Source organism: Lacerta agilis, chromosome 13 (genome assembly GCF_009819535.1).
Source record: "Lacerta agilis isolate rLacAgi1 chromosome 13, rLacAgi1.pri, whole genome shotgun sequence".
Taxonomy (NCBI): domain Eukaryota; kingdom Metazoa; phylum Chordata; class Lepidosauria; order Squamata; family Lacertidae; genus Lacerta; species Lacerta agilis.
In genome coordinates this window covers 48067553-49193121 of record NC_046324.1, presented here as the reverse complement: position 1 = coordinate 49193121, position 1125569 = coordinate 48067553, and the positions used below count along the sequence as shown (strand labels likewise).

The window sequence follows — 1125569 nt, the reverse complement described above, 5'->3', positions numbered from 1 at the left end:
AAAAGTGTTGGAAAAGCATTATTCCTCGCTCCTGCCATTCGCAAAACGGCCACTAGAATGTTTTGTTTTGTTTTGTCTCCTTTGAAACAGGGACAACAGACGAGCACACACGCACACACACGTTCTCTGTGCTGGACTTGGTGGAGAGCGGTTCTCTGAGCATGTGTAAAATGTGCTCGCTCTGGCAGCACATACACTAAAATTGGAAGAACAAAATTAAAAATAAAAAAATTCCTTCCAGTAGCACCTTAGAGACCAACTACGTTTGTTCTTGGTATGAGCTTTCGCGTGCATGCACACTTCTTCAAATACACTGAAACAGAACTCACCCCAGACCCTTATATATAGTGAGAGGGTGGGGAGGGGTGATTGGCTGATCGGTGTGGAAAAACTGTTGACGACTGTTAACGACTGCAATTGGTCTTACAGGAAAAAGCAAGGGGTGAAATGGCTAAAAATAGCTTTGTCATGTATAATGAGATAAGAATCCAATGTCTTCGTGCATGCACATGAAATGTCTTTCGTGCATGCACACTTCTTCAGCTCATACTAAGGTGCTACTGGAAGGATTTTTTTTAAAAAAAATTATTTTGTTTTGACTATGGCAGACCAACACGGCTACCTGCCTACCTGTAACTAAAATGGGAAGGAGACAGAGAAGATTAGCTTGGTCTGAAGGCAACCCTGCATCAGGAAGTTTTTAATGTTTGACGTTTTACTTTGCTTTTATATGTACTGTAAGCCGCCCGGAGTGGCTGCGGAAACCCAGCCAGATGTGCAGTGTATTATTATTATTATTATTACCCTTTCGGATAGCTGTTGCAAATGGTGTGGTTGTGTGTTAAGGGTCAGGCGCTTGTGGGTGGTGGAGGGTGCCTCGATTTCCTCGCCCAAGAAGTCCTGCTCAGGGGGTGAGGCTGAGGCAGTCCAGAAGTTCTGAAGCTCAGCCGGGAAGCCAGGGAGAATCTCAGGGATGGAAAACATCCCTCTGGCAAGAGTAGTATGCCATACTCTGGGGCTAGAAGAAGAAGAGTTTGGATTTGATATCCCGCTTTATCACTACCCGAAGGAGTCTCAAAGCAGCTAACATTCTCCTTTCCCTTCCTCCCCCACAACAAACACTCTGTGAGGTGAGTGGGGCTGAGAGACTTCAGAGAAGTGTGACTAGCCCAAGGTCACCCAGCAGCTGCATGTGGAGGAGTGGAGACGCGAACCCGGTTCACCAGATTACAAGTCTACCGTTCTTAACCACTACACCACACTGGCTCCCAGTGTCAGATTGTGGCTGGATGATGGTCACCATGGAAGGAAGGCTGCATGGTTTTCCTCCGCCTTCATTTCATTCCTGCTCCATGACCCTACAAGGTAGGTTAGTCTGGAAGATGTGGCTGGTGTAAGTCGCCCAGTGAGTTTCATAGCACCGGAGTGAGGATTCAGCATCAGAGGCAAACCAGGTGTGATCAGGCCACCCAAGGAGGTCTTTCCAAGGGTACCAACAGGATTTCCTGCGCGTCAGACACTATGGATTAGGGCCCCTGCACACAACACCCCAATCCTACCCTATTGAGAATAAACTGCTGCTCATGTACAGTACATGCATCAACTGTAGCGAAGCCTACCTTACAGGACTGCTGCAAATATAAAAGTGGGTAGAGAAGAAGAAGAAGAAGAAGAGTTTGGATTTGATATCCCGCTTTATCACTACCCGAAGGAGTCTCAAAGTGGCTCACATTCTCCTTTCCCTTCCTTCCCCACAACAAACACTCTGTGAGGTGAGTGGGGCTGAGAGACTTCAGAGAAGTGTGACTAGCCCAAGGTCACCCAGCAGCTGCATGTGGAGGAGCGGAGACACGAACCCAGTTCCCCAGATTACGAGTCTACCACTCTTAACCACTACACCACACTGGCTGTTCACAACCTTGAGGAGCTGGGCGGAAAAGCAAGATACGAATGTATGATGTCACACAGCGCAGAGTTAAACTATGGAACTCACTCCCACAAGAGGCCGTCACGCCCTCCCCTTGATCATTTTCATTGCCCTTTTCCAACTCTACAATATCCATTCTGAAGTGAGGCAACCAGAACTGCATGCGGTCAGGCCCATTGGGTCACCTAACTAAGTGTTGCAAAGGCTGGATTAACCATTAAGCAAAATAAGCACATGCTTAGGGCATCAAGGGAAGTGGGGGGGGCACCACAGAAATTTCCCATTCCCATTCATTTTCTCAGTTGAAGTCTATTAAAAATCCCAACGGAACAAGTATGCAACAAGGCAGGCTGTGCCTTATTTCTACCAAGCATAGAAGCAGATGTGTTAAGAATCTAATCAAAGACTTTGCAATTAGAGAAAGTAGGAGAAAAATGATCAAATATAAATAAAGTGGAAATATATAAAATCAAACATTATTTTCCATCTTACTGTAGGTTTCATTTCGAAAAATAAAATTTTATTTTATGGTTTCTTATTGTTTACAGTTTGAAATAGATATATATGGGTGCACCAAAATCTTTTAGGTGCTTAGAGCCTCTAAAGGTCTTAATCCATCCCTGAGTGTTGCTTACACTGATTGTCCAGAGTTTCATTTGGGACATTTGCAGCCCTGCCTGGAGATGGCAGTGCTTTGAACCTCAGGCCTTGTTCATGGAGAGCAGGTGCATGGAGAGCAGCCCCTTTTGCATAAGGGAACATGTGGCCGCCCAGATGTTTTTGGACCACAGTTCTTATCAGGCTTGACCCTAGTGACTGGGGCTGTTTGCAGTTGGCATAAGGCACCAACCTTCTATTGATCATATCTCCAAAGGTAGACCCCTTGAACTGACCAGGACTCTGTTACTTCAACGACTTCCTGGGCACTTTGCAAGGTCTGCATCTGCTGGGACTTGTGCCGTTTTAAGTTAAAAAGAAGGAGTCTGCAGGCACAGTGTAAACCAAACATTTGCGTTTACCAGCCTGGCAAACAGATGTCTCTTCCTTAATGCATCTCAGTGTTATACCAAGATCATTTCTCAGTGGAAATGGAGATGGGTATAATGAGCGCAGTCACTTTGTGATGAACGATAATAATAATAAAAATATATTAAGCTGCAGCAATATGGTAGACATATGGCATGTTAATGAACTGGCTATTTTTAGACCCGTAATTAGTCCCATTCCACCTGCCATATGCCCAGTTTTCCAAACCAGCACCAGTCAAGCTCACACACAACAACTCCACACACCCCATTGTTCTCCATCCGAGGATGACTGTGGCATCCAGCCAGGTGAGGTAGGAAAAGGCCTACAAATCTGTCTCTATGGCAACAGAACTCACTCTTTTAAGATGCAGGTGTCGGTGCTTAGATGAGCAGCTACCTTGACAAAGGAACTGGTCTGTCAGGTTTCCTCTCATAGACCCTGCCCTCACAGATTCAGGATCGCAATAGGGACAAATGTACGGTTCTGCACTTAGGCAGGGAGAACCAGATGCACAGATATAGGATGGGGGGACACTTGGCTTACTAGCAGTACATGTGGAAAAAGATCTAGGGGTCTTGGTGGACCACAAGCTGAACATGAGTCAACAGTGTGATGCAGCAGCAAAAAAGGTGAATGCTATTCTAGGCTGCATCAACCGACGTATAGTGTGCAGATCAAGGGAAGTAATACCGTGTTTCTCCTAAAATAAGACACCGTCTTATATTTTTTTTCCCCTCAACAAAACACAATATGGCTTATTTTCAGGGGATGTCTTATTTTAACCGCATTGCATCAGTACGCTGCATAGCCACGCCTCTCCAGGCTGTTTTAATGGGAGGTGCCGCATCACTATGGCTTATTTTCGGGGTATGGCTTATTTTCGGGGAACGGCTTATATTTCGCAAATGCATAGAAATCCTGCTATGGCTTATTTTATGGCCATGTCTTATTTTAGGAGAAACAGGGTAGTATCACTATATTCTGCCTTGGTCAGATGACACCTGGAATACTGTATCCAATTCTGGGTACCACAATTTAAGAGGGATGTGGACAAGCTGGAAGGTATGCAGAGGAGAGCAACCAAGATGATCAAGGGTCTGGAAACCAAGCCTTATGAGGAACAGTTGAGGGAGCTGGGTATGTTTAGCCTGGAAAAGAGGTGAATGAGAAGAGATATGATAGCCATCTTCAAATATCTCAAGGGCTGCCACATGGAAGAAGGAACAAGCTTGTTTTCTCCTGCTCTGGAGGGCAGGACTTGAACCAATGGCTTCAAGTTGCAAGAAAGGAGATTCCGACTAAACATTTGGAACAACTTTCTGGCAGTAAGAGCTGTTTGGCAGTGGAACAGACTCCCTCAAGAGGTGGTGGACTCTCCCTTCCTTGGAGGTTTTTAAACAGAGGTTGGGTGGCCATCTGTCATGGATGCTTTAGCTGAGATTCCTGCATTGCAGGGGGTTGGACTAGATGACCCTTGGGTCCCTTCCAGCTCAAAGATTCTATGATTCTATGGCACACAGGTCCCCGCTATGCAAGATGTAATGAATTTCTATTTAAAATGCAGTGATTATTCGAAAATTTGTGTGCAGCCCTGCACACAAGCATGCACAAATGTCCTGCAAATCTGCGTCCTTTCGTCTCTTCTTAAGTGATGCCTAAGTGACTACCCTTATAGGAAGCCCCCAAAGGATGTTGGATTGCCAAACTTCCCCCTGTAAGAATCTTGGTGTATCTCCTGATTTGAGAAATGTGTTTAAGATTATGTCTCAAGCTATGCATGAAAAGCTTTGTCTTTTGTTATTTAGCGGAAAGAAACTTCTGTCTTCTGAAGACCTTTAGCCAAACGCTACCTCTGTCAAAATGATGTAATAAATGAGGTAGGCTCCATTAGACTCAGTGGGTGCACATCTGGGTAAACATCCATAGTACTGCATTGTTAACTGGGTTAATTCCTTGATAAATCCTTTCAAGGCAGGGCTGTTTGCTAGCTAGAAGCACATTGTCGGTTGATAGCCCTGGGAGTTGAACATTTCATGAGGAGCCAAGTCACAAGTGTGGACTCTATTCCTGGAATGAGCTGGATGCACATTTCAAGTGGGGAGGCTCGGAGATAATTCACGCAGGAGAACGAGCTGTGCTGCCAAACACACTTTGGTTAGGCCTCGAGCTCAGAAATAGCACAGAACCAGTTGTGTTCTTCTAAGGCAGCCCTTCCCCAAGCTGGTGCCACCTCTGTGCTTTAGACCACAACTCCCATCATCCCTGACAGTTGGCCGTGGTAGATGGAGCTGATGGGAGTTGGAGTCCAGCAACATCGGGATGGCTGCAGATAAGAGACAGCTCCTGAGGGAAAGCGCAAACACGGCGCCATGTGGGTGAGTGTGCTTGTGTTTGGGTAACCTACTGTTGTGTTCATCCCCAATCTCCAGGTAACAAGAGACTCCAGCGGTGCCTACGATTTCTGCAGTTTTGGTTTCCTTGGAATGAAGGTCAATGGAGACTGTGGAGTCTTTAGGATACATGGTTTTCTTTATACATATATACAGCCCGTGTGTAGGATGGAGAGGCTCACAGCATTAACACCCAAAAAGATCCTGCTTCCCCATGGTAGACCACAAACTTGACATGAGTCAACAGTGTGATGCAGCAGCTAAAAAAGCCAATTCTGGGCTGCATCAATAGGAGTATAGCGTCTAGATCAAGGGAAGTAATAGTACCACTGTATTCTGCTCTGGTCAGACCTCACCTGGAATGCTGTGTCCAGTTCTGGGCACCACAGTTCAAGAAGGATACTGACAAGCTGGAACGTGTCCAGAGGAGGGCAACTAAAATGGTCCAAGGCCTGGAAACGATGCCTTATGAGGAACAGCTTAGGGAGCTGGGTATGTTTAGCCTGGAGAAGAGAAGGTTAAGGGGTGATATGATAGCCATGTTCAAATATTAAAAGGATGTCATATAGAGGAGGGAGAAAGGTTGTTTTCTGCTGCTCCAGAGAAGCGGACACGGGGCAATGGATTCAAACTACAAGAAAGAAGATTCCAGCTAAACATTAGGAAGAACATCCTGACAGTGAGAGCTGTTTGACAGTGGAATTTGCTGCCAAGGAGTGTGGTGGAGTCTCCTTCTTTGGAGGTCTTTAAGCGGAGGCTTGACAGCCATCTGTCAGGAATGCTTGGATGGTGTTTCCTGCTTGGCAGGGGGTTGGACTGGATGGCCCTTGTGGTCTCTTCCAACTCTATGATTCTATGATTCTATAAGGGTTCCAGGGGAACCCCAAGCTAGAAGCTTGGGTTCAGCACGGAGCAGACATGTCTCTATGTACCCAGCTTCCAGCCTTGCTCAAAACTCACACACAACTCTCCTATGCACAGGTCTCTTGCCCTCTTGTTCTCCACCCTAGGATGGTGTGGCATCCAGTTAGGTGAGATGGGAAAAGGCCCACCCCTTTGTCTCTATGGCAACAGAGCAAGTCATTTGGATATGTCAAATGACAATACTATCCTGGCCAGCCAAAGTCGTTATCGTAACAAAGGAACTGGTATGGCTTGTTCAGGAGCCTCTTCTACTAGATTCTAAGGAGGTCTGGAAGGGACCCAGCCAGGGTATCATCCAGACACTACAGTATCTCACTGCTGATTCTGCACACTGAATGATGATTGTTATAAATGAGTGTGTGTCCTGAGGATGCATGCCAATAAGCTGAAGAGTGTAGTCAAGCGGACGAGCTGTTTTGGAAACAGCATCAGTTTCTCAAAAGCAATAAAGCATGCTTTTGAGGCCTCTATTCCCAAGCAGCCTTCTTGCCAACCAGTTAGGGAAATAAAGCCCAGACTTATTTATTTCTCTGGGAAAAAATCCACAAAATATCCCAAGTGCCTTAACAATATGTAGCATGGTTCTAACAATATTTAATGTTTCCTTGGGTGGCTGCATTCCAAACTCCTTTCTAGCCCTCATCAAAGCAAATGAGATTTGCTATCGGCCATCCACGGCCATCGCTGCTCATTTAGGCAAGCAGCTTCAATCTATCGGTGTATCAAATAAATCAATGTGCTGAACCAAAGCCTAGATTCTCTCATACAGTGCTTGCAGCTGTATATTGGACAAAAAATTCATTTCCACATGAAGGTTTGGGCTGTTTAGATCTGGAAACCAATGTTGTCCAGTTAATAAGGGTGTGGGAATTTTCATATATGAAACAGAAGTGCTTTTTTTGTGTAAGAGATTTGCAATACTCCCAGAATTTAACACAAGGTGGTTCCATGTGGAATTTTAAAAGCCATTAACCTTTCACTTAATCTAAACTCATTGTGGCAAAATGCTGGTTCTTTTAGCAAGCTGGGGTCAAGGAGGGCACAGAGAGACAGGTGCAACATTAATTTTTAAGGGTTCTGTATTCAGAATGCGTAAAATCCCTGGAGCAAACATACTGCATGGAGCCTTATCTGCAGGGATGCCGAAATAGGAACGCAGATACAAATCAAAGGCCCTTTTCAAAAGGACACCAGACCAGAAGGACGCCCTCTCTCCCAGTGCCTTGGCAACCGCCCTCTGGAAATCTCCCAAATGACTGGAGAAACATCAGACAGATGTTCAGGTCCCTGTCAGGCCAGCTGCTGCTTTCGCCACATTGCGAACCTGCTCCTTGCCGTTGCTGCACAGTGTCGGCAACAATGCCCTGTCTGTCCAGCTTGGCATGTCCACGGTCTGTGGGCTGTCAGCTCCACAAAGCCTTCCAGTCTTCAAGGCCCCACATAAATGAATTACCAAAAGTTTCCCCCTTTGGCTGCAGGCAAAAGACAGTGAATTGCGGCTGGTGTGCAGACCGTATTTTTACAGCGCTGGCTGTGGAGAGCACGCATGCCAGCAGCAGCATCAGGCCCTTCTGCAGGGCAGGAGACATCCCCTTTCCTCTCTAACTAATTGTTTCACCAGAGGGCAGCTCCCTAGAGAATACGGTGGACTCCAGGCGCATGTCCCCTCCCCAGACTTCCCCTCCAGGCGTCGGCTCTGGTTTTTGGCTTCGGCTGAAAATGTGACTGTCTGCTGAACCCAGAGCAGATGAATGCATGCAGCAAAGGCTGTGGCCTCTGCTCCCTGCAGAACATCTTCTTCAGCAGGAAATTTGGGACCCAAACTGGCCACAGAGATTACACTTTGCATTCAGGCACTGTGAGATAACTGCGCACCGTACCTTGAACAATGACCCAGGTTCCAGATTCCTCCACTGCCTCTCTTCCTTTGGTTGGGGAACTTGTTGCCTTTCAGGTGCTGTTGGACTCCAAATCCCATCAGCCACAGCCAGCATGGGAGTGATGGGCATTGGAAGGCCAACAGCACCTTAGAGGGTCACAGGTTCACCATCCCTGGCCTAGTAGAGAACCTGACGCAGGCCTGTATTAGGAGCCCTGCCAGGGATCTGTATATAACCCCTTAAATCTAGTAAGAGGCACCTGTGTGAAACATGATTTCGGTACCCAAGGTTTGACATAATGTGACAGCACAATTGCAAGTAGGGTTTGAGGCTACATTCCAGGTACACTGCCCCTAAAAATGGGGTGGGAGGATCCACATCACAGGTAATAACTGTTCGTAGGCTGAACCTCCTCCATGGATTTGACTATCTCAGCCTTCACCAACCTGGTGCCCTTGTGATGTTTTGAACTACAACTCCCATCAGGCTCAGCCACAACAGCCAATGGTCAGGGTGATGGAAGTTGCAGTGCCAAACATCTGGAGGGCGCCAGGCTGGTGAAGTCTGGCTTAATCTCATTTTAAAGCATTTCATAAATGAAATACATAAGCAGCGGGGAACTATGCATAGCTCCGTCGGTAGAGCATGAGGCTCTGAATCTCAAGGGTCATGGGTTTGGGCCTCACGTTGGGCAAAAGATTCCTGCATTGCACGGGGTTGGACTAGATGACCCTCATGGTCCCTTCCAACCCTATTGTTCTATGTTATTGGAGGAAAAGCCAACACGGTGCCTTCCAGAGGCATCGGGGATCAAACCTGGGATGTTCTGCACGGCTGGAGACATGGCTCTGTGGGGAGCCGCACGCAGCACGCGAGACAAAGGAACGCAAATGCCCCCCCACCTGCCCCCCCGCCTGCTGCCTCCTTGCCACCTGTCCTGCTTCAAAAGGGGATTGTGGCTCATTGCAGGATTAGAAAAGAACAGGTGGATGTGGCTGACCTGGTTGGGGAAGGGAAGGAGAGCAAAAGAGAACAATGGATTTTGAACGCATGTGCCATGTGTGCGTGTGTTTTATCTGGAAGGACATGTTTTATTGATTTCTGCCTTCCTAGAGTTCTGCCTTCCTGTTTGGGGTGGGGCACGATGCACAGATTGTGGCTGGGTATCTTAGGTTTAAAGCTGTGGTTTTCCCAGTAGTAATGTACGGAAGTGAGAGCTGGACCATAAAGAAGGCTGATCGCCAAAGAATGGATGCTTTTGAATTATGGTGCTGGAGGAGACTCTTGAGAGTCCCATGGACTGCAAGAAGATCAAACCTATCCATTCTTAAAGAAATCAGCCCTGAGTGCTCACTAGAAGGACAGATCCTGAAGTTGAGGCTCCAGTACTTTGGCCACCTCATGAGAAGAGAAGACTCCCTAGAAAAGACCCTGATGTTGGGAAAGATGGAGGGCACAAGGAGAAGGGGATGACAGAGGATGAGATGGTTGGACAGTGTTCTCGAAGCGACTGGCATGAGTTTGGCCAAACTGCGAGAGGCAGTGAAGGATAGGCGTGCCTTGCGTGCTCTGGTCCATGGGGTCACGAAGAGTCGGACACGACTGAACGACTGAACAACAACAAATCTTAGATTTATACCATGCAGTCGTACCTTGGGTCCCGAACGCCTTGCGACTTGAACGTTTTGGCGCCCGAATGCCACAAACCCGGAAGGGAGTGTTCCAGTTTGCAAACGTCCTTTGGAACCCGAACGTCCAACGCAGCTTCCGACTGAGTGCAGGAAGCTCCTGCAGCCAATCAGAAGCCACGCCTTGGTTGTCAAATGTTTTCGGAAGTTGAACGGACTTCCGGAATAGATTCCGTTCGATAACCAAGGTACGCCTGTATATTGAAAACTCTCCAATACCACCTTAAGCAGTCATGGTTCCCCCCCCCCCACCAAAGCATATTGGGAGTTGTAGTCTGTTAAGGGTGCTGAGTGTTGTTAGGAGACCTCCCTATTGCCCTCCCAGAGCTACAATTCCCAGAATTGTAGGGATAGATTGTTAAGCAACTAAGACCGGGGTCAGCAAACTTTTTCAGCAGGGGGCCGGTCCACTGTCCCTCAGACGTTGTGGGGGGGCCAGAATATTTTTGGGGGGCGGGGTTGATGCAAGAGCATCACAAGTCCCGGTGGCTGCTTACCTGTGTCTTGCGAGCGGCAGGGGCTGGAAGCTGCAGGACGATGAGCAGCATGCGAAAGGGCTTCGGAGAGGGGCTGCTTAAAATGGCGGCAGCTCGAGCGCTGCTGATGCTGGACCAACAAAGCCCAGCCCCCTTCCTCCTCTAGGCAGGGCAGGGAGAAGCCAGGCGGAGGGAGGGAGGAGGCAGCAGCGCCATGGGAGGGAGAGGGAAAGCACGAGCTGGCGATCCATGTGGTGATTCCCGGACCGTCCGTGGGCCGGATCCAGAAGGCAATTGGGCCTGATCCCGCCCCCGGGCCTTAGTTTGCCAACCTATGAACTAAGACATAGGGGAGAGAGACTTTGGGAGGGGTGGGCTGAAATTCCCCCTCAGCCATGAAGCTCACTGGGTGCCCTTAGGTCGGTCTCTGTCTCTCAGTCTGACCCACAGGAGCTTAACTCCTAGGACCCAGGACCCCTTCACTCCCCCAATAAAATATTTCAGGGGACCGGGCTCCCCAAAATTGATGGGCATTGCCATTCAAATGGTTTATGTGTGCCACATCATGTGACTGATTATTTGGGATGGGGCTTACCTGGGCCCCCCAATATTTTATTCAAGTTGGCCCCCCTGGTCTGACCTGCCTCACAGGGTCGCTTTTCTTGTATGTGTGAGGCAAGGAGAGAACCCCATCCACCGGCTTGCATGCAATTAAAAATATAACAGCAAATAATCCAATTTGGTGGTGGTTGTTTCCAAACTGAGTAGCAGGTAATAAGGGCGAAACAGCTAGCGAATCAGAGATGAGGTCAGATGTGAACTTGGAAGCACAACTGGATTCCAAACAATATATATGGTTTTCAAATAAAATGTTGTTGATCAAGACCTGTAGAGTGTGACATGCTTATGCCAATCACATATACAAGAAAGAAACTTGATCAGGGGCACTGCCAAAGAACTGAACCGTTGAATGCAACACCAAGGCTTCTGCTATTGATGGCCTAACTAAGTGTGAGAGTCTGGAGGTCCGACACTGACATCACTTCTGTTTACTTAACAAGATACATGGGAACCAGACCTTATCAAAATGATCGTGCTTAGCTTGGCCTCTTAAAAACCCTTCTGTGTTGCATTAGAAGCTCGGGAAGAGCCAGAACTCAAACATTCCTTGCAATCCCATCAGTAATGGGCCTTTGGGGTCTTTCCAGGAGGAACATTAGAAGAGCCTGCTGGCTGGATCAGGCCAAGGGCCCATCTAGTCCAGCATCCTGTTCTCACAGTGGCCAACCAGATACCCCAAGGGGAAACCCGAAAGCAGGACTTGAGCACAGAAGCACTTTCCCCTCCTGGGGTCTCCAGCAACTGGCATTCAGAATCAATATTGTCTGCAACCATGGAGGCAGAGCACAGCCATGATGGCTAGGACCCCTCAACAGCCCTCCATGAATTTGTCCAATCCTCTTTTAGAGCCATCTAGATTGGCGGTCCTCAGTGTCTCCTGTTCCACAGATTCCACAGGTTAACTCTGCCCTGCATAAAGAAGTCATTTCTTATACCTGTCCTGAGTCTTCCAACATTCATCATTTTTTCTTACTGTATTTGTGGGATGTGAAACACAAGAGCAGCCAAGTACAACATCCCTAGAGTGGACATGAAAGGGGATCTCTGAGTCAGCCAGTCGGAACTTCCTGTTTCTCCTGGGCTGAAACAGACTTCCTCTGCGTAACTAGAGATGGGTGTGGCCTCACCTGTGCAGGTAAAACAAAACCACAGGCTAGCCACCATTTCTCTCTCTTTTCGACTCGCTTTTAATGGAGCAACATCTGCTTAGGCAAGATGCTCTCTTGGCCTCCATCCAAGAGAGGAGAAGGAGCTATCACCCTTAAGGAATAGTCTCCTAATGTATATTATATTTTCTTTTCTTTTTTTATTAAGAATTTATAGGATTTTCCAATTAAAAAACCAATTAAAAACAATACAATACAATACATGGTTAAACACTCCAGACTCCCCCCTCTCCCACCGAGGGGAGCAACAAATACAAAACCCCCCTCTCACAGAGGTAGCAAAAATCATTTTACATTGTCTAATGTATATTATATTTTCTAAGCTAAAAGTCTGCCTTCTGGGATCCGATTGTGAACAGATGATACTTGTAAGTAAACTCTTTATACTTTTATAGCAGACTGTGTCATGTCTTTTTTTAGGAGGGAATTAGAAGGGGGAAATACCAGGACGGTATTACTATAGAGGTTCTAGCGAACCTGAGCAAGCTATCCGCTGTGTGTGTGTTAAAAAGGGGAATGAAAACTCTGCTAAGTTCTGGGACTTGTTAACACAAGTTGGAATAGGATATAATAAACAATATATCCTCTCATGCATCCCTAAACATTCCCACAGTATTTAGGTAAGAACTGAATGCAGATTAAGGAGATGTACAGTCTGAAGGACGCCTGTGTGAGACACAGGGAAGGGGAGATCTCTCAGGGGGAGAGGCTGGGAGAAGAGAGGGATGTTCCCAGGTAACAGCTAGGAGGACACACCTTTTCTGTATGGGACAAAAGTTAAGACATATTTGCAAGATAGGATCCTTCCTGTATTCTCCTATTTCTTTTCTTTTCTTTGTTATTTTTCATGTAGATTAGCTTGTCTTTTTTGGTGTTGTGAAAAGTGTTGATAAAACTTTACAGTCGTACCTTGTATCCCGAACGCCCTGGAACTTGGACATTTTTGCTCCTGAATGCCACAAACCCTGAAGTGATTGTTCCAGTTTGCGAATGTTCTTTTCGAACCCGGCATTTGACGAGGCTTCTGATTGGTTGCAGGAGCTTCCTGTAGCCAATCAGAAGCCGCAATTTGGTTTTTGAACATTCTGGAAGTCGTACCGACTTCCGGAATGCATTCTGTCCAACTTCCAAGGTTCGACTGTATTAAGAAAGAAAGAAAGAAAGAAAGAAAGAAAGAAAGAAAGAAAGAAGCCATTTCTTTTATCTTTCCTGGGTCTTCCAATATTCACCATCATTGGATGCCCACGAGTTCTAGTGTTGGAAGAGAGGGAAGAAAACTTTTCTCCACCTGCTTTTTCCATGCCAGGCATCATTTTATAAACTTACAAATTTCGATCCTGCCAATAAACTTACTTCATGTCAATGGGACGCAATGTCCCAACGGGCAGCAGTGAATGGAACAATCCGTCCTTGTATGAAGGGAAGGGGGGGAATTCTCTACGGAAACGCAGAGCGGTGGCACTGAATAGGCCCCTCAAAGAGGAGCCTGAGAAAGGTTGGTGAGGAGACCAAGAGAAAGGGAGGCAGGAGGGAGAGGGAACAACGGGGGGCCCAATCTATTGAAAAAAAAGAAGAAGAAAAAGCTGGAGAGGATCCCCATTGTGTCCTCAGCACAAAAAAAGGGTCACCAACAAGTTAAACTGGTTAATGTATTGGGGCGGCTTCCTTAGCATCGTTGCATGAAAGCCAAGCAGAGCGAGACAAAAGCCAGAGAGGAGCATTCTTGGGCTCTCTTTAAAAGGATTTCGCTTCTTTTCTGTCTCTTGAATGGAATTCAGTGGTGACTCCTTCAAGGCTAAGATTTCTCTCTCTTTGGTGGCAGGAGTGGGTCAGCCCCCTGGCCCAGCACATTCTTCTCTCCCCGGCAACGGCAAACAAGCCCCTCGCAGAGCTGCCGTCGCAGCCGCCATTGTTGCGGGGGTGGCGGTGGCAGAGGTGGGTCGGAGGGGCACCAATGGGCCCGCGAAAGCTTTTGAGCCCGCCTGAAAGCGGGTGGCGTAAGGGGGCGTCCCCCGCCCTGCCTGGTTTCTCATGCATGTCATTCAGGGTGACTTTTCACATCAGAAGTGGGAAAATAAATAGGCAAGCAGGGGGAACAGGAGGGAGGTGGTGGCTGTCAGATGCTCTGACCTGGTTTCTCAAAGGCTTCGCTTGCTCTGCCTTAACACTTTCGTGGCTGGATGCTATCAAGAGACAACTGCCTCTCGGGTGCTTTCTGCAAAGTGGGCATGGTGTGTGTGTGGGGGGGGCCTCCAGTGCCATCACTGTGCCATCACCTGCCCTGTGTCAGAAGCAGTGCCCTTACTGGCATGTCTCTCATGCAGTTTGGCTCCTAGTCAAACAGGCTCAACTTATGCTTCACCCCTTTAAGGGTTTTGTCCAACAAGTATGAAAGACAGTTTTATTTCATAACGCATTTGCTTTCCCAACTCAAGCTTCCAAAGGGAGCAGAAAGTCTTGTGGAGAGGAGAGATAGCAGAGGAATGTCACAGTGAAACCAACAGAATGCAGTTTTAGCTATAGGCTAAATAAAAATGGTGTGATGAGCACACCATTTTGATGTATCCTTTCCCAGATAGATTTCTGACCCCTGTTTATAATCCAGCAACATCTGGAGGGGCCAGAGGTTCCCCCGTTCCTGTTCTATGCTGGCTGACAGCTCTGGTCTCTGTTATAATTTTTCTCATAACATCACAGTTTTAGAAGACTTTCCCAACTCTACCTGAAGAAGCCAATGGTTGAACCTTGTGTCCTTTCTGCAGTCAAAGCAAGTGATCTGCCACTGAGCTACAGCCATTCATTTTTTGCTGATGAAAACATAGGCTTGGCACTCTCAGATAACTGCTTTTGAATCAACAAATTATTTAACCAGCATGCTGTGGGAATATCGCCTTTGTCTCAGAGGCCACCTGAGTTTCCACTAGGGAGTAGAGCTGGCTGGGTGTCCATCAATATGCGGATGATACCCAGCTCTATCTCTCTTTTAAATCGGAACCAGTGAAGGCGGTGAAGGTCCTGTGTGAGTGTCTGGAAGCGGTTGGAGGATGGATGGCGGCTAATGGATTGAGGTTGAATCCTGACAAGACAGAAGTACTGTTCTTGGGGGACAGGGGGCGGGCATGTGTGGAGGACTCCCTGGTCCTGAATGGGGTAACTGTGCCCCTGAAGGATGAGGTGCGCAGCCTGGGAGTCATTTTGGACTCACAGCTGTCCATGGAGGCACAGGTCAATTCTGTGTCCAGGGCAGCTGTCTACCAGCTCCATCTGGTACGCAAGCTGAGACCCTCCCTGCCCGTGGACTGTCTCGCCAGAGTGGTGCATGCTCTAGTTATCTCCCGCTGGGACTACTGCAATGTGTGGGGCTACCTTTGAAGGTGACCTGGAAACTACAACTAATCCAGAATGTGGCAGCTAGACTGGTCACTTGGACCAGCTGCTGAGCCCATATAACACCAGTCTTGAAAGACCTACATTGGCTCCCAGTATGTTTCCGAGCACAATTCAAAGTGTTGGTGCTGACCTTGAAAGCCCTAAACGGCCTCGGTCCTGTATACCTGAAGGAGCGTCTCCACCCCCATCATTCAGCCCGGACACTGAGGTCCAGCGCCGAGGGCCTTCTGGCGGTTCCCTCACTGCGAGAAGCCAAGCTACAGGGAACCAGGCAGAGGGCCTTCTCGGTAGTGGCACCTGCCCTGTGATATGCCCTCCCATCAGATGTCAAAGAGATAAACAACTACCTGACTTTTAGAAGACATCGGAAGGCAGCCCTGTTTAGGGAAGTTTTTAATGTGTGACATTTTAATGTATTTTTAATCTTTGTTTGAAGCTGCCCAGAGTGGCTGGGGAAACCCAGCCAGATGGGCAGGGCACAATTAACTTATTTATTTGTTTATTTGTTTATTTATTTTATCAATATATTGTCCAAAACCAGTTTGAAGTCCTTATCATGATATCGTTTTCATAATTTTTGACCTGGAAATATATCGCGAATCATGATTGCGTGTGCAAAAATCACAATGTGGAAAAAACCACGAAGCCTGCCAGTGCCTCTACATACCTCCATCCTTTTTCCAGACATCGTGATATATCAGTATATTGCGATGTTTCGCTGGTGATATATCACAATGTTGAAAACCAGATACCCCCCAGCCTTACTAGGGAGAGTTAGTGGTCCTAGATTACTGGTATGACAACCACTAGCCTAGATCATCAACTTCTTGTGAAGATCACTAACGTAGCCTACAGGCTTGGCCAAAATATTCTCATGTGGACAGTGCCATTATAAATCTCTAGGGGGGGCACTGGACTTAATTGCATTTGGGGGAAGCAGGAGTTTCCCTAGGGGATAGCGCTGGATTTGTATTGCTTCTGGGCAGAACCAGGCATTTCCTGGGTGGATAGTGTCACTATATAGTTCAATCACTAGGGGGCACTAGACTTGGGTAGAGTCAGGCGCTTTCTATGACTGTTTTGTTCTGGTTGGAGAGAGGCAATAAAGCTCTTGGTGTGGCATCCAAGCCTTTCATGGCAATCGCTATGGAAAAGGGCCCATCTGCTACCATATTTCCTGCTCCAGTTTAGGAGAGGCTGGCACAGCTGCTGGCTGTTCTTAAGTTTAGGCAGCATTCCTGCACTGTCCCTGCATTTGAAATGTTGGGGAGTCATTGCCAGGCTGCGTAGACAGAAATGAGGTGGGTGGAGCAATGGTCTGACTTGGGGGTAAGGCAGGGGTGAAAGTGTTTCTCAGCCACATTCTGTTTGGGCCAACCTTCCAAGGGCCCCAAGAAAGTTTGCCTTTGTACAGTAGGCTAAGTTGCTCTACACACACACACACACACACACACACACTCACACTCACTCCCCTCTGTCTTCTGTCAAGAGAAGCAAGAGGCATTTTCAGGCTTCATGACACCTTCAACTAAGCAAAAACATGGGCCAGTGAGGGGTGTGGGCCGGGGAGAGATCTGAGGGCCACATAGAGAGACTCCTGGGGGCCACATTTGGTAGAAGGCAAATTCCTCTTCCTGTCTGGGATTGGGTGGAGTGGCAATGCCAATGCAGTCAGCGCTGCTGTAGCAGAGTTTCTTAAGATCCCTGTGCCCATGTTTATTGGGGGTATAATCCAGCTGCACCCTTTGCCAACAGTTTCCTTTTGGAAATGAGTGTTTTCACCCAGCGGCTTTTCAGATGACAGCAAAGAACTGAGCCAACAGCGACCGCCTTCTTGAAATGATCCCAAGGCATGCTCCCAGCCCTGCTGGGACATGCAGCGAAATCCGAAGGCAGCACGTTGCTTAGAAGGAAATGCTCTCCGTCCTTCATTCTTTGCCTTAATTAACTTGTTCAGCTTCATGTTGTTGCCAAGTGGGAGATATACCAGTGGCCTTGCCCACACATGCAGCTTGCGTCTGTGGCACGATGGCTCCCCCAACATATGAGCAGCAGAAAATGGCAGCACTTCCAGCGAGCATCCATGAGGACTAGAAAGTTGTGCTTTTCAAAGGAAGCTCAGATTTCTGGGGAAGCCTCCTGCTTATGAACAAAGCTGCAAAGCACCAGTCTATTGAGTCCCAGTATCAGTGCTGTAGTGGAGGAGGGAATGCAGATTCAGGGCTTTTAAAAAAAAAAATTAGGGCAATAGCGGTGATGCCATTTGCCAGAGTATTCAATGGACCGCCCGTTGTTCCAGCAAATGAATGAGGTGAATTTTCCCCCATTAGGAAATATAGGTCTTTTTCAACAAAAGCCATTTCCTGACTCTCCCTTGTATAATGTTTCCACTAGAACAGCCTGTTCCTAAAGGCTTTTTTAAAACATACTCAAATTCTGTATTTACTCTGCAGAATAAAACTTTTGCTCTACATTGATATATGCCAGCATTTGCTAATGTGCCACCCACAGGGTCCCCTCCCCCCAGCCCATTAATTAATTCTGTTGCAAATGAGCCCACGGACTACAAAAGGGGGGCGAATCCTGTATCACAGGGGTGACCAACTCCTAAGAGACTGTGATCTACTCACAGAGTTAAAAACTGGCAGTGATCTACCCCCTTTATTGGGGTTCAGGTGAAAGTTGTTCAGTTTTTTCAGGGAGGAGGTAAAATGTTGAGCTTTTTTTTAGGGGAGCCACAGTTGTTCAGCTTCTTTGGGGGGAGCCAATGATCTACCAGTGATCTACTACAGGTGTCCAGTGATCTACCAGTAGATCACGATCTACCTGTTGGACATGCCTGCTGTATCACACTCAACAGGGATGAACAGAACATCTGGGAAGACATGCCTCATCCTTAGGCCCGCTTCTCCTTAAGAAAATATATTTCCTTTTTGTGTCTTGCAAGCAGATAAAGGCTCTTTCATAGTTTTATTCTTGCACCCAGAGCTTCGCTGCTACACTCGATAGGCAGCCCAAATACCACTCCGTTTCCAAGAGAAGAGAATAGTCAGCCTTCTCCTGACAATTTCCTATCTCCACTTTGCCACAGTGTGAAAGGAGATGTAATGTTTTTATAGAGTGGGGGGTGAACTTAGAAGCTGTAGTCAAGCCAGATGTGCCTTACCTCTCCAGGGTCAAGTTTGGAATGCACAGTTCTGCAAGTCTGAAGCATCCACCGGCTGTGCCCAGTGCCGATTGGCTGTCTGCTGTGATGTCAGCAGGAAATCTCCCCAAGCCAATTTTACACTTAAAAAAAGAAAGAAGTTTTCTTCGAAATCATTCAGGTGGCAGATTAACCTTTAAACATATGCCCATTCCCATTTGGGAAAATTTAGTAGTTTAACACCTAATCCCTCTTCCCAGGGAACTCTGGGAATTGTAGTTATGGGAAGGGAATAGGGGTCTCCTGAACACCCTTCAGCGCTCCTAACAACTACACTTCCCAAGATTATTTGGGGGAAGTCATGAGTTTTTAAAGTGGAATGATATTGCTTTAAAAAAATAGTGTGGATCAGGACCGGACAGCCTTCCTTTTGTTGTTGTGCCTTTGGAAGGAGTCGAGTGTGAGTTCTGCTGAGATTTTCATGAATGTACCGTATGTTTCTCTATGAATTTGTTGATTTGCTTATTGGTTGGAGCGTTGGAATAGGACCTAGCAGGACAGGGTTCAAATCCACAACTCAGCCATGAAGCTCCCTGGGTGACCTTGGGGGCCAGTCACTCGTTCTCAGCCTAACCTACCTCACAGGGTTGTCGTGAAGAAGAAGAAGAAGAAGAAGAAGAAGAAGAAGAAGAAGAAGAAGAAGAAGAAGAAGAAGGAGAAGAGTTTGGATTTGATATCCCGCTTTATCGATACCCGAAGGAGTCTCAAAGCGGCTCACAATCTCCTTTCCCTTCTTCCCCCACAACAAACACTCTGTGAGGTGAGTGGGGCTGAGAGACTTCAGAGAAGTGTGACTAGCCCAAGGTCACCCAGCAGCTGCATGTGGAGGAGCGGAGGCGCGAACCCGGTTCACCAGATTATGAGTCTACCGCTCTTAACCACTACACCACACCAACGGGGCAGGAGGAGAACTATGCGCGCAGCACTCCAAGCTCCTCGGAGGAAATGTGGTGTGTAAATGCAATAAATAAAAAACAAAACAACTATTTATACTCCAAACTTTCAGCAACAAAGGGTTCCCTGTACGTTTATGGTCTTCAATGGTTCTTGGAATGTTTGCATTGTACAGCATACATGTTGCGAGCTTCTTTGAAATCCTCCTCCGCTCCAATTAACTTTTCACATTTCCTTTGATTTACAACTTGTTATTAATATAATACAATGATATATAGTTCGGTGAACACATTTAATATGAAAAGGTGTGTGATTTGTACTTCACAGCTAAAATAATTCCAATACATAAATTAGCACATTTCATATAAACACTTTCCATTTTATTTAATTTTAGGGGGTGGAGGCTATTATTAGGGATTGAAATGTTAGAAATGAAATAAATCTTTGTAAGATGTAAATAGTAAGAAGGTGGATATACACTACAGCGTGATTAAAATCTTCCCCAGAGTCTTTGGATAACTTTCCCTTTTCCAGGTGTTGATGAGGTGGAAAAGCTGGAGGGGGGTGCTTCAAAGCACAAAATTGGATGAATGGGTGAGCCTTGAATTACAGTACAGATCACACAAAACACAAACTGTTAGCATTTAAATGCAACTGACAGAAGTTAACTTCAGTTAAATGCTCGGAGCACACCTTTAGTTGAAAAGAATTCAGACTCAGGCTTAATATAAAACAAGAAAGCATATGTTTATTAGTAGCCATTGATAGCTCAGACAGTAGAGCATGAGGCTCTTAATCTCAGGGTCATAGATTTGAGCCCCACGTTGGGCAAAATATCCCTTCATTGCAGGGGGTTGGACTAGATGACCCTCAAACCTATCAATTCTCAAGGAAATCGGCCCTGAGTGCTCACTAGAAGGACAGATCCTGAAGTTGAGGCTCCAGTACTTTGGCCACCTCATGAGAAGAGAAGACTCCCTGGAAAAGACCCTGATGTTGGGAAAGATGGAGGGCACAAGGAGAAGGGGACGACAGAGGATGAGATGGTTGGACAGTGTTCTCGAAGTGACTAACCTGAGTTTGGCCAAACTGCGGGAGGCAGTGAAGGATAGGCGTGCCTGGCGTGCTCTGGTCCATGGGATAACAAAGAGTCGGACACGACTGAACGACTGAACAACAACAACAATGCACTCCACATGTATAAGACGACCCCCATTTTTTAGCATTATTTTTAAAGAAAAAAACCTAGTCTTATACACAGAAAAGTAAAGTATACAGTGGTTCCTCAGGTTACAGACGCTCCAGGTTACATACCCCGCTAACCCAGAAATAACGCTTCAGGTTAAGAACTTTGTTTCAGGATAAGAACAGAAATCGTGCTCTGGTGGTGCAGCGGCAGCAGGAGGTCCCATTAGCTAAAGTGGTGCTTCAGGTTAAGAACAGTTTCAGGTTAAGAACGGACCTCTGGAACAAATTAAGTACGTAACCAGAGGTACAACTGTATATGATTCCCCCCCCCCCAATTTTTCAGAAACAAGACATATCAGTCTAAACACCAAAGAGATAAAGAGAAGTCAGCATAGCAAGGAAGGTACAGGGATAATCTGGGAAACTGAAGGCCCCCATCCTCTATCTGCAAACCCATCTCAACAGTCTGAGTTGCACCCAAACTTCCAACATATGCAGGGAATTTGATAGGCGCTGCCTTTAGTTGCCTGCACCATCACTGACTAAGAATGTGTTCCATGCTGGATGGACCACCGGGTCCTTTTCAGATCTAGTGGCTTCTTTCTGCCCAAGCCTGGATCTGTTCCTCCGGCTGCATTTCTCCAGTTCCATGAGGAAGCCCTTGTTTGGGACCCAGCCCAGCCCACGGAGCACATTTCGCCTGCGCAGTTAAGCAAAGGGAGCAATTAACGCTGGAATGTGGGCAACAGGCCACTTTAACTGTTGCCTTAAAGAGGGGCTTAGTCAGTTCCTGGCAGATGCTCGGGCCCTGATTACACTGGAGGGCTGACATTTGCGTTCTCCCTTAATCAACATTTTTTAAGGGCTTTCGAGATGCAGAAATCCTCAGCGGGTGCTTCTCCTTCAAGTCACCTCCCTGCTCATGTTGGAAATGACACAAACTGCTTTCCCCACCCAGATGGGAGCCAGTGAAACTTGCGAACATCTCAGCGCATCTCTGAAGGTTTCAAGCCAAATTGACACTTTGCAAAGGAGCCGCAGAGAAAGGAGGACTTCTCTCGACCAAGTAACTCGTTTACGGAACTCCCCGCCACAAGAGGTGCTGGACGATGAGCTTATGATGGCTTTGACATATTGTCAGGCACAACACCAACGTCCAAGCAGCAAAGGGCTCTAGGGGTGCCTGCCTGGCGTGCCGGGTTCTGTGCACATGTGTGACGTCACACATGCAGTGCGCATGACGTCACATGGCAGTAGGAGGCTCCACAGGACCCAGTGTGTCCTCCGAAAGGCCTGATGGGGCCTAGTCACAGCCGTGGGAGAGCACTCATTGAACATTTTTTGGGGGGGCTCAACCCCCCCAGCCCCCCACATATAGCATGCCTGCTGCCTTCGCTTTCTCAGGGTTCAGTTACCTTACAATGCAGATCAATGCAGACTGTGGTGTCTGTAGGATATATAGGGTTTGGTTTTTTTTACATATGGGGTGTTAGGGGAGGAGCAGAGCCTCTGGACCCGCCTGTCTGCAATGGCTCTGTTTGCACATGAACGTAATCACTTGACAGCTGCAGCCATCAAGTGACGAAAGCTCACGTGTGCAAACCAGCCTGGAGAGGCAGATTTTAAATGGAGCCTTAATTATACCTCTCTGGGGGTTTCAGTTGCAACGAGATTCCATTCCTGAAAAACCCAAATGGTGAAAGGGGGGAGGGAGGGGGAAGCAGGCCAAAAAAATGTGAAAGGTTGCTTTTTTATTTTATTTTTCAAGGACTTGGGTTATATTTTTTTACCGAAAAGTCCTTAAAAACCCAGTCATTCTAATCTGTCACCGCGATGGAATGTTTTCCCCGTGGCTAACCAAGGGTAGCTAACCTTCCCAGCTCTTTCCCTGGGGAAAGAGTTATTTAATCGCTTAACCACATACAAATATACACTTTGAAATCAGTCTGTATTGGGAAAGGATAGAAATGTCTAGAAAGTGGTTTCTAAGAAAGAGAGAAGAAAACAAAGATGGGAATTCTCTCCTCCCCCCCCCAACAAAAAGAACAGTAATTTGTGGCTTAGTTTCCCATTGGGAAGATGCTATGAAGTCTTAAGGACATTTCACAAAGCTTTATGGACAAGTGGGGACTTGATCCTAGTCTGACGCCCTAACCACTGCACAACACTGCCTCTTCAGCTTCATATATTTGACTGTGCTGCATGGCAGGCTACAGCTGTGACACCCTGCATTCCTTAAGAGCAAAAGAGCCTAAGAGGAGTCTGCTGGATGAGGCCAATGGGCCATTGAGTCCAACATCCTGTTCTCACATTGGCCAGCAAGATGCCCCAATGGTATTCGTTACTGTCCTGGGACATTTGCAGGGAAACCAAAATGCTTGTTTACAAAGCTATTGCACTACCAACCTTACTGTATGCTTGTGAAACATGGACCACTTATAAACACCATCTCCAACATCTAGAAGAAGAGGAGGAGGAGTTTGGATTTGATATCCCGCTTTATCACTACCCGAAGGAGTCTCAAAGCAGCTAACATTCTCCTTTCCCTTCCTCCCAGTGTGGTGTAGTGGTTAAGACCGGTAGTCTCGTAATCTGGTGAACCGGGTTCGCGTCCCCGCTCCTCCACATGCAGCTGCTGGGTGACCTTGGGCTAGTCACACTTCTCTTAAGTCTCTCAGCCCCACTCACCTCACAGTGTTTGTTGTGGGGGAGGAAGGGAAAGGAGAATGTGAGCTGCTTTGAGACTCCTTAGGTAAAGGTAAAGGGACCCCTGACCATCAGGTCCAGTCGTGTCCGACTCTGGGGTTGCGGCGCTCATCTCGCTCTATAGGCCGAGGGAGCCGGCGTTTGTCCGCAGACAGCTTCCGGGTCATGTGGCCAGCATGACTAAGCCGCTTTCTGGTGAACCAGGGCAGCGCACGGAAACACCGTTTACCTTCCCGCGGGAGCGGTCCCTATTTATCTACTTGCACTTTGACGTGCTTTCGAACTGCTAGGTGGGCAGGAGCTGGGACCAAGCAACGGGAGCTCACCCCGTGGCAGGGATTCGAACCGCCGACCTTCTGATCAGCAAGCCCTAGGCTATGTAAAGCAGGATATCAAATCCAAACTCTTCTTCTTCTTCTCCCCCACAACAAACACTCTGTGGGGTGAGTGGGGCTGAGAGACTTCAGAGAAGTGTGACTAGCCCAAGGTCACCCAGCAGCTGCATGTGGAGGAGAGGAGACGCGAACCCGGTCCCCCAGATTACGAGTCCACCGCTCTTAACCACTACACCACACTGGCTCTCAGATTCCATCAATGGTGTCTCCGAAAATGTTTACAGATCATTTGGGAAGGCAGGCGAACTAATGCCAGTGTACTGGAAGAAGCAAAGATCACCCGTGTCGAAGCAATGATTCTTCAACATCAACTTCATTGGACTGGTCATGTTGTGCGGATGCCTGATTATCGTCTTCCAAGGCAACTACTCTATTCCGAACTTAAAAATGGAAAGCGTAATGCTGGTGGTCAATGCAAATCTTAAAAAATGTAGTATAAACACCGACAACTGGGAAACACTGGCCTGCGAGTGATCCAATTGGAGAACAGTCTTTACCAAAGGTGTCATAGACTTCGAAACAAAATAAAAAATTCCTTCCAGTAGCACCTTAGAGACTAACTAAGTTTGTTCTTGGTATGAGCTTTCATGAAGAAGTGTGCATGCACACGAAAGCTCATACCAAGAACAAACTTAGTTGGTCTCTAAGGTGCTACTGGAAAGAATTTTTTATTTTATTTTGACTATGGCAGACCAACATGGCTACCCACCTGTAAATAGACTTCGAAGACGCTGGAACTCAAGACGAAAGGGAGAAACGTGCTAAGAGGAAGGCATATTTGGCAAACCCTCACCGTGATCAACTCCTGCCCAGAAACCTATGTCTCCACTGTGGAAGGACATGTGGATCCAGAATTGGCCTCCACAGTCACATAAGGCCTCACTGTTAATATTGTGTTCATGGAAATCAGTCTTACTCGGCTATGAGGGATCGCCAAAGAAGAAGAAGATTTGTTACTGCCTCCAACCTGAACCTTCCAACGTTCAAGTTCTGGTGTTCTGAGAGTGGGGGGAAACCTTTTCTGTATCCAATGCATAATTTTATAAGCTCATATCATATTGCCTCAAGTTTAGTCTTATCACTAAACTAAAAAGTCCCCGATGCTGCAACCATTCCTCATAGGGTGTTTCTCCATCCCCTGAATGATTTTGGTTGCTCCTTCTGAACCTTTTCCAGATCTGCAATATCCCTTTTGAGGCAAGGCAACCAGTTCTGTACAGTATTCCGTTCCTAATGATCCCTAGCATGAATTTGCCTTTTGCTGCTTCACACTGGATTGATCTGTTAGATCTCTGTGGAAGCCCATAAGGCAGTATCCCCTGGCCTGATGCCCACCAGATGTTCTCAAACTCCCCTTAGCCCCAGCCAGCATGCCTAATGGCCAGGGAGAATGGGAGTTGTAGTCCAACACATCTGGAAAGCCCCTGGTTGGGAGAAGGCAGAATGTCTGCCTTGCAAGCAGAAAGTCCCAGGTTCAATTCCTGACATCTACAGGTTGGGTTTCGGAGAGACTTCTGCCTGAAATCCTGGAGAGCTGCTGCCAGTCAGTGTAGACAGTACTGAGCTAGATGGAACAGTGGTATGACACAGTACGAGACAGCTTCCTATGTTCACCTAGGAAAGGCTGAACTCAGACGTGAGTCTGTGTTGCATGACCCTGGGTTCCGTCTCTTTGTCACACCAGAATGTGACAAGGCAATGGGACCTAGGAACTGACTTGTACATATGCAGTGCATGTTTATTTGTGTTCCCCCTTTCACCTGCCCCTCTAAATTATCCGTGTGTCTTGCCACCTCTAAACTATCAATCCTGTGCATAATGACAAACACACTGTTTGAGCAATGTCAACTATTTTAGCCTTGAACCCCAATACACCGCTGTCTAGTGTTACTGTTTCAGATCAGAATTCTTTGATCACAGCCTCCTGTAATGCCAGGGATATTTTAAAGGCTCCGACTTTGTTCCCATCACAGCTGCTATTGTTTCTAGGGAAGCATAAACAGGGAACCCAAAAGGGACATAGAAGGGAAATTAAAACCTCTCCTTGCTCCCCTCCTTCCAGCTCCCAGATGACCTCCCCCTTCATCAAATAATCCTCCAGAAAGCAAATTCTTCCTGGATTATATTTTAATATCTGCAAAGCCTCAAACTGAAAAGGAAAACAAACAGGCGAACAACTCACGAATCTCCTTGGGGAGAAAAGAGGGGGGGAAACTGGACAGCACAGATGAATTAGAGAGAGAGAGAGAGAGAGAGAGAAGAAGAAGAAGAAGAAGAAGAAGAAGAAGAAGAAGAAGAAGAAGAAGGAAGAGAGCCTAACTCCATCGAACGTAGACTTAGAAGGGAGCTGGTGAGCTGACATTTCTGGACTCTGCAGCAACCTTTGCCAGCTGCCACCGTTCTGCACTCATTACAGAAACCGGTTCTGAATCTGAGGTCACAGCACCCATTTAACATGCTACGATGCTACTTCAAAGAGTCATGGCTTCCCCCAAAGAATTCTGGGAGCTGCGGTTTGATAAAGATGCTGGGAGTTGCTAGGAGACCCCCTTATTCCCCATCCAGAGCTACAGTTTCCAGAGCAGTTTAGCAATCAACCCCTCTTCCCAGGGAACTCTGGGAATTGTAGTTCTGGGAGGGGAACAGGGACATCAAAAACCTATTGCCCAAACACAGACCCACAATGTGGTTTGCATGTGCAGGAAAACACACACACACACGGCATTAAAAATGAAAATGAAATCAAACTTCAAATAAAGCAATCCATTACAGAGAAAGTCATCACATCAGTATGATAAAAGTGGTTAGAGTGTCAGGGTTGGTATTAAATTGCTTTTTAAAGTATCAATGAATTAATGATGTGCCATCTGCATGGCTGCTGGCAGACTTTAGATCGGTCGCAGTTGACTAAATGTGGCTGGGGAAACCTGGCCAGATGGCCGGATGATAAATAATAAAATTATTATGATTATGATTATGATTAGTGTTTGCAGACTCCCCCTTCCTGCACCTTTGGACTAATGCAGGCTTCCTCAACCTTGGCCCTCCAGATGTTTTTGGCCTACAACTCCCATGACCCCTAGCTAGCAGGACCAGTGGTCAGGGATGCTGGGAACTGTAGTCTCAAAACATCTGGAGGGCCGAGGTTGAGGAAGTCTGGGCTAATGCAAACCCTGCAACAGGCCTGTGTTTAGACCCCTGCTGCAAAAAAAATTTTTTACATAATGTTTCTGCTTAAGAAACCTATGGCATCACCGACAGCTGCTTGGCATCTGGATGAGTGCTGCTCAAGATGCATGAAACACTACCCAAAATGTAATGTGAATCTGCTCCGATAGTATCTTGGTGACCCTCGCTGAGGAGCGGGCTCATTCTCCCACAAGCCTCCACCCTAGTGGGCCATATGGTGCATTATCACCCCAAGGCTGCTGCTGCTTCCCTCCATGTCATTCTATAGCCGTGACCCAGTTTTTTTTTTCACGACGGCTAAGAGCATTCTGGGCTCTTGTTCCCCTCCTGTCCCTCGTTGGTCTTTTTCACTCTCCGCCTTTGATTCTCGTTTTCAGGCCTGTGTGGGACAAAGCGGGCTTGGCATCGCCTGAAGGAGAAAAGCAGAGCACCTCTGCCTTCTGCGGCTCTCCCTCTCTTTTCCATTAGCCTTCAGGAACAAGCATCACATTCAGAAGACAGACAATGCCAGACAAATAATACCCAAAGCAAGCCTATCAGGTGTCGGCCGATTCAGGGGACCCAAGGAGCTTTCTCACTGCGCCTTTTATTTCCTTCGTTTTTTTTTGAGGAAGAGCTTTTTTTCAGAAGCTTGGTATCTCTCAGATTATGTTTTCTCCCCAGAGAAACCTGTTGTGTCTCTATTGTCCCGGCGACTGTGGGAATCGAAAGGCCTGGATGTCCACAGACAATGGGAGAAAGGGATTCTGGACCTCGGCTCCGCTCCCAAATGCAAACCTCTTCTTCTCTGCCAGTAGAAAGGACACCGGCAGACACCGGCACCTTCGCACAGCTCAGGGGGTCCCACCTTTGAACCCGGACACAGCCCAGCCATCCAGAGCTAGGCTGGTTGGACAGATTCATGAAGGAGAGAGATACCAATGGCTGCTAGTAGCAATGCCTGTGCTCTGTCTCCTTTAGGTGCAGGGATCAGAAGCTGTAGAGCAACCACATCCAACTTTCTAGCGGCTGTGATCTACTCCCAGTATAATAAAACTGGCAGTGATCTACCCATTGTCATTTGTAACGGAAATTATGGGGGGGGGTCACCCAAGCAAAGTCTCCTCCCGAGCAAACTCATTGGGGTATGGAGTGATGCCCTTAAGGGAACCCATCTCTCCGCCATGATCCAGTAGGTGAGAGACCACGTGCACAGGGAAATGCCTCAGCAGGTAATCTCTGGGTGCTTCAGGAAGCCACTGGGCTAATATCCCTCAGCTGGAATCCCATTGTTCTCTCCCAGATAAGTGCTCAAGGTATCCTTGCCAATACTTAACACCAATTCACATTGGCCCAGGGCTATCTCCCTGATATTGCTCTGTTTCCCCCATATGCTAATCTTGTTTTTCCTATATGTTAATCATGTATAACCCTTCCCTTTCGTGATGTAGTGATGATGTTTTAGTGATGTAGTAATGATGTTTCCAAACTGTATTCTGGGATATGATAGGAGTTTTTGAAAGTTCTTGTAACGCTGCTCTGGGTGTGCAGTTTTGACTGTAACCTATTGCGCAATAAACCCTGTCTTGTCCTTGCTCTAGTGGCTGGACTTCTTTTATTTAACTCTGCAGAAACCAGTGGGCTTATCCCCAAGGGCCAGGTGGCTGGGCAGTTCCACACCTGGGATTTTCCATTTACACATTGCCCATAGCGGTTTAGTTTTTTTTAGGGGGAGAGACCAGAGTTGTTGAGCTTCTTTGGGGAAGAAGAAGAAGAGAAGAAGAGTTTGGATTTGATATCCCGCTTTATCGCTACCCGAAGGAGTCTCAAAGCGGCTAACATTCTCCTTCCCCTTCCTCTCCCACAACAAACACTCTGTGAGGTGAGTGGGGCTGAGACACTTCAGAGAAGTGTGACTAGCCCAAGGTCACCCAGCAGCTGCATGTGGAGGAGAGGAGACGCGAACCCGGTTCACCAGATTACAAGTCTACCGCTCTTAACCACTACACCACACTGGAATTAATAACATCGATCGCCCAACAGTCAACTGCCCTCCCTCCTTCCCCCACTCTGTCACCATTGCAGGGAATACAACCTGTCAAAGCAGCAGCGGTGGCGGCGATGGGACATAGCGCCGGGGGCAGGGTGTGTCACGATCGCTAAGAAGCAACAGGGCAATCTCTTTTTTAACTCCCACAATCAACCTGGAGAACCCCGGCGATCTACCTGTCAATCGTGGTCGACCGGTTGGACATTGCCACTGTAGAGTTTTTAAATTTTCATTTTATTTGTTGCATTTCTACCTCACCTTCTTCTGCAAAGAGCTCGAGGCTATATGCATGGCTATTTGTTGTTGTTCAGTCGTGTCTGACTCTTCGTGACCCCATGGACCAGAGCACGCCAGGCACTCCTATCCTCCACTGCCTCCCGCAGTTTGGCCAGACTCATGCCAGTCGCTTCGAGAACACTGTCCAACCATCTCATCCTCTGCCGTCCCCTTCTCCTTGTGCCCTCCATCTTTCCCAACATCAGGGTCTTTTCCAGGGAATCTTCTCTTCTCATGAGGTGGCCAAAGTACTGGAGCCTCAACTTCAGGATCTGTCCTTCCAGTGAGCATTCAGGGCCTATTTCCTTGAGAATGGATAGGTTTGATCTTCTTGCAGTCCATGGGACTCTCAAGAGTCTCCTCCAGCACCATAATTCAAAAGCATCAATTCTTCGGCGATCAGCCTTCTTGATGGTCCAGCTCTCACTTCCGTACATTACTACTGGGAAGACCATAGCTTTAACTATACGGACCTTTGTCGGCAAGGTGATGTCTTTGCTTTTTAAGATGCTGTCTAGGTTTGTCATTGCTTTTCTCCCAAGAAGCAGGCGTCTTCTAATTTCGTGACTGCTGTCACCATCTGCAGTGATCATGGAGCCCAAGAAAGTGAAATCTCTCACTGCCTCCATTTCTTTCCCTTCTATTTGCCAGGAGGTGATGGGACCAGTGGCCATGATCTTAGTTTTTTTGATGTTGAGCTTCAGACCATATTTTGCGCTTTCCATACATGGCTATATACAAATATATATACGTATATTTCCCTCCTCATTTAATCCCACAGCAACCCTGTGAGGTAGGTAAGGCTGAGAGGCAGTGATTGGCCCAAGGCCACCAAGCAAACTTCATGGCCGAGTGGGGATTTGAACCCTGGTTTCCCAGGTCCTAGTCCAGCACTCCAACCACTACACCAAACTGGCCACACCGATTTTCTGCTGGCTCCTGGCAAATCAGCTTCGATGTGCCTTCTGTAAAGGAAACCATTTTTCCCTATATCCCCCAGCTGGAATAGACTGAGGCCAACAGAATCTGTTTTTCCTGTTATTCTTGTTCGTTTTGCAGCTGAAAACACATGCACACACAGAGAGAGCTGTTTTTCTGCCGCTCTACCTCTCCCTGTTCTCTTCCTACCTTGTCTCTGTGGGGTCCCAAAGGAAGGACAGTTATAACCCTACCCTTCCCCTGGACGCCTGTTTATTGGCAGATGAGAGTCATTTTCCAGATGTGAGCAGAGAGAATACAGCCCACCGGGCCTTGAAAAACATCCCCATGAAGACAGCTTGTGTCTATTTAGCAGCAAAGTCTGGGCTGCAGTAGCCTTGGACCAGCTCCCCAACCCAGCCTTTGTTTGTCCTGGGATAAATTATACATCCTCGCCTGGTTCTCGGTGCAGGAAGCGGCTGCGAGGCAGAATCCCTTTGGAGACTCTTCCATCTGAACATCTTATAGGGCAGGGGGTGGTTGTGGTTGGTTCATTCATTTCTGTGCCACCATATCATAAAATATCAGGGCAGTGTTTACTGCTGAATCATAAGTATTATTATTATTATTATTATTATTATTATTATTATTATTATTATTATTTTAATACAGATACTCATTAAGGTGACTGGATGATCAAAAGAAGATTAAAACACCACAAATCTTCAAGAGACACCTGAAAGTCAAAAGTGAGGTTCCCTGCCAAGTCTCTGGAGGAAGAGTATTATTCCACAGTGTGGGACCAGCCACATTTGTCTGGAAAAACATACCCTCCAACATTACACTGATGAAAATCAGGTCGTGTGGTTTTCGGTGCGGATCTGCTGCATGAGCCAGCTTGCTTGCATGAGAGCACCACACTAAAAGATGCACGTGGTAGTGACAAGGTCACATCCTGTGGCCTCTCCATGGCCACCACTGTTGGCCTCCTTCCTTGGGCAGCTCGTAGCAGCTGCTGGAGAGCAGGTGAAGAGAAGGAGAGGCTGCCAAGGCTCAGCGATGGGTGATGTACCAGCTCTGAGGGGCAGGCAGAGGACAAAGGTAAAAAGGTAAAGGACCCCTGGGCTGTTAAGTCCAGTCAAAGGTGACTATGGGGTTGTGGCGCTCATCTCATTTTCAGACATTTGTCCACAGACAGCTTTCCAGGTCATGTGGCCAGCAGGACTAAACCGCTTCTGGCACAACGGAACATCGTGACGGAAACCAGAGCGCACGGAAACGCCGTTTACCTTCCCGCCACAGCGGTACCTACCGGTATTTATCTACTCGCACTGGTGTGCTTTTGAACTGCTAGGTAGGCAGGAGCTGGAACAGAGCAACGGTAGCTCACTCCGTCACAGGGATTCAAACCGCTAACCTTCTGACCAGCAAGCCCAAGAGGCTCAGTGGTTTAGACCACAGCATCACCCGCTCCCTAGGCAGAGGCAGGGCCACCCTGGGTGGGAAGAAAGGGGGGAGCGGCGCAAAAGGAGTCTTGATTTATTTATTTTTAAAATGCTCTGTGCATCTGCATCTAATCTTTCCCCATTCCAAAATTTATTTATTGGGGTTTGTGTGTTTTGGTAAATCTACCAAAGAATAAAATAATATCAGGATCAAGGGGGTTTCTCGGGGTGGTGGAAGGCGTGTGTGCTGCGTCCCGTTGGTGGTGGAAATGCTCTGCATGAGGGGACGAAAATGAGGGGTCGAGGAGGGTCACTTGGAGAGGAGTGAGAAACGTCCCTATTTTCATCTGAGGAATGTTGGAGACATGCTTCCACGAGCTGAAGCTTCTGGACCAGGCCCATGGGGCAGCCCCACACAGAGTCCATTGCAGTAACCTTGCTGCTCCCTTAAAGTACAGCAGCCGTCACCCTTCATTACACCCAAAGATATTAGAATGCAGAGAAAGCTGCCATTGGTTAATAATCATGTTGCCCTAACAGTAGATCTTTGCAGGTGGATGCATCTCTGGAATCTCTCTTGCCCTGTATCATATGACCAGCTGCAGAGAAAACACAGCGGTCCCGTGAGGATTTGCTTCCATCTCTGATCATGTTAATTACTCCGCAGAGGAAGGAGGCCCAAAGCTATTTTCCTGGTGCCTGAGAAGCCAGATGCAGATGAAGAAGGAAACTCAAGTGTCTCTGTGATACGAGAGAGCAAAAAGAACTTCTTTTCAGACACTGCAAAGGGCTGGCGGTCTGGTTGGGGTAGCGTTGTGTGTGGAAGGGGCAAGCCTCACAGTTCGGGGTCTTTATCTTGCCCCTGTTTTCTGACCTGGAAAAAGATTCAGGACAGATAAAAGAAAGCACGTCTTCTTCACATGGTGCACAGTTAAACTGTGGAACTCACTTCCACATGAGGAGGCAATGGTGGCCACCAACCTATATATACAAATTTTTATTAGATTCTCATATTTTTACACACTTTATCTCTAACCAATTCAAACATTCATTTACAAGGTTCTCTGAACCTTCAGACTTCCTTCCCTCCCTCCCATGGGTTCTTATATTAGAAATTTAAGTTTTCCGCATCTTTTACTTTATCCAACTATGATATATCTCTAATTATCACAGTCAATTTCACATTACAAATGTCATTACAACGCTACCAATGATTTTAAATGTTTACAGTGGTTTTTTAAAGTAAACTACAAATTTACTCCAGTCTCTAACAAATACTTGATCTTCTTGGTTTCTGATCTTCCCCGCCAGTTTCGCCATTTCCACATATTCCATCAATTTCGTCTGCCGTTCTTCCTTTGTTGGTAATTCTCCTTCTTTCCATTTCTGGGCTAGTCACATTCTCGCCACCGCCGCCATTGCGTACATACAAAGTATTTTATCTTCTCTTGGTAGTTCACCTTTGTTGTTGTTGTTCAGTCGTTCAGTCGTGTCCGACTCTTCGTGACCCCATGGACCAGAGCACGCCAGGCACGCCTATCCTTCACTGCCTCTCGCAGTTTGGCCACACTCATGTTAGTAGCTTCAAGAACACTGTCCAACCATCTCATCCTCTGTCGTCCCCTTCTCCTTGTGCCCTCCATCTTTCCCAACATCAGGGTCTTTTCCAGGGAGTCTTCTCTTCTCATGAGGTGGCCAAAGTACTGGAGCCTCAACTTCAGGATCTGTCCTTCTAGTGAGCACTCGGGGCTGATTTCTTTGAGAATGGATAGGTTTGATCTTCTTGCAGTCCATGGGACTCTCAAGAGTCTCCTCCAGCACCATAATTCAAAAGCATCAATTCTTCGGCGATCAGCCTTCTTTATGGTCCAGCTCTCACTTCCGTACATTACTACTGGGAAAACCATAGCTTTAACTATACGGACCTTTGTCGGCAAGGTGATGTCTTTGCTTTTTAAGATGCTGTCTAGGTTTGTCATTGCTTTTCTCCCAAGAAGCAGGCGTCTTCTAATTTCGTGACTGCTGTCACCATCTGCAGTGATCGTGGAACCCAAAAAAGTGAAATCTCTCACTGCTTCCATTTCTTCCCCTTCTATTTGCCAGGAGGTGATGGGACCAGTGGCCATGATCTTAGTTTTTTTGATGTTGAGCTTCAGACCATATTTTGCGCTCTCCTCTTTCACCCTCATTAAAAGGTTCTTTAATTCCTCCTCACTTTCTGCCATCAAGGTAGTGTCATCAGCATATCTGAGGTTGTTGATATTTTTTCCGGCAATCTTAATTCCAGTTTGGGATTCATCCAGTCCAGCCTTTCGCATGATGAATTCTGCATATAAGTTAAATAAGCAGGGAGACAATATACAGCCTTGTCGTACTCCTTTCCCAATTTTGAACCAATCAGTTGTTCCATATCCAGTTCTAACTGTAGCTTCTTGTCCCACATAGAGATTTCTCAGGAGACAAATAGTTCACCTATTGTACCTAATAAAAAGGCTACTGGTTTCTTAACAAATGTATTTTTAAACATTTTCTTTAATTCATTATAAATCATTTCCCAGAAGTCCTCTACCTTTAAACATGACCTTCTCTCTCTTTACATTTCCAACACATACTGTATTTGATTTAGTTTTATACATTTTTGCAATTTTGCTTGGTGTTAGGTACCAATGATATACAGTACATCATTTTTATATAGGCTGATTGATGGCTCCTGTTGCAACGTGGGGTTAGTGATTTCAGTTAAGTGATTTCAGCTTTCTGACATAGCAGGCAGGACACAGCTTCTTCATATAAGACTCTTTATTCAGGCAAACAAGACTGGAGACTGAGGAGAAGGAAGCTACATTTATAGGGACAGAAGACTGGCTAAAAAGGATATATTTTGGAGGGAACAATCTCAAGCAATCACAAAGCTGCCTTTTGGTGGGAACCAATAAGACTGAGGATCCAAATACAGCAGCTTAAATGAACCAATAGTAGCTGTTCCTTCTGGAACAGAGAGGCAGTTACTTTACCCTAATGCGAATACAGACAATAGTAATACAGATATAAAAACCATTGAATCAATACACAACAGCTCCTAGCCAGGGTGGCTGTGCTCTGCCTCCACAGTCGGAGGCAGCAATGCTTCTGAAGACCAGTTGCTGGAAACTGAAGAAGTGGAGAGTTGCTCTTATTCTCAAATCCTGCTTGCAGGTTCTCCACAGGCATCTGGTTGGCCACTGAGAGAACAGGAGGCTGGACCAGATGGGCTTTTGACTTGATTCAGCAGTCTCGTCTTATGTTTTCATGACCTGTCTGTGATACTCCAAGGCTCCTTGTGGTTCCAAGAACTCATGGTTCTTGAGAGCCAGTGTGGTATAGTGGTTAAGAGCGGTAGACTCATAATCTGGTGAACCAGGTTTGCGTCTCTGCTCCTCCACATGCAGCTGCTGGGTGACCTTGGGCTAGTCACACTTCTCTGAAGTCTCTCAGCCCCACTCACCTCACAGAGTGTTTGTTGTGGGGGAGGAAGGGAAAGGAGATTGTTAGCCACTTTGAGAGTCCTTCGGGTAGTGATAAAGCGGGATATCAAATCCAAACTACTCTTCTTCTTCTTCTTCTTCTTCTTCTTCTTCTTCTTCTTCTTCTTCTTCTTCTTCTTCTTCTTCTTCTTCTGTTATGGGCTAGGAAAGCCTCCCTGAAACAGCCATCAGATTGACGGGGCAGCAAAGCTCAAAGGCAAGAGGTTGCCAACTTCTTCTTACCAGCCCTGCTCCTCTGCATTGCAGTAATGTAGCAACCTAAATTTTGCCTACAATTTAATAAGATTTCATTGTACAACTACAACGTTCTACAAGTACAACGAAATTGGATGCCATCCCATAAAAACAAAACAAAAAAACAGCACAAAAAAAACACATTGTCAGCCAAACATGCACATACGTAAACACCCATCACAACTCTCCAAGGTCATATTATCTGGTTACAGCATTTAAGATGGTTATAGCTCTGGGGTAGAAACTATTCTTCAATCTATTTGTTCTTGATCTAATTGTTCTATATCTCTTGCCCGAAGGCAGTGGTGCAAAAAGACTATATCCCGGATGAGATGGATCCTGTAAAATATTGTTTACTTTTTTAAGGCACCGGGAACTGTATAGTTCATCCAAAGATGGGAGAGGTTGACCAATAATCTTTCGGGCTGCGGTTATGACCTTCTGGAGCATTTTCCTGTCGGTGACTGTGCAACTGGCAAACCAAGCACAGACACAGTGTGTAAGAATGCTGTCTATGCTGCCTCGATAGAAGGACACCAGCAGTCTCTCACTCTGCTTGTTCTTCTTTAGAAGTCTGAGGAAATAAAGTCTCTGCTGGGCTTCTTTACCAGAGCAATGGTATTTGCGCTCCAAGTCATACCCTGTTTCTCTCCGCACTAGGGTATGAGCAGCCCTGCAGCGGCAACCACATGCAATGGAGAAGGGGATAGCTTTACCTAAGATTGCCACCTTTTAAAATTGCTGTAGAAATTGGAGTTCTTGGTGATACGCAGAAGTCAAAAATTAAAGAATCCAAGAACTCTGGCCAGGAGGGAGATCAATTTTAAAGTCTTCAAACAGTTTTAGAAGCAAATTCCAGTCGAAATAAATTCCAGGTCAAGGCCCTGTTTCCCTAATTCTTCCTCAGCTAGATTTTCATGGTCAAGATATACCAATTCTCTGTATGCCTAACTTACTCACACTGTTTGTAGTATTACTTACTCACACTGTTTGTTCTACAAACAGTGTGAGTAAGTTAGGCATACAGAGAATTGGTATACCTTGACCATGAAAATCTAGCTGAGGAAGAATTAGCGAAACAGGGCCTTGTCCTGGGATTTATTTCGACTGAAATTTGCTTCTATATTAATAAAACTGTTTGAAGACTTTAAAATTAATCTCCCGCCTGGCCAGAGTTCTTGGAACCTTTTTAAATTGCCCCTGCTGCTGCTGTTGTGCCTAGCATCAGCTTGTTTTGCAGAAATGAAACAGCTGAAGCTGGCACCATTAGATTGTCTCCACGCTGGGGCATGATTATCATTGCTTACGGGGGTCCGGATGCAATGAATGGGTACTAAGGAAAGCTGTTAACCTGCTGAAATTCCCTCTGCTGCCTTACTATGAAAGGGACAGGAGATCTGTGCACTTGGCCACAATAATCATAGCAGGCAGGCAGACAGACACAAACAAACAGTGCAAGCCACAGTGTGCATCCCATGGACAGATGTGTGCCAGAACTACATGCAACGCAGGTCCAGCTGTTGGGTTTCTGTGCCAACCACTGAAGGCAAATTTGTAGAATTCTAATGCAGCTTGCAGGGCACTCTGAGGCTTCTTCCTGTGGATAAGATTCCCTAGATCAGCCTTCAGTCTGGCACCCTGCTTTGGGCTGGTTGCAGCACCCATGCACCTCAGCCAGCATGGGAGTTGTAGTCCAAAACATCTGAAGGGCACCAGGTTGTAGAAGACCGTCCTGGCTAGATCTAAAATACCATATATACTTGAGTATAAGCCTAGTTTTTCAGCACACTTTTTGTGCTTTAAAAGCTGCCCTCGGCTTATACTCAAGTCAACCATTCCTTAAGAAGTGTACAAGAACGGCGGTTCTTTACTCTCCCCAGGCAGCTTGTTCCATTCCTGAACTGCTCACATAAATGCAAACTTTACACCCCAGAAGACAGAAAGCCTATCATTTAAGGAAGTATTAAAACCCCACAGGTGCTCACTTTCCCTGGCTCCTGCTTAAACAGGACAGGATCCCAGCCTTCTCAGTATAACACAAGGGAACATTGCGCTGTGAGTTAAACCACAGAGCCCTAGGGCCTGCTAATCAGAAGAATGGCGGTTCGAAACCCTGCGACGGGGTGAGCTCCACAGCAGCAATGAGGAAGAGGAAGGAGCAGCCCAAAGGGCTGCTTTGGGCTGCTCGTTCCTCCTCTACCACAGTGGCAAAGGTGAACCGGCTTATACTTGAGTCAATAAGCTTTCCCACATTTTTGTAGGGAAATTAGGTGCCTCGGCTTATATTTGGGTCGACTTATACTCGAGTATATACGGTACATTCTCAACATGTGTCCATGAAGCAGCTCCTAACAGTAGGATTCGCTCTGCCTCTTCCATGGCCGTCTGTCATGGATGCTTTAGTTGAGATTTCTGCATTGCAGGGGGTTGGACTAGATGGCCCTTGGGGTCCCTTCGAACTCTAAGATTCTATTATTCTTTAAGGATGTCAGAAGAGTTCCTTGGCTACCAGATTAGTGGCGTGGGCAAGTGGCATTTAGAGCTGAGAGGAAAACTCTGCACAGCGAATGCTGGGCCGCAGACCAGTGACAGTTCCCAATGAATCGCCCGATCCACTTAGCAGAAGGATAAATTCTCTTGATGGTGCTGGGAACAGATTTACGAGGGTTTTGTCCTGATCTCTTTGTGCCGGGAGGGGTGAGGGGGAAGGCCTGGAATTCTCTCTTTCTCCCTCGCAATTCCAGCCAAGTTGAAAGTGCCGCCATGTGACCATTAATCAGGCAGAAACTCTCTTTTACAAAGCTTTCACTGAGCCCTCTTTATCTGAGAGCCTTTGGTGGGGGGAGCCGGGGGGGGGCACTCAACACGGATCTGGAATGCCTGGGACAATGGCGCTGGCCACCTCTTAATTGGGATGGAGGCTACAGCCAGCCAGAGAGGGAGAGCAGCGTGTTCACATCCGCTTGGGAGGTACCAGGACAAAGATGGGAACTGGTGCGCAGTTCAGGATTAGGGGGGGGGGGGGAGAGCGCCAGCCAAAGGGGCGTGAGGGACATGCTAATGAGGGGTGGCTTCCTTTCAGATGCTGGAAATGATCCTCCTCGGGACCAGGAAAGAGCTTTTTTTCAAAGGGTGGTTTGGGGAGGGGGAGCAGAGGTAGGGGGCTCCAGGAATCATAGAATCACAGAGTTGGAAGAGACCACAAGGGCCATCCAGTCCAACCCCCTGCCAAGCATGAAACACCATCAAAGCATTCCTGAGAGATGGCTGTCAAGCCTCCGCTTAAAGACCTCCAAAGAAGGAGACTCCACCACACTCCTTGGCAGCAAATTCCACTGTCAAACAGCTCTCACTGTCAGGAAGTTCTTCCTAATGTTTAGGTGGAATCTTCTTTCTTGTAGCTTGAATCCATTGCCCCGTGTCCGCTTCTCTGGAGCAGCAGAAAACAACCTTTCTCCCTCCTCTATATGACATCCTTTTCTATATTTGAACATGGCTATCATATCACCCCTTAACCTTCTCTTCTCCAGGCTAAACATACCCAGCTCCCTAAGCCATTCCTCGTAAGGCATCGTTTCCAGGCCTTTGACCATTTTGGTTGCCCTCCTCTGGACACCTTCCAGCTTGTCAGTATCCTTCTTGAACTGTGGTGCCCAGAAATGGACACAGTACTCCAGGTGAGGTCTGACCAGAGCGGAATACAGTGGTACCATTGCTCACTGGAAGGGCAGATCCGGAAGCTAAGGCTCCAGTACTTTGGCCACCTCATGAGAAGAGAAGACTCCCTGGAAAAGACCCTGATGTTGGGAAAGATGGAGGGCACAAGGAGAAGGGGATGACAGAGGATGAGATGGTTGGACAGTGTTCTCGAAGCGACTGGCATGAGTTTGGCCAAACTGTGGGAGGCAGTGAAAGATAGGCGTGCCTGGTGTGCTCTGGTCCATGGGGTCATGAAGAGTCGGACACGACTGAACAACAGCAACAAAGCATGACCCGGAAGCTGTCTGCGGACAAACGCCAGCTCCCTCAGCCTATAGAGTGAGATGAATGCGCAACCCCAGAGTCGTCCGCGACTGGACCTTTACCTTTAAGCACTCCTTGCATTTTGATAGGGCAGTTCTGCAATCCTCAAAGCACTCTGTGGGCAGGAGTATCCTTGCAACATATTGCAGACGGAGGAAGTTGATGCTGAGAAACGCCGGCTTGCGTAAAGTCAGTTCACGCAGAGGTGAGGTTTGGGGACTTCCTAGTTCACAGTGCACCCAAGTCTTTCAAGTTGTTTCGCTCTGCTAGTCCTCATGGAGGGACCCCTTGGCCTTCCCCACCAGTTCTCTCTGGCAAGAGAAGGGTGCTTATTTCATCTGGTCCCCAATGAAAGCTGCTGTATGTGTGACTTTTCCTCAGTGATTCTCTGAGCACTTCAGCTAGCACAGAAGATGACTGTTTAGTTCTGGTGCTACTCCTGAAATCTCCATTTTACCAATCTCAAGCCACAGAGCTGCAAAAGACCTTTGCCAGAAACTTAGTCCAGGTCTTCCTTCTCAGGGTTCGTTATCTTGGTTTCTGGACTAGGCAGTCCCTCAAACAGAGCAGGAGTGAGGAAGCTGTGGCCTTACAGAAGTTGCTGGACTCCAACTCCCATCAGCCCCAGTTTGCATGCTCAGTGGTTGGGGGTGATGGGAGTTGGAGTCCCTTATCACCAGGAGGATTACAGGCTCCCCACCCCTGGAGTAGACAGTACTGGCTTGGATGCGCCAGTGGCCTGACCCTGTATACAAAGCAGTTTCATGTATCCGGCCATCTCATTTCTGCATGAATCAAAAGGCATTCCAGTCCAAATTAGGGCTGAGCTTGGAATTGTTGCAGCAAGGAGGTAACCCAGGGGTCCCCAGCTCCTTTGGCCCCAGGGACACACCTGGAAATGTAAGGAACTGTCATGGGCACCGCAAAATATCCATTTCACCAAAGAAAAACTGATGACATGACATTCAGAAACACGCACATACCCCCAAAAGCAATTGAAATGCTATTCTGGGCACGGGGCGGGGGGGACACAGACCATAAAAAGCAGGCAACCTCCTCCTTCCCCCACCCTCCCAGCAGCCAACCAACAGCTAAAACACTCAGTTAAAAATATTGAGAGGGGAAGGGGTCCTTCATCATGGGCAGCAACTAAGGGTACCACGGTGCCCATGGGGGTTGCGTTAGGGACCCCAGAGGTTGACTAGTTGAGGGAGGGGGATCCACAAAGGGCATCTTGCTAAGGCCCCTCCAAAACCTGGAGCTCTGGACCATTCCTGCAGGAAGTGCCAGCATTTCTTACATCTTTCCCTACACCATCAAGGTTTTCGGGCATCAAAGCAAGGAGAACCAGGTTCAGCTCACAATGCAAAAGATGGGAAGCCTCTTTTTCCTTCCTTCCTTCCTTCCTTCCTTCCTTCCTTTGCTTTCCAAAGCATGCCTCTTGGCACTAGATCTTCTCCATCCACGCATGCAACCAAGGCAACATGATGACCCACAGGCATTTCCAGACAAAGCGTTAGTAATTCGCAAGACTGGTTAGCCGCAACAGAAAGGGTTGCATGCGATAAGCAGTGAGATGAGTCAGAGGTGCTTGAGTAATATGGGGCAAAGAGGCAGCAGCTCCCAGCGAAAACCTCTCTGAGCAGGACTAAATGAGCCGAGAAGAAGGCAGGGCCAGTTCATCCATGAGGCAGACCAAAGCAGCTGCATTGGGTAGCAGAATCCTGTGGGACAGCCACCTCCCCCCCCCCCCGGTGTATCACCTGCCGCTGTTCCTGCTGCTGCCAGGATCACACAGCAACATACGCACCAACATTTCTCCAATAAAAATAGGGACGTCATTATTATTATTATTATTATTATTATTATTATTATTATTAGGACATCCCTATCTTTATTGGAGAAATGTTGTTGTGTATTATTATTATTATTATTACCAAATAACAATAGCAAACTGAACTTACGACAACATAAAATCAACTGTATTTCCTTCCATATACCCATCTTTCTGAGGTCACACCTCCCACCCCCGCCAGACAATGTTCCAAAAAGAAAATTGCCAATATTTGCGCTTAGCAGCTCAAATATTTTTTTTAAAGCATCAGCTTTATTAGAAGAAAAGCAACTTTAATCCAAAAAAAGCTGTACGTTCCTGCTAATTCCTGTTTCTCATTTTTCCACTCTTAAATTGGGCTTGCTCGATTCCTGCCTCCCGTGTTTTCTTTCCCAATTCATTTTGCACGATTTATGCACCCCTCGATTGCAGTAAATATCCCACAGCCAGGGAGCTGGATAAGCGGCCTGCCCAGGGCTCCCTTCTCCATATTGCCACATGGACGGAACCTAGAGCCATCTGCTCAGGAGGAGATTTACAGGGTTCCCAGGCTTGTGAGTGCAGCAGCAGCAGCAGCAGGTTGGGGGGAAGGGTTGACTAAACAGCAATGAATCCTCCAGGCCAGATGCAAAGAGGATGGAGAGGACGTAAAGGAGGCTGTGGAGAAAGAGCATGGGAAAGTTTCCCAGCTGCCGGTATGCTATCTTTTCTGTGCACCCACTGCTGTCTGCCAGGTGATGAGAAAGCAGGCATTAAATCTATTTATCCCTTAAACGTTTGACAGATGGAACCCGTCCACTTGCATATTCTTCTTCTTCTCTGGTGATCCCTCATAGCCGAGTAAGATTGTCTTCCATAAACACAATCTTAACAGTGAGTCCGTAAGTGACTGTGGAGGCCAATTCTGGATCCACACGACCTTCCACAGTGGTGACATAGATTTCCGGCTGGGAATTGATCATGGTGAGGGTTTGCAAAGTGTGCCTTCCTCTTAGCACTTTTCTCCCTTGCGTCCTGAGTTCGAGTGTCTTCAAAGCCCATGATACCTTTGGTAAAGGCTGTTCTCCAGCTGGAGCGCTCACAGGCAAGTGTTTCCCAATTGTTGGTGTTTATACAACATTTTTTAAAAATTTGCCTTGAGACAATCTTTAAACCTCTTTTGTTGATCACCAGCATTACGCTTTCTATTTTTAAGTTGGGAATAGAGTAGTTGCTTTGGAAGACGATCATCAGGCATCCGCACAACAGGACCAGTCCAACGAAGTTGATGTTGAAGAATCATCGCTTCGACACTGGTGATCTTTGCTGCTTCCAGTACACTGGCATATATGATTAAGGAACTATGACAGCTAGCGAGGCAAGCAACCAACCTATGTTAATGAGGTCTAGTGGCATGATCCGCTAACAGCATTTTGAAATTGTAAATGGATGGATGGACAGACAGACGAATAGACAGACAGACAGACAGACAGACAGACAGACAGAGGACCTGTTCCCCCACCTTTATAGATTCCTTCACGGGACCTAGGAAAATGATTCCTTGAAGGGCTGAGAGATGGACAGAAATATAATTTCTTGGCTGAGAGATGATCGCAATATAATTCCTTGGTCTGTCCAGCCCACAACACAATCATTCTGTGCATATTTCTACCCTCTGCCTATTGTTCTCCTGACCTTCTTCTCTCTCCCCCCCCCACCCCCACTGAGGGTACAGCTGGCAGCTGCTCCAATTAGGAGGTGCTGGAAACAATGCCGTCTGGCGTCGGGTGGGGGGCAACCCGGCCTGGGGTTCAGCGTTGTTTGAGTTCCCTCAGGAAAGCTGTGCGCTGACAATGTGAGTCTCTCGTGGTGACCTCTCGCCTCTCCCTCCTTTCAGGAAGGCACCTGCTGGACGAGAGTGCAAAAATGCGCGCAAGGAAGAGCAGGTCAGCTGCTGCTGCTTCTCCTGGATTCCAGGGAGCAGAGAGCAGGCCGCTTGGACCAATTTGCAGGTGCTTTAAAGTGCACAGTGCAGAACAGAATTCAGGGATATTTTTTACCGGAATATTTTGCCTTGTAACTCTGATCAGCAACTAGTTTAAAAAAAAGAAAAAAGAGGCTGCATGTTGAATTGGTCCAGTGTAAGAACATAAGGAGAAGGGGACAACAGAGGACGAGGCGGTTGGACAGTGTTCTTGAAGCTACCAACATGAATCTGACCAAACTGCGGGAGGCAGTGGAAGACAGGAGTGCCTGGCATGCTCTGGTCCATGGGGTCACGAAGAGGCGGACACCACTAAACGACTAAACAACAACAAATCGGGGTTCATTCAGACATGGAGAATGCTGCGTTAGTTTTCCTGATTACAGCCATATCTCGTGTTGCGTACGCTCCGTGTTGCGTACGTTCGGGATACGCACTCCCGCACCCCAGAAGTGTTTTCCAGAGCGTGCACGACAGCCAGATGTGCAGAACACTTTTGCGCACTTCGCGCATGCGCAGAAGAGCTCAAATCGCGCAACTTCCGGTTTTTCGGGTTTTTTTTTTTACATGCATTCGAGTTACGCACGCCCGTGTTACACACGATGACCCGGAACGGATCGTGTGCGTAACCCAGGGTTCCACTGTATAATGCTATTGGCCCTGAAAAAAAGTTTAAAATAACTATTATTATTATTATTATTATTATTAGGTTTATTATGCTTAAACAAACAAACAAAACAAATGTTTAAATTCTAAAGAAACCAGAAGCTTTCTTATTAGGAATTGTAGATACTGGGATTCCAAAGGAGCAGAAAAGACTCTTCATGTATGCAACGACTACCGCAAGGATGTTATTAGCCCAGAGCTGGAAAGAAGATAGAATCCCTACCAGAGAAGAATGGCAAATTAAGCTGTTTGATTAGCCTGAAATGGCAAAGCTGACTGGAAGGCTCAGGAACCAAGAAGATAAGAGTCTTCAAGAAAGAGTGGGAAAGATTTATAATGTATTTAAGAGACCACTGTAAACAAATTAAAATTAGCAGGGTTTTAACAACACTTGTAATGTAGCGAAGACTTTGGATAACATGGATAGGCTTAAAATATAGATGTGAAATAATATGCAGTTGAAAATGATGGCAATAGGACCCATGGAGGGGATGGTGGGAAGTCTGAAGATTCATAGAAATCTCTAAATCTGAATATGAATTTGATATTGTTACAACTTTATATTTGTAAAATTAAATAAAAACTATGTCCAAATAATAATAATAATAATAATAATAATAATAATAATAATAATAATATAATGCTATTGCCTCTGTCCTGTTTTCTAATGTTCCTTTTGCATTGCAGTACCTGCTGTGTTATGGATTTGTAGCTTCTTGATCGATATACCAGCTAATATAATTCCCGCCAATGGGTGTGGTGTTGCAGAGCAACAAACGGCATTGGACAACATTGCTGGGCCCTTTCCGTTTCCACACATGGGTGCTTCTCTTGTTTTTGTTATTGGGATTAAATGAATTGGGGGAGGGGAGTGGCTTTCAATAAATTTCAGTTCAACTGCATTTAAAAACAAGTCATTATTTTAATCTGTGAAATGTTAAAGGATATTGGGAGGGGGAGAAGGGGGGAGATAGTGGTTTAACTTCAACAAGTCCAAAGTGCAGGTTTCTGGCTGGGCTTCCATTTAGATCTCTTATAATCCCTGTTATAAAACAGCTGCACTAGTTGCAGGTTACTTTCTGGTGCTCAAGTTCACGTTCAAAGCCCTCAATGACTCCAGCCCCAAATATCTGGAAAGCTGCCCCCTTCCCTACAGACCCTCCTTGGTATTAAGGTCAGAGGTTTTGGAGAGGGGGGGTGGAGATTCAAGAAAGGGCCTTCTTGGTGGCAGCCCCTAAATTGTGGAATTCCCTCTCCACAGAGGTGCACCTTGTGTGAATGTTTAGGGATGCAGGAGAGGATATATTGTTTATTATATCCTATTCCAACTTGTGTTATCAAGTCCCAGAACTTAGCAGAGTTTTCATTCCCCTTTTTAACACACACACACAGCGGATAGCTTGCTCAGGTTCGCTAGAACCTCTATAATAATACTGTCCTGGTATTTCCCCCTTCTAATTCCCTCCTAAAATAAGACACGACACAGTCTTCTATAATAGTATAAAGAGTTTACTTACAAGTATCATCTGTTCACAATCGGATCCCAGAAGGCAGACTTTTAGCTTAGAAAATGATTAGGCGGCTATTCCTTAAGGGCAATAGCTCCTTCTCCTCTCTTGTCTGGAGGCTAAGAGAGCATCTTGCCTATGCACATGTTGCTCCGTTGAAAGCGAGTCAAAAAAAGAGAAAGATGGAGTCTGCCCCCTGTGCTTTTGTCTTTACCTGCACAGGTGAGGCCACACCCATCTCTAGTTACGCAGAGGAAGTCTGTTTCAGCCCAGGAGAAACAAGAAGTTCTGACTGGCTGACTCAGAGATCCCATTTCATGTCCACTCTAGGGATGTTGTACTTGACTGCTCCCGTGTTTCACATCCCACACACCTGGTACCTTCACTGCTCTTTGACACTTGAGATGTTTGTTTTCAGGACCCACTCTGTTCTTGTGAATGCAATATGTCTTGATTCTGAATTTTAAGTTGCTGTAACCCACCCTGGGTCCTGCTGCTGGAAGGCGGGCAATAAAATGATGATTATGATTATGATTAATTGATCAAGGGGTATGTACCAGGAAATAAGGTGTGTCCCTGAAGAACAGGGGAAGGTCTCTTAATAAAATAAAATGGGAACCTTGTTAATGACAAAGTTAGCATAAACATCCCATCTCCTGGGTGGGTGGTGGTTCTGGTTAAATTTAAACCTGCTTTCTGCTGCGAGATTTAAAATGAGCTTCAGCCAATACAGTCAAAGTGCCTCCTATGGCAAATGCGGGTTGGCTCAGCTTCTTACTTTATAGCACCTCTCCGGAGTGAGGAATACGGACACGTTAAAACAGGCAGGATAACTTAAAAAGAGGGCCCTGAAATGCATCTGGAAAGGTTTTCCAGCCCAGCAACTGCAGCTGCTTACAGCTCCCTCCCTTCTCTCCCGGCACATTCCATCTGATCCTCTAATCTTCCGCCTAATCAATCCGCAGCTTTAAGGGGTGTGTGTAGGGCAGAAACAAAAATTAGATGGAGAAATTTTATTTCGAGTGACTTGATTAACCAGTCCTTGCATTTCATTATTATTATTTTTTTCACAGTTACCTGGCCCTGTTTGCATCCGACTTCAGCATAAACACAGCAAGAGAGCCCTGCATGTTGGCACAAAACACCTATGCCCATGGGGTAAGAGGTTTAGAAGGCTGTCCTCGGCTACTACTCTGCAACAATGCTTCTGAATGCCAGTTTCTGGAAGCCATGGGAGAAAAGAGGGCTCTAGTGCTAAATGTGGGAATGTTTAGGGATGCTGGAGAGGATATATTGTTTATTATATCCTATTCCAACTTGTGTTAACAAGTCCCAGAACTTAGCAGAGTTTTCATTCCCCCTTTTAAACACACACAGCGGATAGCTTGCTCAGGTTCGCTAGAACCTCTGTAATAATACTGTCCTGGTATTTCCCCCTTCTAATTCCCTCCTAAAATAAGACACAACACAGTCTTCTATAAAAGTATAAAGAGTTTACTTACAAGTATCATCTGTTCACAATCGGATCCCAGAAGGCAGACTTTTAGCTTAGAAAATATAATATACATTAGGAGACTATTCCTTAAGTGCGATAGCTCCTTCTCCTCTCTGGGCTGGAGGCCAAGAGAGCATCTTGCCCAAGCACATGTTGCTCCATTGAAAGCGAGTCAAAAAAAGAGAAAGATGGAGTCTAGCCCCTGTGCTTTTGTCGTTACCTGCACAGGTGAGGCCACACCCACCTCTATTTATGCAGAGGAAGTCTGTGTCACCCCGGGGGAAACAGGAAGTTCCGACTGGCTGACTGAGACCCCTTTTCATGTCCACTCTAGGGATGTATTTGACTGCTCCCGTGTTTCACATCCCACACTTGAATCCTGCTTTGCTGGTTTCCCACAAACATCTGGTTGGCCACTGTGAGAACAGGATGCTGGACTAGGTGGGCCATTGGCCTGATCCAGCAAGTTCTTCTTATGCCCTTACGTTTTTACATAGATCTGCCTTTAACTGCGGGGTTGGGTCTTCTTTTCTTAGGGGAAGGGAAAGAGGTTCGACAAACTGTCAGCATTGGAGCTACAATCCAGATTGGGACCCTAGCATCGGGGGGGGGGGCTCCAACTCTTCACACCCCCTTACTTTGGTCTCAATGCAGTTTGCAAGTTCCACTCCATGCCTGCAACTTGCATCGGGTGGGAAAGCTCTTGTTTTGCAGCCCTGCAGACAGAGGACCGTCCTCTGCAGAACAGACAGCAGAAACTTCCTTTGCCGGGGAAACCGGGAAACGGCTTGTTAACAGCTCAGGATGTTGAGATGTATAGAGACAGTACTTGGAACCTGAACCCCATTTGGGAAAAGTGACTCATCCTTTCCTCCCCCAGCTAAGGGAGAATCTGTGTTTTTGGAAGAGCAGCAGAAAGAAACATGAGCTATGAGCTGTAAGTACCCGGGAGTGCAGGCACCTCTCTCTCGGAAGTGATGCAGCACAGCGGATCTGCTCACTCCTTAGGAACACTAAAGATGCCAGGTGTCCACTATTTGAGCGGAGAGTCCACTTTTTTCACATTATGTTCACTATTTCCCCCCCGACAAAATAGTGGACATTTTTTTTTTATTCAAAAGCTTTATGATGAAATGGTACGTAATCTAAACCTGTACAGTCTAAGAGAATAAGGATAGGAGGATCGCATTTTGTCTTTTTTTTCATAAGTAAGAATGAGACAAAGATAGAATATCCGTTGAACTCGATTCTCCGAAAAAAATATGAATCACACTCAATTGTTTCAAAAGACATTTAAAAAATGGGGGGGGGGCCCTCTTGCCGAAGTTCTGCCCCGCCTGTTCCTGACTCGTGGGGAGAACGAAAGGGAGAGGTGCGAAAGAAAAAGACGCCACTTCCTGTTCCTGACGCGCAGGAGGAGCAGCAAACCAGCTACCGGTAGAGGTGCCGGGAGGGGGGGAAGGTGGGCTTGGAGGAGACTTGCCCGACGACCTGAGGGAGCGAGATCCTTGCCCCAAGGATCGCTTCCCTAAAATGGCGTCGAGTGATGATGAGAGTGACAGCGGCGAGATTTCGAATTCTTTAAAACGAAAGAGAGGGGTGTGCAAATACACCAAAGACTGGGAAGCTACTTTTGCATGGATTGCCAACAATGAAACAGACAGAACAAATACGACGGCCTACTGTAAATTGTATCAGAAATCGTTCACAATTGAATAGAATGGTATAAAAGCTGTCACACAGCATGCAAGCACACAAAAAAAATCATTTAGATAAGGAGAAAATAGCTTCCAGCAACAAGCGAATCAATTCGTTTTTCATTGTTAAAGACTCCTCTTTCAGTGAGAAAGTGACTGTAGCTGAAATGGCTGAAACTTACCATGGGATCAAACACCATATTTCTTTCCTGGCTCAAGATTGCGGTATTAAGTTAATGAAGCAAATTTTTGACGATTCAGAAATTGTAAAAAAAGATGTCTTGTGGAGGAACCAAATCATCAGCTGTTGTCAACGAGGTTTTGTATCCTTTTTCTATTGAGTTGGTTATCAATGATCTTAAAACTGGAATTTCATTTTCTCTCTCCACTGACGCATCAAACAAGGGAAATCGCAAAATGTATCCCGTTGTCGCACAATATTTTACTTGTGAGGAAGGACTGTGTGTGAAAATTTTAGACTTTTATGAGGATTCTTTTGAAGATTCTACATCAATAAAAAATCAGCTGTGTTGAGTTCTTAGTGATAATGAATTGGAAATATATAATGTTTCAGCTTACTCAGCAGATAATGCATCAGTCAATTATGGAGTGAACAAATCTGTTTACCAAAAATTATTGCTGGAAAATGACTATATTGTAGCTGCTCATTGCAATAATCACATTTTACACAACAGCGCAAAAAATGCATTAAAGCAGTTATCTTTCGATATCGAAAATGTAGTGCTGAAGGTTTTTGCCGAATTTTCGAATTCTGCGAAGAAACGAGAAGAGTTGAAATCATTTTTTGAGTTTTGCGAGTCAGAATTCCATGAGGTTTTGCGCCATGTTCCAACACGTTGGTTAAGTTTGTTTAAAGCGGTCGAAAGACTACTTTTAAACTGGATACCTTTAAAATCGTATTTTATTTCTCTTGGATCTGATGAGTGCCATAAGGTTATCTGGAACCTTATTTCGGATCAGGAAAATGAACTCGCAAAGGATGATGAACCAACAATTTCAGAATTGTATTTATATTTCATGCACTTCTTCATGTCAATAATGCAAGACACCCTACTGAAGCTGGAGAGCAAGAAAATTCTTGCATGTGATCTTCACATCATCATGTGTAAGATGCGTGATTCGTTGCAAAAAAAATAAAATACGATGAGCAGTTTTTTGGAATGAAAGTTTTATTTGCCTTACGTAAAAAACATTTGCCTGAGAATGCCGTGCAAAAGTTTAAGGAAGAAGCCATCAACCTGTATGAAAGAGCCATTGCGTAACTGGAAAAGTGGTATAATTTCACCGATTCAGTATACGAGACGCTAAGTTTTTTCAATCTAATTGATTGCAATAATCCTCCAACTTTAGAAGAAATGACGAACATCTGGTTATTATCACCATGGCGAGAAGAACTTCCACCCAACACTCTCTTCGATGAAATTTCTGCCTTAGAAGAAGTTTATGTTCATCTGCAGGGCAATTCATCCCTTGAAAAGTGGACGTACTTCCATAATGATAATTTTACTATTTATACCCACACATCTTACTGGGTTGCCCCAGCCACTGTGGGCAGCTTCATATATATATATATATATATATATATATATATATATATATATATATATATAACATAATAAAACATTTAAAAACTTCCCTATACAGGATTGCCTTCAGACAGCTCGGGGGTATGTGTGTGTGAGTAGCTCCATACCCTCCAACATTTCTCCAATGAAATTAGGGATGTCCTAAGGAAAACAGGGACATTCCGGGATCAAATCAGAAATTGGGACGGCTTCTCTAAATCAGGGATGTCCCTGGAAAATAGGGACACTTGGAGGATCTGGGCTAGGCACTCTAACCACTACGTCGCACTGCCTCTCCTCCACCACACTGGCTCTCTTGCACTTCCCTCCAGGCAAAGCAGCGGCAAGGGAATTTCCCGGGCTGGAGGGCTCTGTGACAACCCCTGTCAAAGGTGAAGTGGGAGATTTGGCACTGCAACTGGCGAAAGAAGGCTGTCGAGACAGAACGAAGAGGAACCCGGCCCAGCCCTGCAGCACCTCTTTGCCGAGAAGAGAGCAAGTCAGTGTTTAGGTTTCAGACAACGCCAGCTCTGTCGGCCAGCCTCTGCTTGTCAGTCTTTGTCAGACACCGGGAGCCGCAGGGGATAAACATCCCGCCATCAAAACCCCACCTCCAGAGTCCTGGCATTTTGCGGTGAGGAGGAACCCAGCTGCTTGCGCAGGGAAGGCCGACTCCCTCCCAGTCCCAGCCCCCAACAGCACCCGCAGCCTCCCCGGGGCTCCCGCTTGACAACGGGTGCTGGAATGTTCATCTTCATAAACAGGAGCTTGGCAGGGGCCCAGAGTGTTTGCTCAAACTCGCAAGCTTTAATCTGAGTTTAAAGAAATAAGCCCAATATACCTCCCTTAATCCTCCAGGGGAGGGAGAAATGTGCACTTCAGAATGCCCCTCGGCATGACGCGGAACGGCTGCAGCCGCAACACTCGGAAGCAGCGCGGAACAGGATTTTGCTCACCTCCATGTCGGGTGACATTAGTTGATGGGCAGGAAAACATGCAGATCCATTGCAGCCAGCAGGATCGAATCCTCAGCTGGTGAGCGGAGGGTTCAATCCTGCATAGCTCAGCAGGGAATGTTTTGCATTATGGGGGATTCATAATGGTGAGTGGCTTCCCAGGTTCGGTTCCTGCTACCACACAAGCCCACAGCCAGGGACAAGGGAGGGCCAAACAACTGCTCAAAGGCACCAGGTAGCGTCAAAACTCAGAAGCTTAAGTGTTGCATGATGCCAGCATGGTGGTTAGCGTGCCAGACTACAGAATCATAGAAAATAGAGGTGGAAGGGACCATGAGGGTCATCTAGCCAACCCCCTGCGATGCAGGAATATTTTGCCCAAAGTGGGGCTCGAACCCACAACCCTGAGATTAAGGGTCTCATGCTCTACTGTCGGAGCCCCATGCTAGTTTAACTACGTGCTGTTTGAAGAGGTACTTTACTTCATCTGTCCTGAATCTGCCAACATTCAGCTCCTTTAGATGTCTGTGAGTTCCAGTGCTGTGTGAAGAAGAAGAAGAAGAGTTTGGATTTGATATCCCGCTTTATCACTACCCGAAGGAGTCTCAAAGCGGCTCACATTCTCCTTTCCCTTCCTCCCCCACAACAAACACTCTGTGAGGTGAGTGGGGCTGAGAGACTTCAGAGAAGTGTGACTAGACCAAGGTCACCCAGCAGCTGCATGTGGAAGAGTGGGGAAGCAAATCCGGTTCACCAGATTACGAGTCCACCACTCTTAACCACTACACCATGCTGGCTCCCAGTGAGAAGCAGGAAAACTTTTCCCTCTTCACTTTCTCCGTGCCACACGTAATTTTATAAATGTCCATCATGTCACCTCTTGCTCGCCTTTTCTCCAGGGGAGAAGTGACTTCCTTCCTTCTGTTAATCCTGCAGCAGCCAACCTGTTGCTGTCCAGGTGTTTTGGGCTGCCGCTTCTGTCATCTCCAGCCATCCTGGTTGGGACCTTGGGAGTCAAACGCATCTGCAGGCTAATGGCATGTTTCTTCCCAAGCCAGCAAAACGGCTGAGAAGGAAATGAAGAGGACAAGCAGGAGGACAAGCGGGCATTGTTGTGCCGAGGCCGATTATCAGATCCCTCCAGATCTAAGCATTGGAAGGAAATGCCATCCATCACCAAGGCGCACAAACACAATCCCGAGAGATGGCAGGGTGCAATGAGCATGCCCTCTGCACAGGAAAAACATCTTCCAAACAAGCTACTTTCAAAAGCCAGCTTGTGTCTTCACTGGCCGACCCCGATGCTCCTGCACTCCCTCCCTCCCGAGTCTCATACGGACATCTGGAGAGATATTTACTTGCATCTTCCTTCCCCTTTCCCTCATTCTCCCACTCGTAACCTTCCTCCGGTTTGGCAACCCTCCCCAGCCGGCGAACGGTGTTTTGCCATCTGCTCGCTGGATGAGATTCCAGTGGGGAAACACTGAGCAGCTATTGAAGTGATGCAGAGAAAAGAGACGCTTGAGGAGACCGCCGGGGCCCTTTCGCAGCATACAGGGCCGTTGTGTCTCGCTGACGCACATGTGTGTGTGTTGTGCAACCCTTTGACATCTCCCCTTTTGACGCCTCTTCCAGTCGGATCAGCTGTCACGCCAACGCTGAAGGCCAACCTTCAAGCTGAATGTTAGAAGGGGTGAGAAGTCATGCAGTGCATGTGCAAGGCTGCCAAGATAGATGGAGGGGTGGCTGTTTAGAGGCTTCTGGATAGTTCCCTTGCCCAACCCTTTGGTAGGCATGTTTGGGGTTCATATGTAACTATATAGATCTAGTTTACACACCACTCCAATAACAACAACAACAACAACAACAACAACAACAACAACAACAACAACAATTTATTTATACCCCGCCCATCTGGCTGGACTTCCCCAGCCACTCTGGGCGGCTTCCAACAAAATATTAAAATACAGGTAATCCATCAAACATTAAAAGCTTCCCTAAACAGGGCTGCCTTCAGATGTCTTCTAAAAGTCTGGTAGTTGTTGTTCTCTTTGATATCTTGTGGGAGGGCGTTCCACAGGGCGGGTGCCACTACCGAGAAGGCCCTCCCTGTAACTTGGCTTCTCGCAGTGAGGGAACTGCCAGAAGGCCCTCGGCGCTGGACCTCAGTGTCCAGGTAGGTCGATGGGGGTGGAGACGCTCCTTCAGATATACTGGGCCGAGGCCATTTAGGGCTTTAAAGGTCAGCACCAACACTTTGAATTGTGCTCGGAAACGTACTGGGAGCCAATGTAGGTCTTTCAGGACCGGTGTTATGTGGTCTCAGTGGCTGCTCCCAGTCACCAGTCTAGCTGCCACATTCTGGATTAGTTGTAGTTTCCGGGTCACCTTCAAAGGTAGCCCCACTTAAAGCGCATTGCAGTAATCAAAACGAGGGATAACCAGAGCATGCACCACTCTGGCAAGACAGTCCGCAGGAAGGTGGGGTCTCAGCCTGCGTACCAGCCTGTGTACCAATCTCTGAGCACTCACATTCAGATTTACCCAGAGTTCTGTTTTCTTGGCATGAAGGTCAGCAAACTGTGATGTCTTTAGGATACATTGTTTTATAGAAAACGAGTGAGGTCCCAACTAAAGAAGAATGGCAACTTAAGCTGACAGAATATGCGCAGCTTGCAGACATAACATACAGAATAAGAGAACAAGAAAAACGTATGTTTAGAGAAGATTGGAAAACATTTACAGAATACATGGGGGGGGGAATTGTGTGCGCTTGAAAACGTTGGCAGCATTAAGGTAAATTCAACAGTGTAAATAAGTTTGGGTGGATGTAATATTGGAATACTGAATGGTTTAGTTTTTGTAAAATATTCAGGGATTTATGGTATGCAAAATGAACCATGGAAAGAGAAGAAGGGAAGTCATTGACATTTTAAGGATGTTTAAATGAGCATTTTAAATTGTAAAACAGAAAAATTGAGATGATAGATAGATGATAGATAGATAGATTGATAGATGATAGATAGATAGATAGATGATAGATAGATTGATAGATGATAGATAGATAGATAGATAGAGAGATAGAGAGATTGATAGATGATAGATAGATAGATAGATGATAGATAGATAGATAGATAGATAGATAGATAGATAGATAGATAGATAGATAGATAGATGATAGCTAGCTAGATAGATAGATAGATAGATGATAGATAAAAATAATAGTATACATGGTTTTAGTTACACATATATAGAAACTGAGCATAAATTGGAAGGGCTCACAGCACCGACACACCAAAAGATCTTGCTTCTCTGTTAGTTGCAGCTTTGGATCCAGCACAGAGCAAGCATGCCTCTGTGTCTCCATCTTCCAGCCTGCTTCCAGCTCAGCTCACGCACTACAGTGACTTACTGGTATGTTCTCCTACCATGAGCGCCACACCCCATAGTCACCTTTGACTGGACTTAACTGTCCAGGGGTCCTTTACCTTTTACCTAGCAGCTAGGGAGGGAAGGGAAGGTCTACTACCCATTTGTCCTATGGCACAGAGCAACTTCTTTGGTTGTGCTAATTATGGTGCTTAAGTACTCATTGCCTAGACAAAGGGACCATTTGGGCAAGCTTTCTCTCATGCATTCCTCCCCACAGGTGCAGAATCCCAAGAAATGGAAGGGATTTAGGACACCAGACCCTCCTCAAACTTATAAGATTTTATACACATTTCTCTTTAAATAAATGATTAGGCAACTAATGTAGAAATTTAAGATAGGGTTCAACAAAGCTGAAGTTGCAATCCTATGCACACATTTTCGTGGAAGTCAAAACCACTGAACACACGTCGCTTCTCAGCCTTTTGTCTAAGATGGAGCATAGCAACTGTTCAGATCAGCTGAATATCTGATATGTTCTTAATGTAAGAACTATATATTGAAATGGTTTCTGAAATTATGAGCTTGGATAAGAGCTTTGCTCAGTGCAGTCCGCATACTGACCTGGCATTGCATGCTCTCTAGGAGCAGCACACTCTTAAATTAATAGTTTAAAATAAGATGAAATAAATGCAAGCTGAAAATTATATGTATACATGTGTCACGGCTTTAAGTACCTGGCAATGCCCTGGTAGCTTCAGCTCCCTGCACTCACAACCTGCTCTGCTTTGTTTCCTCCACCAGTCTCTGGGAGCTCCCTTGTCCCCTTCTATTCTATTCCGGCTGCCCCCCACCTTACCCCTGCTCCCACCCCAGGCCTGGCTCCCTGCTTGCTTTGTCCCTAAAAACATCCCCCAGAACCTCAGCCATCATCTCTGTGGAGCATGTACAATGCTCTTTTGTTGTGCGATGGGAGCCACTGCTGAGCCAGGAGAGTGTGATTGAGCGGAGACGCTAGCCAGTTGCTCAGTGTCAGTGCCATTGTGAGAGCCAGTGTGCTGTAGTGGTTAAGAGCGGTGGACTCGTAATCTGGTGAACCGGGTTCGCTTCCCTGCTCCTCCGCATGCAGCTGCTGGGTGACCTTGGGCTACTCACACTTCTTTGAAGTCTCTCAGCCCCACTCACCTCACAGAGTGTTCGTTGTGGGGGAGGAAGGGAAAGGAAAATGTTAACCGCTTTGAGACTCCTTCGGGTAGTGAAAAGCGGGATATCAAATCCAAACTCCTCCTCCTCCTCCTCCTCCTTCTTTGTGCTCTTAAAAGGTCAGGAAATCCCACCACCCCCCACACAATCTGCCCTTTTGTGAGGTTACTCCAACAAAACATCTGTTGCTGAGTGGGTACTTTTAGGGCACTTGTGCAAACAGAAGAGGGTAATTGGGAGAGAGATTAGGCTGCAGAGATGGAGATATTATCCCATAGGAGTGAGTTAATCATTGATGCTGCTGCACTTGCAGGGATGGCTTGCATTTGGGATTCTGCTGACTGCTTTCAGCTTAGACTGGCTTGGGAGAATGGGAAAACCTCGTTCGCAACAGCTGTTCCCCAGCCCAAGCAACTCACAGCCTCTGTCTACATCTTTAATGGACAAGGTCATAGCTCAGAGGTAGAGCAAATGCTCTGTGTTCAGAAGCTCCTGGGTTCAATTCCCACTGCCTGGTCTGATGAACTTTGGCTGCTGGTGTCAGGCTCCACGCAGAAGTGCAGGAAAGGTCCTTAACACAAGGCTGCAGCAACGTTTGTCTTAGTACAAAGCAACAGAGGAAAGAAAGGATTTGGATGGTATTTTTGAATGCAGCACACCTGGCATCTCTTAACCGAAAAGCTCTCCAGTATCAAACTGGGAAAGACCTTGGAAAGCTCCAACTAGACAGGAACCAGTAACTTACCTATGAGGGAAGGTTGTAGCATTTGGGACTTTTCAGTTTAGAGAAAAATCAAGTAAGAGATGACATGATAGACATTTATAAAATTATGCATGGTGTGAAAAAAGAGAGTACGGCTGAATGCTGGAAGATTCAGGACAGATAAACAAACGACCTTCTTCTTGTGGTGCATAAAACATGGAACTCACTCCCACAGGAGGCAGTGATTGTGGGAGATTGCAGTCAAACATAACTATGCATGAGTGCTAGTTAATGCAAGAAGGGGTTAAGACCACAGAGTTAGATTCCTAGACTCAGCTAGGTCACACCTTCTCTTATCCAAACAAAATAGAAAATTCTTTCCAGTAGCACCTTAGAGACCAGTAGCACCTTAGAGTTTGTTCTTGGTATGAGCTTTCGTGTGCATGAATTGAAGCCTTCTCCTTCTGTCCCCCTCCCAAATGTAACTGAAAGAGTTACACACCTTCTCTTATCCCTCACTGGATAAGAGAAGGTGTGACCTAGTTGAGTCTAGGAATCTAACTCTGTGGTCTTAACCCCTTTATGCTCCAAGCTTAGGGCATCATCTTTTCTGCTCTGCTTTTGGTGTGTAATAACAGAGGATATTTAGATAGTCCAGTATAAATCCATCACTGACGCTTTAAGGTTCTTTACAATCAAGCCCTGTATAAATTTTATGAAATAATAAATAAATAAAAGAATGCATTAATTGCATTAGTGAGAAGTTGCAGAACACATACTGCAAAAACAACAACAACCCAACAGTCTGTAGGGATCCTGCAGTCTTTGGGATTAGGGTGCTATTCTGGTCCAGGATAATGGACATACCATCGAGCTACTCATTTCCCCAAAATGCAGCATCATAAATTATATTCACAAAAAAGCCACAAGCAAACTGATCTTTAATAGCACTATATTGGCTGCTGCGCTGTGCAAAGAGACTATTGTGTCAGCGGCAGCTGAGAGGGTGTCTTATGTGAGGGCAAGGCCAGAAACCTGTAACTGTGTCCCATCAAGTCCTTACTGCAAAGTGTGAAACCGCAAGGGCTCTTTAGGGTGGGAGGCAGTGCAGAAATGGAAGGCATAAGACGTCTATATTGTTATCAGTTTGGGGGAGTTCGTCGGCTGGTAGCCTGATGCCCTTCCAGGCCTGTTTGGAATCTAGTAGACAAGGCTGATGAGCCAGTGAGAGCAATAAAGTGGAGTGATTGATGTGTGGATCGCCCAGGGTATGTCCACCATTAATGCATTGAGTCAACAACATGCTGCAGAATTCACCCGCGGAAAAGCACCGGTCTGGAAGATTGCCAGGGTCTCTCTGCTTTGCATCTGCAATGGCTTGCTCTGAAGCCAGAGAGGGGTGAACTCCCCTCCTCGGTGCAGCGCCGGGGGAATTGTGGGGAGGAGGCAACAGATGGGATGTGCATCAGTGCAGCTTGCATTCCTCGACACAGGTCCCCCGGGATTCAGGACCCCCAGGTTGCAGCAAGGGCAGATGGCAGCTGCAGCGACCCAACTCGCAGCCATCAGTCACTGCTGCCGAAGAGAAGACAAAGACCTGGGGACGCGCTGGTCCTGCGCCATGGGGTTGGCTCATACATTCCCCAGCCTTGCTGTGTTAGCAGAACATATTTCTGAGTCTAGCTCATGGATCCACACTTCCCCAGGCAAGGGAGACTCTCTCTCGTCTGGCCTGGGAAATCATGCTAAGGTTATGCAAAGCAGCCTCCTTCAAAGCCCTCTGGCTTCCAGTGGGCTGGTGGTTTGGACACCGGCTTGAGTGACCTCATTTTCCTTCTCGCCTCCCCACCCAGCCCCAGAGTCATGGTTCAAAGAGCTACATGCTGAGGATGTACACAGGATTGGAATGAAGGCACTTAATTCCATTGCGGAGAGCGATGAGAACACCTCTGTTCTTCTTTCTCTCTCTTTTTTTAAGCCTCTCAGAAAACACCTCCCTGGAGTGTCTACACATGCCGTGTGACGAGGGCCAGGCCACATTCGCACAATACCTTTAAATCACCACAATGCCACTTTAAACAAACAGCCATGGCTTCCCCCCCAAGAATTCTGGGAGCTGCAGCTTCATTAAAGGCGCTGAGAATTGTTGTTGTTGTTCAGTCGTTCAGTCGTGTCCGACTCTTCGTGACCCCATGGACCAGAGCACGCCAGGCACGCCTATCCTTCACTGCCTCCCGCAGTTTGGTCAGACCCATGTTGGTAGCTTCGAGAACACTGTCCAACCATCTCATCCTCTGTCGTCCCCTTCTCCTTGTGCCCTCCATCTTTCCCAACATCAGGGTCTTTTCTAGGGAGTCTTCTCTTCTCATGAGGAGCCTCAGCTTCAGGATCTGTCCTTCCAGTGAGCACTCAGGCCTGATTTCCTTCAGAATGGATAGGTTTGATCTTTTTGCAGTCCATGGGACTCTCAAGGGTCTCCTCCAGCACCATAATTCAAAAGCATCAATTCTTTGGCGATCAGCCTTCTTTATGGTCCAGCTCTCACTTCCGTACATTGCTACTGGAAAAACCATAGCTTTAACTATACAGACCTTTGTCGGCAAGGTGATTTCTTTGCTTTTTAAGATGCTGTCTAGGTTTGTCATTGCTTTTCTCCCAAGAAGCAGGCGTCTTCTAATTTCGTGACTGCTGTCACCATCTGCAGTGATCATGGAACCCAAGAAAGTGAAATCTCTCACTGCCTCCATTTCTTCCCCTGAGAATTGTTAGCAGACCCCTATTCCCCCGACAATTCCCAGAGTGGTTTCACAATGAATCTCTCTTCCCAGCTCCGTGGTGAGAATAACAACTCCCTTAACAAACTACAGCTCCCAGAATTCTTAGGGGGAAGCCATGACTGTTTATAGTGGCACCAAAGAGTTTCAAGCTCACAGTGTGAATGTGGCCTTAATTTGCTCGGAGAGACCAACATTTGCACACAAATTTGTGTCAATGTGCCTTAATGTTCACTTAAACGCCTAGCAACACCCATTTACAAGTACCTTGGTTCTCGAACAGCTCAGTCACTGAACAAATCAGCTCCTGAATGCCACAAACCCGGAAGTAAGTGTCCTGGTTTGCGAACGTTTTTCAAAAGCCGAACGTCTGGCACGGCTTCTGCTTGACTGCAGGAAGTTCCTGCAACAAATCGGAAGCCAAGCCTTGGTTTTCAAACGGTTCCGGGAGTCGAACGGAGTTCCAGAACGGATTAAGTTCAAGAACCAATGTATTACTGTACACATACAAAACACACATTTTCACTCTCACTTTGCCACGTTTACCCCCTGAGCTGACGTCCAGAGCCGTCTCATCCATAGAGGCCGGTGGCGCGGCGCGCCAGGGCGCAGGGCACCCCAGGGGCGCCCCCGCGAGCCCACCGGCATACCGGGCTCCCCCTCCCCAACCCGCCCCCGCCCCCACGGGCAGGCGGGCACTCGCGCGCCGACAGGCGGGCGGGCTGTAAGCCGCCCGCCCTCGCCTCCCGGAGCCCCAGCTGGAGCGCTGAAGCGGCACGGGCTTTGCGCGACCTTCCAGCACTCCAGCTGGGGCTCTGGGAGGCGAGGGCGGCCGGCTTGCAGCCCGCCCGCCCTCCCGCCGGTGCGCGAGCGCCCGCCCGCCCGCCCCTCATCCTCCGCCCGCCGGAGCGCGGGCGCCCGCTCCAACGCCACGCCTCTCATCCCCGTTCGCCCACCCCCCTTCCCGAGGGGCGGCCAGTGCGGGAGGGAGGCGGGCGGAGAGGCGGCAGGCTGGGGGCGCCGAGGGATCGCTGCACCAGGGCGGCTGATCCCTCTAAGACGGGCCTGCTGACGTCCCGCCTTGGGCTCGTCTTCACCCCCATCTTCCCCCCCCCGCCACTGCCTTCCTTTCTTCCTGCTCTTTCCTCCTCCTAGCTGGCTGCACTCCGGCGGAGGCAGATGTGGGGCTACTCCGGGGCTCCTCCGGGGCTCCTCCAGGCTTGTCTGTTGTGGGAAAGGCCAAACCTGCAGCCACAGAGGCCTGCTTGTGTTTACAGCTTTGGGAAGGAAGTATCCAGTGTCACCGTCTGTGTGGTGTGCCTTGGAACAATGGCACTCCTCCAGCAGCCGAGCAAGAGCAGCCTCCCTCTCCCCAATTCCAGCATCTTTCGGGGAGAATGAGAAACATATTCTTCTTTTCCTCCTCCTCCTCCTCCTCCTTTTGTAGAAGCCAAATACAGAACAGCTGCTCTCGCTGGTGCCTTGCCTCGGCTCGGAGAGCAAGCGCACATCATCCGTCCACCCCCCCCGCCGCCCCCTCTGGCCTTGTTGAGAGGACAAATGACTTATCTAATACGTCCAGGTGTGCAGAATTGGACCGTAGAACCCCTGCCTGTCCCATCTGGAGCAGCTCCAACGGCATCGTTGCCGATTAACGCGCAGGAAAGACCCGCTTCCCATCCCGAGTCCTTTCTTGGGAGGCAGCCATTCCCGCAGGTGGCTGGCTTCCCTGGACGTGGAGCTCTCTCGTTCTCGCCGGGGTCGCCCTGCGACCGAAGGCCGGTTCCCACAACCATGTCGGCCGGTGACAGCTGGGCAGGCTCAAGGAGTTTTGGCACCGGAGGTGGGAAATGCAACTTGTGCCTCCCACCCACCATGATGTGTGGGAGAGATCTATAATAAGTACAGCCCTAGATATTGGTGAAGGGACCCAGGTGGCGCTGCGGGTTAAACCACAGAGCCTAGGGCTTGCTGATCAGAAGGTCGGTGGTTCAAATCCCTGCGATGGGGTGAGCTCCCGTTGCTCAGTCCCTGCTCCTGCCCACCTAGCAGTTCGAAAGCACGTCAAAGTGCAAGTAGATAAATAGGTACTGCTCCAGTGGGAAGGTAAGCGGCGTTTCCGTGCGCTGCTCTGGTTTTAGTCATGCTGGCCACATGACCCGGAAGCTGTACACTGGCTCCTTCGGCCAAGAAAGCGAGATGACAACCCCAGAGTCGTCCGCGACTGGACCTCATGGTCAGGGGTCCCTTTACCTTTTTAGATATTGGTTAGCATCGCTGCAAATGGACTGATCTGTCCCATCGTAGGAACATAGCAGTGTGCTTTATGCTGGGTCAGGGAAGTGGTCCATCCAGTTCAGAGCTGTCCACACCAGGAAGGGGGAGCTCAGGCCCAGGGGCTGGATATGGCCCTTCAAGGCTCTCTGTTTGGTCCTTGGGAACACCCCCCTCCGGCAGTCCAGTTCCTTGAAGAAAGCTGGAAACTGTTGCTAGGGAACAACAGTTGGTTTTTCGGGGGAAGAAACCTTGTTTAGGATGAATCTCTCAGCTTCGACTGCTTCCTGCTCTGCTCAGGTATCTCCCAGGCATTGTTGGGTGGTGATGGAAGGCGAGTGGCAACTTCTGCGCAACCATGGAGGAGTCTGTTGGCGCTTTAAGCACAAACATTTATTGGACTCCCGTTACAAGAAAGGAGATTCCAACTGAACATCAGGAAAGGCTTGTTGGTGGTAAGAGCTGTTCAACAGAGAACCTCAGAAAGTGGAGCACTCTCCTTCCTTGGAGGTTTCTAAGCAGAGGTTGGATGGCCACCTGTCATGGATGCTTTAGATGAGATTCCTCTTAAGATTTAGTGTCAGGAATATAACGTAGTCCTGGACACAGCAGAGTTAACCGCAGGTTTTCTGGAAGCTTCTGGCTGTTGAGGATTAACTGGACAGCACAATGCAGGAACTCAGCAAACTCACTTGGATAACTATATACAGTATTTATTGAAGCAACTAGTATCCATAAGTTACTATGTACAGACTTTACAAATAAAAGAAACAAAACATAAAATCTCTCCTCTCTGTCTCTCTCTCTCTCATCAACCTTCAGTACACCACTAACAACCAACAATCAACCACACAAGCTCTCACACAGAGCTCATTCTTTAGGAACTCATTGACCAATCACAGGTCGTTGCTAAGGGTCTGGAGAGAGAGCAGATCTTGGCTTTCTGCCAACTGGTAATTGCCTGAAGGTAGACAGCTGACTTTCCGCACGTAGGCACTTTGAAATCTCTAACAATTCCTGCATTGCAGGGGGTTGGACTAGATGACCCTTGGGTACCTTCCAGCTCTACAATTCTAACATTCTGTGATTGCATGATAGGTCTCTGAGCATGGGTGTCATATGGTGACAAGACCTCACCCCTTTCAGCAATCGCGCTGCAGCATTCTGCAGTAACTGCAGCTTCTAGATCAAGCACAAGGGAAGCCCCACATAGAACATATTGCAGTAATCCAGCCTTGAAGTGACCAATGCAATTAACTCCAGGTCCAGGAATCTTTCCATTCCTTCTTCCCTCAGTGGACTCCAGTGCTTCCATGATTCACAGAGACAAACCAATGGGGTGGCTTTCCTCTATTAGACCGTGTGGGCACTGCAGAGCACGTTCGAAGCACACTTCTCCCCTCAAAGAATTCTGGGTGCTGTGGTTTGTTAAGGGCTGCTGCGAATTGGAGCTCTGTGGTGTGTGCAAACTACAGTGCCCAGAATTCTTTGAGGGAAATAATTGCTTTGAATGTGCTTTGAAGGTACAGTGAAGGTACGCAGACTCATGTGTCAGGCTGAGCATTTGAGATCAGTGAATGCCTGTGTAAAAGAGGAAAAGGAAGGAAGGAAGGAAGGAAGGAAGGAAGGAAGGAAGGAAGGAAGGAAGGAAGGATCTATTCCTTTATCCCTGTAATTCATCTTTTGCTTCTTCAACCCACAATAAGCAAAACCCCACTCTCCACTAGTGAATGGAAGCTGAGTTCTTCCCTTTATTTCTGTCTCCTTTCCCACTTTCTCGTCACCCCCTTAGGAAGCCACTTGCTTGAGACTAATTCAATTTTCTGCCCAGGGAAAGAAAGACAAGATGAGAAGTGAGTTAAATTCCTGACGTCAGGACATGGATGAAGAAGGAGCCGTGTTAACCGGTGCCGGGAACACCCCCCTTCCAGCTTAACAAAACCGTTTGATTCTCTCCCCTCTTGTTAAGGGGGAGGGTGAAAGGAGGGGATATTTATTCTGCCCCTTTCTAAGGGTTTCCCTTTCAGGTCACCAAGCGCCCTTTTGCGTGGGGACGGGGGGGGACACCCCCCACCCCACCCTTCGGTCGTCTTTTGTGCCAGCGGCAGCTGGTAGGTGGCGAAAGGGACATGGCATTGTTCTCCGACACACTTTAACATTTCTTTACAGAACTGGGTAAAAGGCAGCGGGTGGGGGGGGGAGGAACAGCCCTCCCCCCTCACCTTGCCCTCATTCAAGGGGGAGTTTTATAAGAAGCAAAGGAATGAGGCTGAGGGGGCAACATGTCACAAAAAGACTGTGTGTGTGTGTGCATGCCTTCTTTCTGTTTGGACTGGGGTTTTTTGGAGAGCAGATGGTGCTGAGGATGGGAGGACGGGGCGGAGAGAACGGGCGACATTATTTCATTCACAGGAGGCCTTGCTTTGAGTAACCAGTTGAAGAAAGAGGGGGGGGGGACAGAGGAAGGCCAGAGCCCCATAAATGAAGAGCTTGGGGAGCTGTTCCATCCAAAACCCAACAAAGGAAGCTCTTTTCTTTTCAGACGCCCGCCACTCAGAACAGGAGGCGCCTCTCGTTCATCGCCACATGTGATGGCTAAGGCTTTGCTCGGTTTGAGCCGCAAGGTTGGGACCCAGGTTTCCTCAGCGGAGATGTTAAGTCAGAGAGAGGCGAAAAGCTCCCCCCCACCCCCCGGTCAGAGGCAGAGGATTCAGTTGCATCTGTGAACTCTTTGCTTCCCATAAGATGTAGGCCCGAGCCAGACCTCTGTAGGGTTGGCTGACAACAGGATTGTTGCTGGACTCATGCCCAACCGTTGGCCACATTGGAGTTGGGACTACGTCTGGGGGGTCACCAATCCCCCATGTTGAGTCTAGCCTAGAAGCGCCCCTTGGAACTGCTGGGGGCGGAAGACTGGTGGGGCCCAGCTATAGGTGGCTCCAGAGCCAATGGTTGGTGGCCACTGGAACTGGTAGGGCAGAAGGCAGGGAGTCTGACAGTAGGTGGCGCCACAGCCAATAGCAGAGCTGACTAATTCTACTTTTGTCCCCATTGTGCTCCCTGGCCACTTCTACAGGGGCAACTTTGAGACTAAGGAGGAGGAGGATGGAGCGGACAGCCAGGGATACCCCCTGGGCTGATTGTAAGCAAAGAGGCAGGCATATGGAATGGCCGAGAGCAGATGGAGGGTTTATCCATACTTACCTGTCCCCTACTCTTTCCAGGCACGGTCTGCAATGCAAAGCTCTGTGTCCAAACACCCATTGTTTTGCTCCAGAGCTTTCCCCACAAAACATTCTCTCCATGCCTTAAAGCAAATGTCGGTCTGCAGGAAACCCAAATTGATATTTACTCCGATTCAGTTTTAAAGAGCAGGTTTTCACTGGGGAGGGCAGGACTCCGCCACCACACACACAGGGAGATTTAAAGCTCTGCCTGGAAAGAGCAGGGCCACAGGATCAGCCCTGAGGCTGGTGGGTCAGTGCCCCATGTGCCCCAAAGCCCAGCCTCCATTGCTCCAGCCCAGGTTTTCCCAAACATTGGGTTCCCAGCTGTTTCTGGACTACAGTTCCCATCATCCCTGACCACTGGTCCTGCTAGCTAGGAATGATGGGAGTTGTAGTCCAGAAACAGCTGGAGAGCCAAGTTTGGGAAACCCCGGGCCAGCCTAATGTTCTCTGTTTCAGTCTTCCCCCAATCTGCTTCCCGCCAGATGTTGCTGGACTGCACCTCCTGCCCATCTCTGACCTCTGGTCATTCTGGCTAGGCCTAATATTGTTCGATGATATCAGGAGGGCCGGAGGTTCCTCACACGTGGCTTAAACCCTGGTTAAGTAAAAGACCATGCCTATTCCAGCCCAAATCTCAAATGGGTTGCTGGGCGTCACCCAACACATTTAAAACACCTGGTTCTGGCAGCACCTCTCCAGGGCTTCAGGCAGACCCAGCTCTACTTGGAGATGCCAGGAATTGAACCCAGGACCTTGTGCATGCAGAGCAGATACTCTCCCACTGAGCTATGCAAACCTTTCTCCTTCTTTTCTTGCTGCCTTGCATGACAGGTTGACAGTGTGAAGTTCATCTGACAGCTTGTATTTCTATTTTGCCTATGCCTAACCTCAAATACGAGCAGGACTCAAATTTCTGTTTCCCATTAGCCTTTCCCCTAGTTCTCACAAGCCACCGTCCGGTCAAACCTTTCTATTTAAAAACCCAGCACCATGCCTGGCCGTCCACTGAGTGCTAGGACAGGCGAAAGTATAAATATTTGCAGGAGCTATTCTTAGAGCAGGAGTGCGCATGCAATCGCAGTTGCCGTCTCCCGAACACTTGCAATTGCAGCCTCTCTGTCACTTTGCTGCAGAAGGTCCATTGCTCTGATGACGCTGATGATCTTACCTCTTTTTTTGGTCTCTTACCATAAAAAAGTCTCAAAGCGACACACAATCATAAAAGCACGTTACAGGTGGGTAGCCGTGTTGGTCTGCCATAGTCGAAACAAAATAGAAAATTCTTTCCAGTAGCACCTTAGAGACCAACTGAGTTTGTTCTTGGTATGAGCTTTCGTGTGCATGCACACTCCTTCAGATACACTGAAACAGAAGTCACCAGATCCTTCAGTGTATCTGAAGGAGTGTGCATGCACACGAAAGCTCATACCAAGAACAAACTCAGTTGGTCTCTAAGGTGCTACTGGAAAGAATTTTCTATTTTGTTTCGATAAAAGCACGTGTAAAAAATCTTAAAATGCATCAAAAATGAAACACCAATGCACTAAGAGTGTTTTGTGGAAAACAGCACTTTCATGGAATGATAGTATTGTAGAGTTGGAAGGGACCCCCAAGAGTCATCTAGTCCAACCCCTTGCAATGCAGGAATCTCAGCTAAAGCATTCAGGACAGATGGCCATCTACTTAAAAACCTCCAAGGAAGGAGAGTATTTGGATCGTGTTTTGTTGGATCTTCTTTGATATGAAACGAAAGAGCAAAACAAGATCTTAGGGTGGGATGAAATAGCCACAATTAAAGCAATCTAAAATTTTGCAGGAAGGTTCCTGAGATCAAATATAGTGCTTTTGTCCATGGCTGTGAAAACACACTCACTTGTACCTCATCTAGTGTGCTTCTGCAGCTGGTTTGGGAAGAGGTACAGAACTGACATTTGCCTTAATCCATATCTAACTTGTATCTATCCTTTTATTTTATTTTATTTTATTTTTTACAAAATACTGGTGTGTTTTTACTCCAAACGAGCTTTGATCCTAACTGATGCATTTGGAGACAGCTGGATATCATTCTTAGTGCATGACAAAACAATATCCGAGTTGTGATAAACGTTTGGCCAGCATATTGCTCTTGTTAAGACAGCCGTGTTTGAGAAAACCTCAGAGGAAGGTATTTCTCTTTCTGAGCTCCTGCAGCTGATGATTTTTCTGGAGCAGAGACAGAATTTATGAAATCACAGGCGTCGTGGGGCGGGGTGGCGCAACACATCTTCAGCACTGTTGCCTTCCAGCACTGACAAGGGACGGCCCCACAAACGCATGCAATATTTCTGTTGCCGTCAGAGCAAAGGAGAAACCCAAGGCCCTTTGCTCTGCCAAACTTTAGCACATTATCCTGCAGAAGACATTCCAGCCTCTCCCTAATATGCTGCTGGGAGAAATCCATTTTAACCAGAAGAAAACGTGGTTGATCCATGACCTGGAAGTCTGGGTATGCACCAGATATTGGATCTATACCCAGGACAAATTCATGGGCAACCAAGGAGAAGCTCAACCTGAGACCTATATAAGTCATGCGTGCATGTGGAAACTGTCCCTGCTGATGAGGGCTAGTCCCATTCTGCCTGGTCCCCGCCTCTGTTGACTCAGCTATACAGCTGCAAGCAAAACGTTTTAAATGTGTTGTTAAGTGCAATATACAAATATGACACTAGATGGCAACAGAGAGCTATGGCAAATCCAATGTATTTTTCAAAATGTTTTTTTTTTATATGTGTATAGATTCAACCTGTGTTGCTGTCACTATTTCCCCCTGTGCCATCCATCTCTTCATCACTGTTGTGGCTGTGAACCAGTCAGAAGGCAGAACATAAGACGAACCTGGGGCTGGATCAGGCCAGTGGCCAACCTTGTCCAGCATCCTGTTCTCACAGTGGCCAGCCAGATTCCCCAAGGGGAAACCCACAAGCAGGACTCGAACCCAAGACCCCTCTTCCCTCCTGTGGTTTCCAGAAACTGGTATTCAGAAACATTGGCTGCTTCTGGAGGCAGAGCGTAGCCATGGTTGCTAGTAGCCGTCGATAGCTCTCTCCATGAATTTGCCTAATTGTCTTTTAAAGCTACACAATTGGTGCCCATCATTGCCTCCTGTGGGTGTGAGTTCCACAGTATAACCATGTGCTGTGTGAAGAGGTCCTATCTTTTATCTCCTCTGAATCTTCAATGTTCGGCTGCATTGAATGTTGCAAAAGGGGTAGAAAAAACCCCGTTCCTCTACCCACTGTGTCTGTGCTGTGCATAATTATGAATTTCTAGCATGACATCACTTGCTCACCTTTTCTCTGAGCTAAAAAGCCCCAAACGCTTTTCGTTTGGTCCCTGCCTCTATATTCACCATCCCCTCTTTGCCAGGATCCTTCTCTCCCTCACTACGCAGGCAGGTCGGAAGGCAGAAGGAGAGACGTATCCTTTGCCAAGCAGAATGTCGTGCCAGGAGTCTCCTTTCGCCAGCCTGCCCTCGGCACCGGCGGGGTCAGCGCTAGGAGGGCGCCAGCAACCTTGTCCTACCCCGAGGTGGGCGCTGTGCCTTGCCCTTCCTCTCCCCATCCTCTTCCTTCCTTTGCTACAGTTCTGGACAAGCTTTCAGGAACAGGAAACACCCTTTTCCTGCTTGGCACCCCACACGTGACACCGCCTGCCGGGAGCCTGGTGTTGTGTCGCTGCCGTTTTCCTGCTACTTGACTACAGAAAGGTCACCTTGGCCCAGGGGTGGTGTGTGTGTGTGTGTGTGTGTGTGTGTGTGTGTGTGTGTGTGTGTGTGTACAACACACACACAACCACATTTTAAAACTCAAAAGCGCCTGTTGAAACAGAAGAGTGTGATGAACCTTATGAGCTTCTGTTTTTATTATTTATCGATATTTAACCGAATGTTTTACTGATGGGCTTCTCTGTTTCTACCGATATATTTCGTTGGGGTTTTTGTTTTGTTTTAAACATTCTATATGCATTTTTATTTCTAAGGCTCTCCCTGTGTTTTATGGAAACCACATAGGGATTTTGCATATTAAGTGGGATGCAAATAATATTAATAATGAATGTTGCAGCAAACAACAGCTGCAATCATTTCCATGCTCATTTAGGGCTCTTCCATACTTCCACTTGACTAGAAAGCATGGATCTGAGCAGTTTTCTGCTTGACCTACGCTTTCTAGGAATGGGCCCAAGTGGTTTTCCTCCTGCCCCACTCCTTTTCTAGTGAAAACCCCCTCTTTAGCCTTAAATCAGGGCAAACGTCAAACCCAAATTGCTGTTTGTTCCGATTGAGCACTAAAGATCAGCTTTCCCCAGTGGAAAGTGTCACGAAAAGCAGAAGTCTGGATGAGCCCTTGGTGGAGGAGTTTGGATTTGATATCCCGCTTTACCACTACCCGAAGGAATCTCAAAGTGGCTCACATTCTCCTTTCCCTTCCTCCCCCACAACCAGGGCCGTCTCATCCATAGGGGCTGGTGGCGCGGCGCACCAGGGCGCCGGGCCCCCCAGGGGCACCCCCGCAAGCCTGCCGGCATACCGGGCTCCCCCTCCCCAACCCGCCCCCACGGGCGGGCGGGCACTCGCGCGCCGGCGGGCGGGCTGCAAGCCGGCCACCCTCGCTTCCCGGAGCCCCAGCTGGAGCGCTGGAGCGGCATGGGGCTTTGCGCGCTCTTCCAGCACTCCAGCTGGGGCTCCAGGAGGCGAGGGCATCCAGCTTGCAGCCCGGCCGCCTGCCGGCGCACGAGCGCCCACTCCAACACCACGCCCCTCATCCCCCGCTCACCCCCCCTCCCGAGGGGCGGCCAGCGTGGGAGGGAGGCGGATGGAGAGGTGGCAGGCCGGGGGCGCCGAGGTCTCACTGCGCCACGGCGGCCGATCCCTCTAAAACGGCCCTGCCCACAACACTCTGTGAGGCGAGTGGGGCTGAGAGACTTCAGAGAAGCATGACTAGCCCAAGGTCACCCAGCAGCTGCATGTGGAGGAGCGGAGATGCGAACCCAGTTCACCAGATTACGAGTCTACCTCTCTTAACCACTACCCCACACTGGCTCTCATCCCATGCAAAGAGTAGACGACCGGAGCTGCGAAAGCATGTTTGCATCATGAAATGCGTTGCACTTAAATGGCAGTGATGAACTGTCCAGACTCTGCGAAATGCACCCTGCTGCAAAACTGGGTTGCTGGGGGTGGGGGGAGAGGCAGTGCTCCCACATGAGAGATGCTGATGTGGTCCCCAGGTACCTACTGGACCCTACTCAGTGCTGTGGATATCAGGAAGAGAAGGAGCACACCTCTCTCACCCAACAAGCAGGCTGCAGAGGAGAGGTGGCAAACCTCTCAGCGTCCAGCCAGTCCCAGACACTTTTCTTCTTCTGGGAGACAAATGTTGTTGGTTTCTCAGGTGAGCCGATGGAGTGGCCCTGCATGCTTTCCCTTCCTCCCTCTGCTGCCGTTTGATGCATCAGTACTGCCAGGGCCACAGCATTTGTCCCCAATGGGTCTAGTGCCTTTGCTGGTATCCTGGATGGTTCCTGGCAGTCAGAGTTCTCAGGCAGGGCCAAAGAAGAAGAAGAAGAAGAGTTTGGATTTGATACCCCACTTTATCACTACCCGAAGGAGTCTCAAAGCGGCTAACATTCTCCTTTCCCTTCCTCCCCCACAACAAACAATCTGTGAGGTGAGTGGGGCTGAGAGACTTCAGAGAAGTGTAACTAGCCCAAGGTCACCCAGCAGCTGCATGTGGAGGAGTGGAGACGCAAACCCGGTTCACCAGATTACAAGTCTACCGCTCTTAACCACTACACCACACTGGCTCTCCAGGGGGTCTTTCCCATCACCTGGAGCCTGGTATCCTGTTAGCTGGAGGTACTAAGGATTGAAAGTGCAAGCAGAGAATGTGCTCCATCCTCCACCACAAACCCACCCAAGTTTGGGGGCTGGGGGGCTGCAGAGGGGCAACATGTAGGGAGATGGGCTTCTGCAATATATTTGCCTTGCAAATATTACTCATTCACGTGCCTCATCCAATATTTGTGTGAGAGACGTTTACATTTCACGATGTCGGAGCCTCAACTTTTTTGAACAATAGCAGGACAAAGAATTTGCAAAAAGGAAAGAAAAAGGAAAGACTTATGGTCAGAAAACACAAAATATGAGGGGGGGGAGAGAGAGAGGAAACTTTGGCTCATGTTTTCTAAGATGCCGAGAGAGAAAAAGCGCACATATTTGGCTGACGTAGCGGCCAACTATTTTCCCAGTGGAGAGATAAGAAGTGACAGAGAGGGAGAGAGGGAGAGAAATATTGCAAATATAGATCTTCCCAAGTTGATCGGGAGTCATCTCTGGGGGTGGGAGACATACTTTAAAAATAGAGTCACTCTGGAGCTGCTCCAGTAGGCAGTTCATCAAGCAGCAAATTAAAAACAATAACTGCTGCCCTAACTGCCTAAATAAGAAGTCCTGATCTGCCTGGATTTCATTTTGCTTGTGTCCGCTCACAAACAAACTCCTACTTGCCCTGGGTGAGCGAAAAGGATTTGAATGAAGAGTCCCAATTTCACCCTGACAGAAGAACGGCCTACTAAGTCTCATGAGCTGTTCAGGGTTTCAAGCACGCCTCTTCTCTGGCCAAACACAAAATTAATCCCCCCACCCCACCCAACTCTCAGTAACCAGGAGTGGGAAACCCCAAGCCTGCAGGCCAAATGTGGCCCTTCAGTTCTCTTGAACAGGGGCGTTGCAGGGGGGGCGGAGGGGGCGGGGGGCCCTGGGCAGCGCCCCTGCTGGGGGTGACACATCGGGGGCGGCCCCGCCCACTGGGCTTTTTTTTTTTACTTGTTTTATTTTTTTTTTTAAAAAAATTCTTTTTAGGCTATTTTCAGTGACACCCCCCCTCGCTGGCCGCCCCTGCGGCTCCGCCCCAGCAGCGCCAAAAATAGCCCCCCCTTCCAGTGGCGCAGCTTGGCATGGAGGCAAGGGGCGGGCCAGCGAGGTGGGGTGCCACCCCCTCCTCGCTGGCCCCCCCTTGCCTCTTTGCCGAGCTCCGCTGCTGGCTGGCTTGCGGAGCTGGGGCATGGAGAGGGGCGGGCCAGCGAGGAGGGACACCCCTCCTCGCTGGCCCATCCCTCTCCCTGCCCCTACTTGCGCTCCGCCAAGGGAGCCCGGGCAGCGGATTCGGGAGTCTTTGCAGCCTGTAAAGACTCCCGAAACTGCCGCCCAGCCGCCCGTGGCGGGGCGTCGCGTGCGCCATGACATCATGACGCACGCACGCACCGCGATGCCCCACCCCCAGGGGTGCCTCTTAGCTTCCCGCCCCCGGCAGCCAAGGGGCTAAGAACGCCCCTGCTCTTGAAATGGCCCCTAGGACTCTCCCCAATCCACACACCCCACAGGTCTTTCTTTGCCGCCACGCCCAAACTTGCTTGTCTGGATATTGCCATCAAAGTCACTTCGATAAATACAGCAGAATTTAGCACAACTAAGGTGCTTGTTTCTGTGTTACTTGCAAGCTGTTTATTTTTTCTGGAAGAAAAGAACACAGAAACGAGCACAACGCTTGCACTATATTCCAGAACATTTATAGAAGTGGCATTTATGCCATGTGACAGCTCAAATACAACAAGGAAATTAACAGTAAATGCTCACCCACACTTCTGCTTGACTCATATTTTTATTGTATTATGTACTGATTAATTCTCCCAGGTCCAAGAGCTTTTCCCGTTGTTCTGCAGCTGGGTCTTGCGAAAATTTGATCTTAACCACTGAACCAGGTCTTATTTGACGTGCAGAATACCCAAAGAGAGATTTTGCTTAACCGAGCTTCAATCCGGCGGTTAAGCAGATTTTCACAAGGCACAGCTGCAGAACAAGGAGAAAAGTACTTGGAAGTGGGGGAATTAATCAGTACACAATACGATCAAGACACAGATCGAGCAAAAGTGCGGGTGTGTTGTCAGGGAAACGTTGGGGAAATGGGATAAACTGCCGTGTGACTGCAGCCATGGTTAGGGGCCACAAGGATGGCTACTTGATGCAGACACTAATCTACAATACAGTGGAACCTCAGTTCTCCAACGTAATCCACCCTGGAAGACCGTTCGACCGTTCGACTTCTGAAACATTCAACAACCGAGACGCAATTGCCGGTCGGCAAAATCCATTGAAAAATGGAGACGCCATTCGACTTCCAAGGCACATTCGAAAACGGAAGTGGTGTAGTGGTTAAGAATGGTAGACTTGTAATCTGGTGAACCGGATTCGCGTCTCCGCTCCTCCACATGCAGCTGCTGGGTGACCTTGGGCTAGTCACACTTCTCTGAAGTCTCTCAGCCCCACTCACCTCACAGAGTGTTTGTTGTGGGGGAGGAAGGGAAAGGAGAATGTGAGCCGCTTTGAGACTCCTTCGGGTAGTGATAAAGCGGGATATCAAATCCAAACTCCTCCTCCTCTTCTTCTTCTTCTTCTTCCAGGTTGTCGGTGTTTGAAAGCCTGAAACGTTCGATCTTCGGAAGCGTTCGACAAACGAGGTTCCACTGTACTTACCTCTGCCTGTTCCCTAGAATCTGCTGCCTGAGGCGGGCTGTCTTGCGGTGCAGCCCGGCCCTTCCATTAGCAGTTGCCTCGGGCAGCAGAGGCTGAGGAGTAGCAGCAAGGTGTGCAGAGGTCACATGCCTTGCATTAGCGAGGCTGCTGCCTCAGGTACAACATAGCATGCTGCCTGTTGTGAGTGTTCAAATAAGAGTCAACAGCCAGTGGAGTCAACTCCTGAATGGAGAGGCAGGCACCACCTCATCCTTTTGCCTCGGGCAGCAAAATGCCTTGCTAGTGACCTGGCATCTGTTGGTACCCAACACACCGGGCAGATGGGTGAGGATGCTTGACCAGCTCAAGGCAGGATTGTGATGGAGAATAGAAACCAGACCTGTTCCACTGCCGTTTCTCCTCCATCCCATTCCCTCCCCATACAGAACACAAATACCATGCGGATCTGAGGAGCACAAGGCGTCGCTTAGCTCTGGCGCAGAGGCAGCCGCACGGCTGCAGGGCATGTCCTGTTATCCACAACTTCCTTCTAATAACAGTAATAATCATAACCATGATTTTTTTTCAAAAGGCCAAGCGGGGGATATGCTTATGGTGGAGGGCATCCTCACTGCCCCTCTTTTTCATCAAGGAAATTGAACAGAGTCCACCATCCTCTCGGAGCCGCTCCGGTAGGAAAAGGAGCAGCGGAAAGAATCAATCTCTCTCCACAATAGGGCACCGAGGGGGAGATAAGGCTTCTGCAAGCCTTGCCAACCAAATGCCGCCCAGGATTCATGCCACAAACCACCAGCACAGTGGCTGGCAACACCCCAGAGAGACACACACTGTGTGCTTTCATGCCCCCATGGGGCAGACCTAAGCTATTCTGAACCCCTTCAGAAAAAGGTGGCCACCAGAAGACCTTTGGAAGTAAGTCTGTTGGCTAGCTAGTTAGCTCAGCATTGTCTAGAGCAGGGGTGGCCAACTCCCAAGAGGCTGCGATCTACTCACAGTTAAAAACTGGCAGTGATCTACCCCCTTTTTGGGTTAAGGTCAAAGTTGTTGAGCTTTTTTTCAGGGAGAAGGTAAAATGTTGAGCTTTTTTAGGGGCCCACAATTGTTTAAGCTTCTTTGGGGGGACCCGGGGATCTACCAGGGATCTACCACAGGCGTCCAGTGATCTACTGGTAGATCACAATCTACCTGGTCTAGAGAGTTTCCAGGTTCGGGAGCATCTCTGAGCCTGAGATTTCAGGGGCCAAACCTGAGGCCTGGGGGTGTTCCCTGGTGAGGTCATGGATGTGAGCCCTGGAGACGGAGGTTAATTGGGAGGGGAAGTGAAGGAGGGCAGACTCCCTTGGAGGGTCTCTGCCATAATTTGCCCCATGTTGGACAAAAAGATTTCTGCGTTGCAAGGATTTGGACTAGATGACACTAATTGCCCCTTCCAACTCTACGATTCTATGATTCTATGAAGCTTGCAAGCAGCACACACAGTCTTCTTAATATTTTTTATTATTATAAAGGTGCTCTCACCCACCTAGAGATTGAAGCCATCCATTTGCCACCCGGAGGGGGCCAGGCAAACCTGGAGGCTTCAGCTCAGATGTGGCGATCTGGTAACCCTAGTATGCCTGCACAGACTGGCAGTGGCTCTCCAAGGTTTTGTGCTTCGGTCTCTCCCAGCCCTTAAAAATAGCGGGGGAGAGAAGGCAAGCAAAATGCGAGGGAGATCGTGAAAGATACAGGAAATTGAATGCAGATTTCCAAAGAATAGCAAGGAGAGACAAGAGGGCCTTTTAAACGAGCAATGCAAAGAAATAGAGGAAAATAACAGAATGGGAAAAACCAGAGATCTGTTCAAGAAAATTGGAGATATGAAAGGAACATTTCGTACAAAGATTACCACAATTAAGGACAAAAGTGGAAAGGACCTAACAGAAGCAGAAGACATCAAGAAGAGGTGGCAAGAATACACAGAGGAACTATACCAGAAAGATATAGATGTCTCATACACCCCAGGTAGTGTGGTTGCTGACCTTGAGCCAGACATCCTGGAGAGTGAAGTCAAATGGGCCTTAGAAAGCCTTGCTAACAACAAGGCCAGTGGAAGTGATGATATTCCAGCTGAACTATTTAAAATCCTAAAAGATGATGCTGTTAAGGTGCTACACTCAATATGCCAACAAGTTTGGAAAACTCAGCAGTGGCCAGAGGATTGGAGAAGATCAGTTTACATCCCAATCCCAAAGAAGGGCAGTGCCAAAGAATGCTCTAACTACCGCACAATTGCACTCATTTCACACGCTAGCAAGGTTATGCTTAAAATTCTACAAGGCAGGCTTAAGCAGTACGTGGACCGAGAACTCCCAGAAGTGCAAGCTGGATTTCGAAGGGGCAGAGGAACCAGAGACCAAATTGCAAACATGCGCTGGATTATGGAGAAAGCTAGAGAGTTCCAGAAAAACATCTACTTCTGCTTCATTGACTACGCAAAAGCATTTGACTGTGTCGACCACAGCAAACTATGGAAAGTTCTTAAAGAAATGGGAGTGCCTGATCACCTCATTGTCTCCTGAGAAATCTGTATGTGGGACAAGAAGCTACAGTTAGAACTGGATATGGAATAACTGATTGGTTCAAAATTGGGAAAGGAGTATGACAAGGCTGTATATTGTCTCCCGGCTTATTAACTTATATGCAGAATTCATCATGCGAAAGGCTGGGCTGGATGAATCCCAAACCGGAATTAAGATTGCCGGAAAAAATATCAACAACCTCAGATATGCTGATGATACAACCTTGATGGCAGAAAGTGAGGAGGAATTGAAGAACCTTTTAATGAGGGTAAAAGAGGAGAGCGCAAAATATGGTCTGAAGCTCAACATCAAAAAAACTAAGATCATGGACTGGTCCCATCACCTCCTGGCAAATAGAAGGGGAAGAAATGGAGGCAGTAAGAGATTTCACTTTCTTGGGTTCCATGATCACTGCAGATGGTGACAGCAGTCACGAAATAGAAGACGCCTGCTTCTTGGGAGAAAAGCAATGACAAACCGACAGCATCTTAAAAAGCAAAGACATCACCTTGCCAACAAAGGTCCGTATAGTTAAAGCTATGGTTTTCCAGTGGTGATGTATGGAAGTGAGAGCTGGACCATCAAGAAGGCTGATCGCCATAGAATTGATGCTTTTGAATTATGGTGCTGGAGGAGACTCTTGAGAGTCCCATGGACTGCAAGAAGATCAAACTATCCATTCTCAAAGAAATCAGCCCTGAGTGCTCACTAGAAGGACAGATCCTGAAGTTGAGGCTCCAGTACTTTGGCCACCTCATGAGAAGAGAAGACTCCCTGGAAAAGACCCTAATGTTGGGAAAGATGGAGGGCACAAGGAGAAGGGGACGACAAAGGATGAGATGGTTGGACAGTATTCTCGAAGCTACTAACATGAGTTTGGCCAAACTGCGGGAGGCAGTGAAGGATAGGCGTGCCTGGCGTGCTCTGGTCCATGGGGTCACGAAGAGTCGGACACGACTCTGAACGATGAACGACTGAACAACAACAACAACTCCCAGCCCTAACTGGAGATACCTGGGAAGTTTGCATTGCAAAGCAGGTGTTGTACCCTTGGGCTGCAGCCAGAGCCGTCTCATCCATAGAAGCCGGTGGCGCGGTGCGCCAGGGCGCTGGGCGCCCAGGGGCGCCCCGCGAGCCCGCCGGCATACCGGGCTCCTCTCCCCAACCCGCCCCCGCCCCCACGGGCAGGCGGGCACTCGCGCGCCGGCGGGCGGGCTGTAAGCCGCCCGCCCTCGCCTCCCAGAGCCCCAGCTGGAGCGCTGGAGCGGCGCGGGGCTTTGCGCGACCTTCCAGCACTCCAGCTGGGGCTCTGGGAGGCGAGGGCGGCCGGCTCGCGCTCCCGCGCGCAGCCGGCCGCCCGCCCGATGCAGCGCGAGCTGCCCAGCAGCGCCGCGCCGTCCAGCTGCGCGGAAGCGCGAGCGGCCGCTCGCCTCCCATCCCGGAAGCGCTGGAAGGGCGCGCAGAGCCCCGCGCCGCTCCAGCGCCACGCCCCTCACCCCCGCTCGCCCACCCCCTCCCAAGGGGCGGCAAGCGCGGGAGGGAGGCGGCGGAGAGGCGGCATGGCGGGGGCGCCGGAGGGATAGCCGCGCCAGGGCGGCAGATCCCCTTAAGACGGCTCTGGCTGCAGCCCTTTCCATACCTTCAACCCTGCAACAAAAACTCCCCAGCAGTTTGCATATTTTGTATCAGGTCTAGTGTCCACGTGCAACAGAACGACGTGGTAAATCGGATTGCGCCACTGCAGAGTGCAGGGTGTGTGTGCCGGTTTGGTTTGTTCCCTGTACCAATACTCTATGCAAATTGAAACAATAACAACAACACAGCACAGCTGCAGGTAGATCCTGGTCCAGAGATCCAACAGAGGCCACATGCCCCACTTTACACAGGAGAGTTATTTTTGGACGGGCTGTCCAAGCCCAATCTAGTTTGAAGACAAAGAAGGAAGAGCTTGAAGATGCCCGTCTGCACTGAGCCCCTGAACAGCAGACTGAGGAAGCCCGTCAATCACCTGTTCATGCATTCTCCCGCAGACAGGTGAGGTGGAGAATGTAGCAATCACTTCTAAATTCTGCATTCATACATGCAAAACAGGACATTCAAATTTTATGCAAATCTGTGTCCTTTTCAGGGATGAATAAAAGGCCATCCTAGGCCCTTTCTATTGGGACGTGGGTGGGGCTGTGGTCTAAACCACTGAGCCTAGGGCTTGCCGATCAGAAGGTCGGCGGTTCGAATCCCCACGACGGGGTGAGCTCCTGTTGTTCGGTCCCTGCTCCTGCCCACCTAGCAGTTTGAAAGCACGTCAAAGTGCAAGTAGATAAATAGGGACCGCTCCGGCGGGAAGGTAAACGGCGTTTCTGTGTGCTGCTCTGGTTCACCAGAAGTGGCTTAGTCATGCTGGCCACATGACCCAGAAGCTGTCTGCGGACAAACGCCGGCTCCCTCAGCCTATAGAGCGAGATGAACGCACAACCCCAGTCCGCGACTGGACCTAATGGTCAGGGGTACCTTTACCTTTACCTAAGCCCTTTCTAGTTCCATCTTGTGAATTCCTGGTTGTGGCCATTCAGCAGTCGTCAAGAAGCACTCTGTGCATGCTCAGAGGTACACTATTTTATCAATAGTAGAACATCCAACATTTCTTATTTGCAGTCAACAGATGATTACGACATTTTATAACAATGAACAAAAACACATATTACAGTGGTACCTCTGGTTACGTACTTAATTTGTTCCGGAGGTCCGTTCTTAACCTGAAACTGTTCTTAACCTGAAGCACCACTTTAGCTAATGGGGCCTCCCGCTGCCGCTGCGCCGCCAGAGCACGATTTCTGTTCTTATCCTGAAGCAAAGTTCTTAACCTGAAGTGTTATTTCTGGGTTAGCGGAGTCTGTAACCTGAAGCGTATGTAACCTGAAGCGTATGTAACCCAAGGTACCACTGTAATGCCACTAAGAAACACTCTTCCCACCTGTGAATCCCCAGGGATTGGTGTTCAGAAGCAATACAGCTTCCAGCCACGGTGGCAGAGCACAGACACTGTAGATAGTTACTGATAGCCTTCTCCTCCATGAATTTGCCCAGTCCTCTTCTAAAGGCATCTGAGTTAGTGGCCATCACTGGGTCCTGTGGAAGTGAGTTCCGCGGTTTGTGCTCCTTCCAACTTAAGCCTGGTTGCTGAAGCAACTGCAGTTCCTTGCCTGGCTTCAGGGTGGAGGGAAGCTTTTCACAACAGCATCACACACCTCCCTTGGGAAAGGTTCCTGTTTGGAGGAAAAGAAGAGACACAGGCCCAGCCCATCAGCAGCCTGGGCTGTTGACTTTGCTAATAGAAACCCTCTGTGTAAACACGGAGGGAATCTAACAGAGATCAGAGCCCTTTTCTCTTTCAAGAAAATTAAACATTTCAAACATTTTGGAACACACGCCCACACACCCCTGGACAGTAATTAACTTCTTCCTGTTCTGTACGCAGCACAGTTTCCAAAAACAGAGCAAGATGGATTATTTTTCAAAGGAAGTGTTATTGAAAAGCTCTTCTGTTGTGTCCTAAGGAGAGGGGAAACAGTCACGGTGACCTTGGAAGTGTGGGCTGGGGACATCGGCATTCATCCTGGATGCCCAAAGCCCTCCATCTGACCCAAGGGACAGAGAGGCATAGAATAAACTGGGTGGGACCTGGACAGCGGGTGGCTATTGCCCTATGCAGCCCAAGCCCCAAATCTCTTTCGAGGCACCAAACGTGTCTAGACTGGCCCCCGGGACTCAGTCATTGCAGTTGAGTGTGGGAGAAGTGCCTTCATCAAAACAAGCAGCGGTGAGAGAACTTCTGGCAAGCTGTTGCAGGATGAGGCAAGGGCGCCCTTTTCCTGGAGAACATCAGTGAGGTGCCACCTCACTCCCTGGCGTGTTGCCTGACTGGTTTTAGAGGAATCACAAGTTGGGCCTACAAAATGTCACTGCGCAGACTGCTCCTGTGTCTACCAACCATGCTGTTGCTACACGCTACCCGAATTTTAAGACAGCAACTTCAAAAGAAGAGACATCACCTTGCCGACAAAGGTCCGTATAGTTAAAGCTATGGTTTTCCCAAGAATGGAGCTGGACCATAAAGAAGGCGGATCGCCGAAGAATTGATGCCACTCACCACCTGGCCCAGGGCGGGGCCTGGTAAGGCCATAAAAGGACTGCTGCTGCCTCTGCTTTGCTGCTGGTTGCTGCTGCCCAGGAGGACCCCCCTGCCTGAGTGCCTGAGGGCCCCGTTCCTGCCACTCACCACCTGGCCCAGGGCGGGGCCTGGTAAGGCCATAAAAGGACTGCTGCTGCCTCTGCTTTGCTGCTGGTTGCTGCTGCCCAGGAGGACTCCCCTGCCTGAGTGCCTGAGGGCCCCGTTCCTGCCACTCACCACCTGGCCCAGGGCGGGGCCTGGTAAGGCCATAAAAGGACTGCTGCTGCCTCTGCTTTGCTGCTGGTTGCTGCTGCCCAGGAGGACTCCCCTGCCTGAGTGCCTGAGGGCCCCGTTCCTGCCACTCACCACCTGGCCCAGGGCGGGGCCTGGTAAGGCCATAAAAGGACTGCTGCTGCCTCTGCTTTGCTGCTGGTTGCTGCTGCCCAGGAGGACCCCCCTGCCTGAGTGCCTGAGTGCTGCTGCTGTCCAGCTCTTTTTTAAATGTTTTTTTTTCTTTTTTTTCCTAAATGTTTTAAAATGTTTCTATTATTATTATTATTTCTTTTCATCTTTTTAAGTTTTCTTGTTGTGGGGGTGGGATAGATGTTTAGTGGGGTTTTGAGTTTTGTATAATTTTGGTTACTTGTAATTTTTATAGTTTTTGGTTTGTATTGTTGTGTTTTGTTTTTGTTTTTATATAGGTTTAATTTTGTTCTTAAGGGGTGAGGTCAGGGCTGCCTGGGAGGGGGTCCCGGCCAACAAAATGGCTGGGGCAGGTTCCACAGGGTGGGATGCACTGGGACAACCGATCTCAGTGATCACGGGCAGGAGGAGGAGTTACGCTAAGACCAGACCATGTCATTGCCGAGGAGGCAGGTTTAGTCGTTGTCTGAGGACTATTCCTGCCTCCGGGTCTGGTCCTGACCGGACGGATACTGGATTCAGCAAGGGATACCCACATGACCTGAAGATGCTGCTGTGCAATGCCAGGTCAATGTTGAATAAAACCACTGCCATCCACGACTTGATTGTGGATGGTGGACTTGACCTGGCATGTGTAACAGAAACTTGGTTGGATGAAGCGGATGGGCCTGTCCTTGCCGCTGCTTGTCCACCAGGTTTCTCTTACGCACAGCAACCCAGGCCATCTGGGCGGGGAGGGGGGGTTGCAGTGATTTTTAGGAAGTCATTAGTTTGCACCAGGCGTCCTATTGGGAAGACCCAGTTCTCTGAGTGCATGTTCTGGAAGTTGGGCAATAGGGGCAGTACAGGATTCCTTTTGGTGTACCGACCTCCCCGCTGCACCAAGGATTCCCTGCCCGAGCTGCTTCAGGTCGTGGCGGATGTTCTCCTGGAGTCACCTAGTTTGGTCGTCCTAGGGGATTTTAACATCCATGCCGACACGACCTTACAAGGGGCCGCTCGGGACTTCGTGGAAAGCATGGCCTCCATGGGGCTGTCCCTGAATAAGTCTGGTCCAACTCATAGCCGAGGACATGCCTTAGACCTGGTATTCACCTCTATGGATGTTGGTGATCTGACATTAAAAAAAGTGAAACTAAAGAAGTGCCATGGTCAGATCACTTCCTGGTACAACTGGACTTCTCCGCAACCCTTCCCCTCTGCAGGGAGGTGGGACCAATTCGGATGGTCCGCCCCCGCCACTTAATGGATCCAAATGGTTTCCAGAGAGTGGTAGGGGATACTTTATCCCATGTTGATGGCCTTTCAGCCGATTCCCTGGTGGCCCGCTGGAATGTGGAGCTAACCAGGGCTATTGACTGTTTGGCTCCGAAGCGCCCTCTCCGGTTGCATGGAGCCCGGACAGCCCCGTGGTTTTCCCCGGAGCTGAGGGCGATGAAACAATCGTTGAGACGGCTAGAGCGCCGGTGGCAGAAAACCCATTCTGAATCCGACCGAACACAGGTTAGAGCTCAACGTCGAGCCTACCAAGTGGCGATAGCGACGGCGAAGAAGACTTTCTTCACCGCCTCTATTGCATCTGCGGAAAATAGCAGCAGGAGACTCTTTCAGGTGGTTCGGAATCTATCGGAGCCACCTTCGTCATCGGGGCCTGGTAGGGACCCCAAGATCTCCTGCAATGCGTTTGCAAAGTTTTTTGCAGATAAAATCGCTCAGATTCGGAAAGAGATAGACTCCACCGTGGGAGCAGGGCCAGGGCGGGAGAGTGCCAGAGTCCTGTCTAGTCCAGTTGCGTGGGATCAATTTCAGTCTGTTACCTCCGAGGATGTGGACAGGCTGCTTGGACGAGTGAAACCAACCACCTGTCTCCTTGATCCTTGCCCATCCTGGCTTATAAAAGCTAGCCGGGAGGGGCTGGGCGATGGGCTGCGCGGGGTGGTGAATGCTTCCCTCTGTGAGGGAGCCTTCCCAGCCCCGCTGAAAGAGGCGGTCATTAAACCGCTTCTTAAAAAAACATCTTTAGACCCGGCCAATATGGCCAACTATCGCCCAGTCTCAAATCTACCATTCTTGGGCAAGGTGATTGAGAGGGTGGTTGCTGAACAACTCCAGGCACGCCTGGAAGAAGCGGACCATTTGGATCCCTTCCAATCGGGATTCAGGCCTCACCATGGGACTGAAACCGCCTTGGTCGCGCTGGTCGATGATCTCCGGCGGGCTAGGGACAAAGGTGAGAGCTGTTTCCTAGTTCTGCTGGATCTCTCAGCGGCCTTTGACACCATCGACCATAACATCCTTCTAGACCGGCTAGAGGGGTTGGGAGCTGGAGGCACTGTTATACAGTGGTTCCGCTCCTTCCTCCTGGGCCGTGTTCAGAAAGTGGTGGTGGGGGATGAGTGTTCAGACCCCTGGGCTCTCACTTGTGGGGTGCCTCAGGGTTCTGTCCTCTCCCCCATGCTTTTAATATCTATATGAAGCCGCTGGGAGAGATCATCAGGGGGTTTGGGCTGGGTGTTCATCAGTATGCGGATGATACCCAGCTCTACCTCTCTTTCAAATCAGAACCAGTGAAGGCCGTGAAGGTCCTGTGTGAGTGCCTGGAGGCGGTTGGAGGATGGATGGCGGCTAACAGATTGAGGTTGAATCCTGACAAGACAGAAGTACTGTTCTTGGGGGACAGGAGGAGGGCAGGTGTGGAGGATTCCCTGGTCCTGAATGGGGTAACTGTGCCCCTGAAGGACCAGGTGCGCAGCCTGGGAGTCATTTTGGACTCACAGCTGTCCATGGAAGCGCAGGTTAATTCTGTATCCAGGGCAGCTGTCTACCAGCTCCACCTGGTACGCAGGCTGAGACCCTACCTGCCCGCGGACTGTCTCACCAAAGTGGTGCATGCTCTGGTTATCTCCCGCTTGGACTACTGCAATGCGCTCTATGTGGGGCTGCCTTTGAAGGTGACCCGGAAACTGCAATTAATCCAAAATGCGGCAGCTAGACTGGTGAATGGGAGTGGCCGCCGAGACCACATAACACCGGTCCTGAGAGATCTGCATTGGCTCCCAGTACGTTTCCGAGCACAATTCAAAGTGTTGGTGCTGACCTTTAAAGCCCTAAACGGCCTCGGTCCTGTATACCTGAAGGAGCGTCTCCACCCCCATCATTCAGCCCGGACACTGAGATCCAGCGCCGAGGGCCTTCTGTCTGTTCCCTCACTGCGAGAAGCAAAACTACAGGGAACCAGGCAGAGGGCCTTCTCGGTAGTGGCGCCCGCCCTGTGGAACGCCCTCCCATCACAGGTCAGGGAAATAAACAACTACCTGACATTCAGAAAAAACCTGAAGGCAGCCCTTTTTAGGGAAGTTTTTAATTTGATATTGTTGTATTTGGTTTCTGTTGGAAGCCGCCCAGAGTGGCTGGGGAAATCCAGCCAGATGGGCGGGGTACAAATAATAAATATTATTATTATTATTATTATTTGAATTATGGTGCTGGAGGAGACTCTTGAGAGTCCCATGGACTGCAAGAAGATCAAACCTATCCATTCTGAAGGAAATCAGCCCTGAGTGCTCACTGGAAGGACAGATCCTGAAGCTGAGGCTCTAATACTTTGGCCACCTCATGAGAAGAGAAGACTCCCTGGAAAAGACCCTGATGTTGGGAAAGATGGAGGGCACAGGGAGAAGGGGACGACAGAGGACGAGATGGTTGGACAGTGTTCTCAATGCTACCAACATGAGTCTGACCAAACTGCAGGAGGCAGTGGAAGACAGGAGTGCCTGGCGTGCTCTGGTCCATGGGGTCAAGAAGAGTCGGACACGACTAAACAACTAAACAACAACAACACCCGAATCTCCAAGTGGCGAGAGATTCCAGGGGTTCCAAGCACTTACCCAGGTTCGGTTTCCTTGACACGAAGTTCAGAGGAGATGGCGGTGCTGTTAGGACATATGGTTTTATTTACACTTGTGTACAACCTGAGCTCACAGCAGCAACACCCCAAAAGATCTTGTTTCTCTGTTAGTCACAACTTTGGATCCAGCACAGAGCAAGCAGGTCTCTGTGTCTCCAGCTTCCATCCAGCTTCCAGCTTCCTAGCTATTGTTCTCCTACCTAGCCCAGAAGCAGCCTTGAACCTGTGCACAGAAATCTAGTGCATCAGGGATAGTGCTGTCCCATGGAAGATGGAGAAAGCTTGTTTTCTCCTGCTCCAGAGGGCAGAACCTGAATCAACGGCTTCCAATTACAAGAAAAGAGGTTTTGACTAAACTTCAGCAAGAACTTTTTGTTGGTAAGAGCTGTTTGAACTCCCTCGGGAGGTTGTGGACTCTCCTTCCATGGAGGTTTTTAAACAGAGGTTGGATGGCCATCTTTCTTGGACGCTTTAGTTGAGATTCCTGCATTGCTGGGGGTTGGACTAGATGATCCTTGGGGTCTCTTCCAATTTTGTGATCCTTTGATGCTATGGTTCTGGGAAGGAAGGCTCTACCTATCGCTGAGCATCACCATATGTTAGTCTTCCACAAAAAGTGGAGAGTATGTTCCCATGGTTTGATTCCAAAATGCAATTCTGAAGTGGACCCAACCACATGATTATGATGAATGAGTTGATTCACCCAGATTTCCTTCCTCTCCATAGGGGGCTTTAGGCTGGTGCATCCAGTCTTCTGGGAGAAGAGTGGGAAGAGAAAGAATACAGCTAGGTTAGGAAAGGTCCAGAAAAGGGCATCCAAAATGATGAAGGGGACAGAGTGGCTCCCCAGGATGAAAGGTTCCAGCATCTGGGACTTTTCAGTTACAGAAAAGGCAAGTAAGAGGCAACTCGGTGGAAGTTTATAAAATTAGGTATGGCATGGAGAAAGTGGATAGAGGAAAGTTTTTCCTCCCTCTCTCCTATCACCAGAACTCATGGATATCAGATGCTGGGATGTCGGAATACGCTGCACGGATCCGCTATAGGATCCACATTTATTTAATTGTTTAATGAGGTTTTCAGGAACTACTTTTGGTATTATTACGCGCAAAAGCGAAAGCAAAAGTAAGAATGAATGGTTTGGTTCACCAATGAGATTAATCCGCCTTTATTTCATAGTTCCGGTCATGTTCAAAGTTATTAATGAGCGTTAAACTTGCTTCCCGCCTTTTTGGAGGGCAGCAACAGTGATTTTATTGGTTGAGGCATTGATCATGATGTCACGTTTGTTCCTAAATAAAAGGCTGAGGCTCCCCGCTTAGGCACGTTCAGTTTGGGTTAGTCGTCGTTCTTCTTTAGTTCTTTCAGTTGAAGTCAGGGTTTAGTTTAAGGGTATTGGGAGCGGGCTGGATGGGTTGGATGGGTTTTTCCTTTAGTTAGAGTTAGATCGCGGAAGATCATTCGGTTTAGCTTTAGTTAGGTTTCTTTAGGTTTAGCCTAGGGCTAGGCTTGCGGAAGATATTTCGGTTTTAGTTTATTTAGTTAGCCTCGCGGAAGATTGGGCGCACAGGGACTTTGAGTCTAGGAGAACTTAGCTTAGGGGACGAGCCTACGCGGGTTCTGCCAAGGCCACTAAAGATATAACCGGTGTCTGTCTTTCTTTGGGGTAAAAGAGGGAGTAAAAGGTTTAGAGTAAAAATTTTAATTTCCTTAAGTTGGTCTATCTATTCAGAGTCAGGGCATATTCTATTTCTCGAGGCAACATTCTTCTCTAAAAGGCAACTCATGCACCTTCGGAGTCATCACCCGGCTTATTCAACCTTCAGATTGTGAGACCTGGCCGGCGCCCGTGCTCAGAAGCACGTGGAACGCTGGCCGCTTCCCCTCTACTGGTACCTCGTGCATGAGCGGTCCAAGTTTGTGCACGAGGAGCTCCAGCACCCAAACCCCGACACTGGGAGATTCAGGACACATAAAAAGAAGTACTTCTCCATGCAGCACGTGGTTAAACTGTGGAACTCACTTCCACAGGATGGACACCAACTTCAGAAGAGGACTGGGCAAATTCATGGGGGAGAAGGCTTTCAATGGCTATTAGACGTGACGGCTCTGCTCTGCCGTCCACAGTCAGAGGCGGAAATACTTCCAGTCGCTGGAAGCCACAAAAGGGGAGAGGGCTCATGTGCTGGAATCCTACTTGCTGGCTCCCCATAGGCATCAGTTTGGCCACTGTGAGAACAGGGAGCTGGACCATGTGGGCTATTGGCGTGATCCAGCAGGCTCTTATGTTTGTTATGTTCTTAGGTCAAAAGAGGAGACCGGTTTGCATAAAATTTGCATTTATATGCAAATTTAGAATGGCTGTACTTTAAGTAGAAATACAAAACATCTCACTCTACAGGTGACCAGGTGCTCAGTCTGCTCTCCAGATGCTCAGTACCGACAGGCAACTTTGGGACTCCCGCTTCCCTTCATAGGCTTATACATGGGACGCAGGTGGCGCTGTGGTCTAAACCACTGAGCCTCTTGGGCTTGCGGATCAGAAGGTTGGTGGTTCGAATCCCTGCAATAGAGTGAGCTCCCGTTGCTCTGTCCCAGCTCCTTCCAACCTAGCAGTTCAAAGGCATGCCAGTGCAAGTAGATAAATAGGTACCCCTCCGGCGGGAAGGAAGCGGTTTAGTCCTGCTGGCCACATGACCCAGAAAGCTGTCTGTGGACAAACATCGGCTCCCTTGGCCTGAAAGCGAGATGAGCGCCACAGCCCCATAGTCGCCTTTGACTGGATTTAACTGTCCAGGGATCTTTTACCTTAAAAAAAAAAAAAAACCTTCATAGGCTTATTAAACTACTTTAGATTTGTGGACTTAGCTTTGATTCCTGCATTGCAGGGGGTTGGACTAGATGACCCCTCAGCTCCCTTCCAACTCTACCATTCTATGGTTCTATGACTCCTTTGAACAGATGGCTGTCCCCTGACGCCTCCTTCAAATAGAGGGGTGCCTTTTAGAAAGCGGGAGATCTGGCTGCCCTAAATCAGAACGGTAGAGCTGGAATAGAAACCGTATCCAAGGGAACTTATTCCGCAAGCAGAAAGTGTGCTCCGAGTTTCTCCCAAGAGCTTTGTCGTCTTGGCCCTTTGTCCCACTTCCTCCTTCTGGTCTGGACGGAGGAGGTTCTTGGAATGCAGGCTTGCCTCTCCAGCCCAGTCTGCCGCTCTTTTGAATAACCAGAGCTGCTGGCTGGGCCACGCTAATCCCACTGTTTCAAATTACAAAGCTGCCAGAGTCCCACGGAGCCACCTCTGATCCATAGACGCCGTGCCAGGCAGCTTTGAAATCTAGAAATCTTTCCAGGAAGAGCCCCCTCCCTCCTTCTTTTAAGAAAGAAAGAAAGAAAAGCTGGACTCTTTCCCAGCCGGCAAAAGTGCCCACCAAGGAGGCTGAACTCAAAGCAGAAGAGAGAGAAAAATGCATCTCTCTTCCGCCTGGTTTCTGGGGCAACAGGAGGGAATTGAGATTTTCGTAGTTTGGACCTTAAGGAGTTCCTCAAGCTCATTCACAGAATTAATGGTTTGGCCTCCTTGCTGAGCTTGGAGCATGAGCTCAGCGTTTCACAGTTCTTTCATTCAGAGCAGGGATGGTTGCCATTCTTTTCTGAGATCTTGGGAACTGGCAAGTTCTCTGGATCCTGTCCAGGCAGCCGAGACCATCCAATATCCTGGCGGCGGATGGTCAGGTTCTGTAAGGAAATTGGCATCACCTGACAGGAAGGATTTCACGTGGCTCAGGTGATCTGGGTTCACAGTGATGGTTCCTGGTTCCTGGAGAATATCAGTGCACACTACCTGGGATGTCTGTGCTCTGCCTCCAACCAACCTGCTTCTGGGCTTCCCATTGGAGCATCGGGTTGGCCACCATGAGACTAGGATGCTGGACAAGATGGGCCACAGGCCTGATCCAGAATGACTCATCTTTTAAATAATATTTTTTTATTAATATTCCATTTTATAATGAGAGAGCAGTTATGACAACAGAAACAAACTAAAAGGTGAACGACAATACTATAAGACAGGCGCATAGAATTAGTATTTGCACATGAGTTAAAAGTAAAGATGGTCAACTTTCTCAGATATCAAGCCATAGTTCCAGATTTCCCACGCTTGTGACTAGAGTCTTGAAAATGATGTTTCTGTTGTATATGTCAAAAATCATATAAGAAGTATCTGGAGGTTCTAGTCTTTGTCGAAATCTTGAATTGTGCCTGATTTTCTCCATTATAGCCATATTCCATTCAGTGTTAGATTTTTGCACTGTTTTCCATTGAGTTGCAATTACTAGTCCTGCTGCCAAGATCATACATTAGACTAATTCTTTCGACAGTACATTTACAATGGTATCAAAAAATATCAGCAACATTAATTTTGGACACCTACAATAGTTTCTTTAGTAATGTTTATCATTTCTGTCACATGTAAATTCCAAAAATATTGCACCAGCTGACATTCCCACCATAAATGATAATATGTACCAAGTTTATTGCAACCAATTTTATTAGGTGATACAGTAGAAAACATGTTTGACTTGCAATTTTGCAAAGGAGTGCAGTACCATCTGTATAATACTCAAGGAGTTTTGCCATAGAAAACTGGAAACAGTTCCCAAATTTTATTCCAGTGCTGGGAAGAACGTGTGTGCCAACACAGCAGAGGCCATTCTTCTGTTTTTTATGCTACTGTGCGACGTCTACACTGGCTCGGTCACGTGCAGAGAATGGAAGATGGCAGGATCCCCAAGGAAGTGTTCTGCAGGGAGCTGGCTTCAATACCGGGCCCATTGGCACACCAACTCTGCATTACAGAGATGTTTGCAAACATGACATGAAGACTGGGAACGTCAACTCCATCGTGTGGGAATCCCTTGCAGATGGCTGCAGCGCCTGGACAGAGACAGTCAGGTGACTAGCAATGCCTTCACCTGCCCCAGCTGCAACAAAACATATCTCTCCCATATCGGTTTCTACAGCCACAGTGTGGGATCAGAAATGATTAGGGATCCTGTTTTATATAAAATAACCAGCTATATTCGCTTCTGTATGAAAATTGTGCTTGCTGTCTCTGTTTCCCTGCTAGAACCTATCAAGTGTTATGCTAAAGAAAGCTACTGTAGTTTGCAGTCCATCAACTGGTTTTTGAAGTTGAATCTCTTCCTTTGTCTATTTGTTAGGGACTCGTTAATTACTTCTTATCAGCTCTTGCTTGGAATGTGTTAAGGAGGCATTTATTGCTCAAGGCCTACAGATAGCCAAGAAGAAGAAGAAGAAGAAAAGAAAAGAAGAGAAAAGAAGAAGAGAAGAAGAAGAAGAAGAAGAGAGGAGTTTGGATTTGATACCCTGCTTTATCACTACCCAAAGGAGTCTCAAAGCGGCTAACATTCTCCTTTCCCTTCCTCCCCCACAACAAAACAAAATAAAAAATAAAAAATTCCTTCCAGTAGCACCTTAGAGACCAACTAAGTTTGTTCTTGATATGAAACTTAGTTGTTCTGGGTCTTATACAAAGAGCAAACTTAGTTGTTCTGGGTCTTTTCCCCTTAGAAACACCATTGTTGCAACAGCTTCAATAAAGACAAGCTTACTATCTGCTTTGCTTCTCAATCTTCTCTGGTTGGCCTCTGTTTTTTACTCCTACCAACGGAGAACCTGCAAAGGATTTGCAAGGGCTCTTGTGTACCCCATAAGGGAATAAGGGCAGATTCTTTCCTAGTACAGGATGTTTTGGACTACAACTCCCATCATGCATGACCATTTGTGTTCTGGAGATCTAGGGAAGGCTGCTAGTATTGGATGGTATCATTTCTTTCTCTCCGGAAGCATCTCCAGAGCCTGTCTCTGGGGAGGCAGGCTCTCAGCTCTACAAGTAGATGATGCCCTCTTGTTGTTGTTCAGTCGTGTCCGATCTTCGTGACCCCATGGACCAGAGCACGCCAGGCACCCCTATCCCCACTGCCTCCCGCAGTTTGGCCAAACTCATGCTAGTCGCGATGCCCTCTTACCTAGCAAGGAATCCTGCCTTTGCAATCTTCTCACTCCTACCCCATCCCTTTGGGGGTCGCCCTCCACTAAACCTCAAAGGGCCAGAGCCCAAGCGGATGGGGGTCAGCAGCACCCAAAGGCCTGTTGAGCATTTTGCATGCATGACAGAAGACTGAAAAACTATTAGAGCGTGTGGGACCCTGGTGGGAAGGTGAAAGGAGAAATGATCTTATGATGCTCAGGCCCAGCACTAATGCCCCAAAGCAGATTAATGGCTCTTGAAGCTTTGAAGAAGAGAAAAAGGAGACAGGGCACTAATTGGAGAGTTATGCATGAAGGGAAGGGGGGGGCAGAGTGCAATAATCCTCCCTTATCCTCCAGCCAAGAAACAGAAGCTCTTGTCTTCAGTCACTTGCCTGGCTAATAAAGGGACAGGGAAGAAAATTGGTTCCATTCTCCTGTTAAAGCGAACTAACCTGATTAGGGCTTTCCGAAACAATGCACAGTCCAAAATGCGCGAAGATCCTGCAGAATTCTCCATGTTTCTGGACATCACGAAGCATTTCTCCCATGCAGCAAAAATGTCTGCAAAGAAGCGTCGATTTGGGGAGATGGGTGTGAAATGCACGTCATGGCTAAAAATAATGTGCAAAATGTATTATATTAGGAAAGGTTGCTCATGAAATGTGTGCATTAGGGACAGTCACAGACAGGACAGTGGAAAAATCTGCACATTTTTGGACCTCGCAGGCTGATTTGGCAAGGTGGAGAACTGGGATTAAGAAGGGGAAAGAAAACGGAGAGAAGCAAACCTTTTGTTACTCATTCTTCCATAGTTTGCCTACCCATGCTCTAGATACCCCATTGCAGGATGCGGGTGGCGCTGTGGTCTAAACCACTGAACCTCTTGGGCTTGCCAATCAGAAGGTTAGCGGTTCAAATCCCCACAATGGGGTGAACTCCCATTGTTCTGTCCCAGCTCCTGCCAACCTAGCAGTTTGAAAGCATACCAGTGCAGATAGATAAATAGGTACCGCTGTGGCGGGAAGGTAAACGGCATTTCCGTGTGCTCTGGTTTCCACACAGTGTTCCATTGCGCCAGTAGCGGTTTACATGCTGGCCACATGACCTGGAAAGCTGTCTGTGGACAAACTCTGGACTAACCCTCGCCTTTGGACTTGACCATCGTCTTTGACTGGACTTAACCATCTAGGGGTCCTTAACCTTTTTTTTACCTAGATACCCTATTATAGGATCTGGCCTCTTCAGCCCCTTTCTTCTTGACCCAGTCTACTGTAATTGGTCTCTGTTTGCCAGATGAAACCAGAAGAGCAATTAAGTCATCGCAATGAAATTCAAACCCCGCCAGCCACCTCTCTACAGGCCCAGTAGCAATACTGGAATTCTCCTGTTTGATGGCTTTAAAGGCTGGGATGCCTGGCGAAGCCTTTAATCCCATCTCTGACAACTTCCTTGGCTTTAATTTAATTACCAGCCCTTTTCTATCTTAATCACCCTGCCTCTGTTTACAAACAGAGCAGGGACTCTCTGCGCCGCCCCTCTCCCACAGGACTGCAACCTGAGAGAAGCTCCGCCATCTGCAAAACTCATTACTTTCGAAGTCACGCTGGCTGCTCTTCATAAATCCAGGGATGCCTGCAGATAAATCAGCAGGAAGGTCAGACAGGGAGCCCGTCTTGTGGTGTAAGAAGAGTACCACCGTGAGCTTTCTATGTTTATGTTTATCCTAAAAAAAAAAAAAAAACCAAACCCCCACCATTTCTAAAATAATCCACTTCACCAGGTTTTTAAACCTGAAATTCAGGCTCCAGATTTTCACAGGTGAAATGTTGTTGTTGTTGCTGTGGTGTGTGTGTGTGTGTGTTTAATTTATCTTCTTTCTTGACAACCACTTGTAGCTGAGTAAGATTGTCTTCCATAAACACGGTTTTAACAATGAGTCCGTAAGTGACAGTGGAGGCCAATTCTGGATCCACGTCCTTCCACCGTGGGGACATAGCTTTCCGGGCAGGAGATGATCACGGTGAGGGTTTGCCAAATGTGCCTTCCTCTTAGCAACATTTCTCCCTTTCGCCCTGAGTTTGAGAGTCCACGACACCTTTGGTAAAGGCTGTTCTCCAACCGGAGCACTCGCAGGCCAATGTTTCCCAATTGTTGGTGTTTATACTACATTTTTTTAGATTTGCCTTGAGACAGTCAATTTAATTTATACCACCCCATACCTGAGGTTTCAGGGTGGTTCACAGAATAAAATCAAAATATGAAACCACAAAATACATAATCAAAATAAAAACAACAAGCCAATAACTTCCCCCTCAATTTTTTTTTAAAAAGGGCATAGGATCCTCACAACATTTAAAAGTATGGCAATTAACAAACCTGGAGAGGAGTCACTCATTGGAAAGACCATGATCTCAGAAATGTTTGCAGCAATATATAGGTAAAGGTAAAGGGATCCCTGCCCATCAGGTCCAGTGTCCGACTCTGGGGTTGCAGCACTCATCTCGCTCTATAGGCCGAGGGAGCCAGCGTTTGTCCGCAGACAGCTTCCGGGTCATGTGGCCAGCATGACAAAGCCGCTTCTGGCAAACCAGAGCAGCGCACGGAAATGCCATTTACCTTCCCGCTGGTGCAGTCCCTATTTATCTACTTGCACTTTGACGTGCTTTCGAACTGTTAGGTGGGCAGGAGCAGGGACCGAACAACGGGAGCTCACCCCGTGGCAGGGATTCAAACCGCCGACCTTCTGATCAGCAAGCCCTAGACTCTGTGGTTTAACCCACAGCACCAACTGTCAACCAATTTGGCCAGGTGCCTTCTGATACAAACACAAAAATAGCTTTGAAATAAGAGTGGGAAGCAGGGTGGGAATCAGCTTTGGTTGCTGAGCGGATGTTACTTTGCCTCAGTTTGAAATCTGGGTGCTTGAAGGCTGCAGTCCTAAAAGCACTGGCAAGAGAGCAAATCCCATTGAATACCATGGCTTTAGATTCATAGGGGTGGAAGAGTCTCCAAAGGGCATCTAGTCCTACCCCCTGCTACAGCACCTTTGAAACTCGGTCAGTGTACATCTGCTTCAAACAAATGCTCTAACCAATAGCGGGTCCAATGGTCAGGAAGTCGGCTTCTCCATGTGCTGTAGAGGGAAGTGAGGGGGGCAAAATGCAATTCCAGGGGAGGCAAGGGCTCTTGGGGTGTTCTATCCTATTCTCAGGTTTTATCTGTTGCTGTTACTGGCATCTGCCTGTCTCAGGAGACTATGGAGGATAAGCGCCTTTGGGGGAGAAGTCAAACTATTGGAAGGTTGCTATGCCTGCTGTGGCTGTAGAGACCGATACAGGAGAGACATGTTTTGTTGCAGCTGGGGCAGAGGAAGGCGTCCGGTTGTGCTGCTGCAGATGCACCATGGCGATTCCTCTCTATGCTCTCCTCCCAACGGTTACGGTTTTATCTGTGTATAAATAAAATCATATATCCCGAAGACGGCATCATCTCCATTGGCCTGCATTCCAAGGAAACCAAACTGTGTGTAACTGCAGAGTCTCCTGTTGCTCAGAGTCTGGGTTTGCACTTAACAATATAACTGGATGTCTATACAACTATTTGGAGAACACTTTGTGAATGTCCAGCTTCAAAACAGGTTGTCGATCTGAAATGGGTTGTCTGTTGAAGATGGAGGAGAGAGCAGCTAACCTTGGATTTTTTTGGCTCCCCTCTTGCCCCTCCAAAAAATGCTGATCTCAATTAACCCTAAGCGCCCACCTTGCAGAATGTCAAGGATGGTGGTATGTCAAGATTCACTTGTCTCACGTCTGCCCTGAAGATGGTCACGCCTTGTTAGCTGGCCAAAGCTCCCCCGGAGAGGGGATTCAGGAGAGGGATGTACAAACCAGACCTAGACAGCCGCAGCTGGATGACACATGACATCCTTCACTGACAGGCGGCTCGGCCCCCACAGTGATGCAGATTAAATGGTAGGTAACCTGGGAGACCAGCTCAAAAAACTTCTGGGAATCAATAGCATTCACATGAGAAAAGGGAGGGGGGATGTGAGACCCAAACATACATTGGTCCAAAGGTTATCATTATTATTATTATTATTATTTCCCAGCCCTTAGATAATGTCAATCATTTTATCTGTCAAATTGCTTCCAGGATGAAGTCACCATTAAGAAAGCCTGAGAGATCTAGTTAATATGCTTCCGGAAAGACACTCATTTATTGATTTACTGATCACGTGCCACAGAATCATAGAGTTGGAAGGGACCACGATGATCATCTATTCCAACCCTCTGCAATGATGGAATCTTTCACCATTGTGGGAGTCGAACCCACAACCCTGAGATTAAGAGTCTCACACTCTAGTGACTGACCTATCCTTATATTAAAGCCCTATTATAACCACTTTTTCCTCTAAAGAGCTTGAGGTGGTGTCCTCTCATTTAATCTACACATTCAGGTAGGTAGCCGTGTTGGTTTGACGCAGTGTGTGTGTGTGTGTGTGTGTGGTGTGTGTCCAGTAGCACCTTAGAAACCAACTAAGTTTGTTCTGCGTATCAGCTTTCGTGTGCATGCAAGAAATCTGGTATTTGAAAAAGTGTGCATGCACACGAAAGCTTATACCCAGAACAAGGTCTCTAAGGTGCTACTGGACAAAAAATATATATTATTTAAATCTACACAACAACCCTGTGAGGTAGTTTAGGCTGTGACTGACTCCAAGGTCACCCAGAGATCTTCATGGCTGAGTAGGGATTCGAACCCTGGCCTCCTAGGACCTAGCCTGACTCTAACCACTACATCGCCCTGGCTCCCATGACATCATGCATTCGCAAGGTGCCCGGATGCCCAGCACAGCTATTGGAGCTGGGAGGGTGTGGCAACAACAGTGAGGCCAAAAATCCTTGGAAGGGGAAACATGGTCAGATATTTAGCTTGGCCTAAACCTTTGGAAACCAAACATGCCTTGAACTGCTGACAACAGGTTACCTGTCAACAGGATCCAGGATGTGTCTATAGATAGATAGTTAGATATATTGGGCTCCCAGACAAATCTGGCCAGCAGCCAAGCACGAAGGAATGGGAGAAGAAAAATCCCAGGCAAGTTAATATACATCCTTGGGTTTCTGGGCCAAAATCTTGGCCTCTAGTCCCAAAAGGAGTTTGGCATTAGCCTCCTCCTGAATTATATGAATTGGAGTCTCTCACCATATCGTTGGCAAAATAAGGGCACCCATTTCCACTTGTGGTGGGCCTGTACCAGATTTTGGGGGAGAGAGTACAGAGAGTTCGGTTTACGAACTTAATCTGTTCCGGACGTCCGTTCTTAAACCGAAACCGTTCTTAAACCACGGCACGCTTTCCGTAATGAGGCCTCCCACTGTCGGTGCCCTTCCACCGTTCGGATTCCATTCTTAGACTGAGGTAAAGTTCGCAAACCATAGAATCATAGAGTTGGAAGAGACCACAAGGGCCATCAAGTCCAACCCCCTGCCAAGCAGGAACACCATCAAAGCATTCCTGACAGGTGGCTGTCAAGCCTCCACTTAAAGACCTCCAAAGGAGGAGACTCCACCACACTCCTTGGCAGCAAATCCCACTGTCGGACAGCTCTTACTGTCAGGAAGTTCTTCCTAATGTTTAGGTGGAATCTTCTTTCTTGTAGCTTGAATCCATTGCCCCGTGTCCGCTTCTCTGGAGCAGCAGAAAACAACCTTTCTCCCTCCTCTATATGACATCCTTTATATATTTGAACATGGCTATCATATCACCCCTTAACCTTCTCTTCTGCAGGCTAAACATACCCAGCTCCCTAAGCCGTTCCTCGCAAGGCATCGTTTGCAGGCCTTGGACCATTTTGGTTGCCCTCCTCTGGACACGTTCCAGCTTGTCAGTATCCTTCTTGAACTGTGGTGCCCAGAGTTCAACCGGGACACTGCTTTTGGTTTTGCGAAGTTCGTAAACCGAATTGTTCATAAACAGGGCTGTTCTTAAACCGAGGTACCACTGTATTTACTCATGTTAGTCAAATCACACAGCAACCAGGCCCCTTGTTATATCTTCTCTGTTTCGACAGACATTCTTTGACCCACTGAGATCTGATCATTACATGACTGCTTGGAGCCCATCTAGAAATTGGGTGTCATTGGAAACTTCTGTAGGGTCTTTTTGTTAAATTTTGGTTTGCTCAGATCGGGCAACTAGCTATGAATGATAAATTGACTCAGGGATGCAGTCCAGCCAGGGGAGAAAACAAATCAAGCAGTGCCATTCCAGTTTGTATAAATGCATCCATTTTACCGCCAGCTAATCGCCTTTCCTTGACTTCAGTTCATTCTTTTAATGAAGCTTAATTGATGGTTCCTTTATAGAATGCTTTCAGGATTGTTCCCAGGCACTTACCATGTTCTGTGCACTACTCGGTGCAACTACAATGCTATGGTTTTCTCTATTTTCTTTTTTCTTTTTTTTACAGTTTGCTGATTTTAATCCTGTTATGTTAAAAATCCCAATAAAAAATTAATTACAAAAAGGGAACTGAGCATGAGCCCTTTTTTGAGCAAAGGAACATGACAACCAATGAATGCTATTCAATACCAACAGAGGAATTTCGCTATGACATATAATGATAGCTTTGAGAGGAAGAGGCCATCTCTCACACTGGGGAGATATCCCACCCCCCTCGTTCCTTGTGCCTGCTTCTGAACCCACATTCTTGTGGCTGATGCTGGGAAGGTTGAACGAGGACACGAAAAGCTTCCTGTAAAATAGAAATCTAAGCATAGCCCTCCCTGCAAAAAAAAAAAAAAAAAAGTCAGGACACCAAGCATGCTAATGCATTAATTTTGCAGAGTTCAGTATTGCAAAGCCAGTTCTTTGCGGCCTTGTTGTGAGGCTAGGGGAAAACTAGCGCACCTGAGACTCAAACGCATAACGAGCAATGTAGTTAATTATTATTATTATTATTATTATTATTATTATTGATTTCTCTTTTCCCTCGCCCTAATCTGTCTTTTTTTTCTTTAAAGGAATGTACCAGATCTCCACCGATATGAGCAGCCTCTATTTGAGATCCCAGGCTGGTGGTGAAGATGCCAGCCACTCCCAAGGAAGCTATTTGTTGACCGTTTCTTTCAGACATCTTTGGGGAGCGACCTAGCAACGAATTAAAAAGTTTCCTGGCATGACCGAGAAGAACAGAGTGTCCTGGCAAAAAGTATCCCTCACTAGCATCCGAGGATGTTCCTGGACTTTTGGCATACAGAAAACCCATTTGTGGGGGTGATACTTGACGCAAGGACACTGGTGGACGAGACACCAGCATGCTTGTCTTTTACCCCTGATTTGGCACTGGGGACCCTCCAGGAAGCTGAAAATTACATAAACGAAAATGAAAATGCATCAATAATTAGAGAGAGTTAAAAGCCTATCTAATGGGTGCATAGGTGCCAACTCCCTGGGGACCTGGGTGCTCGAGCACTCACAAATTCTCATGAAGGGGCTGGGCACCCCCAATTTCAGTGCCAGGGCCACGCACGCTGCATGGCACCCACGCCCCAGGACCAAGTTGGCTCTCCCGAATGGATGCACAAGATCAAGGGTAGACAACCCTTGTAGGCTGGCCAGACAAGAAATTGTAAGCAGCCTGCTGGTTTATCTCCTGGTCCTGTTGGGAGAAAAAGCCTTCTGCCTGCTCCTTAGAGGGAGCAGAGAATTGGAACTGGGTTGAATATTGTGTGGGATCCATCTTTTAGCTAGGAGCTGCTTTCTCTAACTTAGTGTCCTCCAGACGTTCTGGACTACAACTCTGAACCAACTGGAAGGTACCAGACTAAGGGAGGCTGTTGAAGAACTTCAAGGGTCTTCCCTCCTGTTTTTTCTTCTTTAAATGCTTTAGCCTGCTGTCTAACCAAGCTGCTGCTCAACAGGCAGGGAGTTCCACAAGGGGATGTGCAGCTGCAGTCCTAAACCCACATACCAGGGAGTAGAACACAATTAAAGCTGCTTATGAATGCAGCCACGCGGGTGATGCTGTGGTCTAAACCACAGAGCCTAGGGCTTGCCGATCAGAAGGTCGGCAGTTCGAATCCCCGTGATGAGGTGAGCTCCCGTTGCTCTTTCCCATCTCCTGCCAACCTAGCAGTTTCGAAAGCACGTCAAGTACAAGTAGATAAATAGGTACCACTCCGGCAGGAAGGTTAACGGTGTTTCCATGCGCTGTTCTGGTTTGCCAGAAGCGGCTTAGTCATGCTGGCCATATGACCCAGAAGCTGTACTCCAGCTCCCTTGGCCAAGAAAGCAAGATGAGCGCCGCAACCCCAGAGTCGTCTGTGACGACCTTATGGTCAGGGGGTCCCTTTACCTTTACCTTTATGAATGCAATAGGACTTTCTTTGAATGCAGTGTGACTTCCTTCTGCTCACACAGGGTTCGGATTGTGCTGTTAGCCATGTGCCTAGCATGTGAGAAGCTTTATCCCTGGAACCCATTGACAACAATGATCTGCGATGTTGCTCATCTGAAGCACGTCATCCCTGGAAACACGATGGCAAAAATTTAGGTTGGCAACAAACGCACAACCGGCTTGCGCGTCGGGTGTCTTTGGGAAGCTCTTCTGCTTTAAATTTCCCAGACATATGTGTGGAAGAAATCGCCTTCACAGTTCTGTAGGCCATCCAGCTGTTTCGTGCAGCCAGAAAGCTTTCTCTCCTTCTGCATCCCCACCTTCTGTGTCGCTCCTTCGCCCCCCACCCACCCATCTTTCATCCCTCCCTGAACTCCAACCAGGCCAAAGCAGGCTGCCTGCCAATCACCACCATGCGGGATGCTTCTTAAATGTGTGTCCCATCACTCCCTGGAACCGAACATAAAATCCTTCAAAGCTCATTTCCTGAGTGATGTCGGGATTTGAACCCAGAGCTCCAAAGGTGACGCTCCAGTGCATTAAACCCGGCGGGAAGCCCTCTTCAACCCATTTCCACTGTAAGAAATAAATCTCAATCCAGTTTGTGAACTGTTTCCAGATGTGTGTGTCTCTCTCCCCCACCCCCCAACCTCATTACTATCCGGCCACCTCCATGGATGTGGGTCTGGGCCTCCAAGCCCTGTTTGCAGGCTTCCCAGAGGCATCCGGTCACCCCCGTGAGAAGCAGGACTTTCACGCCAGATGGGACCTTTGGGGCTCTCCTGACGTTCTCAGGTTCCACCAACACAATCACAGCGTGATGTGTATCTTAGCTGGTGCCAGGGCTGTTATGCTCCAGGCGAGGACCGACCTTTAGAGACAAAACCTGAAACCCTCCGATGATATCCTGGTCTTTGACTTGCACATCCCTGTTCCCGGAGTGGGAGGCAGGAGGGAGGAAAAGGAGCGATGGGTGTTGACAGAGGGGTTTTTACCCTGCAGCCACTTTCCCAGGTGGTTTTGTTGGCCCTGAGGTCACTGTGTCAACAGCGAGGGATGGAAGGCTCCTTTGTAGGTAAACAGCATTAGAGTGTACCTCTTTTCCTGGCAAGCAGGTGTGGGGGGGGGTGAAGTCTTTGTAACAGAGTATGGATGAATTAGAGACTGGCAGAGGAGCTCAAGGAATTGTTTCAAACTTGTATTGGAGTAAAAACGGTTATGCTCACTAGAGCGGCCTTGTGCTTTGCGTTACACCAACACCATACATTTTTTAAAATTTATTTTATTTTTTGAAATACATTTTTTATTAAGTTTTACATAACACATTTAAATTCAAACACATCATTCACCTCTTCATTTAGGATTCTCTGAATCCTTTGACTTCCCTCTGCCCTTCCATGGTTACCATTGTCAATCTTTCTCTTATTTTTTCTAATTTGTTAAAATAAATAAATAAATAAATCATTTCTCCATAGTTTCTCGTACTTTACAAGCATTACTCAAATCCTGCCAAAGGATTTTTAGTTGTTTACAGTGTTTTCTTAAATACATTATAAATTTTCCTCATTCCTTCTTAAAATTATTCTCTTCCTGATTTCTGATTTCCCCAGTCAGTTTCGCCATTTTGGCGTAGTCCATCATCTTCATCGGCCATTCCTCTCTGGTTGGAACTATATTTCCATCTCTGCGCCAGTAGTATCTTCGCTGCTGTCGTCACATACATTTAAAGCACTCTGGTGCTGTGGGTTAAACCAGAGCCTAGGGCTTGCCAATCAGAAGGTCGGCGGTTTGAATCCCCGCGACGGGGTGAGCTCCCATTGCTCGGTCCCAGCTCCTGCCAACCTAGCAGTTCGAACTCACGTCAAAGTGCAAGTAGATAAATAGGTACCACTCCGGCGGGAAGGTAAACGGCGTTTCCGTTCCGTGCACTGCTCTGCTTCACCAGAAGCGGCTTAGTCATGCTGGCCACATGACCCAGAAACTGTATGCACGTGGGTGGCTCTGTAGTCTAAACCACAGAGCCTAGGGCTTGCCGATCAGAAGGTCGGTGGTTCGAATCCCCACGACGGGGTGAGCTCCCGTTGCTCAATCCCAGCTCCTGCCCACCTAGCAGTTCGAAAGCATGTAAAGTGCAAGTAGATAATAGGTACTGCTCTGGCGGGAAGGTAAATGGCATTTCCGTGGGCTGCCCTGGTTCGCCAGAAGCGGCTTAGTCATGCTGGCCACATGACCCGGAAACTGTATGCCAGCTCCCTCAGCCAATAAAGCGAGATGAGCACTGCAACCCCAGAGTCGTCCACGACTGGACCTAACGGTCAGGGGTCCCTTTACCTTTATACTACTTTAAGAGTGCAGTCCTAAATAATCCTGGGAACTGCAGTTTATTCAGGGTGCTGAGGATTGGTCCTCTCTGAATTTTCAGCACCCTTATCAAACTATATTTCCCACCATTCTGTGGGGAGAACTGTTAAAATGGCACAAGAGTGTTTTAAATGTATAGTGTGCATGTAACCCTGACTTATGGAAGATCGTCCTCTGATTGGAGTGCTGCCTGGTCCAGGCTAACCTAAGGATAAAGAATCCCTCAACAGTGAGCAGCCATCGGAAGCCCCTGGTCACAGTCCTCCTGACTATGATGGGATGCACTGCAGTTCTATTCAAATCATAGTTATTCTTTCTAACTTTGCGTCTAAATAAAACAAATAAGGACATGCAAATTCTGTGCAGACCCGCATCCTTCTTTGCAAGCTTCAAGAGCAGAGCAGGGATTTGAAACCTGAGTTTCTTCAGCCCCAGTCCAACACTCTAACCACTACGCAACATTGCTTTTTTCGATGGCCACAAATTGCAACCCACAAGCAAATTTGTATGGGGTCCTTAAACGCAAGGGCCCCTAAAACTGAATTTGCTCTTGCATTGCTGTCGCTGTCTTAAGAGACAAAAATCAGACAGAGAGAAAAATAGTAAAATTAGATGGGTTGCTGCAGCGAGGTTCCTTCTCCCAAAAGCTATATATTTGTTTATTTGATGGTATTTCCTAGCTGCTTTTTCTGGAAAAGCCAAATGCCTCCCCATTTCTACCACCATTAGGATGCCTGGCAGGGGCACAATATTCAACTGGCATGCCCGGTGGTTAAGGATTTGCTTTCTTTCCCTCCTTCTCACGCTAATCCTTAATCTACAAGATTACGGGACAGTCTCTAATGACAGTGCAGTGACTGGAAAGGCTGGCAGATCTGAAACCCCCAAAGGATGAATCATCTTCAGAATATAATAATTATGGTTAACTCCTGAAAAGTCACAGATCCTCTTTGCAAACACTCAGCAGGGATGCAAAAATGATTTCCTGAGCCGGGTACGGGCCACCCGCTGCAATCTATTGGAAATAACTGGTGCTGGAGGAGACTCTTGAGAGTCCCATGGACTGCAAAAAGATCAAACTTATCCATCCTTAAAGAAATCAGCCCTGAGTGCTCCCTGGAAGGACAGATCCTGAAGCTGAGGCTCCAGTACTTTGGCCACCTCATGAGAAGAGAAGACTCCCCTTCTCCTTGTGCCCTCCACCTTTCCCAACATCAGGGTCTTTTCCAGGGAGTCTTCTCTTCTCATGAGGTGGCCAAAGTATTAGAGCCTCAGCTTCAGGATCTGTCCTTCCAGTGAGCACTCAGGGCTGATTTCCTTCAGAATAGATAGATTTGATCTTCTTGCAGTTCATGGGACTCTCAAGAGTCTCCTCCAGCACCAGAATTCAAAAGCATCAATTCTTCGGCGATCAGTCTTCTTTATGGTCCAGCCCTCACTTCCATACATTACTACTGGGAAAACCACAGCGTTAACTATACGGACCTTTGTCGGCAAGGTGATGTCTCTGCTTTTTAAGATGCTGTTTTTAAGATGCTGGGCAGCTTACAGCACATATAAAAACATAGTAAAGCATCAGACATTATAAACGTCCCAATACAGGGCTGCCTTCATACGTCTTCTAAAAGTTGTGTAGTTCTTTATCTCCTTGACATCTGATGGGAGGGTGCCAATGTCAAGAAGGCCCTCTGCCTGGTAGTATGCTTCTGAATACTAGTTCTTGGAAACTGTAGGAAGGGAGGTTGCTATTATGCTCCCGTCCTGCTTACTGGCCTTTCAAGAGCTGGCCACCGTGAGAACAGGGTGCTGGATTAGATGGTGTGATCCAGCACGCTCTTCTTACACCATTAACAGATTGTGTTAAACGTCGCCAGAAAAGCAGCCTCCTTGCTTTAACTGCAATGTTTCACAGCCCTGGTAATTACAGCAAAATATCAAAACGAACACACAAAGTGTATGCTGACTTTGATCAACAACAAGCAAAGTTTCACAAATATGGTGTCTGAATTACCAACTGTCAGCCTAGTGAACCTCACAGGGCAGTTGTGAAAGGGCTCCAGTGTTTCTCAAAGTTGGGGCTCCAGCTGTTGTTGGACTACACTCCCATCACCCCTAGCTAGCAGGACCAGTGGCCAGGGTTGATGGGAGTTGTAGTCCAACAACAGCTGGGGACCCGAGTTTGAGAAAGAAACCACCCCAGTATTCTCCTTCTGAGAGCTTAGTGATTAAGCATCCCTAGAAAATGCTGCTGCCTGAGTGACAAAGCTTTAGAGTTATCAACACATTTTGTTTCATAACTTTCTTTAGAAATGTCCAATAGATTTACTTTATTTAAAAAGAAATCTAAGAGACTGACATGGGGGGCTGATATATGTGTACCCCTGTACCCAAATCAGCAGCCCTGACACACAACATTGTATCTCATTCATCTCTACCCCTCCTCTCTTTTGTTTAGTTGGTGCTGTTGTTACAGAAAAAATACCAGGGACTGAGACGCTTGTGGAGACAAATGACCTGGCCGCGTCTGCAGAACAATGCAAACACAGTGGTAAAACATTTTCAAACAGAGACCTGTGCTAACAGGTGCACCTCTGTTTGTCCACCTGTAGATTCTTCCTCGTGCTGTTTATCTTTACAGTGTTTTATTCCATAAGGAAAGGGAGGGGGAAATGTAAATATGATGAAAAGATAAGACAAACGCACGTGCCGAGGGGACCTGGGATTAGCAACGAAGTCTCCAACTGCTGAGTTGCTTAAGGTAATTGGGGATCACCAAATGCTATGTGCATGGCAAAGCCAGGGTCAGCCCCGCCCCCATCCCAATTTGCTTTCACACCTGAAGGTGTATGTGGGCTGTTGGCATCCGTCTGTCTCGGGAGACAATGGAGGAGTGCCGTATTGGGAGTGAAGTCAAACTGTTGGAGTGTTACAGTGCCTGCTGTGGCTGTAGAGACCGATATGGGAGAGACATGTTTTGTTGCAGCTGGGGCAGATGAAGGCGTCCGGTTGTGCTGTTGCAAATGCACCATGGCGTTTCTTCTCTCTGCGCTCCTCCCAGTGATCATTCCTCCTCTGGTCACTGCTGTGGATGCACAGCCTGACTGCCTGTCTCCAGGCTCTGCGGTCTTCTATAAGGGATTCCCACAGGTGGGGTTGATGTTGCCAGCCTTCAGGTCACACTTGCAGACATCTTTGTAACGTAGAGTTGCATGGGGCGGGGGAATAAATACAAGAGCTCGCAGACTTCGGTGGTTTTAAAGCAGGATTAGGCAAATGCACCACCGAGGTCATTAATGGCTCTTATGCAGCTTTGCAAAGTGGAGCCCCCTTGCCCAGGAGCAGTGTACCACAGAATAATAGTTCATGGGGAGAACTGTATTCAGCAGGAGAATGTTGGGTGCATGGCTACATGGGTCTTCAATCTGATTTTGCTGGGCTACACTTGAATTAGGGATGGGGGACCTGACGCCCTTCCAATGCCACTGGAGTACCACTCTCTCTCATCATCCCATCCATACTTGGTGGGGGTCAGCAGCAACATCTGGAGGGCCACAGATGTTCCCAGTTCTACGCCCGCATGCAGCTTGGCTCTCATTTGCCTTCTGGCGACACTGATAACAATCTTCAAGAGGTGGAGGAGATGGCTACTGATGACTGGTTGGAGGCAGTGATGCTTCTGAATACCTGTCGCTGGAAACCACAGGGCCAGCATTACTCTTGTGCTCGAATCCTGCTTGCAGGTTCCCCAAAGGCATCTGGCTGGCCAAGAGAACAGGGTGCTGGACTATGTGGGCCATTGGCCTGATCCCGCAGGCTCTTGTTATGGTGTGGGTTTAAAGATCTGTTTCAGCGTTTCCCAGAACGTGGTTTCTACACTGTTGCAAGCTTCCCCCTCACTTCCCCAGGGATTATACCTATTCAGGCCTGGTGGGGCAGAGGCAATAAGATGTCAAAGCCCTTTGGGAAACCCCACAAAGCACACCACAATGGCTTCCTTGTTGAAACTCTATGAGAATTCTCCAGCAGCCCAAGACTTTCCTTATGTTGGCCTATGGCGCCACCTGCCATTCAGAACGGGCACCACAACCCCACCGATAACAAACTTAGTCGGTCTCTAAGGTGCTACTGGAAGGATTTTTATTATTTTTTATTTTGTTTAACCTGGTGGTGTCGCACATGACCGTATCTCAATTAAAGGAGAATCATATCACTTAAACAGTCGTGGTTTCCCCAGAAAGAATTATGGGAAACGTAGTTTAAAAGGTGCTGAGAAACGCTGTTACCGTTTAGTTGTGTCCGACTCTTTGTGACGCCATGGACCAGAGCAAGCCAGGCACTCCTGTCTTCCACTGCCTCCCACAATTTGGTCAGACTCATGGTGGTCTCTGTCCAACCATCTCATCCTCTGCCGTCCCCTTCTCCTTGTGCCCTCCATCTTTCCCAACATCAGGGTCTTTTCCAGGGAGTCTTCTCTTCTCATGAGGTGGCCAAAGTCTTGGAGCCTCAACTTCAGGACCTGTCCTTCCAGTGAGCACTCAGGGCTGATTTCCTTCAGAATGGAGAGGTTTGATCTTCTTGCAGTTCGTGGGACTCTCAAGAGTCTCCTCCAGCACCAGAATTCAAAAGCATCAATGAGAAACGTTAGGAGCCCCTTATTCCTCTTCCAGAACTACAGTTCCCAGAGGGGTTCAAACATTAATCCTTCTTCCCGGGGAACTCCGGCAACTATGAGGCCTCCTAACTCCTCTCAGCACCCTTTACAAACTACAGTTCCCAGGACTCTCTGAGGGAAGCCATGACTGTTTGAAGTGGAATGACAGTGCTTCAGCTTAATAGTTGGATGGGACCTGGCCAGCTTCCTTCTCCCCACTGTTGTCGTTGCCATTTGTCTGGAGAGACAACGGAGTGTGCGTCCGGGGGTGAAGTAAAACTGCTGTGCTAGAAGCACCAAAGTGACCTCTCCAAGGTACAAGCCTGGGCTGTGTCTGGAGGTCCTGGGCTGCTCAGGTGACAAGACCCTCCTCTCTGCCTCACTGATGTGGCCAAAGGAAAGCAGAGCACCAGATTGGCTGCAGGAGTTGCCAGAAGGAGTACAAGGCGCCACCCAACCGTCTTAGGGTCAGAGTTGTCCTTCTTCATGGGCTACCTTCCCAGGTGGATGAGGCCCATCTGCCCTAGAAGGGTTGTTGTGGCTTTGAAAGGAGTCCCAGGTGGGCTCTGCTGAGATTTTCCATCAGTGTATGGTCCTCTTTGTCCATGGAGTTTTCTTGGCAGGGATACTGGAGTAGCTTACCAGTTCCTTCTCCAGATGGATCACATTTAGTCTAAACTCTCCGCTATGACCTGTCCATCTTGGGTGGCGCTGCATGGCATAGCTCATAGCTTCCCTGAGTTATTCAAGCCCCTTCGCCACAACAAGGCAGTGATCCATGAAGGAGACTCTTGAGAGTCCCATGGACTGCAAAAAGATCAAACTTATCCATCCTTAAAGAAATCAGCCCTGAGTGCTCACTGGAAGGGCAGGTCCTGAAGTTGAGGCTCCAGTACTTTGGCCACCTCATGAGAAGAGAAGACTCCCTGGAAAAGACCCTGATGTTGGGAAAGATGGATGGCACAAGGAGAAGGGGACAACAGAGGATGAGATGGTTGGACAGTGTTCTCGAAGCGACTGGCATGAGTTTGGCCAAACTGCAGGAGGGAGTGGAGGATAGGGGTGCCTGGCGTGCTCTGGTCCATGGGGTCATGAAGAGTCAGACATGACTGAACAACAACAAAAATGGCCCCCTTATCAATTTATTGATTTGTTTAGTGTTAGAAAGGTAAAAGGTAAAGGACTCCTGGACACTTACGTCCAGTCAAAGGCATCTATGGGGTTGCGGCTCTCATTTCGCTTTCAGGCCGAGGGAGCTGAAGTTTATCCACAGACAACCTTCCGGGTCATGTGGCCAGCATGACTAAACAGCTTCTGGCACAACGGAACACCGTGACAGAAACCAGAGCACACGGAAACGCTGTTTACCTTCCCGCCACAGTGGTACCTATTTATCTACTTGCACTGGTGTGCTTTCAAACTGCTAGGTTGGCATCAGCTGGGACAGAGCAACAGGAACTCACCCTATCATGCAGATTCAAACTGCTGACCTTCCAATCGGCAAGCCCAAGAGGCTCAGTGGTTTAGACCACAGCGCCACTCGTACAGTGTTAAGACTACGGCCTTAGAGACCAAGGATCAAACCCCCACTTAGCCATGAAATTCCCTGGGTGACCTTGCACCAGACACTCACCCTCAGCCAAACCAACCTCACAGGACTGTCATGAGGATACAATGGGGAGATGCCATCTGCAATGTTGATGAGCACCCCAACGTTGTTTCAAGTTAACACAACATGGAATGCCAAACCAAGTACTGAAACATCCACACCCCTTTCCTTCCACCTACAACACTTTCTTCTGCACACGAAATAACAATGAACTTGTAATTCAAAGAAACATGACCTCTCCATATTGCAAAAGATTAGCCTGAAGCCAGTTCTGTCCAGCGGCCATATTACATCACTTGGCCCTCTTAAGTGATGTTCCCAATACATTTTTTGATGGAAAGGGCACTTTTAAAATAAAAAATAATTGCCAATTTAACTTATTTTCTTCACATTTATTTGTTCTGATGCGCTTCCGGCGGCTGACGCCATTATGGGTGGTCGTGGGTTGCTTCGGCTGCGAAGCACCCAGCTCATCCCGGGGGTTAGGAGCCCTGCAGCCGCATAGCGGGGCTCCGGTTGGGGTGCGGGAAGAGCGTCCCGTGCCCTGGGCTCCCCGGCTGTGCCCGTTGTGGCTCCGAACCCTTCCCCCGCGCCCCCTGTAAAGGGGGAGTGGGGGTGAAGGGACCACGGAGCCGGGCTATAGGGGACATGCCCCAACCGGGATGGAAATGCGGCGGCAAAGCCTGTGATGAGCGTCTAAGTTCTACCTGTCATCAAGGAGCTGATAAGAACCCAGAGGCTGTGAGTAATTGATTGACTCTTTGTATTCCTGGAACGCTCTGGGGGAAAGAAGAAAGGCAGCCCGCCTCCCTCCCTTCGAGTGGTGAAAGAGATTAACCCTTTAAGTGACTGCTGCTACAACAATCATAGAAAGTACTTGGAATTTAAAAACTGAGTCTGTTGAGATCTCCCTTTGGGGGTTAACTGGGGAAAAAATATCTCCGTTTGAAGTTTTGGTCTTTATACTCCGGCTTCGGAGAAATGGCGGCGACTTGGTATGTCGTGGGAAAAATTGAGACAAAGGAAGGAAGAGACAGAAACTGAAATCTGATACTCACCCTCTCTCTCAAAATGCTGGACTTTGCGATCGCACTGGCATCGAACTCTGATGGAATTGCTTAATCGGAAACTACAGGTCTTGAGTGGAATTATTCATAAAAAGGATGTACTTTCCACAGAGGAGGCTTTTCAAAAGTTCTACACAATGGAATCAAGCCTTGGCAAAGAGCTGGGAGGGGCGCTTAGAGGATGGTCGGAAATGGCTGGGCGAACCCGGGAAAAGGAACCTGAAACGGGAAAATTTACAATATCCAGACCCCGAGGTGGCAGCTCGGGGGCAAGGGACATGGAATTAAGATTTTTACAAGAAGGAGCAAAAGAATCGGAGGAGCCCAGAATGGAGATGAGGAACGCCCTGAGGCTCGATGCTGGGTTTGTTGTGGACGTTGCCTGGATCTGTGGACATTCAGAGGAAGACAATGGGAGATTTGGCTGTGGAGAAAGACAGAAAAAGACAATGGATAGAGGGGGAGTGGGTTGAAGTATTAAATGTATAATCTAAATGGTCTGCCATGGCATCCGAAATCCGAGTGTGAAGTCTGTTAATTACAAGATTATTTTAAATAAGCAAGGAGATATTGAATTTTAAGTTAAAAGCAGCATGATAAAGGACAGAAGAATTAAGTTTAGCTATAAGAATATTTGGTTATGATTTAGGTTATAATGCAAAGACGGAGATAAGTAGGTTTTTTTTTTTTTAAGTAAAGTTAAAAAATTTTTATAGAGAAAAGTTGTTAAGGAAATAGTATATTGAATTAAAACCGAAGGTGAAAAGGCGGGGGAAGTCAAACGTCAAGATTCAGAACTAGAATTTTTTTTTTTGTGTAAGGTATATAAACAAGAAAGAAGAATCCTGACTTTATGTGTATTTGTATTTGTTTTTGTATTTGTAGGTGTGGGGTTGGGTTTGTGTTATATTATGAAAATGCTAATAAAATTCTGTTAAAAAAAAAAATATTTGTTCCGATGCGTTCAGACTCCCCTTCTGACAAAGCGAGCCTTGTGTTTTTCTTTCTGCGCTGAAATCTTCCAAGGCCCTTGTTTTGCTCATGTTTCCCCTGGCTCTGATTCTGAGATTTTTGGCAGCAAAGCTATATAACAAGAAGAGAAGGTTTTCGGCAGGCAGGCATCGTTGCATCATGGGTAACGAGTGCACCACAAGGGCATTTAGGCTCAGACTGAGATACTGCATTTAGAAGCAGGGACACTTCTTGTCCTTAGCATTTCAGCAACTCGGCAGCTGTCCAGGGTGTCACTTCGCACCATGTGGTGCTTTTGCAGGGAAAATGGAAGCACCACTCTCACCACTCAGGGCTCCTGCAGGATGAGCAGAATATAAATCGAATGAATTAAATGTGTCCTGCTGCTGCATGAACTGCTTGGGGCAGCAAGACAGGAGAGGAGGGAGCCACAGGTTAACAGGGCAGCATGACATTGACACAGGGATCATCTTTGGAAAATGCTGCTTTAAACATGTGTGGAGTGCCTACATTATACCAGCCTCTCTACGCCTGATCTGCTACCGGGCCAAGTTCAAGGGGTTGTTGGCGCTAACAAAGAATGCCCTTTGCAGCTCAAGAAACAGGTTACCTTGTAAACGGCCTTGGCCCAGTATACCTGAAGGAGTGTCTCCACCCCCATCGTTCTGCCTGAACCCAGAGGCCCAGCTCCGAGGGCCTTCTGGCGGCTCCCTCCCTGCAAGAAGTGAAGCTACAGGGAACCAGGCAGAGGGCCTTCTCGGTGGTGGCGCCCGCCCTGTGGAATGCCTACCCACCAACTATCTGACTTTTGGAAGACATCCGAAGGAAGCCCTGTTTAGGGAAGTTTGTAATGTTTGATATTTTATCGTGTTTTTAGTATTAGATATAGTATCGTGTTTTTGTTGGGAGCCGCCCAGAGTGGCTGGGGAGACCTGGCCAGATGGGCGGGATGTAAGTAATAAATTATATTCTTGTCAAATACCTGAACAGAGTCTTAGCTCTAAAGGAGGAAAAGGGCTCTGGTATGGTCAGGAGAACCCCGCTAATCTAGGAGCCAAAATGCGAAAATAGTCGGACAGTCTGTGCTTTTATTTAGTAACGAGCAGAGGATTCAGCCTCTGTAGAAGGTTTTAAATATTATATGTGTTTTGGAATTGCGTTTTTATGTGTTGGGCCAATGGCCGTAAATAAAACAATAAAATATTCTTGTTGTTCTTCACCCTTTAGTAGATTGCTGCAGCTGGCCAAGCATCAATTTGAAAACTGGCTCTTTTGCTCTACCCATCTTTACAAAACTCAGGCATGTCTACAGTGCCCCACCAATGACAAGCTGGGCATCAGGGATGTCTGCAGGAATGGGTACCAGTTGCTGGATGCCACGGGAGGAGAGAGGGTTCTTGCGCTCCAGCGCTGCTTGCTGGTTTCCCAGAGACATTATTTGGTCTTCCACTGTGAGAACAGGATGCCGGACTGGTGGGACCGCTGAGCAGATGTAACAGGTCCTTCTTACATTCTTATGGGGTGAAGGGAAAGGTGTCCCGCCCACTCCAGATGAACCATAACCCCCCATTTTCCAGTTTTCATCGAGGAGAGAGAATACACCACTTAGAAAAGCATTTTTACAGCTTTACATCTTCAGTGTATGCCCTTCACATATCTAACGGGAATGTTCAATCACACCCCCCATGTACCAAAGACTCTGGATCTGTGAGTCGGGATTCATGGAGGACATTCAACACTATTTGTTATGATGCCCTTTAGATACATCTTCTAGACAAAAACCCCTCAGTTACATCCTTTGCTCTCTTTCCAACCCACCTCCCCATGAGCAAATCTCTATTTTGCTGGCTGGCAATAATGTTATTTATGACAGCATGGGTTGCAAAATTTGCCTTGGCTGCAAATAAGTTGAGGCACCAAGACAAGTATCATAAGGGGGAGTGTGAGATGTGGAGTGATTAACTTATGCAAGAGTGATTTTTGCATTTTTGTATGTTTGCTTTGCTGTTGTTGTTGTTCAGTTTTAAATCAATTATTTGTATCCTACGCACTGGGACCAATTGTGACAGCTTATAGCTTTTAGCAATAAAAAATCATTCAAGGAGAGAGAATAAGTTTACAGCGTTTGTAGAACCCAAGATACGAGGCAAAATGTACCTGCATTATTATTTTCAAAAAGTATTGTGAGAAGCTAGCCTGCTCCCCTGAACACACTTAACAGTGTTTGACTTTGCTGCCTGCCCCAACTAGAAAAATTCCCGCGGACACTCACAGCTGAACAGTTGCAACAAAAGTTGGCGCACCCTTTTATTCCCCTATTCCACAACAATGATTTGTATTAAATATTTTAATATATTAATATTCTCTCTTTCTCGTGCTCTCTCTCTTTTTTAATTAAAAAAATGCATTAATAAAAAGCACCCGAAAGAATACAGCTAGTGGAGTGGACAAACTTATATCCTAACAGAAAAACAAAAAAAAGGTACATTTAATAAAATGAATCGGAACGAGAGGAAGGGGAGTCTTCCTGCAATGGGAGATTCTATGCGTCTGAGCAATGGGGTGGTTTGTTTGTTTGTTTTTTAAAAAAAGAAGAGTATAGAAAAAAGTTGCACTTGTGTTATGTCAACGGAAGGGGTCTGGAAAAAGAAGAAGAGATATTTTGGTATTTCAAATGCTCTCTTTCATTCTGTTCTGCCTCGCTCAGTTCTGAAGCAAGCTTTCTGGCTTGGGGTAACCGAACAGGACGAAGTCCGCTTCGTACAGCTTGTACAGCTGCCGCCTCCAGTCCACGGGGATTTTGGCAAACCAGTCGTCCTCCCAGCTGCTGGCTGTCCTGTTCCGGTAGCTGGGAGGGAAGCGGAGAAGGTGCTCCACCTTCAGGAGCTGCAGCAAGTGGGCTGCGTCTTCGTCCAAAGTCTCCAGCTTGCCCACAAAGTCGTACTCGATCTGGCACGGGTGGCAGAGGCGGTAGACCTGCCTCCAATGCTCGTTGAACGGGGCCAGCTTCTCGGTCCGGGGGTCCAAGAGGTACTGGATGAAGTCCGAGAAGGAGACCCTGAGTCCCGCCTCGAAGGCGTCGCTCACCGAGGTTGGCAGGCTGGTGTGGTTGGAGTAGAGCTTCAGCATCGGGATGGCGAACCGGCGGTAGAACTCCTCGTTCTCCAGCTCGAACTTGCTGCGGAAGGCCGAGATGAGCCTCACGAAAGGGTCCCGGACGAAGAGAAACTTGGTGTACTTCTTCAGCTTGATCTTCATGAGGTGGCGGGAGAACTTGCCGTAGCGGCGCCAGAACTTGTTGAAGGTGAAGTGGGTGCTGGTGTTGTGGACGTGCTCGCGGGGGATGTCCAAGGGGTCGGCGTACGGCACGCCCTGGTCCATCAGGCTCTCGCTCAGCACGATCATCACCCGCTTCCAGTTGGTGCAGGCAACTTTGGGGACGTAGCAGTAGATGACGCCGTGGCGGTCGTCCACAATGAGGTGGTTCAGCTCGTAGTTGGGGATGTCGTCAAAGGAGCGCTCCTTGGTCGGGAAGGCAAAGCTGGAGTTGGCACACAGCTCCCTCAGCGTCCGGCGCCGCTCCGCCTGCAGCTGCTCCTGGTCCAAGATCGCGCCGGCGTCACGAGTGGACCAGTCGTAGCCCCTCACGTTCTCCTCCAAGTTGCCGGCGACGGGCCTCGCGGAGGCGTGCGGGGCTGGCGGCTCCGTCTTCTGACCGAGACCCACATCGCGTTTCAGGTCAGAGCTCAGGAGCTTCTCCAAGAACTCGTCGACGTCCGACATTGAGTCTTGGCCTCCGTCCTTGGCCACAGTGGGGAGGACCCCATGAGGCCTGGAGAAGGTTGTGTGCAAGTAGAAGTGGGCCGTCCCCACGTTGTCCCAGTAGACGATGATCAACAGGATCATGAAGATGGAGCCCAGCACCACCGAGAGGCGGAAGAGGCGTGCTTTGGTCATCCTGGCCGGATGCGTCGCCAGCAGCTAACTCATGCTGCGCTCACCTCCAGCTCTGCTGGAAATATCTGAGAGCCAGCATGGCGGTTTGAGGACGGTGGGGAACCTGTAAGGAGATAAAATACAAGGTTAGTCTCCCTCTCCGCACAAGTTGGTCAGAAAGACAGAACGCCCAGGGGAGCGGCTGCAGTGGGGGGGAGGGGCCATTCAAAATGAAGCACCCAAATAGGAAATATGGGAGAATGGTTCAAGGAAGCTGAAGAGAGATCCCCCCCTCGTCTTCCACAACCTTATACTGTCCTCAACACTAATGTCTCACAACAATTGTAACTAATTTGTAAGAAAGACTATACAACCTGAAAAGAGACAAGGCAGGTACTTTTGTAAACCAAGGAAATCAATCATACACACACATATTAAAAAGGAAGCTGAAGAGTAAAATTCATACAATATACGGAAGATTGTCTTACCCATATTTGCCCACTTGGCAACTCCAAAAATACTTCTTTCGCATTTGTAAGAAAATCGCCTTTTAGTGTGGCTGCTCTCACACTTTGGAACTCCCTGCCCATTGACATCAGCCAGGAGCCTTCACTGTGCTTTTCAGCACCTGCTGAATTTATTTTATTTTTTGTTTCGACAAGCCTACTCAGATATGTAAAATGTTGAAGCATGTTTCAGTCTGTTTTTAGCTGATCACTGACTTAATAATTGTGTGAATTTTTCATGCAGCTGTGTTCACTGATAATTTTATTGTCTTAATTCTTTTTGCAAAATGCTTTGAGGTGTTTCTTTACATGCATATAAGTTTGCATAGAATCACAGAATTGGAGAGTTGGAAGGGACCCTGTGGGTCATCTAGTCCAGCCCCCTGCTATGCAGGAATCTTAGCTAAAGCATCCATGACAGACGGCCATCCAACCTCTGCTTAAAAGCCTCCAAGGAAGGAGAGTCCGCCACCTCCCGAGGGAGTCTGTTCCACTGTCGACCTGTCTCTTGCTCTTCTTCCTGATATTTAATATTTTCATTTGAATCTATCAGTTTGTGTCCTACCCTCCAGAGCAGGAAAAAACAGGCTTGCTCCATCTTCCATGTGACAGCCTTTGAGATATTCTGAACCCTTGGAGAAGCCTAACCAGATGTTTAGAAAGTTTGTTCTATTTTGTTTTATTCTATTCTATTGCAGTTTTAACATTTTGAATGTTTTAAATTATGATCGTAATTTTTTTTGGTGATAATTTTATTGGGTTCTTCCCGGTAAACTGCTTTGAGGTTTCTTCTACAGTCAAGCAGTATATAAATTTTATAAAATATTGTGTGTGTGTGTGTGTGTGTGTGTGTGTGCTTAAATGCTTAAGCCAAGAAAGAACTTAGCATATGAAGTTGAATGTATGTAAATATACCAAAACCTTGAGGGACAATACTCTGAAGAAGAAAACTACAGTGGTGCCCCGCTAGACGAAAATAATTCGTTCTGCGAGTATTTTCGTCTAGCGGGTTTTTCGTCTAGCGAAGCAGCAATGCAAACTGCGGTTTTCGCTAGACGGGGAAAAAAATTTTCCGTCTTGCGAGGCAGCCCCATAGACAAATTCGTCTTGCGGGGCAGCCTTCCGCTAGACGAATGCCTTCGTCTAGCGAGTTTTTCGTCTAGCGAGGCATTCGTCTAGCGGGGCACCACTGTAAATGCTGTAGCTTAAGCCAAGATGAGATGTAACATATGAATTTGAATACATTAAAACCTTGAGAGATAATTTACTGAAGAAGCCCGAGACTCCTTATGGGCGAAACAGGTGATAAACACCAGCACCCTGTCTAATATTTGTGCGTAACATCTTCTACACTCCATCTGATCAGACTCACCTTCGTTGATATCCACAGGAGCCTGGCTAAAGGAACTTTAAAGACTGAAATTTTCCTTTTGTACAAACTTGAATTTGTTTTCTGTTTGTGCCTTCTGTATTAGATTTTGCACATTGTTCTCTCAATTCTTGGATTACAAATGTAAGATTTAAAACGTGGAATGGTTTGGTAGATTTCTATGCGCCGTTTATGTGCTGCTCACTGTATGCCGGTCTACTACGAGTATTGGCAGTATAGGTTTATTTTTTCAGCTGGGTGACCTTGGGCTAGTCACTCTTCTCTGAAGTCTCTCAGCCCCACTCGCCTCACAGAGTGTTTGTTGTGGGGGAGGAAGGGAAAGGAGAATGTTAGCCGCTTTGAGACTCCTTAGGGCAGTGATAAAGCGGGATATCAAATCCAAACTCTTCTTCTTCTTCTTAATCTCAGAGTTATAGGTTCAAGCCCTATAATGGGAAGATTCCTGCATTGCAGGGGGTTGGACTAGATGACCCTGGTGGTCCCTTCCAACTCTGCAATACAGTGGTACCTCGGGTTACAGATGCTTCAGGTTACAGATGCTTCAGGTTACAGACTCCGCTAACCCAGATATAGTACCTCAGGTTAAGAACTTTGCTTCAGGATGAGAACAGAAATCATGCAGCGGCGGCATGGCAGTAGAGGGAGGCCCCATTAGCTAAAGTGGTACCTCAGGTTAAGAACAGTTTCAGGTTAAGAATGGACCTCCAGAACAAGTTAAGTTCTTAACCCGAGGTACCACTGTACTATGGTTCTTCCCAGGATGATGCTGGAGTCCAACTCCCATCAGCCCCAGCCAGAATGACCAAAGGTCAGGGATGATGGGAGCTGTGGTTCAGCAACATCTGGAAGGCCACAGGTCAGTCATCCCTGTTCCAGCAGAAGATCAGGAGTGACGGACAAGCAACTTGGCCATTACTATCGATTTCCCTTGCAACACGTAGCCACAACTGCATACGCCTGGGTTTTTTAATGTCTGATTTAAGGTGAATTCTCGCCTTGCGCAAGGCAAGACCGAGGCCCCAGGGGTTTGGTAGCACTTTCCACCAGGGGATGGAAACTTTTTTTTCTGTCAAAAACTACTGTCCCTCGGGGTAAGGTCTCAGAGGCCAAAGGCCAGCAATGGATGGAGCAAGAGAAACAAGAGTCCTGGGTTAACCAATCCGGAATAAAGACCTCTCTGCTACAATTTTCACCATGGCTAGTTCAGAATAGAATGCCCAATGCTATACCCATCTAGTCAGAAGTAAGCCCCACTGAGTTTAACGGGGTTGCTCTCAAATAAGTGCACTGGGTTTTATTTCATTAAAGCAGACCAATACAGCTAGAGGTCGGAGAAGCAAGTGAAAGTAATGCCTTTCTGGCTTTGGTGTGCTACGTACACAAACATATAGACACAGTAGTCTATCAATTTGTTCTCAGATAGCTTGTATTTTTACAACCATGCAATTATAAGCTATACAACCAGGGAAAGGTTTTAAAAGAAACCCACCCATTTATTTTTATCAAATAAATCATGGTCCATCCGTCCCCTAATTGTCCTGAAACTACAGTAGAAAGAGGGGAAGACACACTTTAAAAACTGCCGAAAATGAACAAGAAGGAAGGAACTCAAAAGAATAAGGCACCTTCAGGAGTCACGTGAAATGAGACCAGAGGCCATATTGATTGCTCAGCCTAGAACATGCCCCAGATACCCCTGCAATGGGGAGGGACCACAGGGTAGTGGTTTAGCACCTGAGCAGCTTACATAAGTTCAAGACTTCCACTTAAGAGAACCTCAAGCCGCAGCCTGATAGGCTAGAGAGCCACTGCCAGTCAGAGTAGGCAATACTGAAGTAAATGGACACATCATCTGACCTGGTATGTGGCAGCTTCTTCTGTTCATCGGGAGCATCCGCTGTAATGCTTTACGTTCTGCATGCAGGTGGTCCCAGGTTCAATTGCTGGCATCTCCGGAAAAGACGAGGCACCAGGAAAGACTTCTCTGCCTGGGAGATTAGCTGTGGAAACAGATAATATTGGGATAAATGGATCAAGGGTCACCGGGAGAATAAAGCAGTGTCCCGGGTTCCTAACGTACAAGGGTTGGTGTGAAACAGTATCCCTGAAGACTTTTGTTTGTTTTTCACACTTTATTTATACTTTTCAAGTTGATACATTTCAGTAATTTTATACATTTCACTAATTTTACAATCATTTCAAAGCTTGACTTCCTTCCCCCTCTTTCTGCGGTTCCTTAAACTTACTTTTAATATCCTCTGCAAATCCAAATTAACTTAATTTGCTCATTTATTCATCTACTTTAAATACACACTTATAAAACTGCAGGTTATTACAATAACCCTGCCAATGTTCTTATCTGTTTACAGTTTGTTTGCAAATATTCCATAAACCATTTCCATTCTTTTATTTAAAAAAGTTTGTTATCTTTATTTCTTATTCTTCCGGTAAATTTCGCCATTTCTGCGTATTCCATTCTGAAGATGTTTTTTGGCTTGATAGCCAAAATATTTTCATGTTTTTCTTAAACAAACAAACAGGGGCGTCGCTAGCCACTGGGCTGCTGGGGGCAGCAAGCCCAGTGGCACCCATGGGGGCGGGGCGTCGCTCCGTGCGCATGACATCATGACGCATGCGCACGGAACAACGCCTCCGCACGGGCCAGTTGGCCCGCCCCTCTCCCGCTGCGCTCCGTGAGCGGAGCCGTCCCGGGGAAAGGAGAGAGGTTGGGTCAGCGGGCCTGCCCCTGTCCTTTCGCCCCGGGCTCCGCTCCCTGAGCACAGCGGGCAGGGAGCGGAGCAGCGGCGCGTGGGGAGTGATGGGAGGGGCCGCCCCACGTGCCGCCGTTTGTTCCGTCGCCCCGGGAGCAGCAGCACCGCACACACTGTGCGCCGCTGCTGCTCCCACGGTGACGGAGCAAGCGGCGGTGCGTGGGGGTGACTTGCGGCGGCCCCTCCCACCACTCCCCACCGTTCACCCAGGGAGGAGCAGCGCTGCAGGAACGGGGTGCTCGCTCGGCCGAGCGAGCACCCCGTCCGTGCAGCGCTGCTGCTCCAGGGGTGACGGAGGGAGCGGCGGCGCGTGGGAGTGGTGGGAGGGGCCGCCGCAAGTCACCCCCACGCGCCAAAATGTTACGCCCAACTAGGGGCGGCACGAGGGGCGGCCCCCCCTCGCCCCCACCCTACGACGCCCCTGCAAACAAACAAACAAACAAACAACCCTCTATTTTTCCAAGGAGTTGAGAATGAGCTCACGGTTCACCCCTTTTCTCATCATAACCAACAACCCTGTGGGTTTGGCTGGGCTGAGAGTTAGGGGTTGTGACACAAGACCAGTCAGCCGATTTGAACCCAGATCTCCCCCGCCTAAATCCAGCTCACTAACCACTGTTGCTGGCTCTTTATGCAACGCTGCCAGAGAAAGGCAATTAGAGTTTGATTAAGTATATAAACCTGCGTAAGAAGGCCAGCGGTTTGCCTTGTCCAGCATCCTGTTCTCACAGCGGCCATTCAGATTTCCCCTGGGAAACCTTCAAACAGGATCGGAGCACAGAATCACTCTCTTCTCCTGTGTCTCCCAGCAACTGGCATCCAGATGCATTGCTACTCCCTGTGACGAAGGCAGAGTATATATAGAAACATGGCTTCTCGCCATTGACAGCCCACGAATATGTCAATATTTTTGTTGTTATTAATATGCCACCCATCTAACTGGGTTGCTCCAACCACTCTGGGTTGGCTTCCCACAAGTTAAAACATTAAGCGCAGCAAAGCGCCAAACATTGAAAAAACTTCTCTATACAGGGCTGCCTTCAGATGTCTTCTAAAAGTCAAAGCTTCTTTTAAAAGCCATCCAAGTTGGTGGTCAACACGGCCTCCTGCGGGAAGGAGTTCCACAGTTTTAACTATTTGCGACGCGAAGATGGACTTTTATTAAAACCCTGCCCTGGATCTTCTAGCATTCAGCTTCAATGGATGCCCACAAGTTCCAGCGTTACGAGAGGGAGGAAGAGAAGAAGAGCTTTTCTCCACCACAACTTTATAAACTCCAACTCCTGTTACCTCCGACTCGCCTTTCCTTTGGATAAACGCTGCAACCAACTTTCCCTCCACCCGCTTGGTCATTTTGCTTGCCCTTTCCTGCCCTGGCTGCCGGTCCTTTCGGCACACCACATTTTCGAGGCGATGGTGCAGCTCCCGAGGCAAAGGGGAAGGCGGCTGACGTAACCTTTTTCGGTCTCTGGAAAACGTGGCAGGTTGTGGGGGGCGACGAGACCTCTGGAACGAGCAGCCCCCCCCCTCCGCAGGCGCTAACCGTTGCCGAGCCACTCCCTTACAAAGCCCTTACGAAAAGGGGAGAGCAACTTTTTCCAGCCCTCGTCGCCTCCGCCTGACAGACCTCCTTTACAAGCTTGTCTGCACATGTGTCTCTGCCAGCTGCTGGAATGGGAGGGGCGCAATCAGCTGACTCCTGGGAGCAACGCCGAAAAACAAATGCCATTTTAGAGTAGCACAGCTGTTCTGGAACGGGAGGATGGGACAGCTGAAAGTGGGACTTCTCCGCACATCCCCCACCCCCCGGCCCTTGGTTGGGGCTGGGTTTGTGTTTTTCATTAGTTTTTCCTTTATTACTCACAAGTATATCATTACATCATGACTTTACATCTTACAATTATACATATTCTTGTTTTCAGAGCATGTTCGTAATTGTTATTATCACAGATCGACAAGTATTTCGGTACACACACAAAAAGATGTAATTTTAAAACCATAACATTCCTCATAAATGAATGACTTCCCGTCTCTTCCATTTTGTACTAACAAACTTATTGCCTACATTTGTCCATTGCCTTTTTATTTATAGTATTTTCTTATCTATTGATTTTCCCTTTAAATTTGTTATCCACAGGAACTGCTCAAAGGCCGTTACCGTTTTCAGATTGCAGCAATTACTCTTCAAGTATTCCTTAAAACAATTCCAATTTGAGACAAACTCCTGTTTGGATTTATCTTTGATTCTTTGTGATAAGTAGCCTAACTCCGCATGCTCTGTTAGTTTTTGTATTCAATCAAATCTGGTGGTGGGGGGGTTGGGGGGGATCTTAACAGGTGAAAATATTTTGTGCGGCTCCCACCAAATGCATCTATATCCCAGAGTGGCTGGGGCAACCCAGTCATATGGTTGGATACAAATGATAAAATTATTATTATTACCTCCCCCCCCAAAAAAGGGCTCAAGGTGCCCTTGAGTGTGGTTCTGCCCTCCTCATTTAATCCTCACAACGACCCTGCGAGGTAGGGTAGCCTGAGAGGCAGCGGCTGGCTTCCGAGGTCACCCCAGTGAGCTTCATGGCTGAGTGGGAGATTTGAACTCAGGTCTTACTCTGACAATCTAACCACTACGCTACACCAGGATACATTTAGGGTATTCTCTTCCTAACCAGCTACATCTCTCCCCGCCACTCCTCCCTTCTTGAATTGCCATAGGTTAAGTAAAAAGTCTGCTTTCTAATGTTTTTTTGCTCTCCATGTTGCTGCAAGAGAGAAGCATCTTCCTTCTCCTCTCAAGCAACTATTATTGTTATCGTTATTAATATTATTATTAATAGTATATTATTTGTATACTTGGGCTCCATGATCACTGCAGATGGTGACAGCAGTCACGAAATTAGAAGACGCCTGCTTCTTGGGAGGAAAGCAATGACAAACCTAGACAGCATCTTAAAAAGCAAAGACATCACCTTGCCAACAAAGGTCCGTATACTATAGTTAAAGCTATGGTTTCCCCAGTAGTAATGTACGGAAGTGAGAGCTGGACCATAAAGAAGGCTGATCGCCGCAGAATGGATGCTTTTGAATTATGGTGCTGGAGGAGACTCTTGAGAGTCCCATGGACTGCAAGAAGATCAAACCTATCCATTCTTAAAGAAATCAGCCCTGAGTGCTCACTAGAAGGACAGATCCTGAAGCTGAGGCTCCAGTACTTTGGCCACCTCATGAGAAGAGAAGACTCCCTAGAAAAGACCCTGATGTTGGGAAAGATGGAGGGCACAAGGAGAAGGGGACGACAGAGGATGAGATGGTTGGACAGTGTTCTCGAACCTACTAACATGAGTTTGGCCAAACTGCGAGAGGCAGTGAAGGATAGGCGTGCCTGGCGTGCTCTGGTCCATGGGGTCACGAAGAGTCGGACACGACTGAATGACAACAATTTGTATACTGCCCTTCATCTGAAGATACAGGGCGTTTCATAACATAAAAATACAAAAAGAGAACACAAAACACACACTGAAACAAAAACAAACCAACAACTGTGCTCCCAGTAGCCAAGTTCCTCCTGTAAGATCTTCTGCAACAGCGGCACTTACAAGGAATTTATGTTTCCTGTTCAGTGCAGTTTTTTTCTTTAATTGCAAGTTTCTATTTCTCTCCGTGTGTGCCTTGCTTCTTCAATAAATATACTTTAACTGGAGGCTACATTCCTTTGCAGAGCCCCAGACTAGGTCTTACCCACACTCAACTACTCCACCCAGACCAAGGATTTAACACAGCTTAAAACCTCTAAACCACAGAGCCTAGGGCTTGCTGATCAGAAGGTCGGCGGTTCGAATCCCTGCGAAAGGGTGAGCTCCCGTTGCTCAGTCCCAGCTCCTGCCAACCTAGCAGTTCGAAAGCACGTCAAAGTGCAAGTAGATAAATAGGTACCGCCCCGGCGGGAAGGTAAACGGCGTTTCCGTGTGCTGCTCTGGTTCACCAGAAGCGGCTTAGTCATGCTGGCCACATGACCCAGAAGCTGTACGCCGGCTCCCTTGGCCGGTAACGCGAGATGAGCGCCGCAACCCCAGAGTTGCGACATGACTGGACCTAATAGTCAGGGGTCCCTTTACCTTTAAAACCTCTAAAAGGTCTTTCTCCATAAATTCTCCATTGCAAATCTGAACCATCCACCTTCCCCCTGGCATCTGGGATAGACTCTCCGTCTTAAGAGCTACTGCCAGTCAATGTAGACAAATACTGTGCTAGATGGACCAAGGATCTGACTTGGAAGAAGGCAGCTTCTTATGTTGCTCTTAATACCCAGGAGTACAAAATGTGCTGTGATGACACTTAGCCAGTCCTCTGGAAGGGACAGATGAGAGAGCAAGAACGTTGGAAGAGACCTTCTGGATCAGGCCAATGACCCATCTAGTCCAGCATCCTGTTCTCACAGTGGCCAACCAAATGCCTGTGGGAAACCAGAAACCAGGAGCAACTCTCCTCAGGTGGCTTCCAGCCACCGCAGTTAGTAGCATTTACAGTTTCCAACTCTGGAGGCAGAGTGTAGCTGTCATGCCTAGTAGTAGCCACTGATAGACTTCACCTCCATGAATTTGTCTAATCTGCTTTTAAAGCCATCCACGTTGGTGGTCTGTTGTCTTTGTCCATGGAGTTTTCCCAGTAGTGATGTATGGAAGTGAGAGCTGGAACATCAAGAAGGCTGATCGCCGAAGAATTGATGCTTTTGAATTCTGGTGCTGCAGGAGACTCTTGAGAGTCCCATGGACTGCAAGAAGATCAGACATATCCATTCTGAAGGAAATCAGCCCTGAGTGCTCACTGGAAGGGCAGATCCTGAAGCTGAGGCTCCAGTACTTTGGCCACCTCATGAGAAGAGAAGACTCCCTGGAAAAGACCCTGATGTTGGGAAAGATGGAGGGCACAAGGAGAAGGGGACGACAAAGGACGAGGTGGTTGGACAGCTACCAACATGAGTCTGACCAAACTGCAGGAGGCAGTGGAAGACAGGAGCGCTTGACATGCTCTGGTCCATGGGGTCATGAAGAGTCGGACATGACTAAATGACTAAACAACAACAAGTTGGTGGTCATCACTCCCTCCTATGGAAGTGAGTTCCACAGTTTAACCATGCACCGAGCGATGAAGTGTTTTCTTTTATCCATCCTGAATCTTCCAACATTCAGCTTCATTGGATGCCAAGTGTTAGGCGAGGGAGAGAAAATCTTTCCTGTAGCTTGAGTGAGCACATGAACCATAGAATCATAGAATTGTAGAGTTGGAAGGGACCACCAGGGTCATCAAGTCCAACCCTCTGCAATCCACAACCCTGCATCTAATGCTCTACTGACTGAGCTATCCCCACCATCACAACAATAAAACCTTATGGCCTGGGATGGTGTTGGATCGATAACTAGAATTGTCCCCAAGCCATCCGGGGCCCATAAGTGTTGTGACCAGAATATACAGAGCCAATTCTGCTAAGAAATGACTCTCCTAACTCCATCATTTATATTGTCTTTTTCATGAAAGTCCAAGAAACATTATCAAAGGCCTTCTCTGCATCAATAAACATCAATAAACATCTTTTTGTTCCTGGCCTCCAGATACTCTATCACAGTATGTCTGTTATATTCCTTATATTATCTTTCATCTGTTGGCCAGGTAGAAAGCCGGCTTGATCTTGGTGAATTATGTCTTTTAGTACTGTTTTTAATCAGCTTGCCAATACATTGGCAAATAATTTATAATCATTATTTAATAGTGAGAGCGGCCTATAATTTTTAACGAAAAGTAAATCTGCTCAGTGGGCACAGTCAATCTGATTTTTCTTGGCTGAGAACTTTGGTTCACTTGCCTCGGAAGACACTGGGGGAATGTGATGACTGACTCAGGAGAGGCTAAGCTAAAAACATTGAACCTGAGGAGGGGCTGAAAGAGGAGGTTTGCAGGCCACTGTCAACAGACAAACAGACCACAAACTGTTCCCCACTCTGTGCAAACAGCGGTGAGCAAATGAGCCTTGTTGCATTTCGTGATGCAGGCGTTCTGGAAAGTTTTGAACCAGGATTTTTTCCCCAATCGTATAAATCAACTGGAACCTGAATCTGTTTTGCACCTCTCCTTTCTGCTTGTCATTTCAAAACTATTACAGATTGCTGTCTTTTACATCACACTCCATTTCTTCTCTCTCCTTGCCTTTTCTATTTTCTGTTTTTATTCTTCCATTTATACCCCCATCATTCTTCCAAGGAGGCATACACAGTTTCCCTCTCCCCATTTTATCTTCACAACAACCCTGGAAGGTAGGCACGGCTGAGAAATGATGACTCGCTCAATGTCACCAAGTTAGCTACAAGGCTGAGTGGAGATTTGAACCCAAGTCTCCCAGCTGTAGACCAACCATTACACCATGCTGGTTACACAAGAAAGATGGTTCTACATGTTTCTAGCCTGATGAAGAAAGAACTTAAAAATCTGCCTCTACATTGTGACATTTGAATTGCTTCCAATAAAGGCATTGCACCACTCAAGACTTTTGGATTAAAACTTTTAAGAAGTGTTGCATGCCACTTGAAAAAGTTCTCTCCCTAGCCAGAAGAAATGATTGATGGGGCTGTCGATAAACTGTACTTAAATGTGATTTAAAACATTATAATGAAACTTATTCACGCAATCACTTGGAAGTTACTGGGATATTTGTACACATTTTATGACACAGAAACCCAAATATATATATGGAAGGCATCTTAGCATGCCTAAATACTTTTGCGTGCTGAAAGAAGTTACAGGCAACTTTAAAACAGTTCAAATCCAGATGCTAAATCTATTCTTGTATCTACAACATCATCCATTTCATCAGGGTTTCATTGACAGACCCACCTTCTAATGTGTATATTCCACTATTGGTCTGAAATTAATTTCCTTTCTGCATACGACATATCACAAACAGACCAGACTCTATATGCAAAAGAGTACACAAATCTGACACCAGCAATATCCATAAATCAGAATACATCAACTTCCTAGGCCACTGTATAACTAAAGTGGTCATCCTTGAACCAATGAACTTCAAAGGGAGATTAAAACCTGAACTAAGATTCCTCAAGAGCATGGGTAGGTAAACTAAGGCCCAGGGGCCGGATCCGGCCCAATCGCCTTCTCAATCCAGCCTGGGGACGATCCGGGAATCAGCGCGTTTTTACATGAGTAGAATGTGTGCTTTTATTTAAAATGCATCTCTGGGTTTATTTGTGGGGCATAGGAATTCGTTCATCTCCCCCCCCCCCATATAGTCCAGCCCCCAACAAGGTCTGAGGGACAGTGGACCAGCCCCTTCTGAAAAAGCTTGCTAACCCCTGGTCAAGAGGTTCGGTGCTATCACTCGTGGGCTGAATCAACAGCATGGATTTTTATTATGCTCTCTCTGCTTATTGGCTTATCGATGCAAGGATGCTTGTGCTATCGACACCAGTGCTCTGCAAATTATCTACCACCAACACTTTGCAGAACTGTCACTGTTACTGGCTATCGCAGATGGTACAATCTGCATTTCATTCTCTTATCATCTCACAGCTTACAATTCCTCACCAGCCAAGTGTAACACAGGATAACAATTCATGCACTGAACTGTTGACTCCATGAAAGCTCATCTCATGATATGCCACCCCTGAGCACTTTGGGGAAAAGGAGGGATATGAAGGTAGTAGTGAAATGAATGTCCTTAAGGGACCGCACAACACTTTTTAAATTTTTGCTATTTGTTATGTCGCAAATGAATTTTAGGCAACAATGCATGGAAATTTTTCCACAGAAAAATTCCACAGTAAGTACAAAAATTTCCACTCCGTAGTCACTGGCTGTATTCATGTTTACGGACAGGGCCTGCCAATGTGCTTGCCTTCCAAATTTTGTAGGACTTCAGCTCCCAGAAGCCAATAGGCAAGGAAGATGGAACTTGCTGTCCAATAATATCTGAAGGGCACCAACTGGCTTTACAGTTATAGGTACAGATTTACTGCTTCTTTCTTTATCTCGCTTTTCAGCCGGACGCTGTAGTATAAACACCGAGAACGCTGTAGTATAAACAGCCTTTACCAAAGGTGACATGGGCTTTGAAGACACTCGAACTCAGGACGCAAGGGAGAAACGTGCTAAGAGGAAGGCACGCTTGGCAAATCCACACCGTGATCAACTAACTACCACCCAGAAACCTCTGTCCCCACTGTGGAAGGACGTGTGGATCCAGAATTAGCCTCCGCAGTCACTTACAGACTCACTGTTAAAACCGTGTTTATAGAAGACAATCTTACTCGGCTACGAGCAATAGCCAAAGAAGACAGTTATAGGTACAGATTTATCTTTCTTTATCTCGCCTTTCAGTCAGACACAAACAAACCTCTAATGCAGCTCACAGCTAAATTCCAATATAATAAGAGTACAATAAAAAACAATATTTAAAACTCTACAGATTATTATGTATCTTGTGTGCTGTTGTTGTTTTATCAGGTCCAGCATTCCGTTCTCACAGTGGCCAATCAGATGTCCCAAGGGCAATCCTTCCTTCCTGTGGTTTCTACCAACTGGCACTCAGAAGCATTGCTGCCTCCAGAATATGTCATAATAGGAACACGTTCTTCCTTTTCTGCAAGCCAGTTGTGTGTGCAACCCAGGTATGGGGGCTGTTATGCAGCGTTAACTTTCTGGTTTCTGCACCCCATATCACAACTGCTTCATGCAAGTGTGAAGGAACCATTTCTGCAAGTTCCCCCTTTTCACTTCCCCTAAGTAACTGCAGCAACCTGACACCATCCCAAGTTTCACAACCTGCCCTACTAAAAGAGTCAAACTGCAAGTTAAAATATCCAAGCGATAGCTCATTCGGTAGAGCAATGGACTTTTAATCTCAGGATTGTGTGGGTTCAAGCCCCACACTGGACAATAAATGGCCCCTGTGGTCCCTTCCAGCTCTAAAATTCTATGATTCTACGATTCTAAATTAAATGTGTAGAGTCAAAATACAGTCAAAATTCAGAGTCTGTTGTTTGATCCTAGTCAGAGCCTGCTGGATCAGACCAAGATTCCTCTAGTCATTTTGCAAATGCATACATGAACTTAGGAATCGTAGAAGTGTGGACCCCAATGGTCATCTAATCCAAGCCCCTGCAATGCAGGAATCTTAGCTAGAACATCTAAGGATCTCATTTTCAAACTACAGGTCCCAGAATTCTTTGGGGAAAGTCCTGATTAATTGAAGTGGTATCATAGTGCTTCAAATGCATGGTGTAAATGTGACCAGTGTCTAATACAGGGGCCAGCAAACTTTTTCAGCAGGGGGCCGCTCCACTGTCCCTCAGACCTTGTGGGGGGCCGGACTATAATTTGAAAAAATATATATGAACGAATTCCTACGCCCCACAAATAACCCAGAGATGCATTTTAAATAAAAGCACACATTCTACTCATGTAAAAAAAAAACACTGATTCCCGGACCGTCCGCGGGCCGGATTGAGAAGGCGATTGGGCAACATCTGGCCCCCGGGCCTTAGTTTGGGGACCCCTGGTTTAAAAATAAATAAATGTTCAATACAACCATGTTAACTTACAGGCCACCTTGAAATCACTGTCCTGCAACGAGCTCTCATGCAACACCCCTGGCATCTGGACTGAGTGATGTTCATCATTCCACCATCTATCAGTTTCTTAGACATTAGAAGCAGCAGCCTGGAGCTGATGGCACAACCTTCCATGTTGGGCCACTTTGCTACAGCGAATCTCTTTGCAGCCTCTGCATGACAACCAACTCCAAGAAAGTACAGGGTTATGTCCACTCATCAGACTTATTGCCCACCCAGAGTTTCTGCTCATCAGAGTTCGAAATTAGCTGGGCGCCAGTCGCATTTTGCAACAGGCAACCGGCCTTTTGCGAGGAAGTGGAGGTGTCTGGTCGCCAGGTTTGGCCCCTAACATCTCCAACTGGCTGGCTAGTGTGGCTGCGGTGCTGCACCACTCAGCTGGTCTGTTGGGCAGCACAGCACCAAAAGATACGCCTCTTTTGGTGCTGCGCTGCCCCGCAAATCAGCTGATTCACACTTCCCCACAGACCATTTGCTTCGTAATCCTGCACACACACAAAATGGGCATATCATTGTGGTAGCCATAACCTAGATTTAAGGTGCCATTTGGCTCCTGGGTTTTATAGCTCAGTTTCTAACAGTGGCTCAGAATATGCAGTCCCTGATAGCCACATGGGAGTTGCACTGGTTTATTGAGGGTCAACATGGCACATTGAGGGGGAAACTGCTGATTTTGCAAAGTGACACAGTTCACACACAGAGGAGCCCTGCAGAATGCTAGATTCTGCTTCCCACACCTCTCACTTGGAAGCAAATCGACAGTGGGGGAAGCCCTTTTCCCTTCCAGTGGTGTTTCCCCCTGAGCATATAAGAGGGATTACTGTTTATGCACCAGTTCTCATTTTAACACTCCTAATTTCAAGTTCTCATTGATTTTCAGTCCGACTCAGAGGAGATAGCTAGGCAGATGCCCGAGTCAGCTTTGGCTATTGCAAACCACAGAAGCATTTCTAGGCCTACCAGAACAAATAAGAAAAAAAGGGAAGGGGGATATTTCTCCATAACACACCAACTGCTGACAACTGGAACAAGCCCCACCAGCACCAAGGAAACAGCCACCAAGCCTGAACTTCATAAACAGGTTTGAAGTATCCACCCCAACACAATTCAAAGTGGGACCCACGACAATCGAACCCTACAGCCAGCCGCTCTGCTCTAGAAAGACCCCAAACAAACTCCCAAGCCTACCTCATTCTATGGAAACACCCGCTAGCTTCCAAAAGAGAGCATAACAACATGCTAAGCTAGTTTGGGGTTATAAATGTTCGATTAAATGAGTCAATAGCCAAGCCAAGTTTCATAGTGAGTACTGTGCTGTACACCAGGGTTGCGGAAATCTGAGGCCTGGGGTCACAGGCGGCCCTCCAGGGCTTCCTATGTGGTCCCCGGGACTCTTCCCAGTACATACCTTGCACTAACTCTGCTCCACACTTGGTTGGCTGGGGTCCTTGAATTTGCCTGTCTCAATGGAGATTACGTGTGCACAGGAATCTGTGGGTTTCCGTGCCCTGCCCAATTTTGCTTCCCTCCGGCCCCGCCCACCACTGGCATGTGACCACCAGAAGGCTGTCCATCAGGGAATGCTGCCCTGGGGTGAATGAAGGCGCCCCCCCCCCCCCGCCCTGCTGCCCACTGCGTCCTCTCTCAGAAATGCTATTCTGTCACAGTGAACCTGGGTTATCATTTATTGCGTTCTGGTGTTGAAACCCAACCAGTGACCTCAGGATTAAGGGCAGGTAAGCAATAATGATGATGATAATGATAACAGTAATAATCAAATATTAGCAGTTGTCTATACCAAGGGTGAGAAGACTCCAGGTTTCTGGGGATCTACTTTGCTTTTTACAAGTACCCCAATATTCACTATACAGAGCCAGGTGCTGAAGCCTTATCCTGATAATCAGAGAATTGTGAGCCAATGGATTTGTTTTCAGCTCAAATCCTTTCCAAACAGACAACCAAACAAAATCCATTTCTGCTTACCCTTCCCACCCCTGGCTTCCTTCATTTCAGTAGCAGAATCGGCAGTGGGGGGCGGAGAGAGGGTAAATTTCACTGTTAAGAGAATTGGAAGTAATAAAATGTTGCTGATCTACGTCCTTCGAATCAGTCTGAGGCCCCGTACACACCAAACACCTGCCCCCATAATCCTGGGAACCGTAGTTTACCTCCTCACAGATTCTACAATTCCCAGCACCCTTGTCAAACTACAGTTTCCCATTACTAATTGGGTGTACTTTAAATGTATGATGTGCACACAGTCAAATAGCTTTGATCCCAATCTAACATCTGGGGAGGGGACTGTTGTTTATGAGCCTTAAAGTAATAATAATAGGAGACCACTCCTAACTTCATGCAGTACAATACAGTCGCATTTCCCATTAAAAAGCAGAAGGAAAACTAGAACCAGCAAACTAGAAGCGAAGCCCACAGAAACCAAAGCACAAAGTCTGCGCCAGGCGCTGCGATTCCCCATCGCCGGCTGCTATCTAAGTGTGTCCACAGGTGTCTGTTCGGCTACCTGACAACTTGCAAAGGCGACCTAAGCGGGGGAAACGATGCCCCGTCTTCTTTTTGAGCGCCGATATAAACCGGGAACGAAGTGGCCACGATGATTAAAAAAAAAAAAAAAATCCGAATTAAAACCAGGAGGTCTTTCCTACTAATCCCGAAGACTCAGGCGGGTCTTTCGGAAACGGGTTTCTGCGCGGGAGGAAATCCTCTCTCGCCTCATCGCGGCGCGCGACTCCGGCAGCCTCTGGGGGGCGAGACGAGGGGGGGCGTGGGAGAAGCAGCACCCCCTCGCCACCCCCGTCGCGTGGCGTGACCTTCGGCAGCCCTTTGGGGAGGGGGAGCCGGGCCCGTCCCGCGGTGCCCGGCCGGCTGCCGTGCGCCTCCTGCCCCGTTGCGCACGGGCTGGAAAGAGGCGCGCGCCCTCCTCGTCGTAGCTGGGCAGCCCCGCGCGTCCACGTGGGTGAGAGCTCGGGGCCGGGGAAGTTGGGGGGCAGCATCATCTCTCCGCTCAGCCCACCCGCGCCCCACCCCGGGGAAAAAAAGCCCGGCAGCTCCTCCATCCAGCCGGCATTACGCGCAGCGCCCGCCCGGATCGGATGCCCCACCAGCGCGCCCCGCCCGCGGCCAGCGCCACCTCCGGCTCCCCCGAGCGCCGGTGCTCATCTCACCTCCTGCCCGGGGCCGCTGGGCCAGCGGAACCTCCCGCCGCCGAGGCGCCTCCCTGCCTCCCTCCCTGGGCCAGCCAGCCAGCCAGACCGCCCGCCCGCCCGGCAGCCGCTCCACCTCCGGCTCGGCCGGCGCCGCCCCGTCTCGCGAGAAGGCCGGCCCGGGGGGGCCTCCGAGCGAGCGAGCGCAGGCGCCTCGCAGCCCGCCCAGCCGAGCAGGGGGCGCCTTGCCGGCCTTGGATCGCGCGCGCCGGAACACGGAGCGAACACGCGCGTCACCGGAGGATCCAATCGAGGGTCGGGGAGGAAGGAAGGGGGTTGGAAGAGGCGGAGGTGGACGAGTCCGGAGGGATGAGAGTTTATTGCAGGATCGGTGCTGCTCGTGCATGCCGCCTCGGTCGTTTTGCAGCGTCTGCATGAAGCAACTGGCACCATCAAGACGCTAACGCGTATTCCATATTAAACCAGATGTACGCTTTTTGCAGAAAATGCAGTAAGGGCGCTGGATCTTAGGCGACATTTTTAATTTTTTATACCTTTTGATTGTAGAAAACCTTTACAAACTACTGACCTGTAACACCGCCTTCCCCCGTGCAATAAACACTTACTATTTCTAGGAGAAATCCAGTGTGTGTGTGTGCGTTTTAAAATGTTGCAGCTTCATTAACTATGAACCCCAAAACCTGGGATCCCTTCGAAACTGGTGCCAAAGTTTAATAATCATTTTGTAGCGAAAACCCTGCGTTTTATAGTACCTTAGAAACAGGGCAATAGACACTCGAACAGGGTCACCCAAAAACCCAATGTTGTCCAAAACTGGTGCCAAAGTTTTGTAATAATTTTGTAGTGAGAACCCCGCATTTTGCAGCTCCCCACAAATGGAGTAATTTTCACTTAAAGTGGGGGGTTATGGGTTTGACCCCAAACCCCAACGTTGTCTTATCTAATCCAAACTGATGCCACACTTTGGCAGAAGTTTTGCAGTGAGGGGATCGGACAACGTTGGGTTTTGGGGTGACCCTGTGGCCACCGTGTTTGACTGTCTCTTGCTCTGTTTTATTTATAAATGATTTACAAATGTTCAGGGTGGGGTTTCTTTAGAGGGTAGCATGGCAAACCATTTCCCAGAGCCTCCGAAACCAGCAAAGGGTACCTACTGTACTCTCTTAAATTCCATCGTTCTCACTTTTCTTTGGAAAGTGCTTGCTTTGCACAAGCTCCCCCCCAAAAAAAATAATTAAAAAAAAATTCTGGCACTATGGATTGTCTTTATGTAGGTTTCCTATGTGGAAATGCCTTTCCACGCATGTGGGGAGAACCACTTGGTTTTACTCGGGTCATGATCTCCAGCCAGAGGGAGAAGCAGCTCATTTGCCTTTCCTTCTAAAATTTCATCCCAGTGGTAAAATCTACTGTTATGAGGGGTTGGGGGGGGTCAGTCTGGAGGATATCTGGGGTCCCTTCCAATTCCACTTGGAATCTAGTGGAAGAGGCTTCTGAACCAGCTAAACCAGCTCCTTTGTTAAGGGAATGGCATTGGCCCTTAAAGGTAAAGGTAAAGGGAACCCTGACCATTAGGTCCAGTCGTGTCCAACTCTGGGGTTGCAGCGCTCATCTCGCTTTATTGGCCGAGGGAGCCGGCGTACAGCTTCCGGGTCATGTGGCCAGCATGACTAAGCCGCTTCTGGTGAACCAGAGCAGCGCACGGAAACACCATTTGGCTTCCCGCCGGAGTGGTACCTATTTATCTGCTTGCACTTTGACGTGCTTTTGAACTGCTAGGTGGGCAGGAGCAGGGACCGAGCAATGGGAGCTCACCCCATCGCAGGGATCTGAACCGCCGACCTTCTGATCAGCAAGCCCTAGACTCTGTGGTTTAACCCACAGCGCCCGTCCCTTAAGTACGCCCATTTACATATCCAAAGAGCAGTGCTGTCAAGTATCCCGTTTCCTCCGGGATTCTCCCTTATTTCAAGCAGTTTCCCGCTGCTCTCCCTTATTTTTTATTTCCCTTAAATTTCCCGTTTTTAATGGAAGCAGCTCCTCCCCTGCTGGCCAGGGACTGGGTGGGAAGACCTCGCCTACTTGGAGAGAAAAGCCTCAGCCCTCAAAGCAAGTGGGAGCCGTTTCCCGTGCTTACAGGGGGGTGTATTCCTCCCCCTGCATCAGCCCCTATCCGCTGCCGCCGAGCCCCTCAGCCGGCCAATAGGGTTAGCTGGCGGGCGGAGCCTGGCTGCCTTTGAGCAGCTGCTGCTGCCTGTCCTGTTTTGATGGGATCAGACAAGAAGACGATGGGGCTCCATTGCGCGGAGCACATGGCTGCCCTCCTCTTTGATGGCTGCCCTCCTCTTTGCTCCGCTCCGAGCCCGCTTGGAGTTTACATTGCTGCTCCGCCCACTTTTGCTTCTGGCTCCGCCCACCACTGACATGTGACTGTCCCCGGGATAGGCGAGACTGCTGATCCCTTATTTCAAATCCGAAACTTGACAGCTATGCCAAAGAGGTTGACAGAGAAAATTGGGGGAGGGGGGGTTTCTCCACCTCACCTGGCTGGATGCCACATCATCCTAGGATGGAGAACAAGAGATGAAGTGCAGCTGTGTCTATGAGAATTGTGTATGTGAGTCTTGGGCTGATACTTGAAGCTGCAGACACAGGGACACGGCTGCTTTATAATGGGCACAAGACAAGAAACCTAATGAGGAAGCAAGATCTGTTGGGGTGGTATATGCTCTGAGCTCCTCCATCCTGTGCCCAGGCTGTGTAAATAAAACCGCCATATCCTAAAGACATCACAGTCTCCGGAGACCCCCCCAGTCCAGTGAAACCAAACCCTGGGTAAGTGCAGGCACCTCTGACGTTTCTCACCATTCAGAGATTGGGATGGCACATTGTAAAGAAATCAAGGTGTTCTGGGAGGGTATCTATATAGAATTGGGGGGGGGATGTTAAAAATATCCTTTAATAAAAAACCAGAAGCTTTCCTTTTGGGAATTACAGATTTGGACATTCCCAAAAAGGTAAGAGGGGTTTTCCTATATGCTACGGTTGCAGCAAGGGTGCTGATTGCGGCAAACTGGAAGAGTGACAAAGACCTATCAAGATTAGAATGGATACAAAAACTGGCTGAATATGCAGAATTAGGTAGCTTGTCAGAAAAAATGAAAAAAATAAACCAAAACAGGTATTTATATCAAAATGGGAAGTCTTCAAAATTTATCTGAAAAATAATAATAGTAAAGTCCGTCGCAGTATTCAAATAATTTCAGTAGCAGTTCTAAGTATGATGTAAAAACTAAAGATTATTAAGGACACGGGTGGCACTGTGGGTTAAACCACAGAGCCTAGGGCTTGCTGATCAGGTTGGCGGTTCAAATCCCCATGGCGGGGTGAGCTCCCATTGTTTGGTCCCAGCTCCTGTCCACCTAGCAGTTCGAAAGCACATCAAAGTGCAAGTAGATAAATAGGTACCGCTCTGGCGGGAAGGTAAACGGCGTTTCCATGACCTACTCTGGTTCGCCAGAAGCGGCTTTGGCATGCTGGCCACATGACCCAGAAGCTGTACGCTGGCTCCCTTAGCCATTAACGCGAGATGAGCGCCTCAACCCCAGAGTCATCCGCGACTGGACCTAATGGTCAGGGGTCCCTTTACCTTTACCTAAAGATTATTAAACTTTAACTTGTAATGTTGTGGCAGTATACAGTACAACTGATGTGAAATTGAAGTAAGGAGTGGGTGGAAAGTCGGTTCTATAGAAAAAGACCATTTTTACTTTAAGGCTTTGAGATTATTAGTTGATGTACTGGTGTTCTTTTCGTTTTGTATTTATGGATATTTGTTTTTTTTCTTTTTGGTGTGCTAGAGTGAAAAGAGAGAGAGAGAGAGAGAGAGATTGGGGTGGCCTGCTACAAGGAAAAAAACACCCCCCCTTCTCTGCGCACCCACAGCTTATCTCCTGCACATCCGAGTTCCTCCTCTCTCCCTTCACCACCCTGTGAAGTCCAAATGATCTAAGCCTTTGTGAAAATGTTTTGACAGGGGCGCAGGCTGCATGATGTAAACCCATCATCGGTCCAAGCCACTTGGACTCTAGCCATGGAGGATGAAGGGCCCTTCTGTTAGGTCTTGTTGGCCGAGTCCTCTCCTCACCCTGCAGAGCTCCAAAAAGTTCTCTCTCTCTCCCCCCACCCACCTCCCTCCTGCCTCCTGGGAGAGCTCTCAAATCGTCTTCTGTAATTCCTCCACATCTCTTCCATGCTTCAGAGACTTCCTAACTGAATCGAGGTTGTTTTCCCTCACGGCTGGCTTCCTCTCTCCCCGTTCAAGCGAGAGAGCAGAGGAGATTCCCTTCTTGTGTTGCAGGAGGAGGTGTGCTTGTTTCAGGCCTGAAAGCTGCAGCCAGCGAACCAGAGCAGTGCATTGAAAGCCTGCTGGTTTGGGGAATGTTTGCAGGATGTATCACCCGAACTGTGTGTAAATAGACATACCTATTTGACTGCAAAAAATTAAAAATAAGTGGCCAAGACTAGGGAAGGGAGTGAATATGCCGGGCAGTGTGAATATGGAGGGAATTTTTGCTTTTGTTAACAATATGCTATGACAATCCTAATAAAATACTTTTTTTAAAAAAAATGCAATTTTGCATGTGTGCTCGAATGTGCTCCATGTCCTGATTGTATTTATTTATCATTTTGCGAAATTTACAGACGGCACACATGATATAGCAGAGCAGTTTACAAAAAAACAAAGCTGATGCGAAATGTAAACCACGATGAATACAGTTTAAGTGAAAGGCCAATGCTACAAGATGATCTGTGGGCAATGATCTAGACATTCATTCTCATCATCCACAAATGCCAATATCTTAAATGCATCTTAAGCCGAGTAGAACCCGTCTGCATCTGGGTGGTAAGAGAGGAGCCATCTCCCATTAGCCTTTATTTTGACTTTGCTGGGTTCCTTGAGTTGGGGACTTGCTGCTGCTGCGGCTGTTTTTTCTGCCCACTGGTGTTCTCTGCAGGCCCTGGGTGCAAAAGCAGGTGGCTATTGGGAGAAATCTCCTGAGGTTGCTTATTTCCCCAGTACCAACCACCCCAAGCCCTCGGTTCTGCCTGAGAGTTCCTGCAAGGCAAGACAGTGACCCAAAGCAGGGCATTCTCTGTGGTGGCACCCTGTTTAGGGAACTCCCTCCTGAAGGAGGCAGGGCAACCCTACATGCTTAATTCTTATTTAGGTGGAAGGTGAAAAGGTTCCAGACTTTTGGATCCTGATGCTGATGGTTTGTGCAGTTTGGAGTTTTATGCCCTGCCAATCATGGCCCCCCATACTGACCTTTGACCCGCTTCTGGAGAATCTGACCTCGCATTTGACCTGCGTTGCTCTGCTGGATGGTGCTGGGGGCAGTGCTGCTGATAGCCAAAATCTGCAAGGGGTTTCCTTCTGGAGAGGAATGGAAAGAGGAGGGAGAGTAAACGAGGAAACGAAAGCGCCCATCTTTATTACTATGTTATATTGTATCTTTCCTCCAAGGAGGCTCAAGGTGGCAAGCATGGTTCTCCCCCCTCCCCATTTTTTTCCTTACGACCCTGTGAGGTAGGCTAGGCTGAGAAATGATGGCTTTCTCTCTCTCTCTCTCTCTCTCTCTCTCTCTCTCTCTCTCTCTCTGTGTGTGTGTGTGTGTGTAGATGACGGATATGAGAGAGAATATCACACTAAAGTCAGAAAGGAATTACTTTCACTTCCTTTTGAGAACAAAGCCGTACGTATTGTGGGGAGGGGGACCCTCTATACCAATTTAAGAGTAACTTCATCAAACCCAGTGGGGTTTACTTCTGAGTAGACCTGCTGCCTAGACCAACGCTGAAAGACACACTGGGTGGCAGTTTACCTGTTTCTTGGCCAACAGAGAATTTGATTTTTGTGGCAGCTGGAAGGATGTGGGGAAGGCTGACGACATCTGGTGACTTGATTTTGGGCAGCTGGGCATCTGGGCCATCACCTGCATGGCTGGAGGGAACCCGGTGCTTTACTTGGGGAGCCTGCAGGACAGGACAGAACGGGGGTGGGGTGGGGAGAAAGTTGTATCTCAGGCAGGGGGGCTTTTCTAACACAAGCAACATGATCTCCCCCCCTCAAAAGGATTCCTTTTATTTTCATGTGAAACAGCTGCATATTTCTGGCCTGCTTACAACATCAATCCTAGAGTTGTCCATCACTGTCCCCCCCTCTTGCCGTCATACCACACCCAGAAATTGCAACTACCTTTCCCCTGGAGTGCTCTATAGAGATTTCCTTCCCTTCAGGGCCTTGAGACAGATTCAGTTAAGAGTGAAGATTAAAAAACTTGCAACTGGTAGAAGAGAAGAAGAAGAGTTTGGATTTGATATCCCGCTTCATCACTACCCGAAGGAGTCTCCAAGCGGCTCACATTCTCCTTTCCCTTCTTCCTCCCCCACAACAAACACTCTGTGAGGTGAGTGGGGCTGAGAGACTTCAAAGAGAAGTGTGACTAGCCCAAGGTCACCCAGCAGCTGCATGTGGAGGAGAGGAGACACGAACTCGGTTCCCCAGATTACAAGTCTACCGCTCTTAACCAATACACCACACTGGAGGGGCTGCCCCCCACCAAGGGGAGTTGAGCAAAGATTAGCTCTGCAGCTGGTCTGAGACACCTGAAAGCCCAGGGATGTGTCTGCCAACCAACACAAGGCAGGAAATAAAGTAGACAGGCTGCAAGGACTCAGGCCAGGACGGCAATAAACAATGGTTTTCTCTATTTTTGTTGTTGAAAGAATAAAACAAATTCCAGTTACGATTGTTAACTCCAGGACAAGGCCCTGTTTCGTTTATTCTTCATCAGCTATCGTTTCTTAGTTTTATGTTCAAAGTGTACCGAGTGTAGCTTCCTGCAGCCAATCAGAAGCCGTTGCTTTGGTTTCCAAACGTTTTGGAAGTCAAACGGACTTCTGGAACGGATTCCGTTTGACTTCCATAAACGACTGTAGAAGAATTGCTGCAAAAGAGTAACAACAGCAGGACAAGAACTGCGCAACGAATTGGAAGCACATGCATGTGCTTCATTGCGTAATTTCTGCATGCTGCAGAATCTCGCTTTTCATGGCACAGAATTTGGCCTGTGAAACAAAATGCTGGCGGCTGTTGTAGCAGTGCAGAGTACACAGCGACTGGAACTATCCCTAGCAGACACCATTCAGCTACTGCTCTCCCCCTTTGCCTAGTTTTTCTACCGAATGGACCTGCAAATGCACCCATTTCCCCCCCAAAGCAGACGTACCCTGGGGGAGGTAGGATCAAGGGAGCGCGATCTCTTCTTCCCGGCTTTCCATTCCAAGAGCTGCTCCTTCTGAGCCTTGTGCTGTGCCCGTTTTTCTCTCTGGGACTCCGTGCTGAGGTCGTGGACGCTCTCCGTATCCTTCAAGAGGTGCTCCGGAGGGGAGCTGGGGTGCAGCTCCCGAGTCCCTTCCTCAAAACCATGGACAGAAGAGACCTCCCCACTGGGATCTCTGTCCTGAGCTCGGGAACGGCGACGGGCGGCAATCAGAGCAATCCGCCTGGTGCCCTCAGCAATCTCCCTCAAAGCTTCCTGGCTCAGAGAGCTGCTGGAGATGTCCTCGTCGGACTTTTTGCAACCGGAGTCGCGGGAAGGAGGGGTCTGTAGCTTGGAGGTCACCTTTCGCAAAGGGATGCCTGAGGTCACCTTCTAGAAACCAAAGCAAGCAACACTCAGCATTTGCTCTCTCTCTCTGTTTATTACTTAGCAAATATTTCAATGCAAAGTTCCGCCACAACACTGAGTTCAGTGCCTCAACAGTGCCATCTAGGCTGCAGTACCGCCCTGCCTAAGCACCTGGTCAGCTGACCCTCCAGGGCCAATCCCTGTCCACTAGGCCCTATAAAAAGGCTTAGCTTCAGGGCTTGCTCCTCATCCCACGTAACTTGTCACTGGTGTGAGGACTTTGCCTAAGGTCCTGTTCTCTTGGGTCTTGACCCCTGTTGGGCTTTGACTGTGCTTCTCTGAGGCTTCAGCCTTGCCTGTTTTGGACCATACGCCTGCTCCCCCTGAGCCCTGAAGCTTAAGAACATAGGAGAGTCTGGCCACTGCATCAGACCCAAGGCCTACCAAGTCCAGCATAATTTGCTGCTGTGCTTTCGGCTGGAAGTAGGATAGCATCTCTGCTTCTAGAATCCAGACAACATCCAGCTCACCAACTGGGGACTGCCTCTTTCCCCCAGATCCAAATATTTATGTGTTAAGGGATGACCTCCATCATGACTACCCAGCAGCCACTGGGGCAGAGAGAGAAGGATACAAAAGCACCACACCTGATCCCTAAACAAGAGAGACGGACGCCGGAGAAGGAAATAAAATAGCTGGAGCACAATTTAAAGCAATGATCTATGTCACTCTCAACCCACATGCTCCTGGACTCCAAGTCCCGCCATCTTGGACCATGGGCCATGATGGCTGAGGCAGATGGGAGTTTGAGTTTGCAACATCTGGAAGGCCACAAGCTCCCCATCCCTGATGCAGAAGTGGCTAAGTAATCCATGAGTGCCATAATCCGACCAGAATATCAGTGGAATGGATCCTCTATCCCTGGAGAAAGTGCACAGGTGTTCCATTGAGTTAAAAAATATAGTCAATTTTGAATTTTTGAGGGAAAGCAGGAAAAAAAGAGAAACTGAACAGGGAAAAACAAAGAGGGAAATATTTTGCTAAACACAGAATTGTAGAGTTGGAAAGGACTATAAGGGTCATGTAGTCCAACTCCCTTCAACGCAAGAATCTTGCCCCCATGTGGGACTCGAACCTATGATCCTGAAAATTAAGAGTCTCATGCTCTACTGACAGAGCTATCCAGTTACATGCTGTGAAGATGCCTAGTAAAAAAGCGGTGGGGGGGGATGAAATATGGCTATTTGACAGTAAGCGGCAATTGTGGAAACCCAGTGAAGGCCTGGAAGCAGGACCTGAAGACAACAGTCCTCTCTCATTGTTGCACCTCAGGGACTAGAACCTTGGCAATGCTGGCTGCCCAGAGCCTGACAGGTTGCCCAATGGTCTCTTGCAGTCTAACCTACCGGAGGGTTGTTTGTCGGTGCTATGAAAGGGAGAGGATGGTGTTGACCAACTGACCTGTTGGCGAACAGGAGTTCTTAGCAAGTCAGACAAAGCAGAGGTGTGGCTCCAGTCATGGCTCCTTTTGGCCGGGGTGTTTTTAGACGATCTGTGGCTGTCGCTAAGAACATCGAGAAAAGAGAGAGGGAGAGATGGGCGGCCAGGAAACCCAACCCCTCTGAGTCATTAAACAGACAACTCTGGATAAAATCAGATGGAAAAAGGGGAATTGGCCATTTCTGCGAGTGGCCATTGTGTTAGAGGAGGCCCAAGCTCTCCCCAGAGGGAGGTGTTTGACTGCAAGAGTGCAGTGGGGGGGGGACCAGAGAGGGCTTTGTAAAGAATGCAAGTACCTGTCCGATTCCACAACAATTGGGGGTAGCTCAAATTTTGACCCCCAAACAAAATCTTTCTTGCGTTCCAGCAATCCTTTTTGGTTCTCTTCTTTGTTTAGGTCCAGCTGCTGAGCCTTATCGTGAGCAGAGCCATCCTAGCAGGGAAGGAAGACAAAAGGGGGAAATCTCTGTGACCCGGTGGATGTGAGCTCTAGAATCGACTACCTTCACATCACAGATTTTAGCTGGGCGGATAGTTGCTTCCATCTTTTGTTATTTTGTGCAATTGTATTCATTCCACATTCACCTGTTCTATAGTTCTGTCTTTCATCTTTTGATTTTCACCTGTTGTTATAAACCCTCTCTCTGTTTTATATATGTTGTAAAATGAATTCTTATATTATTTTTTTACCCCCTCCCCCCGAAAAAGTTGTTTCCTTCTTCAAACAACTTCCCTGGCAACTGTAGCTACGTCCTAGAACAGGAAGGGCTAAACCCAAACCACTCCGAGCATTTTTTTTCTGGCCCTCTAAGAGCCCACCCCATTTTAGCAGCAAAAAGAGGGGGAAATAAAATGTGCTGGCATAGGCCCAGGGGGTTAAACATCTCAACCCAGCCTGGCAGCCTGATAAAGTGGCAAATCGCCCCCTCCCTGATCATCAGATAGACAGACAGGAAAAGGGGCGGCCGCACCCACGAACGGCATGCAGCTTCCAGACAGAAGGCCGGTCAAGCTTGATCCTTCACACTAGGGCATATCATTTGAGGGGTGGAACTTAATTTCTGCAAATTTCTTCAGTACGGGGTCTTAAAAATATGCTCTCAGGTATGAAGAATTCAAATCTGCTATTGTTCTTGTGACTGGAAAACATTTAGCTTGGTGCTTCCGGTTTGGTGCCGGATAATGGCGGAGCGGAGCTCAAGAGCTCCGGCCCCTGGGGGGTTTTAGGGGTCTCCTTGTCTGCGCCAAGGGCCCCTTAAAGCCACGGGAAGAGCGTCCCGTGGACCGCGGCCTCGTGGGTCCCAGACGTGTCGTCTCTGCTCTTGATTGACCCTCGTAAGGGGGGGAAATCAAGCGAGCGGAGCTCCGACACGGGACTGAAGGGGCGGATGCACCCCCCCAGGAGATCAAAGCAGCGATTCTGCCAGACCTGAGCACCAAGCTTTTCCTGCTAACTTCAAAGAAAAAAGAAGAACCCCGGCTGCTGTAAGTACGGGACCAATTGGATTTACATTTGAATAATTGGCAACCGGGAGGGATGTTAAAAGGAAGCCCGTCCCTCTCCTTTGTTGTGCAGAGGAGGTAATTAAGTTTCAAGTGGCTGCAGCTGCATCACTAGATACAATGTTGTTACGAAGCACGTTGACAGAGAAGATGGATTAAATCCCTGTGAGGGGATTGAAGATTTTGGAAATATCTCTTCTGTGGCTTTTGGAATTGTTTTTGGCACCCTGTCTCAGGGAAAATGGCGCTGGAAAACTAGTACGCAAGATGGAAAATTACTGACATTTGACACCCTTTGTCTTCTCCAACCATGCTTGCTTTCGCTTTTAAATTGACTCTAGATCCGGGTATTACCCAGGAACAAAGAACAATCCTTCTGCAATTGGAGTTTGTGAATCGGAAAATGGACTGGATAGGGCGTAATTTCAAAGAAATTTGTTGTGGAGCAGGAGAGACCAGCCAGATTTGGGAGAATTTTGATAACTTGGAAGTAAACTTCTCCAGGGAGCTGGGGGAGGTGCTGGAGAAATAGGACGAATTGATTCAGCAACCCCTGGTAAATGGACGGCTCTGGCGTAGTGAGAGACACAGGGCTGTTTTGACTGGAGCTACAAGATCCTGTCTCTGGAGTGGGAGTCCAGAGATGAAGGTGAGAAGATTTTTGAAGACACAAGCGGAAGAAAATCAAAATTGCGAAATGGAGTTGCTGGGAGAGGAGAGTTGGTGCCTCTTGAGGCTCCCAAGGAGGAGATTTATAAACTATAAGATGACACTGAACAAGGACAACAGAGGGGAATGTAAAGATGAATGGTGGGGGGGCATGGGAGAGAGCAGAAAAATGGTAAGAAGGGGAATAGGGTGAAAATGATAAAAATTGAATTAGGATGGATTTATGGTACCCTGAAGATAGTGTGTTAAGACTTTAGGATTTTGATGTTAAGTTTTAAGATTTTGATGTTACGATTTTGGGAATTTTGAATTAGTGAAGAGATATGTAACTGACTAATAGCAGCAGTTAAAGTGAAAAGAAGTATAAGATTGATTTAAGAATTATTTCATGATACTATAAGATGTTAAGTTTTTATGATAGTATAAAAGGTTGGATAATGAATTGTATTGTTAAAAATGGATGTTACCAAAGTATATTAGTATTGAAGGCAGAGGAGGGAAAGCGGGGGAGGTCCCTTTAGAAGATCAGAAACTAGATTTCGTTAAGTAGTAAGAGATAGATTGGTGTTTCAGTTTAGGTATGTATTGGTTTTGGTTTTGTTTTAATTGTTCTCTTTGTTGATTGTGTTTATGTAATGTGTTTTTTATTGTGTTAATGTTGGTGTTTATGTTATGTTATGTTTTTCTCTTGTTTTACTGGAAAATAATAAAAATCTTATAAAAAAAAAAAAGAAAACATTTAGCTTGGTAAGTCTATGTTTGATGAAGAAGCACAGAAACTGCTTTCGGAAAACCAAAGGATTTTAATTTCAGCTTCTGATAATGTCAGGCAATGCTAAATAATAACAAATGATTCAACAATATAACTGCAAGTACAGTCGTACCTTGGTTTTCGAACAGCTTAGTTCTTGAATATTTTGGCTCCCGAACATAGCAAACCCGGAAGCGACTGTTCCAGTTTGCGAACTATTTTTGGAAGCCGAACGTCTGGCGGGCTTCCGTGGCTTCCGATTGGCTGCAGGAGCTTCCTGCAGACAATCAGAAGCCGCACTTTGGTTTTCAAACATTTTGGAAGTCAAATGGACTTTCGGAACAGATTCCGTTCAACTTCAAAGGTATGGCCACACATGGCAACCATTTTCAATTATTTTAATGCAATGTTACACACATTTTACTTACCAGGGAAAAGTAATTTAATCAGAATGCCTTCTGAGTTCCCGATTCATGCTACAAGTTTTTAGCACCCCTCATTTTTTGGAATCTGAAAGCTGGAAAATCCAGCATGCCCTACCTTTGCACAGCCTGGCCCCAAGTTCTGTTTCGTTTTCCCTTCCTCCCTAGAGAACAGTGAGGTACGGGGAAAGGCCATCGTTCAATGGCATAGCATCCGCTTTGCACACAGGAAGACTCGGGTTCAATCCCTTGGCATTTTCAGTATTGGGCTGGGGGTGCCTCCTGCCTGAAAGCCTGGGGAGCTGCTGCCGGTCAGTGCATACAGTACTAAGCCAGATGGACTGATGGTCCTGTCCCTGACTAGGGCAACTTCCTATTCTCTGTTCCTATTTCGAGAAAGGGAGGATAGTTCTGCCTCACCTGGAGCGCTCCAGACATCAGTGAGTGAAGTGCCAGAAGCCGGCCCAGGGTCCCTTCCTCCAACTCACGTATATGCAGTTGGTACAGTTTTCCCAGCGGCTCTGGAATGGGGATGTTGTGGTCTGGAGAAAAGGAAAGAAGAAGAAGAAGAAGAAGAAGAAGAAGAAGAAGAAGAGGAGGAGGAGGAGGAGGAGGAGGAGGAGGAGTTTGGATTTGATATCCCGCTTTATCACTACCTGAAGGAGTCTCAAAGCAGCTAACATTCTCCTTTCCCTTCCTGTGTAAGAAGCTTACACAGGTGAGGGCGCAAAAACAGATGGGTTGTGTCGTGGAGCTGATTATGTACGGCCTGGAGAAGGGAAGACGGAGAGGTGATGTGACAGCCATCTCCAAATATCTGAAGGGCTGCCTCATGGAAGACGCTTGTTTGCTCTGGTTAAGAGGGAAACATTCTCACAGAAGGGACCCATTCCTCAGGTAGCAAACAGCTATCCTCTTCTGCTGAGGGTGAAGAGCGCTTGGATGGGGACCACATGGGCACCAGCATGGAAGAAAGATGGGCAATGTAAGATAGTAACAAGTATTCCATTGGGTCCTTCCAGAGGCGAGGCTTAATGCTGCAGACAAATGAGGTATCACCGATGGACTATTGGCAACATTTTCTTTCTGTCTTTCTTTTTAAAAAATTATTTATGCTTTTCAGGTTTATACATTTCATTAATTTTAAAATCCTTTTAACGTTTCAAAACTCGACTTCCTTGCCCCTCTTTCTGCAGTTCCTAAAATTTATTTTTAATATCTTCTGCATATCCAAATTCACTCAATCTGCTCATTTATTTCTCTACTTTAAATACATAAAACTCTTATAAAACTTCAGGTTGCTACAATAATCCTGCCAATGTTCTTATCTGTTTGCAATTTGGCTGTAAATATTCAATAAGCCATTTTCGTTCTTTTATTAAAAAGTTTGTTACAACACACAGAGGTTGGAGGGTCAGCTGTCAGGGATGTTTTAACTGAGGTTCCTGCCCTGCAGAGGGTTGGACTAGATGACACTAGGGGTCCCTTCCAACTCTGGTTCTATGGCACGCCAGGACTGCCCACAACCTCTGTAAAACACAACAGAGACCAGGGCTGGGGGAGTGCCTCTTCCTTGTGTGGGCCTTCCTAGAAACCTCTGCCTTTGGTGTGCCTGAAATCTGGTCCAACAGGTAAGGGCCCCGCCCACTTTGGCCTCTGGCCCCGCCCACTCACCCCTTATCAGCGACTGCTGCTGCTGGATTATCTCTCGGCAGAGGCTCCTGTTCTGCTGGTGGCTCTGGATGACAAAGTCCTTCTGGCACAGCAGGGTCTCCTTGCACAAGGCGTTGGCCTGCAGCTCTGTCTTCCCGACTTCCAGCTCGTGGGCTTTGCAAAGGAGCCTCAGGACTTCCCTCTGGTCCTCACGGGTGATTTGCTCAGGAAGCAGCTTCTCCATCTGCAAGACCTTCTTTTTGGCATTTGCCAGGCGCTGCTCCAGGTCTGCCTAAAGTAGGAAGGGGAGAGGTGACCCCCTTATGAGCCAGGCTCCTAAATAAGCCTGGATCAGGCCAGCGACCCATTTATTTATTTTTTATTATTATTATTAGTAGTAGTAGTAGTAGTAGTAGTAGTAGTAGTAGTAAGGTAAAGGTAAAGGGACCCCTGACCATTAGGTCCAGTCGTGTTTGACTCTGGGGTTGCGGCGCTCATCTCGCTCTATAGGCCGAGGGAGCCGGCGTTTGTCCACAGACAGCTTCCGGGTCATGTGGCCAGCATGACTAAGCTGCTTCTGGCAAACCAGAGCAGCGCATGGAAACATCGTTTACCTTCCCGCTGGAGCGGTACCTATTTACAGTGGCACCTCGGGTTACATACACTTCAGGTTACATACGCTTCAGGTTACAGACTCCACTAACCCAGAAATAACGCTTCAGGTTAAGAACTTTGCTTCAGGATAAGAACAGAAATCGTGCTCTGGCGGTGCAGCGGCAGCTAAAGTGGTGCTTCAGGTTAAGAACAGTTTCAGGTTAAGAACGGACCTCCGGAACGAATTAAGTTCTTAACCAGAGGTACCACTGTATCTACTTGCACTTGATGTGCTTTCGAACTGCTAGGTTGGCAGGAGCTGGGACCAAGCAATGGGAGTTCACCCCGTCGCGGGGATTCGAACCGCCGACCTTCTGATCGGGAAGCCCTAGGCTCTGTGGTTTAGACCACAGCGCCACCTGTGTAGTAGTAGTAGTCTTGATTAAACTTATTAGTCACTTGTGACCAGAAGACCTCCAAGTGACTTACAGCAAAGAAAAATATACAATATATAATGCTAAGGGGAAAAGGGGGGGGGTCATATAATACGTTGACATTTCATATAATATGGCATTTATAGAAAAACGAAAAGAACATATTAGCCGTATAAACAATAATAGCAAACAACATTAACCAAACTCAAGAAGCAAAGCAATACTCTGACCCTCTAATTAGCAACTAAACAAAGCCCCAGCCAGTATTGGCATCATTATTACTACCACGATTATAATTGCTATTAATAAAATTTGCATCCCCTCCCATACCTGCAGATCTCAGGGCAGTTCACAACACAAAATCACAACATATATATATACAGTATACAAAAACAGAAATTACGTAAGAAAAACAAAAGCACCCCCCCCTTTCCAAAACACAGGTAAAAGGGCACCAGAAGTCTATTAGCCAAAGGCCTGGTGAAAAAGGAACGTTTTCACCTGGCCCCAAAGGTGTATCATGAAGGTGCCAGTCGAACCTCCATGGGGAGAGTGTCCCACAAACAGGGAGCCACTGGAGAAGAGAGAGCATCCTGTTCTCACAGCGGCCAAAGAGATGCCTGTGGGAAACCAGTGAGAACAAGAGCCCCCACCCCTCCAGTGTGGTGTAGTGGTTAAGAGCGGTAGACTCGTAATCTGGTGAACCGGGTTCGCTTCCCCGCTCATCCACATGCAGCTGCTGGGTGACCTTGGGCTAGTCACACTTCTCTGAAGTCTCTCAGCCTCACTTACGACACAGAGTGTTTGTTGTGGGGGAGGAAAGGAAAGGAGAATGTTAGCCGCTTTGAGACTCCTTCGGGTAGTGAAAAGCGGGATATCAAATCCAAACTCCTCCTCCTCCTCCTCCTCCTCCTCCTCCTCCTCTTCTTCTTCCTGCGGTTTCCAGCAACCGATATTCTGAAATATTTCTGCCTGTATTTCGACTGTGGAGGCAGAACATGGCCACCCTGGCTAGTAGCCATCGACAGCCCTCTCCTGCACGAATTTGTCCTATACTTTTTAAAAAGCCATCCAAGCTAGCGGCCATCACTCCTTCCTGGGAGAGTGAGTTCCACAGTGCGTGAAGCATCTATCCCGAATCTCCCAACATTCAGCAGCGTAGTGGCCAGAGAACAGGACCGGGACCTGGGAGAAACCAGGATTTAAATCCCCACTTAGTCATGAAGCTCGCCAGGCGACCTTGGGCCAGGCATGCGTTCTCTCTCAGCTCAGCCTACCTCACAGGGTTGTTGTGCAAATTAAACAAGGAGCGGGACACCATATCTGGCAAAGCAGAACTTCCAAAGTCTAAGTGTGAACTCTAGCACAGTGAGGTTCCAGGAGCATCCCTAATTAAAAAGCTCCTTTCCAGGCATGCATATCTTTTAAAAGGTAAGGCCCATCACGAGACAACAGCAACATGGCTTTCATAGAGGGATGCAGTGTGTTACCTTCAAGACAGCTGTTTTCCGCTGCTCAGATAAGAGCATGCCGATCTCCTCCTTGGCTACCAGGACTTCATGAGGCTCTGGCGAATCTTCTTCTCGCTCTGCCTCCTCCATGGCTTCCTCATCTTTCGCGCCCACCTGCTGCTTGCTGGGATACCTGTCAGTCTGGTGGGCCTTTTCTTGTTCCCAGCTACAAACAAAGGACACAGTAGATTAAGGTCCTTTACACCTTGGCAAGGCCTATTAGTATTTACAAATCTGAACAACTTGGGACCCGTTTACTTGCAGGATCACATTGCCCCATCTCTGCCCCCTTGAACACTTCCATCTGTGGAACCGGCACTGTTACGGGAGCTACAGAATACCAGTTCTGCACTTGTAAGAAATCAGTCTTTAAGTGTGGCAGCAACACATAACTTTGGAACTCCCTGCCTATTGACATCAGGAGGCACTCTTTTTTGGTGCTTGCCAGGAAAAATAACATTTTACTTTAGACAAGCCAGCCCAGACATGTTGGCGTGTGTTTTAATTCATTTTGACCTTACTGTATTGGTAACTTTAATTTTTTTAAAATCAGTTTAAAATAGTTGTTTTCAACTGCTTTTATTAATAATGTTATTGTTTTATTGTCTTTGTAAACTGCTTTCAGGTTTGTTTGTTTTTTTAAAAAAGAGATCAAGCAGTGTAGTATAAATAAATAAATAAATAAATAAATAAATGTTTTTTCCCCCGGCATGATTATTATCAAGACTCCCAGTAATTGGGCAGCCTCCTTTATCAGAGGCCACAGTGCCCTCTAGTGGTCACCCAAGAACTTTCGCAACCCCTGGATCTGCTGTTTTAAAGATAAGGTGGTAGCACTTTGGGAGCCAGGGATTGAATCCTGCTGCCTTCACGGTGTAATCTTGTTCCTTTCTTGGGAACAGGATAATGTAGCCAGTGCAGGATTAAACCCTGTCCCCTACCCACCAGCTGATGTCACCAGTGTGTGGTCTGGGGGAAATGGCCTTGCAGATTAATTGAATCCCTTGATGGGCCAAAAATACCCTGCAGTGCCTGGTTCAAGCAGGAGCCCTGAAGCTGCTTTTCCATAGTGAGCACCTCTTCCTTGCCCACTAACCTTGAGACTGTATTTCCATCAAATTATTACCCATTATATGTATAGGAAAACTTTCCGTTTCCCAGTTTGCTGGGCACTTGGACATTGCTTCAGATATCTTAACCAAATTTTGCACGCGGTTCCTGAGATGAGGGAGCAGGTTTTTTGTCCATGTTTAAAGGGACCCCCTGACCCTTAGGTCCAGTCGCAAAGCCTCTGGAGTTGCGGCCCTCATCTCGCTCTATAGGCCGAGGCAGCTGGCGTACAGCTTCCAGGTCATGTGGCCAGCATGACTAAGCCGCTTCTGGCGAACCAGAGCAGCGCACGGAAACGCCTTTACCTTCCCGCCGGAGCGGTACCTATTTATCTACTTGCTCTTTGACGTGCTTTCGAACTGCTAGGTTGGCAGGAGCAGGGACCGAGCAACGGGAGCTCACCACATCGCAGGGATTCGAACCGCCGATCTTCCAATTGGCAAGCCCTAGGCTCTGTGATTTAACCCACAACATCACCCACATCCCTTTCACCCGGCCAATTTTATGCAGATCTCTCTCTCTCTCTCTGGCAGAAGTAGCCACCCTTCTTAGGTGCATCATTAATACCACCCAGTTCTTTTCACCTTGGAGGACCAACAACAACAACAAAAAAAGCAGAGTTGCCCATCAGTCCCTCAGCTCACTCGGCAATTGTTAGCAGATGCCTGGAGGTGTCTACATGCAGCTCCAAGTCTGTCTTCTCCAGCTCCATCAGGCTTCGTCTCATATCCATCTGCTCCTTAAAAGCCCCAACCAGCTGTTCCCGCAACTTGTTCATCTGCTGACGGCTGTACTCTTCAGGGTCGTGGGGAGCCTCCGCTGTGGGGAAACAAGAGCACAGGAACTTTCCCACCTCTGCTTTCTTCCCCCTTTTTTTTAAGGATGTTTCTAGATTCCATGACATTTACGTATTGGCTTTGCTTAAACTCAAATCCCCCGTCTAATATCCCTAGTGCTGCAAGATTGTCACAAGAGCGCCTGGACTAAAATTGTCTATCAAAAACTTCACTCTTGTGGTTTATCACCACAACAGCTACTCACTTTGGGTTTTAGTAAAGCAAACAGTCTAATTTGTCAGCACCTAAATGATATCGAGCGTCAGAACAACTTGGCCACAATAAGGAAATTTTGCCTGTGGTATGATTATTTTCCACCTTCCTATTTCGACTCTCTGGCACCCTAATCTGCATAACCTAGCAATTCTAAAATATAGATGTGCTTTTACTCTCTCAAGATTGAATGTACTGCCCTCGGCTGTACTAGAGGAACGATTCCAACAGATTCCACACGAAAAACGCTTACGTCCCTGGGGAGATGGCAGTACCGAATCGGTGGCGCATGCCCTTCTGGCCTGCACACTTTATAAAGACTTGAGGAATGAGATTATCACCCCTCTTTTGCTGTCCATTCCGGGTCGCCCAACCACTGCCACAGTGTCCTTTCTCTTGGCAGATCAAGATGAGCGGGTGACAGCAAAGATTGCAAGGTTTTTAGCTGGGGAAATCAGAATAAGACTCACTATTTGACTATTGATTCAAAGCCCTAAAATGTATTTTACACAACTGAATTTTTATTTCTATTCTTTGTATATTATATTGTTGTTTTATTGCTATGGCCGATGGCTGACTCAAATAAAGATTCATCCATCCATCCATCCATCCATCCATTCATTCATTCTAGCACCCAGAGCAGAGAGGAGCAAGCTGCAAGCCTTCCAGATGTCGCTGCACTATGACTCCTGTCATTCTTGGACCTTGGCCATTGGCCAAACACAAGTGTCCCTGTGACTCTGGAGAGGTCAGTGGTGACCCCATGTCCTCCTGCACTGCTCCTTTTACTGACACCTGTGCTAAACCTTTATCAAGCCCCTCTTATTAAACCTGCCAGGAGGATCAGAAACGTCCTACGTTCCTTTTAATCTTTTCAGATCAAAGAGCATCTCTCACTCACAGTGTGGTCATTGTTCTGTGCTGCAGCAGGCAAAATCTGCCAGGACCCGATATCATGGAATTTCTCTCTTTGGAGTTGGCGACAGGACTACAACATATATATATATATATATATATATATATATATATATATATATATATATATATATATATATATATATATATATATATATAAAATTGGTGTCCGTTTTATTTCACTGATTAGCTGGGATTCCTGTCTTGCAGAGGGTCAGACAAGATGGTCCTTTGGGTTCCCTCCAACTCCACAATTCTATGATTCACTGCTACATTTAGTTGTTTTATTTTTATTTCACCCAACTATAGACACATCTGGGAAATGTGCTCGATGTGCTTCTTATTTTGTTTCCTTAATGCTGGTCATTGAACATCGCAATAAACGTTTGGTTTGATTTGATCACTAGCCACAGACTAGGGCTGTTGGGAGCTGGAATCCAACACAACAATCTGTAGGACCAGACAGTGAAAGAGCCAAGGGCGCAAGGGAAATTGCCGCAATCCAGATGCTGGACATACAACCCTCGTCATTCCTGACCATTGCTGCCTGGTACTGATGGGAGCTGGAGTCTGACAACATCTGGAGTGCCACACTTTTCTCCACCCCAGGCTTAGGGTGCAATTCTGGGCATCCTAGAAGCAAGCCCTACTGGACAGAGCAAGACAGTGAAGAAGACAACACAACACAACACAACCACCTCCATCTCCTCTGCCTTGGACATCTTTGACCGCAGGACTGAGAAGGCGCTTCTCCCTCTCTTGATTTTCCAGCTTCGCCTTCAAGCATTCAATCTGCCGGCGCAGGTCCGAAATGATGCTGGTGTATTGCGCAATGTGGTACGAGACGTTGAGGAGGTTGCGCTTCACCTGCCGGGTCAGAGAACACCTGGTGATGCATCCAGTTTTAAAATACTACCTGATGCAAACAGCAGCTGTGAATGAAGAGTTATCTCTTCTACTGAAAATCAAGTACAGTTGCACCTTGATTGCTGAACAGAATGCGTTCTTCCAGGAGTCCTTTCAACTCCTGAAACCGTTCGAAAACCAAGGGGCGGCTTCCGATTGGCTGCAGGAGCTTGTGGGGTGCCAAACTATACTTTGGGGGGGGGGGATGAACGAATTCCTATGCCCCACAAATAACCTAGAGATGCATTTTAAATAAAAGGGCACATTCTACTCATGTAAAAACACGCTGATTCCCGAACCGTCCGCGGGCTGGATTTCAAAGGCGATTGGGCCGGATCCGTCCCCCAGGCCTTAGTTTGCCTACCCATGCTCTATCTTCAGGGCTGTGGGGCATTTTATTTTGTGTGCGCATGGCATTGTAATGTGTTGTAAGAATCTAATAATAAATAGTTTTTAAAAGCCGGAAGCAGAACGTAGCGCCTTACCCGAGTTTTGATGTTTTTTGCTCGATAAGCGTAGATCAAGGTGGTCCGAGATTCTTCAAAAGCGGTGCTGGCTGGGCTGACGTGAGCAATCATCACCGTCCTGCTGTTACCTCCCAGTGAGTCCTACATGGGTGACATTTCCATTTACAGCTGGCTAGTAATGGCTAGCCAAGCTCAGCCCTCTGAAAGCAGTGCTATTAAAGACTCTCATATATAAGCAATAATCTGCTACGTTCCTGAAGTCCCAACTATCTCTGGGGGAACACGCTCAGCTGGGGGAACATTTCGATTTCTGTCTCCTTTTTACCGGCCGCTCCTGCAAATAGCTCAGAATGGCATACATGGTTCCTGGCTCCTCCCCCCCCTTTTTATCCTCACAACCCCCCTGCGAGGTAGGGCAGACTGAGAGAATATGGCTGGAGCAAGGCCACCCGGTAAGCTTCATCGTTCTGGGTGGATTTGAACTTGGGCCTCCTTGAATCAAGCCAGCGTTCTACCTGCTACACCACCCCAGCTCTTGAACTGTAGAAAGAACCATGATGCGATGGGATGGCTCCTGCAGAATCCTGGCAGCTTAGAGGCACCCCAAAATGTGGGATGCCTCCCTCGCCTGCATTCATTCTGCCAGTGGCTCTCAAAGGGTGTGACTGGCAGGAGAGGATGGCAACTGTGGTGGGGAGATTCAAGTAAAATCAAAGAAACATTTAAGAGCAGTATAGTATCAAAAGAGGGAAGGGAAGGGGGGGAATAAAAGGGGAGTTGTTTTGAGAATAGATAAATTTGGTTGAGGAATAAAGAAAGTGCAGAAGTATAATGAGGCTAAGGTAGAGAAGAAAATGTTAGTAATTAATTGTGGAATATTAAGGTTTATAAAAGTGTTAAAGAGGAAAGAAAAGTGGTGTAAAATTAGATTAGAAGATGAGAGGAAAACTGGGAACTATGTATTACTTTGAAATCAGCAAGGGGGGGGGGGGAATCTGAGGAAGTCAATTTAAAAGATGAAATTGTAAGATGTATGAATACCTGGCCCAGGAAGAGGGTTGGGATTAAGCAATGATTTTTGTAAAGTATAGGGTTAAACGTGAAATGATTTTATGTACTCCTGTGAGAGAGGGGTTTGGATATTTTGCTCCCCTTGGTGGGAGGGGGGGAGTATGAAATGCTTAACCATGTAATGATTTGTGCTTTTAATTGGAAAATTTCAAAAAAATTAATTAAAAAAAAGCAAAATATTTTTTGTTGTTATTTGCAGAATACTTAAAGATATTCAAAATATCTTTCCTGACAAATATGAAACATCGGGAAAGAGAAAAGCTACTTTGTGTTGATGAGGAGATCAGAGTTCGTTTGTCTCAAATCAGACCTAATATGAACGAGATCACACAGCAAAAGGAAACTCTCATTGAGCCTGTAAACATACTTCAGGTACCTATGTAACACCAGGCTTGTTTATAATTATATTTGGGGAATGATTCATGTTCTTATGCAGCAGCATTGTTTTATTATACTTTCTAGATGTCCCATTACCATGTAATAATGTAGTTGTGATCTTTGTTCTGAATCAAGCACTGCTAGGAGTTGCTTCTTTTCCTTCTCCAATGCATTTTTTATCAATAGAAAATTTGGTGTGGTGCAAGCAGATTTTTTTATTCTGAAAGTGTGGCCCAGAGAAAAAAGTCTGAGGACCACTGCTTTATGCAATGGTTACCTGGGATTGGCTTGCTAATTCCCCCAAGTAGGAAAAGCGGCGGTACCTACCTTCAGCAAACGCGTGAGTTTGCTGTCTCGGAAATTGACGTACTGGTTCCGACTGACCCCCTTCTCACTCAGCGCATTGATGCAGTTTCCCAAGGCGAGCAGCGACCGGTTGATATGGGCCCCCTCCTTCATCCGCTTGCCCCGGTTCTGTGTCTGCGAAGGATGCGGTGGATCAATTGTTTTCAATGGGAAAAAGAAGGGTTTTCCAGGTAGCTCCGTCAGCAGAGCATGAGGCTCTTAATCTCAGGGTAGTGGGTTCGAGACCCACATTGGGCAAAAGATTCCTGCGTTGCAGGGGGTTGGACTGGATGACCCTCAGGATCCCTTCCGACCCTGTGATTCTATGGCTTCCAGGCCAGAAGCAGGGCCTCCCCCCCCCCCCGTGCTGAGTCATTACAGTTGGGAGGTGAACAGATTGGGGTGGGGGGTGGGTGGGAGGTGGAGGAGGGAACAGTCAAGGTCACCTGGGCTGCTCTTTCCGACCCGGCCAGGTCCACCATGAAAAGCCTCCCCACCCTCACTTCCTCGTTGATGCCTTTCACCCGACTCGTCTGCTTCACCAGCACTTGCAGGACTGCGTGGGAGCGTGAAGAGGTCTTGTTCGCTGCCGTGGGCTCCTGAGTCCGTTCCTTGTTCCCTTTTGTCAACAGCTGCATGATCTAGCAAAAGCCATACAAGTGGGGAGACCGGGGGGGGGGGGGCGGGGAGCAGGATCAGCCATGGCTCAGGTCAGGAACTTCTGCAGGGCTGGATTTAAGTTTGATGAGGCGCTAAGGTAATGGGGCCCTTTATATGTCCAGCTGTCCTTTGCCAACAACAAATTGTCGCTGTTTTTTTGTGTTGAATATATGCTATATGGTAATTTGTGGACCTAAGAGGTATCTAAAGCCATTTGCACATAACAAAACATGCACTTTATCTAAGTAACTGTTGAACTGAAATACAGTTAAGAAGAAGTATATTAATAGTGAAATAATAATTAATCTCTAACTTGAAATGATTTTTTATTCATATATGCTATATGGCAGGGGTGGCCAACTCCCAAGAGACTGTGATCTACTCACTGAATTAAAAACTGGCAGGGATCTACCCCCTTTTGGGGGGTTCAGGTCAAAGTTGTTGAGCTTCTTTTAGGAAGGAGGAAGGGCCATTTTTAGGGGTTCAGGTCAAAGATGTTAAGCTTGTTTGACGGAGGAGGAAAGCCCCGTTTTTTGGGGGTGCAAGGCAAAAATGTTGAGCTTTTTTTAGGGGAGCCAAAGTTGTTGAGCTTCTTTGGGGGGAGCCAGTGATCTACCAGTGATCTACCCCAAGACGTCCAGTGATCTACTGGTAGATCACGATCTACCTGTTGGACGTGCCTGCTATATGGTAATTTATGGACCTAATAGGTATCTAAAGCCATTTTCACATAAGAAAATACGTATGTATTTTATCAAAGTAATTGTTGAACTGAAATACAACTAAGAAGAAGTGTATTAATAGTGAAATAGTTATTAAGCTCTAACTTAAAATGATTTTTTATTCACAACAAACTTAATAATGCAAACACATTGGCATTTGGCAATAACCAAAGTTCCTTTAGAAACACAATTTACAAAGGCTCATAATCTAGTCTCTAGAAAGCTGCTATAACATGAAATAATAATAGGTGTACTGTAAACATATGGTGCAAACTACTAATAATTATAAAGAGCAGAATGTAGGCACCCTATATATAGAAAGTAGCAAACCCGTGATATTTTAGGGAGCAGGCTAGCAGACGGGCCCATTACTTACATCACAGGAGCCTATACAACACAAAACACTGTTGCTGTATGTAGGTTTTATTTTATTTGTTTTTTTATCTTATATTTTGGAAATGTCTATCCAGTTTTTTCCCCCTTTAAATTTTTTGGGGGCCCCTAAGAGAGTAGGGCCTTAAGCTATAGCTTGTTTAGCTTATACGTAAATCCGACACTGTGTGCGACCATGTTTTTTGGAGTGAGCCAAATTTGGAAAAAAGGGCGGGGGGCTTGTAGTTCTTAGGAGATTCCTATTCCCCCACCCACCCTGAGCTACAATTCCCAGAATTCCCTGTGGAGAGGGACTGATTTGTTAAAAGCACTCTGGGAATTGTAGCTCTTAGCATTCTTCCCTCCCCCATCGAAGGCCAGCCAAATTTACCTCCTGTGCGTTTGTGGTGGAGACTTCCGTTATCCCTGCAATCTGAATGCTCCCCTTGGAGTCCTCTCTCAGCTCGAGAAATCCCGAAGATGGGTTCAGAAGGTCTCGGATGACTTCGTTATAAATCTTCGAAAAGGGAAAGGAAGGACAACAGAGGACGGAGGTGGGTTTAGGGCAGAGAGACCGGTTCCAATGGTCAGCCTGCCCGGGCAGGGAGTCTCTCCAGTCCTGTAGCCTTGGGGGCTCACTGCACAAGGCAGCTGGGGGTCTCCAGTTGCAGCCTAGGTGGGCAGCTCCTGACACCCAGGGGCCACAGGTGTGACCTGCATCCCCGGTGGTGTCGCTGAGAAGGACTGGGGGCCGTTTGGATTTTCCATCCGTAAGTAGAAGAGAAGAAGAATAGTTTGGATTTGATATCCCGCTTTATCACTACCCGAAGGAGTCTCAAAGCGGCTAACATTCTCCTTTCCCTTCCTCCCCCACAACAAATACTCTGTCAGGTGAGTGAGGCTGAGAGACTTCAAAGAAGTGTGACTAGACCAAGGTCACCCAGCATGTGGAGGAGCAGGGAAGCGAACCCGGTTCACCAGATTACGAGTCCACCGCTCTTAACCACAACACCACACTGGCTCTCCAGATGCCACTTAGAACATAGGAAGCTTATACTGAGTCAGGCCACTGGCCCAGTATTGTCTACACTGACTCGTAGCCTTTCTCCTAGAGTCTCTTGAGATAGGCTACTGGGGGTTGAACCTGGGACCTTCTGCAAGTGGGGTAGATGAGCCACAGCTCCTCATTTGCCAGCAAGCGTCTCCACCCTGAGAAGTCAACTTTGAGCCCCTTCTGCCACAGATGATCCACCTCTGGCGGCTCACAGCCCAGCCATCTCACCTCCAGGTACGACATGCAGACGGAATAATCCATGTCCCCACTGGTGGCTTCTATAGCTCGGAAGAGGTCATTGAGGGTGCGGATATAAATGCCGGGTTCAGAATCTGTCCCCAGCATAGTGTAGGTTTTCCCAGCACCTGGTTAAAAACACAGAGGAGGTCGGGGTGAAGAGTTTGGATTTGACTGGCTCACTGGTGGGTGGGTAAGAAAGTCAAACATTTTGGAAATGACTCTAATTTCCAACTTGCAAGTCTTAGATGAAGCCCACAAACTGTGAGGCGCAATCCACTCCTCAAAATGAGTCCCTAGCATTTTATTTTATTTTTTATTTTTTATTAAATTTCAAGAAAAAGGAAAAATTTCCACATATACACTCCAATACCTAATTTTGTTTTTTGTTCTGTCGACTTCCCACCCCGTCTTCCACGGTGATTTTGTTTGCTGCCCTTTTGCTGCACCCTGTCATAACAATATTACAGTACAGTGGTACCTTGGTTCTCAAACGCCTTGGTACTCAAACAACGTGGAACCCAAACACTGCAAACCCGGAAGTAAGTGTTCTGGTTTGCGAACATTTTTCGGAAGCCAAATTTTGCAGAATTTGGATGCAATTCCATCAGGTCCTGGGGCCTTACGGTGTTGTTTTTTTTTAAAACTTAATTTTAAAAAGACATTTCCATATATTTTCTGTTGTTACAGGTTAAACCAGGCTATTTGTTTCATCTGACATCATGTTCTTTAGTAGATGCATCCATCCCGGCTGGAACCGGATGATCTGGTTCCAAATTCACTAACAAGGGAGGAGGGGCGATTATCTGTATCGTTACCTTAGATTTTGTGGACCTATTTTGGGGCTGTGGGCTAAATTGCAGAAGGTCCACTAGACCATCAGTGCCCCTGTTTGTTTGAATGGTTTTATTTCCTAATTTACTTTTGGCCTGAAACATCTTCGGCTGTTTCTGTGGAGTGGCTTTTTCAGTCTTCCTTTTAGTCAATACAGGGGAGGATTCTAATTCTGGCATGGATGAATGAGTTGAGAAGGAACCCAAAACCTGACATCATGCTTGGCAAATCAATTACTTGCAAAAAAAAAACAAAAACCCACCCCTTAGATCTTATGGCTATCGGAATTCTATATATAATTTTTGCCATAAAAATCAACAGCTTTAGTAATCATGTTTTTAACCATGTGCCTTCTTGTTCTCATTTGTGCTGCTAACAGTATACCAGGTTTGTTGCCTTTTATGGAACATCATCGTTTTAAATATTTCAAATATTATTTCCACCTGAGCACAATTTATGATAGTCATTGTTTTCTTATCGTTTCCAATTTTCTACGTCGTCTGAGGGAACAAGCTCTTCTGTGTTCTTGTTCTAAATCAGCTGTTTGGTTAGTTCTTAGATTTTATTTCCAGTTGAGAGGCTTTCTGTATTAATTCTCCTCTCAAAACTCCGTTAGAATCTTCCCATATAACAGCTGGATGTCATTCAGGGTTATGATTGAATGGGGTCTTTTAGCCATTGCCCAACCACGCCCACCTCTGACACCAGCGTTGCGTATCTCATCATCCACTTTACCTGTGGGGCCATACGCAAAAATGGTTGTGTTGTAGCCAGAAATGACTCCTTCGACGAGATTTTTTGTTGTGGACAGGTACACCTCCTCCTAGGAACAATAAGGAGCAGCAGATCAAGCTTTCAGATCCAGTTAATGCAGAGGCGGGGAATCTGTGGGTCTTCAGATGGCGCTGGACTCCAACTCCCATCGTTCTGTCTGCTGGGAACTGGAGTCCAGTAACACTTGAACACCAAGTGGATCGCAAGAATACTTTGACACAGAACCTGCAGGCCACACGTTGCTTTGTCATGCAGGTGAGGAGCAAGGCCAAAATTTGGCACCCGCCCGCCCTGCAGCCCTCTCACTGTCTTCCCAAGGCACTGGGCTTTGGGAAGGAGGCTCAAGGCTCTGGCAGGGTCCTAGAGGCCTCCCACCTGCTTCCCAAAGCTAGGAAAGTGCTAACTAGGCTTTGGGAAGACGGGAAGAAGATTCTAGGACCCTGCCAGAGCTCTCACACCTGCTCCCAAAGCCCTAGGAAGGGGGGCAGGATATGAAATTACACAACCTGGCCTAACAGGGCAAGCTTCAGATCAGCACATACATCTGTAGAACAAACCTGTAGAACGAACAGGCAAGGAAAATATGACCTCATTCATTCCCCAAGGAGACCTCCAGCTCTCAACTCTGCTTCAGGCTTAGAATTAGGTAATGCTGTCCCCAGAAGATTCAGGATGAATACAAACAGATCATGTCTTCCTAAGTGAAACTGCTCAGAGGAGATGGAGGTAGAGAGATCTTTCCCTACAAATACCTCTCTGTTTTAAAATTAAAATTCAGAAAGCTATTTCGCAGAAACATAGAATTGCAGAGCTGAGAGAGACCCTGAGGGTCTTCCAGTCCAACTTCCTGCAATGCTTCTAACACGCTTGTTTGCTTGTTTGTCTATTGTTTCATAAAATTTATACACTGCTAGGTTGTAAAAAACAACAACAACAACCCTCAGGTTCATTCACAAAAAGATAAAACAATAACATCAAGCAAAAAATACCAAAATAGTATAAAACATACAAAAAGTTTAACTAAAGCAGGTTAAAATTCACACCAGCGCTTTTAATCCTTTGGATTGGCTTGTCTAAACAAGAATATATATTTTTAATCAGGCACCAAAAATAATGCAGTGAAGGAACCTGCCTGATATCAAGAGGCAGGGAGTTCCAAAGTGTAGCTGCTGAAGCAGCACAGATTTGTTTTAGATCAATAGACACAGTGCAGGATTACCCAATAGGCAGACTAGGCACATGCTCAGGACACCAGCAAAGCAGTGACATGCATGCACAAAGGTTTTTTATTATTACTAAAAATAATTGGGCATTTGATATTTCAATCAAAAGCATCAATGGAGTCATCTTAGGAAGAATCAGAAGTTTGTTAGATTTCCTTACACTGCTCTCCACACTCTTCCCCCACTTCTCTGTTCCCTTTTTATTACTTATACCCTCCTAAACCAGGAGGGATTTCCACTAACGTAGATTGGATTCCTGTCATGTGTTGCACGTGACATACGTGCATGTATGTTTCAGCACACATGTAAGTTTTGTGCCATTTCAAAAAAATAAAATTCCATTTGACGGTTTGGCATTTTGCTTTGAATTACATATAGTCCTTGCCCCCCCCCCAATAATCATGTCAGTGCTCTGGACCTCTAAAGGTCTCAATCAGACTTTGCACCTTGCCCCCTGCCTCCGGTGGCAAAATGCCTTTATCCTGGCCCCGCCTATGGCATCCAGGTTGCTTAAGAGAAATCTGATTTTACCTGGGTTGCCCTGTGGCAAAACACCATGTCAAAGATGAATGCCTTCTCCCGGGACCTGTTAGCTCGCAAAATGTCATCCGGGTCTTCCATTGGGTCCATCAAAACCACCATCTGTTATGGAGAAATGGATTCACTACTTTAGCCTGGACAAGCGTAGTGATGGTGCCAGCTTAGAGCCGAACCAGCTTTTTGGCTCTTCAGGCACTGAATCTGGCGCTCCCAGGATAGGGCTAGATACAGGCTAAATCTCCATTTCAAGATCCAGTGTAGAACCATCTGTGTTTTTGCAGATTCTACATGCAACTCACATTTAAAACACAGACAATCTCCTTCTGCTGCCATACATCTATTGCAGATGATACCCAGCTCTACCTCTCTTTCAAATCAGAAGCAGTGAAAGCGGTGAAGGTCCTGTGTGAGTGTCTGGAGGTGGTTGGAGGATGGATTGAGGCTGAATCCTGACAAGACAGAAGTACTGTTTTTGGAAACAGGGGGAGGGTGGGTATGGAGGACTCCCTGGTCCTGAATGGGGTGACTGTGCCCCTGAAAGACAAGGTGCGCAGCCTGGGAGTCATTTTGGACTCACAGCTGTCCATGGAGCTGCAGGTCAATTCTGTGTCCAGGGCAGCTGTCTACCAGCTCCATCTGGTACGCAGGCTGAGACCCCACCTTCCTGCGGACTGTCTTGCCAGAGTGGTGCATGCTCTGGTTATCTCTCACTTGGATTACTGCAATGCGCTCTATGTGAGGCTAACTTTGAAGGTGACCCGGAAACTACAACTAATTCAGAATGCGGCAGCTAGACTGGTGACTGGGAGCGGCCGCCAAGACCACATAACACCAGTCTTGAAAGACCTACATTGGCTCCCAGTACATTTCTGAACACAATTCAGTGTTGGTGCTGACCTTTAAAGCCCTAAACGGCCTTGGCCCAGTACACCTGAAGGAGCATCTCCACCCCCATTGATCTACCCGGACACTTAAGGTCCAGCTCTGAGGGCCTTCTGGCGGTTCCCTCCCTGTGAGAAGCGAAGTTACAGGGAACCAGGCAGAGGGCCTTCTCAGTAGTGGCGCCCGCCCTGTGGAATGCCCTCCCATCAGATGTCAAGGAGATAAACAACTATCTGACTTTTAGAAGATATCTGAAGGCAGTCCTGTTTAGGGAAGTTTATAATGTTTGAAGTTTTATTCTGTTTTTAGTTTTCTGTTGGGAGCTGCCCAGAGTTACTGGGGAAACCCAGTCAGATGGGTGGGGTATAAATATTATTATTATTATCAGGATTCTTTGGAGGGAACCATGACTTTTGACATTATACAAGTCTTTAAAATGCATGGCATGAACGTGACCTTGGTCCCATACATAGTTGAAAACAGAAGTTTGATTTCTTAAATGGAAAGTTAAAGATCAGGCCTAGTTTCTCTGGATTCTTCTGGGAGTAAATTTTCCCCACTTGCCTACCGGAACAACACTGAAGGAAAAATATATTCCTTTCTCTCCGCTGAAAAAACATCAGCAGAAGCCATTTTCAGCCTCAAGGGACTGCTTCAAGGAACCATGCGCCCTAATGCTCCAGAGAAAGTTTGGCAGCAACTTGGATAAATGCACAATTAGGGAATTGTTTGCAATAGATTAGAAACCATACGCCCTTCTAAAACAGAAACAAATTAGAGCACAGATGCCAAGCATTTATTTTATTTCATTTAAATCCCACCTTTTCTCCAAAGAGCCAAGATGGCACATGGTTTTCCCACTCCTCATTTAATCCCCCAAACAACCCTGGGAGGGAGGTTTAGGTGTGAGGCAAAGACTAGCCCTAAGTCACCCAGTGAGCTTCATGGCTGAGTGGGGAATTTGAGCTCCCACATCCTAGTCTGACACACTAACTGGTACACCACAACTGGCTCTGAATATCAGTACTGTGTTATGATGTTGGTCTTGTCACTAATCCTTTGCACAGTTAACAGCTATATGTCTGTCTCAATGGGCACCAGTGGGTAGAATACATTTCTTCAATGGTTTTTGATGGCTGGTGGCAACTAGCAGCAATGCATGCCTGCCAGGCACGGAGGAAGCTGCCCGGCTACCTCGGGCGGCAAACCCGGAAGCACCCAGGGGCGTGGTTTCGCTCCCAGCACGCATGCGCAGTGTGTATACAATGCATGCGTCAGGTGCACGATGTGCATGTGTGCTGGGAGCGGCGCGCTGGTGGCGGGCAAGCCGGGCAGGGCGGCCTCATTCTGCGGCTTGCTCGGGGGCCGCCGGCGGTGTGCCCTGAGCAAGCCTGTCCAGGCAGAGGTGAGCTAGGGAGGGGCACCCAGAGTGTCACCCTCTCCAAGGTGGTACCCGGGCCCCCCCCCCATGCCACTGATGCCTGCTAGTCTTAGTGCGGACTGAAATCAGTATTCTGCACCTAGAACGTAGCCAGTGAAAAGAGACAAAAGTATGAATGTTTGCATGTGTGTGCAAGGTTCAAGGGGTATTCTGTTCATGCATGGAGAGACCAACAGTGTTTGAAAGACTAACGCTGAATTCTCATTGGTTCCTCCAAAATTAATTTAACAGACGTAACAGGAACACCTTTGTTTCAAGGGACTCATCTGGGACTTAGCTGGTGTTGATTTTGGGGCAGACGATGCTGATCACTTATTGCTAATGATTCATCTTTGATTTCAGGCTGCTTTTATTGTATCTTTTAATATTGTATTTTGCATTGTGCATTCTGGGTTGTGAGTTACTGTGTGTAGCTATCTCGGAAGAAGGGCAGGGTGAAAAAAGGATGCAAGAAATAATAAACGGAGGAACACACATACAGAAGCAACACGACTTTACTGGCGACATATGAATTCCTGCATATGAAATTGTGCAACCAGAAAATTGCAATCTGGGGTTGTAAATATGCATGCACTTTCCTCGTTTTTTTCCTAAAGGTGATGTTCTTAAAAGAGAGCGTAGTGGTTAGTGTTGGGCTGGGACTGGGGAGGGCCGGGTTCAAATCTCAACTCATTTAAGAAGTTTCCTTTGCAACCTTGGGCCAATCACGTCTGCTTAGCTTAACCTATTTCACAGGGTAAAAAAAATTGGAGGGGAGGGTAGCTGTGTATGTTGCGCTGATCTCCTTGGATAAAGAGTGGGATACAAATTTAATAAGCAATATATTCTTCCCAGCCCTACCTGGAGATGCCAGGGATTGAATCTGGGGCTATTTAATAACATAAGAGTCAGGTTGGTGGATCAGGTCCAAGACCCATCTAGTACGTACGGCATTCTGTTTCCATTGGTGTTCCAAACAGAGGGCATTTTCATCTCTATTTGGAGATGTCATACCCAACGGGGTCTCTGCCACTGGGCTATGTTTCCTCCCATACAACCCACAGCTACCTGCCCATCCTCTCACCTGGTCACCTAATCTGTGAGCTATAATGTTTGCTCCTTCCTCCACCTCAGCTGCGTTGATGGGACGGATCCGAAGAGCTACCTGCATGCAGAAACAAGAATTGGGTTTCCTGTAACAGAAGAACTGTCAAGTTACTCAGGCCAGCAGACTAAGTAAAAGGAAACCCACAATTTGAGGACTTTGCATTATCATCATCATATTATTAACTAACTAATTAAATTTATACATCACCCTTCATCCAAAGATCTCAGGGCAGTTCACAAGATAAAAATATAGAATAAAAGCACAAATAAATTTTGTTGTTGTTCAGTCGTTCAGTCCGACTCTTTGTGACCCCATGGACCAGAGCACGCCAGGCACGCCTATCTTTCACTGCCTCCCGCAGTTTGGCCAAACTCATGCTAGTCGCAGAGCAAAAAAAAACCCCAAAATAACCCGCCCTCCCACAATCACATTTAAAAGGCCGTGGAAGCTTAATCAGCCAAAGGTCTGGTTGAAGAGGAACGTTTAACACATATGCAGTGTTAAAAGGCATTAGTCATAAATAATTCTGCACAGTCCTGTTTACTCAGAAGTGGAGTTTGTATGATTGAAAACTTTCTTGGGGGGGGGGGGGGAAGATCCTACACAAAGCAAACTAGTGTATCAGGGCAAAGACCAGACTAGTAACTTTTCCCTTGACTTGTCAGCATGAAAGGGATTTTAATTGTATGGCACAGGATTCCATCATGGCACAGGATTCCCTTTAAAGTGAAGTGTTCACAGTCCAGGCAGTATTACCACCTCTGTGAAGGTAAAATACTAAGGAAAATGGAGCAGGAAAATTAATGTTTTTTCAGAGTAAGGCGTTTTGAGCGATACAAATATCCAAACAATAACATGATGGCAAGCCACTCTTGTGCATATCTGTACCGTTTTGAGCACCACACTTTTAGGGTTGCCATACAGAATTTCCCACATGTCTGGGATTTAACCAGCGAAAATAGCGTCTGGGGCAAAATATGGCAAGCCTACATGCTTTCAATGGCATGCAGTATATTCAGTGCCAGTTTTATGGTCTGCATCTTGCTCTTCTCTTGCGCGATTTCCCCCTCTACTAATTTTGTGATGGTGTAAATATGTGTGGTTGGTGGTGCCACATTTTGGAAAGAAAAATAGTCTGGATGTAGAGAGCGACTGTGCAAACCCACCCAAGTTTGTCTGAAGTCACTAGAAATTCATCACTACAGAGACTGGCCTTAACTTAACTTCTATGTTTGTCTCTCACTAAGACATTAGATTATTGGATCTAATAAATCTTTGCAAAACCCAGAGGGGTGGAAGGGAACAAAATGTGAAAAACAGTGGACACGTTCAGATTAGGGAATTGACTTTAGCTCTTAGCTGGATTGTCATCAAGTTGGGAATATGCCAGAGATTGGCCCTGGAGCTGCAAGCGCCGTTCCTACAGGGAACAGATATATTTTCACAACAACAAGCCTTGATTAGCTAGCTGTTGCTTCATGAGAAGAGGCCTTGAGAGCTGCAGTAGAATTTCTTTGTGGGCTGTTTACCCTGCTCCTTTGTGTAATACCCCAAACTGCCAGGGCATTAAGATGGCACATTACCAGGAAGTCCTACTGCCTTTCAGATTTTTATTTTTAATACCTCAGGTATGTAACAAATATTTTTGAATGGTAGCAGAGTTTGATGGTCTCTTTCAAGCAACCCCTCTCCCAGCAACGTAAGAAATTGTACCTTACAATGGATCTATTATTTAAATGTGTTTGCATACACCTGCATATAATAAACAACAGGATCACACATGTATTGACTACCTCCCTGGGATATGTAAAATGGTGTGGCTGTATCCGAGCATGAGAAGTGCTTGTCCTCTCTGCAGAAGGATCTCTTGAGTTTGGGGACAGGGCAGATCTTCCAATCATATGAGCTCTAGAAGAGCTGTTGGTCAGTGGGAGAGAATCTTGGTATACCTGCAGATGATCCCAGGTCCAGTCCCCGGAATCACCAAGTGGGGCTAGGAATTTGCTCGAGTCCCCTGAGAGCTGCTGCCAGGCAGTGTAAGGAATACTGAGCAAGATGGACCAAGGCAGCTTCTTACGAGACCAAAACACCTGGAAGGCACCAGGCTGGAGACAGCCAGTGTGGTGTACCAGTTAAGGATGTTGGATTAGGACCTAGGAGACCAGGGTTCAAATCCCCACTTGGGCATGAAAATCACCAGGCATGACCGTGGGTCAGTCTCAGCCTCTCAGCCTAACCTACCTCACAGGGTTGTTGTGAGGATAAATGGGGAGGAAGGAATAAAATAGGGAGAACCATGTACTCCACTTTGACTTCTATGGAAGAGAAAAGATGGAATATAAATGCAACAAAGAGAAGTCTGATCTCGAACCAGCTTAAGATTGATCAGTTCCCACTCTTTCACCCAAAGAATTGTACACCACTTATTACATTCATTTAAATTACGTCTGACTCAGTATAAGGCAGCTTCTTAAATTCCTATCTTTTTTTCCTAAAGAGAGAGATCTAAAGGGGCTGACGAGCTGCAAAAGCTGCAGTTGCTACCAAGACTCACCACCAACTGCTCCTCTGCCCTCAAATCCTTCATGGTAGCTGAGCTGGGGGTGTTTGTAGCAGTAGCAGAGCCCCTGGCAACCCTCCTCTGTTCAGGGCTGGGCGATCTGGGTGATGAGATACCCATCACATCAACCAAAGAGACTCACTCAGAGCAACTCACAAAGGCAGTCACACTGCTGGCTTGGCACAGCTTAGGGCTGCCAGGTGAAAAAGCTACCATTTCCCCATGGGTGGCAGGTGGTGACATCAATGGAGTAGAGGGAGGAGAAACAGGAGGTGCACACAGCTGCTGCAGCAGCCGGCAGAGATTGTGATTCACAATTGTGTTCCATTCTTCCATTTGAGTTCAGGGTGATAAACGCGGCCCTATTTTTATCCTTGTCACAACCACCCTGTGCAAAAAGGTTCAATTACAAGAATGCGACTTCATGGAACACTATTTTTACATCAAAATGTGTCATTTCCCCCCAAATTCATTGGTGACAAACATGCTTAGTCAGAGGTCTTGAATGTATAAAACTGGTGCTCAGAAAGCAAAATGGGAAACTAAGGTAATTACTTCTCCCAAATTAGGGCCTCGAGTTCCTGCCTGCTTTTGTCAAGTTAGGCAGCTCGTTTAAGCGGTGACAATGTGTACCATTAAAAGCTACCCGGTTTGTGCGGGGGGGGGGGGGGATGACTTCCGGTCACCTTACGTCATTTACAACCTTATTTCTTCCACGGGAATCAATCTTCCATAAAGCTATTCAAAGGCTTATTAACAAACCTGCTTGGCATTGTTGCACTAGAGGATTTTTAATGTCTCTGAGTAATCCCAACTTGTAAGCAAAATGTGACATCTTCTTTGGAGTGCAGATGAAGGAATGGCATGCTTTAATGTCACCCCGCTCCCTGAAATATATATCTTGATGTAGACAAGTGCAGACACAGAAATGCTGTACTACCCATTTACCTTTCTCTAAATATGTAGATCAGTGCTAAGATTACTGCACTGCCACTAACTTCAAAGCTGTTTTGCAGCAGAAGAAAGGAAGTCTATAATCATTACCTATTATAATGCCACAATGTGTATGATATATTGGAGGTCAAGCACCTTTTAGTTTTCAATGGAAGATGCTCCTTTGTGGTTCCAACTGCCTCCAAGAGTTCCTCTTTTCAATTTACTACTACAAGGCACTGTGCTCTGACCTGCTGGGAGCCTGAGGGCCCAGTTCCTGCCTCTCTCCACCTGGCCCAGGGCAGGGCCTGACAGGCTTCATTAGAACTACTGCTGCTGCTGCTGCTGCTGCTGCTGGGGTATTTGGGGGGGTAAGTTTTGTCAGTAGTTTTCGCTGTTACTGATATTAATTTTTGCATATTTTTATGTGGAAATTGTTCAGTTTGGTGATGCAATTTTTGATGTGTTTTATTTATTCTTATTACTACTTTGCTATGTTTGTAATTATGTAAATCTTTTTGTATTGTAAGCCACCTTGAGCACTGTTTTAACTGTGGAAAGGCAGCATACAAATAAAATGATGGTGATGATGCTCAGATGGAGAAGATCTTAGCAGCTCTTAGGTACAGCTTTGCCTTCCTCTTCAAAGTAGGCAGTACATCAGGCAACAAACAGCCCCCTACATTCGTCTAATACTCAGACGGCACGTTTGTTATTTTAAAATATAGACTCAAGCTGTTTGCAAATATAACCCCCAATGCATCTGATTTTGTTGCGGCAGAGACCATGTACCTTGAGAATATGTATCTGTAACTCAATTATTAGCCGTCAGGCATGGAGGAAGCATAGGAAATCAAATGAATGTAAATTCAATTTGCAGATAGCAAGATGTTCTTGCTACAGGCAAATGTCACACCAATGAGTTTCAAAGTGAGAAAGCCTCATATAACACAGCCCTCTTTATTAAGCATACAGGTTTGCTTTATTTCCAATGTTCAACCTGGGAGAGCTCCTGTCACAATCTGAATGGAGGAGGGTAGAGCCCACTGTAGTGCCGCTTCCGCAAATTAAAGCACATAGTATGAAGTACAGTTTTTTTGGTGATCTTCCCCAGCATGAAACCAACTTCCACCTGTGCGGTTTGGGCACAGGAACAGTCTTCGGCAAACAGAAGCATCACGAGTTTGTGGCAAGACCCTGGAAGTTGCGCCAAGGCTGCACTTGTAAGGGCCACAGTTCCAAGTTGCTCAGCTGAGAGCAGCACTGCTGGAGTGTCAAGCAGCAAATACTGGTGGTAGATTTTTTCAAAATTAAACTAACCCTCCCCAATAAAGGATAAAATTTAAAAGCAGTGCCTTTCAGTGACCCCACAGTAGGCAGTGGGGACTAGAAGGCACTACAATGTGTCAGAATGAACGAATCCTGCGCATTCACCGTCCAGAGAGAGAATATGGATTTTAAAAAAGTCCAAAGTTGTGCAGACCTTCTGAAAATGAACAAATCCCTCCTCAGTACGCGATATGGTGGTGCTGCAAAAGAAGGAGAAAGTGGCAACTCTCAGTCTCCAGGATTTCAACAAAGCTTCCCTCCCTACCACACCCAAGTACACAATGTGAAAAGGTTTTACCACGGCTTTCGGACTACTCTGGCTCTGCAACTGTAATAATTTCTTCATTGATAAAAAATTCAACAGTTTCCTCCTCCCAGTCATCCACGTTGCTGTCCAGCTCATCTGTGTCTACTCCTGTAAGGAGAGGAAAAGTATTAGACTTGAATGATTTCAAGGCAACAAGAGAAGAACAGGATCTTAGCTGTGTTAGAACAGAGCTACAGCTGCCATCTCATTCAAACCAACTAGTTCTGCCACATAACAACTTCTTCATAATTATTTTGCTTATCATTTATTTTGTTAAGATAAGTCCAACACTCTTTCAGTAACAGTTCTGCCAATATTTTTCCCTAACAGAGACTTGCCTTCATGTGGCTTCCGAGTTCACTGCAGCTTACTCTCCGGTAAGCATGCACAGGACTGCAGCCTAAGACAAGATATGCTTAGAAAGCCAACTTACCTCCGCGGAGCTCCAACCGCTCATTCTTTTGCTCCATGTACAGTTCTTGTGCCATCTTGCGGTATTTTTTGAACTCCTCCATCATTGTTCGCCTTCTATCTACCAGTTCCTACAGAAAACAAGAGGTTGCTATTAAACCTTCAATCAAGACTTCCGGCGAGGACGCCATCGCGGGCGGTCGTGGGTTGCCTCGGCAGCGAGGCAACCCAGTCCAGCCCAGGGGTTGGAGCCCCGCTACCGCTAAGCGGGGCTCCGGTGAGGCGCGGGAAGGGCGTCCCGCGCCTCGGGCTCCCCGGCGGGCCCGCTAGGCTCCGTACCCTTCCCTCGTTCCCCCTGTAAAGGGGGAGTGGGGGTGAAGGGACTGCGGAGCTGGGCCATTAGGGGACATGCCCCAACCGGGCGGAGAAGCGGTGGCCGCCGCTCGCGACATCGTTCTCCCTTTAAAAGATGAAAGGAAAAGAAGCCCGGTGACTGTGAGTACTTGATTGGATTAACTTGTGGAATTTAATGATACGGGAGGTTTCAGGGAAAGGAAGCCTGCCTCCCTCCCTTCGGTGGCAAGAAAATAACGGTTTTTTGATAGACTGCTGTTACAATGATGGTTACAATGTTTTGATCTTTTGACAAGTGAGACTATTCAGATCTCCCTTTGGGGAGGAAGATAATGGAGAATATCTCTTTTTAAAGTTATGGTCTTTGCACCCTGGTTTCAGGGAAAATGGCTGCGAAAGTCTGAGTTGGAGTGGAAAACTACTGGCATTAAGATGGAAAAACACTGAAATAGAAACTGAAATTTGACACCTATGCCCGCTTCTACCATGTTGGGCTTTGTTTTTGAGCTTGTTCTGAACTCTGGATTAACTGATGAACAAAGGATTACTTTTTTGAGACTGGAACTGCTTAACCAGAAACTGATGGTTTTGAACTGGGACATGAAGAAAAATGTGCTTCCCACAGAGGAGACCTTTCAGGTTATTGATACAATGGAAGAGAGCCTTGGCAAAGAGCTGAAGGGGATGATTGAAGAACAGAGTGAAATGGCTTGGCGACTCCGGCAAAAAGAAACGTCCTTTGGGGGTGGCAGACCCGGGACGGTGAAGATTGTTATATGCAACCCTCGAGGTGAGAGCTCGGGAGTGATGGGCAAAAAATTAAGATGCTTACAAACAAAAGAAGAATGCAACATTGAACCGGAGAAGCTGGAAGAAGAAGATGAACTGTGTACCCTGATGCTCGATGCAAGGATTGTTGTGGACTATGTCTGGATCTGTGGACTTATAAGAAAAGAGGACAATTTGAGGAGCGGTTCCGGAGTAAGGTGGAGAAGGACAATGGTGAGAGGGGGGATAGGGTGAATTGTATTAAGGGTAAAATATAAATGATTTGTTATGGTACCCTGAATAGGTGTGTCAAGATATTAAGTCTTTTTAAATAAGAAAAGGGATATTTTGATTTTTTTTTTGTTATTAGCAGCAGTTTAAGGGAAAGAAGAGGTGTGTTTTGTTTTGATATAAGAATAATATGTTAAGAAATGAAGTTTTGTTATCAATTATTATGAAGTTACAATATGATTTGATTTTATCCAAGATAAAGTGAGATACTACTGTAAACTAAAAAATAAGAATTTAAGAAGATTGTTTAGATTGAATTTTTTTTTTAATGAATTTAATTTTTAGAGAGGTGAAGTTATTAAAGTAGAATTTGGATTTGAAACCGAAGGAGAGAAGGTAGGGGAAGTCAACCGTAAAGATTCGGAACAAGAATTTTTTGTGTGTGTGTGTCTATTCAAATAAGAAAAAGAATCTTTGGTATGTTTGTATTTGTTTTGTCATAACTGTGGGTGGGTAATTGTCGGGGTTAATGTTGGTGTAGGTGTAGGATTATTCTTTGTTATGAAAAAACCAATAAATTCTTTATAAAAAATAAAATAAAATAAACCTTCAATCAAAATGCAGCCAGAAACCTCCCCAGGAGTAATCAAGATGGGGGAGAGAAGCTGGACCTTCCAAGGCTTTGATCCCAAACATGCCTACTTAGAATTACCAAGGAGACTTATTTCCATGTAAATGTGAGAAGGACTGGGGTGACAAAATACCTTTCACTAGTGCAAACAGACTGCTTCACTTTGCAAAATTCGTTACATCAAGATCTGGGCCAAATGATGCCACAAGGAGGAAAGTGCATTTACAGACTTTCCCCCACACTGAATACTGCTAAAGGTTCCATATTCTCCAGCAGAAGAATTACGAGTTCTCATTTGCTGACTTTCCTGCTCCAACATTTCAGTGTGCTCCAACCTCCCTGGCCCCAGAACTCTCTTTTTGCACAACATTTCTGCCAGAAGCAGTTTTGAAAATTGAATCAGAGGGTTCTAGATCTGGAAATAGGCGTCTGGACTCACAACCACAGCACCAAGAGATCAAAAGGCAGCTTACCTTTGAGGCTTTAGACTGGCTCAGACGATCTTTCTGTTCAAATATTTTGGAGTATCTCTTCAGATCTTTCTTGATTTGCTGTGTCAGGAAATAAGTGTTACATATTGTATTTTTAAATGATTTTATGTTATATTGAGCAAAATCTGCCATTTCATATAGCCCCAGCAAATTTTGAGGAGAAAAAGTGAACTAAGCAGGATGTCAAATACATGCCTTTCGAATATTGTGCACAGGATACTACAGCAATCCATCAGACATGTTTACTGTAGTTCTGCAGAGTGGTATTCCACTTAGTTTTACTCAATGGTACTCTCAATGAAATTAATGAACATAACTAATGCAAGTTTATTCATTTCATGGGTCTGAGTAAAAGGTAGTTGAATACAACCCAATATTTTACTACTGCAGAGTATGTGGGGGAAACTGGCCTCCTTGGTGATTTGCAAAGCCTGCCTTGAATAGCAAGAGAGTATTATGGCCCCAAGTCTTCCTCTGGCTTGGATAATCCCCTCCCCAAAGCCACTTACTTGTAAGCTGCTCTGGGAGCAAGTATCCCTTCTCCAGCAGCTAAAGTGCAGCAACCCAGAAAACAGTAGGCGAGAAATGCTTTTTTCCAAGACTACTTAATGTTGGTAACCTGGGAAAAGTACACTTCCCAAGAGCTGTAGGCAGCACACCAGGAATCAGAATGGGGCAGGATCAACAAATGTCACGCTCCCAATGGAATCAGGGGAATGAGGTCCAGTTCAGTGGGATTGGGATAAGCTCAGCTGGGCTTGCTGGAGGCAATTGCAAATTGAACTGGGGGAGTGGTTTGTGGACATGGCAAGCTGCTAGGTTAAGCCACTGACCCATGTAGTGCAATACTGACTGGCAGCAGCTCTCCAGGAACCCAAGAGATTTTTCTCATCACCTACCACCTGAACATTTAACTGGAGATGTCAGGGATTGAACTTGGGACCAGACGCACATAAAGTATCTGATCTAACGCTGACCTATGTCTCTTCCTTATCCCCAGCGTGTGGTGAGCTTCAACTCTTGTCTGTGTTATAATTCCCAAAGCATTAGAGCTGTTTTCCTAATACCGAGCTTCCTTCTCTTAACATCAACCCAAAAAGTTACACCAAACCTCCCACCGTAAAGGACACAACACCTTTATTTGATCCTGGGTGAGCAACGTAGGTGGCCTGGGTCTCCAAAGTAACTGGCAGAACCGGTCTTTATTATTCTTCTGTAGGAGGCGACCCTGGAAAGTCCACAGCCAATAGGCGTTGTCCACCTAGAAAGACAGTTCAGTGAAGCTGTGTCACACACGGTGCAGCATTCCTTGCACCCAGCCGCTCACTTAGTAGTCCTAAAAAGCTGAAAGCATTCAAATTCCCTTCTGTGGTGTTGTGAAAGGATTTCTAATGACCATCAACTGATGCCTTAACTTGTATATGGCAAATGTTTACTACTGTATAAAGATCTGAATTATGTATAAACAAGGTACCAACACAGAAGGCCGGGCACCAGAGTAACTAAGGTATCTCACTGTTTGAGGAGCACACATTACATAGTTTACACACTGAAAGCCCCACAATTATCTCCTCCCCTTTACTCAAGCCTCTTCTACAGTTAAGAGCAGAACCAATGCACTGGGTCTACTGAGGCATGAGAATGACAAGAAGAAATAATGAGCAATGCTATTAATGATGATATTTATGAATCAAAGGTATCCAAGCTAAAATAAATACAACACAAGGCCTGTTAAAAGGCTCAAGATGGAGAAGGGTAATGGGTGGGGAAGTATTGATAATACCTTGTGACTCCACCAAGAAACAGAAGTCACCAAATAGCGGCCTGTGGGGTCCCATTCAACATCTGAGGCTGTGTAGTGCTCAGCAATGTTCATCATGGTGCAGTCAGATGTATCAACGAAAGCTAAGGCACCGTTCATGCTGCACAGAAAAATAATTAGAATATTTTATATATTACATGCAGGCAACTTTTAAGCCTGTGAAACAATCTAACAAACAATTCTTTAAAATCTGAGCATGAGAACCATTGGAAATGAAACAGAGCTCTGTGTGGTTTTGGCTCCAGTGGACCAAGATGGCACCCTCTAAGGAACCCGTTTTAAGTCAAGAACCTTAAAATAAAAAAGCTTCTGTAACTCAAGATATGTTTGCCAAGAAACAGTACTCACCTCCTGAGACCAGCCAACACCACAAATTGCCCTTGAGGACTCCAGAATATCGTGTTTGCCTGCTGCTTGTCAAACATTTCTGAAATAAGATTTAAATACATGAGACAAATATCATTGCTTTATAAGGTTGATATTATGCCTTTGTAATAGATTTCAGCTTTACAAAACAAAGTAATCAAAATCTTCATGCCCCCGTTAATGCTGCCTGACTATTGACAAGACCAGGAATAACTAGGATACACAATCTCATTCATAAAAGAAGCCTTACTTAGCATCAATGCTTTTACAGCAGATCTGCAGTCACAAAAATGACCATGTGCTGCATTGTCCAAGTTTCAATAGTTGAGAAATCCAAGAGGTCTTGCAAGACAAAGGTATTTGGACACAAGAGGTCAAAGAGGAGAAGTCCAAATGATTCTCGGTGAATTTTAAAATAGATTGTAACATCACACACACAGACCCTCAAACCCCAAACCCATGCACAGCCTCTTGAATTCTACTTACTAATGAGCTCTATTTTCCCATTGTTTTTCACATGGTAGAAAGAGCAGGATATTCGTGGCGGCTCTCCATGCAACACAGCAAACTTGCTTCCATTTGGCTCCCAAGCAAACGCTATGATGCTTTCTGCAAGAGAGGAAGACCTACATTAAACCTGTTAAATTAGCCAGATCCTCTCTGAAAAAGCTTCCAATTCATGTGGGTCTCCTGGACATTCAAAATCCTGCTGCCCAGCAGCATTCCTGTTCAGGCTGGCCGAAGTAGTCTCTGGGATAGTTTTTGAGGACCCTAAAATGATAATCCTGGGTGAGTTCAATACAGTGGTACCTCTGGTTAGGAATGGGATCCGTTCCGGAGCCCCGTTCGTAACCTGAAAGGCCCGCATCCTGAAGCGCCGCATCTGCGCATGTGTGTGACGCAATTCGGCACGTCTGCGCATGATGTCATTTTGCACATCTGCGCATGCGTGAACCGCCAAACCTGGAAGTAACCCGTTCCGGTACTTCCGGGTTCGGCATGTTCGTAACCCGTGACGAAGGCAACACGCAGTGTTCGTAACACGAGGTACGACTATCCATGCGGAGGCTGCTCTTGGGCCAGCTCCAGAATTCAGACTCCATGACAACCATGGGTATCTGTCAGGTGGTCTTTGGTCCAACACATCAGTCAGGGCACACTCTTGATGTGATCTTTACCCCAAGTTATAAGAGGGATGGACTGAAGATAGGGAACGCAATGCACTTCCTTGTGATGGTCAGACAATTATCAGGTTAAGTTTTGACTGGCGGTGGCAGGTCCCCACTGTAGGAGGGCCATGTGTATGGCCCACCCTCTAGACTGATGGAACCAGATCGTTTCTCAATGCTCTGGGGGATTTTCCCATGGAGAAAGCTGGTGATCCTGCCTACCTAGAAGATGGTGATATGAAATGGGAAGTTGCCATGATCACTCATGAGCATCCTCTTTGGTGTTGTAGACCCTGAGCAGCTTCTTGGTACTCTGAAGAATGTTGGACTATGAAACAGGCCGGATGAAGACTGGAGCGCAGATGGTGCCAATCTCGCTATGAAGCTGACCCAACACAGGTAAGAACACATAACCGTGCCTACCATGTGGCAGTGTGGTAGAACTTTCTAAGACCCACCGTGACCAACTGGCTACACACTTGGAGAATAGCCTTTACTTTGGAGTGATCTTGACTCCACACCTGTTGCAGCTCTGGTTGAGGCACATACTGTCGTTATCAGGGATATTTTGTGGGATCAGTTTCACCTTATACAATCAGCTGGTGTGCCAAGGTGCTGGCGGCAATGCGCACCACCACATTTCCCCTCGACTGTAGTCACTCTTGGCTTATCAAATCTAGTTCAGGAGGGCTGACTGGTTAGGTCCCGAGTGTGGTTAAAGCTTCACTGCAAGAGGGGATGGTCCCTGCTGCACTGAAAGAGGCAGAGGTGTGGCTGCTCCTAAGGAAACTGGATTTGGTCCCTTTGGATCGGAACAACTATCAACCACTTGCAAATACCCCCTTTTGGAAAAGGTGGTGGAGCAGCTGCAAGCATTATTGGGAAGGCACATATTATTTAGATCCATTTGAATAAGGGTTCAAGCCTGGCCATGGAACTGAGTAGCCCCTTGGTCGCCCTGATGGATGACCTTTGCAAAGAGCAGGATGGGGCAGTGTGACCTTGCTCCTGCTTCTTGACTTCTCATAGGCATTTGATGTTATCAACCATGGTAGCCTCCTGGACTGGCTCCAGGAAAAGGGAACTGCAGGGACTGTAATACAGTGGTTCTGATCAGCACCCTGGTGGCTACATTATGTGGTGTTTAACTTCTATTATATTTCATATGCTATAAACACTAAATTAGATATACATTGAAGGACAAAAAGTAGTGCATAGAGAGCTGAAGCTATGTGAAATGTGTCTTTTACCTTTCATTTCTACCACATCAACAGGAACCTGCTTCTCTCTCATGCGGAAGATTTCGAAGTTGGTCACTACACCCTGCAGAAGGGGGAAAAAGGTGGTGTGGTCATGTCATCTACCCAGGTAGGGACTTGAGATAATGTGTATTTAATACAAAGCAGAAGTAGCTGGGCCTGCTGTTGTTTGGATTTGAGTGCTTAGGGTGCCTAAAATCTCATTACTTAGAGCGAGACGCACTACTGTTATTTAATACAAAGTGTCTTGCAGCACTTTAGAATTAGTCTTTATGGAGCCACAAATCTCTTGCAGCAAAGAAGAACCAAAACAAGGCTAGCCTCCCAGACACTGTTATTTATTCTCTTCTACAAGACTGAACTGCAAAGTTTTCAACTGAAATACACATTAGACAGGGCTAGTATATAGTAAACTACTCAGAGTAAGATAAGTCATCTCCAGGCATACATGAGATCAACTCTGAAGAATGGAACTATTTGCACTCAGGAGGGGGTGGGGACACACAGAAGCCTGTGTGGAAAACAGGTCCATGCCAGATGGGATAGCTTCATTTTAAACTCAACCCCTGTAATTGTAAACATGAGTCATTTTCTATTCAGGAGGTTTTATAGCAACATGTGAACTACCTATATTTAGAATAAAATTCTTGGACTCTTTAATATGTTCTCTGATAATCCTTGCAGTTCTGCAGCAAACGTGTGCTAAGAGTTCATTAAAAAGCTTTCGCCCAGTGCAGGAACTGGCAGTCCAAAGCAAAAGAGCAATGGGGCTTACACAGAGTGCAATAAGAAAGGAGGAAGTAGACAGAAACACAAATTGTGCAACATATGTGAGGAGATCAGGCACCATGAAGCTGCTGCAGATGGTGGAACAATAACAATTTATTATTATTTATACCCTGCCCATCTCAACAAAAACAACAATTTATTATTATTTATATTCCACCCATCTGGCTGGGTTTCCCCAGCCACTATGGGCAGCTCAGAGCAAGAATGCTTCAATCAAAAACAGAAAAGGCTTTCAATTGTTCTCTTAGCTTTGATAATATAAAAGTTGGGATTTCAGACTCAAAGAGTTTAACAGTTCTGTAAGGAAGCTTAGGAGCCACGCACCTGTGTGCCTTTGGGGGTCCTGTCTACTTTCACACAGAGATAATCCCCATTCTTTTGCCAATGTAGCTTGCAGTCCACCACATTGAAGAGATTCCGCACTCTGATTTCCTGTCTGGAGGGAAGCTGCATCAACGTCACCCTTGCTGGTATATCTTTGTCTTCAGGCACCCAAAAAGCTATTATGTTGCCACCTGGAGACCAGGAGAAGTCTCTGAGGGATGGTAAACAGAACATGCAACAATTTAGTAGTTTAAGGCACTTAAAAAAAACCCCAACCCCACATATCACACGAGCCAAGTGAAATCTATTTCTCACACTTTGGAAAAGGAGAGGGAGCAACTGGTAGGAGGACAATTATATGTCTAAGGCAAAAATAACAATAACAATAACAGCAGCAGCAGCAAGGAGAGTAAGAGCTAAAGAAAAATACTCACTTGATCCCATTGATTTTTAAACTTTTCTTGTCCAACAGACCCATTGACTAGAAAGAGAGAACATAAAGTCAAAATGATTCTAGTACACACCTATCTATCTCAATTTAAGTTTATAATAACATTTATGTTAAAGTTTACAGTCTACCTCCCTGCTTAAGAGAGCCCCCCAATGTGATGTAAAACAAAGCATAAAAACATAGTGAAACTATAAATATAATAATCAACAAAGAAGAAACACAAGCACAAGAAACAGAAATGGGGAATCACTTTAATACTGAAGACATGTTAAAAAAAAAAAAACACCCCTAAAAGGTCTTTATTGGACATAAAAAAGCCAATACACCTCCTCCTCACTTTTGTTTTGGGAAAAATACTATGAATGAACAGTATTTCAAAGAGCTTAATGGACAGATACAATTAGGCTGTCCCACAAGTAATTGTGACAGTTTCTGGAGGTTCTCTGTGTGAGAGAAAATGCAATCTATGTTCAACATTTGAAGCCAAACTAGCAATATCTTTTAGGTTGCATTAGTGGGAGATGTGCAAACACTGCAGTCAGAATGGCTATGGGATGCATGCTTGCAAGTTTATATCCTTATTAGCAGGAAAACTTTTGGCACATTTTGACTTCTAATAGGCACGTTACAGAATCTATCATATTACATTATAAAGGGAGGGAGACTTACAGGTGTTTCATAGATGCTAAGAGTGTCAGATGTCATCCGAGCAAAGAATTTACCATCATGACTCCACCTAAGCAAAGAATTTCAAGAAATCAGATATGTTTCTCTTCCCCATAACAAAAGCATGTTTGTTTGTTTTTTAAAAGCAATTTGTTAACCATCTACCCAACCTACTTAAAAATGGGCCAGTGGGCTGAGCTTTCACAGTGGAATCCGCGCTTCTTCTGTCCAGTTAGGGTATCCCAGATAATGATCGCTTGAGGGTCATCCTGGGTGTCCATTAGAGGGCTGAAGGTGACCAGGTACCTTCAGAAAGAAGAATAGATCAATTATACAAACATAAAAGCTGCGATCTTATATCAAGTTTAAACATTTGAGTTGCTTTTGAAATTCATTAGAGGGGCATGTTTTATTTTTCTTAGTTTCTGTTCCCAGGAATACAACTTCACAGGGGGAAAGCATACTTTCAAAACTGCAATGCTTAGCAAAAGTCTTGTAAGACAGAAAGCACGTCTTGATGTATGGTGAAGAATCAAGCGGGTTTTTCCCCATTAAAATGCAGATTTTGTGTTTTACAGGTGCACCCAAGATACTGTATTCTTGTTGCCAGGGCCTTGTCACTCAAGCAGTACTCAACTTTGCCAAATTCCAAAATTAAATTAACAAAACAGAGCCCTGAAAAACACCAGCATCTAACATCCTGTTTCCTCCTTTTAGGGTTCATGCATTAATCCTATGTGGTATGATAGTAGTTTGATAGCACAAAGGCTTCAAATATAACATTCCCAACAACTTCAACCCTTTAGCAAACAAATGTGAGAGATTCAACACAAACCACAACATAAATGTCTGTGACCAATTATGTTCTCACTTCAAAGCCAACAAAAGGCAGGAAGTCTTAGCTAGTTCAAGGAACTGAAGAGGCAACCGAGAGTTTGGTTTGGGGGTACACCTGAGCTTTGCAAACTTTTCATGTTGGGGACATACTTTTTGGACATGCCTCATTTTGTGACACAGTAATTCACTTTTCCTAGCAAACCAGAGGTTAAACTAACCCCTTTCCAGCGCCAGGAGGAGCATGGGGAGCATTCACACAACACACAGTTTGGAAAACTCTGCACTACACTATCAACTATGACAGGTCTAGGAAGCTGCTTCTCATTAGAACAAGAGTTGCACTCTTTATATGGCAGAACTGTTTTGTCCCATGCTATATACAAGACCTAGTTACTAGCTAGAAAGAAAAACAGACAAATACAGAGTGACACACATACACACACACACACACAGAGAGAGAGAGAGAGAGAGAGAGAGAGAGAGAGAGAATTGAGAGCAAAAGGCCTTGAAGAGTCCCCGAGAGAGAGAATTGGGAGCAAAAGGCCTTGAAGAGTCCCTGCCTCTCCAGGAGCCAGGAATGTATGTAGAAAAGAGGTAGAAGACAAGGGTGAGCCATAACACCTTCCCTTCTGTGCTAGGAGGGCGAGTGAGTAAGCATCCTGTGAGACAGGGGGCCCTCACTCAACAATTCCCCCCCAAAGTATTGCACACAAGCTATGCCAAGAAAGCATAAGTATGAGAACTTTCATCACAAGAAAAAAAAGTCTAGAAACTTGTTAATAAATTTAGTCAATGTTTCCACCAAGGGGCTATGGAAACTGCTCAGACCTGACTGGTCCTGAATGAAAAGATCTCTTGAAAACTGAGCTACAAGTGCAAACAACAACAAACAGATCTAATCTATGCTCCAACTCGTACATTAACATATCCAGTACAAGGCCTCCTTTCATTTCAGGCAATGTTGTGTACTACTTCCATGATCTTTTAAGTTTTATTTTCGTGTGTTTTGTTTGTAGTTGTACGTTGTTTTATTCTATCTTGAAAACCATACCGGGAATAGTATAACAGCCCCCAATAGGTAAATCAATGAATAGAGTGCGTAACTGTAAGAGGCAATATATTTTATACACCCGATTCCCACAGTACCACCACCAACTAATTTCATACAGTACCTTTCGCATGGTGAGAAGTCAATGAGTTGCACCCCCTGGTGGCTGAACTTCTGAATCTGCTTGAATTTCTCTCCACCCCACAAAGCAATGCCCCTCATATGGAATGTAGCCAGATAGGTACCCTTTGGAGACCAGCGCACATAGGTTTCTGTCCATCGCTACAGGGGGGAAAATGCATAGCATAATAATTTGAAACATATTTCATTTGCACATTGATGTATAAAAACTTATCTAGGATTAACCCCTTACTCTGGTGCATGACATCTAACTTCAATCAACCTCTAAATTTATTTGTGGCCCTCGGCATTCTAAAAACGAAAATCTCCGGAACATGTGAATATCAACTGGTAACCATGTAACTGATGTGATTCACTAATGTACTGAATAGCTATTATGTTCATTGAATCATATGCTAATTGAATGTTTAGTCGCATTATATATTTGATTTCCTTTTTACAGAGACTGCACACAAACTGCTCTCAGTAAAGAGATACCTCCTACAGACACTCACAGCTCTCTCCTCAATTGTGACAGGATCCTTAACATCATTCCAGTAAATAGAAGTTCTGTCTCCAGATTCAAAGATCACACTGTACTGATCTCTACAATCTGGGTCCTCCAACCAGTAGCGCAAATTCCCCTGGAAAAGTCAAAAGGAAAACAGTTTAAGAAGTTAGGACCTGTAAAAAACTGCTATTTGGTCTTTAGTTGAGACATGGTTAATAACTATGGAAAAGCTAATATAAAAGCTCAGCTTGCTGGACACAACTCAACAATTCCCGAGTATTATACTGAATTTGTGAAATTTGGAGAACATCCGGATTTGAACTCTGACACACCTAGATGGGCTTTGTGAACTTCCCACGGTCCCAAGACACAACAGTGAAAGCCAAAATTCACCATATTTATCTGCATTTGTTAAAAGACATAAAACTGCAGACGTTCACTGTAACAAGGACGAATGTTATATCAGGATCATTGACAACAGTTTGCAAACACTTAACATTTTTACAGGCAAGATTATTTTGCATCTTGCAGTCATATATACAAATATGTATTTTAAAAAAGAACACTGGGGTGCTCAGATTTTAACAAGTATCTGATTGCCCGCCACAGTATATCATTCACATTTCAAGCTGAGCTGTGGGAGTATTCTTTAACACAACCTATTAGGAATCCATGACCCGCACTGGAGGGATTCCAAGCCTGCACAGGTACAAACTTCGTATTGCCTCTTGATGGACACAGTGATCTTTAAAGTCTATACATGCATCTGAAAACTCACCAGGTCTTTAAACGGCTGCTTTTCTGGAATTTCCCACTCATCACTGATTGTCATGTATCTGAAAATGTGATTCAGTCAGTTATACATCTTTGTATTTCAAACAGTCAATCTTTTTCTGCTTTTAAGAAATGATGATACTCACTTGTCAAAGTCAGTGAAAAGGTTCACCCTGAAAGTGTGCTGCTTGTCTAGCTTGTAGCCATCTGCATTTTTAATGGCATCTGAAGCATGAGTTGGAGACATGTATTCCAGGAAAATATACCTGCAGTGAAACATCTAGTTATTGCTGACAACTTAATTTGAAATTGCCCATAGAGGTGATACATGAAATGAATGGCCCAAAGCTCGGGATTCAGCCAAACCTCAACAGTGACATCAGCCACACTTCAAGTCAACGGAATTCAACACCAACTGTTTCCCCAAAGTCATTGTTTATGTAACTGTGCCAAATGCTATGTGACACTGTGCAATGAGTGAAAGCTGGGCCTGCAGCTGCTGCCCTCAGAATTACCTCTGTGTAATAATCCCTCATGTGTGGCATACACCATTTTAAGGGCAGGATCAAGGTGCACTTTTTCCAATTTGCATTATCTCAGAGAACAATGACAACAGCTGAAAAACAGAGCTATGGCTCCATATGTTTGCCACATTAGCATATAAAATGCCATCTGGCAAGAGGGGAGACACAGAAGGGAAAATGAATGAGGGGGAAAAGGCTGGTAGAAGATTCTGAAAACCAGGCATTTCAATGCACTGTATATGAGAAGAAAAAGGAAGCAAGCTAAGCTCTCTGTTGCTCTTGATCTGGCGACTGGTAACAGGCAGGTTTTGTACCTGCTAGTGGTTCATTTAGAGGGGTGAAACCTCTGGCTAATCTTAACCTCCCTCCTCTACTTGATAAGTGGTACCTCGGGTTAAGAACTTAATTCGTTCTGGAGGTCTGTTCTTAAACTGAAACTGTTCTTAACCTGAGGTACCACTTTAGCTAATGGGGCCTCATGCTGCCGCCGCGCGATTTCTGTTCTCATCCTGAAGCAAAGTTATTAACCCGAGGTACTATTCCTGGGTTAGCAGTCTATAATCTGAAGCGTCTATAACCTGAAGCATCTGTAACCCGAGGTACCACTGTACTTAATTTATAAAACTTATTCTTCTACGAAATGTTAGTTTAATTTCACAGAGAACTTACTATTATCAGGCAACTCCCCATAGCTTAATTTTGAAAAGTATTATCTGCCCATGGGTAATGCAGTGCCGTAGCTACCAGGGGGCGGGGCGCTAGCTGGGTTGTTTGCCCTAGGTGAAGCCTCCAGAGGGAGCACCTGTGTGGGTTTGTGTGCATGTACAGTGGTGCCCCGCTAGACAAAAATAATTCGTTCTGCTGCGCTTTCACTAGACGGAAAAAAAAGACGGAAAATTTTCGTCTAGCGAGGCAGCCCCATAGACAAATTCGTCTTGCGGGGCAGCCTTCCGCTAGACGAATGCCTTGCAAGTTCATTGAAACTTCAGTCCCATATCTCACCAGAAACCCATAATCATAGAGCAGGGGTGTCCAACCAGATGATCACGATCTACCCCAGTAGATCCCCAGCTGATCCTGGTAAATAGCAGGATTCTTATCGTGTACAAAACGTTATGGGGGGGAAGCTAAAAAACTCAGTGCAATCCTCCTCCCAGAAAGCTCAACAACTCTCGGCCCTCCCCTCCTAAAAAAAGCTCAAAAACTATGGGCAATCCACTCACCCCATGCACACTCCTCCTCCCTCCAATGACAATGGGTAGATCACTGCCAGTTTTTTGGGGAGTAGATCACAGTCACTTTGGGAGTTGGACATGCCTGTCATAGAGGATCTGACATTTTCAGCCACCATGTTCACTGTGGTGACTGTACCTATAAACTCTGGTAAGTATGAAAAGTGACCAACCAGGTTTCCTTTCAAATTTAAAGCTGCTGAGGTATGCATGGGTGTCCTAACAATTGTGTAGCAATCCCCACAGGCTCCTCGGCTAAAGGTTGCTTGCCTGCTTGGTAGCATAGCACCTGGTGTAACTCACCTACCAGACACCCAAGAAAGCATACCTTCCTTTTCTCACAGCTTTTCAAGAACTGGCCATGCTGGCATTCAGGGCACCATCCACCATGTAGTGGCCAAGCTAGTAGTCTCCCTACCTTCCCTTTCCTGCTGGAAAGGTGGGGGGCACCTCATTGGAGAGGGAAAGATTGATCAATTAGTTTTTGGGCTGGCTAGCAATGACAGCTAAAAAAGATAGCCACTCACCCTTTAGTCTGCCCATCGGCTTCTGGGTAAAACTCATTGGTAATTTTTCCAAACTTTGAGAAAATCTTGTGGATAACGTTCTTCAGTTTCTCGAGTCGGTCTGGTCCAACTTGAGGAACATTATCCACCACAATCACTGAATCAATTCCATCTGCCTCCTGTGGACGTTCTTGCAGAATATCTCCAAGTAATTCTGTGAAAAAGATAAGAAGTATGCGAATGAGAGAGACAGCAAAGCCCACAATTTATCTACAGGATAAAAGTAAACTAACTGGGATATTCTAAACAAAATAAAATAAAAAATTCCTTCCAGTAGCACCTTAGCGACCAACTAAGTTAGTTCTTGGTATGAGCTTTTGTGTGCATGCACACTTCGAAAGCTCATACCAAGAACTAACTTAGTTGGTCTCTAAGGTGCTACTGGAAGGAATTTTTTTATTTTATTTTGTTTTGACTATGGCAGACCAACACTGCTACCTACCTGTAACTGGGATATTCTCGGTTTGGTTAGCCATGTGTTTGGTAAAGGCAGAAAAAAAGTGCAAACTTCATATTGGAATCAGTCTTCTGTATTTTAACTATAGAAACTAATAGACCTTTAGCATAAGGATCACAGAATTGTAGAGTTGGAAGGGACCTGGAGGCCCCTTCTAGCCCAACTCCCTGCAATGCAGGAATATGCAGCTGACTGAACCTTCAACCTGGGCATTATCACCATCATTCTCTAACCAACCGAGCTATCCTGCTGCTAGAAACATACTGAGTAAACAAAGTAATTTGTTACATGCTTTTCTAAACTTCATTCTCTACTTTGCTGTGTCAAGAGCTCATTCTCACTGCCTTTTGTATAACAAGGATTTGCTTAAGATTTAGAAGAACAGTCCCTATTCTTCCCAGTGGCTGCCTCTCTCCTTTAAGTCTCCCACCTAAACCAGGACAGGCAGCCACCACAGTGCTAAGCTGTTTTTCTTCCACTGTCCACATTTTTATGGACTTTGCAAACTCAGCTCTCTATCTTCTGATGGGGGAAAAATCTACTGGGGCAGAATGATGCTATTACAAATGTTGGTTGCTATCCTTCCACATCACTACAAAAATCTAAGAAAGTAACCTGGCACATCCAGTCTTTCTCCGAACTAAACGCTTTGAACATTGAACATGGCTTTATTTATAATTATTAAGCTGCTACAAACCCTTTAATTATAGCAGTTTAACAAGTTTTCCATGGGTTCAAAGATGCCTTTGCTCTAATCACACAGCAAATCAAGACAAGTGCAAGTCTTCATCCTCTAGTTTTATAAATTTGTATGCCCCTACCACAATCTTTCCCTTTACAATAAAAGAAATTCACTTATAAAGCATTAGCCTCTAACACAGTATTTATTACTATCAGGACTGCTGAATGCACAAAACAACCAACAAAATACCTTATTTACTCGAATCTAACACTCACACTTTTTGGCAAAATCATGTTGTGAAAATTAAGGTGTACATTAGATTTGATGGCACATTTACATTCGCCAGCAAAAAAAAAAATTGTTTCAAGGTTCTGAAAATTGAGGTGTGCATTAGATTTGATGACGCATTAGACTCAAGCAAATATGGTATTCTAACATGAGAAAATTTTAAAGGCTTAGGGGGTCTTAACTTCTTCACCTGGAGATAACAGATAATGCACTCCATGTAAACAGAGGCTAGATACTGTCTGTTTTGCATCAGAGATAGTGCATCACTAAACTACAGTTGCTAGGAATCATTAAGAACACCAGAAGAGCCCTGCTGGATTATTCCAAAGTCCCATCTAGTCCAGCATTCTGTTCCCAGTTGCCAAACAGATACTTCCAGGAAGCCAAGCAAGACCGGGGGGGGGGGGGGCAGAATGGCCTTCTCATGCTCATGATTCCCAGGAACTGCTATCCAGAGGCATACTGAACACAGAAGAGCAGATCAGAAACCTATTGCCACAAAGCCCTGCATGTAATAGGGCAATATATCTTAGCACCACAATCTGGAGACAGGACACAGGAGAGGGCTAGTGCCCTGTTGTGAGATTTCCAGATACATCTGGCTCAACACAGTTGAGAAACAGGGTGCTGGGCTAGGTGGGCCTTGCTGTCCAATCCACTAAAGTGCCTTGCATATCCTTCAGTCTGATAGACCAGGACCTTCTAGAACAGCCTTTTTCCACACTGGTTCCCCAAATGATGTTTGGACTATGACTCTCATTAGCCCCGATGAGAAGGGCCAGCAGTCAGGGATGATGGGAGTTGGAATACACAGTTCTCATTTAATTCCCCCAAAGCCCTGAGACCTGCATAAAGCTTCATGGCCGACTGGTGGGATTTAAACCTTGATCTCCCAAGCCCCAGTCCAACACACTATAACCACTATGCCACACTGGCCCTCTAAACCCTTTGTTTGATGGGAGCTGGAGTAGGCCAACAAGATGGCCAAGTGATCCCCCCCCTTCCCTGTTCTATCTCAGAAGGACTATGCTGGGAGCTTGTCTTATGGCCAGACCACTAATTCATCTAGCTCACTATTGTCTACAACAGCGCTGCTTAAAATGGTGGTCCATGGACCAGTCCCGCTCTTTGCAGACTCCACTACAGCGAAGGTGCTGCTCCCTGGCACACTGGGGGTGGGGACTGCCAAAGCACCACACCCCACAGCTTGAGAGGCACTACTCTGCACCGGTATTCTTCAATGCAGGATCTTCGGTGGCTGTCACCCTCAGCCAACTGTGGTCAAGGATGATGGCAGCTTTAGTCCCAACATCTGGGGACCCCCTCCCCCAGGTTGAAGAATACTAGCCTAAACTGACCCATGGCACCATCTCCACCATTTCAGGCAGTGGGATGTAACCAGCCCTTCCAGGGGGTTGAACTTGGGACCTTCTGCAAGCAAAGCAGAGGCTCTGCCACCCCTTCCCAAATGGCCACCCCTACCATCCTCCTCATTACTTTTCTAAGGATCACAGGCTCTCTCTCCACCCCACCCCCGCAAATGTCCATATATTACCTGTCACCTTCTTCGAGTCCTTCTCTGGGGGGAAACGCTACATACAAAAATACGTATAACAATAATGGCAATATTTATTTCTCCCCGCCGCCTTCCCCCCCACCCCACCCCCGACAAGGCGGCTTACAAACATGTGTCGGGGAAGAGGCCGCTGCCAGGCCTCTCCCTCCTCGGCCCACCCACCTTCCTCGTCGATGTCGTCCACGAAGTCCTCGGGGTCGCTGAACGAGATGCCATCGTCCTCCTCTTCCTCCTCCTTGCCGCTTCCCCCCTCCTCTTCCTCCTTGCTGGGCTTCTCGGCCTTTCCCTCCTCCTCCTCGGCTTCCTCCTTCTCCTCCTCCTCCTCCTCCTCTTTCTTCGCCTCGCCGCCTTCGGATCCCTCCCGGTCCCCCTCGGGCTTCTCGGAAGCCCCTTCGGCCGGGGCAGAGGCGGGGGGTTCGGGGGATTTCTCCCGCTCCGGCGGCTCCTCTGCGGCGGCTACAGCGACAACCTCGGGCGGCTCCTGAGGAGGCGGAGGCGGACCAGCGGCCGGAGGCGGAGGCGGTTGCGGCTGCTCCCTTCGCTCTTCCGCGACGGCGACAGCGGCGGCTTCCTCTTCCTCGCCGCCGCTGCTGCTGCTGCTGCTTCGCGGCTTCTCCTCCTCCTCCTTCTCGCCGGCGCCTTTTTCGGGCTTCGGCTCCTTCTTCCCCTCAGGCTCCTCCGCGGAAGGCCCGTCCGGCAGCTCGGCCTCCGAGTCGCCGCTGCTGCTGCCGCCGCCGCCGCCGCCGCCTCTTTCTCCTCCTCCTCCTCCTCCTCCGCCGCCGGGCTCTCCTCCTCCTCCGGGCCCCTCGTCCTGGGCGGGAAGAGCGGCGGGGGTCTCGGCGGCCGCCGGGCTCTCCTGGGTCTCCTGCATGGGGGGCTGCGCGGCCTTCCCGCTCGCCTCACACGCGCGGCGCTGGAACAGGCGAGGCGGCGCGCTGGGCCGAAAAGGAGGAGGGAGGGGGGAGAGAGAGCGCAGGCGCGCGCGCAGGGGAGGCTCCCTCTCGCCGGGCCATGTGCGCGAGAGCGGACCCGGCGGCGAGTCTCGCGAGAGGGGGGTAGGGACCAACTCGGCAGAGGAGGGGGGGAAGGAACGGATTCCAAAAGCGGTGTCTTACTGCGTTGTATATGTTAGTCTCCTATCTTAATGGGCTAGGACAGGGTTTGCGATCGGTTAACGCCCAGTTATGCTTTCCCCTAGGAATTAGGCGTTTCGGTCTTGAGGTACGCTCGCTTCACATCCCACCCCCTCTTATAACAATCCTGGTGGTTAAGTCCAACATGGCGGCTCGAGCCCCCCCCCCCCCCGCATAAAGCCCGCCCTTAGGTGGGGTCGGGTGGACCATCCCAGAGGGAGGGCGGAGGTGAAAGTAGTGTCCTGAATAGCGGTATCGTCATCGCGTCCTTTTACTTATGTTATTATTGTCGAAATATATGTATATCCCCCTATTTTAAATTCCAGCCTATATTAATCGTAAGCTGTCACTGTGGAGGACATAGTAGCAAAGGGGAATCAAGCACCCCTCCAAAAACGACCGAAATGGATCCAACTGGCGAGTCATCATCCTGCCAGGCGCGTGAGCTGTACTAAGTCTCTCCGCAAAAAGGGGGACGGTCTGAGCATGTCAAATAGACACATTAGCCTAGGAATGGGGAGGTGCAAGTGATCTAAATAATTTATTGTTATTAATTAAGCTTATTAGTCGCTTTTCTTCCCAGTGCAACCCAAAGCAAAGTACGACAACATCCCTTATAACAATAAAAAGATATACGTAAATTATAAGTTAAAGGTATTAAATTGTGTTCGGCTTTTTTTTTTCAATTGTTTGATTTCTTTCGCTATTAAGGAGCGCTGTGGTTTAACGAGACCAGCTACAATCAGCTTCTCCGCCGCCCCTTAACTGTCGCCAAGCACGATATCTCCAGTGCCGGATTTACGTATAAAATAAACAAGCTATAGCTTAGGGCCCCACTCTCTTGCCCCCCCCCCCCAAAAAAATGAAAGGGAAAAAAACTGGTGGTACATTTCCAAAACATTTCACTATTAATATACTTTTTAATTATATTTCAGTTAAACAATTACTTTGATAAAATACACATGTTGTTATGTGCAAATGGCTTTAGATACCTATTAAATCCATAAATTGTCGTTTAGTCGTGACCCCATGGACCAGAGCACGCCAGGCACTCCTGTCTTCCACTGTCCCCCGCAGTTTGGTCAGACTCATGTTGGTAGCTTGGAGAACACTGTCCAACAATCTCATCCTCTGTCGTCCCCTTCTCCTGCCCTCCATCTTTCTCAACATCAGGGTCTTTTCCAGGGAGTCTTCTCTTCTCATGAGGTGGCCAAAGTATTGGAGCTTCAGCTTCAGGATCTGTCCTTCCAGTGAACACTCAGGGCTGATTTCCTTCAGAATGGATAGGTCTGATCTTCTTGCAGTCCATGGCACTCTCAAGAGTCTCCTCCAGCACCACAACTCAAAAGCATCAATTCTTCGGCCATCAGCCTTCTTGATGGTCCAGCTCTCACTTCCATACATCACTACTGGGAAAACCATAGCTTTAACTATATGGACCTTTGTCGGCAAGGTGATGTCTCTGCTTTTTAAGCTGCTGTCTAGGTTTGTCATTGCTTTCCTCCCAATAAGGCTTTCCCGCCCCATATAGCACATATTCAACACAAAAAACAGTGGCAATTTGTTGTTGACAAAGGACAGCTGGACATATAAAGGGTCCCAATACCTTCAGTAGCATAGGGCCTCATCAAACCTAAATCCAGCCCTGAATGCTCCTGAAGTGGACCTGCAATAAATGCCAAAGGGAAATTGATTCTCACGTGCAATGAATTTGGCCCTTTCCAGATTTGTGCTTTATTTGCAAGTGAATTCTGTGACGTTTCCTTGATGCAGGCTACATTCTAACCATACATTTAAAGCAATGATGATACCACTTTAAACAGGCATGGCATGGCATGGCATGGCATGGCATTGATTGATTGATTGATTGATTGATTGGATTTATATACCGCCCTATAACTGGAGGTCTCAAGGCGGTTCACAGAACAAAATCAACATATAAAACCACTATATATATATATAATCAAAGTAAAAACAACAACCCAATAACACTCCCCCAAAAGAACCACATTTTAAAAGGGCATAGGATGTCAATCAAATCAACCAAGGGCCTCGTTAAAAAGGAACATTTTTGCCTGGCGCCTAAAGGTGTATAATGAAGGCGCCTGACAAACTTCCCTGGGAAGAGCATTCTACATTCTTACATTTGATTCAAGCCATACATTTAAAGCAGTGATGATACCACTTTAAACAGGCATGGCTTGTCCCCCAAATTTTGGGGGGAAATGAGTTTGTTCAGGGTGCTGAAAGTGGTTAAAAAGGTAAAGGGACCCCTGACCATTAGGCCCAGTCGTGTCAGACTCTGGGGTTGGGGCGCTCATCTCCTGTTACTGGCCAAGGGAGCTGGCGTACAGCTTCCGGGTCATGTGGCCAGCATGACTAAGCTGCTTCTGTGGCAAACCATGTGGAAACACCGTTCACTTCTCCGCCGGAGCGGTACCTATTTATCTACTTGCACTTTGATATGCTTTCGAACTGCTAGGTGGGCAGGAGCTGGGACCGAGCAACGGGAGCTCACCCCGTCGCGGGGATTCGAACTGCCAATCTTCTGATCAGCAAGCCCTAGGCTCTGTGGTTAGGATACCCCTATTCCCCTCACAGCACTACAGTTCCCATACATGTTTTGCCCGATGTGCTGTTGCAGTGACACCATGGCTGCAGTGGTCTCAGAGACCGGAACTGCTGGCAGCCACCTCTACAGTGGCCTCTTGGTGAATAGGAGATCCTGCTGGTCTCCTCTCACCCCTAGAGAGGAAATGGTGGGGGTTGCCTCCTGGGGTCTGCATCCATCCGGTGTAATCCAGAGCGGGGCCCTTTCCTACCCTGAAACAGCCTTCCCACTTCAATTATGATGTAGACAAGCCTTGTTCCTGATGTTGATCTTCCCTTATCCCTCCTTTGTGGGGGAGGCAACATTTTTTGGTTCGCCTCAGATGACAGCATATATTGGGCTGACCATGGTTGCTGGCAGCATATAGAACTGTCACCTCCATCCAATTCCACTCATTATGTATCACAATAAGGTTAATACATCAGTGAAATTTTCCCTGTCGCTGCTTCTTCATGTTGTTGTTGTTCAGTCGTTCAGTCGTGTCCGACTCTTCGTGACCCCATGGACCAGAGCACGCCAGGCACGCCTATCCTTCACTGCCTCTCGCAGTTTGGCCAGACTCATGTTAGTAGCTTCGAGAACACTGTCCAACCATCTCATCCTCTGTCGTCCCCTTCTCCTTGTGCCCTCCATCTTTCCCAACATCAGGGTCTTTTCTAGGGAGTCTTCTCTTCTCATGAGGTGGCCAAAGTACTGGAGCCTCAACTTCAGGATCTGTCCTTCTAGTGAGCACTCAGGCCTGATTTCTTTGAGAATGGATAGGTTTGATCTTCTTGCAGTCCATGGGACTCTCAAGAGTCTCCTCCAGCACCATAATTCAAAAGCATCAATTCTTCGGCGATCAGCCTTCTTGATGGTCCAGCTCTCACTTCCGTACATTACTACTGGGAAAACCATAGCTTTAACTATACGGACCTTTGTCGGCAAGGTGATGTCTCTGCTTTTTAAGATGCTGTCTAGGTTTGTCATTGCTTTTCTCCCAAAAAGCAGGCGTCTTCTAATTTCGTGACTGCTGTCACCATCTGCAGTGATCATGGAACCCAAGAAAGTGAAATCTCTCACTGCCTCCATTTCTTCCCCTTCTATTTGCCAGGAGGTGATGGGACCAGTGGCCATGATCTTAGTTTTTTTGATGTTGAGCTTCAGACCATATTTTGCGCTCTCCTCTTTCACCCTCATTAAAAGGTTCTTTAATTCCTCCTCACTTTCTGCCATCAAGGTAGTATCATCAGCATATCTGAGGTTGTTGATATTTTTTCCAGCAATCTTAATTCCGGTTTGGGATTCATCCAGTCCAGCCTTTCGCATGATGAATTCTGCATATAAGTTAAATAAGCAGGGAGACAATATACAGCCTTGTCGTACTCCTTTCCCAATTTTGAACCAATCAGTTGTTCCATATCCAGTTCTAACTGCAGCTTCTTGTCCCACATAGAGATTTCTCAGGAGACAAATGAGGTGATCCGGCACTCCCATTTCTTTAAGAACTTGCCATAGTTTGTTGTGGTTGACACAGTCAAATGCTTTTGCGTAGTCAATGAAGCAGAAGTAGATGTTTTTCTGGAACTCTCTAGCTTTCTCCATAATCCAGCGCATGTTTGCAATTTGGTCTCTGGTTCCTCTGCCCCTTCGAAATCCAGCTTGCACTTCTGGGAGTTCTCGGTCCACATACTGCTTAAGCCTGCCTTGTAGAATTTTAAGCATAACCTTGCTAGCGTGTGAAATGAGTGCGATTGTGCGGTAGTTGGAGCATTCTTTGGCACTGCCCTTCTTTGGGATTGGGATGTAGACTGATCTTCTCCAATCCTCTGGCCACTGCTGAGTTTTCCAAATTTGCTGGCATATTGAGTGTAGCACCTTAACAGCATCATCTTTTAAAATTTTTAATAGTTCAGCTGGAATATCATCACTTCCACTGGCCTTGTTGTTAGCGAGGCTTTCTAAGGCCCATTTGACTTCACTCTCCAGGATGTCTGGCTCAAGGTCAGCAACCACATTACCTGGGGTGTATGACACCTCCGTATCTTTTTGGTATAATTCCTCTGTGTATTCTTGCCACCTCTTCTTGATGTCTTCTGCTTCTGTTAGGTCCTTTCCACTTTTGTCCTTAATTGTGGTAATCTTTGTACGAAATCTTCCTTTCATATCTCCAATTTTCTTGAACAAATCTCTGGTTTTCCCCATTCTGTTATTTTCCTCTATTTCTTTGCATTGCTCGTTTAGAAAGGCCCTCTTGTCTCTCCTTGCTATTCTTTGGAAATCTGCATTCAATTTCCTGTATCTTTCACGATCTCCCTCGCATTTTGCTTGTCTTCTCTCCCCCGCTATTTGTAAGGCCTCATTGGACAGCCACTTTGCTTTCTTGCATTTCTTTTTCATTGGGATGGTTTTCGTTGCTGTCTCCTGTATAATGTTACGAGCCTCCATCCACAGTTCTTCAGGCACTCTATCCACCAAATCTAAATCCTTGAACCTGTTCTTCACTTCAACTGTGTATTCATAAGGAATTTGATTTAGATTGAATCTTACTGGCCCAGTGGTTTTTCCTACTTTCTTCAGTTTAAGCTGGAATTTTGCTATAAGAAGCTGATGATCTGAGCCACAGTCAGCTCCAGGTCTTGTTTTTGCTGAGTGTATAGAGCTTCTCCATCTTTGGCTGCAGAGAATATAATCAATCTGATTTCGATGTTGCCCATCTGGTGATGTCCATGTGTAGAGTCGTCTCTTGTGTTGTTGGAAAAGAGTGTTTGTGATGACCAGCTTGTTCTCTTGACAGAACTCTATTAGCCTTTGCCCTGCTTCATTTTGAACTCCAAGGCCAAACTTGCCAGTTGTTCCTTTTATCTCTTGACTCCCTACTTTAGCATTCCAATCCCCTATAATGAGAAGAACATCCTTCTTTGGTGTCATTTCTATAAGGTGTTGTAAGTCTTCATAGAATTGATCAATTTCAGTTTCTTCAGCACTGGTAGTTGGTGCATAAATTTGGATTACTGTGATGTTAAAAGGTCTGCCTTGGATTCGTATCGAGATCATTCTATCATTTTTGAAATTGCATCCCAGTACAGCTTTCGCCACTCTTTTGTTGACTATGAGGGCCACTCCATTTCTTTTACGCGATTCCTGCCCACAGTAGTAGATATGATAGTCATCCGAACTGAATTCGCCCATTCCTGTCCATTTTAGTTCACTGATGCCTAGGATGTCAATGTTTATTCTTGCCATCTCATTTTTTACCACATCCAGCTTTCCAAGGTTCATGGTTCTTACATTCCAGGTTCCTATGCAATACTTTTCTTTACAGCATTGGACTTTCCTTTCGCTTCCAGGCATATCAGCAACTGAGCGTCCTTTCGGCTTTGGCCCAGCCGCTTCATCAGCTCTGGATCTACTTGTACTTGTCCTCCGCTCTTCCCCAGTAGCATGTTGGACGCCTTCCGACCTGAGGGGCTCATCTTCCAGCGTCATATCTTTTATATGCCTGTTGTCTTTGTCCATGGAGTTTTCTTGGCAGGGATACTGGAGTGGGTTGCCAGTTCCTCCTCCAGGTGGATCACGTTTGGTCCAAACTCTTATCAAAATCCTGTTGTGCTCACCTTGAAGCTGTTAAAAGCACGTAATTGTGGAATATAACAATAACAATAATGATTAATAATAGTATGCAACTGTAAAGTGTTGTGGCTTGTTGTTGTTGTTCAGTCGTTCAGTCGTGTCCGACTCTTCGTGACCGCATGGACCAGAGCACGCCAGGCACGCCTATCTTTCACTGCCTCCCGCAGTTGGGCCAGACTCATGCCAGTCGCTTCGAGAACACTGTCCAACCATCTCATCCTCTGTCGTCCCCTTCTCCTTGTGCCCTCCATCTTTCCCAACATCAGGGTCTTTTCCAGGGAGTCTTTTCTTCTCACGAGGTGGCCAAAGCTTGTGGTTACCCTGGAGTTAAAAGCGCTCTGTGCATTCTTTAGGGAGGCTTCAGTCTGGATCGTTTCTTTTGGTTTCTTGGTTCCAATACTTAAATCCCATGAAAAGTTATCCGGAAGTCCTGCTCTGTGAGCCTTGAAGTCTCCAGTGTACGAGAATTTGAGTGGGGTTGTTATTACTTAAAATCAGTATTTGTATTAAACATTTCACAGTTACAAAACAAAGGAGGAGATAATGAACACTTAATGAGCTCTCTTGGGTATTGTTTTCTGCACTCCGGCAGCTTATGCCAATGCAGATCGCAGGGTGCACTCAGCGGGCATTGTCAGGGCAGGACTTTGAGGCAGAGGTCCAAGGCCCCTCTCAGCAGGAGGCCCCCCTCCCATAGGGCTGGCTTACCATATTTTTAAGTTACTAAAGTAATACACACTGACAACTAAATGAGGGGTCCCTGTAAGACCATTTTAAGTACATGGAATGATATACACTGCTATATTAATCAGGACCCCAAGAACTGTTATCATATTCCCACTCCCAGAGAAGGCCTGTGAATCCAGAGTCAGAAAATTACCTGTGCCATCTTACAGGTAGACCAACTTCTTGGGGGCTGCTGGGAGTTTAGCAGAACTTACTCCCAAGGAAGAACTGAAAAAATTGAATATGGAAACAGGATGGGCAACATATAGAGAACATATAGAGAACTACTGGACTTTACAGACACAATTGTAAGCCTGAAGAAGATGGGAAAAGTTGGTAACCAGGTGACAGACTGGTTGCAATACCGTCAATTGAATTAAATATTTAAAGTTGATAAACAATGTGGTTTTATAGAACAGACCTCAGAATTTGAGAGAAAGCTGATAGATAATAATGAGAAGTTAATTTCTAAAAATGTATAAGTTATTATTAGAATGGGAGACAAAGGATGGAATGGTGAAAACAGCAATTGGGCTAGAGTTGTGGGCCACAATATAGAGTTAGATTTGTGGGAAAAGCTATTCTCTTAAGGAAAATTATTGGCAAATGATTTACAGATGGTAAAGGTAAAGGGACCCCTGACCATTAGGTCCAGACGTGTCCGACTCTGGGGTTGTGGCGCTCATCTCGCTTTACTGGCCAAGGGAGCTGGTGTCCAGCTTCCGGGTCATGTGGCCAGCATGACAAAGCTGCTTCTGGCGAACCAGAGCAGCACATAGAAACGCCGTTTACCTTCCCGCCGGAGCGGTACCTATTTATCTACTTGCACTTTTGACTGCTAGGTGGGCAGGAGCTGGGACCAAGCAACAGGAGCTCACTCCGTTGCGGGGATTTGAACCACCGACCTTCTGATCAGCGAGCCCTAGGCTCTGTGGTTTAACCCACAGCGCCACCCACATCCACTTACAGATGGTACTTGATGTCAAATAAATTAGGGAAAATGTGTAAGTCACAATCAGGTAAATGTAAGCGTAAAGCTACAGATTGAACTTTTTGCTGTATGTGGTAGTTAAAGAATAATGGTAAATGATATATAACGAATTAAAAAAATTATTTCGGAAGAGCTTTCCGAAGAGGCTAGAGGCCTTTCTGTTAGGGATAATGAGGTCCAAGGTAATAAGTAAACAAATAAATTTATTTGTGTGAGCCACTACAGCAGCAAGAATCCTATATGCACACAGATGGAGAGCAGATAGTACCTACAAAGGAAGACAGGCAGATGAAATTAATGGAATACGCAGAAATAGCAAGCTTAACCAGCAGCAAAATTAGAGAGGGAGAAGAGAAAAGTTTTGAAGAGGAATGGAAGCCATTTGTAGACTACCTAAAAAACCGTTGTTAAAATGTTAGGACTTTAGTGAGTAAGCTCGGCAGTTATAGTTTATAATGAGAAGAATTTGAACATTTAAATAGTTAGAAAAAAATAGAATATGCAGCAGGAATGGGAAACTTTAGGGAGCCATGGAAGGATAGATGGGAAGTCGTCGGAATAGAATTAAGAATCCATGTAATGTATCTATTTTTTCTTTCATTTTTTCTTTTATTCTTCAGCTCTATATTTTGTACTTTTATAAATTCAACAACAACAACAACAACAATATGTATTTAGGCACTGGCAGGTGGTAACATTCTGACTTGGTGGGGCTGCAATTTTTAAGCCCCATCACGAGACGGCTTGTAAAGTGCCATGACACATGTGCAGAGTGAAAAGATCAAGAACTGTGCGACTTTGAACTTGAGTTGTTTCCCCTCATCCCTGTTACTCTCATTGGGAGAGATGTGCCCTTCAGCAGGCCATGGCTGCACCCGAGGAGAGATCATCGCTTCACATTTTCAGCACCAAGCCACGCACTGCAAGGGTGAGGGCTGAGAGACTCGGTGTTGCCCAACAGGTAATGGCTTTTCCCACCTGCGCTGCCCCACCTCCAGCCAGAGGAACCTTCAGAAGAGAGCTGCTGCCAAGGGAATTATGTGCATTTTAATGAGCTAAACGGAGAGATTATGAGTCATGGGGATGTGGGGAGTGTGCATGAATTCAACAATGCTCAATTCATATTGTTTTTTGGCAGCTGTTTTGTTAATGTTGCTAATATTTTATAGATTATGAACACTGTACTGATTTCTTAATCAGATAACATGACTTTTGCTTTAATGGTAACTTCAGCTTCTTTTCCAGTTGGTGCTTTGTTAACGGTGTTTTAGAGATTGCTTTGTAATTGCTTCGCTAACGATTTTTTAATCAGTCTACATAATTTATACTGTATTACACTGCTGGATGAACAGCTCAGTCGGTAGAGGCTCTTAACCTCAGGGTCCTACGTTTGAGGCCCATATTGGGCAAAAGATTCCTGCATTGCAGGGGGTTGGACTAGATGACCGGGGGTGTCACCTCCCAACTTTACAGTTCTATGACGTGCTATCATGCTGTTGTTGCTTATTGCCTTGTGAGCTGAGAGAGAATGAGAGAATGAATGAATGAATCTTTCTTTGTGTCAGCTATCGGCCATAGCAATAAAACAATATGATATACAAAGAAGAGAAATAAAAAGTCAATCATATAAAATACATTTTAGGGTTTTGAATGAATAGTCAAATAGTGGATCTTATTCTGATTGCCCCAGCTAAAAACCCTGCAACCTTGTAAGCTGCTTTAGGATTCATTGGGATTATTATTATTATTATTATTATTATTACACTAATAATAATAATAATAATAATAATAATAATAATAATAATAATAATAATAATAATAATAATAATATATTTATTATTTGTACCTCACCCATCTGGCCGGGTCCCCCCAGCCACTCTGGGCGGCTTCCAACAGAATATTACAATAGTCTATTAAACATTAAAAGCTTCCCTAAACAGGGCTGCCTTCAGGTATTTTCTGAATGTCAAGGTAGTTGTTTATCTCCTTGACCTCTGCCTGGTTCCCTGTAGATTTAATAAACCAGATGTCAAAGAGAAAAAGGCCTTCTCGGTAGTGGCACCCGCCCTGTGGAACACCCTCCCTTCAGAGGTCAAGGAGATAAACAACTACCTTGACATTCAGAAAATACCCGAAGGCAGCCCTGTTTAGGGAAGCTTTTAATGTTTAATAGACTATTGTAATATTCTGTTGGAAGCCGCCCAGAGTGGCTGAGGAAACCCATCCAGATGGTTGGGGTATAATTAAGTAATTAATTAATAAATAAAATAAATTACTATAAGGCATTTTTTCCCAGCCAGAACTCCTTTCCAGCACCTCTCAGGTGGGCGCCATTGCCATTCTTAGAGAACAAGGGAAGCGTTCATGGTGAGTTCTGGCACCTCTTTTTCTAGAATAGCCCCGAATAAAACAACCCAATAAATAAAGTATGCTCTGCTGTCCTCGGACGTGCGACACGTGTGCAGGACAGGAAGCTGCTCCTGCTTCTTTCTCCGGCCGCTCGACTGTCTCCCGGGGAGTCCCGCGCGCCGCAGTAGACCGAGCCCCCCCCCCCAGCTCCCGTTTTCAGAGTCCACTGGACGCGCGTCTGACCAACTGCACGTCTGAACGGCGGCTCGGAAAAAGCGAAACAGGTGCGGCGGGGCTCGGCTCCAGCAGCAACCAACCCCGGCAACCTCTCTCGTGTCTCCCCAGCGCGCTCCTCTTCGCCTCGTCCCGGGCAGCAGCCAGCGAGCCTCTCGCCCGCCCCGGCGCCGCCTCTCCGGCCGAGGGGGAGCGAAGGCAGGCGGGCGGGAGCCGGGGAGGAAGGGGAGGGCGCCACGAAGGGTCCCGAGGACGCCGCCGCCGCCTCCTCCTCCTCACATGACTGCCGAGAGGGAAAGAGAGAGGCGAGCCATGGACGAGGAGCCGCCCGCCGCGGGAACGGGGGCAGCCGGAGGGGCCTCAGGTGCGGGTTGCGCTGAGGGGAGCCCAGGGCCGCGCGAGGGGCAAGCACGGGCCGTTAGCTCTTTCCTGTTTTTCTGCACCGCTGAGGTATTATTGGGTTGGCGGTGGCGGGGAGCCGCTGCTGCACCTCTTGCCGGGGAAGGGGCGGCGCTGGGCTGAGGCACCTGGAGGACCTTGCGAGGGCGCCCGCCCGCCCCGGCACCTATTTCCCCACCCCCCAGGGCGCCCACAAGCCCCCCACCCCTGGGCGCGCTCGTCTCCGTGAGGGTTGTTTGCAGGAAGGCAGCTTTTCCGCGCCGCGCTTCGCCGCCGATGGCCGCGCGCTCTTCGAAAGTACAGCAGCAGTCTTTGCATTACATAGATACACAGATTATATAGTTGGCGGATTCGGGAGAAGAGGGGGAAAAGGAAACCTTTCTTCTTTCGCTCAGCGCCTTGTTAATCTGTGGAACTCGCTCCCGCATGGGACAGCGGCTGCCACCCAATTTGGGTTCCTTTCAAAGGGGACTAGGGGAGAGGGCGATGGGTGGGCTACTGGCCAGGGTGGCATTGCCGCGCCTGCACAGTTGGAGGCAGCGATGCTTCTGAAAATGACCAGTTGCTGGAAACTACAGGAGGGGGGAGACTGCATACATCATCATCATCATCATCATCATCATCATTATTTATTAGTGAGAATTACGTAAGGAACAGTGGCAATTCATAAAACTGTTCTTGGTGGCCTTGGGAAGACAAGGAACACCCGTGCTAAAAATATTTTGCCTTGGTTCAGCCCCTTGATGTATTGTCATGCAGCAGTTTCACATTTTAGTGCTCTGTGGGAAATAGTCGTTCATGAATAGTTTACTTGAAATAGTTGTGGTTATTACTCTAGATAGAAGGATTTATATATGTCACTTTATTTCTAGGTGGCTATATTTGCAATAATATTTGCAATATTATTTCTTTAACTTCCAATCCTAACAATCCTTCCTAGGGTTACTCAGGCCCACTGAGTTCAATGGGGTTTACCACTATGCAAGTGTACATTATAAAAAATAAAAAAATCCTTCCAGTAGCACCTTAGAGAGCAACAAAGTTTGTTCTTGGTATGAGCTTTCGTGTGCCTGAAGTGTGCATGCTCATACCAAGAACAAACTTAGTTGGTCTCTAAGGTGCTACTGGAAGGATTTTTTTATTTTTTATTTTGTTTTGACTATGGCGGACCAACACGGCTACCTCCCTGTAACTGCAAGTGTACATTAGTTTGCTGTAGCAAAACAAGTTGTGTGTTAACCTTAAAGGCTAGCAAATTAGCCTTAGTTCGGTAATAAATTCTCTGGCAGGTACCACAAGCTACTTTGTAGTATTTCTATAGTATGGCATGGGAAATAGTTGTTTTGAAATAGCTTAGGTCATGTTATTTATTATTATTCCCTTTGAATTAGTAGTATTTCTATAGCTACTGTGGGAATCGGCAATAGTTCCTCTGAAATAGTTCTTCTGCTTAATGTGGAAGTAGAATCTGACGCTGCTTCTGTTGAAGTAGTATTTCTAGCAAATGTGGAAGTCTTTGTAATCTGCTTCATTCGTGAAAAAGGCCTGTTAAAACCCAAGCAGGTATTGAGATAAACATTTAACAATGCAGTTTCTATAGGCCGCCTGACAATGCTTAATGTTTACTTGTTTGAATAATGCCTAGGTATATTAAGCTGATGGCCATGTCTTCTGTTGCACATATCATTCTGATAGCACCAAAGTGATGAAATGTGCCTTAGGAGCCTACTTAGCAATATGCTTTTGCAGCCACATAGGTCGGATAACTGAGATCTTTATATGCTGAGGAAAATGAATGCCATTGTTGGAGGAGGAAGGTGTGTAGCTTGTTAGCAGAGCATTTGCTTTGCATGCAGAAAGTCCCAGGTTCAGTTCCTGGCATCTCCAGATAGGGGTGGGACATTTCACTGTTTGACATGCTGGAAAGCCTCTGCCAGTCAATACAGATGGGGCTTTCCCCCCAGCTGGAACTTGTATTGTATTGTATTGTATTGGAATTTGTATTGTATTTTAGTATTTGTTAGAGGCCACCCAGAGTGGCCGGGGAGACCCAGCCAGATGGGCGGGGTATAAATAAATTATTATTATTATTATTATTATTATTATTATTACTGGAAGTGGGTGCCATTGCCATTATAAGAGTACAAGGGAGACATTCGTAGTGAGTTCAGGCACCTCTCATTCTAGAAGAATGGCACTGAATATAGACAATAAATATTCAATTAGATGGACCAGTTTGGTCTGACAGCATCCTATGTTTGTTCCCTAAAATTGTTTGGTCAATGGCTGGAAATCATAGAATTGTAGAGTTGGGTCATCTAGTCCAACCCCCTGCAATGCAGGAATCTCAGCTAAAGCATCCATGACAGATGACCATCCAACCTCTGCTTACAAACCTCCAAGGAAGGAGAGTCCACCACCTCTTGAGGGAGTCTGTTCCACTGTCAAACAGCTCTTACTGTCAGAAAGTTTCCCCTGATGTTTAGTCGGAATCTCCTTTCTTGCAACTTGAAGCCATGGGTTCAAGTCCTGCCCTCCAGAGCAGGAGAAAACAAGCTTGTTCCCTCTTCCATGTGGCATCCCTTGAGATATTTGAAGATGGCTATCGTATCTCTTCTCATTCACCTCTTTTCCAGGCTAAACATACCCAGCTCCCTCAACTGTTCCTCATAAGGCTTGGTTTCAAGGCTTCCTTGATCATCTTGGTTGCTCTCCTCTGCATACCTTCCAGCTTCTCCACATCCCTCTTAAATCGTGGTACCCAGAATTGGATACAGTATTCCAGGTGTCATCTGACCAAGGCAGAATATAGTGGTACTGTTACTTCCCTTGATCTGGACACTATACTTCGGTTGATGCAGCCTAGAATAGCATTAGCAAATACATTTGAGGAAAATATATGAAAGTTCCAGGAGGATGAAGCAACTTGCGCTGAAAGTGCGCTCAACAGCATGCAAGCCCAAGTGACTCAAAATGTTCAGATGCGATTTACTGATTGCTCTGCCTGCCTTTTGTGTGGAAAACGGATTCATCCCTCTTCCTGTTTAATGGCCTTTAATGTCCATACACGCAGCACCAGAAGATAATATTCTGCTTGTGTATGCTGAAATCCATGTCTTTTCTTGATAAGTTGGTACCTCCTGACTCTCTATGAATCAGCTTCCAGTGTCTTGTATCATGCAGGCACAATCCTATGCTGACAGAGCAATCCAAGCATACTTGCTTACTCAAAAGAAAGTCATAATGAGTTCAGCGGGTTTTACTTCTTAGTAAGTACCGGTATGTAAGACCATTTCTTAAAGCATGGGTAGGCAAAACTAAGGCCCGGGGCTGGATCTGGCCCAATCGCCTTCTAAATTCGGCCCACAGACAGTCCGGGAATCAGCATGTTTTTTACATGAGTAGAATGTGTCCTTTTATTTAAAATGCATCTTTGGGTTATATGTGGGGCATAGGAATTCGTTCATTCCCCCTCCCCCAATATAGTCCGCCCCCCCCCACAAGGTCTGGGGGACAGTGGACCGGCCCCCTGCTGAAAAAGTTTGCTGACCCTTGTCTTAAAGGAAGGATTTGCATCCTTTTCATACATTATTACATTGAAGTTAGTAAAGTTACTGTGTCATTCCACCCTTCTTCTTCCAAGGAGTCTGCTCATACTCCTCTCATTCTGACAACAGGCCTGTGGGAGGAGGTTAGCATGTGACTGCGTGAGCTTCACTTCAGCAGGGATTTGAACCCAAGTCTTCCTTCCAAGTCCTAATACGGCACTCTATGCACTATGCCAGGCATAGGCAACCTCAGCCCTCCAGATGTTTTGGGACTACAATTCCCATCATCTGGAGGGCCGAGGTTGCCTATGCCTGCACTATGCCATACTGGCTATAATTTCTTAAACTGCTTCCACAATCTGTATGCTGAATCCTTGGCAGCAATTCTCTCTGTTCAAACTTACGATGCAAATTTGTAAGTGGAAAATTGAAGCGAAGGAGAGTTGCTTAAGGCCACCCAGTTAATTTATGGCTGTCATGAGATTGGACCAAGGTCTTCCTAGTCTTGATTTTACACTGGCTATTAAAAATGGCTTGGCTTGGCCAAACAGAATATTCCGAATAATCCAGCTGTTTCATATTGAAGGTTGTTTTTGGGAGAGGGAGTGTGTGATTTTCCTGGCGTGAGGGAAAGCGAAGAATTGCAGAAGTGAGACAGTATGTGTCACTTAGTGAAACTCCCGTGTAAACTTGTAGGCGGTAGTTTTGCCTTCTGGTGAATTCTAGCAATGCTGATGTGGTTGGGGGTTTCCGGGGTGGGGGGAAACCACCCCCCACTACACACAAAACCCCCTAACCCCTTCATAGGAGGAAGCTATTGATGGACAGTTGTAAATCTTCGTACGGGATTGTTTACATCTGGTTGTAAATTGCTTTGAGAGCTTTTTTTTTTTTTTTTTAAGGAAGCAGGATTTAAAAAATAATAATCTGGTTAATACTTAATTGAGAGTAAACTGTGCTGATTTCTTTGGAGCTCACCACCATGTAATCCTGATTATAGCCTCTGTCAATAGATAGAAAGTCACGAGCTCGAAATCTCTCTAGAATAAGATAGGGAAGAAGAAGGAAAGGAAAGGCTGATGAATGACCCTTCATTATTATGTTCAGATGCTTGGCTCCATAATGGCAGGGAAACATCTGGTTTTGCTAAGGGGAAATCTGGGCTCCCTGCATTATTTGGACCCGGAGTCCCCACCCCCCACAGGTCACGGCTTGAGATAGTGAGGATGAAACCTTGTCTGTTCTTCCTGGTGGACTGGTCACATTGCTTCCTGAGGAATTCCCCCCCCCCTTCCCATGCTCTTTGGGATTGTCGATTTGCTGAGGTTGCTGTTATGATGCCCATTTTCTATTTTACGGTTCCCTTGAATATTAGCATCTTGGAAAGTGTTTGGCAAATGCAGCAGCAGTTGTTTAGACAACCAGTTTTGTCCGGACCCCGGACCCTAAGATAATTATGTGTTCTGTAGACTTTTATGCTTGCGTAAGTTCTGTCAGGCTCTGTGCCAGGTGGCTGGAAAACAGAGGGACGCCGCTCAAATGCATCATCATGACCCAAACTAGCTTTTCCTTATAACTAAAATTAGTTTTTCATTTTACTATTGTGTATAAAAAGAAATCAGCCCTGAGTACTCACTAGAAGGACAGATCCTGAAGTTGAGGCTCCAGTACTTTGGCCACCTCATGAGAAGAGAAGAATCCCTAGAAAAGACCCTGATGTTGGGAAAGATGGAGGGCACAAGGAGAAGGGGACGACAGAGGATGAGATGGTTGGACAGTGTTCTCGAAGCTACTAACATGAGTTTGGCCAAACTGCGAGAGGCAGTGAAGGATAGGCGTGCCTGGCGTGCTCTGGTCCATGGGGTCACGAAGAGTCGGACACGACTGAACGACTGAACAACAACATAAAACTGATGCAGCCTAGCAGTGTACTGTTGTGGGGCGTGCATGCGACAGCGATGAATTATCTCAGAATGATGATCAACGGCTAAATTTGTTGACCCTCCTGTTCGTTGAGCCTTGGTGGGTAGCTCTGAAAGACGGGGCCTTCTCGGTTGTGACACCATGGCATTAGAATTCCCTCCGTGGTGGGTGTACTTGGCTCCATCACCATTTTGTCAAGATGGGGCAGTTTTGAGAAGTGTTGGTTGACTCAGGCTTGTGATGATGGTGTGCTTTTACAATTGTGCTTCTGTGTAATTTGGTCCTTGTTTATATAAACATTCATTCATTCATTCTGTTAAATTGTTGAGCTGAATCATAAATGGGGGGGAATCTTACCTTTCCAGTAACTTGCTATAGATTTCAATTGTATTATTGTAAAATATTTTGAACATATAATGTGTATGGCAGTGGATTATGCTGTCAGTTTGTTTTAATCATATTTTGAGTGGCTCCATTTCTTACTGTAATACTTTGTGACTCCTTGCCTTCCACCTGCGCTGTGTCAGGAAGATTTTGGGCATCACATGGCAGGACAGAATCTCAAACAAAGATGTTTCCCAAGCCCACAATCCAAGCATATTCACACTCCTGTCTCAGCGATGTCTATGCCAGTGTTTTTCAACCACTGTTCCGCGGCACACTAGTGTGCCGCGAGATGTTGCCTGGTGTGCCGTGGGAAAAATTGAAAAATTACTTTATATATAGTCAATATAGGCACAGAGTTAACTTTTTTAACATTTTCTAATGGTGGTGTGCCTCGTGATTTTTTTCATGAAACAAGTGTGCCTTTGCCCAAAAAAGGTTGAAAAACACTGGTCTATGCTGCCTTGGTCATGTTCATAGAACGGAAGATGGCAGGATCCCCAAAAACGTGCTCTATGTGAAGCTGGTTGTTGGTACTAGGCCCGTCGGCAGACCAACTCTGTGTTTCGAAGATTGTGACATGAAGGCTGGCAGCATTAACCTTGCAGTGTGGGAATCCCTTGCAGACGACCTCTGCCCGGAGACAGTCAGTCAGGTTGTGTATCCACAGCAGTGACTAGAGGAGAAATGACCACTGGGAGGAGAAAGAAGAAATGCCATAGTACCCCTGCTTCAACACAACTGGACACTTTGCTCTGCCCCAGCTGCAACAAAACATGTCTCTCCCGTATTGGTCTCTAAAACCACAGCAGGCGCTACAACTCTTCAACTGTTTGACTTCACCCCTGAAGGTTCACTCCTCCATTGTCTCCCGAGACAGACGGATGCCAACCAACTTTATGACTCTGGCTAAGCACTTGAGAGCAGAATAAATATAAATGGGTTCTCCTTAGGATTCTTTTAAATTTTTGTGTTAGCCGCCTTTGGAATTAATCAGCAAAAGTTGCACACTCTTCCCAAGCTTTGCATGATGTTATAGAGGTAGAAAAGCGGGGAGAGGAAAACGTTCTGGGTCAGCATTGATCTAAAACCTATTTGGGACTGAGGAGCTTAAGAAGCTGGCCTGGTAGCGCCATAAGTGGGGTGGGGTGTTGATCACAAGTTTGGGGTGGAGGCAAAAAGCCTTGTGAGCTAGGATGTATCACAGTGACATCTTGGAGGAAAAAGAAGCCGTTGACTAGGAAACCATGTAGACGAGGTAGTTGTCTATGCACAATGTCATTGCACTGATATCATAGTCAATTTGGATGAATGGGTTCCTGAAGAGGTTTGGTATCGGGGAAGAAAATGCTTGCTCAACTTTCTTGTTTGTTTTTCATGCTGGGGTGTCTCACACAAAGGGATCCCAGTGTTCCCAAATTGATCTATCAGCAGTTTATGTTGCACCATGTATTATTGCAGGCATAGGCAAGCTCGGCCCTCCAGATGTTTTGGGACTACAACTCCCACCACCCCTAGCTAACAGGACCAGTGGTCAGGGATGATAGGAATTGTAGTCCCAAAAACATCTGGAGGGCCGAGTTTGCCTATGCCTGTATTATTGCATCAAAGGAGCGGTGTTGGCGGCAGCAGGGATAGTAGGAGCTGGTGCTATTCACGTCTTGTGTTGGTTTTAAAGTCTGCACCAGCAGTAGTGCTGTAGGCCAGTTTTATCTGATAGGCAGCAGATGACAGTTGTTAACCTAGTTTTCTGCAATCTTTGGATGAGCTTCAAGGTAAGGTGGTGTTTGGGTTTGGAGGAGGGCTCAGGATTGTAAAGATTTCTTGAAACCTGACCTCTTGAGTATGGCATTGGTGTTTCTCCTCTCAGAGTTGTGCAATACAAAGATAGACAGCAGGAAACGTAGGGCTGTTTGGGGTGTGATGTTTTGTATTTGCCTATTTTTACTTTATTGTCTACTACCATGACACTGTTTGACTGAGCTGGCGGTTTGGAAATACTCTTACAAATAAATAACTAGGAAGGCATGTGCACAGAAACAAGTATAAAACTCTCAGAAAAAAAATCAGACATAGGCCTGACCTTTGAAGCTTCCAGAGTAGCTCTCACAAGATATTTGTGCTTGTATATTTAGAAGATAAGTATAAAACGTAGTGTTGGAACAAGAACGTGCTCTGACTAGGATTGTCTTGATTTCACTCGCTTCCTCTCTTGGCTTCAGTCGTGAATTCCATTTGTAGCTCCATAAGAACCATTCACAACTGTATTTATTTATAATTGTATGAAATGGAAAAGGCAAGCCACAGTTTCACCAGTGTGTATATATTTGCATTACAGTTGATTGAATTGTTTGATTATTGTGTGACATCTATTGTGCGATGATTCCTTTGACCATAGGAGGTGCTGAGTAGCTTTGTGTTTCAGCATAACGGCGGTGTTGTCCAAGGTCTCCAAAAATGAAAGGGGCCTGCCATTGAGCCAGTCAAAGTACATGCAGCCCGCGATGTGCTCACATGGAGATAGTACTCCTTAGAAGGAAGCAGTTGTATGTCATCCACTTCAATGAAGTATTTGCAACTTAAATAAATAACTTTGCCTGGTTTTGGAAACAACAGTTCATACCAATGGACTGAGAGCACTGTCCATCCTGGTCTTCTTGGCTGGTGATCCTGGGTCTGTTCGCCACTGATCTTTGCCAGCCGGATGATAGATGTGCTTCTGAAGAGCTTCGGAGGACATTGTCCTCCAGACTTGCCATTCATTCCCTGGCAGTGGACTTCTCTTGATGTTATTCCACAACACGTCAGTTGAGTCCCTTGAGGGGCTGCTTTGTGAGTTGTGTTACTTGGCAAAGGGATTAGTCTTGGCATCAAAGCCTGAACTTCATGCTCAATGACTTTGTACTAGGAACTGTACTGCCGGATATAGTAAATATTTGGTGTAATAATGAAGAGGCCACTTGTTTATTTATTTCTGTTTTTGTCCCGTCCCCCCGTTGTGGCCTGTGTAAACTTGGCCTTGATATTAGAAAGCATTTTGGAGACTCCTAAGTACAGATAACAGTTCTGGACATGAGCATTCAAAAGGAAAGACCGCTTAGAGTCATATGATCAGCCTGGAGCTTGTATTACGCTTCATTATCTCAGCATTTTCTGTATTCTAGAGCCAGCGGGACAGGACTCTCTCTCTTTCTTTCGCAGGCGTATCTAATCTTTAACAACCATTCCGTTGTTTATTAGCTATCTAATGCTGATGAGGCTCACAGTGGAGTGGAAGAAAGCTGCCCAAGTAGTAGATAAAACTACATTATTTCTTTGAACGGCTTCCAGTTGGATTCACTTCTTATCTAGCTTTGGACAAACAAGGATGGATGGATGTGTATTTAGGTGATATACCTGTGCCAGAAAAATACTGAAAGGTGAAAATAGGGTGTCAGGGTTTTTTTTTTTTTTTTGGTAAATGGCAGAAAGTGTTAAAAGAAGTTCAAAGCAGAAATGCACTGGTGTGGGCTTCCTTCACCTGACCGTTGAGCTGGTGATTTCCCTGCCTTTTAGCTAGGAATGCAATGTTGAGTTGACATGAAAACCCATACTTGGTGTTGGTGCTGACCTTTAAAGCCCTAAACGGCCTCGGTCCAGTATACCTGAAGGAGCGTCTACACCCCCATCATTCTGCCCGGACACTGAGGTTCAGCGCCGAGGGCCTTCTGGCGGTTCCCTCACTGCGAGAAGTGAGGTTACAGGGAACCAGGCAGAGGGCCTTCTCGGTAGTGGCACCCTCCCTGTGGAACGCCCTCCCATCAGATGCCAAGGAAATAAACAACTACTGTATCTTACTTATAAAAGACATCTGAAGGCAGCCTTGTTTAGGGAAGTTTTTAATGTTTGATGTTTTATCATGTTTTTAATATTCTGTTGGGAGCCACCCAGAGTGGCTGGGGAAACCTAGCCAGATGGGCGGGGTAGAATTAAATTACTACTACTACTACTACTACTACTACTACTACTACTACCGGTATTTGATTATTCAAAAGCACATCCTATTTTCTTCAGTGGTTATAGGGCTGCAACCTAAATCAGTTATTTTAATTGATTAAAAACATATATTTTGAATCAGAAGCTGCTTCCAATTAATAGGTCAGTAGAACATATCGTATTTTTCGCTCCATAGGGCGCACCGGATCATAGGGCGCACCTCGTTTTTAGAGGAGGAAGCAAGAAAAATTTTTTTTTCTGGTTTTCCTCCTCTAAAAGCCCTGTTGCAGCTTTTTGCAAAGGGAAAATCCCTGTTTTAAAAAATGCACTTTAAAAATATACTTTAAAAAATGCTTACAAAAATTGCAGGTGTGAAGTCCCATCTTAAGAGCTCTTCTGAGAGAGAGAGAGAGAGAGAATGGAAATGCTGTTTTTAAAAGCATAGTTACTGTAAAAACTGCTGTGCTTTATCTAAAAACAAAGGTTGGCTTTTTTCTTCCTCACGGCTTTTGTTTTTCTTGTGAGCAAATTTGTGCAGTTCTTTGGGTTGCAATCCTGCGTGCACCTCTGTGGGAGCAAGCCCCACCGAACATGGTGGGACTTGGGTCTGACTACACATTGAATTGTTCTGTTGATTAATTCACAGTCCAAAATAAAAATAAAAATCAGTCCAAAAATTATTTGATTAACATTTGTTTAACTGGTGACAAATCTGCTTCAACAAATTAATTGATATGTGCATTATCAACACCTGATAATACTTTGGCAAAAGTAGAGGGGATGCAACATTTCTATGAACAAAAGCATCTGTTGCTTTTGTTCCTCTTGTGGCAATATGTCGGAACAGTCATATTTGGTGAGGGTGCGCATCAATCTTGGCTTTGTCGAGCCATGTCCCAGGGGGTAAGGCATTTGGTTTGTGTGCAAAGCACATGGCATCTCACTAGGTGGCCTGCGAATGCCCCTGTCTGAAACCCTGGACAGCAGCTGCCAGTCCATGCAAAGACAGTTAGATGAACTGGTGGTTTGCCTCTGTATATGGCAGCTTCCTCTGGTGCTGTAAGTACCGTAATAGATGTTGTTGATAGATTGAAGCACATTCTCTTTCTTTACATACAATGCCGTCTTCAGCTTCAAGGCAGGGTGGTTAAAAATCAACAGTTTTTTAAAAATCAGATTTTTTTCAATTTCAATTGGATTTTTAAAATAAATTGCTTTTGGAGGAAAAATCTTTCCAAAGATAGTTTTCTATTTAAGTTACATTATAGTCCAAAGGCTATTCATCAGGAAATAAGGATTTGTTTTAAATTTTTCATGTGTGCTAAAGCCCTTAAGGGGTTTTTTTTAATTGTTCAACCACATCAGTTAACAAACATGGCTACATATGCTATAATGTTATTGTTTCAGTTAAATAAATTGTTTAAATTGTTACTAAGGAAATGATTATTTTTCTCCTTCCAATAAAGTACAGCAGAAAAGTTGTCCGAATATAAACAGTTAACTTATTAAACCTCACAATAATTTCATAATTTCCATGTATTTCTAATAGTGTGACCAAATTAGTAATTTTTGATATGAACTACTCTGAAAATTTGTTATTCCAAAAATGAAAACTTCATCTGGTTGTAAATATTAAGAGTATACCAGCAAGAATGAGTCTTTCTGTAAAAAAAATGATTTAAATCAAATCTTACTGGCTAGTGATTTAAATTGTGATTTAAATCGATTTCATTATAATCAAATCCACCGTGATTCTAGGTGCGAGAGTGTTAATAGACCAAGGCGTCCAGTACCTGTTCACGTGAGAACTTCTCATAGCTGAGTGGTTTTTGCATCATCAGTGGATGAGTCTGATGGGATGCTGGAGAAGATTGCCTGAGGGCCAGGAGCAGGAGAAGCAGATTGGGTGTGATGAGGAGAAGCATTTGGGTGGAGCAGAAAAGCTCAGGGTTGTGGAAGAAGACAAAACCACAAGTATCTAAGGAAGCGTAAGCTTGTGTTTCTTAGGCATGTTTGAAGCTGACGGGGAATTAAGGTTTTAACGTTGGGGAGGCACGAAGAGTTGTTGCTTGGGATTTTTCTAAAGGAAAGGTGCATTGCAAGTGCATCTTTTACATACAGGTGTTTCAAATGCCTCAAAGCCTCCAGGTTAGATATATTGCTATCAGTTCATGGGTGCCGGACTCCTCTGGTCCATGGATCCAGCAAGTGTTAACATCTAATCAAGCCAGGCTAGCTTCCACCTGCCTGGGTGATGGGCCATTAAGATAACAAAGGAAAGGGAGCACTGTGCCAGATGGCAAATGGATGGCGCCCTCCCTTGACTTGCAGAGTGAGAAGGACAAAAGCCAGAATTCATAGAATCATAGAATCCTAGAGTTGGAAGAGGCCACAAGGGCCATCCAGTCCAACTCTCTGCCAAGCAGGAAACACCATCAAAGCATTCCTGACAGATGGCTGTCAAGCCTCTGCTTAAAGACCTCCAAAGAAGGAGATTCCACCACATTCCTTGGCAGCAAATTCCACTTAACAGCTTATAATACAGTAGGATCCCAGTCTGGCAAGGTCTCCTTACCCCCTCTCGTGTATCGTGGCTCAGATTCACTGCGCAGATGCTGTTTGCCCATATACCCATCTTTTGTCTCTGGGTTTGACATTGGAAGGCAATCTGGCCAGTAGCTTGCGAGTTGCTCTCCTGGTCTGTATTGCTGGATACAGGGACTTCATAATCGGGAATAAGCCTGAGCTCTGTCTGAAAGGCAAAACATCTGCTGTGCTCCACTGACGCATGGTTCCTGAAGGGAGAACTTGCATTCAAGGGATTCTTCTGCAATAAGAAGACCCTTTTAAAAAGGAGGTTGAAACAAGCAACACTCCACAGCAGAATCAAGTGCGTTCACTGTGGTGGCCCCTGAGGCACGGAAACACCTGCCTTCTCAGACACACCAGAGTTGGGAGCCAGGTCGCTTGTAAAGGCATCTCTCCTTAGACAACCTGCTTTCATTTTATTGAACCTTTTTATTGGCCGTTGTTGGGTTTTTCTGCCTCTTGTCACCTTACTTTGTGATTTTAGCTGCTGCATCTTGCCTTGAGAATTTTGGATTGAAAGCTGGCCCAAGCGTTAATAATCAATTATTTAATTATACCCCACCCATCTGGCTGGGTTTCCCTAGCCACATATAAATGAATGATATGGATAAACCTGCCTCTAGTCAAACCAGGGCAGAGGAAAACCTCTTACCTTGGGCTAAAACTAAGGGTCTGGCTCTCCCACCGTCCGCCACCCCTGCCTTTCCAAGCTGCATGAAATGAAGTGCCTTCCTGTGCTTTGGGGGACTGTTTTAGGAGGCTCATTCACAGCCCAGAGTTCAAATAGCGATGCCTTTCCTTCCACAAGCTTGTTGTCATTAGCAGGATCCCAGAATGCCGACTCACTCAGATTCTTGTCTTAGCGGGAGCAAACCAGGCAGGAAATACCGGCCTCTTGGCTAGCTTGCAGCATCAGAGTTTTTGGCAAGTGTCCAAGAAGAGCAGCCGGGCGTCTTGCTTAGGTGTGAGATTAGGGATCTCCTGGAGTGTTGTAGGGAAGAGTTTGCCGAGTCTCCCCTGCCTGCCCAGCTGCTTTGGGAAAGAGCGTCCTGAAGGGTGTTCTTGGCTTCTGGTTGGGGGCAGAGGAAGAAATCGGAAGCCCCGGCTGTTGCTCTCGCAGCGTTTTTCCTCTGGCGTTTTCCTCTTTTGATTCTCCTCTTTCTGCTAGCTAGACTCTGCGAAGCCTCCAAGTGACCTGAAGGAGCCGGAAGAGTCTCTGATGCAGACCCCCCAGGGGAACCCGCTGGTGCTTCCCCACACGCTCCCAGAGCTGTTGAGCAAGGACACGGTGCAAGTGGAGCTGATTCCTGAGAAAAAGGGTCTCTTCCTGAAGCATGTGGAGTACGAAGTTTCCAGTAAGGTAATGCCACTCGCTGGTGAACCGAAGAAGGAAGAGTGGGGAATCCTTCCCCTGCATTAGTTTCTGTGTTGGGCTGTCACCTGCTTGAAAAGTCATGGGAGGTGGAACCTGTCATTCCAAAGGGTGGGGGTGACTGCTTCCTTTGTTTTGAGATAATGCGCCAATGTAGCTGGGACCATTCTGAAAGAGGAATTCCCTCCTGTCTATGAGAAGAGTTGAGGTGACGAAGAATATTCAAAGATATTTCATTCACGCCTTGCTTGTCAATGCCCAGAGGTGTCTGGTTGGCCATAAGTTTGCTGGCCTGCTTGGTCCTTTGGTCTAATCCAGGGGTCCCCAAACTAAGGGCCGGGGGCCGGATGTGGCCCAATCGCCTTCTAAATCCGGCCCGCGGATGGTCCGGGAATCAGCGTGTTTTTAAATGAGTAGAATGTGTCCTTTTATTTAAAATGCATTTCTGGGTTATTTGTGGGGCCTGCCTGGTGTTTTTATGTGAGCAGAATGTGTGCTGTTATTTAAAATGCATCTCTGGGTTATTTGTGGGGCATAGGAATTTGTTCATTCCCCCCCCCCCAAAAAAAATATAGCCCGGCCCCCCACAAGGTCTCAGGGACAGTGGACCGGCCCCCTGCTGAAAACGTTTGCTGACCCCTGGTCTAATCCGTCAGGGGCTCTTGCTAAAAGGGAATTGAATGTTTGAATGTTGTATATCTTGGAGCACTAGCTGTTGGGGAGCCAACAGTAAGGAACAGTTATTTCCTTTGAGCTCTGCATTTCTTGCAGGCACCTGGCTTGACATTTCTGGAAATAGAATGCCGGGCTAGATGAACTTTTGGCCTGGGTTCTTCTCATGAAGAAATTTATTGGGCCTGCTGAAGCACTGAAAGGGTTCCCTCCCTCTTTTTCTCCTACAGCGTTTCAGGTGCTCGGTGTACAGGCGGTACAATGACTTTGTGGTCTTCCATGAGATGCTTCTTCAGAAGTTCCCCTACCGTATGGTTCCTGCTCTTCCCCCAAAAAGAATGATAGGAGGTACGTCTTGGGCTGCTGAGATGAGATGCGCTTGAGGAGGGATGGTCAGAGTAGCAGAGGTTCAGAGGCTCTGCAGCAACAACATTATTCCAATTCAATTCTATTCAGACATCACATCAAAGGGTAGTTTGTGGTAACCAAAGCTAAGAACCTATACAATAGCTTGAGTTTCCAGATGTATATCAGGCAAACCATGGTTTGGAGCCGGTTGTGGGATTTCCTTTCCCATCTGTTCGGCACTTCTCTTAATAAATTCATTCCTGCCTCCATGGTGCAAGCCAGCCTCTTCAGATTTTTTATAAAAGGACATATCTGTGGTTTGTCAGTGGTTTGTGAATTCAGATGTACCGTATTTTCCGGCGTATAAGATGACTGGGCGTATAAGACGACCCCCACCTTTTCCAGTTAAAATATAGAGTTTTAGATATACTCGACTGCAGATTCTCCACCCGGTGTATAAGACGACCCCCGACTTTTGAGAATATTTTCCTGGATTAATAAGTAGTCTTATACGCCAGAATATACAGTAATAGCAAACCAGAATCTCTAGTATGCAAACTGTTTGTGAGGATAACTTCAGGTGGAAAGCCCAACCATGGTTTGGCATTATTTGTGAATTCAGCCATCATGTATGGAGGGGAAGCTAAGCCAGCAGTAGAGACCAGCAACTGGCAGGGAAACACAATGCTAATTTTGTCCAAGTTCAAAAGCATCTTTTGCCTCAGGGGTGACTCAGATGTTTCTGTACTACAGATCCCATCATCTCTGATCAGTAGCCATGGTGGCTGGTGCTGATGGGAGTTGTGGCATGTCAGATTTTGCTGAACTACGTGTTAGCTCCATCTGAGCTATATTCTCCGGATTTGAGGAGAAGAAAATGTCTAGGAAATCCTATATTGAGAGAGCTCCAGTTTTAACAGTCACTTATGCGCATGAATAACACATTCTTAAGAATACTCAATTTGCACGATTTTTCCGAACCCAGAGTTTGTGTTTTACATGATTTTCTGCCCCCAACTTCTTACTGTTTTGATAAGAATGCTGTATGCTTGAGAACTTCTATGAAGAGCAAGGAAGGTCTCCATCCTCCGTTTTGGAGCCTCTAACTGTGTACACACTACAGTCATACCTCATGTTGCGTACGCTCCATGTTGCGTACTTTCGGGATAGGCACTCCCGCACCCCGGAAGTGTTTTCCGGAGCGCGCGGAACCATCGGATGCGCAGAATGCTTCTGCTCACTTCGCACATGCGCAGAAGCGCTCAAATCGCGCGACTTCCGGGTTTTCAGGTTTTTTTACGTGCGGTCGAGTTATGCACGCCCGCGTTACGCACGGCAACCTGGAACGGATTGTGTGCATAACCCGGGGTTCTACTGTATACCTTCAAAGCACTTTTGAAGGATATTTTCTCCCTCAAAGTATTCTGGGCCCTGTAGTTTAATCCTCATAAAGTTACAGTTCCCAGCGACCTTAATCAAATTGGTTCCATGTCTAAACAGAGGTGATAGAGGAGGTTCTCAGAGTTGGAGATTTATTTATTTTTCCTGCACTGTGTTCCTTCTCAAAGCCGACCGAGAATTTATCGAGACAAGGCGGCGTGCATTGAAGCGCTTCATTAACCTGGTGGCTCGGCATCCTCCGTTCTCAGAAGATGTGCTTTTGAAGCTCTTCCTCTCCTTCAGCGGGTCGGTGAGTACAATGAAGCTGAACATGGAAAGATTCAGGGTTAAACTATGGAACTCTCTCCCGCAGGAGGCAGTGGTGGCCACCAACTTGGATGGGTTTTCAAAGGACCAGACAAAGTCATGGAGGAGAGGGCTGTTGATGGCTATTAGCCAGGATGGCCATGCTCTTCCTCTATGGTCAGAGGCACTAATGCTTCTGGATACCATTTGTTGAAAACCAAAAATTGTGGGAGACTGCTCTTGTGCTCGGTTCCCGCTTGCAGGTTTCCTAACAAGCATCTGGCTGGCCGCTGTGAGAACAGGATGCTAGACTGTGTGGGCCATACTGGCCTGATCCAGCAGGCACTTCTTATGCTCTTACTCCTGAGTAGTGCATTACAGTGTTTGTTGGATGCATCTGTTCTGTATGGACCAGGAAGCTCCTCTGACTAACCCTTGTCTAATTGCAAGTACCGTATTGGCCTGAATATAAGCCGCCCCCAAATATAAGCCGTACCTTTAAAATTCGGGGTGGGGGGAGAAAAAAAAAAAGACAATACCTGAATATAAGCCGCTCCCTTAAAATTCTGCAGACACTCACACCCGTTCTGTTTTACCGTATGTCTGTTTCAGCAGCAATATTGTAAAAGCCAGTTTTTGTAATATAAGCTGCACTTTAACTTTTCACGGTCAGAATTGGGGGGGGGGGAGGAAGTGCAGCTTATATTCAGGCCAATACGGTATAATATTGCTAACCAAGGGGAATATAGAAGAATCTTCCTTGTAGCAAAGGTGCTTCTGGATGTGGACCATTTATATGGTCATTCATATCTGATATTTTTTCCCCGGCATGTGCGTTTCGCATGTTAGCTTCTGCACCTTTTAATCAAAATTTTCATTGCTAATCTGCCGCTTGCTGTCCACACCAGTGGGCAGAGTTTGATGGGATATATCTGGACTGTGTGTCTCCGCCACTCGCCCAAACTACCTTTTCCATTCTGGAAATGTGCACATGCATTTAAAAAGCAAATTCCCAGGAAGTGTGCACAAGCAAACATTGCCAGTCTTATCTAGCCATTCATCATGTTTCACAAAGTGCAAAATGGAGGCTTGTGCTTTGTTTCGGAGGGTTGTGTGTTAAAAGTTGGTGGTGTGCACATTCCCTAAAGGAGTCAGCCAGCGTTGTGGCAGAATTAAAATGACTTTGAAAATGGCAGAGATGGTTAAGTGGCAAGGAAAGGATGAGTGCAGGGGACAGAGGAGTCTTTGCCAGCCTGGTGCTGTCCAGATATTTTGCACTGCGACTCACATCAGCCTTAGCTGGAGAGCACCGGGTTCCTGGAAACTAGGACAGAGGGGCCCTGAGGACTGTGGTGGAATCTTGCCTATGGGTTCCATGAGGAATGCATTTTTTTATTTTTAATAATGGTTCTATCCAAGACATTCCAAAGATTCCAGAACAACAGAGTGGAGATGCTGTTGCACATTTCCAGATTTCTGTTTTGGCAACCTGGAGGGCTGGAAAAAATGCTTTTAAAGGGGAGCTAAGATTGTCCACAAGGTCAGCTTTGCAGCAAAAGCCATGGCTTATGTGAAATAGAGGCACTCTGGATGGCGTGTCTCTTGCATTGATCACTTTGGAGTGTATCGAACTAAGTCCTGCCAAGAGTAGATCCATTAAAATTACAGATCCTAAGATAACCATGAGCACTAAATTCAGTGGGTCAATACTGAATGGGACTAATACTGGATAGAACCCTTTTGAGCTTCATTAAAATACCTTTCAGTGGGTCTCATAGTTTTAAAGTTGACAGTTCTTAGTATCCTCTGATAGTTGTTTGGAATGATTTCTAAAAACCCTTTTGTGTATCCCATTCAGCCTGCCTTAAAATGCTTGCCCATTCTCTCTACCCCTCTAGCAATGAACAGACCACACATTGTTAAGTAACTTTAAAAGTTTTACTTACTAAATCCAAAGGTCTGATTCATGCATTGTTCTGTGCAGCAGCAAGGAGAACACAGGTAGTTTACTCTTGGGTGCAAAATACAAAATATAGTTTCAAACATGTGGTCTGAAGTTTGAGCATGTTCAGACATGTCCATCCTGGTCAGTTACAAGGCATGGAGAGAGTAAGATTAAAAGGCAGAGAAGCAGCTTCACTTCCTCCCTAAACAAGCAAAATAAAAACATAAACAAATAATCCCCTTTGACTCCCCCCCTCCATTGTGGATCTTAATATAATGATTTTTTCCTTCTGCATCTCTTTCATAACTCTATTCTTATAAATCCTTTATCATTCCATAGTTCAAATTTTTGCTACAAGTTTTCTGTCAATCCTACCAATGTGTGTAATTGTTTACAATAGTTTTTCAAATAGATTATAAACTTTCCCCATTCTTTATTAAAGACCTCCTCTTCCTGGTTTCTAATTCTTCCTGTAAATTTTGCCATATCGGCATAGTTCATCCATTTTATCTGCCACTCTCCTTTGGTCGGAGTTGTACAGCCTTTCCATTTCTTGGCTGACAGAATTTGCGCAGCTGTGGTCACGTACATGAATAGTTTCATTTGGTCCTTTGGGATCTCTGGTCTTGTAATGCCTAAAAAAAGTCTTCTGGTTTCTTAAGTTATTTTCAACACCCCCCCTACCCAAGAAGAAGAAGAAGAAGAAGAGTTTGGATTTGATATCCCGCTTTTCACTACCCAAAGGAGTCTCAAAGCGGCTAACATTCTCCTTTCCCTTCCTCCCCCACAACAAACACTCTGTGAGGTGAGTGGGGCTGAGAGACTTCAGAGAAGTGTGACTAGCCCAAGGTCACCCAGCAGCTGCATGTGGAGGAGTGAAGACGCGAACCCGGTTCACCAGATTACAAGTCTACCACTCTTAACCACTACACCACACTGGCTACCCAATTCATTATATATCATTTCCCAGAAGTCTTTTATCATCTTACATGACCACCACATGTGATAAAAAAATACCCTCTTTCTCTTTACATTTCCAGCATGTTTTAGATTTTGATTTATACCTTTTACCTAATTTACTAGGAGTTAAATACCAATGATGCGTCATTTTCATATCATTCTCCTTCAAAGTGTAGCATGAGAACTCTCTGATCTTAACCCTTTCATGCACTAACTAGCAGTTATAAATAGTTGTGTTTGACTCCAATGTCCCACATTAACTAGGCCTTTCCCGTTCTTGGATATTCAAATGTATTGTTGTGCCACAGCATAGAAGATTCACTCTTGAAGAAGGCAGACTGGAAATGGAGTGCTCTAAGATACAGTGCTGTGGCGTTCAGCAGGAATCTGGAGAAATAGTTGATTTGGGAAGAGGGTGTTTTGCAAGCATAGCCAGTGCCAATACTTGGCAAGATTGGACTTCTGCCTGTCTCTCACGGTGGTGGAGGGAGGAGGGAAGCGCTGCAGGTTTCCTTCCCATAACAGTCTCGGAGCTGGCCTTGCTTGGCAGCCTTGCTTTTGGTGTGTCAGCTTGACCCCCTCCCCCACAAGAGGCAATTAATGGTTGAGACACATGTTTGCTTAGCCTAGAGAAGCAAAACACACCAGCGTCTTCAATAAGGTTGTGCAGTCACAAGACATGGGCTGAGGGTAAGTCACCTGATAACACAAACTCTCCCTCCCTCCCTCCCTCTAAAACAAAATCTGTTTCCATTGCTTTTCCAGGATGTGCAGAACAAGCTGAGGGAATTGGTCCAGGGTGTGGGAGACGAATTCATGACTTGCAAGCTAGCAACTCAGGCCAAGGTATTCTGTCTCTCTCATGCAGCTGGAAAGTCTCCTACCTGCTTGGAAAACAGCAGCGGTATTATTTGAACAGGAAGCTCCCAAAGGCTTCTTTTGTAACAGCGAAGAGACGCGCTGGTTGCAATGACGCTCATTTAGGCTGCTTTGATCCCACTGACTTTGGCATTTCAGGAGCTCACACCCACTGTTTGCAGCTGACTCCTGGCTCCGATTGGGTGAAAGGGGAGGAGGAACATGGTGGTCCAACAATATTTATTAACTATATAGTACCTACACTTACACAGTGTACAAGAATATATTAACAACAGACTCTGCTTGCAGTTTTGCAATCTAAAGTGCACTTTCTGGCAGCTAGAGATAATTAGCTGATTGTCTTTGTAAAGGGGGTGTGTGTCTGTAATGGTGCCATCTGCTGGATCAGATCGATCACTACAGGTTGGACTACTTTTTCCAGTTAAAGGTAAAGGGACCCCTGGCCATTCGGTCCAGTCGCAGACAATTCTGGGGTTGTGGCGCTCATCTCGCTTTATTGGCCGAGGGAGCCGGCGTACAACTTCTGGGTCATGTGGCCAGCATGACTAAGCCGCTTCTGGCAAACCAGAGCAGTGCATGGAAATGCCGTTTACCTTCCCGCTGGAGCGGTACCTATTTATCTACTTGCACTTTGACGTGCTTTCGAACTGCTAGGTGGCCAGGAGCTGGGACCGAGCAACGGGAGCTCACCCCGTCGCGGGGATTCGAACTGCCGACCTTCTGATTGGCAAGCCCTAGGTTCTGTGGTTTAACCCACAGCGCCACCCGTGTCCCACTTTTCCCAGTTAGGGGTCAGCAAAGTTTTTCAGCAGAGGGCCGGTCCACTGTCCCTCAGACCTTGTGTGGAGCTGGACTATATTTTTTTGGGGGGTGGGGTGGAACAAATAACCCAGAGATGCATTTTAAATCAAAGCCCACATTCTACTCTTGTAAAAACACCAGGCTGGCCTCACAAATAACCCAGAGATGCATTTTAAATAAAAGGGCACATTCTACTCTTGTAAAAACACACTGATTCCCAGACCGTCCGTGGGCCAGATTTAGAAGCAGAGCTGTCAACCTTCCTTTTTTTGCATTGGGAAATGGCCATAGCTGTCAACTTTCTCTTTTTTCCAATGGGAAACGTTGCTGGAATAAGGGAATTTCCCGCAAAAAAGGGAAAGTTGACAGCTATGTTTAGAAGGCGATTGGGCTGGATCTGGGCCCCGGGCCTTAGTTTGCCTACCCATGAGTTAACATTTAGGGCCAAGCTACAAATATGGAATGTGTTTGGTTGGATCTCCTCTCTTTAAATGCATTTTAGAAGGAGGTGTGTTTGGAGAGATGGGGAACAGATTGCATTAGGGCTATTATAGCACAAGAGAGGGGGTGCTTATTCCTCATGACTGCAGCACTTTCCCAAAGGACAATTTTTTACTGCCCTTTTTATTATGTACCTGAGGGTACTTTGCCCTCTTAGGGATAACATACAGGTTCACGTATGTTACCGCATATATGGACCTGTGTGTTTTCTGCAGTGGGGTACCTAATAGGCTACTAGCCACGGTGGCTGTGCTCTGACTCCACAGTCAGAGGCAGGAATGTTTCTGAATACCAGTTGCTGGAAGCCACCAGGTGTGCTGCTGTGCCCAGGCCCTGCTTTTGGGCTTCCCATAGGCACCTGGTCGGCCCTGTGAGAACAGGATGCTGGGCTAGGTGGACCATTGGCCTGATCCAGCAGCCTATTCTTATGTTCTTACAGGAGTTTGAGAAGTTCAATTTGCATCAGGAAAATGGCACGGGGTAGGGAGCATTAACCTTGCCACCCCCAGTTCTGCATTCTTGATACAAATTAGGTCCCTTGCTGCTTGCTTTTAAGAAGATGGGAAAGCCAGTTGCAGATCTCCCACCTTGCCTTGTTTGGATGTCTGGCTTCACGATCCTCAGCTCTATTGCAACCCTGGAATATTTTGTAAGAAATCATCACTTGAGCAACACACCCGCCCATTTTTTTTTATTCCTGCTCCACCAATTACTCCACCTTCTTGGGGAAAAAAGGTGGGTGCTTTTTCACCCTTTTGTGATCCATGTATCGACAGAGCCCAAGCTTAACTTTCCACACCTCCCTACGTTTGCGACACTGGTAGCTGGGTGTGTGAGCGTGTGCTTGGAATTTCCTGCTTATTGGAAAAGTGGGTCGTGCAGAGTTGTAAAGAGATTCCTAATTGACATACATGCTGTCTGAGTTTGTAGGCAACTTTTCTCTCTCTCTGTGAAGCTCTTTCGTAGGACCGGTTGTGACCTAATTTGTATTCCACTCTAGGATTTCCTGCCACCTGACATCCAGGTGCAGTTCGCTGCCAGCAGGGAGCTGATCCGAAACATCTACAACAGCTTTTACAAACTGCGGGATCGAACGGAGAGGATAGCTTCCCGAGCAGTTGACAATGCCTCAGACCTCCTTTTGTTTGGGAAGGAACTAAGGTGAACTGGATTCGGCTGAACTATCTCTTTTGCAGCCTCAGACGCAGGACAAGCTAGATGAGATGATGGAGACCTGTCCGGTCACTTTTTACATGATGACAAATTGCAGCTGTCGAGGGGCCCTGATCTGTTTTGGGACTGTGGTGCTGTGGGGTGGGAGAGAAACTATTCCGCTTTGCACCGTTTTTCTGAAACAAATCGCATCTCCCCATCACCCTCACCCAAAACCTGTTCATCCCCTTAAGCTCTGCACACAAAAGTGTTCCCTGTGTGCATGAATGTTTCCCCAAATGGGGCAAATAGCAGCTTCTTTAGAGGGTGGGACTGGAGTAATGGAAACTTGGGGAAATCCTGCAGAGAGAGGTGGTGTTTCTTTCCTTCCTCTGTGCTGCTGCCCTGATCCACATCAAGTGCCCCACTGCTTCTGTTTACCAGCATTTGAAGAAATGCAACAACAGGTGACCTTTATCTCATGTGGTTTGATCCTTAGTGGCAGAGGCGCGATACCTTTTTGCAAGAACTGTGTGTCTGTATGAGCTCACATTCCTGTTCCATGGGGATCTTTGGAGATAGACTCCACCTTTTCTGATGGAACATGAATAATCTGAAGAAAGGTGTGTTTCCTGATCATTGCATGCTCCCTAAAAAGGCTTGAGGTCAGCTTGAGTCTAGTATACTCCGAGCTACCAGGGAAGATTGGAGAGTGAAATCCCAATGAGTGGCTGCCGTCAGTGTGGCCACATGGTGCACTCCCTGTACCAACTGATTTAAGCCTATCCTTTGGCTGGCTGCTATGTGTTGCCCTATATTAGTTCTGAACAAGCCTTAATTTTGCAGATGGGCACAATCACTGGCGGAGGAAGGGAGTGCGGTGGGTGCGGTCCGCCCCGGGTATCATCCCTGATGGGGGGTGACATCGGCGCCCCCCGGGATGCTCATCGCGGGCTGTGGGCAGCAACCCCCTGGGACGCTCACGGCAACCCCCCCCCCCTTGGGTGCTTGCAGCTCGTGGCACCCCCCAGGTGCACAGCATGTGTGCCGCTCCGGGTGCCGGAGCAGCTAGCTCCACCTCTGGGTACAGTGACCAAGGCTGTGTAAACATTGTGATTCTGTGATAGCACTGTCCAAGCACATGATTTGATGGTGGGTGCAGAATTTGGAATCTGCTTTCATTTTGTGAAAAGCAAGTTTCTAGCACCTTTGGGGGGTTGCAGTGATGGGCTTGGAAGTGTGTAAACAAATCAATATATACACATTTTGCCCAGTTTGCAAAATGTGTGCTAGTGGCAGGATCCTGTTTACTTTATTGCAATATTTTGGTTTCCATTTTTGATCCAGATCACATACAACTCCGACAGTGATCACGGATGACTTTATCCTCTGTAGCTGTCATCTGCGGAAGAACAGGGTGTGCACTGGGGGTGGGGGGAGGGGCTTGAATTGCAAACCATAATGAGGGTCTAGTTAAAGAAGAAAACAGAGCTGTAATTTGGGACAGGGAACCCTTGGGCAGCCTGTGGGCTTTGTGGAAATCTCTCCCTAGACCCTCTTGCATGCTTCTTTTCTTCCTGTAGTGCTCTGGGCTCCGACACAACCCCACTCCCTTCCTGGGCTTCTTTGAACAATAGTGCTTGGGGAAACCTCAAACAGGCCCTGAAAGGCCTTTCTGTCGAATTTGCACTGCTGGCTGACAAAGCTGTTCAACAGGTGAGCTCCTGCTGCTTCTTCCTCGAAGAAAACGGGCTTTGTAGTTGTGCCTCTCTTTCCCCATAGCACTCCCCCCCCAAAAAAAATCAAAATTCAGGGCCCTGCAGGATCAGACCTGCAAACAGCCATGTTTCTTGTTCGTAGGGTTACAGGTTATCGTTTGGAGGGGTCAGAAGAAAGTAGCACAGCCCAGGGCAGGAAGGTTCTGAAAGGCCAGTGGCCCAGAGAAAGGAAGATGAGGCACAGGAGTCATAACTTGAGCTCCACACCCACCCATACCTGACACTTCTCCATCTCCTTGGTAAAAGGAGGAGGATCTGTGCCCTCCTGCGGCTCATACATCACTGGAAGGAACCCGACCTAAATTCTCCATGCCTTGCTGAGTTTGCAGCACTGTGCTGGCTTGGTGCATGTGCATGAATATGTTTAAGGGGGAAGACGCTGATTAATTGAAGAGTGTTCTTGGCACACACACACGCTCTCTCTTTCTCAATCACTCCTTTTCCTCTCTGATCTTGGAGACACTTCGCTCCTCTCTCTTTCTGCTGTGAACAGTCATCTGTTTGTTTTGACAGCCATCTGAAGTCCCTGTAGAGCAGCCAGCCTGGCTGAGAAATGCCTTAGAGTGGGGATTGCAGTCTGAGGGTGTGGTTATTATATAAAGGCCGGGTGTGCCTCTGATGGCTCCTCAAACCATCCGATTCTGCCTGGCTGGTGAGCTAACTGCACAACAGTGTTCAGTCATTATTGGTGTGGCGCTGCAGAGCGGCAGTGATCTGCCAGGTAATCCTCTTTGCAGCCGCGGTGGCTTAAAGAGCAAAGCATTGAACCCTGTTTCCAGATTCCCAGTCAGAGCCTCCTGGCTCATCACTTCCCTTTCTCAGGCCCTGCTTAGATCGACAGCCTTGGCATCTAGGCCTGCTAGTCCAGGGCATTCCCACGGTAGCTCCTTGAGACTAGAGATGTTGGGGCAAGAGACTTGGAAGTGTCTTTCCCCGTGTTCTGTGCCTGGATGGACTGCAGCCCAAGTCCACCCTGTTTCGTTCACTCATTTGCCATTCTGCTTTCTAGGGTAAACAGGAAGAGAATGATGTGGTGGAGAAGTTGAACCTTTTCCTGGACTTGCTCCAGTCCTATAAAGTAAGCCCTGCTTTCTCCCTGCCAGTGTGTGAGTAAATGGCCCAGAAACAGCTGTGCGTGCTTGCTTGAGGGTGTTACACAAGGCTTAATGCAAAACTACCCAAGGAATGAGATGGGAGGCCAAACTAGACATTTGGGAGGGTCTGGTGGCCAGTTGGGTCTTTTGGGGGGCTGTGTGCTGGCCCTGGGAGGTGGAGCAGGATAGGAAATACAGCCAAGGTTATTTTCAGTTTCAGATCATCTCAGTTTAGTGTTACGTTCAAAACCAGGAATCCTGGTTTACACAAACTATGGTTAGTTGCTAAACAAGCCAACTTCACACCATAAATTATGACAATGTCTTGTTTTAACTAACAGTTGTCTGTTTTAAACAAGGGTTCCTGGTCTGAATGCAGGATTAAACTGCGGTTCTTTGAAGCTGAAAGTAATCTCTGCTTTGCTCTGGGTTGGAGGCTTGTCTGTGTATTGCAAAGCTGTGGTTTGGTGTAACATGCGAACCAGCCCCTTATCCTACTCACATCCATGTATCCCTAAGATTTGTATTGCATTTGTATGATGTATTTTAACTTCCTGTGGCGTTTTGATTCACTATGGGAGCCAATTATGTCTGATAAGTGGGGTATGAATGTAGTAAAAGGTAAAGGTAAAGGGACCCCTGATCGTTAGGTCCAGTTGCGGATGACTATGGGGTTGTGGCGCTCATCTCACTCTATAGGCTGAGGGAGCCGCCGTTTGTCCACAGACAGCTTCCGGGTCATGTGGCCAGCATGACTAAGCTGCTTCTGGCAAACCAGAGCAGCACATGGAAACGCCATTTACCTTCCCGCTGGAGCGGTACCTATTTATCTACTTGCACTTTGACGTGCTTTCGAACTGCTAGGTGGGCAGGAGCAGGGATCGAGCAACGGGAGCTCACCCCGTCGCGGGGATTCGAACTGCCAACCTTCTGATCGGCAAGCCCTAGGCTCTGTGGTTTAACCCACAGCGCCACTCACGTCCCCCCTATTACAGATGGGGGGATAGAGGCTGAGAAAAGGTGGGCTGCTTAAGGCCCACATAGTGAAATTGTGCCAAAAACGAGATCTGAATGAAAAGCTTCCCAGCTCAAGAGATCTGTTTCATTCTGATATTGGGAAGTGATGCAGGTAAACATTCAGAATGTGCTGGCAGAGAAGAAACTCTGCTGTGCTCATTATTTACCCCCAAGTGTACTCATTATTATTGCCCTTGACAACCTCCTGTGTCTCCAAATGCTACCTGCTATTTAACAAACCTTTTTTTTTTTTAAAAAAAGATGGTAATTCTTTTTAACCTCTTTGAAATTGACTGCAGCATAAAAATAATTATTTTTTCTTGGAGCAAGATGGGCCAAGATGCCCTTTTTTTGCAAATCTTTTTATTAAGCATTTTAGATATATGGCACGAAACAGAGAGCATAAAATACGAAAGAAACACACACACACTCTGCTGGCAGTGAACAGTTTCCTGCAGTGCATTTAAAATGCAAACTGGAGAGTCAAACAGTAAAAGCCAAGTGGTGGTAAAGCTCAATTTCTACAGACCAAAAGCCTTTTGGAAACAGGGAGGTCTGTATGCTGCTGTGGAGGGAGGCCACCCTGAAAGATGGCATCTCTGGGTGCATTCACAGAAACAGCCCTCTCCATTGTTACAACCAAACAAGGGTTTGGGATGGAAGAGGTCTTCTGAATCCTTTAATATATAGGTTGGCTTATACTAGCATTGCAGAACCCTTTATTTCTAAATAGTTTTTTAATCAGTTCCCCTGTCTTATCTTCCCACATGTTCTGTGGTTCTTTCCCCCCCTATTTTTTTTATTTTTATTTTGACAAAGTAATAATCAAAAATTTGCACCCCACCACCGAGACCATTCCATTGTAACTATCCAACCTCCCAAAATTTCAACACCTCTTGCGATGGTTTGACCCGTTTCTGCTTTAACAGTACAAATTCTAAAAACATCTTCTACAGCCGTACCTCGTTACAAATGCTTCAGGATGCGTACAACACGGGTTACGAACGTGCCGAACCCGGAAATAACAGAACGCGTTACTTCCGGGATCGGCGGTTCGCGCATGCGCAGATGCGTCAAATGACGTCATGCGCAGAAGCACCGAATCGTGTCGCGCACATGCGCAGACGCGGTGCTTCAGGTTATGCATGTCACGGGTTACGAACGGGGCTCCGGAACGGATCCTGTTCATAATCAGAGGTACCACTGTATAGCTCCTCAAAATCATTTCTCCTGCACATTCCCCATCTTACCTTAATGGCACATGTTAATTTATCATTAATAGCCATAGGTGTCAACTTTTCCCTTTCCTTGCGTGGAATCCTATTCGGAATAAGGGAATTTCCCTTAAAGTAAAGGGAAAAGTTGACAGCTCTGTTAATAGCTATATCCCACACCTCTTTATACCAGTGTTAGGTGGATCCGAGCTGTATAGAAAGCATCCTGTTTTATAGGGTGACCTGACTTCTCTCTCTCTGTGATGTAGGATCTTTGCGAGAGGCTTGAGAAGGGAGTTCTGCCCAAGCACCAGAGAGCCTTGCATAAATATAGCACGATGAAGAGGCAGATGATGAGCGCCACAGTGCAGAACAAAGAGCCAGAGTCGGTGGAGCAGCTGGAATCCCGAATAGTGGAGGTACAATCTCCTGCTTCTTCTCCCATTGTATGTACTTTCTAAGCATTCAGGGCTTTGTGCATTCTATCCAAACCAAGGAACATGTCGGATTGGTATTGCTGGACATATGCCGTATTCTGAGAATCTTGAGCTTTCAATATATATACACACATACACAGACACATCCCACCACAGACAAGTGTCTAGCCCACCTGGCTGTGGGCAGTGCCTTGCGAAACGCCTGCTAGTCAAGATTTCCAATGGTTCAAAGTGGTTTTGGGGTTTAGTCACCTTCAGTGTCTTTGGAAAATAGGGAAATACTGCTGGGCTGGGTGAAAACAAAGACACACTCCGAGTAGTGTACAGTTACCTCTTTGATTTAGTTGTGGATCATGTGTTCTGACCATAACAATACCCAGAGTGGTATACAGGTGAAACTCGAAAAATTAGAGTATCGTGGAAAGGTTCATTTCTTTCAGTAATTCAACTTAAAAGGTGAAACTAATATAAGAGACTCATGACATGCAAAGTGAGATATGTCAAGCCTTTGCTTGTTATAATTGTGATGATTATGGCGTACAGCTGATGAGAACTCCAAATTAACAATTTCAACTTTGGAGTGCTCATCAGCTGTACGCCATAATCATCACAATTATAACAAACAAAGGCTTGACATATCTCACTTTGCATGTCATGAGTCTATCTCATATATTAAACTCCAGTAGCTAATGAAAACGATTGCTTACATACATGGACTTTTCCACAATATTCTAATTTTTCAAGTTTCACCTGTACATGCGACACATTAAAAAAGGAAAATGGTAAAACCATCTAAAACTCCTGCTAAGAACGTCCAGGAATCAGACATTTCCAGGTTAACAGAAGCCAAACAGGTAAAACCAAAAAGTAAACCAGATCTGACAATCGGCAGCATGCATCTGCTCACAAGGCGAGGTTGTGGCTTGGTGGAAAGCCAGAAAAGATGGGGCTAAGCAGGCTCCTCTCCTCATGCCATGTCACTTCTCATCTCATGAGAAGTGAAGACTCCCTAGAAAAGACCCTGATGTTGGGAAAGATGGAGGAGAAGGGGACGGCAGAGGATGAGATGGTTGGACAGTGTTCTCGAAGCGACTGGCATGAGTTTGGCCAAACTGTGAGAGGCAGTGGAGGATAGGGGTGCCTGGCGGGCTCTGGTCCATGGGGTAACAAAGAGGCGGACATGACTAATTAACTAAACAACAACAAGCAGGCTCCTGTTGACAGAGCACCACCAAAGAGAAAGCACTTTGTAAAAGACGAGACATGGAGCTTTGTCCCCTAAAAGACATAGAGAGTCTCATGGGGGATTAGGCGCTCCTACAGTCTAGATCTGGGGAGCCTGGGAAGTACAGGAAGCTGCTCCAGTGGAAAAAGGAAGGGGATAATAGGCTTTGTATGGCCTGACCTGGTCAAGAAAAAAAGCCATCTGCTTTCCCCCCCTTGCTGCCCCCTCCACTCTCAGTTGTGTTTGTATCCTGCTGTATATGTGAGTATATGTGACGGGTTGGGTAAGCAGCCTCCCCTTGTCAATAACGGCTTGCTGCCTCATCTTTGTGGTCGCTTACAAATCTCTGGGGCTCTTGCTGTTGTGGTGCTCAAGCGCCAGAAACAGGGGAGCTTAAATCACCCCATTCTAGCATGAGAGACAACTGTTGGGTCACGTATATTGCAACCTGCCCTCTGTGCCTGCTTCCAGGAGCATCCCACCGATCTCTCCTCTTCCTTTTACAGCAAGAGAACGCTATTCTGACTATGGAGCTGCGGAATTACTTCTCTCTGTACTGTCTGCACCAAGAGACCCAACTGATCCACATTTACCTTCCTCTAACGTCTCACATCTTGGGGGCTTTTGTCAATTCGCAGATCCAAGGTCACAAGGAGGTGAGCGCCTTTTAAAATATAGTAATTGCTGTTACAGTCGTACCTTGGATCCTGAATGCCTTCGTACTCGGATGTTTTGGCTCCCGAACGCTGCAAACCCGGAAGTGAGTGTTCTGGTTTGCGAACGTTCTTTGGAACCCCAACGTCTGGCCAGGCTTCCATGGCTTCCAGCAGCCAATCAGGAGCCACGCTTTTGTTTCCAAATGTTTTAGAAGTCAAGCAGACTTCCAGAGCAGATTCCGTTTGACTTCCAAGGTACGATTGTATTATTTATTCAGTTGTTTCTCATATGAGCCCAGAGTGGAAAACAACAAAACAGCACAATTTTTTAAAAAATATTTGCAGTCTATCTGTGAAATATAAATAGATAATTTATGGGTAATCATTCCTTTCAGCTTCTGCCAGTTTAGTTTTTTTAAGTGCCCCCCCCCCGATGAGATTTCCCAGTTCTTTTTGGGCTTGGTGAAGGCAGAATTCCCTCCAAGCCAATGTGTCTAAACCACTGAGCCTCTTGGGCTTGCTGATCAGAAGGTTGGCAGTTTGAATCCCCACAGCGGGGTCAGCTCCTGTTGTTCTGTCCCAGCTCCTGCCAATCTAGCACTTTGGAATCACACCAGTGCAAGTAGATAAATAGGTACCGCTGCGGTGGGAAGGTAAACGGCGTTTCCATGTGCTCTGGTTTCCGTCACAGTGTTCCATTGCACCAGTTTAGTCCTGCTGGCCACATGACCTGGAAAGCTGTCTGTGGACAAACGCCGGCTCCCTTGGCCTGAAAACGAGATGAGCACCACAACCCCATAGTCACCTTTGACTGGACCTAAGTGTCCAAGTGTTCTTTACCTTTACCTTATTAATGAATAAATGGCACCTGCAACCCAGTTTTGCAGAGTGGAAAGTTCCTTGTTCTGGGTTTGTGCAAGTCAGCCAGGATACTCCATTCCCACCCCCTCCACAACATTTTCCATATCTCTCTCCATATTGCTGTTTCCAAAAGAGCAATTTACCAATGGCAACAAGTGGGCTGCTTTGAAGCAGTACAAGGCTTGAAACGAGTCAGGGGTTCAGTCTTCTGTGTAATGCTTCTGTAAATAATAATAATTCATTATTTGTACCCCGCCCATCTGGCTGGGTCTCCCCGGCCACTCTGGGCGGCTTCCAAAAAATATTAAAATACATTAAAATATCACAGATTAAAAACTTCCCTAAACAGGGCTGCCTTCAGGTATTTTCTGAATGTCAGGTAGTTGTTTATCTCCTTGACCTCTGATGGGAGGACGTTCCACAGGGCGGGCGCCACTACCGAGAAGGCCCTCTGCCTGGTTCCTTGTAGATTTGCTTCTCGCAGTGAGGGAACTGCCAGAAAGCCCTTGGCGCTGGATCTCAGTGTCTGGGCTGAACGATGAGACTAAAAGTTTGGCTTACTCTTGAGGCTTGCTCCCCTCTGCCCCACAACGCTGCCTTGGGTGCAGCCCCTCACTGAATGCCAAATTTGGCCTGAATGCCAAATTTTGCTCTTCTCTCCTCTTCTCCCTTTAGATGAGCAAAGTCTGGAATGAACTGAAGCCGAAGCTGAGCTGCCTTTTCTCCGGATCAAGCAACTTGTCAACTCTACCCTTGTCCTCCCAGGAAGTCAACTTCTTTCCTAGTTAATGCTTTTGGACTGGGGGGCGTGGCAGGGAGCGAAAGGGAGGAGCTTGTTCTCCTGCGCATACGAATGTCGAGAAGTCTCCTCCCATTGGCTGTATTAGTCCTTGTTGTTTCGTTTTGCTGCTTTGAGCTGCTCCATGATGTCATGGGCTGCCGGGAAATGTGACAGTGCGTAGGGCGAGAACGAGCAAGTTCAAACGGTTGTTATCTCCGCTTAATCAGTTTTGGTTGTGTGCACAGCCCCTCTGTGCGACTGATCAAACACAGCAGTGAATCTTTCACTCACTTGTTTCCCATTCATCCGAACCAGGAAGCTGTGGTTAGCAGTTTTGGAATAAGCCACAATAGTAAACCATGGTGTTGTAATGTTGGCTTAATGTACTGGCCTGCTCTGAAGCTGTTGACCATACCGTAGTTTGCCAATTTGGGTGAAATGAGAAAATCACATTAATGGAAGACTTTGTGACTTGCTCAAGTGGAAGGAGGCACAACGAGGCTGTTTCTTCAGCCAAAAGGCTTATTCAGATCTTGGTATTAAGCAGAGAGCTGAGCGCCAGTCTCTCGCCTTTTATATTATTTTTGAAGGACTCTGGGGTGACGATGAATTTCTTTGCTCCAAAAGCTCTGGTTTTATTCTCTGCTGGGAGCCTTCTGTTGCTGATATACTCTTCAGTTTGGATATTTTTGGAGTTTATTGATTGTCTCTAGGAAAGCAACTCTTTTGCAAAGTAACTATCCTCAAAGGATTCTTGTGAGTTTTATTTTATTTTATTAAGGGGGGGGATCAGCACTCAGTGGTCACAGCTCCCAGATTCAATGCTTGCCATCTCTTATTAGAAGGCTCATGCAGCAAGCGAAGGTTGGGGAGGGTCCTTTTCTGCCTGAGGCTCTAGAGGGGCCACTGTCTGCCAGACAAGACACGGCTGGGCTAGATGGGCAATAGTCTGATCTGGCATAAGGCAGCTTCCTATGTGCCTTGCTTTATATGTTCCTGAGAATGCAGGTGGCAGAGTGCCATGGGCCAAATCTGTCCCCAAGTGGGTTGCTGCCCAATCGCCTGCCCGAAGACACAAAGGCTGTGTACACACTCCCATTTACTCTGCATCAAGTGTGCTCCTACAGCGTGGGAAGTGGTGAGCATGCGACGTTAGCCACAAACCGTATCTACAGCCATCTGCCATGGATGCTTTAGTTGAGATTCCTGCATTGCAGGGGGTTGGACTAGGAGAGCCAGTGTGGTGTAGTGGTTAAGAGCGGTAGACTTGTAATCTGGAGAACTGGGTTCGCGTCTCCGCTGCTCCACATGCAGCTGCTGGGTGACCTTGGGCTAGTCACACTTCTCTGAAGTCTCTCAGCCCCACTCACCTCACAGAGTGTTTGTTGTGGGGGAGGAAGGGAAAGGAGAATGTGAGCCGCTTTGAGACTCCTTCGGGTAGTGATAAAGCGGGGTATCAAATCCAAACTCTTCTTCTTCTAGAGGACCCTTGGGGTTCCCTTCCAACTCTACAATTCCATGATCCATACATTCCTTATAGAGTACTGCAGTTTGATGCATTTCCCTCCAAACCGGCTTCAATTTGAATTGAGAAAAGGACAATTGAGTTGTATTTTCAGCCGGTATCATATACACAGTCACAATGTGCAGAAAGGGAGCTGTGTCTGTGGCATTAGTGCATACCAGCAGTTCATGTTGCGTGTGGCAGTTGATACCTTTGCCACCTCCCACTTCTTAAAAGTGGCTCTCCAGCAAAACCAACTGCTGGCCGGGGACCAAGGGGACAGTTCAAATTAGACATTTTCTAGCAGAAAACGTCTTTTGTATACGCTTCTGTTCCAGCGTGTTGTGCTTGCAGTGATGTACACACGCAAGGAATCTGTATCCTTTTCTGAGTAAACATCCTCTCCAAAATATATCAAATGCAAATGGTGAAAACCAAGACAGGAAGATGTACTGTAGAATATCTACATTAAAGGCCGTCTTTAGAAAGCCATGCAGAATATAAGAATAATTTGTATATCAAATACATTACACACTTTTTTTCCAAATGGGACTAATGAATTCAAAAAAGAATTTAGGATTCCACAAAGGAATGAAGCACAGATTTCAAAGTTGCTAAACTGAGATAGTACCAAATACAACTCAACCAAGTATAATGCCTTAAGGATGAATTAAAGAGAAGATCAACAATGAATTGAGCAAGCAAATATATTAACTTCACACACTTTAGTGTTTGCTATTTTACTGTCTGGGAGACTTAGTCTGATTTAGAGATATCATAAATACATTTTAATACGTTCTGAACTGCTTTCTGATATGGTCTGTTAATTCAGCTATCTTGCGGTTTATATTTTTCACTGGTATGCATTTCATATATTTTATCTGTTTGGTTGTGTTTTGTCTCCCACATTTTTGGTGCTTTAAAAAAAAGTCTCTACATATGCGCACTGCAGTATGGAAGTATGCAGCCATCAACCATTTTTCAGAAGCATGACATTATTTCCAGCTTCAAAAGGTGTGTGAAGCGTTTGCTTCATTCTTCCCTTTAGAAGATACGTGTGGTTGAGGAGGAGAAGAATGTAATGTTTGTCCCTTGCTGTCAAATACATTGGCAGGAGGCTGTATCCTTCTCAATAGACGCCAGTATAGAATGCAATGAAACCCTCTATTAGAATTCCTGACCCAGCTCTCCTTCCACTTGATGCAATGGCGGTTTGTTTCAATTACTGGGAAAGATGGATCTTAACTTTGGCATTCAAAGGGACCTCCTCCTCTCCAGGGTCAGGCTCTGGAAAACAACCACTGCCCCCCACAAGTTTGCAGCAGGAATGGTGTCTATGACATCACCAGGATAACTACCCCTTAATCCACACAGTGCATAGCAGGTGAGGGAAGGCAAAGGATAAGCACGTAGCCAGGTTACTGGTATTGTGCTGGTTTTTTTTTTAAATTACAAGACTAAAAAGCAGGCAGCCTCACTGTAGCATTGGGGCGGGGGATTAAACTAGTGCATGAAACATGTTTGGATTGACTTGTCTGTAATCTTGCAAATTGCAGAATCAGTTTCATACTGCAGGTGGGCATTCTGTCGTGACTTTTTGTGTTAGATCTGCCTTCGTTGAGGGATGTGTGTGTTTGATAGATAAAAGATATAAAAGGAGGGAGGTCCTGGCTCCCTCTCCACAGGCTTCTTTGCGTTCTTGGGACCATATTTTAACACAAATCTACATGTGCCTTAACAGTACACTTGCCTCAATGTAAATATAGGTCTGTTAGCTTTTGAAGCGCATGCTTTGCCCTTTATGCCTGGAGGGATTAGGAGCCTTTTCTCCAGACTTCCCTCCTTTCCTTGCCTTGTCCCCCCCCCCCCGGGGGCAACCTCCTGGTTTCTCCTCCTTTAAATATCAGAAGCTGCAGGCCTCTCCCTGATGCAGGGAATAGCTCTGACCAGCACAAGGACCTCATCATATATCATATTTCACCTGCCTTAGGACCAAACCGATGGCTCAGGTAGGCCTTGGGACATTCCCCTTGCCTATTAGTTAAGGGCTACTTTTGCTGGCTGGGGCTGGCAGGAGCTGTTCTCCAAAACATCCAAAGGGCACCAGGTTGGCCATGCCTGGTTTAAGCACGCTGCCTAGGGGGAACTTGGGCTGCAAACCAGCCTGGAGGCCTGTGAAGTGCACATTTCTACTTTTTGCAGAAAAACTGACCTGCCTTTTCTTTTATATATTAGAATACCGTATAGACTTGAGTATAAGCAGAGTTTTTCAGCACATTTTTTGTGCTGAAAAAGCTGCCCTCGGCTTATACTCGAGTGAGGTGGGTGGCAGCGGTGAGAAAGGACCCCTTTTGGGCTGCTGCTCCTGCCACCGCCTGCCTCTCGCAACAACAGGGATTGGAGCCGCGGTCGTGAGAGGCACTGCGTTGCACCCCTCCCAACCGCGGCTATGATCCCTGCTTTTGCGAGCGGTGGGGGCAGTCGAAAGGAGCCCTTTCCAGCTGCTCCTTCCTCCTCTGCCGCCGCCATCAAACGCAGACCCGGCTTATACTCGAGTCAATAAGCTTTCCCGGTTTTTTGCAGTAAAATTAGGTGCCTTGGCTTATATTCAGGTCGGCTTATACTCGAGTATATGCAGTAGTATGTTTTTGAAAGAGTTTATAATGCAAATTAAAAGTATTAATCTTATTTCTTCAAGCTTGAGCAGCCAGCAAGGTTTTGTTTGTTGATAACAAAAGAGGGCAGGCATAAGCTGCTAATTGTGCCTTACACTAGGGGGCTTCGCCTTCTTCAGGAGGACCAAACTGGCTTAATTGCGCATGCGCCACATGAAACGGATGTTTTTGCAGCATCCGCAAAGCCAGCTTCTTCTTGTATTCCATTTTATACACAAGTCCCTTTTGGACTTCGTGGGACTTGCTTCCCAGTGAGCACAGGAGTACATGGCTCTGAACGTACATGTTTACTCTGAAGTAAACCCCACCAAAATCAGTGAGGTTTACTCATTCATGTGCACATACCTTTATGGCATTAATGGGTGACTGAGACAAACACCTTTAATGTGGTTTTCATTTTCCTCCAGCTTTGCCTAGTCAAAGGACAGCTGTATAAAACCGCTAGTCCCAAGAGGTTGCTCTTGTTGGGACAGAAAATCTAGTCTCTACTTGGAGAGCAGTTTTTTATGTGTTCACTCTTTTGAGGAAGCCACATCCATGTAAGAAATGAGAATAGCTCTGCAGTGTGTCCATGTCTTAAGCCTTAAAGGGAAGTTATATTTCAACGGCAAAACTCTGAATGCCAGGTGGAACAACTGGCAAACTCTCAACTCTTTAACCTCTCCCCTCCCCTTTAGAAACCACCAGCTGATAAGGGGTGCTTTTCTTCCCAGTATTTTTGAAATTTGCAAACTTCATGTCTCCTTCTCATTTTGCATAGTGTTTTTTGTTTTTTTGTTTTTTAAATAAATAAATAAAGCACTTTATCCAACTGCAGGAATTGGAGAACGTCTTACTACAGCTGATAAACTAAAAAAAAAATGTTTACAGATTTTATGACTATCCAAAAAAAAAAAAAATCTATCAAATGTTATGAAAATTGTGTGTTCATGATGTATGAAACTTGTATAAAAAAATTAAAAGTTTATTTCAGTTGCAAATTTATTACTCGTCTTTGAGATGGTGTCAGACTAGTGCTTGGTTACTCAAGCCTCTTGATGTGTGACAGGTTATTTCTTGGCTGCATGTGGAACAATGAACACTCAAACTGAGGAAATTAAATGTTCAGACATTAAAAACAGAAGAAATAAAAGGGCACTTTAAGACTGAAGTATTCTCACTGGCTTTTAGTTATGATAAGAGGGATCTGCCTTGGGCTGTTTGCCCTCTTAGATTTTCTTTCCTAAAGCCTGTTCTTCTACAAACGCTGGGAGAACCCCAAGCCTGCAAATAGCTTCCTCTTCGCATGTGGATGGCACCATTTTGGTTCTATGCAGATTACCATATACAGTGGTGCCTCTGGTTACGAATGGGATCCGTTCTGGAGCCCCGTTCGTAACCTGAAAGGTCTGCAACCTGAAGTGCCGCGTCTGCACATGTACACAACGCGCTTCGGCGCATGATGTCATTTTGCGCGTCTGCGCATGCACGAATTGCTGAACCCGGAAGTAACCCGTTCCGGTACTTTCAGGTTCGGTTCGTTCGTAACCCGTGACGAACGCAACACACAGCCTTCGTAACACGAGGTACGACTGTAGAACTGGGATTGCTACTAGAATGTATACATCCCTGCATGTTCAGAGGCAAGATGCTAGTGAATACTAGTCGCTAAGAGCAGGAGAAGGCTGGGTGTCTTTTATGCACTGCTAGTAGGTGTTTAGGAATCCTCCAGTTGACCACATTTGAGAAAAACAGTAGGTTGGGACTTTTATTTTTAACACAAACTACACCTGGAAACGATGCCTCATGCCCTGAAGCGACTCACTGGTCTCTCTCCTGCTTGCCATTACTGTCAGTAATACTTCTGCATAGAAGTGGCTGCCTTTGGGAGGTGCAGCTTCTGTCTGTAACTACTACCAGGAAGGAGAAGAAAGCCAAGCCACTAACATGCAACCAGTTTAACATCTACTCAAGAACGGAGGAGCTGGACCCTGAACACGATACAGAAAGACAACACTATTTAAAGAAGGCACTAACCCGGCTTTTGCTGCAAAGTGAAATTGTTGGCCTATGTGTTGAAGCAGTGAAGAAGAAGAAGAGGCAGTGAAGGATAGGCATGCCTGGCGTGCTCTGGTCCATGGGGTCACGAAGAGTCGGACACGACTGAACAACAACAATATGTGATGAAATAGGAACAGTTGGCAGTTAGGCAGTTGTGCATGCCTAAGAAGTGTTGCCCTTTGTCTCCTGCAAGAGAGCAGCTGCCCTGCTTTGTTGCTAGCCTCACACTTGCGGGAGAGAGTTGTTTCCTTCGCCGTGGGGCTGATGGAAAGGGTCATTTGTGTCAAGTTCTTAACTGCTTGGTTCTCGGCCAATATTGCCAGTGGTTCAAATCTCGGCCTTGAAGTGCTTAACGTCCTTGGTCTCCTCTTATATCTTCTCCACTTCTTTCAGGGTGTATTCTAAGATAGTGTCCTGCCCCTGGAACTTAAAGTAGCCAAGGAACTTCTTCTTCTGGAGCAGAAGAGGAAACCAGTAGATATCATCTGGCCACATGTTCTTGAAAGGCACCTGGTCCAGGTCAAACCATTGTGGAAGCATTTCTGCAGGGAAGTGGGAACATGCACACAAGGGAAGAATGATTAAGGACCAAAACAGATCTTCTTTAAATTATTTTTGGTCTCAGCACTCACCCCATGTCTGCTAAGTTTGTGGATTCATTAAAAAAATTGTTTCACCAGAAACAAAGACGAAACAAAGGAAAATTGTATGCACATACCAGGGGACATGCTATATCTCTCTCAAACCACTTTCTACAAAATAGCAGATCCTGGTGTTCAAGTTGGTTGGCCTCTAGAAAGGCCCCCCCCTTTCCCTTCTGTGGTTTCCACCAACTGGCATTCAGAAGCATTTACTGCCTCTGACAGTGGAGACAGAACACAGTTATGATGGTTTGTAGCCACTCCTCCCACACTACACAGTCTGCAATAACTGGACAACTTTTCTGAGCAGTTAAAGGTGTGCTCATTTAACGCGCGATGCAGCCTTACTCCTCTCAAGTTCTAGCCTAATAATTACGTGAGCTTGGTTGGGTGATGGAAAGATGAAACCACCCCGTGTCCCCAGTAATCCTGGCGGTGGGTGGGTGGAATTCTTTATCTGAAAGATCCAGCACTTCATTCTTGTAAGATTGGGGGACAGTAGAAAGGAATAAAAAGGGAAAGTATTCCTATCGACTCTTCCACTCCCAACCACATTCCTACCATCGCTTTCCGTGGGGTCTCCTTGAAAACTGTCGGTGCGGAAAATATGGACTTCCATCAGCTCAGTGTTGCCCACAAACTCAAAAGTTATCTGTCCCATCTTCTGCAAGGTGTCCACCATCAGTCCACTCTCTTCCTGTAGCTCCCTGAATATAATGAGCAAGGTTACTTTTGCAGTAAGAGTGCATGGGCTAATTGATGCTTCTGTTTTCCAGAAAAAAAGAGACTTCCCCAACAATAATGACACAGATCTCATTGCAAAACAGTGGGGCATTTGGCCTGGCTTCTTGCACTTGACTTTACCCGATTATACCACCTCCAATATTGCCCCAAATATAAGCCACACCTGCAAATAAGCCGCACCTTGAATTGTAAAGGCTTGTTTGCGGGTGCAGCCCGCCTCCCGGCACTACCTCCCCAAGCCAGCCCTGGCCACCCCCTACCCAGGGTGGTAGTGCCAGGGGATGAGGGGTGGCCAGCGTTTGGCGCCCCGCTCCCCAAGTTGGTGCCGGCGCCTGGTTTTGAGCGTGCTGTGCGCCCGACTCCTGCCACTACTGCCCTGAGGCTTGGGGAGGTAGTGCCGGGAGGTGGCCATGCAGCTTTGCTGGTGGCCTCCCCCCGACGGCTCGAGGGAGGCATGGGAGCGGCACACCATTGCCCTGCGTTCCCAGGCTGCTTCCGGGGGGGGGGGGAGAATATAAGCCACACTTTAACTTTTCCCTGTCAGAATTTGTGAAAAAGTGTGGCTTATATTCAGGCCAATAAAGGTAAAGGTACCCTTGACTGGGGTTGCGGTGCTCATCTCGCTTTACTGGCTGAGGGAGCCGGCGTACAGCTTCCGGGTCATGTGGCCAGCATGACTAAGCCGCTTCTGGCGAACCAGAGCAGCGCATGGAAACGCCAATACAGTACAACAAAGCCAGCTACTGTAAGCATACTTAAGACTTGGTTCAGATGCCATTTGGCATTATATGGGAAAGCCTGGTGTGAGCTTTAGAATCATGTGCTCATGCCTTCGGCCCATGCCAGTGGTATCTATCACTGTGTTTCCCATACTTTGGAAGCAGGGATTAATTGCAGTTTAAACTGTTCACTTTGTACCTGATGCTGGCAGATGGTTGTTTCTCAGCTCCCCTGTTATTCTTCCAACTGAGAGAGAATTGCTAATACTCTGAAAGCCTGTGGATGTTTAGCGATGCTGTTAATTAGACGTGTCTTTAGCTATGAGTAATGTGTGTTGTTGGATATTTCTGGCCGTCACTCCCCATCAAGGATAATGGGAACACTGGGCAGGGTTTTCAGCCTCAGTCTGGCACCTCTCCGATAGCTTCCATTTTTCAGAATTATCCCTTTGATTTAATGTTTTGGCTAGTTTGTGAAAACCTTCCTGGAACGTGGTGGCAGACTCTAAAAGAAGGCATTCCCCTCACAATGGAGCGAAAGCTTTGCCATGTACACTGCAGCAATTAGGCAGAAGTAGAAGAGGAGAAGGAGTTTGGACTTGATATCCCGCCTTTCACTCCCCTTAACGATTCTCAAGGCGGCTAACAATCTCCTTTCCCTTCCTCCCCCACAACAAACACTCTGTGGGGTGAGTGGGGCTGAGAGACTTCAGAGAAGTGTGACTAGCCCAAGGTCACCCAGCAGCTGCATGTGGAGGAGCGGAGACACGAACCTAGTTCACCAGATTACGAGTCCACCGCTCTTAACCACTACACCAGGCTTCCTCAACCTCAGCCTGCCAGAAGTTTTGAGACTACAATTCCCATCATCCCTGACCACCTGTCCTGCTAGCTAGGGATCATGGGAGTTGTAGGCAAAAACATCTGGAGGAATGCCTGCACTACACCATTGTGGCTGAGTTTGCTGCTACAACGGTGTCAGCAGAGCTCACTTTGAACTGTATGTGGCCTGCACAACTAAGAAAAGGAGCCTACATTAAAATGGGAACCGATGAAAGATAAGTTTACAAAGCACAGCACATGAGTGAAGGGGAACATGGAGCTATTATCTCCAGTAGATGAGCAGCAATAAATTGTGTTGAGGCAGGGAATTTTCCCCTTTCCCAAATGCAACATACAGTCATTTAGTCCAAGTTAGGCAAGTGCTATAGGTTTCCTTGGAAGGTGGGTAGTGGATCTGACATGATATACAGTGGCACTGTTTGCACTTCAGGCAGGGGCGGAGCAAGGGGGCGGGTACTGCCCTGGGGGGGGGGGGTGGAACTCGAGGCGACGGCCTGCCCCCGTGATCGGTGCTGCCGGCACACGGCAACTTTTAAGGTCTGTGCTGCTGTTCGCGCGCTGCAGTCTTAAAACTTGCCATGCCGCCGCACGGAAGGGGTGCCGGCTGCTCGCACCCGCCACCTTGGGTGGACATGCGCAGTCCACCCAAGATGGCAGGCACAAGGGGCCGGCACCCCTTCCGACCGTGTGGCGGCGGCGCGGCAAGTTTTAAGGCTTCGTATCTGAAGACGTGTGCATGCACACAAAAGCTCATACCAAGAAAAAACTTAGTTGGTCTCTAAGGTGCTAGTGGAATGATTTTTATTTATTTATTTTTTTGTTTTGACTATGGCAGACCAACACGGCTACCTACCTGTAACTGCAACTCCCAAGAGACTGTGATCTACTCACATTATAAAAATACTGGCTGTGATCTACCATTGTTATTGACAGGCAAAGTTGTTGAGATTTTTTTTGGAGGAGCCAAAGCTTTTTTTTTGGGGGGGGGTAGAGAGATCTACTGCAATCTACCACAAATGTCCAGTGATCTACCACAGACGTCCAGTGATCTACTGGTAGATCACGTTCTACATTGGACATGCCTGCTCTATATGCTTGGTTATTTTATCCTTAACAATCCTTATCACCATTTTCCCAGGACAGATATTAAACTAGCCTGTAACTTCCAGGATCCACCCAGATCCCCCTTTGAAAGTTGCTGTTACACTGGCTACTTCCCAGTCCCCAGGTATGGAGGCTGATCTTATCGACAAGTAGCATATTTTTGTTAGAAGCTCAGCAATCCCACATTTGAATTCTTTGAAAATTCTTGGGTTGATGCCAGCTGGACCCAGCAATTTGTCAGTTTTTATTTTGTCTATAAGGCCTAGAAATTCATCTCTCATCATCACCATTACCTGCCTCAGTTTCTCAGGCTATCTCTGAAGGAAGGAATTTTAATACATAACTATAAATGTTTGTTTTATACATTGAAATGTATACTTTTAAATGTTATTGTTTATATAAGTGAATGTCTGTATTTTCTGTAAATAATATTTAAAACAAGCCTGTAATGAATAAACAATCTATTACAGGCACTAGGAAGACCTGTGTTGGCCTGGTGTCATTTCAGTCTTACCTTTTTGCTGCCTGCTCAACTGTCTCGCCAGTCTGCACCTTCCCTCCAAATCCGTTCCAGAGCCCAGCCCCAAATCCACGTTTTTTCATGCCCAGCAAGACTCGCTGTGGTTGTACCACCAGGACCAGAGTGAATACTTTTGTTGTCAGCATGCTTTAAGCTCTACAAAGGCAAGGAGACCAGAAGCAGATAATGTGTGCTCAGAACCAATGAAGCTTAGCAGACTACAACAGCTGGCAGATTTAACAACAGGTGTGGAAGGTGCAGTGGGACTTACGGGAGCCACCGCTCTTCAGAAGCCCACATAAAGCCAATGTGGTATGCTTGTCAAAGTGCTGGGCTGGGGGATTAGGGTTCAGATCCCCACCCAGCTCTGACCTTTGGTCAGTTTCTCAGCCTAACCTACCCCACAGGGTGGTTGTGGGAAATAAATGCAGGCTTATTGGCCCATTAGAAAAACCACAAAATCTTTCTTAGAGCCAATTTATTCACCAGGCCAATCAATATATCACAAAATCATCATTTTTATTTGTTAAACTTATTAGCTGCTTGCCAGCCAAAAAGTCTCCAAAACATGTACAGTACATTGAAATATAACATTTGTTATGTATTGAAGTTCTCACCCTAGGCCACTAGGGGTGTGTGTATATGGTTCATTCTGCTGCAGTTCTCACTCAGGTCCGCACATGCAAATGAGGGATTTAAAAGTGACATTCAGGGATTGGGTAACTACAGAAAGTTGTTACCGTTGCTTGTAGCTGAGTTTTATATAAGCAGGCTGCTGAGCGATTCGGTTCAGTTTCTGTTCCAGCCTAAGAATAAACAGAGCTGCTTGGAGAATCACTGTGCCGTCTGCTATGTCCACCCACCTAGTAGTTATTTTTCTCTTTGACATCTGGTGGGAGGGCATTCCACAGGGCGGGTGCCACTATCGAGAAGGCCCTGTCACGTGATCAATTTGTGGGGGTGGGGCTTACCTCCCCCCAATACAGTATATTTTATTCAAGTTGGCACCCCTGATGCCATGCAACATACAGTATTGGAGAAACAAGCCCCCGCCCCCAGCCTTCCCCATCAGTAATAAAAAACATTAGCGGTGCACAAACAGTAAACGAAACAATAAGCAAAATAATGCTCCCCTCAACCACCAAATAATATGAAGCTACTTCGAAGAACGTATTGGCTACCCTAAAGAAGCCGTTGCAGCAGCCTTTAAAACATAGCCTTTCCTACCAGACCAAAGATCCCCGTGGCAACTTCTCCAGCAAGGCGGGAAAATGCAACCCAGCGGGCAGGCGGGGACCTTCCCGAGGCGGTGCTTGCTAAGGAGGAAGAGGAACAGCCTGCTCGGAAGAAGGAAAAGGAAGGATATATTTCTCTCTCACACACACTTCTGTTTCAGTGTATCTGAAGAAGTGTGCGTGCGCACGAAAGCTCATACCAAGAACAAACTTAGTTGGTCTCTAAGGTGCTACTGGAAGGATTTTTATTTTTATTTTTTTTACTTTGTTTCTCTCTCTCACACGCTCTTTCAGCCCAGGTGCCAATGTGCGGCGGAACCCAGCGCACGAGGCGCCGTTCCCGGGGGGGACGGACGCTTGAGGGAGCGTCCCAGGTTGGTGCAACACCCAAATGCGTCCCCCTCTCTAAGAAGCGGCCCTCGCGGAGGGAGAAGTCATGAGCCGGTGAGCAGCGGGAAGCGGGGCCGGACTCCCGAGAGGAGCGAGCGGCTCTCTTCCGGTTCGGGACCGGGGAGCGGCATCCTGAGAACCCGCTCAGGGCGGCCGGCCGGGCGAAGGGTTTTCCAGGCGGCGACCCGCCTCAGCGCCCGCTTCCTCCCGCCGCCTTCCCTTTCTCTGCACCGGAGCTTCACGCGGCTAAAGAAGCCTTAGTCGGCCGCTTGTGTGGGAAGTTGAGTTGCTGCTTGCGTTTGCACGTGGCGGAGTGAAAAACATTCGCCCGGTGAATCGTAGGATCATAGGATTGTGGGAGTTGGAAGGGATCCCCCCGAGGTCATCTAGCCCAACCCCCTGCGATGCAGGAATCTTTTGTTCTAACCCACGACCTTGAGATTAGGAGCCTCATGCTCTAGCGACCGAGCTTTGCTTTTGGGGATACCGCTTGTTTGTGTTGCAGAAGGGACCGTTTTGGGAAAAGGCGTCAAATCGGCTCTCCCCACCCCCACGCCTCTCTCCTCTGAGGTGCTGTCTGCAGTTTCCATAAGTATTTAAACCAAACTTCGCCAGCCTGGTGCCCTCCAAATGTTTTGAACTACAACTCCCATCAGCCCCAGCGATCCACCTTTAGTAGGTGGCCCCTGGAAGATTGAGGGAATGTGCCCCCTCAGACTGGTGTTGTTAAAAGGAATCATGTGAGTTAAAAGGTGGGGATTCTACCCCCCATCTGAAATTATAGCTGCCTTATTATCAAATTGACAAGCTTCTGCACCTTTAAGACCAGCTTAACTTCCAAAAAGGCAACAACCAAAGCTTTCTCCATCCCTGTACCTACTTGCTGGGAGTAGCTTCAACTGCTTGTTGTGTAGGGTTGGGACTGTAGTATTCCAGCTATGTCTGAGAAATTCCAGACGTATGGCAGCCCTATTGTGCAGCTTCTAAAGTTATGGGACCGCCTGTGCATAAAGGATTACACACTCCGTCTCGCCACACTATCAGAATGTTGACCTAAAAAAGTTAGCCTGATATAACAGTAGTAATGAGGAAGTTTATACACGGTGTGTGTGTGTGTGTGTGTGTGTTGGGACTCCACTTAAAATGATCAGTGATAATGCTACCAGTGTGAGGCAGAGCAGAAAGAGCCAGACTTTAATCTAGGAAGCCTAGCTTCTGGTCCTTCCTCTGCTATGGGTTCATTGTGTCACCACAATGTTGAGCAGACCTGGACAAGTCTGTGTCAGTTGCATTTCTCTTCTGTAAATTGGGAAGAAATAGTGCCATGTTGTTTGGGGGGGGGGGTGTACATTAAAAGTACAACACTTTGCAAATTAAGATTGCAATCTTGCATCCTGATCCTATGCAGAGTTAGGGGACAATCTAGTCACCCTGGTAGACTGTGGGGTGGCATAGCCATTGCCACATCTATAGTCCTGTTACTTGCACCAGCCAAGGTAGAAGGGTGGTGAGAAGTGGGTTAAAATTCAGTAGGTCCTATGCCAGCCCAGCTCCACTCCCTCCCTCCCACCAAAGCATCCCATTTTCTAGTCTTCCTCTAGTACCTTCTGCCCACCTTTTTGGATGGGCTCACTGGCAGGTGCACTGCCTTCCCCCCTGTGTCACTCAACGCATGTCACAGGGGCATACTGACGTGTTGTGTGGATGCTCCACGGCATGCGCATGCCACCATGCAGAATTTTTTTTTTTGGGGGGAGACCCCTTCATTGAAAATTTGGGGAGTCCTGGGCCCCACCACCCCTGCATAGATGGCACCTATGCCACTAAGATGCTCCTTACTGGCAGAGGCCAGTAGATCCAGCCAGGCATGAGCAGAAGGACACCTCATCCTCATACCAGACCCCTTCCAGCATGACAGATTGGGGGTTTGGATTACAGAAGTGCATTTATTTTAGAAACAGAAATTAGGAAGGGTGTTGATAATCCAGGCAATCAGGTGCCAAATTCTAGATTTGGGTCCATAATCTTCAGACGAGTTGTGCCCATTGAGCAGTAGAGTAATTTGCCTTTCTCTCCCCGATAGATACTGGAAATTGCCAAATCTGTTGCTTCAGCACCAGAGGATCCACACTGCTGTACAACTACTGAAAAGCAAGACTGGAGCAGAGCATCGTTGGCTGGAGCGGCATTTCAGTGACCCTTATGTGAAGAAGGCCAAGAAGGAGCACTATCGATGCCGGAGTGTCTACAAACTGCTGGAAGTAGATGACAAATACCGCATCCTTTGCCCTGGGCTACGTGTGATAGACTGTGGCACGGCCCCTGGTGCTTGGGCTCAGGTTGCAGTCCAGAGAGTCAATGCTACGGGTTCTGGTGAGTGAGTGCATTTAGAACAGGAGCAGAGCACATGTGGCTCCACAGAGGTTGCTGAACTACAATGTCCATGACTTCTGATCACTGTGATGCTGTCTGGGGTTGAGCAGCACCTGAAAGACTGGACATTTCCCATTCCTGAATTAAAATTATAGGTGGTCAGAGCCACTGCTGACCTGCCTTGTAATCTGTGACTCATTTCCACATTTAGTTATAGGTTGTAGGACTTGTTTTGTCTAATTCAGGACCTGTGGCCCTCCTTATGTTGCTGACCTGGTCAATGCATGGAAATCCCCTAAAGTCCCATGTTGGAAGAGAGGCGGGCTATAAATGAAATGAATATATATTCATTACTTGTTTCCTCCACCACCCTAGTTTCTAGTTGTCCTGTATACCTGAAGGAGCGTCTCCACCCCCATCATTCTGCCCGGACACTGAGATCCAGTGCCGAGGGCCTTCTGTCGGTTCCCTCACTGCGAGAAGCAAAACTACAGGGAACCAGGCAGAGGGCCTTCTCGGTAGTGGTGCCCGCCCTGTGGAACGCCCTCCCATCAGAAGTCAAGGGAATAAACAACTACCTGAAATTCAGAAAAAACCTGAAGGCAGCCCTGTTTAGGGAAGTTTTTAAACTGTGATATTTTAAATGTATTTTAATGTTTGATGGAAGCCGCCCAGAGTGGCTGGGGAGACCCAGCCAGATGGGCGGGTTACAAATAAATTATTATTATTATTATTATTATTATTATTATTATTATTATTATTATTATCCTTTTCCCATAGTTTATTTTAGCCTGTCAGCTCTGTAGGAGTAGGGACCTGTCTTTCTGTTTGTCTGGTTTTGTGCTTGTGAAAGCTCCCCATAAGATGTCATGATGGTCCTACAACTGTTTTGTCTATTTATAGCCATCTGTCTTTAGCTAAATAAATAAACAATGCGACACATGATACTTGGCTGGGAACGCTCCCCCTTCTCCCCCTTGTCTTTTATAAATGCTGTTTCCATCCTTGCCAGAGAATTCATTTACTATCATGGGTTCTCCCTCTGGAAAACGAAGGCGAGGGTTGTCTTGGAGGAACTTGGTTTAATTCATTAATGTCAGTAAAAGTGCTCTGATAGCGGAAAATGTTGTTGCTGGCTGACTCTTGAGTGGCTTGACGACAATACGAGACAGTGATACATGAGGATGATTTCTGAAATATTGATCATTACAGAAAGGGCTGCTTCTCAAATAGCTAGTTATGGGGAGGCTTGCTAAAAATAACGTTTATGGGCTGGAATGGATTCTTGTGCCGGGCGCGGGTGAGGCTGACAGTACTTAGTCAGCATCTGTGTAGGAAGGTTGTGGATAGTGAATGCGATGAAACTTCCTAAGGCAAGTTGAGAAGGAGGTATTTGATCCCTGGTCTCTCCCAAGTCCTAGTGTAATCGCTTCAGCCATTACACCCCACTGGATAGATTGCACATTTAAAGACTGCCTTCTTCGTTTGACACTTCTGTTTTCTAGATCCAGATGCCCCAATCGGCTTTGTTCTTGGAGTTGACCTCCTTCATGTTTTTCCTCTGGAAGGAGCAGTCCTCTTACCTCACGCTGACATCACAGATCCAATGACCCAAAAGAAAATCCAGGAAGTGCTCCCTAAAGGGATGGTGGATGTTATCCTGAGTGACATGGCACCCAATGCTACTGGTATCCGGCAACTAGATCATCATAAGTTGATCCATCTCTGCTTGTCTCTTTTGGATCTGGCTCAGCACATTTTGGAACCTGGAGGAACCATGCTCTGTAAGTACTGGGATGGAGGGGAGAGCCATCTCCTGCAAAAGAGACTGATGCAAGACTTCCAGGAGGTGAAGACCCTAAAACTCCAAGCCAGTAGGAAGGAATCTGCCGAGAGATATTATCTGGCGAAATCATACAAACGAGCAGCCCGCACGGCATCAGAAACATGAGTCACTGTGTGCGTGCTTTGTGTGGTACATTTGATGAAAGCTGCAGAGTTGGTTTTAGTTGGCAGAGGGCTTTAAGTCCAGAGTTTTTGTGAAACAATGAGTATCTTTGGAGGGATGTGGACCTCATTTGCCAGCTATTGCAACAGATCTTCTTCCCTTTGAAATAACCAGGAAATATGATTGAAGGGTGGTATAAAACCAAGGTTTCAGGCAAGAGTGCTTTCCAGCCCTACCTGAAGACACCTGAGACCTTCTGCATTCAAAGCAACTGTTCTGCCTCTGGACTGTGCCCCTTCCCCGCTTACTCATTTAAATTTAGAACATGGAGACATATCAGTTGACAGATGTTTCTTCTGAAATAACTTTTTTTCTTAACTGCTTTATGTACAAAGTGTAACGCTTATCGATGCAATGATGCCTGCACTGTACAGTTATGCAACTTTTAACAATTTTTTTTTTTTAAAAAAAACTTCCATGCCGAGATAGAACTTGTGTCATGTCCAGCCCATCAGCTGCTTGTTCTCATCCTGCTTCCCTTTCCTTCAGATGGGGATGTTCAGAGGACACATTGAGGAACTTATTTGGGGAGGAGCACTAGAGGTTTGGCAAACGCATGTTGAAATGTGGTGGTTCACAGATCTTTTAAGAGGAAAAAGAATTGTAATCCTGCCTCCCAACAAGTCTGACTGGGAGGCTGCTGGGGCAGAGAGGGCCCTAATTTGCAGCCTCTACCCCAAGAGGGGGAAACTTTTTCAGGCTTGTGACCAATGCTCCTTCTTTCCACACAATTGTCTTTCATCTTCTGGTTTGGAGGAGAGGGGAGAAGGCTGGCCATCAAGGTTGGAGTTGGTCCAATGGTTGCTAGTTGCTACAGATGATGGGAAAGCAGCAATACTGTGCTGGCATTGCATGGGGTGACCACTAATCAATTTTGGTTGCTTGGATATGGGTAGTGAGAAGAAAGTGATCTGCCAAAACCCTGTGTGTTCTTGTCCTGACATGAGCGCAGGAAAACAACAATTTTGCTCCGCTGGTACTAAGTCATGGAGGGACTTCTTCCTGTCATGAAGCTCCAGTTAAAAGGACCAGGTAGAGGGCGAGAGGATAGACCAGCAACATCTGTCCCTCTGTTGAATGTTCAGAATGTCTTGCCTGTGATAACCTTTATTAAAATTTATGGATTTCTTCAGTGTGCCGAGTTGTCTGTATTCTTCTATCGCCTCCAAAGCCATCTTACAGTACTTAATGCCCCTCTACCCACCCATCTCACTTCCTTGCTTCTTACCATTCTTTCTACTTACAATTAATTAATTAATTAATTTCAGCTTAATTAATAACAGAAGACGAGCCTGCTGGATCAGGCCAGTGGCCCATTTAGTCCGGCATCCTGTTCTCACAGTGGCCAAACCAGATGCCCCAATGGGAAGCCTGCAAGCAGGACCCGAGTTCAAGAGCTCTCTCCCCTCCTGTGGTTTCCAGCAACTGTTATCTGCCAGCATTTACTGCCTCTGGCAGTGGAGGCAGAGCATAGCCATCATGGCTTGCAGCCATTGACAGCCTTCTCCATGAATCTGTCTAATCCTCTTAATGCCATCCAAGTTGGTAGGCATGGCTTGCTCACTGTGGGAGCGAGTCCCATGGTTTATTCTTTGGCAGAGTGAATTAAGTCCTTTTATTTGCTCTGATTCTTCCAGCATTCGGCTTCATTGAATATCTGAAAATTCTAGTGTTACAAGAGAGGGAGAGAACCTTTTCCTCAGAAGTGTGCATGGACACAAAAGCTCATACCAAGAACAAACTTAGTTGGTCTCTAAGGTGCTACTGGAAGGAATTTATTTTTTATTTTGTTTTGACTCTTTCTACATGCCACACATAATTTTAAAAATAAAGCCCTTCCTAACACAGCACGTAATCTGTGAACCTTGCTCCCACAGGAAGCAGTGATAGCCACCAACTTGGACACTTTCAAGACTAGTGGACAAATTCATGAAGAAATATGGTAATCATATACCACCCTTCATTCGAAAATCACAGGGCATTTCACAACACAAAAATACAGGATGAGAACACAAGATACATAATAAGAGCAAGAACAAAAACAAACCAAAAACTCACCTCCCACATACAGGTAGGTAGCCATGTTGGTCTGCCATAGTCCCCCCCCCCCAAAAAAAATTTCCTTCCAGTAGCACTTTAGCGACCAAGTTTGTTCTTGGTATGAGCTTTTGTGTTCAAAAGCCTGCACACAAAAGCTCATACCAAGAACAAACTTAGTTGGTCTCTAAGGAGCTGCTGGAAGGATTTTTTTTTTTTGTTCCCTTCCCACAGACACATTTAAAAGGCCATAGAATGTTTAATCAGCCCAAGGCCTGGTTGAAGAGGAACATTTTTGCCTGGTGCATAAATATATGTAATGAAGGTGCCAGATAAACCTCCCTGGGAAGAGCATTCCACAAATGGGCAGCCACCGCAGAAATGGCCTGTTCTTGTGTTCCTCCCCTCTGGACCTCTGATAAGCCATTAGTTGCCATGGTGGCTGTGTTCAGATGCTGTGTTGTGTGTTTGCAGATAGCTCAGTTGGTAGAGCATGAGACTCTATCTCAGGGTATGTGGGGCAAAAAGGTTCCTGCATTGTTGGGGGGGGGGGTTGGACTAGATGACCCTCGGTGTTCCTTCCAACTCTACTATTCTAGGATTTCACCTCCATAGTTGGGAGGCAGTAAATGCTTCTGGGTACCAGTAGCTGGAGACCAGAGGAGGGGAGCGGGACTCTGGTCCTACTCCCTAGAAGAGACACCTGGTCGGCCACTGTGAAGACAGGATGCTGAACCAGAGGAGCCCTCTTCATGGGCCTGATCCAGCAGAACGCGCTATATTATTCTCATGTTCTCATCACAGCTTGACAGCGTTTACTTGACGGGAGGCGAAGCTGTAGCCAGGGCCAGATTTAGGTTTGATGAGGCCCTAAGCTACAGAAGGTAATGGGGCCCTTTATATGTCCAGCTGTCCTTCGTCATCAACAAAGTGTCATTGTTTTTTGTGTTGAATATATGCTATATGGTAATTTAGGGACCTCATAGGTATCTAAAGCCATTTGCACATAACAAAATACGTATTTTATCAAAGTAATTGAAATGTTGAACTGAAATACAATTAAGAAGTATATTAATAGTGAAATACAATTAAGAATTACTGTATATTTTTTTGGGGGGGCCCTGGGGCCCTAATCTACAGCTTGTTTAGCTTATACGTAAATCCGGCACTGCGGCCGCTGCGCGCTTACATCAAACTAGGCGGGCGAGCGGGCAGCGGGGATGCGCGCACATTCCCGACATGACGGCTGAAAGAGAAGCATGGGGGTTAATACTCGCTGCATTACGGTAGGAGGCGGAGCGAAAGCGAAGGACCGGAGGGGAGAGCGAGCGCGAGCTGGGCACGCGCGCGCGATAATCTCGCGGGAGCTTCGCGGGGAACTCTCGCAATATCTCGGCGCCTGGGCTGAGGAGGGAGATCCAAGCGGGGAAGAGAGTCGAGAGCGGCGGCCGGTTGGCGTCGGCGAGCGCGCGGGCGGGGGACATGGCCGGCTGGGGAGAAGGGTGAGTAGGCGAGGCCGAGGGCCCCTGGCCCGATCAGTTGGCCCCGGAGCGCCTCTCTGGCCGCGGGCGTGGAGGGTCCCCCTGAGGCAAAACTCGCCCCTGGCGACGGACCGCTGCCGCTTCCCTCTCCGGCCGCCCTTGTGTGAGGGAAGAGACGCGCCTTCTTCCTACGAGGCGAGGTTCAGGCGGGGGGCGGTTCGTGCCTGTCAGTAACTCTCGCGCGACGCTTCCGAGGTCAATCTGGAATTGGAGAGAGAGTGTTCCCGGGCATGTTCAGAGTGCACTTCTCGAGAGCTAGAGTTTTCTCGAGCCTCGACTTATCACGGGAATGAGTTGCTGTCCAGAAACTTCAGCCCCTCCCCCCCAGACTTGGTTCCTGAGGTAAAATCGAGATTGCTTCTGGGCATGTTCAGAGTGCGCTTCGCCTCATCTAGGGTGCCCGTGAGGTGGACACCCCCGCGCGCCCCTCCGCTTCCCCACCCGCTCCCTCACGGAGAACTTTCCATCTCGAAAGTGGTCATATTTCAGGTCAAATGTTTATAAGCGTGGGGTGTCAGAGCCCGTGTCCCCGTAGAGGTTGGAGTGCTGGAATAGGACCTTGGAGAGGCCTGGGTTCGAATCCTCCCCCACTCAGCCTTGAAGCTCACTTGGTGTGACCTTGGAGGGCCAGTCGCTGCCTCTCAGCCTAACCTACCTCACAGGGTTGTTGTGGGGATTAAATGATGAGGGTGGGGGTAGCCATGCACACCAGTTTGAGCTCCTTTGAGAAAAAGGTGGCGAATGCAAGTAAAGGTAAAGCGACCCCTGACAGTTAAGTCCAGTCACGTATGACTCTGGGGTTGCGGCGCTCATCTCACTTTACTGGCTGAGGGAGCTGACGTTTGTCCGCAGACAGTTTTTTCCGGGTCATGTGGCCAGCATGACTAAGCCGCTTCTGGCGAACCAGAGCAGCGCATGGAAACGCTGTTCACTTTCCCGCAGGTGCGCTACCTATTTATCTACTTTAACTTTGATGTGCTTTCAAACTGCTAGGTGGGCAGGAGATGAATGCAAGTAATATATCATAAATAAATGCTTGCGGTGTATTGGGACAAAAATCAACATATGCTTTAAAAAGTTCACTAAATACAAGTAAAATAAGCAATGTTGAATTAGGTATCTCTCCACGGCATCTCCAGAAAATTTCCAAGTACACGGCTCATGAGCATGTCTTGAGTGCTGCTTCCGTCCCTCCTCAGCTGTTCAAAGGACCTCTTTTGTCCTCATGCAATGCAGTAGGCTGATAAGGAGCAACTGCTCTTGGGTTGTATTATTTGCATGGTTTGCAGCAAAGTTTATTTTTACAGAAAATCTTTATTATTTACAAAAAAATATTTACAAAAAATTACACAGGTCAAATAAAACAACTTAATTCCTTCTCTAGCCATCAGGCTCTGAGACTCAATTGCTGACTCATTTACAACTCTGTACATACTGACTGACCTTTATTGACCACATGCCCTTATTAAAGGCACCTGTTTCTGGGGAGATTTTTCCTCTCCTCAGAGTGAGGGTTGGGTGTAGGACTCATCCCCACCACCACAATCCTTAACATAATCTTTGGGGATTTGGTTACAGAGTGGAAACAAAGATAAGACGGGGATAAAGCACATTGGCAACAGATGTTTATGGCATGTGTAGTGTCCAGCTGTAACAATAACAAAAAATATAGGAAGGTGCTTTATACCAGGCCAAGGATAAATTGTCATTTTTGAGTGGAATGGCTCCCTGGTACTGATGCTTCTTTCTCATCAACCTATTACCTGAGCTGTGGGCTGTTTATCACATTAAAAATTAACATATTCTTAATTTTATTTGTATGCCACTTTGCTATACAGTGGTACCTCGGGTTACAGACGGTTCAGGTTACAGACTCCGCTAACCCAGAAATAGTACCTCAGGTTAAGAACTTTGCTTCAGGATGAGAACAGAAATTGGGCAGCGGCGGTGCGGCAGCAGCGGGAGGCCCCATTAGCTAAAGTGGTGCTTCAGGTTAAGAACGATTTCAGGTTAAGAACGGACCTCCGGAACAAATTAAGTACGTAACCAGAGGTACCACTGTATACAGATCATGTTTAAAAACAACTTACGACAAAGAAGGCAGGAATACATAGCAAATCAACTATGACAAAAATAATTTCATAAGACCATACTAAAACAACATTTCAATTCTGTAGATATAACAAGATTACATTAACAACATTGGAAAACTCCTGACAAGGGAGCTTGACAGTTTCACCTTGGTCCTGGAAACCTTCCTTCCCATGATGTTGCCCACAGTCGCTCTCCTGCAACAGATACTTATGGTTGCACTCCTCTGTGCACGTTTCAGCTTGTCAGTATCCTACTGTACTCCAGATATGGTCTGACCAAGGCAGAATAGAGTGCTACTATGATCTGGACACTATACTTATGTTGATACAGCCTAGAATAGCAATAATTTTTTTTGCTGCTGCATCACACTATTGACTCATGTTAAGCTTGTGGCCTACTAAGACCCCTAGATCCTTTTACATGTACTACTGGCAATCCAGGCATCCCCCATTTTTTATTTGTGCAGCTGGCTCTTCCTGCTAAGTGTAGAACCTTAACATTTGTCCCTATTGAAATTCATTTTTTAAAAAAAAGTTGGCCCAGTTCTCCAGTCTGTTTAGGTCATATTCAATCCTGATTCTGTTTTCTGTGGCAATAGCTACTGCTCCCATTTTGGTGTGTTCTGCAAAATTGTTGCGCACCCCTCCATTCCTTCATCCAAGTTGTTTACAAAGATGTTGAACAACAACGGGACCAGGACAGAACCCTGTGGCATCCCACTTACCACTTTTTTCCAGGATGATGAGGAACCATTAGTGAGCACACTTTGGGTTTGGTCAGTTAACCAGCTGCAAATCCACCTAACAGTTTACCTTATCCAGCCTATATTTTATCAGCTTTTCCAGAAGAATATCATGTGGACTTTGTTAAAAGCTTTACTGAAATCTAGATACGCTACATCCACAGCATTCATCTTATCCAGCAAGCTTGTAAGTAAAGGAATTGAGATTTGTCTGGCATTACTTGTTTTTGAGAAACCCATGCTGGGTCTTAGTAAACACAACATTTTCTAACTGCTCACAGACTGACTTATTTAATTATTGGTTCTATGACCTTTCCTGGTACTGACATCAAGCTGACTGGTTGGTGTACCTGAGTCTCCCCTCCCCACTTTTGGAGGATGGGGACATTTGCCACTTCCAGTCTGCAAGGACCTCACCTGTTCTCCAAGAATTCTCAAAGATTATAGACAGGCTCTGAGATTACGTACATCCGTAAACTCCTATCCATCTTGAACTCCCTTCTCTTTTAAGTATTTCTGACCATAGGATCTCACTCAGTTGTTTCTTGAGCTTTTTGAAATCAGCCTTAAAGTCCAGAGTGCATTTCTGATTACACTCAGCTTTCCCTTGTCTCATGAAACCCAAGAGGCCATTGTTGTTTCCTCCCAAATTTCCCAGTACTTCCACTTCATTGATTAGTTGCTCCTTGTTGGTTAAGACCAGGTCCAAGATTACCGGTAGATGATCTCCTTGTTGCTTCTTCTTCATGAAATTGTCAGTGAGGCAATTGAGGAATTTGTTGGATCTTACATTCTTGGCAGAGTTGGAGTTCCAACAGATATCAGGGAAGCTGAAGTCTCCTGTGACTACTAGATCTCTCCTTTTTGAATATTTTGTAATCTGCTCTAGGAAGGCATCATCCAAGTCTTTAGTCTGGTTAGAAGGGTTATAGCAGACACCCACATTGATGCTAAATCTTTGTAAGAAACTTCAGCAACTGCTGCAAATAGATTGGAAGATGGTTCAAGTTGTAGGAGAGAGGATAGGTTTTGTTTTTAAGAGGAGGCTGAAAAAATTATGTTTTCAACTTTCTAGATGCTGTATTCAAATTATTACATACACACATCAACTTTGTTGGTAGCAGCTCTATTTATGACTGAATAAGATTCTTAAGTGCGAGCAAAAATTCTTACTTGCTTATTTAGTTTTATGCAGCCCTCTTGTACAGTATTCACCTGATAGGCATAGATGGCCAGGAATTCAATGCAGAATGAGCAGGTTGGTAGAGGAGGGACAGGTTTTTGTGCTAGCAAAGGTGGGGAAAGAGCCCTTTCATTCATAACCAGCATGGAAATAAATCTGGCTGACACCACTTTGTGTAATACAAACTTTTAATTACAGGTGGGTAGCCGTGTTGGTCTGCCATAGTCGAAACAAAATAGGAAATTATTTCCAGTAGCACCTTAGAGACCAACTGAGTTTGTTCTTGGTATGAGCTTTCGTGTGCATGCACACTTCTTCAGATACAAACTTGGTACAAACTTTTAAAAATGTATTTATTTACTATAATCCACCTTTATGTTGACTACACAGCAGGGACTGCTATTCCTCTGAAGCAATCATGCAACACAGATGAGTAACTTTTGTAGACTGATTTACAAGGCTGATCTTAGATATCTCCTTTGGCTCCCTCCTCATCTTATGATCTTCTGAACTACCTTGCATAGGACAGTTGTTTAAAACACTGAAGCACATTTGCAACAAAACCACTTACTTCTATTCCACTGTTTTTCAGTATTTGCCTTTGGGGAGCACTCTACATCAGTTTGCTTGCCACTCTTGTGTAGTCCACAAACCTTGGCTTGACTGATTAGCCAGCCAGTACTTAAAATTACTGCTGACCCTGTCCACTTCATTGAGGAAGGACCTGGTGATTGGGGGCTGGTGATCTTTTTCTTCCTGGCTTTGCAGAGTACAGAAGTAGTTTAGAGACTTGCACTCCTTCTGCAGATGCCCTGTGGGAAATGAAAGAAGCTTCTGGTATGTGAAGAGGACTATGGAAGTGGGAAGGTCTTTCACATATGTGCTGCTCTAACAGAGGCAAGAAATGCCTTATGGTGCATCACTGTCTCCAAGGGCATTTTTTTTTTTTTGCTTTGCATGGTGCTTTTACATCTCTATCAAATATATATCCCACTCTTCCTCTCAAAGGAGCCCAGGACAGAAAACAACAAGCACATTTAAGAGTTATTGATCTTTTCATTGAGGAATCCCAGGGTTTCCTAAAACATGATATCTGTGTTCGGCTCAAATGATTCACACCCTCTTCCTTACATCCGCTTCACATATTATGGGGATCATGTATTTTCCAGAATTTGACCTGTAGTGCTGTTGGAAAAGATACAAGGGGAAATGTGCATCCTTAACATTTTTGATGGCCTGTGTTTAGCTGCTGCAAAAGTTCATACTGCAAGGACATTTTGTTAGAGTTTTAATAGTGCTGCAGTGTCAATGGGAAAGGCTGGACTTTAACTATTCACCTCTGTGTTATGTAGTTATTACATCCCTTCCTTCAAGGAATTAGTGGTGTTATAAATTGTTCCTGTCTCCCCATTTTAACCTCACAAAAGCTCTGCAAGCAATGGTGGACTGAGAAAGACAGTGACTGTCCCAAGGTGAATCTGAGATCTTCTTAATTGTGCAGGGTTTCAAACATGTGCCTCCCCAGATCTACTCTTAAGCACTACCCCAATTGTTCTCAGACTTTCTCCCTTGTTGTCCATTTCAAAATCGGCAGGGCTATTGGTGGACCACGTAATTACTTATTTATTGTGTAAGTCAAAACATCTAACTTGTATTTTAACAACTTCTTTCTCCAGTACCAGTATAATAGTCAAAATCAAAACTGTGAACAATCATGAGCCCTAGGCAATTGTTTAATATTATCAAATGCTTTATGCTACCACATATTAGCCTGTTTAATAATCAGCCCTGGTCAAAATGGCCTCAAGCTTTGTTGTCAGAAAAAAATAATTGGAGTGCAGGATCAGGTACCGTTATTCTTGATTTTTCCGCAACTTTTCCATGGATCACATGAATGGAGCTCATGGACCATAGTTTGAGACATTCTGCACCACACCAGCTCTCATTTACTTTGTTATCTGGGAAGTGGTTCATTTATTGGGTAGTGGAAGTTTGGATATAACTAGTTGCACATTGAGATTTGTCTATGATCTTATGTTTGCAGAGGTCAGATTCTCATGGATGAGGAGGATGGAAATACAATGGTCTTCTCTGTTCTAAAATCATTCAGCAACTACTTGTCAAATCCTAGGGAAGATAAATCTGAATTGGCTACCACACAAGTGGCTCAAGGTTCTCTGCAGATGCAGTATGAGCAGATGATGAAGGTAAGACTTCCTTAGTTCATTTGTTCTTCTGTAGTTACAATGAGCACGCAAAGCAGTCACCTTCACTGTCAGAGCCTGATCGGAGTAGTATAATAAATCAGCTTTCCCCTGACCTGATGGCCTCCAGGTGTTGGCCAACGCAGATGGGAAGTTTGATCAAAATGTCTGGACGGCACCAGGCTGAGTAAGGCTAATCTTAAATGAAGGCATGTGCCACAATGCTTAAATTAGCAAGAACATCAGGATTTCCTAGAAAAATGGAAATTTCATTCATGACTAAGTTAAAACATGGAGGGGGAGGGGGAACAGAGACCATTGCATTTGAATTTTTTCATTAATTGTTATCCTGTCTTTCCTCCAAGTTGTGTGTTGGACAGTGTATATGGTCTCTGTTTAGAATCTCAGGTGAGATACCCAAACAGTGGAAGTTGCTCTCAGAACCAGTCACCACACAGAAGCAGAGAAAGGTTCAGGTAGTTTACTGTTATAGAATATAAGGCTCAGTTAACTGAGGTTTTTTTTTTTTTTTTTGGTTACCAATTTATTATTATTTTTTTAATAAGATAATAAAAAGAAATCCCGTCATGCAGTCAAAGGTGTTTGAGACTACATCACAACATAGATCCGTGAATTTATTTTATTTACTTATATTTTTGCCCTACTTTTTATCATAGAAATATAAAGCAGCTCATGGTGAATATTGCAAAAAAAAAAAATGATGCAAATAAGCTTTTTTAAAAATGTAGATGATAACTCTTCACAGTTTGCTGCTATTGCTACATGTTCTTTTTAAAGAGCATTTTGCCTTCCAGTATCTTTTCTGCCAGATGCTATTTGGAAAATACTGTGCCCCTCTCTTTTGAACTGTTTTTACTACATTTTTTTAGTGGAGGTAGTTTTTCTTTTATGTGCAAATCATAAGTATTTGATATAGGTCTTATTATTCATGATAATGCATATTAAGAGGATGACTTGGATAGAAACCAAAGGTTTCTGTGAAGTTGGTATGCTATCTCTGCACTGTGGAGAGTTCTTACTTGAGCCCACTTGTACATTTGAAGAATAATTTTCTAGTTGGTATGAAGAAACATTTTTGTTTCTTTATTTAGAGGGCAGAAATAAAACAATGTAGAATAATTGTCAATAATAGATAAAATCAGGAAATATTAAAAACAAGTATATATAACTAAATTATGTGTCTGGAATGCATTTTCTGAAATAAAGTTTTAAGCATGTGTCTAAGATATCATAGTGAAGGCACCTTTCCAATGTTAATAGGGAGCTTTGGGAGGAAGGAACGAGAAATCTTACTCTTTTCTTTCCAGTCTCTCACGTGCTTAGGTTTGGATGTTTAAAAAGTTGTTTATGTGGAATTCAGCATAGTGCTAAGGCAATTGTTCCACCAGTGCAGGGATTTCTGCTTGTACAAGGTTGTTCCTGAATCTGTTGCACGTTTGTGGACAGTGTACGCAAGAGCATGGGTGGATGGGAAGTCCTGTTGCACAAGTGGAAATCCCTACAGTCGTACCTCGTGTTGCCTTCGCTGCGGGTTGCGAATGTCGCGGGTTACGAACGTGGCAAATCCGGAAGTGTTTACTTCCGGGTGTTGCTGCACGCGCAGAAGCGCTCTGTGCGGTCTGCGCATGCGCAGAAGAGTGATATTGCCGCTCACGGTTACAGACTTTTTGGGGTGTGAACAGCACCCTGGAACGGATCAGGTACGTAACCCGAGGTACCACTGTATTCTGATGGGATGTGGTTGGAATTGCACCCCTAACCCTTTGCCACAGCTTTTTCATGTATAAGATGGTTGTAAGAACTATTTTGTTTCTTTTGGATAAAATGTTTCAAGTTTTAAAAAAGGGCTTTCTTTGACCTCCCATCCAAAGGTGTAATCATGTCCACACATTCTTTGCTTCTTGTTTGTTATACTGGGCTCTTCCTTCAGGCAGAAGTTAGGGGGCACAGGGGAGTAACAAAACATGCAGAGTTCCTAAAATGCTTTGAGTGCCTTCAGTAGAACGCTTTGTGCTGCTGCTTATGTTTCTTTTTTCTTTCCTCATGTTATCACATCAGCGTGAAGATCAGGCTGGGCAAATACGTTCAGAGGCACAGCTTTTGCAAATGGAGCGGGAGAAAATGCAAATGGAACTGAGTCACAAAAGGGCTCGAATTGAACTTGAGAAGGAGGCTAATGCAAATGCAAGAAATTTTGAGGTTAGTTTGCTAGTAAAACACCGTTGATTAGTAGAGACATCAACCAGAGCCTCTTTTAGACCACCTCATGATTGACTTGGTTTGATGGTAAATTTCTAGGATCTGGTGATCATGTTGTTAATGCACAGGAGAGAGTTTGTGTGGCTTCTTTTAGAAGCATTTAAAATGGGGGTGGGTAACTGGATCTTGTGGGCAGGCTGAATACTTTCCTTTCCCACCTCTTGCATTCTGCTCACATGTTAAATACCATGGCATTACAATGACGTTTTGCCCTCACAGCTGATAGTTGGGTCTTCAAAGCCCTGTGCACCAGTTTTAAACATAAGAAAATGTTGCCTTTGCCAACCTGGTGCCTTTGAGATATTTTGGACTACAACTCCCATTAGTTCCACACAGCATGACCATGCTGGTTGGGGTGAATTGAGAATTTTAGTCCAAAACATCTGGAGGGTATTAGGTTGGTGAAAGCTAATGTAGAAGATAGTGAAGTGAATTGGGGAAACTGGATTCAAATCCCTGTTTAGCCATAAATTCACTGGGTAAGCTCTTAGCCTTGTTTGCCTCACAAAGCTTGTTAGGACAGAATGGGATAATCTCATGTGTTCCATTTTGAGCTCAATGGATGAAATTCAGGATACAAGATTGATAAATCTAGCATGTGAAACGGAAACTATGCTGTGCTATGTGGCTACCTCTGCCTTCTAGGTTTATGTCACAAGGAGGATGCACTTTATCCTGTAAAGCACTTCAAGAATTCAGAGGCTTTTATTAAATCTTCACATAACAACATACGCAGGAGATGGATCTCTATTGTAACTCAGAAAAAATGAGTAGCTGAGGAAGTTCCTAGTTCCACCTCAAGTCAAGTGATTTTGTGGATTATTCCGGTGTCACTTCAACCCCAAAATCTAGCTGAGTCAGTCGCAGAAACACTTAAAACCCTGAAACGTAAAGGGAGCAGCACTAATCCAACAGTGTGGTAATTACCTTGCTCAGATTCTGCGTTTCGGAAGTGATGTGGGTAAAGGGTTTAGGAACCTCATACTGCTTTGCATAATCCTTGCTTAGTATGTAAATCCGTAGCTTGTTTTGCTTTGATTAGCAGAGCAATTTGCTACACGTTTTCCAATAAGAGTGAATTAATTTGAGTTGGAAGCAAATGGAAACTGGACTGGAAATGCTTTGAGCATTCAGAAAAAAGGAAGAGAAGGAATGGAGGAGAATTGGGCAGGGGAAATTCAATACAGCAGTGTGTATTGTGCTATTTTATACTTTGCCAGTGAAATATTTTGGCCACAGAGTAGCGTGATTTAAATCAACAAGGAAAAAGGTCAATTTAAGTCAAATTTGCTGTAGCTATTACTTCATATATTTCATAAACTTCATACATTTTCTAAACAGAGATGCAAATCAGACCACTAAACCATGTTAATTTACAACTAAGCAGAAGTATTATTTATACCAGGAACTGGAACCTTTTTATCTTGGGTGGTGCTGGTGGTGTATATCAGGAAGTGTGGAGCCAAAGCGGGCAGTGATTCCCCCTCCTCACTCCTCTCAGTCTCTTGTTTCTTCCCCCTTCCAAAGTCTAATTGCTACATGGTAGACAATTTGGGTGGGTGGTGAGCAGCACATTGGAAGGGGAGAGTTGTTAACCCATCACTCTCTAGCTCCTCCCCAACCCCCGAATGTGGTATTTAGACTTAGCTAAAACCCTAATTGCTGATGGGGAGCTAGGTCCAAGGAGGAAATGCTGTGTTTTGATCCCATTTGTTCCTTGGTTTACAGCCAGACTTTGCCTCTGTTTGTCGCACTGCATATATATTTTTCATGGTTTCCTCGAATGTCTCTAAAATATTTCCATACAGGGTCTTCATTATATGGTCCGTTGAAGTGGACAAGCACCTATGACAGTTTCTGCAGTGGTGCAAGGTGTGCCACAGCAATGCTGTATACCAGTGCATGAGAGTCCCGTTCTCAAATTATAGCATTGGCACAGGGCAATGAAATTCCCAGGATGTTTTACATAAAATGCAGAAGACCATAAAATAACAATACTAATAACACAAACTGAAAAGACTAAAAACCTTGGTGAAATAAAATGTTCTTTGCTGGTTGCTAAAAAGATGTTGGCATGTCCAAATACTTTCCAGGCTTGATTTTTATATGGTGATGTGGGAATTTGGGAATTTGATCATTTCTCAATTATATCAATTGAGAGTCATTCAGTGATGGCTAGTCACCATACAAGGGGCAAATTCTGAATCACTTTTTGCCTGCTTTTTATTGTTCCTTCATTTGGCTGCTGAGTGTGTTGCTGTGGCTGCATTAAGTAAATGGGCAGATCTATAGGAGCAGATTTGTAACTGTCATGAATGTTGCTGTGACAAGTAACTAGAAAATGTGGTAGTGATGGTAGGAAAAACACTGGAAATCAGTACGCAAACCATTTCCATTTGGAGTAAACCAAATGCAGGAGATGAGTTTCTAAGTGAGATGTTTATCTGGTTCATGTCATCCTAGCATTGAAGCTTGTACTATAAACCAAAACCCTGTTCAGGCTGATGCGTTTGTGAGCACTGTGTGTTTGAGCAGTGCAAGCCATGCTGTCATCAAGTCTGACAATATGTGAATATCCCATTTGGCTCCAATTTATTGTAAACATCTTTATACAACATCTGTGGAAAACATATGGTGCAACCATGCCCCAAGATTACTTCTGTGATGTACTAGACATTTTATGTTATTATTATTTAATACTATTCTAATGATAGTTGAATGTTACTTTTTAATGTAGGTTGCCTATTTTAAAGTTATGTTCTATTATCACATTTTTGTATTTCATTAGATTGTTAAAAGATGTACATTTTTTATTTCTTCAGCTTGTAAACTGCCTTGAGTATTGTAAGATAGAAAGGCGGTATACAAATTAAAAATGATGATGATGGTGATGATGACCAGGATGGATAAAAAGCAATAATTTTTAAAACCAAAACCAGGGGTTATATCCAACATTAATCAAACTCTAAAATTTCAACTGTGTCCTGTGCCAATGCTATAATTCGGGAGGGGAGCAAATCTGTAAACTGTCAGACTTGTTCAGTGGCTGCAGAATAGAAATTCCCGGTAGGTTGCATGGAAACTGTCCACTAAGTTCACAAAGGTTCTGTTTCACTAGTGAAATGGATGAAAAGACTTGGGAAGACTTTGCTTGGTGCAGATGCCAGCAGTATATTACTGTAGCTATTTGATGCAAGGTTCTTTGAAGTTTCTTTCTGTTTTTTCTTTTTTTCTAGCGGGAGGCTGACCATAACAAAGAGCTCCTCAAGCGTATTAAGCAATGTCAGGAAAGAGAAACTGAGACCGAAAATAAGCTTCAAGAACAAATTGAGATTAACAAATCCTGTCAGAAGCACACAGAGTCTCTGAATAAGAAGTTGCAGGAGAAGGAGAACAAGCTTGCTGAAGCCAATGAAGTAAGAAAAAAGCAGTTTATTATTTGATTCCATACTATATGTACTTTCCAATCGTCCATAATATTAATAAATAGCTTTGTTGCATCAGTTGTGATGCACAGTAGAATGGTGATATGCACATTCTGCTCATAGTACTCAATTTCTTAATGGATGATAATGGTGCTTATTGTTTGAAGGAGAATGTGGGCATTGATAAATATTGAAAGTGTTTCTACAAAAGTGTTCCCCAACCTGGTGCTTTCTAGATGTTGCTGGGTTCAAATGGCCCTCAGCCCCAGCAAGCATGGTTAATCGTTAGGGACGATGGGAGTTGTAGTTGAGAAACAACTAGAGGGCACCAGGTTGGGAAAGGCTTTCTGGGGGAAGCATTTTTCAAAGGGAAGATGGCAAAGGAATCTGAATTTTGCATTGTTGATGTTGGTATCAGTTTGTTTTGAGATACAGTGGAAGAGTGCAGCATCAGATGTCAAACCATTGGACAGCTACAGTGCCTGCTGTGGCTGTAGAAACCAATACGGGTGAGACATATTTTATTGCAGCTGGGGCAGATGACGGTGTCTGGTATTGCTTCTACAGATGCACCATGCCGTTTCTTCTCTCTGCGCTCCTCCCAGTGGTAATTTGTCCTCTGGTCACTGCTGCAGATACATGATGTGACTAATTCCAAGCACTGCAATCGTCTGTAAGGAACTCCCATATGATGTGGTTAATGTTGTCTATGAAGGAGATGTATAAGTGGTGCCTGCTTTCAGCATGTCTCCTGCAGCTAGTGCAATGAGAAAATGATGTTGACTGTTGACATCTAAGCTCTAAAGCTGCATTGTGACCTGGGATAGACCCTGCCAGTGAGTGACTGTAATCTGTTGAGAACTACACGGGCGAAAGCTTTTCCCACAATACTCAGCAGCGGGATTCCATGGTAGTTACTACAGTCATGGCAGTCACCTTTGTTGTTGTAAAGGGTAGCAATGCTGGAGTCGCACATGTCTTGTGGCACAGATCCTGTTTCCCAGCACTGCAAGAGAAGGCTGCGGAGGTGTGTCATGAGGGAGGAGTTGAGACTGACTTTCAGCACTTCTGTTGGGATTCTGTGCTGTCCTGGGGCTTTACCACATGCCTGGGAGTTGATGGCATTCTTCAGCTCATTAAGGGAGGGAGGGACATCCAGCTGTTCCAAGGCAGGCAGAGTCTGGATACTGTTGATTGCTGTGTCAGAGACCATGTTTTCCTAGAGTACAGTTTTTGATAGTGCTTTGCCCATTACTTCATCTGCTTGCTGCAATATGTGATCATCTCTGCAGACAAGGTTTTAAGCGGTGCAGTTTTTTTTACTGTTGGTCCAAAGCCTCTAGCCTTTGTACATTTTGTGAGTACAGTATTGCTGCTTTAGCCCGTAATCATGGACACATTGGCAATCTGCTGGGCATCACTCCTTGCTTTTCTCAGTGCAGCGAGTGTCTTTCTGCAGGGTGCACACTTGTAGTTCACAAGAGCCTCTCACTTTGCAGCCTTAACAGGCTCTGTGTCCTTAATGCCGGCCTCAAACCAGTTGGATAAGAGGTAATTGGGAGGTGTAGTGAAGGGCATAATAATACAAAAGGGCCACAGGAAGTGATGAGTAGTTTAGGTTATTCTTGGTCAGTTACTGCTGTGATATCACTCACTACAGGGAGATTTTAGGACCATATTATTTCTGTTTTTTCCCCTGGCACCTCCCAATATGATCTGTTCTGTGTAATTTTTAACGCAGCAGCTGTTTCTGAAACTGTGATGTCCCTCCCAAGAGTATGCATACCTAACTGAATATTTAGGAAATTGTAATGTCATAAATTTAGTACAAGAGTTAATCTTGGAGAAAAGGGCTGTGTAGGCATAGAATATGGAAGAAGGCAAGAGAGGAGAGAGATTCAAGGCACAAGAAGTGACCATTCATAAGAGTGACTAAGTTAGTCTTTGCCAGCCTGTGCCCTCCACAAGTTTTGGATGGCTATGCTGACTGGGGCTGCTGGGAGTTGGAATTAAAAAAAATCTGAAGGACCCTAGGTTGATGAAGACTGGACTAAGTAATTGTTCTTTTTATAAGCAAGCAATGGCCTAATGATAAGCTGACGTCCTTTCCCCCCTGCATCTAACCTAGTTCTGGTAACTCTGGATCATACAACTTTATTGAAAAGTTAACACTGCCATTGTTACTTGTCTGTTGAGAAAATTGATGCAGTTTTGAAATTCCACTGCAGAGAAAATATTCATAAGGTGCTGATGGAACAATTTGCATCCCTCTGATGCATCCTAGTGTAGATAGACATTCTAACTTTGAAACTTGCTATTTGCATGCCAGTGTGAAGTTGCTTGCTTAATGGGTGGTGACAATTAGGGTGACAGATAAGAGAGAAAAGAGTTGCTTTTGCCTTTCTGAGGTAACTTTTTAAAGGTCTGATTTCATGTATTATTGGTTCTTCACATTTAATCAGTAGTGTTTGATCAGAGGTGGTTCATTGTCCTTGACATCTAGGTCCAACCATATATTTGTGTATTCATTCTTTCTCTCTCAGACAATTAGTGTGTTGAAAGGAAAGATATCGGAGTTGCAGTGGAACTTAACAAATCAGGAGATGAAAATGAAAACCTGTGAATCGCAGAAAGAGGAGCTGACTGAACAGCTGGTTGTACTACAAAAGTGAGTAGGGGATTAACAACTGCCAGGAAATAAAACCTTTAGTCTTTGGCAGCTGGTATCACTCAGGAAGAGAAAGTTTCAGCAGCTTTTGATTTTTGCTGTTCAAAGGGCTGCTTTGATCAGGATGTGTACTGCTGAAAACTTGATAAACGGGGAGTGAGGGAAATAACAAAATAAAAAGTAGATAAAGTAATTTTATGGGGGGGGGAAATAAAGCTTAAAATATTTCCCATTTCTCTTGTGCAGGAGATGGGAAAATACTGAGGATTGGAGGAGGCTAATTAACTGAAAAGTATTTTATTAAAACCTGTAACTATCATTGATGAGGCAGGGTTGGTTATAATTCCTCCCCTCAATTCTGTGTTGTAACACTGATTTTGGACATAAGTTTTGAAGCAGCATTTAGTTGTTTGGTGGCCAAATAATTGGAATATGGAAATAACAAGTCATTTGTGGGATTTGTTACTTGGCTAAGAATATTCAGTGCATAGTCTAAATTTTCTGCAAAGGAAAAAAGATGTCTGCAGCTGCAATCCAATGGATGCTTAAGTACTATTGAATTCAGTGGGACTTACCTCTGAATATAGGATTGCATTGCAAGCTATGGTATCATGATAGCAGTTTTTGGAAAATACTGGCAAAATGCCACTGGCGTATTGGGTTGCATTTGGTCTCTGAATGTGTCCTTGCTGTTTCCTTACAGCAGTGTGTACTAAGAGGGCAATAGCCCATACTTCAGCAAGGAGATAGAGCTGTATAGTCGTACCTTGGTTCTCAAACCAAATCCATTCCGTAAGTCTGTTCGACTTCTGAAAACATTTGAAAACCAAGGTGTGGCTTCCAATTGGTTGCACTCAATCGGAAGCTGTGGAAGCCATGTTGGACATTCGGCTTCCAAAAAAAGTTTGCAAACTGGAACATTTACTTCTGGGTTTGCAGCGTTTGGGAGCCAAAATGTTCAAGTCACAAGGCATTCAAGAACCAAGGTACGACTGTAGTGGGGAAGAATGAAGTCTCTTCCCTAATGAATTCTGGACAGGGCCTTTGCAATGTGATGGGAACCCAGTATGAAGGGAAGAACAGACCTGTAGGTTGGACACTGCTTTGGAGACAGGCAGTGCCCATGTCTCTTGGTTACTTTGGATTCCTTGAGCATGCACACACTCCCTGGTAGACAGGAGAACACATTGCATTGGAAGTTTAATGTGACCAAGAGATGTAATGTGCATTTCATAGAATCATAGAATTGTTGAGTTGGAAGGGACTACAAGGGCCATTTAGTTCAACCTCCTGCAATGCAGGAATCTTTTGCCCATTGTGGTGATAAATGGTCTGGAAGTGAATAAGTAGAGAAAAATACAGGACAGGTGCAATCCAATGGTGAGTGGTTGACAGTGGGTTCAAAATAGACACCAGGAAGTATTTCTGTTGATGGGCATAAGCTTTAGGGATTTGGCAAGGTCTGTCAAGGCCAATTAGCTACTATGGTTAAAAATGAAACCTCTTGAGGCAGAGACAATAGTTGGGAGTTACCTAACAAGTCCCATCAGTGCAAGCCCTGGTTAAGGTTTTCACTTGTGCATCAGGGCATTCCCTTCCTCTCTGTACTGCCATGCTCTGAAATTGACTGGAGGTGTGTGTGTCAGGAGAACGGTGTATGAGGGGTAGGAGGGGGTGCTTTCATTCTATCTGGCAAGCCACAATGCTTGTGCTGACAGGATGTTTACCATAGCAGAATGTTTAATTCTAACAGTATTTATTTCTTTTTATTGTTTTAAAATAATTTGCCTATTAATAACATAATACGGTGTAGGGTAGTATATAAATGTTTTACAGTATTTACAAATTGCACACATACTAAACACCAAAAAGTCATTTAAAATCTTTTCTTAAAAGCTGCAGATTAAGTCAAAATAGGCAAATAAAGCACCAAAAGCAGTTAAACCTGACAAGACTTGGTGCCAGGTGGATAGACCTAATCAATTCTAGAGATGAGTGGAATGACTATCTCCATCACAGCCTGCTTGTTTGCTTCCCAGCATTGCTGTTGAAACCAATGTCAGGCTACAAAGCACTTTGCTTATAGCAACTTCAACATGTTTTGCTTCTAGTGGGAATGGTTCTATAAGTGACTCATATGTCTTGTATCTTCTCTATGTCACTATTGTGATTTATAGACCCTCTGCCTAGTTATGAGATACATGATTACCCACCATGGCTAGCAATTCCTGTCTGTCTTTCATAGGTAGGCACATATAAGACTCGGGAGAGATTTTGATGGGGGAAGTTAACTTGACTTAAAATTGTAAAAATTAAGAAATAGCTTTTGCAAGCATGCGTTACAATTAAGTTCTCTTCAGCATGTAGTGAAGCATAACCATGGATGGATGATGAACAGGATGCTTCCAAGGTATGTACTTGTGCTTTCAAATGTTCCTCTTTGTATTCAATGCATATCTTTATGTCCACATACAATAGAAAATGGAGAGAGGCCAGTCAACAAATTCAGTCTCTACATGCAAAGGAAGCACTGATTGCTGAGAAGGAGCAGAAAGTTCAGGTGAGATCCTCTCCTTTTTAACTGTGTGAAGTTATCTCTTTACTCTACAAAACTACTCTTAGGAAAGCTCAGAACCCCTCTATTACTACCTTGTGAATGAAAAATAAAGACAGAAATTATGGAAACTTTTCATGGAAACAAAAGTTGCATGAAACATTTAATTTGTACCAAACTGGCCACAAAAGACACATGCAATCATTAACAGTGAAGTTAATGCTAAAATGGCTTCAGAGATTTCACACATGTCATGTCTTCTAACTTAGCCTTTCTGATAGCTCTCTTGGTCCTTTACTTTCCAGGACCTGGAGCAAAAGCTCTCGTTGCAAGAACAAGATGCTATAATTGTGAAGAACATGAAGATGGAGTTGGCACAATTTCCCAAAATGGAGCGGGAGCTGCGGGAGCTCAGGGAGGAGAATGCTTACCTTAGGTTAGAAGATAGCAGTTGTGCTCGGTGGGAAAGATGTGCACCTTTCACTTGCTCCTGCCCACCTGTGGCAGCTTCTGCACTGAGTCTAGATCTGCCCTTTTCAGATCTTGATGCCTTGTCTTCAGTATTCACAACAGATTCTCAACAGTCCTCTTTTCCCACACCTGCATTATAGCTGTGTGCTCATCTTGGCTCTGCAGCATTGTAGTTGTTACATTTAATAAACAATAAAAAGTGGGTTGACATTTGCTTTGCAAAAAGCAACTACAGTAGTGTTAATATCCTAATAGTGTGTTTCCCCTTCTTTTCCCAGAGAAATAAAAGAAAACAATGGATTGCTCAAAGAGGAGGTAGAAGGTCTCCAGAAGAAACTAGTGCGCTATGAAAAGGTCCAGGCAGAAATGGTAGCCTTGGAATTGGAGAAGGAGGTAAGGTCACAGTAACGCAACCTGTATAGGTGGGGTTGGTCCTTCTGCCCCTAGTTGCAAATTATTTTTCTAATAAGAACATACAGATGGCATCTTTGTCAGCTCTCTAGGCCTGTTAGGCTAATGCAAGAATTAGTAATGAGCCCATCGTGTTTGTTTGTTTGTTTGTGTTTTAAAAAATTATGTGAAAAGCTCTGATCTCCATGGTGGCAGCTTCTGTTTTAAGCCTGCCCACATTGTCTTCTGGAATACAAGAGTTGAACAGGGACAGTAGCACTTGATGGGTGTTTAAAGGCTTCTGTTTACATTTGGATTGTAATTGCTATGCATGGGACAAACACAGTATGGGATCAATACATTGCTTTCTTTGTCTTGGTGTGAAAATAGTTGTTTGAGCATCGAGCTACAGTGGCATTGTTAATTATTGCAAATCCAGTCTACTCAGTTGCCTGGACTAGAAGGAAATAGAGGCCGGAGGTGAATTCTCTTGAAGGAAGAACCAGAGCTGAAAAGCACAGCTGACTTGAGATGTTGGGAATATGAATAACTTAATTAATGTAGGATCAAAGATAGGTGCTGTAGGACAGAATTTCACTATTAATTTCTCACACATTGCTCCTTGAGGTACAGTGGTACCTCGGGTTACAGACGCTTCAGGTTACAGATGCTTCAGGTTACAGACTCTGCTAACCCAGAAATAGTACCTCGTGTTAAGAACTTTGCTTCAGGACGAGAATGGAAATCGCACAGTGGTGGCGTGGTGGCAGCGGGAGGCCCCATTAGCTAAAGTGGTACCTCAGGTTAAGAACAGTTTCACGTTAAAATCCAGACCTCCATAATGAGTTAAGTTCTTAAACCGAGGTTGTTGTTGTTGTTGTTGTTCAGTCGTTCAGTTGTGTCCGACTCTTCGTGACTCCATGGACCAGAGCACGCCAGGCACTCCTGTCTTCCACTGCCTCCCGCAGTTTGGCCAAACTCATGTTAGTAGCTTCGAGAACACTGTCCAACCATCTCATCCTCTGTTGTCCCCTTCTCCTTGTGCCCTCCATCTTTCCCAACATCAGGGTCTTTTCCAGGGAGTCTTCTCTTCTCATGAGGTGGCCAAAGTACTGGAGCCTCAACTTCAGGATCTGTCCTTCTAGTGAGCACTCAGGGCTGATTTCTTTGAGAATGGATAGGTTTGATCTTCTTGCAGTCCATGGGACTCTCAAGAGTCTCCTCCAGCACCATAATTCAAAAGCATCAATTCTACGGCGATCAGCCTTCTTGATGGTCCAGCTCTCACTTCCGTACATTACTACTGGGAAAACCATAGCTTTAACTATACGGACCTTTGTCGGCAAGGTGATGTCTTTGCTTTTTAAGATGCTGTCTAGGTTTGTCATTGCTTTTAAACCGAGGTACCACTGTACAAATAAACAGTATGCAGGTTTGGGACATTTTACCCTTTTACCCTTTCCCGCTACAATTGTAACTTGTTTTGGCATGCACTTACCATAACAAGTTTTGCAAAACAAGCAAATGGAGGGTAGATTGTTGCCAAGTATGTGCTATTTATGCTTGGGTAGTAAAGTTTTGGTATGTGTTGATGTTTTATTTTTGGTTTTAATTCAAATTATTTTGTTACTTGTTTCAGAGACTTCATGGAAAGCTGAATACCTGGGAGAAACTGGATCACAGCACTGGCTTAGATATCAAGTAAGTAGAAAGTGACAGTAAGAATCTGATGCTGCAATTCTATGGTTCTACAAACTAAATAAAAATCGGTTATATGCAGGCACCTCAAGATTCTCGTACATAAAATAAGAAGCCATGGGACTATTTTGAAAACTCTCATGTTTTTGTGGATGTGTTCACTTTTTGATCTCCTACCATTATATACAGAGTCAACTAAGGAAAAGTATTCCGTGCTATTGTACCAAATAAGGATGAATATTGCTTGTTGGAATGGTATAGTACAGAGGCGTCTAGCTCCTAAGAGACTGCGATCTACTCACAGAACAAAAAAGTGGCAGTGATCTACCCATTTTTAAGGGGTTCAGGTCAAAGTTGTTGACCTTTTTTAGGGGTTCAGGCCCAAGTTCTTAAGCTTTTTTTAGAGGGCAAGGTCAGAGTTGTGAAGTTTTTTTTGGGGGGGGGGGCAAAGCGGAGGTGGTTATTTTAAGACGGGAACACAGAAAATCGCTCACCGTTACAAAAGCCGGCCAGCGTTAACTGCAACTTCCGGTATAGCAATCCTGCGACACTGAAAGAAACAGCGAGGGGGCGGGGCGGATATATTCATTTTAGAGCTAATCTTCCCAAGAGAATGGAAATGAGCTAGCAATCGACCGCCACCTACCGCTATCACTTGGGGATCAGCCTGTCAATTGCGGTCAACCGGTTGGACATCCCTGATATAGTATAACAGAAGGTGGAAGGGAATGGTAGTGTCTGTTCATTTTGCCTTAGCAGTGTGCTTGTAATTCCTTGCTGCTGCATAGTATCAATCACCCCAGCAGTGAGGATGCAAAGATTTTGAAGTTCAGGTTACAGTCTGAGAAGACTGTTGCTTTGTGTGTATTGGTGTGGATAGTAAAAAAATCTACTGATAAAATCTGAATCTTCAGCTAATTGCTTTGATGTCACAGAGTGCTACGCATTGGAAGGCTCAAATTTCTCCTGACTGGTAGTTTCTACTGCCTTTTATCAGCGTCTAGCTTGGATTACTCTTGCAAAGGTCGATTATGCAACATGCACAGTTTTAATGACCGTTTATTTTTTATTGCAATGCAAGTTAAGTCAGCACCCACTAGATGGCACATTTCCTCCAACAGGACCAGGAAACCCATTTGTTGCTACTTTGTGTTTTCCTCTAATACCCAGCCAGGGGAGAAGACAAAAATCTACAGGTGGCCAGCCTTCCTATCATGCAGGAAATTGGCCAATGAGAACAGCTTCCTGGCTTAGCCTTAGAAGGAGTGTGAACTGTTTTGTGCTGGTCTTGGAGAGTTTTATCTCTATGGTGCACTGATGTATGTATGTTTGTGAACCTGTAAGTGTACATTTTTGCTGATGTGAATCAATAGATGAAAAAAGTGCTGTTTTGTCATCTCTCTTCTTAAGTAATGTTTAGCTGTAGAAAACCATGGGCATGGGATGAAGGAAACTTTGCTGAAGCCTAGCAGATCTGGATTGGATCCATGCTTAGATGGGAGAATCCTATCTATGCTGCCTTGAGTTCCAACATGGAAAACAGAAAAGTGTGGTGTGTCATCACCACATTTTGCGTTTTCCTTCTTGTGTAACAGCAGCCCAGGTCAGTGGCACACTGAAACTTGCACTATTATGTTAAATAATTCTGTTTTACTATACAGGTGAAACTCAAAAAATTAGAATATCGTGGAAAAGTTCATTTATTTCAGTAATTCAACTTAAAAGATGAAACTAATATATGAGATGGACTCATGACATGGAAAGCGAGATAGGTCAAACCTTTATTTGTTATAATTGTGATGATTATGGCATACAGCTGATGAAAACCCCAAATTCACAATCTCAGAAAATTAGAATATTAAATGAAATCAACAAAACAAGGATTGCAAATAGAACAATATTGGACCTCTGAAAAGTAGAAGCATGCATATGTACTGAGTACTTGGTTTGGGCCCCTTTTGCATCAATTACTGCCTCAATGCAGCGTGGCATGGATGCTATCAGCCTGTGGCACTGCTGAGGTGTTATGGAAGACCAGGATGCTTCAATAGCGGCCTTTAGCTCTTCTGCATTGCTCGGTCTCATGTCTCATCTTTCTCTTGGCAATGCCCCATAGATTCTCTGTGGGGTTCAGGTCAGGCGAGTTTGCTGGCCAATCAAGCACAGTAATCCCATGGGCATTGAACCAGGTTTTGGTACTTTTGGCAGTGTGGGCAGGTGCCAAGTCCTGCTGGAAAATGAAGTCAGCTTCCCCATAAAGCTCGTCTGCAGAAGGAGGCATGAAGTGCTCCAAAATCTCCTGGTAGACGGCTGCGTTGACCCTGGACTTAATGAAGCACAGTGGACCAACACCAGCAGATGACATGGCTCCCCAAATCAACATAGACTGTGGAAACTTCACACTGGACTTCAAGCATCTGGCATTGTGTGCCTCTCCATTCTTCCTCCAGACTCTGGGTCCTTGGTTTCCAAATGAGATGCAAAAGTTGCTCTCATCAGAGAAGAGGACTTGGGACCACTGAGCAACAGACAAGTTCTTTTTTTCTTTAGCCCAGGTAAGACTCTTCTGACATTGTTTCTTGATCAGGAGTGGCTTGACAAGAGGAATACGACATTTGAAGCCCATCTCCAGGATCCATCTGTGTGTGGTGGCTCTTGATGCACTAACTCCAGCCTCAGTCCACTCCTTGTGAAAGTCCCCAACACGTTTGAATGGTCTTTTCCTGACAATCCTCTCCAGGCTGCAGTCATCCCTGCTGCTTGTGCACCTTTTTCTTCCACACTTTCCCCTTCCGCATAACTTTCCATTAATGTGCTTTGATACAGCACTTTGGGAACATCCCAACTTCTTCTGCCATTACCTTTTGAGGCTTTCCCTCCTTATGCAGGGTCTCAAAGATGGTTTTCTGCACAACTGTCAGGTCAGCAGCCTTTCCCATGATTGTGATTCCTACTGAACCAGACTGAGAGACCATTTAAAGGCTCAGGAACCCTTTGCAGATGTTATGGATTGAGTACTGCACCTTTTCACAATATTCTAATTTTCTGAACAAAATAAAATAAAAAATTCCTTCCAGTAGCACCTTAGAGACGAACTAAGTTAGTTCTTGGTATGAGCTTTTGTGTGTATGCACACTTCTTCAGACACACGAAAGCTCATACCAAGAACTAACTTAGTTGGTCTCTAAGGTGCTACTGGAAGGAATTTTTTATTTTATTTTGTTTTGACTATGGCAGACCAACACGGCTACCTACCTGTAACTAATTTTCTGAGATTGTGAATTTGGGGTTTTCATCAGCTGTACGCCATAATCATCACAATTATAACAAATAAAGGCTTGACATATCTCGCTTTGCATGTCATGAGTCTATCTCATATATTAGTTCCAACTTTTAAGTTAAATTACTGAAATAAATGAACTTTTCCACGATATTACAATTTTTTGAGTTTCACCTGTACTTACTAGGAGTGAGATGAGAAGACTTGTGGAGGGTGCTCTTGCATTTGTATCCTCCTTGTGAGTTTTTCATGGACACCTAGTTGGCCACTGTGAGAACAGAATGCTGGTCTTGATAAATATTTGTTCTGATTCAGCAGAGATCTTCTTATGTTCGCTGATTTCAGGATCAGTCACACATTGGCTGCAAGTGAAAGAAACTTCCTAATTGCAATTAATCATGTTCAGCTTTGTCCATGGTATGTTGTCTTGTTGCTTTTGCTACATCAAGTGAAAGACAGTGCAACCTTCCAGCCTCTCCCCACCCCCCCACCCCCCGTGCACCTTCATTGTACCAGGAAGTACAATTATAATCACTTTCTCTCTTTTTTGGTAGAGAAGAAGGTGCAGCATTCTGAGGAGTTGTGGCCATGGTGCCTGACTTTGAGGCGGATAGGAATGTTTCATTTATTTAAAGAAGAGGGGGCAGAATTAATGTTCTTTTTTGTGAATGACCCTTTATAAAGCAAAGGGCCTGCTGTTAAAATGAAATCCATTCTCTGTCATTATAGTTGCCTTCGTATTCTTCTTGGCAGATAAAGATCACAGCAGCTACCACTGAGATTACAATCACATTTCCATTTGCACTTCTTTACTTAACAATGTCAGTTGGAGAAGGGAGCTGGTGCACTCTATATTCCAGCCATCCTGCCCATGGTTTTGATGCACTCAGGAGTAGCTCAGTAGGGGAGGCAGCCTTGCAGGAATAGTAATGACCTAACAGAGCCTTTGCCAACCTGGTGCCTTCAGAAAACTTTATGGTCTACAGCTTCATCAACCCCAGCCAGCACATCTGGAGGACACTAGATTAGCATAGGTTGACCTAACTTGTCCAGCTTTGCTTCAAATGATACGGACAATCTGGCTCATTCTGCCAGTTTACAGCAGAAGTGCCAGTATTATTGCAGGGAGCAAAACGTCAGAACCTGACTGGTTTGAGATCTCAAGCACACGCTTTCACGCCTTACATCTACAAATTCAAATAATTTAAACTTGAGTTTTATAAGCCACATTGGGAGGTAGTTTGAAGGGGGGAGTAGAAATCCTAATAATATTGCTACTACAGTGGTACCTCAAGTTACAGACGCTTCAGGTTACAGACTCCGCTAACCCAGAAATAGCGCTTCAGGTTAAGAACTTGGCTTCAGGATAAGAGCAGAAATTGTGCTCTGGCGGCGCAGCGGCAGCAGGAGGCCCCATTAGCTAAAGTGGTGCTTCAGGTTAAGAACAGTTTCAGGTTAAGAACGGACCTCCAGAATGAATTAAGTTCTTAACCCGAGGTACCACTGTATTAGCAATAATAAAAATAACCACTAATACATAAATAAACTAAACAGCTGCCAAGGCCTATAAAAACACAAGATGAGCACTGCTGGATCAGGCCAAATGCCCATCTTCTGCAACATTCTGATCTCACAGTGGCCAACAGGGTGCCTCTGAGAAGCTCACAAGCAGAACATGAGTTCAAGAACCCTCTCCCCACTTGTGTTCCTCAGCAACTGGTATTCAGAGACATACTGTTTCTGCTACTGGAGATAATATAGTTGCCATGACTAGTAGCCCTGACATCCTTCTCAGCTGTGGATTTGTCTATTCCCCGTTTAAAGCCAACCAAGTTGGTGTCCATCACTATATTTTGTGGTAGTGAATTCCACTGTGCTGCATGAAAAACGACTTCCTGTTCTTTCACTTACGTTCTAAACAATTTACTTGTACTTTGGATGCAGAAAATGTGGTCATGTATTTTGTGGTGGTTGTGATTCCCCCATTTCAATATAAGGCTCAAGAAATGAAATTTCATCCTTTTTTGTTGTATCATGAGAGAGGTTGTTCTGTGGCTAGCTAGAGCCAAGAGATCTTTTACCCAGTCATCTGTGATTGGGGTTCTTGTGGACAATTTTGTTACATATTTTTGAGTGGCTAGAGCAGAGAAAGCAGAGACAGACTACATTAATGGTGTTTAGAAATGATTGAAAAGTAGCCATGACCAAAGATGATGTATAATGTTTAGGATACATGAGTAAGTTTCCTTTAGCAGCCACTTTAAAAAAAATATTGCCTAATCAGCTGTGTCCTCTAGGTGGCTCACAACTTAAAATGAATGAAATGCAAAAACAGCAGTCCTTCCCACTGCTACCGTGTTTCTCCTAAAATAAGACACCGTCTTATATTCCCCCCCCCCCTCAACAAAACACAGTATGGCTTATTTTCAGGGGATGTCTTATTTTAACCGTGTCGCATTGGTACGCTGCATAGCCACACCTCTCCAGCCTGTTTTAATGGGAGGTGCCACGTCACTATGGCTTATTTTCAGGGTATGGCTTATTTTCGGGGGAACGTCTTATATTTCGCAAATGCATAGAAATCCTGCTATGGCTTATTTTATGGCTATGTCTTATTTTAGGAGAAACACGGTACTGCTGTCACCCTTTTACAAAGCACAGTATTAATTTCAATATTTTAAAAGACTCAATTTGTGGGAAGTGTGGCTTCTCATGGCATAGGATGGCAACATTCATCTTTTCTTTCCCCCCATATTTTATTTATTTGCTTTTCTGATAAGATTCCATATCAACAAAATATGAACAAAAATAATACAATAAGGAAAAAATTCTGAAATAAAGAAAAGGTATCTTTTTTAAGAATGGCAGCTTTCAAATCACTAGTCACATATTTCTCTTAATTCAGGTAGTTAGCCATGTTGATCTGTTGCAGTCGAAATAAATGGAAAAATTAAAAAATTGTCCTGTAGCACCTTAGAGACAATTTTTTTTAGTTTTCAATATATTTCTCTTAAGGCATATTTAAGTGACTCATGAACTCTAGTTATAATTGCATCCCAATCTCCATCTGCAGCAATCCCAGGGTTCATTTAAAAGTTTGTAGTTCTCCTGATTACTAATGGCAAAATATTAAAAAAGCCGAAGCACCATAAACAAACAAACAAACAAATGAGACAAAAACTAATTACTGGTATGATTCAATCCTTAACATTTATGAAGCACATCTTTTTGAATTTCCAAGACCTGATTCAGATTTTCCACATTTGAGGGAAGCAAGTTTAGATGCAGTGCAGTGTGCCCATTAGCTGGAGTCTGGCATGTGTCAGTTTTGTGAAAATGCTATGCTAGACAGCTAAAATTTTCTAAACTAACTGTCATCTCTCAATCCAGCTGGGAATGTTTTTAATATTCTGACCTGAAGAAATTGCTTGCCTATAGGCCGCTAGGTTTTCTGAAGTTTTCTGTGAAGCATTTCAGACTGCCTAGATTGGAGGAATGTTGGAAGGCTTTTGAGATGTTGACCATGCTATGCAGGGCATACAGAAACAGAAAGAGGGTGATGGTGGCCGACAGCTCCAAGATACAAGGACTTTTATAGTGCCTGTAATTCTTCAGTGGTTAGCTGTGATTTATGAGCTGTAAAAAGATTGTAACTTCATGGTGGTTGTTCACAAGCTTCCCTATGTAAAACAAGCTGTCACATCACAGTGGGGATTTTCTGAATATAGAAAGGAAAAAATAAATATTAAAGAGGAACACAGCTATTCTTTGCTTTTGTCTTTTGCTGCTTGTCAGAACACACGCAGAATAAGGGCTTGCCTTGTCTATTTCATAATTTTTAGTTATGACCTAAATCTTCTTTTGTGAAGGAATAAAGGTAGAGCTTGTGGACTAGGTTGAGAGAAAGGGGTTTGGACAGCTGCCGTTTTTTGACAGTGCTCTCCATATCTACCATGCAGTATTTCCAGCTGATGCTATCACTTGATATTGGGGAGCGAGGTTCAGTAATAACCATTACCAGTGTAGTTTGACATGCTGAAGTATGTCCCCAAGCTCTGTCAAGAACCGCAGGAAGCAACAGCCCTGAAGAGAAAGAGAGAGAAAAAAAGCAAAAGAGGGATCTGAATAAATTACTGAAGTTGGTGCTGTTTGTTTGGAACTAGGAACAGAGCCTCTTGTGCCAACTGTGATGCATATGTGGACAAGTAGCAGGAAAGCCAGTCTTTCAGATATTATGCCTCTTGCAGCCCAGAGGATCCTCTAAATTGGAACCAGCCACAGGTCATGTTTCAATTCCTGACATCTGACTCATGGCTATTGTACTGAAGCGGAGCCTCAACATACAGAGGTAGTATCTCTCAATTTACCAGTGCCGGAGATTCAGCCATGAGGGCCAGTCTTGTTGATGTCCTTCTTGTGAACACCCAGAGGCTCCTGACAGTTGACATCAGAATTCTGGACCAGACATAGCAAGGCAACTCTTACACTCTTGTGCTTTATTTCCAGCAAGTGGGCTGCAATAAGAGTAGCCCTTTTTTCTTGCAAGTGTGAAGTAACCCTTGAAAAATGCAAATAGCTTGATCCTGAGTGCTCAATATGCTGTGAAGAAGAGATTTCCAGTGTGTACACCTCTTTTTCCATAAAAAAACACTTCTAGGCAAACAGTCATGCCTAATGTAACTACAGTGAAATTATCATTTAAATAGCAGAGGCTAATCAGCAGAAGGACGGAGTGCTGCTGTCAGAAGGCTCAAATGCTCACATCTTATTTTTATTCAGTCTGTCTCTTTTTGACATATCTCCAAACACAATAACTGCCAAAGTCTTGGAGTAATTTATAATTTTAACTTTCCCTATTTCCATTTAATTGTCCTTCATTTCATTTCTGTGCTGGTGTGTGTGTAACCATTACTGGTAAGTGCTAAAAAATTGATTGGAATTTACTAGGGCCCAATTTAAGGGCTCAGTTCTGTTCTTTGTGCCAGTTGATGTTGAGAGATTATATCTCGTAGACCAAGTTGAACGTAGTTCAGTTGTGTTCACACCACTTTGGAAAATATGGATTTGCTCATGGCACCACTAACATATTTAATCATTCTGCAGTAACAAGCATACACAATCACTGTAGGAAAAGTCTGGATTTCTTTCCCCCTTTCCCCTCTGGTAAATGCTTATGGGTTATATGGGGATTCAAATCTGCGTTAGTAATTATGAATGTGGAATCAAGGGGTGGTGGTAGTGAATGAATGGAAACTTTAAAAGGATTTGATCTTGTGTATATGGTGCAGTTTCACGTTTTTATTGTGCTATTTTATCAAACACCTTTATTGCAGTGTTCCGATTTACAATCTTTGACAGAAGTATTTTTTTAAAGTAAAGTACCAATGACCTCTGAAATACAAAGGTTTGGCTTAACACTTTAAATTGTAAATTTACCTTACACTCATACCTTCTGGCTTCTCTCCCTACTATTTGATCCTCTCTCTGGTGTTCTTTTGGCTATGTGCAGTGTGCAAGTTTGTTGGCTTCCTTCTCTTTGAGAAATACTGGAAAAGGTTTGCAGGCTGGGAAGACGTTTCTCCTTGAAGTTAGGAAGCTACATGAAAGCTGGCACAGGACTGGGTCATTTGGGGAATTCTTGAAATTTGTGAAGACTTAGGTTTTAAAAGCAAAAATTGGAGGTGATTGAATTTGTACATTCAGCAGAAACACTGGAAATGGTTCTTAGTAGCAAGTTTTAAATTGCTGACCTAGAAGGTTAAAAATGAAAGAGTTGGTGCTTCTTCATTTCTTTTTGTAAACAAGGCATTTTGATGAACTTTGTAGACATTGGAGCCAAACGTCCGTCCTCCCCCCAAGCTGGATTGGAGGGGGCACAATACTTCCCAGGACAATTGCACACATTATGCAACAGTGAACTCCTGTTTGCTACTATGCATGCATGCACTCAACAAGAGGCTAGAATAAATTGTGGCTCCTTGCATCTGTCTTCATTGCAGCAACTGTTGGGACATCCACCCATGCCTGAACTGCTTTTTTAAAGGGAGGGTATCTGAAGATGTTGGAGGACAAAAACTCATATCAACCCCAGTTGACATGACCAGTTGTCAGGGATGATAAGAGTTGTAGTCAAACAATATTTGCAAGGCATGACATTGACTACCCCTGTTCTAGGGGCTAATTGAAAAAAGGATACAGTGGAAGCTAGGAAATTACAAGTCAGTTGGCTTAAATTGCTAGAAAGCAAAGGTAGAATTATTAAACATGTAGATCAACCTTTCTGAACCTTGGGTCCCCAGATGTTTTTGGCCTACAACTCCCATCATCCCTAGGTAGCAGGACCAGTGGTCAGGGATGATGGGAGTTGTAGGCCAAAAACATCTGGGGACCCAGGGTTCAGAAAGGTTGATGTAGATAAACAATGCTAGGTAAGTGTTATGATAAATTAGTCAATTTATGAGGGATTAGTCAAAGTAATGGAGGACATATCTATAAATGGCTATTGCCCAGCTTAGCTAAATGGCACCTTTCATTCAGAGACAGTCTGCCTTTGAATACTAGTTGCTGGTATCAACAGCAGGGGATAGGTTGCTTCCTTCATGCTATTTTGCTGGGTGCTGTGGGAAAGCAGGTTCTGAACTAAATTGACCTTTGGTCTGATTGTTATGGCTCCCTGCTAAGACTGCCTGACTGATATGGGAGATTGTAAGTACTTAACATTTCACATTTATGCTTCATGTTTTTAAGTGTACACTTAAAACCTCTAGATGTTCATGTAGAAATGCAGTGAAAGTAAATAGATATGGAGAGTACAAACATGCATTTAATGATTTTCTTTGAAGTTGGAACTTAATGGAAAAGCATGATGCTTACTAATGTGCTTGAATTTCTCAAGCCTTTTCTGTTGTAGCCAATATATTCTGTTCTAAGTATTTAGTAGCATATATTAATGAATTCTGGATCAGCTGCACTTGAAGACATTTCTGATTTTCATTCTACTTTCACTTAATGAAGAAAAATGTCAAGAGTCATCTGGTGCTTTTTTTCTCCCTTTGCTATGTGTTTTCTGTAGAGCAGCCTGTCTTGTGTGTGTGACACATTTGTCTATCAGCTTGTCTGAGAGGCTGGCACTGGAGAATGCCATTGCTTCTGCTCATGGTGTACCTGGAAAGCCAGTAATGACAGGCATTTCCTGGGGAAAAGTACATGCTAACTGTCTGCAGCATTCTGCTTAGAAGTTTAAATGATGTGGAAAATTTTCCATTAGCATACTCTTCTTACAGTACTTCTAGAAATGCATTGTTTCATAGCATTAATTGGTAAAGTAATGAATGAATACATGTTTGTATGTCGTAGTAAACCATAGTTGCTTTTTTGTGAATGCTCCCTTACTACAAGTGGGAACAACAAACCATAGTCCTTGCCTTAGTGCCATGTCCAAACTGGGGGTCGTGGTTTGCTGCTCCTGATAGGAGTAAAGTGGGGGCCATCTCTAGGTTCATTGTAATCCATTAACTATGGTTTACTTCAGCCTCCCCCATCCAATCCAATGACCTTCAGATATTTTGACTACAACTTCTCTCAGCCCCAGCCACCACAGCAGTGTGAACTAGGCCTATGAATCAAATTGGACAACTGGAATGAATACAATACCAGACTTAACTAAAACCAAAGTTGTAATTTAAACCCTCCACCCCATACTGGTCACTACCCTAGAAAGTGTACATACTTATACACAACTTTTCAGGCATGCTAAAATTAGTTAGTAGAAAACTACTATTTTTTCTTAATATCCAAGTAATGTAAGGGAAGTGTGTTCTACTGTCATGTATAAAGCATCAATAGAGAAGAATTCCAATTAAAATAATTTCTAAGTAAATATTTGAATTTGTTTGAATATTACATTAAACCCAAGATAAGTGCACATTATTTTTTCTTCCCAATCAAATGTATTTCAGTTCAACTACTTTTGGCTAGAAAAACTTTTGAAATACATATGCAACATGTAAAAATTAAGACAACATACTTCTTAGTATGCTAAATTTGATCTCGCTCTGTTTAGGGCAGTCGAAAGTTTTCCTGGAAAACATGTTTCAGAAGTCTTATTTTTAATTCTGTAAGTAGCAGACTTCTGACTGCATATTCAGTTGCAAATTTGTCTTCTCTTTCATTAGAAATGATCCCCCCTTTCCTGATTTGTGCAGAATGTTTGATTGCTCAAAGCACAGCTTAGAATTTAAGCCATGATTAGCACAAGCTGTGGTTTGACAGAACGTCTGAATTGACCCTCTGTTTTATTTTCCAGCATTTGCAACACGGGGATAACAGTACTGGTCTGCTTTATGTAGCAGTTTAATTGATTTTGAGTTGGTGGGTGTGGAGTGCTTTGTACAATGTAAAGTGCTGTATAAATGAAGATGATTATGGTGGTGATTCTTGGAGGACTGCATCTGTCTTTTTGTTCTTTACTCCTGCTCCAGAAATAACTTTGTTTCCTCTCTGTGGTAGCTTTGGATTCCTTTGTGTGGGTTTTGTCCCTTTTTTCTGACTCCTATCTCCCGGGCGACTTTGCTTGCCCAAAGAGGTAATGCAGGCCATGCTATCACATCTGCTCTCCATAAGATGTTGCTCCTTAGAAGCAGCTTGAGGGCTGGTTACCTTCCTGTTGTAGAAGACTTCAGATTTCCCTCCTGCCTGAACAATAAGCTTTGAATCTGTTTGTACAGTAATGAACTGCATTTGTTTCTTTCAGAAAAGTGTTTTGCTGTCTGGAATGCTTCCATTTACAGAAAACCCTTGCCAAATTAATTTTATTTAATTATCTCCTAGGGCTAAGCTTGAATAAATTTTGTGTTAAATTTGCCGTTTCTCTCTACTCTGAATGAAATGGAGTTAATATCCTTGTTAATATCTGATTAAAACTAAAATTGAGTTTTTTGAAGTCTGATTATCCCATGAAATGGAATTTTTAAACCTAATTATGAATGGATTTGCATACATTTTTCAGCACCATTGAAAAGAGAGCTGAAATAAATTTATTAATGAAATCCTTTTCCTCTGTCTCTTTGGTGGATGATGTGATTGCAGGCGGATGGTGTTTGTGGGGAAAGAGTGACGAAAAGAAAAACCCTCTTCTCTCCCCCTGCCCCACCCACTTCCTGTAAAAAAAAGAAAACAAAAACAAACCACAACTGAGGAGTCCTGAGCTAGCCTTTTCAAAAACTACTTTTCTCTGCTATCCAACTAGTGTAGGTAATTGATAGAGTTTCTGAGGCTGACTATAAGCATGAACAGTGTTCCTACTTTTGTATGTTTTATACTTGCTGAGAGGAGCATAATGGAAATACTTTTTAGTAGAAACTCTTTGTTTCTTCAAACTCTCCCCAGTATGATAATGAGGATTCATGTGCTCAATAGAGCTTTGCAGACCATACCTATATCTTGAAAAAGCACTTTACCTGAGTAAAGTGGTTGGATTCTGCTTAGCTCTAGCTGTGTGCCCATTGATCATAAGTGCCCTGCAGAAGTAGCTGGAACATCTGAGTGTGGGGCTCAAAGTTGTTTAATTGCTTCATTTCAGAGAGCATCTGTTTTCATTTTATTGTGCAAGAAGAAGATCTACTCCTTTGACAACTTAGACACATGCTTTTGCACTCAGATATATTTGTCATTCTGCAGGATGTTGCATTAGAAAGGGCCACAGCTCTATGACGGAGCACCTGCTTTTCTTGCAGAAGTTTTATCGTTCATTCCCCAACATCTCCAGGAAGGGGTGGGAATGTCCACTCCCTGAGACCGTGGGAAGCTGCTGCCAGTCATCGTGGACAATTCTTAGCTAAATAGTATTATGGCCTGATTTGTATAAGGCAACTATCTGTGTTCCTATAATTCTTTGTCCTCTGTAAGTAACATCCAGATGACCACAGTGTTCTGTAAACAAAGCATAATATATGAGATACACCTTTTCATAGAATCATATAATTGAAGAGTTAGAAGGAACCCCAAGGGTCATCTAGTTCAACCCCCTGCATTGCAGGAATCGGAACTAAATCATACATGACAGATGGCCATCCAAACTCTTCTTAAACACCACCAAGGAAGGAGAGTCCACCACCTCTTGATAAGGAGAGCAGCACCACAGCACTGTTGAACTTCTCAAGTACACAGCTTAAAGGCAAAGGAAGAAGAGTAGACAAACATATGATTTGGTTCTCCAATGAAATCATTGTGTCACCTACTGATTTTTGTTTGTTGGTTTGTTTCAGTTAACCATTTAAAGATTGCTCATTCTGGGAGGACACTGCATAAATTGATGCTTACCAAATTAAAAGATGGAAACCTTTACCTAGATGGGGGAAGCCACATTTGGGACCACTACCCTAAATTCTGGAACTCTCTTCCAACAGAGGTGCCTCCATAATCAGCACTGCATAGCTTCCACTAATTCATTGTGAAGAAATCAAATTCTAATTGAGTTTCAAAAAGTGATAAGTCAAAGTAAAACATGGTCCTGTTTGTGTTTTTCAGTTGTCTGTGCCCTAGATGCACCCAGCATTTTAAAAAGCTATAGCTATGTTGCTGTGGCATATGCTAAAGAAATGTATTTAGGCAATTAAAGTTATCAAAACTTCATTTCCAGGAGCCAAGCTGAGGAGATGTCAGCATGCCTGACAGTGATCCACCCTGGATCTTAATTCTAGTTAGAGGAGCAGTGGTAAAGATGCAGGAGCTGTAATTGTGTTTGGCTGATTTCAGCTCTGTGCCAGATTCAGGCAACTAAACAAATGTACCAGTTTGTTAGGGCATGAGCTGGCAAAGGAGAATAGTAATTGCTGAAATGCCACTGTTTACAGCTTTAATGTGATTACTCTCCAGCAGTTTCACTTTCTATAAATGAATCTTCAAGTCTGTTTCAATTTCTTTCTGAATTATTCATTATTTATGGATGATAGTGCTTCTTCTTAAGGGTTTATTATATCCACTTAGCACTGAATGCCTTTGGCACACAGACACTCATTCTTTACCACTTGTTCTAATGTCCATCACTCCTTTGGATGCGGAAGCTTTAACACTATGTACACAACATTAGAGCATACTTAACTAAAAGATCAAGTTGTTATGGGGTGGTTTCTTCTCTTGCAGGGGGAGAGAGAATGTAAAATTAAAGTAACTGCATATTTATGAAATGTAGGGGTATTCATTGCATTTGTAGAATGGGCAGCATACTCTGTTGGAACAGGAAGAGCTCTGCAAATTCTGCAGCTGGGAATTCTCCAGAGGATTAATACACAGACTTTGGTGTCCGTTGCATATGGAAGCCTTAATAACTTTTTATAGAAAGGGTGACCTATGGTGGCTGGTTTTAAATTATTAACATGACTGGGGATTTTCTACTCTTATTTGTGTATACACTGACATTGATGTATATGATCATAGAATCATGGAATTGTAGCGTTGGAAGGGGCCACAAGGTCATCTAGTCCAACCCTCTGCAATGCAGGAATCTCAGCTAAAGCGTGCTTGACAGTTGGCCATCCAACCTCTGCTTAAAAACATCCAAGAAGGAGAGTCCACTACCTTCCGAGGGAGTCCATTCCACTGTCGAACAGCTCTTACTGTCAGAAAGTTCTTCCTGGTGTTTAGCTGGACTCTCCTTTCTTATACAGTAACTTGGTTTGAGTTCTTAACTGCAGAGTTGTAGAAAACAACCTTGCTCCATCTTCAACATGACACCCCATAAGATATTTGAAGATGGCTATCATATCTCCTCTCAGTTTCCTCTTTTCCAGGCTAGACATTTTCCAGCTCCTTCAACCGTTCCTCATAAAGCTTGGTTTCCAGATGCTTGATCATCTTGGTTGCCCCTCATCTGCACATGTTCCAGCTTGTCAACATCCTTCTTAAATTGTGGTGCCCAGAATTGGATACGGTATTCCAGGTGTGGTCTGACAAGGCAGAATAGAATGGTACTGTTACTTCCCTTTGATCTGGATACTATAAATCTGTTGATGCAGCCTAGAATAGCATTAGCTTTTGCTGCTGCTGCATTACACTGTTGGCTCATGTTAAGCTTGTGATCTGCCAAGACCCCTATATTATTTTCACATGTACTGTTAGTAAGCCAGGTGTCCCCCATCCTATATTTGTGCATCTGGTTCTTTCTGCCCTAAGTGCAGAACCTTACAATTTGAAATTCATTTTGTTAGTTTGGAACCAGCTCTCCAATCTCTTAAGGTTATTTTGAATTCTGAATCTGTCTTCTATGGAATTAGCTACCCATCCCAGTTTGGTGTTATCTGTGATTTTGATGAGCAGCCCTTAAATTTCTTCATCCAAGTTGTTTATAAAGATGTTGAACAACAAAGGGCCCAGGACAGAACCCTGTGGCACTCCACTTGTCACTTTTTCAGGATGATTAGTAACCATTAGTGAGCTACACATCCATCTAACAGTTACCTCGTTCAGCCTGCATGTTACCAGCTTCTTCATAAGAATATCAGGGGGGACTCTGTCAAAAGCCTTACTGAAATCAAGATACACCATGTTCACAGCATTCCCCTGATCCACAAAGATTTTAGCTCTGTCAAAACATGTGAGATTCATCTGGCATGACTTGTTTTTGAGAAACCCATTCTGGGTCTTAGTAATTACAGCATTCTTTTTAAGTTTTCACAGACTGTTTGTTCTAGGACCTTTCTTGGTATTGATGTCCAGCTCACCAGTTGGTAGTTACCTGTGTCTTCTTTTTTCCTTTTTTGAAGATACGGACAACATTTGCCCAGTCTGCAGGGACCTCACCTGTTCTCCAAGAATTCTCAAAGATTATAGACAAAAGCTCTTGAGATTACATCCTCAAGCTTGGGCATTCCACATCAAGTGATCCAATGACTTTTACCTTACCATTTTATATTGCTTTCATTTTCAGTTTCCTAAAGGCAGTATTAAGAAAAGGTCCCAGTTTTTTTAATTATTCCATTCTCTTTTTGAGTTATGAGGGTTTGAAATTTCAAAAATATATATGACAAGTTTGGCCTTAAAATCTCAGCCCAGAACTGAGATATTTCAAAACCAAAAATACCAATCTCTTCAAAACATAATGGGCTTTAATATGATGGATTTACTTTAAATCTTAAAGTTATAAAATTTTAAATTATAAAAACTGATAAAAAATCAATATGATTAAAAATTTCTCCCCCAATGTATTAATTATTTCATATCCCTGCAAAATTTCATCTTGGGATCCCAATGAGATCACTTTAAAATAAAAATAAAAAACCCAAACATATTCTGCCATGGGTTCTATTTAGTATAAATGGGTCTTCCTGGGGAACACAGAAAGCTGCCTAGTATTATGTCAGGCTTTTTATTTGTTCAGATGCATATTATCTGCTGTGACTGGGGGCAGCTCTCCAGAGTCTCAGGTAGAGGCCTTTCTATCACCTGCTGTCTGGTCCTTTTCAGCTTTAGATGCTAGGAATAAAACTTGAAACATTTTGAATGCAGTACACATATTCTACCATTCCTCCCTCCTCACTCAGTGATCCACTTAACACAACTGAGCTGGTGAAAACTATGTTTAACCTGTCTGCTTAGCTGCCATGTATTTTGTCCAGTCAGGCGAGTCTTCAGGCAAAACAATTTGGTTTTTGTTGGCATCTGATTGTCTTGAGAGAAAACAGAAGAATGTGCCATCGATGGTAAAGTCAACCTGTTGGAGAGTGACAGCACTTGCTGTCACTGTAGAGACCAATATGGGAGAGAGATGTTTTATTGGAGCTGGGACAGATGAAGTCATCCGGTTTCACTGCTACAGATGCACCATGGCTTTACTTCTCCCTGCCTTTTCCCAGCGGTCATTTTTTTGGCCACTGCTGTGAATATACAACCTGATTGTGTGTCTCCAGGCACTGCTGTCATCTGCAAGGGATTCCTGTAGCCGGTTTAATGTTGCCAGCCTTCACGCCACATTTGCTACCTTTATAAAGCAGAATTGGTCTGCCAACAGGCCTGGTGCCTGAAACAAGCTTACCGTAGATCATGTCCTTGGGGATCTTACCATCTTGCATTCTGTATGCATAGCCAAGCCAGTGTAGATGTTGTTGCTGTGACAAAAGTGCGAACATGCTGATAATGTGGGCTTGGGGGAGCACATCTTTGTTTCAGTCTCGGTCCTGCCATGTGATGCCCAAAATCTTCCTGACACAGTACATATGGAAAGCCAATATTGAGGTGTTGCTCCTGGTGGATGTAAGTTGCCTACAAATCACTTCCATAAAACAGTTTTGTTTAAGTCTGTAGGAAAGCATAGAAAGGGGCTTTGGTTGATTTTCAGGTTAGTCGCAGGGAAGGGCTGTAGCTGACTGGTAGAGTGTGCAGAAGATCTCAGGTTCAGCCTGTGGCTTATCCAGATGGGGCTGGAAAAGTCTCCGGTCTAAAATGCTGGAGAGCAGTTGCCAGGCAGTGTATACAGTACTGAGCTGGATGAATCAATGATCGGACTTGATATAAGGCAGCATCCTCATGTTCCATGTAGCTTGTCCGCTCTGGCCTAATCACAGACACAATCCATTTGAATCGCAAAATCCAGCAAACTACGATTCTGTGACTCTTTGATTCTAAAATGAGAAGGTAGTTAATTTAGGGACCATCTATTGTACTGTGATACTTGCAGGAGTTCTTGTGGTTCATTTTGTACTTTCAGATCCGAAGCACTGATAGTTGACCTATTAATGAGTTTCCATGAGGCTTTTGACCTGAGCTGTAATTTGTTCTTGTTTTTAAACATTCTGAGTTTTTATTTTATTTTAAAAAATATGCTTAAAAACCCACAGAGAATTAATGCATTTGTTTAAAGTTCTGAAAACCTCCTTTTCCTAGCTAAACAGTTCAAAGAGTGCATCTTGCTAATCAGAGGAATATTCTTGCATCCCTGGGGTGGTCACACTGGTTTAATTGGAGCTTGGGCTGCTTTGAAGTCCTCTTAATCCTCCCTGAGCTGGAGAAGGGGGTTTGAAGGCAGTGACTGTAAATCTGAAATTTCTTCATTTTATTTACATGTGTCTGGGGATCCGTATAATTCATTTTTTCGTGAAGTTCTTAAGCTGAGTTGCCAGCTTGTGGACAGCTGAATGAGACAGGCAGAGATAGAAGACTGAGGATGGCAAAGTATGCCTCTGTGTGTGTGTTGCATTTAAATAAAGTACAGCACCTGACCTGTGTGTTTATAACAAGTGAATAGGCCTGCCAGCCTGTTAAAGAATTTTGAGTTGATTACTGATTCATTAAAATATATTTACATATTTTAAATCTTAATATAAGATTCAAGTCTTTTTAAATAAGGCTGTTATAGAAAGATAGTCTATGATATTGTGCATGTAAGGTGTTGGTTGTAAGTTTATGTGAGTGCATATAAATAGAATTTCAGGTTGGATCCAGAGGTTAATTACTAAAGTGTCCCATTGATTTCAATAGAATCAGAGGTGTAACTAAGTTCCTCTGGATTCAACTCTCAGAGTCTAAATTGGTTATATCCAGGTAGACTTTGGAGGAAAAATAACTGATCAGCAGTATCAGACATAGGGATGGGTAGCCTTTCCTTGGCTTCCATTGGATTGGCCCTGAAATGAGCCAAACAATTTAAATAGCTGGATTTGTTGCCAAGTCAGTCTAGACAGCTCAACAAAATATCACTTAGCAGAGCAATGGAGAAATCTCTCTCTAGCTTTGATAGGGGCTGATTTGATTAGCTGCTCACTGAAAAACTGGAGGTGGGAGCCAAACCCACCTTAATTTTCAGAGGCTTTTGGCCTGCATGCTAAATATTTCAGGGAGACAACTTTTCAAACTAGCCTCCTAGCAAAGTCATAGAGAAGTTGTCCCTGAAAAAACTCAGACTGTGGTGTGGGTGAGGAAGCTTATCCCTGCCTCCCAATGAGGGACTCCTGACCTAATAGTTTCCACTGTGAGCATAGTCCTACTCTTCCTAGGGTCAACTCTGTCTCAGGAATTATTTTACAGCTACAATTTTTAATCCAAATTGGAGAAGAATTTAGAGACTTGCATTGCTTTCCTCTCTTTTATGGTAAGCTGAGTCCCAAAGATTGTTTCTGAGGCTGAGCCTTTAATCCATAGGAAACGAGGATCCTGATTTACAGATTATTTTTAACTGACCATGGGTGGTAGGTGGTATTGTGGATCATATTTTGTTTGTGCATGTGTGGTTTGTAACCAAGAATAAAAAAAATCCTGCAATTTCATAAGTATCCGGGAGATATGGCGAATTTTACCTTCCTATTCTTTATGAATGAATCATTTATTGACACGTGGAAGTTCAGAAAGGTGCATAGCACGCCTGCTGCAACAGAGAAGAGCATGTGAGCAAGGCAAGCATGCCCTCTGTCACCCCAAATTGGGTCAGCCCAATTTCTGTGAGTTCTGGTATTGTGCAACAGCAAAGTAATTGAAGTGCATCCCTGTGCGTAAGCTTTTGCTACAAATTGAGCTTGTACGCACATGTACTTGCATCATTAAGAGCTGAGGGGTCAGTCTTTTTATTCATTCCTAGCAATTTATATTTGTACTGAATTAATTGGAATAAACCTAATTTCCCAGATGTCTCCATAAGGCCAGATAAAAAAGTTCTTTTCCCAACAGACACTTCTCTGAGGTTGCACACATTGACTGTTTCTGCGGTTTGGGGTCACCTGTTGGCTACTAGTGAAATCCAGCCTCAAATCAGAACAGAGTCAACGGTACAAGAAATATGTGTTACGATTTCTTGCTCAAGCTAATGCAGCAGAATGCATCTGTCAGAATTTTGTTTGTTTTTGTAAATTTTTAATTGTAACCTCAAACAAATCTCAAGCAGAGGGGAAGAGGAGAAGCTCTGGCAGGAAGGTAAATGGCAGGAAGGTAAACGGCGTTTCTGTGTGCTGCTCTGGTTCGCCAGAAGCGGCTTTGTCATGCTGGCCACATGACCCGGAAGCTGTATGCCGGCTCCCTCGGCCATTAACGCGAGATGAGCGCCACAACCCCAGAGTCGGACACGACTGGACCTAATGGTCAGGGGTCCCTTTACCACTATATAAATACTAGACCACTATATAAATACTAGATAAATAGTAGAATGTCCATACTGGGATCTAGCATATGGAAAGTTTGTTGGTCTGAAATCTGCTGGGCTGCATTTTGCATATTGCGTTTGCAAAGAATATAATATTTCAAATACATATTGCAATGTTTACGCTATGTGAACTCTGATTATTTCCCTTAAATCTAGAGAAAGCTCCTGATTTTCCACTGGAATTATCTTTACATGTGTTTATTTCCTTTCTGCTACATTAAGTACCTACTCAATTAACAGCTATTAAATTATTTTTATTTGTTTAATGGATTTGTAGGCTAACTTTTAAGAAATTTATGGCATCGGTATCTAAGTAACCCCTTCATCAGACCTGCAAGTCAGGGCAGTAGTGACGCTCTCATATTGCAGATAGGGTGCTGAGGTTTAGTGTTGCATGCCCAGGGCCACTAAATAAGTTTATGACCAAGGTCAGATCTGAACGAGGATTATCTAACTCGTGGGCTTTATGCTAGTTCCATAAAAAAGAGGAGCAATTATGATTGGGACTGCTTGCCACCAAGTTAACTTCTCATTTGTTTTGAGTAGTTTTAAATTTCCAAAAATCATCTTTAAATTATTCCAATTCAAATTATCTACACTTCAAAGAAATTCAAAGAGCTTTGCTTTAAGAGTGATTTTTGTCTTTTTAGTGCCTTAAACTCGTGCTGGGTTAATGTGTACCTTCAGGGCAGAGTCTTTTTCTCTGAATTCTAAATGCTGGTTATTTCTATTCAGATAATGAATAGTGTTTGCTGGAAGGCTTATTCTCCAAGTAGAAAAATGCCATCTGTACTTGAGCTCCTTTCAGTTGGCTCAGAAAGAAGTAGGCAGAAGCTGCATTTGGTAAAGCCTTGTATATAAGCTTGCAAAAATTACTAGCCTACAAAATTTTTACTAGTCTCCTGGGGGCTGGCAGAGAAGCTATATAGCTCACAGCTTATGCTGGGGATAGGGGAGTGGGCTTCCCTTCTCTGGCAGCCTGCTTAGTTTCTATTCTAGCTTCAGATGAAGAATGGAGCACTGCGGACATTGTAGGGTGTTTTTTTTTTGTAAGTAGCTTTGACACACATGTGCAAAGTGGGGTATAAATTCAGTTACAGTGGTACCTCTGGATACGCACACCTCCGGTTGCGTACGTGGCAAACCCAGAAGTATTTTTTCTGGTTTTTGCCGTGCGTGCATGCGCAGAAACGGTCCTTCCAGTTTCGGAAACCTCGGGATCCGACCGGAGTTCCGGAATGGATCCCATCTGCAATCGGAGGTACCACTGTACAGTGGAATCTCGGGTTATGTACAGCCTTCCTTACGAATGCTTTGGGTAACAAACTCCGCTAACCTGGTAGTAGATGCTCCTAGTTGTGAACTTTGCCCCGGGATGTGAGCAGAAGTTGCACGCCAGTGGCGCAGCAACAGCAGCAGGAGGCCCCATTAGCAAAAGCACACCTCATGTTAAGAACGGTTTCGGCTTAAGAACGGACCTCCAAAACGAATTAAGTTCATACTGGAGGTACCACTGTAACAAATTTATTGTTTATTCATTTACTGCATTTATACGCTACCTTTTTCTTCAAGGAGCTCAAGGTGGCATACACAGTTCTGCCCCTGCACATTTAATCCCCGCAACAACACTGCAAGGCAGGTTAGGCTGAGAGAAGACCATTACTGGCCCAAGGTCACCCAATGGGCTTCATAGCTGAGTAGGGATTTGAACTCTGGTCTCCCAGGTTCTGGTCTGACACGCTAACCAAGCCACAAGTCAAACCATTGGACCACCCAGCTTAGTAATACTGGCAGTGGCTCTCACTGACACACACACACACACAGCTAGTAGCCATTGATGGATTTGAAAGACAATTTCATGGAGATAAGGCTGTCTTAGTTGGTGATCATCACAACATGTTGTGGTTGGGAATCCCATAGTTTTATCTGCCTTGAATCTCCCAGTGTTCAGCTTTGTTGAGTGATCCCAGGTTCTAAGAACCAGCAGTTCATGCAGCATAGGAATCTGTCGTTTTGCTTTGTCAGAGTATTTTTTAAAAATGCATTGTTTCATAATATTAGTTAATATTATAAAAAATGAAAACTGTAGACGTCAAATTGGGCAGCTGGAATGGCTTGCTAGTCAAATGTAAAATCAAAGTTATAATTAACTTTTTTTCTGAAGACTATTCCCAGGGAGTGCATATGCAAGCAGCTCTTCAGGCATGTTAAAATTAATACGATAACAGTTTTCAGTGTCTTCATCACTCCACACCCCCAGTCTAAATTATGTAAAGGAAGTTCATGCTATTGAGTTGTCACATCTTGAAATATTTATGGATGTTCTAATAAAAATAAATTTAACTAAAGCTTTGCATTTTCTGAATATAACATTTAAACTACCCTTTGTGTACTTGATTTCCCTCCTCCCTTACAAAGTAGTACAGTTCAGTTACTTTTGGCCACTGGTAGTGGTGGGGGAAATTGAGATGTTGATTCAGCACAAAACATTGACATGACATACCGGTTTATTTCATGTAAGTGAAATAAACATGACAAATGAAATCTCAGTTAATTTAGGGCAGCCAAAAACTTTCTGGAAAATCCATATTACATTTTTTTGTTGCAACAAACTAACACAGCTGCCCTGTCTGCAAGTTTTTATTAAGGTCCTAATCTGTCAGCCAGTTAAACAATTCAGTTTAAGCATAGTGTACAAAAATTGGTAATCAGATAAATGTATCTGCTTATCACTGCAAAGTCTGTATATTGGATTATTAAAACATATTCCTGCCCTTGTCAAGCTTCTTCTTCTTCTTCTTCTTCTTCTTCTTCTTCTTCTTCTTCGATCACTTGTAGCCGAGTAAGATTGTCTTTCATGAACACGTTTTAACAGTGAGTCTGTAAGTGACTGTGGAGTAAGATTGGTAGTACAATAGCTTTGTAAACAAGCATTTTTGTTTCCCTACAAATGTCCTGGTCCTCAATACTCTGCACTTCAATTGGGAGAAAGCTGCACTCACAGAGCTCAGGCGATGCTGGATTTCGGCATCAATGTCGGCCCTTGTGGAAAGATAACTGCCCAGGTGGGAGAAGAGATCAATACTTTCCAACGTTACAACATTGAGTTGGATTTGTGGTGCTGCAGACAGGTTGTTTTGTGCTTGTTGGTGCAGCACTCTGGTCTTTCGAATGTTGAACAATTGGCCAAGCTTTTTGTAAGCTTCTGCGAAGATATTTAGGATGGCTTGGAGGTCATCCTCCGAGTGTGTATACATTACGTCGTCATCAGCATACTGAAGCTGTGTGACAGAAGTTGTGGTAACCTTACTCTTTGTTTTCAGCCTACTCAGATTAAAGAGCTTTCCATCTGTTTGATATATGATTTTTACTCTGGTGGGGAGTTTCCCTTTGACAAAGTGTAGGATCATGGCGATGAATATTTAGAGTTGGAGCGATAACACAACCCTGTTTAACAGGGATTCCACTGTGAATGGTTCACTTTGAGAGCCATTGTTATCTGCGATTGTTGCTGTCATATTATCATGGAAGAGCCAAAGGATGTTCACAGATTTATCTGGGCAGCTGATTTTCAGAAGGACAGTCCACAGGGCATACAATTTACAGTATTGAAGGCCTTAGTCAGGTCAATAAACATCATATACAGGGGTTGGTTTTGCTCTCTGCATTTTTCTTGAAGCTGTCGAGCGGTGAAAATCATGTCCACTGTCCCTCTAGAAGGTTGAAAATCATTTTGAAATTCAGGAAGGATAGCCTCAGATATTGTTAGGAGACGGTTTGCTAAGATCCTTGCAATAATTTTGATGGCCGCAGCTAATAAAGAGATGCCTCGATAGTTTCCACAACCATTCTGTCACCTTTTAAAAAGAGATTGATAATTTTGGTATCCCTAAAGGCTGCTGGGATCTTCTTTCTCTCCCAGATTTTTTCAGTGAGCTTGTGAAGTTGTTGTATAAATTCAATTCCACCCACTTTGAAGACTTTGGCAGGTATCCCATTAGGTTCACTGACTTATTTGGTTAACTCTCCCAGATTTGGAGAAACTGCAAGCTCATCTCTAATTTGCTTTTGTGGAATTCGTGAGAGGACCTTAGCTACAGGGGAGTTGCAGTTAAGGAGATGTTGGTGATGTTCTTTCCAGCACAGTGCAATAGCTTCTTTATCTTTTAGAGGTGTGGTACTGTCTGTTGAGTGTAGGGGGCATATGCTATGATTTATTGGCCCGTAGATGGTCTTTGTGGCGTTAAAGAAACTCTGTGCATCATGAGTGTTGGCTAAGTGCTGTATCTCTTGAGCTTTTTTTATCCACCAGGTGTTCTTTAGATCTCTGGTTCTTTGAACCTCAGCCTTAGTGTTGGCAGTGGCGTAGGAAGGGCGGGGCATAGGGGGCGGGCTGCCCTGGGTTCCAGGGGAGGGGGGACACTCCCTAGCCCCTCCCGGCACCCCATCCGTGCTTCTTTATGGACGGCCGGGGCAGCCCCACGAGCAGCAGCGCCAGCCCATATGCACTACACATGCCCAGAAGTTCCGGGTATGCGCAGTGCATCTGATGTGTGTCGTGATGCCCCACCCCAGGGGGGTGCCTCCGCTCCACCGCCCCGGGCGGCGAAGAGGCTTCCTCCACCACTGAGCATTGGCATAGTTTTTTTTCTTAGTGGCACAGTTTCTACCTCTTTGCCAGATCTGAAAGGCCTTCCTTTTCTTGCCAATAATGTGTTCAATCTCACTGTCATTCTCATCAAACCACTCCTGGCGTTTCTTGATCCAATAGTTTGTTCACAGGCTGCAGTAATGGATGTTTTTAGCTTGGTCCAGTGTTCCTCAATGTTGTCACGGAACTCCGAAAGCTGATGGTACTTAAAAGTCATTTGGAAGCAATCCTACTTAATGGGATCTTGAAGGGCTTGAGTGCTCATTTTGAGCCTTGGTTTCTTTCCTTGAAGCCTGCGTTGAGGTATAATCTTGATAGCCATTGTGGAACGTATTAATTGGTGATCTGTCCAGCAGTCTTTGGCACTTGTCATAGCTCTGGTAACAACAACAACAACACGATAATAAGAATAAGAATTAATAATAATAAAAATACAGGTAGCTAGCCATGTTGGTCTGCCGTAGTTGAAATAAAATAAAATAAAAAATCCTTCCAGTAGCACCTTAGAGACCAACTAAGTTTGTTATTGGTATGAGCTTTCGTGTGTATCTGAAGAAGTGTGCATACACACGAAAGATCATACCAATAACAAACTCAGTTGGTCTCTAAGGTGCTACTGGAAGGATTTTATTTTATTTTATAATAATAAATTTTATTTATACCCCGCCTCCCTGGCCAAGACTGGGCTCAGGGTGGCTAACATCAGGTATAAAAACAGTTGATTAAAATACCACTTAAAAAAGGATTAAAATACAACTTAAAATGCAGTCTCATTTCAGTGGAGGCCCATATCGGAAACTGTCAAATCTTCACCAAGGCCAACTATCCAGACTGGTCCAAATGGGCCAGAAAAAAGCCAGGGAATTCCCCAAATAGGGGTTCCATCACAGAAGGAAAAAGAAAGAGGGGGAGGGGAACAGGCTGATTCCAAGCCAAAGGCCAGGCAGTAAGGAGTAGATCAGGATGATCTTCAGCTCAGACAATTACATAGTCTAAGAGGTGCCAGTGGTTTGACCGAGGGTGCCTCCATGATGTTTTCAATTTATTTTGTTGTTGAATGAGTGTGTTGATAATAATAAGGTTGTGTGCTGCACATATAGTCAAAAGTAAGATATCTTTAAAATAATTGCATACATATCTGTCTATCTCTTTGCTGAACACTGTGCTGCAATTGACTTTTGCAGATGTAGAAAATGGGCTTTCTTTGCCTGTGCATCTGTTTCCAGTGTGCCTTCAGCTAACGTTTTTAATTAGATGTACTTGAATCCCTGCACTTCTGACCCTTGAGTTGGAGAAACACAATTTGACGAAGGCAATTAAATCTCTCCAACATTCCTTTATCCTCTTTCACTTAAATTATTTTATTCTTATTATGCTCCATCTGTTAATTATACACCCGTTTTCAGTTTTTAATGCTTAAGTCCATAACATAATGGTCAAGAATTCTTTCCTGTCTTGTAAAGGAAAGGCCTCAGGAAAGGGTTGTTTGGAGGGGATGCATGTCTGTTGAAAGGTTTGTTAATTGCCTTCTCTTGCCATGGTTGGGATGGACTAGCTTGGTACCATTCGGAGATAGTAACACAAGTAAGGGATGCACTTTTCGGAAAAGGGGCTATAGGGCAGCATGGGGAAATAATTCCACCAACTCCACAGAGAGTAGAAGCGGGCCTGTTAGACTGACTAGGATGTGAGACTCACCAGGGAGATGAAGTAGACCCTTTTACCCCAAAATGCATAGAGACATTGAGTTACATAAAGGTAAATGACCCCTGACAGTTAAGTCCAGTTGTGGACGATTCTGGGGTTGCGGTGCTCATCTTGCTTTACTGGCCGAGGGAGCCAGCGTTTGTCTGCAGACAGTTTTTCTGAGTCATGTGGCCAGCATGACTAAGCTGCTTCTGGCGAAACCAGAGCAGTGCACAGAAACGACGTTTACCTTCCTACCGGAGCGGTACCTATTTATCTACTTGCACTTTTGGGCATGCTTTCGAACTGCTAGGTTGGCAGGAGCGGGACCAAACAACGGGAGCTCACCCCGTCATGGGGATTTGAACCACCAACCTTCTGGTTGGCAAGCCCTAGGCTCTGTGGTAGACCACCGCACCACCCGTGTTACATAGACTTTCACATACCGGTAACTGGTAGCACTTTTTGAGAGACTTTCTGTTGATATTATTTGCTTTTAGCTTATACCTCTCAAGGTAGTGTATCCAGTAAGTCTTTGAGTCCTATGTACTTATCAAACCTTTATTAGGCATTTACATATAAACATAACCCAGCTGGTGTGAGTTTTCTGCTCCCATCTGAGGGAGACTGTTGAATGTGTCTATGGGAGACTAGATGGTGATGTGGTCTTGAAGTGCTACATGTGATCCATTTAGTGGGAGAAAGCACTTAGAGGAGCCTTTTTAAAACTAGTTGATATATATATTTTCTCAACTGTTTTCTAGCAGAAATTGCAAGCATGTTATCAAATCAGACCTTTAGAAACAAAATTTCTACATTGACATTCTGGGTATAAAAAGAGTGGATTGAAGATGAGAGAGAGGAACAAATTCTCAGAAACATACTTTTGTTGCGAATTTCTCCTGTGACAAGTTTGCTTTTTTACTAGCTTTTTAATTTTAAATACTGGTTTTTTATTTCCTTCATTTGTTGCAGAAATTGTCTAGTACTTGGCAACAAAAATATTTTTCTCTAGTTATCTACTGGAACGAACACTTTCCAGTTATTGTCGGTTCTTGTCCCTTCTGTTAGTTTTAAAAAATCCTACTTGGCTTCATGCACCTTTTTCTGTTCTTTGATTCGACAGAGGGCAGTACACTGTACAGAAATCTGCTTCAAACCCAAAGGCTACGTTGCTCTAATTCACCAGTTAAATTATACTAATTCAGGACCTTATTGAGTTTTAGAAACACATGGAACATTTTTTGCACTCTCTTCTTTTGGCTTAAATATTTGGTGAAAATACCTGTATATGCTTACTGAAAGTTGGCTAAACATATACCATCTCCCAGTTTATTGGTACTTTTAGAAAAGATTAAAAATAAGTATTAAAAAGTGCCTTGCCTGTTTGCCTGCATGTGTTTGTGGCCCGTTGATCAACATATGTAGATAGTAGGGAAAGATCAAATATATTTCAATATGCAGAAAGTTCTCTGTCTGCTTGACTAGAGATAATTCACACTACAGAAGACCAGACATGATGCTACCCTGTTTCTCCTAAAATAAGACATAGCCATAAAATAAGACATAGCAGGATTTCTATGCATTTGCGAAATATAAGCCGTTCCCCAAAAATAAGCCATACCCCGAAAATAAGCCATAGTGACGTGGTACCTCCCATTAAAACAGCCTGGAGAGGCGTGGCTATGCAGCGTACCGATGCGACACGGTTAAAATAAGACATCCCCTGAAAATAAGCCATACTGTGTTTTGTTGAGCGAAAAAAAATATAAGACGGTGTCTTATTTTAGGAGAAACACGGTATTTACAAGCATGTATTAGTAGGTACAGTGCATTTCAAATAGTATTGAACACATAAACCACTGCCATAACAATATTTGCTTCTGTCCAGCAGAAACAAAAGCACATGTGACTGACACATTTGGTATTAAATGAGATGTGATGGACCACCTAATGATTGGATTGCCAATCTGGCACAATCCAAATTCACAGGCACTTTTTCAAGTGGCTGGACTCTGTGCAGCTTCCTTATGCTGTTGCTGGCATGTCCATGGAGGTGGAGTCAAGGCCTGCTCAGCAGTATACTCTCAGTTGCCTCCCTGGAAGCAGGAGGCTCTCCACTGGCAAGAGGAGGCTCCAGGGACGGCTTCATGACAGGAGGTGTTAGACCAAAGGGTGTCAGATGTAGAGATGAGGCACTCCTCAGACAACCTGCTGTCTGGATCTCCATTCCTCAGACTGCTGAACCCTTCCCAGTATCAGACACTTATTGGGGCCCCAACTCTACCTCCTCCATCCTACTAGGATGTTCCTCAGGACCCTCCAGTTCCAACTTGAAGCTACTTCCATTCCTTCTTGGGAATCTGACCATTCCCTCCATGACTCTTCCACAGGGCTCATGGAAATACTTAGAATCTTTCTAGGATGTGAAACAGTCTGTTTTTACCCTTAGTGTATCTGGTAGTCTTTAACTGTGAATTTTGTGTCCTCCAATTACTTAGGAGCCCTGATGATCTCTCCAGGCACATCATTGCCCTGCAGCAACGTGAACTTGTTCTGAAAGAACAGAATTCTGCCATCTCGAGCAGGTATGGCTGTCAACAGACTGTCTATTTTACTTGTTACGTATAAGAAGAAATGGCATGAATCCACCTAAACTTGCTGCCACTTTTGTGTGTGTGTGAGTGAGAGAGGGAGGGAGGGAGAGAGGGGGGGTGTCCATACCATAAAGTTTGCAATTTTCAGATGAGACTGAAAGTCATTGGGCATGCAGGATTTCTGAATAGTTTGAGTTCTTCTCTTGTTTGGGAAATAATTAAAGGCCAAGTTTTACAAAACTCAATTTGGGCTTGCAGTCAAGCATCCTTTTTGTTCACAAGGTCAGTATTCGTGTGCCTGGCAGCTGTGAGGTTACTGATAAAAAATAGTCTACTTTTCTGTGGGCATGTATATTTTCTGCTCTGGTTTATGAGTTACTTTTAATTGTAGGAATACTTCATTTAGAGATGTGGCATGAATGAGTAAGCTACTTGATATGGCCAGCCTTTATATTGAGAACCCTTTGCAATATGAAAGTGTTCCTGACCACATGGTTCATCTTGGGTCTGTTACATGAAATCAGTGCAGAGTTATCAAAATGCTGCCAATAGAACTGATGGGGATGTTACATAGTCTGCTTGTGAGACTGAGAAGGTTTAAACACATGTTCCTACAGCAGTTTGCATTGTCTTTCCTGTGAAAGTAGAGAAGAATTGCATTGAACTATAAAGCTTTGCTGTTAGCCAGTAGGAAGAGACCCAGGCAAAGTTGTTCTAGATATATGTGGTGCAAGTAAATGTCTGCATTGCACTTTCCAGATTTATAGTGAAAGCAATTCTATTATATTTCTATTAGCTCAGTCTGAATTCACCTACTAGCTATTTGCAGATTCCTGTCAAAGAAATATCACAAATGAAGGGGGCTTTGTGATGGAATGCTGTAATTACAAAAGTGTCATTTTTGAGATCTGAGTTTGTTTGATATGTAAGCAACTGATGCTGGAGGTTAGGATGCAAATTATGTAATGTCAACACATTTTACCAAATTTGTGTATGCTTTTACATTTTCAGTAAAAAACGAAAAAGAAAGTGATACATCTTAAGAGAGTTCACATGTTTCTTTGCTAGGATGAGTTCAGGTAGCAATGCATTTTTCCATTGAGAGTCTAAGAATAAGCATTGGCGTTCTGGTCCATGTGCAGCTGATTCCCAGGAAAATTTCATTTTCTGGTGGTAGGCTGCAGTGATGTCTATTGTTATTCTCACGACCCTGGGGAGTCTGCCAGGACTAATTACCCCCATATCAGCCCTTTGTTAAAAACAATGCTGAAACAAATTTTTTTTTAAAAAAATTCATCTAGGTTTCTGGTGCTTTGCATTTATCAAACATTTTTGTTTGTTCTTTATAAGTGTTGTGTCCAAAGCAGTCAAGCAGAGGTTGTTTTTCACCAGTGGTTAAAAGCACTTCCCTGAGTCTCTGCATATTCTGTGCTACCTCCTAAGGGCCTCTTATAAATTCTGGTTGATTATTGCCTGTTCCCTGTAACCTCTTGCTAATGGCAAACAAATTCAAGCTGGGCAGTAAAAGCTTAAAGTGTGTTTTATTAAGAGCAGCTAAAACTGCTTAGCCAGTTGTTAAAATTGCTAGCCAAAGTGTAAAATTCACTGATGCAACCAAGATTAACCTTTTCTTCATGGTTGATATCAAGAGTCTTGAGAAGGATGTTTTGCTTAGTATCTTAAAAGAAATAAAAATAATTGACTGTGTATATTTTTTAATGGGTGTGGATCATGATCCCACGCAGAGAAAATGTTGTTATTTCATTTATTAATTGCCTGGGCTGGTGTTTTTGTTGACAGAACAGTTTTATGTAAGTACCTCTTCATGCTGGACACAGTCATGCACTAATTTTTATGCAAGGAGGGGAAACAAAAAATGATCAAGATACCCTTTTGAGTACAAAGAGACCAGCAACTGCCACTGACACTAAAAAAGCTCTTTCAAGTTAAAACTTTCATGTTCTCCAAGGCACTATAATTAGCTCAGATTCCGAGTGTCAAGTTCTCCTTTTAGCGGCAATATTTTATTCTGCCTTAAGTGACATTTGAATGCCTGTATTTTAACTCTTCCATTGTTTCCAAATTCCCAGGAGAACTTCCTGTGCTTCTTAAGAGCAAAACTAATCACATTGTGCCCAGTGAACAATGGAATCACAGAACTGTAGAGTTGGAAGGGACCATGATGGTCTTCTAGTCCAATCTCCTGAAATGCAGGGATCTTTTCCCTGATGGGGGCTCAAACCCATGACCCTAAGAGCTATCCACAGAACTCATGAGATGAGATGGAGAAGAAATAAATGGCTTATAATAGTTTCTAAAATATTTAGTATTTACTAGTGAAATGCATTGGCAACAGTGGGTAACAGTTGTGATCATGATGGTTTCAGCTTTTTATTATGTAGCCATCTTGAAGTGTAATGGCTTTCTTTAATGGCAAGATTATGGGTCCAACTGTTGAAGCTTGTAGGTTTAAGTTCTGAGAGCAATGTTGAAACTTGGCTTGATAATAGGAAAACTATGATGACATAAACAAAATGTGGTTTATTTGTCAATGTTGTAGATTGTCTTCTATGATGTGGGGGGATAGATTGCTTTCAGTAGATGGGGATTCGTTTGCAAGTGTTCTGTGGGGCCTTCAGAATGGTGTCAGTGGCTTGTTTTGCCTGCCTGTAGTTTTGTTTACCTTGATGTGTATTCCTGAAGTGTTTTTACCTTTTAAAGCCCTTAAACATTTGGTTGGGAGTACTTAATACAAAAGACCCTTCTCCAGGTACCCGAACATCTGAGATTAAGCTGATAGTGACAGGGTAGAGACAGAGACCCTTCTATAATAGTGCCCAAACTGAGTCCAAATTCCTCCCATAACCACAAAGCTTATTGGGCTTAATTCAAGTCCCTGTGGCATCTCCTATATTCATAATGTTTGGACCACCCACCAGTGGATGTAGTTTACCAAACTTCTTATCACTTCTTGTTTCAGGTGGTGATGGGTGATGAATTGTCTTTTGCTTTACAACCTTTTTTCCCACTGAAATGGAAACATGGCTGAACATGTTAGTACTGGTCTTGCTACCCCCTGCTCACACCGTGCTTTCATGGCAGTGGCTTTAGCTACCAGAATGATAGGCGAATTAGATGCTGTCATACTGTTCTTCTTTTGGCTGTATCTAAAATGAACATTTAACTTACTTAGCATGGCTGGCAATCTTTCCTTAGATAGTTGGCTTGGAGCATAATGATGGCGATCTGAGCTGTTTTGGCATTCTTAGGTGGGAAAGGCTTCTGCTTAAGAAGTTCCTTGCTGTTCTAAGTGCAACATGCACTGGCTTGACACAGATAGTTTTGAATGAAATTATGTTCTCCTCTGTTTCTTCACATGTAATTCTCTGTCTTTCATTGCCCTGAACTTTTATTGTTGAGCAGCCACTTGGCAATAAGTAGGCTAATTGTTATTAATTCTCAGGTGGTTATATAAAGACTAGCTCACATACCAATTGTCTGTGCAGGAACGCAACAAAGGAGAGGCTTATATATAAATATGCAGTGCTTAAAAAAAAAGCATGATGGAAATAATGCTCGCAAATGTGAAGCTTTGATTCTAGCTTCTCTCTTAAGTTTTGTCTAGAAGCCTAGGAAGGTGCAGTTTCCTAAGCTAACTTTATAGTGAAGTTTCTTTAAAGCTGCAGATAAGTTTTGGAGCTTCCAAATTAGGCCCGTGGTTTTGGGTATTGTATTTAGCTGCAGATAATAAAAGTCCATTCTCAGACATTTGAGAAGCCTGAATAGATGGACAGACTATTCCATCCTAAGTCTGGCACTTACTTCCAAATCCATGCTACTTTATTACAGGCCAGCTTTCTCTCATCTTCCCTCCAGGAATGTTGCAGCCTTTCTACCATTCTTACCATGTGTGTTGCTAGCAACTTGACGCCTTCCTTAGACCTTTGGACATTGCTACCATACCTTGCCTCATATGAACTTCAGCCCACAATTTATACAAAAAACACTTTAGAGAGCCATGCAACTAACCTACGATGAAAGGAGTTGATTTTTTATTTATTTTTTAACAGTGGAAGCCCAACAGGAAATTGTGATGCATTAGAAGTCATATCGTGGGATGCGGGTGGCGCTGTGGTCTAAACCACTGAGCCTCTTGGGCTTGCAGATGAGAAGGTTGGTGGTTCGAATCCCTGCAACGGGGTGAGCTCCTGTTGCTTAGTCCCAGCTCCTGTCAACCTAGCAGTTTGAAAACACGCAAAAAAGTGCAAGTAGATAAATAGGTACTGCTCCGGCGGGAAGGTAAATGGCGTTTTTGTGCGCTGCTCTGGTTTCGGTGTTCCGTTGTGCCAGAAGCAGCTTAGTCATGCTGGCCACATGACCCAGAAAAACAGTCTGTGGACAAACACCGGCTCCCTTGCCCTGTAAAGCAAGATGAGCGCCGCAACCCCAGAGTCGTCTGCAAAAGCACTTAACTGTCAGGGGTCCTTTACCTTTAGAAGTCATGTCAGAGATATTCTATTGACTGTTAGTTCCCAAACAGCATGGTGACTGGAAAAGGTCAACTGAAAAAATTACATATAAATCAAGGCTTTAGAAGAATATAGTTAAGCTGGACTCATTTTATTGCACTTGATTTCCATTTATGTCTTATATTGGGGATTGGCAGCCTTTTGCCCTACAAATGATGCTGGACTGCAACTCCCGTTATTTCAAATGATTGGCTCAACTGGTTGGGGCTGATGGAACCATTTTATTTATTAAATTTCTATCCTAGTCTTCTTGCAGCAAACAGCAGAATAGCAAAATACAATTTAAAAATAAAGAAAAACATCAAAAAACTTCTAGAAACATTTTAAAAACATTAAGATACCCTGATAATTTCAAAAATGCTAGGAAAATTTGACAGATCTTTCATCCATCCTATGCTTTGGTAAATAACATCTGGAGGATCACAGGTTCCCTATTCCAGTCTAATGTAAGCCGTCACAGACCCACAAAACAACTTCCATTCTGTCATATGCCTTTGGAAAGATCAGTTGGCTATGCCAGTTGAGGAGAATCATAACTTATAGTTGCACATTTTCTGGTTCAGAACTGTTATGGGCTTCTGCTTATGGCATCTTTTATTTTTGGATTAACACATCCCTATCATGTGTGTGTGTGTGTGTGTGTGTGTGTGTGTATGCATACATACTTTTTTTTTACCAGTATTTATACTTGAATAGTAATGAAATCTTGTATGCACTGTGGCATTGAATCAACTGTGTGTAAAATTTATCCAGCAAAAATGTTCTACTAACTTGCTATAAAGGATTCATTGTCAGAAGTTTCATTAGGAAAAAGTCTTGTTTTTAGCTGTGCGTGGCAAAAAACTCAAATTGTCGAAAGTTGCAGAACAGCTCTCTGCTGCTCTGAAACGTAAATGACTAATGTGCATATTTTATTTCAGCATCTGGGCCTGAAAAGTTGCATACCAAATTTTGTTTGATTTGATCAACAATGGCTGAAAATTGGGATTTATCATGGAAATGCTGACAGATATGAACATGTGTCAACTAAGCGTGTGCCTGACAAACCTTCTTATTGTATGGTGCTGGTGGTGAAATGTTAATTTTTTGCTGCTTTAATTGCATTTTTTCTTTGCTCAATCTAGTCTTTTCAAAGTCTGGCTGTTGTGGTTGCACTTCAGCTTTGTACTAATTTTTCCTCGAGTATGCAGAAAACTTGTCAGGTGCCTGTGCTGCTTTTTGAGCAGAAAAGAGTTTCCTGAAAGCTCTGGATTACCTTTCTTAGTATGTAAGGATGAAAAAAGCAGCAGCTGCACTAGCAAGTCCACATTTTGCTGCAGTAATGTGTTCCTGACAGAAGATGGTGCCTTCAGCCTTCGCTCAGCTTCTTCCTAGTCGTCTTCCACCACTCTTTTTATTTTATTTTTAAAAAACATTTTGTGCTGCACAGCCAGAATGCTGTCACTAGGATTATAAATTCTGAAGCCAATTAGATAAAAAAAAATGTTACAACTGAAAGCGAAGAAGCTAAAAGCTGGTGAATATCTTCATGTTAGTGTGCCAGCCTTGGAGAGCAGTTTCTAGGGAGCTCTCAGATGTGAGCTTTCTCCACCGCTTTCAAACATACTTCTGCACAACATAGATCTGAAGCATCTGCTGAATTAACTGTGTGAGGGAAGCTGGAGTAAGATGTGATGATTTAAGGGTTTTATTAGATTCCATAGAACAGTAGCTTGCACAACTAATTTAATTAATTAATTTAGAGAACTTTTATAGACCACTTAATCAGAAAACTAAGCAGTGTAAATAATATTACTACCAATAAAATGCAGATAAAATCAGCAAAACTGTGAAAACAGCAACAACTAGTATACATAAATAATTTTCAATAAAACACAATCTGCAAAACTTGTTAAAACAAAGATATATCTAAATTATATGTCTGATTACAGGTAGGTAGGTAGGTATATGTCTGAGTATGTCTAAACCACTGAGCCTCTTGGGCTTGGGGTGAGCTGCCGTTGCTCTGTTGCAGCTCCTGCCAACCTAGCAGTTTGAAAGCACGCCAAAAAAGTGCAAGCAGATAGGTACCGCCGTGGTGGGAAGATAAACAGCGTTTCCGTGCGCTGCTCTGGTTTCGGTGTTCCGTTGCGCCAGAAGTGGCTTAGTCATGCTGGCCACTTGACCCGGAAAAACTGTCTGCGGACAAACGCTGGCTCCCTCGGCCTGTAAAGCGAGATGAGTGCCGCAACCCCATAGTCGCCTTTGACTGGACTTAACTGTCAGGGGTCCTTTACCTTTACCTTTTAGACTTAATGAACTAAAGGTTTACTGCAGATGTCTAAAACAGGTCTAAAACACTACAACAAGGGTGCCTGCCTAATGTCAATAGGCAGAGAGTTCCAAAGCATAACTGAAGCTGCTACACTGAAAGATTGACTCCTTGCCAATGCTGAACAATATATAGCACTTTCACAGTTCCATAGATGGAAGCCATTAAATAGGTATATATGGGGCAGTCTCTCAAGTGAACTGGTCCCAAGCCATTAAAGACTTTATATATGAATACTAAAAACCTGAACTTGCCCCCAAAATCAGGTAGGTAGCCATGTTGGTCTGACACAGTAGAAATATATATAAATAAAAAAATTGTCCAGTAGCACCTTAGAGACCAACTAAGTTTGTTCTTGGTATGAGCTTTCATGTGCATGCACACTTCTTCAGATACACTCAGATACACTTTTGCCCCCAAAAGAAAGTGGTATCCAGTACAAATATTTCAGCAGAGATGTAATATACTGACAGGTTATCACTTTGCTGCAACATTCTTTATTAACTGCAAGGTAAGTCTTACATAGAGTACATTGCAGCAATTCAGTCTTCACATTACTGATGGCTGGACTACTGTAGTTAATCTATGATGGTCCAGAAATAGTTGCTGAAGCTAGTCAAGATGCTCCTAGCTATGAGGGCCTCCAATGACAAAGCTGGATCCAGGAGCAACCCCAGGTTGCATACTTGCTCCTTCAGAGGGAATGCAACCCCTTCCAGGGCAGGCAGTTGGCCGGTTTCTCAGACACATGAGCCACTCAGCCACAGCAGTTGCTAGCTAAACCAGCCGTTGACTGTGCCCACCTGACATTTTCAATTGGAGGAGTGGGAGAAGAGACCCCCCAGCAAAGCTGACCTTGGTCCCAGAAAGAATGTTTTTTTCTTCTTTTCAATTTCCCTCTAAAGTGAGAGACATGAAAGCAGAATCATACTACACTGTAGTACAGTAATGTGGGTTGCTCATTACCATTTACATCTGGCTAGCTTGTGAGAGTTTACTGACCTCATGTATCATTAGAGCTTGGAGTAATATTTTAGGGAAACAGAATTCCACTCCATTAATATTATGCTGACTTGCTGTGTTCTTACACATTTTCTGTGTGTGTGTGTGTGTGTGCCTGTGTGTGTCATATTCATGGTTCTTTAAGTTTTATTGCTAAAGCAGGTGGAAATGAGTACAATACAAAGCATTCTTATTTACTGAGACAAAAGAAGAATCAAATTCCTGTCGGTGCAGTAAACATCAGAGTAGCCCTTTCTTGCTTAGCCAAGGATTTTGCAATATTTATAAAAAAATAAAACCAAAGTTTGTTCTCTCTTTTAGCACATGCACTTGAGAAACATATTCAGTTTGCGGTCAACCCACAATTTGAGGACATAAATTAAATTGGGGAAAGTAACTAAAGATGAGAAGAGAATAAGTTCAAGTTAATGTTAATAATTTTCATTATTAGCACCTGTACAATATTTGCTTAAGAACAAAAGAAGAAACCTATGAATCATACCAGAGGCCATCCTGTTTTCACAGTGGCCAACCAGTGGGAAGGCCGCAATCAGGAGGTGTGTGCAATAGGACTTCTTCCTTGTGATTCCCAGTAACTGGTATTTAGTGACAAACTGCCTCTGATGGAAGGTAATATGTAGCAATGACCACTAGCTATTGATACTCCCCCTTAAATCTGTCCTAATTGTTACCAATCACTACATATTTGGGTGGCAAATTTCCTGTGCACTGTGTGAAGAAGTACTTCCTTTTGTTTGTCCTGGTTGCTAAACACAGCTGGTCATGCTCATTTAAGTTATTTTCTTGAAACTTTGGGTCTGTATGCTTTTATAGCAATGAATAAGGACTGTTCTGCTGGATCATATGTGCTGAACACTACGGAAGCATGAAGCCTATAAGTTCTTCCAGTCTGATATAAATACCTGGTTTTCTGTATTGAACTTGTCGACAGAACAAAATATTCTACTTGATGTTGCACTTCAGAATCAAACTGTATCCTGCTCCAGTTCTTATTTCTGTTAGGATATGGTTGCTTATGGCACCAGCCTGGTCCTTTCCTAGTTTTGGTATGCCAGTTGATTGACCATTCAGATTTTGTCCGGTGTTCAAATGCTTCTAACATTCATTTATTAAAGCTGAACCAAAGAGGCATGCTTATGCTAACTCTATTAAAATCAAAGTATCTGAATTTGCCTGCACACGAAAGCTCATACCAAGAACAAACTTAGTTGGTCTCTAAGGTGCTACTGGAAGGAATTTATTTATTTATTTACTATGGCAGACCAACATGGCTACCTACGGTACCTGTCACTAAAATCAAGATGGTCACTCTGTTATGAAACAATGGAATTAAATTCCAATCATGTTGGAGCAACTGATTTTTTATTTCATTCAGTCATTCCCCCCCCCCCCTTTGTTGTGATGTGTTATTAAGCTCCTACCTTTTGCATCTCATGGTTGTAATTATACAAACTTCTTCACCCTCCTTGTTAGTAGTTTGGATAGGGACATACCTGTGAAAGATAAATATTTATTGCAAACAAGCAAAGAGTTGTTAAGGGGTAACAATTCATTGCTGTTTTTGAAGATTAACAATATGACAGCATTACAGAGAATTTAAAAAGACCTTTCCATGTGTGACTTTGTGTGAAACACTGCATTGGAGCAATAATTTTATATGAGAAGCCCAGATGAACTGACAGAATAGGTGTACTAAGGTTCCAGCATGGAATGAAGAAATCGGTTTTATCGATTCAGAATAATTTCCAGAACATGCCTTTGATTATTGCAAAGCACTTTTAACTCAGTTGCTTAGTGCTTTGTGGGTTTTCTGGAAATGTACCTTTTGAGAAGGTTTTTCAGGATAATTCATTCCGGGTCTTCATCATTTTGGTGCAGTGCATCCAAGGATAAACATGCACTGCTGAAAGAAACCATTTAATGTCTTTGACACTTGTGAAAATAGTATTTAGAACTATGTACGTGGTGCATAATGTAAAGGTCAGATGCTTTTTCTGTCAGTCTAGTGTTGAGCTGGTGATATTATTAGATGTTTCAGCTGGCACTGATTTCTTTTTTAAATCTTACGTCTTTGAAAATATTTAGACTCCTTTTTCATTTTCTACTTACTGGCAGACAGAAAAGAATATCTCCAGTTGTTTTTGGAATTGTAGTTTGCAGATTTCTCCCTTTTTATTGTCAACAACAAGCTGATGTATTGGGCTGCTCCTTTAACCAAGGTTAAAGATCTGGGAATATTAGTCTTCGTCAGTGAAGGTGAGACTATCTCCCTTTTATGCTGGGTTTTAGAATTCTGATCTATCATACTCTCACATGAGGGCTATTTCTCTTTCCCATCAGAGAAAGGCCCATTGTGATTCACTAGTTCTAGAAGTAACATGTTTTACAGTTAAAACAAAGAGGAGAAGCAGAGATTTTGACAGTGGTTATTCTGCCAACTAAGGCAGACCTTAGTTTAGGGTTAGCCAGTCTTGTTGAACTCTAGCTCCCATCATCCAGCATGCTTAGCAGTTGAGGATGATCATAAAATCATAGAATCATAGAGTTGGAAGAGACCACAAGGGCCATCCAGTCCAACCCCCTGCCAAGCAGGAAACACCATCAAAGCATTCCTGACAGATGGCTGTCAAGCCTCCGCTTAAAGACCTCCAAAGAAGGAGACTCCACCACACTCCTTGGCAGCAAATTCCACTGTCGGACAGCTCTTACTGTCAGGAAGTTCTTCCTAATGTTTAGGTGGAATCTTCTTTCTTGTAGTTTGAATCCATTGCCCCGTGTCCGCTTCTCTGGAGCAGCAGAAAACAACCTTTCACCCTCCTCTATATGACATCCTGACATCCTTTGATATATTTGAACATGGCTATCATATCGCCCCTTAACCTTCTCTTCTCCAGGTGTTGTACAGTGTGTTGTACAGTGGGTGTTGTACAGTGGTACCTCGGGTTACAAACACTTCAGGTTACAGACTCCGCTAACCCAGAAGTACTACCTTGGGTTAAGAACTTTACCTCAGGATAAGAACAGAAATTGTGTTATATCAACCAGCCAAAGGAGGTGGCACGGCAGTACCTAATATCATGTGGTACTATGCAGCAGCCCATCTACATAGCATTTTTCTGGTAATCCAAGGATCTCAACAAATAGCTTGGCTAAATATGGAAAACCCATATGAACAGAATTCAATAAGAGGCATCCCATTTTGGCAAATTAATAAAAAATTTTTACTGAGATAGAAAACCCCCTTTTATTATCTAATCTAAAAGTTTGGAAGAAATGGTTCCCACGGATGGTCTCTCAGCCTTCTCCTGTAATACCATTGGCATTTCACCCTACTTTCTATAATAGAGACAGAACATTTCCCTTTGAAAAATGGGAAAATGTGGGCCTGTTTTGATTAATACTACAAGAAATGGTTCAAAACTTTCCGCACAATTGGATAGTAATCCATCAAGTCATCCATTTTATAAGTAGCACAGAAATCCGCAAACAAGGGATGAAGTCACTAACTGCATTTGAAAATATTTTATATACCAAATACCCAAGGGGTAAAGGTCTAATTGCTTTAATCTATAAAGTGATTGTAAACTTCTCAACCTCAAAGCCCTCCATGTTGAAGACTAGATGGGAAAGAGACTTGGGAGAAGAGATTGATGATGGTTTGTGGGAAGGAATGTGGCAAAAATTCCTCTTTTGAGCTATTTCTGCCCGAATAAGAGAAAACACCTTAAAGCTAACCCACAGATGGTACTTGCATCCCCACATTGCCAAGCAAAATAGACAAACATATTTCTCTGCAATGTTGGAGAAATTGTGGGAATGAAGGAACATTTATACGCATGTGGTGGAAATGCCCATTGATTAAAAACTTCTGGTTAAATATATTTCAGGAAATGGAACAAATTACACCTCAATCGATCAATTTAGATCCAAAATAGCATTGCTTTCTATATTTGCAGATGAAGCACAAGATCTTAGAGAAAAAGACTTAATTGTGCATCTTATTACTGCAGCACGTCTTACTGTTGCTAGACACTGGAAAACATTAAACGTGAACCTATATGAAGTTTGGTATGCTTATGTCTGGGAATAAATTTTGATGGAAAAGTTAACAGAAAGGATACATGAATGAAAACATTGTGAGAAATTACATAATTTTTACATAACATGGTCCTCCTTTATTACATATGCATCAAAGAAAGAACATGCGTTTAAACCACCTATAACACATGGGAACATGTGGAATGATATTTTTTAAACCAGCAACTGTAGAAATATTTTTGTTGTTGATTATAGTACTAATGTAATTACCTGGATGTAGTTGGGGCTGGTTTTTGGGGGTGGGGTGGGGTAACACTGTATTTGATTGCTTGCATTTGATTATATGTTGTTCTTATATTCAACAAATAAATTTTTAAAAAACAAAAACAAAAAAAAAACCCAGAAATCGTGCACTGGCAGCACACCGGCAGCAGGAGGCCCCATTAGCTAAAGTGGTACCTCAGGTTAAGAATGGTTTCAGGTTACGAACGGACCTCCGGAACGAATTAAGGTGGTAACCAGAGGTACCACTGTAGTTTCGGAGGGCACCACATGGGCTACTCTACCTTAAATGTCCATTTTGGAAACAATATCCTGATGTTGTTTGCATACTGTTTGGACTGCTTCCCAACTCATTTGACAGGAAATAGGATATATTGTGAACATACTGGTTCTGTTAATATATTGTTCAATGTGGTGCTTAATAGAGGCAACCTCTGTAGGTGATTTCTATATGTGATTTCGAATACAACTGATGCCTTTCTCTCCTTCTCTCCCCCTCCCCATTTTAAAATCAGGGTTCACCAATCTTTTTGGACTGGTGACACTTTTAATCTTTTGATTATCCTTTGTCGTAGCAGTTATTGGCTCACTGGGTAAAACGAAGGGTATAGCAGACATTTTTGTCTTGTCCCTCTAGGTAACTTAAATATACTTGATGAAATGCCATTCATGAAAACCTCTGCTTTCGGATCAGTATAAATCAGGCACCCCCAAACTTGGCCCTCCAAATGTTTTGGGAGTATAACTCCCATCATCCCTAGCTAACAGGACCAGTGGTCAGGGATGATGGGAATTGTAGTCCCAAAACATCTGGAGGGCCGAATTTGGGGATGCCTGGTACAAATAGTTTGGACCCAAGTTGTGAATTTCTTTCACCATCTTTCATTTAGAAGCCAGCTAATTCACATTCTATCCTCTCCCCCCTCCCCCTCCCCGGCTGTTCTAGTCTTACCCCTAGGGTGAGCAAGCCCAACTATAGTTGCCCAGAGGGAATGCCTTTGCCCTCATCACACCCTGAAGCTGTGGCAGAGCTCTTGCTCTTCTCCACAGATGGGACTATTTGGTCAAACATTCTGGCTTCTCAACAAGATGCTGTTCACTGCTTTTTATAAAACAAAGAAGACCTGTGCTCTGAGAAGTTGGGCAGTATTGTGTGAATAGTACATCAGACATTCCCATCAAAATACAGCAGTGTAGGCCTGTATACTGTATTGTCGTCGTCCCCCCATTGCACTTTTCAGTTTTCAATTTTCATTATACCACTAGGTTAGGCTGAGAGAGAATGACTTAAGCAAGGCCTCCCTGTGAATTTTATGGATTTGAAATTAATATGCCTCCACTCCACTCCAGTGTTTCTTGTGCTCTGTATCACAGTCTAGAAAGAAGGGATCTCTGTGCCAAGTATATTGGGAAGCAGTGAGATGGTGCTTATCCTAACAGTGCTTGGCATTGGAGCAAGGTATTGCTGCCCTTCTCCACTAGTATGAGATCTGTGATTCATGTTACAAATAAGCTTACATAAAGGCACAGCTCAGCTTGAGTAGCTTAGCCATCATACAGCAGAAGAATTGAAGCTCCGTGACTCTTGTTGTTCCTTCGTATCCAGTGTGTACGGATAGGAATTATGTACTGTACTTGAATCCATAACTCTTGTTTCCTTCAGGTAAGAATTGCCACTTGAAACCACAATAGACTGTTAGGGTCTGATTATATAGGTCAATATTTTTCTTTGCCTAGACCTTCTGTGTGTTGTCTTCCTCTTTTCATTGTGCCTAGAACCACATGCATGGGCTAAGTTTCCCATTAGAGATATCTGCAGTTGCTTGTGGAGGGATCACCTTGCTGCAGGGATAGACTGCAATCCAATGCAGCACTGCATACACAGCCACTTTCCTTGTCAACAGTAGGACTGCAGTGGTGAAACTAAACAGGGCCAACTGCACATGTTGTTTCCTTACACATATGTAAACATTGTCATTGGATATTGACCAACCTTCCTGTACTTGTAGGGCTTGGAGGATTCTTGACCAAACTACTAATCTTGTAAATGATGATGATGACGATGATTATTAGAATTTATATACCACCCTATACAGTACCTGGGAGTCTCAGGGCGGTACTTTTCCCTCTGCTAATTGTTATCTTGATGGTAGGTGATTTCTCCCTCCACCTGGGAGAGGAGGAAGGCATGTGAGCTGAGTTGGCTGGTGAGCTTGAACTGCCTCAAAAGAAAACAAGAATTGAGAGCCACTAATCTATGGCAGCCTTCAAAACAGACAACTCCCAACAGCTGCTGCCAACACAGCCGTGCTGGTGCATACAGATGAGAGTTTTAGTTTACTGATGGGCACTAGGTTGGCTAAGACTGGTTTAGAGGGATACAACCAGAGAAGCAGGGAGGAGGGACCGTGACTTTGCCATTTTACATTATTTTGATTGCTCTGTTATATTTATTGTATGTATTCTTTACATTAATATGCTGTTCACTTCTCTGGAGGCCATTGATCCAAAACACAGTATATAAATAAACCATAACAACTTCAACTGTAGCACCAAGAGGATAGTATTTTCCACTTAAGAACAGGATTTTCCTTCCATAAAACATAAAATGGTTTGCATAGCAGCAGCAGAAGTGATTCATGCAATTTGGCAGTGTAATCATATGTCAGTTTGGTTTTCATGATGCTTTCTGTTTGCATTGCAAAACACTTGTTTATTGTGTGCAAAGAAGGGCTTGGGTGTAAGTGTGGAAGCACAGAATAATGACAGAGGAGATTTAAAAGTAGTGGGGTAGAAAACAAAAATAGAGACATTACTAAGCTATGGACATCATTGCAAACCAGCCAACACTGAGAAAAGACATAGTAGAGGGCAATTTAAAAAAGAATGTATGAATATTTGAGATCACTATTCAAGAAACAGTTTTCAGAATCAACAAGTAGGAGAACAATGTTTTCTGTCTCTTCAGGCGTAGTATGTGGGTAGTGTTGAAATTGTAGTTTGACTTTAAAATTGCCTCAAATTTCCTTTTGTTTTGCAGTCTGTCCTGCTTATCATATATGGACATGGGAAAGAAGCAAGAGGAAATATTTAAGACTTCTTCATTTCTGTGCTCTGCTGACTTTATTGCCCTCCCATATTTTCTAGCAGTAAACGTTGCAAACTTTATTACATTTAAACCAGTTTTAATATAGTTGATCATAAAAAGCTAAGGAACAGAAGGGTCTGTCCATTGCAGAGGTGTACACTCTGAGCTGCTGCTCCCGAGTCACTGAAATAGCTACTTTTTATATCCTGAAGGATAAACATGTAGATAAATCACTTGACTGCAAAGATGGCAAAAGGTCTAGAAAACAATCCTATGTGGAAATGCAAAGGGAACGTAGTATGATTAGCCCTGGAGAAAAGAAGATTATGGAGAAAATGCTGACCGCTTTAAAATGTTTAAAAAGAAATCAAAGTATATGGATAAAAACTGTCACTCTTCAACTGTGGACAGGATGGGGAGGGGAGTATTTTTAAATTGCAGGGAGGTAAAATGTGGAAGAGTTAACACTAGACATGTCCCTTCTCTAGAGTTTTTGAAAAACAGCTTTACAGGGGTTATCGAAAAAAAGTTTAACAGTGACACAGCATATCCTGATAGGGTTGTAAGGGTTGAGGGGTCCTGAGTCAATCCAAGTTCTTCAGAATGGTAGGCTGTCATCAGCACCTATGGCTTTAAGGTTCAAGGGCAAACCTTGCTGGTTAATCAGACCCTTAGGAAATTTCAGGAAACAAGATCCAATTTCTTGCTCTCCCTCCTGAAACCCTTCAGTACAATAAAAGATGTAGATGGTTGATAATTGTGATCCAAGCAGTCTGGGGCACTGGATTTGGACCCCCCCCCCAAATTCTAAATAATCCACACTGAAGTGTAGAACAGGCATAGGCAAACTCGGCCCTCCAGATGTTTTGGGACTACAACTCCCATCATTCCTAGCTAACAGGACCAGTGGTCAGGGATAATGGGAATTGTAATCTCAAAACATCTGAAGGGCTGAGTTTGCCTATGCCTGGTGTATAATATAGATTTATTTCAAACTACTAAAGTAGTTACCCTGAGGGAAAGGTCAGATAAAGCTTTAGGAACATTTGGGGGAAATGCACACACAGAAAATAAGAAAGCTGTACTTTACTGTCACTCTGACCCTCCAAAGAGAAATGTCTTGATGAGTCAGTCAAGGAATCAAGTCTCAAGGAAACAAGACACAAATACTGGGAGGCTGCCTACAGACCCACAGGGGCTTGCAGCTCCTTATATGAATTTGATAGTCTTTATACTTTTCTGGCCTAGTAACACCATTTTCTGTTCTCAGCCAATCACAAAGCTCCTTGGCTGCAACTTATCACAGCCCAAGTGGGGTGAAAAAGGGGCCCTATGACAGCCCAGTTGCACAATGTTCCTCAAATTAGTGGCATGTTCAGTCTGGGCTTGGGGCACTGGAGACAGCCGCAAGATAAGCAGGTGTTGTAAATATTGGGCCTGCTCGCAGTTACTGAGGGAGAAAGCTGTTTTCACATAGCCCAGGTCTACCCAGAAGTCCAAGCTTTTCACACAAACCAAAGTTTTACCCAAAGGTTCCCCAGTTTAACCCATGTCCAAAGTATGAAACACAAAACCCCAAGTTCTACATAGGCATGGTGCCGTATCCCAAAGTTCTGACAGGTGTGTTCTCTTCTGAGCCAATGCAGTGCTGTCCAGCTCTTGATGAACTACAACTCAGTCTTGACTGGAATGACTCATAGTCAGGGTTAATGGGAGTTGAAGTATGGCACCTGAAACCAAGATGCTACTGTAGCAGACACTTTTACTTCCTTGGATACAACACATGGTTGGTTTAGGCATACAGTACATTTTTGTTTCCCTAGGATACATTTGTATTATCACTTGCTTAAAAATTGTTGTTGAAAAGTAGGTAGGCTATTAGAATGGACGAATAGTTGAATGATGACACTGGGTCATATTTCTGAGTGGCTTTTTAATTAGAACTAGTTCCTTGGGATTTTTGGATATAATATTTTGCATGATGACAACATTTCAGTGTCCATTACAAAGAAGACACTGCAAGTGTATAAAGACATTGCATTCTCCAGCCATCAAGCATAATCATATAAAACATCTGAAGAAGTGTACATGCACATGGAAGCTCATACCAAGAACAAACTTAGTTGGTCTCTAAGGTGCTACTGGAAGGATTTTATTTTATTTTATAATAATAAATTTTATTTATACCCCGCCTCCCCGGCCAAGACTGGGCTTATTTTTTATTTTGTTTTGACTATGGCAGACCAACACGGCTACCTACCTGTAACTGGAACCATATAAAACATGATTTTAAGATTGAAAAGTTAGCGACAGAAGAGAGATTTGTAGGGTTCCATTTAAACTATTGTTCTTGAAATTTAGCATTTGTCACAAATGTTCCCTGCAGAGTAGGATGCCTGTGGTTACAGGTGAAATAAGACCTTATCCACACAATAGGAATTAAACTAATCTTGCTACCTGTAGGCAGTTTTTCCTCCCATTGTGATTGTTCTGTCGCTTGATCCAAAGAATAAGAAATCAAAATGACAAAGCAGCACCATTGTCTGAACCACCATCTATTTCTTGAGGACCATGCAAATTTATACTGTTGGGTAATTCAAATGCTTGCATATCCATTTATCAGCAAAAGGTACTATAATAAAAATAATAAAAGATGTTACAGTAGCTAACACCTAGCCCTTTGGTCATTGCCCTGAAAGGAAATTGTTCTGTACCCCTTTATGGCTATTTTTGAATAAATATTTTATTCCATTTCGTGGAAACTGCATAGAGACTTTTTGTGATTAAGCCATAGAAGTCTTGCTAAATAAATAAATCACATACTCTACAGACATGGCCTTGGAACAGATAATAAAAAACAAAGCATGGTTCCTATGAATGAAGATTGTGGTTTATATAGTTACTGCAACAGATTGTTTTTGGTGATCTCTGATGGCAGCACTTATTTGACCTGCTGGAGGTTTTGAGATTAGAACCCTGTTAGGTTCAATTTAGAGGGAGCGGGTGGCGCTGTGGGTTAAAGCACAGAGCCTAGGGCTTGCTGATCAGAATGACAGCGGTTCAGATCCCCGCAACGGAGTGAGCTCCCGTTGCTCGGTCCCAGCTCCTGCCCACCTAGCAGTTCAAAAGCATGTCAAAGTATAAGTAGATAAATAGGTACCGCACCGGCGGGAAGGTAAACAGCGTTTCCAGAAGTGGCTTTGTCATGCTGGCCACATGACCCTGAAGCTGTACGCCGGCTCCCTCGGCCATTAACGCGAGATGAGTGCCACAACACCAGAGTCGGACATGACTGACCTAATGGTCAGGGGTCCCTTTACCTTTTATGTTCATTTTGTCTTCTCCAACTGCTAACTCTTGCCAGGTAGTTTTATCACAGTTTATTCACAAAGCATTAAGAACAAATCTGCGATGCCCCAGAACTTGCAAACAGCTGCTTATCTAATGAACATTTTCCAGTGTTGCACCCACTTTGTCTCCTGTTTTACATTCACACAACAATGTTAATACCTTGGATAGATAAAAAGAAAGCAACTAGATACTGAGAAAAGTTGTTAGTGGATAGTGTTTTGTTGCAATACTGAACACCCCTAAAGAATTTCAACACTAAAAAGTAATGCATTCTTAAAAATAAAATAAATTGCCAAACAGCAGCAGCAACGAAAAATTAAATGAAGAAGGAAAAAACAAAAATAGAATACTCAAACCACGTAATGCCAACAATGATAATTGTAAAACCGAACGAATTTGACACAGATGTTGTGAATCACTCTTTCCAAATTATTACTGTATTCCAGTTCCTAATAAGTAAAAAGGGGTGCCGCTTTTACACCAATAAATGTATTTTTGATCTTTAAAGTTTATGTAATTTAAAGTAATGAAATGAAATGAAATGAAATGTGGACTATTAATAAAGATAGAATCCTTATAAAAGGATTAGTGTCATAATATCAGCTCTATGGAAGGGTCATGGTAAATTTAGAAATAACCGTATTTGTGCCCTCCAACTCACCACTGACACCAGCTCTATATGACTCACAATTTAATAGAAACTAAAGAATAACCAAATTCACAGCATGACAGCTGGCAGAAACGAATGAACTTGCGACCTAGGTTGATGATAGCCAAGTTAAAATAGTTAGCCAGATGAAAGAGAAAAATGCCCGGGACAAAGAAAGCTCTTTTTGTATTTGAATATTTTCAAATAATATACTTTTTAAATAGTTGGTTAAGAAATCAGTAAGGAAGGTTGAGACAGACAAACAAATTTGCAAAGCTGCTATGTAACAATCCAGGTAAGATGCTGTCTCAAATATAGCATACCAAATAACAAACACTGGAGGAAATAGAGGATCGGATTATTCTTCAGAATTGAAGAAAATGTTGGGATAAATAATACCAGAAGAAACACACGGGTAGATTTGGAATAAGATGAATAGAAAAATTGATTCTATGTCTTTAATAGAAAACTTGATAAAGCATTGGACAGTGTGGTATGAGACTCCTTTGAGATTATCTTTGATCTGTGGAAACTGCAACAACAGGGAGAATGGAAAGGAAAAGGCAGATTTTATACATTGTATAAAATGTTTATCAAGCTATGGGAATTAGCAATTTGTTAGCAAAATAGCATTGACTTGATGGGAAAGCAAAAGGAAAGCAGAAGCTAAACCAGTTTGAGCAGGCATGGAAATGATAGGCTGTAAGCCCTTGCCTTTACTGCAAGGACAAGGGAACTTTTTCAGCCTGTGGGCCCTATTTCCTTCTGAGAACCCTTCTAGGGGCCACATGGCAGTGGTAAGAGGGGGCAAAGGCAAAAGTGAGTGGAGCAAGAAACTTAAATTTCGCCTTTGTACAGTACACTAGTGTTCTAAACATACACATACATCACTCAGGCAAGCAAGAGGCATTAATGATTAGAGTTCAAGGAGACATTCAAGTCAGGCAAACATTGATTTGGAGTCTGAATCAGGGTCATTGAGGGGGCATGGTCTGGAGAGAGATGGTGTGGCCTTGGAGGTTTTCCAGGCCTGAGATTCCCCATCCTTGCTTTACTGTCATGTTCAAATTGATATATGCATTTTACGTTGGTTTAGCTCCCCATCACTGTACATAAGTAAGGATGTAAGGTATAAGATCCAGAATTTTAAAGCTCATGGCAAGTAATGCTTTTTTCAATATATATCATAACACTGGATAATTATATGTAATTATGTGTAATCTCCTCTTTTGCATTCATAATAATATTTGAATTCTGTGAAATAAAGAAATGTATTTCTTAGAATTCATATAATCACAACAATGGCAGTAAAAACTACAGCCAGCAAGAACATTGTTAAAATCATTTCCAGCCAGCAATAGAATGGGATAATAAATAGTACAATAATTTAACCAGTGTGTCTGTTAATGTAGTTTTAAATGTTTGTTTTCTCGTTTGGTTAGCCATGTATTCTAGCTTTTTCTTCATCATTTCCTGTTGTGTGTTACCTTAACTTCCCCTCTCTGTATATGTCAAGCAATACATTGAAAGCATTGCATCTTCCAATGTAACCTTTCTGGTACTGTCTTTCAAATACTGATGACATATTCCTAGTTTAGCTGTTTGGATGAGCCATTCAGTCAATTCAGAGCTCCACTGCTTATGAATTGCCTTTCCCTACAGGAGCCAGACGCTATTTCTGCACTCTGCATAGACTCAGACACAAATCTCAACAAGGAATTCCATCATAGCAGCAGGAACAGAGGTTTTCATGAGCCTGCGGTCATTCAGTCAGTGTTTAACTCTTTTAACTCTCTGCTGTCCTTCCTGTCAGATGCATTTTCCTTGTTTTGAATTGCAGATAGCTTTGGTTCTCCTTGTTCAAAAGGGTCCAGGAAGATTTTTAGCATTGCATCCAGCTCATTGATGAGTTGCCTAATTCCCTACCAGTGATCCTGTGGCCAAAGGCCAAATCTATAAAAACTTCATTTTGGGGGTAGTAGTATTAAAAGTTAGGAAAGAGGACAAGATGTGATAGAACACAAGAAAGGCAAAATAAACAGCTGGCAATTAACTGCACAGCATCTGCATATGAAAACCTTTTGCATTTCATTAGTAGTAATTGGTGTATCTCATCAATGCATGTGGTGATTCTACAGTTTTAAAGCAAGCCAAATCTCTTCTTTGAAAGCTTCCAGTTTAAAAACTTAAGACATGCTGAACAATGTGGATATAAAACTTATTATTTATTTACCATTTTGTTTCTTTTTTTGTTCCACATGCACAAAGATTCTTAGGAGCACATCTTGAATTTTGGTTCATGAGTTTTCCCCATGCAGAACATTAGTTGCTACTTTTATTATGCTCTCCTAACCTGCATAAAAAGCGGAGGTTTCCCATTGAAAGTGGAATTATTATCTGAAGGTCTGTATCTGGTGTAGAGGTTTTAGCATGTGAAGTGACCTCACTGGGGAGACATTGGTGATAGTCAGCTCACTTCTGGAGTTCTTTTGAATACCACCTGATATTTTTCTTGACTTGGTCAAAAATTGGGTCTAACCTTCCTGAGAATTTTATATGAAAAGCAGTATGCCCCACAAGCAGGTACACCTCCTCCCAACTTACTTTTTTATTTTTTTTACTTGTGCTGACCCTCCCTCAGTTTTCAGTTAGGTGTTCCTCCTTGTCTCCTTTCTCTCATCTTGGCATGATTCAGTGCTCAAGCAGTTAATGATTTTGCATTAGCACTCTAAGGAGCTTTGAAACACTGGCCAGGTTTCACCTAATCAGACCTGTTCATAAAAGCCCTGTGCAAGGACTTCTGCTTGTGCAATGGACTCCCCCCTCGTTTTCCTGCCTGCCCTCCTAATATTCTGAAGAGGGTCTCTTTTCCAGTCTCTAGAGTAGCTGGAAGTGGGGAGGCAGAAAAAGGTCCTCATTTCCTTCCACTCTGCAGTTTTAATCAGAACTTTTAGGCATAGTACTGCACCGAGAGATCAGAAACTACTCGTGCTAATGAAATCCCATTGCAAAATGCGCCTATAACAATGAGAGTTTTGAACAATGCATTCTGGGTAGCAAATAAAAGATTTCTGGTTGAGACTTTGGGTGTGTGTGTACAGATTTGAACACCTGTCTGTAGAAGGGACAGCGGGTGGCACTGTGGTCTAAACCACTAAGCCTAGGGCTTGCTGATCAGAAGTTTGGCAGTTTGAATCCGGTCCCAGCTCCTGCCCACCTAGCAGTTCGAAAGCACATCAAAATGCAAGTAGATTAATAGGTACCACTCCAGCAGGAAGGTAAACGGCATTTCCGTGTGCTGCTCTGGTTCACCAGAAGCGGCTTAGTCATGCTGGCCACATGACCCGGAAGCTGTACGCCAGCTTCCTCGGCCAGTAAAGCAAGATGAGCGCGCTGCAACCCCAGAGTCGTCTGCAACGGGACCTAATAGTCAGGGGTACCTTTACCTTTACCTGTCTGTAGAAAGTTTTTTCATCAGGTTTCTTTCTTTCTTTCTTTCTTTTCTTTCTTTCTTCTTTCTTTCTTCTTTCTTTCTTCTTTCTTTCTTTCTTTCTTTCTTTCTTTCTTTCTTTTGCTTCTGTTACCAGTTCTTCATCTGGTAGGTTGTGATCCCAATTTGACTGAACTCAGGATATGACTGAACCCAAGGTTGATTGTGTTCGTAACAGATCTTCACTATAAAAAGAGTGAGAAGGAGAATTAGCAGGAGAATGCTTAATATCTGCAGTTTTGAAAAATTGTTATAGTCCAATGTTGGAACTAAAGGTTGAAGACCATGCTAGTCTAGATGTGTCCTGATATTCACTTTGCAAAGCAAACAGTGTTACTCTCCATTTTACTTATTTGTTTAGCCTTCCAAAATTAGTTGCAGCCCTCCAGTGTTGCCATTCTAGTCACAACCTCTTAATTCCCTTTGCTTATGCTATCTTTTAGCTCACCCTCTTTTTGAGCTGCAGATTTGACTTAGGTGTAATGAATGGGAGGGTGTATGTTTCTCAGTTTCATGTTTGTGATGCTGCTCCATAAATGTGTTAAGAAATTAATTTGGAGTTTAGTTTAGCATCCTTCTTTCAGAGATTTATGCTTCAGAGCTCAAGGGCAAGACTGTTCTCCCAAAGGGATGATGGTTAGGAATTACTGATGAGAACCGAATATGAACTTTTGTTTTCTCTCCTGATTTGGTTCTAGAGATTTGGAGGAACAACGAGAGACAAGAATAACCCTCTCAGTAGTTCTGGATCCTAGTTGTCACCCTCTGATTTCTATGTTGTTTACTTCTGTCCATCCTTAGCAAACCTTCCTGCCCTATAACTTGTGTTGGCCTACCATTGCATTTCACTTTCTAAGGCCAGCAATTCCTTCTTCGATTGCCCAATGTCATAATCAAAGTAGAATATAAGGCATTCCATATTTGCCATCAAGAAAAGGTAGAAAAGAAAACAGCCACAGGGGCAAGCATCAACCTGTAGTTAGAGGATAATTAGGTTTTTTTTAAAATAGAAAAAATGTTTTTAGGGTGACTGAACAAATTGGGCACTTACCGGTACTTGATTTCTTTAAACTTGTTATATGTTACTTTTCAAGCTGGCATGTGTAACTGTGCTTGAATGTTTATGTTTCTTCTTCTCTAGGATGTTCATTTTCCTTATTTTTGTTTACTTCAAGCCTTAGTTATCTCTGTGTTGCACAACTTATAAAGAGGTTAGGACAAAATTGTCCTAAATGAAGGCTGGCTAGGGGAGGACTCCTTTTGAAACATTCCTCTTCCCCCCTGCAGATTAAAGGCTTTCAGCTTTATTTCTTTTCATCTGTCCTACTTTATAAATGAGTTTTCTGCAGGACATCCAGGTGCTTGAACTGGCATTTAATCACATTTTGGTTGCTGTGGTTTCTGGCTGAAATGTAAGCACACATTATTCTCTGTAAAGGAAAAGCTGAAAGGCATCTCAGGAACAGAAGGAATATATCAAATGGCTGAAGAATGGGTAGACGGGTTTCAGCAAAGAATCCAGAGCCTAAGAAGGTTGTCTTGGCTGTCCAACAAATCTTTCAAAGTGTGAAAATCCTCTCAAGGCAAATCTTCAGCATAAGTATGCCGTTTAAAAAAAGGCTTAAAAGTCATGTTGCTGGCAAACATTCCAGTATCCCTAGGAGATCCACTCCCACCTTTGTGTGGCATGTGTACAACATGGAAGGCAAGATTAATTGCTTTGCTAATGGCATTTCCATGCATACCTGTTGCAGCTAGAGCAGCTTTTCAGATGGAGTTGAAAAGTTTTTCGATTGTTGCAAGGAGATATCTCATTGCTTGCTTTCTTGTACACGACTCAGTCAGTGAGATGAAGAAGAAGAAGAGGAAGAAGAAGAAGAAGAAGAAGAAGAAGAAGAAGAAGAAGAGGAAGAAGAAGAAGAGGAGGAGTTTGGATTTGATATCCCGCTTTTCACTACCCGAAGGAGTCTCAAAGCGGCTCACATTCTCCTTTCCCTTCCTCCCCCACAACAAACACTCTGTGAGGTGAGTGGGGCTGAGAGACTTCAAAGAAGTGTGACTAGCCCAAGGTCACCCAGCAGCTGCATGTGGAGGAGCGGAGACGCGAACCCGGTTCCCCAGATAACGAGTCTACCACTCTTAACCACTACACCACACTGGCAGCTAGTTTTACTTGGGCTGTATATTTCGGGTAGTCCAAGCTAGCTTACGCCTGCCTGCCTACCTACCTACATACCGGTACCTACCTGCCTGCCTGCCTGCCTGCCTGCCTGCCTACCTACCTTTATATGCTGCTTGGTTGTAGAAAAAACCTCAAAAGTGGTTGGGATGCTTGAATTGTCAAACCCATAAATATGGGCAGCAAAGCAAATGCACAATGTGCTCATGACTTGAATTATTTTAGTCTGATGCAGGTGCCAATGGTAAGAGTGCAAAAAGGGGTGCTTGTTTGCCAGAAAGCAGCAAGGTGCAACTGCACTCATTCTTTTTCAGAACCACAAGTCTGCACCATTAAGCCTTGAATAATGTGGGTGTTAAGCCATACAATTCACTTGACAACCTGAAGTTATAACTAGTAGCCTCTTTTCACTTCAGATAGACTCCCCACAAGCCTTGCAGCATATATCACAATCCCTGTCTTTTGTTCTTTAAATGGCTTATCTGATACACCCAGAGACTGTCTCATAAGAACATAAGAAGAAGTTGCTTGATAAAGCCAATGGCTTATCTAATCCTGTGTGGTGTTCTTACAGTGGCCAACCAGATACCGGTGGGAAAACCCACAAAAGCAATCTTCCCTCCTGTGGTTTCCAGCAGTCTCCTCACATATCCTTGACAATTTCTGAAAACTACTGGGGGCATTCTCTTACTGTGATACCTCTTATGCAACAAGTTCATGCCAGGCACTCACAAAAGCATTTTTGATACTCTGTTCCCCCTGCTATGAAGTTTGGTCCAAACTCAGACTTGCCCAGTTCAGATCCTGATTACTACAGTGCTTTCATAATACAAAACCAAACTTTTTCAGTTGCCTTGATGCCTATGGTTAAATCAGGAGAGTGAAATTTCTGTTAATTTCATAATTTTAATCTGTTATGCTAAAGTTGTATACATTGCTACCTCTGGTTACAAACGCTTCAGGTTTCGAGCTCCGCTAACCTGAAAGTAGCTGCTCCTGGTTGCAAGCTTCGCCCCAGGATGTGAATGGAAATCGCGCGCCACTGACAAGCCCCATTAGCGAAAGCACGCCTCAGGATAAGAATGGTTTCAGTTTAAGAATGGATCTCCGGAACGAATTAAGTTCGTAACCAGAGGTACCACTGTATATATATATTTGTTACCTGTCCTGGACCATCGAGATTTCATTCCATTCAAGCAAGCAAGTATGTTGGGGATGGGGACCCTGAAGCACTCCAGAAGTTGTTGGACTACAATTTCTACCAACATTGTCCATCAATCATGCTGGCTGGGACTGTTGGGTATTTTAGTGTAATAGCATCTAGAGGGCCACAGGCTCCTCATTCATGCTCTACAACATGCTGCTCTAGATGACCACACAGGGTTGGCCAGTGGGAACTCTGGAATTACTATTCTATACATTCCTGATTGTGCTCGATGCTGATTTGTTTTAGCAGCATAAAGATGTTGTAAATTCACCTTTTAATGGAATGTGACTGCTGTGCTTGCTACTCTGCCCTGTGTTAATTGTGCTGACTCTGGAAACAAAGAGATCCTGGCTAATTCTAAGGTTTTGCTTATAGGTTTTTGTTTGCTCCTGAACTACAAACAGATTTGCTTCCTCTGTGGAGACAGTGAGGTGCTTGATTGATCTGCTAGTTGCAGGGACACACAACCAAGGGAATCTATTGATTGTACACAGCCAGCTGAACCTATTCTGTAATGCATTTAATTGTCCTTCATCAGAATGCATGTTACCTTGCCTGTTTTCTGTTTAGGAGGGGATTTGCTGAGTGTCTATTTAGTATGTTTTCTCTATTGCTGATGCAAATCTAATGTCTGAGAGTAGTCATTCTCTCTATCCCTGAGAAAATGTAGGGATTTTATTCTCTAGAAAGCAATTTAAAGACTTCTCTCTTATGCAAGAGGAGTTATTTTTTAAACAAACATAACTATGCTTTGCATACCATTTTAAAAATTGGCTCTTGGGGATTGGGACTTTCTCCCTCTCAGCAGCCAGTTTTATTATTACAGCTAAAACAAAAGTTGAATAAACCTAGTCTTAGAGAGATGCTTCTTCTGCAAACAATTCTTTTTTTTAAAAGCCAACATAAAAAAAATCTAAGCAGTGTATAATACACACTAAAATGTAATATATGAGCATGGTATATCATTAAGCACATCATAAGAAGATTTATACCCACATGCAAGAACAGAAGTATTAGAGTTATTTTGATGATACCAGGGGCTGCCACCCCTGCTCACTCCACTTTCCACCACACTCCACAGCCCCTTGCCTTCCCTATCCTTTCACAGTGCCTTCAACCCCCATCTCCACCCCCTCTTCAACCCCATGCCTCATCTTCCCCTCACACATTGCGCCAAATGCTCCCCCTCTCCTCACTGCTCATTCCAACCCCCTTCCTTTACATATTACACAAAACCTTCTGTCCTTTGCTTCAGCAGTCAGGCTGGGAAAGAGAAGGTTGGATCAGTGTGGATGGGCCTGAGTTCAGGCCTTCCCACTCTCCCCCTGCTGCCACCACTGTGAGAAGCTAGAGAAGGAAGGCTGCATTTCTCCCTTTTCCCACAGCAGTCTGTGGTGTGGCAGCAATGGGAAGAGTGGTAGAGCTGGTGCACTTGCCTCTGGTTATCTCCTCACCCTCAAGATTGCTCACCTGCTGAGACAGATCCCCACCTATTTTCCAGCTTTGTTGCTGCTGTCTTCTTCCTCAGCCTCCTCAACTGCTGTGGCCAAAATGGTGGTGCAGTGGCAGGAGAGCAGGATGGCTACTGGGTAGCTGCCCTGGCCTGAATATTGCTCTGCAGGTTGTTTGGGCTGTCCACCCGCTATGCCCCTTCTTGTTCACCTGCCTGCTGTTCTCTCATCACATTGCAGTTGGTGTGGCCATGCAAACTGCAGAAAATCATTTTTTCTTGCTCTGTGTATATATAAAGAAATTCTGATCTATGATTCAGTGTAATAATTGCATATCTCAACCTTTATGATGGATGTGAATGGATATGCCAACAAAATATTAAGGATGGGGTGTAGTACCCTCTTATTGGTTTGCTTCTAAAATATTTATGCTATTTTTATTTTGTTTAACAGTCATTCAGTAACAATCACAGTCTTGGTGACAGTGTTGGGTTAACCAGTAAATTCTATGCTCTGTTAGTGTCTCCTAAACTTGGGTCTGCAGCCATTTTTGGACTACAATTCCCACCATCCCAACCTTTGATGCTCTCCTGCTTCCTGTTAAAGTGTTTGTGATGGCCTGGGAGTCAGACTCTGATGCTGAACCTGAGGGATCCCAGCCTGCACAGGATTCCCCGCCTCCAGAACCAGCTGAGCCGGGGCCAGGGCTTGAGCCTGAAGGATCCCCACCTGTGCTGGATCCCCAGGTGCAGGCATCAGCAGAGTCTGCTCTGGCTCCTGATGGGAGGGAGGACCCATTGCCTGCAGGTGCTCCACTCCCAGCCTCTTCAGAGGAAGCTGAGGCATCCCCTGGGTCCAGTAACCCACCAGCCTCTCCTGAGCTACAGAGGCTCAGGGCAGAGAGGCGAAGGGAGTTAAGTGTCTGCAGGAGGAGTGCTCGCCTCCAGGCCCGGAGGAGAGGCGAGTCTCCAGAGGATCGGGGCGGCCCTAAGCATAGGGCCAGATAAAAGCCAGCCAGACCCAGCCCAAGTTGCGTGAGCAACATAGTTGCAAGCGTGTGCTCAACCTGCAACCTTGTGCCTGAACCTGCCTTGGACCTTGACCTGCTCCCTGCCTCGCTCCCCGCCGGACTGACCTCCTTTGGACCCCTAGACCCAGGACTGGACTTGGACCTCGCTTCATGGACAAACCCTTGGGGCCAGCACAGTTTGCTCACGCCACACCCGCACTCCCCCTTCGCTGGGGTGCGTTCGGGAGGAACTAATAGCCATGGCTGACCAGGCGGCTGCGCTGGTGGCATTGGCCCAGGAGAACCAGGCCTTGACCCACACCGTGCAGCAGCTAAGCAATGTGGTTACGGCGCTTCAGCAGCGTTTGGATGCCTTACTGGCTCCTGGGGCCGCCGCCCCAGCTCCTGGCAAGTACCCCGTGGCCCTGCCAGAGAAATTTGATGGGTCCCCAGCCAGCTTTCCCATGTTTCTCGCCCAGGCCAAGCTGTATATTCAGGGGCGAGCTCGGGATTTCCCCGACGACCGCACCAAGGTGCACTTCCTGATCAGCTTGCTGAAGGACCAGGCGGCCAAGTGGGCGTTGCCGCTGCTCCGGCAAGACTCCCCCTTGCTGACAGACTATACGGGGTTTTGCAATCTTCTGGAAACCACGTTTGCCAACCCTCAGAAGGGGAGTCAAGCCAATCGGGCAATTCGGCGGTTGAAACAGGGCAAGTCCACAGTGGCCACCTACGCCACAGAATTTCGGCTGCTGGCGCAGGACTTGACCTGGAACGACTCTGCACTGCGGGACCAGTATCTCGAGGGACTTTCAGACGAGGTACTGGATCAGCTGGCCACGTTGGATCGCCCTGCCACACTGGATGCCCTCATCCAACGGAGTCTGCAGATAGATGATCGGTTGGAGGACCGTCGCCAGGCCCGGGGCCGCCGGCACTCCGGGCTCCCAGCGCCGGTGCTTCCCTGCAGTTCCATGGCCAGAGCTGAGTCATTGGAGGAGCCGATGCAGCTCGGGGCAGCGCGGCCTCGCCTCTCCCCCTCGGAAAAGACTCGGCGTCGGGAGGGGAACCTGTGTCTCTACTGCGGTGGGAGTGGACACTACGCCCGAACCTGCCCTGAGAAACGCCAGCCGCAGGTGAAACGGCCAACCCCAGTAGCGATGGCCCAGGCTACCTGGGGCCCCAAGCATCGCATGATGGGCCCTCACCAGTGGAATTGCAACACCTCATGATACCGGTGCGTCTATACCCCCCCGGTGGGCCCTGGATTCTCACCCACGCTCTGGTGGATTCGGGGGCAACCCGCTCCTATATGGACTCTGCCTTCGCCACTCAGCATCAGGTGCCGCTTCAGAACAAGCCGGAACCAGTACAGGTGGAGGCAATTGACGGACGGCTCCTACGCTCGGGCGCGGTTACTCGGGAGACCCAGCCCTTGGTCCTGTGCTACCAGCAGCACCGGGAGGTGCGAACCCTGGACATTGCCACCATGCCCCGGTTTCCCCTGGTGCTTGGGATGGACTGGCTGGAGTCGCACAATGTTCAGATCGACTGGGTCAATCGGACTGTACGCTTCCCAGACCCGGGTTCCCATGCTCAGTCCGAGTTAGTAGCAGCTGCCCCCATGGGGCAGGCTGTGTCAACACTCCCTGCCGTGTACCAGGACTATTTAGACGTGTTCGAGGAACAGGGAGCAGACCAGCTGCCACCTCATCGGTCCTTCGACTGCGGCATAGACCTCCAGCCTGGGGCGCCCCTGCCTGTAAGCCGCCTATATTCTCTTTCGGAGCCAGAGCGTGAAGCCTTGCAGGACTTCCTTCGCAAAAACCTGGAACGCGGGTTCATTAGGCCCTCTACCTCACCCACTGCCGCTCCTGTACTCTTCGTTAAGAAGAAGTGTGGGGAGCTTCGCCTCTGCCATGACTACAGGGCCCTGAATAAGATCACCATCCCAGACCGGTACCCCTTGCCCCTTATTGCAGAATTGCTGGAGCGGGTGCAGGGGGCGCAGATGTTCACCAAACTGGACCTCCGAGGGGCCTACAACTTGATTCGGATCCGTGCCGGGGACGAGTGGAAGACGGCATTCGGGACCCGGTATGGGCAGTTTGAATACCTGGTTATGCCGTTCGGATTATGCAACGCACCCGCCGTGTTTCAACGGTACATCAACCACGTGTTCCAGGACTTGCTAGACAAATACGTGGTGGTGTACCTAGATGATATTCTGATTTATTCCCGTGACCCAGCCCGTCACGAGAGTCATGTTCGGTCCGTGTTGCAGCGCTTGCGGGAGCACCGCCTGTATGCCAAGCTCAGCAAGTGCGAGTTCCACCAGCGGTCAGTGGACTTCCTTGGACACCGACTCTCCCCTGATGGGGTGCAGATGGACCCTGGGAAGGTGGCTGCGGTTCGAGAGTGGGCAGCGCCCCGGAACCGCAAGGACTTACAGCGGTTCCTAGGGTTCGCCAACTATTACCGGACCTTCATTGCAGATTATGCTCATCGCACCACCCCATTAACCCGACTGCTGCGCCCCAAGACACCCTTCTCCTGGGATGAGGAGGCTGAAGTGGCATTTCAGGGGTTGAAAGCCTGTTTCCAGAGGGCGCCGATTTTACAGCATCCTGATCCCTCTCGTCCCTTCGTGGTGGAGACTGATGCCTCCAGTACGGCTCTCGGTGCCATCCTGTCTCAGCAACACGGACCCGATGCGCCGCTGTTACCCTGCGCCTACTACTCCCGGCAGCTCCTTCCGGCGGAGCGTAACTATACCGTGTGGGAGCGGGAACTACTGGCCATCAAGGTGGCCTTTGAGGTCTGGCGCCATCATCTTGAGGGGGCACGACACCCGGTGGAAGTGAGAACGGACCACCGGAATCTGGAGTACCTCCAGACCACCCGCAAGTTGAACCAAAGGCAGATCCGGTGGGCGCTGTTTTTCTCCCGGTTCCAGTTCCGGATCCGCTACATCCCTAGCTCCCAAAACCGGAAAGCGGATGCCCTGTCCCGGAAACCCGAGGACGTCGTAGACACTGTACAGCAGGCAGTACCGACGACTATCTTACCACCAGCCACATTCCTGGCCACTCAGGAGGCCAAGCCACTGCAGGCTCGGGTGCGAGAACAGCAACGGGACGACGCTTGGGCTCAGGAACGGCTCCGGGAACTGTCTGACGGGTCATGCCCTCGATATCCAGGGCTGGCCCTGCACCAGGGCCTACTGCTGCACCAGGGTCGTCTATACATCCCACCAGGACCATTGCGGGCTGAGGTTCTCCAGATGTCCCACGATGCCCCAGCAGCAGGGCACTTTGGGCGGTACCGGACCACTCATCTGGTAAGCCGGGAGTTCTGGTGGCCCCGCCTGAAGGCTGATGTGGCACGCTATGTTGCTGGTTGCGATGTCTGCGGCGGGCCAAGGGTCCTACTGGGCGACCCCCCCGGTCTGCTCCAGCCATTACCAGTCCCACCACGTCCCTGGCACACGGTCTCACTGGACTTTGTGGTAGACTTGCCCCCATCTCGTCACTGTACCTGCCTCCTGGTTTTCACGGACCATTTCACTAAGATGGTGCACTGTGCCCCCTGCCCGTCCATACCCACAGCTAAGGAGACGGCTCAACTGTACATGCAGCACATCTTCCGCCTGCATGGCCTTCCCGAGCGTGTGGTTTCTGACCGCGGCGTCCAGTTCACATCCCACTTCTGGCGAGCCCTGCACCAGACCCTTGGGACGGAGGTCTGTCTATCTTCGGCCCACCACCCGCAGACCGATGGCCAGACGGAACGGGCAAATGCGGTGCTGGAGCAGTACCTCCGGTGTTACTGCAGCTTCCAGCAGGATGACTGGGTCGATCACTTGCCATTGGCGGAGTTCGCCTACAACAATGCAGTGAACGCCTCCACCCAGCAGACCCCGTTCCAGGCCTCCTACGGCTACCATCCACGTTTGTTCCCGGACGTGCTGCCAGCTTCCGCGGTCCCCGCAGTGACAGGCTGGCTTCAGGAGCTTCAGTCCCAGCAACAATTATTGATGGAGCAACTGCGCCAGGCCAAGGACGCATACAAGGCCCAGGCTGACCGACATCGTCAGGAGGGGCCAGAACTCCATGTTGGCGATCGGGTGTGGCTCTCTACCCGTCACCTGCATCCTTCTCGGCCCTCACGAAAGCTGGATGCACGGTTTGCCGGCCCATTCACCATCACTGCGCAGGTGTCACCGGTGGCGTTTCGCCTCCAGTTACCTCCATCACTCAAGGTTCACCCAGTATTCCACCGGTCCCTACTTAGTCCAGTCGCCCCGCCCGACGAGTTCCACCCCGACAATCCACGACCGCAGCCAGTTTTGGTTGAGGGGGAGCCTGAGTACGAGGTGGAGCGCATTCTCGACTCACGATACCGCAGGGGGAAGCTCCAATACCTCATCGACTGGAAGGGGTATGGGCCTGAGGATCGTTCATGGGAACCAGTGGAAAACGTCCACGCACCTGCCTGCCTCCGTGATTTCCATGCAGCTTACCCCAGCAAGCCTGGTCCGGCCCCTCAGTTGAGGGGGAGGCCTGGGAGGGGGGATGGTGTGATGGCCCTGGGAGTCAGACTCTGATGCTGAACCTGAGGGATCCCAGCCTGCACAGGATTCCCCGCCTCCAGAAACCAGCTGAGCCGGGGCCAGGGCTTGAGCCTGAAGGATCCCCACCTGTGCTGGATCCCCAGGTGCAGGCATCAGCAGAGTCTGCTCTGGCTCCTGATGGAGGGAGGACCCATTGCCTGCAGGTGCTCCACTCCCAGCCTCTTCAGAGGAAGCTGAGGCATCCCCTGGGTCCAGTAACCCACCAGCCTCTCCTGAGCTACAGAGGCTCAGGGCAGAGAGCCGGAAGGGAGTTAAGTGTCTGCAGGAGGAGTGCTCGCCTCCAGGCCCGGAGGAGAGGCGAGTCTCCAGAGGATCGGGGCGGCCCTAAGCATAGGGCCAGATAAAAGCCAGCCAGACCCAGCCCAAGTTGCGGTGAGCAACATAGTTGCAAGCGTGTGCTCAACCTGCACCTTGTGCCTGAACCTGCCTTGGACCTTGACCCTGCTCCCTGCCTCGCTCCCCCGCCGGACTGACCTCCTTTGGACCCTAGACCCAGGACTGGACTTGGACCTCGCTTCATGGACAAACCCTTGGGGCCAGCACAGTGTTGCCCTGTGCTATTTTTCTAGAAAAAGTGGTCCCAGAACTCACCATGAACGCCTCCCTTTTTCTCTTTTAATGACAATGGCGTCCACCTGAGAGGTACCTAAATTGAGTTCTGACTGAAAAAGTTCTGTTTAGGGAAGCTTTTAATGTTTAATTGTATTTTAATATTTTGTTGGAAACCGCCCAGAGTGGCTAGGGAACCCAGCCAGATGGGCGGGGTATAAATAAATTATTATTATTATTATTATTATTATTATTATTATTATTATTATTATTATTCTAGAATAGTAGTTGATCCAAACCTTTGATGCTCTCCTGCTCCCTGTTAAAATGGCCTAGCCTCAAATTCCTTGCAGTTTGCCCTTTGAGCATTTGGATGATATTTGCCTTATACCAGAATACCTTATAAACTAGACTCTTTTCTCTTACACTGAGACACCGAGTGACCTTGATACATGTTGTTGGAAAATTTCTCTTTGGATATGCAGGTTCTGTGGCAATTCCAGCAGTAGAATGGAAAGAAGCAGTTTTTAGATAAGTGTCCAGTTTTTTATCTTTGAAATTCAATTCAGCTGTGAGTGTTATGGATAGATAACTTTGAAAACAAGAGGCTATGTCCTTTTCCCATCTTCCCTCCAGAGACTGTTGAACGTGTTCTTAAGACAACATACTTCTAAGTGAGCCCCTCTGCAGGACTCGAGATTTCATATTGCTGTTTAGCTTTTTGATTAAAACAACATGTCTTGCCACTGAAATATGTAAAAGAGGGATGCTTTAGTTTGTTTGAAAAAAGCTGCCTGTTACTTTGAAGTGTGTGGGTTCTGGCATGTTGGGGCACCACTTTCAACTCCTATAACTTTTAATGCAATGCCACAACAGTTAGTGCCCTCATGAAGCATGATTCCAAGAAACGTATGCCTAGCTCATCTGCCTGATGTATTTCCTTCTCATTAAGGAATCAGAGATTGAAAGAAATAAGTGAGCTTGCCCCTGCCACCCCTAGGCTCACTATAAACAAGGAAATGCCCAGGGGAGGGGAATAGGGCACTGGCTTCTGGACATGGGCTCTTTGTGACAGGTTGCTGCTTAAGGATCTGGAGAGTCTCTGCCATTCAGAAGAAACAATACTGAGCTAGATGGCTAAAAGGTCTGACCTGGTATGAGATAACTTATTATATACTGGTCCAAACTCTTGTCTTTGCAGAATCAAGATTCCTAGCAGTGGCTCAAATGAGTGGCACATAGTTGCATTATTGAACTGTGTGGGAGTTGAGTAGACTGTGGGCAACTTTAGTTTTGAAATGGACTGAACCAGTATTTCTGGTAGGACAATGTAATTGTGTGGATTGGAAAAGCCTCTAATCAGGAGTGATTGGTCATAACAGATCTTGGAATATCCTTGCTGAAGATGGCAAATTCTCTTCGGAAACAAAGCTACTAGCATGAGTCTGGCCAAAACTGTGGGAGGCAGTGAAGGATAGGCGTGCCTGGTGTGCTCTGGTCCATGGGGTCACGAAGAGTCGGACACGACCTGAACGACCTGAACAACAACATGATTCAATAGCTCAGGGGTCAGCAAACTTTTTCAGCAGTGGCCGGTCCACTGTCCCTCAGACCTTGTGGGGGGCTGGACTATATTTTGAAAAAGAAGAAGAAAAAAGAATGAATTCCTATCCCCACAAATAACCCTAGAGATGCATTTTAAAATAAAAGCACACATTCTACTCATGTAAAAACACCAGGCAGGCCCCACAAATAACCCAGAGATGCATTTTAATAAAAGGACACATTCTGCTCATGTAAAAACAAGCTGATTCCTGGACCGTCCGCGGGCCGGATTGAGAAGGCGATTGGGCCGCATCTGGCCCCCGGGCCCTTAGTTTAGGGACCCCTGCAATAGCTTGTAGAACCACCTTTAGCAGCAATAACATGAAGCAACTTGTTTTCTGTAGGACTTTTATCTGTCTCTCACATTGTTGTGGAGGAATTTTGGCCCATTCTTCTTTACAACTTTGCTTCAGTTCATTGAGGTTTTCTGACATTTGTTTATGCACACCTCTCTTAAGGTCCCACACAGCATTCAATGGGTTGAGGTCTGGATTTGACTGGGTCATTGCAACCCCTTGATTCTGTTCTTTTTCAGCAATTCCATTGTAGATGGGTTGATGTGCTTGGGATCCTTGTCCTATTGCATGACGCAATTTCAGCAAAGTTTCAGCTGTTCGGCAGATGGCTACACATTTGACTGTAGAATACCTTTGGTATACAGAGGAGTTTGTGGTTGACCTCAATGACCACAAGGTTCCCAGGTCCTGTGGCTGCCAAACAAACCCAAATCATCACCCTTCCAACACTGTGCTTGACAGATGGTATGAGGTGTTTGTGCTGATCTGCTGTGTTTGGTTTTTGCTAAACGTGGCACTGTGCGTTATGGCCAGACATCTCCACTTTGGTCTCATCTATCCAAAGGACATTGTTTCAGAAGTCTTGTGGTTTGTTCAGATGCAACTTTGCAAACGAAAGCTGTGCTGCTATGTTCTTTTTAGAGAAACGAGGCTTTCTCCTGGAAACCCTTACAAACAAACCATACTTGGTTCAGTCTTTTTTTTAATAGTATTGTCATGAACTTTAATAATAATAATAATAATAATAATAAAATAATAATAAATAATTTTATACCCCAATATATTGAACAACATATTGAACAGTTGGGCTGTCCAGTCATCTTGGTTGCCCTGCAAATACTTGCTCTATATTAATCCAGCCTTTAATTAACAATGAAATGGATGGAGGGTCCCCTGAATACTGCTGTGGTTATGTTTGATCCTCTAAAAAAGAAAAAAAGAGAAAAAATAACATTGCGCTTATGGTCTATTTACCTAGAGAGATGCTTTTCCTTTTGCCCCTGAGGGATAGTGGCGATTTGGCTACAGAAGAATTGTCGGGAGTAAATGAAATAGTGCAGGAGTGGAAATCTGCCTGCTCAGCATGAGGTGATGTTTCTTTGCAAAAATACCACCTAGTTACAAGAAATGTAAGATTTCTACCTTTTAGTAAGGGGAAATACATGGTTGTTCCTTGTCAACCACTTAGCAATCTGCAGAGAAGGGTATGAAACCAACTATTAGTTTTATTATGATTATTTTGTCTTGATTGGTACATTTGTTGAGACCCTAGGGAAATAGCTGGCTGGCTAGGTGTGTTCCCTGTGTTTTGTTCTGAGGTTCTCTTTGCTACATGTCATTCAATGATATTGAGGGGAGAGCAGCATAATGACATAGTAAGGAAATCTCTATATGTAGCCTAGTGCTTGGAAGACTTTATATCTACAGTAAATTAAATTCTCTATGTTGCAGAAGCTCTCTTTTTTTTCTTTTTTAAAGAAAGGATCAATGGGAAAGGCAGGTATTGGGATAATCTGGACCTCTCAAGATGTTGCAGAGGGAATGATCTGTAGTTTATCTGAACATAATATTGGTGTCATGTGCACCAGACTTCTCTGGTATTTAGTGTGCAGCACCTGTATAGCAATACAGGTCAGACATGCAAGGCACCCAGTGGTATGGTCCAAAAATCACTTGAGCCAGCTAGGCATTTTTCCTGTTTGCACATCTAAAGGTCAAGCGCTTACATGCTTCTATGTCTTTCCTTTTACACAACTCTCCGTTCTCTCTTTGATTCTCTCTTAAGCTTGCCTTACAGCATGATTACAATAAGATTAAAATGATTATATCAGAATCATAATAATATCAAAATAAAATGGTGGTTCAGGATGGCGTTTGTCTTACTTTAACTATAACAAAGTTATAATTGGATAGGTTTTATTGGCTTTTAAATAAATGCAATTAATTGTTACTATTTGAGTTTTATTGTATCATTATCTTCCTCAGTGGGTCATGCAAACAGTTATTGTGAATAATGTTTTTTATTAAGGTAAGGGTCACAGAGAGTTATTGCATCAAAGGGGGAGGTGACCTGAAAAAGTTGGGAAACCACTGCTTTAGAGTATAACATGACCCTAAGACTCACTGCAATTCCTTCCTTTTCATGTAGGAACAAGCTCAGTCTGTTTTTCTTCTTGAACTTCCAACAGCATAGGGATATGACTTTTTTCTAACAATGAAATACCTTGTGTTGCGCAGAGCTAGATCTGTGAAAGTAAAGTAGGGAGTTATCTTGTTTCCTATAGAGCAGATATGTAGAACCTTTGGCCCTCCGGATGTTGCTGAACTACAACTCCTACCAACCCTAGCAAGTATGGCCAATGGCCCGGGTTGATGGGAGTTGTAGTTCAGAAACATTTGGATGGTCACAGATCTCCCACGGCTGCTTGAAAAGGAGCAGCTATCCAACTCTACTGGAAAACAGGGAAATGAAACTGAATAAACTTGAGAGAATTCCTTCTTAAGAGCAGTGGCATCACTTGCTTTTTAAAATAATAAACAGAGATGTCCTTTTTACACATTGACTATTATTCTCTCATTAAGAAAATAGAACCTAGCTGGATTGGCACATACCTATCTAATACAGCACCCAGTGTCCAGCAATGGCTATCCAGATTTATTTGGGAAGCTTACAAACATTTACAAACATTTAAAGCCCCCATTTAATTTAACCAGCTTTCTATCTTACTAGTACCTTTGTATCTTTCTTACCATATTCTCACACTATGTTATTTACCTCTCTATTTGGCTACATTGATTTATGTTGCCCTTTCAGCTGCTTTGATTTTACACCGTAGAAGTTTGATTTGTAACCTCAACTGGTTCTTTAAAGACTTCTAACCTTCTCACTGTTTGTTTCTCATGCATATTACTATTGAGCTTTACACACTGTCTTTTAGGGTTTAGAAAATAGCCCTATTTCTGTGTTTCTTGCAGTGCTTTTCGTCATTGATCTTTTGACATTTCGTAGTTCATGCGCTATGTCCTATCCATTACTGTAAGATTTCAGCATTGCTGCTCTGAAAACCAGGTTTATACTAAAAGTTTTAATACTGTGTATGCATTTATTTTGGATTTACAGTCTAATGTGTTGACTTCTGCTCTACCTTCACTTCATCATATGGACTCTCTGCCAATACTTACATTTTAAAAAGGTTTTTTCCCCATCCATAGTTTATTTTGTTTATCTAAGGAATTAAAATGAGAACACAGATAGTGAGAGCCTACCCCAAAATGTTTTTCAATCAAGATAGAACGTTTTGATCTGACCTAAAGTACAGTGGTACCCCGCTAGACGAATGCTTCGCTAGACGAAAAACTCGCTAGACGAAAGCATTCGTCTAGCGGGAGGCTGCCCCGCTAGACGAAAAAGTCTATGGGGCTGCCTCGCAAGACGAAAAAATTTCGTCTTTTTTTTTTTTCGTTTTGCGGAGCGCGGCTCCCATTGCCGCTCCGCAAGACGAAAACCCCGCTAGACGAAAATTTTCGCGGGACGAATTATTTTCGTCTAGCGGGGCACCACTGTACATCTGCCATTGGTTCCATGTTAGGAAAGAGTTCAGAGATAGACCTGCCAGTATAGCAATGCCTTTATACAACTCTGTGGTGTGACCACATTTAAGAGCACTGTTTTATAGACCCATGGTGTGAAGTTGGCTTTTTCTCCTAAGCCATCTTTAACTTTAAGCACAGTCTGTTTGCATTCAGGTATTTAGCCGTGTTGGTCTGGTCCAGTCAAAATGAATTAAAAAATTAAAAAGCTGTGCAGTAGTGCATGCACACTAAAGCTTATACCCTGAACAAACTTAGTTGGTCTCTAAGGTGCTACTGGACAATTTTTAAATTTATTTAGTCTGTTTGCATGGTTCAAATGTAACTGAGAACCATGGTTGGTGGAAACCAGAAGCAAGTTTCTGATCTCCTTTCATCTATGCCAGAAGGTAGGAGTTCATATATGTGCAAGCCCTGAGGCAAATGTGCATAAACCTAAACCCTAGTGTAGTGCTGCATGTGAACCATGTCACAGTGTAATAATATCTAATGTTTTGATAAGAGTTAAGTGTTTATCCTTAGTCATAGTCATGATCTCTCACAACTAGTTTTTTGAGTTACCTTCTAAACTTTATGATGGTGTTCTAATTTTCTTAATTACTGGTTGATAATTGAAGTTAAGCAGTTGCTCTGTGTGTTACTTTAGAAGGGAATTGTGGTGCTAAAAACAGCCCCATTTTCTTTCAGAAAAGATACATTAATATTTGCATGGTCTTACTCTCATATTACCTCTGTGTTTATATGGTTTTTTTTAGGTCGCTGAAGCTTTCAGTGTTTAAGTTGATCTGGATTTGAAAGAGTCAAATCAATATTACTTGCAACGAGTAAGCAGCTGTCATGGTCTGATGACTCATTGATTTTAAGACAATTTGTTCTTTACTCACCTGTTGATCATTCCTTATGATCATCAAATAATATGTTCTGTGAAAAATCTTAATTAAGTGCATTGCATTACATTATTGCAAATTTGAATACTATATACTTCCCTCTGCAATGTATTGAAGTATGGAACTTAGGAACTTTACACAAAACTTTCCTTCTGATTTGGCCAAGGAAAGCTGTAAGAAACATCGCAATTTTTTTGCAGAATTGTTAGGTGAGTCCCTGTTGTTGTTTTTTTAACACAGAAGCCGTCAATTGGCATGAAGGTGCTATTTTTGCTCTTGGTGGACTATGATAAATATTACTTTAACTTTGAGTTTCCTGGATTCTGTGGCTTGATACTGTACCAAAGTATTTATTTTGTTTTATTATTATATATTTATTTATACCCATTTCCCCCCTGAAGGGACTCAAGATTGCTTATAGATAAAAACAAGAACCACTAAAACTATAGAAAAAAATCACTAAATACAATTAAACAATGCTAGAATTAAAACTATATATATATATATATATATATATATATATATATAATCTGTTTAAGACATACAAATAATCACAATTTTGTACCTTACTATTTAATAAAATAAATGCTTCTAAGAATTCTGGTTAATTTCAAACATAGCACAGAAACTTCCTGACAGCTACAGTTTTGCTTGTTTATTCTCATTTGTATTAATAGAGGTGATTATTTTGAAAAAGGTTTGTTGGGAAATCCTTCATGTATCTTTCTTTCTTTATACCTTGAATGTGTTCACTTAGCAAAATATTTAGCCTTTGTTGTGGAACATCTGAAAAGGGCTATGTGGTTTTGTGTGTCCATGTTTTTTTTTTAAAGAATCCTAATGCTAAAATAAATAAATAAATAAACTGATGGATTACTTTGAACACTGCCTTTCTTGGTAATCAAGTGTTTACAGAAAGATGCTTTGTTCAGACCCTTTCCTGCAGCTCTGTATGCTTAAACAAAGAGCTTTTAGATTTAAACACAGCTGTTCATTTGAAAATGAAAAATCAAATTAAGCGGAACCAGCTTTTGAAAGTTAATGCAGTATAGCGACTGAAACAAAAGAAGAAATAGTGTTGTATGTTTCACTTAAATAACTTCATTTTTAAAAAGTTTTTCAAATAAAAAAGTATGGTTTCAAGATGCTCATCTCTCACATTATCCCCCAATAGAACATCTGTGCTCATTCTGATGCAGATGAATGACAGGAATTAAACTAAAACCGTTGAACTGCTCTTTTTAACATAATTACACCTTGTTCGTTTTGGAGACACAATGCAGGGATGAAATGCCAATTAAGACTGGTATGTTAATGAGATTGAGACTGAATAGTGGATTAGTGTGGACACAAATCCAACTGGAATTGATTTGATATAATCCCTGAAGTTCGTTCTGTTTTAATAGAAATGTTATCACATATTTGAATGTCTCCAGTGGTGGAGTTTAGAATTTTTTAATATGGACCTGTTTTGATTTGTTTTGTTACTTATATGCTAGTACAATTCTAGTATAAATTGGATGGACATAGTTGAATTCTTTGCATGTTCATTTGAAAGAATGCATTCAGTATGTGGCAGAGCTCTTTCCCATCTGTCCATTCAGAATACCCCTTTCAATGCTCCTATGATTGATACACACTATAGCTGCCTAGGACTCAGACTGGAAAAAGGAAGCTTCTGAATTGCCTTCAATTTCTTTTCCATGATAATGCTTTCTAAGAATTGAGATTTCATTCTTAATAATGTTAAGATAAAAATAATAATAATAATAATAATAATAATAATAATAATAATTTATTATACCCCGCCTATCTGGCTGGGTTTCCACAGCCACTCTAGGGCTTCCCAGAATATAAAATACAATAGTCTTATTAAACATTAAAAGCTTCCCTAAACAGGGAATTTGCATTTAAAAAATGGCCTATAATCAATGCATGCACTTCTCAGTGTAATTGTAATTTTTGATTGTTTCATCTCCAAATATTCCAGTACAACCATGCATTTGGTTTTTCATTTTAAAATATGCACAATTTGATCCTTCTTTGAGCTGAGGTGGGTGGGTAGGCTCGGCTCATTCTTTTAATGCTAAACCATGGCTTAGCATTAGATCCAAATGGTGACATTGCCTACTCTTGGCAGCAGCTGCAGGGTTTAAAACTGGAGTTTTTCTCGTCCCTAACCAGAGATGCCAGGAATTGAACAAGAAATTGTGTGCATGTAATGCATGCAAATTGGCTGATTGCATGATCAATATGACCAAAGATGCCAAAGCTCAGGCAACGGGTCTGTATATTAAAGACCAGGTGACTAGGTTTGTATACAAATACATTGATGCAGAAGATTTTGAAAGATTAAGTCCAACTTAAGCTATAGCTTTCCTGCTGGACCTATGGATATACAATTAGAAATAGAATATAGAAGACTATGGCAATATATGATCACAGTGGTGAGATTGTTATATGCACAAAGATGGAAGGTTTGCTTAATACCTACTATGGAATAATGGTTATTGAAATTAATGGATTTGGATGAGATGACAAAGTTGATGTGTTTAATTAGAGAAAAGTCACTGTTGACATTTATTAATTATTGGAAACCCCTTATGGACTTTCTGTGTAACAAGGTAAATGAACTTGTGGTATCAAAGTTTGAAGACTGAAAAAAGAAGAGAAGATTGGTTTATGGGAAGTAGAAGATTTTAATGTTATTAGAAAGTAAGAATTTTATACTTTTTAAAAAGAGCTTGATATTTGATGTTTATCTTTGTAGAGTATTTTTTCATTGTTCAATCAATCAATCAATCATCAAAAGAGGACTTTATATGAAGTCACAGTGTGGTGCAGGAAGTGGACTTTGGCCCTCCTCAGATATGTCACTTGCTGAACAGAACCATATGTGTGATATAGAAATGATGATAGTAGGAATTTGGATAATGTCTCCAGTTGCCAGATCAGCACCAATTTCTTGCAGATGTTGTTGTTGTTTTAGGAGGAGGATGAGGAGGATGAGGATGTAGTCTACATGTTAGGTTCAAATTTTAATAGAATTTGTGGTTGTTCCTCATGTGAGGCAACGAGATAGTTAATGTACCACTGATGCCCATGAGCAGAACTGTAACTGAGTGCAGTTTCTGGATATCTAATTTTGTTTAATGCTTTTACGTTAATGCTTTATGGAAACTGATATCTCAGCATCTGTATGATTTTAATACAGACCGCCTCACTTCTGTACATTTTGGCTTGCAAGAAAAAAATACAAGGATGGTTTGTTGTGTGTTAGTGTAAAACTTGTTATTTGGTTTAGAATTGAGCAAGGAATACAGTAGTTTATCAGGAGACATTGATTAACAGAGTTAAGGAGAGGGAAGGAGTGCCAAATTATAAAATGTAACTTTTCTATTTTATGTTTCTATAAACAGAAGTAGGCTGCAGCTATGAACTCCATGTTTCCGTCTTATTCCCTTATATTTCTGTGAAGTCACATGCAGAACTTACTGTGTGACCCATAGAGTGGAGTCAGTGCCTCTAGTCTTAGATGCTCATACTGATTTGCCTTGGAATGGTTCCTGCTACCAGCTTGTTCAACTTTCCCTAGAGGATATCAGTACCAAAATCTGTTCTTTAGAGAGAGCAGGAAAAAATTGAATGCTTTTGTAATCCCAGATTCACTGTGAGTTGCCTTGCCTTGTCTTGAATGCAAGGCATATAATTTTCAGAGAGAGGATCTGCTTTTGAACAGCTGGGGTTAAATTACTGTGCTGTTGGCTAGTGAGGCACTGTTACCTGTGGTGTTTTTTTGTCACCTTTCACTTAAAATCAGATTCTCTTTACAGTATTTGTTTCAAAACAGGTTTTTGGTAATCAAAGCACAATAGCTTTAATAACAGACATTGCCTGTATACAGTTGGTCTGTGGAAACTGTGGTCATTCCTTACATAGCTGGGGATGCTTCACTCCAGGCATCTGGTTAGATAAATCCCAGTCTTTATCTCTAAATATCTAGACACCAGCTGCATATTTCCTTCTCTATTTCTACTTTTCTTGACTATATGGCAAATAATTTTTACAGGGTGGTTTCTCAGCACCGAGTACCCCTTTCCCCTGTTTTGAGTTTTGTCTGTAGACAATACTGCAGGATATGAGCACCACTTGCTAACTTACCAGTGTGGTGTCTGTTTGTGTTAGTGGGATTTCCATGTGTGAACTCAGACCTGTGCATTGTGTGACACTATTTTAAAATTGTGTTGCAAGCAATCTGACATGAAATAAAGAATTACGGAAAGAAACCAATGTTTCCTTACTGTGAACTTCTGTTCCTGGTGGCACATGGAGGACATTCCTCACCTGAGGACCTCCCTCATGCTGAGACAGGCAGGATCAATCTTCAATCTTCCTCAGTGGGAAGGAGGGATCATCCGCCCTCCACCCAGACTGGCAGTGCAAAAACACAGTGTAATGAGCACTGTGAGGGGTTGCAGGAGTCAGGCCCTAGCTATGCTGACCTTATACAAATCAGGTGTAGCCCATGTAAGCATGGTTGGACTGCCTCTTCTTCTGCTTCCCCCGTTGGATTCGTTTTGGCTACTTGGGCTATCTTTGCTACCAGCGCCACTGCCTGTACCCTGGTCCTGGTGTTCCTGCCCAGGACTCTTGCATCTCACACCCAGGATCGTGACACACAGGAATTACTCATCTGGGTAACCCGACTGTAATTCAGAAAGTAGTAGCTGTAGAATGTGCAATGAACTATATGCATCACTAAGTATAGAGGACAGTAAGAAGCTGCCAATAGGACACCTCACTAACTCCATTATCTAATACACTACCAGAAACCCTAGAATTCCTGCCAGAATTCCCACCAGACAGCTGATCTTGAAGAGATTGGTGGGCTGTCCTCTATGTGCCACTGGGAACAGAAATTCATGGTAAGGAAAAAAAATTCTGTAGTGCCACATGGAGGGCAGTCCTCACCTCAGGATATAGCAAAGCAGTTCAGTTCTTGGGAGACTTCTGGAGGCAGTAGCTTATGCCTTGAATCTGCATCTCCAGAAAGAAAAAAGTTTTGGGCAGAGAGACATCAGCACTATGCTCTATGAAAAAGAAATTTCACCTTTGGGTAGAAGGCTGGGTCTGGAGTGAGTGCTACCTTTTTTTTAAAAAAATCAAAAATTAAATACACCTAACTGCAGGTTTGAGGAAAAGGTCTCCCCTGGCTGAAGTGATTGACATTAGAAAGTCCATTTTTAATGTAAGTAGCTTCAAGGAGAATGTGGCCAATAAGTGCTATCAGACATGGTTCAAATTTCACATAGGAAACCTATGGACTATTGCTGAATTTCTCTGAACTACTCGATTAAGGAAATGCTTACAAGGGTGAGTACATAATACATAATTTCCCTTGTTGCCCAAAGTTCTTGATCTCTAATGGTGCTGGTACTAATCCAGTTGAGCTTGAAGAAACACCAGCATGTCTGTGATGTCCCTGGATGCTGGCCACAACTCCTGCACCAATCCAGAAACACTCCATGTGGACCCATAAGCCCTATGTTAGTGATGCCAATAGAGCTCCAGAACCAACTTAGAGAGTCCCAGTGTTTAGTTTCCTTGTTGTCAACTGGAAGAAGCCTGGGTGAGGATGGTGGACCTCTTCCACGAATTTATGTAAATTTGGCAAGATACTACCTCCCATCCTCAGTTTCTCATCTGTATAATACCAATTGCTACATCCTACCTCACATGATTATTGTAAATAAACAATAGTAAAGTATTCAACAGATGCACTATGCGAGAATTGTACCCATGACTGATTTCACATTACAGCAGTAATCAAAGTGATTTATGGGAAATATTTTCTAGAAAAATAGTGCTAGGCTTAGCCAGCGATTTGAGCAAAGCAGCTCTTGCAGTCCCCAGAGACTCACCTTCACACTGTGAACTTGCTTGACAAGTTGACTTTTTTGTTTTAATTTTTATCATTGATGTTACAGCTGTGTTATTAACGGATTCTCATTTACACATGTCAGAGGAGGAGAAAATCACCTAATTAAATGCTTTCCCCATAAGGAGAAGGGGAGGGATGTGGGCTGCCAATTTATTCTCCACTCCTTTCTCTTTCTCCTACCCCACTTAAATGTGTGATTTACAACCACCTGTCAGATATGAGCTGTAAGAATCATTTTCTAATTACCATGATTTCTACCATGCCTACTTTGAATTGTTGGAGTTTTTCTGTTCCTTTTAAATTAGGAAAAGATTCCATTACAGCATTGCTTCATTTTCAGTGGCTCCAGTAAGAGCCTGCATCTTTTCAGTTTGTAATTGATATTCGATATACGTTATTAATGACTCATGAGCAAAGAACATGGGCAAAGAAAGCAAGTAAACACACTAATTTCAGTAACTTAACAACAATCACAATAAAGAAGAAGGGACGAGCAGTAATAACTGCCTGTGTTGGGGCTGCAATATTGAAGCTGTTCATCTTCTGAAGCATCTTTTGGATTGAATGTGAAGTTTCTGCTTTCATTTTTATGAAGAGGACAGTATGCCCCTCCTTTAACTTGATGGTTTCCCCTTAAATCAGAAGCCGCCCACAGTTTTCCTTTTTAGTTGACCATTACTTGCTTAGGTTCTTATATTCAATTCTTCTTTTCTCTGAATCTCTATGGGCTGTGGTTGTTTCTGTGGAATTTGTGATGCCAAGTCCATGACTTAGTAGATTTATATTTGGAAGAGAGAACTCAGGGCATACTTAGAGCATAGCCTTTACAGGCAATGAGTAAAGGTGGCAGTAGTTCATCATTTACTATTCTATTTTGTATAGAAAATGTTGTAAAGCATACTGTGTCAAATAATGCAGCAACTAATCCAGAGGTAGGAATAGGAATAGGAATAGGAATAATTTATTATTGGCCAAGTACATTTTCCAACATACTTGGAATTTGTTTCGGCTACATTGCAATGTAAACATACAGACACTGTTCCTCTCACAATACAAAGAAGTAAAGAAATCCCACCCATATTTTACCTCCCCTTAAGCTATACAACTACGAATTTAACAATTTAATGGCACAAGGGAAAAAACTATTCTTGTGCCTGGCCGATTTTGTATATGAAGTCCTGTAGCGACGTCCAGATGGAAGTAAATCAAGCAGATGATGACCGGGATGTAAAGGATCTGCTACAATTCTCTCTGCTCTCTTCCTTACTCGGGTAGCATAAATTGTCTCTATTGAAGGCAAGCTAACACCAATTACCCTTTCTGCAATTCTTATAGCTCGTTGGAGCTTTTTCTTGTCTCTCTTAGAGGCTGTACCGTACCAAGCTGTTATAGAATTACAGAGAACAGTTTCAATGATGCCTCTGTAGAATTGAATCAACACTTCCTGGGACAATTTAAATTTCCTTAGTTGACGCAGGAAATACAGCCTCTGGTGGACCTTTTTAATAATACTATTGATGTTGCTTGACCAATTTAAGTTATAAGAAATTATGGAGCCCAGGAACTTAAAGGACTCTACTATTACAACCATGTTACCAAGAATGGAAAGTGGTGGCAGAACAGAAGAGTGCCTTCTGAAATCAATTACCATTTCTACTGTCTTTTGGATATTTAGTTACCAAATTATTTTCGGTGCACCACGAAACAAGATGGTCTACTTCCCGCCTATACACAGATTCATCGTCCTCCTGGATAAGCCCAATAACTGTTGTGTCATCAGCAAATTTCAAGATCTTAACCGATGGATCAGTTGAGGTAGTAGTTCTTGATCAAGGATTTATTGAATAGCCATCAGTAATAGGTACAGTCGTACCTTGGTTGATGAATGACTTGCGAGTCGAACGTTTTGACTCCCGAACGCCATAAATCTGGAAGTGAGTGTTCCAGTTTGTGAGTGTTCTTTGGAACCCAACCATCCAGTGCGGCTTCTGTGGCTTCCAATTGGCTGCAGGAGCTTCCTTGCGGGGGCCCAACTAGTGCCAGCGCCTTCTGTCAAGAGTTTGGGGTAACGTTTGATGCCTCTCTTTCTATGGAGGCACAGGTTGCAACCACAGCAAAGGTGGCATTTTTCCATCTCCGCCGTATTAAGCAGTTGGCCCCCTACCTCTCTCGCCCTGATCTGGCCACAGTGATCCATGCGACGGTCACCTCCAGACTTGATTGTAACTCGCTCTACGCGGGGCTACCCCTAAAACTGACCCAGAAACTCCAGCGGGTGCAGAATGCCGCGGCGAGGCTCCTTACCGGGTCTTTGCCGCGGACCACATTCATCCAGTGCTTTACCAGCTGCACTGGCTCCCGGTGGAGTACAGGATCAGGTTTAAGGTGCTGGTTTGACCTTTAAAGCCCTATGCGGTTTAGGACCCTCGTATTTAAGGGACCGCCTCTCCTGGTATGTCCCATTTAGGACCTTAAGGTCCTCAAATAATAATCTTTTGGAGGTCCCGAGCAACAAAGACGTTAGGTTGGCCTCAACTAGGGCCAGGGCCTTCTCAATATTGGCCCCGACTTGGTGGAACAGCCTATCACAAGAGACCAGGGCCCTGCGGATTTGGCATCTTCCGCAGGGCCTGCAAGACGGAGCTGTTCCACCTGGCCTTGGGTTGGTTTCTGTTTAATATTTATACTTCATCTTTTATTGGTGGGTTATTTTTTAAATTGAGACCTGCAGTTTTAATTGAATTTTTAAATTTGTATTTTAATCTGTTATTTTAAATTGATCGTTTTTATGTTTCTTGCTGTGATTTTAATTGATGTTAGCCACCCTGAGCCCGGTTTTCTGGCTGGGAAGGGCGGGGTATAAATAAAAAAATTATTATTATTATTAAAACAACAACAACAACAACAACAACAACAATTCCTTCCAGTAGCACCTTAGAGACCAACTAAGTTTGTTCGTGGTATGAGCTTTTGTGTGCATGCATGCATACTTCTTCCAACCCATGGAGCTTTCCTTGCTGTGAACTTGCTGTTTTGCTTTGGCCGCAAAACAATTGGTGACCTGTGGGTATTTAAAAAGTATTTTCTTTTCTTGTTTACACTCTGCCCTATTTACCTATTAAGTGGTGATTGTGTGTTGTCGGCAAAGGCAGTCAAGTGTAAATTTCATTTTTTGCTTCATCTATTGCTACTGTTAGAGGTGGATTCACACATCTGAAAGTATTTGTTGACTTGACACAGGAGCGTGAGGATCGATAGGTAGAGTTGAAATATGTCGTGTTGTTTTGTAATGATAGGAATGTGGTCTTGATGTTCCCTGTTGATTACAGAACCATTTCAATTTCTACTGCTTACCCTTGTGCCCTCTGGTAACAGTTGCCATAATTCCAATTTTGTGTTTATACTTTGAAATATTTTTTTTTACTCCAAAGGAGAGCCAGATGTAGGTGGGTTATTGGTAATGGCAGTAACAGGATTATTTTTCCTGAAGTATTTGTTTGCCTTGTGGATTCCGAAGATTCAAAAGATGTTGTTGAATATAAAAACTAAACTTTAATCCAGACAATTTGCACAGACTTTGATAATGGAATGAATAAACAACATAAGACACTATCATAATGTTCATAAACAAAACACTGGCCATATTCAGACATCATGCTACATCATAGTTACCGGTAGCCTAACAAGAACTAGCTTATATAGGTTATATCCAATGTTAGTCCTACTCAGAGGAGACCCATTAAAATTAATAGACATGGCTATCTTAGGCCCAGTTATTTCATGGGTCTATTAGTTAGATACAACTCTAGGTGATCCTCAGTTTGTGTGCTTCTCACCTCTTCCAATGCAGATGTGAGAAGTTCTGAAGCTTTTACTTCTTTAACTTATGCATGTAGCATGTTGTATTGTTGAAACTGACAAATTTTGGTTAATGTTACCTGTGGTTTTCAAACAACATGCTGGAAGGCTCCAACGTGGTGCTTTACAGATATTTTGGACTCCAGCTCTCATCTGCCAATGTGGTCAATGGTGAAGTTTATAGTTCAAAAAGTCTAGAGAGCACCAGATTATGCTACCCAAACCTGGGCAATAAAAAGGACTAGCTGAATTATTCACAATTTTGATATAAAATGTTTATGGCATTAGTGCTAAGACCATAAGAAGGGCCCTATCAGGCTAGGCCCATACAGTCCCGGATTCTGTTCTCCCTGGGAAGCCCACAAGCATGTCATTTGTACTATAGGACTCTCCCAGCTTATGATCCCCAGCAACTGATAATCAGAGACAGAGTGCCAGTATTATAGTCACAATGACAGTAGACGTTGTTAGCCCTATCCTACATGAATACTAAAACATGAATAGAAAATAAATAATAATTTGTTAGTATCTATGATAATAAAATAAATGATGAAACAAAATACTAAAAAAACACCTGAAAAAAGGAACAAGCTAAGATCAAATATGATTATATACCCCAAAACTGCTTGCAAAAAAATCCTGAAGCCAGCTCCCTATAGACCATGTTCTTGGGGATCCTGTCATCTTTCATTCTGTGGACATAACCAAGCCAGTGTAGACATCACTGAAGAAGAAGAAGAAGAAGAAGAAGAGAAGAAGAGAAGAAGAAGAAGGAGTTTGGATTTGATATCCCGCTTTTCACTACCCAAAGGAGTCTCAAAGCGGCTAACATTCTCCTTTCCCTTCCTCCCCCACAACAACACTCTGTGAGGTGAGTGGGGCTGAGAAGTGTGACTAGCCCAAGGTCACCCAGCAGCTGCATGTGGAAGAGTGGAGACACGAACCCGGTTCCCCAGATAACGAGTCTACCGCTCTTAACCACTACACCACACTGGCTCTCACTGAAACAGGAGTGTGATCATGCTGGGAATGTGGGCTTGGGAGAGCACATCTGTGTTTGAGATTCTGTCCTGCCATGTGATGCCCAAACTCTTCCTGATACAGCACATGTAGAAGGCACTCCTGGCAGGTGTAATGATCTAATTGGGTGTTCATGGTACTGCATTAGCATTTTATTTTTGCTGGATAATACTGTATCACTTTTTAGATTTTTAAACTAGTGCATGAATGCAAAGGCAAACTTCTATTTCTACAACACCTTAGGATTGAATTCATCCTGCCCAACCTTCTGTCACCCAGCTGCTTGCCTCCTTACTGTGATTTTAATTCACAAACTGTTGAAATAATCTGTCATCCTTCAAAGGAACCTTAGCACTTAACAGCTCTTTTGCATGTTAAACTTCCCTGGAAGTTTTCAATTAAAACAAACCTTTTTAGAACTCACACTGTTTATAATAAAGAAACTTATCACCATAAAAAAATCCCAGGAGGGATGCTGAAAAATGCAGTAAAATCTTTGCACTGTTTAATGGTTATCATCCTTGGGTATCTTGTAGGTTTCAACTAATGAAATGTGAGTACAATTTCATTTCCTCCCCCGAAAAAGTTGGGCTGAATCTATTTTTTTCTGCCTCTTTGCTTGTATTGTTGCCCATAGAAAGTGTTGAAATCATTGCCCATACAACCTTTTGTAAGTATATTGGATGATCTTATTCCCCCCGTATTATATACCATTGTGGTTTTCTCTAAGCCTATCCCACGTCCAAGAGGTTTTCTGGTGAAGGAGATGGTGCTTCTATGGGCAATAGCAACAGACACGCCCCCCATTCTAACCTGCTGCTGTACCAAGTATCCAGGTGAGTACAACTGGATTAGTTCAGGTCCATCCAACTCCCTCACACAAGTCTTGGTAATACATGCCAGATCAGTCCATTTATCCATAATCAAGTTGTAGATGAGCATGGTCTTACTATAGATTGATCTGACATTCAATAACAGCACTACCAAACCAGAGAGCTCAGCAGATATGCTACCAGTACCTTCCAGAGGAGTGGGAAGGTTTGTACAAGGAATAGATATCTAGGCCTCTGCCCCACATGGTAGCCAGCCTCCCCTGCCTACCATCACTGAGATTGGAGCAGCACTTTGCAACTCGTTACTACATTCCTGCCCACCCAGAAACATTTGAGCCCCATCATCCATCACCATATGCAGGTGGGTGATTAGGGCCACAAACAAACCAAAGCCCAGTAGTCAGGAGGAAGATAGTAAGCCCACTTCCAATTCTTCTCCTGCTACTTTTTACTCAGGGAACACTACCAAACCAGACTTCCCCTCTAAAAGGCTCTCCCAGATCTGTTCCCCACAGTACCTGACCTACAATTCTATATCTTTACTGACAATGAGAAGGAAACCCAAAGCAGTGAATCCCTTTGGTGTTGCCCCCTTCAGGGACAAACGTACACTTACAGCAGAGCCTTTTCTTACAGCAAGGAGGGACCTGTACCACACTTCACATTTGAGGCATTACTAAGATTTTAGGAAGCTGCCTTGCTCCAGCTGCACATCTAGTTCAGTATTATCTAGGCTGACTGGTAGCAGCTCCTAGAAAAGACACTGTCACACAGTGTCTTTTCTAGCCTTACCTTGGTATGACAAGCTATTAGCCTGGGGTCTTCTGCATACAAAGCATATCTCAATCAATAACTGAGCTACAGCAGCCTGGAGAATCATCCTGTGTGGGGACAGATAAATAAACATCACACATACACTCACACTTTACTAAAGCTCTGATCTTTCCCCAAAAGGTTGTACACAGAGATAATAGATTGGAGAAGGTAGGATTGGATCTTTATCTTTACTTGAGGCCTTATTCATACATAAAAATAGCTTTGGGTCAGTCACTTGTCTCTCAGCCTACCCCTACCCCACAGGATGGTTGTGAAGATAAAATGGGATAACCCCAAACATGCAGCAAAGCGGCCTTTACTGTTTTAATCTGTTTCGTTGCAATGCTAAACATTTGCAAGTCACCCAGGGAACCTGTTGAAGAGTGGTGTACAAATCAAATCAATAAATAAAATGAAGAGTAGAGTAGAAATGTGGAAAATAATGTCTGTCCAAAGCAATTGCTGTATGCATTGCTAGACCATATGGATGAAGAATAGTGATTCTTGTCACATAAAGAAAAAAATAGTTATACCTGCCACCTGCTGCTCCCATCATTGCCACCTTCTCTCCTGTCCAATAAATCACCATCATTGTGTACTCTTTGTCTCACAGATTCCAGAGTTATAATGAGGAATACCCAGCTGCTCATCTATAACTTAGGAACAGTACTACTAACCTTCTTTGACTAATCTCATTTGTCTTCCCATATCTGAAATAAAGGACATTCTTCCCCCTTCCTCAAGTTGACTGTCAGCATTGCAGACTGTTTCCTATTAATTTGTTTGCATGTGTCTGTGCCATAGCTGTCAACCTTCCCTTTTTTGCGGGAAATTCCCCTATCAGTACCATACTATAGACTATAGTACTGATAGGGGAATTTCCCACAAAAAAGGGAAGGTTGACAGCTATGGTCTGTGCTGGTGTTGCAAATATTAAGAGCTGAGAGAGAAACCAGCTCCAGTCCCCAGCATAGCACTGGGATTGTACCCTTTCAGAATATGGGGAAAAGTTTCATGTTTGAATGCTCCTCCTCCATAAATCTACATATTAAAATGCAGAAATCAGTGAGAGACTTGGCTAGAATTCTTCTCCTTGGCTTTTCACTTGTTGCTGTCTTGTTAAATAATAATAAACAAATATATATAAGGAAAGATTCAGACACAAGACTCTTCCCTTGCATTTTTAAACGGAACCTTTCTCCCTTTGATGCATAGGAAGATTAGGGTTGTATTGGGGTGGGGGATTTACATGTGAGCTCTATGTGAATGCCAAAATAATGCATAACAGTAGAATAGCATTTTCTAACCTTGTTCTGCTATGAGGTATGGGCTGATGGGAATGTTTAAAACACCTGGGAGACACTGGGTTGAGGAAGACTGTACTAGAACCTGCCCTTCCTCCAAAAAATGGGGCAAATTTCCCTCCATAATTTTGAGGCCATTTATTGGTCTCAGAAATCGGATTAAGATCCTCCTCATAACGAAGTAGGCAGTCAAGCAACCTTTCTTTACTTGCAAAAGATTGCTAATTTGCAAATCTTGAGCTGAAAGATGCATACTTCTCTATCGGAATAACACAGCACTGGGCTATTGTGGTTCAGTAACGGTTTATCTATTATTTTCACACACAAACATGTCACTCAAACTTCTTGTTTAGAGCAGCAGGCCGCTTAAAGCCCATGCCCCAATATACTGCTAGGTTTTCACTGGTTTCAGATGTGTCTTATAATGAAGGACCTGGTTTTCTAATGGGATTGTGGTTTGTTTGCTTTTCTAAAACATGAGTGTTTCTCTCCCCACACCTCCCAAACATAGCTGACCACTCAAGAGTTTCCTGAGGCTCTTTCCTGCTGTACCATTACTTTACTGTTCTAAAACTGTTGAGAATAACAGCAATTAAATGAGGCAAAATCAATTTCTCTGTTTGCACATTTCAGCAGGGAGTCTCATGAAAGTGACTACACATCACTCAGGCTACTGTATTGGATTTGTTTCCTTCTCTTTCTCTCCCAGCCCCTCCCCCTTTCCTTCCTTCCTTCCTTCCTTCCTTCCTTCCTTCCTTCCTTCCTTCCTTCTATGCTGGTGGTCAGGATTTGTCTGATGTTTCTAGTTTAAACCTGAGGGTTGGATCCAACTAAGAACTACTCGGACTAGACTCACTGAAATTATGTTAGTCATGTATATTAGTTTTGATGGCTCTACTTTGAGTAGGGCTAGCAATGGCTACAACCCAGAATATGGTTGGAGAGAGAGAGGGTCTAGCATCTTCACTAAAATGAACAATTTATTTTTTTATTTTTAGAAATTGTTTATATAAACACACATGATATTTAACTCAACTAATACACAAAAAAGGAAATTGATTATTACTGTGAATTTCTATTTGTAGATTAGGTTGGATGACATTCTGTGAATAGGATGATACCTCCCTCTGGTCTTGATATGCAGGGTCTTCAAAGTCTCTTGCCTCTTTTTTCTGTGGGAGGAGTCATCCTACCTCCCCGGATCAAACTGGCAGAGCAGAAACAACAACTCCCCCTCCTGCAGTGCAGGAACTAAAAAAAATGTAATCTGTGTTTGGACCTCAGGCTTAGGGGCAGGGTATGTCTCATGAAGCCTCTGTTTGACCCTTGGGGCTTTCTTCAGGCATCCCCTTCCCAAACTACTGGCCTTGTGTCACACTGTTCTTGCTGCTTTCAGTATAACTTGAGTTGCATCTTCACAGCCGTCCAAGAAGATGCAATCAGTTTCACCCTTCTGACAAAGATATTCAAATTCCTGCTCCTGGGAATTCATAACTTTTTCTTGGGCCCTCTAGACTTTTAATAAAGGTGGCAGTTGTGAGGGCAGCTGTGGCACACAGGCCAACACCTTATCTGATGCTCTGCATAGCAACATTATGTATTCCTAATGTGTTTTTACTCCGTCTTTTTATTAGAGTTGGAAGCCGTACTTGGTTTTCCTAATGTCAATTCATAACTTCTTCTATTTCCATCTTGGCATCAGCTATTTGTTCTTCATTTTCATCAGCATAGAAACTTATATCATTTGATGTATTAAAGCCTTCTGCTTCTTCTCTGCTTATATTCAGCAAGCCGCCTTCCTCTCTTCTTGTCGCTTCCACTTCTTGATTTGTCTTCTGTTCAAGCATATATATAACTGCCAAATATTGGCAATCATTTTTAATTATTTTTATGTAATTTTACACACATTTTTCCATGAAAAAAATAAGACAGTTTAAATTATTGGAAATTCTGCAAAAACACATAAAAGTCAATATTTTTATGTAGTTATTTACCAACCAAAATGACAATATCTTTTGATTCTTGGGTCACGTTGCAGCTTTTAGGACCCCTCATTTTTGGAATTAAAAAGTTGAAAAATTCAACACACTCTATTCTCCATCCCTAGTTTAGATAGTACAGTTGTGCTGAGGTAATTAAACTATTGCTTTATTTAGTCTGTTAACTCTTTGTCTTGTGGATGGGGAATCTGTGGACCTCCAATGTTCCTGGGCTACAACTCCCATCTCCTCTGACCATGGGCCAAGCAGTCCTAGTTTGTCTCCAAGTTTGGGGCAATTAATTTTTGTTATGGTGTAACGTCATTGTAGATGTGTGTGGGGTATTTGTTTGATGGAAGTGGCTAGTGTTTCTTTCTTTTTTGTTTGCTCATTATTTCATATTTAGCAATAAGAACCACATTTAATCTCAGACTTCCCTTTGCTGTCTTTGTAGATGGCAAATTGTTTTGTAGATTCATAACATAGAAAATACAAGGCCCCCACATTTATATTTGTGCAGATGTTTCAGAAACAAAATCCCTGCTGAATATGCATCCATCTGGCCAAACATATTTTGAAAGTTGGGGCGAGGTGCACTCTGACCTGCATTTTTGCTTATACCAATGTATGCTAACATTATGAATAGGGATACCTGCAGTGTTGAGTGTTAATCTTGCAGACAGATGGCATACTTTAAAGACATTTTCAGCAAAGCAGTTGTGTGGATAGATGCTTTCCCCATTATAATTAGCATGATTCTCTTGCCTGGTTCATACCAAAACTTTTCCTATCTGTAATTAGACAAACATTGCTTGCTCTTCTTGCAATGCAAGTAATACAGGTAAATGCACTTGTTAAGATTGGATCATGAGTCCTCTATAGATGTCATAGAGGGGGTGGTTGGATGCTGAGAAGGAATGGGAAGAGCTCAGGGAGTTGGACTTGGATGACCCTGGGAAGGGTCCTAGAAGGATGAGGGAGGTGCAGTTGGGACCCCAAGAAGGGTCTGAGCTTGAGGAGGAAGCTAGTAGTTGAGGGAGTGGAGTACTGGATCCAGGGGAGGGACCAAGCGGGCTGACAGCAGCGTGTTCTGCTCCTGTGAATGGGAAACAGCTGGTCGGATACCTCCTGCTGTGGAACTGCCCTGGCACCTCCTGCCAAGGAGGAGCCACTTCCTCCACACAAGGCAACTGAGTAAATCAGAAGCTGAGCCAGCACTGACCTCCAACTCCAAGGACACTGAGATGTCATTGCAAGCATGAACAAACCTCACAAATTCAGCTCACTTGAACGAGTGCCCATTTACTTGCCCAATCCCAAAACTCTGCTTGCTTGCTGTGCTGTGACTACCCTGTCCTCCAAAATGCCTTAACTTGCATTTAGCCATGTATCTTTACCTCTTATGCACCTGCTGCACCTTGTTACCTGTGCCTTGCCCAAGTACAAGTATGATTTATGTGGTGTTAAAGATTTTGGAAGAAACCAAACAGAATTTGATTTTTTTCCTGCTGCCTTATTGAGGGGAATCATACTAGTGATGAAGTCACCAAAGGCCACTTCTTGTAGCCCTAATACTAACAAGAGAGATATGATCTGCATGAAGCTCACTTGTCACTTCTTAGACATTTCCTTCCTTTTACAGTGGTACATGCTTTTCCTTTGCAAATGTAGTGGAATTAGTTTCAATTCTTTTAAGTTAGGGATGGGGAAGTTGTGGGCCTCCAGATGTTGGGCTCCAACTTCGCTCATCCTTCCTATTGGCCATGCTGGCTAGAGCTGATGGAAGTTTGATTCCAACAATGTACAGGGGGCACAAGGTTGGAAAAAGGTGATCCCTTTCCCCTGACCAGTTAGCAGCTTCCTAGTAGAAGCTTGTCTCTTTAGCTGAAAGTCCTTCCCCTAACTTATCTGGTTATAGGGGAATATGGATATCTGGCTGCAGGCAAGTGGAAGTCTCACATTCCTTCTACATGACCACACATCTTCAGGTTGGTTTGACAGCATATTTCTGTATATTCAAAGATAGCTTCCCCCTCTGATATGAGCCTTGATAGTGAGAGTGATTTGTTAGTGGGAATGATTTGACTTAGAGAGCAGCCTGTAGTGGGTAATTGCAAGGCTGTGTGTGGATTGTTCCTATTACTGTATATACTTGAGTATAAGCCTAGTTTTTCAGCACATTTTTTGTGCTGAAAAAGCTGCCCTCGGCTTATACTCGAGTGAGGCAGGCGGTGGGGGGCGGCGAGAAAGAAGTCCTTTCTCTCCGCTCGTGCTGCCACCCGCTCTCCCCAGTCAACCATTCCTTAAGAAGCGTACAAGAATGGAGGTTCTTTACTCTCCCCAGGCAGCTTGTTCCATTCCTGAACTGCTCGCATAAATGCAAACTTGGCAAAGGAGGAAGAGGAAGGAGCAGCCCAAAGGGCTACTTTCGGGCTGCTCGTTCCTCCTCCTCCTCCACAGCGGCAAAGGTGAACCGGCTTATACTTGAGTCAATAAGCTTTCCCAGGTTTTTGTAGGAAAATTAGGTGCCTCGGTTTATATTCGGGTCGGCTTATACTCGGGTATATACGGTATACCCTGTGTTGGTAATTTCCTTATTTGTTTTTATAGTATGGTGTTGAGAAGTCACAGGTCTTTTCTTTCCTCTATCATGAGGGCTAGAAACTGCTACAAAAAAGGAAAGAAAAAAGCTGGCTTACTTAGGCATTCATCTAATAGCAGACATACAAAACAAACATACAGCAATTATTGTGAGACTGGCAACAAAATCACTAGAGTTGATGGCTCTAATTAAGTCCCTAAGGGAATTGGTCAGGAGGAGAGCCAACATCTCCAATGAAAAGAACTGTATTGCAATATTTAATTGCCTCAATTACTGTGTTGTTAGCAATAAGGATAGATTTCTTAATTTATCTTAAATGATGAAATTGTACTTTCATATGTGTTGATTCTTCTGGAAGTTTATATTTAGGAAATGGGACCCATAATAGTTGGTATTTTAGAAACAAATGCTTTACAGTCTAAACAGTTTGTGTATTCCAATGTGAAGCACAAATGCAAAAGTTATTTAAATCTGACTATATTGCCGAGAATGCACAGAGAAGTGCAACTGCCACATTTAAATATCAGGACCTGCAGCCCTTAAACTGTTTGAAGCAAAGTCAGTTGCTCAACTTTTATATGGATCCCAACTATTTTTTTAAAAATAATAATATTTATTAAGATTTTCCAATTAAAACCAAATTACAATACATGATTAAATTTTCCATACTCCCCTTTCTCTCACCAAGGGGAGCCAAGCAAAACAGACCCCCCTCCCACTGGGGCAACAAACAATTCTTTCCCAATTTAACCACTTACTTTGCACATAACATCTTTACAGACTTCCCCGATTCTCCCCCCGTTGATTTCCAGGTTAACCCTAATTCACAGTTATTGCCAATTAATCCCCATATTATTTTTTCTTCTGACATTTTCCTTTTTAAGTTCTTTTGCCAAATAATTATTCATCTTACATATCTTGTTTATGAACCTCCATTGCCTAATTCAAAATTTCAATAAAACAACCTAATTTAATTAATTTCATTTTAACTCTTCTCCCCCCTTCCTTCCTACACTACCCAAAATTAAATTCTATTTGTTAACCGTTATCCATTACCAGACCATATGTCTACGCCATAACACAAAGAGAATATCCATAGAAACATTCATTTTTCAACCCACCCCCACCCTCTCAAATTCCAAAACCCCACAGTCCTGGGAAACTGGCTTCTGCTCCTTTCTTATCTCATATGTCCTTGTAACTTTTTCAACATTGTCCAAGCTCTGTACAGCTTTCCGTTGCACTCTCTTCTTTACTGCAGCTTTCCCATTTTTGCTTCTTTTTGTTTTGTCCCTTCTCACGTTTCTCCTTTCTTTTCGTGGGTTGAGTCCATGAATTTTATCCTGGGTTTTCTCCTCTTCTGTAATTATATCCTCATAACTTTCACAAAAAGTCATTAATCCGTTTTCCTGCAAAGCCAAGTCCAGAGGTACCACCGTCCCAGTTAGCTGATTTAACTGATTAACTTCCACTGTTAAATTGTGCAAGAGTTCCTGAACCTTTATTTGAAATTCCTGCGACCATTTCCTTTTAGGCATACTTAAAGTCTAAAAAGCTTATGCAGTCCAGATGTATTTCTTCGCTGCAAAGCAGCCATCCAAAATTTCCTCAAAGAGAGGGTAATAGTATCTCCAAAGATCACAGTTCCAATTAAAATAAAAACCTAATTCAACCCCCCAACCTGGGGGGAAAAGGCTTCAGAAATTTCCTTGTCACAAAGTTGGTCAATAGCTTTGGAATTGAAAATTACACTGTTTCCTTTTGTTTCAACGCTCAGGGAACCGACTTCCGTTTTTGAAGTTCCCAGAACAGCCGAATTTTAAAGTCACTTAAAAAAAAATCAGTACTTACAAGTCCAAATTAGCCGAATCTTGGAAGAATTGGACGCTCTCTCTGTCAGCAGCCGCTAATTCTCGCTGCGAGGACAGCAGACGATCCACAGCCCCTGCGCCTCTAAAACCTCACCCGTCGTGGCAGCCCTTACCGGAGAGCATGGGAGACGCCCCGGGGGACCAGCCGGATCCCATGTCTCCAGGACGCTCTACCTGGAGTTTCTTGGGGGGTCGAAGCGCAGTTTCGACTCCCCCCTTCCCCGCACCGATGAAGAAACCTCGGAGCCGAGGTTTCTCCCGACCGAGCAGAATGGCGTCCAACCGGAACTAAGCCCCTTCACTAATCTCACATCACTGGAACTAGTACAATCTAAATTCCTAAGATCAGTTCTTCAAGTGCCAAAATATGTTTCAAATGCTACCTTACATCTTGAGCAGGGGTCCCCAAACTAAGGCCCGGGGGCCGAATGCAGCCCAATCGCCTTCTAAATGCAGCCCGCGGACGGTCTGGGAATCAGCATGTTTTTACATGAGTAGAATGTGTCCTTTTATTTAAAATGCATCTCTGGGTTATTTGTGGGGCATAGGAATTCGTTCATATTTTTTTTCAACATATAGTCCGGCCCCCCACAAGGTCTGAGGGACAGTGGACCGGCCCCCTGCTGAAAAAGTTTGCAGACTTCTGGTCTTGAGACAGGTTTTGTAAGAGCAGAGGCTAGGGTGTTGATGGCCACACTTACCGGTAATTTCTGGCTTAGACTATCCTTTTACCCACATGGCCTTGCCTCACTAATTATAAAGGACGACTTTCAAACAACATTGAAATGAGCAGTGGTAGACAAAATGTTAATTCTAAGTCTTACCCCACAGCTTTTACTTAGGATGAGCTATGAACAGGCCAAAGGAACCATTAAACAGTTTGTGGTTGATACAGAATGTCAGTCAGATATAACCAGGTCCTCCAATTACTTTACCAGTGAAACCTCACCTTCCCAGTAGCATATTTAACTAATCTGGAAATACCAAAACAATGAAGAGCTTTCACTCTTGTTTGCTGCCAGGCTCTCCCTTCAGCCATCCAGGAAGGTCGTTTCAGGAAGACACCTTATGGGGGGGGGAATGCCCCTGTGGCTGTGGGCACATAGAAACAATTCAACATGTTTTTCTCCACTACCAGTATTACACAAACATATGTGCTAGGTTTATCCTGCCAATAATACAGGACACACAGGGTAACTCTATATCTCCTTACTGCTCCACAATATAAATCCTGAAACAACATATTCAGTTGCCAGATACTATGCTGCTATGATTGACAAATGTCAGAGAATAGGATGTGCCACTCACCAGGTCTAAAACTGAAGGTTTGATTTACATGATTTATGTTCTTTTATCTTATGCTGGTCTACTGCAACTGAGAGTATGAGTATGTGATGCCCTATTGCCTATCTAGCATGTTTTATTTATGTATGGAGGTGCTTTTATCTTATGCTGGTCTATGATAAGGTTACCAGATTTTTTTCAATGAATCTGGGCACACTTTTCAACTTCAATGGATTTTGTATGGGGCCTGATTTGTAAATCTGGGGACTGTCTCCGGGAAACGGGGATGTCTGGTAATCTTAGTCTATGACCGTAATAAAGATTTGGATTGGATCTGTGTAACTTCTATTGGCAATCTTACTTTATTTCAATAAAAGGTAATTTTTTGCAAATATAAAGTTGAAATGCAGAAGGCAGTAGTATCTCTCTGCCCTCGTTCTTCCTCCAGCCAAGCTGATACCACTTAAACACTTTTACTGTTAACATTTTCAAGTGCTTTGAATTTTTATTTTATTTTAAAAATCCAAGTGTCACCCTCAAAAACACCAAACAAGCTACTCCATTTGTTGTTGTTGAACTTTGTGGGACACAAATGTGTGTGTGAGTGTGTTGAGGAATTTTGAAAGTGTGAAATTTTTCAATACGTGGGATTTCAGTTATTAGTTGCAGCTTTACTCATGAAGGAAATAATTGCTTTTGGTCCATGTACTGGCCTGCATACATGAGCAGAACTGAGAAGCAGGAACCAAGACGGCGAAGTACCATAACAAAAATGACAGCTTACAGGCACTTCCTTAGAAGAGGCATTCTGTCTTCTGGTTTTCACACAGCATAGGGTTCCCCTAAAGTGCCTTTGGAAGTTTCTCTGAAATACAGCTTGCAGTTGTTCCAAAATAGAGCTACAATATTATTAACTTGGGACGATGCACCCACTATATGCCATCATTAGCTTTATCAGCTGTTTAAACAAACTCTGTGATTTTAAACTTTGTGTGGTGGGGTATTGCTTTGTTTGCTATTATGTTATTTATCTTTGTGTTTTTATACTGTAAACTGCCCTGTGATCCTCAGATGAAGAGTGGTGTATAAATTTAACAGCAGCCGCAGCCGCAGCCGCAGCAGCAGCCAGCTGTACTCCTTCTAAATCCATTACTGGGTCCTATATGAAGTGCTCATTTTAACCTCTAAAGCCTTTAGTGGCTTGGGATGAGGTTATCTGAAAGATTTCTTTCTTTCACATATACCTGCCTAAAGCTTAAAGTCCTTTTTAGAAGTTGTGTCCCTCCACCAAGTGAAGTGAGGCTAGTGACCACCAGAGGGAGGGCCTTCATAATAGCAGCACCCCAGCTATGTAATATCCTCCACAGCAAGGCTGTGTACTGTCTTTATGGGTCCCTCTGCCCCCCGTATACAGTAGAGACCTTTTAATTCACCCAAGCCATTTAAACAACTTGGTAAGGGGTGGTGGTTAAAAAATATACTCCGAAAGAAAACTGAGTTCTCAAACAGGTAGGTAGCCCTGTTGGTCTGCCGTAGACCAATCAATCAATCAATCAATCAATCTACTGGAAGGGTTTTTATTATTTTTTATTGAGTTCTCAGAATTAGAGCTTTGTGTATGAATAAACAATACTTTAAAAGGAGAAAAGCACACACTCTTTGTTTTATAGATGGTATTACAAACATTACATCAGACCCCTGTCTTAGAAAAGGCATTTGGATATAAACTAAATAATTGATGCTTTGAGCAGTCTTCTGTGCTGCCTGCAGCTCTACCTTGCTTTATGCTCCACCTTTAGTTTGACTAAAGAGATTCTAACAGATCAATACAGTTAGCTCACAAGTTACACAGGGATTGTGTTTTGAGGACCTCCCCAAAGCCAAAATTGCATATAGTGAAAACACATTTGTGGGTAAGATTGCCAAAGCCTCCCCCCCCCCCCCCGGGACACCAACCCCCTTTCCACCCCTCATTCATTCATTTGCCATGTGTGTAAAGCTGAATGTGCACAAGTTTAATATGTGTAAATTGCGGGCTTATTGTATTGGCTGCCAACTGCTGGAGAGTGCTGTACTAGTGATCTTTTTGTGATCTCTCCATCAACATCTGGTTGGTCACTGTGGGAACAAGATCTGGACTAGATAGGTCTTTGCTCTGTTCTAGCAGGCCTCTTTGCATTCTTATAGAGCTGTTTTTATATATTTCCTTGCTTGAGCTTTGCATATTAAGTCAACAGATCTTATACTTGCCATTATACAATAGAACCCCTGCTTCTTAAACTGAGGGAGCCTGGATTTCTGTTAGCTCCTGAAAAGAATAAGTGTTTGCATATTGGATTTGTTTAGTGCGTTTCCATACTGTGTAAGCAGAAAATGCGCCTATCATTTTTATATAGCACTAGCCATGCCTTTTTAAAGGTCACTCCTATCTCAGTCAGTTCTTAAAGTTCAAGAAGAAATAAACTGCTTAGGGTTGGCATTTTCAAGTCAAGTGTCAACTTTCTGAGCCCCAAGCCAAGGAACACAGATGAGAGAGAACAGGAGATTAATAAGCCAGCTGCATGACTGATGGATCTAATGATTGGTATGTAGGAGCATACCTTTGGTCTTTGTGATTTTCTCCTGTGTGAGAGAGATTTGGAGGCTCCACTTTTCACTTTGGAATGCACTATGCAAGCCTTTTATATCACGTGTTTCCTTACTCATTAGTCTGCTGACGCAAGCATAAGATTTGTCACTACTGGTATAGCTGGAGATAAGGAATGTTTCATGACAATGTCACTGTGTGTAGTCCTTTAGCCACATGGCACGTGGTTAGTAGGTAGGGCAAAAAAGTAGTAGTTTGGGAGGCATAGGAAAACTGCCAAGGTGGACTTGGACACCAACTGCATTGACTTCTCTTTTGTATGTGGGGGGACAGTAAGATCAATAAGGAAATAAACAGAAAGAATGGGCTTTATTAATCGGCTATATTGGAGGCAGCAGGGAAGATTATAATGGAACACAGGTGCCGATCGAAAGGAGCACTGAGCTTAAGCTATCTACTGTTGGCTGCTAAAGTGTTTGTATTGATTGTGGGAGATGTAGGGTACAGCAGTATCAGACCTGCTAATTGGGATCTGGGGTTGCCTCAGGGACAGGAAGAAACATGGGTTTCTGTTGTCACAGTTTTCTTCTTTTGCCTGGCTTCATATCCACCACTCTGGGGTTGCTCAGCAGTGGGCATGGAATGAGAGGCTGTCAGCTCTTGAATATTCAGATTTGACAACTTGGGTCACGGTGGAGCCTCTCAGCTCATTGGTGATATGTGAAGCATAAGCAGCGGGGGGTGTATTCCCCATGCACATTTGCAATACATGCTGTAGAACATGGGTAGGCAAACAAAGGCCCGGACATGAGTAAGCTGGCCCCGTTCTGCCCACTTCTGGTGCTGAAAATTGCACTCATGTCAGAGGTCACACACAAATGGGGAGTTGCCTGCATCCACTTTCCCCCTTACAATAACCTTGTCAGGTAAAGCTAGGTTGCAAGCATGGCAATTTGCCAAAAGTCACTTTGGGGGCTTCATGGTTTAGAATGGAAGTTTGAATTCAAGCTTCTCAAGTTTGTAGTCCGACACTCTAACCCAGCACTTTCCAAACTTTTCATATTGGTGATATACTTTTTAGATGTGCATCATTTCACAACATAGTAATTCAGTTTTACTAGGAAACCAGAGGTTAAATTAACCCTTTTCCAGCCCTGGGAGGAGCGTAGGGAGTGTTTGTGCAACACACCTACACGCTGTAGCTGACACACTAATGTGCCACAACACACAGTTTGGTGTGCTCTGCTCTAGCCTCTGTACTATACAGACTCTTGTTCAGAAGGTTGTCTTCTAATTTTTAGTGTCTGTGTGTAAACTGAAATGTTTCCTATTGGAAATATCTTAATAATGCTGGGTGAGATTTATTTTTGTGACAGATTTCTCCCCCTTCCCTTATTGAATTAGGTGGCTCTTTCCCTCCCCATCATATGCTTGCGTTCTTATCCTGCTTGTTCATTTTCTACTGCCTGTTTTCACTGTTGCTATCATTTGTGAGGAACCATATGTTAGAAATTCTGAGGTTGGTACAACAACTGTGTCTACTATTCAGAGACTAAAGGCTGCAGTGTAGTTACTGAGTTGAAACAATATCATTTTATTCAGGGTCAGTGAAGAGGTCTCTCACAGATTGATTGATTGATTGATTGATTGATTTCTTCTCTCTCTCTCTCTCTCTCTCCCTCTCCCAATTGCAAAGGACTAGCAATTTATGAAATAAAAACACACAGATCATAAAACTTGGTGACCAGCAATGTGTGATGCTCATTTCCTGCTGGAGGACAGTAATATGCATTCAAAATTAAGTCTGATTGAAAAAGGTCAGCTCAAACAGTCCTGTGGAGTATTCATAAAGCAGTAATGAGTCATGATTCTGTGAGAGCTTTTTGTCACTAAAGTACCATGCTGGTTTTAAGGTTTTGGGGTTAATGGCTTTTTTTGTTGTAAGTTCTAACATTTTTCTATTACTACTTATTTTATTAAAATAAGCTATTGTCCTGTTGTCAGGAGCATTGCAACAAGACTCACTGACAATCCTCCATTCAGCAGTGTTAAATGTAAATGCAGTCTCAAGGCTTTTAAAGTACCGGTACCAGTGAGGTGTCACAGCTGCTCTTGTCCCTTGTCTCCCAGAAGCTTCTTGTACTTTGCTTTCCTTTGGTTAAATACTGTGGAGCTGAACTGCATACCTGACTGCTCAATCTTGAAAACAGCTTTTCTTTCAGATTTGTGTTGCTGTGTGTTGTGTCCTGAAGCATGATTTCTGCTGTCTGACCTAGTGACATGAGCTAGGTAACCTGGTTACCAGCCCCGGGCCTGCAACAATGACAGGGGAGTTCTCCAGTCTTGACTTCTGCAAATACTTTTATGCATATATCAACACAAAATGAAGCCTTTCATGTCATCGTCCCAGTCCCATGGAATGTTCTGCCAAGAGAGATTCAGGGGGTGCCTTCTGTTTCAACCTTCAAATGCCTGCTGAAAACTATGCCAGGCTTTATGTAGGCAATTGCAAATACATAGTTAGTTGATGGTCTCTGGTCTTAATTTTTTATGTATTTTGTTCAATATAGATACTGTTGTAAATCACTTTGATATTTTTATGATATAGCATTAATTTTAATTAATTAATTAATTGTTGTTGTTGTTCAGTCGTTCAGTCGTGTCCGACTCTTCGTGACCCCATGGACCAGAGCACGCCAGGCACGCCTATCATTCACTGCCTCCCGCAGTTTGGCCAAACTCATGTTAGTAGCTTCGAGAATACTTAATTAATTATTGTCCAGCCTGATAGCCATGTTGAAAAATATACTGGCATTCTGTGGGTGAGAATAACTTGTAGAATTTATCTTGCAGTTTCTGGATGTCTCAGACAACAGAGAGAGCACAGTGGGTTGAAGAGATGGGCAGTTTTCTTGAAGTCTGCTAGGGAGGGAAAGAGGCACAGAGGTTTCTGAAAAAGACAGGATACTAACTCAGATCCTGGATCTGGAGAAGCAAGGTGGTTGGACAGAAGGTTGAAGGGCCACAGACATCTTATGAAAATTATGACTTACAATGTGGGTTTGAACTCTAGTTCAGAAGTGGAGAACTTGTAGCTCTCAGATACTGTTGGACTCTCAACTCTCATCAGCCCCAGCCAAGCATTGCCAATGATGAGGGATGATGGGAGTTGTAGTCTAAACATGTCTGGAGGGCCACAAGTTCTCCATCCCTGCTATAATTGATGTATGGTTTTAGAGTACACTGTTTGTTTGTCCCCGCTGTTTATTCTATGGTTGTTCCTAGTACCTTGTGGAGAGTACACTATTAAGTGAATAGTTATATTTTCAAAGGGTTGTGCAGCAAGAACAGGCAACAGCTTGGAGATAATGGTATGAGAAGGGATTGTGTGCTTCCATATTGTGCCTAGGCATCAAAACTCATTCCTGAAGTGCACAACAGTGTGATTGCAGGTAAGGAACTGATGGGGTAAATTGGATTATTTATTATGGTTTGGATTGAGTTGAAATAGTAGAGGGCAATTTCTCTCTCTTTCTCACTTCAAGGTCAGATGAGAGTATTTACTGTTCTCTCTGTTTATCTGTGGATGCAAATTGAATTTGGTGATTCAAATTGATGAAATGTTAGAAATAAAAAACTCATCAGAGGCGACACGGAGAGAAATTACTGGGTTGAGATGGCTAGTGGGTTCACCATTCCATGTCCTGGCCTCTCCTTTGATTAGTAATTATTTCAGTCTTCGCCCCCCCCTTCCATTTCATTCTCAGTTTTGTTTCAGTTGTTTTGATTTCTGTTTTTCAAGGGAAAAAATGTAATGACACTCTGAAGCATTTAGATTTGGAATTGGATGGTTGCAATTGCCAGCTGCAGGCAGGCAGCTCAGACTTAAACCTGAGGGAGGCACTGTTCAACTTTCACTTTTATAAGTTGATTTTCACTTATTAGTATCTGCGTTCAGGCTTATAAGTCTGCCATAGTAAGCTGATGAACTATCGGTCCCCTCCCTCAATTGAAAACAGGAGAATGTGAGCCATATTTCACAGCTGATATTGGAAGAGGGACCATAGCTCAACGACTGAGCAATGCTTTGTGTGTAGAAAGTCTCTGATTCAGTCATTGGCATCTTTATATGTAGCTGGTGATGGATAAACAAAAAGCATCTCTGCCTGAGAGCTTGGAAAGCTGCTGCCACTCAGAGTAGAGAATATTAGCCTAGATGGACAAATAATCTCACCATGTATAAAGCAGCTTCCTACATTAATCATAGATCACTGCGCCAAATGCTTAATTATTCAAAACTTGTCCAAGTGCTTGACATTAACAACTTACCATACTTTCCCTTGTATTAGATGAGGGTTTTTTACTCCAAAATACAGTAAAGTAAAAAATGGGGGGGGGGGGTTGTTTTATACATGGGTAGTGCAGAGGGGGGGACAAGTGATTGGTTGCATACGTGAGCAGGATCTAGCGATTGCGTGGGTGAATGGTGTCTGCTGCAAGGGCTGCTTTGGATTGGCTGCCGCGTCGGCAATTTGGCTTGTGTTGCTTGTGGTTGTTAGCCAGTTGGGTGAGTGATATTCGGTTTGGCACCCCCCCCCCAAATGGGGGTGTCTTATAGACGGAAAAGTACAGTATATTCCGCCCTTCCTCCCAGAAGAGCCCAGGGCAGCAAACAAGTGACAAAACAATAAAAATATATTTAAAACAATTCCAATTTTGTGCAACCTTCTTGGTGTGTGTTCTACTATTTTAAGACTGTCATTTATAGAGTCCCCCCTGATCTGCTAATACCCCCTACCAGATTTTTCTTGTTGCTGTGCAACTCTCACTGTGCCCCTTTGCACTTTTTACATTATCATTTGTACAATAAGACAGTCACCTCAATTGCTGTTTTAACAAGTAGTTAAGCAGAACAGGGACTTGTTTTTGTTTTTAGTCATATTACTTTCAGTGACACCCATTGCTATATCTGTGGGGTGGTGGGTTACTTAAAAGAAAATTATAGTAGATTGTTATGTATTCAATAGCCTGCAGTGACTTCTGTAATTTTTTTGAGGTGTGAGGGAAACTATTAAAACCCATGCAATAGCCTCTCTATTCATTGTGTCACTCATTGTCCTTGGAAAGGCTGAGGACTTCTTCAAAGTGGAGTTTTATCATTAAGATTATATTAAAGTGGCCTGGAGAAAGGGAAGAGCATAGCATTAAAAGAGATACTCAGCTTGGAGCACAAAGAACCTTCATTCAATAGACTTGGGGCAGTGTGGAGCATTAATAGACTGATAAACAGAAATGGCTTTTCCTCTTTAAGGCCAGGAATATGTACTTTGAACTTGCAAAGATTTCTGGAAATGCCAGTGCTCTCATAGTTCAATGCAGTCCTCAGATGTGAGGTTTAATTTTTTATGAGTTTTGAAAAAGAAAGAAAGAAAGGAAAGGTTTGGATCATGTGACGCATTCGACTTAAAAGAGCCAGGCGTTTATCCAGCAAGGGTGTGGAGGGTTATGTCTCCTCTGGGCAGTGACATACTGGATTGTGTTGGTATAACTACAGTAAGCTTGCTGGTTGTCAATATGAAAATAATTCATCTAACTGCTTTTGCTTAGCAGCTAACCTGGGAACTTCTGCTGTGCCTGGTTCTTCCTTTCTGAACTTTAGGCAGTGGAAAGACCCATAATTCTGGGTGGAAGAGAAGTGAAGAGTATTGAGCTAGGCAGCAGGCTACCCACTTGTCATAATGGGGAGTGTAATTGGATGACAGTCAATGGGAACAGGTACCAAGGACTTAATGATAAAATCCTTCAAGCTGCATGTTTGTTTGTTTTCGCCTTTCTCCGTAACCGCTTGACCAATTGGCTTCAAATTTAGACACAACATGCCTTGGCCATATGGGAAGGATCTTAGGTACCTAGATTGTAAAAATATCCCACCTTTCCCGGGTAAATCTATGAATTTGTTGGAAAAAAACCTGTGCCCTCCAGTGGATGTTAAATAGCACAGCACACAACACCTGTTGCTGATCCCTCCTCCTGCCCCCCGACGTCACCGCCACTATCCAATCAATAGGTACGCTGCCCGCAAAAGGCAGCCCGGACGCAAAGTCGGAGTTTGGCCTTGGTGGCTTTTAGATGCCGCCTGCAGCAGCTATAGAGAGAAGCCGTGCCATAGCCACGCTGCCCGGAAACGTCCCGTCCGCCTTTTGGGAGGGCGAACGGATCAGTAGGAAAGCTAAGCCGCCCGCTAACACCGAGATAGCCTGCTGATAGAAGCGGCAGGTACACAGCGAAGCAACGGCACAGTCAGGCCGGCTGCAAACGTCCTGTCCACCATTTCCGGGTTCGGGTGGCCTAACCTGATACTGTACAAACAAATATACTGCCCTCCAATACACATCAACAACATCAAACCAAGACATACAAACAATTCAAAAAAAGGAACCAGAAAATACAACAATACTAATAATGGGTTATATACACAAAAATAATAACGAGCAAGAAAAGAAAACCAAAACCACCTCAACTTCAATGCAAAGACCTATGGTAAGACATCACTTTCTCTTTTATACTACATCTTTACACTAAATCAGCCACAGCAACGCGTGGCTGGGTCAGCTAGTATTTTATCATTTTAAATCAGAACCAGTTAAGGCAGTGAAGGTCCTGTGTGGGTGTCTGGAGGCGGTTGAAGGATGGATGGCGGCTAACGGATTGAGGTTGAATCCTGACAAGACAGAAGTACTGTTCTTGGGGGACGGGGCGGGCTGGAGTGGAGGACTCCCTGATCCTGAATGGGGTAACTGTGCCCCTGAAGGACCAGGTGCGCAGCCTGGGAGTCATTTTGGACTCACAGCTGTCCATGGAGGCGCAGGTTAATTCTGTGTCCAGTGCAGCTGTCTACCAGCTCCATCTGGTACGCAGGCTGAGACCCTACCTGCCCATACACTGTCTTGCCAGAGTGGTGCATGCTCTAGTTATCTCCCGCTTGGACTACTGCAATGCCCTCTATGTGGGGCTACCTTTGAAGGTGACTTGGAAACTGCAATTAATCCAGAATGCGGCAGCTAGACTGGTGACTGGGAGTGGCTACTGAGACCATATAACACTGTTCCTGAAAGATCTTCATTGGCTTCCAGTACGCTTCCGAGCACAATTCAAAGTGTTGGTGCTGACCTTTAAAGCCCTAAACGGCCTCAGTCCAGTATACCTGAAGGAGCGTCTCCACCCCCATTGTCCAGCCCAGACACTGAGGTCCAGCGCCAAGGGCCTCTGGTGGTTCCCTCGCTGCGAGAAGTGAGGTTACAGGGAACCAGGCAGAGGGCCTTCTCGGTAGTGGCGCTTGCCCTGTGGAACGCCTTCCCAGCAGATGTCAAGGAAATCAACCACTATCTGACTTTTAGAAGACACCTGAGCGGCCCTGTTTAGTGAAGTTTTTAATGTTTGATGCTGTATTGTTTTTAATATTCATTTGGAAGCCGCCCAGAATGGCTGGGGAAACCCAGCCAGATGGGTGGGGTATAAATAATAAATTGTTGTTGTTAATATTTTGAGGGAGATATATACTTTCATGGAGCAACGACAAGTGTTGTCAAAGCGATTGAAAAAGCACCCAAATGTAATTGCATTTGACTGAATCTAATGAACTTTGGCAATTTTTCTAAACTGAAATGCAGAAAGGAAAATATATATGAAAACATTGTAACTTCATCATTTTTGGAAACTCTGTTTCTACACTAAGCTGGGAAACAGAATGTATTATTTATGATGAGGGTCACCAACCTGGTGCCCACAAAAGCTTTCATTGGCACACCTCTGGGACCCCAGACTTTGAGCTTGCTTTCTTTTTTTTTTTAAGTACCGGTAAGTCTCCAGCCCACTTATAAAGAAAGTTATGAAGCAAAATGTGCATGTACCCTTCTAAGCAATTTCTGTCAAATGAACCATCTTGGCTTCTGTCACCTGTCAGTTAGCAAATGAATGAAGTCAAAGCTGTGATTGGTAAGTGAGTTGTTTTAACACTGGTCAGTAGGAATCTCTGGGGTCCTTAAAGAACTGCTGTTTTTCCCTTTAGTTCACTTTTCCTGCTTCTGTCTTATATTATTGTCCTTTGATCCACCCATTTGCTGCTATATTTGTTTTGTTTTTCTTTCAGCCACATAGAGCAGTTGGTAGGTAGCTGCTATAGAAACTTTTTGAAAATGTGGAATAATATGGTAAAAACAACACACACAAGCCAGCATTAGGTCTTTGTATTTTTGAGTATGTATATGTATGGCTGGTTATGATAATTCAGAATTACTCCTGTTTTCTAGCTGTAATCTACAACACCACACCAAGAACAGACAACATAACAACCAAGACTTTACAATGACTATTTTTTCAATCATTTTTTGTTAACCGAAAATGAAAAGTTTTCCATATTTGAGCCATTTTGTGTTCTCATCTCTTTTCTTTTTCTGCTCTTTTGGAGGCACCAGTCATTTTGTATCTGGTGCCTTGGCACTGTCACAAAATTCCTGGACCACAAATGGTTTGGCGCTACTGTTTTATGGAGAGATGGAGATCTGAATTGTGGTTTTGCCATTCTAGGCTAACCTTTCCCATCCTGGAGGACTATAACTCCCAATATCCCTGACTATTGGTCATGCTGACAGGAGTTGATAGAAATTGTAGTCAAAACCATCCTAGGTTGGGGAATGCTGCTGTTGACCAGGAGCGGCTATTCTTCTTCTTCTTCGATTAGATTTATATACTGCCCTATACCCGGAGGTCTCAGGGCAGTTCACAGAATAAAATCATGCTATAAAACCACATTGAGGGCCACATTGACAATGAGCTCCTCCTCCAAGGGCTGCATGCCAGCTGTGGGTGTGACTGATTTATGCACACACAAGTGCATAGACACTAGCCAAGCATAGACTCACTCACAATCCAAGCACATTCGCCACTCATATAGCACACACAAACATACCCATGCAGCACACACTCAGAAAACATACAGCACACATATTCACCAGGGATGCAGTGTCACAGAACTCTCACACTGAAACATGCATATAATCACACACAAACACATATGCAGAGGCGCGCACACACGCTCAGCATTTGAAGTCCTCTATATTTCTGTGCTGGGAGGGGGTGGATCATCATGCTGCCTTTTACTTTGTACATATCTTTTTGCACATAGTAAAAGGCAGAGTTTCCAATCACCCCTTCTCTAGCACTGGGGTGGGGGAAAACCCTGATGCTTATTCTTTAATAGCAGACAGAATACTTTTATCTCTGGTCTTAGCACTGGGGTGCTTAGTGCTAAGATTGGAGGTAAGAGATCTCTCTGGCTACTTTTTAAAGAGGACCTCTAAAGAGCAGCCAGAGGGATCTTTTATCTCCCTAAGGGCTTATCTCTGATCTTAGCATTGTGATAGATAAAAGATCACTTTGACTGTTCTGATCTTCCTGATTGGGAGATAATGCACTCTGTCTGCTCTTCAGAGATTCTTCTCTAAAGAGCAGTGACTTTTGTTTCATGAGCAGGCCATAAGATAAAGCTTTGTGGGCTGAATGTCCACTTTCCAACTTTTCATTGCCTGGGTCTTTACTACAGAACACGGGTTAGCCACCTTTGCTCTTAAACCACTTAAGTTTAAGACGGGTGTTGTTCCTTTAACCATTTATGCCAATTATTTTAACTCCCACATAATTGAAGCAGCATAAGTAAAAAAAAATGGCACTGGCTCAACTGCTGTGGCTCCAGTGTGGATCATGGCCTGCCAATTCTGTGTCCTCTCATTCTGCCAACTAGAATGAAAATTAATTGGAAGTCCAATTTTGTTTTCAGCTCTATGCATTTTTTCTCAGTTGTATCATCTAACAGCTAGTTTATCCAAGAATGACCATGCATAAAATTGGGTTTTTTCATCTGTGTTTTGATATTTTAGCAGTTGGAAGGGGGGAGCCTTCTCTTCCCCCTTCTGAGAGTCTTTTTTCTTTTTGAAATTCTGGTATTCATAATAGTTTATTAACAGAAGATGTACATGCTACTCTATGGCAAAGGTTTCATTTTCTGTGTAACTAATTAATTAAAACAGAGAAGGGGGCAGGGGGATAGTGATGTTCCAGTTATTAAATTAACCATTTTCTGCAGTAGATTTATAGTCTTTGTGATTAACTTTCCCACCTGGATATGACAATGGAAATAATCTATTTTACACTCTATTAAATTGGTATATGACTAGCTTCAAATTGAACTGGAACTTTCATATACATCTTTGATTCATTGAAAGATTTAAGATGTAAATATGGATCAGATAGTGGATGGAGGAGGATTTGATTGGAATTCCTGGTCAGTACATGCTTAGTTTCTTATTATAACCCCCCCCCCAAAAAAAAAACCTGGCCTGGAAAGAGAAAAATTATTCAGTCATACTAGAGTTGTGTTTCGGTTTGTCAGAGATACATTCATACATACATAGTTTAGACAGAAATATCTTGTTATAAAGAAACATATGATTTTATTTATTTATTTATTTTTTCATTCTGCTTTTCACCATCTAAAACAATCAAAATATACAACGTAAAAATTAAAACATAAATTAAATATTAGAAGTTTTAAATATCAGAATTTAAAACAATATCATGATAAAGTTTTCAGGTAACACACATTATTTTCCCCAGCATGCTTGGGCACTGATAGAAAGTTGATGTTTTAATTTACATTCATAAATGCTATGGTTCTGAGACCTCGGGTATAGAAGGTGCTCTTCACACAACTATTTGAAGTATCTTGTGGGCATGGCTATGTTAGAAGAGAATATACTGGAGCCACATAACAATATATTCTATTAATGGGTCTCCAGAGCCCTTTTGTACACACCCAAATAAAAGTGGGATGCAAATGGTTTAATAATAACATTATGTGAATGTGCAATGCAACAATATGCTTATGAACAACTGTTTGCCTGGTTGCTGGTGGCAAGTGAGAGTGGTTAGGGAAGGAAGTTTAGAAGGGAGTTAGTTGTAAGTGGTCAGTCTCATTTTAAAGTGTTGTTGTTGTTGTTTAGTCGTGTCCGACTCTTCGTGACCCCATGGACCAGAGCATGCCAGGCATGCCTATATTTCACTGCCTCCCGCAGTTTGGCCAAACTCATGCTAGTCGTTTCGAGAACACTGTCCAACCATCTCATCCTCTGCCGTCCCCTTCTCCTTGTGCCCTCCATCTTTCCCAACATCAGGGTCTTTTCTAGGGAGTCTTCTCTTCTCATGAGGTGGCCAAAGTACTGGAGCCTCAACTTCAGGATCTGTCCTTCCAGTGAGCACCCAGGGCTGATTTCTTTAAGGATGGATAGGTTTGATCTTTTTGCAGTCCATGGGACTCTCAAGAATCTCCTCCAGCACCATAATTCAAAATCATCAATCCTTCGCCAATCAGTCTTCTTTATGGTCCAGCTCTCACTTCCATACGTTACTACTGGGAAAACCATAGCTTTAACTATACGGACCTTTGTCGGCAAGGTGATGTCTCTGCTTTTTAAGATGCTGTCTAGGTTTGTCATTGCTTTCCTCCCAAGAAGCAGGCGTCTTTTAATTTCGTGACTGCTGTCACCATCTGCAGTGATCACGGAGCCCAAGAAAGTAAAATCTCTCACTGCCTCCTTTTCTTCCCCTTCTATTTGCCTGGAGGTGATGGGACCAGTGGCCATGATCTTAGTTTTTTTTATGTTGAGCTTCAGACCATATTTTGCGCTAAATCCCCTGTGCTTTTATCCCCTGCCAATTGTAGTAAACCACCAAGCATCTGGCTGATAGAAGTTCAATTTTGGTAATTTTGTCTTTCCTAGTGCTAGACTATTAGAGAAGGCACGGAAGCAACTGCAAGAAGAGTTGCTGAAGACCCAGAGCCAGCTGCTGGAGGAGAAGAAAAAACGTGAGCAGCATGAATCGATGACCAGGTGCTTGCAAAAACGAGTGCAGCTGCTTATAAAGGTATGTCACCTGTATGGATCTTGTTTTTGCTCTCCATTTACTTGTTGGGATGTCCAGAAAAGAATGAGGTTGCTACTCCTTTTATTTAGTTTTATTTAGCTGTGTGCTTATGAAAATGTGAAAAACTCGTTTAATTAAAATTAAAAGACGTTTAATGATAAATCATTATTCTAAGGCAGATCACAAAAGTAAAAAATAACAATAAAGCTATAAAATCAAAGTGTGTTTGAATACATTGACTTCTATAAAGATAGGTGTGTTGTAAGGTTAACAATGCCATCCTATGCACCTGTATCCATAAGTAAGCCCCATTGAGTTCAGTGGGACTTACTTCTAGGTAAGTTTTTCCAAGATTGCAGTCTAAAGCTTTTATATATTTACTGTACTTACCTACTTGTAGCCTGTTCCATCCCAATGGCTAAAGTTAGTTACTTATGCTAAAACTACTGTCATCAGGGCGGTGTGTGTGTGTGTGTGTGTGTGTGTGATCTATCACTGGTGATGTAGAGATGATCAAATTCATTGTTTAAAGTTAACTTCTGAATCTTGGTTTTTGGTTTGGATGTGACCTGAAACTATGCTTAACTGTGGCTTTCTCATGCACATGTTTTGCTCATGCACATAGGGAGGAGCAAAGTGATTAAAAAGAAGGGGAAATGGCAATAATTACAGTAAATCACTATCAATTCACTTTGCAAATACAGTAACCTTCAGTACAGGGATCTTAAATTAAACTTATAAGTTAATAAAAGTTGTGAAGGTGTCTAAATAGGTATCTGTCAGGATGCTGTCAGTGGCTCTCGGCTGATTGCCCAGGAAAGTATTAAGTCAAGTAAAGGTTTCTTATCATCCTTTTTTATTTCAACATTTACAGAGAGATGCTATAGAATCCAGCCTCTTGGATAATGGCATTGTCCCGAGTGAATCTCCACCCCGTTTCTTCCACATTCTCATTTGTCACTTCTATGGTTGTTGCTACATGCCCTCTGTCTTTGAGCTTTTTGCTTTCCTACTTTCAAGGTTCTGGGAGATGGAGGGTCTGGGATGCTTTCTGACGACACTGTATCAGTCCGCTGCTGCTCCGCTGCTGCCTCCTCCTCCTCCTCCTCCTCCTCTCCCATTATTTCCCAACTTTCCCCCACATCTGCCTCTGAGTTGTGACCTCTCGCAAACCACTGTTGTAAATCTGTACTGTCTTCCTCTTCCTCTTCCCTGGAAGGGTCAGGATGAGGAGGCAGTCTCCACCATTTCTCCTCTGCCCATTTCCTGACAGTATCCACATGAGATTGATGCCTATATGAAATACAGGCATCTTCACTGCTTACACACATTCTACTTGCATGCAACCGCTGTATGATGCTGCAAAATAAATTAATAATTAGAATCTTACCAGGAAGTGGCAAGAGAGAGCTGAAGAGTTATTGTGGCTCACGAGGAAACCCTCCCCGGAACCTGAAGAGGATGTCTGTGAGGGTAAAAGAAGCCTCAAAGAGCCCTTGTTTAGGCTGCTCAGCCTCCCCAACTAACAGCTGACATGTGGGGTAGCGCAGCAGCAGCCGCCACTTTCCCTCACGTCCTCCACAGACTCCAGCCAACCCCAGAGTTTCAACTCTAGATATCTGAGTCTGGATTGGAGAGAGCATGGGAGAGAGTTTTGCAGAGCAGGCAAAAATAGGCATTTATAGGCTTTTTAGAGGGTGTTCCCCACTTTATGCGATTTCACTTAGGCTCGTGCGCCCCCGGAATGTAACCCCCACAATAAGGGGGGGGGGATGCCTGTATATCCTATGTAGCCTGGTAAGGTCCTCAGACCATTGCCTAATAGATGGTGGGTATTTTTCCTTCCAGGCTTGAAGTATAAGTCTCTAAGCCACCATAAGTGCTTGCAAAATCCACTTTTGTTTTCCAGCCATTAATCCCCATGCCACAGGAATATTGTTTAAAAGTACCTGAACATCTGAGAATATCAAGAATTTTGCCGATATAAATCAAAAGGAATATATCACTCGACACTTCCTTATCATAAGCCTCAAAGAAACATTCTCACCTCCAGCATATTTCTGTATTAAACAGTCCCTTCCTATTCAAACATGGTGGAGTCCAGTATACATGAATTATTAATTTTTGCTGAATCAATGTCAAATTTCAATCTAGGGAAACATTTTACGTGGATTCTAAAGCAATTTTCCATTGTTTAGGCTGTATAATATCTTCTAATTCCCTATTCCACACCCCACTAAGTTCCTGAACTTCTACCTTACTAAAATATATTAAACATTTATACACAAGCAGTTATAGATTTAGTTTTCTGTAAGGATCTGATAATTTCCTTCAGTAGTTGAGGGACACTCAAAGTAGATGGCCTATTAAAGACACAAATAGGTGTTGTAACTGTAGACACTGCCATTCTTCACTCATTGGTAAGTGATATTTGAACACCAAATTTTACATGATGGTTCCTGATATCAAGGAACAGGTTTTTGTTTATGATATGATTGGATGTCATTTTAAATCATTATGACAGACTGAACCTTTTAAAACTGCACTGATTTTAACAACTGACTTCAAAATTGCACTGATTTTGAGTGACCTTGAGATACCAGCAGTCTTTGTAATCTATCTCTTTGATTTTTTTCATCTCTATCTTTCTAAAAGCACACACCTGACATCTTGTTCAGATATTGGTTTTATCTTCTTTGCAATATAGGAGGATTCAAATGACAAGCTGACATGGGGGGTTGATTTAAATCTGATTGCATGAAGAGTTGTTTGTATACTTGCTCACCACACGGAAGTTAACAGTTTTTATCATAGAGTTGCAAACCATCCATCTGTGACATAGGAGACAGACTGTAACATCAGTGTTGTGAACTACTATACATATCTTGAATTCTATGCAGCCTGCATTAAAGTATCCACTCCATCAGTGGTCATTTTATTCCACTTTTTCAACTGATATCAAGTTTGCAGATGACACCAAATTAGGAGGGGTGGCTAATACCCCAGAGGACAGGATCACACTTCAAAATGACCTTAACAGATTAGAGAACTGGGCCAGAGCAAACAAGATGAATTTTAACAAGGAGAAATGCAGAGAACTACACTTGGGCAAAAAAAATGAAAGGCACAAATACAGGATGGGTGACACCTGGCTTGAGAGCAGTACATGTGAAAAGGATCTAGGAGTCTTGGTAGAGCACAAACTTGACATGAGTCAACAGTGTGATGCAGCAGCCAAAAAAGCCAATGCAATTCTGGGCTGCATCAATAGGAGTATAGCGTCTAGATCAAGGGAGGTAATAGTACCACTATATTCTGCTCTGGTCAGACCTCACCTGGAATACTGTGTCCAGTTCTGGGCACCACAGTTCAAGAAGGATACTGACAAGCTGGAACGTGTCCAGAAGAGGGCAACCAAAATGGTCAAAGGCCTGGAAATGATGCCTTATGAGGAACGGCTTAGGGAGCTGGGTATGTTTAGCCTGGAGAAGAGAAGGTTAAGGGGTGATCTGATAGCCATGTTCAAATATATAAAAGGATGTCATATAGAGGAGGGTGAAATGTTGTTTTCTGCTGCTCCAGAGAAGCGGACACGGGGCAATGGATTCAAACTACAAGAAAGAAGATTCCACCTAAACATTAGGAAGAACTTCCTGACAGTGAGAGCTGTTCGGCAGTGGAATTTGCTACCAAGGAGTGTGGTGGAGTCTCCTTCTTTGGAGTTTTTAAGCAGAGGCTTGACAGCCATCTGTCAGGAATGCTTTGATGGTGTTTCCTGCTTGGCAGGGGGTTGGACTGGATGGCCCTTGTGGTCTCTTCCAACTCTATGATTCTATGATATGTATAATGAAATATGGGATAAGTACATAAACACTGTTTTCTTGGCACAGCTTCCTATAACCCTAGGACAAAGGTTTTCATTTTAATTAAAATAAAATGATCATATAGTTTGATATTAAATTGAGCAAGTATATTACCTGTTAAAAATAATAACTTTACACTGAAAGCTTTATAACCCAGACTGATATTTAATGATCTAATTAGTAGCTTCTGTGGTAGACTGTGTTGCTGTTTCACTGAAAATGGAAAAGGGGAGGGGGAACTAAGAAACTTGATCGTCCTTGGCCAGGCATAGGCAAACTTGGCCCTCCAGATGTTTTGGGACTATAACTCCCACCATCCCTAGCTAACAGGACCAGTGGTCAGGGATGATGGGAGTTGTAGTCCCAAAACATTTGGAGGGCCGAGTTTGCCTATGCCTGTCCTTGGCTCTTTCAGAATAATATAGTGAATCTTTTAAACACAAAAATGCATACTTGGAAGAAACACTCTTATTCATGGATTCATGCCATCAAGCTTTCGTTGAGGATAAAGCTATTAATGGCTACTAGTCAGAGAAGCTATATGCTGCCTTTGGAACCAGCATGGCTTTAGATACACTGCACAAAATGTGTCTAGATGCATTTTAGAATACACCAAGTAGTCAAGCAACCAGTTCCCCAAAGTGGTCAGCCAAAACATGCCTAATTATCTTCTCACTTCTCCCTGTGGCAAAGTATTCCATTTGATAATTATGCACTGTGTGCAGAAGCATTTCATTTTATCTGTCTGAACCTACTGCCAATCACTTTTCTTCATGAATAGAATGAAATTTAATTAATTTTAACTTTTACCTCCACTTTCAACAACAAGGAGACTTAAAGCAATTTAAAAACACAATATATAGCAATATCACATATTAAAATGCAACTAATAGAGCTAAAAGAAATTGGAACCAGCAACAGAAGAATAAGTAAGATAAGCTGAACAACTGATGAAACAGGAATGCCTTCGTTGCATGCTTGAAAGCAAATAGCTAGGGACCCAACTGGGCTTCCCAAGGAAAGGAGATCCATAACCTTGGTGCCACTGCCAGGAGATTTGATCCTTAGGCGTTGGAGGGTGGAAGAAAATGTAGCTGCAAAGATACTCTCACTTGATTTCTTTCCCATAGTTCAAAGACTCCTCATTGTGGATTGCTTTAAATTAGCTTTATAGTTGTGGTCATTGCTAAGACTATGACATTTAATACGGGGAAAGACCATAGTTTAGTGGTGAGTAGGCTGAGAGCAAAGAGTAAGGTTACCACAACTTCCATTATAGAGCTTCAGTAGGCTGGTGACAATGTAGTGTGTGCACACTCAGAGGATGACCTCCAAACCATCCTAAATATCTTTGCTGAAGCTTACAAAAAGCTCGGCCTATCGCTAAACATCCAAAAGACCAGAGTGCTACACCAACAAGCACAAACAACCCGTCTGCAGCACCACAAAACCAACTCAATGGTGTAAAGTTGGAAAGTGTTGAACACTTCTCCTACCTGGGCAGTTATCTTTCAACAAGGGCCGACATAGATGCCGAAATCCAGCATCACCTGAGCTCTGCGAGTGCAGCTTTCTCCCAATTGAAGTGCAGAGTGTTTGAGGACCAGGACATTCACAGGGAAACCAAAATGCTTGTTTACAACGCTATTGCACTACCAATCTAACTGTATGCTTGTGAAACATGGACTACTTATAAACGCTATCTCCAACTCCTTGAAAGGTTCCATCAACAGTGTCTCCGAAATTTTTTACACATCACTTGGGAAGACAGATGAACTAATACCAGTGTACTGGAAGAAGCAAAAATCACCAGTGTCGAAGCAATGATTCTTCAACATCAGCTTCATTGGACTGGTCATGTTGTTCAGATGCCTGATTATCATCTATTCCAAACTTAAAAATGGAAAGCATAATGCTGGTGATCAACAAAAGAAGTTTAAAGACTCTCTCAAGGCAAATGTAAAAAAAATGTAGTATAAATACTGACAGTTGGGAAACACTGGCCTGTGAGCACTCCAATTGAAAAACAGCCTTTACCAAAGGTGTCATGGACTTTGAAGACACTCAAACTCAGGACGAAAGGAAGAAATGTGCTAAGAGGAAGCCACGTTTGGCAACCCCTCACCGTGATCAACTCCTGCCGAGAAACCTATGTCCCTACTGTGGAAGGACGTGTGGATTCAGAATTGGCCTCCACAGTCACTTACGGACTCACTGTTAAATCCATGTTCAGACAATTTTACTCAGCTACGAGTGATCACCAAAGAGGAAGAGTGTTGGAACACTTGCTTTGCATAGAAAAGGTCCCAAGTACAACCCCTGATGGTTGGGCTAGGAAATATTCCTGCCTCAAACCCTAGACAACTTCTGCCTGCCAGCATGAGTGATGCTAAGTTAGAAGGACCCATGGTTTGATTTGGTATAGGAATAGGAATAGGAATGATTTATTGGCCAAGTACATTTTCCAACATACTTGGAATTTTGCTTCGGCTACATTGCAATGTAAAGATACCTTATACAAACACTGTTCCACTCACAATACAATGACACAGCAAAGAAACCCCACTCATAACTGGCCTCCCCTTCCGCTACACAACTACAAATTTAACAATTTAATGGCACAAGGGGGAAAAAACCTGTTCCTGTGCCTAGCCGTTTTTGTGTATAAAGTCCTGTAGTGATGTCCAGATGGAAGTAAGTCAAACAGATGGTGACTGGGATGCAAAGGATCTGCGACAATTCCCACTGCTCTCTTCCCAACTTGGGTAGCATAGAGTGTCTCCATTGAAGGCAAGCTAGCACCAATTACTCTTTCTGCAATTCTTACTGCTCGTTGGAGCCTTTTCTTTTCCATCTTGGAGGCTGTGCCGTACCAAGCAGTAATAGAATTACAGAGAACAGTTTCAATGATGCCTCTGTAAAATTGGATCAACACTTCCTGGGGCAATTTAAATTTCCTTAGTTGATGCAGGAAATACAACCTCAGTGGACCTTTTTAATAATACTATTGATGTTACCTGTCCAATTTAAGTTTTGAGAAATTATAGAGCCCAGGAACTTAAAGGACTCTACTACTACAACCATGTTGCCAAGGATGGAAAGTGGCGGCAGGACGGAAGAGTGCCTTCTAAAATCAGTTACCATTTCCACTGTCTTTTGGGCATCTAGCACCAAATTATTTCTGGTGCACCATGAAACAAGATGGTCTACTTCCCGCCTATACACAGATTCATCGTCCTCCCACATAAGCCCAATAACTGTTGTGTCATCGGCAAATTTCAGTATCTTAACCGATGGATCAGTTGAGGTACAGTCATTTGTGTATAGAGAGAAAACCAGTGGGGAAAGCACACACCCCTGGGGGCACCTGTATTGATGGTATTGTTGCTCGATATAATTTCCCCCAACCTCACCTGCTGCCTCCTGTCCGTTAAAATGCTGTATATCCATTGGCAAACAGGGGCAGGTACATTAAGATGAAGTAATTTAGAAAACAATTTAGATGGAACAATAGTATTAAAAGCTGAGCTAAAGTCCACAAACAAAACTCGCACATAGGCCCGCAGGGAATCCTGGTGTTGCAGGATGTAGTGCAATGCCATGTTGACCGTGTCATCTACTGACCTACTAGCTCCATAAGCAAATTGCAAAGGATAGCATCTTATGTTCTGTGTTCCTAGGGCAGCACATTCTTCATTTGGAGAACAGATGCTGAAATGGCTCAGTCATTTCTGGGGGCAGGGAGGTTATTGTTGTTGCAAGGTTTTACAACACTTTGTGAAATCTTCAGTCAAGTTTGAGTGATTCTGCTTGTGGCAGGGGGAAGGTTTTCACATGCAAATCTTGGCTGTCACAGTTGCACATTTAATGAACATTAAGCTTATCAGTCATTTATATGTGCACTGCAAATCAGGAGGCAGCCTGTAGGGAGGAAATTGTTTTAATTAAGACTAGGTTGAGCACCTTAAGGTATTTGATCCCTGGTGCCAGTGCTGATAGAGAAGGAACTAACAAATAGAGAATTAGTCTATTAGCCAAAGTCCCACCTAGACACAGTCAGTTACAGTTAAGGAGGAATATTTTTCGCTCCGTGGTTTGTGTTCTAAAGGAATACGTTTTTTGTTTGTTTGTTTTTTTTACATAAAAAAGGAAATTATTTAACTTCAAGAAGTAGTGCATACACACTTTGTTCTTTCTGTCCGAGTTTACTGAGCTTGTTTTATAACCTAACAACAACAAATAGTTATCAGATTGGAGAGCGTTCAGGGTTTCTGCTGGCCACTTTTCTACCATTTGCCATTTAAATAGTTCTAGCTCAATATGAATCATGCTCTCAGAGCAGGGCTAACTCCTGGTTTGAGAACCCAGGCAGGGTACTATCCTGTGGGCACTATTTTAGATTGATGGACTCCTGAAGCTTACTTGGCAGTAATGGTGACAGCTGCTCTCCAAGGGTGGATAGGAGCTTCTATTTTAATTTCCCACAATGCTCTGAAGTACCAAACATTGTGTCAATCCTGGCTATTTTGGGAAATTAAAGAGAGACTCACAGACTTACCGGTAGTTCCCTGATGTGGATGGCATATTGGACCCCTGGCCACTGCTCCAAGATACCATGTGCTGACACCAGACCTGTCTGTATTAGTGGCAGTCACCTTGCTCTTATACAACCAGCATTTTGGCAAAAAAATAGTTGTTGCTGAATTAGGTCAGGTAATAATAAGAATTCTGGAGCAATTAACAGTGCATCAAGTTCTGTTAAGCCAAGCTGGTTAACACTTCTGGACTTGTGTTTTTTATAAACATGACATTTTGCCAGATATTGTAGTTACTGGCTGTATTTGTATGCCATGCTAAACTATAGTTTAGTGAGAAATGCATGAACTGAATTGAGCTGCAATGAGCTTTAAGCACCCACACTCCCTTTTGCTTCTGATTTTCAGTATCCGCAACTTGCTGTATTGTCTGGACCCAGAACTATTGTTATTATTAATTATGGTTTATTTAAACAAGCCATCTCAGCTGGCACAAGTCTCTATTAAGCAGAAGCGGAAGATTCCTAACTCCTCCTCCTTAACCGATAACGTGGCCAGTGTTTTTTTTGTAAAGCTGATATCCAATTCTGGTAGATACTCTTTCAAAAACTGAGGTCAAAACAAAATAAAAAATTCCTTCCAGTAGCACTTTAGAGACCAACTAAGTTTGTTCTTGGTATGAGCTTTCGTGAAGAAGTGTGCATGCACACGAAAGCTCATACCAAGAACAAACTTAGTTGGTCTCTGTCAGGAAACCCCCCTCCCCACGGCCGGTAGCATCCCGGGATCGTTTGCAGTACAGGGAACCGCCTCCTTTATTCACCAGTTCGTCATCCCCCTCCTCAGGAGGAAGTGACCATACCTCCAGTGGGGAGGGGGAGTTGGAGGCAGGAAGTCGGCGCAGGGGCTGTGAAGGGATAGCAGAGCCTGAGCATCAAGGGGAAAGCGGGGAACAGGGACAGTTTTCCGCGTCCCAAGTTCGCAGACAGGAAAGACGTGGAAGGGGGAGGCGGGGGTTCAGGATCCCGCGCCTCTTTTGCTGGACCAAGAACCGGAAGGGTTCATTCCCGGACTCTGTGGAGGGATGAGATGGACGTTTGAACTTTTGCTCCACTGTAAATATCTGCACAATAAGGAACTTAGTTTTTAGAAGTTCTGCGTTCGGCTGATTTCTCATAAGCAACCACTGAACATCCTTACAGTCTCTAAGGTGCTACTGGAAGGAATTTTTTTATTTTTTATTTTGTTTTGACTATGGCAGACCAACACGGCTACTTACCTGTAACTGGAACTATGAAAAACTGAGGTGTTAGTCTATTGCTTGTAAGTATTCTATTTCAATGATAAGTTTTTATAACCAGACAAGAAAGTAAATTCCTTTAAGCTGTGCTGAACCCAAAACATTGTTTGTTTGTAATCTGGCCTAGCAATAAGCATGACATAATGTATTCTCCACTTTCTTGAAAATCAGGACAACAAATACACTGGTCAACCAACTGTAGCAGCTTATTTATGCTGAGTATCTGGAAGGCATCTTCTCAGCTGCCAATGCTAATTGTATGAATAACCCTTCCAGAGCCTAGAGCTGAAAACATTATCAGAAAATGGTTTGAAACTGCTCCTTAAACATGGTTTCTTAAACACTGAGAAGAAGAAAAAATACAAAAATATACTGGATATTAGAGTTGTGTTTTTCTCCCTAGGTAGATGCATAGCAGATTCTTGTTTCGAATGTGGGGTGGGGAGAACCTTGCCATGGGAGCTGCCTTGAATTGCTTTGGAAGTTCAGTGAATTAGAGTTTTACATTTAAAGCTGAAATGTGTTTCTCAAAGTAACACCCCCAGAACCTGCACCATTTCCATGGACTGATAAGGAATTCCCCAGAGGTTTGATTAGGTAGTAACCATGTGGGGTTTTTGACCACCCTGCCTTGTATTGGCAGAACAGCTCAATGTGGAAGCATTTTCTGCTGGTTTCCGTGCCTTGTGCAGAGGTTGTGTAGAAATGGTCAATGCTGTGCATGCTACTATCTTGTGTCACTTGTGTCTTTCCATCTAAGAGAATTATGGACATTGCATACAATTAAGTCTTTCTGCATAATATGTTGCACTCCCCAGCCCAAATGTAACAGCTGCAAGGCTCATTCTTAATGGCCTTTTTTGCAATCTCCATTCTTGCCAGTACCTTTTCTATTAAAGCTGTGATGAGAATTGCTCAGCACTCCAAATGTAATATTGCTGTCATTTTATATTGTGGCAGGATAACTTATGCTGATTGATGGTGTGTTTCATCATTATATTCATCACGAGACATTACTTGCCTGCTTGACATTTAGAAACCTCATGTTTGGAATGTGCAGTTTTATTTTGAGACCTTTATTAAACAACTCAAGTCTAAGAGTTTAATTGTTACTGATAGCTAAGAGTATAATTACCTTGGTGAAATATCATGACTATATTAAGCAAATGGAGATTGGCTTTCCAGACTTAGGTGAACAGAAAACCATTTTTCTTGTTTGATATTGGCTGTTTTGAGAGAGAGTCTAATATCATTCTCAAGTGCAGTTTGCAGCATCTCTTTAAGGAAAATGAGCAATGAGATTTAAAAGGGCTGTGTTCCAGGAAGAAGTTGTTGCAATTTGAATTTGATACTTGGGAAGTTTACAAAAGCTAAATGTAATTAGGACTGTTCTTCAAAGGGAAGCAAAGTATTATAAATAGAGGCATGGTTCCAGACCTCTGTATTTCTGGATAGTGGATATGGAAACATGTCCCCCTCCCCTGCTTTTTATTACTTGCATAAATGGCTAGTGTCCTGGCTCATTCCATGAGCAACAGAGGCAATGCCACTCGTGGCTGTGTTAAGCTCTGTTAAGCCCATGCTAAAGTCTTAAGGGTTGCACATACACACAAATGGCTGTGCTACTGAACTTCAGGTAAATGAGTGGTATCGAAGGCTTTTTAAAATTAGAGATGAGCAGGGATCAGAGCAAGTGAAGCCATGTGGCTCGCAGGAATCAAATACTCTGAGTCAGGGCAGCAGAGCCGCTAAGGAGAGATGTACATGCCCTGAATCTGCATGCTGTACCCAGGAGGCTCTTGCAAAAGGTGTTACAGTGACAGTGAATGACCTTTTGGGTTCTTTGCTTTTTAAAGGCAAAGCGTCTCCTTTTCCTTTTCCTCCAGCTTGCACGTTATCTGTTAACATTAATTTATGGCTAAGGTGTTTTAATACCTGAGTGATAGGAGCCATTTATGTAGCATTAAATAAAAATAAATACTGTGGTCCACCCTGCAGGGCTTCTTCAGGGCCTTAAGAGTAGTTCTTCATGGCAAATGGATTCTGCTTTCTCCTGAGCAAAGGGACATTAATATCGTTCTCACTGCTAGAAGGTTAGTTTATGAAAATTAGAAATACATGAACAAGAGAGAGATTTATTTGACCTTCATTATCTATATGTCTCCTGGGAAGCACAATCTTCTGAGGTTCCAGAAGCTAGAATATTTTATATCCAGTAAAGAGAAACCAGATTATTCCAACGTTATGGCTCAGAATTTCAACATACCAGAGCCAGGTAATTCAGAGTAAAGCACTTTATGCATCTGTTCTACTCTATGGCTTGTCACAGAAGAACATTCATACTTTATGCTTTTCAGCCTTGAACGGTCACAGGTAGGTGTTTGTGTGTAAAAGAAATTATTGCAGTGAAATTATTGGTGGTAGAGGAGGAAGAGTCATGGCTGAGGAAAATGGGAGCGAATAAGACACAAAGTGACAGGGGATGCTGGTATTCATACTAGTGGGTGGAAGGTATTCAGACAGACTTGATATGAGTTACTGGGTAATTTGTGGCTTTGTGGCCTAAATTAAAATTCCTCCACTAGTTGGCTTTGAGTTAGCTCAGAAGTAGTTTCTGTGGGCATATGTAGCGGTGAAGATGAGGATGTGTCATAAGTTACCGTACTTCCCTCCTCCCACTCCTTACGGAGAAGAGGTTGCAATTCCTTGGACTGTTGGAATGACATTGTTCAGTTTCTGGCTGTGAGAGAGAACAGGGTTCCTTGCTTGGGGCTGCAAAGGGAATTAGACCTGAATTTTGCATCTGAGGACTTGGTGGCGTACAAAAAATATATATATATATTTGGGATGGAATATATATATATATATATATATATATATATATATATATATATATACACACACACACACACATACATACATACACACACATATATATACATATATATATATATACAGTATGGAATACACACACACACACACACACACACAGACAGTATGGATATATATATATATATATATATATATATATATATATACAGTATATATATTCCATACTGTATATGGAGCGGGATCAGCTATGCAGAATGGCTTCATTCAAAACCTTTATCACATGCACCAGCAATGGAGAACTGAGGGTGCCTCCAGATGTTTTGGGGCTCACAGCTCTTAATCAGCCCCAGCTGTTGTGGTTGATGGAAGCTGTGGGCTAGCCACATCTGAATGGCCACTGATTCCCCATCCCTGACATACATACTTCTCTAATTTTGGACTCCAGTTGCTATCATTTATTTCTGTGCATTTGAAAGGCACTGCACTTTAAATTGCACAGAGGCTATGTGTTCCTTTAAAGGAGGAACACACAAAGGACAATCAAATAAGTAATTTATTCAAGGCCCATAGCCTCCATACAAGCTTTTGGAGGGTTTGCACAAATAGTGCAGGAGTGGCCATCTGGTGACTCTCTCCCTGCCCTCTTAAAATTGCTCTTCACATGATTTACCTGCTCTTGGGTTTCTGTGTCTTAATTTTGAGTGGTGTTGTAGCTTGCAAATGAAATATTTTTAAAAATAAAGTACTGCTTTATAGTTTGGCATGGGAGAAGCATTTCCCTTCATTTATTTGGCAAATGCTGGGTGCCAAAATTCTGCAGAACACTTTCCAGCCTGTCATTAAAATCTGGGTGGCCACCAGGTACTAGCACTACAGTCCCAGGAGCGGTACAGTTCTGTGAACAATTTCTTGTGTATTTTCTTCCTATGTTAGCAATTGGGGGCATTTATGTTAAATTTGGATTATAATGGATTTAAGTGAGGGAAGCACCCGGGGCGGCACGTGGAGGCACCCCCTGGGGGCGGGGCATCGTAACGCACGTCGAACGGGCTGAGCATACGTGGAAATGCCGTGCATGCACAGTCTATTCGCCTTGGCGCTGCTGCGACCGGGCGACCCACCGACCTGGCGGTGGGTCGTGGGGCTGCCCCGTCTGTCCAGCTTTACGGATAGGGCGGCCCCATGGGCCGCCACTTGCTCGGCGGCTTGCTCGGTTGCCACGGGAGCAGCAGTGCTGACTCGGATGCACTGTGCATGCCTGGCGCTGCTGCTCCCGCGGCGACCGGGGAAGCCTCCGGGCAAGTGGCAGCTCGTGGGGCTGCCCTGTCAGTCTGTGGAGCAGCACAGGCGGGGTGCCGAGTGGCGGGAGGGGCCGCCTTGTGTCACCCCCCTCCCCTAGAACACAGACGCCCCGCCCCCATCGCCCTTCCCTTGCTACGCCACTGGAAGCACCCATATGCTTGCATTGTCACCACATTCGCATTTCCCCACTAGAATGAATGGAGGCCTCATGGCAAAAATGCAGCACTTGATATGCTATTGCAAATGGGAGCAGAAGGCACTTTTCACCTCTGGGGACCCCTATAATATAGATAATGTCATAATGATGGGCATTTTGCTAGTTGTACATAAAAACAGAATAATCATCAGAAAATTCCTGCATATGGAAAATGAAAAGTTGAACTAGCCCCATATTGCTCCTTATAGGGAACCTTTCCCAGAGTCAAGTCGCATTATGGTCTTTTTATATATTCTTGGATATAGACTATGTGTTCAGAACATCAGTATGCTTTTTATAGCCACCCAGAACATCACCACTTGTTAGAGCAGAGAGAGGTGGGCCAAATCCAGCACACTTGGTTTTCCAGCAGGCATCCTTTTCTATAAGATGATCCTTATATTTACTATAGTTCTGTATTGATTTTTTGTAATTAACTTAGGCACTGGTGGTTTCTTAGCTCCCTCAAGCGTGCTAGTGGAAAGGCAGAACATAATTTTATTTTATTTTTTCAAATGGGTGTACTGTACTTGGTAACTCCTCTGGCTCATTTTTTTTTACTTCAAAATGTATCTCTAGGTAGGTGTTCATATATTTCCTTCCATACCATTACACACACACACACACACACACACACACACACGCCCCGAGAGAGAGAGAGAGAGTGCGTGCAAAGAGGGAACAGAAAAAGCCAAATCATTTTTGTTATTCTGAAATGCCATTTGCAAAGTTATTAGGCTGACCTTGTTGAAAATATTATTGCATTATTCTTCTGTGAGAGCAACTTGTAACTCAGTGGCAAGGGAAGAGAAAGCAATTTCAGGATTACAACAAAATCAAAACAAAACACCTTTTTTATGCTGCTCCTCTAGAAAGATGCTTATTAAGATAGCGTCTGTGGAAGCTTGGTATGACGAACAGATGCCTGTGACTTGCCTAAGGCGTAGTTTAGAACAAATTTGGATGGGTGGTAGGGGCAAATTGTGACCTTTTTTGTGTTAAGTGAACATGAAAGAAAGTATTGGCATTGCTAACACACCCCTCCCCCTGCCTGCAAGCTGCTGAGTATGTATGGGAGCATTTCATTGCTGTTTGGAAATGTTATATTCTGATTTCCTCTAAATCGGGAAGGGTGACCTATGGCCATCTACAGGACTGGCTTTGGATAAATAGCACACTTGGTGAGGAGTGCCTTTGGTGCTCCCTCACCCATGCTCAACATTGCAGGGCCACCCAGAGGGTTTATGTGGCCTGGTCTGATACAGGTGTGATGTTGGGGTCCTGCTGCTACCTCCTACAAAGACCCATGCATGTTTGTACAAAGCTGAGGGCCACATGCAAAACTTACTGTTCCCACAGGCTCCATGTGAGAATTCTTGCTTGCAGCTCCTCCTTGCCCTGGGATCAAGCAGAACTATGGGTGTGCTTCATTTTTCTTCTTACACAGTGATAAGGAAATAGGAAAAGGGTTATGCCTATTCTGAGTACCTCCTTCACATTCCCAACCCTTTCTGGCAGAGCTTCTTTCTGCTTCTGTGTGTTCATGCCTTCTGCTTTGCAAGAAGTGTCAGTTGGAATATAAGGACTAGATTCATATGTTGAGTGCAGTAGTCAAGAAGAAATATTGAAATAGGAGTTCTACATACTTGTTAATGCTCCTCATGTTTGAATTGAAGAGCAGTTCGAGCAGCTTGAATCTCACAACAACACATGGAGATTCTTGCACAACCTTAAAAAGTTACCAGAAGAGATGCTTACTGTCCACTCTACAGAACTGCACAGAGGCCTCACCAATGGCAGCCACTCCAACCTCAATAGTGCAGATTTTTGTGTTGAGCTGGGCCATCTCCATCACATTCACTACGAGATGCCCTGCAGCACATTGATAATAAACATAATGTCTGATGTCATCTCACATGTCTGGGTAGCTACGACTTCTACGGACACTTCCATTTGCAGTTGCCAGTTGTGAGGATAGCTGCTCAAAATTGAAGCTCATCCCAATGCTCTTGCAGCCTTCCACAGCAGATGAGAGGTTCACATCACTTGCTGTCCTGTCCATGGGGATTGGTTCTCAGCCACTGTGCTACAGCTTGCACAAGCTAAACCTGAAAAAAGTCACATTAACTATCATAGCTTTTATTTTTAATGTTTTGTAGCAGTTTCTATCTTTTGGTAAACATTCTTTATTTTAGAATATCCATTATTTTTATCTTTAAAAACAATAAAGAGGAGTTATGAATAAAAAAGTATCCAGCTGAGCTTTTACAGCTTGTGGCTTTATTTTATTTTCATTTATATGGTGCTTATAGCATTTATAGCATTTGAAGTGCTAAGTACTCAGTAACCTTGTCTCATAGTAAAGCTATGTTCCACTGGGTTTTAACTAGTGCAAATGCATCAAAGTGGAAATCGAAAATGAAACGTGCTGTAAAGCTAATTCAGGGAAGATCATTTTTGTAGTTAGTTCCCAAACAACCTGTAGAAGCTTGAATAAAAGGTTACAGACACTTGCTCTCTGCCACCCTAGCTCACTGCAGACAGTGCATTAAAAAACAGAGCCTTGGCTCAGCTTGTACCCCAGGTTATCCCCTCACTGGCCCATCCTTACAGCTGCCTTGTTCTGTCCAGATGTTTCTGTTATCCTAGTTTGAAGCAGAAGCATTGCTTTAAGAAACAAACAACTTTTAAGAAATCATTTGTACCTTCTTGGAGAACAACAGATATATGGCAAAACAACAACAACAACAACAACAACAACAACAACAACAACCAGATATATGGCCAGCAATGTGACTTGCCTTTAGTAGTTGTGTATGCAGTGTTACCTTTAATGAGAGTCTTTGCTGTAAGGAGATGTTCCTTCCTCTATACATATTTTGATACATTTGAGGTCAGGAAAGCAATCCTAAAAGGCCATTTATGTGCCAGATACATAGAAGATAACAAGGTTCAGCCACTCTGTGCTGCTCTGCCCCCCCCTCTGCCTTGCTGGAGTAGCCATGAATGCTTTTCATGATCCTTGACAAGGCCCAAGTTCAGTGTAGAATTGGCCTGTTTTGCCACATCAAACAGCTTTAGGCATCTATTCCACACACTAATCCAAAGGAAGCACCAGAATGCAAAACATTGCCAGTAGTATAGCTAACTTTTTTTAATTAGCCAATTCATTTGGTACAAAAATGTTCCTCTCTTTTCTCTCCTACTGCCTCTGCAATAGACATAAGCTGAAACACAGAGCCATGTGGCCCTGTTTTTCCGATCTTATAAAAGAAAGACCAGCAAATTGAACTGTCACTTCTCAGCACTTCTTGATCAGGCTGCATTTGCAAATTGCAGTTATGAATGTGTTTTGAAAGCAGTTGTCAAAGCTATATTCAGACTTATTTTTTATTTGCTGCAAGGTTAAAAGCATCAGATTACTACTTCCTTGAAATCTGTAAGTTAATAAGATTGCATAAGTTAAGATTGCATAATAAGTTTTTAAAAAGCTGTTGACACAATAATATTGCCCTGAGAAAATACCTTCAGTCACTCATTTGTTTGTTGAGAAAGGGGCAAATCAGAAGTACAGTAGAAGGAATTGAAGATCTAGGCAATAGCCTCATTTTTGTAGCTTGATAATATTGTCATGAAGCAGATAGACAGTGACACTAGGGGGATGCAATTAATTGCAGGCTCCTCATGATCTAAACCATTTCAAAAGACGAAGGGGACGACCACCTATGTAGTCTAAAACTAACAGCAGGGCTTATGTGGATGCAAGATAAAAACAGAGACCAATAGAGAGAACATGAAAAGGTGTATATCCAAAGACGGATATGAGGAGGAGAAGTGTGATCCAAGTCAGTAATTGAGAACATACAAAATTGCCCTATATTAATTCTGTGCCATTCCGATGGGCAGTGACTCTTCAAGGGCAGGCAGGGTTCTTTTCCAGGCCTGCTTTCTGATAGCTTTTTGATTTGATATATCAGGGATTGAACCTGGGACCCTTTGCATTCAAAGCAAGTGCTCTACCAAGTAGGCAGGGCATTTGTGGTGGAAAGCACTATATACAAATCTTAAAACAAATCAGCTGTAGGCTCTCCCTTATGCCCACGGCCAACCCAAGGCATTTTGCTGCCTGAGGCAAAGGACAAGATGGCACCCCCACCATTCCGTGGAAAGTAGCTGAACAGACTAGTTGTTATTTCATTTCTGGCAATGGGATAGTGTCCTCCACACTCCCGAAGGCAACAGACTAGTTACAGACATGGAAGCCAGACCAGGAGGGTATTGGATCCAACGCTTAGACCATTTGGCAAAGGAACATGTATACATTTTTGTCAGTAAGCACTTATATGCCAGTGCCTAATTCATTCCTTCATCATATGTTCTGGGAGCCATTGTTCTTTCCCTTTGCTTTGTGCTTAACAAGTTAGCTTTTCAAACTCTTCTGGAGTTCCTTACAACTGTATCTAGGATATGATAAAAATAATATACAGGGGGGCTGGTAAAATAGTTCTTTATACCTGATTAAAATATTTTATTGATCAGTCAACTAGTGCTACCTTTAGCATTTAAAACTTGTAACAGCCTGCATTTTTAATAACTCCTATATAGATTAAAGCAATCCTTCTATTGTGGATGCAGAGTCAGAAGTTCAGAAGCCTAACTGAAGCTTTGGTTTTTGTCTTCTAAAGAACTGGTATCTAAGTAGAGAGAAGTATTGCTGCCAATGATAAACAGGATCCAGAATGATGCCTGGCTTCAATAGATTCTAGATGAAGCAGTTTAATCTCACTGATGTCAGCAACCTCAATCTCTGTCCTGATTTACTGCAACTCACATACATTCCTACCCCTTGAAAACTTGGTTGAGTTGCTTTGCTCTCTCACATGACTATATGTTCCCCTGTGTGAAGCTTACCCTTTAAGCCTTTAAGGCCTTGGGGGCCAAGTGACTTGGTGGATTTTCTGGGAAGGGGATAACCTGTTAGTGCTGTTCATGTGGGCCTTGTTCAGCACGTTGCGCAGTTTGACTTTGCAGGTGCAACAACAACCAGTTGGGCATAGGGTCAGGGCCAGCTTTTGTTGCAATACCACTGGTTGTACCATTGTATTGCTTCCTTGCCAATAGCCTAAGAATGCTGCTACTGCTGTTAATAATATTGTATCCAACTAAGTTATGCACAGAATAGACTAACTGGAATTAGTTGAATCTTGGTTAGTCCTGCCCATTGATTCCAATAGGTCTACTCTGAACAAAACTTATTTGTATACAACCCACTATCATCAACATCCTTTTTGTGATCCTTACATAATATATCTGCCAGCACGGATCGTTGGTCATTACACCCATAACTGCAGATGTGGGTAGGCGGGGCTGAGAGATGGGAGGGTTTGTGTGTGAGAGGGGGGGGAGGGAGAGAGAGAGACGGTGTGTGTTTGTCTTAAAGCTGTATAGCAGTTAAATCTAAGAGGTATGTAGGCTTTGTATAAATTGCTTACAGATATAAAATCTCATGTATGCTTCATTATGGTGTAAATCCATTCTCATTCTGTGAGCTTTTCAAACCAATTTCCCTAATGATCCAGTAAAACATAGTGGTCTGTGATGGAAATGGCTTATGGCCTTCAGCTTTTATTTAAATGGTGGTAATTGGGTGATTGTTGCTTTCCAATTATTTTGATATAGCTGCTGTATTTAACGTTCAATTGCATCTTTTGTTGGCCTCTCAGCTAACCTAAATCTTGGGTTCCTTTAGAGCTGTCAAATTAAACGGTTTATCTGTTGCCATAGCTTAATTTCTCAAGGAGGTCTGTTACTTTTCTCTTTTGATATCCCTGTAATAAGCTTTTATTGGTTTCGGTTCAGGCTGTGCTCTGTGATGGAACGTCCCAAGGAGATGACAGCTTGTTAATTTTCTGCTTCTTTCTTTCCTTTTTTTAAAGACAGCAAAACCTGAAGAGTTGTGTCCATTTTAAGAGAAGGTTTAGATTGTAGAGTTGGAAGGGCCACCAAGGGTAATCTAGTCCAACCCCCTGCAATACAGGAATCTCAACTAAAGCAGCCATGACAGATAGCCATCCAACCTCTGCTTAAAAATCCTCCAAGGAAAGAGAGTCCACAACCTCCTAAGGGAATCTGTTCCATTGTCAAATGTTTAGTTAGAATCTCATTTCTTGTAACTTGAAGTCATAGGTTCGGGTCCTTGCTTCTGGAGCAGAAGAAAACAAGCCTCCTCCATCTTCCATGTGACAGCCTTCAGATATTGGAAGATGGCTTTCATATCTCTTTTGTCTCCTTTTCTAGGCTAAACATACCCAGCTCCCTCAACTGTTCCTTATAAGGCTTGGTTTCTAGACCCTTGATCATCTTGGTCACCCTCCTCTGCTCATGTTTCAGCTTGTCAACATCCTTCCTAAATTGTGGTACCCAGAACTGGGCACAGTACTCCGGGTGTTATCTGACGAAGGCAGAATATGGTGGCTCTATTACTTCCCTTGATTGGGACACTGTGCTTCGGTTGATGCAACCTAGAAGAGTATTAGCTTTTTTTTGCTGCTGCATCACACTGTTGATTCACTTTAAGCTTGTGATCCACCAAGACCCCTCAATCATTTTCACATGTACTGCTACGAAGCCAGGTGTTACCCATCCTAAATTTGTGTGCCTGGTTCTTCCTGCCTAAGTGCAGAACCGCACATTTGTCCCTATTGAAATTCATTATTTTTAGTTTTGGCCCAATTCTCCAATCTGCTGAACTCATCTTGAATCCCAGTTCTGTCTTCTGTGGCATTAGCTACCCCTCTCAATTTGGTGTCATCTATAGTTTTTCCCGCCTGGTAGATTTTATATACTTGGATCGTCCTCCTTGATATTTGTTAGGTGGGAAATGCTCCTTCAGATCGGAAGTGCTATGGAATAACCAATAAGTGCACGGAATCTGATATTTATATCTGATCTTAAGTATTTTAGTTCAATTTGCTGTCAAAGCATGTTTCTAGCTCTTCATATGAGGGATGTTGGTGAAGATTCAGAAATCAATACTTGGCTGTCTAAAAATTCTGGTAGTCAGGGGATTAGATGTTGGCTTGCTCAACATCCTGTACTCTTATCTCTCAATCTACCCTTGCATTTGCCATTTTCTGTCTCTGCTCTTGCTGCCCAGCTCTGAGCTGTCTGCATTTCTTTTGTCACCCAAGAGCCAAAAAGTAGTCCTTTACATGCTTGTTTCGTACATTGCTTTTGAAGAGTTGGGGGAACGGGACAACTCTTGTTCACTCCTGTTCTTCATAGATTGTTGGGCAAGCACAAGCAAGGCAGTGTTTTCTGACCAACCCTCAAGGGAAAAAGCCAGCACTTTTTATGCAAGTACTGGAAGAGCTCACTGATGATTGCACTGAAGCACAAAATATATTGTCTTAAAAGAATGTTTGCTTTCCACACTGGAAATTACCTGTCTGTGTGATGGTGGGGTCTGGGTTGCCTGCCCCAGTAGCAAAGGAAAAGTGGCTGGCAAGGACGGAGCTGTTCTTGCACATTTCACCTGCTTGTTTCCCAGCCAGACTCAGAATAATGATACGCTTGATCAGGCCAGATGGCAGTCAAGGACAGCATTTAATAGAAGAGAGATGTCTAAATATTGTATCCAAGGTTGGGTTGTTCATTCTTTTTCCTCATTTTGTCCTGGTGCAGACGATACTGAGGGACCTCCTAAGAGGATCTTGTGTGGAAAACTGTCAGAGCAGATTGCTGCATGGATTTGCAGAGGATTAAAGTTAATTAAAGAACTCTTCCTTACAGTACTTCCATTTCCTCCTATCTGTGAGCTATTTACATGCTAATGTAGGGCCTGCCAGGGAGAATAGGAGAGGTGTCAGCGCTGGGCATATTATCATACAAGGAAACAGTAGAAACTAATGAGATATTATATATATATATATATATATATATATATATATATATATATATATATATATATCCCCGTAGCACTGTACTTTTTCCATATTTTCTGGAGTGTGTGAGCTGACTGAATATAATTCACACCATTTAGGGTTGCATCTTGCACTGCATAATAATTTCTTACATTATACACGGTAGTATCTTAACACCAGCAATTTCATAAATAAAGAGAATGAAATAAAGGAGGGAAAATAATCATTTTTGAAATGCAAAACTTTTCACAAGTGATGGGCATTCTCTTCCCCACCAAAAAATAATAATGTCAGTTTTAATGTTTCATTGGTTTTTATCCTGTAAGCTGCTTTGTATGTCCCTGGGTAGAAAAGGGGGTTAAATATAACAAGTCAAGTCAATATGATTGTCAGACTTCCTGGTTGGAACTGGAACTGCTGATACTACCTTTGCATTAGCATCATTAATTGTAAATGCACTGGAAGGAAAGAAAGCAAAAGGAAGTGGGAATTTTCAACTCTCTGCTGAATATTTTTAAATTGTTTTGAACAAGTAATAAATGGAGGAGATACAGGGAGGAAGTTGTTTTTTAATTGACAAGAAATAGTGCTACCACCGTGTGTGTGTGTGTGTGTGTGTGTGTGTATATATATATATGGTAAAATGCATGTTTGGGTTAAAAGTGGGCTTTGAGTTTGAAAAGGTTGAAGATACCTGTTGCAGATGATTTGCACCTGAGCAGATTTTATCATAAACTCCAGGAGACAACTCTTCCATGTCCCTGGTACTGGGATTGCCTTTTCTTTACAGTATCTTTGTTGCACTTGGGGAAAAGGTCCCAGTATTGCAGTGAGCTGTGTCTACATCATCTATTAGTGTGGCCTTTTTTTAAAAAAAGAAGATACTTGCTTTTAAAAGAACAATCTCTTCTTTACTGTGACAGGAAAATGTCCTCTGGAGTGCTTTTGAAACTTGAAAGCCAGCTTGTAAACAAGGCAGAGATGTAGACTCCTACCTAAGGAGATTGCTTTCCAAGTACAGATAGGAACAACTGTTGTCTGAAAATTCTCAGGTCCATCTGTGCAGGTTAAAAAACTGCATTAAGACTTTTTAAACAGATGTGGGGAAAGAGATGAGAGAAGAAGCCTGGGATTTTGGTATGTTGCTTTTTTCTGTAGTCACTACTAAATTCTTTGCTCAGGCAGCCTAAAAAGATTTAATACAATCAGAATAACCAGTCAGAGGCTGAATTCTTCCCTGATGTGGATGCATCAGGGATCCATTTAATCCCAAGTGTCTGAAATATACTAAAGGAGGTGACCCGGGTCTGCTGAGGAAGCAGCATTTTTTTAGGATTTTACAGACTCAGTACTAGTTAATTTTTGAGAGAGATCTGTGTGGCCTGAAGAGAGTTTAAAATGTATTGATGGAAGAGGATAGGAAAATGTACAGGGATGGTTAGGATGAAGGTGCGAATGTATAAAGACTGTACAAAGACTGTGTAATGTGCACGTTATATTTCATGGATCAGTGTGATGTAGAGAGGAGTGGTTGGTGTGAACAGATGGGTTCTTTGAAAATGGGTCAGATACACAACTTGGGTAAATTTTCAGGCTTCGCAATAGGACAGAGTCCCAGCAGATATATGGACATGCAAACATACACACTCACCCATCCACTGGCTATGCCCCAAACAAAGGAACTGATAATCTACAGGAATGCTAGGAGAAGGATTGTGTCAAAAATATAAAGGGATCTAATTCCACTAAACTCCTGAATGGAGCTACTTCTTTTCAAACTACTTGAATTGGGCTTTGGTAGGTTTTCTTTTTCTTGCCCCTCATCCCCAAGCCATCCCACTCTTGTTCTACACAGCAGTTGTTCTTCATAATTACTCATGCTTCAGAGTGACATGAGGTCTTTTTCAACACCTCTGTTTTTTGTACAGGAACAGGACATGGAGCATTTTAAGATGAGAACAGATCAGAAATTGTCTCAAACCTACTCAGACTGTTGGCCCATCTCACTCAGTGTTATCTACACCAGGGGTGGGGAATCTTTTTCATCCCTTGTGAGGGCATGCCAGCAGTGAGTGGACCCAGAGGCAAAAGTGGGCAAAGAAACAGATAACTAAATAAATAATAAAAATTCCTTCCAGTAGCACCTTAGAGACCAACTAAGTTTGTTCTTGGTATGAGCTTTCGTGTGCATGCACACTTCTTCAGATACACTGAAATAGAAGTCACCAGACCCTTATATATAGTGAGAGAGTGAGTAATACCCCTCCTCACTCTCTGACTATATATAAGGGTCTGGTGAAGTCTGTTTCAGTGTATCTGAAGAAGTGTGCATGCACACGAAAGCTCATACCAAGAACAAACTTAGTTGGTTTCTAAAGAAACAGATGTGAGTCTTACCTTTGTATAGTAGACTACAGATCACCCATGCAAAAGACAGTTTCCTAACTTCCCCAACCATACATACCTCCAGCTGGCCAAGCAAGAGGCATCGTCACCGTTTAAGGTTCAAAAGCATTGGAGGAGGGCACAGAGCAGGGCCTAGGGAGGGCCATGGTCTAATGAAAGTCTTGGAGAGGGCTGCAGAGAGAGGTCTGCAGAACTTCCCCTCTCCTGGTCCACAATGATGGCCAGTGGCTTCCTGTCACCGTCACAGCACTATGTTTAGATGCCATGGTTTAAATCTGAGACCACCTGCATGTATTTTGCCATTGAGCTATTGGGCTTATTTGTGTTCTCTCTCATTTATTCCAACCAAATATTGATATTTTCATAATGGGTTTTTTTCTTAATTCACTACTAGTTTTTGTCAAAACCTGAGATTTCCACTTTGCCCCTTAAGCCACAGCAGGGGAGGAGGAACACCTTTGAGTCTGTGAATTACAGGCGACTAATTTACTAACCGAGTCTGTTGTGAGTTACTGAATGACTGTAGAGAATGTGTGGTGGGGTATATATAATTGAGCCGGGGCCAACTGTAGGCAATTCCATTTGTTTTTCTCCTTCCCCTTTGAGTAGTCTTAAGTAACAAATTATCAGATTTTATCATAAACTCCAGGAGACAACTCTTCCATGTCCCTGGTACTGGGATTGCCTTTTCTTTACAGTATCTTTGTTGCACTTGGGGAAAAGGTCCCAGTATTGCAGTGAGCTGTGTCTACATCATCTATTAGTGTGGCCTTTTTTTAAAAAAAGAAGATACTTGCTTTTAAAAGAACAATCTCTTCTTTACTGTGACAGGAAAATGTCCTCTGGAGTGCTTTTGAAACTTGAAAGCCAGCTTGTAAACAAGGCAGAGATGTAGACTCCTACCTAAGGAGATTGCTTTCCAAGTACAGATAGGAACAACTGTTGTCTGAAAATTCTCAGGTCCATCTGTGCAGGTTAAAAAACTGCATTAAGACTTTTTAAACAGATGTGGGGAAAGAGATGAGAGAAGAAGCCTGGGATTTTGGTATGTTGCTTTTTTCTGTAGTCACTACTAAATTCTTTGCTCAGGCAGCCTAAAAAGATTTAATACAATCAGAATAACCAGTCAGAGGCTGAATTCTTCCCTGATGTGGATGCATCAGGGATCCATTTAATCCCAAGTGTCTGAAATATACTAAAGGAGGTGACCCGGGTCTGCTGAGGAAGCAGCATTTTTTTAGGATTTTACAGACTCAGTACTAGTTAATTTTTGAGAGAGATCTGTGTGGCCTGAAGAGAGTTTAAAATGTATTGATGGAAGAGGATAGGAAAATGTACAGGGATGGTTAGGATGAAGGTGCGAATGTATAAAGACTGTACAAAGACTGTGTAATGTGCACGTTATATTTCATGGATCAGTGTGATGTAGAGAGGAGTGGTTGGTGTGAACAGATGGGTTCTTTGAAAATGGGTCAGATACACAACTTGGGTAAATTTTCAGGCTTCGCAATAGGACAGAGTCCCAGCAGATATATGGACATGCAAACATACACACTCACCCATCCACTGGCTATGCCCCAAACAAAGGAACTGATAATCTACAGGAATGCTAGGAGAAGGATTGTGTCAAAAATATAAAGGGATCTAATTCCACTAAACTCCTGAATGGAGCTACTTCTTTTCAAACTACTTGAATTGGGCTTTGGTAGGTTTTCTTTTTCTTGCCCCTCATCCCCAAGCCATCCCACTCTTGTTCTACACAGCAGTTGTTCTTCATAATTACTCATGCTTCAGAGTGACATGAGGTCTTTTTCAACACCTCTGTTTTTTGTACAGGAACAGGACATGGAGCATTTTAAGATGAGAACAGATCAGAAATTGTCTCAAACCTACTCAGACTGTTGGCCCATCTCACTCAGTGTTATCTACACCAGGGGTGGGGAATCTTTTTCATCCCTTGTGAGGGCATGCCAGCAGTGAGTGGACCCAGAGGCAAAAGTGGGCAAAGAAACAGATAACTAAATAAATAATAAAAATTCCTTCCAGTAGCACCTCAGAGACCAACTAAGTTTGTTCTTGGTATGAGCTTTCGTGTGCATGCACACTTCTTCAGATACACTGAAACAGAAGTCACCAGACCCTTATATATAGTGAGAGAGTGAGTAATACCCCTCCTCACTCTCTGACTATATATAAGGGTCTGGTGAAGTCTGTTTCAGTGTATCTGAAGAAGTGTGCATGCACACGAAAGCTCATACCAAGAACAAACTTAGTTGGTTTCTAAAGAAACAGATGTGAGTCTTACCTTTGTATAGTAGACTACAGATCACCCATGCAAAAGACAGTTTCCTAACTTCCCCAACCATACATACCTCCAGCTGGCCAAGCAAGAGGCATCGTCACCGTTTAAGGTTCAAAAGCATTGGAGGAGGGCACAGAGCAGGGCCTAGGGAGGGCCATGGTCTAATGAAAGTCTTGGAGAGGGCTGCAGAGAGAGGTCTGCAGAACTTCCCCTCTCCTGGTCCACAATGATGGCCAGTGGCTTCCTGTCACCGTCACAGCACTATGTTTAGATGCCATGGTTTAAATCTGAGACCACCTGCATGTATTTTGCCATTGAGCTATTGGGCTTATTTGTGTTCTCTCTCATTTATTCCAACCAAATATTGATATTTTCATAATGGGTTTTTTTCTTAATTCACTACTAGTTTTTGTCAAAACCTGAGATTTCCACTTTGCCCCTTAAGCCACAGCAGGGGAGGAGGAACACCTTTGAGTCTGTGAATTACAGGCGACTAATTTACTAACCGAGTCTGTTGTGAGTTACTGAATGACTGTAGAGAATGTGTGGTGGGGTATATATAATTGAGCCGGGGCCAACTGTAGGCAATTCCATTTGTTTTTCTCCTTCCCCTTTGAGTAGTCTTAAGTAACAAATTTCTCTCTGTCTCATAAACTCTCCCTGCAAATTTTAATTTTTAATAAACTTTGCCCAAGTAGGATTTAAAGCTTATCTTAAAAGACATATTTAGAGTGCTGCCATGGTAAAGTGATTTGTGTGTGTGTGAGAGAGAGGGGGGGAAATATGTACTGCTGAAAATAGGCTATTTCTGCTTGCCTGCGCCAAACTCCAGCAAGAGTTTCAAAACAGGATGACTTGTCAAGGCAGATGCTGTGCAGGCCCATAATTATTAATTAATAATCGGGACTTGTGGCTCTTGGACTGCCAGAGACGGATTTTGTTGCATCTGAGAGCTCTCTGGGGATGAATCAGTGAGGCAGCCAAACTGCATTGATGTGTGGCAACGGCAGGAGGGGGGAAGGGGAGGGAAGAGAGAGCAGATGCTGTTGAAACAGCAGAGATGAGTTGGAAAGGGTAATCTGGAAGCATGGTGAGGGCAGGTGTTGTATGGGTTGAAAGGAGGAGGGCCATGTTGGTGGAAAAAATGAAGCTTTTACAGTAGGCATTACAGAAGGGCAGTATGTGAGTTAGGTGAGGACATGATTCATAGTAAGTGGCTTCTCCACTTGAAAGTTCAAAGGGCCCTGCCTGGTGCTCCTGTAGGAAGCGCCAACCCAATTGTCTGCAGTGACCTTTGGTATCCACAAGTGAACAAAGCCCACACTTAAATGGTAACAGCTCTCTTTTGGATTTGTATGTAAGCATATGTATCTGTCTGTAATGCTAACTCTGACCAAGTGCACGCACTCCTTAGCTATGATGCTCCAACTGGTAGGTGGTACCCCTTAATTATAGACTATAACTATTTCTAGTTCTGTGGTCTTTGTGAACGTAGAGACTGGGCATCCATGTGTTAAAGCACAACTGACCAGCCTCTGCACCACTGCTGCCACATAGGCACAGACAGCCGAATAGTGTGTATGTGTCATGTCTCTGAATGCTGGGATGCTAAGGGCCTTCTCCCTATCCAAATTTCACTCTGGATTTTGGAATTTCAAATTATTGGATCTTCAATGCATTAGCAACCTACCATTCTTCTTTTACTTCTGATTTCCTGGCTTTGTTCAGGCGGTACATTGGCAGTTTGTAAATGGTTACCAGTGCACATCAGGGCACGTGGACACTGATTAAATTATCTCACACGCACAAGAAATCTTGATGTGAGAGCGCAATTGCATTAAGATTCCCTTTTTGTGTGCAGTTTTAATCAAGAGTGCATTGTTAATGTGTAAGTAGGGAAAACACATGAACTGAATACTGCTCATGTTCTGATTCCAAAATTATTTTTAGTACTTCTCCAAATTAAAACAGAAGGAAGGCAGAATGTGATGCAGAGTACAGCCAACCCATGGAACAATAATGAAGTGAAATAGGGGACATCAACACATCCCTAATTTGTGGCATGTTGGACATCTGACTCCCATCAGCCCCAGCCAACATGGCCAATGGTCAGGGATCATGGAAGTTGGAATCCAAAAACATCTGGAGGGCACCAGGTTAGAGACGTTTGGCCCAGAGACAAAAACAGCCTTGAGGCATGAGATGGCATGCACATACTGTACTGTACATTGCAATAGTGCTGTCAAATAGTTGTGTCACATCTTTGCCAAAATGTTGACCACCATTGCCCTAAACGAGGTACCAATTTATTAATGCAGTGCGAGATACAATACATCAAACTGGAAGAGTGAAGAGGGAAAGAGTGAGTTATTGTGTTCTGTTCCTGGCCTGATTGAGGAGAGTCTAAAAATGTTACAACTGCTGAGGGTATAAACAGGACATTCCACAAATCTGCCGGTTATCAGCAGTTGTGAGAGAGCCTGTAATGAATTCAAAATAATTAACCTTAAGTGCATGAATGGCAAAGGGAAAATTTAGTGTATCTGTTTAAAATATTGTTGAAATGATTACGGCAATTTATTATCTAGCAGCTCACTCTGTGTTTTATTCTTCCAGCAGTTAATCATGGACAGTATACCGTAGCTCCCAAACACATTTGGGAGTGCTCAGAAGTTCTTGGTTAGTTCTGCGCAAGAGATGAGAAGACAGCCTGTTATTAGGACAGGTGGCTTAAAGTTCTAAGCCTGGGACAATCAACATGGTCCCCACCCCCTATGTTGTTTGGCTATAATTTGAGCCCCAGCAAGCATGGCCAGTTGTCAAAGATGATGGGTGTTGCAGTCCAGGAACATAAAGCGGGCACCATGTTGGCTACCACTACTCCCAAGTTTTATTACACAACGGGTGAAGTGCATTTATATCTCCTCCTATGTTTTTTCCCCTGGTAGATTTCCCAGACAACCTGGAGCACTAGTTTGTTTAGGCATCTACCTTGAGTGCTGTTTAGGGAGGTGTATGTGAGAGGCATCCAGTCTCAAAACACCTTCCAGGCACAAATGATTATTCTTGAGGGGCATCTGTATTAAGAGGTTAGAACAGGAGCTACAATTAAACATGCTTACAGACACACCTTTCTGTAATTCCTTCTTGAATTGTATCCAAGAGCCTTTTAACCTTTTTATATTGTGAACCTCCCTGATATCTGATGGTCTATCAAACAAACAAACAAACAAACATATTGCTGTGAATCAGGCCACCCCCCGCAATTAAAAATTTCCCCTTCCCTCCATTGAAACCTGAAATGTTGCCCCAAATACAGTTCTCTTTCTTTCCAGGTAATTTTAATTTGTTGTTGTTTTGTTGTTGTTTTTAAATGTATCTTTAAACTATATGTTTTATTAGAAGCTGTAACTATTGCCTTTTCTATTTGTCTTTTGTTCTTACTCATCAGGGAACACTGTAAAGGAAATTCCAGTAGTAGTTCTTCGCAGAGTGATTTAAAGTGCTTTGTGCTTTCCCCCTATTCCATCTCTCCCTTCCCCAGTAAATTGCAATAGCTTGAATGAGAGACTATGGTATGGTATAGTTTAAGAAGGGGGGAAAGATATATTAAAAGATTAGTCATAATATGGCTGACTGATACTGTCCACATAACTGGGAGTTGTACAATCCCAGGGAGAGGCAAGTGACATGCACTTCTCTGGTAAGAAGTGATCCTTCTGAGACAGAAAAGGCTGCATGTTTAGATTTTTAAGCAGATGGGAGCTTACTACAAAGTGAAGTTATGTGTTGGGGGGGAAAGGGTGCAATGGCCACACAGCCTCTTATAGCCTTGAAAATAGGTCCACAATAGCTAGTTACCATCATTGTAAAGACATTATATTTGCTATTTTGATAGACTCTCAACCACAAAACTGAACAGTTACGGAATATAAAGTACAGGTATGTAAGTTCATTAAAAGGCAGAAAAACAAAAACAGGATAAATTGAGATGAACTGAGATGTGGTTCTTCACTTGGTTCTCTGTAGCATTTCCCAGCTGGCTCACTTGTCTCCCAACAAATTAGGGTGATCGTTTTTGTGTGGCCTAGGAACTTAATGATGGACTGATGTATTCAGCAGGTAGATGAACAGTTTGGTGGTTTGGGAAGAGCACTGAGATAAGTGTAGGATAAGGGTGAATGGGAACATTTATTGCAAAAACAATTGCTTATCCATTTGAAGTTTGCCTTGAGTTCTAAAGTGATTGTGAGGTTCAGAATAGCTTTGGGAAGAAAATTCCCCTTGTGGGGATCCTTGTATCTCCACCCCCCCCATGCACAAACCCATGTCAATCTGCCAGAGTCTTGCAGTAGCAATCCTCTCTGGTACCATGGCTTGCTTCCTAGCTTTGTCTTTCTCAGGGCTTTAAGCCACCAGGGTGTGTGCATTTCAGTGTTAATTTGTCCCAGTTCGCAGCAACAGCATCATTAGTGGAATAATGTGGCTGCTGTAATTACTGTGGGATTTGTATGCAGCAGTGCACTATTTCATTGTGGCAACCCCTACTCTTTAATCTGCATGGGCCATCTGGTTTATTTCTTAACTAAAAGTTGTGTGTTTCATTGCTGTTGCGGTAAGAACGGTTACTCAAGCGGAAAAGAACACCACCACCCGTTTGATAGGCCTTTCTCATTTTCTCAGTAAGACTGCTTCTGGTTTATACTGTGCAGCTGAGTTGTGCATATGTCTGGCCATTGCTTCTGTTTCAGTGACATTTTGAAAGTGTGTGATTGAGTTTCAGCATCTTTGGCAGTGGTTTATAGATAGTTGAGAAAGTGTTTCTGGATGTTAGGGAAAAGTACAAGTGAACTCTGTCGTTTTACCTTAAGCTCCTACCTCATCATAGAGCTATTAAAGTGGTGTACTGTACTATGAAACATCAAAATGAAGTTAAGAATTAATTTAAATAATATACACTATTGTATTAAGCCCAAGAACCACAAGTTACGTGGTTAGTTGTAGTACTTGCAATTTTCTTTTTATTTTAAAAAAAAATTGTGGGGGCATATAAATAAAACTGAAAATAGAAAAACAAAATAAGAACACATAATATAAACTTGGAATGCAAAATACGTTTAGATGATTATAAGAAACCACAATACTACAAAATAATTGCATCATATAACAAAACATAATCCTTTAAAGAAGATACACCCACACCAGTGCAATTTATGCCTGTCCTGTAATGATACTGGTAAAGATTATTGAACTGAATCCAGACAGTTGTTTCAAAATTGCCTCCTTATAATTCCTACCTTTATTTTATAAATCTGGTCTGAAATTTTGACCATAGCACCTAAGTACCATGGAGGGTTAAGTTGTTCAACTCTATCAGTTCATGGGTGCTTATGTGAGATACACCTGGTTCCCCTGGGTTTTAAAATATGCAGATTTTACCTCCAGTAGCACCCCCCCCCCAAAAAATCACTGCCATCTTGCATTTGTGCTGTCCATGTGCTACATGACTAATAAATGCACCTGGCAGATCCTGTGAGCCTGCTTGTCGATCCTGCTGAATCAGAGTAAAGCAGGATCAATAGCACTCTAAATGTAGCTGTCAGAGCCAGGAATGTCTGGCCAGTGATGGGCCCGTTTGCTTGGAGCAGCTGGTTATGTGTAATTCTGAAATGGCAGGGCAGTAGCCAGAAAAGATAAGAGGATTACTCTGGAGTAACAGCCTTGAACAGATAAATGTGATCCTTCATGCATCTTATTGTACTGTACAGTGGTACCCCGCTAGACGAATGCCTCGCAAGACGAAAAACTCGCTAGATGAAGGCATTCGTCTAGCGGAAGGCTGCCCCGCAAGACAAAAAAGTCTATGGGGCTGCCTCGCAAGACGAAAAATTTTCGTCTTTTTTTTTTCGTTTTGCGGAGCGCGGCTGTCATTGCCGCTCCGCAAGACGAAAAACCCGCTAGATGAAAATTTTCGCAGAACGAATTATTTTCGTCTAGCGGGGCACCACTGTATTAGAGAGGTGCAAGGGGAATGGAGCCTGCATGTTCTTGTCTGATAGCATGGGAGTAATGTCTGCTCTGTATAGCGTATTCATGAGGAGTGGAGTGCTGGTCTCTCAGCTGGATGCTTCTGTTGAATAATCACAGCTGTCTAGTTCGCTTGATACACAGTATTTCTCTGTATTACTTGTTTGGAAAATAAACTTTGAAAGTCTTGATAGTTGATTTTAGAATCTGTTTGTTTATCCGTATGTGGCTCTGAAGCAGATGTTTTGCCACAGGCAAGCTCTTTGTTTCCTCGTGGCTTTGCATGAGTTCTGGTTGCATCTTGGGTCCTGAAGTGCGCATCCACAGATCACAGCTCGCTCACCCCTGAAAAAAGCTGCAGAGCTCTGAGCTGCTTTAAAAAAATACATTTCTTCCCAGCAGCCCTCAGTCTTTTCTTTACAGTAGGGCAGGAAGTCTCCTTTTCATTAGTAATGACCCATATTCGCCAATTGCTAATTTATTCATATCTTTTGTTTTCTATTGCATTTTGCAAAGTGTTACTGTAGTATATTGAGTAGGAACTGTTGAACACCAAGCTGCTGAGCTTGGATTCCACATGCATTATGGACTATTGTCATGTAATCTGTGTTCATTTTATAGTAAACCCTATTTCAAGCCATACATACATTTCTGTGGCAGGTGGGAGAAAAACGATGAACTGGATCAGGGGTCAGCAAACTTACTGCGCCTCGGGCCGGTGTCTCCAGCGCCAATCGTGCGGCGGGCCGGAGGACGGGGGAGCGCACACCCAGACGCATGCGCACACACTATTTCCGCCGCACTTCCGGGTCGGAAGAGCACTGCAAATAGCTTATGCGCATGTGCATGGACCTCCAACCTGGATGTGCACTGGAAATAACGCTTGCACATGCACACAAGCTATTTCTGGTGCTCCTCCAACCCAGAAGTGGGCAGCTGCGCAGTGCAGTGCAGCGCTGGTAAGAGCGGGTGGCAGCAACGGGCGGGGGAAGTACATTTTGAAATAGACACAAAGGTTGGGCAGCAGAACATTGATCATGTAAGTGTGATTATTGGAGTAGACTTACATTTGTTCTTATTTTCTTTCTACTCCATTTTCTCTGAGCCGATATTTTTTTGTAATTTTAGCATTAAATGAGTTAATATTGACTGTAGGCTTTATGAACAATTTGGGGTGAGTGCTGAGGGAATCCTATTATGGAGGTCTTTGTGAGACCAAGCATCAATAATTGGCTAATTTTGAAATGCCAGTGCCTCTTGGAAATTAAGTTGTATTGGAAAATGATGGTGCTAAACAACCGAGTAACACTTACTCAGTTTTTTCTTGTTCTGCTTCCAGGTGGAAGCTTTCAGAGTAGGGACTCAGTGCACTGTTTGAGAATCTGCAGCCCACTCAGATTTTGATGATCTCCAAACCGATCCCCATTTAACCCAAATTATAGATTGGGGAAACACACTTAATTGCTTGTCCTTTTTCTCCCCCGCTTTTAGTTTAGGACAGAAGCTGAGAGTGTGTAGTCAGAAGGTTAATTTCTTGCTCATATTAAATGAGATGCTGTATTTCTGCCATCTTGTAGAATTCTCCCTTTCTACCCGTACTGTCTGCCTAAATTGGTCCAGTATATAGCAATCTCACTGATAAGAACTAAGCTGATGGGTTTCATTTTCATGTGATCTTAACACATCTGATTGATAAATGTATCTAACTAGCAAATCAGGATCTGGAGATGTCCATAGTGGGTGTTGGAATACTGGATCAGCAAAAGAGATCTCTGAACACACCCAGTATTCAGATAATTTCTAGGCCATCATCATCATCATCATCATCATTTTTTACACATTTTTATGACCTGAAGAGGGAAAGAACATCTGATTGTCCTGAGTGTAGTAGACATTCCTGGGGGGGAAGGTTCGGTCTGTTAATTTTGTGTACATCCAGTGTACTGTAATGCACTCAGTAATGTTATCACATGGAGGTGGGCATTCTGCCAGCCTTTTTCCTCAGTTCAGCGTGTCTGGCTTCTGCTTGCACCTCACATATGGGATGGTAGGCACGGAGAGATGCTGTTTTTCCCTGTTTGTTCTCTTTTATAAACAACCCCTCCCCCTAAATGTTAAGTTGCTGTTCTACACTGTTTTTCACCTCCCTTGTACTTGTGACATAGTTTTACATTTCATGAGGCAGATGGCCTATGGAGGCTCATTTTTTGCATGGATCTCTCGGGCCATTATTGTGGTTCAAGGAGTTATTATTCAGCTAGCCAGTCTGGAGGATGGGATGACCCTCCCCCCTGGAAGAGAACAGAAGACTCTGAATCCGGCCATGAGGCTGCTGAATGGAAGACAGCAACATTGCAGCTGACATTCATGGTTGGTGGTTGTACGGACAGCACATAGAGTGTAACAAGGACTGAAAGATTGTGGGGGGGGGGAGGAGGCTCTTTTAATCTCACTGTTAACATGTGGTACAGTGACAATAAAGTATTTATAATTTCTAATTGTTCAGCCCGAGGTAGAAACTATGCCAGTGAGAGGAATGCTACCTGCCCCCCCCCCCAAGAAAACTGGGAACAGATATCCTCTTTTTCTTCTTAGATTGCTAACTCACCTAATTGTGTTATCCTTGGCAAAGACTATACAAGTTGACTTTATCAAATAATTGAATACTAGGTGCAACCAGTAGTACAAAGTTATGCCCTGGGAGTACTGTGTATGTTAATGCTTGAACAAGATACATTTCTGCTGTGTCAATTTACGTTGAGGTCTCAATTTACAAAATTGTTGTGTGAATCATCGTGAAAGTACACATTGACCATGGGAGAATGCATACATACACGATTTACATGAATTATTCCTGGTTTTTATTTTATTTTATTTTAGCTGGGCACATATCCAAAACTTTGCCAGAATGAGTGGTAGTAATTAAAGTGGCATTCAGCAGCATCTGTTATATATGAATTTTTCTCACCTAATGTAGGTCCCATAGCTCTGCTATTAATTTATTTATTTCATGAAATGTATACAATGCTTGATTGTAAAAAACAAAAGCGAACAAAACCAAAACCTCAAAGCAGTTTACAAAAGATAAAACAGGAAAATCAAGGGGGGGGGATACAACCCTACGTTTAAACATACAGAAGTTAAAGTACTAGAATAGATTAAAATTACCTCAACTTTCTAATCATCTTTGTAGGCTTGTCTAATCAGAAATGTTTTTAGCAGGTACTGAAATGAGTGCACTGAAGGTGTCTGCTAAAATTTAGTTGAATGCACAATACAAGAAAACAGTGGGTATGAGTGCTTATAATTTTGCATTATGTTTTTAATTAAAACCTGGCCTGGTTGCTTTGTTTTTATACTTTTTAATTGTAATGCCCTGAAGGATTTTAAAATGGTACATGTTCATGCAAATATTTTCGTCTTTCTTCTTCTCCTAAATTTATTTTTCCACTTATTTTAACAAAGCTTCACTTTCAGTCTGGTTACAGGGGTGGCTGGCAGGAAGTGCATTGGCACTGTTGTTGGGCGAGCTTGACCATAGTACTAAAGGGGTCACGTGGCTGACTTTTCTATGGATTTCCTTGGTGCAACACAATTGTATTAGCAGGGATAATGCGTTTCTCAAAACACATGCAAATTGGTTAGAATTAGTGATGCCCCTGGAAGGCGGTCATTGTGCTTGGGATGGCTCCTCTCAATGGCTGTGCAGGCAGTCATTGCTTAGATGAGCTCATCTGTGGGGGTGTCAAGAGCATTGGAGCACTTTCACCAGAAGGCATTCACATGTCTAAATAGAACTTATATATGGCTAGGCAACAGTCAGCACTGCATAGGCTGGATATTGCTCTTCACTGACATTCTGAAGCCTTTGCTCATGCAAAAACCCAGAGATTGTACAACTGTGACCCTGCTTGGAAAGTGGCCAGTGGCTCAAGTCTTCTGTGTGAAGAGCAGGGGAAGCCTGGAGCCAAATGTAGCTCTCCAGCCTTCTTTGTCTGACCCTTAGGAATCTCCCCTGCCACACTTCCTTTCCCCATGCCGAGAGCCAGTGTGGTGTAGTGGTTAAGAGCAGTGGACTCGTAATCTGGGGAACTGGGTTCGCGTCTCCGCTCCTCCACATGCAGCTGCTGGGTGACCTTGGGCTAGTCACACTTCTCTGAAGTCTCTCAGCCCCACTCACCTCACAGAGTGTTTGTTGTGGGGGAGGAAGGGAAAGGAGAATGTTAGCCGCTTTGAGACTCCTTCGGGTAGTGAAAAGCGGGATATCAAATCCAAACTCTTCTTCTTCTTCTTCATCCCTTACCATCACTACTTTTCCTGAGTGGTTTTGCCTGGCTCAAATAGGGTAGTGCTTCTTTGTTGCCTGATTGGAGAGGGGTGTGCATGTATGTATATAAACTAGCCTGTTGCACAAAGGTAAAATTTACAGTTACAGGTGGGTAGCCGTGTTGGTCTGCCATAGTCAAAACAAAATAAAAAATTCTTTCCAGTAGCACCTTAGAGACCAACTAAGTTTGTTCTTGGTATGAGCTTTCGTGTGCATGCACACTTCTTCAGATTTACATTTGTTGTCTTATCCAGTGTTGCCTCTGGCTCCACCCACCACTGTCATGGCCCCTGGAAAGTTGCCCAGATGGGAATGTGGCCCTCAGGCTAAAGGTGCCCCACTCTTTTTTCTGTCTATATGAAGTAGCTATTTTAAAGTTTTGTTGGAGTTTTTAAAGTCCGCTTCTGTTCATGTTCAGTCTTATGTGGATAATAGCACCTGTTTCTTGATCTTCATCCACAGCAGGTTAGATAGCAATACCTGACCAACTGAAGATGTTTCATATACTTCAGACTTTTGTGATCTGCTTTGTTTTTTATTAGAACTATGAGAACCACCAACCAGGTTCAGGTGTAAAAGATGAGCACTTTTGAATTAAGGAATTCTGAGCTCAGAAGTTTGTTTTGAGTACCAAAATGGAACTGAGCACATAGTCCTTCCACGCACAAATCCAATCCTGATTTCTCCCCCACCCTCTGCCTATTCATTTCAGTGGTGGAGGTGATGAGCCATTTTGTTGTTGCCTCTGTTAAAAACCAGGAGTGGGAAATCTTTGCTGATCTACTCTTAAGTCACCAAGAGATTCTGTTCTATCTATGCCACATTCCTACTATAGAAGGGTAGGGAGAGCGAGACTACAGAACTTTGATTTATTGTGGACTCTGGAGGAAGAATGGAGCTTAATGGCAGCATTTATAAAACAAATTCCCCTTAGCCAGGCAAGCTTTTTTTAAGATGGATATGCTAAATTATAGGGAGGGTGTGTGTTTTAAAATAAATTGGCCTATTTTGTTCGTAGGCATATGATTTTTTTCCTGACCATTATGTTCTCTCTCTTTCTCTTAAACTGGGTACATTGAATGTAAATAACTCATCTGTCACCACTTCCTGTTGAAAAGCTATTATGCTTTAAGGGTTGTTGTAGCAGAGATCAGGTCCTACTTCAGAGGATGCAAAGGTGGGCTCACATCCCAAATGGCTAAGAGTGATCACTCTGAGATGTCTCTGCCACTTGGTTCAGATAGACTACCTGACGGGGGGGGGGGATAAGGAGGGGGAGTTTGATAGAAAGCGTCTATTTTTAAATTAAAGTCCCAGTGTAAACAGAATTAGCTTACCGGTATGCCAAAGAGGAACTTGATATGTGCGGGAGAAGAAACAAATGGGGTAGACAGGTCTGAATGACTAATAAAGGTAGGAGTTAATGGGACAAAACACAGTACATTAACTTTATTTCTCACACCAGTGTGGGTAACATTGAAAGAAAAATAGTCTTCCCTGAAAAGCACACATACAGATGAAGCCAGAGAACTATAGGAAGGATTTTTTTTGAAGAAGCAACAGAATCTTGTAGCGTGCGGGATGTATCACATTGCATGTTGGTGCATTCTGTTGCAAGGCCCTATATTACATAACAAAGTTTCCTTCACTTTGAGGAGACCCGGCCAGATGGGCGGGGTATAAATAATAAATTATTATTATTATTATTATTATTATTATTATTATTATTATTATTATTGGGGAAAGACATTCTACAGACTGGCTTAACAAGGAGAGCACCCTGCTTCCTTCTGCTGTCTGACATCTTGGGGATGTAACCGCTTTAACATCAGCTGGATACAAGACTCCTAACTGAAGAGTTTGGTGGTTTCCCATCCCTTTTTGGTTAGGGTACCCCTGTAGCATGTAATGATATCCTGCAGAACTCCTCGTATTCCTCCCTCCCAAAGTAAAACAAATAAGTAAATTGGTGGTAAGTAACCTAAATAAAATATACATTGCCTGTTTTGTTGTAACACTCACAAAGGCTGGTTTGAACTTTCAGCATTGAGAGGTTGAGGGTCACAAGAGGCATTATGTGACTGGACATGACCATGTACTACTCATGGAGTGGAGGTTGTTTATCAGTGGGAGAGGGGGAAATGGGGTTCTTGTTACAAAACTCCACAGAATCCCTAAGGGATATCTGTGGAACTGTGGTTGAAAAATGCTGTTGACATTCCCCTCTCTGTTTTTAACAAGCTTCTCATCTTTGGACCACAGCTCTTCTCCTGCTGTCTCCTGTGACTGGTGGCCACTTAGGAACTTTATGAGCTAGTTGGGAGGAATATATGAATGTATTATTTAAGCATTTTTGTTCCACCTTTCATGTGGTACCCCCGGGTGGCATTCCAAGGTATAAACATATTAAGCAATATAATACAGTAAAAATCATAAAAAATCCACACAACGATCAAACATATCAGTTATTTTGGGCAAAAGAAAACATGATACCATATACTGGAATAAAAGATCAGCAAAAGTTGGGGAGCAGAGGGATGTCTACATGAGGCACCAACATCGCAATAGAGTTGGCACCTGCCTTACTGAAGGGGGAAATTGTTCTATAGGGTGGGTGCCACCACAGAGAAGGCCTTCCTCTTGGTTACTGCCAAGTACACCTCTCTGAAGTCTGGCACAACCAAGAGGGCCACCTTAGCTAATCATAATGAATATGTCCCATTTTATTTAGGCCACTCACTTAGGAGTACCAGGATGTGCTGCAGATATTATTTTTTAAAGCAGTTTTGCCATCTAGTCTCTTGTTGAAAATCTCTCATTTGGGCTAATTGGACTTGGTAATCTGAAACGGGGAGGTGGGGGAGAAAATTATTTTCTTGATTTCCAACTAATGAAACCATCTATTAATATTATCTTTAAATCATTGTTAATTAAGCAAAATACAAGTTTAATGCTAGGAACAGGACTGCTTCACACTGTGAAACAGGCACTGGGTGGAAAATAGTTTTACAGTTGTACTTTCCAAAGTGGTGCTTTAGGCTTCTGCGTCTGCTGAAGTCAGAGAGCAAGTGAGCTGTGTGTTTGTTTTTGGATTAATAGTTGAGGTTCACTCATGTGGAAATAAAGCAGATTTAACTGTGACTAGAATTTGTCATTAAAAAGTCATTATGGAAGCCGACCAGTATAGTTCCTTCTCTTTTACCGTTAATGACAAAACAATCTCTCTCTTAAAAAAAAGAAGGAAAAGAGGAAAACACTATATTTTCACTTGGAAAATGGAAAATGGTGCAGAAGACATAATATAATTGAACTGTGGTGAAGTGAGTCAGTTTGGGAGATTTATTGATCAATAATGTAGACAATTACAGCTTGTTTATAAAAGGAAAAGCCCCTCCTTGGCCCTGGAAACAACACTGAGACTTTAATAATGATAACTCTGGCATCTAGTTTCAACCGATAAAAGTCAATTGGAAGATATAGGATTTCAATAAAATTATGACACTAGATAAACCTGCCCCAGGAACAAATTTTCCCCGGGTATCTGACTTTACTTAGATTTGTAACTTCAATTTTGTTTTCATTGATTGTGTGCCTGTGTGTGTGTGTGTGTGTGTGTGTTAGTGTTACAACTAATTAGAAAGTCACTGTCAAATAGCACAAGTCTTTGAAGTATTTAAATGCAAATCCAAGAATAGGGGCAAGATTCAGTTAAAAGTCTAGGTGACTGTGTTTGATAGGTAAAAAATTATAAAACAAACAAACAAACAAACAAATTCATGGCACTTTGTTACGGGGTGGGCTGGGGTGGGGAGTGTCAGGTATGTCACTTTAAAAAAGGATTTGGGAGCAATAGTTGATTTTTATAACTTACCTTACTGCTTCTCCTTTTGATAGAAAACACATGTAGGTGACTTGTAAAAGGGTCGTAGGTAAGTTGTAGAGCACCTGAATTTCACGCAGGTGGTCCCAGGCCAGTCCCTGGCACCTCTGCTTGAAAACCTGCAGAGCTGCTTCTAGTCAGTGTAGACAATTCTGAGTTAGATGCTGGCTTTTCAAAGAGTGCAAGGAGACGAGAGAAGGAGAACTTTCTTCTTCCAACCTCACCCAAACTGGAAGGGTCCAAGGGCTCCACATGCATGTTGCCAGCAAACTTTTGCGGGAGAGAAGAGCATCCAGCCAGGGCTAGGAGGTTGAAGGGAAATAAGTGCCTTCTTAATCCAAACTTGACACTCGTATTCACCCCATCCTGTTGGCTCTACATTGTTATTGAGGATGGTGTGGTCTGTGCTGTTCTACCTGCTGCATCAAGGGCCTGATGAATGGGGTGCTGTGCTGAAAGAGGTGCTGTCATGAAAAGGATGCTTGGAAAGGTGGCTAACCTGGTGCTTTGAGCCCTGCCTGCCCAAAGTGTGTGTGTGTGTTTAAAATATTTTATTGGTTTATTTAGAATAATTTAGAAACTTCCTAATCAAATATGCCATAAGCAGTGCACATGAAACTAAAACAATTATAAATATAGAAATATTTAAATATAGAAATAAGATTAGCATTAAAAAATAAATAAAACACCAGGATTACCGTATTTTTTCACTCCATAAGACGCACCTGAACATAAGACACACCTAGTTTTTAGAGGAGGAAAGGGGGAAAGCTCTGTTGTTGTTTTTGAGGATCAGCTGAAAGTGGTGCAGCTTTTTTTGCAAAGGGAAAAGCCCTGCTTTTTTGAGGATCAGCTGAAAGTGGTGCAGCTTTTTTTGCAAAGAGGAATTTTATGGGGTCCAACTCAGTTCTGCAGCTTCTAGTCCTACAGCCATTTCTACAGTTTCCAGACAGATAATCTAATCAGCCAGTCGCATGTCGCTGGGGAAACAAACAGCATTCAACAATGGAGGCCTGGGCAAGGGGGCGGGGCTGAAAGGGAGCGTTATCTCTCTCCCAATCACTTGCTGAACAGCTGTTCAGCTGCTTCCTTTCAACACCCCCTTCTCTCTTGGTAAAAAAAAGAGCACGATCTGCTTTTGGTCCCAATGCAATTCAGCTCCAGGGACCATGCATTCGCGCCATAAGACGCACAGACATTTCCCCATACTTTTTAGGAGGGAAAAAGTGCGTCTTATGGAGCGAAAAATATGATATATATACCATATTTTTCTATCTGTAAGACACTCCCATGTATAAGATGTCCCCTATTTTGGGGACTCTGATTTAAGGAAATGGGGGGAGATGGCCCCCATGTATAAGGTGCCCCCCAAATATTGGACATTATTTTTTAGGGAAAAAACCTAGTCTTATACACGGAAAAATATGGTAATTTTTGTAGATGTCTTGATAGGCTTACTGAAACAGAAAAGCTTTAACAGGCATCTGGAACAGCATAATGAGGGTCTCTGTCTAATATCAGTAAGCAAGGCACAGGTGTTCCCACACTGGAAGATTGACTTCCCACAGATGGTGCTTACAAGAGTTCAAGTTCTACAGACTGAAGCAATTTTCTTAAGGTTACCTGGTCCCAAGGTGATAAGGGCTTTATATACAAATAATAAGAGATTTAGCAAATCAGTAGCCAGAGGTAGAACTGAGGAGTTGCACCACAGCTTTCTATGTAGCTTTTGGGCCAACAGCAGGGGAAGCTCCATGTGGAATGTATTGCAGTAATACAATCTTGACGTTATGAACACCTGGACTTACATAAGACCAAAGGCTTGTCTAGTCCACCATTTTTTCTCACAGTGACCAAGCGAATTGGAAACCTGTAAGCAGGGCATAAGCACACCGACACCCTTTCCGTGCTTTTATTTTAGGGTGTCACCTTCTGGTTAATTGCAGCAATCCATAGGGACCATTTTTTTCCAGAATCCCAATGTTGATCTGGCTGCTAAGAGACATCTAGAGAAGCAGTTTATGGACTGCTAGTTTGAGAGAGCTGGTCAGATTTTGTGGGGCTGCAGCACTAGCTAGCGTGGAATTGTACCTCAACAACACTTGAAAGTTGCTGATATGCCTGGAAGTGAAAGGAAAGTCCAATGCTGTAAAGAAAAGTATTGCATAGGAACCTGGAATGTAAGAACCATGAACCTTGGAAAGCTGGATGTGGTAAAAAATGAGATGGCAAGAATAAACATTGACATCCTAGGCATCAGTGAACTAAAATGGACAGGAATGGGCGAATTCAGTTCGGATGACTATCATATCTACTACTGTGGGCAGGAATCCCGTAAAAGAAATGGAGTGGCCCTCATAGTCAACAAAAGAGTGGCGAAAGCTGTACTGGGATGCAATTTCAAAAATGATAGAATGATCTCGATACGAATCCAAGGCAGACCTTTTAACATCACAGTAATCCAAGTTTATGCACCAACTACCAGTGCTGAAGAAACTGAAATTGACCAATTCTATGAAGACTTACAACACCTTATAGAAATGACACCAAAGAAGGATGTTCTTCTCATTATAGGGGATTGGAATGCTAAAGTAGGGAGTCAAGAGATAAAAGGAACAACTGGCAAGTTTGGCCTTGGAGTTCAAAATGAAGCAGGGCAAAGGCTAATAGAGTTCTGTCAAGAGAACAAGCTGGTCATCACAAACACTCTTTTCCAACAACACAAGAGACGACTCTACACATGGACATCACCAGATGGGCAACATCGAAATCAGATTGATTATATTCTCTGCAGCCAAAGATGGAGAAGCTCTATACACTCAGCAAAAACAAGACCTGGAGCTGACTGTGGCTCAGATCACCAGCTTCTTATAGCAAAATTCCAGCTTAAACTGAAGAAAGTAGGAAAAACCACTGGGCCAGTAAGATTCAATCTAAATCAAATCCCTTATGAATACACAGTTGAAGTGAAGAACAGGTTTAAGGATTTAGATTTGGTGGATAGAATGCCTGAAAAACTGTGGATGGAGGCTCGTAACATTATACAGGAGACAGCAACGAAAACCATCCCAATGAAAAAGAAATGCAAGAAAGCAAAGTGGCTGTCCAATGAGGCCTTACAAATAGCGGGGGAGAGAAGGCAAGCAAAATGCGAGGGAGATCGTGAAAGATACAGGAAATTGAATGCAGATTTCCAAAGAATAGCAAGGAGAGACAAGAGGGCCTTTCTAAACGAGCAATGCAAAGAAATAGAGGAAAATAACAGAATGGGGAAAACCAGAGATTTGTTCAAGAAAATTGGAGATATGAAAGGAAGATTTCGTACAAAGATTACCACAATTAAGGACAAAAGTGGAAAGGACCTAACAGAAGCAGAAGACATCAAGAAGAGGTGGCAAGAATACACAGAGGAATTATACCAGAAAGATATGGAGGTCTCATACACCCCAGGTAATGTGGTTGCTGACCTTGAGCCAGACATCCTGGAGAGTGAAGTCAAATGGGCCTTAGAAAGCCTGGCTAACAACAAGGCCAGTGGAAGTGATGATATTCCAGCTGAACTAATTAAAATTTTAAAAGATGATGCTGTTAAGGTGCTACACTCAATATGCCAGCAAGTTTGGAAAACTCAACAGTGGCCAGAGGATTGGAGAAGATCAGTCTACATCCCAATCCCAAAGAAGGGCAGTGCCAAAGAATGCTCCAACTACCGCACAATTGCACTCATTTCACACGCTAGCAAGGTTATGCTTAAAATTCTACAAGGCAGGCTTAAGCAGTATGTGGACCGAGAACTCCCAGAAGTGCAAGCTGGATTTCGAAGGGGCAGAGGAACCAGAGACCAAATTGCAAACATGCGCTGGATTATGGAGAAAGCTAGAGAGTTCCAGAAAAACATCTACTTCTGCTTCATTGACTACACAAAAGCATTTGACTGTGTCGACCACAACAAACTATGGCAAGTTCTTAAAGAAATGGGAGTGCCGGATCACCTCATTTGTCTCCTGAGAAATCTCTATGTGGGACAAGAAGCTACAGTTAGAACTGGATATGGAACAACTGATTGGTTCAAAATTGGGAAAGGAGTACGACAAGGCTGTATATTGTCTCCCTGCTTATTTAATTTATATGCAGAATTCATCATGCGAAAGGGTGGACTGGATGAATCCCAAACCGGAATTAAGATTGCCGGAAAAAATATCAACAACCTCAGATATGCTGATGACACTACCTTGATGGCAGAAAGTGAGGAGGAATTAAAGAACCTTTTAATGAGGGTGAAAGAGGAGAGCGCAAAATATGGTCTGAAGCTCAACATCAAAAAAACTAAGATCATGGCCACTGGTCCCATCACCTCCTGGCAAATAGAAGGGGAAGAAATGGAGGCAGTGAGATATTTCACTTTTTTGGGTTCCACGATCACTGCAGATGGTGACAGCAGTCACGAAATTAGAAGACGCCTGCTTCTTGGGAGAAAAGCAATGACAAACCTAGACAGCATCTTAAAAAGCAAAGACATCACCTTGCCGACAAAGGTCCGTATAGTTAAAGCTATGGTTTTCCCAGTAGTAATGTACGGAAGTGAGAGCTGGACCATCAAGAAGGCTGATCGCCGAAGAATTGATGCTTTTGAATTATGGTGCTGGAGGAGACTCTTGAGAGTCCCATGGACTGCAAGAAGATCAAACCTATCCATTCTGTAGGAAATCAGCCCTGAGTGCTCACTAGAAGGACAGATCCTGAAGTTGAGGCTCCAGTACTTTGGCCACCTCATGAGAAGAGAAGACTCCCTAGAAAAGACCCTGATGTTGGGAAAGATGCAGGGCACAAGGAGAAGGGGACGACAGAGGATGAGATGGTTGGACAGTGTTCTCGAAGCTACTAACATGAGTTTGGCCAAACTGCGAGAGGCAGTGGAAAATAGGCGTGCCTGGCGTGCTCTGGTCCATGGGGTCACGAAGAGTCGGACACGACTGAACGACTGAACAACAACAACAACAACACTTGAACATTTCTATAAAATCTGAAGTTAGCCAAGATACATTACACCATGAATGATAGCCCTTTTATTTATTTGACAGCTTATAATAAAGGCTTGTCAATTCCTCCAAGTGTCTGTAAACGGGCTATCAAGTATTTGATTTAAAAAAAAAATATTTTGAATATATGCCTGAAGCCTGCAGGCTTGAGATCATATGGTATAATCAGGAGTTGGTAGGTGCCCACACTAAGCAGGCCATGTTGAACTGCCTTTCCTATGCATAGCTTCCTTTTTGCCAACACTTTGAAGCAAAAGGAGTAGCTGGTGATGCCGTTTCATTTAGTCCACTGTGAAAGCCGTCTCCTTTCCTGTCCTCCTTCATTAACTCAGTTTCTCTAGCCCGAAGCTGTTCTTTGGTTCCACTGATGAGCCATCTCCAGCATTTCCAGCTTGACCTTTCCATACCAAGAGTGTTTTGAACACATCAGCAACATTTCTAGCAGGTATTCCCACCTTGCTTTTCGCACCGCCTCGAGTTTATATGCTCTTCTTCAGCCTTTCTCAGACACCAGGTTATTAAGCACCTGACATTTTGACAGCCAAGTTGGAGGCGCCCCAGAATCCATATGCTAAAGTGTGTGTGCAGGGTTATATGCTGGCCTCATAAGTACTATTTCTGAAGTGCAACTCTTTCTTTTTGGGGGGGGGGCAGCAGTTCCTTTTGTCTTGTATAGACAAAATACATCAACAAGTTCTCCTGTGAAGCTTCCCCCCCCCCCAGGAGGTTTATGGGCAACGTTTTCCAGTGCTGCTCAGTTAGCAAGCATTGACATATTTATATCAACAATCTATAGGACTATAGTGAGAGGAGATAGTTTAGATAATAAAAATCTTTCCTGGAATTTAGCAGTGTATCCATTTATTTTACTGCAGCCAGTGAGCGCTAGGGGTCAATCACAACTTCCTGCCACGTGCACCTGGAGTTGTGAGGATACCCTGTTAATAAGTGTTAATTTGAGAGTGGGTACAACCAGTGAATCAGCTAAATCTGTAAGGTGAAAGCACTCCAGACAAATGATTAAATAAGCTCTGAGTCTGCAAAAATCTCTGTTGTTGTGTGTGTGTACTATGAAATTGTGAGTTGGATGACTTAGTACTCACAGTTAGTCTGTATCATCAGATACAGCCTCACTGGATGCTGTGCAGGAGTTCATTTTAGCTTTTGTTTTTAGAGTAGCATGCTGCTGCTTTTCTGGGCAGTGATAGTCACATAGGCCAAATAGTTTTCAAGAAGCTATTTCTGTTTGAGCTCTGAACCTTTTTCTACTGTCACTATGTATTTGTAGCATGGAAGAGGTTGTCCGCATATCCCTCTGCAATCTCCATGCTTCTCTAGCTAAACAGTTTATTTAATGCAAATGTGTTCCCCTATTTCAATATATTTGTTTAATTATAATTGTTAATACTGGTGGGAATGGAATGCAACAGAACTGAAAATGGCCTAGTCTCCAAGGAGGAACGGGAATGAATTATACCAGCTTCAATGCAGCCTGAATTTATTAATTAAATTTGTATATTGTCCTTCATCCAAAGATCACAGGGTGGTTTACAACATAAAAATAATGAATGGAAGTTATAAAAAGCTAATTGTATTTGTTTTCCTTTTTGTCCATTTCAACAGGCACGTGATGGAATGAGAGGAATTCTGGATTCCTATGACAGTGAGTTGAACCCATCAGAACACACTCCTCAGCTGAACTTGCGTGTGCGGGAGGCAGAGGACACGGTACAAAAAATGCAAGCGCACTGTGGTGAAATGGAGGTAATGTGGAGTCACCATATTCAGTTGCTCTTTCTGCATCAGTTCTCCATCTGTAAAGGGAAAGGATAGTGACCTACCTCACAGGGTGGTTGTGTCCATCAATGACTGACAGCAATAAGGCTCCAGCATGTGGATTGGGAGCATGCCAATGAATACCAGTTGCTGGAAACTAAATGTAAAGGAGGGCTGTTGCTTTCATGCTCTTCTACTAGAGGCACTGTCCTGGCTGCTGCCTCAAAACACACAAGCAGAGTTTCTTATATATAAGGTAGAAAGAGATCCTTATTCAAGGAATTAATGGGATAGACTCAGCAGCACACACAAGGCTCAAGACGGCGCAAGATGTTAATAACTGGATGGAAGTGACAAAGGTATCCCAACAAGTTTCCATGCCCAGCCCAACAAGCTTTTAAAGACTATGTGTGGTGCACTCCCTTGCAAGGAATATCAGGATGGCAGATGTGCTGTCTTTCAGGGTGGGTGGGTCTGCTCCCTTGCATGAAGGTGGTGCCTGTTTCTGGGTGACAAGATTGCACCCTCATATTTTGGATCCTATCCACTCCAGTTCTATTTCCCCACTCAGCTGCTCAAAGCGCCCCACAGCCCAAACTCTCCACAGGGGCTCTGCTCTGCTGGAAAGTTGGGGAGGAGAAATGGAATCTTTGTAAGGAGAGAGGGGATCCTGCCTCCTCCATTTCAGGTTCCCATCATTCAGCGCACCCACTTTCCTCCTCCTCCTCCTCCTCCTATGTCAGAGCTTGCCAACTCAAGCTGGATCCCAACAATGCGGTGAGGCTCTTGACAGGCATCTGCTTGACCATTATGGGAAGCATGGGTCTTTGATTTGATCCAGGTGGGTTCTTTTGTTCTGAACATTTAAAATAATAATTGGAAAAAATGTGAAAACATTTAAAGCTGGTATGCATAAGATATATAGTAGAAATTTGCCAAAAACAGATCAATATATTTTGTAGAAGGACTGGAGAAAGGTAGATATATCTATCAGTGTGCTCTACTCGTTCTGTAGTTATGAGTCTATACAATGATTTATTTTGAATAGAAGCAAATTAGCAAAGGTTTTACTCAGTCCTCTGGGGGCGGGGGCAGGGAGATGAATCAGTGCAGTTTCAGTTTCTGCTTTGAAGATTGCCTTTTAAAGAAACTTATCATAGATTTCCCCTGCAGTGCATACTTTATTTAGTTTTTCATAGTTATTCAACTGTTACTTCTTGGGGTGGCTTTAATACCTCTATTCATTCAATCTTGGTAAGGTGAATTGAATGTTAGGCTTCCAGGTTTCATTGTTAGCCTTCCACATTTCACACCTTTTTGCTTATGGGAAAATCTCCTTTTCTGTCTTCTTTGTTTTGTTACTGGTCTGTTCAGTCTTTTCTGAAGGAAGCACGTGGAGAAAAATATTTTTTAAAAATAAGAAATGGTTTAAAAAATTCAATTGAATCTAGCAGCTGCTCTGTTAGACAGAACAATTCCAGATGATAATGAGCTGCTGGTTGCTGATACAATATAGTGATGATGGTGGGGGAACTGTGTGGGAGCAGTAGGGAGTCTGGGCATTTGTTCCCAACATCCAGTATCCAGCAAACGGAAAACTCAGATTTACCTATAGGGTGTGCTGTAACACAGACAACAGAAATCTCAAACAGATGATTTCCCCAAATGTCATATTTACTCTTTTGCCTTAGTTCAGCTACCCTCTTACCTAACTTTGACTCATTCTAAGCCCATTGATTTCCCTTCAAGCCTTTTTTGAGCAAATGTTTCATTGAATACAATTGCTGCCTTTCATACTTATTTGTCTTCCTTTCTGTCACTTTTTCCAAATTTATGTTCAAATAAATGAAGATTTCATTTGCTCCCTGATTTATTTTTCTACCTTTGTATAAAAAATCTTGTTCTCTACATAATGTGATGCTGTGAGTTTCCTTGAGGAAGTAGGTGAAACCATATTCATTTAAGTTGGTGTGGGAACATGTGGCGCTCCATATGTTGTTGGACTGCAACTCCCATTGTCCCTGACTAATGGCCACATTGGCTGTGGCTGATAGTTGGAGTTCAATAACATATGGAGGGGTGCAGGCTCCCCATTCCAAATTTAAGTACTGTAATTTAGATATTTTCAAATATAAAAGCTAACAGACACACCAGCTTCCCAATAGATGTTATCCTCCTGATGGAGATTTCATGATGCTTCACCTTTGTGCAAATGGAGCCCTGGACCTAAGGATTTAATGAACAAGGGGTTATGCCAGCCTGGTAAGCCAGGGCACCTGTGATGATATTGGTTGTATTTGTGCTCCATTGACACTGTGTATGCTCTTCACAAGCAAGCTTTACTCCTTGATGTAAGTTCGTGACAATTGTTTTGAGAGAGCACTGTTAAATTTAGGCTTGGGAAGGTTAGCACCAGCAACACAGCGTCATAAATGTAACTCCATTAATAGTCTTTTCATTACAACACATTTGGCTCGGCAGGAAACATTAATGAAGAGAGATTTGCCAGGGAGACTCATGCTGACACCTTCAATAGCCCACAACATCCTTTTATATTGAGAGATTTATACTATCTAGGAGCTCCATATGCACTCTAATCAGTTATACAGGCCCAGCAGTTTTCACACATCAAATACCATATGTTCTAGTTTTGTTCTCTCATTTTTTAGGGGGGGGGGTTCGAGTGTCCTGAAAACTTACCAGCCAAGTATTCTCCCCCCTTTCCAGCCCCTAATAGCTGTGGCACATCTGCTGCTCCTGGCATCTGGGCACTGCCAGTGCTTGCAGTAATCACAATAAAATAGATCTCCGCAAAGTGTTAAGCCTCTTCTCCTCTTGGTATTCAGAATTTACACATGGAGATGATAAAGTATTTATCTGGGCAGTTTACAGCTTTTTTTCACATTAGGAGCCTGCCTGCCAGTCATTGCCGAACACATTTGCAGCACCTTGTTTCTCCTTGTCCTCCTCCTGTTATTTCCTGCCCTTCCTCCCAAAGGAGCCATTTTTCTTTTCTCAGATTTCTTCTCAGGCAAATCTTGGTATATAAATAAAATTCCATGCAGCCTATCCTTTCATTGTATGAACCATAATGGGGGACTCATCCATTCATTGCAGGTATTCATTAGTTGCTTTTCAGGGCTAAGCCCTCACAAACCAACGTATAAGGAGAAATAAAACATAGAAACTGTGGTAGAGTGTGAAGCATTGAGTGGACACAGACAAATAGTAGCAATACAGATACAGATCAGCAAAGTTCAGGTGTTCTCGTCTGAAATAAAACACATAAAAAGCAGATACCATACATATATGAAACAGATTTCTGAGAGTGTCCTTATGCTTGAGCAGCCTCTATCTAGAAAGGTTTGATTATTCAGTTATTCTTAACATATTTAATTGTTACAGGTTTAATTTAATTGTTACAGGTTTAATTGTATTATACAAAGCTGTGGTGGTTTGTATAAATGTGGGAAGCTGCATGGTTTCCCCTGCCCCTTTTAAACAATAGAACCTAAACAGTGGTGCAGCTTAGCGTAGTTCTCCTTGAAAGCAATTCCAAATTTTAAGTGTCCTGGGCCTGGCCTATATTCTGCACAGCTAAGATTCACAAGGTTGTGAGAGAGTGAGGTCCTAAAAGTAGATCACAATACTCAAACATGTTTATATGGGAGGAGGCTGTACTGGAGATGCTCTGGTCCCAAGTTGCTTGGGTGGTAAAGATCAAAATCAGCACCCTGAAGAATCAAATAGGCACTATAAAATGAGAGTAATCGAAGGTTCTCTAGAAAGAACTAGATGCAAAATTATAAGATGGGGGACAACTGGCTTACTAGCAGTACATGTGAAAAGGATCTAGGGATCTTTGTGAACCACAAGCTTAACATGAGTCAACAGTGATGCAGCAGCCAGAAAAAGGTAATGCTACTCTAGGCTGCATCAACAGAAGCATACTGTCCAAATCAAGTATTGTTGTTGTTCAGTCCGACTCTCCATGACCCCATGGACCAGAGCACGCCAGGCACGCCTATCTTTCACTGCCTCTCGCAGTTTGGCCAAACTCATGCTAGTCGCTTCGAGAACACTTTCCAACCATCTCATCCTCTGTCGTCCCCTTCTCCTTGTGCCCTCCATCTTTCCCAATATCAGGGTCTTTTCTAGAGAGTCTTCTCTTTTCATGAGGTGGCCAAAGTACTGGAGCCTCAACTTCAGGATCTGTCGTTCCAGTGAGCACTCAGGGCTGATTTCTTTAAGGATGGATAAGTTTGATATTTTTGCAGTCCATGGGACTCTCAATAGTCTCCTCCAGCACCATAATTCAAAAGCATCAATTCTTCGCCGATCAGTCTTCTTTATGGTCCAGCTCTCATTTCCATACATTACTACTGGGAAATCCATAGCTTTAACTATACGGACCTTTGTTGGCAAGGTGATGTCTTTGCTTTTTAAGATGCTGTCTAGGTTTGTCATTGCTTTCCTCCCAAGAAGCAGGAGTCTTTTAATTTCATGACTGCTGTCACCATCGGCAGTGATCATGGAACCCAAGAAAGTAAAATCTCTCACTGCCTCCATTTCTTCCCCTTCTATTTGCCAGGAGGTGATGGGACCAGTGGCCATGATCTTAGTTTTTTTGATGTTGAGCTTCAGACCATATTTTGCGCTCTCCTCTTTCACCCTCATTAAAAGGTTCTTTAATTCCTCCTCACTTTCTGCCATCAAGGTTGTGTCATCAGCATATCTGAGGTTGTTGATATTTCTTCCAGCAATCTTAATTCCGGCTTGGGATTCATCCAGTCCAGCCTTTCGCATGATGAATTCTGCATATAAGTTAAATAAGCAGGGAGACAATATACAGCCTTGTCATACTTTTTTCCCAATTTTGAACCAATCAGTTGTTCCATATCCAGTTCTAACTGTAGCTTCTTGTCCCACATAGGGATTTCTCAGTCAGCTCCAGGTCTTGTTTTTGCTGACTGTATAGAGCTTTTCCATCTTTGGCTGCAGAGAATATAATCAATCTGATTTCGATGCTGCCCATCTGGTGATGTCCATGTGTAGAGTCGTCTCTTATGTTGTTGGAAAAGAGTGTTTGTGATGACCAGCTTGTTCTCTTGACAGAACTCTATTAGCCTTTACCCTGCTTCGTTTTGAACTCCAAGGCCAAACTTGCCAGTTGTTCCTTTTATCTCTTGACTCCCTACTTTAGCATTCTAATCCCCTATAATGAGAAGAACATCCTTCTTTGGTGTCATTTCTATAAGGTGTTGTAAGTCTTCATAGAATTGGTCAATTTCAGTTTCTTCAGCACCAGTAGTTGGTGCATAAACTTGGATTACTTTGATGTTAAAAGGTCTGCCTTGCATTCGTATCGCGATCAAGTATTAGTACCACTCTATTCTGCCTTGGTCAGACCACACCTGGAATACTGTGTCCAATTCTGGGCACCACAATTTAAGAAGGATGTTGATGACCAAGGTGATCAAGGGTCTGGGAACCAAGCCTTATGAGGAATGGTTGCAGGAGCTGGGTATGTTTAGCCTGGAAAAGAGGTGATTGAGAGGAAATATGATAGTCATCTTCCAATATCTGAAGGGCTTTCCCATGGAAGAAGGAACAAACTTGTTTTCTCCTGTTCCAGAAGCAAGGACCCAAACCCATGGCTTCAAGTTACAAGAAAGGAGATTCCAACTAAACATCAGGAAGAGCTTCCTGATGGTAAGAGCCCTTCAACAGTGGAACAGACTCCCTTGGGAGGTTGTGGACTCTCCTTCCTTGGAGGTTTTTCAGCAGAGATTGGATGGCCATCTGTCATGGGTGCTTTAGCTGAGATTCCTGCATGGCAGGGGGTTGGACTAGATGACCCTTGGTATACCTTCCAGCTCTTCCAACCAGAGTCTAGTAGTTCCAGTTGAAACCCAGGCAGCTACATTTTAGGCCAGCATAAGTTTTTTAGCTGTCTTCAGTGGCAGCACTGCTTAAACTGAACCTGTCCCTGCCATTCTTTGCTACTTTCAGACTTCTTTGCTCACCCAGCAACTGATTTGGCAACAGTACATTTGCCATGTGTGATGCTTCAGCAGGGCCTCTGGCTAATTTAAACAAATGGTTATCTAGAAGAGGGTTTTAATGTGTATTTCCCCTCCACCCCCCTTTTCATCCTCCCTAGTGGTTTTGTTCTCAGGGGATCCTCTTGCTGGGATTAAAAGTCTCTCAGAAATGATTGTCTTAACTGCCTTTCCTATGGGTTATTTGACTTTAAGACTAAATAACAGCACTTACTTGTGTTGCACTTCTTACCATCCCTTCTCAAACCCCCTTTGGTGCCTCTTTTGAAATGTTAAACGTGTCCCCTGCTTAAAGTGGTCTTGTCAGCAATAACAGTGGTGCATGTCAGCATTTGTAGAAGTTTTTTTTTACTCTCTCTCTCCCCCCCACCCCAACCTGAGAGTTCGGCTCAACTCCTTAAGTCTACCTGACTGTGGGAGACTAGCAGATGATAACAGAGCCTGGCTTCTATAGAGGATTTAAAATTGGGTTCTTTTCCAAGGAAGGCTTGGAAGGAGGAGATAACTAATGTTCATTTACTATTCATTCACATTTTGTCACAAGGGGAGACGCAATTTCAGTGTGGAGGCTGAGTGCTTGAATGTGGCTGTGTTGGAGAGTGTTCCCATCTGTATCTGGTGATAGACTACTGACAATATAGATGCTTTTCCATAAGGGAGGTAGGAGGCTTATTTGTCATGACTGCAAGCCTTCAGCTGGTCCCCACGAGATGGCAGCAAAGAAAGACTTCTCACTGAGAGAGATGCTTTTTCATCTTGCACAACTTGTACCTAGTTATAAATAGGTAGGTGTATGAGAATTCTATGGGATGCAAATAGTCTTGTAACCAGAAGGCTCTTTTCCATGTTACGCATTAGAGCAGAGTTGGTCAGTTGGCTTCAGCTTGTGGGGCTAAATGTTACCCAGCCAAACTTTTCAGGGGTTCTTCTCTACCTGACCGAAGTGTTGACATTTCTCTACTGCCCTGAGCACTTTGGCTAGGGAGGATTCTGGGTTTTTATTTTTTATTTTTTGTTTTGTTTTTAAATGGAATTAGCTGGCCTCCCTCAATCCCACAAGCATATCACACATGAAAATAGGACAGCCTTGTAACACCTTGTTTTCATGCCAAGGACTGCTTCCCAAGTCTTCTCTCTTCCTTATTACACATTGGTGAAAGTTCTACTGCATCTGCTGTGTGCTGTATTACATTTACTCTGCAACAGCCTTCCACTGATTTAAAAGGGTGTGATTATCCTTTTGGTTAAAAAATGCAAAATGTACTTAACAGCTGTAGTGAATTAAACTGTATCTGTGCAATGAACACAGTATCTTTGTACATAAGAGCAAAAATGCATTACATTTCATCCCTTTCTCAGATAGTTAACCTCCAGAAACCCCAGGGAGGCAGTTGAACCCTGAATAATGGCAACTCTAGCATCACTAGTGTAAAAAAATCAATCTTTAACGTGGCAGCATCTACACTTTGGAACTCCCTCCCTGCTGACATCAGGCAGGGACCTTTGCTGCAGTCTTTTTAGGTGCCTGCTTCAAACATTTTTGTTTAGACAAGCCTATCCAGACATGTAGATGTTAACATGTTTTTATCTTTTGCTGTTAAAATTAATCTTTTAAATGTTTTGGTGTAGTGGTTAGGAGCGGCAGACTCGTAATTTGGGGAACCGGGTTCGTGTCTGCACTCCTCCACATGCAGCTGCTGGGTGACCTTGGGCTAGTCACACTTCTCTGAAGTCTCTCAGCCCCACTCACCTCACAGAGTGTTTGTTGTGGGGGAGGAAGGGAAAGGAGAATGTTAGCCGCTTTGAGACTCCTTCGGGTAGTGAAAAGCGGGATATCAAATCCAAACTCTTCTTCTTCTTCTTCTACTTGTTTCTGATTTTTATTTATAATGTTAATATTTCTTTTAAGCCGCTTAGAGAATTTGCTACATAAAAATCTTGTTAAAATAAAACAAAAAACAAAAAACTCAAGCTAACAACACTTTTGCAGGAAGGACATGCTCCCCCAAAATAGGGACAACAATTTATTGGGAGAGTGACCAGAAGGACAAGGGCCTGGGGCGGGGGGCGGCGGCGGCGAGGGCTGGCTCTGTTTTGTGAGTGTTGCCTGATATTTTGTTGGCCTTTCTCAGTCTTCTCCCTTCCCCCGAAACACTCTGTTTTGGGGTTACACTGCCTACCACTGGTGGGGATACCTCTAGCTGTAGTGACCGCCTGCTTGCTGATTAACCAAGTGCATTGGGGTGCTCATTGCAGAGGTGGATTTAGGGGAGCACAACCAGTTCAGTCGCACTGGAATGTTGATTGGAAGGCAAGAGGTGTGTCTGTGTCCGTGTCTGTGTGTGAATTTTGTCGCGCAAGGTGCCACTGAAATTCAAGACCCTAAGGCAGGGGTTAGCAAACTTTTTCAGTAGGTGGCCGATCCACTGTCCCTCAGACCTTGTTGGGTGCTGGACTATATTTGGGAAAAAATAAATGAACTGAATTCCTATGCCCCACAAATAACCCAAAGATACACATTTTAAATAAAAGCACACATTCTACTCATGTAAAAACACGCTGATTCCTGGACCATCCACGGGCCAGATTTAGAAGGCGATTGGGCCGGATCCGCCCCCCGGGCCTTAGTTTGCCTACCCATGCCATATGGCAGCGGTGTCCAAACTTTTACCAAAGAGGGCCAGATTTGATGAAGTGAAGGGCTGTAAGGGCCGACCAAAGTGGCCAACGTTTTTTTAGGATTGAAGTTGTTGAGCTTTTTTTACCCCAGAAAATAATCTGCCACAGGGCCCGGATTAAACAACCGGCAGGCCAGATTAAGCTCCCGAAACGGACTTTGGACATGCCTGACCTAAGGTCTACCCCTGCTCCTTGAGTGCTGGGTGGAGGGACATTCCTGCCTCATTCCCACCCCCTGTGGCACAGTAGGTTGCGGGTTTGGATTGCTCTACCTGTCATAAATCCTCCCGGGTAGCATGAAAACAGGAACTTGTCATAGCACTATGCCCATGTCTAAATTTGAGTATTTCCCTTTATTGTGGGAAATTGAAGAGAAGGCTTACTCATGCTCTGAAATGCGGAGAATATTTTTAAAAAGCAAATCTGTTTTCTAGTGCCTTCTACCTAAACCACCAGAAAACATTAAATTGTAGATTAATATCTATGCCATTCCATAAAAACATAACAGGGTCTCAGGGAATTTGTCTGGCTCTATTCAGCTCTTTGGGTTTTGCCACTTATCCTTTTGGCTTAATCAGTGTTAAAGTCAAACAAGCTTTGGTTTGCTGTAAAAGCTTTTTAGCAAACAGAAAGGCTTGTGGTTTAGAGCAAATCGGCAGTCATTCTGCAGACTAGGCAATGCAGTCTCTCAAATTTTATTTTATGCTAAATAAAACAAGTAGTACTATTGAATGGTGCATGTGCTGTGAATATTACTTTTGATAACAGCAGGAAAGAGGTGGGTTGCGTGAGACCTCAGGTTTGCACATAGTACAGATTTACATGTTCAAATTTATTCAGATGAGTGTTCACACCATCGTGAATAGAGCATTGTGAAGCTAGACCTGTCTGTCTGTCTCTCTGTGATCACTCGTGACCGAGTAACATTGTCTTCTTAGCGATGTGTCCGTAAATGACCGTGGAGGCCAATTCTGGATCTGCACATCCTTCCACAGTGGGAACATAGTTTTATGGACGGGAGTTGATCACAATGAGGATTTTCCAAATGTGCTAAGGCATCCCATAGAGGGTACTAGCCTGAAAGTACAGGTGTATTATGTCAGGTGTCCCAAAGCTTGGACTGCATCTGTCCACTCCTTCTCCCAAGCTCTTTATCTGGGTCATCATGTATTAAAGAGCATTGTGCAGAAAACTCAGTTTTCACTGGATATAGTCCCCCTGTCATGAAGATTTTATTTATTCATATCCTGGCCTTCTTCCTAAAGAAACTGAAGGCAGAAAACACCAACAAGCTAGATATTTTTATTTTATTTAGTTTTGTTTCAACACCCATTTAAAAAACCACTAAGAGCATGGCATTTAAAAACAATCACAACTAACATTTTTAAGATAACAGGTTAAACTGCAATAATTTTAAGTTCTTCTTGACGTTAATAACAAGGGAAACGAATGTACCTTATGGAAGAGGGCAGAGAGCCACCACCAAGAAGACCCTGCCATGCCATGCCAACCAAGCAGCAGCCACCAATATATGATATGGGGTTTCCCAAACTCATTTTGGGATACAGGGGCATATATACTTCAGTTGTTTAGGTTGCTCATTCAGCTTTTGTTTTCAGACTTTCAAGGGAGTAAGCAACTGGGAGTTAGTAACCAACTTTAGCCCTGTAACTGAAACAATTATGAGTAAACGTGAAGCTGTGGTGTATAGAATGCATAGTTAACCCAGGGGAGTTATCCCAGGAGAAGTGCAGGTCTGATTTTAATATAAATGGGAGTTAAATTAAAATATTATTTGTGCATGAGGAACTTGTAATAAATTCATTGCAGTAACCTTGGTTTATGTAAGGCAGTGTTTTTCAACCTTTTTTGGGCAAAGGCACACTTGTTTCATGAAAAAAATCACGAGGCACACCACCATTAGAAAATGTTTAAAAAATTAACTCTGTGCCTATATTGACTATATATAAAGTAATTTTTCAATTTCCCCCACGGCACACCAGGCAACATCTCGCGGCACACTAGTGTGCCGCGGAACAGTGGTTGAAAAACACTGATGTAAGGCATATCTGTGAGGTTCCGCTGTAACGAAACACACATGAAGTAAGAAGCATGGCGCAGGCATAAAGGAAGTTGTTGTTGTTGTTGTTGTTCTTGTTGTTTACCCTGCCCATCTGGCTGGGTTTACCCCAGCCACTCTGGGCACCTTACAGCATATCTAAAAGCATAATAAAAACATCAAGTTTTAAAAACCTCCCAGTACAGGGGTGTCTTCAGATTTCTTCTAAAAGTTGTGTAATTCTTTATCTGCTTGACATCTGAAAGGGAGGGTGTTCCACAAGGCAGGCACCACTACCGAGAAGCCCTCTGCCTAGTTCCCTGTATCTTCACTTCTCACAGTGAGGGAACCAGCAGAAGACTCTTGGTGGAGGACCTCAGTGTCTGGGCTGAGTGATGGGGGTGGAGATGCTCCTTCAGGTATACTGGGCCGATCAGCTCCAACACTTTGAATTGTGCTTGGAAACGTACTGAAAGCCAGTGAGGATCCTTTAGGACCGATGTTAACATAAGAGTTAAATTTTATACTTGACAAAATTATAAATGTGGTGACATATATGTGAATGGGAAAACCCAAATTTTATTTTATTTAAGTAGTATAGTATGTGGGGGGTTTCAGTCTTTCTAGATCTAGAATTTCTCTGATTCATATTTCTTTGAGTGAAGGCAGAAGTGTGCCCAATGAGAGACAGCAGTGCCATTTCTATTTTTGTAATGCAAGCACAATGCTTTAGAATTCATTTCTGTCTGCCCCTCTTTCACATGCACATCTTGGATAGTAAAAGGGATACTTCTGAATCTATAAGAAGTCGAAGTTCATAGCATCCTTCATAAAGTTCATTACCACTTCACAACAGCTCCTTGATTTCACATTCTCTGTATATTATTGTTGTTAAGGTCAGCAGTAGTTTCCATTTACCAGAGCGCTAAGCTTCACTTGCTCTTGGAATTTATTTCCATGCCTGAGTATGGGAAGGATCAAGGGTGGAAAAGAGATCACCTCCCAAGATGTATCCACATGTTCTCAACCATATATATGGCATATATCCAGAAAGAAATTTACTCTTAGATACATTAGCCTGTTTACCGTTGGCTGTTAATTATGTCTCTGAAACAGGCAGCCTTCAAGTTTGAAGTCATTTTTCTTTGACTTCTATGTTTAGACACCTTAATGAAGAGAATAAATATGAAATGTAGAGACTTGAAAATATTTAAAGCATAATGCATTTGCTTCTCTCATTTACTTTGTAGTAGATTTTATTGTCTGTCTGCTCAGAGAATGTACCGGTAATGGAGAATGCAGTGGAGAATATAAAACTCACAACTTGATTGACAGGACCCAGCTTCTAGTTGATAGATCCTCATCATGTGTGATTGGGTTGTTGGCTTCAGGTAATTGGCATGCAGAAAACGGTGTGATAGAGTTTTGCTGAGCTTCCTTTAGTGATACATGGATATCATTGGCTTGATGATGCATTGCTTTGGGGTTGCCTTATCAGTGCTTTCAATGTAGATCCAATAAGATATCCTTGCAGGCTGCAGGGCTTTGTGTGAAAACTGTGAGGACATCAGAAATAGCTTCAACATATTGGGAGATACACCATCTCCATTCCCCCCCCCCCAAAAAAATCTATTTGTTTGTTGCATCTTCTTCCAAGGAATGGAAAGTGATGTGTATGGTATCCCTTTACATCTTCACACCAATCCAGTGTGGTAGGCTAGGCTGAAAGATGGTGACTTGGCCCCGTGAGTTTATGACAGAGGGGAGAAATGAATCTGGATTTCCCTGGTTGTAGTCCAACTCTCTAATAGAGTCTTGTCTACTACAACATGCCTATTTTGGCTTGTGTGTTTTTCTTCTGCTTGGAAAAGGAGTTATGAAGCACTACAAGTATTTGTACACAACCTTGCTTGCTTAGGAAAAATGCTGAGAATCCAGAACTACTTTTGTAGAACTTGTATCTTTCTCCAAAATTGGCACCTGTGTCCGTCTTTCCAGTGCAAAATTTTTAGATGTAGTTTCTGACAGAGTTGACTGCAACATGGGAAACATCCCATGACCCTGCTAGTCCCGCGTCTGTCTTCTCCTTTGTGCCAGTCCTCTAGATACAACTTTATGTCAGCTCCATCAAAGTGCTGGTCTCGAGTCAGACTACTCTCTCTTCACAAATCAAAGTATGGGATCACAGCTTAATTTAACCTCTTATCTCATGGAGCACTTCACCGTGGCAGAATTCTAATTTCCAAGGCACCTGGTATTGTGTTATGCCTGATAATGCCACTAGCTTAGACTGAGAATGTGTCTATTTACTGGTGACCTGCATTATAACTAGCTCTTCCATTATTTCCTTCAGAGCATTTAAAACCATATTACCCCATTTTCAATATCTTTTGCAGCTTCAAACAGAGGTGTGCACGTTTGATTTGCACCCTTCTAGCAATGTTCTCTTTCCCAGCCCCACCCAAAGGTTGTTTTAGCTTGGTAGCATCCTCACCTTCTTTTCTAGCTCACTCTTTCTTAATGTGCTTTCGTCTCTCCATTCTGTTTCCCTGTTTCCTATTTATAGACTAACTTGCTTCAGCGGCAGTCAATTAGAACAGCAGTGAATCCTTTAAAAGGAGGATGCCAGGAGGGAATATATTTGTTGATTTGCTTGCTCCCGGGGAATCAGATTGATAGTTTAGTTGAAGCCCTTGCAGCACATTAAAAATTCTCTTGGGTTTTGTTGATTTTTGAAATACATTTTCATATATTAGGAAACAAAAAGAGGGGGAACACTTCATTTCCATGCAGTGCAGAATGCAAAAATATCAAGGAGGCAAGTAGTGGGGTTCTTGTTTTTCTTGCAGCCTTCAACATAAAAAATCCTTGAGGAAACTTATTGGTTTGTTTCCTATTCATTTATTTTTATATTAGTATCTCACTTTTGACTTGAGTTAACAAAGTACTCCCAACATTAATGCAGTACTTTTGCATTTAAAACCTTTAAATGCAAAGCTAAAATCAGAAAAGAAAATGGGAGATTAGATGGGTGGTGTAAGGTCCGTAGGTGCTCATGAGTAAACAGGCAAGACTCCGACCTTTCCTTTGGTAGTTTTATTATGTACAGTGCAGAGCTTAAAAGTTTATGTCTGTATCAACTGACGGGAGAATCCGGGAATGGCCCCTTCCGGTTCTGACCCCAACAAAAGAGTTTCGGTATACAGAATCCCCACCTCCTCTCTTTGCGTTTCACCCCTCTACACATTCGGGGCGATGGAAATGGCGTGTCCCCCTGCTTGTCCTCTGAGCGAGGGGAGTGCAGAGCCTCTCCAACATCCCCAGAGTCTCAGCTCTTCAGTCCCTGGGCGGCCTGCCCCTCCCCACTAGAGACTTCTGCCTCCGCTGGAAGAGGAAGTGCTACTGTCCAGGCGGGGCTGAGGCTCTCTGTATCATCCCAAGAGTCCTTCCACCACCCTCCGCTGAGCCTGGGACAGTTCCCTGACAGGTGGAAAAGTGGGGAGCTGGTTGAAAAGCAGAATTATAAAAGATAAAGCACAGCAAAGGGTTGGTGGTGTGTATGACTAATATAGTTTCTATTGAGTTGCATCTCCTTGTTATAACCTTATGAAAGTGTAGTCTATAAATATTTATATAAATAAATATCATCTTCCTACCTGTCCTGTTTATTATTGTTGGTGGTGGTTATGTTGGAATTATTTTCCTCCTTTCCTTCAAGGAGCTCTTTCCCATTTCATCCATCATTAAGAGACAATGAGGTCACCCATCGAGCTTCGGGATTTGAATCTGTTTCTCCCAGATCTTAGTCCAGTACTCTAACCACTATGCCACATGGGCTCCAGGTGCCTTCTAGGAATCTCAGATCTAGTTTTTATCACTATAGTATTAATGTTTCCGTTTATATACCACTTACAATCTAAAAGATCTTAAAGCACTTTACAATATACACACTCATAATATAAGAGTGTGTACACACCCACCCACACCCACACACACCAGTAACACTATGTCAAATGAATCACATAACAAAGTACATAAACGGTATCCAAAAACATAATATAAATAATAACATTAGAGAGTGTTACAAGGCAGTATAATGCAATTTTTCAAACAACACAACATTCATGCAATGTAACTTGTCATCTGTTTCACACGGCCACTACAACCATTCACCACCTCGAGCATTACCTTTATCAACCACTCATACATCACTTATTGTTAATAATGACAAAAATAATAACAACTGTTGCTATATAAAATATGAGTGGGTAGCATGTCTCTGAAGAGTTTATAATCTAAAATTTGACAAAGAGGAAACAACAGCATAAGGGTTCAGAATATATAGGCTGGAATAAATTGGAATTTATTTGAGTTATGCATCTTCAGGCTTGGTTACAGTAGGATAGGGTGAAGTGCCTATAATCCTCCACAAATTGCTTGGCCCCAGTTCCCATAATTGCTGGCTGTACTGGCAAGAGCTGATGGGAACTGGAGTTCCAAAAGGAATGTTACAGGTTCCCCACCCCTTCAGTAGGGCATGGAACTAAGATGTTTTATCAAGCAAAGGTTTCACATAAAAGGTAGATTTAAAGAAGGAATTGAAAGAGAGCTAGCTTCATACAGACTTAAGAGTCGGACAGGGAGAAACGGTTGAGCTGTTTGACAGAGCATGAGACTTGTGGACGGCTAAAGGGGATGGAATTGAAGGGCATACACAGGAGTGAAGAGATAGAGGGACAAGGCCATGGAGTTGGTGCTGTATCAATGAATGAATAGGAAGCCAGTGTAGGAATTTAAAGAGGGATGGAGCATGTCTGAGTAATGAGAAATTGAAGCCAAGTCTACATTCTTGTTTACCTGTGTTGATGATGCCATTGATAGGAGGTTAGAAGGTTAGAAGGATAGAAGTTTGGTCCTGGGCATGGATATGTGGACCTATCAAAATGGATATGTTGACCTATCAAAATTATAATGCACATGACTAAGTCCTACTTTTGCTTTCCTTTACTGTTCAGTTCTCTGGTTAGCCCCTCTTTATATCCATTTATGCCAAGGGAAGAGGAAAAGAGATGGTAGGCTGTTAATAGAAAAGTTACATAGTGAAGGACACACAGTGAACCGAGTGAGGTGCCCTTGTTGTTCTTGCATGCTAAGCATGTAAATTTGCCAGCTGTGATTTGTGTGTGTGTGCATGATGAGAACAATTTTGTGTCCGGTATGGGGAGGAGGGGCAGTGCTTTAGCATCAAGCTTCTTGAGTCCCAAGGATGTCAAATGACTCCCTTGGAGTCCATCAGTATCAGAGGTTCACTCGGCCGTGACTGCAAGATGCTGTCCTAGCTGCCTTGCAACTCCAACAGCAGCTGGCTTGGCAGAGTTTCATCAGTCATGTTGCCTTTTTCTGTCAAGGAGAGAGCTGCAACCCGACAGTTTTGCTTGGCAGCATGCTAGCTCCCCAGAGGCAACAGTGCCATTGGCTTGGAATAGGGGCACCATACAAAATAAGTGTGTGTTTACAGAAAGCATAGTATTCCCAGGAGACGCTTGCTGATCCTTTTGATCTTTGTATTTTGTCTTCTGTGTAGCCAAGGCTTCTGAAGGAAAACAAGAAGGAAGAAATGAGCAGGCTATAGTGCTGGGACTTGCTCTCTTTCCTCCCCCAATGAGATTTAGAATCTGTATTTTCTTCTGCCATAAACAGTGTGCGTGTGAAAGTAGAAACCCAGAAACACCTGAGTTGCACCTCTGTAGCTTTCTGCTGGAAGGTGAAGCAACCTTTCCTTCTTGAACCCAGGAGGTGGGCAGATGCAGCCCATGAGTAGGAAGCTTGTTTGTTTGCTTGTTAATAGTTACACCCGCTCTTTCAATCATATTTATCAGGTTGGCTCGCAATAAAATAACAAGCGCATAAAAATAAACAGATGGTGATAAAAATAAGCTAAAACAGCAAAATTGTAAAAGCAAGATAAAAAAAATATTATGCAGCAGAATCCAAGAGATCAGCAAAAAAATTAAAGCATGGATTATTATTTTTAAAGTCTTTGCCTGAAAAGGTGAATACCTGGTGATCCTATCTGCAAACAGTGTTCAAAACCAGGACGCCACTACTGAAAAGGCCCTTTCCTCAGTGATCCTGGAGGACAGTCATGAGACTGGGATTGCCCTTCCCTCTGGATGGACAGGGTTCACTAATGATCCTCCTGGCGCAAGGGCCATTGCAGTCTCCCCAGACCAGCTTTGGTCCAGGACAGCTGAGCTGGAGCTCTGTTGGAGCTCTGCATGAGCAGCACTTTCACTTCTACTTTTTAGGGGTGGGGGTCTATTTCCTCCTCTCCTTCTCCTTCTCCTCCTTCTCCTTCTCCTTCTCCTTCTCCTTCTCCTTCTCCTTCTCCTTCTCCTTCTCCTTCCTGTGCTTTCCTCCCCATTCTCCCACCTGATCTGATCCGTAGTGGGTCAGCATGGGGAGGGGGTGCAAGCTCAGCCCCTTGGACACCTGGAAAAAGCACAGGCTCCCAGCCAAAACCTGCGCAGGAGAATGCAAGGGTTGTGAGATGGCAACCGATCGTGACCACTTGGCAGACAAGCTGGTGCAATTTCTCCTTGCATTTGCAGACAGACACTTTGAAGTCATGTGGCCAGGAAAAAGCAGTTGGAGAGCTTGCCCCAGCACAGGTTTCCCACCTTTTGACCTTTTCAGGGCAACTCTAAGCTGCTTTTCCTTTTAGAGCATATTCCAGATGTGCTGGAAGATGTGCTTATTTGGCTTTCATGGTGACATAGGCTAGGACAAGTAGACTCTAGAATTCTGGTTTCCATGTGAAATCTATGTGGATGTGTATTTGTAGTACTACTGTTACTCATCCAGAATTGGGGAGGCAAAAAGATATACAAAACTGAAACCAGAGCCCAGTATGGTTAGCCAAGTAAGAGAGATACTATGGGTCTAGTGATATCCCTGGTTTCTAAGGTACACAGGAAACAGCCTTAAACTAAGTCTGTTTTAAGTTGGTTTTATCTACACTGATTGGTAGTGGCTCTTCAGGATTTCAGATGAGGTCTTTTAAAGACCTACCTGGAAATGCCCGTGGAACCTAGGGCTTTTGTGTACTCTGCCACTGAACCACAGCTCATTCAAAGTCACTTGAATGGCAGATGTGCCTGGAAGATCTCAGGGTCACGAATGCAGGATGTTTAGTATGTACCACCATCTCTAGTCCTAAATATGTATGTTTTTGACATCACAAGAACCTTGAAGTTTCATGCTTATTGAAGCTCTCTATGCAGCCATGAATGTAGTTGGCTTTTGTGGCAGCCATGTATGCAGTTATGGGTGGGATCTTCCCTAATCTCTGTATGGTTATTGCAAGGAGGCTGGCATGCTTCATACCAGGCATGTTTTCAAAGTTAGCATCTGAAGCAAGCAAGCAAACAATTAAATCAAATTAGATTAGATTACCGTAAATTAAAGAGAAAACATCTCTCCTATTTCTCACTTATGTGATACACTAGCAGAGATCCATAACATTCTCGGTTCCTTTAAGTAATATGGAAAACATTTGTCTAATATTCTCTTTTTTTCTAGTTGACTTTCTGAGGAAGTCTGAGAGTTAATTAATGGGTTCAAAGTGCAGTCATCAGTTGATGAGTTGACATGGATTGTTGACTTTATCAACATCTACCCTTTTGGGGTATTTGTCTATGATGGGAAAAGGCGATGTTCTGTGCGTGATTGCCATTGACTATTGATGCTCAGAATTCACACATCCAGGTTGGCATCCATCTATCTCAAGAGACAATGGAGTGTGCCTCTGAGAGTGAAGCCAAACTTCTGGGGCTGCAGAGACTGGTAACTCGTAACTGCTGCCTTCCACGTTGTTTTTGCTGCATTAGTAGCACCAAAGCGACCTCTCTGGAGCACAGGCCTGGGCAAGAGGTATGGAGGTCCTGGGCTGCCCAGAAGACAAGACTTCTTTCTTGGTCTTGCTGATATGGTCCAGAGGAAAGTAGACCAATACATTTGGCTGCAGGAGTTGCTGGAAGGAGGCATACAAGGTGTAATGTCATATGTGAATTCATTCTGATCATTTCCAACCTGTAGCTTTAAAATAAACATCAGCTAAACATGCTAGTGATGTTCCACAGGATGCATTCACTCTTACTGTTTTACTTCTGAATCTTTCTTCTGTTTAATTAAAGGTACTGGGTAATTTTTTTTCGTGACGTGTGGTACGAAAAGGCTAATTCAGTAGCTTTCCCTAACTATTGAAATTTATTTGGCATAGTACTATAAATTGGCATGTTTTACTGGTGGAAATTACTATTCATAGCAGCTTTCACAATATTTTAATACACTGAATTGTACTATGCAAATAAACTGAAGTCTAGCAGTGCAACTGTTGGAACATACTTTTGTCACAATACTTTCCACCCACACAATCGAGCTTTTCGCAGCTGTTTGAAATCAAAGCCCTCCGCCTTTCAGCAAAACCAGAAAACTTATGAAAATATCACATACAAGAAGGTGAATACATTTTTGTGTGTCTTTTAAAAATGTTATATTGGCACCTTTTTCAAATACAAGACTTGTATTTTTTTTTAAATGATATTTATTAAGTTTTCCAATTTAATAATCCAATAACAACCACATTAAATCATTCCAAATTAAAATACAACAAAACAGCCAAATAATCATGCCAAATTATATATCTTTGGGTGACTTTCCACACTCTGAAATTCCTTAGGTAAATTAAGCCATTCCTTCCTTGATTTTAGCTGAAATCCCAGATTAGCAGAACTACTTTTGCTGTTCTTATAAGAAAATGAGAGAGAATGGCGCAGCTATATCACCTTCACTGGTTTGTCCAGGGTTCTAATTTTTTTCATAGAAGACAGCAAATGTAGATCTATACTTTGAGCAGGTGGTTCAGCTGTGATTGTATTATGCTCAACACAGGTATGAACCTAGCTAGACAATGTTGCTGTTGCCCCCAAATCAAAAGATTGTGATTGTTTCAGAGTGGTTGCAAAATAAAAAGAAAAGAAAAGGTTTTTTTGGATTTCATAGCAAACAGCCACTTGCTTAGCCTTATTGAGGTTCCATGTTTTTGAAACAAGATGCTGAAATAGGATTGGCTTGTGATTTCTCCAGTATAATTTTGTGAGATGCCTTTTTTATTGAAAATGCAGAGACTAAGAAGTGACTCCGAGATATTGATGAAACTTGACTGAGCTTCATTTCAAAAACCAGGGATTCATATTGGGTCTGTGACCTTGTAGGTAAAGAGGCCAATAATCACCCAAATTGACTTGCTAGGTCTGTATACAGCTGTCTTATTAAGAGGAGGAAAATGATGTGGGCTTTTGCTGTGTTAAGAGCCTAGAATTCTGATTTGTATGTAGACTGTGCTCCCTAGAGCAGCTGTGTTACCATAGTGAGTGCCCCCCTCTTCTGCTTCAAGTTGGGAAGCAAATAGATTGAAAAAATGGACTGACTGACTTGACTTGGTCATGTACCTGAGACAAAGTGGCGTGAAAGGGGAAGACATGTGGGGGTCCCTGTTGGCATCTGTCTGTCTTGGAAGTGTGCCTCTGGGGTAAAGTTGCAGAGTTATAGCACCTTCTGTGGTTGTAGAGACTGATACGGGAGAGACATGTTTTATTGCAGGTGGAGCAGATGAAGGCCATCCAGTTGTGGTGCTGCAGATGCACCATGGCGTTTCTTCTCTCTGCACTCCTCCCAGCAGTCATTCCTCCTGTGGTCACTGCTGTGGATATAAAACTTGATTGCCTGTGTCCAGGCACTGTGATCATGGGTTCATGTCATGCTTTGAAATATGCAGATTCTCACAGAAGTGAAAAAAAGAATGGAGATGGCTATGCTCTGCTTCCACAGTCGGAATATCAGTTACTGGAAACAAAGGGAGGAGAGAGTGTTCTTGTGCTTATGTTCTGCTCACTGATTTCCCACAGACATCTGGTTAGCCACTGTGAGAACAGGAAGATGGACTAAATGGGCCATTGGCCTGATCCAGCAGGCTACTATTATGCTCTATGGTTATTGAGGCAAAGTTCAAAGTGGTCTGTCAAGTTTTGGGGTTAAAGCTAAAAGGCAGTAAAGATAGGAGGTATTAGATACCAAATATTGTGAGAAGGCAGCAGACTCTAGGTGTAACTCCGATTGAAGGAAATGAGAATGGAAATGCCCATTTCTACAAAGCATTGTGGGTACCTGAAGGAGAGAAGGGGACACACAGATGGAGAGAAGCACAAATATTGGCCATACGGGAGTGAGCAGAAGCTCCTTGGTACTCAGACTCTGGGGGTTTCTTGAACAGTTCCTTGTGAATTTTTGAGGATCAGGCACCCTGGCATATAGATAACAAGATGTTTCAACCAGAGCCAATAAGCATCCAGAGAAAAGGCTAAGATGGGCGAGTGAGGGGGATTGAAGCCTGGTAGGTTTCCTTGAGCTGCAAATGTAATAAACTGAGATGGTGCCTCTTCTGGAGCTCTAGCTAGTCTGAGCAAAGAACACAACAGAGCTGGAAAGGCGGTAAGGAACTTTGAGGACAGGGGTTGGAGAACAAATAGTGAAGGGATCCAAGCCGATTAGGATGTGTTGTCCAATGGCCAGAGACTACCCTGGAACATTTGGTTAGAAAGGCTAAGTATTTACTAGAGATGGAGGAGCCCAGAGCTTCTGTGACAACCGCACTCTGCTCTGGAGCAGCATAATCCATCAAAAAAGGCAATTGGCTCCCAGTCAGGCTCCAGAGAAGCAGTTGGGAGTGTTGATGTGTCCAATTTAACCACCTATTTGATAATGAATAGATTGTGCCTGAAACAATTTGTTATTTCTCAGGGATTTTCCATTGCAACTATTTCAAATTCAGTGGGTGGCCTTAATGGCTGCTTCACAGATTCTCGTCACAGATCCAAGGAGAACAGTGCTCCTGGTCCTCTGTGATTTACTTACCTTTGTGTAATATTTCTCTTAGGTTTGTGTGCAAGTTTTATGAGAGAGAGCAAACTGATGTAGCTACAATTACTGTTCCTTAGGAAATGCTTGAGGAGGGCCATTGAACTGAAAATCTTCAGAGAGTAAGATAAGCAGAGAAATGTTCTCTCAGTGTCTGAAAAGATGCTTGTGCTTCAAGTTAAGCTGCAGCACTGAGACAAATTGCATCCACTGTCTGGCATTCTCTAGAAGGCTAGGCTGAAGCTCTGTGGTAAATTAGGAGCAGGGATCTGATCATAATTTCATATATACAATTAATAGGGCTGTCCACCAATTAAATAGTTGTTTGATTAATGATTACTATAACAATTTAATGATCATTTAAATGATTCTTCAGTCTGGAAATTCTGCATGCAGCTGTGCTTACTATTTTGTTTTTTGTTTGCAAGTATTGTATAATAGGCTCAGTAAGGCTGCCTTAGTTAAGTCTGATTTTCCAAGCAGAACACTGGGCTTTGAACTAGCTCAGCCTCCTTTTGTTTTGGAATTTCTGCCTGCTTTCGTAAATGTTGTTGTTCAGTCGTTCAGTCGTGTCCGACTCTTCGTGACCCCATGGACCAGAGCATGCCAGGCACGCCTATCCTTCACTGCCTCTCGCAGTTTGGCCAAACTCATGTTAGTAGCTTCGAGAACACTGTCCAACCATCTCATCCTTTGTCGTCCCCTTCTCCTTGTGCCCTCCATCTTTCCCAACATCAGTGTCTTTTCCAGGGAGTCTTCTCTTCTCATGAGGTGGCCAAAGTACTGGAGCCTCAACTTCAGGATCTGTCCTTCTAGTGAGCACTCAGGGCCGATTTCCTTGAGAATGGATAGGTTTGATCTTCTTGCAGTCCATGGGACCACAAAAATACCACACCTCAAAATGTTTTACAAAAAGAATAAAGCTATCAGTAAAAATATTTAAGAACAACTATTCTGACAACCTTTTAGATCTCCATTCCCCAAGCTACTGGGTCCCTCCCTCTTGTGGCCCAGAATTGACAACTTATAACTCTTTGAAACTCTCGACAAGATTGTCCAACTCCAATTCCTTGGGCTCTTCCCACTTCTTCTCCTTTGGATCTGGGCACTCCCTCCAAAACACCTTTGTGGGACTTATGGCAATATTCTTATTTACTTCCACAAGGAGTCCCCATTAACTTGTTTTGATTGTGTTTGCACCAATGGGAATACAAATATTTCACAGTGCTTCCATGAGTATTACATAAAATCGTTTTGAGGATTAGCTATGTGCTCTAGAGAGCTGCAGAATAATGGGGTCATTTCTCTGGAGCTGTGTATGCACTGTTTTGGACTGGTCTTGAGCTAGGAGGCAGCAGTGTCCTAGCCAAGTGGTGCTTATTTTGGGACTTATAAGGGTGGTCTGAAAGGTGGCCTGGCCATGCACACAAAACCGCAGGATCTTAAAAAAATGCAGCAAACATTTTGGTGGCACTGTTCACATTGCTGTTTACCAGAGATGAAGTCCAGTGTATATTAACCAAGAGCTGTCCCTTTTTGTCCCAATAAATTTAATGGCAAGTGTTTCATGGCTATGTATTGAAAACTGAAAGTGCTATTAAAATATCGGAGACCATATAATGCAGCACGTTGGCTTAAGGTGCAGTTTGGCATGTATTCATGACATGGAAAGCCAATCTGTTCCACCTCTCTGAAAGACAAGTTCTAAGGAACAATGGTGTAATTTCCCTTGGCTTTCTCTGAGGCTGCCCAGTACAACAACAATCCAAGTGTGCCAGGATCAAGGGGTTCAACAGGCTGCTTTGTGCCTTCCCAAGTCTCTTTCCAGCTGCTGCTTTTAAGCTGTTACGCCGGCTGGCAGCTTTCTTGAAGCACATTGATTAAATGATCCATTGGTTAAGTTCAAAGGTGGATTTCTCCTTCATAGTTAACAGTGTTTGTGTGTGGCTGTCAGGCTGTTTTTGATTACTTTTGCATTTTATGTACCAAGATATAGAGCCAAAGGTAGGGAACCTCAGGCTCAGGGACAAAATGTGGCCCTCAAATCCTCTTGGGGCTCTCCCTAGGCCACATATCCATGTCTTGTCCCTTTCTGGCACTGCTCTGTGCTCTCTTCAGATGCTTTTGCTGGGTGGAATGTGTCTTTGAACTGTGAAAATGTATATTGCTTGCCTAGATGGAGGATAGAGAGAGGTGCACGCCTGTGCACAAATAGAAACCAGAGTTTTATGTGACTGGAATGTAGCCTATTGTACAAAGGCAAACACCACTTCTATTACTCTGTCCCCTTTGGTCTCTGACTCCACCCACTGGCATATGTCCCCCTCTAGGTTTCCACAGGAGGGAATGTGGCACTTGGAGTGAAAAAGGTTCCTCAGCCTTGATATGGACCAATCCAAGTTAGTAATAGGTTGTCAACTGGACCACCATTCTCTATATGCTTGTTCGCCTTTTCAAAGAACTCTAATAGGTTGGTGAGACAAGGCTTGCATTTGCAGAAGCTATGCTGGCTCTGCTTCAGCAAGGCTTGTTCTTCTGTATGCTTGGCAGAGCCGTCTTAAGGGGATCTGCCGCCCTGGCGCGGCTATCCCTCCGGCGCCCCCGCCATGCCGCCTCTCCGCCGCCTCCCTCCCGCGCTTGCCGCCCCTTGGGAGGGGGGTGGGCGAGCGGGGGGTGAGGGGCGTGGCGCTGGAGCGGCGCGGGGCTCTGCGCGCCCTTCCAGCGCTTCCGGGATGGGAGGCGAGGGCGGCCGGCTCGCGCTCCGCGCGCAGCTCGCGCTCCGCGCGCAGCTGGACGGCGCGGCGCTGCTGGGCAGCTCGCGCTGCATCGGGTGGGCGGGCGGCTGCGCGCGGGAGCGCGAGCCGGCCGCCCTCGCCTCCCAGAGCCCCAGCTGGAGTGCTGGAAGGTCGCGCAAAGCCCCGCGCCGCTCCAGCGCTCCAGCTGGGGCTCTGGGAGGCGAGGGCGGGCGGCTTACAGCCCGCCCGTCGGCGCGCGAGTGCCCGCCTGCCCGTGGGGGCGGGGGCGGGTTGGGGAGGAGGAGCCCGGTATGCCGGCGGGCTCGCGGGGGCGCCCCTGGGGCGCCCAGCGCCCTGGCGCACCGCGCCACCGGCTTCTACGGATGAGACGGCTCTGATGCTTGGTTATATTATCCCTAACAATACTTTCCACCAGTTTTCCTGGGATAGAAGTTAAGCTCACCGGCCTCTAATTTTCAGGAAAACTACCCCCTTCCCTGATCCCAACAACTATCTGACTTTTAGAAGACATCTGAAGGCAACCCTGTTTAGGAAACTTTTTAATGTTTTACAATTTTTATGTGCAGTAAGCCACCCAGAGTGGCTGGGAAAACCCGGCCAGATGTGTGGGATATCATCATCATCATCATTTTGAAAATTAGTGTCACATTAGCTACTTAATGGTTCTCTGGTATGGAGGCTGATCTGAGGGGCAACTTACATCTTTTGGTTATAATAGTAGCAATTTAGTTGTACCAATATCAGAGTTTACTTACTCATTTTCACTGTGTTTATGTAAAGTCAGTTCCTTTCTTTGAATAACTTTGTAATCACTGTTGCCAAGATAACTTATGATCCTCCTCCTTGTATCTCATTGTTGACTCCAGCCTCCTCATGTAATTCAACCTAATTAAATATTGAGGAATAATTTGCTTCTAGGTGTCCATATATTTACACACAATCTCCCAGTATTTTAGCTCCAAACTTATCTGTAATTTAATTACGACTCCCCTCTTGCTCACCCTCTACTCGCTGTTGTCTGCACAGGGCAAGCATATCCTGCAGTGTTTAATGAGTGTGTTTCCGTTTTCCCACACTGGGCTCCAGCTTTATATTAGAATCACATTCATTTTGTTTGAGCACCTCTTCATTTTAATACTCTGACATGATTGCAGGGTGTGCACAGCCAGGTTCTTTGACTTCATGGTAGCTCCCGCTGAACCCAGGGACCGGTGCAAGCTCATAATTGCAGTGTTTGTCTGAGAAGCTGAGCAACATGTTTTATGTTGAGCTCTTGAGACTATGATTTCTGTTTTGTTGCATTTCAGTGTGATTAGCTTTCGTGGCTTGATGCCCCCTCCCCACTATATCCACAACCAGCACCATTTCTTTGTAGTGAACCACTTGCTGTTCACTAGCGTTTTGGATGCTGTGCTTGTAAATACCATTTCATGCAGTGAAGGGATGCTGTTCTAAAGACCCTGGAGAGTTTTAATGAGTATCTGCCTGGAATGACATGAATTAGTTTGTATGAAAGGCTTCCGTTCTCGTTGGGCTTGTTTATTATGGTTTAAATGGGTTTCTGTGTCATCCGCTGAGATTATTTTTTAATCTTTTCTGTGTAGCTATAGGGAAGATGATTGGTCTCTGACATGATCTCATGAAAGAGAAGTGTGGTGGTGGGAGAATATGTTTTTATGTTATTTCTAAAAGAAGATAAGAATGCCAGCTTTTCTTCTGAAATTCCAGTTGATGACCTTCCATCCAAGTAACATGATACAGAGATTATTTCTATGATATATGAGTCCCTTCAACAAACTGAGAAGTAGTGTTCCTTAACCAAGAGACCATAATACTCCAGACAAACTTTTATTGCAATATTTCTTTCCCCTCCTTCCCTCACTGAAGACTTCCCCCATTATGGTTCTTCCTTTGAGTCACCTTCTTCTGAGATTTATGCTGAGGTTGTTTTCCCATGAGTGCCTATCATCCTCAGAATAAAATAAAAAGTGCTGCTCTAAGAGGGTGACATAATTATCATTGATGACTTGCATCAGCTTTCCCTAGCATTCTTTCTCCCCTCTTGAAGTTCTGGCTGGACCTCTATGCATTTTAATATTGGCTTTTGAGGAGAAAACACTCAGACCCTAACATTTTTCAAATTTGGTCAAAATTTTGAGAGAAATATGAGCTGAGGAGTGTGATAGGGAAGGTAATCTTGTGATGATGCCTTCCTGTTTACAATTGATATGTAGCCCTAAGCTGAGCAGAGGTGACCTGTTCACTGGGGTTCTTGAGTCACAGCTGAGCCCCTTTATCACTTTGTTATGTTTACTCTTTTTCCTCTCCACTTCTGTTTTTGTTCTGGTTGAATTCTTGAACATTCTTTTTCTTTCTTTTTGCATTTAAGGTTCAGCTGTCCCAGACTTTGGAAGAAGCTGGGAATCAGAAACAAAGAGCGGACCTGGTAAGTGTTAGAGTTTGGTGATTTTTAAATTATTATTCTTTGCAATACATGGTAAAAATGGACTGTGGGGACAAGAATAATCTTTCAGCCACATCCATTCACTTAAAATGAAGGATCTGCTCAGCAGAAGTCTAGGCAGCAGAGCAGTGCTCCAGTCAGCATGTCTGTATGATGGTGGGTCTTATGGAAGCATGACCTTGCTGGTTGGGACTGATGGGACTTGTGCTCTAAAATAGTAGTCTTCTGCATTTTAAGGCCTTAGAAACATGCATTTGAGAACCTATCCCAGTTTTCTTTTCTTTTTTCACCATATGCTGTATCTATATGGTTGGTAGTGCTGCTGTTGTAGCCCATCTTAGATATACCCGTGACCTTGTAGTGGATCATGACCTGCCAGTCAAAGACCACTGGTCTAAAATATCTGGTAGGCGCCAGTTTGGCAAAGGTTGATCTAGAGCAGGGGTCAGCAAGCTTTTTCAGCAGGGGGCCGGTCCACTGTCCCTCAGACCTTGTGGGTACCAGACTATATTTTTTTGGGGGGTGGAAATATGAACGAATTCCTATGCCCCACAAATAACCCAGAGATGCATTTTAAATAAAAGCACACATTCTGCTCATGTAAAAACACCAGGCAGGCCCTGCAAATAACCAAGAGAGGCATTTTAAATAAAAGGATACATTCTACTCATGTAAAAACACGCTGATTCCCAGACCATCCATGGGCTGGATTGAAAAGGCCATTTGGCCAGATCCGGCCCCCGGGCCTTAGGTTGCCTACCCATGATCTAGAGGAAAAAACACAAGCAAAAAGACATAGTTACCGGTAGGTTCCTCTCTCTTATGTCAGAAAGTGGATGCTTCATTGGCCCATGCTTCCACCTGCCATATTTCCAGTTCCCATCTGAATCCCAGAGTTAAACTTTCTCTTTATGCTTTGGGATGCTTGGAAAGCATACACACATCTCCAGAGATGTCAGCTTCTGCAAGTTTCAAGCAAGGCGCAGATGTGACGAGAGAAAATATGCCACCCCACACTTCCACTCTCTGGCTTGTCCAAGGACACCTTCAGTTGCCCTACTTGACAAATCCCTAAACTCTGGTGAGATGGATTATGCTGTGCTGCTCTGTGGAAGAACCTCTGTTTTTGCTTTCTGCATGCCTTGTTAGAATAGAGCTGGAGGGCTGCATTTAATTTTCAGTAAAGGAGTACTTATTTCATGGCGTAAAGATTTGCACATTTCATGGCATATTGTCTGAACCTGCGATACTCTGTGATTAAGCATTGGTGTATTAACGTAGGAAAATTGCCTTGTCATATTCAAAAATAAATGGTGAATGCCCTGATGACTTTGAACAGAAATGCAGCCCTTTGTTTAATGTCAGATACTTTTCAGAGGTAGCTGTTCATTTATCAAAGCTATTAAATGTGGGCAATTGGTGTGATTATGCAGTATTTTCTGCAAACTGATTTCTATAATGGTTTACACCCCCCCCCCACATGTTTCTTGATTCCGTTTGTTTTATTCCCTTCCACACATTCGTTGGCTGGAGGAACTGGGTTCTGGGTGGCTTGGTGTAAGAAAGAAAACTGTAATTTGTTTCTTCAGTATTGTTTGTTATATTAATCTGTTACTTAGACTTCATTGTTTGACTGTTCAAAACCTGCAAATAAGCAAAGTAAAAGGTTTCATGGTCAAAACAGTTCAGTTCAAGCAGACCTAAATAGTGCAAAACAAATAGCATGAGCACCAAAAGTTTATGTGAATCTGCATTTTTATTCATGAAAGTGAAAGGAACTCACAGCACAGTCTGTCACTAAAAGAAATGTATGCAGCTGTTAGTGGTTAAATGCTATACCAGTTGATGGAACTACCTGTTATAAAAGCCACATGCCTGGAGTGTTCACAAAATATTAAAGTCTCGACAGGTTCTCTTCACATTTACATACCGACCCACGTTCAGGGACTTTGGGATTGAATGGGGAGCAATGTGTACCTGGATCTCAGAACCCAGTTCATGCACAGAACCCATCAACTCTTCCAGTTGGTAGGCATTATGTGGCATCTAGATTGGCCAGACCTGGTACAAATATTAGAAGCTTGACCTTCTGTCCAGTGCTCTTGACTGGTAGAGGTTCTTCAGGGTCTGCTGCAGAGAGAGGTTTCTCAGCATCCACTGCCTGATTGTTTAACTACATGGTATGGATTGAGCCTAGGAATTGCCGTATACGAAGGATGTTCTCTGCTACTGATTATGATGCTGAATTATGATGCTGACAGCCACAGTGGTATAAGAGCTATGAACCATGCCATTGACCATATAGATATAAAGGTGTGACCACTGTACTGTGGAAATACAGTGACCTAAAGATAATTGCAGAATCCGGGGAGATATCCTCAAGAAATGATATCCCACATATAAAACATCTGTGAGAAGTGCTGGTCAGTTCCGAACAAATAGTTCACATGAAACTTGGACAACTCCTGCAAGTCCCATTTTCAGACCTTGGACAGCTCTATTAATGCACTTTTGGTTTGGCTGCCAGCATGCTTGTGATTTCAGTAATGAGCTGCCATATGCATGCCAAGGTCTTTCAGCTGCTTGTAACCATCTTGCAGTTCCAATTTGGGCTTTCTGTAAGGACAGCCTGCCAGCTATGTCAGACTGTGCAATGGAGAGTGTTTCCTGGAGGATTAGCTTCTTTCAGATCTGATGCAAAAATGGCTTTCAACTGAGATATTATAACGGCTGTGATAACTCCATTTGACAACTAGTTTGGCTGCTCTAGGCCTACGTAGTATATTTTTCTTTTCTTTCTTTAAAATAGCCAGCATCTATTCTGGGGCCTGTGTGTATGAAAAATATTTGAATAGGAAATAGTTGTACTCATTCACAAAAAAATATTCTTGTAAGCATTCCGAGGGAAGGAGGGAGAGAGGGGTGGGAGGGAGGGAGGGAATGAATTAACTCCCTCAGTTCTGCAATTGGGTTTGAGTTGCCAGTCTCCATTTGGAGAGCTGTTGTTGCTAGTGCAAAGTGTGTGCAATGTCTGTTTCAAATTTTATTCCATCTGGAGCAGTTCCCTGCAAAGTCTAGTATGAGAAAGCTGTGCTATGATGCATGATGGAATAGAAAGTGTGCAAGAGCACATAGGGCATGTGATGAGCTACTTCTAAACCTTGATGGTTCCTTTTCTTATTATTTTCCTGAGACAGATGTGACTTAGCTTCCTCTGTTTCAACAGTGAGAGTTCATTTCATAGATGCTTCCTTCTCTGTGATGCATCAAACTTGTATGAACAGGTACGGGGAAAATATTTTTGCTTGGATGCGGCCATTCCTTTGGATGACCACCTGGGGGCTCCAGTAACTTTTTACATTAAATAATTCTTAACACAATGATGTTGAAGCAGACATCCTCTTCCGACTTTTTTCTGCAGTGTTGTGCTGAAACCCAACTAGTTTTTCCCCCCTTTCAGATTTGCTTTAGGTGGTAGCACTCATTCGTCTGATGTTGGATACGGTATGACTCTTAGTCTCTCCCTTCCCTCTCTCCAATCCCTTTTCAACACCTCCTCTCCATTATTTCTCTGTTATCGAGTCCTTGTTAGTTTGATGCTAAGCTGCTGTGGCTGAAACGGTATGAAAAATGCTGCTCCCTGACCAGTGTTCTGACACATGTTGATATTGCTTTTCCACCAGTCACTCTGTGTGTGGGCTTAACACCGTGGCTGTCAGTAAAATGGCAAAAATACTTGTCAGGTGCTATCACATGGCTCAGTAGATTTTTGGGCTGCTCCATCTAATAAACAGCTCTACAAGCTACATCCCACATCTGCCCTGAAGAAAGTTTAACTCTCATTTCAGAGTCGTGGATCTAGTGTTTATTAGGATCTGAGGTCTGGTTGGCATTGTTTAACATGGTTTGAGTGAGGAGTTGGGAAGCATATGTATGATTCCTGTACTATACATAACTCTGATCCATGTTGGAACGATTGCTTGAGATGGAAAGCATACATACTGTACATTAAAAAGCCTTTAAAAGTGTTTTTGTTTTTTATTTTGTGTATTTATGTTGTGATACAACCTGAGATCCATGGATGAAGGGTGGCATATAAATTAAAGAAATAAGTAGCAAAAAAGATAAATAAATTATGTTATCCTGATATGCAAGCAAATATGATCTGGAAAGAGAGGCTGGTGCCATCGTATAGAACAGGGGTGGGGTACCCGTGGCCTTCCAGGTGTTCTTGGACTGCAAATCCCATCATCCGTGATCACAGGCCGTGGCTGGCTCTGATGTGAGTTGTAATCCAGCAACATCTGGAGGATCACAGATTCCCTAAACATAGTATAAACGCTAATGTATCTAATCCCTCATCATAGCCATTATGCTCCTGATATTGAATAGGCAGCAATTACTTCAAATTACACTCATAATCTAAGAGCATTGCCATTGTTCTTCTCCTGAGTATCCATTGAATTAAAATCTGCCCACAGTGTACAGGTGAAACTCGAAAAATTAGAATATTGTGGAAAAGTTCATTTATTTCAGTAATTTAACTTAAAAGGTGGAACTAACAAATATATGAGATACTCATGACATGCAAAGCGAGATATGTCAAGCCTTTATTTGTTATAATTTTGATGATTATGGTGTACAGTTGACGAAAACCCCAAATTCACAATCTCAGAAAATTAGAATATTGTGAAAATTCACAATCTCAGAAAATTAGAATATTGTGAAAAGGTGCAGTACTCAATCCATAACACCTGCAAAGGGTTCCTGAGCCTTTAAATGGTCTCTCAGTCTGGTTCAGTAGGAATCACAATCATGGGAAAGGCTGCTGACCTGACAGTTATGCAGAAAACCATCTTTGAGACCCTGCATAAGGAGGGAAAGACTCAAAAGGTAATGGCAGAAGAAGTTGGATGTTCCCAAAGTGCTGTATTAAAGCACATTAATGGAAAGTTATGCAGAAGGGGAAAGTTTGGAAGAAAAAGGTGCACAAGCAGCAGGGATGACCGCAGCCTGGAGAGGATTGTCAGGAAAAGACCATTCAAACGTGTTGGGGACTTTCACAAGGAGTGGACTGAGGCTGGAGTTAGTGCATCAAGAGCCACCACACACAGACGGATCCTGGAGATGGGCTTCAAATGTCGTATTCCTCTTGTCAAGCCACTCCTGAACAAGAAACAATGTCGGAAGCGTCTTACCTGGGCTAAAGAAAAAAAGAACTGGTCTGTTGCTCAGTGGTCCCAAGTCCTCTTTTCTGATGAGAGCAACTTTTGCATCTCATTTGGAAACCAAGGACCCAGAGTCTGGAGGAAGAATGGGGAGGCACACAATGCCAGATGCTTGAAGTCCAGTGTGAAGTTTCCACAGTCTATGTTGATTTGGGGAGCCATGTCATCTGCTGGTGTTGGTCCACTGTGCTTCATTAAGTCCAGGGTCAACGCAGCCGTCTACCAGGAGATTTTTGAGCACTTCATGCCTCCTTCTGCAGTCGAGCTTTATGGGGAAGCTGACTTCATTTTCCAGCAGGACTTGGCACCTGCCCACACTGCCAAAAGTACCAAAACCTGGTTCAATGCCCATGGGATTACTGTGCTTGATTGGCCAGCAAACTCGCCTGACCTGAACCCCAAAGAGAATCTATGGGGCATTGCCAAGAGAAAGATGAGAGACATGAGACCGAGCAATGCAGAAGAGCTGAAGGCCGCTATTGAAGCATCCTGGTCTTCCATAACACCTCAGTAGTGCCACAGGCTGATAGCATCCATGCCACGCTGCACTGAGGCAGTAATTGATGCAAAAAGGGCCCAAACCAAGTACTGAGTACATATGCATGCTTCTAATTTTCAAAGGTCCAATATTGTTCTATTTGCAATCCTTGTTTTGTTGATTTCATTTAATATTCTAATTTTCTGAGATTGTGAATTCGGGGTTTTGATCAGCTGTACGCCATAATCATCACTATTATAACAAATAAAGGCTTGACATATCTCGCTTTGCATGTCATGAGTCTCTCGCATATATTAGTTTCATCTTTTAAGGTGAATTACTGAAATAAATGAACTTTTCCACAATATTCTAATTTTTTGAGTTTCACCTGTATTTGTGTATGTTTGTTTTGTAAGGAGCCACAGATTCTGCAGGTATGTTTTCAAAATAATGATGCTGCAATGAAGATCCTGCTTAACCTAATACTTACTTAATTTTGATATTGACCTCAAGAAGCATTTTAAGATTGTCAGCAGTGAAGCGGCAGTAAATATATATAACTCATGTGCAGCTCACTTTTTCTCTAAATAGTTCAGGACAGCGTGCTCTATCTTATCCCCTCAGTAATCCTGTGCAGGAGCTCAGGCTAACAGAGGATAACTCTCCCAAGGTCATCCAGTGTGTTTCATGGCTGAACTAAGGATTGGAACTTGGCCCCAGGCTAATGTTCTTATCAGCTACACTCCCTTGGTTCTGGGAGAGTATTCCAAATGCAGGGTTTCACAGCAGGAAAGAGCCTACCCTGAGTTCTAGCCACCAAAGTTGAGAATGATATTAGTATTAGGCAGGGTGATACATTGCCTTTTTCACCTTGGGAACCTTGGATTACCAGAACTTTTTTATTCACCTACTGAATGCTCTGACACAGCTCTGGCCAGTAGTCATTGACACATCATCTGGCAGTCCGCTGGGCATCACTCCTTGCCTTTCTTACTGTAGCAAGTGCCCTTTTGCAGGGTGCACACTTCACAAGAGCCTCACACTTTGCAGTAATAACAGGCTCCATGTCTGTTATGCCCACCTCAAACAAGTCAGGGAACTGTTGCTCTCTTTTGCGGTGCTGTAGATTGCATTGGTTCCACCTTGTTTCAATGTTATCTCTGGGGCAGTTCAGTAGAGCTTGTTTGGCAGAATCAGAGAAGTATTCACAAACTTCAGGTATGACTTTTCTGGCAAATTTTTGGTTATACTTTCTGCTTTGTACTGTGGGTCCTCGTTCTCTGGAGATGGATCTTGCTCACCTCCAGGGAGTGATCTGTGTCACAGTAGGTACTGTGGTAGCTCCGTCTGACATGAACACAGTTCAGTGCTGATCATCTGGTGACAATCAAGTCCAGTTAGTTGCAATGGCCTGACCTTGGATGTCTTCAGGACACTCGGGTTTTTGCCTTGGTAAAGAAGAATGTGTTTGTGATGCAAAGGTTTGTGATATGAGCACAGCTCAAGCAGCCTTTGTCCATTCTCATTTATGCTGCCAATAGCAAAGGGCCTATGCAGTTGTCCCATGTGTGATGGTTGTTCCCAACTCTGGCATTGAAATCTCTCAACACTGATGAATTATTGCAGCAAGGGCTGCAACTTTGAAAGTACCTTACTTTTGGTTTTTATGTTTAATTATGCTTATGAGTTAACCTGCTAATGCTAATGATTAAGGTTTATGTTCTTCTGTTGCACAGGGAAGCTACCCTGGACTAATGCCTGGCTGGTTTGTACTGCCAGGCAAAGTCACATTGACTGAGCAGCTGCTAGAAGGCTTGGTGGTATCTGCCACCAAATGACATGTCATGTGTGTAGTTCAAAACTACTGTATCAAAGGGTAATAAACCCGCAAAGCTAACTGACACAGTGTATTCCGGCGCATGATTCAATTACTTCTCAGCAGAAAGTCAGTTTACTACTTGAAGAAAAGAGAGAAATTTAAACAGCTCTAGCTAATTGCAGTTGACAAGACAAAGGCAGTTTGACTTTCCAGTATTAATTAGCAAACCCATACTAATTAGCTTGTATAAGCACAATTCATGCTTCTTTCTCTAAATGCAATTAATATTGCAACTGAAGACGTCTCTGGGCTGTGCCGCCGTATCATTAACATACTTCACCCTAATTAAGTATGGACAGCAGAGGCTGCAGAAATGAGTTTGTGATTATAGCCATATAGAAAATCCCTTCATGTTTCATATCTATAGTGAACTTGAGCCTGAAATTTATTTTCTAGTTTACGATAAATTAAGCTTCATTCCGGTGCAGTAAAAGGACTTTTATTTGTCTTGTTTTGTACTGTGTGCTTTTTCTCCCCTTGTGAAACCCCATATACAGTAGAACCTCGGCTTATGTTACCCTCAGGTAACGCAAACTTCGGGTTGCGAAAGCGGCAAACCCAGAAGTGTTTCGCACCGCGCGCATGCGCATAAGTACTCTACCACGCCATGCACATGCGCAGAAGCGGTCCCTCCGATTGCGGAAACCTCGGAATCCGAACAGAGCTCCGGAACGGATCCTGTCCGCAAACAGAGGTACCACTGTACTTGCACAGTTGCATTATTTGTTCCTTTAGTTGTGTATCTGTACTTCCAGAGAGGGGAGATCAAGGAGTTTTTAACTTCACTTCTTTCACACTAGCAATACTTTTGTTCATAAGTGATAATCAAAAACAGTTATCTTGGCTGCTGTTCCTTATTGGAGCTAATGCCAGAGATGGTGTCACACCAATAAAATTTCTTTTGTGTTTAATGTTGCTTCCTTGCTGCAGAAAGTCCACGTGCACCTCTGCTTATAAATGAGACTCGCTGGCTCAGCAGCCCCTCTGCTATAGAGAGTCTATAGCATAGTTGTAAAGCATTGCTTTACAGTGCCAGGTCTCTGGTGCTTCAGTTTTTCAGGTGATCTCAGGTGTGTGGGTTGGGAATAACCTCTGACTGAGGGGGCTGGAGTACTACCACCAATCAGAAGAGGGTTATAGAGAGTTAGATCATTAATCCATTTGAGACAGAAACATATGTTCAGGCAAACATGTTACTGCACTGTGGTAGTTATTACTAGTTCTAGCTACTGTTATGATACTCAGTTATGCACACACCCCTGATGATACCAGTCAGTAATACCAGTGGTTTATACTACCATTGCAATAACTAGTGTAGAAAGGGAAAAATAGGTATATGAGGTCAATATCAGTTCACAGGTCGGTCAGAGTTGTCATTGTCTACACATAGTGACTTTGGGCCAGGGCCTCAAGATTGTGCTCTTCTGTCACTGGGCATAGGAAGTAGTGTGTGCCTCAAGCAGACTTGCCCAGATTCTAGCTTTCATTTTATCCCTTTTTAAAGTGGAAGGACCTTGGGAACTTGACAAGCTGCCCTAGAGCTTTGCAAATATATATCCCTGAGGACATAGTTATTCCTCCCTGTAGTGGCTGAAGAACAGAATCTGATCACCCAAGAGCTGCTACCTTCCACCTAGACTTTTAGGTTGTCCATCAGTTCCTGAACTGGCCCAAATTTTAAAGAAATTTAGTGTCAGCTAGTGTTTCTGTTTTGATCTGGTGAAGAGTTGATTAGAGTGTGATTATCAGATGCTTCTGTTCTCGTCCTTAATGGGATCTAGTTGAAGAGTCAAGCCCTTAGAGAGAATATTTTGGACCAAGGGAAGACAATTTACATGATCCCAGGATCTTGGATACCTAAGAGCAGTGGCGAAGCTGCATGCTCCACTACCGGGGCGGAGAGCAGGCGGGGGCGTGGCTGGCACCCCGGGGGGCGTGACGCTCATCCTGGGGGCATGACGCACCGCCCGCAGGGGCATGACACACATTCTGGGGGCATGATGCACTGCCTGTGGGGGCTTGGCGCCCGGCGCATGGGGTGTGTGTGGCACATGTCGGGGGGGGCGCCGTGATGGCACCCTACCAGAATAGTGGTGCCGGGGGCGGTCCGCTCTCTCCACACTCCTGTTCCTCTGCCAGTGCCTAGGAGCAATTTAAAGCAAATTGCATATAGTTGACTGAAAGAAAAAGTGGAAGGTAGTACAAGATTGTGGAGGGCTTCAAGAAACAGATTCAGGCTTTAGTAAGTGGATCCTCTCACTTCACATCTGCTGCCAGAATGTAGATTTCTATTTCCTGAATTTCAGGGATAACTTGGCAGTGAATCATCAGAACTGTGTTGCCTGCTGACTCTGATATTAAGTTTGGAAGATAACAAGACTGTATCAAAGGTTTTTATTGTGCCAGGTTTAGTGCAACATCCTGAAGTAGCAGTTAAGATCTACAAAAGTTTATCAGAAGCGATGGGAGAGATAATTTAAGCAAGTTTGTGCTCTGAAAATCAATACAAGAATGCAGGATTGTAAATTACAGTGTGGGTGGAGGAAGAAGAGAAGAACAATATAGCAAACAAGAGAAGTTATATTCAGTAACATTACTACTGTATAAGCAACGTATTATTCTGTCAAACACAGGGAAAAATAAATATTTTAAACCTGAAATTTGTGAATCACTAATGTCTAAAAATGGAGAAAAACATGAAGTGCTCCCCTCAAATAAAAATCAATACTTCACATTCCCACAACAGCTTATGATATTTTAAATGGTTTCGTTCCTCTTCCTTCAAGCTTCTTAAAGGAAAATCCCAGTTCCACAGAGTCAAAATACACATCCATACAAAATATTTTTACTTTGGAATAATCAACCTTAATAAGAACTACTGCTCCATTCATAAGTATGCTTTGGAGGGATGGAAAGTTCTCTCTCTGTTCAAGTTCAAGTACTTTATTACGGTCATAGACCAGCTTGAGCAAAACATCTAAATAAATAGCATAACAATATGAATCTAAGTGAATAATTATTAAATAAATGGGAGCAAGAACCAAATGTAGATTTAAACATATACATAATTAAGCATAGATAATCGGTGAGTAAAAACTTGTAAGAAAAATTAAAAGATTGGTTAACACAGCTGTATGGGGTGGGCTTCAGAAGTGCGGATCTAACAATATGGACCTTCCGTTTAGGATTGAATTGTAGCATCTGTTTAATCACCATATTGTCCATGTGCTTAAACCATGTTAAGAGTTTAATGATTTTGAGCATCCACACTAACTAACGAGCCTGTTATCACTTGGCCTCCTTCCTGCTCTCTAAGTTAAATATATATAGCAATTCCATGTTTTAAAACAATCAAGCAGTAAAGCAGTCATCGTTTCAAAACATAAGCATACAAACCTCCCTCTAGAGAGGTCCAAGCACTGCGCATCAATTGAACTGATGTGGAATGGGACATCTCCTTTGGGTCTGTTGCTCACAGCTGACCTCAATGTATCAATTTGCAAAATGCTAATTTCATAAAACAAACATTGCCTAATCCAGTTTAATATTTCAAGATGAGAGCAATTTTTTTTGCCTGCATTTGTTAGATTGTGTATATAAATCTAGCAATTGTTTCTTTTTCTGCTGCCTTTTGTGTATGCAATAACCTCCTGTGAGCAAGCATTGCACCACTTTTTTGTTTCCTGCTCAAGCCATTTGAAATGAATGGTCCCTGGAAGAATTCCCTCTGGTGGCTGCGGTGCATCTGCCTCATGTTCCCTCTTCAGAAATTGATGTTCCATTTAGAAGACCCTGGCAAAATTGGAACCATCTGTTGTAGATTCCTGGAGGTGGAACAAATATAGATGCAGAAACACCAGGACCTTGATGAGGTGAATGTTAATGAAACAAAAGTGACACCAGGTTAATAATAAATGATACTGTATTTCCATATTTTGGCAACACCAAATTATGCATAGAATGGTCCTCTGTGTTTAAGTGCACTTGCTGCAAAAAAGAAGTTAGATAAAATTACTATGAATTGCAGTGATTCAGAGGTTTAATCTGAAAACTGGATTTGTGTTTGTTAGTGACTCTGGTAACTTCTCTTTCTTGCATCATGGATGTTGGCAAATTGAGTTTTTAAAAGGCCAAATAATATTAGAACTGGATCTGTCAGAGATGTACAGGGGAAATTGTGTTTAAATGTTCAGGTGCATGACAAAGTATTTTTATATTACAGATTATATTATTAATGTGCATTCTGTGTTATTGTACATTGTGTATGGGTCCAGGCAGCTGAAACTCCTCATTTACGTAGAGAGATGATTGGTAGGGGCTTCGGCTAATACTTTGCTTTTGGACTTGTTCTTAGACAGCCTTCAGTTTTCAAGATGGTGGGTCTATTTAACAGGGTGTGAAGGGGATAGTGGGAGTATGATTGGAAAATGTTTCATTTCAATTAAAGGGCCAGTATGGTTCAGTTGGACTTAGACCCAGGAGGCCTGTTGTGAACTCATTATGATGTCTCTCTTCCTGGGCTGAAAATGTGTAATACTTTTAACTTGCCTTATGTAGACGTAGAAAGTTGCCTTAGGCCAGGTAACATATTGTTTGTCTATCATTCTTAGTATTGTCTACCATGGTAGCAGCTCTCCAGGGTCTTAAGCAGAGAAGGCTTCTTTTCTGTCTCCTGATAGGTGCTCTATCTAACTCAAGGATGGGGAGCCTGTGGCCTTCCCAGTGTTATTGGACTCCAACTCCCATCAGCCCCAGCTAGAATGGCCCATGGTTAGGAATGATAGGAGATGTAGTCCAGCAACACCTGGAGGACCACAGGTTTCCTAGTCTTGCTCTAAACTGTAGCTGTCATGCATTGAAGCTTAGACATTTTTCATGCTTGCTTGCAGGAGGCTTTACATTAGTATTTGCTATGATTACATGGGAGCACAAAATTTGTAGCATGGTATTGGGCACAGGATTCAGTTTCCTAAGAATCATTGTTTTCTTGTATTTTTTAATATGGCTCTTCTTGCTACAAAGTTAGGCTTGGAAGATGTGTGTGACACCCCCTCCTGAGATCTCACTAAGCAGAGCAGTGGCCGGATAAGATTCCCTGTGGTTGGCGCTTCTTTCTTGCTCATAGCTCTCCATGACTAGCAAATCCAGAATGGATAATAAAACCATGCGAAATGGGCATAATTTTGTTCATGATGCTTTCTTTGCATTACTTGCAGAATGTACGTTTCTTTGGTGCAGCATTCAATTCATTTTGGTTCAGATAAGAACAAAACAAAACTGTTGGCACAGTGTGCATTGGGAGCAACTGATAATACAAAATGGAATTAAAGGTTACTCAGCCCTTCCCTACCCCTGCACTGATGAAGAGAGGTAGCTTTCCCCCTCCACTGCCGGATCCATTGCATGGCTAGTGGGGAAGTAGTCCTTCTAAGTATGCAGAGGCTCACGGCCCCAGCCCTTCCCATCTGTGACTTGGTTGCTTTCACTTTAATATCTTTGCAGCTGGTGGGCAGAGGTGGTCCCATTGGGACAGGTATTTTTTTCCAGGAGTTGCCGTGTTGCCTCTCTGAGGCAAAGAGATCTTGTGGAGGCACTTTACTTGTGACCTTTTGATAAATTATTAATGGCCTCCCCCTCCCTATTTGGAATCACTTAATTGAGGTTGACAACTCTTTGTTGTATTACAGGCTCTGGCTTGTCAGGAGATTTTTTTTTTTTACTCATCTATGAATATTTCATTAACCTCTAAAGACAGGCTGCTTCATTCTGAGCTCTTGCCAGGCCCTGTCCTGTTGGAGTTGCTCTCAGCTGTGGCATCTTTGCAGAGGATCTTGCACCCTCTTCTCTTCCACTTGGTGTTCAGTCCAATTCCTCAGCTGACAGCAGTGGGTCTGCGAGAGTCCCAAAAATGATTTGTACATTTTAGCACTGTTTCTAAGCATAGTTTATTTTCATGTTCCTCCTTGTGGCTTTTTTAATTTCCACCACATAGTATTGTCAAGTTGGAAGGGTGCAATGCAGGAATCTCAATTAGATTATGCATGGGAAGATGACCATCCAACTTCTGCTTAATGGGAGTTTGTTCCACTGTTGAATAGCTCTTACTGTCAGAAAGTCCTTCCTGATGTTCCCCAGTTGTATCTGCTCCCTCCCAGGGAGAATGTTGTGTCAAGGGGCAAACTTTTGTTGTAAAAGGCAGGATATAAATGACCCAAACATATAAAACCAATAAAAAATCCACTCCAGTCCTAATCATTAACTAGAAAAAGTTGCATTTTTAAAAAAGAAACATAGGCAGCTTACTTATACCAAGTCCACCATGGTTCCTTCTAAGTTAGTACTGACTACAGCAGGAAAGGTGAACCTGTGATCTTCCAGATGTTGTTGGATTTCCAGCTCCTGTCAGGGGGTGATTGGAGTTGGAGTCCCAAAACATCTGGAGGGCCACAGGCTCCCCTTTTCTGGTCTACATTGTTTAACTCTTCAGGTTTTCAAGCCCTACTTGGAGATGCCAGGGATTGAACCGGGTGTCTTGTCTTGCACAGTTCTTACTCCCTGCCAAAAAGAGCTTTGCTCTGGTTGCCCTGGGACTGCACAAGCAAGACGGATGACACTTGTTCCTTTGTCCAGTTGTTGAGGCCAATGTGCTCCTGGGCTGCATGTGTTTCTGTTGCTATAACCCTTGGGTAGTGAATTGCTGGCTCACCATGCATTTCTTTCCTTTGCCTGCCAGCCACCTACTAAATTTGCCAGTTATATCAGTGGCAGAGACCATGTTGCTGCTAAAGGGTGTCTGTGTTAAGGTTGTGGGTCTTGGTTCCCTGCCTTTGTGTGTGCATTCTAGTGGCCATGCTAGTTTTGACCCTGCCTTCCCTGGCATGCAACCTTGGGAGACCTGGTAAAGAGGCAGTTGGACCCTTTGACCCCAAATTGCTCATCACCCCTGTTGTCATCTATTATGAGCTGCCTTTTAAAATAATTTGATCAGAAGGCAGGGTATGAACCTTCAAAATATGAAGAGGTGTGCATATAAAGTGTGCTTCTTTTGAGCATGGAATTACTATTATTTTAGAATGTATTCTCTGCAAAAATCAGCTTGTATTAAAAGCAAAATAAGATAATTATAGCCTTTATGGCTAGAGAGTGATTGAAATATATGTGAGTGGTTTGGTGAAATCTGGGAAGCCAAAGGAGTGTTTTAATTAAGATTTCCAGAACTCAGTGGATTGTTGTTGTTGATAATAATAATAACTTTTTAGGGCCCCACATATTTCCTTGTCCTGTGTTGATGACAAACAATAGTTGAATAAACCATGCACATTTGTATGATTATATACAATTCGTACAATTTAGGTTTTCTTGGCATAGGTTAGTATTGGCATGGATGGTGGGTGGGGTTTTTTTGTTGGTTTTTTTAAAAATAAGAAATGGTTCCCAACAAATATTTGCAAGCCCAACTTTCTTTGCTACCCTGGAAATGGTAAGAGGAGTCATTGCTGTTCATGCCTTACTGGTAGTGACATCATCTTCACACACAAGTGCTACGGGGAATCGGGGTATTGTTGCAGTGCATTCCGCCCCTTGCAGTGTGGCTGTGTGCCCTTGGCGCTTTGCTGCATTAAGATTATGGAGAATGGAGGGCATGGGCCAGCCTTCCTCAACCTGGGTGCTTTCCAGATGCTTTGGAATACAACTCCCTTCAGCCAGAGGAAGGACAGCACTGGCTATGTGACTCTTTCTCTTGCCATTTCTGTGTTTGAGCATAGAGTTCTTCTTCCCAAGACTGCCTGGTTTATGTGCACTTAAATATTTATGGCTTTAAATACCTTCTTGAATTGTGTTGAGACTTGTAGTTAAACATGACCTTTCACTTCCAAGTATCATGCCATCTCTACACAATTCACTTCTTATTTATCTTTGAGCTAAAAAAAAAACCCAAAACCCTGCTCTTTCTCAAGGAAGCTTTTGGAAATCTTTCCTCAGCCCTTTTCTGCTGTTTGTTGAAATTTTTAAAACGTTTGCAATAGACTCTCTGCTTGCTTGCTTGTGTGTGTGTGTGTGTGTGCGTGCGTGTGCGTGTGTGTGTGTGTGTGTGTGTGAACTTCGAGGCATTTATGGGTGGCATTGTTCTTCATAATTTAGCACAAATGTGTTAGGCTCTGCACTTTATTTACATTTTACAAGGGTGGCAGGAATTACACCAGTAGTTCCACCAGTAGAACAACATCTTTAGTTTGAGCTAATTTGTTTGATTTTAAGTTTGTTAAAGACTTAGTATCTAGCCTAAGACCTTAGCAAAGGGTGGAAAAGAAATCCACATTAATAGAAATGGTTGAATTATTTCCTGTGTGTGTGTGTGTTTGTATCATTAGCAAGATGTTTCTTACATTTACGCCTCACTTTTAAGCTAAGATAGTCTCCTAAAGAAGCTTACAATCCTACAACAAGAGACAATATTCTAGGGGTAATGTAGATTTGTTTATGGCAGACTCACCTCATCTCTGGCAGTTAGGGTCATAATCCAGGTTCCAGGTTTCTGCCTCCAAAGGGGTGGGGGCATATGGGAGGGGCTAGCAAGCCAATAGAAACATCCCTTCCACTCATCTGCAGAATCAAGGCTGCATTCAAACAATCTATTTTGTGTCTGTTACACATTTGGGGATTCACATGCTCACCCTATCTATTATGTGATAATTGCAACAGTCATAGAAATTTCAACCTGACTGGGATAAGACTTGGGTCAAAACATATATTGCAGCATAAGCCCCCCACCATGTTTGTTCTGCTTGCCAAGGGATAACAACATTTGAAAGTGCAAAAGAACAGGAACCCTGCCTGGCAAGATATTTAGAGCCTTCACTCACACTAGAAGTACTTAGTGATGGTTAAAGCAATACAACAGTAGCATAAGAACAAACTGAATCGGGCTGATTTAGAATCTGGGTTAATGGCATGGAGCAACACACCAGTTTCCATGCTAGCATGAAGAGAGGGTTAAATGCTTCCTCTAGCAGGTTGCTGCTTATAGTGTATGTATAGTGTAGACACAGATATTTGGATATACATACCATACATGCTGACTTCAGCTCCTCTCAAATATAGCATGGATTGTGTCTCCCCCACCCCGTTGCTTTTAAAAGAGGGCAATTTTTCAAGTTTATACCAAATGTCACTCTATTTCATTTTCAAATATATTCTCCGGGAAAGAAGACTCGCTCTACCCATTTTCAATCTCTAAAGTTAATACATGAATTTATATTCTTTTCTCCCACTCGCTCTCTTAAATTAAGAGGCGTAATTACCAGGAGCGCTTGCTACAAACGAATAAAGTGCCATGGGAGGAGGAGCTGTCACCACTGGCTGCCTGGGGCAGCTGCCCCCCTTCCGACCAGGCTCCTTCCCGCTCCCCTGAGGATTCTGCTTATATGGCAGTTTCTCTCTCACATCCAGAGGCAGGAAGCAACCCTTCCCCATATCAGGGCCATCATAAAAATTCTTCAAGTTTATAAACCACTGTTTTCTGTGAGCATCTTTTCTTCCCACATAAACTTACCTATTTGCTAAGATAGCTGGCCGGCTATTTAGCAGGGATGCTGTAGCAGTGGGTTTCCTTCATAGGCACACTGTTTAGACTAGGTGACTTTTGAGGCGCTGTCCAGCTGTATGATTCTATCTTGTTACCACAGGCACAGCAACGATCTAGGCAACCTCAAACATGCACCACCACCCACCAAAAGGAACAGACTTTTCCAGTAATAAGATTCAGCAATTGCATAGCACAATCTTTGACAAGGTACTGTGCAGTCATTTAGTGATCCATTTAATCTAAGATTTTTCACCCTTGGCACAAATACTTCCAGATGCTGTGTAATACTCTAGGCAGTCAGATAGTTATTTATTCCCTTGACATCTTATGGGAGGCATTCTACAGGGCAGGGGCCACTACTGAGAAGGCCCTCTGCCTGGTTCCCTGTAACATTAATTTTAACAGTGATGGAACGGCCAGAATGCCCTCGCAGCTGGACCTCAGTGTCTGTACTGAATGATGGGGGTGGAGACACTCCATCAGGCATACTGCAATGCCTCATGTTAGTTAAAAAAAATGAACAATCTACATGCTCAGGAGTTTGGGGAAATTGTAATAATAAATTGTATAATGCATATCAACCAGTGCTTGCCACACATTATTTCTCAGTAATCCTGGCTCACAAATCAGCTTCTCAGCTACTACACAACACTCTGTTGCTCTGTTGGCATCCGCCTGCCTCAAGAGACAATGGAGTGCGCCTCTGGGGATGAAGCTGAACCGCTGTGCTAGCAGCACCGAAGTGACTTCCCCAGGGCGCGAGACTGGGCAATGTGTGTGGAGCTTCTGGGCTGCCCAGACGACAAGACCCCTTTCTCGGCCTCACTGATATGGTCCAAAGAGCAATACATTTGGCACCAGCTGAGCTGCAGGAGTTGCCAGAAGGAGGCATACAAGGTGCCATCCAACCACCTTAGGGACTCCACTCCAGATTTGTATAGGGTTTACTCCTTAGCCTTTTCTTCTCTCAAAGATATCCCTCAAGGCAGCAGCGGTTTAGGCTCAGTTTTCCTTCTCCGGGATGCACTACCTTCCCAGAGCCCCATCTACCCATAACTTCCCTCTACAGCATGTGCAGAAACTGCTTCCTGACCATTGAACCAACTGTTGGTCTCATCTGCTCAATCTGCCAGAACCTGTCTTGGTGCCTAATTCACTGAGGTTGAGAACCTCACCTGGTTGAGCCAGCCAGTCAAAGCCATTTCCCAGGGTGTGGCTGCTGTCATGTGCTAACAGCTTCTAGGAGCCGCAAGTGAGAGCTGAGTGCAGTGTGGGGACCAAAGGCGGACAAACTACCCCAGAAGAGCATGACATGTCCCTCATGCCATGGGGGTACTACCACTGCCCTAACCCCCCCATACACATTACACTACACTACACTACACTACACTAGTTGTCCCTTAATATAGGACTGCTCTCAACAGTATTGAATACTGTGGTAAATCTAATATTTCTGCAGTGGCATTGTTTTTAAAAAGACCATATGTTGCCTTCTATCTAGTTGTACTATTAGTCCATCTAGCCCAGTGTTTTCTGCTCTTAAGGGCCAGTCTAGGCAAAATGTCATTCATGTAATTTGCTATTGTGTGAATTTAAAAGTAAATAAGTGTAGGGGCCCTGATCCCTATTGTGACCAGGGTGGGTGGTAGGGGGATTTTAACCTTTGCCTCCACTGCAGATTGGGGGACTCACGCCTTCTCTTTGCATTTGCAAAAACTTCCATTGGTGCAAATGACAACTTCTTTCCTGTGCAGCCATGTGGGAAGGGGTAGTCTGGATCAGGACCAGAGTGGTGAACGGTAAAATCCTACCAACAAACACACATACCACCAGCACAGGATCCTGATTGAGATCAGAGCCTTTACACTTGCTATCTACACTTCAAAAGCCAAACATATACCATATATTTTCCATGTATAATACTAGGTCCCCCCCCCCCAAATGTCAAAAATCAGTGGGCGTCTTATACATGGATAATACTGAGGGTGGACTGGTGATTGGTTGTTGCCCAAAAAATAGGGGGCGTCTTATACATGGGCGCGTCTTATAGATGGAAAAATACGGTGATTGCTAATTGCACCAGTGGCATCTCATCTAGTCTTCCCCATCTACCAGTTGTGGGAATGTTTAGGAGTGTGGATGAGTATATATTATTTATATATCTCAATCCCAGCTTGTGTGAGCAAGCTCCAAATTTAGCAGAGTTTACATTCCCTTTTAAAACACAGCAGGAAAACGTTTGCATAGGCTTGCTTAAGCCAGCTATATTCCTGGTATATTCCCCTTGTTCCCTCTTAAAAGTAAGGATACAAAACAGCACTGATTATTAGATATAAAAGTGTTTACTCACGTACATCCAAGAGTCACAGTACAGGCTACAAGGAGGCAGACAAACTTAGATAAATGTATTTACATGCAGTGAAGCTGCTTCCATAAGGGAACAGCCTTCACCCCTGCTTCTCTCAGCTGCAGGCTGAGAGATAGCATGCTGCTTCTTCAAAGGATGAGGCAAAAATGGAGAGTCTTCTTTGGGATCTTCCTCCCAGGTAAGACCACACCTACTTCTGGTTCCTGTAACTCAGTCCAGGTAAACAGGAAGTTAAGCCTGGAGGACTGAGTTACCTTCATGTCCTCTCTAGGAGTGTTGTGTTTGGCTGCTCTGTGTTTACATCCCACACCAGTTGCTCTCAAGTGGAGTCCCACCCCCCCCATAACCTGCCACCCGATCCTTTTATTTAGTGATACCATGGATTGAACCTGGGATCTTCTGCATGCAGAGAATGTGCTCAGCCACATAGCTATGGGCCTACCCTGGAGTCTTCCCTGCTAATCATAATGGGGCATGTTTATCTCTGCCTCCTTCTGCTGTATAAGAAAAGAACAAACATGAATTCTCTCTCATTCCCTTAACTACCCTCCCATCACATCTGGCCTGTAATGTATTACCATGGCCACCCAAATGGCATTTGTTGATTTTAGTCACAATAGCGGGAGATGCCTGAGCCAACTCACTGAGGTTTTTCCCCTGCACTAGCCAAAGAGCTCATCGAAACCCCACATTAATTGACTGTAACCATATCAGATGCCTTTCAGATCTACTCATTCCTCTCAACTCCAGTTTCAAATAGGCTGTTTTGTTTAAGTGCTACAAGAAATTCCTCTCAGTAGGAAGTGCAAGAAAGCTGGCGCCCGTAGAAAAGGTAAAGACACGTTTGAGAGCAGTGGATCACCTATTAACCCTGGTAGAGAACAATGTAACCAAATTACAAATACCACAGGGAACCACATAGAGATGTTGCATCTGATAATGAGACATCTAGTTTGAAGTAACTAGAAAGGGATATCTCTGCGGGGAGTAGGGGTGGCTACTCTACTTTTAGCTGAAGCTATTAAAAAAATTACCTCACGAACTGAGCCAAAGCAAATAAGTACCTATCAACACACCATTCAAGGTGCTGCATTGTGAGGAAATTGCTTTTTGATTGCAATTAAACACACATGCGTACATGAGCACATGGATACGCAACACAGAGTTATTCTACCTTGCTAGTGTTGCATCTCTCTGTGTGACCTAAAGCATCAGTTTTGTTCGTGCCTCTTGTTGAATCTGGTGTGACTTATTGTTGAGCAAATGCATATTGAATTGTGCTGAAAACACCTGGAGTGCAGGTGAGATATTACTATATTTAGCCAAAGAGGACTACTATGACAACTTTCATTGTGCTTAGGCAAAGGAAGACGTTATCATTTGGCAGCCTGAATCTAGGTACTTTGAATAAGAATAATGTAAAGTCTACTGAGACTTTGCTCTGAGACTAAGCTCTGAGTTCAAGCAGAAGGGAAGACAAGAGCAGCAGTTCAAGTACAAATACAAATGTGTTGTGCTCCCATTTCTAATTCCTTATGGATGACAAGATGCAGCAGGCACTGTGGAACAAACTGAGCTAGACGAGCACATCACACTTAACTTCTGTGGTTTAAAAAGCCTATACCTGTAGTGGAGTTAAGACCCTAAAGTTCATGTGGCCTGCAGCCTTTACCATACTCTGGATGCAAGCAGTCGTGTGGCAGAATGCAGGGATATGAAACAGTAAGTGGGGTGAAAGGCAATGACAGAGCCAACTAATTTACTTTTGCCCTCATCCTCTACCTAGAGAAGAGGAATCTGAAAACCAGGGCCAGCCCCTGGACAAGATGAGTTTAAGAAGGCAGGCGGGTGGGGCTAGCTGAGAGCAGACTGAGGTTGGTGGGCACTGCCCCACTTTCCCAAAAGGGCCAGCCTTCACTGGTTGGAAGTTGGAGGAATGATTAAAAGAAAATGCTAAATGAAAAGCAAAATGTTATAAGAAATGATGGTGCAAGTATTTGTGTGTGCATGGATATCTGAGGGGCAAGGAGTGACAAAATGTATAGGCCTGCATATGGAATAGGGTTGAATTAGCTACAGGCTTCAACTCAGATGCAGCCACCCACATATGGCCCACATATAACTGCATAGCCCATTTTGCACACATCAAGTCCTGGATTAATTTGATGTTTCCAGTTAAAGGAGAACTTTTTCAGGCTTCAAATGTAGGATCTTTGCCCAAGATCAGGTTGGATAGTCTTAAACTAATGGTCCCCATTAGATGAATGTAAACTAACTCTGTTGACTACGCAAAAGCGTTTGACTGTGTCGACCACAGCAAACTATGGCAAGTTCTTAAAGAAATGGGAGTGCCAGATCACCTCATTTGTCTCCTGAGAAATCTCTATGTGGGACAAGAAGCTACAGTTAGAACTGGATATGGAACAACTGATTGGTTCAAAATTGGGAAAGGAGTACGACAAAGCCATATATTGTCTCCCTGCTTATGGAGCTAAAAACAACACCACCACAGGGATTTAATAAATTCACAGAGTACTCATTGTGGAAATTTAGTGGATCCCAGTAATCTTGGTAACCTTTATTTTGGCAGCAACTTCCTTTTCAAGTCTCTGCTCCTCAGAGTGATATTCTATCTAATCCGGTCCAAGATCCCTCTGCCTGAGATAGTTGCTTGCTGTTCTTCTACTCATATGCGCAGCTTCCCATAAAACCACCTTATTTCCCTCAGGATCTGCTGCTACTTTCTCCTTCATTTCTGACCCTCTGTCCAGGCAGAAGGTCTTCTTCTGTTGAGCAGGCAAGGGCAGGAAGTTTCTAACATAACAGGCCTGGCCAATTTCAGGACCTAATTCACATTTTCATACTATAAGAAGATGCAAACACTCAGTGTGTCTTACATTTATGGAGAGTAGTCATACATTGTGGAAGTGGCTTGGTGAAGCCAACAGAAGACTCTCTAGGACAGTCCAAAAACTGTACTGCATGGTCAAAACACTTCATCTTGCTTTCATTTTACACATGTATCACAGCTTAGGATTTTACTTATGGATGTGCCCTTAGACATGTCATAAAGGCCTTGGCTGATATAAAGAATAGGCTGTCCATAATAGCTTTCAGTTTAGCAGGTTGTAATGGGGGGCTGATTCTGAGCTGTGGAGTGCTGTTAAATGATTCATCAACTTAGTGGGATTGGTGACCCACTCACAGCATTAGGCTTCTAATTTGTCCAAAGATGAAATCCTGCAATTCAATAAATTATCAAACAATGCTTCCATTTTTCAAATGTGATATCAATTCCTCATGGAATCTTCTGTTTGAGAGTAATAATCCCTTTGGGGCAGTTTGTTTTTTATACTAACAAGTCTTTTTGCCATGAAGGGAGGATGTGGAAATTGCAGCTTCCGTTAGCACCACTAGGAACAGCTTGTTTACTTGTTTATAGGATCCGTGAATCACCTTCCTCGACAGAGCCCAAGGCAATATGCAGCAAAAGATAAATAACAAAATATATCAATAATTAAAACACATAAAAGACAAAAAAAAACCTATATAAAAAACCAGCCATTAAAACACAAATCCACACATTGGGCTTTGTTTGGGGATAGACATTGCCTTGTTAGCATCCTTCCAATGTTAACATCCTTCTCTGAATCACTCAGAAGCATACAGGCTTGTCCCTCCCAAACATATATGCACACTTTCATAATATGCTCAGCCTCCTTCATTTTGCCATAAACACACAATCACAAGCCACAGCAATCTATTACTAACCCCTTGCCTTTTCCTCTAAAGGGAGCCAGGAGCAATTTATCTGCTCATGTCAAGAGAGCAGGTGGCACTTGGACTCAAGGCTGAGGCCGCTTAGCCAATGATAAATAGCCTGTTTACTGGCGCTGCATCTTTGGATGCTGTCCGCACGCAGACCAGAGAGCAGCACAGAACTATAATAACAAACCTCATTGCAACCTTCGGCAGGAATGGGAAGACAAAGCACATAATAAATGGCTTTGTGCTGGAAAGGTGGGGTGGAATTGAAAGTTTCCTTCCGGGCCTGATGCCTTGGAATTCACATCCCTGGAATTATCTAGGGCACCTGCTTTATCCTGGCCATCTGTAATGGGTTGTGCTAGGAAAGAGAGAAGCTCTGTAATCAGAAAATTGAGAGAAATGTTTCTTGCTGTGATAATCTTATCGGCCAGCCAATATACATTAACTTTATTTTATTTTATTTTTATATTGTGGGGATACAGGTGCAAGTGTACTCCCCACTCCTCTCCATTGTTGTGACTGGATTTGGGAAGCAATTGGAAGTTAGGTTTTTTTTTTGGGGGGGTGGAACATCCTGAATCCCCTTTCTTTGTTGGCAGGACAAGCCCTTAGTGATGCCTTTCTTTTCCACACTCTTAGTTCTAACAGTTATGCCTCTGCATCCTTTATGCCGTGCAAGCTTTTGATATGCTCTGGCAGCTTCATTTCTGACTGCTTCCTACGACGAGGAATGGCTCTACAGTTGTCAACAAGTTGCCCTTTCCCCACCCACCCTTCTTGCCCTGCCTAATGAAGCCAAAGCCCTAGTACCATCTGGCTTCACTTGGACCCACTCCTCCTCCAGTGTGGAATTAGAATGCTGTGTGAGTCTCGCCAGCACTGCTGAAGGATACTGTATGCTAATAGCTTATCTCCCTTGGTGCTGAAGACTGAGCCCTTGGTGTGTGGTTTTCCCCCTGGTTTGCATCTCTAATTAGGGCAGCGCTTGCTCGTTGTTTTCCTACGTGTGCAGAAAACACTACATTTTTCTGTGGAGCTTTAAAGAAATGGCAGATGGCAAAGAGAAAAACGGAAAAGGAAAGAACAGTCTTTGCTTTGGCTTGGGTGGGATGGGATGGGAGGGCTGGCCAGGAGGATGGGATGGCATTGAAGGATGTCCTAACATTTCCAGACAGATGTCCTACAAGCCAGTGTGATCTATGGTCAACCCAAAACATTTTCTCTTGTCAGAGTTTAATCAGATATGTGGAGGCAAATGCTGCTCCAGCATGCCTTTATTTTAAGGGGGGTATGTGCATTTAAAAAAAATCTTTTTTCTTGCAGAATATTCATAGACAGCAAGGGTACATACAACATCCCTGTTCTTAGTTCATAGAGTCCTTTCTATAGGTCAGTTACATTTGATGTGAGACACTGCTGTCATAGACATTGGGCCGGGGTGTGTGGGGAGAAGCAAGGGTAATGATTTTCCATTCTTTTGCTTAGTGTGTGTGTCAGGGTTTTGTGTCAGCATCATGAGGATGGGTTCTTTATTTGTCTGTTTGTTTTGGCAGTGCAAGATGTTGGAAAGCCCAGAGCATGTGCATTAGTCCTTGAAGCTCTACTATCTTGTTCCTTTGTCTCCAGGAACTGAGGAAACAAGGAAGCTTCTGGCTTGGCTCTCCCTTTTATATTCACAAGGGGAGGAACTGGATGGAGTAGTTTGGCATTTGCTTCAGTGGCAAACCATTTTCTTTTAGAGGAAGATCAGTTTTGAGGACACTCAGCATTCTCTAGACATTTATTTGATTACTATACGCTCAAAACCTATGCACATTTCATTTGTGTGCATTCAGCTTTACACACTTAGCAAAGGTAGATAGATGGCAACCCCACCCACAATTTCCCCCAATGTGTTTTGACTCTACAAGATTTTGGCGTCAGGCGTGATCCCCAGAGCGTAACTCCTGTGTAATTTATGGGCTTACTGTACAGATGCCGCTAAAAAGTCATTACTGCAGAGATCCCGTCCTCCTTGGAAGTGGCACTAGCCAGAATACCCTGAAGAAGTCTCCCTCTTCTAGTTAACAAGTAGTATATGATCCATAAAGCAGTGTTTCATCTATTTGGCATGACAGGTGAGGAGGTGCTTACTCAAACCTTCAGGCCTGCTGCTTACTCAGGAACGGACACAATTTCCCTTTGATTATACTCTTCCCATCAACTTGTCTCCTCCATCGCTTTTTGTATCTACGTGTTCCTATGTATATCTATGTGTCTTTGGGGAGTGGGAAACAAAGGGAGAGATTCACTTGCATCCCTTTGCTTGCTTTGCAGTTGGAGGCAGAGCTACAGGTGCTGAAGAGCCAGACGGGCGCCCATCACCAGAGTATCTTCATCACTAGAGAGGAAGTGAATGCGCTGAGGTGAGCCTCCTCTCTTCCTTTCAGGGCATCCGGGGAGAAGAGAAGAGACCAAGACCATCTAATTAGGAAGAAAAAAATCAAATTCCTTAGTGATAGGACTGTGAAGTTTAATTGGTATGATTAATTAACTAAACTATAATCTCAGATTAAAATTTCTCTCCTGATTAATTGGCAGGATGAAAACAAGAGGGCAGAACTCTTGAACAGTCTGCCAACCTGTGTGGGAAAGCAGGCATTTAAAGGTGGCTTTTATTTCCAGTTTGTAATACCCAAAGCTAAGAGATGAGATGTCTGTCAAAATTAAATCACTGAACTTTGCCCCCCCCCCCCCCCCGAATTTGTTGGCTGCTTTATCTTGGTTGGTTGCTTTATCCAGGGCAAGCAAAGTGACCAAACAAACAAAAGAAGAAGAAGAAATACATTAAAAACATACCAACTACTTCCAAAGAGTCACAGACTGTTAAAGGTCAAAGGCCTGGTTATAGATGAAACCTTTTGCCTTGTGCCTAAAGATATATAATGATTTTAAATGTGCATTTTATACTTTACTTCCTTTAGTAATGCTTTCTTTGTTAACACTTTGCAGTGTTCAATGTGCATGCTGTAGTTGACCTTTGCAATGTTTTATTTTGAAATCTTTAAGATAAGATTTTAGTTTCCTGTTAATTATGTTGCCTTGATTGTATACTTTGATGTTTTAATGTGTTGTTAACCCCTTTGAGATTTTTTCCCCATAAAAATATAAAATGGTATAAATATGAAATGAAATGAAATGGTGCCAGGTGAGCCTCCTTAGGGAGAGTGTCCCATAAATGGGGAGCCACTTCAGAAAAGGCCCATTTTTGTAGCCACCCCACCTCTGGACATCTTACAGAGAGGGAGCCCAAAGATAGAACAATATTAAAAAGTGCTGAGCTGAATCTCTTAACTTCCATAGTACTTCATTAACCTTTCCCCACCCTCCAAAGCTACTTTGACTTTTGTGTGGTTCCATATTCCTAAAGCAGATGATAGCCAGTCATTCTAACACTGAGTGGTAGCTTTTGCTTCCTGAACTGCAAATTATCTCACAATTAATATAAACTGTTCTCTCACTTCAGAATCCTCATACAGGCATCTTCACCCATGGTTTTCAGGGACTGGTATTTATTGTGAAGTAGGTAACTGATAATTTAAGATTACAGTTAAATCAGTTCTGGGACCACAAGTGTGGGAGAGCAAAAATGCGAGCTAACATGGATATGCATGATGAGCCCAAAGGAATCTTAGTTAATTCAAATCACAACGATGATTAAACCATGCTATACTTCGCACCGATATAAATATAAAACGATTAAATCTTATATAAAAAATTGTCCAGTAGCACCTTAGAGACCAACTAAGTTTGTTCTTGGTATAAGCTTTCATGTGCATGCACACTTCTTCAGATACCATCTATTACCATCTATAAGAATCTATTCCATCTTACTTTGCCATATTTTTGTAAGAGAAAATGTTATCACACTGCAGTTTGCCTTGTCACCAAAAGGCAGCCATGCCAACTGTGGCATGATGGCAGAATGGCAGGCAGGCGGGCGGGCGGGCGAGCTGTCAGTGCAGGTAGCAGGCATTGAAGATGAACCACAGAGGAGCAGGTTGGGGCAGCTCTCCACAAAGATCCTCTGCTCTGGCTTCACATCAGACACCGATAGCACTGCTTTGGTCTAAGAGAGAAATGGTTTCTGGGATGAGGAGGAGGTAGCTGCAGGCAGGTGGGGAGCAGGTCAGTGTGGGAAGGCTTTGCAAGCCTTCCTACTCTCCGTCTGTTGCTCCAATGGTTGCTGTGGAAGGCTGTTTCCTATTCACTCTGCTCCCCAGTGCCAGTGCCAGTGCCTAGTCTGCGGCGAGGGAGAAAGACTTCATCCTCTCCATTACTGTCTTCCCTGACCAAGGGATCTGGGGATTGGCATGAGCTGTGACAGGTGGGTTGGGAAGTTTTGGACCAGTTGCGGGGGGAGGGGGATTGGCAGTGGGGCATCAGCAGTTGAGGATGGAGGGGTCGAAGGAGCTCTGTGGGGTGGGGAGGTTGGGTGAGGTGTAAAGGGAGGCGGGTTGGCAGCGTGGTGTGTAGGAGCAACACAAGCAGCGAGGGAATCCCCTAGTACATAGGTAATTGCTGGTGTGAGCTCCCTATAGAGTAAACAAAAATGTTTTGAAATACACCCAAACTGTTCTTTGGGATGGTGTGTGTGTCTGTGTAAATTGCAATGTTTATAGTAACAAACAAATTGTCTTGACCTCTAGTCTCCCTAATATTGTTGTCATTATTTTATAATTTATTATTTGATTTATATACCACCCTTAATCATAAGATCTCAGGACAGTCCACAGAATAAAATACAAGATAAGAACAAGTAAATAATTAAAAACAAAACAGCAAAACAATAATCATCCCTTCCCACGGACACATATTGTTATTGAAACTGATTTCATAATAAACTAATTTATGTCCATTTTATTTACTGACATTATCTCCCCTTCATATTTTTATTAAAGTGTTACGGCTGTGTGTTAGCATGTTATTAGTGTTTGTTATTTGGGTCGCCATATACCTCACCCCCCTTTTTTTGACGGCGGGACCTCTTAAATCTCCTGTACTGTCTTCGTTGGCATTGCTGCAGCTCCCTCGTCGCTTATCCCTTGCATTTGCTTTCCTCCCCGTGGAACCAGCCTTGCTGTTTGTTTTTGATTTTTACTAGCTGCCTGCCTTTTAAACAGAGGATCTGTCGGCATCCATGTAAGAAAGACTCAGAGTCTTGCCTTTTTGTAACACTGATGTGCTTCCAGCAGGAAAAAAAATAGTCCCCCTAGTGTGCTGTTGCAGATGGCAGAGGTGTACATGTTGTGATTGAATAAGAGAGAAGTTATAAAACAGCATTCCAGCAGAGGGTTCGGAGGCCCTTATAAAAGCTATGGTAGAAATAGATAACTCCTCATTCTGTTATTAAAGCTTTTACAACTCCCTTTCCAAGGCAGTCATACCAGTAATTGAGCAGCAGCAGCAGCAACAACAAAAGTTTGGGTATCTGGTTGTTTTAATTTAAAATAAAAAGCTCAGACGAAGCCTGTTAGATCTGTGATGACTTGCATTGGCGTCCTGGTCTGATGGGAGACTTTGCAGTTGTGTTTTCATTGCTTTACATTCCATTGTGCTTTCTCTGTTGCCATTTTTAAAGTATGGATGTCTCTGAGGTATAAAAGAAAGATTAAACTACGCATTTCTCCCTTGCAGCTGACTGTGCAAAAGCTGCACTTTAGAAAGTTATTCTTAATGTGTAGTTTGCTTGGTCTCTAGGCTGGTAACGCAAGGTTTCAGTCAGTTTGATATAAAAGAGGGGAAAATGCAGCAAAAAAGTGTCCCATGTCCCCGTAGAACACAGCTTCAGAATTGGCCACAGGAATGTCCCCCTTTTTGCTTTACAGCTAATGATCAAACAGTTGGATTTTTTTTATTTTTTTTTAAAAAAGAAGTCCATCTGTTTAGGGGCCATTCTTTATTTCACTCTGTAGCTTCTGCCTCTCCTCTTATGAGTTTATTATGTGGATTTTTGAGATGGATGATCCAGTTTTGTGACTCAGCTGATCCCAATGTTTATGTTTCACCAGGCCCGGGCATACTGATTTTCAGCCAAAACATGTGAAGGGCAGAAACCTGGGGAAACCTGTAGTAGTAAATATAGTTTTGGAGAACTGAAAAAGCAAAGAGAGCCTAAAGTTCTCCTACTTTTCTGAAATATGGTATACATGATGTTACAGGGAAATTTAAAAATTCTGCAAACAATGTGCATGCTCTTCTTGTGATTGATATGGTGCAGCTCTATCGGTAAAACCAGCCTTCTGTTCCTTGCCTTCTGGGAACTGGAAGGTTTCAAAACATTTTATCAATGACTAACCAGATCTGCTGGCATGGACTGCAACACCTTCCACAAATAGGACAACCTATAGGCTTTTGATTTTCCCTTCCAAAGCCCATTAATGAGTGTTAATCTTCATAAATCAACATTTGCCACATCCATTTGCCAACAATGTCAAGGACGGAAGAGGGAAACAGTTGGATTTTCAAGTATTCTCAGGCTTGAGAACATCTCTGATGCCTTTGAAAGTAACAAGCTTATAGTTTGCACTCTCTGTCCATTCCTCTTCCCTCTTTTGCCTGCTATCTTGAAGAAATGCAGCTTATAACAAGCCCTTGTCAGGACAGACAAAAGAAGTACTGGCACCTGCAAGAACAGGATGCTGGACTAAACAGACATTTCGTCTGATCCATTGGGGTTCTTAAGTTCTTGTTTCTGTCCCATGTTACCTCCAGGCTAACCTAACCACGTAGGGAATGTATTCTATTGTATCTTACATTTGCCCCCTCAGCTACCATCTGCATTTTGCTGTTTAACTTCAGAAACTTCTAGAAATTCAATATTCAAGTACTTCACCCTGCCTTTGAAAAGAAATGATAATGTTGCCAGTATTCACCCTATCCATGGCAGTGCTGGAGCCCAGGGATGTGAGATTTCCTTGGTTCCACACCTGTAGCATAATGGTTGAGAGATGAAGCTATGAACTAGGTGGTCCTGACTTCAAATCTACCATAAATAGGTAAACCACTTTCCCTTTCATCAATCTATCCTACTTCATCTGTATCACATGACTAGTAATTAGTTTTTTAAAATCCTTTATTGTATCTGAGGGAGGCTCAGTGATTCTGTGCTTTTAGCAGCCTTCAGCAATCTGGTCCTCTGCTTGTGTTTTGGACCCCAGCAAAATGGCCATGCTGACTGGGGATTATAGGAGTTGCAGTCTAAAACATCTGAATGTCGGGTCACCTGGTTGGCGAAGGCTGTTATAGGTGTCTTCCATACAGACCTTGTGATTCAACACACACTTTTGAAAAACAAATGCAGAAATGGGAGGACAAAGAGACCCTGTGTTAATCCCCCAAATCTGTATTCATAGCCTATGTGTGAGGGCTCTAAAAAGAAAGATAGAAACCCTTTGTTTTCTTTTTCTTTAATATGGAAAGTAAATTTTCCCTGGGAAGCTTGAAAGACTTTATCTATTTCCCCTCCTCCCCTCCTACTCATGAGAACAAAGCACTCTTTTTATCAAACATTTTATAACATTAAATGTGAAATTCTTTTCCAACATTATTACTTCTGAGAAGATGACAAAAGCAATATTAACGCTGTCAGTCCCTCACTTACACCCTGCCTCCCATAAAGCTGTATGACTAAAGGCTGATTTTGGCATTTGATTCTGTTGACCATGCTGTAATGAACAGGTTTGCAGAGTAACAGGTTTTACCTGAACGAAGAGGAGGAGGAGGATGAAGACGAGGAACATGACTGTTAGGCTGGCTTTGTTTGTTTTTTAAACCCCCGAAGACTTAAGTAGCAGCAGATGAAGAGACCTCTTCAGCTGGAACAAATCTTAACGTTTTCTTTCTGCTGTCAAACAAGTACTCCAGTAAATCCTAAATGTTGTCTATGGATTTAGTGACTGGGTAGAGCCTCAGTAATTCTAAAGAAAGTCATGTTCTTGCCAGTGTCCATTAGTCACACGTGCTGAAAGTTGTGCTGCTCCCAACATCCTGTGTCGTTGCTCTTGGAACGCCTAGCCTGAAAGGTTGTTGCAGCCACAGGGTTCATTTCCCCTCTGTTTTATGCCTGGCCTAAGCACTTGCTGTTGTCTTTTGAGTGTTATTCTCCCGATCTGTGTTTCTCATAATGCTGATGTTTACTTTGTGGCTACTGAAAGGTTTGTGTGATATAACAATGAAGACAGTGGTTTTTCAGTCGGCTAGCTATATTTAGCTTTCTGGGGTTTCCCAGCAAGATCAGTTAAGACAGAAAGCATTCCCAGGAGACTGCCTCACCATCAGTGCAATCCTGTCTCCTTCTTGCTCTAGAGCAGGGGAAGCCCATGTGATACCCTCCAGATATTGCTGAACATTGATTTCCACCAGCCCCAGTGAGTGCAGCCAGTGGCCAGCACTGATAGGGGTTGTAGTCCAACTTCTGGGGCACACCATGTTTCCTACCCCTGAGTCAAGATGTCTTCTCAGTTCATACAGGATTATGGAGGTGCCCTTGGCAGTGCCCTCTTTTCACAGAGTAGCTTTGCTCTAGAATAATCTATAATGGTGTGGGTTTCATAGTAGATGGATTTGGGGATCCTTGGAAGACAAATTCATTTGGGTTGATTCTTTGAAGATGGGAGGTTTTGAAAGAGAGAGAGAGAGAGAGAGAGAGAGAGAGAGAGAGTGCAATAAAGTGCTAGGGACACAAAGCAAGCTCATTGACTAGCCACAGTCCAGCACATAATTTATTCAGATTTATAGGTCTTCCTATACCAAAGACCCATAGGGCTTAAGAGCAGTTGTATGTGAACTGGCCTCTATCCCCAAAAGGCTCAGTTTGACTGGGCATATAGATGAACTAGTACTTGTGTTTTTCTCTCTCTCCAAACAAATCCCGTTTTATATATAAAACTGAACCAGTGCTCTGGTTTGTTTCCTTCTCACTTGAGCAAGGAAGGAGTGGGGTGCACAAGCTTGTTCCTTCAGAGTAAACCATAATTTGGCTTGCCATAATGTGTGAGCCACTCTAGTTTCAACAGTCAGCCCCTCTAGTTTCTCCACACTGAGCATGTGCTGTATCATCAACCTGTGGTTCCCTCCCAAATCCTTTGGCACATTACGACCAGCATTCAACCTACTGAAGCAAAGACTGCGTGGAATTCCCCTGGAAACTTATTTATATCACTGGAATAGCACTGCACTCAGGCCAAGGGCCAATTGGTGCTGCCTTATTTGGGGTAAAACCAGGATACTGGAGAAGGAACTTGATCCTAACTTAGATTATTGAAGTGGACGAGAATGGAAAAGCTAGCAGATTCTGTCTCTTGCAGAGATGGAGATGGCTCCACATCAGAAATAGTTCATTCCCATGTTTGTGACCATGATTCCCAGATTAATGTTTCAAAAAAGATAAGCACTCAGTACTTTGCTGTCTGAAATAAAGGATGATCATTGACATTCAGGGGAGTTTTGATTTTCTGTAAGGAGCATGCAATAAGACTACCAAGTAAATTAGATGAATGTTGGGTGTGGGTTTCTTGCTTCTTAATAAACTGTTGTAATTGTTGGATATATGCTTTTTATCTTAACTCCTGAACCTTTCAAGTTGTGTGTGTGTGTGTGTGTGTTTGTGTATCTCAGTCTCAGGAGGCCAACCTCCTGGAAAAAACAGATTCACAGCTCAGAGCAGAGGCAATATGGTTGAGTTCTTGCCTTCGAGCTAAAATGCTCTCTGAGGGCCATGGAGGTGCCTTCAAATGCTGCATTTTTATGCCTTCAGAGCCTGCTTTTTGGGATAATTTTAATTTCAATTACATCTGTTGCAGGAAAACCCTTCAAGGGATTTGAAGCACTATTCATAGCTGAAATTCTTTTTACCTATTTTCCACAGTCTCTCCTTAGAAAGGGGTGGGTGGGGGAAGCGGTTTGTATTCTTCAGCGGTGTTGTCTGATTCATGGCACAATTTGAACCACTCTGCAGTAACTGGCCAAGCAATACGCCTTCAGCTCAGCCCTGAAGCAGACAAAATGCTAGTGAAGGAGAAAGCACACTTGAACATGTGTAGAGTGCCTGTTCTCTCTGAATAATAACCACAGCCTGCCTGCCTACATCTTCAACTGGGGCATGACTACCAGTCAGTGGAGAGGAGACATGTTTTTTTGACATAGAGTCAAAAATAAAACTGCCAATACCACAGTAACTTTATTCAAATATGTGGTTTGACACTTGGAATACTGTGCACAGTCCTGGTCACTTAATCTTTAGAAGGATATCAGAAAAGGGCAAAATGTTCAGCAGGTTGGATAAGTTTCCTATGAGGAAAAGTTACAACATTTCAGGCTTTTGTTGTTGTTGTTGTTGTTGTTGTTGTTGTTGTTCAGAAAAATAGTGAGTTGGTGGGGGGGCTGATAAAAGTGAGAAATTATGCATTGTGTGTGTGTGGGGGGGGAATTATAGGAATTCCTGTTTTTTTGCCTTCTCTTGTAATTCTAGAAACAGGGGCATCTGCTGGTGCTGAATGTTGGAAGATTCAGAGCAGACCAAAGGAAGTACAGTAGTTCTTTACAGAACACATAGTCAAACTATGGGATTTGATTCCACAAGATGCAGTGATGGCCACCCACTTGAAACTGCTTTAAAAGGGGATTGGGCAGATTCATAAGAGGATAAGGCTCAGTGTGCACCTACCCCCAGGATCAGAGGCATGTGGCCCTGAATGCCAGTTGCCCTCATGCCCTGCTTGCTGGCTTCCTGGCATCTGGTTGGCCACTGTAGAAAACGGATGCTGGAAAATATGGGCCCTTGGCCTGATCCAGCTGGGTTTTCTTTATGTTCTTATGAGCTCTACGTAGGTTTAGAAATGAAGCCCTAAAACACAAAAAAATCTCCAGCACTGAAGGATTGTTTCTTCCAAGATACAGATATAAGGCAAACAGGTACTTGAGAAACTGACTCCTGATTGTGATCAATTTTGTAGTGAATGGGTGAAAGAAACACATTATTTTCTGCTGTTAAGTGCTAAAAATATAAATAATCTACAATGTAGCAATTCTGATGACTGGCTTCTCATAAGGTGTCAGCAAGAAAATCTTACTTGTCTCCCAGGAAGCTTACTTAATCCGACTTGCTGACAAACAGGCTTTGCTGATTTAAATAAACATTATGAATACCATTTTCAAAGACATTTTTTTTAAAAAAACTTTTCTAGACAGAACAATCAAGCAAGCTCTTAAAATCACAAAATGAAACGCTTTTGGTTATTTCTTCATTATCCTGTATAAAGGTTATTGTTATAATCGTCACCATCACCATCATTATTTGTTTATAGATACCCTACCTTTTCCCCTGACGGTACTCAAAGCAGCTTATGGATGAAAACAATAATTGCTAAAAACATAGGGAAAATGATCATTAAAGAATAATTAAACATTAATAGACTTAAACTATATACATATATAAAACCTGTTTAAAACATACAAATAATTACAATAAAAACAGCAGAGCTTTATTATGGAGGCTCTCGGTATTGGAGGTCGCTGGACTGACAGGGTTGTTTAGACTGTGGGCCTGCAGACAAACTGCCCATCTCCCAGCATATAAGAAGCATTTATTGACAGAAATCAAAATCCAAACATTTTAATTGTTGTTAACTATCCTAGGGAAGGAACCAATGACTTGCTCAATTCATTGTGACTCGAGCAGGAGTGGGAAGATGTGGGACTCCAAATGCTATTGGACTTAATCTTATTTGCTCTAGCCAGCATGCCCATTGGTCAGTCCATGCCCATTGGGAGTCCAGTAGAATCTGGAGGGTCACAGGTTTCCAATCCCTGCACATGAGAAACGAGCATCCTCTTGGGTAGGATTTCTACAGGAGGGGAACCACCATTCTTCCTTCTTGCCTATTCAATAAATATGAGACAGAGGCAGTAGAAGAGCTGGGTCGGCCGGAGGCTGAAATTTTTCCTTCGTCACATGTGATGTTTACTGCTCAGCATTTCTCTCAGTTATTATGAGGCTTATTTGTGGCACCGGTATGAAAAGCAAAGGTTCCAGTTTGTCTCTTTCCCCCCTTAGATTAAAGATTGAAGAACTGGAGACTGAACGAAGCCAGTTGAAGGAGGAGAACAGAAACCTGGAGATGAAGATGGAACAGATAACTCTTCAGGTAATAGCGTTAGGAAGCTTGTCATGGTCTGGCTTACAGCCCTTGGACTGGTGGCTGGGGGTGGTATCTGGTATTTCTGCCCTTCCTCAACCGGGAACAACGTTTCAGAAGCTGAACCCATCCTGCACTCTCAGCTTTTCATAATGATTTCATACTAGGGTATTCCTCATAATATTTTGTACACTCCAAGAAAGACCCTGGAGTATTTTCTATTATTTGGATAACTGGATAATGTTTTGTTTAGAGGCCTGGAATGCTTAGAAATAAGAATCTGAGTGCAGACTAATAATCAGATGTAGAGTTTAATGTTACAATTAATTCCTTGAATGCAGGCATAAGCAAAGCCCTATTTTTCCATACATCCACAGCTTCACATTGAGAGTGAGGTGCCCTCAGATATGGAGAATCTCTTCTGGCTATTATTTCTTTTATCTACTGACAGATCTGTCCTCCATGGATGTATCCAGTCTTTAAAAAAAATTGGCCATTGTAGCCACCTGGAGAAGTGAGTTCTATAGCTTGTTAGAAGTACCACTTTTTCCATTGTCTCTGATCTGCTGCAGTTACATGGCTATTTCCAAAGTTTTCTGCTCACATTTCTTTCTGCATACTCTCTCCATGTCAGTTATGGTTTTATAAATATCTTTCATGTTCCTGCATTGTTTTCCAGCTGGGGGAAAATCTATTCAAAAGGAGTGAGGTCCTGCTGTTGATAATCCCCTTTGTGCTTTCCTGTACTACATGCATACATACACACTTACGGATGTACATACATAAATTTGTTTATTATGATGCTCAACTAGAGTTGAACAAGTGTCCTAAATATGGATGCACCATCAATGATGGAAATACCCAGCTATAACCTCTTATAGAGATAATGGATTTTGAGCAGCAAAATTTGCTTTCTGTAGCTGTCGGATCCAAACTCGACCATGTGTTGTTGTCCCCTCCATCCCATTCGTGAAAGTGTTATGGTGTAATTTAAGACTGCATATGATTATGTCCACCATCTGGTTCTGTGGCTGTCACCCCAGAGAAGAAAGGGAGCAATTCCTTGTGTAAAGTGGTTCCCCACCCCAAGCTCGTTCATGTCCTCAGTAGGCCCATGAGGTAGGTCACTGTTGTTCCCATTTTGCAGGTGGGGAACTGAGTCTAAGAAGACAAGTGACTCGCCCACAGCCACCTAGTGAGTCCATGGCTGAGCTGGAGCTTGAACCCTGGTCTCCCAGGTCCAAGTGCAACACTCTGTCCACTGGAGCGAATGGACTTCTACTGCTGATATTGATCCCGTTACTAATGTGCAAACCTGTGTTTTGTGCAAGCCTGATGCGTCTCTTGGCTTCTTCTATGTTCTTGAAATCAGATCACTGAGGACAGCTTCCAAGATTTCCTTCTATAACTATATTCTGCTCACTGGCCAGGCTTATTTGGGAAGAACTCAGATGCTGCCACATGTGGGTCGATAGCAAAATAAAGATGATTGTTTTGCTTGTATTTGAAGTGACACCAACACATATCCTAAATGCATGGATCTTTCATCTCTTCTTTCCTTCTTGAAACTGACAATGATTCTTAACTGAAAGTTAGCAGAGAAGTAGACACAAATTTGATGCAGAGGACCTTGTAGTATCATGACACAAATACTTTGCAAGCGGTGGGATGGGATGGGGGGCCTTTTTGCACACTCTTCCTTTGGAATCCTTACATCCACCCCAACTAATCTCATTTTATGAAGGCACCACTTACTTTCTCCCTTCTGAAACAGTGACCTGTGTGGTGGGGGTAGAATAATTGTTCGCAGAACATAAATAAACAATAACCAGCAGTTCATTTTGAAATCTGCTTTTTTAAAATACTTGCTGTTCGTGAAGAAGAGAGGGCAGAAATTGTTGTAGCAGTAAAAGATAATGTGTGTTTTGCTTCCTTACTGCCCCCCCTTTCTTGTTAATAGCAACTTCTAAGGTGTTTATTGTTGAAGGGCAACTCACGAGACTGAGGTTTTTTCTTTTCAAAGTGAAGGTGGGGTGTTGTCTCTGCTTTTCTTACTTCTCTTAGATGCAGCAACCACAAAATTGTTGTGGTGTTCTGTTCAGTTTAATTTCCATCCCTTCCACTACCCCCCCTTTGCCGTGTACATTGTTTTGTGGTGGTCATGTTTTTGTTTTTCTTCTCTTAAACAACCACACACACACACACACACACACACACACACAAAATTCTATTACTCAGATTTCAGGCAGACCATTGATTTTATCTTGACACCTATTAGAGGGGAATCAGATTTCTCTTTTATTATCAATCTTGAAGATTGGGATGTGGGGGGGGGGGCGGCAGTGGGGAGAGCAGGGAGTGATGGCTTTGATAAAACAGGGAGATGAGAGGCACTGAACGCCTTCGCCAAGCCATGTTTGGTGTGAAGCCTGTCATCCAGCTCTCCTTTAATTGGGTTGCTGTCGTCAAAAGTTGATGAAAATGTTGGGTTTGTTGTTTGGATGCCCTAGTCTCCAAGGAGTGCTTATAGCAGCTTTGGTTCTCCAGCAGGTTACAAGCTCATTTGTCTCATATTTCATGTGATTTCCTTCTCTGCAGATAGCTGTCAGTTCACAGCTCTGGGGCAGCATAGTCTAGTCCTCAGCCATTCTCTGTTTGCGTTTGGCAAGGCCTTCTCTATTCACAGTCTGTGCTTTTAGACCAGTCCTTAATATCCTGCAAGCAATTAGCTTCCCAGGTCTGCCTCCAGCAGGAATGATTGAAATCTTTCTGCTCCCATTTTGCTAATGACTTTTGTTATGTTAGTAATTATGTAAATCTTGTCATGTTGTAAGCCACCTTGAGCATTGTTTTAACTATGAAAAGGCGGCATACAAATAAAATGGTGGTGGTGATGATGATGATGACCATCCTAGGCAGGCTGCTTCAGTCACAACTGGACCTGCAATCTGCAAACAATAAATTTGATGTTCAAATCAGTTGGTTTTATGAGCTGCCTGTGCGCTTTCATAGGATAGTGTCAGCCCTTCTTAAGTTAAAGAACACTTGAGATCAGATCTTCTTTGGCAATCCTTTTCGATGCTTTAGTCCCGCTTCCAGTGTGGCTTGATCAGGGATGAACATCTTCCTTTTATTGAAAGAGTGTAAAAGGATGGAATAATAAGCAATAAATAAAACACATCAAAAAGTACATAGCCAAATGGAAAACAATTTCCACATAAATCATAAAATCTAAAACTAAGAATACAGCATTAATATCAATCACAATTTAAAATTACTTAGATCATAAATAAAAGCAATTTAAAAAACAAAAACGGAGCCCTCTCTGCCCAGCAGCAGCAGCAGCAGTCCTTTATGGAGCCTGTCAGGCCCCACCCCAAGACAGGTGGAGAGAAGCAGGGCAGGGCCCTTCAGGCTCCCAGCTGGTCAGTCCTGGGCAGCAGCCGCGGCACATACTGAATGGTACTATTAAGCATTTGGGGTTGCTCTTAGTAATCCCACTATGGTTCTGCTGCAGGTGTGCATGCCTTCTGGGCAAGTGCAACTGATACCATGTATGAAGGGAGCAATTGCTTCTTGGTGACAAGGCTGTGCCTGCAGCTCAGCCTCCAACTCTGCTGCCACCTCCTCTAGTTCACCCCACCCCCTCACTTGTCAAAACCCCCTCACCCCGATAAGGCTCTCTGTTCTGCAGGAGAGCCAGCAGATATGCTTCTGCTCTGACATTGAGAGTCTCAAGAGGAAGAACTTCCTCTTCCATTCCTGGGTGCCCACCTTCCAACCCTATATATTTCTTCCTCCTCTTCTCCTTCCTCTTTTTGGCAGTCCGGGGCTGCCAAAGCATACCAGATCCTGATGGAGCTGAAGGGCCCATGATAAGAGCTGGTATGATCAGCATCCAGGTGATACTGTTCCCCAGATCTTCTATTGACCATACACCAACGTCTTCATAGAGATATAAACAGCATTGGGGACAAAATCAGACTCTATGGCACCCCACAGATCAACCGCAAGGAAGCTAAGGCACAGTCACCCATCAGACTCTCTGGAATTGACCACATAAAGTCAGACTAAAACCACTGTAACATAGTGCCCCCACCTACAGGGTTTAATCAGAAGGTTATTGTGGGTAATGGTATCCAGAGCCATTGAGAGCTCTAGGAGAATCAATAAGGTCCCACCTCCCCAGTCATTTTCCCTCCTCCTAAGAAGGTGATCAGGGTGACCGAGGCCAATTCCATCCTCCAAGTGAGTCTGAACCCTGACTGTAATGAGTAAAGATAATTAGCTTCACCCAAGACCATATGCAGCAGAACCACCAACAGCCTCTTAGTCACCTTGCCCAGAAAATGTGCATTGGTGACCAGGCAGTAGTTGGCATAAATGTGTGGTTCCAGGTGAGTTTTCTTCAGGTATACCCGCGCCACTACCTCCTTGGGGCAGCAGGGACCATCACACCATGCAACAAAGTGTTTACCATGCCCTGGATCCACCCATAAGCCTGAATTTGTGGGGCCACCTATAAATAAGCCTGGTAAATTCATTTGGCTGTGTTAGCTGAAGCAGTAAATTAGCACTGCTTTAAATTCATTCCGTAATGTGGCATTTTATTTATTTATTTAGTACAAATAATTAAATCAGAAATTTTCTAGGTATCTTTTTACTGTGTGGTTACAGTCTTCTATCACATAAACACACTAATGCTGTAGAGAAGGGTTTGCCCAGCAAAGGTGATACAGAGAGTAAGAGGAGATGATGGTGATAACGATGATGATGATTCGTAACATTGCTTTAGAGTCAGTAGCACAGGATTGGCTGTACAGATACAGAATGGAAAGAAGAATCAGCCTGTGCCTTCAGGGCTTGCTGTCTCATTTGCTCCAGAGGAACCTAATTGAAGATCCAAGTTCACTTCCAAATGAAATAAAGCCTGAATTCCCCATAGGCACCAGCAGGCTTTATCACAGAAGCATATCTCATCGCCTTTCCACGTACTAAATATCTATTTAATTCTTGTCTCACCTGTGACATCAGCACCACACACAGCTGGGAATCAGTGAAGGCACTTGCAATTCTAAAAATATCCCAGACACCAGAGAGTGGAACTGCACTGCTTTGGAATATGTGCGGTGGAAAATATTGCATTAATCCCTGGAGTTGGATGCTGCAGCCATGGCAAATGGATGGAGCTTGTTGGGTGTTGCATATTCTCATTGGCCACTACTTGTGACCAAAAAAGAAAGAAAGAAAGAAATGTACATTCTTGGCTGCAGGTAGCAGATTTTGAAATATTAAAAGGCAGAAAATTGTCAATTATTTTGCTATATTTTTACTGTTTGGATTACCTATCTCCCTCAGGCACTAAAATATACTGGGCTTCCTCTTCACACGTGTTTTGACTTGACCTACAGCTTGTTAACTAGTGTGTGTTTGCCGTGAAATTACAAGCCCACAAGGGTTCAACATGAGTTATATGAATGGTGCTGTGCTGTTTTGCTTTTTTTTTTAGAAAACCAACAACTCACTTTTATTTGTTGTGTGTGAAAGTCCTACAAGTCTAGGCATATCTGTGGTTCTGCAATTCTCTTATGAAAATAAATCACATGGATTACACAAATGTATTGGGTTCATGTAATTTATATAGATGCACAATTTGGGACATGTTAGGTTGGATGTTTGTGCGTGAGTGCTTCTGTCTCTTTGTGTAATAAGCACAATACATAGTAAAAGGAGCATAGTTATGGAATTGCCTGCTGAAAATTAAAAGAAGGCAGTATATGCAGCAGGTTGTTTCTGTTGTACATGTGATTCAGGCACATGCCATGTTTGCAGACATCTTGGTCTGCCATCAGGCCTGGCGCCTGAAGCCAGCTCGCCGTAGAGCACGTCCTTGGGGATACTGCCATTTTCCAGTCGGTGGACATGACCAAGACAGTGGAGACGCCATTGAGACAGGAGTGTGCACATGCTGGGAATGTGGGCTTGGGAGAGCACCTCTTTGAGATTCTCTTTGAGATTCTCTCCTGCCATGTGATGCCCAAATTCTCGAAACATCGCTTCTGGTGGTTGTAAATTGCCCACGACTCACTTCCATAAAGCATCGTGCTCAATACACAAGCCTGGAAGACCTCCATCTTGGTATTGGACATTCGCACCATATTCTCCCACACCCTTTCGGAAAAGCAAGCCATTGCTGTAGCTGCCTTGCAAATACACTTGTTCAGCTCAGCATCAATGGAGAGGTTGCTGGTTATAATGGAACACAGGTAGACAAAGTCGCATACCACCTCAGGTGTGTAGTCACCAATGCTGATCCGTGGAGTACTGGTGAAGTCCTGATCCAGGACATTGATCTTCGTCAGGGTGATGGTGAAGCCAAACTCTCTGCAGGCAAAACTGCAAAACAGTTGTTAATTCCCAGTAGAGCAGGGGTAGGCAACCTAAGGCCCAGGGCCCAGATGCGGCCCAATCGCCTTCTCACTCCGGCCTGTGGACGGTCCGGGAACCAGCATGTTTTTACATGAGTAGAATGTGTCCTTTTATTTAAAATGCATCTCTGGGTTATTCGTGGGGCATAGGAATTCCTTCATTTCCCCACCCCACCCCCCAATAAAAATTACAGTCTCGCCCACCACATGGTCTGAGGGACGGTGGACCGGCCCACGGCTGAAAAAGGTTCCTGACCCCTGCTTTAGAGCTTCCTTGGAGTGTGTTGTCAAGGCTGCATCATCTGCAAACAACATCTCTAGGTTAAAGACGCTTTTGATACTTGGAAATCCAGAAGTGAGTTGAATATTGATAGTGGTGTTGCAACAACCAGCATTACATTGCAAACAGTTTGATTTTCTTCCTACTTTACTCAAAACTTGGTATTAGCAAGTGATGAAATTGAGATATTGATGACTGTGTGCAGCAGGCTGTATAACACCTGACATCTGTTCATACTCTTGCCTTGTGTGGGGACAGGTTGAATTATGGCTGGAGGCGCCATCCACCTCCACAGCCTTTCTCTCCTGCTACCCCCTTGGCTCTTGACACCTAGCTGCAGGCAGCATTGATTTTCCTTCACTCCTATAAAAGTCTGTAGCATGGATATTACTCACTGTTCAGATCTTTACTGCTAATAAAAACCTCAGGTTACAGGAAGACGGGAAGAGTCAAGAATTGCCAGGTGATGGTGCCCCTGTGCACCCTAAATCTTTGATAGCTTTGAGGGAATAAGACGGGGTATGTGTGGCTAGAATGATGGACAGAAATAGGTCCTAGTATTATTTAAAATTGTTCCTTTGTCTCCCGGCTTTAGTGGCTGCTGCCAGATAGAGGATAGCCTGTGGTGACTTCTTTGCAATTGGCTCTTTGGGCAGGCACCAGAGACTCCAAAAAGTGGCTTAGTTTTAAATCACTTTCAAGGCAGAGGCCTTTTCTGCAACACCCCCTCCCTTCCAGGTCCTTGAAAGAGCTGGCAACTTGAAGCCAGGAAATAGAGGATTGATCAAATCAGTGCTGCTTGGTGAAGTGGGAGGAAAGACTTCTGAAGAGTTCTCAATTAGCATTTATTTCTGCAAGGAGTCCTGTGTTTACAGGCAGTAGGGTGGCTGGTGAAGTGTTCCTTATGCAAATACAATTCTCCTGCCTTTCCTTCTTCAGAGTTGTAGGGGAATACACACACACACACATATTCTTCAAGTTCTGTGGCTGCTTCAAGGAAGATTTATTTAAAATCAGCTGTGCTGTGACTTAATTGGATCCATATGCTTAGAGAGGGAGCTTCCACTAGTTAGGGCCACTTCTAATTTGTTCACAGCTGGTTGGTGGAGGGAAAATTCTGGTTGCTGCTCAGAGGGGGGCAGGGACAACAACATCTCTTAATGTAAGGTTTCAAGCAAGGAAAGCACTGCTGCTTCTGGAGTGTGATGTTTATCTGCATTTCCAGATACCTTGCAGTGATGGTTTTATTTCTGCTTGAGAAGGATTAGCAGGAGGGTATATTAGTAAATATGGATAGTTAAGTGAAGCTATACTTTCCCAGAAGAGGACCAAAGCTCCAAGATTTGGAGGATAGACCTCCAACAAGTTGGTAAGACATTTCTCTAGCTGGTAGGCTCCGTCCTGTTCCCCACTCTTAAACCCACCTACATAGCCTTGAAGACCTCTGGTCTGTACAGGTCCTAAGTAGCCCTCCACAACAAGGCACCCACCTCATTTCCTGGTATTGGAGGGGTGATGGAGTGAGTCTAGGTGTCTTTGCCAACCTGCTGCCCCCCCCAAGAGATGTTGGAATGCAACTCCAACTGGCACCAGGTTAGTGAAGCCTGGTGTAGGTGCAGATACTCTTTAGGGGAATCCATAACAGAACCTTCTGCATACAACCAGAATTGCCCTCTCTCTACACAGCTTCTCCCTTAATCCAGTCTTTGATAACTTATTTAGAGGTTACGACCTGGTGCAAATGTGAAGTTACTTGACAGATTCACTGTTAGGCAGTAAGCAGGATTGACAAGCACATGCATCCATTTACACTGCCAGAAAAAACAAGGTGAGAAGCCATCCTGTCAAGGTGCCCTTCTGTTAAGCCATTAAGGACTCCCTTCAATCTCCTTCCGTCTCCCCCTCCTTGCCCCTTTTCACAGACTTCTTTTTCACAGCTTGGACTCCACAGCACTGACCAGCCTGTTACCAGTACTTCAGTCACTTAGGAATGAAGGCAAGTTGCATGCTAACTTGGCAGTTTAAGAATTCGTATGTGAATTTTGTACACTGTGAGTCAGCAGACTGTTGGGGTGGAGACACCTCTGCTTGAAGAACCACATAGGTTGATTAGGATTAATTACAAATTATCAGGAGCTGAAAATACACAGCAGGGGACTCGGTATGATTGTCATTAAAGAAGGAAATATGCACATGGGAACAAGCCTGTGTGCGTGTGTGAGTGATAATTTCAGTACTACTTTTGAAAGTCGGAATATAAATGTTTTAAACCTAAAGAAAACTGCTTGTGTCTCCCCTCCCCAAACATGTACACTAGAATAATCGGACTTGTAAATAGCCACTCGCCTGTTTTCCTGTGCCAATTAAGGCAACCAAGCAATGAAGTCTTTGCAAATTGGAAGGGAGATGTGTTTTCTTGTACTTCTTCTTAAAAAGAAAACAAAAGCAAACTGTTGGTGTGCCATGAAAGGAAAACTTAAATATTTGTGAGCAGACAAACTAGCAAAATTTCCTGTAGACTAGTAACATTTGTTTGCCAGTGTGATGTTTGTACTAGAACAGGGAGACCCAGGTTCGAATCCCTTCTTGCTCTCCAGATGTGCTTCGGCCAGTCAATATACCTCAGCCTAACCACATAGGAAAGTTTATCTGTAAACATCTCTAATATGGAACACCTTGGTGCCTTCAGGTGAAACTCGAAAAATTAGAATATCGTGGAAAAGTCCATTTATGTAAGCAATTGTTTTCATTAGCTACTGGAGTTTAATATATGGGATAGACTCATGACATGCAAAGCAAGATATGTCAAGCCTTTGTTTGTTATAATTGTGAGGATTATGGCGTACAGCTGATCAAAACCCTAAAGTTGAAATTGTTAATTTGGGGTTCTCATCAGCTGTACGCCATAATCATCACAATTATAACAAATAAAGGCTCGACATATCTCGCTTTGCATGTCATGAGTCTATCTCTTATATTAGTTTCACCTTTTAAGTTGAATTACTGAAAGAAACGAACCTTTCCACGATATTCTAACTTTTTTGAGTTTCACCTGTATATATTAATTCATCCCCCCCCCCCATGTTAAATAACACTTGCCCTATTTATACTCGCAGCATCCCTGTGAGGTGGGCTGTGCTGAGAAATAGTGACTGTCAGAAGGTCAGCCAGTGAGCGTCATGACTGAGCAGAGATTTGAGCCTAAGTGTCACCTGGCACTCTTCTGCCACTAACTACCACACCACTCTGGTTGTCATTGGGCATGGAGTTTTATATTTGTAGAGCAAACGTCTTAACAACACGCACCGACTTAAAAAGGAGTGAATATGTCTTATATTAAATCCACAACATTCCCAGATTCACGGCTCACGAGGGAAGCTGTTTTAGCATCTTTCTGTGGCTCTGTTCAGTGCATTTCACATGATGTTGCCAAAATGCACAAACATTTTAGCCTCCTACTTCAACCAAATGATATATGGCGAATCCCTATCACAGGAGTAGATTGACCCGGGGCGGGGGGGGGGGAATCAGTTTTCTGGGAGAGAAGATATACTCTCCTTGGCTGGGGATGCTCTTGATAGCTGCATTTACTACACCAGGGGTCCTCAAACTTTTTAATCGGGGCCAGTTCACTGTCCCTCAGACACTGTTGGGGGCCAGATAATAGTTTGAAAAAAAGAGCGCCTTCATTATACACCTTTAGGCGCCAGGCAAAAACATTCCATTTTATCCAGGCTTTTGGTTGATTTGATTGACATCCTATGCCTTTTTAAATGTGGTTCTTTTTGGGGGGGGAGGGGGGCAGATGTTATTGGGTTGTTTTTATTTTGATTATATACAGTGGTACCTCTGGTTGCGAACGGGATCTGTTCCGGAGCCCCGTTTGCAACCAGAAAGGTCCGCAACCTGAAGTGCTGCGTCTGCGCATGTGCGCGACACAATTTGGCACTTCTATGCATGCGCGTGACATCATTTTGCGTGTCTGCGCATGCACGAATTGCCGAACCCGGAAGTAACCCATTCCGGTACTTCCGGGTTTGGCGCATTCGTATCCCGTGACGAACGCAACATGAAGCAATCGTAACCAGAGGTATGACTGTATATGTATTGTTCTTTAAGATTTTGATTTTGTTCTGTGAACTGCCCTGAGACCTCCAAGTAAATAAAGACTCAGTGGCAGTCCCAAATTCAAGCCCTGGCATCCCCAGGTGACGTTGGGAGAGCCTCCTGCATGAAACCCTGGAGTGCTGCTGCCAGCCAGGGTAGGCAATACTGAGCAATGGTCTGGCTCGGTATAAGGCAGGTCCCCGTACCTCTTTCTCTTCCTCCTCCTGCTTCTGCTCACCAATCTGTTGCAAGAGCTGGCTGCTTGTCGGGAGAGGCTGCCCGTTCTCTCCAGCTTCGTCTGGAGCCTCCGCCTCCAGCCCATGCTGGGAGGCAAGCACTCTTGAGCTGCCATGGCAACCCAGGCACCACGCGGCCCCCACCTCTCCGCAGGAGGTGCCTGCGGGCCGAGGGCGTCTCCAAGGACTAAGCAGCACAGCTGTGCCTGCGACAAGGTGGGCAGAATGGAGAGTCCAGAGCCAAAGGGTCCACAGTACCATAGTCCGGCTGGCGCCTCTGCCTTAGTGGGGAGCGGGCAACTACGGGAAGGCGGAGGGGTCAAGAGCAAAGTTCAGCGGAACACTTGAAACGCAGGAGAAGGGAGGGAGAGATGTCGATACACCCCTCTGCCTTAGCAGGAAACTATGCATCCCAGTATGCAATGTGGCCGCAGAGAGTATGATTAGGCCGGGCGTGGAGTTGTTGTCAAATGCTTTTGTTGCGTTCAGTCAGAACGCTTCACCGCCGCTTTGCTGCTTGCCCCTGCCGGGTGGGCCTGGCGGGCCGAATCTGGCCTGAAGACTGTAGTTTGACGACCCCTATACTACACCAAGCAGGTGGTTGGACTGCATGGCCTTCAAGGATGCTTCCAACTCAATAATTCTCTGAGGATCACCTTTATGGATTGGACTACTTCTTGTCCCTCCCTGCAGTTCTAACAGCAGCCTCGGTTCTGGCCTAAAAGTGCTTCTGGGTTACCTGGATCTTTAGAAGGTACCCCACTTTCAGTGCAGCATTCTTCTGGCATCTCAGATTCTGTTTCTGGGGCTGTCAGTAATGTGTCCAGATATCACTACCTGACGCAAGGTTGCCTAGCTACCTCCCAGGCTGTCTGCATGTTGCCATTGAAAGTTCCTCCTTTCACAGTGCTCAGGTGGGTCCCTGCAGATTCTAGAATTTGGAGATCGGTCGAATAGAATCAGTGGTGTTGCATGATTCAGCTACATGTTAAAGTTATTTTTATATTTGTCTGCAATCCCCTTTCCTCTTTCCCGCTACCACTCTCAGTCACTCAGAGCCTCAGGCAGAAGACAGTCCAACCTTAGCTGCCAGGAATAATCTAAGGTGAGGCAAGAATCTGCACCCAGACAAGTGAAGGTTAATTTGCTGAAGTGAAAAACCTTTTGGCCCATTTTGGTGCATCAGCCACATGGATGTCAAAGGCCTCTTAAGGGTGCTGGTGCAATCCTGGTGGAATTTTTTTGGGGAGTGTGTTTGAAGAAGAGGCTGGTATATGCTCTGAGGTTGTCTGCCCTCCTCATTCTTTGGAAGGATCATGGCCAGCTCTTTGCATGCTTCTCTTCTCTAGAATTCTCTTCCTGAAAGGATTGTGACCCCTGAATCCTTCCCCCACCTTGCCGCTTTTGAGCAAAGAATAAGCAGAATAGTAATAGATGGGGACAACCTCCTCCTCCTCCTCCTCCTGATGTTAATTATGTCTGTGTACAAATTTCAGAAAGTAAGTTGTTGTCTAGACCTTAGAGGGGCTTTTTTCAGGCAGTGGGGAAAATGGATTATGTGATGTTCTGAAGTGTGTTCATTCTATGGTAACTGCTGTTGCAATTTAATTGCTTGCTTTCATTTTACCCATATGAATTCTGTTGTGATGTTGCAGAACACACAGAAAAGAAATTTGAAACCTTTGGTTGGAGAGGTAAACATTTTGAATGGTTCTGTTTACCCCATTTTTCTCTTAGGTTTAATGATTAGTTGTTCCCCCATTCACAGAGAGAGAGACTGAGACAGGTGATAGGGCTCTCTGGACAGCCTTGGCCTTTATTTTTGAGATTCTTTCATGTTACTAAAGCTTTTATTCCATTGCCCAATTGCTTCTGAGTTTTCAGTGGTGTGATTCAGAAGCAGATACTCTCTTTCTGGCATTTTGTTTTATTATTTTTTCCTATTATATATTACTTTCCTCTCCCAGATTTGTTGCCACCACTTTCTGTAAATCGAGGTTTAGTGCAGCGCTCTTTAGTTGCCTCAAGTCTCTGATAAAGACAATCTCTCCCCATTTAATATTGGATTTTAGTGAAGGTTTGCTTGCAAAGCATGATTTTTGACACACAGCCTCCTAAGGTGCCCAGCCTTATACCGTGAGAGAAGGATGCAGATTTAGTACACCTAGATGTGTGGCTGCAATCTTAAGACCATTTACATGAGAGCAAGTCCTGTGGAACTTGCGTCTTTATTTATTTATTTATTGAATTTATATACCACCCTATACCCAGAGGTCTCAGGGCGGTTCTTAGAATAAATGTCTGAACAGATATGCACATGATTTCTCACTGTATGGTGTTTCTAGTGGCTGAAAACAGTGCAACTTACTGGTAGGATTTTCTCAAGGCTGTATTGTGGGGCAGGTGGAGGGAATAGTATTCAAGGGGGGGAAATAGTACATTGGTACCTTGGTTTTCGAATATAATCCATTCTGGAAGCCCGTTAGAGTTCCAAAACATTTGAAAACCAAAAACCGAAAGCGGAAGCCTCAAAGCGCAACCTTCAAAACGGAAAACTCAAAATGGAAGCTGCATTTCCTGTTTGACTTCCGAGGTGTGTTTGAAAACTGAGGCACTTACTTCTGGGTTTTTGGCGTTCGAGTTCCGAAATGTTCGACTGGAGGTGTTCAAAAACCAAGGTACCACTGTACAGTCTTTCTAGCACCATCCCAGGAGGGGATGTTTCATGTTTAAATTGTCCCTCGTGCAATCCTCTCTGCTCATGGAAAGCTAACACGTTAAGTAGAGAGACTAGACTCTATTCCTTCCTGATGAGCTGCATTTCTGGGATCTAGATGACAAGTGGCTGGTGCTTACGATTCTAGGGGCAGGGGAGGTGTTACACAATATGTTAATGCTTGCCTGATTTAATCTTGGCTAAATTACACAGCACCGTTGCCTGAATGTTGGAAGCAAAACTAGTTTACTCTTGGTACTAAATAATAATAAAGTTTAGAAGTAGCTACAGGCAGGCTGTTCAAAAATAAGAATGTACTGCCTTCTTTAGAGAGGCAAAGTGGGTAATATGATGATTTCATTGCATTAGTTTCTGTTGATGAAATAGAAGGCAAGTTTTCCAGTTTCAGAGAGCTGCAGATGTTTGAGCTATCTAGAAAATTAGATAAGAATGCAAATATTACAATCACTTCAGGCAGGTTTTTCAATCTCACGAATCACATGTCTTTAATACATCAAGCTGTGGTTGACAATAACGGGTTTTGTGTTTGCCTTTCCTCTCTGCAGGAAATACCAGCTGTATGCAATTGTTAAAGGAACCATATTCTCTCTGTTCTTGAAATCATGCATGGTTGTGAATTTTGCGTTCTTATGAACAGTTGTGTGACTCTGGTCTGTGATAAAGGTTTTTGAAGGGTCACTTTGAGAAGGGGTGACAGTTGGATGGCCAAGGTCTCAATCCCCAGCCCCAAATGCAGCCTTTTCCTCAAGACCACCTGTTCCCAAAGAAAGACACTTCTCCCCCCATGGCTTGTTCTCTGTTGGCAACTTCATTCAGGGTGTAGGATTTGGCTCAGGGAGATGCAGTGTCTGATACCTAGCACCTCCAATCCTTTTATTTTTCCTGCGAGTTTCCACTCTCAGGTATTTCCTGATTCTCCCACATGGTACTGAGCGTCCTTTATAGATATATAGAAGGTTCTTGGTATAAATGAAAAGGGCACTATATATTTTCTATTTGTTTTGGCTCCTGCTCATGGGGCTAAGCAGATACTGAAACAAATGTGTTTTCAGTGCTCTTCCCGGGATCGCCTAGGAAGCCCCTCTACATAATAAGTAGTGTCTCTGTGTGCCAAACTTGCAGTTAAAGCCAGATGTTATATCAGTCTGTTATGTGCCATTGCCATAGCAATTACATTTTTGCCCACAAATTTTAGGCCGAGTTTTGTAGCTGCTAGAGCAAATAAAGTTGCTGTCATTTCTGTAATCTGCATCTGTGTGTGAATCTGGCAGAATTAAAGCAACAAGAAACATTTGCTGGTTGTATAGAAATGATCTAGTTGTCATGTTAAAAAGGCACTTGAGTGTTGTTGAAGACTGTGTGACCCTCTTCCCGCAAATGCATAGCCTAGCCTAGATGCATAAGGAAATTTATTGAGTGTTATAGAAACTCCTGCTGTACACTGCATTGTGGTTGGTATTATTATTAATATCATCATCATCATCATTTATATAAATGCTCATCTTTCTCTCTAACTGCTGGATCTGGTTATAATATAAATCCATGCATAAAATATCCAAAATACTGCAGCTGCCCTTAGAAAGTAACTTCAGCTCGGCTGCTCTCATTCTCTTAACAACTTGTGTTGCCCACTGGACGCACTTATTCTGTATAGCAAGGAATCTTAGGACTTTCTTAAGGCTGTTGTTTGCGCTTCCACCCTTTCTGCCAGAAGTTTTTATAGTTGAAAGTTGTCTTGGTTTTGCCCTACGGTCATTCTCTTCAACTTTCTGGTTTATTCCCAGGCTGTTCTTTGAACAAAGATACTTTCCTTTTGCCATTTGGAAAAGCTGCTGTGTTCCTTGGGGCTGCCTTTGTGAGGCTAGGAAGAAGTAATAGCACTTTGAGTTTGCATAGAGAAGCCAGTAAGATCATTGTATTTTCTTCTGCAAATGCAGTGTTGTAGTCTTTGCTAATGAGTTTCTAGCACTGTCTGACAAGTAAATTCAATTCCTCTGGCTGCGGGGAAGAAACGAAACACATGGAGAGTTTTTATTTATTTTTCTTGTTTTGAAGAAAAGGCCCTGAACTCTGCAATAGGAAATTGCAAGAAGGTTGCTGTTTGTTGAATCATTTATTTATATATTTCCACCTCACATTTTAACTGGAATGTCCCAAAGCAACTCACAAGATCCATAAAATACAACAGCTGAGCTTACTGGAACAGTCTTGAAACCATGAAAGAAGTAGACCCATGTGAGGAGAGGAGGGGAGCTTACTGAAGAGATAACAATAAGCAGCAGCAGCAGCAATAAACAACAATAAAACTATGCTTGATGCAGTACAAGATGGGGGTCAGGAAAAAGCTACTGTATGTATGTGAAGATGAGCTGCAAACATTTTGAGGAAGTGTCAAAATATATAAAGTCATGGACAATCTCTGAAATATTTTGGGAAAGCCTGCAGCCTGGCCAGTCCATCCTACCTCTGTTAAGAGTTTGGGTGTAATCCTAGACGCCTCCCTTTCCATGGAGGCGCAGGTTACAGCAACAGTTAAGGGGACATTTCTTCATCTGCGCCGTATCAAGCAGTTGGTCCCCTACCTTTCCCGCCCTGACCTGACCACAGTGATCCACGCGACGGTCACCTCCAGGCTTGACTACTGTAACTCGCTCTATGCGGGGCTGCCTTTGAAACTGTCCCAGAAACTCCTGCGCGTGCAGAACGCTGCAGTGAGGCTCCTCACGGAGACCTTGCCATGGGAGCATATTCATCCAGTGCTTTACCAGCTGCACTGGCTCCCAGTGGAGTACTGGGTCAGGTTCAAGGTGCTGGTTCTGACCTTTAAAGCCCTATGCAGCTTGGGACCCTTGTACTTACAGGACCACCTCTCCTGGTATGCCCCACAGAGGATCTTAAGGTCCATGGATAACAATAGCTTAAGGGTCCCAGGCCCAAAAGAAGCCAGATTATCCTCCACAAGGGCCAGGGCTTTTTCAGTGTTGGCTCCGACCTGGTGGAATACTCTGTCCCATGAGACTAGGGCCCTGCAGGACCTGACCTCCTTCCACGGGGCCTGTAAGACAGAGTTATTCCGCCTGGCCTTCAATCTAGCCTGATCCCCTATTCCTTTTCCCCTTCCTTTTTTTCTGAAGAAACCCTTCTGGGTCCTCACATTAAAAATTTTCCCTGGTCTCCCTACTGGCTTAGCAAGACTAACTTGGCCAGTTAGCCCTGGGGATCCCACTGATGTTTGTTTTTTATGCCGTTTTTAGCTGTTTTTTAAGTTGTTTTAATCATTGTCTTATATCTGTTGTTAGCCGCCCTGAGCCTGGTTACTGGATTGGGAAGGGCGGGGTATAAATAAAAAATTAATAATAATAATAATAATAATAATAACCATCCTCTAAAATATTTGTAGTCTCTTCACTTTTGTCTTATACCCAGATTTGTACATTACTTCATCTGCATCACAGGCTAGCACCATTGCCTATTGACTATTGCCTGTTGACTCTGCCACCCACAATGCATAGTGCTGCAATAGTGTCTGCAGCTGGAATCAGTTTTGGCACGGGTGTGTAACTGAGCCACAGGACCATTTTTTACAATAAAGAAAAGCTCCGGGGGAGCAAAATCTGTAGCAGACCTGAAACATCCAAGCTGTGGTCCAACCAATGTGGGAAGTTGAGCAGACATAGCAGCTCAACTCAGCTTCCCTTTCATACCTTGCATGCTGATTGCAGCATCTGGCAGGATGAAGCATGTGACACTCACCAGTGCTGAGCCTACTCCAGCTGAGGAATCACACACCTCCTCCCAGAGCTAACAAGCCCCACCTGGCCAGCTAGGGAGCTGGGCTGTGGGCCCTTGCCTGCCTCTGTCTCCTTCGGCTGTTCCTTACGCCTCAGAGTCTGCTGTGTTCGTGGAGACAGGGGCCCCTCTGGTGATGGGTCCTGCTGCTCTGGTTCTTGTGCACTGACCCCAATTCCTTCGCCACACTCCATTGTCTCATGAGTACTTTATACACCAACCTCTCCTTCTTCACCCCCAGCTTGCCCTGGTGTGTCCCAATCACAGCTACACCTCTCACTGGGATCCTCTTCCTCCTCCCCACTATCCTGCCAGTTCGCAACAGGTATGGGTGCTAGCAAAGACAATTTTAGAACTTTCAGGGGAAATATTGTTGGGGGGGGGGGGTTGGAGTGGAGAAATAGAGGGAGAAAGGGATTAAACTGTCTCTCTGTTCCTTTGCTCTAAGTTTCTCTCACTTGAAACTGTTATGAATGAATGAATGAATGAATGAATGCTGTTGGGGCTCTGTTACACATGTTTGTAGATTAGCAACCCTTATTAATGTCTCTGGTTTGCAGCACCTCTTATTTCTGAAATAACTGCCTGCTCTTTCAGTATTTTGAAGGGATGATGACTTTGTCATCCCTTCAAGATCTTGCCAGGCTGCTAGACCCTGTGCCAAGTTGGTTGTAAGCTGCTGGCTATTGTTTGTAGTCTGCAGCTAGCTGCAGATCATGCTACTACAAGCAGATTACATTTTCATGGCTATCGTACCCTGTGCATCAAGTGCTGCCAAGGATACAGGTTAACAGTTTGGGCAGGCTCTGGCATGAGAGAGGATTGAGTTAATTGCAGGTGCTGTTCTTCAGATGCTTTGGACTAAAGCTTGCATTGGACCCAGGATCTTGCAGCTGTGCTGGCTGGGACTTATGGGAATTGCAGTCCAAGCCATCTGTAGGCTGGTCTACTGAGTGCTTCATGACAGAAAGCTCATTGAACTCCCCAATTCTTTCCTTCCGTATGTTCCTCTTTTTGAGTTTGCAAGATGTTTTAAGGATGTTGAATTAGTTCTCGAGTTAAATGAGTAGTGGCTCATCTCCTTTCGTAGCAATGAAAAGATGAGCTTGTGATAAAAATAGAAGAGGAGGAATTGCAGTCATGCTCTGGTGCGGTGCCTAGGCAAAGCTCATTCAGTGTGGTTTATATTTCCTGCATTATTATGTATCTCCTCTGAGCCCCTCCTTGGATGAAATGGTTGCACTTCAGCCATTCCTCCAGGCTATCAGAATATAGCAATCTCAGTTCCTGGAGTTGCTGCAGCCTGGCATACAAAACAGCTATAGAAAGAAGGAGGCGAAGCTCTTAATGGCGAACAACTCCCATAACAAGAGGGAAAATGAAATGACAGCAGAATATGGCTGAATGAAATGCATTGGCAGTCATCTAAAATAACCATAAAAGATGTAAAGTTTACGATCAAAGGCTTACCTTGAAGCATTTTTAATGACACAGTCATTTAATTCTTCTAATTCAGATCAAGATGGCGTTAGAAATCTACAGCCGTCTTACTCCCTCTGCCTCATTTACAAACTTGATGCTGGCTATAGATCATTCTAAAAGGCTTTGGATCAGCAATTATTGGATCCTGGGTAATAGGGAGACCAGTGCTTCACTACTGATTAAAATAAGAGGTCAGCAAGATTTGAAAACAACAAATTAAGGATTTGATAGAATCACATGTTAACTGGGCAGGCATTGCACTCACACTCGCCAAAAAGTGAGGAGACACTTGTCATTAGCTTAACTAGGGCTGCAACTTGTATTAACCTTTTCGTCAGATGTTATTCCTGCTGTTTTCTTATTGTGTTGTTTATTTTATTTTGTTGAGAAGGGCCTTCACATGTGTGCTCACCCTACGTCTCTCAGCCTACCTTCTCACCTCTGTCAAAGCCCTTAAGGCTGGATGCACCTGCCAGGCTGCATCTATGCCAGGTGGTAAGCATGTCTAAGTGGGCTGAAATCCTGGCCTCTCCACTTGTGGCCCATGTACAGCTGGAATGGGGTTCCCTGTGGCTGGTGAGTTGAGCTGGAGGTTGAAGTTCAGAAAACTGAAAATGCAGCTCTGCTGACTGGGAAAAAGCCAGATTCCTAGTGTCAATAGCTAAGCAGTACTAATCTAGGGGACAATGTTGCATACCCATATTCCAGTATCTAAGGACTATAGATTAAGGTTACCAGACATCCCTGTTTCCTGGGGACAGTCCCTGGATTTACAAGTCAGTCCCCTGACAAAATCCACTGAATTCAACTGAAGTTTAAAAGTGTCCTTTTACTATAGATAAAGACTACTACTTGTAGTGGTTTTCCTGGTTAAGTCTCAAGCTCCACCCTTGAAATTCATGGCCGAAAGACTTGCTGTGAATCTACCAGTGTTGAATCTCCATCTTGCATGACTCATCTCGACCCAATCTTATTATGTGGTCCCTAATTTCTTCTGTAAGATGGGGGACAAGGATGGTTAGGCTTGGTCTGTGTACTCAGTAGAACAATGTTCAAAAGACTCCCTTCCTTTGCTGTTTATGGAAATGCAAGCAGTGCAGTTGAATGGTGAGGCAGGTGTTTCTTTTATCCTCTTCCTCCATCTCGCTTCCTTAGAAAAGAGTGACACTTCCTTCTACAAAATGCTTGCTCAGTGCACACACAGTTTTCACAGCTGTAGAGAAGCTAGTGGGAGGGGGGTGTCTTTCTTTATTCTCCACTTTAGCTTTTTCAAGCAGCTGGAAGTGGAGAGAACTGCCGTGGCTGCATTGTCTAGGGTTGTGTGACTGGATTCTCTGTGTATGATTCAGACCTGCTGGTGGATACTGTCAGGCTGGTAAAGGACCAGCTGAACTGCCCAGGGGTTGTGTAGTCCACATTGTCTTCTTCTAACAGGGATGTGTTTTGTCCTGGGGCTGTATTGATTGACTGATCTTGGAAACAGGATGCGATGAATGAAGACCTTGGGTTATTTTGGGAGATGTCACTGTGATGGGTGGAACAGTCTGAATTTAGCCTAAAATACTCCTTCCTATACATTGCATTCTTCAGACCCCTATGTTGGGTCTGTCACTTCATTAGAAAAGGCCCATGAATACTGATATGTGTCCGGCTGGCTAACTGAAGGAGCGTCTCCACCCCCATCGTTCTGCCCGGACACTGAGGTCCAGCGCTGAGGGCCTTCTGGCGGTTCCCTCACTGCAAGAAGCAAAGCTATAGGGAACCAGGCAGAGGGCCTTCTCGGTAGTGGCGCCCACCCTGTGGAACGCCCTCCCTTCAGGTGTCAAAGAGATAAACAACTACCTGACATTCAGAAGACATCTGAAGGTAGCCCTGTTTAAGGAAGTTTTTAATGTGTGACATTTTAATGTATTTTTAATCTTTGTTGGAAGCCGCCCAGAGTGGCTGGGGAAACCCAGCCAGATGGGCGGGGTACAAATAAATTATTATTGTTGTTGTTGTTGTTGTTGTTGTTGTTGTTGTTGTTTAGGTCAAATGGTTTCCCCCTTGGTACTCAGCCACTCTTATCTGCTGAAGTTGGCTTCCTGCTCTGGGGTAGTGTCACCTGCATTTTCCTTCTACTCTTTCTTCATATGGGACATTAGTGCAGACATCTGGAATTGTTTCAGATATTATATATGGCTTGAGGTTGACTGTTTTAATTCAACTAGGATTTCATTAACTCCTAGTTGACTTAAAACAGTCTTACAGAAAGAGATCAAAACTTGATCAAGACACTTAGGTGACAGAGTTTCCCCATATGCTGGCTATCAGTTTCTTAAGTCCATTTCCTTCCTTGTTAAAAAGAATCGCTGTATTTCCAGCATGAGCTTTGCTGACTTAATTCCATGGTATGTCTCCGTCTGACAGATTAAATGGTTTTCTCATATCAAATGTGTTTCCTTTGTTGATAATTGTAGACTGTGATCAAATTGCCTTTCAGCTTCTCTTTTGGCAACTTTGATTTGGGGGTGAGAATCGGCTTCTTCTCCCTGGTTGTCACTGATAAAAGTTTGGAAGTACAAGTGAGCTGCAGGTGTGCCACCACTTTCTTGCTCAAACAACCTTGGAGCATTGATGGAACATGTAGCTTGTTTTTATATATATATATATGTGGAGAGTATCAGAGCCTGAAGAGTTAAATGCTCTGCTGTGACGCACTGATCACTGTGTGGGCAGTTCACATACGGGCTTTTGTCTTTGTCTGTGTGAGCTGTATTTTTTGGTTTCGTTTTCACCGACCGGAGCAGTCATGGAACTGAGCACTCCGGGAGAAGATTTATTGTTTTGTAAATAAAGATAGCTCGTTAAGAAGACAACGCTTCAGTGAGTTATTACTGGGCTGCCTTGGCAGTTACACACAAGCTTTCGCTGTGGCTTTGAACTCTGCTAATAACCAGGGGTTGCCAGGCATTAAAAGCAAAGCAACGCAGTGATAGCGTGCCGGACCCTGGTATACGCTATAGATTGTGGAACACTCCATTTCACAATCCAGCAGGTTATGGATGTAATTAAAAGCACAGTGTTAGCTGCAAGGCGCCCACGCAGCCAGCTGGAGAAGCCTGTCTTGATGCAGTCGGCATAGGGCAGTGGAACTCGCTGGCAGAAGCTGGACACAGAAGTGAAAGCAGCCATCGTTCCAGCCCAGGAAGGGAGCCAGGAGAGCTACTGAGTGAGTACGCTAAGAGCCCCAAAGGAGCTGGGAGATGGAAGGCAATAAGGACAGCTTTGCTCCACCTTTTGCACCCTTGAATGGCCATAACTGGGAGGAATGGCAACAAAGGGCAAGGTTTTGGCTATTGGGGAAGGACCTTTGGGATTGTGTATCAGCCCCCCCGGTGTCTGCCCCTGATGGAGCCACGCAGGCAGAGCTAAACACAGCTGCAGCAGCAAAACGCAAAGATCAGAGAGCGCTTTGTGCCATAGTCATGAGCTGTGATGTTTCTGTGTTACCCCACGTCCAGCAAGCTGCATGTGCACATGAGGCTTGGCAAAATTTAGTACGTGTGCACCAAAGAGAAACAGCTGGAGCAAAACTACATGCTATGAGGCATCTGTTTGAGCTGAAACTAAAGCCTGGGGAAAGCGTGAAAACCCACATAGCTAGCGTTTTGGCAGCATTTCATAGGCTGAGGCAACACAAAATTGAGTTTGCAGAGGACGTTATGGTGTATATTCTGTTATCCAGCCTTGACAAAAGCTTTGAAAATTTATGTCTCTCATTTGAGGCTATGCCTACCGCTGACCTGACCCTGCACTACGTTTCGGGGAGACTTTCAGATGAAGAGCAAAGACGCCAGAAAGAAGCAGCAGTTTCTGTTTCTAAGAGTGGCTGTGCTGGCAAAGAATGCAGTTTGGGGAGAAGCAGGGAGGATTCCTCCACTGTACAAGCTTATGCTGGAAGGAGATGTTATCGGTGCAACTCTCCCTCCCACGTAGCTCGAAACTGCACCTGGCAAGAAACTTCAAAGGCCAGCCAATTAAGTTCCCATGGCAACCAACCCAGAAGGGGGAGAGGAGGAAACCAGAGACGTGCCAGAGGCCGTGGCAAAGGCTTTGAAGGAGGCAAAGTTTTTCAGAACTTGTCTGCTGCCATGGCAACAGTCCGGGGAGGACAGAAAAGCAGTTTATCTTGGATCATCGACTCGGGAGCTTCAGACAATTTATGCCCCCCTGATGGCCAGTTGCAGAACTGCAAAGAAGTTGCTGAAAAGAAGCAAGTCAACTTGGCAGATGGAAGCACCAGGACACTTTCTTCTACTGGTTCTTATTTTATGCAGTGCTTGCATGCACAGCTAAATGTTTATGTGTTACCTGGCATGAAAAGTGGTTTGTTATCAGTACCTGCATTGCTAAGAGATGGCTTTAAGGTCTGTTTTGAAGGTGACACATGCTCTATCTCCAAAGAGGGGGTAGTGCTAGTTAGTGTGAAAAGCCGAAGCAAGGATGGGCTGTTTGTCCTAGATGGGAGGGGGCAAACAGACAGGAGTAACCCAGGTACAGCGCAAGCACAGTGTGTCAACGCTCCTGTGCATGATAGGTGTCAACATCTCTGGCATCGAAGAATGGGGCATGTATGCTGGAAATATGTGAGCAAAGTACCAGAATGTGCTCACGGGTGCAAGTTCAAGTCATGCTCTAAATTTCTCGATTGCAGAGCATGTAAACGTGCTAAAGTCAAGAAGTGTAGCTACCCAAGGTCAGAACGGGTAAGCACACGGTGTTTTGAGCTGATTCATATGGATCTGACCGGGCCAATGGCTACTGCCAGTCTTGGTGGGTCCCATTATGCTCTAGTTCTCGTTGACGACCATTCTAGAATGTCGTGGTTGTTCCCTTTGAAAGACAAGAGGGAGGCGGCCTCAGTGATAAAGGACTGGGTCATTGAAATTGAGCTTCAATTTTCCCTAAAGGTAAAAAGCTTTCAGAGTGACCGAGGCGGGGAGTTCCTAGGGTCAGATCTGAGAAATTTCTTTCGGAAAAAGGGCATTAAGCACAGATTAACCTGTCCTGACAGTCCACAGGAGAATGGTGTTGCAGAACGCCGCAACCGCACATTAGGGGAAGCTGCGGACGCCATGCTTTTTGACGCTAATTTGCCGCAACGCTTCTGGGCGGAAGCCTGGCGGACTGCCAATTTTTGTTTGAATAGGGCCTACAATTCTGTTGTGAGGGACACACCCTATTTCGTACTGTATGGCAAGAAGCCAAAAGTGCATTTCTTCCGAACTTTTGGTTGTGAAGCCTATGTTCTTTTTCCCAAATCTAAGAGAAGGAAGGGAAGCCCCAAATCAAGGAAGATGATTTTCTGTGGCTATGAGCCAAATTGTAAGGGCTGGAGGTTTGTGAATGCCGAAGGGGACCAATCACGTATCCACATTAGCAGAAGTGCTGAGTTCTGCGAACAAGATGGGTGGAGGCGTGTTCACGGGAATCCTGATATTCTCCTAGACAGTCTAGATGTGTCTGATGATGAGGAAGGAGAAGTACAGGAACCTGAAAGAGTACCTAGCCCGGTAACTCCAAGAGCAGTGAGACACGAAGTAAAGAGTGAGCCTACGTCACCCACATTTAGTCCCGAGGTGACACGGAGACGCAGTAAGTCACTGAGTGAGATCTCTGACACGAAGTCTGACTCTGATGTAGGGAAGTCAGAGGGGGTACCTGACGTTGTGCTAAGACGGTCAGCACGCACAACAAAAGGCAAACCACCCGAACGGTTCACAGCAACCAGTGTATGGGCTTGCATGGCTCAATGTGAGCCAGAAAGCTTTGAGGAGGTCCAGAGGTTACCTCCAGAGGAAGCTAGCAAATGGCAGGAAGCGATGGAGAAGGAATTGAACTCCATGAGATCGCTAGGAGTCTATAGCACCACACCACTGCCAGAGGGCAAGCGAGCTGTTGGCAGCCGGTGGGTATATAGACTCAAACCCTCAATATCTGGTGAACCACAATATAAGGCAAGGCTAGTCGCAAGGGGTTTCACACAGCAGAAGGGGTTGCATTTTACAGAAGTTTATGCTCCCACTTCTCGCAGTGAGTCTCTTCGCATGCTTCTAGCATCAGCTGCTCAACGAGGTTTCACTGTGCAGCATTTTGATATAGATGTGGCCTATCTAAATGCAAATTTGGAAGAAGAGTTGTATATGTTGCCACCACCAGGTTTCGAAGAGGAAGGTACAAATCTAGTGTGGAAACTCCACAAGTCAATTTATGGTCTGCGACAATCGGCCAGAAATTGGAATTTGTATCTCAATGATGTCTTGGAAAAAATGGGTTTCCAGAAAAGCTTGGCGGATAGCTGCCTATATCTGAAGGGCTCTCAGGAGCAACAGGAGCTACTGTTAGTTTTTGTAGATGACATCATATTTCTGGCAAGGAGCCAGAAACAGGTGCAAAAATTTGCTAAAGAGTTGGGCAAATACTTTAAACACAAAAACCTAGGACCTGTGAAAAACTACCTAGGAGTACAGGTTGACAGGATTGAAGATGGTAGTTTCATGCTCAGCCAGGAAGGCAAAATTGAGCAGATACTAGAAAAATTTAGGATGTCTGACTGCAAGGGTACTAGAACACCCATGGAAGCAAGTTTCATAAAAGATTCCCAAATCGGGGATAAAGCCGTTTTTGAAAGCCCCGAAGTCTTTCAGTCTGCTTTGGGAAGTTTGTTATACTTGTCCCAGTGGACTCGACCAGACATAGCTTTTGCTGTCAATTTGCTGAGCAGAGAAGCTTCAGAACCTAGTGTCCATGCCTGGAATGGTATAAAAAGAGTGTTAAGATACCTGCACGACACTAAAGATTTCCGCCTCAAGCTGTCAGCACAGGGTGAGCCAAAACTTACGTGCTACACAGACAGCGATTGGGCCAATCTAGAAGACCGGAAATCTGTATCTGGTTCAGTAGTAAAATTTGGAAATTCTCTGATTGGTTGGAGGTCGAAAAAACAGAGTCTAATCGCACTCTCCTCCACCGAAGCTGAGTTTAGTGCTCTATCCGATTTGTGCAGAGAGGTAGAGTTCTATAAATGTTTAGTACAAGAAATCTACGGTGTTTGTGATTTACCCATTGTCATCTGGGAAGACAATCAACCTTGTCTAAAATTGGCGGAGTCAGCGCAGTTTAAGGCCAGAACAAAGCATCTGGATATCAGGTTTAAAAATGTGTGCCAAAGTGTTCAATTAGGATTGGTGAAACTCAGTTATTGTCCGAGTACTGAAAATTTAGCTGATGGTTTCACAAAACCGTTAACCTTTCAAAGACATGAGGAGTTCTGTAAAGGGTTATCTCTTGTATAAGTTGATGTACTGTTGTTTTCCACAGTGAACCAGTGCGAGAGGGGGTGTGGAGAGTATCAGAGCCTGAAGAGTTAAATGCTCTGCTGTGACGCACTGATCACTGTGTGGGCAGTTCACATACGGGCTTTTGTCTTTGTCTGTGTGAGCTGTATTTTTTGGTTTCGTTTTCACCGACCGGAGCAGTCATGGAACTGAGCACTCCGGGAGAAGATTTATTGTTTTGTAAATAAAGATAGCTCGTTAAGAAGACAACGCTTCAGTGAGTTATTACTGGGCTGCCTTGGCAGTTACACACAAGCTTTCGCTGTGGCTTTGAACTCTGCTAATAACCAGGGGTTGCCAGGCATTAAAAGCAAAGCAACGCAGTGATAGCGTGCCGGACCCTGGTATACGCTATAGATTGTGGAACACTCCATTTCACAATCCAGCAATATACACCACTGGCTTGGGCACCTTTCTTGTTCCCAGTGCCTGCTTATGGCTCTTAGGGTCTGATCCAGGTTTCCGGGGGCCCTTGGGCACAGGGTACCAATGGGCCCCTTGTTGACATGAACACACCAGCTCCAAGTGTAATCTCGCAGCCGGCTGCAGAATGCAGTCAGGAACAGGGAAGCTGGGCTTTCACACTGGCACAGGAGATCTCACAGCTGCCAGCATCGACTCCCCCTGACCTTGGATGGCCAGCTGATAAGGGAGGAACAGAGAGCAGGCTGGAACACAGCCAAAGCTCCCCAGAAGCCCAAACAGGCACGGAAAGCCACAGAGACAGCTTTTCGGAACAGGAAGGGGCTGCAGCTGACCAAATAAGTCCAAGGCGTAGGCGTATAGGAAGGCTGCTACACAGGAAGCAAAATAAGAAACGTAAAGCTTGAAGGTTCAATCTCTTCTGTCGACACAGGAAGAACTCCTCAGAAGGGTCAACTAAGTGATGGGGGCCGGAGGCTTGCTAGAGCCGTCTGGAAATAATTGCTTGTTTTTTGCAATAAATTCCCCCTTTTAATTACGTACGCTTACTGTGTTATCAAGCCGGGAACCTGGACTCCTAACACTTGTCCTGCCCTTTCCTCTTCAAGGCACACTCCTCCTCAAGGCACACTCCTCCTCAAGGCACACTTGGCCTTACCTTTTCCTCTTCACACTCTCAAATATTTTTGTCCTTTCTCCCACCCCACTTTTTCTACTTCCTTTCATCTGCTGGTGTTGCCCTGTTTTTTCTCACTCCTGCCTTCCTTTTTCTTTTGCTCACTTTTTCTGCTTTGTGTCACATTCTCTGCCCCTTTATTTGTTTATTACATTTAGATATCACCTTTCCTGCAAGGTAGCGTATATGGATCTCCCTCTCCCCATTTTATCCTCACAACAGCCCTGTGAGGTATGTTCGGCTGAGAGACAGTGACCAGCCCAAGGTCAGCCAGAGAGCTTCATGGCTAAGTGGGGACAGGGAGCGTAAAGCGTCCCCTTCATTGCCTCCATCAAGAGAGAACAGCCACTGCCTGCCCATGTGGGCGAAGGTCCCCACCCGACCTGCAAGTAATCAGGCAAATCAAATCAAATCAAATCAAATCAAACTTTATTCACGTAGCCAACAGGCCATTGCGACTAAAAAATACAGATAAAACAGATAAAAATACTGGAGAAAGACCAGTCAGGTACACAAATATATAAAAATACTGATAAATCATATGAAACCCCCAGGCTAAAAGGCCGTTCAAAGGTGGCCTCGTTCGAGTTATCTGTCAAATTGTGGCCCTTAGTCTCATTGCCCTCTCAATAAATCTGGCGACCTTCTCTGTTGTCTGGATGTTCTGGTCCGCTAACAAATAAAACATTGTGGCCGCTGATGAGCGACCTGGGATGGAAAGTAGGAGGGGAGTAATGATCTCGCTCCTCAGGTCTTTGTACAGGGGGCAGGTCAGAAGAACATGTGACACTGTCTCCAAGTTTCCGTCTCCACATGGGCAGAGTCGTTTCTCCCTGGGGAGTTTCTGATATCGGCCTTCGAGCACGGCAGAGGGTAATACGTCCAATCTTGCCAACATAAAAGCACGTCTATACTTTGGGATATTTAAATTATGCAGATAAGATGCCGGGGCATCGAAGTGCGAGGGGGGCAGGTGGGCAAACCATGCACAAAATTTCTTTGTTTTGGCCAAGTTGTTTTGCTGCTCGATATCCATCAGGCGCTGATCAATTAAGCTTTTTGCTTTAGAGGGGCCCAACATTAACAAATGCTGAGCATGTAGACCGCATGATAGAAGTTTGAGTCTCACCATTTTGAACCATGCGCTTTCGTGGGCATCCCGTATCACCTGGGGCCAAGTAATCAGGCAGCTTCAATACTGCATTGCATTCAGGCTCACTTCCTTTTTATTTGCTGGGCTCTGCCAGTGCAGCAGCAGCACCTGTTCACCCACTCAGCACTTTTGGTTGGGGTCCTGAAGGGGAGGGGGGGTCCTATGGCTTCTCTGGGCATCTGGGCTGTAGGTCAGTGCCCTGCCTGTGGGCCACTTAGCACTGTGCCTGCTCACCAAAAATCAGATTGTACACAGTATAACCTTATTGTTCCTTGTTGCAGAATTATCTTACATAGTTTTGTGCTCTAGCTTTATTCTGTGTACTTATTTTCGGTGTGTGTGTGTGTGAGAGAGAGAGAGAGAGAGAGAAATTTCAGACTATACTCTCCCAGAGTGCTTAGATACGTGCTCTGCTGTAATGTTTTAACATGTGTTGTTTGTTTTTTCTTCTGTCAAACATTACTGACAGCCAGTTATCGAGTGTGTCTTTGTTTGCCATCCTTGTATCATCAACAGACACTATCGGCAATGGATTTCCCCCTGTTTTCCTCTGCATCTGTCAGTTTGTCATTTCAAATCAATTTTTTGTATGCTTTTGATTATTTTTGTAGCATTCATTTTTTTAATCAGAATGTCATGATGTTCTTAGTAAAAAAAAACGTCCCTTGCTGGAGCATTAAGTACATTGTGTCAATGACTGGCTGTTTTAAGCTGAACTTGAAATGTTGTCAAAGAATGAGATCCAATTAATTTGTGAAGTCTTACTTTTTATTAACTTCAATTGGTAATAATTTGTTTCATTTCCTTATACTTCATCTCTAAAAAAAGGAAAGGAAAAAAACCTCATGCTAATTCTTATTTTGTGTGCTCTGGTTAAGCAAAATTTAAGTTGCTACAACCAAAGAACTTTTCATTTCCCCTCTTTCTTTCTTTCTTTCTTTCTTTCTTTGCATCAAAAGATTCCAGAGATGTGTATAAAAGTATGAAAACAATTCACATAACATGAATACAATGGCATGTTTTAAGACATAATGCATAGCCAAAGTTACTTGTTTGAGTGTCCCACGCTGAAGACTAATAATGGTTTGTTTTCTGGCAGCAGGCTATGATGTAAAGCTATGGCTTGCTGTTTGCTTATGAATTATGGTGTTGGTTGTTCTTACTTTTAAAAAAGCACTTACAGTTGGATGTTCTGTTGTAACTCAACAGTTTGGTTTGTTTGGCCACCGGAGTGCACATGCCAACCAAGCTACAAAGTCAGAAAGCAAGAGCAGATGGAAAACAAACCAAGCTGTGGAGGAAAAAGCTGGTTTCCGGTCATGTCACAAGTCAATGTTGGTCACTCCTCGCTGCCCTCCACGGGGTTCAAGCAGGGGAAAGCCAGGATTTATGAGGCAAAATTCTGGCAGTGTTCCCCAATGGGGTCTGGAGAGCTCACTGCATCCCCCTGTGCTGCGCAAGCCCATGTCTGCCAACTTGAAAGGCAGAGTAGGTGTGATCTGCGAGTGTTCCCCTGCCATGGATGAGCCTCCATCTCCGGCATGATTTGTGGTTGGTTCCTCCATAATTTGGACAACTGGCATTAATCAAGAGGCGCTCCTGGACCGAAATATACTAATGGACTGCAAGCAGTCAGCTGCCCAGAGGACTGGGCCTGGCTCTTTGAAGGTATCTGAATGTTTTCTTTGAAGCTCGAGAAAGGGAAAGGAAGGGGCAGGACAAGGTGCTTTGTGCTTTCTTAAGCTTTTCAAATGGTCTCCTTTTTCCTGTCCTCCCCTGCATAATGAAAGACATTTGTAGCTGCTGCTATGTTATTCTGTTTGTTACTTTGGAAAAGAGTGGGGAAGCTTTTGATTTATGCTCAACAAGGAATTTAACTAGGTTTTATTATGCTCTCCACTGAGGTTGAATGGACTTTATTTAATATTATTCCTGGACTGCTGTTGGAGGAATGCAGTATGTGTGTGTGGGTGGGGGGGAATGAACTGCTGCTGAACAGATGTGGTAAGAGACTGAATATGAGAAATGATTTTGCTTTGAACTGTGTGCCAAGGAAGAACTCCAGAGCGGAATTTTAATGGTGCTGTATGTTGATATCCCTGCATTGCAGAGCCCTTGGGATCTCTTCCAACTTTATAATTATATTATTATCCCCCCCCCCAATCCACACCAGCAAAATAAAAACCTAAAATGAAGGTCCACAAAAGTACTGACTGTACCTTATATGTAAAACATCTGGGCAAACAGGAAAGAATTTAGGGTCAGCACAAGGCGTGTCTTATTGGGAAGGGGCCAACACAGAAAAGGCCCTCTCCCTGGTAACTGCATAGCATGCCTCTATGAAAGAAGGAACAATGAGCCAATACTGGCTGCATTCACACCTTCCCACAAGAGGTTAAGCACAGTCAGAATCTTCTTATGTACCCCTTCCTATTATGTACTTCATGGATACTTGATTCCTGGCCAGGTGGGATGTAGGCAAAGGCCTCTTGAAGTGCTGGTTTGAACATCAGCAAAAGCTTTGACAGGACCTTCTCCCTTATTTTGCTTCTCAGCTGGTTGACCACCTGTCTCTTAGCTCAAGGAACTTCGGTGTGGACAAGACCAGTTACCTTGTAGTGTAGGGAATTAACTAATTTTCCAGCCTTCACAATGTTGCATACAATGGGGGATATTTTTCATTCTGTAATTCTGGGTGCAGTAACCAAGAACCGCACACATCAGTTCTGCAAATGAGTAATTAACCATCAGAAAACATGGATGTGTGAATTTACTGCGAATCATCAGGCCCAATTTTAAAGCAACCAGTACTGTTGGGTGTAGCTAGATAATGATCACCAATAATTTTCAGAGAAAAGCTAGAGCAGCTGCATTTTTTTAAAAACAAAACAAAACAAAACCCACACACACAACCTGATATGTGCTCATTTCATGAAGTTGTGTCTGGATTCTCCAAGATCAAACAGCCACTTCAAAGGAACTTTGTTGAAGGAGAAGGCATTAGATGAGTTTGATTATGCAAGTGGGAGACTTTCCTGCCATGTATTTTGATGATGGTGTGAAGCTGTCATTCCAGGTCAATCTACTGCTTCTATTCATCTTCAGCTTAATTCAGCAGCTGTCTCTTTTTATTACGGACATGTCCCATCCAGAAGTCCAAGATCAATTGCTAATTATGTCATTGCAAATAGGGGAAATGAAAATGCTTGAACCTGATAGGGGCATCCGCAATCTTACTTCATGCTAACAATATCATCATCTTTGCAGCCCCAAACTGACAATTTAAGGAGATGCTTGACCCAGACATGCTGCCCTTCTCCTCCTTGGGATTGATTCAACCCCTCAGCTGCATGAAGTGTAAATTGAAAAAGAAATAGAGTAAAAAATTAAGCAACAAAGTTATTCAACATAGACATTATGGCAAGATTGCTAAGTAACATAAGGCACACCACGGTAATGCTTCCAGGCATCTGTTTAGGAGGGAAATGACTTCTTCTGAATACTGCTGATATTTTGTCTTGATGAAAATCATGGTGACTATTACAGCACTGCAAAATGGCAAGTGAATCTATAGAGATATTCTGGAGTCCCGTGCCATTTGATCAGACAGCGAGGAAGTTGGAAAGCCAAGGAAATGTCTGAAGTCCACTTGATGTAAGGCTCCAGATTTCATTTACCGGTACCTTTTGTTTAGTTCACCTTTCAACTTGCCCAAGCCATAAGGGCAGGAGGCAGGTAGCAAATGTTACAGTTAAATACTGTTGTGACATAACGTACAACCAAATAAAAATAGTGCGTTGTATCCACCTAAGTTTTACTCAGAGTAAACCCATTGAAATTAATAGATCTCCCATTGAAGAAGAACAAGTCAAGGAATCTATGATAAAATAGGGGCAAGATCTGGGGAGACCAATTATGTTTGAAAATTGGGAAAATTTCTGGAAAAGGGACAGCCACTTAACACCAAACTACGATATAAAAGAAAATATCTTAAAAATGCAATATAGGTGGCATCTGACGCCGGTGAAGCTAGCCAAGATGTATAAGAACTCAAATAACCAATGTTGGCGCTGTAATAAAGAAATTGGTACGTACATTCACATCTGGTGGCAGTGTAACAAAATTAAAACATTTTGGGATATAGTGTATAAAGAACTTAAGAAAATGTTGAAATATTCTTTCAAGAAGAAAATAGAATTGTTTCTATTGGGTATGATGGACAGAGAGATCAAGACCAAAGATAGGCATATAATCATGTATGCGACCGTCTCAGCAAGGTTGTTAATAGCTAGAAATTGGAAATCTCAAAAAGTACCTAGCAAAGAGGATTGGCATTTAAAAATGCTAACATATTATAATTTGGCATCCAAATATGAAGAACTAAAAGGAATAAACGAGATAGAGAGAGAGGAGAAGTGGAAATTATTCAAAGAATATATGAATTTGTATGTGGAGAAGGCCAATCTCTTAGTAGAGTATTAAAGACCTAAATAATAGAACTTAATGATAAAGAAGAGATAATAGAGCATGCAGATGGAGGAAAAGAAGATATTAATACAGTAAGGAGTAGACTGAGAAGTAACAAGGGGTAGGGGGGTGGGTAGCTATAGAGGGTGGGGTACGAGGAGGGAAATTAAGGGAAATTAAGGGAGATATAAGATATATGTTTGTGCTTTGTTAATGTTTAGTTAATCTATGTACTTATGCTATGTATCTTTGTTATTTTCATGTATTTTTGTAATCTTTATTATTATTATTATTATTATTATTATTATTATTATTATTCTTTGTAAACTTTGAACTTAAATAAAGTCTATTTGCCAAAAAAAAAAGAAAAAGAAATTAATAGATCTAAGTTAGCCATGGCTAACAAAAAAGATCCCATGGACTGCAAAAAGATGAAACTTATCCATCCTTAAAGAAATCAGCCCTGAGTGCTCACTGGAAGGGCAGATCCTGAAGTTGAGGCTCCAGTACTTTGGCCACCTCATGAGAAGTGAAGACTCCCTAGAAAAGACCCTGATGTTGGGAACGATGGAGGGCACAAGGAGAAGGGGACGACAGAGGATGAGATGGTTGGACAGTGTTCTCAAAGCAACTGGCATGAGTTTGGCCAAACTGCGGGAGGCAGTGAAAGATAGGTGTGCCTGGCATGTTCTGGTCCGTGGGGTCACGAAGAGTCGGACACGACTGAACAACAACAAAAAGCCATGGCCATTAATTTTAGCAGGTCTACTGTGAGTATGACAAACATTGGCTACATCCCACTGTGTATAAAGAAATTGGCTTAAATGGTAATGTATATCACAATGTTACTAGAATAATGGAGAAATAATAATAATAATAATAATAATAATAATAATAATAATAATAATAATATAATTTCCCCAGCCACTCTGGGTGGCTTCCAGCAAAAGATTTAAAATACATTAAAAACTGTGACTTGTGACGATCCTTTCATAACACTACCTTTTCATTGTGGGAACTGCTGCAATCAGGCACCTTCCCACAGGGCCAATGGGCTTGCTGTACCTGTCTATCTTATCTGTCAAAACAAAATCGAAAATTCTTTCTAGTAGCACCTTAGAGACCAACTGAGTTTGTTCCTGGTATGAGCTTTCGTGTGCATGCACACTTCGCACACGAAAGCTCATACCAGGAACAAACTCAGTTGGTCTCTAAGGTGCTACTAGAAAGAATTTTCGATTTTGTTTTGACTATGGCAGACCAACACGGCTACCCACCTGTAACTATCTTATCTGTCTGATCCTTCCCCCCCTCTCTCCCCTCCCCCTCTCCTTCCCCCTCCCCCTCTCCCTCTCCCCCCAATATTCCTGACAGAAACTGACTGCAATGATAGATTCCTAACACCCTGCTGGAGTGGCATTTCATCTGCCATCTAACTTTGTTTGCCTATGCACTGTTTAAACCTTGGTAAGAAAAAAATAAAGCATCTAACAGTACTGAAAGTACGTGTCAGCTCAGGCTTACAAAGCTTCTTGAAATCTCATGGCTGATTGGTTGCAAATTAGGATTGATTGCACATCTTAAGTGGGAGAGATACTTGGGATGAGTAACGCTTTCTTTTCACATTCCTTTCACCATAAGTAAGTTGGAACTTGTGGTGTGAACCATGGATTTAAGAGATAAAATGTTTGCCACCCTTAGTGAATGAGAGATGTCAAAAGAGACACCATTTCAAACAGGTTTTGTACTTCATAGATCATTGCATTACTTGGTTGATTGGAACTTTGCAGTGATGATCAACCAGAAGTAGTTTCATACAAACACAAAACTTAGGAAGAATTCATAGGAAATCTAAAAGGTTCCCATTGTTCAGACACTGTGACGGATTCAAATTTTTCTAATGGATCAATGCTCTGATAGAGGATAGAAGACAACAACCTTTGATGTTTTGGTAGCTTTTAGAATTCTAAGATTCGGAGATCTATTTGCTTAAAGAAGGGTTTGTCTCTTACTTCTGTGCAGCAGTGTAGCAGAAAGTGGTCCTGAAATTGGCAGCTGAAGCAAATGCATTTGAGATTGGTAAGTAAAACTTGTAGTATGGTACCCTACAAGGTTTTTGTAGTGGTGATGAAGCCTCTGACAGTGATTGACTGAGTTGCCATAGTTTTAGAGAGGCAAGGGGCAAGATGAGGTTGTGTCTGGTTGCAGCTGGTAAAGCTGTTTTCATCCTAGAGAGGATGCCTATGGCTATGCTGACTGGGGATGGTAGAAGATACGCAGTCTGAAATGTCTGAAGAGCTCCAGGTTGGGGAAGGTTGTCCTAGGCATTGGTCTTCAACTGCTGGGTCAGGACCCACCACTGTATTGTGGCCTGATCTAAGATGGGTTGCCATATCAGCAGTACCACTGCACAAATATACAGTATGGTTAAAAAAAGAAAAAGACTCCAAACCCATCTGATCTGATTTTTTATTTAATATAATATTCGTATTCTACTTTTCCAACAGATGTTGAGCTCAAAGCGACTCACAATAAACACAGTAGCACCAGGAGGGGGGAACCATTGTAAACACTGTAATATCAAACACAGCAACATATAAATAATGCAAACAACAAGTTAATCAAAACAATTAATACAATTCAGTAAAATCATAATAATTCAAAATATCAGAAAGAGCTGCTAAGCACCAGCCATGGGACAGATGGCATCTTCTGTCTGGGAAGGGGCTTCCTCTTTGCTCAGTGTACCAGGCACTTTTCACCCCGCTGCCCTCGTGCTTGAACTGGGTGCAAGGCTAGGCTCATTCCATCTCAAGATTCACATTTTCTGTGGGAAATGGCTGGTGGAGGCAAAGGCTGAGGTCCTGAAGAAGCAGCTCTGGATCAGAGTTTTGGCCTGCATGACACTTTTATCCAGAGAGTTGCTGAGATTAAACAGTTTATTTCAAGATGCCAAGTATTTTATAAATGCTCGTTTCCGTACATTGTGAGGTGGGGCATTGCAATTAGAGGTTTGAACAATACTACCCAGCTCCTGTTTGCTGTTGTCTCAAAAATGGTTTCTGCCAGCTGTGGAATATTCACATCCATCTCAGTTCTGCACTGAATAAGATGGTTGAGGGGCTTCTTCCTGGGGCCCATGACTTGGTTGTGGATCATGGCCTTGCAGATGGCTTTGGCAATTGCTGAGTCCAGGAGTTAAGGCTGGGTTTTGCATCTGAAAACTACTGTCCGAGGAAATGAAACAGAAGCCTAGGAGAGATGGAGGTAAAGACAGAAAAGTCATTGAGCTACTGCAGCGGAGAGACCCTAACCTTATTGATCAGGTCATTGTATGGGCCCAGTTGACAAATGTAGGGCAGCTGTGTGGTATGCAGTCAACACGGAAGCATTTTCATTGGTACCCACTTCACCGTAACATTAACATTAGACCTTTGTTATGGTGCATAAATTTCTGAGAAGCTTAGCAGAACAAGATTTAGCCATCTCTGTCTTTGATATGGCTCTAACCCCTTTCTCTTTCTCTACACTCTTTTTTATTATTTGTTGCTACATGAAGCTGTATAAGCACCTCTTAGAATGGACCAGTTCATTCCCATGCTATAAGATTTTCCAGGGCTTCAATGGGGGGGGGGGGGAAGGATATAACGAGGCTGTATTACTGGATCTTACTTTTCCTGAGCTATACGTAATGAGCAAGGGAGGAGTATTGATTTAGCCTCCTTGCCATGTCGCCTATAAATATGCATGAGGATTTGGGGCTGTTTAACTGTGCTTTTTAATTCTCCTTGCATTGCTGACTCTTTCAGTTGAAGGCTCTTTGCACGCATAGTGAGCTGCTGGGTGACAGCCCTATTCTCACAGTTTGGGACCTTTCCAGTATTTGCTAATCCCAAGTCTGCAGAAAACTTCAGTACACAAAAAATAAAAGGGTGAAGAATCTCCCTCCAGTATGGAAATTGGAAAAAATGTGGTGGGGAAAGTAGCACTTTATAGGCCACAGAAAGGTCTGAGAGCACAAGATATTTCCCCAAAATTAGAGCTAAATGGGTCTCAGCCTATACAAAATTCCAGAATGGGAGATTGTCTGGCGTGCCAATGTAAGATGCCCTGAGATTTCCAAAGCAAGAACCAACCATACACTTAGTAAATCAAGTCACAAAAAGACAGAAATCGCTTGTGCAAACCATTCCTCCCATCATACCTTAAAATCATTGCCAAACTTGGCTGTAATTTAGCTTCACCTGTTCGTAGTTTCTGAAATTATTGGTTTCATATCTGTGATGGGGGTGGAGGGTGGCGTTCACATGGAAGGACGGTTGGCAAAGTGTGGTTATTATGCTGTCTCCTTCCGCCTCCTCTGCTCATGACAGGAGAGGAGCGGGAGGTGATAATCCCCTGGCAGCTCATCATTTAACACCTGTCCAGATGCTGATAACTGTTTCATTACAAGGGGATTATCTCAGGGGAACGGAAGTTTACAATGGAATGTGAGTCCACCCTAAATCCCCGTATAATGGAAAAACATGCCCTTTAGTGACCACGTTTCCCAGCCATGGAGCCTCCAAGTTATTCACTGTTTTGCACTTGCAACAATGGTGCTGTAAGCATTAAAAATAAATAAAAAATTGCACTTACTGGTGCCTGGAGTGCTGCTCCCTACAGAAGTGAAGAGAGGGGAAAAGATTTTGAGTAATAAGTGCAATACTGTAGATGGAGCATAGATACTGATTTTTTATTTAGTGCATTCACTGGGAACTTGAAAAGAACGTCCAAAAATCCTAGTCACTGTTTTCCCAAAACTGAGATGCTAGTGCTGATGTAACAAAAAGGCTAAAATTATAAGAGATCTTCCCTCTAAACTAAGAACCACTGGGTTCCGTGGGTCTTGCAGCAGAGTAAGTGTACACAAGACTATGATCCAAATTGGACAGGCAGGAATGTGTACAAAACTGAGCCGACGTTTGTCCGCTGACAATTTTTCCAGGTCATGTGGCCAGCATGACTAAGCTGCTTCTGGTGAAACCAGAGCAGCTCACGGAAACACCGTTTACCTTCCCGCCGGAGCAGTACCTATTTATCTACTTGGACTTTTTTGGTGTGCTTTCAAACTGCTAGGTTGACAGGAGCTGGGACCAAGCAATGGGAGCTCACCCCGTCGCGGGGATTCGAACTGCCGACCTGATCAGCAAGCCCAAGAGGCTCAGTGGTTTAGACCACAGCGCCACCCACATACTTGGTGCTAAATCTCCACCCATCAATCCATCCAATTCAGGAATTCCAAATTCTGTTCTAGGAAAAGATGAATTCTGTGACCTGTATAAACTATGCAGCCATGTGTCACAACACACGTCAGGTTCTGCTTACATACTTCCCCCTGAGCATCTGGTTGGGTACTGTGAGAATAGGATGCTGGACTAGATCAGTCTTTGCTCTCATCCAGCAGATACCTTCTTATCTTAGTTGTGTTCTGCACTGACAGAAGTGGCTGTCAGAGCCACAAGTTCTGAATGAATGAGGTTGCAATTGTTATGGTGCTTAGGCTGCAGTCCTTTACACACCCGGGAGTTAGTTCCATTGAACTAAATAGGACTTACTTCTTACTTCTTAGGTTTAGCAATGTTATAAGCAAGCAATGTTACAGCAAGTCATAGACAGAGTCAAGGGACCCACACAGAATTTCACAGTGAATCTCAGAACTGTTACCAATACCACCACATGGGAATACAGAGAGTTATTTCATGCGCTGCCAGTGTGTGAGTGTGTGTGTGTGGGGGGGGGAGGTGATTGAGATGAGAATGCTGGATCCAAGGAAGGAGCTCAGTGGACTGTCCAGGTAGAAGTCTGCCTTGGTGCCACCAGGCACCCCAAGCACCATATCCCATCAGACTGCCTCCCCTAAATCCCCAAGAGGTACCTGGGGATAAATCAGACAGTGAGCTGGCCCTATCACCAAGGATGCGGAGACAAATGCATTGGAGTCGGAAAACCCAAACTACTTGGAGGAGTGCCTGCTTTCTTGCCTAGTCCTGTGACTCGGCACACAAACTGTTTTTCAAAAGGTGAGCTTTGGGAGTGTGTAAATTTTTACAACATCTTATCTTATGCCTAGCCATGAACTTAGATTGCTGTAATACCTGTTAACCTGAATGCTTTGAAAACTGACTTGTGTATTGTGTACATTAAAGTGTTTCACAAAAACTGAATTGAGAGTCTGACTACAGGACCTGGTGTGTGTGTGTGTGTGTGTGTGTGTGTGTGTGTAAAGAGGAGAGAGAGATTTCTTAGGTTTTGTATAGGTCAGCTCAGTGAAGAATTATGTTATGGTTCTGCTTAATCTGAAAATAATAGCATCTGGATGAACAGAAACACTTGATACTACCTCCTATGGGGTCTCATATTACTGGATTGTGGTCTTTTAAGACAAGTTTTGATCTAACTGATCATTCCTCTAACGTTACTAGTAATAATAACACATTTCCCCTTTCCCCTTCAAAAGGCAATGTTTTCTTAAAAAACAACAACAACAACAACAAAAAAACAACCGAAACACAACACTATGACAATTAGGTGTACTAAGCAGTAAAGCTCATTACACTGAAGTTTCTCTTTCCTTTAAGAGATGTATCATTTAGAAAGAGGAGGCCTCTCTACCCCATACTGCACTATAATTCTTCCCTTCATGTTTGAATAATAAGGATTCCAGGCTAGCTTGGAGGATTTGTGCTACTTTTCTCTCCTGGGATATCCCCTTTAAAATCCCTTCTGAATTAATTCCAGAAATGAGCTTTATAGGAAAACGCAGAATTAAGTCCAACATGAAAGAAGGAATTATGCTGCACAGCTGGGAGTTAGCTTGAGCGGTTAAGTTTCTCTTTTGGAGTCAACATGGGCAGGCAGGGCGGAAGGGGGAGGGAATCATTTAGAGAGGTACTGACTGGGATCCAAAGAACTGAGAGCAGGACCAGTGGGACTTTTTTGCCCTCTGTTTTTGTTCAGCAGGCAGGATCATCGCAAGGCATTTTGCTTCTTGAGGCAGAACAGTAAATTCTCTTTCCCCCTTCCCAGCCAAGGTGCATAGCACCCAAGTATGGCCAAGTTATTGGGGCATGTGAGGCAGAAAATCTCCCTGGAAATGAAAATGGAGTAATCAAATAACTAACAATCTGCTGTGATGATAAGGTAAAGGGACCCCTGACCATCAGGTCCAGTCGTGTCCGACTCTGGGGTTACGGCGCTCATCTCACTCTATAGGCCGAGGGAGCTGGCGTTTGTCCGCAGACAGCTTCCAGGTCATGTGGCCAGCATGACAAAGCCAATTCTGGCAAACCAGAGCAGCGCACGGAAACGCCCTTTACCTTTCCGCTGGAGCGGTCCCTATTTATCTATTTGCACTTTGATGTGCTTTCGAACTGCTAGGTGGGCAGGAGCTGGGATCGAGCAACAGGAACTCACCCCGTCGTGGGGATTCGAACCACCGACCTTCTGATCAGCAAGCCCTAGGCTCTGTGGTTTAACCCACAGCGCCACCTGGGTCCCTGTCTGCTGTGATTACACTCTGCCTAATGATAGGACTGGTTCTGGCAGCAGGCTCCCTGTATGATGCAAATGCCTGCTTTATTTCTTTTACCTTTATCCAATGGTTCCTTCAATGTACAGAAGTAGCTGTCAGTTCTCTGGATCCTGGACACTGTGTTTTGCTGGTGTTCCTGTAAGAATAAAATAATATTCCCTTTGGGCTCAGTCTGAAGGCCCATCTGCTTTGACATTGGCTTCAGACTGTAGTCAACTAGGTGCCCATAGGAAGCTCACAAACAAGCCATGGCCTCCAACTGGCTGTTGTCCTTTGAGTACTGGTGTTCAGTGTCTCTGAACCTGGGCAATCTGTCATGGTTACTAACTATTGGTCAACTTCCTCTCCTCCATGAACTTGTTAAATGAGTGGCCATTGCTATATATCCTGTGGCAGTGAACTACCATTAAAAAAAGGTGTTGCATGAAATACTTTCTTTTACCTGAATCTCCAGCCAGTCAGTTTCATTGGATGACCAGGAGTTCTAGAATCTTGCGAGACAGACATATTCTGCCCCCTACTTCTGCCTGTGTACTGGTTGTACTGTTTACTTGTCAGTCATTTATGTGTGCATGTGGAGGGCTTTGCATAATCTCCAGGGTGTGGTCATATGCCATAATAGAGAGAGTTGGCCGGTTGGTGAGCATGTTTGCCTTTTGTACCAAGGGCAAGATGGGGATGCTGTTCCAATAAGAACAGACTAGGGTTTTCCTCTAATCAGTTGAACAAGCCTGAGCAAAGAAGCAGACTGAAGGAGCTGCTGCTGCAGCAAAGCTGAGTTTTTAGGGAGAGGATTACTCTTCGTTTGCAGTTGCCATGCAGGGATGAGTTCATCCAACTCCTGAAGGGATGAGTTCATCCAACTCCTTAACATTTGAGGACTAAGCCAAAGCAATCACAAAGGGAGAGCAAATCCATACAAACACGAGACTGACTGTTTAGTGCTTTTCCCACCTGTCCAGGCTCACTTGAATCAGCACAGCATGGAAGGGTTTGATGCTCTGCAAGGAAAAAACTGCTGAGTGACCAGCAGCTGGGGAATGGAAATCATGTACCTGCTCCATAGTGGTGGAAATTTTTGTAGGGATCATAGTTAAGGTGGGAAGGGTTAACCTTCCTGTGCACTGCAGTGACAATGAATGTTACACCCCTGCATCTTACTAAAAAGCGAATTAAATCTCTCTCTCCCCCTGCCCCTGAATGGTTCTAACTGTGCAATTAAAGTAACATCTAGTTTGACTCTAAACATTAATGGAAAGGTAACTGTTCCCAACCTTCCTTGAAAAATGGCTTCAAAGATTATTTGGATATTGGTCACAATCCAGTCAAGGTTGAATAAGCTATTGATTTCAACGGAAAAACTTGAAGCATAAGCACATTATTATTTTTTGAAAACTCGGGTTTTGATTGAACTTCTAAATCCCAGTGACTTTGGGTGAATTACAACACATTTAAAACACGACAAATCCAACTTGAAATGTAGATAACTAAGTATAGTTTTGACCTCACTCCATCCCCCCACCCGTCTTTACTCCAAGGAGCTTACAAATACAGTTTGGCAACAAAAGAAAAGGAGAGAGAGATGAGGAAATGCTCTCCGGTTGCATGACCTTTGTTTCAGTTGCAAGGAAGGGTAAAGGCAAAGCCTTGACCAATGAGGTAGTCATGAGGGTCAACAAGGGGAAATGGCAGCGCGTTTTATTTTTCTTCCTTTTTTACGTACTGACATGTTAGTGGTAGATATAAAACAAACCCAAGAGCTTTCAAGGAAAAGTTAATTCACAAAGCTTGCTTGTGTTAGCCTCACCTGATAGGAGTGACTCAAGCAATTTGTTAGATCAGGCTGACTTGTGGCCTTTCTTGCCCATGCCTGCCATGTCTGAAGTACCAGGTCAACCTTATTCCTTAGGGGTGGCTTCAAGGAATTCTATTGGTTTCTTCCTCTGCATTATCTATTCCCAACCATCATTGCATTCAAAACTACAAAAATGCTCAATAAAACACTGAATGAAACCAGAAGTTCTGTGTCCCTGATGCTCATCCCGCCACTCTTGACTAGTGGGGAGAAGCAGCTCCAGCTCCAGAGTGTCTGCATAATGTGGTGTTGCAAAACAAACGAACAAACCAACCTCTCCCTGATATGATTTCCGAATTGTCAAAACCTTATCTTTTGCCATTCTTCCTGCAAGATGGTTGTAGATCTTCTATTACGGCATTTTTCTCTTTCTGTCCAAAACAGTGCTCCAGTCATGTCTGTATTTCACAGCTGCCTGGAGATGATGAGATAGATTTTTCATTGAGTCAGAAGCTATTTTGCTTCAGATAGGCACCACCTTCTCTGGTTCACTTCCAGGAGGAGGCAGTGTCAACAAGAGATAGTTCTGAAACAGTTATTTAGGACTTACACCTACTTTTTATTAGAGCTTATGTATGGCACTAACAAAATTTTGCAAGTCTTTCCCCTGTGCCCTCCTTTTCACTTGATGTAACTATGTTGGAGATGTACTGCATTGGGTTAGGATTATTAGCAATTTCCCCACATGACCATCTGCTGCTATTTGAAACAGTATAAAATTCCATCACAGAAATTGCCTCATCTCCTTTGCCTTATCCAGTTTCCCCATCAGATGTTGAATTGGGTATGGGAGCAGCAACAAGGGAATTTGTCCCTTCCCTAGTGGAATTCTCAATAACAATGTCAAAGTTTTTCACTAACATGGAGGAGAAGTTAGCTGCTCTTGTGCCATGTGAGTCCCAGGATGCTGATTGAATTGTTGCACAGGGGGCCTTAAGTGTGATTTGGTCATATGGGTTTTAGGAGCACAAATTAGGGCTGGACTGCTGCTCACCTATCCTGCTTGTCAGCTTCCCATAGGCGTCTGGTTGGCTGCTGTGAAAACCAGATGCTGGATCTGGCAGTCAGGCACTTATGGACCCAGCTGAGGAAATCAGTCATGATTTGATTTGTATTTGACCTTTGCATTTATAATTGACCTGATGCCCGAGTAGGAACAGCACAACCTATTTACTGCTGGACCAAGGATGAACAGCTTTGGAAAATCCCAATTTGCTGTGACAGAATCCACCTTGGACTTTTTGAACCATTGCTTGAAAAAGGTCTGTCTGGACCTGTCTTGTTGACCTTGTACATCTTTGTCAGCAAAGTAATAAGGGAGTTTAAATATTTCTCCGTCCCTATGATACAACCTGTGCTTTCTCTTTATTGTTGAACTGCTTTATTAGGTAAGAACTTGCCAGTTGGTATTAAGCTTGTGCTTTTCCTTTATGAAAGACATTCCTTGGCTTTATGCTTACTTGAAGAGGTCTGCAGAAGACCTGCTTACTTGAAGAGAAGGCAGAATTCAGGCTGTAAAAGACATATCCTGTCTCTGTGTGTGTTTGTGTCCCCATAAAGCAGTCACACTGAGGAAGGTACTGGATCTATTCTCGGTTCAGCAGCTAGTGCAAAAGGACTCCAAGCTTCTGTTGTCCTTTCTTCTGCAGGCCCTTTGTGGAAGGGTTTCTGGCTCCTCCGCAGTCAATTGTATACAGTGGAAGGCATCCTCGGGCTGTGAGCTTTCAGATGATAGAAATACATTAGTGATCTTTCCCGGAAATTTAAAATGAGATGGATTCTGTTACAGCCCTAAAGTATTGGCTCGGAATTGCAATGTGTTTTTCCAGCAGGCGTCTGTCTTTAAATGGAGTGCAATCTATCCCAAACAATGACTTGAGTGTGGAGTACCATGTAAGAGTGGGATGAGCTCCACCACCGCCGAACCTGGGGTGCCTGCAAGTGCATGTTCTTGCAAGGTCTGTGCTATAAAAAGAGGGGGATGTAATGGGATAAGAGAGAAAGAGAGATGGAAACTGGAAAACTATCTAGGCTCTGTCATGGGGATGGTGAACCTTTTTCAGCCTGAGGGTCGTATTCCTTTCTACGGGCCATGTGGCAGTGGTAGGTGATGCCAGAGGCAAAAGCAAGTGGAGCGATGCATGTAAATTTAACCTTTTTACAGCTGTCTAATTTCTATACGCATTCACACCCCTCTTTATCCTCCACCCACGGAAGGAAGAGGCATTGTCAGAGTTCAAGGGCACATCCCAACACAGCAAAAACTCAAGGAGGGTGCGAAGCAAGACCAGCGAGGGGTGTGACTGGGAGAAGGTCCTGATGACGAAACAGAGGGACTCCGAGGGCTGCATGTAGTACTTGGGGTACCCTCACCCCTCCTCTAGCAGGCAGTGGCAGGAAAGGTATACATCAGTCCTCATCCGTATGGTGGAGCTGATGGGACTCCAGAACATCTGTAAGGCATCGGGTTGGCAAAGGCTGGCACCTATAATTTCTGTTTGTTTGTGCCTCCCTTGCTTCACCAGCAGGATCAAGTTGGGACCTCAAGTTGGGCCATTGTGGGGCAGAGCATTTAGTTCAAGTATGTGTTATGTTGCAGTGGTAGCATCAAATCACAAGATCTTGGGTCTTAGCACCCCAAATGTGTGGGCCGACTGGACTCTCTTCTTGGGCTGCTTGTCTGAAGGGAGGATGCGGATGTTCCACAGCCATCTCCCAAAACTCTACAAGCTTTTGAGAAGCTTAACGTTCATAACATTCACATTTTCTATTTCTATGTCATTTTTGACACGTTCTCAGTGTGAACAGGGAAGCTTTCGCTGTGCTAGATCCAGGTGGAGTCCGGGGCAGACTATACCTGATACGATTGTTGCCATAAAATGTTATGCATAACCTGTAGTCCTTGAAATCAGCGACTTGTTTGAGAGGGTGAAACATTTTGGCTTCTTCTTGCTCTTCTCAGATTCCTAGAGGTAGATGCCTTGCATCTAACACAGTTTCCAAAGTTTGCAAAAGTGGCAGAACAAATAGACGTCACGGCCATTTCTGACTTGGTCCTGATCCGCAGTATCTTACCACTTCAGTGAGGGGATGGGGGCAGGCAGGCACATGCGTTGTTATTGGTTGTCCCTGAATGCTGCCATGGCATACATGCCGACAAAATGGTCTCACACAAACACAGGACACTTTCCGCCAATCTCTACTAATCCTCCTTTGCATGCTTCCCCTCTCTGCTTTATGACAGTTCCAGGGCACTGACTGCTTGAGCAAGGTTTTAAGTCTTGCATTGTGCTGGTGATTTTTAATACCTTCCGGGGACCCAGCCTCCAATGGCATTTTACATAGCTGTGCTCTGTTGTTTAAATGAGGTGTCTGAGCGGCTGGATACGTGTCACTAGAGGGCAGTAAAACAGCTGTGAGATATTTAACCTATACGCTTCTATGGTGTTTGCTGCCACCTCTGAGAAAGGAAGGAGTGAAAAATGGTTCTTTATATTTCCAGCTTTGCTTTTGAAATGGATCAACTGTGAAATCATAAGCCATAGTACAGATTCTACATAAGGGTTTATTGCTGGCCAGGGAAGTGTTGGGCTGCTGCTCTGATCATGCATTTCGCTCTTTGGAAAAAGAAAACAAAGTAAAACTAGCTACTTTGTTTTCAGTTTATTGAGAAAGCCAAGTGTACAAACAGCTGCCCAGTTAGCGATGTAAGACTTCACCCTTTTTGGTTTCTTACTTTTAGAACAAGAACTTGGAGGTTTGCATGACTTTTCTCACCGAGGCTCAAAGTAGATCACAAAGTGGCAAGGGACTATTTTGCCCTGGGGGGCTGCATTTTCTCACTAGCAGCTTTCCGGTGGGTGGGCGGACGGGCCCAGAGGCAAAAGTGGGTACAGCAATGAGCATTACTCCTACCTGGGACAGTAGGTACGTTCCACTCTAAAAGTCACATTTCCACGTACCGGGGCAAAAGTAGGCTTTCTTTCACCTGGGTCAAAAAAAACCTGGCTAGCTGCCCTCCCCAATAGCTGCAGCACTGCCACACACTCACCTGTGCCCTCTACCCAGGCAAGTAAGAGGCATCATCCCAGTTCAAAGACCCATTCCAGCCAAGCCCAAACACTCCAAGGGTGTGGAGCAAGGCTGGCAATGAGCATGGGTGTGGCTTGGGAAAAGGGCATGGGCTCAGGAGAGTCACAAGGGGTGGATTGAGAGGCCTGTTCAGCCACCTCCCCAGGTCCTCCCCTCTCTCGCTTCCAATAAATCAAGCAAATCAAGCTTTTCCGTTTTCATCAAATTGATACTTTGAAGCTCCACATAGTCTTTTGTGTTCTTTATTAGCCCAGTGAAGGGCTTTCTTTTTTGCTCTGACTTTGCTGCCAGCTTCATTTTGCTTTCGTTTTGAGTGCCGCTGGAGAGTCAAATTGCCAGTTCCACCTGAGCATCTGCTTTATTGAGAATCACAGGGGCCATGAGAAACTCAGTCACCATTACCAAATGCTCCAAGACAGTTTCAGCAAATGGATTAAATTTGTCCCCTTTAAACTCCCCCAGGGGCCAGCTCCTGGATGCAGAAAACCATTGGACATCAATCTCTTGAGTTTTACCGACTGGGTGGAAAGAGTCAGGGCCAGTGGCGGCCAGACTTGGTTGTGGGTCCCTGTGTGAAATACATCCCTCCCCTCCCAGTCTAGTTCGATTACACTGTATATATAATTCATACACCAGTATCCAATGCATACCTTCTGATCTGAGATGAAACATTATGAAAAGGCGTTTAATTAAATATGAAGTACATAACTTCAGGATGTATATAAATTATACATGCGTCTTTATATGTAATATTAATTGATATGGCAAAGTTTTGTTAGAATATTAATATTTTGATTTTTGACACCAATAAACATTAAACTTTTTCAAAGACCAAATCAAAGGAGTTTTGTGGGTTTGCTGGGCCCCCTGTAACCTGTGGGCCCTTGTGCACAGGACATCCTATATGATCACCACTGAGCAGGAGAGTTTGTTTATTATTTTATGTATTTATTGCATCTCTAGCCCGCTTTTTCCTCCGAGGATCTCAAGGTGGCGCACATGGCTCTCTCCCTCCTCATTTAATCCCCACAAGGTGGAATTAGGCTGAGAGGCAGTGACTAGCTCATGGTCACCCAGTGAGCTTCATGGCCAAGTGGGGATTTGAACCCTGGTCTGCCAGCTCCTAGCTCAACACTCCAGCCACGACAGGCAGGCAGATGGTCTTATTCCAGCCTCCAGGGCCTGGCATTTGGAATGGTGTTCTGCTGGTATGTGGAGGCTGAATAGTCAGGACAGTTAGTGAAGCCTCTAGCTGGTGGGCTGATCTGATCACCTCCTTTCCTTGAACCACTGGAGGCATGATCCCACCACTCTGTGTGGGTGTTCCTCCTTGCACACGAGTCTCCTGCTGCTCACTTCCTTTCCTTCCTGTTGGCAACTCTCCCACAAGCAAAGAGAGCTGGTCACATGGGACTGGTGTGTGCATGCCAAACACCACACTTGGGGAACAAGTGTGAATCAAACTCTTAGTGCATATGTGCAAAATGTGATCATGTGACATGCCTTTGAGACTTTATATCTAGACTAACAGAATCATTGCTCTTGTTTTCGTTTTTCTTTTTAAACAAAGCTCTTTGTCTGCGTTTTCTGGAGACGTAAATTTAACTTCACTGTTGTCTCACTTTGAAGGGAAATTAATCAGCTATTCTAGGACCTGGCTCATCAGCTAAACTGGTGTGTGTGTGTGTGTGTGTGTGTGTGTGTGTATTTCACCTCTTGGGGAAAGTGCAACATGAAATGCCTTTTAGTAGCTTGCTCGGGAAATGCCGACACAATTCAGTGACAACGGCCATGTTTGAGTTTTGTGATGAAAGAGAACAACAGTACTAAATTAGTCTGGTGCTGTGCCCTGCTGCAGATTGGAAGCTTTGACTTAAAACAACAACAACAACAACAACAACAACAACAACAACAACAACAACAACATATACAACAGACAAATGCAAAAGATCCAGTAATAACGCTTTGTTAGAATGAATGAACTCTTGAATGAACTCTTGGGCTGACATAGAGCTTGGGATTATCCTATACAGTAATAAATTCAACTATTTGTTATCATCTGATAAGTTAAGCAAAAATGGCCCTTGCCAGTCACTGTTCATATACAATCATAGAATTGTAGAGCTAGAGGGCAACCCCAAAGGCCATCCAGTCCTCCCCCCGAAGGCAGCAGTCACAGCTGAAGAATCCCTGACAGATTGCTGCTTCTGGAGAGCCTTTAATCTCACATGTTAAAATAGCAGAATCAAGGCCCAGGTTGCAATCCCATGCACACTTGCCTGGGAGTAAGTGGCACTCAAGTTCAACAGGGCTTACTTCTGAGTAGACATGCTCAGGGCTGAACTGCACCATGGCAAAGAAGGCGCACAGGAAAGGGCCAGCCGGATGTTGCAGTGTTGTGTATGTGAACAAAGTCGTAATGGGGGGAAAAGGACTGGCAAACTCATTAAGGCAGCTTCCTAATGGCAGTGGATGCTGTCGCAGCGCACACCAGGAAAGTGGCCTGCAGAATGCATGGTGCCACCAGCAAGCAACCGGGGCACAATTGCGATGTGGTCACAAGGGGAGGGGAGGGGGACACCACCTGCTGTCCCACATAGTGCTACAGCCCGGCTACACCAGAAGTCAGGGTGCCCAGTGCCCAAAGGGGGCTAGCGAGTGAGGCGCTGCAAGGCAGAAGCAGAGTGGGGCTTTTTAACTGCATGAATGCAGACCATGGAAGTAAGTTTCAGGTGACAAGCTTATTGGAAGGTAACTCTCACTTCAACAGATAAGTCTGCCTTTGCTGAATCCTAATTTTGAAATGCTTGTGTGCAATTCTCCGCTTCCCCTCTGCCTGCAGTGCTGTGCTGTGGTTGTGTGTAATTCTCTCCAGTAAGCTGACCCTGTCGGTCCTAATGAGCTACTTTTCCCATGTTTTGTAGGGCTATCACGATCCCAGTAAAACTAAAGTGCTCCACTTCAGCTTGAACCCAGCAAGCCTGGCTAAGCAGCAGCGTCTTGAGGAGCAAGCGCATCTGCGGGAGGAATGCCAACGCTTGAGAGAGCTGGTCAGAGTACTGGAAGCAGGAGACTCTATCCCAGAAAAACTTGAGGGGGCGGCAAGTCTCCAGTCAGCTCAAGAAATTGCAGGTATGCGCTTGCCTGGTCAATTACTCATTCATCATAGTGTTGCTGTGTAGCAAAGGGCAGCATTTCAGAGTGCATTGAGAGCCATTTAATTGTTTATAGTCACAGTCAGTTTAGCGGTTTAGAGTGTTTAGCTTATATAAATGCTCCTGGGTGGAAAGGGAGATTCCCCGAATCCACCCTCCTTAAATGATACCTCTGCCTGATATACCTCTGCCTGATATACCTCTGCTTGTTGTCTATTGACCTACACACATGAACCCGTATTTTACATGTGTGATCATAAGAAGTGTGACTTTGGAGATCTGTAATCTGGAGACAGTTGCACTGCTCACCACAGGGGTTATTGCACAGTAGAGTGAGAGCACAAGGAGTCTCTGGCCATATAACTGAGGTGTCCCTTATGGGGAAAGGAGGTGATCTTTCCCAAGAAATGTAAATTTTGACTCAACCCAATTCTCAGTGGAAGATGCTTGCTGCAGAAAGCCTCCAGAGAAGCGGACACGGGGCAATGGATTCAAACTACAAGAAAGAAGATTCCACCTAAACATTAGGAAGAACTTCCTGACAGTGAGAGCTGTTCAGCAGTGGAATTTGCTGCCAAGGAGTGTGGTGGGGTCTCCTTCTTTGGAGGTCTTTAAGCAGAGGCTTGGCAGCCATCTGTCAGGAATGCTTTGATGGTGTTTCCTGCTTGGCAGGGGGTTGGACTGGATGGCCCTTGTGGTCTCTTCCAACTCTATGATTCTATGATTCAAGACCAAATCGGAACATTGGCTTGCATTAGATGTGACAAAGGTTCTGAGAACTGATTAAGCTTGCACCTATGTTGTCTTCATCCAGATGCTTAATCGTTGCTTCCTTTGCAGTAGCACCCCATTCATTGCTCAGAGCACAGCCAAAATATATATACACAGTTCCAAGACGCATACAGAGTTGTAGCTGAACAGAGCTTCTCATTGTGCTCCATTGTGGAGTGGGGTAGACCCAAAATCCAAAAAGGATAACACCTTTGTCAGTACCAAACAAAATAACACAAAGTAGTGAACAGACTTTGGAGCCTTGCAGAATTCTTCCACCAGCGTTGGGGGGGGGGGTCAGTGTAGGGGAAGACTGACGTGTTGCTGATAGGCCTTGTCAGAGCAGGCAGAGGGGTGTGAGTGTGTGTGTGTGTGTGTGTGTGTGATGTCTCTGACTAACAAGTTGGGGACAAGGTTTATGCAGTGCTAAGAGGGTTCAGGCATGCAGCAGCAATAAAAGGAACATGGTGGATGGATGTTGCTTACAGAGACAACATATATTTCTGTACTGTGCTAACAAGGACCTTGTTTTTGCAAGAACTGCAATCTCCGAGTTCATTTTAGTCGTTGAAAAATGGCCCAACCATCCTTGATACATATCGGGCGCTTCTCATCCAGGAGGGAGGGATTGTGTAAACAACTGTAGGCTAGTTAATCTCTGGCAGGTGGAATTTGGAGTTCCTTAGATAGATAAGCAAAGTGATTTGTGAATGAACCAAGATAGTTGGCTGCAGCTGGAATGCCCCAGTCCATGCTCAGTGCAGACAAGGCATATCAGGATAACAACCCTGTGATGAAAGTCTGAGTCTTAATCATATGAACAAGCCTAAGAGCAGACAAGAAACCTTTCCTTTTAATAGCTTTTTTGGGGTGTATGTGTGTGTGTGTGGGGAGAGAAATTGGTTCCAAATGTCCCCATCATCAGCATTTGCTTCAGCTGTCCAGTTGGAGGTAGTGGAGTGGTAGCTAGGAGGAAGAGATGACAGACCAATTTATCTAGCTTTACTTAAAAGGCAAATTTATTGTTTTCCTATGACTCATGGAGGGCCTCCCCCAACCTCAGAGTGATTCCTCCCCCTCAAAAAAGAGCAAATGGTCCAGGTCAGCATTTTCAATCATTTGCGGGGGTGGGGGGGTCCTGCTCTCCAAGCCTGTCCCTGCCTAGCAAACTGAGCAGCTGGGTCACTTGTATTGTAATTTATTGCTGAATGCCTCTCTTTAATTCATTTCTAAGTGTGGCCGTGTGTTTTCTCTAGCATGCCTTAATGTGTTCATGACCCAAAGGGCTTGTTTGTACTTTGGATTTACTGTGGGCTGGTGACGAGTGGAATTTGATTTAGCCCTCAAGTGACCTTTAGTAGTGGCATTGACAATATCTGGGCATCATTTTAGGCACTGTCCTGTTTTGCACAACCTTAGGCACCAGTGGAAACCTATATTGCACAATTTAGATTGCTGAGGGGCAATCTTCCTTTGTTAAACTTGTAACATAATGAGGCAGAAATTCTGTGTGGACTCAGCTGGTCAGCCTTGTATGTATGTATGTATGTATGTATGTATGTATGTATTAAACATTTGTATACCGCCCTTCATCCGAAGATCATAAGGCAGTTCATAACATAAAAGTACAAAATGAAACCACTAAGTACATAATAAAACAAAAACAAAGTGATAATTCCTTTCCCACAAACAAATTTAAAAGGCCATAGAATGTTAATCAGCCAAACATCTGGTTTAAAAGGAACCTTTTTGTCTGGCATCTAAAGCTATGTAATAAAGGTGCCAGGCAAACATCCCTGGGAAAGCATTCCGCAAACAGGGAGCCACCACGGAAAAGGCCTGTTCCTGGGTTGCCACCCTTGAGGTATTGCATTCCTGAGCTGTTAAAGGCTTCCTCTCCATCAGAACTAGAACACTTGGCAAAAAAGCTGACCCAAGCAATCCTGTCTTCTACCTGCTTGGATAATAACATTATCAATGGTTTCTAGTCATAATGGCTATGTACAACCTCCAGCATCAGAGACAGTATACCTCCGAATACCAGTTTCTGGGGGAACACAGTTTGGGGGAGCACCATTGTGCTGAAGTCCTATTTGTGGGCTTCCCATCTGCGCATCTTGTTGGCCTCTGGGAGAACAAAATGCTGGACTAATTTGCCTTTGGTCTGATCCAGCATCCACATTTTTTCTTCTTACTGGAGTCTTTCATTGTTGAAATGGGGCCTTCTACATATCCACAAATCTGCAGCATGAGCTTTTGTCATTGTGGCGCTCCCACTGTAATGGGCATATGCAAGTGTGGATTTCTCTGTGATGTAAAGAGTGTGGCAAGAGTGGACACCACACTAATGCAGCTTATGGTCATGGGACAATCACGGGCAATGCAAATTCACTTTTAATTTAGCAGTAGTTAAGCACATTATGAGTCAAATGCAAATGTACTGCAAGTCTTAGAAATGCACATATGCAGGGCTTGAACTGTGCAGAGCCCTAGTGTTGGAGGAACTGGCTACTGCCTCGTATCAGTCATAGAAAGAACACTGCAGTGAGCTCTCGCCTGTGACTGTCCCAATGACACCCTGGGGTGTAATCTGCTCTTACGATTCCATTCCCTCTGAATGTCTGAGCCTTCTGATTCATCATTCATTGTTGTCATTTCCTCCAATTTTCCTTCAGCCATGTATCTGGCTTGTCCTGACCTCTCTAAAAGTTTGTGCCATGTGATATACTTTTTGTAGCATGTCTCAAACAAGAGATGGCTCTAGGCCTGTTATGCATTGGACAGGCAAATTTCACTAAATTCCCAAATGTTTGGAGGGAGCACAGGTGGTTGTCTGAATAGCTCATGTCAAAGGTTCCCCCAATTCTTGTTATTATTTTTGCTTTCTGCAGTTCAGCCTGGGTAGGTCATTGCCGTGGTGCCCTGCTTATGGACTTCTGGGAGACATCTAGCCAGCCACTGGGAAATTGGGCTAGATGAAGCATTTGGTTTGATACAGGTGTGTGTGTGTGTTATGTGAGCCTTGGAATTTAGGGGTACCTTCAAAGTATTTGGGTGGGTTAAAAGGAGGTGGCTTACTCTCTGTCCCTAGGCATTATGTACTGAGCTGCCTCATCTTCTCAGGGCTAAAAGTATGGGTGTACCATAGCCAGCCAGGAAGCTGGTTGTGATCCATAGCTATTTAAATTTAAGGTTCAATGGATTATAATTACAGGAACGAAAAATAATCAGACAAACATTAAGGATGCTGCTTCTGATGGCTTTGATGATAATGTGTTGGCTGCTATTAAACCTTCTGAGCAGACAAGAATGCACCATGTGCCCGCTGATGGCGGTTCTAAGTTGTGGGTGAGGTAATAAGGAAATTTTTATGATGGGTGCTAAAGCTCATTAAATGCGACTCCATTAAAAATCAAGGTTACGCTGGACTCTAAATCTCTTTGAGCACAGCCAGTGGAGGCTGTATTGTGATCTTGGCAACCTGCCATGGTGTTCAGTGGTGCTTTTCTCTCATTTGCTTTGTAATAGTCTCTATTAAAACGGGTGACATGGTTATTGAGAAGAAGCATTTTGAACGGTGTGCCTTACGAACACTGGTCCTCCCCCATTCCCCCTTTTGTGGTGTGAAAATGGCAAACAAGATGGTCCTGAGCTTATTAATGGGGCAGAGCTGCAATGGCTCCATTATTCAGAATGGGCTGCAATGCTCCAGAGATCTGGACTCAATTATTAAACCTGGCCTGTGAAACAGTGTTGGCCAAAGTCAGGTTGTTATGTGATGAATAGCTCTTCGCAATTCTCTTGTCCTTTAAACAAAAGTTCAGATAAGCAGTTTGTGACAGGGTTGTTTTTTTCCATTTTCAAAAGAAACTTTATTGAATATACACATACACACACACACAATTAGAAGATTTTCTTTCCAGGGCTACTGTTCATAATACATACATAAATCACAATTATGAATATTAATTTTTAAAAGGGGTTTATTATTATATATTATTACAGAAATATATAATAAATCATAATTCGATGCGCCCATCAAGTGTATCTGGACTCTGAAGCGAAGAAGTAGCTGACGTTATTGGTTCCAGACAGATAACAGTTTGAAATGCAAGAAGGGGTGTGTGTGTTCTTTACTCTTAATCTCAATTTCCTGTATTTCACTCTGTACCTTGCATGCTTTTAAACTATTTCTCATGCCTACTTAAATAATTCCGATTATTTTATTTTTGGCTGCCTTAGTACAACCCCTTATAGAATTCCTGTTTAATCATAGTCACTAGTGAATGGGTCTGTTGCACTGCAGATCAATCTTGACAATTAATTCCTGTCAGGAAATGACAAGGAGTGAAAGCAAGGCAAACCCTTTGGAAGTATATATTACTCATGTCTCTCTGCTGTGTCAGTCTAGTGTCGATGTGTGGGAGTGAGCGAATATGTTTCTGTGGTGGTTAGGGGTGATTGACTCAACTCCTTAAGATGCTTTATTCAAGAGTAATCTGATATTCTTTCCCCACCCACCCCCATTCCCAGGTGCTTTGGAAGTTGCAGATTTGTCTTTCCCACACAAAGACCCCAGAGCAGGTGTGCCTGAACTAAACCTCTGCACTTGCCCAACAGCCAAGAGAATGAGGCCCACTCATAATATGCACTGGGTAATGGCTAAGGATGCATGGAAAAGCAGAGATGAGCTTGCACATCTTTCCTTGATTTGCAAAGATTTCAGCTGCTGGCTGGCCAAATTTGATATCATCATCATATAAGTTAGAGTATTCCAGTATTCCCATTGCCACTGCTACTTCTTGGAAATGTCAAACTGTGCCCAAATCTTGATAACTTTCCCCCATAGGCTTTCCAATTTTTGTTGGGCATCGGACATTAATTGGACTATTTGCTTGTTTATGAATTCAAAGCTAACTGTGCCTTTTTGACCGATACCCATGACTCGGTGAGCTTTCCTGTGTGTTCTGGCTGGGTTATTCCATAGGCATCCCCAGAATGTGAACCTGGTGGCAGCAAATGCTGAACTCTGTAACCGATGTTTTCTTCATTTTTATTTTATTTATTTTAACAAAATGTATATACCACTTGATTCTTAAATGCACACACATACCTCTAGGCGTTTTTCCTTCCCTCTAGCTGAATATGTGTGCTTGAAACTTCATTATCCGCTAGGTCCAACTGCTGTTGATAATCTGGAGTGCTGAATGGCAGCTCCTTTACTCCCCAGCAAGAGCCTCCCTATTGCCAATATTAACATCCTTTCAGCCCCAGATTAAGACATACCTCTTCTCTCAGGCTTTTGAGAGATTATGATAATCATGCCTGTTTCTGTGTGCCTGTGGGTTTTTTTTGGGGGGGGGGCGGAGTATTGTTTTATTGTTAAACTTGATGTTTGCTTTTTAATTACGTAAATCACATATCAATGTTTTATGATAGGTGACAAATAGTTTGAGAGGTAGAACATACCTTTATTTACATGGGCTTCTTAAACCTAAATGAGTCTTGTAAAAATGTGATATTGTGTTTTTAGAACACATAATAATGAACAGAGCAACCAGCCCGTTCTTTAGCTACAGTGTGATTTGAGCATTGTCTGAAAGCCTCAAATCTTTTTCTTTAAAACTATCAATTGCAAAGTGAACTGACAGCTTTGTCATGAATTTAGACGTTTAGTCTGAACAGAACTTAAGCAGAAAATTTACTCGTGATCGCTGCCATGGTAAACCCTTGTAATAGAGATTATTAATTGGAATTAAATTGGGTAATGAATTAACATTAAAATAATCTAATCGTGTTGAAGTGACAAGCCAGAGACAGTAAAATTAGTCACTGTCCAGCCTGCCCGCCCGCTGATGAGGCTGATGAGGCTGTGCGCACGTGCCATTAGAGTGTGCTAGAAAGGGCTTTGGGTGGCATTAAGAATGTTCATGGCTGGTTTCTCATACTTTCTCTGCAATCAGTGCAAGAGGAGAAATGTTCACATATGGTGCATGAACCACTCACACAAGGATGTACCCCTTTCTTGCAGAAGATCCTCAGTTGCACTCAGTGGAACCCCATTTTCCCTTGCACACCACACAGGTAATGAGACAGGATGTTTGGGAGAACAAGAGGCCTATGTGTGTCCTCTATCTATCACCAAATGAGGCCCTCTGGCTCCTTCTGCTTGACCCTCAAGACTCTCCCTTGGCCATGCCCCCTTCTTCTAGACCTCAGCCTCTTTTGCAAGGCCTGCTGTATGCACTCCTTGAGTGCTTATTTTTGTCTGCAATACGCCCTTGAACTGTAATAGTATGTTTTGCTTGTTAGGATAAAAAATGGAGATACTGTGCATGTATGTACAGAAATCCTGAAGTTTTGCAGCCTACTGTTTCTTTATTTTTGCCTTAGGAATGGTTTCAGCTGGCCAGGTGAGGGTGAGAGTAAATGATGGATCTCAGTCTCTTGGTGAGTTAGGGACTTCCAGTGCATGCAAAGACAGGCCCTGGAGGATCGAGCAAATGAGACCAATAGTGGATCCAGTGGTCAAGAAGGCAGTTTATGCAAGAGCTGTAGAGAGAAGTGAGGGGCAAATGAGGCTCATCAGCCTGGAAAGGCCGTCCACATAGAAGAAGGAAAACTCTAAATCCAAACCTGCACAGCCTTGCGACTATACTCATTCGTGAGAAAGGCTTTGGGAGTAAACTCTGAGGAACTATCTATACCCACTGTCTTGCAGAATATTTTGGGGAGAAGAAAAGGCTAAGGAGTAAACCCTACACAAATCTGGAGTGGAGTTAGATGGTGTCTTGTATGCCTCCTTCCAGCAACTCCTGCAGCTAAGCTGGTGCCAAATGTATATTGCTCTGCTTTCCTTTGGACCACATCAGTGAGGCCAACAGGGGGGTCTTGTCTTCTGGACAGCCCAGGACCTCCCTACATATCGCCCAGTCTTGCGCCCGGGGGAGGTCACCTCGGAGCTGCTAACACCTTCCTATCACTGGCATTCAGCTCCTGGAAGGTGCCTAACAAGATGCTAATGCAGCCTTGATCCTCCAACCCTGCCATATGGGATTTAATTCTGCTTGTTGTATCTCCTAAAACAAAAAAAAAACCATCACTGTAGAACAGGCATCCCCAAACTCGGCCCTCCATCATTCCTGACCACTGGTCCTGTTAGCTAGGGATGATGGGAGTTGTAGTCCCAAAACATCTGGAGGGCCAAGTTTGGAGATGCCTGCTGTAGAATTTTCTATGATACAGCTTTTTCTATAATTTGTTGTTGTTGTTCAGTCGTTCAGTCGTGTCCGACTCTTCGTGACCCCATGGACCAGAGCACACCAGGCACGCCTATCCTTCACTGCCTCTCGCAGTTTGGCCAAACTCATGTTAGTAGCTTCGAGAACACTGTCGAACCATCTCATCCTCTGTCGTCCCCTTCTCCTTGTGCCCTCCATCTTTCCCAACATCAGGGTCTTTTTCTATAATTACAAGCACTTATATCATTGTTTTGCTTTCATGTTTTAATTTTATAATGAAGTCTTTTGTTACGCACTCTGACTCATACAGGGAATGGAGATTTTTATTAGTAGTAGTGATATTGCTGGAAAGGGGTAAAATATCATCCAAAGCTTACTGTCCAAGGTCAAAGCCATTGTTTGCTCATTCTGTAGATTCCTCAATATGCACATGGATACATAAGCATGGAGGATAAGGTTATCAATGGTTACTAGCCATGATGGCTACGCTCTGCGTCCATGGTCAGAGGCAGTAATGCTCCCGAGTACCAGTTGCTTGAAGCCACAGGAGGGGAGAGTGCTCTTGTGCTCGGGTCCTGTCTCCTGGTTCCCCACAAGCATCTGATTGGTCACTGTGAGAACAGCAGGATGCTGGACTAGATGGGCCATTGGCCTTTCCAGCAGGCTTTTCTTATGTTGTTATGTTCTTACGCATCTAATGTAAGGTTCTGCTTTAAAGCCACTTACAACCACAGATATTTCTGTCTCATGAGTATTACATTTGTTATTATGTAAGTATTTCATTTGAGTTACCCAATGGAAGAACAGGACCTGGCCTTTTCCCCTCCTTTAAAAGTGTGGACTTGGGGAGGGCAGTGTCTTGCAAAAGGTGCCTGTAAGGACGTTCAGTAGTTGCTCATGAGTAAGGCGCCAAACGCAGAACTTCTAAAACTAAGTTCTTTATTGTGCACAGCTATATACAGTGGAGCAAAATATCAAACGTCCATCTCATCCCTCTGCAGAGTCCAGGAATGAATCCTTCCGGTTCTTTGTCCAGCAAAAGAGGCGCGGGTTTCTGAACCCCCGCCTCCCCCTTCCACGTCCTTCCTGCCTGCGCCCTCGGAGCGTGGGAACCTGACCCCGTTCCACGCTATCCACTCGGCGCTGAGGCTCTGCGATCCTGTCAGAGGCCCTGCACCGCCTTCCTGCCTCTGGCTCCCCCTCCCCACTCAAGGAATGGTCGCTTCCAGCTGAGGAGGGGGAGGACGAGCTGGTAAATAGCTTAGGGGGTTCTCTATACTGTAAGCGCTCCCGCAACTCAACCAGCCGTGGGGAGGGGGGTTTCCTGACAGTGCCTTGTCTTTGAAGAGGTTAGTGCCTTCATAAATAGTGTCACCATTAAGTCAAAGTGGTGGGGGGTGTTGGTTCCATCTACTGTCCACAGAGCTAGAGGTGATTTTGTATAAAGAGAATCTATAATGGTTGGCAATAATCAAAGGCTACCTAATGCACTTATCCTTCCAACAAGAGCAAAGGATCTACAAATTTTTGTTCCTCTCTTATTCATGACTGTGTGAGAAGCAAAACAAGGAAGAAAAAGTTAAACTCTACCTACCGTATTTTTTGCTCCATAAGACGCACTTTTTTCCTCTTAAAAAGTAAGGGGAAATACCAGTGCGTCTTATGGAGCGAATGGTGGTCCCTGGAGCTTAATTGCCCAGGGGCCAAAAGCAGATTATGCTTTTTATTTTACAAAGAGAAAAGGGAGTGTTGAAAGGACCCTGCTCAGCAGCTGATCAGCAAGAGATCGGGAGAGAGATAAGAGTCCCGGCTCCCTTTCAGCCCCGCCCTCCTTTGTTGAATGTGCTGCAGAGGGAGGTTGTTTGTTTCCCCAGGACATGTGACTGGCTGATTAGATTATCTGTCTGGAAACAGTAGAAATGGCTCCCTTTCCTTAAGATTTTTTCAGAAATGTGTGTTAAACCCCATAAAAATGGGGCTTTTCCTCTTTGCTTTTCCCCCTTTGCAAAAGGAGCTTTGCTTTTCCCCCTTTGCAAAAAAAGCTGCATGCAAAACCTTTAGCTGATCCTCAAAAAAAACAAAGAACCAGGGCTTTTCCCTTTGCAAAAACAGCTGCAAAACCGTTAGCTGATCCTTAAAAAAGGCCTTTTGCCTTTGCAAAAACAGCTGCAAAACTTTTAGCTGATCCTTAAAAAACCCCCAGGGCTTTTAGAGGGGGGAAACCAGAAAAATATTTTTTTTCCCTTGTTTCCTCCTCTAAAAATGAGGTGCGCCCTATGGTCCGGTGCGTCCTATGGGGCGAAAAATACGGTATATTAAAAGGGTAGATGTTACTCTTCAGATGTCCTTTTTCAGTACAGCTTTACCAGTCCCTGAAGCACAGTACAGCGCACCATGGATTCTTTATGAATTCTTATGCTTTATTTGCTTTAAAAAACACATCTCACAATCTCTCTGGGCACTCTATGGCAAGGATAAATGTAATAATTAAAAATAAACAGGACTTTGTGACTCTAGAAAAAGCAGCCACTTTGCCAGAAAAAGGTTGGGGTGGGGGAGGGACAACAAAAAGAACTTAAACAGGTGGCGAGGGTGAGAGCACAAGCAACAGAGAGTGATCTGTGTACCTAAATGCAATCAATTAACTGAGGCCTTGACAAAGAGTGATCTGGTGGAGCTCAATGGATCTGTAGCAGGGCAACCACCCATCATCACAGCAGTTTTGTAACAGGTCAGTGAGGTTACCCAAAATTGTAATTATGGGGCTGAGGGAATAATGGCTTGCTGAAGACCACCTAGGAGATTAATTCATACATAATGGGAAGTCATGGCTTACTGTTATGAGAATATGCCATTGGGAACCTTGGGCTCACAAATTCTCCTCTTACAGGTAGGTAGCCGTGTTGGTCTGCCATAGTCAAAACAAAATAAAATAAAAAATTCCTTCCAGTAGCACCTTAGAGACCAACTAAGCTCATACCAAGAACAAACTTAGTTGGTCTCTAAGGTGCTACTGGAAGGAATTTTTTATTTTGTTTTGTTTTGACATGCTCCTCTCTTCCTCTTAACACCTGAGGGAAGATAAAAAAATCTGTGTTTTGTTTAGAATAAACCACTGTTTCCTGTTGCATTCAAACTTGGGCAACTCTGCTTAGTTCAAAGAAACAAAACTGTTCCAGTTTTCATGAAATGTTAAACCATGGTTTAGCACTCTGAGTAGAAAGGAACCAGAGACTTGCATGCTCTCCTGGCCCCTCTGCTCCTTCTGTGCAGTCAGGAGCAGGACTTTGGTACAGATTAAAACAATCTTTGGTCAGCTTCCAAACAAGCCAACTTCAAACCAAGGGTTATGAAGCTGGCTTGTTTAAGCAATCTCTGATTTATAAGCAATACTCAACTGGGCCTATGTGAAACTGAAAGTAAGGTAAAAACTAGCAAAGTCCACCTATCGGTCATGCAAGGGGAGTGGTAATGCACGAGTCCCTGCTGCAGAGAGCTTAAGTTTAGATTGGAGACTCTGGCTCTCAAGCATCCACAGAACAGGGCATAGGATACTTGGCACAGAGATAACAGTTGAGCACGGATCATACAAAACCATGGATTGTTTGGAGGGGTCTTATGAAGGCATTTACAAGAGACGTTGCCTCTGTAGGGAGCAGGAGCCAACTGAAGCTTTATGTATGTAGGCCAACAAGGCCTGAAGTGTGGTAGGCTGTGCCTTCCTGGAAGAGCTAACTGGCTGCTTAAAGAGCCTTTGGCGTCTATGAAACTAGGGAGCCAGAGGCATTGCAGGGAGCTGGCTGTGTTTTCCACCTGGAAAGATCATAGACAAGGTACTAGTGGTTCTCTCTCCAAGGAAGTAGTCTGAAGCTTGTTTGCATCCCGTGTGCTCCACCAGGATCTGCAAAGTCCCCAAGTCCTGAGATATGGCTTCTAATTTATTTGGTGGGCTCTTCTGTAAAGAAAAGGGGATTGTGGCTTTTGTAGTGGTGGCACAGCTTTCGCCAACACCTTTGAAAGGGGAAGCCATGAGAGCTGGAAAGGCAAGGAAACTTATGGGTAATGAGAGTTGCCAAGGAAAGAAATGGGAGAAGGAGAGAACACAAACAGGCTTGGCAACCCTGTAAAAATATGCAGAATAGGAACAAGGCCATTAAATGTTTTTGAACGTTTAAGCTCCCCTGGGGCCAGGGACTGAGGGAGGACTTTTGTTCCTGGCTCCCAAATTATGACAGTAGTTGAAAGTGTGCCTGTGTTTGGGGAGCAGGGTGGGTTAGAAGAGACACGGACGGAAGAGAGAAATGTTCTCTTTAGCTGTCATGCCAGTCCCTTTGGACTCCTGAAGTTGTGCCATCCATCTCTCCATAGCCAGAGGCAGTTCTGCCTTCAAGGAGAGAAAGCATAATGAGCAGTAAAGGGACCTGAAAGCCCCTTCTGCTCATGTTGAAAGACTCTACTGAAGAGGAGTTCCTTATTTTGCACTTCCCAGTTGCTGGGGATCTGGCAGCTTCATTATCTCATAACACACAGTAAGATTTGGACAGAGATAGGCTGATGGTCTTGCATGGTCTGCCTTGTTTAACCAAACAAACAAGGATCCCTGTGGTCCAGCAAGGTGTTACAGAACAAGAGTATGTAGTATTTTTCAACAGGAAGGAAGTGAATAATCTATCTTAAGGGTTCCTTACTTAAGAAGCTAAATGCCATGCTGGGTCAAGCCACTTAGTCCAGGATCTTGTTTATAAGAATCCCCACCCAGAATTGGCCAGTTGCCTGCTGGTAGACTGCAGCGTTGCTTCTGCCCACTCCTGAACAAGGAGATGGCAATGTGCTCATATAAAATTGCTTTATGCAGAGTCAAGCCTTTGATCCATCTAGCCCCGTGCCTTATTCTCAAACTGGGTTGCAGCTCCCCAAGGGTTTCTTACAGAGGCCTTTCCCAGGCCTGCTATCAAATACCCTTTCTGAGGTGGAGGTCAAAGTTTTGAACCTGGGTAATAGGGACAACTCCAGAACTAGCCCTATTAAATATATTCCAGGACAACAACACACATGACAAGGAACTCATAAGTCATTTACTCTCAACAGCCAGAAACATCATAACTAGACACTGGAAGTGAACAGAAATTGAACATAGACCACTGGTACCAAAATGAATGGGAAATCACTCTACTAGAATAGTTAACCAACATACTTAAACTAGCACGGGGCCAAGCAAAGGAGGATGCCTTCACCCTGGCGTGGCTCCCCTTTTTCACATATACAGCACAACAAGACAATGACTTACTCCCCCCCAACCCCCCAAAAGCATATGAATCAATATAGCTAATCTGACCCAACACACATACAAACAAACCACACTGCAACCAGCCTACCCACGTGATGCTGGAATAAACCCCTACACACACACAGTGCAATAGAACAGAAGACCATTACTCCCGTCTCTCTCTCTCCCCCTCCCTCTCTTTCTCCCCAACTGCATGATGTCTATGACAATAGTGTCTCATACTGAACATAAACGAACTGTGAAAAGGACTATGAATTGACAATGGAGATGCTATATGTAGTTTTTGTTGTTTGTTTGTTTTGTAACATAAGAAAATCTTTAATAAAAACAAATTTTAAAAAGTTTTGAACCTGGAGTCTTCTGCATCTGGAGCAGGCTCTCTGCCCCTCCCATAGATGATGATAATTAATAATTTATTATTTATACCCCACCCATCTGGCTGGGTTTCCCCAGCCACAGAATATTAAAAACATGATAAAACATCAAACCTTAAAAACTTCCCTAAACTATAGAGATGGTAGGACTCTTGGCAGAGTCCAGAATTGACCTGTATGAATTTAAGGCAGCACACGAACACTGGTGTTCATCTTCCGCCTTTGTGTTACTGTGCAGAGTTCTGGACCTCCCTGATGGAGCTTTCTTTGGTGCTGCCAAGACTCCCTTAGGGGTGAGACATGCCGTGCGCTCCCCAGCTGTCCTTCATACCCTGTAGGATTGCAGTACGAGCTGCTGGTTAAAGCTGTTTGCATCACAGGCGCAGCCTTTGATTAGGTGCGAAGTGCCATAAGGGCTGCTGGATTGTACACAATTGAAAATGCTCTTTCATTCATCAGCAGGAAGGAGAAGAAAGACTTGTGCTGATGTCTCAAATTCAAGCCGACACAAATTCCCTGACATTAGAAAAACCGGCCTGCCAGCATGGCAGAGCACTCTGATGTGCGTGTGGCATGGGGTGGGGGGTGGGGGGGTGAGGAAGAGCCTCAGATCTTTGCTCAGCATGTTGTCAGTGTATTGTTTCCTCTGTAAATCAAAGCTTCATGTCTCAGTGAACAGCAGTGCATGGTAGAAACCTATTAGTGAAGCCCTGTGTGGGAGGGGGGAGGTTGGGTATGTCGAGTTATGGAGGGTGTGTGTTTTGGTCTGCTAATGTCAAGGAGGTGATGGGGCACTCAAATTTTAATAGAACCTGAGAGGGTATAAATTTTTAACCAGGGAAGGTAAAGTCCTAGGGTTATTGAATATACACCCACCAGATCCAGGGTAGCAACACAGCTGATCAGCAAAAAAGTTTACTCAACTCACATTTGGTCTTCAGCTCCTTGAATTTCCAATTTCCAGTTAAACACAGTTAGCAAGAGCTGAAATTTGTCTGCATCCATGATCTTCAGTAACACCCTAAGGCTGCAATTCCCAAGCAACTTATTTCAATGGAAATCTTATGTGCATTAAGTCAGCAGCTGAAAGACTGAAAACCTAGGTTACAAGTACGGTGCCCTTGATGTATCCTTATTCAAAAGTATCACTATGGCTTGGTTCCCAGGTGCAGGTTTCATTGCTCGACGATGACAACATCCAGTGGTGAATTGAAAGTGTAATATGTTATCATGGGTCAAACAGCACAGAGATGTATATGATATGACCCCGTGACATGTCTGTTATTTGTATTGTGCTATTAGGGAAATGGAAAGCTAGCAAGGGACAAATTCTGGTTCAGTTTATTAGGTTTGTGGGTTGGGGTGTGTGTATATGTGAGAATTTGAACAAGGGTCTGAAGGTGGAGAAAGCAGTGTCCACACGTGTTTTGAATGGGAACTAAAGTGCTATGGGTTTAGGCAAGTACGGTAATCCTGTTGCAAGAAACCACTCAAATGCAATGTTTAACTTTTAATCTTTCTGGGTTTCTGGCCTATGAAGCACTTGCTTTTGCAGCTAATTTGTCTATTTAATTAAACAAGAACTTGACTGAATATTACAAAGAGCTACAAAACAGGGTTTGCCTTGAAACCGGTGCCAGGCAAGCAGGCTGGAGCAAGGACTGTATTTAAAGAGTTTGTATTTGACAAGCAAAGCAATGACAGTGCATTATGCGAATCTGATATGCAAAGTTGTCACTAAAAGTGTAAACATGGTGACAGCAGGACCAGCAATTCCCAGACTAATCAAGTAAACGGAGTAACACGTCCTTTTAGCTGTGGGATGCTGGAGACTGATTTCCATATTAAACGAGGGAAGCTACATAAATCCAACAATTAGATTGATATTTTAATCAGAGAAAAGTCGAGACACAGAGAGTTGTATGGTTCCCACGTGATTGCTGCCATGACCTCTATAAGCATATGTACTGTTTTCAATCTTTTTTGTGATTTTATGTGCTCAAAACACACACACAAATGTAGCTAACTTGCAGCTGCTTTGGGGAAACAATTTCAATCATTCTGAATTTGAATTTGGCTGAAAACCTTAGTAGTTATCTGTCTTTTTCTGTGAGGACTGCAAGCTTTAATCATTTTAACTGGTCAGGGAATCAGCTAAAGGTTGAGTTGATTAATTGTTGGGGCTGAGATTTAAAGATACACCACTTACTTTTTAAAAATACAATTTTCAGTCTCTTGCAATTCTACCAAAGGGTGCTAAATAAAGATGGGACTTCCTTTTAGCAATGAGAGCTAGCTTTTATTTATTTGTAAGCTGCTGCACACTTCCTTCAAAGTATCAAGAAAAGCTTAGCAGAATTCACACTTTATTTAATTCAGTGTTGGCTAACCTGCAGCCCTCCAGATGTTTTGGACTCCAACTTCCATAAGCCCAATCTATCATGGCTAGTGGGTAGAGATGATGACATCATCTGGATGGCCACAGGTTAGCCATCCCTGATACAATCAGTTTCAAGACAGAGTCAATTAAAACTTAAGTGTCACTCCTTGGTCATTTTCAAGGCAGTCTGCAGCTAGGATCCAGTTTTGGTGTGGGTAGATGATAATCAGAAGAACCAGAAGCAATGGACATAGTCAAGGACAGGTTGGAGTCAGGCACCAGATAGGACAGGTGTGGGGAAGGCATCTGAAATCATAGGGATGAGCTGTCTTGGATACCAGTGTTTTATAGGGCCTGGTGTGTCAAGATTGACTTGTAGTGTCAAGTTAGGAGTATTAAAGCTGGGACGTCAGCTGACTCCCTCTTCAGGCTAGAACTTCAGCTTTAAGGGTGCCCTTTCCCCTAAGACATATCCTTCCTGGCCTCCTGGTGAACCATTGTGTTGGTGTCATGTGAGTATGAAGTGACTGCTTCAAGGCAGCTGATGACAAAGGCAGCAGTGGCAACTGTCTTGTCCCTCCTAGGCAGCTCATCTGTTTCTCTCTGTTGAAGGGGTGATCAGTATATGCCTGTCCTGGTCTCTTGTGCAGGGGGTGATACTTGCCCATCAGCAGTGTTGAAGTAAGAATCCTTTGCCAGTCCAGTTCACTTCTGTATATAGTGACAGTTGAACTCCTAACAGATATATGACACACCAGGTAGCCAAATTTGCAACCAAGAAGCTCCATTCCAGCTATGTGAATGCACTCCAGTTTTAAAATTTAATGTTGTAAATTTCTTTTTATGTTGTAAACTGCTATAAGCTACGCTGTACAATCTTAGAGGAAATTTTTCCTTTTGTTCTCTGCCATCCATTGTAAAGACCTTTGGCTATACTCAATAAAATTGACCACTTTGGTATATAGAATGGGGAAGCAGTGCCTTCACTGGAGGTAAGGTCCTGGAGACTGGACACCCTTATTCAACCCCACTTCAGGTTGGTGCACTGTGCTATTCTGATGATCTGTCAATAAACTATACAGGGAAGTTTTGAAATGTTGGAGTGGAGAACGTGATATTGGGATAACAGGTTCAATTACCTATTGAAACCTTTGACTGAGCAGTGTTTAGCTAGTGAATCTTGGTTTGGGATTAGACTTTACCTGTTGCAATGAAACACAGAGAGAGATGCCCGTAGGTAATAAAATAACAAAGTTGTTTATTGTGGGAAATACATAACTTGTTTCTAGTTCTAACCTAACTAGCTAGTCTAGAGAAGAACATGGTGACCTTGCTTGCTCTTTATTCTCTCAAAGGATCCTCAAAGATGACCTGAAAGAGAAGTGAGAGGAGGAGGAGGAGGAGGTAAACAGTATACAATGCAAGACCTATCTGTCGAAACAATAAGGAGTCAGGGAGGTAAACTGATATGTTAATAGTACAGGGCTAGTCTGGGATTATGGATATCCCTCACTCTATCTGTCTTAACCCATGCAAACCCCACTTCTGCAAGCTGAGTTGTACCCAGCTTCCAACACATGATCTGTGGGCACATAAACATCATGGATCTGCTTGGCTATTGAATAGTTTGTCCAGGAATAAAACAGCCATTGCTTTTAAATGCAAGCAGTGCTGCTTCTTTGTGCTTAGGCATGGATTTTTGCTGTGGGATAAATTTTCACCTTGCCTCTGGGAATCTCTCTTACTGGTTTCTTGAGCCTGCTTCTGAAAGCTGGACATTGTGTAGAGGAAACAGGTTCAGAGTTAAAGGCACTGCTTTGCTGCATTTGTCATTATTTGCACTTAGCACCTTGCTATTCTGCTGAAGAAGTTGGGGCAACTACGTTTTCCTAGGCAGGTGGGCCTGGATCTGTATTGAGCAGCATTTGATGGAAAGGCAGGATATACCTTTAACAAAGAAACAAAGAACTACTTAGCTTCCTCAGTAGAACTGTGCTGGGTGCCTTCTGGCCTGCCAATATGCTTATTCCCCTTTCAGAGGCTTTTTTTTTTGACAAACTAACCTGTATTGCGACGAATGCTCAGACTCTTCCTTCCATAGGTGCTCACAAACACATTTTATTGTGAGGCAAAAGGTAACCAAGGGGATGGAAATAAAGAGGAGCATTTTCTATTCTGTTTATTTAATTATTAATTCATTCATTCGCTTTACCTTTAATCCCGCTTTCCAGACAATTATTGTCTTCCAAAATGGCTCACATCCATAAAAGAGAGAGGGGCGGGTGGAGGGAGGACCTGCCATCTATTTCCCAGACTAAAAAGACAAGAGACACCAGGAGAAGGGAGAGGAACTCTTCAAAGTGATAGGGCATTCATATCTTGCTGGGGTCAGACTGATCTTCCTTTGCTGTTCTTCTTTCTTAAATGGCAAGGGGTGGCTCTTGTTCGTTCGACCAATGTATGGAGTGGCCTTTCCCCTTGCTTGCTTCTGCAGTCCCTGGGGCAATCAGCAGGTGGAGTGGAGTGTCCTCCCAGGTAGAGAGAAAGAAGCTAGCTCCTTGGAGCTTCTTCTTTTCTGGGTGAAGGGTGGAGCCAGGCTGGTCTCCTGATTGCCTTAATGTTCTTGGGTTGAGGGTAGCTTCCTAGTGGCCCTGGGTTCCTTGGCCTGGTAGCAGAAGCTGGGGTTGTGTTTCTCTTCTGTTCTCCAGTCCCCATGACTTTACTTTCAGAATGTGAATTTTGTTTCATTTCAGGAAAAACAACACAGGGATAGGGAGGCCTAGGGCAACATGAATTACAATAGTTGTTCTCTGTCCCCTTTTATTTGCCTAAGCTAGTGGTTAAAAGAACTGCAGCAGGTCTTGGTAATAATCATTAACTGCATGGTACTCTGTCATTGACTCTCCCCTCTCCCCTTTCAGTCATTCTTCTGCCTTGGGGATGGGAAGAGAGGAGCCAGCTTGACAGTCGAAATCGAACAAAAGAGATTGCTTAGTTACAGGAAAATGACTTTCAGGTTGAGGTTGGTGGTGGGCTGAATGTGGGCCAGTAAATTGAAGCTGAATCCTGAGAAGGGCAGACTTGTTATGTGTCTCAAGTTCTCACATCCAGGAGATGGGGAGACCACCTGTTCTAGACGAGGTTGCACACCCTTCAAAGAATCAGTTCTACAACTTGGGTGTACTCTTGGATTCAATGTTGCCATTGGTGGCTCAGGTGGCTACATGGCTGGGAGTGCTGTTTTCCAGCTCCAGCTGGTTTGCCAGCTACGGTTGCTTTTGGTTAGCAATGCAGTCTTAAGGACAGGTAAAAAGTGTTTGGAAATAATATATTAATAGGAAGTGCTTGTAAAAGACATATTTTCACCACTGCATTAAAATGGCCAGTATGTTCAAAATATATTTTCTTAAAACTGTGTCGTTCCACTTCACTCCCCGGATGCTTGGGGAACAGTTCTAAATGTAGCAATGCATTTTTGCTAATTACAGAGTTCCTTAGATGATTTAACTTCTCAACAGTTTGAATGCTAGTTGGTTTTCATGTGTCAGCAGTGTTGACCATCATGCTTGCAGTTCTGTCAGTGTAGATTCTGTTTTGCTCATTAGGAAACTGAAGGTGAGCCATGGAAAGGAGAGTCTGTGATGTGGAAAGCTGATTGTTGGCCCCAAACAAGTTAACAATTTTAGTACTGGCTGCAATGGCTTTAAATCTAGCACTATCTGGAATGAGTCATTAGGATGGCAATGAAGATACACTGAACACTGAAGTTTCATGGCTTTCCTTAAACTGCATTGGTGCATTCAGCCAGTTGCACTACAAAAGCCTGAAAGAGAGTCCAGTGCCTAAGAAATCAGACAGGGCTGGTTGCTTATCTGTTGCTTTTCACAAGAGTCCTTGATTTCTCTGTTGTTGTATTTGTGAACAGCTCACTTTTTTCTATGCCAAAAATCTTCTTTCCTTTCCCCACAATTTCCTGGCACACCATGTGCTGCTTTGTTGAAAACTGCTTTCATTTGCTCTCTCTTTACGTGGCCGTTTCTGAAGTAATTATGGAGCCAAATTTAATTAGTTGTGATTTTATTTCATTACATCTGATGACACTATTGGGTCTTGATAGGGATTTGAAAAGGAAGCTAGCCCCCCATTGACTACTAAAAGGAAACAGAAAACAGCCATTTTATCTTAAATAGCAAAGCATATGAGTAGCAAGGGAAAGTGTTGTTCTCTTTTGTCACCACTATGACTCCTCTGTAATCAGGAAGTAATGACATAGCATTGGAGGGGGGGTGTCCCACAAAATTGTTAGGAAGCACAAAAATTAAACACCCGGTGTTGGTCTCCATTGAAAATGGCTTCTCCAAGCAAACCAAGAAGTGACCTCTCCAGACAATGGAACGACTCTACTTTTATCTCTGCATCTGTGATCTCCTGTGTGAGGTAGATGCCGTTAGGCAGTTGAATGTGCATGCGGACACCATCTGTTTCCCTCCCCTCTCCTACCCCCCTTCATGTGGCCCTGGGTGCTTGCAACCCATGCTACGCCACTGCCAGGTAGTGTAGGAATAACCCTAACCTAGTCAGATGGCTGGCATGTAAATAATAAATTACTACTACTACTATTTTCTAATGTGCTTTGGAAGGACAAGTGCCTTGTCCCCAGTTTCAATGTAATATTATGGATTAAGACTCTCCCTTCACCCCACACATTGAGATATGCATCCTTGAAATTTTGAGTGTTGATCATGCAGACAGAATTTCAGTTTATGGGGGGATCAATATGGATCCCAGATGAATGGAATTATGCCTTTGAGTACCCTTGTTCCATTATTATTATACAGAAGTTCAAAGAAGGAGAAAACAGCTGGTATTTATTTATTTATTTATGTAGTTATTTAAAAATGTATCTACTACTCCTCAGCTAAAAAACAAACTAATCCCTCTCAGGGCACCTTAGAAAACTGATAAATACAATAGTCTAATCTGACAACAGAATAGCAGAAATATACACCACCATAAAACTATGAGTGCATCAGAAAACAATAAAAGCTTGCCAGATGAAAACAAGCCAGATGACATAATGAAAGACATGGGTAAATAAAGCAGTCTTTGCTTGGAGCCGAAAAGATACCAGATCAAGTGCCAAGCCAGCCTTCCTAAGATGACTGTCCCACATATGTGGAACACTGAGACACACTGGCTTTCTAAATGTTGTGTTGAGCATATTTGGCTGATCAGACAGTTCCCATCAGAAACCTACAGATAACGGACTTAAATGGACAGAGCAATTTCTGAGCTTAATTATTGATAAGGAGAACATGCTCTTCTGTCATTTATTTAATCTTAAAATGCCAGGTAATAAAGGACATCTGCATCTGTTAATTAGTTAATTGGACTTGTAAAGGACTCTTACAATTTAGTCATCCATTTTATAGGCACACAAGAAAAAGAAAACCCTGGGGCTCTGTTTTCTGCCATTCCGTTCATTGCTCCCCATGTCTATCATTAGTCTTTATAGCACAACAGAGGGTCTCTTGAACAGCTATCCATTCTCTGCTAGATTGTCATGTTTTCTGACTTCCTCTGTACGTTGCTGCACTTCTTTGCTGCCAACTGCTTTACTCTGATACAGGCTAAATGTATTTATTTAAATGTGAACTAAAGCTTGCCTTTCAGGTGCTCAGATTGAACTCTGTTCTTACCAGTCTATAGCAGGAACTTAGCAAGCAAGGCAGCTGGAGCATTGGCCTTCAGTTGGTGGGTCAGCACCAGGTTTTCATGATCAGGGACACTGGTACCATTTTTTCTGTTGATTAATTGAGGGAGGTCTTAAGAGGCATAGAGAGGAGATGACAGAGGAAAGAGGTGGGAAAATATGAACATAGACAGAAAAAAATACAAGTGAGTTGCATGTTGTAGTTTAGGATCAAAGGTGGCTCCCAAATCGGGGGGGGGGGGATAATGAAGATGACTATAATAGACATCTTCAAATATCTAAAGGACTGTTACATGGAAGATGAAGCAAGCTTGTTTTCTCCTGCTCCTGAGCACAAGACCCAAAGCAATGGATTCAAGCTACAATAAAAAAGATTCCAACTAAACACCAGGAAGAACTTTTTGATGGTAAGAGGTGTTAGACAGTGGAACACACTCCCTCGGGAGGTGGTGGACTTTCCTTCCTTGGAGGTTTTATGGCAGAAGTTGAATGGCCATCTGTCATGGATGCTTTAGTTGAGATTCCTGGCTTGCTGGGGTTAGACTACATGACCCTCAGGGTCTCTTACAACTCTACATTTATGTGATTCTCTGACTGAGACCAGTGGTGCTCATCTGCTGACCACGCAAAGAGTTTCTTATGGGAGCTGCTTGTCTCTACAAATATGGTTGAGCCATGATGTGATACACGTAGCCTTATTTTACTTGTTGGTAGGAGCAGTCTAGACTGGCAAGGTGTGGTGCTGGTGTTGGATAGTACTGTCTACTTCAATATATATATAGTGGCTATGAAGGAGGATGTAGTCTGGCAACCAAGCCACAGATTCAGTGGTGGAAGATGCAAGGAAAGCAGAATGTGGTGCTGACTGGCATTTGTGGAGGGAAAGCTGCAATGAGAGAAATTTCCTACTTTGAAAGTCATTGGGCTCCATCTAAGAATGCTGATATCTTTAACAGTGTTAAAAAAAACAGTGTTTTTGTTACTCTTTTTTATTTATTTGTTGAATGTCCAAATCGCCTTTTATTCAGACAAATCACAAGCCAGTTTAGAAAATAATGGGTAATATACAGCTAAAAATAGAAGTGATCAATAAAGCTACTTGAAACAATAAAACAGATTTCAAATGCAATGAAAATACAGCAATAGAAATGATGCTCCCCACTCTCGAAACTCTGGAGAGTCTAATCAAAAGCCTTGATGAACAGATATATTTTCGTTTGCTGCCGAAAACTAAGCAAAGTAGAGGCTAACTATGCTTCTAATGGTAGAGAATTCCAAAGCCAGAGTGTCACTACAGAGAAGGCTCTTTCTCATGTCACCATACAACAAACCACCCCACTGATGGACAGGAAGTGCCTCTTCTGCTGATTTCGACGCCTGTGCCATCTTGTAAAGTAAGAAGCACTAGAACAGATACTGGAGTAGCCATCTCCTGTACTCTCTTGAATATTTCCAACATCCAGTGACCCTTGGCAATTTCCCAGCACATACCACTGTATCTCAGCTGCACTTTGCTGCTGCCTAAATGTTTGGACTGGTCATTACTGTTTTCCTTTAAGGCACTTCCAGGCATTTTCGTCCCCAGTGATTGTAGCTGCAAAGCTGGAAGGCAAAAGTGCCTCCTGGAAGAGACACACGTTATCACAGAAGTTTGGAGGAATTGATGGTCCTCTTCCTTAACCCCAGTTTAGTTCACTTCCCATTGTGGTTTTCTGTCCAAAAAGAAACCAGTTCATCCTTGCACTACAATGCAGCTGTTCCAATATTGGTTCATTCTTGAGTTACAGTGGCCACACCACACATATATACACACATAAAAACTAAATTACTGATTATTATTTTTTAATCATCCAACCTCAGCCTGGTGCCTTCCCAATGTTTTGGACTGCAATTCCCACAATCCTTGCTTTCTGGGGCTGATGGGAGTTGAGTCCAACAATATTTGAAGGGCAACAGATTGGGGGAAGGATGGCTAAAAGGAACAAACCTATAAAAATACAGTTAATCCTCTAATAATCTACATTCACCAAAAAAATCTGAACATTTCATGCCAAGAGAATTGCATAACAACTTACTTAGGTTGAGAAATGTTTACCACCAAATGTAGACATAACACCCACTCTGTGGGCTCTGTGTGGATAGGTATTCATGTGGAGCACCCTCCACTTAGCTCTTATTCATATTGCCATAAAATGGTGGACTTCCTCCACTGCCAAGCACACTACCTGGGCCTTCCATAGAATCATAGAGTCCAACCCCCTGCAATGCAGGAATCTCAGCTAAAGCACCCATGACAGATGGTCATCTAACCTCTGTTTAAAAACCTCCAAAGAAGGAGAGTCCAGCACCTCTTGCCCACTGCCAAACAGCTTTTATTGTTACAAAGTTTTTCCAAATGTTTAGTCGGAATCTTTGTTCTTGTAACTTGAAGCCATTGGTTCGAGTCGTACCCTCCAGAGCAGGAGAAAACAAGCATGCTCCCTCTTCCACATGACAGCTCTTAACATATCTGAAGATGATTATTTCATGCAAGTCATTTATAAAGACGTTGAACAACAATGGGCCCAGGACAGAACCCTGCGGCACCCCACTTGTCACTTTTCCCCAGGAATCATTAATGAGTACTCTTTGGGTTCGGTCAGTCAGCCAGCTACAAATCCACCTAACAGTAACCTCATTCAACCAACATTTTACCAGCTTCCTCGCAAGAATATCATGGGAGACTTCGTCAAAAACCTTACTAAAATCAAAATACACTAGGTCCACAACATTTCCCTGATCCACCAAGTTTGTAATTCCATTTAAAAAGAAAGAAAGAAATCAGATTGGTCTGGCAAGAGTCCTGAAAAACCCATGCTGGGTCTTAGTAATCACAGCATCCTTTTCTAAATGCTTACAGACCAAATGTTGAATTATCTGTTCTAGGACCTGCCCTGGTATTGATGTCAAGCTCACTGGTTGGTAGTCACCTGGGTCTCCCCCCCCCCCTTTTGAAAATGGGGACAACATGGTGATGTGTATCTACTAGTAGTGTATAAACATTAACTAATTAAGTGTATATAACATGCTCCTGAAGTATGTTAAATGAATACTGTAGTGGAATATCAAGTAGTTGATCATTGCTTGATCCAATGTAAATCCTGACTTGAATCACTAGTTATTCTCAGAACGGTGCCTAATGATATGCATCAAGGGAGGAAGGTTACAGCAGCAGTTAAGGGAAACTCAAAGCATTAGAAATGGGGAGACAAGTTAGTCTGTACCAACTTTGCCCTTTGGGTGTTTGGATGCAAATGGGTAGGGGGAACTTTGCACTCATGTGCTTAGCTGCTGCTCCCTGATCTTATCTTTCCCTGCTAATAAGTTTAATCAACTCTGCATTTCCTTTTGGTATTTTCATTAAAATTGCAGGACCCGTGATTACACAGCTGCCTAATTTAAGTCAGTGGGGATTTTGAAACATGTTCAGATATTTTTAAATAGTGCCTTAACTTCCTTGTTTAAAGTGTTATGATTAAGTGGAATTCTCTGTAGTTGTTTTCAAGTACAAAATCCCTGCAGTTCCCCTTTAATACTCTTCCCTTCTCCGGAGTGGAACAGTTGCAAGCTGCCTTTGAAATGAGAGCAGGAAGCGAACGTTTTAGCTGCATCCCATAGAATTTGGCACATGTGCATTGCACCAAACCCGGAAGTGACCTGAAAATGTCACAAAAAGGGGTGGAACGGAGCAAGGCAGGGGCAGAACAGGGTGCCTGCAGGCTTTTTCAGTGGCGTTTCAGATATATGTGACTTCGCTTAAATGTGTGGTGCCTTGGAATGTAACCCCCACGTAAATTGGGAGTTGCCCGTGATGTGTTCACCACCAGTGACTCTCCACCACCATATTGATATGACATGACTGCAAACTCTGATGGGTGGCTAAAATCAGACAGGCAACTATGTAGTACTCTTGTGATTCCTTCTACTATCATTGCATTTGGTGCTGCCTCTCCCCAGAGTCTAGCCTTATTAAAAATGACTAATAAGATGTTATGCTGCTTTTGCACTCTTGGTAAATTCTTGATTGTGTGATATCCAAGTCAGATCAGGTGAAGGCAGAAGTCAAAATGTTTTGCCTGAAGTCTTGAATATTTCTGTTACATTAGTCACTGTAATGTAAGTGGTTTTTACTGATTAACTGCCTCCTTCCAGGATCCAGAGCAAACTTGTCTGAAGTGCTGTTTGATCCTTTAAAAATTATATGCACAGATAGATAGATATATGGATAGGGAAAGAGATTGCAAATTGATTCATATGACTTGTCTCATTTGGCCTCAGGCAAGCCTTGGATATTCTGTGCTACCGTATAGTAATGTGCTATGCTGTTTGGAGCTGGAATGTTCTTCTGGAGTGAGAAGTGTTAATCTTCCACGTTCACCCCAACTCTCCACACACCCCTTTCTAGGACATTGCCTTTTTAGGGGGAGGGGGGCTGGCTGTTTTCATCATCTCTTACCCCCTCCCCCTAATCTGTCACTATCTGAAGAATTCATTACATTTCAAATCAGAGGCCTTGCTGCATACATTAGCAGATTTTAATAGACTTGCCACGATTCAAAAAGGAGGAAGAAAAGAGAGAAGATTTAAAACTCTTGTCTTGCTGAAAGCAGACAGATTGACTCTAAAATGACTCAGTCAATAAAAGATGAGTTTTGAAAAGACTTCCCTCTGCTCAAAGGAAACCCGTATTCCAGGGAATTAGGTTTTTCTAAGCCCACTGTCAGAAATTAATAATACATACAGCATGTAAAATGGATTTAGCCTTCTACAGCCTTATACAAACATATCTTTGACTTGCTAAATGTGACATGACTACCAGGATTTTCCTTTATCCCAGGAGCTTGTCATGTCTCCAGGATGCGGTAACCTCAGTAATATTTTTTAAAAATAAAATATTGAACACATTAAAAATAAACCTCTAGATAACATTTTCATTTGAACGTGTGTCACTATTCAGTCCCGTCCACCTAGAAACATCTTATTTGGATCTAGTTTAACTCCCAGTGTGTACTCTCCCCTTGTTAGCTAGTTGTGTATTTTAATGGTTTTACAACTAGCTAGGAGAAGATGTGCTCGTAACATTTGTGACCATCTTCTGCCAGATGCCTGGAAGTCTTCATCATGATTGTTTGTTTGTTTTTGCAATTCTTTAAACAACTTGTCTACTTCAGAGGGCTCTACAAATATGGCCAAAGTTTAACACCAGTGCTTGCATTGCCCAGCCTCTTTGTCCAGCCTTAACAGCTGCTTGAGAGAAGGATTGTGAACTGTGATGGGTGGAGAAGCTCTACTGGAATCCACCCCCTTCACCACAACCATCATCACCTAAACTTACCCATATTGCTTCCTGAGCCTTTAACAGTTATGAGCTTTAGTTTACTTCCACAATCATGAGAACTTTCCTCAAGTCATCAGGACCTCCAAATTCTCTGTTGTATATCATTCCTTGATATGTAGCCTTAAACTAAGATATATGAATAATAGCAAAGGAATTAACATGATCAGCTCTTGCTTTTTGCTCTAAGAGCAAGGAAAGTGAGCCAACAACCTTGGGCATCTTAGAAAAAGTATTCTGATGCTGAATTTTACTCTAAAATTGCATACCAAAAGTAATGTTGGAGTCAAAGCTTATGATTCAATAGAATATATCTTCTAGCTGGTAGACAGCAACATTGGTTCAGCTCCAGCCAAAATCACCTCCACCAGCACAGTTTCCCTTGTAGGATTTGTTTCTTGATCCTTTATTGCAATTATTCTAATAAGTAAAACAAAACAAACTCTGTTTTACTTTCAGAACATGGGTTAAAGCACAGTTGCTTTTCTGAGCACTGCCACTTTTCTCCTACCCAGAAAGCTGTACTGGTTTTCTGCTCTCCTTGTTGGTGGTGGATTGTACCCCTGTGAAAATCACGTTTCTTAAGCAGCTTCCTTGAAATTGACTGGATTTCTGTTACCTGTAAAAAAGGGGTTGCTTTTTAAATATCTTTTTTTTAAAGCTCTTCCCATCATATGCGGACTCCAGATGTTCTGCAGTGGGTGTTAGAATATATCCTTTTGCTGTGAAACTGTACTGTAAATTTTGCTTCTTGCAGATTTCCAGAAACATTGGGCAAGGCCTTGTATGGCAGCCGCTTTCACTCAGTAACCATCCATTCTTTTGTTTCCTTTTTGGATCTGTAAAACCTGTGTGCGTGTCAAATATCTAGCAGACAGACAGTAATAATATAGAAGTTGGGCTGCATACAGATTGGTAGAGTACAGGTCTGTCTTTGCTTTTTTTTATAATGTATAACCCACCCCTGAACATAAATATTACCAGGGCGACTTACTACGTCAATAAATAAAATCAAGTGAAAATCAAATAAAGGTAACAGCAACTTATTCCACAGTACCTTTCTGGACTGGCTATCGGAGTCGCTGTGCTGCAGTGGCTCCATTTGTACCTGTATGGCCAAGTCAGTAAGATGATGCTGGGGGACTACTACTTTCTACAGGCCAGAAGGTTGGTCAGCATTTACATGAAACCACTGGATGAAGTTGTCTGGCGTGTGATGTCATCAGTACCCTGATGGTTCGGGATCCAGGGCATCTTCTTACTTGATGCTTTTGGAACTCACTCCCCCTGGGAACCACGTGTGTGCTGCCTTGGGTTCCAAGATGGGAGAAATATCAGGTATTAATGTATGAAAATAAATAATAAATGTTCTTTTTATTATTTCCTGTTAAGGGATACATCAGAACGAAAATAGCCTTCAAAACAATGGTGCTAAACAAGGGAGTTAACCATTTTTTTTCTTGATATATCTGTCAATTAAAAGCAACCAAAACTTGCAACCCCATTCTCCACATGGTAGCTAATAGACAGTGCCCTTTGAAGTCACCAGCTTGAAATGTAATTGTCTTCCCGTCTCCCAGCCTCCACGCACAGATGATCAAGAAAGCTTGTTCAGTTTTCCTTTTTCTGTGGGTGTCTAGACTAGCTTTTGCTTGATGTTCCTTTTGACTTGGGGAGCTTCCCAGTGAATATTATGTCACTTCGCTCCCAAACCACAACCCTAGGATGTAGCCAACCAGTAATCTCTTTGGGGGATAATTGCTGGTGCTTTTTCAGATAATTTTTATGAAAGGTGACAAACTGTTTGCTTTAGTGAGATGTTAATAATATGGATATGCCCCTTGTTTGAAAGCTGGCACAGAACTTATCTAACATGGCTGTTGGAGAGCCAGCAGCGCCGTTGTAAGATGTGAAGAATGAGTCTGTTCATTTGCATATAATTTTAGGGCTTACATGACATCTTTTGTGTAAACCGTGCAATTTATGGCGCAATAGGGAAGGCACATTCATAACAGAGAGAGATATGGGAAGTTGGGCTCCCTCTCTTCGTGGATCAGGGTTGAAACAAAGCCTTCTGTTCAAAATAAAACAGCGGTAGAAGTTCTGTAGAAAGACATGGGAGATGCTTCCATGAATCCAGCTCAAATGCATTAGGTGTGGCCAGTGCCCCATGGGAACTGAGAATACACCATAGAACACACAGTTACAGGTGGGTAGCCGTGTTGGTCTGCCATAGTCAAAACAAAATCGAAAATTCTTTCTAGTAGCACCTTAGAGACCAACTGAGTTTGTTCCTGGTATGAGCTTTCGTGTGCATGCACACTTCTTCAGATAAGTGAAGAAGTGTGCATGCACACGAAAGCTCATACCAGGAACAAACTCAGTTGGTCTCTAAGGTGCTACTAGAAAGAATTTTCGATTTTGTTTTGACATAGAACACACACACACACACACACACACACACACACACCAAGTATATAACAGGAATTCTCTGGGGTTCCTCAGCAGACAAACTGATACTGAAAGCCACTGTGCATAGAGAATAGGGGGAAGCCACATGCCTTGTTATATATGAACATCCTGGCATTTGGTTTTATGCATCACAGTCTGCTAGCATTTATCTCAATGGGCCCAACACTCGTTGGCCTTTTGAATGAAGGTGTTGTTCCACATCTACTGTTTGCATCTTGTAAATGTCTCATAAGCATGCATCATGCATAGCGCAGAGCTAATTTAAGATGAATTCTCACTGTGTATCACATGCTGACTCACTGCAGATAATCCAGATTTGCCATTTCCCCACAGAACTGCATTTCCTAATATGAGTAATGTGAGAAATGCCATGAGAGGTTTTCAAGGTTTTGTTTTGTTAACATCTTTGGTATATCAGTTGGTAGCATCCTGAGATTCTTGACAATTTGAGGATTTTCTTGAGGAATAAGTTTCTGGTTCTCACTGCTTGTGCTTGGCTTCAGTAATGAAGACTAAGAAACTTAGGGAGCTCTTGTTGAGCTTCTTGTAGCCTAGAGATCAAAAACCTACGTTCTAAACAGCTCCATACCAGCATCCTATATTTTGTGCTAGTCTTGCCTTTCACCTCACCTGTCTGTAATTATGATACACATCTTACCTGTGAAGTCTCCATGCATTTTGCAACTGCAATAAAAAAGAGAAGCAAACTAAGTAAGCTTAAAAACAATTTTACTTGATGTCCCCCCCCCCAAAAAAAACCCTTAGTGCCTGAGGCTTTAGTTAGAAAGAGCAGGGGGAATAAACGTTTCCCCTGCCTTCTGGTTTCTATTTGGGCTCATACTGTGCATTATACATTATCCACAGGAACCCTGAAGACACAGGTTTGCAGTTCAGTCTTGTTGCTGGACTCCGCCCTGAGCATGGATGCCCAGGTCTCTGTGGTGGTCAGGAGTGCATTTGTGCAGTTAAAACTAGTGCATCAGCTGTGCTCATTCCTTGAGATGTCTGATTTGATCACAGTGATACACACCTCAGTTATATCCTGCTTGGGTTACTGTAATGCGCTTTATGTGAGGCTGCCTTTGAAAAGGGCTCAGAAACCTCAACTGGCTTAAAGAACTGCAGCCACGTTACTGACCAGAGCTGGTTATAGGGGCCATATGACAGCTTGCTACAGCAGCTCAACTGGCTACTGGCTTGTTTATAGTCAGAATTCAAAGGACTGGTTATAAAGCTCTACATGACTTAGGTCCAAGCCATCTGAAAGACCCTCCTATGAACCTGCCCAGGTTTTGAGATCAGTCCCACCACCCTCAAGTGCCATCCCCCTCGTCGGTGGCAGTGCCAGAGAGGGTTTTCTTGGTGGCTGCTCCAAGACTTTGGAACTCTCTCCCTAGAGAAGCCAGACTAGCTCCCTCCTTGTTGTCCTTCTGCCTGTAGGTGAAGACTCTCCACCCCCCATAGGCCTTTGGGAATTTTCTGCTTTTAATGAAAGGGCTGGTGCCACGCTGTTTTAATTGTAATCTTTTCAGGCGGGGTATAAATAAATATGTAGTAGTAGTAGTAGTAGTAGTAATAATAATAATAATAATAATAATAATAATAATAATAATAATAATAATACACAATCAACTCTAAAACCCTCACTTTGGTTCCATTTTTTCTCTGTTTCATGACTTAAAGCAACTTAAAATTACATAGGACAGTGTGGCAAATTTGATTCAAAGCATTTGTAAGAAAGTTTGAGACGTTTTCACCTTCATTTGCTTTATAGAATAGACTTTGAAGCCAGTAGCAGGGAGCCTCAGACCCGGTGTGTGTGTGTGTCAAATGTGGCTCCCAGGTCTCTCTATCTAGCCCCTCACCCCAGTTTTGCACTCCAATTTTTTTTTTTTGCCTGGTCAGTGTGTGTCCTTGAACTCTGTTAATACCTCTTGCTTGTTTGAATGGAGGATAGAGAGGTGTGTGTGTGTAAACTAGCTTACTGCACAAAGGTAGAATTTAATTTGTTGCTCTGCTCCCTTTTATCTGTGACCTCACCAACTACTGGCCTATGGATGGATGCCCAGAAGAAGATGCTAAAAAAGAATTTCCATCTCTAATCTAAGCAAGCCCTTCACTTCTTCTCAACATCCTACAACTAAGGTTTAAGCCAGTAGCTAGATACATGAGAGAGTGGGCAGCAGAGCCAGGCCAAGGAAGGACATTCATTCATTCATTCATTCATTCCCTCAGAGCATACTCAGTCCCTCTTAGGGGACAGGACTTAGAACTGCTCTTATTCCCCACTCTTGGACCAAAGAGCCCTTGGCCAACGCCCACCTTGTCTAACTAAACTAAACATTCCCTAGCCAGATGGATGGGCAAACTGTTAACTATTAGGAAGGCTGTCCCTTACTATATTCCATCTATCTACAAAGAGATCGATAGGCACACAATCTCAGACAGTCCACTTAGCAGAGGTTGTTTGTGCACTGCAGCCTTCCTCAGTTCCCTGAGCATTTGGTAATTTACTTGCCTCTCTCCTTCCCTTAATAAACTCTGAGGCTTCTATGGGCATCCAATCAGTTCCCAATGATAAACTTAACAATTAGATCCTTGCTGCCAAACTTCCCCCAAATTTTCTAATAAAATCACATGAATATTTAATACACAATTATTAAATATTTAAAAATTTAAAACTGAAATAGTTTTTGAAGTGAGCATGTGATGAATAATGCATTGGCTGCAAATGAGTCTCAGCGTGGCATGGCACTGCGGATGCTACGTTCCAGATTTTCAGCCTACCAGTGGGGTTGGCCAAGTCCAAGTGAGGCTGGTTTGGGGGTGGTTGCAGCGGAGTTGGTGGACTTTGCCAATCTTTGTGCATGTGTCTGAGAATAATCTCTCTCTTGCAGAGTAATGCTTGAGGGGACATGTTACCTGCAGGGGTGCATGAGCTCCAAAGACACAGAGGCATGACTGAAAGCCTTCCAAGCATTCCTACTCTTGGAGTGGAAGATGTGATTGCTTTCCCCTGTGTTCCTTTCCGGCACTTTTGTTCTTCGGCAGAACTCCCCCCACCCCTTGCTCTTTTCTCTCCTCTGTGAACCATCAGATTTGCTCTGCCTCAGCAGTATTGTCCTTAAATGATTGTTTTCATAAAGTGGACTCCAGGAAGCGAAGGAGAACATGACAAATATTCCAATAAACAGGGAGCAGAACCTCCTGATCTGGGCTTGAGCAAAGAGGTCAGGGGGCCGTCATCTAAAAGTGGGCCCAGAGGAGCTGTTCTGTGTAGAAAGCAAGCCAGTTAGATGCAACAAAAGGAACAAAAGAGGGTTTGGGGCAAGCGTGAATGGTTGACAAGAGTCTTTGAGCTTTCTCAGCTCAAGACATGTTTCACTTCAGCGTAATGGCAGGAATTCGGAGGAGTTGAATTAGGGTGAGAGAATTTCTGATGGCTTCCCAGAGGATTAGCCAAGAGAGCCTACCTCAAAATTATAGAGTGATGCTTTTGCCAGAATGCGGCGCCCTTTGGTCTGCTGATGGGGTAGAGCGGCCTTGATGCCTCACTGTTCACAGTGGAAGCAATTCCATTAGTTTGAGCCATGCATGTGAATATAAAATCCCAGTCTGACCTTTCAGTAAAGTTGACTTACATAGCTGATGGTGGGATCAGCCCATTATGCCTGTAGCTAAGGATAGGAACTAGTCAGCTGACAAAGAGAAGGGCTTCTGGCTCATTTGTAAACCATGTGGCTTCAATTCAAAGACATGCACACCCTAGTCTAGTTCCTGGTGCTTCCACTGAGACACAGCTAAGTTATTAGAGCTTGGTAATAGCTCTGCTCAAGACTTGAGGGAGTGAATTATGGCTTTATCCATGTCCAGTTTGATCTTTTGAGTTTTGGCTTGGGCCAGAGACACCCACCTGGCTGTTTGGGCCTCAGGTTATCTGAAGGTGCCTACAGGTTGGAGGAATAATGAAAATAACAAAGTAGAAACTAAACCACACCAAGAAGAAACAGAGCAATATATTGAGAACTTTTTGTCAAAGACAGCAGAGGCCAAGACAGGTTAATTCAAAGCAGTTTTCTGTTAGTTTAGTAAATAAACAAATTCATTGCTCCAATGCTAGACTTATTCAAGTTTGCTCAACCATGTAGGAACTATAGAAATGTGGCATGTATACTGTGTGACAGCATCCCCACTCTTATTCCCCCTAGATTTAAAAGAGCCCCATAAAAAGAACAAGTGAATTTTATCTCTTTTGAGATAAGATCGTCAATATGTGTAGATCAGAAGAGATTCTGCCTCCTCTCCTATTAGCTTTTGCTTACTATAATGCAGTTTATTTTTATATGGTGTCCTTCACACAGTATTGGAAAACTCTTTGTGTCATTAACTAAGCCTAGAGATAAGCTTTCAGCTCAAGACTTAAGCAGGGGGAGTGACTCGGTAGCTCAAAGGGCAGCATAAGAAAATAATTCAAATTTCTGGAGTACTGGAATAAATAGAATAGGTGGGTGAGAGTTTATAGGTGCAGAGAACAATGGCTGTAAACAAGGCTCTGCAGAGATTTGTGGAGAAACAGGCAGAAGCCATGACATATGAAGTAGCAATAGTTATAATAGCTTAAAAAAAACTGTATGTAGAGACAGTATTATCATGCTGGTCTGCCTCCCAGCGTTTGCCCCAGTATGCAGAAATCACATCTGTTCATGAACTTTATAGGTACTGGACCAGAAGAACCTTTTGCCTGATAATAGTAATTAGGAAGGCTCCTATATGTTGTGAGATAGAATTGTTCTCCCCCCCCCATTTCCAGTCTCCACCTTAGAGACCAACTAAGTTTGTTATTGGTATGAGCTTTCGTGTGCATGCACACTTCTTCAGTGTGCATGCTGTTGTTCAGTTAGCCAAAATGGCACCATTCACACAAATGAGAGAGGAGTACAGCACACCACAACATTTGGTTTGCTAAATATTTCCCAACAGCATCGTTTGGAGGGAATAAATGCGGGTTCTCTAATAATGCATGATGCACTTTTTCTTTTTAGACAAGGCCATGGAGACAAACTCTCTTGGAACAATGCCTCATTTTAACTAGCATGTTAAAGTATGGGTCATTTGCTTTTAAATACGAAGGATCTCCCTTGAGCTAGATTTGCTATACATTTCCTAGGTTGCCTCTTTGCTCTTGAGGCACAAAACAACATAGCTAAGAAGTTGCGTTCAGATTAGAATTGCTGTGGAGAGGTTGGTCAGTAGTTAGCTTAGTGGGTCAAAGTCAGCGTTCCTTCTGTTTTTTATCTAAAGGCCAGTAATATGCTTATTGACCAGACTCTAATTGGGTGAAGCATTGCTGAAAGGTTCCGCAGCTGAAGTTCTGTTCCAAAAGCAGTGACATTTTCATTAGAAGGTGGAAAAGACCCAGCCCATACTTTATTCAAATTACAGTGAATTATTCATTAATGTTCATGTAAGTGTTGCATGGGTAGAGAGAGTGTTTGGATAGGAGAGAAACTAAAGTTTGAAGGGTAGTTATTATAAAAAGAACGTTTATGGTTGAGAGATCTTGATTTCTCAATAAATCCATAAGGTTAACTTCATCAATGTCATCTTGTTCATCCACATCTCTCTGCCTCTCTCCTACCTCTCCTTGCCTCAGGCTCTATTCAGAACAGGTTTGCTTACCTAGAGACATTGGCCAGAGTCCAAACAACTTTGAAACTAAGTCGGGGAGCCCAAAGCTGTATGACAAACCACTTTTGAAATGGAGCAAATTTTCAAAAGCAATTTGTTATCAATGGTATGTCAACTGTTCAACAGTAGAAAAGTCAAACAGCATCTTAAATCCTTAAATCTTAAATTCCACCCAGATGGTACATTTCTGTGACAATGTCCTGCCCTCTAGCTCATGTCTTCTTCTAGAGGCATATGGAAAATGAGAAGCCCACTAAGTTTTTGGTATTGTGAAAGATCCCATCTCGAGCTCTCAGCTCTCTGTCAAAAAAAGGCATTAGAGAGTTTATGCCAGGGTGTCTATTCTCCTCTCCCTGACCCATAGAAATTGTTTTCTCCTGCTAAGGGCAAGGAGGATTGATTTACAAATTGGGGGTTTAAATTGCTGCAATTTGGATGGACTGTGAGTTTTCCAGGCCACTACGTTCAGGAACAAGCCCATATTAATAAACATCGTGCATGGCCTCTTGTTGCTGCGTTTATAATGCTTGACCTCAAATGGTAGATATTGTCTCCCTGAGTCCTGTCTTAGAAAATCAGCCTTTTACAGAATGGATGAGGGTCTACTTAACCCTGTTACTCCCTACCATTTATTCATTCAGAATCATTTCTCCCAAGCTGTCTCCCCACTTGTAGAAGTAAATATATTTCTCCTTTCCATTCTTCTGCTCAGACTAGCAGCCTTCTGGAGGCTGTTTACCTGTCTCAAGTCTTTTGTTTCATTTGGGCCTGAAAGATGGCTGGTAACATCAGTTTTAAGGTAGTATAAATGCATGGGTTTGGCTTTAATATTACATTCAGATTTCATTTGAAAGCGGGCCATTTATTTATTTCTTGCAAAAAGAAGACAAAGTATAATTGAAATGTAAAACAAAACAAACTCCAGTTTGAACCAGATAGATTTGCCTTTTGGTTAATTGCTTTTTATTCACCCAAGTGAAGGCCTCATTGAAGTTTTGTTTAAAGTGCTTCCTGTGTATAGCAAAGAGAATGCAAAGCCGCCACAGCTCCCATAACTGTACTCCAAACACAAGAACACCAGTTTTCAAACAGTGCTTTTGAAAGCTTCAATTTAAAGGAAATTTCATGAAAATATTTGGAGTAAAAGCAGCCAGGGTTCTTTGCTGTTGTCAGTGGGCGACGGCAGCTCTGTTGCCAACATCCCTTCGTTTTTCAAATATACCTTGGTGCTGCTGCAGAGTAGATACACCCCCACCCTCCACCCCCACAAAACATTGGCATGGCTGCCTTTGCTATTTCAGAAAGCAAGATGTAGGAGTTCTATGCGTTGTGCAACCTGCCTGTTTGTTAAGTCTGGCACCAGAGGTCATTCTCTAAATAACCCTGCCACTCTGTAGGCTTTCTTGATAATAATTACTATTATCTATACGCCGCCACCTGACTGGGTTGCCCGGAGATCCATGTTTTAGACATTTAAAAAACAACAACAAAAAGATTGCCCAGGATTTTAACTGGTTTTATATCTACTGCTTTTTGTATTTTTACTGTTGCTACAACAACTGCTTTTGTTTCTGATTTTTCTTTATCTGTTTTATGGTTCTCTTTTGTAGGCTACCTTGGAAATCTAGATTAATAAAATTATGTTTAAATAATAATAAAATGATTAGATGTGGTACCCTTGTTGTGTAAAATCCTATTATGCCACTGTTTGCTTAATTGCTAGATTTTTAAATTTTTTGCCTAACTTTCATTTTCAAACTAGTTTACAACATCAAGTTGCTAATATAATAAGATGATTTCCAGAACAGACCAAGCAGTAATAGGATAAAACTTGCAATAAAAAAGTCACCCCATAACAACAATAATGTTTTTAATTGTCTCCAGATGGAGATGGGTGGTTAGGACTACGTGAGCCTTCTGGAAGAAGATAATAATCTATAACATTGGCACAATTCCCAGGAAGGCCCTGCTCCTGGTAGACACTCACCTTGCATCCAAGGAGTTGATGGCTCGTTGAGCAGGCCCTTGTGGACAGATCTTAAAGCACATAGAATTGCAGAATTGGAAGGTCCTCTGAGGGTCATCTAGTCCAACCGGCTGCAATGCAGGAATCTCAACTAAAGCATCCATGACAGATGGCTATCCAACCTCTGCTTAAAAACCTTCACGGGAGGAGAGTCCATAACCTCCCGAGGGAGCTTGTTCCACTGTTGAGCAGTTCTTATTGTCAGAAAGTTCTTTCTGTGTTTTTTGTCAGAATCTTGTAACTTGAATCCATTGGTGCAGAACAGGAGGAGCATTCTCCACCTTCCATGTGACACCCCTTTAGATATAATATATAACCCCTGTTATATATTGAAGCATAATCCAAGATACCCCAAAGCCTCTTTGATCTCCTTGAAGGAAATAAGAGGTATATATGTCATAAATTGTTAAGTGTAGTACTGTAGAAGAAAGTAGTCACCTTTTTCCTCTGAATGTTGTTTTCATTGTTGTTTTTAAAGTTTGATTATGTTTATCTTAGACATTATGTTATACTGTTTTATTTATGTCTGTACCCATCCCTGGGTCCACTTGGTGAAGGGCAGGCTATAAATATTGTAAATAAATAAAATTAAATAAAGTGCACCATGCTCCCTTTTGGCCCATATTTGTCAAAAGCCGATTGGCAGTCTTTTGAAGTCCAGAGTAAAAAAGCACCCCATTCGTAAGATTCAGTTCATTTTCTTGTGCTATTATTTTTGTCCTGGGTGTTTTCCATTTCACCAAACTAAAATAGTGAATTGTAAGTGGTTTAAATTCACTGAGATTGTTGCATACAGGTGGCAACAAATGAAGAGAACTATGTTGTAAGTGGACTTCTGTGTATTGTCTGCAATGAACAGTGACTCCGGGCTGAAATCTAACTCTGTTTCCTTGAAAGGAGGTTCCATTTCTGGAGCCTTTTCAAGTGTAGTTCTGCAGAAAGCAGCTTTAAATAGTTTTGCTGTGTGCTGCCTATCATGGACAAGGAAGCAAGAACATGCTACTTATTTGTTCCCCCTTGGGTAGACAGAATCTAACGTGAATGCTGGAGACTGGGAGCCTCCTATTTAGGAAGTAGCACTTAAGCCCTTCTTCAGCTTTTCTATGAGTTGTTAGGTCTCCTCTTGAATAAGGACAATGCTCAGTACTTGATCTTACAAAATTTGGGCAAGGCAACTTCTGCAGTCAGCTGGAAAGAAGGACATTTGCTCCTCTAAGACTGGATTGTATTTATTCCAAACATTTTTAAAATATATATATTTTTAATCCCATTTGGACGTCTGAGATATATTAAAGCCCACACAGTCTCTGACAGTGGTGAAATATTGCTTGCTACTGAAACGTGGACAACAGATTTGGGTTTGTTTTTTCTTTCTCGTGTGAGAATTTTATTCTCAATTGTTCTGGTTTAGGGATGGCAGATGAATGCAGAATTGGGAGAATGAATGCAGAACTGGGAGAATATTGAGGTCAGAGCTGCCAATTAACCTCTTGATTTCAGTTGCTGATTACTCAATTAATCAAGGGGCTAAAGTCAGCCAGGAAAAGGCAGCAGATGCACAGATGCAGTCCCAGGAAGCAACTGGTTTGTTGTGTTTGGCTGAGATGTGTGTGAATTTACACTGGTCTGTGTGTGGGAGAAAATGCATAAAGCAGGATGTTCACTCTCAGGGGACATCCATAAAACATTTCCCAAAGGAACACAAGATGAAGAAGAGAATAAAGTTTTGACAATTTATGGCAAAGGATGGGTGAGGCAATTAGTCAGCCTGTAATTGCTTCTGCAGCAGAGTTGAGTTTAATGTGTGCTTACTAGGTGACCATAAGACCGCCTTTCTCAAACTTTTTGAACTTGCTAGACCTGTGATACCATCTCTTTTATATCCTGCAAACCCTTCCTCAGATGCTCTTTTTTGTGGAGACTTACTATAACTAGACCCAAATATACGTAACTGAAACATATATATATATATATATATATTTCTTCCCTTGCTTGTTTCCCCTGAATACTCTGCTCTCCAATCAAATTTTAAATGGTATGCTCCTTAGGAAAGGTGCCTGTCCTCTTGAATACTAAAGTGCCATGCTTATTGGTGCTGCTGTATAATTAATGATAAAGGGTGGTCCTAGTAGTGGTACAATATTGAAACAGAATTTGGAAGCCCAAATCACCCCTTGGATGTCTACAGATGTTCAGGTTTAACTTGAGTGGCCTTTGCACACATCATTCTGTCTGAAATCACCATGTGGCCAAAGAGACGAAGCGGGAGGAGAGGCAGGAGGTTTCAAAGAATAAGTGTCTCTATTTGTTTTCTCTGGAAATGAGTATCTCTTTGCTCACCCTGGACTGTTCTGTTGATAAAACAAGCTGACTTAGGCGGCATCTCTGACATGTATTTAACTAAGACCGTCTCTGTAATTAATGGGGGGATAAATTGTGGTTTAATTACTCAGAAAGCACCTTGGGTGAAAGATTCATGGTAATTGTTGTGTATCCTCTTGAAGGATTCACAACATGGGCAGCAAACATGGTAGCAATGAAATACTGGTTAAGTGGCAGCCAGTTCTGTGGAGTTTTCCTTACCAGGATTCTGCCACTGGAGAGGGAGAGCGAGCTGCTGTCCTCCAGGGCTGGATTTCATTTGTCTTTGGAACACACACAAATTCCCTCTCCCCCATCTCCTGCATTACTTCTACATCTTGCAGCACTCGCTAATTTTGTGATTTCCCAGGCTAATAAAACAATGCAGATCAATACACACTGGATTAAGGTGGCAGCAAGTTGTTAAATCCATGCTAGAAAATATCAGATGGAAGTCATTACCACTTGCCTTCCAATTAACATTTGGACCCATATTGGCTTGTTCTGCATGATACGTTGCCAACCCTGAAATCCCCACTCTGGTTTTATCTGTGGCCAGTTTCATGAGCAACTTAAAGAAACACGAGATAGCATGACCATTCAGTTTCATAGCATTTATAACCAGGCTTGAGGCTGCCAATTAGTTTCTGGTTTTGACTTACAAAGACCTAAATGGCCCAGGACCACAGTATCTCAAGGACTTCCTCTCCCTATATGAACTGACCCATACTCAGTGAGCATCATCCGAGGTTCTCCTTCATGTGTCTCCTCCATGAGAGGTCCCTCTTGTGCAATGCTCTCCCCAGGAGTGTTTGTTACATATCTTTAGACACCAGGCAAAACCATTCCTCTTCTCCCAGGCCTTCAGCTAATTAAACAATTTAAGCTTTTAAGCTTTTCTTTTAAGCTTTCGGTGGGGGGGGTATTGTTTTTGTTTGTCACTATGTTATGTATTTTTGTTTTTATATTGTAAACCACCCTGTGATCCTCAGCAGTGTAGAGATGATGTTGATGATAATTATGCTTCTCCTTTCCTCAGTCATATGAATAAATAAATGTTTGGCTTGCATGGCTTTCCATGCCAGTGAGGGCAGTGGGTTTGGTTTCCCCCTTCTTCTCTACTGGATTTCCCTGCCAGCTACATTTCAGCATATGCATCTGTTTGTATCTGCCAGACCTAGATTGAGAACTGTCATGCAGCAGCTGAGGTCTTGTTCTGGAAAAACAGACGAGGGTCACATGAGCTAAAAGCAGAAGGCATGATCCCCAGTGGCCTGGAGACCACTGTATTAGGAAAATGAGAACTAAGGACCCTAGAGCCGAGGCACAGCCTGAAGACGGGTTGAGTGTTGGCCACTGGCTTTGGCTGATGAGAACCAAAGGGACAGAGGCAGGGACAGAGGCCAGAGGTCAGATACCAGATGCGGGTGAAATCATCTTTGCTTTTGTTCCATTAGACGAGTTGCTGAGACTGAAAAATATAGCTTGGAGCTGGAGTTTTCTACAGTTCGCCAGGCCCCTGTTGGTCCCAAGTCACATGGGTTTGGCTGGACAAACTGCTTCAGGGTCAGTTCTGGTCGCATGTGGGCGGCAAAGCAGCATAGCACAGATCAGACCAGTAGTGCCCTCCAACTGAGAGCTGTCCTAGTGGTGCAAGGATAGAAAGCAGCTGGGATTTGCTGCCTAAGACTCGGGTGTCTTCAGAAACTCTGCATGGAAGCTAGCTCTCTTTTCAGGTCGGGCTTTCTGTTCCTTCACTACTTTGGTTACCCCTCTTCTACCTTGTCTTTTTTTAAACCTTAACCCCCCCCCCCCCCGTGGAAGAAAGATACAGAACTTACAAGCATAACTTTCTCCTCTTTTCCAGAACTAAAGAAACAAATGGAGAGCGCTGAACTGAAAAACCAGCGCTTAAAAGAAGTTTTCCGGGCAAAGATCCAGGAGTTCCGCAAAGTGTGCTACAAGCTGACCGGCTACCAGATTGACATGACTACAGAGAACCAGTACCGGCTCACCTCGGTTTATGCTGAGCACGGTGAAGACTGCTTGATCTTTAAGGCAAGTTTAATTTATACCCCAATGCATGTGAGGATGCTGTGTGCAAACATAAGCATTCTAGGGCCCTCTTACTCCATTTGGTAATTTACACTATTTGCTGAGATGGTAGTAGCAAAGATAACTTTTGGGTGAATTTCACAGATGTATGTCAATGCAGAATGTGAGAGGACTTCCAGGCAAGAGATGTTTTGTTTTATAGGGTGCTCAGTTGAAGGCTTGGGCTTTTCCCACTTTTTCTTTTGCTTTAGTGATTTACCAAAGCTGATGGCTGGTGCTAGCTCTGAGAAAGTGAGGGGACAATCTATGACAATAAAAGCTATTATTTGGCAGTTCCACTCTGTTGTCAGAAAGTGGGTGCCGGAGCTGGGCGACCATGCACTTCCTTGTCCACAGGGAAATGCTTGCAACTGGTATGCCTACATTGCTATAGACCTGGTTGTTGTTGTTGTTTAGTCGTTTAGTCATGTCCGACTCTTCGTGACCCCATGGACCAGAGCATGCCAGGCACTCCTGTCTTCCACTGCCTCCCGCAGTTTGGTCAGACTCATGTTGGTAGCATCATAGACCTGGTAGGCTGCTCAGAAGGATCTCTCTTGGGCATAGGAAGCTGCCTTTCACTGAGTCAGACCATAGGTCTGTCTAGCCATACTGGCTGCAGCCATCATGTTGGGGGTGGGGAGGCTTCTCCTGTAAATTACAAATCTTATATCCTTGCATCTTTTTATTGCGTCTTGGAAAAGGTCGGGATCTGAATGAGTTAAGAATCTGCCAGCAATCCCAGGGGACCTGGCGCTATGAGGTGGTGTGCCCTGATCCATGTGTGGGGGTGAGGATGTTTTTGGTGGAATCCCCATGGCAACTGTAACTTGTGCTCCAGCTGTTAAGGTTGTGTTGGGGGGTGTCGCATGCTGCCTTTTGCTCCTCCCTAGAAGCTGGGAGCATTTTGCTATTGAAGACCGGGGACAGTTGCCAGTCAGGATGGAGAAACTGAGTTTTGCATAATGTCAGCTTATTCCTGTTGTTGTTGTTGTTGTTGTTGTTCTTCTTCTTCTTCTTCTTCTTCTTCTTCTTTTCTTCTTCTTCCTGCTGCTGCTGCAAAATTCAAACATATTGCTAGTGTTAGTAAGGGGATCGGGATCATTTCTGACAATTTCCCTTTAGCAAACAGTGCCACGATTCTAATGCTTTGGGGTGTCACTTCTGTTATTTACTGAGCTAGCTGGCTGGGAGGAGTTTTTGGCCAAGCTGGAAATCAGAATATACATACAGGCAAAGTCTTGTTGAGGCATTTGTTATTGTCAAGGAATAGGCTACTCTCAAATCTTTCTCTTCATTTCCCCCAGAGATGATTTGTTATGGCATTACAGTCTAGATTCACAGCCTCTTCTTCTTAAAGTCTCATTTTATGGCTCCTTTACTTTACAAATTTATAAATATTTCTGCAGGCTTGGGTGTTGGTTTCCTGAGTAACTGTTATTGTCTTCCAGAAAACCTCCTTCGTGTGTTCATTTGTTTTCTCGCTCTCTGTAAGCAATAAGTAAGAGAACAATGGTGCTTTGGTGGACATTGCTGTTGCGGATAATAAGCAATAGTAATACTCGCATTCTTTGCAAAGGGGAATATGAGCTGCCGGTTTGGTTATATGGTTTCATCTTGGGAAACTGATATTAAAGGCATTATTTTGCTCCAGTCGCTTGTTTTCTTGCCAGCAGTACAGCTGCTTTGCCACAGCAGATATCCAAGCCAAGGCATTAGTGGCATCAGTTTTCTTAGCCATATCTGCACCCTGGGTTGATGCCACTTTTTGTAATATTTCCTATGCTGTAAAAGGGATTTTGGAGCCTTTGTGTTCTTCTTATCATGGTGCTGAGGGCTTGTGGGCTTCTTAATTGTTAGCCTTCTGGTCTAAAGCCATGGAGCAATTATGTTAAAAATGAATTGCAAAATGCACCAAGCATCTTGGTGTTGACTGGTGTGACTAAGCTATTTGATGCCAAGTTGAAACAGAACAGCACGTCCCAGGCCAGTCCTCCAGTTACCCCAGTGGCACACAATTGACCCCTCGGCATTGACTGGCATCAGCTCTCTGCACTGCAACATTTGCTCCCTGCCCTGAAGTTCAAGAAGCAACATTCATGCAAGAGAGGTAGTGGTGTGTGGATTTTTGCAGAATGATACTTTGGGAACCCCTGATTTGAAGTGTACCTCCCCCCAAATCCCCGTGCTTACCCATTCAGAATGCAGAGGGGCTTTAATAATAACAATAACAATAATATATTAGATTTATACACCGCTCTTCATTAAAAAGATATCAGGGTGTTTCACAAGATAAAAAAACGAGATAAAAACAGTAAAAACAGAAACAACAAAACAATAACAACCCCCCCAAAAAAGATATTTAAAAGGCTGTGCACCATTATTATCCCACCTACAAGTTCTATTCATTCATTTAAACATGCAGGTATTTTATTTATTTATTTATTTTTTATTTATTTATTTATTTATTTATTTATTTATTTTCTAGACTGCCTTTCATCTGAGAATCACAGGGCTGTTTACAATATAAATACAAAACAAACATAGAAATGGACAAAATTACTAGTTTTCAAAATACTGTATATTGTGTTTTTAGTTTGCAGTTCCCAAGGGAGTTCTATGTTCTGGCCACATTTTGCTTTACAAGGTATGAGGCAGATCGTTCATAGAACCATTAACATGCTGCAGAGGGGGAAGCTGCCGTGGGGAGAGAGAGAAAGTGCAGCCTGTCCAAAGGCAGCCAATGCAGTTTGTGACTGAGCTGGGATTTGAACATTTGCTCCTTCTGCTGACGCCCAGCACTGCTGGCATCTGTGCTCTGCTGGGCTGTGACAGGCGGTGGGTGTTTCTGTGCATATCATTAAGTGGAAGAGTCTGAAAAGCAAGAAAGGTTTGTGCTTATCTCACTCGTGTAATTTATGGAGCAGGTTCAGTGCAATTAGAACAAACAAGTCCTTTGGCACCTTGCAAATTTCCACGGCTCACCCATAAACTTTAGGGCGAGTTTCAGTTTATGCTGCTGCTGGCATTTAATTTTCATGGCTTTTCTGATGGACAGACGCTCAAGAGGGGAAGCTCAATTTATGCCAGTTCTGTTCCTCTTAAACAGAATGAGTGCTGCCTCTTTCCACAGTGTGTCTGTAGTCTTGCAGCCACATCTTGGTCACCTTTATTTTAAAGTGTGTGGTTTCTCAGGCACGCTTGGTACCACTTTTGATTCGAGCAGTGTTATTTCAGTCATGGATTGTATTACTGGTAGACGAAGCCCTTAGCCTTGGAGTAAATGAAGCCGAGAGAGTGAGCGTTTTTGTTTTGTTTTGAGGTGACACCGGAATACTGAAGATCCTTTTCTGTATATCTGCTGTTGCTGGAGACTTGTTTTGTTTTCTTCACTCAGTAAAGAAGTTGGGCTACATATCTCCCAAACACTGCTGCTGTAATACATCCAGTCTCCTCTCTCACACACTCTCTCACATGCCCTTAGACTTGCTGGCACACACAGGCTCCAGTTTTGAGATGCAGCCCAGGATTTGGCATAAAATACCTCATCCCTCATATTTCCCCACTTCAAAAGATTGCCTTTTCTAGTGCCACTGATTTTTTTTAGTTTGTTCTGGACTCAGAGCATGATTTCCTGCTTCCCTTCTTACCCAGAAGTAACAGATTCCAGCCTTGCTGGATTTTTGAACCAGAAGGAAACATAGAGAGCCCATTCCACAGAGTCCCATTCCACAGAGCTGACTCGGAAGGGTGTCATTGCCAATGAGAGCAAAAGGCACAGAGAGAACAAGAAGCAAGAACAAGGTTGCACTTCCCATTTCCTGCTGTCTGTACAAGTCACCCATCAGGGTGACCAAGGCCAACTCAGTCCCATGGCCAGGCCTGAATCCAAATTGGAATGGGTCCAAATAACTCCCAACCCACTATTTAGTAGGTTTTTCTTCCTCTGCCTGGTACTTTACAGGGCTAGTTCTGCTTTACTGCACCCTGGAGTCAAGGGAAGGTATGCTTCTTATACCTCTTTTAAAGTGTGTGTGTGTGTGTGAGAGAGAGAGAGAGAGAGCAAATGGCAGAGGGTTGCTAGCCATATGTGTGCTTGAACGTGTCTAAACAAGAGATCCCAAGACATTTTGGTGCTAGTCACAATGTGTCCAAAGCGCCCCCTTAAGTGTAGTAAAGGTAAAGGTACCCCTGACCATTAGGTCCAGTCACGGACAACTCTGGGGTTGTGGTGCTCAATCTCGCTCTATAGGCCGAGGGAGCTGGCGTTTGTCTGCACAATATTTCCAGGTCATGTGGCCAGCATGACTAAGCCACTTCTGGTGAACCAGAGCAGCGCACGGAAACACCGTTTACCTTCCCGCTGGAGTGGTACCTATTTATCTACTTGCACTTTGACGTGCTTTCAAACAGCTAGGTTGGCAGGAGCAGGAACCGAGCAACGGGAGCTCACTCTGTCATGGGGATTCGAACCACTCGCCTTCTGATCAGCAAGCCCAAGAGGCTCAGTGGTTTAGACCACAGCGCCACCCACATCCCTGAGTAGTAAAAATGAATAATAAAAAAGCAACTGACAGTATGCTGCCCATCACTGGTACCCCTCAATCTACCCTGTCACTCCTATTGGTAGGGTTGGGCTTGTGCAGGCATGTGGTTCCTTGCACCTGTGCATTCATATATATTCCCTCTAATCTCAAATAGTATTTGGTTGATGATGGATTCCCATGAAGTATGCTGATGTCTAGTGTGTGCGCACCTTTCCTTTTCATGAACTCAACAACTGCAGTCCGGAGGTTTCCCCTACATTCTACAGAATGTTTTGAAATACAGTGGTACCTCTGGTTATGAATGCTTCTGTTTACAAATGTTTCAGGTTATGAGCTCCACTAACCCGGAAGTAGCTGTTCCTGCTTGCGAACTTTGCCCCAGGATGCAAACGTAAATTGCACACTGGAGGCCCCATTAGCGAAAGAGCGCCTCAGGATAAGAACGGTTTCAGCTTAAGAATGGATCTCCAGAATGAAATAAGTTTGTAACCAGAGGTACCACAGATGAGGGAGCTGCATTCACTTCACTGTATGTGAGGCTTTGTCCACCTGCCAAAGCAAGATGGCAAGGGAAACAGTTGGTTAGGTTGCGTGAAGAAAGAAAGTGAAGGCCTAGATGGAAAAACCACCCAAAATCTGTGGCAGGGCTCACATTATCACCCCTGGCTACCCTCATCCATAGACCAGGCAAGCAGAATAAATAAAAGGCAAAAGGTAAAGGACCCCTGGATGGTTAAGTCCTGTCAAAGGCGACTATGGGGTGCAACGCTCATCTCGCTTTCAGGGTGAGGGAGCAGGCATTTGTCCACAGACAGCTTTCCAGGTCATGTGGCCAGCAGGACTAAACAGCTACTGGCGCAATGGAACACCATGATGGAAACCAGAGCACATGGAAATGCCGTTTAGCTTCCCACCGGAGTGGTACCTATTTATCTACTTGCACTGGTGTGCTTTTGAACAGATGTGCTCTGCATACTGAAAGGTTCGGATGTCTTTTTAGAACCCCTGCTAGTGCACATACAGGGTAGGACCGTCTCTGTTTTATGGCTCTCTGTCTTCTTTTTAAAAAAGATTAAATGCAGTGGAAGTTCTCATCTAAACACTCCACCAGGATTTTAGATGCAGATGATTTTGTGGAAAGCAATATATTACAATTATCGGTCTTTTGGCAGCTATAGTCTATTACCGTTGCTGCTTCATTAAAGGTCTTAGTTGGTTGTACATATTCTTGCATTTATGTAACTGACTGTAATGTGCAAGCAGCTCAATGATGTATACAGAGACTGTGCTTATTTAGTTTTCCTTTCTCCCTCTGCACCCTAGTAGCTGAAGCTCTTCATTTCCTTATAATTCGACCGAGGACTTTCTTGTTCTTAGAACCACTTGCTAAATAAGAGGAGGGCTCTTAAGAATTTTACTTCCCCCAGTGCCCCTCACCTCTACAGCCTAGTTGAACCAATCAGTAGTGACAGAACAAGAAGCCGATATCAAGCTCATGCATCCCCCTCCCTGCTCCCTTTGCCATCCCGATGGGTTTTGTGGGAAGAGTTGGCAGCCCTGAGCCCCAAATCCAACTCCCAATCTTGCTACTAGATGTAGCCTTCAGTTAGGGAATCAGATTAATCAGTTAACATTCATTTTTAATTTATCTCCGGTTAATTGTGCAATACATTTTTAAATTGCAACTGCATATGTAAACTACAGGTGGCAGTTTATTATTATGCTAGTTTATAAGAGGCATTCACACACTGGGCATGTGTCTCTTTTTTCTGAGATGGCAGCTGCCGTAATATAGTCATGCACCATCTAAAACAGAAAGAGCATGCTTTTCGGCTTTTTGACAAAGGGAAGTATATGCATTTTATAAATAATTAAAAGGAAGAGGACCCAAAATGCATATCTGGTTTTGCTGGATATTGGGTCCATGAGAAAGACTCCCAGAGTCACCGTCACCATCTTCATCATCTTGCAACCTCCCTCTAGCCTTTAAGTCCATGAGTCCTCTCTGTTCAAGACTTCACAGTATCGTCTGAAGGAACAAAGATGACAAGAAACTTGATCAAAGGCTCCTCCTTCCAGCATTGCCTGTTTGGGAAAGTCTGTGCTTTTTTTCTGAATGACTGGCTGGACAGCTCCCCTGTGGTTCCTGTGTGATCCACGCTCCTGCTGGACAGCTCCTTTCCAGCTTTCAGACTCTGGCCTGCACAGTTTGGTGGATGAACCAGTGAAATTGAAACATGAATCATAGAGATTGTTTCTCTGCAGAAATCTGACAAGCCTTCCATGTGTGTTTTTAACAAGGACTAATTTATTTACTTACTCAACCTCGCAAAGAGAAACGTTCACAATTTTACAAATTGTGCTTATATTTTATTCAAAAGTGGCTTTCAACAGCTTTCATTTTCTTATTGCCCATTTAGTATTGGGAATATTCCCCCCCTGCATATATCGGAGGAGGGCAATTCTGATGTTTCTGGGCCCTGGCTGCTCAGAAAGTCAAAATGCAGTAACTGGTACCCCTAACTGCATGGATACATATTGGCTTCTAGACCTAGCAAACAGGAATAACCTGTTATTTTCAAGCAACAGAAAATATCTTCAGTAAAAGCCAGTCTGTCAGGTTTCTGCCAGAAACACATGTCCAAAAGAGAACAGGGTTAAGTTCCAGAGCAGCAAACATATAGGTGGGGGGGGGGAGAGAAGCTGAGGTCAAGACCCAAGGCAACATTTGGGGAGAAGAGGCAGGATGCTCAAACTGACAAAGAAGTTACGAAGCTGTTAATTCTGCACCCACGGTGCTGCCTCTGGGAAGTTCCCTGGACTTGGGCATTCATCAAAAAATTAAATCTCTATCCCTCCTAGAAAGAAAGCTATGGCACAAAATATGCAGGTAACTTTTGTCAAGCTTGTAGGTACTTTGAATGCTCATTGTTCCATGCTAAAAAGTATTGGAGCTAATGCAGTTAGTGATTTTGATCTGATAGTGATTCATTGAGAAACAAGCCTCTAAGACTGATATTTTTAGAATAGGAAGGGTGGTTGTGTGGGAGGAAGCCACATTACTTGCAGTGTGTCTGCTGCTGCATCTGTAAAATAAAATCTTTATTAGTGTCCATCCTGAATAGTTCCTGGTGTGATAAAACCAACAGCTTTGTCCCCAGAGCCTGCTAAATTAACAATGAGAGCAGACCCGGACATTTGATTTGCATTTGTTTTAAGGAGCTACTGAAGGGCATGAAGTCTTACGATCCAAACAGAGGCCAAATTGAAATACAATTTTAATCTGGATCACTGAGCCTGACTTCTTATGGGGGTTGGAGTTCGTAGTGTGAACCAGTAGTATTTAAAAACTGCAAAATTAACAGAGCAGGGAAACTTCTTTGAGGCAGTGGCAGATATTAATAATATGCATTAACTCGCATATTTATTGTGTGAGCCTGAAGGGAAAGCTTGTGATGGCACAGCCACAGTTGGTAGCAATAGATAGCGAGGCTCATTTTTCTCTTTCTTACGTACTTTACATGGCATCCCTGATGGTGCATATAAATTCAGCTTCCTTGTCATTTTTGCCCATATTTTCTGATCACTTTGTCTGATCCTAAATCCATTTGTACTTTTAAGGGAGTGTGGAATTCCTCATTCCTTGAGTGCAAGAGCCAGTTGGAACCCCAAAGCACAATACTGCAGTGTCTAAAATTAGGTTATGTAGCAGCCTGGTGCCCTCCAGCTGTTTTTTCAGTTGCAACACCCATCAGCCCATGCTGTTTGGGGTAGGGATGGACAAATCCATCAGTTTGAGTTGCTAATTATCCCAATTTTAAATTCAGGCTTCCACATAAGTTTTCGACTTAAAACAAAACAAAGCAAAAAGCTCCCATTGAAATTGGTTAGCATTGCATTGTTTCTCCTTATGTGCACCTGTTGATGTACACTTTCCCCTGATGTTTGTACGTTTGTATGCATTGTTTAGTTGAAGAACTGCATTGAAATTCTGGAGAAATATGAATTTAGGGTGGAGTCTCCATTTCAGTTCTTGTACTGCTGTTTTTAATTAGGCATGTTTGCATGTAAATATGAACTATCCTCAGTACCCCCTCCTCTCATTCCAATGTTATTCCTCACACCATTCAAAGCTGCTCCTTCACAGTACTCTCCATAAAACTGTCATTGCCTCATAGGAGGGCATTCTTAAAATCATCATAGGTCCTGTCAAGCCCACTTCTTTCCCCGATTTGCCACTTTGGTTTACCTTTGCTCAGTATGGAAAGGCTGAAATTAAGGAACAGCCATTTGAAGTGGAAACAGATGACACCTTCATTTTCACCACTTCCACCACTGTGAAATTCACAACAATGGAGTCTGTCTTCACATTCCTAATAGCATGTAAACAACAACAACAACAACAACAAAGACCTTTGTGGCATTTTAAAGGTGAACAATTTGTCTTGGAATAAGTTTTCATGGACTAGAGTCCACTTAAACAGATGTATGAAGTGTTATCCTCAAATGGCAGGAATATACAAACATGGATATAAAGAAAAAATATATACACAAGGATCGAATAGCAATTAAATGCAAAAGGTACAGCCTGTGACGATTCAATTAAAGCTTGAATGTATGCATAAAAGTGGATTTAGTAGCTGTCAAGCTCTGGAGAGCCAGAGGTTTGGATTATGGGCACTGAGTAGTTAAAACAAAGTGGCTTGTATTAAACACCGAGAACCACAGCTGGGCAATACAGTATCTGATGATATATGTTTTGAGATGTCTCTGGTCACACTGCCTTTCTAAATATATTCTTAAATATATTGATTTCTGGCCAGAGAAATGAGTGTGTTCATTTTAGTCTGCTTCAGCATGGAAGCAAAAGTCAGGTGCAACAGTGCACTCTCAGAGGCCTTTAAAAGGAGCTAATAAAACCACTTGTTGGGGACTTGGATTTGACTTGAGGACCTCAGGGCCTGTGGCTGGGACTTCACGTAATGAACTGCATAGGGCAGTATGTATGGTATATAGGCCTGGGATCCCTCTGCAGGCATAGAAAGAAAAGACTTATGAAATGTTGGCCTCTGTCATTGGCAGACTATATATATATATATATATATATATATATATATATATATATATATATATATATATATATATATAGTTGCAGCTATCAAATGTGTGTGCAAGAGAGAGCATGTGCATATACAGGTATGTGTCCATCTTTAGGCCCTGTGTTACCTAGAGGAATCTGAATGAAATGCCCCCTGGATAAATTTACCCAAGGTCTCATTTTTTATATATTCCTTTTGACAAAGTTATTTACAGGTGATACTCAAAAAATTAGAATATCGTGGAAAAGTACATTTATTTCAGGAATTCAACTTAAAAGGTGAAAGTAACATATGAGATAGACTCATGACATGGAAAGCGAGATATGTCAAGCCTTTATTTGTTATAATTGTGATGATTATAGTGTACAGCTGATGAAAACCCAAAATTCACAGTCTCAGAAAATTAGAATATTGTGAAAAGGTGCCGTACTCAATCCATAACACCTGCAAAGGGTTCCTGAGCCTTTAAATGGTCTCTCAGTCTGGTTCAGTAGGAATCATAATTATGGGAAAGGCTGCTGACCTGACAGTTGTGCAGAAAACCATCTTTGAGACCCTCCATAAGGAGGGAAAGCCTCAAAAGGTAAATGCAGAAGAAGTTGGGATGTTCCCAAAGTGCTGTATCAAAGCACATTAATGGAAAGTTATGCGGAAGGGGAAAGTGTGGAAGAAAAGGGTGCACAAGCAGCAGGGATGACTGCAGCCTGGAGAGGATTGTCAGGAAAAGACCATTCAAATGTGTTGGGGACTTTCACAAGGAGTGGACTGAGGCTGGAGTTAGTGCATCAAGAGCCACCACACACAGATGGATCCTGGAGATGGGCTTCAAATGCCGTATTCCTCTTGTCAAGCCACTCCTGAACAAGAAACAATGTCAGAAGCGTCTTACCTGGGCTAAAGAAAAAAAGAACAGGTCTGTTGCTCAGTGGTCCCAGGTCCTCTTTTCTGATGAGAGAAACTTTTGCATCTCATTTGGAAACCAAGGACCCAGAGTCTGGAGGAAGAATGGAGAGGCACACAATGCCAAATGCTTGAAATCCAGTGTGAAGTTTCCACAATCTGTGTTGATTTGGGGAGCCATGTCATCTGCTGGTGTTGGTCCACTGTGCTTCATTAAGTCCAGGGTCAATGCAGCCATCTGCCAGGAGATTTTGGAGCACTTCATGCTTCCTTCCACAGACGAGCTTTATGGGGGTGCTGACTTCATTTTCCAGCAGGACTTGACACCTGGCCACACTGCCAAAAGTACCAAAACCTGGTTCATTGCCCATGGGATTACTGTGCTTGATTGTCCAGCAAACTCGCCTGACCTGAACCCCATAGAGAATCTATGGGCCGTTGCCAAGAGAAAGATGAGAGACATCTGGCCGGGCCTCCCCGGCCACTCTGGGTGGCTTCCAACAGGGTATTAAAAACACAATAAAACATCAAACATTAAAAACTTCCCTAAACTTCCCTAAACATGGCTGCCTTCAGATGTCTTCTAAAAGTCAGATAGTTGTTTATTTTCTTGACATCTGGTTGGGAGGGCGTTCCGCAGGGCAGGCGCCACTACCGAGAAGGCCCTCTGCCTGAGATAGGCATGTTCCCATTCATGTATTAAACATAAACATAACTCTAGGTAGGAAGGAACCAAGAAGCATTGAAGAAATGGAGCTTAGCAACAGGGAACGTGAGTGATGAGTGGGGTGATCAGTCCCCCCATTGCTAGGCAGGGTGGTGTAGTTCTAGGACTATTTCAGTTCAACACTAAGAAGCAGTCACACTCATTCATATTCCTGTCTGCAGACACCTTAGCTGTTTTACATTTTTAGATAATGATTGAAAATCATTGAAAATATCAGACATGCAGCTGAAAATATCAGGCATGCAGCTGAAATCAGAAGAAGGCACTATGACCTTTGAAGAAAGAGTGGGGTATCAGTGTGAGAAATGATTTTGCCCCCTGAACGTTCAAGTGCATAGTTTTGGAGCTATTATTTGCAAGATTAGGGCCATAGTGCTGAGAATCTTGCAGCCTTCATCCTTTTTTTCCTCTTTCCCTCTCTGTCTCTGTATTTGGCCAGGTGGCAGGGGCAGTGTTTAGGAGTGGCTGTGTCATAGCTCGAGGTCTGGTGCTTGCACAACTACCAGTAGTTGTTTCTTTACAGCTGAGACAGACAGACAGAGAGGGGGAGAGCACCCTTCAAACTGCATGTCCCCAGCTGGTTTTCTCTGACTGTGCTCATGTCTTCGTGTTTTGCCTCTTCCCACCCCCTGCTGCTCAGTGAGTCTCAAGTCGCATTTTTGATAGAGCGCTGTTCTCTCAGCAGCCGTCCCGCACCCCTGCACACACAATCAAAAATAACAATGGAGCTCATCGGTGGAACTGGCCAGGCGTGGAGAGATTGATTAGCGATTGCAGGCTTCTATTAAGTCCTCATTCTTGTTAATTACACATTATTTTATATTTATATTTTGTTTTCAATTTTCTTGTACTGTTTCCAAAGATTTAGTTTCTGCTCAGCTCCAGGAGGCACATGCCATTTGTGTGCGAGCGAAATGCCTTTCTGCCAAATGAGCTGCATCAGATTTTGCAGGAAAGGTCAACGGGGTGTGTGGTGTGGTGGTGAGAGGGTGCCTTAATCAGTTGCTCCCAAGCAGGATCCTGTCTGCCAAACATCCTGCTGTGGGGAGGAGGTCAAAGTCCTGCATTTTGGCCCCCTCACTGCCTGCTTTGTTCAGTTGCTACCCAGGTCTTCATCTCCTCCAAGCCATTGTCTGCTTGATCTCCCGCTGCAGTTTCTGTCCTGATGCATGTCTTATGTTTGTTTCTTTTTCTTTTGCTAAACAATTTCCTTACCTCCTGGTGGAATCTTAAGTGGATTTTTTTCCCTTTTTAAATTAGTCTGATCTCCTAAAGAATAGCTTAATCTAAAAGAAAACCCAACAGAAAGATAATCCTTTTATCACAGAGCCCCAGAGGAGTAAGAACTGAACAAGATATCTGTTCAGTGTTAACTTTAAAAAATAGGCATAAGACCTGCTTGCAACTCCAGTTATTTTGAAACTTTCAGAACATTGCCATAAGTTACTTGGGGGTGCAAGGAAAGGTGACATGGGTGTCGTTGTGATTGCTATGGAACTGGTGTTTTTTGTTTTATTTCGTGGAGGAGGATTCAGTTCTCTGGGGCTTTTGCTTAGCTCGTGTTTCAAACCAAATACTTACTAGATTTTTAAATGCGCACACATCAGATAGGTTGCATAAGGGTTACAGTTTGAAATAATGGAGCACCCTTAACCACCATAAACTCTCATTTGTGCATAAATGTAAAAATTTTCACTTCCCATGATGTTCTGGCAGCTGATAAAGGAGAGCGGATAGTTGAAATAGCATTAAAAAAAACCAATTCATTATTTTAAGGACAGAAATGCAGAATATGAGTCTGTTGTTTAAATAAATATATAGCAGCATCTTTCTATTATGAGCAGGTGTTGTTGTTCAGTCGTTCAGTCGTGTCCGACTCTTCGTGACCCCATGGACCAGAGCACGCTAGGCACGCTTATCTTTCACTGCCTCCCGCAGTTTGGCCAAACTCATGCTGGTCGCTTCAAGAACACTGTCCAACCATCTCATCCTCTGTCGTCCCCTTCTCCTTGTCCACTCCATCTTTCCCAACATCAGGGTCTTTTCTAGGGAGTCTTCTCTTCTCATGAGGTGGCCAAATTGCTGGAGCCTCAACTTCAGGATCTGTCCTTCCAGTGAGCACTCAGGGCTGATTTCTTTAAGGATGGATAGGTTTGATCTTTTTGCAGTCCATGGGACTCTCAAGAGTCTCCTCCAGCACCATAATTCAAAAGCATCAATTCTTCGGCGATCAGTCTTCTTTATGGTCCAGCTCTCACTTCCATACATTACTACTGGGAAAACCATAGCTTTAACTATACGGACCTTTGTCGGCAAGGTGATGTCTCTGCTTTTTAAGATGCTGTCTAGGTTTGTCATTGCTTTCCTCCCAAGAAGCAGGCGTCTTTTAATTTCGTGACTGCTGTCACCATCTCTCACTGCCTCCATTTCCCCCCCCCCTTCTACTTGCCAGGAGGTGATGGGACCAGTGGCCATGATCTTAGGTTTTTTTGATGTTGAGCTTCAGACCATATTTTGTGTTTTCCTCTTTTATGAGCAGGTAATCTGTTTCATCTCACTGTAAAACAGGTGGGAAATCTGTGGGCCTTCAGTGGGTCTGGTGGGAGCTTCAATCCAACAACATTGCTGGTGGCTTCCCATACCTGCTATAATTTCTCTGTTAAGTTTGAAATCAGAAGGTAATCTTTACCTGCAAGGGACAAAACAGAGCAAGTCAGACAGAGGCACAGGCACTCTCATATAAAGTACCTATAATGGATGCTAGATAGTTTTAGAGTTTCTCAAGAAGCATCTTCTAGGAGCCTCCCTCTTCACAGATCCATCCCTGTATGCTTTCAGCAATTGCCTGCAAATGCTGCAATTTTCCTGTTTTCCAAGTAGAAACTCTAGTCATGATCCACCTTGACTAAAGGCCTTCTGCTGCTTTGTCCAGCATCTGTCTCTCTCATCCCTGCCATCATAGTAATTAACCTAATTATAAGCCTGCTGCTGCTCTTCCCAAGTCAGGGCTTTTGTTCCCCTTCATCTCTTTTTTTCCATTCTCATTAAAACATCATTATTTAATTTGAATTGGCTGCTGTAGAGAGAAGGAGCCATTCTTACTGAAGATTGTGGCAGATGGCCCTTACACTCTTGTCAGTGATGGGAAGGGGAAGATGGTTAATGCACCATTGTGCCAGTATGTGCAGGCAGGCAAAGCAATTGGATCAGAGGTGAGCAAATGAGAACCACTCGATGCCCCACTTGCTTTGCCCAAGGAATTCCAAGAGCCCCATTCAAGCTGGACCAGGAGGCTAATCCATCTGCTTTGTAAGCATGCCAAATAGGGCAAAACCTTCTTTCTTTGCTTACAATTCAGGTGCCTCCTGAGATGTCAGGCTCGGCATGTAAGCAGCCTGGGAAGCCATAGAAATCTGGGTTGGTGGAGTCACCCTGGTGCCTGGTTGTGGGGAGGTGGTCTCATAGCCCTAGGAGCCTTTTAAGTCTGTAATTTAAACCACAAGAAACAGCATAGCGTAGAACCCAAGGATCCAGGTTACCAACGCTGATGGTTTCCAACAGTTATACACTTTTAAATGCTGCTGCTGTCCGTTAACACAGTGCATGTTCTCCTTTGATTTCAAGTTGACACTTCTTTATTGGGAGCCAGTGAATGGTGAGGATGTTTGGAAGCACATCACAGAGTTTTATCACTCTGAGCTTGCTTGTACTGCATTTTCATGATCCACACCCTGACCAAGTGGGGTGGGGAGGGGAGGGCTTAGTCACAATGCACCATTGATCTATGTATAATATGCCATATCATTGCAGGGTATGGATTTGCAAATCCTTGTATCTTTGGTGAGAAGCTGCATATATATTGCATGCGCTCAGAAGGCAGATGCCAAAGGGAAAAGCTTTCATCAGAACTTGAGCACATGGGTGTTGCTTGCTCTAAAAAAAGGTTTTACTGGCTGATGTTTGGAAGGGAATCTCCTCCCCCACCAATGCTTTTGTCATTGAAAGAATGTTAATAAATCACAGAGGTGGGACCTCACAGTTAAAAGGAGCTTGCTTCAAAGCAAGAAAAATACAACTACTAATACTACTACTACTAGGAATAATGCAATGAATACAATGAATGCAGTGTAAAGAATGCAACCTAATGTAAATGGAAATCTTTTTGGATGATGTCCTCATGGTCTTCATTGTGAAATTGTATAGGGAAAGCAGACAAAAGGAGTGGACACATTCATTGAGGATAAAGCTACCAGTGGTTGCTAGCCACAATATTTATGTACTAGCTCTGAATGTCACTTGCTGGGAAACGCAAGTGGAGAAAGTGATATTGCAGTCAGGTCCTGCTTATGGGCTTCCCATAGGAATGAGGCTGCTTGGGCATTTGGAATATCCAGCTGGGCTGATCTTAGGTTTTTAAGACCAGCGGCAGAGCGTATGCCCATGCTGCTCGGGGTGGGTGTGCCTCCGAGGGGGGTGGAGGGCGCCCTCCCATGCGCCAGGTTTCAGGGTAGGAGGGGTGGGGAAGCTGCTGCCCACTCTCATCCTGCTCTTCTATGGATCTACAGATGAAGGGTGATATAAGAATTTAATAAATTAAAAAATATGGTGTGAACTGCCCCAAAATATGCAAATTTAATATATATAATAATAATAAATTAATAAACTTCAACACTTATGGTGCTGGAGTTCAGGAATGGGGTTCTCTGGCTCTTTGGCCCTGTGCTCTGCTCTGAAACTGATCTTGAGAAGTAGCTTTCCCCAACCTGGTGCCCTTCAGATGTTGTTGGACAATGACTCCCATTGGTCCAATCCAGCATTGGCACTGGTCAGGGATGAGCAGAGTTGCAGTACAAAACATCTGGAAGGCACTGCTTTGGGAAATGTAAAAACTATATCTGGTCTCAGCTAAGATAACAACCTGATAAATGTTTTATCTTTTCTGCATTGAGAACTAGGCAACTTTTCAACTCCTTTAAAAATAAAAAAGTTTTTGGTCCATAAAACGTTTGTTGTTCACAGCATGACCCCAGCCATGCATCACGGTGTGGACACAGTTTCATGCAATCAACATTTATTTAATGGCACAATAACACAAAGCCCACACTGGGCTAAGGGAGCATGATGTATCTGCCTGTTGCCCTCCCTCGGAAAAAGGCAAGCAGACCTTGTCATTTCTTCTGTCAGAGAAGTATTTAATCATGTTGCAGTGGGAAAGGAAGAGGAGATGTCCTTGGCTTTTTTGGCAGGATAGTCAATTAAGTCCAACGATGCTACTCTTTGCTTAAATCCATTAGAGAGATGATAGTTTGATGCTGGGACAGAGAAAGACCTGATGAAAGGGCCACTTTGTAACAGGGAAAGATGAACAGAATGGAAACGGGGTAATAGACTGTGGTGGATCTATAATCTCTGAGGTCGCTGTAAGCAGTAAATTCCTAAATAGTGTCCTTTCAGCCTTAACCTATTTATTTGTAAAATGCTAAATTTAATTTTGCCTTACTCTGCAGGAAGGCAGCAGCCCAGGAACAAAATTATGGGCAAAGCCAGGAGGCTGTACCAAGGCATTCATTTGAACATTTATGTTATGTTGCCCTTCTCTGAGTTAAGTCTTGGGAGAGGACATATCTTTGGAATTACTTATCTGGGTGTGTGTGAGTACATGTGTGTATCAAGAGAATGAAGCATCGTCCTCACATTTCAACCTTCCCAACCTGGTGTTCCCCAGATGTTTGTGCACTCCAACTCCCATCAGCCTCATGCAGAATCGCCAGCAGTCTGGGATGAGGGAAGGTGCCTGGGTGCAGGGCACAGGTTGGGGGATTCTGTTGCAGGAGGCCTGTAAGCCACAAGGGCTGCTTGTCTGCTGTCACTGCCATGAGGTGCTGAGCAGTGTCAGGCATTATAAAACAAGCAGAGCAGTGTGCCTAAAGCGATGGAAGGCCAGGTTGACAGGGAGAAGAATGGGGGAACCATTTACTGGGGCCAGCTCTGGCTGCAGGATGCTTTAAAGCAGCAACTTAGCTTGGTGCACAAATAAAAAAGTTAATAGTCATACTACAACCTGAATCAGATTGTAACCATGGTGCTGGGCGAGGGGGGGGAATTTAACCCTTTCCTTGTGTGTGTTTCTCCCCCTTCCCAAATAAGCTGCTTTTTGCCAAATATGCTAGTGTTTCAGGGTACCTGTATGTTTTGTCCCGCAAAGCAAATAGTAGAAATGGTTATAACTGAGAAAACAGCATTGAGTGGTGGTAGCTAATTTTCTAGTGGGAAAATAGAACCTGCTGTTGATACTTGGCAGGAATATTGTTTTTGTTTGTAATTATGGTATGTATTTTTGCATTTTTATATTTTATATAGAATCAACAAAGATAACAACTCTCGGCAGATATGAGAAAACAGTGTTGCTCTCCATTCCCATATAAACTGTCACAGCATTTCACGAAGGTCTTGTTCACCTGAATATCTGTGGTTTACGGGATTTGTGAACAAGAAGCTCTGGGACAGGATTTCCTTTTAGGCCAAGTGCTCAACTTTGTGCAGTATTGGAGGCAATCAGGATTTCTGTCTCTTGTAACCAAGTGGCAATAAGGGAGAAGCAGTAACTGCAGCAATGTAAGGTTAACACTGAAAAGCAGCCCCCCCCCCCCCCCCCGCAAAGCTTTTTGCTCTGAGTTTAATCTTTGTAAGAGAAGGCTGCACAAGCAAGCAGCAAAATGGGTTGCACTCCAGTGCCTGTGTACAACGCCCCCTCTCTCCAACTATAAAATGGCAAATACAACTTGCTTGAACTCCTTATATACTGTAGGGATTGAAATTTTAATCACTGAATTAATTTTTCAGGAACCAGAGTGCAAATTTGTAACAGTATTAATAATGAATATGGGGAATGAGAGGAGGGGAGAGGGGCAGGGAAATATGGTTTGGGGATCAGGCATAGGATTTTCTTACTTCAAACTTGCAACAAATGCCTACGTTTAGAGTCTTCAGTGAAATCAGTGTATCCGTCTCACCCCTTATTCCTCAAGTAATTGTTTCTCTCCAGGGTATTATTGGTTGTTCCTGCTCTTCCCACTGACCCAAACTTTCCTAGACTAAATCAGGTGCCCCGCACCACCTCATGAATCTGGAATAGCTCAGTTGGTAGAGCATGAGATTCTTAATCTCAAGGTCATGGGTTCAAGCCCCACATTGGGCAAAAGATTCCTGCATTGCAGGGGGTTGGACTAGATGACCCTCATGGTCCCTTCCAACTACAGTTCTATGATTCTATTTGACCCATTTAAATGGTCACGTTTGACGTATATTGTAATGTTTCTCTTGCGTAATCACAGCCATATTCTGTGATGTCTCATTGGTTCTTGTGTCCTCCCCCCCCCCCCCCCCGCAATTCCCATCCCTTAGCAACAAAATATTGTATTACTGTTCATCCTACAACATCTAGATTTCCCTGAAGAGTTTATGACATTGCATTTCTTTATGGTCTCAATGGCTCATTGTCAGGAACACCATGTGTCTTTGATAAGTTTGAGCAGTCACATATGCCTTCCCAGCTGTCGCTGAGGTTAAAAATGGAGAAAGGATAGCCCCAGCATGGCCACAGCTTGTATCATGGTGGAACCAAACCTTGTCTGTTGCTTCAGGGCAATTGCAAAATGCATATCTAATAACTTGGGTTGTATGTGCTGCAGTCATGTTTGATGGTCCGCCAACTTAAGAGAGACAAGAGTCAGTATTTTGTCACACAATGTGTGATTAACTTGCAGAATTTATTGCCTGGAGATGTTGTGATGGTCAGTTGCTTAGATGATAATTGGGGATTCGATAAATTCCTCAAGGGAAGGTCTAGACACAGCCTTTAGCCAGGATAGTTAAATGATCCTCAGAGGCTGCGTAGTTCAGAATGCCAGCTGTGAGGGGAGCAACAGTGGGAGAGGGTTGTTTCCCTTAAGTCCTTCTTGTGAGCTTCCTAGAAACATAGGGCTGCTCCTATGTTCTTACGCAGTGGTTCCCATCAGCACTATGAGGACCAGAAGTGTCAGTCCCCAAAGGATTAGGATGGAAGTAGATGCCTTGCTGGGGCAGATCTCCTCGAGGCAGAGTCCATGGCAGGGTAGGGTTGGAAGTCATGAAGTCCAATTATGCAGCTGCTGTAGAGACTTGTATGATCACTTAGATCATCTGGAGGAAATTTTACTCATTGCTCTGCACCCTACAGAAAATCACAAGGAGATGGCCCCCAAACAGGCATTTTCTGCCATTGCCCCTGCATTTTGGAATATCCTTCCCACCACCATATGTGAAGCAGAGTTGATTGAGATCCTTTATACAGCCTTATATATTTTGCCCATTCTTCTCTGCTCCATAAAAATGGCCCCTGTTATCACTGAATTTATGTCTCTGTGATACTCTGAGATTGTTTTTATGTTGCATTTTTTGTATACAGCTTAGAGATAACTATTAGGTGGTTTAGAAATGCTTTTAAATAAATGGATGGGGATTCTGGCAGTCAGAAGGGCAGGCAATGAGATAGTGTAGTGAGCGGACTGTGGTGGGATCAGTTGGAGGAGGAGCAGGCAAGATGATGGATGAAGTCACCTTGAGCATGCTTTGAGTGCCATGCAAGCGAGGCCAGAATTTGGCTACCTTCCCAGGCCCGAGAAGTATAAGCAGACCAGGTCAAGAGGAACCAATGAGCTGCTGTGGATGGAGAGAGCGAGAGTAAAGCCATGCTGGGACATGGGAGGACAGTCCTGTTCCTTCTTCCTTTGCTCAGCAGTCTCGAGAGACTTGTCAGAAGCAGGACCAGCACGCAGTGCAGGAGACTCCCAGTCTGTCTCAGCCGGTCCCTACAGTGGCCTCTGTGGCGGTGGAAGCAGCTATACGAAGGCTGTTTTTTCACCCACTGCATCTGATTTGCAGAGGGCTAGTCTTGAACAGCAGCCAAGATTTCACTTCTTTCATCTTAACTGCTGGCTGCTTTTCTGACACTGAAGGTGTGAATTGCTTTTTCTTTTTTTAAGGGTGTTAAAAAGATTATATATTGGCAGATTAATTAGAAATTAAAATTTCTCCTTTTGCCAAATCTTGTGAAATCAATGTAGGCAGGAAAGAACTGGGATTTCTCCTGTCAACGCTTTTGCAGGCAATTTGCCTGTGGACAGCTCTCTCATAAATTATGGATACTGTCACACTTTTCTGCAATGCATAGTCGGTGCAGGTGGTCTTATTTTTCATATATATATATATATATATATAGAGAGAGAGAGAGAGAGAGAGAGAGAGCAAAAAAAAGGTAACGTTTGCCCATTCACTGCAGAATTACAAAGGGAACAGTCCCATCCGCATGACAGAAAATTATTAACCCTGTCTGAAGCTGATGGAGTCTTTTCATACTAAAGTCCTCAAAAAACCCAAACCCCCTACCCCCAAAAAGTGTTGGGTTCTTCTTTCCTTCCATCTTCTTTCATATAATCCTACTAGCATGGAGTAAATGGGCCACCACAGATGGGATAGGCATGTTTTGTACTAGTCGGAGGTCTCTTGGCTGTTACACAGATGGCTGAACATGTGGTTCTGTCTAATAGACATTTGCCAGTGGCCAAAATGTAGGCCAGAACCAGGTGTGTGTCATTCAGTGCTGATGAGCACACAGTGGTGGAGAAAGCTACAAAAATTGATTGGAACTGCTTTAATCCACTCAGCTAAGTAACCTGCTTCTTTGTGCTGTTGCGTTCTTGTTGAAAATGAGGATTTGGCTACTTGGTTAATTCTCGTTTCACTAAGGCCTCTCTCTCTCAAACAGCCACAGGGAGGCAAACCACTTGAAACTGATGTAAAAATTGGGGTTTTGCTTTTGCTGCCCAACTCCCCATCGCTTAAGTTGCTGCCCAACTCCGAGTCGCTTAAGTCCATGATCAGTCAGAGAAGAATGGATGGAGGCAGGATCCAGTGGAAAGCAAGGTAGATAGTTTTTTTTTCTGTTGCAGCAGAGTTCACTCCCCCCCTTCCAAGAAGGGAAGGACCCTGAACAAAAGTGTGCAGGAATTTTTAAAGACTTTTGGCATTGCTCAACACCCTTAGCCAAATACCACCCCAAAATCATCATACATACATCATAGGAGGCAGTCTACAGCAAAAATCCTGTATGCCGAGATACCAGATAATGGTCACTGATTGCATTACCTGGGCAGTCTGGCCATTCTTTTGTGATGGTTAATACTTTAGTTCCTGAATCCAGGTCATAGGCTCACCCTATTCATACACAAATACACCCTTAAGACAGGATTTGCAAGCAAAAAGACCAGTGGGAGGGCTTTCCCGTTTGCCTCCCTTACTGCAGAGGAATATTTGAGGTTATTGGGAGAGTCAAAATGGCTTCAGGATTGCCATCCCATACTATTTCAGACACATGGTTTATATATTTAGATATGTGTGCATTTATGAGTATTCTATATTTGAGATCTTAAAATTCTTATAACAAAACAAGGTGGGAAGTCACACTAGGCCATAGCAAACAACCACCCAAGATACCCTTATGTACATTAAAAACTAGTGAGGGGATTCCTTCACCTAACTTTGTCTTTAACATGCTACACATCTCTGCATGGGATGGAAGAGCTCCCCATTGTGCCATCTTATCTAGAATCAAGAACAGCTCTCTCTATAGCTCAATGTGGCATGAATGGGTGAATCCACCTATTTTGATTTCTCCCAGTTTCTCTTTTTTCCAGTTCTTATGTTCATTTCCACACATTTCTACATTAGTTTGTATTTAAAACAAAAACAAGCCCCTGTGAAAATTCATCAAATTTCAAAGAACAGCTGCATTTGGGTTCTCACAGTGTTTAGGAAAGTGTGAATTAGGTTTATTCACCTTTAAAGGGAAACTTAATTGAATTGTGATGAGCTAGCAGAACTGTGCTTTGGAGCCTCTTACTGGCAGTGAAGTATTTACAGGTTTTGGGTTGGCCGCTGTGCACTCCTAGGCAGAAACGTCTATGGAAAGCTTCTCGCTTGGGCTGGGACTTTGCATGAGCAGCAGCGGTGTGTCTTTGTGTTCCTGGGCTCTGATATTTAGCCTGGTTCCTTGCTGTCAGGAACTGCTGGCCACTGCCCCATTTGCTTAGCTGTGGAACTGCAGCTTCTTAGGGAAATACTTAGGGAAAAATATCAACAACCTCAGATATGCTGATGATACAACCTTGATGGCAGAAAGTGAGGAGGAATTGAAGAACCTTTTAATGAGGGTGAAAGAGGAAAGCGCAAAATATGGTCTGAAGCTCAACATCAAAAAAACTAAGATCATGGCCACTGGTCCCATCACCTCCTGGCAAATAGAAGGGGAAGAAATGGAGGCAGTGAGAGATTTCACTTTCTTGGGTTCCATGATCACTGCAGATGGTGACAGCAGTCACGAAATTAGAAGACGCCTGCTTCTTGGGAGAAAAGCAATGACAAACCTAGACAGCATCTTAAAAAGCAAAGACATCACCTTGCCAACAAAGGTCCGTATAGTTAAAGCTATGGTTTTCCCAGTAGTAATGTACGGAAGTGAGAGCTGGACCATCAAGAAGGCTGATCGCCGAAGAATTGATGCTTTTGAATTATGGTGCTGGAGGAGACTCTTGAGAGTCCCATGGACTGCAAGAAGATCAAACCTATCCATTCTCAAGGAAATCGGCCCTGAGTGCTCACTAGAAGGACAGATCCTGAAGTTGAGGCTCCAGTACTTTGGCCACCTCATGAGAAGAGAAGACTCCCTGGAAAAGACCCTGATGTTGGGAAAGATGGAGGGCACAAGGAGAAGGGGACGACAAAGGATGAGATGGTTGGACAGTATTCTCGAAGCTACTAACATGAGTTTGGCCAAACTGCGGGAGGCAGTGAAGGATAGGCGTGCCTGGCGTGCTCTGGTCCATGGGGTCACGAAGAGTCGGACACGACTGAACGACTGAACAACAACAACAACAGGGAAATACTGGTACCTTCCAGGCTGACTCCACCCATGCTGGCCATTGGAGGGAGTATAAAAAAGCGCTTCCTGTTTCAGCGGTACAGAGTCATTGAGAGCAGTGCTGCTTCCTGCCAGTTTGGTTGGCGTCTTTCTATTCAGAGGTAAAATCCATTGCAGTGACTCACATCAATCACAGGCATTCTGAAAAGGAAGAGGAGTCCTCCCCACCTCAAACTGATATTGAATGTGGGCCATTTGGAGTGAGGGGTCTTGAGAAATGTTGTACACCTTGCTTGGTATGGCATGGCCCAATCACTGCTGCTACCACCTCTCCCCAGCAGTGGTCTTGCAGTTTTTGATGCTTGCGAATGCTTTGATGTGTAATTTAATTGAGCTTTCAGCTATGTAAAAGTCATAGGAGATTCTGACATCTCTTGTTTTAATGGTGATGAGGGCAAATAATGAAAGGTAGGTGAAGGCAAGCTTAGAAATAGCTCAGTGTATGTTTCAGCTTGAGCTGTTTTCACAGCCTTGTGCTGTGGTAATTGAGGGTCTGCAGTTAAGACCTACAAATATGTGCCAGAGGAGAAAAACCTTGCTTTACCAGCGCATAATACTTAGACGTTTGCAAAGGCTGCTTCCATCAGTATCAGGTGAAAAGATACTATATACGCTGAAGGCAAGAGATGCTCCTGTAAAGGAAATGAGGACTCTTATTGGCAGTTTTGCAAGATTGTGAGGACTTAGCCTGAATTTTATTTCCTAATGCAGGTTTCAAACTGGTTCCTAGGGAAACCTGGGATTTCTCAAAGGTTTACTGGGTATTTTTCAGTAAGAAGAGTAGTAGCAGCAGATAAACTTCCACGAAAGACAGGTTCTTAACCCACCACTACTGATCTTCCCTCATGGGAAATGAGGGGAGCAATGGAGAGTTCCAGACCATATTCTCAGTTTGCACAGGGAAGTAGTGGCCAGTGCAAATTATATGTACACCTTAGAAGATGCCACCCTGTAAGATCCCCAGCAGCAGAAAAAGGGAAAGGTTCATTGGCAGACAAGTTGACACAGACAGGTAGAAACTCTGGAAATTACAGCTTTAATCGAATGCCTTTCATGGACAATGTTTGCCTTGGAAGTCCCCAGAGAGCCTTGTAAAGGTGAAAGTCTCTTGCTTTTTTTTGTTTACTCTCCCTCCTCTTGCATTGCTTAGCCCTGTCTAAGAGCCATTCATTGGAACTGAAGAAAGAAACAACTCAAAAATTGTGACACCTACTTGACCACTGGCTCAAGTATCTAGGGAGATGGTGCCATATTGCAATGGAAACTCAATGGCTGAAGCCTTGGCTTTTTTTCCAGGTGTGCTCTTCAATGCCATCATATTTTTTAAGATGTACTGGTATTTCTGCAAATTATAAATTGTGATAAGAAGACATCCTTTAGTAAGGTATCCCTGCTTAAAATGTTTATGCTTACCGAGGAAGACATGAGGTGATTGGGGCAGAGAGTTGGAACTTGCTAAAGTGTAAATTAGACCAGCTATAATGATAACCAAGGATCTTTAGGATCAAGCCTAGAAGCTGCTAGTTTGAAGGGTCAGAGGTGAGAGTATAGTCCAGGTGAAGCTGAAGTCAAAAAATTAGAATATTCAGAGGTGGATGCTCAGTCAGAATCATGCAGTTGGTGAAATTCTGAAAGATGGCCAACAGTCCAGGGAAGGAGAGACAAAGGGCAGTCATCTAAATGACTTCAAGTTGCTTAGATTCAGAAGCTAAGTTTGAAGCAGCAGTTATGAGGCCTGTTGGTTCCCCAGATTGCCTGGTCTGCCTGGGACGATTATTATCTTAGTGGTGCTGAAGTGCAGAGGTAGAATGCAACATCCTTCCTCCTGCTCATTCCTGGCATTGCCAACCTCCACCCAGATGTAGTTCAAGCCCGGCAACTGAATTCTGGGACTGTGGACAGGGATGAAACTCCCTCCCAGCCTAGATATTGCTGCACACTGCCCCAACATGCATTTGGAGCTAGGAATTGTCTCCCTGCCATTTGCTCCTTCAAATAGCTCAGTACCTCTAGTCTAGAAATAGACTTACATCTCTATGCGCAGAGTTGTGCATGATGAATATTCACTCCATCACCTCTTTTTGTTTTCTCCACTGGGAAAGCTCTTGGGTAATGGCAGAGATCCTCCAGCAGCTGCAGCCTTTCTTCCATCTGCAGACAGTTCAAAGCTATAATGATGGCGAGCCTGTAGCTGATAAGGAGAATATTCTCCATTTAGGCTTGGCTTGCACAGAGTAAATTGAAGGGAAAAATGATTAAATTTCTCTATAGTTCGGTAGTGGTGGTGGTGAGGAGAAATTGCCCATCATTTGCCTTCTGTATTTTAGATGCATCACAACAAGATTAATGTTCAATCTCGGAACCCCTTCATGTTTTAGAGAGGCATTATTATCTACTCTCCTTGCTGTTCCTTTTAATTCATTTTTGAGAACGCATTCTCCACTGTGAATTCTGTTGCCCTTTGGTCCTGAGCAGGTCTGCTTACAGTACTTGGAGACTCATGAGCTGGAGTCTGTTTTCCCTTGTTAATATTATTTCTCTTTATGTTTACATTCCGTCACTTATACTGAGGTGTTTCGCATGTCAGATGGCTTTAAAAGAGGAATCAACAAATCCATGGAGGATAAGGCTATGTTTTAGCTCTGGTGTCAAAGGCAATATGTCCCCGATTACCAGTTGCTAGGAATCACAAGTGGGGAGAGTGCTATTGTGTTCATGTTCTGCATGTGGGCATCTGCTCTTGTTGCTCAGTGTGAGAACAGGATGCTGAACTAGATTGGCCTTTTGCCTAATCCAACAGAGCTTCTATTATGTTCTTATTGCAACATCCTTATGCAATGCTGGATTTCAATCATCCTGGTACCATGCCCACTCAGAGTTCAGTGGATTCCTGATTTCTTGAGGTGGAAATTTAAAGAGCCATCTAGGGTGAAGTGTTGGGCATGGTCTCTTGGGTGACCTAACTATGCCAGCTCCAGGAAGCTGGAAGACTTTAAGTATTCTTTCCTTAGGTTGTAAATTCAGAGCTGGGAATTCAGTTAAGATAAAAAAAAATCTCTTTCTGTTGACTTCTCTTTTTAGGAACAATGCAATTCAATATGTTTAGAACGTAGAAGTCCTGTTAGGTAGGATTTTGGAAAGGTGGTGAAGATCTCTGTAACAGAAAAGACAGCTAGGAAGTAATAAGATCAACAGTAATACAGCACAGGGTGTTAAATATGGAGTTAGCAGTCTAAATCTTGCCCCAGGGATTTCCCTGAAAATGGCAATACCGCTTAGCGGAATTAACAATGGCTGCAATATAGCAATCATGCCTTTGTCTCTTCTCACTTTCCATTGACAAGTTTCAGGCTTATTGCTCTCCTAGGGAACCCTGAACACTTGATTAACTTTACTCACTAGTTCATGACACAGTGAGCTGAACCTTCCACTCTAATTATCAACTATCATTAATCTACCCCTTCCCTTCTCCATCCTCATTCATTCTGGAAGCATCAAGCAACTATAGATTTTTAAGGCAATGTAAAGCCAATGTTTTCTTCCTCGAGTTTCAGATGTCAAAGATTGTGAGCTTCTGCATTACACAAGGATGTATCATTTTGCAGTAGATTTAAAGACTGTTATGCTAGAAATCAAACCACACTTTTGCAAATACATGGCCTTGAGGAGGAGCCCAAACCAGCAGAAATGTTATCCATGTGGGAATGGGAATGGGAGCCCATTTCAGTCTGGGTTGAGGCCTGATTTTAGGACTGAATCAGGCTTTAAACTTATGACTTCTCTGTAGCTGGAATCTAGACTATGGAACACAGGTAAGAGTCACACTTCCTGGGCACGTCTGGTTTTGCCTTTGCGCCTGCCCACCTGTGGCATGTAGCCCATGGCAGGTTTCTATGAGGAATGTGGTCCTCAGTTTGGAAAAAGTCCCTCACTCCTGGTTAAGAGCCCTGGTTCAAATCTTACCTGAGACGCAAAGTCACTGTGGCCTTAGATAGGTTGCTCTTTTATCACTCCAATAAAAAGATTGCCACACTGACCCATCTTACAGGGCTTCGGTAGGGATTGTTCAGATACTGTATGTGAAGCACTTTGAAGATAGCAAACAAACTAAATGCTAGTTGTTATTACCAAGAGAAAGTTGAAGAAGGTACCAAACAGAGGAGAATTCAGATAACAGTCCTGCCTCCCATGTTAGCTCTGCTGTATCTGCATGCTTGTTGAACTTAATGGGCTAAACTCCCATATATTATGCAAAATTCATCCTTCTTACCTTCCCCACAGGTAGGTTATGGGCCTCAGTAATTGTAAAGGGTTTCAAACATGAAAGTTGTTCTCAAAGTATTAAGTGCTGTTACCAGCAGGTTAAGCTGCATTTCCCCCCACAGATAAAAAAGAGCTCTAATATTTGTTTTATATGCAAATCTAGAGACAGCCTTAATTAGTGATACCTCACCTTTATAATCACATTTTCTCTGTGATTTTGCTAACACTTGCTCAAAGAATGTAATTTTTAGCCACTGTAATTAAACATTTGTGAGTGTTTGTACTTGATGATGTTTCTACAGGAAATATGGTGAAGGCAAGAAAGGGGCTCCTGGAATCCTGCCTATCTCTTTGATTGCCTGAATATATGGTACCATTCTAGAATATAGTATGCAATCCTACACAAAATTAGGTTTGTTTAACACTGCTCATTTCAGTGGGTTTAGGCATACTTAACTGTGCATGGAACTGGACTCTAAATGTAATATTTTTTTGAAAAATCTGGCCACTTCTGGATTTACAGAAGGACCTCTTAATATAAATCCAGTGAGTAGGCTCTGTATATACTTGGGGATCACCAAGGCTGGCCCAACAAAATTATGGAGGCAGAAGCCTCTGCTGTGTGAATATCTTGGAGAAAAAGCTGCTCCCTGTCCTCTTGGTAGGAGGCCACAGACGCAGCTTAGCAGATGGCTGGTGATTGTGATCAAGAGCCCACCAATCTCCTCTGACTGCTTGCGGCAGAGACATCTTTGTCAAAGGGGAGGAAATTCAGAGGAATGCAGGAGTGTAAAAATATAAATGGGAAAAAACTGGATCAGTCAGATCTCGGTCATTTATTGTGCCATTCTGGTGCTGCTCAGCCTATGATGGTAAGACACCAGAAGAGGTCGGACAGCAGAAAAGTTTTAATTTCCTTTGGCAGAAAAGTGTATTGGCCTGCACTTGGCTAAAAGGTCTTCTTCCAGCAGCAGTTACTAGTAAAACGTGGCCTGCTGCTCTTCATGACACTATGCTTGTTTCACACGGGGGACTCAGTATGTTGCTTGAATCCTCTGGGAGGGAGGGGGCTTCAGTTCCTTTCCCCCTTGGATACAGTTCCCTGCCTCTTAAGCTCTGCTGGTCTCCAATTCCAGTGAGCAATGAAATTCCCCATTTTCTGGAAGCCCGAGTGCTGGAGGCAGTTAAGGAAAGCCGACATTGACACACATTTGTAGGAATTGTGTGGGCTTTTTTTAATGGATTCGAATGCCCAAGGCCCTAGACAGTAGCTGCCAATCAGAACAGACAATACTGTGTTTTATGGACAAATAGCGTGACCTGGTATGAGTCAGCTTCCTATGTCAAGCTCTGTGTTAATATAGAGAAAAACACAGCTCTTTATGGCAACCCCTATATGCCTATTGCATTTAATACAGAGACTTGAGTACATGGTGGATCCAGAATCCCAGAGCATGAGGGGTTTCAGGTTGCAGATCAGCACAACACATCCCTGCAGACCAACAAACTCCAGCTAAAGGAGGGAAACTCACCAGACCAGCAAAGGAGCTTCTTGCACAAGAAATGGACAGATTATCTATTGTGATGTCCTGCATCAAGAAGTCTCCATTGCCATCCTCTGCTTACAGAATTGTTTTGTTGGAAATGCTGGGGTCCAACGAGGGACCTTCTGCTTGGAAAGCCTGTGTTGGACTCTTGAGCTGTGCTTCTGCCCTCTTGTTCTCAGCAATAGAGTAGGGAAGGTCATGTGGGAAGAGTAAACCACCATGTATTTATTTATTATATACCATATTTTTCCGTGTACAAGACAATGTTTTTTTCCTTATACACGGATTTATACAGTAAGTCTTGGGTGAGCTGGTGGCTCCTGAGTCACCGAGTTTCGGCTGGAAGAGAGGCAGTGCCAAGGCGAGGAGGGAACTTAGCTGTGGCCCCATCGGCTCTCACCGGCTGAGGCTCGGCTCGGTGGATCATCCCAACAAACTCAACAACTTTTTGGGTGATTTCCCCAGAAGCTGAACAACTTTAAAACACTGATTTTTTTAATTTTGGGCTCCCCAAAGTAGAGGTCATCTTATACATGGAGTCATGTTATACACGGGGAAAAATGGTACTTGAAGTATTTTACCCCATTCTTCAGCCCAAAAAAGGCTCCTAGAGCAGTTCTGCAAAGATAAATAATACGGCAATCTCTATTCTCAGGCTTACCATATAAAAGACATTTCACAAAAAAGAGGAGTGGGAGGGAGGAGGGAAACAAACACAACCAATATTTTTCAACTACAAAGTTCTTGTAATGACCAGGAGGAATGGCAGCAGTTCAAGGAGAGGCAGAGTCAAAAGTAGCTGGTCTTTCAGCTAACCAGGGGTCTGCAACCTTTAAGACACAAAGAGCCACTTGGACCCGTTTCCAAAGGAAAAACAAACAAACTGGGAGCCGCAAAAACATTGCGACATTTAAAACAAATATAACGCTGCATATATTGTTTCTTACCTTAATGCAATAATAATAAATAACGTATAGGAGCCAATGCAAAGTATAATTAGTAAAAACAACAAGAATAAGTTCTTACTTTTTTGCATTGACTCAGGGGCATACCCAGGATCAAAACTAGGGGGGGGGGAGCAAGCCATGGTCATTCAGGTTGTGACATTTCAGCACGGAAAGGCGAATGAAACCAAAATTTTAGGGAAATTATATATAATTATAGCAGTGCTTTATTACAATAGTTATTACAATTATTTGCTTGGTTTTTTTAAATTTTTATTCTAGTTACATGTCTTATACCAGGGGTGGCCAACTCCCAAGAAACTGTGATCTACTTTCAGCAGTGATCTACCCCCGTTTTTTGGGGTTCAGCTCAAAGTTGTTTTGGGGGGGGGTGTGGTGGGTGGGAGAGAGGGCTTCCCCCTCTAAGATAGGTTGGCAAGCGAACTAAGAAAGAAAGAAAAAGGAGGGGTGGGAATGGAAAAGTGGGGTGGAAAAATATAAATTGGGGGTGGGGTGGGGTGGGGAGAATATTAAAAATATGTAGTAGTTTAAAAAATAAAAATAAAGGGGGAAAATATTTTTCTTCTTTTTCCTTTTTTTGAAAACAAAAACAAAAGGGGAAGAGAAAAGAAAAGGGGGGGATAGAGGGAGAAAAGGGTAATAATAAAAATTCAAATAGAGTGGCTGCAGCAGCTGTGGGGGGGTGTTTGTTTGTTTTTCGTTTGTTTGTTTGTTTTAAAAATGGGATTTCTCCCCTTGGATTAAAAAAGGAGGGGAGGAAGAAAAAGAGAGGGGGGGTGGGAGAGCAAGGCAAAAAGCAAAAAACAGGTTTGGGGGGGAATCGCGCCAGGCACTGCAGCGTGCCGGCCTCGGGGCTCCGGGCCCCCGAGCCACCCTTGGGGCCGTCGTTCAGCATGTACACCGCCCGCAGCAAGCGCTGGCGAAGCACCGGTTGGCGGAGGTTTCAGAAGCAGCCCAGACGTTTTCGCTGCCGCCGCCCCAAAGCAGCTCTACTTCATCCTGTCGGCGACCATCACCGCCCACCCGTCACGGCGATGCCTGGCCCGCCTGCTCCGCCCTCCGCGCGGCCGCTTTGAAAAGGATTCCGCCCGACAGGGGCCGCTCAGAACAGGGGCCGCTCCAATCGCCGCCGCCACCTCCCGCCGCCTTTATTATCCTGACTCTTCTCTCTCTCTCTCTCTCTCTCTCTCTCTCGATAACTCGCAAAGCCCAGCTCCTTCTTCTCCCCGCCCTAACGCCACCCTCATTGGCACGTTCCCCTCAAACAGGAACAGGCATCCCAGCAGCTCATTGGCCGGACGAAGCGTCGCTCTCCCGTGCCCGCCTCCCGCCTTCATCCTCAGTGGCTACCTCGGCGGTAAGGCCCCGGCTCCGAGCCTATGTGCCAAGGCGAGCGATCTGTCCTGCCAATCGGCACGCCGAGGTGGTAAAAGCTCAGCCCTCCCCACAAGCTTATTGGTGTGAAGAAGTCGCTTCCTCTCTCTGGGAGTGGTCAAGGTGGACATCAATCTTGGGTCTGTCCTCGGGAACCCCGAGAGGGCTGAGAAAGACCACCCAGCTGTTCAACGTTGATGCGGATTATTCATTTTTTTTTTTTTTGCCCTTTAAATCTGCCCTCGTGGGTTTTTCCCTCGTGGGCCAAATCTCTGTTGCATTTTAAATGAGAAAGATGGTGCTGTTCCTTCAGGGTGTTTAAAATGCGAGCGTTGGCGAAGTCGGCGAAGGGAGCTGGGCCCGCCCTCAGGGCGCGAAGGAGGGAGGAAGGCTCATCCCGCCGGGCCAAAACAAACTTCGCCGCCGTGCCAGAGGTGGGAGAAGAGAGATGAAAAGGTCGGCGACGCCTTTCTCCCGTCAGCGCAGCTCGCCTCAAGTGCAGGAAAGCTGCCTGGAAAGCTTCCCGCAGGGTTGCTGGCAGCGCCTGGCACGTGGGCCGGTTCTTGCCCCCTGCCGATAACCATTTAATTATTATTGAAAGGGCATTGAAAGGGGGCATGCTGGAGCCGCGGGAGACCTGTCAGAGAGCCGCATGCGGCTCCGGAGCCGCAGGTTGCTGACCCCCGAGCTAAGCCAACAGAGTGACCCTGCTTCCCTTTTCTTCCTTCTGCTGCTGCATCGTACAGAAACAGGCTATATTTTTGGTTTCAGCAAGGAGACAACTCGACTGCTTATTTTTGTATTTCACTGTCTATTCCCTGCCTTTCTGTGATAAAACCCAACTGAAGATGGTTCCCACCAAAAAAAAAATAAAAGGTTTCACTATTCCTACAAATATTGAAAGATGTCTTGAGATGTGAGGACCCAGGCTTTCTTCAGTGGTCTATGGGGAAGTTCACCCATACCCAAATACACCCACCTCTAAAACCAAAACAAGTCTCATGCCTCACAGGATTTATTTATTTTTATTGAGATGAATGAGGATTGTTGTAAACCATTTTGCCCATTAATGGTGCCATGTAAGCAATCATTGAAAGCATAGCTATGCAAATAGAGAGAGTAGTATGAAATTTATGATTAATAGTGCTGACATCTCATAATTCATAATGTATAGCAATTAGGTGTAGGCACCGTTCAGTTATAAATTTCATAACAGGAAATGGCATAGTTGTAAACACTTATTTAAATGCAGCCAATTTCTACACTCAGATGGCACTTGACAAGAGGGTGAGCTAAATAATATGATTTCCTTCCTATCCTGAGACAGAACCCAGTTTCTCAGTTCAGTCATTGAAAGAAAGAAGTGCTGTTTATTGGAACAAAAAGGAAAGGCTATCTAATTTTAAACTCCTGGTACATTAAAAATTATTCCAACTCCTTAAAAAAAAAAACACCTGGAACTGTATTAGTGAACAGATGTTTCCATTGAGCTGTCCACAATGCATTCCCTGGGTTTTTCTTCCTGGATAGTTACATTTAATTTAAAGCTAAGCTACCTGAGTAAATAGTCAGTTTGGTTCAATGTGCACTATGTTTTATTTGTCAACTCTGAATATCATCTGCCATTCAAATTGCCAGGTCCCACTGCAGTTTCGTAGTGTTGATTAACTTCATAATTTATATTGTAAAAAGGCATCCAAATGACTTGATTTGTGCAATGAAGACAGGGCATTAATATTCTTTCTTTCTTTCTCCATATGGAAAACCTCAGTTTCTGCAAGAAGAAATGGCCCATGAGACTTTTAAACTGATCTTTGTGAAGATGTTTAAAGTGAAATATTCATGGTGTTTGTCAAAATAATAAATTAAAAATTTGCCAAGATTTGCTAACCTTTATTCTGATATTCATAGAATTGTAGAGTTGGCAGAGACCATGAGGGTCATTGAATCCAACCCCCTGTAATTTTGTCCAATGTGGGACTTGAACCCACAACTGTGAGATCAAGTGTCTCATGCTCTCCAGACTGAGCTATCCGCTAACAGGATATTATTCTCAGACTGGTTCTCTCCAAAATCCATTGTGATGAGGTTTGCTTTACACATTCTTGAGAAATTAGCTCCATTGTGTTAATTCTGCCCCTTCTTCCCCATTGGCGTTTATACTTTTCAAACAACTGGCTGATATTCTGCAACTGTATGGTGTTGGAAGGAGCACTTCTTTGTTGTTTTATCAATTGCATTACCTTTTAGTTTCCAAATTGAATTCGTTTCTGCCTGTGTTTCGAATCTTTTCTCATTAGCCATTTCATTTCCCCCGCTTTATTTGTAACATTTCTTCCAGCTTCCATAGCACCTGCATTTATGCCTCCTTCCAAATACTGATGGTGATAGAGACTGACCTTAACATTGGTTTCCATTATACTCTTATGAGGTATCTGTGGTCAGCTCATTGTGTGTGTACTTCTTTTCATTCCTCTTGGTTCTTTTTTATTTTAACCTGTGTCACACTTTTCCTATCCCTGCCAGTTAAACTCAGGGGCTACAACAAAGAGCCTTGGAAGGAGGGTTAATTCATCAGTCTGTGCTTGGAATACAAGTTGTACTGATGGAATGGGGATTGCCTAATTTTTATTTTTTTTGCCTCTGAAAGCTGTTCTACCCATTACTCTTAGCACATGAATGCCACCAGCAAATGTCCTCCAGTGTAGTCAGAATAGCTTAGAAAACATCATTTCTGATTTGCAGTGGGAGGGCGAGTAATAACTGATTTGCAGTGGGAGGGCGAGTAAAAACTTTGCACAAATTTTTCTGCAGCATTTTGTACTAGCTGGAGCTTCTGAATGTTTTTCAAAAGTGACCCCATATAGGATGTGCTATAGTAGTTCAAGCTAGAAGTAACCAAGGCAGGTATCACCATGACTGAGCTGTCGGTGGTGCAGGTCACTGTTGTCAATTGCTGCTCTTCAATTCTACAAGAGAATACACTCTACCCACTGACTTTCAGCCGAAGAGCAGTCAGAACCTTGTGGATCATTTTTCTCATGGGTGACCTTATCTGTTAAAGAACCCACCAACATCAGGCTCAACTCCAGATACCAAAAATCACCCCAAGCAGCAGCTTATTGAGTCTGACAGTTTTTCCACTTTGATTCTTCAGGACACCTCTTCCAATTCCATCGTCTTCAGAATAGTGCTTGGATAGCATAATCAAAAGCAGGAGTTGACAATAGTGTGGCCTGCAAATGTTGTTGAACCAAAACTATCATCTCTGACCATTGGCTGTTCTGGCTGGGTCTGAAGGGAGTTGGAGTCCAAAAACACCTGGAGAACACCATATTTGCTACTCCTGGTCAGGAGAGTACAGCCAGGTCTGTTGTAGCAATCAGAACATAAAATGGGTGGAATATGTTGTAAATTTTATTGGGAGAAAAGTGATGACAAACCTAGACAGCATCTTAAACAGCAGAGAATCACCTTGCCGACAAAGGTCCGTACAGTTAAAGCTATGGTTTTCCCAGTAGTGATGTATGGAAGTGAGAGCTGGACCATAAAGAAGGCTGATCACCGAAGAATTGATGCTTTTGAATTCTGGTGCTGGAGGAGACTCTTGAGAGTCCCATGGACTGCAAGAAGATAAAACCTATCCATTCTGAAGGAAATCAGCCCTGAGTGCTCACTGGAAGGACAGATCCTGAAGCTGAGGCTCCAAATTTTGGCCACCTCATGAGAAGAGAATACTCCCTGGAAAAGACCCTGATGTTGGGAAAGATGGAGGGCAGAAGGAGAAGGGGACAACAGAGGATGAGATGGTTGGACAGTGTTCTCGAAGCTACCAAGATGAGTCTGACCAAACTGCGGGAGGCAGTGGAAGACAGGAGTGCCTGGTGTGTTCTGGTCCATGGGGTCACAAAAAGTTGGACACGACTAAACAACAGATGTTGTAAATGTTTCATTCGGTCTCCACTTCATTCTATTTTGTTTTCTGGCTATCACTTCATGCTTTGGCTCAGTTTACCTGTTTGTGAGCCAGAACTTTAGGCTTTTCTTTCTTTCTTTCTTTCTTTCTTTCTTTCTTTCTTTCTTTCTTTCTTTCTTTCTTTCTTTCTTTCATAATGTCCGTCCTGTACTAGCTGACTAGATGAGACCATGGATAGCACTGGAATCCCTGGCTCCAAGGGAGACGGAACGTAATTGTAGCAGATGAAGGGCACTCTCAGTAGCTTTTCCAAGAGTGCTGAGATTAGACGGTAATCATTGTTTGTAAGCAGACAAGAAGAAGGGGTAATCAGCCTGCCAGCCCTGACTGATTATTCCTGGAATTAATGTGATCTTCCATGAGCAGCTTAAGAACTTGCACTTGTGTAAAGCTGCACAATTATCAGCAAACCTTCTCTCCTGGTGCAGCAGCATCAAGCAAGGAAGACCCATCACCAGACAGGCGGAAAACCATGGCTGCAGAAAATGCTGAAGAGTTGAGATCTGGGTCACTAAAAACTATATGTTAGTCCAGACCAAGTGAGTGTTCTGAAATCAATGGGCTACATTAGTCATGGCCAACTTAAGTCAGGCAAACACATGCTCTCCTTTAGAGACCTTTTACCACAAAGCACGGTGGAAACTTGTTAATATTGCACTTAGATCTTTCTTTTCTTTTCTTTATGCTTTATTGAAAATGAAGAAAATATTACAAACAAGCATATAGTCAAAACAAAAATACAAAAAAGTTAACATTTGTTCTCTATACATTCTTTTTAATTTCCCAGTGACTTCCTGTCACCCCATCATGTATTTACTGTCTATTTTACCTGGTGCACTATTTTAGATCTTGCTTTTCAGAAAAACAAAGGGAACAGCCTGTGGTACCTGTAGACACAAAGTTCCTTATAACTGATTTATCTTCCCCCCCCACCACCACCATAAAAGTTTGTTTAACTCCAGGAAATTTAGTGATCTTGGATTTGTCCATATTGTCATGATCCCTGATCCTGGACCCTTCCAGTGCGGAGCAACCAACTCGAATGAGGATGAGACTTGGGCTTCTTCTTTGGATTGGAGAACTGGCAGACCCATATTTGTGTCCCTTCCAGCCAGCGGAAACCGCCCTTCCACCATTTCTGGACTCGGACAATGAGACCCCTGACGTATTTCCATCTCTCCAGCTTCTCAGAGACTGCAAAATCAGGCAAGGGCCTTTAGCAACTTATCCAACTTCTTTAGGGAAACAGAGACAATTACACGACAGGTCTTTTCAGCCTATATAAGGTTTCACCTCCCTGCTGGGACAGCATTTCCTTTCCCTAGTAGAAGAGAGCTTCTGTCAACACGGCTGAACCTATTCCAAGGCCCTGTTCTGGTTGCCTTCTGCATAAGAGAGGGAACTGTCATGATCTGCCCTTGGCAGCCATACCTTGACATATTGCTTGCCTTGACTTGTGTTTACCTGCTTGGTCTGACCCTGATTTGACTTCACCAGATACTACCTCTTCTCCATCGAGCCTCAAGCTCCCATAGAACAGGATACACATTGGATATGACATAGATCAGAGGCTTTTACAGGCATCCCTACTGTGTCTAGTTCAGTTTTCTGTGGCCTTACAGACAAAGTGGATTTATTGATAGGAAACAGCCCTTGCTGTGGAAGAGCAGGAATTGGTTGGAGTTTCCCCAATTCTTTTTGTTTTTGTTTTATTTTAGATCAGCTCAAAATGTTGGCAACTAATATTCTTTGACAAGTCTTGGAAGATACCCCACATGAGGCAGAATCAAGGGAAATTTCATAGCTTTCTGAGAAATGTTGCAAATAAGCTTGGAATCTCATCTGTAATTATGAACACTGCAGGTAGCCATGAGTGCAATTCAGTCATGATACAAAGCCAAGCACCCAGCAAAGCGGCTCAGTGTTCCTCTGATGTGAAATGAGAAGAGCAATTAAATAACTGTCTCTGAAAATTCAGCCAGAGAATCATCCAGGGGAAAGGAAGGGCCTTTAAAAAAAACGAGCGAAGAAAATAATTAAAGACTGGCAAAGTGGCTGGAATGTCCCAGCATAATCCCTGACCCTGTGGGGTTCATTGGTGGGGGTTCCCTCCCCCATTTGAAACTGCCTCTGTATAAACACAGCTGGAAACAACTGGAGATTTTGTAAGTATTTGTTGCCAACTCAGACTAAGAAAATGCCATGGCTTAATTGCGTATGTTAATTAATTTAACTGTATGCAGATTTAAAATGGCAAAGCATTGAGTCTAGGCATAAAAAATAAAACCACAGAGTTTCAAATGAGCTGAGATATGTAAAAGACAATACAAGCTGGGTTTTTTGGAACAGATCTGCATATAAGGAAAGATGTGTTACATTGAAAACTGCCTTATGCTGGCCCATCTAGCCTAGTATTGCCTATGATGACTGGCAGTGACTCTCCAGAATTTCAGACAGGAGTATTTTCCCACCTGAGATGCCAGGATTGAATCTGGGACCTTCTGCATGCAAAACAGATGCTTCATTGCTGGGACATGACCCTTCCCGCTATCTGGAATAATAATGTTTGGTGCTTGAATGTTACAGCTAGTAATGGAGATGTTGCGTCAGAGGAGTAACTGGAAAAGTGGGCCAGTGCTGTGGAGTCCCCCCACCCAATCTCACTGCTGGCTACCAGGATGGTGCAGAGCTGGGACAGGGTGGCAATGAGATCAGGACTGTTTGGGTTCCACTGATGTACCACAAACCCCTACTCCTGCCCCAACTCGGTAAGCAGCAGTGGAGAACAGCTCTGCACGAGCCTCTCCTGCTGCACTAACTGAGTTTGTTCAGGACAGACACGTATCTTCTACCAAGCCATTCTCCTACTGTTGTTGGAACGGTCTGAAACACAACAGACCAACAACTCTCAAAATATATTTGTTTAGTGGGAATGCTGTAGTTCAGTTGTACAGTACAGTGGTACCTCGGTTTATGAACAGCCCTGTTTACAAACGAACTATTCAGTTTACGAACTCCGCAAAACCAGAAGCAGTGTTCCGGTTTGCGAACTTTACCTCGGTCTACAAACGGAAGCTGAATGGTGGAAGGGCACCAGCGGCGGGAGGCTTCATTACGGAAAGTGCGCCTTGGTTTAAGAACAGATTTGGTTTAAGAACGGACTTCAGGAATGGATTAAGTTCATAAACCGAGGTACCACTGTACATGCTTTGCACACAGAAAGTCCTGAATTCGATCCCTGGCATCTCTAGGCAGGGTTAGGGAAGAACAGCCCCACAAAGTCCTTATGTGTAGATACGTATGATTAAAAAGCATATGAAGAAGTAGTCCCCAATTACAAATTTGGGCTACAGGTGAGTCTTGGGTCTGAAAGGGATGAAGGCTGCTGGTGTAGATAATTCTTAGCTAGATGAACCAATGATCTGACTCAGTGTAAGGGTGCTTCCTATGTGCATGGCAGCATTGGATGAGGATGCAAGTCTTTTCTTTAAAATGAAGTGGTTTTTTCCTAAGGAAGCATGGTTGGTTACTGGGAGAGGCGAGAATCTTAGTACTGTCAAGAAAGCACAACATGGACATCTTCAGCAGGACTGACCTCTGTTGCATTAGAACAAATTGGTTAACTGGGTGAAGAAGGAATACCAATTTTCTCACCTTCTTACACTATTTTCACAACATTTGCCAAAGGTCAAGATGGGAGACCAATTACAATCTCAGTGCATCAAATAATAATAACAATCACACACAAGAACACAGCAGTCAATGAGTTATGTGAAAAGTTAAGCAATAGTTCTTACTATCTGAATTTACTCCAAAACCAATCAGTTTTGGTTCTAGAGAGATGTTCAGGCCAGGAGTGGACAGACTTCTTTAGCTGAAATGTAATATTGAGAATGAACTTCTAATGGTCTTTATAGATAACCACATCCTCATAAAATGCATCTTACAGCAAACCTTTACTACCAAGTTCAAAGAACAAGAGGCTTAATATAGGAAAAGATTCTTGAAGGTATAATCATTTTGGTTAATGTTTTGGATAATGATCCATCTGGCTTTCCTTTGCATTTGTGCCTTATTATCACCATGGTCAGTGCTTGTGCCTGGCAAAACTCTGGCGCATGTATCTCCTGAAGGACCCTTATCTAATCTCAGGAGAATGGGTGTGTTGAGGACTTTGGGGTGAATAAGTAGCCATGCTCCCTCAAGAGAGACCACTATAAATCTCTTGCCCTCAAAAACACAGAGCCAGCCAGTAATTACTGCGCTGTGTTCATGATCACAGTGTTTGAGCATCTGTGTGACGTCCCTCTGGCTCTCTGCGATTGGTGTCACAGTTATTTCTGATGGATTGTTAATACATCCCCAACTTCTAGCAGCTGGGCTAATAAAAGTAATAAGTTCCTTGGTAGTCAGCTTGCACGACTGCAAGATTTATGGCTCCAAACAGCGGAAGAGCAGCTGGGGAAGTGGAGAGGCTTCTCAAAGAAACTTTAATATTTCAAGCTCTTGCCTTCCTTCGCTTCTATTTTCCCTTCTCCGAGGAAAGGATCAAATTAGAAGACCTAGTGGGAACAGAAAGAGATGTTACATTCTCGTTGCACTAGTCGGGGAGCTGTCAGCAGCCCTTATTAGAAACCTCTGTTTCCGGCCCATTATAACTGCTGTGTTGTGTTAACTCCAGGCAAAAGTTTAACACAGTGGGTCCCCACCTGAGAGCAAGGATTTTAATTTAGCTTCACATAGGTTTTAATTTATATGAATTAAAGGAATGATGTGGAACAGTTCGGGCTCCTGCTTTTCACATTTTTTTAAAAAACGTACCAGCTGGGTTCGCAAAAATAAAAATGAAGGATATTAATGTCCAGTACCAAGCATTATGAAAATATTGAAAGAGCCTAATCTGTATTCATGTAATTTTAGAAATGTCAGCAACCTGCTGCACGCATAAAGAATAGACCATCCTTAATCATGGTTAAGAGATGGAGAGTTGTCCACAGAATGTCACGCTTCCTCTGCTTCTTGAAACAAATTTTCCCCTCCAACCTTAACATTAATTGTGGCTAATGCTGTCTGAGGTTCCCAGTTAAGTTGGGATGGCAGCAAGGGCTGGTTTCCAATTCTAATCAAGTGGGAACCCTAGTTAGCTGTTCAGCGGCAGTTCATATCATCCTTGATGTACTGTGTTCCCATAATTGAGGGAAGACAGTTCAATCTGCTGTGAAGGAAGAAAGGGCTAGAAGGAGGGAATGCAGGGACTCTCAATTCATAAATCTCTCAACCATCGTTAAGAGGGTCTGCCCTTGATGCCTGCACCAACATTTAGTGTTTAGGCTGAATAACAGCTACTAACATGTATGGCTGAAGAACCAAAGTGTCTTCTGCTACTGTTATCTACATACCTACGTAGGTTAGAACTGTGTGGTTCAGCTGTCTTCTGGAAGAAAATGTAGGCCAGCTGCATCTGGATGCTGTGGGGCATTTCTCATGAAGCTGAGCAATTGTCAGTCTTGCAGTTGATGCTGAAATGGACCCCCTGTCCCTTTAGGGGTCTTTGCAAAGGATGTAGCAGAGTCCAGTAGAAGGCCCTTGGAAACCTCCATCTATGGTGCGGAGACATTTGCCCTGGCTTGTGAGGCTCCACAACAGAGACCAGAAGTGTTGCTGATTTATGCAGCAAGTGCTTCCAGAGTGGATAGCTTGCGTTGTTAGCCTCTGCCTCCTCCATCCCAGAGTTAATCACTTTGCAGAGCTTCCAAGGTACACCAACTTTGTGTGCAGCTTAACAAGCTTTATTGGCAAAACTTGTCAGCTTCCTTCTGTTGAGCTAATCAGCATACACTTGCTCCAGAGCTAATGGACCTGTGGGTTTTAGCTATGCTGTTAAGTGTTTGCACTCACCACTTCCTCTTTTAATTGCACAGCTAACAGCCTAATAGAATTTTCTGTTGCATATGGTTCTGCTCGTTTCCAAACTTGGCTGTTTTGAACCCAATTTTCCCAACAAAATATATTTAGCTCATTAAGGACTACTTGCATGCCAAGTCTCTGTTTCAGGAGTCAGCTGTTTTCTAGTTATTCTTAAAGCCAGGCAGCTGGCCAGGATCCTTTTTGCCTCCTCCAAAACGAACCAAGTGTGGATGGAACTTGCCTTCTAATGTCATCTACTTCACTGTTTGCAAAGAATGCTGCTCTCCCCCACCCCACCCCCACCAACATACACTATGAAAACTAAAACCCATTCCTGCTTTTCATCAGGGTTCAAGTGTGGGAAATGCCTACTCCAAAAAATGTAAGAATGTGCTCAAAATCAGCATAGTGTTGTAGGGAACTTGTGCAAATGAATTCATTACTTCAGGTAACATTTTCAACATGTAATCTAGTCAGATTCAGGTCTCCCACGTACCTCTGAGCAATCAAATTATGTCTTTCTGAGCTGTAATTTTCTGATTTTCTCCTGCATGGTGTTATGGAAGCAGGGCATGAGAGAGTATGCAAGGCACAGAGATATTAAAGGCACACAAAATGCTGTCAAAAAAACATGACTTCCCCACAGACCAAGCACATAAGCTGTTGCAGACCAATTATTTATAAAACTCGATATAATTAATCTGATTAATTCCAATGCACCACAAAATGGGGAGGCCCCTGGGCCACAGCCAGCCCCTTTAGTTTGTCTGATCACTCACTATGGCTTCTGTCTCTTTCCTTCCCATGGTCATTTCTCTCACCTTTCTCTGCTCTTCATCCTCCCGTGCAGTTTCTTAAAGATACTTCGCCCAAGGCTGGTCCCACCGTGAGGCAGAGTATGGTGGCTGCCTTGGGCAGCAGCCTCCTGCTCTTCCACCTGAGCTCCCCAACCATTTCCCTGTGTTGTCGCATGGTCTGACCTAGTGTGGCCCTGCTGCCTCAGGTGTGGTGGAGAGCGCTACCCCATCACCAGTGCGGAAGTAAGGTTCAGCTGCCTGTCCAGTTAGCTTTTATATATAGAAGGAGCCACCTTGTTCTTTACTTGAGGAAGCAAAATGCCTTGGGTTGGCCCTGACCTGTGTGTGTCTATGTGTAGCACCCTGAGTACATCAGACATAGAGGACTGCTTCACAAGCAGCCACTCAGAGGCCAACCCTACAGTGTGAGGAACTATATATAGCAAGTAGAGGCATATGCAGAGGTGGCCCTGTCAGGAGACACAGTGCAGCATCTGACTCTTTGGCAATGCATTTGGTGACACCATCAAGGCAAATGAATAGAATCATAGAACTGTAGAGTTGGAAGGGATCCTGAGGGTCATCAGGTCCAACCCCCTGCAATGCAGGAATCTCATCAATGACAGGTGGCCATCTAACCTCTGCTTAAATACCTCCAAGGAAGGAGAGTACACTCCTAAGGGAGACTGTTCTACTGTCGAACAGCTCTTGCTGACAGAAAGATATTCCTGACATTTAGTCAGACTCTCCTTTCTTGTAATTTGAAACCCTGCCAGATGGGCGGGGTATGTATGTATAAATAAATAAATAAATAAATAAATAAATAAATAAATAATAATAATAATAATAATAATTATAGTCCTACCATCTGGGGTGGGAGAAAACAAGTTTGCTCCATCTTCCATGTACAGTGGATGCTCGGGTTGCGAACGCGATCTGTGCGGGAGGCACATTCGCAACCCGCGCTGCTGCGTCTGCGCACACACGTGACGCAATTTGGCACTTCTGTGCATGTGCAAAGTGTCATTTAGTGCTTCTGTGCATGTGTGAGCACCGGAACTCGGAAGTAACCCGTTCTGGTACTTCCGGGTTCGGCGCGTTCGTATCCTGAAAACGCGCAACCTGAGGTATGACTGTATAGGAATAGGAGACATATAAGCCTGGGCAGTGGGCTGTGGGACACAAGCTGCTGGAAGGTTTACCATTGAACTGAATAGGAGCTGTGCTGGAGCATAGTTGTGACAATGTTGTTGTTTAGTCATGTCCAACTCTTTGTGACCCCATGGACCAGAGCACTCCAGGCACTCCTGTCTTCCACTGCTTCCTGCAGTTTGGTCAAACTCATGTTGGTGGCTTCGAGAACACTGTCCAACCATCTCGTCCTCTGTCATCCCCTTCTCCTTGTGCCCTCAGTCTTTCCCAACATCAGCGTCTTTTCCAGGGAGTCTTCTCATGAGGTGGCCAAAGTATTGGAGCCTCAGCTTCAGGACCTGTCCTTCCAGTGAGCACTCAGGGCTGATTTCCTTCAGAATGGATAGGTTTGATCTTCTTGTAGTCCATGGGACTCTCAAGAGTCTCCTCCAGCACCAGAATTCAAAAGCATCAATCCTTCGGTGATCAGCCTTCTTTATGGTCCAGCTCTCACTTCCATATATCACTACTGGGAAAACCATAGCTTTAACTATGTGACTTTAACTATTGTGACAGTACTGAACCACAATCATGGTGTCCCATTTTCCTAAGTACCGGTAGGTAAAGCTTCTCTTTGTAACCATTCTTTTCTAGCACTGATTATTTCAAGCAATTAATTCCAATGTCGTCTTTTTGCAAAGTGAAAACGTCTGAGACCCTCAGCACAAGACCCTTTAAGTAATGATGTAAGCACCTAGGCTAACCTTCTGAGGTTATAATCTTCTGTTCCTGTTTGGTACTTCTTGTTGCTTCACCTATTCTTAAAATCTATTGCTGAGCCTCCAAAATCCACAGTTGGGCAGACTTCCGGCGGCGACGCCATTGCGGGTGGTCGTGGGCTGCTTCGGCTGCGAGGCGCCCAGTCCATCCCGGGGGTTTGGAGCCCCGCTACCGCAAAGCGGGGCTCCGGTGGGGTGCGGGAAGAGCGTCCCGCACCCTGGGCTCCCCGGCTGTGCCCGTTGTGGCTCCGAACCCTTCCCTCGCTCCCCCTGTAAAGGGGGAGTGGGGGTGAAGGGACGACGGAGCCGGGCTATAGGGGACATGCCCCAACCGGGATGTAAATGCGGCGACAAATCCTGTGATGAGCGTCTAAGTTCTACCTTTGATGCATGGATTTAAAGAAACCCGGTGGTCGTGAGTACTTGATTGGACTAGATATTATGTTTTTTGGACGATCCGGGGGAAGGAGAAAGGCAGCCTGCCTCCCTCCCTTCGAGTGTAAGAAGTTAGCCAATTTGAGTGACTGCTGCTACAGAACTGGTTACAAAGTACTTGAACTTTGATACATGAGACTGTTAAAATTTTCTTTTGGGGAGTAAATTCGCGGAAAATATCTCCGTTTAAAGCTGCGGTCTTTGCGCTCCGGCTTAGGAAAAATGGCGACGGAAAGCTTAAACTGAGGTGAAAAACAACTCTTACAAAAGGAAGAACATAGAGACAGAAACTGTAATTTGACACTCACTCCCACCCCCTCTACCATCATGTTGGGCTTTGTCTTCGAACTTGTTTTGAACTCTGGATTAACGGAAGAACAAAGGCTCAATGCTTTGAGGCTGGAACTGCTTTATCGGAAAGTGAAAGTCTTGTGTGGGGATTTGAAAAGAAATCTACTTCCCACAGAGGAGGCTCTCAAAAACTTTGACACTTTGGAAGAAAACCTTGGCAAGGAGCTGAGAGGGTTGCTGGAAGGATGGAGAGAAATGACAGGGCGACTCCGGGAAAAAGATTCGTTCTTGGGGGGTGGCAGCCCCAGGACGACGATAAGATTTGTTATATCCAGACCCCGAGGTGTGAGCTCGGGGGCAAGGGACAAAGAATTAAGATATTTACAAGAAGAAGAAGAATGGTATAAAGAAACGGAGCAGCTGAAAGAAGATGAGATGGATACCCTGAGGCTCGTTGCAAGGAGTGTTCTGAACTGTGCCTGGATCTGTGGACATTTGGAAAAAGAAGGCAACTGGAAGTTTGGTTCTGGCGTCACTAGGAGAAGGATAATGGATAGAGGGGGAGTGGGGTGAAGTATTAAGTAAAATCTAAAACGGTCTGTTATGGCATTCTGAAATCGGAGGGTGAAGACTGTTAGCTATATGTAGTTTTTCTTAATAAGAAAGGAGATATTTGAAGTTTTTATGTTATTAGCAGCAGATTAAAGAACAGAGGAGATAGTATAGATTTGATAAGAACGACTTGTGAAGATCTATGATGATGTATTGCTAGTAAATCTAGTATAAGATGATTAAGTTTATAGACTAAGATGATTAAGATGATTGTCTAATTCTATATATATAATTGTGTTTAATTTTTAGAAGAAGAGGTTAAAAAGCAGATTAGGGGTATAAAACCGAAGGTGAAAAGGTAGGGGAAGTCAACCGTCAAGATTCAGAAATAGAAATTTTTTTTTTTACGAGATGCTTAAATAAGAAGAAGAATCCTGGCAATGTTTGTATTTGGTTTATAATTGTATTTGTTTTGTATGTGTATAAATGTAGGTGTGGATATGGGTGTATGTTGTTATAAGGAAAAAATTACAATAAATTCTTATTAAAAAAAAAGAAATCCACAGTTGGGCAATTCCTTTATTATGGCCACCCAAAATGTCACAAAATAGCGAGCAAGATTTCAAGTTCTCCAGAAGTCTTTGTTATGCTGGACATGCTGGACCCAAACCAGTGATTGAGAGATGACATGGACAAAGAAGTACAAAAAATAGGATGGATTTTGAAGCCCTGGTGTCTGCATTTGACTCAACCTGAAGATGAAGATTGCAGACAGAATTAACTTCTGCCTAAGCAGTTGCAGCTCTCAGGTTGCACGTAGGGTTTCTGTGAGGAAGAAGCACTGGCTGTTCCCTATTCCTTACGATTCAGCAACACCTTCTTTGGATGAACTTTGTTCCCTTATTTTATACATTTCCATCCCACTTTTATTGACATGGGGAACTCCAAGCAACTGACAGCACAGAAAGACAAATAAGGCAATATCAAGCAGCATGATAAAATATTACCAACATTGAATCAGCAAACAGAGCTTCAAATCAGCCTTATCAGAAAACCATTTGAAACTCTCAAGAAAGAGACTCCCGCAGGTTCTCTCCAGCTGCCATTTGGTTAAAACTCTGAAAGTGGATGGAACAATTACAGAGGCATAATTAACCTTCCACAAAGTCATTCAGATTTTCCTCATCATGCTAATATGGTAGTGGCTTCTTCATTTTCAAATACTTTGTTTTTATTGTTGGGACCAGAATATAATTTGTCTACTATCTTTTCTAAAGGGGGGAGGGATGTCATCACTACCTTATGTGTGCATTGGAAGTCAAGGGGAACCCGAGGTAAATCGCCTTTGCAGTTTACTGTGCAAATAAGCATAACCTTTTAAGTAACATTTCTGTTGTGCATCCTGCATTCCTTGAGCATTGTTCATTTATTTGATTGCTTGTATTTATGCACCCATCTTTCCACCACATAATATCCAAGGCATGTGGGCCAGTTCCCACCTCCTGGCTTGCAGCTCAGTTAGGATCATCTTAATTGCACGGTGATTGATGGTTACCTTGTCATCGTGAAGCCAGAGCTTATGTTCGAACTTTAGGACTCAACCTGGCTCAACCTCAGAACATGTGGAAGAATGATGAAGTGTTTTTGTTGTTGTTGTTGGGGCACAACATAGCTTCCATAACACCAGAGGGAATTGCATAGCAGAAGATGGGAAGGGTCTGAGTACCTGCTATGTGTTCAGAAGGTCTCAGGTTGAACCCCTGGCATATCTGGCAGAGTCAGCAAAGATTCATGTCTGAAACCCAAGAGAGCTGCTGCTAGTCAGTGTTGACCAGGGATGGGGAACCTCAGGTGCCAGAACTAAACATGCCCCTCTAGGCCACTCTCCAATGGCCAGCCCCACCTCTCCCCTGGCGGCACCCCTCACAAGTCCAGCTCCATGCCCTCCTTGACTTCTTTTGCTTGGCAAGAATGTGTTTGGATTGTGATAACGCCTCTTGGCTGGATGGAGTGGAGAGTGTGGGTAAGGCTCTGCTTCTTGACTGATAGAATTGCAGGGATGGAAGGGACCCTGCGGGTCATCTAGTCCAACCCCCTGAGATGCAGGAATCTCAACTAAAGCATCCATTCCCAGAAGGGTATGCAGCCCTCGAGCTGAAAACGTTTATCCACGTTTTCTAGAATTGTAGATAATTCTGACCTAGATGGGTGAATGACCTAGCTCAGCATTATTTAAATTACATGTTTGTAATTTTTTTAAACATGCCACCTTTCATATAGCTATCACAGTGGAGTATAAGAAAAGATCAAATAAATTAAATTCAATGAAAAATGCATTAAAACAGCAGACAGGGAATCACCGAGCAGGAAAAAAATGCTCAAGCAAACACAAATATTTTTAATTGCTGGCAAAGGCATAATATCAATAATCATCACTAGTTCTTGGACAGGGTCTGTTCTTCAATATAGTTGCAACCACAGAGAATGCCCATTTTGTATCCCACCCTTCCTGCAGTGTTCTCGGGGTATCATACGTGGCCCCCCTCCCCACTTGGTCTTCAGACCTAAGTTAGGCTGGGAAATGGGGACTGACCCAAGGTAACCCAATGACCTTGTGGCTGGGTGGGGGCTTGAACCCAGATCTCCCCATTTCTAAATCCAGCACATTAACCAAGGAATGGGGAGCCAGTGTCCCTCCAGATGTAGGACTCTGAACGCCCATCATCCCTGACTATTGACTCTGTTGGTTAGGCTGAGAACCCTGCAGGAAGGGCGGGATACAGCTTCCCCACCTCTATTTTCAAAGGAATTAATCTTCTGCCAAGTGCTTTTTATTTCAATCATCTTCCCAGGAACACTGTGTGTGTGTGTGTGTGTGTTTTGCCCCAGAGTTTTATGACTGACAAACTTTCTACACCATAACTGTTGCCACGTGAGGATCAGAAGAGGCCTTCTTGTCCCTGATAGTTTCCATGGCGCTGCTGCACCCGAAGCTCAAGGCATTTGGCCGCTGCTGGTAGATTCTTTAGAGATCAATATTTGCAGAAGGCCTGTACAGGAGGTCTTGGAGTGTTTGTGTTCTGTATCCATAAACCCAATAATAACATGCTTGGATGGAAGCATCAGTGAGATGGGGAGGGAGAAAGGAGACTTAACACGGAGCATGTTTGCAATTAATAAGGCCGGCAGTGCTAGTTTACTGACTCCCCTCTGTTCATTTCAGGCTCCGGCTTGATGGTGCTAATTGATGATTGTAATTCATTACAAATGTGCCCTAATTAAATTACCCATCAGTGGCTGTGAGATTAACGATCGTAATCTAGGTGAGTGCATGATTAAATTTAGGGTTGTCAAATTTTTCGGCTATTATGGAAAGGTTGATGGAGGGCAAGAAAGAGGAATGTGTCACAGTATATTGACTAGAGACACTCAACCCCTTTATGGGGAGGGCAGTAAGAACAGACGCAGATAAAAGTGAGGCTCTGCCAGCATGGAACAGTGCTCTCTGTGAGATGCTTGGCAAGGTGTTTAAGAAAGGTGTGGATATACCCCAAAGAAGTAGAATTATATGTTAAAATACTTCCCATCTTGGGACCAGACTAAATCATGGAGGCGAAATATGGGGCATTGCTTAGAGCAGGGGTGAGAAAGCTCAGGCCCGGGGGCCAAACACAGCCCACTTTGCCCCTCTGCCCAGGCCACACCTGCTCCCCAGACACCCCCCACCCTCACCCCTTGCTTTTGTCCGGCTGCAGTGTATCTTTGAACTGTGTCGGGGCCTTTTGTTTGCCTGAATGAAGGATGGAGAGGTGTGTGGAGGTGGGAATGTAGAAATGTCTGACTTCCATATAGCCTACTATACAAAGCAAGCAGTTGTGTTGGTTTCTCTCCCCACTTCCTGCCTCTGGCCTCATCCAACACTGGCATTTAGACCCTGGAAACTTGCCTGTGAGGGAAGGAGGCCCTTAGGTTGAAAAGGATTTCCCGCTTCTGGGCTGTAGTGTCAGACTTGGTCACAAAGTCCTGGATTTGAATCCTGCTCAAGGCTGTTTGATAGTTAGGCCTATCATTGGAAGCCTTCCTCGAAGCACCTTTGCCTTCAAAGGTGGTAACAACAGACGAGACCTTTCTCATTGGGGCCTCCCATATCTGGAATGCCTTTGCTACAGAAGCACGTCTGGTATCAAATTAGGTCTCTTCACTGCCCAGACTTTTCAGTTTGTGACTTTCAGCCACTTGTATTAAGAGTGGAATATAAATAGCTGGATTTAATTTGCTGATTATTTTTGTTATTATTTTTCTAATGGCAGCGTTACTCATTTTTTTGTCTCTTGCTTTTTTATTATTATTTTGTGTTTGATTGGTTTATGCCTAATTTTAATATTTTATTGCAATATCCTTTGCCACTCTGAGAGCTTTTTAGCTGAAGATCAGCATGCAAATATTTGAAAATAAATAAATGTGCACTGCCTGGAGCTACTTCGGATATAAATGTGAGAAATAAATAAGCTTCCCAACAGCGGGTGGTGGTGATTGATGTTTAAAAAGTTAAGCATATTTTAGAGAAAGCTTATGGGGATGGGGGTCCTCCTTTGCAGGAAACAGAGTTGGGGTCTCCCGGTAAAAATGATTGATTGGCAGAAGATTCAAGACAAGTGGAAGAAAATATTTCTTCATGCAATGCATAACAATCATGGAATTCACTGCCTTGAAATCTTAGCTGGCATGGAAAGAGAATTTGACATATTCATGGAGCAGAATGAGGCTACCAGTGGCTCTGGATACCAGTCGTTGGGCATTGCGGATGGGAGAAGGGTTGCTACACTTGCATTCTGTTTGGGGCTTCTCTTAGGCATCTGACTGGGCCATTGTGGGAAATGGGATACTGGGCTAGATGACCCCCTTGGTCTGTTTCAGCAGGACTCTCCTGATATCCATATATGCCCTTAACAGGTAGATATTGATGCAAGGTTTGCAGGCAGGATATCTTGGCTGGAGAAGATATGCTGAGCCCTTGGGCTTAAATGCGGTTTAGAGTTAGTATGATGCAGTTAATATTGGGTTCATCCTGTCTTGTTTAACTAATGATCTTAGGTTCGTAAAATAATGCCTTTTCCAGGCAGAGACGTTTCCAACTGTTCCTGTCATATCCCAAAGTTCTCCACTGAAAGAGGACAGAAGCAATGGAGGGAAAGCACAGGTCAACCCATTATTAAGCACCTCCTCAGTTCATCTCCAACCCTCAGCAGCCCAACCCAAGCTGCTCACTAGGAGCTATCCGTGGTGCTGTAACAGTCTTGTCAGGGGCTCATCTGTGGGGTCAGGACGACAGGTTGCTTCTGCTACTGAAGTTGGCCACCTTTGCTGCTCTTCTTCTTCTTCTTCTTCTTCTTCTTCTTCTTCTTCTTCCTGTAAATGCTGCATTATAGCTCATTGCATTATTATTGTGTTGTTGTATTCTGTGATCCCCACAGAGAGCTGTTTGTTATGGGAAGGCCTGTAAATAATTTCAGAGATACAGTCCCCTCAAAACAAATGGAGGACTGAGACCAGTGAGTGCTGTTGGATCTGAGGGAAGAGGGTGGGACTGGTATTCTTTGGCAACTCAGTGCAAATCATTGGACAGACCATCTCCAGCTCTGCGGCCTGCTGTCGGTTGTCAGATCAATAGGCTCCCTTTCCACCAAGGCAGTGCAGCCTGTCGACTCTGTGCACTGTAAAGGTAGAGAAGTAGCCTCAAGCGCACGTTGTCCTGGTCACGTCATCTCTCCCTCTTTTCTCTTCCCCTTTGAAACTCTCTCTAGCGCTTCCCCCGCAATGCAAGGAAATGCAAATGCCTGTGCAGCAAGTAGCTCTACAAGGAAGAGCAACCAGCTGGCTTCCCAATCAGAGGCAGCCTAGCCCACAAAACCTCTTGTTTCTGCAGGCGAGTTCTGTCAGCTGCCATTGCCGTGCCGTGTGCTTGGCCCACTTACTTCTCTTCAGAAAGCTGCCTTGCCCTGCTGCTGAGTTTTGTTGTTGCACGTTGACCTGCCTTGTTATTGCCTTGCAACACAAAGCATTTTGAGTCACCTTTCCAGCGTGTTTGTATGTCAACCTGCGTTTGTGGCCTTTTTCTGCAGCGTCTCCTCTGCTCTCCCTTCCCATGTTCCCCCTCCCCTTCAGCATAAAACAGGAGTGTTGGAATTGAGGGAAAGAGGAATGGCATAGGTAACCTTGAAATCTTTTGCACTGGGCAGCAATCAAAATTAGTTAGCCTGCAAAGAGCTTTCTGACTCATCATCTTAAGACTGTCAGATATCTGCCCTTGACTAGTAACTTCCTTTTCTCTTCCTTTTTCAGTCCCTCCCCTTTTGGTTGCTTGTTTAACATTGAATGTGAGGGTTCTGTGAAGCTGGCAACCGCTCTCTCTTCCTCTTCTGTGATTTTCACTTGGTCCTAATAGGCATGCTGTGCTATGGCTACTGATATCCACCATTATTCCTACTCAGAGTAGACTCATTGAAATTAATGGACACAATTAACTTTTTTAAATGGAGCAATGTGACTGTATTCCCCCCCCCATTTGGTTACATAGCCATATTGTACTCCCATATTCCCAGCAGCCCTTGCAAGAGGAAGCCACTGCTCACTGGGAGGACAGTCCCACGGTGGTCTTTATCAGCACTGCCAGTTTCATTCATTGGTCTCCAGTTTTCAAATTGCCCATGGAAGGGATAGAAGGCTTTCACCATGAGATGGGAGGACAGAGCAGTAGCTGTCTATTCTTCCATAGTCTTGTGGCACCGTAAACATTGACACATTTATTATAGCTCAGGCTTCTGCAGACTAAAGCCCACTTAGAAGTTATCGTTAGTTGACAGGAGTACATATGTATACATGGGTGTAGTTTTTTTTCTAAGTGTAAGCAGAGAGGTAAGAGGAAGAATGTAGAAAGTATAGTCTCTGACAATTTAATTGAAGCTTAAATATATGCAAACCAAGCACAATGACCAAACAACAATGGGAATGGGTATAACACAATCTTCCTGGACATTGTTGAAATAATTAACACCTAGAGTGGGGCAGGAAACTGTTATCTCTGTTCATTCCCAAGTAGACTGAATTAAACTTCATGATAAATTCTAATTCGGTACTTTTGCACTGATGACTCCTTAACATTCTTTTGTTGAAGAAGTTATACTTTTAGGTCAGCAGTGGAGTGTTCTGAGATTTAAATGTTCTCCTCCTGGTTTCTGGATGTTGCCCCTTTTGATGTCGGATTTGTGTCCTTTATTTTGTATGGAGACCGGCCCAGTTGTCCTCTGTAGCAGCAAGAACAGTATAGCTAGCAAATGATAGCACATATCACAACGAGCCAGTAAATAAAGCTGTGATGTTGCCACTGATTAGGTCCTGTAATGGTTACCCTGTGTAAATATGGGAACTGTGTTAGCTTCTGGGTTTGTTGCAGTGACCAGTTCTTGTGTTCATACCTCTGGTGGGTGACCTGTTGTTGCTACTGAGTTTTAGATTATGAGACTGGCTGTGTGCTCTTCACGCAGTGCATAGCTGAACTATGGGATTTGCTACCACAGGATGTAGTGATAGCCACCAACTCTGGATGCCTTTAAAATGAGTTTAAACAGAATCATGAAGGGAAAGGTTATTAGATACTTGATAAATGGTTATCGTATTGTCACGATGGCTGTATTACCTCCAGGACCAAATGCAGTGTGCCCCAGAATGTCAGTTGCTGGGAAACACGAGTGGGAGACTGCTGCTACACTCATTGTTAGGCAGACTACTGATCAAATTATTCCTCAATTTTAGTTCTAAACAGCAGTCGTGATTGATCCAAAGGGATTTTTTTAAGACCCCAGTGACAACTGGAATTAATCTAGTCAAATCCAAGAGGACATACACAGAATGCCTTTTCATATGCTTTATTCTTTACACCACATATATTTTTCCATCACACTCCAAACCTGTATATCTCATTCTAATAATCTAACACCTTTATAAGTATTAAATGAAATATTCCAATGCACCGTAAAACCTTACTAGAAGGATTGATAGGTGGGTGGTCTCTGGTGGCAGCTGTGTCCTTGATAATGACGAGGAAATGGAGTTCTTCACAGACTAACATGGGACCTTTTATAGGATTTTTATCCCATGATCCCTGGGGTTTTTCCTTACTGTATTATGTCAAAGGCTGTGATCCCCACATGTACTTATCACACCATACTTGACACTCTGTAAACGTGTTTGCTTCTCTGACATGTTTCATGACACCTAAAATGCTTCATAATCTTATTTGCTCCTCTAATATAAGAAAAATAGAAACTATTAATTCCAATAATACTAATTTCCTAACAATCCCAATTTCATAATAATAATAATATTCCTGCCATGCTAAACTTTGCACCCAAACTGGATTTAGGTCATTAGGCAACTTTAGAGATCTCCTTTTCATAGAGCATATTTCTAGGGTTTTCCTTTATACAAGTTTCATGCCCTGCTCATGGGCTTCCCATAGGCATCTGGTTGACGAATGTGAGAACAGAATGGTGGACTAGATGGGCTGACCCAGCAGGGCTATGCTTATGATTTTATGACAGGCCTATCACCAAAGGCCTATAAGAGAGCACCATGATTGCCCAGGATGGTCTGTAGATCATCTATAAAAAATTTGGTGCAAAAAACCAAACATAAATATCTTCTCTGGGCCTTATCCCTCCACACAGTATGATGGTCAATGTTGTTTTTCAATTTATTACCAGAAACTCAAGTTGTGCTTTACTCTAGACTTGTCTCTGTATTTCTAGCAAGCCTATCGAACATTTTGGCTCAAATTAAGCTGATGTCACTGATAGTCTCATCTGCTTATTTGGTCTGTTGTGTCATAAAAAATAAAAATACTTTCCATGTATATATTTTATGTTACCAACACCAAGCCTTCCAGCACAAGCACAGGGCAGGACAGAACACTAAGAAAATATCAGAAAAGAAAAGCAAACTCTGCTTGTGTCTCTTTCTCTGGTTCCCTTCCCAAAGATGCCTGCATTCAGTGCTTATGCATGAGCTTTCAAAAGATTTTGGATGAGGAGTTTTCAGAAGGCAAATTTGAAAGTACATTCTCTTTATCTCTTACGTTGCTTTCCAATGGTGTCCCCTCTAGGACAGAGCCAAAGTTATTTGGCTTACATCAGCAGCTGAGACCCCCAGGGTTGGCTGAAAATTGCAAATTAATTCCATGGTTAGGTCTGGCCTCCTCCAGCTCCTGGCTAATCAGCATGGGACCTCACTAACCAACAGATGGATGGAGTTCAGGCTGTTTCCTACTTCAGCCAGAGGAGCTGTGATGTCCCATTCCATACGGTGGTGCCTGCTGCTGCTCTCTTGTGGGAGAGGCTACGAAGAGCCTTCTGTTCTTGCAATTAACCCCTGTTCTTTCATTACAACAATGGAAACTCTTCCCAAGTCACTGTTGAGCAAATGCTAAATGCCAGCACTGACACTTGACATCTGGTCCTCGTGTTGCATGTGAACGTGTACTCTCTCCTCTTCAAAGGCCTCTTTCTCTCATTGCCTGCCCCCAAAACTTGACTCCCCATGGTGAATGGACCCTGTCTTTGCTTCCCACTCTCAAAGCCAATAGTAGGTTAAAGAATATACCTTCTGAAAAGCTGTCTGGACCTTTTTCTTGGCTGCCAGAGAAAGAGCCACTTCAGTAGCTCATTTTCTTTAATTTATGCTTGTTATTGTTACCTAGAATAAATTCTGAATACAACTGTAAGGTTTCCTTGGCTGCTATAGGATGCATTTATTTGGTAAGTCGTGGCCCTCCATCTCGCTCAGCAGTATTCTTGGATCTGAAGTAATAACTCTCAAAATAATCACAGGAGACAAGGACTTGTGAGTGAAGGGAAATTTGAGGTTGGGAAGACATGTTTTGCTGCATCTACTTTGCTCTGGAGGAAGAGATGGAGGAAAAGCTGTACAAGATCAGTAGTAGAACATGGGGTGATAAAGCAGTGATAGGTGTGGAGAGGAATTGTAATTTATATTTGGGGTGAACTCTCCAGGCTCCCTTGCAGCAAATTTAAGAATAACAGAAGAACATAAGCGAAAATTCTTTCTAGTAGCACCTTAGAGACCAACTGAGTTTGTTCCTGGTATGAGCTTTCGTGTGCATGCACACTTCTTCAGATACTATGCATCTGAAGGCTTTTGAAGGCTCATGACTATGGCAGACCAACACGGCTACCCACCTGTAAGAAGAACATAAGAAGAGCCTGCTGGATTAGGCCAATGGCCTATCTAGTCCATCATTGTGTTCTCACAGTGGCCAACCAGATGTCTGTGGGAAACCAGTAAGCAGAACAGGAGCACAAGAGAACCCCCCTCTTGCGGTTTACAGCAGCTAGTATTCAATTATTAAGGTTAGGGTAAGGATGAATATGTAATCCCAGCCTCCACATTGCTACCCTTGCACCTTCTTTTCTGTTGTCCTGCTCTGCCACGACTTCCCCATCAGGCAAAATTGTGATGGTGTCACCTTCATTCCCACTAGCAAAAGCAGTTATCTATCGAGCTATGTTTCAGGTGGTTGAGTGAGTGGCTGCTGAACAACTCCAGGCACACCTGGAAGAAGCAGACCATTTGGATCCCTTCCAGTCGGGATTCAGGCCTCATCATGGGACTGAAACTGGTCGATGATCTCCGGCGGGCTAGGGACAAAGGTGAGAGCTGTTTCCTAGTTCTGCTGGATCTCTTAGCGGCTTTTGACACCATCAACCATAACATCCTTCTGGACTCTCTAGAGGGGTTGGGAGCTGGGGGCACTGTTATACAGTGGTTCCGCTCCTTCCTCCTGGGCTGTGTTCAGAAAGTGGGGGGGGTGAGTGTTCAGACCCCTGGGCTCTCACTTGTGGGGTGCCTCAGGGTTCTGTCCTTTCCCCCATGCTTTTCAACATCTACATGCAGCCGCTGGGAGAGATCATCAGGGGGTTTGGGCTGGGTGTTCATTAGTATGCGGATGATACCCAGCTCTACCTCTCTTTTAAATCAGAACCAGTGAAGGCGGTGAAGGTCCTGTGTGAGTGTCTGGAGGCGGTTGGAGGATGGATGGCGGCTAACAGATTGAGGTTGAATCCTGATGAGACAGAAGTACTGTTTTTGTGGGACAGGAGGTGGGCAGGTGTGGAGGACTCCCTGGTCCTGAATGGGGTAACTGTGCCCCTGAAGGACCAGATGCGCAGCCTGGGAGTCATTTTGGACTCACAGCTGTCCATGGAGGCGCAGGTTAATTATGTGTTCAGGGCAGCTGTCTACCAGCTCCATCTGGTACGCAGGCTGAGATCCTACCTGGCTGTGGACTATCTCGCCAGAGTGGTGCATGCTCTAGTTATCTCTCGTTTGGATTACTGCAATGACAATGTGCTCTATGTGGGGCTACCTTTGAAGGTGACCCGGAAACTACAACTAAGCCAGAATGCAGCAGTGCTGACTGGGAGGGGCCGCCGAGACCACATAACACCAGTCTTGAAAGACCTACATTGGTTCCCAGTACGTTTCAAAGCACAATTCAAAGTGTTGGTGCTGGCCTTTAAAGCCCTAAACGGCCTCGGTCCAGTATACCTGAAGGAGTGTCTCCACCCCCATCGTTCTGCCCGGACACTGAGGTCCAGTGCCGAGGGCCTTCTGGTGGTTCTCTCGCTGCAAGAAGCCAAGTTACAGGGAACCAGGCAGAGGGCCTACTCGGTAGTGGCACCCGCCCTGTGGAACGCCCTCCCGCCAGATGTCAAAGAGAAAAACAACTACCAGACTTTTAGAAGACATCTGAAGGCAGCCCTGTTTAGGGAAGCTTTTAATGTTTAATAGACTATTATATTTTAATATTCTGTTGGAAGCTGCCCAGAGTGGCTGGGGAAACCCAGCCAGATGGGTGGGGTATAACCTATTATTATTATTCTCCGACCACAGCAGACAGGAACAGCAAACTGCAAGCAACTAGTTACTTGTCCTTCTCTGAGAAATAAGCTGCGGGGATTTTGTTCATTTTTTACCTGGGAGAGAAGACAGAAGCAGATCTTTGGGTTAGCTCCTTCCTGACTGATTGAGGACAGAAAGTTCTGAAGAGCACTCGTCTGTAGAGCTGTTTGGCTGTCCCTGCTTTCAGCAGAGGGGATTGTAATGAGCTGAACTTCACAGCTCTGGATAACTCTTTAAATAGCAGCCTTCTTCAGCCTGAAATCCCTGGCTCAGTGCCCAGATTGAAAATCTAAACCGCTGTCTTCCTCTGTATTCTGTATTTAATGTCTGTCTGTTTGGAAACATTTGTTGTGGCCCTGTGGCTACTGGCCAGAGATTTCCAGCTTGCCCTATGCACTTTATCATTTGGGAATCCCTGCTGGATTGAGGGCAGCAAACAGGAGAGAGATAGAGGCTAAATGGATAAGCAAGTTGTCTGATGAACTGTCAAGTCCCAGGCAGACACTGAGCAAACATGGGAGAAGAGGAGTGATGTGGTGTACTGAGCCGTGTTGGCTGATAAGTTACTCCAGCTGAGGCAGACAATGGCTTGGATGGAGGAATGGCATTTTTCTGAGGATGGTTGTTCAAACATTTGTATCTTGCCTACTAGTCCTCCCAGGGCTCTTGAGGCAACTTCCAATACAATTAAAAATGCAATATTAAAATGTAAAACCCAAAATAAACAATGTTGAAACAAACTACAGCAAATGTCCGGGATAGAATCAGAAACCCAGAGAAATCTCTGGAGAGAAAGATACTGGCTTTCCTCTGAAAGAGGGCAAGGGAGTGGATCTGAAATTCCACCTCAGGCCAGTAGCTTCACAAGCGAAGGGCCTGTTGCCGAGAAGGCCCTGTGTCTTGTGGCCTCAAAACAATGGGTTCAATTGGAAGCAGAACTAATTGGGGGAATTCCAACCTCAGCATATCCCTTCTTAAAGTAAAAATTAGAACCAGCCTAAAAGTTCAAAACAGATTCACACAAACCATGCTTAATGCCGAGGAAGAAAAGGCAGGAATCCTTACTCCAGCACTTTCCCCACTGACACCCCTCACCTCCCACCCACTGTTTCACAATAATTTGATGTGACCGGATAGAGATGAAAATGTCTTTACCAGTTATGTGATTTCTATAACAGAAATACACCACTATCAGCCCAAGAAATATAGACTGAACTGGGAAATTTACAAAGCCATTGACTCCACCAAATCTGCACTTCTCTCTCTCTCTCTCTTAACCCAGTTACTAGTAAGACAGCCACAATACCACTAGCCCCATTTGAAAGACTTGTAATATCCACAAGGACAAGGTCCAGATATAACATCTGCAATCTATAAAATTCTACTTAGTGCATCAGTGGGTTCACTTGACCCTACTAAACATCTATGGGAATGTGATTTCATCTATGAACTTGACACAGGTCAATGGAATAGATTTTGGACAAAATCAACAACCTTGTAAATCTATTTCACCAAGCAATAGAGAATTAACCCCAAAGCTCATATATTGTCGTTGTTCAGTCGTGTCCGACTCTTCGTGACCCCATGGACCAGAGCACGCCAGGCACGCCTATCCTTCACTGCCTCCCACAGTTTGGCCAAACTCATGTTAGTAGCTTTGAGAAATCCCTAAGAAGCTGGCAATGATCCATCCTGGTGCCTCACCACATTGTTGGGGGAGCTGTCCCACACCTGGTACATATCTCCACATGTGGTGGAAATGTAAAAAAATTCAGACTTTCTAGAATTCGATATTCCAAGAAATTAATAAAATAACAAAACAATTGAAAGTCAAACCAGAATTTGCTTTATTTAATATATTTCACCAACACGATCTGGATTTATGTAATAACCAATTAATAACCCATTTTTTACAAGTGGCAAGGCACAATATAACCAGACCAATATAACCAGACAGTAGAAAGTGCCAGACAGCGGCACAACAATAGACAATTGGTACATTACAGTTTGGGAAACACACTCCTTGAGAGATTAACAAATAAACTGTAGTTGGCACGTGGACAGATCAAGAAAGATAGCCTTACCTCAGTGTGGATAAATTTCATAACATATGCCAGTATTCCAGTGAATGGACAATCCCCTCCCATCAGCATTAGGCTCAATCTGATTGATCTAAATTTAAATTTAAACATGAATTATTATCTTCACTTTGAACCCCCTCCCACATTCATTAATACACCAACACTTTATAGTGTTTCATTGGTAACAAAAGAGGAAAATGACTATTATTCATACTTAATCTAAGCACCTCTACAAGGGCTTCTGATTAAGTGTTTAGCTGTGATGTTGCATGTTACCTGTTAACTCTGGTCAACCCTGTTTCCCCCTTTGTTTTTGTTTAAAACCAATTCACAGACCCAGAACTTATACAATGACCACTAGTAATAAACCATATGTTGTTGATATTACTGCAAATTTATCATGTTATGACATGAGAAAACTTGGTCCGTTTATTGTATAATTTATTATTCCTATGACCTTGTTTATAAAAACCCAACAAAAGTTATTTTTTAAAAAAAGCCCAGGCTTGTGTTGATTATTCTGTCAGTGTTGGAAGTGCAGGTGGGGCTGCCAGTCAGTGTCAGTCTCAGGTGGTGGGGGGAGGAGTTGCCCGGTAATGTGGCAGCCAGCTCCTTCTCTACTCATGGAGCTTACCACTCACCATGAGCCTGTGGCAAATTGTCCCTGGTCTGATTTCCCGAAGCTTCTGAATAACCACACTAGCTGTGCCTGTTGATACCCCTCCAGCCAAATTTGGCACTGTCTAGTGATCTTTCAGGAACAGGGTCCAGTTCTCAATGACGCCATCGCTAGCCTTTCCCACAAGCAGTGCCTAACTTGAGCCCACTGCAGCGGTTCATTCTCCATGCTCCCCAGCTGCCAAGTAGGGTCTCTCTCAACCCATACAAGTAATGGTGACACAACCCCTCACACACACAAAGTAGAATAAAAGCATAACCACACACCCCACCCTACCCCACTCACCACTCCCCCTCTTTCCCCCTTTTCTTTTCTTTTTCTTCTTCCTAATTGTTTAAACCAATTCATAAACCAAGAATTTATCATTGACCACTAACAATGAAACTATGTTGTAGATATTTCCCCCATTTATTATGCTATGTTTGTGATATACAAATGACATGAAGAAAACTTGGTATACTTATCTGTATAACATTATTCTTGTTTATAAAACCCAATAAAAAAACAAACAGGTAGGGTCTCTCTCCCTCCCCATGCTGCAATGGTTCATGTTTGAGCCTCCTCAGCTGCCTTATGTGTGCCCGGTCTGCCTCGTCACCTCTTACTCCCCAGATGGCCTAGTTAGACACCAGTGAACATGCAGGCAAGTTGAACAGAAGGAGCCTTGCTGCCATTTCTCAAGCAGCTGATCAGGAAGTCGGCAGGCCATTCATTCATAGCACGGACGCTACTTTTGAACAGCAGGTGTGGAACTATTGAGTGAAGAAAGGTTCCTGCCAGCATCTGGCCTGTATCTCAAGTTTGAGGATTTGTACAAGTGGCTAAATCCAACACACAAGATCCGGACTGATGCGATTTCCTTACTCCTTGATAAACAATTACGGAGATTAGGCACTTGTGAACCTTTCCACTTCCAGTATGCTTCACCCCAAGTACGCTTAGAGGAAACACTCTGCGTGGCTCTCGAGAGCATAAAGAGGGTGTTGGGGGAGTCTCTTGATCTTCCCACCCTTTTATTTCCTTCTGCTCTTGAGCTGAGCGAGAAGAAGACTTATAAAAACAAAAATCCAATTTTGCTATCATGCTTTTGATTGCCCTTGGGGTGGTCTTTGGCTGCAGCAGTTGGATTCCTTTGCCTTCCTGAGCTTCCTTACAGGTGGGTAGCCGTGTTGGTCTGCCATAGTCAAAACAAAATCGAAAATTCTTTCTAGTAGCACCTTAGAGACCAACTGAGTTTGTTCCTGGTATGAGCTTTCGTGTGCATGCACACGAAAGCTCATACCAGGAACAAACTCAGTTGGTCTCTAAGGTGCTACTAGAAAGAATTTTCGATTTGTTTTGAGCTTCCTTAGGTATCAAAGGGCTTGAGTGCTGTGCAGAGCCATCTGCTTGAGTTCTCTGATGAGGCAACATCCCAGTTCATGCAACACTCTGGACAGCAGCTTGTTGCTTCTTTCAGTTTCTCAAAGGTTTTTGTTATTCAAAACTGCTACTGTTAGCTACGTTTCAGTTTGCAAAGTGCTTTGAAAACATTGTTTGTTCTCAATAATAAACCTGTGAAGGTAGTCCACAGGTTTTTTTCCCCATTTTACAAATATGGAACTGAGCCGTGGGCATATGGCCATTCAATGAGTAGAGGGCTGAAACTAGGACTGCTTGCACCAAATTCAAACCTATCTTTTGGGCCATTAGATAGGGGAGGGCCTCATGTTTTAAACACAGGTGGCCCCCCCAGATTCATTCCTTGCATATCTCCAGACCAGGCTGTGAAAAGACACTTGCCTGAAGTCATGAAGAGCTACTGATAGTCATTGTAGACAATACTGAGTTAGAGGATTTCATAGTTTGACTCTGGAACATAGGAAGCTGCCTTATTCTATGTGTTCTGATTTTAAACTTTAGGTAAAGTGACTCTTTCAGCCATCCCCAAAGTTCTTTTGCCTCCTGTAGACTGCCTGTCTTTTCCTTTTTTTCCTCCTACCAGTGGCAACTCTGCCTTTACCAAGGGCTTGACTGATCAAAGATTTCCCTCCTGCTTCCACTTCTTCCCTGGACGATATTTGCAAAGAGAAAATAACATGAGCAAGACGCAGGCAGCTTTCTTCCCTGTCCAACCTTTCGCCTGGAGATCTTGCAAGCTCACCTTTCCATCATCAGCACATCACGTCCTCCAGGGTAGCTTTAATAGTCACTGGGCTGTGGATAAATCAGACCTGGCAAGAGGAGGCAATTGAAGTACGGTAGTGAAACTGGAGGTTTTAGGGGGAGGACCGTCAAATGGAAAAGCTGGGAGTAAATAGAGATGGAGGTGGGGGATCTGTATCGGAGCAATTTAGGATGTGGGGCATAAATCTTACAGAGGGAGAATTGTAGTAAGAAAGCAGCCAGCTCTGTGTTGTTATTAACCACCTTTGGTTTTCTCCCACACTGTTCACTCTCCTCAGCATAGATGGCATAGTTTGGATCCAAAATGTGAGGGTTTTTTTTTTAAAAAAACCAACAACATCCCATCAGCAAAACTGTCACTCGGCTTTCTTTTTTCACCCTTATCTGAAATGGAGATTGGCATGGCCAAGGCTGTCATTGTCCTCGTTCCGCTGCTGTGGTCTCTACGAGGGGTGTGTATCTTTGGGGAACTGGTCTGGCTAGGCTGTGTTGCTATGGCAAAGCCTCCACTGAAGCTTCTGCGTTGTCTTTAATTGCTATTCGGTGGCCATCTTTAGGCGCCTGTGTGAGCTAGCGCATATAATCCCCTCCCAGGCCACCGCCTTTGCCTGAGCTGGTCTCCGACAGCCGAGATGCATTAACTTTCCAACTCTGGTAATTAAGCAGTCTTGAGATACACGCTTTGTCGAAAGTTTAAAAGGGGTGGGGAGGGGCAGCAACTTTGAAGATCCATATTGCAAATGCAATGAGGGTGGGAGGGTGCCATTAGCTTCTTCCGCAAGGACTATTAATTCCTCTGAAGTGCTGTTTGTTAGGCAGAAGAACTTGGGAGCCCATCAGTGGATTTTAAACAGGTTTGGTAATGAAATGTAAATGGTGTAATTGGGCTTGTTCTGGAAGTATTTATTCTTCACCTGCGACCTGCTTGATTGCGGTTTGACAACACGAAGGAGTGTGCATCTCTTCGTTAATGACAGCTAATTCCCCAGAGTTAATGGAGTGGGACACTGGGGTGCTTGGTGCCGGGAACGAGATGGGTCATGCTGGAGCTCCAGTGTGATTGGCACCGATCCAAATACAATGTAACTTTAATTACAGTCATTCTGATTCCAAAGCAAGCATTTAGCTGTCAGGGAGAGACTCTTAATGATGCAAATGAGATGCCGTCTAATGGCACTGACCTTAGATTAGGTAAATATTGGGTTGGGTGAGCACACTGTTCTCCAAAAGGCAGGTAGCATTGCTGCCTGCTATTACCTCGGTGAAAACTATGGGGTGTGGTTTCATCACAAGGTTAACCATATGGCTTTGCTTGTAAGTGTCAGGTGCTAGGAGGGAAATGTGTACTGTGTGACTGTTAAACACCATCTCTGCATCCAGGCATAAAATGCCTTCTCTTGAGACTCCTCATTTTCTCCAAGCCTGCCATGTTTCCCTTTTCTGTTTTGCAAGGTGCTGGGATTTTGTTTGCTTCTCGGAAACCTTTGCCTCCAAGCCTTGAAAGATGCAAAACACCTCTTCAGACATGTGACTCTCCCAAAGGGTAGAGTGCAGGCATGGTGTTGCAGCCTGGATGCTGTGCTTCACCAGCTTTGGATTAGTGTCATCCTCTGTGTTTGGGCTGAAGTCTATCTGGAATAGTATTGCTTCAGCTTGGATATATTTCCTCACAGGGATAGCAAATGGGGCTTTGCAGCAGTCATCAATACAACTAACCTCACAGTAGGAACATAGGGAACTGCCCTACTGAGTCTGACCTTTGATCCATCAGTCTCCATGTTGCTGTCACTGACTGGCAGCAGGATTTCAGGCAGGGGGCATTCTCAACCTTACTGACCTCTCATGCGAAAGGCCAGGGACTGACCTTTCGCCTGAGAAGCATCTGCTATACCACAGAGCTACCTTCCTTCTCTCAGCTGACTGTAAACCAGTCCTAAATGTGAAAAAAGTGTAGCTTCTGAGGTGAAACTAGAAAGATCTTCATATGTAACCCGTTTCCCCCTTTCCATCCGGCTGTTGGAGTTCCCTAAGAGCCCCTGTGTTTAGTTTGACCAGCCCATTTCTACAGACTGGTCAGTTCTGAGCAGCATTCAAGGACCCAGCTGGAGAGGGCCATGTTTCCTGATACAGGCAAAAACTAAGATTTCACTTGGTTATTTCAAAGTCAGCTCAGAGACCCAGCATCAGGGAAGATTCAATGTGTGGAAGCTGCAGTTGGAAGGTTTTCATATCTGATGCCGTTAGGGAAAGTAGTAGGAGACTGCCTAATAGGACACACATCTTCAAAAGCTAGTAAGAGAGAGCGCTTATGAAAAATCACTAAAGCCCAGGTATACAGGCGGGCACGGTCGCTGCAAGGCCGAAATGTGTCACTGTTCGCTAGTAGGTGGCTTCTCCTGCAAACTAATTTATTGTGATTGAAGGACCCCCTTCCCCAGCTGCAGTCACACTCCTGTTTGTGCCTGTGAAGCTCTCTGCACCTCCTGAGAACTCATTCCATGCCTCACAGAGACAAGGAGAGAGGACAAGCTTGAGGTTGCGCACCTGAGGGGACCCGGTGCTCCAGACAGCAGCAGGGCCAGAGATGGCAATGCCACGGATCATCCTTTCACCAGCTGCAAAAACGACTTGATGGCTCCTGGCTCTGTTCTCGAAAAGCACGCAGGGATGCGGATGTGGTGCCAGCTGCCAGGCCTCAAGGGAAGGGCTGACAGGACAGAAGCAAGGAGGAATGGATTAACATGGCAAAGAGCAGATTGCCATAGCAAGTGCAGCACCCACAGGTCCCTGGGTCATCTCCAGCCCGCAGTCCTCTCCGTTTTGGACACCAGTCTGTACCTTTAACAGCTCCCACCCCCCATCTCATTTTCAGAAGCATTTTGGGCCTACACTGACTAGGCTGTGAGCTCTGAGCTTGCTGTCAGCAAGGCCTTCAACAACTGCACAATTCTCTCACCCACCACTGCTGCCAAATTGTTTTTAACAAGCAGACCTAAAACCCCAGGCTAAAAAACCAATTGGAGCTGCAGGTGGCTGGCACTGAGAGGCCAAAATAGAAATGCTGTGCATCTCATATGGAGCCGTCACGTCTCTAGAGCTGTTGTTCAAATCCACAGCAACTTCCCAGACAGTGCTTGTGGCCATCCTGGAGAATTTAATTCCTCTAACTCAGACGCAGGGTTTTGTTTAGGCTGTGTGTGTGTGTGTTTCGCGGCGTCCCTCTCCAATCCCCAAAGACAAGAGAATAAGCAGGCTCTGGGATGTGAGCACCTGAAACAGAGGGACTTCTTATTCAGAAGTTGCTTGAGTAAGAGTCATAGGTGCTGATTTTCTAAGTGGCACTTGATCAAACACCCGCTGTGTTGCCTGAATTCGTATACAGAGGCAGCACCACTTCAAGCAGCTCAGGAAATTTACTCCAGTGTTTCTCTCACAGAGATCAAATGGAAGCAGCATTGTTGAACAGCTAGAGCAGAGACCCCAGGAGGCATATGGGGGGAGCAGGGCTTATGGCTGTGGTGGCAAAGTGCCCACATTCTATTTTCTGAAGCTGCATCACCACCCACAAGTTGCGTGACACAGCCACTTTCACTCAGCCTTTTCTGAAGCTGCTTTTTATTCTTATGGCCATTTGGGTACAATTTCATCCTGCACGTCCCCTTCAGGCATTGCCGCATAAAGAGAGAACAAGGGTAGAGTGGGGCTGTACCCCAACCCTACCTTACCCCCCCACACACACACCGCCCAGAGCTGCACAACCCCTCTGGTCCTTTGCGTTGAACTTCCCCAACAGGGAGTCTTGTGTATCATTCCAAGTTCACACTCCCATGGGAAGCCTGCATGGATGCAGAAAGCACACAAAAGGGCCCAAAGGCCTGTGCAGTTCCAGCAGGTGAGCAAGGCTAAAGGTGGAGGCACACAGTTCCCATCTTCTCTCATCAGGTTGTTGTTTAGTCGTGTCTGACTATTCATAACCCCATGGACCAAAGCACGCCAGGCACTCCTGTCTTCCACTGCCTCCCACAGTTTGGTCAGACTCATGTTGGTAGGTTTGAGAACACTGTCCAACCATCTCGTCCTCTGTTGTCCCCTTCTCCTTGTGCCCTCAATCTTTCCCAGCATCAGGCTCTTTTCCAGGGAGTCTTCTCTTCTCATGAGGTAGCCAAAGTCTTGGAGCCTCAGCTTCAGGATCTGTACTTCCAGTGAGCACTCAGGGCTGATTTCCTTAAGAATGGATAGGTTTGATCTTCTTGCAGTCCATGGGACTCTCAAGAGTCTCCTCCAGCACCATAATTCAAAAGCATCAATTCTTCGGTGATCAGCCTTTTTTATGGTCCAGCTCTCACTTCCATACATCTCTCATCAGGTAGTGTTGGCTAAAAGCAGCTGATCTCATGGGGATCATTTATGAGTACAAGAGGCTCATAGCCGCAGAGGTTCACCCTACAACCCATGGAAGGTGATAGGGAGGAGCCCCCATCCCAACTGTCCCCCACATGGTGCTACTTGTTTAGGGAGTTGCAATGCCTGAATGATGCAAATAGATAAATAGGTACCACTCTGGTGGGAAGGTAAATGGCGTTTCTGTGCACTGCTCTGGTTTCAGTGTTCCGTTGCGCCAGAAGCGGCTTAGTCATGCTGGCCACATGACCCAGAAAAACTGTATGTGGACAAATGCCTTCTCCCTCCACCTATAAAGCGAGATGAGCACCGCAACCCCATAGTCGTCTGCTACTGAACTTAACTGTCAGAGGTCCTTTACCTTTAATGCCTGAAGAGGGCTCTCAGGTAGGGAATTCTTGGGAAGCCTTGGCATGACACTCAAATTACAAAAGTGGGGAAGTAGTGAGGCCCTTTGTGACATTCACAATCCCTAGCTCTGACTCCTTTTACTTTTAGCAAATCATGGGGCCCATTTAGCCTCCTAAAAACAGTATTTGGGATCATCACAAAAGATAAATTGCTAAACCAGTGCCCCCTCTCTAATTTGAACACTGGTTTAGCAATTGGGGCTTTTCCTTTCCCTCACACTTCTCAGTGCCTGCATCTTCAGAGCACATCCCAGACATATTCCCTCCTGAGCCCAGGCTACTTACGATACTACCTAGGTTCTGGAGCAATGTCTGTTTCCTGCTTTGGCCTTTAAGAAATGTATGGATAGATGTGCATTAATCATGCACTCCTACTATGAATTGATTCCACTTTGGTCAGCCCAAATTACAGCTGATCTCTGAAGGCATGCTATTTATTTCGAGACTGAGACATTGAGGAAATAAAGTGGACTTGGTCTGAGTTTCTCTCTTTTCAGGAATTAATCAAAAAAACAAATTGGCAGTAGCTGATGACAAGGCTGGACTTCGTCATATAAGCATATGAGTCCTTTTGGCCAGGGTGGAGTCAAAACCTTCAGCCAGTTTGGTACTCAGGATGAGCATTGGTTCTAGTCATTAGTCTGCAAGTTTGATATTGGAAGCAATAGCTCATTCCTTCTCTTTAACCTCCTTTGGCAGGTGATGCCAGTGACAGACTGATAGCAGTAAACAACGGTCGTTTGGAAAGCCACCTCCTGCTTTTTACGGAGATTAAAACTCCAACCGGGGGCCATTGGAAAGCCCTCAGCGATGGAATGACAGGCAATGGGACCAGGGTGGGCCATTAATAGAAGAAAATTTATGTCCAGAGTGTTGAGTCAGTAACAGAGGGAGCTAGCTCTTAGAAACTGACTTGCTTCCATTCCCGATGCTGCTTTCGCCTGAACTCAGACTAGGGAGACAGAGAATCCTTTTAGCGGTCAGCTCCTTTTCATAGGGACTGTGTGCATCTCTGCTCAGCATCTTGACGCTGTTGGAAGTATGTTGTGAGCTCAGATTATTTCCTTTTGTGCTCCCTTCCCCCTGCCTGCCTTTAACCATGGTTAAGCGTTACGTCAGCACTGGCATTGACTGTGCTTCCCCATTCAGCCAGGGTTTGAAGCTGGTTAGCAAACCCTGCTTCAGTGGAAATCTGGTTAATCTTAATATTGTTGCTGCTGGCACAATGCAGCCACATTTAAGGACGCAGTGCTGTTTTCTCCACATTGCCTAATGTTGTTCCAGAGTAGAAACCAGAAGGTAAGCAGAGACTTTAGTCCAGAGTCAATCACCTACAAAGGTGTGGGCTGCTTTTTTCTGCTCCATCTAGCAGCATTGAGGCAATGCAGTTATGCTACTGTGCATATCCAGTGCAGGAACAATACCAGACTTCCCAAGTTGAAAAGATTGGCCCAAACACTCATGGCTGTAGGCCTGACTGCTTTGTGGAGATCAACAATTTAACCATAATGGCTGTTCTCTCCCCGCCCTTTATTTACAGTCCATTTCAGTCCATCATCACCACCACCAGTTGAGGAGAGAGCTTCAGAAGCTACGGGAAGAGCCCTCCCTTCTTTTCTTTTTTTTGTAGGAGTCCAAACTAGTTGCTGTCTAAAGTTCCCACCCCCTCAACAATATTGTCCTGTTGAGCTAAGTGTCAGTTTATTGTTTACAGTGTACTAAGCGAGGGTTTCTGGAAGAAAAGAGCTGGGAAGGAGGGAGCTGAATGTTGAAAGGAGCCCAGCCTGCTGTCTCTGCCAGCATCTCTCTTCCCTTTATTTACACCAAGGTGACCTCTGCTTTCCCGCCCAGTTCTGCGTCCCTCTCACAAACAGATTAACATTACACAGAGAGAAAGAATCATCTGCCAAGAGCCTCGTCCAACCATTTGTGTCTCGCTGGCTTGTTTCTGTCCTGGTGTTGTTGCCCTGAAGTTGGCTCCTGGTCTATGTACTCCAGAAATCATGTCTTCTGACAGTGGGTTTATTTTTAATTGTGCAGTGCTTTTCTGGTTTGAACTGAGAGGCTGCTATGGACAGCTGTTTGGGTTTGTTTCCCCCCGCCCGCACCCCAGGCCCTGAGATCCCTCTCTTTCCTTCTCCTGTGCTGTCATAACCAATGCACAACTGTTCAGTGCTGACAGAAGAGTTAATTAAAATAATTTCTGATGTCTGGGGTGACCATTACCAGTCAATTTAGAACAAATCAAGATATGCCTGCAACTGCGCTCTGGTCCAGTGAATGAAGAGAGGTGATTAATGGCAAACGAGGCCTGCTAATGCCTAGTGAGGAGTTAATGTTGGTTGCTGGAAGGAAGGAAGAGGCTTCTGCTGTGATGAAGCCACGTAAAGGTGAGCTGGGAATCAAAGATGCTCTCAGTTCCAGCTTGTCTTTCCCCCTTTCCCTTGTGTGAATCAAGGCCCTTTCAGGCACAGCTTAAAGGCAGGTGGTATGATTGCAGTTGCTCCCCTCCCAGCAATATCATGGCTGCACTCACATTGCTGCAACCAGAGAAACCCAACAGCTAGTATTTGTGGTGCAAGCTGAGTGGGGCAGGGAAACAGAGCATCACTGAGCTTTATTAGCATAAGAGGTGGCCTGGGGTCTCTTGCTTCATGGGCTTATTTGTGAAGGGGAAGGCTGTTGCCCCTGACAGCTAAATGCAACTGACCTCCATATGTGGAGGCAGCAGGTTTCTTGGTCACCAGGGCTGGGGTGTGGGGAGAGACAGGGGATGGTTACCGCCATCATGTGAGTTTTGCAGCAGCATTTGTTTGGCTGCAGTTAGAAACAGAATGCATGTCTAATCCAGCAAGGCGTCTTTTCTGTGACTGAACAAGAGGAAGTCAACCTTGGGCTAGGAATGAGATGGTGAAAGGGTGTGCCTGTCTTCTTTCTGCATTTAGATCACCAGAAGGGTCTCTTTCCCACAGCAGCTGTTGAGACGCCCATGGAAAGCCTTTAAGGAAAGCACAGAGGCAGCAGGTCTTCCCAGTTTGCTTATCAGCAACTGGTATTCGGAGACAAATGCCTCTGAACTCCGATATTCCCTCTAGCCCCCCCCCCCCCCCGGCGCATTTCTGTGATCCCCTTTTAAAGATGTTCAAACCAGTGTCCATCAATGCATTTTGTGGCTACAAATTCCATGTGTTAATTCTGCACCACGTGAAGATGTCCTTTCTCCTGTCCTGGTTCTACTTCTTGTCAGGTTCATTTGATGCCCCATAATTCTTGTTTTAAGCGAGACAGAGAGAAAAAATTCTCTCTGTTCACCCCAACTCCACTTTTTTCCAGACATAATTTCATCAAAGGCAATGCAGGCAGGAGAAGAGAGTCTATGTTGTTCATGGCTGCAGGAGGCAGAATTCGAATCCTCCATTATGCTGCTTCTCCGCACAGTCAGTTAACTGTGGCAGTAACTTTGCAGCACTAAAAGTGACAGCGTGCAAACCAAAAGAGACAGAAGCGGAATGGTTAACTGTTGCCCTGGGACAAAGCCAGTTTGATGATTAGCAGAGCTCCAGTAATGACTTGTGTGTCTGTCAACCCAGATCTCTGGTGAGGAAAATCAAGATGAAAATTAAATCAAATATCAGATGTTAAACCAACCAATTAAAAAGAGCAATCACACAGAAACATGCATTTTTAAAAAAGTTTTTGTTTACTCTTGCATAATTAATTCAGCAAGGAAACTTTTGTTTGTGCAAAATGGTTGTTAAATTGATCATGAGCTTGCTGAGGTGACAGAGTGCTGCTCTCACCCACAGAAGCATATGGAGGCTTAAAAAAAGGAAAGTAAACAGACCTCAGCAGTCAGCCATAACATCTGAAACCTGTCTTGTCGGAACAAACCCACATATATTAGTTTTCAACCATCCCACTGTGGGCACCTAACCTTTCTTCTCTCCCAATTATATAACCCCACCCCTTTCATTTGACCTGTTGATTTAGATTCAGAAACGCGATATTCTGTTCAAGTTACTTATTTTCTTATGCCTGGGCTTTCCTGTATAGTTGTAGGCAGTCATCAACCCAATTCACACACAATGTGAAATTATGCTTTGCTGTTAAATGCAGTACGAACCCCGAGCTTCAGGAATCCCCCTGCTCACCTCCCTCTCACCCAAGGCACCCCAGGATGGGCTGTAAAAGGCATATAATCCAAGTAAGAACTTGGATTATATAAGAAAGAAGTTTATGATCCTTGTACTTTTCTCTAACCCCCACTTTTCTTCCACCCACCCCCGGGAAAGTTGTCCATCCCTACTCTCGTATCGCTAAGATCATAGAATCATAGAGCTGGAAGAGACCACAAGGGCCATCCAGTCCAACCCCCTGCCAAGCAGGAAACACCATCAAAGCATTCCTGACAGATGGCTGTCAAGCCTCCGCTTAAAGACCTCCAAAGAAGGAGACTCCACCACACTCCTTGGTAGCAAATTCCACTGCCGAACAGCTCTCACTGTCAGGAAGTTCTTCCTAATGTTTAGGTGGAATCTTCTTTCTTGTAGTTTGAATCCATTGCTCCGTGTCCGCTTCTCTGGAGCAGCAGAAAACTGGAGATGCTGCCCCAACTTGAACTTTGTAAATGCCCCAATATATATTATTCTAATTCAAACTGCGTTTGATTACAAGTTATTTTCTAGTTTCTGCACATGCACACTTTGCATGAAAACACTCCCAAATGCTACCATCTTTGCTCCTGCTCAACAGAGCCGGTCCAGCCATTAGGCTGGATGAGGCCGCTGCCTCAGGTGGCAGAAGCTCCCATGGCAGCACCCCTTTAGACACCCCACCTGCCCCATTGCCTCTACCAGTGGCAGAGAAGCACTACCACCGTTGGTGCCAAATTCAGGCAATTTCCATCTTACCCAAAATCGGTGAAATTTTGCCTGAAATCGGCACCAATAGCGTTGCCACTTCTCCACCAGTGGCAGGGTCTGCAGCGGCAGCAGGAGCAGGTTGGGGGCGGTGGCAGCAATTCAGGGCAGCACTTCAAATTTTGCTTTGAGCAGTGAAATGGGATGTACCCTACTGCTCCGATGCTTATTGTCATATTCCTTGGTTCACAAAGGCAGCGTAAATGCCCTGTTTTCAGTGCAGATGCCATAATTTTTGCCATAATCTTTCAGTTACTGGTATTCTTTGACAAACTATAATCAGATTTAAGATTTGGATCTGAAATCTTTCTGCAACCACATTTGAAGAAACAAGTCATGTTGATTAATACACATCTTTGTTCAACATTTATTTCTCACTCATCGTTTGGTCTTCAGTTGACTTTGTCCACTTATCTTGAGGATCTCAAGTAGTCCTGCTAGGCATCCTCTTGCACCTTGCAGCTGGCCACTTGACCCTTTGGGCTTGCATCCAAGGCTGCTTCATCTTGTTCCAGATGCTCTATGTCAAATGGACTGTAAACAGAGAGGGTTTGTGCAGACTGCCAATCAGGAGAGGGGAAATATTGGTTATGTATTCCCATACATACTTACAAGAACTTTTTAAGTATTGTCTGAACTTTTGACATGGAATTTGTAACTTGAGCTAATTACACTTTCTGATCGGATGAGATAGCACTTCACTAATTATCACTCTCCTCTTTCCGAATCAGCAGAAAATAACTGTGAATTGGTTGAGTGAGAATTTGCCCTAATGGTTCTTTCCATGTTGTTTGTTCAATATAGAGCTTAGACTGCAAGCAGTTGCTCTCTGTTAGCATTCTTCAGAACATTTCTTTATTAATTAATCCTATCTTTATTCACACAGTGCTCTCTCTGCTGTAGACAGCAGGTAATAAGCACAGATCAAGCAGGCGGAGATGATAAATTATCTATTGAATAATTAACAAATTATCCCCAACAGATGGAACCAAAGCTCAGATTTGTGTAGATGCACACCACAGAAAGAGAGCACAAGACTGGTTCTTCCTTCTTCACCAGCCATGCAGGATTCCAGGGCATTTTAGAGCAGTTTGGCCAAAGCATATTGTCTGTGAGTAGCATTTATGGCAGTCACCTGAGGCTATTGTACCAATCTCAGAAGCTCAGTGTGTTTCAGGTTGAGAGGGTAAGAAGCAGAAAGGTTTAAGGGTGAGTACAATGAACAGTAATAGACTATTGGTGGAAATTACTGTAATACTGAACTGATCTGGAAGCCTCCGCACAGACCCTTGCAAGAGTCCCCTGTCTATTTTGATCCATCACAAAGGAGCAGTAGACATTCTTTTCTTTCTGACGCCTCTGCTGTTATCCTGAAAAGAGTAAAAAAAAGTCAACATGCACATGATATGATAAGTACGAGGTTCCACCGCTGTCATCTGAACTGCAGCAGCCCATGCTCTACATTATTTACCAATACTTTATTTCCCATTGCCCTTCCCAAGCCACTGTTTTGGCTCCGTTATTCATGAATGCATAAGGCCATCAATAATATGTTGGTATTAATAATGTATCTTCAGTAACTCATTTGGCTATGTTTACAGCATTCATAATACATTCAAGTAACTGATTATTTGATATGTCAAATGAAATCCTGGATCGTTTTGGGACTCCCTTGGCTTTGTGTCCTTTTCAGAAGTGCTACTTTTTTACCTGCCTTTGAGCGCTACCTTTTTGCCCTGCCGCATCTTCAGGACTATACTGAGTAATGACTTGCACCATGCTGCTTAGAATGACCTCAATTTGGAGCAGTAAATGGCATTATTGAATGAATTTGAAATCAGGGGGAGATGCAAGCGAATCATTGTTGACAATGTCACCTACAGTTACTGGTGGGCATCTGCTTGAAAACACAGCTGCTTCTTTCAACTTTATTGTACTCTTCATTTTTCTGGGCAATAGCAGAATGGCTAAGAAAGAGGTTTGTCATGTTTCTCTCTCCTAATTCATCCTGTTTTATGGAGAGCATCTCATTCGGCATGGAAGCAACATTTAGCCAGTATCAGGAAGACGTTTGGGGGAGGGGGGGAAGCATGAAGGTGATGTAGGAATATAATGTAATTCTCTTTTAATGTTCTCCCAAAGCATAAAACATAATTTATATTAGTAGAAGTGATAAATGGAAAGGATATAATTAAAACCCATTTGTTTGTTTTGTTTTTTAAATGCTTATTTCTGTGGAGGATACTGCAGTTTAGCACCTGAAGGGCAACTCTCATTTCCTACAAAAATTGGGAAAGAGTTTCTTGGTTGAATGAGCAATATTTTCCAGGGTTTGGGGGGTGGAGGTGCACAGGAGGCTGAGGTTATGGTGAAACAGAAAGTAACGTAAGCTGTTGGGAGATATGAACTGCTTTTAGAAAAGATTTCATTAAGCCTTTTCATAAGATATTACAAACAAAAGAAAACTATTTTTAAAAATAAAAAAGCTAAGAAAAAAGAATGGGGCGAATACGAAGTCCTCTTTCACAGCTAAATCTCTACTTGCCCCACACACAGAAAAAGGTGAACTCTCTCTACTCTCACCTGGGAGCTGCCCTTTCTTCAAGAGAGACCCTGTCAGTTACTGAATGAATGTGTTACAAGACATAGAGAAGAAAAATTATGGGAGAAGATGGCATTTTAAAGTAGGGATTATCCCAGCTTTCTAGGACTAGTCCACACATCACACTAAACCAAACCATAGCTTTGCAAATTGATTGGACTCCCAAAGAGGAGTTAGTTGCCCATCATTCATCCCCTATTGTTTTGCTCCTGTACCGCACTGACAAAAAAAAACATAGCTTTATGCCTTGACTGATTCTGGGCTTGTTGATTTAACTTTCTCCAGATAAACCACAAGCTGTAGCCAAGACTTGTTCTGTGGTTTACAGCTTGTGGTTTGTCCAGGAAAGCTAACCCAAAAGCCTGCTGGGTTCAGATGATATGCTAAGCCAAGCTATGATTTAGCTCAATGCAATGCAGCAGCAAAGCACCCATAGAATCTCCAGGAGCCTGCAAGCTGGTGTGTTCGCACCTAGCTATGGCGTGGCTCAGCATGCGCCAATCAGGCCAGTATTTCAGCATGGTAGCTATAGGTGACATGGAGCTTCATGCAGACAAGAGAGCAGACTAGCAGAGGGGCACTTTGTCCCCAGAGCTGTCGTAAAGTTATACAACTGTAAACCCTTGTTTTGAAACCAGCTTTGAGTATATGCAAAAACACACAAATTCCTGGAAGTGATGGTAACAGTTGTGAAAGAAAATCACAACTACCAAAGCGTCTATACAAAAAAATACACAAACAATGATGACAAATTCTCAGACTCAACAAGAAGAGAAAGCAAGGACTACAAACATGTATGAGCTGCTTAGAAGCGTCCAGAACAACCACCTTCTGTGATAGCTAATGCCTAAATGCTGGTTTGCCAGGGCAGCAGCTGAGCCGATTGGATGCACATGCGCTCCGAACATTTGTCTTCCACAAACTATTGTCTCACCAGCAGGTCAATAAAAATTGTATAGCACTGTTCGCAGCATCATGGAATGTCAGTAGGCTTATGAATTTTGCTACCTTTCAGATTTTCCTACCCTTCTAATTTTGCTGCCCAAGGCAACCACCTAGTTCATCTAAGAGGTTTACCATACTCTGTTTGTCCCTCTTCTGCTCCCAGCAGAGGGAAGCCCCTTCCTCCATGCCCAGTGTAGAAATGGCAGTGTGCTTCTTGCAGGAGGGACAGAGCTCTGCCAGCCCCCAGCAGGCTAATATTTTTTGCAGGCTTATTTTTATGGGCTTGTTTACAAGCCTGCATTATCTCAAAGTACATAGAACAGGAACATTTGGGGCAAATAGGTTTGGAGCAGGATAGTTCCTTTGACTGAGCTTGGAGCAGACAGGCGGCTGGTTTGATTTAGGCCTAGGAAAGCACTAATTAGTTCCCAAGACTGGATCCTTTTTATTCTGTGTGCTTCAACCTTCTGCATACAGCTTTCAAAGGGTCCTGGTTTTTTGTGAAATGTAACTGCAGGAGAGAGAGCGAGAGAGTTGTTTGTTCTTTTTAAAAAATGGTTTAGATGAACCTTGGTACATTGAGAGAGCAGATCTTTTATGAAGAAGAGTGGATTTTAAGGGTTATGGGGATGTGTATTCTTTGCCTCTTGGACATAGACCTCAGTTTTATCTGAACTATTTGTGTAATTCAGAATCTGATATCCCCCCCCCAAAAAAAGCCCCATTTGAGGAGACTAGCATCTCAGTCAACAGAGTGCTAACATTAACCGGTTGAGGGGGGTGAGAGTTATAGGTAAATTGAAAACTGCTTGTTTTTCCTTGTGCTTTAAACTCTCATATAGATATAGAGGGAAGGATGTAGAGCAGATGTCAATCTGAATGGATGAGTAGTTTCATACAGACGCATGCAGAGCTTGTCTGTGGCCTGCGGCAGGAGTCTTGTTAGAATAAAGTTATAAACTCAAGCAAAGAAAGCAGTCAGTCCCTGGCGGGGGCCCCAGCCAGCTTAGCCCTCTGAGACCCAGGGCAAGTGTACCCAGCTGCTCCTACCCAGCTCTGAACAGGCCTGGTTTCATGAGCTATGTTTACCACATGCATTCATTTGTATTCCAGTATAGTCAGTGGGCTGCCAGCCATGTTTCTCATTGTACAGATCCAGGCAATAAAAGATATCCCCATCAAAAGGATTTGTACAGAAGATGAGCAAATGTGAGACCTAGCATGAGATGGTGCTGCCACAGAGAAGCTAGAGCGATTTGCCTGGGAGGTGCAAGTCAGCTGCTCTCCTGGGCCATTGTTTTGACTGTTCATACTTTCAGCAGCAAAGGTGTGGGTGCCACTCATCGTACACATAGCAAAGAACCCCAGCTAATCCTGGTTCCTGGTCCTGGGTGCCCAGTGTGGTAGATATGCTCATTGCCTCTATTATATATGCACAGCTTTTTAAAAGAAAAAGTTACGTGCAAACCTTTTGAGTTTTGATTGAGGTACAGATGTAGAATATTGATTCAATGGCCCAAGTAGACAATACATGTGCTCTTCCAGTGTGGTGTAGTGGTTAAGAGCGGTAGACTCGTAATCTGGGGAACCGGGTTCGTGTCTCCACTCCTCCACATGCAGCTGCTGGGTGACCTTGGGCTAGTCACACTTCTTTGAAGTCTCTCAGCCCCACTCACCTCACAGAGTGTTTGTTGGGAAAGGAGAATGTTAGCCGCTTTGAGACTCCTTTGGGTAGTGAAAAGCGGGATATCAAATCCAAACTACTACTCCTCTTCTTCTTCTTCTTCTTCTTCTTCTTCTTCTTCTTCTTCCACCCATTGTAGTAACTGTGGGAGGTTAACCAGCTCTTGAGGGTGTTCAGAAACCAGTACAGCCCAGAAATCCAGTAAAGGGGGTATACAAATTTAATAATAATTAATAATAATTAATAATATTGGCCTAACTTATCCTATGCTTATTCCAAACCAGTACTGAATAACTTACTCTCTGGGGCACAGACAACGTCATGCATCAGTTGCGGGGGGGGGGGTGTCTCTAGCCCAGGTGAGTCTTGATTGACAAGTGGCCTCGTCCAGCCATAACTCATAGCATGTTTGCCAGGAATGGAGTGTGAGACCTTTTGACAGCTGGGGAGATAGGCCTCCTGGAGGGCTGAGAAAGATCACTGTCAAGGGGTTAATTTCCACTGGACTCCTCTAATCTTACTGCTTGACAGAATTTAATGAGAAGCTTTGTGTATTTAGAAAGGCAGGTGCTTTATTCTCTATGCATAATGGTGAGCAGAAAATATAACTTTGTCTCACCTGCATTAAATATGAGAGAGAGAGAGAGAGAGAGAGAGAGAAAACATTTATGCATTATCTCAATACCATGCATAGTTTTATACACCTCTACCACATCGCCTTTGATTTTCTGTTAGAGCCAGTGTCATCATTTGATGTGGTAGGGCATAGCAGGGGGTATAGTCAATGGTGTCCTCCATTGCTGATTCTTTGTCTCACTGCTGCTGCCCACTCACTTGCCAGCCCTCTCCTTCTGTGGGGGGTGGCCACAAATGATAGAGAGGAGCAGTCCCATTTACTCATCCATCAGTCAGTTGGTGCCAGTGAAGGCATGGCCACTACATGGGAGGGCATCACCAAGAGCATCTTCTGTGATGGCCTCCCTCAAAACCTGTTCTCTATTGTGGATGATTCCCCCACCCCACCCCAGAATATGACAACTCTGAAGATCTTGAGGAAAGCAACATATCCTGCTGTTCACAGCTCAGTTCCCTGGTCCTTTATCTTCTTTTCTGTGATGGTGCTCACCACTGTTTCATATTGTTTAGGTTCAGTGATGTGCCCTTCCTCCCTTGGTTGATTTGCTCATTGGCTCTGAAAGCCTGGGATCTGCTGGCCATTCTCTTAAAGTGATTTAAGTTTTCTGGGGAGCTTTTGAGCCGGATCTCTCCACTGGATGACACTGTCAGCGCAAGCCTGCTGGTGACTGATGTGGTCTCGAGTCTGCCAGGGTATGGAGTGGATAAATGTGCCTGACGCTTTGTGATAGAGCTGGTAATTACATTTCTCAATGAGTGATATTAATAGTGAAAGGAAGCTTCAGCACGCTGCATGAGAATTGGTTATATGAGAGGCTGCGGGGAGAGATGGAGTCATTTATTAACCTGATGAATTACAGAAAAATGGACTTTTCCTTAGAATGCCGAAAGGCTTTCTTATATGTGATACCTTCCAAGTTCCTGCTGTGGCCCTAGAGCTGATCCATCCTCTGTCACCAGTGTGGATAAAGAACATGGCAGAGTTGTGTGATCTCTCATCCTTAGAGGGACCGGAGTGCACATGTCATAGAGAGAAGCAAAGTGTTGAGTATGGTCTTTAGATCATCTCAGAAATTATTCTTTAAATGTTTAGCCTACTTTTATCTAAATAGCATTTTCTTGCCTCATGCACTCTTTAGAAATCAATTCTTCCTATTTTTGAATATGAAGATTATTCCTGTTTTTGAAGTCAACCATGTAGTGAATTCATGACTGAGCTGATATTTGAACCCAGCCTTCCTACACCAAACCCTGAGTCACCACCAGGTTGTGTACATCCTTGAAGATGTTTCCTCAACAAGTTGCCCCAGTGGATTGTTGCAGCAACTCATCAAAATATTAAATGCCTTCGGCCTCTGTTTAGGGTTTGGGCAGAGATATTCTTCTCTCTCCATATTCCATCTACCTCCAGTGACTCAAAAGCAACATCCAGAAGTGTTTGTGTCTGAGGTTGGCTGAGTTCAGAGCAGCCTAGGCTCTACTTGCCCTCCCTTATTAGTGTTATGTGTTCCCTTCTCCCATATGTTTGTTGCCTCATTTCCCTTCTTTAACATCCCAGCAGCATCTCCCAGGGAGATTTTTCCATGTTCATTTCTCCTGTAGCAAATCCTGAGGCATCTGAGTGCTAGTAAGGGAAGCAGTAGCTCTTTTTTTCTGGGGCGATTATCATTAATGTCTCAAAAGTAGCAGCACCTGTTGAAGTTCTGCATCCACACATCCTTTGCTTGCACCTGCTTCTGCCATGTGGCTCCATTTCTATTGGGGCTCCTTGAGAGCAACAACCTGCCAGCCCTGAGAGGAGAGCAGTTGAAATGAGCATGAGCCTGAGCCTGAGAGGAGAGAGACAATGGGAAGTTATTAGAAGTGCTTCAGAACCAGAATGATTTAGCGGCATGATTACTCCTTAATGTGACACTTCACGAGGTTTTTTTATTTTAATATATATTGGATTTCCTCCCCTCCTGTGACCGCCCTTCTTTCTTCTTCCCTTCCAAACGATGTAGAAATATGCTAGTTGGAAATAAACACCTGAGGCTGTTATACTTTATATCACTCTGTTAATTAACTTTTAAATCATAGGGTGTCACCGGATGGCTTTAAATTCCCATTCAAAGAGCTAGACAGAAGTGGCAGAGACTGTGCATCTCTTCAGAATGCCAACCCTGAATGAGAGCCAGTTTGGTGTAGTGGTTAGGAGCGGCAGACTCGTAATCTGGGGAACCGGGTTCGTGTCTGCACTCCTCCACATGCAGCTGCTGGGTGACCTTGGGCTAGTCACACTTCTCTGAAGTCTCTCAGCCCCACTCACCTCACAGAGTGTTTGTTGTGGGGGAGGAAGGGAAAGGAGAATGTGAGCCGCTTTGAGACTCCTTCGGGTAGTGAAAAGCGGGATATCAAATCCAAACTCTTCTTCTTCTTCTTCTTCAAACCCTGACGAAGACCCTGCCAGGGGCCGGGATGAGAGATTCCTTGACTTTCTAGCTGCTGGCTGCTTAATGCGTGCAATCCGTTAAGTTTCTCAAGAGATATATGTAAACAAAGGAGATGAAATACCTGCCTTTGGGGGCTCCTCTTTGTGCCCCCTTTGTGCTAAAAGAGGAGATTCAATGATAGTTGAGTCTCGCCCACCACATATATTCATAAATGGAGAGGGGGGCGAATTGGACTGTTTCAAAACAGCAAAACCTTCATTTGACCTCCTCTCTCTTACTTTTCATTCTGACCAGCATTTAATGTAATTTGGTGTCTGTTCAGTTAGGGGTGTCTGTGTGCCCCCTTTTGTGTGTGAAGCCTGGAGCAATGTCCCCTGTTCTCCACCCATCCCCACTGACTTCATAGCCCTAATGTGGAGAGTGAGGTTCGCACAGGGGATGAGAAAGGCAAAAAGCAACGTCTGAAGATGGGGGCCATAGAAATGAGGAGTGCTGAATCAAGAGAGGTTGTAACAACACTGCAGAAACAGACCAGCTCCTCTTGAGTAGTGGAACATCATCATTGCATGCAGAAAGTCTTGGGTTCAGTCCCCAGCATCCCTAGGCAGGGCCAAAAAAACACTTCCTGCCCGAAACCAGGAATTACAATGTATTCTACAAATATAAATGCAAATTTACAAATGTAAACTGCTTCACAGCCTGAAGCCCTGGAAGCAGCGTACAACAAAAATGAAATAAACTACAAAAAAATACAATTTCTATAGAAGTAGAACTAATATTTTATAAAAAGTCTGGGTCACTTCTCCAGGAAAACCTTCTTAAGCAGAAGTGTCAGTCGACATCTAAACAACATGACAAGAGTGGCTGTCTAATTTCAAGTGGTAATTCCAGAGGACTGAAACGACAATACTTAAAGCCCAATTTATTGTACGAACTAAGCATATCTTTAGGACGTGCAATAATCTGAGCAGAGTCCCATTTGAGGGGTGCAGTCTCTGGGCAAGGTTATCTGGGGCAATGCAGTCCCTTAGGTAACTGGGTCCTGAGATGGGCCATTAGTCTGATCCAGAAGACTCTTCTTGTTTTCTTATGTTCCCACCGTCTTTATTCTAACTCATTTTCTAAGAGTGCTAGTTATTATTGCTTAAATACAGAAATTAACTGGCTCTAGATGTAACCTTCAGATAATACATTTTGCCAGGAAGCCACAAAGGCTACAATATCTGGCTTTTCACGTGTTCTGTGAAATTTAATGTTTGCAAGCAAGGATCTCTGATATTTAATCTAAAATGCCAACGCTCTTGCCAGGCATCTCTTGGCAACAGTCAAAAGGGGCTATAATTATCACAGGACTTTGTCCAGCCCAGGCGCAGGAAACCTTTTTAAGCCTGAGGGCCATATTTCTTTCTGAGCAACATTCCAAGGGCCGTGTGCTAATGGGTGGGTGGGACCAAAAGCTAAAGCAGGCAGAGCAACCAATGGACATGTTGCTTTTGTACAGTAGCCTGGTATCTACACGCATACATACACACACACACACTCATCTCTATTATCTGCCCAGTCAAGTTTGAAACATTATCAGAGTTCAAAGATGCATTTCAGAGAGACAAAAGCACCTAAGATGTGAAGGAGGGTCACAGGCAAGAGCTCGGGACGCATGATCAAAAGTTGTTGAGTGTTGTTGGTTTTTTGTTTTGTTTTTACAAAAACATGAATTTTTCGAGTGACTTGCCTAAGATCGCCACCTTTCAGAGATTCCCACCAGATGTATGGCAGCCCTACCCCCAGTGGGGCCTGAGCATTACCACCCTTAAGTCAACTTCAGGCGAAGATAAGGATAGATTTGTGGGGTGCAATCAAGTTCCCTAAACTTCTGTGTTTTTTTTTTACATCCTGGTAGTTTGGCTGTTGGGAAAGAGATGGGTGATTTGAAAGGAAGTCCTCAAGGTGGTGGGGTGAAGGGCTAGGGTTGATTATAACTAGATATGCAACCAGGCGAAGGACCTTCTTGGTAGTGGCGCCCGCCCTGTGGAACGCCCTCCCATCAGATGTCAAGGAAATAAACCACTATCTGACTTTTAGAAGACATCTGAAGGCAGCCCTGTTTAGGGAGGTTTTTAATGTTTGATGGTTTTTTAAAAAGGTAAAGGACCCCTGACAGTTAAGTCCAGTCATGAATGACTCTGGAGTTGCGACGCTCATCTTGCTTTACTGGCTGAGGGAGCCGACGTTTATCCGCAGACAGTTTTTCCGGGTCATGTGACCAGCATGACTAAGCTGCTTCTGGCAAAACCAGAGCAGCACACGGAAATGACATTTACCTTCCCACCAGAGTGATACCTATTTATCTACTTGCACTTTGACGTGCTTTCAAACTGCTAGGTTGGCAGGAGCTGGGACCGAGCAATGGAAACTCACCCCGTCGCGGGGATTTGAACCGCCGACCTTCCGATCGACAAGCCCTGTGCTTTTAATTTTGTTGGGAGCCGCCCAGAGTGGCTGGGGAAACCCAGCCAGATGGGCAAGGTATAAATAAATTGTTGTTGTTGTTGTTAGATAAAAGCCATTCATCACCAGCGTGGTATGTTGGTCCCTTTCTTTAACTGCATTTCAGGCCTGCATTTTGTCTCCATCTGTTCCTCCTCTGCCTGTGAAATGGGAATGAGCAGGAGCTGCCGTTTCCCATCTCTCTTTGGCAAAGGATGCATCTGACTTTGTCTTTAGCTGTTCTTTGGGGGAAGGTCAGAGACGCAGCTGGAAGAATTATTTTTAAAAAGCCTTCCCAGGGCTCCAAGGGGGAACACAAAGGCGGGCGTGACGATAGCATCTTGTCCTAACCCACGTTTCCTGAGGAGCGGAAACTGGCCGTGTTTGGGTGAGACCGTCCGTGATAATGAGGATGTGATAAGCAAAAGCGATATGTCGGCGGCAGGGGCTGGCTGACTTGAGAGTGTCCGACTTTTCCATTCCAGGCAGGTATTGCTGCGTCTGCAGCTGTGGCTGCACAGGAAGGGAGAGAGATGCTCCTATGAATACCGGAGCCAGAAGACAAGATAGAGTGGGTGGAGGGAGAGAGAGCAGGGAAGAGGCTGGTAAAGTGTTGGTATACAACTGTTTGTATCTCCCCACCCCATTGAAAAAAAGATGGCGCAAAGGAAGCAGAGCGGCTGACCTGGGATTCTTCATTGTTATGGTTCTGCAACTACTTGGGCATGCGATAAGGCCTTTGTTGTGCTCTTGTGGAACCAGGGCACTTGTTCAGTGAAACTTGTCCCTTCTCTCATGCCACCTGTCTACAGTGATGCAGAAGAATAAATGCCTCTGCCACACCCTGGAGGCTGTTGACTACTCTGCACCTACCTCTGTCTTATTAAATAGCTGGCAGAATACAGCTAAACTAGTATCAAGCTCTTGCTTTCCACCAAGATAGAGGTGGAAAGCTGGTGCCCCAGCAGGTGATGTTGGACTTCATCTGCCATCATCCCCAAGCATTGGCCATACTGGCTCAAGCTGATGAGAGTTGGGAGTCCAACAGCATCTGAAGGACCACAAGTTCACATCCCTCCTAAACCACTCCTCTCCTGCAAATAATTCTCACCGCTACTGGTAACATTGCTTATAGGTTTACTGTTTCCTGTAAAGGGAAAGGGGAACAACAACAAACCACTTTGATTTTTTTATCTCTCTCCTCCCCCCCCCCCAAATCAAGGAGTGTATAAATTTTTATAAAATAAAATAAAAATAAATTATAAAATATACTCCAGTCAGCATATGGTGACCTCTTTTGCACTTACCACATACTGTCATTGTGTAGGCCTTTTCCTGTCCCCAGCATCTGATTGGAACCTCACAATGTTGGGCTGAATACTCCCGATTGCCCAGACTGTTGAGAGGTGTCGGTCATGAGTTTATGAAGTGGCCACCCTATTGCAAATGGAGATCCATTTTCACTTTGGGTTTTCTTTTCTGAAAAAGTAAGTTAGTGATTTAAGCTCAGTGAAGGAATTTTATTGATAAACTCATTTTTGTATATTGCGTTATAATTTGGATTGGGCGGTTGTGAATTTGAAAGACTCTAGCATAGAATTCCAGACCTTCTGAAATATCAGGTGACATTTAAAAATTTTCTTACCAATGATAATTGAACAGACCCTTGAATCATTTATTATTTTTCCAAATTGTGGCATTTCTGGCCTAGAGGTGCCGTCATACTATCAGCCTTAATAAACAGGAAAAATATAAACTACTCCATTCTACAAAAGGAATGCTGTTTTACTTGTCCCTTGACAAGTAATTTGTCATTGTAAACTTACATTTGATATGTAACCCCCCCTCCCCCAATTTGTGAACTGCACTTGATAGTCTGCTTGTGGGTTGATTCACTATGCCTTCAGTCTTTAAGAATCACTCATGGAAGGAAGTATGCAGGCAAGGACTTGGATGCCTCTCCTCCCCCTGCTGAGATTACTGCATTGCAGTGGTTGGACTAGATGACCATTGGGATCCCTTCCAACTCTACAATTCTGTGATTCTATGAATTAGTCTTTTTTTAAAAAAAATATGGTCACTAGTCCTTCATCCTTTCTTCAGATGGAACAGTAGCAAAGTTAGAAGGCAGTCATTGAGCACTACCCAGAAAATGTGAGTCTCGTCTCAGTGGTTGGCTATCAAAACTGCGATGTTACAGCCTGTTCATAAATAGATATTTATTAATTAATTAATTAATTAATTGTGATGTGTGTGTAAATGCATGCAACTAGAAACTATGGTGTGTCTTCTGCAGATTAAGTGATATTGTCGGGCAGTTTCTCAGATCCTTCCTAATAGTTCAGACCCAGAATCTCACTAGAGGGAGTTACAGCCAAAAAAAGTTACTTAAAAATGACTTCGTATCCAAGGTAACTCAGTGTGAGGATGGCACTGGTTGTTGTTGGGAGCAGGACCACCTCCAAGGGATGGAAAGATCAGGCAGTTTCCAGAGTGCAAGGAGCAGCAAAGTGCTGCCCACCCCAAAGAAGTACTTCCACTTTTCACTTTGTATGAAGCACCTGGGAAAGTTACAGTTGGTATGCAAGAATTATCTGTTGCCTTGCCTCTTTCTGACACATTTCTTGGGGGGTCTTCAAAATCTTCCTGGAACCATCCCCGGCAAAGAAGAGAAACGTGAGCTCAACTCCATCCCTTTCCAGACCAGAGTATCCCAGCCACCAACAGCCAGCTTTGCTAATGCCACAATACATCTGTGCAGCTGTATGCATGCTCAGGTGTTTAGCTTGATGACCTCACTGAACACACCTTCTGCCAGTGCATAATCCACAGCAATTTAATACTTCCTTAGAGCTAGGCAGCAGAGAGAAATCAAAATCTTTTAACTTTTTTTAAAAGGACAAACTCAGCAGCAAAAGAGATTATATTCAACAGCATCCTTTTAATTGGAGATGTAATTAATTCTACCCTGACACATACAGAGATTATTCTTTTTATTAAAAAAAATATTCCTATATGAAAGAAAATGTCTTAAAGATACTAGAGGAGGCAACCAGGGAATGGAATACAGATCACAAGGCTCTGAAATGAAATCCAATGTGGGATGACTGTAATATATTAAATTCATTTATATATTTATTTTAATTAAAGTGATCAAGGGCTGATTCAGTTCTGGTCATCCGGGTGTTCTGGGTAAAGAGACATCCCTGCATTGTAACTAAATCCATGTGACAGGGCAGAAAGCAAATGGCAGCTCAGCGGCAGCACTTGGGAACAGTGAAGCACAGGATGCAGTTGATGCATTGTGCGTACACAAATCTCATTCTACATACTTCGTTTTCATTAGGAGGTGGGATGCGTCACTTGTATCTTTCTTAGATTTTAAGTGGGAGGCATGGCATTTTCCTGGGAAGTTGATCTCTTAGAATGGCTCCATTAGAATAACAGCCCCACTTGTGTTTCTTTGGTGGTGAGAGAGGTTGGGATTGGCGTAGGGTGTGATTGTTCATTTGTGGTTGGCTGTGGTGATCTTTGGTTTCCTGCGTGAGTGGGGTTGGTGGGTGTTTTGGATCAGGTTAGCCATATTGATTTGTATGCTGTCGGTAGATATTTGTCATTGTCTTGTTGGGCTGTGTATGTGATGAAGGGGAACCATACCGGGGTGAAGGTGTCTTCTTCTGTTTTTCCCCGTGTCAGTTTCAGGAACCAAAACTGATTTGTAAAAAAATGTTACATGGAAAAAATACGAGAGAGACATTGCACACACTTTTGTAAATCAAGAAAATCTTTAATTAAAAAAAAAAAGAACAGCCCCATACAAATGAGAGGAGAAAGGTGGTGGTGTTACTCCTTGGATCAAAAGCCCTCCTTTCTTTGACAATGCCATTAGTTGTTGGATTTTGGATTTTCTAGCTTGAAAATATGATATGACTCATGGTGGCTCATAATTCTTGCTTCACATAAATTCTTCCCCAGCTTGGTATCTGAATCTGTGGTGATGGACCAAGACCTTCTTCTCTGCCTCCCACACTTTTACCTTTCTTACCTGTCAAGCAGCGATGGTAAGGAAGAGGGGGGGGGCCCTGTTTCTCTCCTCGGCTAGTACCAGGTGCCAGGAGCACTGGGAAGTGAAATTCCAACAGTGGTGGTGAGATGAGAGGGAGGGGTTTCTCCTCTTTTCGCTTCTGACACCTGGCATACTGCTATGGCAGAGCACCAGGAAATGTAGTTGGGAGGGATTGCACCCATTCACAGTCCTTAACACCATTATGTGACAGGATCTGCTTTGGTTCAGACTTGTGCTTGAAACAAAGAACTATTTATCTGACCTCAGGGGAAGGGAACAGTTCAGTATTTCAAGAATGACCAAGAGAGTTTTCCCCATCACTGAATGCAATTCTGATACTGTGGTGCTCTTAGATGCACCCAATTTACTCAGTGATTCTGAAAGTAGCAGGCACGTTTGTAGTTAGTTCTCTTCAGCTGACTAATCTCCAATGCTAAGGGCAGATCTACCAATATTCTACCAATATTCTCTCCAGTTTGATTTATTGGCAGTGTTTGGTGGTCCAGATTTCCAGTTGGTATTTGGTGGAAGCAGTGCTTTTTCTGTGAGAGTAGTCACTGGTATGGAGTACTGTCATAGCTTCCCCGTCCCCCTGCTCATGGCACCCATCTTGTGTTGGCACCCACAACACTTTTATCGCAAGTACCGGCACCTCAATTTTTCTACCAAAAAAAGCACTGAGTGGAGACATCCTAGCTTAGGGGTTTGGCTGAAAGAGCTGTTTTTGTCCTGTTTTTGTCTCTGCTTTAAAGGGAAGAGAGGCACTTCCCCAGTGGCTAGACTTGTCAGATTTATAGAGGAACCAAAGTTGTTGAAGGAAAGGAAGCCTCTACTTTGGTAGTTGGGTTCTTGGAAATGAAGGTGCAGCCAGTGCTTTTTTCTGGGGATATGCAAGGGTACGCATACCCCTAAACATTTTGTGAATCTAAGTTTGGCCTCATTGAGAGGCAGTATTTCAATAAGAGGAGGAAAATGAGAGTACCCATAAACATTTTTTTAGGGGGGGGGGGGGGAAGCACTGGGTGCAGCCATAGTATTTGTATAGTAGATATGCAAGATGGAGGACTGTGATTCCCTCAGATGTAGAAAGGGTTGCTGTTCTCTCTCTCTCTCTCTCTCTCTCTCTCTCTGTGTGTGTGCGCGCGCGCGCACGCTACCTTTCCCAGAAGCCCTGCAGAATTATGGGTGAGTCTCTTATTATTGGTCTTGTGATGAAAAATCTATATAAACTATTTTAACAGTGCTCACCTTTTAACCCCTGCCCATGAAAATCTGTTGACGCTCTTATTTTGTGCAGTAGACTAATAATGCTGGTTTTTAATCTGTCTTGAACCTGGCCCTCCACTTCCCAGTTTGCTTGTTCTTCGCGCCTGTTTCTTCTGAGGCTTTAGACTTTAGAGCATTTGTGGCTGCAAACTCACGGTCTCGCGGCATGCAGAATCTCAAATGGAAACTTGAATCTAGCATCTGCCAGTGCATCTCAGAACAACAATGGATACGTGCAGATCATATTCTGCCCTCCTCCATCCAGGCAGCTTTCAGTGTGAGGCCTCCTCTGCCAGGGCAGACCCAGGGCATTTTAATGCCTGAAGTGAAGGACAAGATAGGGCTTATGCACACACAGAAAACACACACTTTTCCTATACAAAAGCTGACTGGACTGTCACTTAAATCTTATTTTAGCCCTGACAACAAGCTAGCATCCACCAGCAGACCTGAGAACACAAGCTAGCATAGTGGACACAGGACAGGTTATGGAGCACCCACATCCTTGTCTTCCAACCCTTCACTGCCACTCCCCACACCCCTCAGCATCTGCTGCCTCACTCTACCTCATGGCAGAGCCGGTCCTGTTCTTAGCTTTAGTATTATGGCTGCATTGGCTGCTTTCAGACCATTGTCTGGGACTTCCCTACATAAAGAGAAATGGCAAGATGTGGCCCTAAGTACGGAGCTGCTGGACCTATGGAGAATGTAGGGTACCAAGGCCTTTGAACAAGGGACTCTGGTCACATAGCCCAGACACCAACCTCCCTTTTGCACCAGGACAGCTCTCAGACTGAGAGAGTTCCTGAGCTAATTTTTTTTCTGCACCACAGTGCCACCCCTGTTAATGGCAAGAGAAGGCACTGCAACTCATCTGTCCAGCTGGACTAGGTTAGCTGAGGAACAAGTAGAGGTCTGTTGTTCCAGGCCTGAGCAATTAATCTCACTGAAAAGGCACACTGACTCTCGTGTTTGCCTTGGTCCAGAACTTGACCACCAGACCTTCTTTAACCATGTCATCTGGCCTGCCCTGGAACCTGACCACTGGCCTGTCTTAGACCACATATTTGCCTACTGGGCCCTGGCAAAGCTTATCTCCCCTGCCAGACAAGAGAACTATGAACCAGTCTCTTCAACCCTGAATGAAGGGTTGTCTTGTCCTTGAAGTATTTCCATCTCAGCTTGCCATTGCAAAAACTATGTAGATAAGAAATAGTGCATAGATGTTCTTTTTCCTTCTCCCTCCCAATTTTTTTCCCTTTTGTGTGATGTCTTTTAGATTCTAAGCCTGAGGGCAAGGACTTCCTTATCTTTGACATTTGTAAGCTGTACTGGGAGTCCTTTTTGACTGAAGAGTGGGATAAAAATGGTGTAAATAAATAAATTAAATATTACATTGACACAAATTTCAAGCAGTGTACATTTGCTACATCTTGATTAGAGTGATACAGATGGAGCTCAGGAGAGTCACAAAATGCTTATTTTCAACTAGGCACGTGTCCCTAACGAAGGCCTCACTAAACGAAGCCTCTTGTCAAATCTGCCATCTTGCTTGAGATGTTTGTTTGTTTTTACCCTTTTGCCCTGGAATTGGGTTGCAGGCATACCCCCAAAAGGCTGGCTTTAGAATGCTGTGTTTACTTTTCCACACAAAATACCCTGCAGTCAGCATAAAGGATGGAAATAAAAGCCTTGCACACTTTGCTGTTAATGCCAGTAATGATTCTCCCTGCAAAATGCATTGTGTTGGTCTTGGCATCCAAAGCAGAGCTGCGAGGGCATGGAGGGGGAATCACCCGGGTTGCATTGGGCAGGTTGCCCAGCCCCTGATATCTGCTAATGAGCCACACCTAATTAGCCTTCACTCACATGCTCAGCACCTTGGACAGTGGGCAGCTTTCTTCCTTGGCACAGTGGGTTTTATCTATTAAAAATGCATCGGGAACAGGGTCTGGCAAGGGAACAAATGGCTAAAGATGTCCTGGCATGACCTCAGGACAATTATTTTTATGTTGATGGCTCTTCGAGGCTCCCAGGACAACTGAAGGTGATGGAGATGGCAGCTTAATTGAAGAGGTCCAGCGTGCTACTCATCCCCCATTCATTAATATTCAACGCATATCCCTTCCTCAACCTGAAGGCTCTGCCCATTGTTCCTCGCTGGCCTTTGCAGAGGAGCGGCTGGGAGGCAACAGATCCTAGATAGGAGTGCAAAAGAATAGGGAGAGGGAAGGAATTTAAGATCCAGGACAAATTACTGGCCAGGGTGATAAATGGCTGAGACAGAAGAATCTGTATACCAACAGTGGGTTATTTCATTTTGGAAGCTGGAGCGTAGATAGCTTTGCCCAAATGAACCCCTCCAAGGAGAGAGTTTGCAGGAGCAGGCCCATGAAGATGTGGGGCAGGAGCAAGCCTCCTCCCAGGCTGAGGGGTTCAAAATCAGGAAGACACAATAAATGTCTACAAGGAGAGCAGTGTGATAAAAGGTAGCATACTATATTACATATAGTAATTCAGGATTTCAGGGAGGGGCCTATGCTAAACATTTCTCACTGATGGGACAGTCGGTGTTTATATGCAGTTATTTTTATGCAGGGAATAAGTTTCTTTAAAATGCACACACACTCTAGCTACATTCTACTTGCTATAAAATACAGAATTCAGATCTGTTTATCATCTTATTTATATCCTGCCCTTTCTCCCTGGTAGGTGCCCAGGATGGCGGCAGCATAACAACCAATGAAAATATAACCAATATATAGTAATTAAAATGACAGTTATAAAAACTAGAGTGCCAAAGGGATAGGTTTGGATTTCTTCATAGGAAGCTGCTTTGTACTGAACCTGACCATTGGTCCATTTAGCTCAGTGTTGTCTATAGCAGTTGGTAGCAACTCTCCAGGGTTTCGGACAGAGGTCTCTCCCATCCCCACCTAGAGGCAACAGGGATGGAACCAAGGACCATCTACATCCCCTGAGCTTCAGCCTTTCCCCCAGATTCCACCTGAACATGGCCAATGCAAAGAACTCTCAGGAAGTCATTCCAGAGACACTGGAGGCATCACAGGGTTTAAAATCCTCTCCTTATTATGCATAACATTTGGAGAAAGAAAGTGAGGCAGATTGTGTCAGGGAGATTTTATTCCCCTTTGTCAACCCTGGAGAGTAAGCAACCACTCTAATTTAGACCTGATTATTGTATTGGGCATTTTGGTCAGCAAGGTTGGGGTGGGCATGCAAATTCACGCCACGTTCTGAACACTGCCTGTCGCTCTTGCTATGCTATGTTTATTTTGGAGCAGGCATCTGCCCCCGGTCGGGGTAATTGCCAGTCTCGTATGCACAAGGCCGTTGTGCATATCTTGTTGATGGGATATGAAAGTGAGCGAAATGTCAGTTCAGCATTGCGCGGAGGCCTCCCTGACACACAGGCTGCCTTTGCAATCGCTGGCATTTTTTTCAGTTAATTGCCTTTTTAATCATAGTGAAATTGCTCCCATTTGCATGAATATTCCAGCAGCGGAATTGGTTTGCTGTTGTCACAGATATTCACTACATATCATATTCATAGTGTTGTTTAATATACCTCATTCTGGAGAATCAAACTTTGCGGTTGTTCGTTCTGCCTGCCAGAGGATAAGAAATGTGAGCACTCTTTTTATTTATCATTTGCCTTCCCCCATCCGCCTACAGGCACCTCGCAAATTGGAAAATAAAGTACATTTTAAAACAAAAGCGTTGACGACTTGACCTAATAACTAAATGCTGAAGCCAGCTCTGAAACAGAACACTTCATGCGTGTGCACACGCCTCAGCCGTCCAATAAGCAGAGCATCCCTATAAATGGTTGGAAATGGGAAAATACAAAACCCATCCCAACCATCACTTTGAAAGGATTCCAGGCACTTCATGCTGGAGGTGCCTAAAAAGCAAAGGAAGCCTTGTTGATCCCAATGAAAACAATCCAAAATCCATAGTCAAGCCATACTTTTATCAAGGCCAAGCAAAATGTCACAAAATAGTAAGCAAGCTTTTGAGTTCCCTAGAATTTTACATAAGGCAGGGCATTAAACAAAGTACAAGAAAAGGAAAGAGGGGAGGGAAAATAGTGATTTGATGTTGCAGCCATGGAATCGGAATTTATAGTCTCAAGATGGAGATAGGTTTATTTAGATTAGGTTCTGCTGGGTGCTATGTGAGATTTGCATTGCATCTAGAGCTTCCCTAGAATTGCTAAGACAAAAAAACTTGCTGTAGTTCGTCCTATGATTCCAAGCTTGAGGAAGAGTTGTTCAGTGGTGGATTCCATGCAGCATTCACAAGTTCAGTCTTCCGGCATTTACATTTACGGGCTGGGAGAAAGACCCTTCTTAAGACTTTCAAGATGCTGCCAGTCAGAGTAGGAGGGATGGTGTGGGCTGCAGTCTATATCATGAGTGGGAAAGGAAGGAAGGAAGCATACTATCCAAACCAACCACTTATTCATCTTAACTTCATTATTTGCCACCAAGTGGATATCTTTACTACACTTTGAGTGACTCCACTAAGCAACTCTTTAACCTTCTGAATTTCAACTGGCTCTACCTATTCTCAGTACTGGATAGAGTGGTATGGCCCATAGCATTTCCCCCAAAAAACACAGTATACTTTTACCTAAAGATTTATCAGGTAGCAAGTTAAATGGTTTTCAAGCAAATGACTTTAGAAAATAATAATTTTAGAATATGAATAATTATCCATAAAAGCAAACAAAATTAAACAGAACAAAACACACCCAGCCATGCCAGTTTTAGACTGTTTCCCTAATTAAGCCAATTCTTATTGATTTGCTTCCTTCAGCTTTTCAGGTTTCTGTGTGGTCTTCCCCAGGCCTTCTTGCCCAACTGTGCACTTTTATATTTACCAAAATCCCATTTCTCTTAAGGTTTGCCAGCCCACTTTCCCTCCTGCAGCTGTTCAACTCCAGCTCTTCAAGTTTCTGACTCCACAACCTTCTTACTAACTACTTTGTTTTGGCTTATATACAATATGTTCCCTTCCCTTCCCAACCTTTAACCAACTGAAAGGAGAGTAGAATCTTAGTTGTTTCTATTTCTCCTTAATTGCCAAGTTCCTAGAATGATCCTTTGGCCCTCCTGTGCAAAACATCCTTGGGGAAAACATCCTCTCAAACTTTTGACCTTTTAGAGAACAACTTCACAAGCAAAACAACCTCTTATAGTTTTAACCTTCTTGTGATCCTCTCTGCAGGAGGGGCTATCTTGCTCACATGGCCACAAGTGCAACCTGAGGGGCAGAAAATTACATAGCAAGAGGGTGGCATTGGCTCTAGGATTTTCTTCAACCTCAGGGGATCAAAGTACTTCGGAAGGAGAACTCTTGGAAGAAGAACTGGAGGCTCCTCCTCCTAAAGGCAGGCTTTTTTAGTTGGAAAATTATTCACAGTCATTGTGACCAAAGCTAGTTGGATTTTAGAATTGCCTGATCAACCTAACCCTACAGAACCAACAGTGGCAATTTCATTCAAAGGAGTGAAGAGTACTTATCCAGGTTCCCGACCCCTAATGTACGTCCCTCAGAGGCAGGATTACTTGGATCTGAACTTTGCCATTTATGCTATTATCTACTTGGGGTGTTCCCCTCTCCCTCTTTTGCTGAAAATTAAGGCTTCCAGAGCAACTGGCCAAGACGAGCAGTAAGACAGTCCTTGTATACGACACACGAGGGAAATTGGTTGGGGTGGGAGGAGGGGGGGGGAAGCCAGCTCAAGTGCTAGTTCTGAAAGTTACAGTTCTTTTACCGGCCAACGGGGATGGAAACTGTTTTGATAGCCTGATAGAATGGTTGCCACCAGTTGACAGCTGAGAGAGCGCCAAACGTAGCTGGTTTCTCAGCAGAGGCAATGGAACATCCCTGCTTCCCTTTCCTTCCTCTGCCTCACAGGCTGCTGACAGTAGTTGAGATTTAAAAAAAAAAAAAACGAACTGGCCTAGAAGTAGCAAACTCCCCCCACCTCTCACACACAAAACACACCCCTTCCACTCCTTTTCACCTTAGTGGTTCTGTTCCTAATTAACTGGCTTCAGAGCCATTTTTCCTTTCCATGATGACATTGTGTGTTAGTTGCTGGTTACCCTCTGACCTCCAGTAAGCATAGCATTGTGTTCCCCTGTGTTGATGCAGTGACCCCAGAGAGGAGGGGAGATGATAGATAGATAGATAGATAGATAGATAGATAGATAGATAGATAGATGATAGACTGATAGATTGAAGGGAGGAAAAATAAATCATGTGGTCACGTGGGGTGTTCAGAGCCGAGTCCTTGAGGTTCAAGAATATGAATGAGGGAAGAATATTCTCTCTCTCTAGGAGCTGTAGCTAGTCTAAAATTAACTAAACTCCTCAGACTGCCAATATGCAAACGGTGAATCCCTGTGGATTCTTTGCACTGCACAGAGCTATAAATACATCAGTTGAGGAGTGGGCTGGGATGTGCTTTGTGCTCTGAATGTGTTGAGTGTAATACATTCCCTGTACTTGGGGCTCACCATGAAAGTGATATTGTGGGCTGTGCTAGCGATGGGGGCTATGAATGGAGACTATTCTCCCCCTTTTTTCTGAAATGCAAAATTTGCTGCTTCTGACTTAATTACAGTTGCTATGTTGAAATGTTTCTTTAAAAGCCTTTGTGAGTAATTAGTGTCAAAAATATAAGATCTACAAAGCCATAAACTCACAGCTTGGTAATATTACCAAGTACTAATTAAAAAGAAGAAAGGGGAAAAGCCTCTCTTTCATGATCAGATTTCCAGCATAGCAGAAAGATTAAAATGATGCAATCTTTTTTATTTTGTTTTTTTGCAAAAGGATTTTTGCAAAATGGAAAGTGTGCAGGGTGTGGTAGGAGGGTCAGAACATGGTGCTTGACTGTGGGGGGGGGAGGCTTTAATAAAACCCACAAACCCCATCTCATCTCCTTCCGCTTTTAGGCCCCACTATCACCAGTAGTTTTCTAAAAATTGTAGCTAAGGGGGAAGCTCTACAGGAGCATCAGCCGGTGGATCTGGTCTCTGCCAGCAAGTGTGTGTATATTTTGCCTGCATCAGTCTAAGAGCTTGTCTTTCATGTTGTGAATTCTGCCCACCTGCAGGTAATAGGTTTTTTGGGTCAGTTGCAGCATGTGGTATTCTTGGGTTGCTGGTGGAGTGGATACATCTGGGATGTGGTCCAGAGCCTGCCTTCACAGAAGCACAGGCTGTGCAGCAGGTGGCAGGATAAACCACAGCAGGGTCTTCCCAGAAGGGGTGACACTAATGGGGCTGGTCTCTTTGAGGATTTTCACCCTTGTCTGTCAGGCTATGGAACTATGGGCGACAGGCCTGTGACGCTTACCCAGAGTGAGAGCCTGGCAGAGAGTTGTGGTGGTGGTCCTGCTGAGTGAGAGATGGGAAGGAGTGTTGTAGTGGCATTTCTATCTTCCACTTGACAGTGTGGGATGTTCCTGCTACAGGACCTTATTTTATTAACTGTGTCCTTAATTTCCCAGCTGTTTATAGTGATACCAGATGATGGTGCTAGGGTGTACAGTACCTGGGTAGCCAAAGTGGCAGGAAGTTACAAAGATGCTACTCCAATTTCAATGGTGGTGGGCAGGGGAAGGTGGAGTTGGAGTGGAGGAGCTGGGGCAGAAATCTAGATGTTGGCCTCTCCCCTGGTTCAGCCTTCCCTCGCCTCTGAAAGTTACTGGTAGCTTATTTGTTGAGACCTCTGGTCTGGTGGTGCAGTTATTGAATGCCAGGCAAAACTATATCCATCCACAACTTGATCATGGATGAAGGGACTGACCAAGATTTGGATGGGTGAGCTGGGTGGATCTAGCCTAACTTAGAGTTTCTGAGCTTCTTCAGTGAGCTTTTTTTTTTTAAATATAAGTCCTCAGGCCGGAGATCATTTGTGTTCCTTCTGTGTGGTTCATGGTGTACTCTTAGTACTAAATATATGTCTCAATGATACTAGCAATAGTCATAGGGGTGAATTCAAAGAGACTATGAGCAAACTATGGTTTTCAGAATCTTGAAGGCTTCATGGTAAAGCTGTCATTGCTTGCGGTCCACGCATACTTTCAATCTGGTCCAGTTAATTTCATTATTTTCATTTCTTTGTAAAGCATTTTTACCGTCAGTTGCAATTTAAGAAAACAGAACAAGCACTGCCCCCATCTCTGATATCAGCCCTCCCCTGCTCTCCATGATATTCCCATGGTCATCAGGGTACAATTTATGGTTTATTTCCACAGTAGTGGTATGGGAGAAGTTGTTTCAAAGAAAACACAGTCTTCATAGCCTGCAGCCCTCTCAAGATAAAGGGGTAAGGAATGAATGGTTTTGCACAGTGGTCAGTTTGTGGATCTTTATTGGTTCACTTGTCTGCTGTGCTGTAGCCTCCTCAGATCTGCAGGCTGCTTTCAGAGGGGGTGAGCTTCTGGAGAGAGCAATTACCTGAGAAGAAATGTGTACTTTGTAGTGTTTTTTTTTTAGTTTTCTTCCAAAGCACAGCAGATTCTCTCCATGCTCTGAATGCAAAGGTACGAGCTGCCGTGTTCACCTTGGCCATGGCCTTGCAAAGGAGCCATTAGTATGGGTGGCAAGTCGGTGAGAGGCAGGATTCCCCCCCCCCTGCCAGTTAACAAGTCAGCCCCGTGCGACCTTGAAGATGGTGCTTGTTTCCCTTGCATAGCAAATTAAGTGGTGTTTGGGCTTTATGGTTCAGGAGGGCACCAGGATCCTTGCACAAAGGCCTAAGATAGCACCTGCATGAACAACCTTGGGCTATATGTGATTTCCATCATCCCACTGGCACATGCTTTTCTCTACATTCCTTTATACCAGGCATAGGCAACCTTCGGCTCTCCAGATGTTTTGGCCTACAACTCCCATGATCCCTAGCTAACAGGACCAGTGGTCAGGGATGATGGGAATTGTAGTCCGAAACATCTGGAGAGCCGAAGGTTGCTGACCCCTGCTTTATACCAGCTGTGATGCTAATGTATATTTATTTCCCAAAATGGCTACCGGGCTCCAAACAGCTGACAAAGGTTTACTTACAAGCTGGAAATCAGCTTGTGGAAAAATGAAATGATCTAACCACCAATGGCCCCATAACTCTAGCTGTGAAACCATTGGGAGAGGCACGAAATGGTAACACAGCGAAGAGAAAAGGACGCATGACCTTGTTGGGCAACTAGTATGTGCAAGACAAGCAAATTTGGTGGTTGCTTGGGGCAGTGACATTTTGGGAAGGTGGCTCTACGCTCTAAGAAGGGTGCACATTCTTGAGACACTGCAGAAGGGTACTGAGATGTAATCACCAGATCGGGTAGCACAACCTCTTACTTCCTCACTGTCTGTGGCACCGTGGATCAGCTTACATGGGGACTCATTCTTGTTTCTCTGTTATGACTTCAAAATGTGAGTGAGCAATACTCCCATCTTCTCCAGATGCACTTGCACTAAAATTGGAATGCTGGACAAATTCATAGAAGAGAGCATCAATGGTTAGTCACAAAGGGCTGGATCCAGTGGTAGTGTTGTTCCTTTGCTTTAAGCTTGCACTTAAAATCCTTTCAAACAGGAACAGATATTACACACAATTACAATCTTGACCACCACCCCACCCCATTACAACAAATTCCCCAAAACTGGGCCATGTGGGTAGAAAATTCCATTTATTCATCATAAAACATGAATTTTCAATCTTGGTTTTGTTAGGCAATCACCCTGGGTTCTATAAAACAAAGCAAGTATCTTTGAAAATGTTTTTGCTGTGTACTGTCAGTATATGCTAGAAACAGTGGGCTCCGCTGTGCCTCATCTCCAAAAAAAGATATGAACTCTGGGTGAGCGCCTGGAACCTATGGAATCTCACGTCACTCAGAGATTGGGGGTGTTGCGTAACAATTCATGTTTTGATTGTTCTTATGTCACCCAAATGGCGTTTGTGCGCGCGCACACACACACGAGATATCAACTGGCTTAGAGGAGGTCCAAGGTTTGCAGAAGTATAAAACATCTTTCTCGGGGGTGGGGCTGAAAAATGGCACAGTGAGGTCTGGAATACGCTCATTGGCCGTAGAATTCTGACTGACAGTTGAGGAGGGAGAATGGCTGCAATCGTAAACAACAGCAGTGCAACATTTTGTTGCAGATTCCACTATTTAATAGTATATATACCACTTAATAAAAGGGACCCAGGTGGTGCTGTGGGTTAAACCACAGAGCCTAGGGCTTGCTGATCAGAAGGTCGGCGGTTCGAATCTCTGCCACGGGGTGAGCTCCCGTTGCTCAGTGCCAGCTCCTGCCCACCTAGCAGTTCGAAAGCACGTCAAAGTGCAAGTAGATAAATAGGTACCGCTCCAGCGGGAAGGTAAACGGCGTTTCCGTGCGCTGCTCTGGTTTGCCAGAAGCGGCTTAGTCATGCTGGCCACATGACCCGGAAGCTGTCTGCGGACAAACGCCGGCTCCCTCGGCCTATAGAGCAAGATGAGCACCGCAACCCCAGAGTTGGACATGACTGGACCTGATGGTCAGGGGTCCCTTTACCTTTACTATACCACTTAATAAACAAAGTTTCCAAGTGGTGTACGTTAGAATTATGAAATGCTTATAATGGATAAAACCAATTAAAATTAATCATAAAAAAGAAAACTTCCTTAAAATGCCTGCTGAAAGGACAAGAGTCCTGATGGAAAGCCAGAATAGGCACACCTACTGTATTCCTGTCCATGCTTTTTCATCCATAGAAGGAGGCCCAGCTCTATGGGAAGACCTTCATCTATCTGGGATGGGAGATTTAACGGGACACCATTCTTTGATAGGTTGTAATCCTGTGGCTCAGGAAAAATAAGCCATGTCTTGTTTTGAAACATTAATATGCCCAGTAACTGTATTTTATACTGAAAGTACATCTGCATATTGCATTTTTCTGCTTCCCTCTTATACACATAATACTATTACAGAATTTTGTAGCTAAATTCCTGTTGAAAGCAATGAAGACATGAGCTAAACTCCTCTCCAAAGAAACTATAACCAAGTTTTTCTACCTGACAAAAGAGTTACTGAATCCTGTATCTCATTTTTGTATACTAATGGATGTATAAGTCTTATTGTGGTGTCTGTTGACTGATTCAATATCTGAACAGATCCTAGATCTCCAATAACGGGGTGGTGTCGGACACCTCCCTATGTTTTTCCCAGCAAGCAAGCCTGCTGCTGGAGCTTTCCCGGGCCCCAAAGCCCTCCCCAAAGCCTTCTGCTCAGTTTGAGTGGCAGGTTTTGTCTGATCCACCTAAGAGCCTGGAATGGCTGTTTTGAAGTCTCACGCCTGTGAACATGAAAGGCTTCCTTTGGCACTGGTAGTGCAGAGGGCAGGGCAAGCTCTGCCTGCCCTAATCAAAAATGTAATCAGCAGATCCTCACTTTGTGTTTCGTAAAAAATGCATAAAGGAGCAGCCGCGGCAGCCGTGGTTTTACTCTTGGCTCTGCAGCCAGTTTCCTCCACCTACCGCTTTCCCACCCTTTTCTCCCCCACCTAAGGAGGGCTCCATCTTTTGCTTTTCTTGCTGCTGGGAGATGGACATTAGAGGCTTTAATTGCAAACAGCGGAGCTCTGGATTTGGCAATCATTGTATTTGATCCCAGTACAGTATTGATTGTCCTTGAGCTACAGCTGAGTAGATATTGGCTGCATTTTGTTAGCTCCGGCACAGTTAGCAGGCAACTTGCAGTTGAGGAAATAAATATTCCATTTGGGAAGGAGGAGGAGGAGGGTTGATAAGCAACTGCTGTGCCCCCATCACTACCTTGCGCTTTCAAGGAGGTCTCTTGACCTCGTGCCGAGGCGGCCTGTTTTCCCAGAGGCTTAATTTCCCTTCAACGAGCAGCCAAAGCAAGGAAACCAGCGAGATGGAGTGCAGATTTGCAAAGCATCACCAGAATGAAATATCAGAGCGTACCGCATGTATGCGATGATTACGAAAGCATCTCCATGTGATAATAGAAATATAGTGTGTGGACAGTTATTCTCGCTTTCCCTCCTTCCTTTTCTCTCCCCACACCAATGAATTTCATGAAACATCCTCTGCCTCACAATATCACACACCAGGTGTTCAAGCAGAAGTCACTGTCTCTCTGCTGCTATGGCTGGGTCCTCCCTAAGGGGCATCGTTGCAGGATGTCTGAAAGTGGACCCTGCGGAAGAGTTGACTTGGCCTAACAGAATCCCAAATGGCTTGGGCTGAACATAGAGATCACGTCCTACTTTGTGTTCTCTAGCAATCTTTATAATGAACAAAGAGCATTCCCTTAATGCAGTTTAGGGTGCATGGTTTGCATGCAGAAGATGCCAGGTTCAGCCCCCAGCATCTCCACTTAACAGGATCTCAGGAAATCTCTCTTCCTGAGATCCTGGAGGCAGAGCAGCTGCCAGGAAGGCTCATCAAGCACATATATTTAGGCACCAGGTGAAAACATTTTTATTTTCATAGGCCTTTGACTAATTAAACAATCTATGGCCTTTTAAACTGGGGTGTGTGTTTTGTCTATTGTTTTGTTTGTTATTATGCTCGAAAGCACGTCGAAGTGCAAGTAGATAAATAGGTACTGCTCCAACGGGAAGGTAAACGGCGTTTCCATGTGCTGGTCTGGTTTGCCAGAAGCAGCTTAGTCATGCTGGCCACATGACCCGGAAGCTGTCTGTGGACAAACGCCAGCTCCCTTGGCCTATAGAGCGAGATGAGTGCCACAACCCCAGAGTCGTCCGCAACTGGACCTAATGGTCAGGGGTACCTTTACCTTTACCTTTATGCTGTATATTTTGTGTTTCCATACTGCAAATCACCCTGTCATCCTTGGGTGAAAGGTGGCAGGGTTTTTTTTAAGCCAGAACTCACGGGAACAGAGTTCCAGCACCTCTTTGGTGCATCCCAGCACCTCTGTAGCATTGCAGTGCTGTTCCCCAGCTTGGCGCTTGGGGCTGCACAACAGTTGGCGGGTGGCACAGCGTTTGGGGCCGTGAGATGGCAGTGGAGGAGGGTGGTGATGTAAGGTGTCAATTTCTATCTTTGCCCATGGCAGTGGGGCAAGCGGCCTAAAAAATGCTTCACAACTTTGGTTTTTCTAGAAAAAGCCCTGAAAGGCGGTATATAAATTTAATAAATACATAATAAAAGTCAAAGCAGGCAACGCTGGGTGAAACCGACCAACAGTGTGCCTCCATATAAAGTAGACTCATGTGTTTGGTGTGCCAAGCCAGGATAGCTGTGGCATTTCAAGAGGTGACCTTGTTCCCTGCCGTTCACCCCCCTATCCTAGAGATTCATCAGACCTCATGATGGGATGGGTATCCTTTTTATCCAGCATACCATAGGGACACACTGCATTAACCTTGAACATTATTGGGGTTTTATGATAGCTTTTTCATTAGCCGTTTTTACCTGCATTTTAACGTGACGTCTTTATTTAAATGCATTGTCGACCTGCAAGCTCTGGGGTGGAGCAGGCCGTGGGCATATATATATATATATATATATATATATATATATATATATATAGTAACCGTGCAACGAACCCCACACTGTTCCATCATGACACGCTTCTGCTCACTACCAGTTACTGAGTCTTAATTTGCCCTCTCCAAAGATCTCTACCCCCACCCCTGCTTTTTCATCTGCATTGACCTGGCCGGTCTTGTTCTAGAATAGCAGCATAGCAACGTCAGCCTGGCAACAACAATCAGTGCATGAAAGGGAAATAGACAAATAGCTTAACAGACAGGTTGTGTTTCTGGAAGTCTGTTGTTATTGGGGGATGTCTGTGTGGGCGCACAGCTGAAAATAAGTGAGAAAATAGCTTACAAATAATTCATGAGAGGCTTCAATTGAGAAGACACCTTAATGACTTGAGAAGCCTCCTGGCCAGCCCTCCCCGCACATTTCCTTGCTGATTAAAGGTCACATCAGACCCAAGCTCTTGTATAAACTGCGAGTTCATAGATGGGCATGTGTACTCTGTTCCAGGCAAGAATCAGCATTAATGAAGCATTAAGGCTGAGTAATCAAGCATTTAAAAAGTCAGGAAATGCAGAGTGTCAGCTCTTCTAGTTGTGCCCCCCCTTTTTTCCCTCCTTGCCTTTGGAAAAAGGGTTTCTGAACCCGCAGAAGCACATTGCATATAGCTGGCTTGGGAGCATGCAAAAAAGTGGATGGGTCATGCATTCCACCCATGCTGTTAGCCCATATGTCATTTTTAAGTCCCTCAGTATGGCTGGCTGTCCTTCCTTCCTTCCTTCCAGCTGGTTTATCAGAAAAGGATAACAAGGCTATCAGTGGCCACTTCCACAGTTGGAAGTAGTAATGAGGCAACTGGATTTAGTGAGCAGGAAGAGGTTGTGGCAGAGAGCAGTTCAGATTCCAAGGTAGAAGCAGAGGCTGGGGAGAAGGGGGGTCAAGAGGGCAGCATAGAGGCAAACTGGTGGTGAAGCCAGGGAATCTTCCCCCTCCTGCTATGATCATCTCGCCTCCTCTCTGGTCTCCCAAGGCACAAAGAGGAATGAAGAGTTTGGAGCAAAAAGCAACAAGATTCCGTCCTTACAAGTGCCTCACTGGGGCAAGACCAGCTGGGAAGAGTTGCTGTAAGCTCTAGGCCTGAGCTGTTTTGTTTCTTTGAATAAAGAGTTAATTTCATTTACCTTGTGAGTTATTGCTGACTTGCCCCTGGCTCCTGCCTTGAATTAATGCTTCTGAATACCAACTGCTGGAAGCCACTCTTGTGCTTGAATCCTGCTTTTGGGTTTCCCAAGTGAAGCATCTGGTAGGCCACTATGAGAACAGGATGCTGGACTAAGTGTCAAACAAAAGGGGAAAGAGGTGCTTTTTCAGCATTTTTCAGAGAAAGTGCCTGATACAGCTCTGTGGGGAGGGGCAATTTTTTTTCCTGCAGGTATGGGGGGTAGCCGTGTCACCAAAACTTTCTTATTTGTAGAAGGGACAATTAGAAGAATTCAATGCACACTGAATGAATAACTGTTCTCTGAGGCAGGGATGGGGAACCTATAACCTTCCAGATGTTGCTGGTCTCCAGCAGGCTCAGCCAACAAGGTCAGGGGTGATGGAAACTGTAGTTCAACAACATATGGAGGACCATAAATTATCCATCCCTGCTATAGGTTATATGAAATTATGGTGAAGATATATATTGATACAGTTCTTATCTGGCAGGAAAGTAAAAAATCTAATTGAATTGGATTAATGGGTTAATAGATCCAAAAAGGCCAAATCCAGAATGAACAAAGGCTGCCAGAAATGGAAATATCTAGATATTACAATAAAGATAGAGAGGTGGACACCATATTATAGAATAAAAAGAAAGATGTTCCTCGTTTACGATCACTCACATCTAGAGAATATCTGAGAGAATATTCCCTATGGCCAATTTATAAGAATCACACAAAATTGCTCCAAACAGAAAGATTGTACTGTAGAGTCTGAAAATCATGTTTTTGCAAAAAGAGGTTATCCAGAATAAGATAATACAGACAGCTGGAAAGCAAGTATATAAAGTGAGTAGAGGCAGACTATAGCACGTTCGTAAGAGAACCCCTGAGAACTGACAAATATGTAATCTACCATATAATAATATCAGTGTTACTTTGAAGTGGTCAATGAGTAAATATTGATATTTGCTATAATGCGCTTGCGAGTGCAAAGGGGAAAAACTTATGTAGCTTTTAAAGGATATGAAACAAAAGAGACTTGATTGTGAGTAGTGATACTGCTCGGTTAGGTGCTATGGAAAGTCAGGTCTTGGTGCAAGGATCAAGCCCACTCTGGGGCAATTTTCCATGTGGCCTCTATAAAAACCTGCTGTAAGAGACAAAACTGTTAACACTGGCAGTGGGTAGGAATATATGAGTTCAGTACATGTAATGCCTAATTTGTTGTTCATACAATACAATCCCCATGCCCCCCGCAAAAAAGTTTGTAGGGAATATAACGAGATAGCCAAACATTAGAATTGGAGAATGTGGTGGTAATAAACATCAAAAGGTGGGAACACCATTAATGCAACACTTGGATGTTTAAATCCTATAATATAGGAGCTCAAAGTGTTTAAAACAAATCAATAAAGTTTCTTTGAAAAAGAAGCCTGGTCGATTTAAATATTGGGCACCATGATTTCAGTTGGGCTCAATGAATCCCCTGATCTTCCTACACTGTTTGGAAGCCTCCACTTGTTCAGTTTTTTGCTTTAAAAAAAATAAATAAATCCCAGCATAGCATGGCTATCTGCTTTCTCCACCTCTCCATCCACTGCTTACATTAATTTGGGTTTCTAGGTGCTGTGTAGAACACAACTTTTTTTTCTTAACACTTCTTTTTCAAGACTACAGTTCTAAAGGGAGAGCTAATACTCTTGTTGGACTCATTACATTCTTCGCTGGAGCACGATAACCTTTCATTTTACTGAGTTGTTTGTGATGATACCTTTAAATCAACCTCTCCAACTTGTTGACCTGCTGATGTTTTGAACTGCAACTCCTGTCATCCCTGATAGCTGCGCTGCTTGGGGCTGTTAGGAGTTGAAGTCCAAAGTACCTGTAGGGCACCAAGTAGAGGAAAGCTGGTTTAAATATATATCAGATCTTCTTATTTTCCTCTATAAACATATCCTAGAATTGTAGATTTGGAGGATCCCTACTGGGTGAGACCCAAGGTCCATGTGGCCTAACATCCTGTTTTCAACAGAAGGCAGCCAGATTTCCTTGGAAGCTCCCAAAGGGGGTGCCATGGCAAAAGCTCCTTTCTGTTGTCTGTGGCCTGAAAATGGGGTTATTTTGTTATGTATGCATAACGTACTCTCCATAAAGTATGTACAGACTTGGTCCAGATATAAAACTGCCTAACCATGGTTAGCAGGTCCAGAGTGCCATGGGGCTGGTGCACTTTCAGGGTAGGATGTGGGAGTCTGACTTGGGAGAGGGGGTCAGTGATTTGTGAGGAACTGTACTGGCCAGGAGGGAAGAGTCGGAGGCAGGAGAAGCTTCAGAGCTGGAGGGTGGCACACAGGATGGGTCAGAAGAAGAAGAGGAAGAAGCAGGTCAGGCAAATGAAGGGCCAGGTGCTTCTCCACCCGGCTCTGCACCACTGTCTCCCAGAACCAGAAGGGGGTTGAAAAGGAATGAGCAAGAGGAAGCTTCCACAAAGCTGTAGTCTCTGGCTGGTGGTGGAGAAGTGGTGCCCTGTTTCTGCAACTGTTCCTTAAAGCGTAGACCTGGAAATAGCTTTGTCGATGCTAGGTTGGTGTGCATAGGTCTCCAGAGGTGTAGAAGTGACTGTAAGTGTTACCTTTGCCAATATAGAGTTAACAATCTGCCCCGTGCATTCCTTTGTCCCTGAAGTGCCCTTGACAGGCACTCGTCCCTTTTCTTCCCATCTTGGACAAGCATCCGTCCCCCTTGTTCAGTTTCAGAACTAGCTATGGCTTGTGTCCTGTGGGCACAGGAAAAAATTATTTCTAACCAAGATTGTGCAACGTGATTTGTTGCTGACTACAGCTAGTGAGAACACCAGCATGGGTGTATCGCTAACTCTCATCAATTTGCAAACTGAAAGGGAGGAGGGATTCCTGCCATGTGGATTTTTTGAGTCAGCACACCCCGTGTCCTAACCCTGGTTAGGGGATCAGGCAGCACTACATCTGCACAATGCTGGCCATGGCAAGCTGTTGCTACTGTTGCCTTTTCATTGCTGCCACCTGCCAGCTAGCCAGTGAGAAAGCAAGCGGTGGCGTCTCCCGCTCTTCCTTCCCTCCACCACTATTATCTGGGCCAGGGTAAGAGGCGGGTGAAGAAGTTGCTGCGGTGAAGAAGAGGAAGCAGGGCTGAGAGGGCTTTTCTCAGTGGCCGCTCTATTGGGGTGGCGCCCTTGGCAAACGCCCGACCATGCCAGCCCTGCATCTGCACCAAGCCGCTCTGATTTACACTCATTCTGTCATCCAAATCACTGTGAAGTTTCAAAAAGAAACTTGACCAGCTGGGAGTTTTCCTATTGGAACTGGGCTCTCCGTTCAGTGTGATAAACAAGTCTGTTTTCCTGTCTAAAAGCTGTTTGGGGCATTGTGACGAAATACCAAGCCTAAGTGATTTTTGACTGACAGGCAATTGTTATTTATGTTTTTGCCTTGTCCTCCCATCCAAAGGCAGTGCCAGTAGTAAAGATAACAAGGCAGAGGCTGAGATGTGAATTCTCCTGGCTTCCACAACTAAAGCTGGTTAAAACCCTATTCAGAGACAGGCAGCATCTAATGAGCTTCAGGTTGGAAAGGTGTCGTGGTGGGGAACTTTAAAGTGGGTGGTTGCCAGTTTTGAAAGGGATCTGTCTGGGTCCTCAGCCTGGATGATTTTGGCTGCAAGATTAGGGAGCAAGTCTGACAGGCAGGCTAGACCCTCAACACATAACACAATTCTCAAAGTTTTGGAGTGGAACACAAATTGTGTTTTGCTTGGGATTTTCCTGCTATCCTATCCTACTTGAGAATAAGCATATTTGCTGTCTCTTGTTAATACTAGCAAGAGCATATTGAGCTAATATGGGGGGGGGGGAGTGAGAGAAGGAGAAAGAAGAGGGAGGGAGAGAAGCCACAAAGAAGCTTCCTTCCACATCTCTCTGAAGGATGGAATTAGTCACTTGCTTACTTGCCTCATCTGAATGGCACCTTACCTGCCTTTTAACCCAGCTCCTGCCCACCTAGCAGTTTGAAAGCACGTCAAAGTACAAGTAGATAAATAGGTACCACTCGGGCGGGAAGGTGAATGGCATTTCCGTGCGCTGCACTGGTTTCACCAGAAATGGCTTAGTCATGCTGGCCACATGACACGGAAAAACTGTCTGCGGACAAACATCGGCTCCCTCGGCCAGTAAAGTGAGATGAGCGCTGCAACCCCAGAGTCGTCTGCGACTGGACTTAACTGTCAGGGGTCCTTTACCTTTACACTGACACTGAGATGCTGCTATGGCAGGCTATCCCAACCTTTGCATGTTGCAATGTAACTAGCCACATATGGTGAGTAAAGCTGTACCTATATGTTGACTAGTTGACTAGTAGCCAAGTCAAGTTCAATTTAGTTCTTTGTAGGGATGCCACAAATATCTGCCTTTTTGCTCACATTGAGAAAGCTGCATTTTTTTATTTTTTATTTTTTATTTTTGTTGCTGATAAGCTTCCCAAGCAGGCATCAGGTTTGAAAACATTGTCCAATGTCTATGGAATGAATGAGGCAGCTATGGGAAATTGCATACAAATATATTAGAAGAAATATATACAACAATGTGCAGACTGGGTTTTTTTTTTAATGCAAATTGATTCCTAAATTGGGTTGGCTGAATGGGGTGGAATTGAAAAAGCAACTGAGAGAAACCGAAACTGACAAATTTGTCTCTCACTAGTGTCCAGTAGGTAACGTTGAAGCAAGGTATTGCTTTCCCCGCATTATATGTCAAACTGCAAGCTGCAGTTATCACAATTACTCACATTCTGCTTTTTGGATGTGTGAATGGTACAGAGGGAGGCAGGGGAAAGAAGTTCCTGATCTCCACGGAGCTTGCAAAGAGGAAGCGACAGCAGCTAAAGTGTTTTTTTGTTACCTCTGAGGCCTGAGCAATAACCTTAAAAGCAAGCACATGAAACGGTTGAGTTTAGAACAACTTTCCTCTTGTTGTAATGCGTTTTCTGTCTTCATTTATTGCCTCTTAACATCTTTGTTTACGGAGCCTGGAGAGGTGGCAAGATCTGGGAACAGGTTGAGAGCGGCTGCTTTCGGCTATCAGATTTGACTGGGATAAACGTGAACATGGATTAGCAGAAACAGACCACATTTCTAGATTGACGGTCACTTGGAACATTTTGCTACGGGTCCCCCAAAAGAGATGCCTGTCTTGGGACACTGCACCAGTAATGCCAGGACCATGGTAACCTCTGAGACATGAAATGACGTAGGAGTTTCTCTTGTGCGCCTAGGGAGGAAAAGTGGCCAAAAAGGTAAAACTGGGCTCCTGTCGGCTTCTGGACTTCAAACCATCAAGGCAGCCTTTCCCAACCTGGGGCTTGCAAGATGTTTTGGGCTACAACTCCATATCAGCCCCAGTCTGCAACAGCCATGCTGGTTGGGGCTGCTGGCATTTTGGTCCAAAACATTTGGAGAGCACCAGGTTGGAGAAGGCTGTATGATCTGTTTGCTGCAAACTTCACACCTATAAATTGTTGCATCTAGAAGGAGCATTCAGAATTTGTTTTTGTTTGTTTAAGGAACCTGGACCTTGTGGGGGGGGCATTAAAAGACTTGTTGCTCCTTGCAGTAAAATCACTAGCCGGAACACTGGAGAATACGCGGCAGTAATTTTATTAGCTTTTCTTTTCCGTATTTCGGGTGGTGGCGGAGATAGCATAATGAAAAATATTTTCCTGGAGCTCATACTTGTAGTATAAAATTACTGCTCCACTCTGGTGCTTGCTAATTGAACTGGAAAATAATCACAAGGCATGTGTGAAAGTCACGTGACTCCCAATAGCCAGAAGCTTATCTGGGCAATGATGAAGGGACTGGCGGGCAGCAGGATGCAGAAAACTGAATTTTATCTCCACCATTTGGCAGTATTTATAGTTCATCAAAAAGAAGGGTACATTGTGATCACAAAATGTGGCAAAAAGATGAAATGGTCAGATTGTTAACAGGCTGTTCTTAGGTATTACATTTTTCAGGTGTAAGCCCATGTTTTAAGTCCGCACCTTAAAGTGTTGCATTGCAAGTGTGTATTGCAAACACATGTATTAAACAGGGGAGCCATGATTGGCTGCAGCTCTGATCTCCATATGCATCTCTGTACAAACGTAGCACAGGCCAGAGTTGGTGGTGGAGCACTGTTCATGCTTTGCAGGTTCAGCCCTTGGCATCTCCTGTTAAAGGATCTCCAGCTGCAGTCAGTGCTGGAAGAAACCTTTGCTTGAGCCTGGTCACAGCAGACAGAGATGGGCCAATGGACTGGCTGGCAGTCTAAGGCTACTGGAGTTAGCCTGTAATGTGCTGAATGGCCCCTAGGCGGCAAGGCATTATGTGATCCATGTTTTGTTCTGTGCAATTTGTCAAGATCTACCCAATTTTGCCTTGTGCGACGTGCAAAAGCACATTGCTCTCTTTTCAGTGTGTTAATGCCTGTATTTTACGCAGCTGGATTTTCTACAGAAACACAATAAAAGTGTATCCCCTTGGAATCGAGACTGAACCATAAATACCAAACAGCGATACCATTCTGGGGCTGCTAGAGAGACATAAAATGTCTCAGTGCCTCTTAGTGTAAACATTTTGTGTGTGTGTGTGGTTCTGATGGGAAAGGGTTGGATTTATGTCTTTCCCCTATCCCAAACTTTAAACAGCCTGTTTTATTTATTAGTTTTTTTCTTAACTTGAATCCAAAAGTCCACCATAGTCCACCATACCGGAATGAAGGAACAGCCTCTAACCTAAATACTTACCAGATAAATTGCAACAATAGGTAAAGAGCTCAACCCACATTGTGCAGCAGTTTTGTCCATCACAGAGAGTTCCACACACCTTTTGGGGCTTGGGATATAATTCCTATACAACACTCCTGCAGGCAAAGTTCTGTTAGAATTGAAGGGGATTAACAGTTTGTGATATTTCAGGGGGCTGCTGTTGAGAGCAGGGCAGGAAATCACACTCAGCATGCAAAAGTCCTCACAGAGCTCTTTGGATTCTGGGCACAAATGTACTTTTTGTGCGTTTTTGATTGTTGGAAAGGCTTCAAACCAACTTCGCACAAATGGAGTCCAGCAAGCTTTCTCCTGCGCACGTACCTGCTGTACGTTCTCACTTGCTCCTCCTGTGCCATCAGCAGAGTTATCTTCTCTTATCTCGCGCAACGGTGTGTGTGCATGCCAGCAATTACAGACGACAAAGTCCAGCTTCTTTTCTAATCTAGAAGCTTTATTTACAAGGCATAAATTACATTCCGGGAGAGACACTCGACATTTTTGCCTTCTCCTTCTCCGGCTCAAAAACGAAAGAAGAACAGGATACAGAAAACAACAAGTATCACATTACACATTACACAGCGTCTTCCGGTGACGCTTTTCCTCCTGTGGGTGGGACGACCTGGTTGAGCTTGTTAACTCTAAAAGCTCCAAACCTCTACACATATCAAAGATGATATATGAATGGTGGAAAATAATCTTTAGCAGATATTCCCAATTGTAGAAAATCATTGCTGAAAGGATTTCAGGTCTAGTGGCAGTTGTCTAGAAGAAACTATAATCGTTGGTTATAGATCTGGTGGCTTCAGTGGAATCTATTGCCGTCTAGATTAATTCCCTGGGTTGTGCTTTTCCAGCATCATTCTATCTGACCTTGATTCTATGGAGGTGCTGTTGTGGTTGGTACACATATCAGCACCCCATCTGGAAGACAACATACTATCAGGAACAGCCGTGACCCATGCTGTAAAGAACTTCTGTTGTTGCTCAGAATCTTTCATCTGACGGAAGCACAAAAGCATGCATCGCAGAAAGCTGTTTAAGGCGCTTATGTCTCTAGATGAAACATATTTGGAAACATTTGATTTTTTCCTCCTGGCTAAAACCCATTTGATGCCAAAAGGAGGTCTGTTCTGTAGTTAATTTTAGAACAATAAAATATATTGGCAAGAATGAAGCTAAGAATGGAAAGCAGAAGATCAAGGAGGAGGAGGCTGTTGGTCGGCAGAGATTATTGAAGAGGCCTATTCCAACTCCCTTCAAAATAAATAACTGCTCAGGCTCTCTCCAGATCACCTTGTCACTTTCTTAGCCCTCTTCAAGAGGTAACAGATTGTCTTATTTGGGCATTAGGGATGATTGCTGAAAGATGTGATGCAGTGAGAGAAGCCAGATTTTAAAGAATGCCCAAGGGCTGCAGAGATTGCCTTTTGAGCGGTTTGGCTGCCTCTAGGTCATTGCTAATTAGCTACGTGTTGCCGAAAGAAATGAGCATTAAAAATGTAACGCCATGTGATGGAAACAGTCACCAATCACACCATCTCCCCTTTGAAGTTGGGACGTTTCCTGTCGCCCTGAGAAATCTGGTGAAGAGAATACAGTCACATGGGGAAAGTGGCAGGGAAGGGAGAGGAGAGGAGAGCATCTATCTGAAAGAGCATTTAATAAAGCCAAGGCAGTATTGGAGCTCAGACGAGACCGGAGTGTGACAGCTGTTACTGGATCTGTGATGCATACAGGCCTGCTGGCAAAAATGCATCAGTTTGTATGATATCTGGGCGCCTTTTCTGCTGTCCATAATTGCAGAGATGGTGTCTGCATAAATCTTTTCCCCAGTGCACCTCTAGCAAAAAGGAGCTGAGCTGGGGGGTGGCAGCCCCCGTCAGGAGAGGAGCTCTAGCATGAAGTGAGAATTATTCACATCTCCGTCAGCTGCAGTAGGCTTTCAACCAAACATAGTGCTAGATAGCTCCAACAGTAGTGTGAATACAAATGTTGGCATTTGTGTGGATTTACCTGTTTTTGTAGGATCCATGTCACGGTGCCTCCACTACCAACCAAACTGAAGGCAACAAATCCCAAATGGAAGGGCTACCTATAAGCATAGGGTATGTGGTTTTCTAGGTTAAAAGCTGGTTGGGCTTAAGGGTCTATCAAACCAAAGAAAGCATAAACTGGGACCTTGTGTGTTCAGGCTAGGGCAACCTTTCCCAAGCAGATATTTTGGGCTGTAATTCCCAGCCAGCATGGTCGGTGGTGATGGGAGTTGGAATCCTAAAAATCAGGAGAGCATCAGCGTGGGGAAACTTGGGCTAGGACTTTTTCCTCTGAACTAAGACTGTGGCTGTTCAGAGCCTTAACAGCAGTGGGCAATCTCAACTCCTCCAATGTACAACCAGTATGAAGCCTTCGGATTGGCCAGACCTGCTATATTATTACTCATATTTATTATTTAATATATTTATATCCCAACTTTCCCCCAAGTTTGGGTTCAAGGCAGCTTACAACATTTAAAAATATCCATTCTAGATGTCAGGATAGGTATCAAGAGCTTTGCCTTTTGCCAGATCAATAACTGCACCCTTCTGCTGGCTACAGCTTCCCACTCAAGCCCCCAGTTCCCTCAGTAAAGAGCCTGGATTTGCAGCTCCCCCATGCCATGTCTGGGTTTGGGGAGAATGTTTCACTTCTAGTTCCTGAAGGAGAACTCAAAAGGTAGAAATCCCAGGCCAAAATAATATTTCGGGACAGGTTCCCTTAGTTAAGCAGTCGAAGCCATTCCGTTAGGACACCAAGGAGGTAGATAAAAGGAAACCTTTTCTGGAATGGTGAGTTCTGTTATCTGAAGACAACTTATATGCGTCTGTCACTCAACCTTCCGTCTAGGGGCTTTCTTTGCTTGTCTGTTAACTTTGCTACCTTCCAGTACTGAAATTGGCTGTGGGTTTCTTTGTAAAGCTGCCGGGAGAGCCATCCTGGAGAAGGCAGCAGTCACTGGAGCAGGAAGGGATTTAAGTGCTGCTGTGTCTGATTCCCAGCCTCCAAGTATTAGCACAATAATGAATTTCGGGCCTGGCTTGGGAGAGAAAAATATCATTGAAGGCTGTCAAATTAATTGATCTTCCCAGCATCCCACTTTTCTGTTTTCTGTCATGCACGGCTTGCTGATCTTGTTGAATCATTTCCCGAGTTGACTCGGTACCTTGTGGAAGAGACTGAGGCTGGTTATAGATGCTCTGTGCCACGCCAAACTCATAAAATAAGGCTGAAATTAATTAAAGCAATAACGTTTAAGCTGGCTTGACGAAAGGTGTCACCTTACCTGTTAGTTACAGGTAGGTAGCTGTGTTGGTCTGCCATAGTCGAAACAAAACAAAACAAAATCCTTCCAGTAGCACCTTAGAGACCAACTAAGTTTGTTCTTGGTATGAGCTTTCGTGTGCATGCACACTTCTTCAGATACACAGATACATGTGTGTATCTGAAGAAGTGTGCATGTACACAAAAGCTCACACCAATAACAAACTTAGTTGGTCTCTAAGGTGCTACTGGAAGGAATTTTTTAAAATTTGTTTCAACCTTAACTGTTAGGTTAGCCGAAACCATTCTGATGTCAAAGTAGGTGCTTGGCGAGGACAGCAGGAGGTTAAATGTGATTTGCAAAGCACTACAAATCAACAATGTGAATGGGCATTTTGTGATGGGGAAGATGCTGTCTGGATCAGCCTGGATTCCAAGTGGTCTGTGCATTGGAGAGCAAGCCCAAGACTCCAGGGAGAGGGAATAAGAGACAGTCTTGTTCTGCAAGGGGTCAACACAGCACCACAATGATCCAGACATAGGAAGGCTGGAGTCAGACAAGCTACCTTCACTTGTTGACCTGCTTCCTGCTTCTCTGCCTCTCTGCCTGGCAGTTGCTCTGCTTATTGGCAGGCCTTTCTGACCACTTCTTCTCTCCCATCCCAATGCAGATGGACATCTTGGCACAGGCCCCTGGCTCCTGATTGAGGGCCAGGTTAGACGTAACATGGGTCAAGGAGCTGATCCTTACCCTCTCTTCCTTGTGATACAAGTGCTCTGTGATGGCAAGGGCATCATGTCACATTGTGCAGTATTTTCATGTGGCGTTAGGAGAGCAGAGGAGACATGAGGGGGTACCAGCTCCATGTTGCTTACTGCATCTAGTTTAGTTCCCACTTTCCCTCTAGACTTACCCTCCTGCAGATCTTCTCCAGGGCTCCATCCAACTTTGATCTCAGCCCTGTGAGACACAAACGTCATCTCCCCACAGGCTTGACTGCATCTGTAACCTGGTTCCGGTGCTTCTATGGGCAGCCACTAGATCTAGAACTGAGAAACCCCCATTTTGTGTACAGCTACCCTGGGCCACCTAAAGCCTTCCTGTTCAGGAATTTGCTTGAGCAACTATGGCTGTTCCTGGCTCCAGCTCTCATCTTCTTTTCTGGTTCCCTTGGCTCAGACTCAGTTCAGTTCCTGGCTCTGGACTCCCACTCAGTAGCTGCCTATACAGCTCAGCACTGACAGTGTCAGATCTTGGCAGGATGCAGCTGGGGTGCCCCTTGGACACAGATAGGGAAGGTGCAGAGGGGCAGTGGATCTGGTCACAGACATGTAAGAGGTCAGGCACCAGGCCAAGCAGACAAAGGCCAAGAGTAGAAAGCAGGAGAGTAGGCAACTCATGCATAAGACATGTTCCTTGGATGTATGAGCTGGCTTGGCTTTTAGAGCCTGGTGTGCCTTGATTGGCTTGGAGAATCAGCTGACAGTTTTCAAACTGGGAGATCAACTGACTTCTTTGGAGCTAGCACTGCAGCCCCAAAGGGAAAAGGGTTGCCATATGTCCTCTTTTTCCAGGACACAAGCCCCTAAAGTCTAACTAGCCTGAGCTTCTGAGGAACCACACTGTTATGACCCAAGACGTGATGTGCTAGACCCTGGCTGGTGGAGGCCTTGGATCAAGGCCACCCTCCCACTGCTTTAGAGAAGTAGCAGCCAATATCATCTTGGGTTTCCCTTTTTTCTTTTCCTCATCTGAAGAACAATAATTCTTCCTCCCTCTCCTTCTCCCTCCCTCCCATGTAGACCTAAATCCTCTTCTTGGTGTCTCTGACTTTACATGCAAGTGACAAAGCACATGCTGCTGTTCTTGTTTCTTAATTTATACTGAGGTTCTGCCTAAGGGCACTAGGCTGAGACGAAATAAGAACGTAGAAGAGCAACGATGACTAAACCTAGTGTGAAGTGCCAATGAGATTTGCTATCAACCCTGTATGTTGCTTTTACAAAACAAATCCTTGTGTCTTGGAGATGGGCGGCCAAAGTGCCTGTTCTTCTTCCAGTGAGACAAACTTTTCATATAATTATTGCCTGTTGAATCCACGTGCTTAAGTGTCAGTGGACTCCCTATGCCAGCATCAGTCCCCAGAGCCTGGTGCCACCCGCCCACTCCATTCCACCTTTGCAAGGATAGTTACACTGTGCAAAACAGCTGCCAAATGGATTAATCATACCTGCTCTTCTTCAGCATGATTGTAGAGCAACTCACCCATCATGAGTAAAGCACCACTTTATCCCCATTCCCATTGCACCCCCCCCTATATTCACCCCCACAGTCTCTTTCAAAGAGAGGAGCCTGTCACAAGAAACAAGGGAAATGATTTCTATTTGGCAGCCGATGAATCCTGAGGTCTTCAGCAACCCACCTGCATCATGAATCACCTAGAAGGCCCTCCAGCTGGAAGCTGCAGGTTGTCACCCTCACTTTTTTATTTTATTCTTTAACTACCTGGAAGGAGGTCGAGGAGGCAAGCTAGTGGGGCGCAAGGGAGAGAGATGCAGGAAATATATCAACACCCCTAAAATAGCATCACAAACTAAGAAAGCTATTCAAAAATATCCCAGAGAAGTAGGGCCGCATGGCCTCTTTCCTTAAACCAGGCACAGCAACCTCTAATGTGCTATCTGCTCATTTAAAAAAAAAATCATTGTTTTTTATGTCCTGCCCCTGGGGCCTGATGAAGGAGCCATATATACCAGTAAGAAATAAAAATGTTCTCAATGTGGTTTTATGTTATCATCAATGAACATTGGCCTTGACAAGCCAAAATAGAGCTTCTGTAATCAGAGGCCATTTGTCTCTGATCACAGGATGCTCGGGGTGAACAGCAGGCACATCATGCTCTGCCTATGAGCACCTGCAGCCTATTGATGTACAGAAGTAGATCCTTGGGGCAGGGAGGACCAGAGCACAGCAGTGGGGTGCATGGTTCACATGCCAAAGGTCTCACACTCAATCCTCTGCATCTGTATTAAAAGAACCAGGAAGCAGGGGAGTTTCCTATGCACCTAGATGGACTCTTGGTCTGATCCTGCAAGGCGGTTCCTTAATGTTTGCTTGGGGATTGATGCTTACCTTGGAAGCATCTCCTGAGAAGCTGATTTCATTTCTGCAGTGGCTGCTGTGACCATATATATATAGCCTCTCAGTTCTCCTTCGTTTTGAAACACAGGTAGGGTCTTATTAGAAGATGGACCAGAAGGTGTGCAAAGATCACCCAGTGTCTTCATGTTTATGTTGCAGAAGAGATCTTAGTAAGATCAAATACCCTGAAAAAGCTCGTGGGATCATTGCAAGTTGGCAAAGGTTATCAAAGCAAAAAAATAAAACCCTGAGATTTGAACTGTGTGCTTCTGCTGCCCTACAAATGGCTTCTTTGGTGTTACTGATGTTGCAGACAGATGGCCTGGCAGCCCCCTTTATAGGGCTTGGAGGGGGGAGAGGGATGCTGCTGCTTCTGCTGCTGCTAGTGGTAGTTTCTCTTTTCCTAGTGTGAGCTCAGATCAATATGGCAGGCTCACAGGTGCTCAGGAAGTGCAACACAGGTGTGCTCAGAGTCGACAGCAACGAAATGCTTTCCTTCAGCAATTGAGTGTTTCTGACAAAATGACCTTGTACCTATAAGTAGGCAGGAGAAAGGTGAAAGGTCAGAACCTGTTCCTGTTTATGGAATCAGGATTTTGTCTTAGTGTTTATTTTTAACTAGTCAAAACAAAATCGAAAATTCTTTCTAGTAGCACCTTAGAGACCAACTGAGTTTGTTCCTGGTATGAGCTTTCGTGTGCATGCACACTTCTTCAGATACACAGTGTGCATGCACACGAAAGCTCATACCAGGAACAAACTCAGTTGGTCTCTAAGGTGCTACTAGAAAGAATTTTCGATTTTGTTTTGACTATGGCAGACCAACACGGCTACCCACCTGTAACTGGAACTATTTTTAACTAGGTCTGAGCCAAATAATCTCCTTGTTTGGCTTTTGAGGGCCAAACCAGCACCAGTCCAAACTCCCTTAATCATATTTTTTCCCCTTCTCTCTTCAATCTGGTGCTGCTTTCTTGGTCATTTCCAACCCCGCCCCTCTTCTTTCACACACACACCAGGTTCCATCCCTCTCCACAGTGATTCTAGTGCAATGTCTTTCTTCTTGGGCCAGTGTTTCTGCTTTTGTAGAAACATGTGGGGCTGCTCCTGAGGGCACTTCCCCTTTCTTGCTCTAGGCCAGGCACCCCCAAACTGCGGCCCTCCAGATGTTTTGGCCTACAACTCCCATGATCCCTAGCTAACAGGACCAGTGGTCAGGGATGATGGGAATTGTTGGGGATGCCTGCTCTAGGCCCCCAGCCTCATCCCCAGAAGTTTAGATTTCTGAACCCAGAGTCATTACTGTCTCATGACCAAGGAGCACTGCACAAGCCCTGCCATGTGCTTACCTGTAGCAGAAATAACTCCTGCTCAGCAACCATCCTGTTCTTGATTTGGGAGCGATGGAGCTACAGGTGCAGGTGAGAGCTTGGTTGCTTTCATTGCGTGGTTGTGCCACAGTTGGGTGTCATTCTCTGACTTTTGGTATGTGAAAGCTGGTTCATTGGTCCCCTGCTTTTAAGGCAGGAAGCAGGGGTCTCCCATCCTAAAGAAAGAAGGAGATATGGTGGTGTTCAGATGGTTCTCAGGTGCTGAATAAGAAGTGCAAAGAGAGTGTGAAGTTGATAGAAATCTTGCTTTGTACTTCAGATTGCTCTTTGCCTCTCTCACACAGGTATTCAATTTCCTTTCTGGCCCTGTCAGCCAGCTTCTCCTTTCTTGCCCACCCTGAAAGAGCAGCTTTTTCATTGCGTTCCCTGGAAGTCATTTTAATCGCCGTCCACTCCCTACCCCCTCTTTCTTTTCGCAAATTCACTTTATATATCAAGCCAGCGACACGGGGTCAAAAGTCTTGGCAAGAAGCAATTATTATAAAGAACTGGCCAACCACTTTTAGCTTACAAAGAGAATATTATAGTCAGGAGGAAGCTAGAGACACAAGCATTATTGCAGGGAAAAGTTTCTTTTCTCAGACGGATGGATGGATGGATAGAATCCCTTGCATTTGACCTGGATGCTGCAGTTCACAGAATCATACAATTGTAGTGTTGGGAGGGGCCCTGTGTGTCATCTAGTCCAACCCCCTGCAATGCAGGAATCTCAACTAAAGCATCCATGACAGGTGGCCATCCAACCTCTGCCCTATTAGAGCCACATTGTTAAGCTGTCCTGTGGGGGTGGGGGGGTGGAGAGAGGACTGTGCAAAGTAATGTCACAGAGGCTTCAAAATCTACCAGCTGCTAAGAAGAAAAATCAAGAAAAATAGTGCTACTGAGAACCTCATAAGTATTGTTAGCCTGAACCCCGTCACGTGGGCCAGTTTGTCTTGTTTGGTGTTTTTAATATTTCTATCACTTTAAATGAACACCTCCTAATTATAGTGATTTACTAGCTACCTAGGGACATGATATTTGAGCAGGGCCTCATGCTTAGGAGAGACTGATCAGTGAGGCATGATTCAATTTGGGGATTTTGATAATGATATCACCACCCAGGAGAGCAAAGTTTTGAGCAATTATTCCGCTTCTCAGTAGTCTCCTCTGATTGCGTTGCAGAACTAACGTTCCTGTGTCTCCCATCACTTCCTCTCCTGCCCTTCCATTATCCTTATGTTTTGGGACAATAACTAGGAAAACCCTTTAGAAAGACAAATTCACATTTTGGTAGCTTTATGCTCCCACTTCTAACAGTTATAGGATCATAGGATTGTAGAGTTGGAAGGGACTCTGGGGGTCATCTACTCTGATCCCCTGCAATGCAGGGAGAGAGAGAGAGAGAGCGCACTTCACAGTATTCAACACAAAGCAAGGCTACTTTTCACTATCTGAAATACCTGTCAAGGTTTACACTCTTGACCACTGCCCCTCACTGGTTCATCTCTCCAGTCAAGACCCTGCCATGTCATGGGTCTATTTTCTATCAGCCTATTCTGCAGCTGGTGCCCTCCCTGCCTGGTGCCTGTCTCTCAGCTCCGCCTACACTTGTTCCACTCTGCAAAGGCAACACACAATAGTTACCACCTGGGGCTGAAAGAAGATAGATCTACTGAGAGTCCCATTGTCTGCTCTTCAAAGATGTCTGTGTGGGAGAGACGCTGGCTGCTGCTCTAAGGACAGTAAGGCTGGCTTTTCCCTCATTAGATCAGCACACTTATAATGTGGACCCCACAAAATTCTCCTCCAACCCTAGTAAGGGCCATCAGGATCTAAGCCACAAGCAGGGATCCCTTTGTCCTTCCAGATGTTGTTGGACTACAGCTCTCGTCATCCCTGACCACCAGCCATGGGCATTAGAATCCAACAATATCTGGAGAGCCACACGTTCCCCATCTAAGCAAATGTGTGTCCTTTGATACCGACAGCATTATATCTGACCATACGCTGACCCCGATCACACCATTCGACCCAAACATTTGGAATCGGCTCTCCTCTCCTTCGTTATCTCAAGGTCCTTCTGCAACCAGAGTTTTCGGTTTGAAATGGTTGTGACTTTCAAGACTAGATCTTGTGCATACACCTGAGAAACCTGAAAGAGGATTGTGTGCCTTGCATTTTGTTTCATGCATCAGCTTTGTTTCCTAGGCTGCCCTTTCTGTGTGTCGACATTCCAGAAGAAGCTGGTGGTCTCTCTGTGAGGCAGCTTTGCCGTTTTCAGAGACAGCTGCGCATAGACAGTCAGCTCCTGACATTTAGAAAAATCTTAGAATCTAAAGCAAGAGGCAGAAACCAAAGGATTTTCCTGCTAAAAGGTCAAAACTGTGGGTTTGTGTGCTTTTTTCCAAATAAAAAAAGGGAAGGATGTTTTAACATTGGTTTGTTGGTCTGTGACAAGATCTAAGCCTGCTAAAGTGGAGATTAGAAAATACAGACCATGGCAGGGCAATGAAAATGGCCAGCAGCGGGAGGATGTTGTGAAGTGAGGGAAAAGGTTAAGAAAATGCAACAAGGGGGTTGCTTTGAAAAGAGTGCCTTTGTGATACAATGCACCAGGTAATTCTCCTGGGCAAACCCCACTGAATCTGCCTGGCCCTGTTTAATGCCATCCCAGCTAGGGTCCTTCATCATAAAACTTGGAAGTTAACTCCATCAGGGGATCATGTATTGCACAAATTCCTTTTATTGTGTCTTTCTTTCCTAAAGCCTCTGCCAGTTAACTATGGGGTAAACTGCACAATTTACACACACACACACACACACTAACTCCACGGGTGCTGTGATCCAAATCGGGACCATGGCATGGGGGGAAAGGGGAGCATGTTAACCCTTCACAAAAATACACACCCCAGTCCCCCTGTGATTTTTTTTTTTTTTTGTAAAAAGCAGCTTTGGGGAGAAATGCTTCAATTTTGGATGGGAATGTGGCATCTGTGTGAGGAAAGTGTTAAACCTGCCCCTGCCCTCAAAAAATTGTGCTCAGTGACCCCCCACCCCACCCCTTGCTGCTGCATTCTGTAAAAAGAAGGATGTGGGGGATCCCAAGCATGATATTCAAATGCCCCTTGACACACACACACACACACACACACACACACACACACAGCACTCTTCTCTCTGTTAATGATTAAGAATGAAGCGCCCCTTTCTGTTCTCTCAAATGAGGTTCAGGAGGTTACATTTTCTAAATCTCCACCAATGTGGCATACTTGTCATTCCAGTCGTAAGTCAAGCGACACTCACATGCTCTGGAGTCGTGTATGTTTCATTGCCGAGTGACAACACTGATCCTCCTTTGTGTTTCGCATGTCGCTGCATTGTCTTTAGAGACGTTGGCATGACCCTGCCAGTCGGATGCAGCAACCTCTCAACACGGAGGGCTTAAAGGGAGAAAAAAATGTGATGCAGCATCTGACACCCGTCTGCACTGAATGTGCGGTTGACTTCTCACTTGGCTTGGGTCAGGGAGGAGGGCGAGACTTGCTGTGGGTTGACAGCTGGGAAAGCTACTCAGGCTTGTCGGAAGAGCTCTGCCGCACCACAGAGGGATGAAGAAGCAGAGATGGAAAGATGGGATGAGTTAGACCAGGGGTCTGCAACCTTTAAGACCAAAAGAGCCACTTGGACCCGTTTCCGAAGGGGGGAAAAAAACTGGGAGCCGCAAAACCATTGCGACATTTAAAACAAATATAACACTGCATTTTATTTTTAAAAATCCGATTTAAATTTTAAAAAATCCGATTTAAATTAAAAAAAAATCCGATTTAAATTAAAAAAAAAAACATTCATTTTTATCCACCCTGGGGACCACTACCAGGTCACAGCCTGATCCAAGGTGGGTTGCAACAGCATACAAATATTTGATTTGTTGTTTTTTTTAAAAAAAATGAGTCCTCAACTGCACACTTGTGTTAAATGTTTGTCCCATGTCTTATTGAAGACTGCTGGCTTTTACAATAATCTTAGTGTCTTTTACCCTTAATATTCCAGACCAGAGGCTATGTTCACCTCTTCCAACCTCCTCTCTTGCTAAATAAAGCACAGAATTGCACCAGAGAAGCCTGTGATGTTTGTGCTGACTTGCATACAGGTGGCTGTAGTAGTTCGTAGTGTTCAAACATTTTTAGGGGAGTTCCCTGCCCCCTTAATGACAATGGCGATAGATTTTGCACATGAACACAGATCCAAGTTAGGACTCCTCTCTTCCACGCCAACAGGTGCTTTGTCAAGGCTCCCCTAACACACACTCAGGACAGAGGAAAAACTGCAAAACGTCCTGGCCTTGCTCCGGGGCGGAGAGAGACGCGCGCCCGCGAGAGCGCGGTCTGAGGCTGCGAGCGGAACCAGGAGCGAAGGAGGCAGCGGCAGGGAAACAGGCGCCGCTTCCTCGACCATTTTTAAAAAGAGGGCTTCCCCCCTCGCCCGCCACCCGCCGCCCCTAGCCCAGCCCGCAGCTGCCTACCTCATCGTCGCCTCGACGCAGCAGCCAGCAGCCTTCCGAGAGGAACCGCGGCCAGCCCTCCCCCGCGGTCCCACGACCCAGCCGAGGAGTCCTGGCCTCCAGTGCCCATGCGGGGACGCGTCTGAAGGCCCCCTTCCTGCCCCCATCCCGTCCCGCCTCCCAGCTGCCTCTGGATGCCGCGGGGTCCCACATACCCGCCGACTCCGGAGCTCCCCTGTCCGCCCCAAGGCCGCCTCCCACGCTAGGAAGACTCCCGGAGCTGGGCAGGGTTGGTCCCGCCAGGCAGGCTCGGGGGGCGGCCTCTCCCATGGGCGCCTGCTTCGGAGGCGGAGGCGGGATCTTCAAAGTTCCCCCTCCCGCTCGCCCAGCTCCATCTCTTCCCGAAGGAGCGTGCGCGCCTCAGGCGCGCTCCCTGCCAGAGCCCTCGGCTGAGCTGCGCCACCTCTACTGCGTCCCCACCGCCTCCGAGCCCCGCTGCCCCGCTGTTCAAGGCCAGGTGATCCTGGGTACGCCCCTGAGCAGCGCCCTCAGCCTCCGGAGGGCGGGCCGCCGGCCAGCTGGAGGGCGGTCGCTGCCAGCTGGAGAAGTGGGCGGGCGTATCTGCCCCGGAGCCGCGGCAGCCGTGTAAAAGAGCCGCATGCGGCTCCGGAGCCGCAGGTTGCTGACCCCCGAGTTAGACTCTTGGGCAGGGGTAGCCACACCTTTTGTTCTCTGTGTGTATGGGCAGGACCAGGATCAGGTACCATCCAAACCAGCCAGAGAAACTAGCCATCATTAGAGGAGAGGACACAAAGAATGAATGGGCTGGGAAGTTTAGGCCTATTCTGCAGCTAAGAGAGAAAGGGCAGTTGGATCATGGGCCATTCCCTTCTCTCAGGCAACCATTACCCACCACTGAGCATTTGGCCCCTCGGCAACCTTCTTCTCCTTCAGTGGCAGGTAGATGGAGTGGAACGAAAGCCGAAAGGCACTCTATTTCCGAAGCAACTGGCTCACTCAACGACTGAGAGCTGGTGCTCTGCTGTATCCATAGCACAAGCCTTCCAAAAGGAATATATATTAAAAAATATAAAGCCCTGAATAATTTACCAATATCCAGTGTTAAAAGGAAGATTGATGGTGTTTTCCTTCTCTCCGAGGACAGCTAATCTTGTCTCATGCAGAATAGCAAAGGCAGCTGAAGTCTCTTCTCTCCAAGGGGATGCCAGGACATGGCACCATCACGGGCTGCAAATTCACACACACACACACACACACACACACACACACACACTGCCCTGCCACGCAGGCAGGAAGTACAGGCTGGAAGTGCCAAGGAGGGAGTGCAATTCAATGGGGATTGCCTGCTGTCTGTGCAAAAGGTTCCAGGATCCCTTCCTGGCATCTCCAGTAGAAAGGATCTTGGGCTGCAAAGCCAGGAGAGACCCTTGAAGCTAGAGGGGGGATCATTTGACTTTAAGAGAATGATAAACTGGAAATATTGTTTTTCCAGGCAGTAGACAGCAGTGTGTGTGTGTGTGTGTGTGTGTGTGTGTGTGTAAAAAATGCTTATCAAGAATTTTCTTGTGTTGGGTTCATATGGCTTCTTGAATAATGGAAAGGCTGTTTTCATGATCAGGCGTGTAACACATTTGCACCATTTACCGTTTTACATCATTTAGTTGGGTTTCGCTTATCATTGGCAGCTTCAAGGAATCTTGAAGCCCATAAAAAGCCTATTCAGCCACCACTGAGGTTTTCATAGAATGATAGAGCTGTAGAATTGTAGAGTTGGAAGGGACTCTGAGGGTCATCTATTCCAAACCCCTGCAAGGCATGAATCTCAGCTAAAGCATCCATGGCGGATGGCCACCCAACCTCTGCTCAAAAACCTCCAAGGAAAGAGAGCCCACCACCTCCCAAGGGAGTCTGTCCCACTGTCAGACAGCTCTTACTGTTCTTTCTGATGTATCCTGATGGAAGTTCTTCCTGATGTTTGCTTCCCTCCCCTCCACTGCCTATGCACTTTTGAGCCTATTTCCATCAACCCGCGGCCCTCCCAACATTGTTGTGGGACTCCAGCGCTGATCAGCTCCAACCAGTATAACCAATGGTCAGGGATGCTGCTGCAGTCCACCATGCATGGGGTGGGGGCACAGGCTCCCCAACCAAGGAAGGAAGGAAAGTGAGATTCAGCACCTAATACCATCATTGGAGGTGGTGGGGAGTTAGGGGCAATCCTGCCACCACCCCATCAACAGACATTATATTGGAAGGCAATTTGGCAATTTCAGAGCACACAAAATTGAGTTGCTTCCAACTATTTTCTACTCTGATTAGACCCATTTAAATTAATGGACATGAGCCCCAGTGCTTTTTTCCTAGAAAAATAGGTGCCAGTGATTGTCACACTTTTTAACAAACAAACAACAACAAAAAGAGGTGCTGGTACTGCATACTTTGAGTATCCCCTGAAAAAAAGCACTGGACATGACTAATTTGGGACAATTAATTTCAGTGGATGTACTCTGGGTAGAACTTAGCTGGATACAAGCTATTCTTCAAAGGTTTTGGAGGAGGGTTATCAATGCAATGGTCAACTCTTCTTTGATTTTAATAAAGGGCCTGTAGCCACCATCTGGGCATGGAATTATAGAACTGTAGAGTTTGAAAGGACCACAAGAGTAATCTAGTCCAGCCCCCTGCAATGCCGGATTAAAGGGCTCCTCTCTCCCCCCCCCCTCCAGAATAAAGTCTCATTCTGGGACATTCTAGGTTTTTAAACTGCCTGTAGGTTTGGAGCTAGAATAGTGTTAAAGGTGGAGAGGATTCAAACATCCCCTGTGAACCTTGGAATACCCTGTGCTCCTGAAATACCCTTAGTTTTGTTGTTGTTGTTGTTCAGTCATTCAGTCGTGTCCGACTCTTCGTGACCCCATGGACCAGAGCACGCCAGGCACGCCTATCCTTCACTGCCTCCCGCAGTTTGGCCAGACTCATGTTAGTAGCTTCGAGAATACTGTCCAACCATCTCATCCTCTGTCGTCCCCTTCTCCTTGTGCCCTCCATCTTTCCCAACATCAGGGTCTTTTCCAGGGAGTCTTCTCTTCTCATGAGGTGGCCAAAGTACTGGAGCCTCAACTTCAGGATCTGTCCTTCTAGTGAGCACTCAGGGCCGATTTCCTTGAGAATGGATAGGTTTGATCTTCTTGCAGTCCATGGGACTCTCAAGAGTCTCCTCCAGCACCAGAATTCAAAAGCATCAATTCTTCGGCGATCAGCCTTCTTTATGGTCCAGCTCTCACTTCTATACATCACTACTGGGAAAACCATAGCTTTAACTATACGGACCTTTGTCGGCAAGGTGATGTCTCTGCTTTTTAAGATGCTGTCTAGGTTTGTCATTGCTTTTCTCCCAAGAAGCAGGCGTCTTCTAATTTCGTGACTGCTGTCACCATCTGCAGTGATCATGGAAAAAAAATGCTTTTGCGTAGTCACCCTTAGTTTTGAGAGGGACCAAATTTCCCTGAGTTTTGAGCCGGAATTTCTTACCTGAGACCTTATTGCTCAGTTCTCCTTTCCTTGTGGGATCCAGCGTCTCTGGCCCACTTTCCACTTGAGTCGTTTCACCCTCCAAATACCTCTCTCCACAATGGTTTGCCTGCTGGGCTACCCTTGGCAAGTGTTCTGCATGCAAAGCAAGGGTCCGTCAGCAGCTCTGCCTCTCTGCCCTCAAAATCCCCCCCTGCAGCCTTGCTCTGCTCTAGCAGGATGGATGGTGGTGGGTTCCTGGGTTGGCAGCAAAGGAAAGGTTGTCCCTTTGAACTGGGCCTGGGGACCCTTGCTAATGGCTGTTTGGGTACTGCCGCCTCAAGAAAGCACAAAATCAAGCGGCATTTTTCACATACTGTTTCTGATGTGAGGCTTAAATGCATGAAGCAGCTCTGTGGTTGCTTTTGAACGAGATGCCTTCCTGATTAAAAAAAAAACAACAACTCATCAAAACCGACTTGGGTGTATATGCCGCTGAGCTGTTTAGAAATCTAATGGAAGTAGTGAAGGTTGAATTATCAGATCTTCGGGAAGAACGAGGGGAGGGGGCTGAAGGGCTAAGACCATCAATCTTTCATGGAGACAGGGGATAGAGCTGTTTGTATATTCCAATCCCATTGAGACTGGTTTTTTTGATAGATTACCTTCAGTGGCGCTCCTTTTTCTGCACACGTTAACTCGACAGCCGCTTTCAAGTTTGTTTTCAAAACGTTCTCAACATTCTTCCCACCGCTCGGCAATTCATTATTCATCTGAGGCTCGCGCAAGGGAGCATTGTTCAGAGATTTTGGAAATGCAGAATCTTAATAATGGCCCAATTAAATTGTGTGTTGAACACCTGCCCAGCAGTAGATAACGCTACCTTGATTAGAATAAGATATGCTGCAAGAGTCTCCGCAACGAAGGTGCTGGAATGTGCTGGCGTCCTGGGAGAACAACACTGGCAGTCATGAATTAACAGCTTTGCTTCCCTTCTCCCACCCACCCCCCTCTTGTTTCCCCCCTGCAGGCATCCAGATCCCCCCATGCAAAGATGCAGCTGCTGGAAACCGAGTTTTCACGGACAGTCCAGGAGCTGATCGACCTCCACCTGCTGCAGCAGGACAGCATCCCAGCCTTCCTCAGTGCTGTCACCCTGGACCTCTTCAGTCGCCAGACCATGGCCTAGTCCTGCTTTGGCTGTTCTGTTTCTTCTCACCTAAGTTGCAGTTTTCCAGTTTCTGCCTTTAATGGTTTCTCAAAGAAGGGGCCAAAGAGATCTCCCGCACCACCTCTTCTTACTCATATTGGATCATATGATAGCTAGGGAATGGGGGACAACATCTGCTCACCCAGAAAAGAGTACATTTATGAGGTTTGGGGGGGGGGGGGTTATTGAGAGCCCCTGCTGGCTGGTAAAGACAACCAAGCCTTGCCAAGAGAGAGAATGATTGTCTGGTTGCAGCCCAACTTGTTATCTGGTAAAGGACAAATGCAAATAAGTGTCTTGTGATCCTTCAGGCTTCTTTAATATCTGGAGGCCCAACCCCAAGCACATGTCCTGCTCCGAGGCTGTCCTTTCTCCCCCTTTGGCCCCAAGGCTTCTCTGACAGTATCTGAAATCCAAGGACTGGGAGAGAATGCTTTGTGCTGATTTAGTCTGCAGTAGAAGATTGAGATTTTGACCTTTACCTTGTGCCGGATGAGTCCTCCTTGCCTTCTGTTAATTGCTCTTCCTGTACCCTTTCAAGACGGGGGTTTTATGAATAAAGTGTCACTTTTGCATCAGCTGTGCAGTGTATATGAAAGCATGCAGTTCTCACATGCAATCTGACACTCAATTCTAGGGCTGTTTTGACAATGACACCTGGATGCGCTCCAGAGTTTGGCTCCCCAGGAATGAACACAGGTAACAGTGATGAATCAGAAGCAGAATTTTATTATATCAAAAAAAGAGGAGATTGGCTTGTTATCTCAAAAGCAAATTGGCACATTTACTAAAAACATTAAAAGCAATCAGCACGCCAATACTAGGCTGAGCTTGGGAGAGTTAAAACCAGTACAAGAGTTATTGTTAGAAGCAATCCTAGGAACACATACAAAAACTAGGATGATGTCAGGGAAGGGGAGAAATTGGATGAATGGGGTGGAGAGGAGATTTGACTGAGGGGGTAAAAGTGGTACCGGAGAGGGGAAAATGGGAGTTAATTGTAGCGGCTTGTTTGTTGAAAAAGAATGAGGGTGTCAAGTGAATAAGCAAGGTTTGGGTGGTGATTTTAAGGGGCTTTGGGAAAGGTTTCAGGGCAATAATTAGAAGAAAGCAGATGAAAGAGTTTGGGGCAAGATGAATAAAGAAAGCACGTCTCCCCAAGAAAGAAGGAGTCTTGAAAGATGTTTGTGAAATGCCTCCTTGAAATGCATATTATTCTGCTGTCCAGGCAAGATGAGGGAAAGTGATTAACACATCTTCGGGGCTCTTCCGGCAAGAACCTCAAATCACGGAAATTTACGGTACTTGGTCAGTAATTGTGACATTTTGGAACTCCTCTAGAAGGTAGTCTGCTGCTCTTTTGTTTATTTTAAAAAATTGCAAATGAGAAGGAAGGAAGGAAGCGCAGAGAAGGAAGGAAGGAAGGAAGGAAGGAAGGAAGGAAGGAAGGAAGGAAGGAAGGAAGCGCAGAGATTTACCATGAAAGGAGGTAATGGATTTTCCAGATGCTCTTGCAACTCAGCTTCCTTGGACATGTGAGCCTGGCTTCCTGTAATGGAGTATCTCTTGAGGCCCCACCAGGCCAAAATAAAACTTCCTTCTGCTGTGCAGGCCAGTGTAGCAAGAGCTGGATCTTTTTAGGGGGACTTTGTAACCCACGGGTGCTCTACACGCCTTCATTTCCACAGTGCAGCTGCTTCTTCTGCGGCGTCACAGCTCTCGCTATGATAAAGGATGATGGATGGCAGTGCTCACACTGATATTACCACACAAAGAGAAGGGCGCCTTGCTCACCAGCACACAGCAAGCCCATCATTTTTCTAGAGGCATCGTATTAGGGTCAGTTATGAAGCCAGCTCGTCCTGTTAACCTGCCAAGGTCTCTCTTGCCTGCCCTGTTTGAAAATTCAGAGCAAAACAAAACATGGCTCTCGGCAAAATAATTGGAAGGTTGGCAATAGTTTGTTTATTTAAACATTTCTTCAATATTTTTCTAAAGATTATAATTCTGGTGTTGTTTGCAGTAGCCTATAAAACAGCAGTAATAAAACACAGTTGATGACAGTGAAAAGTAGCACTGAAAACAACTGCAGTCGGCAAAGGCAATACATCAAGTTAGTGGCTCCTATTGCATTCTGTCACAGCCGGGCCAAGGCTGTGGGTGGCCGTCCCCGTTGCCTAGAGTGGTAATTGTGTTCTATTTCTTTTTAGCTACTGTGGATGTTAATCGGAATATTTTTAAATTGCTGCTTTTTAACACTTTTTATCAATAATTTCAGTGTTTTGCATTTTTTGTAAACCACTTAGAGGTTTGCTTGCAATCAGAATTGTTAACGTACGGTTGGAGGGTTCATTCTGCAGCCCAACACCCCCTGTGCTATGGAACTAAGGGAGGCTTGAGCTGGAAGCTGAACCGAGTGTGTTGCAGACTAAAAATCCTGCTTTCAGGCAAAGGCAAGCCAGGATCCTAGCATCCATCCCAAGCCTGGCTGATCAGGGGCTGTTCACAGCCCTGCCAGCGCAGACACTTCCTACTGCCTGCCAACCAGAGAGCTGGTGTTGCATGGTGTCGTTCCCTCCTGTGGATTAGGCCCTGAAGCCTGATCATCCACAGTCCCATGTAGCTTAGCTTAGCATCCTGAGACCACAAGGTTCCTGGTTCACCTGCCATGGCCCATTCTACTTGCTGATGAGCTAGCTCCGAGCAAATTCATTTGTATTGCAAACCGGTGCTACAATCCTTTGTTTCCAATAAGGGAATCTGGGAAACTTAAGTTGGAGCTCCCTTTGCTGCTCTACCGTCCTCTTCTGAAATTGGCATGAAGAGCAGTTGCCATCGCGAAGCACCACAGCATTGCCTGGAGCGTGGCTCTGGGGAGCCAGTGTAGCAATTTGTTGGGAACAATCACCAACAGCAAAAGTTTCCTCCCCCGAGTGGCGGTGTGAAGATGGATTGCCTGGCATTCTGTGCCAGGGGAACACTTCCTGATTCGTATGCACAACGTGGCACTGAGAGCCGCCTTCATCAGTCATGGGGAAAATGAATCGTGACGTCAGCCACACGCAGCTCCTCAGCCGACACAATGGCAGAGCCTCAGCTGCCTCTTGAAAAATCATTCCGCAGGCTTCTTACTGGAGAAATGAAGTAATTAATAAATTGACAATAAACCCACTATCTTGGCTAAACAGAGGTGGGGGGTGGGCAGGTGAAAGCTGACTTGGAAATTGAAGGGGGGGGAGCCTGCCCATCAGGCAGCAGATTCCCAAAATGTGCATTGATGATAAACTGAATTCAATAAATATAGAAATAGACCTTTTCCAGCTTTATGAGGAAAGCTGCGGGGACGGGATGGGACATCAGTCTAGATATATCAATCACTTCCTAACATTTTATTTAAAGACGAGGTGAGACTTTGAATGGAGGGAGCTCAAAAGGGGGACTCTCCCTGCACACTCCCCACTTAGATTACTGCTTAGAATCTTGACCAGGATCACTCCATGCTGCAACATTTTGTTGCACACCCCACTTGTTGTTTCTTAAAAAGACATCTTAGCTAGGTGCCGCCACCACCCCATCCCACTCTGTTGAGGCTTACGTGTCGCAGAGAAGAGGGTGGGAAGGTACCAGTTATTGCCAGGCTTAAATCTGCTCAGCTTGGTAAGGCAAGTTGAGCCTCACTCCCTGCAGCAGCCTTTATCACCAAGCAGCAAGAACCTGTGGGGAGGAGGTAACCACAAATTGATCGTTTAGGACTGTCACATGTCTATTAGTTGCTTCCATCTACAGTGGCATCAATTGCTGTAGAGAGTCGATTCAGTTTCTGCTGTGATGTGGTACCTATGGGTAGAGGCGCCCTTATTTCTGCTTCCTTCTTGATCCCTTGCTCTGGGTATTTGACAGACAGTGTCACATTTTGTGTTCCTGCTTAGAATGATCCGCTCTCCACGAAGGGGGTGGCAAGGGCTGGAAAGCCATAGCTTCATCTGCAGACGACTAAAGCCTTCTTTTTATTCACCCTTGCATATATTTTTCTATACCCAGAGGAGAGGGGATAGGGAGTAGGATGGGGGACAGATTGCAGAAAGCCTTTAATTCCAGCTTGTTTTGTACTTTTCATCTCTTCTTGGGGTCAGCACAGGGAACAAATTTAATCCGGCAAAACGGCCAACCTCCCCCCCATGTTTAGGAAGAAGTTTCCTTTTGTGGCTTCTCTGCTGTGCCCGGACAAGTTTAAGAGCCAGGTTTTTTGCTACAGAAGTATGCTCTGCTATGGAGCTTAATGCCCATTTGCAGAGTCAGGCCACAACATGGTTTTGTAGACAGAGAAGCCACCCAAAGTGCTGGCTGATCCGCAAGTTGGGAGCCGGGGCCACAGATTAATTTAAGCCTCAGTTGCTTCCTGGAATCCGTTTGGTGGAAGAGGAGGATAAGGGTCCACAGCAGCAAAGCTGAGCTCTAGAAAAAGCCGCCAGCTCAAATTAAATCCCTGACATGGGCTGCAGCACAGAGAACAGAAGGTGGCGGATTCCAGGGATCTTGCTGAGTCCTCAAACTGGAGTGAGTAGGTTTGGAAATAATGAGTTTTTAAGGAGCTGCTCCATTTGAATCTTGGCTTGACTCATAGATCGGTCTGGCCCCTTCCAAACTGCTCAGTCCCTTTCCCAAAGTCTGCAGTCTTTCCTAATATTGTTTTAAATTGTTCTACACACACTGTTTGACTAAGTGGCTTCTAGGTTCTTCTGAATAAAGATATAACATGAAATACATCTTGCTTCCACTGCCAGACTCTGTTAGAGATGCTAGAGCCAGCACAAGACATTTTGCTGCCTGGGGCAGGATAGCAAATGAGTCCACCCCCCCCCCCCGAAAATCCCACGTCTGGCTTCCCCAGAGAGTAAAAGTATAACAAAGAACTCCTCACAGTTGGCTGTCCTTCTGTGGCACTCTGAACCAGCTGCCTTCCTTTGCCTAATGACCTGACGGGCCACGACCATCATATGGCTTGGGCCCAGAATACCTGACCAGGTGCTAAGATCCTCAGGTGAGCTCCTTCTCTCAGTCCCTTCAACATCAGAAGCACAGTTGGTGGTGACATGAGAGGGACCCTTTTCTGTGTTAAAACCGTGTTTATGGAAGACAATCTTACTTGGCTATGAGCGATCGCCAAAGAAGAATTGTGGAATTCCCTTCCAAGAGAGGTTAGAGACTAACGAAGACCTTCCTCTTCAGACAAGTCTTTGGAAACTAAGGTGCAGGTGCTGCTGATCACGGGGCCACTCTCAGAGCAAACTGCATTTTGAATGCTGCTTCTAAATGTCCTCTGATGTGTTTTAAATAGTGTTTTTAACTAGTTTGCATTTTATAATGTTTTTACAACGGGGGCCAAATGCCCTTGATGGAAAATTTGTATCATTTTCCTGACATAATAAAAGGGAATAGGGATGACCCACAAAACTATCAGCCACTTAGCTTGTTAGACATCTCCTCAAAGCTGTAAGCACAGTATCTCCTTCAAAATCTATCTGACTGGTTGCAAAGTAACATTACCCATGAGGAGCAAGCAGGATTCAGAGGAGGACACAGTTCCATTGATCAATATTTTGCTCTGAAACATATTATAAGAAAATATACTAAGAACATTAAGGATAATTTTTATGTGGCCTTTATTGATCGTTCAGCTGCTTTCGGCTGTTAATTGGAATAGACTGTGGGAGACATTTCAAATTGCCAGCATTGACTGTAAACCTCTGCTGTTGATCCAAGAACCATACAGCGACACAGAAATGAGAGTCAGAGTAGGTTTAAATGGTGGTATGACTGATACTTTAAAATGCCACGAGGAGTGAAGCAAGGTTGCATTCTGGCTCCCACTCTCTTTAACTTTTATATTAACGATTTGGTGTCATATTTAGCCAATGCAAACTCCCCCTCTGTAGTAATTAGGAGCAGAAATATCTCAATCTTGAAGTAAGCAAACGATTTAATGCTCTTCTCTCTGTCTCAATTGGGCTGCAAAAATCTGTTGGAGGTATTACTACATACTGTAAACAGGAAAGCCTATCTATAAATTACTCTTAAGAACAAGATAGTGATTTTCAGCAGACACAGTCCTAGGATGGTGCTTGGATCAGCAGGCTCCTGAACAAACTTGCTCATTTAGATACCTGGCTGTACTCTTTAATGAAACCCTCTCTTGGAAGTGTCAAATGGAGGTGGTGAAACAGAAAACCATAGGGGCATTGATGAAGTTCTATTAAGATAAGGAAGGGCAGCTAATGAACCTGGCCTAAAGGTATTTGGTAGCAAAGTGCTTACTCAAATGCTCTCCAGCGTTGAAATCTGGAACTCAGATTCAAACTCCATTAAAGTTTTGGACACTGTTCAGATTATTATTTTTCTGGAAGCTGTACCATCAGAAATATCAGCAGCTCTTCTTCGTACACAATCCGGATGGCCAACAATTAAGGCAAGAGTGGACTGCACTCAGTTAAAAGTATATTTTAAAAATTACTACTATGCCTATTGAAAGTTTTCCTGCTCTCTGCCATATGGAATTGGATGATAGCCAACTCTGGAATGCAGCTTGTCAAGATGTTTTAGACTGTTACTGTTTTCCAGAACTGAGCTCTGCTTTAACCTTGAATAAGTGTCAGCTAAGGGATTGGCTCTTCTGGCAGAATCCAGAAGGGACCTGCAACTAATTAGAAGCACCAGATTTCTCCCTTGGTATCTACGCTTGAGAACAGGGCATTTTAGAGCTAGTTATCTGACCAAACTTTCACCAGCTTCCTTAAGAAATGCCTTTATTGAATGGCACTTCTTTTTAAATAAGATTTAATTAAAGTTTTTTCATAATACGATAAAGAAAAGAAACTAATCTAAATTTTAAAAAAAACTAAAAGGAGAGAAAGAGAAAAGGAAAAACAAAGAAGAGATAAAAATAAAAATACTTCCAATTTTATGTCTCTCAGTTACTTAAAAGAAATTATTCAAAATATTCACTCTAGAATGACACTCAACTGACCTACTTTCTGTTAGGCAATATTTCCCCAATCTTTTGATCAAAATAGATTAATTCATTTCCTTTTTTCACAAAAAGTCCAAAAGGGGTTTATTATTATTATTATTAAAGCAAAAGTTTTTTTCAAATGTATCAACAGCCATTTTTCCATACTAAACAATAATAACTTTCCATCTTTCTCCACATAAGTGTATCTCTGCTGTGACCATATATCAAAATAATTTTCCATAGTTCCTTACTTACTATGTATTCATTAATTTGCACCCAGTTCCGTATCTTCCATTTCCATTTCCTGTTGTATTTGCCATGGTTTTCCATTTTGATTTTGGAAAAATCATCTCTCCCATTGCGCTTCTTCCATTCTTTTCCCAGGAAAAGTGCCAGAAGTTTGATAGCTTTTTCCTCTAAAGCCACTCCAAATTATACACAGAATCCTTTCTATTGAGTTGCATTTCCAAGTGATGCTTACTGCAGTTTTGGATGACTCCTACAGACAGACTTCGTATTTGTGGCAACCTCAGGTGGAAAACATCGCTCATTATCTGTCAGCCTGCCCCGTATATGGAGACCCAAGAGATTGCTTTCTGAAACATTTGTTCACACAAGCAAACAGGCACACCCCAGCAGAAATGATCCAATTTCTTTAGAGTGACAGTAATAGCTTCATAACATACAAAGTGGTCCTCTATGCATTGCCAAAAAAATAAATAAATCAGGAAGTTAGATAAAATTACTCTAAATTGCTGCGATGATTTGGAGGTTTGATTTGAAATCAAGCTGGATTTGAGTTCATTGGTGTCTTTGTGTCAGGGAGTGGCTGGACGAAGAGGAGTGGTGCGAGGCAGCAGCCTGCAAGCCCCCAAGAGAAACCCCAGAGGTGGAAGGCTCAGAGGCAGGGGATTGGTGGTGGGAAACTGAAGCAAAGTAAGAGAGAGAAGAGTGAAAGAAGGTGCTGGATGCTGAAGGGGCAACAGGACTGAGTGAACAGGGAGAGCCTGTGACAGGGAGCAGTTCAGACTCAGAGACAGAAGCAGAGGAGCTGGGTCAAGAGACTGCTGAAGAACTCAGGGAGTTGCCCTCTCCTGCTGTGACAAGCTCCCCTCCTACCTGGGCTCCAAGAATGTGCAGAATAATGAGAAGTTCAGAGGTCAAAGACACAGTTTGAGATTGCTAGATTGGAGGACCCTTAGAAAGGGTGGAAGGCAGGAACCTTCAGTCCTGGCAACTGCTCCATAGAGGCAATGTGGGAATGTTCAGGGTGGCAGGAGAGGATATATTGTTTATTAATATCCTTCCTAACTTGGCGCTCACAAGTTCCTTTACTTAGCAGAGTGCATTCCCCTTTTAAACAGCAGAAAACTGGTTGCAAACTCGTGTGAGTTTTTTAAGACAATACGCAATTCAATCTGGCTTGTCCACAGTCTTATTCATAAGCAATAAAAAGAAAGTTTACTCACTATCAGGCAGAGTACAGTGTGATTCCTGAAGGCAGGCTTTAGGCTTAAAGGTGACAGCAGTCACGAAATTAAAAGACGCCTGCTTCTTGGGAGGAAAGCAATGACAAACCTAGACAGCATCTTAAAAAGCAAAGACATCACCTTGCCGACAAAGGTCCGTATAGTTAAAACTCTGGTTTTCCCAGTAGTAATGTATGGAAGTGAGAGCTGGACTATAAAGAAGACTGATCGCCGAAGAATTGATGCTTTTGAATTCTGGTGCTGGAGGAGACTCTTGAGAGTCCCATGGACTGCAAAAAGATCAAACTTATCCATCCTTAAAGAAATCAGCCCTGAGTCACTGGAAGGCTCCAGTACTTTGACCACCTCATGAGAAGAGAAGACTCCCTGGAAAAGACCCTGATGTTGGGAAAGATGGAGGGCACAAGGAGAAGGGGACGACAGAGGATGAGATGGTTGGACAGTGTTCTCGAAGCAACTGGCATGAGTTTGGCCAAACTGCGGGAGGCAGTGGAGGATAGGGGTGCCTGGCGTGCTCTGGTCCATGGGGTCACGAAGAGTCGGACACGACTGAACAACAACAACAAAGCCCCTTTGAATCTCAACTTGGGAGAAAGGCAGGATAATAATAATAATAATAATAATAATAATAATAATAATAAGGCGGCTCCAATTCTTCCCTGTAGTTTTTCTCTTGCAAAACGGAAACCTTTCTTGGTTTCTAGGCAAGCAGGTGAGCTGGCTGCAATTAGCTGGAAAGGAATGCTGGCAACTTGCCTAGCTTTGGTAAACTGGCCTTTGGTGGCAGATTGGGATTTAATTGAAACAGTACTTAAAAATACAGCCCAAAATTTATATGGAGCTAAAGGCCCCTGGAACAAATTCATGAGAGAGTCTTTTTTTCCTCCCTGATATATATAACCCCTTTATTAGGAACCCCACCCCCCACCCCAAAAGAAAGCCATCTTAAGTTACTATGTGGCTTATGTTGAGCTTGTCATATAGCACAAGTATCTAAAAATATACTATGAATATCTTATTTCTTCCTTCTTGAGCAACAGCCTTCTGGGCTAATACAGAGTCAGCTTGAAGTTCCTTCTGTTTTTTTAATGGGGCAGCAGAAGCTTGTTGCAAAATTTATGGAAATCTGCAATTGAGCTCAGTGGCTTTTATGCCATTTTTACATCTTTGTGCAGATTCCTTCCTGTTAACTCTACTTGCCCAAAGGGAGAGGGTGGGGAATGATGCAACGGCAGCATCTAGAGGGAGTTTTAAGCCTGAAACGGACTTGTGAACTGAACCGGAATCACCATTAAGCAAAGTGATGTAGTGCCATTTTGTGTGCTGTAAGAAAGAACTGGCACACGGGAGAGAGGATTCAGCTGGAGGTTGTGAGCCCCAAAGAAGCCATCATTGTTTGTTCTGCATCTCCTATTTGTTTTAGGGCTTATCCACACTTCCGTTTGCCCGGCCACTTTCCCCCAGGAAAACCGGATCTTTAGCACTGCATCGAAACAAAGGGCAATTGGGTTTTCTGCAGATTGCTGTTTGTTCTGATCTGTCACCAAATAGCAAATTTATGGGGGGAAACTGCAGGACAAAGGCAAAAATGCTTTCACCCATGCCTAGAAAGTGCAGGATGAGCAGAAACCCAATTAGACCCATGCTGGGACAAACAGATGTGTGGAAGAGCCATCAGTTGGGCTTGCTTGGGGAAGCTAAGAAGAGCCTGGCTGCTGGATCAGACCAAAGGCCTATCCAGGCCACAGTCATGTTGTTGTTCAGTCGTTCAGTCGTGTCCGACTCTTCGTGACCCCATGGACCAGAGCACGCCAGGCACGCCTATCCTTCACTGCCTCTCGCAGTTTGGCCAGACTCATGCTAGTAGCAGACTCACACTGTCCAACCATCTCATTCTCTGTCGTCCCCTTCTCCTCGTGCCTTCCATCTTTCCCAACATCAGGGTCTTTTCTAGGGAGTCTTCTCTTCTCATGAGGTGGCCAAAGTACTGGAGCCTCAACTTCAGGATCTGTCCTTCTAGTGAGCACTCAGGGCTGATTTCTTTGAGAATGGATAGGTTTGATCTTCTTGCAGTCCATGGGACTCTCAAGAGTCTCCTCCAGCACCATAATTCAAAAGCATCAATTCTTCGGCAATCAGCCTTCTTTATGGTCCAGCTCTCACTTCCGTACATTACTACTGGGAAAACCATAGCTTTAACTATACGGACCTTTGTCGGCAAGGTGATGCCTCTGCTTTTTAAGATGCTGTCTAGGTTTGTCATTGCTTTTCTCCCAAGAAGCAGGCGTCTTCTAATTTCTTGACTGCTGTCACCATCTGCAGTGATCATGGAACCCAAGAAAGTGAAATCTCTCACTGCCTCCATTTCTTCCCCTTCTATTTCCCAGGAGGTGATGGGACCAGTGGCCATGATCTTAGTTTTTTTGATGTTGAGCTTCAGACCATATTTTGCACTCTCTTCTTTCACCCTCATTAAAAGGTTCTTTAATTCCTCCTCACTTTCTGCCATCAAGGTTGTATCATCAGCATATCTGAGGTTGTTGATATTTTTTCCGGCAATCTTAATTCCGGTTTGGGATTCATCCAGCCCAGCCTTTCGCATGATGAATTCTGCATATAAGTTAAATAAGCAGGGAGACAATATACAGCCTTGTCGTACTCCTTTCCACAGTCATAGCTTCCCCCAAATAATTCTGGGACCTGTAGCCTCTTCCCCTTATAGAGCTTCAATTCTTGGAGCTCCCCAGGAAGAGGGATTGATTGTTAAACTGCTCTGGAAATATAGTATAGCTCCCATAATCCTTTGGGAAAGCCAAGACTGTGTGAAGTGGTATCATAGTGCTCTCAATGCATGGTGTGAATCTGGCCATAGTCCTAGCATTCTGTTTTCCACAGTGGCCAACCAGATCTAGCTTTGCAAGCAGGAGGTCCCAGGTTCAGTGCCCAGCACCTCTGGGTAGGACAGGGAAAGACTCCTGTCTCAAACTCCTGAGTGCTGCTGCCCCAGCTAGGTGGATCAAGTGCCAGGAAGCTGCCTTATGTGGGTCAATGTCCCTCTGTTCCTGACCCACAAAGGACTGAAGTCACATCTTAGTTTTGTGCCTCACTCCCTCATTGCCTGGGTGGAGTTTATTAACATCACTATTTATTCCTGTTATTGCTTCAACCTTTCTTTTTGAAGTTTCTGGCTGATGGATGGATTGAGTCCTCATTAATCTCGCTCTTCATGTTGGTTTTGATTTCCTCTTTCTTCCTTTTCTCCCTCTCTGCCTCTTGTTTGCGTTTGGGGATCCCTCCTGCGGCACCTCCACCCGCCACTTCCCTCCGTGCTCCGAGGTCCCACAAACTCCTCCTCTGTGCTTCTCCACTGCTGGCGTGCTGCCAAAGCCCACTTGGAGGTCATCTTGATGCAGATGGGAGCTGGGTTTAAATAAGGACTGGCTAATTTTATGACCATTAGCGGCGTTTGCTGCAACGCAGGCTTGGAATAATAAAGGTAATTGCTTCTCATGCTTCAAGGAACAAGCTGATTGCCTGCAGGGACTGAGAAAGCGACTCGATGCCACCACTCCCCGCTCCCTTCCCAAACTTTGCTCACTTAGCTCAACTGGATTGGCTGCCGGCATCTCCAGAAGCATCAGCTCGCAAGCTGTGCAGAGACCTCCTTCGTTCCAGTGGGGAGAACCCAGAGCTTGTGCCACATGGAGCATGCAGGAGAACCCAGAGCTTGCGCCGCATGGAACAAGTTTGCCTGCTTGTCATGGTGGCTGCTGGTCACGGTGGCCATATGTTATGCCCAGGTCTCTGAATACCAATTGCTGGAGAGGGGCTGTTGTGCTCATGCTCCGCTTGTGGCCTTCCCAGAGGCATCTGGCTGGCCGCTATGAACAGACTGCTAAGCAAGATAGTCCTTGGGAGTGATCCAGTGGCCAAACTCTTCTGACACTCTTCCCCCTTGTCCTGTGATTTACACTAGATCACCAAAGGTTTCTGACGTCCTGCAGCAAATGCAATTGCAGGTGTTTAACAATAATAATAATAATAATAATAATAATAATAATAATAATAAAAAAAAACAACTGCAATTGCATTTGCTGCCATGACTTGTTTTGCTAAGCACTCATCCCACTTCTGTAAAATTCAAGTATTAATTGGTCGCCTTTGACCCGGTTTTTCTGCAGCTCTGCCTGACAGCTTTTGTCCAGTTTAGTGTAGATCCCTGATCTATACTAGTAGCTCAGTTGTAGATTTATGTTTGCATAGGCAGCAGGATGCAATAGCTGATTGGCTCCACCCACTGCGCCACCATTGTACATTACTATTTTGCACCACACATTTAAAACATGCGACTTCCACAAAGAATCCTGGGAACTGTAGTGCTGGGAATTACATCTCTGTGGTTGGTAAACTTATGTTTCCCAGTATTCTTTGGGGGAAGCCTTACACTTTGAATCCATGCAGTGTTGGAAGGGACCCTGAGGATCATCTAGCCCAACCCTCTGCAAGGCAGGACTATGCAGTTGTCCCATAGGGGGATCGAACCTGCAACCTTGGTGCTGCATTATCAGCACCACACTCTAACCAGCTGAGCTATCCAGGCTGATTACGGCATGTTGTTTAACACAGTTGCCTTCGACTGTTGTACTTTTAAATGACAGCTCCTCTTTCTGGGATGATTGGGACTTTTTTGTCTCACAAAGATGGGAAGGGGAAGAGGGTGGGGGGACAGGAAGAAAACAAAATAAAATTTTATTGTCAGATACTTGGGAGCAAGCGGGGTTGATAAACGATCCCCAGATAGCATCTTTCGCTGTCTCTCCTGTGTGGATTTAATATAAACCCACACTTACATTTATGTCATATCCACTCCATTCCAGCTGCCAGGTGGGGATTGAAATAAAATAATTCACTGTGGAGCCAAGTGTCACCACCGTGGGAGAAGCCGTGACCTGATCTAAATGCCAGGGGCACCAGAGCAGCCAGTGCCCAGCCAGTGCCCTTCCAGGCATCCGGTTTACAGATTCCTTCTCCAATTAAACCTCCTGGCTTTGCGTTTGGCTCTGGGAGGGCAGAGTATCGAGCTGCCACTGTTTGTTAGTTAACAGCCCTGAGGTGGTGTTTGGAGAGGATTATAGCTCTAACAAATCACTCGTTAACTACGCTAACTCATTAGAATATGCCACATACAAAATAGTTCTTAAGCGTGCTAATGACCGATTTTAAGGGATTATTGCCGTGGTAAACCATAATTAAAAGTTTATAACGGTGCTTCCTATTTAATTATACTCAAGCCATGCTGCAGGGAAGGCTGGGCAGGGGTTAGTGCAGGCTAAGCGCCCTCAGCCCAGGTGCCTGCATTAGGGTGGGCAGCCAGCCAGCCAGCCTGCGGCAAGGGATCTGCGCAGGTGAGAATGGCTCTGCCAGCGATGGGGATAAACCAACTGAAACGTCAGATGCAGCATTTTTCACCTGTTGTTGTTGTTTAATTTTAGTTATTGAAAATCAAACTAGTGCATACCAAACCCCCCAGATCTATAGATTCAGCCCAACACAATCTCACACTCTATACAGCTTGCCTTTGGAAAGATAAAAAGGAAAAGGAAATCAAAATAAAATGCCTAAAACGGCAGGGAGGGCTTACAAACAAGACTTACTGACATACTAAGTAGGTTCGAGTTCGAATTTCAGATTGTCATAAAATAAATACCTATCCATGTCAGTTTTCCATTTTGCTGGTGTTATTTGTTATAAATAACAATAGGATGTAAAAGCCATGTAGCTCTGTACTCTGATATGCTTCAAAATGTGTATATTTGTGTGCATTGCAGTGGGCTACTGGTTAGAAGGTGAAACAACTAGGCTTCAGCTCACTGGTTTTGAAAAGTTAAGAAAGTATTTGCTTTTTGATCCCATATATAGTGGGGTGTCAGGGCCAGTTAAGCTGCAGAAACGAGCAGTAAGGTTGATTATTTATCCAAGGAAACAGATTACAAACAGGGAAGCCTACAGGCAAGGCTGGCCCCAGTAAAGCAGTTGCCAGAACTGACAATCTGTGCCTCCCATTTCCCTCTAAGTCTCCTCCCCGGCCAGTTGTTTTCTCAGTGGTCTTAAACTCCATCTGAGGGGGGGCCCTTGTGCCCTCTGTGCTCCTTGTTCTGCTGCATGCAAGGCCCTCCAGGCCCTGGGAGACAAGGGAGGAGGGGAGTTGAATACCGTAGGACCTGCGAATCTGTTGCAGCCTCAGTCCCCACCTCCTCCTCAACTGCCTGTCCTGCATCTGCAGTGCTTTCTGTCTCTTCTTCTCCGTCACTCAAGCCTGTTGCTTCTTCAGCATCCCACCATTCTGTCCCTCCTTCCTCCTCTGACCTTTCTTCTGTGCCCCCCCACCACTCCCCTGGCTCTGAGCCTTCCTCTTCTGAGGTTTCTCTGAGGGCCCCCCCCCCAATCGTCCAGCCATTCCTTGACATGGAGTTTTATTTTTTGTAGCCCTCGTTCCTTCCCCTTGTGGACAGTCTTGCCAGATTGTCAGCATTTTTCACTTGTGATTTAAGAATGGGACGGGAGGCCCGTGGAGACTAGCTCCCTGTAGTCTTCTGATTGGAGAGGCTGGGAACCAAACTGTAGACTTCCTACAAGCCATGCAGGCACTCTGCCACTCAGGTACCCTTTCCCGTGACAGGCAGCGTGGCTGGTTCTGCCACACTGGTTGCCAAGCCTAGAGGGCATTGCTAGGCACGTATTGTGCTAGGCACGTAGCAAATTGAGCAGAACAGAAAGTAAGAGGCAGGGGGATGCCAAATTTTGGCTTCCCACAGGGTGCCGCTAAAATTTGAAAGACCAAAGTTTGCCCTGCTGCTGCCTGATACTGAGTGAGGGATTGGGGGTTTGGGCCTGATGCTCACCCCATTCCTACCCCCAATTCTGGGGGCCTTTATCTCGCCCAGCCCCATTTCACCTGCAGAAATTCCTGAAGCAATTACCGGTAAGTCTTTAAATACCAATAAATCCCCAGGCCCAGACAGGTTTACTAGTAATTTTAACAAACAATACAAAGGCACTCTGTTTCCAATAGTATGTGGATTCTTTAATGATATATTAGACAGACCTCCCCATACCCAGTACTTGGAGACATTCTAAAATTATAATCTTCCCTAAGCCATCCAGAAACCCAGCAGAAGTGGGAAATTATAGACCCATTTTATTTCTTAACCAGGTCTATAAGCTCTTTTCTTTAGGCCTGGTTAAGAGGCTGAAATTGCATGCCTGTGCATATTCCCAACCTCATTGCCACCTGCATTCCTTTAGCTGAAGAGGCTGAGCAATGAGGGTTACCAGTGAGCAAAGGTCATACAGTAGCTGGATTATCCTAGCACAAGTCTGCACAGCCTGTCGCCCACCAAGCCAACTGCTTCTTACCGGCTGTACGTTTTGTCCTGCCATTACCCCCTGCTCCTGCAGACAAGGCAGTGGAAAATAAGGAGGGGGCACATTGAGCCAGCCTGCAATGACTTGGTTGGGTTGGTGGGTCGTGAGGGGTGATGAAGGGGCAAAGGAAGAGCTACTGCCTGCTTGCTCATTGGGTTTCTACCTGGCAGGTAAGCAGGTGGCATCAAGGAGAACACATGAGGGAGCATTGATCAGGGTAGGATCACTGGTGCGGGGCTCATTGAGGGTATTCTTATTTATTACTTATCTACTCCATTTTTCCTTTTTTTTTTTTTTTGGTAAGTATTCCCCCCATATTCCAATAACAGCCTCATTATAACAATACCAATTTTACCCAATTAACACAATTATTCAAACCAATCATTTATATGCATAGCGTATCTACTGCATTTTTGGTCCCACCTTTCTTCCAAGGGGCTACATAGTTCTCCTCCCCATTTAATCCCCACAACAACCCTGTGAGGTGGGTTCGGCTGAGAGTGAGTGACTGACCCAGGGTCATCCAGCGAGATTCAGTCACGTCTGAGTGGGGATTTGAACCCCTGTCTCCCTCCCAGGTCGTAGTCAGACACTCTCAACATTACGCCCAAGGCCCCCCCAAAATCTGGATCAGAACTGATGTCGCCAAATGCCAGTTGTTGAGGAGTGCAACTGCAGGAAAAGGTCATTTCCTTTTTAAAATCTTAAAAATCTAAACCACGCTTATTGCGTATTTGCTCAACACCTTGACATATCACCAGTATACTCCGAAACAGCTTCCAGGGCCTTCCTTCTGACCTTTTGATATGGAGCTCACTGATTCCAATATGGCATTCATTTCCCTTTTGTTCCACTGATTCTTTTTTTTTTGGCATGCTCCCTTCCTAAAGACTTTTGCATCAGTATTCATTGTTATGCATCCACTTTCATACTCTCTGAGAGATGGAAGCCCCTCCCCCCCAGTTCCCCCCCTCCACTAAAATGTAGGCAGCAGCAATATAATCCCCACCATGTTTTAAACACCAGAGCTGAAATCAAGCCATTCACTCTGCCAAGTTAGCAGTTCGTATCTTGTGGCTTTTCCTGTTTGAATTATTTTCACCCACCTTAATTTCCTGGCATTGACAGCAAATATGAAGAATCTTGTGAACATTTTTGTATTGTCTTCGTGCCCTGGGGGGGGGGAATCTGTAGGGAGCATGGGGCTGGACTAGAGGAATCTTTAGTCTTATTCCACCAGGACTCTTATGTTCCATTAGAGGGTGATCTTTCTACCTGGTCCCATTTGATGGGAGGTGGGGTAGAATTTGAGGGAGTGGAGGCCTGAGGGCAGCAGGGAGACCCAGACTGTTACTTTTGTTTGTTTCAGTTACAGGTAGGTAGCCGTGTTGGTCTGCCATAGTCAAAACAAAAAAAATAATAAAAAAATTCCTTCCAGTAGCACCTTAGAGACCAACTAAGTTTGTTCTTGGTATGAGCTTTCGTGTGCATGCACGAAACTTAGTTGGTCTCTAAGGTGCTACTGGAAGGAATTTTTTAATTTTGTTTTGACTTTGTTTGTTTGTTTAAATGAAAGTTAAGTTGCTGGGACATTTCTGAAGAAAGTTAGAGCAAAGAAACCAGAGGCAGCTGTAGAGCTTTTGTACTGGGCAAGTAGTGCCATTGCTAGGGATGCTTAATCACTGTTGCTAAGCAACCAGAGGAAGGAATGTTGACACCCCCACTTCAAATGGGGTGGGGGTGGGGCTCCCAGAGCAGCTCATCCCTGGCATTTGACCCACAGTCCTTTCTGAAATGCAGAGACTGTTCTGGTGCAATGGTGAGGGGACCAAATCCTGCAGGATCTCCAGTTTTGCACTAGATTATGTTGTCTTGAATCCCAGATAAAACACAGCTCTGAGAACTGGAAGGCGGTTGCGCTGCTCAGTTATTTGGACCACAAATCCAGAATGGGGGTCCCAGCCCCCCCCTGGGGGGGGGATGTGCCATTGTCTAATTTCCTGACTCCAGACAGACACAAATCCTAGCCTTTGGCTCCCTTGCTGGCATTCAGCGTAATGAATGATCTGTCCTCCTTGTTTCTCTCCTCTTCCACTGTAACACTGTAATTAACTTAATTACCAACAGATTCTCTTTTTTTATGGAACTTAAAATGGAAATTAAATTTTGCACCTAGGTTTACAGACTGCTAACTAGACTCGAACAATCAAGCTAGGCGCCGGGTCCTTGAGAATGTATGATTTGCATATTCATGATGTTAATAGGGTTCAGAAGGTATATTTGCAACTGATGAAAAGGATAAATTAAATCTCATTTGCATACGGAGAGTTGTTTTTAACTGTTCGCATCCCAGCAGTGCTGGCAACGTTGATAGGCAAGGCTGATTGGCAGGCAACCCTCTTTCTCCTGCTCAGGAAAAAAATGGAGGTTGTGAACATGCTATGCATTCTACCCTACCCTTTCCCCAAAGTGAAGTTCCAGGCATAAGTTACACGCTCACTTTTCTTCATCTTGTTATGTGCCTAACTAGCTAGAGCAGGGATAGGGAACTGCTTGCAGCCCAGGGACCACATTCGCTCACGGGGAAGAAGAAGAAGAAGAAGAAGAAGAAGAAGAAGAAGAAGAAGAAGAGGAGGAGGAGTTTGGATTTGATATCCCGCTTTATCACTACCCGAAGGAGTCTCAAAGCGGCTCACATTCTCCTTTCCCTTCCTCCCCCACAACAAACACTCTGTGAGGTGAGTGGGGCTGAGGAACTTCAGAGAAGTGTGACTAGCCCAAGGTCACCCAGCAGCTGCATGTGGAGGAGCGGAGACGCAAACCCGGTTCACCAGATTACGAGTCCACCGCTCCTAACCACCACACCACGTTTGCTCACGGGGAAGCTTCTGGGGGCCACATGACAGTGGTGGGTGCTGCCCTCCAGCTGCATAAAAGCCATCGGTCTCTACACAGTCTCACAAATCTCTCTGTCCCCCTCCAAGCAAATGTCACAGACTGGCCGGACACAGAGGAATGGTGGGAAGCAGGGGAACCCCCAAGAGATGAAAGCTCACCGTTTCCCTCAGGGTGAAGCTCAGCGGTTGGGCTTCATTCATCACGCTGATATGATAACATAACAGCCATTGCAATGCTCTGTGTGGGTCTGCCCTTGCAGTTAACTTGGGGGGGGGGGCTGCAGTTAGGGCAGAATGCTGCAGCACGATTGCTGACGATGAACAAGCCCCCCTGTCAGCTTCTGGATCAATTACAAGGGAAGCGCCACACAGAGCATTTCAGTAACTCTGCCTTTGAAGTTAATAGTGCTTGGACTGCTGTGGTTAAGCTGTATTGATCCAGAAGCAGCCACAGCTATCATGGCTGGTGATGCTGGTAAAAGGTGCTCCAGAGCTGGAATTCCCTCCCCCCCCCCCCCATAGCCCCAGTTTGGGTCCAGGCAGCTTTGAGAGGTGAATGTCATTCTAATGCCTCCCTCACAATTAACACCACCCATGCAAAACGTAACATAAAATCCTTGACTCGCCAGGAATAGCGGAGTTGAAGAGAGCTTGTACAGGTGGCTCTCAAGTAGACAGCTTTTGTAAAAGGTAAAGGGACCCTGACCAAATCCTGTTAGTTACAGGTAGGTAGCTGTGTTGGTCTGCCATAGTCAAAACAAAATAAAAAATAAAAAAATCTTTCCAGTATCACCTTAGAGACCAACTGAGTTTGTTCTTGGTATGAGCTTTCGTGTGCATGCACACTTCTTCAGATACACTGAAACAGAAGTCAACAGACCCTTATATATAGTGAGGGAGTGAGGAGGGGTATTACTCAGAAGGGTGGTGGGAATGGGGGATTGGCTGATGGGTGTGGAAAACCTGTTGACGACTGTTAACGGCTGCAATTAGTCCTAAAGGAAAAAGCAAGGGGTGAGATGACTAAAGATAGCTTTGTCATGTATAATGAGATAAGAATCCAATGTCTTTGTTCAGACCAGGTCTCTCCATGGTTTCGAGTTTGGTAATTAGTTGCAATTCAGCAACTTCTCTTTCCAGTCTATTTCTGAAATTCCTTTGTAGTGAGACAGCTACTTTGAGATCTTGTATAGAATGTACTACCCTTCCCCACTCTATCAATATATAAGGGTCTGGTGACTTCTGTTTCAGTGTATCTGAAGAAGTGTGCATGCACACGAAAGCTCATACCAAGAACAAACTCAGTTGGTCTCTAAGGTGCTACTGGAAGGAATTTTTTTATTTTTAATTTTGTTTTCAAATCCTGTTAGGTTTACTGAAAGCACTTCCAGATGTATACAAATGGACATCTTCCTTAATGTTGTGATTACCCTTTGCAGCCAATCTGTTGGTGCTGATGGGAGATGGTTTTCCTAGTACCCTACCTATCACAGCGCAGGTGGCAATTTTCATTGGGGTTGCAGCTGGAGAGAGGACGGTTCAGCATCCCCGCCCAACATGCCGCTGCCCCAGTGATACCTACCCCACAACAAACTTTTAAAAACCCAAGCATGGCTACCAGCCATGCCATTGTTTCAATTTGTGTAAAGACATTGCTTTTGTATCCAGTGTCTGTTTTGGCTCTTGGTGTAGCCGCTTGGATGCCATGCAACATCTTGACTTAGTGTGGTGCTGGTAACAGCAAGGTTGCACGTTTGATCCCTTGCATGGGACAGCTGCATATTCCTACATTGCATGGGGTTGAAGTAGATCAGGGGTCAGCAAACTTTTTCAGCAGGGGGCCGGTCCACTGTCCCTCAGACCTTGTGGAGGGCTGGACAATATTTTTTAAAAAGTAAAAAAAATGAACGAATTCCTATGCCCCACAAATAACCCAGAGATGCAATTTAAATAAAAGCGCACATTCTACTCATGTAAAAACACCAGGCAGGCCCCACAAATAACCCAGAGATGCATTTTAAATAAATGGACACATTCTACTCATGTAAAAACATGCTGATTCCTGGACCGTCTGCAGGCCAGATTTAGAAGGCGATTGGGCCGGATCCAGCCCCCGGGCCTTAGTTTGCCTACCCATGAAGCAGATGGTCCTCTAGGTCCCTTCCAATTCTATGATTCTGTGTGAGCGAATTTACTTGCATGGCCCTGCATAAGATAAGGGGGCACATGGACACACAAATAGAGAGAGGGGAGAGAAGTTTAACCTCTGCAGACCTGGATCAGGAGAGCTGGTGAACTCTAAAGAATGGCAAATCTTAAGAAAGCCAAACTAGGAGAGAGTAATTTACCAGGGATTGCTCCCAGAAAATAGGGACTGCTGCTGCTAATTAAGGGCAGCGGAAGAGTCTGCATCTCACTGCTTATTGTTAATGGAAAGGGTGGGCTGTTATTTTGGGGACTGGGAATTGCAGCAAGCAAAGACTTGAGTTTATTAAAGCGACGTGGCTTTGATGTGGCACTTGGAATTAAAGCTGGCATATACAAACAGCTTCTTCGTGCCCTGGAGAAGATAGACCTAAATGTTGCAGGGCGTGGGGATGAGGGGGTTAGGTGAGTGCATTTATATTTTTGTAGAGTTGGAAGTGACCCCATAGGTTATCTAGTCCAACCCCTTGCAATGCAGGAACCACATTTGAAGAATCTCTGACAGATGGCCACACAACCTCTCCTTAAAAACCTCCAGTGCAGGAGAGATAATAATAATAATAATAATAATATTTATTATTTGTACCCCGCCCATCTGGCTGGATTTCCCCAGCCACTCTGGGCGGCTTCCAACAGAAACCAAATACAACAATATCAAACATTAAAAACTTCCCTAAAAAGGGCTGCCTTCAGGTTTTTTCTGAATGTCAGGTAGTTGTTTATTTCCCTGACCTGTGATGGGAGGGCGTTCCACAGGGCGGGCGCCACTACCGAGAAGGCCCTCTGCCTGGTTCCCTGTAGTTTTGCTTCTCGCAGTGAGGGAACAGACAGAAGGCCCTCGGCGCTGGATCTCAGTGTCCGGGCTGAATGATGGGGGTGGAGACGCTCCTTCAGGTATACAGGACCGAGGCCGTTTAGGGCTTTAAAGGTCAGCACCAACACTTTGAATTGTGCTCGGAAACGTACTGGGAGCCAATGCAGATCTCTTGGAAGATCCCATCTTCCAAGGCAGCCTCTTCCACTATTGAATAGCTCTTGCTGTCAAAACGTTCTCCTTAATGTTTAGTTGGAATCTCATTTCTTGCAATTTGAGTCCATTGTTTTGGATCCAACTAGAACTCTGGAACAGCCAATGAAGTTGGAAGATTCAGGACAGACAAAAGGCACTCCTTCTTTACACAGCACATTGTTAAAACTGTGTGAATCTGTTTCCACAAGACATAGTGATGGCCCCCAACTTGGATGGTTTTAAAAGAGGGCTAGATAAATTCATGGAGGGCAAGGCTACCAAAGTCACGAGGGACACTTGGAGCTACTGTGCCTCTGAATACTGCCTGCTGGGAATGGCAGGTGGGGAGACAGCTATAGCAGACATGTCCTGCCTGTAAAGACAAAACAGGTGCTCTATCATGGAGCTATTCCCCCCACCACACAATTTTCCACCACTGATTAAAAACCAGGATAGTGCATGCTCTATTAGTTCAAGATGTACTAGAAAAACATAATCATCCTACAGTATGTTATGTAGTTGAAAATGTATCTCGGCAGTTCACACAGATTATCCAGCAGTCTCCAACATTATGCTTTCCCTTTCTTTTCATTTTTTAAAAACCAAACCCACTTCATTGCGTGCTGTTCGGTGCATTCGTTTAGTCTGAAATGGCCCTCTCCAGCTTCGATTTAAAAGCAAAGAGGGTGATTTGTTGAAGAAGCATCATTGTCCAAGAATGTGTAATCAGCAATTCAACATGAAACTCACAAGGTACAGTCTGTTGTTACATTGCAAACTGAGTGCTCCTGTGCTCCTGTCCTGCTTTCTGGGCTTCCCATTTATTTATTTATTTATTTATTTATTTATTATACTTAATTACCACTATGTCATAAAGGTAAAGGTACCCCTGACCATTAGGTCCAGTGGCGGATAACTCTAGGGTTGCGTGCTCATCTCGCTCTGTAGGTTGAGGGAGCCGGCGTTTGTCCGCAGACAGCTTCCGGGTCATGTGGCCAGCATGACTAAGCCGCTTCTGGCAAACCAGAGCAGATCACGGAAACCTATTTATCTACTTGCACTTTGACACGCTTTTGAACTGCTAGGTTGGCAGGAGCAGGGACTGAGCAATAATGGGAGCTCACCCCGTCGAGGGCATTCGAACCACTGACCTTCTGATCGGCAAGCCCTAGGCTCTGTGGTTTAGACCACAGCGCCACCCGCGTCCCTGTTACTATGTCATAGATGAGGTTAATAAAACATAAGACTGTACAATACAGACCATATTAAAAAGTTAGCGTCAGTAAACCATTGTAGAAGGATGCATTCTTAATTGCCTGCATAGGCCTGGTGGAATAGAATGGTTTTCAACAGGTGTTTAAAAGTTCTGTGAATCTCTGTTGGCAGAGAGCTGCAGGGATCGTCTGATGTTCGTCTTAAATAGGGATATTCCATTTGGCTTTGCAGGCTGATCGTTGCTCATCAACCTATTCCCTTGCTCAAAGTGGCCTGGGACTCTTTAAAAATCTCTATAAACCACTGGCCCTCCCTGCAACTTAAGGCAATGAAATGCCATCATGATGACATCCCTGTACAGAGAGCTTTGCAAAGAATGTGTGAGAAGATCCCTGCCCCAAGATGCTTCCAATCCAGTAAGAGACACAGGGAGGCAACCAAGGAAAGAGCCTGGAATGGCAGTGAGTAGATTGTGATGACGCATTATCAGAATTAAAATTGCTGGTGTTTACTTTTTTTTTAACTATCTGTATTCTGCTAGCTGAAATTGATTTGCACTCTGTGTGTTTTACACATGCTTCTATTGCTTATTGCAGTGTTTTTCAACCTTTTTTGGGCAAGGGCACACTTGTTTTATGAAAAAAATCACGAGGCACACCACCATTAGAAAATGTTAAAAAAAAAAATAACTCTGTGCCTATATTGACTATATATAAAGTAATTCTCTTGAATAGGACTCAAATAAACACAATTTTTCCCACGGCACACCAGGCAACATCTCGCGGCACACTAGTGTGCCGCGGAACAGTGGTTGAAAAACACTGGCTTATTGGTATCCAGATGTTATTTTAATGCAGAGGTAGGGATCCTGAGGATCTTCAGATGCTGTTGGACTACAACTCCCATCATTCCTGGCCAGCCAAAGTAATTAACAAAGGAACTAGTCGGAACCAGTTTGCCAGGCGCCGACTTATCCATTCTACCTTCACATACACAGGATCACAGGTCTTCCAAACTGACCCCCCCCCCAAAAAAAAAATCTATAACAATATATATCAGGCTTTGGGTTTTTAAACATTCAAATATGTGGGAGCTTGATTTGTATGACAAACTGAGAATGGACGCGTCTCATCTGCTGCCATCACCTCAAGGCATTTCTTTCTCTCCCAGTAGTAAGGAAAGGCACATGTTGAAGGAGAGAGCGCTACAGTTATTTGGGCACAGAAGCCAGAAACTAGCCTTATGGGGAAAGGTTTGATTTCCTGCCCTCTGCCTACCCGTGTACCATCCATCCTTGCATTAACGAGCACAGCTAATTGGATGAAATGGAGATGCCTCAGGTGGAAACCACATTCAGTTGGAATTTTGCTTGGTGGGGTTGTGTGGCCAGGGGGAAGGATGTTGAACCACTGGGAGGCATTGTGCATAGGCGCCTCACCCAGCCACCAGGGCCGTCTTAAGCATATCCAGCGCCGTGGTGCGAAGATCCCACCGGCGCCCCCCCCCCATTTCCCAGAATAGTCAACCTTTTTTAGGCGGAGGGACCCCCAAAGTTGTTGACCATTTTTAGGAAAGGTTCCCCACAGGGGTGCATAGCATGCAACGTGCATGTCCAAATGGCGAGAAGGGGTGTGTGCAGGGAGGGGGGGGGAGATGAATACTTCTAGAGCTGTTCCTCTCCTGGCCTCTCCACAACTCTCATGCAGGACCCTCCACGCTCCTCCCCGCCTCGCCTGTCGCTTCCCAGTTGTGTGGAGCAGGGAGATGGATCCCCTCTCCTGTTTGCTGGCCAAAGGCTCACCCTGACTGCCCAGCCACAGTGCCTGGCTGGGGGAGGGCAAGAAGGGAGGGAGGCTGCCAAGGATCCCAGAAGGTTATGGTTCCGCCAGGCCCTGCGCCTCCTCATATGCATAGCCAAGATCCCGATTGCATGCTTTGCTGCACCTCGGGTTTGTGCGCCAGGTTCGGCTGGCTGGCTGGCTGCATGCATGGGGAGTGCATCTTGGGAGGGTGTGGGGCATGCCGGGGAGGGAGCAGCCGCAATGGTACGCTTTCCCAAAAGGAGGCTCCGGGCACAGTGCGGCATGGCGGAAGGGGACAAGGGCGGCGAGCTGATGCTGGGAGGTGCCGCTTCCAGCCTCCGCCTCTTCCCTGCCGCCCTCCAGAATGTGGCGCCGTGGTTCCCCGCACCACTAGCCTCTATGGCTAAGACGGCCCTGCCAGCCCCCCAGCCCCGTGGCCGAACTCTGTTTCCATTGCCAGGGACGGATGGAGCCAATGACTCAGCCTCGAATGCTCCAGATTGATTAAGGAGTCCTCTTCCCCTCCCCAGCTTGGCAGTGGCTGAAGCCGGAAGGTCCTGGGCACCCATTCAAGCGGCAATAAAAATTGAGGTACTATTTTGTGTTTGTTTTCCTTACAAAATAAACAATCCCCCACGTTTGATGAGCAAGCAATTTCATAAATGCCGCAGAGCAAACAGACCACCAGAGTTTCACCTCACATGTTTTCCAGCTGGTTTCTCTCAGCTGCTGCTTGGGAAGGAAGGGGAATGGCTGTTGCAAGATAGCCGGCAGCAGGATGAAAAAGGTGCAGAAGCTGCAAGAGGGGGAAGCAGGTTTGGCTCAGGCTTTTGTTTCACAACGCTATCAATGCACCTGAAGTTGGCTGTTGATTTTGCTCCAAAGGCCAGATTGGGCAAATCCCACAATTAGGGTTTCCAGGAGCATCTCGGAGGTTGAGATTTCAGGGCCGGGACCCGAGGCTGAGGGGTGAGCCCTGGAGATGGAGCTTAATTGGGAGAGGGGAAGAGGGCAGACCTCCTGTCTACAGAGTCAACACAGTGATTTGCAACTGGCTGAAGATTGCAAACTACACGCGTCTTCTTCTTATTGTACAGGTGACTCTCAATTATGTTCCAGGAGTAGCACATAAACACATTGGGTGCAACGGCAGGTCTGGCCACCCTGTGCATCACTCAGTATGTGGAGAATGCAGGACATTGCCCGCCTCAAAGCTGTGATCCAGCCCCTGAGCTTTGCCTCCCCGCTCTCTCCCTGCCTTCCAAGTTGCAAATGTTAACTCTCTTGTGCTCACTAGCACAACCCTCTTACGATCAGCTGAGGGGGAGCTGTGGTCCCCTTTGGCTACATCCAGAGAATAGTTAATAAATGGCCAAAGGGGTGAAGTAGATCTCCCACCTGCTACCGTGTTTCTCCTAAAATAAGACACCGTCTTATATTTTTTTTCCCTCAACAAAACACAGTATGGCTTATTTTCAGGGGATGTCTTATTTTAACCGTGTCGCATCGGTACGCTGCGTAGCCACGCCTCTCCAGGCTGTTTTAATGGGAGGTGCCGCGTCACTATGGCTTATTTTCGGGGTATGGCTTATTTTTGGGGAACGGCTTATATTTCGCAAATGCATAGAAATCCTGCTATGGCTTATTTTATGGCTATGTCTTATTTTAGGAGAAACAGGGTAGAAGTGCAACGCTTTATTTCCTCTGCACATTTTAATGTGTGTCCTCAACGCCCCCACCGCTGCCCAATCTTCTGAGCCTTTAATTTCCCACTCACCTACTGCCTGCATTAACGGCTTCCATTAAATGCAGCTTCCTTTAACCAAGTGCATTTCACCAAACGGGGCCCCTAAACATGATTGGTTCAAAATTGGGAAAGGAGTAAGACAAGGCTGTATATTGTCTCCCTGCTTATTTAACTTATATGCAGAATTCATCATGCGAAAGGCTGGGCTGGATGAATCCCAAGCCGGAATTAAGATTGCCGGGGGGGGGGGGAAATCAACAACCTCAGATATGCTGATGATACTACCTTGATGGCAGAAAGTGAGGAGGAATTAAAGAACCTTTTAATGAGGGTGAAAGAAGAGAGCGCAAAATATGGTCTGAAGCTCAACATCAAAAAAACTAAGATCATGGCCACTGGTCCCATCACCTCCTGGGAAATAGAAGGGGAAGACATGGAGGCAGTGAGAGATTTTACTTTCTTGGGCTCCATGATCACTGCAGATGGTGACTGAACGACTGAACAACAACAAAAACATGATCATGCCTTTGCAGCCTTTTGGGGTGAACCACTGCCCGCTTTCTGCTTTGCCGTCTCCAAGCAGCGCTCTCTCTCTCTCTCCCCATCTTTCTCCTTAAAATAAAAGCCCATCTGGGTCTGCTGTTGGCAGGCACAAGGTGTACGTTGACCTAAAGGGTCCCATCTTTCCCTTGGCATCTGCATACTTGTTTTCTCGGCTTAACAAGGGAATCTTTAACAGGGCTTTGCTCCCCGCCCCCCTTTGAGCTAAATTGGTTCCCTCCTTTCAGCAGTTTCCTCCCCCCCCCTCGCCGCCTCCCTTCCCCAGCTTCCTGCCATTCTGCCCTTAAGGCCGGGTGTTTGTTCCGATCTCCTCTCTTCTGAAAAGGGCAACCGTGTCAGGCGCTGAAAGGGCAGCTCTGCAGTCATGTCTCTTCCCCCTGAGAGAACCTTTCACACCTTGGGAATGTGAGAAAATCTCTCCTGGGAGGGCAGCACAACCTGTGGTCTGGAACTGTGTCAGCCAGGCCGATTCGCAACTATGGCCTCCAGGTGGTAGCCCCTTGCGGACAACCAACTCTCTTTAATGGACCCGCCGGGGGATGCAGAGCCCCAGATGTTGTTGGGCTTACCCCTGCCCAGCCAGCATGGCCGGCAGTCAAGGAGGACGGGAGTTGGAGAGCAGCAATATCTGTGAGGCTGAAGGGTCCCCTTTCCTTGCCAATGCCACAGGCAACCAGGAATCCCATGCCGATGAATGGGTAGGCAGGTCATGAAAGAACAGCAAACTTCACATTGCATGACCGCTCTCATCCGAAGTCCTCCTTCACACAGTGCATAGCTGAACTGTGGAACTCCCTCCCACAGGGAGCAGTGATGGCTGCCGACTTGGATGACTTTAAAAGAGGAATAGACAAAATCGTGGAGGATAAGTCTCCCCGTGGCTAGCAGCTTTGATGGCTGTGCTCTGCCTCCATGGTTGGGAATGGCAGGAGGGGATGCTGAACTATTGGCCTGATCCAGCAGGCTCTTATTTTGTTCTTAAGCTGCCTGAGAGTTGTTAAAGGTACCCTGACCATTAGGTCCAGTCGCGGACGACTCTGGGGTTGCGGTGCTCATCTCACTTTACTGGCCGAGGGAGCCGGCGTACAGCTTCCAGGTCATGTGGCAGCATGACTAAGCCGCTTCTGGCGAACCAGAGCAGTGCACAGAAACGCTGTTTACCTTCCTGCCAGAGCGGTACCTATTTATCTACTTGCACTGTGTGCTTTTGAACTGCTAGGTGGGCAGGAGCTGGGACCGAGCAACGGGAGCTCACCCCATTGCAGGGATTCAAACCGCCGACCTGATCGGCAAGCCCTAGGCTCTGTGGTTTAACCCACAGTGCCACCCGCATCCCTGAGAGTTGTTAGGCAGCCCCTTATTCCCCACACACCCCAGAAGTACAATTTTCAGAGTGGTCTAACACCCCCACCTCCCAGGGAGCTCTGGAAAGTGTAGCTCTGAGGGCCTCCTAACATCTCTCTTGGCAGCCTTCACAAACTCCAGCTCCCATACTTCTTTGGGGGGAAGCCATGACGGTTTAAAGGGGTGCCACGGTGCTCTGAAGCTGTGGTATGAAGTGCTGGGTTGACGGAATAACAGCAGAGCACCAGGATGCCACCCAGTTCCGTGTGGAAATGATGGGCTTGTTTTCCCTGCTCTTATCGGTCTTCCCTCTGGTGAGCTCTCAGAAATGTTAATAGATTCTGAGTTGGGATTCCAAACTGCTGCTGTGCTGCTGAAGGCTATAAATAGACCAGCGCACTGCGCCCGGTTTTAAATGACTCTCATTGATCCATCTTCTCATGGTCCTGGGCCAGCCTTCCCTGGGTGAGTCCTTCCACATCCTCCTGGATATTCCTTCTTTTGCCCTTGCCAGTTCCTTGCTCTGGTTCCTAGTCTGGCATTCCTTTTCACATGGGAATGAGTGAGCCCCTGAAAATGTATTTAAGCGGCATCATTTTCAATGAAAATTTAGAAATGTGTCATCTTTCTCCTCAATCACAAGGACCTCAGACCAGGAACAGTGTGAAGTCCTCTCTCTTAGTCTGATTAAAATGCCAGGCTGCAGCTAGACGGGAAGGCCCTAATCCTTAAACAGGCCTAGAATCTTGTTCCAGCACGTTTCCAAGCACAATTCAAAGGGTTGGTGCTGACCTTTAAAGCCCTAAATGGCCTCGGTCCTGTATACCTGAAGGAGCGTCTCCACCCGCATCGTTCTGCCCGGATACTGAGGTCCAACTCCGAGGGCCTTCTGGCGGTTCCCTCACTGCGAGAAGCAAAGCTACAGGGAACCAGGCAGAGGGCCTTCTCGGTAGTGGCACCCGCCCTGTGGAACGTCCTCCCATCAGAGGTCAAGGAGATAAGCAACTACTTGACATTCAGAAAATACCTGAGGGCAGCCCTGTTTATGGAAGTTTTTAATCTGTGACATTTTAATGTATTTAATATTTGTTGGAAGCTGCCCAGAGTGGCTGGGGGGGACCTGGCCAGATGGGCGGGGTACAAATAATAATAATAAATAATAATAAATAATAATAATAATCCTGGCTTCTGTAAAGGACTATCTCGTTTCTAGTTTCCCGTGGACTGGCAGCACTGATTACCCTCACCTCCTTTTGCATACATTTAGGGAATTTAGGAGTGTGACTGTGTTGTTGGCTGGGTCCTGCCCACATGCAAACGCTTTGTAACCTAATGTTAAAGCAATGTGCTGTCTTTTCCTTGTAATAAGCCACTTTTCTGAGTGTTTCTTGGTGTGAAGAGTTCCTCATCAGGTAGAAAGGCAAGAGTTTACATGCATTTAAAGAAAGCATGGCTGTCTCCATCCTATATTTTGTTTCTCTCATAGAAAGTGCATGTTTGGGCCGTATGTGCACTGGGTATACATGTGGATTCGGACGTAACACACCCGGGGCTCAGAGGCAGACTGCCTCTGAAGATGGGCATCCTTCTCCACTTTCCTAGAACGCAGCCCTTGTTAGACCTGCCTTCTGCTGCGGATGTGCCAATTGTTTTTAACAGCCACCACCACTCCTTGTAGCAGTGAGTTCCCTAAATTAAGTGCTGCTTCTGTGATGAAAGATTCTCTAGCATATTCTTTTCTCTTTTGGGCGGGGGGGGGGGGCACAGGTGAGGCCGGTTGGCATCATTTCACGACGGAGTTGCAGAATGATGAAAGGAGGAGGAGAATTTCGCTCTCTCCGTGCCCTTCGCCATTTTAATTTGCCCTACATTGCTTAGCTTACCGTATATACTCGAGTATAAGCCGACCCGAATATAAGCCGAGGCACCTAATTTCCCTACAAAAACCTGGGAAAGCTTATTGACTCAAGTATAAGCCGGTTCACCTTTGCCGCTGTGGTAGAGGAGGAACGAGCAGCCTGAAAGCAGCCCTTTAGGCTGCTCCTTCCTCTTCCTCCTTTGCTGCTGTGGAGCTCACCCCGTCGCAGGGTTTCGAACCGCCATTCTTCTGATCAGCAAGCCCTAGGGCTCTGTGGTTTAACCCACAGCGCAATGTTCCCTTGTGTTATACAGAGAAGGCTGGGATCCTGTCCTGTTTAAGCAGCAGCCAGGGAAAGTGAGCACCTGTGGGGTTTTAATACTTCCTTAACTGATAGGCTTTCTGCCTTCTGGGGTCTAAAGTTTGCATTTATGTGAGCAGTTCAGGAATGGAACAAGCTGCCTGGGGAGAGTAAAGAACCGCCGTTCTTGTACACTTCTTAAGGAATGGTTGACTGGGGTGAGCGGGTGGCAGCGGCGGCACAAGCGGAGAGAAAGGGCTTCTTTCTCGCTGCCCCCACCACCCGCCTCACTTGAGTATAAGCCGAGGGCAGCTTTTTCAGCACAAAAAATGTGCTGAAAAACTAGGCTTATACTCAAGTATATACGGTACATTTCCCCCACCCTCTAAACCAAGAAGCCTCAAACAATTTTAGCCTTTCTGTGGGGGTGGGGGCAGGCCCAAACAGAGGGGGGGGGGTCGTATGGGCCACTTCGCCCGGGCCTCCGATTCCAAAGGGGGCCTCGGTCGGCATATTCACAATCACTCACCATTATTTAAACGTAAATACTTAAAATAATCCTTTTCCCTATGTATTTTTAAAAGCACTATTGTATATCTATATTTTCCATTTTGTCTTTATATGCAGATATGGTTCAAGCTTTGAAATAAAATTTAAAAATTATATATAATAATAATAATAATAATAATAATAATAATAATAATAATAATAATAATTAATAATAATTTGTTCCCCAGCCACTCTGGGCGGCTTCCAACAGATATTAGGATACCGGTACATCAAAATTATCTACCTGGCCTGGGGCCTCTGCCTGGCTCTGCAAGGGCCTGGGTGGGGGTGGGGTGGGGAGTTTCTGTCCAGCGCCCTTTACCTTCAAGGGTTAATCCAGGGAATGAGTTGGCCTGTTATTGACAGTGTGGTGTAGAGAGATTCCTTGGATTGCCGTTTTTCTCCCTGGCACCTAGATCCACAAATAATTCAAATGCCCAAAAACTTCCCCACTAATATGTACCAGAAGCTGCATTTTCCAGGAAACATGAGCATGCTTTGAGAGCTCCTGTGCTTTTTTTTTCCTCTTAGAAGACCTGAGGAATGACCCTTCTGTCAACAGGCACTTAATTCCTGAAGCAGGCTGTGTCTGCGTCGTGTTTTCAATATTGCCCAGGATTGGTGTCTTGCTCCTTACACTCAAGATATGAAAGCATGGCTGTCTGTTTGACTTCCATCCGCTTTGCTGTTTCCAGTAATCACAGCCTTCTGTACTTTCCTGCCTTCGCAATTCAATCGAGAATATTCTTTATGAGGCTGGTTTTTGGGTTTAGGTGGTGATGACTGCTGTTACCGAACTAAGAAAGATGGCGAAGGTACCGGTAATTCATAACGACACCTGGCCATTTATGTTTTGTTTTTGAGTGGGCCAAGGGTTTCACATACGCCCTCCCATCAGAGGTCAAAGAGATAAGCAACTACCTGACATTTAGAAAATACCTGAAGGCAGCCCTGTTTAGGGAAGTTTTTAATCTGTGACATTTTAATGTATTTTAACATTTGTTGGAAGCCGCCCAGAGTGTCTGGGGAAACCCAGCCAGATGGACGGGGTACAATTAATTTATTATAATTATTATTATTACTTTCTCATATTTCAGCTACCCTGTAATGTAGGCTAGAATAACTATTGTGTGGAAGTGGAGAGATTGCGGCCAACTGGAGTGTGTGTGTGTGTTTCCCTACGTCCTGGCTGGGGTCGCCCGTCCTGTTTTGCCGCCTGAGGCAAAAGGGGAAGGTGTGCCACCCACTCTTGCCACAGCCTCGCTTAATGGGGTTTGGGAAGGTCCAGCAGAGCTCTCATGAGATTTCGCAGGGCTTGTCCAATGTCTCTCCAGAACCCAGAAGCTGCTGCAGCTGCTTCTCCTTGCTCTTCCACCAGTGGTGGGGGCACACATGTGGTGATGCCCCTTGGAGTCTACCGCCCAAGGCGACTGCCTCAGTCTCCCTCATGGATGGGCTGGCCCTGCTCCGCTGGTGACCTTGGCACAAGAGGCAAAGCCCAGCTGCCTTTCAGTAATTTGATCCAGGCCTCAGTTCTGAGGTAACTGTTAAAACCGTTCCAGTTACAGACAGGTAGCCGTGTTGGTCTGCCATAGTCAAAACAAAATAAGAAATCAGAAATTCCTTCCAGTAGCACCTTGGAGACCAACTAAGTTTGTTCTTGGTATGAGCTTTCGTGTGCATGCACACTTCTTCAGATACGTTAAAGCTGTGGTTTCTAACGTGGGGCACACTCCCTCACAAGCAGGCAATTTGATTTTTAAGGGGGGCAATTCGAGAATGAGTTATTAACAGTGATTTTTTTTTTTTTTTTTTTTTGCAACTGTCCTTTCGTTCTTTTGTTTTTCCCTTTCATGGGTGCCGTGTTCTTTGGAAGCTTGTTTCAACCAATTTAATGGCCTTTTAGGCTTTCTCCACTTCGTGAATAATAAAAATTATATGTCACGGGGGGGGGGGGAATCAGGATTTTAGAGATGCTTAGGTGAGCATGGCCAAAAAAAGGTTGCGAACCACTGTGTTAGAGCCTTGGGGCAGCTAGTGGTTTAACAATCAACCCCTTTTCCCAGGGAATTCTGGGAATTCTTGCAGCTCTGTGAGGGAAATGGGGATCTCCTAACAGCTCTCAGCACCCTTGACAAACTACAGCTCCCAGAATTCTTTGGGGGAAGCCACAACTGCTGAACGATAAGTGATATGAAGAAAGGCTGAAGGAACTGGGCCTGTTTAGGCTAGACAGACAGTGAGGTAGAACTGAGACTTTGACTAAGACAGGCTGGGTTCAACTTCCGGCTTAACCGTGAAGCTCACTGTGTGGCCACCAGCCAGCGACTCACCGAGCCTCACATTTGGTTACACACCAGACATTTACGGCACATTCTCCCTCCTCCCATCCCCAAAGAATCCTGGGAACTGTAGTTTACCACCCCCACCAAAGAGCTGCAGTTCTCAGTGCTCTTAAGAGATTGCACTTTGCCACGATCCTTGGAGATGGAGGAAATGTGCCTTAAACAGTGTGGAGGCAGCCGCTGTTTCACAAGGTGGTTGTGAGGCCATGTAGGCTGCCAACGATTTCCTCAGAGGAAGAGCAGATAATAAATACAAAGAAAAGAGAAAGAGAAAGACAGAGGTTAGATGGAGAAGGGCGTCTTGACAGCTTTCTAATGCCTGAGAGGACGCCAGGAAGAAGAGGGAGAGCTATTTCTTGCGTTGTCCTCTGGCAGGCAGCAATGGCCTTGAAACAGAGTACCCCACTACGGGCCTGTCAGGTGTTGGACTACAAGTCCCATAATCTCCCGCCATCTTTTCTTTTCTTTTCTTTTTAATTGGTGTGTGCCACTTTTGGAAAGTTGTCTGAAAAGTGGGATGAAAATACAGTAAATAAACATTTTTTTTAAAAAAATAAAAAAGCTACATACGCTTCCCACTTATTCAAAATGGTGTCCTCTTCTGTGGTGGCCCCTAAGCTGTGGCATTCCTACCCCACAGAAGTGCGCCTGGCACCTTCATTATGCAGTTTCTGAAAGATGCTGAAGAAGCCGCTTTTTACTCTGGCTTTTGACACGTGAGATGTATATTTTCGGGACCCAACTTATTTTTTGTGATTGTAAGTTGTATTAAACTCTCTCTCTCTCTCTCTCTCTCTCTCTCTCTCTCTCTCTCTCTCTCTCTCTCTCTCTCTCTGTGTGTGTGTGTGTGTGTTTTGTAACCTGCCCTGGGACCTTAGGATGAAAGGTGGGTAATTAATAAACAAACAAACAAACAAACAAATAAATAGAAAAACACCCTCCTTCCATACTGGCCATGCTGATAAGAGCTGGAGTCCAATAACATCTCAAGGACACCATTTTGCATGAGTGGGAAGAGTACACCTAGATTATAGGAGCTGAGCTTTATGACATTCCAAAGCAATAAATGGTGAGGGGAATTTACATGAGGAGGAGTCTGACCTTCCAATTGTTTTTAAGAGAAAATGCACATGGTATTGGAACAGAACGGGGACCCAGGTGGCGCTGTGGGTTAAACCACAGAGTCTAGGGCTTGCTGATCAGAAGGTCGGCGGTTCGAATCCCTGCCATGGGGTGAGCTCCCGTTGCTCAGTCCCAGCTCCTGTCCACCTAGCAGTTCGAAAGCACGTCAAAGTGCAAGTAGATAAATAGGTACCGTTCCAGCGGGAAGGTAAACGGCGTTTCAGTGCGCTGCTCTGGTTCGCCAGAAGCGGCTTTGTCATGCTGGCCACATGACCCGGAAGCTGTCTGCGGACAAACGCCGGCTCCCTCAGCCTATAGAGCGAGATGAGCGCCGCAACCCCAGAGTCGGAAATGACTGGACCTGATGGTCAGGGGTCCCTTTACTGGAACAGAAAAACCTTTATTGGAACAGAAAAAGAGTTCTGTGTAGACCACGTGTTGAGTTTGAGGCCGTGCCGGAAGGCCTGACTGGCACATTCAGGAAAACACGTGGTACAACACAGTTTGAGAATACCAGCCAGGCTTCTGTGCTTGAATGCTCTCCCTCGCGGCAAAACCTTTTGCCCCATGGAAAGCTGGCATGATAGCAAAAAGGCACCTCTCTTTTCTATGAACAAGGTATTGGGTTGTTGTTGTTGTTGTTGTTGTTGTTGTTGTTGTTAATGTGGAGGACCATTGAAGTATACTTCACCCAAACTCTGAATTGGTGCATTCCCTAGAAGACATGAACTGTGTGTTGTTGTTATTTTAAAGTAAATTGCCCGACAGATTGGTCAGTTGGTCTCTGGGAACCAACATAGGGTTGGCCACATTTTAGGGTATTCTTCTCAATTTATAAGCATATCTGTGGCGCAGTCAGGAATTCAGGCACACTCTAAACACCACCAGTCCTGGGCTGTCCCACAACACGCCGTTGAGGTTGCTGGTGGCTATTTTGGAATCAGGGACTCTTGTGCCTCAGGCAAATTGTAGCTGTGACACTGGGGATGTTTGTGCATAGATGCGGCTACCTCACCCCCTTGCAGTGAAACAGATAGATATTTACTGCCAGCACTCCTCTGTCAATTGGTTCTGTCACGCAGGGTGGCGTTTGGCCATCATTTGGCAGCTGGCGTGCCTCACCGTAAAGACGGATCCCATTTTATTGCCAATTTTCCCAACTGAGCAAAAAACAGTCCATAAGAAAAACAATAGGGACTGCGAACACAGTATTGAGATAGGAATCTCAAGTGGGTTCTGCTTTCCACCCCTGGGAAGCAAATCATTGCTAAGGCTGGTGCGTTAACTTGGCAAACAGAGAGGAATTTGGGTCTTAGCAGTGAGAAAACTTACCCACCTTTGCTGTGCCCCAGTTTTCAGAAGCTGGTGTCTATGTGGATAGTGCTGTTAAATGATTTAGTCACTAGGGGGCGCTGGACTCAACTGAGTGAAATCAGGGGATTTCTTGTGATTCCCAGAAGCTGATACTATCAACACAAGTGGGGGGGGGGGGGGAGAGAGAGAGAGAAGGTGCCCTCAGGTCCTGCTTGCAGGCTTCCCATATGCATTTGGTTTTCCACTGTGAGGACAAGATACATAATATCTAGCAATAAGATATTATGTGTTATAGTCACTAGGGAACACTGGACTCAGTTGTACCTGGGTGGGTTTTTCTGTGTGGGTCATGTCATTATATAGTTTAGTCAGCAGGTGGTGCGGGACTTAGTTTTATCTGGGTGTAGCCAAGAGTTATATTTTGGAGAGAGAGCAGAATCCTTGACCAGCTCCTTTACTAATACAGGTGAAACTCAAAAAATTAGAATATTGTGGAAAAGTCTATTTATGTAAGCAATTGTTTTCATTAGCTACTGGAGTTTAATATATGAGATAGACTCATGACATGCAAAGCGAGATATGTCAAGCCTTTGCTTGTTATAATTGTGATTATGGCGTACAGCTGATGAAAACCCCAAAGTTGATATTGTTAATTTGGGCTTCTCATCAGCTGTACACCATAACCATCACAATTATAACAAATAAAGGCTTGACATATCTCGCTTTGCATGTCATGAGTCTATCTCATCTATTAGTTTCACCTTTTAAGTTGAATTACTGAAAGAAATTAACCTTTCCACGATATTTTAATTTTTCGAGTTTCACCTGTATATAACTCAGTCTTCTGCGACATGGTGCCAGAAGTCATGTTTTTTAATCCACAGAATCCTTATTAGACAAGGAAATTGGGCAGAGCTGCCTGACCCAGAAGCCTCTTGCTTTAAGAATCATGCAGCGGAGGAGGAAGATTTGCTTACACGTGTCTTGGTGACCCTCAAATATGAGAGGAGCGCTGCCATTTTCTCAGCACGCTTGGAATTGACCAGAACTGAAATCAGGAACCATCCATGGAACACAAGACACACCCCACCCTCCCAACAGAGAACCAGAAAAAAAGTCAAGCCAAGGTAGGGTGTTTGGTTTTTTTTTTTCTTTTTTTCTAAAATCCATGATTAAAACCTGGTACAAACAGGTGAATATATAGATATATTTCTTTTAGTAGATGTAATATTTTTTTTTCCTTTCTCTTTCTCTCTCTCTCATTATACAGCAAACATTTGCAAATATAGAATTTCTTTTTCTCTCTCTGTACAATAGAACAGTGTCGGTTTTTACAAGGCGACACACAATACCTTTTCACCAAAGAAATGCACAAATGGGACTTCAGGCGTTCGTAGTCTAAACTGGAAGACTCCATTTGCAAAAGGCCCAAAAAGAATTATCTTTTTAATGTTTATTTAAAAAAAAACAACCTTCTGCTAACTTTTTCTGGTTTACCTTTGTGTGTGTGTTTCGTTTTTTACTTTTTGGTTACTGAAAGGAAGAAGAAGACAAAACTGTACACAGAGTCCACAAGAAACCACAGATTCATGAGTCATGCGATGCAGTCGTGGTTACTCCATTATTCCTTTCATTTTGTGCCTCTCTCTCTCTTTCCCTGTTGTTTTTCACTCAGGTTTTTTTTTTTAATTCAATTTTTCTGCTGTTGTTTTTTTTAATAAAAAGAAAACATTTCCCCTCCCCACTCCACCATTTACCTATTAGTTTTTCAGCACTGTCGGTGTTTCCCTCCCTTTCTCCTTTCAAATTTGGTGTGGATCTCACAAATGCGAGACAGTATTTTAATACCTTTCTCTCTTTCTCTGTTACATTATATAGAATAATTATAGATAAGTTATTTATTTATTTATTTTCTGTGTGTGTGTGTGTGTGTGTGTGTGTGTGTGTGTTTTAAAGACAAGTCTGGATTAAAAATAGCTGCTGCTGATTTCGTTTGTTTTGTTTTGTTTTGGTCCAGTATTAAGTCACGAGTTACAAGTTTTGAGGACTCAGGACTTGTGCTGGGCTGACACCCCTTTCCAGTAGTCTAAGATGTCGTGCAGGTCCTCGTCTTTGGCAAACTGGACCTTTTTGCGCAGGGCGTGGCCGGCCGCCATGTACTCCTCCTCGTCTTTGTGGCGCTTGCGGTTCAGTTTGAAGCGTTCCCAGATGCTGTGGGAAGGCTTGCAGGTGTACTCTGGGCTAGAGGTGTAGCTCAGGTTGTGGTACTGGGGGGAGAGCTGAGAGTAAGCCAAGTCCCTGGGCCGGGGCCTGGTCAAAGGTTCCAAGATGGAAGGCTTGCGCCCGCCCATACTCTCGTGCTGCTGCTCCCCCTGGTGGGACCCTGGGTACGAGTGCCGGTGCTCGCTGTACTGGCGGATCTTCTCGGCCTCGGCGCGCAAGATGGCGGCCGCCGGCGTCACAGTGAGGATGGTGTCTGTGGTTGGAGACGTCTTCTCGATATATTTGGCTTCGGATTTGTGGGCAGAGCCCTCGGAGCGGAAGGATCGGGGGCTCCGGATGGAGCCGCTGGAAGAGGTGCTGGAGCGCTTTGGGGGGCCCTCCATGCTGTGGTGCCTCTGCAGGGGGTGGTTGTAGCTCTCCTTGTAGACCGGAGCCAGGAAGCTGTGTTTGCTGGGGATCTGTTCGGACAGAAGCACCAGCTGAGGCTCGGCCGTGGACACCGCCCCCGACTTCACCCCCTGGAAGGAGGTGGACTCCGATTTCAAGGCATCGATGCAGTTGTTGATGATCTGGTTGACCTTGTCCACCTCCTTGGTGATGGTGGAGATCTCTGCCACTGAGCTCTGGCTGTCTGGCTGCAGGGGCAGCTCGCAGTCCCTCCTCTCGGGCTGCTCGCCCGTCCGCACCTCCATGTAGTTGCCCTTCGTGGCCTTGGGGGTCTCGCTGCTGTCGATCAGCTTGTACTGCTCGACTTCCCCCACGGAAGGGAGGTAGGGGATGCGGGTCATCGTCTCTCCGCCCAGCATCTGCCCTTGGGACAGCTGGGAGATGCTGGTCGCCTCCATCTCCGGCCCGTACTTCAGCTCGATGATGGTCTTCTTCATGTTGATGGCAGCCTTCTTGTGCTTCTCCTCCTGCTGGCGCCTCTTCCGGAGGCAGTAGTACACCACCCCAAGGACAATCACCATCCCAAACAGGCAGCCCAGGATCGTCATGATGTAGTGAGTGGCCGTCGAAGGGCTCGGCACCGGCTCCTCCCGGTTATGCTTGTTGAGGTTGATGGTGAGGCAGGTGTAGTTGTACCTGGAGACGCGGTTGGAAGACATCACGCAGTAGGTGTAGTCTTCGTTGGGGCCCAGGTCCGTCAGCGTGATGTCCTCCTTCTTCTTCAGCAGCTTGGTGAGGACATTGTAGCGGCCGTTCTCGAACTGCGCCAGGGTGTACATCTTGCTGAAGGGCACCGGGATCTGCACGCTCAGGATGGCCGAGTTGTGGGTCAGCTGCTTCACTTTCATGGTGGGGAACAGGCCCGGGTCGATCACGGGGGTGTGCAGCGAGGCCTGGGGCGTGGTGCCGTCCCCGGAGAAGCACTCCTCCTCGGGGCATGGGCTCTCGGGCGGAGCGGTGGTCACCGGGTTCTTCAGCGGGATCAAGTAAGGCGGCATGGTGTAGGGCCCCCCGGTGCAGAGTGAGGACAGCATGCCCAGGGCATTGCGGTACCCACTCCGGCCTTGGCCCAGAAGGTAGTAGCCAGAGTAGTCTGGCGGCGAGTCACACTGCATGCGGTCGTAGGTGCGGGTCATGTTGGTGAAGCCCTCGAGCCACTGGAGGAAGCCCAAGAGCTCGCAGGAGCAGTAGAAGGGGTTGCTGTAGAGTTCGCAGACAGACAGCTTGGCCAGGCCCCGGAAGGTGCTGCTGTCCAACCTCTGGATTCTGTTCATCGACAGGTCAATGTTCACGATGTTGAGGCACTCCCCGAAGGCGTTGGGGGTGACGGTCTCGATGAGGTTGGCCTGGAGGTAGAGGTACTCCAGCTTCCCCAGCCCCCGCAGGATCCCCTCCGTCAGGTTCCTCAGGCGGTTGTAGCCGAGCTGCAGCACTTGCAAGTTGTACTGCCCGGAGAAGGCACCGTCCTCGACGTAGGAGATCTCGTTCTTGGTCAGGTTGAGGTATGTGAGATTACTGAAGCGGCTGAGGGAGGAGAACTGCACGCTCTTGATCTTGTTGTCGTTCAGCCTCAGGTCCAGGATGGTGCTGTTGATCTGCTGTGGGATGGACTCGTACGGCGGCTGGTTCTGGCTGCAGATGGCGAGCCACACAAAGCCCTTCTCGCCCTCGATCAGCCAGCAGTCCGCCTGCGCCTTCCCCACGTACAGGAGGGAGACGGCCGCCACGCAGGTGCACAGGGCTGACGTCGCGGCCCACTGGCGGCCTGCCATTTGGGAGGGCTGGGCGGAGACAAGGGGCGGCCCCCTTTCTGCCTGCAAGGGGAAAGGGATGACGGTCTGCCTCACAGCACAAAACCCCTCCTCGGGTTAGTGTTCGCCATTCTCTCCTTGCGCTCCATGGTTTCAGACCATGAAGGGAACATTCAGTCGGAGGAGGTGGGAAGGGGACTCCTCGTCCGGTGCTGATCTTTCCCAGGGTGCCCACTTGGGCAAAAAGCTCTAGCAAAGGGCTTGCTGGCAAGTTGTCTTTCCTGCCATCCTATTGGGCTTCCGGGGGGGGGGGCAAGGAGGGACCTGGGCAGAAGAGGGAGGTCCGGCTCAGGCACACACTTCTCTCTCCCTCTCGGCAGGGCTTTTCCCGGTGCTTGTCTTGCCGCCGGCTTCTGCTTTGAGGCTCGGCTCCTTCTCCATCACCCTTCCTTGTTGCGCCTGCCTCTCGTAATGCGGCTTCTGCTGGGTTACTTGGGTCTCCTGCTGACAGAGAAGCAGAGAGGGGGGAAGGCAATTAGTGGGATTTGTCAAACCGAAATGCAACTAAAACAGCACACTCCCCCCGGGTAGGAATAATATAGGGACACTGGAAACTGTCTTATGTCAAGCAGTCTAGTAGTTTACTGTTGTTGGCACTGGCCGGCAGCAGCTGTGCAGGGTTTTCCTAGCCTCACCTGGAGATTCTGAGCACTGAACCGCAGGGACCTTTTGTGTACAGACTGCAGCCCTTCTCTGGATTTATTTCAGAAGTTCGGAATTATTTCACTAGTCTCCTTCATATATTGAAGTGTTGTTGTTGTTTACAATAAGCTGGTGCAAGGCTGAGTGGAGGCTGGTAGCCATTTGTCCCCAAACACAGTTTTGATCCAGTCGAAGGCCCCCATGTCAGCTATTCTCAATGAGAAGAAAGGGCCCATTGATGTCGATGGGAGTATTATAGCCCTCTTCCCTTGCCCCACGTAACACTCCCAACCCAGCTCCTATTGTAAACAACAATCACCAAGCCCAAAATTACATCAATAACACCACACCTAGTTTGGCCCTCCATCTCCAGCGTCAAGGCAGGAAGTCCCCTTTCTCTGTCGATCTGCACATAATTGCAGTTACAGGTAGATAGCCGTGTTGGTCTGTCATAGTCAAAACAAAACAAAATAAATAATTCCTTCCAGTAGCACCTTAGAGACCAACAAAGTTTGTTCTTGGTATGATCTTTCATGTGCATGCACACTTCTTCTGAGGTGCTACTGGAGGGAATGTTTTATTTTATTTTGTTTTGCACATAATTGGTTATTCGCTCCAGACCACCTATCCTCTAAGGCCAAGGATCACATGCAAAGCTTTCAATTTGTAGTTCAGTATAACCCACTAGGATCTCAGTGATCTGAAGGAGCTGCGTTTGTGGGGATGAGCTGGCTCTCTGTGCTCCAGACAGATGTAAAGTTGGCTTTCATCTGCTTGCATGCATCTTCCTACCTTGAAATTGATTTGTGCCCCCCCCTCTCTACCTGCACCCAGGTCCATCTCCCGCCTCCCTCTTTCTCAGCTCCTCTTCAGGATCCTCTTTCCCTGTTGCCCAGGTCAGTTTATCAATAAGTGAAGGAGCTGCTTGTTACCAAAAGAGAGTAATGACATAGCCGGCCGCGATCCATTACAAATGATAAATGTTTAATCATGCAAAGAGATGGGAGAGGTGAGTGGGGGGGGGGGTTATTTTTATTATTTGGCTTGCAGGCACCAAATGTTAGAATGAGCCAGAGCTATTCATTATGTGTAAAATAATCAAAGCAGACATCTCTAAGATGGTATAGCAAACATTTATTAATGGTGAAGCCTCCGCTAAATGGCTGGATGTCCATTTCGTATACGTCAGGTGTGGGAAGGAGGCTCTCAGGCTCAGGCTGCTGTCTGGGTTCATTTTCTCCCCCCCCTTCTCTCTCTCTCCCCCCCCTTCTCTCGCCCTTATGCATATTCCCAGATCAGCTTCCACACACTTGCATGGCGAACTTGGTTCGAATTGCGGCAGAGTTGGATAATGAGGGGGCCCTTGATTCCAAACCTGAATTAATTTCTAGTCGCTTAGTTCCTCTTACCGGGATCGGGCGCACAGAGAGGGGGGCACGCAGCAAGTAGATTGGGATCGGGATGCACTGTGATCCACAAACTCTCAGTGTTTTGCAGAGTGAGATAATATGAGCCAGGGGTAGGCAACCTAAGGCCCGTGGGCCAGATGCGGCCCAATCGCCTTCTCAATCATACAGTCATAACACTTTGTAGGAGTCCTTTGTATTCAAATAATACATTGCCTACTTTTTATGCCCTTGTGTGTTGGCGGCAGCAACAAGAGGAGCAGCTGGGATGCCCCAAAGCGTGGCAGTGTCTCACCTGCTGGAGGTACCAGCTTAGCAGGTGCCTGATGCCGCCAGCCCAGCGGGCAAGCGCAAAACAGGGCTCTGTCTGCCCCAGTCCAGCCCTTCTCACCCAAGACAGGGCTAGCCTTGAAGGTGTCAAAGGAGCAGTGCTTGTCGTTGCTCTCATCTGAACGAAGCCTCCCGCTGCTCTGATCTCTACTGATGTGTGTGCCATCTTGTGCCGCTTAGCTCATAAAGATCTAACAGGATCACAACCCACAGAGGCAAAGGATCATTAGCTCCCTGGGTGATCCCCCCCTGCTGGTTCCCTCCGCCTCAACTTTGGCCTTTTGAAATATCAGAATCCGAGCGACGTGGACTTCCACGAGGGACTCGTTCATGCCCTGCGACACTTTCCCCATTCTGATCAAGGTAGGCAATGCGAGTCTTTGCGATGATCTGCTTTTACATTAAACATGCTTGGTATGCATACCGTTATTTTATTATTTATTAAATCTGTACGCCGCCCTTCGTCCGAAGATCGCAGGGCGGTTCACTGCATAAAAATGCAAAATGAGAACGCAAAATACTCCATAAAAACAAGAGCAAAAACAAACCGATCACCACCACCCCCCCCGCCCACAAACACATTTAAAAGGACACAGAATGTTAATTGGCCCAAGGCCCGGTTGAAGAAGAACATTTTTGCTTGGCATCTGAAGCGATGTAATGAGGGCACCAGGCGAGCAGCCCTGGGGAGAGCGCTCCACAAACGGGGAGCCGCCCCAGAGAAGACCCATTCTCATGTCACCACCCTCCGGGCCTCTTTCAGCAGACGCATATGACAAAGGGCCTCACATGATGATCGTAGGGTCCAGGTTGGTTCATATGTAGAGGGGCAGTCCTTGAAGTATTATGGTCCTGAGCTGTTTAAGGCTTTATAGGTCAAAAGCAGCACTTTGGGCCCAGAAACTAGTTGGCAGCCAGTGCGGCCGGGCCAAGATCGATGTAATATACTCAAACCACCTTGCCCCACTGAACAACCTGCCTCCTTCAAGCAGGCAGAGACCATCCTTTCTCCCAAGGAGGCATTCCTCACCTCCCTGGCCCAGCCGGCTGTCCTGCTAGTTGTTGTTTCTTCAACCAAAAGGAGCAAGGGTCCAGCACCTTGTCCACATCCTCAAGCCTTACTTAACTGAAACTCGTCCAACGGACTAGACAGTGCTCTGGGCACCTCGTGAGATTCATCTGCCGTAACAGTGGAGTCAAGGTCCTGGCGGGTGCAAGCAATTTTATCCTCAAAATGCTTTGCAAACAAGTCACAGCAAACACTCTCGGTTCTACCATCTCTTTTGGGCCAGACTGTATTGATGGCATTTATGTAGCTGATCGCCGAAGAATTGATGCTTTTGAATTATGGTGCTGGAGGAGACTCTTGAGAGTCCCATGGACTGCAAGAAGATCAAACCTATCCATTCTGAAGGAAATCAGGCCTGAGTGCTCACTGGAAGGACAGATCCTGAAGTTGAGGCTCCAGTACTTTGACCACCTCATGAGAAGAGAAGACTCCCTAGAAAAGACCCTGATGTTGGGAAAGATGGAGGGCACAAGGAGAAGGGGACGACAGAGGATGAGATGGTTGGACAGTGTTCTCGAAGCTACCAACATGAGTTTGGCCAAACTGCGGGAGGCAGTGGAGGATAGGGGTGCCTGGCGTGCTCTGGTCCATGGGGTCACGAAGAGTCGGACACGACTGAACGACAACAACAACAACAACAACAATGCCTTGCACAAAGCGGTCGCTACCAACAGCAGGCCTCCGTAGAGTTCTTTTGAATTTTGGGGGGGGGGTCTTGCAGCCCCCAACTCTTTGTGTCAGTGATGTTTTTATTTGGCTCAGGACCCCAATACCTCAAGGATCACCTCTCCCTATTTGAACTGACCGAGAGCCTGCAATTGCCAGAGCAGCAGCCGCAAACATCTGGAGGGCACCGTTTTGGCAAAGGCCGGTCCACACTTTGCGAAAAGAAAAGCCAGCTCCAACCAGACACCTGGCACAGATTCTCTCTGGAGGAATTGAGTTTTATCGTTAATAACCTACCGCTAAAAGGGTAACATCTGTTTGGGGCAAACTGTAATGAGATTTAAACCCCAGGTGGAAGGAGAACTCTGCAGTAATAAATGGCGCTGTATGTCTAAATAGTTTTAATTTTTTCGTTGGCAGAGATGGCTGCGTGTTGTTGTTGCTTTTACCTCAAGGCCCCTTCGCCAGCTTTCTCCTCGTGCCCCCTTTTGTTGTTGTTGCTGCTGCTCCTTAATGATTGCCATTAATTTCCAGCGTGGCAGATGGAGTCTAAATCTAACCTAGTGGCATTTGAAATGAGAACCGTGGTGTGTCGAACGTATGCAAGAGGGTGCGCTGCTGTCTCGGAGCAAGTCTGCTCTGACAAAACCCTTTTAGCTTTCTGAGCGAGATTCCCCTTTGAGGTTTGCGCTTGCCTCTTCCTCTTTGGAAGCAACACTAACAACGCAGGCTCCATGCGTGTCTGCTCACAAATAAGAATCGGGGAGACATCCATTCCAGGTTGTGCTTTAATGGGGACTTGCTGCACCGACACTTCTCAAAGCAATGCATGGAGCAGAAATGCAACTCCCCTTTGAGATCTGTGGCGCAGTCAGTCCATCGAAAAACGGGCACGTTAGCAAAAAGTGCACACTCATGTATGCAGACTAGTGAAAATAACATGCAGTTCTGTTGGCATTCTGCTAAGGGTAAATTTGAACCGCTGACCTCCTGATCGGCAAGCCCAAGAGGCTCCGTGATTTAGACCACAATGCCACTCATGTCCCACATTCGAATCCCCGCAACAGAGCTCCCGTTCCTCGGTCCCAGCTCCTGCCAGCCTAGCAGTTTGAAAGCATCCCAATGCAGGTAGATAAATAGGTACCGCTGTGGTGGGAAGGTAAATGGCGTTTCCATGCGCTCTGGTTTCCGTCACGGTGTTCTGTTGCGCCAGAAGAGTCCTGCTGGCCACGTGACCTGGAAAGCTGTCTGTGGCCTGAACACGAGATGAGCGCCGCAACCCCATAGTCACCTTTGACCGGATTTAACTGTCCAGGGGTCCTTTACCCTTACCTTTACCTAGGGGTAAAGTGCTTGCCAAAATGTGTGTACTAAGCCAAGCTATGTAGAACAAAACCTATTTGGGGAGCTGTGTGCATGAAAATGCAGGTCAGTTTTCTTGTAGACAATCGCAAACGGGTGGAAATAAGATGAACCAAATTAAGATTGGAAAAATGAGGAATGGAGCTAGACACTTCTAGTTGTCCCCGCTTACAAGCCCCATTGACTCCAACGGGGACTTCTCCCAGGTTAGTGATATGGAATTACAACCCAAAATGTCTTTGAGTTAGGCATTGGTATGAGGAAGCTTAAGGCTAACCTCAGATATGCTGATGACACAACCTTGATGGCAGAAAGTGAGGAGGAATTAAAGAACCTTTTAATGAGGGTGAAAGAGGAGAGCGCAAAATATGGTCTGAAGCTCAACATCAAAAAAACTAAGATCATGGCCACTGGTCCCATCACCTCCTGGCAAATAGAAGGGGAAGAAATGGAGGCAGTGAGAGATTTCACTTTCTTGGGCTCCATGATCACTGCAGATGGTGACAGCAGTCACGAAATTAGAAGACGTCTGCTTCTTGGGAGAAAAGCAATGACAAACCTAGACAGCATCTTAAAAAGCAAAGACATCACCTTGCCGACAAAGGTCCGTATAGTTAAAGCTATGGTTTTCCCAATAGTAATGTACAGAAGTGAGAGCTGGACCATAAAGAAGGCTGATCGCTGAAGAATTGATGCTTTTGAATTATGGTGCTGGAGGAGACTCTTGAGAGTCCCATGGACTGCAAGAAGATCAAACCTATCCATTCTCAAGGAAATCGGCCCTGAGTGCTCACTAGAAGGACAGATCCTGAAGTTGAGGCTCCAGTACTTTGGCCACCTCATGAGAAGAGAAGACTCCCTGGAAAAGACCCTGATGTTGGGAAAGATGGAGGGCACAAGGAGAAGGGGACGACAGAGGATGAGATGGTTGGACAGTGTTCTCGAAGCGACTGGCATGAGTTTGGCCAAACTGCGAGAGGCAGTGAAGGATAGGCGTGCCTGGCGTGCTCTGGTCCATGGGGTCACAAAGAGTCGGACACGACTGAACGACTGAACAACAACAACAAAGGCTAAGCAACAATACCCCGATAGGTGCCAATTCCCTGGGGCCCTGGGTGCCTGAGCACCCACAAAATTCCCCACGAAGGGACTGGACACGCACAAATGTTGGTGCCAGGGCCATGCATGCTGCATGGCACCCACGGCCCCGGGCACTCATGGCCGTGGTGCCAAGTTGGCACTGCTGCCCCTCCCGAATTGGTTGGCCCCACTTGTGGGCCATGAAAGTTGGGGACCATTTTTGTTACAGGGTGCAGAATATATTTTTTTTGAGAGACATTTACCAGAGCTCCCTTTGTAACGCTGTTAGACTGGAGGCTGCCATCGCCCCCAGAAATGCCACTGAGCAAGAAGTGTGCTAGTTTAAATGTTTGCTGCAGGTAAGACCTCCTTTCTTTTGGTGGCAGCTGCCTGGTGTCAAGATGCATTTTGGGAGAAAGATGGCGGCTCCCAGCCAAAGAGACTTCTAGCAAGTTTCAACCCACTTGCACCTGAAATTCACAGGCCCCCTAGCTAAAATGCAAAAGAGAAGAGAACATTTTTACACACACATGCTGAGGCTGAGCTTCCAAAAGTTTAGTCCTGTCCTCATCGAAGACAGTTATTCACATATGCCAGGCACACGAGACTTTGGTATGAATATGCAGAAAGAGCTCAAAACTGGCATGAGGTCAAAGCTGAGTGTGCTCCCTGTGTCTCTGGATGATGCTCTGCTCTGCTATTATCTCTGCCCAACGAACCTACACAGGTCGGTGTTTGGGATGCTGCTCTGCAGTAGAACGCAATTGGCTCAACCCAGTCGCTTGCAGTGCAAAGGCAGAGCAGCAGGACTGCCCTCAGAGGAGGCTTTCCGGTGCTTCTCTGTGCGACTCGCTGGACTGGACTTCCCTCCTTCCAAGCAGGAAGCTTAGTTGGAATATTTTCTCGCTCTGAAAATGTAGGGGGGCTGGCCTCGGTTGAAGACAGATCATTCTGACTCTTAGCCACTCTAAATGAAAAACATCTCAAGTAGAAGAACAAATCGTGCCTCCAATTTAGGGCAGGGTCAACGTGACCATGTGTCGAGGGGAGGGGGGGCAGCAGGAATCCTGCACATTTCATGGCTGAGACAAAGAGGAAAATTTTGCAGGCTTGTGACAGAAGAGCTGAAATCTCCCCTCTTGCAAAAGGAGACACAGCCCTAGAATTCTGCCCCCCCCCATTCACAGAGGGATGTAGTGGTGTAGTGGTTAAGAGCGGTAGACTTGTAATCTGGGGAACCGGGTTCGCGTCTCCGCTCCTCCACATGTAGCTGCTGGGTGACCTTGGGCTAGTCACACTTCTCTGAAGTCTCTCAGCCCCACTCACCTCACAGAGTGTTTGTTGTGGGGAAGGAAGGGAAAGGAGAATGTGAGCCGCTTTGAGACTCCTTCGGGTAGTGAAAAGCGGGATATCAAATCCAAACTCTTCTTCTTCTTCTTCTTCTTCTTCTTCTTCTTCTTCTTCTTCTTCTTCTTCTTCTTCTTCTTCTTCTTCTTCTTCGTCTTCTCTGTCCCCATTTTTGCCACAAGTTGGTGCTCGTTCCCATGTGGTTGTTGGGCCGCGAGCAGAATTACTCTCTAGGATTCAGCTGTTTCCTCAGTATGTTGGCAGATCCACACCATAGATTTAACTCACGTTTAAAGTGTGTGACTTCCCCCCAAGAATTTTGGGAACTATAGTTTGTTTAGGGTACTGGGAATTGTAGCTCTGCGAGGGGAAAGCTACCATTCCTATGTTTCTTGGGGAGGAGGGATGTGCATGGGTTTTCTTTAGATAGAAACCTCTTGTGCATGAAAACACAGGCATGTGAAATGTCAGTTAGCTTGTAACCTGCCATTAAACCTGCTGCAACCTATAAAGTCCATTTCCAAGTGGTGGCAATGCATCAACCCTCCAGCAATAAAAATTGGGACATGCTTGGAGCACTCCTAATCTCATTGCTAAGATCGCCGTGCCCCTTAATCTAGGTTGGCTGGAGGTCCCTCGGGGGAAAAGGCAAGGAGTGAGAAGGTTGTTGGGGGGAGGAATTCAATCCAGTTCATGTTTAAAAGTGAGACTCCCAAATTCTGAATCAGTTTGCAGGCTGAAACACTGCAATCTTCTGAAATATGTAATGCCAAGCAATGCGTAGAAAAATGCATAAACAGGGGGGAAGTGTACATTAAAAATAATCATATCATACAATAATGCACTATATTCCCAGAGTTCCCTGGGAAGCGGGGTTGATTGTTAAACCACTCTTAAGAACTCTCAGGACCCTTAACAAACTCCAGTTTCCAGAATCCCATGACTGTTCAAAGGGTTCTCATAGCGCTTTAACTGTATTGTGTGAATGGGACTGTAGTTGCCCCTGTATTGCAGAAGACCAACAAAAGTTTTGCTGTGATAGCAATGCCACCTAATCCAGAAGCTCTGGGGAGTCTCCTACTGACTCTTGGCACCCTTAATGAACTACAGCTCCCAGAATAATTATTTTGGGTTGGAGGGGAAGCCATGTCTGTTTAAAGCAGAGGTCGGCAACCTAAGACCCATGGGCTGGAAGCGGCCAATGAGGGTCGCTTAACCAGCCCATGAGCCGCTCCTGAAGCGAGCCTCCTGCTCGGCAAGTCCCTGTGCGCTGCACTAAACCATGGCTCACGAAATCACTTCTGTGCATGCTCAGACGCCCAAAAATGCTTCTGCGCCAGTGCTGTCAAGTATCCTGTTTCGCCCGGGATTCTCCCTTATTTCAAGCAGTTTCCCACTGCTCTCCCTTATTTTTTATTTCCCTTAAATTTTCCGTTTTTAATGGAAGCAGCTCCTCCCCTGCTGGCCAGGGACTGGGTGGGAAGACCTCGCCTACTTGGAGAGAAAAGCCTCAGCCCTCAAAGCAAGTGGTAGCCGTTTCCCGTGCTTACAGGGGGTGTATTCCTCCCCCTGCATCAGCCCCTGTCCGTTGCCGCCAAGCCCCTCAGCCGGCCAATAGAGTTAGCTGGCCTGCTGCCTTTGAGCAGCTGCTGCTTCCTGTCCTGTTTTGATGGGATCAGACAAGACGACGATGGGGCTCCATCGCGTGGAGCACATGGCTGCCCTCCTCTTTGCTGGCTGCCCTCCTCTTTGCTCCGCTCCGAGCCCGAGGCCGCTTGGAGTTTGCATTGCTGCTCCGCCCACTTTTGCTTCTGGCTCCGCCCACCACTGACATATGACTGTCCCCGGGATAGGTGAGACCGCTGATCCCTTATTTTCAAATCCGAAACTTGACAGCTATGTTCTGCGCAGGCACGATTTTTGGCGCCGCGGACATGCGCAGGTGCAATTTTCAGCAATGTGCTGTGCTGGTCTGGTCCACGGACGATCTCTGTGGGAGTGATGTGGCAAATGCCCGGTAAGCCTTGCTGACCCCTGGTTTAAAGTGTCACCATAAGAGCTTTAAATGTTTGGTGGGAATGTGGCTGGTGTTTGGTGAAAGATAGGTGCCAAAAAACCCACCCTGCGTTGTGCTACACTACAGGGTGTCGCCAATGGCAAAAAGGAGGCCTCCGCAGTTGCAGCACAATGTGATACACTTCAGCTCCCCATTCAAGCCCTTGGCCTGTAGTGGAAAGCAGAACGACAACTCCTTGAGCCATTCATACCAGCATCTGAACAAGGAATCCCCAAGAGGGACACAAAAATTGATAGCAGTTCATAACGGGCAGGCTGCAAAAAAGTCAGGACTGTCCCTGGTAAATGGGCAGATGAGATATGCAACAAATGTGAAATCTGCAACAAAATGTTGCAGCGCGGAGTGGTGATGGTCAGCATTCCAGACACTCTATTCCAGGGGACAGCAAACTTTTTCAGCAGCAGGCAGGTCCACTGTCCCTCAGACCTTGGTGGGGGGGCCAGACTATATTTTGAAAAAAAAATGAACGAATTCCAATGCCCCACAAATAACCCAGAGATACATTTTAAATAAAAGGACACATTCTACTCATAAAAAAACACCAAGCAGGCCCCACAAATAACCCAGAGATGCATTTTAAATAAAAGGACACATTCTACTCATATAAAAACACCAAGCAGGCCCCACAAATAACCCAGAGATGCATTTTAAATAAAAGGACACATTCTACTCATGTAAAAACACACTGATTCCCGGACCGTCCACGGGCGGATTTATAAGGCGATTGGGCCGCATCCGGCCCCCGGGCCTTAGTTTGGGGACCCCTGCTCTATTCCAATCTACTAGCCAGTCAGCATTCAGTAGCCACTAAGCATGCTCCATCCTCTTCAGGCTGTTTCTCACATGCACACAAAATCACCCCCGCCCCAAACAATGAATTACGACAAGGCTAATACTGCAGGAAGATCACTTTTTTCCACCATAACCAAAAGGTAGAGAAGTCCTGTGAGAGATGAGAGCCAATGTCCATCTTGTCCTGCATTTTGTTTCCACAGTGGCTTGCCAGATTCCTTCCTCAAGGAAGCCTACAAGAGGGCAAGAGACAGCTGTCTCCCTGACTTGCCCTCTTTGCTTTGTAACCAGGGCACTCTCAAGGGCCTTTTCAGAGAGAGAGAGATCATCCAGGCTCAGCGATCGCGGGGCAAAAACCTCCCTGTGTTCCCAGCCCTTGCTAGCAGTCCCATTTCTAAACTGAGGACTCAAAGGCCATGTTGTGCTGTGGGCAGGCAGTTGCTTTGATGCAGCCTGATCTGGGGCTCTTTCCCCATGCCCAGCACAGGAAAGGGGGGCAGGGGCTTTGGGGGGAAGACCCAGGAGAGGAAAGAGGCACAGAGGCTTCCTCCCTCTGCAGGGGGCAGGAAAACCCAGCGCAGGCGAGCTGATGGCCAGAGGAGGGGGGGGGGGAAGAGAGAGAGAGAGAGAGAGAGGGAGGGAGAAAGGAAGAAAAAAGGCAACATCTCAGGTGATGTAGATAATCACTTTTAATCTCCTGCTCAAAATAGCCCAAAGTCAAGTAAAGGAGGGATTATGGGGCTTAAGCCACTGGTATTGTCAGTGTGTAACAGACTTAGTCTTCCCCTGAAAGGAGAGGAGCTACGGCAGACCTGCTCTTAAGAAGGCCCCTTGGCCTTTGAGGTGAAGGCTGCCCTCCCTCTTGCTCTGTGTCCCTGGAGCCAGCGTGGCACAACGGCACAGAATAGTGCCACATCTCCAGGTTTCCGGAGTTGCCTGGCCTGCTCCACGCAGCAGAGGGAGGGCTTGAATCTCCCGATGCGAGAGAGTGTCCACACACACACAAACACACACACAAATACACAAATGTGTGCAGCTTGCAAGTGTCAACCCAGGAGGAGCTGACTGCAAATTATTGCATAGACTCTTGGGGGGGGGGCGGGGGGGGTCTGCCCTCCTTCCCTCTCTCCCTCTCCCAATTAACCTCCATCTCCAGGATTCAGTCATGCTTAAGGACATCACTGGGGCTCAGACCCTGTGAGATCAATGGGGCCCTCCCCAGCCTCCCCATAGCTGTCAACCCTCCCTGCTGTTTCCCAATGCTATAATAAGGGAATTTCCCGCAAAAAAGGGAAAGGTTGACAGCTGTGCGTCCCTGCGTCCTCCCCCCCCCCGGCTATCAGGTTTGGGCCCTGAAATCTTGGGGTCTGGGATGCGTCTGACCTAGCAACGGTAATCCATCTGTCTAGTCCTGTCTATTTTGATTGACAGTGGCTGAGGTCTCATGCTTTCCTGGTTTTGTGGCGTGCTGCAGATTTGGTGGGCTACGACAAATCCCAGCAATGCCAGAGTTGGGGTGGTGGGAGCTGGAGACCAGCCAAGTTTGGGAAATATAGCCTTGATCAAGAAAACGAACCTCATCCATATTCCACACTGAAGCATGCACAGGTACACTCATCTGCTGTAGTGACTCTTCACCACCACAAGGGGCGCTGCTGATCCAGTTTTTTTCCTGCCTTATCGGATAAAGTTCAGGGGAACTGAAGCTACAGTTTTAAATGGGTTTCACTGTTATTCCCACTCCCTAGGGAACCCTGGGAAATGCAGATTTGACAAAAAGGTCGGAGATCACTAAGAACTTCAATTCCCATGATTCTTAGAGCAGTGGTGTAGAACCATCGGCTCTCCGGGTCTAGAACTACAACTCCCAGCATGGCCAATGGTCAGGGAAGTTGTAGTTCATCCCCACCTGGAAGCCCAGAGGTCGTCGTCCCGTCCGTCTGTCTGTCCGTCCCTCCCCCCCCCCCGATTTAAAGGAAGCCTAACAGTACAACTGGAATAAAAGATGATTTGTTGCATAAATGTACCCAGAGTAAGTCAAACATGTGAATGTTTTATTTCAATTCCTTTTACTTTTTGTCTGTGTGCGATTGCAGATAAAACCAACAGAGATAAGCAACTTCCACAAGCACAAACAAGCTACATATTGCAAATTGCCTGTTGCAAGTGGCGTGCTGCAACTAAATGTTGCAGCGTGGGTCGCTGCTGTTTAGGATTCCAGCCACGCCATTCGAGCCCCATCCCACTCCACTGGACAGTCAGCCAGCATTCTATGCCCACTGAGCATGCTCAGTCTTCAATGACCTGTTTGGGCAGTTTTCTCAAGGTTTTTGTACTTCTGCAAACCTAGGGGTGGTTCTCCAAACCTGCTGACACCTGTCACTGTTTGTTCATGGATGGCACCGTTCTGGCTGTGTAAGCAAGGGGGGGGAGTAGTCCAAAACATCTGAGGGGGCACCAGCTTGGGGCGTTTAAAAGGAGGTGATTGGCAGGACTGTTTCAAAGCAAAGGTCCTCTTCATCACAGTGACGGGAAGTTTTCTCATACCAAAAAATAAGGAAGGAGATTTCCTCCTCTCTGTAAGATCCCTCCTACTCCTTATCTGTGTGAGTGGTATGTGTGTGTGTGTGTGTGAGAGAGAGAGAGAGAGAGAGAGAAGGAGAGAGAAGGAGAGAGAGAGAGAGAGAGAGAGAGAGAGAGAGAGAGAGAGAGAGAGAGAGAGATTGGCATTAGACTGGGAAATGGAGCGCAAATGTTAACTTGCTGCCCACAGGCCACTGAGACGCCACCAGCTGGGAACATTTCTCGGCTCTGCAGGAGGAGGCTGGTGATTGATGCACCTCTAAAAATCAAGCCTGTTGCCTCAACCTTTCCTAGGAAGGAAAGGAACACTCAGCCGTGCAAATCCTTCTACTGGCAGACATGTTTTTTTTTTTTGGCGGGGTCGCCTGCGCCTTGTCCTCCTTTGCCCCTGTGCCAAACCGTGTCCCAGATGCACGCCACTGGCTTGCTACAGTCACCTTCCCAGTAAAATTTGTCCTCCACTTATTTCAACCCCCCGGTTATGCTTTCTCGTTCCCCAGGTCCCATTGCTTTCGAGAGATAAGCAGATGCAGCCCAGATGATGCCAGGCAGAGAGCAGTGACACTCGCTGTCAGAGAAGACAAAGCTTTGTGGAAACTTGCGATGCGGTGAGTTTGGAGCTGGGGGAGTTTGGAATATGAATGTAGCATGCCCCCGCTTTAATATGAAACCAGCTCCGATCCTTCTGGATTTGGGCCTGGGCTCATATAGTCTACATGATTACGGTTTACAGCATTAAAACAGAATATTAAAAACCGTGTAAAACATCTTACAACCACAGGAATAAGGTGGGTCTTAAAAATATACGCCTCGTAGATCAAGGAAGGTAGGGGTACGGAGTTCCACAACTTGGGGGTGTATTAGTTTTTGTTCCACCCTCCTGCTGCTTCCCAGTCCTGCCATCTGCCCAGGATTGCTCCCCCCTATTCTAAACTTAGAAGGCTGATCGCCGAAGAATGGATGCTTTTGAATTCTGGTGCTGGAGGAGACTCTTGAGAGTCCCATGGACTGCAAGAAGATCAAACCTATCCATCCTTAAAGAAATCAGCCCTGAGTGCTCACTGGAAGGACAGATCCTGAAGCTGAGGCTCCAAAACTTTGGCCACCTCATGAGAAGAGAAGACTCCCTGGAAAAGACCCTGATGTTGAGAAAGATGGAGGGCACAAGGACAAGGGGACGGCAGAGGATGAGATGGTTGGACAGTGTTCTCGAAGCTACCAAGATGAGTCTGACCAAACTGCGGGAGGCAGTGGAAGACAGGAGTGCCTGGCGTGCTCTGGTCCATGGGGTCACAAAGAATTGGACACGACTAAACGACTAAACAACAGCAACAACATTCTAAACTTAAACGATGGCAGGATAATGACAGCAAGGTCTCTGACTTTCCCCCGCCATTCCTTGGGTCCCTAGGCTGATATAACTGCACTGGGCCATGCACACTAAGCACTGGTGACTGAAGTTCTCCAGGGCTCCTGAGAGTCGGGAGCCCTGGAGAACGATGCTTCCCAAGACCCCTGCTCATGGGGCACTGATGTTATAGCATTCCATGGTGTCACAGAATCCGAAGGGACGTGAGGCTTTGATGCCACAGCTGGTCTTCAGGTGAGTGTGGGAGAAGGGAGAGGTGGCCTCGGGGAGGTTCACAGAGAGTGGGGGCTGGAGGAAGTGGTTTTAATTCTGTTGCACTGCTGATGACATCCCTCCTAGTAGGATGTGGTTCCTAAACTTGGATCTGGGCTCAGGAAATAGACCACTCAGCTATCTTCCAACTTTGGAGGAAAATCTACTGGTTTTCTAAGCAGACTTTTGAATCAAGTCCAGGGGAATCCAATCACTGATAGTGAAAATCACACAAGCTTGGGCAGGAGCAGAACTGTGCTATGAAATTCCAGTGGGTAAGGTGAAACACAGGACTTTACGTGTGTAAAAATAAACATTAAATGTACATATACTGCAAACCGCATCAGGACAGTTTCAATCCTTGGAGGTTTTTAATCAGGTTGGACAGATCTAGTTGAGATTCTTCCATTACCAGGGGGTTGGACTAGATGACCCTCAGGTTCCCTTCCAGCTGCAATTCTATGGTTTTTCTTAACTTGTACCGGTTCAGCAGATATGTACATATTTGCCTAGGCCTCTCTAGTCATGGCGACAGGCAAATAGCTTGGTAGGATGCTGAAATAATCAGAATGTAAGCAGGAGTCCTGCGAGATAGACCACATCAAGGGGGACCCAGCACACTGTCTTGCAACAGAGGGCAGCCAGAGGGCAGCCCATAAGAAGGATGCCCCACTCTTTGACCCTGGCACTCCGAGGTATACTACTTCTGCTGATGGGTGTTCCATTTTCCTCTCGCACATTGAGATTTGCGCACAGAGTGTTTGGGGAGCCTATTTTAAGAGCTGCGTTTCTGCTCCATGGAAAACCACTGGTGCGAAATGTCCAAGATCTGCTGGAAGTCCATTTCCAAAGAGAGTGCTCTCTTCCTCCTCCTCCTGTTCTTGCAGGGGGGAGGGTGACTCACTCTTTTTTAGCAAGAACGACTTTTGTTTTAGAAGCTTCAACTCCTCACCTTGGTTCACAGATTCTCAATCACCAGCTGGGCGAAGGCCCTGCGCACTCTTGCTTTCTGTGAAAAGCAATTCATTTTGAGCTCAGGAACTGTTTCTTACTCAGCTCTTACACATGCTTTTTTTGGGGGGGGGGGAGAGACACAAAATAGCAGGGCATCCCACCCAGCAGCGCAGCACCTGCCCACTGCCATTCTGTATGGGTGTGTGGTGCTTATAGCTTTTAATGGAATGTTTCCTGTGGGTATACATGTCAGCTGTTGCTCCTGCGTAAAAGCAATAATGGATGGCTTCTAGACCGGTTGTCTGGCTTCAAGGATTTTTGTGTTTTTAACTTTTAAAATGAGAAGGGGAGGGGAGAGAGAAGTTTTTTTTCTAATAGGCTATACCAGAGCACCACTTAATTTTTTTTAACACTTGGAAGGTTAAACAGTCCTTTCCGGAAGCCATTAACACCAGTTCCCTAAATTCCCAGCTAAAGGACTGCAACGTTTAATTTGGCCAATCCATTAGATCGGAGGGGAGCGGGGTGTGTGTGTGGAGTTTTTCAGCCTGTCATTCCGTGTGAGACCCAGCTGGATTCATTCTCCCAAGTCAGACCTCTAGCCATCTACCTTTGGTATTGCGTGGGCCAAGGTGGGTCACAACAGGAGCACTACCGCTGCCAGAAAGGAGATTAAGAAAGGCGCCCCCACATGCATGTTTGGGTTAAAAGTGGGCCCTGCGTCCGAAAAGGCTGAGGACTGTCGCTCTACTCTGTGTGTGAGTGGCTCTTTGGGGTTTCATACAGAGGTCTTGGGCAGCCCTGCTTGGAGCATCAGTGCTGGAGATTGAACCTGGACCTCCCGCATCCAAGAGAGGGCTCTGCCAGTAACCTACAGTCCTCTCCTGGTTCTGGGGTGGTGGTATTCAGTTTCTGCCGTAGCTCTCAGCCCCTCCCCATAAACACCGTAAGTATCAAAACTGGAATAAATTATGCAAACAGGAGAGAGAGAGAGAGAGAAGAATAATGATGCAAAAGAAAATAAATTACTGCCATCTGTATAATTTATAGAGGTTCCTGAATTTTAATGTTTTTAAAGCCAAGAGTATTCACAGCTCCGGAAGCAACTGAATGTTTCATGCATGACAAGGCTTCCCAAACTTTTCTATACCCACAAGTCCAAATTTACTCAATACAGTGACCCATTGATTTATTGCTTGTTTTGTAACCATTGCTTAGAATCATAGATTCATAGAGTGGTAGAGTTGGAAGGGACCATGGGGGTCATCTAGTCCAACCCCCTGCAATGCAGGAATTGCAACTAAAGAATCCCGGGCAGATGGCCATCTGACCTCTGTTTAGGAACCTCCAATGAAGGAGAGTCTGCTACCTTCTGAGGTTGTCTGTTCCACTGTCAAAGAGCTCTTACCATCAGAAAGTTATTCCTAAAGTTTCTTCAAAACTGCCTATCTTGTAAATTTGAATCCATTGGTTTGGGTCCTGCCCTTGGGAGCAGCAGAAAATAAGCTTGCTCCATCTTTCCACATGACAGCCCTTGAGATATTTGAAGGTGGCTATCATATCTTCTCAGTTTCTCCTTTTCCAGGCTAAACATACCCAGCTCCTTTAACCGTTCCTCATAAGGCTTGGTTTCCAGACCCTTGATCAACTTGGTTGCCCTCCTCTGCACATGTTACAGCTTGTCAACATCCTTCTTCAATTGTGGTGCCCAGAACTGGACACAGTACTCCAGGTGTGGTCTGACCAAGGCAGAATAGAGTGGGACTATGATCTGGTTCTCGAAGCTACCAACATGAGTCTGACCAAACTGTGTGAGGCAGTGGAAGACAGGAGTGCCTGGCGTGCTCTGGTCCATGGGGGAACAAAGAGGTGGACACGACTGAATGACTAAACAACAACAATGATCTGGACACTATATGTCTGTTAATGCAGCCTAGAACAGCATTCTTTTTTTGTTTTTTGTTTGCTGCTGTGCATCACATTGTTGACTCATGTTAATCTTGTGGTCCACTAAGACCCACAGAACCTTTTCTCACGCACTGCTGTCAAGCCCCTGTTCTGTAAAATGAGGGGCATGCAAGCAAAATTGACTTTACATCCCTATTAATGTATTATTATTATTATTATTATTATTATTATTATTATTATTATTATTATTATAAAATGGTAGATTTTGTTGAAATATTTGTAGTACTTACAGTTACCCACAGCCCCTCCCAATAGTCTGTGATAAGATTGCGATGTCGTATGGGCAATTCACACTGGTGCACGGTGCTATTTGTGTAGGAGATTCGTAGAAGACTCCCATTGGCTCCAATGGAAGACCTTTTTTGGAGTTCCATTGCTGCGAATGGGGCAGGCAGGCGGTCATCACAGCTGGAGAGTGACCCCTTCGCTTCCCCTGTGCTGCCCCACTGCACAGCAATTAGGCTTGAAAGAAGCCTCTCATTGGTTCCAATTGCTGCGGATGTGGGTTTTTTTTTTATCTTCATGGAGATTGCAGGTGGAGGAGGCAGTATTAACCTTCGCCTCTCTGTGATCTTCACTCCCCCTCTAGCAATTAGACTCACAAAAGGCTCCAGTGCTGTTTAATCGCTGCAGTTTCTGCGTGTGTGCGTCTGAGAGAGGATGAATGTGTGTGTTCTGTGTGCAAATGGATGTACAGTGGTACCTTTGTTATCAAACTTAATCCATTCCAGAAGTCTGTTCCAAAACCAAAGCGTTCCAAAACCAAGGAACGCTTTCCCATAGAAAGTAATGCAAAACGGATTAATCCGTTCCAGACTTTTAAGAACAACCCCTAAAACAGCTATTTAACATGATTTTTACTATCTAACGAGACCATTGATCCATAAAATGAAAGCAGTAATCAATGTACTGTACTATAAAATAAATAAAACAGTATTGTAGATGATAATTTTTTTAAAAAAAATCTTCCCTGCACTGATGATAGTCATTGCTTGGATGGGGGGGGGGGGCTTTTATTCATTTCCACAGTCACACAATCAATCAATCAATCAGTAGCTGAACTGGGTTCCACACAGTCACAAAAACAAATTAACTGAAAAAGCCTCAAAAACGCAAAATAAATAGCAATAACAAAAGCGCCAAACTTAATCAGTTCTGGAAGTCTGTTTTGACTTCCGAAATGTTGGAAAACTAAGGTGCAGCTTCTAATTGGTGCAGGCGCCCTGGAAACAATAGCCGGACAGCCGCATCAGACGTTCGGCTTCCGAAAAACATTCAAAAACCGGAACACTTAACTTCCGGGTTTTTGGCGTTTGAGAACCAAGGCGTTTGAGAACCAAGGTACCACTGTATTGGGATGTATAAGGCTTTGAATGAAGGCATGTGGATGAGCAAGAATGTGAGCCCCCTCCTCCGGAAGGCCAGGAAATGTGTCCCACTGAAAAAGGTTCCCCAGCCCTACTATAGATCTGTTCTGTTTGCAGGATTTACTGTTGGACAGGGCCCTGCAGAAGCACCTCCTTCACTGCAATGATCTCTTTAGAATCGCCCATCTGTCAAGTTCTTCTCCTTAATCAAGGAACAGCAGGGAGAGGCATCATAAGGTTTCTGCAGCAGCTGTATGTCTGTGTGAGAGAGATCAAGTCGAGAGCTGGTGCTCCGAAGTTGAGACACGTGTGATTTTCAAGACCAGTGTGGGCAGTGGTTGGAGCAGGCATAGCCAAGGTAATGCCCTCCAGACACTGTTGAACTACAACTCCCATCATCCCGGATCATTCTGACAGGGGCTGAAACAGGTTGGGATAGCTCCAAGAAGGTTAATCCTGAGTTATCGTGTTGGGTCAGCGCCTGGGAGACCAGGGCTTTACTCTCCACTCAGCCCTAAACGTAACGAGAGCCTGCTGGATCAGGCCCATCTAGTCCAGCATTCTGTTCCCACAGTGGCCAACCAGATGGGAAACCAGCAAGCAGGACTTGAGCATAAGAGAAGCCTTGCCCTCCCTTGGTTTCCACCAACTGGTATTCAGAAGCATCGCTGATGCCAACCGTGGAGGCAGAGCATATTCATGGTGGCCATCATGAAGCCCATTGGGTGACCAGAATTTAGTGGATCTGCTCGCAAAGCTGGAACAAAAGCAAAACGAGCCAGCTTGTTCAGAATGAAGGAGCCACACAGCTAAGATGAAGGAATAGGCCTGGAAACGATGCCTTATGAGGAACGGCTTAGGGAGCTGGGTATGTTTAGCCTGGAGAAGAGAAGCTTAAGGGGTGATATGATAGCCATGTTCAAATATATCAAAGGATGTCATATAGAGGAGGGTGAAAGGTTGTTTTCTGCTGCTCCAGAGAAGCGGACACGGGGCAATGGATTCAAACTACAAGAAAGAAGATTCCACCTAAACATTAGGAAGAACTTCCTGACAGTGAGAGCTGTTCGGCAGTGGAATTTGCTGCCAAGGAGTGTGGTGGAGTCTCCTTCTTTGGAGGTCTTTAAGCGGAGGCTTGACAGCCATCTGCCAGGAATGCTTTGATGGTGTTTCCTGCTTGGCAGGGGGTTGGACTGGATGGCCCTTGTGGTCTCTTCCAACTCTATGATTCTATGATTCTATGAATAGCTGTAACATAAGACTGTAACATAAAGCTGGACCATAAAGAAGGCTGATCGCCGAAGAATTGATGCTTTTGAATTATGGTGCTGGAGGAGACTCTTGAGAGTCCCATGGACTGCAAGAAGATAAAGCCTATCCATTATTAAGGAAACCAGCCCTGAGTGCTCACTGGAAGGACAGATCCTGAAGCTGAGGCTCCAGTACTTTGGCCACCTCATGAGAAGAGAAGACTCCTTGGTAAAGACCCTGATGTTGGGAAAGATGGAGGGCACAAGGAGAAGGGGGCGACAGAGGATGAGATGGATGGTTCTCGAAGCTACCAAGATGAGTCTGGCCAAACTGCGGGAGGCAGTGGAAGACAGGAGTGCCTGGCGTGCTCTGGGCCATGGGGTCATGAAGACTCGGACACGACTAAACGACTAAACAGCAACAAGAAGAAGACTTCTAGAGAAGGTGAAAGGGCTCTCAGAGGTCACCCAAGAAGGAGAACTCTGCCCCTGTCTTCCAGGAATGTCAATCTACTGCAATAGGAAAGCAAAATTTAATGGGAAGAGCAAGTGCTGTTTAGTTTAGAGATACTCTGGCTCCACGGACAGCTCTTTGTTCTCTGAAACCAAAACATCTCTGGCTTGGGGTGTCCCCCCCCCCCTAGAATTTGAGCCTGGTGGGTCCTGACAGCTCATCAGTCTTCTGAACTTTGGAAAGAACAATGATTTAATGGCTGGAAGCTAAAGTTAGACACAGCCAGCCTTGAAATCAGGCGCAACCGCATCACGGCGGAGGTAATTAAAATGTTGAAACTCTTTGAAAGCAGAGGCGGGCGGCTTGCTGATAGGTTGACACCTCCAAGTCAGGATCAATCATTCTTTGAGTTGATTGGCTTTGGGATAAATCCAGTGGATTGTCAGCACTGAGGAGCTGCTCAAGTAATCCTCCTCTAAAGATTCAGCGAGACAAAAGCCCACTTGGGAAGCCAGTGGAAAGAGCATTGAGCAGATATTATGTAATAATATTTGTTCGGAGACATGCGGATCACTTCTGAGAAATGCCCTCAATCTTTTCGAGGGCTGGTCTCAGGACAGATGAGAGAAAGTACTTATTCACACAGTGAATAGTTAAACTATGGAACTTCTTCCCCCAGGAGGCAGTGATGGCCACCAAGTTGGGTGGCTTTAAAACAGGATTGGACAACTTCATGAAGGAGGAGAAGGCAATTGATGGCTACCAACCATGATGACTATGCTCTGCTTCCATAGTTGGAGTCAATAATATCAGTTGCTGAAAGCCAAAGGAGGAGGGAATTGCTTTTGGGCTCATGTTTCCCACCGTCCTCTCTGGTTGACCACTGTGGGAACAGGATGGTAGGCTAGATGGGCCATTGGCCTGATCCATCTTAGGTTCTTATGGCCTGAAGGCAAATGAGACTAAGCTGGCTGAATACCTGGAAGGGTGACTGGGAACCTGTCACCGGGATGTTAATGGAAGAAAGGCAGGATAGAAAGGTAAGAAGATGAATACATTAGAGCCAGTGAGGTACAGTGGTTAGAAGAATGCTGGGCTTGGACCTTGGAGACCGGGATCTGAATCCCCACTTGGCCACGGAGCTCTTTGAGTACGTTTCCGAGCACAATTCAAAGTGTTGGTGCTGACCTTTAAAGCCCTAAACGGCCTCGGTCCTGTATACCTGAAGGAGCGTCTCCACCCCCATCATTCAGCCCAGACACTGAGATCCAGCGCCGGGGGCCTTCTGTCGGTCCCCTCACTGCGAGAAGCAAAGCTACAGGGAACCAGGCAGAGGGCCTTCTCGGTAGTGGCGCCCACCCTGTGGAACGTCCTCCCATCAGAAGTCAAGGGAATAAACAACTACCTGACATTCAGAAAATACCTGAAGGCAGCCCTGTTTAGGGAAGTTTTTAAACTGTGATATTTTAAATGTATTTTAATGTTTGGTGGAAGCAGCCCAGAGTGGCTGGGGAGACCCAGCCAGATGGGCGGGGTACAAATAATAAATTATCATCATTATTATTATTATTTGAATGACTTTGGGGCAGTCACTGCCATTCAGCCTAACCTACCTCGCAGGATTGTTGTGGGCATTAAATGAGGAAGGGGAGAACCATGTACACCAACTAGAACTCACTGGAGAAAAAGTTGGGATATAAATGCAACAAATAAAAATAAAATATCCAACCTCCCATTTCACTTGAGCCAAAGTCTAGTGACGCCAGCATTAGAATCATTAGCTTATGTTTTGGGAAAATCCCAATGTCCCTTGAAATTTCCGAGATGTCCAGATCAATGACAAATGCCCCAAATATGCTTTAAATTTCACTTTAAGTTGGCCCTGCTGAGATTTCCCCTTCTCTGGCCTGTCACTAAGGTAGATTAGGGTGGTAGGGGACAGGGGCTTTTTTGGTGGTGGCTCCAGGGTTGTGGGATTTCCCCCCCACAATTAGTCCACGTGGGCCTTTCTCTTGTGGCCTTTCAGTGGTCAGAAAGACCTTAGGTTGTACTGATTTCACAGCTGGCCCTTCTATAACTTAGTAGAAGAGCACCATCTCCAGATAGGACTGGAAATGCTGAAGCGCTGGGGAGCTGCTGCCCGTCAGAATTGACAATATTGAGCTGGATGGATCAATGGTCTGAACTGGTATGAGTCAACTGTATGTGCTCCTAAATATATCTACCCAACGCTGCTTTATGGCATGCTTGTTTTCAATTGCTGTGTTGCTTTTAATATTCTTGTGCTAAGCTTCCTTGTGGAGGGTTTGCCCTGAAAGGCAGGGAAGAAATCAAATCCAGTACATAAAGATAAACAAACATTTTCCCAAGAGCAAGCAGATTCAGTTCTTCTCTGCAAGGCTTCCCAGCTGCTCTCCAGAAATCTGAACCCCCCAGTTTTCTTTCTTGTTGACTGACTCAGGCACCGTCTGCTTGGCACTCAAGATGCTGCCGACCCCAACTTTAACGCCTGCTCCCCATTTGTTTTGCCTTCCTCTTCAGCTTTGCCCGAGTCTCCTGCTAGATCTGCCTGACAGAATTTCCTCTAATGCTGATGTCCGGGCTGTGAGTGCTGCTGTCTTATGTAGCAAACCGCACCAGGGAGGGGGGAGGCAGGAGAACCTGCCGAAGTACAATATTGCAGAAACACAAAACATTGCGGGGGGGAACCTACCTCTACGCACAAGCAGCCCAGTGTGGACTAAGTATGCTCACTAGCTTCATAAAGCTGACAGAGGAGAGAATCATGTAATCATAGAATCCTAGAGTTGGAAGAGACCCCAAGGGCCATCCAGTCCAACCCCCTGCCAAGCAGGAAACACCATCAAAACATTCCTGACAGATGGCTGTCAAGCCTCCGCTTAAAGACCTCCAAAGAAGGAGACTCCACCACACTCCTTGGCAGCAAATTCCACTGTCGAACAGCTCTCACTGTCAGGAAGTTCTTCCTAATGTTTAGGTGGAATCTTCTTCTTTCTTGTAGTTTGAATCCATTGCTCCGTGTCCGCTTCTCTGGAGCAGCAGAAAACAACCTTTCTCCCTCCTCTATATGACATCCTTTTATATATTTGAACATGGCTATCATATCACCCCTTAACCTTCTCTTCTCCAGGCTAAACATACCCAGCTCCCTAAGCCGTTCCTCATACGGCATCGTTTCCAGGCCTTGGACCATTTTGGTTGCCCTCCTCTGGACACGTTCCAGCTTGTCAGTATCCTTCTTGAACTGTGGTGCCCAGAACTGGACACAGTATTCCAGGTGAGGTCTGACCAGAGCGGAATACAGTGGTACTATTACTTCCCTTGAAGTAGAGATAGAAAACTGGGTGGGAGGAATGGAGTGAAGTGGCTAGGACCCTGAACTGCAACATTCAGCGCTGCAACACCTCGCTGCAGCATCTCACTTGCCTTCTTCCAGTGGGGCTCGAATCTCCATGCTTTCTGGGTTGCTCCAGTCCCTTCACTGATGTTGGTATTGCTACCTAACTTTGAAAGCTTCTCTGTCTTCCTAATACAGCCATTCTGGAACTCTTGTTAGAAGGAAATCACCAATCTTGTTAATTTATAAAGGAACTGTTTGGATAAGCACTGGAATGAGCTCACTTTGTCACATTAACTCTCCCACTCGCGCTGATGTTAATGAAATAAAGAAATATATGGCAGTTCCAGACTTTTAAACTTCTCCCCCCCACTGGATTTGCATAATGGGCCCGCCTGCCCAGGAAAAGGAACGGATCTGTCTGGGGAAATGGTTTCGCTCCTCGATCATCTGGCTTCGGGTGGGAATCATCATCAATTGGACAGTGCAGCCTGCTTTGGGTGTTGCTCTTGGTTTTGCTGATGGGAAGGCATTTTTCCAAATGCTGAATGTTTTGGGTGGGGTGTAAAGTCGTGGGTGGACACAGCAGACGACACCGTGATTTCCAAACAGCTCTTGTTTATTCTCAGTCTGGAACAGGACTGAGCTGAAGGGCTCAGCAACCTGCTTATATAGAACTCAGCTGTAAAGCAACAGTAACAACTTTCTGCAGTTACCCAATCCCTGAACGTCAGTTTACAATCCTTCATTTGCATATGCGGACCTGAGTGAAAACTGCAGCAGAATGAACTATATACACACACCCCTAGTGGCCTAGGGTGAGAACTTCAATACATAACATGGGGATTTTTTTAAAAAGAAAGGAAGTTAAAATTAAGATGCAATCCAGTCCTGTGTGCGATGGGGGGGAAACAAATTTGTGGGAAAGTTTATGGATCAATAGTGGTTAATGGGACAATATTTTACCGAGAGAGCACATTTACTGTTCACATTGAAAGCACCAATCTTTGTTGTTTTTTTTACGGAGCAAAATTGTGTGCCTCCGAAAGTTACAAAAACAGGATGAAGGAAGTGTTTGGGTGCCCACAGCAGGGCAGGTCTACTGGGAGATCCCTGGCTTGAAGCACAGGGGGACAAGCCTGTGACTCTCCAGGTGTTGCTGAACTCAAGTTCTGGTAATTCTTTTGTATTAATAGTGAAACTCTGGCCTCCAAGACAGTGTGGTGCAGTGGTTAGAGTGTCGGACTGGGAAGACCAGTGTTCAAATACTCGCTCGGCCGCAAAGCTCCCTGGGTGACCTTGGGCCAGTCACTGCCGCTTAGGCTACCCTACCTCAATGGGTCATTGTAGGGGTTAAATGAGGAGCAGGAGTCTCATGTGCACCACCTTGGGCTCCTTGGAGAAAAAGTATATAAATGCTAGCAACAAACAAACAAATGATAATATTGCTCTCATCCACATTCAGATCCTGCATACCATTTACACACCACCAGAAGAAGAAGAAGAGTTTGGATTTGTTATCCCGCTTTATCACTACCTGAAGGAGTCTCAAAGCGGCTCACATTCTCCTTTCCCTTCCTCCCCCACAACAAACACTCTGTGAGGTGAGTGGGGCTGAGAGACTTCAGAGAAGTGTGACTAGACCAAGGTCACCCAGCAGTTGCATGTGGAGGAGCGGAGACACGAACCCGGTTCACCAGATTATGAGTCTACTGCTCTTAACTACTACAACACACTGGCTCCTATCCTCTCCCCTCTCCTTGGGAGTCCTCCAGACAGCCGCAGCTGCTGCCCCTGGTCTCTGAGCTGCCCCCCTCCAACCCAAGGATAGGTACCGTATTTTCCGGCGTATAAGACGACTGGGCATATAAGACGACCCCCAACTTTTCCAGTTAAAATATAGAGTTTGAGATATACTCGGCCGCAGATTCTCCACCGGGCGTATAAGATGACCCCTGACTTTTGAGAAGATTTTCCTGGATTAAAAAGTAGTTTTATATGCCAGAATATACAGTACCTCCTCACACTGACCCACAGGGGCCTGGGACGCACCCCCTGGCCAGCCCCCAAGGCACCATTCACCTGCGGAGCTTGTAGCCAGGGCTACTGCAACAAACAGCTGTGCAAGCCTTTGGGAGGCAGATACAGAAGAGGGTATCATAGGAGGGAGGGAAAGAAAGGGGGGCAGAGGCCAGAGTTGCCTGCGGCACCCTGACCATCCTTCAAGGCACCCCGCAGCACTCTGGTTGAAAACCACTGCCCTAAAAGGTACAGTCATACCTCTGGTTGCGTTCACTGCGGGTTGTGTTCGCTACGGGTTACAAACACACCGAACCTGGAAGTACCGGAACAGGTTACTTCTGGGTTTCGCCGCACTAAACCGTGCTTTGCGCATAGGCAGAAGTGCCGAATCACGCAGCGCACATGCGCAGATGCAGCGCTTCAGGTTGCGGACCTTTGAGGTTACGAATGGGGCTCCGGAACGGATCCCGTTCTCAACCAGAGGTACCACTGTATTTAAAAGGCGGTCCTGGCAATATCCTGATACCCTGTCAACGCTGTTTGCAATTTCTAAGGGGAATAATTTTGCATGGGGTTAAAAGTGGGTCCTAGCAATACCATCGTGCCCTGTAGTCTGTAATTTCTGGAACAACCAGAGCAGCAGCTAGGATATAGGAAGTGCATTGGCGTTGAGGAAAAAGGCAGCTGCATCCACTGGTGGCAAGGTATCTATTAATTTTGACTGTTGGTGGTGGAGAAGCTGAATCCCGCTTTTATAAGGAGAAAGGGATTAATCCAATAATGGATAGTGTGGCAGTGGAGTGGTGATTCATGAGCTTAAGTGTTTTGCTGAATTGTGGCCAAGAGGAGACTGTCCTGGACGACGATTCCTTACAGATAGCAAGCAGAACTTCTGTGCGACACAGAGATCTGCGTTTCTAGTACCACATGCAGGGGGGATGGCTGCCAAGGGCTCTGAAGTGTGATGGGCAACTCAGGAAAGCTCTGAGGAGTACGAGTGTGATCTGCAACAAAATGCCGCAGGGCAGCGCTCCTCTTCCAGATTTACTGCAATAGGAGCCTTGCAGTGCTGCTAAGACTTTAAGAATGTAGTTACAGGTAGGTAGCCATGTTGGTCTGCCATAGTCAAAACAAAATAAAATAAAACATTCCTTCCAGTAGCACCTTAGAGACCAACTAAGTTTGTTCTTGGTATGAAGAAGTGTGCATGCACACGAAAGCTCATACCAAGAACAAACTTAGTTGGTCTCTAAGGTGCTACTGGAAGGAATTTTTTATTTTGTTTTGTTTTAAGATTGTAGGTAAAGGACCTCTGGACAGTTAAGGCCAGTCAAACACGACTATGGGGTTGCGGCGCTCATCTTGCTTTCAGGCTGGCATTTGCCCACAGACAGCTTTCTGGGTCGTGTGGCCAGCATGACTAAACCGCTTCTAGCGCAATGGGGACACCGTGACGGAAACCAGAGCGTACAGAAACGCTGTTTACCTTCCCGCTGCAGTGGTACCTATTTATCTACTTGCACTGGTGTGCTTTCGAACTGCTAGGTTGGCAGGAGCTGGGACCGAGCAACGGGAGCTCACCCTGTTGTGGGGATCGAACTGCCGACCTACCGATCAGCAAGCCCAAGAGGCTCAGTGGTTTAGACCACAGCGCCACCCGCATCCCTTAAGAATGTAAGAACATTAAACAAGCCTGGCTGCTGGATCAGGCCAACGTCCCGCCTGGTCCAGCATCCTGTTCTCCGAGTGGCCAGACAGATGTTCCCGGGAAGCTCACAAGCATGACCTGAGCATGACAGCGCTGTTCCTGCACCCTGTTCCCAGAGATTGGCATTCTGCCTCTGACATGGCCATCATAGCTGGGGGCCACTGGCAGCCTGATGGTGCACATGGTACATTTAAAGCACACAAACACCCATGAATCCTGGGAACTGGATCCTGCACAGATCTACAGTTTCCAGAACAAACTAAAGTCCCAAGGGTTGTTGCATGGAGGATGGAGCACTGGAGCAAGCTTGTTTTCTCCTGCTCCAGAGGGAAGGACCGAACCAATGGATTCAAGTTACAAGGAAGGAGATTCCGATTGAACCTCAGGAAGAGCTTTCTGACAGTAACAGCCCTTCAAAAGTGGAACAGGCTCCCTCTGGAAGTGGTGGACTCTCCTTCCCTGGAGGTTTTTAAAGCAGAGGTTGGATGGCCATCTGTCCTGGATGCTTTAGTTGAGATTCCTGCATTGCAGGGGGTTGGGTTAGGTGACACTCAGGGTCCCTTCCAGCTCTACAATTCTGTGGGTTTTTTGGGGGGGATAAATGGGTTTAATACGGTGTGTACGTAGCCTTATTCTCCACAACCTAGATACAGTGGTACCTCTAGTTACGGACTCGATCCATTCCGGGGTACTGTTCGCACCCCAAAAAGTCCGTAATTAGAGCGCCGCTTCTGTGCACGCACACAATGCGATAGAGCGTTTCTGCGCATGTGCAAAGTGCGCAGAAACGCTTCTGCGCATACGCGGCGAAACTTGGAAGTATACACTTCCGGGTTTGCTGCATTCGCAAGCCAAAAAGACGCAACATGAACCTAAGGCAACACAAGGTATGACCGTATCATTACTGGAGACTGCCCAGTCGTATGAATGGGGAAGGGGGCCAAAGTTACCTTTCCCCCTCCTTCTACTATGCTGTACGATACCAGAGAACTGTCTGCCCCAAACCTGAGTCTTACAGGGGAATGAGGTGTGCACAGTTTCGGAAGTGGCAAAGGCGTATCCTCTCAGCATCTTCTCTTTTAAGCGATCAGGGACTTGAAGAAGTCATTTCCCTCCTATTCTCAGCCCTGCTCCCTGCAGCTTACACATGAACTGGCTCAACACATTTTGCTGCCCGAGGCAAAGGACGAGATGGTGGCGAAAGCCAAGCAGACTGGCAACTGAATCTTATTTCGACACTGGGAAAGGGACACATATCTCCCTCTGCATCTGAGAGACAGCAGGTTCGCTTAGCAGGTTCGGGGCAAACGATGTGGCACATACACTTTCTTATTCCCCAGGGAAAGCTCAAAATATTTTGCTGCCCGAGGCTGATGAGCAAATGGCACTCGACGCTGCCCTGATTCACGACATAACACCCAAGGCTGGGTGAATTGTTCTGAGAGCTGAGGCAGGAAATCCTGCAAGCAGCTCTCCCTTGGGGCAAAAACTCTATAGCGATACATTAAATAGCAATCTGTTGCCCATTTATGATCACCAAAATCAGCCGCCTAAGGTAGCTCTGCCTCACACCGCCCAATGATAGGGCCAGTCCTGCCAATATGAAAATTAAAAAAAACCGAATGCAGGAAACATAAGAACATATAAGAAGAGCCTGCTGGATCAGGCCAGTGACCTGATCCTGTTCTCACACCGGCCAACCAGATCCCTGTGGGAAAGCAGCAAGCAGGATTGGAGCACCAGAACCCTCTCCGCTTCTGTGGTTTTCACCAACTGTGGAGACAGAGCATAGCCACCAGTACTCCTTTCCTCCAGGATTTTGTCTAACCCTCTTTTATAGCAACAGACGTGCATGTGATATTTTGGAAGGCTTCCTACTATACGCCGTAATACGGTGTACTTAGCATAATAGCTAATCTGGCCTTGGCATCCATAGATGATCACCATGCCTGCATTCCGGAAGCCATCCTTTGTTTAAAACTGTCTTGCTTACTTTGCATTTATCTATAGGCTCTTGAAAAAGGAGAGTGCAAAATATGGTCTGAAGCTCAACATCAAAAAAAACTAAGGTCATGGCCACTGGTCCCATTACCTCCTGGCAAATAGAAGGGGGAGAAATGGAGGCAGTGAGAGATTTTGCTTTCTTGGGTTTCATGATCACTGCAGATGGTGACAGCAGTCACGAAATTAGAAGACGCCTGCTTCTTGGGAGAAAAGCAATGACAAACCTAGACAGCATCTTAAAAAGCAGAGACATCACCTTGCCGACAAAGGTCCATATAGTTAAAGCTATGGTTTTCCCATTAGTGATGTATGGAAGTGAGAGCTGGACCACAAAGAAGGCTGATCGCCGAAGAATTGGTGCTTTTGAATTATGGTGCTGGAGGAGACTCTTGAGAGTCCCATGGACTGCAAAAAGATCAAACCTATCCATTCTCAAAGAAATCAGCCCTGAGTGCTCACTAGAAGGACAGATCCTGAAGTTGAGGCTCCAGTACTTTGGCCTCCTCATGAGAAGAGAAGACTCCCTGGAAAAGACCCTGATGTTGGGAAAGATGGAGGGCACAAGGAGAAGGGGACGACAGAGGATGAGATGGTTGGACAGTGTTCTCGAAGCTACCAACATGAGTCTGAGCAAACTGCGGGAGGCAGTGGAAGACAGGAGTGCCTGGCGTGCTCTGGTCTATGGGGTCACGAAGACTCGGACATGACTAAACAACAACAACAAGAATAGGCTCTTGGCTGAGGCTCCTGGAGAAAGAAAGAAAGAGAGAGAGAGAGAGAGAGAGAGAGAGAGAGAGAGAGAGAGAGAGAGAGAACCGCAGTTCCTTCCGAAGGCCAAGTTTCTAAGCGAGCTGACTCAGCACAGCCATGCCTGATTGAACCTGTGCCAGAGCAGAGACTGCACGTCAGCCCTGGGCAGAGATGAAACGGACAAGGGAAAACAAGGGCTGGCCACCAGACCCCAAATGAGGTTGCTGGCTCCCACCTCTGATAAGCAGGCAGCAAGCAAACCTCAGTGCTACCACCTGGGATAGACTTCAGGTGGAAATAGGGGGTAGGGAGGCTTTGAGGAGGGTCAAGGGAAAGTGGAGGGAGGCGGACGGAGGGGAGAGGTTGGTCCTGCCTTGCTGCGTCCTCTCTTTACTGCTTTGATTTAAAGTTCAGGGGAACTGTGATGAATAATTAAGAAACAACAACCATTCCCGTAAGCAATACAATTTCAGCTTCGTTGCTCAGCTCCGGAGGTTGGAGAGGGGAGAAGAGGCTGCAGAAAATTAGCTTGTTAAAACCCCATCCTGCCTGTCCTCCGGGATATTCCTAGATGAGGCCTCTAGCAACAACTCTGTGGTTTGGAGGGAAAGGAAGCCATGGCACCGGAGCAGGGCTTGTGGGCGGGCATCATAAATCAGTGTGACACAGCAAAACTCCCTCTAAATACAAGGAGCTTAATATGCCTCGGATTATTCAAGTTACTAAATCAGTTTGGTACTATTAAAACGGCGCTTTAGCATGATCATTTTTAAAAACAACACCACCACCAGACTAACTGCTTCTCACTTAGTTCAATGTCGCCAGAGTCACACCGTACATTGAATGTGCAAAGAAAGCAATTTAAGCAGCCACGGATCCCCCCCAAAGAATTCTGGGAGCTGTGGTTTGTTAAGGGTGCTGGGAGTGGTTAGGAGGCCTCTATTCCCCTCCAAGAACTGCAATTCCTAGAGTGGTTTAACAGTCAGTCCATCCCTCTTCACAGGAAACCCCATCGCCAGTAGGGTTGCCAGGTCTGGAGCATCGCAGTCCCTGAGATCAAAATCTAGGGGTGATGATGTCATGGGGGTGAACCCTGGTGATGTCATGGGGACATTCCACAGTCATGTCACAGGGTGGGTCTTGGAGATGGAGGTTAATTGGGAGAGGGGAGTAGAGGAGGGCAGGTGCCCCAGGTTGTTGGGGTGGAGCCCACAAGGGAAGGGTGTGCGTCATAATGAGACTCTCTCCCATTCTTTTTTCTTCCTCCAAATTGCAAAGACGGTGGTGCAAAATGAGATCTTCTCCATTGCAGGAAGGAATGGGAGAGGGAGAGATGATTCCTTAGCGTTCAGCTTGGCGGGTGAGATAACAGGCACACGCTATCTCAGCAACAATTGCTTTGCTAGTCATAGCGCATTAAGATGATAGATGCTGGTCATTTACATTCGATAAGGAAGTTATATTTCTGCAAAGATGTTAGAGGCCCTCGTGGGTTAGTGCTGGGAGGCTGAGTAGCAAGCTGGAAAGCTGTTAGAAGACCCGCCTGGTCCCCCCACAGAGCTACAATTCCCAGAGCGATTTAATAGTCAGTCCCTCTTCCATGGAAACTCTGGAGACTGAATGCTCAGTGAGGGGAACCCTTAACAGATTACAGCTCTCAGAATTGTTGGGGGGAGGGATCCATGGTTGTTCAAAGTGGTGTTGTAGCACTTTAAAAGTAGTGTGTGGGTGTGGCGGGTGTGGCACTTGGGGTTGAAGGGAGCTGGCTTCAGGCACCCGTTGGCAGACCAGCTCTGAAAACATGGCATGAAGGCTGGCAACATCAACCCTGCCATCTATCTGGGAATCCCTTGCAGACTATTGCAGTGCCTGGAGACAGACAGACAGGTCATGCATCCACAGCAGTGACCAGAGGAAAAATGACCACTGGGAGGACTGCAGAGAGAGGAAACGCCCTGGTGCACCTGCAGCAGCACAACCGGATGCCTTCCTCTGCCCCAGCTGCAACAAAACATGTCTCTCCCACATCAGTCTTTGCAGCCACAACAGGCGCTGCAACCTTCCAACAGCTTGACCTCACCCCCCAAAGGCTCACTCCTCCATTGTCTCCCGAGACAGATGGGTGCCAACCATGCAATGCCCCCTTCACATCTCCCCGAACCCTGATTTTCTATGCACAGGGAATTTTGGCTCCTCCCTCCCTCCCTCCCTATCCTTCCATCCCTTTCTTCCTTGGAGCGTTCAGCCCTCCCCTGCCATCTTGCAGCCCAGACAACCTCAGTGCGAACCCAAGGCTCACTTTACTACGAAAAGAACATTCGTAAAGCCACCATCTCCCTTGGCTTCAGCCCACTCCAATCTGCAACATAAGGAATAACAGGAACATACTGAGCGTTGAGATCTGCATATTCTAAATTGCTAAATATTTATACATGCTTATCATCAGCACAGAGTTTTGGTGGGAGAGTTTGGACTCTGAAATTTAAAAAAAAAACATGTCACTTCTCTTCCCGAAAAGCTCGTGCGTTGCTTGCAAAAGGCTCCAGGCTCAATCCCAGGCAGATCCAGTGAAAAGGATTAGGTAGCAAGTGACGGGGAAGACCTTTCTCTGACCAAAGCTAAAGCTGGCATAACGCAGCATCCTATGGCAGGGGTCAGCAAACGTTTTCAGCAGGGGGCCGGTTCACTGTCCCTCAGACCTTGTGGGGGGCCGGATTATGTTTTGAAAAATAATACTGAACGAATTCCTATGCCCCACAAATAACCCAGGGATGCATTTTAAATAAAAGCACACATTCTACTCATGTAAAAACACACTGTTTCCTGGACCGTCCGCAGGCCGGATTTAGAAGGCGATTGGGCCGGATCCGACCCCCGGGCCTTAGTTTGTCCTATGGTAAGCTCTTTGTTAATACGGAGAGAAGCCTTGTTCTTCAAAGCAAGAGTTTTTAATACTTTTTTGGGGGGGTGATAATGTCTCCCTCCCAAATTCTGTTCTTTGTTGGGGCGACTCAGAAAGGCTTAAACCCAGTCCTGGGAAGTCTTCCACTCAAGCATTGAGCAACGGTGACATGCTTAGCTTAAGCAGCAACACAGGATAATGCAACGGATCCTTTCACCATCTACTAGAATGGGGCTTTCAGGAAAAGACTATTTCCAGACTTGGAAACCAGTGTTGGTGGAGAGGAAATCAGAAACACACCCTATGTTATTAGCATGGGAGGGGTGTGTGAGATACCTCCCTATGGTCCATTACCCCCCCCCAAAATGGGGGGAAAACCTCACCTCCCTTCTGAAATATGGGGAAAACGTGGCCCCTGTTTTTCTCCAGACCTCTAATACTATTCTAGGCTGCATCAACCAAAATATAGTGTCCCAATCAAGGGAAGTAATAGGACCACTTTATTCTGCCTTGTTCACACCAAACCTGGAGTCCAGTGTCCAGTTCTGGGTGCCACAATTTAAGAAGGATATTGACCAGCTAGAATGTATGCAGATGAGGGTAACCAAGGTGATAAAGGATCTGGAAACCAAACCTTATGAGGAACAGTTGAGGGAGTTAGCTATGTTTAGCCTGGAAAAGAGGAGACTGAGAGGAGATGCGATAGCCATCTTCAAACATCTCCAGGGCTGTCAAATGGAGTAGGGAGAAAGCTTGTTTTCTCCTGCTCTGGAGGGTAGGACTCGAACCAATGGCTTCAAGTTACAAGAAAGGAGATTCCAATTAAACAACAGTAAGCGGTTTTTAAGCACAGGTCATTTGTCATGGATGCTTCAGTTGAGATTCCTTTCTTGCCAATGAAAAGATGTACCGAAATGGAGCATCTAAGAAAGCGGGCAGCAGCCATGGGGTAGCAATGGATGGTCTGATGAATAATAGAATTGTATGGCTGGAAGGAACCCTGAGGGTCATCTAGTCCAACCCCCTGCAATGCAGAACTCTTTTGCTTAATGCAGGGATCGAACCCACAACCCTGAGATTTAGAGCCTCATGTCCTACCAACTGAGACATCCCACCTTTTACACCCCAGCTTCTTTCTCTCAGGACCTTGAGGTGATATACATGGTATTCCTCCTCCCCATTTTATTTCAACACAACGACCCTGCGAGGTAGGTGGGTTAGTACTTTGCAACTCGCTTCCATAAGCACCTTTGGCTTAAATTGGAAGTTGCAGGTAGGAGGAGGGGGCGGGAAGAGAGATTGTGTACAACACAGCAACTGCCTGAATGGCGAGCGAAAAGCATTTCCACTCCCCGTAATCAGCTACTAAACGCAAGGCCTTTTGATGCAAAACATCCCCTGCAGACACTTAACCAAGTGTTTGTTCAAAAAGCATTTTGTTTTTGTTCAAAAAGCATTTTGGAACCCAGCGAGGCGAGGGTTGTCCAGCGTGCCGCTGGAACCTTTTGTGTGCTCCACGTCGTGGAAGCTTGTCTAATTATTTCCCCCCTTCGTTTAGGAGTTTTTAATTGAAAAATGTTTAACATCTGTGGCTGCTTCGCAACACCTGTGCTTGACAAGGCTTGCTTTTCATACACCTGATTGTCTTGGTCTCTCTGCTTAGAGAATGGCAAGATGGGGGTTTGGGAGGCCTTTGGCTGCGCCACTCGAGCGGCGCATGAATACTCAGAGGGCATGTAATTAACAGAAAACACAAAAGGAGACGAAAGATTCCTTTTTTAAACTTTTTTTTTAAGGCAGCGTTAGTGGCAATGGCTTGTAGGAAGAAGTGCCCAAAGGCAATATGGAAAATAATGCGAAGACATTTCTCCCTTAAATGCATTAGAGCAAACAAACAAATACAAAGGGTGCCAGCAAATAATCTGTGTTGGGCTGACAGAGATGGGAGGTAAGGGAAGATCACATATTTGGAAGATGAGTAGTAGTTATGGGGTGTCAGGCCTTATTCTGCAGGAGAGTCTGGGCAGTGTGGAGGGGAAAGAATGTGAGAACTCTTGAGAAACACCAGTTTTAATTTTTTTAAAATTGTGTTACTAGTTCTCATGACTGTGGCATAAGGTAAAAGGTAAAGGTAAAGGGACCCCTGACCATTAGGTCCAGTCACGGACGACTCTGGGGTTGGGGCGCTCATCTCGCTTTACTGGCCGAGGGAGCCGGCGTACAGCTTCCGGGTCATGTGGCCAGCATGACTAAGCCACTTCTGGCGAAACCAGAGCAGCACACGGAAACGCCGTTTACCTTCCCGCCGGAGCGGTACCTATTTATCTACTTGCACTTTGACGTGCTTTCGAACTGCTAGGTTGGCAGGAGCTGGGACCGAACAATGGGAGCTCACGCCGTCGTGGGGATTCGAACTGCCGACCTTCCGATCGGCAAGCCCTAGGCTCTGTGGTTTAACCCACAGTGCCTCTTGCATCCCCGTGGCATAAGGGAGTTGGTGCCTAAAGCTCAGAGGCCAGAACATGGAGGGAATAATTTTTTTTAGCTGTTGGGAAAGGGACAGGATTCCAGTGCCTTTGCTCCTCCCAAGGTGACCACCTGATCAGAAGAAACATGGCAAACCAGGAAAGCAGTGGGGAAGCCTGGGGAAAATCTGGAGGGCTCTGGCATGAAGGCATGCAGAGACTGGGAAAGGGGTGAGGGGTTCGATTCAGTTTGCACTTAACAGCAATCCTGCTTAATTTGCACTTTCTGAAACAATGTGTGGAACTATGGAACTCGCTTCCACTGGGTGCAATGATGGCCACCAACTTGGATGGCTTCAAAAGAGGAATAGACAAATTCATGGAGGAGAGCGCTGCCCATGATCTATGGTCAGAGGCAATAATGCTTCTGAATCTCAGTTGCTGGAAACCGCAGGCTTGGATCCTGCTTGCTGGCTTCCCATTGGGGCATCTGGTTAGCTGCTGTGAGGACAGGGTGCTGGACTAAATGGGCCACTGGCCTGATCCAGCTGCAGGGTCTTCTTATCTTCTTACGAAACACAGTCTTTCTTTGAAGTCTGCACTTTTGCAATGCGGTTCTCCAGTCAAGGAACGGCTTGAAGATATACATGCATATACCTGATATAGCTGGTAAAGTGTACATAGAAGTGCACACATTGGTGAAAAATACAACACACACGAATGCATGCCTTTAGGGGAAACCCCAGAAATGGGATTTATTAAGAGGAAAGTGCAAAATACAAAAATGCTTATGTAAAAAATTCACACTGAAATGCTGGACTTCAAAAAAAATTATTAATTAACGAACCGGCGGGGGAAATGTGGAGAACCAAAGTTGCTGTTATTCGGATTGGAAAAATGAGAAATGGGTAGAGTGTCATCCCCAGCACAGACAGAAGGCAGGACTGGTTTGGAACGGGGCTTCCTGGAAAGGATTTTCAATGAGTGACCACTTCCAGGAAAATGGTTTGCTCCCCATTCAGTTGGCAAAGGGCACCTCGGCTGCCAGGGGCTCTCCTTCTGGCACTTCACAATATCAGCTGCTGTCCACCTCCCCTTCCCAGGTCCACTATATAAATTCCTCTCATCTTTCAGAGTACATAAAAAAAATCAATGTAATTATACAGCAAACATTAATTATAGCCGAGAGAGCACTGGAAGGGAATTGATCTGGAGAAGAGCGCTAATCCCCAGTTAGTGGCAAGAAAAAAATCGACAGGAGAGGCAGGAAAGTGAAGTCAGGGCTGCAAGAGAGAGGAGACACAGGGAGGGTGCAGGTTTAGCGATGGGGATAAGATGCTTGCAAACATGTGGCCGGTGGACCTTTGGCCCCATTGCTGATAAAAGTTAGGTGCGGGTGGGTGGGTGCATGACTGGGTGGGTTCAGGGAAACACAGGCAGGTCAGGAGCATCCCAGACTCTCATATTTAAGGGCAGCCCCTACTGATGTCATTAGGCATGACTGAGCCCTGGAGACGGAGGTTAATTGGGGGAGGAGAGAGCAGAGAAGGGCAGATCCTCTTGGGAGTACAGTGGACCCTCTGGATACGAATGTAATTTGTTCTGAGGGTCTGTACGTACCCCAAAAAATCTGCAAGTAGAGGCGCCGCTTCTGGGCACGCATGTGGTGCGATAAAGCACATTTGTGCATGCACACGCCGTCCAGAGCGCTTCTGTGCATGTGCGCGCGGTGTACCTGGAAGAATACACTTCCGGGGTTGCTGCGTTCGCAACCCGAAAGTTACATTACCCATAGGTAACTTAACCCGATGGTCCACCGTATATGAAATAATTTGCTGCTGGTCCCTGCCAGCCTGAAGCTTGCATGCATCATCTTTTTAACAATTTTTGTTTTTAAAGGAGCTCTGGCCCACCTAAAGATCCAAGTCCTCCCCTTATCTACTGGAGTGGGGCAGGCAAACCTGGAGGCATAGGGTCATCCCTGGTGATTTTATGGGGCTAGCCCTGGAGATGGAAGTTAATTGGGAAAGGAGAGTGGAGGAGGGCAGATTCCCCAGATCTCTGCTATAAATTGTAGCCAGCTACTGCTGAGCTGAAGCTCGCAAGCTGCATACACAGCCTTCATAATACAAAGTGTTGTTTTTTTAAAATAAAAAATAAAATAAAATACAGACATTCTCTCCCACCTAGGGAATCAAGCCTTCTGCTTGCCACCTGGAGGGAGCTGGGCAAACCCAGAGGCTACATGTGGAGATCTGGCAACCAGAGCCAGAATGCAGCCTTTCTTTATATGTATGTGATGTCATATACCTTGACACAAGCAAAAGAAGAACATTGTGGGCATCTGTCTGTCTCAAGAGACAATGGAGTGCATTTCCAGGGGTGAAATCCAACCTCCACAGGGTGCAAGCCTGGGCAGTGTGTCTGGAGGCCCTGGGCTGCCCAGATGACAAGACCCCCCTCTCGGCCTCATTGATGTGGTCCAAAGGAAAGCGGAGCATGATGTTTGGCACCAGCTGGGCTGCAGGAGTTGCCAGAAGGAAGCATGGAAGACACCATCCAGCCATCTTAGGGACTCCAGATTTGTGTGGGTTTACTCCTGAGCCTTTTCTTCTCCTGAAGGCATCACACAAACAATGGCCAGGGGCAGAGGGGACCCGGAATCCAGAAACATCTGGAGGGGATCCTGTTGGCTGCCTCTATGCCTTTGCCATCCTTCAGCAGCTGGGCTTGTTCCTCCCTCCTGCTGCCAATCAGCTCCTGCACCCGCTTGACCCCAGGAAGCAACATTGCAGGACACCAGCCAACTGTCTTAGGGACTCTACTTCAGATTTGTATAGGCCCCCTTTTTTTTAGCTTTTTTCATCTCCCGAAAATATCCCAAAGGTAATGGAGTTTAGGATCAGTTTTCCTTCTCCTAGATGGGTTCCCTTCCCAGGTGGACGAGCCCCATCTGCCCCTCACTTCCCTCTGCAGCACATGCAGAGACCGCCTTCTTGACCGTTGGAACCACTATTGGTCTCACCCACTCAATCCTCCAGAGTCTGTCTTCGCATGAAGGGAAGTCCTTACGTAACTCATGGAGGGTTTGAGACCCATCGGCTACCCTAACCTGCTTTAGCCAGCCTGTCGAAGGTGTTCCCAGGGTGTGGCCGCTGTTTCATGCCGACAGCTTCTAGGAGCCACAGGTGAGAGCCAGAGTGCTGGGTGGGGACAAAGGTGGACAAACTACCCCAGAAGGAGCATGACATGTTCCCCGCCAGAGGTACTACCCTTCCCCTAACATGCAAAAGAAGAGAGCTTGCAGGATTCGGAATGAATGGGCAGCACCAGTTGCAGGAGAGTGTCCGGTTGGTGGTGGATGAGGGCCATTGAAGCTTTACCTGGCTGTTGATTTGTTCCGTGTGAGAGCTCGCCTGCCTAATATTCTTTGCATCTCGTCTCCGGAGAGTTGATTGCTTTGCATTGGCAACCACGCGTCTCTAATCAGCCTCTCCCCAGACTTCTCAACTCGGGATTTGAGAGTCAAGGAGGGCTTTTCTAATTGTCTTCTCCAGAGCTCATCAAACTCTCCAGTCTTTTGAGAGGAGCCCCGGAGCTGGGATTGGCTTCTCGTAGCTTGGAAATTGAGGAGCGCTCCAAGAAGCAAGACCTGTTTTTGAGGGCACAGGAGATTCCATGGATGCACACCTAATTTCTGTGCCGAGAGTGAATTTTAGTTATTTATTATTGAATTTATGGGATTTACATCCCACCTTCTCCAAGGAGCTCAAGGCGGTGTACATGGCTCTTGCCACCTCCTCGTTTAATCCCCACAACAACCCTGGGAGGTAGGTTAGGCTGAGATGCAGTGACTGGTTCCCAAGGTCACCCTGTGAGAGCCAGTGTGGTGTAGTGGTTAAGAGCGGTAGACTCGTAATCTGGTGAACCGGGTTCGCGTCTCCACTCCTCCACATGCAGCTGCTGGGTGACCTTGGGCTAGTCACACTTCTTTGAATTCTCTCAGCCCCACTCACCTCACAGAGTGTTTGTTGTGGGGGAGGAAGGGAAAGGAGAATGTTAGCCGCTTTGAGACTCCTGAAGGTAGTGATAAAGCAGGAATCAAATCCAAACTCTTCTTCTTCTTTTTCTTCTTCTTCTTCTTCTTCTTCTTCTTCTTCTTCTTCTTCTTCTTCTTCTTCTTCTTCTTCTTCCTCTTCTTCTTTCATGGCAGGGTGGGGATTCAAATTCTGGTCTCGCAGCCCAGCACTCCTAACTTCCACACCACACTTATCATCTTGTTCCCGTCCTCCAATTTTCTAACATGCTTCATTCAAGAGTGGACGTCCACATCTCCTTTGCACAGGACCTTACATTCTTCCACCTTAGAGGACTGGCCCACCATGCAGTTACTCCCAGTAATCCCTTCAGTAGACCCTTTAAAGGAAGTCAGTGTTTTTATGCCCATTTTGCAGATGGCATGGCTGAGCCTGAGAGAAGAATGGCTTGGCAACATTCTGCCTGTCAACAGGACCATTAGGAGTTATGGCCTGGGTGAGAGAGATGAGATATGAGAGAGAGCCTTGGAGGGGAGTGGCGTTCTTTACCTGTGACCTACACCCCTGTAGTGCTATTGGGTGTTGCAGGATGACATCAGTGTGCATTTTGTCCTCTTTGCCCCCAGAATGCAAGGTGAACAAACAGCAAATGCAAGCAATGAGATGGCCTGTAGGAACTTCGCCAATAAAAGGGGCTGTGGGGTGGAAGGGGTCAGGGCTTTGGGAGAAGCCCAGGATAGAAGACTTTCCCCTGCTGAGGGACTCATGACTAAACCCTAATACATGTGATGGGTGACCTCTTGCCACACACCCCCATCTTAGTTTGGAATAGGATTATCTGAAACAAATTTTAAAAGTTCATTAAAAAATGCAAGCTAGTTTGGAGGGGAGCATGGAGGGCTCAAGGGCTGCCCCCAAATTTCCCTCTACCTTCTGCTTTCCATTCCTCATGCCATTTTTGGCAGGCTCTCAGCTCAGAAAACAGGTGTTGGGATCCCCCCATTAAGCATGAGAACTCTGCTGCTGCGGCATCCTAGCGATACACTACTTGGAAATGTGGTGTAACAGCACTGGTGGGGACACTGCAGATACCCCAGGCTCCAGGATCCATGGGAAATGCTGTTTCCCAGGGCTCCTGGCACTTGCATTTGTATTCTTGGGCATAACAGAGTCGTCACCATTCTGTTCTTCCTTTTCTTATAGTGATAATAAAGCTGTTTATGGAGAACATAAAAAGATATGGGGGAATATAAACTGACAAATGCCTCTTGGTGATGTAGATGTTGTCTCTGGCTGCCTCATAATTGGATGAAGAAAAACTGACTAAGAGCTGCCAGGATTTCCTAGGCTGTGGACCACAAAAGTAAAGACAATGGTCGAAGAGGGTGTTGGGCTTTGCACACGAAATGTAAAAGAAGCCCTCCTGTTTTGGAGCAATGCCCTGTCTCTTCCACCTTCCTGTTTCATAAAGACACCAACGAAAGGCTTCTGGGAAGCCTGGAGGCAGGCCGTAAAAGCAGCAGCCCTTTTGCCCAGCAAGCGATCTTTAGTGGTAGGCTGCTCCTGAATGTGGAAGTTCTCTGGGAAGAGTGGTTTAACAATTGGGAATTGGAGCTCTGGGAGGAGGGAACAGGCCTTCTAACAACTCCCAGCAGCGCCTGTCCCTAGTAAATCGGGAATGGCGGCAGCCTCCAGGATGCAAAGATAGTTAGCCATCTGCTGAGTCCATTAGCAGCTTGTGGAAGAGCAGAAAAGGGTGTCCGCAGAATATTTTGCCTGCTTAGCCACCAGACCAGGAACTCGTAACATCAGAGGGAAAGGAAGCTGAGAGTGTGAGCGAGATGATAATGGGTCCCAGTAGGGCTGGAGCATGATTGCTTGCTGTGATACTCCGGTCGGGCCAGTGTAACTCAAGGCTTTTAGTAAATTAAAGACTTCGCTCCCTGGCGAGAGCTGCGATATGGATCTACAAGTCCAAGTCTGCCTGTAGACGGCTTCGCCCTGTGCAAAGCAAGTTGCGTTTCATCCTCCCCTTTCATTCTGGGCCACGGCTGCAGCGATAAGGGCAACCGCGGTCATTCGAGGCACCGGACAGTGCCCAGGAGCGGCAAGGAGAAGTGGCCACCGGGAGTGGCGATTGGCAACCGGGGGGCTCTTGACACAGCAATCAAGAAGGGCATTTTATGCTGCTAGCTGACGGAAGGGGCCCAAGGAACGCAAGTCACACATCACACAATTGTAGAATTGGAGAGTTGGAAGGGACCCTGAGGATCATCTAGTCCAACCCCCGGCAATGCAGGAATATGCAGCTGCCCCATATGGGGATCGAACCTGCAACCTTGGCATTATCAACACCATGCTCTAACTGAGCTGTCTGGTAACTTCCAGACTGTAGGTGGGAGGAAGCCAGCCCACTTAAGGGAGGGAGATGGGGGAAGTCAGTAAGCAAAACGGATCAACGTCAGAATGGCTTGTCTTTGGGGGGCAATATTCTTGATTTAAACATTTGTAAGCAGCTTTCCATGATTACTGCAGATGGTGACAGCAGTCACGAAATTAGAAGACGCCTGCTTCTTGGGAGAAAAGCAATGAAAAACCTAGACAGCATCTTAAAAAGCAAAGACATCACCTTGCCGACAAAAGTCCGTATAGTTAAAGCTATGGTCTGCCCAGTAGTAATGTACGGAAGTGAGAGCTGGACCATCAAGAAGGCTGATCGCCGAAGAATTGATGCTTTTGAATTATGGGGCTGGAGGAGACTCTTGAGAGTCCCATGGACTGCAAGAAGATCAAACCGATCCATTCTCAAAGAAATCAGCCCTGAGTGCTCACTGGAAGGACAGATCCTGAAGTTGAGGCTCCAGTATTTTGGCCACCTCATGAGAAGAGAAGACTCCCTAGAAAAGACCCTGATGTTGGGAAAGATGGAGGGCACAAGGAGAAGGGGACGACAGAGGATGAGATGGTTGGACAGTGTTCTCGAAGCGACTAACATGAGTTTGGCCAAACTGCGAGAGGCAGTGAAGGATAGGCGTGCCTGGCGTGCTCTGGTCCATGGGGTCACGAAGAGTCGGACACGACTGAACAACAACAACAACAACAAGAAGCAGCTTTCCTCGACTAGAAAGGCAAGAGTGCTGTACGCTTGGCATACAGAATGCCCCACGTCCAATGCCTGGCATCCCCAGTTAGGGCTGGGAGAGACGGCGTGCCTGGAACCCTGGGCAGCTGTTGCCAGCGTTCCCCAACCTGGTGCCCTTTGGACAACAGGCACCATCAGTCTCAGCCACCAAGGGCCGGCTCTTTTGGAAACGAGAGCTTTAAAGCATGCACTCTAAAAACCCCAGGCAGGCTTTTCTTCTTAGTCTGGTGAGGCTCTGGGATTCCCTCTTCCCAGAACAAAGCCACTGCCACAAAACTCTCCTGCTGCTAATAGGGGCGTTTGGGGCAAAGCTGGATACTGGGGTCCACCTTGGTGTGGAGAGGGAGAACATTGCACAACCTGTGTTGTCCGGGAGGGGTGAGGGAGCCCCCCCCCGCTACACCACCCCATTACAGCTCTGTGCAACTAGGAAATGCGTGTGCACATGCGCGGACACATACCAATTTTTCTACCTAGTGACAGCTGTCCAGAAAAACGACCTCTCTCCCCACTCCTCCAGTTCTTATCCACCGTGGAACTGATGCTGCTACCGGTGTCGCACAATAGCCATTTCACATTTATAAGAAATTGATCTTTTAATGTGTCGGCGGCACCTGAACTTTGGAACTCCCTGCCTAGTGACATCAGGCAGGCGCCTTCAACTGCACCCTTTTCGGGCTCCTGGTGCAAACCTTTTTTGGCTAGGCAAGCCTGCCCAGACACGTCGAATCTCGATGTGCGTTTTATTTTATTGATTATTTTAGGAATGTTTTAAAACAGCCGTTCGTAACCATTTCTATTGATTGCAGTATTCCCTTTTGCAAACTGCTTTTAGGTTTCTTTCTTACAGTCGAGTGGCACGGTATATAAATTTTAAGAAATAAAATAAACAAATTGCTTCTTTTTACTATCTGTCATGACCCAGGTCTCGGATAGTACAATTAGGTAAAGGGTTTATGACAATTAACTAGCAGGTGGTGGGGCGGGGGGGGGTGGTCTGGGGGCAGGAGCGACCCTCAGAAGGCCTCTTCCTGCCAGAGCTCTCTGTGGAAGAACTCCTTGCCTCTTCTGTGGTCCAAGAATTTACAGGTGAAACTTGAAAAATTTGAATATCGTGGAAAGGTTCATTTCTTTCAGTAATTCAACTTAAAAGGTGAAACTAATATATGAGAAAGACTCATGACATGCAAAGCGAGATATGTCAAGCCTTTATTTGTTATAATTGTGATGATTATGGCGTACAGCTGATGAGAACCCCAAATTAATATTATCAACTTTGGGGTTTTCATCAGCTGGACGCCATAATCATCACAATTATAACAAATAAAGGCTTGACATATCTCGCTTTGCATGTCATGCGTCTATCTCATATATTAAACTCCAGTAGCTAATGAAAACAATTGCTTACATAAATGAACTTTTCCATGATATTCTAATTTTTCGAGTTTCACCTGCATATGTAGTGATTTGCTGGGGAAACAAGCCCACACCCTCCAACATTTCTCCGATGAAAACAGGGACGTCCCATTCCATAATGATAATTTTGCTATTTATAACCCACACATCTTCCTGGGTTGCCCCAGCCACTCTGGTGGCTTCTAACATATATAGAAAAAATAAGAAAACATTAAACATTTTTTTTTTAACTGCCCTATACAGGATTGCCTTCATATGGCTCGGGGGTTGGATAACCCCATACCCTCCAACATTTCTCCCATGAAAATAGGGGAAAGTGGGAGATTCCAGGGATCAAATCAGAAACTGGGACAGCTTCTTTAAATCAAGGATGTCCCTGCAAAATAGGGACACTTGGAGGATCTGCTAGCTCTCTTTTCTTCTGTGAAATTTAAATTCCAATTCTGCATGCATCCAGACATATAAATTGGCATGTGCAGATTCAATTCCTGCATTGCAGGGGGTGGACTAGATGACTCCTGGGGTCCCTTCCAACTCTACAATGCTATGATTCTGTGATGCTTATGGGCCTAAGGCCATAATCCTCAACAGCATCCACCAATGTCTCTGGGCTTGCTTAAAACACAATTCAGTGCAGTTCTAAGCTTCCCTATGCGGAAAGTTCTAACGGGTTCAATGGGGTTAACCACCTGCAAGGAATGTGTTGATACAGGATGAGGGCCTTAGTGGATCCATGCCTGATTCAAAGAGATTTTGCTCAGTGCTTTTCGCGCAGTCCCAAAGCAGACATAAAAACAATACGTTCACGGTGCCGACTTTAAAACCTAAGTCGTTCATGAATAAATAACTATCTCTTAGTCCCAGAGCTATAATCTATATTTAATTAAGAAAATGACTAAACAGATGAAGTTTTTAAAAAAAACAAAAAGAAACCAACAGGAAGAAGCTGCGTATAAGTGGGTAGGGGTAGCGGGCGGGTGGGGGGGGGAACTAGAATTAACTTTACAAAAAGGCACGCTCAGTTCTCATTATTGCTGAGATTCCAGATCTCTTGCAACAGAAAAGTCTCAGTGACTCACTTAGCAGCACGTAGGAGGGAAGTCAGGAATCTGCCTTGTACTGAGTCAGCCTATCTAGCTCAGTGTTTTCCACACTGACTGGCAGCAGCATTCTAGGGCTTCAGGGAGGGACATTCACAGCCCTACCTGCAGATGCCAAGGATTGAACCAGGACATCCCCCCTGATTTCTGAAACCTAAGAACCGGAGAAAAGCCTGCTAGATCAGCTCAATGGCCCACCCAGTCCAGCATCATACCACTGTATTCCGCTCTGGTCAGACCTCACCGGGAATACTGTGTCCAGTTCTGGGCACCACAGTTCAAGAAGGATACTGACAAGCTGGAACGTGTCCAGAGGAGGGCAACCAAAATGGTCAAAGGCCTGGAAACGATGCCTTATGAGGAACGGCTTAGGGAGCTGGGTATGTTTAGCCTGGAGAAGAGAAGGTTAAGGGGTGACATGATAGCCATGTTCAAATATATAAAAGGATGTCATATAGAGGAGGGAGAAAGGTTGTTTTCTGCTGCTCCAGAGAAGCGGACACAGGGCAATGGATTCAAACTACAAGAAAGAAGATTCCACCTAAACATTAGGAAGAACTTCCTGACAGTAAGAGCTGTCCGACAGTGGAATTTGCTGCCAAGGAGTGTGGTGGAGTCTCCTTCTTTGGAAGTCTTTAAGCGGAGGCTTGACAGCCATCTGTCAGGAATGCTTGGATGGTATTTCCTGCTTGGCAGGGGGTTGGACTGGATGGCCCTTGTGGTCTCCTCCAACTCTAGGATTCTATGATTCTATCATCCTGTTCTCACAGTGGCCAACCAGGTGGGAAACTGGCGAGCAGGATGCAAGCACAATATCACTCTGCCCTCCTGATGGTATTTGGAAGCATTGCTCCCTCCAAGTGTGGGGGCTGAGTGCACGCCCTCCAGCATTTCTCCAAGGAAAACAGGAGCATCCTATTCCATTATTATTATTGTTGTTGTTGTTGTTGTTGTTGTTGTTGTTGTTGTTGTTATTATTATTATTATTATTATTATTATTATTGTCTATACCGCCCTATACCCGAAGGTCTCAGGGCGGTTCGCATAAAATACATAGAATCAAAACGAAAACAACAACCTAATTTTAAAAACCCCAAAAGAGCCAGCATTTTAAAAAGGGTATAGGATGTACAGTAGATCAAGTCAGGCAAAGGCCTGGTAAAAAAGGAATGTTCTTACAGGAGCGAGTTTTAACTATGCCAATAGTCCATGCAATAATTTGCCTCTGGTTCCTGCCGGCTGCATGCACAGTCTTTTTAATACCTATATTTTAAATTAAAGGCACTCTCACTCATCTGGAAATGCAAGCCCTCCCCTTGTCACTTGGAGAGGGTCAGGGAAAGCCTGGAGACCTCAGGTCAGCTGTGGAGGTTTGGCAACCCTAGCAGTGAGTGCTTCTGTTTTACGGCTGCACGAGCAACGGCACGCCGCCACCTGAACACTGGAAATAGATGGGATTTTCGGCAGCGTTTTCTCATCCCTGGAGGTTGACAGAAGGACTCAACGAGACTGGCTGGGTAGGTGCAGTCCCACCAAACCTGTAGATCTCCGGCGGCCCCTTCCCAAACTGCTCTGCAGGTTGGAACTGGCCAGAACGGACTGCAGAGAGCTAAGTGCCATTTCTTTGCAGATAAAAGCACCTAGCGGCCTTCAACTCTCCTTCCCTCCAGGTATGAGCAGAGCGATTCAGCCACGTTAACACTGTTGAGGTGGAGTCACCACCCGCACTCCAAATGCTTTTATGCTATAAATAGGCTTTCTTACTTTCTACAGCAAAACAAATGTGATCACAACTAAAAGAGGGGCGAACAATAGCTCTTGCGCCACCACTGAGATTCATTCAATTTTTACCCAAAAGTAACTCAGATATGTGTGTGTATACTCCCCCACCTGATTATTCCCAGGCTCCTCCAGCTTCCGGTGTCTTGTGGGATATGGCGCAGCACGAGTCCAGCAAGTGTGGGTGGACATACATCCCAGCTGGCCTTGGCCCCTGCTGTTGTGGGTGATTGAAGTGGCAGACGTAGGCACATATGTCTATGGGAGAGAGCTTTTTCCATTCCCACAAATAATCAAGGCGAATGACTACTCTATTTAGCCCTCACCTTTATTTTTTTCAAAAAGTATTTTGTTGCAGAATATATATTCCAGGGCTGTGTTAAATTGCTTTTGAGGACGTTTCTGGAAGCATCAAAGCACCCCCACTTGGGGGCAATTTTTCAGCACATACCGCAGACATTCACTTAAATGTCCCTCACTTGTCCTTGCTTTCAGTTGCCTTCACTTGTAGAGTCTTTCTTGTACTGCATTCTGCCCTGATGACAGCAGCCAACTTACGAGGGGTCTCAGAGCCCCCGAACCTCATCTGCCCTTCAGAGAGGTTGTGGCTCCTCCCTCCAATGGAACTCTTTCTCCCTCCCCTCTTCCCTCAATACCTTTCCCCGGAAGATGTACACTTTCCTAGCTCAGCAACGGGTTTTAGCCCAGAAAGTGCTCCCTGTTGCTTTCCACTGAAGGAATCCTTCACTTTCTCAGAACCTCTTCCTTCCAAATCTCTACTGGTCCTCTGGCTGCTTTATCCTCCCTGTGGAAAGGGGGGGGGGAACTGCCTCCCACATAGTTGTGAGGTTTAGGGTTGCCATGTCAGGAGCATCACAGACCCTGAGATTTCAGGGCCCAAAGCTGAGACCTCGGGGTGCCCCTGGTGCTGTCACAAGGGGCAGACCCCAGGTGATGTCATTAAGCATGACTCATCCTTGGAGATGGAAGTTAATTGGGAGACTTCTCCCACCCCAGAGTCTATGCAATAATTTGCAGGTTGTTCATACTGGGATGGAGCTTGGAAGCTGCATTGTTGTTGTTGTTGTTGTTGTTGTTTTATTATTAGGCACTCTTGCCCACCTGGAGGCAGCCAAACCTGACTTCAGGTCAGCCCTAGAGGTCTAGCAACCCTCTGTAGAGAGGTTCAGCTGTTTCAAGCCTTTGACAATGACGTTAAGTCATTTATTCGTTTCTATACTGTAAGCTCATGTAAAAAATATATCCATGTGGTATATAAAAATCACAAGATTTTTTTGGGTGATCTCATTCACCTGTCCATTCCTCACTGAGTGGGCTCACTCACGTGCCTGTGACTCATTCAGAAAGGTGGAAGAAGAAGCAACAACAGCACAAAAATAAACGGATAGTCACACATCCTGACTCTGATAGGTTCAGCCTGAAAACTGAACATGTCAATATCCACTGTACCATCTACAGTAATATATTTGTTCCTGGAACAGAAAGCTTTAATTCGTTTAAGTAATAGATCAGTCAGCTGAAACTTTAGCTGATTTATCAACAAGGGCCAATTGAATGTACACATGAAATCACAGAATTTAGAGTTGGAAGGGACTTAAAGGGTCATCCAACCCCCTGCAATACACATATTATTTAGTATAGCTATGAGTTAAGACCCACACTTTTGTATATGTTGCAGCTGTTTTGGTTCTGATATGTAGTTTTCCTAGAGAAGGCAAATAACCTGATAACTAAGAGTTCCTTAACTGAGTGACAACCCACCAGCTGTCCTAATCTGGTTTAGCCAGTAGAGGCTGCTCCCTTAGGGTGGGATGGGGTTCCTCCCACTAAGCCAAGTCTGGCCTCAACCAGTGTCCCCCTTCCTTCCTTCCTTCCTTCCTTCCTTTTATTCTTCTCCAAGGAGTTGAAGGTGGCATACATGCTTCTCCTAACAACAACCCTGTGAGGTAGGTTAGGCTAAGAGGTAGGTTAGGCTAAGAGATCCTAGCCTGACACTTAAGCACGCACTATGCTGCGCTGGCTTTCTCACACTAACATCCAGCCCCTGCCAATCATTTGACTCCTCCTCCTCTTTACTCTCAGTGTTGCCTTTGTAGGGTTCAGCAGGGAGGAGGATGGAGACAAATCCATCATTCGTTAGCTCTGTCTATCATTGGTTCTAGCTCTGCCTGTCATTGATTCAGGCTCCTCCTACTGCGGGTCTCACTGCCTTCTGCCCATGTGTCCCAGGGGGCAGCAGTCTCCACTGGGTTTAACCTCATGCCTACAGCAACAGTGACGGGGGATGCATGTTTGCAAACATGCTGGAACATGCCTTAGACGTGTGCCAGAGGGAAGTGAATGGTCACTAGCATCTCAATCTAGGACTGGGGTCCAGGGGTGCATTTGGAATCTAAGAAACTGTTTTGGGCATCACGAAATATCCACTTCAGATGATAAAACTAACAGTGATGATTAGGAAGCACTGATTGGCTGGGAACCTGTAGTTAATTATATCAAACAAAGAGCTTGATTATATAATGTATGCACCTCTGAAAAAGTTGTGAGACAATGCAGAAGATTATTACATTGGAACCGTCTGTGATATGATTTTTTAAAATCAAGTATTTTGCTTTATAATGAAAAGCTCTGTTTGTTGAACTACTGTATTGTGATTGTTATGCGTGCATTCTTTTTTATACATATTTTATAAACTTTTTACAACTCCTTTGTAATCTTTAAAAACTCTTTACTAGTTCTTTGTAATACCCATTTTAGAGAATAGAGATTGGCAATGCTCAGAGCCTCTGCACCATGTTGGGGGCCTCAGTTAAAGCATGGCATGTACTGCGGCAAACATGTAGATAGATGCAATTAGGGTTGCCAGGTCAGGAGCATTCCAAACCTGAGACCTGAGGGTGGCCCCTGGTGGTATCACAAGGCAAGCCCTGGAGATGGAGGTCAATTGGGAAAGGGTATCACAGGGCAGGCCCTGGAGATGGAGATCAATTGGGAGAGGGGATCAAGGGAGGGCAGATCCCACATGCTATACTTTGCAGCCAGCTCCTGCAGGCTGAGGTTTGCAAGCTGCATCCCCAATCTTCTTAATATCTATATTTTAAGGGCTCTCTCTCCCACCTAGAGATTCAGACCCGCCGCCTGCCGCCTGGAGAGGGCCAGGCAGACCTGGAGACTTCAGGTCAGACCTGGAGGTCTGGCAACACTTCACACACTTGCACTCATGCACAGAGCATAAATCAGGCCTCTAGGGTTGGTTAGACTCCTTCGGGTAGTGATAAAGCGGGATATCAAATCCAAACTCTTCTTCTCTAATCCCGAAAGAGGCTTCTTTCTTTTCTGGAGCCTTCCGCGTGGCTTGTTGGGCTCGACTGATTTTTCCACACACCATGCAAGTGTCAAAACAACAGCGGCCAAAGTAAATTTGGAAAGGGCAAGCTCTGTTTTCCCCCTCATCGAACCTGATAAATTATAGGCTCCAAGGCATCTCTTTTAATTTCCTTTATTACCAGTGAAAATGAGTGGTAGTCTCCCCGAGAGCCAAAAACTCCCCCACCCGAGGCAGGCTAAATCTAATCTGTCACGGAATGGCACAGACACCCTGGAACCCAAAGAGGCTGTGATATGAGGCTGATCGCTTAAGCTGAACCAAACAGCTCGAACCGGTGGGATCCTGGGGCAGCAGTGGAGCTAATGTGGTTTCATTCTGCCCTCAGGCTAGGAGGATCAGTTTCTCAACCACCGAGGAATCCAGCCCTCAATGAAACGGAGCTGAAGTGAGAGAAACTGAGGCAGCCGCGTGATTTCAGGCACTTTTGACTGGTGACTTAAACTGACACGGCCATTACGGGAGAGCAGGTGTGTGGTCCTGGAATTCTGACTGACGGGGACAGATCGCTGCTGTGAAAAATCTCCTCACCCTCCTGGAGATCTGACTGACACCAACCCTGACAGGATGTGACTGCGAGGAACCTGGTCCCCACACACAATCCTGATGGATCTTGACGGGTGCTACTGTAGGGAATGCACCCTCTTGAGTGACACTTATGGCATGTGGCTCTGGGGGCATTCAGTTCTGACAGAAAGGGGGCTACCATGAAGAGATTTGCCCTCGTGCCTCTTTCGTCCCATAGAAGCCAAAGGCTTGTGTGTGTGTGACTGGAACTGACTTCGCCTCTTTCTTAATAGCCCTGCCTTGGATTTGTTTGTGAACAAAGAGATGGAACCGACCCACTGGCTTTTGTATATTTGATTGACGCAGCTGACACTCAAAACACACAGTGCAAGCACAGGTTATGGTGGCATTCAACAAAGCTGGTGGCCGGAGGATTCAAGATGGAGAAAAGGGAGCATTTGCTTCACAACCTCTGGAACTTTCTGCTACTTGAAGTGTTGATGGCCACTCATTAGGTGACTTTGAGAAGGGACCAGACCATGGCAGAAGAGGCCGTCAGTGGCTAACAGGCATGATGGCTATTGTTGATCCCATTGGGATCAACAATAGCAGAGGGCTTTGGCATTTGTGATCTGTTCCCATAGGCACCTGTCTAGCTCCAAATCACTGTTCTTCAGTCTGGGGTCCCCAGATGTGGGTGGACTACAACTCCCATCATCCTTGACCATTTGGCCAAGCTGTCTGTGGATGATGGGACTCGTAGTCCACCTACACCTTGGTCACATGAGGTGTTGCGAACGTAAGAAGACCCTGGCTTCTGGATCAGGCCAAAGCCCCATCCAGCTCATCCCTTAGAGATACCCCTTCTGGGAAGCCCTCAAGCAGCACATGAGCACAACAGCACTCACCCCACTTGGTATTCCCAGCAACTGGTATTCGGAACCATACCACCTCCAACACTGCAGGTAAAATATAGCTATCATGGCTAAGAGCCACTGATAGCATACCCTCCAAGTGTCCCAGTTTTCCAGGGACAATCCAGGAATTACAAAAGCCACCCATGTTTCTGATTTGATCCTGGAATGTCCCAGGCTTCCGTGTTTCCTACCCTCCATGTCTCAGAGAAGAATTTAAAGTTCTGAGAAGATCAGGAATTCCCCCTGTCCTTTTCGGAAATGGGAGCCTTTGCTCTCTCTCTCTCCCCCCCCTCTCTCTGTGTGTGCATGCAGATTCCATAGGTAAACTATGTAAAGGTAAAGGACTCCTAGATGGTTAAGTTCAGTCAAAGGCGACCATGGGGTTGTGGCACTCATCTTGCTTTCAGTCCAAGGGACCCAGCATTTGTCCACAGAGAGCTTTCGGGGTCATGTGGCCAGCATGACTAAAACCGCTTCTAGCACAACGGAAACCAGAGCACACGAAAACGCCATTTATCTTCCCGCCGCAGTGGTACCTATTTGTCTGCTTGCACTTGCATGCTTTCGAACTGCTAGGTAGGCAGGAGCTGGGACAGAGCAACAGGAGCTCACCCCATTGCGGGGATTCAAACCGCCAACCTTCCGATCAGCAAGCCCAAGAGGCTCAGTGGTCCAGACCACAGCGCCACCCGCATCTGGTGAACTGCGTGCTGAGTGAAGAAGTACTGAAGAAGACCGTAAGAAGAGCCTGTAGCTAGATCAGGCCAATGGCCCATCTATTCCAGCCCCCTGTTCTTCAAGTGGCCAACCTGATACCTCTGGGAAGCTCCAAAAACATCACATGAATGATACAATGCTCTCCTACTTGTACCGTCAGCAATCAGTATTCAGAGGCAGACTGCCGAACACAGCAGAAGTAGAATCATAGAATCATAGAGTTGGAAGAGACCACAAGGGCCATCCAGTCCAACCCCCTGCCAAGCAGGAAACACCATCAAAGCATTCCTGACAGATGGCTGTCAAGCCTCCGCTTAAAGACCTCCAAAGAAGGAGACTCCACCACACTCCTTGGCAGCAAATTCCACTGCCGAACAGCTCTCACTGTCAGGAAGTTCTTCCTAATGTTTAGGTGGAATCTTCTTTCTTGTAGTTTGAATCCATTGCCCCGTGTCCGCTTCTCTGGAGCAGCAGAAAACAACCTTTCTCCCTCCTCTATAGGACATCCTTTTATATATTTGAACATGGCTATCATATCCCCCCTTGACCGTCTCTTCTCCAGGCTAAACATACCCAGCTCCCATGTAGTGCATAGCCATCATGGGTTGCAGTAACTTGCAGTGACTGATAGCCTGATCATCAATGTGTCTAAACCCCCTTCTAAAGCCATCCAAGTTGGAGGCCATCACTACATCTTCTAGGAGCAGATTCCACAGTTTAACTCAGCACTCTGTGAAGAAGTCCTTCCTTTCATCTGTCTTGAATTTCCCATCATTCGGCTTCAGTCAATGGCCCCTGGTTCTAGTATTCATTGACAGCCAGTGTGGTGTATTGGTTGGAGTGTCGGACGAGGACCTGGGAGTGACCAGGGTTCAAATTCCTCACTTGGCCATGAAGCTCTCTGGGTGACCTTGCAAACCAGCCATTGCCTCTCAGCCTAGCCTACCTCACAGGGTTGTTATGCGGATTAAATGAGGAAGAAGAGTACCATGTACAGAACTTTGAACTCCTTGGAGAAAATGGTGGGATATCAATGCAACAAACAAACAAACAAACAAATGAGAGGGAGGGAGAATGGGGGAAAGCATGACTCCATCCACTTTCTGCACAAGAAAGGTCAGGCTCCTGATGAGAATTAAGTGGGCGTAAGGCTCGCTGAAACCAACAGACTTGGAAGTGCCTTGGATCGTGGCCCAAGTGTGAATGAGGGAGGGAGGAGGCAGAACTGCGGTGAAAGGAGGAATAAAAAGGAAAATCAATTTTGTAGCGAATGTATTATGCAGGAGTGCCATGCCTTTTGCCTCCTGGCATGGCTTAATATCCATAAATCAAAGAGGAAGGAACTCTTTTTAATGTAGGATATGGAGGCCGGTCCTTAGAAAATTGCTCAAGGGGTATTAATAAGGAGAACAAGCTCGGAACGGCTCCAAATGAATTGGCTCCGGGCAGCAGGGGATTCTGTGAATGTTCCATTGTAAGCTAAAATATCCTTTGATTGCAAGGAAATTTACAGGGTAAGATGGATTTAATCCTGGGGAACCCAGGGCTGAGAGACTAAGATCCTAGCCGAGGCTGGCTTATGAACTTGTGGGTATGAATCCTCTTACTTCTCTGTAGACCCAAAGTCCTCTTGGCCTCATAACCAACTCCCCGGCTGCTTCTTATGCTTTGACCACCCTCCCCAAACATCTAAGTAGTACCACCTAAATCTCTCTCTCTCTCTCTCTCTCTCTCTCTCTCTCTCTCCAAAGCTTCTTTAAAAATTCCAACCAAAGCATAAGCAACCACTACGAAACATTGCAGTGGGGAGTGCTTCTGGTCAGTTTTTCTGCCAGCCAGCCAGCTAGGCCCCTTTTCAAGATACTCCATTCCATTCCATTCCATTCCACCTCCTCTTTAATTTTCCATTCTCCCACTCGTCCACAAACAGTTGTTCAGAATTCTGTGGCCACTGAGCATGCTCAGCCCTCACTGGGCTGTTTGAATCCCCACCCTTTAATTCCCGCCCCCCTACTTCTGCCAGCCTTGAGGTTTGTTCAAATGCACTGAGGTGTGTGCAAACATTTCCCGTTTTTTTTTCTCACGACAAGCCTATGTGGCAGGTTACGTTGAGAGAGAATGCCTGGTCCAAGATTGCCCAGTGAGGCAGGGATTTGAACCCAGGTCTCACAGGTTCTAGCCCAGGGGTCGGCAAGGTTTTCCTCGCCCGGGCCAGTTCACTCCAGTGTGTGCATGGCTGTGATTTCCAGCGTCTGCATCTGTGCAGACGTGATTTTTGGCATCTGAGCATGCGCAGATGCAATTTTCGGCACCACGGAAGTGAGTCCCCGTGCCGCGCTGCGCCAGTTTAGCGCAGCGCGTGGGGACTCACTAAATGGGCAGCTCGGTTTGGGGACGGCTTGTGGGCCAGTTAAACAACCCCCATGGGCCGCTTGTGGCCCATGGGCCTTAGGTTGCCTACCCCTGTTCTAGTCCAACAGCTCCACCATGCTGGGAGGTAGGTGCCCTCTGAGTCTGGCATTTCCCCAAGCGTGGTACCCCCTCCTGCCATCTCTCCTGAGTTGCCTTCCTCTAAATCCACCCCTGCTCACGTTTCCCCATGCTGATATTTTGATGGCGTGCCGATTTATTTGAATTTGATTCATTAATCAATTAATCAGTTAAACAGATGATTAATCAACCGCAGGACCATTAATCACCAATTGACAGCGCTATTATAATTCTTCGTGGTTGCTATGTAAAAATGAAATATTTAAGATCAAATTATCCCAAAACGGCTTTTCAGTCCAATTCACTTTGAGAGTAGCTTAATGGGTAGAGTTTTCGTTCTGAAGTTTCTGGTTTTGCTTTTTGAAAATGTCAGAGATTTAATAATTCTGTCAGCCCTGGTTGGAGGATGTTCTGAAGTTTGTCAGGGCCTCAGATGCTCCTTTCCAATCCTCCCAGCTGCACAGGGACATAATTTTAAATCGCCCGGCTCCATCCATTAAAATCCTCGTGCATATTCAAGGAGGCAGAGCAGGCCTCTTTGCAGCTGTCTGACTGGGTGCAGGCTTGTTTTGGACGCCCCCGCCCCCCCCAATAAAAGCGGCTTGAAAACAACCCTTATTGGAAGCAGCCATTTAAAAACAACTTAGACCTTTGGGATCCCGTAAACATGGATTAGCTGGAAGGCTTCCAACAACCTCCCTCCCACTTCCCTGTTCTTTTCATTTCCCCCAATATTTCAAGCTGAAATCTGAACTAGAGGATATTTCTGTACAGCTCTGTAGATTTACAAGAGAATTTCAGCGAGTTCTGTGATTTAGATCCAAGTAGCCAAGCCAGAGGGTGGCAAAAGGAGGACACAGATGGAAGGTGGCTTGATGGCTAACAGGCTGAGTGCAATGAATAAGGAAGTCCCGGGTTCAAATCTCAAGCTTCTTAGGCAAGGTGCAGTTCTCAGGGCCTCAGCTTCCCCCATCTGCGATATGGGAACAAAAAGACTACTGGCCGACCTTGCATGGATTAGAAGACGATGCCTGGGACAAGCTCTGAGTCCAGATATTTCTGGGTCACCTCTCCCATCATCACCCTTTACGGTTTCTGGAAGATGACAGTCCCCTCACCCCTCATTCCAGAGAAATTTAACTCAGTGGGTTCCTTCCAAGGAAGGCTCTGAATTGCACAAAACATTTAAAGCTTGGCCACATTACATTATTATGCATTGGATATTTCAAGACTGGATTACTGCAATGCGCTGTTTGTGGGGCTTCCCTTGCGCTTGATCTGGAAGCCGCAGTTAGTGCAGGATGCTGCAGCACAATTGCTGACAGCCGTGAGGCCTTCTCAGCAGATCTGCACTGATTGCTGATATGCTACTGAGCCCGGTTCAAGGCATTATTATTTGTATATAAAGCAATGGGCAAACAGACCAGTTTACCTAAGAGATTGCCTTGCCCCAGATCTGCCCACTCAAACTCTGTGGTATGTAGAACCGGCATTGATACAGGTGCCACAAAATACCCCTGCTGCATTTCTAAGAACTGAATATTTTAGCGTGGCAGCAAATACACTTCGGAATTCCCTACCTATTGAGATCAAACGGGCGCCTTCACTGTACTTTTTCCCCGGCACCTGCTAAAAACGTTTTTGTTTCGACAAGCCAACCCAGGTATCTAGAATGTTGATATTATCTCATAGAACCACAGAACTGTAGTTGGAAGGGACCCCGAGGGTCATCCAGTCTGACCCCCTAGACGTGCTATACGTCAGGAAAATCCTTGACGTGTCCTCACATGGTGTCAGAGGGGAATTTTCCTGAACTGGCAAAATGTCAGGGAAAACCCGGATGGAAAAAGCAGCAGGAGGAAAAAGCTCAATTCTGGTGGTTTTCTTTAAAAAAAAAAAGCAGCAAAACGACTTTGCGGTTGTCAGGGATTTTACTTTTGGGGCCTCACTGGGTGAATTTTGAGCAGGCAAGGAAATCAAGCAAACCCAGTGTCAGAGAGGGATTCCTGGCGCTTAATGCACAGAGAGGAGGACAAATGACCTCCCTGCCCCTTCCCTCGCGAAAGTCTGAAATGATGAAATTATATGCCTTAACCTCAGCGCCAGGCCAAGAGGCAAGAGATTCGCGGCACCAAGAGCTGGAAGGAAACAGATCCAACAATATTCTCCACTCAGATAGTTAATATCTTATCTCCACTGCTTGTTACAGACCAGAATCCGATGTAACTGTCGCAGGGAGAGCACAATCTATTCTGGCTTTCCTTCAGAGCGTGTGTTATCACCCCATGCTGATAGTTGACAGGCAATAGGAAACCGGCTCCTTCTCTCCCCCCCATCCCTCCGCTTTGTGCAGCGGAGATGGAAGTTGGCTAGCTGTGGCTCAAGGTCTAGATGTGAAGGTTGTTGTCAGATGGGGAACGGAGGCCTGGGCTCCGCAGGGGTGAAAGGAGAGTTTGAGGGAACAATCCCTTCACCTTCTCCGCTCTCCTTAGGTGCTCTCAGGCATTATCAACTGGGAAGTATTAAGCCTTGATTAACATCGGTCCAGAATAGCAGTTTCGAAACGCCCCCCGCGATAACAGCTAACCTTGGAACTTTAAAAAATTAATAACAATTCTGTAAAATGCTAAACAAGCTGAAGGCGCTGGTGCAAAATATTGTTTATTTGTTGCTTTTGCATCCTGCAGAGCTCAAGGTGGCAGGCAGAATTCTCCCCATTCCTCACAACAGCCCAGTGAGGTAGGTTGAGCTGAGAGGCAGTGACTGGCCCAGGGTCACCCATTTTCAGGTGGCTAAATTAAGAGGGAGGAGTATTGGAGTGGTTTGGGGAAGCGGGGGGGGGGGGATGGGGGTGACCATTCTACCGAAGATCTTGAGAAGGTATACAGTGGTACCTCTGGTTAAGTACTTAATTCGTTCCAGAGGTCTGTTCTTAACCTGAAACTGTTCTTAACCTGAAGCACTACTTTATGGGACCTCCCGCTGCTGCCGTGCCACCAGAGCACGATTTCTGTTCTTATCCTGAAGCAAAGTTCTTAACCTCAAGCGTTATTTCTGGGTTAGCAGAATCTGTAACCTGAAGCGCATGTTACCTGAAGCGTCTGTAACCTGAGGTACCACTGTACATTGTGCCCCCCCCCATTTATCACCACAACAACCCTGTGGTCAGGTGCAGAGAGGCTTACTGGCAAAATAGGGCAATAATAATAATAATAATAATAATAATAATAATAATAATTTATTTATACCCCACCCATCTAGCTGGGTTTCCCCAGCCACTCTGGGCGGCTTCCAACAAAATATTAAAATACAATAGTCTGTTAAACATTAAAAGCTTCCCTAAACAGGGCTGCCTTCAGATGTCTTCTAAAAGTCGTTTAGGGTGTGTCGTTTTAGCAAGTGAAACTTACTTTTTGCAAACTTCTTTGTGATTGGTCAGCATTTATCTTGGTAAGTCTATGTTTGTACATAAACTGCTTTTGGAAAACCAAATAATTTTAATTTTGCCTTCTGAAAATGCCAGGTAATTATAATAATATAATATAATATAATATAATATAATATAATATAATATAAATCTCGCCCCAAGTAACTTGGCAATCACTTCCCATGATTTCTGTGCCATTTTACACACACTTCATTCACCAAGCAAAACTAAATTATATTAATTTAACCATAATTAAATCTTTTGAATTCCCATGCCATTTTACAACTTTTTAGCGCCCCTCTTTTTAACAATCAATCCTCCGTCCCAGGGAATTCTGGGAAATGTGGCTCTGTGAGGGGAATAGAGGCCTCTGAACAACTCTGCACAACCTTAACAAGCTACACTTCCCAGAATTCTCTGGGGCGAGACGTGGCTGTTTAATGCGGTATCATAGGACTTCAACTGCCTGCTGTGAATGTGGCCTCTGCCTGGTTTCTTTGTACAAAAGGGGCAATGAACGCTGGGATTTTCTTAATCGTATTTAGCTAATTTCTAATAAAATCAGGAGGGGAGTAACGGAGAAGCTAGAAATCTCCCTGACCTCCTTCCCTTCAGGATCGTCTCCTCTCCAGCTCCCTTTTCGCCTGCCTTGTGCCGCTTTCTGCCAATCATCGCCGGGTTTCTCCGTCTTGCCGCTGCCTCTATTCCCTGGGCCGCCTCCCTCCATACGCACTGACCCACTTTAACTGTCAGATTTACAGTCGAGCAGTTCACTGGCGGGGAGAAGATGGATTCGCGGAATAAATTTTACAGAGCAAGGGGAGCCAGCCGTAGAGGAATGAGCTGAAACGGTGCGCGCTTGTGTCTGAGAAAGCGAGAGAGAGGCACATATGCACACACACACAGAGATGGAGAATGACATCAGAAGGAACAAGGACGCAATAGAGGCTGGGAAGCGAAGGGCACATGCAGCTGTCGAGGTGCACGGTGGGCTGGTGATGGGCAAAAGAGAGAAGGAAAGCGGAGTTGCAGAGCATCACTCAAGAGGCCAGAAAGAAGGAAGGCGGGGGAAAATCTTATCTGCACAGCGATGCCTGCAGCTTCATGGGAGACATGCAATTGAGGGAGGAATGGGTTTTCTCTTTTGGCGGAAATAGGAAGATAGAAAGTTGGCAGTGCCAACAATGACTGGCAGCAGCTCTCCGGGGTTTCAGACAGGGGTCTCTCCCAGCTCTAACACAGAAAAGCCACTGGGGACTGGATCAGGGCCCTTCTGTCTGCAATGCAAATCCTCCACCACAAGGGATATCGGAAGGCATCTACAGTGGTACCTCGCTAGACGAATGCCTCGCTAGACGAAAAACTCGCTAGACGAAAGGCATTTGCTAGCGAAAGGCTGTCTCGCAAGACGAATTTTCCTATGGGCTTGCCTCGCAAGACGAAAAAAATTCCGATTCCCCCCCCCCGTCAAACCGCTATTCCCCCGTTGGTGCTTCACAAGACGAAAAATTTGCTATACGACAGCACTCGCAGAACGAATTAATTTCGTCTTGCGAGGCACCACTGTATTTCCATTCCAAACCATGTTCATCGCAGGGAGCACTGCTTCCATTCTGCTGCAGTTTAGCTTCTGGCAAAAACCTTATTCGTCCCGCCGTCCACTGTGGAAGAATATTATGCAATCGCTTATGTAATTAATTACACGCTTGCCGGTACATTATTCCATGCCGTTCATTTTGATGCAAAGGAAACTGAATGAGGAAATAAAACTATAATCAATTACGTGTCGTTTGCGGACAGAAAGCAACAGTGAATAATGATCACAGCATCTGGATTGATTTCCGTTCCAGACATGGGGCCAAGAAGCGAACACGTACAATGTCCCCTCCCATTTCCGTTGGAATTCTCTGCCATGGAGTGATCGCATCGGTCAATGTGACACGAACATAACCTGTGTTTCACCATTTCCCAAACACCTGGCGCCTCCGCAATTAGTGGCAGCCCAATTTGGGGTCTCAAGTCTTGGGCCAGAATGGCGACAGGAGGGGGAAAGAGGACACCCACGCCTGCTGCTCACTCCCCTCGTGGGTTTTCCGAGCTCTTTAGAGTATGGATGTCTCCTGGAAAGTTTGAGAGCCAGTAGGTATAATGGTCAGAGCATCAGACCAGGACCTGGGAGACTAGGGTTCAAATCCCCACTCAGCCGTGGAGCTCACTGAGTAATCATTCCTTGTCTCTCGGCCCGGCCTGCCTCACAGGGTTGTTGTGAGGATAACATGAGGAGCAGGAGAACTACAGGTATTATGCTACCTTGAGCTCCTCTGAGGAAGGGTGGAAGGCAAATACAGTCGCACCTTGGCTCCCGAACGCCACAAACCTGGAAGTGATTGTTCCTGTTTGCGAACGTTCTTTTGGAACCTGAATGTCCAACTGGGCTTCCTCCGCTTCTGATCAGCTGCAGAAGCCGTAATTTGGTTTTCAAATGTTTTGAAGTCGAACAGACTTCCAGAACGGACTCAATTCGAATTTCAAGGTTTGATTGTAAATAAATTGAAATGAGATGAAATATTCAAGCAGATCTACCTTGCATAATTCGCACAAGTTTGCAGGGTTGAGATTCTCTTGGACCAGATTTTGGGTTGTATTGGCAAAGCATTTCCCTTTCCCTTTTATTGTGGAATACTTAATCGCTCATCCCATGTTGTGGCTGTTAGGCTGCACAAAAAGGGCTTTTCATCTCATGTCCACATGTCAATTGGTCATTGCTCAACCCATGGATCCAAGGACAAGCCGGTGGGGCTTGAGGTCTCTAAGCCTTGGAAAGAGGCCAGCCAGCCATGCCTCTCTCCCTGCCCTCTTTGTTTCCCTTGGCAAAAAACATCTGCCCAGTGTTTTGCTGTCAACTTCACCAGAGTTTGCTCCTGTGGTCCAGTCCCTGTAAACAACAACAATGTCTCCTGGCCCAAGAAGGAGTCTCTTCTCCATTGGATGGAAGCTGTAAGATATGCCTGGGGAACTTTTATTAGCTCAAGGGCTGGCTGCAATCTCCCATGGGCAACCTTGGTGTGTGTGTACCTGCCTGTTTGCTTGCCTGCCTGTGGTGGGTAGGGCCAGAGGCAAAAATGGGTGGGGCAGTGTATATGACCCCAAGCCTGTGTACATAGATATCATAGATTTGTAGAGTTGGAAGGGACCCTGAGGATCATCTAGTCCAACCCCCTTCAATGCAGGAATATGCAGCTGTCCCATACGGGGGATCGAACCTGCAACCTTGGCATTAACAGCATCATGCTCTACCCAGCTGAGCTATCCAGGCAGAGGGCTAAATTCCAGTCTCACAAAAGTCAAGAGATTTCTACATGCACACAGCACAGTCTTCAACCTCCATCCAGGCCAGAAAGAAGCATGGTCACAGTTCACACAGAGATATTTAAGCCCTAAGGCGGGGGTCTGCAACCTGCGGCTCCGGAGCCGCATGCGGCTCTTTTACACCTTTGCCGCGGCTCCGGGGCTCCGGGGCGGATACGCCTGTCCACTTCTCCAGCTGGCCAGTGGCAGCAGCCGCCCTCCAGCTGGCCGGCGGCCCGCCCTCCGGAGGCTGAGGGTGCTGCTGCTGTGCTGCTCTGCTCATGCGTCGTGCCTCGTTTCTGCCAGCGCAGGTGCAGCAGCAGACAGCAGCAGTTTCCCTCCAGAGGTGTGGCTGCTGCTGCTGGTGTGGAGCTGCTGCTGGCTGCTGCATCGAGGCGACAACGAGGTAGGCAGCTGTGGGCTGGGCCAGGGGCGGCGGGTGGTGGGCGAGGGCGAGGGGGGGAAGCCCTCCTTTTAAAAATGGTCGAGGAAGCTGCGCCTGTTTCCCTGCCGCTGCCTCCTTCACTCCTGGTTCCGCTCGCAGCCTCAGACCGCGCTCTCGCGGGCGCGCGTCTCTCTCCGCCCCGGAGCAAGGCCGGGACTCGCCCTTGCCCGGGACCCGCGTCTCAGGAGCCAATGGGTGCACGTGTCGCGAGGGGGCTTTGAGGCTCCTAGGAGCCCGAGCATGCACAGCAGGGACGTGGCTGCTTAAAAAGGCTGCATGGAGGAAAAGGCAGTTGTGCGTTCTTCCACAGCGGAGCCGCCGCCGGACCTCACCAGGCAAGGTTAGTCACGTCACCCCCGCCTTCCAGGGCGCAAAGCTGGGCTGGCTGGGCAGAAACCACTGTCGAGCTCTCTGCCTGCCGTGGGCGGGGGGCTTTGCAACCCCTCAACGAGTCCCTTGGGGTGGGGGACTGGGACTGGGGAGGGGGAGTCCTCTGCCGCTGCTTCCTCAGGTGTGTTGCTTAGGCTGCCGGGCGGAGCGCGGGAGTGCAAGTTGGCTGCCTGCGCTGTGGCCTCTCCAAAGTGGCCTCTCCAAACGTGCGGCGCAAAGAGCGGCGCCTTGGCTTTGCCCCGGTTTGGTTGGGCAGCCTGTGGCTGGAGGAGATCCGGGGGTTCCTCCTCGGCGGCTGAAAGAGGGGCTTGTTCTCCCACGCTTTCTTTTCTCCCAGTTCTAGGTCACTCGACCCACAATAGCACTTCTTTAGTCTCCTTGCTGCACGCGCTCTGGCAACTTTTCAGGCTCCGGCTTGCGTAAAAACTGGGAAAGCTTTCTCTCGCTTCCTTCCCCCCCCCTCCGATGCTGCTCTCCAACCACCTACCTGCTTGTCACAAGTTTTGACCCCCCCCCCACTCCTTGGAAGGGTTTCATTATTGGAGCTCAGCTTGTCCCCTGCTGAGGTAAATGACTTATTGCTCTGCTTCGACCGGGGGGGGGGGTTGGGTGGGCTGGTAAAGAAAACCAAACCTGAGTAACTTATGCAGAGGCAGAATTTACTAGGTGGGGGAGAAGCCCCTGTCGTGACTTCCAGGTGTTTGGAAGCACGGACAGCCCACCAAAAAGAAAACTTGTGAAAATGCTTCCTTCGCGAGGGCAAGGAGTAATAGGGGTGGAGATGGGCCGAAAGTCCAAAGGAAATGATTTCTTGAAGGGGGAGGATGTACTACGGGAGGCAGAATAAAGGGCTGGTTCTCACAGAGACATGGGTAGGAGAATGACGCCCCAAAAGGTTGCAGTTTTTCCTTTGTCCTGAGTGTGTGTTAGGGGTGCCTTGACAAAGCACTTGTTGGCGTGGAAGAGAGGAGTCCTAACTTGGATCTGTGTTCATGTGCAAAATCTATCGCCATTGTCATTAAGGGGGCAGGGAACTCCCCTAAAAAGGTTTGAACACTATGAACTACTACAGCCACCTGTATGCAAGTCAGCACAAACATCACAGGCTTCTCTGGTGCAATTCTGTGCTTTATTTAGCAAGAGAGGAGGTTGGAAGAGGTGAACATAGCCTCTGGTCTGGAATATTAAGGGTAAAAGACACTAAGATTATTGTAAAAGCCAGCAGTCTTCAATTAGACATGGGACAAACATTTAACACAAGTGTGCAGTTGAGGACTCATTTTTTAAAAAAACAACAACAAATCAAATATTTGTATGCTGTTGCAACCCACCTTGGATCAGGCTGTGACCTGGTAGTGGTCCCCAGGTTGGATAAAAATGAATGATTTTTAAAAAAAAAAATCAAGTTTTTTTTTATTTAAATCAGATTTTTTTAAATTTAAATCGGATTTTTTAAATTTAAATCGGATTTTTTAAAATAAAATGCAGTGTTATATTTGTTTTAAATGTCGCAGTGGTTTTGCGGCTCCCAGTTTCTTTCTTTTTCTTCAGAAACGGGTCCAAGTGGCTCTTTTTGTCTTAAAGGTTGCAGACCCCTGCCCTAAGGCATGTTCAGAAGAAGGGAAGAGGCGTGGCCTGGGGAGATGGTTGGAGAGGGCCAGTTGGAGAGATCTGGAGGGCCGCATTCAGCTTGCAAGCTGGAGTTTCCTCATCCCTTCACAGTAGTGTAAGACAAGTCTAGAGTACCCATATGCTAGGAATACTTAAGGCAGTGTTCTTCAACCTTGGGTCCCCAGTTGTTCTTGGACTACAATGCCCATCATCCACAGCCAGATGAGCCAAATGTCAGGAATGATGGGTTTTGTAGCCCTACAACATATGGGGACCCAATAGCACTGAATTAAGGAATTCTGCCACCCCAGGTCAATGGCTCACCTAGTCCAGCATCCTGCTCTCACAGTGGCCAACCAGAGGCTGGGGGGGGGGACACCCCCCCAAACAAGATCTGAGCACAAGAGCAACTCTCCCTTCCTGTGGTTTCCAGCAACTGGTATTCAGAAGCATTGCTGCCCGCGAATATGGAACCATTGATAGCTTCTCTCCCATGAGAATGAAATGCTGTTTTTTAAACACTGGTTTATATGCTCAGTGCTTGAATGGTGTTCCAAGGAAGGCACACCGGGGACGAAATCATAGAATTTTAAAGTTGGAAGGGACCACATGGGCAGTGCTGTTAAGTATCCCATTTTCCCCGGGATTCTCCCTTATTTTAAGCAGTTTCCCGCTGCTATCCCTTATTTTTTATTTCCCTTAAATTTCCCGTTTTTAATGGAAGCAGCTCCTCCCCTGCTGGCCAGGGACTGGGTGGGAAGACCTCGCCTACTTGGAGAGAAAAGCCTCAGCCCTCAAAGCAAGTGGGAGCCGTTTCCCGTGCTTACAGGGGGGTGTATTCCTCCCCCTGCATCAGCCCCTATCCGTTGCCGCCGAGCCCCTCAGCCGGCCAATAGGGTTAGCTGGCGGGCGGAGCCTGGCTGCCTTTGAGCAGCTGCTGCTTCCTGTCCTGTTTTGGTGGGATCAGACAAGAAGACGATGGGGCTCCATCACGCAGAACATGTGGCTGCCCTCCTCTTTGCTCCGCTCCGAGCTTGAGCCCGCTTGGAGTTTACATTGCTGTTCCGCCCACTTTTGCTTCTGGCTCCGCCCATCACTGACATGTGACTTTCCCCGGGATAGGTGAGACTGCTGATCCCTTATTTTCAAATCCGAAACTTGACAGCTATGCACATGGGTCACCTAGTCCAACCCCCAGCAATGCAGGGATCCTTTTGCTCAAGGTGGGGCTTGAACCCATGACCCTAAGGTTAAGAGTCTCATGCTCTACCGACTGAGCCATCCCAGATGCAGAAAAGGCCAGGCGTTGAACCCCAGCTCTCCAACACAAGTTGTACTGGGGTGAATTGGGGGGGGCGCAATCCATCCCGATGACGGATGCCTGGCCTCCCTCGCAGGACTGTAGTGAGACCAGGCTCTTTGGAAGAGGAGCAGAACTACGAGTGGCACAATAAACCCACTTAATCCACGAGCCGCTTTGCAAGTCTGGTCACATCAGCTTCAGCGTGCAAATGGGGAATTGCGCTGGATGAGCCGCAGTCAAAAAACAAACCGAGGTTCTCAAAGGTGCCAAATATGAAAGAGATGAATGAGATGAGAGGATTTGAAAATGCAAATGCTCACAGAGTGAAAACACCCCATTAGGATCTATGAACAGAGAGCATAGGAGGCTTTGCCAGTGATCTAATTTGCACAGCAAGTGCAGAGCAACACTATATTTAAATCTTAAAGATGATCAGAGGGTGGTTTCCCCCCCCCCTTTAATTAAATGGATGTGAATTTAAATGGGTTTTGTTTGTAAGCGGCTAGGATGCAGGTCTCAGCTGCCGGGTCACCGCCTGAGCTATGGTGTGCTATTGCAACAGAAGCTCCATAACCATCTTGTGGGGGGGGCGAGGGGGGGAGGAACAGGCAGAGGAGATCCGCTCAGAACCCTGTTTGTTTCAACATCAAGTTAAAGCAATTTTAATGGCAGGCAGCTTGGGGGCCCTTCTGCCACTGCTTAGTCTGCAGTCAGCCCATCAAATAAAGTGCAGATTGAATTATAATAATATAGTAGGAGATCACTTTATTTGATGGGTTGAATCCGGACTAAGTAAGCGACGCTTCTGGAATCAGGGTTGTAGTCATTTTGAACTAAGTGCATCTAATGTAGTCTGGATTTATACCTGAATGCAGTGCCGGATTTACGTATAAGCTAAACAAGCTATAGCTTAGGGCCCCACTCTCTTGGGGGCTCCCAAAAAAATTAAAGGAAACAAAAAACAAATAAACAAAAACAAATAAAATAAAATAAAACCTACATACAGTTAGAGCTTAATAATTATTTCACTGTCAATACACTTCTTCTTAATTGTATTTCACTATTAATATACTTCTTAATTGTTTTTCAGTTCAATAATTAGTTTGATAAAATACATATTTTGTTATGTGCAAATGGCTTTAGATACCTATTAGGTCCATAAATTACCGTACAGCATATATTCGACACAAAAAACAGTGACAATTTGTTGTTGACAAAGGACAGCTGGACATAGAAAGGGCCCCATTACTTCCAGTAGCTTAGGGCCTCATCAAACCTAAATCCGGCCCCGGGTGAATGCAGCACCAAATGCCACGTTATCTGGCCCTCAGGACCCCACCCCCAGGCCCTCACCACCCTAAAATTTCTATCCCTGACTGGAATGCCTCCTTGAACTGGAATCATGGCTCTAACCCTCCTGGAGGGAGGTGAGAGTGCTCTGGTGCATGTGGAGAGTCCTCTGGCATTTGCGCAGCTGAAATATCAACCTACTGCAGCCATGCTTAGGGTTGCCAATTTGGCAGCATCCCAGACCCCGAGACTTCAGGGTTCAAACCTAAGACTTGGGGGTGGACCCTGATGATGTAAAGGGTGGACCCTGGTGATGTCATTAAGCGTGACACGTTAAGCATTATCTGCGGCTGCTGAGAGAATGTCATTCAAATAAAAAAACACAAAGCACGTTGCTGGTTGGAAATCAAGATGGAAACCTTCGCTAAAGTGGGAGCTCCCAGGTGCGGTTGGTGTGAGGAGACGATTCCTTCTCACCTGTTTAGGGAGCTTAAATCTGCCTCTGGCCAAGCACCTCCTGAGCAGAGGCAGATTTAGGGCTGTGCAACTGGTTTCCCCCGCACTAGGCGCAGAGCCGAGGGGGGCGCTGCAACTATGCCCTGGTGCATGTGCAGAATGGAAGGCGAGAGGAGGGGTGGGTGCTGGATTTTGGCCCTGCACAGCGGCACTGCTGAAATCTGAAAGACCCAAGCCTGCCCCTCTCACGAGAAGGCTATTGTTTGAAGAGGAGAGCTGGTGGTTTTCAATGAGGACATCCCTGGAGAGTTTGTGCTATAATTTGCAGGCAGTTCCTGCCAGGCTGAAGCTTGCCGGCTGCATGCTCAGTCTCTTCGATAAAATCTGTTTTATTAGAGGCACTCTCGCCCACCTGGAGATTCAAGCTCTCCCTTTGCCTCCCTGGAGGAAGCCAGGCAAACCCGGGGACTTCAGGTCAGCCCTGGGGGTCTGCCAATCCTAACCCGCTGCACGAACCGCAGCTTCCAGGCCAGCCACAAGGGAAGATGGGCAAAGAGTGTGCCCTGCCTCAATCCTACTTTGGCGCTGCCGACGACGGTGGTTAAGGCCCGCGCTTTTACGAACCTTCGCAGAATTCATCTGTTGGGATTCCCAGCGTTGAGCGCTTTTGGGATATTGGCTGCAATGGGGTTGTTCTCCCTAGTGAGGTGTAAGGGAGCGTTTGCTGGTAGGTGGCAGGATTAAAGTGTTATTCCTTGTAAGCCGTAATCTAAAAGAGCTCACTCTGACTCTCTCGGGCAACCTAGGGTCATGCGGCTGAGGATCGTGGGAGGAGAATCAGGTCACCAGATATTATGAGGCAGGAGCAAAGGAGTGCTGTTCCTGGCAGAGAGCAGAGGAGTTACCAGCTAAATTGCAGAAAATGTGCAAAACTTTGTGAGCACATATATCTATATATCTATATATCTATATATCTGTATATCTATATATCTAGGTAAAGGTAAAGGGACCCCTGACCATTAGGCCCAGTCACGGACGACTCTGGGGTTGCAGCACTCATCTCGCTTTACTGGCCGAGGGAGCCGGCGTACAGCTTCCGGGTCATGTGGCCAGCATGACTAAGCCGCTTCTGGCGAACCAGAGCAGTGCCAGAAATGCCATTTACCTTCCCGCTGGAGTGGTACCTATTTATCTACTAGCACTTTGACGTGCTTTCGAACTGCTAGGTTGGCAGGAGCTGGGAACGAGCAACGGGAGCTCACCCCATCACGGAGATTCGAACTGCCGACCCTCTGATTGGCAAGCCCTAGGCTCTGTGGTTTAACCCACAGTGCCACCCACGTCCCTATATCTATATCTATATTATCTAATTAATTTCAATACTACCCTGCTTAATGAATGGTAGCAGGGTAGCTGACTCACAGAAAACCGATATGAAATGCACAGTGCTCCTAACACTTCCATGCCTTTTTCCTGATGCATGTTTGACTGACAGACTCTTGGTACAGAAAACTGCTATTTTCATAAATACGTTGGAGGGGGAGATGCACTTTGTTTTGAAGCGCTTCCACTCGGATTGTGATTCTCCCACCTGGAAGACTGAACGGAAACAAGCCAACAAAAACTCCTTTGTTGAAGTGTCGCTCTTATCTCGCGGAAAATGCTAAACGAATTAAAATCCTGCGCCCCGGCAATTTTATTTGAGAGCCAACAAAAACAAAAGGAGGATTTCTGACCCCTGCCGAAATCACGTTCATTTGCATAATTTATCCTGTTTGCATAATTTATTCCCCATTTTATTTTACAAGTTGCATAATTTATGATCAGTGGCGTAGTGGTAAATTCCGATTCCCTCTCTCCTCTCCCACGCAATCGGCTGCGATGTGCTTGAGGTCCCTGCCACAGACGTGTCTCTTAGGCATTTCCTGCTAATTTCTAGATTGCATTGATCAGTAGTGTTTTGATTTCGGAATTTTTTTCACACTCTGCATTTTCATTTTATTTCCATCCCAGCCTTGTGATTTTACAGCTCTTCCCTTTGCAAAACCACTTGCAGATCATCCATAGTCCACAGGCAGATTCAATAAATGCCGAAGTCCCCTTATTTTGAAGTCAGCGAGAGTCCTCTGATTTGTTAGGAACAGCATGGCAGCAATCCTATGCGCAGCTACCTGTGAATAAAGCTCTATTTGATGCCAGGGGTGCTTGCTTCTGACTGCATTAGGTAAAACACATTGAGCTTTAACAAAGATGTTCGGCTGGTTGAAACCTTGAGCTTTTAATCAGAAATGCAAACAATACTGCAAAGAAGTATTGCAGTTTAAATTCCTAGTGTGAACAAGGAAGCCCATCAAAGGAAACCCAGGGCTCGTCCACATTTCTGATTGGCCTGCGCCTAGAAATTTAATTAAATTAATTATGATTATAATAGGAAGGATGGGTACAGTGCTTTTTAGGCATGGGCCCGAGTGGTTTTTCGTTTGTCCTGCCGCTTTCCCCAAGAAAACTCACTGTTTATTGCTGAATCAGAACAAACATCAATCCATAGGAACATCATGGATGTTTGTTCCGATTCAGCGGTAAAGAGCGGGTTTTCCTTGGGGGAGGTGGCAAGTGTGGGGTGTGATACATAAGTAGCACTCAAGTACAACATTCCTTGTTTTCCTAGAGTGGACATGTGGGGGAATGTTTGGTCCAGCCAGTCGAAAACTTCCTGTTTCCTCCTGGCTGGGACATACTTCCATTGCATGTGACTAGAGGTGGGCGTGACCTTACCTGTCCAGGTAACAAAAGGGACAAGGCACACAGCCCTCTCTCTCTTTTTACTTCCTTCGCCATTGGAGCAGCTTTTAGCTAGAGATGCTTTGTTGGCTTCCAGCCAACAGAGGACACTGGGATTATCCCCATATGGGATAGCTCCACATGTATATAATTTGTAACTAAGTCTGCCTTCAGGGATCCATCTGTGAACTGATGTGATTAAACTACTTTTATATACTTTACACAAGATTGTGGTGTGTTTATTCTTTTCAGAGGGATATAAGGGAACTTACCAGGAACCTGATAGTGAGAGGCTTACACAAGCCTGCAACCAGCTACCTGCTGTGCTTTTAAAAGGGGAGTGTGAAACTCTGCTAAGTAAAGGAACTTACTAGCACAAGTTAGGAAGGATATTAATAAACAATATATCCTCTGCTGCCTCCCTGAACATTCCCACAGCAAGACAAGGGGAAAGAGCACTGAGAGGCCAGGAGCTGAACCTGGGATTTCACTCACAGACTGCATGGGTTTCATTCAGTACTGAGCTGTTGCCAGGGCTGATCTGCAAGAGACAAGTCATGGGGTCCGAGCTGAGACAAGCACACCAGAGACTGGGAGGTTGCTGCTGCTCAACAAAGTCCCAGCCTTTCACAGCTGTGGACCTCCAAAGAAGCTGAAAGCTAGCAGATTCAGGGCACACTCAGTACGTCTTCACATAGTGCATAGCTGAACTACGGAACTCCTTGCCACAGGAGGCAGTCATGGCCGCCAACTTGCCATTTAAAGAGGCTTACACAGATTCCTGGAGGAGATGGCTAATCAGCGACTACCAGGCATGATGGTTATGTTCTTCTGCCACTGTTAGAGGAGCAGTCTATGGATGCTACTTGGTGGGAATCTGTGGGGAGAGTTGCTGTTGATCTCAGGTCCTGCATATGGGCTCCCCACAGGCACCTGGTTGGTCACTGCAAGAACAGGATGGGCCACTGGCCTGATCCAACAGGGCTCTTCTTACATTGTTTCTGTCTAGGAGGGCCCAGTGGTCAGCCAAGGTGGGCAAGGCCAGACCAGAGCATGGGAGCACATCACTGCCAGGAAGGTGCCCAACTGCGTTTCAGGGAGCTCATGACTCAGGGCAGCTGCACAAAGAAGTTTCCCTGCTCTAACACCCAGCAGCTTTGACAATGATGGTCCTCCTCCTCTGCCTGGCCTGCTGCCCTTACTAAGCCTCCAAGCAAGCTGATATCTGCCTTCCCATTAGTTCTCTTGAAAACATACCTAGTTATTTAAACAGGCAAGGAAAATACTGCACATCATAACAGCATAATCACAGCTGTTGTGTTATTGAGTGACTGTTTTGCAACCCTGCACTGGCTGCATTCACAGCTCGACTTGAGGAGGGTAGTTTAGAAACTTCGCTTCCTCTGTCTCTGTGAATGCTTTGAAAGGGATAACAGTCTAAGAACCCTGCAGGAATTGTTTGCTAATTAGCCAACTTCGCTCCCCCCGTTCTGTTTATTTTTAGTCTCAAGTGCATTTCTGGGAAGGTCGGAGACACTTCCATTGTTCCAGAAAAGCAGCAAGAGAGAAACTTCTGGCTTACAATTTGCCTTCTGGGCCCAAAATATGTGAATACTTTTTATAGGGAGATGCACATTTGCTTGGCGTCAGGAGCGAACCAGAGATTTTTGGGTTTTCAGCAAGGCTGGAAAACCCAAAGCGCTTGTCCCCTTCCTCATGCACACCTACTGACTCAATCTTCCCCGACCCTTCAGTGACCTTCAGATGATGTTGGACACCAGCTCCTATCAGTTCCAGCCAGCATGGGCCAACGGTCAGGATTGATGCAGGTTGTAGTCCAAAACATCGACAGAGGATCAAGTCGGGGAAGCCTGTCAATGGATTTTTCTTGGAGCACCTTCAGAAGTTCTTTCTTGGGTGAAAGTGCGTGGGAAATTTCAAGGGTTTCCAATGAGACTCTGGGAATTTCTCACTGAGGTTCTGCATGTCTCTGGCACAGGAAAAAGGGGAATGGCAGCATGATTATCACTTTGTCTTGTTAAGTTTGCATGAAGCTGAGACACAGGCAGGAATTAGGCATGTCCCAAAGGTGGGAAAAAAGCTCTCCTCCTGAATAAAAGCTCAACAACTGGTCTTTCTCCTCCTCCCAAAATCTCAATAACAATTGAGCTCTTGCCAAGGCACAGTTGGCCACTGTGTGTGTGTGTGTTGCGCCAGCTGTTTCCCCCTCCCTCATGCCGACAAAGAGCTGGCGTGCCTATCAGGGACCGGATCCTAGCTTACACGCTGCTTGGTCAAAAGGGGATGCATGCTGAGACTTGGGCAGTGTCAGGGGGCGAATCCGAGGGCTGACCATGGTCTTAGCCTGGGTTCTCATCCTTCCTCGTCTGCCTGCTTTTTGTATCCACGCTACATCGTGCTGGCAAGAGAGGAACAGTTTCTGAATTTGCCGGGATTCATCGTTGCAAGGGAGCTTGGGAAACTGAGTTCCCTTGCATGGTGAGTAGTTCCTTTGCGAGGACTGAGGATCCTGGGAAACTGAATTTTTCAGCCATTTGGGGCCTTCTGTTTGGGGGTGGGGAAGTTTTTCTGTTTTTGAAGCTGTTTTGTTTTTTGAAGCTGTTTTTGTTTTTTGAAGCTGGTTTTTTTTTTTTGAACCTGAACGACCATGGCTCCCCCCCCCCCACAGTTTTGATCCTGGGTACGCCCCTGAGAGGTACGGCTGCTATCCATCTTATTCTGGGGTAGCTTTAAATCCAGTGTTGAGTAGAAAGTCATGTCTTATTGATGTTATGATTTTTAAAAAATGTTCCAATCTCTTTCATTATGAATTATTTGCCTACTGGCTAACTAGCACATTAGGTCATATCCAATCCATCCATTTGCCAATCGCGGTTGGCTGAAACAGGCATGGTTCCCACGCACCTCCCAGTCCACCTGTGCAGATTTTCCGGCCCACGGCTCATCAGAATCCCTCTCCCATGCACTGAACTCCCCGCCAAACCTGGCTGTGTCACCTGGGGCTCAACCTGAGACTCTTCTGCCTGCAAACCAAGGATGTTCGCCAGTGAGCCACGGCAACATCAGGGATTCTGGGGCTTCAAATTAAGACGATGGAGATGAGAAGCCAGGACTTAACTCAGTGGGCTATCTGAGACCGCATAATAGGCAATACGATTCAATCCCAGTCATGCCCTGGCCAAATCTGGCTGTTTGGCAAGCCCTCTCTTTCCCCTCAGCCAGAATGCAAATCTCTTCACGTTGCCAAGTTAAATAGGCTGTGTACTGGGCTAATGGTCAGCATGCAACCTTCTGTTTCTCCCCATCTCATGCTAAATAATGACAAGCTGTTCTCATCCAATTATTTCCCCGCTGCGTCCAGATGATAGGCGAACAAAGGTCCACCAAGAGCGTCAAGAATACAGATGCTCTTGACCAACGTCCAGTTCTGGATGCAGCGACTCCTCTGTGAAGAAAGGTTGCAGAGCCGGGGACTTTTTAGTTCAGAGAAAAGGCGAGTAGGAGGCGCCACAACAGAAAGTTACCAAACCATGCTTGGCACGGAAGAAGCGGCGAGAGAAAAGCCCTTCTTCGTCTGTCGCAACTCTAGAAATCTTGGCCGCCCAATGAAGCTGACGTTTGGAAGATTTAAGAGGAAGGAATTCTTCATGCAACGCATAAACTATGGAACTCGCTGCCGCAGGAAGCAGTCATGGCCCCCAACTTGGATGGCTATAGAAGAGGATTGGAAAACTTCATGGAGGGGAGGGCTATCAATGGCTACTAGCCAGGATGGCTCTGCTCTGCTTCCACGGTCGGAATGCTTCTGAATGCCAGTTGCTGGGAACCACAGGAGGGGAGAGTTGCTCTTTTGCTCAGATCCTGCTTGCTGGTCTCCTGCAGGTTGGCCACTGTGAGATCAGGATGCTGAACTAGATGAGCCATTGGCCTGATTCAGAAGACTCTTCTTATTTCCTTATGGTGGACAAAGGAGCATGAAAGAGAAAGGCACGCCACTTCTCAGAGATAAACATGAGCAAAACAACCTTGTAATTACTGGTCTCTTCTTTCAGGCAAGAGTAGTTCTGTGCATTTGGCCCAGGCGAATTCTTAGCCCTCTCCTGCTTGAAAAAGATGTTCCTGCTGCAAGAACTGGTCAGAAAGGGACAATCGTCTTTTTCACTGTTTCACAGTGAAATTGATGGAATATGCAGAATTGGACAAAATGACGGGAAGAATCCGGGAACAGCGGGACCAGAAATTCATCAAAGACTGGTTAAAGTTTACGAACTATTTGAAAAATAGTTTGCAGTTGAATACGCTAATAGGACTTCAAGAAGCTTTGCAGTTAATGTGTAGAAATATTATTGTAAGTATGGTAATTAGAGTGAGTATGAAATTTTTGATAACGTAAGCAATGGTAGATTAAAGTAGTATAATATTAAGATATAATTGTGAAAGCCATGTGGAAGGTCTGAGGGAAGTTATGGCTATGTTAGCCAAAATTGGAAAATGTATTTGAATGTATATTTTATTTTTTGTAGTAATTTAGTATAAAATAATAAAAAATTATAATTAAAAAAAGAAAGAAAGGGACAATCGTCTTCCCCCCACCAAGCATGAACCATGTTACAGGAATTTCCCCGAACCACCCAGTTCCACAGGCACGGCACTCTCTCTCACACACACTTGAGTGAAAATATTTCTTTCTCTATAGGGCTTCTGTTATAAATTCATATAAATTCAACCATATATCAGATTGGCACCGATCCACTTTTGTTCTTCACCATATTAGGAGGACTATTGTAGGGGGAGGAGTGGTGTGCCCACAAGGCAGCCATAACCCCCCACCGTCCACAGTGGAGCCCTGCCAGGGCATGTACCCACCAAAAGCTGCCAGACTAGGGACATTTCCCTCACTTGAACCCACCACTTGAAAATGGATTTGGCTCGGGTGCTGTGGGTTAAACCACAGAGCCTAGGGCTTGCCGATCAGAAGGTCGGCAGTTTGAATTCCCACGACGAAGTGAGCTCCTGTTGCTCAGGCCCAGCTCCTGCCCACCTAACAGTTCGAAAGCACGTCAAAGTGCAAGTAGATAAATAGGTACCGCTCCGGCAGGAAGGTAAACGACATTTCCGTGCACTGTTCTGGTTCACCAGAAACGGCTTTGTCATGCTGGCCACATGACCTGGAAGCTGTACACTGGCTCCCTCGGCTAGTAAAGTGAGATGAGCGCCACAACTCCAGAGTCTTGAACACTCTTTTGTTTTGCAGAAATCTGTGCCTGGGAGGGGTTCAAGAAGGGATGACACAGGTGTCAAGACACTCAGGTTACCTCCTCTGACCCTCCCTGTTTGTGATGTAGTTCTGATGTATCCATGATGTAGTTTGGGGGTGTAACTTGGGGGATTAGTAACTAATAAAAGTTGGGGTCTCTTCCTGTTCGGGGCCTTCCGTCTTGCTTCACCTCGTGGCGGGTGGAGGTCCTGTCGTGACAGTCTTCAATAAAGACCAAGGCTACTGGCTGCTGTTTTGCTCTGGCATTCCTGGCTGGTGTCCTTGTTGTTGTTTTTTGTCCAAGGGAGCCCTCAGATTTCTCCTTTAGCAACCATATTGCATTAAGATCCGCTTTGGATATCTGTAGGTGCAGAACCCAAGGCTGTCTTTTTCATGAGTTTCAGAAAACTGAAAGCAGGCACACACCCCGTGCGGATCAGGGCCACAGCTTTGGGTGAGCTGGGGGATGAAACCTTTCCCCCAGAGTGCCGTACAAAGTAGCTATTTGCCCTATGGAGGAAATCTTTGTCAAGCCAGCTGAGCAGATTCCACACTTTGACCTGCTTTCTCTTGCAACAACTTGGAAGAAAACTCATTTTCTGGAGACTGGTTCCACTTTTGCCATCTTAAACTGAAAGGGACAATCTGTTTGCTGGGGCAAGAGTGAAAATGTAGGTGCACCTCTGACTTCTGTTCACCCTTTACTCGTCTTGCTGCACTGCTGGAAACCGATCTCGCAATGCAGACTCGCTTTAGACAGTTCCCTGTCTGCACACTTGAATAACTGGTGCCGTTTGAGAACATAGTGGGGCATCCAGCTGCCTTGGAGAGCTCTCAGCAAAAAAAAATCCAGTTGGCACAGATAACCAGCTATTTGTGCCCACTATGCTCCGGCCAATCCCATCTTGGGGAGCCAAAACCCAGACAATGCAGCGGTAGAACAGCTGATGGCCTCTCTGCAAATTGACAAATATTGGTCGCACAATTTGATACCCAGAGGCTCTAGACGCAGATGGATTGACTCGCCCCAACCCTCACTCACATTTCCCAAGGCAAGCAGAATATAGAATTTGGGACTTAGCCATGTAAGCCTGGGGTGTGTGTGGAATAGAATCATAGAACTGTAGAGTTGGAAAGGACCCCAAGGGTCATCTAGCCAACCCCCTGCAATGTAGGAGTCCCAGCTAAATGCCAGATGGGAGTGGCACAGGGCACAGAAGGGCTATAGCTCAGTGGTAGAGCATCCGTTTTGCAAGCAGATCCCAGATTTCTCTAGATTTCTTGCAGTGCCCTATGTTCCTATGCAAGTCAGCTGCCTGAGATAGACACTTTTATCATAAGAAGAGGGTCAAGTTTCTAGCCCTTATGGATTACGAAGGGATGCTTCAAAACTTATGTGCAATGCCTGGTGAGAAACCTCAGGAGTGCTGCTGAGTGCGATTCCCAGCATCTCGCTTCAGAGCCCCGTGCCTCTCCAAAAACACCTGTAGCAAACAAAACATTAATTTATTGCGCCATGAGCTTCTATGATTGAAGATGTTCTCGCCTACGCTCCGCAAGAGCCTCGGCTGCACGCTAATAGTGAAAACGCCGCCATAAATCCTTTTCTTGGCTTTGCAACCTCCAGGTTTGGGAATGGGCCAGGAAGATGAAATTCCAGCTGAGCGGTAAAATTCCGCCCGCCTGGCAGCCTGAACCTCACAGCAGAGATGGCAAAGCGATGCAAAGCTTGCAAAACACAAGCCCCTTGATGCCAAGCGAGGAGGAGGGTCGAGCTGAGACAGTGTGGCCACATAATTCCGCCTTCAGGGGAAAGGCAGGCCTAAATCTCCTGCTCATTGTCTCAGCCCACCTCCAGTGCTGTTGGGCAGCCCACCTTCCACTGCCCAAGTATTTAAGACTTGAGCTGCAACGCACACAGGGAATTTGTGTCTGCACAGCAAATCCATCGATGTCCATATCTGAGTCACTGCTGCAAAACGGAAAATGGGGGTGGGCATGGCTGTCAACCCTCCCTGCTGTTCCCCACTGCTATATACATAGCTGTCAACCCTCCCTGCTGTTTCCCAATGCTATAATAAGGGAATTTCCTGCAAAAAAATAAATAAATAGGGAAAGGTTGACAGGGAGAGACCCTGTGAAAGGCAGTATTAACTCCCCGCCACATGCACAAAACAGTTTTAATTGCCAGAGCAGAGTGGCTATTAGGAGATTTAAAAAAATGTGCAAAGTGGCTTCCTCTTTTGGAGGAAACGAGACAGTATCACGGAAGGCTTTAATGGGCTCTGTTTCTTGGAGATGTGAGAGAGATGGGAATCTGCTTGTGACCCATCAAGCTGAATGCAAATTACTTGTCGCTGGCAGAAGGCCTGGGCACCTGAGAATTGTTTCTGGCAGATAGCAGGGGGCAAAAGTGTCATTGTTCTGGGTGGGCCACCAAAGTTAGCTGGTCCATTGTGATCACGTGTGTCTCTCTCCCCCCCTCCCCCTCCCCCAATCCCTCCTTTCTCTCTCTCTTCCTGTCACCCCTTTTCTCCCTCCAGAGCTGGATTAAGACTTTCAGAGGCCCAAAGTACTTAAAAGATGTTGGTGCTCCCGTATATTTTAAATTCAAAATATAAACAATAATAAACAGTAAAATAACATTATATTTTTCGAAACGAAACAAACCCTATGGTAAGATGGAAAATAACGTTTATTTGTTTACACTTCCACTTTATTTATGTTTTTTTTTAACAATCTCCTACTTTTTTGAATTGCAGTGTCTTTGATTAGATCCTCAGAACTAATCTTACGTGACACATCTGCCTCTATACTTAGTAGAGATAAGCCTTAACGTACTGGGAATCTCCTCCAGCTCAGTCAATAGAGCACGAGCCCCACATTGGGCAAATATTCTTGCATTGCAGGGGGTTCGACTAGATGGCCCTCGTGGTCCCTTCCAACTCGACAATTCTGCTTCTATGAATTGTGGCCCTCAGGAAGGTCCAGCGACGCTGAGTGCAGTTACTGCGCCTCCCTTGCCTGTGCTTTCCAAGAGGGCTCGAAAGCAACCGGCCCGAAAGCTAGGATGGATGGAGCAAGCTGCCCTCCTTCAGACCCAGAAATCCTTGGCTCTCTTCCTCTGCTTGACTGTAGACAAGCAACGGAGGCTTCTCGAAGAGACACGGCACAACCGTCAACCAGAGCAGGAGGGTCTGGTTTGCATCCCTCACTCCTCATTTGGCTGGCGCTCCTGAGATGCGCGGAGGAGAGCAGGCCTGGCGGAGAGACGTCAAGAGGATGCCGCCGTCCCACTGATGCGTGCCACCTCCGCTGCATCCGCGACGGGCCCTGGCGCTATCAAACCTGACACGGCGACACGGCTTTCGGGGAGGAAACGCAGGAGAGTTGGCGGGGAAAGGTGTCAGGATGTCATTCCTCTGTCACCCCGACACTGTCTCCCCTCCCTGCTCCACAGCTCTCTGCTCCCCCCCCCTTACAAGCATCTTTTCTTGGGAAGCCAGCCAAGACCTGTGACTTGTTCATCGTCGTTCCCCCCCCCATACAAGAGTGATAGAGAAGCCATCCTGACGGCAGCAGCACCGCAGCCATTACTGACAATGGAGGATTAATGAGGCGTGCGCCTCCGACCTGCCGCTCCGAGTTTGGCTCTCCTCGCTGAGCATGCCCTGCCGAGGGCTTGCTCTTTAGTAACGGGGCCCCAGGGAGGCACCGAAGTGTTGCCTGCCTCCCTGATCTGATGGGCCTTCTTCCCTCTTTGCAAACAGCAGCGACTCGGAGCAAGCTGGGCTGTTGTGAAATTATGCACGGCACGCCAGAAGTGGATAGAGAGAAGCTTGTCCCCCTCTCTCGTGACACCGTCAGTGAAGCTGAATGTTGGAAGATTCGGGATAGACTAAAGCTGATCTTCACGCAGTGCGCAGTTAGACGGTGGAACTCCCTGCCACAGGAGACAGTGAGGGCCACCAACTTGGATGGCTTTGAGTCGATAGCTCAGTTGGTTAAGAGTGTGGTGCTGATGACGCCAAGGTTGCAGGTCTGATCCCCATAAGGGACAGCTGCATATTCCTGCATTGCAGGGGGTTGGACTAGATGATCCTCAGGGTCACTTCCAACTCTATGATTCTATGATAAGAGGACAATTTCATGGAGGAGAAGGCTGTGGATGGCTTTCCTTTACTCCACATTCAGACTCCACAGCCAGGTTAAGCACACAGACACAAATAATGTCAGGTGTAGCTTGGACCTAGGAGAAAGGCAGTTGCTCAGTGGTGGTGTGGGAATGTTGTAGATATTAGGAGAGGATATGCTGATTTAATAGTATCCTTCCTAACTCATGCTTGTGAGTCAGCAGCAGAGGGACAGTCCCCAATATATAGCAGGAATCTAGTTGGTAGATTCGTTTGAATCTCTTTGCTTAAGCAATCCAATCTGGCTTTGTTCAGATTGGGTCCTGTTCCTGGTAAGTCCCATAAAGAAGACACACAAAGATTCTTTTAAAAGTAACAAGAAGTTTACTCACATTCAGTTCACAGCTGGATCCCTGAAGGCAGGCTTTAGCTTAGAGTTACAGAAGAGGGTTTGAGTTCATCCCATATGGGAATGAGCCCACATCCTGGTGGCTGAGAGCCAGAAGACAGCAAAATACATCAGTATCGAGGGAGCATGGCATCAAGAGGAAGAAGAGGGAGATGGCTGCGTGACTGGCCCTTTTACGGGGTCTCCCAGGGTCATGCCCACCTACCTGGTCACACGCAGGGGGAGGAAGCTCCAGACCAGGTGTGACAGGAAGTCCTCCTGGCTGGAGTAGTACCCTTCTGTGTGTCCACTCTGGGCAAACAGGAAGCGTTGTATTTGACTGCTTGTGTTACATCCCACAGGTGGATCATCTGCATTGTATGCAGAAGGTCCCAGTTCCCATCTTCAGCATCTCCAAGCAGCTCCCTTGCTCTTCCCTTACATTTTAATGTATTTTAATCTTTGTTGGAAGCCGCCCAGAGTGGCTGTGGAAACCCAGCCAGATGTGCGGGGTACAAATAAATCATCATCATCATCATCATCATCACTACTACTGAGGTATTCAGATGGAACCAGAAGCACTTGCCTCCCCCACTTTCTCTCTGCCCCTAGTGAATGTTCCTCTCCTGCTTATTTCCTCCTATGTGTAAACACACAGAGGAATTACAGCGAATAAACTAATGCCTTTAGCAAGGTTTATTGACCTCGTTCTCGAGTAGCGTACATTTATGGGGGGGTGGATAATATCATTAAAAGCAAACAGGCAATCATCATTGCAATCTCAAAGCGGTTAGCTTTTTAGGAAGAAATGTGCTTAATGGAAAGTGTTTGGGGGATTTGTTATTTATTTATTTATTTAGTGGTGCCGAAACGTTTAGCATTCATTTAGCACTGCCAAGCATCTTTAAATAATGTAATGCAAATTTAGAAACGTTCTTGTTATAAGAAATACAAAATTATCTCAGCGTCACGAGGAAGGCTTATCAGGAGGTGGACCTGTATACCTGGCTACCCAAATATCAACCACCAACGAGAACTTTCAAGGCCTTCTGGGTCTCCCTTCTTCTGGTTTTGTGGCTTTGAAGCAAACTTTGGCCACATCCACACCATACATTTAGAGCGCTATGACACCACTTTGAGCAGCCATGGTTCACTGAGGATGCTGAGAGCCGTTGTGTTATGAGACCTCTCTGTTCTCCTCTCTGAGCTTCAATTCCCAGAGTGGTTTAACTACCACGCCTTCTTCACAAGGAATTCTGGGCGTTGTAGCTGTGGGAGGGGAGTAGAAGTCCGCTAACAAACTCAGCTCCCAGAATTCTTTGAGGGAAGCCATGGCTGTTCAACATAGCTGTCAAGTTTCGGATTTGAAAATAAGGGATCAGCAGCCTCACCTATCCCGGGGACAGTCACATCGCAGTGGTGGGCGGAGCCAGAAGCAAAAGTGGGCGGCACTGGTGTGAACGTGCGCAGTAGGCTTACTGTATTTTGGAAACGCTGCCCGTGGGCTACGACGCCTGTAAGCGCGGGAAATGGCTCCCGCTTGCTTTGAGGCTGCAAGGAGGCGAGGTCTTCCCAGTCCCTGGCCAGCAGGGGGAGGGAGAGGAGCTGCTTCCTTTGAAAAAACGGGAAATTAAAGGGATATAAAAAACAAGGGATAGCAGCGGGAAACTGCTTGAAATAAGGGAGATTCCCGGGGAAAACGGGATACTTGACAGCACTGCTGTTCAAAGTGGCATTGTGGTGCTTTCAATGTCTGGGTGGATGTGATGTGGGACTGGACAGCTCTTCAAATAGGAAAAAAAAGGTAAAGGACCCCTGACAGTTAAGTCCAGTCACAGGCGACTCTGGGGTTGCGGAGCTTGTGGCGGAATAATGCCTGCTGATGATTCAGGTTCATCATGGGTTAAGCTATCACTCCCATGTTAGGTAGGTGTTCCCTGGGAGGCGGAGCTAGTTGGCATTTTGAAAGGAGGGGGAACAACCGTTGAAAGGCAGTTGGGGGTTTGGCAGTTGGGTGTGGAGGTTTAGAGAGAGAAAAGGGGAGGTTAGGCTTTGGGGAATGGGAGGAAAGGTCATTAGCATTGCTAAAGGGATGCAGGAAATATTATAACTAAGCTGAATTACATGAGAAGAAGATTTGTACCAGTAATAACCCGAGACATCCATGTTTCAAGTTACCTAATAAATGTGCTTAAACGTTCGTTGACTCTGGCAGTGTATCAGTAGCTTAAGAGGTGTGACTAAGAGGGGAGAACAAAGCTTTCCTGGGGAAGAGGAAACTGTTTGCTTACTCTCCTGTCATACAGAGGGCTGGACAGTGAAGCCAAGTGTGCCACTTATTTGCCTAAAGGGGAGGCAAACTGCAGTAGTTGGGAACCCTGGTAGGGAGATCCCATAGGTGGCGAGAGGTATTCAAACGTAGAGCCCTGAGGTACCCCAGAGACAACTCCCATATGAAGGATTCATCCTAGTTGTCAGTGAAACCTAGGGAGAGTCACTGTTGGGGAAGTATTGAAGGGGAGGGAATAGGATCCCTCACATTGCTCATCTCACTTTACATGCCGAGGGAGCCGGTGTTTGTCCACAGACAGTTTTTCCAGGTCATATGGCCAGCATGACTAAACCACTTCTGGCACAATGGAACACCGAAACCAGAGCAGCGCACGGAAACGCCGTTTTCCTTCCCACCAAAGCGGTACCTATTTATCTACTTGCACTTTGACGTGCTTTCAAACTGCTAGGTTGGCAGGAGCTGGGACCGAGCAACGGGAGCTCACCCCGTCGCGGGGATTCGAACCACCGACCTTCTGATCAGCAAGCCCAAGAGGCTCAGTGGTTTAGACCACAGTGCCACCCGCATCTGGCGAACTACGTGCTGAGTGAAGATGCTTTAGCTGAGATTCCTGCATGTCAGGGGGTTGGACTAGATGACTCTTGGGGGGTCCCTTCCAACTCTGCAATTCTTCGATTCCACTCAGCCCCAGCCAGCAGGACCAGTGCTGTCTGGGATGATGGGAGTTTTAGATGAGCAACATATGTAAAGCTTTGCTTTGGCTGTGATAGAGCTAATAGGAATCTGTCTATGTTTGGATACCCTTCCACATTAAAGGCACCAGCTAATTCTTCAGAGCGGCCTATATGAAACCTTTCTCTGCAGTCTGCTAATTTTCCACATGCAGAGAGGGTGTGTGTGTGCCCCCCCCCTTTAAAGTGGTTTTTATTTATTTAGAAAAAAATCCATCTTTTCTCACCTCCGTCTACTATCTCTTTCAGCAAGGCGGGAAACCAACGGGTGTGGCTGTCAAATTTACGACCCATCAGAGGGGGGCTCTGGGTCCCCGTTGCTACTTGATTATCAGGCGGCTCGTGAAGCCGTAAATAAATAAACATTGTCGCCTGCCTTCATCTCGAGGTGCCTTTTAATCTTCCTGCTATATTTTACACAATGTGCCTGACTCCCAGCTGGCTTGCACAATATCTCATTTTAGCATCTGATACAAGGGACTGGATTAAACCCAAGGCCATTGTGTTGGGTGTTAATCATCCCAGTCAGGAGGAAAAGAAGAAGATGAACCGCCATCAACTCGCTGCTGCTGCTGCTGCTGCTCAAGACTCAGGCCCCACGCCTCCCCTGCTGGCATTACGCAAAGCTGACTCACCTCTTGGTCTAAGGTGCCCCTCAAACCCACAACCTTGAGATTACAAGTCTCATGCTCCACCGACTGACATGGCATCTTCTCAACCAATACCTGTAGACTAGGGCAGAGGGGGTGCCCATCCAGGAGCTTCTTTTGGAGGGTAGCATTACCAATCACCCAGTACCTGTAAGGGATGCGGGTGGCACTGTGGTCTAAACCACTGAGCCTCTTGGGCTTGTTGATGAGAAGGTCGGTGGTTCAAATCCCCGCGATAGGGTGAGCTCCCGTTGCTCGGTCCCTGCTCCTGGCAACCTAGCAGTTTGAAACCACGTCAAAGTGCAAGTAGATAAATAGGTACCACTGTGGCGGGAAGGTAAACTCCGTTTCCGTGTGCTCTGGTTTCCGTCATGGTGTCCCGTTGTGCGGTTTAGTCATGCTGGCCACATGACCTGGCAAGCTGTATGTGGACAAACGCTGGCCCCCTCGGTCTGAAAGCGAGATGAGCGTGCAACCCCATAGTCACCTTTGACTGGACTTAACTGTCCAGGGGTCCTTTACCTTTACCTACTTGCCTGTGTGTTACAGGTTCACTTCTGAAGGCTTTCCCCAAGTCCCTCCATCCTGAGATGTACAGTGGGTGGGCCTAACAGACAGGGCTTTTTCGGTGGTGGCACCCAGAATTTAGAACAGTCTCCTAAAAGGGGACTCCCTTTCCTGTTAGTCACCTTGGTTATAGGCGACTAGAACTCATGGACAATTAAGCTGAATGTTGGAAGAATGCCAGGTTTTCCCCAGCATCTGATTGGCCAGTGTGAGAGCAGGATGCTGAACTTGGTGGGCCATTGCCCGATCCATCAGGCGGACATAAATAGAAGAATGGATAATATTTTACTACTTCAGCAGTCAAAACGGAGGCCCTGAAAAACGACTGAAAAATATGTTTGGTTTTTACCAAGACTCTGCCAGTGTCTCAGCTTCCTGGCCTGCAAAACCTTTCGCCTGGCATCTCCCAGGAGCACATTCAGGAGAGGTCCAAAGCTTTGAGAGCAAAGTTGCTGTATCTATCCGTTAAATGGCTGCTGCTCCTGGCATGGGCCCTGACCAGCTCCACATTGTCACTGAGCTGGCAGGGGGGCACTGAGATTAATGCCCATGCCGCTCCGATGCCAACTGCAGCCTTCCCAGCTAATACTGTTCCTGGCCACAAGCGCTGCCAGCAAGCCTAGATTTGAGCTGCCTCGAGGCAAGAAAGCATAACAAGGCAAGGCCCAACATGGTTCCAAATCGATAGTTTCTGATATGGCAAATGAGCGGCCAATGCTTTTCGACAACTTTGTGGGCAGTAGTTGTAAGAAGATCAGAAGAGCCGGCTGGGTCAGGCCTGCTTTCTATCTTCGTGAGTGATCAACAGGCTCTCCCGGGGTGTGGAGAGATTACTGGCCTGCGAACCACTTTAGCACATTTAAAGAGTCCTGTTGAGGGGGAGGGGGAGGGGGTGGGGAGATGGGTGGGGGTGGGGCCGGGTGACGATGTTTCTATTTTACGTAATATATCTCTTTCCCTCCTTTTCTTCCCAATGTCTCAACAAATGAAACTGATTTGTAAAAATGTTACATGGGAAAAAAATACGAGAGAGAGACATGGCACATAACTTTTGTAAAACAAGAAAATCTTTAATAAAAATACATTTAAAAAGAGTCCTGCTGGCTCAGACCAGTGGTCTCTCTTTGTGGGATGTAATCCTCTGGAGCAGTCAAGGACAACATTTCCTGTTTGCCTAGAGTGAACATGCATGGGGAATGCAGGTATCTGAAGAAGTTCTGACCCTTTCTCTGTTGTTTTTAGAAGGCTACTGAAGGGCCATGAGTTGGCAAAAACTGGGGAGAGTTGTGAATTCTCTTAAGGGACTCCTAGATGTGCCTCTTCTGTGATCTGAGCATTGCTGAAATCTTAGACACATAAACACACTCATTAAGATTCCTGCCAGTAGCACCTTAGAGACCAGCTAAGTTTGTTCTTGGTATGAGCTTTCGTGTGCATGCACACGAAAGCTCATACCAAGAACAAACTTAGCTGGTCTCTAAGGTGCTACTGGCAGGATTTTTTTATTTTATTTTGACTATGGCAGACCAACACGGCTACCTACCTGTAAATGCATGGGGAATGTTGGTCCAGCCAGTCGAACTTCCTGTTACACCTGTCTGGAGCATCCTTCCTTTGCATGTGACTAGTAGGTGGGCGTGACCTTTCCAGATCTGGTAAAAGGCCAAGTCACGTAGCCACCTCCCTTCTTTTTCTTACTACCTGCTTCCTGCTTCACCTGGACTGCACTGCTGACTATCAGTCCCGAGGTTATCTCCCATATGGGGTAAACCTGTTTGTACATATTTGTAACTTTAAGCCTAAAGCTTGCCTTCCAGGATCACACTGTGCTCTGCTTGATCGTGAGTAGAACTACTTTTTGTTACCAGACTGTTGTGTCTTTATTCTTTTAGGAGGGATCAAAGGGGGTCTTACCAGGAATAACAGAACACATCTCAATCTGGGCAAGCCAGATTGAATTGCTTATTATCTTAAGAGGCTCACACGAGCCTGCAACCAGTTTTCTGCTGTTTAAAAGGGGAATGCACTCTGCTAAGTGAAGAAACTTGCTAGCGCAAGTTAGGAAGGATAATATTAATCAATATATCGTCTCCTGTTACCCACAACATTCCCACACTCTTGTCCATCATCCTGCCCTCGCAGTGACCAACCAGACGTCCCAAGGGGAAACCTACAAGCAGAACCCAGGCACTAGAGCAACTCTCTCTTCCCAGGTGTCATAAAAGGTTATTTATGTACTCCACTATGGCAGCCCATGTTTTGTTAGCCCCAAAATGGAAAATGAGCAAGGTCCCAACCAAAGAAGAATGGCAACTTAAACTGTTGGAATATGCACAGCTTGCGGATGTAACATAGAATAAGAGAGCAGGAAGGACATTCGTTTAAAGAAGATTGGAAAAAGTTTATTGAATATATGGGGGATAATTGTGCACACTTGAAAACGTCGGCAGCATTAAGATAAATTCAACAGTGTAAATAAGTTTTGATGGAAGAAACAATGGAATACTGAATGGTTTAGTTTATGTGAAATATGCAGGGATTTATGCTATGCAAAATGAACCATGGAAAGAGAAGACGGGAGGTCATTGATATTTTAAGGTTGTCTAAATGAATATTCTAAATTGTAAAACAGAAAATTTAATAAAAAATATATACCTATATACTTGAGTATAAGCCTAGTTTTTCAGCACACTTTTTGTGCTTTAAAAGCTGCCCTCGGCTTATACTCAAGTCAACCATTCCTTAAGAAGTGTACAAGAACGGTGGTTCTTTACTCTCCCCAGGCAGCTTGTTCCATTCCTGAACTGCTCACATAAATGCAAACTTTAGACCCCAGAAGGCAGAAAGCCTATCAGTTAAGGAAGTATTAAAACCCCACAGGTGCTCACTTTCCCTGGCTCCTGCTTAAACAGGACAGGATCCCAGCCTTCTCTGTATAACACAAGGGAACATTGCGCTGTGAGTTAAACCACAGAGCCCTAGGGCTTGCTGATCAGAAGAATGGCAGTTCGAAACCCTGCGACGGGGTGAGCTCCACAGCAGCAAAGGAGGAAGAGGAAGGAGCAGCCCAAATGGCTGCTTTGGGCTGCTCGTTCCTCCTCTACCACAGTGGCAAAGGTGAACTGGCTTATACTTGAGTCAATAAGCTTTCCCACATTTTTGTAGGGAAATTAGGTGCCTCGGCTTATATTTGGGTCGACTTATACTCGAGTATATACGGTATATAAAAGAAAGCAACTCTCCCCTGCTGCAGTTCCCAGCAAATGGTACCCAGCAGCATTATAGCCCCCAGTTATGGATGCAGAGAATAGTCATCATGGCTAGTAGCCATCGATAGCCCTCCCCCCCCCATGGATTTTCACTTTTTGAAATATTGCAACCCCTATTGGGACCCAAAGGGTCGTCTAGTCCCATCTAAGTGGTGTCAGGTAAGCTTCAGGTGTCGTTGGACAGACTACAATTCCCATCAGCCACAGACAGAAAGGTCAGGGGTGATGGGAGTTGTAGTCCAGCAACATCTGGAGGGTCTCACATTGGCTGCCTCATAACTCTGAATGTTCTCCCATTTTTATAAAACATCACTCAGTGTGATGCATGTCTACAATGCAGATGATCCACCTGTGGGATGTAACACAAGCAGTCAAATACAACACTTCCTGTTTGCCCAGAGTGGACACACAGAAGGGTACTACTCCAGTCAGGAGGACTTCCTGTCACACCTGGTCTGGAGCTTCCTCCCCCTGCGTGTGACCAGGTAGGTGGGCATGACCCTGGGAGACCCCGTAAAAGGGCCAGTCACGCAGCCATCTCCCTCTTCTTCCTCTTGATGCCATGCTCCCTCGATACTGATGTATTTTGCTGTCTTCTGGCTCTCAGCCACCAGGACGTGGGCTCATTCCCATATGGGATGAACTCAAACCCTCTTCTGTAACTCCAAGCTAAAGTCTGCCTTCGGGGATCCAGCTGTGAACTGAATGTGAGTAAACCTCTTGTTACTTTTAAAAGAATCTTCGTGTGTCTTCTTTATGGGACTTACCAGGAACAGAACCCAATCTGAACAAAGCCAGATTGGATTGCTTAAGCAAAGAGATTCAAACGAATCTACCAACTAGCTTCCTGCTATATATTGGGGACTGTCCCTCTGCTGCTGACTCACAAGCGTGATTTAGGAAGGATACTATTAAATCAGTATATCCTCTCCTAATATCTACAACATTCCCACACCACCACTGAGCAACTGCCTTTCTCCTAGGTCCAAGCTACACGTGACATCATTTGTGTCTGTGTGCTTAACCTGGCTGTGGAGTCTGAATGTGGAGTAAGGCCAGGGGTGATGGGAGTTGTAGTCCAGCAACATCTGGAGGGTCTCACATTGGCTGCCTCGTAACTCTGAATGTTCTCTCAGTGTGATGCATGTCTACTTGGAAGTGAGCCCTGCTGAATTCAGCAGGACTTACACTCAAGTAAGTGTGCTTAGGATTGCTGGCTCGTGTTAAAGGAGGCAACTTTTGAAATTTCATTCATTATGCCATTGACATTTATTTATATACCAGCTCTTGAACACCAAAGGGTGCCTAAAGTGGCTAACAATTAAAACAGCTGGAGAGGGGTGTGTGTGAAAGAAATCCAATCATTGCATTCAAACTTTTATAACACCTGACCACAAACAGCAGTAGGTGTTAAAATCATAATCGAAACCAGCAAAACGAAAGGAATAAGGTATCAAAATGCCACATCAAATGCCTTGGAAAATAAAGAGATCTTCCCCTGGCATCAAAAAGAGAAATATTTCATCACCAGGGGAGCCTACCCTTGGAGGGTCTTTCAGAGCTGGGGTATCACCACCTCTCAGGTCACCCCCCCCCCCACACCTCCAACATTGGTGAAGATGTATTTCCACAAACACATAAATCAAAATACGAGCCTGATGGATCAGGCCAATGCCCCATCTAGACCACCATCCTGCTCTCACGGTTGTCAACCAGATGCCTGTAGGAAACATGCAAGCAGGATTCGAACACAAGAGCAACTCTCCTCTCCTGTGGTTTCCAGCAACCGGCATCCAGAAGCAGTACTGCTTCCAGATGTGGAGGCATAACGGAGCCATCCTGGCTAGTAGCCACTGAGAGCCTCATCGCCCATGAATCTGTCTCAATACTATTTCAAAGCCCCTCAGATCGGTGGCCATCACGGTCTCCTGTAATGTCCAGTACAACACGACACATATCCAATATAATAAGTCCGGCACAACACATATCCAACACAAGTTCTCCATCGCCTCCTACTCTTTGGGTATTTGGGGAGCTACAGTCCCTTCTCTTTCACTTGTACTCCCGTGCAAAGGGTTTATCTCAGCTCAAGGACTTCTAAATGACTCCGTCTGCCAGAACCAGCAGGCATTCTTGATAGTCTTGCAGGTTATGTACCACAGGCGAAACATGCAACAAAATGTTGCAGTGTGGAGTGCCCATGTTCAGAGTTCCAGCAAGCTATTTACTTATTTATTTATTTTTTAAAAACCAACACCATTTCTATACCGCTTAACATATATAAAATATATCTAAGCAGTGTTCAAATTTATAGCCATGTTCAAATATATCAAAGGATGTCATATAGAGGAGGGAGAAAGGTTGTTTTCTGCTGCTCCAGAGAAGCGGACACGGGGCAATGGATTCAAAGTACAAGAAAGAAGATTCCACCTCAACATTAGGAAGAACTTCCTGACAGCAAGAGCTGTTCGGCAGTGGAATTTGCTACCAAGGAGTGTGGTGGAGTCTCCTTCTTTGGAGGTCTTTAAGCAGAGGCTTGACAGCCATCAGTCAGGAATGCTTTGATGGTGTTTCCTGCTTGGCAGGGGGTTGGACTGGATGGCCCTTGTGGTCTCTTCCAACTCTATGATTCTAGTACACAGAAAACTGAAGCAACAACAATTTTAGCGAACAGCAGATATTACAAAACTACAGTTAACATAAAAACATATTGCATTAATATGCTAATGCCTTGTTCCAGGCAATTGCATTCCATTCCCCCTCCATTCCTGGTTAACAGCCCCTCTTTGCCATCTCCCTCTGGGCTCTGAGAAAGGGCCAAGCGATGGGAGGGGTGTGTGTGTCCTTCTTCTCAAGGTGGTCAGGTGAATTCCGTGCCCTACGGACACAGTTTGCCATGGTGGCTAGAAATACTTTTTAAACATACACACACACACACACACACACACACACACTCCCCTTTAAAAATGTAAAAGCCTCTTTAGCTGCTCTGGCAAACCCTAGTGCTGGTGCAAGCGATATCTAGTCACCTCCTGTGCAATGCCTGTCTTCGAGAAGAAGGACTCCGCTAGCCCCCCAGTAGTGATGTATGGAAGTGAGAGCTGGACCATAAAGAAGGCTGATCGCCGAAGAATTGATGCTTTTGAATTATGGTGCTGGAGGAGACTCTTGAGAGTCCCATGGACTGCAAGAAGATCAAACCTATCCATTCTGAAGGAAATCAGCCCTGAGTGCTCATTGGAAGGACAGATCCTGAAGCTGAAGCTCCAATACTTTAGCCACCTCATGAGAAGAGAAGACTCCCTAGAAAAGACCCTGATGTTGGGAAAGATGGAGGGCACAAGGAGAAGGGGACGACAGAGGATGAGATGGTTGGACAGTGTTCTCGAAGCTACTAACATGAGTTTGGCCAAACTGCAGGCGGCAGTGGAAGACAGGAGTGCCTGGCGTGCTCTGGTCCATGGGGTCACAAAGAGTTGGACACGACTAAATGACTAAACAACAACAGCCCCTCTGAAAACTGCAGAAAGGGTCGCAAAAACTGTAGCCAATAGAGGAACCTAGCTCTATTTTGATGTAATCTTTATTGGTTTTATTTACACACATTAAAAATATTTACAGTCTCATCAATACAGATAAGAAAAGAAAAAAAAGAAAAAAGAACAAAGAAAAAGAAAAACACAAAAAGGGTTAAAATTAATTTACATAACCACACTTCTCACATACATACATACATACATACATACATACATACATACAAGTCTTCCGATCTTTCCTATTGTACTTTCATTACATCATTGTTTGTCTGCACAGTTTTGATCTTCATTTCTCGTTCCTTTATCTTCAATAGTATTCGATATTTGTTTAATTACAAGTATCACTCTAGTTCCGCTAATATGGCCTTATTATTGCAATATATTCTGATGTATTCTTTAAATATTTTCCATTCACCAAAGGTTTTCTGCATCATTTCTCCTCTAACTCCTCCTGTCAATTTTGCCAGCTGCAAATAATCTAACATTAGCATCTGCCACTCTAGGATTGTCGGTACTGATTCGTTTTTCCACTTTCTAGCCACAAGAATTCTAGCTGCTGTGACAGCATACATGAATAGCGTTCTCCTTTCTTTTTTAATCTCTGGGGGTAAAATTCCTAATAGGAAAATCTCTGGGGTTTTTTTAAAAGTAATTTTAAACAATTTCTTCAGTTCATTATAAATGTTATCCCAAAATTCTCCAATAATTACACACGTCCACCACATATGGTAGTAAGACCCCACGGCTTTTTGGCATCTCCAGCAATTTGGTGACCCTCCTTTATACATTTTTGATAATTTCGAGGGGGTGTGGTGCCACCTGTAAAGCATTTTCATGGTGTTTTCCCTTAGGGTATAACAGGCTGTAAATTTGACATCCTCCTTCCACAGTCTTTCCCATTGATCCATATATATGTTATACCCAAAATCCTGGGCCCATTTCACCATTACCGTTTTAACCTGTTCTTCTTTGGTTTCCCACTCTAAAAGATGGTCATAAATTCGTGAAATATTTTTCCCTTTAATCAAGATTAGATCTTTTTCAAATTTGGATGTCTCCCTCGCTATTCCCTGCTTTATATCTATTGCCAATCTTTGATTTAACTGAAAATACTGGAGCCAGTCCGTTAGGTAGCCCTTAATTTCCTCATATTTTTTCAGTTTGAGGTTATCATTGTTTAATTCCAGTACTGTTCTATACGTTGGCCAGTTTGCTTTCATGTTCGGTCTTTTAACTGCTATGGCTTCGGTTGGCGACATCCACAGGGGTATTTTTGGCTCCAAGATTCCTTTATACTTATTCCAGATCTTATACAATGATTTTCTCACAATGTGGCTCAAAAAACCCCTGTGGACCTTTACTTTTTCATAGATTAGATATGCATGCCAACCGAACCTGTTGTCGTGGCCTTCCAAATCGAGTATGTCTGTATCTCTTAGTGTGATCCAATCCTTTAACCAATTTAGACCAGCTGCTGCGTGGTATATTTCCAAATCCGGCAGTGCGAAGCCTCCCCTCTCCTTTTTATCTATTAACGACAGATGTTTGATCCTAGGTTTTTTCCCACTCCATATAAATTTAGATATTTCCCTTTTCCATTCTCTAAAACAATTCATTCCTCCTAGAATGGGCATCGTTTGGAATAGATACATCATTTTAGGGAGGACACACATTTTTACCACTGACACTCTTCCCCAAAATGAAAGGTGGAGTTTGGTCCAGGTTTCCATGTCTTTCTTGATTTCTTTCCACACTTTACAGTAATTATCTTCATACAAATGTAGACATTTATTTGATATCCAGATCCCCAGATACTTGACTTTATTTTTTATTTCTAGCCCTGTCTTTTCTTGAAGAGTTTTTTTCTCATCCCCTGTGAGGTTTTTTGTCAGAATTTTGGTTTTTTGCATATTTATTTTCAGCCCCATAATTTCTCCAAATTTCTTAATTTCCTCTATTGCTGCTGTTAAACTTTGCTCAGGATCTTGGATCGTAATTATTAAATCGTCAGCAAAAGCTCTTATTTTATAGACTTTTGCTCCAATCCGTATCCCTTTTATATTCTCATTTTTTCTGATACTGTGGAGTAGAGGTTCTGTTGCTAGTATGAATAGCAGGGGCGACAAAGGGCACCCCTGCCTAGTCCCTTTTGAAATGGAGATGTTTTCTGTTAAGTTACCATTTATCAGCAATCTAGCTGTTTGTTTTTCATATATTGCTTCTATTCCTTTTGTAAATTTTACTCCAAAGTTCATTATTTCCAATTGCTTCTTCATGTAGTCCCAGGACACATTATCGAATGCCTTTTCGGCATCTAGTAATACAAGGGCAGCCTTCTTATCGCTATGTGCTTCTAGATATTCTAGAATATCTATAACATTCCTTGTGTTTCCAGCTATTTGTCTGCCCGGGAGAAATCCAGTTTGATTAGGGTGGATAACCTCCTTTATAGCCTCCCTTAATCTATTGGCCATTATATTTGCAAAGATTTTATAGTCACTATTTAAAAGTGATATTGGCCTATAATTTGATATTAGTTCTGGGTCACCTCCTTGTTTCGGTATGAGAGTTATGTAGGCTTCTCTCCATGAATTGGGTATCTTACCTTGTTTTAAGATATTATTCATTGTCTCAGTTAATGGGGTTGTTAACAATTCTATCATCTTTTTGTAGTACTCCGCTGGAAGACCATCTGGGCCAGGTGTTTTGCCTGTTTTAACTCTCTGGATAGCTTTCTTGATTTCTGCTTGTGTTATCGGCTCTTCAAGTGTTTGTAGTTTATCCTTATCTATTTCTGGGATTTTATACTGACGAAGATACTCTTCCACCTTCTCTCCTTTATTTGTTTTTTCCTTATATAAATCTTCATAGTATCTTACAAAACTTTGCATTACTTTCTTTGGGTCATCTATGTATTTCTCATTTATTTTTAGTCTATTTATTTGTTTTTCTTCTCTCCTTTTTTTGAGTTGCCAAGCCAGGTATCTACCTGGTTTGTTTGCAAACTCAAAGTTATTTTGTTTCCAGGTTCTCAAGTTAAATTGTATTTCTTGTTCTATTTTAGATGTGTATTCTGCCTGTAGTAATCTAAGTTCCCTTTTAATACTCTCATCTCCTGGTTTTTTGTTTAATTCTTTTTCTTTTTTCTTTATTTCCTCCAGTAGTCCTGCTTTTTTCCTTTCATTATCCTTCCTTAAAATCGCATTTTGTTTTATAAAATATCCCCTGATGACCGCTTTACTAGCGTCCCAGATTGATCTTACATCGCTATTTTGCTTGTTATTTAATTCAAAATACTCTTTCAGGGTTTTCCTAGCACCCTCTACAATTTTTTCGTCTTTCAGGAGGGATTCGTTTAGTTTCCACCTCCAAATCCCTGTTGTCCATTCTGGTTTTATTTTCAACAGAACCGGATTGTGGTCGGAGATTGTTTTGGGCAGAATTTTTACCTCTTCAATCCTTCTTAACATTTCTTTTGAAATCCAAATGGCATCGATTCTGCTAGCTGATTTATTAGGTTCCGAGAAGTAGGTATATTCTCTCTCCGTTTTGTGTTTATATCTCCAGGTGTCTACTAGTTCCATATTCTCCCCCATTTTAGAAAAGGTCGTCGGCAATTTCCCTTGGTTCTTTTTCCCTCCCGATCTATCTAAATGTGGGTCTGGTACCCCGTTTAGATCTCCCATTAGTATTATTTTGTATTCTAGATACTCTATCAGCAGCGTTTCTATTTTCTTATAGAATGCGGCTTTTCTTATGTTAGGTGCATATATTCCTACTATTACATTTTTTTCTCCTTGATTCGTGATTTTTATTATCAGTATTCTTCCTTTGGGGTCTGAAAATAATAAATCTGGTTCTAGATTAGGTCTAACATACATCACTACTCCTCTTCTTCTTTTTTTTTGATCAGCAGCTATAAATTCTTTTCCTAGCTTGGGGTTAATCAAAACTCTCTTATGATCTTTTGTTACATGTGTCTCCTGTAGGCAGACCACGTCATTCTTTTGCTTTTTCAGTATATATTCTATTTTGTTTCTTTTTTTCTTATCATTTAATCCATTAACATTCCAAGACAAAAGCTTTAACTTCATCTTTATTTATATAGATTAAAAAAGAGGAAAAAAAATAATCAAGCTTTTATTTGCAGTGACTTTATATTCTGGTGTTGTTTCAGATGTTATGTTTCTTACTTTTTAAAACTCTTCTTCCTTTTGGATCAATGGTTTGTTTTTATTTGTTTTTCCTTATTCACTGTCCAAGCTACGGTCTGAGTTTATACCTTTTGTTTGTACATTTTTTGGGCTGGATTCTTTTTCTCCTAAATATTTTTCGCCCCCAAGCTCGCCTCTGTATGTTCTGTGGAATTTTTTTGCATCGTCCACTGTTTCTAATCTTCTCCTTTTTCCTTTAAAGTTGAAGGAAATTCCTTCAGGGAACTCCCATTTGTAAAATATTGACTTTGCATTTAGGGCTTTTGTTAGGAATTGGTAACCTTCTCTCTTTTTAAGCAGGCGGGGCGGAATTTCTTTTAAAATTATAATTTCTTCTCCTTGTATTTTGAAAGGTTTCTTTCTTCTACGCTGGAGGATCATGTTTCTTAATTTATTTGATGTTAAAGTAATTAAACAATCTCCAGGCCATTTGTTTGCCTTTGCTTTTCTGGAATTAACTCTAAATGCTGATTCTGTGTTTTCTAAAATTTCATCCTCTTTTATTTCCAGCCAAATAGCTAACTCCTTTGTTAAAATTTGTTGGATATTTTCTTCTGGAGTTTCAGGTACCCCTCTTATCCTGAGTATTTTCTCCTTATTCTGCATCTGAAGAATGGACATTGCATCCCATGTCGCCTCTTGTGTGATTTTAAAATCATCATTTTCCTTCTTTACCCTCTCGCATTCTTTCCTGCTCTCTCTTGAATCTTTTGCAACCTTTTTATAAGATTCTTCTAAATGTTGTGTTTTTATTTTAAGGTCCGCTACTGCTTTTTCCAATTCTTTTTTGTCTTCTGAAAGTTCTCTCACCTGAGTTTTCAAATCTGCGATTGCTTTTGTATTGTCATCAGTTTTTATCCCCATCTTGTCTAGCTTTTCCTCTAGGCCTTTCACTTTCTCATTCATTTCATTTTTCATAACATTGAAATCCTTCCTCATCTCACCTATGTCTCCTTTCAGACTTAATATAAGTTCTTTTAGTTCCATTTCTTGATCTAATCCTGAGTTCCTTCTACTCTGTTGATTATACGATGGCCCCGGATTATATTTTTTATTCGATGACATGGATTAACCAGTACTTTGTTGACCTTGTTCTCTGAACAGTAAATAGCGTTAAATAGCCAGTGTCTATATCCCAGTTTTCAGTCTTTCCTTTTATGAGAGCTTTAAACGCAGAGTCTTTGTATGAAATGCAGATTATACCCAATATGTTATACCTGATCAGTTTTCCCTTAATTCCTCCAAAGGGTCACCCCCAAATTCCGGATATATTCCTCACTTGTTTTCACCTAGCTCTAATTGATGTCTCATAGCCTTCATTGGCATTTACTTCATTGACCATCAAGTGGATTTCCTTCTGTTTTCTCATTCGACCTCAAACGGCGGCACAGACTCTTGCTCTGAATGATTTTCACCTTCGTTCTCTAGTTAAAACATGCACACGCTCTACAGAAATGGGTACACAAATTGCTTTGCAATGTATATATTTGCATATTCATTGATGTGTGATGCTGAGAACGAACCTCTTCACCCTAGCTCTGCAAACCAGAGGTGCATATTTTTGGGACGTACCCAATGTTTGTAATCTTGAGTTGTTTTATGCCGTTTTTAATAATTGTGTCTTAATATTAATGGTGTTTTTAAATTGCTGTAACTAGCTCTGGGACCTTAGGGTGAATTCTAATAATGAAGATGATTATAGTAGCCTAACAATAATTATTGTTGCTCTCCTAACCGGTGCCTCGCTGCTTTTCATTTTCCTGAAGGGCTTTTTGTTGACTTCGTTATTCATTGCTAGAGGGCAGGCTCTATGCACTAAGGCTACAACTCTGACCATGTTTTCTCAGGTGTAAATCCTCCTGAATTCAATAAGGCTTACTCCCAAGTAAATGGAGTAAGGACTGCAGTCTCATGCCTCTTCTGACAAAAACAAAAAACAGTGAAATTCGTACTGTTCGTTTTGCAAGGAAATTAGAGCATTACATTTCAGCAGAAACATGCATACAATCATTTTCTGGGGGGAAATGTGCATTTATGAAATAATGCGTTGAATTGGCATGTGGTGGGAGTATTTCATGCAGTCCAGGACACAAAGAATAAGATATCGTCACGATGACAAGTTTATACCAAACTGTGAAATCAAGCTACCTTTATAAGCTGAAGTCCAGACCACACTCATATGAGAGCAAGTCCCACTAAGTTAAATGGGACTTACTTCTTTTTTTAAAATATTTTTATTAAAGATTTTCAAAGGTAGTACAATGTCTCTCTCAAGCTTTTCCATATAACATTTTTATAAGTCAGTGTTGGTGAGACATTAGAAAAGAGAGGGGGGAAGGGGGGAAGAAGTGGGTGGGGCGGGGAGGTAGGTGGAGTGGGGTGACTGTGTTTCTTTTTTACTTGATATGAGTAGGGTTTGGTGTCAGGCAGACATGGTTAGAATTGCAGCCGTGCATAGCTTTGTGATGGGCCATCAGCCACTTCCTTAACATGCCACAAAACTTTGCTGCTTTTGTTGCTGAAGACTAGCAGGACATTCATCAGTTTTGAAAGGGAAGATGCTGAAAAGACAATTGATTTATAAATATCTGTCGATGGCTTAGACTGCACATGAGTTGTGCACATACATATTTTAAAAATATGTATATTTCTGCATTTGCAGACAATGAAACAGGAAAAAATATGTATATTGCTGCATTTGCAGACAATGAAACAGGAAAATAATAATAAATAAACCAATTGCAAATGAATAATAAATAAACCAATTGCAAATAATAAATAAACCAAAAAAATAAAAAATAAACCAATTGCAGCAGCATGAAAAACACCAGATGAAAGTGCAAAGGAATGTTGGAACAGACTGAGGCACGTACACCCATCCTTAATTGACATACAACCAAACTGACACAAAAAAGGGCTAATGGAGGAAGAGATTTGGCTCCTTTCATGTTTTTTAATGAACCCTTTGATGCAGCTGGGCTGAATGTGCAGGGCGACAGGATACGAGAGAGTTTCCCATTTCTCGTCAAATGCAACCAATTTACTCTTCAGCTCACCAACAGTTTCCTGGTGTGACATGTCAACTCACCAAGTGTGTGTTTTGTCTGTCCAACAAAAACTTACAAGGCTTTTTCTTCTGCCAACATCCGTCATTCCAAATTAAACTGCACGCTTTGCAGCCTGCAAAATTAATGTCACCAACAAGGGCATGGATCTTCTCAACGGGCACAGTTTATTCAATCAGCAGAACTTCGGGTTTCGTGGTTGTGGAATCAGGAGGGAAGTTGCACAACGGCGAGGCATGGTTGGTCCATGTGGGACGCAGCTTTACGCCTCTCGTTACATGTTGCCAAATATGCAAATGATGCACCTGGCATGGATTAATTCCTTCCTGATGCTCACGAGGAATCATCAGCTTATGTCCGGCAGCTCTGATTATTCTTATCTGAGCCTGCATAACAGTAACTACACCTTGGGCACCAAATCCTTTGAAGGCCTCCTTACAGTCAAGCTATAGTTAGCCAGCTCTCTGCATCAGTGAAGTCCATATACTGGCTGGGCTGATTGTTACTCTTGCCGAGGCATGTGGAGATAGGGTTGCCGGGTCAAGAAATTCCCAGATCTTGAGATTTCAGGACCTGAGATCTAGGGACAGCTCCTGGTGATGTCATGGGGTGGACCCCAGGGATATCACAGGAGTTGGGCCCTGGAAGATCTATACAATAATTTGCAGAGACGGGGGTTAATTGGGAGAGGGAAAGAGGGAGAGGAGAGCAGCCCCTGCCAAAAAGTGTTTGCAATAATTTGCAGAGATGGGGGTTAATTGGGAGAGGGAAAGAAGGACAGGAGGGGGGTAGACTGCTCCACCACTGGATGATCTATGCAATAATTTTCAGGGACGGAGGTTAATTGGGAGAGGCAGAAGAGGAAGGCACACCCCTCCAGAAAGTCTATGCGATAATTTGAACCTGGGTACTGCTGGGCTGAAGCTTGCAAGCTGCACACATAGTCTTCTTAACATATACTGTAAAGGTGTTCTCTCACCCACCTGGAGATTCGAGTCCTTCTCCTACTCCCTGGGGGGCACCAGGCAAACACCGAGACTTCAGGTCAGCCCTACTTAGCTTCCGCAAGGTGGAAGCCTCCTGTACCTTCAGACCATCCCCAAGGACCATATTGTTATAAGTTTGAGAGGGGTGTGTCTGAATCACTACCAAACCCTGGCCCCCTTCCAAACCTGTGATGCTTTGAGGTTAGAATCTATAAGAGGAAACCTGCCAGACCAGTTTCTTAAGGCAAAGGCCTTAGCTCACCAGTTGGGTGCTGCCATTTACACCAGTAAGAGGTTGCCCCCATTTCCAAGGAGACGAAGGGCAGCTGAGTGGGAGGAGGCAGGCAGACTCCTTGGAGGCCCAACAGAGCATCCTGCCCTGACTGGCCCCACCCTGCAGGCAGCTGGCCCTGTCCCTAGGTGCAGGGTACGCGCACCACCCCAGGCACCTGATTGGCTTGCTCTGCTGCTGCCTGTGCTCAAGTTGTAAAGGTAAAGGTACCCCTGACTGAGAGTTGCGGACGACTCTGGGGTTGCGGCGCTCATCTCACTTTACTGGCTGAGGGAGCCAGCATACAGCTTCCGGGTCATGTGGCCAGCATGACTAAGCCGCTTCTGGCGAACCATGGCAACACACGGAAACGCCATTTACCTTCCCGCTGGAGAGGTACCTATTTATCTACTTGCACTTTGACGTGCTTTCGAACTGCTAGGTTGGCAGGAGCAGGGACCGAGCAATGGGAGCTCACCCCGTCGCGGGGATTCGAACCGCTGACCTTCTGATCGGCAAGCCCTAGGCTCTGTGGTTTAGACCACAGCACCACCCACCCGCGTCCCTCTGCTCAAGTTGTATATATGTGTGAATAAAACCATATATCCTAAAGACACCACCGTCTCCATTGACCTTCATGCCAAGGAAACCAAACTCTGTGTGAAGTGCAGGGACCCTGGAATCTCTCACTGCTCAGAGACTGGGGTTGCAATATCTCCCGATACGTCGGAATCCGCCCTGGGAGAGTATGAACATCAAAGGCACGCTGCAAATACAGTGGAACCTCGGTTTTCGAACGTAATCTGTTCCGGAAGTCTGTTCGAGTTCTGAAACGTTTGAAAACTGAAAGCGGAAGTCTCAAAACGGAAAACTCAAAACGGAAGCCATGTTTGCTGTTCCATTTTCAAGGTGCGTTTGAAAACCAAGGCACTCCGGGTTTTCATTGTTCAAATTCTGAAACGTTCCACTACGACTATGGAGGCGTTCGAAAACTGAGGTACCAATGAATATTCTGAACATATAAACGGGGGTGGGGGTGGGGGCTGTTCTTTCCCTCAAAGGGAGATTTTGTGAGCAACTAGCCACTTTTGATTCCTTGGCCCAGCAAGTCTGACTGTATCCCGGCAGAAAAGAGGAGGAGGAGGAGGCTGCGGATGGTGGAGGAAACGGATGAGCCCCGCTCCATTCATCATAATTAACAATTGTGCTGTGAGTGAAATGAATCCATTTCTTCTCTTTGCACATCCCTGTCCAAAAAGACAGATCCCCAAAACTGCTCCGCTTAATAATTGTCAAAACACACTCCACACCCCCACACCCTCCCGGCACCATCCGTCATGCCGAGACACAGCTCGGATCTCCTGGTTGTCACAAGATCTATTTTACATCCACTGGTAACTCCATGATAGACTCTTGCAGCACTCAATTGAAGGAGCCCTGTGGGAATCTTTCATCTCAATGTCGGTGAGATGCAGGCACACAAACGCAGATAACAAAACTGTCTTTTATCCTTTCTATCCTGGACTGGCTTGTCTTGACGCTGAAGCCTAAAATTTGCCGTCAGGTCCTGCCTTCATCTAGAGAAGACGACAGACTTCAGTCTGAAGGTGCTACGAAGGAAGTGAGGACTGCTTAGGGCAGGGGTCAGCAAACTTTTTCAGCACTGTCCCTCAGACCTTGTGGGGGGCCGGACTATATTTTGAAAAAAAAAATAATGAACAAATTCCTATGCCCCACAAATAACCCAGAGATGCATTTTCAATAAAAGCACACATTCTACTCATGTAAAAACACCAGGCAGGCCCCACAAATAACCCAGAGATGCTTTTAAAATAAAAGGACACATTCTACTCATGTAAAAACACGCTGATTCCCGGACCGTCCGTGGGCCGCATTTAGAAGGCAATTGGGCCGCATCCAGCCCCCGGGCCTTAGTTTGGGGACCCCTGGATTAGGGCCTCCTCTACTATATCCAGAGGACCTAGGATCATAGCTGGATGCACCACAAGGGTCATCTAGTCCAACCCCCTGCAATGCAGGAATCTTTCACCCAACATGGGGCTCAAACCTATGACCCTGAGAATCTCCAAATACCCCTGGGGCCCTGTGAGGTGTGCTGACTGCCCTCCCTTGATAATAGGCCACAAACATTCTGTCTCAAAACCCAGTTGAGGAAGCCAATTGATTGCATGAATTTTAATCAATTGATTAAGCCATCAAATTTGCATATATTTGCACGAGAGTGAAAACAGACGCCCTGAAGCGGGAAAACAGGCTGAAGATCAGAGGCGGAGAAACCCTTCTCTATCCAAGAATTGCATCCTTCCAAGAGCAAACTTATGGGAGCAGCGTGCTGGTGGCGGAAGGGGCCAGAGGCAAAATTGGCATAGCAACAGATGTGACTCTTGCCTTGGTATGGAAGGCTATGTTCCAACCACGCAGAAGTCAGTTGTTTCTACACATTAAACACACCCACCGCTCTATGCAAGCAAGCAAGAGAGGATCACAGTTCAAGGCCACAGTACAGTCAGGTAAACAGAGGCGTAGCAAGGTGGGGGCGGCTTGCCCCGGGTGCCATCCCTGAAGGGGGTGACATCACCGCTGGTGGCACCCCCCGGAATGCTCCATGCCACCGGCGTACCACCCTGGGATGTGTGCCGATGCACACATACCCCCCCTGGGATACACGCTGGCGCACCCCCCTGGGACACACGCCACTGCTGCTTGCTCCTCCACTGCCCATCCATATGGGCGCTGTGCGGTACGCCCCATCCTTAGCTCCTATGGGTGCCCTGCCCCTATGGGTGGTTCACACCGCCCCTGGGCGCACCGCCCTAGGTGTCCGAGAGGCTTCCTCCGCCACTGTAGGTAAATGCACTCAAGGAAGTTCAAGTCCCATGTAGGGCATTGCCTGGGGACAGCCTCAAGGTAGCTCGTCCTTGCACTACTCGCTTGTAGCACTGGGCGAATCCTCTGCACATTAGTCACTATTTCATGCCCTAAACACCACCCAAGATTCACTGTTGGTGATTTGTTCTATATGTTATGGTTTTAGAGTTTATTAATAGTAATAAACAGCCGATGAGTCTCAAGCCCTCATTGAGTTAGGGACTTCCCCGCCCCCGCCCCCACACATATGAAGACAGTCTCTGTCGGAATTAGTGGACGAGACCAAGAGTGGGTCGAACATTCAAAGAAGGCGATTTCTGCATGTGCTGTAGAGCGAAGGGAGGGGCAGATGGGGCTCGTCCAACTGGGAAGGTAGCCCATTAGGGAGAAGGAAAACTCCTAACCATCCTCTGCTTTGCAGGATATCTTTTGGAGAAGAAAAGGGCTAAGGAGTAAACCCTACATGAATCCAGAGTGGAATCCCTAAGATGGTTGGGTGACACCTTGGATGGCTCTTTCCAGCAACTCCTGCAACCCAGCTGGTGCCAAATGCTTTGCTCTGTTTTCCTTTGGACCAAATCAGTGAGGCTGAGAGGGGGGTTGTTGTCTGGGCAGCCCAGGACCTCCATGCACACTGCCCAGGTTTGTGCCCCAGGGAGGTCACTATGGAGCTGCTTACCCAGTAGTCTGACTTCACCCCTGGAGGCACACTCCATTGTCTCTCAAGAGAGATGGATCCCAGCAGCAGCAGCAGCAGCAACAACAACAGCAACTATTATTATTGTTGTTGTTGTCATACAGTTTTTTCAGGTTGCGTCCCGCAGCGACCTGGAAGTACCGGAAAGGGTTACTTCTGGGTTTCGCCACTCGCACATGAATACAAGAAGAAGAAGAAGAAGAAGAAGAAGAAGAAGAAGAAGAAGAAGAAGAAGAAGAGGAGGAGGAGTTTGGATTTGATATCCTGCTTTATCACTACCCGAAGAAGTCTCAAAGCGGCTCACATTCTCCTTTCCCTTCCTCCCCCACAACAAACACTCTGTGAAGTGAGTGGGGCTGAGAGACTTCAGAGAAGTGTGACTTGCCCAAGGTCACCCAGCAGCTGCATGTGGAGGAGCGGGGACGCGAACCCGGTTCCCCAGATTATGAGTCTGCCGCCCTTAACCACTACACCACACTGGCTCTCAAGCGCCAAATCATACCACGCACCTGCGCAGATACGGTGCTTCAGGTTGCGGGCTTTTCATGTTGCGAACAGGCCTCCGGAACAGATCCCGTTTGCAACCAGAGGTACCACTGTGTTGTTGTTGTTGTTGTTGTTGTTGCTTTTGAATTATGGTGCTGGAGGAGACTCTTGAGAGTCCCATGGACTGCAAAAAGATCAAACTTATCCATCCTTAAAGAAATCAGCCCTGAGTGCTCCCTGGAAGGACAGATCCTGAAGCCGAGGCTCCAGTACTTTGGCCACCTTATGAGAAGAGAAGACTCCCTGGAAAAGACCCTGATGTTGGGAAAGAAGGAGGGCACAAGGAGAAGGGGACGACAGAGGATGAGATGGTTGGACAGTGTTCTCGAAGCGACTAGCATGAGTTTGGCCAAACTGCGAGAGGCAGTGAAGGATAGGCGTGCCTGGCGTGCTCTGGTCCATGGGGTCACGAAGAGTCGGACACGACTGAACGACTGAACAACAACAACAATTATTATTACCTGCCCTTCAGCCAGGGCAGGTTGCATTAAATGTATATAAATTAAAAACAGTTGAAAGCAAATTAAAATCATAAAAGTTAGCTGGATCTTTAAAACATACACCTGTGTCCAAAGCCAGGGTAAAGAGGTGCATCTTCAGATTCCTCCAGAAGCTGCATAATGAAGGTGCCCGACACACCTCCGTGAGGAGGGAGCTTCCCACTCAGGGGCCACCACAGAGAATGCCCTCTCTCAGGCTGCCCACCCTGAGCCTCTGACGTAAGAGGAACCACTGAGAGGGCACCTCTGGCGATCTCAGCACCCAAGGGGGTCTGTAGGGAAGAAGACGGTACTACAGATATTTGGGGCCTGAGTCATCAGGGCTTTAAACACTAATGTGAGCACCTTGAATTGGGCCAGGAAATGAGCAGGCAAACAATGCAGCTGTTTGGAAACAGGGGCTATATGAGATCTAAATGGAACCCCAGCCAGAAAGCTGGAATTTTAATGATTTTACTGCACACCATCTTGATTGCTTGTATGAGATGGCTGTTTATAAATGTTCTCATTAAAAAGTTAATACGAAATTGCTTTCTGTCCTTTTTTTTTTTTGTAGGACAGAGGCAAATGGAGATGACGAACAATTGCTTCGGGAACATGGTTGTGGTCTTTGAACCTAGTATTTCCCCCCCCCCCCCAAAAAGACAGAGCCCCGAACAAAGCTTCATTGCAATTCAGCCGTTATCCTTCTAAAACCCAAAATGCTCAAGCAAAGCGAAAACTACTTCCTTGCATTCCTGAGGAGTAATGGAAATAATCGCTTTATCCAGTGGTGCCACTGCCTACAGGATTTTGTTTCCACTAAAATGGCCCTCTTTGTCCTTATGAAAAGCATATTTTGAATAACAACGGTACGAAAAAATTGCAGACTGCCAGAAAGAGACGCACTTGACTCTGTACATCCATTCAAAAGTTCTCTCCCTTTCTCTCTCTCTCCCCCCCCCCCACACCAAATTCTTCTTTTCCTTTCCGACAGCGGAAGGATGAAACCCCGCACAATGGTCACGAGCAAAGGAGCCGTCCCTAGGCCTTAAGACACAACGCGTCGCTTTAGCAGGGAACCGCGCTCAGGGTGAACGCCAGTCTGAGGGCGCAGAATGATCATGGGCAATATTGCATGGCCCAGAACAGAGGAGCAAGCTGTTTCCGATGGAAGAGTCGTGAATTAGCCTGGCAATTCAAGCTGGGACTGAAGATTTCACAGCAAAGGCACCCATGAACTACCACATTTCCTATCCAGTACTTTTCCGTGTACAGTGGTACCTCGGGTTACGAACGCTCCGGGTTACAAACACTTCGGGTTACAAACTCCACTAACCCGGAAGTAGTACCTCGGGTTGCAAACTTTGCCCCAGGATGAGAACGGAAATTGCGCCTCAGGTTAAGACCGGTTTCGGGTTAAGGACGGACCTCCGGAACGAATTGAGTTCGTAACCCGAGGTACCACTGTATAAGACTGGGGTGTTGTTGTTTTTACTGAAAAATAATGTTTAAAATCGTGGGTCGTCTTGTACAATGGGTAGTGCCTAGGGGTGATGTGGGATTGGTTGATGCCGCAAGCCGGAGATGGTCGGCAGCATGTTATTGGTGTCTGCGGTAAGGCGTGATTGGGTGTTGCTGTGGCAACTGGGCGGGGAATCGGCTGCTTCTGCCAGTGAGCAGTGAGTAGCTCCTGAAGCCAGGAAGTGCCAACTGCCCTACCAGGCTGGCTCCGGGCTGCTGACTGCCGCTGCTAAAGGGGAACAGGGGACGTCCGGCGGTACAGATCTCCTGCCCCCTTCCCCCTTTGTTCTGACTGATTGGGGGAAGCTCAGGAGTTGCGGGTGGGTGGCCGTTGCCCAGTTTTTTAGAAAAACTGCACATTTGTGTTTCACAGGGTGCGAAAGAAGGGATTTGCACCTTTATACAATATGCATGTGCGCTTGGGCCCAGGATCGTTTGCCTCACCATCCCCACGACTGACTCCCTGTTGCTACTCAGCTTCAAAAAAAAAAGGGGGGGTCCCCCGGAATCATTGAAAAAAATCTGGTAACCATACCCTAGAGGTGGTGGGTTCGGGTTTTATTTCCGGGCTATTTCACCCAAACAGGTTGACCACCTGACGCTGGCAAAAGCTAGGAGTGACTTGCCGTGTGTGACAGAACTGCCATCTTGCCCTTGGGTTCGTTTAAGGAACATGTTGTACGCATTTTTTTGCCATTTAGCTCACCAGAGGAGCAGTCGCAACACAGATTTATCCAGTACCAACAAGAAAAATAACCAGATCATGCCTCGACTGCTGTCTATATCTCCAGACGTATGTTGACACGCAAACTGCCGTTTCCATTCTGAACCATTTGTCAAAGGCCATTTGTATTCCCCGCCTGGGAAGGCAAAACAAACAGACCTCCCAGCGCTGTGTGCAGGTTCCTTTTAACGTGTGTTTTATCAGAAAAAAGCTTCTCTCTCCCTCCCCAGTCCCCCAGCCTCTGACTGTGCTTTGTGTCTCATGCCTCTCCCCACAGACTTGACTGAAAAGGTCACCTCTTACCTCGGTGCCGGAGACTCAATGCCGACCGCCGACATCCGAAAGCAGCCGCCAAATGGATGTCCCCCAGCGGAAGTCATGGATTTTGCCTTCTCATCATCTGTGTGTCGCTGCCAGGCACAATGGACTCAGGGTTTTTGAAGGTCTTGGAAGGACCGGGTCACCAAAGGTGGCCTTTGAACTGCAGAAAAAGGAACAGAGACCAAAAAGAGAAGGTTAACATCTGGTCAAGCGAGGGAGGGGGGGAAAGACCTGTGGAAATAGCAGACCTGACATTTCAAACAGACAGTCGATTCGAATGACAATGGTCAAGAGTGTACTCCATTGCCAGCAACATCAAAGCCTTTGCAGGGTCAGCTGAACCAGGTGGGGGGTAGCTGATGGATCTCAAACCATTGGTGAGTTAGAGACTTCCCCCTACATGTGAAGACAGGATCTAGTGGATTAAGCAGATGAGACTAATAGTGGGTCCAATGGTAAAGAAGGCTGTCTCTGCACATGCTGTGTTGAGGGAAGCGAGAGGCAGATGGGGCTCATAAACTTGGGAATGTAGCCCATCTAAGAGAAGAAAAATTCTGATCCCAAACCTCAGCTGCCTTGCCTTCTTTGGGAGAAGAAAAGGCTAAGGGTCCCCAAACTAAGGCCCGGGGGCCAGATGCGGCCCAATCGCCTTCTCAATCCGGTCCGGAAATCAGCATGTTTTTACATGAGTAGAATGTGTCCTTTTTTAAAAAATGCATCTCTGGGTTATTTGTGGGGCGTAGGAATTCGTTCATTTCCCCCCTCCCCGCAAAAATATAGTCTGGCCTACCACATGGTCTGAGGGACGGTGGACCGGCCCACGGCTGAAAAAGGTTGCTGACCCCTGGAGTAAACCCAACACAAATCTGGAGCAGAGTCCCTAAGGCGGTTCGATGGTGCCTTGTAGGCGTCCTTCCTGCAACTCCTGCAGCCCAGCTGGTGCCAAATGTCTTGCTCTGCTTTCCTTTGGACCACATCAGTGAGGGGTCTTGTCATCTGGGCAGCCTAGGACCTCCAGACACACTGCCCAGGCTTGCGCCCCAGGAAGGTTACTTTGGTGCTGCTAACACAGTGGTTTGACTTCACCCTAGTAGACACACCCCATTGTCTTTCTAGACCAGTGTTCCCCAAACTTGGTTCGCCAGCTGTTTTTGGACTACAGCTCCCATCACCCCTAGCTAGCAGGACCAGTGGTCAAGGGTAATGGGAATTGTAGTCCAAAAACAGCTGGAGAAACAAGTTTGGGAAACACTTCTCTAGACAGACATAAACCAACAATAATTAGGTATACATGTGTACTTTGCACACGTTAGAATGCACACTGAAACACTAATGAAATTTTGTGAGGACTCTTACGAAAAATGTGTGATCATATGCAGAAGTGTCCAGCCCTGGAGTCTACATGTAGATATCATTAGCATTTCCTTTGTTCTGCAGTGACAAACTGGGAGGGGGGGACCCAGCCCCCTCCTCAAATGCATTTCAAAAGGAAGATACAGCCATTTTGGTATGCAGATGCCCTTCACATCTGGCGTACTCTGCATGAATTTTGCACTCAGATACCTCAATCTTAGCGTGGCCTTAACCCTCCTGCACATTAGGCAATTTTATTATCTTCAAAATCCATATCTACACATTTCAGATGTATTGGGCAAAAATCCTATTAAGGACAACAAGATTAGAAAAGGCCATTATAATCCAGTGCTGGATGGTTCCACAAAGAGAGTAATATGCAGCCCCCAAGGTGAATGCCAGAGAAGATGGAGAGACCAAAAGGATGGGGGTCAGCACATCAAAGGAGGCAGGTCGGGGGCTGGAGAGACGTTAATGAGTCCGCGAGCAAATATTAACAAAGAGAATGCCGGCTTGAGAACATCTCTCGGGCAGTTCGCAAGGTATGTGGAGAGAGAATGGCTACAGCATAATCAATCAGATAGATGGGTTCCCCAAGGTTTCATGGGAAAGCGAGAGATGCTCAGGATGAGGTCTGACATCTGTGCTAGAAAGAGAGGAACACACGGCAACAATTCCTTAGGGAAAGCAAAGGTGCAGCCAGGTGACAGTGAGATAATTCAGACACCTGACTGCTGGCTCAATTGTGAGATGGTAATTAGGATTGAGCTGAAAGTACTCACAGGTGTTGTTGAGGCGTTGGCTTTCTGGTAAACATCTCAAGCAGTTCCAATAAACGCCTCCCTTATCTGATGGCTTTTTCTAGACCAGGCATAAGCAAACTCAAGCCCTCCAGATGTTTGGGACTACAATTCCCATCACCCCTAGCTAACAGGACAAGTGGTCAGGGATGATGGGAATTGTAGTCCCAAACATCTGGAGGGCCAGAGTTTGCCTATGCCTGTTCTAGACCTTTGTTTGCTTTTTATTTTGCCTTTCCCTTGCTTGTCCTCACTGTCCATTCCTCTCCTTTGCCTCCAGAGACTGCTGATTGGCTATCCTGCATGGTTATGTGATCCCTGATTGGGCTGGACCACCCATTGGAAGCACTGGGGGGAAATGGCGCTGAAGCCAACTCCTAAATATTTTTGTCCCCTTTACACCTGGGGGGTTGGGGGTCTTGGAGGGAGGGTGTTTGTAGCACCAGATATAGGGTGATGAAGGCAGGCATTTGCCTTGCTAAGGCATCAAGCTGAGAGGGGCTGCAAAACTGGGAAGCTTCAAAACTGAGAAGCTTCATTTGGGGGTGCCAATTTTTGGCTTCTCACAGGTTGCCATCTTTTGAAAGATTACCAAAGTATGCCCCTGGTGTTTTGGGTCCAGGGGAGGGCTGGAGGAGTGGGAAGTCCAGAGTTCTTCTACGGCTCAGATTTTAACTTGAGCTGGGGCAGAATTCTCAAGGCCAGCTTTGCAAGCCCCCAGAGCCTGTAAAAACGAGCCCAAATTTGGAAAGCTTCACTGGCACCTCTGTTAGACATATAAAATCCCTTAAATTGGCAATTAATTGCACGTAACCAACAGATTAGAGCTTAATGGGGCTAATGTGCGGGGAGAGGAAAAATGGAGGGGTCCTGACGGGCAAGGAGAGGAGGGAAAGCGGATAATTCTAATGGATATTTTAGGTGGGGGGAGGAGGAGGAGGAGGAGGAAGAAGAAGAAGAAGAAGAAGAAGAAGAAGAAGAAGAAGAAGAAGAGTTTGGATTTGATACCCCGCTTTACCACTACCCGAAGGAGTCTCAGAGCGGCTAACATTCTCCTTTCCCTTCCTCCCCCACAACAAACACTCTGTGAGGTGAGTGGGGCTGAGAGACTTCAAAGAAGTGTGACTAGCCCAAGGTCACCCAGCAGCTGCATGTGGAGGAGTGGAGACGCGAACCCAGTTCACCAGATTATGAGTCCACCGCTCTTAACCACTACACCACATTGGCTCTGCAAAGCAAGCAGCCCGCACACCTATCAAATGAGGCCGGTGAGACAAGATCCTGACTAGGTTCCTCTCCCCTGAAATAGCAGCATCCATAAGGTGGAGGAGAACCTCCAAGCAGTGGTCCTTGGAGTGATGACAGGGGAGGGATGAGGAGCATCCCCCCCCCTGTTTTAAACTCTGAAATGTTGGAGGTGGGTCAGAAACCTTTCATTGTCAGGGAGCGGAGGGGTTTTGCCACGCTTTACTTTTCTGACCCTAAATGTGGCACTGTGTCCTATTTGACAGAGGGCAGTCCTATGTTTGAAGGGCTGTTCAGCAGACAGAAATACCACCCAGCTCACCAGATTGGGGAAGACTGTGACCAGGTGAGCTGGACACCTGTTCTCTTTCAATGGTACACCAAAGAAAACCCTCTGTGTTGCAAAACAGAACACTCTTTCAATTATAGCAATCCCTTCTCAAGTGTGCACCTAGCTGCATATATCAGCATATGGGTCATGGGTTCGAGCCCCACACCAGGACAAAAGATTCCTGCCTTGCAGGGGGTTGGACTAGATGAGCCTTGTGACCCCTTCCCACTCTACAATTCTATGATTCTAAGTGTCTATGATTCATACAATTCAATGATTCTTTTGTCATTTCTTGGGCCACTCCATTGGCATCAAGCCTGTTTTTAGAACGATAAACAGAGAGCGTGATTTCCCTAAATCTGCGCGAGTGTGTGGTCAGGGGTTGGGGACTGTGAATTTCTTAAAGTCTCCCCCTCCTCATTCTGTGATGCCTGCATTGCAGCGGGTTGGACTAGATGACCCTTTGGCTCCCCTCTGTCTCTACAATTCTTTCTCCCACAATAATACAAGCACCAGGTGGAGGTTTTGCGTGTTAGCCAGATTCAGTGCTTTTCCCCTGATGGGATGCAAGGGTACGTATACCCCTAAACATTTTCTGAATCTTTGCACTTTTGTCCATTTACTGTATTTATTTCCTCCCATTTGAACTATAAAATTGAGATTTTCTTGAGTCAAAATGAGAGTACCCCTAAACATTTTTTTTAAAAAAAGATTAATCTGAAAGGGTAGTTCAAAAACAGTGTGGATAGAAGCAGAAGCGTTTTGGGGAAGGGGTGCTTTAATGGGGTGATCTTTATCGATGGCTTGCCAGCTCTCGGCTGAAATTCATCTGGTGCACGACAGAGACTTTTGGCATTCACACTCAGCCCTGCCTGACAATAGCCTCAGCCTCATAAGTCTCGAACGGCAGTCGAGAGATGCGGCCGATAAAGATTTTGCTGCTGGAACGCAATTCCGCTGCAGAGGAGGCAGCCGGGATAGATCGCGGCACATTCATCCATCACCGCAGGAGCCCGTGCGGTAATAACAGATGTTAAAAGCTGCCAAACTTCTTTCTGTCACTAAACTAAAGAGACGTATAATCCCCGAAGCACAAAGGGAGCACATCTGATGAGCACAAAGTAATTTTTACATTCACTTTCCCTGAACTTAACCACACTTTGCTAAAAGGTATCACACTGCCGTCTGAACAATAGCGCCGAGCCGGGCAATCAGCGCTGAATGAATAATTTGAAAACCAAAGCGCCGTTTTGGATTGAACCAGTTCCCTGACACATTCCGACCTGACTTTCTTCTTTCCTTTTTTGGGTTGCTGCTGCTGCTGCTGTTGTTACTACTAGAAAAGCATCTGCAATTTTTATCTCTTCCACCCTGACAGCTTATATGAAACACCATTTAAAAACACATACTGATAGCGGACTGTCAGGACTTATATCTCCAGTTCCTAACACTGTCATGTTCCCTCTTCAGCATTCTGTGGAAGTCTAGATTGACTCAGGCCTGGTCTCGTAGAACTAGAGAGATCGAAGGGACCCTGAGAGTCACTTAGGCCAACCCTCTGCAATGCATCCATGACATTGGTCATCCAACCTCTGCTTAAAAACCTCAAATGATTAAGAATCCACCACCTTCCAATATGCTCTGTGTATGGTGTTGGGGGAGGGGTAGTAACTCTGGTGGAGGACTCTTCTGGGGCAGTTTGTCCATATTTGGTCACAACCCTGCACTCAGCTATCACTTGTGGTTCTTAGAAGCTGTCAGCAATGGGGCTCATCAACCTGGGAAGGGAGCCCATCCAGGAGAAGAACAACTCTGGTCCTAAATCTCTGCTGCTTTGTGGAATATCTTCAGGAGAAGAAAAGGCAAAGAGTCAACCCTACATTGCTACAATGGCCGCTCAGATACTACTAGCCCAGAGATGGAAGGAAGAGGTAACCCTGACCAGAGAAGAATGGCAAATCAAGTTGACGGAATATGCCGAAATGGCAAGACTAACTGGGAAGCTCAGGAACTAAGAAGACAAGAAATTTAAAGAAGAATGGGAAATGCTTATAATATATACAAAATCATTGCAAACAGGTCCAAACATTAGCAGGATTTTAAACACACTTGTAATGTACAGATAATCTAGGAAGATGAAAAATTGGAGAAGTACTGATATGCAGTTGAAATAGAATCAATAGGACCCATGGAAGGGATGTGGGGGGGGGCGAGTCAGGAGATTCAGAGTAATCTCAATAATTGGTTTTGGAAATGTTTTTGTTGTATGTTTATATTTTGGAAAATCAAATAAAAATTTATTTCAAAAAAAGAGAGAAATGAGTCAACCCTACACATATCCAGACTGGAGTCCCTAAGGCGGTTGGAAGACAGCTAGGACACCTCCTTCCAGCATCTACTGCACCCCAGCTGGTGGCAGATGTATTGCTCTGCTCTCCTTGGGCCCCATGTTCTTCTGGGAGAGAAGTCAATAGACTTCTCCATTGTCTCTTGAGACAGACGGGCGCCAACAACATTTCCATCATGTCTTGCCCCCAAGGAACTCAAGGTTGTGTTCAGAGTTCTCCCTCTCCCCATTTTATTCTTACACCATTCAAACTACCATAAGCTGCGGCCGGCAACCTGACCATGCTACAGCCCCACCACAGGTGGTTCATCTCAGTGGGAACTAGACCAAGGATGAGGAACCTGTGGACCCCTAGAGGTCACTGGACTTCAGTTCACATCAGTCCCTGCATGGCCAGCGATCAGGGATGATGAGAAGGATCTGGAGGGCAACAAGTTATCAATCTCTGCATAAGACTGTGATCCAAGGCTATGGAACTGCAGGCATGACCTCTCAGTAACAGATAGACTGATTTTTCAAAGGCAGCAAGGTAGATGATCCCAAGTATCCTCTGGCAGGAAAAGTCTCCACATTGCTACCGTCACTACACTCTGCTTAGCAATAAATTCGGATGTCCGCCTTAGGTAATTCAGGTCCCATTTCCCAGCTTGTAAATAGGGTTTCCACCTGTCCTGTATAATAACAGGATTGTCACGTATATCAGTGTAAAATGCTATGTCCTGTATTTCAGGTCATCCTGCTTTCTCTCTGTCTCTGTCTCTCTCTGACAAAACAAAAATAAAAATAAAAATCCTTCCAGTAGCACCTTAGAGACCAACTAAGGTTGTTCTTGGTCAAAACAAAATAAAAAATTCTTTCCAGTAGAACCTTAGAGACCAACTAAGTTTGTTCTTGGTATGAGCTTTCGTGTGCATGGACACTTCTCTCTGACAAGTTAGGGACCATCTCCAAATGCAAGTGTTGGAAAGGGTGTGTGAAAGTTCATGCATTTAAGTTCTGGGAAGCCAAGCATGGGCAGATTTACAAATTGGTGTGTATGTGTGTATGCACTTGTGTGACAAATCACAGAGGGGTCATCCTGTTAGGCTGCAATAGATTGTAATGGGTTGCTTCGAAGTCACTTGAACAACAAATATGGGGGGGGGATCACTCCCCAACTGCCTTTGCCCTGTCCTGCCCTGCCCTGTATTTTGCCAGAACAAAGGTGGCAACCCTACCTATAAAGCAGGAATAAACACCAGGACCTGGGAGGCCAGGGTTTGAATTCCCATCTCTCAGCCTGACCTACTTCACAGGGTTGTTGTTAGGGTAAAATGGAGATGGAGAGAAGTCTGTATGCCTCCCTGGCCATTGGGTTGGAGATGGAACATAGATGAAATAAATAATAATAATAATAATAATAATAATACAGTAAATAAATAAAAATAGTATTGAGATAGGGTTGCCAGACCTCCAAGTGTGACCTGAAGTCTCCAGGTTTGCCTGTTCCCCTCCAGCTGGCAGGTGGGGGGCTTGAACCTCCAGGTGGGAGAGAGTGCCTTTAATATACAGTGGTACCTCTGGTTACGTACTTAATTTGTTCCAGAGGTCCGTTCTGAACCTGAAACTGTTCTTAACCTGAAGCACCACTTTAGCTAATGGGGCCTCCTGCTGCCGCTGCATAGCCAGAGCATAATTTCTGTTCTTATCCTGAAGCAAAGTTCTTAACCTGAAGAGTTATTTCTGGGTTAGAGGAGTATGTAACCTGAAGCGTCTGTAACCCGAGGTACCACTGTATTAAGAAGACTGTGTATGCAGCTTGCAAGCTTCAGTTCAGCAGTTGCTGGCTACAAATCATAGCATAGATATCTCTTGTGCTGGGGGCTGCACTCCTCTGCTCCCCTCTCCTAATTAACCCCCATCTCCAGGGCCTGCCCTGTGTCATCACTCGGGGCCACTCTATGACATCATCAAGGGCTGCCCCTAGGTCTCAGGTTTGCGCCCTGAAACCTCAAGGTCTTGGGTGCTCCTGACCTGGTAACCCTACACTGAGCTGCAAATCTTTTCCAGTTGGACCGTGATATAGGTTGTTAATCTATCATGGGAGAAGTCAAAGGGCTTCCAAGTCAGACGTTCCCTACCTCCCTGGCTGTGGAATTTCTCCCTTTCTTCTCCTCCCCACCCCATGTTTCCTGTAACATCAATCTGCTTGGTCCAGAAAGACTGGTGCTTTTTGCTTTTAACCGACAGAGGCACGGCCGTGTGGGCTGAGAATTGCTAAAAATTAAAAACCCCTTGTCGCCCGTTCTCCCTCTTGAAAAGGAGAGGCATTTATTCAATGCTCTGGAAATAAGCACTGCAAATAAGCGTCTTGGTGAACGACAGTTAGAATAATAGCCAAGCCCTGCACCACCCAGAGAACAGAGGAACGCGGTGGACTCCCGGGAGCACATTTCTATAATAAAGCCTTCTGTTTCTTCTGTCGCCAGCTTACAGTATCTTCCTTAATGTCTCAGCAAAGCTGAGCGGCTCTCCGGCCCCCTGCAGATAGATTAGCTATCATTACGCTTTAAGGGCATTGGAATTACAAACTTGCAAAGCAATAGATTGGTACTTATAAACCACAGCTGGACAGCTTCAGATTAAGCCTTTTTGGGTAGTGGGGAAGGGGGAGAGGAATTAAATGTTGAGATTTCTGGATTGTGTGCATGTTTTCAAACGCCAGGCTTGTGCTTTACAGGCTGCTTGCACATACTTCAGTCTCTGTTCTCACAAATTGTTGTTGTTGTTGTTGTTGTTGTTGTTGTTGTTGTTGTTGTTGTTGTTGTTGTATTTATTGACATCCCACCCTATCCCCAGACCGGGACTCAAGGCAGCTTACACCAATTTAAACGATGCAGATAAAATACAAAAAAGCTAAAAAAAAAAAAGGATAGCAGACAATTGTTTTTAAAGCAATTAAACTCTAATAGACTTAGAACGCATCTAGTAAAATTCAGATAATGAAAAGAGCACAGCACTATTTAAAAGCCATTTCCTTTACAAAAGAAGAAGAAAGCCAGTCCGTTCCCAAAACAGTCTTCACCTGACGGCAGAGGGACAGCAAAGAAGGGAGCCAGTCTGGCAGGAATGAGAGTAGAGCCTCCTTTGAAGATCTCAGAGCCCAGACAGGTTATATGGGAGTATACAGTCTTGGCATTAATGTATTGATGATCTAAATTTTGCTGTATTTTGTAATTTAGCAAATTATGTTCTAAGCCAGCTTGAGCCTAGTTTGCTGTGGGGATGATTTAAAAACTGTTTCATTTGACTGAATATTAGATATTAGATATAGATTTTGATTTTGTCCCAACTGTCCTAATATTAATTGCATCTAACCTTTTAGATAGAAAGCATTAGGCTCGGTTTTTGTGTGCCTGCATTTTGTAACTCTCGTGCTGTCCTCCTACTACACTGTGCAAACATAGCATGCCACTTCCAGCCTTATCTGACCCTAGAAGGGCAGCTGATGTTTTGCGAAAGAGGGGTGCGTTGAGTTAGCATCTGCCAGGGATGGTTAACAACAACAACCAACAACAACAACAATTTATTTGTACCCCGCCCTTCTGGCTGGGTCCCCCCAGCCAATCTGGGCAACCTCCAACAGATATTAAAATACATTAAAATATCACAGGTTAAAAACTTCCCTAAACAGGGCTGCCTTCAGGTATTTTCTGAATGTCAGATAGTTATTTATCTCTTTGACCTCTGATGGGAGGGCGTTCCACAGTGCGGGTGCCACTACCAAGAAGGCCCTCTGCCTGGTTCCCTGTAGCTTTGCTTCTCATAGCGAGGGAACAGCCAGAAGACCCTCGGCACTGGATCTCAGTGTCCGGGCTGAACGATGGGGGTGGAGACGCTCCTTCAAGTATACAGGACTGACACCGTTTAGGGCTTTAAAGGTCAGCACCAACACTTTGAATTGTGCTCAGAAACGTTGAGATTCCTGCATTGCAGGGGGTTGGCACTAGATGGGGCCCCTTCCAACTCTACATTTCTATGAAGCGCAGCTTCTGGGTCAAGCGCAAGGGAAGTCCCACATCTTCTAGCTGCCCGTGTCCAAGAGGAGGAGCGGGGCTAGGGTGTGGTGTTCATGCCCCTATCAGCACCAGCCCTGCCCATTTGACTGTGCAACGGGAAGCGCCTTAGCAAAAACGAGGGGGGGCACAGTTCGTTCATTCTTAATTGGGCCTTCATCATGTCAGGCTAAAAAGGAGCCAAATCTACAGCTGTTCCTGCTCTTCCCTGTCCGTCAAAGCCAAAGCGAGAGAATATTCCACGTGGATGAGAGATAAGTGGCTGATGGACTTTCTGACATACAGAAGCAGTCAATTAAATGGGAGTTTACTTAGAAAATAAACTCTCAACAAATGCTGCTTCCTCTCCCCCAGACCTTCATCCATTGCACAAGCAAAACCAGGGAGGTCCTGGCAGCATCCCTTTTTCTATAATAAAGATCACTACCTGAAGTCCTCTTCCTCTTCCCCTATTTATTATTTCTTACATTTATTTGTCGCTTCCTCCCCATGGCAACTCAAAGCATCTTTCATAAAACCCAATGAAAGTCGTTTGTTTGTTTTAAAATAGAAAATGACTCCCAATCAAATGATATGCTTGTCCAGATTTTGCAATGTGCCTAAAATGTGCATTTTAATGTTTTGAAAAATGCAAGTTTTGGGGGGAACGGCATACAATAATGCAGACAGTTTAAATGCAAACTTTCCATGCATCTGTTTTTTTTTAAAATGGGACACAGTTTTTTGATTGAGTGCCAGCCAAAATAAAACGGGGCGGGCTTTGGTTGATGTGCCCATCCCTACCCTCATGCTGGAAGGTTTGTGGGCAAAAGAGGAAAAAGCCTGACTGTTAGCTATGGAGCAGAAGAGGGAGGGAGGGAAAAAGGATGAAGCCAAGCCCAGCCTTCTTCGAACTGGCTCCTTCCCAATGCTAATCTCCATCACATTCCAGCATTTTGACACAATGCGAGAAGGAACAAACAGGGCCCTTCTTCCTTCCCTTCTGATCTCACATTCAGAGTCGAGGTTTGCTGGTACCGGACTCAAAGGCGAAACGGAAATCGCTGCACAGTGACACATCTGTGCCGTTCCACTGTCCATTCTCTTTTCCTTCTCAAAGAGCTGCTGTGTGCATTAAGCAAACAGCTCTGCCCGAATCTCCGGTGGAGGAGAGGAACACTTTGGGGGGGGGGTATGGATGGGACGGGGGGTCAACAGCAAAAGGGCAAGAGGGAAGTGGGGAAGACGAGCTCAGGTTTGCCGAGTCCAATACTTTAATGAGGATGCTCTTCAAAAGAAAACAAGGACAGAGCAAATGTACATTGGCCACATTTTTTTTGGGGGGGGGGGGTTGATTATCTGTATCACCAGGGCAAAGCATCCATGGTCAGAACCACAGACAAGCCCTGTGGGATCAGATCAAAGATCCACGTAGCTCAGCACTGTGCTTTGGTCTGGTCACGAAATCAGAAGACGCCTGCTTCTTGGGAGAAAAGCAATGACAAACCTAGACAGCATCTTAAAAAGCAAAGACATCACCTTGCCGACAAAGGTCCGTATAGTTAAAGCTATGGTCTTCCCAGTAGTAATGTACGGAAGTGAGAGCTGGACCATCAAGAAGGCTGATCGCCGAAGAATTGATGCTTTTGAATTATGGTGCTGGAGGAGACTCTTGAGAGTCCCATGGACTGCAAGAAGATCAAACCTATCCATTCTGAAAGAAATCAGCCCTGAGTGCTCACTAGAAGGACAGATCCTGAAGTTGAGGCTCCAGTACTTTGGCCACCTCATGAGAAGAGAAGACTCCCTAGAAAAGACCCTGATGTTGGGAAAGATGGAGGGCACAAGGAGAAGGGGACGACAGAGGATGAGATGGTTGGACAGTGTTCTCGAAGCTACTAACATGAGTTTGGCCAAACTTCGAGAGGCAGTGAAGGATAGGCGTGCCTGGCGTGCTCTGGTCCATGGGGTCACGAAGAGTCGGACACGACTGAACGACTGAACAACAACATGCTTCCAGGCAGGGCCGTCTTAGAGGGATTGGCTGCTGTGGTGCGGTGATCCCTCGGCGCCCCCGGCATGCCGCCTCTCCGCCCGCCTCCCTCCCACGCTTTCCGCCCCTCGGGAGGGGAGGTGGACGAGCGGGGGATGAGGGGCATGGCGCTGGAGCGGCGCGGGGCTTTGCACACCCTTCCAGCACTCCAGCTGGGGTTCCGGGAGGCGAGGGCGGCTGGCTTGCAGCCCACCGGTGTGCGAGCGCCCGCCCGCCTGCCCGTGGGGGCAGGGGCAGGTTGGGGAGGGGGCGCCCGGTATGCCGGCGGGCTTGCGGGGGTGCTCCTGGAGGGCCCAGCGCCCTGGCGCGGCGCGCCACCAGCCCCTATGGATGAGACGGCCCTGCTTCCAGGGAAACCCTGAGCCAGGACAAAACAAGTAGTAGCATCCTTCCATTTTTACCCTCCACCAGCTTCCCTAATTAAGACAATGGATCAAAAAACTATAAAACATTAAAGCAAAGAATAAATACACTATTACACACACACACCGAGTGGTGAGAGACTCCAGAGCTGCTTGTGCTCTTCCAAGGTTCGGAAATGGAGACTTCAGCGTCTTTTATTTACACACATGCACAACCTGAGCATAGGGTGGAGGGGCTCACAACAGCAGATCTTGTGCCCCCAAAACATTTCCAGGCAAGCTCCAAGTCAAAGCTTAGGGTCCAGCACAAAGCAAATGTTTCTCTGTGTCTCCCCAGCCCCCAATATCAACCAAAACTCACATACCCCATTCTCTCATGCGCAGACCCCCTTGGCCTATTGTTCTCCATCCTAGGTTGATGGGTGAGGTGGGAAAAGGCTCACGCATTTGCCTCTATGGCAACAGAGCAACCTCTTTGGACATGGTAAATGGCAGCACTTCACTGGCCAGCCAAAGCCATTCCCTTAACAAAGGAACTGTTATGGCTTTTACTGCAGCCTCTCCTGCTAGATTCTAAGTAGGCCTGGAAGGGGCCCAGGATATTATCCAGACTCGTCTCCCCCTCCCTAAAACTCATACCACTACAGTGAAAAAATCAGGGTAAGAAAACACAGGACTCAGCTACATTAGTTTTGAATGTGTTATAAACATGCAACACCAGATGGCAACAGAGAGCAAAAAACATTTGTAAGCGATTTTCCATAGTGGTTTTTTTTTGTTATAACAATTTAATTTCTGACTTATTTATACTATTTCCCCCCATGTGTGTAGATCCATCCACAGAGAACAATACCCATTTAAAACATCAACAGCCAGAAGTTAGAAGACCAGAGCAGAGGTCCTGGGTTCAATTTCCGGCATCTTTAGGGAAGAGACCTCTGCCTCAAACCCAAAGTGCCACTGCCAGTCAGTGTAGACATTGCTGAGCTTTGTTTAGTCATTTAGTTGTGTCTGACTCTTCGTAACCCCATGGACCAGAGCACGCCAGGCACTCCTGTCTTCCACTGCCTCCTGTAGTTTGGTCAGACTCATGTTGGTAGCTTCGAGAACACTGTCCAACCATCTCATCCTCTGTCGTCCCCTTTTCCTTGTGCCCTCCATCTTTCCCAACATCAGGGTCTTTTCTAGGGAGTCTTCTCTTCTCATGAGGTGGCCAAAGTACTGGAGCCTCAGCTTCAGGATCTGTCCTCCCAGTGAGCACTCAGGACTGATTTCCTTCAGAATGGATAGGTTTGATCTTCTTGCAGTCCATGGGACTCTCAAGAGTCTCCTCCAGCACCAGAATTCAAAAGCATCAGAATCCAGCTCTCACTTCTATACATCACTACTGGGAAAACCATAGCTTGAGCTAGATGGACCAAAGACCTGACTCTTTCTATGTTCTCAGCTGCCCTTCTACAAAGCAGAACAGCTATTGACAGATTTCTCTGGGAGGAGAGTTCTACATGCTAGGCACCATCACAGAGAAGGCCTCACTGGCCAAAAAACCCCACAGTGCGGTGCTGGGAAGGTTCTCCGGTGCTGATTTCAACATTCAGGGAGATTGATTCATACAAGAGAAAGCGGTGCTCAAATTGATGACTCCTATACCACATAAGGTGTTTTATTCACTCAATCATTCATCCATCTATCAGCTGCCCAACCACAACAGCTCTCTGAGTGACGTACAAATAAAAATAGATTAAAAAATGTAATTACAATCCAAGAAGACAACCGTGAAAGCAGCAAATCAAACTCAGTAAACAAAACCATTCTGAAGCAGGAGATCTAGAGAGTAAGATATTTCGTGGAAACAATCAGTTTGGTTCATATGGAAAGCGAAAGGGATACCCGTTCATGGAGTTAGAACAAAATTATGTGTGGCTTGGAGAAAGTGGGCAGAGAAATGTTTTTCTCCTTTCATAACACTAGACACTCATGGACACCCGAATAATAATAATAATAATAATAATAATAATAATAATTTCTTATTTATACCCCACCCATCTGTCTGGGTTTCCCCAGTCACTTTGGGTGGCTTCCAACAAAAGATTAATAATAATAATAATAATAATAATAATAATAATAATAATTTCTTATTTATACCCCACCCATCTGTCTGGGTTTCCCCAGTCACTCTGGGTGGCTTCCAACAAAAGATTAAAAATACATTAAGACACCAGTCATTAAAAACTTCCCTAAACAGGGCTACCTTCAAATGGCTTCTAAACGTGAGGTTTATTTCTTTGACATCTGATGGGAGGGCGTTCCACAGGGCAGGTGCCACAACCGAGAAGGCCCTCTGCCTGGTTCCCTGTAACTTCGCTTCTCACAGGGAGGGAACCGCCAGAAGGCCCTCAGAGCTGGACCTCATCATACAGGCTAAACGATGGGGGTGGAGACACTCCTTCAGGTATTCTGGGCCAAGACTGTTTAGGGCTTTGAAGATCAGCACCAACACTTTGAATTGTGCTTGGAAACATACTGGCCGAATGCTGGAAGGTTCAAGAAAGCAATCCTTCATGCAGTGAAAACTATGGAACAGGGTCCCACAGAAGGGAATGGTGGACACCAACTTGGATGTCTACAAAAGAGGCTTGGGCATATTTGTGGAGGAGGATTTCGAGAGCTACTAGCCATGATGGCTATGCTCTGCCTTCACAGTTGGAGACAGCAATGCTTGTTGGTGTTCAGTCGTTCAGTCGTGTCCGACTCTTCGTGACCCCATGGACCAGAGCACGCCAGGCACGCCTATCCTTCACTGCCTCTCGCAGTTTGGCCAAACTCATGTTAGTAGCTTCGAGAACACTGTCCAACCATCTCATCCTCTGTCATCCCCTTCTCCTTGTGCCCTCCATCTTTCCCAACATCAGGGTCTTTTCTAGGGAGTCTTCTCTTCTCATGAGGTGGCCAGAGTACTGGAGCCTCAACTTCAGGATCTGTCCTTCTAGTGAGCACTGAGAGCTGATTTCTTTGAGACTGGATAGGTTTGATCTTCTTGCAGTCCATGGGACTCTCAAGAGTCTCCTCTAGCACCATAATTCAAATTCAATGCTGCTGAATACCAATTTCTGGAATCCAATCATGGGCAGAGGGCTCTTGTACTCAGGTTCTGCTTGCTGGTTTCCTATTGGAGCATCTGGTTGGCTACTGTGAGAACAGGGTGCTGGACTAGATGGGCCACTGGCCGGATCCAGCAGGCTCTTACGTTGCTACCCTTTCTCCTTTGAGGAGCAACCAGACTCTATCCCGCTCTTTCCACAATGCTGAGTTGGTGCCATTAAGTCTGCTATAATAAATGTTCACTTCTTCCTTCACATTGTCTTTTTAGGACAGGAGGCAGGGCACAGGAAGAAATTATAAGGCTCTTGAACAACCTCTGTCTCCTTGGCCCCCATCCAGATGTTTTTGGGTGACAACACCCATCCAGCCCAAACATCTGGTGCAGGGCCATCTTAGGGAGATCGGGCGCCATGGCGCGGCGATCCCTCTGGCGCCCCCAGCATGCCGCCTCCCTCCCGCACTTGCCGCCCCTCGGGAGGGGGGGTGGGCGAGCGGGGGATGAGGGGGGTGGCGCTGGAGCGGCGCGGAGCTCTGCGCGCCCTTCCAGTGCTCCTGGGACGGGAGGCGAGGGCGGCCGGCTCGCAGCCCACCCGGGACCAGCATGGGCAGCAGCGGCTGCGCCACCAGCGCGCGAGCGGCCGGCCGAAAGCCCGCCCGCGGGGGCGGGGGCGGGTTGGGGAGGGGGGTGCCCGGTATGCCGGCGGGCTCGCGGGATGCCCCTGGGGGGCTGGCACCCTGGCGCGGCGCGCCACTAACCCCTATGGATGTGACGGCCCTGATCTGGTGGGCACCAGGTTGGTGAAGGCTGCCCTATGAAGTTCCTTTTGACATATGGAAGCTGGTTAAATGCTGCAAAGTGTGATTAGCAGATCAGCTTGAAGGGTGGTAGAAGAGGGAGATAGGTTGTAATTTATAAATAGTTTCCCAAAGAGAAATCTTCCTTGCATAGTTCCCAGCACCCATGTTTGGATAACAAAAGAGCACATGACAGCCTGCTGCCGAAGCCTCCTGCTGGTAAAATCACTTGAAGACTCCTGAGATAAGGAGAAGGTTTCTCTTTCTCTTTTCTTCTCCCCAGAGGGCTGACTAACTATTGTGTAAAAACTATGCAAAGAAAAAGGATGGGAGAAATAATAGTAATAATCCCACGTCGTTCACAAAGACCCCTCTGCCTCTTTAGTGAATTTGTTCATCTAACACAGGAGCTGGAAGGCAACAGATTGATCGACCACATTCCTATGGCACCCCATGAGGCTCAAATTTATGCAAAAGGCCTGTTGAATAACCAGTTATTCTTTGTCCTTTTCCTTCATTGAACCCCAAGCCTGCCAGAGGTCCAGAGCCTCTGCTGCTTTAGGAAATGGACATAGATCAGTGGTTAGACCATTAGGTTGCATACAGAAGATCCTGGGTTCGATCTCCAGCATCTCCATGTAGACCAGAGAGAGACTTCAGTCTGAAACCATCGATTGCCGCAGCCAGACAGCATAGACAATAAAGTAAATGGACCAATGGTTTCACAATAGGGACGAATGCCAAAATCTACACATAGGCAGGAAGAATCAGATCGATGCATAAATATAGGCTGGGGGAAACCCAGCTTGCCAGTGGTCCATGTGAAAAGGTCCTAGGCGTCTTAGTAGACCGCTAGCTTAACTCGAGTTCACAGTGTGATGAAGCAAAAAAGACAGGTGCAATTCTAGGCTGCATCAAGGTCAGACCCCACCTGGAGTCCAATGTCCAGTTCAGCTTTTCCATATCCTTCTTAAACTGTAAAGGTGTGCAGAGGAGGGCAACCAAGATTATCAAGGGCCTTATGACGAACGGTTGAGAGATTTGGATATATTTAGCTTGGAGAAGAGGAGACTGAGAGGTGATATGGGAGCCACCTTCAAGTACCTGAAGGGCTGTCCCATGGAAGATGGAGCAAACTCCTTTTCTGCTGCTCCAGAGGGTAAGATCCTAACCAATGGATTCAAAGGGCAGGAACGGAGATTCCTGCTAAACATTAGAAATAGCTTTCTGGTGGCAAGGCATGCGTTGCAAACACAGCTCTGTCCCCAAGAGCTGGCCACCACTTCCCAGCCTTACAGCAGCTGCCACATGAGCCTAAGGGTAGAGTACTACTGAACATGGGACGCGGGTGGCGCTGTGGGTTAAACCACAGAGCCTAGGGCTTGTCGATCAGAAGGTCGGCGGTTCGAATCCCTGTGACGGGGTGAGCTCCCATTGCTCGGTCCCTGCTCCTGCCCGCCTAGCAGTTCGAAAGCATGTCAAAGTGCAAGTAGATAAATAGGCACCACTCCGGCGGGAAGGTAAACGGCGTTTGCGTGCACTGCTCTGGTTCGCCAGAAGTGGCTTAGTCATGCCGGCCACATGACCCGGAAACTCTCGGTGGACAAACGCCAGCTCCCTCTGTCTGTAAAGCGAGATGAACGCCGCAACCCCAGAGTCGTCTGTGACTGGACCTAATGGTCAGGGGTCCCTTTACCTTTACTTTTACTACTGAACGTGGAGTCTTTGTATAGCCATCATGACTAGCAGCCATTGATACACCTCCTCCTCTACCATTTAATGGCATTGGCCAACCCCTGGTTAAATCCCTCTGGATTAGTGGTGCCCTCCCACCACCACCGGAAAAAATATCAACAACCTCAGATATGCTGATGATAATACCTTGATGGCAGAAAGTGAGGAGGAATTAAAGAACCTTTTAATGAGGGTGAAAGAGGAGAGCGCAAAATATGGTCTGAAGCTCAACATCAAAAAACCAAGATCATGGCCACTGGTCCCATCACCTCCTGGCAAATAGAAGGGGAAGAAATGGAGGCAGTGAGAGATTTCACTTTCTTGGGTTCCATGATCACTGCAGATGGTGACAGTCACGAAATTAGAAGACGCCTGCTTCTTGGGAGAAAAGCAATGACAAACCTAGACAGCATCTTAAAAAGCAGAGACATCACCTTGCCGACAAAGGTCCATATAGTTAAAGCTATGGTTTCCCCAGTAGTAATGTACGGAAGTGAGAGCTGGACCATCAAGAAGGCTGATCGCCAAAGAATTGATGCTTTTGAATTATGGGGCTGGAGGAGACTCTTGAGAGTCCCATGGACTGCAAGAAGATCAAACCTATCCATTCTCAAAGAAATCAGCCCTGAATGCTCACTAGACACGACTGAACGACTGAACAACAACAACCCCCCCCCCAACCACGTACTGTGTCTGCGAGTTCCATAGAGTTATCTTCATTTTTATAGGAGGACTTCCTGGAATTAGTAGCAGTCAGGGCTGAGATTCAAAAGGAGAGAGCGAGACGGGAAGAAGCAGCTAGCAGCAGGTGGGTGTTATGGCCAGGAGTTTAAAAAGAGGATTGTACAAATGCGAGGAGGAAAACCGCCCCTCTCCAATCCCAGTAGTGTTAATGAGAATTCTCCTCTACGATAAGAAATATATAACTTTGTACAGATGTATCTCTGGCTTCTCGAGTTGAGGCTGCTCTTGAGATCTAGCAATCCAGCAGAACATCAGGTGAAACTGATGGGTTTCGACCCAGAAAAGGCCATCAAGCAAAAGAGTGGGATGGGCCAGAGAAACAAATTGGTTTCGGGATGGAACAGAAAGGATCAAGAGTGACCATAAGATATGCAAGTAATATCTCTCTTGGACTGTGGCTATAATTTGACAAAAAAATTCTCAGTCTATAAAACTTAATACAGCTCCTGTTATATTCCTCCCAGATTACGAACCTCGGTGCCACTGACTCATAAGCGGCGCTGAAGATGCCATCGTGTTGCAATCGAGCCTCAAACATGTAATTTGGTTCAGCGCTAGAAGCACAGACCAATTGGCAGAAAATAGTTGGTGTGTTACCAAAAGTATGATTGGAATCGAAAGCACAGAGGTCTCCCAACGAGACATGCAAGCTTAAAAGGAGAGACCACACAGAGGAAGCAGGGGGTGCTGGTGGGGTCACCCTGTTTTCTGGTCCAAGTCGCTTTTGCATGTGGTCACCCATAAATCCACTCTGCCCTCCTTTCCTCATTTGCTAAATCTGCACAGAAATCCACGATTTGAAATTTGCTTTTCTCGCACAACCTGTGTTTCTAAATGCGTTTGGACATACTTTTTTTGAGCTGAGAAATGCATCGAAGAAGTGCAAAAATCTTCTGATCCAGGGCAGATCACAACAAAATTAGTGAAAACCGAGTTCTTCCAGCATTCTTCAATGGAAAAGCAAGGGTGGGAGCTTAAGACCCGACAGTTGAGTGAGTGCTGACAGTCCTGCAGTCTTAGCTGTTGTTGGAGATGGAACCTGGAATAATTTTCAATGAAACATCTGCTCTATAGACATTCCCCATTGACCTTGAATCTATCAGATAAGCATGAGCTGTAGAGGTGTGGCGCCCAGCACCTCTCTTAGTGGCCTGCTGCCAAAATGCATATTATTTATTTATCAATCAATTTCATACAATTTATATGCTGCTTTTTTAAAAACAAAACCTTGAAGCAGTTGACTAAAAGAGTAGAACAATAAAATTAGTGCTAAGAGCAAACTGCACACCTATTTAAAATATTCCTAAAATGAAAACCAGCAGACAACTGAACACACACACACACACACACACACACACACCAGCATCCTAGATACCTGGGTAGGCTTGTCTAAACAATTTTTTTTTAAGCAGGCTTGGGGGGAAAGGGCTGTGAAGGTGTCTGCCTAATGTCAAAAGGCAGGGAGTTCCAAGGTGTAGCTGCTACCACCATGCTAACAGATGGAACTCATACCAATGTGGAACGAGTGTTATGTAGCATTGCTGGAGGTATTTGGAAGCATGCAATTGGAACGTGTGTCTGCATGCTTGGCACATTGTTTGGGGGTTATTTCAAATCCACAATTTAAATTCCTACAGTCTTCTCTAAGTACCCTGTCCCCATTTTAACCTGTATAGAACACATTCATTTTTATGGGTGCGTAGGTCTCATTATTTTATTTATTTATGAGAAGCTCAGCTCTGCCCTCGCCGGTCTCGGAAGGATCCTTTAAAAAAAGTCCCATATGACCAGAGAATTTGCGCCTGTCCATTGGGGGATATAGGAAGCCCCAAACACATTTTTTTTTAGATGTCCCTTTTACGATGAGGCACGTAGAGAAACCATTGACCCCCTGCTGGTGAGGCTTGCTGACCTCCCGGTAAAGCAAAAATTTGATCTTCTCCTGTTAAGCAAAGATCACAAGACGACCGAGTTGCTTGCCAGATTCATGCACAAGCGCCGAAACCTGGAAGTAACCCGTTCCAGTACTTCCGGGTTCGGCGTGGTCCGTAACCCAAAAACACGCAACTCGCAGCGTTCGTAAACCGAGGTATGACTGTACTCTATTCCGAACTTTAAAATAGAAAGCGTAATGCTGGTAGTCAACAAAAGAGGTTTAAGGTTTGTCTCAAGGCAAATCTAGAAAAATGTACTATAAACACCAACAATAGGGAAACACTTGCCTGCGATCGCTCCAGTTGGAGAACAGCCTTTACCAAAGGTGTCACGGCCCTTGAAGACACTCGAACTCAGGACCCAAGGGAGAAAAGTGCTAACGGGAAGGCACACTTGGCAAATCCACACCGTGATCAACTCCCATCTGGAAACCTCTGTCCCCACTGTGGAAGGACATGCGGATCCAGAATTGGCCTCCACAGTCACTTACGGACTCATTGTTAAAACCATGTTTATGGAAGACAATTTTACTCAGCTACGAGTGATCATCAAAGAAGATGATTTCATCAGCCCTAGATGAACATCTAACACAGAAATCCAATGGCATCGGTCAGTTCCCAAGAGCACAGAAGCAAGAATTTGGAGGATATGTTGAAATTCACAAAAAGGGAAGAGGGGGACCCCCCCCCACTTTCCATGCCTAAGTGAGGGAAGTTATGTAAATAAAGGGCAACGAGTGGCACATAATTACACAAAATTGTTACTTAGTAATGGATGTAAATAACCCAAAATATGTAAAGGGGGAAACCGGATGATGAATTAGAACTAATTACTTTAAGCTAATTAAAATAAGAATGGCCGGAATGGAAAATATGTTAATAGCCCTGAACCTGCCATTTCCAAGGGAATTTACATATAAGTAGGAGGAATGCAAATTCGGCTTCAGCGCTTGCCAAAGAGTTGGAGATTTAGCACTCAGTGTTTTCCTAAGGGGGTTTGACTGCAGGAACAGATTAGCGCTGGTAGTGGAGGTGAAATTTCTCATTCTCTGACCAAGTTCCATTTTACAGGAAGTATTGGATCACAGATGCGAAGTTCCAATAAAACAAACGACAACAAGGCCAAGGGAAGAAAACAAAAACCCAAAGCCAGAGAGATTCCGTATGGCTTTCATCCCAGGCCAGCCTTTCTCAATGAGAGGGCCCTCTGGGTATTTTGGACCATGTGATTCGCTGGCTGGGGCCAGATGGGTGGGGTATAAATATATTATTATTATTATTATTATTATTATTATTATTATTATTATTATTATTAATTTATTATGGATCACCAAACAGACACTGAGAACTGAGCATGCTCCGTGGTCCCTGAGTACTGAATATCAGCTGGAGAATGGGACAGAAAACTGGACTGGAAGGCGTGATGGAGAGCAGCAACAACCAAGATAGACACAACATCCAGCAAGGACAAGAAGAAAATATGGACAGAATAAATACCACACACAGGAAAAATAAGAATACTAATCTTCACTGGCAGACTTATAAATTTTTAAATGTGTTAACACAAATAGAATTTAAAAATATTGCAGCTGTTGTATAACGGATTATTAGTACGCGATTGGAATGTAATTGGATTAAATAAGAGTTTGGAAGCAGAATTAAAGTAAATTATCAAACCTTCAATTGTGGCACGCAGGGAGTCACCTAAATTATGTAACTGGGTATTTGATTGATTGATATTGGAATTGATATGATAATTTTGTATTGGTACAATGAGGCGTATATTGGGTTATTGTTATTGAAAACTAATTTAAAATTTTTTTTTTTTTTTTAAAAAGAAAACTCGACTGGAATGGAGTGCCTTGGAAGAGGGCATGGCTGGCTGGCACCTTGAATGAGAGCACTACGCATTGTAATATTTTGTTGGGGGTCCCACATCTGTTTAATCATTCAAATCGGAGACAGGCAAATGGAAAGAGAAATACAAATGAACTGCGGTGCTTCCAAAATACTAAGTGCATTAACAGGAGATGGAACGGAGGAATCCTTTTTATTGGGACAAGCAGAAGAAACTCATTAAGTTGCAAATAGCTGGAGTTAAGAAAATGCATGTCCTTGTAGACAGACCAGGAGGGGCTGGGGTTGGAAACCAATAAAAATGCCCCATGCTGACATTTGCATTTCAGAAGCTTCTCCCAGCTAAACAAATATCAGGGAATGGCACTATTTGCATATTTCCTTTAAATACATCCATTTAGGTTTGGTGAGAAGGACCTGTGTATTTTTGTGTGTGTGTGTGTGTGTGTGTGTGTGTGTGTGTGTGTGTAACTGTAAGAAAAGGAACTGATGTTGGAAAGGCCAAACACCTGTTTCCACATTTCCCCAGAGCTCCTGCATTTGCTACTCAAAAAACTGGGGGCAATGGAAATGGGGGACCTAAATTAGAAAACTGTAGGGTGGGAAGGTGTGGTGGTGCATTATGGGACACATTTTCTGCCAGAACTCCAGATGCAACACTTTAGGACACCCCCCCCCACTCCGCCAAACCAGCAACTGAAATTGGTGCCAGGCACTTGTTTAGATCCAAGAAATTAAAAGAGATGTTTGCTGCTGTTGAGAGTGGAGACCGTTAGGTCCAGTTGCAGACGACTCTGGGGTTGCGGCGCTCATCTTGCTTTATTGGCCGAGGGAGCCAGCGTACAGCTTCCGGGTCATGCGGCCAGCATGACTAAGCTGCTTCTGGAGAACCAGAGCAGTGCACGGAAACGCCGTTTACCTTCCCGCCGGAGCGGTACCTATTTATCTGCTTGTACTTCGTGGTTTTGAACTGCTAGGTGGGCAGGAGCAGGGACCGAGCAACGGGAGCTCACCCCGTCGTGGGGATTCGAACCGCCGGCCTTCTGATCGGCAAGCCCTAGGCTCTGTGGTTTAACCCACAACGCCACCCGCGTCTCCTTTGAACCTCCTCTTAGTCCGGAGTAAATGACTCCATACATCCTTTACTACTCTTATCGCCCAAAACAAGAAAGAGGTTTGTAAAACCTGAAGACTAACAGATGTGTGATTATGGCACAAGCTTTTGTAACTCTGCAGTAGATTCTATTTCTTGGTCACGCAGTGGTGTGACAAAGCGGCATAACTTAACAACTGACTTACATATATGGTTATTTGGTAGCTGCTATTTAAGACTTCTAAAGCGGAAAGAAGCGAGGCCTTTCACTGGACCAAACAATACTCTCAAGGTTGTAAGGGCAAGCTTTCAAGCTAATTCTAGGCTTGGTCCAATGAAAGCAACAGCCTTGCTGTTTCCCTGCTCTTTCTGGTTCTCAAGGCGGGGACACTCCCGGTTATGTTTAAAATGTTGCAGCCCCTTCCACTTTGGGTGTCTAGCTTGCTCGCAGAACATTCCTCTTGCCACCTTGTGGTGGGCTGGAGGTCGCCTTGGCAATGTCAGAAATGCTGCTCTGTTGCAAAACTGGAATAAACAATATAAAGAGAGGGCTCAACTGGAAAAGCAGTGGGAGGGGAAAATAGAACGGAGCGTACTGGAAAGTGGTAGGAAACCATTGCTTGGGAACCAAACTGCATCTCATTTCCCAGGTAGGACCGGACACAGCCCCTGTCAGAAACCCTGGATATTAGAACCTAATTCTGAGGTACCAAATTCTGACAAGGAATTGATAAGAACTCCATTGCATAAAGCATTATGGAAAGATTTTGCAAGCAGGGTGTTGTTGTTGTTTTTAAGGTAATGAGTGGACAATATGGCATGACTATGGAGCCTGGTGCCTTCTCCCCTAAAAATCAAGCTTAGATGATTTGAAAGTTGACAAAAGATAATAGGTTTTAAAGGGGGGGCAACCCTCTTCTTTAGATAATTTTAGAAAACTGAGATAGGACAGCTGAATATTCTAATATTAGATAAGTTTGTCAGCTTGTAAAGTTAAAAGGCAAAGGGACCCTTGACCATTAGGTCCAGTCGTGTCCGACTCTGGGTTGCAGCGCTCATCTCGCGTTACTGGCCGAGGGAGCCAGCATGTAGCTTCCAGGTCATGTGGCCAGCATGACTAAGCCGCTTCTTGTGAACCAGAGCAGTGCATGGAAATGCCGTTTACCTCCCCGCCAGAGTGTTACCTATTTATCTACTTGCACTTTGACGTGCTTTCGAACTGCTAGGTGAGCAGGAGCTGGGACCGAGCAACGGGAGCTCACCCCATCGCGGGGATTCAAACTGCCGACCTTCTGATCAGCAAGCCCTAGGCTCTGTGGTTTAACCCACAATCCCACCCACGTCCCCTTTGTCACCTTGTAGGGTGGTTTTATTTGTGGTGGCTGCAAAAAAAGAGAGGTGGGAGTTCCTTGAGCAAAAAAGGAGCTCTGTTTTCGGACCGGAGTACTGGTCCTTGAAGAGTTCCTCTGGCATTCCGTCAAAGGGAGCTTAGGAGACATGAGCTGGAAGCAGAGGCTCAAAAGACCCCAATTTACTCATCTCTGATTGGGAAAAGTGTCTCACTAGGAGCTCTCCATGGTGCTACATGGATCCCTGGCAGGGTCCTCTTCAGGACCAGAGCAGGCCAGGACTCCAGAATGAGGGTGGTGGAAAGTAGGTTGAAATTGCATCCCTTGGTCTAAGACCCATGTAGGACATGGCACTTGGGGAAATATATATATATTAGATGGGGGCATGCAAAGGGCATGGTGTATTTTTGGTGGTGGCGGAGGAGCCTCGTTCCACTTACCAAATTTCCCAAAGAGAAACAACACACATTTCACACAAATGCTCATGCTCGACATGTATTATCTTTGATGAGGTTACAGCCTTTTAAAAATTTCTGGTTCAATTATAACTTGTAGGTGAAAAGTGTTTCTCCTATTTTATAAAAAGTTTAAAGACTTAATTGTCCCATATGTGATTAAACTGTACAATGATACCTCAGCTGGGTACTCTTTGCTGCCAACCTCGAAACCACCGAGAATTGTATTAATTCCCAAACCCTATAAAGACCCCTCATTAGCAGAATCATATCTCCCAATTTCTCTACTCAAATTAGATTACAAAATTTTCACAACAGTGATGGTTAATGAAATGAAAGCTTTTATCAGGAAATATATTCAGCTGGGTTAAGCTGGGTTTGTCCCAGGGTATAAAATCACAGACCCCATTAGGAAATTATTAAACATAAGCTCACCACTGGTGCCTTTATTATTAGATATATTTAAAAGCATTCTACTGTGTGGAACCAAAGTATTTAATCAGAGTGGGTCTTTTTTTAAAAGGAATTGGCCCTAAATTTGTCAGAATATTGGAAGCTATTTCTTATATCACACCTACTACAGTTAGGATAAATAATACAGATTCACAAAAATGTCAACTTAACAGTGAGACAAACCAAGGTTTCCCATTATCACATTTATTATTTGCTCTGATTATAGAATCCCTGGCAATGAGATTATGCCAAATTCTGATAGGAAAGGGTGTAACAACATAGCTGTCAAGTTTTACCTTTTCTCACAAGGAAGCCTATTCGGCATAATGAAATTTCCCTTAAAATAAGGGAGAACTTGACAGCTATGGTAACAACCAATGGAAAGGAGTGTATTCTAGGACTTTATGCTGATGATATTGTTTCATGTACATGAGACCCGGTTAATGCTGGAAGGTTATTGAGTATAGTATAGAATTGGATATCTTCTTTAATGTTTCTGGACTTAAGGTAGGTTTTAAAAAATCAGAAGTAATGTTTTTTCATGCTCTTCCTGCAACTTCAGGAAACTTCCTCCAAAATATTACAAATCCCAAAAACTAGAAAAAGCTTAAGATAACTCAGGCATTCAGGTTACCCATAATTTAAACAATTATATCAGACAAATTATAGCAAAGTGTGGAAAACAATAAATATGGACAAACGATGCTGGAAAAAAGGGAATCTTTCTCTTATGGCTGCAACTAAAATGATACTTGCTACAAAATTATTATTTTTCTTCCAAATGTTACCAGTTTGTATCCCACCAGCCTATATTCACAATTCCAATCAGAAAGGCCATTCATTAACAAATCTTTGCTGTACCTCCGCCCAACAGTTGGAGGATGGGGACCCGCAAATATAAACAGCTATTACAACAGATGTCAGCACAGCAACATGGCAAGCGTAAGGTTTGGCAATAAGGGAACTCAATGGAGTACATTGGAGAACTTTGAAACAGATGGCATCCTTATAAAAGTACCAATATAAATTTTGTTCTTTATAGGTAAAGGTAAAGGGACCCCTGACCATCAGGTCCAGTCGTGTCCAACAATGGGGTTGCGGTGCTCATCTCACTCTATAGGCCGAGGGTCATGTGGCCAGCATGACTAAGCCGCTTCTGGCGAACCAGAGCAGCACATGGAAATGCCGTTTACCTTCCTGCTGGAGCAGTCCCTATTTATTTACTTGCACTTTGACGTGCTTTCGAACTGCTAGGTTGGCAGGAGCTGGGATCGAGCAACGGGAGCTCACCCCATCGCAAGGATTTGAAGCGCCGACCTTCTGATCAGCAAGCCCTAGGCTCTCTGGTTTAACCCACGGCGCCACCTGGGTCCTCTTTGTTCTTTTTACAAATCCATTCACACAACTTTCAAGATTTGGACAAAATGGGCAAAGTTTCTGGTCCCTGGCCTCTCACCCACTTATCCATTACAGTTCTACTCAGTTTTCAAAAATAAATATAGAGTCTACAATATGCATATGTGGAAAGAAAAACAACAGTTATCATCTGAAAGGTTGTTGTTGTTTTGTTTTTTACAAAGATGAACAACTGCTTACCATTACTGAAATGCAAGCTCAATTGGGAGATGTTCAAATTCCATGGCCATTAGGTTACCAATTAAGGTCCTTTTTAAACAAAATCCTGGGTTAAAAACAAAGCCAAGAGACAATTAAGATGTATTTTTAAAAATGGTGGAAGAAAAAATAATAATAACCAAAAAAATTCATTGATATAAATATTTTCTTAACTGCCCTCCATGAGGAGAATTCCAAGGTGATCTACGAAGGTGTGAATAAAACTATTCACACATACTTTAATAATAGAAACCCCAATAGACAAACATCACATGACACAGCAAAACTAAGAGGAAGCCTTTAAAACAACTCCTGAAACACTTGAGAGCAGAGTGAGGCAAAATGATACTCAAAACGTACCAAAGAGATTTTGAGCGCCACAGCACAGAACTGCCTGGTGGGGAATTTGACACCAACCCTGAGAGATGACACCAGGGTGTGACGTGCGTCCTGGGAGGGTCCTGGGAGGGTGAGGGGCTTGCCGGGGGTGGCCACAATGGCACCCTTCCCAAAATGGTGCCTGGGGTGGTACGCCCCCCATCGCATCCCCGTTGCTACGCCCCTGTTGAACACACAACCCTGAGGTTAAGAGTCTCATGCTCTACTGACTGAGCTATCCCAGTCATAGGAGCACAGGAAGCTTTCTTATGCAGAGTCAGACCAGTGGTCCATCTAGCTCAGTATTGTCTACATTGGCTCTATGGGGTTTCATCCCAAAGGCAAGAGGGCGTGGTCTGGGGAGGGTGTGTGGCTTGGGAGAGTGATGATAGAGGTCTGGTGGCCACATTCAGCCCTTGGTCCTGAGTTTTCCACTCCCTGCTGGACATGTTCAGACTTTCAGGCAGGTGGATCAATGCAGGATACAACCTTTCCTTCTCAGCAGCACAGAATGCCCTACAAATACCTTTTAATCCACAGAGCTTTTTACCCCCTTAACAGGATTCCTGTTCAGTTCTCCCTCTCCCTCTCCCTCTCCAGTGATACCTATTTATTTCTCTGATCCCCCCCCCCCCCCGCTTCTTGGTCCTCAATGGGCTTGAATTAAGTGAATGGCCAGTGAGCTTGCTCGCCTCTCCACCTGGGTTTTTAAAGAAGTGGAACGGCGTCAGCACCAGTGAATCTTTTCACACCTGGCTGGAACCAGGTCAGGCAGATAATATGTTTCTCGAGCACAGCGGCTACTTGTTGGGACGCACACACACATGTACACACACACACACACACACACACACTCACAGATCCTGCTCAGGTATTTAAGTGCTTCAGGCTGAGAGATCGAATGCCAACCAGAGGCGTAGGTGGAGAGACACAGGAAAGGATACCACCCCCCCTAGAAGTAATGTGAGTTTGGAAGGAGAGCTACTGCACATCTGATCTGACGTCCTTCAGCACCTCTCAGGTGGGCAACATTGCCATTATAAGAGAACAATGGAGGTGTTCATGGTGAGTTCTGGCACCTCTTTCCCTAGAACAATAGCACTATATACAACCTCAGTATAGGATGGAGGAGCTCATAGCATTAACACCGAAACAGATCTTGTCTCCTTATTTGATTTCCAGGGGACCACCAAGTCCCACACAGAGCAAGACATGTCTCTTTCTCTCCAGCTTCCAGCATTCATCCAAACTCTCTTTCACACACAACTGCCCCTTGTCTATGGTTCCCCATCCTAGGATGACATGTGCATTCAGACAGGTGAGGTTGCCTCTTTTGACAGCACAGTTCATTATTTTGAGATGCTGATGAGAGCACTTCGCTGGCCAGCTCAGGCCACCACCTTAACAAACCAACTGTTTTGACTGGTTTTTGATTTTTCCTCTTATACCTTATACCTTCACAGATACAGGATTGCAGGTCTGACCCCCAAACTTATAAGAGGAAAGGCTGGAGTTGTCCACGTGTTTCTGGAGCATTCAAAGGAAAGCTAATGTAGCTCCTATCTTGTGCCAAAAACAGTAATTACCATTGTTGAACATTTGAGTGTGAGGTCTGGGTGGTGGTGGTGGTGGGGGGGACAACCCCAGGAAGCTGCTAGCAAAGCTTCAGAACCTTCAGTGGATGAGATGTCAATTTCAGACTATTAGAGAATTAGTCAGCGGTGGAGATCCTTCTCACCCTGACTCCACTAGGCTGGACAACACAATAAAGAGCTCCAGATGGCCTGATGAGAGGATGTAAGCCAGTAGCTGAACTGAGGCTCACAGGCAGTCTCTGTCAACCTGGTGTCACTGTTCTGCACTTCCCCGAACCAAACAAAGCTGCAAAGACCAGGATTGGGGGACATGCGGCCATTCGGGTGTTGCTGGACTCTGGCTCCCATCAGCCTCTGCCAGCATGGCCCATGGTCAGGGAGAATGGGAACTGTAGTCCAAAATAATTGGAGGGCACTGAGTTGGAGAAGAAGAAGAAGAAGAAGAAGAAGAAGAAGAAGAAGAAGAAGAAGAAGAAGAAGAAGAGTTTGTATTTGATATCCTGCTTTATCACTACCTTCAGGAGTCTCAAAGCGGCTAACATTCTCCTTTCCTTCCCCACAACAAACACTCTGTGAGGTGAGTGGGGGGTGAGAGACTTCAAAGAAGTGTGACTAGCCCAAGGTCACCCAGCAGCTGCATGTGGAGGAGCGGGGACGCGAACCCGGTTCCCCAGATTATGAGTCTACCGCTCTCACCCACTACACCACACTGGGGAAGCCTAGTAGGACAGAATTTGTTGCTATTATTTTATTATTATTATGACAATTGATTTATTAATCACCTTTTAAACCACTGCCTCAAGGCAATTTGCACATTAAGTGATTAAAAGCTGCTGAAAACACACACACACACACACACAAACACACATTTTAAACAAGACTAAAATCCTAGCAAAGTAGACACCCACAGCAAAGACCCTCTCATGCAGTTGGGAAAGCCTGTAGGAGCAAAAATATCTTCAACTGTTGCCAGAAAGGACAGATATAGGGTGCTGGTTGCATCTTGAGAGCGACGCTATTCCTCAGAATAGGGGCAGCCACACACAAAGCCCTGCTCTGAGTTCCTGCAGAGTGGGCTTCTGAGATCTTTGAAAGTTGGAGAAGAAACTCTCCCATAGACCGCAGCTATCTATTGAGTGTATAAGGGATGAGGAGATCTCTTAAGTGACCTGCTCTTGAGCTATATTGGGCCTTATATGTTAGTACCAACACCTTGAACAAAAAGCCAGTGCGAATCCCACAAGCAAGGCATTGTATGCTGGTGGTAGCTTGCCCCCACAAGCAACAAAGCCGTTGTGATCTGCACCAGCTGCAGCCTCCGGACCAGCTCCAAGGGAGGCCCCACACAGAGCACATTGCAGTAATCCAGCCATGAGATTACCAACACGGTGGACAACTGTGGTCACAACAAGGAGAATAGCAGAGTCCCAACCGGAATAGTAGCAAATCAGCACTACCAGCTGTGGGCATAAATGCTATCAGGACCAAGATTCTCTTTGTCCTGCTTTGAAAAGTCTGCTGAAGCACCATGTTGAAGCTGGCTCCTTGTCAGCCTCGTGCCTCGTGACAATAGGGAGAATGGCAAAGTTCAGCCTGAGACATGCTTGATGGAGTGGGCTTTGTAGGACATCGCGGGGGTGAGTGGCGAAGCATAAAACCAAGGGCAGACAGTGACTTCTCCAAGAATGCAGAAAGAGATGTAGAGGTGACCTTTGGGCTGGTTCTCTCCCCTTCCTCCACCATCACTGCCAATTCTGCAGTGTCGGATACCTTACTCAGTGCTAGCAAATTATGTAGCTATCTCCACAGGGACCCGCAAGTTTCTATCAGCCAGGAGTCAATGTGGGATCAGAGCCAATCCTTCAGTAACTGAATGGACAATGCAGGGAAAGACAAGAGCACTGATCTTGCCGGCATTACTACTGCCTGCTATAGAATTATATAATTTCACACTGATCATATATATTTGGCTGATCCTGGTGAATCAGAAGTCATGGGTGGGGGGACAGGCTAAATTCATCACACAGGTGACCAGGAAACAGAGGGAAATTGATATCCATAAGAAGAGCCCATCCAGTGAGCACGGAGATGTTTTCATGTCCTGCTTGTGGAGTTTCTGTCATCTGGCTGGCTGTTGGAAGAATAGGATGCCCGCAGGATGCAGGAACACCACTAGATGGTCTTATGGTCTAATCCAGTAGGGTGCATCCTATGTGGGTGACGCTGTGGTCTAAACCACAGAGCCTAGGGCTTGCCGATCAGTAGGTCGGCGGTTTGAATTCCCGCGATGGGGTGAGCTCCCGTTGCTCGGTCCCTGCTCCTGCCCACCTAGCAGTTCGAAAGCACGTCAAAGTGCAAGTAGATAAATAGGTACTGCTCCAGCGGGAAGGTAAATGGAGTTTCCGTGTGCTGCTCTGGTTCGCCAGAAGCAGCTTAGTCATGCTGGCCACATGACCTGGAAGCCGTATGCTGGCTCCCTTGGCCTATAGAGCGAGATGAGCGTGCAACCCAAGAGTCCTCTGCAACTGGACCTAACGGTCAGGGGCACCTTTACCTATGTTCTTAGAACAAGGATCAAAGTAAGATCTGCATGCAGGAATAAAAGCGCAAACTTCAGGACCAAGGACAGCTCCTAGGTAGCTGACAGCTTGCTCCTATGAATTCTGGAGCCAAACAGGGCCCTTATTTCTCCACACTCTCCTAAATGTCACAAAACTTGTGCAAGACTTGAATATAAGAAAACAAGGAGGTGGTAAATGAAGTTCAATCTGAGCAAGGCAAGCAAGCTGTTCTTTATGGGTTCTGCGTACAATGTAGCCATCTAACTTACTAGAAGCCTTCCTATACATTGCTTCCCAGTGAGCTCACCAAGTGGGCTCTCTAGGGGAAAACTTCCACAGGGAGAATTCACATAAGACCCTGATCCCCATCAGCAGCTGCAAGGGAGCAGAAACTCTTCTGAAATGCTGAACGTTCAGAGGAGCACATACAAGATGGAGCTCACCTTAAACCCTCCTGGACTGAGGCCACTGAGAAAGGAGTTGAGCGAAAGGAGACCAAAGAGCTAAGGGAGAGGAGGCCTGAAAATGGACACAGAGAGTGACTATGAGATGGAGGCCCTGCAGTTCTTACGGAACTTCAACAACCATCATCCCTGTTGGCCATGGTGGCTGGTGCTGATAAGAGTTGGAGTCAATAGCATGTGCAGGGCCCACTGGTGACTTAGATAGCACTTCTTCCTACAATACATAGTTAAACTATGGAACTCCCTCTCACAGGATGTAGCAATGGACACCAACTTGGATGGCTTGAAAAGAGGACAATTTCATGGAGGAGAGGGCTATTGACTACTACTAGCCACAATGGCTTGGCTTTGCATCCATGGTTGGAGGTAGCAATGCTTCTGAGTACCAGTTGGCGGAAACAGCCAGAGGGGAGAGTCCTCTTGTGCTTGGGTCCTTCTTGTGCATTTCCCACAGGCACCTGGTTGGCCACTGTGAGAACAGGATGATGGACTAGATGGGCCATTGGCCTGATCCAGCAAGCTTTTCTTGTGTTATTCTGTTCTGAAACAAGAACACTTTTGCCCTATCCTGCAATTGTCAAAACATGCCTTGGGGTCATAGAATCATATAGTTGGAAGGGAGCCTGAGGAACATCTAGTCAACCCCCTCCAATGCAGGAATATACAGCTGTCCCATATGGGGATCAAACCTGCAACCTTGGCATTATCAGCACCATGCTCTAACCAACTGAGCTATCCAGGCTCAGTTTCGGGGTAAGTCTCTTTGAGATCTCCTCCTCCTCTTGTGTTTCCTTCTCCATGTAAGAAGTGGGGCAGTGAGAAAAGGGTCTGTGCATCAGAACAGTCCATTTTCCTGCTGCAGAGCAAAAGGCCCGCAGAGTGAGGTTGCAGAAAATGGCACAGAATGCAGAATATTAATTCTCTTCCCAAACCAATCTGTGGAAACGCCTCTCCCTGCCGAATTGTGCTTCTAAATAAATGCAGCTAATTAAGTAATTGCCCAGATTATTAGAACTATTTTTGCTAGTCAAGCTCTCATTGTTGCTAATTTCTTTGGTGTTCAGTTAAGAATCGGCAATGAAGGCTCCGTGATGATCTGAAAATGAGCATAATTGAATTTGAAGTAGGGAAAATGTGGGGGTGAGAAAAGGATAGGTTTTTTTTGTTTTTTAAAGAAAGATTGCCTTTCTCAGCTTCAGGGATAGCTGGGGAAGTCTGAAATTAAAATCCACAATTGTGTCTCCGACAGAGCTGATATACACAAGCAGGCAACTGATGGGATATGACCTTTCCTGGGCAGTACCACACTGGAGGGAATCATATGTTTAAACTGGGGTTGACTCCAGCTTCCTTCAGCCCCAGCCCACATGACCAATGGTCAGGGATGATAGGAGTTTTAGTCCAGTAAGAACAGGAGGGCCACAGGTTCCCTCCCTACTTGGTAAGGAAGAAGAAGAAGAAGAGTTTGGATTTGATATCCTGCTTTTCACTACCCAAAGGAGTCTCAAAGCGGCTAACATTCTCCTTTCCCTTCCTCTCCCACAACAAACACTCTGTGAGGTGAGTGGGGCTGAGAGACTTCAAGAAGTGTGACTAGCCCAAGGTCACCCAGCAGCTGCATGTGGAAGAGTGGAGACACGAACCCGGTTCCCCAGATTACAAGTCTACCACTCTTAACCACTACACCACACTGGCATGAAGGATGCTCCTTCATGCAATAAAATCTCCATTTCTTTAGAAAACCAGCATGTCAAGGAGAAAACCTGACATGCTTGTGTTCTATGTGCAGGGAGCTTGTAGGCATAGCATGGCAGAGTCTGAAGTTCACTGGCTTTCCAGAGAACAGTATGTGTAACCCAAAACATGTCTTTTTTCCCCTAGCAAAAACAACATACTGTATGAACACAGACATCTTCCCTATGCTAGGCCAACAAAATATATGTTCCTCTACCCCAGTATTGTTTACACTGACTGAGAGCCACTCTGTGGGATATCAGGCCGAGTAATGGACCTAATGGTCAGGGGTCCCTTTACCTTTACCTTTTTAAGCTCTGCTTTAGTCTTCCAAATGGAGATGTCTGTGATTGAGCCTGGGATGTTATTTATGCAGACCTTATGCTCCAACACTGAGCTATGGTCTCTCCCCTAGCAAAACATCAGGTGTTTAGCAAGCGTATCCCTCTGACTTTCTGAAAATAGAAAATCTTAAATCAGAGACTAGCTGGAAGAAAAAGGGCAAAAAAATAAAAATAAAGCAAAAGATAAGTCCCAGTGGAGTGCTCATCTAAGGCTCTCCTTCAACCGGCTGCTATCAAAGTGAGAGCCCTCAAAGGTACACACATGTTGTGCCTGTCCTCCCCATTCCCTAAAATCTGTTACGAACTGCCTGCTCGGATCCACAGCAGAGCATGAACACTCCTGCAGCAGACCTCAAAAATAAACAGTTTACAAGCCTAGTTGCTTCCCCCCCTGCTGCCTTGGGGAGTGGAAATAAATGCCAGCTCAAGCCTTGCGTGCCCTGCTTCTGAAGCTACTCACTGGAATAACCGTCAGCGGTGGCTTTTGGAGCTGCAGAGAAAGTACCCAGACATAATAGCCCACATGAATGCACCGGCAATCCAAAGGCAACAGAATCCAGAGCCAAGGTTTAAGAATCGACATACAGCCTGGAAACTTGGGTACTCTCCAGCTTCTGAGCATTTCTGACAATGCTTGGGGAGACAAAGCAGCAGGCTTGAATTTGGGACACGAGAACTGTAACAGACAAGCCACCTCACGACAAGCAAGTAGGCTTGCTAGGTCAGGAACATACCAGGCCCTGATATTTCAGGGTCCAAACCTGAGACATGGGAGGAGGCCCCATGTGATATCATGAGGGCAGACCTTGGAGATGGAGGTTAATTGGGAGGGGAATGGAGAAGGGCAGCCCCCCCCACCAAGTGCCTATGCTAGAATTTGCAGTAAGCTCCTGGTTAGCTGAAGCTTGCAAGCTGCATGGACAATCTTCTTACTAGATATATATCTTACTACATATATATTTATTAAATGCATTCTCACCCATCTGGACAGTTAAGCCGTCCACCTGCCACCTGGAGGGAGACAGGCAAACCTGGAGACTTCAGATCAACCTTGGAGGTGTGGCAATCCTATTCTCCATGGGAACCTTGCAAGCAGAACCTGGGTGCAACTGCAGGAGTCAGCTGCAAATTCTAATACAGACTCTCGGGGCAGGGGAATCCTGCCCTCTTCTGCTCCCTTCTCCCCTCTCCCAATTAACCTCCATCTCCAGGGCTCAGTCGTGCTTAATGACAACACTGGGGCCCACCCCTAGATTCCACTAGGCACTGAAATCTCAGCGTTTCGGCATCTGGTTGACCACTGTGAAAACATGATGCTAGACTAGACGAGCCTTTGGCCTGACACACTAGATCTCTTATGACACTGATCCCTGCGGAATGGTGGTGGCAGCATGTCAGAGGGTTTTCCTGTGGCAGCACCCCATCTGTGTAATGCCATGACCCAAGAGGTTAGGCTATCTTCTTCTCCATTTGTGTCCTATCCCTGCCTGCTTATTACTCAAGGCTTTGATAGCATTGCTGCTAGATGTAATGTATTCATTGTTAGCTCTGTCTGGCTTTCATCTTCAGAAGCTTATCTGAGTTTTTTTTTGAGGCAGCATTAATATCGTGACTGTTTCCCCCCTAACTGTTTTAGTGGTAGGTTATATTTTTATTAATACCTTGTGGGCCACTTTGAGCAACTCCTTTTCGGAAAGGAAACGCTCGGTGTCCAGTTTTTTCTACCATTATTATTGCTTTTTTGTGCAAATAATAATAAGGGAAACCTGCCTATATTTTAAAGGCTAGCTAAGACACGGGAAAACTGTCTGCAGAGCGGACAAACGCCGGCTCTCTCAGCCTGTAAAGCGAGATGAGTGCTGCAACCCCAGAGTTGTTCGTGACTGGAATTAACTGTCAGGGGTCCCTTTACCTTTACCTTAAGCTACAGGAACGAGGGGTGGGGGGTGCTTTGCAATTTGCCTGAAGTGCCCACCAGCCCAAACAAGCCCCTCTTTAGAAAAAGATTCCTGCTGCAAACAGCCACCTAGCGGCATTCGGCAGCAGCGGCCCAACAGCCTCCCTCCTGCTCCTGCGCTGGGATATGAGCCGCCCTTTAATTAGGGACCTCATTTCCGTCACGGAGACTTTCCCAGCGGCGGCCTCACTGCAGGCTTCACTGCAAGGTGATGGCAAAGTGGGGTTCAGAATCAATTTGCCGTGTGCCACTCTCCAGCGTGGCTGAGAGCCAGATCCAATTTCCTGGAGCTGCCCTTCTGCATATTTCATCCACACGGAGATCTGCATAGCTTTAAATACAATGCAGACTGAAGCCAGGCCTTCCTCCCAAAGTGTGAGCAATGCCTGATAGCAGGACAGGGCCTGGGGAATAGGGTGATCTTCTTGTAGTCCATGGGACTCCCAAGACTACTACTACTAAATCTTCATGCTCATGGGAGCACACAAGGCCTGCTGTTGTACAATCTCCCCTGACCACTTTGGATCTGCCATCTCCTCAGGAGTCAGTCATCCTGCTGCTGGGCTTGGCCCACCCCATGGTGCAGCTCAAACCCCATTGTATAACAGAGTCTCCTCCCAACTGACAAAACAAAACCTCTGACAGTTTCTCTCTCACTCACTCACTTAAGTTTCACGGGAATACCCTGCTGGTTACAAAGAAGCCAAGACTCTGAAGCCGGCAGAGGCAGAGGCCTTGAAAACACACGTTTTCCTTTCCTTTTTTTTTTCTTTTTTGACAAAAGATACACTACCTCAGATGACTTAAATTCCCTCCTGGATGCGCAAGGAAGTGGTGCATTTAGCATACTTGTAAGAGCTGTAAAAATGCAGCCACTTGTTGGAGGAATAAACGCCGCTTTTAGCAACCAAGAGCGGCCGAGGCAAGGCTGTGTGCGAGGCGCTCCTCGCAGATGCATAGCGCTGGAAGGGAACTTGGAGGTCCCCTAGTCAAACCCCTTGATCGGAGGTCCAATGCGGGATTGCAGCTTCTCAGAAGATCCTCATCTAGGTTCTATAATCCTTATTTATACTTTCGTGTCAGGCACTTTAATGTTAAGTTAAGTTCTTACACTTTCCTTGTATTGAACTATAGATTACAATTACCCATTCTAGAGATTTTCATATTCTCTTGTGGGGGGCTTTCCAGGGGCCGCTTGCCGGACGTGAGTGGGGCCAGGAACAGAAGTGGCCCTGCCAAAGGACGTGACTCTTACTGTTCGGAAGGCTGCGTTCCAGGCATGGAAAAGGCAAGAGGATTCCACATACATGTACTTCCACCTAGATGGCCTAGATGACCGTCTGGGTCCCATTCTGTGCTTTTAAGGGAGAAACACCATCACTGTTCAAGGACACCGTCCAGACAGCAGAAGCTCTCAAGGAAGGCTAAAGAGGGGTGTGGCATAATGGTGTGGTGCGGCCTGGGGAAAGACCCGAGGGATGAACAGGAAAACACCAGATTCCTGTCCTTGAACCACATCCTCCCCATCCCAGCATCTGCATAAACACCTCCAGCAAATGAGAGCCGGCTACCTCCTAAGTCCCCCAACTCTACTGTCAGACAGCTGTTGCCATTAGGAAGTTTCTCCAAACGTTCAGCTGAAGTTTGCTTCCCTGTGATTTCCACTCGGCTAGTTTTAAGTCCTGCCCTCCGGAGAAACGGAGATTTTGTCCGCCCCATCTTTTGTATGCCAGCCCCCTTGGAGATCTGAAGGTGGCAGCTCCGTCTCTCCTTAATCTTAACTTCTCCGGGCTAAAACGCACCCAGCCTGAAACAAATCCACCATAACGAGGTAAGCAAGTTATAAGGCAGATCTGACTGCCCGGCAAAAGGCATTTGGTTTTTAAAAAGGGTCTCCAGCAGGATGACTGCATGTGGGCAGCCTTTTGGAAGCAAAGGGTGGAGAGAGCAACAGCTACAAGCTGCAGCTACCCGATAGTAAGGAGGAAGGCACCCGGGGCAAACAGAGAGGAGCAGAGGAGAAAGGAAAACGGAAGACCAGAGATGGAAATGCCAGCAACTGGAGATGGGAAGCAGTTTAAGCCCCAGTGCCTCTCACCCAGCTCTTAATAAGGCACCACATGGCAAGAAGCCTCTCAGTGACAGTAGTGGCTGTTGGACCCAATGCAGCTACAGGCATCCTTTCCTCGACGTCCCCTTTCCATCCCTCACCTCGCCTTGGGTTTGTTGGTGGTAACAAAGGGCTCTTGGGCATATTCTCAGTTGGCATAGGTCCAACAAAGCTGCCCGGCTGCCCCAAATTCCATCCAGGAACCAAGATGGCAATGCAGAATTTCAGGAGAGCCCCTCGCCTGCCCAGTTTTGGGTTTGGGCCTTCTACAGCGACCAAGTGTGTCCTAAATTAGATTTCAATCCTTGCATCCTCCCTCCACAAAGTGGCAAATGATCCCAGTTGTCTAACAAGCAGCTTGGCTCTGAATGCTTCTTCCCAGGCAAGGCTGTAGATTCACTTCCTCTGGTTCCGTCGCTCGCTTTTCTCCCACACATATAGCAGGACCGCGCGGCACCCCCCCCATTCCCCGTCTGTGAATATCATTTATTTTTGCTTGATTCATTCATTCATTCCTTGAATAAAGACATCACGGCGATTATTATTCTTATTATTCCCTCCGTCATCCTGCTCATCACACTATTATATTATTTGCATCGCGAAGCTGGAGGAGGTTTCATGTTGAGGCAGGAAATTTGTGCAAGTTGTTATTACTGCAATCAGACAGAGTGAGAATTGGATTGGTGAGGGGTTGGGAGAGGGCACCTCACCAAGCGGGGCGCCGAGGCTCCGTCCAATCTCAGCAGGGCTGCGGTTACACCAAGCAGGGATCCAGCCCCACCAGCAAGATATATCCTTCTGGAAAACATAAGCAGCTGGGCACCTGCTTGAGTCGAGCACATTTTCTGCCTTGGCAAAGCAGCACTATGGAAAAGGAAAGTGTTTGCTTCGTTAATGTTTGACCCAAAATGTGTCGTCGCTTTTAATGGGAGGGATGTTAGCAGGTGGCCCGTGTGGTCCCAATCCCAGTTACACGAGGCCCTGAATCCACTGCCCCTTCCCTCTTTTTCTTCCTTTTTTTTAAACTTTGCTTACAGAGTAGCTGGGCGAGCGCTCTGGTAAGTTCTTTTTTTTTTGGTCTTTTTAAAGTACTTTATTACATCTGTACAAAAGAAAAAAGAACATTGAATAAAAAAAAAACAAACAATAACCAAAGAATAGCAATGTTAAAAGATTACATGTTAAATTCTTCCTAAAAAACCACAAAATGCATTCAATTAATGCCTTCCTATATTCCCAATAATTCAGTTGTAAATAATACAAAATACAAAACAAAACATAACATCCAATTCCATATTTCATATAAATCAATTCTATTAACCTTTAGTAATACTGTATATACTTGAGTATAAGCCTAGTTTTTCAGCACATTTTTTGTGCTGAAAAAGCTGCCCTCGGCTTATACTCAAATCAGGCGGGCGGTGGGGGCGGTGAGAAAGAAGCCCTTCTCTCCGCTCGTGCCATCACCCGCTCTCCCCAGTTAACCATTCCTTAAGAAGCGTACAAGAACGGTGGTTCTTTACTCTCCTCAGGCAGCTTGTTCCATTCCTGAACTGCTCGCATAAATGCAAACTTGGCAAAGGAGGAAGAGGAAGGAGCAGCCCAAAGGGCTGCTTTCGGGCTGCTCATTCCTCCTCCTCCTCCACAGCGGCAAAGGTGAACCGGCTTATACTCGAGTCAATAAGCTTTCCCAGGTTTTTGTAGGAAAATTAGGTGCCTCGGTTTATATTCGGGTCGGCTTATACTCGGGTATATACGGTACTTCTTTCTTCCTTTCTACTATCTGTTATTTCCCCTTCCCTTACGGCTTCCACTTGTCTTCATCCCAGGTTGTCAGTCTATCTCTTCTAATTTACTACTTTGATACTCTTATGTAATCCTTCTATTTTATTTCCTTGTATTTCCCTTGCTAACTTTAGCTCCCAATACAGAGTGCTTAGAAATGGAGCCAGCATTTCACAGTGGGGCATTGCTTTTTTCAGGTAGTCTCCGAATTTCCCCCAGTCTTGTTGGAATTTTTGGTCACTACTTCCTCTGATTTTATCAGTTAATTTAGCCAGGTCTATATAATTAAATAATTTTTCTTGCCAATCCTTAATTGGCGGTACTTCTTTCTTTTTCCAATATTGGGCGCGCTCTGGTAAGTTCAGTGCCCGGGTGCTCTGGTAAGCGCAGGGCTGGTGTGCATCCCAGCTACCCACCATCTTAACTTGCCCAGGGGCAAATTCGTGTGATAAACCCGGCTGTTTTAAGTACCTCAGCAATGCCACAGCCTTTTAAACACAAGAAGAAATCCTTCTGTCTCCCCTCCTTGCCAGTGCAAATGAGCAGCTCTGGAACGGCCAGTGCTGTCGGGGAGAGGAAGCTTATTTTCACTGCTTCCCTTTTAATGGTTGGGCGCCTGTTTAACTATTGTGGCTTCCCTAGAACAATTCCCAGAGTAGTTTAACTCTCAATCCCTCTCCCAAGGGAACTCTTGGAAGTGTAGCTCTGAGAGAGAAATAGGCATCTCCTAACATGCGGGTGGCGTGTGGTCTAAACAGGGCCGTCTTAAGCTTATCTGGCGCTGTGGTGCAAAGATCCATTCGGTGCCCCCCACCCCCGGGCATGGCACTAATTTGTTGAGCAGCCTTCCCCCAAACTGGTGCCCTCCAGATGTTTTGGATTACAACTACCATATGCCCTGACCAGCATAGCTATAGTAGTCAAGACTGATGGCTACGATTCTCCCGCTTTTCCAACAGCAACAAGCTGAAGAAGAGCACGCGAGGAAGGGAAGGGCTTCGGTAGCTCCCAAATCTGGGATTGCCTCCCCCCAGCGGTGGGCTGGCCTCCTGCCGGGCTGCCAATCTCGGCTTCTGTTGTACCGCCGGGATCCTAAACAGATCCTTCCCCGCTTCCATCTCTCCATCCGCCCCATCCCCTGCCATGGCTTCCCCGCATCAATGCCCGCAGCCTGAGAAGAGGCAGGCGAGGGGGCGCTGCTGGCAGGGCTGGCCAGGCGCGGCAGGAAGCTGGTGGGGGTGGCCCGCCTCCGCCTCCACCTGCTCAGCCAAAGCGGCAGGAGCCCTGGTTGCTGCGCCGATGGGAGGCTCGCCACTGGCTTCCCTGCGACGGCACCCACAACCCAAGAAGAGGCGTGCTGCCGGTAGGGCTGGAGGGTGGCTCCTCCGGCAGGGTGGTGGCTGCAGGGGCAGTGCGGCATGGCGGAGACACCCTCCAGAACTTGCCATCGTGGCGCCTTGCGCCACTGGGCTCTATGGCTAAGACGTCCCTGGGTCTAAACCACAGAGCCTAGGGCTTACTGATCAGAAGGTCAGCGGTTCGAATCCCCGTGACGGGTTGAGCTCCCATTGTTTGGTCCCAGTTCCTGCCCACCTACAGTAGTAGTTCGAAAGCACATCAAAGTGCAAGTAGATAAATAGGTACCGCTCCGGCAGGAGGGTAAACGCCGTTTCCGTGCACTACTCTGGTTCGCCAGAAGCGGCTTAGTCATGCTGGCCACATGACCCGGAAGCTGTCTGTGGACAAATGCCAGCTCCCTCGGCTTATAGAGTGAGATGAGCACCATAACCCCAGAGTCATCCGCGACTGGACTTAACTGTCAGGGGTACCTTTACCTTTACCTTTAACTCTCAGCACCCTTATAAACTCCAGCTCCCAGAATTCTTTGGGGGGGAGCCATGACTGTTCAAAATGGTATCATAGTGCTTTCAATGGATGGTGTGGATGTAGCCTAATGCCAACAAGCTAGCCACTGCACCATACTGCCTCTTAAGGGTGATATCAATGAAACAGGCTGAAACCCAAGAGTCTAATGGGTTTTCTAAAGAAGCTGGTCCACTTGACTATTACTACAGAATCTTTCTGAGGAGTGCCCCACTCCAAAGTTGCTTGAGATCATATTTGGCACCAGCCATTTCCAACCTGGTGCCCTCCAGGTGTTGCTGAACTATAGTTCCCATCAGCCCCAAGAAGCACGGTCAATGCTCAGGGATTATAGAAGCTGTGGCCCAGAACATCTGGGGGGCACCAGGTTGGTTTGGTGAAATAAAGTACCAAAAAGAGGGGTGCACTGGGAAAATATTTGTAAGTCTGCTTGCAATTGCCTTGGACCAGCAATGGCAAAGGAGCAGCAAGGATAAAGGATGATCATCCCTTTAGATCTTCCATTTAGCAGCACTAAACCTCGCCAGAGGCTTATGACATGGAATCGTTTCATGCCTAGATACATCCTGACATTAAAGCCCATAACGCTGTCATAGAAGCTATTACAACTAGACTCAAAAAATACTAAAATAAAATAAAATAACCCACATCAAGCAACAGTGATAAAATACCGGTTCCCTGCTGGAGCAACACCTGTTCCAGTCAAAGGATATAATGTCATGCTATCACCAAGCAAAATGGCAGCTCCAAATTGAAAGGGGTTGATTCGGACAACCCTGGCCTGTTGCATGAACTCTGGGTTTCCCCCCTCCCTTTCCATCACGCTCATCTTCAGTCGCTTGTCCTCCACACTCACTCTCCAGCTTGCTAAGAAACAGCCAAACGAGGGGACCCAAAGAGTCATCTAGTCCAACCCCCAGCAATGCATATGTAAGACAAAGACACCCCTCCCCAACCCCCTCCCCTCATATTTTGCCACAATAGGCATTGTCAGAACTGTGGAGTTGAGAGAGAGAGAGAGAGAATGTGCTATGACCAGTGATGGCTAGGAACTGTATATTGTACAAGAACAAATCAGGATTGATGTTAACTGGCAAAATAGTTTGGCTGAAATCCAGGGTTCAGTCTAAAGGGTGGGTGTCAGAGGGAGCCCCCCCCCCTGTGCTGAATAGGAGAATCTTTCCATTTCAGTTTGTCTCGGTGTCTTATTTTCCAATCATAAGTTCAGCTCACCCCATTTCCACATCAGTCTTCAATCTTTTTGTTTTTTAAAGTCCTCACAAAAAATCCATATGCATTTTCATGCACTGTTCCCCCGATGCACGCACTCATGCGTGCAATTTTGTCTAGTGTATGTACATCGCTTTGCAAGCTGTTTCCCATAATATCATTCTTTCCTTTGCATTTCACTTTCGCTAATATACCCATGTTTGCACACACTTTCTCCAGAAATACACTTCTGCACGTGCATTTCTTTTGCCTGAGATTTTGCGCCGCAAACTTCGGAGGAACGCATGTTTTGAAGGGTAGCTGTGTTTCATTTTGTGGATTGGTTTGGGAAGTGTGTGGCAGGTGGTTTTACATTAAAATGCGCATGCATTTTCTCGCCTTCCTTTAGTTCTGACCCTTTCTCTGTTGTTTTTAGAAGGCTACTGAAGGGCCATGAGTTGGCAAAAATTGGGGAGAGTTGTGAATTCTCTTAAGGGACTCCTAGATGTGCCTCTTCTGTGATCTGAGCATTGCTGAAATCTTAGACACATAAACACACTCATTAAGATTCCTTCCAGTAGCACCTTAGAGACCAACTAAGTTTGTTCTTGGTATGAGCTTTCGTGTGCATGCACACGAAAGCTCATCTGTGGGCTCAAAGAAGAAAGCCATAGATCGGTGACTGGGCACATCCTTTGCATGCCCAATGGGTTACAAATAAGAGGGTGAGGTTCTTTTAAGAAATCAATCAGCGCGAGGAGTTCCCAAACTGCAGTCTGCAGACCGCCAGTGGTCTGTGAAATTCATTCAGGTGGTTCATGGTGTATCTGTGGATTTGTGGTTGAAGGCGGATGGCAGCACATTAATCATATTAAATATTCACATTGATTTTGATTGTATTCATGCCATACATTTAAAGCACTATAAAAGAGTCACGGCTTCTGGGAGAGAGAGTGGTTAGAAGAGCACTATTCCCCCCCCCCATACCTGCAATTCCCAGAGTTTCCTGGGAAGAGAGAATCCTAGAATCCTAGAGTTGGAAGAGACCACAAGGGCCATTCAGTCCAACCCCCTGCCAAGCAGGAAACACCATCAAAGCATTCCTGACAGATGGCTGTCAAGCCTCCGCTTCAAGACCTCCAAAGAAGGAGACTCCACCACACTCCTTGGCAGCAAATTCCACTGTTGAACAGCTCTCACTGTCAGGAAGTTCTTCCTAATGTTTAGGTGGAATCTTCTTTCTTATAGTTTGAATCCATTGCTCCGTGTCCGCTTCTCTGGAGCAACAGAAAACAACCTTTCTCCCTTCTCTATATGACATCCTTTTATATATTTGAACATGGCTATCATATCACCCCTTCACCTTCTCTTCTCCAGGCTAAGAAGAGATTTGATTGCCAAATCAATGGGATTTGGGAGCTATGGGAGAGGGAGAGGGCTCTCAGCACCCTTTACAACCTGCAGTTCCCAGAATCCTGCAAATGACTGTTTAAAGGGGTATCATGCTGCTTGGAATGCGAATGTGGCCTTAATCACTTCTTGCGCTTCTTGTATTGTATCATTTTATATTGTGTTCTGTGGAATTCAGATTGTAATACATTAAAATGAAATCCACAAAAGAAGCAATAAAGTACAAGTGAAAAGGATACAGCATCTAGCCCAGCCCATCATGGTGGCTACAAGAGGCAGAGAAAAACATTAAGTGGTTTGCCAAGACCCTTGTGGGCGAGGGGGGCAGGAGTTTGGGAACCACGAGATTAGATGCTGAAGGCATGCAGCCAGCTGAAGAGGGGGAGTGGAAGGGAAGAGGCTCAAAGGTCAACCAATGCGGAGCCACAGAACAGTTTCCAGCATTCAAAACTGCCAGTAACCCTAATTCTAGGAACAATCTGCCGGGTTCCGTTCAATCTATGTGGTCCACACTGCTGCCCTCACAGTGGCCAACCAGATGCCCCTGTAGGACCCGAGCACAAGAGCCCCCTCCTGTGGTGTCCAGCCAGAGCCGTCTTTCCCATAGGGCTTAGTGGTGCATTGCGCCAGAGCTCAGGCCTCTCAAGGGCGCCCCAGTGAGTGGGGGAGCTTTGCCAGCAGCTTCCCCTTTACCTGCATGCCGGCCGGCTGCGCCCCGTCAACCATATGGCTGGTGGGCGTGAAGCTTGCCTCCCAAGCCTCTGCGGTGGCATGGGGGAGAGTTGTGCCTCCCCATGGCTGGCAGTGCGCAGCTTCACACCCCCCCCATCCATCATAATTTGGGGGCACTGGGCAGATATTTGCACCCCAGTGCCGCATCTGCTAAAGACAGCCCTGTTTCCAGCAACTGGTATTCAGAAGCATTTACTGCCTCTGACCATGGACGCAGAGCACAGCCAACGTGGCAAGTAGCCTTCGATAGCCCTCTCCTCCGTGAAAGTGTCCAAGCTTCCAGCGTGGCAGCCCCCCTTGTATCCTGCAGGAGCGAGTTCCATAATTTAACGGTGTGACTCGTGATGAAATGCTTCCTTTTATCTTCTCCTGACTCTTCCAGCATTCAGCTTCCTTGGATGTCCGCTCTCTGGCTGAGAGCCTCCTGCCTGACAAATCTGCCTGCCATTGGGCCTGAGCTCCCGCCAAATGAAAGACCGCATCTCAGTCACGGCTGCTATGAAATCAAGAAGTTAAAAAGTCAGGTGGAGGAGACGTCTTGTTTACGCGGCTCTTCAGACGTGCTGCCGCCGCGTCTTATCCTGTGGCAAATGAGCATGCCTCAGTGGGAGGCCACAGACTCCTGTGCAGACCACTGGCTTGCTGGTGACACTCCACAGATGCGGCGACGCTATGAGTCCAAGTGCTTGCCGGTGATTAAAAGGAAAGTTTCCCTGCTTTGATTGGGGCTTATAGGGCCTCTGTGAAGTCAGACACTCTTGGCTCTAATGGTCTGCCAGCATCTCTCCTGCTTGCAGCCACTCCCAGAGGGAAGCAGGGAAGATCTGCGGAGAGGCAGCCAGATCAGACGGAGGAAGACTTTGCTGCCATGTCCGGCTGTGCATTTCACCCACGAAGTGAGCCTTAACAAACAAGAGAGTGAGCCAGTGCAGGCTCAAATGGCCAGATTTCCAGGGCTCGCCTGAAGGTTTGCCTGGCCCCTTCCAAGCAGCAGAGGGAAGGCTTGACTGTCCAGGAAAGAACATTTTTTCAACTTAAAAATAAAATAATAAAAAAATTAAGAAGACCGCGCATGCAGTTTACAAGATTCAGCCTTGCTGGAGACAGCTGTAACCTATTGCATAGATCATAGGTAGGCAAACTAAGGCCCGGGGGCCGGATCTGGCCCAATCGCCTTCTAAATCCGGCTCGAGGACGGTCCAGGAATCAGCATGTTTCTACATGAGTAGAATGTGTGCTTTTATTTAAAATGCATCTCTGGGTTATTTGTGGGGCATAGGAATTCGTTCATCCCCCTCCCCTGAAAAATATAGTCCGGCCCCCCACAAGGTCTGAGGGACGGTGGACCGGCCCCCTGCTGAAAAAGTTTGCTGACCCCTGGCATAGACTCTCTGGTGAAGTGAGGAGAGGTCTGCTCTCCTCCACTCCCTCCTTCCCTCTCCAAATTAATCTCTTCCTCCAGGTCTCAGCCATGCTTGTCAATAGAGCACGAGACTCTTAATCTTGGGGTTGTGGGTTCAAGCTCCAAGTTTGATGAAAGAATCCTGCATTGCAGGGGGTTGGGCTACAGATGGCCCACAATTGTTGTTGTTTAGTCGTGTCCGACTCTTCATGACCCCATGTGGACCAGAGCACGCCAGGCACTCCTGTCTTCCACTGCCTCCTGCAGTTTGGTCAGACTCATGTTGGTAGCTTTGAGAACACTGTCCAACCATCTCATCCTCTGTCGTCCCCTTCTCCTTGTGCCCTCCATCTTTCCAAACATCAGGGTCTTTTCCAGGGAGTCTTCTCTTCTCATGAGGTGGCCAAAGTCTTGGAGCCTCAGCTTCAGGATCTGTCCTTCCAGTGAGCACTCAGGCCTGATTTCCTTCAGAATGGATAGGTTTGATCTTCTTGCAGTCCATGGGACTCTCAAGAGTCTCCCCCAGCACCATAATTCAAAAGCATCAATTTTTCAGCGATCAGCCTTCTTTATGGTCCAGCTCTCACTTCCATACATCACTACTGGGAAAACCATAGCTTTAACAATATGGACCTTTGTGGGCAAGGTGATGTCTCTGCTTTTTAAGATGCTGTCTAGGTTTGTCATTGCTTTTCTCCCAAGAAGCAGGCGTCTTCTAATTTCGTGACTGCTGTCACCGTTTGCAGTGACCATGGAACCCAAGAAAGTAAAATCCCACATGTGTCTCTGCCAGGGTCCTACACGAGAGTAGGACGCTCCTAACAAAACACCCAGTTTGTAGAAGAGTCTCTCCCGCAAGTTCCAAAGCTCTCAGCACACTCTAAAGTACCTCAGAGCAAGGCCTTTTGTGTAGTGGCCCATGTTCTGAAGAAGAGCATCCCTGTCAAGATGCAACTGGCACCCCCTATCAGCACTTTCTGGGAACAGTTGGAGACATTTTTGTTCCAATAGGTTTTCCCACCTGGGTCTCTACCACGAGTGTCAACTTGCTAGGATTTTAATCTTGCTTTAAATGTATTTGCTGGTTTTGTGTTTTTAACTGTTTAACTGGTGGTTTAAAAAAGGTAAAGGGACCCCTGGCCCTTAGGTCCAGTCGCGGTGCTCATCTCGCTTTACTGGCCGAGGGAGCCAGCATATAAGGTGATTAATAAATCAATTGTAATTAGAGTAAGAATGTGACTTACGGGCTGCACCTAGGCTATGTAGGTTTGCATCTCTGCATTTCCTTCCTTCCTTCCTTCCTTCCTTCCTTTCTCCCACCCCAACATTTATCTTCATTGTTTTTCATACAATTTTCTGTTGTCACTGGCAGCGCTGCAGATCTGCCCACCTGCTCACTAGGGTGAGATTTCAACTCCAGCAGTTACGATGCTCAATTTAAAAATAAAATTCACAGTTTCCTCATTGCCGGCAAGTTCCCGAGGATAATCTCAATACAAAGCCAAGCAGAGGGGCATGATCCCCTGACGACTGACAGCTCCCTGACATGAAAGCCAGGAGGGCCGAGAGTTTGCTTCGACACAGCCAGACGAGAGCAGGGATGTCACAGACCCCTTTAACCTCCATGGGATGCACAGGAGGCGAAAATCTGGCCAGAGGGCCTGAGATGTCCTGCAGAGAATGACCCTCAGGGTGACATTGTTGGGTCTTACTTCTTAAGCCGACTTTGGAAGGATTTCAGCAGATCCGGTTTAATCGCCACAGTCCCTTCATCTCTCCACACGCCTTTTTGTGCTGCTGGTTTTCCTAAGCTGGCCTGCTGGCCAGGTTTATGCAGGCAGTCCACCTCCTCTTAGGATCCCGAAGACTCCAGCTTCAATTTTTAAAGTCCATAAATAAAGTCTGGTCCCCATGATTGCACAGGAAATGGAAGCCCGTCTGGTTCCTCATCAGCTGCATTCCCGGCAGTTTTTTCCACTTCCCCAACAAGCTTCTCCGAACTGTTCATTACCACCTCATATTTGAGTTTTCACGCAATGTAAAAACCATTTCCGAAAAACTAACAGAATTTAGCACCTCCTCAGTGCCCATTTCCGTGTTATCTGATTCCAGTAAACACATATGTTTGCAGCCACCTTTAACCTGGAGGCAGGGATAGAAACCAACTTAAAGGTAAAGGTAAGGGGACCCCTGACCGTTAGGTCTAGTAGCGGACAACTCTGGGGTTGCGGCACTCATCTCGCTTTATTGGCTGAGGGAGCCGGCGTACAGCTTCCGGGTCATGTGGCCAGCATGACTAAGCCAATTCTGGCGAACCAGAGCAGCACACAGAAATGCCATTTACCTTCCCACCAGAGCGGTACCTATTTATCTACTTGCACTTTGACATGCTTTCGAACTGCTAGGTTGCCAGGAGCAGGGACCGAGCAACGGGAGCTCACCACGTTGCAGGGATTTGAACCACCGACCTTCTGATCAGCAAGCCCTAGGCTCTGTGGTTTAACCCACAGTGCCACCCGCGTCCCTAGAAACCAACTTAGAGGGGTTAAAAGAGATATAGACAATGGCTCTGCTCTGCCTCCATCATCAGAGATAGCAATACTTCTGAATCCCAGTAGCTGGAAGCCTCAGGAGGGGAGAGAGTTGCTCTTGTGGTCAGATCCTGTATGTGGGTTTCCCACAGGCATGTAGGTTGGCCACTGTGAGAACAAGATGTTGGACTAGATGGGCCACTGGCCTGATCCACCACACTCTTCTTATGTTCTTATGGAAAACCGCAAGACTAAAGTCTTGGGGCGGAATATCAGTGCACTGCTGTTTCATAGAATCATAGAGTTGGAAGAGACCACAAGGGCCATCCAGTCCAACCCCCTGCCAAGCAGGAAACACCATCAAAGCATTCCTGACATATGGCTGTCAAGCCTCCACTTCAAGACCTCCAAAGAAGGAGACTCTACCACACTCCTTGGCAGCAAATTCCACTGCCGAACAGCTCTTACTGTCAGGAAGTTCTTCTTAATGTTTAGGTGGAATCTTCTTTCTTGTAGTTTGAATCCATTGCCCCGTGTCCGCTTCTCTGGAGCAGCAGAAAACAACCTTTCACACTCCTCTATATGACATCCTTTTATATATTTGAACATGGCTATCATATCACCCCGTAACCTTCTCTTCTCCAGGCTAAACATACCCAGCTCCCTAAGCCGTTCCTCATAAGGCATCGTTTCCAGGCCTTTGACCATTTTGGTTGCCCTCCTCTGGACACGTTCCAGCTTGTCAGTATCCTTCTTGAACTGTGGTGCCCAGAACTGGACACAGTATTCAAGGTGAGGTCTGACCAGAGCGGAATACAGTGGTACTATTACTTCCCTTGATCTAGATGCTATACTCCTATTGATGCAGCCCAGAATTGCATTGGCTTTTTAAGCTGCTGCATCACACTGTTTCCACAAGGGAACGGAAGCACCCATGGACTGAAAGCGTGGGGAAATAGCGAAGTTGTTCAATGACATCTGTTGCACCCCACACCCACTGGTGTGAATGAAAGTTAATGCAACACGCTTAAAAAGCCAGAGATCCCTAACACCGCCGGCACAGCAGTGTGGCTGTAACAGCTGAAAACACAGGGCAGAAGTGCTGGCATTCTATTCAGGAAAACAATCGCAGTCTTCCTCATGTCTGAATGCCCCCTCAGTCACAGGACCACGGAAAGCATTACACCTTCTGCTTTATGGCAGGTGTAAACGGAAGATGAGATGACAGAAGCTTCAGCTCCAGAGAGATGAGAGTCACGTGGTCTGGCAGGATAAGGCGCCCGGGGGCTGAGCACAGTAGATGATGAGAAAGAACAAAGAAGGAATGGGGAAAGGAATGTAGGGTCTCATTAGGGAAGAAGACTGATGGGACTAAATCCAGATAAGACTGAGACACTGTTAATGGGTGGTTCCCTAGACTGGATGGATGGGAGGTGGCCTGCTTTCAATGGGGTTGCACTCTCTCCGAAGGAGTGGGTACATAGATTTAGGGTACTGATGGTTCCTTCGCTGTCTCTTGGGGCTCAAGGTGGCCTCAGTGGTGCTGAGTGGCTTATAATGGTGAACCAATTCACAAAGTTAGGAGAGGTCCTTTCAGAGCTCTTCACACAATCATAAGGTTGGAAGGAACCCCAAGGATTCCTGCAACGAAGCCAAAGAATCTCTGACAGATGGCCATCCAATAACAACAACAACAACAACAACAACAACAACAACAACAACAAATTATTTATACTTTGCCCATCTGGCTGGGTTTCCCCAGCCACTCTGGGCGGCTTCCAACAAAAGATTAAAAGTACATTAAAACATCAGTCATTAAAAACTTCCCTAAACAGGGCTGCCTTCAGATGTCTCCTGAACGTCAGAGAGTTGTTTATTTCTTTGACATCTGATGGGAGGGTGTTCCACAGGGCAGGCGCCACCACCGAGAAGGCCCTCTGCCTGGTTCCCTGTAACCTCGCAGGGAGGCAACCACCAGAAGGCCCTTGGCACTGGTTGAATGATGGGGGTGGAGACGCTCCTTCCGGTATCCTGGGCAGAGGCCGTTTAGGGCTTTAAAGGTCAGCACCAACACTTTGAATTTAAACTCTGTTAGAAAAAACTTCCCTTGAGGGAGAGTCCACCACCCTTTGAGATCATCTGTTCCACTATTGAACACTGAGCAGCTCTCACCTTCAGAAAGTCTTTCCTAATGCTTAACTGTAACCTCCTGTGTTCTCATTAGAGTCCATTGGTTTGGGCCCTACCCTCTGGAGCGGCAGAAAAGAAGTTTGCTCCATCTTCCACGTGGAAGCAACTTCAGTTATATGAAGATCGTGATCCTATCACCTCATCATATCATCACAATCCCTTTCCGTTTTATCATCGGCAAACGTGACCACCGCTCTGCTATAATTCTATCCGTTCCACTTAAAAAAAATAATAATAAACAAGCTTCCGTGATATGAACCCATTCTGCTTGAGGATTCTTTGTGCGACTCAAGGAATTAGCTTTCCTCGCTCCACCACCACCCCATCTTCCTAGAATTGCACCCTGAGACAGATGTGGCTGTTGCCTGTATGGGGCCAATCTCCACTCCATATGTCCTGTCTTGCTCAAATTGCTGCTTCCCAAGGAGATGGCCTTTCTGACAAGAAATTGGCTTTCCCAGGGTCCTCCAGAGAAGATGCTTAAAAAAAAAAATACAGACATTTCATTCCCCCCAGTATCATCCTTCCTGTGCCTAGAGTGGCTGGGCCAACCCAGTCAGATAGGTGGGGTACAATTTATTATTATTATTGTTATTATTATTATTATTATTATTATTATTATTATTATTATTATTATTATTTCACAGCTCTCAGGTGCCAGATCCAGCTTCGACCTAAGGGAGAAAATGATATCTGAGTTCTCAGTCATCTTGACTTGTGCAGAAGACTGCAGTAGCAAGAAGAGACATGCCCAGCTCACCAGAAAAGAAATGTGGCAGGCGCCATGGAGTTAATCATCTGTGGTGCAAGGAGAGAAAGGGAAAGTTGCTGATCTCACACCAGGAATCCCTACTGATGGAGTTCCTCTGGGTACTCTCAGACAGGCAGTCTAATGAGGAGCCAGCCGCACACATCCAAACTGCACAGTTGACAAAAGGAGTTCCTGTACCCTTGAAATGACCTTGTGGGGTCCTGACCTTGTAAAATGATGCTCGGGAGGAGGAGGAACAGTAGCTGCAGCAGCAAAAAAAAGACACTACCTTTAGCCCTCAGCTGCTCTCTTAAGTTGGCCAATGTGTGCTGATGTGGCAACTGACTGTTGCCAGCATCTCACTCTTGGATGCCGGAGGCAATACCGTCAAAAAGAAAACACCATCACACGGCTGGGAAGACGGGAAGAACTGGGGCATGGCAAGGAGCAATACAAGGATCAGAACTGGAAATGGCTCGTGGGCACCTTGCCCACTGCAAAAACCCAGCTGCATTGGCATAAACTAAATGCCTGATGGCACTGTAGTAAGCTTTGACGGGCAATTTATCACAGCATATGCGAGTCCAAGTTCTCCAGCATCTCTCTATGGGACTATGCATGCTTACAGCAAAATCCAAGGGCTTCAGGAAAACCATATCTCCAGATGCTTAAGCAATGATGGAGCTCTGGGCCCATCTCTGCTGTGATGTTGCCTATGAGTCCCTGCTCACAGTAGCATCCAGGGAACCACTGCAACTACATTTCCCATGGCTCCTATGAACCCTGGGTGCTGCAGCAATCATAATAGGAGCATCTGATGGTCTGGGAACATATACCGTATTTTTCCATGTATAAGACTAGGGTTGTTTTTGTTTTTGTTTTTACCAAAAAATTAGGTTTAAAATTGAGGCTCGCCTTATACACTGGTAGTGCTGAGGGGTGATTTCTTAATTTGGAGTCCCCCAAAATAGGGGCGTCTTATACATGGGAGCGTCTTATATGCGGAAAAATACGGTACGTTTCTATGTCTCCTCTTAGCTGGAATCCCCTTATACTTAGCTGAAGAGCTTAGCTGCGGAACTGAAGCAAGTCTTGTGTCTCCTTTCCTTAAATGGCACACAAGGAAGTGAATGACATGATATGGTTGCAGAACAATTCTGTAAGGCATCCGTAGTAGAAGGCAATTTTCAAAATGCTCAGAACCAGCAAAACATAATCACATTTCTATGTGAATCGAACAACCACATGTGTAACAACCTAGTCTTATTGCATGTTTTGTACAAAGTGAGTCCCAACGACATCAATGGGGCATCGTCCTGTGAAGGAGCAGAGGACTGGGTCTCCATGAAGGCACAATGGAAAACTTTGTCATTATTATTTTATTTAAATGATTTTTATTAAGTTTTTGTCTAACATCTCAAAATAAACATTTACATAATACCATATATTCCATGACTTCATTTCTTCCACTTCCCTGGTTCATTTTGTTTATCTATCATTCCTGCATTTTTACTATGTCATTTTTTGTCAGTTCTCCAATTTTGCATCATTCAATGATTAATTAAACTGTTGAATGTATCTTAATGCTGCCAACCTTTTCAAATGTGTACAGTTATTTTATTTTCCATATAATCAGCAATAGATATTCTTCTTGCTCTCTTAGTCTATTCATTAAACTTGATAATTCCCCATACTCTATCAGCTCAAGTTGCCATTCCTCCTTACTCGGAACCTCTCTCACTTTCCATTTTGGGGCTAACAGGAGCTATTTTGGGGCTAACAGAACAAATCCAATTCTGCTTTATACATCTTAGCCAATCTACTCAGAGTTAGATGCCATCTATGAATCATTTTCATATGATTCTGTTTCAATGCATAACATGCAGTAAATTTCAAATCATTCATCCAAAGTTTCTCCCAAAGATTTAGGCCTTTATTGTGCCCTAAGTCCATTGCCCAGTGTGTCATTGAAACTTTGACCAGCTCATGCTTTTTTCTCATTCCAATAATTTATACATTTTAGGCAATGGTTTATCCTTATTCTGTATTAACTCTCTTTCATATTGTGAGTTTTGGTCTGAAAATCCATGTTTCTTATCTAATTCAAACATATCATGCAGCTGGTGGTAATGTAACCAATCTGTGACTTGGCTTCTTAAATCTTCCATTGGTTTCTGTCTATAGGCTCACTCCCTGTAAAATCCAACAAGTCTCTATAAATTGCCCATTGTCTATCCATATTAATTCTCTTAATGGTAATTGCTTCAATGGGCGATAACAATAGAGGTGCTTTTCTTTCCAACAAATTTTTGTATTTCTCCCAGACTCTATACAAATTTCTCCTAATAATGTGGTTCTTAAACTTTTGTAGATTTTATCTTTCCCATACGAAAGATACGCATTCCAGCCAAATTTTATATCATGACCTTCCAAATTAAAAAAAAGAGTGTGCATTTCCCAATACAATCCAGTCCTTTAACCAACACAAACCGGCTGCCTCATAATATAATTGCAGCTCAGAATGTTATGTTTAATTTGCAGCTTTCCCCCTGCCAAATGAATTCAGAGATTTCTCCCCCCCACACACACACACAATGGAAAGCTTTAAGTCACATCCTACAAGATGTAAAGTGGAACAGTTTGGTGATATTCTCCAGAGAGCCAGCTCTAGAATGGAAGCACCACAACAGTGAAGGTTGTGCTGATGAGACTATCTATAAATATGCCCCCCCATAAGACCTCCTTCTGTGAATGGCGTGGTCCAACTGTGACCCATGGCAGACCTCAAAACCAGGTCAAAGAGCATCTTGTTGAACCAGGAGCTCAGATTGAACAGCCACCGACCTGCATACTGCTTCGTAAAAGCTCAACATTTATTGCTGATCCACTCTACAGTGCTATTTGCCCATTGAACTTTTCTGCTTTAGCCATGGAGTTTTACATCTCTCATTCATCACTTATATGGCTTAACAATCTAGTCTAGCCTTACCCTCGGTACAAAACAGATTGGCCTTTCTTTGATGATAAATTGTTTTTCTATTCAACCTAGAGCTCCCATGTCCCTTTGCCCACCATCTAAGCACCCATTAATAAATTTTAGTGGGGAAGACTCGTTACACATTGACTTGTTACAATAAATCCTCACACTGGCCTTTGATATTGAATAACTTGACCAGGCTGTTCTGCACTTAGGCAGCAGGAACATAGAAATCTGCCTTATGCAGAGTCAGACCATTGCTCTATCTAGCTAATATAAACAGAGATACAAGACTTATTTTTGGTGGTGCACTAGGTAAGTTTTTTTTTAAAAGCCAGCAGAAGCCATTTGGGGTAGCTTTACCTAGCAGTTGGAGGGAATGTTCCCTCAGAGAATAAAGCCCTACCTTCTGGTGGCATAAGATCCGCTTTTCAGTTTAGAAACACAACGTCAGAAGACAAAAATTGGCATTCTCCAAGTCTCACAGATAATTGCACATAGCGTGCGCACTTAAGAACATAAAAATAACCTGCTGGATCAGGCCAATGACCCATCTAGCACAGCATCCTGTTCTCACAGTGGCTGAACAGTTGCCATAATGGCAAGTCCCCAAGCAGGACCTGGGCACAAGAGCCCTCTCCTCGCCTGTGGTTTCCAGAAATTGGCGTTGAGATGCAATAACTGCCTTGGACCATGGGTAGTAGCCATGCGTAGCCTTATGCTTCACAATTTTGTCCAATCCTCTTTTAAAGCCATCTGTCTGTCTCGCCCGAGTGGCACATGCTCTGGTTATCTCTCATTTGGATTACTGCAATGCGCTCTATGTGGGGCTACCTTTGAAGGTGACCCGGAAACTACAACTAATCCAGAATGCGGCAGCTAGACTAGTGACTGGGAGCGGCTGCCGAGACCACATAACACTGGTCTTGAAAGACCTACATTGGCTCCCAGTACGCTTCCGAGCACAATTCAAAGTGTTGGTGCTCACCTTTAAAAACCTAAACAGCCTCGGTCCAGTATACCTGAAGGAGTGTCTCCACCCCCATCAATCTACCCGGACACTGAGGTCCAGCGCCGAGGGCCTCCTGGCTGTTCCCTCACTGCGAGAAGCCAAGTTACAGGGAACCAGGCAGAGGGCCTTCTCGGTAGTGGCACCCGCCCTGTGGAACGCCCTCCCATCAGATGTCAAAGAGAACAACAGCTACCAGACTTTTAGAAGACATCTGAAGGCAGCCCTGTTTAGGGAAGCTTTTAATGTTTAATAGACTATTGTATTTTAATATTTTTGTTGGAAGCCGCCCAGAGTGGCTGGGGAAACCCACACAGATGGGCGGGGTATGAATAAGTTGTTGTTGTTGTTGTTGTTGTTGTTGTTGTTGTTGTTGTTGTTGTTGTTGTTAGTATTATTAGTATTATTATTATTTAGGCTGGAGACCATCACTGCCACCAGAAGCAAATCCCACAGTTTAACTTTTCACTGCCTGAAGAAATGTTTTCCTCTCTCTGTCCTGAACCTTCCTGCATTCAGCTTCACTGGATGTTCTACCAGTTCTAGTGTTTTGAGAGTGGGAGAAAAAACTTTCCTCCCTCCGCTTTCTCTATGCCACCTTTAATTTCATAAACCTCTATCACGTTTCCCTCTTCCTTGCCTTTTCTCTAAAGGAGAAAGAGCCAAATGTGACAACCTTTCCTCCACAGGACTCACTCCGCCCGCTGTGGTTGCCCTCAGGGCCAGATTTAGATTTGATGAGGCCCTAAGCTACTGAAGATAGGGACCCAGGTGGCGCTGTGGGTTAAACCACAGAGTCTAGGGCTTGCCGATCAGAAGGTCGGCGGTTCGAATCCCTGCAACGGGGTGAGCTCCTGTTGTTCGGTCCCAGCTCCTGCCCACCTAGCAGTTCGAAAGCACATCAAAGTGCAAGTAGATAAATAGGGACCGCTCCGGCGGGAAGGTAAACGGCGTTTCCGTGCGCTGCTCTGGTTCGCCAGAAAGCAGCTTTGTCATGCTAGCCACATGACCTGGAAGCTGTCTGCGGACAAACGCCGGCTCCCTTGGCCTATAGAGCGAGATGAGCGCCACAACCCCAGAGTCGGACACGACTGGACCTAATGGTCAGGGGTCCCTTTACCTTTAAGCTACTGAAGGTAACGGGGGGGGGGGCTTTATGTGTCCAGCTGTCCTTTGTCAACAACAAATTGTCACTGTTTCTTTTGTGTTGAATATATGTAGGGGTCAGCAAACTTTTTCAGCAGGGGGCCAGTCCACTGTTCCTGAGACCTTGTGGGGGGCCGGACTACATTTTGGGAAAAAAATAAAAATTAACAAATTTCTATGCACCACAAATAACCCAGAGATGCATTTTAAATAAAAGGACACATTCTACTCATGTAAAAACAAGCTGATTCCCGGATCGTCCGTGGGCCAGATTTAGAAGGCGATTGGACCGGATTCGGCCCCTGGGCCTTAGTTTGCCTACCCTTGTGCTATATGGTAATTTATGGACCTAATAGGTATCTAAAGCCATTTGCACATAACAAAATATGTATTTTATCAAAGTACATCCATGTTTTTTCCCCTTTAATTTTTTTTGGGGGGGCTCCCCAAGAGAGTGGGGCCCTAAGCTATAGCTTGTTTAGCTTACACATAAATCCGGCACTGGTTGCCCTCTGTTCTTAACCTCTTCCAACCCTACGTTATCCCTTTCGAGGTGAGGAAGCCAGAACTGTACACGGTATCCCAAATGTGGCCGCAGCACCTCACACCCTTCTAGTTCAAAACGGCGTCATTGACACCGAGTGAAACAGCAGGGCATGGAAAACGCTCGGCTATCTTTGCTGCTGCAGGATTTTTGCTAAAAGAGGATTCCCTTTCAGCTTTCGTCGCCCACCGAGACTGTTTGCTGACAGCGTGTAGCTCAAATATCATTTGCTTAATTTCTGTCCTGTGTATACACAAGAGAGCTCCTCTTCCTTGTCAACAAAAGGGCATCGGCGCCTGCAGAAGCCTAAAGGACTTCCAGCCACTGGCTTTGCACAGCGCATGAAATATTTAAGGCACTTGTCAAAAATGCCCTAATGGGTTTTTTTCTGGGGGGAGGGGGTCTCGTTGCTTCAGCTCCATTTCCCCTCCAAGCCTGCCACTGGATCTTTTGAGGCTTTCTCTCTGTTGAATTCGCCTTACACACAACAGGAGCAAAAGGAGTGAGAAAATATGCTGTGTTTCCTGACAATATCCTCCCCTCCCCGTCTGTTGTTCTTCGGAGAGCATACAGCGTTTGAAATATCATTTTTACTTCCACCTCTAGAATATAAAATAAAACAGATTGATACCTGCAACTTGCCAACCTCTCTGCATTGCCGGCTAAAGGAATTACATAAATATCTACTGTGTCGGCTCCCACCTCGTACGTCTGGGATTCTGTCATTTTGGATGTCTCACTTAATTTGTGTTACTTGGTCACTAGATTGTATCCTTTCACTCCTGATTTGTTTTGAAGTGTGAAATGAAGTAGTGTTCTAATGTTATTTTCATGCTGACTGGGGATAGATAGATTGGTTCAGGATCCGTTTTTTTTAAAAGCAAACCAACTATCATGTCTAAGGCAACAGGCAAGAAAAGAAAGTATCACCTTGAATCTAGAGTTTCAAAAGATTTGGACATATTTTGTAGACGCATTCCATAGAAAGGCAAGGAAGGGAGTAAAAGCAGGGGCATATCTGTGTTGCAAGGTGTACAGCGCATCATGTGCACAGTTCAGATGAGAATCTCACATTTCATTTGCAAAAATAAAATCAAGTTTCTAGACCAGGCACCCCCAACCTCGGCCCTCCAGATGTTTTGGGACTACAACCCCCATCATCCCTGACCACTGGTCCTTTAGCTAGGGATGATGGGAGTTGTAGTCCCAAAACATCTGGAGGGCCAGGGTTGGAGGTGCCTGTTCTAGACCTTATGACTGAGGATATTTGTTTATAGGTGACATCTGGTGAGATATTTAAAGGCATAGACATTTCCAGTGCTGAGAAAATGAGCTCCAGTGCCTTGCGTAACACCTTGCAGAAGCAGAGTAACTTGTGCGCAATATGACATAGTCAATTTTTTAAAAATTGCAATCATAAAATGCATACATTTGGCTGTTAAGCCAGGCTGCGATCTATTCATGCAACAAAATGATATGGTAGAATAGATTTCCAGTCCAAGAATGGGCTGCAAACACCACCACCGCTGAAGTTTTATATGTACAAATCTCAAATCTGAAATTTAAATAGAGGGAGCTGAAATTTTACTTGGAAACGTGAAATTCAAATCCTTAGACCTGTTGGCATCTTTTGGTTATTGTGATGAGTATGAAATCTCATGTTGTCAAATACAACACTGTCCTTCCATGAATTCTTTCCATTTAAAGGGTTTTCTAAGTTCTTTGGGGGAAATGCTCATTTGCTCCTTCAAATTGCCATCACGCCACCTTGCTCACCATTGCTCTTTGGGACATCAAGGAGCCAAATCTGATTCTTCACCGTTTTGCCTACTGGGGTCTTGTGATACAGTGATGTCAGGCGACATCATCATTGTGACACCATCCTGTTCACTGTGTGATCTCTGACTGGGTGGAAGAGCCCACGCGACTAATTCAGGACGAGGAAGAAAAGCAGGAACGTTGGCTGCATTTATGTTAACGTTGTTTTTCCTGGTTTTCTTCCATTAGGGGATCTCAGTGCAACTACTGGGATGGAGATACAATATCAAAAGAACACGATGAAATGACAATTCAATGGGGGGGGGGAATGTAAACAGAGCATCGATAGCCAGGAAGGCAATGATGCTGAACAGCATTGAAGAAAAGGGGAGTTATTTGTAGCATCTAGTTATTTTTAAGAGAAATTCCTACCACTCTGAAATCAACAGTTCCGACCTGAAAATGGAAACCTCTTAAATATTTGCCGTAGACAGATGGACAACTATCAGACCCTGTCCAATATTATTATATGCCAAGGAGTAAACGATGTAAAATGCCGCTGCGTGTCAGTGATCAAATATGCAACCGTGATTTCGCTCATCATCAGATGTCAAATGCTAGGTAGAAAATATTCATTGAGTGTTCTGTGGCAAGCGGCAAGTTAACCGGTGCCCCCTTCAGATGGGCAATTCTCATCAGCCCCAGCCGAGTCCAGAATTTCCAGAAGAGAATTTGAAAGCAGACTCGTGTCAGACGTCTAAAGCACATTCAGTAAACACAACGTCCCTTCAAAATCACCAGAAACTGCTGTTTCCTCCTCACAAAACTACAATTCCCAGCATCCTCAAACTACGGTTCCCACGACTCTTTGGGTGGAGCCATGTATTTTTTTTATTGAATTTTACTAATACAGAAAAAGAAATGCAAAGACATACAAAAATAAGGCTGCTATTTACATATACATACACATAAATCCTTCCCACCCCATATCTTCCCACCACCACACCCTTTGACCCTCCCCTCCACAACATCTCAACTTCCTTATCTTATAGATTTGATACTATAATTGCAATTTTTAAATTTGAAATTTTGTTCTCATTATGACATTCCTAATTAATATCTTCTACTTTACTCCTTTAATCTAAGCCTATCAACCTATTCGTACTTGAACAGTGTCTGTCCATGTATTCTTTGAAACACTGCCATTCTACTCTGAGTTTCTGGTTTGCCTTCTTCTTATATATGCAGTTAGCCTTGCCATTTCTATAAATTGACTTAGTTTGTATAGCCAATCTTCTTTTGTGGGTATTACTTCACCCTTCCATTTGCTGCTGTCAGGGAACCCCCCTCCCCACGACAGGTAGCATCCCGGGAGAGCTTGGAGTACAGAGAACCACCCCCTCTGTTCACCAGTTCGTCATCCCCCTCCTCAGGAAGCAGCGACCATTCCTCCAGTGAGGAGGGGGAGTCAGGGGCAGGAAGTCGGCGCAGGGGCTGTGAAGAGATCGCAGAGCCTGAGCACCAAGGGGGAAGCGGGGAACAGGGACAGTTTCCCGCGCTCCGAGTTCGCAGACAGGAAAGATGTGGAAAGGGGGAGGCGGGGGTTCAGGATCCCGCGCCTCTTTTGCTGGACCAAGAACCGGAAGGGTTCATTCCCGGACTCTGCAGAGGGATGAGATGGACGTTTGAACTTTTGCTCCACTGTAAATATCTGCACAATAAAGAACTTAGTTTTTAGAACTGCTGCGTTCGGCTGATTTTTCATGAGCAACCACTTAACATCCTTACAGCTGCCATATACTATCCTGGTGATGATGGTGATGTCTCCCTGCTTATTTAACTTATATGCAGAATTCATCATGCAAAAGGCTGGACTGGATGAATCCCAAGCCGGAATTAAGATTGCCGGAAGAAATATCAACAACCTCAGATATGCTGATGACACGACCTTGATGGCAGAAAGTGAGGAGGAATTAAAGAACCTTTTAATGAGGGTGAAAGAGGAGAGCGCAAAATATGGTCTGAAGCTCAACATAAAAAAACCTAAGATTATGGCCACTGGTCCCATCACCTCCTGGCAAATAGAAGGGGAAGAAATGGAGGCAGTGAGAGATTTCACTTTCTTGGGTTCCATGATCACTGCAGATGGTGACAGCAGTCATGAAATTAGAAGATGCCTGCTTCTTGGGAGAAAAGCAATGACAAACCTAGACAGCATCTTAAAAAGCAGAGGCATCACCTTGCCGACAAAGGTCCATATAGTTAAAGCTATGGTTTTCCCAGTAGTAATGTACGGAAGTGAGAGCTGGACCAAAGAAGGCTGATCACCGAAGAATTGATGCTTTTGAATTCTGGTGCTGGAGGAGACTCTTGAGTGTCCCATGGACTGCAAGAAGATCAAACTTATCCATCCTTAAAGAAATCAGCCCTGAGTGCTCACTGGAAGGACAGATCCTGAAGTTGAGGCTCCAATACTTTGGCCACCTCATGAGAAGAGAAGACTCCCTGGAAAAGACCCTGATGTTGGGAAAGATGGAGGGCACAAGGAGAAGGGGACGACAGAGGATGAGATGGTTGGACAGTGTTCTCGAAGCGACTAGCATGAGTTTGGCCAAACTGCGAGAGGCAGTGAAGGATAGGCGTGCCTGGCGTGCTCTGGTCCATGGGGTCACGAAGAGTCGGACACAACTGAACGACTGAACAACAACAACAATCCTGGCGTCTGCTCTAGCATATAAGGAAATTCCTTTCTTTTTCTGTGATACCGGTATGTCTTTTCCCAATAAGCCTAATAAATATGACTCTGGTTTCTTTCGTAAAGATGTTTTTAACATTTTTTTTTCAGTTCTTCATGAATCATACCCCAGTAGTGGGTGGAGCCATGTATTTTAAATGTGTGTTGGATTCGCTTTGGTAGCAACTTTGACCAAAGCAGAGTAACAAATTTGCTTCCCTTTCACAAAGAACACACTACCAGCATATTTTTCAAATCCACCTTTTCGGGGGAAAGCAACGACATGTAGAAACAAATGCAAAGTTTAAACTTAAATTTTCTTTGCACGCCCTTTTTAAAGGAGTTGCCAGGATCCTTCTATGTTGCTGCCGCTGTTTTATTAAAAGATCACGGAGTGACAATCAGCGTTGTGGCCTCCCAGCCCCATTACCTGGGCCTTGATCCTCAGGGGTAGCGGTAATCCCCTGTTGGTGACATCACGGGCCGTTGCCAAGGAAACATCACAACCCCGGGCTTTATTGGTTTGCCACGAGATTATAGCGAGGAGGAAATGGGCATGCAAAGACTTGTTGAAAGACAAATATCTCAGGCAATTAGCAAAACCAGCAAGGAAAAATTATGATAATACAGGAGATAGGAACATTAATCCAATTTATAAGTATAATCTACCCCAAAGGACTCTCCAGCGAGAAGGTAGCTCTTTCACAGCCCCTTCATTCTTAAGTAAACTGAAGTTGGGGAATAATATGCAACAGTACAGTAATTTGCTTCATTGGGCAATTTGGAAGTTTATTATAAAACTACAGCTTGGAGGTTTAGGAAGGTTTAGGAAGTTACAGTCCTGCTTGTCAACCTATATTCAATATTTTAATATTTTGTTGGAAGCCGCCCAGAGTGGCTGGGGAAACCCAGCCAGATGGGCAGGGTATAATAAATAAAAAATATTATTATTATTATTAATTTGTGTCTGGAAATCAGAGATGAGGCAAACCTCTCTCTCTCTCTCTTTCCATGTGTAGAAACTGGTTCCCAACATTCCATCACACTCTTGTGTGACCAAGAGAAAGAACCCAAGATGGTGCTGTATACATATAGTAGCTGGCTTGGTTCTGGAAATCAGAGATGGGACATATGTCTCTATGTCTTTGCGAAAAACAGGGTCTCAATGTTCCGTCACACTCCTGTGTGACCAAGAGAAAGAACCAACTTTGTACTATACAAATAGCAGCTGGCTTGGAAATCAGATCCAAGGCATACCTATCTCTTTCTTCATGTATATAAAAAACAGGTAGACAACATTCTGTCACACAATAAAGTGACCAAGAGACAGAACCCAAGATGGTGCCATATACATATAGTAGCTGGCTTGATTCATCATCACTGAGCACACCAGTTGGATACTGTGTTTAAAAGAGCAGCGAAGTCAACTCTCCTCTGTCTCTTCCTACCCCATGCAAAGTATTAGGGTGGGTGTCTGTCACCAACAGTGATCCTGAGAAGTGTGTGTGGACACCGTGTATTCCACACGCACAGTGACAGTGTGACCCCCATCCTGGTGGCTTTGCAGAAATGAGAAGTTTTCCTCCTAGACAGGGCCGGCGCGTCCATTAAGGCGAACTAGGCAATTGCCTAGGGCGCCAAAATGGAGGAGGCGCTGGCCAGGCTTTGGCGGGGGGCGGGATGGGTAAGCAGCAGCTTCTCCGCTACAGCAGAGAAACTACTGCTTGCCTCTCCATCACCCCCACCTCCCGCTAAAGCAGGCTTTGGAGGGCGGGGGGTGGCGGGGGGCACCAGAAGGTGGTCTCGCCTAGGGCACAAGAAACCCTAGCACCGGTCCTGCTCCTAGATGAATTGCTCATCCTGTCTGCTGGCACCTCTCTATATCTGTGGCCAGCACTCTTAGCAGGACTAAGGAAAGGATTCTAGTACGGAGCTCTGAAGAAAAGTGGGTGGGGCTATGCAAGGTTAGAGCAAAGTCCATTCTTGATGGTGCCCACCATTTACTTCCATATAGGGTATTCAAGCTGAGTGCTGTTATGGGAGGGACCCCCCAAAATGGCTCAACGAGAAACCTGACTAATAAAGATGCAGACCGAAGGTGAAACTTGAAGCTCATGCACACTGGTAGGTAGATAGACAGACAGACAGACAGAGTGAAAAGTCAGCAATATACATTACAATGCCCAGTTTCTTAGGATCAGCAAGGCTGCATCCTATGCATGGGGCTCCTGGGAGCAAGTTCCATTGTACTTAGTTGTGTTTCCTTCTGACAGCACAGGTTCAACTTCTAAAGCACATCGGGTAATAACAAAAGATTTGCAATGAGCTGAAATGCAACCTTTCACTTTCAACTAGAAATGGGGAAAAAGAACACCTCCCATAATGTGGACAAGGAACCCTGTGGAAAAGAAAGAAGCGTCCAAACTCTGCTCGATTATATTCCTCGGTCTCCGACTTCTACACTCATCCGTCACAAGTAAACTTGAAAGCCTTGTTATCACCTCATTCGTTTGTCAGAGGGAGGAGAATCCCTCCGTTGTCTCGGTGCTCTTGGAGACGGCACCGTTGCTCCTGCTCAGAGAAAGTCCTGGTGCTCTGCTCCCCTTCCCCCCCTCACTACACCACTGGTCATACGCCAGTTAATGCCTCAATAAGCTGAACCTTTGACAAAATGTTGCCATACTGAAACCTCTTTCCTCTGCTTGCATTTGAAGACAATTCTTAATAATGTGTACCTGGAGCTTCATCCTTCCCCGCAGAGAAAGCAGCGTTGTGGAACGTGTTGTTGACTTGCAGGGATGTTCTGACATTCTGGTGCCACCAAAGGACTTAGACACCGGTCACGGCTGGAAGTCCTGTGCCAAAGAACAGAGAAAAGGAGTTTTAACTAGAGGGGAACCCCCCCCCCCACAGACACACACATATACATGCACTGAACGAGGAACCAAAATGGCCCAGATCTGCAGATGGGGTTGATTTACAGATGTCGCAAAGTTAGAATGGACATATAGAGGACATGTGGAAAGAGAGAACTCAGGCTGAAGGGAGAAAGCAGTACGGAGACCCTGCAATTTCAAGAGACCAAGTGAGTGATCACCTTTACGATGGGTGGGTGATCTAAAACTAGCAGCAGGGTTTATGTGGCTGCAAGAAACAACAATGAAGAGAACTTGAAGAGGCATATATCCAAGGATGTGCTTTGTTAATTTTCACTGCAATTTTTCAACAACAGTTGTTGCATATAAGAACAATTTTTTATCTTGTCTCGGTATCTCTTTACTCAGCAAACTTTTCCAGCAGGGGGCCGGTCCACTGTCCCTCAGACCTTGTGGGGGGCCGGACTATATTTTGAAAAAAATATATGAATGAATTCCTATGCCCCACAAATAACCCAGAGATGCATTGTAAATAAAAGGACACATTCTACTCATGTAAAAACACGCTGATTCCTGGACCGTCCACGGGCCAGATTTAGAAGGCGATTGGGCCGAATCAGGCCCCCAGGCCTTAGTTTGGAAACCCCTGCTTTACCCACTATACCCAACAGGACAGTTTCTGGGGTGTTTTTTTTTTGACAAAGGTGTTTTTAAACATTTTCTTTAACTCATTATATATCATCTCCCAGAAAGCTTTTACCTCTTTACATGTCCACCACATATAGTAAAAAGTACCCTCCTTTTCTTTACATTTCCAATGTACCGGTAAATCCAATGTACTGGTAAATACTTAAAATAATCCTTTTCCCTATGTATTTTTTAAAAGCACTATTGTATATCTATATTTTCCATTTTCTCTTTATATGCAGATACGGTTCAAGCCTTGAAATAAAATTATTTGTCAGCATAACTTTTGTGAAAATTATTTATATACTTACTTATTTATAAGACTTTGGAGATCCCCAGGGTAAAAAAAGAGGGGGGGGGCACATTATCTAGCTGGCCCGGGCCTCTGCCTGGCTCTGCAAGGGCCTGTCCCTGACTGGCTGGGCTCTCATAAATACTAGCAGGTGGGGGAATCACAGAAAAGTACCAGCAAGCCTTTGAGTAAAAACAAGCAAACACAAAAGAACAAAAGAAAGGGGATTTTTCTTTTGTTTTAACTCTTGCGTAGCCTTTGAAACAACCACTTCTGCACGGAGAGCCAAATAGCGAGCACATTCAGCGCGGCACTCATTTCAATGCACTGCGCCTCGGCACCTGCTGAGGTCATCTCCTCTCTCTCTCTCGCAGCTTCTCGGAGGACAATTTGCCATCATCTCCCTCGCTCGCATCCCAAATTCTGGCCCCTTCCTTGGCGGCGGTGCAGCTGACAGCCCACAGCATCGCATTCGCTGCACTGAGTAGTCTATTGACGACTTTGTGCCTAATGCCTACAATGAGAAGCAGAGGAAACAAATCTACCGTAATTTTCCATGTTTAGTGCCTTATTACGGTGGCTGCCTCCACTGATTAGTTTGCATTTTTCCTGCGACGCCTTCCTGAGCGCTCCTTCTGCTCCGCATCCTTTATCTTCATCTTCAGCTATCAATGAGCTCAGGCTGGCTGTATCGGCAGTCACGGCAGAAGCTTTTGAGAGGGGCTGTGGATGGAGAGACCGGGCCTTGAAGCGCCAAAGACCTCGCCTCTGCCATGAACGGAATAGGGGACTGAAGCTCTGCCCATTTATCACATGAAAACAAAGAAGTGGAGCAATATCGGTGCAGCAATAAAACTGCCACCGCATTTGCAAAGCTAAGCAGGGTCCGCTCTGGTTTCAAATTGGATGGGGAACCAAGCGTTGAAATTCCTGCTTTATAAGGGGTTGAGCTAGACGACCCTCAGGGTTGCTCCCAACTCTACAATTCTATGATTCTCTGATTTTATTTCAAGCTGGCCAATCTAAAACCCGAACTCACAGCCCTAACTGGGAAGCACTGCCCGGCCCACCTGCAAGGCAGGGCTCAGGTGCTTCAGACCCACAGGGGCTGGATGTAAAGGTAAAGGTAAAGGGACCCCTGAGCAATAGGTCCAGTTGTGTCCGACTCTGGGGCTGTGGCGCTCATCTCGCGTTACTGGCTGAGGGAGCCGGCATACAGCTTCCGGGTCATGTGGCCAGCATGACAAAGCCGCTTCTTGAAAACCAGAGCAACGCATGGAAATGCCGTTTACCTTCCCGCTGGAGTGGTACCTATTTATCAACTTGCACTTTGATGTGCTTTCGAACTGCTAGGTGGGCAGGAGCTGGGACCGAGCAACGGGAGCTCACCCCATCGTGGGGATTCAAATCGCCAACCTTCTGATCAGCAAGCCCTAGGCACTGTGATTTAACCCACAGCGCCACCGCGTCCCTATATGCCACCCGCCCAACTCTATCTATATGCTCACGCCCTCTCTAAGTTACACTGCAGAGAGGGGAGTGTGAGCATGTGTAGAAAGTAGCCTGCTGTCCAGAGGTAAATTTTACATTCATTGCCTGGCCCACCACTGGCATCTGGCCCCCAGATAGTTACTCAGAATGGAATGCGGCCCTTGGACCAAGAAAAGTCTAATCCCTGCTGCAATCCCTGTACGTTGAACCCTCTGTCTCACCGTATCCCAACCCAGAGCATTCCAGTTGTTGTCAAACTCCAACACCCATCATCCCTGACCATTGGGCATGCTGGCTGTATGACTGCCTTAAGGCGCCCCCCGCCCCCATTAAACCATCAGATAATAAGTTTCATTTAAAGACAGAGAAAGAGAAGGAGAGAAACTTCTTACTGATTCACTGCTGTTATGTACTGAGCTGAATCCTAGAACAACAGGATCCAGAATGCAGCAGCCCGATTGGTCCGAGAACAATGGGATCCAGAATGCAGCAGCCCGATTGGTCCGAGAACAATAGGATCCAGAATGCAGCAGTCTGATTGGTCTACAGGAGCCACCCAATCCAGCTCCAGGTGGAAGTGAATCAGCGACCTGATTGGCTGGCAAGAGCAGCCAATCAGGCTCCTGGAAGAAGGAATCCGCAACCTGATTGGCCTACAGGAGTAGCCCGTAATTAGCCAATCACGTGGGGCCTATTGTGTAAATAATGTATATATAGCAGACGTTTTGGGAAAAGACTCATTTTCCTTGCTACTATGAGCTGAATAAAGAGCATGAAATTGACACTTGACTCCAAGTTTATTTCAGCTGCTTAACTGCAGACTTCACATCTGGGTGGAGGATCGACTCCCCACCCAAAAGCAATATTGCATCTGGTTCCCGTGGGATCCATTCCACTGCCGATGGACCTCTCCAGGCCTCCTCATTGTCTTAACTTATTACCCAAGTAGAGAATGAGTAAACAACTTAACTGAGATCGTTCTCCCTCTCCCTCTCCCCACCCCACAAGTAACATGACTCAGAAGATTGTATTACTCATCACGAACCTGGTGCCTCTGCTCCCCTTCAAACGCTTTCGAATTGTTTGCAGCTAATAAGTCCTTCCCCCAGGAAGTTATTGTTCTGTGCAGGGAAATCCTTTTGATGTTCTTTGAGATGTAACGGTACAAGTGTTCAGGCAACATCCCCATTGAAAATACAATGATTGTGATGGGTGGGTCAGAAGACTATAAGACGTGGCTGCTGGATCAGACCAGTGGCCCATCAGGCCCAGCACCCTGTTCTCCCAGTGGCCAACCAGATGCCTGTGGGAAACCTGCAAGCAGGATCCGAGCACAAAAGCAATCTCCCCTCCTGTGTTTTCCCACAACCCGTATTCAGAAACAACTGTGGAGACAGACCCTAGCCATCATGGGCTGCTAGCCACGATAGCCCTCTCCTCCATGAATTTTCTTAATCCTCTTTTGAAGTTATCCAGGTTGGTGACCATCAATGCCTCCTGGAGGTGTGAGTTCCAGTTATGCACTGCACGAAAAAGTCTTGTTCTCTATCATGAATCTCCCCATATTCAGCATCATGTGATATCCATGAGTTCTACTGTTAGGAGAAAGGGAGAACTTTGTGGACATCCAATTCAGGCATCTGGTTGGCCACTGTGAGAACAGGCTGCTGGACTAGATGGGCCATTGGCCTGATCCTGCTGGTTCTCCTTGTATCCCTAATGTTCGTAATAGAGAAAGAGAGGTGAAGTCTGCAGGCAACAAAATGCCTAGAGATGGCCCTTCACAATGCCACAGATGTCATGGCACCAAGCTGGCTTGCTTCCAAACAGGAGCCACACTCAAAAGAGAGAGAAAAGAGACTCACATAGAATGTGATCCAAGTTGGGTCATTGTCTCCCTCTTACACCCTCTGAAGAGTCAACATCTTCTGGTGCCAGGTATCTGTAACACCACCTCCTTCGGAGTTGGGGGTGGGGCAGTGCTGTCAAGTATCCCGTTTTCCCCGGGAATCTCCCTTATTTCAAGCAGTTTCCCGCTGCTATCCCTTGTTTTTTATATCCCTTTAATTTCCCGTTTTTTCAAAGGAAGCAGCTCCTCTCCCTCCCCCTGCTGGCCAGGGACTGGGAAGACCTCGCCTCCTTGCAGCCTCAAAGCAAGTGGGAGCCATTTCCTGCGCTTACAGGCGTCGTAGCCCACGGGCAGCATTTCCAAAATACACTAAGCCTACTGCGCGCGTTCACACCAGTGCCGCCCACTTTTGCTTCTGGCTCCGCCCACCACTGCCATGTGACTGTCCCCGGGATAGGTGAGGCTGCTGAGCCCTTATTTTCAAATCCGAAACTTGACAGCTATGGGGTGGGGGCTTGGTGTTTCCACCACCCTCAGAGGCAGCAGCCTAGGAAAAGATCATAATCTGTGACAGCCCCTACACTGCAGAGTTCCCTTCCCACAAAGGTGTGTCTGGCATCTTTGCCTTGTAAAGGTAAAGATAAAGGGACCCCTGACCATTAGGTCCAGTCACGGATGACTCTGGGGTTGCGGCGCTCATCTCGCTTTACTGGCCGAGGGAGCCGGCGTACAGCTTCCGGGTCATGTGGCCAGCATGACTAAGCCGCTTCTGGTGAACCAGAGCAGCGCACGGAAACACCGTTTACCTTCCCGCTGGAGTGGTACCTATTTCTCTACTTGCACTTTGACTTGCTTTCGAACTGCTAGGTGGGTTTTCCGCAAATGCTGAAGAGCCACCTCTTTCACACCTGAGACATATCATTTGTTAGGACCTGTCCTCTTTCCTGTAATCTGTTTCACCTGAGGTGAATATTGCATTGCTGTAAACTGCTCTGAAGCGTCACAGTGTAGGGAAGAAATCTTAGGACTCGACAAAGTGTGGCCTCGCCTTTTTAAAAGGGGAAAAGGGCATCTTGCAGATGCTCAAAAATACCCTCAGTTAAAGAGCTCTCTTCTCAGACTCAAAAACTGCCAACTTCCCCAAGAGAGGCTTCATCTTCTTCTGCTGTTTGTGGTTTGCCTTATTATCTTTGGTTTAACATACTATGGGATGTCAATTCTGGTCTGCAGCTCAGTGACCTTTGCAAGTTTCCTCCATCCATCAAGGAAATTTCGTAAGTCTATTGCCAAAAGATTTACTCCGCGCTTCTAGATGTTCAACATTTGTGGAGTGGGGAGGACATATTTTTCCTCCCCTCTTTCTAAACCACACATATCAGAGCAGAAGGCAGCACATTCCTCCTCTTCGCTTTGTATCTACTAAGGAAGACCAAACTTCCTTTGGGGGGGGGGGGGAATTAAAGAAAAAAGTTGCTAAGTACAGCTTGTATCCTTTAATGCAGAGATGAGCAAACTTCCAGCTTGCTGGACATATTTATTGGAATACCAATATCTACCAACCGGAGCTGAGTGCAAAAGACATATACCGGGAGTTAGAAAAGAGCACCTCTGAGCATATCCAGAGACTTCTCTTTCAGTATTTTCACACAAAAAATCCATTCCGGGTTTTCAAGTGCTGTTGCAATCCACGGGGGAAAAGCTTGGGATATGCTCAAACCACGTGTTGAAATCAGTGGGGCATAGAATAAAGGCTTCCTTTTGACTGGATCATGCCCAACACAGCACCCAAAAAATGAAGATTTAATGCCCCACCACCCCAAAACTTAGTGAGCAATACAGGATCGAAGACAGGAACTGACAGCTTGCCATCTTATATACCAATAGCAAACGCATTCAACAGGTGCCAAAATGGCACCATCGACACACGAGAAGAAGATATTGGGATTTTGGGGGAGGGGAAGAATATACAACAAACAAGAAAATACAAGAAAATACCACCAACATGGCGAAGAAAGCCTAAGGTTGGGGCAAGAGAACCACTCAACAGCTCAATGTGGCATGAAACCAGGCAGAGAGCCTTCTCGGTGGTGGCACCCGCCCTGTGGAACGCCCTCCCATCAGATGTCAAGGAAATAAGCAACTATCCTACTTTTAAAAGACATCCGAAGGCAGTCCTGTTTAGGGAAGTTTTTAATGTTTAATCCTGTATTGTGTTTTTAATATTCAATTGGGAGCCGCCCAGAGTGGCTGGGGAAACCCCGCCAGATGGGCGGGGTATAAATAATACGTTGTTGTTGTTGTTGTTGTTGTTGTTGTTGTTGTTTGTGATGGGTTGATGGCAAGGGGTGGAATGGAATGCCCTGGCAAAGGGCATGGCTGGCTAGCTGAAAGCTTTTCATAAATGGAGCAAAACCAAAACTGGCAGGTTTATCCATCCCTATCAGAAGTCAGGAGTTGTGCAAGTCCAAAGAGGACACAGAAGCACACCAGAGTCAGTCCATTATAGCCCTTCCTGTTTCAAAGGACCCAGTGAACAGGCTAGGGGGAGGGAAAGGGAGAGATTCCAGAGAGATGCTCCACATTTTGTGGTGAGCTTCCAGACTGCAGAAAGTTCTCAGTCCTAGCCCAACACCAGTCTGACCACAATCATAAAGTAGAAGAGTTTGGATGTGATATCCTGCTTTATCACTACCCGAAGGAGTCTCAAAGCGGCTAACATTCTCCTTTCCCTTCCTCCTCCACAACAAACACTCTGTGAGGTGAGTGGGGCTGAGAGACTTCAGAGAAGTGTGACTAGCCCAAGGTCACCCAGCAGCTGCATGTGGAGGAGTGGAGACGCAAACCCGGTTCACCAGATTACGAGTCTACCGCTCTTAACCACTACACCACGCTGGCTCTTTCTTAGCTGAGTTAAGAAAGGTTTAAAATAGTTTTACAATGTTCTCCTATATCCCTTAGGAACCCAAACAGCAAGGGGTTTCTTGGGCTACTCCGAAGGGCTTGGGTTTCTTTGGAACAGCTGGAGGACTGTGGTGACCTCAATATTTGCTTTATTTACAAATATCAAAGCTGAGCTGAGAGGATACAAAATGCTCTTAAATGCAAAAAGCATAGCACCAAGTTTAGCTCTGCAGGTTCCCAGGACCGCTGTGCCCTGCTTTCTGCCAACACCAGCTACACCAGCCTTTGTCAACCTGGTGCCCTACAGAAGTTTTGGGCAGCTCTCTCCTTCTTCATCACCATCACCACCAAGTAATCACCATCTCCTCCGCTGAACAGGCTCATTGAGGCAGAGTAGCGAGCACGGGGAAAAATGCACAGAGGTTTGCTGCTCTCGACTATCCAGCATAAAATGCAGGAGATTAAAACAAATGCCGGGGGAAGAAATTATATGCTAAATTTCAGCTTGACGCGATTTGAAATGGCTGAGCCCTTAAGCCCTGGAAGTTAGGATTTTAAGAACACATAATGAGGGCGGGGAAAGGATACTGTAATAAAATGCAAAGTATAGCTTTGCAGAGGTATTCTTTAAAATAAAAAAAAAGACGAAAGGAGCTGAGCCCGCTAGCGACCGATTTTCAAATATCGGTATCATTACCTTCTGATTACATCCTGCTTTTTATTAGAAATGCGAAATATTAAAAGCATTACATTGGGAGAGGCACATGAATTTCCCTGCAATTGATGCCTCCCAGCTCATTCTCTTGTTCCTATCTCGTAAGACCAGCCACACAGAATTGAAAATATATGTTCCGCATCAGCCATGGGTGAAGGGGGGGGGGAGAACAGGATCATAGAACCATAGAATTGTGTTGGAAGGGACCCAGAAGCAAATCTAGTCCAACCCCCTGCAATGCAGGAATCACAGCTATAAAGAATTTAGTAGACCAGCCCCATCCCAGCTTAATGTCAAGAAAGCCTACATTCATTCTGCAACCTGCCAACATTTGGAGGCCACCCGTCTGGCTCCCCCACCATAGCGCATCCCTCAAAATTGATGGGCTCAGAGTAGCTGCCCAGCATTACCAGATCTTGGTACTGAGGCTGCATCTCTTGGTGCTAAGGCCAGTACGGTGTAGTGGTTAGAGTGCTGAAAAGTGGCATATAACTGTAGTACAGTGGTACCTCGGGTTACGTACTTAATTGGTTCCAGGGTGCCGTTCGTAACCCAAAAAGTACGTAACCCAAACGACGATATTGCGCATGCGTGAAAACACGATATCGCGCTTTGTGCATGCGCAGACCGCACAGAACGCTTCTGCGCATGTGCGGCGAAAAACACTTCCGGGTTACCGGAGTACGTAACCCAAAGTGGACATAACCAGAGGTATGACTGTAAATAAATGAAAGATATTATTATTATTATTATTATTATTATTATTATTATTATTATTATTATTACCCCATCCATCTGACCTGGTTTCCCGAGCCACTCTGGGCAGCTTCCAGCAAAATATTAAAATACAATAATTCACCAGATATTAAAAGCTTCCCTAAACAGGGCTGCCTTCAGATGTCTTCTAAACGTCAGACAGTTGTTTATTTCCTTGACATCTGGTGGGAGGGCGTTCCACTGGGTGGGTGCCACTACTGAGAAGGCCCTCTGCCTGGTTCCCTGTAACTTCGCTTCTTGCAGTGAGGGAACCGCCAGAAGGCCCTCGGTGCTGGACCTCAGTGTCCGGGCTGAACGCTCCATCAGGTATACTGGACTGAGGCCATTTAGGGCGTTAAAGGTTAGCACCAACACTTTCAATTGTGCTTGGAAACGTACTGGGTGCCATTGTAGGTCTTTTAAGACCGGTGTTATGTGGTCTCTCTGGGGAGAGAACCTCACTGGAATCTTGCCTCTGACTTTCCAGATTGGGGTGACGTCCTATCAGCATTTGCTAATAACCCCTAAAGCCTGGGGGGGGGGGCGCACGTCGCTTCCATTTGATCGATATAACATTGCGGGTCACATGTCTGAGCCCGCTTGGCTGCCATGGAACAGCGGCCGGCAAATACTGCCGTTTGACAGAATTGCAGATATTCATAATGAAAAAATATTGTTCTAACCAAGAGGGAATTAAAAAACAAGAAGAATCCAATCTTGAAGAGCCAGGCAGGAAATGAAATAAACATCTTGAAGATTAGGTGGGGGCTGTGCGTGTGATGTACCTAAATGTCTCTCCCTGCTATGGCAGGAATCTTCTCCATTGTACAATTTCCTTCATCGACTCGGTTCGTTTCCGTAGCGTCGAGCGATGGCGATTTTAGTGTGTGCATGTCCCCCACAAACGGTGTTGTAGCCTTACAGGGGAACCAGAATGTTTGGGGTTCCTTCTCTCTCAGCGTGAGGTCGTAACAGCCAAACTGAAGTTTCAGGAGCAATCTATCTCGATGTTCTCCTGGGTAACGGTACTCAGTTCCTTCTCAGTTCAATAGGACACCTTTGAATTGTGGCCTTCATGGAAATCCCTTCACAAATTAATAAAGCACCACAGGCAGGGCCGGCACGTCCATTTAGGCGAACTAGGCAATTGCCTAGGGCAGGCATGTCCAACAGGTAGATCAAGATCTACCAGTAGATCACTGGACGTCTGTGGTAGATCACTGGTAGATCATTGACTCCCCCCAAACAAACTGAACAACTGTGTTTCCCCTAAAAAAAAAGTTGAATATTTTACCTCCCTGAAAATACTCAACAACTTTGACCCGAACCCAAAAAAGGGGGTAAATCACTGCCAGTTTTTAACTCTGTGAGTAGATCACAGTCTCTTGGGAGTTGGCCACCCCTGGCCTAGGGCACCAAAATGGAGGGGGCGCTGGCCAGGCTTAGGTGGGACGGGTAGCCAGCCCCGTCTCATCCATTGGGGCTGGTGGCGCGGCACACCAGGGTGCCGCCGCCCCCCCCCCCAGGGGCGCCCTCGCGAGCCCGCCGCCCAGCCCCGTCTTCGAGCGCAGCGAGCGGGGGGAGGCAGGATGGGTGAGCAGCAGCTTCTCCGCTACAGCGGAGAAACTGCTGCTTGCCTCTCCACCACCCCAACCTCCCGCTAAAGCAGGCTTTGGCGGGGGGGGGGGCACCAGAAGGTGGTTCACCTAGGGCACAAGAAGCCTTAGCGCCGGTCCTGACCACGGGGAGCTGTAGTATTTTAGGGATGGCTGACACATACAGGCAGCCTGCCAAGCAAAGAGACCTGCCATAGGTTACACAAAGAGTTGGTGGCAGAGCCAAGTCCTTCTACCTGCTTCTTGCCCCCTCAGTTTATCTTCCTCCTCATACGATCTTTTTTCCCACCATTTGGGTTCCTGCCATTATGCATTAGCCTTCTGCTTACCGACATTTAGCTCGGCTTTCAAACCGTGCCGACGTGCTCCTCGCCCGAGCCAATCTTAAATTGATTTTTTTTCCCCCGCTCTGAAGGAAGATTTTCGCGAGATACAATATGAAACGCCTTTCTAAAAATAAAAATAAAAAAAATCCATAGAGGCGATGACAATCTCCCAGGTAAATAACATCGTCGACAGCGTGCTGCCACAATATAGGACAAGCGCTCCTGATTTCTGATATCTCTGAAAAGATACCCAGGCCCTTGAAATGGGGTTACGCCAGGAGTGGCTGGTGATCAAAGCCAAAAATGAATTGAATCCTGTTGTTGAATAGTCTTTGGATGCTCAAATATGTGATGAATCTTTGATTTCCCAGGATATTTCCAGGGCTGTGATGTTTATGATCAGTTAGGCTAAAAGAAGAAGATGACTTTATTCGATTAAATTGGGTGGCACATTTCCTCCACCCCCCCCAAAAAATAAAGAAATCATTTCTAATACAAATGCTTTTAAGAACTACAGCTGACAAATGCCATCTTCTCTTTCATAGGAGATGATGCTAACTATAGCACAGGTGTGCCTAGTCTGAAAACAATGGGGGGATCCTTCTGGGTTTAGAATTATTGTTTGTTATCTATCTATGTCTGTGTGGGGGGGGGGACAAGGAAACAAGTGAGGAGAAGATTCTAACACACAAGTGGAGGAAAATTCATTGCATGCAATCGAACACTGGCCCTGAGGACTCATCATCGAACCTACCTAGTGGCCATGAAAGCATACCATATTTTTCGCTCCATAGGGCCCACCGGACCATAGGGCGCACCTCGTTTTTAGAGGAGGAAACAAGAAAAAAAATATTTTTCTGGTTTTCCTCCTCTAAAAGCCCTGTTTTTTTGAGGATCAGCTAAAAGTTTTGCAGCTTTTTTGCAAAGGGAAAAGCCCTGTTTTTTGAGGATCAGCTAAAAGTTTTGCAGCTCTTTTGCAAAGGGAAAAGCCCTGTTTTTTTGAGGATCAACTAAAAGTTTTGCAGCTCTTTTGCAAAGGAAAAAGCCCTGGTTTTTTTGAGGATCAGCTAAAGGTTTCGCAGCTCTTTTGCAAAGGGAAAAGCCCTGTTTTTTTGAGGATCAACTAAAGGTTTTGCAGCTCTTTTGCAAAGGAAAAAGCCCTGGTTTTTTTGAGGATCAGCTAAAAGTTTTGCAGCTTTTTTGCAAAGGGGGAAAAGCAAAGCTCCTTTTGCAAAGGGGGAAAAGCTCTGTTTTTATGGGGTTCAACTTACATTTCTGCAGCTTCTAAAGGAAAGGGAGCCCTTTCTACAGTTTCCAGACAGATAATCTAATCAGCCAGTCACATGTCGCTGGGGAAACAAACAACCTCCCTCTGCAGCACATTCAACAATGGAGGCCTGGGCAAGAGGGCGGGGCTGAAAGGGAGCCGGGACTCTTATCTCTCTCCCGATCTCTTGCTGATCAGCTGCTGAGCGGGGTCCTTTCAACATCCCCTTTTCTCTTTGTAAAATAAAAAGCATGATCCTCTTTTGGACCCTGGGCAATTCAGCTCCAGGGACCACCATTTGCTGCATAAGACACACAGATATTTCCCCTTACTTTTTAGGAGGAAAAAAGTGCGTCTTATGGAGCGAAAAATACGGTACTTTGCTGCCTCCATTGTATCCTCATGGTGTTGTTCTGCAGAGCTTTTCTGCATAGTGTGTGGGGCCTTTTGGTCCAGAGGAGGTGACAGAACCAATGATAGTTCACTGTGACTTGTTCTAAAATTGCATGCATCCACCAGGACCTTGACGCCACTGTGCGAGCCGATGAATATCAGGAGGCGTCTAGTCCTGTTATGCTGGACGAGTTCAGTGGCCAGTAGCCATCAATTGCCCTCTCTTCCAGGAATTTGTCCAATACTCTTTTAATACTGTCAAAATTGGTGGCCATCCTGTGGGAGGGAGTTCCACAGTTTAAATCTGCGCTGCATGAAGAAGGACTTTCTTTTATCTGTCCTGGATCTTCCAACGTTCCATTTCATTGGATGCCCACAAGCTTCTCCCTCTCTTATAACACCAGTTGAAATGAATTGTTACTCAAACAGCTATCGGCATCCGCAGGTGGCCAGCATCTCAGAAACTGGAGTTCTTGATTAAGCGCCTTAGGCTTGAGTCCAGGTATCAGATTCCCATTGAATGTCCCAATTGCCATGCACATTCCTTTTATATAACAACAATTAGGAGTGTGGCAGGCTTTCTAGTTAGACTAATCAGAGATGTTGGGAATGCGCAGAAAATCGTTCAAGAAGGACTCCTAGGAATATGAAGAAATGCTAGCAAAACCTTGAAACAGAAGATACTCAGAAGAGGGGGAAATTCTCGCAGCAAGGAAACACACAAATGAGTACGGGGTACGCATAAGTGAGATCCTCACAGTTCCATTAGCAAGAGGCCACCTTACTCATCAATACTTCATTAGTTTGAGGATAGAGGAAACATCAGCACTTGACATATTTGGACAGCTCTATTTGCAGAAATATAACCCACACTTTCAAATGAAATTATTCCGTGTTGCCCTGGTAATGGATGGGGTGGCGGGGTGTGTGTGTGTGTGTTATGCATTTCTTAAGAATGCAGCCCCACATTGTGATGGCTCCAAGCCTGTAGGAAGCCAACCTTCGACCAAACCCTCAGGAGGAATGGTTGAGGGGACGGGAGGGGGGAAGGTGTGGAGGACTCCCTGGTCCTGAATGGGGTAACTGTGCCCCTGAAGGACCAGGTGCGCAGCCCGGGAGTCATTTTGGACACCAGCTGTCCATAGAGGCGCAGGTCAATTCTGTGTCCAGGGCATCTGTCTACCAACTCCATCTGGTACACAGGCTGAGACCCTACCTGCCCGCAGACTGCCTCACCAGAGTGGTTTATGCCCTGGTTCTCTCCTGCTTGGACTACTGCAATGCGCTCTACGTGGTGCTACCTTTGAAGGTGACCCAGAAACTGCAACTAACCCAGAATGTGGCAGCTACACTGGTGACTGGGAGCAGCTGCCGAGACCACATAACACCGGTCTTGAAAGATCTACATTGGCTCCCAGTACGTTTCTGAGTTCAATTCAAAGTGTTGGTGCTGACCTTTAAAACCCTAAACAGCCTCGGTCCAGTATACCTGAAGGAGCGTCTCCACCCCCATCGTTCAGTCCGGACACTGTGCTCCAGCACCAAGGGCCTTCTGGCAGTTCCCTCCCTGCGAGAAGCCAAGTTACAGGGAACCAGGCAGAGGGCCTTTTCAATAGTGGCACCCATCCTTTGAAATGCCCTCCCACCAGATGTCAAAGAGAAAAACAACTACCAGACTTTTAGAAGACATCTGAAGGCAGCCCTGTTTAGGGAAGCTTTTAATGTTTAACAGACTACTGTATTTTAATATTTTTTGGAAGCCGCCCAGAAACCCAGCTAGATGGGCGGGGTATAAATAACTTTATTGTTGTTGTTGTTGTTGTTGTTGTTGTTGTTGTTGTTGTTGTTGTTGTTAAAAGGGCTGGGAATATTGAGCCTGCAGAAGAAAAGATCAATGGGAGATATGATAGGCTGCCCTCAAATATATGAAGGGCTACCACAGAGTAGATGAGATGGGTTGGCTTGTTCTATGTTGGTCCACATGGTAGTATAGTGAAAACTTCAGTGGAGAAGACTTCGACTCAACCACAGGAGAAACTTCCTGATGGTGCCAGTGGTTTGATGGTGGAATAGGCTGCCTCAGGAGGAGATGGGCTCTCCCTCACCGGAGGTCTTGAAGCAGAAGTTGAATGATAGGAGGGATGCTGTGTATGTAGCATCCTATAGTGTAGAACAGGAGATCCAGAGTAGACAATGTGGTTCCCTCCAGATGTTGGACTACAATGCCACCCATGACTGTCAGCCAAGCTGGCAGCTTTGAGTTGTCACTCAATAATATCCAGAGGCCACCACATTGGACCAGATGGTCTCCAAGGTCCAGTTCCATTTTATTATTCCCTGCACTAGTTAAATTATGGAACTTGTTCCCGCAGGAGGCAGTGATGGCCACCAATTTAGGTGGTTTCAAAAGAGGACCGGGCAAATTCATGGCACAATGGCTAGGCTGATTGCTTCCCCGATTTGCTCTGCCTTGCATCCTGCTTCTTCAGAACTCTGGTATAACACGAGGAATTTCCGCAATTAGTTCTGGAACCAGAGCACAAGCGATTTGCTTTGGAGTTCAGTGACACCAGTTCATTTGCAGGTGTCACCTTTGCATTACTGATGTGCCTTGATCAAACACTTGCAAACAAAAACGGAAACCCTAACAAACAGAAAGTAACTTTGATGTGCTCATATGTATGGGGTTTTTTTTTTTTTTAATGCTTTTAAGCTCATATTCAGCCTATATACAGAATTGGCACTGTTGCAGATACTGCATAATACCCATTCTATATTTGTAAATTGACATTTTAGTGTAACAGCACCTACACTTTGGAACTCCCTGCCTCTTGATCTCAGACAGGTGCCTTCACTGCACTCTTCTCAGCACCTGCTAAAACATTTTTGTTCAGATAAGCCCACCCATGTACAGGTATTTAGAATCTTGGTAAATGCTTTCATCTGCAATTAGTTTATTGTTGTTTTTAATTTGATGAATGTTTTAAATTCTTGTTAATTCCTTTTATTGCGGGTGTTATTGTTTTTATCTTTTTTTGCAAACTACTTCGAGGCTTTCTTAAACAATCAAGTGGTGTATACAGGTGCATTTTACGAACTGAATAAATAAACACATACATAAAATAAAAACGTCAAAACCTGCTAATGCATCAGCTCCGTTTAGAGAGGGTGGGAATGTAATTCTGGACCATTTCAGAAGCATCTCTACTTTATTCTAGTCTGGAATAAGGAACACTATTGCCCTCAGGGATCATCAGCTCAGATCCATTTTACACAGTCTTAATTAACACCTTTTGTCTCGGAGAGAAAAGCTTTATTTTGCTTCACACCCCAAATTCCTCCTTGCGGTTTCCTAGTCTTCTTCTCCCCCACCCTTTCCCCATCCATCCAACACAATCAATGAAAGTCCTTTTCAGAGCCAGCTGGCCCACCCATTGAATGAATGGAGCATTTGTCCCAGACTTCAGCCCCTCAATGAGTGCAGAAAAGCTCTTCTCTGTGGCTGTGCAGAAGAAGACTCCAATTTCCCTAATGTTCAGAGGCAAATCTCCGAGTACCAGAACCAAACTTTACTCCAAACCAACTCACAACCATTACTGTTTTCTCATTTTTTATTTATACTTCATAATTCACATCATTAATCCTAAAATGGCAATTCGCAGAGCAGTATACCTTCGTTTTAAAACCAACTGAAAAGCAGTGATTTTTAATACTTAATCTTGGCTGAAAGGCTGAGAAGCTATTGAAAACCAATGGTTTTGCATGCCAAGCTATTGAAAACCAATGATTTATGCTTCTAGTGGGGGCACGTGGCTGGCCAGAAATAGGCATTTTATTGGTGGGTAGGATGGCTCATGCCTTTCTCCTGCCATATTGTAGCACTCTTGGAAATTGATGAGTGCCTCCTCCAAAGAACGTGTCCTAGCCTAGACACCGCATGGAATGCTGTCTGGAACTGATGAGAGTTCGAATCCAGGAACACCTGGGGGGCAGCAGGTTTGCTATGCCTGGTACATTGCTTTGGAAATATTTTATGTGAAAAGGATCTTGGGGTCTTAGTGGACCACAAGCTGAACATGAGTCAACAGTGTGATGCAGCAAAATAGAAAGCTAATGCTATTCTAGGCTGCATCAACAGAAGTCTAGTATTCAGATCAAGGGAAGTCATAGTACCACTCTATTCTGCCTTGGTCAGACCAAATCTGGAGCACTGTGCCCAGTTCTGGATGCCACAATTTAAGAAGGAGATTGACAAGCTGGAATGTGTGCAGAGGAGGGCAACCAAGATGATCAAGGGTCTGGAATACTGTGTCCAGTTCTGGGCACCACAGTTCAAGAAGGATACTGACAAGCTGGAACGTGTCCAGAAGAGGGCAACCAAAATGGTCAAAGGCCTGGAAACGATGCCTTATGAGGAACGGCTTAGGTAGCTGGGTATGTTTAGCCTGGAGAAGAGAAGGTTAAGGGGTGATATGATAGCCATGTTCAAGTATATAAAAGGATGTCATATAGAGGAGGGTGAAAGGTTGTTTTCTGCTGCTCCAGAGAAGTGGACACGGGGCAATGGATTCAAACTACAAGAAAGAAGATTCCACCTAAACATTAGGAAGAACTTCCTGACAGTGAGAGCTGTTTGACAGTGGAATTTGCTACCAAGGAGTGTGGTGGAGTCTCCTTCTTTGGAGGTCTTTAAGCAGGGGCTTGACAGCCATCTGTCAGGAATGCTTTGATGGTGTTTCCTGCTTGGCAGGGGGTTGGACTGGATGGCCCTTGTGGTCTCTTCCAACTCTATGATTCTATGGAAACCAAGCTTCCTGAGGAACAGCTGAGGGAGCTGGGAATGTTTAGCCTGGAAAAGAGGAGACTCAGAAGACATAGGATAGCCATCTTCAAATATCTCAAGGATTGTCACATGGAAGAGGGAGCAAGCTTGTTTTTTCCTGCTCTGGAAGATGGGACATGAACCAATGGATTCAAGTTACAAGAAAGAAGATTCCAACTAAACACCAGGAAGAACTTTTTCACAGAGCTGTTTGATTCCCTTTGAACATGGTGGATTCTCCTTCCTTGGAAGTTTTTAAGCAAGAGGTTGAATGGCCATGTGTCATGGATGCAATAGTTGAGATTCCTGCATTGCAGAGGGTTGGACTAGATTACCCTTGTGATCCCTTTCAGTTGTACAATTCTATGGTTTTGTATTCTATGTATATTGTTGACTATCTAGGTTCTACTCCGGAGAGAATTTAGGCTGGGAAGCAGAATTAAAAAGAGAGGAGGAGGAGGATCTCTGAGTCAGGGGAGTCCATTTTGCTCCACTGTGTGTGTTCTGCTACTTCATTTTGATCCAACGTTTGTTCCAGCAACAAGTTCACTTTTCCCCCTTACACTTCTTTAACTTCCAAAAGCAAACAAAGCATGTGCCAATATCTTCAATTATGTGACAACTGGACAGGCTGCAAAATCCATTGTCCCTGACCCTGCGGGTCACATTTCAAAAGCGGCTTTAGCAATCGTTTTGCTTCGGATCACTTGCTGAAATGCCAACACCACTCTCAGACAATTTAACCAATGGGATAGTTAATCCTTTTATTCATCATCTAATGTGGTCAAGCGATGCCTCCATGGATGTGCATCGTGTAGCTCTGCTGGGATTAAATATCACTTCAGTCAGTATCGATAGTCATCAGACAACACAGCTTGATTGTTTGACTAAGCAATGCCCAAGTATTGTCTTACGGGTTAATCATTAGCAGTGCCTTGTGCAGCAGAGTATTGTAACAATGTAAGGGGATGGTTTAAATTTCACATTAATTCTAGCCAGGAATCTGACCTCTGAATACCAGTTCCTGGGAAACATACACAGAGAGCTGTCGCATGATTGTGTCTCGTTTGCGGGTTTCTTAATGACATCTGGTCATAAGTGTAACTAGGCTCCACGGCATCCTTTGCAAGGAGATGCATTGGTGTCCCCATCCCTCGCGCCCTTCACTGAAGTCAGGAGAGACCATGGAGGAGAAACTCAAAAAGTTTGCTTTCATGCTGTGCCAGGAACTTCCTCCGCATCCATCAGGATCAGGTCTGCTCTGCTCAGCCTCCCCTCCTCCTCCATCAGTCTATATCATGGGTAGGCAAACTAAGGCCCGGGGGCTGGATCCGGCCCAATCGCCTTCTCAATCCGGCCCACAGACAGTCCAGGCATCAGTGTGTTTTTACATGAGTAGAATGTGTGCTTTGCTGACCCCTGGTCTATCTGTCTGCCTTCCTGCCTCCCTCCCTCCTCCTCCTCCTCCTCCTCCTCCTCTTCTTCTAGTCCAACCCCCTACAATGCAGAATCTCAACATGTGGTCCCCCATCCAATCTGAAACCATAGCAGACCCTGCTTAGCTTTGCAAATCTCAACTAAAGCATCCATGACAGATGGGCATCCAAACCTCTTTTCGAAAACCCCCACGAAAAGACAGTCCACCACCTCCCGAGAGAGACCATTCCACTGTCAAACAGCTCTTACTGTAAGAAAGTTATTCTAGGTGTCTAATGCTGGACTTGGTGGGCTTGATCCATCAGGTTCTATATTCAGGTAGGTAGCCGTGTTTGTCTGATGCAGTAGAAATATATATATATATATATATATATATATATATATATATATATGGAGCTGTAGGGCACTGTTGGCTTTTGATAGCATACACAATGTTAGAAGATGAGCAATTAAATAGTCCTGAGATGGTATGTTTGATGTTGTTGGGTCCACTGATGCCAACTTTGCTGCCACATAAACCCAGACAACACCATCAGTGGACCCAACAACATCAAACATACCATCTCAGGACTATTTAATTGCTCATCTTCTAACATTGTGTATGCTATCAAATGCTAACAGTACCCTTCAGCTCTCTATAGTGGACAAACAGGCCAAACCCTACTCTAAAGGATAAATGGAAATAAATCTGACATCAGGAATCACCAGACAGAGAAACCAGTAGGAGAACACTTCAGTCTCCCAGGACATTCTATACAAGATCTCAAAGTAGCTGTCATGTTACAAAAGAATTTCAGAAATAGACTGGAAAGAGAAGTTGCTGAATTACAAGTTATTACCAAAAATTAAAACCATGGAGAGACCTGGTCTGAATAGAGACATTGGATTCTTAACTCATTATACATGATAAAGCTATTTTGGCCATCTCATCCCTTGCTTTTTCCTGTAAGACCAATTGCAGTCGTTAACAGTCATCAACAGGTTTACCACACCTATCAGCCAATCACCTATCAGCCAAATACCCCTCCCCACCCTCTCACTACATATAAAGGTCTGGTAACTTCTGTTTCAGTGTATCTGAAGAAGTGTGCATGCACACGAAAGCTCATACCAAGAACAAACTTAGTTGGTCTCTAAGGTGCTACTGGACAATTTTTTTATTTTTTAAATATATTTCTACATTGATCCATCAGGCTTCACTTATGTTCTTAATTGGACCATAAGATTCAGAGAAGTGCAAATTTCAAAGGAGAGCTGTGGTTTCATTTGCACACTTATTCAGAAACTGGGAATTAGCCAGCCGAACTGAATTTCTTTCCCCATCCATATTGACTCAGATAGCTTTTTCGTTGGTGGAATTTATCCAAAAGGAATCAAATTAAACATCTACCTTGAATACATTCTCCAGGAAACCCAAGGCATTCTGCACAGAATGGAAATGGAGGACGTATCACTTTCCTGCCTCTCCACATGTGGCGCTTCCCAAGTGTGAAATCCACATTTGGATTTGTTACGCAGGTTTTCTGATTTTATAGCATTCGGTTCAGAGCCATATCTTGGCATTTGCAGCCGAAAATGCTTTTAACAAAATGCATTGAGTGGGAACAAAACTAGTCTTCAGCTGCTATTGATCTGGAAAAAAAATTCATGAATTTTTACTCCAGTGTAAGGATATAGGCAGAAGCCTTCACAGGCATTTTGGTGAAACAGAGTTCAGGTTGAGATAAGCTCAGAACTGCTTGGTGTCTTGAAACCTAAACTTCAGTAAGAACGAACAGAATTTGATTTAAAAATAAAAAATAAAAAAATATGTATCTTCGACCTTAACTAAATACTTTTTGACTACTGAAGATTACAGAATGGCCTTTGAAAGATATCAGAGTGACTCTCTCCACGGCAGAAATGAGAAAAATAGCTCCTGAATTTCAACCAAGTATTTCTCTATCCTTTAGGTATAAAGAAAAAGAAGCTTTGCAAGGTCTGTTTTATAAATGACTGTATAAAAAAAACGGCCAGAAAATATAGATATAATAACTGCCAACGTCAAATTCACTTCCCATTTACATTAGAATTATCCTAGAGTGTTAAACTGTAATGCAAATTGCACCCCACTTAACTGGATTGCCAATATCCTTTCTGAATCCACGGTAGACGGCGTCATTTTTTAAACTATGCCTTTACCATTTTGAATTCATAAGCTGTTGTAATCTTTAAGTCCCTCAAAATTATTTACGACACTCCAGAGGAATGCAAAGCACAACAAAGGAGATGTGGGCTCTGATTTGAGAAAGAGTCTCGTCCAAAAATGATATTGGACTCGGCCAACCTGCCTGATATGCAGTGCAAGTTGACTTCCAAAGGGAAAATGCCATCACGCTAAAGGTCCAGTTCTGACTTCATAGGCAATGGCGTAAACTAGTGGCATAGCGTGGGTTGCCAGTGCCTGGGACCATGCAGAGGGAGAGAAATAAACGCTGTACACCTGTGCTTTCAACTGCCTAAGAACACCTGCATCACCCAGGAAATTGCAGCCACAGAGATAAGAAATCAAAGAGTCATTCCGTCATTCTTTTATCTGGAGAGGTCACTTCATGGAAGCCGTTTTCCACGGAGCCCAAGGAGTGTGCAGCTGTATTGAGGCAGCACCAGGTGTTGAATTTTGTGCCCTAAAATTTTGCACCTTGGGCAACCGCCCCAGAGGCACTCCCCCCAACACACTACGTCACAACAATGGACCTCCTGATAGAATGGTACCTGCATGATGCCATCTCCTGCGAAATGCAGTGATTGGTTCAGTATACAAGGGGCAAGGTGATCTTTTAGATATCATGGACCCAAGTCATACATGGTTCCGAACACCAATGGTAACATCACAAACCTAGTCTGGTATTTAGTTGGCAGCCCATGCAATTATTTCAGCAGTGGTGTAATATGGTGGCGATATTCCATCCTAGTGAGCAGTCGATCTACCACATTTTGCACCAGTTGCATATTCCAGAACAGGCTCAGGGACAGCCCCACATAGAGCACAGAGATGAGACAATTCCCCATAGGCTGGATTTAGTTCTCGGTCTGAGACTTTGCTTACTCTAAAACAACAACATAAGGCGTGCAAGTGGGACATTTTCATGCCGGAAACAAAGCAAATGTACAACATCATATTTCCTCATTATAACAAGTCACACTCCAGCACAGAGTAAGTCACACCATGCATGGGAGACAATTCTGGGTCATTTATTTTTACTTATAATGCACGCTTTATACCACCTTTGAACGGAAACTATCAAAACAATTAAGAGCATTCAAAGCTTAAATAAAAAGGCAGAACCAAACCATAACCAGATAAAATTAAAGGGATGTTAGAAGCTTGGCGGAACAAAATTACCTCAACTGCTAACCTAAAGGACAAGCAGAGAAGAAGCCGGTCTAAGTTCCCTGGGGGGTACCACTGAAAAGGTCCTGTCAGAGGCCTCACCAGTCACACCAAAGCCTTGTTCACACCATGCATTTAAAGCACCATGATATCACTTTAAACAGTCATGGTTTCCCCCAGAGAATTCTGGAAGCTCTAGTTTGTTAAGGGTGCTGGCAGCTGTTTGGAGGCCCCCACATCCCCCTCCCAGAATTGCAAAAATTTCCAGAGTGCCTTGACAGTCCGTCTCTCATCAAAGGGAACTCTGGAGGTTGTGGCTCTTTGAGGGGGGAAAGAGGTCTCCTGGAAATCCTCAGCACCCTTTAACAAACAACAGCTCGATGATGATGAAGAAGAAGAGGAAGAAGAAGAAGAAGAAGAAGAAGAAGAAGAAGAAGAAGAAGAAGAAGAAGAAGAAGAAGAGGACTATAGCTATATTGGGACTGTGGATTTGAGTGAAGACATTTTGAAGAGATTGTTTGAGGAAGCAGTTGGGAAATTGCCAGACTTCAGATCTCGGGGAACTCTTATCAGTTGCAGGACTTTGCAGGCAACTGAACTAAGGACTTGGGTGTGGACTGCAGCACAGCAAGGACTTTGAAGCAAAGAACCCTCTCTGGGCTCAGAGAGAGAAGGCTACTTTGAACACTGCAAATTGTGTCTGTGTGCATGTGTAGTGGTGGATGTTGTTGTTGGCTTAGTACAGATAACTCTGCTAAACAGCTGTTTTCTGTGGGGAGCTTAACCATTTGACTGCACTCCTGCAGTGCATACTGCAAAAAACAAAACAAATTGCGAAAACAAAACAAAAATATGTTTTTGTTGCTATAAACAGCTTTGATATATATTTTTAATGACATAGCAGGATAAAAAAAAATACTTTTATATAAATATATAAATAAACTGTGCCCCGTCGTGCTTTTCTCAATTTACCGGTAATTCCCACTCCTACTGTTCTTTCAGGGGTGTGCAAACGTGAAATGCGGTTTTATACTGATTATTCTTGGTGTCTAGAGGGTCACTTTTTGGGGATCGAAAGGCGGGGTTATGTATATTTCAATCCAACCATTCTGTCACAGCCACTTTGTTCCTTCCAAATGCATCTGCCTCCCCACTTCCTGGCAGCCATGCCTCTCGTGGGTCAGCCAGCAAGCTCTCCAACACGGAGGGCCACTGATGCATGGAAGAGTGGCGGTGGGAGGGGGCTGGGAGAAATACAACTTCAAAAGGCAAAAGCCAGGTGCTACAATGATGGGATAAGCAGCTTTTGCTGTTGAGAGCCAATTCTGGACGGATGCCCAGGCCAGACAACTGGGAAGCAGCCATTGTGAGACTGAAAAGGGCAACATCCTTATTAAGATGGGAGGCCAAAATCTACTCTCTGGAGGTCCTTTGATGTTGTGCTCCCCAACTGTTCTTCGTTCCAATTGGCCTGTCCAAATCCCATAATGACGCTTGATGAATGCAAAAAAAGAAAAGAAAAAGGTAACCTGAATTCACTGGGTCTAACAGAAGCTCAATGGGCACATCCAGATCTCCTCTCTGCAAATTTCCTTTTGAGCCAATTTAGTGATGACAGTGTCCGAGTAAGCTGCATGTTCTCAGAGGCTGGCCACCTGCACACCGTCCATTTTTTAAAGCACTATGATGCCACTTTGAGCAGTCATGGCTTCTCCCCCCCCCAAAGCATTCTGGGAGCTGTAGTTTGTTAAGGTGCTGAGAGTGTTTGGATTTGGATTTGATATCCCGCTTTATCACTACCCGAAGGAGTCTCAAAGCGGCTAACATTCTCCTTTCCCTTCCTCTCCCACAACAAACACTCTGTGAGGTGAGTGGGGATGAGAGACTTCAGAGAAGTGTGACTAGCCCAAGGTCACCCAGCAGTTGCATGTGGAGGAGCGGAGACGCGAACCCGGTTCCCCAGATTACAAGTCTACCGCTCTTAACCACTACACCACACTGGTCAGGAGACCTCCTTATTCCTCTCTCAGGGAGGGGTTTAACCCTCCGCCCCTCTATCTCACTGCATCTCAGCATGAGATACTGTTCATCAGAGGGCATGGACAAAACTGTGGTTCACCCAGGGTGTGGACTCTTTGATGAGTGGGCGTCATCATGCTGTAGAAAATAGCAGCTTCAAAGGGTTCGCACTTTAACTGAGGGAAAGTACCGGTGTACAGGGGAGGTGAAAAAGTTTGATGCCCCCTTAACACCAAAGTCATCTCTCTGATTTGATTCAGTGTTCTTCTGAAGTTGCTTTTGTTTTTTTATTTTTAAGTTGGGAGACCTGAACGTGGATCACCGAGCATCTTCTCTCATTTGGTCCTAGACCCTTGACTCCAAATACTGTAGGTATGGACCAATCATTCAGTTCCCCTTTCTCTCGTTTTCTCATTTTCCCAATCTTAAATTCAGCTCTCCACATTTCACCAGCGAGTTGTGCTTTTCTTTTAAAACCTCGTGAAAATTACTCAGCATCTTGGTGCAAATGTCTCCCAACGAATGCATTTTTTGCCTGCAGTGCATAATTTTACAATTTCCCCTGATATATGCATTTTGGTACACATTGCATGATCGGAGAACTGCATTGCAAATTTCGAGGAAGAGCAAATTTTGAAAACTAGCCACTTTTTGCTTCATTCCTCGGCTTGAGTAGTGTGAATCTGGTTGTTTCTCAATCAAATGCAACCGAAACCTAATCTCTCCCCCATCTCCTAAGCCTAGCCCAGGGATGGTGAACCTGAACTTCCTCTAAATACTGCTGGCTCCAACAGCAAGTGAATAGCTCAGCTGGTTAGAGCATGGTGCTGATAATGTCAAGGTTGCAGGTTCGATCCCCGTATGGGACAGCTGAGTATTCCTGCATTGCTGGGGGGGGTTGGACTAGATGACCCTCAGGGTCCCTTCCATCGCTATGATTCTATGATTCTTTATCAGCTCCCTTCACGCCTGACGACTGTCCATCATAGCTGTCAAGTTTCAGATTTGAAAACAAGGGATCAGCAGTCTCACCTATCCTGGGGACAGTCACATGTCAGTGGTGGGCGGAGCCAGAAGCAAAAGTGGGCGGAGCAGCAATGTAAACTCCAAGCGGGCTCAGGCTCGGAGCAGAGCAAAGAGGAGGGCAGCCAGCAAAGAGGAGGGCAGCCATGTGCTCCGCGCAATGGAGCCCCATCGTCTTCTTGTCTGATCCCATCAAAACAGGACAGGAAGCAGCAGCTGCTCAAAGGCAGCCAGGCTCCGCCCGCCAGCTAACCCTATTGGCCGGCTGAGGGGCTCGGTGGCAACGGATAGGGGCTGATGCAGGGGGAGGAATACACCCCCCTGTAAGCACGGGAAATGGCTCCCACTTGCGTTGAGGGCTGAGGCTTTTCTCTCCAAGTAGGCGAGGTCTTCCCACCCAGTCCCTGGCCAGCAGGGGAGGAGCTGCTTCCATTAAAAACGGGAAATTTAAGGGAAATAAAAAATAAGGGAGAGCAGCGGGAAACTGCTTAAAATAAGGGAGAATCCCGGGGAAAACGGGATACTTGACAGCACTGCTGTCCATGCTGACTGGGGCTGATGGGAGTTGGTGTCCAACTACATCTGGAGGGCCACAGGCTCCCTATCTTTGCATTAGCTACTGCACCATGCAAACACACCAATGGGATCAGTTCCCCCATTTGCAACACATGCAGTGAGAAACAAGCAAGGCTCCCTGGTGCCAACAGAGCTATTCTATGGACGACACATACCTATTGCAAGCAATACATGCTAGCTACAGTATGAATGATATCTCTGTATGAAAAACCATCCTTTACATTTAAGTGGCGTACGAGCAAGTTGAAAAGCGAGGGTGTGTGTGTGTGTGTGTGTGTGTGTCTGAAAGACTCCATCGCCGAGGCCGCAAACGCACCGCATTTAGCTCTAATTCATCCCGAACTAATTAAAATGGAAAAAGTGTATTGTACTGCTTCCCCCTAGCAAATTAGATTTATAATGTACCAGAGGGTGCGGTACCCAAAACAACTGGAGGGTACGCACACAGTTTATTATTCTGGTGCCGCTTCCATTATTAAAGGAACGGGGGAAATGGTGCAGGATGTCATTAATCTCTTTTCGGAAGCGAAGGGAGTCAAAACGAGTTTGGAATAATGTGGTGGGGGCCCGAAGGTTGGAGGTGGCTAATGTAAGCAAAATTCAGGGTGGGAGAAGGGTGTCAATTTTGTATTCCCATGATTCTCATCCCTTGAGATCCTTTCCTATCCGGGGCAGAGGCTGAGTGGTGGGTGCAAAGGAGTGGAATCTTGGTGTGTTGGGAATGGAATTGAATCCTGACAAGACAGAAGTACTGTCTTTGGGGGGATAGGGGGCGGGTGGGTGTGGAGGACTCCCTGGTCCTGAATGGGGTAACTGTGCCCCTGAAGGACCAGGTGCGCAGCCTTGGAGTCGTTTTGGACTCACAGCTGTCCATGGAGGCGCAGGTCAATTCTGTGTCCAGGGCAGCTGTCTACCAGCTCCATCTGGTACGCAGGCTGAGACCCTCCCTGCCCGCAGACTGTCAGAGTGGTGCGTGCTCTGGTTCTCTCCCACTTGGACTACTGCAGCGCGCTCTACATGGGGCTACCTTTGAAGGTGACCTGGAAACTACAATTAATCTGGAATGCGGTAGCTAGACTGGTGACTGGGAACAGCTGCCAAGACCACATAACACAGGTCCTGAAAGACCTACATTGGCTCCCAGTACATTTCCGAGCACAATTCAAAGTGTTGGCACTGACCTTTAAAGCCCTAAATGGCCTCGGTCCTGTATACCCGAAGGAGCGTCTCCACCCCATCATTCAGCCCGAGGTCCAGCTCCGAGGGCCTTCTGGAGGTTCCCTCACTGCAAGAAGCGAAGTTACAGGGAACCAGGCAGAGGGCCTTCTTGGTAGTGGCACCTGCCCCGTAGAACGCCCTCCCATCAGATGTCAAGGAAATAAACAACTATCTGACTTTTAGAAGACAACTGAAGGCAGCCCTGTTTAGGGAACTTTTAAATGTTTAATGATTTATTGTATTTTAAAGATTTTGTTGGAAGCCACCCAGAGTGCCTAGGGAAACCCAGCCAGATGGGCAGGGTATAAATATTTATTATTACTATTATTATTATTATTATTATTATTATTATTATGAAACACCCATAGCTCAGTGACAGAGCATCTGCCTGCATCTCCTGTTGGGGTTCTGATTGTCTCCTGTCTGAAACCCTGGAGAGCCACAGCCAGTCAGTGTAGGTTGTCAGGACTGAACAAGATGGACCATTGTGTCCGACTCAGTATAAGGCAGCTTCTTATCTGCAGAGGGATAGGGTTTCCAGAGTCAATTATTGCTTATCTGAGGACAACCAAAGAAAGCTTCCCAAAGGAGCTTTCAAGTGTCACTGAGAATACAGCCCCTGCCCTTATTTTCTAAGAGACATGGCACAGAAGGGAAAGTGTCTGGAGACGGAGGGAGAAAAAAGCAAGCTCAGATACGAATTTGTGGCTACAGAGACCTTGTAGAGTGCAACAGGAAGGGAAAGAAGTTGGAGAGGACCTAAAACTGGCTGGTCTTTCAGCAGAGCTGGTGGAGAGGTCCTGCAAACCACCCCCCCCCCACGGAAATATGAAGGATAAGGCAATAGACTTGCTCCAGTGTTGTTCCCAACTATTGGTATTCAGAGGCACATTATCGCCTCCGATCCTGGAGTTAGCATATAGGCAACATGAGTAAGTCACCATTAGCCTTGCTCTCCACTCATTTCTCTAATCCCCTTTCAAAGCTGTCCCAGCAGGTGGTCATCACTGCATCTTGTGCTGGGGAGTTCCACTGTTTCACCTGTGCTCTGTGTAAAGAGCTGTTTCCTTTCCATGCCTAGATATTTTCTCTTGCATTTTCCTGGAGCAGAGAAACAGAGGTATCTGAGCCACCTGCCTTGGTTCTTAATTTTATTCTGCTTGGTGTGTGTGTTTAATGTTTTCAGGATGTGTGGAAATTTAGCCTTCATGAAGTCCGGAGAGCATTTATACCAATGAGAAATGAAAGAAAACATCAATAAATCATCCCGTGCCGACAGTCTTCCCAATTTACAGAATAGCTCAGAGCAGAGAGCTAGGTTTGCAGAGCTGAATTATATTTAAAATGTGGGGCAGGGGAGTCTCAATCTGTTGGAAGCACAGTTATTAAAAGTTGCGAGGAAAACATACACTCTCAAGACAACAGGGTGCCTAGGAGGTTAAATGCTAGAGGTGTTCTTCTTAATGCTGAGAGTTTAGCTTTCGTAGGCTTAGTCTGAAAAACGGCCATTACTTCTTTACTTGTATGTATGGCTGAGAGACTCTTGTCTGAAGGGTGGCCTATAAACTCTCCAGATTTTTTTTATTTTAAAAATCTGGTCATCATTTCAGAGGCCCGGCTGATAAAACTGTTTACGCCTTTTCTTTCTTCCAATTCAGTGCTAATCCTGTGCAACAGTAGCGTATTGGACTTGGATGAAAAAACCTGGCTTCAGAGTCTCGCTCATGGCACAAGAAAAACCGATGATGAATGAGCAGAGGCTACGGAAACCCTCCAGCGGCACATCACATTCCCTCAACCTCCGTCAAATCAAAACGAAGAAGACCACCTTCCCCTTTGCAATTCCACCCAGAGATACTGCAGTCACCGGAGGCCCTCCTTTGAGCAAAATGCGGTTCACCGGATTACAGTCATTCACTAAATATCTCCCCCAACCAGTGCATCACCAGGCATCGCAACAACAACTGAGATGATGATGAGATATTTATCCCGTGTCACTCTTCCGTTGTGATGACTTCATTTCGATGCTGCTGCATGATTAATGATTAAGGCGGCTGTCACACCGTTTGATGGATTCTAGTAGCGGGGAGTGACATTTGTGTCTTGTATAGCTTCCCGAAAAGCTGAGTTCTTATTAGCATCGAGAGACACCGTTTGGTTTGGCTCTCCAGCTAATCAAAACCAGGATATTCAAGACCATTGGCCAAGCAGGCTACTGGGAGTTGAAGTCCCACATCATCTGCAGTATAGCTGTCAACCTTTCCTTTTTTGTGGGAAATCCCCCTATATAGTACTGCTAGAGGAATTTCCCGCAAAAAAGGGAAAGTTGACAGCTATGATCTGGAGGGCCACATAGAATCATAGAGTTGGAAGAGGCCACAAGGGCCATCCAGTCCAACCCCCTGCCAAGCAGGAAACACCATCAAAGCATTCCTGACAGATGGCTGTCAAGCCTCCGCTTAAAGACCTCCAATGAAAGACCCCCCATCTTTTCATTGGGGGGGGGAGTCTTCTCCCCCTCCCCCCAAAAAATAAGATTGTGGTTCTATGGGTAAAGATAAGTAGAGGGGGGAGGCTTTTCAGTTTGGGATGGGAGAGATTTCAGTGGAGACAGCATTTTAAGTAAGGCCTAGACAGGGCCAGACCTGAGAACTGGACCATCAAGAAGGCTGATCGCTGAAGAATTGATGCTTTTGAATTCTGGTGCTGGAGGAGACTCTTGAGAGTCCCATGGACTGCAAGAAGATCAAACCTATCCATTCTGAAGGAAATCAGGCCTGAGTGCTCACTGGAAGGACAGATCCTGAAGCTGAGGCTCCAATGCTTTGGCCACCTCATGAGAAGAGAAGACTCCCTGGAAAAGACCCTGATGTTGGGAAAGATGGAGGGCACAAGGAGAAGGGGACGACAGAGGATGAGATGGTTGGACAGTGTTCTCGAAGCTACTAGCATGAGTTTGGCCAAACTGCGGGAGGCAGTGGAAGACAGGAGTGCCTGGTGTGCTCTGGTCCATGGGGTCACGAAGAGTTGGACATGACTAAATGACTAAACACATGGCTCAGGAGCAGCTCTTGTTGCTCTGTCCCAGCTCCTGCCAACCTAGCAATTCGAAAGTATGCCAGTGCAAGTAGAAAAATAGGTAACACTGTGGCAGGAAGCTAAACAGTGTTTCCGTGCACTCTGGTTTCCGTCACAGTGTCCCGTTGCACCAGAAGCAGTTTAGTCATGCTGGTCACATGACATGGAAAGCTGTCTGTGGACAAACGCTGGCTCCCTCGGCCTGAAAGCGAGACGAGCGCCACAACCTTTGACTGGACTTAACCGTCCAGGGGTCCTTTGCCTTACCTTACTAGAGAGAATGCCTTGTCCCTTATGCACCCCGTAGGTTTCTGCAATGTGCAGGAGAGTCTCTTCTGCAAGTTCCAAGGATCTCAGAAGCCCTCCCTGCAGTTAAATCAGAGCAGGGCTTTTTGAGTGGTGGCCCCTATTCTGCGGAATAGTATTCTCGACAAGACATGACAGGCTCCGCCTTTCAGCACTTTCTGAAAACAGTTGAAGGCAGCTTTTATCTGATAGCCTTTCCCAGCTGAATAAATGGGTCTTTACCAGAAGTGTCCATTTGTTAGAGTTTTAACGTCATCTTAAATGCACATTTGTTGTGCATTTGGTGTTTTTAAATATCTGACATGCAGATCGCCTTGAGATGCTGGCTTTAAAGGCAACGGGTCTGTTTCTATGCTGCTGAAGGAATTGGCAAAAGATGCCTGATAATAAGAATATGTTAATACAGGCTGGGGGAAGAGATTTCAGGGCACCCCATAAGCAGACATTCGTGGCTGTGAATCTGGAAAGGTTCCTTCTTAAGCTCAGTGGGATTCGTCATGGGTAAGAAACTTCAGGCTCGCAGCCTCCATCTGTCTGCCTTCCCCCATTGGTAGAGCGAGGATAACAACCTCTCTCTCCCCAACAGAGGTGTCGCCAAGACTTTTTTTTTAATTAATCAGCTAATTAATTAATGCAAAGTGGTTGGAGGCCTCTAGACAGAGCTGGCATTACTCTAAGGCAAGAAGCTGGAAGCTTATCCCCAGTGTCATCATCCCCACACAGCTTACTTTCTGTACTCTTTGCAACAACCGCCCTTCCTACTTCTTAGAGACAGCCAGGAAAATGACCACAATCACAGAAAATATATTTAAATGCTTCTGGATTTGGGATGAAGATGGGCAGCTACAGACTCTGTGCCAAATCTGGCCATCAAATGCTTTGCACATACCCTCTTCTCGGATGAAGATAGAGACATCCTTTTCAATATTATTATTATTATTATTATTATTATTATTATTATTATTATTATTATTATTATTATTATTATTATTTATACCCTACCCATATGACTGGGTTGCCCCAGCCACTCTGGGCAGCTTCATATATATATATATATATATATATACACCGTATATATAAATTATAAAACATTAAACATTTAAAAGCTTCGCTGTACAGGGCAGCCTTCAGGTGTCTTCTAAAGGTTGTATAGTTACTTATCTCCTTGGGCCGGGGGTGGCATAACTCTGTACCCTCCAAAATTTATCAGGTAAAAACAGGGGCCTCCTAAGCAATGTTGCAGGAATTTATGTATAGGGGGGGTTGCCCCTCCAGCAGATATCATGCAGCTCACTACCAAAATCAGCACAATCACTTTTTGTGATTTGTCCCCACAAAATCACAATATTAAGGCCATATATATGGCCTTAATATTCTTACAACAGACGGCTTCTCTAAATCTGGGAAATAGGGACACTTGGGGGGGGGGGTCTGTCCATGTTTCACCCACTGCCACAGACCTGCCTTTTACCAGGTGAGAGGTAAAAGAGGTTTCAAATGTACAGAGAAACACCCTTTCCTCCCCACCCCCTTATCCGCATTGTACCCCCCAAAAGGCCCCCCCCCCGAACATGCGTGGTTTTCAAAGGTTCTTGCTGCTGGCACAGCCAGTAAAAGAAAGTGGGGGGGGGGAGAAATATTCATTCTTTGAATGAATGGCCTCTCTCTCTCTCTCTCTCTCTCTCTCTCTCTCTCTCTCTCTCTCTCATCACTGCAGGTTGGAGAGGAAGCCAGCAGCTAAACAGGAGGAGAAAAGAATAAAGGGGTTGGGGGGGGTTGGAGACCAAGGAAAACAAGAACAGTGATCAATCTGAGGCCAAACACAAGATAACATAGGGGGTGCACAGCCATGTGGGTCAATATGCCAGATTTCTCTCTTGAACCGCCCTTTTTCCCCCAGAGAGAAGAGAGAGAGCATGATAACAAAAAGGGGAGCCAAAACCCACACATCCCCAGAAGAAAAATGCTACTCAGGTGTGTTTAAGTTTATCTCAGTTACAGGTAGGTAGCCGTGTTGGTCTGCCATAGTCAAAACAAAATAAAAAAATTCCTTCCAGTAGCACCTTAGAGACCAACTAAGTTTGTTCTTGCACACGAAAGCTCACACCAAGAACAAACTTGGTTGGTCTCTAAGTTGCTACTGGAAGGAATTTTTTTTTATTTTGTTTTATGTTTGTCTCCGTTTCTCTGTATTATTTACAGAGTTTCTGAAAGGGACAGGGATTTCTGAAAGGGACACCCTACAGCCTCAGTTCAAACACACAAGTGAAGGCGTTTCACAAGACATCCACAGACATTCCCAGCCACATCCAGATCTCCAGCGCAGGGAACGTCTTAACAAGCAAGCACCAGATGATTATACAACAAGGTAGTCAACCAGGGCTGGGCCAGGACGTTTGGCAGCTGCAGTCAAGCTGCAAAGTACCCTGGGGCTGGCAAGTGTTATTTTAGCACCGCTTATGTTATTCTTTCATTTTCCCAGTTTGCCACATTTCTGCATCTATTTGTGATTAAAATATAATAATCCTAATAGCCGTAACAGTCAGGAATTTTCATTAGCCTTTAGGTGTGATGGATGGGGCTCTGTCCCTTCCCCAGGGTTGAAAAGATTGAATCCCCTGATTGTTCAGCTTTTCGGCCCTCCACCGCATGCAGCAAAGCATCATGGGCCATCCCGGTTTCACACACCTGTTCCCTCCCAATCTAACCTTGCTGTGATGTGTGGGGGCTGTTGGGGATTGCTGAGGAACATCCACCTTCTAAATGCAACCGCAGAGGAAGGAAATGTCTCTTAAGCTACACCATGATGGATTGGGCTCTTTCCCCCTGTCTAATTATTATTGGATTTGCTTCGCACAGCACAGCCTGCTGGCATTAAAAACATTCATAATACATAACTGAGATAATATCAAAGCAGCAGCAGCCCATGGTTTTTTTGAACATCACAGCTGTGCGTTACGGGTTCGACTAAGCCGCAAGAAAAATCAAAACTGAAATCACCACGAAGCACACCAAGCAATAAAAATAAAAGGAACACCAGAATTTTTTTTTTTGTTATATAAAAAAAATGCAGCAGAATTAAATTAATGGTGCCACTCTGATTTGAACAAACATCAATATCAAACAATGTGCAATTGAATTCATGGGTTATCTCATGCAGAGATAGAAAGAAAAAAACCCCTACTCCCTTGCTTGATTAGACCCAAAGAGCCAATCAGTCTATTATCAGTGGCCAAGCAGATGTCTATAGGAAGTCCACAGGGTGGACACGAGTGCAATAGGAATTGATGGACTACAACTCCCATCATCTCTGACTACTGACTGTGTTGACTGGGGCAGATGGGAGAGGAGGTTCAAGCAACTTCTGAAGGGCCACAAGTTCCCGTCTCAGGCTTACACCAGTCTTCTTCAACCTCAGGTCCCCAGATGTTGGACTACAACTCCCATCATCTCCAGCCAGCCGAGTCCAATGGCCAGGGATGATGGGAATTGTAGTCCAACAACATCTGGGGACCCAAGGTTGAAGAGCACTAGGGTAGACAATAATGCGCTACATCAGGGATGGGTAACATTTGGTTGTCATTTGACTCCAATGCCCATCAACCCCAGTCAGGGATCATGGGAACTGTATTCCAGCAACATTTGGAGGACCACGAGTTCTCGCCCTGCTCCTGAGCTAGATGTCTAAGGGTTTGACTCAGTCCAAAGACAGATCTCAGTGCTCATTATCTGTTTAAGCACCTGCATTCACATAGTTGGAAATCCACCAAGATGATACCAAGCCTTGCCACGTGGCAACTGACCCACGTGGGTTGTGGCATGTAGGAATTAGGCCTTAGGAAACAGATATGGGTTCACTCTCAAAGCCCAGGGGATTACTGCTTGGGGTCAGGAATTAAGGCCCTTCAACCAGGTCAGATGCTAATGAGCCCAAGTGCCCTCTTCCCCGTTGCGTGTGGTTGGGTGTGACCAGAAGCTTCTGGCTCTTCAGCTGTCTTTGCACTGGTGCCTTTGCCAACTGACTTTCTATTTGCAGATCACTGTAGTCTTGATAAAATAAAACATTGTTTTGTGTTTAGGGTTGTCCAGTCAGGAGTATCCCAGACCCTGAGATTTCAGGGCCCAAGCCTGAAACCTAGGGGCAATCCCAGGTGATGTCATGGGGGCAAGCCCTGGTGATTCTTTCTCTGCGCTCCCTCCCCCCACAGAACACTGGAGATGGAAGTTAATTGGGAGAAGGGAGGAGGCAGCAGAGAAGGGTAAACCAGCGCACCCACCGTCTATGCGATAATTGTGGGGTGTAAAACGCAGGAGCAGCCAAACACTACATTGCTAGAGTGGACACAAAAGGCATCTTAGTCCACCAGCTGGAACTTCCTGTTTATTCTGGGCTGGGATGGACTTCCTCTGTGTAACTGAAGATGGGTGTGGTCTCACCTGGACAGGTTAACACAAAACCACAGGGACCAGACTCCATCTTCCTCTTTTGGACCACGCTCTCAAAGAGTCTGCATTGCTAAGATGCTCTATTGGCTTCCAGCCAAGAGAGGACAAAGAAGCTGTTTTACTGAGTTTAAGTCTGCCTTCTGGGATCCTTTTGTGAACAGAATGATCTATGTAAGTAAACTCTTTTTATGCTTTTATAGAAGACTGTGTAGTGTCTTATTTTGAGAGGGATCAATAGGGAAAATACCAGGACATTTATTACAGAGGTTTTAACGAACCTGTGCAAGCTATCCGCTGTGTGTGGGTGTGTGGGTTTAAAGGGGAATGAGAACTCTGCTAATTTCTGGGACTTGTAAACACAAGTTGGAATAGGATATCTTAAACAATATATCCTCTCCTGCATCCCAAAACATTCCCACAATAATTTGCAGGCAGCTCCCTCTGGGCTGAAGCTTGCAAGCTGCACACATTGTCTTCTTAACTAAAATAAATAAATAAATAAATAAATAAATAAAGGCACTCTCGCCCACCTAGAGATTCAAGCCCTCCCTCTGCCACCTGGAGAGGGGTGGGTAGGCAGAGCTGAAGATTACAGGTCAGCCCTTGGGGGGGGGGGTTGGCAGCCTTATCTGTGTTCTTTCCCCCCGCTCCCTTTCAGCCAGCTAAAAGTTTACAGCAGCAGATTGCAGCATCTACTGAATATGGATGGATGTGAATGTGGGGTGGGAGAGTATGAATGGATCAGTTTGGGGAAACGGAGTGTGTGAAACAGATCCCCTAATCTGGCTTATTCCCTTACAACAGGGAAGGGGCACAGAGGTCAAATGTGTGCCCCAGAACTCTTTTCTCCAGTCATCAGGACTCTCCTTAGGTCATACCCATTGTCAGCCTCACTCTGCACCCTGCCCGAGTGCCATCACCTGCCGGGATTGTACCCATGAACTGTCATGATGCCCCTTTCTTACTTGGCTGGATGATAGAGAGATGGGCGTCTGTGTCTGTAGAAAAGTCCCCTTTTTTGTAAGTGGGATATATCTGTGACTGTGGAAAAGGTAAAAGCCACAATCTCTGCTCTGCTCACTTAGCCTCTGGCACCTTCTACTACTTGCAAATGGCCCCCGAGAGGTTCCCACAAGGGAATGCATCCCTCAGGCGGAAAAAAAACTGTTTTCAGAGCATATTTATTAGGAAAGCATAACTCTATACCACATCGCCCATATATGTCTGTACTGGTTGGGCAGATGGGAAACAACAAGTGAGCAATAGCAGCCGTAGAGCAAAATCGGGCTAGAACCCCAACACTTTAGAAGCCAGAAGCTTCACCCAGCCAACTCCAAACCTTGACCACACACTGTCAGGGACTGGATTTAGGAAGAATTGGGGAGAGCACCCCTCCTCCTGCTGCTGCACTTCCCAGAGGAAGACAGTGTAGGTTTACAACAGTAGTTTGCAGAAGTTCACAGAGGCTGTAGAGGGAGAAGCTGGGAAATACTGGGAGAGGACCAGGAGGAAGAAGAAGAACCAGGGGAGAGACAGCTGGCAGACTCAGTGTCTTTAGAAAGCGTGTCAGACCCCCCCTCCCAGGGGCGGATGAGGGGTGGTGGTGGAGGCGGTCTTCCCCATGTGTCACCACTGAAGGGGGTGAAAAAATGCCAGGCAGCACTCACCACAGGGCCCAAGTCATGCGTCTCTCCAGGAAGTGATGCGGTGGCTTGGGTGCCTGCAGGCTCTACTGCCCCTAATGGTCCACCCACCGCCTCCCTCTCTGCTGTAGGGTGGCTGAGTGGGAGGAGGTGGGCAGACTCCTCGAAGGCCCCCCAGAGTGTCCTGCCCTGGCTCGCCCCGTCCCGCAGTTTGCTGGTTCCGCCCCTGGGTGCAGGGCACGCGCGCCACCCCAGGCAGCTGATCGGCATGCTCCACCACTGCCCTCTCCCAGGACCCAGTGGGCATTGAGAATAGGAGAACAGAAAACTCAGAGGCAGAAAGCACAGATCAGCCAGTGCAGGGATGATGTATAATAGGAGAGACAGAGGAGGTGAGACTTTACTCGGAGCAATGCCATTATCCAAGGGATGGCATTCCATGTCTCTCTCTGTGAATGTTGAATAAAATACCTTGGTAAGAGTTTCTTGTTTTTCCAATTACTGGCAGTCTGCCATGAGGGAGGGGGGTCAGATTCCCTGAAGCCTGACACGCACTCTAAAATTCAGGAGCTACAAAATGTTAAAGACAACCTCTTAATTTGGGTCCTACCTAGACAACATCTAAAACTCATGTTATGCCCATTAACTTCAATAGGTCTAGGGTTTAGTTGCATACAACCCAGTCACTCCTGCTATGGCAGGAAACTACCATAATTAAGGGCTGATTCAGGAATGCTTTGGCCATGCAGTGAACAGGAAGTAACTAATTAAAGGGCCAGAAGTGAAGAAGGAGAAGGTAGTTTGAAAGAAAGGATAAAAAGGGAAGCCACAAAAAACCCCACTGAAATTAATTAACAAGGCTAATGTACGCCAATAAATTTCAATATGTCTACCCTGAGTAAAACTCATCATTTCCTAGTTTACTGCACAAGTAAGGGAGAAAGGACATCAACCAGAGGAACAACAGCAACTGGAAGCATGCACTGCCTCCCTTCTTCCTCCCAGGAAGAAGAAGAATTTGGATTTGATATCCCGCTTTATCACTACCCGAAGGAGTCTCAAAGCAGCTAACATTCTCCTTTCCCTTCCTACCCCACAACAAACACTCTGTGAGGTGAGTGGGGCTGAGAGACTTCAGAGAAGTGTGACTAGCCCAAGGTCACCCAGCAGCTGCATGTGGAAGAGCAGAGACGCGAACCCGGTTCCCCAGATTACAAATCTGCCATTCTTAACCACTACACCACAGTGGAAGAGCCTCTGAGCACAGGTAGGTCATCTTGACTCCAACCAGCAGACTGCTTGCTTCCTACCCTCACACCAGAAAGAATCCTACTACAACCACCCTAGGATTGCAAAGGAAAGTCTAGCCTCAGGTGGACAAATTGCACTTTCTCTGAACTTCCCGCTTTTCCCATCTTAAATGCTGTTTCCTACGTTTCTGCATCAGTTTGCAACTGTGTTTGTTTTCAACCCCCCCATGAAAACCCATCAGCATTTTTCTCTTAATAGGTACATCCTTTTGGCAAGCACCTTTCCCTAATACAATACATTTGTGTATGCATTTTTTGCCAGTATGTACAATATTATACATGAATTCCTCCTGTGTATGCTTTCCTTTTGCACAACTTTTTTTGGGGGGGTGGGGCGGGGCGGGGCGGAGAGGTGTTGAATTCCTAAGGATAACAAACCCAGATGAAGACAAAAGGGTGTGGTTAACTTGCCTGGGAAACAGGGAAATCTAAATATCTCTTTTGGTGGGTGTTTGGTGGAGGGCAAGGGGAGGCATAGGGCAGGGTCCAGGGTGCTCAGATGACTGCCACCAGACCTCCCCTTTCATGATGTAACCAGGATGTGTCTGGGAGGTGGTCCTTATTGTGATGTATGTATGATGCTTCTGGGGGTGGGGTGGGCTTGAACTGCAGCGTGGGCAATTTCAAATTTCTATATAAGAGCAGGCCCGGCTTTCTTCGAGGTTCCTTCTTTTTCTCCTGCGTGAGAGGAAGGACCCTGTTGCAACGGTATTTGTTAATAAAGATCAGGCTTACTAGCCGCCTTGCTTTCCATTAGAACTCTGGTCTGGTCTCTGTCTTTTCTACGCAGGCAGGGGTTTCAAAATAACGTCCTGCCGAGGTTCAGGATTCCACCCGGAACTGAACCCTTTATCTAGACAACTCTCTTAAATTCTTACAACAGTTAATTTTCTTACAACAATCTCATCTGCCCAAACTGCTTACAGCTGCTGCTTCCATGGGGCTGGTGATGACTCACCCATCTCCCATTCGCACTGACATCTGCCTCCAACTGGGCACTTTGCTGAAGTGTGATCCATCACAAACTGAATGAAGCCTGGGCAGACTGAAGTCTGGTCTTTTACAAATTAAGTTCCTTCTGGCTCCCTTCCTTCTCTCTCTCTCTCTCTCTCTGACACTTTTAAGCACACCTCCATTTCCTCTGTCATTCAAAGGCAATACAGGTGCGTTGGCTGGGAGGCATTCATTGTCCAGGAGACATCTCAATCCCCTGCTGTTTCACCCACCAAGAAGAAGAAAACAACCCTCTGCCCAGAGAGCCAAAATGCTTACCATAGCTCAGGGGTAGGCAACCTAAGGCCCGTGGGCTGGATGCAGCCCAATCGCCTTCTCAATCCGGCCCACAGACGGTCTGGGAATCAGCGTGTTTTTACATGAGTAGAATGTGCCCTTTTATTTAAAATGCATCTCTGGGTTATTTGTGGGGCATGGAAATTCATTCATTCCCCCCCCCCCAAAAAAATATAATCCGGCCCCCGAGAAGGTCTGAGGGAAAGTGGACCGGCCCATGGCTGAAAAAAGTTGCTGACCCCTGCCATAGCTCATGGTATATCCTGCTTTGAACCAGAGACTGCTCTGTAGGAATGTAACAGCACATGGTTTCATAATAGGTTGCCAACTTTTTTGACTGGTTCTCCTCCTGACATGCCAATATTATTAGGTAATGCTTTCCCTGGTATATTCTTTCTTTGATTCGGGAAACTTGCCCAGTGCCAGATTTACGTATAAGCTAAACAAGCTATAGCTTAGGGCCCCACTCTCTTGGGAACCCCCCAAAAAATTAAAGGGAAAAAAACCCTGAATGTACATTTCCAAAATATAAGATAAAAAACAAATAAAATAAAACCTACATACACCAACAGTGTTTTGTGTTGTGTAGGCTCCTATCTGTTATGTGCAAATGGCTTTAGATACCTACAGTATTGTTGTTTTTGTAAAGGTACCTAATACTGTATACTGGGAAAACTATAGTTAAAGCTATGGTTTTCCCAGTAGTAATGTACAGAAGTGAGAGCTGGACCACCAAGAAGACTGATCGCCGAAGAATTGATGCTTTTGAATTATGGTGATGGAGGAGACTCTTGAGAGTCCCATGGACTGCAAGAAGATCAAACCTATCCATTCTCAAGGAAATCGGCCCTGAGTGCTCACTAGAAGGACAGATCCTGAAGTTGAGGCTCCAGTACTTTGGCCACCTCATGAGAAGAGAAGACTCCCTGGAAAAGACCCTGATGTTGGGAAAGATGGAGGGCACAAGGAGAAGGGGACGACAGAGGACGTGATGGTTGGACAGTGTTCTCGAAGCTACTAACATGAGTTTGGCCAAACTGCGGGAGGCAGTGAAGGATAGGCATGCCTGGCGTGCTCTGGTCCATGGGGTCACGAAGAGTCGGACATGACTGAACGACTGACCAACAAAGGAAAAGTGGGACATTCCGTGATCAAATCAGAAACCAGGACAGCTTCTGTAAATCTGGGACTCTCCCTGGAAAATCGGGACACTTGGAGGGTCTGCTTTCTCCCACCCCTGTGGTTTCCAGTAACTAGGATTCAGAAGCATTGATGTTTCCGGCAGTGGAGGCAAAGCAGAGCCATCCTGGCTAGTGGCCATTGAGAGCCTCATCCTGCATGGTCTTTTATAGCCATCACTGCCTCCTGACGGAGCGACTTCCATAGTTAAACTAGAGTCCTTCCTTTTTTCTGTCCTGAAAGTATCCTGGTGTGCTCCTCCTGGCACTTTGAAATTTACCGCTGCACCACTGGTGTGCATAGGATTATAGCCTGGTCCTATGTATGTTTACTCCAAAGCAAGCCTTCCCATCATGTTCGGTGGGATGTAGCCTGCAAAAAGTATTCCTAGGATTACAGCCTCTGTTGTCTTACCAGCGTGATTCACGTCAAAGCTCCTTTCCAGAGTCCAAAATAAATAATTTGTACAAACAACTCCCCTCCTCCCGTGTGTTCACACAGAGAACAACTCCCTAAACCTGACCTTTCCGAGTTAATCTTTCCTTCAGGGGAGGCCTTAGATCTTGTTCCTCCTAATGATCAAACAGGATTTCTCTAACCAGACATGGGAGAACAAACCCTTATCTGAGGCCTGATCTCCATCCTCTCCAGGGCTCCTTGCCTTGTATTTCAAGGTTTTTCCTTTGCAGTTCTCCCTCCCCCACCTCCTTGAAACCAGCCAAATCCACAGCCTAATCTGGAAGAGTCTCAAAGGCATAAAGTAAAGGGGGGGGAATTAAGGAGAGAGAAATAAATCCAACCCTTAATTCAGTCATGCCTCTGAGTTGCAAAGGGAGAGGTTCGGTTCAGTTCAATTCAAAGAGAGACTTTGGCCACGATCACACCATACATATAAAAGCACTGCGGTACCACTTCAAAACCGTCACGGATTCCCCCAAAGAAGCCTGGGAGCCGTAGTTTGTTAAGAGTGCTGAGAGAATTGTTAGGAGATGCCCTAGGCCCATCGCAAAACTACAATTCCCAGAGTAGTTTAGCAATCAATCCCTCTTCACTGGGAACTCTAGGAATTGTAGCTCCCCTACATTTCCCTAACATAGGGGTCCCCTAACAACTCTCAGCCCCTATGTATTATTAATTATTATTATTATTATTATTATTATTATTATTATTATTATTATTATTATTATTATATCCTGCCCATCTGGCTGGGTTTCCCCAGCCACTCTGGGCAGCTTACAGAATATATAAAACATAGTAAGATATCTAACAGGACGTGGGTGGCACTGTGGGTTAAACCACAGAGCCCAGGGCTGGCCGATCAGAAGGTCGGCGGTTCGAATCCCCGCAACGGGGTGAGCTCCCGTTGCTCGGTCCCTGCTCCTGCCAACCTAGCAGTTCGAAAGCACGTCAAAGTGCAAGTAGGTAAATAGGTACGGCTCCAGCGGGAAGGTAAACGGCGCTTCCATGCGCTGCTCTGGTTCGCCAGAAGCGGCTTAGTCATGCTGGTCACATGACTCGGAAGTTGTCTGTGGACAAATGCTGGCTCCCTCGGCCAGTAAAGCAAGATGAGCGTGCAACCCCAGAGTCGTCCGCGACTGGACCTAATGGTCAGGGGTCCCTTTACCTTTAAGATATCAAACATTAACAACTTCCCAATATGGGGCTGCCTTCAGATGTCTTCTAAAAGTTATGTAGTTCTTTATCTCCTTGATATCTGAAGGGAGGGTTTGGGTAATAACAGATTTTTGGGGGGAGAAGCCATGACTGTTTATATTGGAATCATAGTGCTACAAGAGTAAGTGTGAATGTGGCCCCCCTTGGACTGGGGAGGGGGAAGTGACTTGCCATAGCTTCTGGAAATAGCAAACTCCTGAGGAGTGAAAAGTTGCCACCTGTACTTTAGTTAATTGGTGTTAGCTTGCCTTCAATAGAGACAATTTATGCTACCCGAGTTAGGAAGAGAGCAGAGAGAATGGTAGCAGATCCTTTACATCCCGGTCATCATCTGCTTCCATCTGGACGTCACTACAGGACTTCATATACAAAATCGGCCAGGCACAAGAATAGTTTTTCCCCTTGTGCCATTAAATTGTTAAATTCGTAGTTGTATAGCTGAAGGGGATGTAAATTATGGGTGGGGTTCATTTTCTTCTTTGTATTGTGAGAGGAACAGTGTCTGTGTGTTTACATTGCAATGTAGCCGAAACAAATTCCAAGTATGTTGGAAAATGTACTTGGCCAATAATAAATTATTCCTATTCCTAGTTAACCCTATCCTATGAGGGATGGGGAAGAAATCTTCTTGGTTCATATTTGAATGTGAATCCCTAATGCGCACTTATCAAACTGATACGTAACCTGAAATACAGAAACACTTCAAAAAATGTCTCTTCTCCAAATTCGTGATGCTCTGAGCTCCCCTGCCAAAAATTGCATGCCGAAATGTATGCGTTAGTGGGAAATGTGTACACACACACAGACACATACACACACATGCATTATACTTGGGGAAGTGGCTTACAATCGTATGTTTCTTAGACAAAAATGCATCTAACGGGGAAATGTGCACTAAAATGTATTAAAAAATTGTGAATTTTTTGGTGGATCAGTCTGGATGATATCCTGGGTTCCTTCCAGGCCTGCTAGAATTTAGCAAAAGAAATGTGATTAAGCAGTCAAACCCATTCCTTTGTCAAGGGAATGGTTTTGTCTGGCCAGTTAAGTACCTCCATTTATGTATGGAAGTGAGAGCTGGACCATCAAGAAGGCTGATCTACGAAGAATTAATGGTTTTGAATTATGGTGCTGGAGGAGACTCTTGAGAGTCCCATGGACTGAAAGAAGATCAAACCTATCCGTTCTGAAGGAAATCAGGCCTGAGTGCTCACTGGAAGGACAGATCCTGAAGCTGAGGCTCCAATACTTTGGCCACCTCATGAGAAGAGAAGACTCCCTAGAAAAGACCCTGATGTTGGGAAAGATGGAGGGCACAAGGAGAAGGGGACGACAGAGGACGAGATGGTTGGACAGTGTTCTCGAAGCTACCAACATGAATCTGACCAAACTGTGGGGGGCAGTGGAAGACAGGAGTGCCTGGCGTGCTCTGGTCCATGGGACACGACTAAACAACAACAAATTTACATTTCCAAGAAGGTTGTCATGGAGACAAATGGGAGGGCCTTTCCCCACCTGGCTGCATGCCATATCATTCTAGGATGGAGAACAATAGATGAAAGGCAGTTGTGTGCATGAGAGTTGTGTGACAGAATTTTTGGCTGACGCTAGAAGCTGGAGACACAGAGGCACATCATTCTCTATGCTGGACTCCACGGTTGTGCATTGGGGTTTCCCTAGGACTCTAACAGGGAAGCAAGTTCTGCTGCGGTGTTAATGCCATGAGCCCCTCCATCCTATGCTCAGTTGATTTAGATATGTAAATAAAACCATGTCTCCTAAAGGCACCACAGTCTCCGTTGAAGAAGAGGAAGAGGAGGAGGAGGAGGAGGAGTTTGGATTTGATATCCCGCTTTATCACTACCCGAAGGAGTCTCAAAGCGGCTCACATTCTCCTTTCCCTTCCTCCCCCACAACAAACACTCTGAGGTGAGTGGGGCTGAGAGATTTCAAAGAAGTGTAACTAGCCCAAGGTCACCCAGCAGCTGCATGCGGAGGAGCAGAGACGCGAACCCGGTTCACCAGATTACGAGTCTACTGCTCTTAACCACTACACCACACTGGCTCTCTTTCATCCCAAGCAGGGCCGTCTTTAGCATATACGCCGCCGGGGTGCAAAGATCCGCCCAGCGCCCCCAAATTTAGTTTAGCCGCCCCCAAAATTTTGGGGGAGGAAAATCGCTCACCTGTAACAACGATGCAGCGTAAATAACTGCTTTTGCCTCCTGACTCGTCAGGAATATTTGACGCTACGGAGTAACAGAGCGATGGAGGAGGGGGGCGGGGAGTTTTGCTTCATTGCTTCTCACTGCTGCCGATCGAGAGGGACCGGTATACAGTACGTATGCATTTGGCAACCCCCCCCCCCCCGAATTTGGCGCCGGGGTTCCCTGCACCCTTTGCACCCCCTGGTAAAGAGACGGCCAAGATCCCAAGGAAACTGAACCCTGGATAAAGTACAGGAGACGCTGGAGTCTCTCACTGCTCAGAGAGTGGGTTGGGGGGCCTACAACAAAATGTTCATGCTGCGTTGCTGCTGTTTTTAATTACAAACCGATGCAGCAATGAGGCAGACTTAATATTGGGGAAATGGTAAACTGAAATGGACAGATCTGTCCATTGCTAGTGGGTCCCTAGAGCTAGGAACTTCAACAAAGACCTGATAGATAGAAACGTAGCTTTTATATATCCCGAGGTTCCTTCAAGGCTCTTGGGGGAGCATATACTGTTTCCCCCGTCTATTTCATCTTCACAGAAACACAGTGAGGAATATTAGGCTGAGAGACAGGCTGTGTGCACATTACCAGCTTAAAACGCAGCCAGGTCATTTTTTCCTCCTAAAATTGGGTGGAAGCTGGCCTGGTAGGAATCGCATCAAAATACAGCACATATACATATGCAGGGTAGATTGTGGCCAATGCCGTGTGGACACCACTTCTCGTACCAGCAGTGGGAGTGTGTTGGATGCAGGGCAGACAGGAGTGTGTGTGCACAGCCACAGTGTGTGTCCCAAGTTTACCCAGTGTGCTTCAAGGCTAAGTAGAGGTTTGATCTTTGGTTTCCCAAAGTCCAGTGTTCTAACCACAACACCATCCAACTAGTGCGTCAGAAGCTAGCAGTAGGCCAGGAGGCGCCACCAGGTGGGTTATGGCAAAGTTGTTGCTGCGATGTTGGAATCCAGCTAAAGCTAACTAGATCTCCCTATATTTATGTCTTCATTGAGGGAGCTCTCTATATCAGGGGTCAGCAAACTTTTTCAACAGGGGGCCGGTCCACTGTCCCTCAGACCTTGTGGGGGGCCAGACTATATTTTTGGGGGGAATGAACAAATTCCTATGCCCCACAAATAACCCAGAGATGCATTTTAAATAAAAGCACACATTCTACTCATGTAAAAACACCAGGCAGGCCCCACCAATAAACCAGAGATGCATTTTAAATAAAAGGACACATTCTACTCACGTAAAAACACCAGGCAGGCCCCACAAATAACCCAGAGATGCATTTTAAATAAAAGGACACATTCTACTCATGTAAAAACACTCTGATTCCCGGACTGTCCGCGGGCCGGATTGAGAAGGCGATTGGGCTGGATCCGACCCCTGGGCCTTAGTTTGCCTACCCATGCTCTATAGAGTAGGGGCACCCTGTTCACTTTCCAGTATCTTTCTATGGCTTTCCAGAATGCAAAATCTCTGGTTTTCAATCGCTTCTCAGCCTTCTTGGCTAAGATCAAGTGTTTAAAAATCACTGCTTTTCATTTGCTAGTAATGCTAAGGTTTACCTCTCTGTGAATTGCCATTTTGGGATTAGTAATGGGAATAAATCCAAAGGGGGAAATGTGAACGTGGGTCCCATGTTGTCGGTTATGAGTCAAAGGCAGGTCTGGACACAGGGTTTTCTGGGCTTTTCAAATTAGGTGATGGAAACAACATCACCTCCTGCACTGTACAGGGTAAGCCTTTTATTAAAGGTGTTCCCAGGTCCTTCGCAGCTGTTATGTCCTCAGTCCCTTTAACCATAAAGAAACAGACTGGAGATGGAAGGGATCGAAGTTGGGATCCTCTGTATACAAAGGGCGAACTCTATTGCTAAATTAAGGCCATCAGCACCCAACACACTGAGCAGCTGGAAATGCGTTTCAAATCCGGGCTGTTTTCTGCTTCACTCTAACACTGCCTCTTGCAGCAAACTTTCCCTCCTGACTTTTAGTGCGTGCATGTTTGTGTTTTATTTAAATTACTGTATTTTAAAGCACTGTTTCATTTGCCAGCTGCCCAGGGAATATTTACTGATGAGTGGCTGTATACGTTTGATAAATATATGGAATAGAAAAGAGGAGCATTAGCAAACCACCCCTTCCCCAGTGGCTTGCTAAAACCAAGTTTTATATTTTGCACTTCTTGTGCTCTGCCGTTTTGTTTTGTTTTTTTGAAAATGGATGAGTTATATATAAATAGGAATATGCGGGACTTGGACCAAGAACCTGGACAATTGCCTTTCTAACTAGATTACTGAGGACTAAATGCAGTTGGCCTTTTAAAAAAATTGGGGGGAGAGGGAAACCTGAAGCCAAGAATTAATACGGCATCCTCAGAGCCCTTTCCATTTTGGGGCACAATCCTGTGCACACTTTCTACTGAGTAAACCCCACTGAACACAGCCACGCTTACTCCAGAGTAAACCCATGCACAGGATTACACCATTAAAATACCAAGTAGAAATGGAGACCGGAGGCATGAAAACAACAGCACCCTATAATCATGATTGCAACTCTTAGAAGTCCTTTGGTAGCCAAGCTGAATTGAAATTTTGCAGAAGTTCAAAACTGAGCCTCCCCCCTTGTTCCCCTCAAATTTAGTCACTCAGCTTGTGAGGTCAATTAAAATTCACCAGATTTCAAAATCAACAGAGTTCTTCAACATTCAAAGTGTGATGTGCAAATCCCAAATCTACCCATTTATTATTATTATTATTATTATTATTATTATTATTATTATTATTATTATTATTATTTTACTGGTGGACAGAAGAACGTCAATACAAAATTGATGGGGTTCTATTCTCAAGCCATCTCTCAGATCGTTTTTGATAGATATTGCTACACGGTGGCAGGGATTGGCAAAGGCTACACGGTGGCATATTGGCAAAGGCTAACCCTCCACACTGTAAAGCGACTGTGGCTCAGAGGCCGTTCTCGGATGTGGTCAAACATGGACAGCCTCGTGCCAGGAATTGCAAAATGGGGGCTGCGCTGAGATGCAGAAGAGACTAGAAGACACCCACCAAAAAGCTGCTTTGAACAAAACCCAGAACCTCTTTTAAAATAAAATAAAATTGGTGGAGAATTCTTAATAATAATACCTTAGTAGTTGTAGTAATAGGAGAACTGTATTTATATATAAGCCTGCCTTTTCCCCCTAACAGGACTCAAGCAGGTTTGCAGATAAAAATAAGAACCACTAAAAACATATTAAACATTGCTAGAATTTAAACAGTTTAGTTCCCAAATATTTTGGCTCCTGAACGTCGCAAACCCGGAAGTGACTGCTCTGGTTTCCAAACTATTTTTGGAAGCCGAACGTCTGATGGGGCTTCCGTAGCTAGGCTATCTTGTGCCCCTGGCAGAACCATCCAGATTGCGCCCCCTAAAGGGTAAATGTAAAGGTACCCCTGACCATTAGGTCCAGTCCCAGACGACTCTGGGGTTGCGGCACTCATCTCGCTCTATAGGCCGAGGGAGCCGGCGTTTGTCCGCAGACAGCTTCCAGGTCATGTGGCCAGCATGACTAAGCCACTTCTGGCAAACCAGAGCAGCACACGGAAACGCCGTTTACCTTCCCACCGGAGTGGTACCTATTTATCTACTTGCACTTTTTGGCATGCTTTCGAACTGCTAGGTTGGCAGGAGCAAGGACCGATCAATGTGAGCTCACCCTGTTGCAGGGATTCAAACCGCCGACCTTCTGATCGGCAAGCCCTAGGATCTATGGTTTAACCCACAGCACCACCCACGTCCCTATTGTGCCCCCTACCCATGGACAAATTAGTTCTTTTTGCCTCTCCTCCAACCCCCCCCCCATTCAATTCACCCTATTTAAAACCTTTTCTTATGAGGCAATAATCAATATTTTTATTTATGGATATACTGTAAAGCCGATTTTGCGCGCCCCCCTCACCTGTGCCCCTGGCGGGGACCCTCCTCACCACCCCCTGCCTGCAGCCAATCAGAAGCCACACTTTGGTTTTCGAACATTTTGGAAGTCAAATGGACTTCGGGAACGGATTCCATTTGACTTCCGAGGTACCGCTGTACATGTATAAAATTACTGTAGAAACAGCATGCCACCAGCCTTTTCATTAAAAGCAGTCAGTTCCCAAATGCCTGTTGGAACAAGAAAGTCTTCACCTGCTGGTGGAAGGACAACAAGGAGGGAGCCAGTGTGGCTTCTCCAGGGAGGGAGTTCCAGGGTCTGGAAGCATCCATTTCATTTCAAAAGCAAGACCAGGTGATTTGAAACTCCAAAATGTGAGCATTCCACTATGTTTCACTAAGGGCCCGTCCACACCTCAGTTTAATGTGGATTGTGAACCCCTTGTGCCTCTTTCAATTCCCCCTCATCCATGCCTGTGGCGCAATGGTTGTTCACTGTGTCTGGCTGCTCACCTGAAGGTTAGTGGTTTACGGTAAGCAAGGGGAAAGTGTGGGGCAGCAGTTGTTGGAGGAGAACGCTGGCTGGTCAAAGGGGCAAAAGGGGTTCACCATCCACATTAAGCCAAGGTGTGGACGGGGCCTGTGTTTCCCTAAGAGAGACAGTGTGGTGTAGTGGTTAGAGTGTCGGACTAGGACCCAGGAGACCAGGGTTCAAATTCCCACCACCACCATGAAGCTCACTGGGAACCTTGGGTCAGTCACTGCCTCTCTCAGTCTAACCTACCTCATAGGGTTGTTGTGGGATTAAATCAGAAAAAAGGACAACCATCGACTCCACCTTGAGCTCCTTGGAGAAATCAATATTATGCTGCCTGCATAAGAATATTACAGAAGTGTTAACTTACTCTGGCTCATCTGCTGACCTTATTAAACCTTTCAGCATTCATTCACACACACACACACACACACACACACACACACACCAGTCCTACCTATAATCTTGGGAAAGGGCTTAATTATTCCATGCAGAAAACATCACAGCCTTGAATATTTCTTTTGACGACTGGCAATAGATTTCCCCGTTGCTGTTTTCCCTTTTTGCAGCCCAGCACACTGGTCATGCCGTTCCTTTAAGATTTCTTGTTTTAAACAAACAAGCAGACATTGAAAGGGGGGGGGAGGCTGAGAGAAATGGGGGTCCACATGTTTTTACCGGCTAACCATGAGCCATCCTGACAGTGAGGAGCCGAAGATAGCTCTCAGGAATGTTAAGGAGGAGCTACGAAACCCAGGTTAAGGGATTTGGTAGATTCAATCTTTGGATGACACAGTCTTCTGGGCAATACTTTTCTCCAGTTTCCAGTTCCAGTTGTACAACCAGGACTTAGGGGGCAGAAGCCTCAGGTCCCACTGTGTGTGTGTGCAAACATATCAGAGACTATACATTTAAACCACATGCCTCCCCACCCACCCACCCCCCAAATCCTGGGAACTGTAGTTTGTTCTGGGAACTGTAGCCCTCTTAGAGGTGAACTACAGTTTCCAGGGTTCTTTTAGGGGAAGCCAGTCTCTTTTAAATGATTGGCGTAGGTGCGACCCACGAAGTCTAAAGCGACATCTCTGGCCGGCCCGCTAGGACCAACGGATTCGAATCAACCCCGAGTCGTGTAAACGCGCCAACCCTACTAGAGAGGAGCCTTCCTGCGCTCGTAGCTCCTTTACAACAAGACTAATACGCGTCTCTCCCTTCCAGGCTCCCACCCCTCCCGAACACCAGCTTGCAGCCCAGGGGCTAGAGCGTGTGCTGGGGGTTGGGGGGGGGGGAGGAAGACCCCCCTCCCCCCCCCCGCGCGCCTTTCTATCCTCCGCGCCCCCTGGAGTTTAATGAAGATGCAGTCCGCTGCAAGCCCAAGATCAATGCCGTGGGCAGCTTCACGCTGCGTTCTTCGATTTAGCGGGCTAATGACATTTCACATTTAAGAGCAAAGAACGGGGGGCGAGCGGGGGAGGGAGGTCTGTTTGGCGAGGAAGGGGGGGCAGAAGAGCAAGGGAGCCCCCCCATGTTTTAAAGACAAAGATCGCCTCTTGGCCCATTTGGAGGCGCCAAACAGGGGACCCAACTAAAAGCGAACAGCACCCCCCCTCCTCCCCTCTTTAAGTCTTTCTGGTCTCCTTGCCACCTCCCGACCCCACTCCAACCGGCAAAGAGGATCGTTTCCTTTGAGCCAAGGACGCCCGGACGCTTTGCTCCCTCTGAAAGCGAACGCTTGTTGCTTTGTGGAGCTCAGTTATTGGGTACACACTTTGCACCCTCATTGAATGTAACCTGTGAACGCCCCTACACACACACACCACACACACACACACACACACACACAACACGTGTACATCTCCTTCCACCCCCCTGGGTTTATAGTAACAAAGGGGGCATCGGTCAGCATATTCACAATCGCTCACCATTATTTAAATGTACCGGTAAATACTTAAAATAATCCTTTTCCCTATGTATTTTTTAAAAGCACTATTGTATATCTACTGTATTTTTTCCATTTTCTCTTTATATGCAGATATGGTTCAAGCCTTGAAATAAAATTATTTGTCAGCAGAACTTTTGTGAAAATTATTTATATACTTACTTATTTATAAGACTTTGGAGATCCCCAGGGTTAAAAAAAGAGGGGAGGCACATTATCTACCTGGCCCGGGCCTCTGCCTGGCTCTGCAAGGGCCTGCCTACACACACACACACAAAACACACACACACACACACACACACACACACAACACATGTGTACATCCCCTTCCACCCCCTGGGCTTATAGTAACACATCCACTCCACACTTCCAAAGAGGACTAACTTCAAAAAAAAAAAATCTAAGCTGAGCAGAGTATAACTTCAGGGAAGCTAGATCAAGACATTCTTTTTTCTTTTCAGCCTTACTGAAAAATTCAACTTGGCCGCCCTTTCCCTTATGTTTGATGTGTCCTCGTCGCTATTTTAGGAGCTCGACCCCCAACCCTGCCTGTCTCAAAGGTCTCAGCGTTGGAGTGACGTCGATGCAAGATCGTTATGGACCCAGAGCAGATACTCAGCTCCGAAATATAACTCCTTTATCTGAAACTGAGTTATCCCAGCTTCAGCTGTGCCATAGGTTGGGAGGCTGGCAGGGATGGTAATCAGAACATATCCAATACCATTTTAAAAAATTATAAAAAATATCACGGTCCCCATCTCTTCTTAAGAAAGCAACTGTGTGTATCTCCTCTCTGGTGAAGACTTTGGGATGAGCACTCCCGTTTATCTGACAATGATCCAGGCTGGCTGTTATTAGCACATGAGGACATAGGAAAAGAGGAAGCAGCCTTCTACTGAATCAGACCGTTGGTCCATCTAGTTCAGTAATGTCTACACAGACTGGCAGCGGCTGTCCAGGATTTCGAGCAGGGAACATTCCTAGCCCTACCTGGAGAGCCAGTGGGGATCTAAACTTGGACCTTTGGCTCCACCTGAACAGCCACCTCCTGGCAAATAGAAGGGGAAGAAATGGAGGCAGTGAGAGATTACACTTTTTTGGGTTCCACGATCACTGCAGATGGTGACAGCAGTCACGAAATTAGAAGACGCCTGCTTCTTGGGAGAAAAGCAATGACAAACCTAGACAGCATCTTAAAAAGCAAAGACATCACCTTGCCAACAAAGGTCCGTATAGTTAAAGCTATGGTTTTCCCAGTAGTAATGTACGGAAGTGAGAGCTGGACCATCAAGAAGGCTGATCGCCGAAGAATTGATGCTTTTGAATTCTGGTGCTGGAGGAGACTCTTGAGAGTCCCATGGACTGCAAGAAGATCAAACCTATCCATTCTCAAAGAAATCAGCCCTGAGTGCTCACTAGAAGGACAGATCCTGAAGTTGAGGCTCCAGTACTTTGGCCACCTCATGAGAAGAGAAGACTCCCTGGAAAAGACCCTGATGTTGGGAAAGATGGAGGGCACAAGGAGAAGGGGACGACAGAGGATGAGATGGTTGGACAGTGTTCTCGAAGCTACTAACATGAGTTTGGCCAAACTGCGAGAGGCAGTGAAGGATAGGCGTGCCTGGCGTGCTCTGGTCCATGGGGTCACGAAGAGGCGGACACGACTGAACGACTGAACAACAACAACAACGAACAGCCACCTGTTGAGGACATTCTTACCTGGCGTTCCTTGCTTCCAACTGGGGGAGATTGACTTAGATGAGGGATGAGGAAACTGTGGCCCTCAAGATGATGCTGAACCACATCTCCCATTAACCTTGACCTTGGCCATGATGGCTGGGTCTGATTGGGAGTTCAACAACATATGGAGGTCCACAAATTCTCCATCACCAGCTTTAGACTCTTGTGCATAGAATCGTAGAGTTGGAAGGGGCCACAAGGGACATCTCCCTGCAATGCAGGAATCTTTGCTCAATATGAAGCTCAAACCAATGACCCCACCATGTGTGGACTGAGCTATCACATATTTCAAGGATAGTCCAGAAAGATCCCAGCCAACATGGTCAGTGGTCTGAAGTTAAGGGAGCTGTAGTCCCCAAAAATATGCAAGGTTCCACATTGGCTGTTCCTGCTGCATTTAAATCATAGGATAGACATGGCTATGTCTGCTCTCTCATAGGCAAATAGGATACCATCTTGTTCTGAGTCAGACCCATTGGCCCATCTAGCCCAGAACTGTCTACACTGACTGGCAGCAGCTCTCCAGGGTTTCAGGAAAAAGTGCCTCCCTGTATATTGAACCTGAGAGCTTCTGCATGCAAGTCAGATGCTGTACAATAGAGTTGTGGCCCTTTCTGCTCCTATCCCCAGAGGCAGGGATTGGTCCAGTGTGGACTGTAGGCCATAAGAACATAAGAGGGGCCTCTTGGATCAGGCCAATGGCTCATTTAGTCCAGCATCCTGTTCTCACAATAGCCAACCAGATGCCTGAAATCCGCAAGCAAGACCGAAGCACAAGAGCACTCTCTCCATCCATGGTCTTCAGAAGCATCTCTGCCTCTGACAGTGCAAGCAGGGCAGAGCCATCATGGCTGCTAGCCATTTAGCCTTCTCCTCTGTGAATTTGTCCAATCCATGCTGGTGGCAATCCCTGCTTGATCAGAGTCACAGGAACCTCCTTCCACCCCAGAGCACAGACTGAGTCTCTGAATTGCTAACCTTCGTAAATGCCAACTCCAAGATTCAGCTCTAAGGGACAAGGGAATAGGCTAGCCCAGCTTGCATCATGGTGCATTCCTCCTTTCTAACATTTACTAGGGAGTATACTCCCCTCAATACAGCAGCACTTGCTTTAGAGTAAACAATGCAATAAAACATCTTCCCACTTCCTACATCTCCCAAGGTTCTGGCCAAGGAGAAGAAAGTTAAATGACTGACACCAAGGCAAAATAAATAGATAAAAATATTAAAAATTGTCCAACATTTATTCATCCAATGTCCTTTTGGACCAGCAGCCATCTCTGACCTTATGCCCCCTTCCCCTCCAAATGTTTTGGACTTCTATCTGTCTATCACATTTACACACACACCCCAGGAGCTCAATATGGCATACATAGTTCTCTTCCCCCCCCCATTTGATTCCCCACAACAATCTTGTGAGGTAGGTTAGGCTGAGAGGCAGTAACTGGCCCAGGGTCACACCCAGTGAGCTTCATGGCTGAATGGGAGAGGATTCGAACCCAGGTTTCCCAGATCCTAATCTGGCCCTCTAACCACTACACCATCCTGGCTCAATTGCCAGGCTGGCTAGAATGGATGGGAGTTGGAGGCTCAAAACCTCCGGATGGCTAAACTGCTTCAGAGTAGAAGCTTCTTACAGTTAAAATTATTTCAGGCACGATTCTTACATTATTTTATGCATTTTTTAAAAAAATACATAATGCATCCTTTTCTTTCCCCTTTAAGGGGCTTCAGGTGGCATACCTGGTTCCCCCCCTTCCGTTATATCATCACAAGAACCCTGTGAGGTAGGCTAGGCTGACAAGCAGTGACTGCCCCCCCCCAAAAAAAACATGGTCACCCAGTGAGCTTCCAGCCAGGATTCGAACTCTGGTCTCCCAGTTGGACACTCTGAACAGCACATGCTTGCTTTAGAACTCCCAACCGTGGCTGACCATTGGATTCGCTTGCTGGGGGGAGGGGGTTGGGAGTTGGGGTCCAAAACCAGGGCACGAGGTGGGGGGGGCTGTATAGGAGCCTCGTTATATCGCTCCGAATCCCCTGACCCCACTTTTTAGATCTCCCCCCAGCCCACCGCACCCCTCTCACAAAGTTTCTAGGTAGGTCCGTGGCCGGTCTGGGCAGGAGAGACGGGGAGGGTGGGTGGCCGCTTGGCGCAGGGACTCCTGTTCTCTTACCTGTCTCTCCCTGTGCGAAGGCAGCCAGCCCAGGTGGGTCGAGCGACCGCTCCTCTGTTCTCCTGGACGGCAGCAGCCGCCGCGCCTTAAGCGCTCTCCTCTTCGCACCCGTCGATCCTCCTCAGCTGGTTCTCGAGCGCCGCCTGGCCGCCCCCTCGCGGGCATAGGCGACCGGCCAGCAGGAGGGAAAGACGGGTGTCTGGACCCCCGCACCCCGCCCCCAAATCTAAGAGGGAATGAAAGCAAGAAGGGGGCGCCGGAGGTCGAGAGCCGATGCCGATTTAACCGACGGTCGGGTCGGTTTCTACGCCGCGCCTATCGCCTTGTCTTCGGATCTCCGGAGTCAGCAGCCCTCCCACCGGCGCCGCTCCCTCCTCCGCTTCAGCGGAGGCGCTTGTCCCGGGACAGCCTCGATCCTGAGTGAGCACCTTGCTTGGCGAGGAAACCTCTGAGGGGACCAGCCGTCTCGGCGGTGCTTTCCTTCTGAGCAGAGACGCCTAAAGCTGGAGGTGTCCAGCCGCAATACTAAACGCTCCGTTCCCTTTATCTTCACTGAGCCCATAGGCGGCGCCGGAGAACAGGCGGGGGGGGGCAAGCGCCCCCACAGCAAAGAGCTCGCTCCTCCACTTGAACCCCCCCCCCCAATTGCTGAACTCCTGTCATAGACAAATCCTGTTATTTTCTTTGAGGGATCTTAACACATGAGGTACAGTTCGCCTAGCTTTCCCCCTTCTTTGCCTATTATTATTATTATTATTATTATTATTATTATTATTATTATTATTATTATTATTATTATTATTATTATTATTATTATTATTTTACTGGTGCCGCCACTAAGAAAGCCCCGTTGAACTCAGTAGAACTTACTTCCGTGTAAACGCTCATCAGAAGAGACTGCGAAGCTGGGAGGAAATGGATCCGGCTTCCCCCCCCCCCATTTTTTTGCCCCCACCTCCTCTGAAACATGCCCCCCTCCCTCGTTTAGGTCGAGGGGGGAAGCGTTGGTTTTCCAGGTTCACCTTCTGGCTTTGCAGCCCCCTCAAAGCTCCATCTAGAAAACTAGAAAATAGAAATCGCTCTCCGCCCCCCCCCCCGCCCCCCCCCCGTTAATTCTCGGCGCTCTGTATCCGTAGCACGATCTCGGCGCCTCTCTCGCTCTCTCGGCAAAGCAGCTGGCCAATTCAGCCGGCATACAAAGGAGCTGCCTCGAGTCCAGCGATAGTAAAGGGAGATTTTTATTTTTATTTTTTTTGAGGAGGAGGAGGAGGAGGGGAGAGAGACAGTAATAAAATCCTCGCGTGGATAAAAGGGCAAGGAATCTGTGGTGATCAAAGCCAACCATCTCACCAGGTGTAAGAAAGCAAGATCAAGGAACATCCGGATTTGTTTGGGGGTGGGGGTGCGTGCAGCGTAGAACTCCTACATATGAATTAATCTTATTTATTCTTATTAAATAACATGCTATACATGAGATGCGATTTGTCGTAGTACTTTTAAAAAAATTAAACCGCCTTGGATGCCTGGGCAGAAAGGCGGTATAGAAACGAGAGGAAATGAAGTCCCATTCATTCATTCATTTCGTTTCGTTTCTATACCGCCTTGCTGCCAAAGCATCCAAGGCCATATTTCGGAGTGGGTGGGAAGGAAGCGGGTCAAGCTAAAGGGAGGAGAAACGAGGAATGTGCAAACCTCCCGCCCTCACCTTAGAGTCAGACTGCAAATTAACACCAGCACCAGTGCATTGGGCATGTGAAGAAGCCGAACCTGGTTCCCCAGAAGGGACGGCTGGTCTCTCAGACAGCAAGCCTAAATGACCTCGGATATCTTGAGTTTTATATTAGCCAGCAGGCTGCAAGCTTTGGAAAGGCACAGAGAACTCCACCTGAAGAAGAGGCCTGTTTAATCCGAAAGGTGTTTTTATCTGATAGAAATCAACAAAGGAACCACGGTCCATTCAGTGCATGAAGTGAGCAGCAGCTAAGCTTCCCTACGCTGAACGCACCCTAGACCAGACCCTGTTCACACGTGGCCATTGGTTCCCGTTACCCACCACCGCCCCTAGACCGTATCTCCCGCTCTCCCATATTCCTGCATTGCAGAAGGTTGGGCTAGGTTTGGGTCCCTAGGCATTGCAACCAGAAGCAAGAAGCGAAGCGGATTGGACTAGATGATCCTGGGGTTTTCCTTTCCAACTCTACAGTTCTGCGATTAGGATGCGCACCGGCAAGCCCCGAGCCCTGGAAGCCGCTCCCTTTTCATTTTAGCTCTGGCTGAATTGTCAAAGGCTGCACTTTTTCCCTTTTGCATCTCATCACCAACCCCACGAGTCTTGTCAGCTTGCCAATTTACGATCCCTCCTTATGCATCTGAAGGAGTGGACTCTGGCCCACGACAGCCGAGGCCGTCATAAATATCATCCTCGAGGCGTCACGGGACTGTTCGGCTGTTCCTGCGGCAATCAGAGCTCGGCCTTCTCTGGAAGCTGCTCCGTTTTAAAGAGGCTACCTCACACACCGGGGAGACTCTTGAGAGTCCCATGGACTGCAAGAAGATCCAACCTATCCATTCTCAAGGAAATCGCCCTGAGTGCTCACTAGAAGGACAGATCCTGAAGTTGAGGCTCCAGTACTTTGGCCACCTCATGAGAAGAGAAGACTCCCTGGAAAAGACCCTGATGTTGGGAAAGATGGAGGGCACAAGGAGAAGGGGACGACAAAGGATGAGATGGTTGGACAGTATTCTCGAAGCTACTAACATGAGTTTGGCCAAACTGCGGGAGGCAGTGAATGATAGGCGTGCCTGGCGTGCTCTGGTCCATGGGGTCACGAAGAGTCGGACACGACTGAACGACTGAACAACAACAACAACCTCACACACCGGGAGTCCCCACACGGCATACATATGGAAATCCAAAGCCATTCCTGATTGAAGGGGAACGGGTGGAAGGAAGACGGGAGACTTTCCTTCTCTGTGTGTGTGTGTGTGTGTGTTTTTTTTTAAACCAATCTGATTGCCGGGCTGTAACAACCGCAGGGAGAACTGGTAATCCATATGAAGCGGGTCATCCGGCTTTTCATGCAGCTCAATCCTGGCCATGTTTATTCAGAAGTAACGCTGGGGGCCTAGATCCTGGGAGGAAGTCGTATCGAACTCGATGGGTTTTCATTTCTGAATAGGATAGGATCGCACTCTCAGGCGGTAAACCAGGACTGTTGACCAGGAAAAGCGTTGGGGGGGGTGGCTTACTTGCGAGTAAAATTGTTGCTGGTGCAAGAGTCATAAAATCGTAGAGCTGGGAGGGCCATCTAGTCCAACCCCCGGCAATGCCGGCATCGCAGCAAAAGAACCTCTGACAGATAGCCACCCAACATCTGTTTTAAAACCTTCAGTGAAGGAGAATCTACCACCCCCAGAAAGTTCCTAATGTTTAGTAGGAATCTCCTTTCTTGCCACGGGAATCCATTGGTTCGGATCCTACCCTCTGGAGAAGCAGAAAACAGGCTTGCTCCGTCTTCCAGGTGAAAGCCTTTCAGATATTTGAAGATGGCTATCCATATAAGTTCTCAGCAGGCTGAACGCAAACTCCCTCAACCGTTCCTCATAAGGCTTGGTTTCCAGACCCCTGATCATCTTGAGAAATACCCTTCTTAAGATGTGGTGCCCAGAACTGGACACAGTACTCCAGGTGGGATTTATTTGACATATTAGGGGGCCACCCACACGTGTCCATAGGTGTCCATAGGTATCACAGGTGACGGGATGGGTGGGGGGCTGGGGTGTTTCTGCAGCCATAAGCAGAAAGCGCTAGATGTCTAAGGTAGCAGCAGGACCCTGGAACGCGGGGTCCGATCCTAGGTACGTTTACTCCGAGGCAACTAGCACTGCGTTCATGGAGACCCCCAGGTAAGCCAGACATCCAACTCAGGGGGGTTTCCCCCACTTCCCTTTGCAAAGGATGCCTGGGGATTCGGTTGTGTGTGTGTTTTAGGACCACGGCCGTGCGCAGCCCGATTCTAACGCGCGTTTACTCGGAAGTAAGAACCCAAAGGAGCTTCTAGCTTGTCAGAAAACCTTTAAAATCCCACACGTGGAGGAAGGAAGAGAGCAAATAGGGAACAGATATGAAGCTGCCTTATACTGACTATTGGTCTATCTAATCTAGACCTGTATTATCTTCAGACCTGTATTATCTTCTAACCCTGCCAGGCGCTGCCATGGATTGAACCTGGAACCTTCTGAATGCGAAGCAGGTGTTTTCCCACTGGGCTACGGTTCCTTCCCAAAAGAGGAAGCTACGTGTGCTGAAATGAGCAGGTAACTTGTAAGTTTCAGCCTCGCTGCCTCCCTTAGTCCTCTGTCCTTCTCTTCCGGTTAGGCAGGCTTGGAACAGCATCGTTTCCTGTCTCACGCCCCATAAACTCTCGGATTTGTGGAGCGTGGTTTTTTTGGTTGAGTTTTTATGGGGTGTTTCTTGGCTACAGTCGCCACTTTGGGGAAGCAGCAAGGCGAGAGGCTGTAAAACTGTCTCAAGGCAAACGAACCTGACAGCATAATATTTTTCTTTCTCCACCTCCCTGAAGGATCTCGCGTTTCTCCCTGCGCGGCTGCCTCCCCCCCCCCCTTCCTGGGTGCCTAATAGGGCCTTTTCAAGAAAGAAGACGAAGAGTCAATCCCAAAGAGCTTGCCCCGATTTCTTGTCGGAAGTATTCTCAGCGGGTCAAAGAAAACCACTGATAGTTCCACCTCAGTTGTAATCCTATGGTCTTCAACAGGTCTCCTCGTTTGGGAACCGCCTTCTCTTTAATTGGAGAGCCAGAGGTCATTGATGTGGAGTGATTTCATAATCAGTTTGTTGACTGCGGGGTTTCTTTTCCTGAAACTGCAAACTTGGGAAAGAAGACCTGGCTCACACGTGCATATCCATCACGGAACAAGAGCGTTAATTGCATGTGTGAACGGGAGCCACCACAGATAAGGCTTTCATAACACAGGTATACAGTATCTGAAACGCAATGGAGTTTCGTTTCACACATTCTGCTTCCTGCCAAGCCTCAAGTGTTGAGGAATGGAGTGACGTTTTGCACGTGTGAACACACGCCTTACTTCAAGAGCAGGCCCACGGCATAAGTCCCAAAACTCACAGACACATACAGAGAGACTGACCTGAGTACTTCCCTGCTTGCCCACCCCCGCGTTATATCCGGTTTCTCTTTCTGCCCAGTCTTTCCCCTTTAACATGGGGCAAGTTCACACGTGTATGACCATCACTTGATGAATGCAACACACAACCTCATGCCCCTACATGTGCGAAAGGCTCGTTCCTGATTAACCTTCCCTCGCACCTAGAGCTTTTCAGTAGGGTCGGTTCACACGTTCGAGCGCGCTCGCCCTTACATCGCGTGTCTGCTGCTGAACATATTGTCCAGTCACCGATCGGTTTCATCCATGGGAAGGGCCGTACCCGAGGGGCAGAGGCTCCGCCCCGCATGCGAGAAGGAAGGCCCCAAGCTCACTTCCCAATGGCCTCTCCAGAGAGAGCTGGAAGCAACTCGTGTTTGTCCTTCCTTTCAGGTGATATTTGGGGGATGCGTCGACTTAATTGAAAATGCGCCTGTACCGGCATCAGCTCTTTCGGGTGCCTGGAATAGATGTCATTTATATACAGCGATGGCAACTCCGTTCCCCTTTTGCTTGGAAACATTGGATTCAATTTATATTAATGATCTCTTTATTCACCACTGCAAACTTTTAAATATTTCATGCGATGCAAGCGGGCAGCGAACTGCGTCGAGCGAACAGGGAGGAAGGAGGTGCTCCGCGCGGCCCTCGGCGTCATTGTGGTCGCGGTGGAAAGGAGGCCCTGCCCTGTCGCTACTAGAAAGGCCAAATCGTCAGGACGCGAGGCTGGAGGATTTCGCCCCCGGGTTGTGGCCGTCTGGAGCTGCCGCACGCTGGGTTTGTTTGACAGCGGGAGCCGGGGACCCTGACGGCGCCTGGGGAGGCTGTTGGCGGAGGAACCAACCCAATCAAATGGCTCAGTTTTGGAGGAAATGTTCGTCCCTTGGAAGTGAGCACTCGATATCTCGGAAGGCGGGGAGCGGGGAAGGGCTGCTGCGTTCCCACGTTCGCCTCCCATCCCGTGACGGCTGCAGCCTCAAGTGGTCACTCCAGTGTATTGTGTGGACAAGCCAACGGATCAGGGATCAGTGGTACAGTCAGGAGCAGGCATAGGTAACCTTCGGCCCTCCAGATGTTTTGGCCCACAACTCCCATGATCCCTAGCTAACAGGACCAGTGGTCAGGGATTATGGGAATTGTAGACCAAAACATCTGGAGGGCCAAAGGTTGCCTATGCCTGAGATACCCTTTGGGGGGAGAGATTTGGGACCGAAATGAGCAAGATGACAACCCCCACAACTGCTTCAAAACTGACTCGCCAGCTTGAGAAGAGAGGCAAACAGCGTGGTGTAGTGGCTAGAGCAGGCACCCCCAAACTCGGCCATCCAGATGTTTTGGGACTACAATTCCCATCATCTAGGGGATGATGGGAGATGTAGTCCCCTCCAGATGTTTTCGGAATACAATTCCCATCATCTAGGGGATGATGGGAGTTGTAGTCCCAAAACATCTGGAGGGCAGAGTTTGGGGATGCCTGGGCTAGAGTGCTGGGCTAGGACTTGGGAGACCAGGGTTCTAATCCCCACTCGGCCATGGAGCTCACTGGGCCAGCAACTTCTCTCAGCCCAACCTACCTCACAGGGTTGTTGTGAGGATACAATGGAGAGGGGAAGAGCCACGTATGTCACCGTCACCTCCTTGGAGGAAAGGTGGGATACATGTAATAACAATATACCCATTGCCATCTAAAATAGTCTTTATCATCCCTGTGTGCTCTAGATGTTTTGGACTACAACTGCCATAAGCCTCAGCCACCTGGTTAGGGCTGATGGGAGTTGTACTCCAAAACATCTAGAGCACACCCGGGTTGGTGAAGGCTGGGAGATGGACAGCTGTAAGGCTTTGAAACTGGCAATCTAAAATCATATAATTTCCCCAACACCACTGATAGCTAAAGTATGGAACTAGCTCCCACAGGAGGCAGTGATGAACCCCAACTTGGATGGCTTTCAAAGAGAACTGGAGAAATTCATGAAGGACAAGGCTATCAGTGGTTACTAGCCAGGATGTAGCTTTGCTCTCCATCCCTGGTTAGAGGCAGTAAATGCTTCTGAATATCAGTTGCTGGAAGCTGCAAGAGGGGAGATTGCTCTCGTGCGCAGGCCTTGCTTATGAATTTCCAACATGTTTCTGGTTGGCCACTGTGCAACCAGCAGGCTGTTCCTCCTTCATTGGAGGTTTCTATTATTATTATTATTATTATTATTATTATTATTATTATTATTATTATTATTATTATATTAGAATTTATATACCGCCCTATTGCTGGAGGTCTCACGGTGGTTCATAGAAAAGATCAGCATAAAAACCACAATATATATAATCAAAATACTGTAAAACAACAACCTAGTAACGCGCACGCACACACACACCCTGCAAAAAAGAGGCACATTTTAAAAGGGCATACCGGTAGGTTTCTAAGTAGAGGTTGGATGGCTATCTGTCATGGATGTTATAGTTCAGCTTCCTGCATTGCAGGGTATTGTACTAGATGATGCCTTCCAATTCTACAATTCTATGATTTTTCCTAGAGTGGGAAGTTCTTGCCTAGGCATAGGCAACCTTTGGCCCTCCAGATGTTTTGGCCTACAACTCCCATGATCCCTAGCTAACAGGACCAGTGGTCAGGGATTATGGGAATTGTAGTGCAAAACACCTGGAGGGCCGAAGGTTGTCTATGCCTGTTCTTACCCATTCTTCTGAGTGGGTCCATAGACTTCTGCCTCACTGACCTGCCAGCATCCTGCTTCTCATAATGGCCAGTCAGATGCTTCTGGGAAGCCCACAAGGAAGGCTAGAAGAATTATCCACCCTTGTATTCAGTGGCCCACTACTTCCGGACATACGTGGAAGCTCAGAGAGTAATACCTGCTTATAGACCTCGCTCCTCCTCCTCGAGTTTGTTTAATAACCCCCTCCCTCTTCAAGCCAGTGGTTCTCATCACAACCTTCAGCAGGAGAATTTTAAAGGTCAGGTGTGGTGTGGTGTGGGTCTCAAAGGAAGTGCTCTTCAGGGGTGTCACGTTCACACATAATTTCAGCTGCTTGTCACCAAGGTTGAGAAACCAATTCAGTGTAGGCATGGCTGGTTGATCTCACCAGGACTCTACCTCCTGTGTCTCAAACATCAGACTTTTGCAAGCTGGTGCCTTGCAGAAGGTCTGGAGTCCAAATCACATCAGACCCAGCCAGCATGGCCAATGGTCAGGGGTGATAGGAGCTGGAGGGTACCAGCTTGGGGAAACCTTCTCCTCACCTACACCTGTGTCACTGTGTATCATAGGTATGGATCTGGAACTTCCACATCTGGATGCTGAAGGAGAAAATCCTATGTTTCTGATTTTACCAACTGGTGGCCAGTCAAAGGTACTCAAGCTTACCTGAATGGTTCCCTCAATCCAAAAAAAGCAAACAAGAATTGTATGCTCATTGGATGTGTGTGTGAACAAGTATGATGTCTGAATGTCAAGGGGACCTTTTGGATGAGAAGGCGGTATGGAGGGTGGGACTGCCAGTCTCCAAAGAAAAATTAGGAGCTCAGATGGAACATAGGAAGCTACCTTATACCAAGTCATTATACCACTCATGTATCTTGCCCAGTATTGTCTACACTGACTGGCAGCCTCTCTCAAGGGTTTCAGGCAGGAGTCTTTCTCTCAGTCCTATCTGAAAATGTCACGGATTGAACCCGGGACCTTCTGCACACAAAGCAGATGCTCTACCACTGAATTATAGCCCTTTTCCCAAATGAATAAAGGGAATAAAAAGGTTTTCTTTGGGAGTGGGTGATGGTGGTGTGGTTTGTAAGCATTTCTCAGTGGCCGTGCTAGAAGCACCTGTAGAAAGCTGGAGCCTGCAGAGGGGAAGGTAACCCCATATGTCTTAAAACACAGAAGGAAGACTGAAAGGTGATTCCCGCCTCCATGAGAATTAACAGAAGGAGGGCACCATGCCTACTATTTACTCCAGTGCAGTTCCTTTATAGCAAAACTTTGACGGTTCGATAGAAAGCACTTGTACACACTACTGGACACAGATTGATTGAGGCAGTTCTCCCCAACCTGATGCCTTCCAAATGTCTTAGACTACAACTCCCATCAGCCCCGGCTAGCACTACCAATAGTCAGTGGTGATGGGATTTGGAGTCCAACTGGAGGGCCACAGATTCCCCACTCCTGCTGAAATGCAGGTCTGCGGGGTGCTGTCCAATATTTGAGTGCTGAATGACTCCTCCTTCTGAGATCTGTTGGGCACTTTCTTCCACCACCAGATATTGTTGGACTCCAACTCCCAACAGCCCCAGCCAACACAGCAGATGGTCACCAATGATGAGAGTTGTAGTCTGAAACATCTGCTGAACACCAGCTTGGAGAAAGTTGGGTTTGGGCTTGGGGGTGTGGAGGGGATGTCCTCAAGGGGGCACCGTCAGCTACACTTATTTTTGTCCTCAGCAACTTGTGCACCCCCAATGGAAACAAGCGGACTTGGATATGGGAGACCTAAATTCAATAGAGAATCTGGATTTCTGGATAGGTCACACACATAGCTGTGTGCACCAGTTGGGACTTGCAGGTGAACGTGTGAACGGGTGGCAATCCAAAAGATCTGTTCGATGTGATGTCAGGTTATTCTTTATTTATTATATTTACGTATCACTTTTCTTCCATCATGGAACTCAAGGTAACATACATGGATTCCCAAGTGGAAGTCTGGATAGCTCAGTTGATAGAAAGAGCACCAGACTTTTAAATTATGGTTCAAGTCCTTGTTTGGGTGGATTCTGTACTGGGAAGATCTGTACCTCAGTGGTAGAGCATCTGCTTTGCATGCAGAAGGTCCCATGTTCAGTTCCCAATGGCAGATCCAGGTAGGGCTGGGAAAATTCCCTGCTTGAAATCCCAGAGAGCTGCTGCCAGTTAGTGTACTGTAGACAGTCCTGAGCTAGACGGACTGTGACTTGGAATCAGGCAGCTTCCTATCCTAAGTGGTCTCCTGTCCAAAAAGTGTCCAGACCCCTAACCTACATAGCTTCCTCGAGGTGGCTACCCAATGCACCTTCAAACCATATCTGCAAGCAATTGGCAGTTGAAACAACAACAGAAGACCATGAAGCTCCAGCTAGGTGAAGCATTCTGCCTTGGCTCACCATCACATTTCAAACTTGATTAAAATCTCACGAGCACTTAAACAGGCAAAGAGCAGCCCTGAGTCTATATTGTCTTCTTCAACCTCCCCAGACGTTCTTGGGTTACATCTCCCATCTTCCCTACTCATCTTCGATCAGGAATGGTGGGAATTGTGGTCCAGCAATATTTGGGAGCCCAAGGTTGATCAACACAGAGGTAGACAATATCATAGTGACTTCCATTTGAAAAGCACAGCAATACATAGAAGGGGACAGAAGTTATGTGAAACTTCTGCCTGACCCATGATGGCTGTTTCTCACATTCAAGCATTCACACGTTGTTGGAGTCACAGAGATATGAAATCAAATTCACTCAGCCTGTTTCAAATTGCTGCCGGCCCTGGTATAAAAAGCAGGAATTCAGTGATATACAGAGGTGCTGTGAGATCACAGAACAATGATTGCAGAGTGCTGCCCAAATCAGTCCTACAGCTGATTCACATGTGCATGTCCATCACTGACAGCATCTCCGCCTGATGACTTTATATGTGAGTGAGCTATCATAAAACAGGCACTAATCCAGACTTTCATATGCCCCCAGATCACTTTAAATACAATCCTCCCCAGTGGAGTTAGTTCACACGCTGAACTGTCAGCCATGAAGTGTATCCAGCTCCTAAATCATGAGAGATCTAGTGATGTAACACGCACCTGTGGACTAAATCACCACTGCCTCCCTCAAATATTTAAGCTTTGCATGGTTATTCTCGTGGAAGGATTCAAGTTTAGACATGAAATGAACCCTTCATTCAGGGAAAGCTATCAGGATAAATTAAATCATTTGCTGCCCTTCATTGTTGCTGTATCCAAGGCCTTGCTGTGTAAAGACTGTGTGTTCCCATTGTCCAATGGCAGAGCCGGCTCTGAAATGTGTGGCGGCATAACTGTGGTCCACAGTGACCCCAGAGCTAAGAATGGAAAGGTTTCCTAGTGCAACTGGCACACTGTTGTGAAACTGGCTGGCATTGGGGTGGGCAGGCAGTGGCATTGAAGAGCAGGTGACAAGGATATCAGGAGCAAACAGTCAGAAGTGGAAGACGGATCCACCCAGGCAGATCTGGGATCCTGTCCCCCATCTTTTAAAGAACCAGGATTACACGGAGAAGCTGAAGGAGACCTTAGTACCTCTGCTAGACTCACGCCTCTCCTTTCTCGCCCTTCGGGAACAGGGTGAGATGTTGCTAAAAGGTATTCTGATTTCTGACATTCCCAAAGAGAGATCAGTAACCTGCCAGTCAGGCTGCTCTGCTCATGCCAGCTCTCCCTCACTTTCTTTATCTGGTTCATGTAAACGAGATGATCCCTGAAGGAAGGAACATTTCGTGCAGTTACACAAAGAGGAACAGTTGTTACATTATGGACCCATAAGACGAATCCCAAAGTCCATACTAGGGTGGTAGCTTTCTTAGGCCAAGCATAATGTCCTATAGGCCAGCTTTCAAGTTCCTCAGAACTCTTCCTCAAGTCACTAGATGCTTTAAAAAAAAAAGTAAACTGGGGGGGGGGTGAAATAACGCTGTTGGTATTAGCTAAACCATCCAGGTCTACAATAGCCATTGCTCTCTTCCTCTGCCTTAAAAAAAATAGTCTGCTGAAGAGTGCTGGGGAACTCAGAAGCTTGCACACTATTATGTAACGTTTTGCTTGCCCGCGATATGGACTCATAGGGACTTTTGACTCTTGTGGGGCATATCAGTCATGACAGCGTGGAAAAAAAAGAGTTCGTTTTGTATTAGGATAATAGAAAGCTGCTTTATCCTTAAGGTCAGATCTTTGGCCTGTCTAGCTCAGCATTGTGGCTCTCTGGGTTTCAAGCAAGAGCTCTCCCAACCTAGGGCATGGCATGGGACATTCTGCATGCCAAGCAGATGCTCTACCTCCAAGCTATGGTCCTGCTTCTGAAAATAAAATTTCCAGTCCTCATGGCTCTGGATAAAGAAAGGGCTGAATTGCGCGGGAAGCTTCCATAAATCGGGTCAAGCCAATGACTCAGACAGGGGTTTCTCCCAGCCCTACCGGAGGATTGAAACTGGAGTCTTCTGCATGCTTCGCGGCCGTTCCCTCGCCCCCCGCCCCCTTTACTCCTTCTTTTTTGTCTTCACCCGCATTTAAAGCCTCTAGGGCAGAAACAAACACAAAGGGGGGGGGGGGTGGCAATCGATCCTCGTTTTCTCTCCCGCATCGATATTGGAGGAAAATGGCTAGAGGCTTGCAACAGACTCACTCGCCCACTGGAAGCCGCTTCTCCAAACTTTCCATTGCCCTCTTGGTCTCTCGCTCCAGCAGGAAGGAGGAACGGGACCCAAACCAGCCCTGGCTGGACTGTCAGTGACTCCTACCTAGTCTTGGGCACAGGAGACGAGCTGCAAGCTGGGACTCAGCTGACGGAGGACCGAACCTGCCTCGCTCTATCCGGACACTGGACCCACCAGAAGGATCGCTTTAGCAGGATCGTTTGCACTGTACGCACAACACACGCCCTGTAAAGGCAGGGTTGGAGCTGGTGATTTGCAGAATTGTCATCTATAGGGTGCTTTTGGAATGGGGGAGGGGGTGATCCAAGCACTTGACCCAGCCAGAGAGGCAAAGGCCACCCTGATCTGAGGCTTGACTCCGCATCGCTCTCCCTACGGGGATGAATGAAAACCCTTTCCTTTCTGTGGAAGGCAGAGGGAAGCGGGTGGACCCTAAATCTGCATAGCGCTGCCCCTGAGCACATATACTCATCTGCGCATAACCTCATTTCCGGAGCACTGTATAATGGGACAGAATGATGGGAGCCCGTGTGTGTGTGTGTGTGTCCTCTCGCTACCACTGAGGCCATTTCTCAGCTGAGTCACGAATTGCAATCCATAGGCACATGGGAACCTGCTTTGTCGGTATAAAGGCCATTGACCCATCTAGTTCAGCACTGTCCACTCTGACTGGCAGCAGCATCCCAGAGTTTCAGACAGGGAGCCTCTCCGAGCACTACACATGCTGGGGTTGAACCCGGGAGTTTCTGAAGACCAGGAAAGCACAACTTCTGAGAGGGGCGGTCTGTGTTCGAGAAGGACTCGACAGGATAGTTCAGGGCTGGTTTGTTTGGCGAGGAGTCTGCATAACCTTTACTCATCCGAGGCACCGATTGCCCCACCGGCTGGGAGCGGCTCTCCAGGGGTTCAGGCGAGGTCCACTCCTAGAACTACCCGGAGATAGGCTTGAACCTGGAACTTTCAATACGCCAAGCAGACACTCTACCGCCGAGCTATGTCCCTTCCCTGAATTCATCGGAAGCCATACTCTGCGGAGTATGACGGAACCACTAAGTTCTATGGGATACAATCTGTGGCACAGGCTGAACACATACGAAGTTATCCATTTGTGCAACTGGCGGCCCGCTGCTGAGCGTGTCTTGCGAGTCAACCAGACAGACTCGTAGCCACGGTGTATAGTAAGCTGGCCTCTCTCTCTCTCTCTCTCTCTCTCTCTCTCTCTCTCTCTCTCTCTCTCTCTCTCTCTCTCTCCCTCCCTCCCTCTCCCTCTCCCTCTCCCTCTCTCTCCCATATGTTCTGGGGCGCTAGGGAAAGAGGGCAGCGTTTCCCTCCCTCTCCATTTCCCGTTTCTGCCAGCCTTTTGCAGCCCAGCTGGGGGGTGGGCTTGGGTAGGCCGCCCTGTTGGCTCGACTTCATTCAAATGCAATCAAGGATCTTTGGCAAAAGCTCCGCTGGATGTCGAACAATAGCCGCCTTGATTGGCAAGTTCCTCTGTGTTTATCATTAATTCTGTGGAACTCTACGGCAACATCTGTCATTTTAATTAAAGCTGCAATACAGACACCGGCTAAGCATCGTACGCCAATGTATAGATATCATATATATGTATTTGGGCAACACAACCGAGAACCCACCAGACGCAAGATATTTAGAGGGAGACATAAAACGCACCCCGGAGCCATCGGACCCAATCGGGGGCTGACCAGCTGTCCGTGTCTCAACTTTGGACCGCCCATCGCCAAGAACCCCTCTCTCCTTCCGCACTATTTCACCGCCCCCAGCAAAATCGATTAGGGGAAAGGGGTAACTTTGCCAAAGACGGGAGAGGATTTTTAAATATCTATCTATGTTTTTTTCTTCTTTTTTAAACAGGCTATAACTCTCCTCTGGCCTCGTTTCAATCAGCTCTGCATATTGCTGGCTCGATGCACGCAGGCGAGGATGTGAAGCCCGTCTCTGGACTGGAAGGAGAGGCAGAAGGAGGTCTGCGCGCGCCCTTCTCAGCTAGCGGGGCCGTTAGGGCCGGACTTTGGGGCAGATGTCCAGGCCTCCATTCAGCAGACTGGGGAGGGAGGAGGGAGGCGGTGCTCATGCGCAGCAGGGCCGGCTCTTGCCACATTTTAAAGCAAGGGAAGTAAGACTTCGAAGCATTTAAAGCGGATGATGGGGGTGAACAAGGCCGTGATCCAGAGTGTAACATGACCTACAGCACCGGGGATTTAACCAAGACGAGGTGTGTGTCGGGTCGACTGCAAAAAGGAAGCCCAGATTTATTTATTCATTATGTTTTGGGGTGTTTGTTTTTTTTAAGGGCGCGTGGGGGGTGTTGAATGGGAACACCTTGAGCTCGCAGCAAGTTGCCAAGGTGAGGGGAACGAGCGGCCGGGAAAGCAGCGATCCTGGGACACAAGCCCGATTCTTGAGCCGCTTCATTCATTCATTCATTCATTCATTCTTACAGGAGGAATAAAGTGGCTTGAGAAAGGTTGAAGCTTAAATGGATTGTGGATCGAGGATGACTGGACATCTGCGGATGGCAGTTGGAGCGGGGTGGAAATGAATGAATATAGGTCAGTCGTTCATTTCCACACCGAGTGTCCTTCTCCATCCTTTTGGAGCTTTTCCTAGTGGCTTTAACCCACCCGTATTCGATCCAACTCGGTTCAGTCACCTGGCTTACTGGGCAAGGAGCGCGATTCACACTGTAGGTGCTCAGAGACACACAGACCTGGAGTTACTACATTCCTAAGCAAGATCAGCTTGGGACCTAAACATTCCTGGAGGAGGACAGAGCTCTCAGAGAGAAAGGAAACGTTTGCGTTCGAAGTCTGCGGGCGGAGAGCAAAATACGTTGTTACTATTATTATAACCATTATCATTTTCCTCCATTTATACCCTGCCTTTCTTCAGTCCTGAAACTCAAGACAACGTGCATGTGGTCTCCTGCCCACCCCACCCCCCTCATCCAGACACTGCCAAGAACGAGAGCGGCTTAGCTTCAAGGAAGGAGATGGCCTCGTGAGCCTTCAGACCCGGAGAATCTAGCCGATAGGACTCGAGAGCTAAGCTCTCGGAGTGCCTCATTCTCTTGGTCTCTCTCTCTCTCTCTCTCTCTCTCTCTCTCTCTCTCCACTTTGACAATCAGGGCCATTAATCATTTTCGACAAGTTCTACAGCCACCAGTAAACAGCTTTATCCAAGGCGCAAGTTAACCTGTCAGGGAGATTTCAAGCGACGGTTCGGAGCCGGTCGCCTGGGCAAAGAAACACATATTTACGGGGCCCTTCTTCGCCCCAGGAACACTTCCTCTTCTTCTTTTTTTAACCACCAGTACCCTCCCGAGTTTCTAGACAGGCGCCCGGCCGCAACAACCTCAGGAACCGCCGCCGCCCCCCCCAATCAACCGAGGGCGTCTCATCCACCCAGCAAATTTATGATTCTGGACTGAAACCTGGGTCGAACTGTTACGTCCGACAGTCCCGATGCATTTGAGTTGTAGACGAAGCCGGCAGTGCCTCGTTCTGGCCGGTTCCTTCCCCTTTCCAGAGACACCGGGGTTGCAAGGTTAGCTCCGGGACAGGACGGCTCGCGGCCCCCCCCCCCGCCCCCAGCAACAGTTACATTAACTTCCCATTAAGTGACGAGGCTACTTTAGGACTTAGAATGAGGGAACCGGACGCCAAGAGAAGAAGGGTGGGCGTCGAAAGCAGGAGTGAGAAAGGAGAAAAGTGAAATATTTGTGCTGTGGGGATTAAAGTGAACTACCTTTCCTGGAGAAATTGGGAGAGCGGTTGAGAACAGCGGCGTCTTTTATTCGCACCGGGGAGCTGGCCGCTCCAAGCTGGTGCTGAAACCGGCTGTAGGTGCTGGCACCCAAGCGCGCAGAGACGAAGAGTCTCTGCGCGCTTGGGTGCCAGCACCTACAGAGTAGCTCCTCCTTCCCTCTCTCCTGGTTCCCTCCGGGGGGTGGGTTGGGAAGGAGTGGGGAGCCTTGGTTAAGCTCCCAGCTCGCCCCAGCTGCACCCAGAGGCGCCCTGCATCCCAATGTCCGAACCAGCCCACAGCAGGGCGCAGAAAAGTTTTGGGCCACCCGCAGGGAGTCAGGCGCCACCTTGCCAGCTTGCGTGTCCGATGAGGCAAGTTTGGACCCAGAAGGAGAGAAGAGGTTGCGGGGGACCCCGAGCCCTTTATTCCACCCCCAGCACATTCCCCGTCCATGGAGCGTCCAGGAAAGGTTCAGGTTGGGGGTGGGGGAGCCGCACAGAAAGGCTTAGCACTGGAAACATCTGTCACGGGATGATTGTGGGGGGGAGAATCCAGGGCAAGGAACAGAAGTGGCTGGAGGCTGAAGACGGTGTGTGTGCTGTTTGTGCGTGTTTCAATCTGCAAATGAATGCCCAGAGTAGGTGGGTTTGGGCGGCGTGTGCCCCTCAGGCTCAACTGATGCAGGAGGCTCACGATCTGGCAGAGAGGAGATCCACGGGGGACCCATCCTGCACCCCCTCCTCTCAGCTTAAGGCAATACTACTCATAATCCTAGCGGTTGACATCTCCCGTTCAGCTATTGCGGCGCCGGTGGGAGGGGGGGGGGGAGAAAGACGAGCTATATATATATATCTATATACACACACACACCTTCCGAGCTGAAGCCGGAGCTTCGCCCCCCGCCAGGCTTACCTACCTGCCTCCGGCATGGAAGGAAGAAGGAAAGGAGCGACTCTCCAGCCCCGACGCCCTCTTGAATCCCGACTGGGAGGACCCGATGGGCGGCCAGCCTCTCTCGCTCGCTCGCCGGTGCTGCGCCTCCGCCTCTTTGCTCGCTCGCTCGCTCTCTTGCGCGCTCCCTCTCTCAGCTCCCCTCCCCAAGCGTCCTCTCCCGGCAGGCAGCCTCTCTCTGCCCCCCCCCCCGACAAATCCTTTGGCGGCCTGAGAGAGAGAGAGAGAGAGAAGGAGCGAGAGCCGCAGCTTCTCCCTTCGGCCGCCCTCACTGCGTCAAGGAGCCGACGGAGAGCTCGCCACCATCCCGGTCGAAGGCGAAGCGAAGGCGCCCGACCAGTCTCTGGATCCCGGAGCGCCGCCTCGCCTTGAAGGATTCCGGGGAGACGCTGAGGGTGGGGCGGGGGGAAATCAGAGCTGGAGGGGGGGCAGTCAGCCTTTCTCTTTTCCCTCCTCCTTTCAGTTCTTCTTCTTTCTCTCTTCTTTTGCTGTTGGAGAGGCCCCAAGGGGGAGGGGACCGCCGCCGCTTATGGAGAGAGTCAGGCAGAAGGAAGAGCGAGCGAGAGATTCCGTCTGGTTGCAAGCCCGATCAAAGGTTTAATGTAGGAGTCCACGGAGTGGGAAGGCGGTGGGGAGGAGGGAGGGGCTGAAGAGAGAGACTCGTGTGTGTGTGTGTGTGTGTGTGTGTGTGTGTGTGTGTGTGTGTGAATGGATGGGTGGAAGGGGAGGGGAGGAAGAAGAGGGTGTGTGCAGCTTCTTCGCCGGGGAGATCCAATGGAAGTTAGAGCCTCCGAAGCGTCTCTGAGCTGATGGTTTGGCGAAGGAGAACCGAGCCGTCAACTGGAGGCGGCAGCGGAGCCAGCGAGCAAATCGCCTTCCACGGGGAAACCCCCCTCCCCCAATCCGCGCCCCCCCGTCCTCCCTTCTTTCCTTCCTTCCTTCCTTTCCTTCTCCTATTGTATCAGTCACTCCAACAAAGAACCGCTGTAAACTTGGATTATTATATATATATATATTTTAAGATTCTTCAGCCAGGCCTTCGATCTCTCTCCAGCTGAATATTGAGGATGTGGGGGAGGAATAGGGAAAATGGAAACAATAGACTGAGGGAGGCAGTGCACGCGCGGGCACACACACACGTTTTTAATCGCTTACTTCCTGGGGAAATTTCTTGAAGGAAACTTTACGCACATCTATTTTCATTCATTCAAGTTGGAAGGGGAGCCGGCAGATACAGTGCTGGTCTTTAACAGAGAATAATGCATCCACCCACCCACCCCGCGTACGAAAACATGGCACCTTTCTATCCACCACTCTGCCGCCAGCCTCCTACCCCAAAAAACCCACGCTTCTTCCTCTGTGCCGAAGGTAAAAGCCCACAGCCCCCTAGAGGCCTCTTTAGCGAGTCGCCGTCGGTCCCCATTAAAGAACCGTCTCTAGCTATTTGTATGCAAATATCTTCCTGTAGCATTTCACTTCTTATATTTGTGTGTGTGTGAGTGAGAGAGAGAGAGAGAGATGCTCAGCAAGAGTGCTACAGAAGTTGAACCACTTCTTGATTCTGAGGGCAAGGATGGGGACCCCTTGTGGTCCTCCAAACGTTCTTATTGTGGGAATGTTCAGGGATGCAGGAGAGGATATATTATTTTATTATATCCTATTCCAACCCTATTCCAAAGGAGAGCCAGTGTGGTGTAGTGGTTAAGAGCGGTAGACGGGGAACCGGGTTCGCTTCCCCGCTCCTCCACATGCAGCTGCTGGGTGACCTTGGGCTAGTCACACTTCTCTGAAGTCTCTCAGCCCCACTCACCCCACAGAGTGTTTGTTGTGGGGGAGGAAGGGAAAGGAGAATGTGAGCCGCTTTGAGACTCCTTCGGGTAGTGAAAAGCGGGATATCAAATCCAAATCCAAACTTGTGTTAACAAGTTCCACAATTTTAGCAGAGTAACATTCCCTTTTAAACTTACACAGCGGATACGTTGCTCAGGCTTGCTAAAGCCACTATAATAACTGTCCTGGTATTTCCCCCTTATTCCCTCCTAAAAGACAAGACAAGACAAGACAAGACACAGTCTTCTATAAAAGTATAAAAAAGAGTTTACTTACACATTTGTTCACAAAAGGATCCCAGAAGGCAGACTTAGCTTAGAAAAAGTTACATACACTTGGAGACTATTCCATAGGGAATAAGTTCCTTTGTCCTCTCTTGGCTGGAAGCCAAGAGGGCATCTCTGGCTAAGCAGATGTCGCTTGCTTGGAGAACAAAGTCAAAAGGGGGGAGAGATCGTGGCCAGCCTATGCTTTTGTTACCTGCACAGGTGAGGCCACACCCACCTCTAGTCACATGTAGAGGAAGTCTGTCCCAGCCCAGGAGAAACAGGAAGTTCCGACAGGCTGGTCCAGGCATCCCCTTCTGTGTCCACTCTAGGAATGTTGTACTTGACTGCTCCCGTGTTTCACATCCCACACTTATAGTGCCATGGTCATCCTTGACCACTGATCATGCTGCCTGGGGCCTGAGGGGAGCTGGGAGTTCAGTAATACCTAGAGGTGGGTGTTATAGGTTCCCCCATCTATGTTTTAGAGGGTTCTGATCCCGCCTGTCCGGGCTTCTACTCATCCCAGCCACCCCTTAGTAAGCTCACAAAATCAAGGGAGTGGTTGTTTAAGTAACACACTAAGGAAACGCTCTGATTCATCACTAGGAGCTTCTGCGGAGAACGACTTCCGGTTTGGTGCCGGTCAATGGCAGACGGGAGTCAGACGGCTCCGTCCTCCGCAAGGCTTTAGGGACCTCCGTGCCTGCGCCACGGGTCCCTTAAAACCACGGGAAGAGCGTCCCGTGGACCGTTATCCTTGTGGGTCCCAGACGTGCCGTCCCCGCTCCTGATTGACCCTCGTAAGGGGGAAAATCAGGCGAGCGGAGCCCGGTACGGGACTGAAGAGGTGACTGCCTTCGGAGGATCAAAGCAGCGATCCCGCCAGACTCGAGCACCCGACACTTCCTGCCTAGAAGTCTCAGAAGAAACTCTGTAAGTAATGATTTTAAACTGATTTGGAACTTTGAAGAATAATAACTTACAGAGAAAAGTCAAAAGGAAGCCTGCTCCCTTTGAACTGTTTGCCGGAGCTTGGTGGCGCTAAAAGATCAAAGCCGCGACTAACGGAAAAGTTTTGCGAACTCTGCCAAACTTTTTAAAAGTGGATTAAAAGTTGTTTTAAAGTTGTTTTAAGACTTAAAAGCAGGAGATATGGCAAAAGAAGACACCGCTCTCCCTCAGGATTAGGATTCCGGGCCGGTAGCGGGCTGCAGTAAATTGTTGCCATTTTTCTCTTTGTTACTGTATCAGTGACTGTTTACCAGTGGAGACATTTTAGATACTTTGTGGCCAGCTACAACGAATTATAAAGACTTGGTGGTAACACTGCAAAGGAAATATAGTTGCTGGCTTGGGCTACTTAAAAACTAAACTCTTTTTGACTGTAAAGTATTTTGAGACTTTAAAATTGGAAACTCTGTGCCTAGAAGTTTGACTACTGGACTTGTGTGGGACTCCTGGCTCAGCAGTCTCTTTGTTCTCAGAAGGGAACTGCTGGCCACCTGGTGTTTACTTTTGAGACTGTTGGCTTTCTACTGTGAATGTCTGCAACGGTTACCACAGCAACTGGAGTGACCTTGAGATTACAATTGCAGAGCTCACAGGACATGCATGAGAACACTAGATCCAAAACAGCTAGCTCTTCACAAAGAAAAGGCTCCTTTTCCCTATCTTTACAAGAACAGATGGAGAAACTAGCTGCTAGTGTTGCAGAAATAGCAGAAGGACTTAAAAGTGTGACGGAGGGGTTGAAGCAAACGCAGGCTTCAGTTAATACAATTGGTGCATCAGTCAATGCTACAGTTAACTCTGCAATAGAAAAACTCCAAGTCGACTTAAAAGCTGATATAAAAAATTCCACTGATACTTTGGAGAGATCGATTGGTCAAATTGAGGAGAATATAAAAAAGAACAGAGACCAAATAAATAACATAGCACAGGAGGTAACAACCTTGAAAAAGGACTCTGAGCAATTCAAAGTGGTTCAAGAAAAAATAAAAAAAGTGGAACAGAAATTGGACAATATAGACTTGGAGAATCTAGAGAGAATTGGCACACGACAGAGAACTGTGGAAGAGTCTCTTGCTTTTCTTCAACTCCACCAGAGGGAGGGGAACATTCGTCTCAGGGGTCTTCCGGAATTGGAAGGAGAAGACCTAAAAGCCTACATTGTGAAGTTATTTTCGTCATACTGGGAATTGGAAGAGGTAAACGTTGCAGCGCGCATAGTGAAGGCCTTCAGATTTGGGCCTAGAGGATCCAGAGGGAAGAAAGGTGCCAAAACAGTCAGTGACTGTCTGCTTGTGTTGCATGACAGAAACGACAGGGACTTCTTTCTGGATTTACATTATAAAAACAACCTGGTGGTACAGTGGAGTAAAGTCATCTTTTATAAGGATATCCCCAGATTCTTTTTGGACAAAAGAATTCCATACAACGATCTGGTTGCTGAGCTAAGAAGAAACAACATCTCCTTCAGCTGGGAATTTCCGGAAGGTCTTGCTTTTTCATTTGAAGGAAAAAAGATAAGAATTAAATCCCTGGCTGAAAAGCAAAAATTCTTGGATAAACATCTGGAAGAGCTCAAAGGGTCACTGGACTCATCATCTCTACACAGACGTCCAGGAGTATTCCCACCACCAGGGATACCAGGACCAAGTGAAAAAGACCCAGAGGAAGATAAGAAAGCAGAAGCAACTGGAGGAGAGGATTAACAAAGGAAAATGGCGTTTAAGTTAATGACATGGAATGTACGGGGATTGAACCAGAGACCAAAGAGACGCAGAGTATTTCACGGATTGGAAAAAAAGAATTTGGATATCATTTGTTTACAGGAGACACACATAGTTCGGCGACATAGAAGATTACTACAAAATAAAAAGCTAGGCCAAGAGTTCATATCATCAGACAAGGTCAAAAAGAGAGGAGTGGTACTATATGTAAAGGAGAAATATAGCCCAAAACAGCTATTTAAAGATGAAGAAGGGAGATACATCGCTATTGAAATTAAAATACAAGGCGAAAAATTTCTGATTCTGGGACTTTACGAACCAAATGATGGAAAGTCAATTTTTTATAAAAAAAATACACGACCTGCTGCTGGACTATTTGGACTACAAGTTAGTTTGCCTGGGAGATTTTAATGGTGCAGTTTCCACTTTAATGGACAGATCCCAAAGAACTAAATTAACAAATGATGGGAAACTACCTAAGACTTTTTTTGAAATGGTGGACAATTTAAATTGGGAGGATGCTTGGAGGCTAAAAAACCCCACCGACACTGAGGCAACGTATTTCAGTGAATCCCAGCAGTCATGGTCGAGGATAGATTACATTTGGATATCGAATGAATTGGCACCGAAAATACAAAAAGCAGAAATTGGCCCAAGGACTTATTCGGACCACAATCCTGTACAGGTAACCCTTAAGATGGTTTCCAAGGGTTCCTTCAGATGGAGAATGGATGACGCATTGATGAGAGATACCAAGCTGGTAGAAAGAGCTGCGAAAAAAATGAAGGAGTATTTTCAAATTAATTGGAATTCGGAAGTAGAAAAAAGAACCGCCTGGGATGCAAGTAAAGCGGTAATGAGAGGATTCCTTATAAGTGAAAAAGCAAAAAAGAAAAGATTACAAAATGCGGAAATGGAAAGACTGTTGAAACTAATCAAAGTTAAGGAGAAAGAGCTAAGAGGACATCCCAAATCTTTAAGAATTCAAAAGGAAATTAAATACTTACAATCCCAGTATGCTAAAATTATGAATCAAGACATAGAATGGAAATTAAAAATGATGAAACAGAGATCATTTGAATCTGCGAACAAATGTGGAAAACTACTAGCTTGGCAACTAAAGAAAAGACAGAAGGCAAATGTCATCAGTAATTTAGCAGTGAATGGGAAAATAGTGGAAAACCCGGAGGAAATCAGAAAGTGTTTTCAAAAATTTTATAAGCAACTGTACAAGGAGGAAAGGATAAAAGAAGAAGAGATAGACCGATTTCTGCAACAACATGGCCTGCAAAAAGTCCCAGAGGATAAACTAATAACACTCAACCACCCAATATCGACCCAAGAGATTGAGGATGCAATTAAAAACATGCAATTAGGAAAGGCACCAGGACCAGATGGACTATCTGCAAAGTTTTACAAGACTCTTAAAGACTGGCTTTCGCAGCCTTTGAAAGAAGTTTGCAATAAAATATTGGAAGGAGATAGGGCGCCAGAGACGTGGAAAGAAGCCTTTATCACACTGATTCCAAAACCAGATACAGATAAAATGCAAATGAAAAACTACCGTCCAATTTCCCTTTTGAATGTGGATTACAAAATTTTTGCAAATGTTTTGGCTACCAGATTAAAAAGAGTGCTTAAAGACTATATACACAAAGATCAAGCGGGTTTCCTTCCAGGAAGACAGATAAGTAATAATACAAGAATTATTGTGGATATTCTAGAAAAACTGGAAAGAAACATAAATACAGAGGCAGCACTACTGTTCATCGATGCGGAGAAAGCCTTCGACAAGGTATCTTGGATGTTCATGGAAAAGAATTTGGAAAAGATGGGAGTTGGAGAAAGATTTCTAAATGGCATTAAAGCCATTTATACAGAACAAAGAGCAAAAATAATAGTAAATGGTGTGATATCGGAGGAAATTGAAGTTGAAAAAGGAACAAGACAAGGGTGCCCTATCTCCCCTTTATTATTTATCACGGTCCTGGAGGTCCTTTTAAATATGCTACGAAAAGAGAAACAGATAAAAGGAATTAGGGTGGGAGAGAAAGAATACAAACTACGCGCCTTCGCAGACGATCTGATGCTATCCCTGCAAGAACCGGAGGGCAGTGTCCCCAAAGCCTTGGAATTAATTGAACAATTTGGACGAGTAGCTGGCTTCAAACTAAATAAACAGAAAACCAAAGTTTTAAGTAAAAATATGAGTGCAGAACAGATACGAAGATTACAAGAAGGCACAGGCCTCAATTTTGTTAAATCTGTAAAATATCTAGGTATCAATCTCACAGCAAAAAATATCAACCTGTATAAAGATAACTATGAAAAACTGTGGACAGAGATAAAGAAAGATTTGGAGATGTGGACAAGGTTGAAATTGTCGTTAATGGGCAGAATAGCAGCGATCAAAATGAATGTTCTACCAAGGATGCTGTTTTTATTCCAAGCCATACCAATTCTGGATAAAATGGACTGTTTTAAGATATGGCAAAGGGACTTATCGAAGTTTATATGGCAGGGCAAAAAGCCTAGAATTAAGTTTAAGATTTTGACAGACTCCAAAGAGAGAGGAGGCTTTGCTCTGCCGGATTTAAGACTTTATTTTGAAGCAGCGGCCTTTTGCTGGTTGAAAGATTGGTTTAAACTAGAAAATGTAGACGTGTTGGACTTGGAAGGACACGACAACATGTTTGGATGGCATGCATACCTTTGGTATGACAAAGCTAAAATCCACAGAACTTTCAAGAGTCATATAATTAGGAAATCTCTATATCAGGTTTGGATTAGGTATAAAGACTTACTGGAGAGAAAGACTCCTAGATGGATATCACCAGTCGAGGCCAAGGCCTATAAGAGACCAAACATGTCTGCAAGTTGGTTACGGTATATGGATATATTGCAGCAGGAAGGGGACTCATTTAAGCTGAAAAGCTATGATCAAGTCAAAAATCAAGTCCCCGACTGGCTGCAATATCATCAAGTTCATGAAACATTTAAATTGGACAAAAAAGTTGGTTTTCAAGTTGAAAAATCAAAACTGGAAACAGAACTGATTGAATCGAACTTTAAAAACCTTTCCAAGATGTATAACTTGTTGCTAGAGTGGCATACGAAAGATGAATTGGTGAAATCAACAATGATAGATTGGGCAAAAGATGTGGGTCATAATATTATGATGGATGACTGGGAGAGATTGTGGCAGAAAGGTATCAATTTTACTGCATGTAATAGTTTAAGAGAAAATGTTATGAAAATGATATATAGATGGTATCTGACACCAGTTAAGTTAGCTAGAATGAACTCTAAAATATCGGATGTGTGTTGGAAATGTAAAGTGTCGAAAGGTACCTTTTATCATATGTGGTGGTCGTGTCCAGGGGTAAAGGCCTTCTGGGACAAGATTTATAATGAGCTTAAGAAGGTAATGAAAATTACCTTTTGTAAGAAACCAGAGGCTTTTCTTTTGAGCATGACCAATGAAGAGATACCCAGTCAGGATAGAGTATTCTTTATGTATGCCACGACAGCGGCTAGAATTTTATTGGCAAGAACATGGAAAGGTGAAGACATACCAACAATTGAGGAATGGCAGATGAAGTTGATGGAGTACATGGAATTGGCAGACCTGACCGCCAGGATCCGAGACCAGAGGGAGGAGAAGGTGTCGCACGATTGGAAGAAATTTAAGGACTATTTAGTTAAGCATGTTAAACTGAATGTTTGAATATTTGTGCAGAAATATATAAAAGAATCGGCTTTAGAAGTTTAAGGTTAGTTATAATGGTTTGAGAAGAAATTTTGATGTGATAGATTTATTTGTATAAGAATGTGATAAGATATAGAATATAAGTTTATATTATATTGGTTTAGACGAATTGGAAGAACATTAAGATATTGAGTATGAGTTAATGGGAAAAGAAATGAAGCTACCTAAAAAGTATATATGTATTTGAAGACAGAGGAGGGACCAGGGGAAGTCCCCTTTAAGAAGTTAAAAAAAAAGTAGAGAAACAAAGATAAACAGTTAGTAAGGTTTGTATAAGTTCTTTTTTTCTTTTTGTAGGGTATTGTTGTGTTTTATATCGTTGATTGTGTATTTTGTTTTTATTGTGTTTATGTATGTCTAATGTTGTTTGTGTTTTGTTTTATGGAAAATAATAAAATCTTTTTTTTTTTTTTTTTTAAAGGAGCTTCTGCGGATAACAGTTTGCTGTATCAAATGCAGGAAGTGGGCAGAGGATCTGATAGCTCTCGATAGTGGTGGGGGGAGAGACAGGAGCAGCTGAGGGGCAAATTATCAAGGTGAGAGCGCGAGATAAAGTCAACTACAATTATCTGAGCACCACTGAGCAAAAACTGGCTATGCCCCTGTATTCTGGCCTGGGTGAGCTAATCGTTTGAATAATACATAGACAAATATAATCAATAGTCTTGCGTAAGCTACATTATTCAATCTGTATATCTTCCCATGTCTTGTCTTTCATGGGACTCTGTTTATGAGCTACCCACTGTTGAAGGCAAAGCACTGGGGCAGGGCACACGGACCTATCCAACTGCATGGGAAGTGACCCCACCCTCTCCTGGCTTCAGTTATCCTGATAAACCACTCCTTCCGGTATCTTAAGAACATCAGAAGATGCCCAAGGCCAAGCAACAAGTTCAGCATCCTGCTTCGCACAGGGCTGGACTAGATGCCTCGATGCCCTCAGCTGGTATTCAGAAATAAACAGCTATGAATATAAGAAATGAGATCAGACTGAGAGTCTAGCATCTTGCTTCTCTCAATGGCCAACTATGTTCTCCAGGAAGCCCACAGGGAGGACATGGAGGGAGTAGCCCTCACGCAAGTGGTACAGCCCTCACCCAGTGATGTCCAACCTTTAAACTGGGAGGTTCAATTTAGCTGTCTGGGCTGTCATAGGCATTGTGTTGACAGACGTTTTGTCTCCTGCCCTCCTACATTCCCCTTTCTCCATGAATGTCTCCAACTCCCCGACCTTAAAGCCATCTTGTGGCAGTGAGTTCCACAGATTATTTGTGCCTTTTGAGAGGAAGCCAGTCAGTTTAACTGAGAATAAATGTGATGCCCACCTTTCCTTTCTCTAAACTACCCACACCCCTTGCCCATTTATTCATTTGCTGACTTTTTCTCTAAGACAATATGCGCTGACCTCTCGGCCACTCTCCTTGCACCTCCCCCTCCCTTTATCAGACTCCTGCACCACTACAACTGCTTGAGCCTGAGCATAATGAAGTTTATTTGAGCACAGGGCAAAAGGTCCATGGCTCAGGGGAAGAGCATGTTCTTTGCATGCAAAGGTTTAATCCCTGGCATTTCTAGGTAGGGATGAGATGCACAGTACCTGAAATCCTAGAGAAGCTGCTAGTTGTAGGAACATGGGAAGTACTTTGTAGTGAGTCAGATCACTGCTTCATCCAGCTCAGTATTGTTTACTCAATGATGGGTAGAGGCTCTCCGGGAATCTCCTTCCTCCACCCATACCTGGAGATTGAACCTGGGACCTTCTGCATACAAAGTAGATGTTTTGCCACTGAGCTACAGGCCTTCTGGTCATGAGTTTGTCTGAGATCAAGTGTTCCCTAGAAGTTATTTTCTGCAAAAAATACTGCAGTCAGGGTCAAGAGTACCAAACTAGCTGGATCTGACTAGGTATAAGGCAGCTTCCTATGTTTCTATTCAGCCTGTTGATCTTTGTTGTTGTTGTTCAGTCGTTCAGTCGTGTCCGACTCTTCGTGACCCCATGGACCAGAGCACGCCAGGCACGCCTATCCTTCACTGCCTCTCGCAGTTTGGCCAAACTCATGCCAGTCGCTTCGAGAACACTGTCCAACCATCTCATCCCCTGTCGTCCCCTTCTCCTTGTGCCCTCCATCTTTCCCAACATCAGGGTCTTTTCTAGGGATTCTTCTCTTCTCATGAGGTGGCCAAAGTACTGGAGCCTCAACTTCAGGATCTGTCCTTCTAGTGAGTACTCAGGGCTGATTTCTTTGAGAATGGATAGGTTTGATCTTCTTGCAGTCCATGGGACTCTCAAGAGTCTCCTCCAGCACCATAATTCAAAAGCATCAATTCTACGGCGATCAGCCTTCTTTATGGTCCAGCTTTGGGTTAAAGGCAAGCCTTCCATTGAGTTTTCAACACTCCTTCCTCAATTGTAGTTTTTTTTTTTTTGTAAAGGACGTTAGCTGCCCCCTTCCCTTTTCTCCAATACTCTACACTGAAATCTTTAGCTAGGCTCCACACTTCTAACAGGGATTGCAAATGCTAAGTCTCTCTCTCTCTCTCTCTCTCTCTCTCTCTCTCTCTCTCTCTCTCTCTCTCTCTCTCTCTCCCCTTCCCTTCCTCCCTCTTCAAAAATAGTGGTGGCCTAGATGTCCTCTGTAGACCCCATCTAAAGCCTACTTTTTAAATGATTACTTTTTAAAGAAGCTATTTGTAGCCTGGCAGAGGAGCTCAAGAGAGCAGATTCTTGAGCGAAGTTGCCGGGAGGGAGGAAGCGGGGGTGTTGGAGGGAGGGGGGGCTCAGTGATTTCCCCAAAGGTGGTTCGCCCCAGCCCTGTTTAGGAGGGAGTAAATTTTTAATGCTGTTTGCAGTGTTTTGGATGTTAAATTTAAGAACTGCAATTTGCACACCACGAGGGGAGAGGTTGAAATAGAGCAGGATAAATAGGTGGTCTTTTTAAAGGGTGTATTATTATCTCTCCCACCCACCCCTTTCACTTTCAGTCCTTCCTTCCCGGAGGTCAGCTTCGACAAGTTCAGTAAGCTCATTACAAGACAGGTGGTGGAAGAAGGTTTCCAATAGATGGTCATGTGTTTACAGCACAATGAATATTTCAGAACTCAAATCATGGACAGCTCCTTTAAAGGTAAAGGGACCCCGGACCATTAGATCCAGTCGAGAACAACTCTGGGGTTGCGGCGCTCATCTCGCTTTACTGGGCGATGGAGCTGGCGTACAGCTTCTGGGTCATGTGGCCAGCATGACTAAGCCGGTTCTGGCGAACCAGAGCAGTGCATGGAAATGCCGTTTACCTTCCCGCCGGAGCGGTCCCTATTTATCTACTTGCACTTTGACATGCTTTCAAACTGCTAGGTGGGCAGGAGCAGGGACCGAGCAACGGGAGCTCACCCCGTCATGGGGATTCGAACCGCCGACCTTCTGATCAGCAAGCCCTAGGCTCTGTGGTTTAACCCACAGCGCCACCCGCATCCCTGGACAGCTCCTTTAGACCTGTGCTTTTAATTATTTGCACTGGCATCCCGCCTTTTACTCCAAAGTGTTCAAGGTTGGGCACATTGTTTTTCCCTACCTTCCTCATTTAATCTTCACGACAACCCTGTGAGGCAGGTTAGGCCAAGAGGCAGTGACTGGCTTTCAAGGTCACCTAGTGAGAGCTCCATGGCTAAGCGGGAACTTGAACCTTGGTTCTCTAGGTCCTGGTCAGACCCTCTAATCACGACACCACATTGGCTCTGCATTCCACTTTAGCAGGAATGGAGAACTTCTCCAGATGTTGCTGGGCTCCAACTCCCTTCAGCCTTGACCATTCATGCTGGCTGATGGGAGCTGAAGTTCAGGTAACATCTGGAGAGTCACAGATTACCCCATTCTTATCTTAGAATTATTTTAGGTAGCAGAGCTTGGAAATATGTCTGACAGAGATATTGAAGGTCCACTGCCAGTAAGAGTTTACTGGGAGTGGGGAATTTGTGGCTCTCTGGATGATGTTGGACTCCAAATCCCATCAGCTCCATGTAGCATGGCCAATGGCCAGAGATGGAGTCTAAGAGCATCTGGAAAGCAGCAGTTCCCTCAGCCCCTGGAGTCAGCAGTACTGGCCTAGATGGACCAATGGGCTGGATCTGCACAAAGCAACTTCACGTTGCTTTTTGACACATTCAAGTACATGTATCTGAAGTATTTTTTTACTCCATGCTTCAGCCAAAGCACTTCTCTGAGAGTGGCTTATCACAGTTGATAAGAGGATGGTCCTTATAATCTAAAAGTCAAAACAGGGGAGGGACACCTTGTGCTGGCTTTCCCCACCTGCCTTGTCCCACCCTCCAGCCCTCTAGGAGCCTTCAGAAGGGAGAAGAAGAGTTTGGATTTGATATCCCGCTTTTCACTACCCTAAGGAGTCTCAAAGCGGCTCACATTCTCCTTTCCCTTCTTCCTCCCCCACAACAAACACTCTGTGAGATGAGTGGGGCTGAGAGACTTCAGAGAAGTGCGACTATCCCAAGGTCACCCAGCAGCTGCATGTGGAGGAGCGGAGACGCAAACCCGGTTCCCCAGATTACGAGTCTACCGCTCTTAACCACTACACCACACTGGCTCTCGAGCTGGTCTGGAGCTGTTTCCAGACCAAGAACTGTCTCTTTGTCATTTGGTTTCCCCTCAGCTGCCCCATCTCCAGCCCGTGGAAACTTCAGAAGGGAGTTGCTGCCGTAGGCTTTATTTGTATGGGTATTTTAATGAGCTGAACAAAGTTTATGAGCGATGGGTGTGTGGAGTGTGCGTGTATGAATTCAACAGTGCTAGGTTTACTTTTTGGTTCCTGTTTTGTTAGTGTTGTTGTTTTATAGGTTATGAATTCTGTAGTACTTTGTTAATTCTGTAATATGACTTCTGTTGTAACTGTGATGTTTAGCTTATTTCTGTAGTTGTCTTATGAACAGACTTTTACGGATTGCAATTGTTTTACCAGGAGTTTGTCATTGTTTAATTCGATTTGTTAATTGTTCTATACCTGTGATGTTCTGTTATATATTATTGCCATTAATTTTTTTGTAAGCCACTTTGCAAGTCATTTGAATCTAAAGCAGGATGGAAGTAAAATAAATCAAACATAGCAGGAAAGGGGACGGGGGAAGCACTTTTTTTAAAAAAAAAACAAAACAGCAGTAAACCTGGGCACCAGTTCTTACCGTATTTTTTGCTCCATAAGATGCACTTTTTTCCTCCTAAAAAGTAAGGGGAAATACCTGTGCGTCTTATGGAGCAAATGGTGGTCCCTGGAGCTGAATTGCCCAGGGGCCAAAAGCAGATTGTGCTTTATATTTTACAAAGAGAAAAGGGAGTGTTGAAAGGACCCCCGCTCAGCAGCTGATCAGCAGGAGATCGGGAGAGAGATAAGAGCCCCGGCTCCCTTTCAGCCCCGCCCTCCTTTGTTGAATGTGCTGCAGAGGGAGGTTGTTTGTTTCCCCAGGACATGTGACTGGCTGATTAGATTATCTGTCTGAAAACAGTAGAAATGGCTCCCTTTCCTTAAGATTTTTCAGAAATGTGAGTTAAACCCCATAAAAATGGGGCTTTTCCTCTTTGCTTTTCCCCCTTTGCAAAAGGAGCTTTGCTTTCCCCCCTTTGCAAAAAAAGCTGCAAAACCTTTAGCTGATCCTCAAAACAAAAACAAAAACAAAAAAAACCCCTAGGGCTTTTCCCTTTGCAAAAAAAGCTGCAAAACTTTTAGCTGATTCTCAAAAAAGGCCTTTTGCCTTTGCAAAAACAGCTGCAAAACCTTTAGCTGATCCTCCAAAAAAAAAACCCCAAAAAACCCCCAGGGCTTTTCCCTTTGCAAAAAAGCTGCAAAACTTTTAGCTGATCCTCAAAAACAAAACAAAAAACAAAACAAAACAGGGCTTTTAGAGGAGGAAAACCAGAAAAATATTTTTTCCCTTGTTTCCTCCTCTAAAAATGAGGTGCGCCCTATGGTCCGGAGCGTCCTATGGAGCGAAAAATACGGTAATTACAAAGTTATTGTACATGTTCTTCCTGGAAAGGAGCGTGTTCCCTGGGGCTGCTACGTTCATTCTTTGGTTGATGGACAGGGTTAGGTTGGTCTCTTCCTTGCCATGATGTTTTTTCTGGGAGGCAAGGGGGCAGTGTTGCCTCCCAGTGTCCCTTGATCCCCTGAACAGTGGTGGAGATCAAAGTGTGCTGCTCTTCACCTCTTCAGCCCCAGGGCAACCACCTTGTAAGGGGCTTGTTGAGTCACCAGTTAGGAAGAACATGTGAAGTGTTCAGGGGCGTCTTACCCATAGAGGGAAGTGGTGCGGGGCGCCAGGGCACCAAGTTCTGGAGGGTGCCAGGGAAGAGGCGGAGGCTGGATGTGGCACCTCGCCGCCCTTGCCCGCCTTGCTGAAGCAGTGCCCTGCCCCGCCCGGAGCCTCCGCCTCTTCCCCACCGGAGGATCCACCCTCCAGCTGCTGTCCACCTCCTCCAGCCCCGCAAAGCTGCCTGCAGCACCATAAAAAGGTCGGCAACTCTGGGAAAAGGGGGGGGGCACCAGAGGGATCTTTGCACCACGGCGCCGGATATACTTAAGACGGCCCTGGAAGTGTTCCTTTGATAATGAGACAATTTGATGGCCCTGGCTTTGGGGGAGCCAGAGTAGAGGGCCTTAATTGCATACGCAGAAGGAGATTTTGCTTCCAAGGATTGTTTTGCTATTAGACAAGAGTTGGATGCAATAAAGAAAAGTGGGAGGGTGGTTTCTGTGCGCCTCTGAATCAGCAGTTTGCATCCCAATAGAAAAGAGCGTGAACTTGCATTCATTCAGATGCTGGCATTTATTTCTGAAAGGTAAATCTGCATTGATAAGGTCGGATTGGAATATCCGGCCCAGAAATTTTCCTGTTCTGTATTCTCGCTGCTGTGAAGTGACAAAGGGAATCTCTGTCACTCAGCGGTGGAAATAAAGCTGGGATTAGCCGAGAGAGAATTCCCATGAATAATTGCCCCCCACCCATTTCCCCAATCACAGATATTTTCATTTGGGCTTATTTGTGTGGGTTGAGATACAGCGGCAAACACTACAGAAAACTTGGAGCCAAGATGAAAAGTGTAGTGCTTAATGGGCATTTGAATAAAAGGTTTCTTTCCTCTCCATTACTCTTATCATTTTAGGAAAGTAATGATCTGGCATTCTCATGTATATTTTGGAGGCGACTCCAGGAGGCATCGAAATAAATCTTCAGAAATGCATTCAGAGCAGAGTTATGTGTTTTAGAGCATTAATCTCAGCCCTAAAATAAGAGGGACCCAGAATAGTCACTGGGATGTAAACAAAGACTGAGATGCTCCTGGGGTTATGTATCCCGCAGTAAAATGGACATACACAACCCCCACGAAAAGACAGCAGGGAAATGAAGGAAAATAAAAACAGAAGAACATTGGAACATACCGTATTTTTCGCTGCATAGGGCGCACCTATATTTTTCTGGTTTTCCTCCTCTAAAAACCCTGTTGTTGTTTTTTTGAGGATCAGCTAAAAGTTTTGCAGCTTTTTTGCAAAGGGAAAAGCCCTGGGGTTTTTTGAGGATCAGCTAAAGGTTTGGCAGCTTTTTTTGCAAAGGGAAAAACCCTGGTTTTTTGAGGATCAGCTAAAAGTTTTGCAGCTTTTTTTTTTGCAAAGGGGGAAAAGCAAAGCTCCTTTTGCAAAGGGGGAAAAGCAAAGAGGAAAAGCCCCGTTTTTATGGGGTTCAACTCACATTTCTGCAGCTTCTTAAGGAAAGGGAGCCTTTTCTACAGTTTCCAGACAGATAATCTAATCAGCCAGTCACATGTCGCTGGGGAAACAAACAACCTCCCTCTGCAGCACATTCAACAATGGAGGCCTGGGCAAGAGGACGGGGCTCTTATCTCTCTCCCGATCTCTTGCTGATCAGCTGCTGAGCGGCAGCCTTTCAACACCCCCTTTTCTCTTTGTAAAATAAAAAGCACGACCCTCTTTTGGCCCCTGGGCAATTCAGCTCCAGGGACGACCATTCGCTCCATAAGACGCACAGACATTTCCCCTTACTTTTCAGGAGGAAAAAAGTGCATCTTATGGAGCGAAAAATACGGTAAGAGGAGCCTTCTAGATCAGGCCAGTGACCCATTTAGTCCAGCATCCTGTTCTCATAGTGGCCAACCAGATGCCTCTATTGAGAAACTAGCAAGCAGGATTCAAGCACAAGAGAACTCTCCGCCTCCTGCAGTTTCCAGCAACTGGTCTTCAGAAGCATTTCTGTCTCCACCTGTGAAGGCTGGGAACAGCCACCATGGCCAACAAGAGCTGAGATACATCATGAGAGCAAGCGCAATGGTGGCACATCTCCAAGTGACAGCTGGCAACCCAGATTTTTACTTCTTTGCCTTAATAACACAGGCCTTGGACTTCCGGCGGCGACGCCATCGCGGAGCGGTCGTGGGTTGCCTCGGCTGCGAGGCGACCCAGTCCGTCCCGGGGGTTGGAGCCCCGCTACCGCAAAGCGGGGCTCCGGTGGGGTGCGGGAAGAGCGTCCCGCACCCTGGGCTCCCCGGCTGTGCCCACTGTGGCTCCGAACCCTTCCCTCGCTCCCCCTGTAAAGGGGGAGTGGGGGTGAAGGGACAACGGAGCCGGGCTATAGGGGAAATGCCCCAACCGGGATGTAAATGCAGCGGTCACCCCCGCGACGAGCGTCAAAGTTCTACCTGTCATTCTTGGAACGAAAGAAACCCGGTGGTCGTGAGTATTTGATTGGACTAGATTTTGTGCTTTTTGGACGATCCGGGGGGATGTGGAAAGGAAGCCTGCCTCCCTCCCTTCGGGGGAAAGAAAATAACCAGCTTAAGTGACTGCTGTTACAGAAATGGTTACAAAGTACTCGAACTTTGATAAGTGAGACTTTCAAAATCTCTCTTTGGGGAGTAAGTTGGTGGAAAATATCTCTGTTTAAAGTTTTGGTCTGCGCGCTCTGACTTCAGGGAAAATGGCTACGAAAAGTTTGAGCTGATGTGGAAAACAACTGTTACAAAAGGAAGAACATAGAAATAGAAACTGAAATTTGATACCCACCCCCTCTCTCAACATGTTGGGCTTTGTGTTTGAACTTGTTTTGAACTCTGGACTAACGGATGAACAAAGGCTTATTGTCTTGAAGCTGGAACTGCTTTATCGGAAAGTGAAGGTCTTGAGTGGGGATATGGAAAAAAATTTACTTCCCACAGAGGAGGCTTTCCAAGCTTTTGACACCATGGGAGAAAACCTTGGCAAAGAGCTGAAAGGGATGCTTGAAGGATGGAGAGAAATGACAGGGCGACTCCGGGAAAAAGATCCATTCTTTGGGGGTGGCAGCCCCGGGACGGCAAGAATTGCTATATCCAGCCCCCGAGGTGTGAGCTCGGGAGTAAGGGTCAAAGAATTAAGATATCTACAGATAGAGGAAGAACGTTACAAGGAAGCGGAGGAGCAGAAAGAAGATGAGTGGTGTACCCTGATGCTCGATGCAAGGTTTGTTGTGAACTGTGCCTGGATCTGTGGACATATGGGAAAAGAGGAAAATTGGAAGATTGGTTCCGGTGATAGATGGAAAATGACAATGGACAGAGGGGGAGTAGGGTGAAGTATTAAGTGTAAAATTTATATGGTTTGTTATGGTATTCTGAAATCAGAGGGTTAAGACTCTAAGTTTTATTTTATTTTTAATAAGAAAAGGGATATTTTGAATTTTATGTTATTAGCAGCAGTATAAGGGATAGAAGAAGTTCGTATAGATTTGATATAAGAATAATTTGTTAAGATTTAAAGATTTGTTATTAATTATTATGGATTAAGATGATTGTTCAGATCTGAATTTTCTTTAAATGAATTTAATTTTTAGAGAGAGGATGTTATTAAAGTATATTCTGGATTTAAAACCAAAGGTGAAAAGGCAGGGGAAGTCAACCGTCAAGATTCGGAACTAGAATTTTTTTTGGTATGTAAACAAGAAGAAGAATCATGGCTATGTTTGTATTTGTTTTGTATTTGTAGGTGTGGGTGTGAGTTTGTGTTGTGTTATGAAAATGCTAATAAATTCTTTATAAAAATAAAAATAAAAATAACACAGGCCTTGGAAGGGCATTTCCGTACGGCCCAAGTGAGAACTTTGTGACACAGCGATCGACAGGCAGGGAAGATGATGCATTTAGGTCAGTTGGAAACAGCAGGTAGCGGGCAGCATCACAGACTCCTGGCTGGGCATAGAATCATAGAATCCTAGAGTTGGAAGAGACCACCAGGGCCATCCAGTCCAACCCCCTGCCAAACAGGAAACACCACCAAAGCATTCCTGACAGATGGCTGTCAAGCCTCCACTTAAAGACCTCCAAAGAAGGAGACTCCACCACACTCATGTGGCAAAAGGCCAGTGGTGAAAAGAAGGGATTAAGTCAGTGGTAGAGAAACTGCGAGAGGCAGTGAAGGATAGGCGTGCCTGGCGTGCTCTGGTCCATGGGGTCACGAAGACTCGGACACAACTGAACAACAACAACAACAAAAGAGAAGGTGGTAGGTTGCAAGGAGAGCACAGGAAGAGACAGGAGGCCCCATCCAGATCCAGGGATCCAGCAGTCCCTTGGGCAAGGGGGAAGAAGCAACTGGCTCAAAGAGAGCACAGCTCAAGTCTTACATCCCAGTGGAGCACAGGCATCTTTAATAACATAAGAGGAGCCTGCTGGATCAGGCCAATGGCCCATCTAGCACAGCATCCCATTCTCACAGTGGCCATTTATTTAGAATCATGGAGTTGGAAGGTACCCCCAAGGGTCATCTAGTCCAACCCCCTGCCTTGCAGGAATCACAGCTAAAGCATCCATGGCAGTCCAAACTCTGTTAAAAAAACCTCAAATAAAGGAGAGTCTACAACCTTCTGAGACAGTCTGTTCCACTGTCAGACACCTCTTACTGTCAGAAAGTTCTTCTTCATGTTTAGTTGGACTCTCCTTTCCTGTAACTTTTTTTTTTCCAGGGTGCTACAACCGTTTAATTTTTTTTGTCTTTTGTTGCTAGATTATATTTCATTTTTTTTCTTTTTTTTTCTTTTTTTCTTTTTTTTATTTTTTTTAATGAACTATTTAATTCAGAAGATATAAATACCTCTTAACAAAAATCTGCAGCTGATTTACAGAAAAAGAATCATCGTACAATAAGATATGCACAAAGTTCAGAATACAATTAATACATTTCGAATGCGTCATTTAAAACAGCCACTAAACAAGGTAGCACTCTCAAGCATCTCCAATAGACCTTTTTTTTTCTTTTTCTTTTTCTTTTCCCCCCTCCCCCTCCCCTGCCACCCTCCCCTCTGGACAGACCTTCGTTCTTCAGATCTTTATCCATGTACACAGTCCTTTCCTGTAACTTGAAGCCATTGGTTCGAGTCCTACCCTCCAGCGCGGGAGAAAACAAGCTTGTCCCCTCTTCTGTATGACAGCCCTTGAGATATTTGACGACGACTATCATATCTCTTCTCAGTCTCCTCTTCTCCAGGCTAAACACACCCAGCTCCTTCAACCATTCCTCATCAGGCTTGGCTTCCAAATTTATTTCTTTATTATTTGTTGCACTGATATCCCACCTTTTTCTCCAAGGTGGCATACGTGGTTCTCCCCATCCTCATTACATCCTCACTACAACCCTGCGAGGAAGGTTAGGCTGAGAGGCAGTGGGTGTCCCAAGGTCACCCCCCCCCAGTGAGCTTCATCATGGCCCAGTGGGGATTTGAGCCCTGGTCTCTCAGCTCCTAGCCCAGCACTCTAACCATTGGCTCCTCCATATCCAGAGGGAAAGCAGAGAAGGCTGTCCCAGAACAGTGGTGGATCTTGAGGTCTCAAATTTCAGTGGTGCCCAGTGCGACACCAAAATTCAGCACCCCTTCACCTCTCACAATCCATTCTAACTCATTGTTGCAGCACCTCCAAGGCTTTGTGCCCAGTTCCCTAAATCCATCTCTATCCAGAGTCAACATGACTGGGACAAATGCATTCAGGCAGACCCTGTTCCTATGAATTTGTAGTAGTAGTAGTAAAGGCAAAGGGAACCCTGACCAGGGGCGTAGCAAGGGGGGGCGTAGGGGGCGGGCAACCCCAGGTACTGCCCAGGGGGGGGATGACACTTGGGGTGGGGCCCTGCCCCTGCAATAGGCACCTCCAAAACCTTGCTCGGCCAGTTTTTAAAAGAAAAAGGAAACAAAAGGAAAGCAGGCGCTTGAAAGTGCCTGCTTTGCTTCCCTTTCCCCCCCTTTCAGCGGCTTTTTTTGGTGCTGGCTGGGCCTGCGAAGCTGCGGCATGGAGACAAGGGGCGGGCCAGCAAGGAGGGGTGTCACGCTTGCCGCGGGCATGACACCCCTCCTTGCTGGCCCACCCCTCGCCTCCATGCCGCATCCGATGTGCATCGTGCCCCCCCCGGGGGTGCTTCCGCACCACTGCCCCAGGCAGCGAAGAGGCTTCCTCCGCCACTACCCCTGACCATTAGCATGACTAAGCCGCTTCTGGCGAACCAGAGCAGTGCATGGAAATGCCATTTACCTTCCCGCTGGAGGGGTACCTATTTATCTATTTGCACTTTTTGGCGTGCTTTCGAACTGCTAGGTTGGCAGGAGCTGGGACCGAGCAACGGGAGCTCACCCCGTCGCGGGGATTCGAACCGCCGACCTTCTGATTGGCAAGCCTTAGGCTCTGTGGTTTAGATCACAGCACCACCCGTGACTTAGCAGTAGTAGTAATAACAATCATAATACAGTTGTACCTTGGTTCTCGAATCGAATCCATTCTGGAAGTCTGTTCGACTTCCGTAAACATTTGAAAACCAAGGCACAGCTTCTGATTGGCTGCAGGAGCTTCCTGCACTCAATCGGAAGCCGCGGAAGCTGCATCTGATGTCCGGCTTCCGAAAAACTTTAGCAAACTGGAACACTTACTTCTGGGTTTGCAATGTTCGGGAGTCAAAATGTTTGAGTCACAAGGCATTCGAGAACCAAGGTACAACTGGAAGAAGAAGAGGAGGAGGAGGAGAAGGAGGAGGAGGAGGAGGAAGAAGAAGAAGAAGAAGAAGAAGAAGAAGAAGAAGAAGAAGAAGAAGAAGAAGAAGAAGAAGAAGAAGAAGAAGAAGAAAAAGGCGGCTTTAGGAAGGTTTTTGTTTTGCTTGAGAGTATATTGGTTTGCAGTGGGTGGATGGTGAATTATGAACACAATGGTCAATGGGAGTCTAAGGATCCGGGTACCACATCCCCTCTTTGCATTTCAGATACTTTTTCCTTCTTTAGAAACCGCAAACAGCATCCCGCGCCTACAGAGGTATCTACGAAGACGTCTTTCTTCCTCTTTCCCCAAACGCACCAGAAGAGCAGCGTCTATCATGGAGAAACAAAATGAAGTAAAAAATTCCTTCCAGTAGCACCTTAGAGACCAACTAAGTTTGTTCTTGGTATGAGCTTTCGTGTGCATCCACACTTCTTCATACCAAGAACAAACTTAGTTGGTCTCTAAGGTGCTACTGGAAGGAATTTTTTATTTTATTTTGTTTTGACTGTGGCAGACCAGCACGGCTACCTACCTGTATCACGGGGAAGAACATCTTTACAAATCCGACACAGGGCTGCAAAATGAAACAAGTGTTTCTCAACCCGCTTTTCACAACGCATTCATCTGCAAAGGAGCCTGGGATCTGGAGTGGCCTTTTGGACCTATATTTAGTCAAATCCAAAACAGATGCTGCTAACTGCATTAAAGAGAGGAAGGAATAAAAAAGACAAAACGATTGCTTGGAAGATGCCTCGCCATTAGAGCCCGGCTAAGAAGATGTCGGGGGGGGGGGGGATGCAGGGTGACGGTCAGGATTCGTCAGACTGACAGGTCTCCTCTGCAGCTCAAGAAAAGCCACTGTTGACACAGCAGGTTCAGAGAGAGGCCTAACAAGGCGAAGGAGAGAGAAATCAGTTAATAAAACATTTGCTGCCTCACCCAATTATCTGGGAGCGCAGCAGGGAAGGTGTCAGCGCCTCTGTTCAGCCCCCACAACAACTTCTGCAGGAAGGCCAAGGGATGCAATTTAGATGTAACCAGGAGAGAGGGGAGACAGAGGGGCTGCCCCCCTTGTTGGTTCAGTCGGTGGGGGGGCAACAGCTATTTGGTTCCCCAGGATGAGGACATGCTTGGGTGTTTTGGGTAATGCGCAGACACCTTCCTGAAAGGATAGGCTCATGCGCTGGGGGTCTTTTGAATTTAGAGGGAAAGGGACAGAGAGAAAAAGGGGTAATGGCAGAGCTTTTTTAAAGGGTGCTGATAGATGTTAGGAGACACCCCTATTCCCCCTCTCAGAGCTTCTGGTGAGGCTCGTTCGACAACCAGCCAGAAATCGAGTCTTTAGTGCCTTAGGCTCTGTCCTGTGGAACTCTCTGCCAATAGAGATTCAGTGGGCACAGGGGCGTAGCTGGCTGCTCCGGCACCCAGAGTGGCGGGAGCGGGGGGAGCCATCCACAAGGGTGCCACAGCGATCCGCATACAGGGGCACTGCATGGGGGCGCCGTGCCGATACGCCCAGGGGGCGCCGCGACGAGCTGCCCACAGAGTCTGCCTGGCGGACGTAAGCCCCACGCTGCCGTTTCAGGCAGCGTGGGGCCTTGAGCCACCGCGTCACTCCCAGGAGAGATGCGTGGCTTGGGTGCGCTGCAGGCCAGGCCCTGCGGTAAGTGCCGCCCCCCCGCAGTGTGCCATTTTGTCACCCCCTCATGGATGGCACCTGGGGCGGACTGCACCCCCCTTCCTACGTCCCTGAGTGGGTGCCTTCTCTGCCAATTGTTAGACGTCTGGTGAGAACTTTTCTATTCCACCAAGCCTGTGTAGGCAGTTAAGAGTAAATCCTTCCACAACGGTCAACTGATGCCTGTTTTAAACTTTAAAAAACTATATTTATTGTACGAGTTATGTTTTTATTACTGTAAACTGTTTTGATATGTTTTTATGACACAACTGTATACACATATTTTTAATAAATGAATAAATAAAATGCATTTACAGAGTTCCTCGTGAAGAGGGATTAATCGTTAAACCACTCCAGGAAATGTAGCTGAGGGAAGGGAATAGAAGTCTCCTCGCAACTCTCAGCAAATTCAACAAACTGCGGCTCCCAATATTCTTTTGAGGAAGCCCCAATTGTGGAATCCTGGGAGCTGTAGTTTGCAAAGGGTGCTGAGAGTCGTTAGGAGACCCTTATTCTCTCCCCCCCCCCGAGCTATAGTTCCCAGAGTGGTTTAATAGCCAACTCGTCTTCATAGGGTACTCTGGGAACTGTTTTAATTCGTTCACTGTTTAATTTTTCCAATGATAATTTTTTCAACATTTTTTGTGGTTCTTATTTTTATCCATAAGCTGTCGAGTCCTGTCAGGGGAAAAGGTGGGGTATAAACAAACAAACAAATAAATAAATGTTGGGTGGATTAAGATGACTAGGAGAGGATATTTATTAATTTTCACTTTTCTTTCTCTCATTTGTGTGAGTAATAACACCACCTGTGTGCAGGTTATCTCTAGAAGCTTTTAGGAGAAGCTTACATAACTTTCTAGAACAACTATGATATCCAAGGAGGCTTAGGCAGACTTGGATTACTTTTCTAGCTTCCGTGTTTCCTTCTTAAGAAAGAAATTGCTCTCAGATTGTTTAAGTAAACGACAAAACAAAAGATTTTCTCACATTAAAACTATTGCCAGGGTTCAACAAGTGCAGGGATGAAAACCAGGCAGGCAATAATCCTTAAAAGTTACAAAAGTCCATAGTCCAGTTCAAATCGGAGTGTGATCTCTGGCGGACAGCTTACCAGGATCCTACCCCATCACAGGTAAGAATAAGAGTGTGCAGTGATAGGAAGGAAGAGGTAGCCTTTGTCTTTCCCCCTCCACCAGGTTTGGGAATGTGACATCATAGCATCCCCTCTATACAGGTTCTGAAACTCTATGGTGCCACTGCTCCTGTTTGCGGCTGTCTAGCAATCAAGGGACCCAGGTGGCACTGTGGGTTAAACCACAGAGCCTAGGGCTTGCTGATCAGAAGGTCGGCGGTTCGAATCCCCGCGACGGGGTGAGCTCTCGTTGCTCAGTCCCAGCTCCTGCCAGCCTAGCAGTTCGAAAGCACGTCAAAGTGCAAGTAGATCAATAGGTACAAGTAGATCAATAGGGAAGGTAAACGTCGTTTCCGTGCGCTGCTCTGGTTCGCCAGAAGCAGTTTAGTCATGCTGGCCACATGACCCAGAAGCTGTACGCCGGCTCCCTCGGCCAGTAAAGCGAGATGAGCGCCGCAATCTCAGAGTCGTCCGCGACTGGACCTAATGGTCAGGGTTCCCTTTACCTTTACTAGCAATCAAACATTTGTGATTTGGCTGCAGACCCTCTCTCAATAATTGTAGCTCTAGGGAGGGAATAGGAGCCTCCTAACAGCTTCCAGCACCCTTAACAAACTGCAGCTCCCACGATTCTCTGGGGGAAGCCCTGACTGTTTAAAGCACAACCATAATGCATTACTGTAAATGTATGGTGTGAATGTGGCTGGCATAAAACTACATTGACCACTGGTCAGTGGATCGACAGGGCAAACACCAATGCAACTCTACACTGCACAACCCTCCCCCGATTATTTTAAGCAAAAGCCACACATGGTAAAGCAGCCTCTGATTTCTAGTCGGCAAGGCGTCATTTTCTTCTTGCGCCGGGAATGTGTTCAAACGGCGCATCTTTGAGATGGAAATAACGAGGCCCTGGAGCCTGCTTTCCTTTCCCCACGTAAGCCAACAGAACAGATCTATATTGTTTCCTTCACATCTAGAAGAAAATATTTGCTTATAAAGCAGCGTGTGTGTGTATACAGACCGGCGCTCCTTTTTATGGAAACGCTCTGGTCCTCTTCGCTAACGTGAGGCCCTGTAGAGTCCCGACAGCATCTTCGCTACAAGCTATACTCAGTAAAGGGATTCGTCTCAAGGTCTCAGAAAGGTGGGGGGTGGGACTTGTTTATCCTCTGGCGCTCATAAGCCAGTGTCAATAATGTCCCTTAAAAGACAAGATGGGAAACTGAACCCCCCCCCCCCCGGCAGCGTTTGCTCATGAAAAAATCATGGGGAGCAACCTCGGGTCACGTCAAAACAAAGCGAGGCCCACTGACACCGGATCGGCTGGTTTCATTAATAAGTAAAGGAGGAAAGCGTCAATAATTCAATTCATAAACAGCATATTCTTTTATGGCGTGGTGCTGTCGGGAGCCCAGACCCTGTGTGGAAGTTGTCAGGGCCAGTGGGAGAGCAGCATGAGGTGTAGGGACTCGTCAGGACAGCCCCACCTCCAAGGGGGACCTCTGCCTAGCCACGCCCCCAAAGACAGACCATAGCCCAGGGGGTGGGAAACACTGTTAACCCATGGAACTCCCTCCCACAGGAGGGCAGTGATGGCCACCAACTTGGGACGGCTCTGAAAGAGATTTCGGCAAATTCAGATATAGAGTGGACCCTCTGGTTACGTACCGCTCTGGATACGTAACTTTCGGGTTACTAACGCAGCAAACCCGGAAGTGTATACTTCCAGGTTTCGCCGTGCGTGCATAGAAGAGGCGCCTCTGCCTACAAACTTTTCGGGATGCGGACGGACCCCCGGAACGAATTTAATTCGTATCCGGAGGGTCCACTGTATACATTTCACTGATTTTACAATCCTTTTGACATTTTGAAACTTGACTTCCTTCCCCCTCTTTCATTCTGCAGTTCCATAAATTTGTTTTTAATATCTTCTGCATATCCAAATTCATTTAACTTACTCACTTATTTATCTTCTTTAAATATATACTCTTATATAACTGCAGGTTATTCCAATACTCCTGCAAGTGTTTTATCTGTTTACAATTTATCTGTAAATATTCAATAAACCATTTCCATTCTTTTATAAAAAATATATATTGTTATTTTGATTTCTTATTCTTCTGGTAAGTTTCGCCATTTCTGCATATTCCACAAGTTTTTTGTATCCATTCACCCTTTGCTGGGACTTTTGCTTCTTTCCATTTTGGGGGCAAGTAACATTCTTGCAGCTGTAGTCACATACATGAATAAGTTTCTATACAATTTAGTTACAGGTAGGTAGCCGTGTAGGTCTGCCATAGTCAAAACAAAATAAAAATTTTAACAAAAATTCCTTCCAGTAGCACCTTAGAGACCAACTAAGTTTGTTCTTGGTATGAGCTTTCATGTGCAATTTGTTCGTACCAAGAACAAGGTTGGTCTCTAAGGTGCTACTGGAAGGAATTTTTTTATTTTTTATTTTGTTTTATACAATTTAGATAGTTCTGTCCCTATAATTCCCAAGGGAAAGGCTTCTGGGTTTGTTTGTTTTTACAAACGTTATTTTGAACATCTTTTTTCATTTAATTGTACATCATTTCCCGGTAAGCCTTAACCTTCCTGCAAGACCACCCCATATGATAAAAGGAACCTTCTTTCTCTTTACATTTCCAACTTATTTGATTTAGATTTATACATTTTTGCCAGTTTACTCAGTGTTAGATACCATCGATATATCATTTTCATATAATTTTCTCTGCTGCAAATTTTATATCCATATTCCATAATCGTCCCCATACTCCCATGTCTATATTATGACCAATATTCATCTATATCAGGCCACCTTTGACAGGTGGGCAAGGGAAAGCACCTGTCAATCACCTGACATCACAATGACGTATGCAGCCTCTGCTTGGTTTATTTTTCTCATTCTCTGACTTCCTCTGCGCTAATCAGTCCCAAACAAATCCGAAGGCCCCACTAGCAACTCATTCCCTTAGCTGGAGATAGGGTAAAAGGTAGACTGTTAGGTCCAGTCTCGGACGACTCTGGGGTTGCGACGCTCATCTCGCTCTATAGGCAGAGGGAGCCGGCATTTGTCCACAGACAGCTTCCAGGTTATGTGGCCAGCATGACTAAGCTGCTTCTGGCGAACCAGAGCAGCACACGGAAACGCCATTTACCTTCCCGCCGGAGTGGTACCTATTTATCTACTTGCACTTTGAACTGCTAGGTTGGCAGGAGCAGGGACCAAGCAATGGGAGCTCACTCTGTCATGGGGATTCGCACTGCCTACCTTCTGATCGTCAAGCCCTAGGCTCTGTGGTTTAGACCACAGCGCCACCCGTGTCCCTGGAGATAGGGTAGACCTATTTAAATTAAAGCAACTGATGTACTCAGGCTCATTCATCTCAGTGGGTCTAATTCTGAGTAAAACCTACTCGACTATCACCTCCAAATTTTAAACAAGATAATTTTAAATACATCGAAAGCATATTTAAAACAATGTAAAAATGTTCCAAAGCAATCACATACATTTACACAGTGCTTTTTTTCTGGGGGAGATGCAGGGGTACGCATACCCCTAATTTTTTTGTGAATCTAACGGGAGAAGAAATTCATTTTAAAAATAAAAATAATAGTTTCTCCTCTAGCACGGTGAACCGTCTGTTCCATTGCTATTCCTGATTTCCATTTACTGTATTTAATTTCCCTGATTTGAACTATAAAATGGTGATTTTCTTGAGTCAAAATGAAAGTACCCCTAAACATACTTTTAGAAAAAAGCACTGCCTTTACAGTTACTGATTTGAAGGTGCTTGTGGAAAGTATCCACCAGCCATCAAATTCCTGGATTAGCATGCCTGTCTTTTCAGCATAAAGTAATTAAGGAGAGAGAGAGAGAGAGGCCTCACCTTGCAAATAATAATTAAAAACAACAGTTGGAAGCATCAGGAATAATGTTTGGCTGGATCCAAAAGTTGTTTCATCTATATATATAAAACGCAAGTGTCTCTGCGTCCAGTCCCTGTGTTTCTGGGTTTGCGCTACTGAGCATGTGCCCCATGGACACAGGGATTGGAGCAGAGAGACAATGGGGCCGGGAGCAGCGGCGGCAGTTGAAGCGGCGGTTGAAATGGAACGTCAGCGCTCCAGAGGACGAGGGGAGGCCGAGAAGGGAGGCCACGCTGCCGCTCTCGCCGCTGAAACCAGAGCCCCGAGGCCTAGCAGCCTGGGAGCAGCCCAGAGCAGCCCGCCCCGCGGAGCGCCGATGCTCCGGAGGACGAGGAGGGACGCCGCGCTCCCGCAGCTGCTGCAGCCGCCGTCTGACTCGGGGCCCCGAGGACTAGCGGCCCGGGAGCGGTGCGGCCGGCCAGAGGGCGGTTGAGGAGCTTGGGGGCGGGGAGCGGCGCAAGAGCAAAAAACAAACAAACCGGGTGGTCTTCCCTTATCCCGCGAGCGGTACCTGCTCTCCCGGCTCCCGCACGCTGGCACAGCCCCCGTACCTATTCAGAGAAAGGGAGAATGACGAGGCCTCCACCACTCTAGCGCCCATTATTTTAATGGACTTAAACCACTAGTTGTTATATGTTTGAGGGATTCCACCCGCCACACCGTTTTTTTCTTTGCTGGGGTTCTCATTTATTTAATTGGTTTTTTTTGTAATCTAGCTTAACTGGAAAATGAAAAAAAGATGACATTTTACAGGCTGTTAGTCTTCTAAGTGGACTGTGCCTTATGGTATTTAAAAACTGTTTTGCAAACAGCCAAGTTATTTTACATTGGTGGGGGGAAGGTTGCCAAGTTTCATGTGCGCGCGAACAGGAACACACACACACACCCCAACTGTACAGCTGAACATTTCTTCTGAATATGCTCCATTCGTAGAGATGCCAAATATTTGCCATGCGTCGCTTCTCCAAATTTCCCAGGGTGCAAATTTCTCATCCCTTGCAAATTATATTTTTTTGCTTTATTTGATTCTTTCTTGGCTTCTCATGACTTTCCATTGCGAAATGAGGAACGTATTTAATCAGAGTGGCGCGGGGGTGTGTGTGTGTGTGCCAGGCTGGGAGGCCAAAGGTTCGCCATCTACGCATCCCGTGAATAATGAAAAGGGGCATTTCATTGTACAGCTCACCAGACTGGGCCACCCTGACATTTTCTTTTTAAAACAAAATAGAAAATTCTTTCCAGTAGCACCTTAGAGACCAACCGAGTTTGTTCTTGGTATGAGCTTTCGTGTGCATGCACACGAAAGCTCATACCAAGAACAAACTCAGTTGGTCTCTAAGGTGCTACTGGAAACAATTTTCTATTTTGTTTCGGCTATGGTAGACCAACACGGCTACCCACCTGTAACTGGAACTATTTTCTTTTTATTTATTTGATTTCATGAATTTAATACACTGTTTGGTTGGGCATATTAACCTCAAAGCAGTTTCTAAAAAAGATAAAACAATCAAATCGCCAATAAGGTGCTGTTGTTGCTGTTGTGTTGTTGTTGTTAGCAAAAAGCTGGAAGACAGAAGAAATACCAACGATAGAAGAATGGCAGATGAAAATGATGGACTATATGGAGCTTGCTGAACTGACCGGGAAACTCCGAGACCAGAGGGACGACGCGGTGGAAGAAGAGTGGAAGAAATTTAAAGTTTATTTAAAGAATCAGGTTAAGATTAGTATTTAAAATAAGCAGGAAGACTAGTTAGGCAGCAGATATAGAAGTTAGGTAATAGATGAAGTAATGTTAAGGTTAAGAGATAAGAGAAGTTGATTAGTGTATTAATATGAGAATGTAAAAAGGTAAAGAAATTACTAAAGATGATCTATAAGGAACGCAGACGGAGAGGGCGTGAGGAAGTCAATATACAATGTTACAAAAGAAGGATAGATGGAATTAAATAAGTGTTTTTATTAATCTTTTTTCTTTTTTTCTTGTATTTTGTTGTAATGTTTTTTACTGTTAGCATTGTTTGTTTATTGTTTAATATATTGTTTAAAAAACCAATAATTTTTTTGGGGGGGGAAACAAAAACAAAAACAAATCGCCAATAAGGAAAATTAACGGCAATAATTTTAAACGTTCAAAATAGATTAAATACAGATTAAAACTTGCACTAGCTTCCTAAGTATCTGGGCAGGCTTGTCTAAAGAATGGTTTTTTTGTTTTTTTGTTTTTTTTGCAGGCACCGAAAATAGTGCAGTGAAGGTGCCTGCCAGGTGTCAATAGGCAGGGAGTTCCGAAGTGTAAATGCTGCTGCATGAATAGATTGATTTCTCAGAAAAGTTTCATTGATCAAAGCGGTCAAGTGGGCATATCTTGTTCTTTGGTGACCCCTCGTAGCCAAGTAAGATTTTCTTCCATAAACACAGTTTTTAACAATGTGTCCGTAAGTGACTGTGGTCCTGGAGGCCAATTCTGGATCCACACGTCCTTCCACAGTGGGGACATAGGTTTCCGGGCAGGTTGTTGTTTAATGTAGAAAATAATAAAATCTTTATATAAAAAAAAAAGGTTTCCGGGCAGGGGTTGATCACGGTGAGGGTTTGCCAAGTGTGCCATCCTCTTAGCACATTTCTCCCTTTTCGTTCTGAGTTGGGAGCGTCTTCAAAGTCCATGTTACAGGTAGGTAGCCGTGTTGGTTTGCCGTGGTTGAAACAAAATAAAAAAATATAAAAATTCCTTCCAGTAGCACCTTAGAGACCAACAGAGTTTGTTCTTGGTATGAGCTTTCATGTGCATGCACACTTCTTCAGATACACTGAAACAGAAGCCACCAGACCCTTACATATAGTGAGAGGGTGGGGTGGGGTATTACTCAGAAGAGTGGGTCCTCTCACTAGGACCCTGGCAGAGACACATTCCCTGTTTCCTGGGCAATCATTCGGGAGCTTCTTAGCTTCTTCAGCCCCCGGACATCACAGTGATTGATGCTGGAGTACATCAACACACTCTTAGCACCCGCAGAGTTTTGCCCAGCTTGCGTGACAGACCACAATAACCAGTATGTTGGCTAACCTACTTTATTACATATAATACACACAGACGGAGCACTTCAACATGTTTCCCTCTCTGCCTAGCATCACACAGCAAAGAGAAAGGACAAAGGACAACAGTCCCACTTCAGGGAACACAGTAAGACAAAACATCCAGTCTACAGTCAGTTCCCACTTCCCACTCTGTGGAATCAAAACACATACCCAGTCATGTGATAAACAATAAACCCATGACTGCACACAGGGGAATGAATCTCTCAACAGCCATCAATAGCCCTCTCCTCCATGAACTGGTCCAGCCTTCTTATGTTCTTACTTTCCCACATGAACAGTGATGTGCACCAGGCAGTGTGCAGCTCACAAATCCTGCTCAGTCAGAGAGGAGTTTCAGCTGCTGAGGGATGCTCTGCCCTTCCAGAGCTATGGAAGAGGAGTAGAGAAGGCTTCGGTCTTCTTTTGCACGGCAAGTTTGACATGCACAAGGCCGTTGAGCGATAGCCGCGCAAAGCCGCCGAGAAACAAATGGCCAATATAAATACTGGCTCTCGATGCGGGTAACGGCCGCAGAGATGGCGCCACGTTGCCGAGAAGGACAGAAATGGGCAGTAAAGAAAATGCACAGCCATCTGAGCGGCGTGATCTTGTGCGATACAGTATGGGAACGAAACTACGACGGAGCTGACGTGTGGCAGGTGGGAGGCTGCAGGAAACAGGAGGTAGCCGTCTCCATGGACTCAGCAGGGGCCCATGTTAACATTAATAACTCGTTTGTTTAAAGAGAAGGGACCGGATCGTCACGGTGCAGCAAACTGCTTCTTTATGGCGCTGCTGCCAATTTGTTCCAGCGCGGCCCATTTTCTCTCTTTCTCCTCATTCCAACCCCCACTCCCTTCAAACTGAAACAACAGAAGCACCTGACTTGCTGGAGGGCAGAACAGTGAATCAGGAGCTCTGCTGGGACGGAAAGTGAAGCCTTGGTTTAATGGACGGAGCTGCTTCTTTATTATATGTAACTAGCTGGCCCGGTCACGCCTTGCTGTGGCTCCCCCCCCCCCCCCGTTCTCACCTGGTTTCCCACAGCTTATGCCACGAACTTCTGTGTGCCCCATTTCAGTCTCCCCCCCCCCGTTTTCGCCTGGTTTCCCACACGTTATCCCGATGAACTTCAGCCCTCTTCACCTGGTGCCCACTCATCTGTGGGGTGTTATCCATGAGAGGCAGTCAAGTACAACATTCCTTATAATGCTAGAAAAGACGTGCGAAGGAATGCTTGGTCCAGCCAGTTGAAAACTTCCTGTTCCTCTTGACTGGAGCATCCTTCCTTTTGCATGTGATAGAAGGTGGGCGTGACCTAACCTGTCCAGGGAACAAAAGGACGAGTCACGCAGCACACCTCTCTCTTTTTGACTTCCTTCTTCATTTGACCAGCTTTTAGCTAGGACTGCTCTGCTAGCTCTCAGCTTACAGAAGCACTGGGATTGTCCCCCCATATGGGGGAGATCCACATGTACATATTTGTAACTAAGTCTGCCTTCAGGAATCCAACTGTGAACTGATGTGAGTAAACTCCTTTTATCTACTTTGAATAAGATTGTTGCGTCTTTATTCTTTTAGGAGGGACTCAAGGGAACTTACCAGGGACGTACAATTCAATCTGAGACAGACTGAATTGTATAATAGTGAGAGGCTCACACGAGCCTGCAACCAGCTGTCTGCTGTGCATGAAAAGGGGAATGTAACTCTGCTACATAAAGAAACTTGCTAGCGCAAGTTAGGAAGGATATTAATAAACAGTATATACTCTCTTGCCACCCTGAACATTCCCACATCATAAGTATCTGGCACCCTATCCTCTGTGTCCAGCCTTACACCAACTACCTTAGGGACTCCACTCTGGATCTGTGTAGCGTTTACTCCCAAAAATGTCCCACAAGGCAGCAGGTACGGATTGCTCCCCAGGGTTTACTCTCAAAGCCTTTATCACAAATGAATATAGCCACAAGGCATGGATTCTTCTTCATTCTATTTCTATACTGCTTCATATTTTAAAGAACAAATCTCAAAGCAGATTAAAACACGTTAAAACATCAAAGAAAACTATCCAGGATAAAACTCATTCAAGCTTCAAGGAAAATATTTTCAGATCCTCATCTAAGTGACATTTGGAGTTTTCCTTCTCCTAGATGGGCTACCTTCCCAGGTGGACGAGCCCCATCTGCCCCCCCTTCCCTCTACAGCTTGTGCAGAAACCATATTCTTGACCACTGGACCTACGATTCGTCTCACCTGCTCAACCCACGGGAGCCTGTCTTTCCACCAGGGCTATTCAATGTTGTTATTCCATAGAGGAGGGTGGGTTTGGAGGAGAGTTTTCTGGATGGAGTCACAGGCTTAACGGGAAACACTTCGAAACCTTTTCAGGTCTTTCCCAGGACATCAGCTCTCTGGAGGGCCTTCTTTGCCTTCCCCAAATCAATGCTTTCAGTTGTTCCCTTTGGAGAACTGCACACAACCTTGAGTTCCAACCTGCAATGGTGATGTTGTCTACGTCACTCCAATCACTGTTGAGGCAACAGAATGCCTGTCGGCAAGGAGAGAGAAAGAGAGAGAGAGAGAGAGAGAGAGAGAGAGAGAGAGAGAGAGAGAGGCACCTCACCCTTTACTTGACAAACCTGGTCTTTTTGAACTGCAGGTACGCACCTCAGGTGGAAGATGCATTAGAGCAGCAAACAGGGAGGGAGGGAGGGAGGGAGGGTGTCTTGCAGGAACATATCCTGGCATTTGCCACCAGGAAAGAGAGAAAGAGATTATCACAAAGGGATTTCTCAGGGGACGGGGAATCAGATTGCCCCAAAGATGGAAGGACGATCTATTGGTGGGGTTCCGGAGCCAGAAGGGGGCGGGGATTGCAAGGAAAGGGCCTGGAGCTTGAACATCATTGAGGGAGGGGAAGGGTCTTCATGTATATGCAGGGGTCTATCAGTTCACTTGCAAGGGAAAGGTATGGCAATGGATCTGGGCTGCTTCATCATTGGGCAGGAGGCCACACAGTGGGAAAGTTTATCGGAGAAGTGGCCTAGCAACATGGGACACACACACACACACGACAGCAGCAGTCATTATAACATATACCAAGCACCTTCAGTTTAGGAAGGTTCTGGCAGGAAAGACCCAGGAGACTTGAGACCCCAGAGCAGGCAAGACTGAGCTAGCCAGACCCAGAGTCTAACCTGGTCCTAGGCAAATTCTTCGGGGGGTCCCTGACTGTCAGACACTGACAGCCTCTTAGCATTTCCCAGATACCCTGAACCCAACACTCCACCATCCTCCAGGCCTTCAGCTTGTGTTTTAACTCCCCCAAGAAAAGGGTGCCAGATTCCAGGGGCATTATTAGAAGGTTCATCTCCTCCCCAAGGTGAAGTCTTCCATGTCAGCCCCCAAATCTTCTGCCCTTTCCCATGCCTTTCGTTTTTTGCACTCCTTGCTTGCATGGCAGCTGGGTTCTCTGCAAAGCACGCACCCCACCACCCGACATCTTGATTTGGACAGAAAGTGACATGCTTATAAATCAGTTTATGCAAATGGAATGCAAATTTATGTCCTGAGTCCTTGAAGCACCTAGCAATGCCCCTGCCATGGGTAGCCACCACCTAGACTGAGCCAACGCACACCATGCATTGAAAGCATATGGAAAGCACAAGGAACCTTTGGGACTGAAGTTTACCCTTCGTAGAGCCAGCATTCCCAGCACCCTTAAAAATCTAAGGTCCCAGGATTCTTTGGGACAAAATCATGTGCATTAAATGCATGGTGCATAGGCAGCCTTAGTCTACTGTGGGCAGGTCCACATTAAAGAACATCAGGTGGCCATTTCATGCACATTCCTCCTGCCAAGAATCACGGGAACTGTAATTTCCCCCTACAACTCCCAGCAAACTAAACAAACTACAGTTCCCAGGATTCTTTGGGCAGAGGTCAAGTGTTTTAAATGTGTGTGGGTGTCAGGGGCGTCGCTAGCCACTGGGATGCCGGGGGCGGCAAGCCCAGCGGCACCCATGGGGGCGGGGCGTCGCTCCATGCGCATGACGCATGCGCACGGAACAACGCCTCCACGCGGGCCAGTTGGCCTGCCCCTCTCCCGCTGCGCTCCGTGAGCGGAGCCCTCCCGGGGAAAGGAGAGGGGTTCGGCCAGCGGGGGGTGTCATTCCCCTCGCTGGCCTGCCCCTGTCATTTCGCCCCGGGCTCCGCTCCCTGAGCCCAGCGGGCAGGGAGCGGAGCGGCGGCGCGTGGGAGTGGTGGGAGGGGCCGCCGCTTGTCACCCCACGTGCCGCCGTTCGTTCCGTCGCCCCGGGAGCAGCAGCACCGCACACACTGTGCGCCACTGCTGCTCCCGGGGTGACGGAGCGAGCGGTGGTGCGTGGGGGTGACATGCGGCGGCCCCTCCCACCACTCCCCACGCACCACCGGGTGACGGAGGGAGCGGCGGCGCGTGGGAGTGGTGGGAGGGGCCGCCGCTTGTCACCCCACGTGCCGCCGTTCGTTCCGTCGCCCCGGGAGCAGCAGCACCGCACACACTGTGCGCCACTGCTGCTCCCGGGGTGACGGAGCGAGCGGTGGTGCGTGGGGGTGACATGCGGCGGCCCCTCCCACCACTCCCCACGCACCACCGGGTGACGGAGGGAGCGGCGGCGCGTGGGAGTGGTGGGAGGGGCCGCCGCTTGTCACCCCACGCGCCGCCGTTCCCTCCGTCACCCTGGGAGCAGCAGCACCGCACACACCCGCTAGGGGCGGCACGAGGGGCGGCCCGCCCCCACCCTACGACGCCCCTGCTGGGTGTGCTTTAAATGTATGGCATGGGTCCGCCCAGGGTCATGCAAGGACAGGGCAAGCCCCTCAGCTGACACTCAGTTACCCCCGTTGACCTGACATTTTCAAATCCACTTATTAGGAGCACTGATTCTTACTTGGAGGCACAAAAGCAGCCTTCGGCTCCCGAGCAGATCGCTGCTTTGCTAATTCCCTTTGCTTTTATCGAGGCTGCCTTTCCCCACAGTACAGCACACTGTGGAACGCGAGACGCTTCTGTGTACAGCAAACACATTCTCTCTAATTCCAGAGAAAGAGAGTCGACGCCGGCTCATTTGGCGTTGTCAGGAAAATTCGATACATCTGCCGGGTGCGCAGAACGCTGTCTAACCAAAGCAAAAAAAACAGCAGATGCAACAAGCCTGAAAAAACAGAATGGTCCCAATAGCTTTCATTCCAAGGTTTGTTCCTGGAAATGCCACTCAACAATGGGCCTGCAGCTGGGGTCTATTGTGGACGTGTGTGTGTGTGTGTGTGTGTGTGTGTGTGTGTTCTCTCATAGAATATGGAGGAGGAGATGGGGAAGGGGACAACTCTTCTGCACAATACGGTATTGAAGGCCTTCCGTCTGGTGCAAGCTGTCAGGATTCGTCCTACACACAAGTAGGACCTTGGCAGAGACACATGCCTGACTGGCATGTTCCCTCCCTCCTGGGCGACCGTTCGGGAGCTTCATAAGCATTCCTCAGCCCAAACATCACAGCGACTGATGCCAAGTAACATCAGCACACTTACTTATCCGCAGAGTGTGCACAGTTGAGTAACAGACCTCAGCAACTCAGCATGCAGGCTAATCTACTTTATTTACATATAAACATACACGGAGCTCTGAAACAGGGCTCCCTCTCTCTCTATCATCAGACAGCAAAGAGAAAGGACAAAGGACAACAGTTCCACTTCAGGGAACACAGTAAGACAAACATCCTTTCTTCGGCACATCCCATTCCTGTGGAATCAAAACACACACCGTCATGTGATAGACAACAATCCCATGACTGCACACACACGAGGAATGAATCTCAACATTCCCTTTCAGTTGCTCAGGGGGTGCTGATGGCCGCCCTGGCAGGGGCAGAGCAAAATGGTCCCTCTCAAGGCAGTCCGGTCATGATCTCCTCTTGCTGGTGGCCTGGATAGAAGTGGAGCCAGTATCTAGGAGCCCCTAGCCCTGTGGCTGAGGACAGTTTAAGACCACATTTGTGTGGGATATGTCAGTCAAATCCAACATTCTAAGAGAGGACTAACTGCCTCTATGTGACAGTCAGTTTGGTCCGTGGGTCGGTTAGGCTGCTGCTGATAGATGTGTTAAGTAGTAAATGCTCTGATGGAGTATTTTTAGGACTCACTAATTTCTAATATATAGTCTATATCTTTTGTAACCTAAGTATGTACTCAATGAATCTGACAGTAAACTGGTTTATTTTGTTATCATTCAGATTCATGTGTATTTTTCTTTTAAGAGGGACAAAAGGGATTAACAACCAAGAAGGCAGGAAGGTAGAAGACATAATTATTTAAAAAAGGACTCAAACGAGTCAGCAATCTGCTTGCTGCTGTGTAAATTTAAATAAGGAAACGTTTAACCCTGCTATATTACATATAAACTTCCTACAATTTGTGCCATACATTTCATGCACTATGGACACCACTTTCAACAGCCATGGCTTCCCCCTCCCCTCCCAAAAAGAATTCTGGGAGCTGTAGTTTGTGAAGGGGGCTGAGAGTTGTTGTCAGTTCCCTTCCCAGAGCTATGATTTCCAAAGCGATTTAACAATGAATTTTTCTTCACGGCGGAACTCTGGCAATTTTAGATTTGGAACAGAGACCTCCTAACAGCTCTCAGCTGTTAAGGCACAGCTCCCAGAATTTTCCGGGGGAAGCCATGGCAGTTTAAAGCAGCATCATGGTGCTTTAAATACCTGACTGATCGCCGAAGAATTGATGCTTTTGAATTATGGTGCTGGAGGAGACTCTTGAGAGTCCCATGGACTGCAAAAAGATCAAACTTATCCATCCTTAAAGAAATCAGCCCTGAGTGCTCACTGGAAGGGCAGATCCTGAAGCTGAGGCTCCAATACCATAGAGCCTAGGGCTTGCCGATCAGAAGGTCGGTGGTTTGAATCCCTGCAACAGGGTGAGCTCCCGTTCCTCTGTCCCAGCTCCTGCCAACCTAAGCACTTCGAAAGCACACCAGTGCAAGTAGATAAATAGGTACCGCTGCGGCAGGAAGGTAAACGGCTTTTCTGTGCACTCTGGTTTCCGTCACTGTGTTCTGTTGTGCCAGAAGCGGTTTAGTCATGCTGGCGACATGACCCGGAAAGCTGTCTGTGGACAAATGCTGGCTCCCTTGGCCAGTAAAGTGAGATGAGCGCTGCAACCCAATAGTCACCCTTGACTGGACTTAACCCTCCATGGGTCCTTTACCTTTTTACCTTTTACATAGGTGTAAATAAACCATATGTCTTAGAGACTCCACTGTCCCTCATTTCAAGGGAACTGAACTCTGCGTAAGTGCCTGGAATCTCACATCACTCAGAGATTGGGGTGATGTGCAACAACAATATGTGAAAATAACTCTGAGAGAGAGAAAATGTGTAAAGAAAATTGTATATCGGGGGGAGATGTGTGCGTTAAAATGCATCTGCTCCTGAGGAGTACATACAAAGATGCATTGTATGAGAACTTGCTTGCAAAACTGCAATTAAAAAAAACTGGTGTGTGTTTAGGAGAAATGCACAGTATAATGCTGATTTCTTTTTAAAATTGCAAGCTGATGTGGAAATTTCAATTAAGATTGGAAAAATGAGAAAAGGAGTAGCAGCTGCTGAAACCACCCAAAGGATGTAAAATTGCTTAGGGAGGAGACCAACAAAGTTGACAGAGGAAGCAGATATTTTGCTTTTGGGGGCAGACTAAGGAGGAAGCAAAAAGAAGCTCAATCGATTTTAATCTTTGGGTCCCCGTGACCTGCTATTGTCAAGGTATCTGCCAGGTAAGAACCTCACTCTCTAGTCAGGTAGGGAAATCTCATTGGGATGAAATTAAATGGCTCTTTATCCAATTGCATTGATGGAGTAGAAACAGAGGTTTTTGCAATCAGCTGTCAAGTGGTCTGCAGTTAAAATCCCAAGGATGACAGCGGCAAACCCTTAAAAGCCTCCAAGGTTTCCTTTTATCGACTGGAATTTTTCATTTCACATTATATTATCTTCCAGACTAACTGGCTACAGTCAGCATGCTAAGGGGGCTGAACGTGAGCATGGGGGATATGTGTGAGTGGTTGTATGAATCCTAGAACTGTAGAGTTGGAAGGGACCACACAGGTCATTGAGTCCAACCCCCTGCAATGCAGGGATGTTTTGCCCAGCATGGGGCTCGAACCCACGACCCTGAGATTGAGAGTCTCATGGACTACCAACTGAGCCATACACTTTTAAATGTCTGTGATGGACAGCAAAAAGACCCATTGCTCACCCCAAGTGGAATTCTCACAGGGACTCTCATGCCAGTCCCTGCAACTCAGCTGACTGCAGGGTTAGAAAATCCCAGTGAAGAGAATTGCTACCTTTTCCCAGAAGGCAGCACGCCCTCCCCTCCCAGTCCCATGGCGCTGGCCCTTGTGATTTATCATGGCACCCTCAAAGATTGCAGGCTAGAAAAATAATTGCAGCGCAGGCAGGGATATATTATGCAAAGCAATGAGTTATTTGGAAGCAATGCAAATGGGCATGCACACCTCATTGATCTATCGTTCTTCATGCAGATGTTTCGCCATAGAGACATTTTAATAAATAAATCAAAGCCACGTTGCCTTGGTCTTCTTGGCTGGAATGGCAGAGAGAGAAGAGGCACCAGTCCCTACAGGATGAGGCCTGGCTGGCTGGCTGGCTGGCAGAATTGGCTCCAGCCCTTCCCAGAAGGAACCCTTGACTTGCCAACCAATTAAATAATTTTAAATTGACGAGTCATTTGCCTGTGAACCGATTAATCGATCAGTCAATTCATTTTAAATAAATGTTGCATGCTATCCAAACCTCTGCCCTTTTTTGAGGCAGCTTCTGAGATTGGAGGAAAACCAAGCCACCCTGTACTCCCTTTTTTCAGTTCATATTACTGCAACAACACATTAGGATAAAAATGTCTTGAAAGAGGTGGTGGTGTAGCCCAGGGGTCAACAATGTTTTTCAGCAGGGGGCCGGTCAACTGTCCTTCAGACCTTGTGGGGGGCCGGACTATATTTTGAAAAAATAATAATGAATGGATTCCTATGCCCCACAAATAACCCAGAGATGCATTTTATTTTTATTTTTATTTTTTTATAAGATTTTTTATTATTTTCCAATAGAACAAAGAAAAAACACTACATAAACATAAACACAATAAAAACACAATACATAATAAACATTAACAATAAACATTTTAAATAAAAGGACACATTCTACTCATGTAAAAACACACTGATTCCCGGATCGTCCGTGCGCCGGATTTAGAAGGTGATTGGGCCGGATCCAGCACCCGGGCCTTAGTTTGCCTACCCATGGTGTAGCCAGTCAACTGACCCTGGACCCCTTGAATTGGAATAGATAGCAACTAGATGCAAATATGCCCCCTTTGGGGGGAAGGTGTTGGAGAGAGTTGTGGTGGGGCAGCTGGAAGCATGCTCAGATGGTGTGTGATTATTTAGTGGTATTCCAATCCAGGTTGATGTCTTGGTCAGCCTTGTGGGTGACCTTTCCAGAGAGCAGGAGAAGAAGAGTGCAACCTTGCTGTGGCTTCTGCATCTCTTTGCATCTTTCAGTACCACTGGCCATGGTTTTCTCCCGCTTGGACTACTGAAATGCACTCTGTGTGGGGCTACTTTTGAAGGTGCTTGGGAAAATTACAACTAATCCAGAAAGTGGCAGCTGGTGACTGGCTGCCAGGACTATATTGTTGTTGTTTAGTCGTTTAGTTGCGTCCGACTCATCGTGACCCCATGGACCAGAGCACGGCAGGCACTCCTGTCTTCCACTGCCTCCCGCAGTTTGGTCAGACTCATGTTGGTAGCTTCGAGAACACTGTCCAATAATAGAACACTGTTCTATTATTCCGGGTAAGACCCCCTGTGATCCCTCCTAAAAGAATAAAGACACAACAGTCTTATTCATAAGTAATAAAAAGTAGTTTTACTCACGATCAGGCAGAGCACAGTGTGATCCCGGAAGGCAGGCTTTAGGCTTAAAGTTACAAACATGTACAAACAGGTTTACCCCATATGGGAGATAACCTGGGGTGAATCAGGAAGTTCGCAGGACGAAAAAGAAGATCGAAAGAGAGGGAGGTGGCTGAGTGTCTTGGCCTTTTACAAGGTCTGGAAAGGTCACGCCCACATTTTCAGCAGGGGGCCGGTCCACTGTCCCTCAGAACTTGTGGGGGGCCGGACTATATTTTGGAAAAAATAGTAACAGGAAGGTGTAACAGGAAATTCAACTGGCTGGACCAACATGTTAGGATTTCATGCTCCCCGATGCTGATTTTATGATTGGTATATTTTACACGCCTGTCTGAATGGAGCCTGAGAAAGGAAGACTGTCTTATCTCTCTTCCAATATGAGTCTGTGAAACTGTACTTTCACTTTACGCTGTGCTGTTTGTTCTTGGAACTGGAGAGGACAAACACCATATTGCTAATACAATCAATAACAATTTATTCGACCGTCAGTCAGAACAACCATATTGCTGTTGTAAGTAAAGGTAAAGGGATCCCTGACCATTAGGTCCGGTTGCGGACAACTCTGGGGTTGCGGCGCTCATCTCGCTTTACTGGCCGAGGGAGCCGGCGTACAGCTTCCGGGTCATGTGGCCAGCATGACTAAGCCGCTTCTGGCGAACCAGAGCAGCGCACAGAAACGCCGTTTACCTTCCCGCCGGAGCGGTACCTATTTATCTACTTGCACTTCGTGCTTTTGAACTGCTAGGTGGGTAGGAGCTGGGACAGAGCAACAGGAGCTCACCCTGTTGTGGGGATTCGAACCGCCAACCTTCTGATCGGCAAGCCCTAGGCTCTGTGGTTTAACCGACAGAGCCACCTGCGTCCCTGTAAGTTGTCTGTAAATAAATAGTAGCTTCGAACTACGATGCCTCTTTCTTTTGCTGTGTCAAGAGAGAAGGCTAGTGTGCATAAATCAAGTTGGTTTATGTCACTGGAGAGCCCTGGAGAAGAAGGGGGTGCCTTTTCCAGAGCTATGCTCACTGGAGGACGCTCGGAGATCTGGGGGTGGGGGTGGGTGGGTCTGCGGATAACCCGGAGCACTCTCCCAACATGGTAGCAGAGGATGGTTTCGATCCCCTGCATAACCACTCTAGCAAAACAGGTAATGTTGTACTTGACTGCTCCCAGTGGATTACTTCCTACCCCCCACCCCCCAAGGGTCATCTAGTCCAAACCCCCTGCAATGCAGAAAGCGCAGCAAAAGCACCCATGACAGATGCCTTGATTGGGTGGGTGGGGAAACAACAACAGCAACCTAAGTGGTTTACAAAAATATAAATGAAATATAAAAATTGTTGTGTGAGAATCATAGAGTTGGAAGAGACCACAAGGGCCAACCCCCTGCCAAGCAGGAAACACCATATAGAATCATAGAGGTGGGGGAAGAAAACAGGTATTTAAAACCAACAGCAGATAAAAAGAACTCAGGCACAGGTCAAAGTTAGATATGCACCCACATTTGAGTGCTGGGCAGCGGGGTGCTGGTTTCGTGCATATAGGCCAGGCATAGGCAAACTCCAGCCCTCCAGATGTTTGGGACTACAATTCCCATCATCCCTAGCTAACAGGACCAGTGGTCAGGTGATGGGGATTGTAGTCCAAAACATCTGGAGGGCCGGAGTTTGCCTATGCCTGATATACGCACACAGACCCACCATCTCTGGAAGATGGTTAGGTTGAACATACCCAGAGGGATGGAGGGATGTCTCCCTACATGATTTATTCCAGAAACCACCTGCCCACACTTTCATAATGGATTGAATTTACTGCAGATCTTCTTATTAACACAATTTGGTATAGCGGTTACAATGTTGGTCTAAGGCCTGGGAGAGCAGGGTTCTAGTCCCCATGTAGCTACATGAATCACAAAATCATAATAAAAGGAAATCAAATGAAAAGGCTAAATAATGGATTTATATCCGATGACACGTCACTCAAGTCTTCTTTCTGAATGGGTGGGCAACTCATTGCCGAGCAAAGCAGACCATCCTGCTTTCTTCACAAATGATGGTGTGGGCGCAGATCGGCCTCCGGAACCTTGGGCACGAATGGTCTTTGGGGAGGGTTGAAGCACTCAGATGGTCTCAAGGTCTGAGTCTTGTTCCAGCTCTGCATTTTCAGAGGCTTGGTTCCGAGACCCACTCATGAAAGAATGATGGGTTTTGGCATTTCCCTCCGCCTCCTCAGCAGAAATTGAGTGGCGCGTCGTGTCTTCCTGTTCCCAAAACTGCAACTCCAAGCAGAAAGTAGCAACACAATCAGAAATGTTTACTCGGAGAAATTCCAGAGGTTGCAATTAAATGCCTACGACAGGAATGTTATCGCCTTGGACAACATCTGGTGACAACTTTCAGTTTCCTGTGGGTTCCTTCCTCCACCGCAAACCGCCCAATTTCTAGACAGCGTGTGAAGAAAACAATCTTCCGGCCTCAAAGCAAAGTCGCAAGAATAGGATATTCAGCTTAATTAAGAGAAGGTTTGTTTTATGAATCGCTGGAATGGCTGCTTGCATGAGGAGAGCTTCCCATATGGGCCAATCAAAGACTGTAGAGGCAGTAATTAATAAAAATGGGTAATGATGGACCATCTGGCCACTGCGTTTGTTCTCTAGCGCAGGACTGGCTCTGAGTCCTTATTAGATATTCACCCTCTGAGCCACTACAGATGTTTGAGGTGGTATAGCCCATTGGCTCCTGCAGACAAAAAATGAAATTACTCCGACACCAGAAGGTGATTTAATAGACCGGGGGGGGGGGGGGTTTAGCAGAAATGACAGCACAGGGAGGGGGGCGGATGTGTCATCGGCCCGAATGCTGGTGTTAATTGGAGCTCGCTGTCGTACTGATGAGACTGGTACATCAAGAGGTCAAGGGGAGATCGGAGGAAGAGAAAGGAAGGGTGAGAAGGTAGGACAGAGGGTGAGAGAAGAGGGATTTAGCTGTGATTAGAGGAATTTAGATGCCCCTTTGGGTCCCTCCCAACTCTATGATTCTAAGACCCATAGACCAATGCAGTGGAAGCTGGTTCATTTGGGCAAATGAGGCATGGCCACACTGCCCTCAGTCTATGCCCAGCCAACTCCCATCTGCCTGCCTTCCTCCAGGGGGCAGCTCTTCCTGTCAGCTTCTTCCTGTTCAGTCTCAGAATTGCCACCATAGAACTCAATAGGGAAGAGGAAGATGGGGTCAAATCCAGAGAGAGTTGGCTCCGCCTGTCATTGGCTCTGGCGCCACTTAGAATCATAGAATCATAGAGTTGGAAAAGACCACAAGGGCCATCCAGTCCAACCCCCTGCCAAGCAGGAAACACCATCAAAGCATTCCTGACAGATGGCTGTCAAGCCTCCGCTTAAAGACCTCCAAAGAAAGAGACTCCACCACACTCCTTGATAGCAAATTCCACTGTCAAACAGCTCTTGCTGTCAGGAAGTTCTTCCTAATGTTTAGGTGGAATCTTCTTTCTTGTAGTTTGAATCCATTGCCCCGTGTTCGCTTCTCTGGAACAGCAGAAAACAACCTTTCTCCCTCCTCTTTATGACATCCTTTTATATATTTGAACATGGCTATCATATCACCCCTTAACCTTCTCTTCTCCAGGCTAAACATACCCAGCTCCCTAAGCCGTTCCTCATAAGGCATTGTTTCCAGGCCTTTGACCATTTTGGTTGCCCTCCTCTGGACACGTTCCAGCTTGTCAGTATCCTTCTTGAACTGTGGTGCCCAGAACTGGACACAGTATTCCAGGTGAGGTCTGACCAGAGCGGAATACAGTGGTACTATTACATCCCTTGATCTAGATGCTATACTCCTATTGATGCAGCCCAGAATTGCATTGGCTTTTTTAGCTGCTGCATCAGACTGTTGACTCATGTCAAGTTTATGGTCTACCAAGACTCCTAGATCCTTTTCACATGTACTGCTCTCAAGCCAGGTGTCACCCATCCTGTATTTGTGCCTTTCATTTTTTTTTGCCCAAGTGTAGTACTTTACATTTCTCCCTGTTAAAATTCATTTTCGAAACAAAATAGAAAATTCTTTCCAGTAGCACCTTAGAGACCAACTGAGTTTGTTCTTGGTATGAGCTTTCGTGTGCATGCACACTTCTTCATCTTGTTTGCTTTGGCCCAGTTCTCTAATCTGTTAAGGTCATTTTGAAGTGTGATCCTGTCCTCTGGGGTATTAGCCACCCCTCCCAATTTGGTGTCATCTGCAAACTTGATCAGGATGCCCTCAAGTCCATCATCCAAGTCATTGATAAAGATGTTGAATAAGACTGGGCCCAAGACAGAACCCTGTGGCACCCCACTAGTCACTTCTCTCCAGGAGAGCCAGTGTGGTGTAGTGGTTAAGAGCGGTAGACTCGTTATCTAGGGAACCGGGTTCGCGTCTCCACTCCTCCACATGCAGCTGCTGGGTGACCTTGGGCTAGTCACGCTTCTCTGAAGTCTCTCAGCCCCACTCACCTCACAGAGTGTTTGTTGTGGGGGAGGAAGGGAAAGGAGAATGTTAGCCGCTTTGAGACTCCTTCGGGTAGTGAAAAGCGGGATATCAAATCCAAACTCTTCTTCTTCTTCTTCAGGATGAAGAGGAGCCGTTAATGAGTACCCTTTGGGTTCAGTCAGTCAGCCAGTTACAAATCCACTGAGTGGTAGCATTGTCTAGCCTGCATTTTACCAGCTTCTTTACAATAATATCATGGGGCACCTTGTCAAAGGCCTTGCTGAAATCAAGATAGGCTCCATCCACAGCGTTCCCTTCATCTGCTGTTGGGCTCCCTAACTTCCACCCCACCAGTCCCAACGGGAACCAGCCGCCATTGGGTTTTGCATCGTGGATGTCAAGCGAGAAACCTGCCCTCAGTTCTGTTGGTTTGCATGCCTCGGCTAGGACTCAAACGAGGAATTCCTGCAGAGGTGAAGCCAGAAGCTTTCCGAGACAATCTTCCTTTGGCAGAGTCCCTGATCCTGGTTTGCAGAAATCCAGGAGGCGAGCAAACTCAGGCCAGGCTCTAGAGTTGCTGGCAGAAGTCCCGCCAACACCCCCAGGGGGCCTCCCTATTGCTCACCCAAATTGGCACCCGCCATATAGACTAAGATGGCATTGGCGTCACCACCCTGGCAAAGCCATTCCACGTGGCTGACGTCAACCGTGAAGATGGGATAAATAACGAGAGAGAGTCCAGATTGGAATGAGCTGGCAAATGTGGACAGTTTCAACACATGTAGGAGAGAAAGATGTCATCCGCTGATCCTGACCCCAGAGGCTGATACTCAAGAAGAAGCAGAGCCGTCAATGAAGGATCTGGATAACTTCCATCCTGATTAAAGGAATGGGTGACTCATCAGAGAGCTTCTTCCACAAACTACTCCATATATACCGGTATATGAATTTGATTGCCTTGCAGTCATGGTAATCAGAGAGCTCTTCCTGACCAGCCTCAGGGAGGCTGTGAAAAATAAATAAAAATGTGTTTGATACAGACAGAAAAGGGGTGGCCAATGTTCTGCCCTTAAGACGTTGCTGGACTACCAGCTCTCACCACCCCTGAGCATTGGCTATGTGGTCTGGGGCTGACAGGTGTTGGCTGCCCTTGAATTAGTGCTCTGTGTTGGGTAGGGAGCAATTTAGTTCAGATGTTTGGCTGCAATTCTTCAGCTTGCTGAGAGCACTTTTATGGAAGTGAGAGCTGGACCATAAAGAAGGCTGATCGCCGAAGAATTGATGCTTTTGAATTATGGTGCTGGAGGAGACTCTTGAGAGTCCCATGGACTGCAAGAAGATCAAACCTATCCATTCTTAAAGAAACCAGCCCTGAGTGCTCACTGGAAGAACAGATCCTGAAGTTGAGGCTCCAGTACTTTGGCCACCTCATGAGAAAAGAAGACTCCCTGGAAAAGACCCTGATGTTGGGAAAGATGGAGGGCACAAGGAGAAGGGGACGACAGAGGATGAGATGGTTGGACAGTGTTCTCGAAGCTACTAACATGAGTTTGGCCAAACTGTGGGAGGCAGTGAAGGATAGGCGTGCCTGGCGTGCTCTGGTCCATGGGGTCACGAAGAGTCAGACATGACTGAAAGACTGAACAACAACAACAAAAAACAGATAAGAGTTAGGGATCTCTACATCCCCTGACTACCTCTGTAGCTTTGACCGCTTTGCTGACCTCCATATCTCCTTGTTGTTTAGACCGATACAACATAGGTTACATCACATTTACAACTTCCTCCTCCTCCTCACACTTCTTTCTCAGACCCTAAGATGAGAGGTCGCCTTGCGCCTATCCTCTGAGATCTTCTTTGGCAATCACTCGTAGCCGAGTAAGACTGTCTTCCATGAACACGGTCTTAACAGTGAGTCCGTAAGTGTCTGTGGAGGCCAATTCTGGATCCACACATCCTTCCACAGTGGGGACATAGGTTTCCGGGTGGGATTTGATCATGGTGAGGGTTTGTCGAGCGTGCCTTCTTCTTAGCACATTTCTCCCTTTCGTCCTGAGCTCGAGCATCTTCAAAGAGGCCATCTTGGACCTGTCCTCTGAGATAACAAAGCAGCAAGCATGGCTGTCTTCTCTAGATCAGCTAGTTAGATTAGAATGAGAAGCCCTTTCTATCCAAGCTGTTGTTGTTGTTGTTGTTCAGTCGTTCAGTCGTGTCCGACTCTTCATGACCCCATGGACCAGAGCACGCCAGGCACGCCTATCTGTCACTGCAGTTTGGCCAAACTCATGCTAGTCACTTCAAGAACACTGTCCAACCATCTCATTCTCTGCCGTCCCCTTCTCCTTCTGCCCTCCATCTTTCCCAACATCAGGGTCTTTTCCAAGCTATGCACTTCCTATAATAAACTACCTTGTTGTTTTCTTACACAGCTAGCATCTCACAAGCCAAAGGCTGCACACTTTCTGCATACCAAAGAGCTCCACTAGATTATGGAGCTCAGTTTCAATCGTTAGCATTACACGTCATGTAGAGCTGGGCTCAGGTGGGCTTGCTCCTGGAATATTTGCCTCTGCTCTTGCAGGAAATTCAGTCTCACCATGGCTGGAGCATCAACCCAAAAGGCAAAAAGTGCTCCTGCCCGGCGGCTCTCAACCAGGGAGAGGAGCCCCTCTGCCTTGCATCCAAGAGGACCACACTGCTCTGAAAGGTGAGAATGCTTGAGACCATTTTAGTTTAGAGAGAAGGTAAGTGACATGATAGAAGTTTTTTTGTTTTTTTATTTTAATTAAATTTTATTTAGCATATTTATTACAAAATATTACAAGTACACACATACACATATATATTACAAATACACACATATATATGAGAAAGGGAAAAAAGAAAGGAAAGGAAAAAACGAAAGAAAGAAAGAAAGAAAGAAAGAAAGAAAGAAAGAAAGAAAATTGGAAGAATCTCTTCCAAATTTATTCTACATGTATCTCAATATGAATATAATAATAAAATTTCATTAGTTGACTTCCACCGCTTATACTGCACTTCCTATGTACATTTTAAGCAAAATTGTACCTGTTATTCCGTATTTTTTCTCCCATACAATCTCACACAAGTGTTTCAGTCAATAGGTTTTCTAAATCTCTCACAAGTCTACTCTAAACACAACCAATGCCTTACATTTGATCCTTGTCTACATAGATAATCATTTAAACATTTCCATTGTTTCTGAATTATATATTTTTTGGTTTTTGTCTTGTCAAATCAGTCGACTTTGCTAATTCCAAATATCCGCATAGTTTATTCAACCATCCCTCTTGATAGAAGTTTATCAAATTATGCAACACACAAAGAAAGCTTCTCTCTCTCTCTGTCATAACACCAGAACCTCATTGACGCCCAATTAAGCTAAATGTTGGAAGCTACCGGTAAATGTCTGGCTGAAATGAGAAGATTCAGGACAGATAAAAGAAAGGAATTCTTTTCTGGCTGAAATGAAATTGAGCATGTGAACTGAACCGAGTTCCTCCCATGCACCATCCGTATATGAAAATCACCTGGAGCTCGGGAGAGCTGGAGTTGAGCTGAAGGTGTCTCTAGGTACCTGGGTACACCTCACCTTGCCAAGGACGTTTTACTGCAGACCTCTGGGCGTGGTGGCAGCGGCTTGTCTCATTTCATCTGATCGCTCTCTTTCGAAAGTGTGTTTTCTCTCTGTGGGTATACACAGAGGTGTGCCAGCACAGGTCTTTTTAGGAAGCATCCTTGCCCATGTCGAGGAACAGAAACATGCAAAATGCCCATGAGAAATTTGCTCATTTTCTCCATGTTGTGCTAATTTCAAGACCCACACAGGTTTGCACCAGGTCATCTGAAAGAGCCCCTTCTCCCATACTTCTCCCTAGATGAACTTTTAAGAACATAGCAAGAGCCTGCTGGATCAGGCGAATGGGGGCCTACCTGGTCTATCGACCAGATGCCTGCAGGAAACCTGTAAGCACGAATTTCTTATGCTTACTGACTTCAATGTGGTTTCCATTTCTGTGCTGTTTTGCCCAAAATCTTCCTGATGTGACACATATGGAAGGCATCGAGGCATCACTCCTGGTGGGTGTAAGTTGCCCATGACTCACTTCCATAATGTAGCATACTCAACACATAATTAATTAATAATAATAATAATAATAATAATAATAATAATATTCAGGGTCCCTTCCAACACTATGGTTTTATGAGTACCTGGCATCTCTGCTCTTCACATTGCTCAATATGATAGGATGTCCACCTAAGTAATTATTATTATTATTATTATTATTATTATTATTATTTATTATTCATACCCCACCCATCTGGCTGGGTTTCCCCAGCCACTCTCGGCGGCTCCCAACAGAATATTAAAAACATGATAAAACATCAAACATTAAAAACATCCCTAAACAGGGCTGCCTTCAGATGTCTTCTAAAAATCAGGTAGTTTTTTATTTCCTTGACATCCGATGGGAGGGCATTCCACAGGGCGGGTGCCACTACCGAGAAGGCCCTCTGCCTGGTTCCTTGTAACTTGGCTTCTTGCAGTGAGGGAACCGCCAGTAGTCCCTCGGAGCTGGACCTCAGTGTCTGGGCAGATCGATGGGGGTGGAGACGCTCCTTCAGGGATACTGGGCCGAGGCAGTTGAGGGCTTTAAAGGTCAGCACCAACACTTTGAATTGTGCTCGGAAACATACTGGGAGCCAATGTAGGTCTTTCAGGACCGATGTTATATGGTCTTGGCAGCCACTCCCAGTCACCAGTCTAGCTGCCACATTCTGGCTTAATTGTAGTTTCTGGGTCACCTTCAAAGGTAGCCCTACGTAGAGCACATTGCAGTGGGAGATAACCAGAGCATGCACCACTCTGGCAGACAGTCTGCGAGACAAGCCATGTTGGTATTGGATGTTGCCGCCATATTCTCCCATACCCTTTTAGAGAGGAGAGCCATTGCCGTAGCTACCTTGCCAATATGCTTGTCCAGCTCAGCGTTGATGGAGAGGTTGCTGGTTATGGTGGAACCCAGGTAGACAAAGTTGCCTACCATCTCAGGTCACGGATGTCAGATAAGGACTCACCACAGTTTTGTCTTGCTGTGGAGGCACATCAGGATGAACAGAAACCCGTCATTACTTGAACGGAAGTCCAACACCGTCTTCAGTCAAACTGAAGGCATATGAGAGCAACAGGGAGAAGGATTTGCCCAAGAGCTGGGGCAAGAACACAGCTCTGTTTCACATCACTGTTTATAGGGAAGTAATCTGAGGATGAATTGCCATAACTGCATGGAGCCACATGGAAGGACTCGGCCATCCCCTCACTGCTCCAGCTGCAAGAGCAATGCTGAGAGCAGAGACACTGTCAGGAGATGTCCTACTCACAAGTAGAACCCTGGCAAAGACACATGCCTGACTGGCATGTTCCCTCCCTCCTGGGCAATCGTTCTTTGGCCCAAAAAACACAGCGACTAATGCCAGAAGACATTAGCACACTTAGGGATCCGCAGTGTGCACAGCTGCATAACAGAACTCAGCAACACAGCATTGTGGCTAATCTACTTTATTTACATATAAACAAACACGGAGCACTGCAACATGGCTCCCCCTCTCTCTAGCATCAGACAGCAAAGAAAAAGAGCAAAAGACAACAGTCCCACTTCACAGAACACAGTAAGACAAACACCCTGTCTTCGTCACTTCCCATTCTGTGGAATCAAAACACACACAGTCATGTGATAGACAACAAACCCATGACTGCACATGGGGAATGAATCTCCAACAGACACCCCTTATACATCGCCTTCCTAGACCTGATGAAGGCCTTGGACCTTGTCAGCTGAACAGGACTCTTCACATTACTCAATACGATAGGGTGCCCACCTAAACGCCACAAGACAGACAGTCGTCTTCTTCTTTGGCGATCCCTCGTAGCCGAGTAAGATTGTCTTCCATAAACACCATCTTAACAGTGAGTCCATAAGTGACTGTGGAGGCCAATTCTGGATCCACACGTCCTTCCACAGTGGGGACAGATGTTTCTGGGTGGGAGATGATCACGGTGAGGGTTTGTCAAGCATGCCATCCTCTTAGCACATTTCTCCCTTTCATCCTGAGTTCGAGCATCTTCAAAGTCCACGACACCTTTGGTAAAGGCTGTTCTCCAACTGGAGCGCTCACAGGCCAGTGTTTCCCAGTTGTTGGTGTTTATACTACTTTTTTTTTTTTAGATTTTTTAAGATTTGCCTTGAGAGAGTCTTTAAGCCTCTTTTGTTGACCACTGATATAAACAACTCTAAACTATTATTTCAGCCTGTTTAATGTTCCACATTGCACGTGTATGGGAAGTGTTTTTTCAGGGGGAGAATATGGGGATGATTCGCCGTAAGTATTTTTTGGAAACGGAAAAATAAAGTTTGTAAAAATTGTTGCTGGGTTTTTAAAAAAAAATGGATTCACTTCCCTAAATAAGTATAAACTTTTGTAGTTTATAAGAAATCTCAGGCTGAATACCTTCTAACTAAAGGCGTCCTCCAAACAAGGCTCCATTTCACTAACGTTAACTTCTACTGCTGCATACTAAGTCTCTATGCTAACAGAAATCACTACAGCTGTCCTCGAAATGGACCTTCGGGAGGCTCAGGTTTCGGCAGGTTTTCCCCCCTGCTTCTGACTGAAAAGAAAAGAAAAGAAAAAGACAATTAATCAGGGTAAAAGATCTCTCCGTTTCCTGGGATGAAAAAAGCAGAGTCTCATTATAGTGTTTAGACATGAGATTTATTGGGCATTGCAGAGCTTAATTGACGTTGGAAAAGCCAGAGGGGATTCTGAGGCCAGCTAGGAGGGGAAAGGAGCAGAGATCCTTGGATGAGATGGGGTCAAGGGGCCAGTCAGATTTGTGGGGAACCAGAAATGGATGAAAGGAACTGAACACTGTGCATACTGGTCCACAAGCAGTATTTTTAAATGAGCCAGCAGCCAGGAGACAAAGGGAAGATCTACACCATATATTTTGAAAGCACACCCAGCGCACATTTGAAGCACAGGATTTCCTTCAAAGAATCCTGTGAGCTTTAGAAATGGATGTGACAAACAGCCGGAGGCAATAATGCTTCTGAATACCAGTTGCTGGCAGCCACAGGAAGGGAGAGTATTATTGGGCTTGAACCCTGCGTGCTGGTTTCCCACAGGCATCCAGTGGGCCACAGTGAGAACAGGGTGCTGGACTGGCTGGGCCATTGGCCTGATCCAGCAATCTCTTATGTTCTCAAGCCTTAAGTTGGCTGATCAGACCTGAGGCATGGGAGACTCCATCTCTGTGGAGGAGCTGGTCATCTAGTTAAAAGGTCCTCACTATGTTTTGTAGACTTTGGCTTCTGCAAAGCCGAGGAGATGGAGGTACTGCCATGGACTGGTCCTCTGGGTCAATGGATGGTGGTAGGGCTGTGTCCTTCAGACAGGAGGGCCCCAAATAAGGTGTCAGTGTGGTTCTTTCCGCAAAGAAGTAGTCTTCATTGAGTTGTAACCTCTGCATTGTAGGTTATGTCAACTACCAGTCATGGTGGTTATAGGTAACCTCCAAGTTCAAAGGTCTAATCATGTCACTGAATGCCAGCTGTTGGAGAAGAGCAAGGCAAGGGCTATTGCTTTCATCTCCTTCTTTGTAGACTTCCCACAGGCATCCAATTGGTGAACAAAAACCTGTGTGCCGATCCAGCAGCTTTCATACAAAACAAGTGTTAGATTTGCTTCCTCACAAATTAATCTGGCTGCCACATTCGGAACCCATTTGCTGTTTCCGAACAGCCTTCAAGGGCAGCCCCATACAGAGCACATTACTGTAGTCCATCTGAGGAATTGCCACAAAATATTTTTCAAACCTTTCTCGTTTCCAGGAGAGGGCATTGCTGGCCACTAAGGCAGAACTGATGAAGAAGAGGAGGAGTTTGGATTTGATATCCCACTTTATCACTACCCTAAGGAGTCTCAAAGCGGCTAACATTCTCCTTTCCCTTCCTTCCCCACAACAAACACTCTGTGAGGTGAGTGGGGCTGAGAGACTTCAGAGAGAAGTGTGACTAGCCCAAGGTCACCCAGCAGCTCCATGTGGAGGAGCGGAGACGCGAACCCGGCTCACCAGATTACGAGTCCACCGCTCTTAACCACTACACCACACTGGCTCCAACTGATGTTGGGATAGCTCAGTTGATAGAGTGTGAGACTCAGTCTCAGGGTTGTGAGTTCAAGCCACACGTTGGACAAAAGAGTCCTGCATCATAGGGGGTTGGAATAGAGGACACTCGCGACCCCTTCCAACTCTACAGTCCTATAATAAAACTTGTTCCTGGCTGAAACCTCAATACTTTTCAGCCTGCCAACCAACATGCCACAAAAGGAATACTTCATGCAAATATAGTAACAGCTCACACAGACATTCAGCTGCTTCTTACCCACCCAACTCCAGAAGAAAAGGGCTCCAAACTAGATTTCTTCACAAAACAAGGACTTTTGACATTAAGTGGCAAAGAAAAATAATCGCAAATGGTGGCTTTTATTAAAAAATAATAATAAAAGGAGGAAGATATTCTAGAAATTCTTCCCAATTATGAGAGAGACAGAAATGTAATAACAGGGTGCCTGAGCGAGGCCGTTATGAGTAGGGAAGGGCGGAGGAACAGCAATGCGTGTTTTTAACAAGAACAAAAGACATCAAATAAGAAAAAAACATAAATATCTCTTAAGTCAATAACACCCAGACTTAGCGCCTGGTACTATAGTTTGCTGTAATGAGATAATGTTTGCATGCCATAAACGGGCTCATATTATGCCAGAATCAAAATGAAAACAGAGGAGCAGGGAGACAAAGTGAAATATGATAATTTAAGAAAGGGGGCGCAGAATGCTCCATCACTGTCAGAAGAGAATCATCGAGCCTGGGAAACGGATGCATTCGCAAGGAAGCCACTCGTGTCTAAGCAGGGGGTATACCAGTATTTTTTGCTGTGCATAGACTAGACCAATGGTTCCCAAACCTTTATGGGCCAACACCCCCGTGGTCCCATATAGTGCCCGCTATACTACCCTATAAAAAGCATTATTCAGAATAGTGGCTTGCCCAATCCACTAAGGAAGATAATAATGCGATGAAATTCAATACGCCAACAATTAATTGCACGTTTATTCAAAATCCAGTTAAAACTATTTAGTTTAATTAATTCAACAAAACTGATTGTGAAAGAGCAAGCTGGCCATAAATCACACCGTTCAAAGTTGGAGTTAACTCTTTATCAGCAAAAAGGCGACTTGGCTGAGTTTCAGGTCTAAAAAGCACAACAGCTCATCCCTGGTAGGTCTGGCCCTGTTGCTGAGACTGAAAGTCCCCACTTCCTCACAGCTGTCTAAGTCCCCTCCTCTCCAAGGCTTCTTCCAAGCAATCAGAGACTGCGCCTGCATGAGGTCTGTCACTGCACTGCCCATTTCAGCCCTCTTCTGGTTCTGGGAGACAGTGTGGAGGGGAGCTTGTTGGAGCAGGAGTGGAGACACCCATGACTCTGAACCAGCCTGACTCATCTCTGCCTCTTGGTCTCCTACTCGCCGGCTTCAGCTTCTGCCTCCGATTCTGGACTTCTCTCTGCCACACACTCTCCCAGCTCAATAAGCTTCTGACACCTCCTCTTCCCAGTCTTCTCCCTCTGGCCACTCATCATTGTCCCATCACCACTCCTCAGGCTCTGAGCTTCCTCCCCTTGGTGGTTTCCTAGCTGCTTCCTCCCGCCTTTCCTCTGCATCCAACAGTTCATTACATGGGTGAACTTAATCCAGAGATGCCAGCTTTTCAAAGTCCGATAGTCATTTACACCTCCAGTGCATCCCTGCCACCTCCTTCCTGTTGGCATCAGTTTGTCTCGAGACACAATGGAGTGCACCTCCAAGGATGATCTCAAACTGTGTAATTACCTCTCTGGGTGCAAGCCTGGGCAATGTGTGTGAAAGTCCTGGGCTGCCCAGACGAGAAGAGGCCCCCCCCTTGGCTTCACTGATGGGGTCCAAAGGAAAGCCGAGAAAGACGTTTGGCACCTTGCTTGGCTGCAGGAGTTGCCAGAAGGAGGCATACAAGGCACCATCCAATGTCCTAGGTAAAGGTAAAGGTAAAGGGACCCCTGACCATTAGGTTGACCACCGAAGAATTGATGCTTTTGAATTATGGTGCTGGAGGAGACTCTTGAGAGCCCCATGGACTGCAAGAAGATCAAACTTATCCATTCTGAAGGAAATCAGCCCTGAGTGCTCACTGGAAGGACAGGTCCTGAAGTTGAGGCTCCAGTACTTTGGCCACCTCATGAGAAGAGAAGACTCCCTGGAAAAGACCCTGATGTTGGGAAAGATGGAGGGCACAAGGAGAAGGGGACGACAGAGGATGAGATGGTTGGACAGTGTTCTCGAAGCGACTGGCATGAGTTTGGCCAAACTGCGGGAGGCAGTGGAGGATAGAGGTGCCTGGCGTGCTCTGGTCCATGGGGTCACGAAGAGTCGGACACGACTGAACGACTGAACAACAAAGACCATTAGGTCCCGTCGCAGATGACTCTGGGGTTGCTGTGCTCATCTTGTTTTACTGGCCAAGGGAGTTGGCATTTGTCTGCAGGCAGTTTTTCCGGGTCAGGTGGCCAGCATGACTAAGCCACTTCTGGCGAACCAGAGTAGCGCACGGAAATGCCGTTTACCTTCCTGCCGGAGAGGTACCTATTGATCTACTTACACTTTGATGTGCTTTTTGAACTGCTAGGTTGGCAGGAGCTGGGACCGAGCAACGGAAGCTCACCCCATCGCGGGGATTCGAACCGCCGACCTTCTGATCAGCAAGCCCTAGGCTCTGTGGTTTAAAACTAGATCTGTGCAGGGTTTACATCTTACGCTTTTCTTCTCCCGAATATGCCCCTCAAGGCACCAGGTATGGATTTTTCCTCAAGGTTTACTCTTGAAGCCTTTTCTCACAAAAGAGTATAGCCACAAGGTAGCTGAGGTTTAGGATCAGAGGGGCAGTTCAAGGGGTTGTCAGGGACTTAGCAGGTGGGTAACACAGCACACCCTTCTTTGCTATGACATGTGGTTTCATTTCTTTTTTTTCTTTTTTAAAAAAATAAATTTTATTTGGATTTATAAATAGAAATACAAAGCTTAATATCACATTTCTTTTTTCCCCTGTCCAAAACTAAAACATTGATCTGAATACAATAAGAACATAGAGGGAAAAGGAAAAGGAGGACATATAGAATAAGAAATATAGAACGAGAGAGAGAGAGAAATAAAGAAGAAATAGACAGATTAAAAAAAGAGAGATGTAGTTTGATTTCAAACTCTGAGCCAAAACACGTCACCTGACGTCGCTGATGTCAGGTGATTGGCAGGTGGGTGGCTTGCAAAAAACCCACATGTGTTTGGTAGGCAAAATTGCATACAAACGTGCTACGTTAGGAGAAATGGGCTCTAAAACATTGGCAAATATTCGTGGGGATTTTTTTAATTTTAAAAAAATTGCAAAGCAGTGCAGGGATGTGGAGAACCGAGTGCCGCATGCAGGCGACGTACCTCTTTGATAGTTAAGGTATTTTGCTTTGAGGAACACACCTCATTGGTTGAAATTTATGCTGTTCCGTTCTATTCGGAACGGTTTTGCATGTTTTCTAACTGCCATGCTTTTACCCTTCTTAATATATGTGATGTTTGGAGCTTTCAGATTTAAAGAAGCTCAACAATTCGCTCCTCCCACAGGGATGAGGATGTGTCACAACATCCGGGGTTATCTGCTGTATGCGATGTCTTTGTGATTTATGTGACGCACCGTTTTTTCTTGGTCAGTCTTACTTTCGGTTCTGAACCGGAGAGACCGGAGCGATGATGGCCTCCCACTCTCCGGGAAAGTGTCTGTAATTTATATGCTTGTAATAAAGCATACTTGCTTTGAAACAACCCAGACGTTGTGGAATTTATTGCTGGCACAAGGCACACATATCGCTGCGCAAGAAGGAGAAGTAAGAAGTTTGAAATAACTCTGCAAAAGCACTGGAGAAGCAGGAGAACGCAGAGGAAGCGTTGCTGGACACCACTCCAAGTGGTTTTAAGGCTTTTCCAGTTAAAACCAAAAGCCGCACAATATAATACATTATGTTATTGTAACGCGAGTTGGGACCTTATGGTAAAGGGTGGGCAAGAAATCTAACCTCTCTATATAACTATATCTGCCCTCGTCCGTCATCACGCTGCTTGCATGACCAGAAGATTGACCAACTCTTCTTTGGCCGGTCTATCCCTAGCAGAAAAGGCACAAGTGGATTTAAGGATGAAGCAATACGGAGAAGAAATCAGGGACTTGATTTTGCTGAACTGCTTAACAGTGACATGTGTGGAAAGGGGGAAACAGAACAGACGGCAGGGACGTATATTTTTTGCAGCGGGAGCAGGAAAAAAGAGAAAAGGAAATAAATTAAGACTTAAAGAGCTAGCAAAAACAAAGGGACAGATTTAGTTTGAATTTGCAGGCTCAGCGGCAAGCAGGGTAAATAGGAAGAGAGGATTATTTCACACACAAAAAATCCACGGCTGGCATCTGTGTCAAAAAAAGTATTATTTGGTTGGAGAAAATGCAGGGAAGCAAAACGAGCTGCAGCTTCATTGATGTTTGGCAACAGCAGGATGGAAGGAGATGCCAGGGACTGGCAAGGTTGCCAACAGTGAATAATACACAAACACACGTCCCCCAAATCTCACCCCAAGCAATATTTTGTTACAATGACAAAGGGCAGAAAGATGTGGTTTGCAGGATTGTGCCTTCATTGTACATGGTGCTGGACAAAACACAAAAGGAGGGGTCCCTGCTCCGAGGAGCATACAATCAGTACTTTGCCATAGAGGGCAGGAAAGGATTGGGAAACAGAGATAGGAGCTAGCTGCTATCAGCTGCAGGGGCGTATGAAGGGGGGTGCAGTTCGCCCGGGTGTCACCCTGATGGGGGGTGACAAAATGACTTGTCACCGCGGGGCCTGCAGCGCACATGAGCCACGCATCCCTGGTATGCCCCGCGGAGGACCTTAAGGTCCATAAATAGCAAAACCCTAGAGGTCCCGGCCCCTAAGGAGGAAGTCAGATTAGCCTCAACCAGAACCAGAGCTGAGTTTCTGAGAAGTTATTTCAGTTTATTCCCCCCCCCCCACGATGGTGTGTTGTGTTTTATATATTTAAATTTTGATGGCTGTTGTTTTTAACCCGATTGTATGTTCATACAATTGTAGAGTGGGAAGGGACCACAAGAATCATCTGGTAGAAACCCCTGCAGTACAGGAATCTCTCACTCAAAGTGGGGCTCAAACCCACAAACCTGAGATCTCGTGCTCTCCGAGCTATGCTGTGAAACCTGTTTGTAAATCGCCTAGGATCTCTCTGTTAGGCAACTAACAAATTAACAACAACTGCAGCAGCAATAATGGAAAGAAGCCAAACTGTGCAACATCACCTGGTTTGGGAGGCATTCCACCCGGCCCTTAAAACTCCCATCATTAGATGGGAGATTATCTTCTATCTAGTTTGAGGGTTACCTCCAAAGGGGGACCAACATGGCTCTCGTTTCCAGGGCAAGCCAGCCATGCGAAGGAAAGTCACTGGAGAAATCTGTATATTTCTTTGGGCTAACATGCTTCCAGTATGTTTTGGCCTAAGGGCAGTGCCGGTGTTCCCTAGCTCCACCGCATACTGCCTGCTTGCGACGTAGCAGGTATGACACAGAAATTTAGCTTTTCGCTAGATATTTCTGAAAGCGGAGCTGTGCACACGCTGTGGTCTCAAGGGAGCAGAGAGAAAAATGCAGCGTGACAAATTGAGAGCGAAACAGGGCTACTTCGGAATCTGAGCTTCGTTTGCAATTAAGAAGCAAATACCGGTAAGTTTCTCGTGAGGGTGAAGGTGGACTTGAAAAGAGCCAGAAGACAGGCTGAATGAGGCTGCAATTCTGCACTCACTTACAAAGGAGTGAGCTCAAAGTGCCTTGCAGTGGTATCTTGGTTCTCAAACGCTGAAAACCTGGAAGTAAGTGTTCCAGTTCTCAAACCTTTTTCAGAAGCCAAACATCCAATAAGGCTGTCAGCTATTGTTTCCGGGGCGCCTTCATCAACCAGAAGCTGTGCCTTAGTTTTCGAATATTTTGGAAGTCAAATGGACTTCCGGAACGGATTAAGTTTGGGCTATTGTTTTTTGCTATTTATTTTGCGTTTTTGTTCTTTTGGCTTTTTCAGTTAATTTGTTTTTGTGACTGTGTTGTTTGATTGTGTGACTGCGGAAATGGATAAAAGCCCCCCATCCAAACAATAACTGTCATCAGTGCAGGTAAGAAAAAAAAATGTAATTTTAATTTTTATCATCTACAATACTGTCTTATTTATTTTATAGTACAGTACATTGATTATTGCTTTCATTTTATGTATGGATCAATGGTATCGCTAGATAGTGATGTTAAATCACTGTTTTAGGAGTTGTTTTTAAAAGTCTGGAACGGATTAATCCGATTTGCATTACTTTCTATGGGAAAGCACACCTTGGTTTTGGAACGCTTTGGTTTTGGAACGGACTTCCAGAATGGATTAGGTTTGAGAACCAAGGTACCACTGTACTTTTAAGGAGATGCATATAGGATTGTATCATAAATCAGATTTCCAGTGGCCGGGGGTGTTGGCTCTCCCTATGACTAGCAAAAGCAACAATATTGTTATTGCTACTGAATTGATTTTTGGTTGCCTAAATAGGTGACTTACAAACAGAATAAAAAAGCAGAGTTTAAAATGCAAGCAATGGTCAGCACACTATTAAAACAGCAATTTCAATAATCTCAGCAAGAACAGCGATAGTGAAGCAAGCACCAGCCATTGTATGACCCTTGGGTCTCTTCCAATTCTTACAGCTCTATGAAATGGGCCATGGTAATGCAGTATAATAATGGAGATTATGCTCCCAAAATTTGATTGCCCATATGCATAATTTAAGTTTTTTTAAGCACATGTTTTTCACCTTTGTTAGGGGAACCCGTTGAACAGATCACTGTGGGGTCGGCGCTGCATTGTAGCCTCCGGTGTTTTTTGCATGTGAAAAATTCAGTCACAGCAGAATGAAGAAGAAGAAGAAGAAGAAGAAGAAGAAGAAGAAGAAGAAGAAGAAGAAGAAGAAGAGGAGGAGGAGGAGGAGGAGGAGTTTGGATTTGCTATCCCGCTTTATCACTACCCGAAGGAGTCTCAAAGCGGCTCACATTCTCCTTTCCCTTCCTCCCCCACAACAAACCCTCTGTGAGGTGAGTGGGGCTGAGAGACTTCAAAGAAGTGTGACTAGCCCAAGGTCACCCAGCAGCTGCATGTGGAGGAGCGGAGACGCGAACCCGGTTCCCCAGATGACAGGTCTACCGCTCTTAACCACTACACCACACTGGCTCTCAAGTACTGACCAGGCTTGATAGGGAAACAAACAAACTAGCTGAGTGTTCTTTTGGGTTTCAGATGGGCATGTATATTTGAAAAGACCCTGTAAAATTGCCCAGTAGCTACTAGCTTCTGGTCCAAATGGTTATACAGTGGTACCCCGGGTTGCGTACGTAATCGGTTCCGGGTTACAGTTTGTAACCTGAAAAGTACGCAACCCGAACAAGTGGTTTGCGCATGTGTGAATGCGTCTGCGCATGTGCGAACTGTGCATAACGCTTCTGCGCACCCGCGTGTTGTGCAGCCTCCAGGTTGCTTTTCCGGGTTACTGGAGTTTGTAACCCGACAAGTATGTAACCCGGAGCGTACGTAACCCGAGGTACAACTGTAAATTAGACCAGTTGCTGGGGATTATGCGTTGGAGACTGTCATTGTGAATTTTCCATTGGGACAGGCTGACAATTGTGAGTTGAGAGGGTGGAAATGTTGGACTACATGGACCTTGGTCTGAATAGGACTCTGTTTGTAGATAGCTGGAAAGCATAGCATAGCATAGCATGATGATAAGATAGATAGATAGATAGATAGATAGATAGATAGATAGATAGATAGATAGATAGATATTGAAAAGATGAAATTAAAATAATAATTTCTGGTTGTAAAATGTTATTCCTCTGATGTCACAGGAGTTTTAAGAAATGACTAATATAGAAAAGAGAAGAAGTCACTCCCAGAAGGATTTTTAATTCACATTTTGCATTAGAAAATGGCAACCACCTCCAAAAAACATTATTTCTAAGAAAATTGCACTATTCAGCTTGAAAAATGGTCTGCGTGCACAAGTATCAGCCAGCTCTATAAATAGCACCAAATTAAATAGGAGGAAGATTGAGTGAATGGACTGGGAAGAGGTCCAAGGAGAGAGGGAGAGGGAGATGGATAATGAAACAAGAAAGAAGGCTATAAAATGGATGGAGAATGGAGAGCCATTGGACCTTTGGCAACCCCAAGAAAAAGATACGATCATAACACGTTCGACTTGGGAGTGGACACGGCCAGCAAAACCAAAATGCAGAGTCTGGGTTTTGTTTCAGAGATATATATAGGAAAGACGGGAAGTTGTGCCAACAATTAAGTGGTCTTCTAGCAGAAGAATGTAAGTGGGAGCCCTGCTGGATCAGACAAAGGGTCCATCAAGCCCAGGCTGTGGGGCTTTGGGGGAACCTATAACAGGACAAGAATTGAGCAGGGCAGAAAGTATAATATCAGTACTTTGCAATGGAAGGGAAAGAGGAGAAATGGCTGGGGAGACTTTGTTTCTAAAACCTACTTCCAAGAGAGAGCCAGTGTGGTGTAGTGGTTAAGAGCGGTAGACTCGTAATCTGGTGAACCGGGTTCGCTTCCCCGCTCCTCCACATGCAGCTGCTGGGTGACCTTGGGCTAGTCACACTTCTTTGAAGTCTCTCAGCCCCACTCACCTCACAGAGTGTTTGTTGTGGGGGAGGAAGGGAAAGGAGAATGTTAGCCGCTTTGAGACTCCTTCGGGTAGTGATAAAGCGGGATATCAAATCCAAACTCTTCTTCTTCTTCTTCTTCTTCTTCTTCTTCTTCTTCTTCTTCTTCTTCTTCTTCTTCTTCTTCTTCTTCTTCTTCTTCTTCTTCTTCTTCCAAGGCCTGATTAGAAGAATCTGCTTCCAGCAAAGGCACCATTTTCAAACCACAGGATCAGATTGCGGTTTGGGTTACGGCGAACCCATAGGCTTTGGCAGCAGCAGACGGTGTCTTGAGTGCAATTTGCTGGATCGTGGCCATCCCCCATCCTGCTGTCCCTCCCCACCCCGAAGGATTTCAACAAAATACCCGTTTTACGTGAATATTCATTGTCTTCCTCATGTTTCCCATTATGCAGATTAGCGTGATTTAGGCTGGCATTATTCAACATCTCTCGCCTTGCTGTGTGATTTGATGAATTATTAACCCATTAATTCATTATTCCGTATGTGTTAATTTGCTAATGTTTGATTTGGGGGTGGACTCCGCGCTTGCACAAACACTGAGTGATAGGACTAGATTCTCCTAAAGGGGTTTAGTGGCATTTGTTTGTGTCTGGCTAGACAGTCTGCTCTCTGTTATATCTCAACGGCAACTCATCGGGGCATCGGTTAAATTTGTGGGATGTGAAACACAAGAGCAGTCAAGTACAACATCCCTAGAGTGGACATGAAAGGGGATCTCTGAGTCAGCCAGTCGGAACTTCCTGTTTCTCCTGGGCTGAAACAGACTTCCCAGCTGTTGTGGCATACAGAAAGAAAATAATGTCCTTGTTGGGAATTTCTTCCCCTATTATTCCCAGTAAAAAGGCTTCTGGTTTCTTTATAAAGGTGTCTTTCAACACTTTTTTCATTTCATTATAAATCTTTTCCCAGAAGTCTTTTACTTTGGGGCACGTCCACCACATATGGTAAAAAGTTCCTTCTTTTTCTTTACATTTCCAGCATTTATTATCAGAAGTACGATACATTTTTGCAAATTTAACAGGTGTTAAATACCATCTATACATCGTTTTCAACATATTTTCTGTCAAAGCAGTACATGCCGTGAATTTATAACCTTTCCCCCATAATCTCTCCCAATCTTTAAGCATAATATTATGCCGCACATCTCTAGCCCAATCAATCATAACCGATTTCACTTGTTCGTCTTTCGTATGTCTAGCCACCATTTTGGATGCCTCTCGGTCATGCACTCTTGCCCTGGAAAAAGCACTTTTTCGGGGTGAGAGCTAGGCACAGGTCATGTGACTCACCCAGGAGTGCATCCCGGAAGAGGCGCCTCCCAGTTTTGAATTGGAAAAAATTGGACGGCATGAGAAGCTGCTGGACTACAACTTCCATCGTCCTGTCCATTACCATTGCTGGCTTCTGGGGCTGCTGGTTGCTGGAGTCTAACTGCAATTGGAGGACCATAGCTTCTCCACCCCTAATGTATCATCTTCTGAAAGCTTCTCTGTAGGGCTAGGAAGTCCCCTGAACAATGGGGTGAGGAGACGGAATTTGTTGTTGTTGTTCGGTCGTTCAGTCGTGTCCGACTCTTCGTGACCCCATGGACCAGAGCACGCCAGGCACGCCTATCATTCACTGCCTCTCGCAGCTTGGCCAAACTCATGTTAGTAGCTTCAAGAACACTGTCCAACCATCTCATCCTCCGTCGTCCCCTTCTCCTTGTGCCCTCCATCTTTCCCAACATCAGGGTCTTTTCTAGGGAGTCTTCTCTTCTCATGAGGTGGCCAAAGTATTGGAGCTTCAACTTCAGGATCTGTCCTTCCAGTGAGCACTCAGGGCTGATTTCTTTGAGAATGGATAGATTTGATCTTCTTGCAGTCCATGGGACTCTCAAGAGTCTCCTCCAGCACCATAATTCAAAAGCATCAATTCTACGGTGATCAGCCTTCTTTATGGTCCAGCTCTCACTTCCATACATTACTACTGGGAAAACCATAGCTTTAACTATACGGACCTTTGTCGGCAAGGTGATGTCTTTGCTTTTTAAGATGCTGTCTAGGTTTGTCATTGCTTTTCTCCCAAGAAGCAGGCGTCTTCTAATTTCTTGACTGCTGTCACCATCTGCAGTGATCATGGAACCCAAGAAAGTGAAATCTCTCACTGCCTCCATTTCTTGGAGACGGAATACTTGCTTAATTTATGAATTTCCTTATGTGATCTTGTGCTCCAAGCCCCTTGGGGGGGGGGGTTGAGCCCCCTGCCAGCCCTCTGCAGCCACCTTGCACAGGAGAAGCCCCTGTCCCTCTGACTTGGGGGGGGGGGTAGAGAGACGCAAGTGGAAAGGGTGGGAACCTTCCCCTCTGTTAATTCAACTTCTTCGACTCTAAACCAACGTGTGACGATCATCCGGACAAGAAAGCTCTCTGCTTCTTTCCTGCCACCATTCTTCCTTATTACTATTTTTAAATATTAATTAATATTTAAAACTATTAATTTTTTTTTAAAATGTCATTTGAAAGATTTGTTATCAAGGTGGAGCCAGCCATTACCTCAGGCCTCAGGGCTACAGTGGCAGGTTCGGAAAGCTAGTGGATAGCTCAGCGGCGATGTTGACCCAGTGTGGCGCAGCTGTGGAAAAGGCAAATTCCATGCTACGGATCATTAGGAAAGCAATTGAAAATAAAACTGCTGACATCATAATGCTTTCATACCAATCTGCGGTGAATACTGTGTACAAATGTGGTCACCTCGCCTCGGGAAGGATATTGAGGAGTTGGAAAAGGACCAGAAACGGGCAAAACAAAATGACCGAGGGGGTGGAGTGAGGCTCCTACGAGGAAAGGTTGCAGCATTTGGGACTTTGGGGCTTAGAGAGAAGGCCAGAGATGTGATACAGGTGTGCAAAATTATGCATAGTGCTGAGAAAGTGGATAGAGAGTAGTTTTTCTACCTCTTTTGTGACACGGGAATTCAAGGCCATCCAGTGAAGCTGGAAGCTGGAAGGTTCGGGGCAGATAAAAGAATCCTAGAGCTGGAAGAGCCCACAAGGGTCTTCTAGTCCAACCCCCTACAATGTGCGGGGATTCTTTGCTGGAGCCTCCCGCGTGCAGGACTAGGTCAACTGCACACGGGATCCCAGTTGCCGGGGATCTGCGGCCAGCGCCTCACATGCATTCCTGCACGGGCGCCGGCCAAGCCTGCGAACGGGACGGCCGATAATTCCGGAGCTTAAACTCACACCGCGCCGTTGTCCGCCAGGCTAAATCTGAAGGTGCGTGAGTAGTTCAGATAAAAAGTCCCTCGCAAAAGTACCTATGAGCACTTGCGACCTCCTAAGTTGTTCCCTTAAGTAATGTACCCAAATAAAAGGTGGCCAAAACTACGGCCAGGCAAAAGAGCCAATAGACTACGAAAAATAAAATCGAGACGAAATAAAGACAGACAATCACTGTTTCTTTTAGATGGCTTTGGCTGACCCACATAGGCTATTACCTTTCTCTATGCCTAAACTGTACTAACATTTACCTAGGCTAACTGACCCTGAACCGCCAATTCTTCCGCAAGTTCTAGGCTACCTAAAACTAAAGCTAGCTAAGCCTAAACCGCCAATTCTTCCGCAAGCTAACCTCTCTACCTTCTGCACGCGCTTCCAACCCAACCAACCCATTCCCCGAAACCCCAACTATCTACATCTAAATCATCTGAACCCTAACTCTGACTGTCCGCCTAAAACGGGGAGCCGCAGCCTTTTATTGACAACCAAGTGCAACGTCATGATCAATATTTTTACCAATAGGAATGCTGTTGCTGCCCCCAAAAAAGGCGGGAAGCAGATTAACTGATCATTCACAAGTTCAAACCTCTGGAACCAAAAAGTCTAGGCGGAGGGATCTCAGTGGCGAGACGCCTACTGAGCCCTGCTTTCGCTTTCACTTCTACACGGAAGAATACATAAAATAGTGCATAATATTGACATTAACTTAACACAAATAATCGCGGGTTCAAAGAAACCCACGGAGTGTATTCCCACAACAATGCAGGAATCTTTTGCCCAATGTGGGACTCGAACCCAAGACCCTGAGAGTAAAAAAATCCTATGCCCTATTGGATGAGCTAGCCTTGTTAAACTATGGAACTCACACCACCAGGAGGCAGTGATGGTCACAAACCTGCATGCCTTTAAAGGAGGGTCAAGCAAATTCATGGAGGAGAGGGCTATCGTGGCTAGCAGCCCATGATGGCTAGGGTCTGGCTCCACACTTGGAGACAGCAATGTTTCTGAATACGGGTTGCGGGAAACCACAGGAGGGGGGATTGCTTTTGTGCTCGGATCCTGCTTGCAGGTTTCCCACAGGCATCTGGTTGGCCACTGGGAGAACAGGATGCTGGGCGTGATGGGCCTCTGGTCTGATCCAGCAGCCACATCTTATAGTCAGGGGCGAACGAAGGCGTCGTGACACCCGGGACGGGGTGTCGCTATGTAGGGCGCATGCGTGGCGTCGCTACATACAACGCATGCACTGTAAGTAGCGACGCCGCACATGCGTTGTACAAAGCAGTTTGCTGCCGGCGTCAGGATCTCGTGGCTGCAGCCGCGAACGGAGGATCCTCCACATGCGACTGCGGTGGTGCGATGGCTCCCCGCGAGGTGCCTTCTTGTCACCCCCCCCCCCCAAGACATAGTGCCTGGGGCATGCCCCCCCCGTTGTGACACTACTGCTTATATTGTAGTCTTCTGACCCACCCACCACAATCATTGTGCTTTCAATGGGGATGTTGCCTGAACACTTGTACCGTTTCATCTCAAAGAACATCAAAAGGATTTCCCTGCACAGAACAATAACTTCCTGGGGGAAGGACTTATTAGCTGCAAACAATTCCAAAAGCTTTTGAAGGGGAGCGGAGGCACCAGGTTCGTGATGAGTAATACAATCTTCTGAGTCATGTTACTTGTGGGGTGGGGAAGAGGGAGAGGGAGAACGATCTCAGTTAAGTTTTTTATCCATTCTCTACTTGGGTAATGAATTAAGTCAATGAGGAGGCCTGGAGAGATCCGTCGGCAGTGGAATGGATCCCACGGGAACCAGATACGAAATTGCTTTTGGACGGGGAGTCGATCCTCCACCCGGGTGGTGGAGTCTGCAATTAAGCAGCGAATCGGTAAGCAAAAATGCTTCTGAATACCGGTGTCTGGGAACCACAAGAAGGGGAGAGTAGCGCTTGTGTTCAGCTCCTCTTTCTCGGTTTCCTACAGAGACCTGGCTGGCAGAAGAAGAGAAGAAGAGTTTGGATTTGATATCCCGCTTTATCACTACCCGAAGGAGTCTCAAAGCGGCTAACATTCTCCTTTCCCTTCCTCCACCACAACAAACATGCTGTCAGGTGAGTGGAGCTGAGAGACTTCAAAGAAGTGTGACTAGCCCAAGGTCACCCAGCAGTTGCATGTGGATGAGCGGGGAAGCGAACACGGTTCACCAGATTATGAGTCCACTGCTCTTAACCACTACACCACACTGGCAGAGGGGGATTTAGGGGAGCGCGACTGGTTCAGTTGCACTGGGCATGGAGGCGGGGGGAGGGCGCTGATGCAGGTAATGCCACAACTATGATTCAGGATGGGGCACGAGAGATGGGGGGGCACCAAATGTTGGTATTGCATACAGCGGCGAAGGAAGACGCTCAGGCACTTGGGGCAGCATGCCCAGTGGTGGGGCGCTCTGCCCACAGGGGCGGGGCACACCGTGGGGCCTCTGGAGTCTGCCTGCCTCCTCCCACTTAGCCACCCTACAGCTGAGGGGGGAGGCAGGAGGCGGACCGTTTGGGCAGAGCAGAGCCTGTGTGTGCCCAAGCCACCCAGGAGAGACATGTGGCTTAGGCGCGGTGCAGGCCCCGCGGTGAGTGCCAACCGGCATTTTGTCACCCCCCCTCAGTGGTGACACACAGGGCAACCCGCACCCCCACCGCACCCCCCCTTCCTCCTCCACTGATTGCATAGCGTGCCGTTGAAATTTGAGACTCTGCTACTGCTGGTTGGCCACGGTGAAAAGAGGATGCTGGACTAGATGGGCCATTGGCCTGATCCAGCAGAGTCGTCATATGGTTCTTGGGTTCATTTACACTTCCCACTTGTGGCCAAAAGGAGGTGTTACGGAAATTATGGGGGGGGTCACCCAAGCAAAGTCTCCTCCCGAGCAAACTCATTGGGGTACGGAGTAATGCCCTTAAGGGAACCCATCTCTCCGCCATGATCCAGTAGGTGAGAGACCACGTGCACAGGGAAATGCCTCAGCAGGTAATCTCTGGGTGCTTCAGGAAGCCACTGGGCTAATATCCCTCAACTGGAATCCCATTGTTCTCTCCCAGATAAGTGCTCAAGGTATCCTTGCCAATACTTAACACCAATTCACATTGGCCCAGGGCTATCTCCCTGATATTGCTCTGTTTCCCCCATATGCTAATCTTGTTTTTTCCTATATGTTAATCATGTATAACCCTTCCCTTTCGTGAAGTAGTAATGATGTCTCCAAACTGTATTCTGGGATATGATAGGAGTTTTTAAAAGTTCTTGTAACGCTGCTCTGGGTGTGCAGTTTTGACTGTAACCTATTGCGCAATAAACCCTGTCTTGTCCTTGCTCCAGTGGCCGGACTTCTTTTATTTAACTCCGCAGAAACCAGTGGGCTTATCCCCAAGGGCCAGGTGCCTGGGCAGTTCCACACCTGGGATTTTCCATTTACAGAGGCCAGTGCATCTCAGGTTGCCAGGTTAAGACACACTCTGGGCTCAAGTCTTCCTGACGCCAGGTTATTTTCCTCTTCCAAACACTTCTGGAGTGACTTTCGATTCATGTCGTATGAAAGATGTTCCTCCCTCCCTCTCTGTCTCTCCGTCTCTCTCCCTGCTTCCTGTTCCTCATCCGCCACTGGCGATAATCAGGCAGAGTGACAGTTTGCCGATGGGACTCTCTGAGATAACAAGTTCCAGCATTGATGATTAACTAGATTCACAAAGTTGATTGGAGGAAAGACAAATATAAGGATATGAATAAAGTATTCCCGTAGATCTCTCACCCCCTGCAGTTCTGAACTTTGAATAATTGGAGGGAATTATGCTGAGTACTAATCAAAAGGAGTTGTTTTTTTTTAATTTTAATTTGCTAATTACTACTGGGTTTCATCAGTGACAAGCTTTAATCATCTCAAGACATCTTAATTGACCCTTGGGAGTTGTTTACCTGGCATTGGGTGTCTTCAAGGGGGTCACACAGTCAGTAAAATATGACAGTGAGTCAAGTTAAGAAGCTAAAAAAGAAAAGATAAACAACTAAGCATTTTTTTGGGAGGGGTGTAGCTTTTAATGCCCCAATATGCTGGAGGGGATACTGCTTGCCAAATGTGGCAGGTAAAGGTATATGGTTTCCCTGGTTCTTAGAAATTTGCACTCGGTCCAGAATCCCAGCTTCCTGGAAATCTCATCCTTCATGTTTCTAGTCCATAGCACAGCAATGTTTTATTTACCACATTTGCATCCTGCGCTTCCTCCAATTAACTCAGAAGACTCTGCATTCTTGGCACTATACATTCTTCTTGCCCAAGAAGGCTGTGGGAAAGGTTAGGCTGGGGGTTGCCATATGTCCTCTTTTTCCAGGACACGCCTTCCTTTTCATGGTGGGAGTCGTCATAGAGATCCATAGTTGAAAGTAGTAGAAGTTGGTAAATGCGCCCTCTTTTTTGCTCCTCAAAACATGGCAACCCTACGAGGGCACAACAACTAGCAAACAGTCTGGGCATCAGCAGGAGGCATCTTGGGCAGCCTTTGGGAACCCAGGGCCCTGGCAAGGCCCCAATGCTGGCATACTCCCTTCAAAAATATCGACAGCTGGGTCTGGGAGCTGCTGTTTTAATTTCCCACCATACAATTATAAGAAAAAACTGCTCCTTTTCCCTTATGGGGTAGCCAAGAGCCTGTATAAGGTCCTTAAGTGGGTCCTCTATCAGTAGGAGAAAATAACAGAAGCCAACCAGAGTATGTTGTTGTTCAGTCGTTTCCGGCTCTTCGTGACCCCATGGACCAGAGCACGCCAGGCACGCCTATCTTTCACTGCCTCTCGCAGTTTGGCCAAACTCATGTTAGTAGCTTCGAGAACACTGTCCAACCATCTCATCCTCTGTCGTCCCCTTCTCCTTGTGCCCTCCATCTTTCCCAACACCAGGGTCTTTTCTAGGGAGTCTTCTCTTCTCATGAGGTGGACAAAGTACTGGAGCCTCAACTTCAGGATCTGTCCTTCCAGTGAGCACTCAGGGCTGATTTCTTTAAGAATGGATAGGTTTGATCTTCTTGCAGTCCATGGGACTCTCAAGAGTCTCCTCCAGCACTTCTCCTCTATCAGTAGGAGAAAATAACAGAAGCCAACCAGAGTATATTGAGAAGCAAAGCGGCTAGTAAGCCTGATCTTTACTCAAGGAACTGTTGTAACAGGGTCCCCACTCACCACACGGAGGGAGGAGAACCCGGAACAATGGTGCTCAAGCCCTTATAGAGACTTTTGAAATTGCCCACCCTGTAGCCAGAGAACACCGCCCCCCCCCAAAAAATCATATATACATCACAGAAGGAGACGGTCTATAGCAGAAATCCTGCCTGCCAGGTTACTTGATAATGGTCACTGATTGCATTATCTGGGCAGCCTGGCCATTCTTTTGTGATGGTTGGTACTTTAGTTCCTGAGTGCAGGTCACAGGCTCACCCTATTCATACACCCTTAAGGCAGGATTGGTCAGCCTTATGTAGCTGCTACTCCAGATGTACTTGAAAGCAGACAGAGAACCCTCGGATGTTGGGCAGGGAAAATTACTGCAGGACCAAAGGGTCAAACTTCAGCACTCTGGAATAATTATCCAAATACATTCATGGCATGCAAGGCAGTTCTTTTTTTTAAACGTTCGAATTGTTAACATCTACGCTAGAGCCATGCAAAGGTCTTGTGGCAAAAAGGGGGGGGAAATACCATGGTGTCCAATTTTTTTTTTAAGAGAGCCAGATTTGATGAAGTGAAGGGCCATGAGGGCTGACCAAAGGGCCGACCCAAGTTGTTGACCTTTTTTTAGGATTCAAGTTGTTGAGATATTTTTAGGATTTTACCCCAGGAAATAAACTGCCCACCAAGGGCCGGATTAAACCAACCGCCAGGCCGGATTAGGCCCCTGAAACAGACTTTGGACATGCCTGCATGAACCAAACTGATGCCCGTTAAAAGATAAAATAAAATGTAGAACTGTGTATTTTAAGAGAAAATGTGTTCAAGATACATATCAAAATCCTATTTAAGTGCGAGTGTTTATACCTTTTTTATTTTTTTTAAAAAGCAGATTAATGTGGAAACAGGACAGAATGGGCTTAGGCTGTGGACACACATGAAAGGTTCAGAGGGAGATGGTTTCTGGCCCACAGCTGTCAACTTTCCCCCCCTTTTTAAGGGAAATTCCCTTATTCCGAATAGGATTCCTCGCAAGAAAAGGGAAAAGTTGACAGCTATGTATCTGGCCTAGGACCCAATCCTAAACTACGTCTGCACTGTGGCCCCCAAACTGGTTTTAAACTGCGTTTCACTGTCTTGGTTTTCTATAGTTCTGAGAGTTACACAACTTGATATATCCAATTTATTTTCGCAGAGGGAAGGGGGGGGGGCGTGATTACAATGTAGATGTGGAAATTCCAAGTTCCTCGTTCAAATGTAATTGCAGGTTGAAAGGAAGCCACGGGGATTGCAGGAGACGGCTCTCTGCCTCGCCCGATCCAGCTTCAAATCCTTTAAATCTCTTTTTCATTTGACTTGATTTTCCTTCCTCATCAAGGCAGGCTGACAGAGATCTCCTTTCTGGATTTGCTCATTCCTTCTCTGAATGCAAGGCGGCTACACAGCTCATGATCTCTCGGGGATTCCTAGGCCTACTTTAATAACAACACACTCATTATAGCAAGATCATCGGGGGGGGGGAGTGGCTCCAACAACGAACTTGTCTTTCCAATTAATGTTGCCTTGAAACATGCAAAACTTTACGGAATCGGAAATATCATACCCATCGGGGGCATGTTGAGACCTTTTAAAGATTTTGCACCTCTGAGAACTTCATGGGGGTGGCAGTGCCGGAAACATTGTGTGCAGGGTGCTGAAGCCAGAGTCCTGGCAGGATCAGGGCCAGAGTTGGATGGGAGCATGGGCCAGATCTTCACGACGAGCAGCATAGTTGACTGTGGAGCAATTTTGCTGCCAGATTTCTGGAGAAGTTGCCCTTTTGTTGGCTATCCTGAACTCACAGGAATGATAACAAAATCCTCAAGCAAACCTTCAAACGAGGCAGGAAAACAAGAGCCTCTTCTGCAGAGGAAGGAAGCGTTCAAGAAACCGGAGAGCTGTTCTTGGCACAGTGCTAAATCATAGAATCATAGAATTGTAGAGCTGGAAGGGACACCAAGGGTCATCTAGTCCAACACACACAAAATGTATGAATCACAAATAAGAAATCCCTGACAGGTGGCCATCCAACCTGTGTTTAGAAGCTTCCAAGGAAGGAGAGACCACCACTTTTCATAGAATCATAGAATCCTAGAGTTGGAAGAGACCCCAAGGGCCATCCAGTCCAACCCCCTGCCAAGCAGGAAACACCATCAAAGCATTCCTGACAGATGGCTGTCAAGCCTCCGCTTAAAGACCTCCAAAGAAGGAGACTCCACCACACTCCTTGGCAGCAAATTCCACTGTCCAACAGCTCTCACTGTCAGGAAGTTCTTCCTAATGTTTAGGTGGAATATTCTTTCTTGTAGTTTGAATCCATTGCCCCGTGTCCGCTTCTCTGGAGCAGCAGAAAACAACCTTTCTCCCTCCTCTATATGACATCCTTTTATATATTTGAACATGGCTATCATATCACCCCTTAACCTTCTCTTCTCCAGGCTAAACATACCCAACTCCCTAAGCCGTTCTTCATAAGGCATCGTTTCCAGGCCTTTGACCATTTTGGTTGCCCTCTTCTGGACACGTTCCAGCTTGTCAGTATCCTTCTTGAACTGTGGTGCCCAGAACTGGACACAGTATTCCAGGTGAGGTCTGACCAGAGCGGAATACAGTAGTACTATTACTTCCCTTGATCTAGATGCTATACTCCTATTGATGCAGTCCAGAATTGCATTGGCTTTTTTAGCTGCTGCATCACACTGTTGACTCATGTCAAGTTTATGGTCTACCAAGACTCCTAGATCCTTTTCACATGTACTGCTCTCAAGCCAGGTGTCACCCATCCTGTATTTGTGCCTTTCATTTTTTTTGCCCAAGTGTAGTACTTTACATTTCTACCTGTTAAAATTCATCTTGTTTGCTTTGGCCCAGGTGTCTAATCTGTTAAGGTCATTCCCACTTCAAGGGAGTCCGTCCCACTGTGAACTAAGCAGAGGGCCTTCTCGGTAGTGGCGCCCGCCCTGTGGAATGCCCTCCCATCAGATGTCAAGGAGATAAAACAACTATCTGACTTTTAGAAGACATCTGAAGGCAGCCCTGTTTAGGGAAGTTTTCAATGTTTGATGTTTTATCATGTTTTTAATATTCTGTTGGAAGCCGCCCAGAGTGGCTGGGGAAACCCAGCCAAATGGGCAGGGTATTAACAACAACAACAATTGTTATTATTGCTATTATTATTGTTGTTGTTGTTGTTGTTGTTGTTATGATTATTATACACTTTATGAAATGTGCATACAACAGATTTATGGGGGTGCAAAGATTTGGGGCTGTTGCTTCCCTCGTGCACGGCAGCCATTAAGTTACGGCACTAATTCAGGCTTCTTTTCTCTCCATTGCTCCAAGGCCTGAATTCCCCACCGTGAAGTTTGCCGAGCAAGGCTGTAAGTGGCGAAGATTTCTGTTAAGCAATCCCTTTTCCATGCTGCAAAATGAAATCGGCTCGGAATGTGTGCGGAGGGAGCCCCCAAGCACCGGGCTGTTATATTTGTGGGACCCCAGGCAGCGCCGCAAATGAGACGGAGCTCGCCAAAAACCCAGTCCTGCCGTTTGAAGATTATTTCCCTTACCCCCCCTTCCCCCCCAACCCACATTGCTTTCTTTCTTTCCCTTTAAAAACATGAGATTGCAGCAACAGGCAGCTCTCTGCCTCTTGTTTCCACTGCTGTGCTGGAACAATGAAAAGGAGCCAATGAGATATAACAAAGAGAGACTAATTTACTGGTGGGCACAGGAAGATGAAAGAATAGGGGGAGCGGAGAGCCTTTATTGAAGATCTTCTCCGCAAAAGTTCCTGCTGGAATTTACCTCTGTCACCTCCAGCCCATTCTCCTTTCCCCTCTCCTGTGATATTAAATTACTTTTGCCCCTGGAACAAACCACGGGCATTTCAGTTCCTCTTTGAAGTTACTGAAATACCAAGAGGCTTACAGAGCAGCTGGGATGGGTAGGAACTGAGTCTTTCAGGAAGATGGTGATGGTGACATTTCTTGACTGCATTTATAGCCCACCATTGTCTCCAAAGAGCTCATGGTTGCGTCCTCGATTCTCACCCCCTGCTCATGTAATCAATAGGAGTATAGCATCTAGATCAGTGTTTTTCAGCCACTGTTCCGCGGCACACTAGTGTGCCACGAGATGTTACCTGGTGTGCCGTGGGAAAAATTGAAAAATTACTTTATATATAGTCAATACAGGCACAGAGTTAAATTTTTTAACATTTTCTAATGGTGGTGTGCCTCGTGATTTTTTTCATGAAACAAGTGTGCCTTTGCCCAAAAAAGGTTGAAAAACACTGATCTAGATCAAGGGAAGTAATAATACCACTGTATTCCGCTCTGGTCAGACCTCACCTGGAGTACTGTGTCCAGTTCTGAGCACCACAGTTCAAGAAGGATACTGACAAGCTGGAACGTGTCCAGAGGAGGGCAACCAAAATGGTCCAAGGCCTGGAAACGATGCCTTATGTGTGGGAATGTTGAGGGATGTGGGAGAGGATATATTGTTTTAGATATCCTATCCCAACTTGCGTTTACAAGCTCGATAATATCAGCAGAGCTAACATTCCCTTTTTACTTCATATGCGCAGCAGATAGTTTGCATAGACTCGCTAGAGTCTTAAAAATATTGTCCTGGTGTCTTCCCCTTTTTATCCCTCTTTCAATAAGACACTTCACAGTGTTTGGTAAAGTGTATAACGTTTACTTACAAGTAATCATCATCTAGTCACATAAGGATCCTAGAGGCAGGCTTAAAAGTTACTAAATAACATACATATGGTGACTTTCTCCTTTTGAGAGAAAGTCCCTCTTTATACTTTTGGCCTAGTGCCAACGGTGCATTTTAATAATGCTACTTTTAAACTGTCTTAGAGATTAACACAACTGACCAGCGACATAGAGACTCGGCATACACACTACAGTTGGAAGCTCCCAACTGTAGAGTTCACCCCCAACTGTAGAGTTCCATATAAGGAAGTTGGGTTTGACTGCCCCTGTCCTTTTACATCCCACATACCCCTTCTCAGGCAAATTCAACTTTATTCAACCACCCAGAGTCCCAGCTTGACTCGTATATTCTGGAAACTCTCTCTAGGCAAGGGTTTTGTCAGGATGTCCGCAGCCATCTCATTGGTGCAGCAGTACGACAGTTCCACAAGTCCATCCTGAACTGCCTGACGTATAAAATGGTATCTCACACCTATATGTTTTGTCCTGGCAAGAAACTTTTCACTCTGTGTCAGTTTTATGCAACTCTGATTGTCCTCCAGCAAACTGACAGCTTGCTTTCTCACCAAACCAAAGTCCTTGATGAGTTCATCGAGCCAGGCAATCTCTCGGCACGCTTCCGATGCAGAAATATATTCAGCTTCTGTGGAAGATAATGCTACACAGTTCTGTTTATAACTGCCCCATACAACAGGTCCATCCCCAAACATAAAAACATAACCACTTGTTGATTTATAGTCAGCATTATCCCCAGCCCAATCAGCATCAGTGTACCCAATTAACTTAGGATTTCTGACAGCTGGTAGCCTTAATTTACAATTCAATGTACCCTTCAAATATCTGACCACCCTCTTAACACCAGCCCAATCATGCTCAGTGGGAGAACTCACTTTCCTGCTAAGAATCCCCACAGCACTTGCTAAGTCAGGTCTGCATGTGGTAACCAAATACAAAAGTTTACCAATCGCTGACCTGTATTCACTGTTGTCTGGCAATGGCTTCGAATCTTGCTGATTCTTTAGAAAGTCGGTGGCCATGGGTGTTGCAACTGGGTTTGCGTCTTGCATCTGCATATACTCTATCAGTTCACTGACCTTTTGCCGCTGACTGAGAAGAAATGAGCCGTCTTCTTCTCTTTCCACTTGAATTCCAAGGTAGTACTGGACATCTCCTAGTTCTTTGACTTCCACCTCTTTGCTCAGGTGTTGTACTATTTGTGCATAGTCTCTGTCATTTTCTGTGGCAAGGATGCTTCCTTTAGCATGCACCTTGTCATTTCCATAATGGATCTAAATTTTCTCTCTGCAATGGAGTTCTGCTGTGGCGTGAAAGCGATTGTAGTTACGTGTACAATTCCTTCCTTGGCCATGAGAGTCTGCATTTCACGTGAGCAGTACTCACCTCCATTGTCAGTCATCAACACAGCTGGAGCACGTTGGAACTTGTTTCTGACCATGGCAATGTATTCTTTGAACATTTCCACTGTTTCACTTTTCTCTCTGATGAAATATGCAACACAATATCTTGAAAAATCATCAATAAAAATTAGAATATACTTGTTGTTGCCAAGTGATGGAACATTAATTGGACCACATAGATCCGAATATATGATATCAAGCACTTTAGTGCTTCTTTGTTCTGCACAACGTGGAAAAGAAGGTTTCACAGCCTTCTCAGTAATGCAGCTTATGCATTTTGTCAGAGCCTCTTTGCTTTCTTTTACCTGTAAACCTCTTACAAGATCACCTTTTTGTAGGTTCATAATGGTGGTGGTGTCTCTGTGTCCTAGTCTCCTATGCCATAGTTGCATATCAGCTTCATCTTTCTGGCTAGAATGCGCTACGTTTGCAGACTGGGTCTCTGAAATATCAATCTCATAAACACCATTAATTAATTTTGCTTGAATATACAGTTCACCATCTTTAGTCACATTACACTCTCCATTTCCAAATGTGATTTGGAAACCTTTCTTGTCCAAACTGGACACACTGAGTAAATTGCAACTTAGTTCTGGAACGTACAAAACTTTAAGCACTTTGGTCTTAACAGGTTCATTGTTTATATTGAATTTCAAGTCCATGGAACCTGCACCTTTTGCTTTAATAACTCTGCCATCTGCTATCTCTATTTCAGATTCTTCATCTTCATTTATCTCATTAAAATTTTCTCTTTTAAATGAATAATGTGAACTGGCTCCTGAATCTAAAATCCACATATTACGTTTATTTTCACGGTTATGAACAGCTAAATTCCTTTCTTGAAGTAGCATGGTGCGTTCAAATTTCCCCTTCTTTTGCCATTTTGGCTGAGAGGTTTGGGAATTCTTTGCTTTAGGAGGAGCTTTACAGTTCCTAGAAATATGGCCTTCCTTGTTGCAATTGTAGCAAATTATTTTCTTGGGCATTTCTCTGGACTTTGTAAATTGCCTGGACGCATAATTACTGTCCTTGCTTGTGGCATTTCTTACTGGAGACTCTGCTCTCTCTCTACACTCTTCTCTTAAATGACTGGTCAGGTCTTTGAAAGTTAGACCTTCTCTATGGTCCATTAGACTGACAAATGGATCAAAACACGGTCCTAGGGATGCTAGCAAAAATGATACCTTTGTTTCTTCATCAAAAGGCTTAGGAGTGAGGTCAATCTTTTGAATAATCTCAGTAAATTTGCTGATGTGCGCTGTGAATTCTCCTTTATAATTCATTCTCAATCTGGTTAATTTATACATCAAGCTTCTGTAGGAGTTCCTGGAAGATTCTCCATACATGCGTTCAATGTCTTTTAGGATCTGAGATGCATCATCTTTACTATTTATTAATGAAAGATGCTCATTGCGAAGTGCACATAGAATTATATGCCTAGCTTCACTGTTCTTGCGCTTCCAAGCTGCTATCTTGGCTAAATCCTCTCTACTTGTGCCAGTAGGCATGGGATCTTCAACAGCCTCCAAAACATGCTTTGCATCTAGATATGCTATTAAGCGCTGCTTCCAGTGCATAAAATTATTCTCACTCAGCACAATCATCCCTAGTTTTGTATCACTATCAAAATTTGCACTAGCCATCTTAAAATCCAAAATTTTTGAAAAATGTTCAAAAATCTCAAAATGCAAAAATCTCTAAACAAATCTTCACTGCCTTGGATTACTGTGAACACTGAGGGAGGGGAGGGGTGATTAATTCCCCTTTTCAGCACAATGGATGCTTTAGGCCTTGTGCTCACCAGGAAAATCCACTCAACTCAAAATTGCAATCCGATGCAATCCTTTAAAAATACACAAAAATATGCAATTCTGGGCCCGCTAACCCTTTGTGGGAATGTTGAGGGATGTGGGAGAGGATATATTGTTTTAGATATCCTATCCCAACTTGCGTTTACAAGCTCGATAATATCAGCAGAGCTAACATTCCCTTTTTACTTCATATGCGCAGCAGATAGTTTGCATAGACTCGCTAGAGTCTTAAAAATATTGTCCTGGTGTCTTCCCCTTTTTATCCCTCTTTCAATAAGACACTTCACAGTGTTTGGTAAAGTGTATAACGTTTACTTACAAGTAATCATCATCTAGTCACATAAGGATCCTAGAGGCAGGCTTAAAAGTTACTAAATAACATACATATGGTGACTTTCTCCTTTTGAGAGAAAGTCCCTCTTTATACTTTTGGCCTAGTGCCAACGGTGCATTTTAATAATGCTACTTTTAAACTGTCTTAGAGATTAACACAACTGACCAGCGACATAGAGACTCGGCATACACACTACAGTTGGAAGCTCCCAACTGTAGAGTTCACCCCCAACTGTAGAGTTCCATATAAGGAAGTTGGGTTTGACTGCCCCTGTCCTTTTACATCCCACATTATGAAGAACGGCTTCGGGAGAAGGTTAAGGGGTGATATGATAGCCATGTTCAAATATATAAAAGGATGTCATATAGAGGAGGGAGAAAGGTTGTTTTCTGCTGCTCCAGAGAAGTGGACACGGGGCAATGGATTCAAACTACAAGAAAGAAGATTCCACCTAAACATTAGGAAGAACTTCCTGACAGTGAGAGCTGTTCGGCACTACCAAGGAGTGTGGTGGAGTCTCCTTCTTTGGAGGTCTTTAAGCGGAGGCTTGACAGCCACCTGTCAGGAATGCTTTGATGGTGTTTCCTGCTTGGCAGGGGGTTGGACTAGATGGCCCTTGTTGTCTCTTCCAACTCTATGATTCTATGATTCTATAATCCACAACAACCTTGTGAAATAGGCAAGGCTGCGAGACCGTGACCGGTTTTCGAAGCCACCCAATGAGCTTCGTGGCTGAGTGAGGAATTCAAACCCCAGTTCCCCACATCCTGTGGGAATGTTGTAGATAGAAGGAGAGGACATATTGATTAAATATTATCCTTTAATTTATTATCCTAGTGAGCTGGTAGCAGAGCACATTCCCCTGTACAACGCAGGAAGATAGTTGGTAGATTCATTTCAATCTCTTGAGTTAAGCAATCCAGTCTGGCTTGTCCAGATTGGATTTATTCCTGGTAAATACCCCTTTATTCCCTCTTAAAAAGAATAAAGACACAACAGTCTTCTCTTAAAAGTAATAAGAAGTTTACTCACACTCAGTTCACAGTATGATCCTGAAGTCAGGCTTTGGCTTGTAGCTACAGAAGAGAGTGTGGGTTTATCCCATATGGGGATTGAGCCCATGCGCTGCTGGCTGAGAGCCAGCAGACAGCAAAAGCATCAAGATGGAATAAAGTGAAGAAGGAGGGTGCGACAGGAAGTCCTCCTGGCTGGAGCAACATTCCTCTGTGTGTCCACTCTGGGCAAAGAGGAAATAATAAATAAATAAATAAATAAATAAATAAATAAATAAATAAATAATTTATACCCCACCCATCTGGCTGAGTTTCCCCAGCCATTCTGGGTGGCTCCCAATCAAGTGTTAAAAACAATACAGCATTAAATATTAAAAACTTCCTTAAATAGGGCTGCCTTCAGATGTCTTTTAAAAATAGGATAGCTGCTTATTTCCTTGACATCTGATGGGAGGGCGTTCCACAGGGCGGGCGCCACTACTGAGATGGTTGTACGTTACTGCTTATGTTACATCCCACATGTCCTGATCCACACTGGCATTTTTCTCCTCCTCCTCTCATTATTTTCCCGCTGTTCCCCCTTAGGTCCTGGCGGGCCGTTCCCCTTTAGGTCCTGGTGGGGCAGGAAACAACAATCTAAGACACAATATTGAAAACAGTCCCAAACAACTCACAATCACAGAAAGAAGATGGTTCCTAAAATATACATTATACCAGGTGTCAGAAGCCAGGGTAAAAGAGACCTGTCTTCAGCATTCACCAAAAGCTGTACAATGAAGGTGCCAGACGTACCTCTGTGGGGAGGGAGTTTTGCAACTTAGGGGCTGCCACAGAGAAGGCCCTGTCCCAGGCCACTGCTACCCCTTGAGCCGCTGAAGGTGGAGGAACTACAAAGAGGGGCCCCTCTGCCAATTTTAGCCCTTGAAAGGGTCTGTAGGGAAGAAAGAGGTCTATCTGGGGCCTGAGTCATTTAGTGTGTTAAACACTAGCATGCGCAGCTTGAATTAGGCTCAGAAACCAACCAGCAACCCATATTGTTTCAGAAGCACAACACATGTATTCTGTATCGTCCTCCATTGCTCCATTTCTTGTTCTAAAAGAAAGAAAAAATCCAGCTATTCTCCTGTGATGTTATATTGTCCTGTACTCTTGCCCTGTCATCTGTCACTTGACTCACTTACTTGAGCAACCCACATGCCAGCTCCTGAGGTTACTTGATTCCACCTCCGTCACCCCAGTTCCTTGGTGCTGTTTATCGCTGGGAAAGGTGGCTGATCTTGAACCTTTATCCTGGGGTGAACTTTGCAAACAAACCGTGCCTTTATCTCTCTTTTTTGATATATACATATATTGTTATGAGTTTGATGGAGTCGGTCTGGAGGATGATGCCCCGAGTCCCTTCCAATTCTTGGGATCCTGTATCTGGGGGGATAGAATGCAGAAGAGCAAACCAGCCCCTTGGTCAAGGTAATGGCTTTGGCTGACTTGCTAAGCACCAGAATTATCATAACCAAAGAAGTTGCTCTGTGTCATATGACAAATGGGCAGACCTTCTCCTCCCCACCGTCACCTAACTGCTAGGTAGGAGAACATAAGCCAGAGTAGTTAGGACCGGTGCTAGGGCTTCTGGCACCCTAGGCGACACCAATCTTCTAGCACCCCCCCCCCCCGCAGGCACTTGCTAGCCTCGCTGCCGCTGCTTTGACACAGGAAGCCTCCAATGAGGGGCAGCGCCACAGGCTGCCCTCGTCGAGGGAGCAGGACGTCCCGCCGCTGCAGCCTCCCCCTCACTTGGGGGCAGCCGGGCTGGGGAACAGCCAAGCGGACGCCTCCACCATGACGCTCTCCTCTCTCAGCCCAGCGTGCCAAAAACGCAGCCGCCACTGCCTTCCTTACCTGTTTCCCGCCAGCCGCGGTAGATCTCCTCCCCTCTCACCGCTGCCTCGTCTCCTTGAGAGGCGCTTTTCCTCCGGGCAGCGAGAGAGAGAGTGTGTGTGTGTGTGCCCGCGCCCGCGCGCCCGTCTCCCTCGCGAGGACACGGAGGCGGCGGAGCAGGGCTGACGTGGGCCCCGGAGTCTCCCAGGGGCGGCAAGGAAGGGGCTGCCGGAGAAGCCTCTGCTCGCCCGTCCGGCCCCCCACCCCCCGCCAAAGCCTGCTTTAGCGGGAGGTGAGGGCGCAGGCGGGCTAGCAGCACGGCACGGCGCCCCCTCTATTTCGGCGCCCTAGGCGGCCGCCTAGTCTGCCTAAATGGACGCGCCGGCCCTGAGAGTAGTGTGTAAGAGCTGAGCTGGAAGCAGACTGGATGCTATAACCAAAGCTGCAGCTAATGGAGAAGCAAGCTCCTTTGGGGTGATGGTGCCGTGGGCCCCTCCATCTTATGCTCAGGTTGTATATATGTGTAAATAAATCCATGTCTCCCCAAAACACCTCAGTCTCTGCTGACTTTCATTCCAAGGAAACTGAACTCTGGGCAAGTGCTGGAACCCCTGAAATCTTCCATGGCTTGAAGACTGGAGTGGCGTGTCAATACGGTGGGGTTTCTGCCATTCTGCCTCTTATTTAACTTTTCTGGATTCACCTTGGCTCTTTGACAAACCTCCAGAGGAGGTAGAAGGGAATTGATTGGTGTTCTAATGAGATGGGCTTAAAAGCTTTCCCCAACAAGTATTTAAAAGTCACTCCGTTGCGATGCCAGAAATAGATACTGCAAAATTGTTTAGAGCAACAATGACATCCAGTGGCTGTGTGGTTCGCTCTTTGTAATGGATCCTGCAAACAGTTCCAACTGGGAGCGAGTCCAGCGTCCTAAGAAACACGGCCTGCCTGCATGAATGGCCTGAATTCCTCTCATATCTTGCTAAGGAGACACCACAAATTGGACTTTCCCCTATCCATTTCCTCTATGTCATGCAAACTTGCATGGACTTCTCTCGTGCCAACCTCTATCAACCTTTCTTTTTTTGTGAATGGCCTCTGTTAATAATGCAATTCCCACTATCAGTGCTTCCCTTCCCTCTGACCTCACTGTTCACAATTCCTTCTCCCCATCATACAACTCAGGATAACATGTCAGGCATCTGGTCCACAAAAGCTGGTGCTATATAATAACCCTTGCCAAGGTGCCACAACATCCTTTGGTCTTTGGGGTACAGCAGCTGATATGGGATTCCCCTCTGGAAGCCAAGAACATAAGAGGAGCCTGCCGGATCAGTTCCATGGTCCAATGAGCCCAGCATCCTGTTCTCCCAGTGGCTAGCCAGATACCTTTGGGGGGAAATCCCAAGCAGGATTCGAACACAAGACCCGTTTGCCCTCCTGTGGTTTCCAGCAGCTGCTATCCTCTGGCCGTGAAGGCAGAGCATGGGCACTGAGGCTGGCAGCCTTCCATAGCCCTGTTATTCTGTGAATTTGCTCAGACAGTCTGGTCCCTTCTCCTCTCTGCTTTCTCACAAGATACCTGAATGCAGCCGAGACTCAATCTCTCGCCTAATTAAAAACAATGACAACGGGAGATAGGAGGCCTTTTAAAACTAATGAGCAACCGGCTGCATCTTTTCAAAGGCTCCAGGTTCCTCTGGGAACAGTGGGTGTCCCAGACTCACGGGGGGGGGGGGAGGATGCTCCTTTTCCACCCCAGCTGACGATTACCGGGTCAAGCAGAGGTTTCATTGCGGCGTGGAAAAGATTTACATGCTTGGGTGTCCTTGCTTCCCCCTCGGGGTGCCAACTGCAAGGAAAGCTTACCTAGCCTTGAACGGGCTTTCCTGCAGAAGGGGAAAGGAATACTGCACAAACCAGCAATGAGATCGTAGGAAGAATGCAATTATGTCATCCTCAGAGCGACTGGAGGGACGCGGGTGGCGCTGTGGTCTAAACCATTGAGCCTAGGGCTTGCCAATCAGAAGGTCGGCGGTTTGAATCCCCGCGACAGGGTGAGCTCCCGTTGCTCGGTCCCTGTTCCTGCCAACCTAGCAGTTCTAAAGCACCTCAAAGTGCAAGTAGATAAATAGGTACCACTCTGGCGGGAAGGTAGATGGCGTTTCCATGCACTGCTCTGGTTCGCCAGAAGCGGCTTTGTCATGCTGGCCACATGACCTGGAAGCTGTCTGCGGACAAACGCCGGCAACTGGATCTAACAGTCAGGGGTACATTTACAGAGTGACTGAGAGCCTTGGCCTTGGTGGCTCAGCCTCCAGACCTTATAGCAAGGGAACCTCAGTCCTTGGGTGCCAGTTTACCTGCAAGAACATCTTAGATGTCAAAGAAAACAACAACTACCAGACTTTTAGAAGACATCTGAAGGCAGCCCTGTTTAGGGAAGCTTTTGATGTTTGATGGATTATTATATTTTAATATTTTGTTGGAAGCTGCCCAGAGTGGCTGGGGAAGCCCAGCCAGATGGACGGGGTATAAATAAATTATTATTATTATTATTATTATTATTATTATTATTATTATTATTATTATCACCCTATATATGCCCACTCGGCTGCTTCTCTCGGTGGAGCTGGCACTCTTACAGGTGCCATATAATTCCTGTTCTAGAACAGTGGCTCTCAATTAGGGGCCCAGGGGCCCCCCGCGGAGCACACCCAGGGGGTCTGTGGCACCCTCCCCTGCCAGGGACTCACTTATCTTGTTAACTGCCTGGTGAAAGCCACAGTGATGATCCTGGGATCACCGAGCCTCTGCTAAACATGTGAAAGAGTTGATGGATGGCAAGTGAGCTGGGACTGGGCAAAAACCGCGGACACTGTTTGTTTGGACTTTTGCAATTGGAGAGGTCACGAAGAGTCGGACACGACTAAATGACTACAGGTGAAACTTTACTGTGGAAAGGTTCATTTATTTCAGTAATTCAACTTAAAAGGTGAAACTGATATATGAGATAGACTCATGACATGCAAAGCAAGACATGTCAAACCTTTATTTGTTATAATTGTGATGATTATGGTGTACAGCTGATGAGAACCCCAAATTAACAATTTCAACTTTGGGGTTTTCATCAGCTGTACGCCATAATCATCACAATTATAACAAACAAAGGCTTGACATATCTTGCTTTGCATGTCAGGAGCCTATCTCATATATTAAACTCCAGTAGCTAATGAAAACAATTGCTTACATAAATGGACTTTTCCACGATATTTTAATTTTTCGAGTTTCACCTGTAAACAACTAAACAACAACAATTGGAGAGAGAGAGGGAGGGGAGGGAGAGAGAGAGAGAGAGAATGGTTTGCTCCATGTAGATTCACATGCTTATTTTTAAAAAATATAAGGGGTCCATTCTCCTTTTTAACTGTCTACTTTTTAACTAAAAAGAACTTCTAATTGCTTTCAACAACTATCAAGTTTAGAGGACTCTCCTACTGCTTGTAGGTAGGGTTTTCAGTGAATCCCAGTGTGGTGTAGTGGTTAGGAGTGGTAGACTCATAATCTGGTGAACCGGGTTCACGTCCCCGCTCTTCCACATGCAGCTGCTGGGTGACCTTGGGCTAGTCACACTTCTTTGAAGTCTCTCAGCCCCACTCGCCTCACAGAGTGTTTGTTGTGGGGGAGGAAGGGAAAGGAGAATGTGAGCCGCTTTGAGACTCCTTCGGGTAGTGATAAAGCAGGATATCAAATCCAAACTCTTCTTCTTCTTCTTCATCTTGGAGGTCCAACAGGGGAAACAGCTAAGCAAATTGCCACTATGATTAGCACAACAGCTCATCCTCTAATGATTTAGTTTAGTGCTAGGGCTGGGAGATACTTTAATTTTCAACATCATCATCTATCAGCAGCTAAATACTGGCACAGTATATGCTGATCTATCATGAGGACTGGAATTTATCTCGGTTGCTTCTTCCGAGATACATGGCCCAGCCCTAAACCGTGAGCGAGTCCTGATGCCTCTTGGCCAAGGAGCATTGGGGCTTTGCTGAACTGCTCATCTGGGGGGTGGAAGGGGCCTCCCGCCCCCCAGATGAGCAGCTCCAGTGCCTCAGAAAGTATCCTGACCCCCAGCTGAGGGAGCCTCAAGACTTCTCTGGCTTGCACACGAACAGAAGCATCAGGACTCCCTATAGCTGGGGTGGGAGCACTTTAATGGAGCCCCTGCTGCTGGGCTGGGGCTCCGTTAACTGCTTGACTGAGCGGAGCGGCAACTGCACACCCCTCAGCAGAGCAGCTTCACAGAGCCCCCAACCCGCTGCTGGCTTGTGAGAACAGTGGATGAAATGAGAGCTTTTGTTTTCTGTGGGAAGCTATGTGGCTACATTTTGGAGTAGGGTGAAACAGAATTCAAAAGTTGAGTTTAGAGTAGGGTGAAACCAATTCTGAAGTTGGTTGTTCCTATTGGGTAATCAGCAAGAACCTCACTCCAGATAAGTAATGCATTTAACTAATTAATCTCTTTAAGACAGGGATGAAATTTGGAGACAGGAGGACTAAATGATCATAATAAATTACTACTACTACTACTCGAAGCTACTAACATGAGTTTGGCCAAACTGTGAGAGGCAGTGAAGGATAGGCGTGCCTGGCGTGCTCTGGTCCATGGGGTCACGAAGAGTCGGACACGACTGAACGACTGAACAACAACAACTACTACTACTACTACTACCAACATTACAAAATTCCAGCTGTTTTCCACTCTTGTTGTTGTTCAGTCATTCAGTCATGTCCGTGGATCTTGCCCCAATGAGGCAGTTGCAGGGCTGAAGTTCCACTTTCCCTCTGCTCTCTAAGGCTCCTTTCTTAGTTTCTTCCCCAGCAGCCTAAGGCTCCTTTGTCTTGTCTTTCTTTGCTCTGCCCTCTTCATACCTCTTCCAGGAGGGGGAGGGGAGCTGGTTGTAACACCGGAGAGAGACTCCCTGGATTTTTCTCATCTCTGTCTCCTGGCCCTGCTCCTCTACTGCTCCTCAGTCTGAACTGCCTTCTGCCACATCCTCTTCCTGCTCACTATACCCTGTTACCTCTCCAGCTTCCAACGCTTCCTCTTCTGAGTCTTGTCCCTCTTCTGTCTCTGACCGCTCACTGTCATCTCCCCTACGTCTTCTTTGGCGATCACTTGTAGCTGAGTAAGATTGTCTTCCATAAACACAGTTGGGATGGGTTTTTGGAGGACGCCTGTGTGTGAATTTGTTTTGTGTGTGTAGATCAGAGCACGCTGACTAACGCACAGTCTTCGCAGCAAGGCTCTACTATTCCTATGGCATGAGTAAATCATGACGACCGGTAGATTCTTATCTGCTGCAACCTTCATCCGCTTTTACAGCTGTTGTAACATACTGTTTGTTATCTTCCGCTGAGGACTTTTTGGATCGTTCTTGGTCTAGCTCCTCCCCTTTGACCTTACCACCAGGGCCAGGCAACTTGAAGTCGTTGAGATTTTTTAAGGGGGGTGGGGATCGCTCACCTGTAACAATGACGCAGCAGGAAAAAAAACTGCTTTTAATTTCCTGACTCATTGTGAGTATGTGACGGAGTAACGGAGTGGCGGGGGACGACGACGGACTTTTGCTCCATTGGTTTTCACTGCTGCCGCTCGAGAGCAGTAGGTAAACATTTGGCGCCCATCAGAATTTGGATAAAGATGGCCCTGCTTACTGCCTTAGGTGACCCTGCTGGGAGACTCCCGGTGGCTTCGCTCACAAGGGTCATAGGAACATGCGAGCCCACTCACCACGACAAGGTGATGATCCAGCGAGTGAGCATCATCTCACCACCCATCCCCTGGCTCTGAGCCTTATTCCCCTGGGGGTTCCCCAACTCATGCCTGCCCCCATTCGTTTGCACCCAGCCAGTCTATGATGGGCCATTGGTTTGTTATAAAAATTAGGTTCAACCCCAGAAGGGAGTCCACGAACCCGGGGGAGAGCCTTAGTAGGGCTCCCTTCCTCTCAAGAGCACTTATGAATAAATAGAGACGATACAGAATCTCCCAAAGCAAGGCGATAGCCCTTTATTAGAAACTGCTGCAGCAGGGTGTCTTGCAAGCAAAAGACCACGAACAAAGGCGCGCAAGCTCCTATATAGACTTTTGAAATTGCCCCCCTCCAGCTCAAGACCACCCCTCCATACATTAGAATTGCATCACAAATTGGGAGGGTCTGGTAGCAGTGATCTGAGCAGCTTGGACCCTGCCCCCATGTCTCCTCTTGCCCTCCACCAAAAACCCATCAAGTGAAACAAAAGATATTTACATTTCCCTATATCCCAGCCAAGTTAATCACACCTTTTTGTCTGACACTCAGATATCAGGATGACAGAGATTATCACTCAGGCAGAGGGCTGCTGAGTAGCTGCAGGGGCAACCCCCCCCCCTTTGTTCCTGAGACAAAGAAATACTTGGTCAGTTGGGAGTCAAAATGGAGTGAGGCCTGTCTGTGCTGTTTTTCAGACATGTGGCCTTATTTGTTTTGGTACATTAATAACAATTATTATATATAAATAAAACACCTTAAAATTCTTACAACAGCTTGAGCAAGCAGAGCTCTTAAGTTCTTTTGTGGGTGAATCATTCCTTCTTTCACACTTGGTTAGCTTGTGTCAAAGTTCTCCAAACCCTCCCTTTTCTTCGGTATTATACATCCCACGCAATGCAACTGTGAGTCTGTGGTCAGGCACCAGAAGTTCAAAATTGTTATGAAGTGTCTTTTGGGGGGTGAGTGGGAATTAGGATGAATGCCTGGGCCCCTTCCAATTCTTGGAATAGCCAGCTAGCTCCCTGGTGAGGTAATGGGTCATTAAGGTAAGAAAGGAAGTGGATCTGTCTGAGGTGACAAATGAGTGGTGCCCCCCCCCAAGTTGCAAGCAGTGAGAAAGTCAAAGTGTCAGGAATGAGCCAGCTCCAAGCGAAGGTTTGCAGCCAAAGGCAGAAAGCAGCCAGGAACAGAGAGGCTTAGATGTTAGTCGGGCAGGGAAGAGCCGGCAGCTGCATACTTCAGCTCTTCCTGACCTTGACGGGCAGGCTGAGAAGGCAGTAGCTAACAAACAAACCCAGAAGCAGCCTCTATGAACAGGAAGAGGTTGGAGATGATCCACTAAGTCTAAAGAGTCGGCGAATGGGAGAGCTGCTAGACTGGAAGCAAAACAAGAGACGTAAGGGTCATAAGTTCAATATCTTCTGTCGCCGCCGGAAGGAGTCTTCAGAAGGGTCATCTTGAGTAATGATGCCGGAGGCTTTGTTAGAGCCGTCCGGAGTTATCTGTTTGTTTTTGCAATAAATCCTCTTTTTAAATTACCTATGCTTACTGTGTTATCAAGCTGGGAACCTGGGCTCCTGACACAAAGCCAGAGAGTTGAGTGATGTGAGCTAGAAGCTGGAAGTGGGAAAAAGAACAGGCTGGGAAGCCAGAGAGACAGAGGGGTGCTTGATTTCTGTTTGAATCCAAGGCCACGGCTATGGGAGAATCAAGACCCTTTTGGGGTGTTAATGCTGGAAACCCCTCCATCATAGGCTCAGGTTGCATATATGCGTCAATAAATCATATATCCTAAAGACACCACAATCTCTGCTGTGCCTCACTCCAAAAGAAATGCAAACCTTCGGTAAACGGCTGGAGTCTCACACTGGTCAGAAATTGGGGTGGCATGCAATGTAATAAATTGCTGCAGAGCACCAATATGGGCCCAATGAATTAAGCAAGTGTGCTTGGCAAAAGAACATTTCTCAAAATGGAGTGCAATCCAGGGGATGTACAACGATTTTTGACATGCGTTTTTAAGGCCCCGGAGATCATTTTCTTTTCTCTTTGCGAAGCCGATTGTCAAAGCAGTTTAGGGGCCCTGTAATGGAGAGGTGAGCGGCGGAAGGATGTAGGCAGTATGAGTGACTACAGGGAAGATTAAGAGAATTAAAATCCTTGCTGGCTGAAGAAAGCCCAGGCTAGAGGGGATACAATCCTGCGATAAAAGCTCATAAAAGAATGTGCAAATGAGGCACACAAGTAATTGTTCTCCTTAATTAGCAACTGATAAGGCTGGAGATAATGGGCTTAGACTAAAAGGAGGGCGTAAAAAAATAAATCAGTTTAAATAAGAAAAAAAATGAATGTTTTAGTAGTGAGATGAGATGGGGAAAGCTTCCAGGGGTGGTAAGAAATGCAACAGATTTTTTAAAATTATACTGTATATTCTTTTTTGGTGAGTATGTGCTGGGATAGCAGGGATGAAACCACCCAGTGGATGTTTGCATGGTCTGCATAAGCTGGTGGTGAAACCGCCCTTGAGTCGGGCATTTGTGCAATGTAGGGGGTTGGACTAGATGATCCTCAGGGTCCCTTCCAACACTATGATTTTATGAGTATTTGGCATCTCTGCTCTTCACGTTGCTCAGTAATTTCCTTGACATCTGGTGGGAGGGCGCCACTACCGAGAAGGTCCTCTGCCTGGTTCCCTGTAGCCTCACTTCTTGCAGTGAGGGAACTGCCAGAAGGCCCTTGGAGCTGGACCTCCATGTCTGGGCAGAATGATGGGGGTGGAGACCAGGGCTGTCTTAAGCATATGTGACACCAGGGTGCAAAGGTCCGCCCCACCCCCAGGTTGCCCAGTCCCAGGCGCGCAGGAGGATGGAGCCGGCCAGCTGCCTCAGCATCTCACTGGCTCGGTCACCCCCGAACTCGCGGCGCAGAGCCACCCGCAGCAGAAGAGCCCACCGCGGTGCTCCGACCTCAACTCTTCAGCCCTGGACTCTCAACCACAAAAACCTGTACGGCACCGCCCAGTATGATGGCTCATCCTCGGACACCTTCCCTATAAACAGTGGTGTGAAACAGGGCTGTGTTCTCGCCCCAACTCACTTTGCCATATCTTTCTCCCTATTGTTCTCACATGCTTTCAGCTCAACTGAAGAAGGTGTTAGACTTCCATTCGAGGAGTGGTGAGGCTTTGTTCAACCTGGCACAGCAAGGCAAAACTGTGGTGGGTCCTCATCCGAGAAATGTTGTTTGCAGATGTCAGGCTTCAGGGAATCGGCTTCCTCCCCTGTGGCAGTGGTTAAGCAGAACAAAAGAAAATGAGTCTTCTTACCAGTTAGAAACTTTAATAATCACAGCGATAGAACAAAAAACACATCTCCTAGAATAGCGGTGCTCCCAGTTAAGGATTACACCCCCTTAATCTACGTCACTCCTACGTTTTGTAATCTGAGTTTGTACCCTCTGTGCTTTCTGTTTTGGAACTTTTTCAGCTCTCCGTGACTTTGGAGAAGGGGCTGTGAATGCTGCCCAGAGACTGTGAACCTGTTAACCCTCTCTCTTCCAGTGTTTCTTCTTCTAGCTGTTCCCCATCCAGTATTTCCCAACTTCTGCCTTCTGAACTATGTCCCTCTGCAAACCGCTGTACCAAATCTATACTGTCCTCCTCCTCCTGGGAAGATTCAGGATCCAAATCAGGAGCAGGGGGAGGGGGAGGCTTCCACCATTCCTCCTCAGTGCAGCCCTCCTCAGCACGGTCCCTGACAGCAGATGATGCAGCCTTCACAGTGCACTCCAAGGAAACTCTGCAGAGTCTGATCAATTGTTTTGCTCAGGCCTGCATGGAGTTCAGCCTCACTATCGGCCGGATAAAGACCAACATCCTGGGCCAGGACATCTGCAGTTCTCCACTCATTAGCACTGGGGACCACAGGCATATTGGCAAGGCAGCTATGGCAATGGCTCGCTTCTCCGAAAGGATCTGGGAAAATGTGGTTCTAGAACAGTGGTTGCCAATTAGCTAATTATGGACGATCCCCTATTTTTCCAAAGCTAATCCACGGACCCCCTACTTTTGACAATTTTGATAACTCTATTGTAGTTACCTGTGGAAAGCAATTTTTTAAAAGAAATATGGGGCAGCCCCTAATAAGCAAAGGATTTCAGGTATACTAAAAAACAAACAAAAAAAACCAGACTATAAAATGTGTGATATTACCAAAAGAATTGTCTCCATTGCTTCACTACAACTGAATTTTTAAAAAAGCAGCAATGGTGTCCCTAACTTGCAAGTGTTCTATATGCAGAAGGCTTTTTATGCAAGAGAGTATTCAGACATGCTATTCCCTACTTGTAATCTGAGATGGTACACTTTAGCAAAACTTCACAGCATACGGCTCTGTTAACTGAGTCATCTTGCACTTTCAAGACATAGGTGAAGGCTTGGTCAGGGCTTGATAAAGTATTGGTGAAGACCTTGATGGCAGAAAGTGAGGAGGAATTAAAGAACCTTTTAATGAGGGTGAAAGAGGAGAGTGCAAAATATGGTCTGAAGCTCAACATAAAAAAAACTAAGATCATGGCCACTGGTCCCATCACCTCCTGGCAAATAGAAGGGGAAGAAATGGAGGCAGTAAGAGATTTCACTTTCTTGGGTTCCATGATCACTGCAGATGGTGACAGCAGTCACGAAATTAAAAGACGCCTGCTTCTTGGGAGGAAAGCAATGACAAACCTACACACCGTCTTAAAAAGCAGAGACATCACCTTGCCGACAAATGTCCATATAGTTAAAGCTATGGTTTTCCCAGTAGTAATGTATGGAAGTGAGAGCTGGACCATAAAGAAGACTGATTGGAAAAGAATTGATGCTTCTGAATTATGGTGCTGGAGGAGACTCTTGAGAGTCCCATGGACTGCAAGAAGATCAAACCTATCCATTCTGAAGGAAATCAGCCCTGAGTGCTCACTGGAAGGACACATCCTGAAGTTGAGGCTCCAATACTTTGGCCACCTCATGAGAGGAGAAGACTACCTAGAAAAGACCCTGATGTTGGGAAAGATGGAGGGCACAAGGAGAAGGGGACGGCAGAGGATGAGATGGTTGGACAGTGTTCTCGAAGCTACCAACATGAGTCTGACCAAACTGCGGGAGGCAGTGGAAGACAGGAGTGCCTGACGTGCTCTGGTCCATGGGGTCACGAAGAGTTGGACATGACTAAATGACAACAACAACAGGGGGAAGGAGGTGGACCTACTAACCGCTTTCAGCACCCGTCACAAATGACAGTTCCCAGAATCCTTTGGGGGAAGCCATGACTGTTCAAAGCTCTCCGATACTGCTTTAAATGTGTGGTGTGAATGAGCCCAGCGAGGGCCTACCGTGGCATCTCAGCGCCTTTGTCCTCTTTGATTGTTTGACAGAAGGGTCCCCTCCCTCCAGCTGTGAAGCTGGGCTCTAACAGGATCGGGGAAAGGGCATCCGATGCAGGCCACACTCTGAGTTCAGCCTTTACGCTGCCGCCGCCACCCCCCACCCAAATGGAAAACCCCAGTTTGGCTGCGCCATGCATTACATCGCGGATACCATTATCGCTGCGCAACAAGAACGGCTTATTACTCTTAATTAGGTTTGCAAAAGAAAGGATCCTTTCCGCTCAGGCTGGGTGGACACTGCTAAGCCGGCCTGCAAAAGCCGGATAAGCCTCATTAGAGAGCGTCTGGCAGCCGGGGTGATAAGCAAGTTGCGCTTTTCAGAAAGCAAAGCAATTTAGGAAGAATACCAGCCCAGGAGAGAACCAGCTTTCTGAGCCACTGAAACAGAACTTTGGGGCTGTCTTCGGCTGCCCATCACCGTGATGGGCAATTACTGCTATTACAAGTCAACATGAATGAGCCCGTCTTGATCTGAAGGCAGGAGAAAGGCTTGTGTGATTGCTCTCTGCTCTGCATACTCTTCTGGAAATCAAAGATCAAGGAGCCCTTGCAGAAGCCAAGAACTTGAGCTCTCCCCCCAGTTTAGACCCAACCAAATGGAAATTTTATTTTATTTTATTGCGTTCGTATCCCACCTTTTTTTTCTCCAAGTTCCTCAAGGAGGTGACGTATATGATTCTTCTCCCTCTCCTCATTTAATCCCCACAACAAACCTGCGAGGTAAGCAAGGCTGAAAGACCGCGACTGCCCCCCCCCTGAGGTCACCCAGTGTGATGGCCTGGGAGTCAGACTCAGATGCTGAACCTGAGGGATCCCAGCCTGCACAGGATTCCCCGCCTCCAGAACCAGCTGAGCCGGGGCCAGGGCTTGAGCCTGAAGGATCCCCACCTGTGCTGGATCCCCAGGTGCAGGCATCAGCGGAGTCTGCTCTGGCTCCTGATGGGAGGGAGCACCCATTGCCTGCAGGTGCTCCACTCCCAGCCTCTTCAGAGGAAGCTGAGGCAGCCCCTGGGTCCAGTAACCCTCCAGCCTCTCCTGAGCTGCAGAGGCTCAGGGCAGAGAGGCGAAGGGAGTTAAGTGCCTACAGGAGGAGTGCTCGCCTCCAGGCCCGGAGGAGAGGCGAGTCTCCGGAGGATCAGGGCCGCCCTAAGCATAGGGCCAGATAAAAGCCAGCCAGACCCAGCCCAAGTTGCGTGAGCAACTTAGTTGCAAGCGTGTGCTCAACCTGCAACCTTGTGCCTGAACCTGCCTTGGACCTCGACCTGCTCCCTGCCTCGCTCCCCGCCGGACTGACCTCCTTTGGACCCCTAGACCCAGGACTGGACTTGGACCTCGCTTCACGGACAAACCCTTGGGGCCAGCACACCCAGTGAGATTAATCATGACCGAGTGAGGATTCGAACGCAGGTCTCCCCGGTCCCAGTCCAACACCCTAACCACTGCACCACACTCTCTTGCTCTCTGCTGCTTAGCAGCCAGCTCTATGAAATATCTCCTTCTCTCTTCTAGTTTGTAGCCTCTCTCCCGGAATATGCTGGAAAGTGTAAACGTGGATGCAAAAATAAAATAAAATGAGTAAGTCTGAGGCTGTCTATGTATGAAAAGAGATAATTGGGGCAGTGAGTTAATAATTTGTATTTATTCTTTCATGAGTGGTAGACAGGGGTTGCTTTATCAATAGCAGGTGACTGTTCCTTTGCCCTAATCCAAGCCTCACAGCCAAGACAATTCATGGGCCTTCTCTGTCATTCGATATCATAGAATTGTAGAGTTGGAAGGGGGACCCCAAGTGTCATCTACTCCAGCCCCCCTGCAGTGCAGGGATATCTACAGAGAGATATCTCCCCATATCAGCAACATTAATCCTCTTATTTGCCTGCCACATTTTATAAACCCCCAACTAAATCTCTGTCTCCCGGGGGGGGGGGGGAATCTCCTTTTAAGAATCTCAAAAAGCATGGCAAGGTTTTGAATTCTCCGGAGTTCTTCATCAGGCAAGATGTTACACAAGTTAGGGAGTGGTTCAAGGAGGAAAAACAATACTATTTTTCAATAGTATTATTAGGAAGAACTTCCTGACAGTGAGAGCTGGGTATGTTTAGCCTGGAGAAGAGAAGGTTAAGGGGTGATATGATAGCCATGTTCAAATATATAAAAAGATGTCATATAGAGGAGGGAGAAAGGTTGTTTTCTGCTGTTCCAGAGAAGTGGACACGGAGCAATGGATTCAGACTACAAGAAAGAAGATTCCACCTAAACATTAGGAAAAACTTCCTGACAGTGAGAGCTGTTTGACAGTGGAATTTGCTGCCAAGGAGTGTGGTGGAGTCTCCTTCTTTGGAGGTCTTTAAGCGGAGGCTTGACAGCCATCCGTCAGGAATGCTTTGATGGTGTTTCCTGCTTGGCAGGGGGTTGGACTGGATGGCCCTTGTGGTCTCTTCCAACTCTATGATTCTATGATTCTATGATATAATCCATTAAACCCCCAAGCTTCTGGTCCTCATGTTATGCTGGCTGGTGCTTTCCTTGGGACGGCATCAGCAAGGCCAAGATAGGAGCAGGTCTTGCTGTATGGACACCCATGCGCACTGCCCAGGCTTGTGCCCCCCCGGGGGGGTCATTTTAGGGCTACGAATGCAGTGATTTGACCACACCCCTGGAGGTGAACTCCATTGTCTCTCGAGACAGGCAGGTGCCAACACAAGACAGAGGAATGTGTGCTTTCTCTGTGCTTTCTCAAGTCCTCCCTCAAAGAGGGCACATGTTGCGGTGCGACCTGGCAACCAAACCCTTGTGTTGTGGGTGGGAACGTTTGGGCAGCCACAACACCCTATTGGTAGGTCCCTCGATGCTGGGTGTAATCTGACCAATGGGATGCTAGCCAAACGGATCGAGGGACCTACATAAGCCCATGCACCTGTCCCGAGCTTCCTCTTTTGGGCCCGTGCATCGGAACACCCACTCACCTCTCCCTATATTTAGGGCTTGCGCTTGACCTTGCTATGCCATCGTGTGTCATCTGTCATTGGGACAGGGGCACGGCAGGAATTTCCCCCATTTGGCTGATTGGCTGGTGCCATTTGGGTTTCACCTGCTGCATATATGATAATATAATAATTTATTATTTATACCCCGCCCATCCGGCTGGGTTTCCCCAGCCACTCTGGGTGACTTCCAACAAAGATTAAAATACATTAAAATGTCACACATTAAAAACTTCCCTAAACAGGGCTGCCTTCAGATGTTTTCTAAATGTCAGGTAATTGTTTATCTCTTTGACATCTGATGGGAGAGTGTTCACTACCGAGAAGGCCCTCTGCCTGGTTCCCTGTAGCTTTGCTTCTCACAGTGGCTCAGATCTATTTTCCTCCCACATAAAACGTACCAGTAGCCACTAAAGCTGTTTTAACAAGGGAATAACATGGTCCCGGGAAGGCGGGTGGCGCTGTGGTCTAAACCACAGAGCCTAGTGCTTGCTGATCAGAAGATTGGCGGTTCGAATCCCTGCGACGGGGTGAGCTCCCATTGCTCGGTCCCTGCTCCTGCCAACCTAGCAGTTCGAAAGCACGTCAAAAGTGCAAGTAGATAAATAGGTACCGCTCCGGCGGGAAGGTAAACGGCGTTTCCGTGCGCTGCTCTGGTTCGCCAGAAGCGGCTTAGTCATGCTGGCCACATGACCCAGAAGCTGTACGCCGGCTCCCTCAGCCAGTAAAGCGAGATGAGCGCCGCAACGCCAGAGTTCTTCACGACTGGACCTAATAGTCAGGGGTCCCTTTACCTTTAACATGGTCCCTGTGAACCAGTCAGCAGTCTGGCTGCGACACATTGAGCGGCCCCCCAAAGAGTCTGTTACGGTAGCCCAACCAAGACAGCACTAAAGCATGAGATCATGTTGAAGCAGCATCACTCACACCGTTGGCCCATCTATCCCCGACTTTCATAGCATCTGGGAATTGTAGAGCTGGAAGTGACCCCCAAAGGACATCTAGTCTGACCTGCTTTAACGCAGCAATCCCTGACATGTGTCCATCCAACCTCTGTTTAAAGGAAGGAGAGCTGTGACTTTGAAAAACCCTTGGCACATTCACAGATCTTTCTGAAGAGCACACATAGCCAAGCGGTTAATCTGGGCAATGGGGTGGAGAGAGAGAGAGGCTGTGGAGTTGGCATTCACCCTGTGAATTGCTCTATAAATGCTGCTGCCCTGGCCTTTGAGAAGAGAGATACTTGATGTTATTTTGGAATAAAGTGGGAGATGTAAATAGCAGCGGCGACCTTCCAGCGTCAAAAATAACCGCCTCCGATCGAGCGCAAGGGTAGCCATTCAGAGAGGGCCTTTTTGCAAAAAGCACCAGAATCCACTAAAAAGGTTCCCATCAAAACAAGGAGCCCGTTCACGGCGGCGACATGGACCCCGTCGCCTCTTCAAGCTCATTTGGAGGAAAAGGGAGGCAGCGAGCATCTCGCTGCTCATTTCCGCCTGTTCAAATTCGGTCCCCCTGGGGAGAGGTGCGAAGGTTGGGATCATTAAAGTTTCCGCAGCCTCTGACAGGTTGAAAAGGGAGAAGGGAAGCAATTTGGAAAGTTTGAACACAAATCCCTCGCTGATGTGTTTAAAATCCACGGCGCATCCTTATTTTCTTGCCATCAATTGCCAGGTCGAAAAATCGGATTCGCTTCTTCTGTCACTCGTGTTTAACTCTCGAGCTACGAGTCAAGGCAGCCACCTGACCATCGTTCGTCAATCAGCTGCCCGTGGAATTAAGGACAGGGGTATTGCTAGGAAGAGACCCAGAGTGTTTCTGGGTGAATTTGGGAGGCAGGGACTGAACTGGAAGCAGGGTATGAGCTTGGTTACTGAATAGGCTATTAATCTGGGGAAATAATTTAAGCAGACTTTTATTTTAAATTACTGTTTGGCGGAGTACTAAAAGGAGTAATTAAAGGGGATTTGAAAGAGGATCTCTTGGGAAATTACTAGGGGGTAAATGAATTGAACCGAGGTGATCTGGGGCGGGGCGGAAACTAACCCAAGAACTGACTCGGTGTGATTTGGATGGGGAAATCTGTTGGCTTGGGCTTCCGTGCCATCGAAGACTACAACTGCCCCCGCACAGTTCCTCTTGGAAATCTATATCCAAAAGATGGAACCTCCACACCCAGGGGCAGTCTATCTCTGAGCACTAGATACGGCAGAATAGCAGCACAGGAAAGACATAGCTTTCAGATGCTGCTTTTAGGCTTCTAAGCAGTGTTTGCCTGGCCTCCCTCTGGGGGGCACACAAGATGCTGGAGGTACTCGGCCCCCTGATCTGCTCCAGCTGGGCTGTTCTGGCCTGCCAAGCCCTGTAATAGTGATATAAACCCAGCAGCAACAACAACGGGTAGTTAAGAGACCTGGCTCATAATTCCTCGGGTAGCCCCTGGATCTTAAAAGTGCAAATGAGCTGCCGCGCGTGATCTGGAGCCGGAATGGGCCGTGTTCCATCTTTCGGCACAACGGCAATTAAGAAGTCATCATGTCCGGAATGCAAATGGGGCGCTGGTATTTGGCCCAGATAATGCAGGGCCCTGATTGCTTTGGGAGCCCCCGAGCAAATCTCCGCTTGATTCAGGCAGCGGGAACAGCTAGCTGAACATCGTAGTGGTGTAAATACCTAAGAATCAGTGGCTTTGGAGATGGAGAGTCTCCATCTTTATCGGTGTGCCCCAAACAACATTGTTACCCTCTCCGCAAAGAAAGAAGAAGCAGACTCATCATTCCACGTGTGTTAGCTCCAGAGGTCTTGTTCCTTGCAGTGAAGACGCTGGATCGTTGCAATTTCTGTTCATCTGCAAAGCATCGCAGGCAGAAACAACAACAGACAGTCACGGTATCTGTACCTCAAAAAATATATACAAAACCGTGTAAATCACTGGAGGAATTGCATAAATATGAAAACTAAACTAACAATATCATAATGCAAAGGGCGTTTATAAATATTCCATCAAAGGCAAACCTATATATGCTTTGAATCATCAAGGTGCTAATACAAAGTGCAATTGCAAAGTGCAAAAATACAAAGTGACATAAATGTTCAATATAATGATGAAGATGGTATAGCAAATGTCTATCAGACGCGAAAGTCCATCCTCACAATGTTGGGGAAGGTTATTCAGAATCCCTCCAACATGTGGGTGTGTTCTCCCGACGGGTGGCTAGCTTCAAACTTCCCGTTTCACCGACGGTTTCTTCAAGGTCTGGACTTTTCTTTGGTAACAACAATACAATACAAACCATCAACTTCACTACAAATATAAATTCAATTATACAATAAAAATTCAATTATACAACAACAAATTCATGTACTCACCATCACATCAGAACAAAGAAAGAAAACATAACTCAGCTATTCACAGTGCCTCAGACTCCCATCTTTCCAATACAGTTAATGAGGACTCAAAGTATCTCCAAGTTAAATACTTGCAGGCAGGTTAACATTTAAAGGAACAGATTACTATTTGTGCTTGATGTAAATATTTAAAGATATAGCTCCATTCAAAGATCTAACTTCATTGACAACATCAGTACATGATATGCAGACTTTAACCACTTCTTAAGGCAAGCTTTCGACTCAAGAAGGCAGCACATCATGCTCCCATGGGATGTATCATCACTGCAGCAGTCAAGTACAACATTTTCCTGTTGCCTAGAATGGTGGACACACAAGGGAATGTGGCTCCAGCCAGGAGGACTTCCTGCTCTGGAGCCTCCTCCCCTTGTGTGTGACCAGGTAGATGGGCGTGACCCTAGCTGACCCTGTCAAAGGGCTGGCCACGCAGCCATTTCCCCTTTCCCCTTTATGGACTTCTCTCTTGGAACTCCTCTTCTGGCTCTTAGCCAGCACATGGCTCATTCTTACAGAGGATGGAAGTCACAAGTTAGAAAGTCTGAGGCGTAGCTCAGAGTCCTTTTCTCTACAGATATAACTGTAACCACAAGATAAAGCCTGCTTTCAGATTACTGCTGTGAACTGAATGTAAGAGTAGGGCTTTACTCTCTTAAAGAAGACTGCCTTGAAAGAACGTCTCCACTCCCATCTGAAGAAGTATCTGAAGTATCTGCACACGAAAGCTCATACCAATAACAAACTTAGTTGGTCTCTAAGGTACTACTGGAAGGAATTTTTTGTTTTGTTTTGTTTTGTTTCAACTATGGCAGACCAACACGGCTACCTACCTGTAACTCCACTCCCATCGTTCAGCCCGGACACTGAGGTCCTGCGCCGAGGGCATTTTGGCAATTCCCTCACTGTGAGAAGTGAGGTTACAGGGAACCAGGCAGAGGGCCTTCTCGGTAGTGGCGCCCGCACTGTGGAACGCCCTCCCATCAGATGTCAATGAAATAAATAACTAACGTTTAGAAGACATCTGAAGGCAGCCCTGTTTAGGGAAGTTTTTAATGTTTGATGTTTTATCGTGTTTTTAATATTCTGTTGGGAGCCACCCAGAGTGCCTGGGGAAACTCAGCCAGATGGGTGGGGTATAAATTATTTATTTATTTATTTATTTATTTATTTATTATGAAATAAAGGGGAAACTTACCAGGAACAATCCAGACTGGGCAAGCCAGACTGGATTGCTTAATTTAAAGGATTCTAATGAATCATCAACTTGCTTCCAACAATCTGCAAGGGAATGTGCTCTGCTGCTTGCTCACCAGGGTGAGTGAGGAGGGATAATATTTAATCAATGTCTCCTCTCCTACCTTCGTCAACATTCCCGCAGCTCCAGCCCGTCTCTTTCCACCCTGTTCTTCTTTTAAGAAAGTGCTGTAGGACAGTATTAGAGAATCTGGTTTCCATGCAAAATGTCCCTGGTTCAGACCCCAGAGTGCCCAGATAGGACTGGGAAGGAATGTCCCCTGCTTGAAACCCTGGAGAGCTACCGGCAGACATAGAACCACAAGGGTCATCTAGTCCAGCCCCATGCAATGCAGGGATCTTTTGCACAAGGTGGGACTCGAACCCACAACCCTGAGATTAAGTGTCTTGTGCTCTCCCGACTGAGCTATCCATGCAGTCAGTGTGGACAATACTGATACTAATCTAGAAGAATCAATTGTGATTATTAGGCAGCTTCCTACCAAAGGTGGATTTTTTTTTAATTGATACTTTTCAAGTTTATACATTTCACTAATTTTACATTCATTTTAACATTTCAAAACTTGACTTCCACCCTCCCTCTTTTGCGGTTCCTTTAAATTTGTTTTTAATACCTTCTGCGTATCCAAATTAACTTCATTTGCTCCTTTATTCATCTACTTTAAATATATACTCTTATCAAACTGCAAGCTGTTACAATAATCCTGCCAATGTTTTTATCTGTTTATAATTTATCTGTAAATATTCAATAAACCATTTCCATTCTTCTTCTTTTTTAATGGTTAACTTGATGTCTTATTCTTCCGGTAAGTTTCGCCATTTCTGCATATTCCATAAGTTTTTGTATCCATTCTTCCTTTGCTAGGATTTCTTATTTTTTTCCATTTTTGGGCGAGTAACATTCTTGCTGCTGTAGTAGCATACATGAATACGTGTCTATACATTTTTGGTAGTTCTGTCCCTATAATTCCCAAAAGAAAAGATTCCGGGTTTTTTTTTGTTTTTTTTTACAAAGGTTATTTTAAACATCCTTTTCATTTCATTATATATCATTTCCCAGTAAGCTTCAACCACCACCTATGATAAAAATAACCTTTTATTTTCATTACATTTCCAACACTTGTTTGATTTGGATTTATACATTTTTGCCAATTTACTCGGTGTTAGATACCAACAATATATCATTTTCATATAATTTTCTCTTAGACCATAACATGCTGTAAGTTTTATATCCATATTCCATAATCGTTCCCTGGCTTCCATGTCTATATTATGACCAATGTCTATTGCCCAATGTACCGAGGATTTTACTTGCTCGTCCTTTGTCTCTCCCCCCACCCCAGAGGTGGATTTATGGGAGTTTTGCTTCTGGCGACAATTTATCTAGAACTGGCTAGGTGCTTGACTATGGTGACTCAGTCAAGATGTATCTCCTGTGTCCTGGTTCTGGTCTCTCCAGCCCCAGCACTCCTTGAAAGGGCTGAAGGCAAGGAAAAGAAACTGCCCCACCCCACCCCAATAATTCTCTCTCTCTTTCTCCACACACCCCATATTTCTGGCCAGCCTTTTCCTCTCCGGGAAGCTTCTCCCATCATTGCACAGGATGAGTAAATGTAGCCTTTGATTCAGGCGCCGGAGAGAAGCCGGTGTGGTGTAGTGGTTAAGAGCGGTAGACTTGTAATCTGGTGAACCGGGTTTGCGTCTCCGCTCCTCCACATGCAGCTGCTAGTCACACTTCTTTGAATCCTCTCAGCCCCACTCACCTCACAGAGTGTTTGTTGTGGGGGAGGAAGAAGGGAAAGGAGAATGTCAGCCGCTTTGAGACTCCTTCGGGTAGTGATAAAGCAGGATATCAAATCCAAACTCCTCTTCTTCAATTAGTTGGAGGCGCTCGCGTTTTGATTAACGCCAACGGGAAATGGTTCCCTCCCTCTCCACCGCGAGGCACACCGGTGCTTTGCCACCCCTCTGGGTTTGGTTTTCCGCTGGTGTTAAACACACACACACACCAGTTCTTTATGGGAAAGAGAAAGCAAGCTTGCAAATTAGAAGCATACTACAACAAGCTTGTGCCTCCTGGCACTGCCAAAGCCCCTCTTGGCATCCCCGACTCAATCTGCAAACGCGGAGCAGCTTTTTAATCACCTTCATTATTATTTTTGTTGCTGGAAGCAGACTTGGTGTGTGTGTTTAGGTGTGGAGCTCCTTCTGCCCTTGAATTTGCCAGCCCCCTCCATCTTATTCTTCTGAGTCTTTCGCAAACTCACGCCCTAGAAAAATGCTGTGATCATGAACAGAGGTGCGTCAGAGAGAATCGCGGATAATGAACAATGCCGTGGCAGTAGGTAGAAGCTCAAGGAAAACCTACTGATGTGGACGCCCCACCAGCAGAAGTGGCTGGTCCATTTGGGCAAGGGGGCTGTTATGTATTGGTTTAATATGCATACAGTACATGAGTTTCACTGCTAGTTCTGCAACTACCTTTCCCACTCCAGGTTGATTCAAACGGGTGCGTTGACCGTTGCTATTGGTTAACTTGTTGGCACAATTTGGATCCTTACTCTGATTGGGTCCTGCCAAAATCTAAATGTATCCTTTCCCCAACTCCTGTTCCTGAGAGTATAAAAGGAGCTCGCCCTGTCCCTCCAGACAGTCAAGTTCATACTGCAGTAAAGGAGATTGTTCTTGTTAGTCTTGACTCCTAGCATATCCTTGCTAGCATGCTGAATCACTACCCAGAGCTGATTACATGAAAAGCTGAAATCATATAGACCAGACCAGGCATGTCCAACAGGTAGATCGGGATCTACTGGCTCCCCCCAAAGAAACTCAGCAACTTTGGCTCCCCTAAAAAAAAGCTCTACATCTTTGCCCTGAAGCCCCCAAAACAGGGATTTCCTTCCTAAACAAAGCTCAACTTTGACCCAAACTCCCCCAAACATGGGTGGCTTTCCTTCCTAAAAGAACTAAACAACCTCAACCTGAACCCCCCCCCCAAAAGGGGGTAGATCACTGCCAGTTTTTAACTCAGTAGATCACAGTCTCTTGGAAGTTAGCCACGCCTGGTATAGACACTGCACCCACGACTTAACAGGGGCCATTGCCCCACCAACCTCCCCCTGCCCTCCGCCAGCCACCTCCTGTCTGCCTTCTTGGCTACAACCAGTCCAGGGAGTGGCATGCTTTTGGGAGCTTTACTTTAGCCTCCCGAGGATAAAGAATCTAACATCCTGGCCTCAAAACCCTGCTTTTTAAAAAGTATTTTTTGTATTAAAACATTTCATTTATTGTGGGGGGTTTGCCCTCAAAAGAACAATGCATTCTTGATGTTTAGTAACTCTAGGGATTAACAACCACAGAGCTAGAGAGGCAGAAAAGCAACGTAATTGGCAGAAACGGTGCTCTGTGTGATGTCACTTCCCTTGAGTTTTCTGGTGGGGAAAAGGCAATTTTTAAAAATCTTTTCTACCTTCTCCTGCCTCAGAATTCACCCTCTTTCCCACTGATCTTCTGTGGCAGACGGACGTCTGTCTGGTCTCTGATCCAGCAGAGATGCCATTTCCATCATTATCATAATCACTTTTAATTTGTATACCATCTTTCTAACTTACAATACTCAAGGCGGTTTACAAGCTGAATAAATGAAGAATGTACACCTTATAACAATCTAATGCAATACAAAAACGTGATAATAAAACGTAGCTTTAAAATAAGCAGCCTACATCAAAGAAAGTAACATTCAACAATCATTAGAATAGTATAGAATAATAATATCAGCATATAAAAATTAAACAGAAATCCACTCTTAACAATTACAATAAATCATTTCTAAACTGCAACCAATAAAACAATTCTATTTTTTAAAGTCAATTTTTAACTCTATTTTGTAATCTAGAAGTAGAATTTGCCTGCCTTGATTTCGTTACTGTTACTGCTGGAATCAGATGCAATACTTTTATGTAAGTAAACATTGCTTTTATGCTTACTTTACGGTCTGTTGTGGGATCCTTTTTTAAGAGGGGAAAAGGGGGAATCCAGTCTGCTACCTCTGCCTAGATAAATACACCAAGGCTATACACTACAGCCTAGTCTCAAAGTTTCCCATTTAATGCTGCAAGGGATTTTTTAAAAAACTCTGCTAAGTTTAAGTGGCGCTGTGGGTTAAACCACAGAGCCTAGGGCTTGATGATCAGAAGGTCAGCAGTTTGAATCTCCACGACGGGGTGAGCTCCCGTTGCTCGGCCCAGCTCCTGCCCACCTAGCAGTTCGAAAGCACGTCAAAAGTGCAAGTAGATAAATAGGTACCGCTCCGGCGGGAAGTTAAACGGTGTTTCTGTGTGCTGCTCTGGTTCGCCAGAAGCGGCTTTTTCATGCTGGCCAAATGACCCGGAAGCTGTACGCCAGCTCCCTCGGCCAGTAAAGCGAGATGAGCGCTGCAACCCCAGAGTCGGACACGACTGGACCTAATGGTCAGGGGTCCCTTTACCTTTTAAGTGTATAAAGTCTAAATGCTAAACTGATTATTTTAAATGTTCTGCTCACACACGCAAGTAGCAGGGAGGATAAACTGTAAAATAATATATTCTATCCCACGTACAAATCCATTCAACACATACAGTAAAGGTAAAGGGACCCCTGACCATTAGGTCCAGTCGTGGACAACTCTGGGGTTGCGGCGCTCATCTCGCGTTACTGGCTGAGGGAGCTGCGTACAGCTTCCGGGTCATATGGCCAACATGACTAAGCCACTTCTGGCAAACCAGAGCAGCACACGGAAATGCCGTTTACCTTCCCCGCCGGGGTGGTACCTATTTATCTACTTGCACTTTGACGTGCTTTCAAACTGCTAGGTTGGCAGGAGCAGGGACCGAGCAACGGGAGCTAACCCCGTCGCGGGGATTCGAACCACCAACCTTCTGATCGGCAAGCCCTAGGCAGGTTTAATTGAGATTGTAGCTGTCCTAAATCTGATTCCCTTTCTCTCCCTCCCATCTCCCCACTCAGGCCCGGTTCACTAAGGACTAGAGTGTTGCTTTCCATCATGCTTGCTTCTCATCTACGAAGAAGACAGATTCTTTAGAAAACCCGGGCAGATAGATGCAGGATAGCAAACACTTGCGAACTCGCCTCGTACGAGGGGAAATGATCAGGGACTTGCGAGGCTGTTGTGGTTGGGGGGGTGGGGTGGGTCTGGCTCTCACCAAAGAATATTAAACTTTTCCATCTTCATCTTAGCAGATGGAGAAAGGAGGCACTGGTAGCATCGGCGCGATGCCGGGAAATGAAATTACTGCAATTTAGACAATGCCAGCGAGGGGAAAGAGAAAACTAAACACAAAAACACATTAAATGGGTTTCTGCGCTCGCCTCTGCTGCGGGCTGTGCAAGTCCGCCGGGACCCTGGCAGACCCAGCTGAGCAGAGGCATTTGCCCTCCGTCTACGTGGGCAGGCATGTGATTTCTTACGGGGAGGAACTTAGTGCCGGTCTCCTGTGGGCTGTTCGACCGAGATTCCCGTGATTGAGTTACTGCTTTCTATCCCGAAGGGCTTCCTTCCCTCCCCCCCATCACCTCCATCCTTTGATTCTCTTTTAATGAATCTTTTGATTAAATAAAAATGGCATAAACCTGTTTTTAATATGGAGAAGATCAGGGAGAGGAAGCAGAGCTGGGTGGGAAGAGAACTGTAGGCTAGAGGAAATGAATCATGTACGGTGTACTCCATGCAGACCAGATCGGACGGGATTGGATCCCGTGGGAAGGGTGGAAACCCCCCCGCACGAGTTTTCAAACCCCCCCCACGAGTTTTCAAAAGGGCATTCGGCTTCAGAAGCTCCTCTGATCGCTGCCTGAGGCCCCGTCTACACTGTACATTTGAAACCATTTCATGCCACTTCAAACAGCCATGACCTTCCGGCAAAGATCCTTGGAAACTGTAGTTTGCAAAGGGAGCTGTTAGAACCCTTACAGAACTAAAAGTCCCAGAGCGGTTTAACAGTTGGCCTCTCTTCCTGGGGAACTTTGGGGATTGCAGTTCTGCGAGGGGAACAGGGGGCCTCCCACCGAACTCTCAGCACCTTTAACAAACTACAGTTCCCATGATTCTTTGGGGGGAAACAATGATCCTTTAAAGTGGTATGGATCTGCTTTAAAGGTATGGTGAAGATGGGGCCTGACCCACTCCAAGCAGGCTTTGGCAGGCAACAGCATCTCAGCCCTAGAAGATGGAGGAATGTGACTTTGACAATCTGGGAAGTGTGTAATGAACCAGTTGTCGATGGCATGGCAGCTTTTTAATCTTTCTTTCTTTGTTGTGTGTCCACATCTGAGATTTCCATAGGCGCCAGTCACATTTTGGATGATCTTTCTTCTGCTGTTAAATCACATCCCAGGCACAGCTTCCAATCAACAAAAAAACAAGGAATGAAATTTCCAAGGCCTGTGGAAGATGCTTCATAAGGCCAAATAGGACATTGCCCCACTAACCTCGGAGATGAGTCCAGCTGGTGAAGAGGCACTGGTGTCTCCCCCTCCTGCTGCGACAAGCTCCCCTCTGTCTATGTGGGCAGGCACCTGATTTCTTGCTGGGTCTCCCAGATCCAGAAGAGGTATGAAGAAGGTGGAGGAGAAGTCAGCTTCAAGCAGGCACAGTCTCAGATTGCTTGGGAAAGACCTTGGAGAGGAGATGACTTAAACAGCTGTGGGGAGACAGAGACCTTCAGTCTCAGCAACTGCTTCGTAGAGGCAAAGACCTACCGGAGACAAAGTGCTGTGCTCATTAGGCCGGACACTCCTGCGCAGAATGTGGTTTTGCTAATAAAGAGTTAACTCCAACTTGCAGGGTGTGATTTACTGCTGGTCCAGCCCTCCAGAAGGAGCTCTTGTTTGCTTGCCCAGTCCAAAAGACAAGTCCTGCTTTGCCGCACTGAAGTTGTGCCTTCCGCCATTCCCACATGGCGGGACTCAAGAAGGGATGTTGTTTGTTGGATCAACCTCTTCACTGTTGCACTCTTGATCCTCGTTTTGCTTATGTACCGTATCTATTTGAGCACCAAAACTTTCGTCCTGCAGATGCCTAGCTCTTACAGCTCCTGGCAATGTGGAGATCTGCTGGAGGCAGGGGCGGAGGAAGCCTCCTCAGTACCCGGGGCGGTGACAACCGTGACACCCCTCCTCCTCGCTGGCCACCCCGGCAGCTCCGCCCCGGCAGCGGGGAGAAAAGCCCTTTAATAATAATTAAAAAAGGAAAGCAGGAGCCGGCGGCTGGCTAAGCAAGCAAGCAAGCCAGCCACCGCACGCCGAGCGATGCTTTCAGCACCTCCGATCGCGGGGGGCGGTGCCCCCCACCCCAAGTGTCACCCCCACCCAAGGGCGGCCTGCCCCTCCGCCCCCCCTCGCTACGCCCCCCTCGCTTTGCTCCTCATCTTCATTTTCGAGGTCTCGGCAGGGCAGAACCATGATAAGAGTGCTGGCCTAGGAGTCCTCCCTTTGTCCAACTCTGGCATAAGGCTGCTTTGTATGTTTAGCCTCTCACTGCAGCTGCACCTATAGCATCCATTTCTCATCCAGACCGGGAGATGAGCGGCTTCCCTTTCCCCCCGGAAGACACCTGCCAGAACAACCCCCTCCTGGGACCTGTCACCTTGATGCACCTGACAAAGGCACCACCGGGGGGGGGGGGAGAGGAGAGACTCCCTGGGGGACGTACTGCAAAGGAGGCTGGAGTCCCGAAAGGCATTTAAGGACACTCGTTCCCCGCCAGAGGGTTCTTCTTCATGCTGCCCCTTGGAGAATTCAAAGGTGCTCTTTCCCCCTGGGCCCCGTCTGCCAAGAGAGAGCTTGTGCATTGTTCCTCAAAGAGCACTTCTTCCCAATGGGACTCCCTTGACACTGAGTGCAAGAGCTGGAAAGAGAAAGGAAAGGTGTTTCTGGGAGCAGGGGGAAGCTGGTTCATCAAGGACATCAGGTTACAACGTAAGAGGAGCCTGCAGGATCAGGCCAATGGCTCATCTAGTCCAGCATCCTGTTTTCACACTGGCCAACCGGATGCCCCAATGGGTGTGGGATGTGATACACCGGAGCAGTCAAGTACAACATCCCTAGAGTGGACATGAAAGGGGATCTCTGAGTCAGCCAGTCGGAACTTCCTGTTTCTCCTGGGCTGAAACAGACTTCCTCTGCGTAACTAGAGGTGGGTGTGACCTCACCTGTGCAGGTAAAAGACAAAAGCACAGGGGCCAGACTCCATCTTCCTCTTTTCGAGTCGCTTTCAATGGAGCAACATGTGCTTAGGCAGGATGCTCTCTTGGCCTCCAGGCAGCAGACAAGAAGGAGCTATTGCCCTTAAGGCATAGTCTCCTAATGTATATTATATTTTCTAAGCTAAAAGTCTGCCTTCTGGGATCCGATTGTGAACAGATGATACTTGTAAGTAAACTCTTTATACTATTATAGAAGACTGTGTCGTGTCTTATTTTAGGAGGAAATTAGAAGGGGAAAATACCAGGACAGTATTATTATAGAGGTTCTAGCGAACCCGAGCAAGCTATCCGCTGTGTGTGTGTGTTAAAAAGGGGAATGAAAACTCTGCTAAGTTCTGGGACTTGTTAACACAAGTTGGAATAGGGTATAATAAACAATATATTCTCTCCTGCATCCCTAAACATCCCCACAATGGGAAACCAGCAAGCAGGACCTGAGCACAAGAGCAACTCTCTCCTCCTGTGGCTTCCAGCAACTGGGATTTAGAAGTATTTACAGCAGAGAGAGAAGAGGCACCAGTCCCTACAGGATAAGGCCTGGCTGGCTGGCTGGCTGGCAGAATTGGCTCCAGTCCTTCCCAGAAGGAACCCTAGACTTGCCAACCAATTAAATAATTTTAAATTGACGAGTCATTTGCCTGTGAACCGATTAATCGATCAATCAATTCATTTCAAATAAATGTTGCATGCTATCCAAACTTCTGCCCTTTTTTGAGGCAGCTTCTGAGATTGGAGGAAAACCAAGCCATCCTGTACTCCCTTTTTTCAGTTCATATTACTGCAACAACACATTAGGATAAAAATGCCTTGAAAGAGGTGGTGGTGTAGCCCAGGGGTCAGCAAACTTTTTCAGCGGGGGGCCGGTCCACTGTCCCTCAGACCTTGTGGGAGGTCGGGCTATATTTTGAAAAAAAAGAAAAAAGAACGGATTCCTATGCCCCACAAATAACCCAGAGATGCATTTTAAATAAAAGGACACATTCTACTCATGTAAAAACACGCTGATTCCCGGACCGTCCGCGGGCCAGATTTAGAAGGTGATTGGGCCAGATCTGGCCCCCGGGCCTTAGGTTGCCTACCCATGACAGTGGGTAATTGTTCGGCAATGGAATTTGCTGCCAAGGAGTGTGTTGGAGTCTCCTTCTTTGGAGGTCTTTAAGCAGAGGCTTGACAGCCATCTGTCAGGAATGCTTTGATGGTGTTTCCTGCTTGGCAGGGGGTTGGACTGGATGGCCCTTGTGGTCTCTTCCAACTCTATGATTCTATGATTTACAGCTTCCTTTTTTTTTTTTAAACAGAATTTATTAACATTTTCATAATATAACATAAACCCAACCCCACACCTACAAATACAAAAACAACTACAAATACACATAAAGTCAGGATTCTTCTTCTTAATTGTAACCTTACAAAAAAAAATTTCTAGTTCTGAATCTTGACACTTGACTTCCCCCGCCTTTTCACCTTCGGTTTTAATTCAATATACTATTTCCTTAACAACTTTTCTCTGTAAAAAATTTAACTTTACTTAAAAAAAAGAAAACATACTTATCTCAATCTTTGCATTATACCTTAAATCGTAACCAAATATTCTTATAGCTAAACTTATTTCTTCTGTCCTTTATCATGCTGCTTTTAACTTAAAATTCAATATCTCCTTACTTATTTAAAATAAACTTATCATTAACAGACTTCACACTCCGACTTCGGATACCATGGCAGACCATTTAGATTATACATTTAATTCTTCAACCCACTCCTCCTCTGTCCATTGTCTTTTCCTGTCTTTCTCCAGCGCCAGTGATTTACAGCTTCCGACTCTGGAGGCAGAGCATAGCTGTAATGCCTAGTAGTAGCCGTTGATACCCTTCTCCTCCATGAATTTGGAGCCAGCCAAGTTGATGGCTATTCCAGCCTCCAGAGGGAGAGGGTGCTATTGTTTAACTACACACCTCTTTAATAAGTCCTTTATGTGTCCTTCCGACATTCCGCTTCATGAGTTGTCCACAAGTTGTCATGTTGAATGCAGTTACAGTGTGCAGACAGTGGATGCAGAAATATGTATCTTACTCTTTAAAAAAAAGTTTTGATTTATACTTTTCAAGTTTATACATTTCATTAGTTTTACAATCAATTTAACATTTCAAAGTTTGACTTCCTTCCCCCTCTTTCTGTGGTTCCTTAAATTTAGTTTTTTTATATCTTCTGCATAGCCAAATTCATTTAATTTGCTCATTTAATTATCTGCTTTAAATATATACTCTTATGAAACTGCAGGTTGTTACAATAATCCTGCCATTGTTTTTATCTGTTTGCGATTTAGCTGTAAATATTCAATAAACCATTTCCATTCTTTTATGAAAAGTTTGATATCTTGATTTCTTATTCTTCCGGTACGTTTCGCCATTTCTGCGTATTCCATCAGTTTTTGTATCCATTCACCCTTTGCTGGGACTTCTGCTTCTTTCCACATTCTTGCTAATGTCGTAGCATGCATAAATAAATTTCTATACAGTTTAGGTTGTTCTGTCCCTATAATTCCCAAAAGAAAAGCTTCTGGGTTGTTGTTGTTTATTTTTACAAAAGTTATTTTGAACACCCCTTTCAATTCATTATATATCATTTCCCAGTAAGCTTTAACCTTACTACAAGACCACCACATATGATAAGAACCTTTCATGCTGTATGTCTCAGTAGCCTGGAGTGTCTTCCATCAGCTTTGTCTGGTGGCCCAGCTGCATCCCTGTTTGGACATAGATAGCTTACCATATTTTTCGCTCCATAGGGTGCACCGGACCATAGGGCGCGCCTCATTTTTAGAGGAGGAAACAAGAAAAAAAAATATTTTTCTGGTGTTCCTCTTCTAAAAGCCCTGTTTTTCTGAGGATCAGCTAAAAGTTTTGCAGCTTTTTTGTAAAGGGAAAAGCCCTGTTTTTCTGAGGATCAGCTAAAAGTTTTACAGCTTTTTCGCAACGGGAAAAGCCCTGGTTTTTTGAGGATCAGCTAAAAGTTTTGCAGCTTTTTTTTTTGCAAAGGGGGAAAAGCAAAGCTCCTTTTGCAAAGGGGGAAAAGCAAAGAGGAAAAGCCCCATTTTAATGGGGTTCAACTCACATTTCTGCAGCTTCTAAAGGAAAGAGAGCCTTTTCTACAGTTTCCAGACAGATAAACTAATCAGCCAGTCACATGTCGCTGGGGAAACAAACAACCTCCCTCTGCAGCACATTCAACAATGGAGGCCTGGGCAAGAGGGCGGGGCTGAAAGGGAGCCGGGACTCTTATCTCTCTCCCCATCTCTTGCTGGTCAGCTGCTGAGTGGGGTCCTTTCAACACTCCCTTTTCTCTTTGTAAAATAAAAAGCATGATCCTCTTTTGGCCCCTGGGCAATTCAGCTCCAGGGACCAACATTCGCTCCATAAGACGCACAGGTATTTCCCCTTACTTTTTAGGAGAAAAAAAGTGCATCTTACGGAGCGAAAAATACGGTAACTTCTGACATTATGCTCTGGTAACCTCTAGGTTTTTTGTTGTTGTTTAGTCGTTTAGTTGTGTCCGACTCTTCGTGACCCCATGGACCAGAGCACGCCTCAGGACTTATGAGAATCCCACAGGCAGCTCCAGGTAGGGGGACATTACAATAATCCAGACATGAGTTTTTACCAGTGTATGAACCGTAGCAGCAAAGACGAAGGAGCGGAGAGGCTTCATGGGAAAGGAGGCTGCTTCTCAAAGCCCTGTTTGGTCGGGAGAGAAGAAGAAGAAGAAGAAGAAGAAGAAGAAGAAGAAGAAGAAGAAGAAGAAGAAGAAGAAGAAGGGGAGAGAGAGAGAGAGAGAAGCATATTTCACGGTGTGCAACCGTGACAGTGTTTTCTGAAGGAGTCCAAACATAAGGGACCATTTCTCACGCCTTGAAAGTTAATGACTGATCCTCGGCGCAGGTTTACAATTTAATTGAAAAATGGCAGGCGGGAACAGGTACAATGATTAATGCCGCCATAAATCATCGGGGCGCCAGCACAGCAGCACCACCCAGGGTCTGTGATGATCTGCAGCCAAGACCAGCCAGTAAACCCAGATGCAGGTGGATTTATAAGGGGGGGGGGAAACGAGGGAGGGAAGATTGCTACTAAAACAAGGGGCGCCTTTGCCCTTCCGCTGCAAACCCTGCCTGGAACGACTTCTTCATTCTTCTGATTCCTTATTGACACCTCCTCTTGATGGTGGGCGGTTGTTTTTCCCCCGGCTGCTGTTTTTTAATCCCTGCATTTTTGTTTCGTTTGAGAAAACCGCACGCAGGATTCCAGCACAAAAGCAGGGTCTCCCCTCCTGTGGCTTCCAGCAGCTGGCATTCAGAAGCATCTCTGCCTCCGACCGTGGAGGCAGAGCAGAGCCAACGTGGCTAGTAGCCATCGAAAGCTTTCTCCTCGGTGGTTGTGCCTAATCCCCTTTGAAAGCACTCCAGGTTGGTGCCTGTCCCGGCTTCCTGAAGGAGTGCGTTCCATAGTTTAACTAGGCACCGCGTGAATAATTCCTTTGTCTGTCTTGAATCTACCAGCGTTCAGCTTCATTGGATTTGAGGCTTCTTCCTAACTTTGAGGTTTCTTCCTTCTATCAAGCAGTATATTTTGTTGTTGTTCAGTCGTTCAGTCGTATCCGACTCTTCGTGACCCCATGGACCAGAGCACGCCAGGCACACCTATCCTTCACTGCCTCTCGCAGTTTGGCCAAACTCATGTTAGTAGCTTCAAGAACACTGTCCAACCATCTCATCCTCTGTCGTCCCCTTCTCCTTGTGCCCTCCATCTTTCCCAACATCAGGGTCTTTCCCAGGGAGTCTTCTCTTCTCATGAGGTGGCCAAAGTACTGGAGCCTCAACTTCAGGATCTGTCCTTCCAGTGAGCACTCAGGGCTGATTTCTTTGAGAATGGATAGGTTTGATCTTCTTGCAGTCCATGGGACTCTCCAGAGTCTCCTCCAGCACCATAATTCAAAAGCATCAATTCTTTGGCGATCAGCATTCTTTATGGTCCAGCTCTCACTTCCGTACATTACTACTGGGAAAACCATAGCTTTAACTATACGGACCTTTGTTGGCAGGGTGATCTCTTTGCTTTTTAAGATGCTGTCTAGGTTTGTCATTGCTTTTCTCCCAAGAAGCAGGCGTCTTCTAATTTCGTGACTGCTGTCACCATCTGCAGTGATCATGGAACCCAAGCAGTATATAAACTTTATGAAACAAACAAACAAACAAACAAACAAACAAACAAACAAACAAACGCTAATGCTGCCATACGTCTGGAATTCCACCCCCCTGAAATAGCACCAGGGCGGAAATTCAGAAAAACCCAGATCACCTTTGCGCATGCAAGAAGTGCACATATCACTTTTGCGCATGCGAGAAACACGCAGGTCACTTTTGCGCATGCGAGAAGCGCACACATCACTTTTGCGCATGCGAGAAGCATGCAAATCGCTTCTGCACATACGCAAAGTGCACAGAACGCTTCTGTGCATGCGCGCGGGGGCGAAACCTGGAAGCATACACTTCTGGGTTTGCCACTTTCGCAAGCTGAAAAGATGCAACATGAACCCAACACAACACGAGGTATGGCTGTACATAACTACACCATCGCTTTGGGAGCATTTCGTCGGAGGACCTGCACCCCAGTCACAAATGCATGATTGCTAGACAGTCACAAACAGGGGCAATGGCACCATGGAGTTTCAGAACTCCCATATGAGGTCATATCCCCAAAGTTGGTGTGGGTGGGTGGGTGGGGACAGCTCTCACACTTGTTTTTGGAGGAGCAGGATCAGCTTACTTGTTGTGCCTGCCACGAACTGTTTATCTGCACATCTGCACAAGTTGCGAGGTGCAAGAGCAAGCACACAGCTAAGGGTCCAAACTGCTGTTGTTTCCAAGTCCTTTTATCAACAGATTCTGCCAGGCAAAGCTGGTTACATCCCACGGACTTGGGGGGGAAGAAGATGGGAATGACTCACATTCCAGATGCTTGGAACAATCAAGTCCCCATTATTGCTCATTGTCGTCCCCCCACCTCCGTCAATGACTACACCAGACCAGAGCCTAACGGGAAGAGGACTTTGCATAACAAGAACAGCGTGAGTCACAGCCACATCAGCTTTCTTCTGGATTTCCTGAATGCGAAATGGAATTTCAGTTTATTTAATATTTTGCATTTTTCAAGGCACAGCTCTCGACGCACGGGATTCTCTCACTGCTGGCTCTCAAGGGATCGGCCTGGCTTACAAATCCCTGCAAACTCTGGACCTATGGAATCAGGGCCCCGAGAGCTGCCACACACCCTCCAAGTGTCCCTATTTTTCAGGGTTTGCAGAAGCTGTCCTGGTTTCTGATTTGATCCCGGAATGTGCTGCTTTTCCTTAGGATGCCCCTGTTTCCATTGGAGAAATGTTGGAGGGTATGGAGTTATACGACCCCGAGCCAAGGAGAGAAGTATCTATGCAACATCTGAAAGCAGCCCTATAAAGGGAAGTTTAAAAAAAAAAAGTTTAATCTTTTATTGTTTTTATATACAGGATGGGTGACACCTGGCTTGAGAGCAGTACATGTGAAAAGGATCTAGGAGTCTTGGTAGACCACAAACTTGACATGAGTCAACAGTGTGATGCAGCAGCTAAAAAAGCCAATGCAGTTCTGGGCTGCATCAATAGGAGTATAGCATCTAGATCAAGGGAAGTAATAGTACCACTGTATTCCGCTCTGGTCAGACCTCACCTGGAATACTGTGTCCAGTTCTGGGCACCCCAGTTCAAGAAGGATACTGACAAGCTGGAACATGTCCAGAGGAGGGCAACCAAAATGGTCAAAGGCCTGGAAACAATGTTTTATAAGGAATGGCTTAGGGAGCTGGGTATGTTTAGCCTGGAGAAGAGAAGGTTAAGGAGTGATATGATAGCCATGTTCAAATATATCAAAGGATGTCATATAGAGGAGGGTGAAAGGTTGCTTTCTGCTGCTCCAGAGAAGCGGACACGGAGCAATGGATTCAAACTACAAGAAAGAAGATTCCACCTAAACATTAGGAAGAACTTCCTGACAGTAAGAGCTGTTCGGCAGTGGAATTTGCTACCAAGGAGTGTGGTGGAGTCTCCTTCTTTGGAGGTCTCTAAGCGGAGGCTTGACAGCCATCTGTCAGGAATGCTTTGATGGTGTTTCCTGCTTGGCAGGGGGTTGGACTGGATGGCCCTTGTGGTCTCTTCCAACTCTAGGATTCTATGATTCTATGATATATGTTGGAAGCCACCCAGAGTGACTGAGGCAAGCCAGATGGGCAGGGTATAAGTAATGAAATTACTATTATTGTGGAATAGGATATCCCTATTTTCATCAGAGAAATGTTGGAGGGCGAGCCAAGTCCAAGTGCCATGAATAAATTATCCACCCCCATCATTCAGCCCGGACACTGAGGTCCAGCTCCGGGAGCCTTCATTGCAGTTCCTTCATTGCAAGGAGTTACAGGGAACCAGGCAGAGGGCCTTCTCGGTGGTGGCACCCGCCCTGTGGAATGCCCTCCCATCAAATGTCAAGGAAATAAACAACTATCTACGGGGTTTAAATTTGTTGTTGTTGTTTATTAATGTGCATGGCAGCCCTGATCATCCGAAGCCAGTTCCTCTTTAATTTCCCAACTTATCCTGCCCGAATTCAATTCAGTTTCTCTTCAATCACTCTGATTCATTACTCTTTTATTTATTTGACGCATTCATTGAGCCAAGGAGCTGGGGGGGAGACATGCTTCTCCCCCGCTTCAGTTAATCCTCAGAACAACCCTGCGAGGTGGGTTAAGAGACTGTAGCTGCCCCAAGGTCACCCAGGGATTGGGCAGAGGAGGAATGGTGGAGACCGCCTCCCCATCCTGACCCTTCCAGGGAGGAGGAAGAGGAAGACGGTATAGATTCACAACAGGGGTTTGAGGGAGGTCACAGCTCAGAGGCAGAAAGTTGGGAAATCATGGGAGAGCCAGAGCAACACCCAGCTGACACGTTGTCATTAGAAAGCACCCCCAACCCTCCATCACCCAGAACTCGGCGAGTCTTAAAAGTAGGAGAGCAAAGAACTCAAAGACTGAGGGCACATAGCCGCACCCATAGAGGAAGTGATGAGATTAACGAATGAGGAAGTGGGGGAGACGGGGGGGGGTGAAGATTCTCTCAGGACAACGCCATTATCCAAGAGGTTGGGTTCTATAGCCTCTCTCTGTAAAGAATGAAATAACAAACAACTGTAAGAAACTTTTCCTTGTCTTTATACCTTCCTGGGCAACCACCTGGGAGATGCTGACAGCATCCTGACACACAGGGAGATTCCTGTCCAGGTGGGGACTTGAACCCTGGTCCCCCAGGTCCTAGTCCAACACTCCAACCACTCTACTGCCCTGCCTTTCACCCACCCCCCAAATCATACCTAAATGTTGTTGTTGTTGTTTAGTTGTTTAGTCGTGTCCGACTCTTCATGACCCCATGGACCAGAGCACGCCAGGAACTCCTGTATTCCACTGCCTCTCGCAGTTTGGTCAGACTCATGTTGGTAGCTTCAAGATGAACACTGTCCAACCATCTCATCCTCTGTCGTCCCCTTCTCCTTGTGCCCTCCATCTTTCCCAACATCAGGGTCTTTTATCATGAGGTGGCCAAAGTCTTGGAGCCTCAGCTTCAGGATCTGTCCTTCTAGTGAGCACTCGGGGCTGATTTCCTTAAGAATGGATAGGTCTGATCTTCTTGCAGTCCATGGGACTCTCCAGAGTCTCCTCCAGCACCAGAATTCAAATGCATCAATTCTTCGGCGATCAGTCTTCTTTATGGTCCAGCTCTCACTTCCATACATCACTACTGGGAAAACCATAGCTTTAACTATACGGACCTTTGTTGGCAAGGTGGTGTCTCTGCTTTTTAAGATGCTGTCTAAATGAGGTCCACTTAAATTACTTTATTTCCCCCCCCCCCAAAAAAAAATTCATATTCTACCCAGTAACCCAAATTATCTCCCCGTTAAATCTCTCTGAGCCATCTGCGTGCAGAGCAGACATGCTTTTCTCCTGGCCTGTGCTAAGCAGGGTACCTTTCTTTCCACAGGGGACAAAGATGTGCCAATGCACTGCAGTCTCCTTTACACCCCCTCCGGCAACGCTGTCCACCTCTTCTCTCTACACATAGCCTTGGGCAAAAGCAGCTCAGCCACGACTCTTTTGTGCAGCAGGAAAAGTGCTGCTGGATGCACACACACACAAAATTATAAAATAAAATAAAAGCAGCCTGGCAATTTCAATCCCCCGCGGCCATGAGATAACTTTTTATTTAAGAGCATCCCATGCAGGGCAATTCTATGCACGTCCCAAGCAGGGTCAAGTGCAGAGTTTCTCAAACTACGGTCTCCAGCTGTTTTTGGACTACAACTCCCACCACCCCTAGCTAGCCAGGACCACTGGTCAAGGATGATGGGAGTTGTAGTCCAAAAACGTTTGGAGATCCTAGTTTGGGAAACCCTGGTCTAGTGGAACTTGTTGCCAAGTGAGTGAGTATATAGGAATTGGCTTAGCACCTTTCTTTTATGGTGTTCTATAGTAATAATAATAATAATAATAATAATAATAATAATAATAATAATAATAATTGTTTATTTATACCCCATCCACCTGGCTGGGTTTCCCCAGCCGCTCTGGCCAGCTTCCAACAAACGATTAAAAATACATTAAAACATCAGTCATTAAAAACTTCCCTAAACAGGGCTGCCTTCAGATGTCTTCCAAATGTCAGGTGGTTGTTTATTTCCTTGAAATCTGATGGGAGGGCGTTCCACAGGGCGGGAGCCACCACCAAAAAGGCCCTCTGCCTGGTTCCCTGTAGCTTGGCTTCTCGCAGTGAGGGAACCGCCAGAAGACCCTTGGCGCTGGACCTCAGTGTCCGGGCTGAACGATGGGAGTGGAGACGCTCCTTCAGGTATACTGGACCGAGGCCGTTTAGGGCTTTCAAGGTCAGCACCAACACTTTGAATTGTGCTCGGAAACGTACTGGGAGCCATTGTAGGTCTTTCAGGACTGGTGTTATATGGTCTCAGCAGCCGCCCCCAGTCACCAGTCTAGCTGCTGCATTCTGGATTAATTGTAGTTTCCAGGTCACCTTCAAAGGCAGCCCCACATAGAGCGCATTGCAGTAGTCCAAGCGGGAGATAACCAGAGCGTGCACCACTCTGGCGAGACAGTCTGCGGACAGGGAGGGCTTGATGGAGCAGAGAAAGGATCTTCAATGAGCTGCCCAGTTACTCTCTCTGTCTGTTCAGTTCCATTGGATGGAACCAGGTTCAAAGGACATAACCTCAGAAGAGTCAATCAATCAATCTATTTATTTATTGCATTAGCCATATGGCCATAGCACATAGTGAGAGACCAGGAAATGACCTGTCGCGATTATACATAGAATACTACACATACAGTTAAAACATTAAGTGTAAAATCATGCTGAATAATACAGATAAAATAAGGAGCAATAACAGGGCATGTCGACTGTGTCTATGTCGGGAAGATACATAGGACTAGGGCTGAGGCAAGTTAGCCAAGAAGGTGGCCCTGAGTTTCAGGGCCTGTAATATGTAGATGGCCACGCCATGTGAGATCAGGGGTTTGGCATCCACCGATAATTATTTCATGCGGTCGTCATCCCGGACGATGATCGGCGGGATTAAGAGGAAAAGCCTGGGTCTTACTGAGACATATTGTTATGTACTGAGTTGAATAGGATCCAAAATGCAGCAGTCTGGTTGGTCCTAGAACAATAGGATTCAGAATGCAGCAGTCTGATTGGTCCTAGGACAATAGGATTCAGGATGCAGCAGTCTGATTGGTCCTAGGACAATAGGATTCAGGATGCAGCAGTCTGATTGGTCCTAGGACAATAGGATTCAGGATGCAGCAGTCTGATTGGTCCTAGAACAATAGGATTCAGAATGCAGCAGTCGGATTGGTCCTAGAACAATAGGATTCAGAATGCAGCAGTCTGATTGGTCCTAGGACAATAGGATTCGGAATGCAGCAGTCTGATTGGTCCTAGAACAATAGGATTCAGAATGCAGCAGTCTGATTGGTCCTAGGACAATAGGATCCAGAATGCAGCAGTCGGATTGGTCCGCAGGAGCCACCCAATCCAGCTCCAGATGGAAGTGAATCCGCAACCCGATTGGCATGCAGGAGCATCCCGGAATTAGCCAATCACGTGGGGCCCATTGTGTAAATAGTGTATATAAAGCAGATGTTTTGGGGGAACTGCCATTCCTCACTACTATGAGCTGAATAAAGAGCATGAAATTCACACTTGACTCTGAGTATATTTCACATATAGTGGGCAGTAAAAGAAAAAATGAATGAAGTCTTCTATCTTTCCCTTGTTGCAGCATGGGCAGAGTTGAAGGACCAGAGGAGTATTGGAAAATACACCCTGTAAGAAAGCTGTGGGGGTGGCATGGAATCAAGCTCAGAAGAGTTCTGCAGGATCAGGCCAGTGACCCATCTGGTCCCAACATCCTGTTCTTCCAGTTGCCAACCAGATGGGAAACCCACAAGCAGAATCCGAGCGCAAGGGCAATTATTCCCTCCTGTGATTTCCAGCAGCTGGTATTCAGAGACAATCCTGCACAGACTGCCAGCCTAGCAATCCTGGCTAGGAGCCATCGATAGCCCTCTCCTTTCTGAACATGTCCAACCTTCTTTTAAAATCATCCAAGCTGGTCCTCCTCGCTGCCTCCTCTGGGCACTGGCTGGAATCCTAGTATTAAAAGATAAGGAGCAAAAACCTCTCCCTTCTCAATATCTCCTTCCCATCATCGCCGTTGTCATTTGGGCCAGAGTGAGATCCAGTTGAAAAACTATGCCAGCTTGCAACGGTGGAGGGAATCTGGGAATCGCAAACAGGGAGAGGGGCTGTTGCACTCAAGCTTCCCAGAGGCCGCTCTGAAAGCAGGATGCTAAACTAGAGGGGTCTGATCCTGCAGCAAGGCCCTTCTTAATCTTTTAGGAGCAGGCCCAGGAGACTCTTGCAAGGGGGCTGGGCCTTGGGTGCCTCGGCAGGGGTCCCACCCTGCCCTCAACCAGCCCTGCTAAGGCAATAACACCTTTCGGCATTGGGAATCCTTCATTCCCAAGATTGCTGCTGCTGCTGGTGCTGAGGCTGAGCCCCCGAGGATCCAGGCCCACTATAAATCCAAATAAGAAATAACTAGATTTCTGCTGCCGACAGAACCAGCATTGAAAACGATAAAGCACCGCGCTTGGAAGCAATAACCTGTAAACTAATAAACTGACCAGACACTTTGATAGCACAACCCTCCCACAAGCGGAGAGCCTTAATGGCCGCTCCGAAGCTCAAAGCTGATGCTTTGCTACAGGAGGAGAAAATATCTCCACTCCGCAAGGGGTCCCGGGGGCGTGCTCGGCTCGGCTCCACGCCGAAAACGCGGCCCGTATCGATCCCCAACAACGACCTCCGCCTTTCTCCAGAGCTCGTCCGGTTCCCGAAAAGCCACACTCAACTCCTAAAGTGCTTTTTCCTTTTACTGTGTGGTTTTTTTTTCTGGGGGAGGGAAGGAAAATAAGTGGGGGGGCAGCATCTGTGCACTGAGGAGTGGGGGGAATGGAACCACATACACCTAAATAAATAACGAAGGAGATCTAAAAATGTTCGAGACGGCAGGCAGTTCTTATTTGAGGCATCTCAACAGCAGCACAGCCTTGCAAGCCGCGAAAAGGGCTGCTTACATTTCTGGAGGAAGGGACGTGTTTATAACTTGCAACTCGAACCAAATGCTTAATTCTTGATGGGATTGTAGCTCAGGGAAAGAGCATCTGCTTTGCATGCAGAAGGTCCTATGTTCAATCTCAGGGCAAAGGTGAAATGTAATTCAGCGCCCAAGAATTGATGCTTTTGAATTCTGGTGCTGGAGGAGACTCTTGAGAGTCCCATGGACTGCAAGAAGATCAAACCTATCCATTCTTAAAGAAATCAGTCCTGAGTGCTCACTAGAAGGACAGATCCTGAAGTTGAGGCTCCAGTACTTTGGCCACCTCATGAGAAGAGAAGACTCCCTAGAAAAGACCCTGATGTTGGGAAAGATGGAGGGCACAAGGAGAAGGGGACGACAGAGGATGAGATGGTTGGACAGTGTTCTCGAAGCTACTAACATGAGTTTGGCCAAACTGCGAGAGGCAGTGAAGGATAGGCGTGCCTGGCGTGCTCTGGTCCATGGGGTCACGAAGAGTCGGACACGACTGAACGACTGAACAACAACAACAATTCAGCGGTTGTCATGGACAGTGCCGGATTTACGTATAAGCTAAACAAGCTATAGCTTAGGGCCCCACTCTCTTGGGGGCCCCCAAAAAAATTAAAGTAAAAAATTGTACGGTGGTACCCCGGGTTACATACTTAATCCGTTCCGGGTTACAGTACGTAACCCGAAAAGGACGTAACCCAAACAATTCAAAAAACCCAAAGAAACCCGCGAAAAACGCTCTGTGCATGCGCAAATAGCGCGCATGTCAGGTTGTGCTTCTGGGTTAGCGGAGTTCATAACCCGAAAAGTACTCAACCCGAAGCATACGTAACCCAAGGTACGACTGTATTTCACTTTTAATGTACTTACTTCTTCTTAATTGTATTTCAGTTCAACAATTGCTTTTTTTGTTATGTGCAAATGGCTTTGGAAACCTATTAGGACCATAAATTACCACATAGCATATATTCAACACAAAAAACAGCAACAATTTGTTGTTGACGAAGGACAGCTGGACATAGAAAGGGCCCCATTACCTTCAGTAGCTTAGGACCTCATCAAACCTAAATCCGGCCCTGGTCTTGGACTGGTTGGGCACAGAGGAATGGTGGAAGGAACCAGCTGCAGAATCAGGCTCAGAGATGGGGAGTGGAGGTGGGGCGACAATGAGTGGTCAGGGGGAGAAGACTGGGAGGCAGAGGTGTCAGAAGCTGAAGAGGGAACAGGGCTTAGTGAGCGGGGGGAGTCTGTGGCAGAGAGAAGACCAGAATCTGAGGCGGTTTGAATCCCCGTGACGGAGTGAGCTCCCGTTGCTCTGTCCCAGCTCCTACTAACCTAGCAGTTCAAAAGCACACCAGTGCAAGTAGATAGATAGGTACCGCTCCAGCGGGAAGGTAAATGGCGTTTCTGTGCACTGCTCTGGTTCGCCAGAAGCGGCTCAGTCATGCTGGCCACATAACCTGAAAGCTGTCTGCGGACAAACGCCAGCTCCCTCGGCCTATAGAGCGAGATGAGCGCCGCAACCCCAGAGTCGGACACGACTGGACCTGATGGTCAGGGGTCCCTTTACCTTTACCTTTTATATGCCGGAAGCTGCCCAGAGTGGCTGGAGCAACCTCGTCAGATGGGCGAGGTAAAAATAATAAATTTAGTATCAGGGCCGTCTTTAGCATATGCGCCGCCGGGGTGCAAAGATCTGCCCAGCGCCCCCAAATTTAGTTACTTTCATGTGCGTGCCGCCGTTGAGAATGACAAGCACCAAAAATTAAGGATTGGCAAAATAAATTTCAAGAATACGTAGAGATGGCTCAGTTAACCAGCAGCCTGAGAGGGAATAATAGACAGGAGTTTGTTAAAAAATGGGAGAGATATAAAAAATACCTGCAAGGAATTGAAAATGGTATAAAGTCTGTGGCGGCCTTTGAATAACCCCGGAGGAAAAAAAAATGAAAATGAAAATGAGTTTGAGAAAAAGAAGCTGTATTCGGTAATGTAGAAGGTTTTGGATATAAATAAAGAAAAAAAAAATGTTAAGTATCTTCACAAGCAGAAAAGGAGTACACAACAGGAAAGACAGGAAGTCTATTTATGTATTTATTTATGTATTTATGTACTTGAATTTGTTAGTGATGTAAGTAGTAATTTGGACTTGGGTTATGCGTAGATTTATGTAAATAATTAAGGTTTATATTGTTGTTTGTTTACCTTCTGATTTTGTATTATTATTTCTATGTTGAGTTTGACGAGTGTATGTTTATGTGTTGTAAATAAACTTAATAAAAGTCAAAAAAAAAAAAAAAGAGAATGACAAGCACCATCGTTGAGTCTGACCAGCGCCACTGTTGTGAATGACAAGCGCTGCCGCTAGCGCGGCGCGTCTATGGTAAATGAGCGCACAGAGTTGAAAGACCTTGAGTGAAACAGTAGGTGTACATTTCAATAATGAAATAATTTCAATATGAAATGATATTGATTATTTCATAACAGGTAGATAGTTAAGAGCTTAGGTAGCTTCAGCGATGGGCACCTGGTGCCCCCCAGAATTCGGTGCCCGGGTGCCCTACACGCCTTGCACCCCCGAGTAAAGATGGCCCTTATTATTATTATTATTATTATTATTATTATTATTATTATTATTATTATTATTATTATTATTATTATTATTATTATTTCCCTCCCGGTCTGCCCTTTGCGTCGACCTTCTTCCGCCTCATTTACAGGAGGCTCCCTGGTCCCTCTGCCGCGTCCTGTGAAGTTTGAAGGTTAGCAGCGTCAAAAATGGAGCAGGACTCTATCTCGGCCGGAGAATAAATTATCCTCAAAGGCTGTGGCCGCTTTTGTTCTCTGTAGGTTTATTGACAGCCAGGGCCATTATCTATGCCAAGCAGGTAGATCTCTTTTGAGGGAGAGGTACGAAGCAGCGGCAGAGGCAAAGGAAACGCAGGACTCGCCACACCGTTCAGCAGGGGAGGCGATCCGAGTCTGCGATCCATCTTTCCCATCCGTTTAAGGAAGGAGATGTCATGAAGGCACCTTTCTGTGGGATTCTGCTCCCCTCTAGTGGCGGCAGAGCACAAGGTTCCTCCCCAGCTTTGTCAAAGACCGGAGAGGCAGAACATCTGATGGTTGTCATGGGGGGGGGGGGGGTTATGCTATGAACCGCCCTGAGATCCACAGGTATAGGGCGGCGTACAAATTTAATAAATGGAAAACAGAATAAAACAGTGTCATGGCGCTTCAAATAGACACGGCTCCCCCCCACACCCCGCAGAAGCCTGGGAACTATAGTTTCCAGAGGGTTTCAGAGTTGTCTTATTGTGTTTTTAACATTCTGTTGGGAGCCACCCAGAGTGGCTTGGGCAACCCAGTCAGGTGGGTGACTAATAATTATTATTATAATTGTAATTATAATAGGAGAGACCTCATTAACTGTACAAAGCTACCATTCCCAGAGTTCCCTGGGAGGGGGGATCCATTCATAGAGTTGGAAGGGACGGTCCCCAAGTATCATCTAGTCCAAGCCCTTGCAATGCAAGAATATGCAGCTGTCCCATACGGGGATCGAACCTGCAACCTTGGTGTTATCAGAACACCACGCTCTAACCAGACTAGAATATAACACGCTCTGTGCAGCCTAGAAGAGCATTTTTCCGGTGCTGCTTCACACTATTGACTCATGTTCAGCTTGAGTTCAGCTAAGACCCCGAGACCCCCTTTTCAAGCCATCCAATTTGGTGGCCGTCACCACTGGCGGAGGATGAGGGGTGCGGAGGGAGCCCACCGCCCCCAGTAGTGCAATCCCAGTGGGGTGCCATCGTGGCTGCCCACCCCCCACCCGCGCTGAGCGCCACGCCCCCAGGACACGCGTCATGCCCCTGCGGGCTGCGCACCAAGCCCCCAGAATGTGTGCCAGCGCTGCTCTCGTCTGCTCTACGCCCCCCCCCCGCCCCCCATGCCAGAGCATGAAGCTCCCCCACTGGCCATCGCTGCCTCTTATGGAAGTGAGTTCCATAGTTTCACTCTGCGCTATGCGAAGAAATCTTTATCTGTCCCGAATCTTCTGACATTCAGCTTCCTAGGATGTCCTTGAGTTCTTCTCTCTCTCTGTTTTCTCCAAGCCATGAAGTTTTACAAACATGGAAGTGAGAGCTGGACCATCAAGAAGACTGATCGCCGAAGTATTGATGCTTTTGAATTATGGTGCTGGAGGAGATTCTTGAGAGCCCCATGGACTGCAAGAAGATCAAACCTATCCATTCTCAAAGAAATCAGCCCTGAGTGCTCACTAGAAGGACAGATCCTGAAGCTGAGGCTCCAGTACTTTGGCCACCTCATGAGAAGAGAAGACTCCCTTGAAAAGACCCTGATGTTGGGAAAGATGGGGGGCACAAGGAGAAGGGAACGACGGAGGACACGATGGTTGGACAGTGTTCTCGAAGCTACCAACATGAGTCTGACCAAACTGCGGGAGGCAGTGGAAGACAGGAGTGCCTGGCGTGCTCTGGTCCATGGAGTCACGAAGACTCGGACTAAACTACATCAAGCCATCAGAGCCGGGCAGCAAGGCCAATGGTGATGGCAGCTGTACTCCAAAAAACACCTGGATGACATCTTCCCCACTCCTGTCCTATGGGGGTCTCTCCCTATTTCTCTTTTTGTGTGTGTGACTCTTTCTTTATTAGCTGTATCTGATCTTGCATTGATTTCATTCATGTTTTCCAAAAGGCTGCGAACAGTTTTCCTCCCTTGAAACGTGGCCTATAAATACTGCAAAGACATTAATAAAGAAATGTATTCACTCTTTATCCGTAACTTTCAGGCGTGCGTGTATGTGGGGAGAAATAAAGGCTATTAATCTATAGAATAATTTTTAGAGGAGGAATTGTCTTCCTTTAAAATCGATGCGGTTTAAAATTACATCTGCTATGCTGCTGGGTTGATTAATCGTTGATATTAATCAATTTTAAAAAGCTATGTTCACGAAGAAAAGAAGGTGTCCCTGATTAATTAGTCAGCAGATCCACAAAACACTGTTGCTGTATGTAGGTTTTATTTTATTTTTTATCTTATATTTTGGAAATGTACATCCGGGTTTTTTCCCCCTTTAATTTTTTTTTTTGGCGCCCCCAAAAGAGTGGGGCCCTAAACTATAGCTTGTTAGTACTTAAATCCGGCACTGACTCTGGGGGAAAGGCGACTGCAAAATGAATCTAACACTTATGAGACGCCAGACCACGAGAAAAGCGAAGCGAAGCAAACCCCGCTGCGCGGATCGGAGAGGGCGTTTTGTTTTGGACATGCTCAGAGGCCCCCTCGCCCTCGGCTCCGCCCAGGCAGCGCCAGAAAAGAGGGGAGGAGAAAGGCGATCCGAAGAGGAGGAGGAGCAGGCGGCGACGGAGAAAGAGCGAGGGAGGCGGGTTTCCGCTGCGCAAAGAGAAGCGCGTCGGAGGCGGAGCGGACTTTGTCTCGTTTCCCTTCCCGGCTTCCCTCGCCTTCCCAGCCCAGGAAGCCTCGGTCTGCGGCCCCGATCGCGGGGAAGAGGCCGCGCGGCGCTCCCGGAGCCGGAGAGTCCCCAGCTGCGTCCCGGGGCGCGCACGGGGGTCCCCTCGCCTTCTCTCCAGAGGCGCACGCGTTTGGCCAACCTCCCCAAAATCCTAGGTAGGTGCAACGGCAAAAGAGCGAATCTGCAAAACAGTCCGCGGGGTTTGCGTTGCAAATGGCTAAAATCCCGGGCCGTCGTTGTATTATAATTCTGTAAATGTCTAGGAAGGTGCAACATCCTGGAAGGAAAGCGAAGAAGCAGGTCTCCAAAACAGCGCTCCGCCCCCCACCCCCGACCCGCTCCCTTGCAAACTGCTTGGATTAACTCCGCAGATGCTAAAATTCTAAGTAGGCGGTAAAAAGAAAGAAAAGATAGCAAACCCTTCGTTCCAGGTTGCCTTGGTTGTGAGAAAGCCAGCCCACAGGATCCGGCCTTCTCTCCCCCCCCCCCCAAACCCCCACCTGGAATCATTGCCTGTTCTCTAGGGAAGGCTTTACACACAGAGATAAACCGGAAACGCTCATCTCAGGGTTGTGCAGGCCTAGCGGACTTGCCTAAAGGAATAGTTTTGTTTTTTTATCAGGGGGCGAAAGGAGCGCAGAGAAGGCGGCTGCACAGTTTCAATAGGCAGGGAGTTCCAAAGTGTACAGTTGCTGCCACACTAAAAGATTGGTTTCTTGCAAATGCGGAACGGGTGTTCTGTTTCCCAGCGTAACAGTGCCAGGTCTGCAGTTCAAAGCTGCCAAGGGGATAACCGGGCCCCAAGTCCTTAATGGCTGTATATTCTAATAGTCAGAAACTCCAGTTCTGGGCACCACAGTTCAAGAAGGATACTGACAAGCTGGAACATGTCCAGAGGAGGGCAACCAAAATGTTCAGAGGCCTGGAAACGGTGCCTTATGAGGAACGGCTTAGGGAGCTGGGTATGTTTAGCCTGGAGAAGAGAAGGTAAAGGGGTGATATGATAGCCATGTTCAAATATATAAAAGGATGTCATATAGAGGAGGGTGAAAGGTTGTTTTCTGCTGCTCCAGAGAAGCGGACACGGGGCAATGGATTCAAACTACAAGAAAGAAGATTCCACCTAAACATTAGGAAGAACTTCCTGACAGTGAGAGCTGTTGGACAGTGGAATTTGCTGCCAAGGAGTGTGGTGGAGTCTCCTTCTTTGGAGGTCTTTAAGCAGAGGCTTGACAGCCATCTGTCAGGAATGCTTTGGTGGTGTTTCCTGCTTGGCAGGGGGTTGGACTGGATGGCCCTTGTGGTCTCTTCCAACTCTAGGATTCTATGATATAATAACCTAGGCACCATATGGCTCCCTAAACCACGATTACAGTCGCCAAAACAGAATACCTCGCCATTTTTTTAGCAAAATAGCTCGATAGTTGTATTTTTCAATACGACTTTTTGTTTCCGGTAATTCATTCATAATATCACCGATAGAATTCTAGAGGGCGTGTTGCTTGAAAATAGTCAAGATCGATGGCAGACAAAATGAATGGACTATGCAGAACTAGATAAGATGACAGGAAGAGTTCGAAACCGGCGGGACCAGGAATTCCTGAAGGGTTGGACTAAGTTTGAGAAATATTTGAAAGACAATTGTAAACAACAAATCACGCTAATAGGACTACAAGACGTTTTGTAAGGTTAAATATTTAGGAAATATTATAGAAATAATTTTGGGTGGTAATAATTAATTATAGTGGTTAAAAATAATAGTGAAGTTGGAAATACAATAAAAAATTCGAAAATCCTGAGAAGAGGTTTAGGGAAGTCAAAAATATGTATAAGAGATGAATAAGAATGGATGTTTGAAAGAATGTATGTAAAATTCAATAAAAATTATTTATATATAAAAAGGAAATAGTGAAGATCCAAGGATACCCAGGTTTGCAGCTCCAGATGGTGGCGATGCTGTAATAATAATAATAATAATAATAATAATAATAATATTTATACCCTGCCCATCTGGCTGGGTTTCCCCAGCCACTCTGGGTGGCTCCCAACAGAATATTATTAATAATAAAGCAATAAAACATCAAACATTAAAAACTTCCCTAAACAGGGCTGCCTTCAGATGTCTTCTAAAAGTCAGATAGTTGTTTATTTCCTTGACATCAGACGGGAGGGCGTTCCACAGGGCGGGCGCCACCACCGAGAAGGCCCTCTGCCTGGTTCCCTGTAACTTCGCTTCTCGCAGGGAGGGAACTGCCAGAAGGCCCTCGGAGCTGGACCTCAGTGTCTGGGCTGAACGATGGGGGTGGAGACGCTCCTTCAGGTATAATGGGCCGAGGCCATTTAGGGCTTTCCAGGTCGGCACCAACACTTTGAATGTCAGGCACCATCATGGCACCTGGGCATCTTTGCTTGGTCGCAAGTGGCTGATACCCAGGTGCAAAGTGCGTCCGGCTAATTTCGAGTGCTGCTAATAGTAGCCCCTTGAACCTGACCCAGTAGGAAATCAGCAACTACAGGTGAAACTCGGAAAATTAGAATATCGTGGAAAAGTTCATTTATGTAAGCAATTGTCTTCATTAGCTACTGGAGTTTAATATATGAGATAGACTCATGACATGCAAAGCGAGATATGTCAAGCCTTCGCTTGTTATAATTGTGATGATTATGGCGCACAGCTGATGAAAACCCCAAAGTTGAGATTGTGAATTTGGGGTTCTCATCAGCCGTATGCCATAATCATCACAATACTAACAAATAAAGGCTTGACATATCTCGCTTTGCATGCCATCAGTCTATCTCATATATTAGTTTCACCTTTTAAGTTGAATTACTGAAAGAAATGAACCTTTCCATGATATTCTAATTTTTAGAGTTTCACCTGTAGTGCTGATCTCTGAGCAGAAGTATTAAACGCTCACAGGGTCTTACTCCTGCCAGCAATCGTGCTGCAGCATTTTACGCTATCTGCAGCTTCCACGCCAAGCTCAAGGGAAGCCCCATGTCGGTGTGCTGCTGGCTGTTTGTTCCCTGCTGGTTGTGAGGTCTGAGCCAAATAACGTTCCCTTGTGGGTTTTGTTTTTGCCAGTTGAAAGCTATCGCCATGGCCACAAGATCCATTGTGGACTCCAAGCAGGCCGAGGAGGTGGTGCAGGGTATCCCGACCGAGGTGGTGTGCACAGCCTTCGCCAACACGATCCTGGTGGTGGTGACCCAGTACGGGAAGATGGGGACCCTCGTCTCGGTGGAGCCGAACGTGGTGGCCGACGGTATCAGCAGCCCTTTGCTCACCACAAAAGTCCTGCTTGGCAAAGATGAGGTTTGTTCATTCATTCATTCTTCCTCAGTTCTGTTCAGAAAAGCACACGATCCCTGCCTAAATAGGCACGACACAAAAGGAAAAAAGAATGGGGAGGGAAGAGGAAAACCGGAGCCCAATTACTGCATACCGTTAAACCAACCAGCTGGGGTGCATTTAATAATAATAATAATAATAATAATAATAATAATAATAATAATAATAATAATAATTTATTTATACACCGCCCTTCCCAGCCAAAAACCGGGCTCAGGGTGGCTAACACTAATTAAAATCACACATTTTCATGATAGCTGGCAACATTTACCATTAAGCAAGCAACTGTGGCGGAAATGTGCTTCCTCTTGGGCCCCTGAGAAATATCCAGGTGACCCGAGCCTCATGGAGGTGGCTCTAATGTCGTAAGGTAGCCCTCAGTCTCCCAGCTGAAATCTGCTAGACCACATGGAGATGTCTGGATGCCAGTTTGGCAACTGACATCTCCACCTGGCAGTCTGGCGTGGCTGCGATGTCGTGATCGTCAGCTGGTCTGCGGGGCAGCACGGCACCAACAGACACAACTCTTTTGGTGCCCTGCAAATCGGCTGGCTCGCACAGCACCCAAAGAGGCAAGTCTTATGTTGCTGCGCTGCCCCGCAGACCATTTGCTTTGTACTCCTGTAAGGAAAATAAAGTACCTAGGTGTATCACTGTGGGGGACCATAACCTCGATTTAAATACACTGCAGACTGTCTTGCCGGAGTGGTGCATGCTCTAGTTATATCTCGCTTGGATTACTGCAATGCGCTCTATTTGGGACTACCTTTGAAGGTGACCCGGAAACTACAACTAATCCAGAATGTGGAGCTAGACTGGTGACTGGGAGCAGCCGCCGAGACCACATAACACCGGTCTTGAAAGACCTACATTGGCTCCCAGAACATTTCCGAGCACAATTCAAAGTGTTGGTGCTGACCTTTAAAGCCCTAAATGGCCTCGGTCCAGTATACCTGAAGGAGCGTCTCCACCCCTATTGTTCTGCCCGGACACTGAGGTCCAGTGCCAAGGGCCTTCTGGCGGTTCCCTCTCTGTGAGAAGCCAAGTTACAGGGAACCAGGCAGAGGGCCTTCTCGGTAGTGGCACCCGCCCTGTGGAATGCCCTCCCACCACATGTCAAAGAGAAAAACAACTACCAGACTTTTAGAAGACATCTGAAGGCAGCCCTGTTTAGGGAAGCTTTTAATGTTTAATATAGGTAAAGGTAAAGGGACCCCTGACCATTAGGTCCAGTCATGTCCGACTTTGGGGTTGCGGTGCTCATCTCGGTTTACTGGCTGAGGGAGCCGGTGTACAGCTTCTGGGTCATGCGGCCAGCATGACAAAGCCATTTCTGGCGAACCAGAGCAGCGCACGGAAACGCCGTTTACCTTCCCGCCGGAGCGGTACCTATTTATCTACTTGCACTTTGACGTGCTTTCGAACTGCTAGGTGGGCAGGAACATGGACCGAGCAACGGGAGCTCACCCCGTCATGGGGGATTCGAACCTCCAACCTTCTGATCCGCAAGCCCTAGGCTCTGTGGTTTAACCCACAGCGCCACCCACGTCCCAATTTTTAATATATTATTGCATTTAATATTTTGTTGGAAGCCGCCCAGCGTGGTTGGGGAAACCAGCCAGATGGGCGGGGTATAAATAATAAATTATTATTATTATCATTCATTCATTCATTAAGGTGTCATTTGACTCCTAGAATTTATATCTCTGTTTCTAACACGGGTTAATTTCCAGCCCCTCGTCCACATCTGTGCCAAACATCTGGCGACGTCGGTGTCTCAGGAAGCTGGGAACAAGCCGGTTCTCCTGGCGCTGGCCTTGAAGGACAAGAGCGTCGAAGGGATCCGGATTCTGCAAGAGGTGATTGGCCGGTGCCGGGTGTGGTGAGGTCCGACCTGCAGTGTGAAAGACGTCGACTCGCTGGGACTGATGGTCTTTTCTCACTTGAGGTATTAACCTCTTTCCGGTGAGCCCTGCCTTGGATGTGCCTTTGCTACAGAGACAATGGTTGTTGTTGTTGTTTATAAAAAATCTGAGTATAGCAGAACAAATAAGCAGGACACCAAAATTGCAAAAGGTTTGCCTTCAACACGACCATCTTGCGTTCCTGATCTGCAATGAGCGAGTCAGTTGCAGCTCAATAAATTACCTCCACGAAGATCCATTTCGAAGCTCGTCTGTTCTTGCTGGGCCCGTATGAGACTTTCGTGAGAAAGAAGTCGAAACGGCTTTCTTATTTTTATTTTGCGAAATGCGTGTACCGACTTCCATCTGAAGATCACAGATTTAAAAAAATAAAATATGGGAAAAAACAAAATAAATGATAAAACGGAAGCAAAACAAACTAAGAACTCCACCCCACAAACTCTCTTTACCCTTAGCTGCCAAAATAGATCAAATCTCCTGGACTTCCCCCCTTCGTGGGTCCTGTTGTTACTCATTCTCTCCTGCATCTTTTATAATAATCCAAATCTTTTACATCTCCATTATATCCAAAATTCACCATTAAACTACGTGTTATTCCAATCCTACTAACAATTTTAACTCTTTACAAAGGTTTTTAAGATAATTTTTTTTAAAAAAAAATCCCCATTCTTTATTGAAATTTTAGTCCTCCTGATTTCTGATTCTTCCAGTCATTTTTGCCATTTTGGCACAATCCATCAACTAATCTGCCATTCCTCTCTGGTCAGGAATTGTATCTTCTAATATTTTTTTAAAATATATTATAAATTTTTATTATTTTTTTTGTTGAGAGCCAGATGGGCACTTCAGGCCACAATCCTAAATACACTTACCTGAGAGTAGATTTCTACTGAGTTCAGAAGGATGTGCCTAAGATTGCAATTCTAACCCATCCAGTCGAAATGGATGGAACAGCTGGATTGTACCCATCTTAATTTTAAATTTTATTCCTTATCAAATACATGAGTTGCGTTTTTGCCACAGCAACTCAAAGCAAAAGACAAAACACGTTTTAAAAAAAGTTTTTTTTAGCGGTTTTCAAATTCCAGTTATATATCGGACAGAAAATAGTTTGTAATGTGAAAGGGTGCTGAAGAACTTGGACCGCATCCAGACATTTGAAGCTCTATGTCATAGAGCCTATGATATCACTTTAAACAGTCATGGCTTGCCTCAAAGAATGCTGGGAGTTGTAGTTTGTTCAGGGTGCTGAGAGGTGTTAAGAAATTCCCTTATTCTCCTCCCAGAGCTAAAATTGCCAATGTAGTTTAACAACGAATCACTCTTCCCAGGGAATTCTGGGAATGGTTGCACTGGCGGGCAATAGGGGTCTTCTAGTAACTCTGTTAACAAAGTGCAACCTCTGACAGTCAACATTCTGTGGCCTTGGATTGTTTTGGAGTTCTCTTCCTTAAGCATTTTTTTTGGGGTGCTCCTGCAAACTGGATTTCCTCTCTTTTTTCCCATGAGTGGTGATGATTTGAGGACATAAGGAATGGTGCTCACACTCCAGACACTGGAAATAGAGGGAATAATACAGTGGTATCTTGGTTCTCAAACTTAATCCATTCCAGAAGTCCGTTCCAAAACAAAAGCGTTCCAA

The 1125569-nt window shown here is 45.3% G+C and overlaps 9 protein-coding genes, 1 long non-coding RNA gene and 1 other non-coding gene across 13 annotated transcripts; 5 read left to right on the top strand and 6 right to left on the bottom strand.

Moving 5' to 3' along the window:
• The first annotated feature begins 55060 nt into the window (after positions 1–55060).
• LOC117057237 lies at positions 55061–55252 on the top strand. The gene has a single exon (XR_004427821.1). It is a non-coding gene; the product is annotated as a U2 spliceosomal RNA (small nuclear RNA).
• Positions 55253–112105: 56853 nt separating this feature from the next.
• On the bottom strand, positions 112106–131021 carry CHST12 (carbohydrate sulfotransferase 12). 2 transcript variants are annotated; one of them, XM_033167382.1, is made up of 3 exons: positions 130942–131021; positions 117208–117350; positions 112106–113578 (listed from the first exon to the last, which is right to left on the bottom strand). In XM_033167382.1, exon 3 carries the CDS (start codon positions 113473–113475, stop codon positions 112222–112224), a length of 1254 nt encoding a protein of 417 aa, XP_033023273.1. In that variant the 5' UTR covers positions 113476–113578; positions 117208–117350; positions 130942–131021; the 3' UTR covers positions 112106–112221. The 2 variants fall into 2 exon arrangements, with proteins under 2 accessions (XP_033023273.1, XP_033023274.1); XM_033167383.1 differs by lacking the exon at positions 117208–117350 and having other exon boundaries at positions 130942–130992.
• A 5743-nt stretch (positions 131022–136764) lies between these two features.
• On the bottom strand, positions 136765–163840 carry LOC117056297 (kinesin-like protein KIF19). Its single transcript, XM_033166501.1, has 17 exons — positions 163716–163840; positions 160321–160431; positions 158528–158615; positions 156950–157086; positions 156059–156184; positions 154360–154554; positions 153896–154048; positions 152138–152260; positions 151445–151613; positions 149427–149601; positions 147652–147838; positions 145155–145425; positions 143901–144022; positions 140432–140568; positions 140097–140199; positions 138234–138659; positions 136765–136977 (listed from the first exon to the last, which is right to left on the bottom strand). Exons 1-17 carry the CDS (start codon positions 163800–163802, stop codon positions 136765–136767), a joined length of 2823 nt encoding a protein of 940 aa, XP_033022392.1. The 5' UTR covers positions 163803–163840.
• A 4333-nt stretch (positions 163841–168173) lies between these two features.
• On the bottom strand, positions 168174–187483 carry EIF3B (eukaryotic translation initiation factor 3 subunit B). The gene is made up of 19 exons (XM_033166470.1): positions 187378–187483; positions 184174–184366; positions 182037–182156; positions 181895–181952; positions 181121–181249; positions 180610–180767; positions 178775–178906; positions 178604–178670; positions 177918–177964; positions 177484–177694; positions 176362–176434; positions 174429–174551; positions 173925–174003; positions 173538–173676; positions 172890–173015; positions 171737–171814; positions 169302–169410; positions 168860–168976; positions 168174–168761 (listed from the first exon to the last, which is right to left on the bottom strand). Exons 3-18 carry the CDS (start codon positions 182135–182137, stop codon positions 168873–168875), a joined length of 1734 nt encoding a protein of 577 aa, XP_033022361.1. The 5' UTR covers positions 182138–182156; positions 184174–184366; positions 187378–187483; the 3' UTR covers positions 168174–168761; positions 168860–168872.
• Positions 187484–199169: 11686 nt separating this feature from the next.
• SNX8 (sorting nexin 8) lies at positions 199170–232261 on the top strand. The gene is made up of 11 exons (XM_033167209.1): positions 199170–199235; positions 212862–213049; positions 213964–214081; positions 215650–215771; positions 219438–219518; positions 221854–222014; positions 223589–223721; positions 224793–224861; positions 227378–227527; positions 229277–229426; positions 230963–232261. The coding sequence occupies exons 1-11, from the start codon at positions 199184–199186 to the stop codon at positions 231074–231076; spliced, it is 1338 nt and encodes a 445-aa protein (XP_033023100.1). The 5' UTR covers positions 199170–199183; the 3' UTR covers positions 231077–232261.
• A 5154-nt stretch (positions 232262–237415) lies between these two features.
• NUDT1 (nudix hydrolase 1) lies at positions 237416–243193 on the bottom strand. The gene is made up of 4 exons (XM_033167607.1): positions 243086–243193; positions 241853–242014; positions 238490–238635; positions 237416–237829 (listed from the first exon to the last, which is right to left on the bottom strand). Exons 2-4 carry the CDS (start codon positions 242002–242004, stop codon positions 237657–237659), a joined length of 471 nt encoding a protein of 156 aa, XP_033023498.1. The 5' UTR covers positions 242005–242014; positions 243086–243193; the 3' UTR covers positions 237416–237656.
• Positions 243194–243440: 247 nt separating this feature from the next.
• On the top strand, positions 243441–248997 carry MRM2 (mitochondrial rRNA methyltransferase 2). The gene is made up of 3 exons (XM_033166737.1): positions 243441–243537; positions 245567–245856; positions 247362–248997. Exons 1-3 carry the CDS (start codon positions 243530–243532, stop codon positions 247805–247807), a joined length of 744 nt encoding a protein of 247 aa, XP_033022628.1. The 5' UTR covers positions 243441–243529; the 3' UTR covers positions 247808–248997.
• A 2289-nt stretch (positions 248998–251286) lies between these two features.
• Positions 251287–705343, top strand: MAD1L1 (mitotic arrest deficient 1 like 1). The gene is made up of 18 exons (XM_033166736.1): positions 251287–251403; positions 257506–257668; positions 259745–259885; positions 263182–263361; positions 265914–266038; positions 268517–268598; positions 268898–269028; positions 269342–269456; positions 271093–271154; positions 300392–300478; positions 376585–376729; positions 424284–424424; positions 451359–451415; positions 477057–477145; positions 486835–486925; positions 536518–536725; positions 578303–578493; positions 705065–705343. The coding sequence occupies exons 1-18, from the start codon at positions 251384–251386 to the stop codon at positions 705221–705223; spliced, it is 2187 nt and encodes a 728-aa protein (XP_033022627.1). The 5' UTR covers positions 251287–251383; the 3' UTR covers positions 705224–705343.
• A 38031-nt stretch (positions 705344–743374) lies between these two features.
• On the bottom strand, positions 743375–746355 carry ELFN1 (extracellular leucine rich repeat and fibronectin type III domain containing 1). The gene has a single exon (XM_033167501.1). The coding sequence runs from the start codon at positions 745877–745879 to the stop codon at positions 743486–743488; it is 2394 nt and encodes a 797-aa protein (XP_033023392.1). The 5' UTR covers positions 745880–746355; the 3' UTR covers positions 743375–743485.
• Positions 746356–853210: 106855 nt separating this feature from the next.
• LOC117057157 lies at positions 853211–990593 on the bottom strand. Of its 2 annotated transcripts, none has more exons than XR_004427800.1 (3): positions 973187–973534; positions 918814–918933; positions 853211–853378 (listed from the first exon to the last, which is right to left on the bottom strand). It is a non-coding gene; the product is annotated as an uncharacterized LOC117057157 (long non-coding RNA). The 2 variants fall into 2 exon arrangements; XR_004427799.1 differs by lacking the exon at positions 973187–973534 and adding an exon at positions 990489–990593 and having other exon boundaries at positions 853212–853378.
• Positions 990594–1118720: 128127 nt separating this feature from the next.
• On the top strand, positions 1118721–1124165 carry PSMG3 (proteasome assembly chaperone 3). Its single transcript, XM_033167908.1, has 3 exons — positions 1118721–1118805; positions 1121736–1121966; positions 1123736–1124165. The coding sequence occupies exons 2-3, from the start codon at positions 1121751–1121753 to the stop codon at positions 1123886–1123888; spliced, it is 369 nt and encodes a 122-aa protein (XP_033023799.1). The 5' UTR covers positions 1118721–1118805; positions 1121736–1121750; the 3' UTR covers positions 1123889–1124165.
• The last annotated feature ends 1404 nt before the right edge of the window (positions 1124166–1125569 follow it).

What these genes read in the sequence shown, in the direction of transcription:
- CHST12 (XM_033167382.1), bottom strand. Translation starts at nt 113,475, where the DNA reads ATGACCAAAGCACGCCTCTTCCGCCTCTCGGTGGTGCTGGGCTCCATC.
- LOC117056297 (XM_033166501.1), bottom strand. Translation starts at nt 163,802, where the DNA reads ATGCAGGTAGCTCTTCGGATCCGTCCCATCAACGCAGCTGAGGTGGAG. An exon ending in CAAAAAACATCAAAACTCGG is followed by an intron (nt 151,614 to 152,137) that starts GTAAGGCGCTAC and finishes CTGACCCGGCAG; the next exon opens with GTGAAGCGCAACCTCCTCAA. An exon ending in GCAGCAGTCGCTGATAAGGG is followed by an intron (nt 144,023 to 145,154) that starts GTGAGTGGGCGG and finishes CCTTTTCTCCAG; the next exon opens with ACCACAACATCCCCATTCCA.
- EIF3B (XM_033166470.1), bottom strand. Translation starts at nt 182,137, where the DNA reads ATGTCTCCAACTCATGCTTCAGATGCCATTAAAAATGCAGATGGCTAC. An exon ending in TGGGAAAATAGAGCTCATTA is followed by an intron (nt 174,004 to 174,428) that starts GTAAGTAGAATT and finishes ATCTTATTTCAG; the next exon opens with AAATGTTTGACAAGCAGCAG. An exon ending in TTTCTTGGTGGAGTCACAAG is followed by an intron (nt 173,016 to 173,537) that starts GTATTATCAATA and finishes CTGTCTTTCTAG; the next exon opens with GTGGACAACGCCTATTGGCT.
- SNX8 (XM_033167209.1), top strand. Translation starts at nt 199,184, where the DNA reads ATGGACGAGGAGCCGCCCGCCGCGGGAACGGGGGCAGCCGGAGGGGCC. An exon ending in AGCTAGCAACTCAGGCCAAG is followed by an intron (nt 219,519 to 221,853) that starts GTATTCTGTCTC and finishes ATTCCACTCTAG; the next exon opens with GATTTCCTGCCACCTGACAT. An exon ending in ACTTGCTCCAGTCCTATAAA is followed by an intron (nt 224,862 to 227,377) that starts GTAAGCCCTGCT and finishes TCTGTGATGTAG; the next exon opens with GATCTTTGCGAGAGGCTTGA.
- NUDT1 (XM_033167607.1), bottom strand. Translation starts at nt 242,004, where the DNA reads ATGCTGACAACAAAAGTATTCACTCTGGTCCTGGTGGTACAACCACAG. An exon ending in GTTGAGCAGGCAGCAAAAAG is followed by an intron (nt 238,636 to 241,852) that starts GTAAGACTGAAA and finishes CATTATATTCAG; the next exon opens with GGAGCTACAGGAAGAGAGTG. An exon ending in AGACCCCACGGAAAGCGATG is followed by an intron (nt 237,830 to 238,489) that starts GTAGGAATGTGG and finishes ACTTCCCTGCAG; the next exon opens with AAATGCTTCCACAATGGTTT.
- MRM2 (XM_033166737.1), top strand. An exon ending in AGTCAATGCTACGGGTTCTG is followed by an intron (nt 245,857 to 247,361) that starts GTGAGTGAGTGC and finishes TCTGTTTTCTAG; the next exon opens with ATCCAGATGCCCCAATCGGC.
- MAD1L1 (XM_033166736.1), top strand. Translation starts at nt 251,384, where the DNA reads ATGGCCGGCTGGGGAGAAGG. An exon ending in AGCTTGCTGAAGCCAATGAA is followed by an intron (nt 263,362 to 265,913) that starts GTAAGAAAAAAG and finishes TTTCTCTCTCAG; the next exon opens with ACAATTAGTGTGTTGAAAGG. An exon ending in AGAAGGAGCAGAAAGTTCAG is followed by an intron (nt 268,599 to 268,897) that starts GTGAGATCCTCT and finishes TTTACTTTCCAG; the next exon opens with GACCTGGAGCAAAAGCTCTC.
- ELFN1 (XM_033167501.1), bottom strand. Translation starts at nt 745,879, where the DNA reads ATGGCAGGCCGCCAGTGGGCCGCGACGTCAGCCCTGTGCACCTGCGTG.
- PSMG3 (XM_033167908.1), top strand. Translation starts at nt 1,121,751, where the DNA reads ATGGCCACAAGATCCATTGTGGACTCCAAGCAGGCCGAGGAGGTGGTG. An exon ending in TCCTGCTTGGCAAAGATGAG is followed by an intron (nt 1,121,967 to 1,123,735) that starts GTTTGTTCATTC and finishes GTTAATTTCCAG; the next exon opens with CCCCTCGTCCACATCTGTGC.